Genomic DNA, 1153433 nt, shown 5'->3' on the forward strand with positions numbered 1-1153433 from the left:
GTGTTAAAATAACATATTGTGGCACCTACACACACCTGTTAGACACCTGTTGCCAAGGAAGCTCGATAACAATATTTTACAGGCTTATGTACTGGTCAAACAAATCAAGACATTCTGCTACCAGCACCGTTTCATATCTTACTCAAAAATGGAATTATGTTCTACATCTCAGAAAGCTAGATGCAAATGGAGTGAATCAGAATGAATACACATCCAACATACTTTCCCTCTCATCTATCCAGAGGTGAATAAATTCCAAATAAGATCTCACACCTAGGTGGGAGCGGTCACTATGCAGCACCTTGCATGAAATTAATAATGTTTAAACTTAAAAATGTGAGACTTTGATAACATTTTACTTTGGTTATATTATTGAACGGCAGTTGGGTAAAGAAACCCTTCAGCAGGCACTTCTGGGATGGATGGTCATCGCCCTTCTGTTTCTACAGAAATCAACACAATGATCCTGAATAGTTTTGGGGTCCAATTATAAATATATAACAAACCTAATAACAATACACCACCCAAAAATATGTGCCAATTCCCAGTTGGTGTAAACAGAAATCAATTTGGTAACTTCAATAGAAATTATGTTGCTTTACATATGACTACATGCAGTTATGAGTCTTCAAAGTAAATCAGCTTTCCCTAGGAGAAATAGATCAGGTTACTATAGTATATGTAGTGTTCCTTTAAATATCCATTATTCGATTTACTATAAGAAATACTTTGAATACTGCAAAGGCAGACTGCAGTTGATCAGTATTTTGGTGCCAATAAACTACACTGTGCCAAATTCTAATCTCATTTGCACCAACATTTAATCTAGAATCACTATTCTAGCTTCCTTCATGTTTCTCTGGATTTACACTAGTGTAACTAAGATAAGAATTTTTCACACCCCTCAGTGAGATAGGAAGCTTGTTGTGTAGACCTGGCCCCTGTAGCCAGCCTATCTGCATGAATATTTATAATAAAGAATTGCTTTTGCAAAAATGTACATACCTACTTGATAGGTACTGAAGCCTGGATATTATATTATGGCACATGCTAAATTATACCTCTTTTAGAACCCAATGCTACAAACAGTTACAACCAAATCCTGTACATAACCCTGTTGATTTCAAACGTAGGAGAGGTCGTTATCAATGCACATAGCATTATCGAGACCACAGCTGGAGTAATGTGTTCAGTTCTACTGTACACACCTGAAAAAAAACTGTAAGGAAGGGCTCCAAAGACAGCAATAAAAATGAACTGAAGTCTGGAAAACTTCCATACAGTGATAGACTACAGAAACTCAATCAGTTTAATTTCTCCAAGAGATGGTTCAGAGATGACTTTAGAGTCTAAGTTTTCACATAGGGGACAAACTTCTGATGGCTGAGGGCTCTTTTATTTAGCACAAGAGAAGCCGATTGCTGGATGCTGAAGCTAAAGACTAGAAATAAGGCACATATTTTTAATTGTAGTTAAGCCACTGGAGCAACTTACCTAGGGATGTGGATGATTCACCATCATGGGAAATCTTAAACTGAAGAATGGCTCTCTTATGGAAGCCCAAGCACAACCATGGGCATGTGGTAGGACTGGATGAAATTCTGTGATGTGAGTTGTGCAGGAGGTCAGACTTGATGAGCATCACAGTCCCTTCTGGTCTTCAAATTTACGAATCAGTTACTCTACAATGATATACATCATAGCACCTGTTCCTAGGATATCCTGAAGCTTAATCCCACACTGGACAAAGAAAGAGAAGGATAACAGGCAGAGGATGTGCCTTTCTCAATGGTATAGCACACATGCCATATCCATACAGAAGATCACTATTATGATCAATTTTTTAAAAAAATCCCTCTTTTTGGGCTTGAGAGTTTTCCGCAGATAATTATGAAATCCTTAATATTAAATATTTAGGAACACTTATTTTTGAATATTTTGGTTTAATTCTTATTCTTTGAAATTTTAATATCTCGCTTTAATATTTAATGTCAGTCTTGACATTCATATAGAAATGTAAAATCCCTTCTTTGAACAAAACACATCATGGAAGGAGAGACTTATTTTTCCCTTCTTCCCCATCTTGAAATGTTTATTAGATATGTGCAGGTCTTTTGATGTTTTTTTTCCTCAAGCTGTTTAAAGGTATAGGTCATAGCAATATGTTCACGTAACCCCATTCTGTCTGCTCTGTAATGGATCTACACTGAAGTTACAGGAATATATTACAGTCTCATATCCTCAGGTATGCCAAATGATTTTCTCTCTAAACTAATTTCTTTCCTCCCTAATTAACAAAGAATATGATCTTTTAAAATGGGCAGATTCTATTTTGGAACTTCTGAATTATTCTCATCTATCAAGTTGTACCTGAACTGCATTTTTCAATTAGGTCTAACACTTCAGGAGACACTTATGGTATTTTCTTAAGGGCTACACAGAATACAAAAGATGGAGACAATAAATTCAATGGAAAGGTAAATTATCCAGAGTCTTTGGGGAGAAAGAGCAAACACATTACCCTTGTGCCTTTTGTTTACTGATTTGATGCCAACCGGGCTACTATTGTGAAACATAACCTAGTTAGCAAGCTGCAGTGAGAGCGCATAGGGAACCTGCTGAGAATAAAGTCTGCATTAGTATTCAAGTGGCACCAAAAAGATGCCATTCATATCTGTTCATTTATAACATTAATTGCACATAATAATTCTAGGTTTTAGTTAAAACAACCCTTATATATATTGGGTACTGTTAAGATTCCTCAGTTCATGTGTCAGCCCTAATTAGAACCTCTCTTAGCATTTGTTAAAATCCGGCTCAGCTGTTTAACATCTTTTGCAGCATGGTACCCTCAAATGAAAAACATCATGTACTTTTTTCTTTTCCTTTTTGCAGTTTCGGTTGTCTAATTAATGGGGCCATTAATTTGTGAGCAGCATTCAAACTAAAATGAGTAGTACAGGCATTGTATAATTTTCTAAGACTCTACATTAGATTCAAGGTCCATAAGAAGCACTTAGAAAAAAATTCATAAATTGACTTTGCCTTGTACTTAATAGGTATAGGCGAGCCTGTAGTTACATGAAAGCTCAATGTACCTTGGGAAAAAATATTCTTTTAAACGGTACAGTACAGGGGTGCTGAGAGCCACTAAAGCAAACTGTAAACCCTGCATGTAATGGAAACAACTTCAAGCCGGCGGTGCTACAGCACCCTTCCCCTCCTCCAGCACCCATAGATACAGCAACTATGATACAGTATGAAACTGACAGCAGTCCTCTAGAGGATTTTTGCATGTTGCCTTATTCAGCACGCTAAAGGTGGACAAACCAAATTGATAGATGGTAAGTGTGAAAGAATCAGGAAATATGTTTAAAGATGCAAATTAGCGGGAAGCTGATTATTAAAAAGGCTCTCTGGGCAGGACATTGTGTTATAGTGAGGCTAATTTAGAAAAATGACCTCCATTTTGCAGCTACAATTGTGCATGAACACATAACATTGGTGCATTTTTATGGGCATGTTTTTAAGCACCAGGTGAATGGCTGCTTCGCTCTTACTGCCAATCAAACCGATCATATTTCAAATGAGCAGATAATGCAACCCGTATTCGCAGTGAGGATAAACTTACACAACTACTTGCCCTGAGTGCTGCTGGACTCCCTGAATGAATACCTATAACTTGGCAGGCACAATTATAGCTGAATTAAAATGTAAGCAGAATATAGTTTCTTGACAATTAACTGTGCCAGAAACAGAGTTTCTCGCTCTTTCACTTCTTCACACGTACACGCTCACTAGAAGCATACATACACTAGAGTTCAGCAAGAGTGGATCTGCAACTACAGCTATTTTTGAGAACTAATGATGAGGCACCATTGCCCTTATATCTGCTATTGGATCAGCAGGAACATCCAGGAGATGAGTCCTTTTGGTCATTTGAAAGAAAGCTGCAATTTGTGTTGCACTGGAACTATGGATGAACCTGAGTAGTGGCAGTCAGATAATGAGCCAAGCTTTTCCCATTATAGAGACTGGCCTGACCCATGAAGTTTGGAGATGGAAAGTCTGAGATCCTCTCTCTCAGTTCAGCCACAGCTTTAATTGCAGTGTGCTCTGAATACTTGCACCACCGCTTTCAGTGACAGGAGAGATTTTGGACTTCTAGTCATAAACTATGTGCTATAAACCAAGTAGGATACTGGGACATGGATAGGAACATCCTTATGGTGGGGTTTGCCAAATAATGGGATGTTGCCTAACCCACCCTGGAGAGGTGCAAAGAACTAACTAGGAGCCTACACACACACACTCCTCCATAGTTCTACAGAGGCTGAGATTTGGTTTAAACAAATGTTACATACAAAATATGAGACAGAAGTCTGCCTGTAGTGGAAATGGCCGTTTTGAGGGTTGAACTGCCTTATTCATTTCAATGGGTTCTATCTAAACAGTCACGGGTTCTTTTCATTTCAAGAAGGTTAGTTAGTTCACTGCTGATCAAGGCATCTCAGAAAGAAAAGAAAGAAGCATCAGACTTTGAATAACTGCAGAAGTGTTTCGCAAATGAAGTGCATATTTGTGTAGCTGGGACACAAAAGACTAGTCATGTTGTATGTGTGTAAATTGGGAATTGTTGGCTTGTTACAAACACATGGCAGGGTTGCAGTGGGGGATCAGTTCCGAAAGATTGTTAAATTGGATAAGACAACCATGCTACTTTACTGCCTAGCACCAAATACTACCCTTACCTCTGCACAAGCAGTTTGCCCTGAGACCAAAGTGAGAGCAGAATTTGTCCCCTGAAGAGGATAAAGCTGTCTGAAAGTGGTTCTAGGAGGGGGTGTGGAGTAGTCCAGGGCTTCAAGTGCTCTCAAAGCATGCCAAGATTGTCATGACCGGATTATAGAAATTCATTAGCTCCTAACTTGGAAGTGCAGAACCACGACTTTTTTTATCATAAATGTCTGTCTGCAAAGAAGCAGGAGCCGAGATAGGATGGACAGTGTGAAAAATATACTCTGCTTGTTTGCTTTACTGTTTTCCCTAATCTAAAACAATCTCTGTAAAGTATATATTGTTTGAAAAAAACAAACCATATTCAAGCTTATTTAACTATATTTGGAGATGAAACATTTAACCTTATTAAGAAGGAACTACCTTAATGATTCAAAATCAGTACAGTTTACAGTAGCGATGCTGTTTTGTGTCCATTTTTATTTTTAATATTAATATTGTTTTGCACAGCAAATAAATGTTGCCCTTGGGCAGCTTGTGTAAGAATATTTCTATACATGCCTCCAATCCAGAGCAAGGAAACACTTCTTTAATGCTAGAGAGAAGAGACAAAATGGATAACAAGGTGAACTACATTTGCAATAACAGTGCTGAGTTATCACTTGTAGCCTCTAGGAGAGGCTGCCAGGGTGGGCCCTGAATGCTCGTTGTAGTCTGGGGTGCATATGGAATAAGTTTTGCTAGAGTGAAGAATTCAAAAAATCAAGAGACAAATAAAGAGAGCCCTCTGAGACCTACGTCTGGCCTGAAAAGCCACCCAAAACATGTTTCCAAGGTACATGCATCAGGCCCCATAAAACCATTGTTACATTACTGCAAGGAGTATCATGTCCTGAAAAAAGCAGGACACACAGGCTGCATCTACACTAGCAAGTGCTTTCAAAAGATTTTTTCGAAAGAAGGGGGCTTTTTCAAAAGATCCCTTGGAGTGTCTACACACAAAACATGTTCTTTCAAAAGTAAAACACGAATGTGGTGCTCCTTTTGAAATTACTCTTCCTTTCCCATTTCAGGAAGAGCACCCCCTTTTGAAAGAAAACGTGTGTAGACACTCTGCAGGGCCCTTCTCTCAAAAGAAGTCTTAATTGTCTATCCCTGGCCCATTCTTCCAAAAGAGCAGGGGTTGTGTGGATGCTCTCTTTCGAAAGGGCAGATCGCTCTTTTGATCTGCTTTTCTGTGTATGGATGCACCCTTTTTGAAAGAGTTTCTTTCAAAAGATTTCTGTAGTGTAGACATAGCCACAAGGAAAAACCTGGGATGGGAGCAGTAAAGTGGGCTTTAGCAGCCCCTCACTAGAAGGCAACATTATTTCCCCATCAGTCCATTCTGGTTAGGAAGATGGGGTGGGGAGGGCACAAAGTTTTTGTGTCACTGGCTGGCCAGCTGACTATAAAGTGTGGATGTTTGCCAGTCTCATTGTTTGGTGCCTGGTCATTGCCTAAAATGGATGCAGTTACATCTAAAGAAGTGTTTCAAAAAGATTTCTTTGTGCAGTAAAATTCTGCCTATCACCCTTACTACCAGTGAAAAGATCTGATTCCAGTAGCCTCACTGAAAACAGTGGGGCTTCTTATGGGGTAAGGTATAACTCAAATGGAATAAGGAGAGCAGGACTGAGCCTTAAGACCCACGCTTAGCAATCTCAGTAAGACTTGTATCAACATCAAAAATGCTCATTTGGCTCATCACAACTAGAATATAAAACAGATTAAATAAACAGGCTTCATATTTGTCATCATGTTAACTCAAGTGTGAATTCCAGACAGAACGCTGAGTCTGGAATTATTTTGGCAATTTCTAGAGTAGTGAAATGATAACACATGATTCCATTTCTCACTGACATGTTTGTTGCATCTCTCCTTCTTAAAAGAAGCAAGCTTTACCTTCTAGACTTTCTGTCCTTAGAATCAATTTCAAGGACAGTGAGGATCAAAGACTGCTAACTCTATACAACAGAAATGGACCTGAACAGTGAAAAGGCCACTGAATCCTGTGTTTTTGTTTAAACTGGCCTTATTTAAGCAGGGAACCTTTTCTTTGAATTGGGAGTTAAGACTGCACTCTCCACCCCCTAGTGCCAGGAGCACTAGTGTAGCTACTAAGAGAGCCTCTGGGTTTTAGTAGCTGATGCTGTAACCCGCTTCATCTAGTGTTCTCTGGCTACAGCAGGGCTCCATGGCCTGCAAAGAATAAAACATTTTCCTGGTCTATTTGCCGCCCACTCTGTGTGCAGTGAAACTGTGGTCATGCATGTCAGTTTAGGGCCTTATGCATGTGTGGAACTTGGGAAAAGTTTTGCCTCCACAACAGTACACAGAAGTTGTTGGATCATTCAAAATTTTGCATTAATCATATGATTTGTTAGCAATGTGAATATCAAATACAAGTGTCTTTAACCATTCACTTGTGTTAACTGAAACTATTGATTACATGGCCAATAGTTATAGCCTAGTACAACTCTCTTTTGCAATTCCATTTGGGAACTGGGCCAATATTGCAATAGTGCCTAACGTGTGTATGTGTGAGGATGGAAGATGGAAAGGAGAAGAGGGGTTTGTTCTTTTTAACTACAATGATTTAGTTTTCTCTTTTCTCTGGTGAAAACAGAGGTCATGCTATTGCAGTGTGTTATTTCACAGAAGTGACATGGGGGTAACCCTTATACATTTCCAGCAGTGGTGAAATACAGGTTGAACCTCTCTAGTCTGACACCCTCAGGACCTGACTGTTGTTGAACCAGAGAATTTGCAGAACCACAGGAGGTAAATATAGTCTAGCAGCATTACCAACACTTCATTGCTTACCGGGCTTTGAGAAGACATTTGAAGTAAATTACAGCTAAATAACAGCACAGAACACTGAGAACCAGGACTGGTGGCTGGAAACAAAGGGTATGGGACCCTGGGAAATTCAGCCACACCCCTGACATCTGGCTAACTATAATAATCCAAGACTATGGATGCTGCCAGACAAGATTATGCTGGACTACAGAAGCTCAACCTGTAGTTTCTTTTCACCACTTTCAGCTAGCTAAGGAAAAAATTTAGTTTTTAATTGGAAGCTATTGGAAAAAATATAGGACTAAAGATTTAAAAGGAAACTGCTGTATATCTTTTTTCTTGGTCTTAGTTGGGGAGGAAAGGGCATAAAGACAATGGCAGGGAATAAATGCTTGCACTAAGACTCAGGGTGTTTCTATTACACTGCTAAAACCCAAACACAGGTGGCACAGTGGGTGAACATTGCCCTTCATCTCCTGTGTTCTGGGTGTAAATTCCTTTTCAATCACAAATATGATTACCCTTAGTTCTTCTACAGTGGAGTACTGTCCATGAAATTTAGTATGACTGGTCTAGACAGGATAGAACTAAGTAAATAACAGAAAGGCCTGGGGACCAGCCTAGATCTGAAGAGTATCAGCAGTTCTATGTAGGGATGTTTGTACACTGCTTGCCTATATATTGCCCGATCTCTAGTTGCTGCCATTAGTCATTTACATGGGATCCATATTCAACTACAAAGTTGTCTACTGGCAAATCTTTTCAATGTTTTCCTGTACTACATTCTTCTAGAGGCTAATCCTCTTATTTTCGGCATCAATGCAAGTCTTTCCATTGGATCTAGTCTCTAAAGATTACGGCTATGTGTACACAAGAGAGTTTTGTGGACAAAACCTGTGGAGTGCCCACATTCCCAAGGCATTGTGTCGATAGTAAATTGACAGACTGTGGCACTTCTCCAGACAGCGTTCTGCTGCTGCCCCATGAGGCAGAATGTCTCTGTCGACAGATTCTGTTGACAGAACTGGTCTGGACATTCTGGGGGTTCCTTTGTTGACAGCAGGGCTTCCAGGACACCAGGAAGGTCTGTCTGCTGTGCTTCTGGTTGGCTGTTTTGTCAAGAGAGTGGCTGGGCAGTCCTCGGTGACAGCCTAGAAACAGGTACCTTTTGCAGATCTGTGATTTTTATATTTTAAAATTCTTTAGATATTTTAGGATCTAATTCTCAGCTCTCTCAATCTGTGTGTTAACCTTTTTCAGAGTGTTTAATTCTCTACTCAAATATAAGGTCAAAGCCCTTAGCTGAACTTTTTATTTCAGAAGAACTGAGTCTCTTGTCTGCAAACTTATTGAGAGAAAAATCTTGAAGGGAGAAGTGCTCATCAGTGCCTCTTGACTAACGTTACTAAGAATCTCAATTTGAAAGGAGTGGATGTTAAATCTGCTATAGCTCATAACTGTTCTAAGAAGCTCAGTTACTAAGCGCAATTAGCTTTTGAAATTAATTTTTAATATGTAGCCTTTTACATTATATTTGCATGCAAGATAGTGTTTAACACATTGAAATAAAGAGCTCAGAAGGCATCTCTAAAAACTGCAATGTCAAAAATGACTGTATTGTAAATACTCTGAAACTGGTCCACTAAAGGCTTGTCTATACTAAGTGGAAGATTGACCCAGTGAGGGTCAATCTTCTAAAGTTCAATTTTGCACATCTGGTGAAGATGAGGCAAAAATCAGTCTCTCTGGGGTCGGCAGCTGATCCCTATACTCCATGCAATAGCATGGAGTAAGGGAGGTTGATGCAAGAGTATAGAGGCTAGCTAGGGAAATAAGTCAAGCTGGATATGAATTATGCCGTAGCTAGAATTGCGTATCTGAAATTGACTTACTTCCCTAGTATAGACCTAGCCTTAAATTATCTACACAGAAGGCAGATCTGTAATCACACATCTCCAGCATGGTATATAAATATAAATAACATAAAAGATAGTATTTTAACTCTGTATCTCTCACTGAAAGCACAATCAACGTTCATGTTTACAACAATGAGAGGAAAGTTTTGGTGAGTCAGATCATACAAGTCCTTCAGATGCTTTTAAGTGAATATCGAATCTCTCCATCTATTTATAAGACATGCCGGCATGGTTTTACCTGCTCCCAAAAATGTGTGTCTTGAAGCAGGAAAGGTAAGACAGTGAATGTAAATGCTGCACTATTGTCCTTTGTTTCTACATTTAGAACTGTAAACAGGAACTGATTTCTTACTGAGTAGGTGAGGAGAGCTCTCATCTAGAGATTACAGAGTGTCTATGTTGAGATAATCCTATTAGGTTTGGTTAAAGATTCAGTGTTCATGCCCATCAAGTTCAGCATCAGTTTATGGTCTCTTTACTGATGTATTCTTCAAACAATTTTTTCACATTTGTTTTCAAGGCAAAAGGCTGAATTCAGATTTGCTCTCCCCTATGGTTCCACAAGTGGCTTGTACTACCTGAGTGATGAATGAAGGTGGTAAAGAAGAGGGCAGAGCCAAAGGATGTGCTGACTCATGCATATCCTCTTCAGCCTCCATTGGCTGAGCTCCTAGCATATAGCTTAGAATGGACTCAAAAGGATCCAAGCTCCTGCTCTATTCAGGAGAGACTGTCTTGTACCTCACTGTACTATCTCTTAGCAACAACAATTCAGACCATACAAGCTTAATTTAGCAGCTCTGTAACCAAACTAATGTGAACACCCTCTCTTATACCTCAAATAAAGAACTGAACCAGAGCCGCTTGCCACTTGATGAATTATAATAAAAATATCTGGGGGCGTAACTTGCAAATTTGAGTGCCTAACATTAAAAATCTAAGTCCATATGCAGGCTCTGAACACCTGGGCTGATGCCTCATTTTAGGTACCAGACTTCGGAAATGGTGGCACTTATTTTTCATCTCTGATAGTGGTATCGGACAGCTATTATACATTTCAGGCCAGACCCTCCTCACATGAATGGAACTCAATTTGTTGAGATGAGTCAGGACCTATCTTGTTCCCATTAAAATGAATGCCAGACTTGCACTTACTTCAAAGGGAGCAGGCAAAGCAGATTTGTCTTTCCAGCTAGAAGTAGTCAGAAAATAAGGAGGGGATGCAGTCTGTGAAAAACTGAAGTTCCAATTTTTTGCCAAAATTGTGACTTCACAGACATTTTGCAATCTGCTTTAGTCATGAAAAAGACCTGAATACTTGTAACAACAGCAGAACGCAGTTACAACTAAACACTTTACGGATTAAAAAGCTTCTCTGGGATTCTCCTGTTTTTCATGTCTATAGGATCGTTTTATTAAATCTTAAAAATAAAATCAAGCTTTTTGCTCACCTGTGGTTTAAGCATGTGTCTGCTTGATTAACTGTGGCACAAGATACTATTTATGCAAATGTGTTAGAGTAAGCTTCAGAAGAATGTGTCAAGTATGCTGGGTAATTTTTTTTTTATTATTATTTAAAATTATCCTGAACTCCACATGGCTGGCTTGCAAGCTTATTTTCCAGATCACTGAAAGCAATGAGAGAATTTTTGACAGACACCAGCTAAAGCAGCTTAAAATCAAAGGCATCAGTTTCTAAAGGAGTATCTATGGAAGAGCCATTGACCACATTTTTCTTAGATCACTGCTCAAGTGTGGTTTAGGCAGGATGTCAGGTCACAGAACTAGCATAATTCAGTCTGTTTTTCAATTCCTCCTCAGCACCTGGGTAAAAGAAATCCAATGGATTTATACAGTGTGGTCAAAGGTAATTTAAACATGTTCAAATGCTATTTACATTCTTTAATTTTTAGCACATTATCTTCATTTATAAGCTGAATACACTGGAAAACAAGCCCCGTTGCTTTACTGTATTAAACTCATAGCCTCTTCAGTTTTGAAACCATTTCCATTTGCTGGGGAGGGAATTTACAGTGGCTTTACCCTAAAGTTAACTTTTTTTAAAATGTGAAATGGTCAAAATTAATGAAGGGAAAAGTGAAGTCAAAGATCCATCATGGAACATCCCAATGCTTTTAGCAAATCACTTGAAATGAGGGAGGAAAACCAGTCCTTTTAACATTTTAAAGCTTTTGTAGCCTAATGAACCATGCTACCTCCTGTAGTTTCTATCAAGTTGGAATTTTTACAAGAAATTGTCTCATTAGCATTAAGTGGAAGCAGACTGGCCAACTTTTACTATAGCTTCCCGGAATGTTTTACCTCTCTCATTTGTATTTAGCTGATGGAGTACCACTACCTGAAGTGATACCCCCAAAATGTTAAGCACATTTAAATTACTAGTATCCTGGAAGTTAAATTAATCTTCCACAAGATGAAAAAGGGGCTTTTTATACTGGGGAAGAGGGGGTGAGACATACCACAAAACTTGCAAAGGGATGAATTCTCTCTTTCTACAATTGGAAATATACAAAAAGGCAAGATCAGTGTTATCTGAAGTCCTTACAGTTTATTCTCACTTGAGATTCTCATTTAAGTAGCTGCCTTTAAGGTTAATAGGAGTTGTGCACTTATGGCTGTAATGGGTCTGTTAAGTGGAAAGCTTGTTATTGCACATATTTCACATCTTGTAATGTATAAATTGTGTTTTGCTTTTGGTTGGAAATTAATAAAAAAGATAAATTTTCATTATGGGAAAACAGACTCTATAGCCCCCTGGACACCAAATCTAATGCATACGTCATTACAGGCATTTATTTAGCTGGCAGTCTGCAAAAAGGCAGACATGCGATAATGAATATTCACATATTTAGAACATTTCAGAGGCGAGTCATGTGGCCTTGTTGGCACTAATTCTACAACACTGTCTTCTTCCTGTCTTTAAATTTCATTTTTTTTGTTGCAGAAATGTCATCTATTTTATTTCTGGAGGTTTCAGTTTTACCAGGTTTCATAGTTCTAAAAGTAGATGAATAAAAGAAATATGAACAGATGGGCATTAACTACACGTGGAATGATAGTTTCAACGTTGTTTTTTAACTTTTATTTACATTTCTATTTAAAGTTCTGCAGGATTAAGGTCCAAATTCTCTGGTTGGTTGGAGCTGGGCTCAGACCACAGTGAAAGGAGGTGACCATATTTCACTTTTACATTTACCTAGTCAGGGAGATGGTATGAATTAGAGCAGTCCTCCTGAGGTCATTTCAACAGCCAGGAAAATGGGGGTGCCAGAATGCTACTGTGTCAGGGATGAGACAATGGATGGCACAGAACTGCTAAGAAGTATTTTACATTACTCAGGAATTTCCCTGCCAATGGGACTCCTCAAAGGGCTGGATCCCACACTGTATGGTTTCTCTGTGCCATTGGAGAGGTATAAACCAGCCATAGGAAGGCTGAGAAGCTGCTCTCAAATCTTGTTTTATAATACAGGTTTAAATGTGGCTGCATGGAAACACCAGATCTCCAAGCTTCTATTATATTTTAAAAAGGAAAATAGGGCATCTGGAGTTAAGTTTTGCTTCTTCTCTGGTTTTTAGGATGTGTCAAATGAATATACTTCATAGCAGAAAGAAGAACTTCGCAAAAAGCCTTCAAACTCTATGGTTAAAAGCAAGTAGAAATGTTGGAGTACGAACAAATGTGCATATAGTAATTAATGCTCTGCAGCAATGGTGATTTGTTAAAATCTCCTATGCCCAAACATATTAATTTTCAGAACCAGACTGAGGTATTGAACAGAATATTAACCTCATTGGGAATCCCTTTGGCATGTTCCTGTTATCCCTAAAACAGTTGTTTTTTTAGTTGGCTATTTTCAGTTACAATGCAAGACTAAAATGGCTCCCTTTCGTCTAAATATTCATAGAGAAAAGCAAAATCTGACTGAATTGTTTGCAGACCTAATCCATTTTAAGAGCATTTAATATTTCAATTAATGCATAAACTGAAGTATGCACTTCACAGCTTCTACCCTCTATAGCTGAATAAAAACTGTGACATGAATTTTGACACAGCCAAAAAAGCTAAAGTTATGCAGGCTCTGGATCAGCAGATCTCAAGTAGGTCTATTTGGGAGAGAACTTCTATTGTGCAAAAGGAAGAAAACTTCATGAGCTAAAAAGCTCAACGATAATTATGTAGCTTGGAAGTGGGAGCAGTTCCAGAACTCTCCACCAAAAATAATTCATCTACCCACCTCCAGCTAGGTTACATGGTCTGAGGAAATTACAGCCATACTAGAACATTAAGCAGCTTCACAAAAGACTGAGTCTGCATCTACACTGCCCCTCCCTTTGGGAAGGAGCATGTAAATGCAGCAGATGCTAATGATCAAATGTTAATGAGGCATTGATATGAATATTCATTGCTTCATTTGCATAAGGACAGCCACTCACAGCATTGAAAGCGCTGCTTTTGAAATGCAAACTAGCCATGCAGATGGGGTTCCTTCAAAAGGAAGCTCTGTTTTCAAAAGTGCCCTTCTTTCTGAAAAAAATTAGGAAGAACGCTGCTTTCGAAAGCAGGACTTCCTTTTCAAGGAACCCCATCTAGTTTGCATTTCAAAAACAGCACATTCAACATGGCAAGTGGCGGTCATTATGCAAATGAGGCAATGAATATTCATACCAATGCCTCATTACCATTTTCGATCTGCTGCATTTACATACCCCTTCCAAAAGGAAGGGGCAGTGTAGATGCAACATGGGAGATGCCAGCACTCTAGTCTCAGAAACAATTTTCTGAAAAATTAGTGTTGCAAAGAGAAACAAGAGCCATAGCTCCTCCACCCCAGACTCTGGTGAAGTGTAGTTTAGGATGTGGTTTGCCTAGGGTGATGGTAGAATCTCCATCATTTGGAGATATTTAAGAACAGGTTATATAAACATTTAACAGGGATGATATAGATGGTGCTTGGTCCTGCCATGAGGGCAGGGAACTGGACCTGATGACTTCTTGAGGTTTCTTCTAATATCCTTTGATTCTGTGTCCTGTCATCCCTCTGTCCCAGGCACTGTTTAATTATGAAGAGGGATGGGGGGGTGAAAAGGAGAAATCTGCTGGCAACGTGCTCACTCCTGTTGTCAGAATTCAGTCATATTGATCCACTGTAATCAAACCACATTTCCTCTCTAAAGATCTTCCCTACCAGACTCCATGTCCCTCAGCAAAGTGAATACCCATATATTAGGACATCTAAGGACTCATTGAGCATGCTCAGAAGATTTATGTTCATGTGGATTCAGACGAGATAGAAGGGCTAAGTCAACTGATTGCATATTACCTTATCAACTGATTACCATATTACAAGCATCATGAAGCTGTCACCTGGGAGCAATCATGAAAATGGAAATAATTTCTTGTCAGTACAGCTATGTCTACACTAGCACGCCCTTTCGAAAGGGGGATGCTAATGAGACACTTTGGGATATGCTAATGAGGCTCTGCAATGATATGCAGCACCTCATTAGCATAATGGCAGCCGTGGCACTTCAAAAGTGCTGCTTTTGATCACATGCAGCTCCTCTATACAGGGTCCTTTTCGAAAGGACCCTGCACACTTCCAAATCCCCTTATTCCTATTCCTTTCGAAGTGCCCCGGCTGCTATTATGCTAATGAGGTGCTGCATATTCATTGCAGCGCCTCATTAGCATATCCCAAAGTGTCTCATTAGCAACCCCCTTTCAAAAGGGGGGTGCTAGTATAGACATAGCCTGTGTGGCACTTCTGGGAGTGAACCCAGGCATGCACACAATCTCCCCACATGACTCTCCATGTGATTCCTCCTCACCACGCCCCCAGCTCCAGGCACCCACACTCTTCTCATCTCCTCTGCACGATCCACATCTATCCCATGCTACCAAGGAGAGGGTCTCTGTCCGGTTCCTGCTGAAATATCTATTTGCAAATGTATCATTTCAGTGCTAACCACCAAACTCCTTGTCACTTTCTCAGTGCAAATTGCTTAAGAACAATTCGACTTGTCTGAAATTCAGAAGCTCAGAGTGTTAGGACAGAACTTCACACTAACTTTTCACTTCCTCCCATATGTGAGTTTGTGCACACGTTTTAAAATTATTTCGTATGTTAAAAAAGCTGAACATGTTTGTTTAAAAAAAATCAAAATCTTCATGGCAAGTTGTGAAATATGGATTATTTACCTCCAAACTAGACGAGCAAGATCCAGTCTTAGAAGTAAATGCATATTTAGGCTTTAAGGCATATTGTTTTTCCAGGTAATTACATATTTTGGTATACACATTCTTTAATACACACTTATGTGGGGCAAGCAGATATTTTGGTAGGCATAATGTTTACCATTATTTTTCTAGAGTGCTAACTCTGAAAATGTGCAAAAGAGCAGATTTCACTGTAATGTCTTCAGTACTCCGGTATCTTAGAAACCCCATATTTTCTAAATATATATAGAAAAGTTAAAAAAAGCTGTCTAGTTATGAAGAATACATTTTCCTGCCAAGTTATAAACCCTTGATAAACTGTGTTTATATTAGAAATTCTGAAACACCCTTAAATTCAATATTAATAAAGAATAATGATCAGTAACACTATAATTACAGCACCATTGCCTATATATGAATGCAATGGTAGTTAATAGACCTGAGCTATTGCACATTCAGGAACCTATAGAGTTACAAACTTTAGTAATTTCAGTGCGGGACAGTAGTTTTAGCATAAGAAATGTTGCACTGCTTGGAGCAAATTCATTTATTTTCTATATTTTTATTGGGATAAATTTTATTGAGCTAAATTCTATATTTTTATTGGGATAAAAATAATTGTTTAAAAAATCTGAAGGGTGAGAAGTATCAACTGGATGAGAACAGAATATATCATAAAAGAATCAGCTAGAAAGCAAATATATGTCACAGATTAAAAGATCAAGTTTGTAAATGCCACTATATTTAATTTGCAACAGTCCGCACAGTCCACATTGAAAGAATATCCCAATAAGTCCCAAACTGTACAATTACTAGGTTATCATAGGAAACAGTTTAACCTAAAAAGCAAGCAACTTTATTCGACCAATATTGAATTGGGCCCCAATCCTTCAAAAAACTCTGGACTGTGCTTAACTCTATGTACTGTGAGTAGTTTCATTGGGATTACTCAGTGCACAAAGTTAGGCATAAGCATCATTCTTTGCACATCTGGAGCCTTAGATGGCCAGATGTTCATAAATCCCCTAAGAGACACCAAACCTGCAAACACTTAATGACTGACAGTGTTAATGTGAGTGGCCCAATAAGCATGTGCAGGATTGGTCTCTTAAATTTTCACACACAACTATTGCTTTTGAATATGCAGAGCTGATAGATGTTTACGTGACTAGTTTGCAGAAGTAAATGTTGCACCCACAAATGTAGGTTTTGGCATGCTACAACCTGTCTCACAAAAATTGCAAGTGCAAATTCAGAGGCTGGGGTCAAAATGTGGCCCATGTTTTCTAGTGGCTTTATTGGCAAGAATATTCTCATGATGCAAAAGAGTAAATACCTACTTTTTTCATATTTAATAAAAATGTTTCCATACTCTATTCTGTTGTCAGAATCCTCACATTCCATGTGTCAGTAATCATGAAAACAATTAGCCTAAATACAGAATTCTGCCTGGCCACAATATAGGAACAATTCCTAATTCATGTGAGAAGAGGCATCTGAGTTATACATCTCCTTGATCTGTTTCTTTCTTCATAAAACTGTACTGACATGTAATACTTTCTGCAGCACCATTTTTTCTACTGAATGGATACTAGAGCTTAGCACTTTAAAGCTGCAATACAAGAGTGATCAGGATGTCAGGATAGTGAGTGATATGGTTCCAATGGTTTTATACACTGTTTCCTCCACTAAAAAAATTCATCATGTTATTCAAGGTTTTAAAAAAAATGACATATTTATGAAAAATAGAAACTGCTTAGCACGCAAATTTAACAGTCTAATAGAAATATTCTAATCTGTTACTAAAAACAAACAGCATGAATCAATACATTTTATTTCCATGTTATGGAGTCTGTGAATTCTTTTGCTGCTCCGTATCCAAGCTTCATTTAGTAATTAGAACACATTTGCTGCCTATGTTGCAATGGAGCAGTTGATTAAGGGAATAAAGAAATAAACTGAGTTTTAAAAAATAGGATATTTGCAAAATGAACTTGAAAGTGCTGAATATGTACAGCACCTAGCTAGCTAGTTACCATGCTTAACACAGCAGCAAAAAATGACTGAGCAGGAGTATGATTGAATGAAATTTCAGTGGCAGTGATATTAAAAAAGGTAGCCAAGTTAGCAATGTGTTGTTCAGTGACAATTGTAACATACAAAACTCCAGCTTTTGATGGCATCAGTCTGTGTATTATTTACCGTGTTTTTATATATTGAATGAGTGACTGGATAATTTTATACTATAATTAAAGGTTTACTTAGAAATTCTTATTACTGGTGGCTCCTTCTATACGGTGCCCAATCCATTGACATTGAAGTCAGTGGGTACTGACTACAATGGGTGATGTACTCAGCAAAATATGGTCAATTTTTACAAGGACTCATTTTTGAAAGAGACTTAACCTCAGCCTCCAGTTTTGCAGGTGCAATTTGGTGCTCACAATTAATTTACAGCATGATTGTACAATAGATTGAGAGCACAAAACTGTGTCAGCAGAATTGGAGGCTGTTTGAAAAATAACACCTCCATCATATCCACAAAAATAAAATATCCTATTTTAGGATTCAGTCCCTTATTCAGGTAAAACCTCTCTCTCAATGCAATTATTCAGATTCAGCAAGAGCCATGTATGAAAGGTGAAATTAACTGTCATGGTAAGCTATCCATACTATATTAGCAGTGAATTAATGAGATTCAGACAATTAAGACACACTGTGCCAGTTTTTGTCAAGTGTACCAGAATAGGATTATTTTATTGGAATTGCTTGTTTTTAAATTTATCTATACTAAATGCATGTTCAGTGCTTCCTATGTTCTTAAATATGAGATTTTAAAACATTCTGCAATGACAGTAATGTTGCTAAATTAGTGGAGAGACTACAACTCAAGCACAAGAATACCGTTTTGTGTAGTATTGGCCAGTAATAAGAAAGGAACCATCACCATCTCACCCATACAGCCTTTTAAGAGTTCTGACTTAGAGCAATGAAAGAGAAAAATGCTACATTCACAAGAAGTCTCTTAAGAGAGTTGTGCTGTATTTTGTATCCGGAATTTTTTTTCCAGACAAAATCTACACATTAACTGCACTAGAGGGAAAAAAATAAGGGGACTGTAACTGTACTATTCATACTTAACTAGTTAAAAATATCACGCAGTCTAGTTGTTGTGGGCAGAGTTTGGAGCAGTTCCATTACCCCACTGGAGGTGGAGGAGAAGGTTTTTTTTTTTTAAGCCAATAACATCTTTGTCCTCAACTGGAGATACAGTACACTCAAATTCACATTTTGTCATTTACCAAAATACATTCCCGATTTGTTGGAGAGGAAAAGAAAAGTTGTATTTTATGAAGGCACACCCATGCTGAATTTACAGGGGGATGGGAAAGCAGAACTGCATAATGCAGTCATATTACAAGGCTCATTCTTGAAACCTGAATATCATGCTAGAAGAAAATCTAGATATGTGTTATATTCTGAAGAAATGTTTTGAAGGCAATATTATTTGACTTTTTAAAATAAAAAGGTTTCTGAATAAATGTGGATAGAATCTTATTGAAAGAGGGAACTGAATACTTGTATTGCAGCCTTAAAGAATCACATTTTCACTGCAATATTTTTTTGTAAACTACAGTCTGCAACCAAGCAGACCATGACTGAATGCTTTTGAAAACTTGTAGATTACAAACATGAAATCACAATTAATATTCTCTAAAAGTAATTTCAGAGCTTTCACGTCTTAAAAAAGGACAATGTGTACTGCTTCACAAGGTAATGCAGCTAATCAAAAAAAGGAGTAGAATTAAAGTATTTACATAATGAGCAATTCTACAGAAGGCGATCATCCCCATGTAAGCATGGCTGATTATATCCCACGCTGCTTTTAACAAACTCTACCAGATTGGCTCCAGTCATCAGCACTTTCAGAGAATCCTTAAAAACCTTTCATGGTTCTTTATATTTATTGTAGAATGATGTTCTTCAGGTAGAATATGCTGGTGAAAGAGGATAGTGTCAACACAAGGTACCAGCAGGAGAACAGAACTTCAGCACCACCGGTAATCCCATACTGGGCTGTACTTGGAGCTGGAAAGAAAAGAATAAAGAATAAGTAAATATTTCTCTTCCTCATCCCCAATACTTTTATTTTACAGTAATCAGGACATCTTTCTGTGTCAGGAGTGCTCAACATGAAACTAGAAAATAAGTGGAAAATGTAACTGAAAGATAGAAAGATACACTACAAAGTTAGCCTGATAATGTCTATTCTGACATGTTACTTAGAACAATAAATAATTATTACCACCAAAATTATTACCATAATTTTGAAAATTATGCAATTGCATCCTTGTTAGGACAGGTGAATCAAAAGTCTAGGCTACGTCTACACCAGAAGCATCTGTTGACAGAAGTTACAATCGACAGGGAAATCTCAGCAGAGCCTCTGTCGACCAATTGCATCTATACACAACATGCTCTGTCGACAGAGAACAGTGAGACTGCACTTCCCTCTGGTGTCAGAAAGCAGAATGGCAGCCCTCTCTGTCAAGAGAAGCAGGCACGCTGCACTTATGTCAACAGAGTACTCTTGGCAGATTGTTATGCCTCAAATTTTTGAGGAATAATACTGTCAAGGCAAATGCAGAGTTCTGTCCAGACCCTGTCGACAGAATCCTTTAAGTGTGTAGATGCTCCCTGAGTTTTGTCAACAGAAGACCCCTTCTGTCAACAACGCTCTGGAGTGTAGACCCAGCCCTAGTGTTCAGATGTGCTGAGCCTCAAGCTTCCTATTGAAGCCAATGGCAGTTGAGGAAACTCCACATTGCTGAAAATTAGATCATTGACTCAGGTGCCAAAATATAGTTAGTTACCTAATTTTGGACAACAAAGGTTGACAACTTTGGGTTTAACTAGGAGGCCCATGGTTATTTTCACTTTCTTTAAAAAGACATTTGTTTTACCTTTTCTTAGTGCAAACATATATTACAATCCTCCATTTTAACATCTCAGTGAATATTATAGTTATAATTAATACATACAAATAGAATTAAAAATACAACAGAATATTAAAAGGAACAGCAGCTGAAGAAATAAAAACTGAGTTTTGACAACGCAATGTTCAGATTGCTTTCTGGCTATCTTGGTGGGGAATTTAACCCTGGACTAACAGAAAGACAACACTGGAAAGTATTCATTTTGTTCACAAAATCATAGATATTAGAAATGAAAAAGAACTATCAAGTCATCCCGGATATCCCTCAGACTGAAAGATTATTTCGACTGTACATTCATATTTTCTGTACAGTTTTTTTCCATAGAGCTAACACAGTATCACAATTAGTCACAGAGCATTATTCTTTTAAACCTGATGCAGCTCAAAGAAAATCAAACCTTAAGGAACAAATAAGATAATTATGGTGAGAACCACAGGAAGGTCTGATTTAATACTCTGTAGGGGCTGAATTCTGTCCTCAGATTTGCACCCACAATTGTTACTGCAATGAATTGAAAATGCACATGTGACTCTCCATGCAAAATCTGGGCATCACCACAGGCGCTCGTTTTCAAGATTGTTCGAACACTGGTAACTTGATTTCTCGTAGATCTAACAGTGTCAAAGGTACAGACCAGAATTTTATGATATGATCTTTCCCCATTTCCTAACACACTACTGACTATGGTCTTGATTCTGCATTCTGAATGAAACCAACACTCCTAGTCAAGACAAAGGCAGTTTTATGTGCACAAATACCCTTTCGGCATATATGCAATATGCAAAGCTGAAAAGGAAATTACAATTTACAAGATGACCTGTGTTTCCTTAAATCATGTCTTGGTACAGTCTTTGATTCAGGAAAGATTCCCTATTTAAGACATGATTTTAAGCATTTTAATGGATCTTAAGCACTTGAATAAAGTTAAGCTTGCTTAAAAGATACCCTGAAGAGGGATGGATTTAAGCATGTTCTTAAGTGTTTTCCAGAGCCAGGACCATAATTATTTCCTAAAGAAAGAATTGGAGATACACATGTGGAGCTGGACAGGGCCTTGGGAGGACATCTAGTCCAGTCCCCTGCCCTCTTGGCAGGACCAAGCACCATCCCTAACATCTATTTGCCCCAATCCCTAAACAGCCTCCTCAAGGATTGAGCTTTCAACCCTGGGGTCAGCAGGCCAATATTCAAACCACTGAGCTATCCCTCCTTATTAGCCAACACCCACTGTATCTTATTTTTATCAAAGCAATACTAAATTATTGCTTATTTCAATCATATTGTATTTCTTTTAAAAGAGAGAAGCAATCTAAGTATAACATCTTGAATTTTGATGCCTACTACTAATTATTCTCTTAGATAAAATACAAGAAACTCAAAATCTGATGAAAAAATGCAGCGATGCTAAGAATTCTAGGGCTGTGCTTGTAGCTGAAGAGAATTTTCCTCTGGGTGTCCACATGTAAACACTCAGGTTTCTTTTCTGTTTTTATAAGCACAGTTTATTTTAAACTGAACACAGTAAAATGAAACAAACAAAATATGTGAAGCTGTATTACAACTTAAAAAAGTCAGGTTATTACAAAATACAAAATTGTTTTCAGAAGAAAAAATCTATCAGACGCTAGATGGTCTTACAATTTCCTATTATACAAATCAAGTTATTTGAGTCCCCTGAACCCAAATTTTCATGTTGTAATTTTTATTTGTTTTTTTCCAGATGTGCCCATTGTCACTAATTCAATCTTGTTTTCTAGCTTATTTAGTGATGAAAAAGGGATCCTTAGTGAGGAAAAAAAAAAGTTATTTTCATATAGAGGAAGTGAATAATTACTAGTTTAATCAAACATTTCTAGTGATTTATGGACGACAGGCAGAAAACCTACATTTTTGGCTTTATGGTCTTAACTGTTGCTGGATTTTGAAATGTTTTTGTTGCCTCAGGTCCCAGGATGTTTAATTAACATAAAAGCTTAAAACACTACTCCTTGGTCTTGCAAAAGGATCTTGGAATCCCAACCCTGGAGTTGCTGGATAGTTATGAGAAAAAAAAGAAAAGGCAATATATTCGTTAATTTTTATTCATAGATATTTTTCATGCTAAATTTTAGGAAAAGTGAGGGAGGAGTTACATTAATATGTTACAAATTATGAAATCTCCAAATGGCTTACATCTTAGGCTTCTTTCCCTTTCCTTCCACTAATATCTGAGGGCCAGATTCTGATACCCTTACTCGTGTTGAGTAACACATGCCCTATTGATTTCAACACGACCATCTGTACTATATTCAACATGGAGGCTATGTTTACACTTGCCCCCTTCTTCAAAGGGGGCACGGTAATCAGGGTGGTGGAAGATTACTAATGAAGTGCTGCAATGCATATACAGCACTTTATTAGGCAAATTCTCCCCCATGGGAACTTCGAAGTGTCAAACTTCGAAGTTGTTGCGGGGGAGAATTTGCCTAATGAAGTGCTGCATATGCATCACTGTACTTCATTAGTAATCGCCCATCACCCTGATTACCATGCGTAGACATAGCCGTAGTGTACTATTCAATATAAGTAAAGACTTTAATCTATGAATTGATGCTAGTGAGGAGCAACGGAGGCAGGGAAGATGGTAACAGATTTTATGTGTGGTTATTATACACATCTGCAACTTAGAAAAATGGGTCCAGCCACCACAATTATAAAAATTAATTAATGCAATACAATAATTTGATATCTATATGTAAACACATAACAGAATATCAAATCTTGTAATGACGAAGATCAATTGCTCAGCTTTAGTATATTATTTTAAATGCAAGAAGCTCAACTTTTTCTTGGCCCTTCTGAAATGTTTAGTAAGTGTTCATTCCCCTCTGGACTGTGGTGAACACTTATTTTTGTGATATGTCTAGCCAATTTTGCAAACACAAGAGCTTATCAATACACCCCAACTTTTTGAACGTTTACCTGAAGGGGTTTACTTTCTTGAAGCACAGACTTACATAAAATAACTCAACAAACCAGCAGTCATGTAGCACTTCAAAGACTAAAAAAATAATTTATTAGGTGGAGAGCTTTCATGGGGCAGGCCCATTTCCTCAGATTTGGAGATATAGCCTACACAGTAGAGCACTGACAGTTTTCTAATACAGAGATTAAAAAAAATTGAAATAAAAATTAACAAACCAGATACATAGAACAATTAAGCATCCTGCCTGAGATCATTACACATATCAAAGGTAGGGAAACTGTCTTTGCAATGTGTGAGGTAACTGCTATCTCTATTAAGGCCAAGATTCCACGTATCAAATTTGAGCATAAACTTAAGATTCAAATTTATTTTATTTGTCAGTGCATCTTAGCAGTTTCCACCTGCAGAGCACCTTGTGGCAAAGAAAAGTGGTATCATTGCTTACCTGTCTCTGGAAAAAAATTTACACAGTCTTGTACTATCTTCATTGAATCCACCCCATAAGCCTAAGTAATGTTCTGTCACATTTCAAGATTGCTCTTGGTAAATCTGACAGGTTACATGGCAGTTGAATGCCAACAGCACACATGGAAAATAAGCTACTCAACACTTAATATTCAATGGTCTTCAGGGAAAGATTTTGTTTACAAAATTCACTCCAATATATCAAACAATACACTCCTGCTATGATTCAAATGGACCCTGTGCTTTCTGATTTATCACTTATTTCAAGGCTTTCCACATTTAGATGTACAACCTGATTTTGCAACCCTTTTGTTGAGCAGCACTTACTCATATGAGCACTCCCTGGTCACGGGAGTTGTACTTTATGTTGCAGAATTAGGCCTTTAAATTGTAGATCTAACTTTGTATCCATTTCTGTAGAAACTTGTTGTCAAGCATGGAGGGGAGGAGGGATAGCTCAGTGGTTTGAGCTTCGGCCTGACAGGGTTGTGAGCTCAATTCTTGAAGAGGCCATTAGGGGACTGGGGCAAATAGATTTCAGGGATAGTGCTTGCTCCTGCTGAGATTATTAGCTAGAATAGGGTTAGGAGAACGCATGGATGGATACACCCAAATAGCCATGGGAAATTGCACCTCCATCACTAGAGCTAACTTGAGGAATTTTCCAGTCCTATTCATGCTGCCACTAGGACAACTAATAAAAAGACATGGCCCATGTGATGACAATTTACAAACAAAGAACAACTAGTTGAAGCTAACCCATCATGCAAGATGGAGTTTACACTGGTTGGTAAAAAGAAATGCCTGGAGGAGTTTCCTGCTCCAGTGAACTCCCCTTCTGTTGAAGATACATTTTCATTATTGGTCATGGTAGTCCATGGTTCAGGAGTATTCCTAGCTTCCTTATTGGCACTGAGCTCCTACACAGAATTTATGAGCTATACTTTCTAACATCTCTATTTGGCTAGGAGACTCCATCTCATCCTGACAAATGATGACTTGGCCTCAGAAATGTATGCCTTCGTTATCTCCTGGGTCAATGATAGCAGCACTGCAATACAACTAGGCATGAAGTCATTAGTCCTTAGGAAAACTCCAGCTAGTGCATAATACAACAGCACATCTCTTCAGCAACACAGGCAAACACAAGCACATTGAACCTGGTCCTTGTCCCTCTACACGGGCTATCCACAATAAAAGATTTCAATTCTTATCTTCAGAGCACTTAGTGATCATGACCCTGGATACCTAGATCTCCTGTAGTTCTGGAAAGGACTGTGGTCAAAAAGTCTGCTTTTGAGGTTCAACGAGTTACACACAGCAAGAATAAATCTTATTTCTATAGGAGATAAATGACTTGAGGGCCACTCCAAAGCTATATAGAAAACACTACATAAAGAAAAATTGCCTCAAACATTGACTTTCCATTACAAGTGTAAGGAGTGCTGGTATGGCCTTGCCTTCAGTCACAAATGCACATACCACATTTAAGTGGAATTTAAGTGTGTTTTGAACAGTAATAACTAAAAGTTTTACTAGTTTCCTTGTGAAGCAATGTGAGACATAGCTTCCAAGTTCTCACCAACTTTCAATTTACATCAATCTTATTATGCAGAACATTACAGATATGCACAAAACATCACTTTTACTTTACAAGCACAGGTTTCAGCTAATAGATACATAAAAAGATAAAATTAGGCCCCGATCCAGAAGACTTTACTTGCTCAAGATGTCCTTTAGTGGCTAGTGGGTAAGAACTGTAGGACTGGTTCCTCTCTAGAGGAATAATCTGAGTTACTTCTCAGGCAGAAGTGAAAGGGGGGGTTCTCTTTTACTTTTCTATTCTTTGACTACAATGGTAGTTTATAGTTAAAGTCAGTATGACAAAGTGACCTTGAATTCATTACAAAAGTCAAGCTAGCAGGCTCAAGCATATGGGTAGATAGCATTTCATCACATCATATTAAAACTGTCCCCCCAGTGTAAAAGACAATCTGAACTGCTGTGGCTCTATAAACCAGTGGAAAATTATGTAAATCTGATTTCCTTGGTATGAACCAGCACTATCTTTTTAAAGCTTATTAAATCATATCCAGATTGTATAAATACAAAGACACTAGAACATTTGGAATAAAAATATTATTTTCAGGTAACTGAAAAAATTAATGGCTTTCCAAGGCTGACAGATCAGAACAATTCAAGACTTAAAAAGTAACCTAGAGGATATAGTATCAATAATTTGACTTTTTAATGATATAACATACCCATAGACTTAATACAGAGTCTCAATTAAATAGTCATGCTGGGGTTAATATGGCAGTTTCAACAAAAGGTTCAGCTGGAAGAACCTTATGATAAATATCTTTATTTGCCAAAAATATCTCTGAACACCAATATCGTGAGCAGAAGGAGACTCAACTCTAGGAATAATGGGCCAATTTCACTTCTGGCATACTAGTGACGTCAAAGAGGTCACACAAGGGATGAATCTCTATTTGTAACGGTTATTTGAGACAACAGCTGGAAAGCCAACAGAAGGAGCGAACGCAAAGTGGACCCAGTTCATGCTCAGGATTGCTTTCGCAGGCTGCTTACTAGGACACAGTAGCACAAATTGTATGTTGGGCTCTACTTTTTTGTGACCGTATAGTCACCTGTTATGGCCCTATGGGAAGGGTGTCAAGACAGCCAGGAAAAGCAACGATTCCATGCCTCCAAAGGGCAGTTTCTGTCAACAGGGCTCCTATGGAGTTTCAAACAGAACTTAAAACTACTCCCTCTCCCTGCCTCACGCTCCTAGCACCACAGCTTCCCTTGCAAACAGAGGGCTGGGATGAATTCTTTATCTTCAGGGTCTACAGACTAATAATTACTGGGTATGTTTGACTGTCGCATTCAGAGTGAAACAGAAAGGCAAAACAAAACATGCATTCAGAATCAAACAACAACCTGCAATCTGATTTTTCTTGGGCAAAGTTGTTTTTATTGAAGAAAAAAATGTTGACAATTTTCATTGCAATAAAACCAGTCCCCTTATATTGCAGAAGGTTGAAAGTATCTTTCCTCCATCTGTGAATGTTCATTTCCCAAATATCATGGTATATTAATAAGCAAGTTCACAGTAAAATGGCTAACTGTGTAGTTTAAAATGAAAAGTAGGTCATTTGGGCAATTTTTAAAGAAAATTGCAATTTTTCTGCACAAACCACTCTGACTGGAATGGGAATTGGAAATACTATTGAAATATAATTTTGAAAGACATAAAAAAATTAGGGAAGACATACACATTATCCTTCAAATACCTCGTGGATCACTCAGTAATACTTCTATTTCACTAAAACATCCTTATTGCCATAGGGTTTGCTGGATAAATCTTCTGCTTGTGTTTGCAGTCTGGGTATAACCTTCAGGATAAAGTATGCTCAGTAAAGAGTAGGAATGGAAATAACCAGGTGCTCATCTGCTAGAACATATTGGAATGGGAAAGATCTCTTGAGGCAAGATGTATACTGCATTATCTAGTTCAGGCTACGTCTACACGTGCAGCCAACATCGAAATAGCTTATTTCGATGTAGCGACATCGAAATAGTCTATTTCGATGAATAACGTCTACACGTCCTCCAGGGCTGGCAACGTCGATGTTCAACTTCGACGTTGCTCAGCCCAACATCGAAATAGGCGCAGCGAGGGAACGTCTACACGTCAAAGTAGCACACATCGAAATAGGGATGCCAGGCACAGCTGCAGACAGGGTCACAGGGCGGACTCAACAGCAAGCCGCTCCCTTAAAGGGCCCCTCCCAGACACAGTTGCACTAAACAACACAAGATCCACAGAGCCGACAACTGGTTGCAGACCCTGTGCCTGCAGCATAGATCCCCAGCTGCCGCAGAAGCAGCCAGAAGCCCTGGGCTAAGGGCTGCTGCCCACGGTGACCATAGAGCCCCGCAGGGGCTGGAGAGAGAGCATCTCTCAACCCCCCAGCTGATGGCCGCCATGGAGGACCCAGCAATTTCGACGTTGCGGGACGCGGATCGTCTACACGGTCCCTACTTCGACGTTGAACGTCGAAGTAGGGCGCTATTCCTATCTCCTCATGAGGTTAGCGACTTCGACGTCTCGCCGCCTAACGTCGAAGTTAACTTCGAAATAGCGCCTGACGCGTGTAGACGCGACGGGCGCTATTTCGAAGTTGGTGCCGCTACTTTGAAGTAGCGTGCACGTGTAGACGCAGCTTCAATGTGCTACCATCTGCTAAGCATATTCTGCATCAGTGCCTCCTCTCCTTGCCTTCACTTGTGGAAATGGCCAGTTGTTATCTTTAAAACACAATTACAACCACTGGCCCATCCCTCAGACTTAGTACCCAAATACACAGCACCAATTATAGTGATTTGGCAGTGACAGTCTTCTGCAGAGATTAATGTGGAGGCACTTTTCTTCTACGCACACTGTAAACCGCAACTATTTGAAAAGAGTTGGAAATGTCCCACACTTGTTCTAACCTTGCCAACATGAGTTTTGTTTGAACTGAGTATGAGAATATACTTGTTTCCTGCAAATTAATAAAGAGTTAGATTTTTTTTCAGGGGTGAGAGTTGTGCTCGCGCAAATTAAGTCTTAAAAATTCAAATGTGCTATGGACTTAATATGCCTTCAGAACTACTAGGCCACACATCCAGCATGAGAAACTGTTTGGAAAGAAAAAGTGAAATATTTTTCTCCTCCACCATTTTGTCTTGGTAAGGGTGGGCAAGCAGGTTCGTAGGCTCAGCTTAGTGAACTTTTCATTACCATTTTTAAGGCTGTCTTTAACAGATGAAGCAATTTAGTTTTGAAATAATAAGTTAAACGCTTGAAAATATTGTGGAATTAATAGTACATAAGACTGTCCACTAAATGTTAAACATTGAACTAAGTTGCTATATACAGATGTATATGTCTGAACATATTCACAGAATAATCATCAAAGATGCATATAGGATTAGACATACAAATAGATGCAATCACAGAATCATGGAACACTAGAACTAGAAGGGACCTCGAGAGGTCATTGAGTTCAGTCCCCGACCCTCAAGGGAGGACAAAGTACCACCTTGACAGGGTGATATTCTCCCTGTCCCAAATACAGGGCAGGAAGATATGGCGGGGGGCGGGGGGGAGCTCCTCCTGGCTCCACCAAGCACTGGGGAGTTGAGAAGGAGGCAGCAGCCACCAGTGCTCCCTGGGAGCCCTGGGGATGTGGCAGCCCCCAGCACTCCCCAAGCCCTGGAGAAGTGGCAGCCCCTGGCACTCTCTGGGGAAGTGGCAGCCCCCAGTGCTTCCCCCAGGCTCTGGGAAGTGACCTAGTATTCTGCAGCCAGCAGCTGCTGGTGGAAAAGGTCAATGGGGGAGGGCTCAAATATGGAACAATTAGTCTCTTTTAAAAAATAAGTAGGGAATTCTTTTTGGTGTCACAAATACAGTACTGTCCCACCAAATATGGGATGGATGGTCACCCTAGATCTAGACCATTCCTGACAAATATCTATTTAACCTGCTCTTAAATATCTCCAGTGATGGAGATTTCACAAGCTCTGTAGGCAGTTTATTCCACTCTTTAACCACCCTGACAGTTAGGAAGTTTTCCCTAATGTCCAACCTAAACCTCCCTTGCTGCAGTTTAAGACCATTGCATCTTGTCCTATCCTCAGAGGCCATGGAGAACAATTTTTCTCCCTCCTCCTTGTAATCCTCTTTTAGGTACTAGAAAACTGCTATCATGTTCCCTCTAAGTCTTCTCTTTCCTAAATGAAACAAGCCCAGCTCTTTCAGACTTCCCTCATAGCTCATGTTCTCTAGACCTTTATTCTGGACCTTCTTCAATTTCTTCACATCTTTCTTAAAATGTGGTGCCCAGAGTTGACTGTGGTGCTCATTAATTGATTTGAGTTTTGCATTTTCTATCACATCCCTCATCTGAATAACAGCCCTGAGTTCACAAAAGGTACTGCCATGTGTCCAGAGGGTTGGTGAGCATGGGTGGTGGGTACAAGAGGCCAGGGGTGACTAAGCCTCCCCAACCAGACAGCCCTTTACCTTTCAGGGTGTGCCACTGTGTTGTGCTCAGGCCATCGCCCCACCCATGCTCCACCCTGAGGACCTGTCACTCACCTTCTTCCTCTGAAGCCCCATCTCCACTCTACCACTTCCCATCCCTGCTCTGCCCATGTGGGGCCCTCACGTGAGGGGTGAAGAGGTGCATGCAAAAGGCCAGTGAGTAGCGGGGTACGTGGGAGGGAACTTTGGGCGGGGAGCAAAGAGGCACAAGTGGCAGGCAGATGGGTTGGGGTCTTAGTGAATGGAGCAAAGGGACACAAGCTGAAGGAGTGGACCTCAAGGGAGGGGGCAAAGAGGTGTAAACAATGAAGCAGAGGATCTCAGGGAAGGCACATGAGAGGTGGGCAGGATAGTCTTTGAGGAGTGTTGGTGGGGGACACTTGGGAAAGGGGGCAGAGCAGGGCTGGACTTGGATTATGGGAAGGGATTTGTGGGAGGAAGCCAAGCAAGGGCTGGCCTCAAGGAAAGGTCATAGTCCAGGCACAGCCAGACTCCCAAAATGAAGGAGCCACACCCTGCCTATGGTGGTGAGGTACAGCTTTTGCTCTTAAAAGGATTATTTCCATCTTCCATCAGACTCAGCACTGAATTCTGTCACATTCAGAATTATATTTTTGGAATCAAACTTCAGGGACAGACAATCTGGTCTACTCTACTCTGTGATTTTGCTGTGCTGTCCAGGCACTTCCCTGGATTTGAAGAGTCCTCAACGGCTAGAGTTTCAGCTGGCTCCCCTGATTGCATTCACAGACTCCTTTGTTGACACAAGTTCTATCCTTCTTTTTCTCCTTGAGAATCTGTCTCTCATTTCTTTAAGATAAAGTTTAGATTCTCCAGAACTGGCTTAACACACCCAGACAGGTGCTAGAAAAATACCAGAAATTGTCTCAGACAAATCCTGCACAAAGAGACATTCACTAAAATCAAATACATTTTAATTTCCTGACTTTCGGGCATATCACATTGAATGGATAGAGTTTTTTTCTTTTAATACATTGGTAATGTCTCTGCTTCTCCGTCTATGTTGCCTGGTATCAGTTGCCATCAATAAAATGAAAGGTTATTATTCTTTGTAGTAATAATAAAAATATGATGACACATTACTCATATAAGAGTTCTGAGGTTTGAGTATAACAGGGTACCTGAGAAAGCTACCTATCAGTTATTATCTGCAGCTTTTACCATAACATTAGTGAACAGAGAAAAATCAAAGTCAAACTGCTACCGAATTACAGTAAAGCAAGCAAACTCCTTCTCCACTTTGGAGAAGAGTCATAATAAATAAATAACTATCCTATCCATCAAATAAAACTGTGCCATTTATAGTGCTCTATTTTTTAAATCAGAAGAGCTCTCTCTCTCTCTCTCTCTCTGTATGTGTGAGAGAAGGAGAGGGATAGAGAAAACAAGAGTTCTGTTGTACAGAACAGTAATATGATATAAGCTCATTGGGGGCAGGGATTCTCTTTCATCATACTGTATTTCTCTGGCATGCCCAGGACATATGATGCTTTTGCTAACGGAAGGCAAATAATTTTTATTAATAAAGATGTAGGTCAACTACGCAGATAAAAGTGGTATCCAAAAATCATAAAGGTGACTCAGCTGCAGAACTAATGCTGACTGACAATGTGGAAGTATAGTGCTCCACCTGGGATTATTTAGCAGAAATATAAAGATGGCATAACAGTCCTACTGGACAAAATCTGTCAGGAATGTTAATGACTTCAGCAGTGCAGCAATTAAAAGACTAAAGAAAATACTGAAATTTGTAACTGCTTAGGGCCAGAGGTTGGCAACCTGTGGTTTTGGAGCTGCATATGGCTCTTTAAGGAGTCATTTTTGACTCTGGACACTGCTGCTGCTGCTGACTCCTCTGTGGCTCCCTGCCCTGTTGATACTGAAAGAGTAGAGCTAAATTTAATTGGTTTAACAGCCAGCAGGGATCCTGCTGTTACACCAGTGGTTCCCAACCTTTTCAAGATGGTGACCCATTTTGACAAGTCAGTAAGACTTTGTGACCTAAGGCAATTCAATTCGTGCTCACCCCCAGGCTTAAATTTCTCACAGGCCCAAACCACCCCACCACCTCAAGGCTTAAACCCCTCGCAGCCCCAAACCGCTCCCCCACCCAAACCCCTTGCAGCCACAAACTGCTCCCCTGCCCCCCAGGTTTAAACACCTTTCAGCCCCAAAACACATCCCATCTACCTCACATGAGCACCACTGCTGCCTCCTGCTGCTCCTTTGCTGGGACACCACCACCGCCTCCTCTGCGCAGCTCCCTCAAGCCCTCCTACTCCCTTCTGCCACCTGCAGCATGGGCAGTTCCCTGCCATGCCACACTGAAATAGGACTCAATTTAATCAGGTTTAATGGCTGGATCCCTCGTGCCAGCTGTTAAACCAATTACTTTGAGTTTCATTTCAGTGCAGCAGGGCAGGGACTGGGAGGCAGAGGAGTGAGTGGTGGCAGCAGCACGAGCTGCAAATGGCTCCTGAAAGAGCCACATGAGGCTCAGAACTGCCCAGCCAGTGATGCTTAGGAAATCTAGTGGTGACCCATGTTTGGGTCCCGACCTATAGGTTAGGAATCCCTGTGTTAAACCAACTAAATTTAGTTCATTATTTCAGTGGTGGCAAGGCAGGGAGCCACAGAGAGCCCCTCCCTTGCCCTGCTATCTGAGTGGCCACACCCCTCTGAAGGTTGTGGCTCAGATCACCGCCACCAGTGGAATACTTCCACACCAGTCTCCCTTCTGCTGGGCACATGTGGCGGCCCAGTGGCGGCTCCTCAGCCAGTGCCATGGATGTGTTAGTTCTAGGGGCCAGTTTGGGGCTGAGGTGGGTTAATCCTGGGAATGGAGGAGTGAGTTTGCAGGATGAGTTTGCAGGATGAGGGGTGAGTTTGGGGTTAGGAGGGCAGATTTGGAGGCTGAATGTAGTAAAGCTTGGAGATGAGGAGCAGGTTTGGGGGCTGAGGTGGGTAGAGCCTGGGAATTGGGGAACATGGAGGACTGATGTGAAAATTGCTTATTCCTGCTTAAGAGTATATCCGCAGGCAAATGTCTTCCTTGTTCTCATTTGCTCTCCAATTTAGGGGTGAAAGTAACAAATTTTCTAACTGGTACAAAATCATGGTGTGTGCTGTTCTTAAAATAAGTGTTACAAAAATATGGCTTGATGTTATTTATTAAGGACTGTTGCGTATTCACATGCATTGCAACGCTTGAAGTATTGATTTTGTTGTTGAATTTGAAAAAAATGGTTCTTCTCGCTACAGTAAACCCTTGAGATGCGTGCAGTCAAGTTGTGCATGTCTCAGGTTAACACATCTGCAACCCCTGAGAGCAGCGCTTTCCTGGTCTTCGGAGTGCAAAGGAGCTGGAAACCAGGCAGCAGCCCGGCTCCTGACTCCCCTCTGTTTGCAGAGCTGGGAAACTGAGCAGGGCATCAACCCTGGTTAGTTTCCTGTCTCCAAGGAGTGGAGGGGAGCTGGGAAGCAGGCTGCCCCTGGCTCCTGGCTCCCCTCCACTTGCTGGAGCCAGGAAACTGACAAAGGCTGTCTCCCTGGTCAATTTCCCCTCTCTGCAAGCGGAGGGGAGATGGGAACCAGGCGGCAGCCTGGTTCTCAGCGTCCCTGCTGCTTGAGGGACCCAGGAAACAGACCTCAACTTGCACAAAAATTTGAGTTATGTGGGGGTTGCAGAAACACCCCCTCCCACACAACTCGAGGTTTTATTGTATTTTGGTTGCAGATCCCTGGCTTAGGCTGTACCATTTCCCTTCCTTCTCAACCCATTTCCAAGCTGGCTCCTTGGTTTTGTTTAGAATTCAGCTATCAGATGTCTGGAGTAGATGCTTTATCATAAATGAAGATCAGTCATTACCTAGCAGAAGAGGACAGCTTTTAGACTGAAATTAAGGGGTTTGGAAGTATATCATGTTGTTAGAGGAATGCAGTAGTGTTTTGCCAGTCAATGGAATCGCCTACCAAAGACCAATGGATATAATTAGGTCATATCCAGGAAAATGTATCAATTTTAGTCAGTGGGGATGCTGTCTTTCATTATAGGATGAATAGAACAAAATTAACTTTCACGGTTCCTGGAAAATGCAGTTATTATTGCCCAGGGACTTAACTCTTGCTGAGTTGTTCTGCTCAACCATATCTGGCATGTAAGACTTCATTTCATTAAACAAGTAAATCAGAACATTTTGTTTGCTGAATGGAACGATCTGCCTTGAGCTTTATATTAGGTCTGATGTTTCTGTAGCTGTGCGAGACACAATTCATAGTGAATACACTTTGGAGTAAGATAGATTTACCGGCCCATATATTTTCATTGTCAATTTTCCATAACCTTGTTAAGTCAATAAGACTTAACATCAACATGTAGTATGCTGGACCTTCAACTGTTGTTCATTTCAACAGGAAGCGAGGATGCTTGATAAATCACAGGCCCCAACTCAGTTACTCATCTATGCATAACATTTTAATTTTATAGATGTTACAATGTTTACTTTATAGAGTCTATCACCTTTCACTCCTAAAGAATTGTAGCTTAACATGGAAAGAGTAAATAAGGCAATATCTGCAATATTCAGCAGTTCTAGGTCTGTGAGTTTTCATCTGATTAGAATATGTAGGCTGAGATAGACTTTCTTTTATAATGTCAATTAAAGCATTCAAGAATGTTTAAATGCCTTCTGGAGAAACCCACAGGTTAAAAACTGGGGCTTTATTATGTATTTAATCAATACCGTTTGACTGGTGACTATTATTAACTGGTCTCTAAAAGCTTTTTTGCTTGGCTTTGTAAATTCAGAAAGGTTCCCGATCTGTTCATGGCATTATGGATATCATTTGGAGGTATGCAACAAATCCAATGTCCTAACTTCTATTAACAATTCAGATCATAGTCCCTTTCCCTGATTTCTTTTTGTATCACTTTTCTGTACTTTAATTTGTTCCCAATGCAGACAACATTAGGTTATATGTGCCATTTTCTTAAAAGCAGCACTCTTGCTAAGTAATCAATACAAGCAACTTTAAGAAGAATTAACACAAATAACCAGTGCCCAGAAACAGGAAAACATACAGAAATGATACAGTAAACGTAAACATAATCACAACATGTAATAGCTGTTTGCAGAAGAGTTAATTTTTTCCTTTTACCAGAGCTGACAGACTGATGGATTATCAGTAACTTGGACGCCATCAGTTACTGGCCAAGGAACCGCCTGAATTTTCTGCAGCAGATTCATACCAGCTAACGTTGCCAAACCTCCTGGACTAGCTGGAAATCTACTGGAATCAGCATCGATTTCCCAGTGGCTATTGAAAGCAATCTGGGAGATTTTAATAGGCTGCTAAAAGTTGGCAGCTTAGCAGGGTGAAGGTAGGCTCCCTACTTACCCTGATTCCATGTGGCTCCTGGAAGTGGCTGGTATGTCTGGCTGTTAGGTATAAGTGTAGCTAGGATGAATGTGTGTAGTACCCCTGCCCCAAGCACCAACTGTGCAGCTCACACTGGCTGTGAACTGTGGTCACATCTAATGCTGTTTCTTTCTGCACAGTGCCCTTAGGACACAGCCTTTCTCGTCCCTCAACCAAACTAAAACTCTCATTCAAGCTCTCCATCATCTCACATATTATCACTGCAAGAACTTTTCTCTGGGTTTGACAAATGCAATATTTTCTTGCTTATACCAATTTGGAATGCTGCTGCTAACAAATTTTCTAAGCCATCATGCTAATCATATGACACCTCCTGTTGTTTTCCTAAATTCACTCTTTGTTCTCTCTATGCTTCAGCATCAGATGCTTGTCTTCATTTTCAGTTTCCTTGATAGGATATCCCCACACTTCCTATCATCTCTCATTTCCTAGTGAGATGTCAACTCCCGATTGGCTCATGATGCCAATGTTCTTTGCCCACTTGCAAAATTTTCAACTAGTGGGTTTCTGCTTTCTCATGCTAGGGAGGCCTGCAAAGGTACCTCATGATCTTCTTTCAAATCCCTCCCGCTTTGAAACTCTCCTTTTCTGTGATGCCTACAACAAATCTAACAGCGGTTAGGCTGCTGTGCAGTTGGAACTACTGCCTGCCACAGTGACCAGAACTGTGTCAGACTCTTTGTCTTACAATCTAAGTATCTTTTGTTCTCTTCTTGTGGAATATTTATCATGGTGGAGTCCTGGTCCCTGGCTAGGATTTTGAGGCAATTTTGAGGTAATTCAAATAATAAATAATAAAATAAGGGTATGAGTATCTTCAACACCTGCACACATTAAAATAAGGCAATAAGTTATGTAACTTTTGGGTTACCAAAAGATAAAAAGTTATTATTTGGAAAGCAATCAAGCCAGTTGGTTAACAGAGACATGGCATAAAAAGTGACATTTTCCCAATATGAAATCAACTAACAGTTTTATATTCCTATGTCACAACTCTCTTATCCCAGAAGGCATTTCTCCTCCTTTGCTTCACAAAACATAGCTAATGCTCATGGATTCTAGCATCCAGCAGCCATAAGACATAAGAAAACTACTTAAATTTACACTCCACAATGGGATGTAGAAATTGGTTTTGTGTGCATGCATATTAAACTATACCTTTAGTACACATTATCAGCCTTGAATAGTCTCCCATAGTACATTAAAACAACATCACACGTGTGTGAAGTTCTTTTCTGTTACAGTGAAAACAGATACAAATAAATTGTTCAAAAAGAACTCTGTTGAACTTGTACAAACGTGCAAAGAAAGTTTTGAAATTCAGTGTGTACAGCTGATGTTACTGGACATCAGGTAAAAGCTTGTCCTTTTTTTCACTCTTATCCATTATATCTGCTCCATGCATCTCTTCCAGGACTCATTTATAAAATATAATGATCTCTTGGAGGACGGAAGTAAATCCTTCTTGTGTCAGTAACGAAATTGTTGTATATCACCTTCAAATCATTTGACCATATCTCAGGAACCTGAGATCATCTTTCCCAAAGTGCCAATGTGAACCTTTTAGAAACATTTACACTTCTCAAGTCACACGTTTCACTCTTCTTTAGTATTTTTTTAACCTCATCTTAACATTTTACAAACCTATTAGTTGTGAAAATATTTAAGGATACACTCAGCACAGATGGAATTGCATTCAATCCTCTCTCTTGGTTGCATAAAAAAGAAAAAATCAGATTGCATCACTGTCCCTGATTAATATAAGAGATTAGGAAAACTACAATGCTGTCTCTGCTAACCACCATTTAAAACACCAACTACTGCATTAGCCATTAGTTAAAAATAATTATAATCTTTAATCTTGACACCCTGCTGATAAAAACATGGACTTTTTCATAGGGTCAGAATACACACAAATACTTCTATTAAATTAATTAGATGTGGTAAATGTTAATAGGCAATACATGTTATTTTATTTAGGTTAATGATTTAGTAAGGGGAAAGCCTTAAGAAATAGTTTACATGCAAAAAGCAAAACAAAGGAGAAAGGGAGAAGCTACCTCATAGTCAGGCTAAATGGTAAGAAAAAGATGATGAAAGTCTACCATGTCAAATGTTTTCTTAAAGCAAAGATTGTAGGATAATGGAAATCTGAAGTCTCGGTCAAGTCCTACAGATAAAAATGTCCAAATATTGTTTACTTGAAGTTAGTTGAGGATTTATGACTTTGGAGGAGCAGTTCAACAGTCTATAAAAGGACTGCATTAGAAAGCGATGACTTGAGACAGTAGAGGTAATCAACTTGGAGGGCATCGCAACAGACTTCTGACTGTTTTGAGAGAGAAAAGTTTGTTAAAAAGAGAAATTCATGCCTTGAAAGGCAGGATAGGATTGTTCAGACAACAGCCTTGAAAAAAAATTACACAAATCTGAATCAGTGAAACCACTAATTTGCTTAATCTTATTTAAATACAGTCAGTCATTCTTCAGGCTACACACCAAAGATATGAATCTCACAATGATGGAAAATTCACTATTCAATTTTAATACAGGGAGACCAGATAGAAAGCTGAATGGAGGTTTTGATTGAACAGAGGCAAACCTCTCAGACCATGCCAACATTTGACCAAGTGATGCTTTGAATATTTTAAGTATTCCAAGGACCATCTGAAACTGACAATGTTACTGTTGGTCCCATGCTTCTCCACTGTGAATCACCACTATAAAAAAGTAAGTATAAAGAAACGAGCCAACATTACAATCCCAAACACTACAATGGAAAGTCAACTGTTTGGATTTCAATAATAAAGTATCATTTTATAATAGATTAATTGCATAAGTAAAGTATGACAAAGTTGTTTTGTTTAATCATGTTGTTGGAAGAAGTCATATTTGGAGTGGAACTTGGTTTCATCTTTCACAGCAATCATAACTCTTAAGTAAATATTGACTCATATGATGTGGACAAGATTGTGGTCAGGACCGCGTGTGGGGGGCCCACGCTCCAGGCCCTCAGCAGGGACGGAGCCCTAGACAGAAGTGGGCATCGCGTGCAGCCAGCCTTCACAGCTACCCACACCACAGCACTGTCCCCTGCCTCCACCACCCCAGCCCTCAGAGCCTCAAAGAGCACCCAGCATGGTGTTCTGGCACTCTGACAATTCAAAAGGATCACCACAACTGCTTCTGGGGGCAACTGCCCTCTTTGTGCCCCACTCACACACTGGAGGGCCTGATTCTGGTATTCAACCCATGACACAAGTTGGAAGGAAGGGGACCAGAGAGGTTCTTCTCTATGGCCTATACTGGAACTACTGTGTATATGGCAGGCACAATGGCCTGTAGAGGTACTGAGGAACACTGAAGAACATTTGCAATTTTAGACATGCCAGCTAAGTTTTAATTAGTCATTCCTTGCTCACCCACTGTGAGGAGTCTAAAACCAACATTTGTGCTAGTTTTTCCAGGCCTTGCCTGCTGGGAATTGTGGTTTGGTCAGTCTCATTCCTGGGCCCTACGTCCTCTGTTTAGTCCACTGGCCCCACCATATGCACCATGTTACCCTTGTTGGGGAAGGGGGCAGTCTGGGGGGGAACCCGGTCCCCACCCACTCGCTCTGGGTTCCGGCCCAGGGACCCTGGACAGGCGCTACCTGTGAGGGCTGACTTACTTCACTCTGGCCCCTGAAGCTTCTCTCCCTGGGCCACTTCCCCCAGATGCTTCTCCCTGGTATCCCCTTCCTCGAGTGGTAGTCGTGGCAGCTAGTCTCCTCCCTAGTTTGGCTCCTTCAGCTGACCAGTTCCTCCAAGTCCCTGGTGAGGCTCTAGGCCCTCCTTGGGTTGGGGCACCACAGCCCCCATTGGTTGCTGAGGCCCCTCTCCTCTTTTGTGGCCCCAGGTGTTTCTCTCAGTCTCCTTCCTTCTTCTCACTCCTCTCCCAAACTCTCCTTCACCACCCTCTCCTTGCCCTGTGTGGAGAAGAGCTTATAAAAGTAGCCCTGAGTAGGATCAGCTGGCCCTGATTGATGTAGGGCAGCCTACTCCTCAGCTGTTCCCACTTTGGTTGCCAGCTCTGTCTCAGCTCTCTTTTTACTCCTGCCTCCCCTCTCCTGGCTCCACCCTGTCACAGAATGCAAGAAGTAGGACTGTACCTGACACAAGGCAGGAGGAAAGGGCATTTGTGTCCTCTACTCCATTAGTGGAACATGCAGGGCCAGCAAATTCCATATCCAGATAGCTTAATCTAAATCGCTTGTTGTAATCTGTACATTTTAGAGCACTCTTGACTGTACGGTCTAATTGCTAATCTTCTACTGTGGGCCAAAGGTTGTTCTCATTTATGTCTGTGCAAGCATACTGAAGTTAATATCCTTGCATGGTGTAACATTGGGTAACAATGACCCCTGTATGGTTTCCAACCAGCAAGTGCTTTGCTTGATTGAGGCAAACACATTGGAAATCATTTCAAGATAAAAGATGAGGGATGGGAAATAAAAAGATATTAAACAGGTTCTTCATCATCTAATTTTACTGTGGTAAAATGAGATAAATGCTACTTTTGTATATTCTGAGGAAACATAGTTGTAAAGTTTGGTGGTTTTAAAATACAGTTTTGGTCACCCTCCAAAAGTGAGTGGTTGCAGAGGAAGCCAGATGGTGAACCATGAAAGGAACAGTAGAATTTATTGGAAAAGGTTGGAAAGTTGGAGGTCAACACATCTACTCATCTCCATTTCACACAAAACCATCGTGACCTGAAGAGATTCAAAGCTAATGTACACCAAATAAGTGCCGATCTCCAATGTAAGCAAACTAAGGCTCGATCTGTCATGTTCTAGGTTTCAATCTATCGTAAGTGCTTAGAATCACTACCTGACATCTTGCGGGGAGTGGTAGGTGGTGGGGATATTTGTCCAGCTGGCTCAGGGAGGAGAACAATTTTTCATGACTTGTGGGGAGGAGGTAAGATGTAAAACTGCTGGAAAAGAGGACACAACCCAGGAATGAGGGGTTTAAAAGGGTCAGCCTGTGCCTGGTCTCTCCCCTTCGCACAGAGCGGTGTTGGCAGCACTGCCCTACTCAGGTGGTAAGCTAAATTCTTCTGTATTTGCCACTGAACACTACACAAAAATAAAAACAACCCATTCTTTAGAGCTTTTAGAGAGGCATCATTTCTGAGATGATTATACTAGTACTCAGAGTTTTGGAGGAGAAACACTAGATTAACATAAGCTTATTGTTAATTATTCTCATTACAATATTTTACATTCTTCAGATCACTATGCAACTAGTAATTATCTCAAGGCAAAATATTTTTCCATTTTTAAATAAAAGCAAATTATATTATATTAGATAGATAAAATCATAAAAATTTCCACTACCTATTGTAAAAGCTGAATTTGATATTGATTTTAAGATACACTAAAATAAGTTAAGCCCTTTAAAAAAAGTTATCATTGAGTTCAGACTTAAAATACAATGAAATATCTGAAAGATTTGGGGAAGGGTAATAAAAACATCTGAGACAATCAAAATGAGACAGCCATTGACTGTGCCATAACAGAGTACAGATTTAGGGGTGTTGTCCTTTAGCTGTGTGTGGAGAGAGAGTTGAGCAAGGCAAAAGATATTGTCCATACAAGTTCACTATGTCAAGTACCTCAGAAGATAGAGCTTTCAACTTGCTTGTGGGTAGGATGGGCAATATTCTTCCTATTCACTGCTCTTCACCCCTCACACTTGGCTTTGCCTGTTTGGTAGATTTCCTCTTCCACCCATTTCACTACATACATACTCCAAGGCCAAATCAACTCTACAGTGATATTTTGAAAGAAATTCTTTCGGACTATCTCTTCCGAAAAACCTTCTTTCGAAAGAGTGCATCCACATACAACAAAGCAGATCGAAAGATCAATCCACGCTTTTGATAGAGAGCATCCACGCAGCCCCTGAACTTTTGAAAGAACAGGCTAAGGACTGAAAAATCCAGAGCCATGAGGACTGCTCTTTTGAAAAAAGGCCCGTGGAGCATCTACACATGCTTCCCGCCCCCACCCCCCCGAAATAAGGCATTTTTCCTGATCCGGAAGTGGAAGTGGGCTTTTGGAAGATGAGACATGTTCTTTCCATTTTGGATCAGAAGAGCACATCTTGTGTGTAGATGCTCTGTGTTTTTGTCCAAAAAAGGGCCTGATTTTCCACAAGAACTTGCTAGTGCAGATGCTCAAATGTCCATCCACAAGATTCTGAATCCATCTCTATTCACTTGACTGGAATCCGACCATCACCAAAGACAAATTTGAATGCAGCCTTTAAGCCTGTGGTTTTCACACTCCACAGTGCAGAAGCTGCGTGGGAACCAATCCCGGACCTCCTAGGGAGACAGATGTCACAGAGTGAGTAGTGAGACTGAGTGTATAAATTTGAGTCTGTTGGGTTGGCTGGATTGCTCGTGTTGTGCTTCAGGCTGCAAGAGCACATTTTTTATACTGCCATTTCAAGCTGTCTAGAACAAATAAGATTGCAGTCAGGCAAACAGAGCCTAATATTTAAAGAAATAGGAATAAATATAACCAAACTCACACTTGTGAATGTCAGAGACTTGCTGTTTTTATCTCATTCTCTGTCTCTCTTCAAGCTTGACCTTGAAATAACATCCAATGATTTACTCATTAAGCATTCACTGAAGATGTTCTTTTATTTGGTGCCTATGTGACAAATATTAGCTATCATCAAGTTCCACAGTTTTTACCCAGGTAAACTTAGGTCAGAGAGGGTAAGAGTCACAAGTTATGGGCAAAAAAGAATCTATTGTCTCTTTATCATTTCAGTTATCTCTAGAACAAAAAAAATATGCTTAAAGTTGTATTGAGTCCCAAAATCATAAAGCCAAACATTGGACTGCATGAGAGAACAAAATTAAATTATCTTTAAAAACCTTAAAACTGTCATTGTGTCCACATCCACCTGTAAATCCCCCAAGCTCTAAAACCTGATGGTTTAAAATACAATGTTTCTACTGATATTCTACATTACCTCTTTGTTTTTTTAAAACGTACAAGCAAATGAGTTTCATAGCAAGCCTAGTGCTCTATTTTCATTATGGCAGACATAAATTCAGCATGGAATGATTACACAATTATCATGTCTACATTCAACCACTGATAGGGCTCCTGACAGCCTTATTAATCCATCTAATAACTCTCAGAATCTAAGTAACTTTCTAAAACAGACACGAATATGAGTCCTTGTGAAGGCTAACAAAGTAAAGCTGATTTGAGTGTGTACAGTAAAAGATTGAGGACTATTTTGGATAATAATCCAAAACCCTTTATTTTTCAAATTTACAAATGAACAATTTGTGTAATATGCCATACATTTAGGGGAAAATAGTACCAAGTCAAAAGACCATTCAGTATGAAAGATGCCTGCTTGTGGAATGTCCCAGGAAGGAAGCAGGTGGCAGAGCGACAGGAGGAGGTGGCCAGGCTGAGGTGCATCTGTGCCCATTGGAATTACTTGAGAATATTGATATGGAGACATGCATGGCTGTGGAAGCTATCCAGTTACAGAAGACTGCTGGCACCCTATTGGTGAAAGAGGAGATGGCTCTGTCACAGAGAAGACACTGGCAGATTACTTCTGGCAGCAGGCAGTGTTCCATCCCTACTTCCAACCCGTCTAACATAGTGACAGAGAGCTGTTATGTTGTTCTTGCAAAGAAGGATAAGGAATCACCCCCTAAGCTAGAGGAGGAGAAACCACATACCCCAAGGCTGGGAGTCTGCACCCACCAATCCCAGGTGGAAATGCAGGGTAAATTCTCTTCTGAGGGAGATGGATGCACGCATCTGTCACAGTGACATGGCACCCTGAGAGGTATGATGTCTGCCAGGAGCCTGTATCTGAAACATTAAGGGAAGATTGTCAGTGCTCATCCAGCCATTTGACTATTACTCTGTGCTACTCATCCATGTGGACACCAATGATACTGTGATCATTAGTGGGCACTAATGATCCTGTGACCCTGGACAGACCAGAAGGGGCTATGGAGTGAAGGAGTTTACAGTGAAGGTGGTATTCTCTTTGATCCTTCTGGCCAAAGTAGGGGCCCAGGGAGAGCCAAATGCATCCTGGATGTGAATGCTTGGCTGTGAAGATGCTGAGACCAGGAGGGTTTTGGCTTTTTTGATCACGGGATACTATTCCAGGAAGAACTTCTATGTAGAGATGACAGAATTGTCAGGCAAAAATCAAATCAGTACCGTTGTTGTCTGTATACTAATGGAAGAAGAATGGGGAATAAACAGGAAGAACTTGAAATATTAGTAAATAAGTACTACTGTGACATAGTTGGCATCACAGAGACTTGGAGGGATAATACACGATTGAAATATTGGCATAGAATGGTACACCTTGCTCAGGGAGGACAGGCAGGGAAAAGGGAGGAGGTGTGGCCTTATATATTAAAAATGTATACATTTGGTCCGAAGTGGAGCTGGACTAGGAGACAGACTTTTTGAGTGTCTCTAGGTAAGGATAAAAGGGCTAAAAACAATGGTTATCTCATGGTAGGGATCTACCACAGACCACCTAATGAGGAAAAAAAGAGGTGGATAAGACATTTTTTGAACAACTAACAGTATCATCCAAAGCATTGGACTTGGTGGTGATGGGAAACTTCAACTATTCAGACATATGCTGGGAAAGTAACACAGAAGGGCACAGGTTACAAATATGGAGGAACTATTTGAGAATTTGGAAGTGGAAGGCAGGTTCAGTCAAAGTGACCATGAACAGATAGATCACTTGATTCTAAGGAATGGTAGGAAGGAGAACAGCAAAATAAAGACAATGCAGATTTCAGTAAAGTCATGGAGATAGTTAGTAAGGTCCCATGGGAAGCAAGTCTAAGAGGAAAACAACTGAAAGCATTGGCAGTTTTTTTCAAAGATTTTTTTCAAAGCAATTAAGGGTGCAAGTGCAAACTATTCCACTGCATAGAAAAGATAGGAAATATGGCACAATTAAGGTAGACTGGGAGGCCTGGAAGTTATAGCAGCCTTTCCAGCTGCCCTTTAGTCTGCAGCACTTCCCAGAATATCAACAGCAATGTATAACATGTATAACCCTAGGCACACACCTTACACCAGAGCTTGAGGGTGCCTTTGTCTGTGTCCACGTGGTATCTGTCACAGGGGAATCCTCACATTATGATGCTCTAACCCTTTTACCCAGCATGGAGATGCCAAAGTGTTGGTGGGGACTGCCTGTATATTTGTAAATCTAGATTCTGTAAAACTCTTGGGGCAGGAGCTTCACCAGGAGATTCTGAATGATCTAAAAATCAAAATGGAGTCCTACAAAATGTGGGAAACTAGGTCAAATTAAAAAGGATGAATATAAACAAATCAACACAAGTATGTAGGGGCAAAACAAGCTGAAACTAACTAGAAACATGAGGGATAACAAAAAAACATTCTACAAATATATGAGAAGCAAGAGGAAAATGAAGGTCCAGGTAGGACCATTACTCAATGAAGAGGGAAAGGCAATAATAGAAAATGGGGAAGTGTCAGAACTCCTCAATTACTACTTTGTTTTTTCAGCAAGCATGTTCTGGGTGACTGGATGCCTAGAATAATGAATGCTGAAGAAAATGAGATAGGTTCAGAAGTTAAAATAGGAAAACAAGTTAAAATTACTTAGAAAAGTTAGATGTATGCAAGTTACCATGGCCTGATGAAATGTATGGTAGATTACTCAGGCAGTTGACAGAGACGATATCTGAGGAACTACTTTAAAAAGTCATGGAACACAGGAGAGATTCCAGAAGACTGGAAAAGGGCAAATATACTGCCTATTTACGAACAGGGAAATAAGGACAACCCAGGAAACAACACATCAGCCAGCTTACTTCTGTGCCAAAAGAGATAATGGAGCAAATAATCAAGGAATCTATTTGCAAACATGTGGAAGGTAATAAACTGATAAGTAATTGTCAGTGTGGATTTGTAAACAGCAAACCACGTCAAACCAACCTGACAGCTTTGTTATATAGCATATCAAGCCTTGTGGATAAGGGCAAAGCGGTAGATGTAGTATACCTAGACTTTAATAAAGCATTTGATATAGTATCTCATGACCGTCTTATAAATAAAGTATGGAAATACAACCTAGAGTGGGCTACAGTAAAGTGGGTGCATAACTGGTTGGATAACGACTCACAGAGAACAGCTCTCAATGGTCATAGTCAGTCTGGAAGGGCATAACAAGTGGTGTTCCAAAGGGATCAGTTTTGGGACTGATTCTGTTCAGTATCCTTACCAATGATGTAGATAATGGCATAGAAAATATGCTTATAAAGTTTGCAGACACCACCACACTGGGAGGGGTTGCAAGTGCTTTTGAGAACAGGATTATAATTGAAAATGATCTTGACAAACTGGATAAACGGTGTGATGTAAACAGGATGAAATTCAACAAGGACAAATGCAAAGTACTCTGCTTAGGAAGTACAATCTGTTTCACACTACAAAATGGGACATGAATTTCTAGGAAGGAGAATTGCAGAATGGGATCTAGGGATTACAAGCTAAATATGTCACAGCATTTGCATGGCCATTTCGAAGATTTGGGCTAGCGTAGACACAGCCTATTTTGTTAGTCTTTAAAGTGCTACTGGATGGCTTTTTTGTTTTGATGGTATATAGACCAGCATGGCTATCTCTCTGTTACTATTCTACCATACTATTCTGCATGTAAGTGAGTGAGACATAGAACTTAAAGGTGGTTTGATGATGCCTTGAAGTACATCTTATTGCACTGATCTTTTATATACAGATTCATTTTCCATGTATTGTAGCAGACTAGATTAAAAGTAACAGTTCAAAGATCTCCTAGTGACCCATTAGCCACAGATCACGAAAAAGGAATTATTATGGTTGTCAGTGTGTATACTATTTAAGATATTCAAAATCTGCATCTCCTTGACATCAAAGCTAGTTATGATTCCAAAGGAGATATCAATAAATACTATTAATAACCCTTATTCAGTGGATTATTTAGATAGATAGATTGGAACAGCTTTGAAGATAGAGAGAGAGATTGCAATAGCTTTGAAGGAATTACGTTGAAATACAGCAGCCCTGTAACATCTTAAAGACTAACAATTTTATTTATTAGGTAATGGACTTTTGTGGGTAAGAAGCACTTCACCAGAATCTTATCCACAGAAGCACATTACCTTATTAAATAAAATTGTCAGTCTTTAACGTGCTACAGGTTGCTTTTTTGTGAAGCTACAAACTAACATGGCTACCCCTCAGAGACTATTTCTCATGTCAAAATATATTTGACTATAAACATAATATTCTATTGCTTTCACAGTGAAAAGTAAAGTACAAGCTTTTTGAATAGTAGGTACTTGTTTATGAACTTTAGTCACATTTTAAATCTTAACACAGTAGCTGCCAACATTTACCAACAATTATCACATTGTGGTTTCTAAGATACTCCAGTTATTATTTAGTCCAAATATAGGGCCTTACTATAGTGTCTCAGATATAACATTTGGTGAATGTTGACTTTTTGATGGAAATCACAATGCGTGTACACATTTTTGTTACTCTATAATTATTACTTTTACAACTATCAGGAACCCTGTGAAAGATGAATAATGATGATTTTGACAGACTTTTAACAGTGCGAGGAGGAACTGTTATAATTTAGATAATCATAGAAATAATGGATTCCTCACTACTTGCTGTCTATAATGCATTTTCACCTCAAAGAAATTATTTTTGGATATCATAAAAATATTAGAACAGAAGCATTAAAACAATGTAGTTTCTGCTAATCTTTCAGGCTGGGTCTACACAGTTCGGCTTTCCTGGCAGATCCATGCTAATGAGCAGCCTCAAAATTGCAAATGGCCACTCATTAGCAAGGTCCTGCGGTTCATTAGCATAGCCGTGTGAGAGCTTGGTCTCGGCAGAGTGGGGTGCCGGCAGTAAAGAGGCCATGTGGACATGCCCCGGCCAGCAAAAAGCCCCTCTGTCGCCAAAAAATTCAGGCATAAGGTCTGGCGACAGAGGGGCTTTTTGCCGGCAGGGGCAAGTCCACGAGGCCTCTTTACTACCAGTATCCCCCTCTGCTGACGCTGAGACCAAACTCTTGTGCAGCTATGCTACTGAGCTGTGGGACCATGCTAATGAGTGATGAGTGGCCATTTGCAATTTCGAGGCTGCTCATTAGCATGGATCTGCTGGGAAAGCTGCGCCATGTAGACCCAGCCTCAGATATTATGGGCACTTTTTTTTTTTTAAATAAAGTATTTAAACTCTCTCTCAAAGGGCATACCTGTAAAACAACTTCAAAATGCAGGGTATCATTGAGACATAGATAAATTTGATCATACTGAACATGAAAATTTCTATTGAACAATAAAAATGAATCATGATTATGCATTTAATAGAATAAATGGAGCAGTACAAGAAGACAGATGCTCTTGATGTCTAACAGCATAAAACAGTGAAGTTCTGACATCACTTCAGTTTAATTTCTACTGCCAAACAATATTTCATAATCACAAGTATTTATGAGGCAAATTACAGAGAAAGAATAGAATAAAATTGGGTTTTATGTAGCATCTTTCAAATTTAAGGGACCTCAGAACTCCTTCTGCAGATAGCAGTAAAACCACATGTACTTCAGAATAGCTGACATAAATCTGCCTTTGATATTAGAATTTGTTTTTAGGAAGATAGGGAATATTGGCCATAGCCCTCTGGATAACCCGTAATTACACTGATAAGCACCATGTGATTCTTCAATTAAACCATGATAGTTATCATGGGAGCACAGTGAGATAGTTTTCCTAAGGACGTTTCCTTTAATAATGCAGAAGATTTATGACATTCAACTGCAGTGTTAGTTCTGAGTCAGACCCTATGTGTCGGAGTGGGACTAGAACTCAAAGATATCATATGTCTGACATGTTGAGGTAAGGTACAGAACATTCCATTTAAATGAAACAGCCTGTTTCATTAAAGTTGAACTGTACAAATTTTCCACAATACTTTTGAGGAAGTGGATGAAATTCTTTAGGGTTTCACAAGAAAGTTTAAAATGATGGTATAAAATAAACCAAAAATGTAGGGTTAATAAGAGAACAATTATTCAAAATGAAGACATTTGAATATGGAATAATCTTCCCATAGAAATAATGGTGGCATCTTGCACTACGACATATCAAACAAGACCAGAAAAACTGCTAGAAAACACAATGTTGCAAACAATCCTGAATTTGGCACAGGAATTGGTATCATGTCTTATAGTTCCCCCACACTGCCCATCTCAATTCCAAAGTACAAGTCTACAGGAACTGATTTCTCATCATTGCCCCAAAACTATGGTCTAGTAAGTCCCTTTAATAAAGTCTAGTACCATTGTCTCATCAATAGTCTATAGGTGAAAAAAAATCTGTGATCAACATGCCATTCACATCTTTTCATAAGGAAGGACTTTCTCCTACCATGACACTTTAATGACTGTGATTCCTTCATTTGTTATTGTCACACTGGAGAAAAGTAAAAGCATTTTAATGTGAGATGAAATTTTAACTTGAGAACTAATTATTCTTATTTGATAGCATTTTTGTTTCACGCACATCCTTGACAATTATTTATGACTTACCATGCTATACATAATTAGTGGTTGAACATTACTGTATAATATTGTGAAACAGCTTTACAGACATTAGCTGAACTGCTAATTTTTTACAGGAGATGAATGTATTAGTAGTTAACACATAAAATGCTTGAGCTTTTGACCTTTTGAAAAGCATTCCTTTTTCATTTTAAAAGTTTGGTTTGAATCACATCTCAAAATGTAGTGTGACTTTGTAAAAAAGCTCTTGAATTAAACACCATTGCAAATCTATGAATTCAGCGGCAAACTTTGATAGTTCTCCCATGTATGAAGAACATTTTGCTGGTTCTACAGCATTCAAGCAGAGTTGTATAGTATACTGTGAATGATAATCTTTTACACTGAACTTTGAAGCTCCTGGCCTGTTCAAACATTACTCTTCTGATTTCAATAAAGGATAGTAAGTTAAATAGACCCCCTCCCCACCCCCGGAGACTGTGCATATAAAAGGAATTTTAGTACAGAATTTTGCTAACAGAATACAATTTTAAAACATTTCTTCCAATAGGACAGTAGAAAGGTGTTTTCTATAGATCTAAGTTTCATTCTTGTTCAAGGATATATTTAGCTGAGGTTCTTAAATATTTTTCCATATTTCCACATACAGCATAATTACTAAATGCTTTTAAGTACAAACTATAAAATGTCTTAATTTATGAAAGTACCATAGGCACTGCTGGAAAAGCACATTAATTTTAAATTCATCACTGTTAGGGCTCATTAAAAACACTGAAATAAATCAAAATTAAAACGATGGAGGCATAGCACAGCCTTGAAATGTAACTGATTAGGCCTGCATTACTTCACCAGCTTGTCTTGTACACTGACACTGTTTAATTATGCATTTGTTATGCGGGTGCAACTAAAATAGAAGGACATTGGATAAGTCACACACATAAAACAGATCTACAGCTTGCTGGCATGTGAAATTCCTCTAATATATATTTTTATGAAGCTACCAGCACATCATGTGCTTGGCAGCATAAACAATAAACCACGTTACCCTGACAATTTTACATTTACCATATTAGTTAGTAAATGCAATGGCCACCCTTATTCTCCTATCATAAAAACTACCCAGCCTTTTCATGAAAGATGATTGCAATTTCCACTGGCCTGTATATGCAATAAAACATAACTCACCAGAATTTGAGCTATTTGTGCTTAAGATACAAGAAAGCATTTTTCTTGAACACTGTGTGCGACATTAAATATTCATGAAACTAGAGAGAGTTCAAGCACTGCCTAACTAAAATTGTTACTACTTTTCAACTTGATTGAAATCATTTCTGAACTAGACTATACACTAACAGCTGAAGGGACTTTCAAAAACAGACTCTGAGATATGCAGAGTATGCCCAGGTACTGTAGCTACTAGCGATTGATTTTTCTGAAAAACATGGTTCCTCCTTTGAAATTGATTCATGATAACTGCCTTCATTTGGGTCAAACAGTTATTAACCGCTTGTAAATTTTAATTAAATGATTTGTCACTTTGAACATATAGTTTGTCATCTTGCAGCTAAGTGATGTCTTTTTATCAGAAAATGACTCAAGGGGAAGGCATTCATCTTGTCTGTCATTTAAACACACATTAAGATAATTTGGTTGTTGAATAAAAGCAAAATTGAGGTTTTGTCAAATAGACTGCCTCACTTTACATGAATAGGACCACAATGTAAACTGCAAATATATAATTTGACTTTAATTACATCCTAATAATAATTGTAGTCTGGTCATTTTTCATTTACGGACATTTAACTTGTTGAGTACAGCAAACCATACTCCAGCTGCATTTAGCAGGCAAGAGTTTCACCCCTTCTTAGTTCCCCTTTCCTTGTTTTATCTGAGGGTACAAACTGAACCTGTGTATATTGTCACTTGGGATATGTCTACACTAGCCCCAGAAATTTGAAAGGGGCATGATAATGAACCTAATTGAAAGATGCTAATGAGACACTTTCATGAATATGCAGTGCCTCATTAGCATAATGGTGGCTGCGGCACTTTGTAAGTGCTGCTTTTGATCATGCGTGGCTTGTCTATACCGAGTCCTTTTTGAAAGGACCCTGCACACTTTGAAGTCTCCTTATTCCTATAACCAAATAGGAATAAGGGGATTTCAAAGTGTGCGGGGTCCTTTTGAAAAGGACCCCATGTAGATGAGCCATGTGTGATCGAAAGCGGCCCTTTTGAAGTGCCATGGCTGCTGTTATGCTAATGAGGCGCTGCATATTTACTGCAGCACCTCATTAGCATATCCTGAAGTGTCTCATTAGCATCAGCCTTTTGAAAGGTGGGGGCTAAAGTAGACATAGCCTTGGATTGTTAAGTATCCAATTTATACCTACAATTATTGGTTCCCACAGTTTTGCTCATGCAAAAATGAAGGCCTAGTGTATTTATTTAGCTGAATATGGAAAAAATGTATTTCAATGACATGAATAACATGCTTGAAGGACAGGGTGACCTAGCTTAGCAGAGATGGATCAGCTGCTAGAATAGATGGACAAGAAGAACACACAAAACAAGCAGCAGCAACACTTTCAACCAATGCCCAACCATCAACAGCTATTGATTCACAGTTTAGTGGCTCAACAACAACAGTAGCTGCTGCTGCAGTAGGTGGTCACATTACCACAGCCATCTACTACAGTAAAGCCAGCGAGCTAGCAGTGCCCCTCACTATCAGGCTTACCAAGATAGGGCCTAACAATAGTCCTGAGGTCCTCCTTGAAACCTTTGAGACAGTGGACATAATAGGTCATTAGCCTCTATGCCAGTGGGCCATTTTGCGAGCCCCAGCTGGCCAAAAATGTAGTGTTTTAGTGTTTGTATAGGAATATAAGTATAATGAAGGTAATAAATCCTACATTCTTCTGTTTCACCCAGCCAGCCACCCTTGAAGATTAGCAGGAAGTAATGGCTCATACCATTGGTAGATATGCATTGAGTAGGCTGATAAGTGCATAGCCTTATGTTAAACCACAAAGAGAACATGACTTCATATGGTTATTTAATTTATCTTAGGAAATTAAGTCTTGCTTCTTGTCTGCATTGCAAACTAAGTTGTATAAGGTTATTTTGTAATTTCTTTAGTAACTATATAACCCTTTTTAAAATGTAATCCTGTCTGAAATTCTCTGTAAAATTGTTGAAGGATGTGTGCATAGTTAAGGAAAGGAGTGAAAGCCATCACAAATGTCCAGCCAGTCAAGAAGAAGTGAGAGACTTGGAGACACCAGAAGACAAACAGAAAAGAACCCCCACTGTGCCTAGTGCTAAATGAGCCTGAAGCATAGGTACGCACCCCTGAAGGCAAGGTAACAGATAAAGGGGAAACAGGATGTGGGAAAACCCCCAGTAACAACCATCAAATGTTTACAAAGCATAATGATGGAAACCTCCCACCCCATTATGATGATGGCATAAAATGCTACTTAAGAATTAATGGTTACAGAATGACACTGCAAAATCCATAGACTCAGATGAGTACTGGCAGCTATGTAAATGGGTTGTATTGCCAGTGTATTGCTATGGTTTTTTGGTTCAACACAGACTCAAATTCACAACTGGTGAGAGCAGCTGCAACTCTCATGGCATCCTTGGACCATTTGCAATCATGATAGAAAGGTACTTACTCCATGCTTCTCTTATGTGTTCTGTTTTAGCATTTCAGTGCCTTTTTAGTGCATATGGCCAAAATGTTAGGCTATGTCTACACTTGCATTCCTCTTTCGAAAGAGGAATGCAAATGAGGAAAACTGAAAATGCAAATGAGGCACTGATTTATATATCTTAATCGCTTCCTTCGAAGCAAGCAAGCAAGCAGAGTAAACGGGACTCTTTCAAAAACAAAACTCAGCTTCAAAAGAAACCTTCTTCCTGAAACAAAACAGGGTATGGAATTGCCAGATCCTTTTTCTGAAAGAGTGTTCTTTCCTTTTTGCGGGTGATATTTTCTCCCTGCTAACGGCTCTATGTTTCTTTAGGGAAATGAACTAACATGGTAAGACATATTTTGTCCAGCAAGTTTCTTGACACATATGTATGAAAAGCTTTTTTCACCTTTAATAACAAACCCTAAAAAGATCAAGTCTGCTTTCCGCAGCATTGTACTAATTGTCTCCCCAGTGGCAGCTGCAGCTCTGCTAGTGAACTTCTTGGCTTTGTCTTTTCACCTCCAGCCTGTGCTGCTTGAGTTCTAACAGTGCTATTTCTGCCTCCAGGTGTGTTAGATGCTGGGTTTCAACTATGCAGATTCTTAGTATCACCTCACCCTCCTCACCTTTTCCCAAGGAATGCCTATTGATATTGCTGGAGGGATGTGCACAGTAGCGTCTGGTGTCGGTTCAGCTGCAGGATATACAGTGAGTTGAAATTAGGGTTATGTAATGTTATTGAAGAAGAATGGACCGCTATATTTCAGGCATTGGCTGTGCCTCTCTTTCAGTCCCCTGGTATATTGCTTTTGTTTGTTCATTTCAGCAATGATAGACTGCTTTTTTCTTTTATCCTTGTTGGCTTATTCTTTGATAGTCACTCGGGAATCAACAAATGAAAACACCTTTACCATTTACCAAAACACCTTTACTAGTGATCTCTACTAGTGCGATAGCTTTTCCCTTCCAAAACAACTGCTGAGGGAGATCCTCAGGGCAGGTGTCAATACAGATGTTGCTGAAACCAGAGTTCCATACATCTGAATATTTGCGGGTTGCATGGGTGCTCTTGTGGCCAAGGGAGGGGAGCGTAATCACAATCTCTGCTGCTCCTTCATAATAAAATGGTGAAGCCCCTGCGTATGAAACGAAAAATAATTCCTAAAAATGACTAGGAGCCAGATAGTTCACAACATTGACTCTCCACTATCCCATTCTGGCCCCCGGTATGTTGAAAGTGGAAGAATAAAGTCTGGACCAAGCTATATGCTTCTGGTGTCTGCCAGCTTAATGGCACCAAAAAGGCAATAGCAAACCATTGCAAGTTAGAGTAGCCATGAAGCTGCTCCCGGGACTGGGACTAGAAAGGTGGTATGAAAGTCAATACTGCATACAGCCCCGCCTTCCTTAGGTGTACTGAGCACTGCCCCTGGCCCTCACAGTAAAAATACACTTCATTAAAAAGAAAGATTGCCCTACTTCTACAAAGTTACACTTGAAAAGGATTTTGTCATTCACATCAGCTCCAGCCCAAGTGAATTACAGTTTAACTCTCTTTAGTGCTGTGTTATATTTATACGTTCCAGTCAGATCAACTTTAAATCATTCATATTCCCTAGCTCATGAGAAAACAACAGACGTCAGCTGACTAGACCATTTTCTTAGCCTTCCAATAGTCAATTATTTTTTACCATTGATTTTGCCATCTATTTGGCACTAACATAATTTTCTCAGTGCCCTTGACTATTCGGTGCATTTTATTCATGTAAATGAAAAGTAACTGTTGTGCTGATATGACCATGGTTCATGAGAAAATATACAAAGATCATCATATAATGGTTTTGGATTTCATGCACTCATATTTCTCTTGCAGTGTATCTATTGCACCAAAGGAGACAAAAATCAACTTTAATTCACCATGATCAATCTAGGCCCACTAGTCATGGCTGCTAAGATTTGGTTTGGTCTTGCCTTGACCTCTTTAAGCCCCTTTGCTCTGGTCACATGCACTCTTCTGTTTGTTCTATCTAGTATGTTTTAGTTCAGAACAACTACTCTGAATTTGTCACCATCTCCCACCTGCCTCCCGCCCACCGCAAAACTCTCTCCTCGGAATCTCTTTTGCTACATGCATCTAATTCAAACCCACTTCTGTGTCCTCAATTTTCAGGCACTGCATAACTCTCATCTGTCAGCATCTCACTCATTATTTGTCTCCATTCAACAAATAGAAGGCACGCTCCTTGTTCCCTTTTAGTCTTACTCAGCTATGTGCTCAGTGCCCTTGAATCTTTTCTGATTTATCTTATTCATTTAATGTGCAGGCTACAATGGCTCTATGGTGTTTAGGATGGGTACATCACATGCACATCTAGCAATTAGATAGGCGATAGGAAGACAAAAGGTCTTTGTCTACCATACAGAGCTCTTTCAAAAGAAGACCTTCCGGAAGACCTCTTCTGAAAGAGCTTCTTTCAAAAGAGTGCATCTGCACACACAAAAAAGTGGATCAAAACAGCGATCTGTTCTTTCAAAAAAAGAGCATCCACACAGTCCACACTCTTTCGAAAGAATGGGCCAAGGATTGAAGACCCAGACACCATGAGAACTGCTGTTTTGAAAAAAAGGGCTGTGGAGCATCTACAGACATTTTCTTTTGAAATAAGCTTTTGAAATGGGGCGCTCTTCCTGAAACGGGAGTGGAAGAACGGTTTTGAAAGGAGCACCTCATTCTTTTGATTTAATTTTGAAATAATGCTTTTTTTGTATGTGGACTCTGTGCTGGATATTTTGAAACAGACCCTTCTTTTGAAAAATATTTCAAAAGAACTTGCTAGTGTAGATGTGGCCAAGAAGAGACTCATAAAGTAGATTGAAATGGGTATTAGAAACTTCAGAAATATTAAGCGTTGTTACACTCCAACCAAAACTATCACAAAAGAGGAAATGCTATATATTCCTGCTTACTTATAGAGAAAGGGTACAATTCTGTGAGGTGCTGAGTGTCCTCAACTTTCTTTCCCATTAATTCAATTGGAGCTCATGGTACTCAGCCCCTTGTATGATTGGGTTCTAAGTCATGCTCAATACCTATTAAAGAGGGCATACGTAATGTTTTTTTTGCACAAGTGGTAAAAGACATATTTTACTCTATGGGCAAATGCTTTGTGCTGAGTTCTATTGCATATAACCCTTGGACTCCTGAAACCCTCATGCATCTTTACACAAAAGGATGTTTCTTTTTAATTCTGCAATATGTGAAAAGTGGCAGTTTGCATTCAGCTGACTGAGGATTTCTACACTTTTGTAAAATGCTGCTGCTTTTTCACTTACAATGAACTATTCTAAATAAGATTCAACAGAAGGGGAAAAAAAGCACTGGGAGATTCTAGATATGGACAACTTACAAATAGCATTGCAGGCATTAGTTATTACTGGAATGTGTATAACTGAAGTGCTTTGCTTTTGACAATTTACCACTATTTAAATTACTTGCTGTTTTCCTATTATTAAATCCATACTCTGTTCAATCAAATGAATTCTTGTTCTTTCAAAAGTGAGTTGTTCTCTGAGTCAGCTCAGTGTGCAGAAAATTCTTTCAATGCAGCTCTGTATACTGTGTGGGTTGGATAAGACTTTTATTCTCAATAGTAGATTGTATTTTTTTCACCAGTGATATTAATAAGAGTGAGTCCCATAATAAACTTTAAAAGTTAGTTAATTGAAAGGATAAGTCCCTGCCATTATGGGCATTACTAAGAGATAATTGACTTCAACTTGAGTTACGTATTCTGAAAGGTGAAAGCAAGGGCAAAAAAAGTTAAGTGCCTACTCACTCTAATGCCTACAACAAAAGGCATTGTGACAATCATAATATCATATATATTATTCATTAAAGGCAATAGATATTATTCATTAAAATAATACATACATGAACTACTGGATCTTTGCCCTAGGTACTGGCCTGAGTCCAACACTCACAGCTTCAATAGGCTAGATGGTTACTAAATTGGAAAATACTGATAGGCCCTTTTACAAACTCTCTCCGCTGAACCGATAACTAGTTAATGAACTATCTGTGTCACACACAATAACCCTACACTATTGTTCTGTAAAATTTGTAGTAATATATTTCTTTTTTAGATTGTAAGATGGTCAAGTTTGGGACCTGCATTCACCCCCATGGTTGTGTAGCATTTTATACAAAGGATTCTTGCAATAACAGTATAAACATTAAATAATAAATGGAGAGCTCATACTTATTTCAATGGGCTTTGGACCAGACCCAAAATGCTTAACAGCTTAACAGCTTTTAAAATTAACGTACATTGTTATATACGAATAGTAATATTTTAAAAAGTCTGACTTGTAGTAGTAGGCAAAATATATTGCACATAAAACAGAAACCTCTGATTTGAACAAACAATTTCTTTAAAACTTATTTGGTGTGGTTCCCAAATCTGTACAGCTCTTTAATACCCAGTGGAATAAATATCTGTGAGAACAAAAGAATCAATGAGAAGTAACATTTTTCTTTATGATTACATATCCTGAATCATAGTTGGCTGATTATTAATAGTATGTGTACAGGTTTTAAAACATGCTCTCAAACTGTATTCTAGCCCTATCGTGCAGACACATAAAGAGGTGCACTATGCCCCAGAAAGGGTTTGCATTTTTTAAATTAATGAAATCCTAAGGTTTTTCAGCCACCTGCACATAGGAGTGGCTGAGACTAGGAAGTGGGAGAACGTTAGGAGTTTCAAACTACCATATGTAGGATTTTGGAGTGCAACATATAAGAAGTTACCTCGGATATCTGCCCCACATTTTGGTTTATCTAAGTCACCACATTGAATTCTACAAGTTATCTGCCCAGAATTTAAGTCTCTTCAAGCCATTCTGAGTATTCATAACCTATTCTACTTAATTTGCCAGCATATCTGTGACATTAGCAAAATGCAGTAAACCCCCAAGAAAATATCATTTTCATACATGGTATAATATTGAACAAAATGAGGCCACATATTATGAGTCAGCAGTTTCATGAGCTGCAAAGAGTTCTGATAAATGAATACATATTTTTGAACTGCGAACATTTAAAGCTCTCTTGGGTAACTTGTATGTCCAGGAGCTGTGAAGCTCATATAGTTGGATAATTTTTATGCAGATTGGTCATAGCAACATTCTACAGAGAATAGCGCCTAAGCCTCCTTTCACTCATAGCATTTCACCTCCATTGGTTATGCTGCCATTGACTTCAACTGAATTACTTCTGACTGACACCACTATAGGAGGGGAATCAAGCCCACTGTTCTGTTTTAATGTATGAATACACATAAGTTCCTGTAAAATCAGTTATGCATATAATATATTTTATATTAAACAGATTTTCTGACAGGGACAAAAATACATTCTTTCTTGAATTCGCTTGTGGCATATCCACATTACATTACAATCATATGCATCTTTTATGTCTGATGCAATCCTTAAAACATGAAACGTGTAGAAGAAAAGGCTATTGAGGTTTCTGTGAGACAATTCAGTCATTTGGAGATCATAATAGCCATTTAACAAGAAGAACAACAACAAAAGGATATGAAGGCAGTAGGGTTTTAAATATTAGGAACAACCTAAATGAATAGTTGACCCCATATATTTCCTGTGCCCCACCTGTGTAACAGACAGATTGTTGCCAATTCTAACCAAATATTCAAAACAAAGGAGGTTCAAAGCAACGCTTGCTTTAGCAGGACATTCAGAAATTACACAAAATATTCTGAGGAACTGTGTAGGTAGCTGACAAGAAAGCAGGCAGGTTTCTATTAAATTTCAACTTAATTTGCCAAAATCCACGTTTCTAAGGAAAATCACCATTTTCTAGAGAAGATTTCTAACCAGTTCTAGCTCTAGGCAACTTTACATAGTAAAAAGTGGGACCTTCCCATGTTCAGTTCACATATTTGAGTCTGGCACTTGAGTGCATAACTCATCCTAATTCTGACATGCAAATACATATCTGTAGATTTTTTTTTGTCAAGTGCCATTCAGCTAAAATACGTAACGGTCATGTGGGAAACTCACATAAAATATGCCAGCAATACAAAAAACATTAACTACTTCTCTCTTTTCTTGCTAACAATCCCATTTTGGAACCTACATCTGGTCTTCTGTTCACCACAGTCTATCCTCTGATGTCGGTTCCTATGAGGTGAAGGCTCCTATGAGGTAGTTTTCCATCTTCTGTATGGTCAAAGTTGTAATTTGGAAAGTTTATTCTGAGCATTTTCTTATTTTAATGATACTGAAGGACTGCAGAATAGGGTAAATCAATGGGGTAAATCAGCAGTATCTACACTGAAATATGTAGAATTAAGTCTACAATCTGGGTAAAGCTAGACTTAGGCCAGGTCTACACTATGGGGAAAAAGTGATTTAAGATACACAATTCTATATTTGTGACTTGTGTAGCTGGAGTCAACAGAACCTAAAGCAATGGGGAAGGGATAGCTGAGTGGTTTGAGCAGTGACCTGCCAAACCCAGGGCTGCAAACTCAATCCATGAGAGGGCCTTTTAGGGATCTGGGGCAAATAGATTAAAAAAAATCTGTCAGGGATGACGATAGGTCCTGCTGCGAGAGCAGGGGAGTAGACTCAATGACCTCTCAAGGTCCTTCCAGCTCTATGAGATAGGTATTTCTCTCTCTCTCTCTCTCTATACATATATATATATATCAGCCCTGAAAACATAAAACAGGAGATTTACTGCAATAAATGTTCAGCCTAGCTTTCAAGCAGAACATAGTCACATTGATCTAAGGGGAATTAGAAGTAAAAGCATCTCATTTACTAACACAACCCAGGTACATAGTCTTCTAAATGTCTTTGACTATCTCCCCAAACAGAGTTATATTTCAAAAAGCAGGTCACTGCCCCCTAACAATTCTAAAGCAGACATTGTCAGGATTTGTTCCATAGGGCTCAGCTGGAGGAAACATCTATATGTTTGGTAGTTAAGGCTCCCTATTTATTCAATCCTTAATTCTTATTTGAGAGTGCCAACATATACTAATTGAGATGGGGACGCCTGTCCCTAGGAAACGGACTGCAACCATTACACATTTTATATGTATTAATATTTAATAAAAATTGTGAAAACCATAAACAAAAATACTGTATCTACCTATAAAACTTTTAAAAAATAATGTACATGTGTCTTGCTAGCTTTTTGCTTTACTACTTTTCATTTGCACTTCTAATATATTCAATCTTGTTTGCTGTGTGCTCACATGTGGCACACAATGGCACCAAACAGAAAAACATCATCATTCATCCATAGCATAATATATTTTATATTGATCCCAGAACTACCTTATTTGACATTATTAAAATACTTTTCCGTAGACAATTCTCAAAATAAAATGATGTTTAAAACACTTTTAAGCCAAAAGTTGCTAGAGAATTTTGTTCATATTCCGTTTAGAGTGTTTTTATAATATTAATTTTGTAAGTATAAGACAGTTATGAAGCTGTTCTTGAAAATTGACCAGATTCTACATTATCGGCCCCATACAATTTGTTGATGCGTGCCCTATTACTCCCTCCCTGCTCATCATCCTGTTGCAGAAGCAGAACCAAGGCTAGAAGCACGCACCCTCACGAATGCAGAAGGAACGGAAGCAACATTTGCAGCTGCAAAAGTGGCTAGTAGTAGCTGGTATGATGAACTGCTGGAAAAGAAACGTTTCATGTTCTATGCTCTTGCAAAGCCCATTTCCCTCTTGCCTAACGCAGATTCGGAAAACACCACCACTCAATTTACCGCCTTTTTTTGAGCTATCCTTAGAAACTATTCAGCACCTATTGGACATTAACCTGCAAGCCATTGTCCTCTGAAATGACTCACATAAATATGGAATTCTAACAAGTAAAGGAGCTTTGCAGAATTAAACCACTGATTTGGTGAGCAACCACACTGAGCCAGCTTTGATGGGGGGAACTTATCAGTGGTCAATAACAGAATCTACAATGACCCCCAATTTTATGCAGATTCTCTCTTTTTGCTTCTCCCATCTTCTGTCTTTGCCTCTAACATGCGTTTCAAAAATGGCCACCCTGCTTGGGATTTCTTGAGCACAATTTTTTTGCTGAAATGTGATTTCAAAGACACTAAATCACCATGATCAAAGTAGTGAGATAATTCAAGCAAAATTTCACACATCTACAGATTCACCTTGGTCCACAGCTGTCTACATTACAGAGTTCTGTTGACAGAAACCATTGCTGTCAGATACTTCCCGACAGAACCTCTGTCTACAGAACACGTCCACACCTGATACAGGCTACCCTGTCAATGCCCTCTGTCGACAGAGAACAGCCATACTGCCTAGCCCTCCGTCGACAGAACAGCAAACTGGAAGCTCTGCAAAAAGGGCAGTCTGGTGAACCATAAGGCCTCTTTGTTGACAGAGGGCCCCCCAGGGTGTTCACACTATTTTTTGGTGACAGAATCTGTTTACAGAGGCAATATGCCTCATACAGTGAATTCAGAAGTCTGCCGGAAAAACTGCTGTGTTCTGTCAACAAAACACATTCATAGTGTGGACGCTCCCTACTTTTGTTGGCAGAAGAGGCCTTCTGTTGACAGAACTCTGTAGTGTAACCCCAGCTCACATGTCTAGAAGAGAGGTCATCAAACCCGTGCACATGTGGCTCTGGCTCCAGAGGACAGTCAATAGATCAGAGTAAAGGGAGGCATAAGCTTGAAATGTTTGGGGATCACAGAGCTGGAACTTTTCCAAACTATTATCTTCCTCCTCTTACTAACAGCATTATGGAACTACACAGACAAAGAAAATACATTCTAGGAAAAATGAAGGCCAGCATACACTTTTAGCATGCTATATTTTGAAAACCCTTCAAATTAAAAATACACAAATCTGTGTCCTGTTATAGACATGAAAACATAAGAATTGCCAGACTGGGTCAAAATCTTGGGCCATTTTTCCTAGTATCGCGGGCCACTGTCAGATTAACACCAGAGTTTCAGAAGGAGTATACAGAACAGGGTGGCTGTGTCTACGCCACCTCTCTCTTTCAGAAGGGATATGTAAATGCAGCGGCTCAAAAAAGCAAACGAGATGCTGGTATGAATATTCAGTGCCTCATTTGCATAATGATGGCCACTCACTGTGTTGAAAGTGCTGCTTTTGAAATGTAAAATAGCCATGTAGATGGGGTTCCTTTGAAAGGAATCCCTGTTTTTGAAAGCACCCATCTTTCCAAAACAAAACATCCCCAGTTTCTTCTTTTGATTTCAATGTTAATTTTTTCTTGTCCTGTTAACCCCTTTTCCCTCAGGGAGAGGTGATCCAAATTTGTCTGGTCTCTACCCTTTGACCTGTCCAGTTTGGGTGACCCTTCCAGGAGCTGTAGCTCCCGCTGGCATAGCTCTCTGGGTCCTTGAGATACTCACGCCATCTCACCATGACAAGGAATGGAATATGAGGTAGCTCCATCCATCTACTTAATCGTATTTATGTGAAAATATTATAACTATGGGTAATTACAAGTCCTTACAATTAGTATAAGTGAAAAAATATTTTGCTTTGGGCAGTTTAATTTACGACATTAGAAAGCTATTTTATAGAGTCATCCTATGTTGCTCTCTTACATTCTCCTTTGTCTGTCAACAGGGTCACAGAAGAATATTTGTTAGGGTTCTGAAAATTATGTTGTTAAATTAGGGCACATTGTATAAAGATATTTAACCAGAAAGATCATTTTTAAATTAGCCATTTAAAAAAGAAAAGTCATTGTTCCTGAGGTGGATTTCAAAGGCATGATGTTCAGAAGAAGCAGAAAGTCCAAATCCACCAAAATTCCCAAGCATAAATATTTTCAATATTTACTGTTATTTCCAATGTGCTACCATATTCTAATGGTGAATGACACCTATTTAAAGACTCTTTTGATTGAGAGAAAGCAGGGGAAGAACCTCCAAATGCAGTTAAAAATCCATGGTATAGTAATTATTCTTACACTAGCATTCCCAACACAAAAGCAATACCAGTTAGATAATTTATCTTACTAAAAACTAGAACTGACCAAAGGTCTCAATGTTCTAAAGTCTAAGGTTCACAGGAAACAATCCTACAGTTCTTATTCAAGCAAACTGAGTATTGACTAAAATGGAAATGCTTCCTTTGGAGGGTCTGAAAGATAGGGCGCAGTAGGTTTCCCCTGCTTGAAAACTGACATTTTTTAAACATTATCTGTGCATATTACAATATACTAGATGGGTTACAATGCCAAGATAGAGGGAAGTAACTAGGGACTCAATGAATTGTTCAGACTTCCCAGAGTATTAAAACAGATACAGTATTCACTTTTCCTCTGAATTATATTAAGCAAGTACTCTCATTTTTGCACGCATCTTAATTTTCACATGTCCTTTAATAACATGTGAGATCATTAGTTAAGAAGAGTCTCCAATTATTTTCCTCTCCCCTCTCATTTTCACTCCTTTAGTCATCTTCAGGAATTCACTGTATCTTAAAAGACTCTTTAATGTATTGTCATCAGAATAATTGTTATTATGCTAAAGGACAAAAGAACTGCATGAATCCTAGGTTCTAAAAAAATGATGGGCCACGTAAATGTCAACAATTCAGCTGATTTTCAAATGTGGGCAAATACCTCCACATCCATGAGCTTGGATCAGCATAGAGAAGTTTAAAATTGGTTTCAGGGCTTGAATGGTAATTATAAATTTCCAAATGTGAATATGGACACCCAAAGCCAAGCACAAAAATTTGTAATTATGCTCCCTGTTTGTAATCTTTTTTCTTTAATCAACCAAGCATTTGCTAAAAGTAATCTCTGTTGAAATATCCTTATCTAAGGTGCTTGATATGTCCCTGGCCATGGGCTGTGGTGTCTGTGTGTTTCTCTCCACATCTTAACCAAAAGCCTTAGGAACTGAGCATCTAAACATCTATGTTGTTTAATTCATGACTTTATTCCCTATCAGTCCCATAAAACTGTTTTATAAAACCCTCATTGTAAAAATCCCCCTTGAAGAACACCATAGAACTTTCTAGAACCAGAGTAAACAACAGCAACGGTTGGAAGTGACAGTTGGTGTTAATATTCATGAGGGGTAGTTAATATTTGTGAGTTACAGTTTGAAATTCTAGTGTTTCATTGGTTGGTTTTCAATCCTTCATAAATATGTAACTCAGGACTCTGTTGGTTGCCATAGCAACCAAAATGCAACATGGACTTCAAAGAGGTCCTCACAGGCCCGAAAGCTAGGAGCCTGAGGGCCCTGGACTCACTCTTGTTCGGGATCCGGACCTGGAAAGAGCTGAAGAAGAACAGAAGGTGACAAGCTTCGTGTCAGTCGTCGTACCCCAGCCACCAAGGGACGCCGAAGACCCGAAGAGGACGCCTTCAGGAACTCGGACTTTGTGCCCATAGTCAGCGAGGGACAAAGAAGAGCTCCTGATTACCACCATTTTGAAGGCTCCGGTCTAGCTGGAGGGTTCGTTCCGGCCGGAGGCACCGCCTACCAAGCGTGTGCCCGGTGACAGGGACAAACCGCAGCAGCGGTCCTGCCCTTCTCCCCATTGACTATTGCCGTGGCCGGTGGGGAGAATCAAAGGCCGTATAGAAATCACTCAAATTTGCTCGCTTGTCTGCAAATTTGTACAGGAGGTTTTTGTGGACTACGTTGGTTCTTTTCCTCCTGGGTTTCTTCTTCACTTCTCTTTCCTGTCAGGCCAGTGCGGCACTGTAAAAACGCGCCTGTGCAGCCATATCTTCCTAGCTCCTGACAGAAGTGACCGCAGGCCCAGCGCCTGGAAACAGAGCTTGGGAGGGAGAAGTAACAAATCAATGAAATTGTAAATGACCTGGTTTATGTGCATGTTTTATACCTGTTGTTGCATCTTTGCCTGCTGCTGGATGTGTTAAGCAGTAGCAGCAAGGCACTATAGGTACTATAGGTGGTAGGCTGGGACTGCCCCAGTTCTGCCAATAGCATTCAAGCTGTAACCCTTCGTTTCTAATAGCCTATGTAAAGCACAGGGGGCGCTATTTATAGCCAGCCCAAGATTTCTGCAACCCTCAAAGAATAGCAAAAGCATAATTTACTTTGCCAGTAAAAGGCAAGGGTTAATTTGACTGGCCCGTGACAGGGACAGAGTGTAAACTTGGAAATTGCCGGGCAGGTGTTTCCTAATTAGGACTAGCCGTTGGCCAGGCAGTCCATTTTAGGGAGTCATCGTAAAAAGGTGACCCCAAAACCTCAGGAGTCGTCATAAAAGGCGGCCCTTAAAACTTCGGGAGCTGTCGTAAGAGGCAGCCCCATTCCATCTGCTCCCCCGTGTTCAAGAGGGAGGTTGAGCGCCCAGATCATCGTAAGAGGTGATTCTGGAATAAGGTTGAGAGCCTCATGGTTCTCCCCCCCTGCTTGAAGGGGAATAATACCCCACAGCAGGGCACCTAGTCTTTAACTGGTGCCTCTTAAAATGAGGTAATTTTGTAATACTATTGTGCTTAATTGCTTTTCCCCCTTACAGCACGCAGTGAAGATTCCATGGAATACCTGGGAGCCACTGTAAGTAGTGGGACACTTTAAGGGTGCTGCTTATTGCAGCAGTACATAAATTAAGGGTTGGATTTATAAGTAAGCAAACTCTGTGCTAAGAGGCTAATAGACAAAAGGGGAAAAACCTATAGGTTGTTAACTCAGGTTTGTTCAGTTAACAAAAACCTTTTCTTTTTAATAAATCCTTTTTTGGTTGTACCTTGAAAGAGACTCCCTCATTCTTTCAGGGCAGACGGCGTTCAGCAACATTGACTTAGGTCCTGGCACAACCCTGTAAACCCCATTGGAAGCAACCACCGTGTACAACGCACTGGGTTGCGGGGTAAAATCCAGTGAGACACTTCACCAGCATCTCTAAGGGTGTGGTCAAGTGTCTTGGAGGCAAAAAATTGGAAAAAGTTAAAAATTTGTGTCGTGCCTCAGTTTCCCCAGGTACACACACATCAGCCAAAAACATTGCCTCTTGCGATAATCTCCAGATCTATTCTTCAGAAGAGACAAAAGAGTAGGTTAGTAGTGTTTTAATTCACTGAAACTAGAAGTTCTGTGTTAAAGACTATGATCACATGTTTAAAATCCACTTAGATTTAGTAAAATGCCAAAAAAATTGAAATCTGTCTATTACAATGTACGATAACTTTTTGAGTGAATGTTGAATTTTGCGATAACTTTGTTAATGAAATGTTTCACATATCGATATTGATCTTGAATTAGAATTGCTTGTCTTTGGCATCTAAAATAAAATAGAATGGGACTCTTAAAATCAGTTTTTGTGGATTTATAGTACATTTTCTGCTTGGAGTAACAAATGAAAACACATTTCATCTGAGAGTTTTGGAATAAAACTTGACAAAGCATATCAACAGAGAAATCATATGTACTTTATAGACAATTTTTAACAATGAAAACTCAAAGTAGCAGGTTAGCATATCTTGACTGAAATTGATCAGGCAAAATTAGTGAGATGAATGTTCTTTTGTGTTACAGTATTTGTCTGGCAATTTCAATGTTATGGTGTCTTCATAGTGTTTACATAGTATGAGAGTGCTAAAAGGCAATGGAGCTTCATCACTTCAGTATTTCACCTGTTGAGATAGGGACTATTAATGATATTTCCCAACTAAATAGTTCTTAAGTGAAAGCAAGAAAAACACTGAAAAGCCAAAACAACAAAATAGTAAGTAGATGCAGCAAAGCTTCAACGTTTATTTTAGTACCTTTGCATGTAATTGACCCTCTTCTTTACCAGCATGTAGATCAAGCAAAGAAAATGAAAATATTTTTCAAAGATGCTTGGCTAAATAGAGAGGGGAAAGCACTAGATTTTCTATCATGTGCTGGACTCTGGGACCTACAAATCCTGTGGTGGCAACCTCCCACCAACACCATACACACATACGTATACAAACACCTCAGCTTTTTTAATTAATTTTTTTCATTAAAAAGTGTTAATTGCCAACTTCATATTGACACCTTTTGCTTACCTGTTTAGCTGTAACACTGATTATATTTCCCAGAACTGAAGAAGACCTCTGTTGAGCTCAAAAATCTGTTTCTTTCACCAGTGGAGGTTGGTGCAATAAGCTATTACTTCACCCATCCTGTGTCTCTCTTAAAAAAATTTACTCTCTAGACCCTTTTAATAAGATATTGGCTGAAACTAATAACAATTAATCTGGTGATTAGCGATTAATCAGGTGATAACGATGATTAATGATTAATCAGGTGATAATGATTAATGAGGTGAAGCTGCCAATAGCTGGCTTCTGACAGCTGTAAAATGCAGAGGCACTGTGATTTTATTCATTTATTTATTTTTTGGCAGGGGAGGCCAGTTGTGAAGGCAGTACTACCACAGCCACACTCTCCATTCTAGCTAGTTTTTGCTGGACTCATTTCTCTGCAGAGCACTAATATGACTGTGGCCACAAGAGTGAGTAGCCTAACAGCACAAGGGTGGCATGATCCAATGGATTAAACTCAAGAACAAGAGCGAAAGACACTTGAATTGTAAGCCCGTCCCTGACATGCAGTCCTTCTGTGGCTTACACGAGTTATGGAGAGAGGTTACTTATCTTACAATAACTGGACAAACCTAGAATATTTTAGCAAGCAGTGACCACTGGGGGTCCACAGGCACTGTTCCCACCTTTGCAGGGTATAATGAATAGAGTAGCAGAGACTGATGCTCTGGAGATCAATTTCCTAGGGTTTAGTTTAATGAGTCTAGTAAGGACCTGCTATGCATTCATTGACCCAGAGTTCAAAATTGCCTCTACAAAAGCTATAGGTTGAGTAGGGTGAAAGCTGGCTTCTCCCAGCTGATCCTTGTACCTGGTTTGGGATATAAATGAAGAACTTCATGAACATCTCTTGTGAATCTGTTGCTATGATTGACCTAAAATCAGCCAATCACTGAGATAGAGGATCCAGGGCTCTCTACCACTGTATCAAACCTGCTTTCTCTGTCCCTATCAAGAGTGTGCTGTCACAAAAAAAGAGAAGATAGGCCTCTCATTGTCTAGAAGGGAGCCCTTTTATAGAAAAATCAGGACCCCTGTTGTACTGGTACAAAGGAAATGAAGGCCTGAAGAAGGATTTCAATCTATTTTGCTTCCCCTTCTGCAATTGGACACAAAAACTGAGAGACCAAACATAGGGGCTATGTCTACACTAGCCCCACCTTTTGAAAGGGGAGATGCTAACGAGATAGTTTGGGATATGCTAATGAGGCACTGCCCTGAATTTGCAGCACCTCATAAGCATAATGGTGGCCATGGCAATTCGGAAGTGACACTTTCAAATCACGCGCCACTCGTGTAGATGGGGGCCTTTTGAAAGGACCCCCCAGTCTTTGAAAGCCCCTTATTCCTAAAACCAAAGAGGAATAAGGGGCTTTTGAAGACTGGGGGTTCCTTTTGAAAGGCCCCCCCATCTACCCAGGTGATGCGCAATTTGAAAGTGGCACTTTCAAATCACTGAGGCTACCAGTATGCAGCATATCCCAAAGTGTCTCACTAGCATCCCCCTTTCAGAAGGTGGGGACTAGTGTAAACATGGTCAGGAAGTCATTTAGGTCTTGAATTAAAAAGGCAACGACCCTCAAAAGGAAGATGCTAAATTGTGGCCTGAACCGCTTTTGGAATGTCCAGTGACTGAAGCCATAAAGTTATTTGCTTAGTGACCATAATGGCTTTTGTTCTACTGGGAGAGGCACCAAGTGAGGCCTTTAAACTTGTCTTTGTCACCAATTCTGTAAACACTGCCTTTAGTTAGTCCTTAGTCTTCTGAGAAGCTTTACAATTCATTTAAAAACTTTCCACACTGAAAGAAACTATATTTCACCAAGAAAGCCTGCTAGTTGGCTACACAAATCTCCAAACTAGTAGAATACCAAACATTTCTTCCCAGAAGATGTGTCTTCTTGGCTCCTTGTTCTGGGTATAGAGCAAGGGACCCAAGCAGCTTAGACATTTTTGTGAAGAGTAATCAAAGACACACGAAGTGAGTGGATAAAATGTACTGGAATGTTTTTCAATAAGCAGTCTGCTCTCTTATATGTGACAGAGATAGATGCTAGGGTCTGCAACAGATTCTTGGCAGGGTTGAGAATGATCCTAACAGGCATGACTAAATGACCCTAAGATACCTGGTGCAAAATGTCAAATAATTTATGACATCTCTTGGACAAATTGCTAATCTGAATCTTAAAGATATCTTTGAAAAAAAAAGCCTACAGGCTTACATTAAGACTAATCCAAACCTACACGATTATTAAATAAATTAATTAGCTATAATATCTAAGATCTATATGAAAGCACAAGGACACTGTCAGCCCTGACTGACTACCATGGGCAGTGAGAAGAAACTGAATGGCATTGGGGTCTGTTCTGACATTTATATCCTGCTTATAAGCAGCATGAGTTTGCCCAAAGGACATGTGCATATGCCCCAATGGACACTGCTAGCAAGGTTCTAGGCTTGCACGTGTGGGGTTTACAAACCTACAAGTGGAAGCCATGTAGAAAAATGGTTAAAAAAAGAATTCTTAGTCCTTAGGTTACAATTTGTTTTTTATAATACTATTTCCCACTTTGACAGGGGCTGAAGTGATGGTATATTAGTTAAGCTTTCTGAGTACTATAATCCCCCGGCTACATCTACACTAGAGAGCTTTGTAAAGAAAACTGTTGTTTTGTTGACAAAACCTGCGCAGCATCTACACACAAAATGGCCAGGTCTACACTACAGAGCTTTGTCAACAGAAGGCCCTTAACTCGGGGAGCGTCTACACACTTAAAGCGTTCTGTCCACAGAATCTTGACAGAACTCTGCATTTTCCTTGACAGTATTATCCCTCAAAAATTTGAGGCATAACAATCTCTGGACAGAGAAACTGTCGACAAAAGCGCAGTGCAGCCACTCTTGTCGGCAGAGTGGGCTTCCGGTTGCCAGGTACCCCTCTTTGCAGAGCTGCCATTCCACTTTCTGGCACCAGAGACAGAGCAAAGTCGTGTATAGATGCAATCTGTTGACAGAGGTTCTGTTGAGATTACCCTGTCCACAGTAATGTCTGTCAAGAGATGTTTCTAGTGTAGACATAGCCAGTGTGTTTTGTTGACATAAACTGTCGACAAAAAAGCTGCGTAGACACTCCAGGGGGCCCTTTTTTAAACACAGCAGGTTGAAAGATTGATCCATTTTTGTGTGTAGACAGGATCTATTGACGGAAGTTTTGTTGGAACATCTCTTCCGACAGTAACTTCTGTAGACAGATGCTTCTAGTGTAAAGGTAGCCCCTGAGCACATACAATATGGCTGGTTAGCTAGCAGGCCCCAGGTCCCTAGGTTATTGTTAGAATCATCTTCTAAAACATGTTCTGTAATTATGGAAATACACAGATTGCAGCACAAGAAACTGGTTTTCCTTTCTGAAGTAGAAGACTGAGCGGAGGAAGAGGATTCAGGGTGTGTCTGCAGTGGAAATGGAGATGTAATTGCCAACTCAAGCAGACATACTCACACTTGAGCTTTGCTTAAGCTAGCGCTCTAAAAAAAGTTTTGTAGCTGTGATAGTGCAAGCAACAGAAGAAGGCAGATGCCTGAGTATATATTTAGGGTCTTAGACCAGATTGTACGTGGGGCAGCTAGACTTTCCTACCATTGTGCTGCTGCCCCCACATTTCTATTTGTAGTGTGATATCTTGGTCAAATTTCCCACATTCGCACTGCAGTGTAGACATACCTTCAATCAGTTAAATTTGTAAATGTGCATCAGAATAATTTCACTTGTCCTACCAAAAATCCTGACTATGATATGGTCATCATGGATGGAAGTTTGTTATGTTGGGGATGGGGCACCTGAAAATTAGCTTTGTAAGTCTATGCCAGCCTGCTCAGTCTGGTTAGCAGTCAGATAGAGCTGGCTGGCACAGACTTACAAAGTGTATAGGCACTGTTTTCCATGTAAACATTTCATAAAACAATATTTAATCATCTGTATTTGTTGAACTAGTTTTAGAAAGTTTCCATAAATTGAGCCAGAAGCATGACTTCTGAAAATAGAGCCTGCTGACATCAGCTCTGAAAAGATAGCAAATTTACCATCAAAACTCACCCATATTTAACTCTGCCCACTGGATATAAGTGGAAAATAATCTAGCATTATGAAAGAGCCACTTCAGATCACACATACATTAATGTAAGGATTTGATGGTAAAACATCTGTTATTGACCTGTTGGACTGTAAGGGCATGTCTACATGGCTCCAGGGCATAGCACAGCTGCCATCAGCACTATGCTAATGAGGTTTCTAGAAATTCGTGCAAGATTTCACTCTGGGTAGAGGGGGCTGATGGCAGTAAAGAGGCCACACAGATGTACCTCTGCTGGCCAACTTCCCCACTCTGTCATCAGTCTCTTATCCCGTTCACAAGGTCTCTTTAATGCCGGCAGCCCCCTCTGCTGAGAGAGAAATTTCACGTGGCTATGCTAATTAGCCATGAGAGTATGCAAATGGAAAACCATTTGCAATTGCTATAAACCTCATTACCATAGCACTGCCAGCAGCTACGTAGACATGGCCTAACTGTATGAAGATGCAGTTGGGTTCTTCATTCCTTCATATAGACACATTTGACCCAACAGACTTTTGGTTATTTTATGACTGGTCTTTCATATCAAGATTTACTTGAACCCTTCTCATGAGCACTGATTGCATGGTAAGCTCTTATGTGTGCTTTAGAACAGCATTATATCAAGAGCCCACCTTTTACTTCATTGAGACCACAGATTTCAAAAGGATTATCATACCAACGATTTACTCTTGTGTTTGTGCACTCAATCATAAGGACAAAGAGAACTGTTGCATACACAGCGAGAACTTAGAATGGGAAATGTTTGCTAAGCAAAGTTAACTTCAAATATTCCTTTTTTACTGGAAAGTAAATTCTTATACAAGAAAAAATATGAGTTGCATTGTTCTTGCTAATGTGAATGAGTCACAAGCTTAAATTTCCATGCATTGCTGTGAAAACTGTCCTCAGTTCTCCTAATTTTTAGCTCATATTCCATTGCTCATTACTAGCTTTTCACTAACATAGCTGAATATCAAACTCTGTCATCATTCAGAATGTTTTTATCTGAACATTTTTTATTTAAATTTAAAAGAAAACCCACCATAATAAAGCATGCAGTTGAATACCAAGGACAGGAAGACAGAAAATACCTGTAAGTTCATTTGTTCTTGTAAACATTAAATAACAAATGGAACACATAATTTCTATTCAAAATGACTGGTTATATACAAAATGTTAATGGACTCATGATCTATTGCTCTGACTGGTTGGAAGCTCTGTGGACAGTTGTCCATTGGAGCTAGAGAGAAAGGAAGAGTAATATTTAAACTATGTGCTATCCTGGCAAGTATTGATGGTCCATTTCCGTCAGATGCAGAGAACTTGCTAAGATGTGCTGATGGTCCTGGTTGCTTAGCACTTAATCAGCTAGAAAATCTTAAGTTGCTATGCAAAGCAAATACAGTAAAGTCTTTACTACCCAGTGGAGTGGGAGGTGCTGGTTAATCAAGTGCTCCAGCTAACTACAATTTATACTCTGGAATATCAATTTTTCAATGATTTAGAATATGATAAAATTAAGTATAAAATAATGTACAGGTACTCACCAGTCCTGTAGTAGTACTGTGCTGCAGAAAGGTTAGTTTCTTGAAGAATTTAGCTGTGTACAGGTAAAGTTTTCTATACAGTACCATCTTATGACATTACAGATCGCTATGGGCAGCGCACAGTGCACACACAGATCACTAAAAATATACTTAACACTAAAATTATACTGAACACATTTAAATCTTCCTTTGACAATTCAGAAGTGGAGTGCCTCAGGGTCATCATTAACAATATCAAGAATGTGTAGGAGATCGGATTATGACAAACTCAGCCCAATGATGTACCATAGAAGCTGTTTTTTTTTTTAAATAAATCCCTGATATCAGCTTGCTTACTTGCCTTTTGCCTCATTTGCATAAAAGTAAAGTGCAGAATGTGCAACTGCATAACCTCGTGGCCAGTATACTAGTCCTGGTTACCAGACCGAATAACTGCATTGGGAGATATCAGAAAGGCTGGTTAAGAGACCTATCTCATTGATAGAGTGCCAGATAACCGAGCTTTTACTGTACTTCACATGGATTGTGCACTCTTTTTCTGGAAAATAAAATTATGAATATAAAAGTGAAACAACAAATAAAATTCTGACTTTTAAGTTTCCCATGTCTTTTTGTACAGATCTACTCAAAACACACAACAGGCTCCCAGACCCATAACAAGTACTATTTAGCTATTCTAGATTTAAGAGTTTCTAAGTGTTTCATTGAGCCTGGTGTTGCCTCACCCACTTTTTCCAAACTTTTTGCTATAGAGAGTTTGAGGTAATCAGTCTCTCACGTAAGTAACAGTCAGCTTTGAAAGCAACATGGTAGTAGACTTCATACCCACCTTCTGTATATACATCCTTTATCTGCAACACTTCCTGCTGTCAAACTTGCCACAGTGGGATTGGTGCAGGGAAGAACAAGAACTGATACCTCTCATATTCTGTTTCAATTATTATGCTGTCCAAATAATTCTCTCTGTCTCAGAGACAATCACACTGTTCTTTTTAAATTCATTCATGGAGATCCTGTTTGCCTACAACTTAGGTTCTCTTTTATGTTCAGTTTCTCGACTTCTGGTAATTAAGTAATTTTCTGCACTCTGTCCAGGCATTACCTGAATCTTTTGTGTTCATAACCCTCATACTTTTAGGTGCTCAGAGTCACAGTCAATCTACTCCTACAAAGATGCTAAAATAGGCAATTTTGTGCTGTATTATGCCCTTAAATTATTTGAAGCCTAACTTCTAGTTTCCTCCATTTTGCCACCCTCTTCGCTTTTCAAGTGTTTTTTCCAGGTAACAGACAATACCATGGTGCTTTGCAATGTACTACAAAATTCATTTGGTAAAGTATCCTGCGTCAAATTACTTGCAGTGTAGGAGACCTGATGATAACATTTGCTTCTGCTTCTTCATTTCAATACCCTTTACTGCAGAAGCAAAAAAAAATAGGTGATGGTATAGTCATGTTAAGTTTTCTTTTGAGCTATTCTGGTTTATTCAAAGGGAAGAGAAGAAATTTTAACAGATAGATCCTAGAAACCTAAAAACATGTAAAAATTTCAACGGTCTCAATTTGAATTACATCAAAGTCCTTTCTTCCTCTTTGATATGAAACATCTTTAATTTCTTCCTTCCACATTATGATCAACACTAAATGAAACTTTACCTTATCCCAAAAGTTAGTACTAAGCCTTGATGGAAATATTGTTATGGAATACAATAGCTTTTTATACAGATTTTAAGTTCTGAATAAATATGAATTGTTAACCAAAGGGATGAATCTGAGGTGAGAGATTTCATATTATACTAAAACTACATTTTGCTGCAGTAATGCTGAACTCCCTCTTGGGCTGTACACTACACTCCTGCTTCTGCTTCTACGATCCTTTGCTCCCCAGTCATTGTTTACTTTGTCTACACGTCCCCTAAAAAAATTCCAGATGCAAAAATTGTCAATTCCTCCTTTTTACATCATGCCTGAGCCAATTCTCTACAAAACAAAGCATTCTCCTCTTCACATCATGAATTTTGCTGGCTAGTCAATAGCGTTTCATATTGAATTCCTAATGAATAGTTTGACTAAATTTCAGGATATAATCACCACTGCATTTATTTTCTCTGTAATGATGGCAACATCCTTGAAAACCAATGACAGCAAGTTAAACAATCCCTGCCTCTCAAAAATTATTTTTTTTCAAATTATGTTTATTAATCCCCCCTCAACATTGTCTCTGACAATGCCTGAAATGATAGCAAGTGTGTTTAGCCCTCTATATACTGACTAGCACTTTGATCTGGAAACAGTCTCACATAGATGCAGATTTACAGCCTGAAGAAAGTTTTTCCATTGTCTTTAGTGAAAAAACACTGGACCAAAATTTCTTAAACTTAATTTGTCATGTCTCAAGCTGAACACCCTCAGTGATCGATTTTACCAAAAGAGTTGTGCATAAAACTTGGAAAAGACCGTAAACCTTCTACAATGTCAAAATGATCAAAGTGTAATTAGAAAATGAATTCCTATGTTAAATATTTTTATTAAGTTTAATATTTAAAATGTTTTTGGTTGGTTAGCCACAAGTAAAGAAGGAGGAAATATGTACACAGTCTTTAGTATTACACCTTAAAATGTATGGGATCCCATGACTTTTTAAAACCAAAATGGCTACCAAGAAGTTCAGAAATGTCATTTGCAGTGGAAAAACACATTAATTTTTAAAATGCATTGTACAATTTATCATGGTGAAAAACACCTCTTATCCTTTATATCTCCACATAGCAGAGCTGATTACAGCACAGTTTCTTTCAATCTTACCACTGGCTTCATTTCACAGATCTTATTTTTGTGAATAATGGGGTTAATAGTTCAGTTTTCCAGGACTGTTAGTTGAATCAGAAACTCATGTAGCAAAACTTCACATAATATTAAGTTGACTTCATTACCCCACTTTTTTTTAAATCATGGACATCTCCAATATTAATCTATTAATCTTTAATTTCTACCAAAACATTTATTCTGGTCAGCACCCATCTCCATTTCCCACCCCCCACCCAACAAAGTCCTCATCAATGGTAATATCTTAGTCCACTCTTGCTGTCCTGCTCTGTTGTCTCATCCTTTTTGAGACCGAGTCATATTAGGGGCTCTGATCTTGGCTGCCCTTGAAAACTTTTAATTGCCTTTGAAATTACATGATATTATACCAATAGTAACAGCATACCCTAGACATTTAACCTACCCAGAATGGAACAGCATAAGAATTACCACAGGGAACAGTGTCTAGTTATGCAAGGCAAATTTAGAATAATTGCATTGCTATATTGATTTCAGTTGGACTAACTTTTATGAGGAACGATTATGGTTGAACCCTTATTCTTTAACCAATTTGATTTTGTCACAATTTTTGAACTGCTTCTGCACTGTCAACAAATCAACTCTCTTACATTTTTCGTTTTGCAAATATATTTTAAAATAATCTTTTAACTTACAAAATGTTGAAATATACAGTTAGCTATTCAGTATTACTTTTGCTTTTCTTTAATTTTCTTTTGCTTTGAAGGTGTGCCTTTCTATTTTGCAGAAAGCATCTCAAACAGAAGCCTTTTATTTAATTTTATCCCCCCACATCTGCTTAATCACCACAGTCTCTTGTGCCCACTTCGAAGATCAGTATTATGAGAACTATAACACATTGGGTCTCTGGCTTCTCTCTTCAATGGTTTCTAAACTATTTCTTTTGGTCTATGGTAGATGTGCCCCATTTATTAAGAGGGACATAAAGCAGTCTTTGTGACCTTTTAAGTTATTTCAAAGACAGCTTTCCTAAAACTATTCTGTGATCCTTGCTGTAATACTTACCCTCATAAGTCTTTCAAAGCAAATAATATAAGATGCCATCTAACTTCAATCATATAAATACTTATCATTCTTGACTCATTTACTTAAATTAGGTCCAGAATACTATAAGACCATGTAGACTGTTCAACACACTGTGTAACAAAGCAATTCTGCTGTGCATATAGAAAAATAATTCAATCTGAAGTGTGTGCAGTTATCATACCATTCAATATCTGAGTTATATCAAAGTTTTAGACTCCTTACAGGCGTTGGTTACCTATAAAAACATTTCTCAATCTACCTATATTTCACTCCCTAGAAGTCTATTGTAACAGTGAAAAAATCACATGGCTGTCTTGGCTTAACTTCAGTACAACCTGTGTCTGTTCTTAGCAGGTCAAGTTCATCCTTCTCTTTCACTCCTGTTTCCAGGTTATTTTCCCTATCTTTTTTATGAGACCCATATTCTGGTCTTAAGCAAATCCTTGTTACTGAGCTTTCCTGATAGTTTAGTTGAAGTGCTTTGCATTGCCAGTGGAGAAAGTTTGAGGTGGATTAAAGGCAGCTCAGTTCCCTGAGGGAAGAAATATCCAAACAGTAGTGTGGATATGCAGCCCCTCTGCAAGACTGGAGGCCCACGAGTCAGCTTGTTGAGTCTGTATGACTATTACCCTGATGAAAAAAGGAAATAGGGGCACAGAGGATGCAATGGTCTCCTGTCCCCTTCCCCACTTACTTTCCATTTCTCATATCAGAGAGAAGCTTTCAGCTTCCTCCTAAAAATCCACATTTGATTACACTGTGGGTTAGTAATCTGATAACATAAAAAACCCCTTTAGGGTATTAAAACAATCACTTTCTTAAAAATAGTTGTGTGAAAAGTTTTTTTATAACCAATTAAGAAAGTACTGTTATATAAAAAAAATTCCTTACATTTGACCACACAAAAAAGACAAACACTGTGATATGAAAAAAGGAAACAAAATTTGTAGAATTGTTGATCTGGACTGTGCCTCCTATGTTTTTTTTGGAGGGACCTCTCAGCATGCAGATTGCACTCCTTGTGTGTGATGGGAGAATTAGCCATCTTTGTGCGGCTTATGGTACCATCATTAGACCCTCTGGAGACCTCTCTGGATGGATTCCATTAAGAAAGTTTACCCAAGAAGGTCATTTTCTCCTGTCCTGACCCTGTGGACATTAGTCAGAAAAAATAACAGACTGGAACTATATTATCTTTTTCATAGAGTTCCTCCCCCCGCTGCATTATACCGGAGAACTCATGGCTGCAGCAGCCCTTGTTACAGTGAGTGCAATGGAGATACACTAAAAGGGAAATGTCTTGGGGTCAAAACCACTGTAAGAGTGCTTTTCGCCTCTCACAGAACCTGTAGGACCAAGTACAGGGTCTGCAACCCTTTTTACATGGAGGCAAGTGCCAACTTCCTCAACAAGATGACTTCTGTGCAGACAACATCACAGCAAAGACTTTCCTGTGATCCTTTCTATGAGTTTCTCACAGTGGCAACGATCTGGAATGTTTCTTTCAGAAAAGCTAACTATATTCCTTCATTTTATTAGGTACTGTAGAAACAAATTTACAAAGACCAAAAGAAACGCCTTGTTTATTAGTAGCACCACAAGGATACTCAAAAGTAAAGGCAATGCACGACTAAGCCCCCTTGGATGCATCTACTGTATAATCCATGAGAAAGAAAGAGAAAAAAGAGAGTGATACACACACACCAGAACAGTTTTTCAAAGAAAGAAACTAACAAGAGAGTAGTGTATACACCTGAAGGAAGGACAAACTAATGAATGAACAAAGACAGGGAAGAGACAATTCAGCAGTACCAGAAGCAATACTGCCCAATATCAATTCAACTTATTGATATTACAATGTAAAAGTCATGATTCCTGAAGAGTGAGAGAGTACCCAAACATACTTTGCAAATGTATGTGGATACTGACCTGGGCTTGAGACAGGACTAGAGGTAGTAGGCTCAATAATTTCTACAAAAAGGGAAAAGGAAAAAAAAGAGAACATTTGGATATTAATTACACATGGAACACAGATACAAAATGAGACAATAAACAGTCATGCAAGAGACACGCATAAGACCTTTTATTGAAGAGTCAAATGACCAACAGAGATTGTGTGAAAAACGTGCAATAAACCAAACCTGTGCCATGAGATACACATCACTGTTTTTAAAAAAATATTTTATTCATGCATCACCAGTGCACATCATACTGCATTCCACACTGCAAATTTCCATTCTGCCAGCTTCATAAACTGACCATTACAGTTCTCAAGCCAAAAATCACAAGCATTCTTGTGAAATACTGAAACCTGTGTACAAAAAGGCTTTCTTTCACACTAACAGGTGTGTGTGGGCGCATGTGTGTGTTTTCCAAACACCAATGGTGACAAAGACTGTGAACATAAACAAGATAAAGAGAATTCTGGCGTTTTCTTAGCTGAACTTGTGGAAATAACTGCATAAACTGTTTCTAGAAAACATACATTGAAACTACCAATATCAAACCACATTTTGAAGAAGTATAATTTACTTGGTGTAGTACAAAGAATAGTAAAAAGAAGCTATATACAAATTTTTCCACATTTAGCATAACAAGTAATTAATTTTATGACACGTCATTATCTTGCTATGTTAGTATTTTATAGTCCATTTTTCCATTTCTTTTTTATTGGCTTTTAACAGTGTGACACAAACCAAACATACCAATCTTAATAAATATTGTACAGGTACAAAAAACAAGTAACATACCAAGCAAGAACTTAATACTCTTAATAAAAAAAGGTTTAACAGTACCAATACCTAAATCCAAAGGATCCTGGCCCATATAATGGAAATACCATGAAAACATAATGAACCTTCTTTAAAAGGATATGAAATAACTAGTAAGACAACAGAAGACATGCAAATTATAGCAAAAAAGCTTCACACTGTCTTCCTATTTTCAATTTTCAACATTAGCTACAATACTCAATGTAATGCTATGAGTGTAAGATTTATTCAAAATGAATCAATACCCAACAATTTCTAAGAGAGACACATTTAATTTTAAAGATGATTTAAGAAATGCTGCTTTGTTTAACACAACACACGTTTCAAAATTGTGCATTATTTTCAACACGTTAGTAGTGTTATATTTCCTTAAAATGTATCAATGGACAAAACAATAATTACAAATTTATTTAATAAATCAGAATGTGATATTTAAAATCTATTCCAAACTGGCTCTTCCATGACACTGTACATTGCATTTTATTAATATACGTTGATCTGGGAATTCACAAATGCACTGTATTAAGTTTGCAATTCACTTTGAAACCTAAAACCCAGGCAGAGTGAAAAGCTGACATATTGTGCCATACCCTGTGGTTTACATAAATGGATTGGAAGTTACCATTTTCTACACAGGTGGGTTTCCTCTACCATCTGAACAGTGATACTCACTCGGCCATTGTGTGAACATTCTGTAAGCATCAGATATGAGAAAACTTGATTTCGCTTTGGGATGGGTAAATCATAACTGCTTTGTGGAATAAAGGTTATAACTCATCTTAATGTAGGATCTTCAAGGATCCCCTGCACCTCTTAATCCCAGTGAACACCCCAGAACTGGGATGAATTTCATCCTCAGAGTAGAGCTGCCTTCATTTCCAAGGCTGTGGGCCCAATCCAACAAAACACTTAAACCCATGAGTACTGCGAGTACTAGGGGTCAGTGGAACTATCACCTGCATAAAGTCATACACATGCTTAAGTGCACCGCTAAACCAGAGCCCAAGTCAGGTCAAAAGAGGGGATCTGCTTGGGAAGAGCATTCTGGAGAGATGGGAAGGCCCTTGAATGTTTGCAGTGTGGTATCCTGCTAAGATCTGTTACGTAATTCTGAGGTGAAAACAAATTCTGTTATTATGAGACATTCAGAGTACAGGTACATACACCCCATGGAACTAATCCCAAAACCTTAGATAAGCCTGGCAAGAATGAATGGAAAACTTTTTCTGTCTATAGAACAAGGATCGCAAACCAGTTGGAGAATAAGAGCCAAAATTGCTGTGCACAGAGCGCAAAGAGTCACTTTATATAGATAGTACACAAAATATAGTCCGCTGATTGGTTACTATCCCCTCCCCCCAACCCCCCAAGGTTCCCCAGAACCAGGCATCCCCCACCTCCCCTTGCTCTAACCCAATGCCTGGGTCTCACTGGAGCAACTACCACATTTCCTTGATGAAAGAGCCACATGCAGCTCAAGAGCCATGGGTTGGCCTCCCCATCTATAGAACATGGACTCAGAATCTATTTAATCATAAGGATGGCAAGCTCTAGCCCTATGCTTTAACATTTATGATCCTGGAGACTTAGAATGTCTTACAGGAAGGGAGTTTCCTTTCTTTCTCAAACTTATGATTACTTGTTCAATGGAAATTCCCTGGCCAAGTAGGAAAGCTCTGGCAAAACAGGTGACATTCTAAGACTATAGCCCTCTACATTGCTGATGCTTCCTTGTTTCAGTAAGCCTGAAACACACAAGCACATTCAATATAGGAAAAAAAAAACCCAGTGGCTTTTTCTGGTACAAAAACTGGTATCCTTCAAATGAATGCTTCTGCTTACAAGACTGCTATATGTACATATATTTCCCAATATATTCTATAGATTCTTCACTTATTGAAACCAATTATGTGAACCTTCAAAAATAATGATCTCCTGAGGTACCCATTCTATTAACTAAACTGACTGATTAGCAACGTCTGACCAGTAAAAACCAGGGGCTTTATTACATTGATGTGAATTAGAAAGTTATTCAGCTACCTTGGTAATCTGTTTGCAGACTCTAAAACAATCTGCTTAAGACACCAACTCTGCTTTGTTAGAGGAGTGACAGCATATGGGCTAACTGACAAGCACTCTGTCTCATTTTGTGGAGAATCAATGAGAGTCTGCCAGGATTAGTGGCTGAATTTATCACAGAATGGCACTGCACGGCTGTTAGGGGATGGCCTAAATGGAAGGAACATTTTAATAGTACATAAAACAGGAGTTGAGAAAAGTTCTTTTTCAGTTGTCTAGAAAAATGAAGTGTCTTGTAAAACAAGCTTGTACACATAGAACGAATATGACTTTAGCAGAGAAAAAAAGGAAATTTGATTAAAAGAAGGGATCCTGAAAGCCAAGTATGCTGTAGGCAGAGACCAGTGATGAGCACATTTCAAATGCTGCGTATTAAGGTTTGGTTTACTATTTTTACATCACTTGATTTGGTGGATATCAACCTTTCTTGTGTCTATGTGCTTGGAAGAAACATTTTTAGTTTCCCAGGTATTATCCTCTTCACATCAAAAGTATTATATAATGTTGACATGAGTTATGCTCCTCATTATCCTGAGATAACACAATCTTATGACATTGTAAGTCAATCCTCCTTGTTGCAGTGGTTTCCTACAAAAACCATGGGTTCTATTTTCTGCAGACTAGTAGCAATGCCAGCAAAGCAGCTCATGTTCACTGTAACTTGCCATTAAAAAGAAAATCACCCTCAATATTTACAAGGAGTTTATTGGTATTGGGACAAGTCCTGCACCTTGACTCAAGTCCAGATTCTGCCATCTTTACTGAATTTGAGTCACCTCACTTTGAACGTAGTCTCGTTCAGTACCATTACTCGCTTAGCAAGATACTGTTCAGCACCAGGAAGGAGGCAGAATCTGGTTGTTAGTTCTTGGACAAACTCCCATTGACTTTGCACATTACTAGAATCATAGATCAACCTGTTAGGGGCTTCAAGTACCAAAACTGTTTTTGGACATGTTTATTCATGAAGCTGTTCAAGTCTTTAGAGAGAAAATAAAAAGAGCTGGTTTTCTCAGGAACGCACTGGGCTATATGATTAAAAATAAAAGCACATTAAAGATTCATTAGTAACATTTTGCTTTTTAAACATTTATTTTCCATTTTATTAGGATCTAAGTCTAGAAGTCTCACAATATCATGGCCTCAGGTAGATCACAGATACTCAAGGACAATTGTGCTTGCCTTATTTCACACTGGCATAAGACATGCAAAAGGAAAATACACTAAGAACATGACCTTCTGTATTTCTGTGAGTTCAGTGGGAATACCCTGAGTACTGGATCATAAACAGTAGAACAATTTACCTGTTCACACTTCCTTTTAGGATTTTGACATTTATAAATTTGGTCTAAAATGAACTTTTGCTTCCACAAAAGCTGCACCTCATCCCCAAAAGAGAATAATAACTGTGGTCGTGTCCATCTCAGCCCAAAGTTAAAGAAAAATGAGTTTTCTATCGGACCACACTTCCAAGTGTTAGCATTCTGAGTCAGATCTTGCTTCTGGGGAGACCACTAAAACTCCAGTTGATGAATAATAATTTGTATTATTCTAATAATAACATGTCAAGAAAGTAGATACAATAAGGTTATGTCTACAGCGATCTGTGGACAGAAGTTACAGTCAGAAGATGTCCTCCTACAAAACTTCTGTTGACCGATCATGGCCACACATGAAAGCAGATCACTTTGCCGATCTGCTCTCTTGACAAAGAGTGGCCAGACTGTCCGGCTGCTCTGTTGACAGAATGGCCAACCAGAAGCATAGCAGACATAGCTGCCCGGTGACCTGGAAGCCCCCTGGAGCAGACACATGGCTTTTTTTGTGGACAGATTCTGTTGAGAAAGGTGTTTTGCCTCATGGGGGAGAGGCAGAGGGCTATCGACAAAGGTTCCAAGTTCTATTGACAGAATTCATTTTTAGTGTGGACACTCCACAAGTGTAAATGTAGCTTAAGAGTTTAAAGCCACAAGGGATCACTACGTCCTCTAGTGTGACCGAAAATCCTCGGCCACTAAAACCACTCACACATTAAACCAAATAACTGACATGCCCATTAAAATGTTACTAATGATGCACTTGTTTTTATTTTTATTAAAATAGCGCGGGTGTTCATTAGGAAACCAACTCTTTCACTCTTTTCTGAAAATCCAAACAGCACACAAATAAATATATCCAAAATGTTTTGGAGCAGGATAACTTTGAAAATTGGGTGAAATATTCTAACCCAAACACCTCGGATCTAGATTCTTTATTCTGAGGAAACATACCATAAAATCAAGCCATAAAGAACAAGCAAATTCTTGAGAGATTAATGAATGCTTCTTTGAAATATGAAGCCAACTGTGTGACTTTAACAGTTGAATATCTACGAAAGCACTGACTGCAGTGCTGTATTTTAAAATCAAATTTTAATTAATGCTAGGATAAAAAAATAAGACAGAATTTACTGGGCATATTGACGTAGGCATGACATCACTGGCATTCAATTAAGTACAGAAAACAATTCATTTGCATCCAGCATATGACCTCTCTTTCAGTAGAGTAATGGCCACATATACCTTATATAATGAACATCCTGCATAAATCTTCCCCTACACTGAAAAAAGTGTTTGCAGAATAATGCCAGGGGATGGGACAATTTTTATCCATCCAGTCACTTCACCTGCTAAAGGGAAACTGTTCATGTAGATCTGATGCTGAAACTGGCTTCCCCCTATACATTTCCACGATTTATTCTTTAGCTAGACTTCACTTCTTTCCTTCTCTTGTGCCTATTTCATTCATGGGGGCAGCTTGCCTTTCGGAAAGCTGTTGACAGTTTGCACTAGCATGCACAGGAATTCTTAAAGGACTTGAGCATTCAGTGTGCTGCACAGCCCGCCGAGATGTTTGGAGATGCTGTTGTTCAGCACTCAGCAGAGTTCAGCAGCTCCCCACCGTGTTCTTCTCCAGCTGAACTGCACTGAGCTAAGTTTGCTGTATCTTATTTTCTGACAAAAATCCACATGCATTAAGTATCAGGCTTTTTATTGTGCCCTAACTGTGAGCCTACACATTCACTTCAGGTACGCAGCAGCTGCCATGCGGCTCCACAAAAGCTTCTATAAATCCTGTGTTGTACTAATTGATTGTGAGTGTATAAAAACAGGTCTTAAGCATTCTAGAACTGAAAGTGAAAACCCAGCATTGGGCTTGCTGAAGAGCACAGACCAAAGCAGCTGCAGCTATGGTCTAAAACACTTCGGTGAAAGTCGATAAAGCAAAGTCTTTTAAGGCTCAGCTTCTATAATTACACCTTAGCAATGACAGTATGAATGGGTGATGATCAGGAATCATGCCATAGAGAAAAATGGACTCATAAAGATCAGCATTTCCGAATAAGCAAATCTTGTACAGGTTGAACCTCTCCAATCTGCCACTCTCTCATTCAGCAACATCTGTAATCTGATACGATTTTAGTTAGCCTGACAACCACTTAGCACTTATGGTTGTGGTCAAGTTTCCCATAGTCCCATAAAGTTTGTTTACAGCCTCCAATTCTGGCTCTCAGTGTGCTCTGCTCTAATTTACCCTTATATTTCTTCTGAGAGCCCTGTAAGCAGTGGAAGTGTTGTAATGTTGCCAGACAATATTGACTTCCAATGTATTAGCAAATTCTCTTGTTTTGCATTGGTCAGGTCCCGATGGTGTTGGACTAGAGAGGTTCAAGCTGTATGAGAGTTCTCATCACTTTAAAGCTGCTGCCATAAATGGCCGATCTGCAAGGCTGCTGAGCAAACTGGAATATCCTTACCTAAGTATGCAGAACTATGACAGTACCAAGCTAAGCGTATTTGATAGCTATTTAATTTCTGCTGACCTATAGTCATTTTTGCACTTTTGCAGGATTGAGTAAATACCAAAGACATCTTTCACTACAGGCAGATGTTTACTACAGCTGGAGCCATAATTTGTACAATGTGATACACTGACACAGTCTGAGACTTTCAGTCCAGTTCGCCAGAAGTGGATTTCTACTGCACAGTTAGACACACATAGCTGTTCACTCTGGACACATGTTGCTTGTTGGTCAAACTGCAAGAGCTGGTATATGATTATTATCTACCTAGGTTTCTAAGGAAAGCACACGAAGGAGACTCAAGGAGGATTTCAAACTATGTATTTTATCAAAACACAAAGGGGACAATTTTGTGTTGTCTCAGCCAAACAGGTGGGCAACATAAAGTTCATTTAAGTTAGTGGAATTTGACAAACTTTCTACACTGCAGAAATCTCCTCTCTGCTATTTGAGTGCTCTTTTTTACCTATTGTTAAAATTCCTGACAGCCATCCACCAACAACTCGTTCACCCTCCATATGCCAGAGTTTGCTTACACAACTTCTTTGTTTCCTCTGCACCAATGTATACAATAATCAGATTTACCCATGTAAAGACATACATGGAAAAAACAAAACCAATCAATCAATAACAAAAGAACCAAGCTGAGTACTACTTAATATACAAGACAGTCATACCAATCAGGAGTTCAGACATATTCTGGTGTATCTATGCTGAGACCACATTATCACTCATTTGTATTTACTAATCAACAATTGAGGACACAAAGAGAATCAACAAATCAATACCTTCTGAAACAAATATTTCCTTCAGTCAGTAAGCTAGATATGACAATAAATCTACATGATACTGGATATAAATGTGTCCTAAATGAGCTTACAGGAAAAACATGAGGTTTTTCTTTTACTAGAATTGTTATCTGTGAAAGGAGACATAGGCCAACAGGTCAGAAAAGTGAGCCATTTACCAACTTGTTTGTTTTCTCAACTATATCATTGACTACACTAGATTAATCACACCATGCTGATACAGTTAAGTTTACCAAACCTCAGCACTTAAAACACTGTTAATCACTATGACAATCCACTAAACCAGCTGTGACAGTCTGAACCTCAAAGCAGCACCCTGAAATCCCATATTCACCACTGTTATATATTTATGATGTGTTTTGTATAAATGTGCTTGTGAGGCATCATTTAAAAGTATTGATCTGTTGAACATAAATGTCTGGTTGGGCTGTATGTGATATCATTATCTAAGAGGTAACAGAGTATTGCTATATATGTTACTGCAATATGTTGTGTTGTTGGGAACACCCAAAATGAGCCTTTCAGATACAACAGTGGAGTGACCAGACTTGCTGATGGCCCATTCAAGGGGAGCCACTCCCCCTACGGTGGTTCTAGAAGATTTCTCCAAGACAGCAGGTGAACAATGGAGACAGTTTCAACAATGGAGGCAGATCCTTATGTCACAGCATAGATCTGCCCCCCACCCCAAACTCAATACTTGGAAGAAATATCTGGAGAACAAAGACTTTGGTTGGGGGAGGGTGGTCCCAGGCTGGAAAAGAGTCCAAGTCTATGTAGTGAGGTTCTGTGACTTATTTGTACCATCTGTGAGAGTGAGACACTGCTTCATTTACATCCTGTTTCATTTGTAGAACTCAGACTACTGTGAACTTGATTTTATTTCTTAAGTAACCAACTTAGATTTTAAATAGGAAGCATAGACATCAATCTTCCGTAGTTAGTCCTATTCTATTTTACCCGAACAGTAACATTGAGGGAGGAGTGTACTGGGCAATGATATTTTTCACTGGCTTCTGATCAGAGTGAGACAGTACAGCATTGGGGTGCAAGACTAAGAGGTGAGGGGAATTGACTGAAGCCTCTCTCTTCATGGTTCACAAGTGACTGGGAGATTGTTTATGTAACACAGCTGAGTGTGTCCCTGCCTATGGATTCAGGGGGTTACTCTGTAGTTTCACAAACAGCAAGTAGTCCTGTAGCACCTTAAAGACTAATACATGTATTTATTATGTAATGAACTTTTGTGGGTAAGGCCCACTTCCTCAGATTAGGAGTAAACCATTAGAATCCAGGGTTTATATTGCAAAGAGGAAGGTGAGGGGGGTGGGGAAAGGGGAAAGGAAAAATAAAAATAAAAAGGGGGTTACCTCTCACTAAATGGACCAGTAGAAGAAACAATTAACTTAAGGAGCATGTGTGCCATTCCTGCAAATATCAAAAGGTGGGAAAACTGCTCTTGTAAAGCATAAGATCATTGAGATCCCTACGAAGACGTGATTTAAAAGTGTCAAATTTGCAAATGGAATTCCAATTCAGATGCCTCCCTCTGTAATCTTGTAGTAAAATCCTTTTGTAGAAGAATGGCTACTTTTAAATCAATTGTTGAAGTCAAGGGAGGTTGAAGTGTTCCCCCGTAGAGGTTTATGTCTATTCCAGTTCCTGATGCTGGATTTATGTCCATTCATCCTTTCACAGAGACTGTCCAGTTTGTCCAATGCATATGGCAGTGGGGCACTGATGGCAAATGATAGCACATATTACACTAGTGGATGTGCAGTTGTATGAGCTGCTACTGATGGTGAGACGGAAGTAGTTAGACCTAGTGAAGGTGTCTTTACTATAGATATGTGGACAGAGCTGGCAGTTGGGTTCATTCCAGGGATAGGTCCCTGGGTTAGTGCTTTTGTGGTATGGTGTGGCTGCTAGTGATTATAAGCTGAGGGCTATAGGTGATAACAAGTTGTGTTCTGTTATTTTCCTTGTTGGGCCTATCATGCAGTAGCTGACTTCCGGGAACTCATCTGGCTCTGTCAATCTGTTTCTTTATTTTCCTTGTGGGCAATTAAGTTTTATAAATTCTTGATAAAGATCTTATAGGTTTTGTCTGTGTAGATGGGATTGGAGCAGATAGGGTCATATTTTAGGGCTTGGCTATAGACAATGGATTGTGTGATGTGTCTTGGATGGAAGCTGGAGGCATGTAGGTAAGAATAGTGGTCAGTGGGTTGCCAGTATGGAGTGGTATTAATGTGACCTTTGTTGTTTTGTACTGTAGGGTCCAGGAAATGGATCTCTTGTGTGGAATAATAATCAAGGCTGAGAATGAGGGTGGGGTGGAAATTGTTGAAATCCCCATGGAATCCTGCAAGGGTCTCCTCATCGTGGGTCCATACAATGAAGACATCATCAATGTAGTATAAGTAGAGGAGGCATGCTAGGACACAGGAGCTGAGGAAGCATTGTTCTAGGCCAACCATAAAAATGTTGGCATATTGAGCGGCCATGTAGGTGCTCATAACAGTGCCGGTGACTTGGAGGTATAAATTATTCCCAAATCAGAAATAGTTTTGTGTGAGGAGAAAGTCATATAATTCAGCCACCAGATGTGCTGTAGCATCATCAGGGATGATGTTCCTGATAGCTTGTAGGCCATCCTCATGTGGAGTATTACTGCACAGAGCTTTTACATCCATGGTGGCAAGGATGGTGTTTTCAGAAACATTACGAATGTTCTGTAGTTTCCTCAGGAAGTCAGTGGTACCTTGGCGATAGCTAGGAGAGCTGGTAGCATAGGGTAAGAGGAGGAGTCAACATAGCAGGATAATCCTGCTGCAAGGGTGCCTATATCTGAAATGATAGGATGTGTGGGGTTTTCCAGTTTATGCATCTGGGGTAGCAGACAGAATACCCATGTCCTGGTCTCTGTGGGTGTGTCTGTTTGGATTTGGTACCACACTGAAGCAGGGAGTTTCTTGAGCCGGTGTAGTTTATTTTGGTATTCCTTAGTGGGGTCAGAGGAAAGAGGCCTGTAGAATGCAATACTGGTGAGTTGCCTGGCCACCTCCTGTTCATAGTATGACTTATTCATGATAACTACAGTACCCGCTTTTGTCAGCCTCTTTCATTATAATGTCAGAGTTGTTTTTGAGGCTGTGGATAGCATTGTGTTCAGCACAGCTAAGGTGGCATACGGTATGGTTTGCTTACATCAGCCTGTGCAAGTCTGCAGCAGCATTCAATGTAGAATTTCGCACTGGCATTGCAACCACTGGGGGAGTCCATGTAGAATTCTTCTTCTTGTAGTGTTTGTAGGAGGGATTTACTGGGTCAGTGTGATGTTTGCTGCTGTGTTGGAAGTATTTCTTCCGATGGAGATGGTGACAATAGGCTTCCAGGCCACCACAGAACTGCATCATTTGCATAGGTGGGATGGGGCAGAAAGAGTCCCCAGTGCAGGACAAACTCTTCTGCTGGGCTAAGGGCTATAGTTACCAGAAGTTAGACATGCTGGCAATTAATTTTCTGGGGTTCAATTTAGCATGCCTACAGGGGCCATACTAAATCGAATGATCAGGGTGCTGCTGCCAACCCTGGTGCAAGGTGTTGCAAGGAGTAAAGAAACTCAACGGGAGAGTTTCTCCCATTGACCTGCCAAAATTTTCGTAGCTGGAGTTGTATATTTTAAATTGTTTTTTTCCTCTAGTGTTGACCTGGCCTCAGTCTGTAGCTGGAAAGATTAACAATGTTTTCCGGTGAGTTGAGGCTGTCATAGTTGTAGTTGCCTATGGCATGAAGGAGTTTAGAAAGCTTACTGTCCTTTTTATTCTGTTGGGAGGTGAACTGAGCATTGTAAATAGCTCGTCTTAGTAAAGACCTGCCATGTGGCAGTTTGTGTGGAAACTTGGTTATTGATGAGAGTCTCTAGTTTGGAGAGGTCAGTTTTGATTTTCCCCAGTTTGTTGTTTGGGATACTGATTAGGTGGTTTCTCAGTTTCTTTGGGAGTGCGTGGCAGAATCTCTCACTGTAATTAGTGTAATTGTAATGGATTTTTCACTTTCAGTCCACCGAGTATGACGTTCATCTGTTTGCATCCTATGGATGTCTATGTAAGTGCAATACCTGCTAGAGGTTTGTCATCTGACACAGCATCAAAAAGTGAGAGGGGTATTCCTGGTTGGTAGGACAGAGTGTTTAGGCTGTACCCCATAGACCCCCATTCATACCAGTCCAAACCTCCCCAAAATGTTTTGAAATCATAACTCTGCCCCTTTGAATTCTAGCTGAAGGCACAAGCATTTAGCCTCCACAACCTTAATTATTTTTAAAATGAATTCTTCTTATAAAAAATATGAAACCTATTCTCTGGCTTCCAGAGCAATACGGCAACTTCTTCCCCAAAAGCAAGAAATATAAAAGATAGAAGAAATAAATGCTGCATTTTTCAATCTGTCACCTACTGAAAACAGCAGCAAAGCCCAGTATTTAAATAAAAGTGTCAGGCATTTTTCCCCACAAACATTTCATAAGTGGGCATAGGGGAGCTTGGATATTATGCTGATTGACGCAAGCCTAAATATTTTGACAGATGGCGGGGAGCTGTTACTGCTCCTCACCTTCCCCCACAGTTCCCACAGCTGGGACTGCTGGAGGGGTGATGGATTCTTATGGTTGAGGCTGCCGGTGAGGTTCAGTGACCCAGTTAGCTCCCAGCCCTGGGGCTACTGGAGCCCCCCTATTGCTCCCACAGCAGCAAAGGCCAGGGGTGATGGCCATGGGAACCCTGGTGAGGAGGTGCTGGCACACAGTACTGTCAAAAAAGCCCAAGGAATCCACTGGTCCCTCAAGCTATGCGAGGTTTGCATTCCCACACACTCTCAAAAGAACCCTTCTTCCTATTTTGTTTCAGGAAAAAGGGTTCTTTTGAAGAGGGGGTTTATTTTCAAAAGACCCCCGGCTATACTACTTTTTTTCTTTTGAAAGAATCTCTTCTGAAAAGAGTTTATGCAAATGAAGCATGAAATATGTAAATCAGTGCCTCGTTTGCACGTTTGATTTCCTTCATTTGCATTCCTCTTTCAAAAGAATGCAAGTATAGACACAGCTTATATGTACTAAAGTGGAAGAGCAATAGAGGTGGACTAAGAAGGATTCTCAGATGTATGAACAACTTTAGCCAATGTATTCTGACTTCTATGTACATGCATGAGCTAACCAACTCATGTCATTAAATACACATATCTTTTGTGTAGCACAAGAGCTACAGTACTATGGTACAAAGGGTGATATCACTGTTCTTCGGGAGACAAATTCTATACTTTGTATGACAGAACTATTCCAGAACCACATGTTATCTTGATGGTTAACAATTTGTAGAAGTATGATTTTTTTTTTATAACATAACAGAATATTTCTCAGAACCAGCAAACATTAGTTTCAAAAACGTTGTTTTCTATTTCTGCAGGTAAATTTTCACATTCAGAAGAGAAAAATCCTACAATCTAAGTCTGAATATATACAATATATATAAAATAATTTTGCTGTATTTATCAATAGCAGCAGCATTATTGTAACACAACGGTGGGTTAAAAAGGCACAAAAAGAAGAATCTGCTTAAAAATTAAAATAAAGTTGTTTTTATTATTTAACTAACTTTGCCATTGCTGTAAGACACTTATTTATGCAGCCCTGGAGATGTGTATATTCGCATATGCAACTAGGGGACATTACTATTATGATCTAAACAGTTTTGTTGCCACTTTAGAATAACCACCTATGCCGGACTCATGCTGTTGAAACATTTAACCACCAGACACTAGCATGTGCTTCCTCAGTAAGTTTTCTTGCTTCTTTCCATCTTCAAAATGTTGTTCAAAAAGAGGAGAAAGAACAATGCAGACCCAAGATATTTGAGATTTGATTCATGATGCACCAGGAGAAGCTGATTTTTGACATCAGCTCAGTCTTCCAGCACTACTTAGATTGTTTTCTTCTCTCTCTTTGTTTTAGAAGAGGAAGAGATATTGGTTCTTTTTCAGTGTTTAATCTAGCATAAGAATGAAGCAAAACAGAAGCATAAGAATGTGATCATTATGTTTTTTAAGTCTTTAATGCCTTGCATGTTTTGTAACAATGAACTTGGAGAATTTATAATCACACAAGGACCATGCATATAACTTATAATTCCCCCCCCCCCCCGCCACCATGTGGTAACTTTAATTTTAGACATAGTATTGTTGAATAATCCTGATAACAAACTGGGACTGATGATACTTACTTTCAGGGAGTGATTTGTTTAGCTCCTGGCACTCATGGTCCACTTGCCTTCTTTCTTCTCACTGGAAAAAAGATCTGTCTCTCCAGATGAGGGAATAGATGAAAAAATAACCTCACTGAACACTTTCCTAAATGCAGCTCTCCTCCAAATGAATGGGTCATTTCCAACTACATAACTACACATCTATATGCGTATCTGTATCTCCATGAATTTAAGGTAGTTAAGGATTTCTTCTAACCATGGCCTTTAAAACACAAAAGGGAAAACTTCTTTTATATTTAAAAATATTACCAAACAATGAAATACGCTGGTCCATATTAAGAACAAAGAACACACAGTGAAGCTTACCAGAAGTATCTTTCTACTTACCAATTCTCCTAGAATCATAGCAGGAACAGGGAGAACTATACATCCAAAACACACAGACATGAAAGATTTTCTTTTACTGGAATCCATGAATGCAAAGATGGGCTGCAGCTTTTGCTGAAGCTAATAACAGTTCTATGTTGCCCGTGAACTGACAATGGCATTGATAGGGCAATTTCAACACATTATGCAAGTACAATTGTTAAACAATACCAAAATCATGATACTCTTTTCTATTTTGTGGTTTTCACATTCAATACTGCTCCAGAAATACACTAGACCATTATAAAGAAGAGCCTTCAGTAATATCAATAACTTTGAGCCAAGTGAACCCTGCATGGGCTACCACATGTTTGCAAGTCCACATTATCTGCAAGGTTTATAGAACTGACTTTTGTGTTTAACTCAGACCTCTGAAACAGAGCAGATATGTTCTGCGAATGGAACAGAAACCAACTCAAAGAACTCCTGGTGTCAAAAGAATCTGTCAGAAAGTGCAAACTTCTATAAAGTCAATTTTCAAAAAGCAATAGCAGAAGAGAATCACTATAGGGAGGACCAATGTTAAAAGGAAATATAGCTTTTATAATCTTGGAGCAGGTCCAAAATTAAGCAATAGTGCATGCATATCATTGGTTAGATGCCAGCTTTTATAATACATAGATAATTTAAAGCACAGCATATAAACATTGTTCATAATACGTTCAAATCAGATTTTCTGGCTAACAAAACTATCATATACCAGAGCGAAATGGAGCAATATATGGTTATATTGTGCTTTTTATGTTTACATGTTTAATGATAGAAATTGCATACCCTCCAAAGAAATGTAATGTAGAGAAACTGAAAAACTTCTTAAAAATTGCTTTTTATATCCTTTAATTTTCAAATCACTTATGTTCACCATTACTGAAATGTTTTGTTTTGATCCATGTATGAAAGGATTAAAATAACTGCATCTGCTCTGTATATAAAGGCTTGTATTTCTTGAAATATTGGTTCTGTAAAGTGTTATGGGAAGAACCTAAAACTTAATTGCACTTTCTTAGGAGGCCCAGGAGTGTGTGCGGGGGGGAAGGGCAGTGAATTAGTATAGTCAGGAAAAAGATGTTCAACTACATTTGACTGTAGTATAGTTCTAGAATATGCCTATTCTAGTTTAACATTTTGCATTACAGATATTAATCATACATATTCCTCCTACAACAATCTCCTCAGTTATATTCATTTTAGGTTAATATTACATGTAGTCCTCACTATGGTAACAGTAAAGGATTTCAATGGTTATGATCAGATATCTGTATACAGCATACAGTGACATGCACACTTCTACAATATATTGGTAAGTTGTATTATGGAGAAATACACTCATTATTATAGCCTAGATTCTTATATCCTTACTTAAACTGTGCAGCACTTTGTTTCATAAGCACTATTCACACAATTCATTGAAAGAAGGGTATCCATTTGTGGTGCTACCAGACCAGTAATTTTCCCTGTTTAGCAAAGCAGTCATATCAACACATCTGTTTTACCTTAATCTGCAATGGCATCTGTTCTTGATCTGTAAACAATGGTTAGATGTCCCATATTTTACATTAATAAATTGACAGGCCCAGAATAAAAGTGTCATTAGAGTATTGATATGCAATTAATTTTCAATTCATAATTATTTTAAATTAAGATCACTGGTACTTAAGTAAGTTAATTTCATTTAATCTCCTTCAATCTGATCCATATATGTTCATAAATAATGATTTTTTTCATGAAAAAGCTCATTAAGCAAAGTAAGCCAGAGACTACTTGAATGTGGTGGTAAGTGGAAAAACTTATTCAAATAAATATAAATCTTCCAGATGAAAAAGGTTTAAGTGGATTGATATACAGGAAATGCCCTTAATTAATTTTGTATCCCATACTCATCACAAACATATTGCAATAACAAGTCAAGCACTTTTCAGGTATAAGTTATCATACTCTAGCTACCAAATGATTGCTTATTTTACTCAAGTAGTTTGTTCTTTTATTAAAGGAGGGCAAATATTCAAAGTTCAATTTGTACAAAATGGTTAAGAATTAATTTAGTAGCTATAAGCCTGATACTGAAATGGAACAAATAAATCATGCATTCCATCTTCCTGATCATTTCTATTATTTTACTATTGTCTGTCAGCCTATTTTTTGTAAATCTTTCTAAATGTTGTTACAGAATTTTCATATAATCCTAAAAATGATAGTTTGTGACTTTAATATTTAGGTCTTTAAGACAATACATTACACATTGTGGGTGAAATCTACCCCTCTGCAAAAGTCTCAGTGAAGGTCTACATACCCTTTAAACACAAAATGATGGATTCAGCTCTCTAGCCCTTAAGCTAAACTGCCCCTATGTCTTGTCAGGCCCTTTGTCTGAAGGATTAGGTTGAACAGCTGTTACTGCTGAAATTTTGCTAAGCCTGCAATCTACACTTTCTTAAATAATGGACTTCATTGATAGGTTACAGAATATTTTGTAAACAATTATTCACAACTTGGAAAGGAAAAAATGGAGTACGATAGTGTCACCATGCTTTTAAATATGTACTTCTCTGGCTTATTCAGGACACTGTAATTATGGAGCCGGGGCACTGCAACAATTTTGTAGTTGGGGTGCTAAGTGCCATTGAAGCAAAGCAGGGGACCTGACTGATTTGGTGGGCCTCTGGGTAAGCTGGGAGTGGTGACACTGATTTCGGAAGGGCACAGCCTCAGGCAGAAGGGATAGAGCTGTGTGCAGCCAGCCCTCAGCACCGCCTGGAGCACTCTGCACCTGCCTTTCGCAGGCCAGCCCTTAGCACTACCCAGCATACACTGTGCAGTGCTCTGATGGGTCCAGGACTCCAGCCCCTGCTGTTTCTGCTGTAACAGAAGCATCAACAGCCAGGAGCCACAGGACTTTTTTGAATTGCTGGGCCTGGGGTCAACTGCCCTGTTTGCCCAGTCTCCTCCCCTTGGTGGGCCTAAATCACACTCTTAAGCCAGTGAATGCTTCATTTTACAATCTCCTTTTTGAGCGTCCTGTAAAAAACATACACCACTAGTTTCTGATCCCATGACCATCCCAGTGTATCACTGCATTACAGATGTGATACATCCAATAAAATTCACAGGTGAGAAAGTGGTGAAGCATATGCAAGTTTCAAGCAATATGTGGAGAGTGGAATCTTCAGTCTGCTTATGTACACTGAAAATGTTAAATCTTGACACCACACAGATTAAAATAAAAAATAAATATTGTACAACAAATATAGACAATATGCCTCTGCACCGTCTCTCCTCCAGTGTATGAGAGGCAGGATTTTCAGAACTCCTCCTCCTGACTTGTGTAGGTTTAGAATATCTAGGCCAGTGGTTCTGAAAATTTTCACTCGTGCAGACCAATAGGCTCCCCCCAAACCATTCTTAGACCCCCATCAAAGTCAATTCCAGCAGCTATGTAGATTTCATTAAATTAGCAAGGAAATCACAACATAGATTTTCAGACAGCAGTTAACAACCTTATGGTAAGATATTTAATTTAAAAATAATAATTGATTTTAATTTTGCAATTTATTGAAAACTTATTTTCTATGACCATTTTTATTTATCTTTCATAGATCCACTGCAATCCCCTTGTGGACCCCTCCGGACTCCATAGACCCCGAGCTGGGAACCACTGATCTAGGCTAGGGATTTCTGGACAGTCATGAAATGTAACAAAGTGGTTTTATTCAAGATAACCCTTCCCCATGTCCCCTTCACACAGCCTTTATGGAACTCCCCATGACAAAGTCAGCACTTACCAACAGTTACCACATAGTGGCATCTGAGGCCTATGCTCTGTTCAGACACTTTTTCTCTAGCACCTTCCCTCTGACTAGTAGGTCACTTCTGTTTCTCTATTCAACTCCTTCTCCTTCCCTTGCCCCACTGCAAATTAGCTCTCTTTGCATCATTCCTATTCAGGCCACTCTGACAGCCACTGCTGCTGTGTCTGATGCCTTTGTTTTGTTGCATTTCTTTCCTCTTGTTGCTGAGAAACTGAACATCCCCACCTCTGAAGATGCAAGACAGGTCTTCCATCAGCAACTAGAATTTACACAAAGACCAGTACAAGCTCTCTGAACCCCTTGTCTCCTAAGCAGACGATATACACAATGCTCTGGGATGAGGAACTAGAGGCCTGCGATTCCTCTTTTCCTTGTATGTGAACTACCAGCTGATAAACATTCCAGCTCAGTGCCACATTGCAGTCTGCCCTGGTCTCAGAGTGCAGGAAGTCAGCAAGGTCTCTCTGCAGTGCCTTCTCTTTCTTACAAAGGTTTACCTATTTTTTGCAATTGCTGAGCAGGTAGCCAAGGTAATTTTCTCTCTTTACCTCTCACAGCTCTCTTTATCAGCTCCCTCAGTCCCACTGCTCAGTGGAGCAGACAGGGACCAGGTTATAGCAGAAGCTAGCACCAATTGCTTTACACACAATAAGCAGCTCAGCCCCTGGCCCTCAGGAGCAGAAGCAATGCTAACAGTGGGAAATAAATTTAAGGAGGAGGAGACAAAGTGAGCTGGTCAAGTTACGAGTAGGAAGACAAGAGCAGAGGGGCGAGGGAAATGTAAGGGAAGGAAAGAGTTAAGAGGAGACCAGCACACACTCTGAAGGAGAGAGGTAATGGGGTTGGGGAGGACCAATGTAATAGACATAGAGAAAGGTAATTGTGAACACACACAATAGAGAGGCACTGTCACTGTCCAGGAGTGGAGATAAGGACAAATCTTTGGAATTTAAGAATGGAAGGTTGCTCCTGACTTAATGGCTTTATTACAACTTTCCTTCCCACCCCCAAGCATCAAAATAATCTCACAAACAGTTTTAGACACTCATCAGCATCATGAAGAATTTTGGTGATAACTGTAGAACATTTGGAAGTCACAAACATTATAACAAAGCCTCAAATTGTACACGGTTTTGTCTCTGCCTGAGCATGGCAGCAGTTAAAAATTTTGGCCTGTTACATACAGTTTGTGCCAGTACTACATACAGGCTGTCTCGTGAAGTCACAAGTTATCACTGAGACATTTCATTTCAACAAAAGAAACAAGTGTGGGAAATGATCTCAATTTGTGGCAGTCTTAAAAAACTGCCCTGACCAGTATAGATTGGCTGGAATGCTAAATGGTCCTCTTCATAACAAACTGGACTCCACTGTACCCAGTGAAACAATAGAAACACTATCATAGCCTAGTTAAACCCAAGCTCACAAATGAGGTGGAAACCAGCCCCCATATTCCTGCAAACGAATTCTAGCTGAATTCTCCTGTACATGTTTACAAGACAGAATTTTCAAGCAAAAGGTCACATATAGAAAGAGCAAAAAGAGAATGTTATGTGGTACACTCACCTCCTAAGACCAGTCCCTGGTCACATTTGTGCTTTTCCTACAGTTTTTTTCCTCCCCTCGCAGTGCCCCCACCACTGGCTATTGCATTAGTCAGGTGGATCTTCAGTGACTCAATCTTTTGGCCAAGTTACACACTGTCCAGGTGCAAAACAAATAAACCTCTTGGGGAGGACACAAGCCAAGATGTCCCCATTGCCCTTCAACCCTCTCTGGCCTCAGCCTTCAAAAAACAGTTCCAACAGGACCCATCCTAGCACCCTTGTTTGGACTAGATAGGTTGCCAGACTGCTGCTAAGAAATTAAGCAGCATCCCAAATAAAGTCTTCCTTGGGGACTTCTTGCCTCTGCATTAGACCTCAGTGACCCCTCAGCCCTCCTACTGGGCCACGCATCTTAAACCCAGTTCGCCGACCAAAGATACCCACTGAGTCTGTCCCAGTGCAGCTCCCTCATGCCACTGTTTTAATTCCCTTCCTTAAGGTGTATCTACTTCTCCACAGTGGTTGGTGGAGGGAGGACCTGATTTCACCCTCTGCTCTGGGTCCAACCCAAGGATCCTTTAAGTGTAGAAACCTTATGCTGCATCCCTGTAATAATTGCTACTCTATGATTCCCAGGAGTCCCAGCAGCCAGCAAGAAGCTTCTTCCTCACTCCCTGCTTTGGCCATTCCAGCCACTCTTTGGCCACTCTTTATCCCCTAATTCCTACTAGCAGAGTGATGTTATTCTAGCACTGCAGGTCAATTACATGGCATGTTTGGCCCTGATTAGCAGCTCCATGCAGCATCTCTCATTGGCTGCACCTCTTGCAGTCACTCTAGCCTGCTTGGAGGATCTGTTTACTGCTCCTTCCCTGGGAACCGTGAAGCTCCCAGCAAGGAGCATCTTGGCCTAGTTTGCCCTGTCACAGAGAAACACTACAATCCTAGCAGAAGAAAATGGCTACTGGGAAACAAACTGGTATAGGTCAACAGAGGAAAAAACGAATAAATGAACAAAATATAAACCAATTAAAAACCCCTCCAAATGCTGGTACAGTATTGCAACACTACCACTGAAGGAAAAAGAACCCTGCACACACATCCTTACAGTAACTCAGAGGATCCCTTTATTGGAAATACAGACACACTGGATGCAAGAAGGTAACAATCTGCACTACTGTTTTCATGTCTCATCTTCTTCCTGTGCAAAGCTGGAGCCAGTAACTATGCTTTGGTCTGTGTCATTCTTGTCATTCTTGGCAGGGAAGAGAACTAACCACAATATATCCCAGTCACAGTGTGAAAGGGTTTAGGTGAATGGGCCAGAAACTTGCATTGTGGCAAAAAGTGAAAGAATTCTAGCACTCATGATGCAGAAACATGCTTCATTTTTTACAGAAGTGTGTAGTATCAGTGAAACCCTCTTAAAGCTAACTTATGCTTTGAACTTAGAGACTCACCCAAAGAAGACAACAGCTGCAGGGCAACAATACAAGTCTTATTTTTCTACTGAAAAATATAGAGAGAAAAACAGGGCTGCCAGCCCCATAATATAAAAGTAGATTTAAGGTGAACTGTTCGTTCTATGCAAAGAATCATAGAGCCAGGGTGTCCAGTGTATTTAGATGTCTCTAGATGCATAGATCTAGACAGGGATTTTAAAAGACACCGAGGTGCTTCTGAAAAATCCCATTACACCTTTAAATGAGTTGGTCAATCTGCCCGATAAATACCAATACTTCGCAATACCTACAAGCCCAAATGGTAAGTAACCATACAAAAGTATCAGAGGGATAGCTGTGACAATATGTATGCATAAACACAATGTGGAGTTCTGTAGCACCTTGGAGATGGATTTATTAAGGCATCAGTTTTTGACGAAAAAACACAATTAATCAATTCAATGCAAATTCAATACTAAAAATTAGGCTTTGATAAGGATCTTAATTGGTTAACACTCTACAGAGGCAACTTCCCTTTCATGAACATTCTCATCTCCACATTGGCTACACTGAATGTCCACAATCTCCCTGACTGATCACCCTAATTTACAATGGATAGTAACCTTTTTTTTTTTTTTGCAGTAATTTTCTTACATATATACATGCCTTTTTATTTCCACTCCAGTCCACATGATAAAATAGGTTTTACCCACAAAAGCTTAAGCCCTAATAAATCTCATGGGCTATGTTTAGACTATAGTTAATTCGGGATACAAATGTCACAGTAAAATTTTGCCTCATTGTTTTTATAAAAACTATTTATTCTCTCTGCATTAGGACAAAGTACAAAAAGAAAATAACACTAGCAATATGTAAATCAAAAAAGGGCTAGATTATGGGTCTGAAGTTACAAACCACTGCCTTGCATTCTCACAAATGAAAGGTAATAAAAAGAACCGCCACTTACAAAGTGAGAGTTCATGTTCATCAAAATTATATATGCTGTTTATATCTTTCCCCCTAAACTTTCACCAGGAAAAGCACAAAACTTTGAGTATACAGTACTTGCAATATTATCTTTCTCTGCATGTGTGAAACAACTCATTTAGTCTTCCATGAAAAATGTGCCATAGAAAGTTCACTGCCAGCCAACGGCCGTTTCTACACATGCCACTTTCTTTGAAAGTGGCATGCTAAAAAACGGCCCAAAATATGCTAAAGAGGCATGGATGCAAATTCCCTGTGCCTCATTAGCATAAGGTCACGTGGTTTGGAGTCCGAAAGACGTTCTTCTGGACTCCACAATGCTGTTTAGAAGCACGGCCCACGGGGGCGGGGGTCTTCTGAAAGGAAGTCCTTCTTCTGGAGACCCCTTCTCCGACACATCTGAAATAGTTGTGTGTGAGGATAAAGTTACAGAGGTCAGCCATCAGATGTGCTGTAGCATCATCAGGGATACTGTTCTGTACAGCATTTATTCCGTCTTTGAGTGGGATGTTGGTATAGAGAGCCTCTACATCCATGGTGGCTAGGATAGTGTTCTCTGGTAGGTCATCAATGTATTGCAGTTTTCTCAGTTTTCTTTATCCTCACACCCAACTATTTCAGATTTGGCTACGATATATACCTTCAAATCAGCGGCACAGCTATGGGTACCCACATGGCCCCTCAATATGCCAATATTTTCACGGCTGACCTGGAACAGCTCTTCCTTAGCTCTCGTCCACTAACACCCCGTCTCTACCTACGCTACATTGATGACATCTTCATCATCTGGACCCCTGGGAAAGAGACTCTGGAGGAATTCCACCGGGACTGCAACAACTTTCACCCAAACATCAACCTCAGCCTGAAACAGTCCACACAGGAGATCCACTTCCTGGACACCACGGTGCTAATACACGATGGCCACATCAATACCACCCTGTACCATAAATCCACTGACCGCTACGCCTACCTTCATGCCTCCAGCTTCCATCCCAGATACACCACATGATCCATTGTCTATAGCCAAGCACTAAGCTATAACTGCATTTGCTCCAACCCCTCTGACAGGGACAAACACCTACAGGATCTCTACCAAGCATTCTTGAAACTGCAATACCCACCTGAGGAAGTGAAAAAACAGATCAACAGAGCCAGACATGTGCCATGAAGCCTCTTACTACAGGACAAGCCCATGAGAGAAACCAACAGAACACCACTAGCCATCACCTACAGTCCTCAGCTAAAACCTCTACAGCATCATCAGGGATTTACAACCCATCCTGGACAATGATCCCCCACTTTCACAGGCCTTGGGAGGCAGACCAGTCCTTGCCCACAGACAACCTGCCAACCTGAAACAAATCCTAACCAGCAACTATACACTGCACCACAGTCACTCTAACTCAGGGACCCATCCGTGCAACAAACCTCATTGCCAGCTCTGCCCACATATCTACACCAGCAACAACATTACAGGACCTAACCAGATCAGCTACACCATCATGGGTTCATTCAGCTGCACATCTACCAATATAATTTATGCCATCATGTGCCAGCAATGCCCCTCTGCTATATACATCGGACAAACTGGACAGTTTCTACGTAAAAGAATAAACGCACACAAATCAGATATCAGAAGTGGCAATATACAAAAACCCGTAGGAGAGCACTTCAATCTCCCAGGACACACAGTAGCAGACTTAAAAGTAGCTATCCTACAGCAAAAAAATTTCAGGACCAGACTCCAAAGAGAAATTTCTGAGCTACAATTCATCTGCAAATTCGATGCCCTCAGCTCAGGCTTAAACAAAGACTGTAAATGGCTGGCTAAATACAAAAGCAGCTTCCCCTCCCTTGGTGTTCACACCTCCAGATCAACTTCTGGTAGTAAGCCTCACCCTGGATGACTGAGCTAACCTTGTTATCCCCACCCTTGCTCTGGCTTATTTATATCTGGCCCTGCAGATTTCCAAGACCAGAATCTGATGAGGTGAGTCTGTGCTCACGAAACCTCATGCTCAAAACTTTTCTGTTAGTCTATAAAGTGTCACAGGACCCTTCGTTGCTGTTACAGATCCAGATTAACACGGCTACCCCTCCAATATTTGCATAAACATCTTTATTTCTAATGGTAGATCTTTCCAGAGAAAACAGCTGGTTTAGGTGTAATTTTTACAGCTGTTCAGCCTAGAACAAAAGGAAGAAAAGTGACAAAATATTCTTAGTGCTCTTTTGAGTATGTGCTTTATTAATATGTATAAATAGGAAGTTCATGAATAATGTAGATGCAGACAACTGTTAGAAATTTTTTTTTCTGTTAGAAACATATGATTAAGACTACTCCTGCTCCCACTAATTATATATCGTTGCCCTCAGAGGTCATTCTTTGAATCGTCACAACTCTTACCTTATTGCTGAAAGTGAGAGTGAAGTTTATAAAGTAAACTATATGTTACTGATGCAATAGAACTGAAATGTCCACTACAGTGCCACCTCTTTCCTGCTACAATAACATGCCTTCAGCAGCCAATGCTAAAAACCAAAGTTCCATTCAGATTGGACTTATTCAATTACATATATTTTCTGGTTTCTGCAAGTACAGTAGGGTCTCAACATTTGCAACCCTCACAAATGTTGAATTTTGCAAATATGGCAGCAGCTCCCTCCCTGGAGCCTGGCTGCCAGGGCTCCTGCCTGGAGCCCTGGGGAAGCGATGGCTGCTGGTGCTACTGCCCCAGAACCCTTGGAAGTGGCAGCTGCTGGCGCTCCCTGTTCTGGAGCCATGGGGAAGTGATGGCTAGCGAGTAATTTAATTTGTGAACCTTAAGTTTGTGAATGTTGAGACCCTACTGTATCACACATCTGACAAAAACGTGTTAATTTCCCCTCTTTGACTAACTATGCAGATCTACAGCATGAAAAAAAGAATCAAGAGCCAGAGGAATCATGCAGCTAACCTTTTTGTCTTCTATAAATTGTCGCACTTTAGAAACTTTAGTTTCCTACAGTACCTGCTATTACACTGTGTATTTCTCAGTCCTGTGTGTTACATAACTGGACTAGGTTATGATGCAATGATACGACTAGATTTGCCTACTTTTTGACCGCAGAAAACTGAACACCCCAGCTAAACCCTTCTCCATTATTTTGGCCCCATCCCCTGTGTCACTTTTCTCTCCCCCACCCTTACTCATTTTCTCATTTTCACTGGGCTGGGTCAGAATGTCACTGTACAGGAGGGAATGGAAGTTCCAGCTGAGAGTATGGGATCTAGGGTGGGTCCTGAGATGAGAGATATGGAGTGTAGCAGGGTTGCAGGGTGTGGGCTGTGGGAGCGGATTTGGGGCTGGGGCTAGGGTTCGGGGTGCAGGATCTGGGCAGCACTCACCTCAGGAGATTCCTGGAAGTGGCCAGCATGTCCAGCTCCTAGGTGCTGGGGCAGTTAGGAAGGCTCTGCATGCTGTTCCTGCTGTTGGGCACCACTGCCACAGCTCATACAGGCTGTATTTCCTGGCCAATCAGAACTGTGTAGCCAGTGCCTGGGGCAGGAGCAGCTCACAGAGCGTTCCTGGCTTCCCTAATGCCCAAGGGCTGCAGGGACACGCTGTCTGTTTCATGGTCCCTTTTCAACTGGCATTCTGATGAAAACTGGACACCTGGCAATTCTAGATACAATTACCTTGAAAGGACCTTTTAAAATTTCCCTCCCCCCTGCCCAAACTTTTTTTTTTGATCGACTGGTCTGCCTCTCTCTTTGCACTCAGAAGATATTCATTTTTTTTCCAGTGTGCTAGTGAAGAATATGCACCTCTCATCAAAAATCAGGAAAAGACTTAGTCTGATATGAAACAGCACACCCTAATATTGAAGGCCTTAGAGCAATATCCCCAGAAGAGCTCTCTCTGTGTCATGAAATGACATTCACCCATTATATATCCAGAGAAAGCAACAGATTTTCTGTAAGGGTTGAATGCTTTAAATCTTAATGCTATTGCTTGCAGCCAATGAAAGTGATTAGATTTTGCATATTTTTTCAGTGCACTCTCTTGCCAGCATAAAGGAAATCTGAGAGCATTTGTGAGAAAGATGATATCATAACACATGCACAAAATTAAACCAGCAGAAACTAGATTTAGAGAAAAAGGACAATTTAAAATCTATTCCAAAGGATTACCTGTGAGACAAGTAGTACATTATCCTTTTATTGTCCTAAGTAAAGGGTGGATCTACAATAGATATCCTCAATCCATTTGCTAACTTCAACAGAAGTGGAGAAACAACAAAACAATAGGGAAACAGCTAAAAGGGACACACCCCACTTTCCTCAGAGAAGTTTAAACAAGCAACAAAACCTCACAATCCTGAAGGAAACAGCTATTCCTATTACCACAGGTAGAGAGATTTGTTCATTTCACAACTGATGATGGAGAATCATGTGCCATACATATACAAGAACGAATCACAATATCCAGACAAAGATCAATGAATACAGCATGAGCTGTTTTTGGGTTTACATGCATCATATTCATAAGCCTGATGTGTTTCCTTTATTTTAGCTTTTCTTTGCTTCTTAGCACTTAATATTGGCCTTTTTGAAAGTGCCTTTTTATAGGAGTTATTGTGAGAGGTAGATAATTGAATTTAGAGAAATGACTAGAAAGAGGCTTGCTTAACAAGAAGATACTACATTAAATCACACAAATGATAAAGGAATGATAAATATTTGTCATACACTGTTATCCATACTAGTTTAATTGTATGTAATTTTAATTGCTTACTTGTCTTTTTAAGTAAAGACTAGGTATTTATTAAACCACTTTGCTGATTTACACATAGCCGAGATATATGGCAGTTGTGACCCACACCTAAACTGTCTTCATCATTTGCTTTGTTTGTATATATATGTCTATGTGTTTAAACACACACAGACACACATACCCATACACATACACACACTTCAGGATTAATCTGAAGATTGTCAGATACGCAGGTTCACTTAGTTGCCCAATTCCCACTGAACATCAATTGTGATATAGCTGTGAAATGAGCCATTACTTGTAAGCATACACACTTGTATTGATTAGATGAGCTTTAAAATGACCAACAGCAGTATGGAAATTCATGAGCGTTTACTTGTAACTGCTTTTTTTCCTAGTGAAGAATTTTACCTCTAAACGACTTTGTGTCCTTAATTCTGGATTTAATACTGTTACTGATCAATTTGATCAAATAGGAGTGTAGTTATATCTCATTTCTTAACTCTATCAAAATTAAGTTAAATTTTCCATGATGCTTTAGCTAATCCATAGACGTTACACTGTATTATTTTCTCCATGTAACAAATGACAACGATTTAGTTGCTGTACAATAGCTGCCTACATTCTTTAATACTAGCTCCTACAGATACAGCAATTTGTGAATAAGTTCTTCAGTCTTACTGTGTAATTACAATACTACTGATCCATGATGAATTGAAACTCACAGTCTACGTCCATCAAATGAATCATTACAAATTTGTATAAATTACATATTGAAATACACTGGCTTCATGGTGAAATTCATAAACCATATAAAATTCGTGAAAAACATACCTCATTAACTTGGCTTTATGGTTATAAGTTTATCTCAATAGTTTAAAGAAACACATTGTACAATCAGCCTCAAATGCCCCTGAAAAAAATCCATATCTGCATAACATGACACATGGAATTAAGGACAGTTTGGCTTGTATAAAGTTACAGAAGATGGAAGCATGAAAGTTAGGTTTAGAAGTAGCAACTCAAGGTTGAACATGAACTATGGGAAGATTATGGCTCTGTCCATAATAAAATGTTAAAAGGAAGAAAATAGGTAAGCAGAGGAATTGTGGACATGTGTCGGGCAGTCAAGAATCACTTTGCACATAAGTGATTTGCAGGAAAATAAGAGGAAAGACACTTCTGAGCTCAAAAATAAGAGTATACTCTGGTTTGCTTGTGCCTCTGATCCTGTCCAGATGCACAGGAAGTGGGCTGGCACTAAAGTTATTCCCCTTTCAGCTGCTGGCCCTTCCCCAGAGCCCCAGGGCAGAGGCAGCCCCCAGAGATCCTCAGGAGCTTGGGGAAGCAGCAGCCTCCAGTGACCCCCCTGGAGCTCAAGAGAGGCTGCAGCCCCTGGTGCTCCCTGAGCCCTGGGGAAGCAGCAGCTGTACATGCTCCCCCTGCTTCCCGGAGGCTTGAGGGAGTAATTCCCACCAGCAGCGATGCCTGTGCAGCTGCTGGTGGAAAAGGTGGGGTGGGGGACAGCCCAAATATGGGACAATGAGTCCCTTTTTAAAAATAAGTTGGGACACTTTTTTGGCGTCCCAGATATGGGACCGTCCCACCTAATATGGGACTCATCACCCTAGTCACATAAGATATGAAGACAGGAGAGAGGAATGTGAATATAGATCACTGAGATTAGTCATGAGCTATAGATGGGCAAGAGAAAAGAGCAAGCAGTGTAAAACTAGCCAAGAAAGTGCCTCACTATTCTATATAACAAGTGGTATTGCAAACAGTAGACACATGTATGTACGAGGAAGAAAATACATTCATTGGATCGGGAACTGTGGAACGTTTAGAGACAGGAAAAAAGGTAGGGTACCTATTTGAGTTTTCTCCTTATCAATAAGTCCACAGGACCAACTAAATAATAAAATGTATTATTCCATTTAAAAATATGAATTGTGATTCTACAGGGATATTTTAGTTGTCAGAGTGATGCAGATGTGTCAGAGTGATGTCATCAGAGGTGGATACCCATGGATTTGCAAGGTTCCAATCATTAGCCGGTTGAGAACCCCTGCCCTCAGTGAGCTCAGTCTTCCTTTCATTTTATTCTATGATGTAAGAGAAACAGACTACATTTGTATGTACAAGAGAGCATATAGTCCTGAGCCCACTGAAGATCAAATGTAGACCATTAAGCATAAAACCAAAGTACAGCAACAATTAAAAGAAAAGAAAATTATTAAAGTAATAATAATTAAATAATTAATAAAGGAAATTAAATTACATAGAAAGTATTTCCTAGGTACAATGAGAACACCTTTAATTATTTTTTATTGATGTAAAGGAAAAGCACTGTTGCTGACCTCATTCCCCACTAAATAAGCAGGATACTAAAACCAAAGCACCAATAAGCCCCTGGAGCAATGTAGGTTTTACTTAGATCCACAACAAACAGTTCTTTAGAGTTTTGAACTACCAGACAGTTCCTCAAGGCTCTTGTGATCTAAGTTCCTTTCGTCTCTTACTCTTAATCACACCTACGGGAAATTCCCATTAGGTTTCCTCTGCATCATCTGCTTAAACAAAAGGCAGAAAACTGCACTGCCGTGATGCTGGGAAATTCTAATTGCTCCCCGAGAAGAAGACAAGGGAGCTGCTGAAACATAAGGTTACATTCAAACCAAAACCATAATCTCTTTGAAAACACTTCTGAGAATAAAGTGAGCATGGAGCTTGATTGGTTAAAGCTTACAAGAGCAGATGCACCACCAGTCACATCATATATAGGGCTAGATCTTGTTCCATGATTTTATTTGAATGTTGCAGGACTTGGACCTTCAGTACCATTCTCCAATGCTGATACAACATGACAAAGAGTCGAGGCAGAACAGACAAAGAACCGTATTATTTAAGTGGTTTCCTAGAGTGACATTATTTAAAGAATGAAGTATTCCTGTGGAAAGTCTAATTTTAGTAGCAACTATACAATCCACCAAGCAGGAATTCCAAGATAGCCCACTTTGTTAATTTGAGACTTTATAAATGGTTTTATTTTGTTAAAAAATGTGTGAACCTACTGGCATGAATATTAACACAGAAAATGACACCTTAAAAGTAGGTACTCTCAAAAGGGGTATTTTCAAGAGTACTAACAATGACAAAACTCATCTCATTAATTAATATCAACCTAAAATGAACTTTACTCCACATATATAGCTCAGAAGGATGAAGGGATACTGTGATGGGGTCAACTATTTCTCCTGCTGGAAATCTCAGAGCTCTGTCACACCCATCCCAGGAAAGGAGCAGTGAAGAGGTCCTCCAGGCAGACTAGAGTGCTGTAAGGGGATGCAACACATCAGGACTCAGGGTGACCATATAAAAGGAGCTGCAAAACAAAGAGCTGTTGCTTGGAGCTAGAGGAGTGAAGACTGGTTGCCTGGATGCCTGAAAGAGCAGCAGGTCATTGAAAAAGTCAGAATGGACAGACTGACCATAGAACTTGACCAGAGGGTGTTGGGTATGAGGGTATTGAGATTGGCCATGCTAGTCTGGTTGCAGGCTGAGGCTAGGGCAGACTGCTGAAAAGGACACTGGCTAGGTGAATGAAGATGGCAGTGACTTGGGGAAGATGTCTTAGAGATACAGACCCATAGCAGGGCCAAAAATAACTTTGATTGTATATCAGAAAGGAGAGGGCAGCATGTGTGGCTCTGCAGGAGGCCTGAGCTGCCAAAGACCTGCAGAAAGAAACATCTCAGGGGAGGGTTTTTGCGAAAGGCAGATGCCAACCCTGTTTCATATGGCGTCTACAGACACAGAACACTAGAGCATTGATTTTTTTGCATAAATCTAATAAGGAAATAATAGTAATGCTTTGATTCTATAACAAAAAATGTGCAGAATCAACTCATATCCAGGCAGAGTCCCACTGACTTCAGAGATAATTTATGCAAATAGGATTTATGCATGAAGATCCTTCCATCTGTGAACTGAGACCTCAACCACGTCTGTCACACAGGGAATTCTCACAGGCTCAGCAGATCTGCTACATACTTGTAGGTTCATTTATTCAGGTGCTTTGTGCCCCCAGTTATATGGGTGCTGCTAGAAACTGATCTAGCTATAGCATCATTGAGAGCATCCTCTGGGTTGTTTTAAATTACACTCAGCTCCACAGGTCCCCATTTGGCCTGGACACTGGTGGAATAGCCAGTTGACTGTTTAGGGCAGGCTTAAGGCTACTTTATACCACTGGAATGGCACAGTGCGGCTGTGTTAGGAAACAGGACCTGGCCCACAGTTTGATGACACTGACAGTTTGTTTTGTTTTATATTATGTCATGTGATCTTTTGATAGGCAGGGAAAAATTTGGGGGAAACACAGAAAAACAGTTAGACAGATTATGGTCCCTGTGTGGACCACTTCCACGAATTGTAAGCTTAGGCTTAGTAGTAGGTCATCTGATATTCTGGATTAATTTATGTTCAGGTTTGAAAACAGGTTAGAAAGGGGAGAGGAAGCACTTTCTAATTAGTAGAATCAAGAAAAAGTATTTTTTCACTTGCATTATTACAATGTTCAGGGCTGTGTGGTTTATAGGAAAGTCAAAAATTGTATGTGTAAGTTGATAATTTCTCTAAGGTCCTAAAGAATTTAAAATAAATTTCTCACACAAATGAATAGTCATGCACCAACAGCTGGATCTTCAGTTTGCATTCCAGCATGTCAGCCATTCTATTAAATAATATGCACACTTTTAATATCTAATAGTTAGTGAAAAATGATTCATGACCAATACAATTATTTTTATTTGTAAACTGCCTGACAGATATTCTTAGAAGTTACAGTCACTAGCCTTCTGACTAATGGTGCACCACTTTTACCAAACAACTTAGGTAGGAGGATAACTGGAAATGCAAGGGGTACTTAATTCTTCCCTTGGTTTTAATCCTAATTTTAAATCTTGGATTGACAGAAAAGTAGGTTTTGATGTGTCTGAATTCAAAAACTGAAAAAGAACATTTTGAAATGTGCTTGCTGACATTGTAGATCTTCCTGAGTTTACTAAGTCTAATTTTTAATTCACTTCCACGAAAAAGAAGGGTAACATTCTTCCACTGCAATATAAAGAGCAGAATAAAATTTCAGATGAACAGATTTAGCAAGTATTGCTTAGAACAAATGCAGGACTTTTTGGTGATATGTAGGTGATGAACACATCTATCAGCTGTGTTTTTAAAAACTACAAATGATCCCTAATGGATTTAAGTCAAATATTGTAAAATTCTTACCCCCCCATGCAAGCTCATCCTTTCTTGTTTTCTTACTTAACTGTGTTATCTTGGAATTTGTAGCCCTTATGTTCTCAAAGAGCTGTTGAAGATGTAAATGTTATGTCTCAAAAGCCGTGTCTACACGTGCACGCTACTTCGAAGTAGTGGCACTAACTTCGAAATAGCGCCCGTCATGGCTACACGTGTTGGGCGCTATTTCGATGTTAACATCGACGTTAGGCGGCGAGACGTCGAAGCCGCTAACCCCATGAGGGGATGGGAATAGCGCCCTACTTCGAAGTTGAACGTCGAAGTAGGGACCGTGTAGTCGTTGCGCGTCCCACAACATTGAAATAGCGGGGTCCGCCATGGCGGCCATCAGCTGAGGGGTTGAGAGACGCTCTCTCTCCAGCCCCTGCAGGGCTCTATGGTCACCGTGTGCAGCAGCCCTTAGCCCAGGGCTTCTGGCTGCTGCTGCGGCAGCTGGGGATCCATGCTGCATGCACAGGGTCTGCAACCAGTTGTCGGCTCTGTGGATCTTGTGTTGCTTAGTGCAACTGTGTCTGGGAGGGGCCCTTTAAGGGAGCGGCTTGCTGTTGAGTCCGCCCTGTGACCCTGTCTGCAGTTGTGCCTGGCACCCTTATTTCGATGTGTGCTACTATGGCGTGTAGACGTTCCCTCGCAGCGCCTATTTCGATGTGGTGCTGCACAACATCGATGTTGAACATCGACGTTGCCAGCCCTGGAGGACGTGTAGACGTTATTCATCGAAATAGCCTATTTCGATGTCGATGTCGCCACATCGAAATAGGCTACTTCGATGTAGGCTTCACGTGTAGACGTAGCCAAAGAGTTCAAAATAATGAATGATTATTTATTATGTTTTATGTTTTAGTTCACTGTAATGGTGATAAGATTTGCTACCTCTGCTTTACCTCTCCAGGACAATTTGGCAAATGAAGACTTCGAACATTTTTGTCTTGAGAAAGTATTTTAACTAGAAACTTTACTATGGGCGTATCTACACTACAAAAATAACTTTGAAGTTGAGTGTCTACACACGCCCCACTTCGAAACTGAACTTCGAAATAGAGCACTACTCCATTCCCAGGAACAGAGTAAAGACTTCAAAGTTTGACTCCCTACTTCACAGTCAACTTCTAAGTAAGGGAAAATGTGTGTAGGCTCTCTGCTGGCTATTTCGACGTAGTGCCTAATTTTGAAGTTAGTTCCTAGTGTAGACACACCCTATAAGTCATCAAGTTCCCAGCTTTACCTTTTATCTTTAGGAGTAAGTTTAATGAAATAATATTACAGAGGTTGAAAACTTGAAAATACTTTTGGAGACTAATAAATGTAATAAGACTACACCAACTAAAGTTCTTCTATAGCTAGGAGATCTCATCTCACTTTCATAAGCTTTCATAGTCAAGTATTTCAAAGTAAAGATGGATTTTAACATTGCTTGCTTGTAATAATAAATTTGAGAAAGAAGTAAATGTCTGAAAAAAATAGCTGTCTCTGGTGTTAAAAATGGTACCCAAACATCAATTGCTAGCATACTCCAGCTGTTCTGCTTTTTTTAAAGTCCTGAAACAGTAAGCTTTTATAAATCCGGAGTTTATTACAGAATAGTGTCAAAAGCTTGTGATATCCCTTTGGGTCTTAAGTTGGTTTGACATAACAACACTGTTGGAGATTTAAGAAAAAATATGAGGAATATCCTCCTTTAAAGGCTTGGATAAATCCCTTAGCATCTTGTTTCCTAGATGATGCAATGCAGAGGTTAGTAAATGTTTATACAGAGGGGTGCATGAAACAAATCAATCAACCTCTCTCAGTTTTTAATCTGTGATTTTTTTTGTATTGTTGTATTACAGTACAGAAAATTTCCCTCTCCCTACTTTTCTGTGATTTCCCATTTATTGCTGAAATGTGAATGAATTACACAGCAAATTTCAGCAAGATAAAAATACTTTTTGGGGTAGTATGCCAGCCACCACTTCTTTTGAATCATTTCCCACTTTTTAACTCATTACTGTAGAAGACTGTTCACAAATGCCAGCTATTTGCAATATAACAAGAGAAATCAATGGAATTTTTGGGGAGACATCTCTGAATATAGGCCAAATCCTGTTTGGCTTACTAATTGCTTCAATGGGATTTCTTAGGAAGTGAAGTGAAGAAAATGTTGACATCATGTACATAGTCATAGATAAAATTTACCTACAGTTCTATTTTTAAATAAAAGTGTAGCTGGCATGCCTGAACGTAGCAGCAAGCAAATTCCATAGATATCCCTGTATACATCACTTCTATGGGAATCATTCAGCATACAGATGACAGGTAAATGTCCCAGGATCTTACAGCCTTGAGGAAATCTAAATGCAGTATTTTCATACAGGTACAAACCTAGGATTTTAAAATTCCATCTGACCTTAAGGAAGAAATACAGGAATAACCATATTGGGTTAGACCAGTGGTCCATCTTGCCCTGTCTCCAGCACTAGCGAATGCCAGACATTTCAAAATAAAGTGCAAGAACCCCAATTACAGAATACACTTAAAATAAGAGGAATTTCTTCTGATCCCTCATTACTCAGTGGTTGGCTAATTACCTGAGCCATGAGGGTTCACATTCCTTCTGAAAGTTCAGAGCCAGATCTCAATTGATCTACACTGATTTATCCATGCAGATAAAATGATTTTTCCCCCTATTCAATGAAATCGTAGCTGTTCCATTACGTATATAAATCCACCATCTGTTTGTATCTTACTAGGAAGTTATATTTTTGACAATATATTACACATACTATATGGATTTTTAAAGACAAATATCCCATCTATCTGTGTAACATTTTTTGCCTTTTAATTTTATTATCTGTTTGTTGGTTCATCCTAGAAAGGTGAAATAGGAAACATGATTAACTTCTTTTTAAGATTAGCATGCACATTACAACTGGTCAGAAACATTCACGTGGAACAATTTTCCACCAGAAAATGCAGATTCATGAAAAATAGAAATATTCTGTGAATGGATGAGTTTTGATGAAATCCTGATTGAAATCAGGTTCCAGAGAGCTCAACCAGTAGGCTGCTGGGAACTGGGAGTGCAAGCTCTTCTGCAAACTGCTTGGCTGACTGGTTAGGCAGTAAAAAAGCTGGGAAGCAACAGGATCCCAGAGCTTCTGGAGTCCTCAGATCCAGGGAAGTCCACCTGGCTCCCTAGCTGCCAGCAGGCTTGTGTTGCTTCAGCAGCCTGGGCCCTCCAGACCCTGGGGCAGGTTGCCAAGTATGTTGGCTCAAAGACAGGTTCCTGATGTATCCAAATCACTTGTCAGCTTTGAAAATTTCAACCACAATCTGCAATTTAAGTAACTTCATAGCCTTAGTTTTGTAATCTTTGTCTCTTCCCCCACTACATTTTTGGTACTCTCATCTTTTGTGCCTCAGCTAACAAGTCAACCATAAGCTCTTTGGGTCTGGTAAGGATCTTATTTGTTTATGAAATGCCTAGTACACTTTAGGTCAGATTTGGACTGCAGCTTGACTTGATCTGGACCCTGAGGCTCAGGTCTCCCCATGAGAGAATCTAGCCCACAGTGGGTGGAGGGTACACATCCCCAGCCTCCTGGAATGGATCTGGCAAGCCGCAGTCTTGATCTAGATCATGGGCTGTGCCGGGGGCCACAACCTGGGAGTCAGGAAGCAGTTCCAGGTTCTACCGCTGGTGGCTTCTGTTCACGCAGCCAGGTGGTAGCAGCACTGGCACAGAAAGACTGCCCAGAGGCTTCCTACCACTGCTCTGATTGGCCAGAATTCCAGTCAGTCAAAGCAGCAGAGGAGTGGCGCCTGGGAGCAGAGTGGAAGGGGGCGCAGAGCCATGTGTATGCTGTTGTGCTGCAAAAGTAAGTGCACCCTGTCACCCATCTCCTGTACCCCCAGAAAGCTCCTGTGCTCCCTCCCATGCAGACTCCCACTCCCACCCCTACCCCACACCCCAAACCCTCCTGCACCCTTCCTCTCACCTAGATCCACACCCCCCAGCCTGCTCCTGGACCCCTCCCAACCAGGCCCCCACCCTCTGTTATACTCCCTCCCACACAGATCATCCACCCCAGCCCACTCCCGGACTCTCCCTCCTGACCAGACCCCGATCAATTCCCAGCCTGCTCCTAAACTCTCTCTCTCCCCCAGACCCCATAGCTCTGGCCTTCCTTTAGTTGGGAACCAGATCTGTGGCCCCTAACTGATTCTAATCAATCAGGATCTCCTATACATGGCTGAATTTCAATGGCATCAGAAGTGATTCATGTGTAGAATTTTTGTAGCAGTCAATTACTTTTATAGAGCACTTTATGTTTTTTGGAAATGAAAGGCTTAATGTAAGCATAAGACATAGTATCATTATTATTAGCCTCGAAGATAAAGTGTATTGCTCAACTGTTTAGGGTGTCATGACATCCTTCATTCAGGTTAGAACTGCAGTGAACGTGTGATGTGTGGGTTGTCAGCTGGCCGGTTCTTGCTTAGAATACCTGGTCAAAAAGGGATCCCGACAGTTCTAGTCAGCAGTGATAACCAGCCATTAAAAATTCAGATCACAGTTGAGGCAGGATCCATACCAGCTCTGCGCCTCTTCCAGAAGTGGCTGGAATGTCCCTCCTACCCCTAGGCAGAGGTGTGGCCACGGGGGCAAGGGTGTTCGGTTTCTACAATTAGAAAGTTAGCAACCTTATATGTTCTAAGTAGTTGGCAATCAAAAGTAGAAGTGTCAAGAATTATTTAAAAATCATTTAGGGAAATCAAAAAATGTGCCAACACACATCCCATGCTTTGAAAGACGTTTTCCATGCCAGTACCAGCCTCTGCCCCACCTACTTCCCACTTCTCACAGGCACCAGAACAACTGGACTTTGCAGGAAAATCTCTGGATGGGGAATGTGTCCCCATGGGATTTTCTTTGGAAATAAGACTGCAGCATCAGTAGGATATTTCAGATGAAAGATTTGGCCACCTCATACCAGTTCGCAATCTGGTGCTCTGTATCTGCAGAAGCCCATGTACTTTCTAGATCTCTGGGCCTGACTCAAAGCCTAATGAAAAAGAATTCTTTACACTGTCCACAGTGGGCTTTGCTTTAAGCTCCAAATGCCTGCAGGAATTTGAAAACAAATTTTTCTGACCCTCCAACTCAGATCAGGCATAACATGGAAGAGCTGTCAGATTTCAGTTTGATTTGTTTTTACGTTTAGTGCTTTGTAAAATGAAATAGTAAAATAACAGTCTCATGACTCTGAGTAAGCTATTGGCCAACAGAACTGAAACTCTGATCAGAGAAAAGATTTCTGTGGGGAGCACATTTCTTTGCAGCAATGACAAAATGGGTAGGCTAGTGGTGCTATTCAGCTAAAACTTAGTGAAAACAGAGGCAAAAACATTAAAATACAATTTATCAGTCAATACAGAACAATGATAAAACAGTAAAATTACTCACAATTGCTATGTGGCCTGTGACACACTGTGCATGATTCAATCTACAATATTTTAAACAATTGAAACCAATTAATAGTAGTTAACTGTGGGATTGTTATGTTCCTGGATAGTATAGCAGTTGCCCACATATATAGTGATCTTAACAGAGAGAACTAACAGAAATTTACACTGTCAGATTATACAGGCACATTGTGACTTGATATAGCTTGCATGATATCAATAAAGTATTATGGTATCAAATTATTACACTGGTCAGGAAAAAAGAGCAAAAAGATGCAATGGATCAAAACCAAATACCCACACAACTAGACTAACAAAGCTTTATTCCGAAGTTGATATACATAATATTATCTTCCAGAGTGTTCCCCTTTACTCATGGATTATGCTTGCGAAATCTTAACCAGAGGCGATGGGGTTTTGGCAACAGCTTTTAGGCCATTGGCTGATGCATCACGGAGATCACCAGCATGACCACACATCATGAAGTGAACCTAACTTGTTTCTGTATTTTACACATAATTGGGGACTGTTTATTCTATGCAGATATATATAATACATAAGGTGCTAAATGTTCAGTCTGCGTATGTTTTTGTGCTGTGCAAATACATGTTCAAATGAAGGAACTTCTCTGACAACACTCAAATTCCAATTTGCAGTCAGGCATTCCATGGACAGTATATAGGTAAGGGAAAGGTTACATGGATTAGTATTTTGACAATTGTGCTATCTGCAGCTGAGATGAAATATATTGCAATACTCAATTATGATTGCATCCCTGTAGTACAGGTGTGTCATATTGTATGTTTACAGACAGCTATAGCCATAGGCATATCTGGCTAAGAATTTACAGATGATATACAGTCTCATGTATAATATATAGGAACAAATTCAAGGCTATTAATGATTAATTGAACACTAACCTGCATATATGGCACAAGGGTAAGACTTTGGGCTTTAAAAAGAGAGTATTATTGTCATTATCTGTAGTAGTAGTAGTAGTAGTAGTAGGTCTTTAAAAATGGCTGGAGGCCAATATGCAATGTGCATTATTAAATCATCCTTATAAAATGCAATGAAAATATACCAGACCAAATGGAAAAGCTGTACTTGTATTCTTATCGTATTATTGACAATGATGATACAAATAAATGTATTTTAGCCACACATCATATTACTCTCCTTGGATAATAAAATTTTCCAAATGCTGCACACAAATTAAATAACAAGGTCTAATGTTTTCTATTTAGGAACTGTAGCATAATAAGCTATTTCAATAAATATGTACTGTTTAATATCAGACGGGTAGCCGTATCAGTCTGTATCTGCCAAAACAACAAGAAGTCGTGTGGCATCTTATAGATTAACAGATATTTTGGAGCATAAGCTTTTGTGGGAAAAGACCTGCTTTATCTTTGCCCACGAAAGCTTATGCTCCAAAATAGCTGTTAGTCTATAAGATGCCGTACAACTTCTTATTGTTTTTACTGTTTAATGATGCCTATTATTCACATCTATGTGTATCTGACATTCCAGTCAGTGCTACACAAATCACACAGAGTAAGTGCGATTGAGCAATATATTTTACTACATGTTTTGGGGACATGAAACGTAAATATTTGAAGGCACAGAGCTAAGTTTATTAAAATAGTGTTTGGGTGTGAATCTTTGTATGGAACTGGGGCATGATCTAACCAACTAACAAAGTAAGGGCATGGACTAGTGCTTAATAGCATGTAGGAATGTTCGAAACAAGATCACAAACATGTTGCAGTAACTAAGTTCACAGTTGGATGGTTATTCACCAGAGTAGTTCTGTTTTCCAGCAGCAAGTAAATTAGCACAGAGTATACCGTCACATCACACACATCCAGCTACCCAGTACCACCTCTTCCAAATATAACCACTAACTTTTTTAGAATCAATATTACTATTACAACAAGGATTTCTATTGAACTTCTTATGCCAAAAGACCTGAAAGAAAGTAATGAATATCAATAAATCATTTAATCCACTGTGAACAGGAAATAAGAATTACATGGCAGCTGTTTAACAGGGCACAGCAATGAACTCTTTCTCCATTACAGTGGTTCAGTTAAAAAGATACAATTTACATATTTGCATTCTATAATGTACTGGTAGTCTTCCCTAGTCCATGCACAGATGATACAAATATACTTCACAGTAGTAAGCAGACATAATTATGATTTCTTAGCGCAGTAACTATGGTTCAAGATGGCTGCCTGAAGAGATTTAGAATGTAGGTGATGTGTGCACCTTGGCTGCACAAACTCAGAATTTTTTAATAGCCATGTCTTTGAACCAGGGAGCAGGAGAGCAGTTCAAATGGCAGCAGGAGGAGGGATCCATACAGGATAATGCCTCAAAATCGTAACTAATATGGTCCATTTTTACTTGCACACTGTTTAAATGGATCCATGCTTCAGGTGACTGACAAGTAGTCCCAGAATAAAGTTTCTTAAGGCAACATTACAGCATTGTTCTCACAAAATGAGCGTCTGCTCCAGAGGCTAAGCCCAGGGAGTTCTGCATAAAGGTATGAACAGACTTCCAAGTTTGCATATCTCTAGCACAGAGATATCTATTAGACACACTTAGAAGCTGGTGAAATGAGCCATTATGATAATGGAATCCCAACTACCTCATAACAGGAGTCTGATCCAGTTTTATACCCACAATAGAATGGGATTGACCTGAGCTATACAAATCTGGCTGATCTGTGGAATAGCATAGTTATATCCAGATAGCAACTTAAATCCCTCCTGTCAGTGTAACCTAACCTCGCTGGGTAATGAATGGGGAAAATACAGGTAGATTGACAGATTTAACTGGAAATCAAAAATCATTTGAGAGAGAATGCGGGGGAGAATGAAGTAACACTGTAACAGCACATATTGTAGAGCCCTTGTCAGAGCTGCTATCTCACAGAGCTACTGTGAACTACATACAACAAGAATGCATTTTTTTCAGGGGAGATTGCAGGGGTCTTTGGCAACAGCCTGGTTTAAAAGAGGCTAAGGGAGGCTCTTTTGCCTGTTACATAGCATTAGCAATCATATGAAGGTGGCTTTATGGTTCTTTAGAGTGTACAAATGTAATACTGTCAGACCCTGGTCATCACTCGTGGGATCGAATCTGGGACTTCTAGAATTAAATGCATGTGCCTCTACTGCATGAACTAAAAAGTCCAGCCTCTAGCACATTCATTAATTTCTAGGTGGTCTGGGTGGCACTCAAGGAGGAAAAGCATCACACCCATCAGCTGCAGGTTACAGAAAGAATTCTGTGGTCTGCCTCTACCTAGAATAGGATTTCCAAAGGACAAGAATTCTCTAATTTCCCACACCACCCCAGAAGAGAAGCTACAATGCCTAGCAAGAAGTGATGGCTGTTGAGATAGACCAAATTGCAATGACATCTGAATCATAAGTTAAAGTCATGTTTTGCTGTCTGATATCCTTCAGCAACGTGAGCCTTAGCTTCTTTTTAGTTTTCCTCAGGAAACTGGCCAAGAAGATGGAGCAAACTGTTTCTGATGAGGGAATCCTTCCTATTAGTACATTCAGTAATTAGACATCCTCATTTGCAGCATAGCTGACACATATAGATTTTACTCCTCGAAAGTCTAACCTCTTCTATACCCTTTCTGGCTGTCAGAATAAAACAATCCACAAGTGCTCTCTGAGGCAGCTAAACTGGCTCTCAGATCTCATCTATAAGACTTAATACCTACAGAACAGTTCTCCTAGATGCAACTAACGTGGACGCTCAATTTAACCACAAGCTCTTTCTAACTCCAAAATCCACTAATTTTCTGAGGGGGCATTATGTTAGGCTGTCACATCTGAACAACGTAATGTAAGGAATGTGCTAGCAGGAACTCAATGCTGCTTAAGGCTGGGAGGAATGTGTCTCCCAGAGATCCTTTGCATGAGACTGCAAAGGTGTGCATACATGATACCTCGCAAACAAAGCCTGATGGGTAGCAAAGAAGAAATGTGATTTTGTCTATGGTAAACATGTTGTTGTAAAATCACAATTTATGCTAACAATCAGTATAAGAAATGTGAAATCTCACCACTGCTCCAAGTCATTGAGGGGAACAGGGTGGTCATTGTGACTGCATGGGACATGGATTACATGGGGCTCCCCTGGTTTAAAGCAGAAGAGGAGGGGTATGGGTTGAACCAGTTAGTTGAGTGCCTTGGCCCTGCCTAAGCCTTGGCCATCTAGCTATAAGCCTGGTTTGACTAGCTGTCCCTACCTGTTAAAAGATAGAGCTGGATACTAGTGTTTGCATCTTGTATTAGACTCTGTTTTGGTAGATGCTGTGAGCTGAAATCATGGGGTGGCAGCTCAGGCCACTAAGAGCTGAAATCATGGGGTGGCAGCTCAGGCCACTAAGGCCACGTCTACACGAGCCCCAGACTTCGAAATGGCCACGCAAATGGCCATTTTGAAGTTTACTAATGAAGCGCTGAAATGCATATTCAGCGCTTCATTAGCACGCGGGCGGCTGCGGCACTTCGAAATTGACGCGCCTCGCTGCCGCGCGTCTCGTCCCCACGGGGCTCCTTTTCGAAAGGACCCCGCCTACTTCTAAGTCCCCTTATTCCCATCAACTCATGGGAATAAGGGGACTTCGAAGTAGGTGGGGTCCTTTCGAAAAGGAGCCCTGTGGGGACAAGACGCGCGGCGGCAAGGCGCGTCAATTTCGAAGTGCCGCAGCCGCCCGCGTGCTAATGAAGCGCTGAATATGCATTTCAGCGCTTCATTAGTAAACTTCGAAATGGCCATTTGCGTGACCATTTCGAAGTCTGGGGCTCGTGTAGACGTAGCCTAAGAGCTGAAATTCCAGGGTTGTGCCTGAGGCCAAACCTATAGCAGACAGTGTGACCGGCAGATGACTGGTAGGAGCAGCAGTAGATGGAGGGCGCGACCAGCAGATGGCTGGTAGGAGGAGCAGTGGACAGACAGATGATGCCACTGTCAGATGGCTGGTAGGAGGAATAGCGGATGGTCTGTGTGATTGGTGGACGGCTGGTAGGAGCAGCAGCAGATGGACAGCATGATGGACAGCGTGACTGGTGTCCAGCCAGTAGGAGCAGCAGTAGATGGATGGTGCAACTGGCAGACGACTGGTTGGAGCAGCAGCAGACAGACGGCGTGAGCGACAGACAGCTGGTAGGAGCAGCGGTGGGTGGACAGTGCGACCAGCGGCCGGCCAGTGGTGCAGCTGGCAGGGAGCAAGCAGAACACCAGACCAGCACAAAGCTGGCACTGCCTCAGATTCCATGAGGGAATGCATCAGCGTGAGGTGTCAGAGCCTGCATGGACTGGACCGAGTTGCAAGTGGGGCATTGGAAGTCGGGGTATGGAGAAAGTTGGGTGTGTGGATTGGCTGTTTACAGTATTGGACTGGCGAGCCTGAGAAGCCCAGGACACTGCTCAATCCATCTGAGCAGACAGTTACTTGAGGACTGGTTATGAACTCTGGGTGTGGTATTTTCCCAAGTTTATGCTAATTGACTTTTGTGCCTCTTTCATTAAAGTTCTTTCTACACTCAGACTCTGTGCTTGCAAGTGGGAAAGCATTGCGTCTCCGAGGCTCCCAGGGGTGTGTGAATTTCCCAAGCTACTGGGTGGGGGCTTGAGCCAGTTCTGTGTGAGATGGATGAAAAGGAACCCCTAGATGTTGAACCTGGCCCTGGTTGCTGCCGACTCCTGGCAGAAAGGTTACAGTAGCACAAATAATAAAACTTTTCTTAGAGCAAATAAGATATGAAGTCCAACTTCTCAGCCAGCCTCCTCAAGAGTATCTGATAGCTTTTAAAGGTCATTCATATAGAGGGACTACCAGTGAGGCCACAGAATTGTTTGCTGAAGAAGAGGACAGAAGTTGAGCAGCAGTGGGCCCTTCATCCTCTCACTCCTTTGAAGAGAAGGATGGTTGAGAAGTCAGCTGCTGGCTTTGTGGATGTGAAGTTATCTTTTGGTGAATGAGATCTCACAGGAAGCAGTTTTTTTTCTTCTTAAGTATCACCAAAATAATGATGCAAATGATGGATGGAATACTGGCACAATTGCTAAAATTACTGCCCTGCATTACAAGCTCACTGAGCATTCTTCTGTTTCAGGTACTCAAAGTTCTCCATACTCTTTCTACCATTACTAAGTAAGAACAAGACAAAATAGACCTGACTATATTAGCTGCAAAATACTTGAGCTTCTTATTTGTAAAATCAGTCAACCACCTTATAAAGTGTATATACGGTATTACACAGACCAATATCTCATCTGACATTTCCAATCAGTAAACTGCAGAACACAGTACTGTATGAGACCATTTGTTTTTTCCAGAACAGCAGAGTAAGTATTTCTGTAACACCTACAGAGTTAACTAGTCTGGTAGGACAATTTCACAAATTTGTTTTCAGGAAAATGATTCCTAGTTTTATTTAAAACCATGTTAATTTGGAAGATGATGGTGCATATTTTAAAAAAGGACTGTTCCTTTCTCCAACTCCCTGCCTTGCTCCTTTGTAAATGGAACCTTTTATCTTTGGTACATATCATAACAACACTTGTTATCTTGAGAAAATGGGATTAATGAATCATAAAATCCTTGCTTCTCTAACAGAAAAACCTGCATTCTTCTATTTCTAAGTATAGCAAACTCTGGGAAATTTGCTTAAATTGGTGCAAACCATTTAATGAACAAGGCCCATAGATGGCAGAATGGGACCATTCTATAAGCACACATATTAAATTTGTGCCTTGCAGGATCATCCAGTTCACATACACCTATAGAGAAAATACAGGAAATAATTTGTAAAAGAACAGATCTGTATTATACCAAAGATTTAGCCATGAATAATTAGTAAACTGGCATTTGTTATTAATTTACTGGAACCACCAGGTCTCTGTTTTTTTCTCTGCCAAATTTATTTTATTACTAATAGATTTTTAATAGCTAGATCTCACTCTTTCGGAACCCATCATGCTCTTCAATTAGTGATGCGGCAAGTCTCACAATATTCACAGAACCTGGAAGGTGTGAATGAGCCTCACAAAAGTCAGATTCATATACAAATGTATTATGAATTATTGTTCCACCTTTCCACTTCTTGTAAATAGGAATAATCCTGACCAGCTTCTTCTGCCCACAGCAGTATCTGAAACACCCTTCCCACACTTAGAAAACAACTGCTTCCGGCAGGTTTCCCCTTTACATCCCCCACCCAACTGGCATTACTATCCCATAATTGTGTAACTCAGAAAACCACTTGTGACCTGATCATTCTCCTCCCCTCCCAAACCTGGTCTTGTATACATTAAGAGATTTTGTACCTTATAATTCAGCTGTCCCCATGCCCACTTCCTGCCCCTCTGTTGTCTTAAGTCACAATTTACACATCACTGATACCCATGCTCCCATCACAAGCATTTACAAGTGAGTCTTACAAGTAAGAAGTAATGCTAACTAAGTATTCTTGGATTTTCATAGCTTTAATTTGAGCCCTGTTAATGAAAGCTTTACTGCAGAGATACTACTGCAAGAGAACACAGCAAAGGTTTGACCTCCCCTAACAAAGGGGTTCTGGCTGAAATGTTAATTATCTAAACATGAAGAAAATGTAGGCTTTCTACTGCCATATTTAAAGAAATTCCCTTTAAAAATGCATATACAGAAGCATCCAATTATCAGGCGGTCAGAGACATTGGGAAATTTGCCAATACCTAACAGCAGAGGCGTATTGTCTTTTGCACTCAGTATTTCCTACCTTTGTACTACAGAAAGGCTTAGGACAGAATTCTGATAAAGTCATTTGTCTTCATACACTGATTGTGATTCTGCAGAAGCGCTTAGGAGGACATCCAACAGGGGCTCTGCAGTCTCAGTAATTAGTGGCAGCTTTTCTAATGACACTATTCTAACCCCTCAATGGCTTGTTTTGTGTCATACTAATGCACTCACTCTTCGTTTTTATTAATATGCACTTAAGACATCAAAGACTGATTTGTAAAATATTTTAGGTGATGTTGATATCATATTTTGTTTATCCATATAACTGGTATATTTGATCATCAAATCACTCTTCAGCCTTAACTAAAAATAATCCTCTAGAACAACAGTTTGCAGATTATGATGTTACTTATTGCTATATCGCCCACTTTAACCAAAAGAAACTATCGTTTAGGGAGAAAATTCTGTCTGACATATAACCATAGATTCAAATGCCACATTGCATGACTACTCAAAGATTGTTGCATGAGCATTTCACTTCTTGGTGTCTGGAACTATACAAATTGTGACACAAGAAAAATCTCAAAATCCTGAATTCCTTATTCTTGTGCTGTAACTTGACTGGTGAAACACTATTGTAATACAACAAAATATTATGAAGTACCCATTCTGCGTTCCTTGCACACCCAAAATCTCAGTGGCGGTCACAATGCTACCATAACTACCATATTCTACAATGTGGAATGCAGGATGAGCCCCATGTTCCATCATTTCCTGTCATTCTGTTCCACTTCCCATCTCCCATTACTTTCTATGATGCAAAATCTGTTACTAACAACAACAACGCTTGGCACTTTATATATTCCTTTGAATCCTTACAACGCTGAGTGCTTCACAAAGATGCTCAGTCTGCATCCGCTATCTTCACACTAGAAACAGAACAGTTTATTCCAGCTTTGAGCTCTGTTGCTGCTGGCACACAGACAATTTTGGCATACCCACCAACCTTTGAGCTGCCTCCCAAAACAGCTGTCACTCCAAGGGAACTGGTTTTCAAGCACAGGGATGGTGCATACCACCCTTCATCCTCAAGAACAGGCTCCTGTGCATGATGTGAAGCAATTCTTTTCTGCCATTATACCTCCAGCCATCTGAATTGGCTTCTGCAACACCTGAACTAGCTTCTGTACATAAACTGGGGTGTGAAGGGAAATTACACCAATGGTTCATTCCCTGAACTGACTCTATTTTCCCCTGAACTAGAGGATATCAAGGGAGCTGTTCTATTGTCCTCTTCTGACTTTTAGCTGCCTGAATTCTGGCTCTGCTCAAATTCTGAATACATCCAAACAGTACAGAATGTGGTATGGACCTGACCTTCACCAGTCTTCTTCTGTTTGTACTGCTACAGCAGTGCCAATCAGGTGGAAAGTTGGTTGAACTGTTGGAGATTCCCCAATGTGGTGAAAATCCCCATGTGGCACAGAGCTGTTGAACTGGCTTTGCAATACCCACATTCCACCAACTCTGGCCTAAGGGACATAGCCAGAGTGCTTCTGCACACTAGTAATCCTTGAGCTCCAGAACAACCCTTTAGTTAGTAACAGCCAATACAAATCAGAGTAACTCAGAGGCTAAATTTCACCAGGAAGTGAACTGAGTCTGTAAAATTGGCCTCTAGTCATCTTTTCTCCTCATCTGTGCTGTGAAGAGATTAAACACATTTTAGAATTCAGCCATGTGACTTAAATAGACCCCATAATGACAGCCATATGTAACAAGGAGAGAGCACCGGCAAACAACAGATTCTAGTTATTACTCTATCAGAATAGTGAAAGATAGAAACTAAGTTCAGCATCATCATAGTAGTAATCCTTCTGCCACTAAATACATGGTGCTTTTGGACTCAGAGTTTTTCTTCTTTCCAAAAATAAAGAATTTTTTTTAAAAACACTGTATAATCTTCAGAAAGTGAGTAGGTAGATTTGTGCAATATTTGTGGTTATTGGGGAAAGTATGCTATGGTTTTCTCACACCCAGGGAAGAAAAACGAAATGATCATGTTGTATTCTTACATGTTTCTATCCACAGTGTTAGAAAAAACACACACGGTTATGAACTTTTTGCCAGATATTCATGTTACTTACGGTTGAGAGGCAGGCTGGCATTGGTTACCCCCAGCTTGTTGACAGCGACACATGTGTAGTTGCCGAAATGCTCCTCTGTTACATTGGTGACAGTGAGAAGTGATCTTGTACTATAGTTTTTAATAGTAATTCCATGTTTACCATTGATCAGTCTGGAAGGAAAAGGAAAATCTTCTGTAAATCACATGCCTCGAGCAATCATGTTTGCATTATCTTTACTAGCATATGATGCATGACTGCAAACACAATAGCTAGCAGTGGGGAACTAGCTTGGCCAGTGGTATAAAGTGAAGGCAGTGGCAGAGCTGGGCAGCACAGGCAAAGCAATTACTGGATTGTTTGAACACTGGTACAATTTCCTGCCCTTTTATTCTTTATTTAAGGAAAATAACATGATATAGTGTTCTCTTTCACCTAACTACCAATGCTCTATATCAGTAATGAGCTGATACGAGACCCAGGGTATTTGGCACAAAATAAGGCTTATTTCTCCCACATTCTTCCTTCTGGCTTTGCTGGAGAGCGTCCATGTAGTTCCTGTCATGTGAAAATGGTAAAGAAGAGCAGAAAGGATTATTTACTCACTCCTAATGCTCAGCAAGGGATTTTATTAGGAAAAAGGAAACAATATACTTCTCTGCATCTCTCTTTGGCTTTACAGAAAAGCTTTTGCATTGAACTTTTTCCTCAGTAATTATGTAGTTTCACTAAACACAAATCAGGTATCTTGAGGGGCAACCACTTGAAATTGTTCCCACAATATATTTCCTAGGTGTAAAAATATAGGAACAATTTTTGTGTCTGCAAACAGGGAAGTGAGGCCTGAACCCAAACAAAGACATGCCCCTAAACTGCAGAACCATATACCAGTGACCCGACCCTCCATTGTATTAAGCAGTGTCCTTGCTTTCCTAACCTCAGGCTTTTCACCCAAGGTTTATGTTTTAAAGGATTTCTCAGGATCCCCATAATGCTTTCAAAAATCTAAGGTCATGCCACAAGCATGGCTCTCCCATTACAGAGAAAGATAATGACTAAATTAGAAGGGGAACATTGTGTCCAGGTAATTGGAAATCAATTTTTGAGCCCTCCCATTCCTAGATTCACCAAAAATAAAGGATACTATGTAAAAAGCAGACACTGAAGTAGTAAGCACCTTCTCTAAAAGAGATAACAAACATAACTTAATATCAAGATTATTTTTAATGGCCCAGAAAAATCCTGGGGTAGAAGGGTAGACGTGGTGCTTTACCTGAGCTGAGAGAAAAATCTCAGGGTATGTCTACACTTACCAGGCGAATGGGTCAATCTCCCAGAGTTCAATTTCACATGTCTGATAAAGATACGCTAAATCAATCTCTCTGGGGTCTGTAGTCAACAGCCTGAACTCCTGCTCTCACGAGAAGTAAGGGAGGTCGACAGGAGAAGCACTCTCATCAACCTCCCTCAGTGTGGACAGAAGTTACACTTGACTGCAGATACATCGATTCCAGCTATGCAATTGCTGTAGCTAGAATTGCATATCTGCAGTCGACTGTAAGGTGTAGTGTCGACCATGGCTCAGCCTTTATAATTTGTCACGGTAGAGAAGAATGCACAAGCTGAATGTAGCCATGTCAGACACAAGAGAAACAAGGGTAGGTGTATGATGAAAATAAACAGCTATGCTTGATTACTCAGCAAATTGCTTGAACTTCATATTAATTTTGGCTTATATAAACACATTATACCTTAATTTTGATATATGGAAGCATGGAATCACAAATTCAGGAGAGGCATGCAATCTTTCAATATTTTGCCTCAAAATGCAATTCTCTCACTATTAATGGTAGATCTGCATATTGATTATTGAATATTTTATTACAATTCATTAACACTTCTCGTTTTCATTTAATCACTACTTTCCTGCATATAAATAAATTTCCTGAGTATAAATTAGATTTTCATTGTAGAGTGTACTTTATATTTACATTGTAAGTGAACACACTAAAAGTTTTGTGTTCTGTATACTAAGAGTATTGTTTTTTTAAATATCTGTTGGCTGAGTGAATTGGCTAAATAAGGAAAAGCAAATATCAAATTATGGTGGCTACATACTGCCTTGTGGGCACTACAATTTCAGAAACAAATCAAGGGAACTTACTTGAAGAGAAAACAGAGGATTGAAAATTTGGTGAGTAAGAAGAATAATTAGAAAATTCTTTTTCTTCTCCAGGCTTGTGAAAGGCAAAAAAGTTGCCCTTCATTTTAAATATACATATTTCTGTAAACAGTTATCTGCCTTCTGATATTACAACATTGTTTTTCTTCTTTTCCTCCATCAAGTACTGGAACAGCATGAAGCTTCAGATTTGAAGTACTGGGCTCCTCAAAAACTTACCACCCAGCTGTTGAACAGCATATCATGTACGTAATGCCAAGCTTACATAAAACGTTGCATCATATAAGTAGTATGTCTTTCAAAATATCAGTGCTAAATAGTAGCAGGGTGATGCAAAGACCATTTTCACTACTCTCACAGCAAAACAGCTAATAGAAAGCTTTGTTGGAAGGGCCTTGCATTACTTTGGGTCTTACATTGCCCATTCCACTGGCCTGGTCAGTCAGTCAGACTTGCCAAATGTAAAGTCTCTAAACCCAACAATGTCAATGATCATGGCAGCTACACTTTGTGCAGTAACTGAGGTTCTTTGAGATTTCTCCCCCTGTGAGTGTTGCACTGTAGGTGTTAGTGTGCCCTGGTGTCACTGATCAGAGACTATTGATAGCAATGCCTGGTCAGAATGCGCATTAAGGACCTCATGTTCTATTGGCATTCATGCATCCCGCCCTCCATTTCCTTCTCAACCATGAATGTCCTCTATAGAACTTCAGAAAAGGGTGAGAAGGGTGGGTAATGGAGCACCCATGGGGAGGGGAGACCTCTCAAAGAACCTCAGTTACAACATAAGAGAAGTAACCTCTTTTTCATTGAGTGGTGTCCCTGTGACTGTAGAACAGTACCTCATTAAGGAAGGTTGGATTCCAGAGTTGGTTGAACAGTGGAGAATAGTACTGTCAGCCCTACTACTGCATCTGGTTTGGAATCTCATAATGTTTTCTTAATGTGTGTACTGATGCCCGGGTTGTAGCCTCATGTATTGAAGCGACTGGAACATAGGTAAATTGCAGTTGTGGTGGAAATGGCATAGTGAGCACTGTGAGATCAGGGGCACCATCTATAGTGGGACACGGAATTTAACCAATAATTTCTGCATCAAGCCATAACTTCTGTTTGAGCTATTGCATTTGTTTTAGGATGACATCCAGCTCTCCTGCTCCTAGGGATGGAAGTCCAGAATGCCACTTCTAGATCTGGTGGGGATGGGGTGGTATCTACATCATTTGTATGGAGCAAGTAAATATATCTGAAATAGCTGAAGTTTCATGTCTTTCAAGCAGCTGGAATAGAAAATGAGCTTTCCATCGCCACCTTCAGTGCTCTTCTACTCAAGAGTTTCTTCTTGCTCAATCCTTATCTTCCTCTCCAACAAATATCTCCAGCACTTTTGTGTGTTGGTGGTTCATAACTTTCTAATTTAGCCGCACATCCAACTGATAGACAGAGGTTCATTATTTTTCTTCAGGATTCATAACAGCAATACTGGCATTGATCAAAGCCTCACTGGTTAACATGGTGAAGATGTGGAAAGTGTTCTTTGCAACTATAAAACCAGAAGGATTTATTTAAAAAAAAAACTGAATAAAAAATAAAAATACTACTTCACTTTTACAGAAAGCCTTTCATCAGTGTATTAAAGGGGCTTACAAAGAAAGGTCATTATCTTCCACTTTAAAGATGGGGACATTGATGCATAGAGAGGTCTAAGAGAACAACAAGAAGTCCTGTGGCACCTTATAGACTAACAGAGGTCTAATCTGAACTTGCGCAAGGTCATCAGCTAATCCAGAGGCAGAGAACCCTGGTCTCCTGATTCCAGTCCAGGACTCAGCTATGTCACTGTGCTTCCTATGGAAATGAAAGTTGATGTTCTGCTGCATTTGTTTTAAGGATCCTCACTTCTCAGTGTTGTGTGGTGTTTACAAGACTTGTCATTGTCATTCTTGCTTACAACAATATATCTGAGTCAATAAAGTAACTCTAGCCATTTTTACCAAATCACTTCTCAGAGAGCAACTGTACTTCAAGAGAATGCAGTTTTATCATCTTTTGATTCACTTTACTATGTTGCACATAGAGCCCTCCAGTGCAATGAGATCTTGCTTTTATTTCAGAAATTATATCTACAAACAGACTACAGAAGATCATATATCAGTATTAGTGCCACGGGAATTTATCTTTAGTCTCACATTTGAATAAATCAATGTTACTGTAATCTATTCGAGTAGACCATTATTATGATTTTAGTTTTTATTAGGTTATTTGAAATGTATGTTTTGTTTACTTTATCAATTACAATTGAATTAGCATTTGTAGATTAAAGATCTTCAGGCTGCCTGTCATAAAAGTTTAACCCTGTACTGTAGACAAAATCAAAAATGTGCCAGTATGAATCAATAGGAGAAAGTAAAATCCCACCTCACTTGACCTGTCAAAAATCTTTTTCCTGTTCCAGAGCTCAAGACAAATCAAACTTTATTTTGAGATTTTGAAATGTGGTGATAAATCCTACGCAAACATATTCAGTTCCTATTTTTATGCAATTTTGTCATCTGGGTTTTTAGATGAGGTTTAAAGCACAAGCGCAGGGAATCTCATAAAAAACTTGTGATCAAGTAGAGTTGTGTGAATAGCTGATTATTCAGTTCAGTAGCCAAAGTGAAAAATCAGAACAATATTTTGTTTTGGGTAAATCAGAAATGAAAACAAAGTGAATTTTTTGGTAAACTGAAAAAGTAAAATAAATATTTTTCTAGTGAAATGAAACATTTTGTTTAACTTAAAGCTCTGTATTTCATTACCAATATTTTTTTAATTTGTAAAAATTTAATTATGTTAAAGTCAAATTTGAAATGAAAATTATTTTGAATCGACAAATATAAACATTTCATTTATGAAATGTTGAAAAAACATTTTCATAATTTTATTCTTTTTTTTTCTCCAACTGAAACAATTAGCAAATTGTCAACAAATTTGCTAAATATTTTGGCAGGGTTAGGATTATTCTATCGGGGTTCCCAGCCCAATTAAATTAATTCAGGAGATGATGTCCTATGTGTTAAATGGCATATCTCATGATACACACATTCATCAGTGCTCTAGAATCTTCAGTGTCTGATTACTGGATGTCAAGTGGAATTTGAGGTATTGGTATTGACAGATGAAGCTCTAAATGGTCTAAGACCTGATTGACTGAGAGACTGTTTCTTTCCCTGCCCCGCATGCTCCCGCTGAGACTAGTGTGGTGCTTGCTCTGGAGATCCCTTGACTGACAAAAGGGAATTTCCCAGGAGATTTTTTGTGAAGTATTTTAACACTCCTTACCTTGGCACTAACTTGCTGAACTTGTTAACCTTCAGAGTGTAAAGTATCTTTCTGAAAAAACACTTGTGAAGGGTAAATGGGTTGGTGTTAGAGTGACACTTATAAGGGGTACAATTTGTCTTACAACTTTAATGTTTGCTGTTTTTTTTTTTTTGGTGGTTGGAGTTTGTGACAGCCTTCTGCCCCCTCCTCCCCCAGCTTTTTTTTTTAAATGGACTCTATTTTGAATGGAGGCCAGAGGTCTAGAGCTTTGTAAAGACAACTTCTCATTGTGTTTGGATCACAGTAAATGAAACAGCCAGGAGATTCAAAAGCAAAGTTATCTCAGATATAGATATTCTTAGGTCTTTTTCAGACTAACCTAATACTGAATTTTGTTTTTTAAATTCATTCAGTACTTATTTAGAGTCTAAACTTCATTGTGGGGAATGAAAGAGTTTCTACTGACTTCAGGAGGAAGTGAATTGGGCTCTAACATTTCTTGTGAGTGACTTCAGTCAGGCCTATCAATAATCTGCTCAGTGCTCTGCTGAACTGTCTTTGAAAACCGACATTTATCAGTTGTGTTACAGCAGGGAATTGGCTTTACCAGCAGAACACGAAATAGATTTTTCATCTTCCAGAGATGATACTTGCAGAGGCAATATTGGAAAACACAGCAATGTGGGAGTCAAAAATATGACTTTCTTGCAAACAGAAAGGTTCTGCAATGTTCAGAATTACTACCTTTGCAAATGTTCAGTATCTGCAGCATCTCTATAAATAACACTTTACAAAACCACTGTGCATCTTTAGACTTAACATAAACACATACTAACAAATACTTAAGCAGTAAGAGACAATAGGGTAGTGCATTTCTGGGTGATTAAAATAAGCCTCCGGTCATGTTCTAACTGAAGCAAGAGACAGAAGGCACTGACTTTATTTTCCTGAAATGTACTGCCTGTTGTGTCTGACTACTATCATAAAACTGAGTTCATACATAAAAATAAGGGAATCAGTCAGATCCATGCATTTAATGGATATTACTGACATCAAATCAGGAGTCTCCAGTTGAGTTCAGACTCTGTAACGTGTATTAGAAACAGTACTGCAACACTGCTTGCAAAATAACTAAACAACATGTCTTGCACAAAATAGGGCTTTTGTGTATAACAGGGAAGGGACAAAAGGTGAACCTTTGGGAGCAGGATTTGGGGGACTCTCAAGAGAAGATAATCTTCTCTGTTACTTTCCTACTATTAGTGCTAAATCTCAGTTGCACCACATTAAAAAGACGCTATGCAGTATCTCTGAGCAGAGCCATCCTTACTCATAGGCAGAATATGTATAGGACACCTGAAAGTTTGGTTCTTAATATCCGTCTGCCTGACTCTTCCTAACCCTGTTCTGTGACTCTGCTTCCTCTGGAGAAGATCTAGTTAAGAGTGAAAAATCCTCCCGGCCTATTAGCAGAACACTGAACCTGTGAAATAGCCATTCAAGTGATAAAGATGCCATATAACAGGCATATGCCAACCCCAGGAATATGCTGTCTATTTCTGAATTTACTGTGCAAGTCTATAGGACCTTAGTTTAAAATTTGCTTTAAAAATTTTCTTAGTGTGTTGCTGAAGATTATAAAATTAAACCTTTAAAAATAAAAATTTCTTCCCTCTCCCTGCCTCCACGGGGCTGCCTGCAGGGGCACATGTTTAATAGTATTGTGTAGGGCTCCCTAAATGCTAAGGACATCCCTGCCTTTGAGTATGGAATTCATGACCATTCTGTGAGGTTGCTGAGGCAAGGGAACAGCCAACTGTCCTAGAGTGGAACAAATTTACAGAAGAGCAGTTGGCCAGTCAGAAATGTTTTGACAAGTAGTTTTCTATGAAGAATGCTTATTATTATTCTGTGATAAATCCCATAATTAATGTGAAGTTCAAGTTGAAAAAACAAGCACTTAAAAGTCAGGAAATCCCAAAAGCTAAGGTGAACATTCATTCTGTTCCCTTGTGCACATACATTAAACAGACAGTAGCAATTAGGGGGAAGTGAGAGCTCAGTGGCCTGAGTATTGGCCTGATAAACCCAGGGTTGTGAGCCCTATCATTGAAGGGGACATTTAGGGATCTGGGGCCAACAGATTGAAAAAAAGAAAAAATGATGGTGCTTGGTCCTTCCTAGAGGGCAGGCAACTGGACTCAATGACCTCCTGAGGTCCCTTCCCATTCTATGAGATGTGTATCTCCATGTATTTATTTAAACTTAAATTTGCCCCAATATTTTTTGGGGGGGATTTCTTTCTTTTTGTAAAAATAAACTTTTATATAAACCTAAGATTGGTAAACCAGTTTTTGAATTAAAATATTTCAACGAAAGCACCTTTTTGAAATAAATGAAGATGCCCTGGAAGTGCAGGATATTCATGCTAGGTACCTTTAAACATCTAGAAATTAAACTGACTAAAAACAAATATGAAAACCACTTTTTTGATTTTTCAGTGTGCAATATGAGAGATGCAAGATAGACCCAATTCTCAATTGGTGTAAAGCATCCTTGCTCCACTAACTTCAGTGGAGAGATGGCAACTAACACAAGTTGAGGTTCTGTTCCTCAGACCAAAAATGATGGAACTTGTTTGTTTTTTCTTCCATCTTTTGGTTGAAAAGATGGCCTTTGTTCAAAAAGAAGTTGTCTAACTATTGTCAAGATAAAAATATTCCCATTTTTGGTGATTTTTTTCTGTCTGTCTTAGGTCCTTGTGTAACTTCCATTACTCTAGTGCCATGCTTTAGTGTAATCTTTCCCTTCTGATTGTTGCAGGGAATATTGGGCTTTTCTTATCTCATCTAATACTAGCAGAGGATTCTTTCAATGTTTCATTTGATTACTGGGCCATTCTGTTAATGACCAGAAAGTCTGTTTTTTACTGAAAAGGAACTTTAAGAATCGCCTAAAAAGAGAGAGTGCCAAGGTCTCTTTTATATTCAAATTCTACACCTTAACACGTAGTTTGAACTGGGACGCCAATTACCTAGCCTATTATAAGGACTCTTTTACATACTTTGTTTTCTCTGACTCTTGACTTCCCTCATCCTACCACCCCTCTTCTCTTCTGATTTTCCCACCTTGATTAAAGTTTTTCTGATTTCTCAACCTTGATAACTATTTTTGGTTCTCTGTGCCTGAAATATTGAATCTCTTCGGTATGGCTATGGTCTGAAGAAGTGGGTCTATACCACGAAAGCTCACCACCTAATAAATTATTTTGTTAGTCTTTAAAGTGCTACTGGACTGCTTTTTTGCTTTGGTTTTGGGGAGAGAGGAGGCTTTACATCCCCTGTGCTCTATAGAAATTGTGATGATGGCTTGTTCTGATAGCTCCTTCCTTCTGAGTAGGGAGACAGGATTCTCAGGACTCTCAAGCTGCTGGGACTGTTTCATTCAGTGATTCTGACTGGCACGCTCAACTTGGTCCCCACACTATGTTTGACACCCAGGCACTGAATTTAGTAGGGAGCACTCCCATATTCAATGCATTCTCATTGAGATTTATCAAGTATTCCTCAGCTGTGCTGAAACATCTGATCTGTTTGCAGGTGAGTGCGGGTTGAAGTGGAAAAACTGAAAAGACTCTGGAGACTGGATTAGGAATGAAAGAATAGGTTCCCAATCAAAAATCAGGCTCACGATAACCATATCTATCTATAAGATACACTGATTGCATATTTTAAATGCTTCTTTAGACTTTAATGGACGCACTGGTAGCAGCACTGCTCTGTGTATCTTGTTTCTTCATAATAACTTTCCTACCATAAACAGATTGAAAATTATTATTACATCAAACTCTGTTGATGCCTCTGCTTATGGCTTATTATAATATGCAGAACAGCATTAAACCATGTATAAAATATATAATAAATATGTGAAGGCTCCTTACTTTCTCTCTCCTTTGTACCACTCAAAGACTGGAGCAGGAACTCCCGCACTTTCGCATCTTATCAATCCATTACCTCCTAGCATCACTCCACTGGATTTAAGTTCCTGAATTGTAGGAGCAACTGGAAAAAAAATTGGAGACAATATTAAAGAAAAATCACTACAGAGTTATATTTTCATTTCTCCTAAAGGATGGTTGAAGTTCCTTTCATGACTGATGGATCAACATTACATTTTTCTCTTTAATTTTTGTGTCAGGACTAGTCACATTTATCTACCTTTCCCTAATTGGATATGGGAGAAGCTATCCATGAAAGCAGAATATTATATTCGGCCTTTATTTAGCTGTGTCTCTCAGACAACAAACATATAAGCATATAATATGAACATATGACTTATTCAGAAACATTTTAATTGCTTACCCAAGCCAATATATATCCTATAAATATAACTATTTTTAAGGGACTCATCCAAAACCCATTGAAAACTAAAAGGACCATGCCAGGCTCTAAATGCATATGAAGAGAGAGACTAAGACCCACAGGCTTTCCTAAGATTTTCAGCTGTTAAAGGCATTCAGGATTAAATCGAAGAATGGAACATGTGGACTATACATACTAAAAGTAGAACTCACTTTCACATCTATAATAATTAGGGTTTTTTGTATATAATAAACTTGATTTTTCCCATAATTCACTATATTCGCAAATGTTACAGCTGATTCTACTCTTTTGTAGCTCTTTTTTGCACAAAAGAGACATTTTAAAGTTTAATATTTCAGTTTACAGCAACATATAAAAGACAGATAAGTGATTGGTAATTTCTCAAATTTTCAGGAAACTCCAACCTTAAAAAGCATAAAATTGCACAGGAAAGAGTTTAACAAAGGAAAATCATGAATAGATAAGCAATTGCCTTCATATTAGATTTTTTTATATTTGCATAGCATGTTATGATGCATATAAATTATATTTAAAAATAGAAAACAAAACATAGAACTTATAAATAAAACTCCATAATTTCTTCAAAGCAATTTTCCAGATGTTGCTTTATACTAGTTATATATATGTGAAATGACTCCCCCATTTCATTCGTTTTCATAATCACAGTCATCTTTAAGTTTGTCATTTTAAGAGGCCATAATCTTTTATGACAGCTGACTACTGCAAAGAAACAAACAGCTATATTAAACAGAAGGTTCATGAGGAAGTTCTTTACATAGGCTGATCAGTATTGTAATGCTATTTATGTGCCAATAGGGACATTATTCAGTACAAACAAAAATATGTAAATCTTGTGAAAAGTACACAAAGTAGAATTATGATATAATAAAATGAAATCATAGAACCATAGAATAATAGGGCTGGAAGGGACCTCAGGAGGTCATCAAGTCCAGCCCCCTACTTTCAGCAAGATCAATCTCAACTAACTCATCCCAGCCATGACCTTGTCAAGCTGGGACTTAAAAACCTCTAGGGATGGAGATTCCACCACCTCCCTAGGCAATGTATTCCAGTGCTTCACCACCCTCCTGGGTGAAGTAGAGTTGAAGGCTGATATTAAAATCACCCACAGTCTTCTCTTCTGTAAATTAAACAAGCCCAAATCCCTCATAGGTCATATGCTCCAGCCCTCTAATAATTTTCACAGGCCTCTGCTCCAGCACATCCACATCCTTTCTATACTGGGGGGCCCAAAACTGGACACAATATTCCAGATGTGGCCTCACCAGTGCCAAATAGAGGGGAGCAACCACTTCTCTAGATCTGCTGGAAATGCTTCTCCTAATGCACACCAATGTGCTGTTAGCCTTCTTGGCTACAAAGGTACACTGTTTACTTATATCCAGCCTTTCATGCACCATAATCCCTAGGCCCCTGTCCTCTGCACTGCTGCTTAGCCAGTCGGTCCCCAGCCTATAATTATGCTTGGGATTCTTTCATCCCAGGTGCAGCTTCTACACTTCTCCTTGTTGAACTGCATCAGATTTCTTTTGGTCCAATCCTCCAATTTATCCAGGTCACTCTGGATCCTCTCTCTACCCTCCAAAACTTATTGCCAATGGAAAGCATGATGCAGCTATTATTGAAGCCACTGGAAGTGCGTCCACTGACTTCAGTGACAATTGTACTGAGTCCCTGTCAAAGGTTTTGGAGTGTGCATTTGAAACCTGTGAGGGGTTGTGTCACTGTCCTGTAAGCCAATACTTTGCGGCTGCAGCTTCCAGGCTGAGATGCTCCCAGATTGTTTTGTCCTAGACAGTCCTGGTTCAGCAGCTCTGACCCTAGCAGCCTGTCTATGCCCTACTATGACTTCCATCAGCCTCAGTGACAACTAGCAAGGGGACTCCAAAACACTCCTAGTCCTGCATTCTCCCCAAACCAACATCCAGCCTTCTCTTGTCCAGCTCAAAGAAATAATAAGGTTAATTATGCCTTTAAAGAGACAAAAGTGCAATACCACTTATTAACCTGACTGAGACAAATATACCTTCCCTTTGAAATGCAGCACTATGTTTGTTTATAGTAAAAATAAAACACATTTGTTAACAATAGCACATAGCTGAAGTGATACCAAGGAAGAGGAATAAAGTTAGAAAGACCTACAAGCCAACAAAGGAGAAAATGCACAGCTAAAAGTTTAAAGGGTAATCTAGCAAGGTACAGGCTTTATTCCAAATAATTTCTCTCACCACTCTTCCGTCCATCCAGCCATGGCTGACTTTCCTTCCATCAGGAACTTCCACAGAAGCTCAAGGTACTTGATTTCTTTATCTGCTTAAGTGAAATATCTTTTCCTAAGCAGATTTCTCATCTATACTCAGTTCTCAGCAGCATCAACCCGTCTCCCCCATTGAAGGGCCCATTTTTCTCAGGCTTCAGGAGCTCTGTTCTCTTGCATGTCTGTCCAGTGGCCTTCTACCCCCACTTGTCTTTTCCAAACCTCAATGGCCTTATTTCAAGGGGCTTTTCCCTACCTACCAGCTTCCCATCCCCCAATGTAAATGGAGATTCCATTTTTTTCATTTCATACTTTCTTTACATTAGAGACAGGTAAACACCTGTGACATTGCTACCTCCCTGGAAAATAACTGTTCTCCCTCTGTTTGAGAGCAAATGCAGAAAGCCTAATATCAATGCATTGCCATAATTCCTCATAGAACATTAATACATACCTTATACAAATATATCAATCACTCACATGCCATAGACTTTCAGAAAACATCTCATTCAATAGAACTGGTAATATAATAATACTGTATATAATCAGTTGAGACAATTGGTCATCATTTGAGGTTCAGACTCCATCCCTGTCTTTATAGGCCAGATAAAATTTCTTTTCGCTGCTGAACACCCTCTCCTCCTCCTCTTTTTAGCATGATAGATTTATTTGCCTACAATGCAAATGGGTTTTCATTGTGTCTGCCTGAAGACTGGGTTATTCAGAGAAGTAAGTATGCATTCCTTTGTCTAGGACAGACCATTTGCCCACTTCCTCAACATACCCGGTTTAAATACATTTTAGTTACCTTTTTAGAATATATCCATTATTCTTAATACACTGTATGCATACATCATGCAAGAAAAAAAAAGGTCAGTAGATTTCAAACCATATCTACATGTCACCTTTTATTTACAGATATCATGACACCATGTGTGAAGTATGGTGAACATATCAGGCCTGACAAGAACTGCTAACACAGAGTAGTGAACCGGAAATGGGCCTCTGTGTCACAATCCCATACATTGTCTCATGTCTTTGGACGTGAAAGGTAGTTAGACACTGTAGTTTGACAGCATGGTGAATTTAAAATACAGGAATGGGAAGAGCAAATTGGTTCTGCTAATGACTCTGTTACTGACTTCCTGTGCAATTTTGGACACAATTTGTCTGAGCTTCCATTTACCAAAATATTAACTATTAATTATTATTCCAGAGATCTGAGAGAGCTCGTCCAATTTTATATTAAGTCTGGAAAGAGAAAACTTGCATGCTAAGAATATAAGGATGTAGCTCTACATCTAATAAAAACACAGAGCAGAGTAAAACGTTAGATTAGATTGATCAGAATGTATTATTTTCCATACCAATACGTAGCACACTATGAATGGCTTCAGAGGTCACCAGAACACCTTTTCTCGTTTTAATTTCAGCAGCCATAACCGCTCTCACCAGCTGTCTGTTTTACTTGATAACAGGGTCTGAATGAATCAGTCCATTCACTTTAATTGGTAGTGACAAGATTTTCAACTGTGCAATAAAAAAGGCATTCTCCATTTACATGCACTATTACCATGATTTAAAATCAGTGCCACCTTTATACTGAAAAGAATACTAATTTGTGTAGTGAAAACTAGAAAACTTTTCTCCAAAATGTAGCCAGTAGACCCGGATGGGACGAGAATCTGTAGAGTGTGTGCTGAAAGGTGCAGTCTGAGACTGGGGGCAAATGCTACCTTTGTGCTGCCCTGATTTTGGGCTAGCAAGGAACTGAAATAGCTCCTGGCATAAGTTAAAGCAGTTTTCAGCGTGACTATTTTTGGAAGCTGTACCAGGGCCTCTCCGATTTGCCCTGCAGTTTAGAATTCCTGAAGCACGGAACACTATGAACATAGTCTCTTCCTCCTCTAATTTGCCTCCTTCCCCAGGCCAAGGCATCTAAAGTGGTGCAGCTTAGATCTGTTTACATAAGGCCTATGCTGCAGTTTTGCAGCAGAAATTTGTCCAGGACTGTTGCATGCCCTATAAAAACCCTATATACCAGCACAGAGTATGTAAGGGCTCTAGCGGGGGAGTCAGAATCCAGATCAAGTTCTAGATTGATGTTAAACTCTGAGTTTCATTTCACTGACACTCAAACATATGAAAACAGTTTAAAAATGCCATCTGCATTGAAGGCAGGTATAAGAGGCAGGTAAAGGCAATGCCTTCCCAAACCACCAGGCTGGCCCCAGCCACAATCCATTCCCGTGCCCCCGCCACCCCCATTCAGCATACCTCCTCAAGTCTCCTGGGGCTAGCAGGGCTTCAACCCTGCTCTGCCAGCCCTGCCTATGCATAGGGGATCCAGGGAAGGCTGGGACCATGTGCTGCCTGTGCTCTGGAGGGGCTGGATTGCACTCTGCAGGTGCTACAGAGGGGCTGTGTCATGGGCTGCCCATGCTCGGGGGGCGGGACAGGTCACTGCATGGGAAAGGCTGCAGGCGGCCCATGTGGCTACACATTGTTCTTGATTGGAGGTGGGTGAGCTGCTCTTATACTGGGAGAAGGGCTTGACTCCCGGGAGTGGGCAAGGGTAGTGGAGGGGGAGTGTTGAGTGGAAAGGACAGGGCTTCACCCATGACCCATGAACATTTTGCCTAATGTCCCTTAGTTACACACAATGCAGACATCTACCTCCTCAGTTGAGCACCACCACCTGTTTTTGAACATTTTTTCTTCTTAATCACTTTTGTATTGAAATCAATTGTGAATGCCTTTCTTGTAATTCTGATTCTCTGAAGCTGCCACCTTACAGGATTCTCACCCCTCCTGGGGGAACTTTCAGAGATCAACATTCATAACGACATAACCTTGTGACCACAGGGGTTTGCTTGTGCTCTAGGCTGCTACCACTTCAATCAAGTGTAAAAACAAAAAACCTTTAGCAACTAAGGTGTTCCACTAAGCTCATGTGGAGGAGTTAAACTAGGAGTTAAAATCCTGCTGGTATTTTTAGAGATCCATTTCCTGTTTTTTTCTTGTTTAATTCACTTTTTCTTCTCGTGCACTTTTCCTGATGCCTATTGAATCTTCCCAGAGGCCGTTTCTACACAGGCCACTTTCTTCGAAAGTGGCATGGTATTACATGGCCCAAAATAAGCTAATGAGGCACGGATGCAAATTCCCCGTGCCTCATTAGTATACGGTCACGTAATTTGGAGTCCGGAAGATCGTTCTTCCGGACTCCAAAACGCTGTTTAGAAGCGCAGCCCCCGGGGGGTCTTCCGGAAGGAAGTTCTTCTTCTGGAGGCCCCTTCACAAAAATTTTCAGGAAGAAGGGGCCTCTGGAAGAAGGACTTCCTTCCAGAAAACCCCCCGGTGGCTGCACTTCTACATGGCGTTTTGGAGTCTGGAAGAACGATCTTCTGGACTCCAAATCACGTGACTGTATGCTAATGAGGTGCAGGGAATTTACATCCGTGCCTCATTCGCATATTCTGGGCCGTGTATTACCATGGCCTGTCTAGAAACGGCCAGAAAGCCATCCCTCTTTCTCTCTCCTTTGGGAAAGTCCAGCTACCCCTAGTCTGCATCTAACTATGACGTAAAATTAATACATAATAAATTTGAATATTTAATCTCGATATTATGAATTTGAATAAAGTGTCCACAAAGCTTCTTGAAATTTGACCCACCTTTCCTCTGTGTCGAATCTCTGTTTCTCCATTGCCCTGTGCCTGTTCAACACTGTGAGCACTGCATTGTGGGTACCTATACCACAGTGCTTGAGCCCTGGTTGCTTGTGAGTGTTTCATGTTGGAATCCCAGAATACCAAGCACTATTCCAGAATTCAGTGCATCACTAACCACGTGAAAAAAGAACTGGCAAGCGTGCCATTTTCTGATGCAGCAATCCTGAGCAAGCATGGATCCACAAACGCTCCAACTAATAGCATAGATCATTTCAGCAACCACAGCGTCTGTCAAGCAATTTGTCCTTCAATTCCAAAGCTCAATGATGCTTGTCTATCCTGGTGGTGGTGGGGTGCTGCTGCTGCTGATGGTGATGATGAGGATGGTGTTTTGAAACAGCAATTGTGCCAACCGCAGTCCAAAAATGCAGAGCTGGTGGCTGCCATGACTGCATTGATGGCAGTGGAACAGCGTTTTTGGACTCGAGAGACCAGTACGCAGTGGTGGGATTACATCGTTTTCGAGTCCTGGGACGACCGGCAGTGGGTGCAGGACTTTCGCATGCACAAGTCCACTTTTATGGAACATTGTGATGTGCTGGTGACCGCCCTGAAGCACAGCAACACCAAAATGAGGCAGGCTTTAATGGTACAGAAGCAAGTAGCAATTGCACTATGGAAGTCTGCAACCCCCAACAGTTACTGGTCAGTGGCAGATCAGTTCAGGGTGGGCAGATCTATAGTGGGGTCTGTGGTGATGGAGGTGGACCATGCACTCTGTTGGTGTCTCCTCTGGAAGACTGTGACCCTGGGAGATGTACAGGCCGTAGTGGATGGCTTTGCTGTCCAGGGCTTTCCTAACTGCGATAGAGCAATAGATAGCATGCAGATCCCCATCATGGCCCCATCCCACCTGGCCTCAGAGTATATTAATCGAAAGGGGCACTTCTCCATGGTCATGCAGGGGTTGGTAGATGACAAAGGTAATTTTATTGACATCAACGTTGGCTGGTCAGGGAGGGTTCATGACATGTGCATATTGCAAAATTTGGGACTGTATCAAAAGCTCCTGGATGGGACTTTTTTCCCTGATTGGAAAATCAGGACTGGCAATTGTTATATTGGGCAATCCTGCTTACACTCTCCTTCCCTGCCTGATGAAACCCTACACAGGAGCCCTGGACCCCAGCAAGGAAAACTTTAATTACAGATTGGGAAAGTGCAGAATGATCACAGAATGTGCCTTTGGAGATTTGGAAGTGAAGTTCGGATGTTTAATGACCTGTTTGAATGTTTCTGAATCTAATGTCCCCACTGTTATTACAGTGTGATCTATTTTGCACAACATATGTGAATCAAGGTGAGAGATTTTCCCATCTATCTCGAATTCTGAAGTGCAAGCAATGGGCAGGGCTTACTCACAGCTGTCTACGCAGCCATCCACCAGTAGCCACGCTCAGGCTGTAGCAATCAGGGATGCTTTAAAAAATAGCTTTATGACTGATCTGTAAAACACATGCTACCTATGTATGTCTCTGCCATAATGCCAATAAATTAACCGTGCCGTAATGAATGAATGCTCTTTTTTGGTTGGAGGGGGTTAAGATAATAAACAGAACGTGCTGTGCCTTCAGCACCCCACTTGGTTCCCTCAGCCGTGCATCTGCTGCTGACAAGGGAGTTTCACTGCTCAGCTGTGCCTTCAGCAGCACTCACTCACCCCACAACTGCCCGGTTTCCTCAGATCACTATCTGGTTGCCTGGCATGGCAAGGTGTGCTACTGTGGAAGCTGCAACGAGTCAGGCCTGCCCAATAATCTTGTGAACAAAATACAACAGTGCCTGGATGAGGCCTTCAAGGAGATCTCCAAAAGAGAGAAGCACTCCATCCCAAGAAACATTAACATGTTGTTCTGAGGGGCACAGAAGCACATCTAGCAAACCTGTGCCTATTCAAAACTCTATGGCCGTTTCTACACAGGCTACTTTCTTCGAAAGTGGCCTGGTAATAGGCAGCCCAAAATATGCTAATGAGGCATGGATGCAAATTCCCCATACTTCATTAGCATAACGTCACATGATTTGGAGTCCGGAAGACCGTTCTCCCTGAAAATTTTTGGGAATACATCCCAGTGGTCATTCCAAAAAGGCAAGTAACCTATTGCAATAAGTATAATTATCATAGATTGTGTTAGTTATAATTCTCTTTTTTAGTGAAGAAAGAAGCAAAATAAGCATTAAACAGTAGAGTTTTCTTGATGTTGTCCATTATTAGCTCTTATTCCCTGCTAAGGAGAGGGCCTACACTTTCCTTTGTCTTTCTCTTTGCAGTTATAGAATCTCTTCTTATTGCCTTTTATGTCCTTTGCTGGGTGAAACTAATTTTGTGCTTTTGCCGTTCTGATTTTGTCCTTACATAACTGTACTATTCTTTTGTACTTATCCCTATGTAAGGCCAACTGACCCAGGCCATCTGCAGGAAGAAATAAACCTGCGACCTTAGGGGGATAAAGCCCTGTCCTCTACCATATGAGCTGAAAAATCAGCTGGCCCCCAGCCAAGGCTATAGAGCAGAGACTTCATTCTCCCTTGTCAGTGGTCTCAGGGCCTCTAGGGTTATACTCAGCAATTTGTCCATGATTCTTTTTTGATTTTCAGGTCATTAAAGAGCTCCTGAGGCAACCATATTGATCTCTTGCTATTATTTCTATCTTTCTTTCACATCAGGATAGTTTGCTGTTGTGCCTGTAATATTGTCTCTCTGAGAAACTGCCAGCTTTCCTGAACACATTTTTCCCTTAGACTTTCTTCCAACAGGATCTGACCTACCAAGTCTCTAAGTCTGAAAAAACCTCAAATTTTAACCATCTATGGTCCTGGAGATTGTCTGCTGTCTTGAACAATTCTGTGGCTCTAATTCTTCTATCACAAGGAAAAAAAAAAAGACTAACTGAATAGGTAATACTTTCATTACAGTAAATGAAAACAATAAAAATAAGTTCTATTCCACAAGGATTAATTTAAATATTAGTCGTACTCTGATATATGACTAATATTTAGATGAAGTAACAATATGAAGAAAATACAGTTTCTACATCACTTGTATATGCATCAATACAAGCATATAGCTTTTGTGACTCAAATGTCTAGAACTATCCTTCCTCTCCCTTAGATCATGATTCAGGTACATCCTTACTCATCAAAGCATGGGAACATGCGCTCAACTTTTTAACCTGTACATAAGTGAATAAAATTTCCAAAGAACTTATATATGCAATTAAATTCCGGCGCTCATGCAAATGCTTTGCTGAAGGAGGACATGCTTAAAAACTTTGCAGAATTAAGCCCTTATTAACGTTTGAGTTTTTCACTAAAGCAGAGTAGCTAAGAGAAGTTAGACTGTTCAGCACTGATTGATTCATAAGGAATCCAACACATAGGGTGCATCTACACTTGTACTCTTCTTTTGAAAAATGTATGCAAATGAAGTAAATTGAAAATGCAAATGAGGTACAAATTTGTATATCTGACACCTTTATTTAATGGTTAGAAGGATTCTTTCAAAGATGGGGTTTACCTTTGAAAGAGCAGTGTCTACACTGGTTTTCTTCTTTCGAAAGAAGATATTTTGAAATAAGAATATGCAAATAGTGTCCAATATGCGAATTTGTATCTCATTTGCATTTTTGATTTATCTCATTTGCATACCTCTTTCAAAAGAGGAATGCAAGTGTAGACACACCCATAGTTGCGTACCGGTACAACAGAGATAGTTAAGTGGAGGTAGTCAGCATTGGCTGGTACAACCAGCATTAAGCATTCAGAAAGTGAAATGAAATAGCAACAACAGGTTTACAGGACTGGCAAAGGTGACCATCTGTCCCATTTTCACTAGGACAGTCCTGTATTTTAGGTGGGAGTACAGGCTTTTTTTTAAAAAAAAAAGGCTAATTGTCCTATATACTCCCCCTGCTGAGCTGCCCTTTCCTCAAGTCAGTGCAGCTGCAGGTAAAGTCAATCAGGAGCTGGCAGGACAGAATGTTCAACATGTACTGACTGGCCAGTACAGGTAGCAGTTGGAGAGAAAGCCAGGACCCTGAGGTAAAGCGGGGTATGTTGAGGGGTAGGGTAGTGTGTTTTGTCTCCTCTTCTAAGATTTTAAGGGGAACCTGGTGCCCCAGCAGTGCTGGGCAGCCGCTTCCTGGGGCAGCTACCCCTGCAACTGGGAAGACCACTATGGGGAAGTAGCCCAATCCCCACTACAGGACCAACTCCCGTGTAGTTGCCATCTCCCCTACCCACCACAAGGCAGCCTCCCCTGCAGCTAGGGAGCTCCCACAGCCCAGGAGTTCTCCTGTGGGGCAGCAGCCCCACTGCTGGTGCCCCAAGGTGTGGTCCTCAGGAAGGTCCCCTGTGAGGCAGCAGCCCCATTCCCGGTGTCCAGAGGCACAGGGCAGCATTCCTGCAGCATTCTGGAGCCTGGTGGCATGGGGCAATTGGCAAACCACCTCATCTTCTGCAGTGCAACCACCCCTGCAACTGGGAAGCTCCCCCATGGGGTGGCAGTCCCGTTCCAGCGCCCGGTGGCATGGGGCAGCCAGGGAGCTGCATTTGCTTCACACCCACAGCTAGGGAGCTGCCCTCTCACTCCAAAGTGTCCTGTATTTGGCATAGGGAAATATGGTTACCCTAGGACTGGCCCTTTGATAGGCCAAACTTGTAACATGAGTAAGTAAGGATGGAGGATTTTATAATTTTTTTATTGCCATGTGTTTTGCAATTGCTTGATTTGTGCAGGTATTACTAAATAGAAGACAAAACTTTACAGCAACCATCACTATCACATATTTTGATGATGCCTTTACTTGGAGGAGGGGTTGGAGGAATGAGAATATTTTTAGTCTGCATGGGCTATTTCAATTATATTATATAGGAATAATGATATTACCGGTACAAATAGAATTTAATAATGTCCACTAATTCAGAATGAAGCCAATTTAAAAACAATTCAGAGACTAACATTTATAAATATGAACTGCATATCATATTTTGGGAAAATGCCATTACATGCTAATTTTATGGCTATATGTAGTGGGGCCAAATTCTGTACTGACCTCCTGCTGTGTAATCCTCTTGAAAATTAATCTCTGACAATGGTAGTCCATTGGGTTAAAGGCAGGCAGAACTCGACTATGTGCCTCTCACTAAGTACATGTAATCAGTGATGCCTCTGATGGTGTGGTTGATATGGGGCTCTTTCACCAGCACATCTACTAATATAACAAATGCCATCATGTGCCAGCAATGCCCCACTGCAATTTACATTGGCCAAACTGGACAGTCTCTATGTAAAAGAATAAATGGACATAAATCAGACATCAGGAATGGTAACATACAAAAACCTGTAGGAGAACACTTCAATCTCCCTGGACACTCAGTAACAAATTTAAAAGTAGCAGTCCTACGACAAAATTTTTTCAAAAATAAAATGGAGAGAAATCTCTGAGCTGTAATTCATTTGCAAATTTGACTTCATCAACCAAGGATTAAACAGAGACTGGGAGTGGTTGGCCCCTTACAAAAGCAGTTTCTTTGCTCTTGATGTTCACGCCTCCACATTACAATCTAACAATGGGCTACATCCCCCCTGACTGATCTGACTTGTTTTCTCCTCTCTTGCTGTATACTACTGATAATGGGCCATTTCCACCCTGACTGAACAGACTTTGTCAACTCTGGCCCTCCCCTTTTTTTAAGATCCCCCCTTTAAATCCTCCTCTGAACTCCCCCCCCCCCCCAGACTCATGCATTTGACGAAGAGGGTCTTTGCCCACGAAAGATTAGACATAAGATTCTGTCTCTCACATACAAAATGGAAACTGGGTTAGGAGAAACTTATTCTTGTTGCTATTCCGAAGATTTTCAGTATGTTTTTAAATGCATAATTTAATAAAAAAATACAAAGAATGGGTAGAACAATGCACAAAGTACACAGGCATTTAGACAGAGACAGAAAATGTGCAAAAATTCTAGCTAGAACAGGTTTTGTCTTTTAACATTTTAATGAGCTTTGGGACTTTTATGCATATTAGTTATGTTGCCCTAATTACTCATTATAATTCTAATGTGCATTTTATATTTAATTACAATGCTTATAAAGATTTGTTATGGCCAGTAAATTATTATAACTAGCATGAGCATAATGATTATGAGCAGAATTTATTAACTTTTATACTAGCATTCTGTGGCAGTAACTAACTTCCAATCTCACATGTGTGATTAACCACACTGCATGATTAAACAAACATTTTTGTGGGATTAATTGTAAATATCAAAAAGTATCTCTTTCACCTTGCCAATATTCATCAAATTTGAGTTTCTTTTGCATTTTCTTTTGTTAAGCAAATTATTCTCTAACCTTTCAAAAGAAAGATATTTTTCTTACAAGGGACCAGGTTTTCTAAAGTTCATTGAAACAGCAACTCAGACATCCGAAGTTTTAAAATCTTTGGAATGTCTTAATATGAAAATCACAAAGGTCTTTATAGCTCATAATAAATGTAATTTATAGGCTATCCTCAGCCATACACAGTAAAAATCAATCTCTTCATGGAGACAAACAAATCTTTACAAAATATTTCAATTTGTTTAGGACAAAGTGCTTTTGTCAAAATACAATGCATTTCTCTTCATCTATATCATTTATATTAGAGAAAGAAAAATAATTAGTTTATGTTACCATAGAATATTTGCTATCAGAAGTGTATTCTTGTAAAGATTTACTAAGTCTTAAAAGTGAGGGTACAATTCCTGATATTCTTTCATTGGCCAAAAAACAGCAGTCCTAACTCTCTGTCACAGGCCCTCGGTGACAGATCTGTTCTTTCCTATAGACAATCACCTAACCTCAGGAAAATTCTCACTAGGAATCACATGCCACACCGCAGAAATACTAATCCTGGAACTTTTCCTTGCAACAAACCCCATTGCCAACTCTGTCCACATATTTACACGGGAGACACGATCACTAGACCTAATCACATCAGTCACACAATCAGGAGTTCAGAGTCCTGCACTTCCATCATGTGCCAGCAGTGCCCTTCTGCTATGTATACTGGACAAACTGGATAGTAACAAAGAGGAAGCCGTGCTAGTCTATACACTATCAAAAGAAAAAGCAGTCAAGTAGCACTTTAAAGACTAGCAAAATAGTTTATTAGGTGAGCTTTCGTGGGACAGACCAACTTCTTCAGACCATAGCCAGACCAGACCAGACTCAATATTTAAGGCACAGAGAACCAAAAACAGTAAGCAAGGAGGACAAATCAGAAAAAGATAATTAAGGCGAGCAAATCAGAGAGTGGAGGGGTGAGGGGAGAAGGTCAAGAATTAGATTGAGCCAAGTATGCAGACAAGTCCCTATAGTGACTCAGAAAGTTCCCATCACGATTTAAACCATGTGTTAATGTGCCGAATTTGAATATAAAAGCCAGTTCAGATGTTTCTCTTTCCAAAACGGAGGGATAATTCCTTTTCTGTAACACACATACCTTTAGGTCATTGACAGAATGCCCCATTCCATTAAAATGTTGGCTAACTGGTTTGTGGATCTGGAGTGTTTTGATGTCTGTTTTGTGCCCATTGACCCTTTGTCTAAGGGAGTTAGAAGTCTGTCCAATATACAAAGCACCTGGGCATTGTTGGCACATGATGACATATGTGATGTTAGTAAAGGAGCATGAGAAAGTGCCCGTGATTCTGTGAGTAACCTGGTTAGGTCCAGTGATGGTATTTCTAGAGAAGATATGTGGACAAAGCTGGCAGCGGGCTTTGCTGCAGGGAAAGGTTCCAGGACTGGTATTCCTGGGGTATAGACTGTGGCTGTTAGTGAAGATCCTCATGAGGTTGGGAGGTTGTCTGTAGGAGAGAACAGGCACGTCACCCAGGGCCTTCTGGAGTGTAGCATCCTGATTAAGGATAGGTTGTAGGTCTTTAATAATTCGTTGCAGTGGTCTGAGTTGGGGGCTGTAGGTGATGACCAGTGGTGTTCTGTTCTTGGCTTTTTTGGGCCGATCTTGGAGTAGCTGGTCTCTGGGTATGCGTCTGGCCCTGTCGATTTGTTTTTTTACTTCTCCTAGTGGGTAATTCAGGTTTATGAATATTTGATAAAGTTCTTGTAGTTTTTGGTCTCTGTCAGTTGGATCAGAGCAAATGCGACTGTACCTAAGAGCTTGACTGCAAACAATGGATCTAGTCACGTGTGCAGGATGGAATCTAGAAGGGTGTAGATAAGTATAGCGATCAGTAGGTTTTTGGTACAGTGTGGTACTCATCAGGCCATCCTTGATTAGTACTGTAGTGTCCAGGAAATGTATCTCTTGCATGTTGTAATCGAGGCATAAGTTGATGGTGGGGTGTAGATTGTTAAAGTCTCTGTGGAATTCCTCTAGAGCCTCTGTACCATGGGTCCAAATCATAAAGATGTCATCAACGTATCTTAAGTAGAGGAGTGGTAATAGGGGACGAGAGCTGAGGAATCGTTGTTCCAGGTCAGCCATAAATATATTAGCATATTGTGGGGCCATGCGGGTGCCCATAGCAGTTCCACTAATCTGGAGGTATAAATTGTCCCCAAAACAGAAATAATTGTGTGTGAGAACAAAGTTACAGAGGTCAGACACCAGATTGGCTGTGGTGGCATCAGGGATGGTATTCCTGATTGCTTGTAATCTGTCTTTATGTGGAATATTAGTGTACAGAGCCTCTACATCCATTGTGGCAAGGATGGCGTTATCAGGAACGTTTCCGATGTTTTGTAATTTCCTCAGGAAGTCGGTGGTATCTCGGATATAGCTGGGAGCGTTGATGGCATAGGGTTTGAGTAGGGAGTCCACGTAACTGGATAGTCCGGTGGTAAGGGTGACAATACCTGAAATGATAGGGTGTCCAGGGTTTCCAGGTTTGTGGATTTTGGGAAGTAAACAGAATAATCCAGGCTGCGGCTCAGATGGTGTGTCTGAGTTAATGAGGTCCCGAGTAGCAGCAGGGCGTTCCTTCAGTAGTTGTTGTAATTTCCTTTGGAATTCCAAAGTGGGATCAGCAGAGAGAGGTCTGTAAAATGTGGTGTTGGAGAGTTGTCTGGCTGCCTCCTGTTCATAGTCTGACCTATTCAGGATGACAACGGCACCCCCTTTGTCAGCTGGTTTGATTATGATGTCTGGGTTATTTTTGAGAGACTTTCTGAGTCACTATAGGGGCTTGTCTGCATACTTGGCTCAATCTAATTCTTGACCTTCCCTCCCACCCCTCCACTCTCTGATTTGCTCACCTTGATTATCTTTTTCTGATTTGTCCTCCTTGCTTACTGTTTTTGGTTCTCTGTGCCTTAAATATTGAGTCTGTTCTGGTCTGGCTATGGTCTGAAGAAGTGGGTCTGTCCCACAAAAGCTCACCTAATAAACCATTTTGCTAGTCTTTAAAGTGCTACTTGACTGCTTTTTGTTTTGGACAAACTGGACAATCACTTTGCCAAAGAATAAATGGACACAAATCAGATGTTACGAATCTGAATATACATAAACCTGTCGGTGAGCATTTCAGTGTAGCAGGTCACAGCATCCAAAACTTAAAAAGTGTGGTTTCTAAAACAAAGAGACTAACACCATATTACAAAGGGAGACATATGATTTGGAGTTCATTCTCAAGTTTGATACTTATCCCCTTGGTCTCAAAGATATCAATTACCTTACACATTATAAGGACAGTATCCCCACCTTTGACTTTTGTAGTGATCCCAGTCAGCCCACTTAACAGACACTTGCAGAAATGATTTTTCTTCCTCCTTCGTCCCTCCCCACCATTTGTCCTATCTATCTGATTTGTCAGGTTTTATTTAATTTTTTTCTATCTTTCTGTTGAATTTGTTTATCTTTGTTCTTTATCTTTGTTATCAGGATCTTTCCAGATCTGAAGAAGTAGGTCTGTCTCATGAAAGCTCATCACCTAATAAATTATACTGTTATGTCTTTAAAGTGCTACAGGACTGCCATTTTTTTTGTCATACTAAGTAGCACTCACACTGCCTTTTTCAATTTCCATATCAACATGAGATTCTGTCCTTTGCCCTTCAAACAGACAAACCCCCTGCAGAATCAAAAGTGGTTCTTGAGTAAGGGAAGAAGTAAGGTAATAAAACTGAAAACCTGATGTTTTATTCCAAGAAAAATAAGACATAGCTTCAGTGGGTGACTATTCCAGTGAGACAAATACCATTGAAGTCAGAGGGCTAAACAACTACAAAACTTATTTCAGATAGATTATCAGGAAGAAATTAAACCGCCTGGAATGTTATTAAATACAGTGAGAACTCACTCTCTCGAGGTCAGAATTTGCTTTCTAACCATTGCATTTCATAAAGTTGAACCTCTCTAATCCAGAACTCTCTTGCCTGGGTAACATCAGTCTGGGTAATATATGTCATATGGCATGATTTTAGTTAGCCGAACGACCACTTAACATGGGTGTAGCCAAGATTCCTGTGGTCCCATAAAGTTTCTTTATTGACACCAGTCCTAGGTCTCAGTGTTCTGTGCTGTTATTTAGCTGTAATTTACCAGTAAATGTCTTCTAAAAGCCCAGGAAATGGTGGAAGTGTTGTTAATGCTGCCAGACAATACTGACCTCCCACATTCTGGCAAATTCTCTGATACATCACCAGCTACGTCCAGAGGTTGTCAGACTAGAGAGGTTTAACCTGTATATGTTTTCTGAATATATGTGATCTATGCCTTTCATGATGATAGACAAGATCTCTACCTCAGTGATTTTTCTCCACATTCAGAGTATAGATTTACTTTCTCAAAATCAGTGACTTTATACTTCTGTTAAACTGACCACCCCCAAACTAACTGTGGGACTGCTTTGAGCACAATTACAAATATCCCTTCTGAGTCACACAGTCAAGTTTTAAATTTTGGATGACATACATATTTTAGAATATTCAAAAATTCCCTATCTCTCATGGCTGTGTAATAACATACCTTAAAATCAATGATTGAACTTGCTTACAGATTTAGTGTTTTCTCAATATATAAACCCCCTAGTACTTAAAAGAAAACATTAAAAATACAATGTTATTATTATGATAAAGCAACTGAAAATAAATGCTAACTTTCATACAGGAAAAACACTAAAACCAATAACAAAAACAACACTATGCACGGTGAAATCTTTTTTAGAAAAGATCCCTTTAAAATTATCCATGTTATGGGGGCAATAGGTTATTTTGTGCAGTCTTGTGTTTTAAATGAAATGGATCTCACACAATTTACAAAAAATGGTATTCATTTCAGGACAATATTAGAAGTCATGTAAGGAGGAAAACGGATCATTCTAAAGTAGTAATATATATAAAGGTATACCTTATAAAGGTACACACACACACACACTCTTATCACCAGACAACAATGTAACGATAATCTCCTACATTCTTTTTCTTTATTATAGGAATTATTTACTTTTATACGAAATAAAATTATGTGTAGAAGGAGTACTTTGCCATATAAACTTATCAAGTTTTATGTTACTGTTTGTTTCTATCAAATGCCTCCATTTTTGTTTCTACCAAATGCCTTTGTTTTCTAAGGGTATGTCTACACAGCAGCATTGCTTCCAAATAAACTATTCCAGACAATACTTTCCAGAATAGTTTATTTTGAAGTAATGCTGCTACACACAAATTGCATTTTGAAATAGCTGAGCTCTATTTTGAAATGGAGCATCCAGACACAATAGAGCCTATTTTGAAAAACAGCCATTGGACGTACCATGGCTTATTTCGAAATGGGCTCAATTACCTGTTTGCACAGCCCCAATTTTTAAATACCTATTTCAAAATAGCAACTATTGCTTGTACAGTGAGGCTTACCTATTTTGAAGTAAGTTATCTGCTATTTCAAAATTATTTCAAAATAGTGATTGCGTCATGTAGATGCTTGCAAGTTACTTCGAAATAACGGCCGTTACATCAAAATAACTTTGCTGTGTAGACATATCCTAATTATACTTCCCTTTATGATAATTGTGCTACAGTATCTATAAGTTATTCTAACACAGGAATAAGACACAGGGGTCTATCCTTCCCCAACGCATACCTAACATACACTACATCAGTGATTCACAAACTGTGGGTTGGGCTCCCAAAGTGACTCGTCAGAACTCTGAGTGGCTCTTCATTAAACTTTATGAGGCTTGGGACTGAAGTCTGAGTCCTTCAGGCCAAGACAGTAGGACTTGGGATGCTGGCCACTGCCTGAGGCTGAAATCCTTGAGCTTCAATTTCTGCCTCTCTGCCAAAAGCAACGGAGTTCAGACTCCCCTCCCTGCCTCTAGTGCAATAGGGCTTGGTCTGGCTCAGGCTTTGGTCCCAGTCCTGAAGTCATTTTTATTATCAGAAGGGGGTCATGGTGGAATGAAGTTTGAGAACCTCTGTATTACATTTACCTGAATGGGATTACACATATGCATTCATGGAAAACTATGTCCTTCACTGTGCAGTTTCCTATCACCTTTTTGCATTCTGGGTATGCACGAATAAATGTTGAACATGTTGTATTCATAGAACAGAAATAAAATAATTCTTTTAAAGAGGATTATCATAGATCAACAATAACTACAATAGCACCTTTTTCAGCATGTCACTATGTGGGAGGAAAATGTCAACATTTGACTACATGCTGAACTTATCCTATATCTGATGTGTTTGATTATCAGAGTCAAAACACTTACTACGTCAGTAGGTATATTTACATATTCCCATAGACTGCTCAGACTTATGAGAACATAGCAAGGGAGTCACAATGGCTACACTGTGATATCTAGCAACAACTCTGGATTTTTTGCAGTAAGGAGTCACAGTGTCCCAGAGAACATCAGCAGGCAGGATGTTTCTCAGAGCTCCCACTTTATGGTGACCAGATTCCTGATTTTATAGGGGCAATCCTGACATTCAGCACTTTGTCTTGTATAGGGGCCTACTACCCCCCACCCCAGTCCTGATTTTTCACATTTGCTATCTGGTCTCTCTACTGCCGTTACACAAGGGGCAAACTCTTGGGGTGCCCCCCAATCAAAAATATTACCCACCCCAATCTCAACTCAAGTCTGCTCACCTCAAATTATTTGCAAATGCATCCTCCTTCCTGACCATGAAACCTATACTCCACTTTGCTCTGAAATTCACAATAACTGCTCAAGCAGGACAGTCTGCCTCCCACCCGTGTCTGGTTTTAGCTCTTGAACATACACTGGTCCCATTTCCATGCTATTTTCACATTCATTCTACTTAGCAGGAGTGTGCACAGGAATGTAAATCTAACACCTTTAATACATGTATATTATACACGTTAAACCATATCAATGCATGCACATACTTCACATGCATAGAAATAAACAGCAGCCCTCGCCGCTTCAGTGTGAATCCATGTGCCTTCGAGCCATCTGAATGTATGTATCCCTGAGTACTTGTTTGGAATGGGATCACAGAACTACTCTAGCTCCAGGACATAGAGGGTAAAGGGACCTCCTCCATCCATAGGGCCAAGGCAGGGAGAGCAAAATCCTCTGGCCTCACAGCTGGGATGGAACAGCAAACTTTTCTGGCCCCAGGGATGCGCTAAATCAAACCTACAAGATGCCTGCATCAGTGCTGTTATTCCTGCCCATTGTTAGGTGTAAGGAAGTCTGTGGGAGAGTTTTCCATGTTGGCTGCCTGCAGCACGGATGGTGGAAAAAATTGATTTTTGATAAATCGATTCCAGCTATGCAAGTCTTGTAGCTGGATCTGCATATTTAAAATTGATTTTACCTCTTAGCGTAGACGTGGCCCATTGTTGCTCTAGTAGCTGAAACAGCAGGTCACCACTTCCTGCAGCTCCAATTGTCCAGGAACAACTCACCGTGGTCAATGGGAGCTACAGGTGGTCATACCAGTGGATGCTTAGGTAAATAAAGCATTTAGTGGCCCACCAGGATTAACCCTGGCAAATCGCATCTGACCCACGGGCTGCTTATGTCCCACCCCAGTTCTAGGACCTTACAGTTCAGTTTGGGTTTGGTTGAACAGACCTGCCTGGAAATAAAAAAAGTTTCCACTTTGTGGGAAATTCTGGGTTGTTAACACTTTGTCTTGTTTTGTTTTGTTCCACATGGAATGAAATACTGACATCATGGAACTTGAGGTGAAGCAGAAATCTGTTTCACTGCTGGCCCATCTGTTGAGTAGTTTAGCAGCTGAGTAGGTTCTCAGCAGTCTGAGCAGCCAGGGAGCTGGCAGGGCAGTTGGAGGATCAGTTGTGCAGCTGGGAGACCTGCCTTCCTGATTTCCTCTGAAAGTGCCTAGGAAATTGACGTGTTCCCTCAGAACATTTTGATTCTATTTTCTGACAGAAAATTATTCCCCCAGATAAATTCTGACCAGCTCTATGGAGCAGAAATCAATGAACATTACAGCCCTCTGCCTTCCAGTGCCATCATGCCATTTAGTTTAGGGACTTCATGGAACTCTTGGAGCAGCCTGTGGCTGTCTCACACAATGCCTGAGGAAGGGGTAAGGGGGAGAGAGGATTCTCTCCCAGCTGTCTCTGGACTTGTTATGGAACCTGTATTCTGCTGCACTGGGGTCCAACAGTGCACCCTTCTCGTTTAATTGAGCAAGCTGAAGTCCTTGCATATTAAGTGCTTCATTACAGAAATTACCCTGCTAATTTCTTTAATTGGTTCTGTAAACAGTAGCCCCAAGTAAGTATGGAATGCTAATACACTATTTGGAAAATAAATCTTTACAAATAGAAATTTTTGTGCTCTCCTCAATGACTGGTAATAAAAACAAGCCAACAAACTGCGCAGACATATGTATTTAACCACTGTAAAAGCTGTGCGAGTACTCCTGAAACTGGACACCAGCAATAAAAAGTACGTCCCAAACAACAGTATTAATGAAAGGGTGTTGCAGAAAAGCAATATTTTGCACCTTGGCTTCTGATTTTGTACAGTCCATGTACATAACAAAATAGCTAAATATACTCGCCAAAGTGATATTGCTCATTATTACTGTATAACAAGTGGGAGCACAAGTCAGCATCAGCATCATACAGATTGTTTGGGGTTGCAAATCTGGCAGCTGTCACAGCTTGACAGTTTTCTTGTTAGTGAATCACTAATACTGACAATCTTTTTGACTGAAAACCACTGTTCATTGAAAGTGTCTTATAACTGATCAACATATATATCATGAAGAATGAGGCAAAAACCATAACAAGTTTAGAAGCTACCACTTTCTATTTTAATAAATAAAGTTTGCATAAGCTTTTTTTGGGAAAGGTGCAACAAATGTAACAGTTTATAGGAAAAGACCAAGTATGGTATTCTGATATTTAGTCAATGTAGAAAAAAACAACAGTGGCAACACTCCGTAATTTTCCATTAAACAAACAGTGCGTTCACAAAAACACTATTCAGTCTCAAATAGCCTCTGTAGAAATTAAGAGAGAAATTGAGGAAAATATACAAACATTCCACTCCATGGATCGTTTGCAATTCTGAGGTGATGGGTCTGGCATGTGAGTCTCAACTTACTAAAAAAGCAGTTTTGGCTAAATGTAATTGATTGTACTATTCACAAAAGAGCAAGGCAAATAGAACATGTAAAAATAACTAGGTTCATTCTGCTTATATATTTTGCCTCTCCTCTCTACACTACGTCTATCCTATGTACTCAGATCATAAACTCTTTGGGACAGGGACCGTCTGGTATTCTGGATTTATACTGGTCCTAGCTCAATAGGCCCTCATTCTTGATTGGCTCCTGGGCACTAGTGTAATAAGCCAGATTAGTAATAATAATGAGAAGGATGCAGCCAGGTGCTGTGCAAATTTCCTCAGACAACTTGGATAATGTACAAAACATTATGATTTGGAACACGGCCACTGCTACCGTCTGGAGTCCTTTCAAACACATGTAGTGCAAACATGTGGGGTTACATTTAGGTCTTTCACTACTTATTTGAATTGTGATAATGATGCCATTTAACTGAAGCATGCAGGGCACACCAGTCTTTTTTTGGCTCTTGTTTACAAGATCTTCTAGATAACCAGTTTCTATTTTCTCTCCGTGCTGCAGGACTTAACTGATATAAATTCAATTGCTTAGGTGCTAGGGGGCACGGAAGGTTAAATGTATAATTTCACATCTTTTTTAGTCCAATGTGCAAAACAAGGCTTTGATCGCAACTTATTAACATTTTCTGGAAGAAAATGATCCCTTTTAAAATTCCCTATGAAACAGCAACAACTGAATTTCTAGTCTGACATTCAGTATAAATATTTTGCACAACTTTAGTCAGAATATCATTATGAGTATTTGTTAGCAAAGGCATGCCAGAGGTTGTCATGACAGCAATAATCAGGATTCTACACATCAGAATTCAGGTAACTTGGCAGAATTACTTCAGAAAACTGAAACACCTGCCCATATTTTCTTTTGTTTAAACCAATTTTACATATAAATCCAACAGCTTCTAGTTTAGGTGTTAATATAATACCAACCTAAAACATTTACATACTGAAATTATGCTACTTGAGGTTTGTCTGCAATGGAGTTAGTGTGGTGTAAATCAAGAGGGTGCATTATAAACTGCCATATGTGCCATGAAGCATATGGTGAATTACATTTTAATAAGCATTCAGAATCCAGAAATGGATGTTATCGTCCTACTCACACAGATACTGTAGGGGTACATCTACATGAGAGAGTTTTGCAGACAAAACTGGGGTTTGGTAGACAAAACTTGTGGAGCGTCTGGACACAAAATGTGTTTTGTTGACAAAAAAGCTGTGTAGACACTTCATGAGGCCCTTTTGTCGACAGAGTGGATCCAAAGATCAATCTGCTTTTACATGCAGACGTAATCTGTCGACAGAAGTTTGTTGGAACGTCTCTTCTGATAGTAACTTCTGTAGACAGTAACGGAGAGATAGCCGTGCTAGTCTATACACTATCAAAACAAAAAAGCAGTCCAGTAGCACTTTAAAGACTAACCAAATAAGTTATTAGGTGATGCGCTTTCGTGGGACAGACCCACTTCTTCAGACCATAGCCATATCAGAACAGACTCAATATTTAAGGCACAGAGAAACAAAAATAGTAATCAAGGTTGACAAATCAGAAAAAAATTATCAAGGTGAGCAAATCAGACAGCAGAGGGGCAGCAGGGGGTGGGGGAGTCAAGAATTAGATAAAGGAAAGTATGCAAAATTTAATTCTTGACTCTCCCTGACCCTTCTGCCCCTCTACTCTCTGATTTGCTCACCTTGATAATATTTTTCTAATTTGTCAACCTTGATTACTATTTTTGGTTCTCTGTGCCTTAAATATTGAGTCTGTTCTGGTATGGCTATGATCTGAAGAAGTGGGTCTGTCCCACGAAAGCTCATCACCTAATAAGTGCTACTGGACTGCTTTTTTGTTCTGTAGACAGATGCTTCTACTGTAGACGTAGCCTAAGTGTTTAACATCAGTTAAAGTTGCACGAGGTAAAATGTTTATCATAGACTTTAAGGCATGAAGGGATCATAATGATCATCTACTCCAAGCATGTCAAACATGCGGCCCCATCAAATTTTTTTGTGACCCTGGGGCTGGAGCTTATAGGGGCGCAGAGCCCTGGTCCAGTCTGGGGGACCTGGCTGGTGCCAGGGAAGCCCTGGCAACCGTGGGGCTGGGAGCCCCACCAGCAGCTCTAGTCCTATGGACTTGGTTACAGCAGGGGAACGCCGGCAGCCCCGGAGCTGAGAACCATCCGGGATGTGGAGTACCTTAAATTTATATTTCAATTAAATATTATTACATAGGAGCAAACAATTTTAGACATTAGATTTTATGAACTATTAATAAAATAATATGAATTTTATTGTTTTATAAAGTATTAAATTTTCAATTAAAATTATTGTATTATATGCAAACAAGTCCTGAAAAATATTATAAAATACACATAAAACAATCTATAATAAATAATTATAACTTTCCAATAGAAGTACATTTTCTCTGGTGGCCCTGAAAGCTGTCTGTTTTCTTTGTGCAGCTCTCAGTAGGCTTTGAGTTTGACATGCCTGATCTAGCCTAACCTCCTGGACCTTGCAAGCTGCCAAAGCTCACTCACCCACTCCAGTAATCTTGGCCGGATTAACTCTACTGGACAGCTGATGTTACTACATTTGGTTTGCCCCCCCACCCCCAGGTGCAAAGGTAGGGCCAAAAATGAGGTGTTCAGAATATGGGAAGAGGCTATCAGGGAGGAGATGTGGAGGTCTGGGTGGGAGTTAGGGTCCAGGAGTAAGTTGGGGGATGGCGGGGTGAAGTCTGGGTGGGAGGTAGAGTGCAGGCATGGGCGCTCACATGGTTTAGCTCCTGCTTGGTGGAAGGTGGTTGCAGACCAACCTGTGCTTGCAGTCACCATCCCTGCTGCTCCCATTGGCCATGATTCCCAGCCAATGGGAGTGGCAGGGGAAAAGCCTGCAGGCAACCACAGGGACAGATTGTTTTCCAGCACTCATGGTGATGTAGGTCCTGTAAGGAGTGAGGGGAAAGAGCAGAGCAGCCTTCCCCAACCCCTACTTGAGAGGCAGAGCTGCCCAGGAATGTAGCCCCTTTTAATCCATTCCTGCCTGTAGCACACCCATGACATCTGTCTGAAGTAGTCAAATCATGACTAAGAGGCTTCCTGCTTTCATCCTAAAGAAGAATCATTGTTCTGCTTTATTATGGAGTACTATCATCTGTTCCATAATAAGGTTACAACTGAGTTTCTATTATAAGCCTAATTTTTGCTCCACACTCGAAAAAATATCACATTGGACACAAGGTTAGTAGATTACATTTGAGGCACAAATAGAAAATATGCAGAGAATTGGATAAGTGACCCCTGAGCAGAACTATTAATACAGTAAACCCTCAATTTTACAGACCCCAGTTTATCAGACTCCAGGAACAATGGATGTCTGCCAGATCCCCATTGTTCCCAAAGCCCACTTAATCAGGGCCCATAAAATCCTAAATCCTGTCCCCCCTCCAAAAAGAAAGAAAAAGAAAGAACTTACCGCAGCTACTGGAGCTGCCACTGCCTGGACAGTCGCTGCTGCTGAAGCCGCCATGCGTTCCTCCCACCAGGGGTGGGATGTGTACGTGGACAGATGGCACACAGGTATGGCCCCACCCCTGGTGTGAGGAACATGTGGCAGCTCCAGTGGTGGCAGTGTCTCCTGTAAATGCGCAGTGGGATCTGAAAGGTCCAGCCATGCGGCACAGGGGCAGCTCCAGCTGCAGCAGGCAGCTTCTGCAGCCGTGGCTCCTGCTGTGTGCCATGGGGAGGTCCAGCTGCAGCAGGCAGATTCTGCAGCCACTGCTCCTCTGGCTCTGGTGGCTCCAGTGCCTCCAGCTGTTCTGGTAAGTTGCCATTTTTGTGGGGGGTGGGGAACGGTAGCGTGAATACAGTAAACCCCGCATATAACGGACCTTCCGCAACAATGGATACCCTCTCCCACATTAGTCCATTATATTGTGGTTTTACTGTACTGATTTCCAAGAAGCCTTTGAATACTATTGAAGTTGCAAAAGACTGGAAGACATCTAATGTTGTGCCAATCCACACAAAGGTTAAACAGGACAATCTTGGTAATTATAGGCCTGTCAGCCTGACACTGATGTCTGGCAAAATAATGGAACTGCGTACACAGGCCTTGATTAATAAATAATTAAAGGAGAATAACATAACAAATGCCAGTCGATATGATTTATGGAAAAGAGATCCCATCAAATATCTCAATTTTTTTGAGATTACAAATGTACTTAGATAGTTGTGGTGATTTTTTTGAGATTACAATACAGTACTTAGATAGTTTTGGTGATTTAAAATACTTAACTTTTGCAATGCATCTGAAATGATACTGCACAACATTGTGAAAAAAACAAAACAATGTAAAATGAAGCGGCACATGTTAAGTGGCTTAAAAAGTGGCTAGCTGACCAGTTTGAATATATAATTGTAAATGGGGGCACATCTCTGAGCAGGTGTGTTTCTAGGGGGGTTTTAAGTTGATCAGTTCTTTCTGATGTTAAACGTTTTGGCCGTGTCTACACCATTTCCTTTTGAAGGAGCCCCGTCTACATGGCAGCTTTTAAGTCCAGAAGTGAGATCTCATGGGAATATGCAAATGAGGCATGTATAAACAGTGTGATCTTGAGTAGGAGTAAGGAGGTTATATTTCCTCACTAGTGCCAACTGCTATTAAAATACTGTGTCCAGTTCTGTTCCATAGTTCTAAAGGATTTAATACATTGGAGATAATGCAGAGAAGAGGCACGAAAATGATTCAAAGAATGGAAAACATGCCTTCAAAGAGAAGGCAAAGGGTGACTTGCTCATAGTCTGTATGTACCAAACATGGGGAACCAAAACATGATAACAAGCTCTTCAGTTTAGCAAACAGCCAATGGGTGAAAGTTAAACCTAGATATACCCATGTTGGGAAAAAGAGAACATTTTTCAGTGAAGGTATTTAACCATTGTAACAACTTTCTGAACTTTGTGTGCATTTTTCACCACTGTCAATTTTTAAACCACAATTGGATGTTTTCTAAAATACTTGTTCTAATTCAAAAAGGAAGTAATTCAGTGAAGTCAAATGGCCTGCATGATACAGGAAATTAGACTACAATCATAGTGGCCTTGAAAGCTATGAACACAAAAAGAGAGACCATTTACCAGTGTTCCAAAAATTATTTTGTTGGTGGAAGTGCTTTACAGCAAAAAAAACCAGGAAGCAGGAAAGAAATAGTGCATAATTTACAGTGCTCTCTAAACTCAGATTTAGGATGAAACTTTTGGTTTATTCCTGTCCAATTATAGAAGTTATTAAAATCTGATTTAATAACTTCACCAGGAAACCAAGGCTGTAATCAGCACATTTTAACAATGTAATTGAAATCTATACTTACAATCAGAACCTGGGTAGAGCTCAGATGATGAACAGAGTCAAACGGAGACATGGGACAATACCACAGTGGCTGTGAATACACACCACACACGAGTATAGCTTTCCAGATAAAACATGCTCAACACTGACTGCCTTCACAAAACTACTCAGACACGGTTCAGATCACAAATCCTTGCTTGGGTGGGCCCGTCATAAACCTCTCCATGATGCATAGTGAGAAAATACTGGTTAACTGGTGTTTTCCTGACCTTCTTTTGCATAGTCAGCTGCTCTCACAAAATCTGCATGATGAACAATTCAACTAAGCATTTTATGAAGATCCTTCCTTAGTTTGCCGGGTATCTGCAGGTTCAGTGCACAGATATGATAATACAGCCTCTAAGCAAAGAATTGCCACAAGCTAGAATTTCAGTGATAGTTGATCAGGGTGGTAAGAGAAAACCCATGAAAAGCAAATTGCTTGCTCTGAAGAGCACTCTTCAAGAGAAGAACCACCATGAAGGTTAGGAGGCTTGTCAACCTCCAGTAAGCCATAAGTCAATTGAGAGCCCAGTAAATTGTTTAAGTGGTTCAAATTATTCTTTACAGCAGACATCACCTTCTCTCTTCTGACTAATGTCTGGGCTGAATGTCACTAATTATTGAAGAGGGTGGCATTTGGGGACCCCTTGACTGTAACACAGGATTGGAAGAGACCTCAGGCATCAAGTCCGGTCTTCTATTGCCGCAGGCAGACTCATCATTTAATCCCATTCATAACTTTATCAAAGTCCACCTTCAAACTAGAATGGTTGTTTTCCCCCCATTACTTTTAGTGAAGGCTGTTCTAGAATACTACTCCACTGACAGAAAACTTTTTTTTTTTTTTAATTTACAGCCCAAATTTATTCAGGACAATTTATACTCATTTGCTCATGTCAACATTATCCTTTAGCTTAAGAAGCTCCTTCTCCCTTCATGGTATTTATCCCTCTGAAGTATTTCCAGAGAGCTTTCATATTTCCTCTCAGCTTCTGTTTAGCTATGCTAAACAAGTAGAGGTTTTAAAATATCCTCTGATAAGATAGGCTCTTCATTCCCCTACTCATCTTACTAACTGTTCTTTGCATCCTTTTCTGTTTCAATTCATCTTTCTTGAACACAAGTAACCAGAATAGTACACTGCACTCCAGATGAGGTCTCACCATTGCCATGTATCTTTCACTAATACTTCCCTGTCTCTAATGGAAATACATTATCTAATGCAACCAGGGACTGTGTATGCTTTTTCCTTGGTGGCTCCTGGTCATTCTCGTATCAACTAGCACCCCAAGTCTTTCTCCAACTCTGCTGGTACCAAGTAATGAGCCACCATCTTTTAGAAGAAGTTCTTGAACTTAATCCACAAGGGTATGAACTTGCATTTTGTACTACAGGTTAAACCTCTCTAATCTGGCACCCTCGGGATCTGACTGGTACCAGACAAGAGAAATTGCCAGACTGCTCTAGCACATTACCAACACTTCCATCTCTTACTGTGCTCTTAGAAGACATTTAGGGGTAAATTACAGATAAATTAGAGCACAAAACACAGAGCCATTACTGGTGACTGGAAACAAACTTTATGGGACTGTCGTAAATGTGGTCACACCCTGGATAAGTGGTCACTCAGCTAACTAAAATCATGGCGGATTACGGATGTTGCTGGATGAGACAGTTCTAGATTAGAGAGGTTCAATTTGTATTAAATTTCATCCCACACCTAATTATTGAAGTCCTCAATGTTACCCAGTTTTTTCTCTATAACATACCAGTCATCCGTATTGAAAATACTGCCAAATTTTGTGCCATAATCAAATTGCCTTAGCATAACCCTACTTTGTATGACAAACACAGTTGGGGAGAACTGAAAAGGTCTGTGCTGGAATTCCAAAGGAGTAGGGGAAAAGAGTGTTCACTGCATAAGAACCCATACATTGGTACAGGCACAGAGAGAAGTAGGAGACATGAAGAAATATCATCACTCCTTGCACCCACATCCATGGGGCTTGTGAGGAGCAAGAGGGGTAGAAATTATGCCCTCCAAGCTTCCCACTAGCCAATCTCTCTTCTTGCCTTCCTACAGATTTCAGAAGAAGCAGCCCTAGCCTGTGGACATTGTTGGGGTGGGGGAATCCTGTCTAAAATCAATGCCAAAACTTCCACAGACTTCAGTGAGGCTAATTTTCCCTCCTGGGAAGTGGACAGGCAGGCACCACATGCCTGGAAGATGCACAGATTTGCAACAGTCAAATCTTTATACTAAGGACCTACAGAAATTCAGAGATACACACTCACACTATATATATGCCTTGACTCTTATTTTCCCCTTGCCACTTTCTTGGGGCGATGGTGGTGGTATACTAGAATGATCTGAAAAATGTGGGACATTTACCTGAACCATGACTGTCCACACCAACGAAGTTGAAAAATTTCTTCATAACTGTAGGAACTCTATATAAAAATCCTACATAAAAATTCTTTCACTCTCAAACCCAGCACAGGAAGTTTAACAGACTGCCGTGTACTCAACATTTATACAATGATTTAATTTTTTGATTATCTTTTCAAAACATTAGGTCAATTTTTTCTGTTAAATGTGCAGAAATAAATGTTAGTATGATATTGTGTTAATCCTATGAAAAGGAAGAGATTGTTGCTCCTACAAAACATTATTTGCAAATAACGCAGGTTAAAGGGCTTCCATAATGTCCCACTTTTTCCAAACTGTCAGGCTATGTCTACATGAGAAGCATCTGTTGACAGAAGTGACTGTTAGAAGAGATTTCCCAGCAAGACTTATGTCGACAGATAGCATCTATGCATAAAAGCAGGTTGAAAGAGCAAGCCCCTTTGTCAACACAGAGCAGACAGACTGCCTGGCCCTCTCTGGACAGTTCGGCTGAATGCAAGCTTTGGAAACAGGGCTGCACAGTGAACCGGAAGCCCTGTCTGTTGACAAAAGGGCCCTGGAGAATCTACATGGCTGTTTTGTCGACAGGAAACTGTTGAGAAAGGTGTTGTATGTGAATACAGAGAAGTATAACACAGCTGGCAGATGTGCTGAGTTTTTTCAACAGACTATCGACAAAGCATATTTTGCATGTAGACACTCTGTGGGTTTTTCCAACAAAAGCCCAGTTTTGCAGGACAAACCCTTTTGTGTAGTTGTTGTCACAGTGATTATTTAGAGCCAGTTTTAGAGCAGAGCTGAATTCATTTAGGAAAGTTTGTGCCCTTGTACTTAAATCCCTACAGGTAGATCTACTGCTTTGGGACCTGGAATTGAGGAATCATAGATATTAGGGAAGAATGTTCCAAGAGGGTAGGTCCATGCCTTTGCAATAAGTGTCAGCATATTGTTTTTCATCATTATCAAAAGGGCTGGTAAGATTATTCATTGTTGTCTGAATTCCTAAAATAAGATAAATTTAATCCTTAAGTGACCTGCATTTCCTGACAAGTTGTATTAATTTTCTGACAGTTAGATAACTGATTTTGTCTGAAGCGTTTCCTTGGGGGGAGAGGAATCACATTTTCTCATTCAAAGAAAATTTTACATGGTGTCAAGGTTTTTCTGTTTTAAACTTATTATGATACTGAATGACCTGGAAGGAAATAATCAACTGCAGAGGTCTTTGGACACTTCAGATTAGTGCCAAATGCTAGTACAAAAGCTTACTTGCTTCTACATGCAGTTCTTCCACAAATTATCTGGACATGAGAAAGGAAACCCACTGCAATCTTCAGAGTCAGACATCCAGGAACCAATCCATAGCGGAGAACCCTACAGGTACATAATCCTTATATCTCCCTTTAATAATCATTTAAGGTAGTCTTTTACTGTCAGTGTCAAGATCACATTGATGTTTTCTGTCTGAAGCATAATTTTGGGAAAGACAATTACATAACATTTTAAATACCTGTTACTATTCTTCCTACTGTGCTGAAAACAGTCTTGTCTTTGCCTGGAGGGGGCCGAGCACTGTGTGTATTGCTGAGTTGGCATCCTGACCAACCCCAGTTGCTTGACTCATGATCTGAAAACTAAGCCCTCCCAATAACAGTGCCGATGTTATGACAAGCAGCTTCTCATCTTCCAATGCACACACGTCTTACTTGCCTTATGCAACCAATCAACTCGAGATCTCTGAGGAGGCAGAACATAGCTCATTTGATAGGCTGTTGAACAATAAGAGAGGTAGCCATGTTAGTATCTCTGAGATACCACTGACTTCCTAAGGAAATAACAAAACATTGGAAACCTTCCTGACAATTCCATCCTTGCCACCATGGATGCAGAGGTTCTCTACACCAATATTCCACATGAAGACGGACTACAAGGTACCAGGAATACCATCCCTGATGTTATCAGGGCTAATCTGGTGATTGACATATGACCTATGTAATTGTTCTCACCCACAACTATTTCCAATGTGGGGACAACTTACACCTGCATGGCCCCACAGTATGCTAACATTTTTATGACCAACTTAGAACAACAGTTTCCTAACTCTCATCCTCTGTTACCCCTCCTTTACTTACTCTACATCGATGACATCTTTATCATTTGTACCCATGGTAAAAAGACTCTGCAAGAATTCCACAGAGATTTTAACAACCTGCATCCTACCATCAATCTCAGCCTTGACTATTCCAAATGAGAAATACATTTCTTGGATACCACAGTACAAATCTCTGATGGCCACATTGACACCACCCTCTACCAGAAACCCACTGACTGGTACACTTACATGTCTACAGCTTCCATCCAGCTCATACCACACAATCCATCATTTCCAGTCAAGCCCTTAGATAAAAACACGTCTCCTCTGACTCTACTGAGAGAGACCAAAAACTGAAAGACTTCTACCAAGCACATATAAAACTGAATTGCGCACCAGGAGAAAAAAAACAAAACAAAATAAAATTGACAGGGCCAGACGAATACCCAGAAACCAGCTACTTTAAGATAGGCCCAAGAAGATCAACAACAGAAAACCATTTGTCATCACCTATAGCCCCCAACTCAAACCCTTGTAATGCATCATTAAAAATCTACAACCTATTCTGGATCAGGATGCTACCACTCCAGAAGGCTGTAGGTGACAGGCCTATCCTTTCCTATAGGCAACCTCCTAACCTGAGAAAGATTATTACCGGCAATCACAGGCTATACCACAATAATACTAATCCTGAAACTTTTGCTAGCAACAAACCCCGTGCCACCTTTGTCCACATATTTATTCTGTGGATACCATCACTGGACCGAACCATGTTAGTTATAAGATCAAAGACACATTCTCATGCACTTCCAGCAACATTATATATGCTATTATTTGCCAACAATGTCCTGACACTATGTACATTGGACAGCCTGGGCAAAACCTTCGCCAAAGAACAAATGGACACAGAGCAGACTTCAAGAAACTCAACACACATAAGCTGGTCAGTGAGCACTTTAATGGAATGGGCCATTCTGTTAAAGACCTGAGATCTTGTGTTCTGGAACACAAAGAATTTAACAACACATTAGAGTGAGAGATTTGTGAGTTAGAGTACATATTCAAATTCGACACATTAACACGTGGCATGAACAGAGACATCAACTACCTCACGCACTACAAGGACTGCTTCCCTTCTTTTGATGCTCATAATTATCTCAGAGAGGACAAGTAACATCCCCCCACTTCTCACCCCCTCCTTTCGATCCTACTTGATTTGTCAGTTTTTATTGCAATTTTTTTTTTGGATCCTCTGTACTTGTAATTGTCAGTGTGTATTGGAAATGAAATTGGTCCGATGACGTGGGTCTGTCCCATGAAAGCTCATCACTGAATAAATTGTTTTGTTAGTCTTTAAGTGCTACATTTCTGCTGCTTTGTTTGATGGGCTATTGTCATACAATTATAGTTATATGGTAAGAATGAGCTAAAACTCAGTACAGGTTGAACTGACTGGTGCCAGAGCCAATCATTGCTGAACATTTTTTAGCTTTCTCCTAAATTTTAAGCAACAAAATTTTAAACAATTTGTAAAATTTATTCAGAGGAAAAACACTAACCATAAATATTTTGAAAAGTTAACTTTAGGGAACACTCGTTTTAGGCTATACAACTTTGAAAGCCAAAAGAGAGTTTTAGCAACTTCAAGTATTCTCCTCTTCAACTAAGTGTAATGATCTACAGCTGGACTGTGATGCCAAGGTGTCTGTAAGCTGGTGAAGGCATGCCTATCTCACAGAGCTCAAAGGCATCTTAGGAGGTCATCAAGGCCAGTCCCCTACACTCACAACAGGACCTACCACCATCCCTCACATGTTTTGAAATTTATTTGTCCCAGATCCCTAAATAGTCCTTGCAAGGATTAAACTCACAACCCTGGATTTAGGAGGCCAATGCTCAAACCACTGAGCTATCCCTGCTCCCTAGTACCTGAAGACTGTACTTCCTTCTATTTAAAATCAGGAGATTGCCCTCACAGATTTCAGACTGTACCTTAGCCATTAAATGAAATTAAGATTTTGCTGAGCAGATCCTAAACTTATAGAAAGTTGGGCTGCTTCTAACAGTGCAGAGCAGGTTTATTTAAAAAAAAAAAATTGCCAAACTTTCTGAGCATGGCACTACACTACATATTTTACTAAGCTAAACAATATTTTTCTCAACTGCAGTTACCTAAGCCAAGATCTGATCTACTTTACTGAGTTTAGAAGAATATTTGAACCCTCAGAAGCCCAAGGAAACTGGTAGATAAGTGTTACCAGTATCAAAAGAAGGCCAGATGTGTTTCAAAGGTGTACAGCAAGGGCATTCTGTACAAGAGTCTGAGAACTCTCCTAAACTTAATAAATGATCAACAACTCTTCAGAGCAAAGTAAACCCAAGTTTAAAGCTAAGGGCCAAAGCTGCCTGCTGGAGTATTTGTGTAGAGGCCACCCACAAAACAATCGGACACTCTAACAGACTACAAATTAAATTTTAGAGTGGTATTCCTGAATAATAATCAGCTGCTTGAGCTACAGGACTTACAAAGAGTCTGCCTTGTGGGACATCATACTGCAAAAATTTCAAACTCTAAACCTGGAAGGCCAAGCACACAAGATCCTATTACCATTAACTGGAAAGTTTTAGAGAGATGTGATAAGTATGTAGCACATGTGATTCTGGTATCAAGTCATAAACCAAGTTAGGATGAGGAGGTGGATGAGAAATGAATGACTCATCTATATTTGCTAGCATGATTTCTCATGCCAGATGAGGTTTTGTACAGGAAGTTCCAGAGGAAAACAGAAGAGTAGATACAGCTAGTGAGTCCCTAACATCAGTGTGCAAGAGTTAAAAGGAATCCATGATGAGATGGACCACATGAGAGTGGCAGGAACTTTAGAGCTGGCAAGAGATAGATTTTATGGGCCTCTAATAGCCTAAATTGTAGAGATGAAAAATGTGAATTTTGTGGAAATACTGAACAGGCATACTTTTTCTGGTTTAAATATTGTTTCCTAACAGTTATATCAAGTCATAACTGCAATTCCATGTGGGTAGGGGAACCAAATCATGAACATGTGATATATATCCCTCTCACTCAAAATAATATACACTGAGACTATCTGCATCTCCTTTTCACTTCCGTGGGAGTCACAGATATGTAGTTTCATGTCTATAGGTGTTCATGATCAGGGTTAATTATTTTGCAAACAGCACATATTGGCTAAACTGGACATTATTTTACCCATTGGTTGTATTAGAAGTTACAGGAAACAGAACAAATTGGTACATTGTTGTGACTAATATTCTAATAAGCACAAGTGTCTAATAAAATGTGCAGAACATCAGAGACAGATCTGTGAATTAGCTTTTGGAGGAGAGAGAGAGAGAGTGTGTGCGTGTAGGTAACTTTTGGGAAGTTATTCTTTTTTGGGAAATTATTCTTTGTTGCATTAAAATTAAGTATTTTTAATGAAATCCAAATTGGTGATTTGTAAGTCTTTAATATGAAATATGAATAGAATTGGAAAAATTGGATTTTCATTGGTAAATATTAATATCAATTTCACTTTTCATACCCACACAAAAATATTTCCATTGATGATGAGACACTTACAAATCAGCTAAATAAAAAAAAACAGTTTGACCATTTAAAGTATACTCACTTCAGTATATTCTGACATGATGTTGATAATTTGTATTTTATTTATAAATCTTTAGCTTTTTCAATCTCAGCATTTATGGACATTAAATAATGACTTTCTTACCCCATTGCCTTCCTCTGCATCCCATAATTTTGCACACCTATGAAATTTAAATGCTTAATAAAGTTAAAAATATATATTGATTTTTATCAGTCAAAATTATAAAGAATAAAACTTTAACTTTTCCAAGTCTAAATATAAACAATGATCCTAAAGCAACATACCTAATAGAGTAAGGACAGTGAGAAATGTCGAGACAGTACAAGGCACAGACACTACAGTATAATTTTTCTACAGTAGTTTTAAGGTTACAGATATAATTAAGTTAGCATGACTTGTACAGTATGTTTGATTTCAAAGTAAAATCAGAGCATTATGGATAATATTATGCAAACTGCCATAGCAACAGCAAGGCAGACTTCTAAGACATGCTAATGAGTTAAGCTGTTCTGCAAAAATCTCAACTATTTAAGAAAAATATATAAAATAAAATTCTCACAAGTGATTTTGGGCCCCAGCCTGTTCCTACAAAAAATGCAAACCTCCTACTGACTTCAAGAAAGTGGCAGCAGAATGAAATTCTTAGTGAACCATTATATCAGAAATAAAACTGAAATTTAAATGACAGTGTCTATATAGATTTGTTTTCCTTAATTAACTTCTTAACATTAGGGAACCAAAACATTACACTGGATTTTACTGCGTTAGGAATCATAATAAAAATGGAAAGGCCAATAGGTTGATGAAGTTATCCCCTGGGTATAATATTGTCTATTCACTGTAATTTGCCTTTTAAAATAGTACAAAATGTACATAAGCAACAAATCAGTTTGGAAATTATACATGTAGAAATCAACCAAAACAGTGACAACTAGAGATGATTGAATATTAGTGTAATATTTATGCAAATTCTTGATCAAATGTTTAAATGCATTCACTTTGATTTTGTTTCATGTCCCCTGTGTTTGTTTTCTATGAATATTTAGCAAATCCCCTACTTGTCATGAAGAGGAAATGTTAAGCTTAAATATTCTACTATTTGACAAGAATGAAATCTCAATGACTTAATTGAAAATTAGTTGTATATATCATACAATCAGAGAAAGGAAGCAATACTACATGACTTATGCTACTAATAAACAGCTTCAATTTACTTAGCTTATGTTGTGTTGGTTCCTGATATTGGAAAGCCCAAAAGAGGAGGAGGAGGAAGAGGTTTCACTGAAAAGTACTTACCAACTCCCCTCTCCTAGGAATGGGGAACTATAAGGTCAGTGAAGCAATAATGCCAGTATACATTTGCTGGCTGGAAAGGGAACATTTGTCTGAAGATGGGCTGATATAACACCCCCACCCCTACTCCCCCGCAAAAACACCTATTTTAGGTGTGAGTCACTGTCCCTTGTAGTGGTACTTATATCACTTACAGAGAGAAAGAATAAGTCTCCTCTACAGCCTTAGCTGAAAGGCAACTGGCTTTTTGCTCAAGCTGTAGAAACTCATGCACTGAACTCCAGAGGCTTGAGTCCACCTGTCGGCAGTTACACTAACTCATAATGTTTCCTCGGGCAACCAGTACCAGTAGAACTTCTTTAGAGCACTGTCCAGAAACTAAAGGTTTCTTCTCTTCATCCTGTGGGCAAAAGCCAGGGGAAGGAGCCAGGTAACAGTTCCATTGATTAGCCTTCCCCCACACCCCTCCATATTAAATAGTTCCCAGAATCAGGAGACTAATCCAGTGAAGGAAAGTGTAGTTTGCATCCTTGCTATCACCAGCGAACCTGGCCCTTAGTCAGTAGCTCAAGACCAATAAGAGCATAAATAAATTAACCTTCTATCGTCTTTTCAGTCTAATAGCTCTATTTTCTCTTGGAATGCTATTGGACTCTTACATGGTGAAATGCACATGGTCTAGCAGCTTAAAACAAACTTTATTTTATAGCTTGAGCAGAACTGATGTGTAGTATAATTTTTAAAAGGCAGCTAAAACAAATTCTGTAATGCAAGTCCATTTAAAAGTACATATTTGTTATTCATTAATTTAGGGAACTGACAATTTTACACAAAATTAAAATAAAGTTTGCTTCATAGTTCACATGTCTAATTCTTCATCTTCCCAGCATGACTTCAGAACTTCCAGGGATTCCAGCATTTAACAACTGCTTTTAGTTTTTAAGTACTTCATTTATAAACAAACAATGGTTAGTGAAGCTGCAGTAATATATGTATAACTACAGACCAGCTTTCAGAATACACATTAAAATCTTTTTAATCCAAGATTGTAGTTGTTCTGAAGCAGCTCAAGATTATTATCTGTACATCAGTAGTTGCCTTAGAACATGTAATGGAAATGCTAATAAGATTTACTGGCAAAGTGAAATTGGATTATATCCTATCTGTTTAGCTCAATTTTGGAAATGTATTCCTTGTTTGGAAACTACCATTACTACACTACTAGATGCTAAGACCTCATTGCACTTTTTTTCACTGAACACACACAAAAAAAAATCATGAATTTTATGATCATCATTTTTACAAAGTGCATGAGAGACACATCTATATTAAGGAGAAAAATAATAAATGGAATACACCAGTGCAAAAAACTATTAAAGTTATAATATTTATGGTACAATACCAGACAGCAAACGGCTCTTTATGTCTAGTTGGATGTAACCCAGCCAGGAAACTTCAAATTCAAAAACTAATTTAAACCACATAATTTTCTTGTACATATTTGGATGACTGAGCAGGTACTATACACAGTGAATATCCATATTCAAAAATATGCCTGTTTCCTATGCAGCATAGCTGTTCAGGGTTCACTGCAGCCCTATATGACAGGGCACAGTAAAAGCCTGATTTGTTCAACAACTACCAGATCTGTAGTAAACAGTGTAAACTTTTAATCAACAGGGAAATATTAACTACTACTTTTGCCTATATTTTTATATTAAATTATTCATGAGAATTGTGATACTATATGGTCAAAGATCTCTGTGTGTGGTGTTTTGGAGAAAACACTAACACGGTGTTCAAAAAAGTATGCGAGGAGTATACAGTGATGGAATAAGGACCACTTGAACATTATGTCAATCCAAGGTACTTCAACAGATCAGAAGAGTTTAGAAGGGAAAATGCAAAGCCAAATAGAGGATGCAAAAGCGTGTGTTATTTCTAAAAAAGAGAATAGACCTATTGTATACCTTGTCCCAGAGAAAGCAAGTAAAAATCTTGTGACATAGCAAGCAGGATCCTTGTAAATCTCATATTGAACTATTTGTCTCTGGAGTACTATTTGACATTGTGGCCACAACCACACAGTAAAGACCTGTTGAAGAGCTGAATTAGAACATAAATTATAGCAGCCAAATTAAAATCCCACTAGAACTAGGTAGAAAATTGGCAGAACACATCACGTACCAGGAACACAGCCACAGCAGGATATTAGTGTGGGCAGATGAGCAGAACAGAAATGGAAATACCAGTGAGCCAACAAAAGAGGAATTGCATCAATAAGGTTAATGGAATCAAGCAGCTTCCAATAGCAAAAGTTGAGTACGAAAATTATTGTTCTTTTTCCAACCACAAACCCTTCCTTTACTGATAACTGCAGTATGCAATCTTCCCCACCAAAATATTTCCTTCTATTCCAGCCTATTCTATCCCTTGCTGTGCTACTTAATGCTCATCTGTTTTTTTAAAGATCTAAGTGATGCTAAACCACCTTGAGTTACTCTTTCATGAGATAAGCATCGATTTGTATTAAAGTTCACTATATATCTTGCTAGAGTAGATGGTTGCATTTTCCTGACTACAAAATCAAGGTTTGCACATATACTCTTACCCATCTGGCCACATTTCTACTCACTTTAATTACAGTTACAGAATCAATGCCACTGGGTGACTAGGAGACAGTACACTGTTATGGTTCAGCAAATCTGGAGTAACTTCACTCAAGCCAATGGAGTTACACCCAAATTACTACAGTGTAACCCACATCAGAATCCAATCCAGTAAGTCCAAAGGCACTGGAGTGGTAAATGATAATATAATTTCCATGTCAAAGAATGAAGTGACTGTGATCTTTTTGCCAGTTTGTCTCTCTCCTCTTGTTAATACATCATCTTACTCAAAACAATTCTTTTCATATAGAGGAGGAGGCAATAAAGTTTATTCTGCAATATCAGACAGAACTTGTGGGCACAAGTGACACTACACTGGGATCTATGGGACAGGATTTGGACAGACAATATACCGTACAAGAGTCCTGCGCCATACTATATATGAGAATTTTTCGATAATAGAAAGGATACAAAGAAAAGGAGGGCAGGCTTTTATCTTCTTTTGCTCACTTTTTGAATAAAAGTGGATATTTTATTCAGTGAACATTAAGAACAATTCTACACTGGTGAAGAGTCGGCAAAAATCAACAGAAGGCTTTTACATCTTTAATTTCTATGATTCTTTTATTAAAAACCTTATAGATTTCATTTGCAAACTAATTTAACACACATCTAATATAATTATTTTCACATCAAAATAAGAAATTGGTCTTAATCATAGTGGTAGTCAGTCACTAAGAGCTGAGGAGCCATTATGTCATTAAATGATTGGGCTGAAAGCCACAAACTGTGGAAATGAAAGCTGGACATTCCACTGTGTTGACCATGCAAATGAAACTCTATTCAGGGCTAGCTGACAAACCAGGCTACCCAACTAGATACTAACGCCTACAGATATAATCCATGCAGCCAGGTGTAGCAAACGTCTAAAGCACTGCACACCCAGGATGTTTCTATACATTTCACTTTTTCTGAAAGTGGCATGTTAATAAACAGCCTGAAAAATGCTATTGAGGCACGGAGGTAAATTTCCGGTGCTTCATTAGCATATGGTCACATGATTTGGAGTCCAGAAGAAGTGTCCTGCAGAGATTACGATGCAGCTGTGAGTACTATATCATGCGGGTCTGAGCATTCCCTAAACAACTGCCTAGCTGATTGACTTTATTTGTCAGGCAGGCTTTTGAGCTGTGTAAGGGGAAGACAATATTGGACATCATCCTGTTGCTATTAGCTGGACCCACACATGGTTTAGTTCAGCCTCTGACACTGACGACAGAACAGATACTGTCAGCTGTCCTGTGGTACAGTCGTGACACCTTTGTGACTAACAATGTGACCCTACTGGAACTGTACCAGTGGAATTATGTTATGAATCATAACAGAATGCTGTTGTGAGTAGCTATTTAGCAATGTTCTGAGAGCGTAAAAACACAGTTCAAAACTTGGCACTACTTGTCAGGCAAGTGATCAGCCATTCACACATTTCCTGTAGGGAACGTACTACGAAAGGTCATGTGCAAAGCCTACTCTGGTTTCTGGCTGGAACCACTCATACTCCTACCTACAGAGTGCCATGACAGACATGTAAGAGTATTTCACAATCTAGACCCCAGTGGTTAAGTGGCTCTTCAGTTGTGCCCTCCCACGAACACAGGTGGAGTGTACAATCACTGTGTAAACCCCTTCATGGCTGCTGAGACAGTCAACGAGAAGGCCTCTCTTTATGAAAATGGGAAAGGGATGTTCTCCCAGCCATCTAGGTGTGTGGGACATGCTTTTGTAATATACTTTTATAGAGTTCTTGCTCCACAGAAGGTTTCACTATCAGCAGGTGGAGTTACTCTACATTCAATGCTAGAGTCCTATGCTTTCAGATTGGAAAATACGTAAAGTTAAATCCATAAGGAAGGGGGTGTTGTAAAATGCTGTCTAAGCACAGGTCTTTGAATCCTATGGACCTCAAGCAACTTTCCTCAGGGAAGTGGAATGTTTAACACACTTTCACAGTGTGTGCTGTGTCCCTAGCTAGCAGTCTGTTCAGAGACAGGCTAACACTCAATTACTGCTACCAGTTACTGCTTTAGCTCAAAGATTTGTGCTTTGTACATGTACATCCTGGGACCAAGCCCCACTGTCAACTGAGGCCAGAGGTGTTATAGGGAATATCTAGGATTTCAGGGAACAGTCAATGTCTGTGCTTTCTGCACTCCATGGACATCACACAATGAACAGATCATAGGTTAGGCCTATATAATCAATCAGAGCCTGATGGAAGGCATCTCATACCTTGTGAAGTATATTTTACTTTTGGAGTGACAACTAGATTTATGAAAAGCCAGATGCTCAGCCCTAGCTCAGACTTGCCACAAAAGCTGTGTCTACACGTGCACGCTACTTCGAAGTAGCGGCACTAACTTCGAAATAGCGCCTGTCGCGGCTACACGCGTCGGGCGCTATTTTGAAGTTAACTTCGACGTTAGGCGGCGAGACGTCGAAGTCGCTAACCTCATGAGGGGATCGGAATAGCGCCCTACTTCGACGTTCAACGTCGAAGTAGGGACCGTGTAGACGATCCGCATCCCGCAATGTCGAAATTGCCGGGTCCTCCATGGCGGCCATCAGCTGGGGGGTTGAGAGATGCTCTCTCTCCAGCCCCTGCGGGGCTCTATGGTCACCGTGGGCAGCAGCCCTTAGCCCAGGGCTTCTGGCTGCTGCTGCGGCAGCTGGGGATCCATGCTGCAGGCACAGGGTCTGCAACCAGTCGTCGGCTCTGTGGATCTTGTGTTGTTTAGTGCAACTGTGTCTGGGAGGGGCCCTTTAAGGGAGCGGCTTGCTGTTGAGTCCGCCCTGTGACCCTGTCTGCAGCTGTGCCTGGCACCCTTATTTCGATGTGTGCTACTTTGGCGTGTAGATGTACCCTCGCAGTGCCTATTTCGATGTGGTGCCGCGCAACGTCGAAGTTGAACATCGACGTTACCAGCCCTGGAGGACGTGTAGATGTTATTCATCAAAATAGCCTATTTCGATGTTGCTACATCGAAATAAGCTATTTCGATGTTGGCTTCACGTGTAGACGTAGCCAAAGAGAACAGAAGGCTGCTGTAAGGTGGATATTGGAGATTGCTCTCTGTATTGGAATACCTCAGCGGTGTAAAGTTGCATAGCCCTCCCCCTGCCACATATGGGGAATTCAGGAGCTGACCCAGGCACAGAGAGAAGACAAAATAGACAACTACAACCATGGACTTAGAGGATTTTGTACTCTGATGACCTTGGGCTGCTGGAACAATCCCTTATGCTATAGTTAGCATGATCCCCAGGCAACCCCAGCAGCAGACTCCAACTCAGCACAGCTGAAAATTAAAGGCTTAGTTTTTCAGCACTATCTACCCAACTGTAATTTTACATTGCAAATTCAAAGTGAATGAAACATACATAGTAGTGTGATCACTACAGGGTGCTTATAATTTTCTAATGTGAGTTTTATCTTGTAACATTCCTGAATACGTCATTCTTCTGCAAAGAAGTGTGTGTGGTATGGGACAGATGCTGGGAAGTATTTCTGCATTTAGTTCAGCTGGTTAGTAGGCAAGTTACATACTAAGACAGACAATAGCATAGAAAAATTAGCTGTCTTTTACCTATTTTTCATCTGCACAAGCTGTTTCCTCTTGTATCTGAATCCTAGTTTTGCCATTTCTTCAGAAATTGTTATCGAAGGCATAAAATACTCAGCATGGACCCTATGCAGACCTGAGAAACCTATAGCAAATTTAACTGTAGTCAAGCTCTGAAGGTTCACTTTCCCCTTTAAAAAAAGTTTTCTTTCATCAAACATACACTCAGTTCTTGTGAGTGGGGAAATATTGTCTTTTATATGTGCTTTAGGGGAGTGACTAGTTTTTCCAGATCACTGTGGGGGGCTCAAGAAATCCCTTGATGTTGAACCAAGCCCTAATTGGTGCTGTCTCCACATGATGGAATGGTTGCACTTGGGGGCCCTCCTCCAGGATCCTGGGTGAGTACCCCTTGCAAGCACATCTTGAGCAAATCACTGATTTTGGAAAACTAACAGTAAACATAAGCAAACACCCCAGAGTACATTAGGCAGCATCCTTTGGTTCCCTAATCCAGATCTCTCTCTTCTGCCAATATCTGTAATCCAGCATGATTTTATTTAGCTGGATGACCACTTTTCATGGGTGTGGCAAAGTCTCCCACGGTCCCATAAAGTTTGTTTATAGCCACCAGTACTGGATCTCTGTCTTCTGTCCTATTATTTAGCTGTCATTTACGCCTAAATGTATTCTAAGAGCCAAGGAAACAGTGGAAGTGTTGGTTATATGCTAGACAATATTGGCCTTGTGTGGTCTGACAAATTCTCTCATTCAGCACCATTCAGGTCCTGAGGGTGCTGAATTAGAGAAGTTCAACCTGTAGTTTTAGTATCTACTCTGCAGCTACTGTCATCAGGAGTAGCATCTTCTGTTTCTCGTATTCATCAGGTCTCCAGCATCTCCAAAATGCTATAAGAAAAAAAATGTATACTTTTTTTTCTTTTCTATCTATAGCATTAACAGAGAGGTCATCACTGTAATATTTCAGTGCTATCAATTTTTTCCTCCATTATCACCAACATCTCAAAGAAACTAATACCCATAAATACTCAGGCACATGGTCAATTCTATTCCTGAGAGTAGAGACGTTGATTTCAAGTTACCCAAATGCATAAAAGTTTGCATGTTTGGGCTCTAGCTATATTATTCAATTCCATAAAAATCTTGAGGAATAAAGGGACTTTGAAGTGCCTGGGGTACTTCAAAGTACCAGCGGGTGAGCCGCGGCTAGACGCAAGCCGGCACTTCTAAGTTTAAAACTTCGAAGTTGCCGCAGGGGGGAATTTGCTTAACGAAGTACTGCATATGCAGCGCAGCACTTCATTATTAAACTCCCAACACCCTACTTACCATCCTCCCTTTGAAGTAGGGAGGTGTAGCAAGTCCCGTGACGCCCAGCCCCTTGGTCTAGGGCGGGCAGCAACAAAAGAGGGGGTTAGGGCACCAGCCCGCACTCAGTTCGGGCAGTCACCGCTACCCCCGTACAGGCCCCAGCCCTCCGTCCAGGGCGGGGCAGCAGTTCACAAGAGTTATATAGTTCTGGGCCCAGCCCTCAGTCCAGGGCGGGGCAGCAGTTCACAAGAGTTATATAGTTCTGGGCCCAGCCCTCAGTCCAGGGCGGGGCAGCAGTTCACAAGGATAAACACCGGCCCAGCCCTCAGTTTGGGGCAAGGCAGTAACACAAGGGTAACCACCGGCCCAGCCCTCAGTTTGGGGCGGGGCAGCAACACAAGGGAAAACACCAGCCCAGCCCTCAGTTTGGGGCGGGGCAGCAACACAAGGGTCTACAGACAGGCTCAGCGGGGGCTGGCCCTGTCAGGGAGGGGGGTAGGGGGTCGCAGGCCCTCCCACTCCACTGCGGCCCGGCCCGGGGCCCTGGGGGTCGCTCACATGCAACCCCGGCAGTGGGGATCCAGACCGCAACACACTGCCATTGGTTCGTGAGCGACGTTCCCCGGGCCACTTCCTACCTCACCCTCTGCTGGCGGCAGGTCCCAGTCCATCTGGTCGGGGGGTCCTCCTAGGTCGGTCTCCCCGGGGTCATCCACCTGTGGGGGCTCCGGCCAATCGTCCATGACCACGTCGTTAGGGTAGTCAGGCGGTGGCAATACAGGAGATGCAGGGCGGTCCTGGGTCTGAGTGTTGTAGGGATCCGCCGGGGCTCTGGGGCAGCTTGCTCCCGGGGCCTCTTCCACGGCAGGGGGTCTCCACCGGCGGGAAGGTCCTGGTAGGTCCGGGAAGTCCAGGTAGTCTCCTTGGGGCATACGGACCCGGGGTTGCGTGGAGCCTCTGGGGGCCTGCTCCTCCGGCCTGGCCGGGCAGCTGCAGGCCCTCTCCCTTTGGCCCCGGGGAGCTCGTGCAGGCACGTCCTCCCTGCCCGGAGGCCCAGCCCTGAATGGTTCCTGAGTCCCGCCTTTGGCTCTTCTAGCCCTTGGCCCTGCCCTCTGAGGGGCGGGCCTCTGGCCTCCTGACTCCGGCCCCGCCCACCAGGGCCTCTGCATAGCTTCCCCGGCCTCCGGGTCTGCAGGAGGCCATACTGACCCACTACAGGAGGTAGTGTAGACAAGCCCTTTGTGACACAGGCTGCATGAAAGTCATTCCCCAAAGTAAGGGCCTCATTATGCAAATCTTTATTCACATGATGTCAATAAGACTACGATAATGTTAAAGGATCAGTTTTGTAAGGATTTGCAATGGTATTGTATAACAGTATATTATCACAAATAAAAAGAAAAATGCTGTACACTTGCAAGTTGTCTAAAGCCGTTATAATTATCAACAAAAAAACACCACTACCTTTAGATTTTTAAAACAATTTTTAATTCCCAAAGTCTGTGGTGCATTTAGCAAAATGTTCCTGGAAAGAAGGGACACGGGAAGCACTACCTACAGCGTGACAGACTCTGTTATCTTCCTTGAAACAGTTTTGCTTATATTATAGTTTGTAAATGTAGTTTAAACCTGGTCTGAAACATTTCTATGTATTTCAACCCTGGATATCTCTGAAGAAGAGAAATTGCCAATTATAGTGAATTGTGCAAAACCCTCTGGTGATTTAGGAGTATGAAAAAAAACCTGCTAAAATACTGATTCTGCCTTCCTTATGCTCTGAAGTCACTGTGAGTGCTATTCCATGTGATTAAGTGAGGCAGAATCTTGCCTGTAATGATGAGAATAAAACAAATCAAGTAAGCCTCCACAGGTACTGGCAACAGCATTGATCTACTACATCCCAGCACATAATGGCCTACAGTCATACCTTTTCATAAAGTAAACAAGGTCAGGCTTGGTCAGTGTTCAGATAGGATATCTCCAAGGAAAAACCCAAATAATGTGTTTAATTGTGTAAGCAGTTCTGCCAGCCATACTCTTCTCTCTGAATCATTACAGAACTAATTTCATAGCATGATGCTAAGGGCACTGCGCTGTTAGAGACACTAACTTTTGAAGGAAACACAAAACCAAAGTCCTCGCACGTTGTAATTATTTAAGCTCCCAAAGCAATTTTCAAGAGAAGAACAGTGTTAATTCTGGTGATCTGGCCAAATTACAATCTGCGTAATTGCATTCAGCCTACCTAAAATTTCCCTTGCAGTTCTCATCTCCCCCTCTTAAAGTTATGTAGCTTTACTGGCACATAATTATTGCAATATTTCAAATCAGAAGAGTAGAGTAGCTACTCTAAGATGACAGGACAGAGCTCTTCTGTCAGCTTAATTATTCCAGACCTCACAAACAGCAGCTTCTCTGTCAGCAGGAAAAGCTCTCCCCCGACATACTGCTATCCATACTGGTACTTAAATCCATCTGAATTGTCTTTCTCAAGGGGGTGGTTAAATCACATCCCTGAACAGCATTATTTATGTCGACTTAAACTGTAGAGTACCTTAATCTGAAAGCATTCCATTGACAAAAAAGCCCACATAAAGACAGACTTGGTAGACTATAACATAAACAGCCAGTCTTATGCATTTCTGTTGAGATCAGACCTCTCCACTAAGATGTTAATGAAATAATTGCACCCTAGCAGAGCTTTTTATGTATGTGTACTGGGGTTATAGCATAAGAAGTTCTGCTATTTCATATACTTCCATTGAGACAGTCTTTTACATTTCCACTGAAATAGATCACTCTAAAGTGGTCTCTTCTTCCTACATTACTATACAAACTACATAAAATTAAACCACAAAATACTGTAGCAAAGGAACTCTGAGAAAAAAATATAGTGCTCAGATACAGGGATTCCAGTCTCAATAGTAATAATGAGCATTACGTAGTTCAATCTCCACCTTGAAAAATACATCACCTTCCCTCCCCTCTACCACCAAGGATCTGACATTTACACAAAAGCAAGAAATATGAAATTTCAACTGTTACCAACCTCCATTTTGCAGAAGGGTTGGACGATACATTGAACCTTTCAACCTTTATTTCGTAATGTCTCCCTTTTGTGAAGCTAACACAGACATTGATTGCTCACAATGTTTCAATACTCTAATAGAAAAGGGCTACTATTTCATCATTAGCAGCAATTTGTTGCCACCTTACTACACTAGGCAATTTTCTTTTCGGCTGCTTTTCCCTCTCTACTGGATACAGTGATTAAAAAGCAACATGACTTACAGTTTACTGTGACTTTTACTTTTCTCACGTCTGGGACTGAGACATCGTTTTCTGCACTGCATTCATATTCCCCAGCTTGGTCTCTTGTAATCCCATAGATATCCAGATACTGTCCATTTTCAAATGGTTTTGCTGAAATGAAAAGAGAGTGAGAGAAAAGAAATTAAAGGAAGTTTAACTGGAATTACCTGAAGTGTCATCATTCAGGCATAACAACAAACTCATGACTTTCTTCTGGATACTGTTGACAAAATCATTCGAAATGAAACTTGGCAATTATTACAGCTTTTGTTCTTCTAGCCACACAAAACAATTCTAAGGAAAGGAAAGGAAAGTGTAACAACTGATACTTTAATAGCTACTTCCCGGAAAGGGTCATACACAGGGTTTTTTAAATAACCTCAATATTTTTTTCCTAACCTCAATATTCATCAAGTAAAATCAACTGCAAACAGACATAGGTCTAGTGACCTTCTAACACTGTAGCTGAAATTTACCAATATGGTTCACATGTATTGATTGTTTACCAAATATAATACTCTGCTTTGACTGGCAAACTGATAAAATTTACATATTTTTAGCAGGAAAATAATCTTGACTAAAGTTTCAGGATCAAAATATTTCATTAACAACTTAGACATCCATTGTAGCTCATCCAGAAATCTGTGTATGTGATGACCCGCTTTCAAACATCAAGAACAAAAACAAATAAAAAGTAACTGAGCAATGGCATAGCCGATCTATCTCTAGTGAGGAGTATTTATGTTGTGCTAAATACTTTGCTCAATCCTTCCTCAGGCAAAGCCTCTTTGAGCCCCTGAAAAACTGTTTTAGTAAGAGCTAAGTCAAAACTGAGCAAAGACATCTGGGTCTGGCCCATAACTCAGTAAGCAAAAATGGCATCATAATGAACAGTAACGGCCACATATTTATTTGATGTAAACTGAATTCAGAAAACTCAGATATGCAGATACATCACGTGTGGAAGCAGCTGTGAATGTGTCATTTATTCCGAAGAAGGATGGTTTCTGACTCATAGGACAAACTGACACTCAAGAAGCCTGGCTCCAGCAGACAGTACTGCTGCAAACTTAAGTGGTGATGTACAGCAAGTCACCATAGCTCTCTAAATCTCAGCTTTCAACACTGAAGAGGAGTCTTGCCAAGTTTATTTTAAGTGCTTTGAGGTCCCTAAAAGAAAGGATCATTTTTCTGTCTTTTGATAAGTTCTTAACTGACTAAACACAAATCAAAAACCTTTAAATTTTGCATATAATTATAAACATTCAAACCAGAATATGAAATAATTTGAAAAAATGTTAATTAAACCTTACTAAAATTCACAATGATGGTTATAATTAAACACACAATGGAATATACATGTTTTAAAGTGGGAAAATTACAAAATCATAGAAGATTAAGCTTGGAAGAGACCTCAGGAGGTCGCCTAATCCAATCCCCAGACCAAAGCAGGACCAACACCAATTAAATCATCCCATCCACACTTTTGTCAAGCCTGGCCGTAAAACTTCTAAGGACGGAGAATCCAACACCTCTGTAGGTGAACCATTCCTGTGCTTCACCATCCTCCTAGTGAAGTGTGTGTGTGTGTGTGTAAAATCATACAACCTAGACCTCTTTTGCATGTTGAGACCATTGCTTTTTGCTCTGTCACCTGTCACCACTGAGAGCAGTATAGTTTGTCCATCTTCTTTGGAATGCACCTTCAGGTAGTTGAAAGCAGCTATCACATCCCCCCTCACCCTTCTCTTCTTCAGACTAAATAAGCCCATTTCCTTTAGCCCTCTTTGATAAGTCATACACTCCAGCCCCCTAATCATTTTCAGTGCCCTCCACTGGATTCTTTCCAATTTGTCCACATTCTTTCAGTACCAGGAGAATCAAAACAGGGTGCAGTACTCCAGATGTGGCCTCACCAGTGTTGAATATATCATGGGAGTCAAGGTATATTATATCCACTACTTTCCCCATATCCACAGAGCCATTTATCTCATCATAGAAGGTAATTTGGTTGGTCAGACCCTTGGTGAATCCACATTTACTGTTCCTGATTACCTCCCTCTCCTCCAACTTTTCAAAATGAATTTCTTGAGGACATGCTCCATGATTTTTCCAGGGACAGAGGCGAGGCTGAGTGGGTCTGTAGTTTCCCATAGTCTCCTTCTTCCCTTTATAAAGATGGGCTATATTTGCTTTTTTTTAATAGTCTAGGACCTCCCCTAACTGATACAAGTTTTCAAAGATAATGGCCAGTGGCACCGCAATCACATCAGCCAACTCACTCAGCATCCTTGGATGCACTGGATTCAGACCCATGTATTTATGCTTGTCTGACTTTTCTAAATAGTCCTTAACCTGCTCTTTTTCCACTGAGAGCTGTCCATTTCCTTCTCATGCTGTGCTGCCTAGTATAGCACTCTGGAAGCTGATCTTGTCTGTGACAACAGAGGTAAAAAAAACGTCGAGTACTTCAGCTTTTCCCACATAATCCGTCACTAGGCTACCTCCCATATTCAATAATTTTCCCTAGCCTTCTTGTTGCCAACCTACCTGTGGAAACCCTTCTTCTCACCCTTGACATCCTTTGCAAGTTGCAACTCCAGTTGCACTTTGGCCTTCCTAATTTACACCCCGGCATGCTTGATCAATATTTATGTACTCCTCCTTAATCATCCTTAACCATCAGCTTGTAAGCTTCCATTTTGTGTTTAAATTCATCAAAGATTTCTCTGTTAAGCCAAGCTGTTTGCCTGCAATATATGCTATTTTTTTGTCTGAACAATGGAACGTTTTTTTCTTGTGCCCTCTATAAGACTTCTGCATATAAGCCAGCTCTGATAGTTGTCCAAAGAACGGCTCATCCACCTGATCATCCTGGTCTGTCAGTCTATAGCAGAGACCCACCACATCATCAGTCTTGATGCTCTTGCTTCTAAACTTAATGCAAAGATTGTCAGCAGGCTTCTCTCTAGTTTCTTATTGGTGCTCTGAGCAATCATACTGCTCTCTTACATACAGTATACAGGACTGCTGACAGTTGCCATTCACACTGGGACAACACACAAGATTTGGTCATCTGTTAAGAACCCTGCAACCAATGCACAGAGCAATGGTAAAATAGTGAAATAGTTAGCTGTGTCAAAACGTCAATCCATGTTGAGGATCAGCACAGAGCCTGTTCATGGCTTAATCCCACGTAATGCTAATTTTAAGGAGGTAGTATACGGGCCTCTTGCAGGAATGTCTACGCTTGCAATTCTCAGACTGTGGGTTGGAACTCTGAAGTGGGTTACAACAAACGTTCCCTCTAATCTTTTTCCATCCATGTGCAGAATACATTTTTTAAAAATGAGCACCAAGGCATGTGCACCACCAGTAGAAACAAGAACCTCGCAGCAGTCACTCTGCTAATCAGCTGGGTGTCATCTGAATCTCTCCTGAGCGGCTACACGCACCCCTATCTGATAGTGAATACTGGTTGCAACGCTGTTTTAATGGAATTGCCAGGGCTGGCTTTAGACCTTCTGGGGCTCAAGACCAGAGCTGGAGCCAAGGCTTGAGCCCCTTCTCCACGAGTCAGAGCCTGAAGGCTTCAGTCCTGGATTGTGGCACTCAGGTTACACCCCCTTGGGCTTAGGCTGATCATCTGCCAGAGCCATGGGGCTTGAGCTTTTTCCGATCCCTCTGCTGGCTGGGGCAGTGCAATTTGGGCAAGCTCAAGCTTCAGTCCTCATTCCTGAGGTCATATAGTAATTCTTGTTGTCAGAATGTGGGGATCACAATCAGTGTTCCCTGTAAGTTGAGCTCATGGGTGGCTTCCCAGCAGAGATTCAGGTGCTGTCCAACTGATTAGCAGAGTGCCCCCAGCACCCACAGATGGCAACTTGTATTTCTAGTGGTGGTGCACATCCACACATGCCTCACTGTACATAAAATTTACTGCACACATGGGTGAAAAAACAGAGATAACATTTGTCACAGTGTCTGAAATTTGAGAAGCCCAATCTACACTTTGTTGTAAATTCCTCTTTTAAGAGAACATGTCCCTGGCCATGGGCTGTGAGGTTTGTGTGTGCCATCCACTACCCTTTCCAGATAGCCTCAAGAAATTGAGCAATTTAAAAATAAAAAGTTTTACTTTTATCTTTTTAACAGTGTTCTCTGTCAATCCGCTTAAGAATAAAGTAAAAATAAAGAAAGGTTTATTTTAAAATATAGTGTAAAAGGGTACAGGTAACTAGGTATAATATAAGGTATAGGGAGCAGCCATTAGGGTTGCCGGTTAAAAATACATATTCATTAGGTAATTGAATATTCATGAGCGTAAGTTTAAAATTCTAGGCTCTGATAGGGTAAGAGAAGATGCTCATAAATATTCATCTAGGATGTGCATCTTGGTTGCCAGGGCAACCCAGGTGCAGACCTGACAGGTGCAGGTGCTCAACCAGGTCTGCCCTGACTCCATAAATTCCGGAGCGCAGCCCCGGGCACCTCAGTCCGCCGGAGGACGAAGAGAGGAGCGGAACAAGAAGACCTAAAAGGACTGCGTTAAGAGCTGGACTCTCGTTCATAGCCGAAGATTTGGAGCGGAGAATGCTGAAGCGGACCTGCAAGTCAGTCATCGCTCCCCAGCCGTCGCAGGACGCCGAAGTCTTTGCGAAGAGCTCCAGCTACGAAGCCTTTTCGAAGAGCTCCAGCCCAGAAGATCTGAAGAATTGAACTGAACTGATTTCACTACCAAAGACCTCAGAGCTTTGCCTGAGGCAAGCTCACCTAGGCAGACCGCGCCAGCAGGTGCCGTGCCTGGGTGGGCTATACAAGAGGACCTGCTGCTTTAGCCGCTGACCCCTGCGGGTTGGCGGTGGAACCGCAGGCCGCTTGTTTGCCAGGGGGGTTTTGTAAACCACGCTGGCTTTTTCCCCCTGGCCTCTCTTCTTTTTTCCTTGCTCTCCTATCCGCCTGTCCACGACAGCCGTAAAAGCGCACCATCAGGGCTTCTCTTCCTTAGCATCCCGTGAAGAGACCTGTGGGCCCAGCGCCCGGACGGACAGATCAGGAGTGTATAGGTATTTAACACCATCAATCCTCCACACATATTTGAGCATTTAGATTAGTTAGACTTTGATTGTTAGTTATGGAGATAGGTTTTGTGTTCTTTTTGTTATCTATAATATTGTTGGTAGTTACATTGTTAATTACTATCCCTTGCTGTTGTTATGCCTATGGCAAACCTAGGGATTCAGAGATTGTTTAATTGGAGCGCGCCATATATTGTGTAAACTCCACTTCCTATAGCCATATTGTAAAGCACAGGAGGCGGTCTTACTAGACCTAGCCTTAATATTTTACACGCAGACAGAAGACTAGGATAGGGTTAATATAGTCTATAGCCATTACTGATACTGTATACAGAACTGTTGGCTCCCTCGCTTTAAGCAGAGGTAAGAGCAGTCGTGGGACAACCCGTTAAAGGGATAACCCCGACGTTTAAACCCTATAGGGGTAAAACTGATTTGGTTCTGCAGTAAAGGGCTCTCTGTACTCAGGGGTCGACATAGGCAGTTCCAGTTTTAAATTGAGGGGATAACCTTGGAAAAAGGAAAACCCCGTATTTAATATAACAGTTAAAGGAATAGTACGTTAAAAGGGGAATCCCGCGTACTTTTTTGAGCTCTCCCCTGCCTGGCCAGCAGGGCAACTCACTTAATATAGAAACCCATAGCGTAAGCTTAGGTAAATTTAATATATATAAAGATTTATAACATCTGCTCCCCAGAGTAACTTGGCTTGGGGTTGAGCGACTTCAGCCACCACAGGAAGCGCTGAAGAATTAAACATAATACAGACATATAAATATAAGAATATACAGTTCTGTCATAATTTTTCCTTTCAGCACGCGACAAAGAGCATTATGCATATCTCCGGAGCACAAGTAAGTGTTAGGAGGGCTTAGAGCAGTGTTGATTATCACAACATTATACTATATTGAAGGCTACTAGTCTGCAAGTATTCAAATCCTGTGCTAGGCTTAGGGGAGTAGGGGAAAATAAATAGTTGTATTCTTAGTATAAAAAATAGACATAAATAGTTTATTATAAAAGAACCCTCTTCTTAAAATAAAACTTTTTTGTGGTTAAGTTGATCCCTGTCTGTCGTCTCTTCTGGGGAACGGTGCAGCTCGTCACACACCCTGAAAACCCCACTGGACTAGGTCCCGTTGACATCGACACAGGTCACGGGGTAAAACCTGGGGCAGTGTCTGGCCACTGGTGGAACGCCTTAAGTAGCCTTATAGCCTTTTGGTTGCTTCTGAGCTGTCCACGCAGTTTAGCATCGTTACACTTATTAATATGTCACTCACTAACAGGTCCCAAATTTTCCAGCAATTTCACCGGAAGAAAACCACAGAAAACCCTACTTCCAAAAAGTAGGAATGATAAAACTGCAATCAAAAAAGTATGAATTGAACCAAAGAGTGATAAAATCTAGTGAAATAATTTACAGTACAGTAAACTGCAACAGGATGTTTTTTTCCCATGTTGTTCATAGGAGATAAATTATGAAAAGTAATCTTCCACAAAAGAGCCAGCTGCTACTTGTCAGATGGTTGATTGCTGCACTGTTGCCAGGCTGAATCAATTTCTTGGAAACATTTATTTAATGTAACTTTGAACAGAAACCTATGTAGTTCTGTACTGCATAAAACATATATTTGCTTGTATGTACTATAACCTATCTGAATGGTTTATACAGTGTATACTGTTGAGACACTAGACAAAAACACACTTCGGCCACTAATTTGGACTTTGAAAACTATTTTGCTGCATAAACCAAAGAATGCTTTGCAGATTAGTCTTTCAAAGTATATACATTTGGTGTATATGGTTGCATTTCAGAACACAGATTGTAAAATTTCACTGGGGCTTCTCTGTGGGAGGGAGATACAGAAACCAAGCTTTGTTTGGGTATGACATTCTGTGGTGGGACAGGAAATCCACTCTTACATTCCAGACAGGTGATGGGGCTGCATCACAGATGCTCTATGGATTCTATTCCACCCTAGTGGTTGGAGGAGCAGCTAGAGATCTTTTATGTCCTCTCTTTGAGCTCTGGGGTGACCAGAGTTACGTAGTTAAGTATGTAATACCTCTTCTTCCTAAAAGGGGTAGATTAGCTCTCTGTAAAGGGGTGATAGAGGGTAATGCATGAAGGACTGCTTGATGTGGTTTCCCTGGATTTACAAGAATTTTACCCTACATTAGAGAAAGACGACGACATTCCACATGTGATAAGCTCAGACAATCCAAACAATCAACAATCCACAGAGAAACAGCAGGATATCTATAACCAAGATCACACTGCGAATATGCTCCCCCTTCAGTGCCTACAAATCTAGGCTAATAAGCACTCCTGGTGAATTATAGGCACAGAGTTCACTGGAGTAACATAAAAAATATTTATTATTATTTCTTCCTTTATTTCTTAGTGCAGCACAGTATAACAGCAGCTAGACAGAGGCCTAACTCTGCTCCCTGGGTCAGCCTTTCATAGAACTTGTGTTTTTCTGTGGGTACTCCAGCTGGTGAGTTAATTCCCTTCTTAGCTCTCTACGGCTACATCTACACTAGCCCCAAACTGCGAAATGGCCACGCAAATGGCCATTTCGAAGTTTACTAATGAAGCGCTGAAATGTATATTCAGTGCTTCATTAGCATGCGGGCGGCCGTGGCACTTCGAAATTGATGCGCCTCGCCGCCGCGCGGCTCGTCCTGACAGGGCTCCTTTTCGAAAGGACCCCGCCTACTTCGAAGTCCCCTTATTCCTATTCAGCTCATGGGAATAAGGGGACTTCAAAGTATGCAGGGTCCTTTCGAAAAGGAGCCCCATCGGGACGAGCCGTATGGCGGCGAGGCGTGTCAATTTTGAAGTGCCGCGGCCGCCCGCATGCTAATGAAGCGCTGAATATGCATTTCAGCGCTTCATTAGTAAACTTCGAAATGACCATTTGTGTGGCCATTTCAAAGTTTGGGGCTAGTGTAGACACTGCCTATAGGTGTAAGTGATTAAGCTCAGGGGTAAGATAGATACATTGGAGGGCAGCGATAGGGTCCAGAGTGACCTAGACAAATTGGAGGATTAGGCCAAAATTAATCCAATGAGGTTCCACAAGGAGAAATGCAGAGTGCTGCACTTGGGACGGAAGAATCCAAGCATTGTTACAGGCAAGGGACCAACTGCTGAATAGCAGTGCAGCAGAAAAGGATCTGGGAATTACAGAAGACGAGAGACTGGATATGAGTCAACAGTGTGCCCTTGTAGCCAAGAAGCCTAATGGCAAATTGGGGTACATTAGGACAAGCATTTCCAGCAGAGCTAGAGAAATTATTATTCCCCTCTACTCGGCACTGGTGAGGCCACATCTGGAGTATCGCATCCAGTTTTGGACCCCCCAATTATAAAAAGGATGTGGACACATTGGAGTGGTTTCAGTGGAGGGCAACAAAAATAATTAAGGGGCTGGAGCACATGACCTATGAGGAGAGCCTGAGAGATATGGGTTTATTTAGTTTGCAGAAGAGAAGGCTGAGGGGCGATTTGATAGCAGCCTTCAACTTCCTGAAAGGGGGCTCTAAAGAGGATGGAGAGAGACTGTTTGCAATGGTGACAGATGGCAGAACAAGGAGTGATGGTCTGAAGTTACAGAGGGAGAGGTGTAGGTTGGATATTAGAAAAAAAACTATTTCACCAGCAGGGTGGTGAAGCACTGGAATGTGTTACTCAGAGAAGTGGTTGAATCTCCATCCCCACAGGTTTTAAGTCCAAGCTTAACTTAGTTATGGCTGGGATGATTGAGTTGAGGTTGATCCTGCTTTGGGCAGGGGGCTGGACTAGATGACCTCCTGAGATCCCTTCCAGCCCTAGGATTCTATGATTCTTTCTACTCTTCCAAACCCAAACAAACTCCCTCTTATTGGTGTTGTGTTGGGAAGTTCCCATTTGTATCATGAGAGCCAACGTCCGAAAGGCAGGACTTGCACAGTGCAGAGTACTAGCTGCTCTGTGTCTGTCTTGCCATTTCCTTTAGCTTAGGCCATTGCCAATCCCTGGATGTGTGCATGTGGGGTGAAAAATTGTTTAACTCTGCATGCATGTGGAATTGAAGTTGGTGTTTAGTCTAGGTGCACAAGTTGCAGGGCAGATGTCCCCAGTGTTCAAATTGGCTATTTGGTTTAGTCTGTGTTGACCAGGAGCTGCTGAAAGCTAAATCAAAATAAATGTCTCTTGAAAAAGAAGAAACAAGAAATCTCCCTCTTACCTGATGTTGGGTTTCCAGGGTGATCTAAGGGTATGTCTACACAGGGTTTAAAACACTGCAGGCACTGTTGCAACTGGCCTGGGTCAGATAACTCAGGCTCACAAGACTGAAGAGCTAAAGATTGTATTGAAGCTCAGGCTGAAACCTGAGCCCTGGGACCTTCCACTCTTGCAGGATAGCTACCTTCAGCAATTCCTCTGCACTTTAAAGCAATTTTACAGCCCTAGAGACTGAAGCAGCTGACCTGTGCCAGCCACAAATTTGTAATCCCCGGGCAGACATAGTGAGCAGGGTGCTGACTTCCAAAGGGTTCTATTTGTAGTTATTTACTGCACCCTGCCACACACTCACAATAAGAATAGGATATGCAGCCACCTTACTTCCCTTTTATGGGAAATTATATCACATTAGAATAAAAATATAATAGCGCCTCTTCTATGGAGAACAATTAACAACTGTGATATAAGAATATCGTCATCCCTACCTCTGAGAGCACTTCAAGAATGACCTGAGGTACAGGGAAGAAGAAGTTGCAATGGGATCACAGGTGTACTTTATGCAATATTATGGGAACCACAGGTTGCAAAGTACAGAGAATGTTCAATGAAAGGCTACCAGATCTCCACGAACTTATGGAACATATTCAGCTACACAGAGGAGACCCTGTCAAATATCCTACCTCTGAGGGCAGTGTTCCAGTGAATCATATATAGGACGTTAGTAGTTTTCTATTTATCCAAAAGGAACTGCTCCAGTTTGTAAAAGACTCTTTAGTTTCCAAAGTCTGCATGATCATCTCATTTGTGTAGGGGCCGCTCACTTTTTGCTTAAAGATCACACTGCACTCTGAAGGAAAGCAACTGACAAAAGCTGGGTATTATTTCAATTTTATAAAGGAAACTGAGATACAGAGAGGTTAAGTGACTTGCTCACAGCTAAACAGCATCTAAGTGGTGGACCACAGGAACAGAAATTGAGACTGAAATCCTCATCTCTCAGATATTGAAATCCTTGTATCACTCCTTAGCGGGAATATATCTAATAATGTATGTGGGTTTAGGATTTCAACTCAATTTGATTTGATTGTCTAATCTAACCACTAAACCACACTGCTTCCCCAGAAAAAATTTTCCATGCAATATGTCCATGCATACTAAAAATATCAGAGTGCTCAGTTTGCGTAAGTCGACCCACTTTGTAATTTTCCACACAACATTGGGTTAAGTCTGTGATAGATACATTTATGAGATAACGATCACACAGGAAGCCATCAACATAAAAACATGCGATTTGTTTATAACAGAAAACAATACTCAAACTACTACAAAAGTATCTACTACAGTATGTTTGGAATCCTTTTAAATTATGAAATTAAATATTCTCCAACCCCAAATTTCTCCTGGGATTGGATCTATTGTTAAATTCTGAGCTAGGCCATGTCTAATCTTGTAGATAATTAATGTCTTTTTCAATTCTGATCACCAATAATAATTTGGAAAACAGACAATGAGCAGCGTGCAGTGTCTTGGAAATCCAAAAAACAGACATTCAGGACCTGCCAACAGGACGGGGAGAAAGGGTTGGTAAATGGTGCAATTGCCCTGGGGGTCGGTGACTAAAAGGGTCTGGGGCTCTCCTCCCAGTCATTACTGTTGCCACAGCAGCTATGGCAGCGGCTGGAGCCCCAGACTCTTTGCATTACTACTGGAGCCCTGGATGGTGCATTTTGGGTGGTATTGAGGACTGGCTGGAGGGTGCTAGTCCCCTGACAATCTTTCCACCAGAGGCTCTTGCACATTCCAGGGGCCCATCCCTTCCTGCTCACACCTTGGTCAGGGCCCGGCGAAGTCTGTCAACTGACCTGCTTAGGCTATTAATTTCTAGTCTGCAGCAGATATCCAAGGTGGCTGTATTTTAAATGCATAAAAACATAAGGAAATCCTCCAACTTCCCCACTCCCACCTCTAGCCTTCTTAACTATTCCTGGACTGTAACTGCTTGTGGCATTTACTTTGCAGTCTGAGTGTGACAATACTCAGCCTCAGCAGAGGTCAATACCACTGTCCCTCCATATTGACAGAAGTGACAGGTTTATGTATTTGGCACAACTCTGTTACCACAAACAGCATTAGTTCCTAGATCCGGTAAGCAGTCATCAGTCCAGTTGAAAAATATGAACAGGAACAGGATCTGCAGGGAAAGTGAATGTGTAAATATGTATTGACAAAAGACTGGTTCTTGCTATTGTTGGGGAGTGAGGGTATTGAATAACAAATTGCTGCTGCTCTAATTCATCACAACTACTATACAGAAAACTTAGGTTGGAGTCCCATGAGGAAAATGGTGGCCTAGTTCCAGACCTTCCCACTCCCCACATATTAATTAATCTAATACTTACTTTTCTAAAAAACTGGCAACTGCCCCTGGGGCCCAGCATTTCAAAGGGGCCTGAAGCTCTGGCTGCCACCAGCGGCAAAATTACAGTGGCGGCAGCCAGAGCTCTGAGCCCCTTTGAATTGCAGTGGCAGTGCTGCTGCGTGCGGCTGTAAGTAGGGGCAGTGTCATGGTCTGGGGAACACCGAAGGCCAAATGCCCTAACCCCCACTACTTATGCCTGGGCCATCCTCCTACTTTGCCCCCGGGGGACCGTGGCACTCCTGCTCTGATGGGTTCAAGGTAAGCACCGGTCCCTTGGAACAATCAATATTCATGATATGTAAAGTAGATTATAAACCACACCTTCAATAACATTAGGAGTTCAATTTGTGCAGGGCATTTCGCGTACTATGAACATGATTTTTTATATGGTTTTATTTTTCATATTTAGATTTGGTACTAACATCTACTGATTTACCAAATCAACTGTAAATTTATCAGTGACAGATTTATTTGTATGTAACCCAGAGGCAATGAGAAGGAAAGTGAGATCTACTCTACAGCCTTAGCTAAGTGCCAGTTGCTTTTGATTCATGTAGCGGAGGTCATGACTTTAGTCCCTGATGTCCCAGATTCAATCCCACCTGTTGATGACCCAAGTCCATTGGCTTTACATATACATAGTGCTTTTTTGTACCAAGTACCTGCCAGTACGGAATCCTGGCATCTCTGCAGCCCCAGCCACAGGACTGACTGGAGGGATGGGGCAAGGAGACAGCTGAGTCTCTTTTTTAACAAAAATAACAGTACATATACAGTAAAACTTGTTTAGGTAGAAATATATTACATATATATACACACACACATATATATATATATATATTGAACACCCAATAGTATTTATAGGGCAATATCTGACAAAGTACATTTGCATGTAGATTATTACTAGATAATATAGGGAGGGCAAGAGCAGATGAAACTAAAGAGATCAGGGATCTAAACATGCCCACATTGGCTTGTTTTAAGTCTGTCTTTTGCTTTGTTTTTTGTTACAAATGTATTTTGGAAGATGGAATGTTTAACAATAGATTGTTTCTGTATATATGCCACCCTTAGAGGCTCAACTGAAGACACATTCTTGCAAAATTAAGCAGTATTTAATATGCCTTTAATGCAGTCCATATCTTAGAGATGTAATTTTACAATACCAATGGGGAACAATGTATATTTAGAATAAGGTTATAAGTCTTAATATATGTATGTATACATTTTGAAATGTTGCATGAGTTTTCTTGCAGCATGCTCCTGGAACACGACAGGATTTAAATCAACCTTCCAAAAGAATTAAAATCCTGAGACACCTCAGATCAAAAATGTTGCACGTAGTTTTATTGCAGGAAACTCATCTTGCAGAACTAGATGTTAAAGGAATCAGGAAGATGTGGGTAGGTGGTGAGTGTCATCCATCATTAAATTCTGAGAGCATAAGCACATACATCTTAATTTATGAAAGAATAACGTCAAAATATTTACAGCCTTGGTGGGATCCCAAGGTAAGATTCTTTTTTGAAGGCTGATCCAACTGAAAAAAATTAATTCTAGGAAGCATTTACAAACCGAGTGAAGGTAATTCCAAGTTTTTCAAAGGCATTGCAGACATTCTTTCTAATAAAAAGGCAATCCTGAATTACTTGAGATCCAGCTCCCAAAGCACTAAAGATGAACCCACATTATAGTCACCTTATAGTTATGAACAGTTTGTAAATGGAGGTTATAACTCTGAAATGCTCATAACGCTGAACAAAATATTTCGGTTGTTCTTTCAAAAGTTTACATCTGCACACTGATTCTTTACAGCTTCAAAACTTTACTATGCAGAAAAAATGCTGCATTTAACCACTGCTGCTGGATTGTGTACTTCCAGTTCCCAGTGAGGTATGTGGTTGACAATTCTATTATATAATGGATTAATTTGATTTAAAATAAATATGGAGACCGAGACACCAAGAAGCATGTCTATACATATTTCTCCACACTATATTCAACTTACTTCAGAATTGACTTTTTTCTTGTTTCCTCAGAACTAATTCCATCATGCTTGCAAGTAGCTACTGATACTTAATTTCAGATCATGCTCCAATTATACTTATCTTAGATGCTATTTATACACAATTAAAACAAAGAGGGAAACTGAATGCACTGCTACTAAAAGACGCAAATGTTTGTTCCATAGACAATTCAGTCATCTCTAATTCCACACAAGTCTAATTCCAGCCAAGATAAATTTGCACTCAATAGGGTCTAAGAAATATATTGTGAATGTGGAGATAAAGCAAGAAAACTTCTTGCCAGACACTTAAGATGGAACAGACTTATGATAGTATTCCTTCCCTATTACATGAAGATGAGAGGCTGGGATGGTGGTCGTATAGAAGCCATTCTTAAAGCAATAAATATAAATAATAAATTTAAGCAATTCTATAAAGTTGGTTAGAAATCACACAACCAATATAACTCTAAAAACTTTGACAATTTCATTGAAGTCCAGTCTTTTAATACCCTAACATCAGAATGAGTACTGTTTTTAAACAAAGCTACCACAAGAGAACGAACAGAGTATAAAAACATGAATTCCAGCAAGGCCCCAGATGAATGAATTTGCAGATGTCTACAAAATATTTTGTAATCAGCTATCTAACATTCTTTCAAAGGTCTGCACTGAAATATTCCCAAAAGGAACTACATCTCATCACAAAACAACTGAGTTAATTACTTTAATTTTAAATAAACATAAAGGTTGTTGCAATCATAGCAACTTTCACCTGATATAAATACAGTAAACTCCTGTTTTACACAATTTTGACATACGAGTTAATGATATTAATGTGAATATTGAAACCCCTGGGCTCCAGCCACCTGCTTCCACCAGCTGGGGGAGGTGGGCAGCTGGAACCTGGGAGGGCACGGCTTCCCCCTGGCATCTCCAGCTGCAGAAATGCTGGTGGAAGCTGTGGGGCAGCTCTTTTCAGTGCTTCACTGCTGGCTCCAGCACTTGGAGATGGTGGCAGAGTGCTGAAAGGAGCAGCCTCGTGGCTTCCCCCAGCTGGGGAAGCCAGGGGGACACCGCTGCTGGGAGGAGAGGGGAGGAAGCCCCTCATCCCCAGGGAGCTATAAGCCAGGTACAACAATGCCTGATCAGTTTCCTGGCTCCTGCAAGCAGTGAGGAGCCAGGAAACTGCGCAGGCTCTGCTCGACCTGGCTCTTGGCTCCCTGAGGCTGAGCAGGAACCTGGAAAGTGACCAGGCACTGCTATGCCTGGCTTCAGGCTCTCAGGGGCTTGAAAGGGGTAGGAGGGGTCCCCCTCCCTCAACTTAAGCAAAATTTGAGTTATGTGGGGGTTGCAAGGAGCCATTATCCCATTGATTATATGTACAGATCTGGGTGCTAAAAATCACTCACTTGGCTTAGATGTCAGACGTTTTCCCCATAGCTTCATCTCTAGATGCAGAGAAAGCCTTTGCTAGGCTTTGGTTGAGTTTCTTAATTTTTGTATGACTATGGGATATCCTGTGCCTCACAATCAAGGCCAACTTCATACAAGGCCAGCTCAGTGCAAGGCCAGCATGCATCTGACAATGTGGGTCTCTGCCCACGAAAGCTTACGCTCCAAAAAAATCTGCCAGCTACTGCTGTCTCATAGTTTCTTCTTTCAGCAGCCATACTCAAGGATTCCTCCAGGAATAGGAGACAAATACGCTACTTCAATGTTTCCCACCTCTAGAAGAATATGTTAAGAAAAATATAAACAAGAGTCACATGATAGGAAATACTTGTTAGGGGCTTAATACTTTGTATTGACTCCTTAATCTCACTCTCAATTTAAAAACTTAGCTTTACTATCACAATAGAAACCTGGGAGCATATTTGGCTTAATATCAAAGATTCTTCAAGTTCTTTGCCCTTGTGATTCTTGCAGGACAAAGTATTAAACAGATACTCCTCGACTCCAGAATGTGTGCTTAAGGTTAGTAGGACAACTGACAGTGAGCACTGGAGATGTATATAACCTCAATAACTTTTCATGCACCCTTTATACCTGTTAAAAATGCATGTATTCTGGAATTGTATATTAAGTGCTCTCTCAAAAACTTTGTATGTTCCTTTCTTTCTTCTCTAATCTTGTATATTTTAGGGGGGGCTGAATGAGTTGGTCTTACCAGTTAACATTAAGAACAGGACTGAAATAACTAATTTTAATGGCCAAAAGAGTAATTTTGAGAAGATGGAAATCTGAAGTTCCTCCCTCATTCAGAGACCGGGTTAGTGAACTCTACTATTGCATTCATGGAAAAAATGTCCTGTGTAATAGAAATGCTTGGAAAAACTATGAGGATGTTTGGTCACACATGAAACTATTGCATACTCGTGCAGCTTAGTATATATTAGTCCTCAATACTTGTAGGTTATGGTCTCACTTGTCTATTTAGTAATTGATGCCCTGCATAACCTCTACAGCTTCAGGGTTTTTTTAATTTATGTTTTTCCATGTTTGATAAATAAAATGTTCAGTTTTGTTATTTATATGCTATTCCCATTTTATGTAGTTGTACGCTTTGCTTAGTTAGGAGTTTATATTTTATATAAAAACAAAAAAGTTTTATTTGTTAAAGAAAACTTGGGATTGCATATGTGATTTTTATTAGAGGGGCGTACAAGCAGTGGTGCCTTGGCAAATCTATATCATACATGTGAGGATGCTATACACTAGGGATCAGCGACCTTTCCGAGGCAGGGTACTGAAATTTGACCTTTTCACCTCTCTGTATGGTCCAAGTGCCAGTGATACTTTTCAAAGTCATGAATAGTCCTGCTTACATCAGCTCCATTAATAAATGAATTAAAATGCAGAGTTTACCATTTAGGTGGTGCTTGAGATCACTGGCTGGTCTTTTGGTAGTCCAAAGGTGGCATGGCTTTGATTAAGTTCCTGGCTGCATGGGGGAGGAGGGATGGAGCTGAGGTCCTTCCTCATGTGCTGATGAAAATCTGCTTGTGAACCACTCTTGACATCCATGCCAGGGATTGCTGGCCCTTTGCGGACCTATTAAAAATCTCTGGTGTATCTTTGCTGACCATTCCAATTATGTAACAGCAGATTTTTGTAAATGAACTGGCAAAAAAGATCAGAACTAGACAGACTATACCAGTAATCCATCAAAATAGATTGAAAGTTTAAATAATAGATTCTCTTTTTTATACAATATGAAGGAATTGTCTGAATGAGGATTAACTGAAAGGTACTGTCTGCCTTTGATGGACACACAGTTAAAAAAAAGGCTGGCAAAGTGTTTAAAGCAGAGGATTAGGGATCAGAAAACCTGGACTGTATGCCTGGTTGGGCCACAGACTTCCTGTGTGACACAGACTAAATCACTCAGTTTTAAATTTGCAAAAGTCTCCTCTAAGTTAGTGTGCTCAGTTTTGCACACGGATAGCCTGATTTTCAATGGTGATGGGCATCTCACGTTTCCAGCCAAAGTCGGAAAGCACTTTTGAAAATCTGACTTAGCCTCTCTGTACCTCAGTTTACTCATGTGTAAAATGGAAATGTAATCTGAGGAGCTGAAAACTATAAGTAATGGGGACAAATTCTTCTAAGACCCTTGTGCTATGGAAGTACAAAATATTATCACACATAATTTCAGAAAGTATTACATATACTTTGCAAGAGGAATATGATTACTTTAAGCCATAACTTTATTATGTCTCATCTTTTTTCCCAAGAGTACAATAGAGTCAGTTGCTAGCAAGTCAGACAAACTGAGACCTGCTTTCACTTCACTATAGCTCAGAGAAAGGTATGGTGATTTACTTCAAGGCCACTGAAGAGGAATCTTGAAGCACACTCTGAATTTCCACTGTTAAAAAATCATCATTTAACTGAACCAGAACACAAATACTGGCAAAATGGTCAGATTCATATAAGGAGCAGATATCAGGAAAATTTCTCAACACCATTATCTATCTGTATCTATCCATCTCTTTGGAGTTACAGGTGTTTGGCATTTTTGAAAATAAGGCCTAAATTTGAGGCACCTTAAAAAGAATACTTTTGAAACTAAGTACCTAAGTAAATTGATGTATATCATAAATAAAGTTGGTGATAGTATACATGCAATACATTATCAAAACTCATTTGCTTATACATTTTGAAAATAGGAAAGCAAATTTCATAAACCTTTGAAAAGCTACATATAACATTTTCTCTGGAATGCAGGGATGATGATGATGATGATGATGATTTTTGTTATTATGTCTATTACATTTTATCTGCAATACCAAAAACATCTTGATTTGCGCTGGAGAATCCCAACAACCTTCCAGTAAAAGAAAAGATTTACACACACACACACACACACACACACACACACACACACACACACACAGACCATGAGTTAAGACATACTGCTGCTACCATATACCAAGTTAAAAAAAGGTGTAGCCATAGAAAAGACAGAAGAAATTGTATTACTAGTCGCTGAAGAAGAGTTTCAGGACACAATTTAATTTTCTAACTATTAGGCTCTGCAAGTGTCTCCTAGATGAACTGAAGAGAGAGATGAACTGAAGAAAGAAAGTGGGAATTGGAATCCTGAGATGATATTCTGACCTTAGAAACTTAATAGCAGAACTCCAACTGGCTTCAAATTGGCCCAGAATTTCACCCCTGCATTCTTGCAATGAATTATGTATTTTTTCAACTCGTTTGTGAAAAGAACAATCATGTTAGGTCTTTACTGGTATGAATGTTTTTGTTAAAAAATAAACATGATTGTACATATTGTATAGGATAGCAGTGGCTTTTCTAGCTGTTCAGTGTTTATTACTGTCCCTCAGAAATATTTCTTTTTGGGTATGTTTTTACATGGATCTTGGAATAAAAGTTCCAGAGCACATCTGAGTGTCCATATTAAGAGTTTGTGTTTCAGAGAAACATTACAATATAGAATGGCAATACATCATTACACAAATGCACCATTAGAGTGACAAATCTTTTGAAGATATTAAATTGCTGCATTACTATCAATCATCAAAGCAATGTAGCCATGGTGCCATGAAAGCACTAAGTAATGTTAATACCAACATCCACCCATCACTTACCACATAGCATTTTTGGACTAAACAACATTGCAGTGTTCCTTTAACATGAATAAGTAATTCCCAAATAAGATTCTATTAGCAAAAAAATCCCTTTTTTCTATGGTGCTGTATTCAAAGAGACGAAGAGAAAATGACTGATGGACCATTAATATTTCTCTACATGCATAATCTTCCTATTTGCACCAGCTTATTAATGGTTAGTTTTGAGTCATCAGGGTACAGATAGGCTTTAAAGAAGGCATCAAATTACATTTCCCTGCATACTCTTGGAAGTTGTAATGCCTTTTAATCACTGAACAGTCATTCTAATTTATATACCCAAGCCCTATAATGTTACCATATTTTGAGGTAACTTTGAATTTTCTCTTTACACTCTTTGCAACAAAGAAAATGTGACTATCCCATCCACAAAAATGCATTAGTGTATTGATTTTGTTGCTTCAGAGGTAGCATCTGGATACAGCAAACTCTTTTGTATCCAGCAGCCCTGGGAATGGGAGGTTTCCAGATATTCAAATATTCTGGATAATACAGCGGTATACCTAGCAATGCATAACACTAAAGAAAAACAAGATAAGATATTAAGAAACAAAGCATTTACGAACATTAGTAGTATTGTACACTGTAAACTCATACTCTATTTGATGTATTTATTTGTATTTGCTCTCGCTGTACTGTACTTATGGAAAACGTAACTAACATTTGCTATGATCAGGACGTTATGAAAGAAGAAGAAGAAGAAGAAGAAAAAAACTAAGTCAAAAGCACAGCATGTTTCTGCCAGGTAATGCTGTTTGTTTTGTTGGGATCTGTTTCTGAAAATCTTTGTACTGCATGGAAGAGACTGGTATATTGACAGTACAGACACAAATACCAGTGTTCCATCATTATACAAAATTATATGGGAGTCAGTTACAGTTTTTCTTCATTCAAGCTTCTTTATTCAGAATATATTCTCACAGATTTAATCAAAGTACTAGCCTTCAAGAGGAAGGCACTGCTACATTATGAAATTTAGAATTCTGTTTGGCAGAGCTGAAGCATACAAAATGTTTCATTGTGACAAAGAGATAGCTGTGTTAGTCTGTATTCTAAAACAAAAAAAAAAACAGTCATGCAGCACTTTAAAGACTAAAAAATAATTTATTAGGCAGTGAGCTCTAGTAGGACAGACCCACTTCTTCAGATCATAGCTGTACCAGAACAGACTCAATATATAAAACACAGAGATCCAAAAATTGTAATTGTGTTAATGTGTCGAATTTGTATATAACTGACAGTTCTGAGCATTCCCTCTGTAAACAGTTGTTAAAGTAAACCAAAAACTTGCTGGTCATTATCAGAATGGCCCACTCCATTAGAGTGCTGGCTGACAGGTTTGTGAGTTAGGAGTTGTTTGATGTCTGTTTTGTGTCCATTCATTCTTTGTCAAAGAGTGTTTGCAGTCTGTTATATACATGGTGTGTGGGCATTGTTGGCACATATGATGTTGGCTGAGGAACAGGAAAATGTACCCGTGATTCTGTGAATAACATGGTTAGGTTCAAAGATAGTGATTTCACACGCTTTTGTTGAAAAGGAACACAATCACTGGAAACAAAAAAAATTCTTATATACACACTTCTTAAAAATTGCCTGTTTTATATAGCTTTCCTTAGATTATCTGTGTTTCAATAAGACTATAATTGTGTCCTCACCAAATTGCAGACTGAAGTATTTGAGTATCTTGGTCAGAATTTCTATCACTACTCCTACAATACCACATTAGCAGGCAGAGTTTTTCACTGGGTTTCCAAATTTACCAATGATGGGGACATTTCCAGAATTACTGTTAATTATTCCTAAAGGGACACTAGCAAATCGGAGCTGTTCTCATAATGATGACATTTTTATGAGACCTTTTAATTGGCAGCTTATTAATCACAGAGAGTTTAATATCAGTTGATTCCTCATGTGAAAGACTATTTAATAACTGAAAGTGATTTACAGTCCTGAATCTTCAGATTTCATTTATTATGCAGTAGATTCCTTCCACCGCAGAGTAAAGTCCATTGAAGAACACTTTTTATAAACTGAAACCGAAAGACATTTCCTTTCTGCAGGGTAGATGACATGTTGAGAGTTCAGTACTATACATTTTCTTTCCTTAATCTAAAATTAAAGAAAAAGTTAAGTCGGTAATCACTGGAAGCTATTAATTGCACCACTGCCTTTAAATTGATACATAAAACTATGCAGAGGAGGAAGTTTACTTCCTTTACTAGGTTCTTATTTCCTCTTGCGTTGATGGGAAACTGCTACAAATGTGTTTCATATTAAAGTACCATTGATTTGGTGACACGTGCTCAATTTACAGATGGCTAAATCTGACTCCAGAATAGCAATTTTACAATACAATGGACTAGAGCATGAAACCTTCGGAACTTAGGAAACTTCAATGAATGCAGATTAGTCCAGTGCCTCTCCTCAATAACATAGGCTATTGTGACCAGATCTAACGCATCCTCGTTCACTACACTGGCTTCCTATAGACTGACAAAAAGAGTTCAAGTTCTTGGTCCTTATCTAGTTGCTGCAGGGCCTGTCCCCAAGATATCTAAAGGTCTGTCTAAAGCCCTATGAACACTGTGGCTGATGGATATGCCCATCTGGCACAATGGAACTCTCTGTAACACAGGTAAAAGTACATCTGTTCAGGAGCCAGAATTTTCACAGGAGCCAGTCTGAGACTATGGGAGAAATTCCCCAGGAGCTAAGGAGAATCATAAACTTTACTGTCACAGTTTCAGGTAACTGAATCTGTATTTCCCCCACTATATTCCACTACAGAAGTGTCCAATTTCATCTTGGGCCAGTAGTCATCACCTGTCTCTGGGGCAGGAGCCATGTTCCACTACCTTCTGCCAAACAAACACTGTGATTCTCAGCAGGTCAGTCTGCCTAACCGCTATTAACTGTCCAAACAAAAAGCAGTCAAGTAGCACTTTAAAGACTAGCAAAATAGTTTATTGGGTGAGCTTTCATGGGACAGACCCACTTCTTCAGACCATAGCCAGACCAGAACAGACTCAATATTTAAGACACAGAGAACCAAAAACAGTAAGCAAGGAGGACAAATCAGAAAAAGATAATCAAGGTGAGCAAATCAGAGAGTGGAGGGGTAGGGGGGAAGGTCAAGAATTAGATTGAGTCAAGTATGCAGACGAGCCCCTATAGTGACTCAGAAAGTTCCCATCACAATTTAAACCATGTGTTAATGTGCCGAATTTGAATATAAATGTCAGTTCGTCCACTTCTCTTTCTAAAACAGAGCGATAATTTCTCTTCAGTAACACACATACCTTGAGGTCATTGACAGAATGCCCCATTCCATTAAAATGTCGACTAACTGGTTTGTGGATCTGCCGCTGTTAACTGTGTTTGCCTCTTCTAGCATTTTGACCAGATCTTCCAAAGCAACACAGATTTATTTTGAGAGCAAAAGTGTCATATATAAACACAATACAAGGATTTCTTGGCAGTCACTCGATAATGAGTAGGATGTCTTCATGTTTCCCTCCTATTTGTGTGTCTGTTGATGGCTGACTAGCCCACTTCTGGAACCACAGGTCTTATCACACAAACGGTAGGGGCTGGTAGCTGTTGGAGGGGCGCAGGACAGTTTTTGCCACTCTTTTTGCCTTCTCTGCCTCCTTCACTAAATATATCAGGAATTTCTCTTCTTCCACATGGGGAATCTGATAGGACATGTTCCAACCTTCTAAGGTCCTGCATGTTTGCTGAATCAGAAGGAAGGATGTCAGGCTATTTAAACTCAGCTTTTTATATTAGAAGTCTTGCTTTGTCTCCCAGGCTATTTAAGGCAAATAAAATCCACCCCTCTGCAACAAAATCTGGCTTGAAAGACTGTTTTCTTTATATGATTGGTGTTGGGGGATGCAGTGAGGCAGAGTGGCCTTCCACTAAGCCGAGGGGTGGGGAGAAGGCCCACTCTCTGATCCCTAATGGGCAGAGTCAGGCTGGGTCTGCCCCTTGTGCCAGAAGCTAAAGGGCAGGATACGAAATATTACGAGGTAAGGTCATTAGCTCAGTGGAGCCTGAGCAAGGGAAGGTGATGGATGTATCAAGCCTACTACAGACCCTGAATCTTGCTACCAAACAAAGAGCACCTTAACTCTAGAGGAAGTTGAGAGCAGAGAGAAGCAACCAGGGTTGCCAATGGGCAAATATTCTGAACATTGGTACATTTTTGCAGAACCAGTGTTAGCAGGTTGTAGTGGGATCCCTCCTGACCCAATGCCCTCCATCATTGTCAGGATTGGGGCTGGGATCTGGTAGAGTGAGGATGGGTGGGCTGCCCATCTACCTTAGACCAAGAAGAGTCCATTTGCTTGCCATCTGCCTGAATCAGGACATAGCCTTCCCTGCCTGAGGATCCAAGCTCTTTGTTTGGAGCTCTGCCTCACTTGAGGACCTGGGCTCCCTAAACTAAAGGCCTAGAAGTTGGAGCCACGTACACTGTTTTTGGTACTCTGCCCTAGCCCCATCATAGGGTCCTCAGGTTCTGGGACTTTATTCACTAATTCCATGAGAGTAGGCAGTGTCCCAGCGATGTAGTGAGGTAAAGTGGCTTCCCACTGAACCAGAAGAGAATGGATGACCATTCTGCCATCCACAGGGGATCTGCATTAACCCTGGGATTCAACAAGAAATCCATGGAGCAAGTCAGGAACACACACGTACAGATCAACATTTGTATGTGTGCAAATATGAGCTTTAAATACTCACAGCTTTTGATGTATGATCCATCTGAATATAAGGACTTTGAGATTTTTTTCATGTTTTAAATATAAACAAAAATAAAGTCCTCAAAAATGCTGCATGTAGTTGCAGTATCTGTCACACTTCCCACTTTTGCTTCAAGTTCAAGGAAAATATCTTTGACCTTGCTTTTTCTAACATAATTACATAGTTGTTTTCAATGTTGTTCTAGTTGTTTTGGTCCAATAAACAAACAAAAGTTAGTCTAATAAATGATATTACCTCATCTTCCTTGCCTCTCTTAGAAATACACAGTCACAGGTATATTTAAAAAATGAACAACTAAAACCCTATCAAAGCAAAACACTCCACTGCACACACTTTTCCCCTGGGGACAGGATGAGAAAACTAAACACATGACAGATGTGATAAATGATTTAATGCACTACTGGAAGGCGCTCAGATACCACACTATAAGAATCCATTCAGAACAAAATACAGTACCTATAAAATGCAAATGGCACAAATAATTAAAAGATAAAACAGATTCCTGTATATTAGACTTACCTTTTTCTATTTATCTCTAACATGTGCACTGCAGTAGCATGTAGGTTTTATGTGCATAAGCATGTTGTGTATAACAGTCTGCAAAAAGACCTAAAGTCTCAGCATCCCCACTGTAATATCAACTTTCACAAAGAGGTCAAATGAGTTGCTGTCTTCCAGGAAGCCATCATTTGACCATGCAGGTCCATGACCTTTACAGGGTGACCATATTTCCCTATGCCAAATATGGGACACCCAGGGGCTGGGGTGGAGGCGGGTCCCTGGCTGCATCTGCCAAGCAAGTGCAGCTCCCTATCTGCCCCATGCCACGGGGTGCCAGAACAGGGGTGCCACCCTATGGGGGAGGTCTCCGGTTGCAGGGGTGGATTCCCTCAGGAAGGAGTGGAGTTCAGCAGCTGCCTCACACCGCCAGGCTCTGGGAATGCTGCAGGGATGCTCTCTGGCTCCAGCAGCAGCTGCCCTGTGAGGGTTGCTGCCCTGGCTGTGGGGAGATTGTTGTGGCTCCTGGCTGCCGCACCCCATGGGAGAGTTCTCCAGCTGCGGGGACTCCCTAGCTGTGGAGGTGGCTGCCCTGTGGGGATAGCGGGGTGGGGAAGATGGCTACATAGGAAGCTGTCCTGTGGTGGGGATTGGGCTATCTCCCTGCAGTGGTCTCCCCAGCTGCAGGGGCAGCTGCCCATGGAGAGGCTTCCCAGCACTGTTGGGGCACCAGGTCCCCTTAAAACCTTAGCAGGGGGAAAAAACACACTACCCTGCCCGCCAACATACCCTGCCTTACCTCTGTGGCAGGGCTCCTGGCTCCCTCTCTTGGTGCTGCCCGTACTAATTAGTCACTTTGTGCTGAAGGTGATGTCTGGCCAGCTCCTGACTGATTTCACCTGCAGCTGCGCTGACTTAGGGAAAGGGCAGCTCACTGGGGGGAGTGAATATACTGGGCAATTAGCCAGTTTGGTTAAAAACAAAAGGCTGGATGTCTGCCTAAAGTACAGGACTGTCCTAGTGAAAACAGGATGGATGGTCACCCTACCTATTTAAAAACCAGGCTATTGTAGGATGAACCTTTGGGCCTTTGTGTTCATGTCCCAGGGAAAGAATGATGCAATAGCTCAGCCTGCAGGCAATGAAAAGCCTAGATCAGGGTGTCTAGAAGATGATAGGCCAATACCTTGATGATTGTGAGAACTCAGAAGACACACTTTATATACGAGAGCCAGACGGCCTCAACTCAACTGAACTGAATTCAGCAAGCACGCACCTAAGAGCAATTAGACTAGTAAGGAAGTGAATGGTGATGGCCTCTCTCCCCCATATTCTTTTAGTATTCTTACAAACAAATTAATGCATCTGAGTAGCAGACTAACATGGCTACCCTTCTGAGACTTAATGCATTAGAGATTTTCCAAGGTTTCAAAAATAGCTACCCTGTATGTATGAAAGATCCACGTAAGTCCAAAACCTAAATCTCATGCAAGATTTAAAATCCTAAAATTGGAAGTAAAGGAACTTTCAGAAATCCATCACAGCTTGTGCAGGAGAGTGAGTTTACATCTAATCTAAACAACAGGGCATACTTCCCCATCTCCATTTCTGAGATGGAGACATGAATGCCCCTGGAGATTTTAACCCCAAAACAATCTAATTGCTCTCATGGAGATACACCAACACAGATTCCAATAACTTTCAAATCAGTTTGCATTCACATTCAATGCATATAGCCAAGATTCAATTCACATTATTATGTAAGACAAACATATATATCTCTCTAGGATTCATATGGTCCCCTATCTGAGCTGATACCAAAAACGTGTGCAAGACACATCTCAAGGTAAAATATCGTAAAAGAGACTGGTACAATTATTCTTGATGCCCTTAGGTCCCTTTCCCATCTTGGAACATACGAAACCTTTCAACTCAGGCTTAGCCAGTCACTGTTGATCCTTCCTGGCATGATTTACCACTGGCTATTTTCCTGGCTTGTGTCTAGGCTATTCCAATTTAGGTTGCAAGGAAAAGAGGTTTCAGTTTAGTCCAGTAAATTTTTACCTGAAAGCTCATTACAGTGCTAATGCTACAGTTAAACAGTTGCCCACATGATGAAAAATCATGAGAGAGATGCCATTATCACTGAACTATTTTATATTATTTTTTCTAAGCAATTAGATTATGCTACGGAGTACTTCAAAATCCAATACCCATATCCATCGAGGATGATTACAACTGCCCCTAGGTTTACATCATAGCTACTCAGAACTTTCACAGCTATAGTGAGAATGCAACTCTGATCTTCTGCCCCACAGTAACAGGCCTTGAACAATTGAGCTAAAGCAGGGGTGGGCAATAATTTTTGCCCTGATGACCAAAGATGATCCCCTTTCCAAGTTTCAAGTCCCTATTCCAAAATGCGGAGTGGGTCCAGCAGAGTGCAACCAAAATGATTAGGGGACTGGAACACGTGACCTATGAGGAGAGGCTGAGGGATTTGGGCTTATTTAGCTTGCAGAAGAGAAAATAGAGGGGTGATTTGATAGCAGCCTTTAACTTCCTGAAGGGGTGTTCTAAAGAAGATAGAGAGAGGATGTTCTCAGTAGTGACAGATGGCAGAACAAGGAGCAATGGTCTCAAGTTACAGAGTGTGAGGTGTAGGCTGGATATTAGGAAAAAACTATTTCATCAGGAGAGTGGTGAAGCACTGGAATGTGTTACCAAGGAGGTGGTGGAATCTCCATACCTAGAGGTTTTCAAGTCCCATCTTGACAGAGTTCTGGCTGGGATGATTTAGTTGGGGTTGATCTTGCTTCAGGCAGAGGGCTGGACTAGATGACCTCCTGAGGTCCCTTCCAGCCCTAAAAGTCTATGATTCTAAGATACTTGGTAACAGAGATGGGACTATTTCCAAAGCACAGGAAAGATCTGTTAATTCAACTTAAGCTAGGAAAAAGGATGGTCTAGGTTGGGATATTTTACACAGTTGAGGTTAGTGTTAGCACTGTACAGTAGTATTACTGACAACAGCTATAGCATAGTTTGGAAGGCATCAGCTTGTTGTAGAGTAAGAATTTGCTGCATTGTACAGATTGTTTGGTGTTTTGATTATATTAAGTGATGTTTAGGTACACCAACACCTATTGTATTGATCTTCACATTCACATCCTCTACCAATCCTTGGATATAGATAATCTTTTTAGACCTGAGTACCAAACAAAGTATAGCTTAAAAATAAAGTCACTTTTAAGTTAAAGGAAGTGAGTGGAGCATCTTAAAATTTGAGCTCATACATCATACAAGTCCTTGGAAATCCAATATTGATTTATTTAAACTTAAAAAAAAAACTATTTTCATTTATAAATTCAATGCACACAGTTTTTACTTTTTAAACAGAATGTTTACTTTTTGGTATTGTGAGGAATATTCGTTAAACGCTTGTGAAAATTATCACCTTTAATAAATAAACACCTATGGGGCAAGGTATTTTAATATTAGCGCTCATTTTAAGTCTTTTGGTTATTTTTCCAACATAGTTATTTTTAGCTGAAACTAAAAGAAAAGAAGCTGAGCTTTTTCCATAAAATGTCAAGATTTTTGTAGTAATGTGCTCCAGTGAGATTTTTTCAGGAAACTCTCTGTGTTCAGTGTCTAGCAATGCCTTTTGTCTTGTAATTGAATTGAATCAACTCCTAGCCTCATTCGTCCTAGACAGTCCCATCATTTGAGCGCTGTGAAGATGTATTACACTAATATATCATCAGAGCGACCAGTGTTATGATGATACATTAGTGTAATACATCTTCAGAGATTTAGTGCTGTCCAGAAACAATAGGGCTAGTATTGGATTCAATTCAATCATGGTATGTACACCCACCCACCCACACAAAAGGAAGGATGAAGAGAGACTGGAGTTAATAGGGGAAGGGAAGTCCTTTCATGAAAGTAGAAAAAACCTACCACCAAACCACTAGACTGATAATATTACTGAGCTACAAATACTTAGTGGATTACAGGTAAGCAGAGAGTGAACTGGCTGTGAATATTCTGCTCTGCAAGTATTTATTATTCTGCTGTTATCATGAACTAGACTACAAATGAAACAAAACAGCAGAAATGTAGCACTTTAAAGACTAACAGAAAGATTTATTCAGTGATGAGCTTTCATGGGACAGACTCATTTCATCAGATCAATTTCATTTCCAATACAGACTGACATTTATAAGCACAGAGGACCAAAAAAAAAATGCAATAAAAGCTGATAAATTAAATAGGATTGAAAGAAGGGGATGAGAGGTGGAGGGATGTTAATTGTCCTGTCTGAGATAATTAGGAGCATCAAAGGAAGGGAAGCAGTCCTTGCAATGTGTGAGGTAGCTGATGTCTCTCTTCATACCACATGTTAATGTGTTGAATTTACAAGATCAAAGGTACATTCTCATGCACTTCCAGCAACATTATATATGCTATTATGTGCCAACAATGCCCTGACACTATGAACACTGGACAGACTGGGCAAAACCCTCGCAAAAGAATAAATGGACACAGAGCAGATATCAAGGAACTCAAGACACATACGCTAGTCAGTGACCACTTCAATGGAGTGGGCCATTCTGTTAAAGATCTGACAGTTTGTGTCCTGGAACACAAAGAATTTAACAACAGATTAGAGTGAGAGATTTGTGAGTTAGAGTACATATTCAAATTCAACACATGAACACATGGTATGAACAGAGACATCAACTACCTCACGCATTACAAGGACTGCTTCCCTTCCTTTGACACTCATAATTATCTCGGAGAGGACAATTAACATCTCTTCACCTCTCACCCCTTCCTTCAATCCTATTTGATTTGTCCTTTTTTATTGCATTGTTTTTTGGTCCTCTGTACTTACAAATGTCGATCTGCACTGGAAATTAAATTGACCTGATGAAGTGAGTCTGCCCACAAAAGCTCATCAGCAAATAAATCATTTTTTAGTCTTTAAAGTGCTACATTTCTTCTACTTTGTTTTGTTGGCGTACAGACTAACCCGGCAACCTCTCTGTTACTACACACTATAAATGGGTCACGTAGTGATCCCTGTGTGGCTGTTGAGGTTGCCTTTGAGCAACATTTTCCTTATACTGTTTTTCAATGGCTGGTTTATCTGTATTTAATATTTTTATTATTATTTTAAATTTAATTTTTATTTATAATCTTCAGCAAAAATGACTCATCTGTTTCTCAAAATAAGTTACTTTGCCAATGTTGATTTTTGCAACCATTTCTTTCCTTTAGTGCCACCATATTTTGGAATAAGAACTTGAAGCTTGGAAAGAGGATCATTATTGGTGATCAGGGATGTGCCTTTTGTTCTTTCTGTCAAAATTTGGGCAAGTCATGAGCATCTGAAAAAGCCCATGACATACATGCTCTTCAGAGACTTTTCAAAGTGTGGCAGCTAAATTCACTGAAGATTTTATCTGCACAGAGACTCTACGATTAATTCTGAGCACCTGTTAGTGACTGCATTGCTCACAAGCCATCTCCTCACATATGAACTGAGCAAGACTCAAAAAAGACTGGCTTCTTTGGCCTAATCAAAATAAAAGAAGGCATATAATTGCTTTTCATAGCTACATTAGAGGAATAGAGACCCAGGGAGAGAATGGAGTTAGGATAAATACCAGGGAGAAAGTGGAAGTGCCCATATGGACATAAACAGATGGCTATAAACTGGGAATCAAGGAGTTTAGGTTTGACATGCGTTGAAGGTTTCTAACCATCAGAGAAATAACTTAGAATCATAGAATGCTATGGCTGGAAGGGATCTCAGGAGGTCAACAGGTCCATCCCCCTGCCTAAAGCAGGATCAAACCTAACAATCATTCCAGCCAGGATGATTTAGTTAGGGTTGACATTCTACAACAGTCTTCCAAAGGGTGCAGTGGAGTCAAAAAACCCAAGTGGCTTCAAGACTGAGTTTGATAAGTTTATGGAAGGGGTGGAATGATGGACTGCCTATAATGGGTTTTTCATTGGCAAATTCCAGTATCAAAAATTCCCAACTGCAGAAGATGGGGAGGGCTCTGACTTACTGCATCTACCAAATCAACTTGCTGAATGAAGAGGAAGGATTATAGGTCTTTTCTTTTCTTTGCTCACTTAAGGCATGAAGCCAATCAAAGGAGTGGAACAATACAGGCCCTTGCAAATTTACTCCTCATGGTATTTAGATGTGGTCCATTTTTCAAGGGTCTTTGTGTGTATGTCTCCTCCTGGGAACATTTGCAGTGCTTTGCTTTCCAAATGTGGAAATATAACAAGGATGGTGTGTGGACAAGTGTTTACAACTAGCATTATATTTCAGCCAGATCTTACTTCTTTAAGACTCAGGTTTCATTCTTAAACTATGTATGCTGCACTTTGCTCTTAAATATCAGAACAAAATAAGTAATACCTGCAATTTATTCAAATGACATTTTAACAGTATGAAAATTTCAGATTATAAATTACAGTTCCACATTTTTGGTGTTACACTTGGTGTGTAGATTTTGTAGATTTACATAATGGGTTTGTATAATGAATACATTTACATAATGAGTAAGTTAAACATTCACTATAAAGATTACAGGCCAATAATTTATGTACTAAGTTAAAATCATCTTTAAATATATTTGATTTTCAGTCACATTAAAGTTTCATTTGATCTCTTGTTCAAAAAAATTGTATCAGGCCTCATCCAAGCAGAGACTACGTTGATGATAACCAGGATAACTGTTCTGAATTAGACTACATTGAATCATTTATATGGAGATTTCAGCATCTTGTCTTTTAGTAGAAATTCTGAATAACAATTCCAGAATCTTCAACATGTATTCTGATTCAGTTGCATGTATGTAAGCCTCACTATTGTCCCTGGAAGCTATACAAGAGAAATGATGAAAAATATTAAGGGAACCTTGGAGCTCTGATAAATTCAATTTGCAGAAATTAGGATGCAAACATGATACAGAAAATTAGTGTAAGCATCTCTTTTGCTATTAAAGAAATTTAATTAATTTTTCATCTGGTTTGCAACTGTTTATATCCCCCCACCCCCAAAATGTGATTCAATGGAACACAAAAGAAAATTACTTCACCTATTTACATGACAGACTACCTGACTGAATATAATCTGTTGAGTTGACAGGACTCCTTGTTTCCACATTGTCATGTAGTTCCTTCACTGAGATTCTGGGTTCTCCTCTCCCACTAACCATTTCTAAATCCTCTCGCCTTATCCCAGAGAAAACAGTCATGACAACAGTGAACCAGCCACAATACATTCAAGCTCTATTTCAGTTCTCTGCCAAGAGACATTTATCAGCGTTTGCTCCTTGTAAGAAGTGCAGTTAAATGCAGCTAGAAACCAAAGTAAATTAGCTACACTATGACTGAACTTCTTTCATTATTATCCTAGACCAGTGGTTTCCAACCTTTTCAGTAACACAGCACATTTCAATGAGACAAATTCACAGCACACCCACTTTTTTCAGCTGAATCAACTGCTCATAAACATGATATTTACTTACATTTACGATGGTTACAGTCTTACTAGAGAGGTTTGTAACATAGCAATGCATACAAAAAGCTAAACTAGGACCAAAGTCATTAACATTTCAGATCCACCACAGAACACACCACCTTTGACAGCAAGCACAGACACATTTTCAAATCTGCTCAGTGCCATGCTAGGGATGTTGAGTAAACGAGTAACCATTGAAAGCAGTTCCCCTCCCTGCCAGCCTGTTGGAGCCAGGACACAGCATTTAAACCACATCCCAGCTCCAAGAGGCTCCTGCCCTTCCTTCATGCCCTTTGCCACAGCAGGGAGTGGGTTGCATGAACAGGGTCCCACAGGGTCAACACTTCCCCTCACAGTGGCTCTGCAAAGAGCCACCACAGGAAGATGGAGGGGGAAACTGACAAATCTTGTGCTAGCTGGGACTCAGGCAAACTTGTGTTTGACCCCCAGCTGCTTCAGGGTCACCAGTCCCCCAGAAGTGGTTCTTGGAGCTGCAATGAGGGGAAACTGATGACATTTCACATACTTGGACAGTTCTCAGGGCACATCAGTGTTGAAAAGCACTGTCCTAGATGGTATTCACATAAAAGCAAGTTAATGAAGATCTGTTACTTACTCCACAGTAAGCGTGTTTTTGAGACATGCTGTCCACACAGTTCTGCCGTTAGTATGCACATGCCCTGGTCCCTGAGATTAGATTCTTTGGAATAGCAGGGTCATGACCATCCTCTCACTTCCCATGGGTAGGGTGACAAAGGCTAGGGTACAATCAGTCATCAGCTCCTCCCTTAATTAGAATCCCATAAAAATGAGACTGGTTAACAGGGGAATGGAGGGTGGAGCTTGGCTTCTTTGCACAGCACATCTCAAAGAACTTTACATGCTGTTGGGTAAGTAGACTTTCTTTCTGAGTGACTGTCCACACGGATTCTACTCTTGGTATCCAACAAACAGGTGCCAATTCACCTGGGCAGGGCAAGAGGAGTCCTATTTGGATAGAGATTGCAGGACTTACTGAAGCCCAGAATCTTATGAAACCAGAATCTAACCAGGATAAGGAACCAGGAAACAGTGGCTACGTCTACACGTGCACGCTACATCGAAATAGCTAATTTCGATGTAGCGACATCGAAATAGGCTATTTCGATGAATAGCGTCTACACGTCCTCCAGGGCCGGCAACGTCGATGTTCAACTTCGACATTGTGCAGCCCAACATCGAAATAGGCGCAGCGAGGGAACGTCTACACGCCAAAGTAGCACACATCGAAATAGGGATGCCAGGCACAGGTGCAGACAGGGTCACAGGGTGGACTAGCGCTTCCGGGGCAACAGCTAGCCGCTCCCTTACAGGGCCCCTCCCAGACACACACAGCCTGCACAGCACGCGGTCTGAGGAGCCATAGGCACACAGACCCCGGGCGCCGCAGTCATGGACCCCCAGCAGCAGCAGCAGCAGCAGCAGCAGCAGCAGCAGGAGCCGCCAGAGGTCCACCCAGCCCTCCTGGCAGGAGCAGGGCTTGCCCTGCTCCATGCCATGCGGGAGGCAGCTGAGCACCTCCTTGCTACACCGGAGGAGGAGCTGCCCCCAGGGCAGCAGGGCTCAACCCCTAACCCTGCAGCACCCCGCGCCCCCCCACCTCACACGCCAGCGGCTGTGGAGCTACCCCACCAGCACCGACTGGTGGGAGCGGCTGGTGCTTGGGGAGTGGGACGACGACCGCTGGCTCAGGAACTTCAGGATGAGCCGGCAGACATTTATGGAGCTGTGTCAGTGGCTCACCCCCGCACTCAGGCACCAGGACACGGCCATGCGGCGTGCCCTCACAGTGCAGAAACGGGTCGGCATCACTGTCTGGAAGCTGGCCACTCCCGACAGCTACCGATCCATGGGGCAGCAGTTTGGTGTCGGCAAGGCCACCGTCGGGGCTGTCCTCATGGAGGTAAGAGAACCCACGGGGGGAGGGCAGAGCAGGGGAGGAGGGCCCGGGCAGAGGAGGGCAGGGGAGGGGAGGGGAGGCCAGGGCGGGGGAGGGCAGAGGAGGGCAGGGCAGGGGAGGGGAGCCCGGGCAGAGGAGGGCAGGGCAGGGCAGGGCAGGGCCACGCACACCCTGCTCACCCCTCATTGGTGCTGTCCCATGTGCTTTCTCTGCAGGTTGTGCGTGCCATCAACGCCATGCTCCTGCACAGGCTCGTGAGGCTGGGGGACCCAGATGCCACCATCGCGGCCTTTGCCACCCTGGGCTTCCCCAACTGCTTTGGAGCTCTGGATGGGACTCACATCCCCATCCGCGCCCCACATCACAGTGGAGGACGATACCTGAATCGCAAGGGCTACCATTCTGTCGTCCTCCAGGCCTTGGTGGACAGCCGCGGACGTTTCCAGGACATTTATGTGGGCTGGCCTGGCAGCACCCACGACGCCCGGGTTTTCCGGAACTCGGGCCTGTGCCGCCGGCTGGAGGCGGGGACCTACATCCCCCAGCGGGAGATCCCTCTGGGGGACACCACCATGCCCTTCTGCGTCATCGCAGATGCGGCATACCCCCTCCGCCCGTGGCTCATGCACCCGTACACGGGCCATCTCTCCGCTAGCCAGGAGCGCTTCAACGAGCGCCTGAACCACACGCGCCAGGTGGTGGAGCGCTCATTTGGCCGCCTGAAGGGACGCTGGAGATGTCTCCTGACCCTCCTGGATGCGGGCCCCCACAACATCCCCCAGATTGTGGGTGCCTGCTGCGCCCTGCACAATTTGGTGGAGAGCAAGGGGGACACCTTTTTCCAGGGCTGGGCTGCGGAGGCCGGCAGGGCAGACGTCCAGCCACCTGCTGCCCCCAGTCGGCAGGTGGACCCCGAAGGGACTCAGGTTCAGGAGGCCCTGCGGGCCCACTTCAATGATGAGGCCGCGGGGTGAACTCTGCCCAGGCCCCCCACTGCCCGCCCCTTCCTCCACCACACTCCTGCCCCAACGCCCACACCATGGAGCACCCCACCGCACCCCCTCCCACTTTTTCTGGACAAATGACAGCACGCACTTGTGGCTGAACTCAAACTGGTTTTTCTTTGAGAACTTTGTTTTTTAACTGTATATATATAAAACAAGAACAAACTATAGACAACATGTGGAAACAAACTAATATGTACAAAAATAAAACAATAGTAACAAACAAGTGTCCTCAATAATAAAAAGAAAACCAGGGAGGATAAAGGGGAGAACTATCTACATGGGGGGGACGGGGCAAACGGGGGGCACCAAAGAAGAACTTTAAACTATATACAAGGGGGGGGCCACGTCCCGGGCCCCTCACCCCTATAGCCTGGCACTGGGCGTTGGCGGCCGGGAGCCCCGCCGCGGTCGCAGCCCTGTCCGGGGCTGGGTGGGGGCGGGCCGGACTGGAAGATAGGATGCCCAGCGAGTCTCAGGTGGCTCCAGGGGTCCCTCGGCGCTCCAGCCCTCGGCGGTGGGTGGCAGGGCGATGGCGGACGGGCCGGCGACGGCCGGAGCAGCTGGTGGTGGGGCTGGTGGAGCAGGCAGGGCAGGCGCTGCGGCAGCCGGTGCGACATGGGGGGCCAGGTAGTCCACCAGCCGGTTAAAAGTCTCCATGTAGGCCCCCCATGCCTCCTGGTGCCAGGCCAGCGCCCGCTCCTGCAGCTGCAGGTGCTGCTCCGCGACCTCCAGCTGCCGTCGGTGGATGGCCAGCAGCTGGGGGTCCGTCGCCGTCGGCTGGTGGTGGTGCGGGGTCCGCCGTCTAGCCTGCCGTGAGGCCGGTCGGTCCTTGGCCGAGGGGCTGGCCTGGAGCGATGGTCCCGGAGGGCTCTCCAGGACGACTGAGGCCTCGCCGGCGCTCTGTTCCGGTCCTTCTGAGGGTGCAGGTGCGGGACACAGGAGAGGAGGGGGGGGAAGAAGAATGGAGACAGGTGTTAGTGTGGGCCCCGAGCCGTGGCCTTTGTCCCCCCAGCCCTGTGCTGCAGGTTCCCCATCCCCGTCCCCGGGAGATGCTGCTGTGATGGATGGGGTTCAGGGGTCCCCCTGCCCTGCACCCCGTCCCCTAGTGGGAGCGACTCTCACTTCACCCCGCAGGGTCTGACAGCAGGAGAGGTTTCTTAGGCCACAGATGCCCAGTTTCTCCCAGGAGTGACAGCACCAGCTGTTGGAAGAGACTATCCTTCCAACCCGTCGTGGGGAGAAGACCCCAAGGGGGGCCCCTCTGGGATGCAGTTTCCCCCTCCTCAGGCTGGCTGCCTTCCAGCTCTCCCTTCCCCTAGCCTCTACCTGTGGCCCCCGCCCTCCCCCCCCATTTCCAAGCCAGCTCGGCTCCTCCCTCCTCTTTGTTCAGGGCAGAGGTGTCACCTGCCAGCTGTAGCCCCAGGATCCTCCTTTGCCCCTGGGAGCTATTCGGCTCTTGTTGCTCATATGTAGCCTGAGTCTCCCTTTTGCACTCCCCCCACTCCATCACATGCTGCTGCTGCGGGGTGTCCCACCCCCTCCTCCCGGGGGCCCCTCGAGGTTCCGCTCCCCCCTGGCCCGGGGATGGGGCATGGCACTGTCGTGCGGGCTGGGGGGGGGCAGGGGCTGATGCAGTGCTGTGAGGGCCATGGCCCTGCTGTCCTTGGGGCCATGGCCATGTGAGCATGTGGGGGGCCCTGGACACATATCTATTACCCCCCGCCCCTCAAGCCCAGGGGTGTACACCAGAGGGGGGTACCTACCTGTCGGTCTGCTCCCATGGTCCGGAGATCCCCGGGGGGTGGAGGCCCTGCTGCTGCTCCAGGATGGCAGGAGGAGGATCTGCAGCCCGGATTCTGCAGAGGAGGAGCCCCCCTCCTCCTCCTCCTCCTCCTCCTGCTGCGATGTCCCGGGGGTGGCCTCCGGGGGGGGCCCCCGGGGTACGGGGCTTACCTCCGGGGCGGACTCCGGCTGCAGGGCCTGCTGGGGCTCGTCGTCCGAGGTGTCAAGGGTGGCCGGAGGGGAGGAGGTGTGCCGGGGGCCCAGGATGTCCCTGAGCTCCCTGTAAAAGGGGCAAGTGACGGTGGCGGCCCCAGATCGGCCGGCCGCATCCCGGGCCCGGGAGTAACCCTGCCGCAGCTCCTTCACCTTACTCCTGACATGATCAGGAGTTCGGGCAGGGTGACCCCGGGCAGCCAGGCCGTCGGCCAGCTGAGCGAACGCATCCGCGTTCCGCCTCTTGCTCCCCATTACCTGGAGCACCTCCTCCTCGCTCCAGAGCCCCAGCAGGTCCCGCAGCTCGGCCTCCGTCCAGGAGGGGCCCCGCTGCTGCTTGCCAACCTGGCTGCCCTTCTGGCTGGGCTGGCTGCCCTGGCTCCCCTTGGGGGGTGGTCCTCTGGGGGCGCTGGGGGGGCTGCCGGGCAGCCATCGCAGCTGGGTGGGTGGCTGAGGGACGTGCAGGCTGGCCGCGTGTGTGGGCTGCCACCTGCACGATCCCTCAGCTTCCTGCACAGGAAGGGAGGGGGAGGGGACCTTTAAGGGGCCGCTCCACGCGGCCACCATTCAGCTGAGGGGCTGGAGAGAGCGTCTCTCAACCCCTCAGCTGATGGCTGCCATGGAGGACCCAGCAATTTCGACGTTGCGGGACGCGCAACGACTACACGGTCCCTACTTCGACGTTGAACATCGAAGTAGGGCGCTATTCCTATCCCCTCATGGGGTTAGCGACTTCGACGTCTCACCGCCTAACGTCGAAGTTAACTTCGAAATAGCGCCCGACGCGTGTAGCCGCGATGGGCGCTATTTCGAAGTTAGTGCCGCTACTTCGAAGTAGCGTGCACGTGTAGACACGGCTAGTGAGTGGTAAATGAGTGCCTAGAGCACCATGTTGCTGCTTTACACACTTTTGATGTGAAGATGCTAGGCAGTGCCCAGGGACTCTCCAGCAATGCCGTGGCATCTGCAGCAATGCTGGGCCCCCGACAGGTGGTGGAAAGATGCCACAAAACAAACCCTCACCAACTTTTAGGTCCTGGAACCCGCCCCCGCGGCCTTTGTCAGGGTGCACCCCTAGAGGATGTGGACCTACACTGGCACCCCCCGGGAAGACTGAGGTCGAGGAGAGCAATGAGGCAGGCAACAGAGATACGTGAAACAGAAGTGGTTTATTAATACACTAGGAAGGAACGGGAAGTATTACTGCAAGTCCTATGCTAATATCAATGTACACTTACTTGGATCAACATCAGTATACACTTACTTGGATCAACAGGAAGATGACTATTTTTAATACCAGACTGTGACGTGGTCTCAGGTAAATTCAGCCCAGGGCCAGTTCAAAGGAAAGTAACATGTATGTGTGTATGTATATATTTTGAAATAAAAGAAGGGAGAGGGTGCTACTCCTCTTTACCCTTACCGGGGACCGGGTCGCTACTCCGATCCCAATAGTAATAGTGATTTTTTTAAAAGGCCGATGGAAGTTGTCACCTCTCTATCAAGCCGAATAGAAAAGACAAAAAGAGGGGAAGCCACGCCTTCACCCTGTTAAGTATTCTTTGTTGGTACCAATATTTTAACAAGCTAATAACATTTTCCCCCTAACTAGGTTATTAATAGACTAACAATTATTACCTATAATTTACTACTAAAATGGTTTAACAATCCTATCTATCACTCAGGTTCCTATTAATAAAACAAATTATCTATTAAAACTAACATTTAAAAGAACTATCTATGATAAACAGATTAATTGAAGCGGTAACAGTTCCAAACTACAAGAAGTCTTAGTAAGTGTCTCTTGCACTGGAACTCAGCCAGTGGCCAGCAAGACCCGGCCTAAGGTTGGTCCTCAGGGTGCTGTGCCTGCCCTGCCTGACAGGCACTCAGCAGGGGGATCGGCCCTGCTCCCCTACTAGGGGTCCCTTAAGCCACTGGCAGGAAAGGTATCGCCTTGTCTGCAGGCCCTGCGCAAAGCACAGGCCTGCCGGTAGGTTAGGATACTTGTCTGGTAGAGATTTGTTAAGTCCGGTAGTAGGCCGCTGCTGGTTGAGCAGGCGATGAAGGTGGACGCTGCTGGACTCGTGGAGGGCCCTGGGGTTCGCAACACCAGAGACGCATTACCTGCGTGGATGCAGGACAGTTCGACCTCTGGCTAGCTCGCTGTCAGGGACGCCGCCTTGCTGCCGAAGCCGCCACCACAGGAACGCAGGCTGGTGACAGTCTTACGCCCCTCTGGCTGGTGACAGTCTTGCGCCTTTGTTGGGTCTTCTGCTTCAGTCTTTGCCCCGAAGGGATGGCCTAGGGACTTGGCGGACGCTCTTGAGAGCCACGCCTTCCCGTCCAGGGCCGTCCAGAATGGGCTGCATGCCCTGCTTATATAGAGATCCCTCATAAATATTCATGAGGTAATCTGCATAAGTCATCTGCATTTAGAATTCCAAGGGGGATCAAAAAGTGACCAGTCACAACACTTGCTTCCGGGTAGCTGTGACCTCACTGCAAGTCCTTATGAACTATTCACGAGCAGATTCAAATTCCTGGGGGAGCTACTGGTCAAAAAGAACCGTTACAGTGCTGCCAATGGGCAAGCAATGACAATTTAAAGCTTCATGTGTCTGTGGGGATTTTTATCATACAGCCCCTTCCCGCCACAATCATGCTGTCCCTGACTCATGGGGGCGATAATGCCTGTGTAGATGGTTTATACATGACAGGCAGACTGCAGAAACTGCTGGACTCTTAGTAGAATAAGCCCTCAAATGTCCAGGAGCATCCTTTTTAGCTAAATCATCACAAGACTAAATACAATCTGAGACTTGGGCAGCCTCAGAGATGCTTGCTCCTCCAAAAGTTGTCCCTTAACCCTCTCAGCAAAGGACATAGAGGCTATGTCTACACTAGCATGAATCTTCAAAATGGCCATGCAAATGGCCATTTTGAAGATCACTAATGAGGTGCTGAAATGCATATTCAGCACCTCATTAACATGCCAGAGGCTGCAGCTCTTCGAAATTGCTGCTTTTCACTGCTGTGCGGCTTGTCCAGATGGGGCTCCTTTTTGAAAGGACCCCAGGAACTTCGAAATCCCCTTATTCCTATCTGCTGAAGACTGCTGAAATCCCCTTATTCCTATCTGCTGATAAGAATATGGGGATTTCGAAGTTCCTGGGGGCCTTTGGAAAGGGCCCCTGTTTGGATGAGCCACGTGGCAGCAAAACGCAGCAATTTCGAAGAGCTGCAGCTGGCGGCATGATAATGAGGCAGTGAATATGCATTTCAGTGCCTCATTAGTAATCTTCGACATGGCCATTTTCATGGCCATTTCGAAGGTTTGTGCTAGTGTAGACACAGCCAGAGAGTTTAGGTGTGCATCGGAGTAGGCTGATCCTCTCGAACCGAAAAAAAAAAAAAAAGCCAGTCTCTCATGACTTTAGTGTGTGAAGTTTCATTTCTGCACTGGCAAAACCAAACTAGGGAGATAAAAATAGGAGTGAACACACTAATTGCGTCCCTGACCTTCTGGGTCTTTTCAGAGAGAGAAGGACTTGCAAATGTAATTGTGCTCTGTAGCACAACAGGCATTGCACTTAGACATCATTCACAGGTATTGCCTTGTCATAAGAGGAGAAAATCATCTGGTGCTGGCCATTTTGAATTCTTGTACAGGGCAGATTCTTCTACAAGATGTTACATGTGGGTGGTGTGTATGTGGGGATAAACCCTGGATTAGGAAAGCCTAGCAATAATCTAAGAGGTTTTGTTTTGTTTTTCATACGTGTGAATGGGCAAAGAAAACTATAGACCAGATCAGTCAATTTATTCAGACAATAGATGCAGATGCTACAGGGTTCTGTCTCAGCCATGGACTGAATGGAGGTTACAGCTGTTCCACCACTTACATTCTTGATTACGGGAAGGTGAGTGGCTAGGACACAGCTACAGGTATTGCCCCACAGGACTGTACCATTCAAAAACTTCCCACCTTGCACACACAAGGCACATGGACTTTAACAGTGGCAAATCATTTGAAGAAGTACAGTATTCTAGTTTTCATTTAATACCAAGAGAGATTAAGGGACTTATTTGTGGATTTCTGTGCACTAGGCCGCCTTTTTATTTTATTTTCGTTTAGTGTAGTTGCTGCCAACACTGTTCAATGTAATTTGGAGAACCTATCCAAATGGCAAAAAAGCATCATTTGTATCAATCAGACAGCTTTCACTATCACAATATTATTTTTCTATATATCCTAGGGAAAGTGTTTGCCTCCGTCTAGTTGGACTGTGCCATTGATATCTTAAGAAGAAAGAGAAGATCAGTTCAAGCTGGCATTTTATGATGAAACAAATCTTCACAGTATACCAACTGTTCAAGAAGGCATGAGAATTCAAGCTCCCCATGCACATGGCATTTGTGGATATCCAGGCCCCTTTTGACTCTCTTGATAGGAAATCACTTCAAATGATCTTGAAACTCACATGCCTTTCTCACAAATTCTGTAGAATGTTTTCTCTTTTGTATGACGACTCCTCAAAGTGCATTCTTGTAAATAGGAAAAGAGCTGTTTTCTTACGAATCAGGTTAGGCATGCCAACCTAGAACTCATCAGAGATTATTTACTTGACAAGACTAAGTGACGTGCTGTTGTAGCTGTGTCAGTCCCAGGATATTAGAGAGACAAATTGCATGAGGTGATATCTTTTATTAGACCAGCTTCTGTCTCTCTCACCAACTGACGTGGGTCCAGTACAAGATATTACTTCATCAATCTTGTCTAAGACCAAGCCAAGGCATTTTAGAGATATACCTTGATGTGAAGAACTGTACGGACTTAAATTTTGCCAGTGATGTAGAGCTAGTTTTTGAATCCATGAATAAGCTGGTTATGACACTTAATACCCAGGAAAGGTCCCTGGCAAAACTCAGCCCAAAACTAGTTCCTAGGAGAGATAGGACCATGCTCCTCTCCACAGGTCACCATCTCTCTTGGGAGTAGAGCCTTTAGGGTCAGTGGACACTGATGTCTGCTCACTGATATTGACATCAGTGGGTAGATATTTGCGACTGTGCAGGGCTGTTCTCATCAGGAATGTCTTTCAGAATTCAAACTCCCTGATAAATACCAGTATGAAGCTTTGGCACTAAATAGCTTTAATTTTCAGTGAAAAGTATTCTGACCTATGGAATTTGCACCACATTGTCAAGATTGAAAAGAAGTTGGACACCATTCAAATGCAACATCTTAAAATGACTGAACGCATCAATTGATACTAAATTCAAGCCGAAAGAAGAGATCCACTTGCTAACTAAATAGGTGTTGCTTTCTCACAATTGCTCAATGCTCTCTAAGGTTGTAAAGTCACCTGCTCCAAACACACACCACCTTCCCTGAGAGAATCATCTTTGACTTTGACACAATAAAAACAGGATGAAAAAGACTCCCTGGAAGACATAACACAAGGTGGCTGGACAGCATTAAAAGACACTGTGCCTTACAGGTGTTCTATCCCGTAAAGAACCAAATTTGGCTCAGAACAGAATGTCTTGGAGGCAACATAATGCATTTGGTATTTTCTAAGCACCACATAGGAACTAACCTAACCTAACAACCCCTTTTGGATACTGTAAAGTGAACAAGAATGGTCTGGATGCTTTTCCTTCCAAAACCCATTAATTCTACTTGGCTCAAAGACTCAGATTTCATCGCCCAAAGCATCTATTATGATCTCTAATCTAACCTTCTGTGTCACACTGAGACATAAAATTTAATCACATCTGTAACTTCTAGACGAGCTAAAGCCTAATCTTTTAGAAAGACAAGCTAGAGTCTTATTCAACATACTCTCTCTTTCACAAACTGAGTGCACTGGCTCTGCTGCCATCACAGTCCCTACCTGCACACAAGCTCCTGACACCAATTTTGACTGCAATACAAACGTGTTATAACTAGAGTAAGGAAGCTCTATTATTTACTGATACGTATTTTAGTATTATTATAGGCTATGGCAGTAATCGGCGTTTTGTCAACAGAACTCACCGCACATCCACACACAAAATGCATTTTGTTGACAGTCTTGACAAAACTCAGCACCTCCACTGACAACTTTCTGCCTCTCCCAGGTGAGGAGCACCACCCTTGGCAACAGATTCTGTTGACAAAAAGCTGTGTGGACGCTCTGGGGGGCCCTTCTCTTGACAGACGAAGGATCGAGAACAATGAGCAGCCCTGTCTGCTGTGCTTCCAGGTGCCTGTTTTTCAAGAGAGCATCTGGGCAGTCCAGCCACTCTGCCGACAGAGAAGGTTGCTCTTTTGATCTGCTTTAGTGTATGGCCACACTCCGTTGACAGACATTTGTCAGAAAATCTTCTAAGAAAAAAACGTCTGTTGACAGGTGCTTCTAGTGTAGCCATTGTTATAGGCTGTGGCCACACTAGCCCCTCCTTTTGGAAGGGCTATGGTAATGTGGCACTTCAGAAGATGCTAATGAGGCACTGCCAGGAACATGCAGAGCCTCATTAGCAAAACGGCAGCCGCGTGTGCTTTGAAACTGCCGGTTTAGAAAGCACACTGCCTGTGGGGCTGGGGGCGTTTTGAACTGGCCCCTTGATTTTGAAAGCCCCTTCATCCCATTTGATTTTGGGAAGAAGGGGCTTTCAAAATCGGGGGGGGGGTTGTTTTGAAAGGCCCCCAGCTACACAGGTGGTGTGCATTTCAAAACCAGCAGTTTCAATGCACGCACAGCTGCCATTATGCTCATGAGGTGCTGCATATTCCTGGCAGTGCCTCATTAGCATATTCTGAAGTGCCACATTACCATAGCCCCTCTGAAAGGAAGGGCTAGTGCAGCCATAGCTGCACTGTATAGCCCACATAGCTCCATTATTTTCATTTTTGCAGTGCTTTTGTTTGTATATGAGTATTGATCGTTTAGGAAATACATTTTATCTAGTCACATGAATTACAGAGAGCATTCAAATTACATTGTAGTAGTCAGTCACCTTCTTTATTGCTGTTTGAGGCTTGGTTAACCTTGCCTATTCTGAGTAATTCTTTATTCTTCACTGCTGATTCTCTTAAGCAGGTGAGGTTAATCAAAACTCAAATGGCAAGAACAAAGTTAACCTCGAATGTACAAATAAAATCTATGTGACAAGTTTTAATTAAGCCACAACCAAAGCTGTGTTCCTTGCTTGATAAGATAAACAGCTGAGACAATGGGGTTCCACGGGGAATGTAGCTAAAATAAAAAAATACTAATCAGAAGCATTTATAAGGTATTAGCAAGATGGCAGCAGGGTTCAACTAATGTTATGTATTTTTTCTCTGAATCATAAGGAGTGTCTCCTCTAAGCCACTTCCTATATAAGCTACCATTTTAAAGTTTTCCCAAGCTTTCAGATATTTTGATTAACATTTAGTTTTTCTCCCATCTTTATGATGCAAATTATTTTTTTCTACTTTATTAGTGGTTACTTGAAATAGATTTCGTTGTCATTGTTTTAAAGGTCAATAGTGACTTTTTCAAATCCTGTTTTGTGAAGAAAACTATTGCTCAGCCTCACTCTTAGGCACTGCATGCTGTGTTCTGCCACATATGGTGATTAGTTACTGAAAAGTATCCAAACATCTGACTGAGCAACCAGACAGTAATGCAAAGTACAGTTTGAACCTCTCTCATCTGGCACCCTTAGGACCAGACTGATGCCAAACCACAGAATTTGCCGAACCATGGGTAATCAATATTGTCTGGCTGCAGTACAAACATTTCTGCTGCTTATTGGCTCTTAGAACACATTTTGGGGTAAATAACAGCTAAATAACAGCTCAGAACACTGAGAACCAGGACTGGTGGCTGTAAAACTTTTTGAGGCCATGGGAAGCTGAGCTACATGTTCACTTGTTATGAGCGTGGTCAGCTAAGATGCTGCTCAACCAGAGAGTTTCAACCTTCAATATGACCTCTCCCGGAGCTTTTTAAATTAAATAATTAATGCGGAAGTAAATATAGGAAAATATTATGTTTTAGTTACAGAATTATCACCAAATCAATCTTATACTTCAGAAATGAAATATTCAGTGACAGCATATGCCCAAACAACTCACTGGATTTCAGAAAAGTTGACTGAAATGAGTGAGTATGACAGATCCTTTGTGTTTAGAATAAATAAATTATATCCACATAAAAACATTCCAGATCCACCACCAGTGCTGTGTACCAATTCTGTTTGGCAGCAGAGGGCCATTCTAGTAGGGATAAAATACAAAGGACTGTCAGAACCAAAGCTCTGACACATGGAAGAGAGTTTCCTGAACTGTCAACATCTGACAGAGAGAGGAAGTGAAATAGGGTGGAACTCCCTTACGTAGCCTTAGGCACTGAAACTTGAAGGAGATTGGTTGTAACTGAGTACTTTTCAATGCAAACAACTTGCACCAAGATGCTCTTGTCATCAAAGATAATTTACAGAAGTCCCCAAAGAATATTTTCTATCATACTTTAAACAGTTTAACTCGTGTTAGCTAATGTTAAAAGTTATTTAATATAAAATGTTTGTGTGTGGAATCAAAGTCACAAAACGTGTTCAAGAATAAATAAAAATGAATAAGAACAAGTTTTAGATGCCATGTCCATTTGCAATTTTCATGTATACCTTAATTTAAAACCAGTTTGATTATACTCTTATACAGAATAGTTTATCAAAAAGCTCATAAAATATGAAAACATGAAATCAACATGCAGTAAATTTCATCTTTCCTTTTTAGGCATGGAGAACTGCACCTGAAAAATTCCTTTGTTTTTGAAATAATTCATAGATTACTATGGTCCGTTGAAATGAGCATAAATCTATGACAGAGAAAGTATCATCCTTTCTGACACTGACTCTCTTGTGTCCTTAGGCAAGCCACTTAGGCCCAAAATTTCAAAGTAAAGTTGAATTTTTGGTATTTGAATTTGTATATCAAACCTTATGCTGAAGGGCCTGAGTTTATCATGTGCGGAGCACTCACAGCCCTCACTAACTTATGCTAAAGGTTGTGGATGCTCAACTTCTCCGAAAATCTGGCCCAAATATCCTAAACTGGGCACATGAAGTGGGTGGTGGTGTTTTTCAAATTTTCATTTTAACCTCTCTATTTCAATTTCCTCATCTAAAAATGACAATACTACTACTAATGCAAGGTTGTTTTGAGTATTAATTAGCTGACATTTGTAAAAGATTAAAAATGTTATTGGTGCTGACAGAAGATCTACCTAGTTTATGAAGGCAAAAAGAGCAATGGGTTTCATGAAAGACAGAAACTCTGGGTTATAAAAGGTTTTGTGCTTACCTGATGGAGAGATGTGTCTCCAAGAAATGGAAGGCTCTGGTTTTCCAGTGGCCAAGCAAGCAAGTGTAACATTGCTTCCTTCATTCACAATAATGTCACTTGAAATACGTGATATCTTCGGAGAAACTGAAATTGAACATTGGGAAATCTTTTAATATACAATTTTGCATTAGATTGAAAAAGAATGATTAATTTCCTTTAGTCCTCTGATGCCAAACATCTGTCTCAAAGTTCAATTTGGTTTTTTTCGTGTTTTTTTTTAATAGCTACTTTAGCTTGCATGGCATTTTGCAAACAACCTCGTTGTACCTTTCAAGACACAGTTCTCTCTCTCTAGACTGGGTCTACAGCTGTTTAGCATTCTTTAGAGTTTTTTGTTTCCATATTTCTTCATGTGTATTCTCTTAAAGTGGTGAGGCAATTGCAAAAGCCAGTTGAAGACAAAAGCCTGATCATCTTCCATTCATTAAACAGACTTTCCCCAATGTGGGACACTTTTTAAAATTTCCCTACCCCATAGAAAAATACCAGATTCAGGATGGATTCCAGTACCAGGTGTAATGGTTACATCTTTCTAGGGCCAACCAGAGTTTGGGCTTATAGGAAAAACCAAAGCCATTTACAAACTGTTTACCTTTAGTACCTAGCCATTATGTTTCCAGAGTATCAGGAATGGTCCACATTAACACATTTAGGCTACGTCTACACGTGCAGCCAACATCGAAATAGCTTATTTCGATGTTGAGACATCGAAATAGTCTATTTCGATGAATAACGTCTACACGTCCTCCAGGGCCAGCAACGTCGATGTTCAACTTCGACGTTGCTCAGCCCAACATCGAAATAGGCGCAGCGAGGGAACATCTACACGTCAAAGTAGCACACATCGAAATAGGGATGCCAGGCACAGCTGCAGACAGGGTCACAGGGCGGACTCAACAGCAAGCCGCTCCCTTAAAGGGCCCCTCCCAGACACAGTTGCACTAAACAACACAAGATACACAGAGCTGAGAACTGGTTGCAGACCCTGTGCCTGCAGCATAGATCCCCAGCTGCCGCAGAAGCAGCCAGAAGCCCTGGGCTAAGGGCTGCTGCCCACGGTGACCATAGAGCCCCACAGGGGCTGGAGAGAGAGCATCTCTCAACCCCCCAGCTGATGGCCGCCATGGAGGACCCAGCAATTTCGACGTTGCGGGACGCGGATCGTCTACATGGTCCCTACTTCGACGTTGAACGTCGAAGTAGGGCGCTATTCCTATCTCCTCATGAGGTTAGCGACTTCGACGTCTCGCCGCCTAACGTCGAAGTTGGTGCCGCTACTTCGAAGTAGCGTGCACGTGTAGACGCAGCTTTAGAATTAGAAACAGATGCACACTTCAAATTTCTAACTTTGCATAAAACAATGATTCAGGCTCAAAAATTCAATATATACTTTTGGCAAATTGTAACTTTAAAAATAATATGTTACATGAAGCATTTTGCCCAAAGCATCTTTGAATCATGCATATTCATATTCATGAGCCAATTTTCATAAAGCATGGGAGTCCATGAGAATGAGCTTTCCATTTTTTTTTAACAAAAATATTTATGAAGAAAAACAGAGTTCTTCTCTCTTCGGGACAACATCTATTTTTTTTTACTGAGTACCTCCTTCACTAACATTGTAATATCAAAAACGTTCGTAATGAGAAACAATACTGAAAATATTCAGATGACCTGGAGTATTTAGTTTATTTTCTAAAACTTATTAAGATAAATCTACACTCAAAATAATCTGATATTAGTTAAAGATTCCTGATATTTAAACCATTACTTTTGAAGTGGAAGAGCAAAAGAAACCTTACATTACTTTAAAATCTTATTGGCACAATCTTTATGAAACAGTGAGGGAATAAACAATTTTTGAAGACGAAGGATACACTATCACAAATGTTTTAAGTTCTTTCCTGAAAACTGCAGTTTACAGTATTTCACATTATTGTACACAGTACTGTTAAATATACTGTAGCGGTCTATATAAATTGAAAAGTATGAGTTGTACCGAACTGCACTTCAACACTATTCAATATTTGCTACAATGGGGGAATATTTTGCAGATAGATGACTGATTTTGACAAACAGTGAAATCCAGATTATTAACACACTTCTATGTGTACTATTGTAATGGGACCTCTATGGGTGCATAATACTTAAGATGCAAGCAAGGTGCCTTCTAACTTCACAGTAGGTGTCAGACAACTGTAGTGTCTTGCATTCCCTGCAATAGAACAAGCAGCAGGCCCAGCACCCCAAAAGATTTCAGGGGAAGGGTGAGCCTATGTCTCTGACTGTGAAATCTGCATCTAAAGGTTGCTGGTTCTCCAAGTCCCTTTGTGTAACACATCCTATCACACCAATCCCTCTTCCCAAATCACACACACGAGTCTTGATTAAAACTAAACTTGGACCTGACGTGCAAAGGAGTACAAGTGCTGTAAATCTACAGAGTCAAACACTGTCACCCTTCACAGTTCCTGCCAAGAAGGATACAAGTAGATTGGGGTGTAGGTATTTAGTCTAAAACAAGACCTCTGACCTTAAACATGGCCTTTAATTGTATTCCACTGCTAAATACACAGAGGACCCACATATATTTTATCCTATTGGTTTGAAGAGAGCCAAATTGGAATGTTACAGTATCTCACAGTTCCCCTCTTGCTTGGACCACATGTACCACAAAACCATGATCTGGCCCATAAATTATATTCTTCTCAACCATTTATCCAGCTCCACCAAGAATAGGAAATTCAATAATAGTTTATGATTATTCCCTCAATCTGTCATAAAAATGGCTGAGATAGTGCCACTCCACACACTGCATACGTCAGAGACAATGAAACCAAGCTGGTTTTGAATGGGTAGCCTCTACGTTTCTTTGAGGGGAGAGGGAAGAAAAAAAATCAAATAAGCAGTTTTACATTTCTACTTTTACACAGTGGTATCAGTAACAGCAGCAGTGGGGGCTCTGTTGTAAAGTAAGATTTTGTAAACATTATTTTATCACAGTCATTTATGCACTGAAAAGTTGTTTGCATGACTCAGCATCTGCTATATACCATGTACCATTCTTCACAAATGTTGATGCCTGAATCAGTTAGAGGCTATGAATATTGAGAGTTCAGACAGAATATATGCACCCCTTTCTAAGACCATAATTTACCATGAAAGAGTTTAATAATAAGTAATAGTGATACTACAGATACAGGGATTTATATTTCAAATTACTGTGCAGTTATTAATCACTTGCTCCTTAAAAAATTACAGAGAAGATAAGTAAAATTCCTAAGAAATGTAAAGTCTGAGTCCCCAAATATGTACCCTCTCTGTAGTTTGGAGTAAGGTACTTCCATGATAAAACAGTAAAAGCAACCAATTAAGGCAGGAAACCATGAGGGCATCTATTCTGGGATAATTCGGGATGGAAAGAAGGAAACAAAGGTCAGAGAAGTCATGTGACGTTACTAGCAGCAGCCATGTAGGAAAACAGAGCCTGATAAGTCTTCACAGCAGCTAATAGGCACGATGTGAACGGAACAGGAAAGTCTGAAATACCCCATAAACAACTGAGAAAGGAAGTAATATAATGAATACTGGAGTACTTCAAAACAATACAATGTTTCTTTGAATCCTAAGAACTGGGATCCAAATACCCTTGATTTACAGAAGCACATTTGTAAGCTAGTTGGACTACATCTACCTTATGAGCCTCAGTTAATAAAAACATTGGATATGATTATTAAAACCCAAATACTAAGCAACGTTTGATTTTTATGTTTTCATTTGCAACAGGTAAGTTTGTCCAAATAGAGCTACAAACTTACACAGAACCAGAATCAATAATAGTCCAGTTTTTCTGCCACAAAAGCCTGTGCAAAAATGCACACAAATCAATTTTGCAGCCTTGTACAGACGTCCAGAATGGAGCGAGTGGATGGAGCATTTATTGAATCTGGCCTACAGACACCATATACAGAATAACATCCTTGAAAAAATGTGCTTCAGCACTTTTCAAAATTGCAGTGCATACGAAAAGCACTACTTCTCAAACTACACAACACCATAAATAGGATGGAAGTTTAATAGACATTCCTAGTTAAGAGAGACAAGGTGGGTGAGATAATATATTTGATCATACAAACTTCTGCTGCTGGGAGTGGCAAGCTAACACAGGGCTCTTCCTCAGGTCTGGGAAATGTCCTTAGATAACTACCTGCTACTTAGTGATGACACTCAGGACATTTTCCAGACCTGAAGAAGAGGTCTATGAAAGCTCACAAGCTTGTCTGTCACCAACTGAAATTGATCCAATAGAAAGTGTTACTTCACCCACCTTGTCTCTCAAATCTCCTAGGACCAACATCAGGCCCACAGACGAGACAGGCAAATGGGGCAGTTGTCCTGGGGCCTGGCATTTCAAAGGAGCTTGGAACTCTGGCTGCCGCTGCAAGCAAAATACCAGTGGTGGCCCAAGCTCTCGCCCCCTCAGAAAGGCCACCACAGCACCTTGCAGTCACGCCGTGAGTAGCTCTGAGGGAGCGTGGTATGTGTGCGGAACAAGGCTGACTGCCTTAAGCCATATCTCTTTTGCCTGCGGCCGCCCCTTCCAGAAGTGGGGAGCCAGCCTCCCCCCCTTGATCCCAGGCCCACAGTGTTTGTCAGCTCTGCTGAGCAACACAGCTACAATAAGACTGCATATGTTTCCAGTTCATTAATTACATTGTTGGGATTATTTTGGTACCTGCTTTTTTTTTTTTTTTCTGTGGGACTTACAATGCAAGTGTAGAATACAAGAACAGCAGAAAACAAGAACAACACTATTCCTGGTTCAAATTGTGTAACCTTTTTCTTGTGGCTTAACTCTGATAAGAATCATGTTTCTGGATGACTGCCAGATTCAGAGTTACACTCGTACATACATGTGGACTAAGCCAATCTCACGGAGGGTCCCACTTTGTTTATAATCTTTCACAGCATGGAGGGCTGCAAAGTGGGTCTCTCTGACTCTAAGACCTTGGTGCCCAAGTATTCTCACTACTAGGCCCAGTTTTTTGCCATGGACATATGAACATAAACAACCGAAAGCTGCCCCCATATGTGTATACAGCATTGTGTTAATAAAATAAAAATAAATAAGTGAATAATAAGGAGCTTGGGCAGTTAGAATGGTCTTAGTAATGGTGATAAATCTATGAAGTAACTTGTATTTGAAATAATTTAAATTGCTCTCTATGTCTAAATTTCAGTCACTAAACAAGTTCCGTGCCATCAGAATGTACTTATTGCTAAATGGTGTGATGGCGTGGGGCTTCTTGGTAGTACCTCCTTGTGGTTAGTTCCCCGTGGTACAACTGTCTCGGCACTAATATCCCCTGTTATTGGTCACTTGGGCATTGCAGCTGTCACTCTTCCAGGAGACTGTAACTTGGCCTCTGGCCGGGTCACACTGAAGTCCACTGCTTTTTCAGGTAACAATGCTCAACAAAGTACACAAACTCCCCAAACTGGAGCTTCTTTCACAACTCTGCGGTCCCAAAGGCATCACACTCTTACTTCAGCACTTACAATGTCTTTACCTGACTTATCTCATGGTGGAAGTGGTTACACAACACTTGCAACTGGCTGGTGTGGGAGTTCAGGCCCTTTTTCTTCACCTGGACTTCAATCCAGGGCCCTACAAGTGGTATCAATATTACGCTCCAAGGAGTGCTCCAAAACTACCTCCCTCAGCAGCTTCCTACCACTTATTTTTCCAATCAGGGTGTGGTCAAAGTCTCACAAACAGAGAAAATGGAGTAAATGATTCCTTAATCCTTAAAGACAAGCTAATCCCTCCTCCAAAGGCTGGGAGAACTACCACTGACAGTCCCTCTCTAGTAAGGATTCTAACCTTTACCCACCAAATCTCAGAATCTGTCCATTCTTTCACTCTATTTGACATTCCATCATTTCTGAACTACCTGGTTCTCTTCTAAACTCTTCCTCCAACTGGAGCAGACTCTGCAGGTGTGATAGGCCAGATGCATTTGGGTCTAAAATTGCTCCTTAGCTCCATCCATCCCAGTGTGAGGTTCATGTATTGCATCACAAATGCAAAAAGGAAGAGATTTTCCTGACAGTTTTTATGACCAGCAAATATTTTTAAAATAAATACTGTAGGTTAGTTCTCAGTGTGGAAAAAAGAATAAAAAAACCCCATATGCCACTGTGAATACCTGCAGATCTAAGTCCATTCAGCTTCTGTTTGTGATTTCATCATTTCTCTGAGAAGGATGGTAACAGGCTGTGGTGCACTATTCATGACAGACGTGGTCTCTCTAATTGGTGGAGGTGGTCTAGGGAGGGAAGGACTCTTTCAAATCAGAAGCTCGGCATTAGTGCCTAGGTAGCAAAGAAATCCTGTACAGTTTCTGTTATCTAGTATCTCAAAGGCTCGTTTGATGAGATAACATCCTAAAAGCATTTTTAAAAATTGGAATAAGCCAAGATGCAGGTGGGGAGTACCTAGTCTTTACAGTTGTAACTGGTGAGGTAGGGTCTGGGGAGTGGGTACATATCACATGCCCCCCTCAAACCCAAACCATCCCCATCCCCACCCTTGCTCCACCCCAAGCCACGCCCCATCCCTGCTCCTGCCCCTTCCTGCTGTTTCCAGTGAGTGCAGGGGCAGTCAACTCTTCCACTGAAGTGGCACACCACTGACAGTGAATGGGGGGGTTGGAGCTTAGGGCAGATTCATGTGACCCTTCATGCACCCCCACATATCATCCCTTTTGTCGTAGATGTACACATTTATAAACCTGACCTATTTGTAAAAGGGAGCCGTTAGAAAACAATTTTTATTTCTACTGAAATACATAACATAACTTATTCCAAGACTGAAGAGGTGGGTATCATTTCCCTTGTACAGCTGCAATAGAAGCTCTCTTCTGCAACATGATGTTATGCTACAGCAGAGGTTCTCAGAGTTCATTTCACTATGACCCCATTCTGACAACATAAATTACTGCACAACCCCAGGAGGAGAGGCCAAAGCCTGATATGCACTGCCCTGGGCACGGAGGTCAAAAAAGAAGCCCTAGAGCCACGGATACTTACTTCTCCTCTAGCTGAGGGGGGTGGGGGGAAAGGGTGTGCTTGACCCCCACTGCCCTGCCCCCACTCAACCTCTTGCCCCTATCCTCCACCACTCCTCTTTTTGCCTCCTCAACTGAGTACACTACATCCTTCTTCCCTCCTCTCCCTTCCACCCAGAGCCTCTCAATGCCATGAAACAGCTGTTTCTAAGTGAGCAAGAGGCGGTAGGGGTAAGGGGAAGAGTAGGTCAGCAGGGCACTAGTGAGGGAGACACATGGGGGTGGGTTTGGCTGTTGGAGGGTGATCAGCACCCACTGCTTTCTCCCCATAACAGGGAAGTACATTGCTGCTTGAAATGTGTTTGTATATTTTCCCAAAAATAAAAACATATTTCACAATGTTCCACAACTTTCAAATATTTCAATATCCCACTCTTTTCCTAGTTCGTTTAATGGCCCAAGACACACATTTATTACTGAGTATTTTCAAGATTAGAAACATATAAAAGAATTATTTCTGCATAAAAGGATAATTTTATTAATCAGATTCCCCATGTAGATTCCTGAAATTGCACCATTAATCTAATTCACTCTGCAAAAGACAGTTCTATACCAAAGAAGAAACTGGACAGCTGTGACCTACATAGTCTAAAAATTAGTTAAAATATGCCCATTTGTCATGAAAAAAACCCAAAGGATCACTGTTAAATTCAGACCCACCCCCCAGAGTTAACTACCATTCACATTATGAAGTGAATTGGCAAAATATAAAAAATTGAAATGCACACTCTTAATTCCTGCCATGATGCATGTTCATTGAATGCATGAGAACCCAGTTTCCAATGCCCCCAAGATAGGGGGCCACAATGTCTGAAGTATCTAGGGACAACTGACAGAAGAGCACCACAAGTAATTTGCAAATGTTTTGGCTTTAGTCACCCTAAAGCTATTTATGACTAGCTTTCTAAATTTATGTGCCTAGTTTCTATCTTAAAAATAAAACAGAACAAAAACATATTCTTACAAAGTTACTTGGAAGAGTGGAATAAACACACATGAACCTGTTATTGTCTCAAGTAAATTTATATAGCAGTCTGATGTAAATATGTACTTTCCACACTTGAATATTTTCCAGGTTAAATAACTATTATACTATATACATTTCCAGTAACCTTGACCCATGTGACTTCCTTCAAAGCTGTTCTCATTTTGCTGGTACATGCATACATAAACACTTATTTTTGGAGGGGACTGCTTGACTAATGACTATTTGCTTGGTATGTTTAGCTACCACAGAATACTCTTGTTACATGGGGGTGCATCAACATGTCACTAACCCACTTCCCTGACCTGTCATAGGGAGTTATATGTATTTCTAGCTTTTCTGTGTTGGCACTATAACCAATAGGGGGCAGCTAGAAACCAGAGCAATTTACAGCATTTCTGGAGCTGTCCTAAATTACGTCGGGAATCAGGGCCAGAAGAAGGGCCAGGAAAAGAGTTTTTTGTAGATACTCTTCCTTACCTCCCCGCCTGTCCTTGGCTCATTGCAAGAAAGGAGGAAGAGAAAATCTAACCCCTTCATCCAATCTGATGTTAACTACAGTAATTTATTTTACATGGGAGATTTACGTTTTACTGAGAGATGTAAACAGCATTACAAATATGAAAGAGGGAAATCTGCTAACATTGATCTCAATGGGAACAGAGGACACTGAGCATCTAGTAGTATCAATTGCAGAACATATTCTTCTAAGGCTGTATCTGCAGAGCTCCACTTAGTGAAAGTTGCCTCACCTTCCATTACTTCAGTGAGTGATGCTCACTTACACCAGCAAAAAATCTGGCTATGAAACATTTAGGACCCAATATTCAAAAATGACTTCAAAAATTTCAGCAACAGTTCTCCCCTCAGGTAACTATCCAATCATAACTATTCAATTTTCAAGCGAAAGAACGAAATCATGACCAAAACCAAAATTCTGCACACAGAATCACACCTGCAGTGTGAGATGCTGAGTTGAAAATTTGACCTCTGAAGGCTTAAATTACTTCACAATGTTCCTTTAACACTCCTAACAAACCTACTGAAAATAAATTCTATTTGGCACCCTAATATATGAATAGGAATGACTGTGGTCGAACTCAGTCTTTTTTTGTGCTTCATAAATCACTGCATAGGAGCAATTGCAATTCAAACTTTATTATCCAATAGGACATAAGGGCTCCCTTAGTCAAATTCAACAGTATTGGGCTGATCAAGAAAACCACATTGCAGCATGCAATATAATTCTGACAGAAATATTTAGGCTATGTCTACACTAGCCCCTTCTTTGCAAAAGGGGTATGGTAATGAGCAAGACCGGAATATGCTAATGAGGTGCTCCCATGAATATGCAGTGCCTCATTAGCATAATGTCAGCCCTGGCAACTCGAAATTGCCACTTTTGAATCGCATGCCACCCATGTAGATGGGGCCTTTTGAAAGGACCTCCCAATTTTCAAAAGCCCCTTATTCCTAAAACAAAATTGGAATAAAGGGCTTTCAAAGATTGGGGGTCCTTTCAAAAGGCACCCATCTACTTGGCTGGTGCATGATTCAAAAGAGGCACTTTCGAATTGCTGCAGCTGCCGTTATGCTAATGAGGCACTGCATATTCATAGCAGTGCCTCATTAGCATCTTCTGACCTCGCTCATTACCATGCCCCTTTCAAAAAGAAGGGGCTAATGTAGACAGAGCTTTAAACACTAAAACAACAGCAGTGCAGTGAAAAGTGTTTTAAGTTGTTTCTAAGCTCAAAGGTGTACGATACTGTTTAGTACCAACAAGTGATCACTAGCAAGCAGAGATGTGTGATGACAGAAACACTGTCATGAAGATTTTGGATATTTTGAAATTTAGCTTAGTTTACAGGCGTGTCCAACCTGCGGCCCGCGGGCCGCATGTGGCCCTGGACAGCTAGTAATGCAGCCCCACAAGATCGTAAACTTTTAACATTATTATGTGATTTATATACATTAACTATATTATATATTTTGTACGTGGCCCAAGACTATCTTCACTCAATGCGGCCCAGGCAAGCCAAAAGGTTGGACACCCATGATTTAGAATCTGAAAAATATCCCAACATTCTGAAGCTCCCTATGAAGAAAAGCTTCCCAATTAATTTGCTTTGAATTTAAATGTTTTAACTAAATGTTTGATTTGCATTTCTTTGGTTTCATATTATTGTCCGCAATAAAAATAAAAATTCTAAATGAAAAGTTATTTCAAAATGAAATAAACACATTTTGTTCCCACAATATAATGTCATTCTGATTTTGTTGGAATTTTTTTCTCCAGAACTAAATTTTGACCGAATGAACAGAATTTCAGGAAGCAATTTTATTTTATCAGCACTGCATTTTCTGATGGAAAATTATGGGTAGACGTTATTCCATCCAACTATATTTAAAGTCAAAACAATGAGCCATAAATTTAAAAAAATCCAATATTCTACAGTAATAGTATGAGACTTTACATCTTACAATTGTGGTATTGAAGTGTTCTATTAAATTCAAGTAGAATATTGTATTTTTATTTTTTAATATGGGAAAGTGTGCCTATTTTCATCTTAGAGTACAACTGTCAGTACTCAATAAGATTTCTTTTGTGATTACGTTTTCATAATTAAGTAATAATGAGGACGGGCAGTATAACTGGTTTCAGTGGTTCAAATGAGTCCTCTCTTTAGGCTGCCAAATATTTTTCTGGCAAGTTAGATGCACAAATGTTTATGCAGTCTTCTCTGCAAAAAGGCAAACAGCAGTGACCATGAGAGCTTGCAAATATTTGTTCACCAAAAGTCAAAGCTCTGCTGCACAGCTTGAAGCAACTCTATGTAATTTTTCTGTTCAAAAGATTAAAAAAAATGTTTAAAATTAGAGCTGTAATAGCTGAGGTCCTTAGGCAGCAACATTTGGAGTGTACTACACACTAATAGTAAAGCAACACAAAGGACCAGGTCTCTGGTGTGATTCTGCCTTCACTTCAGTAGACACAAGTGTAAGAATGTGTGTGGTGCTAAAAACCAAACAAGTCCGAAAGGGCACAAGACTTCACTTCCAGCAAGAGAACGCGTGAGTGCTCTCAATATTGGCGGTGTTCCTAGACTACTCTCTTTAGCTGGTAACAGAAACCAATTTCCCTTCAAACATTTGCCTCCTATCTAAATTAAAGAGTAAGCATCACTATGGTACACTGAAACATGATGGGGCAACGTGCCAGCACTACAACAATCCTGCCACAGTCCTCCTTGTTTTATTTTCTGAGAGCTATTCTGAGTTTGGACACAGCTGTGCTGGGACCTTAAGGAGTAAAGCCATGAGCCTGTACCACATCAGTTAAAAGCCAACTGGCACTAAGCTAAAGCAGAAGAACAGATTTCATTCTCCTTTTCAATGGGGTTTCAGTGCTGCTGGGTTATTGTCTGATAGAGTTATCCCCAATATTTTAGATTACATTTGAAAGGTGCCCATCGGACTACCACACTCGGCCAGATTCGTCCTGCCTGCAAACAAAAAGTCCTTGAAATACACACAGGGCTGGCGGGGGATGGGGACGCAGGGGAGCAGCTGCAGCACGCAGAGCCCCAGGAGCTTTAAATAACGGCAAGACCCTGCATGGCAAGTTTCAGGTCTGAAGCTCCAATCACTGGTGCTCCTACTTCGGCAGCAGTGGTGGCCAGAGTTCTGGGCACCTTTGAAATGCCAGGCCCTGGGGCAACTGCCCTCTTTGTCCCCTCTCCCATCAGTGGGTCTAGCTACCTACTGACTCTCACTGATATGTACAGTACTATAATGAAGATATTTTGCTCTTCATTCATTTTCTGTTTTATCCTTTGTCACTGCTTTCTTTTTTATGTGGTAGTAAGTCTCCATTTTTACTAAGTGTAAATAAAAACTAGTTTACAAAGAAAAGGACAAAAATTTAAATAGCTTTCAAGTTCCAAATATATCTTACTCTAAAAAAAACACACAAAAAAAACCCTAGAAAAACAAAAAACAAAAAAACTGACAACCAAAACAGAAAGTAAAAATTACATAATTGCTTCTGCAACTTTGCATTATAACCTTGAGACACAGAGAATAAAAGAAATGGAAACATTTAGTACATTGCACAAAACGCACGAGACATATACATGCATTTTCACTGTACATTTCATAGAGCTTTTACAAGACCATGCACTACATTTACTTAGACCAAATTAAAATGATGACTGTACTTTGTACCAATGTAGCACTGACCTTTTACTTATGTGGCAATTAATCACCAATTTAGAAAAAGTGGTTTGGGGTGGCAAGTTTGGGGGATTTTGCATTTACACTATAAGCTCCTTAACAGCATTTTGATTGATAAGCATTGCTTTAAAATGTGCCCACCTATTGCTTATTAAAAATACTTTGCCTTGTGTGCAAAGGAAGCATCTGCACTGGATCTGACAAAGTAAATGATGGGTATATTGAAAAGAAAAATGGCTGTGTCTTGACAGATCATTTGTTTCCAATTTATTGTTGAAGCAAAAATATGAAAACCTCATAAAAAGTAGCACTTTTCTGAGCTTTTGATTAACCTGTGTCTCATACTTCTCTCATACCATCAGAATTACATAAAGCATTTAACAAGCCTCTGTATTTTCACTAGAAATACACTGTCATGTAAATTCAGTTATCCATCACTGATGGATTTCTCTTGGACTGATTTAAACATCAGCCTTATAGTACAGCAACAATGAACTATGTTGCCATAAAAATAGATCGTAATGAAAAAAACAGAGAAAGAAATCTTTAAAAAAAAATAGCACACTTAACAAGAGCATTGGTCTATCAACCACTATTAGAGTCAAACTGGTTTAAAGATTTACGATGTTTTTTCTCCTAGAAAAAGGGTGCCGGAACTCAAGCTAGGATGCAGAGCCCTGCTGGCAGCACCAGCCACAGGATCCCCAGCCAGGGGATAGGAAGGACCCCGCAGCCCTGCGTCTGGGAGCTGGCTGGGGTGTGGTGCATTGCTGGCAGCCTCAGCCACAGGATCCCTGCCCCGAGACCTCACAGTCCCATGGCTGGGAGCTGGCTGGGGCACAGAGCCCTGGTGGTAGTGCCAGCCATGGGATCCCCTACCAGGGGAAAAATGGTGCTGGAACTCCATTCCAGTACATTCCACCAGAAAAAAAGCCATGAAGATTTAACAGAAGACAAGAACTCATAGCTAATAAACTATCCTCAATTAAAGCAGTGCCACAAATTGAGTTAAATGTAAAAGTCCTCTTCTGAGTGACTTGTTTCATGATGGACTTATTAGCCAACATCAAGCACCTCCTTTGCATTTACTCAAAACAGGGATGAATTATTCCGCCTCTGTAGTACATCTTTAATATCCCAGCAAACTGCACTATTACTTAGTCTACATTTTGGCCTTAACTCATTATATATGTGATTGATTCAAATAAGTCCTTCAGGTAGGATTTTAGATTATCTCATTTCCGTCATAGGGAACTTCTGCTTTCAGAACTTCTGCTCATCATCCTTGCTATATAGTCAACACCATGGCTATCTAGACTGACATCCACACATGGAAATGGCATAAGAACATAAGAATGGCCTTAGCGAGTGTGATCCTGTATGATTAATATGTGACCATAAAAACTATTATTGCTACCACTGTTACCTAACTGCAAAAAATCTCATAACCTGGCATTAGAGACCCTTTGTCCATGAAGCAAGCAAGACAGCCCCTACTCTCTCTCCCCTCAAGGTGAGAATATTAGGATGTTTGTTTCTGTGGGCATTGTAATAGTTGCTTCCTTTTAGGGGGCTCAGAAGGATGTTTTTCCTGATACCATACTGGCTTCAGGTGAACTTCCCCCCCCCACCCTTCTTCACAGTACATGTCAGGGAGGATTCTATCACGCGGAAAGAAAAAGGGTTTGACTATATATCACATCTTAATTTGTAAATGTGGGGCAGATGTCCGGTACACACACTCCATTGGGAAGATATCCAGTGAGCAGATAAATGTGCTTGTAAAGGACTGAATGGAATGGGTTAAGGGTATATAGCTTGTTCCCTGGTATTAGCATTGATTAGCATCATTCCAGCAAGCTTCTGTGATGCCTATTACATCAATATTATCATTTAACACAAGATACTAATGTTCGCCCATACTAATATTTAGATTTTTGCATTTATATAGGAGCAGTTATAGAATGTTAATATTTAGTTGTCTGCCTTGAGGCGATATAATTGAATGGGTCTCTTTCATTTGACTATTTTTCTTCAGTTGCTATTTGTAATTTATCAGCTTCTGTCCTTTCACTTTTACTAGGACACTGTGTATTCCCCTTAGTAAATCTTCTCCTAAGTAATGTCTGAATCACATGCACTCCCACACCTGTTGGCTTCCACCCAGCCTTTACTTTAAAAATTCTGCTATGAACTTTTAAATTTTACATGTCAGCAACCTGGTTCTGTTTTGGTTTACTTGGAGCCGGGCACAGAGGGCAAAAGGGGCAGCAGGCCTCAGCCTCCAGGCCCTTTCCGTTGTCACTGGAGTCCCATGTGGTATGGTCAGGGTGGTGCTGAAGTCTGGCTGCTCCCTGCCCCTTCTGCTTGATATCCCCACCCCTTCTGGGGGGCCTGGAACTGAACCCCGCCATCCCTGCACAGGGCCTGGTGAAGTCTGTCACCAGCCCTACCTGGAGCCCATTCTTCCTGTATAGGCTTCTCCTGTCCCCAAAGCTCTTCCACCTGCTAATAAACCTAAATTCCTCCTCTGAACACCATCATCTCTTCCACTCATGGAGACCCTGCGATTCTGTCTAATTAGCACTGCCTGTGTTGCCTATTTATATAGCCCCCATTCAGGATCGTGCCTCAGCATCATCTTTGTATCCTCTAAATGATGTAAGATGCACATTTGTTCTTTTGTCTCATAGGTAGCTGAACTATTTTACAAGAAAAAGAAATATAATTTGCAATGTGGATACAGATGAAATACTGTTAATACAACAAAGAAAAATGCAGCCTCTTGCTTTAAAAGTGTTTAATAAATGTATACAGCATCCACAATGATGCAAGATTTATGTTTTAGTGCTTTTGATGTGCCAGGATACCAACATATTGTATTTCTTTTAAAAATGTAGCCATGTGTGCACACCGTATACCATAATAAGCCTGGACTTGATGGACTAGAAACAGAATGAGTAAGTGGCATGACAGAGGCTCCAACCCATACTTAATTTTGCTATGTCACTATGTCTATAAAATTGTTTTTAACTTTACCTAAATGCTGAAGTGGTGCAAGGAGATGAGAAAAACTAATGGCAAAATTGCCATCTCTAAAAATATCTCCCTTTTCTACTGGGTCACCTTCACATTTTCACTAAAGTATGTTGGCACAGTGAGTTACAATCTGCAGGTCTTTTATGTATTCATGATTACTGAGGTTTTATTCATTAGTCCTAATTGTTAGACGTGACAGCAATGCATATAATAATTTATTCTATTCACCTACTTCCCAATTTGTTGAAAACTACTGAAAAATAAGTAAAGTTGAGAAAGTTTGAATGGAACAATAAGTGATGTTTACAAGTAAAGGAACGGTAGGTGAAATCCTAACCTCTTGAAGTCAGTGGGAGTCTTGCCATTGATTTTACAGCCAAGATTTCATTTTAGACCACTACGGCAAAAACTGAATATGCTTCCTTATGGTTTCTAACTAAGAAAAGAAATAAACTACCACCTTTATAATGGATAAAATCCATGTAAAAATCAAGGTTTCACCTGAAAAGTATAACTGTTATGATTACAAATCCTAACAATTATAATCAGAGGTAAGAGCAATATTAATGACATCTGTTTTTCCTATTTTGAAAGTATTTACTTTGCGCATTTGACAGCTTGCTGTGTTACAGGAAAGTTGAAATTGTAACTTGAAAGATGGCAGGCAGCAGGATATGGAAGAGAGGTATCACGTACTTGATTATGTTTGGTGGAGGTGTTTTGAATCCTGTGCCAAAAACTCTTCTAAAATTTCACAAGAAAATGGTAAAACACGAATAATTTAAAAGTATGTTATTAAAAACATTCTGTATTCACTTTTTTTTAATAAAAACTAGTTAATTTTAAAACACTGAAGTTGAGACATTTCAAGAGTTCTAGCAAAAGCTATATGATTGTGTACAGATTAGACGAGATGGCTAAAGGTGATATTGATAAAAAGACAAAAGTATAAATTTGCTCCTGGTTTAAACAGACACAATTCTATGGATGCTTATACTGAATTTGAGTTTGTCTTGAAATACTCCAGTTTAACTAAGAACTGTCTGAAGAAAGTATTTTTAGTAACAACAAAGTTTTAGTAAGCGCATCAGAGGTAAGAGAGTAAATGAAAGACCTGAATTTTAGAATGACCAACCTTGCACCTTTAAATAGAGGCAGGGGAAAATTGGCTGTCTGGACAGTGGAATGAAGGGAACAAGGTGTTATGGCAGTGGGGGAGAGGGGACAGAGGTGGATGAAAACTAGTACAAAAGGGGTCAGCATAATGGCTGACTCTCCCCGAGGACTGCACAGTTTAACAGGGGGTAGCCCTGCACCTGAAACCTCTCTTTTACGTGCAGCAGGCTGAAGCTGGACCCACCGTCCCTCCCTTCTAGATGGAAAAATACCAAGTTTGGGCCAGATCTGCTCTGGGCATTAGGTGAGCTGCCCATTTGAGGTGGGGGGGGGCAGCAGAGAGGATGGGACTGCTGGGAAAGAAGTCCTTCCTTACTACTATTTTGGCTTGGGTGCAATGGAGAGTTTTTCCCTTTCCGCACATCAGGTTCAGGAAGGACTCTGTTCATGCATGGCATGAAGGGCAGTAGGCTATATACTACAACTCATTATGTAAGAGTAGTGCAGGTATGCCATAGAAAAGGTACACTATGACCAGATAAATGACTTGGGAAAGGACTTAGAAAGAGGAGTTCCTTAAAGGAACAAGCAGGGGCTGGTTGCAGGCTCCCACAACTGCTATGTCAGTGACAATCCTCCTGTTCTTATAGTCCACCTTAACCCTCCTATGGGGGTCAGGGTGTGAATGGTGAGGTCCCAGTGATGGATTTGCTTGAAGAACTTGGAGGGGGAGCAAGTCGGTGCCCCCAGGTAATTATGAAATAAACAGTGGGTTCCCTGAACCATATTCTTTTATCTGGCAAATGGTCCCAAGCATCTAAAAATAAAATTGTGCCCTGCTTAAACCCATATCATACATGTCTGTCTATGCTGAAAAGACAAGACAATTACACAAGAGATGTTTTCCTCACTCTTATTTCATAAAAAGTGTAATTTCTTGGAGGTTTTTGTCAGAGGATATTTTAAAATTGATCATTTAGTTGATTTTGAGGAAGGCGTTTCTTGTTATAAATACTGCTGCCCATGTTGAAACTGGCCTAATGTGTATGTCTATGCTTGCAAAAGCTGAAAACAATGGTATATAGCACAGGAACACGATAGAACTGTTCTAAATAAAATATAGATGGGTCTCAGTGGAAGTATGTTATAATTCCATCTGGGGGAGTCACATAACATGAACTATTTTAATTTTTCAAGCACAGTTTCCTCTATCATAAGCAATTGAGACCCCGTCCAAAAGCTCTGAAAGTAACGTCTATTCTATGTGTTCAGAATGCACAGCTGAGTGGTAAAAAATTGCTATGATGCAGAAAATTTTGCAATAGATTACCATGGCAGTTATCTGTTTTCTAAGCAAATCCAAGGGTTCACCTTCTCTTCTCACTTGTATTATAGTTATTTTGTCATGCAATTTTTCCACCATTAAAAAGGCTGAAAGGCTCTCTGTAGATAATCATTGTTCAATTTCTGATGTCATAGATTTGCCTTATTTTCTGTGACTCATATTGTTTTCTAGGTATACGTGGTAGAGGAGAATGAACTCGTTACTTGTTCTCTCTGGAGCACTTTTATCACTCTCCAATTTTTTTTATTAGTATACTCATTTTATTACTCAGAAAATATAAAACCAGAAAAGCTGGACAATGTGCCTTCAGGTATATTTGTTGCCATTAACTTGATGCTGGAATAGAAGGAGAGATGGAGCAAAATTAAACTGGCATTTGGGTTAATTTGTTTGCAAATGTCTTGATTGAAGAAAAAAAACTTACTGAAATACAGATACAGTAATGTAAGATTCTAATCAAGCACACTACTCTCCCTCATGCTGCACTAATCTAGAAGATTTATGAGTCATAAATTATTGTAGGAGCATAGGGTTGGGCGGATCTTCCTTTCGAGAAGAGGCTGTAGGTAGGGGATTCCCACCCAAGACATCACCACCTTCTCTTATTCAGGTTATTGCTGTTCCTCCCACTGATATGAAATGCTGTGGGTCCCACAAATTCCTCAGCCAGGTACCCATTGCTTCTGATGCTCCAGCTTCAAATTTCCCTGGTTGATGAGCTGTTGGTGCACCAACAAAGGAGGGCAGAGAGAGTGATGAGGTGCAAGTCATGTTATTTTTCAGCAGAAGGGAAGTTATGCTCCACTGCACGCTGTTAATCTAACCCTACAGTCCTTTGATCTCAAGCTCTCAACTAAAATCTCTTTATGGAACATGAACATGATACGTGAGCAAATTACTTCCACAGAAGTGCTAAATATGCTTGAGAGAGATGTTTTGAGGGATTAGCCTTCTAAGATGAATACTCTGGCAGTACCTGCAATGTTTCACACTTAAGTACAACTGGCAGTCCTGTATATATGGTTAATAAGAATAAACTGGCATAATTAAAACAAGAATTCCTATTACACCGATTCACTTGAGATAAAATATACATATAACATTTACAAGGAGGGCCATTTCTACCTCAGTGATTTCCAACTACTGGTATTAATACCCATACCAGTATTTTTATAATGGGTGCCTTACCATAATGCAGGCTGGGTACTAGTGAAACACTGCTGCCCACTCTCATTGATGTGTACTCACACCAGTCCCGTGATGGAATTTGTGTTGATCAATTTGGAATGCACTTATTGAATGGGCAGCATGTACCAGGTACTGGCTTGGTCAATGTAGCAATCTGGTTCAACTGACTTAAGTTGGAAACCAGTCCTCTAGTGCAGAACACTTGCAACAACAGAGACTGTGAGAAAAGAAAAACATTCCAAATTATCAAGTAATTGCATGGATTTAAGCAGGGCACATATTTTTCACAAATTCAGTGAAAATACATTACTTTTACTGTAACAGAGAGGTAGCCATGTTAGGCAGTAGTCCAACAAAACAAAGCATCAGAAATGCAGCACTTTAAAGACTAGCAAAATGATTTATTTGGTGATGAGCTTTTGTGGGACAGACCCACTTCTTCAGATCAATTTCATTTCCCATACAGACAAACATATATAAGTACAGAGGACCAAAATGAAAAAATTTGCAATAAAAACTGACAAATCAAATAGGATAGAAGGAAGGGGGAGAGAGGTGGGGGGATGTTAATTGTCCTTTCTGAGATAATTACAAGCATCAAAGGAAGGGAAGCAGTCTTTGTAAAGCGTGAGGTGGTTGATGTCTCTGTTCATACCACGTGTTAATGTCTTTTTGCTCCTCTGTACTTATATACGTCAGTCTGTATTGGAAATAAAATTGATCTGAAGAAGTGGGTCTGTCCCACGCAAGCTCATCACCGAATAAATCATTCTGTTAAAGTGCTACATTTCTGTTACTTTTACTGTACTAGTTGTCAGCTTGTTCCAGGTTCATGCTAAAGGAATTAGGTCAGCAATATGCCAGTAAAGAAGGATACTGTTTATTTATAAAGGCTCAGCTTTAAATAAACTTGCACCTTCCTTACTGTGCCAGCATGTCCCAATACCTTGAGGGTGGGGGAGGATATGGGAGGGGGAAGAGACAAAATGATTAATTAATAAATCTGCACTATTTTTGCCTGCCTTTTTCTAATAACAAACCTGTCAGGAAATATTTATCTTCAAAATAAAATGCATTATTATGGACTTCTAAAAGTATTTTGAGTACTGTTGCTTAGCAAAGAAAGAAAAGAGTGGGAAGATATCACCTAAATGGCTGAGTTCACTGATAAATTCAACCAAACCATATATTTTAGGGTTTTTTGGTCCATGAAGCTGTTTTAACTTGCTGCCAGCAAATGGGAAGGTTTCCCTTTTCTTTCTGTTAAAAACGTTAACAAAAACACTAACAGAAAACTTGCTTTCTCAATTTTGTTTTTTTATTTGAGTGTATTTGGTTGTTTTACTTATGTCTCTTGTTGCTGGAATATGACGCATTTAGAAATGTTAACTTCTGTGAATTATTCATACAGAAAATTCAGAGGCAAATTCTGTTTTCAATGCATGCAGCAAAACTGCCATTAGTGTGTAAAGTGTAGAACTCCTAAACAAATGGGCAGATTAATAAAACAGTTTTTTTTAAAATAAATTTATCAGGGAATCAAATAGATGCTAAAGAGAAATGCACACCAATGCTACATAGGATAGTTAAATTAATAAAGAGAAATAGAATTATCAAAAAGGCCCTGTCTTTTAGAGCTTACAATTCTAGGCCCTAACCCTGCAAGTTGTTCAGCAGGGTACAACTGCTCTGCCCACCTGGATCCCTCGGGTGGGTCATCAGCCTACTTTAATTGGATCGCCAAGGCCAAAGCCTGAGCCTTACCTCCAAGGGCCAGAACTTGAGGCCCACCCCAGGGCAGAAGCCCAAGCCCAAGGACATCAGCCCTCAGTGGTGGGGCTCAGGTACAAACCCACGACCTGGGGTTAAAGTCTTTGGCTTGTCCCCCACACCTCCTGTGGAGCACACCTCAGGCAGGCTTGGATTTTGGTTCCCCCCTCTCCCAAGGTTGTTCAGTAATATTTGTTGTCAGTCACAGTACAATGAAGCCTGAGAACTCCAGCTCGAACAAGCCTATAGGCATCTACATCTTCGCAGATGTTGCTAGGGACTTCATACCCAGGATGGAACCTCATCATCCACTACAAAAGATGGCTTTCCCAGTAGAGTTCAAGTAGAATCTGCAGAGGTAAAAGCAAAATGGCGCACTTTGGCGCACCTCTCTGGCAAGAAAGAACCAGCTGCTGCTTGAGGAGGCGTGGCACACTTCCAGCTGGGATTCCTGCTAAGCAGCACTCAGGCAGATTAAAAGGGGCTGGCTGGGGATGTGCTCTCTCACCAGTCTGGGACTGCCCCAGCCTCAGAGATTCCCCTCCCCACCAGCCAAGGGAGACACGAAGGGAAAGGAGAGGATGGAAGTCTCCCACTCCCGTACGTCAAGGCTGCTTGTTGTTTTCCATCCACCCAGGGAGTGAGAGCAATGCACACAATGCATGTACATTGCTCTCTCTCCTGACTGAGGAAGGGAGAGAGGGAGGGGGTAAAAGAATGAGCTTCCCTCTTGCTCCCTGAGAGTGGCAAAAGGCAACAGCAAGCAGCCCCCAGGTACAAATTTTAGGGAGGAGCTTGAGCCCCCCCTACCCTCTCTAAATAGTGCCTTGGCCTCCCTGCCTTGAGCCCCTCCTCACACACCTCAGCCAGGAATTTAGCACCCCACAACACCCAGTCCCCTGCCCTGAGCCCCCACATCCCCAAGCGCCTGCTTTGACTCATGCATTCTGCCACACATCCCCACCTCCTGCCCTGATCCCCCCTCATAACCACCATAGTCCCCTTCCCTGAGCTCCCCACCCTTAAATGTCTCACAGGTACAGTAGTACCACAGCCTCCCAGTTGTCTACCCAGAGACCCCTTCCCCCACCTTCCTGGTCTGGTGCATGATAAATTTCTCACAGATACTGTTGTAAGTTACTTTCACCTCTGAGAAGCTGCATTAATTATCATCAAAACAGAGCAACAAGAGTAGGGTTGCCAATCCTCCAGGACTGACCTGGAGACTCCAGGAATTAAAGATTAATCTTTAATTAAACTTAATTATCATCGTGTAACACCAAGAAACCTGGGTCACTGGCACCAGGGATTGAACCTGTAATCATAGAAACTAAAGCCCTGTGCTCTACTGCATGAGCTAAAGGCCAGCTGGCTTTCAGCCAAAGCGTAGAGCAGAGACTTCACTTTATCTTAGTATGGGGTCTCCATGCCTTTGGGTACCACAATAGGATGAAACCTCCAGGAATACGTCTAACCAAACTTGGCAACTCTAAACAAAACACACAAGTAACTACTTCTGATTACACCCAGTAGCTCTCTCATTATAGCACTTTGGGTCAAAAATCAAAGTATAGGCATACATGAAGAAAAGATGTTTAGAAACAAACACAAAACCCCAGGATGATAATAAAGGAGATAGGGACCAGGCATGGAGCCATGCTGTTCAAGGAACTGAAATGACAGTAGAATCAGGCCGTCACAACCGTACTGCAATGTGATATGGTGGCTAAAAGGCTAACGTGGCTAACGTGGCTAAAAGGCTAACGTTATATGGAGCTGTGTTCAACATGTAAAAGACAACATCAGGAACAGAGGTAACAAGTTTTTTTTATACAGCACTAGACTAGAAGATTTACCTACTGTTGTTCAGGTCCTTCATTCAGTTCATTTTTGCTTTTTCTTCATTTAAATTATTGCTGTGTGGTGGAGTGGAGGATGAGGAATTCAGTAGGCAGGCTGTCTTTGGGAGAGAGGACTACCCAGCCCTCCATCATCGCAGCAGTTTGAGGCCAGGTGATAAGTGCCTCTCCATGGCTGCTGCAGCATAAGCAACCCAGGGAGGCTGGGGCCAGACAAAGAGACAGATACACAAACATCCCCTCAAATATAGAGCAGAGCGCTCATACCCCCCAGAATCAGTGTATAACTACAGGAAGTAAGACATGTTGGTAGTAAACAGGGAAGATAATAAAAAGCATTCAGAAAATGACCAAAATAGGGATACTTTAAAATAAATAAATAATTACTATTAGGTAACAACAAAAATGACTACAGAAGAAATATTGTAATTATGTTCCAGCATTTCAAGGGAGTCAACGTTAATAACGAACTGCACAAAAATTCCTTGCAGTGGATATGTGAGGAATAATCACAAGTAGTTATCATAAAATGTTGTCAATAAAATTAGCTGAATAATATATTTTTCCACTATGAAGGTCAATTAAATTACAAAATAGGAGTTACAAAAGGGAATTCTTAAGGCGCCTCCATTGGATTTATTTAAAATGGACAAACATTCGAGAATTTATAAGCGAGACCAATAGTGCACTTGGGAAATCGTTCGCATCTCTTACCTCTGAGATTATGCTAAAAACCTCTCAAACAACTGCTACTTCTGCTTAGATTTTCACTTTTTGAGCAGTTTACTTTACACAACAGGGACACGATTTAGTTAATTCACATTTCTTCTGAGTAGTTTAAGTGAACTGGCAAAGACACCAGTTTGACATTCAAAATGATACTGCCCAATCTCACAGTTGAGTTCAGATCCCTGTAGTTAAAGGTGCTGTGAATATTTCATATGGAAGGAACATCCAGCAATTTTTCCCCATCTTTATACTCTTCAATACATATTCTAATCTCTTCTTTCTACTTCATTAGACATAAGTAATTATGTCTTCCATAGCAATTGACTGGCATCTTCAAAAAGGGATAAATAGACTGCTAACCAGCCAAGCCTTTGTACAGTATCAAACTTCAGTAATTTTAAATCAGCTGTTCCATGCTACTTACTGTACTGTGAATGAAAGATGTGAGAATCCTGTTTTGCTCATTCTAATCAAAACATGCAAAATGTTGACATACAGGACTGATAGATTTTCAAATTAGAGTACAATAACATTAGTTGGTATGGAAGTTTTCACTGAACCTTATTTTTTCTCACTGTATGTGAACTGCATCTATCAATAGAAATAAAATTGAAAACCAGATATAAGAGATTAATATTAATTATTACTCTTAGCAAGGTGAGAATATTAACAGGTTTTACTAGAAAGAACATAAATGGGACTGAAATCTCACTGAATATCAGCTTTCAAATAATATGACCTGTCAGTGTTATAGCTCAGACCCAAATTATATTTAGCCATCTGATAAGTTTGTATTTCCCTTTAGCCTCTTGCGTGGCTTTGATTTTGCCTAGTATTCGAAATATAGCCATTAAAATAATCTTCCATGACAGTGACTTAATACTTATTCAATATTTTTTTTCATCCTCTTTATTCTGTGTGTGGTCCCAGAATTTGGACTGTACACTTTTTATGGCATCGACTTTGTATGTATTTACATAAAACTTAGAATAATGGAACCAATTCTGGCATAGCCTAGCGGTAGTACTTCAGGATAAATATTAAATAATGACAAAATATTTCACAGTTTTCAGTAATAACATTAGTGTGTATAAGTGCATAAATCTCCATTGAAGGAAACAGAAGTTATATGTACACAATGAGAAAATGTATCCATCTGCCTTTTTTCCCCCCATGACAGCTCTCTATGTTAATACTTAGAACAGTCAACTTAAAACACTAGACTGATAAATGCTAGAAAACAGACAGAACAATTATCTAGATAGACTTTTTATAGTTAAAAAATATTACAACTAAGTAATATCTGAAAAAAATTGTGATTTACAATAATTTTGCTGATATTATCACCTAATCTCTTTTAATATTAAAAGGTTATGAAGGGTTTAGATAGAAATACTGTGGCCACATCTACACAGGCAGATTCTATGGACATCTGCACTGTCAACAGAGAAATCTTGACAGAACCTCTGTTGCATCTACACCCAACTTCCTCTGTCAACAGAGAACTGCCAGACTGCACTGCCCTCTGGTGACAGAAATCAGTTCTGTAAACAAGGCTGCCCAGCAACCGGAAGCCCTCTCTGTTGACAGAAGTGTCCACACTGTACTTCTGTCGACAGTACTCTGTACAGAGTGTTATTCCTCAAGTCAAGGCAAATGCAGAGTTCTGTCGAGACACTGTCAACAGAATGCTTTATGGCTATGTCACACTAACAAGTTTTCAAAAGATTTTTCAAAAGAAGGGGGCTCTTTCGAAAGATTCCACAGGGCATCTACACACAAAAAGCATTCTTTAGAAAGTAAATCAAAAGAATGTGGTGCTTCTTTCAAAATTGCTCTTCCTTTCCTGTTTCAGGAAGAGCACCCGCTTTCGAAAAAAAATGTGCATAGATGTTCTGCAGAGCCCCCCGCCCCCCCCTTTTAAAACAAAACAAAAAAAAAAGAGGTCAGTCCTCATAGGGCCTGATTTTTTCAGTCCCTGGCCTGTTCTTTTGGAAGAGTTGGGGCTGTGTGAATGCTCTCTTTCAAAAAAGCAGATTGCTCTTTTGACCTGCTTTTTCCTGTGTGGATGCACTCCTTTGAAAGAAGTTCTTTCATTCTTTCAGAAGAGATCTTCTGCAACCACTTTTTCAAAAGATCTCTGTAGTGTAGACATAGCCAGAGTGCGCAGAAGCTCCCCAACTTATGTCGACAGAAAGTGCCCCTGTAGCGGTGGCCTGCTTTTGTTAGGTTGAAGAGGATAGGTACTATATATTTTTTTCTGTTGAATAGTAACAGAGAGGAAGCCGTGCTAGTCTATACACTATCAAAACAAAAAGCAGTCAAGTAGCACTTTAAAGACTAGCAAAATAGTTTATTAGGTGAGCTTTCGTGGGACAGACCCACTTCTTCAGACCATAGCCAGACCAGAACAGACCTGGCTATGGTCTGAAGAAGTGGGTCTGTCCCACGAAGCTCACCTAATAAACTATTTTGCTAGTCTTTAAAGTGCTACTTGACTGCTTTTTGTTTTGATATTTTTTTCTGTGTGAGTTGCAGTAGATTAGAAAAACTTTTAGTGCAATTTCAAGTGAATTAGTTTTTTATTTGCAAGAAAGTTTGAAGCACTAGAAATGTTCTAAAAATGTATGCAAAGGATTATTTCCTCAGGAAATGTTAATGCAGCTGACTTTTTTTTTTCTTTGAGGCAGAGTATCCTCCAATTTGGAATCACAAACATTGACATGTGACCATCATACATGAAGCAAATAACAAAACTGCAGGTTGAAAATAATCTACAGTCAAAAATTCACCATGCAATTAATTGAGCAAGAAGGGGGAAAAAAAAGTAAAATAAAAATTATGGTCTACTGAAGGATAGTTTTCAAACACAAGGAAGTTGAACTTATTGTATAAAATTTTGCTTGTGTGAAATAATTATTCAGTCCCAGTCTCTGCCCATTAAACCCGGTCTGTTCCATCCCCCAGTGCATTTCCGAAGAACAAGTTTTGGAGAGAACACAAGGTGTGGGATTTTGTTTGTTTTTTAAAAATAATTTCTCTAACCTTATTAGTAAATGACAATCTGTGAATAGTAACTTCTGAATCTTACGTATCCTATTACTTAGCCTGTTTACTTTTACTGTACTGGCCTGTCAGTTGGTCCAGCCACAAAATGTACATCACCATTATTTTGAGTAAAATGAAATGCAAGATCTGCTTTATCAATTTGTTTGCACATGATTATGTTCTCTTTTATTCTTGCCTATTCATTAACAAAATCAAACTTTAAAAGAAGCTATGTCTTTATAATAATATTTATAAAGTTTTAAGGCAAAAGCAACCACCAAGTTCCTGAGTATTGCTTCAAGTATTATCTCAGGACCAGTGAATATTTGAGAGCTGAACGAATGCTATAAAACTTCATATTAAAGGACTCAATTTGATTAAAGAAGGTATCGATGCCAGGCAGAGACAAATTCAGCCTCTAGTTAATTCTGCGAGAGACAGTCTCTGGAGGGCTAGAGTGTAAAAGTAGTGGATCTCCTACAGTGGGGGAAAAAGACTAAAAGAAGACATTGCAGGGTAACAAACACACAATCCTACTATTAGACTACTGGAGGAAGAACTGAAATCCCTCTTCTGAGAATACCTTTCCTACTACAGGTTGAACCTCTCTCCTCAAGCACCTTCAATAGCTATCAAGAAAATTTGCTAGACCACAGGAGGTCAATGTCTAGCAGGATTACCAACACTGCCAATGCTTACTGGGTTGGTAGAAGATATTTAGGGGTAAATAACAGCATAGAACACTGAGATCCAGAACTGGTGGCTGTAAAGAAACTTCATGTAACTGTGGGAAACTTGGCCACACCCAAAATAAGTTGTCATCGGGCTGACTAAAATCTTGCTGGATTACAGATGTTGCCAGATGAGAGAGTTCCTGATGCGAGATGTTTAACAAATAAATGTTCAAATGTACTAAAAGAGAATCAATACGGGAGGGTGACTAGATCTGTCTACTAAGAGATTCAGTGCCATGTTCACATTGCCAATAAGAGTTAGGAGGAATTTCCAAATTGGGCAATAGCTGTTATTTCTCATTGCCCAAGGCTAAAATTCCTATTAATTTGTTTACTACAGTAAGAGTTAACTTTTTAATGCCCTTTCTAATTATTTTACATGCATTTTCAAATATCTTCAGTTGAGCAGAGCGTATGGTTCAACATTCTGACAGTGACCCTGTTCTAGTTCTTCACACTTGAAGTCACCTTGGCTAAACTCCAGATAGCTCATTTCAGGAGAAAGCTGTCTCCAGAGAGCTCATAGCTCTGAACTTGAATCATCTATGGCTGTAAGGACTCCACCACTTACCTATATCCCATTCTCCACAGTTAACCCCTTAATGGGCTTCCAGTCTGAAAAACTTGCCCAAGGTTTCTTAATCTACACTGCCTGCACCCTCGATGGCCCACAGAAAGTTTATCAGAGATAGTAAGTCTCCTCCCTCTTCCTGGCACAGTTAGGTTATGTCTACATTAGATGGTTTTGTCGGCAAAACAAAATTCCCAAGGTATTCTGTCAACAGTAAAGTCGACAGAATGCAGCACTTTTGTTGACAGATGTATTCCACTCCCCACGGGGAATAATGCCTCCGTTGACAGAGATCTGTCAACAGAAAGACGGTCTAGACATTTTTGGGGGCCCTCTGTCAACAGACAGGGCTTCCAGGACACCGGGCAGCCCTGTCTGCTGTACTTCCAGATGGCTGTTTTGTCAACAAAGTGGCCGGGCAGTCCAGCCTCTCTGTCGACAGAGCAGATTGCACTTGCGATCCGCTTGGCAGTTTGGCCACAATCTGTTGACAGAAGTTTTGTTGGAAGATATACTCTGACAAAAAACTTCTGCCAACAAATCTCTGTAATGTAGACATAGCCTGATGGTCTCTTGTTCAGAACAGGGACCAAGGTGGCATTGCAGGAGGCAGGTAAAAGGAAAAACCCAACCTACCAGTGACCAGGAGCCTGAAGATGCACTACAGAGCCAGCTGCCTCTGTACAATCAGAAAATAAAGGTGTAGACGGATCTGAACAGTACAGTTGTTTTTTGTTAGTGGAGACCAATTCAGCTGTGGTGAAAAAGGATAACTGTTGTATTAGATTTTTAAATTTTAAAAAGTCCTGGTGTCAGAGAGAGAGAGAGAGGGAGAAAACAATTGAATTTTGGAGGTCTTTTGCGATACAGAAACTTCAACAGTGACACTGTCAAGGCAGAATTTGAAAACTTTTTCAACATTTCCCAAACTAAAACTAGTATTTATTTTAAAATTGCAGGGAAACTTGTATCATCCTCTGAAGAGTGTGATAATTTTGAGATTAAATTTAACTGTTAAAGTGTGAAACATTTTATTCTTATTTGACGTACAATTTTAAACATAACCTCAACTTTGTCATCACTAACAATGACCCAGAATATATGCTAAATTTTACAATATCACATATACTAATGCTATTATGTGCATATGTAATTTTCATTATTATTTGGATTTAGGTTTTAGGCAATTCAATAAAAAGTAATTTTAAGAAGAAACTATGAAATTATTCCATTCGATACAATGATTATTAAAGTCTCTTTTAATAATGACTAAACCAAATCTGTGGCATTATTCAAAAATATTACAAGGATTAAAAGCATTCAAAATAGCTAGCTTGCTTCAATTAATATTGACTTTCATAGCTGAATATTCAAAATCCTTTTTAATTAGGATTTGAGCATCTAGCTAATGAGTTTGCTCAGATAATACAGAGACCCACTTTCTATCTTTAGTTTAAAAATTATAGCAGCAGTCTCTCAGTACTGTGTGAGTGCACAATATCTCAGCTCCAAAAATAAATATGCATTTCTGGTCTTGAAGAGGCATCTAGATTAATTTATTGTGTTTTAAAATTAAAAGCTATTCAGTTTGCTTTGTTCATCAACAAAATTAATTGATGGCCTTCATTTAGGGAAAGTGGTATTATGGAAACATTAGTAAAAACTATCAAGTTGAAGAGACATTCTTTGCTACTCTAATTAGCAAGAACTTCTCCCACCAAGAGCTGTTCTTGGATCTGTAAAAATGGAACCCAAGTGTTGTTGGAATCAGTCAGAAATGGCAAGTAACATTTTCAGAGAGCTGCATCTCCTTACAATTATATTTAGAAAGCAGTTTGCCAAGAAAATATGAATCTAAATATGAAGAGAGAGGTGTCTAAAAAGAAGACATGAATAGCATGCCAGAAAACAAATGTAAAAAGTTCAGGGGTAGAGAGGACTTTCTCAGTCTAGCACTAAGGCATCCAAGTGAAATCCACAACACCTGCAAATGGTGATTAAGCATTCAAGGGCAGCTGAGCTGTCTAGAGAATTTGACACAGGCCCACTTGTAACCGCTATTAAATCAGTCTCATTTGAATGCTACACTTCACCATTTCTTTGAAAATAACCACCTGAGGCCTAAAATTATTGTAGTTTTGTAAAACTGAAAAGTAGAAAACAGGTTTGATGCTCTGTTGGAAAATTTATCAGACATGCATAAAAAAAATCACATAACCTAATAAGGTACACAAAAACTACTATGAAATACCTGTTTCACATAGGCTGAAAGGCACTTGGCCCAGCTCAGGAGTTGGGGTCGGATGAAAGACATCTTTAACCCACTTTTACACATACCGTATTCTGGGCTGAACTGCTTTGGTCTCCTCCCTTTGTCTGGCCTTCGTCAAGATGCACTGGCTGCTAACAGCTCTAAAAGATTATGACTCCTGGCTGCTGTAATAGAGACATAAGGGACCCTGCAGACTGCAGCTTTTCCCTGCAGGGAAGAGTGTGATGAGGGAGTCTTTATGGTAGTTGCGTTCAGGCAAAGAACCCACAACATGTGCGGAGGCCCACTCTCTGGTAACTGAAAATGGCTTAGGTTGGATATGTCAACCTAAACTGATGCTGGTTTGGAAGCAAGAGAGCTAAATGCAGTTACACACTGGCCCTTTCCAGCACTCCCATTGGCTCTTAATGTTTCCGTGCAAAGATAAGCTTGGAGTACGTTCCTGGAGGCCTGCCCAAGGTTGTACTGGCAGCTTTGAAAATTAGACTTGGCACGTGACCACAATGAGATATTGAAAGGAAAGCTTTCCTGCCTTACCATATGTTGACTTAGTTAATGGTAATTTTGTGATAGTGTTCATAAATAACTTCATGTTCCTACCTAGAAAGATGTGTTTTGTTTGTTAGTGTTAAAAATTAAAATCTGCAATAATGTTTCAAAGTGTTCAAGGGGTCGTGTGGAGGAAAGAAATATTGTACCCTACACAAGTCACAAAGAGAGATGTTTCTACTTCCAGTTACAGAGATGCACAGCTTCAAACCATCAGTATTAGTTAGTTATATGAAGACCCAGTTGCTAATTTGGAATACTCATGTTTTGATGCTTTGTACTAATGTTCAGATGGTGCTCTTGACAAAGTAACTTGGATCATATATCACATATGTGGAGACTTTTGTGAGTGAAGGGTTTACAAGAAGTGAAGCATTCAGAACAAAACCAGTGTAACTAAAATAAGTGATATTAAAAGCACACCAGGTACTGTGAAGTCAGAACATTTGCTAACAGCATACGCAGCTTTGAATGTTGTGCATAAAAGATGTGTGGCCTATTGAGAACAAGAAACCAAAATCAGATTTTCCAGTGGAAGTAATGCCCTTATACAAAGGAAGTCTCCTACGTGTACAACCACGATACATTACAAAGTTGAAAAATACTTCCTACTTTGTGCTTCTTTACTGTACATGTTACTTCCTTGAAGATATCAGAAGGGGGAGCTGTCTACTCACATAAAATGAAGGGAAGAGATGAACTGGGTCCAGGCTTCCTCCGATGGACTCCCCCCTCCTCTTCCACACATTACCATGTATGTACCATTGGCAGTTGGGAAGTGTGTTGAAATAAGGGTGAGGGAGGGGAATTCCTTGTAAGAAAATTTCAGAGCCTGTGGAGGCCCTCCATTGGTGCAAGCACGCTTCCAAAATTGTAGGATGCTCATCCAAATCAATCTCAAACTCCAAACTTTAGAGCTCATTATCATTACTTTCATATTTAATTAGCAAATGATTGACTTTCAGTGTCACTTGGCTGACATCTACACTATGACAAATTTAATTTTATTAAAATTGATTTTGTAAAGCTGGGTTTTATACTTTCAACTTTAAGTATCCTCACCTTCCCACAAAGTCCCAACAAAGTTCAGTTAATGCTGCCACACTAACTCAAACATTGACTGTTACAGCAGTGCATTGTGGGAACCTATCCCACAGTTCCCTCAGCCCCAAAGCATTCTGGGTTTTTTCACTGTTGCAGTATGGGAAAAAATGCCCCACAAGTGGTTGTGGGTACATGATATCATCTTCCCACATTGCATCGTCCTCATTCTCTTCTGTGGAAAGGAAATGGCCATTTTTTCAGAAGGAAACTTCCCCCAGCGACAGTCAGCCCCCTAAACTCTTTGCCATGGGGGAAGACTTCCCCCCAGTCATAACCAGCCCCCCAAATTTTAAATTCATGAGCTTCCTGTTACCTTACTTCCTGTGCACCTGGAGAGGATTGGGGGTGCAACTGGTCAGAATGGACAACTGTGGGGCATTGTGGGACACATGTGGGACTCTTCTGGAGGCCAGTAAAACTGGTTTAAATGGAAGCTGTTTCCACAATACCATTAATCTGAGTGCTTACATTCAAACTTTCTGTTAATCCCACTCAGGTTGTTGGAATAAGAATATCAACTGTAGCACCCCCTGAATTTGAAATAAAGGTATTTGATGTGTGAGCAGTCACAATTTAAAATTAAGCTAAGTGCCTCGGATCTGAATTTATGCTGTAGTATAGACATAGCCTTAGACTCCTAAATGAATTTGACATCGCAACACAGAGCAAAGCCACACCTAAACACCTTTAAAAGTCTGGGCATAAGTAACTTTTAAAAGATATTTTGTAACCAAGGAGAAGCACTGGCTCTTGACTCTTTTGCAGAGATGAAAGTAAGCCAGCACAGCCCAGTGTGCTGAATCAGCAAGAAAGTGGCCAGCACGGTCTGCTACACTGTACCAGCAAGCTACTTACAACCAGTGTGGTTTATTGGAAAGACACCATACAAGCCTCCATAGAGCTGCCTCTCAGGAGACCGGGGCTAGGGGCAGGAGCTGGGACTGGTACAGCAGCAGAAAGAACTTTCCTTGTGCACTGCTGCCCCCTCCCCACCAGCAGAAAGGAGCAGAAACCCCAGCCCCATGATTCAGCAGGGTTGCTGCTGTCTGGAGAGGAGATGCAGCCCTGTGGAAGGGCAGAGGCTAGGGCTGGCGCAGGACAGGCAGCTCTGCCGAATGCTCTACTGCCTCCTGCTGTCCTCTTGCCCCAGGTAATGCGGGATGGGGAGGGGAGGGACAGAGCATGGGGGCACCAGAGTAGGGGCGGGACTGAGTCATGTGCCACCCATGTAACTGGTGTGTCCTCCACATAGAAGGAGGTAATTCATTTTACTTCCCCCCCCTGCTCTTTTGGCAAGTGAGACCCAAATCACAAAATGATTATTTCCATCCTCACCCAATGTACAATTTAACAGCCAATAAAATGTTATCATATTTAAAGTGAAGAATAGGGCAGTCAACATTTTAATTGCACAAAACCAAACAGCCTTGCCATCTCCCCTTCCCCAGGTCCCACCGAGGCCACATAGGCAGAGGCATGCCAGCCGGTCTCCATCTGCTGCCCTGCCCTGAATGCCAGCTCCTCAGCTCCAACTGGTCACGGTTCCAAGCCAATGGGAGCTGTGGAGCCAGAAGTCGAAGCAGGGCCCCCCCTCCCCTGGCCACGCCTCTGCCCAAGAGCCTTCGGATATATCACCATTTTTGGGGAGCTATGTAGAGCCAAGTAAGGAGGCTGCCTCCTGCAGGCTGGGCTCAACTGCTACAATCCTGCTCTGACCTCACCAAGCAGTGGTTACCAAAGCAATGCTCTTACAAAGGGGCTCCAGGGCATGCAAATTACCACAGCAACAATGCAACTTTTTGATGCATTAGCAGTTCTAGAAACTGAGCTTCACACAGAAGTTCCTTCTTAGAACTTTCTGGCAAGCATTTTACAACCGGAGACCGTGAGCTGTCATTTAAATAAAATCGCAATTTGCCCTTAAATCTGTATTTATTTATGAATGAAAGAAAAATGTATTTTGTAGCTTTTGGGAATTCTCAGTTCTGCTGTGACTCACTAGCCTGGCTGTTAAGCTGCCCTTGTAAGGGGCTTTGTGGATGTAGATTTTCCCCCTTACAAAGACAGGAGCTAACTGCTTGCTTACATAAACCCATGGAGATTTCAAACATGAGATTAATTTATGTTCAGAACAGCCTGTGCGCCCAATGTAAAGAGTTATGAAAGAAATTACTGTAGGTCATGTACCACAGCTAGAATGGGATATTAAGGAATCTGGAAAATTAAGCAATAAAATACAACAGGCAGTGTATTTCTGGGGGGGGATTGCTCCAAGAGCTTTCGACTGCCAGTGAAGTGCAATAGTTTTCCAGACACACACTTCCTGGAGTGTCTCACTGTAATTATGAAATGGAAATTATCAAAGGAAATCACAGGGGAAATCAAACAGGTGCATTTTACTGAGATTGTCGAAAATGGTGTGACATCAATGACAATCAAAACCTCCATTTATGTCCAAAGTTTTAGAAACATTTGAACTATGAAATAGATCAATTTGGAAACTGTAACGTACCCCTAAGTTTAAGCAGCATTAAAGTTTCACCAGATACTCAGAGCGGAAGCTAACTTTCCTTCCTTTTGTTTTTTGTCTGACTGCTTGTTTGGAGATCCCTACAAATGAGTTTCTCACACAGTTTCTTTCAGTGTTAAATGCCTTTGCATTTGTGTGTTTGACTCAGACTGCCATGGTCAAATATGCACAGGGCCTGCATAACTACAACCCACAAAATTACTTGCATGGGCACATGAAGAGTTGCAAAACAATGTTCATCTCTGCAATTACCCATTTTGCACTTGGAAGTGAGACGGGCTTGCAAACTCTGCAGGTGCACAAGTAAGGAAGCCAGGGGAAATATTCAGTCATTATCTTAAATGCTTTAATTTACTATTTTAAAATAATTTTTAAATTGAAGTCACACAACACAGGCGTTTTGAGAATGTACATGAATTTCCATTACACAGATCCATTCTGCCTCATTTGAAACCACTTGAACATCACATAGGGTTGCAAAGTCTTTAAGCATAAACTGTCTGTCAGAAAACCCCTAATCTATCTTCTCAAGACTTCTTTTCAGAATTTCAAGGTACAATTTCCCTTCATTCACTGACACTTTAAATACACACATAGGAGTGACGTCAAAAATGTGACAAGAGTTTGGAACTGATTAGCAGAGGGACTATTCCATTTTCTGGTCCCTGATCTTAAGCAGGCTGGAGCCAAAAAAACCCTTCAGACAATGTAGAGAAACTCCAGTGCTTCAGTAGCCAACCACCTGGCTGAGTGCTATCCAGTCTACTATGCCTCTTTCACCAGCTGCAAACCCAACAATCCTCACACTCCAAGGAGTAGGTAGCATAGATTTGCCTATAACAGTGGAAATCTCCATTTGACCTTGTAGGGCTGGGGTGAGGGGTGGGCAATAATTTTTGCTGGGGAGCCACTACAAGATTTTGGGAAGTGGTCAAAGGCTACACTTTTCTATGAGAGGGGGGTGCATGCCTGAGACAGAGGTTGGATGTAGAAGGGAGCTTGGGAGAGGGGGTCAGGAGAAGGTATGGGGTTTGAAAAGGAGTTGGGGTGAAGGAGGGGGGTTGATATCTAGGCAGGGGTTTGGGGTGTAGGGTAAAGGAGAGGATTTTGGTCTGGAAAAGGTGTAGGATGAGGTGAGGGACCTGGGATGGAGTTGTGACTTGGGGCAGAAGGGAAAGGTTAAGTGCAGAAGGTTTGGGTGGTGACTTGGGGACGGAAGGCATGGAGACCTAGGGGCAGGGAGTTGGGGTGTGGGATGAGGTGGGGTCCCGGAGGCAGGCTGTGGCCAGCAAGCACTAACTTGAGTGGTACCTGGCCAGCAGCCCAGCAGGACCCTAAGCCAGGGTCTCCATCATGATGATCAAAACATCTAGAGGCTGCCACCGTGTACATCATTTCTGAAGCAGTTCAGTGTGTCTGGAATGTTACCCAACAGCAGGGGCAAGCAGGATATGGCCTCTGTGCTTCTCTGGGACACATACTAGTTGTGGGGAAGTGGAGACTTCACACTCTGACCTTGCCCCCTGTCTAATCAACACAGCTCCCATTGGCCAATTTTGAGCCAATGGGAGCTTTGATGATTGGATGGTGGGCAGGGCAGTGTGAACAGTCTCCCATCCTGCAGGAGGTGCACAGCACCAAAAGGGAGCCACCAGCTGTTCTGAGCAGCCTCGGGCTACAGCAGGCAGGGAGCCTGTCTTGGGCTTCAGGTTGAATCAAAAGGCTTGCCTGCATGGGGTTGGATCCAGCTCATGGGCAATTTCTTGCCTGTTCCTGCTATAGGACAACCTTCCAGATACAATGAGCTGCTTCAGAAATGCCAGGAACTACAACTGAAATTACAGCTATATTTCAGGTGGGGACTAAAGAGAATATCTGTGATGATCACACATGCCCACATACAGGGCACATATTTTGTACTCGTGGAACATTTCTGGATTTCTACTCTCCTTCATGTAGACTTGTCCAAAGTGACACTTTGCAAAAGAGCCTATATAAGTATCCTGGCCTCAATGAGATCAACTGGAGTTTTGCCAGTGACTTCAACTTTCATTTTATTTTTAACTTAAAACACCCCTGGGGGAAAAAAAAAAGCATTGTGTGTTTCAACTGCAGAAAAACACAACAATACCTTGCACCCAAAATACTTTAGATGATGTCAAGGGTATGTCTACATAGGAGCCTTCTTCCGAAATAGCTATTCTGGAAGAGCTATTTTGAAATAGCTTATTTCAAAATAATGTTGCTACACACAAAAATTCATTCCAAAATAGCGCTTAAGGGTTTCGAAATACATCATCTAAACACAGAAGCTGTGTCCACACAAATGCACCCCTTCAAAAGGCTGAAAATCAAAGAGCGCATTCGAAAGTGTAGCCTTCGAAAGATAGCAACCACACATAAAAAGCATATCATCCCATCGAGCTGCCCTTTTGAAAGACTGCTGCTTTCTTTCAAAAGGAAGCATCTAGATGGCTCCAGGCACTTTTTTGAAATCAGGGAGCCAGAAATGCTACGTACGGGATTGCATGGCTGAAAAGCCCTTCCAGGGCTGCAGTCAGCCACTCCCTTAAAGGGACCCTCCCTAACACCCCCAGCCAGCATGAGCTGAGTGCTGCCCAGCTGCCCCCAACCAAGCAGAGCTCAGCGTGCACTGGCATGGAGTCACAGCTGCTGCTCCTTGCCAAGGACACAGTGATCATGGAGACCATTGTTACACCACTGTGCATGGTCGTTGCAGCTGCCCCCCACCTATTTTGGTGTCTGAGCACCCGTCCTGTAGCTGTAGAGTGCCCCCATCCAGGACCCCATCTTCCCCCCTCAGGTGCCCTGGGGCCTCTGGAATCAATACAGTAGCACCAACTGGTGGGAGCGCCTGGTGCCAGGAGAGTGGGAAGATGCCCGATGGACACGCCACTTCTGGATGAGCAGGAAGACCTTCAATTAGCTCTGCCATTGGCTTGGCCCTGCACTCAGGCACCAGTACACCTTCACGTGGCCCGCCCTCCCCCCGGAGAAGCATCTGGATGGCCATAGCCATCTGGAAGTTGGCCATTCGGGACTCCTACCACTCTGTGGGACACCAGTTTGGGGTGGCAAGGCCACCATTGGGGCCGTACTCATGGAGGTAAGTCAGGGCCAGGTCATACGCCCTCCATGGAGGGGGTGTGCATCCAGGGTAAGGGAGAACCCCTCGGCTGCAAGGGGCAGGGGGTGGGGGCATGGGACTGGGAGTGTGAGTGTGCACACCCTCCCTCCTGTGTAGGTTGTCTGAGCTACAAATGCCATGCTGCTGCACAGGGCTGTCCACCTGGAGTGATCCAGATGCTGCTGTCACGGGATTCACCACAATGGGCTTCCCGAACTGTTTTGGCACCCTGGATGCAATGCACATCCCCATCTGTGCCCCAGCACACATCACCGGCCAATATGTGAACCACAAGGGTTACCATTTGGTGGTCTTCCAGGCTCTGGTGGACTTGAGGGGGCTGATTCATGGATGTATATGTGGGCTGAGCAGGCCAGACATAGGATGCCTGTATTTGCTGGAACTCTAGCCTCTGCTGGCACATGGGGGCCAGCACCCTTGTCCCCCAGTGGGAGATTCCAGTTGGAGATGTCACCATGCCACTCTGCATGGTGGTAGATGCCGCTTGCCCCTTGCAGCCATTGCTAATGCGGCACTATACAGGCCACCTCAACCCCACCCAGGGGGCATTCAACATCTGCCCCAACCAGGCCCATAACATGGTTGAGCGGGCCTTCAGACACCTTAAGGGGCAGTGGTGGTGCCTGTTCACACGGCTGGATGTCGGGGTGCTGCACATGCCCCAGGGAGACACCTACTTCGTGGGGGGGGGGCAACTGAGATTTGCCCAAGGTGTGAGCAGTGGGGTGCCACCCCCATGTGCCAGGTCTACAGGGATAGCCTCCACATCAGGGAGGCCCTCTGACAGAGCTTCAGTGACAGGCTCCAGTGACATCCACACACCACCATCCCCTATGTACATCCAACCCTCACCACCCCTCCCTGATGAGCACAGCATGCAGGGGTGTTTGCTAAATAAAACATTTATCTACACACTACTTAAACTGTTAACTGAGAATGAAAACTTGTGTACAAAAGGAGGGAGCAGTGTGGGAGGAATCTCAACCTGGAGGTGGGTCAGGAGGGATCAGTCCAGGGCTGGGGTAAAAGGCCGCAAGCCCCATTGGCCCCAGGATCCCCTGACCCCCCATCTTTGGCAGGGATGGGATTTACATATCTCACACTTTATTTGCATAATCTGTTTTCGGAAGAGATTCTTTTGAAAGAAAAAAAAAGCAGTGTAGACAGGGCTCTTTCAAAAATAAACCCCAACTTCAAAAGATCCCTTCTTTCTATTTTGCTTCAGGAAGAACGGTTCTTCTGAAGATGTGGTTTATTTTCGAAAGAGCCCCATCTACACTGCTTTTGTGTGTTTAAAAGAATCTCTTCCAAAAAGAGATTATGCAAATGACGCATGAGATATGTAAATAGGTGCCTCTTTTGCATTTTCAATTTCCCTCATTTGCATTCCTCTTTTGAAAGAGGAATGCAACTGTAGACATAGCCATAGTACCTCTTTCGAAATAGAGCCATTGGACACACTATGGCTTATCTCAAAATGGGCCCTACTCCCTGTCTTAAGACCCCCTATTTCAAAATAGCTGTTTGAAAATACGTTCTATTCCTTGTGAAATGAGGTTTACAGATTTAAAAATAAGTCAACCAATTTATTTCAAAATAGTGGTTGCATCGTGTAGATGCCAGGTTAGCTACTTCAAAATAATAGAGGTTATTTCAAAATAACTGTGCTGTGCAGACCTCAAGCTAATGGATTGCATGAATCCAAATCTTAATTCTGAAATGTACAGTCCTCGCATTTCACCAGCCTCATCAACCCTGATTTTGACTGCATCAAATGTTCATTTTATATACTGAAATATTCTCTGATATGTGTCATGCAGAAAGCATGCGTCATTCAATCTTTAACAATAGTTATTCAGAGCTGTTTTGACATGATCATTTGTTACATATTAGACCAATTAATTAAAATGCTGGTAAGAATATATGTTTCTATACTAACAAAACACTAGTTGCAAAGAATAATCAATTATAATCATTGTTGCTAACAAAATATTCACCCTTGTGTTCAAGTTCTAAAGCAATCTTTATTAGAGATTAGAATTAATGTAGGGGCAATTGTGCCACATCCACCTACTACTTCTTAAGCTTCTGATGCTGGCCACTACTGGATACAGAACAGTAGACCAGGTGAAACTTGGAATTTGAGCCAGTCTGACAATTCCTGTGTTCACTTGCTTTTCTGATTCAAGGACATTAGTCTCTAATGCTCTGTAAAAATTATTTCAATCAACGAATCTCACATGTTAGAGCTCAGAAAGAACTATTAGATCACATATTTTGTTCTGCTGCTCATGCAAGACTGTTTCCTATGGAATGTAGCCTACTACTTTTACAAGCCTCATTTTATGGTCTTAAATGACCTGTCTTATGCCACTTGCCTTGACAGATTATTTCACAGTCTACCAAGCCCCACAATCAAGATGTGATTCCTGATATTCAGCCTAAATTTTCCTGCACTTTATGCCATTACTCCTATTTACACTCCTTTGTGTGACCTTAAATAACTCCTTTCTTGATGTGCCTTTGAAATATACCAATTTTTGTTCTCACTTTTGTCATGGCTTAATCACTGTGCATAGATTGTTTCCATTTTGTCTGTCTTCACAAGGAACATCTTCCTGTCTTCAATGTGAAGAGCAACAAAATGATTAATCTAAATTATTCCATTATTAACGTGTCTAGAATTGAACACAGCATTGTGTCATCTTAAATAAATGCCTTCAAGTTACAGTAATGCACAAGTACTCATGAAACTATTACACTTCTAACTCTTCTGAACTTAACCACTGCAACTCCTGATTATTAAGGAAAAAAATAGGGGTGCAGTGTTAGCCCCACTGACATCAATGATAATCCTGCCACTGGTTTTAGTGGAGCCAAGATTTGTCTTCAATCAAGTCAGTTTATGTTATGATGATACCCTGAGAACGATTTTCCACTTCATGTATATTAGCTATTGGTATGCAGCATCTTTTTCTGCATAACTACACACTGATATCTGCTGTGGAGAATACATCTGTGTGGGTTTCCAATGGTGAACATTGGATGTTATTTCCAATAGCTTTACTGTGTTATTTTAGCCATGTTGGTCTCAGGATATGAGAAAGACAAGATTAGTGAGGTATCTTTTATTCAACCAACCTTAATTTTTAGGGTACATCAATGCTGCAATGAGGCCATTAGTTCCCTACCTTTACAGTAACACAGCACACTTCAATAAGACAAACTACCCCATGGCATACTCACATTTTTCAGCTGAATCGATTGCTCATACATATCACATTTATTTACATTTACTATGGTTACAGTCTTAGAGAGGTTTGCAACAAAGCACTGAAAACAACACACTAAACAAGGATCAAATAGGATGTTGAGTAATCGAGTAATTGCTGAAATATTTGATTATTCATGGGGTGGGGAGGTGGGTCCAGAGAGCAGGCTCCCCTTCCTGCCAGCCCGTTGGTGCCAGGATGCAGTATTTAAACTGAAGCCAAGCTCCTATAGCTTCCCGCTCTCCCTCCATCCCCCTTGCCACATCAGAGATGGGGAGCAGGCGCCCTGGCAGCCCATATGTCTGGGAAGCCGCATTTCAGCTGCCTTGTGGTGTGAATGGCCTCCTGCGAGGTCCGCGTTTCCCCTTGCTGCGGCTCTGCCTGGCTTCCTAAGCCCCAGACGGTTCAGGGTTCATTAATTTTCGGCTCCTATCCTCCCTGCCACAGTGTCCCTGCAAAGTCTGACACTGAGGGGAAACTGATGAAATTTCACGGCACACTTGGACACTTCTCATGGCGCTCTGGCTGAAATCCACTGACTTAGACAATCATGGCTAGCTTGAGCACGGTGACTTGGGCTTGCAGGTCTCAGGCTGCAGAGGTGTTTGAATTTTAATGTAGATATTGAGGCTGGGGCTGGAGCCCGATCTCTAGGACATTGAGATGGAAAGGCCTGACAGCTCATCTACACTGCATTTAAAGAGCCCAAGTCTGTAGGGCCCAGCCCCCAGCAGGTGTCTAAATGCAATCTAGGCATACTGTTACTGACATTTACTTACACACATTGATAGAAGAATATACATCTTACATATAGGCTGCACAGCCTGCAACAATTTTTATGCACAATTTATTAAGCCTTAGAAATGGGTATAAGAAATAAACTATAGTGTCACTTTCAGAAGCTGCTACACATACAGATGTTTCAAAACTTGTGATATGAAAGAAAATGACTGTTATAAAAATTAGACAAAACAAAAAAGCAGTCCTCTAGCACCTTAAAGAACAAGAATATAATTTATTACGGGGTGTGTCTACACTTGCATTCCTTTTTCAAAAGAGGTATGCAAATGAGGTAAATAAAAAATGCAGACCCACTTCTTCAGATCTGAAAAATCTGAACTAGGATTCTCCAGATCTGAAGGAGGTCTGTCCCACAAAAGCTCATCGCCTACGGTGCATCTACACTTGCATTCCTCTTTCGAAAGAGGTATGCACATGAGGTAAATCAAATTCAAATGACATAAATTTGCATATTCTAATTTCAAAAGAGCTTCTTTCAAAAGAAGAAAGTCAGTGTAGATGCTGCTCTTTCGAAAGTAAACCTCATCTTTGAAAGAATCCTTCTTTCCTTTATTTAATGGGAGGGAGGATTCTTTCAAAGATGGGGTTTACTTTCGAAAGAGCAGCACCTACACTGGTATTCTTCTTTCGAAAGAAGCTCTTTTGAAATTGGAACATGCAAATGAGATGTCAAATATGCAAATGAAAGCTCATCACCTAATAAATTATATTCTTAGTCTTTAAGGTGCTACAGGACTGCATTTTTGTTTTGTGAAGATACAGACCAATACAGATACTTCTCCAAAACAATAAAAATGAGAATTACAGAATCTTTTTTTAACAAAATATGACTCTTAATGGAAAATATGGATTCAAATGGGGGATGTCTAATCAGAATTCTGGACGACTGGAGAGGAGCTCTTCAGGGAAATACAATTAATACCATGTTATTTGATGTCATGATTAATGATTTACCAGATTGCATTGACCATAACGTATAAACCTCCCTATTTGCAGAAAATGGGATATTTTGAAAGAGAAGTTATAATCTGAGCAATGAGACAGGATAGTTTCAGCGTGTAAAGAGTGAATAAGTAGTTAATTAGAAGTCAGTAATTAGAAGTCAACCACAGAGTAATTATTTTTAACCTACTTTTAACTAAAGAGTAATACATTAGTACTGGGAGTGAATAACAGCAGATATGTATGAACAGGCTTATGTTAAATGTCTCCTTTTAAATACAAAATGTATTGGCACGTATTTTGGAACCTCAACAGTAACTTTATTCCAAATAAATGCTAACAATCCACAACACTTTGAAATAGTTACAGGTAACACTTTCTAATTAATAAGGATAAGTAACCAATGAACAATGCCAAATAATTGTTTTGAAATATTGGAAACAGAAAAAGGTTACTGGTACCGAACAGCTGTTCCTAGATAATGCCTTGACTACACTAATAATTGATCTTTTATATGCCCATACTCACCTGAGTCACTGAGGCATAAACTGCATACCATACTGTTCACAATTTCAGAAACATATCTTTTGTAACTCCTGCAGCAGGTGATTTTAATGGTAGTAATAGAGGAAATAATATTAAAATTAAGATGCTAATTTGAGGTTATTAAAATTCAAAGCTAAATAAAATTAGTACATCATTTGTGTAGCTACCTCTTTTTGTTTTGTACTTAGCATTCAGTATCATAAGGTCTCAAAGATGAGGTAATAACGTAGCTATTCAGTCTGGTGAACTGTGCTGTATGCAACAACATTGGCCTTGAGCTAGGTTGAAAATCACAGACCTATGACTGTGACATTAATATCTGAGTCCTTAAGTCCCTTTTCATCTATTCAAATTCGAGCACTTGAATTCAAATTCTTGTTCCTCCCAGGAGAGTTTTTTAAATGAATATGCTTACCTGGAGAGATAAATGTTCAAAACAGTCCAATGAAGAGAAACACTAAAAATGTAGTAAAATGAACAGATTTTTGTATGTATATTTCCTTAGGTACTATTTTCAAAAATTTACCTTCAGGGCTAGAACATGTTTTTGTAGGATTCCCAAGCTTTTATGCATATATCTTGGGATAAGAGATTCGTGACGAGCACATGTAATAGAAGTTAGAATTACATGGCATTAGGCAGTATCTTGTCAGAGTTTTCCTTTATTACAGAGCTTTTCCACTAGAGCTACGTCTACACATGAAGCCGACATCGAAATAGGCTATTTCGATGAATAACGTCTACATGTCCTCCAGGGCTGGCAACGTCGACATTCAACATCGAATCAAAGAAATCATTTAATCGCTCCACAATGGCACTGTCTTCCTTGATCGCTCCTTTTATATCTTTATCGTCCAAGGGCCCCCACTGCTTCTTTAGCGGGCTTCCTGCTTCTCATGTATTTAAAAAACATTTTACTATCATTTTTTGAATTTTTGGCTAGCCGCTCCTCAAAATCTTTTTTGGCTTTTCTTACTACATTATGGCTACGTCTACATGTGAAGCCTACATCGAAGTAGCTTATTTCGATGTAGCAACATCGAAATAGGCTATTTCGATGAATAACGTCTACACGTCCTCCAGGGCTGGCAACGTCGATGTTCAACTTCGACGTTGCGCAGCACCACATCGAAATAGGCGCTGCGAGGGAACGTCTACACGCCAAAGTAGCACACATCGAAATAAGGGTGCCAGGCACAGCTGCAGACAGGGTCACAGGGCGGACTCAACAGCAAGCCGCTCCCTTAAAGGGCCCCTCCCAGACACAGTTGCACTAAACAACACAAGATCCACAGAGCCGACAACTGGTTGCAGACCCTGTGCCTGCCGCAGCAGCAGCCAGAAGCCCTGGGCTAAGGGCTGTTGCACACGGTGACCATAGAGCCCCGCAGGGGCTGGAGAGAGAGCGTCTCTCAACCCCTCAGCTGATGGCCACCATGGCGGACCCCCCTATTTCGATGTTGTGGGACGCGGATCGTCTACACATGCCCTACTTCGCTGTTCAACTTCGAAGTAGGGCGCTATTCCCATCCCCTCATGGGGTTAGCGGCTTTGACATCTCGCCGCCTAACGTTGATGTTAACATCCAAATAGCACCCAACACGTGTAGCCGTGACGGGCGCTATTTCGAAGTTAGTGCCGTTACTTCGAAGTAGCGTGCACGTGTAGACACGGCTTAGGTGTGTCAAAAATATCAAGTAGCGTACCATTTATTATCCCTATTGTTGCCTCAGGAATTACAACATACATCTATTCATACATCCTTCATGATTTGACTGATTACAATATTTCATTATATAGCTCTTTTAAAGAGATTGTCTATGATATTCCTTTCAGACACGTGTTCTTGCGCAAGGGGGCAACCCATGTTACGGTCATGCAGAATTAACAGAAAGAGGAAATGCTGTGGGTACTTCATTCCTGGACTATACACAATGAAGGGTCAATAGAGTAAAATACGAGAAGGCTTTCAATAATTATCATGGAAGTCTGTGAGAACCAGTAGATTTCAAAAAGAAATCACTGCCTGAATTATCTTTCTTACAGAACTACTGTAATGAGAGAAGCAGTGCTTTTTTGTATTAAAAAAGAGAGAGGACATAGACATATCTCTTTAAAAGAGCTACATAATGAAAAATTGTAATCAGTCAAATCATGAAGGATGTGTGACTAGATGTATGTTGTAATTCCTGAGGCAACAATAGGGATAATAAATGGTACAGTACTTGATAGTCTTGACACACCTGGTGGAAAAGCTCTGTAATAAAGGAAAACTCTGAAAAGACACTGCCTAATGCTATGTAATTCTAACTTCCATTATATGTGCTCGTCAAGGATCTCTTACTCCAAGGTATATGTATAAAAGCTTGGGAGTCCTACAAAAACACGTTCTAGCCCTAAAGGTATTCATCCAGCTCTCTGCCTGCCACCCATAGCTGGGGTTGCCAAGGTGCCGGTACTCAGTACTGGAAAGTACCAGCCCAAAAAAAGCACTGGAGAGAAGTGTTTTGAATCAAAGTTAGTAGATGGAAGGGGAGAAGCAGGGATTACTACCAACACTGTTTACCATCATGCTTCTTCAGGCAGTCTCATTCATGTTTGAATGTAGTCATGTTATCCCCAGTTTACCAGATCTTCGTGTGCTTGCTTAACCTTTTTTCTTTCCTTTTTCCTCCACAGTGACTTCCACCTTTCAGTTGTGAGATATAAATGCAAACTCTTTTCTAGTTGAAGCTATGCATCAGCCAGCAGAGGGAATAATTTTAATAATTCTTATTCATCATTTCTTCTATTGAAAATATGCATTTAAATGTGGATGAATAGTTCATACAAAAACAAAAATTCATCTATGTGTTAGATCTATAGTTCTATTGAGCTTTCAACAAACTAGAAGACTCTCAGTACTGTTGCAAAATTAAGCAATTGGAAAATCAGTGCAAGAATGGCATTTTTCATGCTTATTTGCTTCAAAAGATGCTCTGATTTTGTTAATTGCCTCAAAGAGAGCTTCGATTTGCTATTTGCTACAAACAGTGTTCTAATTTAGTATATCCTCTGAGTTTGCAGCTGTGTTCAAGTATCATAATGTGTTTGTTGCTTGCTATTCTTCTGAATTTAATTCACTTTCTTCTTTATGAGAAGTGATTTTTATGTCTGTTTAGCTACAAATTGAATTCCTTCCACTACATGAGCATTTACTACCACCATTCTCTGACACAGCAATATCACTTTACAGTCCAAAGTTACACTCACCATTAATGAATAAAGGAATACAACTTGACCATTGTAATGACTGGAAAGGCAAGTGAAAAATAAATCAGATCACCCATTTTTATCAATGTTTGTCCTGACAAGACACTTTAAGCTTTTAAGATACCTGTGGCTCTCTAAAAAAGAGCACTCCTCAAAATTTTGAGGACTAAAGGGACTTTGAAGTACCGGCGCGTGAGCCACAGCTAGATGTGAGCTGGCACTTTGAAGTTTAACACTTCAAAATTGCCAAGGGAGTGGGGAATTTGCTTAATGAACTGCTGCACATGCACCGCAACACTTCATTAATAAACTCCCAACACCCAACTTACCATCCTCCCTTCGAAGTAGGGAGGTAGTGTAGACACAGCCCTAGAGAAAGAGAACTAAATGGTCACATAGATTTCCAAAAATACTGTTGTAAGGATACCGCTGTCTTCCATTACATGGTATTTAGCCCATTCCATCATCAAACTATAAAACTGTCCCATTACACATTTTTCAGGAACAAAGAATAATATTTCTCAATAAAGTGCACATTGTAATAAGGTGGTGTGCTCTTTTAAGCCATGGCTCACCTGCCGGTACTTCATTTTGATCTGGAGGCTGTTTCAGGGAGCATTAGCCATAGAATGCTACTCAGCTTTGAATGATGGGGCTCTCAGTCTCTGAATGCTGCATATGGAACAACTGGCCATGACTTTATAGTTCAGACTGAGTTCTATTTTTCACTTAACATATTTAATGCAGGGATTCATTATGTGTGGAAAAATTCAGTGTACCCTACCCACATTTACAGCACTTAGAGTTCCATATTAATTTTCTACAAATGTACAAGTTAAACCATTAATTCATGAGTTATAATTAATTAATTAAACATCTGTCCTCAGGTTTTTCTTTGTCATCAGTGAACTTAATAATGAAAGAGAACAGACTCTTCAAAGTTTTCCATGTGGTTAAAATGAATTCAAACTTTACCTATATGCTACGTTTTCAGAAATTAGGCTGCAATTAAGCTAAAATATTGACAATTGAGGTACCTAATTGTTATGATTGTTTAGGCTACAAAACGACGTCAAGAGCTTAGGTAACTGTGGTCTAGTTACTAGGACATCAAAGTTAATTCAACTCACCATTAACCTCAGTCTGCTATCAATTCACACAAGACAGTTATATTGGATAGGGTGACCACACAGCAAGTGTGAAAAATCTGTAGGGAAAAGGGGTGGGTAATAAGCACCCATATACAACAAAGCCTTAAATATAGGGAATGTTCCTATAAATTCAGCAATTTGGTATGAGGAGACTAGACAAGAGTCAAAAAATAGATTATTTAGCCCAAATCTCTTGGCTCTTTAAAGATTCTTTAGCTTCATGAGGGCATCAGGGCTCAAAAGGTTCCCTGTGGTACTTCTGGTCTCATCTCAACTGATCAGCAAGGGAGCACAGCCTGGCAAACCAAGGCAAAAATACAGATGAAGTCCATGAAGTGCCGCAATATTGGAACACAGGAACTGGGTTCTCTCCACAGTGATAGTCTTTATAACACATCCCAGCTCACTAAACCATTTTAGGGTCTAGTTGTTCTGAGCTCCACTGCTGCATCAGTGAATTACTCTTGAAAGATAAATTTCAAAGATAATTTAAAAGCTTAGGAAACTGAGTGTTACAGTTCTAGTTAGTAGCAATAAAAACATGTCAAGGCACCAAACAACCTTAGCTGTACCCTGTAGTGACAGCGCAAGGGGAAAATTATATTAAAATATTTTAAAATTATTTCATTGTAATCTGGAATCACAAACACCAAAATGCTTTAATCATAAATTAATAGTTATTGCATGTGTCTCTAAAAGGCAGCGTTAAGGCTATTTGGGAGACTCCATTGTGCTTACAGTCTTTTAAGTCCTTAGCTGAATAACAACTACTTTTCTTGGGTCTGTAATACTTGGATCTGGGATAACTACAACACTTGTGTAATATTCTACACACTCTCAACTTTAACTCAGTTTTAACTTTTTTTTTTTAATTAAAGAGGAAAGCGGCAACAATCTATTTATAAATAAGTGCCACTCTGCAGTTCTTGGAGACTTAAAAAAGGCCCATAGGTAGGAAATGTCTGCGTGCCTCCCAAAAGGCCTCATTTTTCACTTAGCACATTTTTCACTAATGCATATGATTAAAGGCTAACACATTATTTTCTCTTTTTTGGTACACTGAAAACAATTCAGAATAATACTTACTCCAGGTCACAAGAAAGGCCTCTTTTTATTGTTTTCCTTTCATTGAATAAAATATTGATCTCTATTGTTAAATCAATAAATTTAAACATCACTTCTACACTAAATACCTTGAAGAAGCACATTGCATTGGTTTCTTTACTATTTAAAAGATACAAGTAAGATTGCTGTTGCACATTGTTCCATATGCTTATGAATAGGATATAACTGGTATATGCAATATCAAAAATGTCTCATTGTAAGGTATCATTGGAAGCTTGTAATTTACTGAATATGATTATCCCACTTGTATGCATGTATCATTACTGTAGTAGAAGTTAGAAATATGAAATTCATATTAAATATTCATATGAAATTTGAAACCTGTGTTACTAATGTAATCATATTAAGTAAAGGAATCAAGGAACTCAACTCAGGACAATGATCTATGAATATACTTGTTTTTCCTGTAAGACTGGGAGGAGGGTCTATGGTTCGTCCTACCGAGAAAAGTGGCCTTGTCACCTGACGCTGGAACCCATCTTGAAGGTTGTACTTTTCCACTGAAACAGAGGAAGAGTTTAAACCCAAATGATTCCTGCCTTTGGAAAATTTATATACATGTGGTAAGCTAAACAATATTGGCTGCTGCCAGTTGTCAGGACACCCCTGTTTACCATCCAAGATGACTGCTGGAAACACCTGTGACTGATGGGGAAAGATCAAGTCCATACTGGGAGGCTGTCCAGTCTGTGAAAAAAGCTCATCAGAATGACACGGAGGGGGACATATTAGATGTACCCTGTTCCTTAGTGTATTCAGCTTACCTGGTGGGTTCTATTTTGTGGGGTTTTTTTTAAAGTAATCTACATAATGTCTATACCTTACAAGCATTTAAATGATACCTTTTATACTCAATAGTCACTTTTCTATATTAATAAACCCAATGTATGCAATTGTTACTGGGTGGCAAGTGGCGGGGAGAGTCTCTATGTTTCTCCTTTACACTCAGAAAGTGGGCAAACATGAGCTTACATTGTATAAGACTTTATAAAGATTTAGACAGATTCATCTGGGGTTCATTGAGGCTGTGGATTTTGGTGTTGAGGCAAGTCTCTTTGACCGAGGCTTCCCAGAACTGATCTAACCTTAGTGTCGGTGCTACACTGCAAAGGTTGGTAATCTCATCTCTGTGTCACTGCTGGATGCAGCTGGAGGGTCTGGTTCAGCAGGGCAGAGTTGAGGGGCACCCAGGAGGGCAGGTTGGTGAGCTCAGTGGTATTTCAGCCCATCAAATAATAGTGCCAAAGGAATCTCTGCAACCAAACCCATCATAATTACATCAAACCTTCCAGTGAAGAAAAAGTCTTGTGACTTTATATTGTACAAATTATTTAGACATAGAAAAGTAAAAGTTATTTTAACAAAATAATTTTCCACTGGTTGCAAGTGTTAGCATTCGTTTTTTTCTTGATATTTGAAGCTCTGAAATAATTTTCAGCAACTCAATTTTCTGTCACAACTAATGATCTTTTTAATGTTAGTTCTATAGATAATCAATCTGTTGATAATGCAGTATCAAAGGAATACATGTACATCTCCACTGAAATAGGTTATGTTTCAATGGAATGCCTTCCTTTTTTCTTTAAAAGATAGAGGACACCAAAATTTAGATCCTCAGCTGGTATAAATCATAGATGTTTATTTTCAGTGATTTTAATTTGCATTACCTAAAAATCTGGCCCATTATATAGCAGCATTACATTTTGATCAGGAGCATTAAGATTGGCAGGTATTTGTTTACTATTCAGTGCCTTTATTTCTATAAAGTCAGTGTATGTTTGGAAAACATTACTGCATATCTGGGTCTCACTGACCTAGCTATGTATACTACAACAAAAACATTCTATTCTTGTTTTAAGAACACAGATAATTTTCAATGGAAAATGAAAGTTAATAACTAGCCCAGGGCTCTGCAAACTGTGGCTCCAGAGCAGCACTTGGCTATTTAAGGTCTTTTCTGTGGCTCCCGATTCTGTAATTGCAAAGTTTAAAAAACGCAAGGTCCTGATTATTTCTGATATTTTGGTGATCATCTAAAAGGCCAAAAATGAATAACGCATATGTAAAGAGCAAACAATATGTGATCTCGAAACGTTGGCTAACTCCCCCTTTAACATGTGCAGTGCATTGTGGGATATGTGTGCATGTGCACCGTTCTGAAAATAGGGCTTACAAAAAGTACTTTTTGACGTTATTTATTAAGGACCATCTCGTATTCACATACATTGAGGCTCTTAAATTACTGAGTTCTTAATGAAATTCCAAAAAAAAAAGGCTCTTTCTTGCTCTTTTGGTTGCTGACCCCTGCACTAGCTTATCAGATGTCAGCATGTGCTAAACAGACAGGGTCAAAAATTTCACAATTTTTAATATTTTGTAGAAAACAGATTTTCATGAAAGCTGTGCCTCATCTGAATTTTTCAGCTAAAATGCTGGAAAATTTAGTGGAAAGTTTTTACCAAAAAAAAAAAACATATATAGATAAAGAATATTTACTTTTATCATTTTTATAGATCTAGAGTTCAGGAAACCAGCAGAATTTAAAAAAAAAATCAATGACAAATGTAGCAATCGAAACATTTGTCTAAATCCTTGGAAGTAATACAGTGAAAATGAGCAAAATGTCTATTTTGGCGTTTAAAATACAATGTAGACTTAAATGATTGATCTGTTATGTTGTGCTATTTAAAATAATTTATGAAAAGAATTTATCAACTTTACAATGATTTAAGTTATGGGAAACAACACCACAAGGTTTTATTCCTGCAATAGGCACTGCTGGATGCAAAGATCTTAAAATGCTATTAAGATGCCCTTCCTTAATTCCTAGATTTAAGTGGAAGCCCTCTGTACGGAAGACATCCCAGATGCACTAAACATACAATAACATGGAAAATTATTCCAAATATGTGGACATTCACAGTCTCCCACTGAGGCACAGATTGTAATGTTTAGTGACTGTCTGAAGCATTGTTGTGGCCACATTGGTCCCAGGATATGAAAGAAAGAAGTGTGTGTGTGTGTTCACTCAGATTTTAAGAGCGGACTACAGAAAGATAAGAATTTAAGAGTATAATTTGTCAGACCAAAAAGAGAATTTGAAGATAACTAGCAAAAGACTCAAACACTAACAGCAAAATTTGTTTCATGTACTTCAGAAGCAGAAAGACTGCCAAACAATTAGAGAGATGGGCTTGGTAATCAAGGTGCTAAAGGAGCAATCAAGGAAGATAAGGCCACTGAAGAAAATTTAAATGAATTCTTTATATTAGTTTTCACTGCAGAGATTTCCACACTTGAGATGTTCTTTTGGTGATAAATCTGAGGAACCGTCCTAGATTAAGGTATCAGCAGAAGTGGTTTTGGATTAAATTGATACATTAAACAGTAATAGGTAAACATGGTTATATGGCATTTACCCAAGAAGTCAGAAGGCATCTCTCTCAGGGGTCACTCAGTAATGGGCAGGACGTCTTCTATGTGTTAGCCTGTTGATGGCTGATCAGCACAATTCTGGAGCTGCAGATTTTATCAAGAAAGAGGCAGGGATTGGTAGCTGTTGCAGGTGGGGGTGGGGCAGCTGTTTTATGCTCTTCTTCTTGGCTTCTTCTCCTCTGCGGTGCAGCAGGAACTCTCATATTGTGCCACCCTCCTCACAGATTACCATTCTCCACTGGGAATGCTCTTGGGCAAGGTTTTTTCATGTGTGCCTTTTGCACGTCCTTATATCACTTCTGCTGGCCTCCAATGCTTCTCTGTCCTTCCTCCAATTCAGAAAACAGAATCTGTCTGTTTTGGAAGGCACTGATCAGACATCCAAACAACGTGACCAGTCCAATGAAATTGTTGATGAATGAGAATAGCTTCAAAGCTGCTGATGTTTGGCTCTTCCAGAATGCTAGTATTCACGTGCTTACCCTCCCAAGAGATGTTTAGGATTCTCCTGAGGCAGCATTTATACTGTTCAAGTGCCTTTAAACAATCCTTGTGTGTTGTCCAGGTTTCACATGCATGCAGTAGAGTAAGAAAAACCATTGCACAGTATACAAGGAGCTTTGTCTCAGGATGGATGTACTGTGGTACGTAAACCTATCACTGAGAGCAGCTTCTTTACCAAATGCCTGAAGAAAGGCTAATGTAATGTCATTGTTTAAAAAAGACTCTAGAGGCAAGTGTGGTAATTATAGGCTGTTAGGCCCAACTTCAGTACTACTGATTGAAACAACGTGATTTATTGGTGAAGAATCAACATAGCTTTTGTAAAGTGAAATCATGGTTCTCCCATCTATTAGGACTCTTTCAGGGATTCAACAAATGTGGACAAGGGTGGTTCACAGAAAACATATAAAACTGCTGGAGCACTTCCACACATGCACTCTGAGGTCAATACTGCACATTTCAACGGCAAGACAGAGTTATGAACCTGAAAGTCCTGGATGGAGCAGGAATCACAAGCATCAAAGTCATGATTCTGAAAGCCCAGATTCACTGGACAGGGCAGGCCATACAAATGGAGGAGTCAAGAATCTCTAAGCAACTCCTCTACGGTGAACTCTCCCAGGGCAAAAGGAATCAAGGCAGGCCTCGCAAGAGATATAAAGACTGCTATAAGATATAAATCAAGGTGGATCCAGACTGCTGGCATTAAACATTAAAAAGGTCGTAGAGCAGTTTTTAAACTAAGAGGTGGGGGAAAGCCGATTGGTGCGGGGGAGCACCTGGATCGGACGGAGACTTCTCTTACACGAGGCTCCATAGATAGGGATTCCCTAGAAGTTAGTCAGATAGGGAACGTGGGAAACAATATATGGGCAAGATCAGATGTGAAACAATCTCATATAAAAAAATCCAACGCGTCTGTGAAAGGCGGACATATAAATAGTGGTAGTTTTTTAACGTGCTTTTACACTAATGCTAGGAGTCTGTCTAATAAGATGGGTGAACTGGAGTACCTCATATCAAAGGAGGAAGTTGACACAATAGGCATCTCAGAAACATGGTAGAATGAGGACAATCAGTGGGACACTATCATACCGGGATATAAATTATATCGGAAAGACAGAACAGGTCGTGCGGGTGGTGGAGTGGTACTATATGTGAAGGATAATATAGAATCAAATGAAGTAAAAATCCTAAAGGAATCAAAATGTTCCATAGAATCATTATGGATAACAATTCATTCCTCTAATATGAATATGGCATTAGGAATATATTACCGACCACCTAACCAGGACAGTGATAGTGATGCTGAAATGTTAAGGGAGATTAGAGAGGCTATCAAAATAAAAAACACAGTAATAATAGGAGATTTCAATTATCCCCATATTGATTGGGTGCATGTCACCTCAGGACGGGATTCAGAGATTAAATTTCTTGATGCCTTAAATGACTGCTTCTTAGAGCAGCTAGTACAGGAACCCACAAGGGGAGAGTCAATTCTCGATCTAGTCTTGACTGGAACGCAGGATCTGGTCCAAGAGGTAACTGTTACTGGACTGCTTGGAAATAGTGACCACAATATAATAACTTTTAATATTCCTGTGTTGGGAAGAACACCGCAGTGGTCAAACACTCTGGCATTTAATTTCAAAAAGGGGAATTACACTAAAATGAGGAAGCTAGTTAAACAGAAACTAAAAGGTAGAGTAATTAAACTAAAATCCCTGGAAGCTGCATGGAAACTGTTTAAAGACACCATACTAGAGGCCCAACTTAAATGTATACCCCAAATAAAAAAACACAGTAAGGCTACGTCTACACGTGCAGCCAACATCGAAATAGTCTATTTCGATGAATAACGTCTACACGTCCTCCAGGGCCGGCAACGTCGATGTTCAACTTCGACGTTGCTCAGCCCAACATCGAAATAGGCGCAGCGAGGGAACGTCTACACGTCAAAGTAGCACACATCGAAATAGGGATGCCAGGCACAGCTGCAGACAGGGTCACAGGGCGGACTCAACAGCCAGCCGCTCCCTTAAAGGGCCCCTCCCAGACACAGTTGCACTAAACAACACAAGATCCACAGAGCTGACAACTGGTTGCAGACCCTGTGCCTGCAGCATAGATCCCCAGCTGCCGCAGAAGCAGCCAGAAGCCCTGGGCTAAGGGCTGCTGCCCACGGTGACCATAGAGCCCCGCAGGGGCTGGAGAGAGAGCATCTCTCAACCCCCCAGCTGATGGCCGCCATGGAGGACCCAGCAATTTCGACGTTGCAGGACGCGGATCGTCTACACGGTCCCTACTTCGACGTTGAACGTCGAAGTAGGGCGCTATTCCTATCTCCTCATGAGGTTAGCGACTTCAACGTCTCGCCGCCTAACGTCGAAGTTGGTGCCGCTACTTCGAAGTAGCGTGCACGTGTAGACACAGCTTAAGAGACCTAACAAAGAACCACCATGGCTAAACAGCCATGTTAAAAAGGCAGTGAGAGAGAAAAGGGCAGCTTTTAAAAAGTGGAAGTCAAATCCTAGCGAGGAAAATAGAAAGGAACATAAACACTCCCAAATAAAGTGTCATAATGTAGTAAGAAAAGCCAAAAAAGATTTTGAGGAACAGCTAGCCAAAAATTCAAAAAACGATAGTAAAATGTTTTTTAAATACATTAGAAGCAGGAAGCCCGCTAAAAAAGCAGTGGGGCCCTTGGACGATAAAGATATAAAAGGAGCGATCAAGGAAGACAGTGCCATTGCGGAGCGATTAAATGATTTCTTTGCTTCAGTCTTCATGGCTGAGGATGTTACAGAGGTTCCTCAATTTGAGCCAGCCTTTTTAGGTGACAAATCTGAGGAACTCACTCAGATTGAAGTGACATTAGAGGAGGTTTTGGAGTTAATTGATAAGCTGAATAGTAACAAGTCTCCAGGACCAGACGGCATTCACCCAAGGGTTCTGAAAGAACTCAAATGTGAAATTGCGGAGTTATTAACAGTGGTTTGTAACCTATCCTTTAAATCTACTTTGGTACCAAATGACTGGAAGACGGCCAATATAACACCAATATTTAAAAAAGGCTCTAGAGGAGACCCTGGCAATTATAGACCGATAAGTTTAACATCAGTACCAGGCAAATTAGTAGAAACACTAGTAAAGAATAAAATTGCAAGGCACGTAGAAGAGCACGAATTGTTGGGCAAAGGTCAACATGGTTTCTGCAGAGGGAAGTCGTGTCTAACTAATCTATTAGAATTCTTTGAAGGGGTTAATAAACATGCGGACAAGGGGCACCCAGTGGACATAATATACCTAGATTTCCAGAAAGCCTTTGACACAGTCCCACACCAAAGGCTTTTATGTAAATTAGGTGGTCATGGGATAGGAGGAAAGATCCTTTCATGGATCGGGAATTGGTTAAAAGACAGAAAACAAAGGGTTGGAATAAATGGTAAATTTTCACAATGGAGGAGGGTAACTAGTGGTGTTCCCCAGGGGTCAGTCCTGGGACCGATCCTGTTCAACTTGTTCATCAATGGTCTAGAAAATGAGGTAAGCAGTGAGGTGGCCAAGTTTGCAGATGACACCAAGTTGTTCAGGACAGTCAAAACCAAAAGGGATTGTGAAGAACTACAAAAAGATCTCAGCAAACTGAGTGATTGGGCAGCAAAATGGCAAATGAAATTTAATGTGGGTAAGTGTAAGGTAATGCATGTTGGAAAAAATAACCCAAATTACACGTACTACATGATGGGGTCAAATTTAGCTACGACAGATCAGGAAAGGGATCTTGGAGTTATAGTGGATAGTCCTCTGAAGACATCCACGCAGTGTGCAGCGGCAGTTAGTAAGGCAAATAAGATGTTAGGAATTATTAAAAAAGGGATCGATAATAAGACAAAAGATATCATACTTCCCCTATATAAAACTATGGTACGCCCACATCTTGAGTACTGCGTGCAGATGTGGTCTCCTCACCTCAAAAAAGATATATTGGCATTAGAAAAGGTTCAGAAAAGGGCAACTAAGATGATTAGGGGCTTGGAACGGGTCCCATATGGGGAGAGGCTAGAGAGACTGGGACTTTTCAGTTTGGAAAAGAAGCGATTGAGGGGCGATATGATAGAGGTATATAAAATCATGAATGGTGTGGAGAAAGTGAATATAGAAAAATTGTTTACCTTTTCCCATAATACAAGAACTAGGGGACACCAAATGAAATTGATGGGTAGTAGGTTCAAAACTAATAAAAGGAAATTTTTCTTCACACAGCGCACAGTCAACCTGTGGAACTCCTTGCCCGAGGAGGCTGTGAAGGCCAGGACTCTATTAGGGTTTAAAAAAGAGCTTGATAAATTTTTGCAGGTTAGGTCCATAAATGGCTATTAGCCAGGGATAAAGTATGGTGCCCCCAGCCTTCAGAACAAGGGCAGGAGATGGATGGCAGGAGATAAATCACTTGATCATTGTCTTCTGTTCTCCTTCTCTGGGGCACCTGGCATTGGCCACCGTCGGCAGATGGGATGCTGGGCTGGATGGACCTTTGGTCTGACCCAGGATGGCCATTCTTATGTTCTTATGCGTGAAGCCCAACGTTGCTCATGCTGGTTTAAAACCAGAACAGCTAGAGCAGCATGGAAAAGACCAAACAGGCTGGTGTGCTCTCATACGACACACATATGACAACTTTGAAGAGCAGCGACGCATATGCCTAATTGATGTTTGTGAGAGGAAAAAAGCAACAGCAGCAGCCACACCAACAGAGCCAGGACAATTCCCTGGCCCCCCACTGTGAACGCCCATGTCGTTCACAGCCTGGACTCCTCAGCCACATACAATTCCCCAACCAATGAGCCTGTGCAAACTCAAGACGTCATCGTTGGACACGACAGACTACTTACATACACCGTTCTTTCAGAAAACGTTTGACAAGTTCCCTCAAAGGCTCTTAAGCAAATTAAGCAATAATGGGGTAAAGGGTGGTACTCTCATGAACAAGTAACCGCTTAAAAATACAGAGAAAGTGTAGGAACACCATGGTAAACTTTCAGAATGGAGGAAGGTAAACAGCAGTGCTGCTCAGGTGCCTGTATTGACACCAGTGCTGTCCAACATAGTGGCTATGTCTACACCAGCCCCTCCTTTTCAAAAGGGGAATGCTAATGAGACACTTCTGGATATGCTAATGAGACACCGCAATGAACATGCAATGCCTCATTAGCTTAATGGCAGCTGCAGCATTTCAAAAGTACTGCTTTCAATTGCGAGTGGCTCGTCTACATGGGGTCCTTTTCAAAAGCACCCCACACGCTTCAAAATTCCCTTATTCCTATAACCAAATAGGAATAAGGAGATTTCAAAGTGCCCAGGGTCCTTTGAAAAAGGACCCCGTCTAGACGAGCCACCTGTGATCGAAAGCAACACTTTCAAAGTGCCATGGCCACAATTATGCTAATGAGGTGCTGCATATTCATTGTAGCTTCTCATTAGCATATCCCAAAGTGTCTCATTAGCATCCCCCTTTCGAAAGGGAGGGGCTAGTATAGACATAGCCAGTCATAAATGCTCTGGAGAAAAAGGATAAACAGTGAGGTGGCAAAATTCGCAGACAAAACAGAATTACTCAAGATAGTTAAATCCAAACCTGACCGACAAAAGAAAAGGTTATCACAAAACTGAGTGACTAGGCTACAAAATATAGAAAAAATTCAATGTTGATAAATGAAAAGTAACCCACTTTGGAAAACAAACCCAAATATACATATAAAGTGATGAGATCAAAATTAGCAGTTGCCACTCCAGAAAGAGATGTTGGAATCATTGCAGATAATTCTCTGAAAACACTACTCAGTGTGCGGTGGCAGTCATAAAAAATAATAGAATGATAGACTCTATTAGGAAAAATGATAGATAATGAAACAGTAAATATGAATGCTACTACATAAGTCCATGGCATGCTCCCACCTTAAATACTGCATGCAAGTCAATCATCCCCACCTTTTAAAAAAAAATAAAGATAGAATTGGAAAAGGTACAATGGACTATGAACCACCTTTCACATGTGGAGAGATTAAAAAGATTGGGATTTTTCATTTTGGAAAAGAGATGACTAAAAGGGAATATAATACACATTAATAAAATCTTGAATGGTCTGGAGGAAGTATTATCTACTCCTTCTCATAACACTTAGAAGCAGGGATTGCACAATGAAATGAACAGGCAGCAGGTTTAAAAACCAACCAAACGTAGTATTTCCCCACACAACAAAAATTAATTTGTGAAACTTGTTCTAGGGGATCTTGTGAAAGTCAGAATTGTAGCAGGTTGAAAAACAAATTAGATGAGCTCATGGGAAATAGGTTCATCAATGGCTATTAGCCAAATGATCAGAGATTCAATCCCATGAGCCAGTTGGTCCCAGCCTCTGATTGCCAAAAGCTGTGAGTGAGCCCCAGGGGATGACTCACTGGATCATTGCCTTTTCTGTTCATTCCTGCTGCCGCACTTGGCATCAACCCGTCATAAAACAGGTTATGGGACTAGACGGACTACAGGTCTGACCAAGTGTTGCCTTTACATTCTTACATGCTGCAAGTGACAGTTTAAGGTGATGTGGACAATTTACCACATGTAATGACAGACTAATTACAGAAATGTTTTGAATACTTTCTACGTCAATTAAAAAAAATTCAACAACAATTGGAACCAGAAACATTTTACATCCTAAGTAAATGACCATCATCAGAATTTAGGATATAAAATATTCCTGGTTTCAGTTGCTGTTGGTATTTTTGAAAAAGTTAACATGGAAAGTTTTTCCAGCAGTTCTGTGATTAGTTCGTCATTACATGGGATAAACTGCCCACTCCACTTTGAATAGTCTCTTGAAACAAGTGTAAGTTCCTTATCTGTTCTCTCGTATTTCACTCTGACACTTGTAGTGCCAGACCTGAAGAACTACTCTGAAAACTTGTGTCACACCAAGGCTGTGGCCACACTAACCCCTCCTTTTGGAGGGGCTATGGTAATGTGGCACTTTGGAATATGCTAGTGAGGCACTGCCATACATATGCACCACTTCATTATCGTAAGGGTGGCTGCATGTCCTTTGAAACTACCAGTTTCGAAATACACACCACTTGTGTAGCCAGAGGCCTTTCAAAATGGCCCCGATTTCAAAAGCCCTTTCTTCCCAAAACTAAATGGAGAGAAGGGGCTTTCAAAATCAGGGGGTCATTTTGAAAGGCCCCCCCCACCTACAAAGGTGGCGTCTGTTTCAAAACCAGCAGTTTTGAAGCACATGGCTGCCATTATGCTAATGAGGTGCTGCATGTTCATGGAAGCACATCATTAGCATATTTCAAAGTGCCACATTACCATAGTAGTGTGGCCACAGCCCAAGAGAAGTTGGTCCAATCAAGGCCACTGTCAATGAGGGTGAGTGGCGTAAAGAGGGCAATTGCTCTAGGGCCTGGCAATTCAAATGGTCCCAGGGTTCCCAGCTGTGGCTGGCTCCTCAGGCTCTTAAAATTGCCAGTGGGGCTCTGGGAGGCTCTAAGGGCAGGCTGCCACTAGCCCTGCCCCTTCTGCCCTGTGCCTCACTTCTTCCATGAACCTGGAGCCATCTCTGTCCCAGTTTACTAGTCCCCCATGTCAATAGGAGATATTATCTCACCTAACTTTGTCTTTCTCATGTTTCATCATGTCTCTTCATGGGCACAGGACAAAGTATTAATAGTGTTCCAGTGTTACTAAGATTCACATTTACTGTAAATATTACCTAGTGTTCAATACTATGTCCCCCACTTGCACTGTTCATTTTAGATGACTTTCATACACAGTTGTGCCAGTCACGGAAGTGATCAAATCAAGTGAATTAGTAAATCATATTCTACAATAGAACCTGACTTTTAGTAAACCAAGAGCTTTTCTAAAGGAGCAGGCAAGGCCTCCACACTCATAGCTTAACAGTGTTTACACGTTAACATATTTATTTGTATTAAATATATTTATATGGGCGGAAAGAAAGTAAAGCCAACATCAAATTCCAATATAATTATAAAGTAATAGTCAACAAACAGCTTACATCTCAATTCCTTCCTCAGATTCCCCAACCTCCCTGCAGTACATCTCACTCAGCTCTCCTCACGGTGCCAACCCAATAGATGGAGCTTGTGCGTCCTGAAGATCAACAGATTTCATCTATTTTGTACCAAGTGAGGTTTGGTTTAGCTGCAAAATTCTGCATCCAGGGAGAAGGCTAGGGTGTGGATGAGGGAGAAAAAAATATTTAGACCATTTTGCTTTAGTCCCTTTCTGTTTCTGTCAGGAGGAACCATTTTCCCCAGATTGGAGACTGGAATTTTAATCTCCTTTTTCAAATTGGATTCTATTATTTTCTCCTGGATCTATTAAAAATAGTGACTGTCTACTACTCCTGAATGCTGAAAAAATACTGTGTGCCCAGGGGGTGGGGAGTCCTCCATGGGCCCTTCTGCATCCCATGTGTTAACTTTTATCTTTACCTTTTGGAAAATCAAATATAAGTGATGTTTAAAAGACTTTGGAGTGCCATGCTTTCCTCTTGAAATTGTCCCAGTAACATTTCTGGAAGCTATTTTATAATTTCTTCTGATAGACCATTTCTTTTACCTGGAAATCCTCTCCCAGCCGAAGTCAATTAAAGAGTGAAAGAGCAGAAACTAAGTTTTTTGAAGGCCCAATTTTGAATCCCTAAACCTCCTGAATTAAATCTCACTATGAAGGTATTTCAGACACTAGGATCAGAACTAGCAGTGGCTTTAATTTATTCTGTAGAATATGCACCCTTTCTAGACTACTCAGGTTAGTTAAGCTCATTATGTGCTGTCCTGAAATCTTTTGAAGATTATAAAGTCACTCTAAATCTAAAATCTGTTGATGTTTTCCTTATAAGAAAAGTCTTTTTTAAAAATGGACAGCAAAAACTTTTAAAAGGGGATTTTGTGACCAGGAAGATTTAAACCCACCCTTTTTAAAATTTCCCCCACAAATTCTTCAAATTAAAATATCAGAGGGAAAGCTTTTGAGTTTTTCATTTGTTCCAAGAACTCTTCACCAGGTTGCTAAAAGAGCAGCGTTTGGCTCGGTGTTTTTCTCTCTGACAAAAAAACAAGTTTACTTTATGTGTTCCGTGAGTATGCTATTGCTTCTTACTTGCATTTGTTTCTTTTCTTTAAAGATACATTGGTATAAGGGTTCTTTCGAAGATGGGGTTTATTTTCAAAAGGGCCCCTCCGCACTGCTTTTTGTTTTTGAAAGAATCTTTCCAAAAAGATGATGCAAATGAAGCACAAGATATGTAAACCAGTGCCTCATTTGCATTTTCAATTTCCCTAATTTGCATTCCTCTTTCGGAAGATGAATGCAAGTGTAGACACAGTCTAAGTGCCCTGGGAAGTTTTCTCTGCATTCAAGGAAGGAATGGTACCCCCAAGACAAGCAGTAGCAGACTGGCTCCTCAGAACTGGTTTAGCCTTTGCCTTGCTTGTACCTCTCCCCAGGAAAAGGGGAAGCAACCGGTGGGTTTCATAGTAATATGCACCAGCTCCATCCCTGCTCCATTATCCTCATGTGTACACTGCAAACAGCCCTCCACTGAAGCTAGGCTCAGCAACACAGAGAGGTTTTCTTTTCTCTGAATCCCCTGACAAAATGGAACTGCACTAGAAAGAATATTTTTATGTCTTCTCAGGAAAGGTGCTGACATTATACCCCTAAAGATTAAGGTGATTACCTAGAGCTTTATCTAGTGTGAATTTTACCACTTGAGCACATAGTTTGTGAGGTTCACAGTAGACCTGGATGCTGATTTTTAGGAAGCCTAAGGGAACTATACATGTAAATGCCATCAAATTTCAGTGAGATTGTTATGCCAAATTCTCTTTTATTAACAAAAATCCTAGCGTTATCTTTCAAGATTTTATAGACCTTTCATTGCTAGCTTCTGATAAGAACAAAGGGAGATTGGCACTATATTTCAGTACTCATCAGCATTTACTGATACATCCTCTGGATACCAGTAGGCACATTTTTATACAGAACTGTTTCCAAGCTTTGTGGACTGCCCCCCACTACTTCATAAGTGCACAAAATCACTCTTTACCACTAATTAACTATTAACCCTTCCCTAGGCATGGCTCTGTAATGATGAGACAGTTTCTGTGCACAGTGTAGTCAGGTATGGAAATTCTGACCCTAACTCAATTTGACATGTGACCAGGGGAACAAGAGCTCAAAGAATTCTCTCTTGAACTCATGTCTCCACCAACCCATTCCAACCAAATGGTCGCATTTCACACACAGCCTCCAGTCTCCCCCTGCTTGAATCCATGGCTCCCTCACCTCCTCGCCAGCAAGTTTTGCTGAGACTTCCACTCTCGTGGGTTCTACCAGAGACTTTCTGACTAAGCCCATTGAGAACAGAGACAAAATGGTGTCCCCTTTCAGTCAGGGTACCATAGGAGCTCCTGATTGCCAGGAGGTGTTACTGAATGGCAAATCTTACTTATTCCCCACATGGAGACTCTAGTGAGTGACAGAAGCAGCTCAGAGAATCTAAAAGATAATTCCAGATAAGATTCACATATTCTTATTTTAAAGCCCTTTGTAAAGTGTTTAAAGCTCCACCTAAGGACCACTGACTGGGAATTGTTTGGGAAGGAGAGACATATTCCCAACTATGGGAATGCCTTGTAATATTCACTTCTACAGTAACAGGGATTTACTGAACTCCTGCAAGTACCAACTTCAATGCACACGGGCAGGAGTGAACTACCTACAAAGTTCCTCTGTCACAAATCCCTGATCAAACAGATCATCGTAATAATATAAAAGACACAACATTAAGATAAAAATACAGCCCCATCAGCTGGTGAAGGTCCACAGGTGGAAGAAACCTGGGTGTGTTAGTTTTAAATTGCTAAGGGATTTCTAAATATTAAAGTCACAGCTGCACCGCCTAGGATACCTTTCCAGCTGCTTTAAATCCTTAAGCAGAGAGCCGAAAGATGAATCTCTGTAGACCACAGTAGCCATGGAAATTCATTATAAATTATTCTTTTGGATGAAATCTTTTTACAAACAGTTATCATACTGCTTTTGACATAACCAAAACCAAAGCAGAGATTTGGTAACAGATAATTAACCTCTATGGTTTTAAAATTTCAGATTTATACTGATGAAAGTAACCTTTCTGTCCTCACAGCACTCATTACTTTGGCGTGTTTTCTCCACAATTGTAGGAAGATATAGACTTTTAGCACTGTGAAATAATTTAGAATAAATTCTATGACTAAACTGATCTAAGACAAAAATCAATTGGATCTCTTCTGTGGCTACTTTAATCTCAACTAAGTTGCCTCACAAATGTCATCAATTATATTTACTCGTAAAATTGTTTAAGGTTAACATCAAGTAGAACATTAGAACTGGAAGGGACCTTGAGAGGTCATGGAGTCCAGCCTCTGGCCCTCAAGGAAGGACCAAGCACCAGCTAGACCATCCCTTATAGATGCCTATCTAATCTGCTCTTAAATATCTTCAGTGATAGAGATTTCCCAACCTCCCTTGGCAATTAATTCCAGTGTTTAGCCACCCTGACAGGAAGTTTTACCTAACGTCCAACCTAAGCCTCCCTTGCTGGAGTTTAAGCCAATTGCTCCTTGTCCTATCCTCAGAAGCCAAGGAGAACAATTTTCTCCCTCCTCCTTTGTAACCCTCTTTTAGGTACTTGAAAACAACTATCATATCGTGCCTAAGTCTTCTCTTTTCTAAACTAAACAAACCCAATTTCTTCAGTTTTCTCTCACAGCTCAGGTTCTCTAGACCTGTAATCACTCTTGTTGCTCTTCTCTGGACCTTCCCCAATTTTTCCACATCTTTCTTAATCATCACACTTCTGTTATTTGTTATTTTACCAAATTCAAAAATGTGAAAGTCTCAGGGCCTCATTTACGCTTCTTTTGAATGGAAGCACGGCAAGAAATCTCAAGTAAATTTCTAAATGCCCATCTGGCACCACATTTAAGCTCATGCTCTGACAGAAATTTTATTAATTTTTAAATTAGGCTGTTAAAATCCAGTTAATAGTCCGTCTGAGAAAGAAACAGACTTCATAGTTAAGAGATACCTGTATAAAAATAGATGTAGATCCAAACAGAAAAGATCATAACTGGATATGAAAATGAACTCCCACACATTTCAGGACTAGATCTATTTCGGTCCCTCTCTGCTAAAAGGCAAAATGTGAAGTAATTCATTCCACTCTCTGCTTTCATTTAACTTCCAGTTAGTTTTTAACATTTTTTTCTTTGAAATGTTTTCAGGGATCAGGGTAGAGGAGGAGGGTTTGTTTAAACCACCTGTGTGGCATTGATTCGTTTCTTTTTGTTTTGTTTTGTTTTTTTGTTTTTATTAAGGTAAGCATTGTCTGCTTTCCTGTTATTTTCAGTATTTCCAGATGGTCTAGTACACACTGGGTATAATTAAAAATGGATACATACATTTTTGCTCAATTAATGAAATGAGAAGTAACGTGCATTCTCTAGTAAATGTAAGATCAGGAGGAAGTTAACAGTTCAATTTTACTACTACTCTTTGTCAGTGAACTTAGCTGAATTATTTTAAAAATATGACCTTTGTCATAGACCTTCACTCTCTCTCTCTCCATTTTCCCTCTGGATTATTTTTAAAGATGCATATTTGATTTTGTTCCATTTGGTTTGGCATATTTTCTGGTAATAACCATTTAGTTCCCCAAAACATCAAATATCCAAGTAATCTCTTGTAATCTACTCCCTAAAACTGTGTTTCCCAAACTTAAAACATTCACATGCCCCTTTTGGGACTTTGGCCTTATCGGCATACCTCCCCACCCACAGTGCCATCCCAGTGCTTATCTCCCGCTTTTTAGTACTTTGTTTTCTGTTGTGTACTCCTTGAAATCTTTTCATGTGTACCACGCTTTGGGAAACACCGCCTAAAAAGAAGACAATTCAGCTACAGGTGATCAAAAGGGAAGAAAATATACAGGGAGAAACCAGTCCAAAATCAATAATTTTTACACTTGCTCAGTTTTGGACTATTTCTTTCATAAGAGTGTTGCCTTCCATTAGAATTCAATGGTACAGAATTTCTCCCTTCAAACAGGCTCACACATCATGAAACATGATACAGAGGTGCATAATCACCTAAATTAAAAGGGTGGAAAATAAGGGTGAAATCAGGCATTTTGCTTTGGAGATGGACTTTAACTGATTTACATGTTTTCTCTTTTCCTTTTAGTCCAATCATCTGGACGAATTCTGATAAATTTTGCTTTAGCCATGTGTGAGGTACTTACAGTAACTTACAGCAAAACTCTGAGACAGTAGAATCACTGGCAAACAGACTGTATCCTCTGAGTTTTACAGTGTCCAAGGGACTTTCTCCTTTTTCAAGGGCATTCGTTATTAATGGGAATAATCCATGTATATCAAGGACAGAATAGACTTCCTCAATTAGAGGATCTTACTTAAGAAAATACAGAATATGCTTCTTTGTAAGAGAAAACTTTCCATAAGAACAATGAAATATTCAAGAGTCATCCTCTTTCAAATACAATAGTCTTTGTTCCTTGAAAATTACAGAGACATTACATTGTTAAATAGGACCTATCCCCAGTTTCTTTGTTTAAGACTATAAAAGGAGCTGGACCAAGGGCTCTGCTCTATTCACCAGTCATTTGCAGCAAATCATTGAATGCCTCCCAGAATAACCCTATCGGGACATCTGATCTGGAAGAACACCTCGGCTTTGGTTTCCATGCCCAATCAATCCTTTCAAAAGGCCCCTAAATTTAAGGGATTAGTGCTGTAAATCTAGTGAAACTGCCCACGTTTCACTTTTTTTCATCGAGTTCCCATATTGAGATGTTTCTGTCCCTTCCTGTTTACAGATTTGTATTCATGGACTGGTCACTGGAGGCAAAATATTTTTGCTTATGTATAATATATCTCATTTTATTAAATAAGCTGGTGTACAAACACATCATGCATCAACTGTTGCTCTAGCAGAGTCACTACAAGGGGTACAAATTCTATTGGACTCCCCCAGCCCATAATACTATCTTTGAAGGATTTATTAATTTCAAGACAGGAATAGTCTTAACTCACATTGTTACACTTTTAGATCAGATTATGAACAAAGCCAGAACAGTGTCACACAGATACTTAAATATTACGTATCATGTAACTCCATAAAAACAGACAAAGTTTTAAGTGCAATAGATGAAACCATGGCAAGCATGGAGCTCATTTTACTGAAAGTGTTCTATCAAAGAATTCCAAAGTTTACTATGAACATATTATCTATAAACATCAAACACACTTCCACTGGTTTTTGACTTAGTTCTAATTATGCAGTTGATACTGCTTATAAAGTTTTTGAGAAAAAGACAAAGCTTAATATTGTTATGAAGTAGCATGCAGAACTTTAAAAGACAAATAGGGCTTGTTTACACTTGCCCCAACTTTGAAGGGGGCATGTTAATCAGGGCGATGGAGATTACTAATGAAGTGCTGCGGTAAATATGCAGCACTCCATTTGGCTAATTCTACCCTGTGGCAACTTCGAAGTGTCAACCTTCGAAGTGCCGGCATGCGTGTAGCTACTTCGAAGTGCCTTTACTCCCCAAGAACAGTAGGTACCACAAACTGGACAGTGCAACCCCTATATTTTTTTTGCTTCTTGTTCAGACGCTGGCACTTAAGAGACTGTGCCTAGCTGAGAACAGTTCCCACCTCTCATTCTAACTTCCAGTAGCCATCTAAGGCAAAGTAGCAGCACATTTTTCCTTACTTAAGGATGTGGTTCTCGGGCACTATTTAGCACAAAAGTAGCAATAAGAAGAAACGTTTTCATGTGTATTTTTGTCTAACAACCTATGAGTTTTCTTGCATTTGAAGTCTATGCTCCATTTATCAATACAATAAACTCTTACTTCTATTTTATTTTATGGTAAACACAATCAAATACAATCTGGCAGTAGTGGGCAACATACTAATATGGATGGCTCTAAATAGACCTTAGTTACAGAGCAATATCTTGCAGAATTTTCTAACCATTCATAATTTCAAATTTAAGGGTTTTCCCCTTGCAATATGTAAAGTTTGCTCACTAACCCATTTTCAACTTGTGTGGTAAAACAACAAATTAGCAGTGTAAGCTCTAGTAAGAGGATCTGAATGAATACAAAGTGCATGAAGCTTGCTATTTTTATTGCATTCCTCTGTTTGTGTGTGTGAAGTTCCTTGGAAATGATGCATAACTGACTAACAAATCAAGCCTAAAAATACATCCCTGTGTATATCATATATATTACAGTAATTTGAGATAGAAGAAAAGGGATATATTTTTCCTGAAGCTTGCAAGAAATGCCCAATAGTTAACATTACAAGAACAATACAGCTCTTCTCCCTGTATATTCAGGATCGTCCTCTCTAAGCAAATGGTCAGAGTCACTGACAAAGCAAGATGTTACTAGTTTTTAATCTTTTTAGCTCTACAGAGTCAACCAATAATTAGTATGAGAGAGGGATTCAATTCTGTCTCATGTATCATCACCAAAATTGATAAGATCCAATACTGAAGGTTCATTCTATCACTAATTTCACCTGTGCAGCCACTTTGAAGACAGTGGAGTTGCACAAGTATAACAGAGAATCTGGGATGCAGAATTTTTATTACACAAATCATAAATAACTCAGCCTTACTTCTGCATTTAGAGACTGCAATTCTGCCAGTCAAAAACAAAATTGAGTAAATATGAGCTTGAGTTATTGAAACACAGGGGCTGGGTTTTCACCAGAGAGTTTTGTCGACAGAAGGGGCACAGAACTCAGGGAGAGTCTACACGCTTGCAGCATTCCGTTAACAAATTCTTGACAGAACTCTGCATTTTCCTTGATAGTATTATCCCTCAAAAATTTCAGGCATAATCTCCGGACAGAGTACTGTCGACAAAACTGCAGCATAGACACGTCTGTCAACAGAGAGGGATTCCGGTTGCCGGGCGAGCAGACCCACACAATGGCTTCTTTTTAAAGTACAACAATCCTTTAAAATGATCTTTTAGGGATGAAAATCTAGATTACAAAACACTGATGCATTGGTAATGTAACCAAAACTGCATTATAGCTTTCACAAAGTCTTTGTATCCTGGAGACTGCAGAAAGATATAAAATGACTTGCATAAAATTTTGCACTAACATACTGAGCTGGCAAATCCTTCTATCCAGGTTGCCCTGGCGACCCAAACCTTTCCAATAAATTGAAGAGGTGGATTTTATAATCCATATTATTCATTGTACTGCTATTACTCTTTACCCAAAGCCCTTTTACCCAGGCTTCATGCAAAGACCCAGGACTTGTCTGTCAGATCAAATACTGCTTTAAGAGAAGACAAATGCTATGTTTTTATACAACATTGTACACATTTTCAATGCTCAAAACAATAATATATTTTTTTCTGATAACCTATGGTTTAATGTGATTTATTAAAGTTAATCCAGCAGTTTAAACTGAGTGCTATGGAATCTCTAGAATCTGTTCATGCTTTGACATAAATGAGGGAATTTAACCCTTGTCTTGTCCTTCCCAAAAGGAACTGAATACAGATTCCTACAGAAATATAATAATACATCACAGTATTTTAGCTGGCCTTAAAACAAAGGCATATATGTAAAATATTTAAGAGCAGAATGTGGACACAAGAATGAAATTATAGCATGTTGGAGGCCTTGAAGTCTAATTAGCTATAGCAATATTACCAAAAGAAGACAGCTTTATAGTTTAAGCATCATAGAAAGGAATTTTCATAGCAATGCCATCAACAGATTTTATGAAGAGCCCAAACTGCAACCCATTGCAAGCTTTCATATAAGTTACTATCTAATCATCCAGCTAAAGATGATGCCTAAATTAGGAGTTTAAAAATTCCAGCCACTGCTCGAAAACATTTTGGTACTGTAAAAATTAAAACACATTTTTGTAGGTGCCTGTGATTGTGACAGAGAAGATTTCTAAGGAAGTCAAGTTATATAAAACACTAAGGTTGTGGCCACACTTGGTCAAAACTTCAAAATGGCCATGCTAATGGCCAAATCGAAGAATACTAATCAGGTGCTGAAATGAAGATTCAGTGCCTCATTAGTATGCTGCCGGCCACAGTGCTTCACAAGTGCCGCTTTTGATGGCACGCAGCTCGGCTACACAGAGGTCCTTTCGAAAATCCCCTCAGCAGGGGGAATTAAGAGCCCTTCTGTCCACATAACTCCATTGACAGAGTCCTGTCAACAGAAGTGCAGTGTAGACACTTCTGTTGACAAAGAGGACTTCTGGCTGCCGGGCAGCCTTCTTTGCAGAGCTGCCATTCTGCTTTCTGGCTCCAGAGGGCAGTGCAGTCTGGCAGTTCCGTCAACAGAGCAAGTCCTATGTAGCAGCGATCTGTGGACAGAGGTTCTGTCGAGATGTTCTTGTCGACAGTAATGTCTGTCAACAGATGCTCCCAGCAATCACACAGCCAAAGGCATAGGCATAAATTCTTAAAACAAAACCAAACCCCTAAGAATTGTAACAAACTGAATACAGACCAAAGTTACCCCATCGACATTAAAGAATAGAACTTCAATTAATAAATACATTATGGTGTAGTTAGCAGGTCCAAAATAGGACTATATATATTAAAGAAATCTGGGATTCTAAGGCACAAGTCCGAGGATGTCTCCATAGCCCCAACTTTTTCTCTAAGCTCCAGTGGCAGGAGCAGGTTTCAGAATTATGATATATGAGGTCATATCTCACCTCTTAGAACCACTGTTTCAAGCAGTCTGAAGGCTGACAAACAGGCAGATATCAGTAATATTCAGTTTAGGTTTCCAAGTTTTCCTCTACATACATAATAAAGGTTAGAAACCTTGTGAAAATTGAAGCTGAAATTCTAACTTTTTTCTGTGACTCAGGAAAAAAGGACTCAGGAATGAGCTCTAAAAGCCCTGTTCCTTGTTCTAGCCCAGACTACATATATCTCCATTGTAGTACAGCAGGTCTAAAATACTACTGGCCTTTCATATATCCTTTTTTACTTAAAAATCTGCACTGCCAGAGCATGGTACTGAAAGGAAGAGGTTTAGGTTCTCATTCTGGGTTTGCCATAGACTTGATGCGTGTCTTTAGGCAAGTCATTTTAACAAGAAGTAGGGGGTACCGGCTCCACTAATTTTGAACTTCAGTATCTGAATGCCCAAACTGACACACCTGGAGGCTGCTTTTCAGGAGGTGTTCAACACTCCAAACTGCCACTTAAGTCACTGGGAGCTGAAGATTTTAGCACATGTGAAAATCAAGCATAATATTTCTCAGCCAGGTAAGCTAACATTGGACATTTTTGATAAGTTTTGTTTTATTCTCTTTGTGCCTCATGTGCCCCATCTGTATAGTGGAGCTAATACTTCTCCCTTCCTAACAGGGATTCTAATGCTAAATTTGTTCATGTTTGTAGACTGGAAGGCCCTTGGGGCAGAGTGGCTTTTTTATTCACATTGTACATCATCTCAGATCATGGGACCCTGGCTCATGAATAAGGTTCCTAAACACTACAGTAATATAAACACATAATAAAGTGCTTTGAGATCTTTGAGAAATAAGAGCTACAAAAGGACAAAGCATTTATTAGTAGTAGTATTAATGTAGTTAATAATGATGGTCACATTGACACAAAGTAACAATGATGTATCTATGTACAAAGGTGCTTCTAAGTTTGATGGCTGCTGTAAAATAAACATTGTTTAGACATTTGCAGGTAAACTGAAAAAGATGTCAATGTCCAGGGGACTCAGTCATCTGAAGGCAAACTCCCTGGTTCAGACAAGTCAGGTCCTGAGGGTACTGGATTAGAGAGGTTCAACCTGTAAGTGCATTTCATGTTGATAATACGAGTACCAAAACCACACTGCGTGTAGATTTCTCTGGTAAAAATATGCAATATGATTACACTTCAACATCTCATAGTGAACCTTGACCACATCCTCTCTTTCCATGATCATCTTGAGAAAGTAATTGCAAAGATAAAAATGAGAGCAAACATATTCCGGAAACTAGAGGGCACAATCCCAGGAGCAACAACATCAATTCAGAGAACTTCTGCAACAGTACTTGTATATTCAGTAGCTGGATATTGAGCACCAGTAAGGAACAGATATAGCTGCACATTACTTGTGGATACCCAGTTGAATACACTCATGCTATGCAACAGGGAAACCCCTTAACTGACCCCAACTCCACGCATACCTGTACCAACATTGTCCCCACTGGCATGCTGACCTGCTGCAACATTCCATGAAGCTCAGTCAGTGAATCCAAGAAAACAGATCTCACCAAAATTTTGACAACACACCCCATGACCTTTTTGGAAACACTTATTTTGTTTTATGTAATGAGCAGACAGATGCCTGAAAGCAAATTGAGCTCTGCAAGACCTTAACAAAAGCACCTTGTGCTAGATCCTATGCAGAAGAGTCTTCCACAGGAATCTTGGTCAACTCTGAACTGTATTTGAACCAGTGATGGTAGAGGTGGTTATCTAATGTGGTTCCCCACAAAACAGCATTGAACATAGCACTACCTAAAGCTCAATTTATAAATATGAAGGAGGCATCACTGCAATAAATGCTACTAGGCCATATGTAGTCATTTGGCTCCATCAACTTTGGGTGAAATTGTTGTTGCTGCTGTCATATAGAAAAACATTAACTGAGAAATAATCCTCCTCCTCCTGTCTGTTTTGAATTCATGGGATCATCCAATTATTTCTGGAATAAATTTCAAAACATAAAGCCTTCTAAGAATATTCAAAATAATTATAATTGTTTTCCTTTTAATTATATTCAAGTCATGCTAATTGCCTTTACTGATACATAGAATGTTCTGAATTTTTATAATTAGAGTTATTTAGCTTGCAAGGTAGCCAGCTATGTACTGTAAAATGGGGCTAGGCTCTAATTACTGGAGAAATTAACATCTGACAATGAATTCATCAACTCTGAGGAAAGACAGAAAAAAGTTAGAGATGGAAAAGATATCAGCAATATTGCTTCTATGTTTCAGTCTATAATACTTCGTCCAACCTAATTTTAAGAATCACAAAAATCAGTCTTTCATTGAAAGGTTAGTATACTATCTAACACTAGAAATACAAACTTTAAAAGCAGCTTTTTAGTATTTTTCCTTTCATATTGTACCACATATATTCACTTTTGCCTTCTAAGTACTCCTTTTTTTCCCTGTGAATAACTACTGTCAGTAACTTTTCACATATGAGCAGCTGGCTTCACTGCCACAGATTTGCCCAAGTCAGATATCACTGTCAACTTATCACACTCCAGAGACTTAATACATTTTAGCATATGCAGCACTTGTTAGTTCCATGTTTTGAGAGTCACCAGTTACTTTGTTATTCAATTATCTCCCTTTTTATACTTAGTAGATATAAATATTTCAAAATATTTTTCTGAACTTTCCATTGCACTTAAAATCACCTTTTTGTTATGGCAGAGCTATAGGAGTTACCATCGTTGGAAGAAATCTTTAATCCTAAAGTGTCCTAGATCAGAATTATCACTCGTAGAGCAAAAGAACTGAACCAGTGCATCTATTTTTATTAATCTAAACAAATAAATTCTAAAACAGACACAATCTGTTACTGGGACAAAATCTCTTCAGAATTAACAAGGCAACTACATTATGTTAAAAAGGGATGCACGGGGTAATTGAGAACAGAATGTCCTGTAATCTATATCCTTAAATTATATATTTCACATACATAATTATCATTGGTATTAATGGTGAAAAAAGTTCAACCAAGAAATGGGAGACAATCTTATTTTACTTAGGGCATTCAATTACAATGTCCCCTGGAAATTGGTGTGGGTGTTGGATATTGGTTTTAGCCGGTATTGCACAAGATGTTTCTTTTGGGGGCAATGACTCGGTGTTATTGCAAAGCCTATCTTGGTCTTCCCAATGTTAATATGCAATGTGCATCTTTTTGCCACTAATACCCATGGGGCTGTACAGCAGTAATGAAAGGAAGAATTTTGCTCACTGAGTTTACAAGTTTAACTAGATATTTACATAAAAAATAAACATGAATAAATAGAATAAATAAAAAATCTTAAAGGCAATTAATTCCTTTCATAGAGAACAATACAATGTGTAGTGTGTGTGTATAGATATTTTTCTTGGATGAGAACATTATCTACGTATCTTTGCATGGTTTCTTCCTATTCTTAGAGGCACATTCAACAGGTTGAACTTGATGCGACTTCTCACGTGAATAAGGAGAGCAGAATTGAGCCCAGAATAACTGGGGCAATACCATAACATGGTAATTCCCAACATTTTTAGTAACACAGCATGCTTCAATGAGACAAATAATTCCATGCGACACCCACTTTTTCCAGCCGAACAGACTGTTCATAAATGCAGATCAATGGCAGGGGGAAGGGATAATTGATGACCCTGTGCCTCTGCAAGGGAAAATTGACCAACCCAGCAGCAGCTGGGAATCAGGACAACTTGCTGCTTGAGTCTCCAGCCAGCTCAGATTTGGTCAATTTTTTCTCTCCCCGCTTTGACTGACTAGCTGGAACTTAGGCAGTTTTGCTTCTTGAGCCCCCAGCCAGCCCACGCTTGGTCAATTTCCCCTCCCCTCAGCACTCTGCAGAGCCAGAAGGGGATTTGACAATCCCAAGCCAGATGGAAGCTCAGCAGCAAAGCTGCCTGATTCCCAGTTGGCACCGACTTGGTCAATTTACTCTCAGAGGTTTTGCAAAGCAGCTAGGGGAGGGAAATTGATGACTCACGCCAGCTGGGACACAGGCAACCTTGCTGCTTGAGCCTGCAGCTGGTGTAGGTTCATCTATGTGTGCTGTGAAATTTCATCAATTTCCCCCTCCCACTTGGCTCTGCAAAGAGTTAGGGAAGTGGAAATTGATATTTCATGGCTCACTTAGACAGTTCTCACAGTACTCCGGTCTGCCACAGCATGCTGGTTGGAAATGTCTGCCCTAACATGCCTGCAAGTGGTGCAAACTTTAACCTTTGACAATGAACGACAGACCCCAGGACTAGGTTTTTGTGTGTGGTAAAATGGATTCTGATAACTCTCTTGTCTGAACACATCTTTTGTGTTATACAGAATAGCTACGATTTCCTGAAACCTTCAGAGTTTTAGGACAAATGATGCTAGGAATTGTACTTTCAATGCAATTCAGACTTCACTTTTTAAGTCATTAACCAAACTTGACAAAAGGTTTCTATCTGACGATAACATTTCAACTAAGGTATTTAACGTGTCACACGTTATTAGTTTTATATCACTCTTACAGAAAAATTCTGGCCTCAATCTTTCATCAAGAAAAATCTCACAGGAGTCATATGCCTAACACTGTCTTTAATCACAGGAGAAAGGTGATGCACCCATGTCACTATACTTTACCCATCAGTTCAATATACTCTGGATTAGGCTAACATCTCACAGTATTGGGTATGTTTTTTACCCATGATACTTTTTTTGCATTTTGGAATGACTACTAATTTTTTTTTTATTACTAGCCTGGAGTTTTTTTTTTTGTTTTTTTACTATTGTAAGCATTTTTGAAAATTACACCATATTTTACTAGACATTAATTTTTGCTATTTTTCATGTTTATTCAGCTTCATTTCATAAATATGTTAGCCTCTTCATACACACACACGCACTGCTGTATGTTGCTGCATGCTGTTAGCACAGTTTGCTAATGTACAGCATAGCACTATGATGCATTTTACTCTAAGTGTCTTCTGCAAAATCCAGTGAAGTCAATAGAGATCAATATCTTCTGACTAGAACAGGATTTGAATAGGCTTTAATACAGCATATATTTTCACAGGCAGTGCTAATCATAAAAAAAAATACAAAAAAATGGTCTGAAAACAGGTGAAAAAGAACAAGAGGTGAATATAGCTGAACTGCTCAGCAATATGACCAAAATGTAATAAAATATAACACCTTTGTAAGGGGAGTCAGGAGATATTAAAAAAAAAAACAGCTGCATTTGACTTCATTACATTAACGGAAATTCTTTAAACACACCAAAACAGAGATTCAAACTGTGTGATATATATATAGATATATAGATATATATATACATACACACATATATATACACACACACACACGCATGCACGCGCATGCGCCCAGATAAAATGAAAATAGTAACAGGACCAAAAAAATGCCACTATTCCCATTAGGTTTGTGGCATTTAAAGCAGCAACAAAGTTCCTTTTGTCTTTTGTGTTTCTGACAAGTCTTCTAATGGTTTCTATGCTGTGCCCCAGGCTTTTCAGCTTGGCTTCTGCAGCTCTTCGCCATGTTGGTTTTGGGTCACCTCATTTTAGCTTCCATCTTGTTGCTACCCTTATGATGGAATCAATTTCTCTCTCCAACACATAACCTAGCCTTCTCCAATGCCTCCTAGCAATGACGGCACTCATATGCTTCTTGGCTAAACTGTATCAATGGATCTTGGTTTGAGATTGTTCTGGGCCAAAACATACAGAGGATTTTCTGAGGTAGGTTGTAGGAACACATTTGGACCTGTTACACTATCTGATTCCTCAGCATTCTGCACTCTAAAGTGATGCTGAAAGTACACAGCTTGGATCAATACTGAGTTTGGTTTTACTGTTGTATGTTCATGATTTCCAGGCTGTATTTAAACTGCTGAGGGTGTTCCTGGCTTTATTGATTTTATTCTGGATGTCCTGGCTTGTTCCACCATCCTGATTAATGGGGCTGCCCAAATACATGAATATTTCTAAAATATATGTGAAAACTGTCTTCCTAGCTGTACTGGTAATGGTGAGACAATATTAAAGAGTCCTACCGAAGATGATATTCAGTCCAATTTGCTGTCTTATTGTGTTGAGTCAAGTTAATTTTTCTTACATATGGTGTTGAGTATGTGGTAGGAGAATATGATCAATTGCAAAGTCCAGTTCAAGGGATGAGAAGGGTACCTCTTAGCATGTCCTCTGTTGTACATGGCATTGCCCAGTCAACAGCTATGATGAAGAGGATTGGGGAATTCTCTTCCCTAGGATATTCGCATAGAGCCAACATTGCTTCAGCACCAGGCTAAAGTCACCCTTTTTACTTGGGCTTTTATTGGTGTTTGAATTTGTGTGTGTGCTCTTCCTTTTGAGGTGTTTTAGTACATTTGATGTCCTTTTGGAGTTTTGTATTTTAAATCTCTCCATATATTTATATTTCAAACAAATTGTAAATAGAGATGGGGAAAATATTTTAAACAAATAGGAGATATAGCATATTCCTGATGCACTCCTATTTTGACTTCAAGATTGAGCTCAAATGTGATGACCACTGTATGCTGTTTACCACTGATAACCCATATCATTTTGTAGATGGCTAGAATTAGACCTAACCTTTGTCATGGGAGACATAAATGTCAAGGTAGGTAAGAACACAAAGAATGACAGAGCAATGGCAAGAGACAGGCACAGCACCATGAGTGAAAACAGAGATTTCTTGCTGATTGTAGACTTCTATGATATGAATGACCTACTTACTGGCAGAACCCTATTTCAACATCATGAAATTCACAAGCTTACATGGTGTTCTCCATACAAGAGAGAGAAGAACCAGACTGACCAAATGGGCATGCTCACTGACAGATGTGAATGTGCAAAAGGGTGCAGATGACCACCACTCTGTGACAGCCTCCATCAAACTAAACCAGAGAAGTGTGGGTCCCAAACAAGGGATATGTATGTTATAACGCTGACAAGCTAAAGTCCCCCCACATACAGAAAAGCCTTTGTTCTGAAGTTAAGGAGCTGGTCTGAGCCATTTACAGACTTTGATGAAAAGCAGGGAAATGCAGAGGAGGAGATCAGCAACAAGTGGGACAAAGTAACATGTATAAATACAGTGGTGGAACCTGTCTATGCTACAGGAAGAAGAGAAGAGAGTAATGGATTATTCTCAGCATACGGAATGCCACAGAACTAGTCAATGGGCCCACTCTTAGAGCAAGGCTGCTGCATTGGGCCTCACACCTTCAGGGCCCTGTGCTCCAATTAACAATAGTATGCACCACTCACTGGCCCAGCCCTGATGTCAGCATGCTGCCTTGGGCCCTGCCCACTGGTCAGGTTCCACTGGGCCAGCTCTGCCAGATGAGCCTCAAACAAAATTTTTTTTAGACACAGGAGCCAGAAGCTAAAGATAGACACCAAAGAAAGAAACAATAGGATAAGAACAAAAGTCTCTTGTAGATAGGTAACTGATTAAACAATAGGAAAGAGGATAAGAATAAATGGTGAGATTTACTGTGGAGGAAGGTAATGGGTTTCCCCCAAGATGTGTACTGGGTCCAGCATCATTCAACCTATTCATAAATAGCATGGAAAAAAGGGCTAACCAGTGAGGTGGCAAAGCTTTCAGGTAATACTCAAGATAGTTAACACTATCCATTACCCAAGATAGTTAACACTAAGTATGACAGAGAAATTTTACAAAGGGATCTCGCTAACTTGGATGACTATGCAACAAAATGGCAGATAAAATTAATTATTGATAAATGCAAAGTAATGCACATTGGAAAACATCCCAACTGCACATACAACATAATCAAGTCTATATTATTTGTTACAACTGAAGAAATGTGGAGTATTTGTGGATAGCTCTCTCGAAACATCTGCTCAATCTGAAGTCAGTTAATAGTGTTAGGATGCATTAGAAAGGGATAAATAAGACAGAAGATATCATAATGCCCCTATATAAATCATAGTACACTCACACATTGAACCCTGTGTGCAGTTCTGGTTGCCCCATATATTAGAATTGGAAAAAGTATGAACAGGGCATGGTCAGTCATATGGAACCGCTTTCACAACAGGAGAGATCAAAAAATGAATGGTTCAGCTTAAAAAAGGGATAACTAATGGGGGGATAAAATAGAGAGCTATAAAATCATGAACAGTGTGGAGAAAGCAAATAAGGAAGTACACTGGAACCTCTGCATTGCAAGTGTCACTGATCTGTGAACATCCATGGTACCAAGGATGAAATGGTTCTGTGTGCTGCCGCACCGCCTCCCCTCCAGCTCAGAGATGGCAGTGCACAGAACCCCTTCCTCTGAGGCTTTTCCGCACCTCTCCTATACCAGAAGGGCGTGGTGCCTGGGAGTGGCAGGGGACATGGAGCCATGTGTGTGCCTGGAAGTGGGACACCAGGTGAGCACCCCACCTTCATCCCTCTTGTACCGTCACACCCAGACCCTGCAGCACCCCCTGCTCCACCTGGCAAAATCCTTTATTTGGCACACCCTGTTTCCCAGGGTTGCTGAATTAAAGATGTTCAAGTGCATTATTTCCCTTTTATACAACACAATAACCAAGGATCTCCAATGAAATTAATAGGCCACAAATTTACAACAAATATAAAAATGTAATTCTTCATACAACACAGTCAACCTGCTGGACATGCTGCCGGGACATATCATGAAATTCAAAAATATAACTGGGTTACAAAAAGAATAAGATGTGGAGGATAAGTCCATCAATCTAAATTCCCTAAACTTCTGACTGCAGGAGGTAGGACTGGACAATGTGATGAATCATCCCATAATTTCCCCATTTTGTTTTTCCCTTTAAACTATCAGAAGACAGTAGTGTGGGCTAGAAAGACTGTTTTGACAAGTTTGAGCACTTTTATGTTTTTAGCATGTTTTTGAACTTCACCTCTATACGTCCCTCTTGGGTTTTGCAAAAACAAAAGACATTGTTCTCCAAAAGTATTCAGGGTTCACCATATAGCAAATGGAGGAAAATTCATGATTCTTTGTACTCCATTAGAGAGATTTGCTGTACATTATATATGTACACAGACACACACACACACATTTGGAATCCTGTTGTGGGATGGAAGCAGAATAATATAAATTCAGCCCGTATCAAAAAGACAAATTTCCATCACCCGTTTTTTCAGGCGTCCTCTTTTATCAAGCGACATTCTGCCTAAATAAGAGTAGGAGAATCCAGATCCATCAGAAATCTACCCTCTTAGTTTCCAAGCCTGTTGACTTTTACCTTAGCAGTATTACATAACTTGAAATGTGGAACACTTTTTCTGGTATAGAAACTCTACATGTGCAGCAACAGAAATAATTGGAGATCTGGTGTCAGGACCGATGAATGGGGGGAGGGGGACAAAGGGGGAAGTTGCTCCAGGGCCAGTGTTTCCTGGCTATCACTGGGCCCTTTAAATCATATGCTCTGGGTGGCTCTCAGGGCTGGTGGGAAGAGGGGCAGCAGTGCAGTACACTCCAGGTGGCACTGAGGGCTGGCTGCCCCAGCTCCATATTCCCTTCTGCCCGAGCCCCCACCCCTTTTGGGAGCTGGGCTCCCCTGTCCTGCCCAGGGGCCCAGCAAGTCTGTCAGCTCCTACCCCCATCCAGCATAGATATCAAAAATATGGAGTAATCACAGAAATAGGCAGCAGTCATCTCAATAAAATATTACACTGGGCAATAAAGCTACACACATCACTAAAAATAGTGATATTAATCTTGGCATAGTCAGGGGTTTAGAAATAATGAGCCAGACACTGCCTTCAGCTACAGAAGTTCAGCTCCACTGACTTCATTGAAGTCAGTGGGCTTGAACAAATGTAACTCAGGGTGCAATTTGGCCCAATATATTTACACATAATGCATCAATGTACAAGAATAAAAAAATCAGGGGCTTGTGGTATAGTGTAGTATATTGTGGATAGGTAAATCAATATGTATTTTCAAATACGAAAGGAACTACAGTAAGCCTTACAAGCATTTTGTGTGTGACTATTATATTCAGAAGGTGTATGTTCACTGAAGCTGGCAGCATGCCTGCCCTCTCCCCCATCTGGGGTAAAGAGACTTGAGCTAGCAGAGCTTAAGCCCATGTTCTGAAAAACAGCCGTGTGAACAGTGCAGCATGGATGGCAGCTTGGGCTGGCAATCTAAGTTCAAACACTCCTGACCTCCTGAGACAAAGCTGCAGTCACTAACTCAAGCCACCGCCCCATGCTTCAGCATCCACACTGCTATTTTAAGCACCCTAGTTCACAAGTCTGGCTCCCCCTTGCTCTCAGCCACAACAGAGGTATACTCAGAGTATCCCTTAAAATGAAACTCATTGTGTAATTGCAACAATAAAGTTCTGAGGTATTGGACTCCAGTAAAAATTACATTTGACCTGAAAAAGAGTAAATTAAACATCACATCGTTAAACTTTATTTTCTTATTACTGAACAGCTTTATGGGTTGCCATGGCAGATTGAATTAATAGCCTTTTGCTTCCAGAAGCTTCAAGAACAAGCTGTACCATGATCCCTGAATAGGTTTAGAATTCTGCCATTGAATTCAGCAGGATCAGCAACAGGCCCAATTAGTCTCAAATACAATCCTAAAAGAAGAATGGAAATGGCAGCCTGTCTTTTCAGCACAATGCAGTCACTTGGGGAAATTCCTGTATGTATGGAGCACTCCGAATGACTCCTATTGCTATGTCAACATGACAGCAGAATGCGGCCCATGATTTAGCCGGGGTTGTCATTCTTCTTGCTGTTATTTACTAGAATAATTTTAGTGTTGAAAAACAGGCCTTCTGCGCTGCATAGCTCTGTAAAACCTTCTGCAATGCAATCCACTTTGGATTTCTCCTAGTCAATAGAGTACCAAGTAATGAATTCTATTCACTTTTTAAGTCAAATCATTTTGACAGCAACTGCGTTAACAATAAGTCTATGTAATGTTCTCCACACAAAGTTCAGAATTTAAAGGAGAGTTGCACAGCAATTTTTGAATTCACTTTAAAGGAGAAATTCTGGCTGTAGTAGGATTTAAATAAAAACTATTAATTTGTCCTGACATTTATTAAAATAGTCAAATTTAGATTATTTCCATGCAAAACACCACTCTGGTTTTCAGTCCAGGATGATGAACACTTGCTGTGCTCTCACAAGTTAATAAGATGTTACTAGGTTTTTAGACATTCCTGGTTTTTAAATATAAAGTTTGAATATGAATTAAATTCAGCCAGAATGTTGCCACTATTTAACAGTTCTGGAAATTTTCTCAGTGCTTTAAGCAGTTCATGTTTCATATGGCTCAAATGACCATCTGTTTATTACTTTATCTGAGGGGTTTCTAAGATATGCAGGAGGGGAACTTATTTCATCTAACCTTTAGAAGTCTGCAAGAGGAAGGGTAATACCAACACTGTGCCTAGTAAAAAGCTTCAGGCTACCAAAAAGTGCCTCAGGGTTGCAGAAGAGGGGTCTAAGAAGATTCCTCAGAATTAGTGGTAGCTGTTCACTTTCGAGAGAGCACAGCATATGCACAGAAAGGGAGGCTAGGAGACGATACTTCAAATCTCCTTTTCCACAAGCCCTCTGGAGTCTCTTGACTCCTCTTTTCCCACATACGTTATTAAGCCATTTTATAGATTTTCCCCCAACAGTGGAATTCGAAGTGCTTTAACTCAGAGGTATGAAAGACAGCAGAGGGCCAACGGAAAAATCTGTAAGTAGCAGAACAAGGAGAAGTCATTACAAGCCCCTGCTAGCTTTGTTTAGGATTCTGTCAAGAATTTCAACTAAAGGAATTCACTCTCCCTCTCTGTGTGCCCATGTTATTTAAGCCCATCTCTGACGATTTAGTGGTTCCCAACCATTTCAGTAACACCACACTCTTCAATGAGACAAAATTCCATGGCACAGCTGCTTTTTCCAGATTGCTCATAAATGCGCTAGCTGGGAATCAGGCAGCTTTGCTGTTTGAGCCCCCACAGGATGGGGGGTGGAGGGACTCACCTAAGTGCGCCATGAAATTTCATCAATTTCCACCCACCCCTTGGCCAGGGATCTGCAACCTGTGGCTCTTTAAGGACTTCTTTGTGGCTCCTAACGCTATAATCACAGTGTGAGGAAATAGAATATTTAAAAAGTTTGTGAACATCCTGCAGTAAACATGTATAACATTATAAATTGTGTGCACGCTGTTCTTAAAATAGCGGTTACAAAAAGTCTGGTTTGACATTATTTATTAAGGACAGTCTCATATTCACATGAAATGCGTCTCTTGATTTATCAAGATTTTTACCAAATTGGAAGAAAATGGCTCTTCTTGCTACTTTGGTTGCCCACCCCATCCTTGGCGCTGCACAGGGCTTTGGGGGAAGAGAAATTGATGAAATTTCTGCAGAACTCTTACATAGTTCTCACAGCACACCAGCTGAACTCCACTGCTTTAGATATTACTTAAACTACTATCTAATTTTTAAATTAGAATTTAAGCACCTAAACATTGGTCATTTGCATTAGACTTTCTTTTGTACCTTTATCAACTTTTTTTTTTTTTAATTACAAAGTAGCAAAAGACATTGTGGACTCTAATGCAGTGGTTCCCAACTTTTTCAGTAACACAGCACACTTCAATGAGACAGAAAATTCCACAGCACACCCCTAAACTAGGATCAAATGCATTAATGTTTCAAATCCACCACAGAATACACTGTCTTAGATAGCAAGTACAGACATTTTCAAAAATCCACTCAATGCCATGGTAGGGATGTTGAGTAACCAAGTAACCACTGAAAGCAGGCGCCCCTCTCTGCCAGCCCACTGGAGTCAGGATGTGGCATTTCAACTGCGTCCCAGCTCCCTCCTCCCTTGCCACAACAGGGCTTGGGTTCCCCACCCATTCATTTAGGCTGGGAAGCGACATTTCAGCTGCTTCCCAGTGTGAATGTGGTCCTGCAGGGCTGGCATTTACCCTCATGGTAGCTCTGCAAAGACCAACCTTGGAGAGAGAGACCATCTGTGTGTGGGGGAAGCTGATGAACCCCACACCAACTGGGACTCAGGCAGACTTGCTGCTTGAGCCCCAACTGGCATGGGACTGTCAATCCCCTCACCACCTCATGGTGACTCTGCAAAGGACAGCTCTCATTGCACCATGGTTGAAAACCACTGCTCTAGTGAAGATGACCATAGTGGAGAGTTATCATCTAGAAAGAACTTGTCCAATTTACTTAAGGTAGAAAAACTACTTTTCAAAAAGGGTTGAATGATCCATTTTGAGCCTATCTATTCCTTTGTGGGTTTGAAATGGGCAAACTATAGGTGTACAATACAAAATGAGTTGCAATCTTACCTGGGGAGTGACCATAACCACTCCATAATTACTCTGGTTTCAACTAGGATTGCCCTGTTTACTTCAGTGACTTATGCCAGTGCAAGTGATATGACCATCAGGTCAGGTAAGATAAGAGTGTCCATGATTTATTAGCTACTATAGAAGAAATAATTAAATAGCTACTGGACTTGTCTACATGGTAGGGTAATTACTATAGAGTCGTGATTTTTAAAGCATACTCAAAGTGTTCTACATTAAAAGGTCGTTGTAATCCTTGCTGGTGTGGACTGACTGTTTCATAGTGTGCTTTGATAAAGTGAAGCAATTATGTTAAAGTGCACCTGAGGATATTTAGTGAGCACCAGCAGGCTCTACAAGGACCAAGAAAGAAGCAGCAAGCTAGTGCACTTTGGAGATCCAAGTGCACATTGTACTACTATACAGACAAGTACATAGAATATAGAAATAAGTCTGCTAGAATACATTTTGACCTGCCAGAAACTGCAAGAGCTTGTAAGCACTTCATGAATCCACAGACACAATACTACTAGGAAAACATTCTGACTTGTCATTACTTACAGCTTTTATGGACATAGCTCATAATAATAAAGCATCTAAATAAAATTACTGGACTACATTTCCCTTGTTTAGTAAATCTAAACAAACTACTTTTAAATCTGGAACAAATTTGCTAAATCTCTCTCTCTCTCTCTCTTTCTTTTTTTTTTTTTTGTGCAGAGAATGGACAAGATGATAACAGTGGCTGGCACTATCAAGTTAATTTTATAACTAAAACTGACATCCCACTCAAGTACCAGCAATTTAAAAGAGTAATGTGTTGTCAGTTTTAACTGGAAAGTGGTGGTGATATGATTTGAGAACTATTTGCATACTTATTTTGTCCCACTTTAAACAAATATGTGCAAGATTTATCTTGTTAGTTCCAAATCCAAGTCCCTCTTGGCCAGATTTAGGAAATAAATTAGACTTCACAAACATTGCAAAGACTGGATCAATACATTAATATTTAGGAGGCATTAAGGAGGTTTATTAAACAAAGAAAAGGCTTGGAATATTACACCAGAAATATGAAACATTAATTGTCATTATGGACTGAATCTATAAATTATATATGTATATACAATTAAGTTATTTCCAATTCCTTATATTGAAACAGTATCAAATGTTTCCAGAAACCAAAATATAGATAATCAACAGAAATAAAAGAGAGAGAAGTAAGGTCAGGAATTTATGCAAGCTCCTCACACATATGGGTGCAATTCTTCATGCCTTATTTACAGTAGTCTGAAAGGCAAGCTGGGATGTGGCCCAGTGTGAAGTAAATCAAAACATTCCTAACTGGTTTAGTTTGTCTTCCAATCTGCCACCCTCAACAGGCGCATGGGTTAGGGAGCACACTAGCCAAATAATTCTCTGTTCTGTTTCTCCTTAAAAAGCTGTAGAAACTCCCTCAAGAACATGGACAGTCACATGACTAAGCACTCTGTCCCATTGCATTTGCTTAAGATGATAGCAATTTTCAAACTGTGGCCCATGGACAGTACTGGTACTTCTGACTTCCTGAACACTTTATTAAATATCAGTCTTAGTTTTTTCCAGTAAAAGAAGAAATTACTAAACCATGCTGTTGCTCCTAAATACTCCTATATCTTTCCCTATTTTCTTCATTTTTAAGAACAGCTTCCAAAATGTACCTTATTCAAAAGATACTACACCCACCAGAGCCACAGTAGTAGAATGTGGGCTATATTTTCTTAGGATAGTCCAATGGCATCTGTACTTGAGGTAGCCTTCACTGAAAATGCTAAAGTTAGAGCAGGCTGGAGAAGGGAGAGCAGATGCTCCCAAAATTGGTGGATAACAAAAAAAAACCTCATCAACCAGACACGCTGGTTATTAAGAAGTTTAAAAAAAAGTGATCACACACATCTATTGCATTTCTCCCCCACCTTGGTCCACTACAGGTAGTGACAATTATTTAAAAACCTGTTCACTATGTAAAATGTTCTTTTGAACCCCATAGGGTCAGCCATATTTCCAGGTCAGTTTTAGGCTGGATCTTTCTCCATAGGGAAGAAGCAAGAATGAAGACAAAATGGAGATGAGGCAGCTACCTTTTGTATTCTTTTACAATGCAGCTTGAGCTTTCTTTGTCTGACATAAGCTTCACACGTTAAGAATTAGAGTTCTCTGCTCATCAAAATGTCCCTACATGCCTTGCTGACTCATGAGGTGTAACCCTTGCCTTCTTTCAATTGGTTTATTGTATTACTGATGTATGCTGATAGGCCATTGAACTGGCATCAGCACTGTCTAGCCTATCTGTTAGAGGACGTCACCCAGAAACCCAGAAACATTCACAAAAAGTCTTTAAAGTGCTACTTTACTGCTAACAAAATAATTTATTAGGTGAGCTTTCGTGGGACAGACCCACTTCTTCAGGCCATAGCCAGACCAGCACAGACTCAATATTTAAGTCATAGAGAACCAAAAATAGTAATCAAGGTTGACAAATCAGCCTGTCAAAAAACGTTCACCTACTTGAAGCTAGACACTAACCAACCTGAACTCTGATGTCCGTACTGCTCTAATGGGAGACTACATAAATAATGGATCATTCTCTTTTACCTCTAAGTTGCTGCACATGGAAGATATCTTCTAAATAGAACTCCCTGCAGCCACCTGATTAAGGAAGACTGGGATCTGCTCACTTGTAAGATTTATGTTATTAATTGCCATTAAAAAGACTGTCATCTGGTACCCATGTCAATCCCAAAATATTAGAGAGACTAGATGGGTGACATCTTTTATTGGACGAACTTCTGTTGGTGAAAGAGAATCCTTCAGGCCTACACAAATTGCTTTTTCAGGTCTCAGTAAGGTACTCAACTGTGAACTCTGCTGTAAAAGTTGTTTTTTAGGATATAAAATGCTCTTGGTTCCAGTTACTGTAGTATTTTTGTGGAGGCTATTTTAATTGACATTTAAAGTTTTCCCAACATTTCTGCAATTAGTCTGTGATTATGTAGGGAAAAAAAAACATGCAATAAAAAAAGAGTATGAAGAAAATAATTGCTGCTGTTACTATATGTCAGTTTTGCAGAGTTTGTTTAAAGTTAAATGATTTCCAAATCTAATTTGTTCTAATGAACAGAGAGGCTGAGTGGCATGTTAATGCAGCCAGACTTGACAGGAGGGTTTTTTGGCATCACAAAATTGAAAAATGGCTTGACACACATTTCTTTTCTTCTGGGCTGTCATAACTGAAAAGAGAACAATTAGAACAACTGAAGGGAAAAAAGGAAAAGCACGGAAATATCTATAACTAATGTCAGATATATTACCTCTAGTAAATAGACTTTCAGATATGGATGGACTGGCCTTACTCTAGAATGTATGCCAGGACCTTTTGCATGCTGACACCACAACCCTTATGTACTCTGGAAAAAAAAATAGGTCCTTCAACCGTAAAGTCAAATAGCGCTTTAGATTTTTCCCATTGTGTTTACTCTGCCTCTCAGTAAGTTTAACAGGCTCTGACTAGCTGATTATTATATTATCTATGTCAGTGGTGTCCAAAAGGCCCACACACACCCTGAGCCAGTCCCCCTCCTCCCCTGAGATTACCTACTGGAGCCTGTGCTGCGGGTGGAGACACTACTGTGCAAGACATTCTGGGCTGAAGCCACACCATGGCTGGAGAACTACAGAGGCTGGGAGGACCCACCGCCTCAGCTGCCGCTGCCATGTGCTTATCCCGCCTTGTGGTGGGCTGGGTGCATGGAACAACTGGAAGGGTGCCCCACATGTGACTCTTTAAAGCCTCATTTTGCCGCATTGTGCTGCCCAGTTTGCCACATGTGGTGAACAGGGAGGCCATTGGACACCACGGACCTATATCATAGAATTCACTGTGTTGAAAAGATCATTCAAATCTGTAAACAGGCAATAGCTTTGAATACTCTGCTGGGATTTGATGGGATGTGCAAATGATTCTATGAACTAAGGATGCTTTCAATGGGATTTTGGTGCCTAACTATCTTTCAGGTAGAATAAAGGGTAGAGTCTCTGTACTGAAAAGATCCTGGGTATATGTTCTGGATTCATGCCAGTCCATCCATATCTGAAAGTCTGTTTACTGCAGGTGACATATGCAACATTAAATTACAGATACTATTTCTTTCCTTTTCCTTCTTTGCGAACTCCAGCCAATAGAACCATACTATTGTGTAGAATAGACAATTCATTGCATACGTCCTTTCTATCCAGATGTCCCTGCATCTACAGTGCCTCATTTTCCACAGGAGCTCAGCCACATATGGGAAGTTATATAGAGAGGATAATAAGCAAACATATTCACAGAAGGTGAGGACTTTTTACAAATATATCTCTACTCCTTTAAAGCCATAAGAAAAGTCTCAGTTTTAGATGACTGTCAAACAGCTCTCTGATGCTGAATAAGGAAAGCTACACAAGCTCCCAAGATTCACAAAGGAATTTTGCTGGCCACAGATGCAAGCTGCTGATAGTTGGATGTAAGCCAGAAAATATACTGGATAACTCTGAACTGGAAGAGGATAAAAATAAATATGAAAAGCTGACAGTTGTGGAAATGAGATGGAAGAGCTACAGGGCTTTTCTCCTTCAAAATGACCATTTTGCTCTATAAGCCTTTTAGTTAAAAGAAATAGATTTGAGACAGCAAGTTCAAACCAGTGATTAGTGCATTCCTGGAAAGCATGTTTGATTCTTGTAAGAGTCAGCAGCCATGAGAGCAGGGGCAAGGTTTAAAGACAGCCATCTTTTCACAGCAAACTCTTTAAAAATCATCTATGCAGGTTTAATAGAGTTACAGCTACATACAAATGGTTTACTCTAATAAAAATTACTTGGATTGTTTGACTAGGCCCTTTAAACCAATGCTGTCATTATTAAAACCATCTTTCATGGACTCTTTCATTGCTCACAAAGGTTTCTAGATGTACAGGCACAGTTTGCTGAAGTTCCACTGGTCCTAGAACCTTCACTGCGGTGGAGAAAATAAGAAGGAAATGAACCCTTCAGGCAGCCCATGACTAAGATAGATCAATAAACTTTTGGCACTTGCCTTCTGCCACACAAGCTGATGTTTGAGGAAGAAGCAGGGTTGGGATGCTACAGACCAAACAGACTAAATGGAGATGAATAAAAAAGTTGTATGGCAGACAAACATCCTTCACAATACTCCCTTGTAGCGTGGCATGGCTCAGCAGGTGCATTGCCCTCTACTCCCTATTTGGCTTTTGCAGGAAGTCACTCCCAGGTTACAACACTTTAAACTGTGATTCCCTCTCCATGGCTGAGGTATTGTGACACAGTGGCCCACTGTGGGTTCATTAGACTGTGTCTGCAACTCGTCATGCCTAATATAATCCCTAGATCTAACACATGGTTGTCATGCTGTATAACCAAAAGTTGGTGTGCAATATAGTACTGGTGAACTAATTACTCATTGGTCATCAGTATTCTTGAATGATACACATATGGGATATGTGCTAGAATTATGGTCTTAGAATGTGTTTCATAACCAATGCATAAGTCCAGTCAACACTAGACAAATGAATGCTTGTGTGTCCAACCAGTCTAGTTGTCAAGGAGACACATGAAGGTATATGCAAGATAAACACTCTGCTCCTCTTGTCCACATGCTTGCTGTACATCAGTGCTTGGCTCTCCCTCCTCCATGTTGTATGAAAGCAACTTGTTTTGTTTCTTCCTTGATACCTGGTAAGAAGACTGCCACCAGGATTCAATCAACATAGAAGGAATACACCAGATCAAAGCAGCTGTTCTGGGAGGGAAGGCTTCCAGTACTGAACACAGATGCCTGACTCTGCAGAGATGCAAATCTGGCAGCCGGTCAATTTTGGTGCTTGGTTTCAAATTTCTACAAGTTACAGACATACAGTCCCTGCAACACTTCAGATAATTAAAGTTCAGGTTACTTACTGCCATTGGCTTTTTGCAGGAATGACAGGGGAAGCCCTGTGAGTGAAGAACAGTCTGACCCCGCTACCAGGACCCAACAAAGGGAAAAGGAGCACATAACACTGGTCTAGAAGGAAAGAATGTTAAACTATCTAACACCAAAACTGTGGTCCAATGAGTATCAAGTACATACAAAACTGATGAATTATGAAACATTTCTGAAGGCAAGACTAAGCAACATGACAATCATCACAGGTGGTAAGGAGGAAGTGAAGGAGATCTGGGGTTGCTCTGTCTTTTATACCACCATGGAGTAGCATAAGGCCACAGAGGGAGCTCATGTTACCTTGGATAATACTGATGAGGAGAAAATCTCTAAGGACTGTGCACCAGGCTCACAATCATGTGAATCACATGTACAGGAATGGATATGTGCAATTGCCGATGCTTTTGGCTGAAGAATTTCCTTGTCTACTACTTCATTTCAATGCAAAAGTTAACATATTAGTTAAGGTAACCTATTGTGAATCCAATTGTATACAAATAATATCGCATGATTCTTTGAATATAAATCCCAAAGTCTTAGGCTATGGTTACACTAGTGAGTTTGGATGCTCTGGAGGTTCTTCTCTCAACAGGCAGGGTGTCCAGGACACTGGGCAGCCTTGTCTGCTGTGCTTCTGGTTGGCTGTTTTGTTCAGAGAGGGGGCAGGTAGTTGGGCCTCCCTATTGACAGAGTGGATTGTTCTTTTGATTTGCTTTAGTGTATGGCCACACACTGTTGACAGACATTTTTGTCAGAAAATCTCTTCTGACAGAAACAGCTGTTGACAAACGCTTCTAGTGTAGCCATAGTCTTAGCTGAACTCACTTGTTTGCAGAGTATTTTCATTACAACTGCATAAACAAATATTATAAAAAATGACCTTAACCTTGAATTCTGAGGATTCAAAGTTTTTTGTCCATACTAATAGAATAACGTTTTTAATGTAAGAAATACACTTAGTTCGTTCAAAGCTACAGCATGATGTTGGGTGCAAAGGTACACTGGTTAAAAATAATTAGTGTAACAAAGATTTCATACACAGTATTTGCAAAGGATTTGAGTACACTATCTGGAGTATTCAAGATTGCCATTTTAAATTCTATTTATATTAGTGTCTTTACTGCTCATTAAAGATTCAACAGAAAATGTTAATGATGATTATACCAAACACTAATAAATTGAAGCCTTAGATTGCACTTTGCATTTCTGAAGATATAAATGCCATTGCTTAATAATTAGGCATAAGTTTTACTATTGATTCATTATTTCTGATTGTTAGCTTAATTAATTTTAAGCTTTCATTTGTTTTATATGCAATTAGTTTTCAACTTTGTTTCTCAGTTTCTTGTTTAAGGGCATTAGCTATTATAAAAATAAATAAAGTAGGGGAATCTTTACTTTTGGAACAGTACAACAAATATTGCTCCTACAGACTCCCCAGCTCACATCCTACTCCTGCAAGGGTGATCCTGGAAAAGACCCCAACTGCAGCATTAGGCCACTTACTTATTACTTTGTATGAGAATGCAGATTAAAGTAAACAGCATGGATTGCTACCTTGCTGAAATAAAAGGCCTGGGTATTGCCTTTGCCTTTCAACAACAGTTCATTTCTATGTTTGACAAATGTTCTTTCAGCCTAGTTTAGTTACTTTTAGCTGGTGACAATTCTTTTTTGCATGGCATTATGGTGACACATGCCACAGACCACAACTGAGGTGGTGTAATGCAATATTATTTTTGAAATTTTGTTTGACATCTATTGAGAGCATAATGGAGTCAGGTCACATATACATTTGTAGTTTAGCTGAATGCTGTAGAGAGGTCTGCTGTCTAGGCATGTTGCAACATCAGTAAGTACTTGCTGTTCCCAGTCTCCTGGGGGAGCACAGAACAATTTTCAAGGAGCCACTTACTGTTTTATCTACCAAATCAGACTCCCTGGGCCAAGGAGTTATTTTAGGCTACACAACTATGTAGTTACCTTCTGCTTCCTCTCCTCAAAGAGTCTCATTTGAAAACACATAAGTTTAGGCAAGTCCAGTAATTTCCATGGTAAAGTTAAAATAATAATAAAGATCAGCAACCAAGAATCTTGATTTTGTACCCTAGCAGATTTAAATAAAAATCATTTTACTCATGAATATCAAGTGCTGTACTTATTTTCATAAGCAGTTTGTTATAAAGACTATATGACTACTTCATATTCCCAAACCATTTGGTGAAACTGCATGTGACACTTGTGTCTTCTTGTATTTTGGAACATACCTTTCTAGCATACACAATAAGCTCTCCTTGAACTTACTATATGATTATATATTTCAAAATAAGACAGAATATGTGGAGGCACATAGAAGACTGACACCAAACTGACAGATATAAATATACAAATTCTGCTGGAAATGATAGAGACAGTCATTTGAAATATATTAAGTTTCTGGTATTTCTTTTTGCGGGTATACAATATTTCATTAATGTTCCTATTGGCTCTATTTTTAACTATCAACAAAGCAAATAAATTTGTCAATTTATTAGAAAAATTGTGCTCATATTTTTGGAGTTTTACTAGATACGGATCATTCTACATTGATGTTTTCTTTCCTCGCTTTTGCATCATCAGAGTCAGCAATACAAGGGCGTTAGAAACAACGTTCGCCCAGGTTTATTTCTTTTAACCAAACATAATTCCTGTACTCTTAGTAATTTGGGGCTAAATTCTATACAGTGGCAAGTGGGGTGGTACATCACAGAGTTGACTATCTTTGTGATTCTCTCTTATTCCATCCCGCATAGGTTAATACCACCTACGAATTAAGGTAGGGAACTTGTGTACTGACTCAAGGAACGCTTATGCCGGTAAAAGTATAAAAGCCACACTGCTGGGTAGCAAAATTAGACTTCTCTGTTGGACCAGGCACTGGTGCCACGTGACTTCCTTTGGGGCAATTTGCAGTCATTCCAGGGTCTCCAATTGCTATGAAGGGATCTAAAAATCAATGCTTTTTGCCGTACAGAGTTGGTGAATTTACCTCGGGGTACTGAGAGCTGATTACCTCAAGTAAATGTTTTTCAACTAGCCCTGGTGTTGGGTGCTTTCTTTTCACTTGTGAACCTCAATCTGTTGTCCCATCCTACCAGGACATTACACCTCTCTTGTAAGATCCCCATCAAAAATGCCAGTGCTGTGACTGGGTCTTGTTTGTGTAATGAGGATGCAGCCACAAAGCATAGCATGGACATTACTAAAGTTATAACAGTTGTCTTCACATCCCACCTGAGCAACCAACATGCAGAGGAACATCTGAAAACCACCTTCTACAACATAAAACTCAGGCATAAGGATTTTCTGAAAATATCTTGTAATCATTTTGCAAAAAACTGATGAAGACCACTGGCACAATAAAGGCTAGGAGCAATACAATGCATGCACTAAAGGTAAGTGCGTACTAGGGAAATAAATGTATTTCAGATACACAATTCTAGCTATGGCATTCATGTAGATAGAATGGCGTGGAATATAGGAGTTGACTGTTGAGCCCAGAAAGATCAGTTCTGACATGCCTTCAACAAATGTGCACAATCGAACTCTGGAAGATTGACAGCCAGCACATCAATCTTCTGGTAATTATAGACAAGAAATAGGAGCAGTGGAGGGATAACTTAGAGGTTTTAGCATTGGCCTGCTGAACCCAGGGTTGAGAGCTCAGTCCTTCAGGGGGCTACTCAGAGATCTGGGGCAAATAGACTAAATTTCAAATTTTTATCTGATAGCAGCCTTCAGCTTTCTGAAAGGGGCTCTAAAGAGGATGGAGAGAGACTGTTCTCAGTGGTGACAGATGGCAGATGGCAGAACAAGAAGCAACGGTCTGAAGTTATAGAGGGAGAGGTGTAGGCTGGATATCAGGAAAAGCTATTTCACCAGGAGAGTGGTGAAGCACTGCAATGCATTATCAAGCGGGGTGGTGGAGGCTCCATCCCTAGAAGTTTAAGTCCCTCCTTGACATAGTCATGTCTGGGATAATTTAGTTGGGGTTGATCTTGCTTTAGGCAGGGGGCTGGAATAAATCACCTCCTGAGGTCCCTTCCAGCCCTAGAATTCTAAGATTCTCTGCTCTAACTGCGACCAGTTGACAAGCAGATACTCATCTGTGGATAGCTTCTTTGGCTCTCATTTTCTTATCAGCTGAATATTGTAAATCAATATGGATAGGTAACATGTAAATACAACTCAACAATGTGCAATTGAACATTGTCATGCAATCTGTCTCAAGTTCTAATGTGAACACCAAAACTCTGGTTTCCTCCCTTATTCACCCACATCTTATCATTCTGAAGAGAAACTTCAAGAATACGAGCCTAGATTTGCCCATCTGTAATGCTTTCCAAATTCCCCTCCCACCCAAAATAGTGTCATAAGTCTAGGGATCTTTCTGATTCATGTCTTAAATTCTAAAAGCCTCAGGGTTCTCACCAAGAGACAGGGATGGAGGCTGTTGAAAAAGAGCAGGGTCAAGAATTAAGATTTAATTACCAATCTTACAGACCAACCACCTAGCTTCACTATGCCTTTTAAGATATGGATCACAGTGACCATAAAATAACCTTATATGAGTGTTGTAATTGCTTACTACAAAAATGGACAATGAAGGAGAGCCCCACCGATGAACGTGGAGAAGACATCCACATCATAGATCGTGTAGTGAAATGCAGCACTCCAAGATCTTTCTGTGGAGGGACATACTTGATTAATTCTATCAGATGCCATAGAACAGATGACAGATTTGGACATTAAAGGTCAATGTTTTTAAAGTTGCCATGTGAAAGAGTTATTTCAAAAGAGGCTACTGGATGACAACCAAATAGTAAAAACTTTTAATCACAGCCAACCCAAGGCTGGATTTGAACTGTTGTCAACAGATGAAAGGATCTGCATCTCATTGCTAATTTCTAAACCAGCTGCCTCCTAGGACTTTTTAATTAGGTTACAGGAGTGTTGGAAAATACATTATTATAGGGCAGTTTATTCAGAGAAAACCAGACACTTTAAAAAAAGGCTTTGGGGTGCCCTCAGTCCTTAATCTGGAGAACTCTGCACTTTTTCAACAATGTACTTTATCATGGCTCGAAAATTTATCATGCAAACAATAGTTTTAAAATATGTATCTAATCATGCAATGACAGGAATTACTGGAAACTGAAGAATAAAAATGTATGTGACAGCTTGTTTTAGCATACAGGTAATCATCTTTACTTAAGGACAATTGTTTCTTTGACATTTACTTACTGCTTGAATTGACCCTGTTTGGCTTACGAATGTTTGCCCTTCTTGAACTTACATTAATAAAGTGAAAAACCACTTAAATGCCAATCAATTTCAAATTAATAACTACATTTAGAAACAACATTTTATGATTTTTTTAACCTTACGTACTATATGCATTTCTGAGCTCTGGAAAACAAGTTGAATCTGCAAAACCACCAGAATCCCTTATCAAATATTAGGCTATAACATTTCGGTGACTGGGTATTACCTGTTTGGCTTGTTGATGAGGCAATCATTTATTTAAAAATATAAAATAAAGATGTTTGTCACACTTTAAAAACAAGCTACATGACACAGGAGATACTGCAGACATATCCTCTCCAATATCAGAAAAGATAAAATAGCTGCTGATTCCATCTGAAAATAAATTAATCCCTGCAAATAATCAAGAGTAAACCCATTCTAAGGTGATGGATACCTTATTTAAAGGTGACCAAAGTCATACAAATACTAAGTGGACTAAGATTTCTATTTTAAGATATCCAATATGAGTTTTTCAGTATACATTATTATTTGTAGTGTGTGTGACAGGAGCTGTAGAAATCTAAATGGGCAAAGTACATGGTGAAATCATGAATAACTGTAGACCTTACTTTTGTATAAACCATCTCTTGAGCAATGGATTGACAGAACTTCCCCTTATGCAGCACTAAAATCAAGCTGATTTTGGCACTGATATAGTGAAAATCTGTCCATAAGAACTCTGGCCAAGACTGCTGAAGTCTCTAGCACAGTAGCTTCCTGAAACACTTTACTTTTTAAACGTGCATATACGGAGAGAAAAGCAAGATTGTTACATCATTCAGTCAGCATTAAAACTAGAATATCGTTCACAAAAAGTTGTGCACAATAATTAATGAATGAAATATTAACCTAGATCCTTAAATGAATGAAATATCCTAACTTTCTAGATTAAATATTGGCCTAGATCCTTCTTTCTGTCTAAGAATTGTTAGCACAATTCTCTTACGTGGTTGAAAAAGTCACAGAAAATGTTGCAATACATAAGGTCAACATGAGTGATTGACTAAAATATGCTCAGATGACCGTTGTTTAGCTCATATACATTTTTAAGATCATGGCTTTAACTGAAAAGGGAACTGAAGAGAAGTAGGTAGTTCACTATCTAACCTATAGAAGATAACAGTGCTGAGGACTTTGCATGAGTGGTGCCGTAAAAGCATAGATTATAAGGCGAGAGGGGACCACCGTGATCATTGCATCTGATAGCTTGCATAATAAAGGCTATAGGACTTCCCTGAATTTATTCCCGTTTAAAATGATAGCATATATCTTCAAGAAAAAAAAAATCCAATCTTGATTTTACGACGTTAGTCTAATCATTCTATTCTGTCCAAAATCCATAGAAGTGGAGGAACAGAAATCTAACAAAAACTGACCAAGATGTGATAGCGGGCATTCTGATCACTGATCTGAAGTATACTAGATGCTTTGTTAGATGGAGCAGCTTTGTTTGATGTGGCTGCTTAGTTTTTTTAATCCCAGTGCAGAAGAGGCTTCTTAAAGAAACTAGTCTGAAAGAGGTCGATCTGCCTCTGTAACATCTGTGCATCCACCCAGATGTGAGTATTGTTCACACGTTGCCACAGGAGAGGTTTCCCCTCTTTCGGATGTGAGCCAGGCATGCTTAGCAGTAGGAAAATAGAGAACATGAGGATGATCATACTGGGTCAGACCAACGGTCTATGTAGTCCAGAATACTGTCTTCCAGCAGTGGCCAAAGCCAGATGCTTCAGAGATCAAGTGATCCATGCCTGTCTTCCAGTCCCAGCATTTTATATCTTACTTGCCCCAATATAAAACTATATAAAACTTGAGTACTGTGTGCAGATGTGGTCTCCTCACTTCAAAAAAAGTTATGTTGGTATTAGAAGAGGTTCAGAAAAGGGCAACTAAAATGATTAAAGGTTGGGAATGGGTCCCATGTGAGCAGAGGCTGGAGAGACTGGGACTTTTCAGTCTAGAAAAGAGGAGACTGAGGGGCGATATGATAGAGGTATATAAAATCATGAATGGCGTGGAGAAAGTGAATACAGAAAAGTTATTTACTTGTTCCCATAATATAAGAACTAGAGGACACCAAATGAAATTAATGGGTAGCAGGTTCAAAACTAATAAAAGAAAGTTTTTCTTCACACAGCGCACAGTCGACCTATGGAACTCCTTACCAGAGGATGCTGTGAAGGCCAGGACTCTAACAGAGTATAAAAAAGAGCTTGATAAATATTTGGAGGTTAGGTCCATAGACGGCTATTAGCAAGGGGTAAGGTATGCTGCCTAGCCTTTTGTCCAAGGTGGGAGATGGATGGCAGGAGATAAATGGCTTGATCATTGTCTTTGGTTCACCTCCTCTGGGGTACCTGGTATTGGCTACTGTCGGCAGACAGGATACTGGGCTAGATGGACCTTTGGTCTGACCCAGTATGGCTGTTCTTATGGTCTTATGATCACAAAAGGTACTGTACATTAAGAGAACAACTTTCAAGTACAATTTTGAAAGGAATATTCTACTTCAAAGGCTGGGTAATATTTTCCTAAGTGTGCCATGCTACTGGTTAAAATACATACCTTGTACAGTTAAGTGGACCTGCATTGTTCTCGGAGTGTGTTGGGTCTGCACAGAACAAGTATATGGACCATCATCTGTCACATCTACATCCTGTATCTGGAGGCTGTATTCCCTTTTATTTGCTGTTGCAATTGAAACTCGAGGATCCACTGACCATTTATCAGCTCCTGCAAAAATAATACTTGACCGGTTCAGCCAAGCACCTTTTGAAGCTCCATCTTCCAAATAACACCTATGAATTACAAAAGGGAGAAAAAATTAATAATCAGAATGGAAACAGAGAGTTTTCTAGTTTGTTAGTTATTTGTTTTCACCCTAAGATTTAATATTTCTAATGATTATAATTATTAGACATGGGCCTAAAAAGTTGGAATTCATTTAGAAATGCAGAAACTACTTCCAAGTTTACTTTGGTTCCAAATACAGTGGAATCTTCCTTATAGCTTGCAACAAATAGGTTTGCACATAGAGATTATCATCTCCCACTCAAATTGTAGCTGATCTGTGGCTATCTAGGCTGCCAATCTCTGAAGTAAATCCTGTAACCACTTCTGATGACATCAGGCCTTGAAATCTGTTACTTCTGCTCCAAAAAAATCACAGTCTCCCATTGCTTGGGCTCAAGGGGAATCTCCCTTAACTGTCAGATTATTAAGAAATTTGAGCAATCCCAATTCCATCAAGTAGTGATCAGGCTAGAGGTACATGCTATTTCATACAAAAATGACTCTTCTTCTAAAATGAGTTTCTCCTGATTAGGTAAAACATTTGCAACATGTTTTTCCCTTAATGATTTTAGTGCCATTTCACAAGACTGAAAATTAAGTTAAATATATAATTGTGTTCTTTCTTTTTATGCTTATCCTATTTATCATGTCTAAGTTTTATGTTGAACAATCTTCTCCACCTATGCAAGTACAGCTCCCATTAGATTGCCATTCCCAGACAACAAGCAAATATAAAGCATATTTCAACTACCTCAAAATAAATGGAAGTGAATCAGTGGTATGTTAATGGTTCAATCTACTGTAATTGGTTCATAGTACACTACTGTAGTTTTGTACAATTATTGTTTATTAAAAAAGCAATTATAGAAAAATAATGTGCAATAGGGTATACTGAGTGACTTAATTGGAGCTCTGTGAGTAACTCCCTGCACATTAAGATGTAGCTATACCCCAGTGAATATGACAGACTCCTGTCTTTATAAGCTTCATTTCAAAAGCCTTCCTCAGCAAATTAAGGAGTAATTCTTTTAAATGGGTACAAAGCACAGCTACAGAATGAAAGTATACATTGAATGATTTTGATAGCTTCTTTACACATTACATTGGGGATTGGAACACAGTACATGAGTTTGCTGCAAAATTGGAAACTGAATACAACTGGATAGGTTAATGCTTAATATATTACAAACAAGATATATTGCAGAAACTAATTTACAGTCAGTTTTACCCTCTGTATGTACACTATTGGATAAAATTTATAATTCTTTATTAATATAATGAAGCCACTGCATTAAACCACTATTGTTAAGTCATGGTATTACATATTAGGGAAAAAAACATTAGTAACATATCTCTGATATAGTTTTTTACCTAAAATACATTGCTCATTGCTGCACACAAACTAGAAGAAATCTAATTGTAAGGCTAGTGTTAAATGTCAACAAGGGAAAAACATGATTGGTCATTTGTTGGACCAGAGTGTATTATGATACAAATTTATGTGCTAAATCTGCCCAGGAGACTTGATAAAGTAACTAAAAATGCTATTTCTAATACAGTTTTAAAAAAGAATGAAAAATAAGTGCTTTAAGTACATCTTATAGATTAATTGCAAATAACTGTAGAATACCACAGGCTAATAATTTTCTGACGTCTTTTAATCCACATAGGCTACTTCTACACGACCCCAAACTTCGAAATGGCCACGCAAATGGACATTTCGAAGTTTACTAATGAAGCGCTGAAATGCATATTCAGCGCTTCATTAGCATGCGGGCGGCTGCGGCACTTTGAAATTGACGCGCCTCGCAGCCGCGCGTCTCGTCCCGACGGGGCTCCTTTTCGAAAGGACCCCGCCTACTTCGAAGTCCCCTTATTCCCCTTTCGAAAAGGAACCCCGTCGGGACGAGACGCGCGGCGGCGAGGCGCATCAATTTCAAAGTGCCGCGGCCACCCGCATGCTAATGAAGCGCTGAATATGCATTTCAGCGCTTCATTAGTAAACTTCGAAATGTCCATTTGCGTGGCCATTTCGAAGTTTGGGGCTCGTGTAGACATGGCCATACACTGATATGTAGAAAGAGGGACCAAACAAGTACCCAATCTATCTATCAGTGAATTATTTAATTTACTGTGAGCTCCTCTGAGCAGTGTTAGGCTCTGAGTTGTGAATACCATTGCAGGAATTATTACTCAGAAAAGTAATTCTGTGCTGTGGTGTGTCTCTGTGTGCGTGTGTGTCTCTTGCCACCTCCCGATTCCTAGAAGCAATGCCTTGCAGGACATTCATGAAACCCAAGACCATAGCTTGACTGCCGCTGTCACAGATAATGCAATGGAATGAGTGTAAAATTCCAAACCAAATTTAATTAAAAAATCTAGCTTTTGTTGTTGCTTAGAAAGCTTTAAAATTTAACTTGAAGCTTTATTGCTATAATAATTTATAAAACTCACATATAATCAACAGTCCCAAGGGCTGTTTGTGGCCTGAGAACATGATTTTTGGACAGACCAGGATGGAGCTATGAGCAAGTCAGGGCCTCTTGAGCTGCCTCTGATCGTGTTACAGCTGACACAAGCTCCCTCCCATCTTCCAACCAGCTGAGAAACCAATTAGCAACTGGTTGTCACAGTGGGAGCAACTTCATGGTGCCCTGTGAAGAGCAGTGCTCACAGCTATCATGGTCCCCGGCAGAAGGAGCAAAGAGGGCCCAGCTCTGTGTCCTGGAAAGGGTGGTGCCAATAACAGAAGGGGCAGTATGAAGGGTAGTTAGCCTTCAGTGTCACCCGGACTGTGGTGCTGGGCCACCCCCACTCCCTGACAGCCACGTGCAGCTGGGGCAGAACTGCCGTGGCATTTCAAAAGGGTCTGGAGACAACTGCCCTCCCTTCCCGCACAGTCAGCAGGCTGCTTGCGCACCAAAGCAAGTATACAGACTCTGTCTGATACACAAGTAGCTTTGTTGACATCTGAAAATGAGGGAAACAGTTCTTTACCTATCCTGAAGACGCATTTGATTGTTTATTACCTGATGTTTGTCCAATGCTCAATAAGTTCTATGTATTACACACCAGTTGATAGGGAAGGGAATATTGCTGAGATAGTAGAATAGAAACGAGAAGAAAGAGACATGAGAATAAGGAAATCAGAAAAGGGGACAAGCAAGAAAAGGCACATAGTTGAAACTACTTATTTAAGCTCCTTTTATTTTACTGTACTCCAGTAATGATGTCTCATTCTACACGTTCTGGGATACCAGCACCAAAATTGAAACCTCTTCTATGGAGAGGTGGCTCATATTTTTCTTTTGTGTTCACACTAGTGCGAGAAGACTCAGTAGAAGGTTTGGGCTTCTAAAGGAAGAGTTTGGCAGTCTGGAAAGATTTGGGGTAAAGAGTTTGGCAGTCTGGAAAGATTTGGGGTAATCATGCTAAAGATCTTCCCCACAACCCAAAAGATGGCACTGTGTACAGAGAGTGACAGGCAAAAAATAAATAAAAAATAAAAACCCACCACTTTGCAGACATATTACACCGCTGAAAACTGGTATTTTTTTTTCCTGATCAGCAGTTTGATTTGAGGTAGATATGAGTATTTGTGAAGGTAGCCATTGGATCCAAGTGAATAGTTAGACTTTTCTTCTAATTCTTCACATTCACATTCACACATACATATATATTAAAAACATTAGCAAAACACCTTCACCACCTCCACAATAACATAGGATTCATTTAGAATGCAAGAAAGAATAATGAAAACAGCAATTTAAGGGTACCGATTAAAGATTAAAATGTAATTTTCCCCAGATTCAAACTTAAATCAAGGGAAAAATTATTTTCAAAGGCTAGGTTAGCCAGTTACTTTCAGAGCTGTGTCAGAAGCCTAACAGGCATTTCTGAAGCTGTCAGAAGCCTGCAAAGAAGCCAGATGCTCTGACATGTGTTCTGAAAGTTACAAAGTTTCCTCACTGCTCCTCATTTAAGCATGGCTCTTTCAACATCCAGATTTTCATGCTGAGAAAAGGTGAGATAAAACAGTAGTTAAAAGGGATATTCTAGCCGTTGGATTTTGTCTCGCTGTTCTATTTGGCCTAGTGAAAATATCTCATTCTTTCTCAGCAACGTGACGGGGACCAAGTTGTTCTTCCTTGGCCAATTTACCACACAAAATGAACATTACAAATAGATAGAAAGTATCTGCCAAAAAAGCAACTTTAAAGTTGGTTAACAAAGAGATTATAGTAGATTTACTATAATTTACTCACAACAACAAGGGAATCAGTTTTCAAGGCTGAGCAAACAAGATCTTAAGGATGAGGTTTTTCCTGATTTAAAACCAAAAATCTTACTTTCCCAATTTAGATTCAGTGGCTCACCTCAAAACCAAGAACTTTTCTGGTGCACACAGAAATGACTCAAAGAAAAATGACATTTCTGAGCTGCGTGTACTTTTAGAAAGTGGACTTTTAGGAAGGACAGAAAGAAGGATCATTTTCTCTGAACCAATCTGCTTCAAAAGATAAAATAAAGAACCATATTCTGTGTCCACTCACAATCCATGCACATCCACCGAGCCAAGAAGATTGAACAACCTGTAAGCCAGGGCAGAATCTGGCCCAAAGATGTTTGCTGTATTTTCTCTATCTAGCAACAAAAAGGTTGGTGTTGCCTATTTAGTGTGTCAGATGTATTTGCTGCACATACATTGTCTTATGGACTCATCTTTTTTTGTGTTTGTAAATTGCTCCTGATTTGTGAATTTATTTGTATGATCAATATTACATCTTCGGATACAAGAACTGGTATATTGTGCAAGTTCTTCCTTGACATTTACCCCTAAAAATCACAACTACCACACACACTCATCTCTATGTACGACCCTATTTTTTCACAGGGCAAAAATATTTTAATTTTTTATGCGTTTCACAGAGTGTGATAATATTATGCTTATCAACTACCAAAGACTGTACAGTATTTCCTTGTTTTTAAAGGTTTAATGCCCAATAATAGCATTTAAATAATGCTTAGGGTCAAACACACAACTCAGCTTGTAGAGCACCTACTGCCACACAAGGGACTTAGCATTAAATTTGGCCTTGAAACTGTCACTTATCAGGTTGATAGGAACATCAGTGAACTGGTACCTTCAGTGCCTGTGGGAAGTCTACAGACTGCACAACTCTCACACCGTTATTGCAACATAAAAGAGGTAATCTGCCCTCTCAGCCATAAGGGTAAGTGAAACACTCTTTCAGAACGTGTGTATCTTGATCTCTGAGAGCACAGGAACAGCTTAGATAAAGGGGGAAAAAGCACCAGAATGAAAGCAAAGCAATGCCAAATGATATCAACCTAAATAGGACCGAGTTCCTTGAGTTCTACTCATGGGAATGAGAGCTCCCTTAGTTAAGGTGTGTGTGTGTGGAGGGGGGTTATAGGTCCTTACACTTAGGTGCCAGAGGCTGTTGTACTGTCAAAATAAAAGGTCAGTTACTGATGAGAACATTACTAAAATATCTATATCTTTATAAATCAGTAGCAAAGCAGCTGTTCAATAACAGGACACAAACACCATGACAAACAGCGGTCAATTATAAAATATTGTTGCAAGTGTGAAACTTGGCTTCAGAAGCTGATGGGTTCCTTATATTTTGCAACCATTCCAAGCAAATTTGGGCACTGTTTTCAGTGAACTTCAGAATACATATAAGGAACCTGATCAGAGTTATTGTGTACATGCAAAATAATCCAGAGATTTTTGCTAAATTTCTTATAGTTCATTTGATTTCCAGAACCTGATGCCAATTCAATGTACACCAGTTTTACGTATCGCAATTCTATTAAATGAGTTACTCCCGATTGACTTCACTGTAAGTACAACGAGGCACAAAGCCCCAAATAAGTGCATAAAATCTTGTGAACTAAAACTAAGGACTTTTGCAAGATTTCCCCCACAGGGTCTGATACTGGAACAACCTACAGCAAGGTATGGGGTCATGCACTACTCTTGCCAGTAAATACTATTATAAGCACATTTGCAGGATTAACCCCATAGCCAAATTATGTGAAGCATTTATTGATCATTTATAAATGATAAGAAGAAAATTAATTAGGCCCCATAAAGATCAATAACATTTGTCATGTGTCTACAAGACATTATTATACCTAATGGAAACTGATTGATAATTAATGTGTTATGGGCCCCATCTTTTTTTCAGCTTTAGCTTCACTTATCTTTGAACTTCATGCTATCACCATAGGATTTCACTTAATGCAATTAGTTTTGAAGCATTCTCCAGGAAGCACCAGTTATGTTTTATGAACAAAGAATAAACATATAGCAAAAATAATTGAAGCAAGAGAAGTAGCTCATGGGCTTGAGCATTGGCCTGCTAAACCCAGCGTTGTGAGTTCAGTCCCTGAGGGGGCCATTTACGGAACTGGGGCAAATAGACTAACAAAACAAGGGTCAATGCTTGGTCCTGCCAAGAGGGCAGGGGACTGGACTTGATGACCTCCTGAGGTCCCTTCCAGCTCTGTGAAGTGTGTGTGTAATAATTAAATAAATCCTTATGTATCTGATGTCCCTTGGAAAGATTTCAACTAAACCATAATACAGTCAGGAGATTGTCTCTGTCTTAAAGGCTGTGCCTACACTACAGTCCCCTTTTGAAAGGGGAATAAAAGTGAAGCACCAATTTACATATCTGATGCCCCATCTGCATAATCACATTTTTAAAAGAAAAACAGCAGTGTAGACAGGGTTCTTGCACAATAAAACCCCGTTTTTGAAAGCTCCCTTCTTCCTAATTTTTTCAGGAAGAGTGCTTTTGAAAACAGGATTTCAAAAGAACCCCATCTACACTGCTGTTTTTCTTTCAAAAGACTCACTTTTGAAAATGCAGTTATGCAAATGAAGCACGATATATGCAAAACACTTCACTTACATTTCCAATTTGCCTCATTTGCATTCCCCTTTTGAAACAGGGCTGTAGTGCAGCCAAAATGTGACTGAGAATACAATGGAAAAAAGTAACTTTTTTTTTTAAATTAAGACTGTAATCAAAAAATGTTTCACACAATAAAATTTAAAACATCATCCCCAGTGTTAACTAACAGACATTTCAGTATTTCTTTTGACAATTTTCAGAGGATAACTTGCTTCAATTTGCACTTATCAGATATCATGCTGCCCAATTTCCTTCAATTCAGACCCCATCTTTCCTATTCCTTTTCCTATTCTTCTTTGTTATTCTTTCTCCAAGCTGTGTGGCCACTCATCTACCACAATGAGCAGCTCTGTTTCCTGTGCTTCCAGGCATCTGTTTTGTCAAGACAGAAGCCAGGAAGTCTGGCTGCTCTGTCGACAGAGCTGAGAGCTTTTCCAGTTGGCTTGTGTGTGTGGCCACACTCTGTCAACAGAAATTTTGCTGGGAAAACTCTCCCAACAGGGACTTCCGTTGACAGAGCTCTGTAGTGTAACCACATACTTAGTCTCTTATCCTGTCGCTTATAGAGATAAACTACAGCAAAAAAGGTGATATTTGCTATCGTGTTCGGTACAACCCACGAGCCATGAGAGGTACAGATCAGTGTTGGAGAATCCATCGATTAGTAAGATTAATCGTGTACCTGCAGCTTGCTCCACCACACTGCCCACCCCTCAAAGGCTAAGCACTATGAGACCAACACACTGCAAGATGTTGAGAAACTCTGTAAGGCTGTATCTACAGTACAGGACAAATTCAAATTTATTTATATCAGTTTCCTAATTCTGGAATTTATAAATTCAAATTTGACCATTCCACACTTCCCACATGCTCCTCACAAAGTCCAGTCATTGCTGCCACATGCAAATTGGCTAACATTGACTGTTGCAGTAGGGGATTGTGGGAAGCTATCCACAGTTTTCTCATCCTCATAGCATTCTGGATATGCTCACTGGTCTAGATGTCATCTTCCCACATTGCATTTTCCTCATTCCTCTCCCAATCCCTGAAAATATGCCAATCCCTGGAAATAATGCAGGGACCCTCAAAGTTAAAAGAAAGAGGATAGAAAAGTCCAGGAAAAAAAAGAATTTTTGGTACTCCCATTACATTGCCAACACGACTGCAGCACCTGTATTCTCAACTAGCCGTCTACTTGTACCACTTCCCATCGCTGCATGCATGTGATCCCCAAAAAGAGGATAGAAAGTGTAGGAAAAAAGAAGCAAGCACTGAAGGATGAGTTGACATGGTCTCCTAATGGGGAATCAGCCCCACAGCTCATAAGACTTCCCCTCCCAGTGGTAGCAAGCCCCATTATGGGCTTTTCCCTGGTGGTGGCAAAACTCCTTGTATTTTAGCTGCTGGGGGAGACTTTTCCCAGAGGCAGCAAGGCCCAGTATGGGTGAAGGGGGCAGTTCAGTGGGGGGGGTGCAGTTGAAGTGGTCCTTCCCCGTGGTGGCAGCAAAGCCCCCAGTATCTTAACCACCAGGGGAGACTTCCCCACGGCAGCAGCAAAACCAGGAATATCTTAGCCGCCAAGGAGACCGCCCCATGGCGACAGCAAAGCTCCCAGTATCTTAGCCACTGGGGATACTTACAGCAACAGCAAAACCCTGAATATCTTTCCTGCCCTTGGAGCCCTAAACATGCAACTGGCAGCATGGTCAGCACTGAATGGCAGGTACAACTTTTTATTGGGTTTGGTTGGGAGCTACCCACATGATGTGGCTGAGCACAGGAAAAGACCTGGAACGCGTGGCACCTGTTGGGGAGGGAAGAGGTTTGCACACAATGTAAATCACTGAGAAGTTTTTTGGCATGTTATACAAGCATGACCCCCAGCACAGCCTTGTTGGCACATGGCATGGCAGGGCATGGGCTGGCATCAGGCAGGGCAGAAAATAAAATAATGGGTATATAGACAGAGCCGCGAACTCCCTACAGAAGCTATTTGAATGGGCAGATGCACTCACACAGCTAATAGCAAAGAAAGACAGACAGACATTTCTCAGGCACTCACACTAACATGAGCCCACAGCTAAAGGCTTGCTGCTCCCGCTTGGAAATTCATGGTCTTCCTGTTACTAGAGAGCAGTGGCCAGGGCGAAGCAGTGAAAGGGGCATTTTGAAGTACATACAGAACACTTCTGGAGGCTAATAAATTCGATTTTAAGACATGGCTCTTCACACTTATCTTTAATCAAACTTCTGAATTCAAACTTGACACTATACCGGTCAGGTAACTGTGATTTTGTAATCTCAAGATTAGTGCACCCTAAATTGATCTAATAGTATTTACAGTGAAGACAGTCACATGGTAAAATCAAGCTAACAATAAAATTCGAATTTATCTCATAGTGTAGACGCACCCTGAGATGCCACTGACACTCAAGAGCAGTGGGATCAACTTAAAAATACCACTCAGAGTGCATGTACGGAAACAATAGGATATTCCACTTGTCGGCAGAGACCAGTTTGACAAAAACAACAAGGAAATGCTAGCATCAATTCAACAGGAAAAAAACCTACATTCTGTAACTGGCAAAATAATTCCTCTAACCCAGGAAAACACGAAGCTTATTACCTTCTCAAAGCCAAAGTTCAAAGCTAACACTGACTATTTCTTCCTCCTTTTAAGCTCAACACTTTTGACAGAATGACATTTTCCCCTATTTTCATTTAAATGACTGCAAAATTTTTAAAAGAAGCTTAAAAATGAGTTTCAGAGACCAGTGAAAAATTTGTGTTAACTTAAACCCAACAGGCAAAATTCTATGCTCAGTTACTTATGCAAACCCTGTGAAGTCAATGAAATGACACTGGTATAACTGTGGGCACAATACGACCTACAATATATTTACATGTTAATAACCAAATATTTGATATTTTCCTTTCTATATCCATCTCCATTATAAACCACGGATGGAAGCAGCTGGCCTGGAAAAGTCATATGAAGAAGAAACAGTGACAGTGTAGTGTACCCCTCAGTATTGTGTGGTCACCACTGCTCTCTGCTCAGAAAGTACATGAGAAAAATGGGGACAGAGCACAGATGAAAGATTTGTTCAGAGCTCTCCTCACCATTGTAATGGATCTATTCAATTCGGGGATAGATGCACTCCCTCCACTACCAGGGAGCTCACCTTACAATGTGTGTTTACACTGATTTTAAACATTTGTAAGACAAGAAACGGAAACCTAAAACCAAAAATGAAACTGGCTTCAAAAGGGCGCCCATATACAAATTTCATGGTGCATGAGTCTTGGCCTCAAAAGATGTATTTCTTAAGGACCAGATATTTTAAACTTATTTAGGTGTATAGTAAACTCTTTCATATCCGGCATTCTATCATCCAGAACTCTCAAATGACTGGCTTTGTAACCATCAGAAATTTATGTTTTCCAGAAGTACAGTATAATGAAAGTAAATACAAATAAATACAGCAAACACAGTATAAGTTTACAGTGTACAATTCTACCGTTAATGGTAAATAAAGTACTCTGGATACATTTCAGTTTCTTATTATCTAATCTTGTTTTTCTTTAGTGTTATGCATTGCTAGGTGTACCTCTCTCTTATCCAGAATATTTGAAGATCCAGCAACTTTCCAGTACTGGGGCTGTTGGATATGAAAGAGATTATTGTATAAGGGTGGAAATTTAACTTCAGCTTAATGTGAATTAGGTATTCAGACAGTTTTGCTCATACTAGCCAAAACTGAGCTACTAAAAATTATGATAAAATAAACTGACCCCGGTAGCAAAATATTAAGGCAAGGACTGCATATTTTCATGTAACCATTCAGTGGGGAAAAAAGTCTTTATGACCAGCTTAAAGTCAAGTATGTTTATATTATATAAAAAAACATGAGTCAGCCACTTCTACAGATCATTGCCAAACCAGATGGTACATTTTTTCCCCTAGTTTTCTGCCATGTGTCCACAAAACACAAATTAAAGGAACAAAAAGCAACATAAGCTCTGAGACCACAAGCAACACAGTTAATCATGCCTACAGGATAAGGAAATAACAGGCCTTTGAAATGTTGTTGGTTATATTCAAAATGTTCAATAACATGGGCTTCAGACGAAAAGATCTCTCTCACTCACATACTGATATGTGTGAGAACTACACACACACATATACACAATTATAAAATGTCTGAAAGCAACCAGCTAGGTTACTGATAGAGATCAAAGAATAATTAACTGCTGCATTTGTTTCAGTTTAGAACACTTAACGATGATCTTTTTTTTTTTTCAGGTTCTAGTCTTGAAAATAATAAGTATTTCATCACTGATATAATAAGGTCTGACAAAAAACATGAGGACTGAGAAATGAAGATTATTACAGTTAGATGCACTCATGAAAAAATAATGAATGTAGGTTTGCCATTATACTTGCAAAATTCAAATAAATGCCAGAACTTGGAAATAAATACATTCTGATGGCCTTGGAACACCCATACTGGACTTTTAAGTCTTACAGTGCAAAAATAAATATAGAAAAAGACAGTAGGAACACAGATCATTTTAAACCAGGCATATTCTATTGGTCAGACTGACTTGTATTTCAGGGTTTAACTTTAAAAAGAATAATCACACAAACATTTGACATTATCTTCGATCTTAGAGAGTAGGGACGATGAATAAGAATTTTAAGAGAAAAATGAAAAGCTACCAAACTGTTCTCAGATATAAATACATGTGTTGGCTGGAATATGTGAGCAAATATGAGCTGCATAATAAAATCATTTGTAAGCAAAAAGGAGATGTATTTTTATGTATATGAGAAAGAATCACATAGAGCTATGATTTGGGTTGAACTCTTATAACAGTATCACAGTGCTGACCTCATATGGCATGAGGGTGTTCAAAGCTCAGCCTTCTAATTTGTCCGATAGTTTTTCCTCCTGATCTTTTTGGACATATATGCCTCTTTACAGGACTAAGAGTCAGAGAGTAACAGAGAGATAGCCATGTTAGTCCACATTCTATCATAACAAAGAGTCAGAGAGCAGACACTCCCTCAAAGGAGCTGAAAATAGACTACAACAAGGGTTGGCAACCTTCGACACACGGCCCATCAGGGTAATCCACTGGCTGGCTGCAAGAAGTTTACTTTGCCTGGCCAAAGACGCAGCCCTCTCCACAGCTCCTATGGGCCAGGAATAGCTAACGACAACCTCTGGATGCTGGGGAGGTTGTGCCAAAGTTTGTTGACGCATGGACTGCAAACAAAACCTCTCTCCTCCACCCTTATGGGGTACGAACAGACCATCAATCTCAGAATGACTCAGACTTCCCTCCTCCCCCAATGAATAGCACTCTTTTTGATATTCTCTGTTTATACCTTAAAGACTAACAAAATGATTTATTCGGTGATGAGCTTTCGTGGAACAGACCCACTTCATCAAATCAATTTCATTTCCAATACAGACTGACATGTATAAGTACAGAGGACCAAAAAAAAATTGCAATAAAAACTGACAAATCAAGTACACAGGACTGAAGCAGGGGGATGTTAAGGGTCTGGCCTGAGATAATTACAAGAATCAAAGGAATGGAAGCAGTCCTTGTAATGCATGAGGTGAGTGATGTTTCTGTTCATATCACGTGTTAATGTATCAAATCTGAATATGAATTCCAACTCACAAATTTCACACTGTAATCTGTTTTTAAATTCTCTTCTCAAGTACACAAATTCTCAGGTCTTTAATAGAATGGCCCAACTCCACTGAAGTGTTCACTGACTGGCTTAGGTGTATTGAGTTTATTCATGTCTGCTCTGTGTCCATTTATTCTTTGGCAAAGATTTTGCCCAGTCTGTCCCATGTACCTAGTGGCAGGGCATTGTCAGCACATAATGGCATACATAATGTTGCTGGAAGTGCACAAGAATGTGCCTTTGATCTTGTAACTAACATGGTTAGGTCATGTGATGGTATCCCCAGAATAAATATGTGGACAAAGTTGGCAGTGGGGTTTGTTGGAAGGAACAGGCTACACCACAGTAATACTAATTCTGGAACTTTTCCTAGGTTAGGCTTCACCTGTATGGCTTTGAATAAAATATCTGGGGCTTCTTGGTGCACAAAACAGAACAAAATCTTGTTACACAAAACAGAGAAAAAGCAACAGATTTCGTATTTTGATTCAAAAGGTTAATTTTATTGTCACACTTCACATTTTACTGGGAAAAAAATAAAAACTCTTCTCTGTCTGTGATAAATTCTATTTATAACATTGCTCTAGTTACATGTACACTTATCAGAAGACCAAGGCAGTAGTGGTTGGTCTTCTGGGGGTGGATTCAGCATCCCTGATGAGACTACTCTAAATTGATCAGGGCTCCACTGTGGACCCTGCTATTCTTGGCTGTAGTGAGGAGTAAGGGAAGTCAATGGGGGAGGTTCTCCTTTTGACCTCTTGCTGTGGGGATGGTGGCAAAAATTGATTTAGGATACATTGACTCCAACTATGCAATTCATGTAGCTGGAGTTGCACATCTTAAATTGATTTTTTCCCATCATGTAAACCCGGCCTATAATACACATTGCATCTCTCAGAATTCAGCTCTGTTTTGAGAGACTGGTGCACATACCACAAACACTTTGTTAACCATAAAATTAAAATTTGAACTACATAACATGTCTTTTACTAAACAGAACAAATTATGATCAAATATGCATGACAAAGAGACACAAAGCCTCCCTAAGTCCTTGTAAAGTTGGGACTAGCACACATACTCAATAAGCCTGATTCTCTATAGCACTGTCTCCACCTCTCAGATGCTCTCAGTGGGAGGTAAGGATGCTCATCACCACCCAAGAATCTCCCAGGACCAGCCTCATATGGTATTGAAACACTGAGATAATAATTCCATAAACATCAGAGTCCAAGCACAGAACTCAGGAACTAGAGTATAGCTCCAGTCCCTGGAGCAGCCTGGGAGCAGAAGGGCACTAGAGAGGCCTTACACTGCCTCCTCTGGCAGTATTTTAGATGGCAGCACTGCACAGAATCTTTGCTGCTGCCCACGTCTTACATACCCTGAAGGAGGCTGACAGACTTGCCAGGCATCTGGACAAGGTGTGTGTGGGGTGAGGGGAGGGGGCAGCTCCAGGCTCCAATAAGGGGCAGTGCTAAGGGTAACCAGTCCCACACACCTTCCCTGCTACCCAACCCTTAGCACTGCCTGGAGTACCAACAGCAATTTAAAGTGCTCAGGGCTCCAGCTTCTACCACTGCTGCAGCAGCAGTGGCTGGGAGAGCCCCAGGGTTTTTTGAATCATCAGGTCCGGTGGCACCGGCCCTCTGTGCTGCCTCAGCCCAGAAATCAGAAGACCTGCATACTACTGCCACAATACCAGGGCTTTGGAAAAGGGTCCTCAGGTGGGAGCCATACAGCTCCCTCCTCAGTTCCCATACTGGGAGAATCATTCCTCTGCCAGAATCTGGTCTCATAGAAACTTTTTGCCCCACCTTCACTGGCATCGGTGGAGTTCCACACATGAAGCAATTGCAGGACCAGGGTCTATGATAAGAGTATTTAAGCCTTTGGTGATTAGTTTCACACCCAGGGGCCTAAACCTGTCTGAAACAGCCCTTTTTGAGGCAAATCTCCAAGGACTTCACTGGAGTTTTGCTTTTATGAAATGCAGGATTGGGCCCCTAATGTTTTCTGCAAGAGAAGAAAGACAAATCTTCACAGTAGAAAGCTAGAGGTTCCCACTGATACCAGTAACAGAATTACCTCAAATGCATACGTAGCCTGAGGTTCAACCTATGGAGTATGAGAAGTCTGAAAGAAAGGGTAGTTAAATAAAAGTAGTTCTTCTTGTGACTCTTTCATCTGTGATTCAACATGGTTGATTTAGACCTTGATCCTGTTTGTTCAAGCTCAACATGACTAAGAACATTCCTACTGTCCTGTCCTACCAATCCTACATCTATCTCCTTTCTCAATTACTGTTGACAACACCACCATCCTGCCTGAGTCACAGGCTCATAGCGAGCAATTAATCTGCAACTCTACCTCTGTCCAGGGCCATCACATTAAGGCCATATTTAAGCTGTGCCAATTCTTGTGATAATGACTTTAAGGCACAACTTTCCTTACCCACTCACACAACAAAAACTCTTGTCCAGTCTCCTATCATATTATGTACCAATTACTGCAACATCCTTCTCTCTCGCTTTGACAAATACAATTTTACCTCACTCACATCCATTTAGAGGGCTGCTTCAGAGGTACTTTTCCTAGCCCATCAGTTTAACCACACCTCCTCTGTTTTTCATGCATCATATGGGTTTCTCCTTCTCTGCAACATCAAAGTAAAGTGACTTGCCTTCCATCTGAAGGCCCAGCATACCCTACCTATCATCTCTCATTCACTACTGCGATAGCAACTCCTGCCTCCAGTTGACCCACAATGGCCACATCTGTTGCCCACTTGCTAAATTTTCGAACTAGTGCCTTCAGGCTCTCCCCCACAGGCTGTCTCTGACCATTTGGAGGTGCATAAATTTGCCTCATTATTCCCCTTTCACTTCCTCCTAAAACCTTTCACTTGTTATCATGCCTACAAAAACCTCGACAATGGTTAGGATGCTGGTGGGCTGAGACCAGCACTCATCATGTTGACTCCTTGTACTCTCACTGTGCCACTTGTCCCTTGTCTTAGAATCTAAGCTCCCTGGTACAGGAGCCATCTTCGTTGTTCTGTTTGAACAACGTTTAGCATGATGAGGTCCTCATCCAGGACCATAGCTGTAAGGAGCTGTCATAATGCACATAATTTTTTTTAAATTTACTCATAAACCCATCACACTAAGTAAAGTGTGCAATCTCTCTTCAGAAAGATGTCAGGAATGCCTGGGTATCTTACACATAAATACTGCAGAGCACTTGCAGCACTATGTAAGGAAGCCGGGTTAGTTCTGGCTTAAACTATGCTTGGCTTGAACCAATGTTGTTTGGTCCTTCAGTTATATAAGTACTGAAACCACAGATTAAAAAAAAATGGGAAGAAATGACAGACCAATTGATCACTGTGGTATTGCAGCTTAATCAGGCCCAGTGAAGACATAGCATTTTACTCATGACATCTGAATCCTTAGAAAGCATCTTTTTGTCTCCTTCACACACACATATACACATTATCCATCTACAGATGTAGATTATGCATAATATTATGTAATGGTGTGCCTTGTCCTTCTCTTTAGTGGATCAACAGCATTTAGTGTTCTTTCTTGAAGCAGATACAGCTAACCATATAATATAATTTTCTCTAGGTTGTTTTTCAGGAAAATAATAGAGTTAATGGAAGAATTGAAGCAACCCATAGAGGCATAATTCATCATGGAGTGTTGCATGCCATTATCTCAAAAACATACAGTGTAGTAATCACTTGAAGTACTGATAACACATAATTGTATGCTTCTCATAAATTATAGGTGAATGGGAGTTTCAGCTAATGAGTGCCAAATAGCAGCTCAGGAACTGCAGTGATTACAGAAGATGTGGTTGTGAATGCATTTATTATTGCGGTATTACAAACCCTTTTTATAGCAGAGATGGTAAGCATATAACTAACCAACCTGTATACAAGTACCAGTGAACATCACTAAACTAATGCAAGGTAACCAGGCAATTTATCCTGCTGGCTGTCATCTTTTCACATAAAAGCATAACTTCAACAGAGGCTGTATACACATACATATACAGTCATTTTGCCCAATATTTACCAAATAAAAATTAAAAAATATCCCCAAAACTAAAATAATTTTTGTCTTCAATTTCAATTTCCAGAAAAGCTAAAGAGGGTCAAAAAAAAAAAAAACAAACAAGAAAAAAAAAACCTCTCCTTGCCACTGCAAATAAAAATGATATACATGTTGCCCAAAGGAAAGACATATTTTGGCATCATTGGATAATGATAAGCATTGTGCAGTAGTGAAAGCTTGTAACAGAACATGAAATGGAATAGGCAAGACTGACAAATGTGTGTGTATTATACGATCTCGATACTTAAAACAGTGGGTAAGGGTTGCAAAGTATAAGATACAAAATTCAGCAGATAATTCTTGTTGTCTATTACACCCTCTCAAAACTAAAGGTTCCAATACAGAATGAAAACAAATTTAGAAACCTTAAAAATTGCCATGAAATGGAATGGTCACCCTCCAGAGACCTCTCCTGTAAGGCATCCATGGTATTTAATGTTTTGCTGTGGGACCCATGAACATAAGGGTTCCAGAATCACAGCCAGTCAAGAATTCCTCTACTTACTCAGACTACTTCCTGTTTTACACAGTTCTCCTTAGCCAGTGAGGGGGCTGGATTTTTTCCCTCCAGTCAGGTGCTTTGGAGGCAGTGGCCTTCTGCATGCTAGCCCATTTTCTGGACCCTTTCCTAGCTACTCAGGAAAGCTCTGGGGTAGCAGTCACAACTTGAACATTGCCTGGTAAGGGGTTTGAAATCTGTGAGCCCCAACAGATGCATATCAAAACACTGGAAGATTTCAGTTCATCTGTAACACTGGTTCAGGAAACAATAAACATAAGTTACAAATAGAGCTGACCACAGCTGCACTCTGATTTGCTCCATAGTTTCCCATTTTAAATTATCTTTCAAACACTTCAGGTAGTACAAGACCTGGCATTAAATAGTGGAGAAGGAGCACTCAGATTTTCTGTGCAAAAGCATGGGGAGAGTGTTACTGTCACTGGGTGCACACAAATGACAAATTGTATAGATCTATTGCTCCTCTGTTAGTTTTGGATGATACTACACCAGTCTTGCTATGAGAAGTTTACAATGGCAATATTTTAAAGTTTACTGCTAATTTTCAATCATTTAATTTATAAAGAGAAGTGGCAATATATAGCTGAGATTCTGGGTTGCACTTCCTGGAAAAGAGGGTGCTTTAAATCACTTTTATACTACTTTGATTCTGAATAGCTCCAGGGGCCAAGGCAAAGTAGAGCAGGCAGCTGGGAGCTACTCTAACATATTGGTTATCTTTCTTTCAGGTTGTTTGTGAAGCATTCCATAACAGGTCACAAAAATTCTCATAATTGTGTATACCGTGGAGATTTGCCTCCTACACACAACAAGTGGATACTGCCCTCATCCCATCCCACCATGTTCTCTTGCATAGGGGTATATATAAGAGCCTACATAGGACAACCCATTTATCTTCTATGCAGTGGCTGCCCTGGGGTGGGGTGATTCTTCTGAAGCTAGTTAAGACACTTCTGTCCCCACTGCATGCTGCAGAAGAAACAGGCTGCAGGAGGAGGAAGAATTTTTCCCTTGATCTTTTAAACAAACATAAGCTGATCATGGTATTTCTTATTTAAGCTTTGATACAATGAAAGTCATATATCTTTTGTGTTTGATTAATATTTCAATTTTGTAACAGTATAAAGTGGATTTGTTTAGATAGTGTCTCAAGTACCTTCCACAGTTGCTAGAAGTCTTTGCCTCTCGAGGAGGTAGAGACCAGCCCTAGCACCACCACTCTTGCCATTAAATTTAGGGGATCTTAGCTAAATAGACTCTCCCCCACCTATAGTGAAGTTTGGGGAGCTAAATAGTCATGGAGTAGTGAAAAGAGAACACTTCACTAAGAAAATTTCACTGTGTTGCATATATTCTTTAGTCTAGGTTTTAATTTGGGTCCTCAGTCTCTAGAAAGATTAACCAGATACACTTGCTTCCAATGTTTAACAAAGGGCACAAAAGACTGTGCAAGGAATGGAAAAAAAAAGTTTGTTTTGAAAACGACATACAGCAGCAAAAGGTTTTGAAGTCACTGGAAAATAAACAAGCACGCTGTGATTTGAGTTTCATCTAGGGGTTAGTTTGTAGCTTTAATGGAAGGAAAAAATGCCTAAAATGAAATACAATACATTCCTTCAGCTCTGTGGTATACAGAGTAGAGAGGATAATAGGCATTTTAATTAGCACAGGTAAGGCAACATTCGCTATGTCTTTGTATTGAGATTGAAACCTGCTGCAGTGTACACATCAGCACTATTCCAGGATTCAAACTACAAGGATAACAAAGTAAGACTACAGCTATGTTTTGTTTTCTAAACTGTTGTCATAATCATAATAAAACAATGGGATATAGCCTCTCAGCCTTTATTTTGAATGGGATGGAAGGTTTAAGATGTGAATAGGGTATTATAAATCAAAGAGGATGCACATTAAAAGATTTATACAGCTTCAAATATTGGTACCTAGCCTTGTGATTTCGTGTGCCTGTACTGCTAATAGGATGAACTTTTTTTTTTAAGCACCTTGGGAGCCTATTCTCATTTTTCATGCTATATTTCCATTCGATTCATACATTGTGAAAGGAAATTTTACCAGAGGAACTTAGCTTTTTACAGGATGCAGTCAAGGAAGTAGATTACTTAGCAAAACCGTCATCTCCACTCAACTGGTGCTCTTTATCTTCTCGCAGCAGATACTCCTGCAGTTGCCTCAGTAATCCAGTCTAAAGAACGTGGCCCATGAACATTAAACATCGTTACCACAGAATAATCACAGCTACTGATTCTGACATGCTGATTTTCTCTGAAAAATCTCCGTCTCCTTGCTAGATTAAGGACCTAGTCTTAGAACACATTTTCTCAACGTGTGTGTAACGTGTAAATGTGCTGTTTTCTCATCCTAATCATTCATTTGGATTCTTATTTATATAAGAGAAACAGAAACTACCTTCAGAGTAACACTTAAAGAAAGTGGTGCAGAAACAGGCATATATTAGTATGGATATATTTCACAGTTCTAGTTTTCTATTAAAAAAAGCAGTCAAGTAGCACTTTAAAGACTAACACAATAATTTATTAGGTGAGCTTTCGTGGGACAGACCCACTTCTTCAGACCATAGCCAGACCAGAACAGACTATGTTCTGAAGAAGTGGGTCTGTCCCACGAAAGCTCACCTAATAAAATATTTTGTTAGTCTTTAAAGTGCTACTTTACTACTTTTTTATTTTGATAGTATATAGACTAACACGGCTTCCTGTTACTAGTTTTCTATTAAATGTCTTTATAGTATAACAATTATACTTGATAGAAAGTTATACCACACTATGTTAATGACCATCTGATTGTATTCAACTACTATGCATGAAATAATGATGGATTTATAGGAAACAATTTTAAGAGATAGGACTCTCAATTACTTTTAAAAATTTAACTGCTTTCCTGGCCATCTGTCGATATATTAGGGCAATCCTGACCTTTGGTCATCTAATTTAATAAGAAGTCATTTTTACATTTCATGAAATTGAATGAGCTCCTCTAATTTATAAGAGCACTCTTCGCAAAATTTGGCAATTGAATCCACTTTAAGATATGTCTCTCCCACTTCAGAATAGCTGTTCCAGTGGATTACATATTGTAATGCCAACCACATGTTGCATTGGGCACTTCAATCATTTCTGTACTTTGAGGGATATGCTGTGTGAACTAGACAAGGCAGACTATTGACAACTCAGAACCCTTAAAGGAAAGGAGCTACACCTCAGAACCAGAATACCTCTATGGTATCATGGAATTTGATAGATCTGAGACCAGTATAACATAAATGCATCCCTTTGAGGGGCTCTCCTTGTCAAACTGGAGTTAACTATATCTAACAGATATCAGTGAGAATTCCTGCACAAAGGAAAAATGCTTGAATCATTTGCTAGGAAGGACATAAAATAGCATTTCTTTCCTTTTTTGTCTTGCTAGTGAAATGCTTCATTTAATGGATTCTAGCATTAGCTTTCTATACATCCAGAAAACAAGGGACCTGATTCTCTGCCAGGATCTCTTGGCATAAGAGGCTGAAACAGTCAGCTTCCTTCAGTCAAATTTGTACCAAAATGGACATCAGTGTACGCACTGTTGGGAATCCTACACCCTACCCTGCAAACCTTTAGTACATGTCATAAAGCACACAGCAATTATTTATAAATACTCCTATGCTCTGTAGCAAGTGTTTGCAGAATGTGGCCCTAAGCTTGTTGCCTTTTTCTCAACACAATTTTGAACCAGGATAGTCTCCAATATAATTGTGGAAGTCATTCAGGTTAACATGGGTACACTGTAATGTTAGGTAAATTATTTTTGTAATTTTCAAAAAACTAAATTCTTTGAAGAATTCTGAAAGGACATTTGTATTAAGAACCAATCATTTGTCTATGCTAGAAGAGAAAACTCCAGTTGCATGACTAACCATAAGAACTGTTGACCATGTGGCCACCTTTCTGACACACATTCAGGGAGTGAATATACACATACAATAAGCACCAATTTATGTATGGATAGTGCTAATCATTGGAAAGTCAGTTTGCAAGCTGAATATTCTCAGAGTTGGCTTTAATTTATATGAGTATATCTTATGCAGAAAACAACCTAAGGTCTGAAAGATTCTGGCAACAATACATGGCTGATCTCATTAGGATTCATTATTCTTGAATTATTTTTCTTTGTGCATTTATTACAATTAGGATTTCTATTATTAACTAATATGGATGCCTTTTTCCCCCTTCACATATTTTCATACACATTCCTTGAAAATATATCCCCTTTTTCTATTCACATTCAAAGCTCTCTGCATGTTCATCTTACATCATCTCCCTGGCTTGATAATGAAACAGGATCATGTCATTTTGGTAATTCACACTATCATATCTCCAGTGGAAAGAAAGACATGGTGGGTTTTTTTGTTCATGTATTAAGGAGCACAAAAATTAAGAGGTGTCACTAATCAATTGTTTCTGAGTATGAGTTCTTGTGAACATTCCTATTGGTCTGCTGCTAACACTGTATCAATATGGGAAAAAATAATCATTGACACAATGCAGTACTTATACACATGAAAAAGGAGAGACAGAGGGAGCAATGAAGGGGAGAGGATCCTTTGACAATTATATGAAAGTTTGCGGTTGTATTACTTATGAGGTTTATTGAGAGAGCTCTTTGTTTGAATAGTTTCTGTACTCTTGGATCTGGCTAGAAGCTCTTCCTTGATTATTTTCAGTGGGGGGATAAGTCAATCTGATTGAAAGATGCTTGTTAGCATGTACCGCAACCGGGGGAGTGATAATATTAATCTAAAGCAATGATTGATATCTTCCTTTCAGTGTCTCACAATGTAAAGGAAACTATTTATGAAAATTAACATCAGGATCTTATGAGCTGTATTTAGGGATTTTGGCTGAGTAAGTAGAAGAGCAGGAAAGAAAGTGGTTTTCCTGCCCCATGAGATGTTTTGCTATTTAAAAAAAAATCCATTCTGCACTAGGACAAAAGTGAGATTTTTTTTAACATATTTTATGAAAAATTGGAGAGTAAGCCCCACAACTACCAATTGGGATGCAGGAGAAAGCCTCATCCATGTCCTTCCTCTCTCTGTGTCAGTTTTCCAAACCATAGCCAAATCACTATTCTAGCTGTATCTCAATTGCACTCATTAAAGCTGTTGTACTTTGCACGAATAAATATTCATTAAAGGAAGCACTTAAACATAGGGCTCTTACATTGCCCTAAACAGTGGATTACAGTCAACTCAGCCCCATCACTATTTCCTAAACCGTCTCAGGTTTTGAGCAGAATTTTCTATAATTTCCCAAGGAAAGATTTGTTGAAACCTCTTATCCTTGGTTTGATAAGATAACTGTACTAAAAACAGTTTAGTAGAACAAAAAAAACCCAGCAGTCCTATAGCACATAAAGACTACCAGCTTTACTACGGAATGAGCTTTCTTGGATAGGACCTGCTTCTTCTGAAGAAGTGTGTCTTACCCATGAAAGCTCAGACCTAATAAATAAATCTGTTAAATCTTCATGGGTTTTACCCAGGAAAGTTCATTACTTAATACATCTGTTAGTCTTTAAGGTGCTACAGGACTGCTTGTTTTTTGTGAGGTGACAGACTGACATGGCTACTCCCTGAGAGTTTAGTAGAACATTTCTAAGTAGTTCTACTAAAGACAGAGAGGGCTTAAATGTATACGACATTGTTGCTAGCATGAAAAACAATTATTTTCTTAATAAATTAATTCCAGACTATCTCAGCAATTTTGATTACAATCAGTGAAAACACTCTCATTGACAACACTGAGTTTTGGATCAGGTCCATAAGTCCTGGAATCCCCTTAAATTTGGCTTCCAACACAAGGCAATGATTGTTTTTCCCCATAACACTGAAATAGAAAAAAAAGTGTAACATATTCTATTTCAAACAGAACAAAATCAAAAGTGACAAAGCTGCGGAAAACTGAAACAAAGATTTTGTTTCAATTAATCAGTGTTGGGTTTTTTTTTTTGCCAGTACTGAGTACCAGCACCTCAGGAGCCCCAGCTGGCTCCCATCTGTGGGAAACCTGCCTGGGGTTGTGGGGTGGTCCCTAGCTGTCCTGCAGCTGGGAGCCAGATGGGGCATGGTGCCCCTTCAGCAGCCTGAGCTGGGGGGAAGCTGGCAACGGCTGGGGGGGGGGGTGTGCAGAGAGCCAGCTGAATACCAGCTCCTCAAAAAAAAAAAAAGCATGGCAATCAACTTTGTACTTCATTTTCTACAGCTCCCTGCCACAGATTATAATAGGTCCAAATGCAGGTGGCAATCATATCTGAAATACTCTGTGATGACACAGAGCTACCCTTCATCCTGTCTACTGTCAGGATAAAGATCTGGGTTGACCTCCAGGGTGGACTGATGTGCTCCAAGTAGAATGCCTTGGTGTATTGGATATCTAGGGCACGTAAGCCACTGCTCCTCAGTGGTGAAGTGCAACTTTGGACAGAATGTTGGGAGGAAGATATCCTGGTTGACATGAAAAGGGGATGCCAACTGAAGCAGAAATTCTCAATGAGGTCATGGCAGCTGGATATTGTGCTTATAAAATTCCATATATGGACATTCCAAAGTCAGGTTATTAACCTCCAATATGTGCCTCATCAAGGTAATGGCTACAAGGCAAAACAAACTTTCACAACAGATAGGAAATGGAACAGTAAGTGATAGGCTCAAAGGGTGGGCTCATGCCTAGAGAGGGCCAGGTTGAGGGCATATTGAAGAATCAGGTTGTAGACCAGCTGGAGGAACTTCTCAAGGTCCTTTAGAAGCCAAACAGACATCTTGCATAAAAACACCAACTAGTCCTGGATACTTGGAGAGAAGGTCAATATAACTGCCCCAAGTGCACCTTGACTGAGGAAAGCACAAGACCTCAGTGCTTTAGGTGAAGCAAGTAATCCTAGATGGACTGCAGAAATGACTGGGTCAGAGAAATGCTATATTCTGACGCCCACCTGGAGAACTGCTTTCACTTTGCCCAGTAAGTTACCCTCTTCTTTCCAAGAGCGCCAACTGTAACCAACACCAGGTCTGTTCCTCTGGATTCAGCCAGGCAGCAGCAAAGGCATGAAGAGAAGGAAGGTTTGGGTGCAGGAGTCAACTGTGGTCCTGTGAGAGGTCTGGCCACTGGTCACGGAACAGCCTTGGATAGATCCATGCACATGCTGATCATAATGACTTGTGGTTGTCCCTTTTATTTTTCAACAGCATCAGGCAGATCAGATGCTCTCCTAGCCTCAGACTGTTTACCCCTGGTCACGTGAGCCCCTATTCTACCTAGCTCTCCTCAGGAGCTACAGTCCCACTCTTGCACCTAGCTCCTGGAGCCAGGGGGCAGACAGGAGTTACAGGGGTGAATAATTGTAAGGAGTTTGGGGACCACTGATCTACACTATGATGGAACAGCAAATAATTGCATGTCTATGTTTATGAACATTAGCTAAGGAAATAACAGTATTTGTGATTCAGTTTTCAGTGCGTAAAACAGGGATCATAATTAGTCACTTTCATTAAGGTGCTAAGATGTGGTACTAAGGATTTATCATGACTACAAATAAGTCAGAAGCCCAGACATGAAGATCCACCAGTACTAGCTGGCTTATCTCCAGTACTGTTGTGGAGGTCTAGCACTAAGATGCACAACACTGCTGCATAGGCTTCCAAGGTCTTCAGATCAAGATTTTCCTGATGCAGATGCTGTTGCCCAGAAGTAGCCAGTATGATTGTGTGTGTACCTGTATGTCTCTCTCAATGGCTTAGGCACCATAAAGAGAAGGACCATGCCATTTCCTGTCCTGCCAAGCTTGTGGATAGTGCCAGGGACCTCCATTATCTAGTGGAACTAAGTCTCTGCTAAGATAATGCACCTACCCTCTTGTGCATCTTCCTCAGCAGTGGAGAAGGGGATTGAAATGAAGGTTCAGAAGCAATGCCCAGAGGGACACTCCTCACCAGTGCCCAAGTACTTGCTGAATGTCCCATGCAGAAAGATTCCAAAGATAGACACAGGTTAGCCTCCATGAGAATACGCTACAGACTCACCTCTGTAATTTTTGGCTCTTGGACTTGAAGTCCCCCAGAAAACCTGGCAGAAATTTCTAATAAGACCTTTGTCAAGTCACAAGGAACAAAGATGAAACCCTGAAGATGAAGGCATAGGTTACTACCAAGTGGTGGAACATCAATGACAAGAAAGAACTGAAGCTCCAAAACAAAGAAGAAAAATAAAAAAAAAATTATGCTTATCTAGCTCATGAGTACAACTCACTGTTTACAGTAAAGAAGACAATTTAGAGAGAGAGACACACACACACAGAGGAGCTTGCAGTAGCAAGTCAATGTATTCCAACTACCAACCAATTAGAAAGAACTGAGGGGGTATCTTCTCTTTATACAATTACGCAGCAGGATACCAACAAAGAAGAAGTCTCTGACTTTGCTGCACTGGGCCCACATACCCGTGAAGTGGAGTGAATGAATGAAAGAAGCAGAAGTACTTCACAAGTGATGTGTAGTAACAAAGGAGCAGCTGTCTTTAGGTACAAATAGAAAGTAGTCCAAATACTAACATCCTTACTTAGTTATTATACAATTTTTACTCCTGTAGAACTTCCATTGACTGCACTATTTTGCCTGAGTAAGTGCTAAGAACTGAAGTCTTCAAGATGAATCCTAATACAGTATTCGTAAATATTTCATAAGTAATTATGCAGGAACTAAGTTCAAAAAGATGATTCTTCTTGACATGGTGCCCTGATAAGTGAGACAAAACATTATCCTTATAAGCACAACACTGAAAACAAAAATGTTCTTCCTAGTTTGGGAACTTTTTGCATAAAAGTTCTGCAGCGCTCAGTGGGATCTTTGTTATACAACAAACTATTTAGGGTTGACTCGTGCAAACAAGGCTGCGTATACCTCGATTGGACTAGTCAAGTTTGAAAAACTTCTGCTTTGTATTTCTAAGTTATGTGTTTTAATATTTAGCCATATTGTAAACAGCATGGATCACAAAGAGGATATTAATCTTTAAGAACCTTGTGAAATTGAAACTAATCAGCTTGTCCATAGCATGCAAGATCTGCAACTGCAGAACAAAAAAGAAAAACTAATTCATAAAAGCACAGCTGCTAATTAAGCTCTTTGCAATATTTTAAAACCAAATGTGTACCAGCAATAACCTAAAATACAGATATTGCATTAAGATAACTTGACAAATGCATCAATATTCAGCCAGATTTACAATGTAAAACGATTAATTAAATTTACGGGCCATTCATCAAGAATATATGAAAAAGAAAAAGGATATAAAATTATGTCTTAGCTGTCTTGATTTCCTCATGAAAGGGGATAATAAAATTAAATGAAAATTAATTAAAAAAAACAATGATTTAATTACCTATTTTGCAGAATGAGTTTTTTAATGGAACAACATGAATAGGAATAGACAATTTAAATTAATTGGTGATGGAGGTACAACAGCATAAAGTTAGCAGCTAGAATACATAGGACATTCTTTTTAACTAGAGAGTGAAATATGGTTAGCCTAATTCCAAGTAACCAATAGTCCCCAGGGAATTACATTTTCATGCTATTGTAAACAAAAAAAGTTCTGCCTTTGATTGATACACATGTTCATCTCCCACTGAAATCACTATAGCAACAATGTGTTTATCTCTAACGGAAACGTTTGACTCAATATCCTAACATATTTATTATTTTTGTCCAGGTGTCTGTCTGTGTGAACTAAAACTAGAATGAAAAACAGGATTCAGGAATATAGCAAGCAGGGAAGGGGACATCAAAGAGTCATTCACACGCCAGTTATCCTTTTATGGGACAAAAAGGTGGAATTCGTTGTTATTTTTACTCTGCTCTTCAAAATTTGCCCACATTAGTCAAGTCCTATTTAACTCTTTATTTTTCTCATGGTAAGCTACCACTATTTTTGAAATCTGTCATACACGCACCCTAATAATGATTACTCCCATCTTCTGAATGACCTTCAAAGGGTCACTTGTGACGACTTGCCATTGAGGAGAAGGGTCAAGCTGCCCTGGCTTCTCATCCTCCTATTCCCGGCTGCAGCCAGGCAGCCTCATCAATTTCGCAGATCACCAAACCATAAAACTGACAAGGCTGCCCAGCTCCCAGCAGGGAACATGCATGGGGATACTTGTGTTTTTTACCCTGGTTCCCAGCTGGGAAAGGGTCCCAAGCCACGCCAGCTTCTCACCCAGAATCTCACTGGGATTGGAGTGCCTATCGACCTGGGTCATGTCTCCCAGCTTGCAGCAGGGTAAACTCTCCTGGGCTTCTGAGCCAAAGCCCAGCCAGGAGTTGGATCCAGCTCCCGGCTCTCCAGAGGAGCAGGGGCTTTCTTGTCAATGTTGTGGCTCCCACTGATATAAAGGTCACAGTGATGTAACAGATGCAGTGCCTACACATACGCTGCATCACCCTAACTACACTGACTTAAGTGTCACACCTCTCGTGAAGGTGGAACATGTATGCTGGTGTTGCAGGGCACTTACATAGATGGGCTGGAGCATGTAGTGGAGACATTGACATAATTAGGTCGACATAAGCTGCCTTGTGGTGACCTAACTGTGTAGTACCAATCAGCTCTATGTCAATTTCAATTATGTCTGAGGCAGGCAAACTAGATCAGTTGCAGCACTCCAGATGAGCGCATACCATTTATTTAGTATGTTCTCGTAAGATATGCTGTGCTTTTAATTCACCAAAGTATCTCATGTGTTGTATAAGGTACTTCTGTATACTGTAGAAACAATCATTTGGGCTCTGAAATATTCTTAGTTATATTTCAACTTAAAAACCATGAAAGAAAATCCATCCCAGACACTGGATACTCCTGACAAACAAAACAGTCCAAAGGACATAAACACCAGGGGTAAACCCACAACCTCTCTCTACACAAATTGAGTCCATAAATTTAAATAAAATACAAATCAATTTGCCCATCCAAACTCCTACTAAAACAGCTGGGTTTTCAGTATTGTCAAAGGTCAATGAATATATACCTTTTTGAATCAAACAGGAGAGTGAATTTTAAGTTCTGAAAACTGAGCGCTTTACCCAGAGGATCCTTGTAATTCAAAGTATAAACATTTTTGCCAGTGAATCTCACTTAAAGTAGAACTGGTCTTTTTTTTTTTTTTTTTTTTTTTTTGAGAGAGAGAGAGGAAAAGAAAACATGAATGATATTCTCTCACCATCCCCCAAAATCCATTGTAGCCAATAGCCTGGTGGATAAATAAATTCACCAAGGAGGTAAAAGACTACAGCCACAATCCAACTGCACCCAACTCAGAGCAGAGATGTGAGTCTCAACCTTTAATACTGCAGGTGCATTCCCTATCCATCAGGCTATTCTGGGGTGAGTCTCTCTCTCTCTCTCTCTCTCAAAAAAATGTTTCACAACAGAACAAAAACATAGAATCTCAGTATTTTTGCAAAATGTAATCGATATTTTTAGCCACTCCTAATCAAGATCCTCCCAACCACAGCCATTCTATTGGGATCTTCAGCAGCATGGCCCACAGTTCAATGAACAACCTTCTCCTGCCATCTGTGTCTGATTGTTCTAACATTCAGGGAGTTCAGTTCCTTGAGAATGGAGCTATGTGGAAACAAACAGAATGGGAAAGAGTTGTGCAGAGATTTAAGGAACTAATGATATGAGAGATCACAACAGAAAGAGGAGGAATCCTGATTTTTCAGGAGAGTTGAATTATCATTATAGACCTAATGAAGCATCAAGAAGTTTGTGCACTGCACACCACAACAGTGAAGCATGAGCATTAAACATCTGAATAGTATGGAAGAATGTGGAATCCCTGTCACCTGGAGCATTGGGGTCTCCTGTGGCTGCAGAGTGTCAGGACTCTGAGCTAGGCCGGTACAACCCATACTGAATATCCAAATGAATGAGGTCCACCAGACCAACAATATCTACTATTTTCAGTAGCTATCCCCAATATAATACTTTTTCACCATGAAATATTCCTAACCCTCTAAGAAACAATGCAGGTCTAGTCATAGACATGTACACAGTCTATTTGAAGGTATTGATCAGCATTCTAATACAACTACTGCCATCATATTTTCACTCAAGCATGCACACTTTTTTCTGAAATAATACTGGTAATTTAAATTTAAATGGCCTTTCTGATTCCCTTTTTCATTACGTGTTTCCTACATGACTGATAATAAATCTGACATTCTTGCTCAATGAACAACTTCATATCATAATAATTTATAGATTATAAGGCCAGAAGAAATCATTTTGACTATTAGGACTGACTTTCTGATTAACACAAGCCATAGGACATTCCTGAATTAATTTCTATCTAAGCAAAAGCATATGTTTTAAGGGGGGGGAACAATCTTGATTTAAAAATTGCCAATGACAAAGAATCAACTGCAATACTTAAGAAACTTTTCTAATTATTAATTACCAACACCATTAAAAATCTGTGCTTTATTTCCAGTCTTCATTTGTCTCCAGACATTAGACTGTAATGTATGTTTTTCTACTAGATTGAAGAGCCCATTATCAAATGTCTGTTCCCTTTGTAAGTACCTCTAGACTGTGATCAAGTCATCTTTTAACCTTCTCATTGTTAAGTCTATCAGTATTAGACACTCTTACCAATTATTTACTCATTCTCATGGCTCTTCTCTGAACCCTCTCCAGTTTATCAATATCTTTCCTGAACTGAGGGCAGAAGAACTACACACACTATTCCAGCACCAGTTACATCAAGTGAAATAAAATAATTTAAACTCCTACTCAAGATTACCCTGTTTATTGATCCAAGGATTACATTTCCATGATTTAGCCACCACATTGCATGAAGAGTTCATGTTCAGCCAATTACATACTTTGACGCCTGAATTATTTTGTCTCTCTCAGCCGATAAGTATGGCCAGATCCTTTGTTTGTGAATGGATAACTTTACATTTGGTGATTTTAAAATGCATGTTGTTTGTTTGCAACTAACTTACCAAATGATTCAGATCACTCTCTTTCAGTGACCAGTTAATCACCATTCCCCCACTATGTGTCATCTGTAAACTTTCTCAGTGATCATCTCAATTCTTCTTCTAGATCATTGATAATGTGAAACAGAACAAGACCAAGAACAGACCCCTGTCAGCCCCCCTTGGAAACACACTTACTCAATGATTATCATAAAACGGGAAGAAATCTTGAGAGGTCATTAAGTTGAGTGCCCTGAATTTGTGGGGTGCACCCAAACACTATTTATGCCATCCATGACAGTTGTTTGTTTAATCTGCTCTTCAAAAATCTCCCATGATAGAGATTCCATAAACCTCCCTAGACAATTTATTGCCGCGTATGACCATCCCAATCAACCGAAATCTCCCTTGCTGCAATTTAAAACCATTCCTCCTTGTCCTATTCTCAGAGGTCCAGAAGAACAATAATGCTTCCATATAACAATCTTTTAGATACTTGAAAGCTGTGATGGTGATTGATGATGACGATGACAATGACAACAGCAGTGGCTGATGTGATGATGAAGCAGAATTCTATGTAAGATCAGACACTTGTCCCTCTGACCAACAAAAGGTAGTACAGTAAAAGATATTACTTTATCTCTTTTTGATATTCTTGGACCAACAGTTATAACAACTCTGCATATTTTGATATCTATCAGTTAACCAATTTTTAAGCTATTTAATGTGAGTGATTTAATGTGGTAATAATGTATCTTTTGCAACACTATTTTTTTAAATCAAAATGATGCGATACCAAACCACATTATGTACAGTGAAATATATTGGTGACTCTTTGTAGGAGACTGTCAAATTCTGAACAAAGTCCAAACAGCAGAGGAGTGCTAGTCAGGAAAAGTAAAATACTAAGATCTCACTAAAGTTTCTACTACTTTAAAGGCCTGATTCCTAAGGGAAGCTTTCCACAAGTTACATTTTCACATAATATAGATTGGAAAGTATAAGAAGAGCTCATTACTTTTATCCCTTAGTATCCACAGATGAAAACAGAACTTCATTCAATTCTCCTTCATGACGTCTTATATATTGTCTTATTTATTTGCAGTATAAGCATTCCAGAAATATGAGTACTAATGTAAACCATAATATGATGATTTCACAGTAATCCTATTTCTTAAGCATTTAAGCTAGGGCTACACAGAGCCATAGTGCAGACAGCTTGATGTAAATGGCTGTTCATTTACATATTCATATGGCTGATTTGCATGTTTGCACAAAATTTCCCTGCTGGCAGATGCTGCTGTCAGCAGAAAGCAAGCAATGTAGGGTGACAACTCCCTTTGTCAGCAGCCCTTCAAGCCTGCAAAAAAAATCATAGAATCAGAATAGAGCTGGAAGAGACCTAAAAAAGCCATCAAGTCCAGCCCCCTGCCCTGAGCAGGACCAAACTCATCAGATCAGCCCAGCCAGGGCTTTGTTGAGGCAAGACTTGAACACCTCCAGGGACAGAGACTCCACTATTTACCTGGGCAGACCATTCCAATGCTTTACCACCCTCCTAGTGAAAGTTTTTCCTAATGTTCAACCTGGACCTTCCCAACTGCAACTTGAGACCATTGTTCCATGTTCTGCCATCCATGACCACTGTGAACAGCCTCTCTCCAGCCTCTTTGCAACCTCCCTTCAGTAAGTTGAAGGCTGTAATCAAGTCCCCCCTCAGTCTTCTCTTCTGCAGACTAAACAGTCCCAATTCCCTCAACCTTTCTTCATAAGTCATATGCTCCAGACCCCTAATTATGTTGGTTGCCCTCCACTGGACCCTCTCCAGTGTATCCACATCCTTCCTATAACTGGGGGCACAGAACTGGACACAGTACTCCAGATGCGGCCTCACCAAAGCTGAATAAAGAGGAACAATCACTTCTCTGGATCTACTGGCAACACTCCTCTTGATACAACCTAATATGCCATTAGTCTTCTTGACTACAACAGCACACTGTTGACTCATGTCCAGCTTCTCGTCCACTACAACTCCCAGGTCCTTTTCTGCAGAACTGCTACTTAGCCAGTTGGATCCCAGGCTATAAAAATGTTTGGGATTCTTCTGGCCCAAGTGCAGGACTCTGCACTTGTCCTTATTGAACCTCATCAGATTTCTTGCAGCCCAGTCTTCCAATTTGTCTAAGTCACTCTGGACCCTGTCCCTACCCTCCAGCACATCCACCTCTCCCCCTAGCCTAGTGTCATCTGCAAACTTGCTGAGGGTGCAATCGAACCCCTCATCCAGGTCATTGATAAATATGTTGAACAGAACAGGACCCAGAACCTAACCTTGGGGCACTCAATAGGAATCGACCGACATCCCGACATCAAGCTGCTGATCACTATCTGTGGGGCCTGACCTTCTAGCCAGCTTTCTATCCATCTTACCATCCATTTATCCAATCCACATTCCTTTAACTTGCTGACCATATCAAAAGCATTGCTCAAGTCAAGATATATCACATCCACTGATTTTCCCCTATCTACAGAGCCAATTCTCTCATCATAGAAACTAATCAGATTGGTCAGGCATGACTTGCCCTTCATGAATCCATGCTGACTATTCCTGATCAATTTCCCCTCCTCCAAGGGCCTCAAAATGACTTCCTTGAGGAGCCCCTCCATGATTTTTCCAGGGACTGATTTAAGACTGACCGGCCTATAGTTCCCTGGATCATCCTTCTTCCCTTTTTTAAAGATGGGCACTACATTTTCCTTTTTCCAATCATCTGGGATGTCTCCCGATCTCCACAACTTTTCAAAGATAACAGCCAAGGGCTCATCAACGATATACGCCAACTCCTTCAGAACCCTCGGATGAATTAGTTTCGGGCCCATGGATTTATGTACGTTTAGCTTTTTTTTGATAGCTCCTAACCTGTTCTTTCCCCACCAAACGCTGTCCACTTTCATCCCACAATGCATCATTTATTGCATTAGTCTGGGAGCTGTCCTTGTCTGTGAAGATAGATGCAAAGAAAGCATTAAGTACTTCAGCTTTCCCTACATCATCTGTCACTGGGTTACCTCCCTCATCCAGTAGGGGCCCCACACCCTCTGATCACCTTCTTCTTGCTAATATGCCTGTAGAAACTTTTCTTGTTATCATTCACATTCCTCGCAAGTCGCAATTCCAGTTGCACTTTCGCCTTCTTGATAACTGCCCTACATTCGAGCTATACCTTTATATCTCTCCCTAGACATCTGTCCAAGTTTCCATTTTTTGTACGCTCCCTTTTTGTGCCTAAGTTTTTCCAGGATTTCCCCACTAAGCCAGTCTGGTCTCCTACCATATTTACTTCTCTTGCTTCACATTGGGATGGTTTCTTTCTATGCCTTCAATAGGGCTTCCTTAAAATACTTCCAATTTTCCTGGACTCCTTTTCCCTTCATGGTAGCATCCCAAGGGATTCTGCCCATCAGGTTCCTGAAGGAGTCAAAGTCTGCTTTTCTGACATCCAAGGTGTGTAATTTACAGCTCTCTTTCCTTCCTTTGGTCAGGATCCTGAAGTCTCCCATCTCATGATCACTGCTTCCCAGGTTGTCACCCACCTCTACTTTCCCTATTAGTTCCTCCCTGTTTGTAAGCAGCAGGTTGAGCTGCGCATGACCTCTGGTCAGGTCCTTCAGCACTTATACCAAGAAGTGGTCACCAACATTCTCCAGAAATTTCCTGGACTGCTTGTGTACCGCCATATTGGTCTCCCAACAGACATCTGGGTAATTAAAGTCCCCCACGATAACAAGAGCCTGCGATCTGGAAACTTCTCTCAGTTGTCCAAAAAAAGCCTTATCTACCTCATCATCCTGATTTGACGGCCTGTAGCAGACACCAACCACCACATCTCCAGTGCTGCCTACACCACTAAGCTTGACCCATAGATTCTCAACAGGCTTTTCTCCCTCTATGTACTGGAGTTCCAAGCAATCATAGTGCTCTTACATACAGTGCAACTCCTCTTCCTTTTCTCCCTTGCCTGTTCCTGAACAGTTTATACCCTTTCATGACAGTGCTCCAGTCGTGCGAGTCATCCCACCAATCTCTGTTACCCAAATCAAGTCATAGTTCTTGGACTGGGCCAGGGCTTCTAATTCCTCCTGCTTGTTACCCAGGCTTCTGGCACTGGCATACAAACACTTTAGATAACCAGTCCATCTGCCCACCCTCACTACTCAAGCCAGGGGTCCACTTTTGTTGTACATTCCTCTTTGCATTTCTTCCCGACCTCCAAGTTCCTTTGTCCCCATAAGGTTTTGGTCACCGTCCCCCAGCGAACCTAGTTTAAGGCACTCCTCACTAAGTTTGCAAGCCTACTTGTGAAAATGCTCCTTCCTCTCTTGGTAAGGTGGACCCCATCTCTTCCCAATAATCTTTGTGCCCGGAACAGCATCCCATGATCGAAGAATCCAAAGCCCTCTCTCTGACACCACCTGCGTAACCACACATTTACTTCCTCAATTCGATGGTCCCTACCTAGTCCTTACCCTTCGACAGAAAGGATGGACGAGAACACCACTTGAGCTCCAAATTCTTTGACCCTTCTTCCCAGCAACACATAATCCACAGTAACCCACTAAAGATCATTCTTGGCCGTATCGTTAGTTTCCACATGCAGAAGTGGGAAGGGGTAGTATTCCAAAGGCTTGAGCAGTTTTGTAAGGCTCTTGGTCACATCCTGAATTCGAGGTCCTGGTAAACAGCACACCTCACGAAATTCCAGGTCCGGTTGGCAGATGGATGGTTCAGTCCCTCTTAGGAGGGAGTCCCCTACCACCACCACCTGTCTTTTTCTTATGGGGGTGGTGGTCATTGAACCCCCACCCCTAGGACTACACATCTCCTGTCCTGAAGTAGGAGCAGTTCCCTACCAATTTTTTCCCTGTGAGGTTCCTTCCAAAGTATTTACCATGGCATAACCTGTGGAGAGAGCCTGAAAGCGATTACTTATTTCAATATCAATGGGGGACTCGTGTGCCAGTCTTCTTTTTCTTCTAGAAGTTACATGCTTCCAGTTTTCTGCTTCATCCCTTACTGCCCTCCCTGATTCTTCCACCTGCCATGCTTGTAAGATTAAACGCTCCCTTCTGTCAAAGAAATCTTCATCCTCCCTGACTGAGCGTAGGGTCGACACTTGAGCCTCCAGTCCTCTAATTTTTTCTTCTAAAATAGAGACCAGCTTGCACTTAGTGCTGACAAAATCCCTTCTTTCCTCAGGGAGGAAGACAAACATGATGCATCCTGAGCAGGTAACAACAGCAGACCTGTCACTATCCATGCCTGACATCCTAGAACAGGGATTTAAAAGAAAGGCAAGGGTCCCTGGCCCCTTCCACACTTCCTCTCTAAACTCCATGTTTGCAGTCCCCTGTTTGCAAGCTCACCTGTTTGCTTGGACACTGCTTAAAAAGCCCTGAACTGCCTCAAAGTCCCTCCCCTTACCGAGGCTCAGCCAATCAGCAGAGGCTTCTAGAGTTCAAGCTTATTTAGAAGCCAACAGCTTCCAATTGCCAGTCCCAGACCACGCTCCGTGGGGGAGGGGAGCAGGAGGGAGGAAAAAAAAACCCCAAAAGCAAACCACACACCACAGAGCAGAAAAACACCACAGCCACAGCCAGAAAGCCCCAAACACAACACACACCCAGACAGCCTCTGACTTAAGAGTCCTCTATTTGCTTCTCCTTTACCTGGAGAACTCCCTCTCTAACTAAGTCACAGCTAAGATCTCAATTATTTTACATGTTACAAGGACAATTTCCCCACTTTTGATATGGCAAGCATCCCACTTAACTTCATGGATACTTTCCAGAGGCTTTATTTCTCTCTCTCTGCCCCTCTTTTCTCTCATCTCCTCACCCGGCCCTCTTTTTTATATTTAGCTGATTTCTCAGTTTTCTTCTCTCATTTCTGCTCCATTACCTAAAGAAGTGGGTCTTTCCCATGAAATCTCATTACCTAAAGAATAACATTGTTAGTCTTTAGAGTGCTACGGGACTGCTGGCTTTGCTTTGCGTTAGGGCAGCTCTATACAGAAAATAGTATTTTCCACATTAACCTTTTTTGTAAAATATTTTAATTTTAGTATAACTGAATGCAGTGCTTCTAAAGGGGACCAGATTTACAACTCCAATCACTGAAGTTATCCATACCCAGAATATATATAGCTAGGTGGGTTTAGCGCAGCAGCAAAAGTTTCCATATGCTGATACACCAGTGAGCCTCAGCCTAATCGAGATGAACTGATCATCCAGGTGAGAAGGCAGAGCACTTTCCACAGCCTTTCAGTTCTTTCCTTCTGCTGTAAGGCTGCCAAAATGGTGGCAGTTGTAATAACTTTTTTTTTAATCACGTGAGCTCCTGTCCAGAAGCAATGGATTCACACCCACAAAATTCATTTAACATACATAAGCCATTAAGGTGTTGTTCATAATAAAATCCCTTTGAAATCTGGCCAACATTAAGTCCTCTAAGTGTCCAATTAAAGCACAAGTATTTGTATTATGCAAATAACAAACAGCTCTGTGGCACCTTACAGATTAACAGCTTTATTAGATGATGAGCTTTCCTGGGTACAACCCACTTCTTCAGATGAATTATTATTATGCAATTACACATCTCACTTGTTGTTATATTGCCTTATAATTTACTGGTCAACCACGCAACACTCGCAGCTCTTGTGAGCTAGAAAGGATCTACTGTTACCATAAATCTCAGAGGCCTACCTATGGAGGCAGTCAATCATACTTTTAAGAATCAAACTCATAATTTACACTCACTAATGTTCAAGCCATCTAGCATGTCCCTTAAAGAGATGAGAAGAGATTAATCGCTTTTAATACATTCAATTTGCTTCAGAATTCCAACTCCCATTTTAGTTGTCACACAGAATAAAGTAGCACATGCTGGTAAATATTTCAGTTTCTTAAAGTGCCCAAAATTTACAATAAATGTCTGATCTTCCGAACAAGCATGACTGAGATTACTCAAGTGCATGGTATGGCAGAGAGCTTCAAATGCTGAACAAAATACAAAAGTGTAAAGGAAAGTATGTTAAAAAAAGTAAAATGCTAAGATCACACTCAAGTTTCCATTACCTTAAAGGCCTGATTCCTAAGGGAAGTCTTCCACATAAGCCAGGTTTTCAAATAACAGACTGACAAGCATGAAAAGAACTTGCCTGTCTAATTTTCATGAACTGTTTCAAATGAACAAGATGTACCTATTCCTAACCACAGATTTAAAAGAAATATAAGAAAAGTTTGATGTCTCAATTAAAGCTTCCTTTACGCAGCTTTAGCCAGAGCAACACACAGTGGATTACAAACCTGAATTTGATCTAGGCTGCAATACAGATAATTGGAAGGGCTTTGCACAGAGCAGTGATGTAGCCCAACTGGGACAGGGAGGTTAGCCCAGACTTCAGATAGGTGAGCATGCCTGAGTCCAGCTGGCCTTGGAAGAGAATAGATGTTCTGGCCATCGCCACTGTCAGTATAGGAGACCCCATTAAAACATGTGCCTTGCACCCCTCATGCACTTCAACCCGCTCACTATAACAGCTGGATACTCCTGCCATGGGAAGGGGTCAGGGCACCCGGGCTTGCCCTGTTCCACCTGCCTGATGCGCGGAGGGGAGTCAGAGCAGACAGACTCATGTTCAAGCCTTTTGCCATTTGAAAATTTTTATCCCCAGGTTTGAAGGAAAAGTACCGTATTTCAGCCACAATTAATCCCTTGCCCACATAACTGAAAATGTAATGACTCCTTGTGGAAGTAAATTAACTTAGAAAATAAATATTCAGAAACCTCTGAAAGTTAACTAGAAAAGCCTAACTCTTCCCCTGTTCATTTAGAGGCCTTCAAGTTTTTTTACCTGGGGTTTCAGAGGGTGAGATGAAGAAGAAAATAATGCAAACCATCTTCCAGTAAGATTCAGGGTCTAGGCTCTAGTCTGGAAGAGCTCGGTTGAAACATGCCAGTTGATACCCTAGCACATGGAAGTCAACAGCAACACTCCCATTGCCTTTAATGGGGGCCCAATTTCACTTATTATTAACACTGGCTAGAGTTAACTTCGTCATTTAATTATTCAGTATACAGGGTTGACTTGGTCCACCAATATTTGTATTGTTCAAATAGAACTGTCTCAGAGGGGTAGACATCTTAGTCTGTAGCATCACAAAAAACAAGCAGTGCTGCAGCACCTGAAAGGCTAAGAAATGTATTTATTAGGTAATGAGCTTTTATGGGTGAGACCTACTTCTGAAAATCTGCAGAAGTGGAACTTACCCATGAAAGCTCATTCATTACCTAATAAATTTGTTAGTACTTAAGAGTACATAACATATTAATTATAAATTCAAAAAAAATCTTGAGCTACATTATTCAATCTCATTTTCAATCTAGTCAAAGCTTCTTGACTTGTTTTGATCACGTGAGGCATTCTACTGTTTATTATGACTGGTGTAACATTGTTCAAACTGCAGCAGCCTAGTAGTAAAAAATATTTTCCTCTAGCTTGCATTTCTTGTGGAAAGGAAATTGGTGGAGTTACAGTTAGTGATCATAGCATTAATGTTTAGAAAAATGAAGATAAGATATTGGCTAATAACACCAAATATAATAACAATCAAGAGGTTTCCAAAAGCTTTCAGGAGGTTCACAAAGCCAAGAAATTCATCAGGCATTTGCACAAATGTCAATTCCTATATTTGTTTACTTATATATGTGGAGGGTACAAGGGCAGGGGGTCTAGGCCCTTACAGAGTTAAAATGACTTTGAAATAGTATTTACAAAAAGCTAGGGTGGCAAATATTTTAAGTTTCACTACAAAAGTGTGCAATATCCTCCATTTCATTAATATTAATAAAGAAAACTCATTTCAGCAGGATACATAAGCAAGCGTTTACGCATGTGATTTGTCTCAGAAACTACTCAAGTGGTTAGAACCAGGCATATGTTTAAATACCTGAACTGAGATATCATAGTTGCAAAGAAAATAGGTCTGCCTCTCTTACACACTAGTATGAAGCAAGAGTAAGTCCACCGAAGTCAAAGTAGTCCCATTGATGCAAAGGCAGAGTATTGAGTGGAGCAGCCCTGGCTTTGGGTGAAAATCTAGACATGAATTCCTTTTACTACAGTCCTACTAACTGATTTCACAGAATAGTTTAGAAATTTCATTCATATGTATTTTAGTAACTGCTGTTCAGAAATATATGTATAGCTAGGGCTGCAGGATTGTTATAGTGGTAAACAATGACAGATATAACTTCTATCTTTGTCCATGAGAAAGTGTGGGAAGGCTCTCTGTTGTCCCACTGGCTCAATGTGGAAATGAGGCCACTTGTGGGGGATGGGGGAGGTATTGGATAGACAATCCTCGTCTCCTTGCATGCTTACGGTAAAGCAACTCCTCCTGTGTGCCAAGGGTTGGGACTGGCTTGGCTTCCCATTCTGAGGGTGTGCCACTCACTCAGATTTGGTTTGGCGGTTCTTCTGTCACAGGGTAGCAAGCTCAAATCTGAGAGCCCTTGCAGTCCCATGTGGCACTTTATAACGCCTGAACCCAGCTCAGTGGGAAGCAGGATGTACCACTGCCCAGGCCAAGGATAAGTTCACAGCAGCCCCAGGCCTAATCCCACAAGTCAGGATCTTCTACTATGAAGCAAATGTAGGTCTGAGTCCTTCTACAGCCCTCTTTCCTCTTCACAGGACCAGGGTGCTAGGCAGAAGGTGCCATTCAGTTAGTTGGTGCCCCTTCTGAGGGGCCAGCGGGGTGATGGTGATGGAAGAAGAGAATGCTGACCTGCTAGGCTTTTGTAGAGATGCAGTGGAACTTCATTTGTCCAGACTTATAAAAAATGGTGTGACGTATATGCAGTCATATTTATAGCCAATGTAAGTCACTATAGAATAAAAAAACACCCCGAACACACTGCCTAAATTACTATTGATTACTAATTATTTCTAATTCTTAGAAATAATTCAGAAAATTATAGTCTATTTTTGTGTTACGTATGTTCACGAGATATAATTGCTTATAGTAAATCACACAGCTTAAACCCTTATGCTACGGTTACACTAGAAAGCCATTTACAAAACTTGGAGTGCGCGCACACAAAATGTGACTTCTTGGCAGCACTTTTGGTGGCACCATTTTGCCTCAAAGCTTTGAGGCATAACACTGCTGTTGACAGATTCTGTCAACAAAAGAGTTGTGTAAATGTTCCCATGGGCCTCTCTCAACAAGGCATCCACAACAATAGGCAGCCCAGTCGGCTGTGCTTGCGGGTGCCTGTTTTGTTGAAAGGGCAACCAGAAAGTCTGGCTGCTCTGTCAACAGAGCGGAGTGCTCTCCCAATTGGCTTTTGTGTGTGGCCGCACTCTGTCGATGGAAGTTTTGTGGGGAAGTCTCTTCCAAAAGTGACTTCTCTTGATAAAGCTCTGTAGCATAACTGTAGCCTTAAAGTATCACAGCATGCCTTAAAAGATGGAGAGGTTTTTCAAAAAATATTTTGCTTTGTTTATGTATTAAAGATGCATTCTTGTTTTCTCTAGTACAGGGTTGTTTCAACATCATCACATTCTGCACACTCAAGTTTTCTTTTTACTTTTAAATGTTATCAAGTATTTTATTGCTAACAAATGCCTAAAGACTAATACTTAGGACGAGAAGAGGTCCTCAATAGGATAACTTGGAAGTGTCACTTTGAGGTGAGTCACCTTATCCAGAACTCTGCATTTTGAGTTTTTATCATGTTTGCCTCCCATGGAGATGATCAACAGGGTGAAAAATTCAAATCACCCTCTGATTCAGAAGGTTAAAGAGAACATGCTTTACAAACACAGAACCCAATTTTTGAGATAACACTTAGTATAACAGAAAGATAGATAAGCTGTTTTGGGCTCCTAGCTGGTTGTCTTTCTGGTTGGCAAACTTCCCTGACCCTCCTCACCCCCACCCAAAACAGCAAGCTACTTTCTTTCATTTAACTAGCTGCTTTTAATTAGAAAGGCATTCCCTACACTTGAACATGTGTAGCTTGCTCTCAGTCCAGCTTTATAAAAAATTGGCTGTTATATTTTCCTTCTAGAATGTTCTTCAAGGCTGATCTGCTAGATAGTTGAACCTAGACCTTCAGGTGTTGAATGACTATTTCATGATGATTCGTGACTCTGTTTAAAGAGGAAACATTTCCTTGACTACAGAACAATGGCAGAGATATTTCCTGCCTACCAAGAAAAGATTGTCCACCAGTAAAAATAGTCCAAGTGAGAAACGGTCATGTATTCCAGATTTTGTATTCTCTCCAGGAGTGAATGTTTTTCTTCTAAATAGTAAAAATGGTAACGCTGATTCTCTAAAACTGCCAAGCTACCATTGCCTGTTATTATTATAGTGTAAACTGTTTAAACGTTATCCTCAAACAAGACAACCTCCAGAGTTTCCAAGGCACTATCCTAAGGAATTTGGAAAAGCTTAAGTTGGCATAGGAGTTGTGTGGTTTTGGCCAAAAATGTGCAAATTCTTTATTCGTAGCACAGTGCCTTCTTTGCCACTGTGGACATCTGTACTGATGCTTTAAGATTGAATTATATATTATAAATATAAGCTCTCACTTAAAGGATAGTTCCCCCCTTGTTGCAATTTCTTGAGACCTGTTTTGGACCAGCCAGGCTGTCTTTACCACACCACTGTTGTTATGGTCTGCCTACTGCAATATCGATTTATAAAATATCAATATTGTCTGTACTATGAGCAGATTAGAAACAACATAGTGAAATGTAGCTTTCCCTCCAAACGTTCAGGGTCAGAACAGGGAGATCCTAGACAGGCTTAAGAAGAAAATAAAATAGACAGAAGAAGAGAACAATAGCGGACAGAGAATGAGCAGTGGAAGAGGAGATGAGAGCTCAAGTACAAGAGGAGAAAAGGTGTAAGGAAAATGGAAAATACAAGTGTATGGGATTTCAAATGTAAAACTGCTAAGGAAATAATTAAAAAATGGAAAAGAATTAAAAAAGGTAGATATTAAGAGTTACACAGTCAGACAGCTCACCACCTAATAAATCATTTTGCTAGTCTTTAAAGTGCTACTGGACTGCTTTTTTGTTTTGACAATTAGATAAAATATGTTGCAAATTCTACACATTTATTTGCCATTTTAAAAAGTATCAGTTTGTCTTACTTTGATTATGTTTATACTTATGTTGGGCTCGTTAACAGATTGTGTTAGGAAAAAAAGCATAACTGAATTTAGGCTGTGTTTTGTTTCATGACTATATGCTGCTAGATAAACCAGATGATATGGAGTTAGTGCATTCCTAGCATCCGGTAAAGCTACAGATTTGAATGAAATTAAAGGGTCTGAGAACTAATGATTTAAGCTGGAGAAAATAGTTGTGATGCTGGTTATTTGAGGACCCATAGAAAAGAAGGGGTTTGTCTAGCCTTTGCTAATGGGGATTCAGAGATACCCAGTTGTTTTATAAGGCCTAAATAGCCAGGGAGAGTCTCCAAATCTATGTTTTGCTTGAGTTTTTTGGCCTTGTTTTATTCCATATGAATCTTGCCCTCTCTAATCCATGCCATTGTCAGATCCAGAATGCATTACTGCAATGTATTCTGCATCTGTCTATCCTCAGAGACCACAATGAAGCCACAGCTGATACGGCAACAATTCTCAGAGGCACATTTTTAATGTGATAAAAAGGTTAACAAATATATTGTAACAAATTTGGCTCTCTCATGATCTCATACTACCTTTTAGCTTCAGTTCTAACCACTTACAGCAGCCCAGAACCCACAGCCCTTTTGCAGAGAAAGCTGTTGGTGAAGGTTGACATTTTTTCCTGAAAAAACTGCAGGAGTGGGAACGTTGGGAAGTACCGTTTGCCATTATAGTTTGGCTGGGAAAATAATTAAATGTCCGCATAGTACATTTGCGATACAAGTTTTTATTTGGCATTGTTTTGAAGTACTGTCTACTAAGATTTTCAGAAACAAATAATGCTGCTGCTAACTATTGTGTGGTTCCCCAAGGTTTCAGTAGTTCAAATAAAGTTCACCATCAAAACAAAACCATCTTCTCTGGGAGGGAGGTTGCTTTTTTATTTACAGAGAGGGATTTTTTTCCAGCTAAAAAAAACAGACTAGCAGAGCCTTTGACCACTCTCCCTTTATGCAGCTTAGCAATTGTTTAAAATAGAAACAAAGACAGAAACATCAACAAGGATGCTTCTGTATCTCTAAAGCTCCTTGCCCTAGCTTCTAGCTAACAAATCCTACCAGTCCTCAGTATGAACACAGTACCTTCAATAAGGCTCTATTTCTATCTAGGGTCAGCAACATTTGTTTACTTTGTCTACAGGAGGAATTCTCTGCTGAGACTCAAACTCCTGCTGGGATTTAACCATACACTCCTCCAAACCACCAAAAATATTGTTTTCTGGCCCACTGCAAATTTTCTTTTAAAGGGACAACTATAGTAGAGTGCAGTGGGCCTCTCCCTGTTCTCTCTCACACCCTAAATAGCTATGTAGTCCAACATAGATTAACTCACATGCTCACAACACTCACACAATGTCTAAAGAGCATTACACTTACAAAGTCAACAACTCAAAAGATGATAAATGCCAAACTTATGATTGTATGTGCCCATATTAGATTAGTTTATACATCAAAGTTTACTAGCTTGTTCCAAGACAAGCATATTTTCAACCAGTAAAGAAACCACCTCTTCTTGTATTTTTTTTGATTTTACTAGAAAGAAGACAACTAAAGGAGGACTCTGAGAAGCTCCAAAGGCTGCGTCTAGATTAGCAAGGCCTTTTGGAAAAATCAGGCCCTTTTTCAAAAGAACATGTGGCATGTCCACACACAAAATGCTCTCTTTCGACTTGAAATTGAAAGAATGTGGTTCATCTTCTGGTAGCCCTCTTCTACTCTTAGATTTTTTAAAAAGCAGTTGTCATGGTGCCAGATTTTTCAATCCCTGTCCCGTTCTTCTGAAAGAGTGGAGCTGTATGGACATTCTCTATTGGAAGAGTGGATCAATCCTTAAATCCACTTTTTTTGTGTGTGGATGTGCTCCTTTGAAAGAAGATCTTCTGGAAGACCATCTTTGGCAAGATCGCTGTGGTATAGATGGAGCCAAAATGAAAAGCACTAAAAGATAGCTGAAGAGCACAGAAGCTTCAAGAATGCAAACAGGAATTGACACTGTACAGGCGGACAATAACAGCATTGAAGAACAGGGACAGAAAAGCAGTAATTGCAGGACATGAATGATGACCTACAAAGACTTCTACACCAAATCTTTCAAGTCTCAAATAAATGTTCCACTACCAACTGTTCCACAGATCCATGCATGTGTTTTTCTGATTGTTGTCAGCAAAGTTCAACATGCGGTCTACCAAAGGAAGGAAAAAAATATTTTAGGAAAAGATGATCTGACAATCAAAATCATATGAGTTGGAGGCCAAGACCTCTGGAAAACCCTTGTTCAGATATTTAATTATTGAAATGCAGAAGCTACCTGCTACCCAGAAGATGTCCAACACCATTTTAATATACAAGAGGGACAACCATGAAAATCTAAAGCACCATCATCCAATATCCTTGCCCTCACATGTCTACCACCTGTTCTCCAAAATAATTAAACCAACAGAGTCTGGATGAGCAGCAGTCAAGAGCGCAGGCAACTTTTTGAAGGAATTTCAGCAGATTGGACCATACCTCCACTATAAACCCACAATTGATCAATCAAGTGAATTCAAATTCCCTCTATGTGTTGCACTTGTTGACTATGAAAAAGCATTTGACAGCATAGAGATCAACACAGAGCTGAATGCCCTCAGACCTGGGGCATTGACACAAACTAAATCAAACTATCAAAGGAAGTAACCTGACTGCACTATGGCTATAACTCTGCTCGACACCTCACTTCACATTCATGTAAAAATGTGTGAAGCAAGGAGACTCTGCTTCAACAGAATACTTCACAGCTTGCCTCAAACAGCAATGAGGCAGATGAACTGGAAGTCTGGAATCAGTGTCAATAGAGAGCAATTAAACCACTTCAGATTTGCAAACGATATTGTGTCGATGGCCGAAAACACTATGAAATTACAGAAAATGCTATGAGAATTCATCCTAAAAATCAATCAAGTTGGATTGAAAATGAACCACTCAAAAACAAAATTTATGCAGTCTGTCTCCTTGCCAAAAGCCCAAATAATAATTGAGGGAGAATAAACATCTTTGGGTCAAGTAATTAACATGTGTCATGATCAGGAAGGCAAAGTCTTGTGAAGAAAGAAATCTGGTTGGAGCACTTTCAATTCTATCAAGGAGGTCCTCCAAAGAAAAATCAACAAGGCAACATGTGCCAACTTCTTCAACTCAACTGTATTGATGACACTATTGTATGGCAGCAAAACATGAGCATTGATGAAGATAAAAGAGCAACAACTGTCTGTAATGGAGAGGACAACTGAAAGAATAATTCTGGGGATTTCAATCCATGACTGAGTCCTCAATGAACAGCTTGGACAGCAGAGAGCAATGCAGGATGTCTTAATTATAAAGCAGGGACATTAGAATGTGATGAACAGGACACATAACTTGACTCACTTACAATTACATACAACTTACTCAGCTATTGCTGAGTTGTAACGACAGGAATTGAAATGACAACTGGGCTAGTCTCCAAAGAAATGGGAAGATTTTATCTGAAAAGACATGGCCACACATGAAGAAGACAGAGCAGTAAGAGGAAAAAAATGGAAGAAGTGTTGTGATCAGCACAATGTAGAAAAGGGCTGAGGGACAGATTTATCAAGGTGATCAATCTGACTAGAAAGCATTTGTATGATAAGCAACCAAGTGTGCTATTCATATGTATCTCATTTAATCATGACATTCATTTAATTTTAACTTTCTTCTGTATAATTCTCACAGATTTGAAATAAAATATGCAAATACTTACTGTTTCTGGAAAAGGGTAAATTCAAGTGTGAAGTAGAATGGATTTCTATTCTCTTAATATACTTTGGCACTTTTCTGCATCCAGTCACTTTAGCCTATAAAAGTATTTCCTTCCTTGTGTTAAAATGATATGGTGAATTTAGAATCTAAGTAAATAAATGTGCTATGTAAAGGCCTTCAGAACCCAATATATTTAATAGGGGCTCTTCATGCATGATAAATACCTGTAACGATATATATAAAAGGTAATGTATGTTCTATCAGAATAATTAATTGAAGCTAAATATCTGGCATGACACATACTGAATGACTCTCATACTCTCTGAGCTGATATATATTGATTTTGTGAGAGAAAAAGAGTTTGAGATACTTGAGACACATCTATGTTGACATTAAGCAACCTGCAATTAGCCAAAGTATATAATTGCATCTTAATGCACTGAAAAAGAAAAATGACAAAAAAGTCTGAAGAAAAATGTTACAAAAATGAAGCATTGACAACAGAAAAATCTCATTGAAACAATTATTAAAACAGATTATCAACAGAAAATAAGGGAAGGTGAATGCTATTATAAATTACACACTGAAATTGTATGTAGCATACATTGCCGAGACCTGTGGTGCTTATTCTGGCAAACTTGTATGCTCAGAGATCCAGTGCTAGCAATGTGCAACTGCCATACATAGGTACCTTATTAAGAAACATGGAAATACCACTGGCTGCTCATCTTTCATTAGTTTGGTTTGTGTTTCTCTATCATGCTGTAGCTTGGAAGAACTTCAGGTGGAGGAGAAATTACTTATTGTTTTGGGGAGGTGAAAATTTACTGACCCAAGCCTCAGTTTCAGCTGGCATGTTTCAGCTGGAACACCAGGTTCAAATTTAGCAAGACTGACTTATTTGATCTACCTTTTAATAATGCTGTACAATGTATGGTTTGAGGTGAGGTATACCTTACCCTTCTTGGCAATGCAGGCTATGAAACTTTGCTATGTTCTGTCACTGTGTACTTTATCAATTGCCAGTTGTCTGTTTTCCTCTTCCTCAGAGAGTGTTATATAATTAAATGTGTTTTATATAAACAACATAATATAATTTGTGACCATGTGGCCCTGCCCCCGGAATTGCACACCACAGTTACAAGTGCCACCTGCCATCTTCAGCTAGCCAAGAGATTTTGTGCCTTACTCTGATGTGGACTTGCCCAAAGTCTTCAATAACCTTGTAACTTTCAAGATGGACTATGGTAATTAGGGAAGACCATCTGTCCCATTTTGGGTGGGACAGCCCCATATTTTGGGCACCATTCTGGCATCCCAATTTGGTTTACCAAAGGGGCAGGTAATTGCTCCTTCTTCCACTTTTTTACTAGTGCAGGTGGCTGCCCCTGGTTCTGGCTTCCCACTGCTAGGGGGAGCCAGGAGCTGGACCCATGCAGTGGCTCAGCTGCCACCTGGCTTCCCCCAGCTGGGGGGAGTTGGGGCTGGGGCTGCACAGTGGTGTGGCTGTCGCCCAGTTTCTTTCGGCTGGAGGGAGCTAGGAGCTGGACTTGCATGGTGACAGAACTGCTGCTGAGCTTCCCTTGGCTTGTGGAAGCAGGAGCTTCGCTGGCAGGGCAGCTGCCCAGTTCCTAGTGCCCCAAGTCATGAGGCAGTAAAGAGCTGCAGCTTCCCCTCCACAACCCCCTCCAGCAGGGTGGCAGCCACCACAGGGTAGCCACCGACTGACTCCCAGGTAGGGTAATCATCCATCCCATTTTGGCTGGAATGGCATCATTCCCCCATGCCCCATATTTGGCTGGGGAAGATACAGTCACCCTAATTGTAATGTACTCTTCTGTCATTAGCACAAAGGATGCCTGTATTTTAGACAGAGTAGACAGACACGGTAACAATTGCACTAATCCATTAATCATTGACATTTCCCTTGTGGCTGAAGGAGCATTTCTACATCACTATAGTACTTTAAATGGACAAGGATCCTGTTATCTCACGAGTTTACCTTACTCCCCTACAGTATATTCCCCTATGGCAGTTTTACTCATCTGGAAACTTTCAATATTAGTCTCCTGATTGGCATGCACTGGTATTGGTCCTGGGGTCTTTTCAGAAATAGGCTTTTCACCCTGGACTCCACTATTAATGACATTCTTTCAGAGCGCAATCTGTGAGTTTTTTGATCAAGCTTTTTTCTGACAATGCTGCTTGGATCCTGTAGGGGAATATTTTCCTCAGTGCGGGTTATGAGAGAGAGCTCTAGCAGAAGTGGGCTCAGTGAAGTAAGTTTGCTTCCTAGTTTACGAGAACATTATATTGTTTGTTTTAATTATATAAATGGCCTCTCAACAGAACAAAGAAGGGTATCTTACACATTTGGTAAGTAATAATACACACTGAAAAATCAAGTTACAAGAGGAATATGAAGGTTGTAAAGAGACTCCATTTCCTGCCTTTTTATTATTCCATAAATTCCCTTCATAAATGATTATGGGCATCTCAAGGGATATCAATCTTTGCACAGCAGGGTCTGATGAGCACTTCGATTCCACACAGAAGGAGAGGACAAGAAATTACGTAAGCGCTCAGGAAATATCAGTGTGCACAGCATGTCTGAGAAGTTTACTGCAAGACAGAGAGAGAGAGGAAAGGCAGTGGGTGGGCAAATATTCACTGGAAAAGGGATGGCACAAAAGTGCTGAGATAACAGGAAACATCTCTATGTATAGTTTCTTTGCTTTGAACAGGAACAAAGCTCACTAGGCAAAGGAGTGACTGGGAACCGCCATCTTTGGGCTGGGAGCTCCTGCTTTGGGCAGGGAGCTGGACTAGATGACCTCCTGAGGTCCCTTCCAGCCCTAGAATTCTATGATTCTATGACTAACTACAGTTGCAGCACCTCTGTGGAACATCTACTATGATTAGCAGAGAGCTAAGGAAGACAATGCAAGAAAATGTCACCGATCTGAACTGAAAGCAGGAGTCCAACAGGGCTGCATCTTGTCTTCCACTTTTAACCCCTTCATGATTTCTGTGATACATGTTGCATCTATTCAAAGACAAATATTGATAGGTGCCTAGATTTAATGGATACTGCAACAACTTCTCCTCTTGGGTCTTCTTGTGTGTGCTCTATTCTGCATTGCTGTATTCAGTCCTGGTTACCATTTCTCAAATGTCTGGATCTACACAAGCCCCTTCTTTTCAGAAGGGGCATGTTAATGAGTGGGTTCAAAAGATGCTAATGAGGTGCTGCCATGAATATGCAATGCCTCATTAGCATAACTGTGCCCACGGCAATTCGAAAGTGCAGTTTTCGAATCGTGTGCTGCCTGCGGAGACAGGGACCTTCCGAAAGGACCCCCCCAGTTTTCAAAAGCCCCTTCTTCCTATCTAGTGTTAGGAAAAAGGGGCTTTCGAAAACTGGGGGTTCCTTTCGGAAGGTCCCCATCTCCATGGGTGGCACATGAGTCAAAAGCCGCACTTTCGAATCGCCACAGGCACCATTATGCTAATGAGGCACTGCATATTCATGGCAGCACCTCATTAGCATCTTTCGAACCCGCTCATTAATATGCCCCTTCCAAAAGGAAGGGGCTCATGTAGACACAGAGAATATGTATGTGAGAGGGAGTGTAGCAAGCGGGGCCTGGCACCCGAGAGGTTAAAGGGAGCTTCTGGGCCCAGCTAGTTCTACTCTGCTTTAGTTATAATCAATATCAGGTTTGGAGGAAGGAGAAAAGCAAGGAGCTTGGCTCTGTCTGGGGCTGACTTGCAGGGAGGCAGGAAGAAGTTTGGTGGAAGAACCACAGACTGCCTGCTCAGCAACCATGGGAGCATGTATATCCTGACTTAGCCCTCTGGGAAAAGGCAGGGGAACTCCCTGAGGGATCCCAATTAATGGGGAGTTTGGACTACTGGTGACACATCCTAAACTTAAGGAGTAGCAAGGGACAGCTCAGGATCTCTGGGCCAGACCACAGGGGCCCCTAACTCCTGAATTCCTTTTAGCCTTCCCACTTGGTGATCTAGCCACTACGCTACCCAGCAACCTGCGACCTGGCTATAGTATGCAACAAAAATAGAGGGAGAGGAGCAGATATTAGCAATGACAAAAATCAGAAACATTAGAAGAAGAAAGACTGAAAATACTGAGTCTGTTTAGCTTGTAGGGGACAGAAAATGGGGGACATGAACAAGTATATAAAATAATCAAGTCTAGAAAAGGACTATTGTGTTCTATATACCTTTTCTTATAAGTAAATAATATTAATTGAATAGAACAGAACTCGAAGGGATCATGAGCGGTTGTTGTATCCAGTCCCCTGCACTCAGACCAGGACCTAGTACAATCTACATCATCCTTGTACATACCCAGCTCTTTTCTAGCATTTTTCAACTACACGTTTCAAAGCAGTTTATAGTGGAGGTTAGTACCATTATTGCCATTTTACAGATAGAAAAACTAAGGCACAAAGGGGCAATATTATTTGCCCAAAGTCACCCATTAGGTCAGCAACAGGCATGAAACCCAGGTTGCAGGAGTCACAACTCAGTGGTCTGTCCACTAGGCCACATTGCCTCCCAATACAGAGAGCTATAAAGTCTCAAATTTGACTGTAATCCCATCTCTGACGGGTTAAAAAGAAATTTCTCTTACTTGAGAGAAGCACAGTGCACAACAAATCCAGTATGGAATTTCTTGTGACTTCCTCTGAAGCGCACAGTAGAAGTCAGAACCAGAGACATGATTCTGTATTAGAGGACTCTCTGGTAATCTAGAATGGCAGTTGCTATATTCCTGTATCTTACCCAAGTTCACATAGGGAGTCAGTAAATGAAGAGGCAGAAGGACCAGACACACACTGTAGGTTTGTACCAACTGCGTTTCTCACAGAACTGCGTCTAGTTTCTATTGATAACTGGATCAGAAGATGGAAATGACTATTTTATACACTTTTGTTACAATATAGGCGCCAATTTCTCAGAATAAGGAATACTATTGTGTAGCGTGTGCTGAGCTACATGAATTAATAAGTATTGAATTAGCCAGTATTAACAGTTACTGTATAACTCAACTTATCCTGAAAACATATGTTTACAATACAAATACTCTAGTCTTGGATGCCTTCTGTAGTAAACAGTAATGTTTAACCATCTAAGGTTCTTCAGATGACAAGAAAGATAGGGAAACTATTTTCAAATCACATCCCCATATATGCGCTAGATGCTTTGCAGGCTTAAAAAGCATAGGTTTTGTCACAGTCTAACTGCAATGGAACTTGAGCTCACACTTAAGTTTATGCAGGTGATTAAGTATTTTCTTGTAAAAGAGACGGTTTCATGAATCAGAACTTATAAAATGCAGTACAGGTTGAACCTCTCTAGTCTGACATCCTTGGGACCTGACCAGTAGTGGACAAGGGAATTTGCCAGACTACAGGAGATCACCATTGTCTAGCAGGACTACCAACACTTCCATGGCTTATTGGGCTCTTAGAAGACATTTAGGGGTAAATTACAGCTAAATAACAGCACAGAACTCTGACAGCCAGGACCGGTGGCTGTAAACAAACTTTAAGGTACCACTGGAAACTTGGCCACATTCATGATAAGTGGTCATTTGGCTAACTAAAGTCCTGCTGTATTATGGATGTTGTCAGACAAGAGTGTGCTGGACGAGAGTGGTTATCCTGTAGGATGGCTTTCAATATAACTAGTTGCATTATGACCAATACAGAGAACATGCAGCTACAATTTACATCCACAAAACCAAAACAGTGGGGGGCTGAGGAGGTGTCACATCTTCTCTTAGAACATGAACAGGCCTGTACAGGTGTTATGTGGAGTAACATCAGCCCTCTATTTCATTTTCCTAACACGTCTTTTTTAAGGGCACACAATATGGCTATATACTATAAACTATGGTTATATACTATAGAACAGGCAAATATCTTCTCAACACACACATGACTATGCTCTGTACTGAACAGGCTCTTAGGGTGTGTCCACATACAATCGGAGATATGACTGCCCCTCTGGCAGACATACGTGTGCTAGCTTGGCTAAAAATAGCAGCGTATACACAGCAGTGTGGGGTTTCTGGGCGCCTGCTTGCATTGTTAGTTCTTACTGAAGCCACCTGCGCCTTCACTGCTTTTACGTTTTACCATGGCAAAAGTTAGCGAGTCACCCAAGCTGTAACAACACCTCAAATTGACTTAGACTTAGATTTTGATGAGGCCATGGGGAGAAGATGGCTGTAACCCACCTCTCCGTTTCTGCTTTTATGGGGATGGCTGGAAGCCATTACAGCCCTTGGCACCATATAGACCTCTCTATGGGCTGTTGAAATTATACAACTTCGGACCAGTGTTTTGTTTTTTGTTTTTTTTTTTTAAAAAAAAGAAAAAAAAAAGACAATCTGGTATTCAGTCAGTTCCCTGCCCTCACCCCCCAGTCAATCTGATGACTGGGCCTGCTGACGTACCGGTACTCAGTACTGGCGAGTACTAGCACAAAATAAGCACTAGTTAGGACAGTCTCACAGGGACTTTTCCCTTCAATCTTGGCACATCCTTTGCATGTCCAGAGATCTCCTCTGCAAACTGTGCATAAAAACAAACAATATTAAAAAGCAACAATAAAACCTTGTACATAAATAGCACCTGCCACCTGAGGACTTCAAAGCATTTTCCAAACCTTAATTAAACCTCATATTTTCATTCTCTTATCCTCCTTTTACTAAGGGAGAAGTAGAGGTAAAATAACTTGCCCAAGACCAGAAAGCTACTGAAAGGATTGCCAGAAACGAAAAGCAGAGTCCTGAATTTCAATCAATTAACATATTTCAGTTTTATCATAGTCTCCCTTTCCAAACTTAATGAATCAAATACACATCTGAAGGCACTGGGGTGTGCTAATATTGCTTTCTTGTTTAAGCAACAGGAATCTTACAAATTTGTCATAAATGGATTTTTCTCCCCATGTGCTGTTAGGACTTTAACCACATGCCAAGAACAGTAACTAGATGCCGTCAAATATTTTTTAAAAATAAATCTGAAAAACAGCTGAAGTAATCTATTACTCCATGCAGATGTCCAGTTGTTTGTGCTATCCTAAAAAACAAAAGTTCAGATTAAGCGGATTATTGTAAAATAAAAAAGTATCTTCACGTAATCTTCCAGCAATCTATGCCTAAAAGCTACCAGAACATTTTAAGTGGTAACACACCAGAAAAAACAAAAACAAAAAAACCCCACTACTGAACCATTTTGTTAGGCAATGCAAACAATTTTTTTTTAATACTGAGATCTTAATGAGCTAGTTCTCAAATATTTTTCCCCTCGATTGTCATGAATTTCACATAAAGGTGTAAAACCTAATTTTCTGGAATGTTTCTACAGCCATGTTATTCTCAATCAAAAGTTATTGCTATGTTCAGCATTGTATTTATTATCAAATGAAACTCTTCCTCGCTATTATGAAACTTATGAATGCCACTAGCTTGCTAAAGCAGACAACTACAAATTTGTCAACCTTCACTTTTTAACATGAAATCTGACAGCTTTAAGCCTGTTTCTTTAAGGAACAAGTATACTATTATGTTTTGGAATGGTGAGTTCAAATTTCAGAACATTATATGCATATTAGCATAATTAAATTGGTTCTGCCTTTAGGGTAGCCAATCAGATGGTATAAATGCGACTGCTCATGGAGCTCATGAAACATTTTGCCACTTGAGAGCTACAGTGTAATAATTCAATTGCAGTTCACTATAAAATGAATTATAATCCAGAAAACCCGACTTCTGTTAAACTTCTAATGAATATGCTAAAGTCTAGAAATCATACTTGATGTTACATTTTTCCTTCCAGGCATCTTGCACGCTTAATGTTAAATTGTGTGATAAAATATTTTAAAGTAGTTCAAGTTAGCATAACCTAAATGATATGAGCAAGCCTTATTTACAAGTGGTCCCGTTGTGTTTGGTAAGATTTATTTGGGTGAGTAAACATTCAGATGATCAGTACGGATGTTTGAAGTGAGAAGAACATTTCTATTGTGGAGTGATTTTGCGATTATAAACATTCCAAATTACACATAGCATTCTTATTCTGATTTTCACATTATGATTTTTACAAAACATAAGAAAAATACAATCTTTTATTGCATTTTTATAGTCTATATGGCTTACAAAGAGTAAATATAAAATATATGGCAGGCTGCTTTGCAATGTAGTCACAGAATTTTGTTCTGCAAGGTTTGCAAAATTATACAAAATTAGGCAGTTAAATAGCCAGATGAACAGTAGCATAACCCATCATGTTGAAGACTTGTGCTCAGGAGTGAAATTGCAAAATTCTTTCCTCAGGGTGGATAACCTGGAGTATGTGCAAATAATGACTGTCCTAGAGTCTGGTTGCAAAATTACACTGCAGGCTTTAATGAGATTGTCTTTTTTCCCCATTAGCAAGCTAAGTATCAATTGAAGCATATAGACACACTTTTTATGTGGCCATTCTTGCTCTCCAGTCACAGAAATGTCAGATTTTCTCTGGTATTTATTGTTTTGCCAGCATTTTACCTTCTAATTGCTAAAGGGTTTAAAATATAATATGTCAAATTATCTGGAATATCACATCTTTTTGTGAAGTCCCTATACATACAGGAGAACCTACCAACTAAGGATTCTGCTAGTTTGAGAAAATCCTCAAGGCTACATATAGATTATAGGGGTTTGTTGACAGAATTTTTTGTCAGAAGATATCTTCCAACATAACTTCTGTTGACCAATCATGGCCAAACTGCCAAGAGGACCACAAGAGTGATCCACTTTGTTAATGGTGAACAGCTGGATTGCCCAGCCACTTTATTGGCAAAACGGACAACCATAAGCACTGCAGACAAGGCTGCCCACTGTCCCAGAAGCCCTCTCTTGCAACAGAGTGCCCCCTGAAATGTCCAGACTGGGTTTCTGATGACAGAACTATGTCTACAGAGGCATTATTCCTTGTGGACAGTGGGATAGAGCTGTTGACAACTTACTGTCAACAGAACACCTTGGGAATCTGGATGGCTCCACTGGATTTTGTCAACAAAACGTCTGTTTTCCAGACAAAACCCAATAGTGTAGATATAGCCTAAATGTCATAGATCCAGCTGCTCAACACCATCCCTTCCGTGATCAAGGGAAAAATCCATAATTTCTGACAATGCCTTGCTGAAATGGACCCTATAAACACTGGGAGGTCATTTACATCTAGCTTGAAGTTTCTTTGAAGAACACAGAGAGGAGTAAGCCAATGCAGAATCAGCAGCATTAGGGTTACCATATTTGAACTTTCTAAAAAGAGGACACCTCTGAGAAAGAGTGTATCTGTATCATTATCTACCAACTCACGTCATATTAATGAATTTATACCTCTTAGAAGGGTGACCTCTTTTTTGAGCATTCAAATATGATAACCCTAAGCACCATGAGTAGGGAGTCACAAAGGCCTTCTTCGCACAATCTCCTATGCTCTTCCCTGGTGTATGTGACACTTATTCATCTGAAAATCTGACCTTATGGTGGGGGAAAAAAAAAAAAAGGAATGTGTGTGTAAACATGGCCACGGAGTACTAAAGTTAGTGTTGAGAAAAGGAAGTATGTATCATAGAGGAGAAATGTTGGTACAGCATGAATTCTTTGTGTACCTTTTGGGCATTATGGGGCAAATGCAATCCCGTGCTTTGGTGTCCCAGGCCTCTGTTCTGAAGAGGATGACAGCTGAGGGGGCACAGCATGAATCACTTAGCTCCATGCAGCAGCAGGTCCATAATCTGCAATGCTTAAGTTATGCAGAGGCGCTTCTATGACAGCTTCTACTCCATGATGATATGGGCAGTACTATTTCTGTAATCACATATTTTATTGAATAGCCCTTAGGCTATTTTAATATTCAACTCAATTGAACACTTAGTACAGTCATAACATAAGATTAATATTTGTACTGCTTGAAAGAGTCAATCCATTCACAGTAGTACAGCTAGCAGACTGTCGGGTGGAAGAAAGACATATTTAAATACCAAGTTCTTGAAATTTGAAAGGAAGCTGAAATGAAACAGTAACAGAGAACTTTGAAATGGCAGAGATGCTTAATGACTTCTTTGTTTCAGTCTTCACTGAGAAGTCTGATGAAGGATTGCCTAACATAGTGAATGCTAGTGGGAAAGGGGTAGGGTTAGAAATTGAAGTAAAAAAAGAACAAGTTAAAATCACTTAGAAAAATTCTATGTCTGCAAGTTATCAGGGCCTGATGAAATGCATCCTAGAATACTCAAGAAGCTGATAGAGGAGGTATCTGAGCCTCTACCTATCATCTTTGGAAAATCATGGGAGACAGGAGAGATTCCAGAAGACTGAAAAAGGGCAAATATAGTGCCCATCTATAAAAAGGGGAATAAGAATAACACAGGAAACTACAGGCTAGGCAGCTTAACTTCTGTGCCAGGAAAGATAAGGGAGCAGGTAATTAAAGAAATCATCTGCAAGCACTTGGAAGATGGTAAGGCAATAGGGAACAGCCAGCATGGATTTGTAAAGAACAAATTATGTCAAACCAATCTGATAGCCTTCTTTGATAGGATAAAGAGCCTTGTGGATAGGGGAAAAGCAGTAGATGTGGTATACCTAGACTTTAGTAAAGCATTTGATATGGTCTCGCATGATATTCTTATAAAAAAACAAGGCAAATACAATTTAGATGAGGCTACTATAAGGAGGGTGCATAACTGACTGGATAACTGTACTCAGAGAGTAGTTCTTAATGGTTTTCAATCCTGACGGAAAAGTATAACAAGTGAGCTCCGCAGGGGTCTATTTTAGGACTGGTTCTGTTCAATATCTTCATCAGCGATTTAGATATTGGCCTACAAACCACGCTTATTATGTTTGCAGATGATACCAAGCTGGGAGGGGTTGCAACTGCTTTGGTGGATAGGGTCATAATTCAAAATGATAAATTGGAGAAATGGTCTGAGGTAAATAGGATGAAGTTTAATAAAGACAAATGCAAAGTGCTCCACTTAGGAAGGAACAACCAGTTTGACACATACACAGTGGGGAAGACTGTCTGGGAATGACTACAGCAGAAATGGATCTAGGGGTTATAGTGGACCACAAGCTAAATATGAGTCAGCTGTGTGATGCTGTTGCAAAAAAAAAAGCAAACATCATTCTGGGATGCATTAACAGGTGTGTTGTGAACAAGACACGAGAAGTCATTCTGCTCTGCTCTGCTCTGCGCTGGTTAGGCCTCAGCTGGAATATTGTGTCCAGTTCTGTGCACCGCAGTTCAAGAAAAATGTGAAGAAATTAGAGAGAGTCCAGAAAAAAAGAGTGAGGAGAATGATTAAAGAGCTAGAGAATGTGACCTATGAAGAAAGGCTGAAACAATTGGGCTTGTTTAGTTTGGAAAAGAGAAGATTGAGGGGTGCCATGATAGTGGTTTTCAGGTATCTAAAAGGGTGTCATAAGGAGGAGGGAGAAAACTTGTTCTTTTTGGCCTCTGAGGATAGAACAAGAGGCAATGGACTTAAACTGCAGCAAGGGAGGTTTAGGTTGGACATTAGGAAAAAGTTCCTAACTGTCAGGGTGGTCAAACAGTGGAATAAATTGCCAAGGGAGGTTGTGGAATCTCCATCGCTGGAGATATTTAAGAACAGGTTAGATAGATGTCTATCAGGGATGGTTTAGACGGCCTCCCAAGGTCCCTTGCAGTCACAGTATTCTATGAGCGTATGATTTATTCTAAAGCAGTAGAACCATTGGGCAGAAGTGGTGCCACAGGGAAGGAGAACACACAGTCAGCCTCCACATATCATAACAGCTCACATGAGGGTCTGCTCTTGGGGGAGCAGAGCAACTGTATCCTTAGCATGCTCTTGGAAGTGCTTCAGAGGACAGACTTGGAGAGGGGAGGGGAGGGAAGTGACAGAGCCCTGCTACATTGGGGGGGCAGTAGGTTATTTCATTGTAAAGGATTGTGCAGCCCTGTGATTCCCACAGCACAAGGTAATCTTCTCTTTCCAGGAGTCACAATCCCTCCCCGGGGTGAACATAGCGGTATGCTGCCCATACTAGGGTCAGTGGGTGTTGCTAACTGCCATAACTTGCCCCTTCATTTCAGCCAAAAGCACATGGAACTATTGATTTCTCTAGCTCAACCAGAACATATGGTACTGATTCTCTAGCTCAGCCTGAACATATGGTACAGATGCAGGAATCGTGGGTGAAGTTCTAGGCCTTGCATTACTATCTGTTACTATTACTGGAGTGCCTTCACACCCTAGTGTATAAAATTGTGGCCTTAAAACCTAGGCATGTGTGAATACGCATCTCATTTCCTTCATCACAGCATAGGCAACTTGAAAGAATCTTCCTGCCAGCTATTATTTAAATGAAAAAAATTCTTTTTTTTGTACTGCAGCATTACATTAGCTGCATGGCTGATTATTCACTTATAATGAAGCAGAGCCTAATTTTGCCAGTTCAGTTTGAAGACCAGAGGTATTGGGAGTGTGCCTCACCTGACAGGAGATAACCAGTATCTTGCAGGATCAAGCCCCCTAGGTATCACAGAACATAAGAGTCAAATGCATGGTCATACTGGGTCAGACCAAAGGCCCATCTACCCCAATAATCTGACTTCCAACAGTGGCCAATGCCAGCTGCTTCAGAGGGAATGTACAGAGCTCCCCAATTCCCAGATTCTACAAAACAGCTCTGTTGATAATGAACTAAAAGTGCATTAGATAACAGCCCAGCCCAGCTCCCTGGTAAGTCTGATGCCAGCACCACTAGGTGGAGAGTGGCTGGGACAGTTGTAGGCAAATTCCAGCCAGTGAAGTTTTTAGGGGGACCCAGAGCACGTATAGGGGGAGAGCAGCAGGTGGGCAAGTAAGATCCAGATTCAGTAGGCAGGTTAGGGCAGGGTGGCTGATGAGAGTTAAACCTGGGGATGTGGGGGATGATTTGTGGCTGATAGGGGTTAAGCTTGGGGATGGGGGGGTAAATCTTGGGGACAAGGGGCAGATTTGGGGGCTGAAGTGGGGAAAGCCTGGACTGGGGGTAACAACTTTCTAACAGGTACAAATCACTGTGTGTGAGGTGTTCTAAAAACGGATTACAAAAAGTATGGTTTGATGTAATTCATTAAGGATCATCTCGTATTCACGCACATTGCGGCTCTTGACGTATTGATTTTGAAACTGAATTTGAAAAATGGCTCTTCTCACCACTTTGGCTGCAGACCCCTCCCTATGACCATTAATTGAAATGTCCTCAGAAATGTAGATGCGATTAGAGCTTTCAGTGACACAGGATGTTGTAATGCTCAAGTCTACAATGACAAGTCTCCATTTTCCTACTTCTGTTTACATTTTCATTGAATAATGTAGGAAAGTCACTCCAGGCACTTCATTCTTAGGGGATTATTAACAGATAAAGCCTATCAGACTTGACAGGTCAGTCTTTGCATACAGACAGCTAAACAAGCCTTCTAATACTAGCCAGGCATCCTAAGATAATGACCATCCTGCACTGAAAACAGAAGGGCTGTTGTCCAGGCTGGTTGGAAGAAGGCAGCAGTGCTTTGTGGCAGGGCAGGGGAGAAAGGTCAGAAACTGCTTCAAAAGTGTGAGTGGAGCTCAGCTTTGCAGCTCCGATTCAACTCCTGGTACTGTAAAGACAGAAGGCTTTAGAGATGCACACCCTGGTCTGGGAAACTCCATTCTTCATGCAGCAGGCAAAGCAGAACCCACCTTCCATCACCTTGGTGTGTGATTAGCAGTTGGGGTTTGAACCAGCTGTGGCCATTGTGCTAGCCACTTCTTTTTAGGGGCTCTGGAAAGGAATTTTTCCCTCCCCATCATACTGGCTTCAGTGAAGTGGGGTTTTTTCACCTTCCCCACTGTGGGTGTTGGGGAAGACCTGTTATAGTGTACACAAAAGGTGTGGTTGGTCATATTTCCCAACTTTGGTAAACGTGGGGTGGATGTCCAGTGCAGGTACTCCACAGCAGGGGGCATTCAGTGACCAGATAAACAGCCTGATGAAGGATTTAAAAAGGAGGTTCTGCTTACAGGAATGGAAAGGTATGTGGTTGGGGGCTCATATGGTTGTAACGGCAGGGAGCCAACCCCCGTTTCTTACAGCTCACCTCCTACAAGGAGAGGTGGATAGCAAAATCCCAGCCATGGAGTTGCTGGAGGGACATGGATGGAAAAAGAGGGAGAGCTGGGAAAAGCCCCACCAGGGATGTAGGATTCTGACAATAGATATGCTGGAGGAACATGGACCAAGAATTGGTGGGTCCCCCCCAGCCCCTCCCAGGTGATTATAGAATAAACATTGGAGTTACCTGCATTGCACACTTATCTACTAGGTAGTCCCAGACAACTCATAATAATGATTATTATGAAGCCTGACTAAATCCATATCAAGCGTCTCCTATCTTCCTTTCACTATTGTTGGACACTCCTGAAACATATGCTTACCATAAACAATTTCTTCAATTTTGCTTTGAGCAAGAGCCAAGCAACATCACTCTTGTTTAAAAATGTCAAACCACCCTTCTTTCATGCAGTTTACTACCACATGTATCTCAATCAGCACAGTCCGGGTCACAAATGTAAAGTATGAGCAAAGAGCAGGAAGTGGATCCAAATGCACAATTTGTATTGTACTGTCTTCTGTCAGAATACAAACACCTCTCTATCTCAAAAAAGGCAGCTATTGAACATCTGAAACCAGTCCAACATTTCAATACAAGAAACAGGTACCGTAATATAGAACTTATGATTTCCTCGATTTATAAGCTTTTTTATTGTGAAATTTGGGTGCACCTTAAAGACTAGCAGATTTACTTATAAAAATGTTGGCATACTCTGGATTTATTTGTTATTTTTATGGATAACTTAGAACACTTCCTCAGTTCTTGTCTCCTAGCACTCCTCCTCTACTTGCGCTACACTGATGACACCATCATATAGAGCCACAAGGGGGAGGCCCTTGAAGATTTCCAACAATTTCCACCTCACCATCAATCTCAGCCTGGACCAGTTCACACAAGAGACCAATTTCCAGGATACTACAGTACCCATACCTGATGATCATAAACTCCACCCTATACCAAAAACCTACTGTCCACTCTTCTCACCTACATACCTTTAGTTTACATCCAGGCCATGTCACATGATCCATAGTCTACTGCCATTCCCCAAGATATAAACATACATGGACCAGTCCCTCAGACAGAGTCAAACACCTGTAAGATCTTTATTAAGCATTCTTACAGCGACAATACCCACGTGGGGAGATGAAGAAACAAATTGATGGGGCCAGACAAGTACCCAGAAGTCACCAACTACAAGGCCCACCAAATAAAACAACAGACCACCACTGGCTATAGCCCCCAGCTAAAACCCATCCAGCCCATTACGTACACAGACCTTGGGTGATGGGCCAATCTTTGCCTATAGACAGCTAACCAACATGAAACAAATTCCAGTAGCCACACATTGCACTACAGAAACAAGTGACACCATCACAGGATCTAATCATACAAGCCAAACAATCAGGAGCTCATACACCTGCACACCTATTAACATGATATATGCCATCATGCACCAGCAATGCTCCTCTGCCATGTATATTGGCCAGACTGGACAGTTTCTGTGCCAAAGGATAAGTGGACATATAAAGAAAGGCAACCTGTATAAACCAGTAGGAGAACATTAACTTCTCTGGACACTCTGTTATGAATTTAACTGTAGCCATCCTTCTTCAAAAAACCATAACCAGACTAAGAAAAACAGCAGAGCTGGAATTCATTTGCAAATATAACACAATTACATTAGGACTGAATAAGGATTTAGAATGGTTCTCTCAGAACAAAGATATTTCCCTTCTCTTGGTATAAACATTAAGAATTATAAATGTATCTGTCCTCTTTATCACTGAACGATTGAAAATGAGTGATATCCGATATCCTTAGCAAAGTAAGTAAATATGTAAGCAAAATGGGATATTATTTATACCCCTTCAATTTTGCTGGTTTTGTGGAAGTATAATTGGCACAAACAAATACCCTGAGGGTTACACAGCACACACAAGTCTTAGTTAAATATGCATAAATATATTAAAATAGAAAATAAGCTTGATTATGGTGGTCACAGGTAAATTTTAAGAATAAATTTTAAAAAATGTGTTCTTAATTCCACAAGATAGATTCTAGAATTTGAAATATTTTGCCTCGGTCAATGCTCAGTTGAAATAAAGGAAATTAAAAAGAATGATATAATCTATTTATATCTCAGCAGTTGTCCAAGGCCTCAACTTTCTCACCCTTAACTGTGAACTACCAGGTTATAAATAAGTAAGGGGAAACTTGCAAATAAACCATAATTAAGAAAAATTGCCAGAGCACGTCACTCTGTTAAAAATCCAGATGAATTTCTGTGCTTGAAAATTGCCATTAAGGAGTACCACAAGCACAGAAAGGCAGCTACTATGAGAATTTGGTTTAAAATTCTGGAGTTAAAAGGCATAAAGGAGCAATTTTGCTTGGGGATTAGAGGCATGATGTATGTGTTATAACTTAAGCTTCCCTGGTCTATCCAAGACCCTGTCACCCCTGTCTCTCTTGCTTTAATCATGGTCCTGTCTTGAATAATCTGTTGGCATATGTGCTGGCATTTTATGGGCTTCCAAGGCAAATCAGAATAGGAGTGCTGTTTTTAGAGCGACTCTGAGCCTCATACTGGAATAACCACGAAGAGAAACAGGGTCTGGTCCACGGAGTCCACTGTATTGAAGTCTACTTATAAAACCTTTTTTTGTTGATGAAGGCAAAGTCATGTTTGTTTAAGGTGACCATCTGTTTCATATTGGGTGGGACAGCCCCATATTTGGGGAACTTATTTTGAAAAAGGGACTACTTGTCCTGTATTTGGGCTGCTCCGCACCGACCTCTTCTGCTGGCCGAAGTCATTTCACCAAGCCTCGGGGAAGCAGTGGGAGCATGGGCAGCTGCCATGTCCCTGCCGTTTCCCTGGGGCTCCCAGAGAGCGTTGCAGGCTGCAGCTTCCCCGATGCTCCACAGCAGGGCTGGCGGCTGTCACTTCCTCAGGCTCCTGGGGCTGCCACTTCTCCAGGGCTCCCAGGGAGATTGGCAGCTGGGGTTTCCCTGGGGCTTCCAGGCAGGGCCAGCAGCTGCTGCTTTCCTGGGGAGCACTGGCAGCTGCCACCTCCTTCCTGGCTCCCCAGGGCTCAATGGAGCTGGGAGAAGCTGCCCCTCCCCACGTACCTCCCTGTCCTGTATTTGGGACAGGGAGATGTGGTGACCCTATGTTTGTGCATCTTTTTCTCTCTTTCACATAATTTTCAGCTTTTGGTATATAGTCAGGAATCTAGTATCAGGAGGTAGTTGAGTTAGTCTGCATCTTAAAAGAAAAAAAAAAGAAAAAAAAGAAAAAACACAAGAGGTCCTGTGGCACCTTATAGACTAACAGATATTTTAGAGCATAAGTGCATATATTTATAAGCTCATATATGTAAACCCGTCTCTGGAATCCTCCACCAATACATCTGACAAGTGGTTCTCTGTCCGTGACAGCTTATTCTCTAAAATATCTGTTAGTCTATAAGGTGCCACAGGACTTCTTGTTGTTTTAGTCAGGAATCTGGTGGTGTGCACAGATTCAGCTTAGCAGGAGGTCTTCAGATAATACTAGACAACACTTAGCAGATGTTGAAACTTCATGTAGCTCAAATGTGAATGGCAACTGCACTTTTGTACTTTTATAAACAATTGTCACAAATACACAATGCTTAATTAAGTTGATACGGTATTAATTGTGGCGCTGACAAAATCCATATCCATGCTTGGAAAGGTAACTGATAAGAAATTAGTGCTTTCAGAAAAAAAAAAGTAGGCATCTGAAATTATCCACTAAATAAATTCCTTGCTCTGGAAAACATGAGCCTCCCACTGAAGCATGATTGCACATGGTTTTAGCCAATCTACTTCATATGGTAGTAATGAGAAGAATTAGTGAGGTCAGGGATATTGCATTCCACAGAGACATGTCTGTTGAGTTACTGACAAGTCCAGAAGTGTACAATGTGGTGAAGGCAGGAAAATGTTGAGACAAGGTTGCGGGGGGGAAGGACTGAGAGGGTTTTTAAGGGTCTTTTTTTATTTATGTGTGGACATTATTGTTAATCCTGGGGCAGCAGGGATGGGGGAGATCTGCAGGGACCATCACCTGCATTTCTCCATTGCAGAATGTCAGACTGGTGAGAAGATCCAGTATTATGGGTGTCTACTAGTTGAGTCTCTGAGGAAGCGGACAGGAGAACTACCCCCTAAACAAGAAGAGATAGAGGAGGCTGTCTTTAAATACCTAACAAAGTCATCCATAGAAAAGGATTTGGTGGCTATGGGTGACAAACTAACCAGACAAATCTTAGGGTACAGCAGAGCACAGATGAGCCAAGAAGTTCTTGGAATGTATTGGTGAAAACCGTTATTACAGAGGATGGAGAAAGTGACTAGGGGGAATGCTGTTCTAGATTTGATCCTGACAAATAGGGAAGAGCCATTTGAGAATGCAAAGATGGGAGACAATTAAGGCCAAAGCAATCATGAATGAAATCATTCATTAGTCAAAGGAATGGTAGAAGGAAAAACAATAAGGCAGAATAAAGACACTGGAATTCAAAAGGGAAAACTTTAGCAAATTTAAAGAACTTGTATCTAGGATTCCATGGGAAGCTAATCTAAAGGAAAAAGTTTAGAAGAGTTTGTACTTTTCAAACAAGATGTTATTAAGGGTACAAGTGTAAATTATCTCAATGCACAAGGAAGACAGGAAGTATGATAACCAAAAACGTTAACAGTGATCTAATGATGGACACAGCGAACATCGATGTAAAGGGGGTAGGATCTGAAGCTAAAATAGGGAAAGAACAAGTTAAGAATTACTTAGACAATTTAGGATGTCAACAAGGCCTGATTAAATATATGCTCAAACTCTTTGGCTATGGTTACACTAGCACATTTTGCCAGCAAAACCCTGGTTTTGTCAACAAAACTCATAGAGCATGTACACACAAAAAGCATTTTGTCGAGGGTATCTGGGCAAAACACAGCACTTTTGCCGGCAGCATTCTGTGTCAAAGCTTTGAGGCACAATGCTGCTGTTGACAGCTTCTGTCAGCAAAAAAGCAGTATGGCCACTTGGCGGGGAGCTTCTGTTGACAGACAGGGCATCCATAACAATGGACAGCACTATCTGCTGTGTTTCAGGGTGCCTGTTTTGTCAAAGGAGTAGCGGGGCAGTCTGGCTGCTTTGTCGACAGAGCTGAGCACTCTCCTGATTGGCTTTTGTGTGTGGCTGCACTGTGTCAACAGAAGTTTTGTAAGGAAAGCTCTCCCAACAGTGACTTCTGTTGACAGAGCACTGTAGTGTAAGTGTAGTCTTTAGGACTGGCTGAAGAAAAGTCGGAGCCATTTATTGATTATCGGAGAATTCAAGGGGGAAGGAGAACAACAAACATATTACCTGTCTGTGGGGAAAAAAAAGGGAATAAGAACAACTTCAGGTCAACCAACTTAATTATGCTACCTACAAAGATAATCAATGAAACATCAAATAATCTATTTGTAAGCACCAAAAATAATAAAGTGATATGTAAAAATCAACATGGATGTCAAGAATAAATCATGTCAAATCAAGCTAATGACCTTCTTTGACAGGGTTAAAAATTTTGGGGATGCAAGGAAGCAATGAACATGTCATCTCTTGACATCATCTCTCTTCAGTAAGGTTTTTGATATCATTTAACAGGCAAACTAGGGAAATATAGTCTAGATAAACTTACTATAAGGTAGGTGCATAACTGACTGGAAATCTGTACACACAGAGTAACTATCAAAGGTCTACTGTCAAGTGGGAAGGGCAGATTGAGTGGGGTCTTAGAGGGATCTGTCTTGGGTCTGGGTCCATTTAACAGCTTCATAATTATTAGGCTAAAGGCACAGAGTATATGAATAATGTTTTCAGATGATACCAAACTGGGTGGGCTTACAAAGAGTTTAGAAGTCATGATTACAATTCAAAATGATATTGACAAACTGGAGAAAAGGTCTGAAATAAAGATGAATTCAATGAGCATACACTCAATGGACTACACTTACAAAGGAAAAATCAGTTGGATAAACTCAAAATGGAAATGATTGCCTAGGAATGTGTACTATAGGGGTTTTAGTGGATTGCAAACTAAATAGGAATCAACAATGTAATAATGGTGTAAAATAGATCATTCTGGGCCTTAATAGCAGGCATGTTTTAAACTACACGCAAAAGTAATTCTGTTCTACTCAGCACTAATAAGGCCTCAACTGGAGTATGTATACAGGTCTTGGCACCGCACTTCAGGAAAAATGTGTCTGTGTTGGAGAGTGTCTAAAGGGGAGCAGCAAAATCATCTAAAGGTCTAGAAAATATGACCTACAAGGAAATATTTTGAAAAACTGGAAAAAAAAGATTGAGGAGGAACATGAAACAATAGTCTTCAAGTATGCAAAAGGTTGTCATAAGGAAGAGGAGGATAAAATGTTCATCTTGTCCATTGAGAATGGGAAAAGGAATACAGCAGTAAAATGCAACAAAGGAGCTTTAGGATAGACATTAGGAAAAACAAATTACCTAGGGAGCGTGTGGATTCTCAATCACTGGAATTTTTAAAGAACAGGATAGATAAACACCAGTTCAGGATGGTCCAGATAATAGTACTGCCCCTATACAAGGTTCCTTCCACTCCTACATTTCTATGATTTTATAATTACTGAAAGACAAAATATAGTAACTTTTTAACTGTCTGAAGGATAAAGTCAATACAAGTGCTTTGTAAATGAATAAATTAATGCAGTGAAATTTAATGAAAATTTTCAAGTCAAGCCCTTAAACAATGAAATGAATTAACTGCTATGGCTTTATAAATGAATTAATTAACACAATACAGGAACTGAAACAGAATTATTTAAAGGGCTTTAATGTTTTTATATAAAAATGAGCTCTATATATGATTGCAACTTTTTAATTGGGTTCAATCTGTGGGAGCTAGGAACACATGCCACCTTCATATGCAATTTTGAATTATATTTAGTTATTCTTTTTGGTCATGATGCTAATGGTAAATTAAACATGGACACAACAATTACATAATCTAACCCATCCCCTAGAATGTAAAAGTGTTCCCTATAGAATGTGTGTACAATACAGTTTTTCATGTCTGAATTGCCCTAGGGTTATCCCCCTTTCCTTTCGGAGACTAATCCTCAGTTACAGTCATCAGTTCTTTATAGTCACCCTATATTGTATCTTACTGTATCTCATTGCTGCTAGCTATAATCCATTGCTTAGAAGGTGTTCTGAAAAGAATTTGTGTATGACACAAATGATAAAAAACAGTTAGGAAAAACATTTATTTCACCATACTAATTAATCAGTACAAGATTTGTTACTTAATACATTAGTCCCAAATGATGGTTCACAGAGCATTAGTAGTGTTCAGAGAGATGGCTAGTTCAAACTTGTCTCCAGGTGCTAAAATCCATTAAAAGAAGCTAAAATGTACAATATACTAATATTAGTTTTCCATATAAGCAACTGTTGTAGCTATTATGGGGATGTCATTTGATCAGCACTGGATGGGTGGAGGTCCATGCTATAATGATTGTGAGAAAAAGATGGTATATTAGATATTTATTCCATTATGAAAGACAAAACTTCAGTAGCCTCCTCCTTGAATAATTCATCTTCCTTCTTGGTGTTAAGGTCACAACACTATACAAAACTGTCTCAATGACTGGGCTGAGCAGTAACAAGGGATGCATTAAGACAATGAGGATCAACGAGCCCAATGCCACCACCACACTGGGATGACCTGGAAGATGTGGAGCAGTTCACCTACTTGTGGAGCATTAAGGACCGAGATGGAGGAACAGAGAAGAATATCAATGCTGGGATAGAGAAAGCAACAGCTGCATTCAAGACTCTCCATCCTATATGGAGTTCACAAATAATATCTGCAAAGATGAAACTGTGGCTCTTCAACACAAATGTGAAGTGTGCTCTTGTATGGATGCAAGACCTGGCATACTAAAAAGTTTTCAAATCACAAGCTACCGACATTCATAAACAGATGCCTGAGGTACATCCTTCACATCAAATGGCAAGACTTTGTTGCAAATGAGGAGCTTCGGAACAGAGCAGGACATGAACCACTGGATGTTCAATTTAAGAGAAGAAAGTGGGGATAACTAGGCCACAATCTCAGAAAACTATCACTCAGCATAGTCCATCAAGATCTCAGATGAAACCTGCAAGGAAAACACAAAAGAGGAAGACCTCGGACAACATGGAGAAGAGCTGAGATGGAGAATACTCCTGGAGTGGAGGATACTCCTGGAGTCAGCTAGAAGTTTTGTCACAAGACAGTGAAGTGGAGGAGACTTATAGATGACCTATGCTCCGCTGGGAGTACAAGGGTTTAACACACACACTTGATGTCTTTACTCTTCAGCTATTTGTAAACAGCTACATTCTTCCCTTACAGGTGTTTATCAAAGCTACAATTTTTAGTTCTTTTATCCAGCAGTAGCAAGTGAACTTAGCAAATGAGTAGGTGAATCTAATGCACAAGGTGAGTTTCTCTTACACTGGAGCAATTCTGGAATAATAAAATAATTTGAATATTACCTGCTATATGATTCAAAGAACATAGGTGAGGCCTGCACATGAAGTGGTTCCTGTGCTATAAATCTGCTACCTCTTCATCATTTGCATTGCTTTACACAGATTTTCAAAAACGTATCCATGTTTCAGGTATTGATGTCCCCAGAATGGACAATGATGCATACAAATGGTATTCACTGTATTAAATCTTTTAAATTAAGTTGTATATTGTGATGAAATATTAATCTGAGATTGTATCTAAAATATTACATGTTCAAAATGTATTCAGAATAATTTATGCAAAAGAAATAGCATATTATCTTTGTGTCATGGATACAGTGATCAGATATATAAAGACTGTCAAATTTTATTGACTCTTAACAGTGCCGACTGCAACATCTTATATTAAGGCTATTCTAATCTCCTACACAAACCTATATAAGTTTCTGTGTGCCTTAAAGTGAACCAATGTAAATTCAGTTAATTTATCCAAGACAAACTTAAGATTGACTTGATCATGATCTCCAAGTAGACCTAGTTATACACTTCTAATTAAACCATTTCATTGGAAAATGTCATTTTGTTTAACCAGAAGTGTCAGGTGAAAGCAAGCTGGATTTGACAAACTTTTGACATGCCCCATGCAGGGTTCCAGGGGAACCTTAATAGCAGCTGTGAAACTGACAAAAATAGCAATTTCACACATCAGTTGCCAATCTGGGGAGCAAATGTAGTCTTGTTCCAAAATGATTTCTCTCAGGATTTTAAGTTTGTAGAACATTTGAGAAATTTGGTTGTGTTACAATTTGAGACAAATTGGCTCTATAATATATCACAAAATTATAATCAAGAAATATTAAAAAAAGACACCACAGGCTGTGATTTTGTTTCAGTGATGCCTTTTAGGGAACATAAAACATAGTAAAGTGTTTTTTTTCGAAAAACACAAACAGCTTTTAGAAGAGGCATGCAGGTACTTTGCACAAGTTTTTTAAAATTGCATCAAAAAACAAGCTACTCAGTGTTAATACAACCATTTCCCCTCTAATATGCACCTTATATGAAGAAACAAACACCTCATTTAAGGATTCACAAGCCAATGGGAGTTGTGTGCACTCAGAAATGTTGACATCGTGACATTAGCCTCTAACCAGAGAGACTAGTGAACTAACCAATGACACTGAACTTCAAATTCCTTGTAATAGGAAGAAATAACCTGATGCAAATGGTGGTATGTAACCACAGAAGGTCAACATATTAAAAGTCAGAAATGTGGAACCTTTAATAAAGCCATTCAGCTCTCTACAGTCTGCTAGCAGAGGATGTAGCCAAGATAGTGTTGTGTTTTAGAATGAAAGTTGATAGTACTGTAATACAGAGCCTCAAAGAGAAAGACAGTAGGGCCTATGGAAAGAAAATGCTAAGAGGAATTATGCAGCCATACAACAGAATTAATTATATGCTAAATGAGTTAATGAAAACAAACATTAAGTCCTTCCTGCCTGAATTTGGACAATGGAAAACTCTGATAAAGGCCTGAGTTCTATAAATAGTTAGGATGACCCTGAAAGAAAGGCTATGGACAATCTCTAGAGGAGTGGCCCAATTTCAGAACAAAGAGCTGATTTCTACCTAGACAAAGGCTGAGCAAGATCATTTGTTTCAAAACATTAATTTTGAAGGGATTCCAAGAGGTGCACAGTTTGGAGGAAACTATCTTTCTTACTTCCTCAAGTATAAATTGTTGGTCACCTCTTTCTGACAGAACAAACCTACTGGTGAAGAAAGCAATGCTTTAGTTTGCCTCTCTTAAAAACCAATACCATGAAAGAGAACAGATGATGCTGAGGCAAGGGAAAACGCTAAAACAGAGCAGAAGAAAGAAAAGGAATAACATCCCTATTCTTATCTCCAGAGGTTGATTTTTGTGCTTCCAACAGTACAGAATAACAGGTTGCTATGGTTTCATATGGAGCTGACTAGAGATGATGAGATTAATAAGGAATTAGGAGACAAAATAAAAAAAACAAAAAACAAACAAAAAAACCCCTAAAATGGGTCCCTGACGGGACAAAACACATACCCTGATCAGAGGAGGAGGAATAGTAGCTGTTTGAAGAGTCTGAAGGGTTTGTAGTTTCACTTTCCTTGAAAAGTCCTGGTCTTGCTCTGTATTATTATAGGGATTCAGATATTTAGGTTCTATGTGGATACTGAGAGAAACTATTTTATGGTGATGACAAAACCCAAGGATTTTAGTATTGCATAGGCTTTGCACCCCTTCTTTTGGGTGATGGCTCTGGATGACCCCATTTTCAACCACTTATTTGGACACTGCTGTCCTGAAGATAACTGATTATTGAAAAAGGCAAACTCATTGATATTAAAACCAACCAATTTTTATGCAAAACACCACAGGATTATAACCTCTGAGCTATACTTTTTGTTGATACATGACAATGTACACTTATTATTGTGTTCCCTGTCACAATAAAATGTTTTGCAAAGATTATGGAAATGTCTAAAATATAAAAGAGTTTTTTTGAAAAAAACACAGCCCTGATGTTGCAAAGATCTTAGTCAATGTTGAAAATGTTTGTAAAATCAATGGTTTATAAAAATGAATTTTGGTTTGGCTAGAAAGTACAGAAATAGCATACAAGAATTTTGGATGTCACAGAGATTAGATAGTCACTGTTTGGAACACAGCTTTACAGGCTGTTCAGTTTGCAGCATATATTTTCTGCCAATATCTACATGAGTATAAAACTGATATCAGACATATTGTACATTTTATTTCTTCAACAAAAATGAAGGTGAATTAGAACTAGAGATCTGTTAAATAATTCTTCAGGATATTATCGTGAATAGATCTGTTACAAAACACCTCTAAATTCAGTGCTGAGATAGTCAGCACAGTAGCCCAAACTCTTTGAATCTGAATGGACAAAAAGTGCCATTAGTCATTTTTTGTAATTTGACTTCCATCTACAACTGCGCCTCACAAGTAGTAACAGAGATGTAGCTGTGTTAGTCCATTCCTAACAAAACAGAACAGGAGAAATGTAGCACTTTAAAGACTAACAAAATGATTTATTCAGTGATGAGCTTTCACAGGACAGACCCACTTCATCAGATCAATTGCAAATGTCAACAAACCAGTGAGGCAGACTGATGTGCCCCAGAACAAAAACTACTACACATTAGTACACAAAGGAAAGAACATTAACTTGCCTAACTGAAACTACTGGAGAAGTTTACAATAAAAAAGGTCATTAGAACTAAGTGTTGGAAGTCACAGCACAGTGAACCATAGAAATTTGCTGGAACATCAGTTCAGAACTGGCTTAGAGGATAGAAGGTTGTCAATACTTTTTCCCTCAGAACTCAGGCATCCTTTGAAGAACTCTTATTTCAGTGTTGTTTCTTAACATCTGTTGAGATCCCAGCTCCAGGTGCCATGCCTAATGATTCTCTTCAGTGATCAGCTTAAATTTGCATTGCTCTTTTCAAATCAGAAAACATGTTTTTTACTGAGTTTTGCTTTAGTATATTTCTTTCATTAGTTAATGTAGTGAGTGGACTCTAATGACCCAATCCAATTTCCACTGAAATAAATTGAAAGACACATGCATTTCAGTAGAATTTGTTCTAAGTTTGGATGAGGGCCAGGCTCCATCTAAGGTGTGAGGATTTGAAACCCAAAGAATCCAGGAATATTAAGACTGACATCCAGATTTGTGTTAGAACTCTGTCAACAAGCAATGGGTAGCCATTACCAAAGACTACTTCAGTAGTCCAGAGTGTTATTTTTCTTCCAGTAAAGAGATTTTTATGGGATCTCAGTTATAAAGAGAAGCCAAATTAAATAAGCACTATACATATTATATACAATTTTCTCTGGGGGTGTATATTTGAATTAGGCTGGTTTGACTCTCAGCATTCGAGAGCTGGGTTACTAAGCTGAACAGCTACAGAGCTTTTTCCTCATCTCTGTCTTCTCAGAGTTGCATACAGCTGTTCAGATCTCAACTATATTCACTTAAGAGATTGCCTACAACACTATCTTTGCCCTTAACAAGTTTAGCTAAGCTTTTACAAGCACGTTGCAATTCCTGCTTGTTTCATATAATCTGATAGGATGAAACTTTTTTTTTTACCTCTACTAGAAAATAATTGGTTGCCTATCTTCTACAATGCTCTCCTATCTCTTCCCATGTGGTTAAAACTGTTTCTGCAGCTTGCTGGTCCAAACTCTGAAAGCTGAATGGATCTCAAAACTCACTCTTTCTTGCCAGCCAAGCTCGAAATAGGGTATTACATTATAAGGTAGGCACATGAGATAATACGCGTTGCACCTCTGAAAACCTGCATTCTCTTCTCCAGCAACACTCCTTGTGCAGCAGGACAAGGGATGCTCCTGGACCAGAGAGCCAAGACAAGGGGGCACCCAAGCTGGCTTCCTGGCAGCTTCACAGGGGACAATGGGTCTGGAGGTGTCATCCACCAGCAGCCCCATGGGTGGCCAGCGCCAGGTTGCCAGTCCCACTTGGAGCTGTGGTTGGGGAGTTAGCATTTCTTGCAGCCCTGCTTGGACCTGCAGTCGGGGAGCTGGCATTCCCCAGCAGCCTAGTGCAGAGCTGTGGTCAGGGAGCCAGCATCCTCCGGGGTGGAGCCGGGGTCAGGGAGCCACAATCTTCCTGAGTGAAGCGAGCATCCCCCAGCAGCCCAGTGCAGAGCTGGTGGCCCATGTGGTGCCTTGGGTGTGGAGCTGGGCTCAGGGAGCCAGCAGTCCTCCACAGAGCCATGGCTGGGGGGGCCTCCCACAGTAGCCCCACATGGAGCAAGCCCCAGGAAGCCTGCTGCAGGAGTCACGCAGAGGTAGCAAGGGACAGGGGACATTCACCTCTCCTGGTCCAGCAAAATCTCTTGCCCAGGACCACTGAGGTCCTGGGTTTGCTGGACCAGGGAGGTTCAACCTGTAACTAAAAAGCAGTAGAATGTATATTTTCAGCAAGCCTTAATTTTAAATTTAGAATGGACAGCAGTCCCAGCAGGTATTCCCCCCGCCCAGGTAATAGTGTCATAAAATAAAGTTGTTCTGAAATGCATGAAGGTGCTTTTCTATGTCTCAAAATAAGTTTTAAATTATATGTAAAAATCAACAATTTGACATACACGGGACAATGGGCTTAATTTTCAACTCCCTTCAAAATCAATACAGTAATTTGAGTTGAATTACTAATTCTTTTAGAAAATATGGTGGCTGTCTGCCTAGCATAGGTCTAGGCCTAGTATATAGCACTGGACTGGGAGCCAGTGGATGTGAGCCACATTCCCTGGGCTAACACTAATGTGATGTGTCAACTGTGTAGGTCACTTTGGATAACGTTTGCAACAGCCTTTAGCAGATAGAGGAGCCTACTTTCCATTGACTTTAATTTGGAATTTGGGCAACTAAACCACTTAGGTGCTTTTCAAAATGTTACCTTTTACCTCTCTGTGCCTCTGTTGGCCCTACTACACTTTGCCGGTCTTCTCTAATGAGAGTGTAAATTCTTTTAATCTCTAAATGGCAGACTTGTATACACTTAATGGAATAGCCCCTTATGTCACAAAAAGCCCCACTCCCTCAAACACTTCCTGTGTATTCAGGATTGAGGCCTTGGGCACCACCCACATTAAGACTATCGCTATCTTGTTTAAAGGATGAGAAGGTTTTATGCACCACTAAAGACACCATTAGATCCCTCCACCTACCCTTTCAAGGATTTCATTCTAAACACAGAATTGTGCTTTAAACTGCTTTTGTTTTGATCGTGTTGAAAATGCAGAATGCCTATATAAACTTCAAAACCAAAACACAGTGATTGTGTTCATTCTGAACTACCTCTCTCATTTATACTTCTCAACTATCCCTCCATTATGACCCACACTTTACTTTCAGGTATGCTGGAATAAATCCAGAGTAACTCCAATGATTTTAATGGAGTTTTTACTCTTGATTTACAGCAGTATAAACAAAATCAGATTGTGCCTCTATGAAAGCTGGATCACAAATTTATTTATTTATTTACTTTCATTGCAAACAAAGACTATATTTTCCTACTCTCTCAGCTGCAAATTATCTACATTCCACATGCAGACAAATGAAACCATGGTTACAGAAGATGTTAAGTATGCACTACTAAATCATTTTAAGTCTCCTCCCTTGTTAGGGTTAGGTAGTAGCATTGAGTTACCACACTAGATAGGAAAGGTGGAAATGATTTTATCCTACATTTAGCTATGTTGTGAAGTATGTTTGCAAGGGTTCGAAGGCTTTTACCTTACTAATTATTTTTTGCTATATCTGTTCCTTTGTAACCATCTATTTTAAGATCTCATCCTGAAAAGTAATTACTTTTGCCATGGAACAACTGGTGAACATCCCTCTTGCTGTATAACTATTTATTTTATGAATGTTAAGGTCACGAGTCAATTTTAAGACAAACATTCTGCTATAGAAGTCCTGTGGCACCTTATAGACTAACAGATATGAGCTTTCGTGGGCAAAGACCAGCTACCTTTCTGATTCTGATATAGAGGGTCTGTATTATAGTTTTCAGACCATTAACCAATTAACTGAATGTCTAAGGGCCTGATTCTGATGGCAATTGCAGTGCGTATATATAGCAGTGCCCCCATTAGCTTCTTTTGAGGTCACATTAATGTAAACCAATGCAACAGAGAAGAGAAGCAGGACCTACACCTGAGAATCTGGTTCTGTAACTTTGTTTTGTAAGCAAGGCTCAGTATCTGGTCTTAATTCATTTAGGAAAAGGTAGGAAATTAGTAGCTGGGGACACTTATTTTGCAACTTCAGAGGCAATGCAGTCATCTCCCTAGAACCCTAGGTGACTGGTGCCTGTAAGAGGAAGGAAGGAGTTCAGAGAGGATAACCTTGAGGAAGAGGAAAGGGGGCATGAGAGGGCACCCCTTTTAGCAATAAAAAATTTTGGCAGGGGATGGGCAGGGGAAGAAGTGCACCCTACAAGTACTACCACAGGTCATTGATTTCTGGAACATAATCATAATCCAAGCATAGAAGTGTGATCATTCTTAGAAGAAATCTAATCTTTTCTGAATGTAGAAGTATCTGTTCTATTCTTTTGACACAAATAAGAATATTAGTCTGATTTCATATAGCCCAGGCTTAATTGATAAACTTGGGTTTGTTTTTTTATTTTTCCTGGTTGGGTAATTACCCACCAGGAGAATAAAAAAAAACCCAAATCAACAGGGCCAGACCAATACCCAGAGACCATCTACTCCAAGATAGGCCCAAAAAAGCCAAGCACAGAACACCACTGGTCATTACCTACAGTCCCCAACTCAAACCACTGCAACACATTATTAAAGACCTAACCTATCCTTAATCAGTATGCCACACTCCAGAAGGCCCTAGGTAACAGGCCTTCTCTCTTCTACAGACAACTTCCAAACCTTGAGGATTCACACCAACAATCACAGTCTATAACGCACATTATTTACAGAATCACAGGCACATCCTCATATTCCTCAACTAACATCATATATGCCATCATGTGCCAACAATGCCCAGATGCTTTGTATATTGGACAGACTTCAAACTCTCTTAGACAAAGAATTAATGGGCACAAAACAGACATAAAAACACTCCTGATCCACAAACTGGTCAGCCGGCATTTTAATGGAGTAGGCCATTCTGTTTATGACCTGAAGGTTTGTGTCTTACCAAAGAGGAATTTTCATAACAGATTGGAAAGAGAAGCTGCTGAACTCTCTTTTATATTCAAATTAGACACATTAACATGTGGTTTGAACTGGGATGGGAATTTTTTAGGTCATTATAGTGGCTCTTTTGCATACTTGGCTTAATCTAATTCTTGACACACCCTTCCACCTTCTGCCCCTTTACTCTCTGATTTGTTCACCTTGATAGTATCTTTCTGATTTGTCAACCTTGATTACTATTTTTGGTTCTCTGTGCCTTAAATATTGAGTCTGTTCTGGTATGGCTATGATCTGAAGAAGTGGGTCTGTCCCACAAAAGCTCATCACCTAATAAATTATTTTGTTAGTCTTTAAAGTGTCACTGGACTGCCTTTTTCTTTTCAATCATCCATTGTGTGGGAGGGAGAAAGATATTCAGATACTTGCTGAGGGAATAGGATGTTAGGCCTTCCAATCACACAAGTTTACTAGTATTCTAACAGATGTTGGGCAATATTTATGTAAGTCAAGAGCATGTCCACAAGAGGTTTAAGCTCTCTACACTAATCTTCAGGCCTTCCCTCTCAACACCGCATGGTCTTGGCATCCTGATCCCATGTAGATGGGAGACAGTTGAATGACTAAAGCTGGGAGATACTGACTTTAGAGCTTCAAGAACTTCCACAGGATAATTCAGTTTCAGAAGGGATAATGCTGGACAGGCCTTCATTTGCTGATGCCCTCCTAGAGCAGAGGAGCTCCTTTTCTGCTTAGTTTTATATGAAGAGATTCCCTGCAGGTGAGACAGATGTTTGTCATCCTCCACATATCTCAAAGAGAGGGGGACAGGGATAATCCTCACTCCATTTATATCCCTGTCTTGTATTTGATCCTTAAAATTTTGCTACACAGGGTTTAACTTGAATTGAAATAATTAAAAACAGACAAACAGATTCCTAACCATCTGCTCGTGAATTTAAAATAAAGTAAAATCAGTTTTTATATGGTGTTGGGTGAAAGAGCTCAATATTTTGTTATTTATAAACATTAGCATTCATAGTAAAATACTGTTCAGCCATTTGTTATTTTCTAGGATATCTGTTTAGTAGCAAGATAAAATGTGTAGAGCTATTCATGCTGCTGTGGGTATTTGGTGACTCAATGTGATCTATAAATAAGCACAGGAACATCTCAGTTAGTGGAGAAGGAAGATAAGGATGTATTCCAATGAATATTAAGTACAACATGGATTGATTTCAAATCATTTTTGGTTCCTACTTAGAAGTGTTGACTTAAGTGTCGTTTAATTATGAATGCCATGTGGAGATGTCTTTTACAAAAACTGTTCAAAGTCAGTTCTCTGCAGTCAATTCCCTGATCTGGATCTTTATCATATTAGAGGCTAGAAAGAAGAGTAGAGAGGGGTGACACTTCAGCATCTTTTCCTGTGCAGATTTCCTCGGAAAAGAAATGGAATTTGCTTTGGCTCTGTGTTGGCATTTTCCAAATAGTCTCACAAATTTTCTTGCAGCCCTAAGGAGTCCCTCCAGGGTGGGAGAAAGTGGAGGAGAGATGGATGCACATTGAAAAATATCTTCTTGCTCCATCGCACCCTCTGCTTGAACCTGTCTGACCCTCCCCTTCTGTGCCAAAGCAGTTGCAGCAGAGCTGAAGTCTACACTGCACAAGAAATGCACACAGCTGTCCCACTTAATGAGCCATGTCTAGAAGCCTTCTGCTTTTGGCTTATTATGCAATTTTTCTGCAGCAGGACATCACTTCATTCCAGTGAATGGTTTTGATCCATATCCTGCGAACTGGGTTTCAGGTCCATATTTCCTGTGAGACTGTGTCCCGTGTGCAGGAGAACTGCAGGGCCTGCAAAGAGAATGTTACCTGGATCCTAATCCAGTACCATTATATGGGAATTTTGCCATTGAACATAGAATCAAGCACAAGTACTAGAACTCAGACATTAGCTAGTAAAAGTAGAGTGCAAAGTCCCTCCTATTTCCTTAAATAATTACCAGACAGAATTTCGTCCTTCAGACTGCTGTCCACATGGCCAGGAGGGCACAGAGGCGATGTGCCATAGCATCGCTTGACCAGGTAATAATTTCAGATCCATGCCCCACCACCATATTTTGCCATATCATGAGATTTTGGGATGCCTGAAAACTTTTTCTAATTGATCCAGGAACTCTGAACGCTGCACCGTCATCTGCTCCGTGGAAAGAAGCACACCTGAAATTTCTGTCCACAGCAGCATGAAGCAAGGCTGCTCCATCAGCCCCATTGTTTTCAACTTAGCCATGAAGTCGCTCATTTGAGCAATCTCCAGCAGTCTAAGTGGTTTTGACTTGTTTGGCACAGACTGACTATACTAGTCTATGCAGACAATCTAGTCCTGATCACAGACAACCCTCAGTCCTGATCACAGACACCTTTGAGTCACCAATAAAAGCAAGATGTTACCAGCTAGGTTGTCATTGGATGGGACTCCACTTCAGCGCCAGGAAGCGCACAGCCCTACATAATAATGACAGTAAAAGGGACTCAGTCCAGGTGACACCACTGCAGGTTCATGTTGAAACCCTGATCTTCCTTGGAGAGGAGCAAGCATACCAACATCTTGGCATGCCCACAGGTTTCCAGATCCAGCAGACACCCAAAGATATCACCAAAGAGATCCTATAAGACATGGCCAAGATCAACTGTTTCCTACAGGCACCATAGCAGAAGACCAACTACTTCAACACCTCGCTGATCCACCATAATTCATTCATCCTGAGGGCATCCATCATGGCAAACAAATCCCTTCACAAGGAGGACAGCTCCATTAGACATCTAATGAACAAGTGCATGTGTCTTCCCCAGAGAGCCACCAATGAAGTTGTGGTACATCTCACAAAGACAGGCTGGTGACAATATCCTTTGACTGGATGAGCTATGCAACATTGTGGTGATCACTTACACCTTCTGACAATGCCCAGATGTCACAGTGAAGAACATCATGGAGCATGCTATGTACAATCTCATCAAGAAGTCAATCCTCAGGACATCTTCCAACTAAGATGTTGCAACCTACCTGAGTGGCTCCCTGGAAGGCGAATTTGGCAGAGACTGGGGACATTCTGCTTCACTCTAGACTTGTGCCCACAACAATCTACGATGGCTAGTTAATCTAGTAGCAGCATATCAGCTGCTACTAGATGTGGTGTGAGGACTGACAAGATCTAGGAGTTCTGGTACCAAAGGTGAAGAATACAGAACACACAATCCTCACTCAGAAGCATGCTGGAGAAGACTCTGAAGGATGAAAGTGGGACACCACCAACCGCTTCCTTTCTGGGGCACCTATATATCCAACTGGAGATTCATCTACAGGTCTCTCTCAATTGTTTTGCACTGCATGGAGTGATCTGCCATGGGAAGCAGGAAAAACAATGCAGGAAGTGCAGCTATGCCAATGTTATGCTACCCCATGACTTTGGTAGCTGCAAGACCCTTTCCAGAGCTGGCAGTTGCATCACAATGCCAACCAACACTGCCTAATAAAAAGCTTTCCTGTCATACATGGAGAAGGTTACAGTGAACACTGCAGGATGGACAGCCAACTGCAATAGAACATTTTAATCACTGTGGAGAACCAGAAGATCATCATCATGGTGGACATTACAGTGCCCTTTGAGAAGAGGGACCTGGCCTTCTGCAATACCCGAGATTGAAAGGTGAGAAATATGCTCTTCTGGCTGACGTCTTAGGAGCTAGGGTTACCAGGTTCAAATGCATGTGCTGATCATCAGCACATGGGACCCCTGCTCTGAGAAAGTGCTTCACAAATGTGGAATCAGTGCTATGCTCACTTAATGCAGCAATTCATGGTATTAGAGATCATCATATAGTGGAGGGACATCTATTTAGAACACATGACTGGACATTAACAATACCAAGTGAGATGAGCTGGAATGAGATTGAGAAGCAAAGTTAGGAAAGCAATTAGAATACTTTTCTGATAGTATTTATTGAGGGTTAACCTATTCTAAATGCTCATTCACTGATGGACAATCTGTACTCCTTGCTATAGTTGCTTTCTACAACCAACTCTCTGGCCGTGTCTACACTAGCCCCAAACTTTGAAATGGCCATTTCGAAGTTTACTAATGAAGTGCTGAAATACATATTCAGTGCCTCATTAGCATGTGGGTGGCCGCGGCACTTCGAAATTGACGCGGCTCGCCGCCGCATGGCTTGTCCCAACGGGGCTCCTTTTCAAAAGGACCCCGGCTACTTCAAAGTCCCCTTATTCCCATCTGCTCACAGGAATAAGGGGACTTTGAAGTAGCCGGGGTCCTTTTGAAGAGGAGCCCCATCCGGACGAGCCACATCAATTTCGAAGTGCCGCGGCCACCCGCATGCTAATGAGGTGCTGAATATGCATTTCAGCGCTTCATTAGTAAACTTCAAAATGGCCATTTACACGGCCATTTCGAAGTTTGGGGCTAGTGTAGACATGGTCTCTGTGTAACTTTTCATGATTGATGAACCGAATAGTTGAATACTAACACGTAAGGTATACGGTTAAATTTATTGATCTAAATTTGTGTTATTGCTGGTTACATGCTAAAATATTTCATGGCTTAAAACATTCTGAACCATTTAAGCACTAGCCCCAGATGTACCAACACTATTCCTTTAACCTGTGTACTATATGGTTTTTATATTAGTTTAAATAACATTGTAAAATATAGACATGAATGGAATAGAGTGACATGTTCCAGCTAGCATTTTTTACTACGAATAACTCTCTCTTTCCATGCACTTTGGTGTTTAGGTAAGGTTCTCACAGCAGTTTGCAACTTTCTAAGTAACCCTGATGGTACTGAGGTATCTTGTAAAGCTGCGAACATCCAGGTATACACAAAACTCACACAAAACAGGATTTTTGCCCCCAATTATACTAGTCTAACAATTCTGCCATCCCAATTTTTCCTTGCTAAAATACAAAGCTTTATGTATGATTTGTTCCTGCTTCACAATCCCTTTTTATATGGAGTAGAAATTAGGCCTTTAATCACTTTTTATTATTTGTTTTAGGGTGGTCAATAATGTGCTAAGTGCTTTATCCAAAGCTGAGAAGAAATATCCCCATCAAGAAGAGCTTAAAAAAGTAAATGAAAGCATAACAAGTAAAAGGAAATTGTGGCAAAGGGACTGAAAGGCAGATGTAGGATACAACATGATTTCTTGGTAGCTTAAAATGAATATATGCTTTTTGAATAGTAAGAGAGAGAGCCGTGCTAGTCTATATACTATCAAAACAAAAAAAGCAGTCCAGTAGCACTTTCAAGACTAACAAAATAGTTTATTAGGTGATGAGCTTTTGTGGGACAGACCCCTTCTTCAGATCATAGCCATACCTATTCTGTTCTGGTATGGCTATGATCTGAAGAAGTGGGTCTGTCCCACGAAAGCTCATCACCTAATAAACTATTTTGTTAGTCTTGAAAATGCTACTGGACTGCCTTTTTGTTTTGATATGCTTTTTGGTTAATGCATAGTTGTAACAGTTTTGTTTTATTTAAGTCAAAGAGGCTATGTCTACACTGGCACACAACTTCTAACTGGCCATGCAAATGGCCAAATTGAAGATTACTAATGAGGTGCTGAAATGCATATTCAGCGCCTCATTAATAATCTGCAATTTGGCCATTTGCATGGCCATTTCAAAGTTTTGTGCCAGTGTAGACATGGCCAGAATGTTTTTGGACTACTAAAACATGGCTATTACAGCTATTAAAATAAGCCATATACTCTACATTTTGTTCTGTGCTGAGTGAAAGGCTCTTCAAACCCACTTTAATCCAAAGAGTGTCAGCAAAGAAGTAAACTGTCCTTTGTTTGCTTATGTCATTATCATAACTTCAGTATTTATTGATTTTTAAATGCAAATATTTCTATACTCGTCTCCAATTTGCACTTCATTTCTACAGGGCTACATATATTGCCCCTGCATGCAGATTTAAGGCATATACTGCACTTAGAGTGCTTTTACTGTACAAAACACCATGCAAATTCTTAGCCACATGGTTTTAACTAATTCTGAACTAGCAGGTTTTCTTTTTGTTAAAATATGTGGGCTACTCATATTTTCTACAAGTACTTAAGAATATTTAAAATGTATTCTTTTGTTGGCAAAAATCACCATTTTAGTTATTTGTTGCCTTGTGATATCAAACTGCATTTCCAAAACACACAAAATGAGACACATAGGCCGTGTCTACATTAGCCCCCTTCTTGGAAGGGGGCATGGAAATGACACAAACTGGGGAATATTAATGAGGTTCTTCCATGCATATGCAATGACTCATTAGCATAATGGCAGCCATGTGACTTTCGAAGCTGCTAACTTTGAAGTGCTGACAGGCAGTGTAGACATGGGTGCTTTGAAATATGCACCCAACTTCAAAATTCCCTTACTCCCAATTCAAGTTAGCAGCTCTGAAATTTGCACAGCCGCCATTATGCTTATGAGGCACTGCATAGGCATGATAGAACCCCATTAATATTCCCTGGTCTGTGTCATTTTCATGCTCACTTCGAAGAAGGCGGCTAGTGTAGACATGGCCTTAAAAGAGTGCACATTTATCATCATCATCACAGCCTAATGAGGAATTATTATTATTATTATTATTATTAGATACCTGTTAGAATGGCTCCCTTCGTTTCATAAAGGGAAAATCCAACAATTGATACTGTCTGCTGAAGAACTGAGCTACAACTGTACCACAAACCCCACATATAAGGAAAATATGTTGTAGTACTGCCTAAGGAACAGCTCAGGAAGCTCTTGTGAGTGTATCTTGTTCCATGCCCTGGAGGGAACATAATTTGTGCCAACCTTGTATCTTGTGTTGTATACATCAGTAGGGGGCAACCAAATCCACTAACAGGGAGAGGCAAGCAGGGAGGCACTGCACATGGGTCTGGCATTTCAAGGGGCCCAGAGCTCCCAGTTGCTGTCACTGCTGCAGTGGTGGTGGCAGCTGGGACTTCTCTGCCTCTTTGAAAGATCATCAGTGTTACTCCACAACTCTGAGAAACTTCTGAGTGCTTGGGTGGGGGACAGTGACATGCTTCCAGTGGTGCTAAAGGCTGGCTGTCCTTGGCCCTGCCCCTTTTGCCCAAGGCTCCTCCCTTTCCTATGTTACCAGCTCTCACAATGTTGTGTGAAATTAGTACACACCTCTCTTCACATACCCTTGATTTTTTCAAAAGGGGAAAAAAAACTGTGTGGATGAAAACCAGGAGAATTTGGCAATGGTAAACAAATGTCTTGGGGGTCACACCTAGAACCCTGATGAGCTGCATGTGGCCCTCAAACTGCAGTTTGCCCACCACTGGTATACATAACCTAGCACAACTGTGAAGCCCTATGTTCTGGGGGCGGGGGGGGGAGGTGCAACAAGGAACATACCTCCACTCCCTGGCTCAGCTCCCACCCACCTACAGGAACAGCAACTTACCAAAGGGTGCATCTCTCCAAGATGCTGGTAACCTGCAAAGTGGAATGAGGGGGCTCATTCGAAATATTAGATGTCAACACCTACCACCAGCTTACCTAACTCTCTCACAACTGATTTTGTACCCTCTTCCACACTGTCTCTTACATAACCTTGCCTCAACTGATATCGCAGACCTCTACCTACTTGTCTTTCAATTCTCTTCTCAAGGGCTGATTCTCTGACAGTTAAAACAACTAGGGAGTCAGGGATGGTAGTTTCCTAGAGCTGATGCATGTTTAAGATTTCAAGATGAGAAAGACTTTGTTCTTCTGTGTGCACAGCAGCTAGCATACTGTGGGCACTACAAAAATACATATCGTATGTTAATGATATTGGTATATTGTCAACTGACTAGATTTTGAAAAGTCACAGGGAGGTAACCATGTTAGTCTGTATCTTCACAAAACAAAAAAGCAAACCTGTACCGTTTTAAAGAGTAACAAAATAGTTTATTAGGTGATGAGCTTTCGTGGGACAGACCCATTTCTTCAGATGCCCCATGAAAGCTCATCACCTAATAAATTATTTTGTTACTCTTTAAAACGGTACAGGTTTGCTTTTTTGTTTTGTGTAGATTTTGAAAGGTTCATGTTATCCCTTTGTTCTTTCCTTCCATCTTATAGATGTACTTATAATTGTCATGAAGTGAAATATTTAAACTAAGACAACCTTTAAAATTTATAAAATATAAATAATTAGAAAATATTTATAAAATAATGATTTTGTTTCCCCCTCTAAGTCCAAAACAAACTTCTATGTTGGAAGCCAAAAGCAGAAGTTAAATAAAAAAAAAACACATTAATATGCTACAAGTTTATAATGGGGACACCATTTTATAGCTTGCTAATTCACCACCAGACACTTATTTGGCACTGTCTCTTTTCTTTTTTCAGTTATGCAGCAAACTACAGAGTTAATAGTAAAATTAGTTATCTTTTATGACAGCATTTTGGCACTTCATAGTAACAACAAAAATAACTTTAAATCAGGAGACCTTTACATTGAATAAACATACATAACCACATCTGCTAGCTAGTCTAACAAACAATCAGCTGCTGTTTTCTTTCAGTGTGTTTTCAGTGCAATCTATGAGGTAATCTGTATCTTATCTCGAGATGATGATTGTGTAATATAAATTATATAAGCCAAATTACTGTGGTATATTGATTTCACTCAACTCTTGGAAATATATTCACAAAGTATGTGAAAATAAAAGTTCATCATCTTGTGATACTTTTAAATATTAAAAGATGTTCATTTTTAGTTTATTAGACAAAAATTCTCAGCTCCAAAATGTTGAGTTAGATGGGGGGAAGAAACCTGTGACTGAGACACCCAAAAAATCCAATTTACAAAAGACAGACTATGTTTCCTTACATTCCCACTTCTATTAATGGTTTTACATTTGTTTCCACACTCTTTTACATACCTATCCAGCAACCTTTCCAAACAAGGGCTGTGTCATTGTACACATCCAGCATGTGGGCCTCACAGAGAGCTCAGTACTGAAAGGTGCTGAGTATTTCCAACTCTACCAGTAAAATCATGTGGATGAAGTGGGCCCATACTGCAAGCTTGGGCCATCACACTTTATGCTAGCAAAAAAAGAAATGTGTCAAATATTTGTTCAATTCCATTAAAAAAAAAAAAGCTAAACCTGCAGCACTTAAAGAAACACCAGCTAAGTATGACCTCTCCTACATTAATGTAGCCCATTTGTACGCATGCATTTTGACAGTCTTGTCCAACATCTCCTAAGTTGTCTCCAGCAGTCAGGAATTATGCTTGAATATACAAAGCAGGATGCAGAGAAATGTTATCATTATGACAAGACAAATACACAAATTAGTAGCAACACAGTTCCATGAATGGAAGTTGGCTAACTTATTTTGTAGGCTAAATTAAGTGTCTTCTACTTTAGAGAAGACAACATTTGTCTCTCTGTATGGAATATTTCATGATTGATAATCTGGAATACACTATATATTGAGAATTTAAAATTTCATTACACAGACAGTTTCAGAATTGCAACGCTTATTTAGTATTTTCAATTTTCAAAGCACTGTGTAAAATATTTAACTAGTCTTCATATCATCTTGGTTGGATATGTATTTTCTACATTTTATAGATGGGAAGACTGACCCACACAGAGCCAGATGATCTTACTAAGGGTACTTCAATATACACTTCTTCAGGTCCATCAAAGTTTTGCTTATATGATACTATGTTAACCTTGGAAATCATCTGATATAAAGGTAATATGGCAATTATAAGAGTAGGAATCTTCAGATATTAGATATAGATATACTATATATGCAGATAAATAAGTAGAACTGGTATAGTGTTTGTTTTTTCTTATGTTTTTGATTTAATATGTAAGTCTGTGCCATCTTGTAGCTTCGTAACTTAGCAAGAGATAATACTGCAAAAACATAAGTGCAATGCTAAAAAACAAGAAGATCTGGTAATTAAAATACTCTAAATATAAAGTTTAAAGAAGACATCTATTTTTGTCGTTTAGCTTCTTACCTATAGCTTCCACGTCAATATAGCAAAAAAAAGTTGGAGAGCATGTTTCTGGTTTGACATGGTCTTCCTGCAACTGGAGAATCCGATAGAGAGAAGACCATCTCAAGAATCTGTGGCTTTGCACTTTAAGGCTACGTCTACACATGAAGCCTACATCGAAATAGCTTATTTCATGTAGCAACATCGAAATAGGCTATTTCGATGAGTAACGTCTACACGTCCTCCAGGGCTGGCAATGTCGACGTTCAACTTTGACGTTGCGCAGCACCACATCGAAATAGGCGCTGCGAGGGAACGTCTACATGCCAAAGTAGCACACATCGAAATAAGGGTGCCAGGCACAGCTGCAGACAGGGTCACAGGACGGACTCAACAGCAAGCCGCTCCCTTAAAGGGCCCCTCCCAGACACAGTTGCACTAAACAACACAAAATACACAGAGCTGACAACTGGTTGCAGACCCTGTGCCTGCAGCATGGATCCCCAGCTGCCGCAGCAGCAGCCAGAAGCCCTGGGCTAAGGGCTGCTGCCCACGGTGACCATAGAGCCCCGCAGGGGCTGGAGAGAGAGCCTCTCTCAATCCCTCAGCTGATGGTCACCATGGCGGACCCCGCTATTTCGAAGTTGCGGGACGCGCAATGACTACACGGTCCCTACTTCGACGTTGAACGTCGAAGTAGGGCGCTATTCCTATCCTCTCATGGGGTTAGCAACTTTGACGTCTCGCCGCCTAACGTCGAAGTTAACTTTGAAATAGTGCCCGGTGCGTGTAGCCATGACGGGCGCTATTTTGAAGTTAGTGCCGCCACTTCGAAGTAGCGTGCACGTGTAGACATGGCTTAAGAGAGTTACTTTGATCTCTTTCAGTAGCATTTTGGAGAAATGGAGGCTAGTGAGTGGGTTTATGGCTGGTGTGTGGGTTTATAGCTGGTTTTGACACCGTAATAATAAATATGGGTTGTGTTCAGTTACGAATCCGAGAATGGTATTTCAAAAGGGCGATTATATCTCCCTGTCCCAAATACAGGACAGGGAGATACGCAGGGGACAGATGGATCCTCCTGGCTGCACTGAACCCGGGGGAGCTGGTGCCCCACCCCTCAGCCCGAAGAGGTGGCGGCCACAACAGCGCCTCGCCCAGAGCCCCAGCGATGCAGTGGGCATTCCCCACCTGGAGCCCCAGGGATGAAGCGGGAGTAGGCACTCCCAGCCCTGGAGTCCTGGGGAAGCGATGGCCATGGGCACTCTCACCACCACCACCCACAGCCCCTGAGGGCCTAAATATGGGACAATTTGTCCCTTTTAAACAATAAGTAGGGACATCAAGGTGTCCCAAATATGGGACCATTCCATCCAATATGGGACAGTTGGTCACTCCATATTTCAAGGTCTATATTGCACCAATGGCACAATATTGTTGGTTATCTGGTTTATCTATGGCACCCTCTGGTGCTTAAGTTCAATTTACTATCATAATAAGAGTAACAAGCAGAAACTTGGCTACAGACTCTTGACTCACGATAGCCAGTATTAGCAGTCCCAAGTTAATTTCACCTGGTATTTGCTTACAAGTTTGTAGGTTTAAAAACATTACCTGAAAACACACTATTCTAAAATAACTAGCAGTCAGGTAGCACTTTGGAGACTAACAAATTTATTAGGTCATGAGCTTTCACAGGTAAAACCCATTTCTTCAGATGATTGAAATAGAAAAAAAAATGGAATCCAGGGATTATATGGCAGGAAGAGGAAGGAAGGGAGGGGAAAAAGCATTACCTACCACTAGTCAGACCAGTTGATGAAGCAAATTAAGTTAGATGTGTCCCATTCCCATGAATACATAAACTGCTTGTTATTTCTGAAGATACAGCTAACATGGTAACCCCACTGACTCTATTCTAAAGTAAGACAAACTTCTAAAGGAAGAATTAGGCTCAATGTCTATTGTACAGGGTATTCATCTGTGTATAAGGTTGGAAGAATTGATTCCATACAAGCATATGTAAACAGTGTCTTGAATTTACAAGTTTCAGCTCTAAGCTGTGAATGTGAGATGTGATAACCTCAATACTATTGATTTTTAGATCGTGAGTTGAAAACACGTGTTTCATGTGCCAATCTATCACTAGCAAACATATCTGCTTTACTTTTTTTTGTACATTTCAATCGTAACTTGGAAACACCCAGATGGAAGAAATGTTAGGCTGTCCTATATCCTCGCTGTGGTTTTTCTATGTGAATTTCAATACAAATAGGAATAAAACATTAACTACACCGGGGGTTTTTGTTTGTACTGATTAAACACCTTCCTGTATTTCTGTAATTTCTTGTCACCAACATGACAGAGGCTTTTAATACAAGCTACTTGCAACTTTGTATTGAATTTAACAACTCCAGTGAATCTGTTCACAGATTTGGCATATAGGAATTCCACATAATTGGCTCTGGCTGCAATCCAAAACCCTTTGAAAGTCAACGAAAAGGTGCCCACAAATTCAGTAGGTTTGGACTAAGCCCTGTTGGTTAGTATGGTCAAATTTTGAGTCATGCTAAGCATGACAGTATATACATTTGATTAATTTCCTGGTCCTGAATGAATGAAACTGTGATGTGGTTAAACTATTGATCCAAAATCTGACTTCCAATACATTGTATCCCACTCAAAACATTTCAAATGAAATCAAAGACTACTAAAATACCTATATTACAAAAAAAAAAAAAAAATGGAAGAGTGGTTACTACCATTAAAGCTGTTGTCATATATATTAACAGTTAAATGTAACAGTTAACTGATTTAGGGCCCAGTGTTGATGACTTTAAAATTGCTAAAATCTAGATGAACTCAGTAGTTGAATTCTTTGCCAGTCGGAATAAAATATATCAATTGCTAAACACTGAAACACCCCTTCTGGCCTTCTTATAGCAGTTAAAAACTAAAATATGGGCATAAGTACGTCAATGTCATAATGTTCATAAACTCCTATTTATAATCCTATCCATTCCATCTGCTCCAGAGAAAGGATCATGAGAAAACCAGTCAGAGGAAAAGAAAAATGCAGTAGAGAATTCTTTATCTTTCAGAGCTTCTCAGAAGATCTCTCAAAGAATGTAGTTCAGCCCTCATCAATAACACTTTTCCATGTATTTTTAATATTATTCTAATTAGCAGCACACACATATTTGATGATTCGGGGCCAAATAATGATTCCAATGTAAAGCTTAAGGACAAGGGCCTTCCACTTGACTTCAGGAGCGATCCAATCCTCATTCCTCAATTAAAAGTGTGTGCAAAGAGTGCCAGTAAACCCAGGCCTTGACTATACGGTAGTTTCTGTTAGTTTACTCTTTCCCTGACCCCCACTACCATTCACAGAAAACGCTGTCATAGATCATTGAACTCGGGATTGCAGAATTCTCCTATATGAGCTCATCACCAGTGTTCCCTCTATTTTTCCCCATCCATGGGCAGAATAAATTTTATTATGTGTACCATGGTATATGCATATGTGCACCACCAGTAGAAATACAAGCTGCCAGCTGCGAGAGCTCTGGAAACTAGACTCGACTTCTCCAGGTGCCTTCCAGTTCTAGGATTCTAAGGACTTCACAGAATTGAAAACTGAAGTAAAAACTGATTAGAGCTCATATAGTGTGGCAATGCCTGAAATGAAAACCAGACATCAATGGTAAAATTCTGGCCCAACAGAAGTCAATGCAAAGTTTTACCTCAGGAGTCCAGACACGATGTGCCTGCCTCTAAGCACCACACAAACTCCTTTTCTGTTACCTCATCAGCGGTATGCTAGACTCAGGCAGCTTTCCTTCTTTCTGAATAGTAAAAGTTTCATTATCTGGTTTACCAGCTATGCTGGATGATAAAGTGTGCTGGTTATTTGAGCTGGGGCCAGCAACAGCCCTGCTCTACCTCTGCCCTTCCCTCCCCGCCCCCCCCCCCCCCCCGCAGGTGAGCAGCCAGCAGCTGCTCCCACTCTGCGCCCCTTCCCCTCAATGGGCAGCAGGCAGCAACCAGTCACGACAGCGGGTACCAGACCATCAGCTGGGTCTAGCCAGGCCACTGGCGGCCACAGTAAGGCTAATAAAACTTCTATAAACTCCCTTTTCTCTCACACCTGCACTATCGCACATAATGCTCCACACAGTTTCTGTTTTTCAATGCCACAAAATATTGATTACAAAAATGGACAATGGTGGATCCCATGGTAAAGAAGTAGGATATGAGAAAATGTATAATTATATTTCACACTCACTACAGGTAAAATTCAGACCTCTGTAACCTTTGAAATACCACTGTGCTGATTGCTGCCTTTCTGCTGCAGAGAGGGAAGAAAGAGGTTTGACTGTATTAATTAAAATTAGCTTGGAGCTTCCTGAAGGTCTCCAATAACTTTTCTAATTATAACTTAATGCTTCAATCTAGCCATTACAAAATTGAACTTTCTCTCCTAATGCCTACATTTCATACTTGTTCTTTCTCTTCCCCAAAATACATACAGAGATTCATCTAGATTGTGAGGTGGCTATACATCAGCAGTGCCTCAGGCAGGAAAAGGATTTAATATACACCACCACCATTTCCTGTAGCTCATTTCCATAATGCAGACTAGTGGGCTACAATATTTATTACAACTTCTCCAGTTAGTAGGTGAAGTTGGTGCATTAAAAAGACAGGCACATACACATGTCCACATTCATGGGAGGATTTGGCTCTACAGAGTCAATGGAAGTTTTGCCAGGACTTTAAAAACAGGATTCATTGAAATTAATGGTATCTAGGTATCCAGAAATCTGGGATCGGTACACACTTTTCAGTACCATTTAAAGCCATGCATTTGGCTGCATGAGTGAAGAGGAAGCAAACTATCAGCAAGAAGGACTTTACCACAGCATCCTTAGTTAGATTATCACGTAGGTCGACAGGGTTGCAACAGAATCAAGTGATCTTTACTTTCTGTCAACCTGCCACAGCCTGGAGTGAAATGAATAGTAATCACGCCAATGAAACTAACATTGATTCTGGAATGATGGCATCTCTACTTCTTGTCTCCATATTAAACAGTAATTAGTTTTACATGATAATGGAATCTTTTGCAATGGTATGACTGCCTATTTTCATAGTAGTATTTTAAAATAATGGTATAGTTGTGCATTAATTATTTAGAATGAATTCCTATACTATTGCATACTATCTACTCTCCTCCTCAATTAATTTATCCTGATTGTGATTCCTATGGACACCAAATAAAATACTCATTAGCAGACACCTTTATGAATGTTAACATTTTCACTCTCCCTCCACAGTTTCCTGTAATAATGAAATAAAGGGTGACATTTACAGAAGGCGATATATAATATTGTGTAATAAAACTTGAATTTCAGAAACTTTCCCATTCTAAAGGTTTTACTGACTGTAATATATTCTCAGAATAAAAAGAGGACATTTCATTTTTATTCTTTATAAATGTTCCTGTTTGAATTGAATTCTTTTCCGAAGCATATATCAAAAAGAAAGGATTCAGTATTTGCTAGTACTGTATAACTTAGATTTTGAATGTACAAATTCCTGTCTATGAGCTTTGAAGCATCAAGGCTTTAATTGATGGTTTCAGCCATTGATCTAATGTTCATATCACGAAGGAAGAAAGAGGGGGAATCATTCCTCTCTGTACAAATAACCTTTGTATAATTGCATCTTTTTCTTTCAACGGGTTATATAGAGAATTAACAATTTGCTATGTGGACAATTAGCAAACAAAATTATTTCAAAAGATTGACAAGTATCTTGATAAAATGAAACCTGAAACAAGAAATTTGGCAAATCTATACCGCTGAGGATCTCATAACATATAATAGTCTGAATTCTTTATAAATTAAATAATTAGAAACCATTTATAAAAGTTACTTTTAATTTTGTTGTGGAATCCCAACAGTGGAAATGGATAATTACTTACTCTACACTTAAAATTTGTATTAAAATTCACACCGTTTTGTTTCTCTCTTGGAGGAAGCTTCCTCAGAATAAGCTAAAGTCAGTATTCAAAATTATGATGGGTTTAGTCTACTTTGCAATGCATATGCAACAATTTGATTATTGGCAACCAATAGATTTCTGGACATAGGAATTTGCAGAAATTTTGGAAAAAAATCTCTCTCTCTAGCTGGCTTAAAGGATATCTAGTGATGTTTATAATTTCCATCGATCTTCGATCTTAAGAATATTCAAACAAATGGACTTGAAATAGGAGCAAACCATTTCAACTGTGGGAATCATAAAAATTTGCATGTTGTTGCTGAACTATTTTACCATTTGGAAGTACAATGGAATTTCAAAAAGATTATTGAACAATGAACCACCAGTCCTAGCTTCTGTCTTTTTCCCCAGGATGCCAATTGAGGATAATTAGCAAAATACCTATGGATTATTACATAAAGCCTGCAAATAATTATGATAAATAATCATAATAATTAGGAAAGAATGCAAAAATGGCTAACAATAACAAATAAAATGCAGAAAGCATGTACTTTGTGTTCATTAGCTTGGAAGTAAGAATGGTTCTTGGAAGTATTACCCTGACAATTCTATACATTAATCAGCATTTCCTCGCTTCTGAAATCAAACATTAAGACTAATTTATTATTCATTGATTTAACTAAAAGTATTATCCAAAATCACATACTAAACAGTTGTCAAGTGAAGAGGTTTTTGGCAGACAAATACTACAGTAAGAGAAAGCAGCAACAGAATCTTACCATATTAATAAACCTAATTCAGTATAAAACCACAGCAATAGCTTAGATTCTTCTAAACACTGTGATAACGAGTCATTACATTTCACTTCAGAGTATGATCTTACACCTTTCACACACTTTTGACATTGCACATTAAGGCAAGAGAGAATTGAATCGCTATATTTATAGCGGGTCTGAGTTTGCCCACTATTGTGGTCGCAAAGTAGTAACGTCACTAAATGAGAAAATGAAATTATTTCACAGCATAACGTACTTTACTGCAGACATGCAGCTCTTTGAACTGTAATGACAGCTGTATAATCATGTAACAAGGATTACTATTATAATAAACAAGAATATGCTGATTATAAAACCGGTAGGTTTTTGAAGCTCTATGCATACAATAGCAAAAGGGAGTTTATGGGTATGACAATATGAATGTGAGCAAAACTGTTATTGTAAATTACACTTAGGCTTTCTCCTGGAAAGCACCTGGAATATTATTGTTATTATTCTCCTCAGAGAAAAAGAAGAGACTTCCAAGCACAGAGTTAAGAAACTGGTAAAAAGAAAAAGCTTTCACATAACCAAAAACCTTCCAAACTGCAAAATTCTAAAGCTGTGAGACAATCTTATCTCTACTTGATGAGCTTTCATGGGACAAACCCACTTCATCACCAAATAATTTTATTAGTCTTTAAAGTGCTACATTTCTGCTGTTTTGTTTTCTAGGAGTACAGCCTAACTTGGCTACCTCTCTGTTAGTTCTCTACCTGTTAGAGTGAGGCAAGTCAAGCAAATGGTAGCTATATAGGAGGACACTGAGTGTAAGTCTATACTAGGGAAACAAGTCAATTTCAGATACGCATTTCTAGCTATGGCATTTGCCTAGCTAGGATCCACGTATCAGAACTGACTTACTTCCCTTGTGAAGCCTTTCTAGTCTCAGGTTGATGTCCCTTACTCCACACAATAAGATAGAGTACAGGGGTCGATGGCCACACCCACAGAGGTTAATTTTGCTGAGTCTTCACCAAACACCATATCAACGTCCAGAAGATCAACCCCCAATGCATCAATCTTCCACTAAGTATGGACAAGCCCTAATTTTCCTGCAATTTTAAGTCTGATGATTCTTCCCTCAGAACTGGAGGGAAGGGAGACAGCCTATGTTAAAGAAGAGTAAAAAACAGAAATCACTACTTAAAAGCTGATGCAAAGAAGGGTCCCGTTTGTTAAAAAAGATATTTACCCTGATTTCAAAACTTATATTGGTTTCCAAAATGTGCTAAAATAACACTTCTCAGCCATGTCTACATGTGCACGCTACTTCGAAGTAGCGGCACTAACTTCAAAATAGCGCCCGTCACAGCTACACGCGTCGGGCGCTATTTCGATGTTAACTTCGACGTTAGGCAGCGAGACGTCGAAGTCGCTAACCCCATGAGGGGATAGGAATAGCGCCCTACTTCGACGTTCAACATCGAACTAGGGACCGTGTAGTCATTGTGCGTCCCGCAACTTCGAAATAGTGGGGTCCGCCATGGCAGCCATCAGCTGAGGGGTTGAGAGACGCTCTCTCTCCAGCCCCTGCAGGGCTCTATGGTCACCGTGGGCAGCAGCCCTTAGCCCAGGGCTTCTGGCTGCTGCTGCGGCAGCTGGGGATCCATGCTGCAGGCACAGGGTCTGCAACCAGTTGTCGGCTCTGTGGATCTTGTGTTGTTTAGTGCAACTGTGTCTGGGAGGGGCCCTTTAAGGGAGCGGCTTGCTGTTGAGTCCGCCCTGTGACCCTGTCTGCAGCTGTGCCTGGCACCCTTATTTTGATGTGTGCTACTTTGGCATGTAGACGTTCCCTCGCAGCGCCTATTTCGATGTGGTGCTGCGCAACGTCGAAGTTGAACATCGACGTTGCCAGCCCTGGAGGACGTGTAGACGTTACTCATCGAATAGCCTATTTCGATGTTGCTACATCGAAATAAACTATTTCGATGTAGGCTTCACGTGTAGACGTAGCCCTCATCTGACTTAAGTACTGTGAAGGGGAAAAAAAAACGTACACAAATTATTTTCATACTGAAAAGATGATTTACAGAATTTGCATTCATGAAATTATATAACAAATAGTGAAAAAAAAGTGTGTGGGGGGGCAGAGAATATCTTATTGTCTCTATAAAAATCCATGGTACACCCATATCTTGAATGCTGTGTACAGATGTGGTCGCCTCACCTTAAAGATATATTGGCACTGGAAAAGGTTCAGAAAAAAAGCAACAAAAATGATTATGGGCTTGGAATGGGTGCCATATGAAGAAATATCAAAAAGACTGGGACTTTTCAGCTTAGAAGAAAGGAGACTAAGTGGGGGGATATGATACAGGACTATAAAATCATGACTGGTGTGGAAAAAGTGAGTAAGAAAAAGTTACTTGTTCCCATGACAAAAGACCTATGGGTCACCAAATGAAATTAATGGATAGCAGGCTTAAAACTAACAAAAGGAAGTTTTTTTTGGGGGGGGGGTTGTTTTTTTTAAAGCAGCACATGTAGGCCTGTGGAACTACTTGCCAGAGGAGGTTGTGAAGACTGAGACTTTACCAGGCTTCAGAAAAGACCTAGATAAATTCATGAAGAGCTGGTACAACTCCTCACCCTCCTCTCCCCAACAAATTCCTGCAGCTGGGGCTGTCAGAGCGACGGAGGAGGCTCCAGCTCTAAGGCACCTCATATATTTATAGAGTTTGCCCAAAGACATACGCACAAGGGGGCAGAATGAAATTTGCATGTGCAACTTTAAATCTAGCATTTCCTAACTTTTGAGCCCTGGACTTCACAACATAACTGTTGTTCTTTCAATGCAGGTTGGTGATTTGTCTATTTTAATGTAACCTGTTTCTTTCTGACAAGGAAAGAAAAGTAAAAACAAATTCTATTATATGTATCAACACAAGAAACATTTTCATAGCTGTAAATTTCCTCATTGTCAAACAGATTGTGTTCTGGGAGAAGCAGCACACCCCAAGGAGCATGCTGTTAATATTCATCTGTGAGAACTGTTACCCCGGAAGGTGAGAAATGGGCTAACCACTGGGGATCTCAAATCAAAGATATGCCTCCTGTGCAGGGCTTGATCTATACTGAAGTTCAGTTTGTTACAAAGCACTGAGATGTTAGAGCCTCTGATAAAATGGTTGAGAGAATATTTTATAATAGAAGTGTTAGGAAACAAATATAGTGGTCACGCTATCAAATCTATAATTCCAAATTAAAGAAAAAAATATTTAATTAATTCTAAATTTGGAATGAATGTTGGCTTTGTGCCTTGGGTGCACCAATCTAACCTTTCCAGATCTTCAGCAATGTGCCCACAAATGTTTTTGCTTTTATGAGAAGATTTGGTGTGCCATGAGAAATTTGTGTTATGAACATAGATAATGTCAATTCTTTTTGCTGCTGACAACCCACAACTACCATCAGGGAGAATTATTTCAATTTGATGCATCTGTGATGTAGAAATATCATTTACATATAAGAATCTGAATTTTGGCAATCAACACTACTTATTGAAGAGTCTTTTGAATATAAAGGAAATGAGCCTAATTAGATACTGAAGTTTTCTATAGAAATTATTCTAAAAACATGCAGGATATTGTGAGGCTGTCATTAAATGCCTTAGGAGCACAAGTACTAACCTCTGGGCAGACTGTTAAGAAGAGAACATATCCTGAATTTGTTGAGTGTTACATTTAGATTTCATCAACCAGTTATGAAGTGTAAACTCATCTAGCATGACAACAGCCTTAAAATGGAGTGATAAACAATACCTTTAGGTTCTCCAAACAATCTTGCCTTCCAAGTAAGCTTGCCTCAGTGATAGATGTTCCCTAACACACACAACTCATAATATTCAGGTTACTTCTTGTTGCAAAGGACCAGTAAATTATATCTTACACTTGGCACCAAAAGACGATGCTTGTAGTCAATCCTATAATACAAGATTTTATAAAAAGCAAATTGTATACTTCCCTTAGTGCTAACCAATGGGGATCTCTTGCTTATACCTAGAAAACCTTGCCCACAAGCACTCACACAGTATAGAGATACATTTTCTGCTTGTCAGGATCCTCCCTCTCCCTTCTCTGAGCTGCAAATCAGAATCAGATGGTGGGATGAATTCTTCTGCATGTCTCTACTTTGTGGACAGGGAAAAGCAACAGGGTTTTTATCCTCTGTTGTCCTGTAATAGTTCCTCTGGAATTGATGGGCCTTCTCTGTTATGCAGGACTTCACGTCTTCCGTTGGAATCCAGCAAGTCAAACTCATTCAAGTTTCTGTCCTGGCCTGGTTTTGGGAAGAAGGGCCTTTCGAAATCAGAGGGGTTGTTTCGAAAGGCCCCCAGCTACACAGATGGCGTGAGTTTAGAAACTGGCAATTTTGAAGCACATGCAGCTGCCATTATGCTAATGAGGTGCTGCATATTCATGGACGAGCCTCACTAGCATCTTCCAAAGTGCCACATTACCATAGCCCCTCTGAAAGGAGGGGCTATTGTGGCCACAGCCTAAGGACATTTTTATACCTCTACTACCTGTTTTAGTAATATTATCACACAGGTGAGCCATACTAATTTTGCCAAGTATTTGTCAGTGTCCAAGTAAGGCATGAGGATCTTGGCAAAACTGGTGTCTGGTTTGCCAGCCTCATATACAGATTAGAAAATCAGATCATTTTGTAGATAATTATTAGTTCAGATTATATAATGTAACGGAGAACTTTTCTCTCCTACAAAATTTTGTAAGTAAATTCAGATTTTTCTGTAAAAGGTCATAATTTTCTATTAAACTCCATGTAATTTGTAGCAGTACTAAGTAGGAGATATAGGGTGGCTTCAATGTCATTCAGGAATGTTTATCACATTCCAGAATTCTGTGTTGGCACTCCACAAGGTATGTTACCTTATTTCCACTAGAGACCACCCAAGAGTAACACTCACATGTATTTTATCAAATGCCCCTACTGGATTAAAGGAAAAGGGGGAACTAGCTTTCAAGCACACACTTATAACTTCCTGCACTCATACACTTACACAGGCAAACTCACATGGGGGAAACAGTTACACAGAGACAGTGGAGGAAGCCAAAGTATAGCGGGTCCAGTGTGTCTGCCCACAGTTATGAATCCAGGCATTGAGCTGATTGTACAACCTCCTTGTCAGCTTGCTCTCTGGTAAGCATGGTACTCAGGAGCAGTCACTACCATGCATCCTTCGTAGCCAGCCAAGACAAACTCCTGCAGAGTGGTGATGGCAAGGAGAACTCCAAAACCAAAATATTTCATTACTTAACAGATTTAATAAATTTGGCACTGTTGTTACAGTGCACTGAAAAGCAAATAGACAGTTCTTCATAATATGACATGTTTAATTCTTTGTACACTTCTGTGAAAGCTTCTTCCAGCATAAAATGTTTGCTAGAGTTTTGTAATTTTGTTTTTTTGTTTCCAGAAAAAAAAGGTTTGCTAGAGTTTTGTAATTTTTTTTGTGATGTGTTGCACATGTATTTTCCATTCTTGGTGTACTCATTTCCTATGCACAGTAGTTGGACATTTTTCCCTTACTTGTACGCATCCTGTTAGCTCAAGTGCCCTCTGATACTGCACACCATGGTATGCCATTAAGAGCCCAGCAGTCCCAAACCATTGCAGTTTCTCCTTGTTGGACACCTCTGCTGCAGATGGACAGCATGGCCGATTATGGAAAATACATGTGTAACACATTTGATGTAACAAGATACAAAACATTAGTAATCATTTTTTCTTCTTTGAGTGAGTGCCCACATGTTCCACCATGAAGTAGGAGGAGGGATTAAAGTTCATATACAAGATGACTAGAATATCTCATCCAAATTTAGCATAATCTGTGGAGTAGGAGTACTGATTACTGGCATAAAGAAATAAGAAGGCATGAAGAAGACAAGGTTGCCACTCACACGTCTTCTGGATTGGGCTTGCACACGGAATGCTGCTGAGACCAATTGCCATCCTGTGGAACGTGCTACTAGATCACAATGAACAACAGTACAGGAAGTTACCTAAGCTGTAATTCTTTGCGAAGAGAAACTGGGAAATTCTGTCTGCTAAGGTCGTAAATAATTGGGTCGACTAACAAAACTATATAGTCCTGTCTATATAGCATGCCAGTGTCCTTTTAACATTTAAGACATGCAGACAATTATCCTCTCTATTGTCACGTGGTTCTGCATAAAAGATAGGCAAGTACATTAACTGGATAATAAGAAATTTGAGTACACCTTTACAGAGACATCATGGATGAGGGTGCAAGCACACTTCATCCTTCATTAACACTGTAGCAGAGGCTTAGATGTCACGGTACACAGTTTAGCCCATTCTCCTCCCTGAAATAACTAATAAGAAAGCCACATTCAGCAATAGTTACAGAAAGGAACACGCTGCTAGAGGCTCAAATGAACTTCAATAAAACTAGGTTCAAGTCCCAGGAGGGGCACAAGTTCCCTTAGTTGAGAGTAAAACCCTTCCAGGCTTTTCACACATCTATCATATCGCTACTAAATACAGAACAATTACTTACATTATGATGGAAATCTAATATCGCTTGATAGAAGAAACTGAACCTGTGCTGTTTTTGGTACAATAGATATGTCCAGCATATCCTGGACAGAAGCTTGCATTGGCAAGATCTCAGATTTACATGACCCAACAGAAAAAAAACAAAAACAATAACAACTTCCATTTTGATGGTAAGCAGCTCTGGTACAACCTTTTCTACTATTAAACAAGACACTTCCTCCAAGCAAAACTCATCCCTAAGATTTAGCCTTGGAGCCTCCAGAGCATTAAATGAAGTGCCAGAAGGTGTGGATTCAATTGAACACGATCTTAGAAGTGTAGGGCTGGACAGGACCCACATTGCTTCTGATGATGACCTTGGAGAGGTTGAGGGTTTTTCTGAAGGCCAGAACAGGCAGGGAAGATTCAGAAGAGAGGATGAGGTCCTCATTCAGTGTGGGTTGTAGTTATTTTAAGATAGCCCACAAACTCCCTACAGAGCAGTGCATGTCAACTCAAAATGGCATTAGATCCTGTCAGAACCACCGATGAACCTCCACTGCCTCAATTATCAACTCTATCCACTAGATCAGTGGATCCTACACGACTATCACAACATGTGGTGTACCTCAGCCAATGCATTAAATGCCTGAACATGTGGGTGAAACCAGACAATCACTACACTCCTCAATGAACTCATATAGGACAATGAAAAAAAGATGTGTTGGTGAACACTTTTCACAGCACAATCGCTCTGTATCTGACCAATCAGTCCCATTTTCAAAGGAAATCTATATAGCACTCTCACAAGATGAGCCTGGAAGCTTAAATTCACAACTTTGCTGGACACTAAAAATCAGACCAATGGATTTATAGCTTATTACAACATCCTGTAATTCCCTAACCCCTCCTGCTTTTGTCTTATGTCTACAGAAACGTTAATGGGCTACGTCACCTCGAATGGTCTCTTAGATTATATGCTATTTACCCCCAAAACTATCTGTACCATCTTGTATTTAGCTATGGGACTCCAAGTGCAATTCCCAGACTTAAAGAATGGATTTGTGTAGCTCAAAACTTGTCTCTCTCAGCAACAAAAGTTAGTCCAACAGAAGATTTTACCTCACTCTCCTTGTCTCTGTAATATCCTGGGACCAATGTGGATACCACCTTGTGTACGATCCTGCAGACTGGCCTGACATTTCCCAAGTATTCCATCAAAATAACACTGTAGGGGTGTCTAGATGGAGTAGGCATTGATACAGAGGCAGAAGCGGGAAAAGCACTACATCTAACACCTATTCTTCCAATTATTTAAGTTCGGACAAGAAACAGGGACAGAACAGCAGCAGCTTTACTGTGGGTGGAAATAGGATGGGACAGGTGTGCACCATCTCAAAGATTTTAGAATTACCTTAAAGTCTCTCAAGCCAGGGATCTTAGCCAGTTTGCTCAAAAACCAGCAAACACCTTTCAAATAGCAGATCCTCGATTGCCTGTTGCACCTGTTGTGAAGGCCTCAAGGATTGCAACCAAGACTTCATGTGCATTGCCACTGCAGAAACCTGAACCCCAGCCATCAAGTCCACTGTGTCCAGCTTAGTCTACAGTGAAAACCTTACTACAGAGAGGTCCAAGAACTGATTTATGGACTGGGTTATGTAAATGATTCTCAAAGAAAGCATTGATAAAATCATTTATGTACAGAGAAGGTCTAGTGGGACAGTTATCTGATATGGCCACTTAGTTTCATATGACATGTTAATTTTACATTGTAGTAATTTTTAATGAAAATGTCATGTGGTATCAAGTTAAATGACTTACAAAGGTATAAAGTATTTTACATCAGCAATATTATCTTTATCAACCAAACTTGTAATTTCATCACAAAGCTCTCAACTGTTACCACTATCATATATTACTATCACTTCTGTTCTCCTGCAGATGCAGAAAAGAAATATTTATTAACTAGCAAATTGACTGAGCATTGCTTGTGTATGTAAGTGAAGGAAGAGGAAAACAAGAGTAAAAATGTACAAAATGTTCAAAATGTACAAAAGGAAAATGTACATAGTTTATGCAAATGATCATATTTTTGGAAAATGAAAGAAAAATATGTTTGTATTAATAAAAGTCAGAGTGATTCAAAGAATACACAGAGCTGGTTGGCAGACAACATTTGCAGTTTTCCTGTCTTCTGCTAGAATCAATAGAGAAGGTAAGAGAAAGTTGGGGTGTGAGAGGGCTCACAGTAGGGGGTGGGTGGTGTAGGAGAAAGAGCAGGGGGCTGGGAGAGTTGGGGGGGTCAGGGCAGGGGTTTGGGCGTGAAGGTCCCCAGGACAGGGAATGGGGGTGCTGGAGTGAGGGTAGTGTGGTGGGGAGCACAGCATTTGTGTGTGTAGGGGGGGTCTGGCTGGAGAGATAGGACTGCAGATGTCACAGCAGGTGTTTTGATGTAGGAGCAGCTTAGGGTAGGGATGGGGCACGGCAGAGTGAGGGCAGGGGTCAGGGGACTGAAAACTGAGAGTTTTGTAGAGGGGCTTTCAAGCAGTGTTGGGGTGTTGAGGGCAAGCTGTGTCCAGGAGTTGGGGGTGAAGGAATGCAGGGGCTGGGAAGGGTGAGCTTAGTGGAAGAGGTGGAGTTGGTGTGGTAAAGATAGGGAGCAGGGGGTAAAGGCAGAGGGTTCCGTGTTGGGGGGAAGATCAGGGCAGAGGGTGGGGGTGCAGGTGTCAATAGGGGTTTTCTTGGGGGAGGGATTTCAGAGCAGGGGATGGAAAGGAGTGGAGTGAGCCCAGCAGGCAGGAAGCGGAGGATGGAGGGTTCAAAGTGTGTTGGTGGCATCACAGAGCAGGGGGCTTACACCAGGTGATTGGGAGGTGTCAGGGGGTCTTACTGGGGATGGCCACAGCAGTGAAGGTGGACCTTGTCCATGGTGGGGAAGGGCTACACTACCCAGCCCTGGCATCTCCTCCTGGGGGTCCAGGTCGCAATTCATGGCCCCGCATCTCAAAGGGCGAAGACTGGGCCAGGTCTATTTCTGCAGTCCCAGCCATAACTCCTGTGGGAGAGGTGCCATCCCACACTCCACAGAAAGCTGCAGCTGTGCTCCTGGCAGCAGGACAGGGGCCTTCCCTGCTGAAATAGGAGGGCAGAGCTAGAGCTGCAGCACCTTTCCCCTGCACTGGCGAGAGCAGTGGGGTGGAAAGCAGTTACAGGGACTGCCACTCTTTCCCCCAGCCCTGGTACAGTGGCTTGGGGTCGGGGGAGAACAAGAGCTTCGTTTCCCCCAGCTGCAAGGACACTGGGGGGTGGAGCCTTGACTGCAGCTTTTTCCCTGGCCTTGGCACAGTGGCAGCAGATGGGCCACAGCTACGCCTCTTTTCCATGGCCCCATGACAGCTGTTTATAAGGAGTTCCTGAACGAATGACAGAGACAGACACTCTAGATAGTAGCTCATTTGTATTTTTTCTGTACTCTTGCAGGTAATTTTATTCTTTATTTTAAGCACACAAGTAATTTCATAGGTGCCAGACTACTGATGTGCACAAATGCTTGCAGCATTGGAGGTAATCATTTCTAAATGTTACAGACAACATTTTTCAAAAATGGAAGCTGATTTCATGCTTCTAGAACTGGTGGGCCTAACAGCCACTGCAGGCTCTCGGACAAGGTGGAGGAGCCAGCTCTGCACCCAGAAGGAGCAGGCCTCAGGTGGGGTCGGGGGGCCTGAGGGCAGTCATCCCTCAGGGCTGCATGAACTGTGGTGCTGGGCCACACCCCAGGCTTCAGAGAGGCACAGAGCAGTGTTCCACTGGCACATTCAAAGGGGCCTGGGGTTCTGGCTGCTACTGCAGCTGCAGCAGCAGCAGGAGCTAAGAGCTCCAGGCCTTGATACAACTGCCACCCTCACATCCCCCTGTGGGTGGGCCTGACTGAAAGAGTACTTTGGAAATCAAATAAGTGGCCAAATTTAAAAAAAAAAATCTATATGCAAGAGCTTCCTCTGTAGTATGTTTAGAAAAGTTGATCACTTCTTCAGATCTGGACATTCAGAATCATATTTCAACAAACTGTTGACAAAAGCTGTGTAGATGCTCTGGGGACCGCTTTGTCAGCTGCTGGCCCTGCCCCGGAGCCCCAGGGGAAGTTGCAGCCACTGGCGCTCCCCGAGCCCTGGGGAACTGGCAGCTCCCCACGCTCCTCCTGCTTTCCCAGGGCTCAGAGAAGTGAGGTTGGGATGGCCTAAGGATGGGACAATTATTCCCTTTTAAAAAATAAGTTGGGCTGCCTTTTTGGCATCCCAAATATGGGACAGATGGTCACACTATATTACTGTCATAAAAACTTTGGTACAGGAAAAAATAAAATAATGTAACCTTCCAGATTTCAAGTCCCCTCTCAACTCAAAGGAGTTCTAAACCATCCCATGCAACAGAGGCTAGGCCTAAAGGCAACGAGGCTGGCAGTTGTACAGTAACAATAATGCAAGCAAATGAAACTCAGCATCTCTTCGTACTCTAATGCTGCTGTCAAGCCTTTGCTCACGCATACCAAACAGTCTAACCCACACAACCCACTAGAAGCCCAGGTTTGAGGTTCAGCTGCAGTAACTCTAATTAGTATTAAGATCTGAAGACTGTCAGATGGGGTCAGTCTACTGTCACAGTCATTGTCAAAAGAATAATAGTATGGCAAGAGGCTTTGGTACGCCACTGTGATGGCTTATGTACTGCTGCTGATAGAGATGATGTTTAAAGTCCAGCACTGTAGATTTAAGCTAACAGAGAAATAATCCCCAATCCTATTCAGAGCCTTACTGGAAACCATCCATGATGATGGATTATGGACCCTAGGGAAGCATACATGTACCGAGCCTCAGGGATTTATTTGTGTACACATATTCACTAAAAGTAAGTGAATCATTCCTAAGGAGCAAAAAATTGATGAAAGACACCAATTTTCGTGTTCATGGATCATCTGTAAATAGACTAATTTTTTCTCAAATGTATTTATTATGGAGAAAATCATCCAGGGCAGATGCACAGAATACTAAGCGCCATCTAGGTCCTACTAAAGCTCTGTCTGGGGGCTGGAGTTGCATGAATAGGCTTTAAAGTGGTCCTCTTCAGAGGAATGGCTTTCACTCTATTTGACACCAGGTCCAGACATTCTAGGCACAACTTTGGGAGTTAATTCTGTAACTCATCTACAAGCTGTTTGCTCTGATCATGGTCCAACTTGTTTTTATTGGTACTCTGGTCATGCGGAGGTTTTTGTTTGCTGGTTGCAAAACCATGACATTAGAATTGGAGTTCCAGCAGGAATACCAATAAGGAATCCGAAATAAGTTCTCAGTGAACTATATGAGATTAGTAGCTTGCTGTTTCACTGAACGTACCTGCCAATAAACTTGTCTGCTAAAATGTCCATCAAAAGGTAACACTCGACACAACCTTGTTTTAAAGTGTGAATGAGTCTTTTGGAAAAAATCAATGCAGTATTTGCCCAGCTGCAATACTTACATACAACTGCAAACTTTCTAGAATCAAAATTAATCTATCCTCCTAAAGGTGATTTCTTATCTTGTTTTGGAACTGGGAATGAATTCCTGAATATAGTTTATTCTGAATTCTAGACTCCAGCTATGCGTATTGCAGCAGGTAAACAACTTGATCCCAATAATTTTATTCAACAATTTTTTCTGGTCCTGAATGATCTGAGAAGATATGATAAATAATTTTCAACCTATGGATTTCTTATGAACTGATCAAAGCAAGTAGAGCTGGCTAAAATTTTTTTCTTGGGCATGATTTTTCTGATAAATACCCTTTTTGTGAAGACAAAATTTACCATGGGAAAATTATCAATTTTAGCAATTTAAAAAAACCTAATTTTCCTTGAGGAATATCAAAAACACTGGATCCCTATCTATAGTTCTGGAAGGTGCTGCCCTCAGGAAGAAAGCAAAATAAGCAAAAGCATTAAAGGTAGGAAGCCAGGTGGCTACAGACAACTGAAGAGGAAGCAGAGAAGATGAATATCATGAATTTCTCTCTCCCCTCACTGACCAGCTACCCCTTTGTCAGTGTTGCAAGGAGGTAGAGAGCCAGAGTAGTGATCAACCTCTGTTCTTTCCTTTTTGCCACCTACTTGGAAAACTCTTATTGATTTCACTTTGTTTGCTGGACAAAAGTGAAAATGGTGAGTACCTTTCTGGCAGTCAGCCAGCAAGCACCAAAACATAATTTTGGAATTTTTCTGGCAATTTCTTCCTGCATAAAAATTTACAGTATTTATTTTTCATTCAGATTTAGGATGAAAAAAATTACAAAAATATTTTTTGGAATAGAGTGGGCAGAGAGATTAACTTTCTGGCCAGCTCTAGACATTATTCACTATTCATCCTGCATATTTGTTCCCCTAAGACAAATGATTTTATATTTATCCAGAAATGGATCAACTAACCCATAAGTCTCTCTCAAAATACTCAGGTGAATACATTTGCAGCTTATGAATATTCATTTGCCTTAGTATTCAGAATGCTTCTACTTTCTGTGAAAGATAAACTCACACACTTAAACATATATGAATAGGTGGAAAAAGGAGGATTGCAATTATTCACCAGTGGCAATTTTGTTATTGTTCTTTTTACCTATTGAGCCATGTATCTTCACTAACAGCACATTATTCTGCAGTGATTCTGATGACAAACATCTTCTTAATATAATATCATTGCCTTCTGTAGGTTACCCCAGGTCCCATGTGATTTTCTATTCCCAGGAAGTTCTCCATTCTGCAGGGCAGAAAAGCAATGTCACACAGGTTGAACCTCCCTAATCCAGAACACTCTCATCTGGTAACTTCCACAATCTGTCATGATTTTAGCTGGATGACCTTTTATCATGGGTGTAGCCAACCTTCCCATGGTCCCATAAAGTTTGTTGCCAGAAACCAGCCCTAGCTCTTAGTGTTCTGTGCTGTTATTTACCTGTAATTTATCCCTTAATGTCTTCTAAGAGCCCCATACGCAATGGAAATGTTGGTGATGCTGCTAGACAATATTGACTTCCCATGGTTCAGCAAAGTGTCTCATTTGCCACTGGTCAGGTCCTAAGCGTGCCAGACCAAGTTACAGAAAGATAAATTATGCCTGCCTTCCCATGACCCCAAAGGGCCATTCTGGCAGCTATGCATGGCTTCTGTGGCCAATACTTTACAACGAGGCTCTAACAAGATCAGTGTGAAATCAACAGTGGTAACTTTCTATCATTTGGAGATTCCCCAATGAATGGGAATCTTTGGAGGGCCGAAATTTTGGGGTTTGTGGCTCTTTTTGGTACCCTACATACCTCATATTAAAGACCATAAAACCTCCTGAAATCTACACTGGATTTTCATGGCAGCGTGGAAGAAAAAGAAAAATTAAGAGGCCCCCCAAAACAGCAAAAAATATAAAATAAAATAAAAAGCCCAAATACACACACTATCAGAAACACAGATAAAACTCAGGCTATCAGAAAAATGCTCATTTTATACTCAAAGTTTTCCTGTGTGAGTTTGTGTGGAGGGAGTGTCTTCCAATGGGTAAGGACTCTTAAGAATAGACCTATGGCTAGTACCCGTGCAATTGCTTGTCATAAGGAATGCATAATCGGGCTCTGTATAATAAATCATGGACTCAAACCTACATTCATTAATGTCAATGGGAGTTTAGTCATTGATTTCAGTGGGAGCACAAGCAGCTCCATGACACTCTCTTAGATATTGGTATTGCCCTCTTGTCTAGCATACTGAGCACAGTGCTTTTCCCTTATCAACATGAATAAACATTGAGTTTTCTCTGTGGGTCCAGATAATCCTGTCAGACTCAATCCTATCAGTGCTTACGCTACAAAACTGTTATTGCTAGCAGGTAGTGATATATCCTTTTCAACTTGCTTGGTTTCTTTTATAGTTGTGGGTTGTTCAAGCACATCTGATATTTTCTTGATTCTTGTAACAAATATCAGAGGGGTAGCCGTGTTAGTCTGTATCCACAAAAACAAGGAGAAGTTCTGTGATACCTTATAGGCTAACAGAATTTTTGGAGCATAAGCTTTCGTGGGCAAAGACCCACTTTGTCAGATGGAATTGACGATGCGGGTCTTTGCCCATGAAAGCTTACGGTCCAAGAAATCTTTTAGCCTATAAGGTGCTGCAGGACTTCTTGTTGTCGATTCTTGTAGGTGCCCATGGTCTATTTCCAGAACTTTTCAAAATTGCACCAGAGACTTTCTATGTTGAATAAATGGCTTTTTTTATTATAAAAGCTGTCAAATATGTAATGGTTAGTCTGCATATTATTTTTCATTTTCTCTAATCTGCAGCAATCACTCATTTGCAATACTTTTTTCATGTTCATTTTTTATTCACGCAAAACAACAACTTAAGTCCAGAGGAACTCTTTTTTGTAACAGTCATTTAAAAATATATGTAGAGCATTGCAAGCTTATTACTCATAAAGAACTCAGTAAATAAATCCTCACAAAGCAGCAATCTCAAGTCATTGGTTACATCTAATTGATAACTTCATAGCTGTGGGCATTCTTTTAAAATTCATAACAGAAACTCTAATTACTGAACTTTGTTTTTTTGGCAAATAACAATGAGGATTACTAAAAAAATTACTTGATTTAGAAGAGCATCTCAAAGCATTTTACCAGCCTTTTAATGGGTTAAGGCTGTCAAGTAGTGAAGTACTACTGCAGTGTTTTAAAGTGATGCCTCATTTTGGGACCCTTATTGCCTACATGACAAACTTGAACCCCAGCTGAAGTGGAACCTAAATGACTTGGTCAGGGTAGCACTGGATTTTTGTGCCACAATTTGTTAAACCTAAGTACAATCACCAGAAACATAGGCCAATACAGGCCTTGCTCCAGTAAGCAGCTGAAGGTTATAAAGGGAATTGAGGTTACTTAGAACCCCACAGAATAAAGTTATTAGTGACTGCCCTGATTAGCAAAAGATTAGATTCTGTTTGTAGAAATATTTTTATTTAATGATTTGCCTTAAGATAAGCACAGTAGAAAGCAACAAGTTCCATAATAGAGGTAGAAAGACTCTAGAAGAATTCTAAAGGCCTTTCACATTGAAGCTAATACCAACCAACCAGAATTCATAGATATTCATTATGGCATTAAGTCTACCATGCATGAGGAAACTGACAGCAGAATTTGGTGCCATGAACATTTATAAACTGTTCAATATAATCTTGCAAAATAGAAAATTTTCTTCTCTGGCACGAGGAGGATACATTGTGCCTAATTTTACAAGCAAAATTTTCACAAAAATGTGAACTAAATGTCATTTTTTCGAGCCAGCAGCTAATCTAGGGTTACTAATGCAAGTCAAGACACCTTGATTTCTGTATCATTTGTGAACGAATTGGCAGGAAATTGGGAATAGCATTAAAATGCAATACTTTGAAAATTATAATACGAATGTTGGTGTTAACATACACACCCACACACAGAAATAAACAGGCTTAACTGGGACATTTCATGTTCACAGACAAAATGGCCATAAATTGCTCATGTTTCTGACCTGATGGATGAAATCAGGACTCTCTCTTTCAATGAAAAAGTTTAATACTTGCTGGGAGAAAAAAAGTCAATAAAATGGAGGCAACATAGTTTGGTTTAAAAGAAAAGCAGATTAGTAGGCCTGGTGTTAACACAGAGAAGCAGACAAAAAACCTACAGAATGAACTCTTAAGTGACTGAGGATATAATCCACATCTCAGATAAAAACATTAATAAATTTCTGAAGAAGCATATCAATCATTTCCTGGTATGAACTGAATATGAAAAGCCATTCTGGCTAGACCAGCAAATGACTCCTGAGAATCAGTAGGAGAAGCTACATTTATTAATGCAATGACAGGGTCAATAGGACAATATGAAATTATTGTGTACAATCCTAGAGTCTCAACCAATGCCACAATGGAAGATAACTCAAAGTTTGACATTCAGAGCAAAACAGCAGTGGACAGTTTCTCTGGTGGTCTGAATGACAGAAATCAGAGGAATTAAAGATTTAGCACTGAAATGACACCAGCTTTGTCACTCACTTTCTCACACACAAACATCGCCATGCTGATGCCTACGCCTAGAAGACACACTTTCTCTAAATATATCGTCTATCCCAGCATTCTCCCTCATATCCTTTCTTGGAACTAACTTCTGATGTGAAGACTACAAAACATGAACCAAACAATTCCAAGAATTAAATAAAATCATTCAAAATTAAGTACAATAATCTAACATAACCATGTCCACCTATAACATCCTTGTTTTCTTTCTCTCTCTGTCTTTGAAGTCAGGGTAGAATTTAGACTTTTGTGCCATGGTCTTTCTCCAGTTAGGTGTTCTGTGAGTGCATAACAAACCTTTTGGGGTAGTATTTGGTGGGGAGGGGGGAGGATGTGTCATACATCTGTGAAATTACCAGGGCCTCTTTGAAGAAAAGCGATAGTAAGTTTCCTAATGGAATAAATTGGTTTATTGAATGTTTGAATACATAAAAAACTAATTATACCAGTTTGCAGGGGCACATTACAATATGTAACACCGACAGACCTGGGTTGCCAGCTGCAGGGATAGAATCTGCAAGCATAGGATCTGGAGTCCTACACTCTACCACATGAGCTAAAGGTCAGCAGGCTTTCAGCTGAGGCTGTAGACCAGAGGCTTCACTAACCCCAGATGAGATCTCAGTACCTCTGAGTACTACAAGTAGAAGCAGTACTAAGTCAGTATTTACCAGCATTGTCACCAATAATTCTTGCTCTTAGTATTGGGAAAACAGTAATTTTAAACACCATGATGTGCTAACTTTTGTGAAAGTCCACCATTTTCATGGCAATCCTGGAGTTACTCCATTTAGTAGTGAAAACTTAGCACACTCAGACTTAACATACAGTGAAATCCCCTAGCTATAAGGTCCTGCATACCACTTTGGTTTATAATCCTGCAACATCCTCTGGCAAATTCAGTAGTTACTTATGTGGAAAATTAATAATGAAGATGTACTCTCTCAGAAAAGAACCCCCCACACACCAATTTCTATTATTTGATCTGAAGTACAGACATATAATCTTAACTAAATAATAAAGAACATTGTAAAACATAAAATAAAACCCAGATCAGTAAGCTATACATTTGATTGTTTCCCTATCTTTATGTGCCTGGCGGTGCTGGGAGCCTGAGCTGCAGCACGGTGGCCCAACAGCTGGTGGAAGCTGGGAGCATCACTGGGCGGATGACAGCCCCTCCTGACTCCCAGATAAGGTGACCGTCTGTCCTGTTTTGGCCGGGAGAGCATCATTCCCCTTGTCTCATATTTGGGCAGGGGAGATATGGTCATCCTACCGATCACCCTCCAGCCAGAAGCCAGGCAAGCAGCAGCAGCAGTTTTACCATTATCAGTTTCATCACACTGCCACCAATAGTCTACTGTTGCTCAGCCAATTCATTACATCTCTTTTCGGGAACCTGGAGCATATTGTATTGCTGATGCTTTTCCTGTCTGACCCAACATGCTTTCACATTCCTGAGAAGACTCAGAGCTTGACCCAAATATCATAGAACTTAAGAGAGAGACTCTCACTAAGTTCCACTGACTTTGGATCAGGTCCTTATTGACCAAACCAATTGTGTGTGTAATATGTATTGATAAGCTGGGGGGTGGGAACCATGGCACGAGACCAGCTCCCAGATCCCCTAGCAGAGGGAAGTTGTGGGGCAGCCTTGCCACTGCGGGGCAAGTGGGTGGCAGCCGCTTGAAAATACAGGGCAATTCGCCCTTTGACAAAATAAATCAGGACGCCATCCTGGCATCCCAAATACATAACTGTCCCACCGAAACAGGGATGGCTGGTTACCTTATTATCATACAACTAGTCATAACAACCAGTCTGCTCCAGCAGATAGGGTAGATTGTTCACAATCACACTGTGGGCAGAGAAAGCCAGCACCTTGATCCTCCCTTAAGGAGGATGTCTGACCTTCCAGGTCATTCAACTGTGGCCCCTGTTAGAAGCCAAAAATGAATGATCAGTTGGCCTGATGGACTGTGGGCAAAGGGGTCCTGGAAAGGAGGATAGTGTGAGCAGCATTCATTTACAACAATTATAAAATGAAAGATTTTTAGGTAAAATATTGCATCAGTGAGAAGAGACAAAGCAAAAGGATGAAAATTGCTTGCTTGGTTTAGAATGACCATGGACAGGACATGTAGCAGTAACAAACATTTATTTTAGGACAAGAATGCTATTTACCATTGAGTCTCTGATGGCAATTCTACCCAAATGGAAATAAGATATTTCCAGTTCTACACTTCGCTAATTGCAAACCTTATAAGAGGCAACCTATGTCTTCTCAGTTGTGATAAACAGATGATATTATCTTTTTCTGTCATAGAAGGTTGTATGTGTACTAGGACTGCCAACAAGGGACAAAGAGGACAACTGCCCCAGAATCCAAATGGGCAACAGTAGCAGCCAGAGTCCTGGGACCTTTAAATTGTTGCCAGAGCCCCAGGTGGTGCTGAAGGACTGACTGGGGGAGGCTAACCCCTAGTCTGACCCCTTCTTCTCAAGGCCCTTTGTCTTCAGGTGAGGGGAGTAGGAGCTGCTCCCCCATCTTGCCCAGAGCCCAGTGAAATCTGAGAGCTTCCCTGTTGTGTACCTATCTCAGGAAAGAATCACACCCACACACACAATTTCTATTATTTGATCTGAAATACATACATACAATCCTAATGAAATAATAAAGAAAATTATAACACAAAGTAAAATTTATATCAGTAAACTATATGTTTGATTGTGTTCCATCTTTGTGTGTCTGAGCTTGTAAAGCAGACCTTCAGACGATATATAAAGGTCTGGGCATTAATTGGAGCAATCAACTTCCATTCTCCGGTCTGACGAATGCAATCATCACAGCTCCCATTCAGTAATTAGATTCTTGTTTCACAGTACAAATAGAAATGGTTTAGTGTAACTTGTCAGAAAGCCTTCTCAAGCATCTTGACCTTATATTACTAAGTCAATGGCTATCTTGAGCCACTTTAAAAGCATGAGTAGCTAAAGACAAGACTTGTTGCTATGCCACTGCCGTTATGGAAAGGTGACATTTAAATTAATTGCCCAAAGACAAGAGAGCTTCCTCTCAACAGCCACACAAATACTCCTCAGTTTAGGACAAAGTTTCTGGAAAAACTGTCAACTCAATTAGAAAGTTTAAAGAAACTGAAGTAACAGATAATACATGAAAGATCAGAAACTGGAGGTTCTACATGCCAGCAGAAAACAGAAGAAATGACACCTCATTCCAAAAATCTTGGAAAGTAAGTTTATATCAGTTGTCTTGGAATGAATTAAAGGAGCAATTTTGGTGTGACAGAGAAAGCCTTGTATAAATACTATGCTAGGGCAGCATATTTTTAGCTCAGTTTTTACTCACTGATTTTTACTTCTGTTTAATTTATTGGAAGAACACTTTAGAAGAACACTTTGTACAAGACAAGTTAACTAGTAAACAGCTTTAAATTAGGAAAAAAGAACATACTACCCAGTGAATTGTGTACATATTGGGAAGAAAGTTGATCCTAAGGTAATATGAGGTTTTGAAACAAGTGCCATTCAACCTTTCCAGCTTACCCTACCCTTTTCAGGAGTTAGATTGTTTTGCACACCATCAAGTTACACCTCACTTGAAAACTACTTACAAAAAGCCATGCAAAACCAACACAGAAGACTACTACTGAAAACTTGCTGACTTTCTACCATCTTATTATAAAATAAATGAATTGTAATAGAAATATTGTACTTACATTTCAATGTAAGCCATATGATGCAGTAGAAGCAAGTCGTCTGAACGAGCTTTTAGATTGTACTGACCTTACTAATACTTTTTTATGTAGCCTGTTGTAAAAGTCGGCAAATATCTAGATCAATTGACGTACCCTTGGGAAGACCTCTGTGTACCCACAAGGGTTGGAGAAACACTTGCATAGAGAATAATTCTTCAGAACTGAAGCCAACTAGTCATGCAAATTACTTTCATGAAGAACAGAGAATGCAGCTCACACTTGGAAGATTTCATAAACAAGCTGTCAGTTCTTGGAAATCCATGTGTTTAATGGTGCTGGGTGATATACGGGAACTCATATAAAATTTATACCACCTCCAATATGCTAGCTCTTAAAAACTGCATTTGTATACTGAACAAATTATTGTGCTATGAAAAAAAGAGAAACAGCTTTTTTGTCCTCAAAATAAGTAGTCTGTGTTCTTTAAAAATTGAGAGATTTGCTGTGAAATATCCTAAAGGGCTTTGAAGAAGAAAATTTCAAAATTAACACAGCAAACAGAAAAATGTACTAATTTGCATAAATACTTTAGTTTTCATATAAAATTAGCTGTACGTCAATGGTTATCTCTAGTTGCAACTCATATTCTGATTATTGTGGAAGAATGAGAAAAAATGAGGAAAGTCAGTCAAACAAATAGGGTTCATTAGATACCAAGAGTAAATAGAAGAAAACAAACAAGACCTGTAACCAGGCAGAAAATGGGGCTCCTCCTGCTTCCTTCAAGTTAATGGAAGTGGAACTAGACCTTATTTGGGTCTGATCCTGCTAACTCCTCGCCTCCTGTTGGCTTTTATGGTAGTTGCATACCTGCAGGTTTTGCAGGATCAAGCTGCTTATGTGAAATAAATTTAGAAACCTGCAAATTTGAGGATTCTAGCAGTTTGTGGCTCCATATATGTAACTAAATATGTGCAATATTCTTCTGTAAAATACAAATATATTTTAGGAAAGTTTCAGCTCTAACCTTTAGTTCCATCAGCAAAGCAGCCATACAGCCTGCTATCAGAGGATCATCCCAGTGTAGAGATTACTCCAGCAATAGAGTTGCATAAGGATACACTTCACCTTTTAAATGTTTAAGGCAATTGATTGGGGAAAAGAAGCTTGATGCTTCCCTGAGTCCCGGTGACCCTCTGCTGCCATACAGCTTCTTGTGACCCTCTGCAGAGGGCATAAATTATAGCAATCACCAGACTAAGCTAAAGTAAACTAAAGGATGAGATAGGTGCATAGGATGGTCCAGGATTAGAGGAAAATAAAGATGACTTCAAGTCAGCTTTGCATACACACTTCTTTAAGATGCAACATATGGTCTTTGGCTGCACCAAAGGATCAACATCTTTCTTTCGTACACAGTTATTTTAAGTATTTTCTCTTTATTCTTAGAGAAAGAACATTAAAAAGCTTTCAACAGGCTATTTTAATTATAGAATGGAAGAAAAATCTGGTAAATATTGGATATTTTGATATGTCACAGTTTTAATCACGTATACTAAAGTGAATCAACATGAGTCTTCATGGGTTTTGTAATACTTTTGTTTGCATTGGAATGGCAGCTGTGTGCTGTAATTGCAAATTAAATGGAAAATACATGCAATACAATATTCACTTTCTCCCATTGCCATACATTGTTCAAGAGCGCAAAGTTTCCATTTTACCATTCAGCCATTTTTAAAGAGACAACCCTTGAAAACGTCAGTGGGGAGGAGGAGAGAACGGGGGGTGGGGCGGGGGTGTAAGTTCTGGAGTTTCATACACAGTAAATTCTACAAAAGTGGACAGTGACTTTACTAATGATACTCTTCAAGGCACTGTAAGGACAAACATCAGCTGAAACAATCAGATCAAATAGCAAAATACAAGTTATAAATTAATATAACTGCAAAGATAATGAGTAGAGCCTTGTAAATCTGCAGAGACCTACTTTGTATCTGTGGATCATGAATTGGATGTGGGGTGCAAATTTTGTTTCCATATGGGGCTCTAGCAATGAGGAATGAAAGGTCATCTGGGATGGGAGAAGAGTGAATCTTTTCACCTATTAAATCAGCCTAACACTGGCCACTATAGGGAAAGAGAGAAAGAGAGGTATCTTCACCTTGAAGATTTTTATAGTGCTCTTTTTTGCAGATATGGTCCCATATCAGAAGAAAAAGCAGAGATGTGCTCAAACACTTAAATTCAATTTCAGCAAGCAATGATCCAGACACATACAATGTGAAAATTTTACTATCCACATCTCCATAATGTTTTGTTCAGATGTATAACTTATAACAAAAAAGAAAATTCAGGCACTATAGCCAGATATATAGGTTTAATATGCTCCTACTGACTTTTAGATTACTTTTCTCAGAAACAATTAGGAAATAATGAGATAAGAGAAAGAAAAAAAAAAGATCATTCTAAATGTTAAACTTGAGAGTTGTCAAAACTTTGGAAGGAAACATTATTATCCTTTTTCCCTAGCAGCTTCAATGTAAAACTGAAAGAGAGACTTGGGAAGACAGAGAAGCGACTAGAACACAAAGTTCATCAAGATCTTCTGAGTAATGAAAGACTGGAATATTCTGGAGCAGAATACTGAATAAAGATGAATTTACTTCTTGAGATTGTGTGTATGGAAAATGTGTATACATCCATGTGAATAGACGATATTCGTGATTTTTCATTGCCACATATTATCAGAAGCAGATATGCAAACTCAATCCTTCGGAATACGCAAACTCAATCCTACATCCTGCCGACATATCTTGGTTTACAAATGTGTCAAGTTAAACAATCCAGTGACAAAAACCCTACGGAAATAAGAAGGCAAGAGTTTCAAGTGTGATTTGTTTCCTTTAGGAAATGGTGTTATTTTATTTTGCATTAAGAAGTTTTCCTCTCATTAAGCCTGTTTATGCTTACATCATTAGAAAATAGATGAGCAGTCCAGGTGGGTCACTATCAATCATCTGCTTGAAAAAAATACTGCAACAGAGATATTTCATCCCATCAGGCAGATGAGCATATGGACAGAACTTCATCCATTCTAGTTTTCTAAACTAGAATAACACTCTTGAGATTCATGAGAGACAGAGAGAGACCTTTAGCAGAATGACCCTTAATGTTGCTCTACTCCAAACTATTTCCTATCTGTATTTGTATGCAGCATAACATCAAAACCAGCAACAAAACACAAATACAAGCTAAAAGGCCACTCTACTGAGTGCAGAAACATTTTAACAAACATCTTTTACTAAAATTCCCTGTGTTAGCTAAATTAAAACATAATTGTTTGCTTTTCTCTCTCAAGTGTAAACATTTCACTTGATATTTTAAGAGGAAGAAATTGAGAAGTCCATGTTATTAAGTACAAATAGATTTACTGAAAAAAATGTTTTGAAATAATTTTACATGGGTCAGCTTATTAACAGACAGTAACAACACAAAATAACACCAATGATAGCTATAAGGTGCGCTTTTCAGTCACTCGTCTCCATTTTTTCAGGTACAATTTAAAACTGGCACAGTTTGGTTCACAGACTAAATTATTTGGATGGCCAATATCCAAATTATCAGATGCAATCAAAGGCCAAAGGGCTTGTCTACATGTCACAACAAAGCACACTGAAGGAGCATGATCTGTGAAGCATTCTAACATGTCAGGGTGTAATAGTCTGGTGTTAATACTGCTTGCACAATCTAAAAGGAACCTAGTTTGTGTTAATGTAGTCCCATTTCAAACAGAACTACACCAACCTGAAATAGGTATCTTTTAGAACATGCATGCAGGACCCTCACAGGATCATTACAGCATAACCGGTTAGCGGACTTCAAAAATCTCAGCCCTTTGGTGTCCTTCACATTGTTATAATGTTTAGGGGCTTCTGGATGCTACAATCTAAAATTTGAATACAACTGACTGTAAGGACAGAACAAAACTTGAATCTACTTGCACTCATAATTGTACTACCAAAACATACGAAGCCCAGATGAGGATAGGTTGAAAATACTGTTCATAAGAACTATTTTTCATGACTAAATATCTTGTTAAAATAGATGGTGCTGGAACTGTGATACCTGTGTAATACCAACAGACCTGAATTGCTGGCCCCAGGGATAGAACCTGCAACACAGGCTCTAAAGCCCTGCACTCTACTACATGAGTTAAAGGCTAACTGGCTGTCAGGGGAGGCTGTAGAACAGAGACTTCACTCATCCCAAATAAGGTCTCAGTACCTCTGGGTACTACACCTGAGATAAACCAAAACTTATTTTGTTGCATGAATTCTGGGTTGATTAACTGGTATTTTATTTTAAAATAGGGGTTGGGTCAAGTTGCATACACAAGTGTGAACTTTTGCATGAGCAGAAATCCAGATGGAGAAACAGAGAACGCAGAAATTTTATGAGTTGCATAAAGCATGTCTGAAAAATATGGCCTTGATTTATAGTGTAAAAACAAAACAAAAAAAAACCCCATTAGACAGACCTATTGTATGCAGTTTTTAATATACTGAATTATACCTTAAAAACCCCACAAGCCCTTTCAGGGAAGAAGAAAAAAAAAAAACTGTCTCAGGCAAATCTTAGAATGGCAGAAATGATACATTACTGACATATCCTGGCCTCTGAGCTCCTTCATCCACAAACAAGCATATTTTTAACCAAACAATAAAATAGCAAATAATTTAATAACCACAGTGTCTGGACAGCTTCTTAATATCACTGTGGAGGGTCTAGAATAACAAGCATATATAAAAGCACTCATGGTATTAAATATTAAAATAGTGTTAAATTTTAAAACACAACCTCTAAAAGATAAAGGGAAGTAAAAGTCACTACCTATTCTATTATTTCACTCAGTTTGTCTCTTTGTAAAGGAAAAGATGTGGGCTGCTCATGAGAAAGGAGAAAATAACAGCTAACAGAGTATCACAATGTTAACCCTCCACTTTCTTTTGATTAAAAAAATCAGTCAAAATTTTGACTAGCATGACAAAGTAATCATCCATCCTTTTATTCTTTCTCATCAATAATGTGCTCAAGGCAAACATTTCTTTGGTAAGTGATATCAGACTGGCAACCTATCTACGCTTTCAGAACCAATGTACTCCAGGAACAAGTACTCTCAACCTCTTTTTTTTTTTCTAAAGAATAATCCTTACTATTTCTTTTTTTCAAGACCTCTAGTAGGGCTGATTGAAAAGCAACAATTCTATTTTGCAAAATATTCTAAGGTTTCAAAATATGTTTGTTTAGTGACAGATGTGTGACAAAAGTGATACATTTAAAAATCTCTCTCTCTCACACACACACACACACACACACACACACACACACACACACACACACACACACACACACACTCTCTGAGAGAAAGAGATAGACTTGAAAATAACGGTACCCAGAGGCTAGTGCACATATGTGAAGACCCAGTAACTCCAATTATGCAGAACATTTCGTTGAAAATGAAATGACATTTTTGATGTAGGGTGGGGTGGTTTTTGTTTGTTTGTTTGTTTTTTTTAAACTGTCTCTTCTGAGTATTTGAACTGCTCCAAGGACATGCTCATACTTCCATGAGAAGTTTTGTGAAACAATCAGTACAATTTCTTATTTAAGGAAATGGTGATTATATTCATAATATCAAAATGGTTATACACTTATTGGGGCCTCTCATGGTAAATTTATACTGCAACTAGACACTCACATTACTGACCCAAGCCAGCTGACTTGAGCTCAGGCTAAGAGGCTGCTTAATCACATTTTAGACTGAGGCTGTTGGACCCTCCCACCTCACAGGGTCCTACCTCCTGAGCTCCAGCCTTAGCCTGAACATCAACACTTCATTTAAATGGCTCCTTAGCCCAAGCCCTGTGAGCCAAATCAGCTGGCAGAGGCCACACGTGGGTGTCTAACTGTAGACATACCCTCAACTATCAGATTGGAAGCTAGTATCTGAAGTCAATCCAATCATCTTCTCCACAACACTGAGGGCATTCACAATCTGAAACACATGGATCCAAGGAGGCATATGGCCAGTGTTTTACAAGGACAGTTAAGGCCTAGAAAGGCCTCTGACAAAACAGGACCATCCAAATATCACGGATTCGATAGTCAGTGAGTAGTTACAGCGAAATTAAACTTTCTTCCCCATAATCTGCTTTTCTCCCCACAGACTTCAACATGCTATGGTTGATTCCAATCTTTATCAGAAGTAAATGCTGATCCTCAGCTGACCTGGATCTGGCTGCTGCTCACAGGAAGAAAGAAAGAGAGAAGCAGCTAGCAGGGGAGGAGAAAAGCACTAAGATATTGTGCAAGGATAGTGAAAGGAATGAAAGGTTGGTTTATCTAAAGGGAGAGAGGATAAAGAGGCTGACAGGCATGAGGACTTGCAGTTGTGCTTGACCAGTCTCCAGTCTAATGCCTACAGCAACAACATATCTGACTTCTCTTCTAGCTTTGCCAACTTTGGTTGGATGAAATCCTGAAAGTTTCATCTCATTACATGATCTTCAATTAATCTTTAATTGCTGGAAATTCAGGACAGTCCTCAAGGGTTAGCATCCCTGTGCTCTATACATACACCTGTGGCAATGACCTCTTCTGTGTTGCCCTGCTGCTACCCTTATTCCAACCCTGATCCTACCGTTTCCCAGCCTTGCTCTTCCGCTGTCCAGATCACTTCACCTCTGCTTCCTTGCTTAGTTCCTGACTCAGTGCTGACTCCTGACTCCTTAGTTCTGACTCAGTGCTGTTTCTGGCCTGACCCTCCTCCAACCAATAAGTCTGATTGATGTTGCACCACTTCATGACAGAAGCAGACATGTGGTAGGGGAGAGGAGGATTGGAAGCATCAATGAGAGAGGACAGAAAGGGTAGTAGAAGAGAAGATGAAGGTAATCAGACCTAGGACACTTTTGGGACATTGTCCCTGGCAAAAATGTTTGAATGTTATAAACTATTGAAACCCCAGCTCTTGATTTAATTATATTTATTGAGTTTATTATTATGACCCATATCCTTCTAAACAAGATGAATATAGCTTGCTGAAAAGTGTCGTGTTGTTGGGTGGAATAACCCAAGAATAAAAAGTAAACACAGTTAATAATAAGTAATAGTAATAATAAGTAACACAGTAATAAGAATAAACACAGTTAAATATTGACAGGATAGCACAACACTCACCTCTTCCTCAATTTAATGCAGAGTTCAGGGGAAAATGCTATTGTAAACACCAGAGGGCTAATTTTCAGCACAGTGTGTGGGGATTTCCACATAACTTCTGTTAAGAACAATCGGAGTTGTAAGTACAACAAGCCATGAAATGTGCAGAAAATTTACCTTCTGACCGCTAAAAGATTTAGCGTACATTTCTTCTGATACTCTCTAATCTGGAGTAACCCCTTCAATTTCTCAAAATTGGTTAAACATGTTCAATTTTTTGTTTGTTTGAAGAGCAATGCAAGAAAAAATACATTAGAAAAATGATGAAAATAAAAAGCAAACTGGCTCTACAGCACCTCCCAAGTAATTGTACCTTTCTTAATTTACCAGTGTAACCATGGTAAATAACTACTGCATACTCTGAAAAGCAATTCACTAGCATTAGTCATTCTTGCTGTTAAATTACCTTTTCACATCCTGTTCATGAACAATTAAATTATGATCATAAGAACAGTAAACATTTTTTCTTTCAAAGCTTTGAAATATTGTCTGTGGGTTATACTGTACTAACTTCCAAAGGAATCTTCTGTTCATTTGTGCAGTGGACATTAACAGTCTAATTAATGACACAATGCCTTCTTAACATAATTCAATACAAACCCAGAAGGTAATCCGGCCTGGAATTATGCTCCCTTAGGCACTCCAACAGTATGATGCAGCTTCAGTCATAAATTATTACAATTTTCACGTGTTCCTGAGATATTACATTTTAAGGCTCATTGCCAATGTTTCCTTGTCATGTTAATAAACTGTACAACAAAAGATCAGCTATATTTGTGCTATTTACAATTTTGAGGGACAATTCAATTTCATTTCAATTGAGAAAAATGACTGGAGAAACTATTTGCATGAAAAAATCTGCACTAGAAACAAAGATCTGCCAGTGAGGATGGGGATAACACATGTGTCTAGAAACCACCTTTGTGGTCCTAGATTGTGGGCTAACCCAGATCACAACTCTGTGTCAGTTTTCAGGAGAGAGTTTTTAAATAATATAGTTCTCAAACCTGACATGCTATAAAGACATACTTCCAATGTCCCATAACTCTTGGCTTCAGAACACTAAACAAAAAAGCCCAACTGAATTCATGTAAAACAATATGCTCTCCCCTTAGCCCAAAGGTTCACAAGTCTGTTGATAACAGCCACCAGGATACTTACTGTCCAAGTAAAATTAAGACTATATTGAAATGTTGCTTTTTTCAATGGATCCTTGTTTTTAGCACTTTTCCTAGAAAGAAGTGTCATATATAAGCTATCATAAATGTCTTTTCTTATACAAATTAGTACTATCAGATCTCTAATGGAAGATGTGCACCAGAGGTTCAAAGTTCAGATATAAAGCATTATATATTCACAGGTGTTACATTTTTAAAATAATATTTAGGTACAGTGGCTATTAAAAACTGCATTTCATTTGCACACCTATCTTTCCTCAGCCCAAATACAGTTTGTCATAAAACTGTTTTCTAACAGGATTTTAAATACATGTTTTGAAAACATTTATTACTGATCACTCCTGCATGTAAGAGGTACTTTATTGATCCAGAGTAACAGATGTTCAGTCCCCTCCCACCCATCCAAATCAGAAGACAATATGTGTGTATGCCTCTGACCAAGAAACGAAGTGGACAAGGATCATTCTGATGATTATAACATTGTTTGCAAGGCATAAAATTCAGGTGTACCTCTTACTGTTTCGATGCAGGTAAAGGTTTTTGTTGCAGTTAACTCGTAGTTCCAATAAAACTTTTCCAGCTTTTTGCATTTTAGGGCTTGTTCAGCTAGCTCAATGCCAACTGCTTCAACATTCACACAGAACTGGATACACTGTTCATCACTTCTCCCGTAATAAGTTATGCTTCAAAACTCCTGTGTCTTGACTTTTGGCCCACATGCAGCTTCTGTTATCACTCCTCTCAAATCACATAGCTGAAGAGATGGTAAAAGATTTGTTGATGGCTCCACTGCAAGGCAGTGGAAGAATGATGACTAGAATCCACTCCCCAGCTCTAGATTCCATGCGGTAACCACACTATAAATCTGCCTGTCATTTATTAGATAAATCCAGAAGGTAATTAAAGTGACAGGCCCTTATGGCATTGTACAGCAATGTATTAGCATGCAATGTACAAACACAGACTATGGCTGATTAACAATAGATTATGATAATCAGAATGCTCAAGTGGGACACAAAGTTCCATGATGAAATCTGTTTCCATGCTCACTGTTAGATTTCTGGGCAAAGATAATACATCTCTGCTAAAAAGGATAAATTCCAAAATAGAGAATGAACATTCAGACTTATTACAGCGATTATTTGTTGCTTTATTCTTCCTATTTGCTATTGTTGTCTATCACTATTGGTTTCACACTTCATCTTGGTTTTCCTTGGACCCTATATGCACTGTGTGCCACTAGTAGCTCATACTCTTTCAAATCTAAGGTCCTCTCTTGGTTTAATAACTAGTTAAAAGACAGGAAAGAAAGGGTAGGAATAAATGGTGAGTTTTCAGAATGGAGAGTGTTAGTTAGTGGTGCCCCACAAGGGTTTGTACTAGGACCAATCCTATTCAACCTATTTATAAATGATCTGGGAAAGGGGGTAAACAGTGAGATGGCAACATTTTCAGATATTAAACTGCTTGAGATAGTTAATAAGAAGAAGATTGTGAAGAGTTTTAACAAGATCTCACCAAACTAAGTGATTGGGCAACAAAATGGCAAATGAAATGCACATTAGAAAAATATTCACAACTATGCATACAAAATGGAGACTAATTAGGTATAACTACTGAACAGAGATTGTGGAGTCAACTGTAGATAATTCCCTGAAAACATCCATTCAATGTGCAGCAGAAGTCAAAAAAGCAAACAGAATGACAGGAATCATTAAAATGGATAGAAAATAAGACAGAGACTAGTGTATTGTCTCTATAAGAAGGCATCGTATGCCCATACCTAGAATACTGCATATAAATGTGGTCCCCTACTTTCAAAAAAGATGTATTGGCATTGGAAAAGGTTCAGAAAAGTACAACAAAATTATTAGAACTTTGGAACAGGTGCTGTATGCAAACAGATTAAAAAGACTAGGACTCTTCATCTTAGAAAAAAGGAGACTAAGGAGGGATATAATGGATGTCTATAAAATCATGACTGGTTTAGAAAAAATAAATTAGGAGAAGTTACTTCCTTTTCCCCACAATATAAGAACTAGGGAGTCACCAAATATAATTAATGGGTAGAAGGTTTAAAACTAACAAAAGGAAATTTTTCTTCATGCAGCACACAGTAGGCCTGTGGAACTTCTTGACAGAGGATGTTGTGAAGACCAGGATGTTAGCACGTTAGATCCATCCATGGCGATTAGCCAGGATGAGTAGGAATGGTGTCCCTAGCCTCTGTTTGTCCCACTTGAGACATAGAGTCTTCAAGAACTGGGACATTTATTCCAAGATAAAGCTCCTTGTACACCATGCAGTGGTTGTCCCAATGCTACTACATACATTTGAAACTTGGACAACACACAAGCATCATTTGAAGGCACTTGAACAATGTCATCAATGCTGCCTCAGAAGAATCCTAAATATCTCTTGGGAGGATAGGCACACGAACACTAGCATCCTGGAAGAGTTGAACATGACTAGTATTCAAGACATTGTTATTCAACAACAACTTCATTGGACTGGTCACATGGTTCAGCTCCTCCCAAAACAGATTCTGTTTTCCAGATTGGAGGAAGAAAAGAGGAGCATCGGAGGCCAGTGTCAGTGATATAAGGACATGCTGAAGTAACACATGAAAAAGTGCAGCTTCAGTGTTGACACTTGGGAGAAACTTGCCCAAGACCATCCCCAGTGGAGAACAGCATTCTGCAAGGTCCCACTGCAGTGCATATGAGGAGAGGTGGAAAGGAAGAAAAGAGCATCAAAAACTGCCCCACGCCCCTCCAACAGCTACTAACACCGGTCTCTTCTCTGATAAGACCTGCAGTTCTAGAATTGGGCTGACCAGCCATCAACACTCACAGATAGCAAGATGACGTGAAGACATCCTACTCGTTATCAAGTGACTGCCAATCAAAGCTCTCCTTCTGGGGCATCTAGCATTGACCACTGTTGGAAGACAGGGTAATGGGCTAGATAGACCTTGGGTTTGACCCAGCATGACTGATCTTATGTTACGGAACTTTAGAGAAGAGCCTGTCTTTTCATTACGTTATTTAAATGTGTTAGAGAAAAACACACACATAGTGAAGGTCTGCATCATGCTAAAGCTACATACAACTGGCGCTCTCAAAAACTCCATATAGTTGCAGTACACACAACAGGTAGGTATAGCAAAAGTTTACAGTAATCATTTGGCTGTTTGTGATTAAATATAAATAAAGCTGTACTTCCATATTGTCCGTAAGACTCTAAAGAGATTAATTAACAATATTTATTTTTACATAATTTTGGCATTCATTATTCCTAGCCATTTTCATAACAAATCATAAAACAGTCACTCAGCTTGATAAAATATAGATTTGAAACAAGTGTTAATATATGATGCATTAATAGTGTGGCCATAATATATTTTTACCATATGTGCATGTATTTGTTGGTATGACCATGTAAATTGTTGCATGTGACCTTTCAGCCCTTGAAAATCTCTAGGAGGCTCCAAGATAAAATGTGCCAAAGTAAAATTATCTTTTTTCCACCATGGTTTTATATTTTGTTTCTTACTTTCATCACAAACTCAGATGCTAAAGGATAAGGAAATACTCTAGAACTGTTTTAGAAGTTCTAATATTTCCTAATCTACCACAGTGAACAACTCTTCTGAGACCCTGTGGGGAGACTTCAAGAACGTGTATTTTATAATCATGAACTATGTGCTATTGCTTTAATTTTGCATTTTTATGAACTCAGCAAAAGCTACTTAAATTTAATTTCCTTCTAACCCATCCTAAGACAACAGAATTAATGGCTGTTCTGCTCACAGATATCATGGCTCTCTGTATTCAGGCAGGAGATTGATATGCTAGGCAATCTTCAAAGAACAGGACTGAGCAAATAGACAAAGAAGATTCCTGAGCAATGTGTTTGAAGTGGGTGGTCAGAAAAGAACATTGTGCATACAGATATAATCTTTTTCTCATTTCCCATGCTTACAATGCACTTGCATTTCCACCAGCTACATCTACTTTGCATCCTAACATTGCTACTGTCTGTTAGGCCTGGTTTACATGGGCAGTCTCTGTTGATAGAGATCAACAGAGATCACTGTGGACAGAGAAACTTCAGCAGGACTCTGTCAACCGACAGCACACACACACAAAAGCAGATTGAAAGAGCAAGCGGCTCTGACATAGTGCAGTCAAACTGCGTTGCCCTCTGCTGGCTGACCGGAAGCTCTGCAAACAGGGCTGCCTGGTGAACTGGAAGCCCTCTCTGTCAACAGAAGGGTGTATAAGGGCATTTTGTCAGCAAAACACTGTCGACAGAGGTACTATACCTGATCAGGAACAGGGATAACTGCTGAATGAACAGCTGAGTTTTGTTGACAAATTCCCAAGAGAGTGCTTTTAACCGTGTAGACAGCCAGCAGGTTTTGTCAACAAAAGCCCACTTTTGTAAACAGAAGCTGCCTGTGTAAACACAGCCTCAAGGTACTTTTCCCTCATTAATTACCCCAATATCTGAATTCAGTTGTCTGAACATCTTACATTGACCAGACATGGCATGCACCAGCTATCTGTAGATATTATTAGTGCTGATCTCATCCAAACTTAATACTGATATTGCTGATATGTACGAACCCAGAAGATGAAGTGAGGTACAAGGAATTTGAGGAAGAGCAATCTCTGTTCACGGATTCCATCAGACATGCCTCATGAATACATGAGCAAGAGCTCTTATTTAGGTTGTACTGCATGTCATCTAAGAGGCCATCTATTGCCATGTTAATACTGAATCCAACAGGTAAGACACAGCTTTGGGGCAATTGTGGAGAAGTTGTAAATATGTTGGCTTGCATTCCGGTAGCCATGGGAATTGCTTTGTTCCCTAACCACAGAGCTAGGCTGGCCTCTCTCAAAGTGGTTCCCACAACTCCTGGACTGCACTCCAGGGGTGACAAAATGTGAGAATGAAAGTCTCCCTTAACACTCCATCAGAAGTGTCAGAGGTGTGGTGTAGTTGCACTGCCACAGAGGCCACCAATAAAATCCTACAGAATTCTTATGGGGGACTCACATAACAGTTTGCAATAGCCTGCCTGCACACAGTGTCCCTCTGGTGATGGGCAGGTCTACCCTGCCAGGACAGGTCACTCTAAGCTAAGCAATCTGAGTTACGTCAGTAGCATAATGACTCACGTTGACAGCTCTTAGATCTATGTACAGTGGAGTACATGCCACACTGGGGCAATAGAGGAAACTCTCCCATCAACTCTCCTCACTCATCTCATTCTGGTGGGTACCAGCATCAATGGAAGGGTGATTGGTACTTGATTTAGCAGGCCTTTACTCTACCCGCTAATTGACCTCTCATGGGCAGATCACTGCAGCATCAATCCACCCCATGGTGGAGACAAACCCAATAAGGGTGTAACACAGTCCCCATCTTCTGATCTAGTGCAGTATGGTCCCAACCTTGCCTTATTGCTTTTCTCCCTTTCAATCAACTAGTGTTCTCTAGACAGTAGGGCAGAGCCTAAACAGAGGCACAAGAGGGGGAAGAAACTCCTTGTGCTTTCTTCCCAGTCACTTCTGTACCCACATAGAGGCAGGCCAGAGTCTTGCCCAGTGTAAAGCCCTGAGGATTTGGCCGATAAATCTTCCATGAAATAATGCACCAGAGATGGATGTAACCTCCATTGTGGCAGTACAGGGATAAAAATTTAAGCAATATTATAAGGTCAGTCTGGCACCTCTTCACTGTCTGAGCCTAACAATTCAGTCTTTTTTTCTATGTTGCCAATAATATATTTGCCACCTCCAGCTACCAGAAAATATACATTTCTCCACTGTAGACTTGATGAAATATAGGAGGTCTGCAGACAGATTCAACTCAGAAGAACATTCCTGACCATATTTAATTCCCATCTATTGTCTAGAATTTTGGACTAAAGTCTGAAAGAAATAAAAGTCACATCCCAGTTTGTGTGGCTTTCTGTGTCTAGACTTCAGAATGTCCTACTAATATACTTTTTTTTTATAAATACATCTTCATGTCGTCTTTGAAAATACCATCTTCTGTGCACAACATGTATTTTTAAGCCAGTCTTTTGTTTAAGACGATGTTGGCACTTTACAATAGTTTTTATGAATACATTGGAAGATGAATAAATACCCTAGATCTGTCAAATATCTTTTAATGGAGAACATCAGTATGTTATTTCGCCTTGAAATGATGGGTGTTTTACTCTTATCACAGTTTTATTGCTTTATTATTGCCAGCATCCTCTTAATTTGAGCATCCACTTTAAAAGGATGCCTGATACAGTTTTTTTTGGGACAATGACACATATAAACGGTATGTCCACTGCTGTCTGCAAGTACCCTGGTGCTGTCATTTAAATGACATGCGTACTGTTGGCTGAAAGCCTTTTGAGAATAGTGAATTACAGATTCCAGCTTCCCTGATTTATTACAGCTGAAAAATTACTCTTATCCTAGGGCTCCATGCGCCACAAGTACTCTGCTGGAGAGTGCAATGAAGGAACATGACACTGATGTCAGTTGCCTTTGTTGGAGAACAGAAACAAGCAGAAGGCCCCTATGTGTGTTGGATGGGAGCAAACACTTAGCAACACTTCCTATTACATGTCTTTTGTGAGGACGTAGCACAAGCTTTCCCCTGACAATGGACTGCCAGTCAGTGCCCTACAGTAGTGTTTCTTTTGAGGTGCTCACACTACTGGCAGTGCTATGATTAACTACAGTCTGCACTAAAGTAGTGTAAACAAAGCAAATTTGTGTAATCCATTCAAGGGTGGGTTATTTTTTATTTTATAAAAAATACAGAAATTGGTGTTGTTCAGTCAAAGTCAATTCCATAAATGTTGCCCTCCCAAATCAAACACAAATGTGTTTTGAAATTCTGTTTTGATAGTCTGTTATTCATTGCAAAGACTTTCAGAAGACTATATGTACAAATCCTTTATTTCTTTTTCGGTTTGTTTTTCTTATGTATGGAGAAAGTATACTATATAATCACCAAAGCTTGAATTTTGCGACAAATTTATCAGAACATGTTGGCTTCATCTATTTCCAGACAACATTAAACCACAGATCTCAGCAAGCTGTTCTCATTTATAATACAATGCTCTTGTAGTGTTGGCAAATAGGAAATCCCAGAGCTAGTGAATAAACAGAAAGCTTCATCTACTGTTAACAATCCCTCAGGATCCTATTTGTGAAGAAATGGCCTTAGAATGCACATGCAAAAATATGCAGTTTCAATACTTGGCAGAAAGGTTATTGAGTTTAGTGCCAATCCTTTTAGAAAACACTCATGCTCTCTGCCTCTTTCACTCACACACACAAAGAATATGTTTTAATACAATGGAAAAGCCCTGTTTAAATCACCTCAATTTTACTAAAAGAGCATCCTACTATATCACCTTTAATGTTTGCAGAACAATGCCGTTATTAAGAAACACGTTGCTTTTTCATAATTAAAGCATAAATGTCTGTTTTAAGTTTCCTTTTCACACCTGTCCTAAATGCCATTAACAAACAAGTCTTGTGCAGTTCAGTATGTCCCAGCCAGCCTTTTCTCACATCATTTGAGATACAGCAGAAAATTGGATTTTGAGATACATGGCCAGATCCTCAGGTGATGTAATATATCATGGTTCTATTAACTTCAGTAGAGCTATGCCAACTTACACCAACTCATCATTTGGATGAATTTGCCCCAACATTTTAAAGAGTCCAGTAATTTTAAAACTCTTTACAATCCTGCTTTGCATTCATCCATTCCATTTATACGTTCATCTAAAATTAGAATTGCTTTTATTTACTTAGTCTCCATAGGGAGTTGTGCCTTTCACTATAATTTTTTCCTTTAGATTTATTGTTACCTGAATAGATATTCAGAACTTCTATCATGTACATACAGAACTGAACATCACGAATTGAACACATACGCAAACTAAACACAGAAATGAACATGAGTGACACTTAACATCTAGCAGAAAAGGTAACAAATTTACATCCAACCTTACTTCCAAAAATATAAAAGCAGCAATTATGCACAGCTCAAAGATAAATGTCACTTAGAAGGGCAAGGCAGTTCACTAGCAGGCTGACACAGCACTAGCCTCACAGACAGTTTCACTACCAACTCAACAATCAGCAGTAGTCTTGTCCTAGGTTGACAGGCAATGACTACAGTGGGGCACAGGCTTTACAAGAGACTGTCGATGCACAAATGACAAGTATCAGACTACCTGCTGCAGATTTTTCATGTGGTATTTAAAAGCTGCACAAACAAAATATAATCAGCACTGTTATTCTTTCAAATATCAGCACAAAAATTATTTTAGAGTAATTCCTTCCTTAAAGTAGGTATAGGCAAAAATCAAAAGCATTAAGAGACCTTCCAGGAAGTACATACTCTGAACTTGCAATTTCTAAACATGCCTGGCATGCTCTGTAAGCCTACATCTCCACACCAGAATATCTTTGAAACAAGCTATTCCTGAAGAGATTTTCTGGAATAGCTTATATGAAAATAGCACATCGACACACAAAATGGCTGCATCTACACTAGTGAGTTCTTTATGAAAGATTTTTTGAAAGAAGGCAGCTCTTTCAAAAGATCCCGTGGAACATCTACATACAAAAAACATTTTTTCAAAAGAAAATCGAAAGAAACGTGCCACTCCTTTCGAAATTGCTCTTCCTCTCCCATTTCAGGGGGAGCACTTTTCTTTAAATAAAAAGGAAAAAAACACCACACACAGATATTCCATGGGCCCTTCTCCCGCCCCCCTGCCCCAAAAGAGCAGTCCTCATGGCACCTGATTTTTCAATCCCTGGCCCATTCTTTCACAAGAGCAAGAGCTGAGAGTGTGTGTGTGTGTGGACACATTCTTTCAAAAGTTCTTTCAGAAGAGATCTTTCAGAAAGGCTGCTTTCTTAAGATCTCTGTAGCGTAGAAGTAGCCAATGTGTTCTGAAATAGTGCTCAGCTATATTGAAATACAGTATCCAGATACAATAGAGCCTATTTTAAAACAGAGCCCTTGGGTATTATTTCAAAATAGCCTCTATTCCCTCTCTACACAGCCCCTATTCTGAAATATCTATTCAGAATAGGCACTATTCCTTATGAAATGAGGTTTACCAAATTCAAAATAAGCCTTCCGCTTAGTGATTGTGTTGTGTAGATGCTCATGAAGTTATTTTGAAATAGCAGTCATTATTCCAAAATCGGTTTGCTGTGTTGACATGCCCTCAGAGGACTAAGATTACATATCCAAAATAAAGTTAGTACTGATGAATTTAAAAACAAACACAAAAAAATCCCCTCTTCAACCACAAATAATTAGCTCCCATTGCTTTCAATCCAGGCCTTGAGACAAAGCAATTGGCAAAAACCTAAGACTTGCTATAGTACCAGCCTACAAATTCAAATTTTCTCTGACCATTGGGGGAAGTCAATGCCAGAGTTGAGAGCTGTCCATGAGCACACCCTGCCCCCAAGTCTACCAGCCATGAAAGTCAAAGAATAAACATTTCTAATGAAAGCAGGGGAGGATTTCACCCAACTGAGGGCATATGATCTCATCGGAACTCTTTGGCAACAGAAGGAGGGGAAGTGCAGACTGTAACAGAGCCAGGAATCAGGATAATATAGAATGCTCCAGATTAAAAAAAGCAAACAATCTGGATCAAAACAAGCATGTGGACTTGGAATGTTGGGAGGGATTTTTTGTTATGTGAATCACTAACAGATTATTCATCACATATGTGCATGTGTTTGGCATTCAGCCTTGTTTTGCTGTACTTACAGTTTTGATGAATAATTGCAGATGAATCCTAATCTGGCAAACTATTTGCTACAGACGCTCAAAAGCCAACATCTGTGGTCACATGGCATTGTTTCTGCTTACTAATTGGATGACTGAACATTCTGAACAGGAAATTAGTAAACCACAAGTGATGCACTTCTAGTTTGAACTGTGAATCTGAATGGATTCAAAAATATTTTCACAGATACAGATAGCTGGAAATTACATCTTTCTTAAAACATGTGCCAAGTTTACACCAGATATGTTTTCACAGAAGTACAGCAAACCAAATGACTTTTGATTCTGTTGAAACTGAATTATATTTGATTTACAAATTCTCAATTCTTAAAAACATAGCATTGAGGGATTGCATAAAAAAGTTACATATTTTAAAAAAAGATACAGTAGATGTTTTCCCTGAAAACACCGTAATATGAAAAAACATGTTATAAGTATTTATAGCTGAAGTTTACTGAAGTAATATATTGCATATGTATTTTGGAATTTATATTTACAAATAACTGTAGACAGTCTCTTTCAACCCTTTAATGTATGAGAACAACACCTGAGAGCATGCCTTCAACTTTCTTGCTTAACTTTATACTTGTCATAATTTTATACCTGTTGATCCAAAATGTGATAAATCTTCTGCATAATTCTAACAAAAATTCAAATAAACAAATGTTTATATATATTTTTATTTTTACATCAAAAACAGCCTCTGGGAGTTGGAGAGGGGAGGAGAATATCTGTGTAAAATGCTGAGCAGTGAAACAATGTTTCTGAGGATAGTATTTCATTTTTCCAGAGGAAACAGGGACATTGATGAGCAAAGGTAAAAATCTGGATTGAATGAAATTAGCTTTTCCATCATATTACCATGGTTTGAGGCAATTATAACCTATTTAATCAAAAGTATAAATTATGAAAAATGTAATGATGTAAAGTAATACAAAAAGGAGAGTCAAAAATTTCCTTGTAGTAGGGGTCAGCAGGGTGGGGAAGGGGCACAACCTCCTATGTCTAAGAAAGAACATCCATGAATACTTCGCAGGATTGATTGAGGATTCCTATGCTACTGAATATAAAACCAACATTTAAAAATTGCTCCCCTAGAAAGCAGGTGGTGCATTAAATATTGTATTTACAATGTACATTCAGTTAAAGTGTATTGCCTTTATTTGAAGCAGCATTTTAACCAAACAGTACCAAGATTCCAAAGTCATTATAAGCACTCCAAACATACATCACAAAAGTGATCTCTGCCTCGGAGAAGAGAGCCCAAAATGCAGACAAACAGACCCAAATGCAGGCAACAAAATATCCTCTTATGATATTATACTGTTATCAATATACTTAGTGCCAGGCATCACTGACAGATTTCTCTAGTCTATTTTATAAATATGCAGCTTTGATGTATGAGATCAAACAGTGCATCAAAACAAGCAGTACAAATGAAAATTATTTGCCTTATCACTGGCATAACTGTTTCCCGAAACTAAGAATAATTTTGTCTTGACCTCAGAATTATCTGGATTAAAATCTGAGCTTCTGTTGATGTTTAAACTAACTAGGTAAAGCAAGAAATATTTCTCTTTTACTATAGGATATTTAAAAGCTCAAGGAAAGCAGGAGGATAAGCAGCTAAGATTACATTACATAATATAATCACACTGGATCATGGCAATGCATTGCATTAAATGGTTTTCAGGAGAGTTCTATTCGTTTAAAAGTAAGGCACACTCTCAAACAACAGCTGGGGAACAGATACTCAAGACAAGTAGTATTCAAGTGCAGCAATAAATCATGGAACCTGTATGTCTGACACAGGGAGTTGATCAGGAAAATGAATTACTGTATCCTGAGTGCAAAGTATAATAAACAGAGGTGCCAAGAAATAGTCATACCTGCCAGTAATAATTTGGAGTTGAAATATAATCACACACAGTATACTTGATAAATAGCATGAAACTAGAGCTCCAAAGACACAAAGTACACATTTATGTGGAATTGAACATTTTTGCTGACGCGTTAAAAGATGTTAAAGAGTAACCATGAATGCTGTGTTGAGATGCTAATTCACAAAACACACAACTCCTAAAGCTACAAGTTTTCTACACATCCAGCTTTCATTTTCAAAGATGTAAACAGTTTCAGCCAACAGTATATCTCCAGAACATTAAAAGGTCCTACGGACTTAATACTGAAACAATGCAGGGTGCTAAGTATCCTACTATTATCCTTTAAGAAAGGATTGCCTTCTTGTATGATAAACCCATCGGCAAAAGCTAGGAGGAAAAAATCTGCATGGGGAATTCCTGCCCAACCATGGTATAAAACCTTCCCTTGCCAGTGAAGAAAACTAAATTACTGTTGGCAGATCCAGGGAACACAAGAAAGCTACCACCCACTGCACAAAGCCTTGTGCCTCTCTGATCCCAGTGGTGCACCTCTAGCATCTCCCCACTCCCTCTCTTGATGCCCATGCTACTGCAAAATCCTTCCAGCAGATGCTTACCCTGGAAGAGATTACATGGAGAAGATGATCAATTGAAAGCCTACTATCAATTTATTTCCTAATTATTTTTTCCCACTGGTGTTTCATTTCCTTTATTATAAATACCCAAACATTGCTCCAACCCAAAACACAATATGATTCTCTCTTCCCAGGAATGCACGTGCCATAAAAACACAGTGCACTTCTTGAATGAGCATCTAGGTGACCTTTTATTTTAATAGTCTGTTACTTAGTCGGATAATCAAGATGTTTATTATGGTCCTTAAAGGTCAGGATATAATTAAATATCCTGTGCAAAAATAAATTAAAATCACATTCAGCAAGGAAGCAGAGGAGTAAGTGGCATCAACCTCATGGATCAGGGCCTGGTCCAGCTCCCTCTGAAGTCAGCAGAAATCTTTCCAGTGACTTCAGTGAGAGGCAGGCCATGCCATAGATAGGTACGGGATTGCTACACAATGATTTTGTGATTTTTTTCAACTAAGTGTAATTGAAGGCTCAGCATGAATGGCAGGGAAACTTTTTCTGCTCCGACCACTATATTATTTGGAATTATATCTGAATGTTAAATTACAAGTGTCAGAAAGGTACAAAATTTTGCACAAAATATACCATACTTCTTTTTTTTCCAGCTCTAGTCCATTTTATGTTTTCTGTACATTCCTGTAGCAAGAGAAAGTTTACTGCTGTGAATTTAAAGGATATAACATCCTCCAAAATCTACATTCTTAGGGTTCACCTTTCAAAAGCTTGCATGCACTCAAAGCCACAACGAACACTTACGCTTGGGAGCAATCAGTGATTTTCAAAGATGGTGCTACAAAGCACTGCAACAAACAGTCCAGTCTACAGAAGAGGCCACACAGAGAAATGCAGAGTTTATAGTATAAACTTAAAACCTTTAAAACGGATTTAAATATTGTTCTCCAAAACTATGGGTATGACATAGGATTGAAGCAAGCTATTCATGAGTCAGGTACACTCAAACCTGCAGGTATGGGTTTAGGAGCTTCCATTTAGCTCTTCTCTAGTTGCTATGCTAGTCATTTCTGTGCTAAAGGAGACTCAGCTGAGGCGTGTCTTTCTTTGACACAAAGACACAGGCTGTCAGATAGTTCGTGGAGAGCATTCTTGTTGTTGGGTTTCTTTCTAAATATTGCCATGATACCAGTATACAAAATTAAAAGGAGCAATATTAGCCCAGCCCTTAGGACAGATTAAATAATATTGTTGTTTTCCAAAACTGTAATTCAGCCCCTGGAATGTTGGATGGAATTTAAATTCCGAGAGTACCAGGCACAATTTATTTTCTCAATTAAAAAAAAAAAAAAAAAAGAGAGAGAGAGAGCTCCTCCTGCCAGAATATCCAAGTAAACCAGATAGTCTGGGTTGCTAATTCTTTCAATACATGTTAGATACAGGGACATAATATGAAACATAATGAGGAGCAATGATCATACCTATTTTTGTTTGATTTCATTAATGTCTTATTTTGAGGACACTAAGATACAGCATGGTTTTAAGCATAAGTTTTTGTTACTAAGCCTTTCTAAGTTTCAGCCACTGGTTTGCACAGGACACCACACCTATGTGGTGCTGATTTGCAGAGATCAAGGTACCAGAATGGCATTTAACCTTCAGGCACCATCACATGGAGGAGAACAAGACATTGTTCACCTTATAGGCACTGAGGCAACTCAGTCTGAGATGTCAGGCTGTCATTGTATCTTAGGCATTGATGACTGAAGTGACTGAGTTGGGCTTTCCAGTATGGCATCACGCAAGTGCCCGCACATGCCAGCACAATACCTTGCCTTGACAGTCACATAAATGAGGCCTCTAGCCTCTAGAGCCCTACGCAGCTCTTCCCTTAATGAAGTGCTTTAACAAGTCTGGCTAAAAGGACAGAGTGTCTGTCCAGGAATCCGGAGTCATGGATGTCTGGGGACCTAGAAATCTGGCAATCAGAAAGCACTGCAGGGAATGAACACCTTGAATACTTTATGGTGAGGGGAAAGGAGTTTTTGCACAGACAAATCCTTGAAAAAGCAACAAACAAAATGAAGGGAAACATTAAAACCTGTCAAAAATCTAACTCAAGAATTAGACAAACCAACTCCTCTCAGATTTTATCATCTGAAAGATACAGTAAGAACAACACCAGTTCCCTTAACCATTGCAGAAAATAAACAAACAAAAAAACCACCCCAAATAAACAGAAACAACTCACCACCAACAAAAAAATCCTCATACAAAGCAACTGTTTTGAGCATTCACAGCCAGACTGCAATTCCTCTGCCCTCAGATTAACTATTTTAAAAGAAATCCCAACTTTTGCAGATAAATGCCACTAGAACCTGAGACCAAAGGCTCTGCACCATGAAAATTAATTAATTGGAGCTACTGTTTAAAGGAAGGAAAGATCTTTGAAGATGTGGCGAAACTAACTAAATTGCATATCCTAGATGGAGTCAGAACAACAGAAAAAAACTAGATGCCTCACTCAGGTAAAGAGGTTTCTCACTGACTGCAATAAGAAAAATTGAGTTGGCTCTAGAGAAGTTATGCTAGATATCTGAGACCTAAGAGTGGAAATGTGTGTCTGGAATCTAAGAAATAATGATAATTAAATACACACCTTTATACTACAAGGATCTGCCCCACCTCCTGATGCAATAATTCTTTTCTCAAAGACAATGGTAGGTTTTTGTTAACCTCTTGTATTTATTACCTTTTGAATTTTTTTAAAAATCAGTTTTTAAAATTGGTAATGCAATATCAAACATGCAACATATGCATGATAGTATGTTGCAATTTGTAGCATTTCACCATGATATATAATCTAGGGCAAAGGTACATGTGTCCCACTGCATTAAATTGTTTTTCTTCATTTCAGGTTTATTGAAGTTGTAATAATACCCTCTTCTCTGCTGTAAAACTAGAGACCTTTATGAGAGCTGGCTCATGCCTGTTCTTATACAAACTTGATTGTGTAGCGTTGAATGTCTCTGTTTTGAGATTCTTGGATGAAGTGTTGTTTTAAAGCGCTATCCAGTAGTTTTAAGAGGTTGTTTCACTGCAAGCAAATAGACAAGAAAACATGTTCATGAGATAAGAAGCAAAAGCACTGTAAAAGCAGATTACATCTGACAGAATCCATAATTATCTTTCAATGTTTGCTTTTCCTGCAGAGAAGTCAAATTTAAACCTGTTCTGAAGAAGAGCTACATGCACATAAAAAGTGAATAATCTGTGTTAGTGCAAACTTGGAAAACTTGCCACCACCAATATAGCACTACATCGAGTTTGAAGAGCTGACTGTTACATCACTATGCTAGTATTTATGTTGCATTTTAATAAATTTAAGGGATTTATTATGTTGAAGGGATTATCTCTACTGCTTTGCACTATCCAAAGCAATAAATGGCTGCCAACTTTGATTAATGGCCTAAGCAAAGCTCAGGCATTTAATCAATCTCAAAGCTTTTATTGCTATTATTCCACAAAGCAAGAGATTATTCCCATTATGCAACAAACCTCAGCATGCAAAGCAAATGAAATCGGAAACTACTATTTTTCCCCTTATGGGGGATTGAAATTGTTGTCTAACACATTCTTGAACTTTCAATTGGCATTATTTCCAATTATGGCATGGCATATATATTTATATATATATGTACACACACACACGCACGCACGCACGCAACTGGGACTTTATAATGAATAGCTCAGTGAGTTACATGCAAAAAAGAAAGAGTAATATTAGACACCCGTGGCCTGATTTTCAGAATTACCCATGGAAAAATGCTCATGCAATGGTGTACCACCAGGTAATTATCTGATTTCATGTGTAATCAATACTAAGACCATAATTTCACTAACAGTTTCAATGTCCTTTCATCAGGAGATACTTTCCATTATAGGGTGGCAGCAATTGGCGGGTTCTCATATGTTTAATTTTTAATATGAATGTAGTGTTCATGAGAGGTTCCAGAATTAAAAGCTTGGAGACCATACTCCTCTACTTGTTTAAAAGCACAGGCACCAGGAATTAGTATCTTAATGATTTTGACACCATTGTGCCCTAGCTATGTGAAATGGGGACCAACTACACAGATGAGCAGATCAATTTTGTTTCTGTGCCAAGAAAGTCCACAAAGGTTTCATGCCCTTTAGAGGTTTTTCGCACGTTTTTTGGTCTGTGCACATTGCAATACAAAAACCAATCAAACAAACCTTGTTGCAAGCAGCCACTCTTGCTACACAAACCAACAGCAGCAAGGAAATTAAATGTCAGACCATTGAACAGTACGCACATTCTACTCCAGATGCACACGCTTTACCATTACAACTTAAGCTCACCCTGGACCATGAACTCCAATCTTAATGCCCTGTTGCTTTTGAGAATTCTCTTCTTTAAATTATTATACTACTCCCACACTAGTAGCTGTATATATCTCACTGAAGAAGTTAATTGCGGGAAGGATAGTTCAGGAGGGTGATGAAAGGCTGGCCTTCTTGGCAGGGTAGAGTTGTGTGTTTGGCAGTTGTGGTGAAGGTGTTTTTAATGCTTAAGACTGGATTTGTTCATGTGTAGGTTGGCAAAGAGGCGGACCTACGGGAGAAATGAGCAATGCAGCTGCTATGAAGAATAATATTTTATCCTGCTACAACTATCTTTACACACACCTTAAATTATGATCAGTAACAACTAAATATGACTAAATTCAAGCAATTTTTTACAAAAATATTCATTGCACCTAACCTATTGATAATCTACCTCCATATCATTTTGGTACAGACACAATGTTTTTTAAGTTATGTCAACAACAAAAAGTGGAACTCCCAAGGACAAATGTCATAATTTTCAAAATCCAAAGAATAAAAAGTATACACTGTACAAAATTTTACACCCATTAGTCACCCATTTCTAGAGAAAGTCAGGAATTTAACATCCCATTTCATGCCTATTTTGTAATGCAATCCTATCTATGGTGACACCAGGCATCTTCATAATTCAATCCAAGGAGGAAGCCAAAGAGCAGAAGCTAAAAAGCCAAAAAAACCCACAATCCTAGCCTCCCAATGGACACCTTAGTATTTCCCACTTTCTATTCTTGACACTAAGAGCCTATGAAATGTCAGCTTTGCATGTTTTGGGGAATCAGGACCAGGACACAAGAGCTGTTCCTGTCATTTCCCTTCTGACCACTGCTTTTCTTGTGCGTATGTAAGAACCAAACAGAATCTGGTCCCAGGTTTTGTACACCACTTGCTTTTATCTCCTTGGTTTTAAAAAGATGAAGCATCAATTCACAAGGCAAGTTAATACATTGCATGTGATAAAGCTCAAAGTATGTAATGCCAGGTTTTTCAAAGTGATCTGGTATTCAGAGTATCTGAACTTTGGGGCAACTATTTGAGCCCCTTACACTAGCCTGATTTTCAGAGAGATGTTCAGTATGCTTTGAAAACAGGCAAAACTCAGCCTCCTCTCCTGTACAGGTCACTACTACCTTTTGGAGATCTTGGCCTGAACTCCTGCGCTTTTAAATACAGTACAATATGACAGGTGTTTAGAAGTAAAAAGGCTATGTCTACACTTGTTCCCAACTTCAAAGGGCGCAGGGTAATCAGGGTGATTGGAGATTACTAATTAAGTGCTGCAATGAATATGCAGTGCTTCATTAGGCAAATTCTCCCACGTGGCAACTTCCAAGTGTCAAATTTCAAAGTGCCAGCATGCTGGGTAGCCATGGGAACTTCAAAGTGCCTCTGCTACTTCAAAGTGCCTTTACACCCATTAGTCAAAATTTTGAGCAGTAAAATTTTGTATAGTGTATACTTTTTATTCTTTGGATTTTAAAAATTATAACATTTGTCCTTGGGAATTCCACTTTTTATTGTTGACATAATTTTTAAAAACATTGTGTCTATACCAAAAATCACATGGAGATGGATTTTGAGGTGTAAAGGCACTTTGAAGTGGTGTGGGCACTTCGACGTTCCCGTAGCCACACGGCATGCTGGCACTTCGAAGTTTGAAACTTTGAAGTTGCCGCAGGGGAGAAGTTGCCTAATGAAGTGTTGCATATTCATTGCAGCACTCCATTAATAATCTCCCATCACCCTGATTACCATGCCGCCTTTGAAGTTGGGGGCAAGTGTAGACATAGCCAAAGTGACTAGGGGCTTGATATCATAGCTCTCATTATAAAAAAGAAAATAAAACAAAAACCCTTCAGTGTCTAGCAAAGTTATATGACAGGGTGATTTCTTCTTGAAATCGGACAGTAACATTTGCACACAAGAGAATTGTACCTTAATCAGTTCAAAGCTGTGCTGCCAATATACTTACATTTCTAAACAATAGCAGTGCAGTAGTCATAACGAGAACTAAGATACTAGAGTTCTGTGGATATTGGTTAATGGAATTCTCTGCTTCAATGATGAATATGGTACTTAAAAGTCCAATTCCACAAAACTTTAAACAAACAACTTATTTGTAGTTACTGTCATGGAGGTATTTCATAATTTTGAAAAACTAGACAGATGCTATACTCTCCTATTTTATAACGTGTATTAGGCTATATTTAATAACAATAGAATACTGTAGGCCTCTGACAAAGCTAAATCTCTATAACCAGTACAGACTATGACAGTTAACAGAAGTTTTTCCTAACGCCTTTGAGGTAATAATTACCAATTTATAGCAAAATGGGAGAATGTGATAATAAAAAAGCCAGTAGCACAGAAAAATGGATGAAGTAACTCCAGGATGACAATAGAAGAACCATCTTCATATATATGTAGTATAGCCATCCTTTCAAATAAATAAATAAATATATCAAAGATCAGAACTGTTAAGTTTGGAAAGGAAAAATAGTATGCAGTTATATTGAGGGCCCTATCTTTTCCCTCCTCCCAGATTGTTTTATTGCTTTTGTAGTGGCAAATTAAAGATATTTCCCATAGACACAATTAGTTTTTCTCATCTATTTGATGAAAATAGGGGGTCTTCATAGGGAGTGGCGAGATGTGGGAAATATCTCTTCGATGAGTTTAAAAGAAACAAGAATGTGTTACAAGTGCTGGAGATTTCTTGGGGGTTCCTGAGATGGAGTGTTTCTGTCAAGGATGGTAATGAAAGCTCTTTACCCTTTAGAATCTATGCCCCCTTGGGAAGGGAGGCAGAAGATGTTACAGGTATCCATCCATGTCAGATCGAAAGGATTTCTTATTTTAAAGTGATTTCACAATGTGGACCTGTATGGTTAAATAGCGGTCTACTCTTTTTCTTCCTATTATGCTATATTCGTGGTCCCAGAAATTATTAGCAGATGATTATTCAACTACCACGATGTCAACTGGAGTCTTTCAAGTGACTTTAATAGGAGCTTGAACTTACTCTGAGGGTATCATCTACACTGCAGCAGTGTGGTTAGCCAGACCTGCACAACCACTGCTGGACACAACATGCTAATAGCAGCAGTGCAGATGCTGTGGTACAGATGTCAGCTTGGGCTAGCCCACGCCTGCTTAACACTGACTCTGAGCATGAGTAAGCAGCCTGAGCCACCACCTCTTCCACACTTCTGGTTTTTCAGCATGCTAGCTCAAGCAGAGCTAGAACTAGACCATTTGCCCATCCTGGAAATCACATCTCCCTTCTGCAGTGCAACATTATCCTTAGTGCCCTGCATATGGTTTACTGACCTGTGGAAATTTCATATCATCTCAAAGTCAGAGTCACACTTTCTCTATAGCTATATGAATAAGAATAATTTGGTATATTCCTCTCTCATAATTTTAGTTAGCCAGATGACCACTCATGGGTGTGGCCAAGTTTCCCATGATTGCATAAAGTTTCTTTACAGCCGCCAGTCCTGGCCTTCAATGTTCTGTGCTGTAATTTATCCCTACATGTCTTCTGAGAGCCCAGTAAGCATTGGACCCCCTGTCTTATGGCAAATTCTCTTGTCTGATGGCGGTAATGTTGTGAAGGTGCTGGATAAGAGAGGTTCAACCTATTTTTGGAATATAGAATCAGTGCAGTAACTGTCTCTCTTACTATATTTTAGGTGGTACTATGCCTGGCATAATGCCGATCTAATTGTACCTGAGACCTCTAGACCTCAGAATATTAGAATCTTAGTTGTAAGTATAGTTACTTGTATACCTGATCTGTCATATAACTATGGAGAAGAAATGGAATTTGACTTTTATGAGAGTGTTATACATTTTTAACATTAAGAAGGCTAATAACATCTTTCGAATAAGCAGAATGCAGGGAAGCTTTCTTACTCCGACACATATCTTTCTGCGTAGGCATACACATTTCTGCACCCCCAAGGATTATGACTAATGATCAAACAAGCACCAACCTACCAGACGCAATTACACAGCAACTTTCTGAGACTGTTTTCTGCAGAGGAAATAGACTTTTCCCAAAGTTATAAGACAAAGAAACAGATTCTGTAATACGAAAGTAGATTTTGCTTGAGCTATTCATCAAATAGAACAACAAGAAAAGAACCATTTGACAATAAATTAAGTAGAGAAACAAGTAGCTGGTAATGATGACATTTAATGTATGTTGAAATCAGTTATCAAGTTTCTCAGTATTATACCAACAGCTTTATGCATGTGGAGATTTAGCAGATCCTTCATATTTAGTGATATGAAGTATTACATCTGGGTCATATGTAGATTAATAAATTTTATGCCTAGAGAAAACTGCATCATCGAGGCTGAGCTCCTGTGTAACACAGGCCATGGAATTTTAATCAGATACCCTTGTACTGAGCCTAATAACTTGTTTTTGACTGAAGCATTTCTTCTGGAAAGGCATCCAGTCTTGATCAGATGACATTACAAGAGAATCCACCACATCTCTTGGTAATTGGTTCCAGTGGCTACTTACACTATAAAAAGCATGTTTCTTATTTCTGATTTGAATTTGACTGGCTTTCACTTGCAAACATTGTTTCCTGATAATCTCTTTCACAAGAGAAAAGTATGTGGTATTTTATCCCCATGAAGAAACAAACACTCTATCCAAGATGCCTCTCAATCTTGAAAAAAAGTAGGTCAGCCTGGTTAGCTTAAGTCTCTTCTCTAAGGCTGTGTCTACACTAGAGAGTTTTGTTGATGGAAGAGGCCTTCTGTCAACATAACTCAGGGAGCATCTACACACACAAAGCATTCTGTTGACAGAGTCTCGACAGAACTCTGCATGTGTCTAGAAGAAAGAATTCTGTTGACAGAAGTGTAGTGTAGACACTTCTGTTGACGGGGGGCTTCCAGTTCACCTGGCAGCCCTGTTTGCAGTGCTTCCAGTCAGTGGTTCTGTCAACAGAGGGCAGGGCAGTATTGCTGCTCTCTGTTGACAGAACAGACTGCATTCTGTAGCTTCATTCTCTTGACAGATATTAGTGTCGACAGATGTTTCTAGTGTAGACATAGCCTAAGATATTTTCTCCAGCCTGCAAGTGGTCAGTTTCTTTTGTGTGTGCTACTCTCCGTTTTTTCAAACTCCTTTTAAACAATGGGGCTGCCACAACTATACACAGTATTCCAGTACTGGTTTCATTTAGTGCTGTAAATTGAGTTAAAGTTACCTCTCTGTTTCAACTCACTATCCCCCTTTGATAGCCAAGGAGCGCGTCAGCTCTGAGGAGTTTCTCACCTCCTTAGGATTCACCATGAATACAAGTGGGATTCCTATACAGAGTCCTCAATTTATGTACATATTGTACTCCAAAAGTTTGTTTTTAAAGTTGGTTGTTTGGAACTTGGAATACATTTTTCTCATAGAAACAATGTTATAAATGGGAGTTAGGGTTCCCAGGCTAGTTCAGAAAATCCTACTTAACCTATAATGTAGCTGAAATATTGTATATTTGCAATGAAAAATAGACTTATTTCACACAGAATACTGGTGGTTTAGAAAAAGGCAGGTTTAATCGAAAGAAGAGAAAGAGAAAGATTCTGAAGGGGACATCTGAGCATCCCCTGGCTACCATGTCTCCTTCCCTCCATGGGCTCTGTGCTGACTCCTGTGGCCAACCCCAGCCCCCTGCCACCACCCTGCAAGGGCTGCACCCAACCCCTGCTCACCAAGAGGTGGCAAATGTGGACTGGAGGATTCCAGAAGAGCAGAGGATGGCTGTGCAGCTAGTGGCTGGGGAGAAATTGTGGTTTCCCATTCAAAGCACTGCTTCTCTCCAGCCACTGGTTGTGCAACGACCCCTGCTGGTCCATAGTCCTCCAGGTACCACCTGTGCTTCTGCTTGCCACCACCTGTGTCTCTTGCCTGCTCCCCTGAGGTCATGGCTTTCCTTACCCACATGCAGCTGGGAAGGGCATACAAAAATTTGATGCACAAGTGAGTCTCAATGTCCACCTACCACTTCCTATCCCTGTTCTTTGGCTCTGCTTCCTCTGGAGAGGGGGAGCTAGTTAAATTAACAGTGAAAAACCTACCAGACCTATTAGCAGAACATCAAATCTGTGAAGGAGCCATTTAAGTGGTAATGAAGCAATTTAACAGACATTTGCCAACCCCAGGTACATACTGTCAGTTTCTGAATGTACTGTCTCAGAGGGGTAACTGTGTTAGTCTGTATCTTCACACACAAAAAAACAAGCAGTCCTGTAGCACCTTAAAGGCTAACAATTTTATTTATTAGGTAGTGAGCTTTCGAGGGAAACACCCACTTCTTCAGAGTTATTGTATTTGTCTACAGAACCCTGTTTAAAATTTGCTCTAAATACCCATACCTATTCTCATAGAACTGGAAGGGACCTTCAGAGATCATTGAATCCAGCTGGCAGCACTCACAGCAGGACCTGTCACCATCCCTGACAGATATGTTTTAATCTATTTGTCCCAGACCCCTAAATAGCTCCCTTGAGGAGTGAAGTCACAACCCTGGGTTTAGCAGGCCAATGCTCAAAATGCTGAGCTATCCCTCCTCCTGCCTCCAAACTCTTTTCATTAGCATGATGCTGAAGATTGTAAAATCACATCCCTAAAAATAGTCATTTCCTCTCCCAGCTGCCTTTGGACCTAGAGACACCAGTCGAATCAGAGGTGACAGTTCTGCGGACTGGGGGTTGGGGGAGGCACACTGGACAAATGTCCATGCCCTACCCTCTTCCTGCCCCTGCTCCACCCATGACTGCCTCATCTTACGGAACCACCACACCACTTCTGGCGGATGTAGGGACCGTCATAACCGACCCCTGAAGTGGCGCAGCCTAAGAGTAGTGTTTTGAGACCATATCACTGCAGGAGGAGGTTGGGACTGCTCCTGTACTAATCAGAAGTGGAACAGTGTTCACTGTGGGGTGGGGGGGAGCACCCCCATGAATCACCTATAAGTTGATTAGTACTGTGTAGGGCCCCATAAATCCTGACTGTGTGTCTGCCTCAGGTTACATGTGAGCTTTTGTTTGTATGTGTGGATGTTCCTAAGCTGGATGTTTGTAATACAGGAACTGCCCGCATATGGTATTGATGCAAGATGTCAAACAGCAAGGAGATGTACAAAGGGCCATACAAATGCCATGTATCCCATAATTGCCGTACTTTTCATCTGGGGCACTCAGTTCCCATTAAAATCTTATTAAATGGCCATATAGTCAATGTTCTCACAAGAACAGGTAGAGGCAAGGGCTATGTCTACACGAGCCCCAAACTTCGAAATGGCCACACAAATGGCCATTTCGAAGTTAACTAATGAAGCACTGAAATGCATATTCAGCGCTTCATTAGCATGCGGGCGGCCATGGCACTTCGAAATTGACGCTCCTCGCTGCCGCGCGTCTCGTCCCAATGGGGCTCCTTTTCGAAAGGACCCCGGCTACTTCGAAGTCCCCTTATTCCCATCAGTTGCATTTCAGCGCTTCATTAGTAAACTTCGAAATGGCCATTTGCATGGCCATTTCGAAGTTTGGGGCTCATGTAGACACGGCCAAGATGTTACACTTTTAGGAATATATCTTAAAAACCAAAAAGTCAAAGGCTGCTTCTAATCCAGGCTTCCTGTGCCAGTTTTACCCAAAGGTTTTCTGCCCAGAGCAGAAGGCAGAAACATGGAAGGGGTGCCAGCTCCCGGCACTGATACAGACTGTGGCACTATGAGGGCACACCACAACCCTCAGGGAATACTTCAGCATCTTCCAGCCAATGGCAGCCCTGTGGTTTTAGATCTGTTATTGATGAGTCCTGGCACTTCTGCAATGCATTTGTGGTTGCTGGGAAATTGTGGACTGCAGTCCATAAAAGACAGAACAAAGGAGATCTCATTAATCCTGTTCATTTTGGTAGTGCTTAGGGCCAACTAAGATGAGTGCCTTACTGAATTAGGAGCTGCCTCAGTCTGAGAAGTAGTTGCTCTCTCTTGTTGTGCCCTTGCCAGTAGGAGAGCCCACCTTCCCTGATACTTAGGTTAATGTTAAGATGAATCGTCTGTTGCACATCTGATAACCGTTACTATATCATCAGTTTACTCAATTATGTGTAAAATGCCACATTCTATTGACAACCTTATTCATGAAGCACTACAGGCAAGGATTAAACAATGTGCTGTATATCCCCATTATCTGTTTTTATATAGATTGTTTTTGCCATTTTAAATGTTTTGTTATATACTTTAGTGCCTAAGGCTGCACAAAACTAATGAGCCTAATGCTGTTGGGAAGAGCATTATATGACAAAGGTTTTATAATGTGTTTGTGTAAATTTAGAAGAGGCTTGTCTTGACAGTAATGTAGTACTGCTGCTTCGTTTTGTCAGAATACAGACTAACATTGCTACCTCTATGCTACTATTCAACGTCTTGACAGTAGGCATTTATACAAAATTAAAAATATTACAACCAATAACATCTTACAAGATAATTTACCACTGTTGTCTAAGCTATCAAAGAAGTTCAATTATCCAACAGTTATTATGGATATTACCATAAACAACACCCTGAAGTCAGTTTCACAATCTTCTCATACTATGGCCAATATCCTGTTCTGCCTTTTAGGATCAAGTTCCATAAAGGAAACCTGTACTGCCTCTAAGAAAAGGCCTGTTATTGAGGTGGGGTTAATTGAGGAAGCTTGCAGCTACATTACACAATAAAACTGATTGAATGCTTTTTTACATTTACCTCTGCCTTTGGAAATGTGCTTTTTGAAACCATTTCGGAGAAACATAAATAAAAGCTTGACAAGTCCAAGTGGATAGTAACTGGCTGTTACGAATACTTTCTTACCCAGTGTTCTCTCTCCATCATGGCAGAGAGCTTGTGCTGTCACACTCAACATTTGCACAGTACACACAGTCTGACTCAACCTTCACATTTATTTTCATCTCAAAGCAGTAATATCCCAGGTGTCTTGGAAGAAGGAAACACTTATTTTGCAGAAATTCAAAATTCTGTCCAGAAAGGTATCTCCAAGCAGAACAGGAGAGTCTTTAAGGCTACATGATCCAATCTAAAGCAATCACATGATTCTTAATAAAAACGTTAACATATTTTCAAATACCTGAATGGCAAAAGATATGTGACTAACCTAAGGACAATGGATAGAATTTTAAGTGTGTAATTAACCCATTTCAAGTAGCAAAACAATTGGATAATTGAAACTGTACTGCTGTTTTGTCATGCACTAAAAAACCCCACAACAGTAAATTTAAAAAAAAAATTAAAATAAATTGTGCCATCATCTTGCTCTATGCATCACCCCATTCCCATTTGTGCCTCAGTGCTCAGAAGGTTCCAAAGCCACACTCCGTGGAACTAAAAGAATAGTAAACTCCAAGGTGTTTTAGAAAATTTATATCAGATACAGCAAAAAGGAAGGAAAAAGAAAGAGGAGCAGATTATATAAGCATGTAAGAACAGTCATATTGGGTTATATCAGTGATCCATCTGTCCCAGTATCCTGTCTGCCAATAGTGGTCAATGCCAGGTGCTTCAGAAAGAATGAACAGTACAGGAATAGTCAAGTGATCCATTCCCTGTCATCCATTCCCCGCTTTTGGCAGAGACTTAAGGGTTGCAGCTTTGCCCACCTTGGATAATAGTCACTGGTGGTCTTATCCTTAATGATATTATCTATTTCTTTTCTGAGGTCTGTTATAGTTTTGCCCCTCACAACATCCCCTGACAATGAGTTCCCTAGATTGACCGTGCATTCAGTCAACAGTGTGATGCTGTTGCAAAAAACAACAAACATGATTCTGGGGTGCATTAACAGGAGCGTTGTGAGCAAGACACAAAAAGTCACTCTTCCACTCTACTCTGCACTGAATAGGCCTCATTTGGAGTTGTGTGTCCAGTTTTGGGCACCACATTTCAAAAAATGTGGAAAAATTGGAGAAGGTCCAGAGAAGAACAACAAGAATGATTAAGGTCTAGAGAACATGAGCTATGAGGGAAGACAAAGAATTTGGATGGTTTAGTTTAGAAAGGGAAGACAGAGAGGACACAATAGCAGTTTACAAGAACCTAAAAGAGCATTACAAGGAGGAGAGAGAAAAATTGTTCTTCTTTTGAAGTCAGTGGTAATTCAATACTGCCCAGATTCATCAATGATGATACAAGAATATCCACAGTGAAAATGGGCTCCTAGAAGTTAAAAGGGGAATTTTGAAAATCACAGTGGAAGAAAGCTATTGAAGAAAATTAGGAAAATGAAACCTAAAAAAAATATATACAATAACCTTGGCTCATGCAGTTCAGTATAGTATATGTGGTTTGTGTTCCAAAACTATCTGGAGTTCTTAAGTAAAAGTCTCATTGATGTGGGTTTGGGGAATGCCAATATAGCCAGAAAATTCTGGGAACTTAAGAAAAAAGTTGTGTTTGCATTGGAAATAAAGTGAAGTATAGAGAATTAGAACATGAATCTGAAATTGAACACACTTCACAATAACTGCTAACAACTGAGGCACCAACACTCAGGTATATTTGAAGGAATTGTGGTCATTGTTCTTCACTGAGGTGAATGGAACGTAGCACACATCATGGATATGTGAAGAAACTTAATGGAAGTGGCAATGAAAACTTCTTAGGCTAAGTTGAGTTAATGGAAAATTTAAGCCTGCAATGAAGAAAATGAAGGACAGTTCTTTGCAAAAGGAAAATGACCACATTACTTAAGCATTTCAAAACAAGATGCATCATTCTGAAATCTTCAAAAGGCAACAAAGAATTATTAGCATCATCAAGATCAAATATGATTCCATTATTCTGTATTGGACATCTGGTATCAGTCACATGCAACGCTATTATTTGAGGCATATAAAGATGTCACAAAAACAAGTCAACATCAATGAGTGCTTCCTATAATTTTTGCATGTGCAGAAAACTACCAGAAAGGCTCTGGCAGATGAGATACTTCAGGAATTATCCATACATAATATGACATTTGATAATTACAGGGGACAGGGATATGATAATGGAGCTAACGTGAGAGGACAGCATAAATGTGTGCTAGCTCATTTAATTCAAGAGACCAAAAAAATCATTTTTGTTCTTTGCAGATGCCATTTTTTAAATCTAGTACGGAGTGTTTGTTCTGGTTTTCTCCAATGTATGTACTACTTGCAGGAATGGCACCCATCCCACTTAATGTACTTCTTCCACAGGTCCTGTTAAAGACAGGAGACTTCCCCCCGCCCCAATTCCCTCCGCTATATGGGCCCTGGATTCTTATATCTGTTCCAAATATGATTAGTGGGTCTTATCCACGAAAGCTCATTACCTAATAAGTAAAACTGTTAGTTGTTAGGTGCTACAGGACTGCTTACCTTTTCTATGTACACGGTGTTTGCAGCTTCACGCATTAGGATGACATCTTTGAAATCCTGTGCAAAAACAGCATTACAGCCTCTATCTATCACGAGATGGAAGAGCAAAACTGAAAGTGTTACAGCTCTGAAATTTTAGATACAAAGTGTGTGATTGGTATTATTAAAATGGAGAGAAATGGTGAAAACATTCTGGTACATGCAGAAGCTGGATCATTGGCAGATAAATGCTCCTCATTTTGGTTCATCATCTGACTTGCAGTTTGGCACAATTTACTGATTAAAAATTAATATTGTAAACAAATAACTGCATAGCTCCATGACTTAATGTTGATAATGTCATCAAATTAATTGCATCTACACAGATAGAACAAAATTATCAGGAAAACAGAATCAAAGAGGTATTGTTAATTACTATCCAGATAGCGGAGGAAATGTCAGTGCCTGTGAAACTACCTGAAACATGAGTCCGCAGAAAGTTGCTGCTCAGCAACAAAGCAAAAGATCAAGTCATTGGTAATGAGACTTAAATTCGATTTCTTCAAATAGAAATGGAGGTGGGTGGCAGCCTGGGCTGCAGCAATCATGAGATGGTAGATTTCAGGATCCTGACAAAAGGAAGAAAGGTGAGCAGTAAAATACAGACCCTTGATTACAAAACAGCAGACTTTGACTCCCTGAGAGAACTGATGGATAGGATCCCCTGGGAAACTAATACGAAGGGGAAAGGAGTTCAGGAGCACTAGCAATATTTTTAAGTCTTACTGAAGACATAGAAACAAATCATCCTGATGTGTTTAGTAAGAAAAGCAAATATGGTAAGCAACCAGCTTGGGTTACATGGGAAATCCTTGGTGAGCTTAAACTCAAAAAGGGTGCGCGTTGCATATATGCTCACTGTAGTCGACGTAGTACGTTGATTGTAATGTGTTTTTCACTGTCAGTCCCTTGGGTACAATGTCCATTTTCTTGCATTTGTTGCATTTTCTTGCATTTGCAGAGAAAGATGATGTCTGTCTGGATCTGGGTGAGTTGTTTCATGTAGTTGATGGATCTCCATCACAAAACGGCTAAATGTATCAACTACATGAAACAACTCACCTTTTCTCTCTGTTACAGTTCAAAAAGGGTGCATATAAGAAGTGGAAGCTTGGACACATGATTAAGGAGGAGTATAAATGTAAGGCTGGAGAATCCCGGGGAGTAATCAGGAAAGCAAACACACAATTGAAACTGCAGCTAGCAAGAAATGTGAAGGGCAACAAGAAGGATTTTTACAGGCATGTTAACAATAAGAGGGTTATCAGGGAGGGTGTGGGGCAGTTACTGGACCCGGTGATCAATGATGTGTGAAAGGAGGGAGTACTCAATGCCTTTTTGCCTTAGTCTTCACGGACAAGGTCAGCTCCCAGACTACGCCACAAGGCAATGCAGTATGGGGAGGAGGTGGACAGCCCTTGGAGGAGAAATAAAAGGTTAAGCTCTATTTAGAAAAGCTAGACAAACACAAATCCATGGGTCTGGATTTAATGCATCCAATGTACTGAAGGAATTGGCGGATGTCACTGCAGCATCTTTGGCTACTATCTTTGAAAATCATGGAGATCAGGAGAGGTCCTTAGTGATTGGAAAAAGGCAAATGTTGTGCCCATCTTTAAAAAGGAAAAGAAGGACAATCCAGGAAACTATAGACGAGTCAGCCTTACCTCAGTCCCTGGAAAAATCATGGAGGGAATCCTCAAGAAATCCATTTAGAAGCACTTGGAAGAGGGGGAAGTGATATAGAGTAGTTGACATGCATTCACCAAGGGGAAGTCATACCTGACCTATCTGATTAACTTCCATGATGAGGTAAGCAGCTCTGTGGACATGGGGAAGTCAGTGGATGTGATATACCTTAAAAACTTTAGCAAAACTTTTAATACAGTCTCCCACAACATTCTTGCCCATAAGTTAAGGGAGTATGGATTGGATACATGGACTGTAAGATGGATAGAAAGCTGGCCCAACAGGTAGTGATCAATGGCTGTATGTCTGGTGGTGTTTGGTTCAAATAGAATGCCCTAAGTATCAGTTCTAGGACTTGTATTGCTCAACATCTTTATTGATGACCTGGATTTGGGGATGGATTGCACCCTCAGCAAATTTGCTGACGACACTAAGCGATGGGTGGAGAGGTAGATACGTTGGAGAGTAGGGATAGGATCCAGAGTGACCAAGATAATTTGGAGGATTGGGCCAAAAGAAATCAGATGAGGTTCAACAAGGAGATGTGCTGAGACCTGCACTTGGGATGGAAGAATCCCAAGCATGGTTACAGGCTGGGGACCAACTGGTTAAGGAGCAATGTAGCAGAAAAGGACCTGGGGAATTTCAGTGGATGAGAGGCTAGATAGGAGTCAACAGTGTGCCCTTGTAGCCAAAAAGGCTAACAGCATGTTGGGTCCATTAGGAGAAGCATTTCCAGCAGATCTAGAAGTTACTATTCCCCTCTGTCTGGCACTGGTGAGGACACAGGGCCTCTGGAGTATTGTGTTTAGCTCTGGGCCCCCCAGGATAGAAAGGATGTGGCTGCATTGGAGTGTGTTCAGCAGAGGGCAACAATTGCGATTAGGGGGCTGGAGTACATGACCTATGGGGGGAGACAGAGATTTGCAGTTATTTAGTTTGCAGAAGAGAAGATTGAAGGGCAATTTGACAGCAGCCATCAACATCCTGAAAGGGGGCTCTAAAGAGGACAAAGAGATGTTGTTCTCAGTAGTGATGGACAGCAGAACAAGGAGCAATGGTCTGAAGTTACAGAGGGAGAGGTGTAGGTTGGATATTAGGAAAAACTATTTCACTAGAAGGGTGGTGAAGCACTGGAATGTTTTGCCTACAGAGGTGGTGGAATCTCCATCCCTAGAGGTTTAAGTCCTGGCTTGACAAAGTCCCAGCTGGGATGATTTAGTTAGGGTTGAGCCTACCTTCTAAGGTCCCTTCTAGCCCTAGGGTTCTATGATTCTAATATTGCTGCAAATACTTCCCTGATAAAGCTGGGAGAATATTTTGAATTACTGTGAGAGCATGTAAGTATGTGTGTTTATTTCAACATGCTATAAAAATATTTCAAAACCCACACCTGACCTCCAACAAAGAGCACTGGAAAAACGTTGCAGTAAACTGGATTTTTCTCCGATGGCAGTATTGTGAATGTAGATGGGTACAACCTGGTATGTAAACTCCAGAGTCTTTCTGGTGTTTTGTTGTAGCTTATGGATGCACTTGAGATATTTGAACTCATTTTGAGGAGGGAGTTATCCCTGATATCTCTAAACACATTTATTTTTCTGTAAGTGTTGCTCACATTTCTAGTTTATGTTGCAGAAGTTTCGCAAAGCTTAAGTTTGTAAAAAAAAAAAAATGTCATCTCATGTTCACCATGTCATGAGAATGTTTGATAGAACTAGTTATTTTGTCCACAGAAACAAATATTTGCATAACACTTGACTTCAAGGATATGATGGAAGAATTTGCCAGTAGAACACTCAATGTCTCAGCATAAAACAAGAAAGAGAAACATTCATTGTACTTTTCTGTCAGTGTGTAACTGCTGAAGAAGTTTCTAAATTTGTTCACCTTCAAAGTTATTAACAGACCATTACTAGGTGTGGATTTCTATGGCATTATTTACATACCTGAATTACTCTGATAGTGGATTATTAATAGAAAGGGGCCGCCAAGGTTCTCTCAGCAAGCCTCCAAATTTATTGTTATGGCAGCAGTCAAATATCCCTCCCTCCGTAGATGTAGTCCATACATTTTCCAAACATTCACAAAGCTTTATTTTTTCCAAAATATTTTAAATTTCCAACCACTGAACATTTGTGGTCTCAAAGCCTCGCTACTGACGTCAAGCTATGTGTAAATTCTCTTAACCCAGATGATGAATTCCCTATTAATTTATCAATTGTATCTATCTCACATTAAAAAGAAACATTAGAAGTTTGGTATCAATTTATCACACTCTGAACTCATCATACTAGCCTTAGCTTAGTTGAAAGGCTTTTGAAGGGCCATATTTTTGTCATCAGTGAAATTATGTCATCTTTGTTTCAGTCCTTATTAAGCTGATAAGTTTTTCCTGCTGAAAGTTTATAGATTACAGCAAAATTATTGCTAATAGTCATGTTTTCCAATTTAGCTAGCACATATAGAAAACATATTTGTAAAACAGTGTGTATTAACAGTGGAAAAATAATAAATGAATTTTTGAAAAGATACCAATAAATCTATACAAAATTTATAGTAGATTCCCTAAACTATTGGTCTTGTATGGGAACTATTTTATGTCCAGATGGTATCTAAAATATTTGGATCCACATTCTAAAAGCCTGTCAGCTGCATCTTGTTTTGCTCTTCACATATCACTGCTTTGAATCCTTCAATAATTTGCCTAGAAGCAATTCATATTTTATAGGCATTAAAGGTCCAAAGCTGAGTGTCTTAGCCCGAGAAGATTTGCAGATTTCCCTGACATTCATTTATTGTCCTTTAATATTAATTTGAATCACCACCAATCCTGACACCTGTCATGAAGAACAAGCCTTTCAACCTAGAAAGATACCATGAATTTGTAACTGACACACTATGACTTGAGAAGAAAAAGCAATTTATCATTTTTTTAAAAGAATGTATAATATAAAAAAGAACCCTGGCTGTGCTTTCCCCATTAAAAGTGTGAGGTTTAAGTGACAATGCAAAGATTTTTCTATTACAAACCATGGTTAAAAATAACTTAGGGAAAAGGGAAATGGACTAAAAGACAGAATTTTCTGAGAATACATTTTACAGAAATTCCAGCTCTCATTGGACTCAACTGCTTGATCACTTCCAAAGCCTGAAAATCTCAGACTTCCTTTTCTGTTCTTTTTCTAATGATGTAAAAAAAGTTCAATTTTATGTCTTATGTGAGAAACTCAATGGCTCTTTCCTACCATCCATATTAAATAATGAATCATTCTGAACTCATTTTGATTAGAGTATGTTGCAAGTAGGGCATTGCCAAAATGGAACAGCATGCAGCCATGCCCATGAAGCTGCTGTAGACTAAAAATTGGCATTAATGCAATGCTGTAGTTGTTGCACTGAGACCATGACTGCAATGCACCTAAAGTGCAAAAGTGGCAGTAAGGCTTTTAGCACGAGACTGGTATCTGACTGTGAATTTCGCTGTCACCTCTATATTAAGATTATTTAAAAACAAAACAAAAAAATCCCACCTAATAGATACTAAAATGCACATGTGAAGTAGCTTTCATCATTAATATTGTTAAGATCTGAAGAAGTGCATCTGCCTCACAAAAGCTCATCACCAAATAAATTATTTTGTTAGTCTTTAAGGTGCTACATGGCTGCTTGTTTATTTGGTTACTAGAAATAGCTTAGCTGCCCTGTTACAGGTACTTGTAATTTACTATAGTCTTTATATTCCTATAATGTATTACGTTCCAAAAATCTTTAAATATACTTTGGATTATGATATATTCTTCTTTGCTGTAATCACACAGCTTCTGTGCTAGATCTGCTGCTGGCATAGATGACCATAATTCTGAAGTCAGTGAAACTGTGCCAGTTTACAGGAGCTGAGGAGCCAGAGTGTAAAGCAGCGATGTAACGTGTCAGGTGGCATTATATTGTCCAGCTTTTTCAAATATAGTACTGTGTCTGTATTGACAAACAGCCTGTCTTTTACTTAAAATAATGAAAAATATAGATGCACCAGTTCATGAAAATTTTATATGATCCAGGATACTATACAAAGGATTAAGCAAATATCTACTTATTTCCTTTGCAGAAAGGAAATTTAAGATAACTGGCTCCATAAACATTGTACAAAATCTGTACAGGACTCAACACAAGACATTATAGCATTATAGATTTATTACAAGATGATGTATTCCCTATTAGTACTTCTGATAACCTGTTGCACAATTAGAAACCTACTATGTACTAAAATGTTGAGTCCAATTTCCTTGAAGGAATGGCCCTTAATGTACTTTAGGCCCTCATTTTCAGTCCTCCTCTTTTACTTTCAGAAAATGCCATGGTACCCCTGTGAGCGTGGAGAGATTTTCCATTTATTTGTTTTGATTCACTATATATAAAAGTTTCTCTCCTTAAAACATTGCATTTTATTAGATCTTTAAACACAAAGATGCACAGAGATACAGAATGCCCTGTATATGGCATTACACAGTCTTAGGAACTCATTCTGTTGTGGCCAGTAGTATAAAAAAATCTTATAAATCCATAAATTAAGTACATACAAAAGAAAACCCAGTTTTAAGATTTGATCAAATGAATAAAATCATAAATTTGGAATGAATAATTTTTGCTATTAAATATTTAATCATTGATGAGAAATTAATCATGCTTTCCAATGAGCAACCATATTTTATTGAATGTTTTCAAACAGTTTAAAGTAAAGGATGTTCTTTCAAGAGCAGCCAAATCACTCATTTCAGTAGCCCTGTCAATTATCCAAACAGAGTCAGATTTCCATTTCTGAATAATTAACATTTGGCAAGCATTATAGCTCTTAAGAGACATTTGCCTTTATTGCAATCCAAATTCCTCAAAAGTAGAATTTTATCTAGAATGTATCAGTTTTTTTTAAAAAATAATTTTCCCTTTACATCTCTTTATTATGTGAAAGCTTTATGTTTCATATTAGGGAAGTAAAACAAATTGCTAGCACAAATATACTTTCAAGGTGTCCTGGTTACACTATAGACAGCGGCATTAGTATAGCCAGTGCTTTCTTTGTGCTTATACTTGTTGGTATTGAGTACCAGCACCTCAGCAGCCTCAGCCACAGGACTGGCTGGGGGTGGACGGCAGGGAGCTGGCTGAGTACTGCCTCCTCTCTCTTTTTTTTTTTTTTGGTAAAAAAACTAAAAAGGCATCAAGAATATCTAGTGCAAAATAGTGATGTGTGTTGTCACCTTTGATAATTGGGTAAGATTACAGAGTCCCTGTCTTGTGGACTGGCTGAAGAAATCACTTCTGAGTTCCTAGATACCCATTAAACTTGACCTCAGTCCCACAGTCAAACTGAAATGGGACTGCTCAAAGGCAAAGTCTTCTGTTTAGGCAGATCTGCTTGTACTCGGAGGACTAATAGGGGACAAAACTACAGTATATGTCATTGTATAATAGCCTTGCCCTGGCTATCATTTGACTAAAACCCCAATGTTTCTAATTTCTTAATTGTACAAAGTCTTAAGCATGTGCCTAACTTTTATGTGCTCAAATTGTTCCCTTTGACTTCAACCATTCATTTTCTTGGGGTTATGCACGCTACGTAAAGATCTCCATACGCATACATTTTTGCGGAATCCTTTTCAAACACCATCCATTTCTTTCCACATGAATTGCATCTCTCAATATTTTGTCCTTTGGGAAACATTAGGCCTATGTCTACACTGGACCCTCCCTTTCAAAAGGGGCATGCAAACATGGCAGATTGAAAATGCAAATGGCACTAATTTGCATACCCAGTGCCTCATTTGAATGGTGGCAGCCACTATTTTTTCAGGAAGAAGGGTGCTTTTGAAAGTGGGGCTTCCTTACTTCGGCACCTCATCTACATGGCTGTTTTTCATGTCAAAAGCAGCTCTTCCAGAACAGCGAGTGGCCACAATTATGCAAATGAGATGCAATATATTCAAATTAGCACATCATTTGCATTTTCAAACCATCATGTTTGTATACCTTTTTCGAAAGGGAGGGGCTGGTATATACGTAGCAGAGATTTTTTGAAAACAAATGTTGTTCAATTCTTTGCAATAGTGAGATAATACTTTAAAACCTTTCTTAACAAATGTATGGTAGGGCAGGTTATGTTAAAATGACAAGCCATTACATAGTACCTTGGAGACTAAAATTTATTAGGTCATGAGCTTTCATTGGTAAGACCCACTTTGACAGATAACCCTTTTTCCCCTTCTTCTCTTCCTGCTATTTAAGCCCTGGAATCTATTTTTTTCCCTACTCATTATCTGAAGAAGTGGGTCTTACCCACAAAAGCTCATAACCTAATAAATGTGTTAGCCTCTAAGCTGCTATGTGACTGCTTGTTATATGTGAAGCTACAAATGTGGTGGATTTTTCATTTTTTAAAAAACTCAGCTGTTTTTAGAGTTTTATTTGCTCAGTTTCTTACTCTAGTACCAAAGAAAACAATAAAAACACAAATGACAGAAAATCTATAAAACATATAGATGAGTTAAAGTTGTCATCTTCAGTAGGAGGCTAATAGAATAATCTTGTTCATATCTGGCATTGTATCATCCAGAACTCTCAAGTAACTGGCATTTAAACCATAAGTAAATTTTAGCTACATTTTCCATAAGTACAGTATACACACAGTATAAGTTTACAGTGTACATGACTACTGTTTGTAAATAAAATACTCTGCACACGTTTTTGTTTCTTAATATCTAATCTTGTTTGTCTTTAGGTGTTACCTATTGCTAGGTATACCTCTCTGTTATCCAGAGAATATCTGAATCTCTGGCAACCTCCTGATCCTGGGACTGCCAGATACGGCAGACTTTACCATATGTCACTTCTCAAGAGGAAAATTTAGCTTCTCCATGTATTACACTTGTAGAACCAGGATTCTGGTGTTTCTCATGACTGTATACTCCCATTCCCCATTTTTTCATTGCTATCCAAAAGATACGGTAGACCCGATTTTTGAGGGTTGCACTCCTGCACACCCTTGTGTAACTCAAATTTCACGCAAGTTGGGACAAAGCTGGAAATGAGGGGGCAGCCTGGCTTCCAGCTCCCCTGGACTTGTGAGAGCTGGGAAACTGAGCAGTGCACCAGCGCTGGTCAGTTTCCTGGATTCTGGAGTGGCCAGGCATGAGGCTGCTGCCTCATTCCCTGCTCCCCACCACTCTGGGAGCCAAGCAAGGCTTCTCTCCTGCTTCCCCCGCCTGGACAAAGCCAGGTGGACAGACAGCCATGGCAGAGCAGCTTCTCCCTGCCTTCTCCAGCTAGGGCAGCTGGGGGGCTGGAGCAGTGAGTTGGCAGAGCAGCTACACTCCCACCAGCCCCCAGGAACCCCAGAGTTTTGACTTGTGCTTAACTCTCTTTAATGCAAGTTAACCACAAGTTGAAATTGAGCATATTGGGGGTTTACTGTAGATATCATTTGCTGAACTTTTCAACGCTCCTTCACAAAACACATTTGTAAAACAAAACCAGTTGGCTGCACAAAACTAAGTAGTTCCTTGGTCAATAAAGCTTCCAAGCACCACTAAATACATTTTCAGAGAAAATAGTTGAGAGAAAGACTAGATAAGGCACAGAAGCTGTATTGTTCCAGCAATGCATCTTCTTATTTCTTTGCACATAAAACATTGCCCCTTTGCAACATGTTTACTATTAGGAAAATAGTCTTCTGTTTTCATACAGGCAAACAGACTTGGTTTTGATAGGATTGTTCTGCTCTCAATACCAGACGCTATCCATACATTTCATTTCACCCATAAAACACTAAACTAACATTTTTATTGCTTCTTCAGTCACTGCTGATGGTTTCTGAGCTTTTATTTTTCAAACCAGTATTTTGTTAAGAAAGTGCTCAGATGTTGTTTCTTAAAAAACAAACAAAAACCAGACCCTCCAAAACCCATGCTTCACAATGAAGACTGTCTTAGTTAACACACAAGAACAACTGTGGGGAGAAGAGCTTTACACACTAATGAAGAAAAATGTCTATTCATTCCAAAACTTGCAGGTAATTTAAAAGTAATCTTGGTTTCCCATTTTAGTGTAGCAGTATTTTCTGTACTTTCATATTAACTATAGATCTATTTTAGCAAAGTTGTAGCTAACAGTCAGCAGTTATTGTTTCATAACATCAATTTTAATAGTATCTAGACTAGACAATCTTAATTGGCAGCATAAGCTTAGACTGCTGTGCATACATAAGAGTCATGTCTATTATGGGATGCCAAGTTTAAGAATTGGTTACTTATATATACACACTTAATGAAAACAATCAAAAGCTTCAGTTTGGAAACAGCACAATGTTTTACATAGCTACCCACTTAATGATAGTCCACTAACTCCATGCCTACTCTCTTTTGAGAAGTTCCTGGCATCATTCTGCCCTTCCCTGCAATGTTTGTTTTACCACTAACAAGAATTTATGGCCTTCCTCCCCTCAGCGTCTACATGCTTTCCTTAATGGACGTGACTGAGCAAGTCACTGAAATAGCATGACAGTAACAAACAGTCACCTCAAATCTTGAATCTTCTTGTACATAGCCTGTGTCTCAGGGCACAACCAACTTATGGGGAGATTGGAAGCATGGAAATTGGTCTCCCAGTATTGATTTAGTGGGACTTATGAAGACCTCCTAAACAGGCCAACGATCACTCTCTCGTCAATTTTGGTACTCCATGAGAATGAGAAGTGTAAAGGAAATCCAGTGAGAGAGAGTTTCTCCTGTTGACTCCCTGCCAACTCAACCTAAGAGATGTCAAATCCAGCTAGGTTAGTCACATAGTTGGTATTGCGTAACTTAGCTCAACATTGCCCAATAATGTACACCTGCCCTACTATGCAACACCACTCAGAAATAAGAGTGGGAGATGTCTGTAGCAAAATGCCGAACATGCAAATTCCATATAATATCCCAATGAAAGGGGTGCAGGAGGAGCATTTTGGTAAATCTCCAAGAGTTGCAGGTGCCCATTTATTGCCAACTGTGTCAAACCAAACTATGGAGTTTGCTTTACTGAAACCACTTTCACACTGAATTTTGAAGGATTCAAAATTCCAATTAAGTATTTTTGCTTTGATTCTTGATTAACTCTAACTCAAACTCAGATGTGAGACAATGGAATTCATTTATACCCTTATCTCACCCCAAATGTCTTTGTAGTGGTATCAAAGTACAATTGAAGTCCATTTTGAACAGTTTTGCAACTTCATATTTCCCTGAAGTCTGTGTGCATAGCATCTTTTATAGAAATATTCATTATGTACATTCCAGTACATGCTGAAAACACGAGTTTTTTAGAACAACATTCAGATCCTTTAGAAGGAAAAATGAGGCAAGAAGGCTCTTCAAAGTGAACTATAATTGTACTTTGATAATATGAAATGGAACTTATTAGGCAAGATACAAGGGTATAATCATTTCTGAACTGCACTGCTGCTAAGGGATTTATGTGTATAACTCATCTTACACAGCAATGAAATAACACTACTGTTTGATTTCAGCACTTTGCTCCAGCTATATGATTGGAAGAACACCTGGAGTTCATCTGTGTCTCATTATCTCATTATCTCTAACCTCTAGTCCAGATATTCATCGGGTGTAAACCACTCTAGCTCCACTGAAGTCAGGGTTGCTATGAAGATTTTACACCCCAGCTAAGGACCAGGCCTTAAATGTCAATTATAGATTGCATTCTAAATCATATATGCATACTTGAGAAGGAAATCTTAAGTTTCAAATGGACTTTAATTACATTTCAGCAGCATTAAGCACAGCTTTTCCGTTCAAATCACAGACCATAATGAACTGTGAACCACACCATTGCAAATTCTAACACAAAAGCAGAAGCAGCCATATGCAGCCAAGCTAGTACATGCTGAAGTTAAGAAATGCATGCAAATAATATTACACAGGCAAGTGATGGTCTTGCTTGTATAAATATAGGCATGCTTGTAATTTTTATTCATAACCATCCGTCACTACACTTTAAAGATATTACATTGCACAAGCATATACAATGTTCACATTTTGTAAAACCACAAGAAAGATTGATCTTGAGAAGGTCTGTAGTATAATTCCAGAGATAACTGCACCTCTGACTCCTATGTGACATCCTTGAGATTAGTTTATTTAGCCAGAGACTTCAGACATGTTACCTTTATTGGGGCAGAATCATGCAGTCCACCCCCTCCAGACCTGGGAGTTAGGCTGCAGAATCTTGTAATGGCCCGTGTTCCCCTTATCATGTCCAACTTGAATCCAGCCCCTGCAGTCTTTTGCTATCCAAGGCAACGACAAGCCTAAACAATAACTAGCCAGCCTTCACGAAGCAAAGTATATTTGCTTGAGACCCAATTAATTAGACGGGAAAGATATCTTAAAAAAAACAACAATATACTGCTTACATTCATGTGACTCTTGTCATCTTCCATATGGCAAGTTGCAAAGTATTTCAGGTATCAAGTTTATATTTACTGTGATACAGGAGTGCTTCTCACCACACATTTAATTTTGGTATATGACATTCTTCTCATAAGATTGTAAATAAACTCTGACCTAGTCAAATACACTGCGTTTTGCAGAAGGAATATGTAGTAACTAGAATCCAAACTAATGAACCAGTGCAGCAATGCTCAAGCTTTTGTGATAGAACACTGGCTACTCCCCACTGACTTGGGGGTTTGGTTAACCCTGACATAATTACAGGCACAGAAGCTACGTTCCTGCTACTCACACAGTATAACCGGCTTCCCAGTTCCTCTTACACACTGCTGTGGAGTAAACCAGAACAGAGCTGTTCTTTGCAGTGTGCGGACAAGTGGGGTACACTATTATGTCCGCTCTACGGTGATGTCCCTGACAAAGGGAAATGATGAAAGCAGATCCAAAAGTTGACTATAGTATACTAGATTTTCCTTTATAAAAATTAAGAACCAGGCTTATCAGGAGTAAATTGGTTTAGCTTCACTAAAAGCAATGGAACTTCAGTGATTTGCATCAGCTAAGGATCTGGTCCAGAATATGCAATATAAATATCTATAACATTATAAGTATCTTCATTTATTTATATCTTTTGAATCAATACCATTGGAACAAATAATACAGAATATTCATGAACATCATATTTTTTGCATTTTATGTTTTGAACACCTAACATATTTTATATGATCGCTTCTATGATGATCGCTAGCTATGCCAAGATTTAAATGATTAACCTTGCTGTAGAATGAACTAGGAGGAAGAATTATTCTGTCTGCCAAAAACAGTTCCTGTACTTTCCAACACTAATAGACTATGGCACTACAGTGCAAGATATAATGAGCCCCAAATTGAATTCTTCATGCATTTTAGTGCAATTTTATGCTGAAACCATCAGAAAAAGTAGTTCTTGTTGGTTCAAATTCTAAGGAAAAGTGCCCGACGTTTTCACAAATATATAGTAACTTGATATTTAGAAAGAGACCCAGAATGAGAAGCTTCTTCCAAGATATGTCAGATTTACAGTAGCTGCTTAAACTTAATATACAATAGTGTGGAGTATGAAACTATCAAGGTCTCATTCCTTTTTTCAACTCAAACAGCTGCTACCATCAATGAAGAAGCAGGTGCTGAAGCATGAATGATATTACTGCTAAAAAGAACAGACTATTTGGTTGTAACTTTCCTTACTAGAATATTGTGTCAAAATACTTTAAAAATTCCCTGAAGTGTTCAGGTGGGATAAGAAATTAAACCTCAAAGAGGCTTTTAAATACAGATTTTTTTTTTTTTTTTTTTTTTTACTATTACTCACTTCAAATTCCACCATTTTTCCTGAAAAGTTTTAATTAATTTGGGGCACTCTAAATAACAAATGTGTAGCTATGTTAGACCTTCTTGGCTCTACTGACAGAAAGCCTGCTCCCAACTCAATGAACCAGAAATGAAAGGATCTGCAGCCTCCTAAATGACAGCTTGAACCTTCTCAGCATCATTATGCAGAAGATCTATCTCCTGCAGTTCTCATATATCACAATTCAACCTAGAACAATATTGCCACTGACAGCATTTAGGGATTTAGGCCATTGCTCTGGGCAGACCTTTATGAATAGCTGTTTAGTCTGCTGTTCGCAGTGCACTGTGGAATGCTATCCTGTGTATAAAAGATACTCCTAATCTGCAAGATATTTTAATACAATTCCAGCATCGCACTGCAGTAATAGAACATTTTGGGAATAAAGCTTCCAGGAAGTTACCAGTTTCATTTTGAAAGCCAAAAGGGAGGAAGTGTTGGAAGGTTTTATTCTACTTCATTGTTTTTTGTCTCAATAAATAGATCTGGAAGTGTTTTTACAGATGAGGCAAACCAGTACTCTGACCCTGGGGCCGGGGGGAGCTGGTTGGTTTAACTGCAAAACACAAAAGCAATTGTGGGTAATAAAAGATTCAGAAATTACTAAGTAGAAAGAAAGTGTTGTAATGCTTTGTGATTTAATGGACCTCTTGTATATACATGGATATCCCAATGCGTGCATGAAAGAATAGATTTAACACTACATCCTGGTCTTGTTAGAAATGTTTTCAGTACATAAGAAAGCCCTGGCCAAACTTTAATATTAGTTATGGGCAGGAGGCAGAATTACGAGTCCATTGAGTCCCACTGTATCATACCTTTTACTGTACCCTAAAAGGAACAGGCCTAAACAGTCATCATCCTTTTGAACAATTACTTTGAGGAGCAAATGGCTGGGTTAATTGTGAAACGACAAACTCAGAGGAGTGCCAGGGAACCTTACAGGAACATACCAAAACCTGAATGCCAATTATATAAGTGTAGCATAATGTAGCGTGTGCATGTGTGTGCACGCATGCATGAGAGAGAGAGAGAGAGAGGGTGACTTAAAGCAATAAGACTAGTATAGAGAAAATAGCTGCTTGGAAAAGCTTACAGATTTCATTTCTAAGGCAAGTGTACTGTTTACATTGACTTCAGTAAGCAGGCCTCTCTGGAACTGCATGTACAACTAACAGTAGATCTAGGAGCCGGTCTCCATAAGGGCCTGAAACTTTTAATGATTTCAAAGAGAATTATGAGTGCACCATGCTTTTCAGAATCAGGCCCCAAAGAATCTCGCATAAATTGCATCAGACAAACGATCCAACTAGCTGAGTATCCTGCAGTCAGACAGTGGCCAATACCCTTTGCCCCCAGAAAAATGAATAGAATAGGCAATCATGAAGGCTACTTCTACACAACAGAGATCTTTTGAAATAAACTCTTCCAGAACATCTCTTCCAAAATAACTTCTTTCAAAAACGTGCATCCACACACAAAAATGCAGATCAAAAGAGTTTTCTGCTCTTGCAAAAGAAAGGGCAATAGATTGAAAATGAGGTCTCTTCTTTTGAAAGAAGGGCCCTGTGGCACATCTATACATTTTCTTTTGAAAGGGGGTGCTCTTTCTGAAACAGAAGTGGAAGAGTGCTTTCGTAAGGAGTGCCATGGTCTTTCAATTTACTATCGAAAGAATGATTTGTGTGTATAGATGCTCGATGGCTCTTTTGAAAGAGCTCCCTCCTTTTGAAAAACTTTTTGAAAGAACTTGCTAGTGTAGGCGCAGCCCAAGTGATCCATTCCCTGTTGCCCATTTCCAGCGTCTGGGAAACAGATGCTATGGAATCCATCTACATCCATCGTGTTTAATAGCCATCAAAGGACCTACATGCCTTAAATTTTGCAATTCCTTTTTTACACCTGTTATGCGTAAGGGGACTGTTGGCCCCTTACTAAAACTCAGTGAGGGGTTTTGGTTGGCTAACCATGAGAAACCAGGGCCATGAGATGGACAGTCGCCAGGGACAATGGAAGAGGCCAACACTCCAGGTCAGCCAGATTGACGGGTTGGACAGGCCAATGTGGGAATCAGGAGGCCAAGTCCCATCCTCTGTGTGAGCTGGTTTTTGACTGGGTCTCTCGGAGGAGAGGAGAGAGGGCTAAGAAGAGCAGGAAGCAGTGTAGCTGTGCTCAAAGGCAGACCTGCAGTGACAGAGCCAGGGGCACACACAGCCCAAGAAATGCACCTGTGCTGGGAGGCAGACCTGCAGTGAGAGAGCCAGAGTCCCATGCAGCCCAAAGAGCACTGATCCTGTGCTAAGATGTAGACCTGCAGTGACCAGAAAGACAAAGGGCTCAGAGAAGCAATGCAACGAGCTGGACGCTGGCAATACAACATAGTCTACAGCTGGGCGTGGTGAGCAGATGGGACCAGCAAAAGCTGGGGAGAGGCTCTGGGCAGGGAAACCCCACAGCTAGACAGTCTTGCAGGCCAGATTTAGAAAGGGATCGTAACTCCAACTGGCAGAGGGGCCCTGCCACTTAGAGCCTTAAGTCCTGTGGTCACTGCCTAAGCAAGCATGTTCAACCTGCAGCCCCACCCCTGCAGCACAGCCAGGGCCTGAGAGCGCGCGCTGGGACTTAAGAGGAACAGGCTGAATTGTGCTTACACTCAGCAGATTGCTGGTTGTGATGGGTTCTCCTTTAACCTCTCATTTTTCCTTATTCTTTTCTTTTTAATCAGTTGCTGGGTAATGAATTGTATTTGCTTTGAACAGTATGAGGTGGTCAGTGGCTCAAGAAAGTATCCAGCATGAAGAGGCACCCTGGATTGGGGTTACCTTAGCCCCTACCCTAAGTGACTGCGAGGTTAGAGGTTCAGCTCCAGGAAACCTGGGCCCAACATTGTTGGGATTTCAAGGACTTTGCTACTCAGAGGAGTAGGAGAGAAGCCTTCAGGGTCAGGGAGGCCATTGGGTAAAGGGAGTGGGAGGGAGGACTCAGATCCTTTCACTGGTCCACGTATAGAAGCCAGGAAGAAGTTCCCCACAATAGCAGGACCCGTCCACACACTACTAGTCTTGGCCTTCACAACATCCTCTGGCAAGGAATTCCACAGATTGCTTGTGCATTGTGTGAAAAAAATAATATGGCCATTTGGTGTAAACTTGCTATCTATTAATTTCATTTGCTGACCCCTAATTCTTCAGTTATGAGGAATAAACAACACATTTACTTTTGCACATGACTTTATAGACCTCTGTCATTTTGCTCCTTTATCATCTCTTTTCCAAGCCATGGAAGCTGTTCCTTACCTCTATTATTTTGCTCCCCTTTTCACAACATTTTCTTCTAGTATCTCTTTTTCAAGGTGGGTCAACAACTTTCACACGCAGCATTCGAGACGCGGGTATGCAATGGATTTATGTACATATAACGTACATATACAGTGTTTTCTGTTGTATTATCTATCCTTTACTAACGATTCCCAAAATTCTAGTCATTTTTGACGTCAATGTATATTGCATCGATACTTTCAGTGAGCTAGTTACAATGCCTCCAAATACCTTTTGTGAGTAGTAAAAGCCAATTTGTACATCACCATTTGATATATTGTACATTTTCCAATGTGCACTACACTGCATTTATCATCTACACTGAATTTCATCTGCCAATTTATTGTACAGTTACTGAGTTTTGTGCGATACTTTTGAAGCTCTTTGCAGTCTGCATGGGACTTAACTATAGTGTGTAGTTTTGTATCATCTGCAAAATTTGGTAATTTCTTCAGTGGAGTTTGCATGGACATTTCCATCGTTTTCTATATGCATGGTGTTTACATATTCACAATTTTCAAACAGATTTAATCAAACCCTAAAATGAAACAAGAAACTGACACATCTTTTAATGACAAAAACAAAATTTGTCTTTAGTCACTGGAAACTGGATCTAGGTTTCCTAGAAGAGTTCAAAACTTTTGATGTCTTAGCAGTGAATTTGTAACTAATCCCCAAATCAGAGACATAAGAGTTTGTGTTCAGTTGAAAACGTTTTTAAAACAATAACATAATAAAAAAGGATACAGTTGTGTGTGTGTGTGTGTGTATGGCATGGTTATTCCCATTGGCTGGACAGAAAAAAAAAGTCAGAAGACCTTCAAGTGACAACTTCTTACATTTCCTTCCAATCATTTTCTTAATGTGGACAGGTCTTGGGGATTCTAGGGAGTTCAGAGGAGGTGGGTGGGCTGGGAGCGGGGAAGATAACGCCCATACCTCATAAAGGTAATAGGAGGAAGCAGAAACCTGATCTGCTAACTAGAGATATTGAACATATTTGCCATAACAACATAGAATGAAGTCTGAGGGTATTTTTGGTTTGATCGGTCCTGCAGTCCTGTTTCTTTTTCAATTGATATTGAAAAATAATTTGACAAATTTTACAAATGAACAGTGGATTATTCATGATGTGTTGAGGGATCATGTCTTGAGTTACTGCTCCTAGGATCCCACCAGACAGCCCTATTTGTCCTAGTAACACATGAACCCCCCGCCACACAACAATGATATATAGAGGATGGACAGTTCTGATAGGCATTGTTGAGACTGCTAGTCTGATACTCACATTACCAGGGGTAACTGGTGAGGGAGAATCTAATGGGAGCGCCAGCCACATGACCCACACCCAGGCTAGGGGAGGGTCAGGTTTCCTTGAAACCTCACATTAGAAATAATCCTATATAGGAATATAGATATCAAAAACATCCCACATACTGTGATTTCTACTACAGCTATCAATATACAAGTAGTAAAAACTGGAAAATGGTTGTAAAATACATTGTGTTGTATCCATTATTTTCTAGGGATACTGGTATCTTCTCATTATGTTCATGTTTTCATGTCTCATATTCGAGACTGGAATAAGCAACCTTTAGCTGCAGCTGCATAAATGGATAAAGATGAAAAATGGTTTAATTTTCATCAGCCACAACAATAAACTCTGCATATTTTATTGAAATAAATGCAACAGGACACACTGGTGTAGAAATTCTCCCCCTCAGATCCATTTTACAGTGAGGCTAGCGAAGCAAACATCTGCCTAGATTCTACCTAAATAGGGTAAGAAAAAAACCAAGCTCAATATCCATTACAAAAGTACGTGGCTAGCATACATCAACAGCTAAATCTACATTTAAAAGTTGGTATAACATTGGCAGAGACAAGTTAGTTCTGAAACCGCAGTTTCTACTGATTTGCTATCATGTACTGTATTTTTTTTTCCTTTTCCCTTTTTAAAAAATAGGGAAATAATTCAAGTTAGACAACATGCTCAAGTATCTTGCTGAATCAGGGCCTTAATTAACCATGCATGTTTATTTCACAATTCACTTTCCTTGATAATTAACACACAAATACATCTCAAACATCCTTTATTCTCCTGAATCCTTTATTAAAACTAATTTTACTGTACTATTAAATCAAAGGACAATTAAATTTTATATAAAACCTTTTGCTTTAACTTCAAGAAATAATGAATGAAGACAATATGTAGGAAAAAGTTTTCAATCAGTTTTTACAAAAGAATATAAAAATATTTGTTGCTTTAGGAAAAAAATCTCAGGAACCTGGGCTCTATAAGCTTCCTTTAATCCTGCATTCTAGTACATTAAAACACAACAAAGTAAACACACCTTTTCAGACAGGTGGCTGGAGACATTCCTTCTTGGACCATTAATTTCAGGAAAAAACGCTTTTTCACAGTGAGCGGAAAAAAAAATGCAGCTGGCTAATTCAGCGAAGCTTGGGATGTTTGGGAGCTATCACCAAAAAACAGATTACCCAAATATAATTATGGAAGAGATGCCATAATCTAAAAGTATTTTTGCTTCTTTATTATGGAAATAAGGAGAATTTCTTCAATACTACAACATAGCAATCAGATTATGTGCCATACACACATTATGCTACCACTAATTTTATAACTGAATATTTATAAAATACATGAAAAACTCAGAAGGAATTTCAAGTGTGCTGCTTCATATCGTCTCAACTAAGCTAACAAGGTGCAAGTGTAGCTGCCTTATTCGGTGTTAGAACAGTAGTGACGTTAATGGAGTTGTTATCAGAAAATAACCAAACACCATTAACGTGTCCAAGTCCAAAATCTGAGGAGCAAAAGTCACCATTCCCCATGGAAACAATGGCTCACAGTAATGACACTAGTCACATTGTTTCACAGGCAATTACAAATAATCTAACACCAATGTGCACAATTTAAGTGTATATTTGGTTGGCATCAATTTACACCTAACATATTCACTATCAGGGAAGTGGCACTATAAGGTTATTTATCCCTATGGAGAGCATATGGTGTTACTGCTGCTGCTATCCCCACAGATGCCATCAGAGAAAGACAGTTTTGCATGGCCAGGGCTAAATCAGCATATCCCTTACTGTTCAAGTCATGGCCCCTTCATGCCTGTTCTGCATTTGACAGAGAGGTTGGCTACAGGAGGAGGCAGTTCAGCTAGTACTGCCTTCTCCAGAAGGTCTTTCTGCTAAGGACCTAGTGTCTAATCCAGCATAATTCAAGGGCGGGGGGGAAAGAAGTCCTGTGACACCTTCCAGAGGAACAGATGCATGTGACAAAGTGGGTTTTTGCCTAAGAAAAGTTATGCTCCAAAATATCTGTTCACCTATAAGGTGCCACAGGACTTCTTATTGTTTTTGCAAATACAAAACATGGCTACCTCTCTGATACATAATTCAAGAATAAATCAAGTCCACTACATGCTTACCGAAATACAAACTCAGACACTCAACACCAGCTGATTGAACTGAGGAACTTAGTGGTAAACAAACAAATTATGGTTGTGTCAGCTATTATATGTAAGTATGACATCATCCCACAAAATAGCCACCCCCAGAAGGGAATCCCAAATTGCCAAAATAAAACATTCAAGCCAGCATTTTGTAACCAAACTAATTGTTTAAAAATTATTCATCTTTTGACCCATATGCATTCAGTACCAACTCCTCATGGGGTTTCCTCCTAGTAGGTTAGAGAGCTCCAGAGGTTGTCATATTGATTTGTTAGGGACAGAAAGGAGAGCAATTTCTCTGCCTATCTGGATTCCAGTCCCTGCTCTGATCTGCTGTATGGTTTCAGGCAAGTTGATTCCCCTGTGTCTCTATTCCCTCTCCCATTCTGTCTCCTTCCTGTTTAAAGACTATGTGCAAAAGAAGACTCTTGCCATGTGTTTAAGCAGTGCCAAGCATAAAGAGGCCCCAGTCATCGATGGAGCTTTTTGGTGATACTATAATACAGGTACTAACATTGCCATCATCGTAGTTACCTCTATAGTGTCCATTCAAGCAGTATCAAAACACTGATCATTTAGTACTGACAGGGCTTTGGGGAGAAAAAGGACATCAGATATGGAAAGTGTTAATCTCCACAGGTTGTATGCAAGTGAAATTAAATCCCTGGCTTCTATCTCAGATCATGCCACTAACATCACAACAGGATATCAGTGATGATTGCTTCCTGTGAAGCAAACAGATCTAAGCTTTATATTATCCACAAATCTGGATGCAATATTTTAATGCTAAAGTAGTGAGTTGCTAGAGGAAGTACTGCCAATCTGTCTTAACATAAGGTTTTCTAGTTCAGTTCTCTAGACAATGTAAAAACCTGGACCAAAGTAGGAGGCATGAAATAGCGACTCTGACTGGATCAGAAAAGAAAGCAGGTCTTAATGATTTTAATATTTGGACAAATTCAGCAAAATACAGTGCTGTTGTAGCCAAGTTGGTGCAGGAGACACAGTGGGATTCCATATATCTTTTATGGGACCAGCTTCTCAAAATCTTGTCTGTTTCACCAACAGAAGTTGGTCCCATAAAAGATAGTTTCACCTGCCTTGTCTCTCTAAAGCTCTTCAAAATAAATTTATTTTGCATTTGAGACTGTGACACAAAGGAAAAATGAAGCAATAAGTTCAAAAATCTACCCAACTACAAATATATCTAAAAGCCTAAGTCAGTTTTACACTCCAAATGCCTAAACACTAGATAAGCAACAGTAGTCTAGCCAGGGTCAATGGAGTGGAGACATAAGAGTTCTAAAACCATTCCCTGTTACCACCAAACATAAAGATACATTTCTTACTTCCTGAGCTTCACTGTCCAAGATAAATTCTCTCAACCCTTCAGGGCTCTGTAGCTTACAGCAGGGGATTCTATCATTCATCCACTCCCCACTGCAAATTTGCTGCACCCAGTATATCACACCAACTCTTTGTTTCTCAGACCCTCTAATTAACTCTTCTCTCTATGGCATCTTCTCACAGCAGTGGCCTTGTGCACTCATTCTCTCACCCGATATTGTTTGGCAGCTCACAACGAACAAGGCAGCTATACCAGGATGCAAGTGACTCAGACTATTTAGGCCTCTTGCTGACTTTCCTCACTATGTTGCATCTAACAACTGTTCTCTCAGTCTCACTCTCTCCCTTGTGAGAGGAGGCTCCCTCCCTCACAGTAAAATGCTTTCTATTTATTAGATCTGCTGGCTGCATTCTGTTTTCTAGCTGGCAACTTTCCTTGTCTCTTCTCTCAAAGTTTCCTGATTGGCAAACTCTTCATCTCCACACTCTGTTATTCTGCCAACAGCATGCAGTATTTCCCAGCCAGCATCCCTCTGCAACAGTGCTAACAGGCTTCACTGGATCTCACTCAGCCACCCAAAACAGGCACAGACACAAATTCAGATGAATCAGATGGATGTAGAATCTTTTAAAAATATGAAAAAAAATCAGCAAGACTGATTACATAAATAGTTCTCAGCTCCCCGTCCATATTCCAACTAGCTGAAAAAGACAGAGACTATATTCCTGTCTAAGTTATTTTGCCATCTAAATGCCTCCATACTGAAAACGGCATTTGGAAAAACAAAAATTCCAACGATGAAGAAGAGACTAAAGTGAGACAAGTAACAGCAGTATCTTCCACAAGTCTTGATATACCACAACAAACAGGGAGATCTTCCTTTCTTTAAGATGGGTTTTGGCATTTTAATGGACCCCCCCACAATCTGGACAAATGAGTTTATCCTTTTCTTGAAGAGACTGACAAGCTGGAAACACTGTAGATTCATGCCCAGGCATGGGATTGCTCTGTTCCAGTTATGCAATATACCAGTTCCTGTTTGCCTCAGATTTGTGCTACATGCCTATAATACCTCTCGTACACTCCTGCAATTTCATTGACTTCAGTACAATTGAATGTAGAATTTGTCCCATCTATTATACTGTTAGAGACTTGCCCACTTGCAGGCTATTAATGGTTGAAAAGAGAGAGAAAGAGACTATAAAATACCTAGATTGAAATTCACTACCGTCCAGGCTTCTTTTGTCCTCCCTGTCAGGAGTCAGACAAAGAAATTTCTTTACTCTGACAGTCTTGCCATCATTCTGCTTCCCCTCCCTTTAACAGTTATGAGCCTATATGAGCCTCTGACTGAAAAAGAACAGCCGCAAACCATACAAGCACCACTAATATTACCAATCAGCAAAGCCCTTCTCTGCTCATCCAGTGATATTGAAAACATAATTTTCAGAAGCACCCACACTGTTAGGCACCCCAAAAATTGAGACACCCAAACTAACAAACACTAGGAATATTTTGATCAGAGCCTTTTACTGTTGAGGGTCATTGCAGCTGCCACTAGGCTATTCTATACTTGTGGCAATATCTGTCTTGCAAACCAAGAATATTGGTTTTCACCTCAAGGTAATGGACAATTATGGTCACAAAAACAGATCAAATTTGGTATTTTTTTCTGAAAGTTATAGGTTTCCAAAGTGGCAACACAATGGTTTACAGTAATGTAACATAATAATTCAGATACAGTGCCAGAAATTTAAGATATTGGCTACGTCTACACGTGAAGCCAACATCGAAATAGGCTATTTCGATGAATAACATCTACACGTCCTCCAGGGCTGGCAGCGTCGACGTTCAACTTCGACGTTGCGCGGCACCACATCGAAATAGGCGCTGCGAGGGAACGTCTACACGCCAAAGTAGCACACATCGAAATAAGGGTGCCAGGCACAGCTGCAGACAGGGTCACAGGGCGGACTCAACAGCAAGCCGCTCCCTTAAACGGCCCCTCCCAGACACAGTTGCACTAAACAACACAAGATACACAGAGCCTACAACTGGTTGCAGACCCTGTGCCTGCAGCATGGATCCCCAGCTTCCGCAGCAGCAGCCAGAAGCCCTGGGCTAAGGGCTGCTGCCCACGGTGACCATAGAGCCCCGCAGGGACTGGAGAGAGAGCATCTCTCAACCCCCCAGCTGATGGCCGCCATGGAGGACCCGGCAATTTCGACGTTGCGGGACGCGGATCGTCTACACGGTCCCTACTTCGACGTTGAACGTCGAAGTAGGGCGCTATTCCGATCCCCTCATGAGGTTAGCGACTTCGACGTCTCACCGCCTAACGTCGAAGTTAACTTCGAAATAGCGCCCGACGCATGTAGCCGCGACGGGCGCTATTTCGAAGTTCGTGCCGCTACTTCGAAGTAGCGTGCACGTGTAGACACAGCTATTGTAAGGTTAAATATGCTAAAAATGAATAGTGTTCTTTTCTTTAAGCTTGTGAAGGATTCTGATAATAGGATTGCATTTGTGTTTCCAATAAAGGTTTTGCAGAATTAGAGCTAATTTGAAAATATGATTCAAAATATTGATTTGAGAAAAACAACATTTGTCTATTCATAATGAACTCTATTAATATATGAAAATGCCACAATTAAATAACTTGAAATGTTGATGAGCCCATTTCTTCTCCCCATGTAATTCTCTAAGTGATATCACTTTGGCTTTCCTGGAAACACTTTTTTGTACATATATTGATTTTAACACAACTATTTGGTAAATGAGGGAGAATTGAGCTGTTAGAATTTATACTCTTGGGAGAAAGAAGGATCAAAGTCTAAATTTTGTATGACTTTAAATTTTTCCCATACAGGTCCATATACCCCTATGGAACTATATCTTCTTCTTCTTCTTCATCATCATCAACAGAACACTTCAGTAACAAGCCTAATTGAATCCCTTCATGCACAGAGTTGCCTCCCTCCAGGGAAACATCTTCCTTCCCTTCTATGCAGCTCACAAAAGGCTCAGTTTAATGCAGATGAAATACACAAGGGAGCTGATGGCACAGAACCAGTACAGTGACATAGGGTCTCCACATAGGTAGATGTCTTTGACCTCCAACATATACATCGGAGAAATATGGGCAGCTTGTGAACAATCCATACAATTTGTTCTATGGCATGGCAGAGTTCAGCCTACTCCCTTATTGGATAAATCAGAGAGAGCTCTCTGATCTTCCATGGCACTTTGTTGCCTTTAGCCTCTTCCTTTGTGGCCACCTGGGGAACAAGGCGACAGAGAAATGATAATCCACAACCATAACCATGCAGTTGTTGAAAACAAAAATGTAAGAGTTAGCTGCAAAAAGACTAACTCTACTTCTCGCTTTTCTTTAAGTTTTAGAGGAGGACTGTAAAAAGAAGTACCTCTGTTGAATTCAGGTTGAAACAAAAAGAGTAACTCTTAAGAGAGAGAAAGTGAAAAAAATTATTTCCTGCTGTAAATGAGGGAATTTTTAAGATTAGCAAACTTATGTTCTGGTATAATGTACCCTAGTCAGCACTGCAATATCTATTTTTTCTCCAATTTTAAGAGGAAGTTAGTAAACGTAGTTGACATATTAAGAAATAAGAGTTGCCATTAATTAAAATCCATGTATATTAGTTGTGTGAGTTGTATTTTGCCAATACTGTTAGAGAAACGACAAGAGCAGGGAAAAGAAATAGGTTCAAATGGACACTTTGGACCTAGTTGGACAACCTGGACTTCACCGACAATCTGGCACTTCTGTCCCCCAGCCACCAACAGATGGAAGAGAAGACATGAGACCTTGCTGACTTCTCAGCTACTGTTGGCTTGAATGTCCACAAGGGGAAAACCTAAGATCTTGAAAATCAACATCAGTAGTACAGAGCCAGTAATATTTGGTGGCAGGGCACTGGGAGAAGCTGAGGTCTTCACATACCTGGGGAGCATCATTGATAAAGAGGAGGGTACCGATATTCATGTGAGAGCAAGGGTTGGGAAAGCAAGAAGAGCTTTTCTTCTCAGGAAAAGCATCTGGAATTCTAAGCAGATCAGAAGTCAGACTAAAATCGGGGTATTCAGCTTCAATGTCAAACCAGTCCCACTGTATGAAGCAGAAACTTTGAGAAAAACAAAGAGGAGCGTCAAAAAATCCAGACATTTATCAGTAACGGCCTCCTTAAAATCCTCTGGATCCACTGGCTATACACCATCAACGGCCAAGACCTATGGAAACTAACACACAAACTACCTGTCCAAGAAGAAATCAGGAAGAGAATATGGTCATTGATTGGATAGACCCTTAGAAAACCAACTCACAAGGAAAAAGGAAAACAGGGCGCCCAAGAAACACCTGGCATAGAAACCTGAAGGCAGATGCTAAAACAACGGGATACACCTGGTCAGAAATGGAAAAGATCGCCCAGGACAGGGGACACTGGTGAATGGTTGTCAATGGCCTGTGCTTCAACATGTAGGAGAAGACGCTTACTAGTATTACTACATTAGAGAAACAAACAAGCAGTCAAGTAGCTTATGATCTGAAGAAGTGGGTCTGTCCCACAAAAGCTCATCACCTAATAAATGATTTTGTTTGCCTTTGAAGTGCTACTTGATAGCTTTTTTGTTTTTATAGAATACAGACTAACACGGCTATCTTTCTGTCATTAAAAAACAGATTTCCTGAAGCCAGTCAACCCAGGTCTGCTTTCAGATGGCGCTCAACACTGTCAAGAGGAGCTGTGCATATATGTGTGACTGCAACATCTGTCCCAAAGGAGTAATATTACTGAAGCAAGTCACTCTGACCAAACACATAATGTGTGTTTCTTAACCAAAGCTAAAAAGTCTTCACAAATAATAAAATTTCATTTTTTTTCAAATTGGCCAACATATATGAGTGGGCCCAAGAATGTGCACGTCATTAGTTTCAGCCTCAAAATCCTTCATTTCATCATGCAAATTCATCTTGCACTCAGAGGATTTGATCCTCTAGAGTGTCACAGCTTACATGGTTATTTACACTTGGGCAAAATGATACCAACTCAGAGTGGAAACAGTTTGCACCACTTGGCAGAGGTGAAATTGATTATCCCAAAGAGACAGAGCTGGCAGCTGAGGTGTCTGATTAGTCAGGCAGCATATACAGATGCAGGTTTTTGTGAGTAGAAAGGTGTGCTTGTTCATTTTTGTGGGCATTCACACTGACATCAGTGAAACTATGACAATTAATACTGCCTGAAGCCCTGATCCTTTTTTTTAAATATTCCATTTATTATTTACCCAAATATTCTTTGTTCAATTCTGTCGTCCTTACATTAATTGGTACTATGGCCTGTGAACAATCTTGTCATAAGTCACAGAAGGGTAGCTGTGTTACTCTGGATCTTCACAAAACAAAAAAGCAGTCCTGTAGCACTTTAAAGTCTAACAAAATAATTACTTTGTTTCAGAGCTTGCATGGGAAATTATGGGAATAATTATTTTGTCAGTCTTTAGAAGCGCTACAGGAGTGCTTTCTAAATCTTGTCATTAAGCCACTAACCCCAATAGATGCAATATCAGGCTATATTTCTTTTCAACATTCTTTTAAAGATTTGCACCAGAAGAATATTTAAATATTAGTCAAGAGAACAAAGTAAAACCTGTGATGCCCAATTAAATACCTCTACTACACAACAATACAATCTGCCTTTGGACTTGGATATGGTGACCAGTTGAAGTTGTTTTTCTAAATTCTATCAAAAGACAAAGCTACCATTGCAATCTGCACAATACACCATAACTGCAAGAGAGACAAAGATCAAAAGTGAAAAATAATTTTGAATTGCAATGCTGACAAAAGGAGGACTGAAAATTTGGCTAAGCTACACAGAATCTTTCTTTTTCTATAAAATAATCACCAGGAGATTACTTATGGTCTCTCAAATGCAAGCGCCTCCCCAAATACATTTTTAAATATAGCTAAGCATCAAATTGGAGGAAGAGTTCAAATAGTCTGTTAGACTAAACATATTAAGTGCCTGAAGACCCAAACAGGCAGCAAGCGGTATTTTCAAAGTACCTAGGCTCCTAACTCTCATTGATTTCAATGGGAGATAGGTACTAATTATTTTTTGAAATTCCACTAGGTGCCTATCTTCATCATTAGCCTGGTACATGATCTTTGGGGAATCTGCCTATTTGTGAAATGTGCTACAATAATTGCATTATGACACACTAGAAGAATACTGCTGTGCCTCATTCTGGAGAAAATTGAGTGCAAGGGAACTTTCTGGCTGAAAAATAAGCCAAATTTATACAAAATAAATTCAGTGGCACATTCAGTCTGCAGGTGCCATATTAGAAAAGAGTCAAAAACAATGGTAAAGTGCTGCATGTTTTAGTGGGATTTTGAGGAGACATTTGACAATATTCAACACAGAAACATTTTTTTGGAATTTTACATCTGGTCAGCTGTGGTAAAAATGTAAGGTTGTTAAAAAATCTTCACATGATAGCTTTGGTATTTGTGGGGCACAATCAGAGTAGTTGGTTTGATGTGAGGACAACTTTCAGACAAGGCTAGCCATTATCACCCACCCTCCTCAAACAGCTGGCTTGAAGAAGTCTTAAAAAGAATCATTGGTAGAAACTTACAGGAGAGTATATCTGGTGACAGATGACTAAATCCCCATTCCTAAATTGAAAGGACGAGTGACAATCAGGCAATTGATCTGTGGTACATAAAGCACATACAGAATATTAATAATTTGTAACAAATACTCAAGTCACATGCCTTATATATGAGATTGCATGTGTTGGCCCCACTGAATCCAAGGTAATACAATAGCTCACAAGCACAAGGGGAAAACCAAATATACGGCTGCAGCAGAAGTCTTTCTATTACTCCTCTTTAAGGTGTCATTGGAAAGTGACTCACTGGTTACAGGGGCACTGAGGTTTGCTCCAGATCAGAATACGTATAGACATATTGGACATACAGCTCAAAATAGCTCTAGGTGAGTTAGGTTGTGTGTAACTGGTAGCATAGCCGCCCCTAGCAGACGCAGAAGTGGCATGGCTTACCCAAGACAAACACAAATCGTCCCAACATTTGTGGCTATGTACTCGGCACAACTAAGACATACTGCCACTGCTTGTACTACTGCACCTATACTACTAGCTACAAACCACAAAACCACACCACTCCTGACAAGTGATTTTAAAAATTAAACCAATATTTAAGTTAAAGTTTCTGCCATTTCCCTCCCCATTTATTTGGAATGCCTTATGTTACCCTTGCTGTCTGTAGCATTCATCTGAATACAATAATAACCCTTACACTGAAAGAGAGTGTGTTTTATGGTTTTAGAACTATCATATTTCAAGCTGCCAGGGCAAGGAGGCAAACTTATCTAGTCTCCAGTCTCTCTGGGCTTCTCTTCGCTGCAACATTTAACTGGAGTTAGCACACTTGGGTTGCTTCACTCTAGCTAGCTTACCTCAGGGACAGTGGCCAAACTGTGAAGTAACATTCCGGCTACAAAGAGTGATTAGATTAACAGAGTTAATAGGTTAGCAATAAAATTGTGCTAATTTAAGCTACAGTCAGTAGATGCTTTTCACTGCATTACAATTGTGAACATCTGAAGTACTTGAACTGCAACCCAAACCTTCTGACAGGCCGGCTACATGAACTTGAACCACCGATTAACCCATACTAGCCATTGTTGTGTTGGGTTAGCGGTGACAGTAGAATCATACTTCATTGTAATGTTACAGTGAAGACAAGCGTTTTGGTTCCTCCAAAATGCATTTTACCTATATGCAATTAAATATCAGATGGGGATAAAGATGGCATGAGTTTGCTATTTAGGCACCAGCTGATGGAAATTAGTTTACAAACAAGGGAAAGGCTTATTAAAAACCAGGTCAGACAGTTTCACAAGGCATTTTTAAGAGTTCATTTCTTTGATTACAGATCACTTCCTTAGCAGTTGTCGTTTCAAATCTTATTCTGGTTCTGTTGCCAGTGAAAGGTAGTTGTAGAATCTCAGTCTCTTTCTTGTTCATGGCTTCAAGACCTTGGGAATATTTTATAAATAATATTTTCTGAATGTATTCCACTCTTATTTCCAATTACATTGGAAAGAGAAGTGATTTAAAAATTGTACAAAATGCCCACCAATTAATATAAACAAATTTTAGTTTTGTGGTACTTTTCTATCTGGAATGTAAACTATAGCCATGCATTTATATTGCACCTCAATTCACTTTTAGCAGTAACCACTGTATGCCATGGAAGTAGAAAAAACAGCACGAAGAGGGCAAGGAAGTCAAACATATTTTGACTGAACAAATTTATGTCTCTTGAACTCTAGTAATGATAATAGTAACCTATGCTGAGAAGGAACTCTTGGCTCTGCTGACGTCAAATAAAGTTTTTCTACTGATTTCAACAAAATATTTTGTCAGTAATATGGTAATATCCTAGAGGAATATGGCTAGAGATTTCAACTACTAAATATTTTAATTACGTACAGCAGATTACATCATAGCTAGTACTAGAGGTTGGTAAAGTAACAGAGCCTTTGCTGTGTGAGCTCTGAGTAGCAGTGTCACATTTACAGTTTTCACAGAGATGTAATTCCATGGATATACGTGGGGTTACTCGGAATTACACTGGCATAAGAGAAGAATCAGAACCCACGTCTTCATTCTCTCTCTAAAGATCTATTATGTTATTAAATACAAAAGTTTAATAAATACTTTTTATTCAACAATAATCTGATAGTAAAAACTCGAGAGTCATATAGTACAAACTAAAGTACATGTATAGCAAAGTTGGAGGACAAGGAACACTGGAAATGAGCCTTCAGAGATATGAGCCTTAGCTGGGATTAATGTGAGAAAGTAAATGGCCATAAAAAAGGCAGAAGTACAGAAGAGTAAACCCCCAAAACAGTAACCAAAACAATACAGACCAGATTCTCTCATCTGATATATAGGCATGTACAACTTTCGTTGAAGTCAAAATAAGTTACACCCAAGTTATTGAGCATGGGGTTGGGTTTTACCTTCTTCATCCATAGAACCAGGAGAATCATTTAAGCATAGCGATCAGACAGTAGAAGAAACACTCAGTTATACAAACAGAGAACTTTTTTGCCTTTAATACATAAGGGGTTTTGTTTTAAGATACTGTAAAGTTCAAATAACATCAACACAAGGTTTTGTGTTCTGCTTCCAAAAATGAGTATAATCTGGATTTTCCTATTGCTGAATTTCTTAGTAACACTTTCTTTTATTAGCATTATAAAAATGAAACAGCCATTGAAATTGCACTATGAATTCTATAGCTAGTCCTTCTTTACTACACTAAGCTTATCAACTGTTTTTTGTTTAACTGATTGGAAATGAGGATTATTGTAGTTTCACTCAAGAGATGTTCACTTTACACATGCTCATGACATACTGTGCTGTTGCCATGCTGTGTGTCCTTGGTGAAAAAGCACAGCATCTTTCACCTAGGAAACTGAATATTTACTTTTTCCCTGCTGGTAAGAACCCTGTGTATCAGTATTTGGATTTGTAAAATACAATCTGTGATAACGTTTCTTTACAAAGATGATCTGGTGAAATATTTTTGAAATCAAAAAGGGCTACAATAAAGTGAAAATCTCAGTTTATAAAAATCTAAGAGCTTTTATGATTAAAACTAGAATGTCATTTTCAATTCACTAAAGAGAAAAATATTTAGTGTCTCACTCATTAAAAGAGCAACCTCAAAGAAAGCAAGACAATTCTAAATGTAGAAGGAAAAGACAAATTATACTGGGCTTCTTTGAAGATGTATTACATTAAGTGTGGCTCATTATAATTACTAACACCAATCATCCCTTTTAATAAAAGGTCAGCTGCTTTATTTGTCAAGAATACTGACACAGATCATTTTAAATGTAAGCTGCTGCAATAATCACATTTTCTGCTAATGATTTCTTGTGGCTATTTGTCATTAGTTTTTAATGGGAAAGCTTTCAATCAAACATTTGTTAAGGTGTTGCAAAAATACAATTTTTTTTACAGTAGCAGGAAGATTTTTGCTCTGTAGTAATAGTAGTATGCAGTTGTTGCATGTAGTGCTAATAATCAAACATAGTTGATATTTGCAAATCAATGCTACCTTATTTGCCAAAAGAGTGGGATCCCAAAACCACCCTCATTTATACTCTCCTCCACCCCAGGGGGCTTCTATGTTTGCACAAAAGCACAAGACTTACTTCATTCTGAATGCCAGTTGGTTAATTACAAATCTATGCCTTGTCTAGAACAATTTCACTGATGCAAAATTCCTACTGATATCAACAGGAACAGCTTGAGAATGGAGTACAGGTTTGGCATCTCCTTTGTTCACCCTGGAATAGTTTTTTTTTTTAATTAACTGAAAAGAGGAAAAAAGAGGATTCAAAAGAAGAATGCAAGTGTAGACGCACCCTGTGAGTGGCAACTACGGTAAAACAGCATGAGAGGTTCTTATTTGTTTGTTTTTTAAATATATGCAGCATTATGCAACCTTCTGCCCAGCCCACACCCCAATGTCTATGCATATCATGAAAAAGTTAATGAATGTTACTTCAGTTTTTTTTCTGAAACAATTAGAATACACTATAATCTTCCTTCCACATTCTAAAATATCAAAACAAAGAGCAGTCAAGTAGCACTTTAAAGACTAGCAAAATAGTTTATTAGGTGAGCTTTCGTGGGACAGACCCACTTCTTCAGACCATAGCCAGACCAGAACAGACTCAATATTTAAGGCACAGAGAACCAAAAACAGTAAGCAAGGAGGACAAATCAGAAAAAGATAATCAAGGTGAGCAAATCAGAGAGTGGAGGGCAAGGTCAAGAATTAGACTGAGCCAAGTATGCAGACAAGCCCCTATAGTGACTCAGAAAGTTGTCCTCCTTGCTTACTGTTTTTGGTTCTCTGTGCCTTAAATATTGAGTCTGTTCTGGTCTGGCTATGGTCTGAAGAAGTGGGTCTGTCCCACGAAAGCTCACCTAATAAACTATTTTGCTAGTCTTTAAAGTGCTACTTGACTGCTTTTTGTTTTGATAGTGTATAGACTAGCATGGCTTCCTCTCTGGTACTATTCTAAATATGTTACCTAGAGGAACACTGAGTAATGTTTACTTGTGTGATTTAAAACTTGATTACTGAATCCATAGGAAATCCTGGCATACTGTGTACATTTTCTTCAAAAGGAAGGAAGACTTCTAACTTTAATAATTTGAATAATACTTTATTAGTAACATGCACTGTAAATTAACAAAATGTCATGGATACCATTAATTCTTGCAAACCAATTTAGAACTCTAGAGCAAAATAACTGATTAAAATTTTTAAAAGACCCTGAAGACTCAGGCTTCGAGGATTAATTTAAAAAGCTTGCAAAATGTAGATTTAAGTTCCAGATGTATGTTAATTCATTTAGCAAAGTACTGAACAAAAATATTTATATTCTTTTTATGGCACTAGGAAAGTTGACTTATGCGAATATCTTCATAATACAAATCAACAATATAAAATTTCCATAAGGAATAACAGAACAAAAAGAATGGCTTTGGTTTTATGAATTGTTTAAAGCATTAGTGTGACAGGACGGTCTCCATGTCCTGATGACCAAAAGGATTAAAACAGCTCTTAGAGAAGGCTGTCGTAACAGCCAATAAGGGGCATGCTTGGGGTAGCCAGCTGGAGAGTATGTGGAGGTTATTGTAGGGCACTGCTGGACAGTGACAGCTAATTCCCAGGGCTGACCTGCAGGACGCCCCACTGCAGTGAGCCAACCAGCTGCCCTACACTATGATGGAGAATGTGAGCCTAGACAGTCATCCCAATACAAGGGGGAAGAAAGAGGGACAAACATTGAAGCGCAGGGGATAACAGATCCCAGGTATGCAGAGGTGTTCCTTGCCAAAGGTTCCTGCACTGCTCCATACTGTTCTCTGAGTCCCGTTTTTCCCTGAGGAAAGGAGGGGGCTGACCGTACAAAAGGCTTGAGCCTAGGGGAGGGGATCAGCATTCCCTGCAGAGGCACTGGGAGCCAGAGTTACCTCTGCAGCAATTGTTGGGGCAGCTAGGAGAGGAACAGCAGGTCCTGCTTAATCTCCTCTGGAGGGAGTTTTGAAGGAACCATGGAGGATGTGGAGAGAAGCTGAATGCCTGGGCCAGGAGGCTGGAGGCATAGTGAAGAACCTTGTTACACCTCCAGGAGGCATAAGCATATAAGGAGGGATTGTCCAAACTATGATGAGGGCAAAGCATCTCACTTAGCAGAAGGAAAGGGGCAAGGTTCTCTGGAGTTACCTGGTAAGGGGAACATGTAAACATAAGGGGTGAAAAGAGCACCATGTTCCGAACAGTCCTCAGATACAATGATCTGAGTTCTGGAAATTGTCACACCATACAAAGCACCAGGAAGAAAAAACTCTTAGACAATTGAAAATTTGGCCTATTGTCAGGAAAAGAATACCACCTTTCACGGTAACCCACTAATGGGCCAGAAGAATTTTTGCTGACGTTGACTGTCTGCAGGCAAACCCCATCACAGATCCCTTTGGTGGCAGTTTGTTGTTCCCAGCTCAGGAGAGCTTCAGAAGCAGAATGGATTGCAGGGACATGCAGGCCGCCACTTCCCCCAGCTCTCATTTGCTGGGAATGGTGAACTGCAACCAATGGTAGACTGAGGGGAGCCATGCCTGTGGACAGTTATCATCAGCAAAAGGTCTTGTAGCCTATGAGTGGATTATTCTGATAGGCCACATGTGGCTTATCAGACGCAGGAGGCCCACCACTACTCTTGCTATATCAATGTAAATATAGAAAACATATTCCACCAACTCAAAATCAAATCGCAATTATAGTAATTTTATCCAAGGGAAATACATGATAGTCATGAGATATGCAAAGGCCACCAAGTCACTGAGCACAAATACAGATTTTTTTCTTCTTTTGTGCTTTCATTTCTACCAAATGCATCTGGACTTAGAGAAATCTGTAACAAAATGAAAGCTGAAACAAAAATCCCTTTGGTTAAATATCCTAGCAAACATGTCAGAGTGCTTTGTGATCTTTCAATGCAATAAAGGGGAAACACAGCCTACCACTCAGCAAAGCAGTGCCATGTATTTGCTTGTTTCATCTGTAGCTTCACTCTGTGTTGGTCACTTGGAAGAGTGACATCATGGCATTTCAATCAAGTGGAGTGTTCCACCTTCAGGAATTCTGTAAGACTAAGTGTAGCAGGAATGTTTAGAATACTTACCTGAAAATAGCGTTTTAATGGGATTTAATGGGAAGTATAAATGAGGGCAGTGTTTGCCAAGGGTTGTGGCTTAATACTTAAACATACTGGTTTACAAAAAAAAAAACCACAAGCCTCTGGCAAAAAACTTTATAGAAACTGAAGAGCTCTGATGCCTTGGGACCAACACCAAAACTTTTCTAGATTCTATAGCAAATTATAGGAGACTGAATGGATGGAACAGAAAAAGTCCCAGGTTTGAAGAGTTAACTTTTCATACGCTTGCCCATGTATCTTTAGATAATTCTCAGTAAAATGAGATTGTGATAAATCATTCTCAGTAAAATGAGAGTTTTGGAATTTTTTCTACAGATGCTCCCAGGCACCCCTCATGCTTACCGAACCACAGCCACTTCATATGGCAAAGCCAACTCTGGTTATCAGATCCATTTTCACAGTCCTCAGCTCTAGCACTCGTATGTAATTTTTATAGGAAAGGATAATTTCTCTTTTATTGTTCTTTGCTCCATTACCTCCATCTCCTTATCCACATACATTCAGGTTCCAGAAGACTGAAATACAAGCACTGCAATTGAAGCTGGTCTCTGTGCAGGGATGCAAGGTTGGGAGAGATGAGCAGATGGGGCTCCCTGTGCTGGCTCCTCATTGGCTCACTTGCACATGAACAACTGCTATCTGATCAGTTTTTAATTCTCCCATGTATTTCTGTAAAGCTGAAAGAGGATGATTAGAACTGGTGGAGGTTAAAAGGGGTTACAGACTTTAATTGACTAATGTTTGTAAAGAACCATCAGATCTTCAGATGGAAAGTGCTACAGATGTGCTAAGTATTATCATCATAGTCATTTTCATCATGAGTCCAGCTGTAAAAATTTAGTCATTCCCAAGCATAGGGAGTGAGGAATAGAAGAGGGAGGGGGAGAGAAAGAGAGCATGGATTTTGTTTTATACTACTTTCTGCAGGAGACTTTAAAACAAGATGTATTTAGTTCAAATGTGAATATTATGTTCTAATCACGAATTTACCAGAGTAGCACAAATATAATTGTGTATGCAATCAAGCTGTGACTAACAGAAAATCAGAATGCATCATGACTCCTATGAATATTTTTTCTTTAGAACTTTTATTTTTACTCTGATTTTTACATCTAGCGCTGACTTGTAAAATCTGTTTGAATGTTAAATTGCAAATATGCAATTTTCATTTATAAATCAGATATGGTATCTGCATTATAATGCAACATTGATCCAATTTCATCGTTTCATCAGAAAAAAATTTAGTACTAGGCCTTTTCAAGGTTTGTTAGACATGGATTTAGCATTTTATAGGAAGATGTGTATTAAACTAGAAAATTTATAATGGACATTTTGAAAAATATGGAGCTGGATAAAGTAGCATTACAGCAAATTAAGATTAATTTTAGATTATAACAGCAAATCATGTAGAAAAGCATCACTGAATTGAAAAAATGGTGTATGAGATTTCTGTATTTAAATAATACAAACTGTGCAACCAAAGAGCAGGCATGATTTAAAAAGAATCGCTCCAGCAACCAACAAAGTATGTTTCCAGTTAAAAATAGATCAAAGACTTTCAAGCCTTTTATAAAAGCCAGTTCCTCTCATTCCTCACTCCTCCACCTCGCCCATATTTTAGTACGGTTGCGTCTACACTAGCCGGCTACTTCAAAGTAGATGGCACAACGTCGAAACAGTACACGTCATGTCTACACGTGCCGTGAGCTACTTTGATGTTGAAATCGATGTTAGGCGGCAAGACGTCGAAATCACTATTCCTATCCGAAGATGAGAATAGTGCCCTACTTCGATGTTCACCATCGAAATAGGGCGTGTGTAGACGATCCACACCCTGCTACGTCAAAATAGCAGGGCCCTCCATGGCGGCCATCAGCTGAGGGGTCGGGAGACTCTCTGTCCAGCCCCTGCGGTGCTCTATGGTCGCTGCGTACAGCAGCCGTTAGCCCAGGCCTTCAGGCTGCTGCTGCAGCTGGGGGTCCATGCTGCATGCACAGGGTCTGCAACTGGTTGTCGGCTCTGTGGATCTCGTGCTGTGCAGGGCAAGTGTGTCTGGGAGGGGCCCTTTAGGGAACAGCTTGGGGCTTTCCTGGCCCCTTATTTTGATGGGGAGTGCTTGTGTGTGTGGACGCTCCACATTTCCTTCCGGGGCGGCTCCCCTCGCTATTCTCCATCGCTACTTCGATGTTGAACGTCGATGGCACCAGCCCTGGAGGATGTGTAGATGATATGCATCGAAGGAGCCTATTTCGATGTTCTTACATCAAAATAGGCTACTTCGACATAGTGTGCTAGTGTAGACGTAGCCTAGGAGACACAAAAATACGTTGAAGTATGTTTGCCCTGAAGAACCATCTCAGTCAACTCTAGACACAAACAGTCTCTGCCCTGGCTTGACTGAAGCCACCAACCAATTCTGAGCCTCTCTCCTCAACCAAAGCAACAGCAAGCTCTTAGTTGCAGCTTCTGTTGTGAACAGCGCTCCACACAAGTACAACTCCTCTCCAAAAATGGAGGTGCCCTATCATGCTTGCACTCTTGAAGAGGAGCACTTGTACTCTCTCTCTTTTCCCCCAAGGCATCATGAGAGTTGTCTTGAAGGCTGGATTACAGCACACAGGATTCGTCCCAACTAGAACAATCCCAATTCATTTCAGAGACCTCTTACGTAAAGGGTGCCTACACAAGGTGTTACTGGAAAGTGCAGTTTATTACCACACTGGAAAAGGTCAAACAAGAGACTTTTTTTTTTGGAAGTTCAACATACTATTTCAAGAGGTGTGGACAGTTCTCCGAAAACACCCGATCAATGTGCAGCAATAGCCAAAAAACAAACAGAATATTGGGAATCGTAAGAAAAGGGAAAGATAAGTGAGAAAATATATTACCTCTATATAAAGTCACACAAATATGCCCACATGGTGAATACTATGTACAGATGTGATTGACTCATCTCAAAAAACTTATATTGGAATTGGAAAAGGTACAAATGTATAATTGGACAAGGGCAACAAAAATTATGATGACTGGTGTGCAAAATAAGTGTCATTTGGACCTTGTAACAAAAGAAATAGGGGTACCAAATAGGCAGCGGGGTTAACACAAGGAAATATTTTTGTTATATAACACAAAGTCAACATGTGGAACTCCTTGCCGGAGGATGTTCTGAAGGTCAAGACTAACAGGATTAAAAAAAAAAAAAAGGTTGATACATTAATGGAGGATTGGCAGGGTGTCCCTAGTCTCTGCTGGAAGCTGCTAATGGATGACAGGGGATGGATTACATGACAACTCCCTGATCTGTTCATTTCTTCTGAAGCACCCTGCATTGTCACTGTTGAAAAATGGGATACTGAGCTAAATGTACCTTTGATCTGATCCAGTATGGCCATTCTTATGGTCTCTGGAAGTAAGTCAGACAAGACGACATTCTTCAAATCGTTGTTAAACTGTAAAAAGAGCTGACAAATCCATCTCTCCATGTACTAGCATTCATATGACATACTCCACTACCTTAAGGAGTCCCATCTAGCTAACAGAATGAAATGTATCTTGTTTTGTAAGAGTTCTCTGAGTATTTATACTATGCTTCATCCAGTCAAAGAAACCTTCCCTTTCTTGGAGCAGATTCATTTCTCCACTGTGTTTAAGTAGAAGAACAGAGGCTCCCTTGTGGAAAGCATGACAGATTCAGCTTCATTATGTAAACAAGGCATTCTTATCTTTCCAAATGGATGAATAGCACCCAAAATGGAAATCTTCCCATCTGGATATCTAGTACATTTCCCCAAGTGAGAACACCATAAACTCATATCCGACATTCTATCATCCAGAACGCTCAAATAACCAGCATTTTAACCTTAAGTAAAAGTTAGTTACTTTTGCATAAGCAGGGCTTTTTTCCCAGTGCAATGCCACAGAACGCTGCTATTTTAAAAAGGCAGCAGGGCAGCTCCAAGTGGCATATGGCTCTTTAAGGAGCCATTTACAGCTCCCTACCTGCTGCCCCACCTCCATCTGCTACTCCTGGGATGCCACCGCTGGCCCTAACCTTGCTCAGGTGGATGGTCAGGCTGTTGGCAGGGGGCTGATGTGGGCCTGGAGCTGGGGGGAGGTGAGACTTTTGGGAATATGGGGAGGGGGCAGCTCAGGGCCACCACTTTTTTTTTTTTTTTTTTTTTTTTTAAGAAAAAGCAGCACTGTCCATAAGTACAGTACAGTGAAAGTAAATATAAATAAATACAGCAAATACAGGATAAGTTTACAATGTACAACACTACTCCTGTTGGTAAATAAAGCACTCTATAAAGCACTCAGAATACATTTGTTTGTTTCGTAATACTTAATCTTGTTTTTCTTTAGTGTTATGCATTGCTAGGTATACCTCTCTATTGTCCAGAATATTTGAATATCCAGCAACCTCCTGGTCTCAGGGCTGCCTGATATAAGAGAGTTTACTGCATGTCCTATTCCCTGTAATTTTTGGCCCAAAACTGATTTATTTTAAGTTGGGTTTTTATCAATGCCAGAAGTGCACAAAAAGAAACTCATACAAACTGAACTGTCAATGAGTAAGTGTACTGCTGAAGGAAGGAGTTCCAGGATCAGGCCTTTAAAGAGTAAAATTGAAACTTTGTATAAGTAGGTATATCTCTATTGCAACTACATTGACTTCAAAGGGACTGTATTGTTCATCATTAGCTTCACTGTCTGTCCTCACTATATATGAAGAATTCTATGGCTGCTAAAATCAGGATGATAGGATTATATTCAGGTAGGAAATAATCTGGGTTGATTTTACTGAAGGTTATTTTACCTAGAAAAACTAAGGCAGAGGGGGGAAGAACCAGAAAAGAACCCGAATATTCCAATATGTTATACACTGAATTTATGGATAGAAAAAGTTCATAATAATAAACCCAACTGAAGAGTAAAAACATGGATGTTTGAAACCGAAACACATGAGTGCAGTTAGTAAACCACTCAGTAGAATAAGATTTTTGACACTGATGTCAATGAAACAGCATGGAAATCTCTGCATGCTAAGTGATTTTATCAGGCTTCTAGATAATATCTCTGAATCCATGGGGGGTTTGGGTTTTGTTTTGCACTACACAGTGTAATATAGATGAATTAACACAGGGCTGCTGGAAATTATATTGGGGAGGAGGGTGGAATATTAGAGGGCAAAAGTGCAGTGAAGGAGGGAGCTATAGAGAGGGATAAATGTGGATGGATCCTAGACGACAGAGCACAGGCTGGTATCTCACAAGAGGCATGGCAGCCCCCAAGTTCTGCCAATGTCACCCAAATACGCAGCACTCTCACCTCTGCTGATGTGTCCCAATCATACTGCACCACACCCTTACATACATGGTAGTTCTGCCAATGCAAACCAAGCACCCAGCGCCCTATAGCTCTGCCCATGCTTCCCAATCACATTGCACACAATAACCATGCCAACCACCCTGAACCTCAACCTTCCTAGACCCCACTGCCCCTGCAGCCCCAGGTCATGCAGGCAACCCAACTTCCTTGCACTTCAACCCTCCTGCACTCCAACTCACCCCAAGCCATGCACAAATCTTACACATATCCAATAATTCAATAAGACTTCAAGCTTTGTAGCAGGGACTGTCCCTTATTGCCATGCAGCAGCACCACTACAGTTAAGGTTGCATCCTCACTTCTGTTTAAAGGTCGACCTTTCTAAATGCTCTAAAATTGACAAGTTTAATTGGATTCCTTTGAAGCACAATTGGCCTCACGAGGGTGCAGGGTACAGTAAATTACCCAAATTTGGAGGTTTTTGAGCTCAGTGTTGCAGAAATATAAGCTATGAGAAAAAGCCATTTACAAAAAGTTTCTAGATTTTTGTTGGGCCTGTTTCTGGGTTTGGGTCCCCCCGGCCTGCCCTCCAATTCATCTAGTGAACAAACTGTTGATGTGATTCTAATAGCATGTCCACACATACTGACAGCAGGTTAAATTAGGTTAATTAACCTGATAGACTGTGCCTGGAGGGGAGCCAGGGATTGTTAATTTAAGGTCCTAATAATTAGATAAATTGCTAACTTCATCTTTCAACTATTCTGGAACATGACCAGGAACACCATTTCACTGTAACACAGCCGGTCTTTGCTTGAGGCACAGCATGCGAGTCATGCGGGGTAATGGCCATTGCACACATGGATGGGATGCGGGGAGTGATGGCAGTAGAAGTCTTTGTACACCAGCAAGTGAAACTTCAGAGCGAAATGCTCCCTGCTTGTAGTTGTGGGTCCTGGGTACAGTAAATAGAAAGGGGGTCATGCTAGATGAGAAAATGGTATGAATGAGTCAGCAGCATGGCTAGGCAGGTGTGCCAAAGAAAGGCTGTTAGGGCACAGCTAATGTGGAGAGGTGTTTGGCTTGTTTGGTATGCAAATATTTGTGCTTATGTATAAATGACTGCTAACTCCAATTAACAACCTATTAAAGAGATCCTTGGAAAGCGAATGACAAAACACCACATTCATGCAGGAGTCCTTAGTGGTATGTTTTCCGCATGAAAAACACTGAGCTGAGAAAAAACCAAACCTCTGAACAACTTGAAATGCACTGTGTAGGGTATCCATGCAGCCTTAAGTCTGCCCTCTTTCAGCAATACCTCCATTAGGAACCCCTTTAGTACCCATAACTTTATTCTGCCAACCTCAGGCTACTATAAACTTTTCACATCATCCAACTTTATTTAATGATAGGCTGCACAGCTCCCCCATCTGTAAAACACAGAACATTCCATTGACCTCAGAGGACTGCTGTGAGGATTTGTTAGCTCTTGTCTGGAGCATTTATCTGCTTTTATCATACAAAATGCTTTATCACACTTGCTAAGCACCTTTTGAACTTGCATGGCTACAGCTCTTAAAACCTCAGGCTATTCAAGTGGGCAACAATTTTAGAATGAAAACAACAGGGAGATACACCAGTATTAGTTGCTGTCAAAGAAGAGTAAAGAAATAAAACTGTACATAGATTTCCTGGAGCTTTGGAAGTATTGGCCTCAAAGTTTCTTCATCCCATCTCCTGCTGTTTTCACTGACAATGGACAAAGCAATGGGGAATCCTTCTGAAAGTCCTTCCCACTGGCTAGCATGAAGTACAGGCTTAGCTCAGGGTGCAGTGTGCCGAATAAAACAACTCTGTAACTTTCACTATTTCCTCTCTCCCCCTCTCCCACCAGCACCCATGTATTTTATTTATAAAGAAAACAGCATGATTACCTATACCAGTGGTTCCCAAAGCATGCTCTGGAGGAACGCTCATGTTCCGCGAGTTATAGCAGTGTCCATCCACTGAAATACAGTAATTCCCCATTCTCAGGGAAAAAATAAATTTTGGGATAGAATTTTCTTGATTTTACAGTTTCCTTGATATGACTATACAGTAACCAATTTTGTGTGTTTTGTTAATGTCTGGTTTCATTACTTGTTGAGTTGCATTTACTGTACAATAATTTAATTATTATGAAATATTTTCCATTAGTAATGTTCCTCATAGTTAGGATGATGATGTGAAAAAGAAAATGTTCCACAGAGAGCACTGTGATGTCCAAGCGTTCCACAACCAGAAAAAGTTTGGGAACTGCTGACCTATACAGCTCTACAGAGCTTCCACAGCAAAACAAGTACAGCTGCATCTACTCCTTCCCACAGGTAGAGAAAGGTGAAAACGTACATGAAAGGACTCATGCCTGGACCTCTCTGGTGGCCAAAGAAAGTACACATCCCCCAAACAAAATTTGTATCACAAGTAACAAATCTCAGTAACAGCAAAAATTTTAGAATCCAATAGCGGGGGACTGATTCTGAAATCCGAGAGTTATTTTATTTTTAGTAGTTTGTCAAGTTTGACCCTTCTCCCAGATTCATTTTGAAACTATGAACCCTCATATTCTTCTGATGAATTCAGGTTTGTTTAGTTTTTTTTTTTTTTTTTGGACTATCACCTCATTTTCTTAATATTTCAGTGGAATGCTTTCTAGTCTATTATTTTCATGTGGGCCCAATTCTTTATTGCCTGACTTTTTACGTACTTATGAAAACCTACACAAAGTGGAATTAGAAACTTCCATTTCCTAATACTCCACTTCTTTTCTCAGTAGCACTTAGTGCAGATCTACAGGCTTATCCAGAGTACTAGCCAGCAGACATTCTGCAGCTTGCATGTGCTCTAAGTAAAAATATGGGATTTCACTTTTACAATTGTTGAGGAAGAATTCTGTTGCATTTTAACTGTTTCTAACAGCTTCTTATGTAGAGACAAAAATTGCCAACAATTTTTCACTAAGCATGTTTTGAACTCTGGAAATGGTCAAGTCACCTTAATCAGAAGAAAGCCCCAAAAGATCTTAAAAAGCTGAGTGTTTTGTAGGAAGTACCAACAGTAGAGACTACGGGCTATTCAGAAGCTTTAGGTGTTTCAAAAGCTCTCCATAGATAGGTAGAGGATGTATGTGATTGATATCATGGCCAGGGCATGTGTACACAATCTGGCAACTTTCTCCAAACCTTCAATTAGTGGCTGTAGTGTGGCTGCATAGCCAGTCTGGGTTCTAGAAGATTGTCCTTCACCCCCCATTTTTCCCAGGGTGGAGTACAGCTCTGCTAAACAGGCTTTCCTCTATTTTCAGAATAGGCCACACAATTTTTTTTTCTAAATTATAGACTTCTCTTATTGACTGCTTAGCTACCCATTACGCCTCTAACATATAGTCTCTCAACACACTGGGGCTCCTTCCATACACTTTGCCTCATTCTAATTTAATCAAAAATGGAATTTCTAGCCTTCCTCCTTATTCAGAAAGCTTTGCTATAAAAAAGCATATTTGAACATATTGAAGTATTACATATGTTTCTGTTTCTAGATGGCCAGTAGCAAGACCAGATCATGGCACATTCTCCTTTAACAGAGTATTAATTTTCAAATCCCACCCTTCAAAATCATAGCATAACCCAAAAAAAAAAAGTAAATTCTATTTTCTAAAATGTTTCCACATGTTTAACTTCCTGAAGCCTACTGGTGAAAATGAGAATCATGTGACACAAAAGTATACACTACAGACTGTGCCAATAACAAGTTTGTATTAAGTCACAGAGAGGTAGCCAGAGTATTCTGTATCTTCACAAACAAAAAAGCAGACCTGTAGCACTTTAAAGACTGCTTATCCAGATCTGAAGAATTGGGTCTGTCCCAAGAAAGCTCATCTGCTAATAAATTATTTTGTCAGTCTTTAAAATGCTACAGGATTGCTTCTGAGTTTATATTTAGTAGACATGGATCATAATGTTTTAGATAAATCTCTATGCACAATGTGTCAGATAAAATTTACATGGATATGTTCATTCTTTCCATTGAATATTTCACATTCTGTTCTTCAAACAGCATTCCATAAACAATAGGATGGTTAATCCCTGAAGTTTTTCAAAATTATCCACATATCGTTTTGTAACTGGGGACACTATACTGTAAGTAGAAACGCTTTTTTTTTTCCACATCCCAGATCCACAATAATAGACTCCAAAATTTCCATTTGTTATTACTACCAATGCAACACAATTTCCCTATCCATTTGTGAAAACAAATGAACAATATCATTTTATGTACTTAAGATTACACTTGCATTGTTCCAGGATTTATCTAGCATTTCATTAGAAGCTCCCCTTCATCTCACAACCTTAATTAGCAATTGCAGTCTGGGATTACCTGTGACTGTCATGGGGTGAAAATCTCTAGCTAATGAATTATTCAAAGTAAATTAAGAGACTGAGGGAATTCTTTACCTGTCTAGGACTAATACACATCTAATTAATGAATACTTTCACCTGTGACAGTCACAGGTAGATCATAGATTGAATGTTTATGCTCCTCTGAAGGGGATTTTGTGGTGGTGGGAGTCAAACCCAGAGTTTTACTGCTATAGAGATTACATTAACACTGACAGTTAGTTAATTAGATTCTTAAAACTATAGCATATTTTATTAAACCTGGATACTTTGAGCCACAGTTAAGCAGCCCAGTTTGTATTGCTCAAAATTCCAGAATGTTAACTGTCACTATTTTACAACTATAATATAATTCCTCTCTAATACTCAGTTTTCTTGGTATATTTCTTGAAACTTTGAATAAAACGTGAGTAACAATCTTATACCTAAAACAATGAAAGCTTCAGTTGACTTGTTTTAGGACTTCTTTTATACAAATTTATCCTGAATGCTGATCGTCATGGCTATGGGAAAATCTGCTCTACATCAGATCAGCTACTTCACCTTCATGGTACAAATCAGCAAGGACATGAAAGTAATTTTCTAACCAACAGTCGACACGGAGATCTGATTACAAAGACAAACTTTGTACAAATGAGTTTCTCTGCATGCCCTAAGCCCCAGAGAGACACTTCCAAAAATGCACTGTCCGCATCACAGATAGTGTTTTTAATCATAGTTAATTTCACATGAGGGTGAGTTTTTCTGCAATGTGCTCCTCAAATCACCAGGTGGGTGCTTTTGTACACAGTGTTACTTTTACCCTTTGCGTACCATGACCAGTTAAAGTAGGTATATAATGACAGATTATACTAAAGCAGGAGCAGATAATTCTATGGGAAGCCAGGGTAAACAAGTGCCAGTTGAACTAACTACTCATAATACAGGGGGGGGTAAAAAATCACAAATCTAGAGGCCAAAAAGCTCCATCTTTAAAAGATAAAACATTTGTAAAGCCATAACGTCCTAGAGCTCTTACATCTGGTTTTACATGATAATTACTGTATGGAACTTTGTTTTCTGTTAGATTAGATCTCTGGACCACTATTCATTGTTCATCCTTTACTGAGAAAACTCAGTTGACACCGCATGTATCACAAACAGCCATGCACCTTGTATGGACACTCTTAGAATTTCTTCCCAGATATGGCGAGAGAATAGTTGGTTACATCTTCATATGGCTTATCTACACTTGTGGGTGGTTTTTTCCCCCCAAAAACACTTTTTCCCAAAACAATGCCCCAAATGCAGAGTGTTCATACTGCCATGCATGAAAAGTCGAGATAAGAGAGCTTTCCCTTGAAGAAATAATCCCAGTTCTTGGAACATCTTTTGTTAACCCCTCCACCACCTTTCAAGGTCAAAAATGAATGTGTGTGAACAAAAGCACACGTATTACCAATTTACGTGACTGTTCCTGTAAAATGCTGTGGTTGTAAATGAGAACGCTCAACTTTATAATCCTGTGGTTGTGTGAATGTGGTTTTTTAACTTGACTTATTTCAAACTTGGAACATCGACAAAAGTACTGCTTAAAAAAAAAATGGAGCAGAGATACAGCCTAGTCTCCAGGGGCTACTCCGATAGGACTGAGCAAACCTAAACCATTGCTGTGCCAGATGCAAGCCTGTTACAACTTGGAGCAAAGGCCAGCTCCTTCTCCCACTGATGTCAAAGGGAGACTTCCACTGAGTTAAATGGAGATGATAGGAAGGACAAGTCATGTCCAAAAGCTGTAAGAAAAAGGATCTGCTCTGATATGTCCATAGCAATCTACCCTACCACCATGGTAATACAACAGTCATTTTTGACACAGGCCACTTCCTTTGGAAGTGGCATGCTAATACACAGAGTGAAAGATGCTAATGAGGCACAGATGCAAATTCCCCACACCTCATTGGCATAACATCACATGAGTTTCAGGAAGAAGGGGCCTCTGGAAGAAGGACTTGCTTCTGGAAGCCCCTCAGGGCCGCGCTTTTACACGACATTTTGGAGTCTGGAAGAATGGTCTTCTAGACTCCAAATCATGTGACGTTATGCTAATGAAGAGTGGGGAATTTGCATCCACGCCTCATTAGCATATTTCGCTCCATGTATTAGCATGCCACTTCTGAAGGAAGTGGTCTGTACAGAATTGGCCAACATGTTGCCAAAATTGAACAGCCTTTAGGAGCTGGTACTACTGTCAACCCAGTGTGTAAAATAGCAAGATATTTTCTTCCCTTTATAGCTCTGCTTATCCTTAAAACTAAACTAGCAGACATATAATCACCTTCATAATAATTATAACACTAAACAGCAAGTGAAGCATATAATTGCCGTACATTTACAGCAGGAGAATATTATAAGGCACAACAATAGAATTTTGAAACTGTTAGCAGCTTATCTATCAAAATTAAGACCTGAAGCTGTAATGCAATTTATTAAATTAAATATCTTTTGATACTTAATATATCAAGTATAGAAGTTAAAAGCACCAGTAAATAAATTACCAACACTAATCAGGGATACTCTAATCTCCTTGCAACATGACAGCTCTGTTATGGTGTACGCTCCCAAAGGACAAAGAGTGTCTTCTCAAAGATATTGATTTACTCCACCGCTCTTTCTTCTACTTACTAATTATTATCTGTGCAGTCCCTCCAATTAATCAGCCCAACTGAACAGTAACAGTAGTCCCTGGTTTTCACATTCATTATGCAGCTAGTGACAAAGTCAAGGCTTCCTGCACAATTGCTCTAATTACAAACCTTTTTGGTCAAAGACTGCAAAAACATAAATAATGAATGGCATTGGTTTGTTACAAACATTTATGCTGGCAATATGTTCACTAAAAAAAAAAATACTGAAGAGTCAAGATTCCTGCTTAAGAAAAAAAAAAGAATGGCCCTGAAACACAGTGGAAGCCTACAATGCTAACTGGGAAAGGTGACAATTTTCCACTTGGCATATCTTATGGCACACCAAAATAAAATAGGAATCAGGCAGCTAAATACATTAGCTACACAGCCCTCAAAAATATTCTCTATGTTAAATAGATTCAATATATTTAGATGGATTTAAAAGAGGAGCATAAATGACAAACTATATCAGGATTCTATTTTGCCAAAAAAAATTAATGTAGCATTAATTGAACTAATGAGCATTGCTTGCATGAATCCAAAAGGCAACATTGACTCTAATCTGTACAGAATTGTTTATTTGGGGGAAGAGGGTCACTTGATAGTTGAGAACACAAGGAAAATATATTGTATGCTAAATAGTGAATAATCATCCACAAAAATCTTAGGGCCTCATTTGCTACTGTGTTACATCTTATGCATTTCTAAATCAAAGGTGTCAAAAACCCAAACCGTCTTTTACATTAAGGAAGAGGAAGACACTGAATTTGCAATATTAATATATAATACATGGATATTTGCTTAGAAAATACAGAATTCACTTCACCTGTGTTTGTACTTCCCAGGAATATTCTGCCAAAAGGATTTAATGGAAGGACTATTTTCAAATTTTAGGGAGATAGTTGAAAATATTCATGGATAAAATGATTGAATTTTGAATATAGCAGATTAAAAGTTTGATGGAAAGTACAGTAACATCAAGTACAAAATGTTTCCTGGGTACATTGCTTTTAACAAAAATTGGAAAGTTTCTGAAAAAATGCAAAAATCTAACTGGAGTATTTTAGTTCCCATGATCTCATTCCACTTTAACTACCTTGTTTTATTCTAAACTCCTCATCATTTTGATTTTTATTATTTTTATACTTAATATTGAGCATTTCAAAATGTTGACAATTCCACTTCAAGGGATGGCAATTCCATTTTCCAACATGCTGTGCTATTGATCATGCTCTTTTTTATGGGCCAAGCTTAAATTACATAGAATAGGAAACAACTACTGTATGCAGAAACTCAAACAACATGAACTGATAGCTAATCAGAAAAAAATGATTTTTAAATGACAACAAATGTATAATTTGAAGTGATTGGAGGTAACGGCATAATAATTGCTACACAAAGTGCATCATACAATGTGATATAAAATTCAAATATTTTTATTACCTCAGGGACTATGGAACCATAGTCACCATATTTCATAATTCATAGAATTAAACCAGAAGGGCTCTTTATTAGATCATCTTAGTCTATGTCTACACTACAGCATAAAGTCCATTTAAAGGCACTTAGCTCGATTTTACAATGAGATTGTCTTCACTGAAAATACCATTAGGTCAATTTTAATGGGCACTAAGGGCACCTTTGTCACCTCAACCCTCCGACGCAGTGTAACGCCAAGTTCAAATTTAAAAGATCAAATTAATGCTAGTGTGGAAACCATTACTTTAAATTGATTTTATTGACTTCCAGAGGTATCCCACTGTGCCCAGAATACGTATGTTCTGTCCACTTTCACCTCCGCTGCTCTTCAGGTGTGCAGGAAGTAGGAAACAGGAAGACTGGCAATTTGAAATCATTTCTTTATGATCAGCATGGCTGTAGCCTCTGTCCATGAAAGACAGCCCCAGCATGAAACCATCAGGACAGCCAGGGTCTCATTTCACCTAGTGGGCTAGCCCCCACACCACCACACCATGGCTTTGTCTACACTTGGAGAAAATTTCGAAACAGCCATGCTAATGGCCATTTCAAAGAATGCTAATGAGGCACTGAAATGCATATTCAGCACCTCATTAGCATGCCACCAGCCACAGCACTTCGAAATTGCCACTCTTCACTCCTGCACAGCTCATCCAGATGGGAGTCCCTTTCGAAAGGATCCTGTCAACTTCGAAATCCCCTTATTTCTATCTGCTGGGGTGGTGGCTCTCTCCCTTCCCAAAGTGTATCCTGTTTGCTGTATATTCATTGGGGAGTGGGGCAGAAGGAGGAGTAGCTGAGGGCCATGTTGGCATGTCACATTCATTAAAAGTTACTGTTTTTCCTTCCCCTGGATTCCCTACTTTTCCTTCTTTCCTGCTTTGCTTGAGAATTATATGGCACAGTCAACTGGATGCTCCCACAGTCCTTTTCCTCGTCACATGGAGCCAGTTTTTTCCACTTGGGCATCATGGGTACATGGTACAGTCAGCTGGTACTCTCACTGCTCATTTGGGTGCTTCACCTTGTGACCTCACTCCCTACTTTTCTTTCTTTCCAAGTCACACGGGCAACATGTGGGAAATTAGTTGAGTGACCTGTTGACCTGGCATTGTCAGCTGGGTGCTCCCAGAGCACATTTGCTCAGGGTGCTTCACCTTCTGAAACCCACCTGTTTGATTTTCTTTAGCCTGGCATTTCCTACTTCTATCCCTCTGAAAAATGGGATGGGAATGAGAGTGATGCAGTCTGGGAAGATGACACCACTCACCCACAAACACTTGCAGGGTACTTTTCTCTCATAATGCACCAGCAAACAACCCCAGAATGCAACAGGGCTGAAGGAACTGTGGAATAGGTGCCCACAATGCACTGTTGCAGTCAAACTTCATGCATCCCCATTAAAATTGCCAAAGTCGACTTTGAGAAGGTGAAGACACTCGACTTTGACTTTCTAAAATCTAGTTTTACGAAGTCAACTTAAATAAATTCGACTTCATTTTGTAGTGTAGATGTAGCCTAAGTTGATATCCTGTATATCAAGTAACATTAAATTTCACCAAATGAGCTCAGTATTGAGCTCAATAACTTGGGTATGACTAATAAACTGCATTTGGCTACAGCATATCATCCTGAAAGTCTTCCAGTTTTAATCTGATCATATCAGGAGTTAGGGACTCCGTCCCTTCCCTTGGTCACTTGATTAAAAGAGGGGCACAAATGACAAACTATATCATCAGAATTATTTTATTTTATAATTGATAACTATGTGCGCATAATTTAGAATTTTTCCTATTTAATTTTCTCTGTTACAAATAACAATGCATTTTAAGTACTTTAATTTGTATTGATTTAAATTCTCAGTTCAAAAATTACAGGGCTCAGAAAATAACCATATAATGACAGACGTTGAAATTCAAAAAGTTTATAATTTATAAGCACAAACTTAAAACAACAAGTCAAAATATACAAAGTAAACTTGCTTAAATAAAACTCAATATCAAGCAAAATTTCTTGTCTACCAATAAATTTTGATCAACAATGAAAAAACAGTTGGTTTGTGTTTATATGAGAAAATTGAAATTTAGTGACAAAAACCTAATCCATTCAAGCCTGGTAGTATTCTTATCCTTTATTTAGAATCTGAATCCCACACCAGCTTTTCCATTTATTTTGCCCTAGGTTAATATCAGATTAACTGGTCTGCAGATGTTTAAGTCATTCTATTTGCCCCCTGTAATATACAGGCACATTAGCCACATTAGCACTCCACCAGCATTCTAAAATTTGGTTTTCCAAGATTTACTAAAAAATAAATCAGCAGGGCAGAGTTCTCCTCAGTCAACTCTTAAGACTCGTAAATAAATGTTATCTGGCTACTAACCAATAATCAGTTACAGTTCCTGCATTTAGTGATAGAGTTTGCTTGCATTCTCAAACACTAGAAAAAATTGTAGTATTTTATAATACCCATAATTCAAATTATCATGACATGGAGTTTAAACACAAAACCTTATTGCTCCCATTTGGAGAATTGCCTTCCCAATAGCATACAGCATGACCTTCAACTCCTAAGAGCTGAAGCAGAATTTGCACTCAACCATTCATACATATATTCATATATTCAGAATCCTTATATTACATTGTAAGATTGATATAGCTTTTGTTGATGCTGAATACTATCCTTCACTTATGTGCATCTATGACAAATAAGTATTTCCTAGCACAGGTATCACATTTTCTTCAATGGTTTGTTTACCTCCTGATGAAATGTAGGTGTTTTTCATCCATAACTACCACTGAAATTCAGGAATGAAAGTGATTTAGAAACTAAGTTATCTTTGAGAAATATATTTAGTTTCACATGTCTAAAACAATTAAAGTGAAAATGCACTCCGTATTTGTCACTGTTTTCCATTTTATAATTCTAGAGAACATAGCTTAAGAACATACATCAGGAACACAAGAATCATCATACATACCAGTGGACCATTTATTTCACCATCATGTCACAGACAATGACCCAAGTTATATGTCTCTGAGAAAGGTATACAGATCATAGTGCACTTAACTGGCACAATTTAATTTTCAGGAAAGTTTCTTCCTTTTGTTTTTTTGCACCAACTGGTGATTAATGTATGCCTTAAAGCAAGAAGCTAGATAGTCCTTGACATTTTCATCCTAGCTTCTCTAAGTGAAAATTATCATCAAATTGTTATTTGTATTAGCATAGTATCTAATTATCCAAAAGTAGTCATGGAGCATAATCCTATTGTTACTAGCTACTGTACAAACAGAAGAAAACCAGTCCGTGGCTCATCTTATAATCCACATGTGATTTTTACAATCCATGTATAAACTAAAAGACAACAGATGGAGGCGCAGACAGCATAAGAAAACAAATGAGACTGCATGGGTCAGCATGATAGGCAGTGGTCTTACAACCCCACATGTCTATGCAATTATCAAGTTTTTTGCCGCAACAGCAGAAAAGGAGACACTTCAGGAAGATTTTGAAGGAGCATAATGAACCAGTTTGGAGAAAATGTATGTGATGCTCCTTACAAGTTGGAGCAGCCATGGGAGAAAGCATGAAGATGTTTCTTTGAAAATTAACAAAAGTGGGCAACTGAGGCTGCCCATTTTAGCTGGTGAGAGGTAAGACTTGACAATACAATAGTGAATGAGGTAAGGCAGATCACGTGAGGAGAGGCCATGAAGGACCTTGAAAGTAAAGATAAGCAGCTTTTTTTGATTCAACAATGGAATGAGAGTGAGGGTGGGCAGTAGAGGGGTGCAAAGAGTGGTTATATGGTTAAAATGACAAGTAACACTAACTGTATTTGAGTAGCAATCTGAATATGAGCAAGGCAAAACTGCATCTGTGATATTATGAGAGTTACTATGTGAATGGGAAGGAAAAGCTGTGTCTAAGGGTACACTTACATTGCAGCTGGGAGAGTTTCAGAGGGGTAACGTGTTAGATGACTGCCTGTTTGTGAAGCTATAGACCAGCACCTTAAAGACTAACAAATTTATCAGCCAGTAAGTCTTCCCCATAAAAGCTCATTACCTAATAAAGTAGTTAGCCTTTAAGGTGCTATAGGACTTCATGTTATTCGTACTGCACAGTATGCTTTCTAGACAGGCACAGGATAAATCTGCTAGGGCTAGTGTGCTGAATGTAGCTGTATGCCCCAGGTAACACAGGCAACAGTTTAAACAACATATCACCAGGAGTAGATGGTAATCATGCAAGAGTTCTTAATGATTCAAATATGAAATTGACTAACATCTGTGTTACATATACCTATTGCTTAAATCAACCCCTCCGACAGATGATTGGAGGAGAACTAATGCAATGTTAATTTAAAAAAAATACTGCCGAGACAATCCTGGAAAGGACAGGCTAGTGAGCGTAACTTCAGTACCAGGCAAACTAGTGGAAACTATAAGAACTAGCATTACTAGCCAACACTTGTTTTGTAAAGCAAAAACCATGCCTCATCCATCTATTAGAATATTTGGGGTGGGGTCAAACACACATGGACAAAAATGATTCAGTTGATATGCTATCCTTGTACTTTCACAAGACCTTTGTTAAAAGGTCCTCAATGGCTCTTGTTACAGTAGCAGTCATGGGAGAAGATGGACCATCCTCTCATGGATCAACAATATAGACTCAGACCCCAGTCTAGTGATTGCAAACATCAAGATAAAACAAACTGTGTCTTACACTATCTCTTTAGAAGAAAAATGTGGTGAGGCTAGGTGAGGAAGAAATAGGAAATGGGTACAGAGCAGTGTTCGAAAAGAAGATTATGAATATGGCCACAGACAGAAACCTAGATAACAGAGTCAAAGGGATAGCTATGGTAATAGAAGAGGCAATTGTGCAGACTGTTCCAGAAGAAGAGAGGGCCAATAAGAAGTGGATTATGCAGGAGACCCTGAAGTTGATCCAAGAGAAGGACATATTATCTTAAATAAATTGAAAAAATGTGGAAAAAGTGAGGTGGCAAAGTTACTCAAGATAGTTAAGTCCAAAGCAAAGTGTGAAAAGTTACAAAGTGCTGCCACAAAATTGGCTAACAAGGCAACAAAATGGCAGATGGAATTCAATGTTCATAAATTCAAATGCACCCTGGAAAACAAAGTTCCAACTTTGCATATTAAACAATAGGGGCAAAATCAGATGTTTTGAGAGCAATAACTCTACTTTAAAAAAAAAAAGATATTGGCGTTATTGTGAATGGTTCTGTAAAACCCTGTCCTCAGTGTTTTTTCAATAAAAAGAGGAGCCTGTACTCAGCCAGCTCTCCACAACCCTCACCAGACAATCCTGCAGCTGGGGTTGCTGATACTCAGTACTGGCACACAGAAAAAGCACTGCATGTCCTCAATGTGCAACAGCTGTCAAAAAAGGCTAACAGAACATTAGGTGCTACCTAACCATATAATGTCATTGTAGTAAACCACAGTACACCACACAGTACTCATGCATGTCATGAAGCGGAAGCAAGTCTTTGCCCACGGAAGCTTATGCTCCAAAATATCTGGTAGTCTATAAGGTGCCACAGGACTTCTTGTTGTTTTTGAAGACAGACTAACACGGCTACCTCTGTGATACTTCAAATACTATAACAGATAGCTGTGCTAGTCTATATACTATCAAAACAAAAAAGCAGTCCAGTAGCACTTTAAAGACTAACAAAATAATTTATTAGGTGATGAGCTTTCGTGGGACAGACCCACTTCTTCAGATCATAGCCATACCAGAACAGACTCAATATTTAAGGCACAGAGAACCAAAAATAGTAATCGAGGTTGACAAATCAGAAAATATTATCAAGGTGAGCAAATCAGAGAGTAGGGGGTGGGGGTGGGGTCAAGAATTAGATTAAAGCCAAGTATGCATACGAGCCCCTATAATGACCAAGAAAATTCCCATCCTGGTTCAAACCACGTGTTAATGTGTTGAATTTGAATATAAGGGGTTCAGCAGCCTCTCTTTCCAAACTGTTGTGAAAATTCCTCTTTGGTAAGACCCAAACTTTCAGGTCATTAACAGAATGGCCCACTCCATTAAAGTGTTGACTGACAGGTGTGTGAAACAGGAGTGTTTTTATGTCTGTTTTTGGCCCACTCCATTACATGAATGGGTATTTCTGTTAATGACCTGAAAGTTTGTGTCTTGAAGAGGAATTTTCACAACTGTTTGAAAAGAGAGGCTGCTGAATTCTCTTTTATATTCAAATTCGACACATTAACATGTGGTTTGAACGGGGATGGGAATTTTCTAGGTCATTATAGGGGCTTGTATGCATACTTGGCTTTATCTAATTCTTGACTCCCCCTGCCCCCCTGCCCCCTTGCTCCCCCTTCTGCCCCTGTACTCTCAGATTTGCTCACCTTGATCATATTTTTCTGATTTGTCAACCTTGATAACTATTTTTGGTTCTCTGTGCCTTAAATAGTGAGTCTGTTCTGGTATGGCTATGGTCTGTCCCATGAAAGCTCATCATCTAATAAACTATTTTGTTAGTCTTTAAAGTGCTACTGGACTGCTTTTTCAAATACCGTGTACTGTTCTGGTCACCCTACTTCAGAAAGATAGATTAGAATTGGAAAAGCACAGAGGAGGCAAAAAATGATTAGAGGTATGGAACAGCTTCCACGTGAAAATACTGGGACTGTTGAGCTTAGAAAAGTGACTAAAAGAGATTAGAGGTATATAAAATCATGCATGGAGGGAGAAAATTAACAAACAAGTGTTATTTACCCTTTTACATAAGCCAAGATACTCCAATGAAGTTAATAGGCAGCAAATTTCAAACAAACACATAGAAATAATTCTTCCTACCCAAAACAGTCAGCCTACAGAACTCATTGTCAGGAAATATTGTGATGGCCAAAATAAGTGAATTCAAGAAAGAATTAGGTGAGTTTATGGGAGATAGGTCCATGAGTGAATATTAGCCAACACAGTCAAGGATACAACCATATGCTCTGGGTAGCTTTAAGCCTCTGAATTCCAAAAGCTGGCACTGTCTGGCAGGGTATGGATCATGTGATAAATTGCCCTGCTCTGTTAATTCCTTCTAAATGTAAGCCACCTTTCACAAAACATTCTGCCAAATTTTTCCAAGATGCCAAGGACTGCTGCCATATTAAACTCATTGCAGAGCAAAATTCTGCCTTCAGTTATACCCACCACACTTGCAAAATATTTGAGAACAGAGTTTGCCCAGAGATATGAATTTACAGTATATACTACAAGAGGGAAAAAAATCTAAATCAATTTACAATTAGTTTAGATTAATTAACAATTACTTTCCTAAAGCTTACATCATTGTGAAAAATACTGTACAAATCATAAACAAGCATCTGTTTTGCTCTTACTGAATGACAAAACGTTGGATTTTTACACTTCATTCCAAATTATAGCTCTTTAAAACAGAGCAGTGTTTAGGATTATGATGGGATTATGTGTACCATCTAAGCCAGAGATGGACAACAAATAGCCCATGAGCCAGACACAGTTCACCAGGGTTAGTGCCAGGAGGCTGACTGATTTTTTTTTTTACCCACGAGTCCACAGGAAGGACTGCTTATAACTCCTGTGGGTAACAGATCATTGTGTGAAAGAAGTGTCCTAGTTTGCACCTCTTCCCACAGCTCCCATTGGCCAGAAACAGTGATCCCTGGCCCATGGGAGCTGCAAATGGCTGTACCTACTGATGCACAGGTAAATAAAGCATCTGATAGCCTACCAGGGGCTAACACTGGTGACTGGATCTGACTCTTATTGCTCACCTCCAATCTGAGCAGCACAGAGATGCCATGTCACCACCTGTTCCCAAAGAAGGTGCCATAATACTCCACTACTTCAGCTACCTTCATCATAGTAGAAGCAGTCTCTATTGCTATCTCCCTCTTGTGCAGGTTGGCAGCAGAGGATGGAGCAAGGTGAACACTGGTTGTTTCCACTCAACATTGTAGCTAGTGATGCTGTGGCTGCAAACAAGGAAATATATGCCATGCTGGGTACGGAACTAGCACCTTTTAGCCCTTTTCCAGAGTAGCAGATGAAGCTAGTTGTGATGAGTAGGAAATGAAGAGACTGAGTCCCAATCTCCTTCCCAGCCTACCGTAATGGCAGCACAACAGCGTGCTGGTACCCTTTATTCTGGGGTTGAACCCAGAGTGATTGCAAGATTCAGTCCTGAACTCTGTACTCAGGATACTTTGGTGGAAGCTTTGCTCCTGTATCATTAATTCAGGGTTAGACTCGTTGGACAAAATTCATCCATGGCATTAACAAATTTAGCCTCAGTTTGGTTTTGCCTGCAAATTAATCATGCCTTAACAAAAAGTCCTAAAACACAACCTTTTAGTTTTCAAAATTTATGCACTATTCTTTCCAGATGTAAAAATCTTCGATAATCAAAATTTGTGTGTACTTGTGCACTTTCTGTAGTTCTCATCATTATTCTATACTTCTATCACTCTCCTCAATCCTGTTAACATCCTTCCACCTTCTAAAGGTATTCTCCAAAATCCAGAGCATTGTACTTAAATTTTGCTGGGTATTATAGTCCAGTTCCTTGTACTTACACTGAGACTTTCAGATAAAGCAGTCTACAAATGTGCTCTTCCTGTTGCACACTAATTTAACAGTCATTTGATATGTCAGTTTATGTTAACAATTCAAAAAAAATTCTGTGTTGCTTTGGACAACTGCAAAAGCCTTTTAGATGCTTTGTACAACTAAAAATCTCCAAGAATAATTTTAAAAAGAATTGCCATATGCACAAGTGAATAACCACACTATGGATCATTTTCAGGAAATATAAAGTGCAAATCAGAAAGCAAATCTGTTGCGGTTATGGAGGGAAAACTAAGTGAGAACAGAATGAAGATACAGCTGGTGATTTACTACTAAAATATAAAAAGGGAATAATGGCAACTTGTCATTGTAAGTGACAGAGAGAAAAAATTGCACAACAGAAAAACAAAGAATGAGAAACTGCAAATTTCAACACAAGACAGCCAATAGAAAAATGTTTTGGTTACCAAAAAAAAAAAAGTTAAAACAAATAAAACCATGCATCACTTGAATGAATGACATAGGATGAAATCTTCATGCCAATGAAGTCAAAAGCAAAATTTCCATCTATTTAATTTAACCAGGTTTTCACCCATGAAATTTAACAGAAAGCAAATTATCTCAAAACTCATCTAAAATTCTCTTGCATTATCCTCACTGGTTGTTGTGATCTGCAAAAGATGCAGCACGAAGGAAAAGGGTTTTAGAGTTAGTCACAGTTCCCAAATGACTTAGGAGCCAAAGTCCCATGTTTCAGAATGACATGCATTTTAGATCCTCAGTCTCCTTGCAAGTCTATACAACTTGGGATTCTACATGCCTGGGGCATTTTTGAAACTAGGGCTTGTGCTCCTAACTCACACACCAATTTCTGAAAATTCCCCAGAAGTTGATCCATAACTGTTCAATGAATAATCAGAGCAAACTTAGTATAGATTTATATGAAGAAAAGGGGAACAGAGGACAATAAGCTCAGTAACAATCCATAACACCCCGGTGAATCAAAGTTTCTCTATTTCTGAGCATGCAATATGACTGAAAACTGTATGGAGATGAGTTTAGCTAGTTATTTTTTCAGTGAATATGGGGCTAAATTTGCAACCCTCACACAGATGGAAACCATTGGGACTATTAATAGGCCCAATTCTGTTATTTAAAGTTTGTTTATAAGCACTCTGGAAGCAGCGTTAATGGGTATCAGATGGACTATAAATTTGTGTGCCTTGTTGCTGTAGTCACACTCATCCCAGGACATGAGAGAAACAAGGTGGGTGAGGTAACATCTTTTATTGGACCAACTTCCATTTGTGGAAGGAACACAATCTATCATGCAAATTAATGGCTTCAGAGATTGAATACTATTCAAAGAACTTCTTGACTAATGAAAAGAGTGCCATCAAAGGCTACAAATTAATCTTTCATTCAAGGCAGGTAAACACACACACACACACACACACACCCCACTTAATCCCAAATCTAGAAAGTAACAACATAATCAAATCAGCTCAATAGTTTGGAAGAAAAATGTGATGTGTGCATCCAGTCATCCTATTATGCAGATATTTTCCGAAAATAACCTCAGCTGTATAAATTTAAGTCCCCCACAAACAGCAAAAATTAGAAAGAAAACCTAAAAACAAATGGATTGCAAAACGTAGGAAGAAACACTTTCTATATATGTTTGGTGATTGTGCAGGCAGGCAGAACAATCTAAGAAGCTTGGGTCAAGTCACTGTTACTTTGGTCTTGATCTGCAACTGTCTGAAGTCTATGAAACTATTTCCATTGCACTCTGTAGGTTTCAGATCAGGCCTTTGGTGAGGCTACGCATTTCATACAAGTCTTTCTTAACACCTGTCAACCTTCTATAAGAGAAACCAAGGCTTTAGAGACAGGCTTTTACTCTACCACATCACTGACTAAAAAGGCCTGAATACTATTTTATATTCTCAAAGCAGGAATGTCTTTGAGACACTTTCTGGCTATGTCTACGCGGGAAGCATCTGTTGACAGAAGTCACTATTGGAAGGGATCTCCCTCTGCAAAACTTCTGTCGACAGAGTGCATTTACACATAAAATCGGATCGACAGAAAGCGGCCCCAAAACCCCTGAAGGGAGGCTTGCATGGAGGGCAAGCCCACCCAAGACCACTGGTTCTACATGCCCTTAAAGGCCCGCCCCCACACATCATGACCCATGTTGAGGCTTCCCTACCTCCTGGGGGAAAAGCAAAGCTAGTACAAGGCTCCCTAGCCATTTGTGTGAGAAGCAGCTCTTACCAGAGCACTAAACGCCAGAGCAGCCGGGCTCACCCTGGACTGAGAACCAGCTGCTGCTGGTCCTGGCCCTGCCTCTGACCTTGATCAGGATGTGCCACTGCATGTGCAGGGGGATAACCTCAACAGAAAGCCCATACAGCATGCCCACAATGCCCCAGTGCCCCACCTAACCTTGCCAGCTCAGGCAGATCTGGTGATACCCAACAAGCTTCAATTGGAGGGACCAGCTGGTCAGGGGGCAAAGTGGTGACCAGCAGTAGACACAGAACTTCAGGATGTGCAACGAGACCTTCCCTGGCTCACCCCGCCCTCCAACAACAGGACACCAACTTGCAACTCATCATTCCCCTCAAGATATGGGTTGTAATCATCCAGTGGAAGCTGGCCACCCAACAGCCACTCCATAGGCCACCAATTCACCATCGGGAGGTTCACCAGAGGGGCTGTACTTATGCAGGTAAGGCACCCTCGGGCCACAGGCCCTGCATGGGAGGAGGACGGGAGGGGACAGAAGGAGAGGGCTGTGGAGATCACCAGGCCCCAGGGGTGCTATCCCCCACTGGTCTCTCATGGGAGTATCTGGTCTCCCCCCTTTGCAGGTGGTATGGGACATCAACAAGAGCCTGGTCTGGAGGCTCATCTCCATCAGCGATGTGGACATCCTCATGGCTGGCCTCAATGCCCTTGGCTTTCCCAATTGTTTCAGGGTACTGTATGTGACCCGCATCCGCATCTGGGCCCTGGAACGCAGTGCTACACACTACGTCAACAGGAAGGGCTACCACTCCATGGTCATGCAGGTCCTAGTGGACCACTGAGGACAGTTCCTGGATGTCTATGTTGAGTGATCAGGCTGGACGCACGATACCAGGGTGTTCCAGAACTCCAGCCTGTTCTAGAGGATGAAGGCAGGCACCTGCATCCCTTGCTGGGAGCTGACCGTCTGGGACACATAGATGCCTTTGTGCATGGTGGTGGGGGGGAATGCAGTCTTCCCACTCCTGCCATGGCTGATGAGGTTCCCACACTGGGCACCTGGACCCCACAGAACATATTCAATTCCCACCTCACCCAGGCAAGAAAGCCAGTGGAGTGCACCTTTTGGGTGCCTGAAGGGGAGGTTCTGCTGCCTCCTCATCTGGCTGGACATGGGGGAGCAGAACATACTCTACATCATGGCCATCTGTTGCTCACTCCACAGCCTGGTGGAGCAGAAGAGGAAGGACTTCCTCCAGGGTTGGACTGTGGGGGTCCCTATGAACAGCCAGATGTGGCCTCAAATCAACAAGCATATGGAGGTAGGAAGCACATCTGGTAGACCCTGTGGGAGAGCATTGCCTGCAGCCTTCAGTGAGCCTTGCCACAGCAGCCCCAAGGGTGATCTGGGATCCACACCTCTAACCCCCTCCCCACTATAACGCCACCCCTCAGCCACCAAGTAGAAATAGAGGGGTGGTGCGTGAAAAAAAAACTTAACAAAATTACAACTTTGTAAAAATAAACATTTCTGCAACAACGATGTAAAGGGGTAATGTGCCTGCTATCTACAAGACAGGATGGGGGGTTCAGGACCTTGGGCTGGGACATGCAGGCCACTGAACTGGGAATAGGGGGGCATCTCAACTGGGTTGAGGTCTTATTCTAAGGTGGGGGTGGAGGGCCACAAGCTATGCTGGCTCCAAGATCCCCTCCCATGCTGGGGTCAGGGCTGGGTTCGGCTCGGACCAAGGGGAGGTTGGGAGGCTGCTGCAGGGTCAAGCTCAGCAGGGGGAACAGAGGCGGACCTGTTGGGCATGGACCCTGGTCATGTCCATGGCCCAGCACAGGACCTGGTGGGAGTACATGGCATGGGGTCAGGGAGACCAGGGGCAGGATGGGGAGCAGCAGGTGCCACAGGTGCAGTGGCCCAGGCCAGCCAAGCCTCCATAAAGGTCCAGCAGCTGGTCAACCCAGCCAGCCACTAGTAAGAGGCCTGCACCCACTCCTGCTCCAGTTCTCTTCCCATCGCAGCTGCTGCTCAGTGAGCTTATTCTGAGGGTGGCTACGGAAGCCTGGAAGGTGTCATCCACTAGGTGGCAAGTCCAATCTGGGCATGGGCATGCCCTGCTGGAAGTAGGCTACCATCTCGCAGGGGCACTGCTCTGTGTTCTGCCGGCACCAGCTCTGGCTCCTCTCTAGGGCTGGCAGGCTGCATGGGACTGGGGGGTGGGGGTTGGGATGGAGCTGGCCTGGCCCTTGGATGGTGCAGCTGTAAAGGGAGAGGGGAGAAGATGAGTCCTTCATGAAGCACAGCCCTGAGGTGCCCCACCCCCACCCCAGCCATCCTTTGTAAGTAGCAGCCACCACCCTTGGGCCGTGAACGAGACTATCCTGGGTGCGTACACGTGTCCCCTGCATGGCAGGCCCTGCTGCATGGAGAGTCTGTGGTGTCATTAAACCGGTCTGACTGCAGCACTCCCCCAGCTCGATGGGCTAGCAGTCCAGTGAAGTGTTGGCTGAGGAGAGGTCCCAGCATGGGTGGCAGGTGAGCCAGGTGTAGCCATGCCCTCCTCAGCCCTCCACCACCATGCGTGTGGTTCACAGTTCTGTTCCTGGAGGCAGGTGCTACCTGTTGCCCACAGCCATGCCCAGTGGACAAGAGCTGTAATCCCTGGTCGTGTGCCTGGGGTCAGGCTGTCGCTCATGGAGCTGTCCCACTTCCAGTTGTGGGAGGGGCAAGCTGCCCCCCAATCCTCTAGGGCCTGGGTCTCTTACCACCCCCCCATGGGGCTTGCAGCAGGTGAGCTACCATGACTGGGGTCTGTCTGCTGGGTGTGGGTGGGATACGATGCCATGTACATGGGCACACATCCCAGGCCCATCGCATGGGTTCCCACCTGAGCCATCATGGTGAGGCCCAAAGCACAACCCTCCTGTTTGTCTCCCCCAGCCCAGAGGTTTGCAACCCCTGGGGTACTCACCAGACTGTCCCATGAAGAGGTCCGATGATGCCCATGCTGAGGTAGTGGCACTGGAAGGGCCGCAGATGAGGGTCCCCCAGCTGCAGTCTAGGTCATAGGGCAGGTACTGGGCTGGCTCCAGCAGGGTTCCCTGGTGCTTGGTCACTGGCTACATTGGTGGGGCTTCCTTCCAGGTGGTGTTGGTCTCCCGGCTGGATGCACCATCGTTGCCCCCAAAGAGCGGGTCCAATTCCTTATAAGGGGCAGATGGCTGTACCCACCCCAACCTCCACCATGCATCCCAGGCCCTCACCTAGCCCGGGCAGATGAGGCGGCCACACTCTGCCAGGCTCCGCAGATGCAGCCATAGCCTGGGGCATAGAGGCACTTGGCTCTGGGGTTGGGCAGGACCATCTCATCAGTCCACAGTACAAGCAGCTCCTTCAGCTCCGGATAGAACCAGGAAGATGCCATGGGGTGGGTCCTGGGACCCCTCTCTGGTGTCATGTCAGGAGGCAGGGGGGTCTCAGGTAATGGAGACATGTTTTCAAAGTGCAGGGAGTGGCTGCTGGGGTGTAGTGCCATTCGGTTGTTGCCAGCCTGAAGCACACCTCCAGCTCCCAGCACTGGGTTTCTGGTGCTCTCTGCCTTTAAAAGCAGCTGGAGGTGCCAACATAGAGCCATGACTGCTGTGGGGAGGGTGCCTTCCAGGTCCAGCTGGCTGGTGCCATGGATGACATGGCCCCCTAGGAACACCTACATGGCTGTTTTCTTGACAGAATACTGTAAAGAGAGGAGTTATACCTGAATGCAGGGAGGTATAAGGCTGCCTGAGGATGTGCCAGGTTTTGTTGACAAACTGTCAAAGCAGCGCATCTTGCATGTAGACTCACTGTGGTTTTTCCTCAACAAAAGCTCATTTTTGCCTGTATAAGCCTCTCGTGTAGACATATCATCTCTAATTCCAACTAACAGTTAATAGAAAAGAGGACCCACTTTTACCAGCTGATGGCCGCAGTAACCAATGCAACTATGTCCCATTGGTATGTTGACAAAAGATTCAGTGATGTTGTTGATTCTCAACTGAAGTCATGAGACTGCACCATTTTTTGACACCGCCCGCTCACGTGCAGAGCTTGTGTAACAGGCTTTAATCAACCATCTGACAAACATCTGTACCTGGATATCACCAAAACATTATGCACTTTATTTGTGCTACTGAAGCATTTGTAAAATTGGAAGGAAGGATACGGACTGGGATTCTGCATCCCAGACAATGCATATTAGGATACATAAGGTAGCAATACAATAATTTTGCTTACAATCCACGGATGCCGGCCAGAGAGCCAGATATCTCCCAAAGAGAGTTGGTATGGAAACTTCAGACTCACCAGAACGAAAATGGAGCTGATGGTTCATTGGCTTCCCACACGGACAACAGGGAGTTTCCTTCTCTCTGAGTACATCTACGCACCATTTGGGAGAAGCCTTCCACTATGGGTAGGCTGACATGCTCTGTCTCCAGTGGAGCTAGCAATTTTAAAATAGCAGCATAGCTCTGATGATGTAGCGTAGATGACAACTACGGTTACTTTCCTGAACACATACCCTTTAGTCTATGTGGGTTTGTACTCGGGCAACTAGCCTGAGCTGCTACTTATGCTCAGCCCAGCTACACTGTTATTGGTAGTACACTAGTATACAAGTGGAGATAGCACATCTGTCTAGTACACCTCAACATGACATTTCCAGAAGCAGATTCAAAACGCCCTCTGTAACCTAACAGATCATGCCAGCAGCAAATATCTTCTAGAACCCCAGGCTTAATAACTGTGTATTTTCTCTGACAAACTACATGGCATCTAAAGCCTATTTTTTATGAGTTCTGGTAGCTTTTCCCCTTCTGTAAATAATGACAAGAGCTAGAAAATCTGTACAGTGGAACCCACTGGATTACTATGAACCATCACTGATGGCCAAAAAACATTGGACCAATAAGAGAGATTGCCTTGCCCACTTTGTCCCGATCATTGTCATACCATAGCTCTGCATGGCTGCAACTACACTACATTCCCCTTTCGAACGGAAAATGCAACTGAGCGAGATCAGAAATGCAAATGAGGTACAGATTTACATACCTTGTGGCTTATTTGCATATTCTCAGGTGATCTCACTTCTGAGAGTGATTGCTTTCAAAACAAACACAGCCATGGAGACAGGGTTCCTCTGAAAACAAACCCCGTTTTCAAAAGAACACTTCCTCCTCTTTTGTTTCAGGAAGAAGGGTTCTTTTGAAAATGGGTTTGTTTTGGGGGGAACCGCATCTACACGGCTGTTTTCGTTTCAAGAGCGGTCTCTTTCAGAAGCAAGACTGCATGAGAATGTGCAAATGAGGTGCAAGATATGTAAATGTGTGCCTCATTTGCATTTCTGATCTTACTCATTTGCATTCCCCTTTCAAAAGGAGAATGTAGTGTAGATGCAGCCTATGGCTCTGCATCACAGGGTATACAGAACATGTTCCAACTTTAGGAAAGCAGGCATACAATGTGTATCCATGCACAAGCATAACGGAGAGAAATTAAACAAAAAAAACAAAAAACCATCACCTACGGCAAGCAGAGAAGCTACTGATCCCCTAGTAAAGGAAATGCGCTATTTGCTATTATATAGAAAAGAGTATAAACTCATAAAATAATAGTGTTGGCACTCGCACAACACACTGCCTTTCATGGGAGATGCTTTAAAGTATTTAAAGGACAAAAAAACCTCAAGCTCTTCAGAGACAGTAATGCAATATTTCTCATGCCCTAGCTCTCCAGACATTTTACCTAACCAGCAATCTCTGATGTCTGCAATTAACATCTTGTTTGGTGGACTCTTATGTAGTTATGATTACTGTGTAAGGGGTCCCAAAATTACTTCATCGTGATTTGAAACCTTAGAGAGGCAATAGAATTCTCTTCACAATTTATTATTAAGCAGTTATAAAAAGCAGGTTAAATATCCATAAGTTTAATGAACACTGAAATACCATTTAGAGTTAACGAGCAAGTATGTGAGTATCTATTATTGACTAGCAACGAAGGGTGAGTCTGTGCTCACGAAAGCTCATGCTCAAAACTTTTCTGTTAGTCTATAAGGTGCCACAGGACCCTTCGTTGCTTTTACAGATCCAGACTAACACGGCTACCCCTCTGATACTATTACTAACTAGTTTTACACTGTTTTAACTTGACTTCTGTATGAGTTATGATTTCCTGAATGCTCTGAAATAAATGTTGCATCACTTAGCTATCACACTGTGCTTAAAAAAAAGCACCCAATATTTTGATAAAAATGTAAAAAGAATTGTTTTTACACTTCATTTGATTACACAGACAAGTCTCCAGGAGAACCGGATATTTTGTATTTACTGGATGTGTTTCTAATTAAGGCAAAGGGGTGTTTATTCTATGGAGAAACCAAGAAAATGCATTCTCTCAGATGTAGTGTTTTAAAAATGTGGATTTGTATAAAACAAATTATAAGATTAGATTTAAAGAAATAGGTATTCTATTGTGAGTGCTTTGTTTGCCTAACTACTATTAAAAACAGGCCTCAGATTCATGGGTTGTAGATATTTCGTTCCTTGCAGGGTTTGCTATGCATATAACACTGTTACAAATATTGTTTTCATACTTTATGAATGTTTCCTGGAGCATTAATAGTTTGTTCATGGTAACTATTTATGCCAAATTAAGAATTAGTGAGTAGGACACAATGCAAATATTATAATAAAATTGCATACTATTATATGGAAAATAGGCAGTTATGCCATTACCTACAATTTGAAAAATCAAGCATCCATAATATTAATTTACACCTACTAAAAATCTTAGTAGTTGTCACAGAATGCCTGTTGGCTGGAAATATTTAAACTATTGCACTCTGATGTATCACAAGCAGTTTACACAGAAAGTGCTCTTTACACCTCTACAACTAAAATTAAACTTTAAATTCACCATCCATTCTTTATTCATATTTCTTCTTTCAGATACCTGCATGATAGGTTCAAGCAACAACTAAATCCTCAAAGTATTTAGACTTAACACAAAATAAATTCTCAAAGACCCCAGGCCTGAATTGAATCTGCCTCAGTAAACCCACTAAACCAAAAGTCCCATGCAAATCAGCGGGTTCTACACGTGTATAAGGATGTATCTCTTGTGAACTATGCTGTAAGGATAATTTTCCAAGTCTGTTGACTTGACCATGTTGCATTTCTCCAGACTCTCTGTTCTCTATCACATCAAACATAAATTGCTTGTCTTCATTTTCAAGGCCCTTCTCAGCCCATCCGAATTCAACCCCATTCACTATTGAGCCGTCAACTCCCATTCCCAATTTGTCGATGCCCGCCTCCATCACCCACTTAAATTTTCAAGCAAACACCTCTTTGCTGTCCCTCAGGCTTGAGAGGCACTCCTAAACAACCGAACACAAACCTCTACCACTATTCCCTTTCAAAGCCCTCCTTAAAATTCTTAGTAGTATTGCCTAAAACATCTAGAAAATGATTATGCCATTGGTTTGCCGAGATCACTCTGACCAACAATGTCTTGTTTCCTTACACTCCTCCCCCACTGCAAGTGAATGACAATAGAAAAAAGGATAATATATGGGAACTAATACACAGCAAAAACATATCCAAACTTGACAGCAAATACATTTAAGTCACTGGCCTCACTGCTCCACCTATCTGGAGTGATACATTCACTGACATTTGAAATTATATAGCTGTTCGGCAATTTCAGTAACTCCTGTTCCAGTAAGGAGAGAGACCACTCTTCCACTAAGCAGCATCAGTCATCTACTAAATGGTGCAGTATCTAGCTCTGCTTTCAGATATATTACATGTGAATCTATTGTTTCCAAAGTCAGACTTGGACCGATACATGTTTTATTTTGCACCAACATACATACATACATACATACACACACACACACACACACACACACACAAGCAAACGCCTAATTTTCTGCTAGTGATCCATGGATTTCAATAGAACTGCATCCATTTAAAACAAAATAAAATTTGGTCCACTAAGGCTATGTCTACACTACAGAAATAACATTGAAGTTGTTTCCTATGAATTGATGAAGTGTATCTTAATGTTCACAGTGACTGACTGCGTATAATCTCTTCACTATCCTTCCAGAATCTCTTCTTTGTGCAGCTAAGTCTGACCTGACCCACTAATGTACTTATTATCCATGACCCAGGGCAAAAACAAACGGTGATATTGATCAATATTTTGAGAAATAAAGTCTTGTCATGTTTGTGTTGATTTCTCCTACCTGGGTATTGCATTAAAGCCCACCAGTTGCCTCACTCTTGGATTTCCTGAACCCTAACACTAAAAGATGTGAACAAGCTTCATTTGTTTTCACTTCCACTTCCTAGACACTCCAAAGTCACAGTCAACATTTTTAGCCTAAGCACAGGGCAACATAAGTTTAATATCACCACCATTACTGCAGTCATCAAGGTTTGGTAGTAGAAAGGGATTCCTATTTTTTCCCCTCCCCTGGTGTCATCTGTAGGCTTGTCAGCTGTCTTTTAAAACTCTTTCCTTGGAAGTATCAGAAACAGGCACAGCTAGAAATAGCACATTAGGCAGGAAGGGGGCAGAGCCCTGAGATGACACTGAGAATTTGCTCAAAAGAGAACAAAATAATCTCTGCCACTGTGAGGGGCATGGGCACAAAGGCATGTTGGTCCTGCCTGAGGCACATAAAATTGACTCAACTCATTGGCTATAATATCCGAGTCTACTTTCAGTTGTTGGTCTCTGTGTGTTGGTATGGAATAGTACTGCTGGCCTAGGATATACGGAAGGTTAGACTAAATGACTTGGTGCTAACTTCTGCCCTGAAGCTCTAAAACTATGATGCAATTAGTTAGTAAAATTAATGCTCAATTAATTAATTAGTAGAATTAATACTTAGTTATATAAGATACAATAGGGACTAGAGGCCTAACCCAGATCTGGGACCTACCAGTCTGTTATGCACTGTGTGTATAAAAGTATACACAGCACATAATTAGAAAGAAACAGTATTTTTATACATGCAAATACACACACACACCCCGGCTATATATAGGGAGACAGTTCCCACCCTGAAGCATCTGCAGTTTTAACAAACACACAATAGACAAATGACATACTGTGAGAATAAGCCTGTGTACAAAAATTGAACTTAAAAATACCCAACAATTTTGAATACAGAATAGCTTTTTTCTTCTCCTCTGAGTGAGTTAAAATCTAAACTTTTCTCACAAATGTTGTACATCAAAAATACTATTGAGAAATTGCTCAATACCAAACTGGAAAAAAGGAGGTTATTTGCCTACCTGTGTAATGGGACGAGTTTAAGAACAAAGAATGTCTGTGTGGGCATGGATAAGAAAAGAGGTGATTCCCCACCAGCCAGTATTTCACTTTTTCAACGTCGACTTTTTGCAACTTTTGCATTTTTAAAAATTATTTTTGATTGTGGACTTTTGTAGGACAATTGGCCCCTCTGAGATTCTAAGGGAGGAACTCCTGCTTATTCCTTGATGGGTTGAGTCAGGACACACACACACACCCTACTGGAAGAAGAGCGGCAGAGAAAGAAGCATAAAAGGCAGGCCCAGAAGCTGGTTGGATGGAAGCTGCTGGAGAAAATGGACACCTATTGCTGGCTACTGGGGCTGGAGCCCAAAGAAAATCCTTGCAGTGCTGAGGACTTGCCAAAGCCACTGGGCAAGTAGGATGTCAAAGAACTACTGGGACTCCCAATAGCTATCTACACTGGGGAAACGGAGGAGGGCATCCACAGTACTGAGGTACCGAAACAAGAGCTCTTTAAGAAGTAGCCTGAAGTCACTCATCTATAGTCCATCTGTGTTGCTGCCTGAATCCAGGTCAGCATGATCTTGAACTTCTATTTGGAATTAATTCAGGATTGTTTACACTATTTTCTGATTATACAGTCTGATGTCCATGTGGACTTCATTTGCTGATACTAAACCAGCTCCAGAAACATGGATGTAAGAGTCATAAAATAGACTGACTGGTATGTTTAAGAAGCCCAGGCCTAGAAGGCATGTCTAATGCTGTGCTAAAAACCCTGCAGCGTGTGGTCAGGTGCACAGAGTTCAGGCTCCAGGCTGAAAAACAGCTGTGTAGAAGCTCAGACTCTGGCAAGAGCAGGAGTTCTGAGACCCTGAAGGGGAATGAGTGGCAGCACCCTAGCTCCTGCCAGAATCTGTAAGTGTACTTTTCAGACAAGTTTTCTGTGACATCCCCATCAAACCTTATTGAAATAATATCATTCAGTAAAATTTAAGCTAAATCTTATTGAATGAGTGTTAGAACTTTTGGGGTACATGGTACTGAAAGATAAAACTGTGTGTGTTACTGTGGCATTGCATGCATATTCTTAGTAGGAGAGGAATGGTAATGCACTTTATCCATTATCAACTCTTTGAAGCTAAGCCCTTGGAGAGATCTGTGTATATCTAGTTCTGACTGAATTCTCCAGGGACTAATAGAGAAAGAAAGGATTTTTGGATAAACAGCCTGATTTTAAATGGGCTCACGGCCTTTCTTCTGTTACAGCAAATGGACACAATCCGCGTCTCTCAGAGAGCCCAAACCTTTTGCAGGGCGGGAAGGACCATGCCTACTGAGGTCACATAAGACTGTATGCCTGTTCTGAGCTGTAGCTATTATCAACCTGAAACCACAAGAAACTTTGTGCAGTGGTGACTGCTGGGAAGGGACACAAAGAGGGCAGCAGCCATGTGACTGCCCTTTACATGCCACCAATTGAACAGCAGAGAGCCTACTACTTCCTGCACCCACCCCAATCCCTTAGGCCCTACCCGTTCCAGACCCTGCTCCATCCCCGCCTGGCCTCTTTCCCCAAGCTCCATCTGGCAAAAACAAGGCAGCCTGTGCAACCAGTGGGTGGCATGGTGCAGACACAGGTTGGCCACTACCACCCTTTTTGGTGGTGAAGGTAGAAGAAACCCAGTTCCAGGCCACTCTGCAGCCACCAGCGAGCGTGGAAGGGGACTCAGCCCCTGCAGCCAGTGCCAAGCCCTACCACCAGTCACCCAGGAAAACCTGGGCCCTGCAGGATTATCAAAAGCACAGGGCCCAGGATGGCTCTGGGCACAAGCTGCTGGCGCCTTATCCTTCCCCCCAACCCCCACTCCTTCATTTTACCCTGACCATGTTGGTAGGGTGCTGAAGGTTAGTATCTGCCAGGATTTGAGTGATGGCTGGTAAGTTTATTAGCATGTGTCTAGGCTCCCTTACTAAAGGTGCCCATAAGAGAGAGTATGCAGCAGGACAGTGTCTGTGCTGGGGATAAAATCTGGGTCTTGTGACTCCTAAGTGGGTGCCCCATCTACTAGAACAATTCTTGGCCCTTGTTTTCTCTAACCCATGGGATTCTAGGAATGAACCAGATATAGTGCTGCTCAATGCACAAAAATCTCTTGGCCTTAAAGCCAATATAGGCTTTGTCTATGTCAACTGTGTAACTCATTCAAAATTATGCTAGTTAAGATACATAAATTATGTAATTCAAGTGGATGTAAGCTAATGCTATGGCGACGGAAGATGCTCTCCTACTGAACTTATGTCTTCAGCAGACCCAATGCTGCAGCACTGATCACAGTGCTGTCAACTTAGCAGAGTAGCACGAACAAGGCCTAAGAAAACTTTGCATTAGTAGTACCTGTATTAAAGAATTCAACATACAGGCAAAGGCACTTAAATGTTAGTAAAAATATTATAATTTAACAATCTATAGCAACACTAAAAATATATAGAGAAGCAAAGCCATGTGAAACAGACTCCAAAATTGCTGCTGTTGGTGGTAAAGATCTCAACATTCTTAAATGTCATACCAAAATTTTGATAATCAAGTTTGTTTCTGTAGCATTTTAGAAGTATCAAAAAAATCAACTTAGTATCTACTTAATGCAATTCAGTATCTACGAATGCACACACATCTTTAGGATCATGAAAAAAGTTAATCAGATTGCCTTAAGCCTTACCTACACAGAGAAACTGAACTGCTTTTTAAACTGATTTAGTTAACAAGAAGGCCCTGTGTGGACACTTATTTCAGTTAACAAGTTGACCATCTGAATTTAGAACCACAGACTATCAGGATTGGAAGAGACATCAGGAAGTCTTTTGATCCAACCTTCTGCCCAAATCAGGACCAATACCGAATAAATCATCCCAAGCAAGGCTTTGTCAAGCCAGGCCTGAAAAACCTTTAGAGCTGTGGTCCCCAACCTTTTCAGTAACACAGTATACGTCAATGATACACAAAATTCCATGGCATAACCACTTATTTCAGCTGCATCAATTGCTCATAAGCATTACATTTACGTAGGTTACAGTCTTTGAGAGGTTTGCAGCACACTAGTCTCAACAACAAGCAAAAAAAAAAAAAAAGGATCAACTGCATTAATGATTCAAACCCAGTACAGAATACACTGTCTTCTATAGTGAGCACAGAAATTTTCAAGATCTGCTCAGCCCCATGCTAGGGATATTGAGTAAATGAAAAACCATTGAAAATTTCATCAGCTACTCAATTACTTGCAGGTGGGGAAGGTGGGTCTGGAAAGCAAGCTCCTCCCCCCCCCGCCCAGCCCATTGGAGTAGGATACGGTATTTAAACCATCCCAACTCAACTGGCTCCCGCCCTCCTTCCCTGCCCCTTGCCACAGCAGGGAGTGGGCTCCCCCATATTGTTCAGGCCAGGAAGCAGCATTTCAGCTGCTTCCCAGTGTGAATGGGGCCCCATGGGAGTGTCGGAGAAATTGACCAACCTGCACCAGCCACAGTGAGGGGAAAATGACAAACCCTGAGCCAATTCGGATTCAGGCAGTCTTGCAACTTGAGCCACAGCTGGCACGCGGTCATCATTTTCCACACAGCCACACCCACTGTGGCACTGCAAAGAGCTTCAGTGAGGAGAAACTGATAAAACTTCCTGGACTCTTGGACAGTTCTCACAGGACACTGGCTGAAAACTACTGCTTTAGAGGATGGAGATTTCACCCTATCCCTAAGTAACACATTCCAGGTCTTCACCTCCCTCCTAGTGAAATAGTTGTTTTTTCCCCTAATATACAACCTAAACCTTCCCAGCTTTAACCTGAGACCACTACTTCTTGTTGTGTCATCTACCACCATTGAGAATAGCCAGGGTACATCTTCTTTGGAATGCCCCTTTTCGGTAGTTGAAGGCTACTATCCAATCCCTGCTTTATCTTCTCTTCTGCATACTAAACAAGCCCAGCTTTCTCATCCTCTAGCAGTGCATAGGTTTCTTGCATCCTAAGTGCAGGATTCCACATCCTTGTTGAACTTTGTCAAATTTCTTTTTGTCCCAACCCTTTAATTTGACTAGGTCACTATCCTTACTCTCCAGTGACTCTACCACCCCCAGATTATTCTGATTCATGAAATTGCTGAGGGTGCAAACCAACCCATCATCCATTCATGAAGATGTTGAACAAAATTGGCTCCAAGATCAAGTTGGGGCACTCCACTTGATATCAGCTGACAATTAGAAATCACTACCTGTTGAGCCCAATGATGTAGCCAGCTTTCTATCCAACTTATAGTGAATTCATCTAATCCATACTACTTTAACTAGCTGGCAAGAATACTGTAGGAGACCATATCAAAAGCTTTGCTAAAATCAAGGTACATCACATCCTCTACCTTCCCCTTATCCACAGAGCCAGTTTTCTCTTCAAAGAAGGCAGTTAGGTTGGTCAGACATGACTTGCCCTTGATGAATCCATGTTTACTGTTCCTCATCACCTTGACAACCTGGTTCATGATTTTTCCTGCGATTGAAGTGAGGCTGACCAGTCTGTAGTTCCCCAGATTCTCCATGAGAGTGTTCCAAACATGTGAGTTACCCCACAAAGTCTGTTATTCCAGTCACGTCACAGTTCCTTGACTGTGCCAGGACTTCCAATTCTTACAGTTTGTTTCCCAGACTTCTTGAATGTATGTACTGACATCTAAAATAACTAGCCAATTGCCCTACTTTCGCAGTATGGATCAGAGGTCCTTCCCAGTTGCACTGTCCTTCTATCCCCCTTATCTCAGGATTCTCCATCTTTCTCCATCCACCAGCAAACCTAATTTAAAGCCCTTCTCACTACATTATAAAGCCTGCCTCTAAAGCTACTCTTCCTTCTCTTCAATAGGAATCCTACATTATGGAACAATATCCCATAGCTGAAGAATCCAAATACCTCTGTTTGGCATCACCTCAGAAACCATGCATTTACTTCCCTTTTCATATTCTCATCCATTTTCTTATTGGAGGAATTGTGCCCCAAATTCCTTTTATCTTTCTTCTCAGAGTCACACAATTTGCAGTAACCCACCAAGGCCATATTTGGCAGTTTCACTAGTGACCACCTTGAGACATGGGAAAGGGTAGGAGCCCAAAGGCTTAAGTCTTGGCAGACAGTTACATCCTGTATTCTGGCTCCACGAAAGCAGTTCTTCCCACAAGTCTCCTGGTCTAGACTGCATATGGATGCCTGCCTTCCTTAGGAGGAAATCCACAGTCACCACTGCCCAGCTCCTTCTCTAAAGTAATGGTAGTGGATCCCCCACCCCTACAACAATGCATCCCATGACTTCTGGTCAATGGGTTCTCCTCGTGATCTCTTTCCTCAGATGACTCTTCCAATTCATTTTCTGCCATAGTGCCTGCGCAGAGTGTCCAAAAATGTTTCTTACCTCTATCTGCAATGGAGGTACATGAGCTCTCCTCTTTCTTCTTCCGGAGGTCACATGTTGTTAATTGTCTTCACCATTCTATCCTCTATTCTTCAGCATGTTATGCCTGCAGCACTAAAGAATGAACGCTATCCAGAAATCCTTCCTTTTTCACACATTTGATACTTAGTATCTAGTCCTTTAGCCTTCTCATCCAATCTAGTTACCAGCTGGCACTTCAGACAGTCAGTTATTTCTTATCCTCTGTATTGTTCCCGCTAAGCTGAGTACTTGGGCAGCTATCCAGGAGAGAGTCAGGTGCCAGCCAACTGATTAGCAGAACACCTACAGCGAGCCACAGCCAGCAGCATATGTTTCTACTGGTGGCACGCATCTGTACATACCTTGGTATACATAAAATTCATTCCACCCATGGGCAAAAAATATTTCTGGGAGAGATAAACATTGTACAACCTGTGCAGGTCACAAGAGGTGATCACTCACTATCCATACGGTCTTCCTTGTAAGTCAAATTTAGTATAAACCATGTTAATAATTGGCTTAAGCTAATCAGAGAAACTTTGTTTAAATTAAAACTTGTATCCAGTACAACTTCTTGGATTGATTTAATTAAATCTGTTTAATATTACACCTTAAACTGGTGCAATTTTTTTTTGCATGTAGGAAAGACCTTAGAGACTGCTACCCACAAGGATATGGACAAGAGAAAGTCTATATTTTTATTTACAAAAGAAAGTAATTTACCAAAACCTTTAATTTTAAATATGTGAAGAATTTAGAATCACCATCTACTAAGCTACACAGGTTGTGGGTTATAATTTTCTTCCACTTAAATGTACGGAAGGGAGCAATTTTACTGAAAACAACACTATTGATTTATGTAGTTCAACAAAAGGTTAAAATCTTCCACATTTGTCCTTTTTGCTTGCAATGAAATCTTGTTCCCCATTCAGTCTGAGAAATTGACCTATTGGAGGATTTTAGTCCACTACCATCCTGATGTCCCTGGGGCTCATAGAGCCCAGTAGGAAAGAAAAAAAAATGCTCACATAGAGTTATACTCACCTCCCTTCTCTGGTGTGGTAGGCCATCTGCAAGTAAACTGATGAACAGCTCTAGCATGAGTCAGCCTTATTCATAGCACACAGTAGCTCTACTATGTGGTCTGTAGAAGAAATGGTGGGAAGCACTTGGAGAGGAAGAGAATCTCTTCTCACCATACAGATGTTGCTTATTCAAACACTTTAGTTTAAAACTGCAGGACAAAATTCACATATTCAATTTATAATCACATGCACATTATTTCTTAACTAGTCTTGGCAGCTTTCGTTCAGAGCTTCAAAACACACAAGTGGCCTTCAGGCCATTAGGTGGACACAACATCACTGTACTACACTGTATTTTCAGTATCACGCAGGACGTGTTAGCTGATAGAGAGGTGATTTCCACTATTAGATTTGATTTCAGTTGTAATGGGACTGACTTCATATGTGAAATATCTGATTTGAAAGATGATATAATTTATGAATGGTAATAGCCTATATTTTAGTTTGAACCATGTCACACTCAACATAAGATGTGTTTATTTCAAGACTATAATGCACAATATAGACTTCAATGGTTAACATTTTCATTTTAATATGACAGGCAGTCTCAGCTACCTTTTTTTTTTAAAACTAAATGACACTGTAATTATCCAAAGCTAAGGTTATGCTGGGAGTTCCTGTGTCAAGCTGAACATTTTAATGGGTAGCATCAGAGCCACAGAGGAACAAACAAACATCGAGTGTTAAGCTCCCTGTCAAATTCCTTTTAGATAATTAAAAAGTAGTAAATTGACATTTTGCAGTTTGAATACCAATAGCTGAAGCCATATTTCTCAGTATACCATGTTATAGCTAGCTGTTCACACCTAGATTCCCAGTAGTATCTCTCAATAGCTGGTAATTGCATTTAATAATTACGCTGAGCATACGCTACACATTTTAAAAAGATTTTCACCTTTCAGGCAGCAGAGTGCCCACCAGTTGATAATTAATAAATGCTAAGAGCTCTTCATTACCATGAGATCATCAAGAAATACCACAAAGTGTTGGCATAACAGACATCCAGCTGAATTTCTCCAACAAGACTGTTTTTCCACCCCCCACCCTTCATTTAAAGCCTACATGTTACAGTTCCATCTGGCCAACGTCTCTTCTTTTGGCAGCAAAAGATGGTTTGTGTTATGACTTCGTCATTTGATACAAGACGGCGGGCAGGGACAAGAGACAGAGGAAAATATATTGTACAATTAAGCCTTTTGAATTACTGACGTAGATACAACGTAGATACAACTTTATCAGTAAATACATAAGTGATTAACCCAAATGTTCAGTTGTCCCAGCATGTACATTAATCGTCAAAAGTAAAGGCCTTCCCATTCCTCAATTTTCACATCTCCTACATCCAACCTTCAAAACCAAGACTAAATCTGTGGTGAACAGAATTCACATACGATAAGAACCATTTTACCTGGGCAGTTTAATTATTTTGCTCCACTGACTTACTCCTATTTTACTGCTGTCTCCCAGCCTTGTGTCAGATCAAAGTCCTTCAAAACAAACATTATCAAAGATTACTGTATGGTTTTGTTGCTGAAAAACATTGCACCAGTTTAACTAAACTCTTTTAAAATATACCTAGTTAAATTGATTCTGACCCACTCTATAGATGACTACATAAGATCACCTGATCACAGGACAGCCCAATGAATCATCTAGCTCAATATCCCATCTTCTAAAAGTGGTCAGCTCCAGATTTTGCAGAGGGAATGAAGTCGACTGTTATCAATGATCCATCCTATGTCATCCAAACTCAGCATGCTGCAGTCAGAGATTTAGGGACACCCATAGCCAGGGATTGTGTCCCTGCCCATCTTAGACACTGATGTACTATCTTCCATTGATGTATGTACCTTTTTGAACTTAGTTGTAAATGCTGCCTCAGGAGAATCCTGAACATCTTGTGGGAGGATAGGCACACAAACACTAGCATCCTGGAAGAGCTGAACATGAGTAGCATTGAATCTATTATCAACTTCATTGGACTGGTCTCGTGGTTCAGATGTCTGACCAGTGCCTTCCAAAACACATTCTGTTTTCCAAGTTGGAGGAAGGACAGAGGAGCGCTATGGGCCAGTGGAACCAATATAAGAATATGGTGAAGGCACATGTGAAAAAGTGCAGCATCAGTGTTAACACTGGGAGAACCTTGCGCATGACCATCCCCTGGGGACAATGATAATCTGAGAGGTCCCACCACGATGAAGATGAGAGGCAGAGAAGAAAAGACCATCAAAAGCCCCTCCATCAGCTGCAAACACCTGCCCTTCTGTGACTTCTCTTTCTTGAGTGGTAATAGCTAATTTAAACCCCATGATTTTGAATAGGTAGTTGTGACTGTTTTCCAATACTTAATTTGCACTATTCAACATCATCAGCCTTTTTGTTGCCCAGTCACCTAGTTTTGTGAAATCCCTTTGTAACACTTCCCGGTTGAGTTTGGATTTAATAATCTTGAAAAATTTTGCATTATACACAAACATTGCTACCTTTATATTTATGCCCTTTTCTAGAAAATTTATGAATATGTTGAACGGCTGTATTCCCAGTACAGATCTTTTGGGTATCCTGCTCATTACCTCTTCCCATTCTTAGAATTGGGCTTTTAGTCTTATCCTTTGTTTCCAAACTTTTCACTAGCTACTGATCCACAAGAGGACGGTGTGTCTTGGACCACAACTTTTTATTTTCCTTAAAAGCCTTTGGCGTGAGACTTGGACGTTGAGAAACCTTTGACAAGTACTATAAGCTAGATGACCTTTATCCACATGCTTTTGAAAACCCCAGAAGAATTCTAATAGACTAGTAAGGAATAATTTCTCCTTACAAAAGCAGAGTTGACCTTCCTCCAACACAGCATGCTAATCTACGTGTCTGATAATTTTGCACTTTATGATAGTTTCAATCAATTTGCATGGTACTGAAGTTAGGTTTATTGGTCTATAATTTCCAGGATTGCCTCTAGAGCTTCTTTTTCTAAATAAAACAAATCAGAATTCTCTCTCATCCAGTCATCTGGTACTAAGGCTTATTTAAATGATAGGTTACATATCATAGTTAATATTTCTGCAATTTAATATCACTGCATGTTGGGGTGAATTAGGCCTTGAAGCCCCCTGCTTGGAGGCCTTGTGGCCAAGACACATCCTATTCCAGAAAAGGGCCAGAGAGGTCCTCCAAGATGCCCAGAGCAGCGTTACAGGAAGCAACCACTCAGGGCCCAGCAGGTCAGTATAAAAAGAGTTGCAGGGCCAGGTTAAGGAAAATTCTTTACTACATCTGGAGGAGAGCAGATGGTGCTCTGAGCTGTCTGCTGGGACTCCACTTGGATATGGCCCTGAGGTATGGTCTAAAAAGGTGCTGGAGCCACAGAGAAGTGGCCCAGGGTGTTATAGCAGCAACATAGTTATTTACAGATGCATTGCAGGCAGTTACTAACTACAGGGTCCCAGGGCTGGGACCCAGATTAGAGGATACCCTCCACCCCCCGACCCCTGCCCTCCTTTATCCGCTGGGAGAAGTGACCTAGATAGTGAGGTACCCCAGTGGAGGAAACTACTGCAGGGACCCAACTAAAGAGCTAGGACCAGACAGTGTGTAGACTGCCTCCAGGGAAGGCACTCTGGGGCACTGCTCTATTTGAAAGTAAGGATAAACAGAAATACACTACAGAGGGCTCAGAGAGGCCCCTCTTGGACTTGCACCCTGGAAATCATTTACTTAGATTTTTATTTTGCATGGAAATTGTGTGCGAGTTGACCAGAGGGTTGAGGCACCAAACAGCCTCCACAGAAAGAACGTAAAAGTACACATGCTCAGCCAGGAGGCACTCGCGAGAGGTGAGTTCACACCATTACAGTGTTTATTGAGAATTGGTGACTATCACCTAGTCGTGGGGACTTACTGTTAATTTTATTAATTTGTTCCAAAACTCTCTTTACTGGCTCCTCATTATGGGATGGTTTAGTCCTTACTTGGCCAAATTACTGACAGACACAAAATTAAGTTAAGGAAGTGTTAGCCCAGCGTAGGTATAGTTTGCACTGATTCAGCTAGATTGCTTTTAAAAGCAGTGAAACTTTCCTTGTACAGACAAGGCTTAAGGGAACATGCACCACTTCTTTAGATAAAAGCAGTAAGACAGGCAAGCGGCAGGGAAGGTACTAGGCAAATCAGTACAGTAAAGAGAAGGCGAGAGTAGGAATAGGGAGATTTCCACTTTATTTGCCCTAATGATGTTCCTTGTTCAGTATTAAGAGAAAGTGATGTATTCTGTGATTCCTTCCCATTTCCACAAACAAGTCAGCATCACCACAAAGAAGTTACTGCTGCCAGAATTAACTCCCAGTAAAATGCAGACCCTGTTTAAAAATGACAAGCAACCTTCCAGAATGTGCAATGAAGATGCAACTGATGTGTCAATTCATTCAAATTAGAAAAGTATTTTAATTTAGCTCTTTGTAGAAATTATCAGTTTCTACAAAAAGTAACAGCTTTAGATAAAATCCAGCACTTTAATTCTAACAATTATTTTGGATTTCCAAACCCTGATGTGGGCTTCAGTATTTCACCTAATTTAACAAAAATATGAAAAAACAAAATTTGAATAGAGTTCCACTTATAACAGCACCTTGTTGATCTTTCCAGTATTTTCTACAAGTCTCCAAATTATTCTTAGCAGTGTGCATGTGTCATCCGTTCATAATATTGACCATTGTCCACAGAGATAAGTAACAAGTAACCATAGTCATAGCAGATCATTAGATGACCCACCTTCAACTAAACAGTTATTGGCTAACGTTGTTGACATTATTTGATTTTTTTCACTATCCTAACATGGTTTCATTCTTTATTAATGGAGAAAGTAAAAGCATAAGTGCAGTAGGACACCAAATATTTTGCATAGCCAGTTGTTTCATTTAATTGAAGATTTATGTTTGTGGTTAAATATAATCAGTGCATGATGGATAAGTTTAAATAGGATTGGATCTAAGTATCATAAAGCATTTGAGTGGTCTGTACTAGGTGCGTATACACAAAAGCAAAGTAAGGCTGTAATGTGAGGTCAATTGACTGAGGCCTGTAAAATTTAAGTATAGCCATACTGGGCCCTAAGAAAGTTGACACAAATGTGACCTAGGAAAAACTGTGTACCAGTAAATTTACAAGATTACAGTAAAGAATGTGCACATAGGTGCTCGAGGAAATATGGCACAATGTACTCGTATAGATCACAAGACCCCTGATTGTAAAATAATGAGATATTCTGCAGCAACTGCAAGTTACCATGGGGATTTGTTTAAACAGATGCTTGGTGAAAGTAAACGGGACTAAAATGATAACCGATGAGAAACTGGGTGCCCATAAATCAGTGAATGGTGGAAGTTTCAGGAAAAAAAGGGTTGGAACCCTTATGCATATGTGTGAGACTTAGTGGGTATAAACATGACCCCAAATAAAATGCGCTGGCACGCCCATGTGTGGAGAGAAGAAAACCCATAGGGAGATGTCAGGATGATGTTGATAGGAATGATTACCTGAATGAATGAATAACATTCATAGTCCCTCTGCAGATTGACATATATTGGTCCTATTAAAGTATTTAACCCTATCTAGCTATTATTTCAGAACTTATGTGCTTATTGAATTTTTTAATAAAGGAACTCATAATGAACTAGAATGGTTTCTCACGTGCTCCTAGGGTCTCTTAATTCTACTAACGTTTCTCATGTTGTAGCCCTCAGGAAATTAATCAGTAGTCAATGCCCTAATCTATAAATACAGCATAAATACATTTGCAACATTTTGATAATTCAAATGACAAACTGCAGAGCAGCACAACTGATATTTTTAAAAATTTTAAGGTCATTCCAGACAAAGGATGTTCTCTCTCCCTTGGAATTATTACTTCAGAAGTCAGATATTATAGTGAGCAAAAAACAAGGAGCAATTTCCCTGTCAGTCAAATATCAGATGGACAAATGGAGAGCCAGAGAAAAGTGAAGGACATTTGGTCAATAGCTTCTAGGAAAAACAAAAAAAAATTGAAAAGTTGATGATACTTTTCATATAGCCTTGAACCTGTGCCTAGAGCTTGAGAGAGACTAAGTGGATGAAATTATCTTTTATTCAACCAACTTCCATTGGTGAAAGAGACACTGTGTAATTGCAGAAGCTCGTCTTTCACCAAGAGAAGTTTCTCCTCACCATCCCAGAATCTAGCCATCATCTCCTCCTTTTTTCAGTCCCTGGCCATGCACCAGCAAGGTCAAAAGGAGCTCTGCTCTTAACTTTAGTGAGATTACGTTTGCACTCTTAGGCTGCGTCTACACTTGCATTCCTCTTTTGAAAGAGGTATGCAAATGAGGTAAATTGAAAATGCAATTGAGCTATAATTTGCATATTTGGGACCTCATTTGCATATTCTAATTTCAAAAGAGCTTCTTCAAAAGCAGAAAGCCAGTGTAGACACTGCTCTTTCGAAAGTAAGCCCCATCTTCAAAAGAATCCTTCTTCCCATTAAATAAAGGGAAGAAGGATTCTTTCAAAGATGGGGTTTACTTTCAAAAGAGCAGCATCTACACTGGCTTTCTTCTTTTGAAAGAAGCTCTTTTGAAATTAGAATATGCAAGTGAGGTCCCAAATATGCAAATTTATAGCTCATTTGCTTTTTTGATTTACCTCATTTGCATAGCTCTTTTGAAAGAGGAATGCAAGTGTAGACACACCGTATGAGCTCAATTTGAATTCATTAATATTGATTTTGTAATTCTGGAATTTATAAGTTCAGATTTGACCATCCTCACTTCCCATGTGCTCCTCACAAAGTAGAGTCATTGCTGCCACAATGTTTGCCTCAAATTGGCAAACATTGACTGATGCAGTAGTGCATTGTGGGAAGCTAGCCCACAGTCCCCTCATCCCCATACCATTCTGAGTATGCTCACTAGTCTTAGATATCATTTTCCCACATTGCATTTTCCTCATTCTCCTCCTGTGCTAAGCAAAGGTCCATTTTTTTCCCATTGAAAGGAAAAAAAAAAATTGGGCATCCACACAGACAGCAAAAAAGTTTAAAAAAATGCCTCTCCTCTGTAGCTAAATTGTCAGCTGGCCATAGTACAGGGACACTGACTGTATTCTCAAAGTTATAAGATAGAAGATAGAGAACTCTAGGAAAAGATTTTTGACTTTATTGAAATTAATACAAACACCCCGAAAAACACAAAGAAAGAGAAGATAGGAAAGTTTTTCCAGAAAAAGAGAGTTGAGGATGGGGAGAGTCTTTGGCTTTCTGGTGCACATAAGACTTCTGTGCAACAACTGTGTTCTCAACTAGCCATCCACTGCTGCCCCAAGTCCCATCATCACACGTGATCCCTGAAAATAATACAGGGGCACAGACTGTATTCTGAAGTTAGAAGAAAGAGAGAAAAAAAGTGTAGGAAAAAAGAATTTTTGGTTTCTCCCCCCACATTATATTGCCAACACAGATGCAACTGTATTCTCAACTGGCTATCCACTGAGTGTTCCACCTCCCAGCATTGCATGGGATCCCCGAAAATATTACCGGGGCCCAGATTATATTGTAAAGATAGAAGAAAGAGGATAGGAAATTTTAAGAAAAAAATTTTTGGTTTCCTCCCTCACTATATTGCTGTTAAATTAGGCCTACTGACAAATGTTTACATAAGAGAAAATAATATAGAGGATGAGAACGATTTAAATAATGTATGTTCTGTACAAGATGTCCCCAGAAGAACCTCTGCTAAGGTAGCTAATGATATTTACAGTGAAGACAGCTCCATATTACCACGACTAACTGCCTTAAATTCTAATTTATCTTGTAGTGTAATGCAGCTTTAGCCTTTACGTGATCATTCATATTCTGACTGCCTATTCCTTCCTATAAAGGTGAAAATGGTTTTCAGTGTGCATGTTCCAGCTAACCACGTTAAGTCTACGTCTGGCAGAAAGGCAGTCATGTGCATTCCCAAGACCACAGTAGTGTGCGCCTGCAGATATCCCCTACAAATGACAAACTAACTTTCCACACTTCTGAAGAGAATGACTCCCTCAGTTGGCCAGTTTTTTCTTACAGCTCTTTTGTGTTTCTGTCTCCCACTAGCTTTCTCCAGCACCCTACCAAAAAATCCCCTTCTGGTTCTCTACATACTGCTGCATCATGCTCACAGACGCCACAGGTCAGAAACTAGTTTTGTTTTTTTTTCCCCAGAATTGTAGGAATGTCTTCTAAAGACACTATCCCATGACAAATGAACAACATGAGAATCAAGGTTGATGTCCAGACTGTACTGTAAAACATGACATGATACAATTCATCTTTCCCAACAAGTTAAAAAGACCAGAGATCTTTTTCTCTTTTATACCAAGACTAGCTCCACTTACATTTGAGATGAAAACAAATCCCCAGTACATTAGCCAGCTATGAGGAGTCTTCATTCTCACTATTTTGAATATAAAGTACATTCTACTTCAACAACAGTTTAAACAATAAAATATGTGCTTTCCATGTACATAGCAAAAGATCAGTAAACACAAAATAGTAAAGCAGATTATGTATGACATGCATGTTCTCTCAAAGGACTAAGTTATTCTGCATAATGTTGACTATATAACAAGGTTACTTTTATGTAAATTTAAACTACTGCATCAGATGTTACACTAAATCGGTTCTTATTCCTGTACATTTATTTTCTCAAATACTGAAAAAAATCTCGTAATATTGCATATGCGTGCACGCGCGCGCACACACAAATTTACTTTGTATAGCAACAAAACTATTGGCAATTTCTGCAGGAGATATTGTATGCTAGATTTTTCCTTGACCAAACAGTTACTACTAACAGTTGGATACTCTTTGTTTTAATTATGCATGACTAATGAGAGCTATTTGCCTGTTTGACCATCAGATTGTACATGGTTGCCAAGGGAAAATCCTTTTAAAAGAGATTGACTGTTTTCCCTCTCAAAGCAGAACATGCTCATTATTTTTTTTTTTACTTCTAAATCAATTTTGCATCTTCAAAAAACTTCACCTAGTCATGGTTCCATATGCAATGGGATGCTTATCTATATAGCCCCAAAAGTTACATCTCCAAGCTAAATATTCAGGAACTGAAAATGCAACAGCTTCATCAATAAGTAAACCCAGACTAATTGCATATCTCTCATTCATTTTGGTGCGTCCACAGGACTTGTTAGTGGGCAGTGTTTGCTACTACAAAAATCTCTACCAGCTTAACAAGTGGAAATGACCTACGTTCCTTTTTGGAGTGGTAGGCTATGTTTTTTTTCCTCCATGTACTGTAAACGAGACTTGTTAAGGCAAGACCATTTTAAGAATGTAAATGTGATATTTAAATCATTTTATTGGGACTATTTTGCATATACTTATAAACATAACTCCAGGAACCTCAATTAATCTTAACTGTTTGAGAAATCAGTTGTATATTTTGAGTGGAAATTAAACTTTTGGCAGGAACGTGAGGAATCATTGTTCTTCTCTGCTGCTTCTTAAAGCTCCAGCTACCCAAGGTTGCGCACTGATTACCAGCCAAAGAGTTAGTGTGGTACTCTCAAGAGTCTACAATATCAATTCACACAGCTGGCCACGCTGTTGATTTGGTGTTTGAGTTAGGATTGGAGGAATGGAATTTTCGCCTCAGTGGTGAGTTCTTCTATGGTTTAAAGATGGGTTTGCTTTTCCACTGAGGACAAGCGACTAGTTTTGAGCATCTGTTTTCAAAGTTAATAGAATCACAGTTCTTAGAGAATTATGAAAAACTGCTTTATCATTTCAACAGATCCCCATTAACAGTTCAGTATAGGACTGTGCAACAACATTTTTTTCTTTAGTCTCTATGGCTACGTCTACACGTGAAGCCTACATCGAAATAGCTTATTTCGATGTAGCAATGTCTACACGTCCTCCAGGGCTGGCAATGTCGATGTTCAACTTCGACGTTGCACGGCACCACATCGAAATAGGCGCTGCGAGGGAACGTCTACACGCCAAAGTAGCACACATCGAAATAAGGGTGCCAGGCACAGCTGCAGACAGGGTCACAGGGCGGACTCAACAGCAAGCCGCTCCCTTAAAGGGCCCCTCCCAGACACAGTTGCACTATACAACACAAGATACACAGAGCTGACAACTGGTTGCAGACCCTGTGCCTGCAGCATGGATCCCCAGCTGCCGCAGCAGCAGCCAGAAGCCCTGGGCTAAGGGCTGCTGCCCACGGTGACCATAGAGCCCTGCAGGGGCTGGAGAGAGAGCATCTCTCAACCCCCCAGCTGATGGCCGCCATGGAGGACCCGGCAATTTCGACGTTGCAGGACGCGGATCGTCTACATGGTCCCTACTTCGATGTTGAACGTCGAAGTAGGGCGCTATTCCGATCCCCTCATGAGGTTAGCAACTTCGACGTCTCGCCGCCTAACGTCGAAGTTAACTTCGAAATAGCGCCCGACGCGTGTAGCCGCGACGGGCGCTATTTCGAAGTTAGTGCCGCTACTTCGAAGTAGCGTGCACGTGTAGACACAGCTTAAGACAGACAAGAGTATTCTAGTTTGCCTTCATCTTTTCAGGCCATCTTGGTTTTACCAATTATGTGAAAGGAAAGATGAGATGACAAGAGTGTCATTGCTGGAAGTCTCTGCGTGAATCTGGTCAATTGCAGATTTTTTTTCTAATTTTATGTGATGGCTATGCAGGAGACAAATATGAAGGTTATCAGCAGTAGGGTTACATATTTGAACTTTCAAAAAAAAAAAAGACACACCCACACTGGGGTACCTGTATCAGTACCTACCAGCTCACTAGACAGACGAACACATTAATGCAACATGAGCGGGTAGATACTGATACAGACACACTCCCTTAGGTGTGCCTTCCTTTTTGAAAATTCAAATATGGTAACCCTAATCAGCACAATCTCAGTCAACAGATGTGTTTTCAACTATAAACATCCTGATTAATCCAGGCCATCTCCAAGAGACTGCTGATTTGAATCCCTCCAGCTGTATGTACAAGAACTTTTTGTGCGGAAAAAAATCTTTCAGATCCAGACCACACTCTCTCCTCCTTCAACAGTTTCAGACAAATCTCAAAAAGGAACAAAAACAAGGTCTTTACTCTTTGAGTTATGGCATGTATTGTTCTCTCATGTACTGGAGGATGGGAAGACAACTTCAGATAACATGTCCCTCTTGGCTGCTGACAACCCATGGTTTTAATTATTGGTGAAAGTGGTTCATGTACCTATCAAGGAGGGTAGAATACTCTTTTTTGAAGAGAAATGGTCAACTCAGAATTTAAATATTGTGATAAGATGCAAATATGTTCAGTGTAAGTCCACCAATGAGATGTTCTGTGAACTGTCTGCCCACTGAGAGTCCAACCCTGATACACCACATGCATTCCATCCAGTGCTCAGAGAAACAGAGCTCCAGGAGTCCATGTAGGGCAATTTGGCATTAGGCCAGTAGCAGGTTTCCACAGTTCATTGTTATCTTAATTGTCGTTGTTCTAGAGATGTGGCCAAGGATACATGCATTGTATGGATCCACTGAATCACATCCCTACTGGGAAGAAAAGCATCAGGCTACTGTAATACTCCTTTCCATAACCTGTAATGGAGGCCCTGGCAGAGATGGACAATGCCTGAATCTACGCAATTTAGTCTTCCATTGCTTGTTGTCTAAGGTTTGGGTTACAGTCAACTCTTGTTCAAAATGACAAGGAGAAAGTAATTAAATGTTAAAAGCCCACTCTTCCTTTTGATATAAAACAGCATGTCTTGAATGAATCAAAATTCCACTGTTCATGTCTTACCAATTATTTCATTAATGAGAAAATTTAGAACTGTTTGAAACTTTTATGAAAGAAATAATTGCTGAGCAAATTAAGAATAGTTTAACTAGTGGTATGATTTTCAGGTGCCATAAGGTGCTCATTTGATAACTGGCAGAGATTTGGAATGTGAAAACTTGCCTAAGCTGGAAAACTAAGAGGTTGATCTATGAATGGCAAAATACATTTATACATTCTGTACAATCAAGTAAAGAGTCTAGCAGCAGATTAACCTATAAGCCTAAAATGTAGAAGTGTGCCAAATAGGGGCACAGAAGTCAAGCAAATTCCCTTGCAATAATGTGAATAGAAAGCAAAGAGGAAAAATAAAATACAGTAAACTCTTTCATATCTGGCAGCCCCGGGACCAGGAGTTTGCCAAATAGTCAAATATCCCAGATAATAGAGAGGTATGCCTAACAATGCATAACACAGAAGAAAAAACAAGATTAGATATTAAGAAACAAAGAAAAATGTAAGCAGAGTATTTTATTTACCAACAGTAACATTGATGTTGTAGACATATACTGTATTTATTTGTATTTACTTTCACTATATTGTACTTATGGAAAAAGTAACTACAATTTACTTACTGTTAAAATGCTGGTTATTTAAGAGTTCTGGATGATAGAATGTTACACATGAAAGAGCTTACTATAGGAAAATTTAAATATATACAGCAGCTGTGTGGACATGCATAAGGACTCAGTTATATTACATGAAATCTCATCTACAGTATGTAGGGCCAGTTACTTTAGAGGCATTTTCTGTTCTCAAAACTTTCATTCATTTCCCTAGAATTCAGCATTTGGGATGATGGAGTAATGACATTGGTTAGGGTTAGGGCTTTCCTCATGCCTGTATCAGTGCTCCTTTACTGAGCAGTACCAGATTTATAGGTCAGTTTCTTTTTGGGAGACAGACTGGTGCCAAAGGTCAAAATTTTCAACGTGATTAAGTGACTTGAGAACCTAGCCTCATTGATTACCAATAGGATTTAGAGTCCTGTGAATATTACACAGGGGCCTGGAGCTCTGGCTGTGTCTGCTGCACTTTAGCAATGGTGGAAGCCTGAGTGGGTGCATGCCCACCGCAGCACCACCACTCCGTGCAGTGGAGCCCTGCCGTTTTAGGGTGCAGAGACAGCCCCCATGTCGATTGTCTCAGGGCCTATGATGGCTGTTGTTCCCCATTTATGTAGGCATTAAGCATCACTGCTTCCTGCTTAGATGTGATACCCACTGAAGTTAAAGGGAGCTTGCTCTGATTAAGGAATTCTTAAGACTTCTAAACCAAAGTGTCATGCTACCCAATGAACAAATGCCCTTGATAAGTTGGAGAACTGGTCTGAAATCGACAAGAACAAATTCAGTAAACACAAAGTGCAGAAGATGGAAAAAAAATCAAAATGAACAGACTAGGAGATAGTACCACTGGAGAAGTGCTCAGTTATAGTGGATCACAGATCAAATGAAGCAATGTGTTTATTAATATTGGTGTCCTATGTAAGACGTGGGAGGTAATGGTCTTGCTCTATTCAGCACTGGTTAGGATTCAGTTGGAGTACTAAACTTCAGTTGTGCACCCCACACTTGCAGAGATGCAAATAAATGGGAGAATCCAGAGGAGAACAGAAATGATTAGAGGGCTTAAAACAAAGACAAAAACAAAACAAAACAAAAAAACCCCACCAAAATGCCCCCACAACCCTGGGAGTCATCAAATACTAGAACTGGAAAGGACCAGTGAAAAGGTCATCAAGGACCACATACCACTTAAATCATCCCTGACAAATGTTTATCTAACCTCCTCTTCAGTATCTCCAATGATGGAGATTCCACAACCTCTCTAGGCAATTTATTCCAGTGCTTAACCAACCTGAGAAAAAGAAAGCTTTTCCTAGTGTCCAATCTGCTGACAGGAATAAGGGGATTTCGAAGTTGGCAGGGTCCCTTCAAAAAGGCCCCCCATCTGGATGAGCCACATAGGAGCAAAAAGTGGCAATTTCAAAGTGACACGGCCAGCAGCATGCTAATGAGGCACTGAATATGCACTTAAGGCCTCATAAGTATTCTTCAGTTTGGCCATTAACATAGCCATTTAAAAGTTTTCTCTAAGTGTAGACGTAGCCAATATGTCTTCAAATGTGTTCACAACTGTTAAAAAGAGCACAGCCATCAATTGTTCTTCATGCCTACTCATAAGGAGCAATTGACTTCATCTGCAGCAGAAGAGGTTTAAATTTGATATCAGAAGTTTGCTAGCTAAAAGAAGAGTTAAGCACCAGAACAGACTTCAAGGGGAGATGGGAGAATGCCCATCACTGGAGGATTTCAAGAACAAGTTCCAGAGTCAGCATCCTGCGGTGCTGGAGGCGCATGTGGCTCTCTAAGGAGTCAGTTGCAGCTCCTGATGGAGATGGCTCTGCAGCTACAAAAGCCACTGTGAGATGAGCAGTAGAGGCTACTTTGCCTTGTGAGCTGTGCCCACTGTAAAGACCCTGGTTCAAAGGTTTTCCCTCTGCCTAATATATTGATTAGGCGTTAGAGAGAAATAAAACCTCTGATCTGATACTAAAGTCCCAAGTTCAAGTCCCTGCTTTTCTTATTTATACACATTAGAACAACTTCAACAAAAACAGACAGAAAGGCCCAGCTTACCCTTCAGGATGGTGAAAACAAAAAGCAGTCAAGTAGCACTTTAAAGACTAGCAAAAGAGTTTATTAGGTGAGCTTTCGTGGGACAGACCCATTTCTTCAGACCCGAAAGCTCACCTAATAAACTCTTTTGCTAGTCTTTAAAGTGCTACTTGACTGTTTTTTGTTTTGATAGTGTATAGACTAGCATGGCTCCCTCTCTGTTACTATTCAGGATGGTGGATAGAGTATTTGCCTGGCAAAAGGTGGAGGAGAAACCCAAATTCAAGTCCCTTTCACAATGAATGCAAGGACTGCATTTTCCAGGCCTTCTCCCCTCCAGAAGAACAAAGAACTCACCCACACATAAGTAAACCTATTTGTGTGAAAAATTCTCCCAGCTCTAGATCCAATCAGGATTGGGTCTCGCCTTATTATGCTCGATCACAGAAGATCTGTGGCTCCAGAATTGGGCTGATCAGCCATCAACAGACTTGTCAAATGTCAGTTAGGCTATATCAGCATAACTGGCTTCGGGTGCATAGCTCAGACTCTCTATTTTTAACCTCGGCTAAAGAAAATGGGGAGGTGTTTCAAGAGAGACAAGGAAAAAGGGAAGTAGGGGGGCCTCTTTGACCGTATGTGATAAACACAGAGCCTGGAGAAGCAGGAGCAGTTAGTAACACAATGAATATAGTAATTAAGCTAAGGCTGGTGAGCCCTCCCCATTCCACATCCCAAATAAGGCATCAACTGAAATGTGTTAAAATATCCTTCCCCTAGTATATCCCATATAAGGGAAAAAGCAAAATGTGTTGTAAAATGATTGGTGTATAGATATACATAGGGGACCAAGAGAAATGTGTTGTGAAATAATTGTGTATAGGCACACATCACCCCAGGAAGTAGTGACATCAAAAGTCCTATAAACGGAGCATAACAGCAATCCCCAAGAGGGGACTCCTGAAGCCTGGAGAAGCCGAGTGTTGCTTGCACCGAGGACTGATCACCCTACGCCGCTCCCCCTGCCTGCTCAGGAGATAAAGTAGTGCATGAATACCTATTGGTACCACAAAGACACCTGTATAAGTATAGCTCTAGCAACATAATGCAACAGTTTATTGTTTTATCTTTGTACCTGCTCAATTGTGTAAGTAAAAATTATTGCTTCTGTTAAATTTGTCTATGCCTTTTTATTTGTTTGTCACCCATATCCATTTATTTACCCAGTACCCTGACCAGTGGTTAAAGAGAAAGGTACCCTCAACTGCGTATTACCGTGTGCTTGTCTTAGTTCATGAGCCTGTAAGGTCCACGTGTAAGGCTGAGACAAAGACTTCCCAGGACGTCTGAAAGGGCTCCAGCCCAATGACCAGGAAGTTCTGAAAGCAAGCTGCCTCAGCTGGGAAGCATGTCCCGCTGAACCTCCATGTTCTACAAGACAGAGTGCTGTGTTTGTATGTCAGTACTGACAGGTGGGCTGCAGGCAGACCCACTGCTGGGGCCCCTTCCTAGTTCACCTCCTTTTAGTTAACTAAAAAAAGGGGGCTAACTAAAAAGGGGTTAACACCTTTCTTTTTTCAGTCAACTCCTTTTTTAATTAACCCCTTTTTCCAAGCAAATCCAGTTGCAGAGCGCTAGGCAAACCTGGGAATCTGTGTGCATGACAGTAGAACCCTAGAAACTTCACGTCAGGACTCACATATGGGAGGGTGACATGAAGACTAATGGGTAGCAGGTTTAAAACTACTGAAAGAAAGTTCTTCTTCACTCAGCACATAGTTAGCCTGTGGAACTCCTTGCCCGAGGAGACTTTGAAGGCTAGGACAAACAGAATTTAAGAAAGAGCTAGATAAATTCATGGAGGTTAGGTCCATAAAAAGCTATTAGCCAACAGGCTGGAGACGGATGGCAGGAGACAAATCGCTTGATCTTTGTCTCCAGCCCACCCTTCTGGGGTACCTGGCACTGGCCACTGTCAGCAGACAGGCTACTGGGCTGGATGGACCTTTGGTCTGACCCAGTATGGCCATTCTTATGTTCTTATGTACTTGTTATCGAGTGACCGCCAAGCCCAAAATATTATGCTAGATGCTATAGAAATAAAGGAACATGTAATCCCTACCCCAGACATTCTAAAGTCAATGGTATCACAAAACAAGAGGCCTTCTTGGGGAGGCATGTAACACTTCCCACTGTTCCCTGTGGTTCACATTCCATCGGTATTAGAAAAAAAACATATTGCAAATATGTACTTTGTTTGTTTAGTATGCTTCCAGACTTGCAAATTAACTAGTTCATCCCTTTATTATACTTAGGATAACAACTTACTCTGTAAATCTCTAAGTACTTAAAACACTTATTTCACATTTTTTAGGTGGGAAACTTAGAGAATGGTCCAGTACAAGTTCATGGTTGTTCATGGAATCTAGTAACCTAGCTACTGAAATATGCCACCTGTTCACTTCAATAGGACACCGTACATAGTATTTCTGACTCCTTAAAGATTTATCTTTAAGAACAGTTAGGAGAAATATTCTGCCCTCAGTTACACAGGTGCAATCCCATTTGTTGCAATGGGAATGCACACACAATAAATCGAATGCAGAATCTAACCCTGACTGTCTTGCTCAATTGAGTTAAAATGGCTCAGGCAAAAGCACGTAAAAATGTTATAGTCTTGAAAACCTGAACAGGAATACATTCGGAGAAAGTGTTTTAAAAAGGCTCCAACACTCAATAAAGACACCTGCAAATCAAATGAATTAGCATAATCTCTATCACCTAGTGAAATGCTGATTCAGAAAGCGAGGAGAAAGATTTGTAGAACCTAAATCCTTTAAAAGGCTTTTTTTGCTTGATGCCTGCAGTCTTACTGTGTGCTGTAAATACATTAATTAGCAGCTTTCTGATTTTAAAATGCACAGTATGAAGGTAACTCCTTGGAGATCCCACTCCTGCAAAGTAGGGAAAAAACTAATGCATATACAATCAGAGAGCAGCCTGACACCAAGTAAGGAGCGAACACACATACACATACAAGACACAATCAATGGTCTGCGTGAACACAGCTCCACTATTGAAAGAAAAGATGCAAAAGATGCCAACTTCGAATCACTGATACCAATACTTTTGGTTACTGCAGTGTACATTTATCCAGAAGCTCTAAACAGAGTGGTCTGGTAGAGCTGGAAGAAAACGCTCCTTTTTCTAAATGCTCAAATGAATTGCTTCAATGGACTATGTATTTAGAAAGAAATATTGTGTTTCCAGTGCTAAGACGACCGAATTAAAAACAACTTATTTTCATTAATTAAAAAGTTTCATGTGTATTTAAGACACAAACATCCTCAGGGGAAAATTTCAGGAGGAGAGAAGAAGATTTGTATCATAAGTCTCATTTAATAACTTTACACATTTCCTGTACCCCTCTCCCGCATCTGGAAGAGGCACTTATTTACTGATGGTATAATGTTCCTCCAAATTATCTCATTAACATGAAACACATGGAACATCACTCAGCAGGGAGACCTACTCAAGATGTGAAATATGAAAATATGGGTTTCATTAGTAAATCTAAGGGAAGGAAAGAATGCTTTACATTGAGATGGAAGGAATATGAATACCCTATATATTTATTTCAGACCAAATTTTCTTTTGGCTTTTGAGTTCTCCAGGTAAGTAGTGATGTGTCGCTCCATTCTTATTAGTATTCTTTTCTAAAACAGAAACTCCCTCATTTGTGAGAAAGAGAGACTGTCTGACCTTAAAATGCTCGTTTCACTTATGTAATCCACCCAGCTGCATAGTTACTGATTTGAGAATTTGCCCATAGAGTTTATTATAGGCCCAACAGAGTTTAATACACTGTATTGCTATACCTTCTCTGTAAGCCACCGAAAAAGAACCATTAGTGTCACATGAATACTTTTATCACTTTTTTAAAATGCAGCTTTTTAAAAAAAAATTTTCAGAACTACCAATGGCACTCAATACACGTGAGTTCTTTCCTGAGCTATGAAGTGCAACTTCTCAACTCTCATTCTCTGCAACCTTTTAAACTGAAAATCTGAAAACACAGATAGAAAATGTATGAGCAAAACATGTCTGTCTACAAGAGAGAAACCAAAGCAAGTGGATTTATGGTTTCAGAATGCCCTAGAAGTCTAACTACAGTTTATTGGTAGAAATAAAGGCTGTCAACTGCACTGCATAGGCACTGAATGTATTCTCAGCAGATATGATAAGCAAATACTCAAAAAAAGTGAACTGGCTTGGTTCAAAACACTGCCAAATTATCAGGGGAAATCTCTCACATAATAAATTTCCCAGAAAATTGTTAAATCCTTGTAAACTGTATCTGGATAAGTCATTTTTAATTTGGAAGCCTTCCAAAAGGAAAAGAAAATGGTCAATAATTGAATAGCTTACAACTACAGATTATTGCAAATTAAAAAGTCTACACTTACAAAACACAAGATTCACCTGATTCCTATTTTTTATTTGATCCAGATATCACACCAAAAGTAAAAATCTGAATATTTGCAGGTTTAAACTGAAGACTGATGAACTCCAGTCAAACAGAAGGATTCAGCTTGATTACGTAGAGTGCACTACTACTGGTAAACAAATTTTGTACCAGCCAACTGGACTGGAAAAAATATTGTTACCATATGGAATACAAGCTTCATTAAGGGATGTAATAACTGAGTTACCTTTAGCATGTAATCTCTTAATGGCATAAAACTAGAACTAGCAGTTGTCATTGCAGGATGGATCTTTTCACATCAATCGTTAAGGGGGGAAAAAACAACTAAAGTCATAGTACACACACTTATACTAGTCAGCTTTAATACCCCTTACCAGCTGAGCAGTATGCTGGCTAGGAATGCTTGGAAACCCCTCATGCTGAATAAACCTTCTCTATGATGGGTTTTAATATCTGTTGTAGAATCTGTAATTCAAACGTCCATAACCAAACTTCTTATTCAAGAGGCAGATATGTATTATTTGCATCCTTCTCTCTAATGCTTAGTGAAATAAGTCTTCAAAATTTTCTGTAATAAGATGTTTGCTCTCTACAATTGTCTCAAGCCATAAATTAACTGAACATGGATTCTGAATTTATAACCCAAGGCACAACATAGGTTGTTAAAACTTGGCTTAGTTAGAATCTAAATATTTATAATAGGACTTTTTGTTCATGCCAGATCATCGGACTCATTAAAAATTGCCTCATAGGATTACATACCACACCCACAGAATTAAACTACAGATGCACTGATCATTGGCTACTACACAAGACATTTAATATTTAAAGATGCACAAATGAAAATATACTTTACACCATACAACTCCCTCATACGGGCTTGCCCAGTGCCCGGAAATATAGCAGTTGTCTGAATAATGCGTTACAAACAGCTGAGGGGGCAGCTATGAAGAACTGCTGAGATCTGTACACTTCCGAGTCTCAATCTACATTCAAAACTAGAGGGAGCTTCTGCCTGTATTTCCTTCAGCAGTCGCTTCGGTTTAGGGAAGCAAATGGGGTCTGGCTGGGCTCCGATGAGCCAGTGCGTCTTCCTGAGGCTTAGCGAGGAGTGAGAGAAACGAGCCTCACGAAGCAGCAGCAAACTTATTCCAGAGCAAAATTTAAAACCAAAGCGAACTTGCCAAACTTGCCCGAGCAGAGCGAGTGGCAAACAGGGAGCGCTTAAGAAATGGGGGGGGGGGGGCGGGGGAGAATAGGGACACGCCTTTGAATTCCACTTCCCTGCACCGCTGTGGGCTGGCTGCGGGAAGGGACCCCGCTTTCCCGACGGCGCAGGGACCGTCCCTCCCCAACAGGACGGCTTGGCACGACCGCCCGCGCACGTTTCCAAGGGGTCCCACCTCTCCCCGACCTCGCGCTGTACTTTTCCCCGGGCTGCTCCGATTGGGAAATGAGGGGGGGGGGGTGAAGGGAACCGCAGCGCTCGAGCAAAGGTCCCTCTGCCTAATGCCCGGAGTGAGAAGCCGGGGGAGGCAGGCAGCGCCCCCGGCCGCATCACACCCGCGCCGGCGGTGCCCGGGCGCTGGCGTGGCCGAGCACTCTCCCTTGCCCCGAGACGCGAGGCCGAGGCTGGGGTTCCTACCTAAGCACAGCCGTGTCCCCTTTCCTGACCACCAGGTTGTCCACGGCCGCCCCCGGGAAGTCCAGGCTCTGGCCGCCTGGGAGGCAGGAGGGCAGCAGGCAGCACAGGCTGAGGAGCACCGCCGCCAGCCACTGGTTGGAGCAACAAGCGCCCTGCACCAGGAGCATCATGTCCATCCCTGCTTAGGGCTGCGCTCTCCCCGCTGCCAGCTCCGCTCCGGCCCCGGCCCCGGTCCGCGGGAGTCTTCCCTCCGGCCAGGCAGCGAAGGCACTGGAGGAGTGTGGCTGCCTCGCCTGGCTTCCCTCGGCCGAGTCCGGAGCGCGTCTAGTCTCGGGTGGCTCGCGCACCATCTAGCGAGGAGGGGAGCGCGCCGGAGACTGCGAGCGGAGGAAGCAGCCGCGGCTGCAGCGGCAGCGTCAGCCTCAGCAGCAGCAGCGGAGGCAGCGGCAGCAGCAGCAGACGGCCCCCGGGCTCCGAGCCCGTTGCCATGCAGCCGTTTCCTTAGCAACGAGTCCGGCCGGCTGGTGGTGGAGCGGAGACAGAAAGGGCGGGGGATATCGCTGAGAGCCAAGCGGCCGCGGCAGAAGCTGGGCGGGCTCCAGCCCCCGGGCGGGCACGAGGGGAATAAGCGGCGTGCAATTAAGGGCCCCGCCGCCTGGCCGGGGAAGGGGGGGGGGGGTTGCGACTCAGCTGCTTTTGGAGGTAAAACCGCGCTCCCCGCGCTGCGCTTCGCCGCCACGCCCGAGCCCGCTGCAGCGCGGGGCCGCTCCCGCCCAGGCTTGCCGCCCGCGGGGAGCGCGGCTCCGGAGCCGTGCGCGGGGCCCCAAAGCCTGCGGAGTGGGGAGATTCCTCCCCACCCACCCACCGGCGGGGGCGCCCCTGGGGCGCGAGGAAAGCGCCTCACGCGCATGGGGCGGGAGGGACCCCGCTCTCCAGCCTCCTCGTCCGGGAAGCGTTAAAAGGGGCTGGGGGCTTGCCCTGCCCGGCTGCGGAGAGCTGTGAGCCCAGGCGGCACCTGAAGGGATTCCTCCCTCGGGGGCCAGGGAGAGAGTAAAGAGGCGCCCCAACAACGGGCTCTGGCCCAGCCGCTGAGCGGGGGGAGGGAATCGTGCAGGGCGGGCTGCCAGGCTGAGGGAAGGAGCAGCTGGGTGACACTACTCGGGCACCCGGACTGCACCATCCGCCTGATCAAACCGTCCTTTAAACCTATGCAGGCTGCTAAATCTTCCCTTCCACCCGCCCATGAAGGGCAGTAAACTAGCAGAGATGCAGGCATGTGAAGTGCCATATGCTACTTTGACTCCTCCCAAGTGTAGTTGCCTGTAGCTGTTTGTGGAAGCCAAGGGAGCATACACGTTCAGGCAAAAGTATATGCTTCATTGAGTAGCCCTAGAAAGTATTAGATTCAAGTCAAACTTTAGTGCTGCAGTATGTTTTCAGATATCTATGCAGACTTGTATCATTTTAGCCCTCAAAATACCAGGCCAATGCGCAGCTGGCATAACCAGGCTTCTTGCTTGATTAGTGGTTATAGGACTCACCTCCTCCTGGAATCTTTGAAGGTGATATCATGGTGCATCGAAGTAGTTCTCCCTGGTTCCCACATGAAAGTCAGTACTGTACAAACCTTCAAGACTTTGCCTTGGAGTTCATCCTGAAATTCTGGTAAGATGCACATTCAGGAAGAAGACTTCTCTCTCTGTAAACTGAAATCCATTTCCACATCCTGGAACCCAGAACTTTCTGTAATTCCAAATCTGTCTCAGACTATATGCCTAAACATTTCCTAGTAGCTTCTCACTAACTCAATCACCGATCCATCTTCCTTTAAGATTTCATACCAGCTTTCCCATATTGCCAAAAGCTTGCAAGCAAAATTTTGCTCTAATATACATTCAAACACTTAGCCTTCAAATATTGAGCCTTCTACTTTCCCTGGATGTTTTTGAGATGTCCCAAGCAGTAATTTTACATTTCTGCAAATGAAAATAACAGCCACTGCTAACTAGTTTGATCTTGCAGTATGAATAAGCTTTCATAAAAACACATTTCAACATGTGCTCCACTCTCACTTTGAAATCTGATTGTGGATGATGGGTTGGTTCTGTCCTGCTGACATGTATCTTCCAAATTTATATCTTCAGCTATCTAATGGCTATATTGGATCTCTGGTTAGTTTTCTCTTCAGAAAAGTAATCCGGTGTGTATTTGGCTGTTTGAAAGGAACAGTATGTCAGTTACTCTTAACAGCGTAAGAGATAAATATAGTGTTTTCTTCATACCATAGCTTTACCCCAGTTAGCTCAAATGGACACTTAGAGCTTGCGTACTATAAAAACTTTTGTGGGGAAAAAAAAACTTGTTTCAAAATCTGTCCTGAAGACCAGAAGGTGAGCACAGAATCTCTTGCTTGCGCTTCAAAAACTTTTCCTCCAATGTCCAAACATCATAGAACTAGCTGCTCCTTGGTATAAATTTTGATTCCCTTTCCCTGCAGCAATTTACAAATATGCAATAGAGTCTAATTTCCTTTTTGCATTAGCCTCTTCTATTGCATCCCACTTTTGTAGATATTTTCCAGTTCCCACAACAGATCCTGATCTAATTCAATAAGGGTATTCTTTCTCTCCTTCACAAACCTCACACCAAGTTATATGGGAGGCTTGGCAACAGGATATAAATTAAGAAGGCTCACATTTGTATATGAAGTACTACCTTATAAATGGGGAAATTTTCCAGTCCCCGAACATTTAAAAAAAAAAGATTGTTCACATCCTTTATCCATCAACTACATACAAAACTGGGTAGGAACACACTGTGCCCAGGAATTCTCTTACCCACTGGACTTTCAGTATTAAAAAGCATTTTGGTGATATTCCCATATGTTGGGTTCAGGCTCCTCTTGGGAACACACAATATAAGTTTACAAAATGCTTGATTGCTCAGCATGACAAGCCCCATCTTTAAGCATCATTTGATCACACTAAAAAGTCAAGTACATCTTGCCCTTCTCTCCTCCCCTGCATTCAACTATATACTCATTACCACTTTTCCCTTTAGACAATTCGAGTCTCATAGTCTCACCACTCTTGGTACCCCCAAGATTCAGATGGACTCCAGATAGACTCTGATAACAAACAGCAAAACTTAGCATTTTAAATATGCTTTCAACAGCCTTGCAGGTTCAGTGCTATCTTTGATATTCATTCTTCCATTCAGGTCCCAATATATCTCCCCAATACAGTCAGGCCCTGACCACCCTTTTGGAAATTTCATCTTTTTTCCACAGTTTGGCCCACATCCTTTCTAAGCTAGTAAGATACACCAGGGGCTCAGAGGGGGCTTTGCAGGTTGGCATGCTCAGTCTGCCTAGAAATATTGGCACAGTTTCTTCACTAATATATCATCTTCACAGGATAGCTATTTTCTCCTCTGTATAATTAATCATCAAATACGTGCTCAGGGGCTTCTGAAGACTTTGCTGCCATTTGGGATACTAGCTAAACATACAGCCTACAGCTGTTCTTATGAATATTGCCCTGCACTCAAACCTGGTGAAGATTTGTTCACTATTCCCTGTCTACAGAAGCAATTTTTTTAAACTTGCTTCCTACCATCCTCTCAGTGGGCTCCATTCACCTTTCAAACTGCTCTGTCTGGAATCTTTGTCAGGAACCTGATGCTGCTACACAGATGGGAGAATCTAGCCCTTCTGGACTCTGGCAGATCTAGCCAAATCCAGGAATATCATCAGCTGCAGTCCTCAAACCTCAATCCTTTCTTCTACCAATTCACAAAACGATGGAAGAGCATACTTAGAACACGAGTAGGCACCCATTCTGCCAGAGAAATTTTCTGAGTAGTTCCCATTCCACTTCTGACCCAGGAGTGGGATGAACTTGTGCATCTACCTCTGCACCAATGTTTAGAGAGTCTTCCTTTCCTCCTCTAAAAATAGGAGTTCTTCTGGCCAGAATCCAGTAGCTGTCTGATCTTTTGCATCCTCAGTCTTATATGCTGTCTTGTCTCCCAGAGACAGCCCACTGTAACAATCATGGCAGCATCAGGATGCTCTTGTCCAACTCAAATGTAGAACAAACCAGACTCAATACAGCCAGTGTGTTTACCACACAAGACACAAAAATGAGAAGCAAACATGTCAGTCCTCCAGAATGTCATATTCCATGAGTATCTGCAATTTAGCAGTTGCTTGGGATCAGAAGTACCTTGGAAGGTGATCCTTTCTGCTTCTTCCCACAAGTTCTCTTCCTGTCCCCCACAAACATATTGAAACAACTGGCTTCCTCATGCATCTTTCAATCAGCTGCCTTCAGAGAGAGAAGAGTCTATGTCTCGAGAACCTCTGGCACCTCTTTTACCAGCATGCTTACCTTCTTGTCATTAAATTGATTAAGCACTTTCTCCAGCATATCACAACCACCTTCAGAAGTAGTTCAGCCCTTTCATGTTAATGCACAAATAGCCAACTATCCACTTTTCCCTGAATTCACCCATCATGGAAGTTGGTCCTCCTCCTTCATCCCCTTGCCAAGCTGAGTACTCTCCTTCATTCTTTCTGAGCTGTGCTTACTTTGAAGGACTAGTCTTGGGATGCTATGAATGCACATATGGATAAAAGAGCTTTTGCTTGTTTTTAAGCTAGGATTTGCTCCTCTGTAACTCTTATCTCTATTCCCCCCCTCCCCAGTAGCATGTTCTTACACGATATTGAGCTACGGGTATGTTTTCATTTTGTTACTTTGATTAGGGTCTAGTAGAAAAGCAGAATTTAGCTGTTGTCATGGGTTTGTGCCGTATTGTTATTAGAGCTGGTCAGATAATAGATACTGAATCCAAAAATATTAGGAAGTGTGTCTATGCAAATGGACAAAATATTGTCACCATATGGAATGCAAGCTTCATTAAAGGAAGCAGTAACTGAGCTACCATAAGTATGTAATCTTTTAATGGCACAAACTAAGTCATCCAGTACTAATTGTTAGACAAGCTACCATTCATAGTAGTAAATAAAGGCATTTCTTATCATCCCCTGGGCATCAAGAGGCAAACTAGTGAACATCTGGGAATCAACTATTTTAATTGGGAGAGAGTTCTGTTATGTGAGTAGCCATGTAAATGCTTTGGGCTGTCTATGCAAAGTAGTCAACATTATACACATATTATAGTGATGGGCATAATATAAAAATAGGTGGACCTAGTTTTAGGAAGTGCCATTTAAACACTTAATACGTCAAGTAAAAATATGTGATCTGAAGTATTCAAACCAATTTTTGCTCCTTGAATAAAAGGGACAGTTCAAAGTTAAGATTTTGTTAATTTGATGCAGGATCCTTTATGATCTCAGTTATAGACAGTATTAAAGTCAATATCAAGGTTGTTATATTTTCATATTCAGATCTCAATACCCTGGTTTCAGGCCATTTGTAGATCAATGAAAAAAACATCAGGAGTCAGTTTTGCCAACCAGGGTTGTTCCGGACACTAAATTCTGCCCTCGGGATCTGTTTTCTGAGACATGCAGCTTCTGTAGAAGCACCTGCCATCACGTGTGTACATGCACGGTCTGTTTCTATAGGTGACAAATGGAAACCTTTTACATTAGCAGGTTTTCCCACAAAGACTACTCATTTGGAATGTCTTCAGTGATGTGGGGGAAATGTTTACTAAAGAAATCTGTAAGTAGATTCCTCTGAAAAATTAGATGATAGGAATGGTCAAGTCCGATGACTGAATATTTGTGCTGAATTTAACTCCTATTTTGGTTAGCAAATCAGCTTCTATTATATTGCAATGCATTTGTTATTTGTAAATATTCATTCTCTCCTCAGGGTGAAGTGTTCAGACTGATCAACTCTTCATGCACCTTGTGTATTTAAGTAATCTGGAAGCCCATTTCTCAGTTCTAATAAAAGAATGCAGGAATGACTAGAGCATAGGGTGAGTAGGAAACTGGCAATTTTGATCTTAGGTATATTAACCTCCCGCACACAGGAAAGGCTGAAAAGGGGTTCGTATAGGACATCTCCAAAAGGGTGGTCACTAGAGATCCCATGTGCAGCCCCTGTTGGCATAGCCTACCCTCTATGGACACTGTAGCAATGAAGCTGGGTCCAGCAATCCTTAATATATCCATTTCAAATATACAGGTAGAGTGTATTGTTCTATTGGAGCAGGCTCTTTGGATCTACTTAAATTAATTTGGGCTTCTTGTTTGTGTGGATTTTTTACTATATTGTCCTCTTCCTATGCTCCTGGGACAAATGATCATCAGCAGTATCTGCTCGCTTTGTTTCTCAGCAGGACCCACTATATGCATGGTTGTCGTGCATTTTCATCTTGGCCAGGCATGCATAGGAAAAGGATATTGCACTTCAAGTGCCCAGAACAGCTGGTATCTGGCAAATCCAACCATCTGGGTTAACAGCACAGTGTTTTTATACTTTTCAGAGAAGAAAACCAGTTGATGCTGTAATTCAGATGTTTGTTCAGCTAATTTTTCAGTTCCTTTACAGCGACTCCCTGTCACAGCACAACTTGAGGTGTCTATATCACAGTCTAAGGAAGAAATCCCAGACACTTGTCTCACATATATTCTCAGCAGCAGGGCTGATAGCCACCATGGGCCCCATGGTAAGATATAGAGGGCCCAGCTCCATGCCCATGGGTAGGGCCAAGAACGGAAGGTGTGGGGCTGAAGACAGTGAGCCCATAGCACTGCTTGGACTGCAGCACTGCCCTCCAGCCCAGGCACTCTGGGGGCAATTCAAATGGGCCTGGGGGTCCAGGCCCCTTTGAAACGCCAGGCATCGCTGTAAGTGCCTGCTCCCCTCTGTCATTGGGCCTGATTGTCAGAACTAGCCAAATGCCTCTGTTGAATAATTCAGCTGCATGCTTCTTCTCCTTCATTCAAAGAGAAAGATCACGTTAGTTTTCTTTTATTCCAGTTGGAGGGTAAGAATCAGACCCTGATCTCAGTGCCCACAGGAGAGCTGTTTTAAGTAGCTAGTCCTCTCATTTTGAAGGGGGAAACTATTCCCTTCTGCAGTAACAAAGATCTGCAAGTCTCTGTACCTCTGAGCACAGGATTCTGGTAAACATTATCCAGCTCGCAAAGGGAGACCCAAAACTGAGGGTAGCAGTTTTTCTGGGATTCTGAGTACCTGTTTTGGTACCATCCTATGTAAGCTTCTAGACACCCCTGTGCAGATTGCTTTAAGCCGTTGCTCAGCTGGGTTCTGTTCAGGAAGGTCCAAATTCTCCAAAAAGCTCACCCAGTGATCAGCACTTTAAATGACTTGTTTCAAGTTGGGCTTCCAAAATTGGAAGATATTTGAAAATTTGGTGTAAAATATTTTACCCAGTGTTTTCCTCCTTTCCTCCCGCCTCCAAACCATACCCCATCTCTGCCCACCATCAGATTTTTCCTTGCAGTTATCATACAGATGCTAGATGCTATAGCTGATTTGGAAAAAGACTTCTTCAGAACCATTTCTTATCTGGGAACACAGTTCTGTCAAAATCTCAACATGCTGTGAAATCATGTCAATTTTATGAAATATTTTGCAGAAAAAAGGTCCAATCATTTTGACAATTTTACAAACTTTTTTTTTTGATTCTGCTGTTTGGAAAAAATAATTTCCATTTTAGAGTAAAATGAAGTTGCAACTCAAACAAAATGTTTTTGTTAATAGCACCGGTGGCATCTCTAGACTGAACCATCCCCAGGTCTATGGTGTGATCACTGATCCTGAACGGCATCCCATTGAAGGATAGTTCTTGTTCTGATCATCAGTTAGAACGTGAGCCCAGTGTTTCTCATATTGTCCACCTTAATTTTAAAAAGTGATGTACCAACACTCAAAATCCTATGTGAAACAAAGTTTCTGTTCTCCACACAGGTCTCCTGTGTGATCATGAATATGGAACGAAGTGCTCCATGAGGCATTCCATTATGCTGCATCCTCATTACAGAAACAGAAGATATCTAGATACAACTTACAGGGATAAGTGCTGATAAAAAACCTGCAGAAAGTCACAGACTAATGATAGAAAGAAAGCCTTGACATATTTATTGTAGGACATGCTGGAAGTTACCAGTCAAATTATTTTAATTAAACTGATTTGCTATTAAGATGGTTTAGAGTGGATCTTTTACATCTACAGTTAAATCCTCAGTGTACTGTTGTTACTGCCTCTTTTTTCAGCATCTGCAAAGGCAATTGGAGCAGAAGTGCCACTGAGTAACTTCTTAAATCATTTGTCTTAAAACAGGAGACATGCAGAGCTGCTATGTAGCATCTCATACAAGATATTCTATTTGAAATTTGGGCTCTGTTTCTCATCCATTAGAAGAGCACTGGTGAATTTAGGTCCTGATTTTCAAGCTTACTACCTATAACAATTATGGGGTAGGATTGCATTGTGTGCTGTTATCAATAAAGTGTTAGTTGTGTGGGTGCATGAAAACATTTTCTTTACCATATGGCATGCTAAGGAAATAATTGTCAAATGACAGACGCTCACTAATATTGATGCCAAATACATATATAATACCATCAACTTGTTACACAGCCTACATTTTTCCTATTTTTAAAATACACAAATGAAAATAGTTTGGAAACATCTCATATTGGAGGTTTTTAAAAAGCAATGTATTCCAAATACAAGGATAAATTATTTTGTATCACAATCAGTAATTATTTGTATTGTGATGAAGACAGGCAAAGGGCATAGGTTCACTCTAGAATAAACCCATTATTTAAAGGTAAATAAGATGATACAGGACTTTTCAGTTACCAATTTGAAATGTCTCTTCTTGGGAACTGACATCTTCGGTGTCCAGAGCAGAAATGGCTTCATGGAGAAGCAATGCTAATGAGTACTACAACTTTTCAAGCTTGAATAAAAATTGAAGCCACTTCTCATGCTAGGGATAAAATATCTTTTAGAAATAGAGAACACTTAAAAAATGCTAAGTGTAATAGTATTTTTGCCTTCAAGTTTTCCAGCTGGTTGGTAGAAGTCAGCTTTAGCAAATATAGCTGATTAGAAGCTAGTTTAACAAATAATACTGAAAATGATGATGGTGCTTTAAAATGCCATTAACTAGATTTTATACCTGTAACTCCCAAGTACTTGGAGAAACTATGTTTTATGCTAAAGCATTATGTTAAGTATAGATACAACTCGCTATTGCTTTATTGAGATTTTCAGTAATAAATGTGTAATGTGGAGAGGCAGAACTGAACCTGGGACCTCTGGAGTTTAGTACACAAGCAAAAAGCTAGCTGGCTCTCAGCTAAGGCTGTAGAGGTGACATTCACACATGCTCTCTCTTGCTGTAAGTGGGTCTAAGTGGCATTACATGGGACAGTGAACCACACCCAGTAGGTGCATGGGTTACAGGCACACAGTGATTATTAAAGATGAGCATTCAAAACTCACATTTGCTGTTCAGTACATTCATACTTTCCAGTCATCTGAATTTGAAATCAATGTATCATTTTACTGCACAAGGTTTTATGGGAACAACTTGGGCAAGACAGGACCTGTTATCTCCCAAACACCTCATGAGCTCATACTTTAATGAAAGGTGCCCCCACAGCACTTTCCCAACTGCCTCTAGACCCTGTACAAGGAGGCAATTCAGAGGGGTGAAATGAAGACTGGGTCAGCTAAGCAGGAGGAACCAGAATCAGGGAGAAGAGGGATCACATTGGCCCAGGCCTGATAATAAAAGCCTATATTAAGGAGCTGGCATCAAGGCAAGAGGCATGTGCTGGGATTGGTCTCTCACAGATCCCTAAGTTAGGGGGTGGCTTCCTTTTTCAGGAGACTGAGAACCACTACTCATATAGGAATACTCAGTGGTGTGGCACTGTTTTCTTTACAAAGAGTAAAAGGGGAGTTCTATTAATTTAAATTAGGAAAGAAGACAGCAGTTGGGACTCAAGTCTCCCAGATTTAAATCTGACATAGCATGTAGATAATAAATGCGTTCTGGGTATTTGTGTGCCTAGAAATACAATATTTGAGATGGGACCAAAACATAGGATATGAACTATGTAAATTCAAGATAGGTCAGATCTGGGATTCTGATTCAGGTCCATCTCTAAGGAATAAAACAGATGTGCTACCTAGTGACCTGATTAGTACCATGAGTAGTCTTATTCATTTGTAGACTCAACATAAGAGAGAGTAAGCAAACCTAGAATTCAAGACTGTTTACTTTGAGAGAAATACATGAGAGACTCATTTTCTGGGTACTACAGTGCAAATCACTGATGGTCAAATTAATATCACTCTATACTGGAAATCCTCCAAATGCTACTTTTACTTACATGCCTCCAGCTTCCATCCAGGACACACCACTGGACCCATTGTTTACAGGGAAGTCCCCAGATTCAACTACATCTGGTTTCAGTCCCACTGACAGACAAAATAGCTATGAGACATCTACCAGGCATTCATAAACTTGATTACTCACTGGTAGAAGTAAAGAAACAGATTGACAGGGTCAGACAAATACCCAGAAGCCAGCTCCTTCTAGACAGACCCAAGAGGATAAACAAGAGAACACTTGTCACCACCTGTAGTCCTCAACTTAAACTGTTCTAAAACCTATACTGGAACATTATCCCTCACTCTCTCAGGCCCTGGGTGACAGGCCTGTTTTTCCTACAGCCAGCTACCCAACCTCAAAAAACTACTCACTAGCAGACACACACCATACCACTGGAATACTAACCCTGGAACCTTTCCTTGCAGCACACCCCATTGCCAGCTCAGTCTACATGCCTCTATACTAGAGACACCTTCGCTGTAGTTAAACACATCAGCCACAGCATCGAGGCTCATATACCTGCACCTCTACTCATGTAACACAAGCTATTACATGCCAGCTACACCCCTTTGTCACGTACCTTGGACAAAGTGGACAGCCTATACATGAAAGGATGAATGGACACAAATCAGACATCAGGAATTTGAACACACATAAACCTGTAGGTAAGCACTTAATCTCACAGGACACACTATAATGGACTGTGGGTTAAGTGTATTACTACAAAGAGATTTTAACACCAGATTGCAAAGGGAGACAATTGGATTGCAGTTCATTTGCAAGTTTGATACCTTTAACCTTGAACTCAAAGGATCTCAATTATCTTACACGTTACAAGGACAATTTCTGCACCTTTGATATTCACAGGAATGGCACATATCCCACTTGATTACTCTTCCCACAGGTCCTCTAAATGGACCTCTCCCCCATTCCTTCTTTTTCTCCCTGTCCTTCTCCCCTTCCCTCCCAACTCCTTTCTTTTTACATTTTGCAGATTTCCCAGTTCTGCTCCATAAACTGAAGTGGCTCTTACCCACAAAAGCTCATTACCTAATAAAATTGTTAGTCTTTAAGGTGTTAAAAGACTGCTTGCTTTGTTTTATTAAATCAGAAGCAACTTTGTCCCTTTTGCGGTCTTGGAATGAGTCAGATAATTTAAAACATTTTCTTTAGGCCGCAAAAGATATAGATTTATTTGTTTCTAAACAAATTTTGATATACAAAAGAATCTTGTCCTTTGTTCATATCAATTTTTTTCAGATTTATTAAAATTGTTTCAGGTTTTGGTCTAAAATAGTTGACTTCCTGAGGAGAAGTCTTTAAAGTCTTATTAAAAATTAAGGCAAACAGATTAAATAAACATGAATCCATCCTAACATTTAGTCTGTTCCTTTTCTTCCCTCACAGGTCATTTCCGTACAGAGTAATGGTCATTATAACATCCACATCTGTCAATACATGGGTCCTCAACCTGGGGATCCAGATACCCTAATGAGTTGCAAGCAGGTTTTAGGCCAGAACCAACCATTTCTGCATGAGTATCTAGGAGTGATGTTCCAAAACTACCATCATAATAATGAATCATAATATTGAAAAATTGAAAAGCCTTGTGCTAACAGTTACTGACATTATTTACTGTTTTAAGCATAGTGACGAAATTGGTATTTCACATTATTTTCCTATAACCCTCAGACTGTGTACTGATTTTAAGGGCTAGTCAATGAAATGTCATCAATACGCAACCTATATTTCACAGAATATTATGGTGGAAGTCACCAGATGGTGCTGTCATACTTAATCTTGCAACCATTATTTTTCTTACGTGTTCAGTTAAGGTTGTGGAAGAAATACTTCTTTGTTGTTACTTTTGAAATGTTTGTCCCTTCTGGGTTAGTGCTGAAAAAGGGAGAAGTTTGCTTTACTTTCATTAGCATAACAGCTCACAACAAACAGCAGATTTGCTCACTGGGAATCAGACATTGGTATTTGGCCTTAGATTCCTGAAATAAGAGAACTGCCAGTGTCCATGTTAGAGCACATCTCAGAACTGTTCTAATGCAAGTAAAAGCAGTATTTAAAAAGATAAAGATTCTATGTTACTTATTTCCAGAGGTAATTTGGAATTTTCTGACAAACTTTTAGATAGATTCAGTTGCAAAATTGCAAAAAAACTTACCTTTTTCATTCAAAACATACCACTAAATTTGTTCAAATGTCATTTTATTTTTAGTCTTTTCAATTTAAAATAGCTTTCTGTTGAGAAATTTTAATTACAATAAGAAAGTCCAAATCAAAACTAAAACATTAAGAAATTATTGAAGTGAAATTTCACTGACCTAATCAAAAAAGTGTTCTGATTATTTGTTTACAAAAAATTATGATTTTTATTTTTAATCCAAGTTCAGAAGGGGCAGGGGGGAACATCTGAAATTCATTTTCCACACAGTTCTACCATCTCTACTAATGAGAAATCAGCCTGTAAGGCCATGAAAGAGTGGCAACTACTCAGCAGTGAGGCAACCATATAGACTTTATTCATATTAGAAGCTGCCTAACAGTTTATAAATCACCAGAGTGGAAACCTCAGTTTAATTCATGGCCGTAAATTATAACATTACTGTACCACTTCATCTCTAACAAATATTAAAGCAATAAGTGTGTTTAAACCTAGAAAAAGAAGAAAATTCAACTGTAATTGGATCCTGAGAAAACAAGACAGTGTTTGAGGTGGTTCTCCATTTTTGTTGAATTGTGGAAGTTTAATCGAGGGTTTAATGCACCAGAACTTGAGCTAAAACTGCAGTCACTCTTGAAATATATTCTGGTTCTATGGCCATCCAGTAGCAAAAGTAAAAAATAAAACACAAAAATCCAGGGGTGAAATAAAAGTTGCTTAAATAACAAAAGCAGTGTTCTTATTGTAAATATCAAAGTATGTTAGAAGTGAAATCAATTCCTAAACAAACAAAACAAACAAACGAACAAACGAACAAACAAAACACTCAGGAAGAGATGAGAAACCAGAAAAGCCTCCATACTAAGGTCTGCTGAATTCTGAAAAAGTACAAGAACAGGAGATTTACAGCAGTCAGAAGTGTAGTGAGAGAGAAGGGGATAATATTGATGTTATGATCAAAATGTTTGTGCAGTCTCATATCTGCAGAAAAGTATCACGTTTGAGTGCCACATATTCAACATTTACAAAGGTCACGTCCAGTCCTTGATCTGCACCCATAACTCTCAGACGTAAAATGTGAGCTGGGCCATATATCCAAGGTACTATTTGGCCACAAAAGCAAATAAAACATTTGGCAAAATTTATGAGAGATCAGGTACCTTCCAAAAAAAAAGCAGTTAATAAGACAACTTCAGGGAGACTATAATTCTGTGATTATAAAAATAGAAAATGGATTATAAATGCTGAGACAAGACACTGATTGTTGTAGATTATTGCAATTTAACTCAAAAGGGTCTCAATGGAAAGAAAGATCAAGTACACTGTGTAGAACAACAGGAACAGTACAAACACCACTTTGAAGGGGAGCTCTGGTTGCAGAATAAATAATGTTTAATGTTAAAGAGCATTCAATTTCTGACCACAAACAAGTCTGAGTGCAGATCATGAGGTAGATAGACCTGCATATAAAAGATGAACCTTATAATACAGAGGCTCGTTGTTAAAAGGGCTGAAGCCTGAGGACTGGTGACTCAGATCCACCTCCACTGAATCAGGTGGTTCACTATAGGAGCAGAGAAAGAAGGATTGACAGAGTTGCTATGACTTCCAGAGATACAAGGACTGGCAGCAAGCTGTGAAAAAGACCCCAGAGTGCTTAAGTACCTAAGATCAGTAAGGTAATTACGTAATTTTCATTTTTGGCTTTGCTGTATTGGGAAAATGAAAAAGAAAAGCCTGATAGTGAAGACCTTTGAGACTTTGTCAAGGGAATTTAATGGGAGAGCCCTGAAGAGTGGAGAAGTTTTTAGCAAGACATAGTGTTTTTTAAAATGCTGGTTAAAGTTGAACCAAAATACAAAAGAGAAAGTTACAAGGTGAGTATCTCTAAAATAGCAACTGCCCCTTTTTATAAATAGCTAAGTGAATATAAAGTTTGTGGGATTTTTCCAGTTCTAACTTCTTGCTTGTGTTGCATTTTATTGCAAATTGTGTTTGAGTCCGGACTTCCGGATTATTGTGACATCTGTGGCCTGATTCTTGACCTTAACTGTCTAAAATACCCATGGAGCAGGTGATTAATAAGGTATATTTTTGAAAAAATGGATTTTGTAAACCCAGAGTTACTGAAATAACAATGTTTTTTGACTGCATAAATGCGACTTATCAAAACCATACTGGGTGAGGCCAGTGACCTCTGAGTAGTCCATTTTGATTCACTAAAAACACTCTTTGGGAGGATCTCAGAAATGGAAGCACCAGTTAGACCATCATACAAACTCGAAGTAAAGGAAGAAGTCTTGCTGCTCACCTCAGGCTTGCTTGCCTGCAATAACTGCTGCTGGGGATTGTGTCCTCTTCATGAACAATAGCATCATGGCTAATGAACAGACCTATGCTTCCTATGCTCTCTAGAGCTGCGTCTACACTACAGCGATCTTTCCAAAGCTGATCTTCTGGAAGAACTTTTCAAAAAGAGTACGTCCATACACAAAAGCGGATCAAAAGATCGATCCGCTCTTTTGCTAGACAGTGTCCACCCAGCCCCTGATCTTTCAAAAAAAAAGTGACTGGATCAAAACATCCAGTGCTAGGAGGACTGCTCTTTTGGAAAAAAAAGGGACTGCAGAGCATCTACGCATGCTTCTGCCCCTCCGAAAGAAGCTTTTGGAAGGCGGTGCTCTTCCTGATCCAGGAGCAGAAAAGGGCTTCCAGAAGAAGAGCCTCATTCTTTTGATTTCAGATTGAAAGAAAGTATCTCGTGTGGATGTGCCGCATGCTTTCTCAAAAAAAGGGTCCAATTTTCTGAAAGAGCTTGCTAGTGTAGACAGCCTAGCTACCCAGAGAGGGGCAGGCTAGAGTAGCACACATCATCTAAAAGGTTCAACAGGTACCAACAAATCCATTATTTTTAAGTAATAGGCCCAATTAAGACTCCCTTTTCCCTCCTTTACATCTCCTTGCTAGCTGTGAAGCCTAAAAGCCTAATGCATCATGACAAACATCCTGTGTAAGCACTAAGATTTTCTTTTTTGTTTTCTTGTTATTAATGAGATGCCTCTACCTGAGCATTTGTGCATTTGTTTTTAACTTCAGAAGAGGGCTGGTATTAAGACAGTGGTGTGAGAACATACAGAATTAATTTGACAACAGCACCTTTTGAATGAATTCCTCTAATATCCTATGGGCTAAAAGAATTTCCTGAATGATGGGCTACTGATTTAATCTTAAGAAATCATGTTTTCACCTGTGTTTCTCATTTGAATGTTAAATGTAAGAAACCGAACCTACCTAAATTGTACTGAAATATTACACTCTAATCCTATGCTGATGAGAAGGGAAAGAAAAGGTTGTATGATAAGTGGCCTGCCCAAATTATGCATCTGGGCTTTGGTCCCAACGGCAGATCGAGTCTTGGGCTGCATCTACAGTAAAAGAAATTCAAATTTAAGGCAGTTAGCTCGATATTACCAGGTAACCGTCTTCACTGAAAATACCATGTGCTCGATTTAGGGAGCACTCATGTTGAGATTACAAAAGAGACACAGTTACCTGAGTATAGTGTCCAGCTCGAATCCAGAAGTTTGATTAAAGGTTGGTGTGGAAGCACCATGTCCTCAAATCAAATTTGTTAGCCTCTAGAGCTGTCCCCTATCTATCCCCCTATGCATGATGCACCTGTCTCCCACCTCCCCACCTGGGAGTCTGTGGGGATGGGGAGTAAACCCTCACATTTAAAGGGCTATGGGGAACAATGGACAGCCTATTAGTCCATTAAGTGGAAGATTTACTGTACTAGTAGGAGCTAGGAAATTGACAAGGGCTGCGCTGTCAGTTTGCTGGGTCCCCCAAGCTGCTGGACCTGGGAAACTGACACCGCTGATGCTCCTGGCTCAGAATGCGGGGCTGATGGAGGTCTGGGATAGGTTCCCACAAAGCACTGCGGCAACAGTTGATGTTTGGCGATTTCAGTGTGGAAGCAGTGTGTCAAATTTGTTGGGAGCCTGTGGCAAGTGAGGATACTCAAAATTGAATTTAGAAAAACTGGCATAAAACCAATTATAACAACTTCAAATTTATCTTGTGGTGTTGACATTGCCTTGGAGTGACCTGACTCTCAATGTATCAGCTATTTAGCTTAAATTTAAATATACAAATTGTTATATATCCTGCTAGTTTGGGGACTGAAAATAATACTGCTGCCTTCCCAAATAACTACATAAAATTTAAGAGCTGATTTATGATAGGATTTAATCAGCCAGCATTTTTATGATTTAATTGCAACACACTGTTTTAATTTTATTCATTTACTTAGCTAGTTTAAAAAAAAAACACATACAAGATGGGCAAATTCTGTGGCTTGTGTACATTCTCGCTCCAGAGTTCCAAGTACCAAATATGAGGAGTCACCAAAGTAAACGAGAGGCAACCCTGTGATCCATAGAATGATGATATGTAGACCTTCCCTATAGTACTCCTCAGTGTAGGCGACAGACTGTGCAGGCCCCTGGACAATATGGGGCAGGGGGTGCAGCTCCGTACACCCAGTAAAGGTGGGGCAGAGGGTAGAAGGGGCAAAGTCAAGGGCACCACCCACACCTCCAGCCCTTAGTGCTACTCAGAGTATGTGGCTTGGTATTCCAGCAACAATTTAAAGGGGCTGGGGCTCTGACTGCCATCACTGCTGGAGCTCCAGGCCACTTTGAATTGTTGGGCCCCAGAGAAATTGTCTCCTTCCCATCCCTCCCCACATTGGTGTGCCTGGTCTTCCTGTTACTGGTGTCAACTGTATCACTGATGGTCTTTGAGGGGAAGTTGACTTATGTAACAAGTATTTCTATTGAAAAAGCAACATAGGTTCCAGAACCTTTAATAGGCTGGCATGGTGGATGTCAGGCTAAAGGCTAACCAGTCCTCTAAGAAGTTTATATGGCTTTAATAAACATGGATGTGCACTGCTTTGCCTCAAATGCAAATATTATCAGAAAAAAATTACATGAACAACCTTCTGTGGAAATAAACTTGCTTTGGTCATGCTCAATTCCTTTTTGTTGTTGCATACCACAAGCACTTGAGTGACCAAGTTTTACGATATATATATTCATGAATGAAAAATAAATTACAAATATATCAGATGTCCTGTGTGCAGAAACCATATCAATCTAGATATTGAAGCGTTTGCATCAGAAATACACTTTTTCTTAAGTGGATTATAAAGTTCAGGTATTTAACCAATCACAATTAAGCAACATAGATTATTTTGAATATTCATACTCCATAGTGTAACAATTTTAAAAAGACACTGTCAAATTCGAGCAATGAAATGAATAAAGAAGAAACTACAATCTGTGTGGTTATTAGACAAGTACAATATGTTTACTTCATCAAATACATTTATGTTGCAAAGTCACTCATCTATTATTTCCAGTACATGAATTTGATATACACATTCATAATGGCTTAAACAGATACTGTCAGACACTCAGCTCTAGTGTAAAAAGGAGTAGCAGCATGCAGTTAATGTAGTTGCACCAATTTAGCACAAGGTTTGAATTATATATAGAAGCACTTCCACATAAATTTGCAGATAATCATTTCTAAATAATTCAAGAAAATGCAGAGAGCATTACAATAAAGTAACTAATAAACCTTCATGTGCAAAAGCAAGCAGCACCACTTTTATATAAACCGGGAATCAGAACAAAGATTAAAAGATTTTGTGCAAAATCCTGTAATCCCACTCAGTGCAAATCTCCACTGCTTCAACTGGAATTCATAGATTCTTTGATTAATGTCAGAAAGTCATTATGATAGTCCAGTCTGGTTACAGAATCTCACCCAGCAATTCTGTATCAAGCACATTAGTTCTGTGGCCTATTTGTACAGGAGGTCAGACTAGCTAATTACAATGGTCACTTCTGGCCTTGGTTATCTACAAAACTTCTGTTTGAGTTACAGTATTTTAAAAAAGTGCCTAGACTTGATCTTAAGTATTGGAGAAGTCACCACATCCTGAGGAAGTTGTTTCAGTAGGAAATTATTTACTATCTAAAACTGGTAACTTTTGTAGTCTGAGTTTGTCTAGCTTTAGCTTTCGGCCGCTAGATCGCGTTATGCTTCTGCCTGCTAGATAAAAGAGCTCCTGACTGCCTCAGTCTCCTTCCCCTCATGGGTGTTCATATACCTACTTTGCTGTAAATCAGTAATTAAGCATGTTTAAGATTTCTAATATGTCTTGTTCTCTTCTAGACCCTTTCCAATGTTTCAACATCTTGCTGTTTTTGTTTGTTTGACGGGGAGACACAAGGATTGAACGTTCTTACATTAAGAGTCTCATCCATACCTCCCTTTGCTTACTTCCTTTTCACCTGCTTATACAATCAAAGATTCACTTAACTCCTGCAGTACCAGCAACTGGAGGCACATTCTGAGTTGATGAGCTTCCATATCCCTAAACCCTTTCCACAAACCTTTTCCTCCAACTTGAGGCCCAACATTCTTTGTTCCTAGATTTATGAGCTTTGACTATATTAAAATGATTGTAATGATGAACCAACTTCAACCAACCCACATGAATCTGTAGAACTGATTGGTTTCTGTCACTATTTTCCATACTACCAGTTTCTGTCATCTGCAAAGATTACCAGAAGTTTAGCTTGCATAGGGCCAAATAGTCCAGTCTGAAGACTAGGACAAGTGAAATTTAGGATCATTTTGACATTGTGTCCGAACGCACAATGAACTGAATGCATAAGCAGTACATATATTTGTTAAACTGGGAATGAGTGAACAAAAGCTGGCCAAAATCAAAATCAGATGAATGTGCGAAATTTTACATTACTATTTCAGGCTCTAAATGTTTGGCCTGCAGGCAACAAGGTATTCCACTTATTACACGATGAGCATGAGCTGGATGGATTGAATGTTTGAGACTGAGAGAATGATAATAAAGGATGAAAAATTGTGTTATTTAATCATCAGTTTTAGAATAAAGGAGAAATTAAAAACACTCAATGAGAGATATGTTCATATGCACAGAATATGGAGAGGTAGAAATAATTATATTTAAATTTGACTGGCATCATCTGCATTGAACTAGACACTCAAATTATGAAACTCCACAATGCCCATGATGAAATATGGGGAAAGACTTGCTCATTTTCATTTGTGAACATTTCATAATTTGAAAAAAAATATACACCTCTACATCATAAGTAATGCTATCATTAGTCTCGTACACAAGAAACATTCCCAGTAGCCATGGTGCACTTGAAATAATGAAAATCAGTCAATGGATCATAATGTATTGATAAGAGACTCTAAAAAGATATTGAAGTGAGAATTCAGATATGAAGCAATGTTTTGCTAAGATGTCCACAAGCCAAAAAACATGGCTGAGAATACAGACAAATAAGTCAAAGTCCATTGAAAAAAGGCAAGGGCCAAGGAGATGATTACTATAGTATAATTCCTATAGACATTATGTTTTATGACATTATACACAAACAAACAAGCAATCTAAAATCTAAGCCAACTCTCCCTCAGCAGATGCCAGAAATTATCCAGTCACTTAGAAAAATCAGATCAAATGAAAGCAAGAGAACAAAACCAACCCAGAAAGGTAACAAACCTGCAGAAGTTAAATAACTGTACAGAATGGGAGGCTGTGCTGAGGGATGTGGGGATAGGAGCAGTACTGGGAGGCTGGTGGGGAAAACATGTGGATGGGAGAGTAGTGCAGACCACCAGAGTTGTGGGTCAGGCAGCAGAGCAGGGGGCCAGAGGACTGGGGCCATCAGAGCTGGATGTGGGGAGCTGAGGGTCTCAGCTGTTGGGGCCAGGAGGCAGAGTGTTGAGAGCAGAGGGGCCCGGGGACTGGGTTGAGAAATGAAGGGAGGGGCACAGAGGGGTGAGAGGTGGAGCAGAGTTCCGGGGCCTTGGGATTCAGAGGCAGAATGGAGACCAGAGGACTGGGACTGCTTGAGGCAGCACTGGCCTTCAGTTGCACAGGCAGAGCATAAGGCACAACTTAATTTGGCGGCAGAGTGGTGACTCAGATTCAGCGGTGCCCTATGCAGCTGCATACACTGTCTGTATGCCTAAGGATGGCCCTGTCCCCTGGTCTGACAAAATTCCCTTGTTTGGAACTGGTCAAGTCCCAAGGCTCCTGGACCTGGGAGGTCCAACCCATACTCTCAGTCACACAAAACATTCTGCATTAATGCATAATTGAGACACCCAAAGGTAAAATACTCAGCTGATAAAATAGTAGTAGTAAGCAGGACATAAGATTTTGGGGATGCTGCTTGTAGCTATTGCCACGTCTAACATCCTGCAACAAGTAACAACATCCAAGCTACTGAACAACATAAAGACTACTTAACAGATCAACCTGAAGAGTCAGCCACAGGTTTTAACATAACACTTCCACTGGATACTGTGTGACTATGAATCTGTGGCACAAAGGGTAAGGAGAAGAATGATCAACCTCAGAATAGGGAAATAAAGACAATTTTCTCCCCTGCTTAGAGAATGTCAGTCTAACTTGAACTCCTCAGGGAAAGTAAGTCTTGTTTATTGTGTCTAACAAATCTATTGTTGGTACATTTATATAGCAGAGGACTTAACTAGGATTTCTTTTCATGCTGAAGTTTTAATCAAGGCATGCTCCCTTTCTGCATTTCCTGTACTCATATTAAAGAAAACAAACATTTCCTGTACATAGATTCTGGGGCTTTGTGTCTGGTCTTAACATTTTTGAGAAAATGCACTTTATTAAAAATAATGTGGGTGTAATATTCTGAAACATGCTAGATTGGCAGCTGAGGCATGGAGGCTTCCATTTCTGTGCAAAAAAGGTGCAATACACAGCCCCATCCCTATGCCTCTTTTTCACTGGAAATGGACTACTCCACTGGGAAAGGGAGGCTTATTCAGTAACTTCATTCTACTTGCTACAAAAACCTTTTCCCCTCTAATTATGTATTCAACAAGGGTAGCACAAGGGAAAGTATTTACCTAGGAAAAATATTAGGAAACAAGTATTGGAGGGGTAGCCGTGTTAGTCTGGATCTGTAACAGCAACAAAGGGTCCTGTGGCACCTTATAGACTAACAGAAAAGTTTTGAGCATGAGGTTTCGTGAGCACAGACTCACTTCATCAGATGCTGGTCTTGGAAATCTGCAGGGCCAGGTATAAATAAGCCAGAGCAAGGGTGGGGATAACAAGGTTAGCTCAGTCAGCAAGGGTGAGGCTAACTACTAGCAGTTGATCTGGAGGTGTGAACACCAAGGGAGGGGAAGCTGCTTCTGTATTTAGCCTTCCCCTGAGAGAGCTCATAAAGTATTGCCTGTCCAGTTGAAGTAATCTCCATGGCCTAGAAATGGATAATGACACATGGGTGAGTAGCTTGATGGACCAAGATCTATTTGGTGCTGAGATGGTTTCTGCCTCAACAAGGTACTCCATACCCAATTTGTTGACTTCCTCATAGCAGCACATTGAAGAGCATGGGAGGATTTACCCACCATGAATGAAAAGTTGAGTACAGAATGTCATGTCAGACATCACCTGATATTATTGTAAAAAGGAAGCAAATGACCATATTTGGAAAACAATGTGACCCACTCCCTTATATATATATATATATAAAAAAAGGCCAGCACAGCAATTCAGGAAATCAGAGAAAGAAGGGTCTTATCTTCTGTATTTTCTTTATAGTAATACAGGGCTTTTTTGTTCATCATTGTAACAAGTGTGCCATTTTGTACACCATGATGTAATTTTTAATAAAGTGAGAAAATCATGTAAGTAGATGAACAACTGATTTAATCAACTCTTGGAAATACTTTATTAAAACTGAATAATTATTTTGGAATAAATATCAGTTTGATGCATGGAGTACCTTTTACCTGTGAAAAAAAGAATAGACCCTTTGTATTTAATTATACTCTCCCCCTCCCATCTCTCTTCTTTTTTACCCAATTAACACAAAAGATCAGCACATAATCAAAAATGCTAAAATACCATCTTTTAGTGTTATATGACCAATATTAAATACAATACAGTTTGTAGGGAAATAGTTGCAATATTCCTTTTTGAAAATTAGGTAGTAATAAAATAAGTTAAAAGTGAAGTTATTTTTAAGAGACTCTTTTCTGTTTAATACTGAAATGTAACTTTTTCAGAGCAATTTTTTGTGACAAGAACAGCGAATTGAAAGCCTGAATTCTAAGCATTCACCTCGGTTAATCTGAATTTTTGTAGCTTAGAATCATAGCCAGCTTTTTCCCCTGTGGAACTCCATTCCATCCTATTCTGAAATCCTTATTGAATGAATCAAGTGACTGAAAACAAAGAATTTTTGAAACCACATAAACAATGGTTGATACACAATATCAGCAAGCACCTAGATTCAACTTGAACACTACAGATACTGTTAATGGAATACTATGTGATTCTTATGCCTAGGAGTTTAAAATAGTTTTCTTTTTGTTGTAGAAATGGATTAAAAAAAGGAGGGGTGGGATGGAAGGAACCATGGACCAGCAGAATGTGAATGAAATTAAGTGAGAAAATGCTTATAAGCTTGAGTGAAGCAAGAGAACTATTACGTTAAGTGCAGCTTCCATTAGTGATGTCAAAAGAACATACATTTCCTTAACATATCTCCTAATGCCTGTAAGTAGGCATTTTGTCATTGAGTTCAGTGGAAATAGGTTGAAGCCTTGTACATTATGCTCTACTGTTGGACACGTGGCTGTTAGAGTCAAGTGACCTCACACTGAAAAATTTCACCTTTTACCCAAAGCACAAAATTATTCAATTGAAAAAGTTGAATTTTCTGAGGAAAGCAGGCACTTTCTGCTAAAAACAGTTCAGTTGAAAACAACTTCAACGGTAAAATTTCAGATCAGCTCTATTTGTTAGTCTCATTGCCTTTTGTTGCAATGGACTATTTTAATACATTCACTTCATCCACTTGTGCAGAATGGATAATCTTAGAGGCTGTTATGTGGTAGCAATGTTAGAAATGGTCATCTATGAAGCAGAATGAACTTGCTTGACTCTGTGTGTGTGTGTGTGTGTGTGTGTGTGTTATATTAGCCAAAAAGTGTTTCTAGACTATGTCACTGTGCAGAGAAAGGTGTGTATTGAGACCCACTGACAAGGAAGAAGTGAGAAATGGGGCAGCTGCAGCAGTGTCCCATGATTCAAAAGGGACCATGGTTCCTAGCTACCATTGCTGCTACTGTAGCACTGTCAGCGTCCAGAGGCCTAAGACCTTTAAATCACTGCAGGAGCCCCAGATATCAAGCTTCAGCCAGCATTGAAGATTTGGCAGGGGAGAGGCTAACCTCCAGCCATACCTCTTCTGCCCAAGACTGCCCCTCTCATCTGGCCCAGGGACCAAGCAATTCTGGAAGCCCCCCCATGTGTGTATTTCAGACCTCATCGTGGCTAGAAGGATGCTTATGTGGAAATATTTACTGTGCTTTATACCAAACATTCATATGTACCATACATGTAAAATGGGAAAGTCCTTCCAAATTATAAAATAATCCAGGTTTTTCATATCTGGTTATTTTTTCTCATGTGTACACTTCTAGCTACTAAAAATCACTATTCATAGCTGTAAGTCTAGATACCTAAAGAACAAAAATAAAACCTGCATGTCAACAAATACAAACTCATGACATCAGCTGAAAAGGACTGAGGGATCTTTGCTCCCTGTTGAAAGTCAATGGGGCTCAAAAAAACAGGTGTCTAAGTCACTTCTGAAAATGACTGAGGAGTCTAAATGAATTTTGTGTTGCAATATCCAATTCTTCATAAAACCTAGAGCTAAAGGATTTAGACACAGCCATCCAATTTAAAATCAGAGGTAACGGACAGTAAATGTGCTGAATTATTATCTGGTCTCCAAGAGTGTGTTGGACCTTTAAAGACATGCCGAACTTCATTTCAATGTAAACATGACACAATTAACACTTATTGGTAACTCTTTTCACACCATAGAGCTGCATGTTAGAAATTTATTATTACTTACGTAGCTCCTAAATTATGTCAAATGCTTGACAAGCAACAGAATGGAAAGATCTTGATCTATGAACTTAGTCTAAGCAAAGATAAGCTTGGGAGTTGGGACAAACTGTATGTGACAGAGCAGTAATGTTTAACATACAAGATTTCGACTTAAGGGGATCAGATGTTCTGATAATAGGGACTGTCTTATATACAACCCCATTACCTGATTTTTCACACTTACTACCTGGTCACCCTATGCCCAGTCTATTATGTGTTGCAAGAAGAAGTGTCTCTGATCAATGATGGATCTTCATTTAGCCCAAGCTTAAATTTAAATTAGGCTCTGGCATTATCATGCTCCTGAAACTAAAATCAGATATTTAATCATGCCTGAAACCAGTTCTCACTATCTCAAAGATGGTAATTTCCATTGTTGGAAGTCCTCACAGATGGAACAATAATTTGAAATATTCACTTTGGTATGCTAGTTTATGTTTGCAATGAATTTCTGGTTCTGGACACATATGAATATGTAATAGGTTCTGTCTTTACAGGTCCAATTGAAACATGATTAAAGTCAAACTGAAGGACAGGGTGAGAGTAAGGAACTCAGGCAGCAGCAGACAAAGGCACTGAGACAACAGGAATGAAGGAAAAGTTGCTTTTTCTAGAATTCCCAGTCAAAGAGGAAATAGAAAATAAAGGGGGAATTTGAACTAAGAATACAGAAAATAAGGACAGTCAACAAGGCATGAGCCAATAGGGTATTAAAATCTTAACACTGCTGCTATGTCTCCCCCTCCTTACACTTTGTTTGCACACATGCCCATTTGACTGCACTGTCCCCCTCCCATATACCTCCATTAAGGTGTGTGTGTGCGCACGTGCGCGCGCGCACACACACACACACACACAGAGCGCTAGGCTGCCCGCCTGGTGATCTGTGGCAATATGCCTTTTTCATTCCACCTGGGCTTTTCCATGGACCGGCACAAAGATCCTAGTGACTCATGAGCTGGGCACTTTGATAGTGCACAGTATGTGCCTCTTCTATAAGGCAGCAAGAAGAAAATCTAACACTGTCAAAGAACTGACAATGCTAGGGTGAATAGGAGGAGGTTATTGATGCTGATACCACCTTACTGCTATAGGAGATATCGTAAGCACTAGCAACAACTTGAGATGCTAGCAGTTTTTACTGCCTGAACCTGCCAGCTGCCACAGTACAGCACTAGCATATGACAGTAGCTGACTGGCATATGACAGCTGACAAATCCTAGAGGCAACATGTGCAAATGCATGGTTTACATGTTCTCTTGGCCAGCTCTGGTGAAATTAAGACCTCAAACTAGACTCTTCAGTAACCAGAATATGGTGGGCATAACTGATTCCTTGCTTATTTCCAGTCATGCTCCTGTAAGGGATGTTTGGTAGGCAGAATTAACTCATTTATTGGTGGTAGGATCTCAATGCATTTAAGAGGACTAAAGTTGAATTCCGGCATGTTTCAGATGGTTTTTCAGTTTGAGATTCCTGTCAGATTTGACATTATAAACCCACTCATGGGTGCTCGATCTGAAGAAGCAGGAAATAGCTGTCTGTATGTGGAGAAGTAGCACCCAGCACCTGCAAGAAGAATTTAGCTCTCTCTTTCCACTCAAACTCAAAACTTAATCCCATGAAGCTGTGAGGAAAAGGCAATTGATTAAACTCTTCCCATCTTCTCTATACCTGTGCATAGTGGGTATGAGAACATCAGTGATTCTCTGTCTTCTGATAGAAGTGTAAAAGAAGAACAAGGACTTTTACTAGCTTGGGGCTCTATATTGAATGGTAAACCTTGAAAGTAGGACACTTTATAAATGACTTTTCTGGCTCAAATGCAAGGAGAGTCTGACTAAAACAGAATAAATAATTTATTCTTCAGTTTAGACACCAAACTCCCCCCCAAAAAAACACCACAACCCTCCCCCAACCACCACCAAAAAAAATCATGGTTTATTTTGAACCAAAATTTTTATTCTTGCTGAAGGCAAACAAAATACATGGTGAGGTAAAATAAATTGTCTCTTCTAAATGAAATGTCAATTAAAACAGTCAGTCATTCTGAAAATGTCAGAATCAGTTTCACATTTAAAAAAAATTTAGTTTTTTTTTTTCCTTGCCAAAACTCTTGGTTGATTTCAATCCAGATTTGCAAATGCATTTTCTGAAGAATTTATAATTTGCTGGAAAAAAAATCACTAGTTCTAGTTGTCTTTTCGTTTTGATGCCTGGAATCCCACTGTCACATTCTCTGAAATTTAAAATGCTTTACTTGTAAAGCTAGGTAAATACCAATAAGAATAATACTTATATTTTACAGTCTGGAAGTAGCTAACCCAAAATAAGTTATCAATCACATATAATTAAGCTGTCAGCTCTTAATTTAGGAAGAATATTGCACTATATAAAAAGCAAATATAAATATCAAAACCAGTGTGACACAGGAAAAAAAACAGTGCAACTTTCACCCATTCCTTTATTCAGAGAAACCATGAGTTTGTTCCTCTTCTTCTCATTTCAGGTTGTTTTAACAGTTAGCTATTTGTCTTTTTTTCTAATTAATACAAGTCTGTCTAGCATTTCACCTGAAATAATCACGGGAGAATTTGGAAATGGGTATTTGATATTTAAACCCACCTGAAAACTGATTTAGACAATGCCTATGCTTTTAAAAATGGAGCTGACCTCTAACAATTAATTTATGCTATATTTTTATGCCGTTCTCCATTATGATGATGATTAGGATTCAGTTTCAACAATGTAATCAGTGCTAGACAGATAAAATAGCAAGTCCCTGCTCTGAAGTACTTACAAGTTAAATCAACAGATGTGAACCAAGCAAAAAAAGACAGAAATAGTACACTATGTGTTAAATATACAGATTAATTATTTTCTGCCAACACTATCCTTCGTACCCCAAAGATACAATGGCTTTTTAATTAAAAAAGTTTTGAGGGAGAAAAATCTGGTTGTGTCAAATATACTGGGGTTCTCATTAAAACCCCCAAAAGAATACTAGAAAAAAATGTCAACTAACTCATAAAATGCTCCAGTGATGCCTAACATATGCTCCACTAGCTAGCGAGTATATTCTATATGCATTGCATTCCACATAAGTCTACTTACTTTCAGATGCAAAAGGTCATATCTCCAGTTACTGACAGAATTGCAACAGCCCATTTTACGTAATATAATCTGGGTTGTCCCATTTCACCTTCTGTATCTTAATGGCTTGCATGAGGAGTAATGCTTGATTTACTGTTTTTAATTCAATCATGAATTATATAACGTAGCTGGGATTTAATTGCCTAAGGCATGTTAAAAGTCTGAATAGGTCTCATTTCCACAGTATATACACATTTTGTTGGCCTTGCCCACCCAGCCAACCTGCTTTCTCACTTTCCTAGAGGTGCTTGCTATAGATGTCTACACTGAAAACTGTGGAAGTGCAGAATCACTGTGGTGATTATCTGCCTTCTTCCATTAATCAGAGATTGCCACTGGGGGGAAAAAAAGATTTATGCCACAGAACATACAAGAGTATTTGATCATCGTCTCCAGTTCCTGGTGTCTGCAGTAGTTTACAGGCCCTTCCCTCACCACAGAAAAAACACACCACATAAGTAAATTTACAGTTACAAAAAACATGCAACTCATTAAATATTAAAAGATCCATAAGCTAGTGATTCAAGCACAGCCAGTGATCCACCGCAGTAAGAGCCAAACCAAAACTGTTGTTGTGGTTGATGCTTACAATTAAATGTGCACACCACATTGTTACAAACAGATTAAATGTATAGATGGCAAGATTAACAGACATGTCAAAATGCACAGTGCCATCTAAGGACCTGACACCTTTGGAGGAATCAGCTTTTCTACTTGTTCATACTAGAGCCCCACCAAATTCAGAGACTATTTTGATCAATTTCACAGTCATAGACTTTTTAAAAATGGTAAATTTCAGGATTTTAGCCATTTAAATCTGAAATTTCACAGTCTCCTGACCCAAAAGAAGCTGTGGGAGAGTTACAAGTTTATTAGGGGTGGGGGGGGAGTTGCAATACTGCGCTGCTGGCAGAGGCACTGTGTTTAGAGCTGGATAGCCAGAGGTGTGGCTGCTGGCTGGGAGCATAGTATGGTATTGCTACCCTTCCTTCTGCTGCCCTCAGAGCTGGACCCTTAGTTAGCAGCCACCACTCCCCAGGCACCAACCTCGGAAGGCAGTGCAGATATGAGGATGCACCTTTCCCCCCAAAATACCTTTTCGATACCCCTGCAACTCCCTTTTCTAATCAGAAACCATCCCCCCCATTTGAGAAACACTTGTTGTCCCCCATGAAGTCTGTATAGTATAGGGCAAAAAGCACACAACACCAGCTTTCATGGTGACAGACCAGATTTCACAGTCTGTGATAATTTTTCAGGATCGCGAATTTGGTGGCCCCTATTCACTGCTGTGCGCAAAATGCATGCAGTATTTTTTTTTCCTCCCTAAAGCTTCTCATGCCCACCTAGAACACAATTTCCCCCATCATAGGTCTCAGTTCTTTGTTAATCACTATGAACACCAAAATCATGATCCACGTTAACAATTACATCTGTGATTATCAGGTGGACTTTACTGAATTAGATGCCCAAAACTTATCAGAATTCTCTAAAAGTTAAGTATCTAACTAGATTATCCAGTTCATGTTCTTAAACAAAAGATAACACAGCAGATGAAGCTTGTTGGTCATACAGACAAAGATGAAAAATCTCCGTAATTGCACATAATTTACTTTTTGTAACTAAATTTTAATGTTCATCTCTCTTTTCATTTCAGGTTTGCAAAAATACCAATCACTTCTTAATAAAAAACCCAACATATGTGTAGCAATTCACAACTCACTGACATGGCACTTCCTGCTGGCCACTCAGGGAACTAATTCAGTTCATTCCAGAGCAACCTCTTCTGGACAAACTCTCTCCTGCTGCACCACCTGTTGGCTGCACCACCCACATATCAGGGTCCAGGTCACTCCCAAACCAGACCACCTCTCCCCTTGTTGTAGTGTCCTGTGTTACTGTGCCCAGAAAACCCAACCCTTCCCTATACCTATCTTGCCTCAGTGACTCCCTGCCACTCGTCATCTAGGCCCTACCTTAGCAGTCTGAAATGGCCATTCATCATTGGTGAGGGAGTAAGCAGGCCAGGAGATGGGGTGGGGGGAGGGATCAGTTGGTCCAGAACCCAGCCTTTCAAAAGGGGCCCAGAGCAATGCCTGCCACCAATGCTCCTTTGCAGTGGCAGCTTGTGGAGCTCCAGGCTCCTTTGAAATGCTCTGGCAGTGCTACTCCACCACAACACACAGCTCTGAAGGAGTGGGGAGACCCAGCCCTACGGTCTGGGGGTGCTAAGGGATCACTGCCCTGGACCTCACCTCTTCTGTCCTTGGCCCTGCCCCTTCTGGGGGGGGGGATCAGGGGCTGGCCCCTCCCTTCCACCTTGCCCTAGGACCCATGGTGGCTGTCCACCTCACAGGGATTGTAAACCTGCTGCCTTCTCCTGCCCTGGCTGCCACCCTGAAGCCTTAGTACCTCTCAGACCCCTGTCAGCAGGCCTCAGCATATGGGTTACTCAGGCCAGATGGCTCACCTTGCCTTTCCACACAACAGCTCTGTCCAAGGTACCACACTAGCAGGCAGCTAGGTCTTCCCTGCTCCAAATTTGGAGCTAGAGTGAATTCCTTCTGCCCAGGAGCTCTTCTTATAGGGCCTTGTCCCTGATTGGCTGTTTCATGCCTTCTGCAACAAGCCTGTTGCAGGGCTTTTAAGCCTTTTCATTCCAGCTTGAGGCAACCACCCCGTCACAACATGCATCTTCAAATTTTAGCAGTACCCACTGGAACATCTTTAGCATGAATGAATATTAAGAAAAAAATTATTCAGTTTCTTTACAGGCCTTCTCAAGTCTTAACTAACAAACTTTGGATCAGGTTATTTACTCACAACATTATAACTGAGAGGTAACTATTCAAATTCTATTAGCATAAATAGTTTGGATTTCAGAATCAGACTAAAATATTTTGTTTTTTTTAAAAAAACACTAGTGAAGGAGGCTTTAGCTACTTTTTGAAATGCTGTTGGTTACTTTATTCTGAAAGCACATTCGATGGAGGACCATGAATGTTAGACTTTGGCCCAACAATACATTTAATATGCTTCGATTGGCCATGTATTCATTGCAGTGACATCCAATACACAAAAGGTAAAAATAATATAACATTGCAATTGGGTGGAATTTTCATTGTGATGTTTTGTAATACCTCTGAATATAGATATACTCTGCTTCACTGTTGCCACTAGATGGTTATTTGGATGCATGCTACATTACGTCCTTGCCCAATGACAACACGCTGGATCAAAGTTTCTTAAAAGCTTTCTTCTTTAAAGGGATTAGTGGACACCTGTGGGTATGTAAACATGGACAAATCTCACATTACAATGGCTGAGGTCCTACATCATCTTAATTTGATGTGTATTTCCATGGTTTGCCTATCAAGAAAGGAAAATGTTAATCCAACATTTAAGGATGTAGTACAGTAACTGATACAGGGCACTTAAATATGCAAATATCTCCAGACTACACTTAGGGCTTCTGAGCTATTCATGATGACTGCAGTGATATACAATTATTCTCTGGAGAGGAAGGAAAGGTATTCTACTGCCCTGGATTTTTTTTAAGCCAAGTGGAGCTGTCTCGCCAGTCATACTGCACAGTTAACCATAACTTCCTTGAATGTTGCTTTGAATTTATTGAAAAGACTTCTTGCAGTAGCAGGAAATCCCCTGCAAGGAATATTGCAGTAACCGCAATTTTGTATCAGAAGTAAGAAGAGAAGTTGTCTTTGCATCAATCCCAGAAAAGAAACCACTAGATAAATCATACTTCCAGAATGGGGAATTCAGGGTAGAGGAACCCATTCACCAAGACTGAAGGAATTTCAGTGCAGTTAGAGCAACATATTTGGAATCTGAACTGACTATGTGTTTAATACAGGTTGAACCTCTAACCTGGCACCCCTGGGACCTGACCGGTGCCAGACAGGAGAATTTGCCAGACTACAGGAAGTCTATATTTTCTGACAGCATTACTAACACTTTCATTGCTTCCAGGGTGGTTAGAAGACATTTGGGGTACATTACAGTTAAGTAACAGCACAGAACACAGAGCCAGGATTGGTGGCTGTAAACAAACTTTGTGACTGTGGGAAACTTGGACATACCCATGATAAGTGGTCCTCCAGTTAACTAAAAATCACACTGATTACAGCTGTTGCTGGATCAGCATTTCTGGTTAAAACCTGTACTGTCGCTTGAGCAATTAATTTCCACCATAAGGCAAATTAAAGACATCTAATTTATTACATTTTATTTGATCAACAATTCAGTGTTAGGTACAGTGTAGCCAAATTGTCTCTTTGCCACAAACTCTCTCTTTCAGGCAGCTAACTGGAGAACAGATTGCCTTATCAACACTAAATGTACAGAAACAGCTTTTTGTGCTGTTCTCATACTAAAAAGAGCTCACTTTTGTATTGACCAATAGTATCTTTAAATAGTAATTGCTGATAAATTAATGATCTACCTTACGCTGAGTAGACCTGCTGTCAGAGAGGGAAGAACAAATGATGTGTGTCAATATATATTACTCAAGTATCTGAGGGGTAGCCGTGTTAGTCTGGATCTGTAACAGTGACGAAGGGTCCTGTGGCACCTTATAGACTAACAGAATCTGTTAGTCTATAAGGTGCCACAGGACCCTTCGTTGCTAATATATATCACTAATTTCCAATGTTAAATATCCAGAGACATCCTCATTGAAAATACTTTTGGTAGGAAGACCGACTCATTTCACCTCTCAGTTAAGTGGATGTTATCGTACTGTGCATTTAAATTGTTAATAATATTATAGCCAATCAGTTATGCACATCAGGATGGTTGGGTATATAATACTAAATGTTTCACTGCATGTACTGAGAACTCCCCACCCCAAAAATCTATAGTCCAATTATGGTCTCAGCTCACTCTGGCATCACAAAACATATGGAAAGTGATTTTAAAAACCTACCCTGACATGGTACAAAACTTATGCCACCCTCCTTTCTAATATGGGACACAGGAGGCATTCCAAGGGATAAGGTCTGCCCAGGGAGCATTGTGTTGCTGTCCCAGCTTATGTGCATGCCAGGATAGCCCCTTAGCTTTTTGGCAGCTGTGGTCTATGACCACCAGCTCCAGAACCAAAAATGCAAAACGCAAGTTTTTTTTTTTTTTTGGTCTGTCACTTCTATCATAATTGCACTGAGCACAGCTTGCCAAGATCAGTGTATCTGTTCCTGCATATGACCACTTGTCATTTAGAAGAAACACAGAGCCCTTTTAACCTTTCAGATGTGTGAGAGTGCCTTTGTACCAACTTCTAGAGCCCAGGTGTTTTCAATTAAGGTATATGCCAATGATATTCAAAGTCATAAAATGCAATTTGAAAACAGATTGTGCATGCCTCCACATTTCTACTTTGTTCCATTTGTGTGCTTTAAAAGATTCATGAACCTTCCCCATCACCCAAACAGTTTTCCCTTTTGGATGCCAGATACACTTTCAGTGAATTTCTGCAAAATGTCTTCATTGTTGTGCAGTAATACAAAACCCATTAATAAATGTATGCCTTTTTTCTAGGAGAGGAACAATACTGTCTCACAAGTGGAGTTCATTGCTAGCTTTGATGCTATGAGTACTTAGAGTGTTAACTCATTTCATAATTCTCTGTCTGCTTCATTTGTTATATATATTTATTATATATGAGGTGTTAGCAAAGACAAAAGCAAAAAAGCCCTTATGCTTACAAGATATCATAATTAGACATGCTTTTAACATCTACCACTGTAAAATTGAAGCCATCAACTAAAAATGTAAAAAGTTATAGGCATAGCTTCAATATATAGTACATTAAGTTAGTTTAACATGCAGTATCTGTTATCTGTTCTGAGCATTTTAATATATATTGAAATGGACTAGCACATAGCCTTTTTTCATTTGCATTAATGCAATTGGATCACTGACACCGTCAACAATAACCTCCTTTCTTTCCTCTGTCAGCATCAAAAAAGATATAGCCAAGGCTGTTACGTATGAGTGTCTTTTAAAATACATTCATTACTATGGATGATATGGTGACCTTTATTGTACTTATCATCTTTATTATTTTTATGCAGTAGCCTACGCAACAGAAATACAGCAGTCAAAAAGACATACAGGAATTAGAAAACCTTTGGCATAGCTTTGAAGAGGAGGTCTGTCTACACTTACTATGCATGGAGCGAAGCAGAATGTTCAACTGTTTTGTTGTTCAAAAGAGAATGGGAATCACAAAAGGTAGACTTGGTTTTGAAAACTTGAGATGAACCCCCCTTGCAGACTGAAAGTAGGTGGAGAAGGCAGATAAAGGTAAGAAACTACAAGACAAAAGGAACAGAAAAGAGAAGGGAAGGAAATAAAATTGGTGAAATAAAGTGATAAAATATGGGAATGAACATTGAGAATGGAAGGTGTCAGATCAACCCATCATGCGTCTGCAAAACTAGATGTTCCCCTTTAAACTGAATGCTTATCCTATGCTGTTTCAAGTTGCAGAGTCCCCGTTCTTATGCTGCTTACTGAAACTTGACCAGGTATTCCCACATCCATGACCTGCATGGAGAGCAATACAGTCACATGACCTCTTTAACCAATGCCATCAGAGCGGATTATCTAACATATGGGTGCAAACCTAGTTAGCAGCAGCATGAAACATCCTCTGTAATAGTCCATATCCACTTCCCTCAGGGAGAGGTTATCAGGGCAAATCTCTACTATCAAGTTACTATAAAGGCCTTACTTCATACCCCGGAGATGATCAAATGCATATTTTGCCAGATTACATGACAGGGAGACTTAAATTCCAGAGGTGAAGACTGAAAACACTTTGCTACCAAGATCCTCCCTACATAATCCAGAATCACTCATACCCTAATCCCCCATTCAAATACACTTGATGAGTTTCCAAGCTCCATGTAGAGTACACTGTGGTAGTCTACCCTGGAGACAATCAGTAAAGTCAAAGGTACCAGAGACAGAAAGAAAAAAAAAAGTCACACCCTTTTGATCTGTCAAGCCCTGAAGGAAAAGCCACCACTACATCTTCTTGGCCCCTGCTGCTAACTGAACATCTAGGAGCAAAGGCTCCAACATGCCTCTCAAAACTGCAAGCCTGAATGAGAAGAAATAGAAAGGATCCTTCCAGTGGAGACAATTCCCAGCATTTCTCTGGTTGCGTGCTCTAGCCCAAAGGATCACCACTTACTTCTCTGGCTTACGATTTAGTACTAGGAGTTTAAATCACTTGTAGATCACAGGCAGTGAAGATAGGGATGCATTCAGGAATCAGAGGTTTTGCACTGCTGTAACACTGCTGTTAGAGTGTTGCCTGCTGGTTGACTGCAAAGTAGTGATTAGTGTGAGTTTTGATGAGGCCTTGTTCTGCAGTCCCCCCATAAGTTGTATGGCTCTTCAATAAGCGGTGTTCTCTTAAGGTGTGCACCTGTGTGGCCACTCAAGAGAGGGCCAACCCCTGCAGGAGCTGGGCTGTGAATCGAGCAGCCTGGTGATTGCCCTGGAGCTGGTCCTCAGCAGCCAGGCCACCTTCCAGGCCTCCTCTGAGCTTGGAAACGGTCCCTCCAGTGAATGCCCTGTGTGTCACACCCCAACATGGGGGAAGCTGGCACAGGTAGGGCAGGGTGCAAGCATTGCTCAGCCAGGACATTGCACTGTGTTCCCAGCACTGGACCATGTGCTACAGTACTGTGCACCACCGGCAACCCGCAGACAGCCCCAGAGCTTGGGTGGCATCTTGCTACCCAGTTCATGGGAGGGCAGATGAGCGGCAGGCTCCTGCTGGGGCAGGGGGGCTTCCCAGCTTCTGCCATGGCTGGAAGCTGGCTAGCCACCTGGGTCCAGCCTGACCACAGATACACAGGAGTGTGGCACATGGGCTTACCCAAAGGCATGAGGCAGCACTCACTCCCACAGGCAGCGCTGTGAGCCACAGGTGTGAGAGTGGGCCCCATGGAGAGTTGGCTGCTGCTGGCTCTCCCACCACCCATGAGAGAACCCCTCTGTTGCCAGACACCCACCTTAGCTGCTAGCCTGTCAGGAGAGGAGGAGGCAGAGTCCCTGAGGCACCACGGAACCTGCTGTGCAGGCCACACAAGGCTTTGCTCCTGGGACAACCCATCCCTTGGCCTGGGGAGCATTGGCTGCTGCTTACAGTTGGGGTGGGGGTACAGTTTAAGGGGCTGCATTTCATGACTGAGTCACCAGCTCTCCCTCCTTGTCTTCTGTACAGGTGGACCCGCACTGACTAAAGGCCAGGCCACACATTCCACCCCACAGAACCACTCCCAGAGCAGCCAGAGATGCTGGAGGGTCCATCATGGGGCGGCATGCTGCAGTCCTCAGAAACTTAGAGGACCCTGGAGTATGATGTCCAGGAAGATGTGGAATGGTGGTCATGGGAAGAGTCTGGTGGGATATGCTGGCGCAGCTGCCTTCTACTGTCCCTGCCTACACCCACTTGCCTCCCACAAGGCACCCTGGACCCTTGCCTGCTTTCTTGGTAGATGGCCATGCCCTCTCCCCGTTTCTCCAAGCTCCTTCTGCTTCCCCTGCCCACCAGGTCGCCACTGCAGTCCCTCCTCTGCTGTACCACCTCCGGTCCTGGCCCCAGGCTGGGCCCAATGGGGACCCTGAACCTGTGGCAGGAGTGGATCCTGAGGCCAACACCACTCAAGGTCCCACTCTCCTTCAGGTTCACTTTCCCCACTCCCTGTTCCAGGCCCCATCCCCAAGTTGCAAGGTCCCACAACACCCTGCAGTCCCAGCCACCATCCACCACACACTGAATAGTTTTCACATGATCACAATCTTTCACATAAATTTGTTAAATATCAGAGGGGTAGCGCTATTAGTCTGTATCTGCAAAAGGAACAAGAAGTTCTGTGGTACCTTGTAGACTAACGGATATGTTGTCACCTAAGCTGTCATGGGCAAAGACCCACTTCATCAGATGCATCTGATGAAGTGGGTCTTTGCCCATGACAGCTTAGGTGACAACATATCCGTTAGTCTACAAGGTACCACAGAACTTCTTGTTGTTACAACTTTCACAGGAGCAGCAGGGGCAGGGAAGGGCTGTCAGGAGACATCCCTTTTGAGCTCATGTCTCCTCAGGGCTCCAGCACCAACTCTTGGAAGGAAGTGGCGATCTGCAAACTTGGCTGACATGGTTCCAGGGGACCCTTTTGCTGATAGGGTGGCTGGGCTGTCTGGCTGCTTTCTGTTGAGACAGTGGATCACTCTTTCCATGTGCTTTGGTGTCTGGATGTGATCTGTCAACAGGAGTTTTGTTGCAAGGTATCTTCTGACACAAACTTCTGTTGTCAAAGCCCCGCAGTCTAGACATTGGCTTAGGCTTTTTGTTTCTGCTGGTGATACACATTCACATGTGCCTCAGTGCACACAAAAATTATTCCACTCATGTGTTGAAAAAAAATCTGCACATAGAAGAAAAAGATTAGAGCTTGGCAACAAGGGATTCCCATTGTGTTTTCTGGTTGGCAGGAAGAGTTGGCACAAATCCTTACACACTATGACCCAGATATTTTAGGATGTATCCGCTCCTTATAAATATAAAACACTCTTTAAGCCCTTTTCATTTGAAGATGTTAGGTACTCACCTTGGTGAGGAGCACAATAACTAAGCCCATAAGAACAACCCAGGAAATTACAGGCCAGTCAGCTTAACTTCTGTGCCAGGAAAAGTAATGGAGCAGGTAGTTAAGGAAGTCATCTGCAAGCACTTGGAAGGTAGTAAAGTAATAGGGAACAGCCAGCATGGTTTTGTAAAAAACAAATCATGTCAAACCAACCTGATAGCTTTTTTTGACACAATAACGAGACTCGTAGATAAGGGAGAAGCAGTGGATGTGGTATACCTAGACTTTAGTAAAGCATTTGATACGGTCTCGCATAATATTCTTATCAACAAACTAGGCAAGTCCAACTTAAATGGGGCTGCAATAAGGTGGGTGCATAACTGGCTAGCTAATCGTACCCAGAGAGTAGTTGTTAATGGTGCTCAATCCTGCTGGAAAAGCATAGCAAGTGGGGTTCCACAGGGGTCTGTTTTGGGACCAGTTCTGTTCAATATCTTCATTAATGATTTGGATATTGGCATAGAAAGTACACTTATTAAGTTTGCAGATGATACCAAGCTGGGAGGGGTTGCAACTACCTTGGGGGATAGGGTCATAATTCAGAATGATCTAGATAAATTGGAGAAATGGTCTGAGGTAAACAGGATGAAGTTTAATAAACATAATGTAAGGTGCTGCACTTAGGAAGGAATTATCTGTTTCACACATACAGAATGGGAAAAGACTGTCTAGGAAGGAGTACAGCAGAAACGGATCTCGGGGTTCTAGTAGATCACAAGTTAAATATGAGTCAACAGTGTGATGCTGTTGCAAAAAAGCAAACATGATTCTGGGATGCATTAGCAGGTGTGTTGTGAACAAGACACGAGAAATCATTCTACCGCTCTACTCTGCGCTGGTTAGGCCTCAGCTGGAATATTGTGTCCAGTTCTGGGCACCCCAATTCAAGAAAGATGTGGAGAAATTAGAGAAGGTCCAGAGAAAGAGCAACTAGAATGATAAAAGGTCTGGAGAACATGACTTATGAAGAAAGGCTGAAATAATTGGGCTTGTTTAGCTTGGAAAAAAGAAGATTGAGGGGGAGCATGATAGCGGTTTTCAGATATCTTAAAGGGTGTCATAAGGAGGAGGGAGAAAACTTGTTCTTCTTGGCCTCTGAGGAGCGAACAAGAGGCAATGGACTTAAGCTGCAGCAAGGGAAGTTTAGGTTGGACATTAGGAAAAAGTTCCTAACTGTCAGGGTGGTCAAGTACTGGAATAAGTTACCAAGGGAGGTTGTGGAATCTCCCTCACTAGAGATATTTAAGAACAGATTAGATAGATGTCTATCAGGGATGGTGTAGATAGTGGTCGGTCCTGCCGTCGGGGCAGGGGACTGGACTCGATGGCCTCTCGAGGCCCCTTCCGGTCCTAGTGTTCTATGATTCTATGATTTCATAGATGGGCAAATTAAAGATTATACTTCAGTTTGCCCAAGTCACACACAAAGTCTGTAGCTCAAGTGGGTTTAATGAAAGAAGGTATCTAGTCCTAGTTTGATGGCTTGATCTGTACACAGGGTCTCTGGCCAGATTTAAATCCTACCTAACTGATAGCTCTCAATAGAAAAGGGACATGGTACAGAATTTATTAATAAACTTATTTGATTTCTTCTTAGCAGACATGCCAATGTCTCAATTTTGTGACAAGATGTTACATGTAGCTTGTGACTGACAGGTGCTTTCTTTTCAGCTTCTTCTAGAAACATGGTATGAATACTTTATTAGTTGTAGATGGATTGGCTTGTAGACTTACTCGTGTGTTTCCTGTTTTAAAACATTGGGTATCCCAGAAATATATTTGCTAGCCAGAGGCAAATTTGACATGTGCAGATCTCATACTGCATTCAGTAATAAGCAGCACCAAATGTAGACAGCTAAAAATGTGTCCTCTTTTAGGAACAAGAAAAAAAAATCAAATCAAATATAGTATTTGTACCTTCTAGATTCTGCTAATAAATCATGCCCAAAGCAAGATTGACGATTTTGGGCAAAATACAATGGTACTACATATTTTTTAGATCAAGATTGACAGGGAGAAAAATGTTGTGAATTAGTGAGCGCATGATGTCAAATTGACGATACTTCCCTCCCCCCCCAATATGTTGTTTAGATCACTTTTAAAGTCTGATTTTTTTTATACTTTGCTATGTCATTTAACTCTCTCTCTCAACAGCTTTTCTCTTTTTACAATCTGATCAAGCTAGAGATCACTACAAAACCATCAGAACATCCAGACATTGTGCCAGTATTCATTTGGTAATGTTAGACCAAGGATTGCTCGGCTATACTGAAGGAAGGCCCAGAGAAATTTGATATGGATTTAGTCAGGCTGCAACTTGATTATTAGATGTCTGGGACTACCCAGCAGATAACAGGATACAGTACAGGTAACCTCCTGTTCATTTGTATTTACCTGGGGGTGGGAAGTGGAATTTCCCCAGCTTTCCCTCTTTTTTCACCAAGCTCCCTCCAACAAATCCATTGCCAGGACCTTACCACGTAACTTTTCTTGAGGGAGAAGGAGAGCTAAGAAGGGGGGATTGTTTCCAGTGCTCCCTGAAAGCTGAGCACCTGGGCAGCCACCCAGGAGAGATTCAGGTTCCACTCAGCTAATCAGCAAAGCCCCCACAGCCAGCATCATGCATTTCTATGACTGTGCACATCTCCAGATGCCCTGGTGCACGTACAATGTTTTCTGCCCACATATGGAAAAAATGAGAAGAGACACTGCTTGGCTCCCTTCTCTTACAACCACAGGAGCCCAAGTTCCACACCATCACTTCCTTTTAAAGTCCTTTCCCAAGCCCCTTACCCGGTCACTAGATGCCTTCCCTGTGGCATACTGGCACTGGACATCCACCCAACACTTACAAAGACATTGTGAGTTATGATCTACCACGTCATTTGTGCTCATCATCTTCCCCAACACTTTTGTAGAGTTTTGACCTTTAATCCCTCCCCCTGCCTTCCTCTAGAATGTCTGGACAACAGCCACCCCACTTGCATTGCAAGGCAATCATTTCCAAACATTGACCAACCTGTGCCACACAAGAGGCTGCTTCTTCTTCTGAATCACAATTTTGTACAATGTCACCCAGTAGAGAAAGTTTGCCGACTTCATAGGAACACAAAGATCAACATTATGATAAATTTTGATAACTATTACCCAGATAAGAGGATAATCCACTGTATCCACTAAAATTTTTTTGTTTTGTGAAACACAAGCCAAAACCTCCACTCACAGCATGTGCAACAGCAAACAGGTATTGTATTCTGTAATATTCTTTGTACAAAAATACAATCTGTTTTTCAATTTCTGAACAGAACTGAGTAAACAGGTCTGTATTTCCACACCAATTCCCAGGTCAGGTCAATGCCAGCTAAGAGAAGCACTTGTAGATTTGAGCCATCTGTATTATTTGCATAGCTACCTCTGATGTATTTGCTTTATCAATGTAATAATGAAGCCCATTTGATTAGAAGACATCCTCTTGTCTATGAGTGGAACAATTGCATAACATATTTTTCTAATCAACAAGCTTCCAACATGGGAATAAGAAAAATATCCTCACTGTACTCTTTGTGAGAGAGAATTATGCTTAATCAATCTCTTTAAAATATTAACAAAGATCCTTTTCGCTGGAGGACACTTCTGCTGACTATGATACCTCAAGCCTTGTCCAACTCAAGTTAAAAAAAAAGGGGGTGCAATTTCTATTTACTAAAACAAGTATGATATAAGTAGAGCCATAAGATAGATCTGACTCAGACCCAATGCAGAAACAATGACTTAGTTTCAGTCTTCCTCAGTGATTGACTTTGTATTGAGGGTGGTTGCATACTCAATCTAAAACAAGGGAAAAATTTTTTAAAAAGGCCGTACTTCAGCCCAAATAGGGTATTTTGCCTCCACAATCCCTTATCTGAATTGAAAGTCATTCCACAAGGAACAAGAGAGAGTCCACTTTCAATGAAGAGAAAATGGCATGTAAAGCAGAGGTAGCTTTCTATAATAAAAGTAAGGATCAAGAAGTAAATGAATTATTTTCAGTTGGACACATGTTTGAGATTATATCCTCCTGCATCCCTTCCCCCTGAAATTCAGGTCAACAACATGACAGACATAATGGCTCCCATATGGCCCATATAAAAGAAGAAAATGTACACCATGGTACTCATTAAGGTAAAATGTCTATAGATTCATCACTCATCATGAAGACATTCAGACTCCAAAGGGAAAGTACTTTGCATCATCATTTGAAAAGGCACATCTCCTGGACGAGTCAAATATGGAGAGCAATGTGTTAATCACTATTGATCACCATGGATAAAGAGAGTCAGATTTAAAAGCACGTCCCTCCACTGTCTGCTCTATTTGACTGCATGGTTAACTCACTGAAAGTTGGAGGAACTATGATTGGTCCTGATTTCAATGACAGCCCATCAGACCATTATTGTGGATCTGTGACAGCTGCTCTATAGTTTTTGCTGCAACAGAGATGCTATTGTAAGCTTGATTTTGCACTGACTGGACCATAAAATTCACAAAAAAACCCCCAAACTATCAGCCTTACAATTAGTAATGGTCTGTGGCATAGATAGAGTTTTTCTCTACCACCTTTTTATACCTAGTGGATGAAGGATTCATTAATTAAATGAGACATCCTTCTGTCTCTTCCACTTCCAGGTGTTCAGCGTTTTCATTCACTTTGCAGCAAAATAGTCCCAAAAAAGTAGAGAGAAGTGACAAAGATGTAGCTCACATAGCAAAATATTAGGTGATTAGATTCTTATTTTAGAACCTATGAATATTTTAAGTAGTAAGCATGGGTCATGGGAAACTGACAAGCTACAGGAATTTCAGCTCACTGGCAGCTTCAAGTGACAGTGCTGGGAAGCAAGAGCAGCCTGGCAGGTAGGAAAAGGACTGGCATTGTTCACTTGCCAGGTGAGCAACCCCAGCGAGGCTTGTGGGGTTGGTGGAAGGTGAAACCTTTTTCTATACTGCAGCTTCCCCAAAGCTCCTGATCTCCCTACCCAATCTTAGGAGCAGCATTGCTGGAACAATTTTTGTACTGGGAGGACTGAGAGCCATTGAACTGTAATGGAAACCACTTTAAGCTTGGGGGGTACTCCAGCACCCCCACACCCCTAAATCCAGCAACCATGCTTAGGAGAATGTTTCCCCTTCCTTCATATGCCCTGAGCCTTTGGAAGCTTTTCAAAGAGCCATAGCCATGCACAAACTGCACAGACGCTCAATCTCACTTCCTTTAACATGGACCAGTGTGTACATAAAAAAAACCCAAACCCATCACTTTGCACAAAATGACCCCTTCATGGGGAGAATATGAGAGAGTGTATGAGCACACGTGCATCTCCCATGGCAGGTATTAGTCACAGTACAGCACAGCTGGGGTTAAAAGCACTATGACAGCTCATCTGAAGTAGAAGAGGGGTCCTTGGGCTTCTGCAGTTTAAATGACTAAAGCAGACAGGAAATGGTATTTTGCCCCTGCCCCCAAAAGGCAAGTGTAGACTTTAATTGAACTCAAAATCAAAAACTTTTGGATAAAGCCCAGAAATTTTGTTTTCTTCAGCCAAAAATAGCAGCTCAGTTTTCATCTAAACAGATTTCAACAAAACTTTCTCTCTGCAGGAAGCAGAGATATGTTTCACGAAAAATAATTTACTTTGTCAAAGCTCCCATTTTCTCTCAAAAAAGACTCTTTTTTGACTTGCCTGTAAAAAGCCATAGCAACCTTGTTAAGTCCCAGGAAGCCCATGTGGAGGTGATGAGCCAATCTGGGCTCGTCATAAAACTTATGATCCAAGAAAAACAAAAACAAAACATATACAGAGTTCTGGTGCAAATAAACTGATTTTAAATGCAGGCGTTGAGTAAAAAAGATGGAGGATGGATGGTAGACACTAGGCAAGACACCATTCAAGCTTAGCAAACAGTGAACCACTAAAAAAAATGAACCCTGTGATTTTTATGCAAAACTCCCTATAACACTTAACGTGCATGAAAGCCAGAAGGTGATATACAAACAGTTCTATATAGCTGTAGAATATATTCAAAAATTATGTAATTTTTGCCAGCTTTTTAAGGCTCTCTGTTCAACTGTAGATAGCAGGATTTTTTTTCCCCATTGATGTCAATGTGCTCTGCATCAGGTCTCCAGAAATTAGAGTGAGGGGCATTTTTAGTTGTTTAAGATAACTGGGCATTCTGACTCAGTTCTTGGATTTAATTTTTCTCACTTCCACCAGATTTTCTCTCTCTGTGTAGAGCAGAACTTCATAGGGTCAGTTCAGCTTCAGGCTGTTGATTTCAAATGCAGTTTTGCTTGATTGCTGGCTAAACCCAAAGATTAAATGAGGGGCAAAGAGACACAGGGATACAAAAGGAAAGCAGAAGTGTGGACAGACATATTATGTAAGACATTGCAGGTGAAGGCTGATCCAAAATTTTTTGGAGAGAGAAAGCATTCCAAAATATTATGAACACAAAGTCAAGTTTCCAGTTTAAAGTTTTTAGAAAAATACTTAAACCAAGAACATGTTGGTGATTGACCTAAACTAGAGGAGCACATACTTTGTCAGCCATCATGTCTGCATTCCTGACCAGAGAAGCTCCAGGAGATGTAGAAGCAAAGGAGTAACACCTCAGGGACAAGAGAACAGGGAATGAGGAAGCTTGTCAGTCACAATAAGGGAGCCCAGGACTGCAGATTCTGCTCCCTGGCACAGGCATCAGAGAGACCTTCGTAGGCAACATGCTACCTCCACAAGAAATGGTGCAGAGAGGCCAGTGCCCTCTAAAGCCACTCAGGACCTGCTGCTACTTACAAAGTGTAAGGCTCACAGCAGTGAGCACTGAACATTTCTGCAGCCTTAAGCCTATAAAGCATGTCAGTTCACCAAGCTAAGGGATGAAAGACTGATAGCTCTTGTAATATTGAAGAAGATGTGGAAAGTCCAGCCACAACATGTAAATAAGTGTTGAAGTGGGAGTTGAAAAACTTCAACACGTAAGGCTTGTAGAGTACATTAAAGCTATTCATAGCTCAAGTAAAATAGATGATATAAAAAGTGACTGGCACATATGTACTACACAATCAGTACAAAAGATCTCGATTTATTAATGCATTCACCAGCTAGCTAATGTTTGCTCATCAGTTATTTGGCGTGTGGTGAACAGCTGTATAGCGCATATTAAGATTCACCAACCATGCCTACTCCCACTACACAAGATATAAACAGAAAACAAAAAACAAACAAACAATCTGTGATAACCCAAATGAGCTAGTTAACATGATTCAGCAAAGATCCACTTTGGGGAAGTGTCTTAATTAAATGCTACTTAATTATTATGATTATGTACTAAACTTCATTGGAAGGGGGAAAAATTGTCTTATTTTTGATCAATGTCTGAAACAAGGTGTTACAAAGTTACAGAAGAAAAGGGATCAAGCTAGTCATGCCATGCTATTCTTGTTCTGTGATTACCACTAGTGATCAGAATTCTGAGTTTGCTTTGCACAGATTTGTTTAGCATAGTTTTGTTAAATTTAAACAGAGCAGTCCACAACACAATCACAAGGGCTATCATAGATTTATGGCAGATGTGGAAGAATGTCAAACTGCATATTTTACACCCCCCCGCCCCCCGGAAAAAAAATCAAGTGCAGCCAACTACACCACTGGACTCTCACTATAAGTTGAAACGTTTTCAACTGCCAAAATGGTTCACAGATCCACTTAGAAACGGTGTTTGCAGCAGCTGTGAAAGCAAAAGTGTTACACAAAATCCAAACATCTAATTAAAGATCTGAACAGTCTTCCAATGCAGAAACTTTGCTTTTCTATCATTTATATCAAATACCCCTGGTGCAACATGATTCTGTCATCTAACATTCATGAGTAAGGATTATTCATTGCCCCAAGAAACTATCTGTTGGCATATGTAGCACAGGGGTGAGAGAGGAGAAAGAAAGGTAAGGAACAGAAGATAGGTTTCTATAAAATGGGTTGTTAAGGCTGATCCCCACTCTGACACTGAGTGCAGAAGGTAGGGACCTGCAGGAAACCTTAAAAATATCTTTGCCTCTGTAGGCATCTGCTTAAAAGCTTCCCAAGGTCACAGATTCCCTGACCCTAAGAGGTAGCTATCATCACATAAGTGAGAAAAGAACCCTTTAAAATCTAGGAAGACACTTGGGATGTCTCCCTGTGGGGTGAGCCCAAGGTCTTAACCCTCCCTTAGGAGATGGCTTGAAAACAAGAAGGAAGAAATTAAGCTGCAATCCAATAGCTGACCCTTCAGTCTTTGGCATGCATATACACAGACCCTTCTCCAAGGTACAGGAATTTAATCATTGCCTTAAAAAGTAATTTATTAAGGATTAACAGTAATTTATTAACAAACAAGTATATATAATGAAGTGATAAAGCATACTTGGTTCTTAGGTTTTACAAAGCAGCTTTTTTTTAAAAAAGGCTAGATAAGAGTACAGAGAATTACAGTGTACAGGTGGGATGGAGATACATCATCCAGTCTGACAAGTCTCATACCAAGCCCAAAATAAAAAATAACCTGATTACGCCCAACTAAATATTTTCTTTCTACTTACATATCTGTATACCCAGATTGTGTTGTGGCCTGAGTATTTAACTGGCTTTAACATCTGTCGCTCTTTTTCAGCCAGACAAGACAGACCCGCCCCACCCAGCAGGTAACTACTTCAGTTTGAAAAGATCCCTCTCTTCTCCTTGGCTTACCTGGCTGCTTGCCAGCAGATAACTCACTCTCTCTGGGTTTAAACACTTTACTGGCATTCATTTGTGACACCAGTGAAAGGAGATGGGGGCGGGGGTGAAAATCAAAGCAACCTGTTGACATTGAATGTTACACAGATTCAGGGTGACAAAGTGGTATTGCTGTTCTTACTAAAGCAGACCCTGCACAAAACATCTTTCTAAATACACTATTTCTGCCTTCTAAAAAAGAAAGCAGAAGATCATTAATGGAAGCCACAGTTTCCAAGCTCTCTCCTGGGATTTAGATAGCAAGGGTTGCTGGCTCTACACTTGCCCCAAACTTTGAAGGGGGAATGTTCATCAGGGTGATGAGAGATTACTAATGAAGTGCTGTGGTGAATATGCAGCACTTCATTAGGCGAGTTCTCCCCCGCAGCAACTTCAAAAGGGTCAAACTTCAAAGTGCCGACATGCATGTAGCCTCAAATTTTGGGGAGTAAAAGGCACTTCAAAGCGCTGGCATGCGTGTAGCCACGGGCACTTTGAAGTTTGATGCTTTGAAGCTGCTGTGGGGGGCAATTAGCCTACCGCAGTGCTGCATATTCACCACACCACTTCATTAGTAATCTCTCACCATCCTGATTAACATGCCCCCTTTGAAGTTGGGGCAAGTGTAGACAACTCCTGAAAGTTGCAGACACCAATGTTCAGCTGTGGCAAATGAACAGCCAGCACAAGTGATATGGGGGTAGCATGATCCTGCCATTCTGGAGCTTTTCAGGCTCAAGCCTGAAGGGATGTTCTCATCTGCTCTGGTTACCAGTGACCCCCCGAGGCCACTCTACAGCCAGGCATTCCTGGGAGTATAGGAACACCTCCCTTGAGTTCTCTTGCTTTCTCTCACACTTTCATTTATTACTTCCCACTCTTGGCTTCCCTGGTCGCTCTTTACACCCCCTTGATTAAATAGCCAGTGGAGAGAGACTTGGCTGCTCTTTTAATCTGAATTTTAGAAACTAAAGACTGGTAGGCAGTGCTTTCTTGCAAGCAGCACATATTGTGAAATTGGCTAAGCAGAAGCCACTTTGAGCCATAGACAATGTAGGAGTGGGCTTTCTATTCTCCCCGTTAGCGCTTTTTCCTTACAGTAGATTGTACAGGTGCTGGTATTGTGTGCGGAAGGACACATTAGTAATTTTAACTATTTTCCATGATAAAAACTCTTACTTTTCATCAAGGCTTAACTTAGCCATGACTTAGAGTACAATAGTCCTAAGAAGGCACTATCATTTCACAAGTGATCATGTTTATAAACCATGAAAAACAGCATCTATTGAGCCAGCCAGAGGATTAGTTGCTATTCTGCTGACTTTACATTTGTTTGGCACCAGGCAGGTCCCAAAAGGTGCCACACTAGAGAGATTCAACCTATAGTGTGGTCCAGTTCCAAAACAAGAGACTGTGCCAGACCACAGGAAGTCAATATTGTCTAGCAGCACTACCAACACTTCCAATGCTTACTGGGCTCTTAGAAGACATTTAGGGTTAGATTAGAGCTAAACCACTGTACAGAACACAGAGGCAGAACTGGTGGCTGTAAAACTTTTTGGGAGAACAGGAAACTTGGCCACACCCATGACAACTGGTCATCCAGCTAAACAGAAATCATGCCAGATTACGGATGTTGCCAGTGAGAAAGTTCCAGACTAGAGAGGTTCAACCTGTATTCTATCACTGTCTCATAATTAGGCTTCTGTCTCAGAATTAGAATTTTTGTATCATAGCAATTAATACTTAACCAGGTTTTCCCATTTTATCAGTTTAAATTTTTACACTTGCAAGAAATTAGAGAAGGCTCAGTAATTAATGACATGAAACATTGCGATTCATAGTCTTAAAGCTTTACACCCTTCAAAACACAAACTCTCAGCATCATATATCAAATATATATTCTTAAATCAAACTCTGGCAAGCGTTTGAGCACCTTCCCACTTTTCCTATTTGTACATTGTGATTATTAAATCAATGGAAGTTTTATCTGCTTACGTGATAGGCTGTTGTCAACATTTACCGATTTTACCATTAAAAAAAAATCTAATCCTTCCAAGCCTGCTCAAAACATAGCATGTATTTTTAAAGAAAGCCTCAGTGAGAATTTCTTGCTAAAGAATTGAACTCTCTCTGCAGCTCTTGATAAATCTTGACTTGCCTGCTTGTGTCCAACACTTACTTTTTGTTCAGTGTTTGTGGTAGCTGAGGCAGTGTAGAATACTATTATTACCACCACTAACAACAGCAGTCATTCCAGTTTTTACTGGATAATGTTGTCATGGTTTTATTACAACAGGGATTGATGCACAGCCTCCGGGCATATTGCAATAATTATACAAGGGCTTCATCCCTATATAAGCTTAGCTTTTGATGTGATTCTTGATTGGACAATGAGCCTCCACTTCTTCCCCTAGAACTGAATGGTACTGCAGTTAGAATTTAGCTGCTGGGGTGGTTCTTTGAGTGTGATCATCTCATGATAAGAGTCAACTCTCCAGTCTCAGTATGTTTAGGGGAAAAAAACACATCAAATGGAGATTTGTTTCTTTTACAGCCTGGAATAAACTTAAGGGGTGTATTTTCATACCAGCTCAGACTTGGCCTGCTGCTCTTACTAAAATCAGTGGTAAGACATCCACTCAGTGAGATGGGAACAAAGCCTGGACAGAACTTTTAACATATCCCACTGTTTTCTGCACTTCCTTCTTGAGCCACCTCCTTTGTCACTCCCACACCGGCATCTCCATCTCTGCTTCTTGCATCACCACTGTTTGTGCTTATCTACTCTACAAGCCCTCACCACAGACATTGGAGCAGTTCTGTACTTCAAACCATCCTTGGCTACCTGCCTCCTTCATCTGCTCTTCCCTGAACTCTTCCTGACAGTTCCCTGCTCTACCTTCTTTTCTTACACAAAATGCATGCTCTTATGCTGCTGTCAGACTAAACGGTGGCAACAATCCAGCTCCTCTTCGTTTTCTCCTCCTTTCTGCTAGCTAATTTTGTGTTGTGCTGATTTCTAAAGAAGCTGTCTGCTGCATGAAAATACACGGGGCAAATGAATATGCAGCCAGGTTTTTCCCTATGGAATAAACTCGATGAAGTTAATTGGTTCTGCAGGAAACCATGATGACACTGGGAGTAAGTGGTACCCACTTAAGCGATGTTTTGAGATACGCAAACACTATAAAATGGAGTGATGGCAGGCAGACATACATGCTGGCAAATATAAGGCCTTGCAAATCAACATAAGTTCTCTGAACAAGCTCCCCTGTCATTACAAGTTGTGGCTCAGTAATGCCTCTTACACATGCTGTTTAATGCAGCCATATACTAGAACAGTGCACTTTCATGCTTTTACTCTAGCTGCTCCAGACATAATGGCAGGCTGAAAACAGTACAGAATTGCAAGTGGGAAGAGGTGGCAAAGGGCATGTTGAGACAGGAAATGGTAGAGCATACGGTACAAGAGGGGGGCAGCAGGGGAGACAAGTACTGAATTGTAGGGTGAGCAAAGCTGAATGGAACCTTGAAAGGGAGGATGAGGAGTCAGATCTATCTTATCAAGTGCAGACTAAATACAGTGTTGTGACAGCCCTACTGGATGTACTGCCCTCTTCTCTGACTGCAAGAAATAGGTTGCTCTCCAAAGCTGAGCAGATAAGCAATAGAGGCTTTGACCCAATTAAACCATGAACACAGAATGGATTGAGTCTGGGTTCTGGCTTAATTATCTGCAATAGTTTCCGACTGCTCTATCACAGGCAGAGTAAAAGAATAAATATAGCATTAGTTTCTTTTTGGTGAGAGCCTGGAAGCAGTTTGTATTTACATGAGCCTCAATCTCTCTGTGAAGGAAACATGTTTTCCAGCAGCATACCTTCAGACAGAGAAGTCAAGTGATTTGTCAAGGTCAAATAGCATGTCAGTTGCATAGAACCCAGGAATTCTGAGTCCCAATCCTCTATTTTAAACTACTAGAGCTCTCAGCTTAACAAGTGTGTATGGAAGGGTTAGAGGAAGAGAGAGGCTGGAATTTTATAAGAAGCCTAATGGAGGATGATGTCCAATTGATTTGGGAGTCTTGTTTGCTTACATCCATTCAAAAATCACCACCAGTATTTCTCCATGCTCCATTTTCAGAGGCTGGACAAATTTTGGCATAAATTTGGAAAAAACAGAAGAAAACAGATTCCTTCTTTACATTTCCTGGTTAGGAAGATTAACTTGTATTTTCACTTGCATAAGGCACATTGAGCAGATGTTTAAAGCAAAGCAAAACACTGAAAAGGTTTGCCTTATAAGATTATTTCACTGAAGGTATTTATGCCATCTAGAATCTCCAGTCAGAGAAAACACTTCAAAAACACATCATGCAATTGCCACACTTCCCTTCAGGAAACACTGATCCACAGTAAAGGGTAAGATGGCTAAACTGTTTCCCCAAATGCACTTTTTACCTCTGACAATAGAAATGTACAACTTTTAATTAGCTTGCTGTGTACATTTTAACATGCTCTGAAGTGCTAATATTTGTAATACTTAAGGATTTTGTCCTTGTAAAATTGATCTTATCAGCCCACTTCCAGAAACTGATCTGCAGAAGCATCCATTTTGAACATGGAGAGAAAGTCAATTACTACTCAAGGGACCAAACAAATACTCCAGAAGAACTTGGGAACTAAACCAAACTTGTGATGGCACTGTAGTGTAAGATTGAGTCTTCTTACATTTGCACATTTTTATGGGGAAAAAAGTCTATTAAATGAGCAGAATGGCTGAGTCGATAATTATTTCTGGAAGCATTTTAATGGTTTACTTCATTCTTCTTAATGAGCCACACAAAATGTTTATGTATAAACATATAATGAATTCAAAAGGGACAAATTGAGCACCACAAAAAACACACCACGCCACAGATTGAGGTCCCTATTTGAATCCTGTGCTTCCGTGACTTCATTATGACAACAGGCATGGCAGACTATCTGAAATGCTGTGTGGTATAGTGGTTCTGTATTGTCTACCTATGGAACACCTTTGCCTTTGGCATAATTTAGGACTTCACATATGATACAAGGTCTAAAGAATCTAGTTTTAACAATGTGGTACAAATGCTTAAACAGATTAGACTAGACAGCAAAGGATTACGGAGTTAGCCATATTCTAACAGGTTTGATGGAGAACATAAAAGTAGTAGGGAAAGTTGATGCTAGTATCCAAGAGCTACTTGAAAATATAGTACATAATTGCACCAGTGTCCCCATTTTCAGCATCTGCATGATCAGTTCTCTTACTAGTCAAATTTTGGGACTTTTCAATGGAGAAGAAATCAGTGATTTAGGCCCAGGGTATAGTTACAGAGAGGTAGACGTATTAGTTTGTATCTTCACAAAACAAAAAAGAGCATCCCTGTAGCACTTTAAAGACTAACAAAATAATTTATTGGGTGATGAACTTTTGTGGGGCAAGCCAACTTCGTCAGATTGGGAAATAGCTCAGCAGTACTAGAACAGAGGCACTCCAATGGCAAACAGGCAATCCCATCTCATCTTCCAGAAATCCTAGTCCATATAACCAAAACCAGCGTTATTTGAGCAGAGAGATTAAGACTGAGAGCAAATTCTTCTTCTGCACATTGTGACTTCTCCCAAACACCCTTTGGTTTACCAAATGATCAGCTACAAAGGTATTTCTTCCAAGATGAAAAAGTTGCTCAGAGAATTCAAAAAGGAACATAGAAGATTATGTGCAACAATGCCACTTAGTAATATTTGTCACAGAAATAGTAAGGTAAGGGCTAGAAGAAGAGGGGCACTGGATTTTAAGAAATCAAGTGCACATGAAGTAAAACACCATGAGGGGAAAAATGTACTCCCTGGGTCATACACTGACAAACTGTCCCCTGAAAAAGCAATCCCCAACTAGCTTGTTATGTTATATAGAGGTGTGAGAAAGTACAGTCCTGGATTCAGAAGGTGAGCTTTACCAGGGAGAATTTCCCCAAAGGGGAACTCTGCTGCATAGTTGCAGTAAGTTTCTGGTAACATTGCATCTTGAGTGCCACAAAAGACAAGATCATGAGAGAATGAAGCCCTCTCATGCCTATGAATTTAGCATTTTCTGCCCACAGAATGTCTGCAACCATGCCACAGTTATACTTGTTATTTGAAATGACTCTTAAAACACTGATGTCATGTCTACACTACAAAAGTAACTTCAAAGTTGCTTACTTCAAAAGTACAACTTCAAAGTAACAGACTTTGAAGTTGAGAGTTTACACATGCCCTGCTTTGAAGTCGGACACTACTCCATTCCTGGGAATGGAGGAGGGACTTTGAAACTGGGCTCCCTTACTTGGGAGTAACAGAAATTGTGCTTAGATTCTCTGAAGGCTACTTTGAAGCTAATTTCAAATTCCTAGTGTAGACACACTAACTGGTTTACTTCAGGGATGGATAAGAGTGTAGTGAGTTCATTTGCTGGTGTCTGAGTTGCTACTTGTTTTCTCACTGATCTTAGCATGGTTTCTGGTCCTTGCTTGGATAAGTGCAACTGCATCTAGAGTAAGAGGGATCAGAGATAGATTGCATACGCGCTTGATGCCCATGTGGGGAAGCACATGCTGAACCAGAGTGTGCAGCCAAGTTTTGGGTGGGTCACCTCCGGCAGAGCATTTCAGGGTGCCTTGCTGAGGTGAAAAAGGCAGATGAAGCTGAGCCTAAGAAGGCTTGGAACACTGGACAGAATCACGTTTGTCTTAGGTTGACGTACACCATAGAAAACCTTACTGTGGTACTTTTTATGTGGGAAAAATTCAGCACAGGGAGCTGGAGACATAAAAGCTGCTGAGTATTATTGGACGTCCCTCCATGGTTTATCTTGAGTTTAAGGATTTCTGTTGTAGAAGGGGAATGTGAACAGACTCTGGTGGCCTGTGTATTTTATACAGCTGCACTCACATACGTGCTCACACACAAAAATAAACATGATAGCAGACTCAAAGACCCTTGTTAGGGAAGCAGGATTTCTTTCAATATGCTCTGCTTTCAAGTGCTTCACTGCTATGTAAACAGGATGCATGATAATTACTGCAGTGGCACGTATTAACTTGAGCCTGAATGTTAAACTTGCGAGCATGTGCACATGGACAAGCAGAGAATCCTGTCATGGCAACAGAACTAGCTGCACCCAAGAGCCATTCTGGTCTCTGAACTCATCCCTCAAGTCTGGGGTGCAGGCCTTCGTCTGTCTTTGGGTGACATTTCACAGTGCTGGGGCCTGAACTACACCACTCAGTGTATCAAGTGTTCTTATTTAGAAAGTCTGGTTGAGTTCAAACACTCACTGGTCTTCCATTCAGGACCACAAATAGACGTTCATCAGACAAGCTCCTACAATAATAATTAAAAAAATGCCTATTTTAACAGTTGCTACAAAGCTTTTAGGGAAAAGGATATTACAAAGTCTAAGGTAGACATTGACACTGCGCCTTAAAGATTTCCCATCCTCTGATTGTGAGGAAACTTAAATAAGGCAACTCTGACTTCAGACCCTGGACAGGGTCCCTATGTCTAAGTCTGATTCCACCAAACTACCCTTCTCTATGAGAGGGACACCTTTTTGTAAAGTACACTGTAATCTTTTTGTTCTTTTAGTATACTGGGCCTCTGGCCCTTCTGATCAAATCCAGTTTTATAGGCTCAACGGGAGACTAACAGAGACCTCAGACCAATATTTCTTCTGGCATTGAGATGGGTTAAGGGACAAACATCTGAGTTATCTTGAATCCTTTTCTTTCCTAGTTGCGTTTCTATGAAGCATGCTGCTGAGTTACACTATAATATTCCTGCCATAAATATACTAGTAACTAGTTCAGAACACAATTCATAAATCAGAAGGCACCTCCAAGTCCATCAAAAATGATGAATAAATGTCAAAGATTAACTATTTAAAATCAAAACTTGTTCTGGACCAACTGTAAAAATAAAGGCTAAAATTGGTTGAATAAAATATTTACCATGAATGTTTTTTATTCATCTTTAATAATAAAGCCCATTTGGACCTTCTGGGTGAACAGGATAAAAGAATTCCTTATTGCCAGGAGTATTTTTTCTTTACTGTCTAAAGAGGAAAAAAATAAACCTCTGATGAATTTGATTTAAAAAAGAAGATTTTCCATAGGTCAGGGGGCGATTCCAGATTTTCTAACTCATTCACTGAGCTTCCTGCATAGTCCCATCAGGGGAAAAAAAGAAAGTCAGAAGATTTCAATGCAATGGCTGCATCCCTGTAAGCATTAGAAGTGATTAGCTGTATTCATGAATCTATAATTGCACCTGCATACAAGGAAGAAATCTATAGAAATATGAAGCCTTCTCAAAACATGAATATGCATGTGGAATGGGATGCCAAAAATATCATAATGAAAATTATTTGAAATTCTTCAGGGCCTTGTATTGCTATATTTTTCAGATGTCAGAACTCAGCAAGCTCTATAAAGCATAGTCTCCACGTTGTTAAAGTTTTATGTACTAATAGGTTGGAAAAGGAGTGAACATGCTAGCTTTGGCTCAGGTGGTCCCTTCCTGGAGGGCCCTCTTGCTGCAGCCACAGCTCAACATGCCCATTTCCATCAGTTTCCCCTTCAGAGTCCCCAGTAACTCTGTGCAAGCTCTGCTGACAGCAATATCCCCCTTTGTTGCTGGTTTATTTTTTTAAGTCTAATAGAGTCCATATGTATGTCTTCCAACACAGCTCGTTTCTTCTCCCAGTGTAAAGAGTCATCATCTGATACCATCCCACAATGCCTCGTGATCATGCACCAGCACCTTTGACCAGACCCAGATTCTCTGGCTGTCCTTCCCCTGTTCTTGTCTGAGCACAGCACCCAACCTACCAGAGGAACTACCCTCATGCCCCCACACCCTCCTCATGTTTCTTCTGAGTGCACATCTCTAGACCTAGAGATGTCAGCACATAAGCCCATCCACTGCTCCTCAGCCCTCAGCTTTCTCTGGCACTTTGCTCTAGTTTATGGCTAGCGAGTATCTCCTCTGCAGTTTCTCCTACTTCCTGCTCTCTTCACGCCCATTTTTTAAAGGGATGCCAGCTTACAAACCAGATTTTACCTGCCCCCCGACTTCCCCTCAGACAGTTCTGGCTCTCCAACTAGATGGGTCTCTCACTGTCTCAGTCTCCAAGATTGTTCACAGCACTTAGGTGCAGTGTTGCCCTCTCTTGGCCAAATGAAAGCACGTGACCTACTTCACTTCCATGGGTCAGTGTACTTGTGATCTATAGCTAGGATGACAGCTGTCCCACTTTTATCGGGACAGTCCCTTATTTAAGTTCTCTCACAGGCATCCCAACTTTAAGAAAATGGGCAAGTTGTCCTGTATTTTGTGGGCTCCTGTTCCCCAGCACGCGGTGTCTCAGGCCAGCAGCCTCCACCATTGGCCAGTTCCTGGTGCCCTGTGCCTGGGGGAGGCGGGTCCTGCTTTGGGGAAGCTCCTCCATGGGACAGCTACCCCATTCCCCAGCACAGCAGACCCTGCTGCCAGGACAACTGCTGCATTCCCTATCCCCCTCTGCCAAGAGGCTAGGGAGTCTCTATTTTCGGCACCACCTCCTGCCACGAGTTTTGGGAGCCCCCATCCTCCACACCCCCTCAGTGAAAGGCTGCAGATCCCCTATCTCCAGTGCCTCACCATAGGACAGTAGCTCCCTGTTGCCAAGGAGCCCTTACATGGGACAGCAGCCCCCCATCTCTGGAGGCTAGTGTCCCATGTTTGCTATAGGGCTATGTGGTCATCCTAGCTATGAACCTAAATCTCACTTTGAAAGACTTATTATAGTGCTGTGCCCAATTTCCAGAGAGAAGAGGCAAAATTTCTTCTAAAGAGACCTAAAAATCTTCTCAGAACTATAACCCCCCCCCAAAAAAAAACAAAAACAAAAACCCCACAGCTTAAGCAGTTCACATGGGGGACAGGCTTTCATCCCCAATGGGAATGCCCACCCACTGTTGCTCTGTGGGTTATTGCCTGCACTGCAAGTCAGCAGAGCTCTTCGTTTCCTTCCAACACTGAAACACCCACATATCCCTCCTCTTTCTTTTGACTTCCAGGAGGACTGCTGGCCTACCACAGCTGCTATATAAGCCAATCACTACTGATGTGTACCTAGGGAGTTCTTCTGCAGCTGTGCACAGTTGCCATCTAATGATCTGATTAAGCCTTTTCCCCAAAAATGCAAGCCCTCTGAGCAGGGTGGGGTGGGGAACAGCAATTGGCCCGGGTAATAGGAAAGGGTCCGGAATGGCTGGCCACTGCTGCTGGAATGGTATCAGTGGCTGTCACTGCAGGCCCTTTAAATGGCTGCCAGAGCAACACATAGCATACTTCTAGCAGCACTGAGGGCTGGCTGCCCCATCCCCACACCTTCCACAGGCACCGAGCAGGCCCTCCACCCCTTGTCCAGGGGCTCAGCATGGCTGCCAGCCCCACAGCAGAGATATCTGTCCCTTCTTCAAACCAGAATGATCTTGGCTTTACCAGAATTTCTGGTGTGAAGACTCACTTTCCCTATCTTTCTAGTCATAATTCCTCCTCAGTAGCAGCCATAAATGCAGTCAGTGCCTAGTTTGAGTGTGGAAGTCCGACCTGGAAAAGCCACATCAATTTATTTTCAAGACCCTCAAGCAGTGCTTTCTTCTCCTTCTTCATCGAGGACCCAAGTGTTTCACTTCTTAGAGAAGTCTATTTGAGAAGGCTGGATGACATTCTGTGTCTTCAGAAGGCAGACCAGTTCCTTCTGATTTAACAGCAAAAAGATTGTTCTTAAGTGGTTGGCTCCAGAATCAGAAATCAGCGACTGGCCGAGGAGGATCTTTGAAACGTTTTCTGACCTAGCAGAACTCCCTTTATTGTTCATTGTGGCCCTTATCTAAAAGGCACACAGTAGTAACATTTAATTAGCTTGGATCAGAATGGGGGTCTGTAGCAAATCATTTTGTTGGATAGAATCTGCTTTACTCCATGTAATTTACACAAAGTTGAACTAAACAGCAATATATGTTACATGCATTTATTATAGGACCTTCCATAACACCTGAGCCATTCAGGATTTGCTTTGTGTCTGCTCTCACTTCCTAGCATTTGACTCATGTGAGCTCAATTCCTCTTTCTTTACTGAATTGGCAAGCCACAGAATCATTCTCCTTAAGGTGAACGTACCCACGGATAGACAAGGGACTTGGCCATATGACGGTAAGTAGAAATTGCAAGAGCCTTTCATTGCTTGGTTACTGGTTCCAGTCAGACCCACAGTAACATCTGGATGTCACAGAAAATCATAACCATCCAGTGGTTCTTTATAGCCGATGTGAAATAAATCAGTGGTAATATTCTAATTTTTAATTATGAAGCTGTTACCACCATAGAACTGTAACAGAAATACTAATTCAAGACCCCACAGAGCCTCAGTGGATATGCCAGTGATTGTTAAGTTACCCTCTCACATATTGGTCACTATAGATCAAAACTTCAGTGAACTTCATCCTGTATCTCCCCGAAATACGCAAATACCTAGGCCTCCTATACTTTTAAAGGGAAAAAAAGTCTCTTTACATGGGAACATAGTTTTAGTTGGATATGTTGAACAAATATAGGGTACAATCATCTTTGTTTTTCCTCAGGTCATTCCCAATCAAGCAAGAAAAAAGAAAAAGCTGAAGTGACTATGAGACATTCATGAACAATAAATGGTTCTCTTAACTCTCTTAATCTAGGACGTAGTAAAAAGTTTCCCATTTATCTCTCTCTGGTCTTGCTGGAATCTTTCCTTAGAGTTTGGCACCCAGCCAAGTAGGCTAGCCACATCATTTGAGAAATACTGTTCCAGGTCACAGTTCGGTCACCTGGTGAGACAGCTTCAAGAAGCATGCAGCCCCTGCGGCCCATTGTCTATGGACAAGCAGAAGCTTTTCAGCATTGCGAACTCAGAGCTTTTAAAATACTCATCTCTACCCCTTCTGCCTCTCCCCTGAAAATGAAGGCTCACATCATCTCCTCCCACCCACAGCAAATACTGATGTGTTGGGCCTTGGTGGGGTAGGGGAAAGACGTCTTTGTGAGGAGCCCATCACACATTAGCCTATTCAATAGGGTACAAGATAATCTTAGGCCACATTTCTACTCCTTCTAGCTCCTTCAGGATTGGCAGGAAGTAAGGGCCACACACGTGAAGGCTTTGTACCTCCAGTTCCAGCTGCCTCTGGGAGAGAGAGGGAAGTGAGGAAGATAAAGTAGCACTATCTTTCTTCACTGATTTCTGTGGAGATACAAGGGGGACAGTTTGTCTCCCCCTGACATGGCTGCTTTCTTTCTCATCCCAACTAGCCTCTACCCACTCCCCCCAAGTGCAGAACCCTCACAACGAGGAAAGGTCTCTGCAGAAACAGATGACCCTCTTCCAACTATGGAAGCGAGAAGATGCACACATCATCTCTGCCAGGCACATGGGTAGGGTAGCTGGCCCATACACTGGAGTTTCAATGTGTAAATGAAATGGTTGGTCACTGTTAACTAGAATGTTTTTAATATGCGGCACATCAAGTATCAATCTTAGGAAATTCAAAGTGAATATTATATTCTTATTTGAAAGTATTTAGAAAAGGAGCTGAAATTAATGTGTATTAAACTGAAATAATGGAACAATTCCCATTTCTTGGGTAAACATTCATTTAGCTTGTTATTTTAGATAGCCACTTGTCATATTTAATTGGTTAAATAGCACAGTGCATCTTCTGTATATTCTTAAGTGCCTATTATGGGTTTCATTAAGCATATTTGTTATTGGACATTGGTATGCATTTGGCTAATCATGAATGACTTGTACATACTTTGGGTAAAGTAACTTCCCCACTGCTAGTCACACAGCTGCTGATTTTACAATATCAAAATGGATTCATGCTTATGTCAGTTGAAATAGCTAGAAAAAAAACATGACTGAATCTGAACACCAGATGCAAACAGCCCTCAGTGATGGAATTGGTAGGTGCCTACATGGGAGCTTGAAAACACCAGTTGTCTAATTTTATGGCTTTTTCTGCACAATCCAGGAGGAAGCTAGAAAAGGACCAGGGTGAGGGAGGAAATCACCTGCCCCCACAACAAAGGAAGAGGAGCAGCTGGTGGGTAGCAGGTAGTTTGGCAGCAGATGTGAAGTGGTTCCCTTTGGAATGGCATCTATGTGAAACCTGCAGAGATAATGCACAGCTCACTGCTATGAAGAGAAACGGAAGCATGTAGGGTTTGGCTCTCTACTTTTGGGGGTGGGGGAGGGGGTAGGCGGGTTGCAAAGCATTACTTCCTTCCCTTCCCTATTTGCTAGAACTCAGTCTCAACTGGCACAGAAGGATATTGGAGAACACAGAATTGTGAAAACCTAACAAGTAAACATCACTAGTTTCTTCTTTATATAGTATTCCTGGATTGAAATATTCTCTTGCTACAGTTATTGTAGAAAGGACTAGAAATATTTTTTCACCTGCTGAAGATTTAAAATTTCCCTTGACTTAGAAAAGGCACTACACCAAACATTAAATCACAATAGCATGTCAGATCCTCAGGTGAAAAGAACAACATGGATTTATACTCACTTTGATAGAGCACCTCTAGTTTACAGCAGCTTAGAATTAGAGCTGTGTTTCATTTGTCCTGAAGAAACATCTTGATACAAACACCACTTGTGACTTTAGTGCAAATCAGGCGTAACTCCATTTAAGTCAAGGGCAACATCCTAGTGACAGAGATAGGGGAATCAGGCCAACATTGAATAGAATACAAGTTTTGAACTTTTTTTGTTTTGAACTAAATTTTTCAAATCTTTCGAATGATTAGCATGCACTGCCAAAGTGCTGCTCCTAGAGTTGTATTTCCCAGCCCCTTCATGACACAGTAGCATGGTGCTATCGTGAAAAATTGCATTTTGGAATAAGTATAACATGAAGACCTGATGGTGATTTAGCGGTTTTACACTTGTGCAAGTCCACTAATGTCAATAACGTTGCTGATTTGTACATCTGTGTCAACATAAATAGAAGCCAACTCAGTTTAGAAACAGCAATGTTGTTCCGAAGTGTTCCCTGTAAGCTGTGCACTTGTGCAGTCCCTCAGGAGAGATTCACATGCCACCCAGTTGATTAGCAGAGTGCCTGTAACTAGGTTTGGTTTCTACTGGTGAAGCACATTCATACATGCCTTGGTGTATATAAAAATATTAAACACGCATGGGTGGAAAGAATCCACACATGCGTACAAAAGATTGGCCTGAACATTGTCGAGGAAGAACTACTATTTCACTTTCCAAAATCATGCTACTCTAAGTATTTAAAATAGCGTTACATGTTTAAAAAAATCTGATTGCTGTTACAAGTTTAATCTGTAATAGACTAGCAATGTATATCCCTGTATGTTTTTTCCTAAAATGTAATGGTTGTTAAGGAGGCACTCAGTCCACATCAGAAGAGCATCACTGATGGACAATTTTTGATTAATAAGAGGTCCCCATTTATTAGGGTGCTAACAGTCAACTATAAATCACGCATGGTGCAGAATAGCTGGAATCAAAAGCGAGATGAATGATTTGTTAAGAATTTAGATGACAAATATTTTTGCAGCTACAGGACAAACTAGATAATATTTTAAATTCTACTATGATAGAATACTTAAAATGCACTGCTCTTTGGTTAATGCTTGCATTTAGAGTCTGATCTGCTTCTGTTGAGCACTTAGTCATCCTCAACTTTTGCTAGATGACAGATTCCTGTTGAATATAAACCAAGTAATCTCTGGATATGTATTCAAAAGGTCAGGCTTATGCTGCAAGAATCCAACAAAAAACTTTTCAGTTTTTCTGTAAGATGATAGTGATTTTTCTGCCTCTGTATAATTCCCAATACATAAATGTAGCCTTCTTTGTATACTTACCATAGGTTTTATATTTCTATTTTTTTTATCAAGGTATCTGAAATACCAAAGATGTGTAATATGGGCTAGTTTGGTGGTCTGTGGTAATATAGACATTATTTACTTATAATCTACAGTTGTCTCTTGCACTAGCACATTTGGTTACTCACTATAGCAAATACCTAGAGATGGTAGAAAAAAAAAAGATGTAAAAAATATGGATCCTGAGGTCAGATACAAGAATTTCTTCACCTGAGAAGAGACTTAAGTAAATCCACATGCCATGGGAGCCCAGTGCTAAAAACGGAGTGGTATCCTGAAGATACTTACCTTAGGTGCATTTTAGAAAATATTTCTACATGGAGGTTTTTTTTTCCCCCACTCCCCATTGGCTTGCTTGTGAAATTTTCTGAAATAGCATCAAGCTGTGAGTTCCCTTGAGTTCATCCACAGGAAAGGCAATGAACATAAGAATGATTTCTCAAAGGATTTGCCTTCCCAGTCAGTTAGTACACGCACAGCAAGCCAGGGTGTGATTATGTGGTACACTAGCCTGCCAAACACCAGCTGGCTGGGTGGACTTGGCTAACCTTTGTTAAAAATTCCATTGCATCCTTTGGATGTCCATCTGACCAATTAACACTGGACTGGTTAGCGTGTTGTGATTTAGCAAGAAGTAGTGGTAGTGCCTTTGACAGAAGCGGTTTTCTGAATATGAAGTGCAAATTGGTGTCCATGCTGGAAGAAAAGATTCTTGGATTGGATGGTGGAGATGCTATGGAGCTCCCACACAGTTTCCACAAACCAAAAGTACCCTAAATAAATAATCAAAAAACAAATTGATCACCCTCCTTGGGCTCCTGGGAAGCCAAAGACAAATGATTAAGGCAGCGCTTCACATGCCTGAATACAGGGGAGAATGGCCAGTCTGTGGTGCCTACAGAAAAGAGTATCAGAAGGATTTCCACATAACAAGAAATTGCCCAATCAGTAACAAGTTCTCAAAGTGGAAAATCTCTCCTTAGATCCAGCTTAGTCTAAGGAATGGAGAGAAATACAGGACACTTTTAGGTGGCTGTACATCTGAATCTTACCAAAAGTTGGGCCTGCTCACAAAACATTCTTCAAGTGTCCAAGATAGATGATCTTTGTTGGAAAAAAAATGTCTGCAGCAAAAGGGTGGTGGTGCTGTCATTTCAGAGCCAAGACATGAGACATCACTGAAGATTGTATAGGCTGCTGAAGTCCATACGCAAATATCCACTGGCAATGTGTCAGACTGATTTTGATGGCACTGTGCTGCAAAATATCACATATAATAGGTGGACTTCAGGGACCTTGGAAGAGTGCTAAAGAAGAATACTGCCCAAGCAATCACCTTGGAAGTCCTTCAATTTATAAATGATCTAGAAAAAGGGGTGAAAATAGTGAGGTGGCAAAATTTACAGGTGATCAAGATAGTTCAGTCCAAAGCAGGCTGTGAAGTGCTATACAGAGATCTCATAAAACACAGTCAATAGGCAAAAAATAATGGTGGATGAAATTTAGTGTTGATAAATGTGGAAATCCTTAGAAAAGGGACAGATCAGACAGAACATATCACATTGCCTCAAATTCATGATATACTTGTATCTTTAATACTGTATGCAGACCTCAGTAAACTATATATTGGAATTGAAAAAGGTTCAGAGCAGGGAAACAAAAATTAGGAGCACAGAACAGTTTCCATTTTTCAGCCTGGAAAAGAGATGGCTAAGGGGGATATAAGAGTGGTCTATAAAAATCTTCACTCGTGCAAATAGCAAATAAGAAAGTCTTATTTATTCCTTCTCATAACACAAGAGCCAGGGATCACCATACAAACTAAATAGGCAGGAATTAAACAAAAGGATGTATTTCTTCATAACTCAGTCAACTGGTGGAAATTTTCCAGAGGATTGTGGAAAGGCTATGACTCTAACAGGGTCCAAGAAGAACTAGATAAACTCATGGAGGATATGTTGATGATTATTTGCCTGCAGAGGCAGGAATGGTGTCCATAGCCTCTGTTTTCAAGAAACTGTGAATGGGGGGGATGAATCATTTGATCACTTGCTCCATTCATTCCTGTTGGGGCACCCAGCACTAGCCACTGTCAGAAGGTAGGCTACTGGGGTTGTTGGACCTTTGATCTGACCCGGTAAAGCCATTCTTATGTTCCTGTCCCAGAAGTGATGGAAGGTAGAAGATTCTGGAAGTGAATCACTGTCTAGGTAAGTGTTGTAGGGTTTTTATTTAGTGGAGCATCGGTCCCCCCTCATACTTTGAGCGCGCTAGGCTTTTATAGTTTGGATGACCTCCACTTCAGTGCAAAGGCAGCTTGTCCTTTACGAAACTGGTTCCCTAGAGTGATCAGGAAGCTGTTACAAGTTAAAAAGGGATGGTAAAAATCAGGAAGCCATGAACAGACACAGAGGGACTCGGGACAACTGTCAAGGGACATGACAGGAGATGAAGAACTGTGTCAGGGAAAGTACAGGAGTCCATAGTCTGATGGATGAAGTTTAACTGGACTGAGCTAAATTTTTTTGAATCCTTAGGATTTATCCCCAAGAGGGGCAAATTTCTGGCATTTACTTATGTGCTACATCTACACTTGGGAAAAACTTTGAAATGGCCATGCTAATGGCCAAATCAGAGAATACCGATGAGGCACTGAAGTGAATATTCAGCACCTCATTAGCATGCTGCCGGCCATGGCATTTCAAAAGTGCCACGTTTCGCTCATGCGGGGCTCGTCCACACGAGGGTCCTTTTCAAATGGACCCTGCAAACATCAAAATCCCCTTATTCATATCAGCACCTGATTAGTATTCTCTGATTTGGCTATTAGCATGGCCATTTCAAAGTTTTTCCCAAGTGTAGACACCACCATGATGGCAAACTAAGAATCTGCTATATGGATGTTTGCCCAGGGGCTGCTTACTGGCTTAAATGTAATCTTCCCCCACCATGTATCTGGGGCAAGGTGGGTTATGACATGCAATTGTAAACCATGTTTAGTGCTTGTTACCGCTGTAACCCGCTTCTGTGCTGTGGATGACTTGTGTTTTTATTTTTTATTCTATGTAATTTGGCTATTAATTGGTTGTAAACATTTGCTCAGTAAAATCCAATCAATACCACTCATCATGGATTTATGGAAAATAGATACTGTCCAATTAACTTTTTTTTTTTAAAAAAGTGAAATTACAAGTTTGGCTGATAATACAGAACAGTGTTAATGTACTAGATATTTGTAATGTATTAGGCTTGGCAGCACATTTTGATTAAAAGTTAGAGCTATACATTTAATATGGCATACATATTAAATGGATTAAAACTGACTAGCTGATAGGACTCAAAATGTAGTAGTAAATGGACAATCAAGCAGGTCCATTTCCAGGTGAGGTCCTGCAAGGATCAGTTGTTGATTCTACAACATTTTTAATCAACAACCTAGAAGGGAATTGTCCCTGAAAATGTAGACAGACACACACAAGTGGCAGAATGGTAAATGAGGCATGTCACGCATAGACTGACTCTAAAGTGTGACTTGACCACAGTTTATGAATCTGAGAGATTCTAATCTCCTCAGTTTCCTGTAGTGCCTTACCAACCTGTAAATTGGAAGAAAAAAGGTTTAAAAAATTACCAAAAATTACAAAATTGCACCTAAAATACATGGTGATAGTGTCAGGGCCCTTTTACATGTCTAGAACAATAACTAGTTCAAAGAATATGACTTTAAATAAAAAAAATAAAAATAGCTTAAATTAGGAAATACAATAATGAAGGCTATTGTGATACATAATGTGGAAAATCCCATAAGACTGCAAGGGATTTTAAATAACTGAATAAAGATTGCATCACTTCCTGGGAGGAATGACTCAAACCCCCATAGGGTTTACACTGTAGCCTACAGAAACCAACAGAACTTCTAGACAGGAAGTTTAAGGTCAGCTGAAAAATCCTCTCTCAATACATGGACTACAGGAATGAATAGAGCTTCAGTCACATGTAAAGTACAAGTGAGTAGGTGATAGTATCATAGGTCATCTGCAAGCTGGTTAGCTAAATTATAGCCAATGAGCCCAAGTTACATATAAGGGCAGTTGCCAACAGGTGAAAGCTCTGTAAGGATAGGAATGAGCAAGAGAGTGGAATGCTGTGGGGCAACTTCTAGGAGACAACTGTGCCAGAGAAGCCAACCGAGAAGCTTCATTACCCTGCAAAAGGCACAGCTACTTGAAAACCAGCTATTATAACAGCAGCTGCCACCACTGCAAGGCTCCAGGATTGCCTTGACAATGGCTGCTCCCGGCCAACATGAGGCCTCCATAGTTCCGTAGCCTCCTAGCTGTCCAGCCAGCATCCTGCAGGTTTCAAGATCTCTCAGAGAAGCAGCTTTACCTCAATGACAAACATCTGGCTAGTGCAGCACCTCACAGCCACCAAAGCGGCAAAGAGTACACATATCCATCTCTCATGGGTAATGCACAAGACCCCCTTTGACAGGTCATGGGGAGTTTTAAAGAACTCTCTACATTCAAAATCTCTGCGTAACATCTTAGAGTGTAAAGGTTTCCAATAGTTAATAAAATTGCGTGCCTGCAATTCCAGAGGGATCACTCCAGCTCCTATAAAGTGCTGTCTGACTGTCTTCCAACTCGGGTTAGATTTAGAACAAACAATTAATCTTCTTGGGGTCTGGGACCAAACATACATTTTACAATGGTTATAACTCTCAGACACTTTAAATCTCTGATCACAAGGTGCTGCTGACTTGCCTGTGGGACCCAACACATATGAATATCATATCATGGTGGCGCACTTCTTAGGGTAGACATTCCAAGATGAGCAAATGTATGGACTACTCCTAGCAGCGTGCTCCTGGAAGCTAACCATTCATAAATACCTTCAAAACTAGGGAGAAGGTAAGATGAAATAATTCCTTCTCCTGAAGGATCTCTGATGTCCATTTACTTATTTTGCAGCTGTGAGCCACCTTAAAAACCATAAACAAAAAAATACTATACAGCACCTTTCACTCCTGGCTTAGAAACATTACTCAAGGTCACTTCAGACTCTTGTGAGGTGGGTATAGTTTCCCATGGCAGAGAAAAGTTGAATTACTTTATCATAGTTCTCCAGAATTGGGGACAGGGTACTAACTTACAAATTCAAGAAGCTTGGCTTCCTGACTGTCTCCTCCCTTCACTGGACTGCACTCCTTCTCCACATATGTCTGATACAGAATGTTCTTTCTGCAGCATCTGAGATAACTGACTATGACCGTAGTGCTGAGTATAACTAAATACACTAATAAAATGCTACCCATAGTCAGTCTTTGTTTTACAAAGTGGACACAAATGGTTCTTGCAATGCAGTTAGAATGATTATGTATTTTCAACACAACTATGATGTATACTTCACTTTTTCTGTAAAATGTTTCTTTAGCAACTGATAGGTTTCTCCACAATGACAGCTCATACATTTCTCCACTAACACCCCATCTCTACTTACGCTACATTGATGACATCATCATCTGGACCCATGGGAAGGAGACTCGGGAGGAATTCCACCGGGACTTCAACAACTTTCACCCCAACATCAACCTCAGCCTGGAACAGTCCACACAGGAGATCCACTTCCTGGACACCACGGTGCTAAAAGACGATGGCCACATCAATACCACCCTGTACCATAAACCCACTGACCGCTACGCCTACCTTCATGCCTCCAGCTTCCATCCCAGACACACCACACAGTCCATTGTCAACAACCAAGCTCTAAGCTATAACCGCATTTGCTCCAACCCCTCTGACAGAGACAAACACCTACAGGATCTCTACCAAGCATTCTTGAAACTACAATATCCACCTGAGGAAGTGAAAAAAACCAGTTCAGAGCCAGACGTGTGCCACATAGCCTCTTACTACAGGACAAGCCCAAGAGAGAAACCAACAGGACACCACTAGCCATCACCTACAGTCCTCAGCTAAAACCTCTACAGAACATCAGGGATTTACAACCCATCCTGGACAATGATCCCCCACTTTCACAGGCCTTGGGAGGCAGACCAGTCCTTGCCCACAGACAATCTGCCAACCTGAAGCAAATCCTAACCAGCAACTATACACCGCACCACAGTCACTAACTCAGGTACCCATCCATGCAACAAACCTCGTTGCCAGCTCTGCCCACATACCCACACCAGCAAACACCATTACAGGACCTAACCAGATCAGCCACACCATCGTGGGTTCATTCAGCTGCACATCTACCAATATAATTTATGCCATCATGTGCCAGCAATGCCCCTCTGCTACATACATCGGACAAACTGGACAGTCTCTACATAAAAGACTAAATGCACACATATCAGATATCAGAAATGGCAATATACAAAAACCCGTAGGAGCGCACTTCAATCTCCTGGGCCACACAGTAGCAGGCTTAAAAGTAGCTATCCTACAGCAAAAAAATTTCAGGACCAGACTCGAAAGAGAAATTTCTGAGCTACAATTCATCTGCAAATTCGACGCCCTCAGCTCAGGCTTAAACAAAGACTGTAAATGGCTGGTTAAATACAAAAGCACCTCCCTTGGTGTTCACACCTCCAGATCAACTGCTGGTAGTAAGCCTCACCCTTGCTGACTGAGCTAACCCTGTTATCCCCACCCTTGCTCTGGCTTATTTATACCTGGCCCTGCAGATTTCCAAGACCAGCATCTGATGAAGTGAGTCTGTGCTCATGAAAGCTCATGCTCAAAACTTTTCTGTTAGTCTATAAGGTGCCACAGGACCCTTTGTTGCTGTTATAGCTCATACAAACACTTCTCCTCTTCCCCTGCCCCCACCAACTGTGGTATTTGTTGCAGACTTTTAAATAGCTTTAACAGAAGCTGAACCCAGTCTTCCTAGCTAGGGGCATGGAAACTATTTTTATCATTCTTACTATGGTCACAGCTCATTGAATGCAACATACAATCTTTTTTCAGCTGTGACTGGCCCCAGAAGGGCCCCATGCTTAAATGGAAGTTGTCCATCTTCCTCACGCTCTAGCTAGCTATCTGGAGTAACAAAATGGGAGAACCTAGAAGCAAAGGCCCAAAACTCAGAGCACTGAGCCAAACACACAAAATAAGTTGCAAAGATGCAGAGAAAAGTAGGGCTTTCTCCCAAATTCTAAACTAAGTGGCCAGTAGTAATACATTTATAATGAATTTCCATTGTGCGTTGAACAGTGGGCTAAGTGGGAAACTCGTACTCTTGTATTTACAGAAAACTTAGGCAACAAACATTTGGACGCTTTGAAATATTTTCACAAATACAGTTGATTTAAAGCAAGATAGAGGCAGCTTTGGAGACACTTTCATGTCCATTTATTTGTAGAAAAAGGAGACTACAAAACAGAACTACTTAATTGCCTTTTCATTTTAAAGGTGTAGGTTGCAGTGATTAATCACTGCTAAACACAGACTTGGAAATGGTCTTTCCAAGTGCTTTAACTTGTTCAAAATTCTAGGGGAAGTCACAAATTCAACTTACAGTAGACTCATATCCAACATTCTATCATCCAGATCTCTCAAATAACCAGCATTTGAACCATAATGACACTGATTAAGTTTTCCATAAGTACAGTACAGTGAGTAAATACAAACATAGCAAGTACAATACTACTGGTGTTGTAATCTGCTTATATTTGTTTCTTAATATCTAATTTTGTTTTTCTTTAGTGTTATGCATGGCTAGGTATAGCTCTCTATTCTCCAGAATATTTGAATATCCAGCAACTTCCTGGCCCTGGAGCTGCCAGATAGGAAAATTTCCTGTAGAATGAAAACATGGCAGGACCTCTAAATTTATTTTTAGCCAACCAGAGAGGAAGGGCAGAAATTGCTTTGCCTGAGTGTGGAATCAGGGGACACCTGGGCTACGTCTACACGTGAAGCCTACATCGAAATAGCTTATTTCGATGTTGCGACATCGAAATAGGCTATTTCGATGAATAACGTCTACACGTCCTCCAGGGCCGGCAACGTCGATGTTCAACTTCGACGTTGCTCAGCCCAACGTTGAAATAGGCGCAGCGAGGGAACGTCTACACGTCAAAGTAGCACACATCGAAATAGGGATGCCAGGCACAGCTGCAGACAGGGTCACAGGGCGGACTCAACAGCAAGCCGCTCCCTTAAAGGGCCCCTCCCAGACACAGTTGCACTAAACAACACAAGATACACAGAGCTGACAACTGGTTGCAGACCCTGTGCATGCAGCATAGATCCCCAGCTGCCACAGAAGCAGCCAGAAGCCCTGGGCTAAGGGCTGCTGCCCACGGTGACCATAGAGCCCCGCAGGGGCTGGAGAGAGAGCATCTCTCAACCCCCCAGCTGATGGCCGCCATGGAGGACCCAGCAATTTCGACGTTGCGGGACGCGGATCGTCTACACGGTCCCTACTTTGACGTTGAACGTCGAAGTAGGGCGCTATTCCTATCTCCTCATGAGGTTAGCGACTTCGACGTCTCGCCGCCTAACGTCGAAGTTAACTTCGAAATAGCGCCCGACGCGTGTAGACGCGACGGGCGCTATTTCGAAGTTGGTGCCGCTACTTCGAAGTAGCGTGCACGTGTAGATGCAGCTCTGGAGAACAGGAAGAAAACATTTAGAGAGGAAAAAGAAGCATTCATCTATAGATACTGAGGTACTGTGAACCCAACCTGTACTTTATGCCAACCCACGTGATTTCCAGTCCCTACAAAACTCTTAGTTTTATTGCACGTGAAAAGATTTAACAGCAGGGGGTTGCAAAAGAGCTTACACGACACAGGCTTCATTATTTTCATAAAGTATTGTATGGTTGACAACTGTATTCTGTTTTTATGTCCAGTACTTCCTGAAGCATATTAGTAATTTATGACTGTGAACATAAAACCGCATTACATTTTCATGGCCATTTAGTATTGTGACCTCTCAGGTGATCTTTCCTTGCCTTTAAAAAAAAAAGTGTTCCACATCCAGGGTGAATAGATGTCCCCATTTTATGAGGGCAGTCCGGATGTATAGGGCTTGCTTCAACTCTAAACTTCCCCACCTGCACAAAAAAAACATGCCACTGGCAAAAAATTCAGTAGTTCATCTCTAGTTGTCAGCATGAGTTAATGAGCATCTGCATTATTTGTGTAGATAAGGTACTTCTACAACTAGCCACAAGATCATAATCAAAGGGGTGGAAGATTTTCCATCCTGTGGAAGAGCCCAAGACAGCTGGGATATGAGATTTTTCTGTTGAATTTCTTTATTTGCCGCTTATCACAGAGGGAGCAGAAAGCTCAGCTCCAAGAACTCAGTCTTAGCTTCCTAGTGGATTTGCTGCTGACACCTGGAGGAAAGTGGGGGTCATTAGTTTTCCTTTTCCTCTAGCCCTACCCCATCTCATATAGGCAGTCCTCCATATGGGTCTGGATAGGTGCTGTAGGCAGCCATCTTCACCCCTATGTGGAAACCTCAGTGGTCAGATTGCTATGAAGTACACACTGGCCATGGGGGAATGATTGCGAAAAGCAATAAAACAGAAGCTTCATGTGCACACTGGAGCATTCAGGCATATTTCATGGCAAATATTCCTATGAAGAGAAAAATAGTATTCTCCACTACATTCAGCAATACTATTAATACAGAATTTTGGCCATTACTGCAGCATTTTCTTATAATGAGGATTTCTTTCCACCACTCAAAAATGAACATTTCCTGTAAGATTTATAAATTGGTGTGGAAATTCCAGATGGGAACTTTCACTTCTGAATACTATCTTCACTGAATTTGTAACGGAATTTCTCTTACTGTACCTCTAAGCTATTGCTCATTAGCTGGGTATGGAAGTCATTTTAGATCCCTGATCTTCCTCTGCCCCACACAAACCAATTCCGAGCTATGTATCATTCTACTCTCTCCTGAAAGCCTGTACAAGACCTATACACCTCAGCAACACTATTTAAGCCCTCAAGGGGCACATAGGCTTTTTGTGGGCCCTCAGCATACAGGTTAACTTCACCCATCTCACTTTAATTTTGTAAGTCATTTGTCTCAAACTTAGAAGCATAAAGCCTGAAATCACACAAGTGTATAATGAGATACCGATCCTACGTGGGTTAGTGTGTTTTGCAATATTTTATTCTCTCACCCAAGGGCTATGTCTACACGTGCACACTACATTGAAATAGCTTATTTTGATGTAGCGACATCAAAATAGTCTATTTCGATGAATAACGTCTACACGTCCTCCAGGGCTGGCAACGTCGACGTTGAACGTCGAAATAGGCGCTGCGAGGGAACGTCTACACACCGAAGTAGCACACATAGAAATAAGGGTGCCAGGAACAGCTGCAGACAGGGTCACAGGGCGGACTCAACAGCAAGCCGCTCCCTTAAAGGGCCCCTCCCAGTCACACTTGCACTAAACAGCACAAGATCCACAGAGCCGACAACTAGTTGCAGACCCTGTGCATGCAGCATGGATCCCCAGCTGCAGCAGCAGCAGCCAGAAGCCCTGGGCTAAGGGCTGCTGCACACGGTGACCATAGAGCCCCGCAGGGGCTGGAGAGAGAGCGTCTCTCAACCCTCAGCTGATGGCTGCCATGGAGGACCCCGCTATTTCGATGTTGCAGGACGCGGATCGTCTACACGTTCCCTACTTCGACGTTGAACGTCGAAGTAGGGCGTTATTCCCATCCCCTCATGGGGTTAGCAACTTCGACGTCTCGCCGCCTAACGTCGAAGTTAACTTCGAAATAGCGCCCAACACGTGTAGCCGTGACGGGCGCTATTTCGAAGTTGGCGCCGCTACTTCGAAGTAGTGTGCACGTGTAGACACAGCTAAGGTGTGTCACAGATTTGGCAAAGCAATGCTTGTCCTCTAGCTGGATAGCTAATTCTCTTCTCCCCCTTTCTGCTAATATTAGCTACAACAAAAAGCTAACATCCTTTCAAAGCGTGTACTTGGATAAGGAAGGACAAAGCACGCTGGTGCTGTATTTTATAGTGACAAATCATCCCCACTGTTCAGTGTATCAGATTTTTTCATTTTTTTTTTTTAAACAGTCAGTCTGGTATGACCTTTCCTGTATGTTTTTACCCTTTTTTGTGGTATCTTTTATTCTTCTAGGTGCCAGTAATTTGCAAAGAATAAACAAGCCACTGAAATTTGGCCCTCCTTATTTCTTAAAGCTTCCTTCCCTTTCTCATTCCACCACATTTCTTCAGAAGATCACAAACCCAGACTGGCAGGTCCTCAGCTTCAGATCAACATATTCTTGAAGCTCCACCACTCTTCTCATGTTCAGTTTGTGTATCTCAGCTCCAAACAAGTGACTGTCTTTCCAAACTTGTCTGCAGCCAGACCGCAGAGTTTTCCATCTAAGTGCCAGATGGAAATGGGGCAGGGGTGGCTGAGAATCAGCATGCATCAGAGCTGCACTGATGGACCTGCATGGGGAGGGGCTGACCCCATGTCTCATCTTTACCCCACCACCAGCTTTGCCCACCCACCACCCTTGTCAGCCACTGCATGTGCCCACCCTCACCACTGGTGGGTGGATGGTAAGCAGGGAAATATCCTGGATACCTGTGGGAAGGGTTAAATAAAAGACTCTTGTTTTAAAAATGAGACACGTGTAATATAGGATGACCAGATATTTCTAGAGTCCAAATTTTCATCTGATGAGAGGGCTATTTTCCCCAACTGTGGGGAAGACAACCAATGGGATTCCAGACAAACTATCTCCCACCATTTACAAGAATTCCTGATGGGATAAGCCACCCATTTTAAGTCTTGTCTGACCCAGTACTCATGCCTTTCAAGTGCAAGCTAGGAAAGAACAAAAAGGTGCCTTGTATTGTCTTGCACCATGATCAACATCTCCAGGGCTGACAACAGACTTTGCTGGGCTCTGGGTAATGTGTGTCGTGGGGCTCAGTGCTGGGTCCCATGGAAGGTCAGACACATTGGGTGGATGGGGCAGGGCTAGGAGCAGCCAGCCCTCAGCACTGCCAGGACCATGCTGTGCTTCTTCCAGCCAGCCCTTAGCGCCCCCTGGACCATGCTGCACAGGGCTCTGGCAGCCATTTTAAAGAGCCCACAGCCCAGCACCCCAGCAGAACTTCCAACCTTGCCCCACTCCAGCTGGCCAAACCTGACAAGATCCACGGTCTGGATGCTGTTTCTCCCTTTGTGGGTATTCTGCCATCCTGTTGGTTCTCAGTTTCCAGAGCTCCATAAGAGTACGTCACTGCCTACTACTCAAAATATTTTTATTGCATCTCAAGGGACTTTAGTTACAAGTTCTATTTGTCCTAGGTGAGTTGCCAACCACAGCTAGTGAGACCCACCCAAAACAGGCTCATTTTCAAGAGCCAGAAGCCATTTTCACACCCTTACCAAAACAGTTACCATGCCCTGGGCTAGGTCTGAAGAGCAGCTGAACCCCCAGAAAAATGCACCGATTGGCCACTAAAACACAACAGCGTTGGACAATCAAAATCCTACCACTTCTCATGATGATGGGAATTCTTATCTCTGTGTTAATATGCATTTCTCCTGTATATTTTGTTCTTAAACTTAGTAGTGGAAGACAACCACAAAATACTTGAGAAATAATAGAAAAGGCATAAAGCAAAACACTGGCCATTGTCATGTTAGACATTACTGAACAATGGAATACATTTTACCAGAAGAACAAAAGCCCAATTATTGCATTTTTGTGCATCAGGAGGGTTTAAAAATAGCAATCCTGAAGTGAGATATCCCATTTTATCATTATATAAACATCTGGCCTTCCATAAAGATATTTTCACATCCTGTAATACCTCATTAATATTAACATGATTCACATATATTATAGAGACAACCAAAAATGTGGAAGGGAAGCCATAAGATAGATGATTTGTAATAGACCAGAGGCTGAAGCAGCTGTGACTGGTGCCAAATTAATTTACAGAGCTAGAGCTAGTACAAGATGTTAAAAGTTTAAGACAGCCACAGAACGCTTGGCAGTTGACTGTCAGTTACTGCAGCAGTAAAGGAGATTAGTGCATAGCAGGAGTTGAAACCCCAAGAAGCAGTGCTTGCTAAGGATTCCAAAGTTTCAGACAATGATTGTAAATCTTCCCTGGGGAATGTGGGTCACTTAGCAAATATGACCTCAGCTAAAAGTGAACATCTGGTTCCCATTTTACCATTCCTTAAAGAACTAGAAAACAAAAAAGTCAATGGCTACTTTGCTTATACAAGTTCAGTTCAAATATTGCAACTCACAGTACTCTATATTTAAAAATATTCCCAGGCTTTTTAAATCAGCTTACAGCATGAACTAAAACCATTGTGATCATTTCATTCTTTAAAAGTAAGACGTGTCAAAATATTCATACACAAGTTATAATGATGATATTCTTGTCAAAGTGTTTAAGGTTTTTTAACTTAAGACATAGGCTATGTCTACACTAAAGTGATCTGTCAATAGGAGTTGCTGGCAGAAGAGGCCTTCTGACAAAACTTCTGTCAACAGAGTGCATCCACACATAAAGGCAGATTGAAAAAAGCAAAATCAACTCTGTCGACAGAAAGCAAGCAGACTCCCTAGACAGGGTCTCAGAGTTGGCCTGGAACCCCAGAAGACAGGGTTGCATGGCTGGCAAACCCTTCTTGGAGCCCCAGCCAGGTGCACCCTTAAAGGGACTCCCCCAGCCCATGTTCTCTCTCTATGCTGAGGCTTGCCTACCTCATTGAGGGACAACAAAGCTAGTGCAGGGATTTCTTGCTTTCTGTGAAAGAGGGATTTTTTTCCCCCTTTTCCCCTCCAGTCAGCCATTATGCCATCCTCCACCTCCTCTGGGGGGTGGGGTGGGGCCACACTTAACACTGGGACCGAGGAGCATGACATCTCTACCCCAGTGCCCCACCTCTACTTGCCCCCCTTGGGTGATCAGACTGGTCTGCAGATATATCACCAATTTCCAGCTGGTGGGACTGGCGGGTCATGGGGCAGAGGGACAACCAGCAGTGGCTCCAGAACTTCCACATGAGGAATGAGACCTTCTTGGAGCCCTGCTTCTGGCTTGCCCCACCCTCTGCAGACAGAGCACCTGGATGCAGCCTGCCACCTCCTTGAGAAGAGCAGGTTGCCCTCACCCCCTGGAAGCTCACCACACCGACAGCTACCGCTTGAGGGGCAACCAGTTCAGCATGGGGAAGTCCACCACTGAGGCCCTCCTCATGCAGGTAAGGCACTCATAGGCTGCAAGCCCTGCACAGGGAGAGAGGAAGGGGATTCTACCCAACAGGGACCCACAGGGTACAAGGCAGCGGGGAAGCCGCATCCCAGGAGGGCCATGCTAAGGCACCCTTACACAGACCCATTGCTGGGAGGGGTGGCATCTCAGGGAGGGCACTCAGATTTTGCGGGGGTGGTTGGGAGAGGATGGGCGGAGGTAGGGGACCTCCCTGGGACCAAGTGACTCCCTCCCTCAGTCCTTGACATGTGTTTGGTCTCTTCCCCTTGCAGGTAGCAGTGGCCATCAAACACCATCCTGCTCTGGGGGTCAACCCCATCACAGACCTGGCTGTGTCCAGATTTGCCACCCTAGGCTTCCTGAACTGCTTCAGGGCGATCAACGGGACCCACATCCCTACCCATGTGCCAGACCACAGTATGGCATGGTACATCAACCACAAGGGATAAACACTTGATTATGCTGTGGGGTCTGGTGACCAACTGGAGAGGTCCTGGACATTTATTTTGGGTGGCTGGGCTGGGCATGTGTTGCAAGGGTGTTCCACAACTCTGTACTGGAGAATGGAGGCAGGCACCCATGTCCCCCACTGGGAACTGGTGGCTGTGGACATGCTGTTGTGCGTGGTGAGGGACATGGCTTGTCCCCTCATGCCCAGCTCATGAGGCTGTACACCAGGCCCCAGTCCAGGACTCGTTCAATGCCTCCTCACCCAGCTGGATGTGGGGGGGAGCACAAGGTCTGCCAAGTGGTAGTCATGTGCTGTGCCCTCCACAACTTGTGGAGGGGAAGGGGAGGCCTTCCTCCCAGGGCGGACAGCGGACACCAGCCATGGCTATAAAACAGGTGGGTGGAGCACCAGCTCACCAGGCCCATCAGGATGGGATGTGGATTCACACCCCAAGGGACAGCTTCTCCTGCAGCCCCTAATGAACCTCCCCAGGATACCTCTAGTGGGGGCCATAGTCCTGCAGTCCCATCCCCATCCCCACACCCATGGCCCCTTCACTCCTCCCCAACCCCTCTCAATGAGGGACACAGGGATGGTGGAAAGAAAAACCCCAAACATAGAAAGGCACGTGCACAGTAAAAAGTATGCTACAAACTAAGTACATTGTAAAATAATGGGTAACTATACATGGGAGGCTTGAGAGGGGGTGGAGGCCATGATTTTGCAGGGGAGCAGGACCCTGAGTGTCATTGGCCACTGGATTCCCTACCACGGCAGGTTTGGGGTCCCTGTCAGAAGCACAGGGAGGTACAGATGGGGTGGGACTGTGGTGGTGTTGGGCTCAGCGGGCAGGGGAAGAGGAGGGCCTGGGAGGCTGCCATGGCCATTGTCCACTGCAGGATGTTCCGCACACCTTCAGGTAGGACGCCAAGGGCAGGAAGATAGGGATGAGTGGGGAGCAAGTGCAGCAAAACATAGGTGCCTGGGTCAGCAAGGCCTGCTGGATGGCAGTGGCAGCGTTGAACCTGGCCATACACTGGCCCCAGGCCCACATCTGCCACTCCCACTACTCCTGTTCTCAAGCCTACCACTCCAAGCTGTCAGCCAGGGGACCCGTCTCTTGCTGCTGTGGGGGGCAGGGCTCCTGAAACCCCTTCTGTGGCTCCCTTGATAGCTCTGGGGTGTTGAGGGGCTGCTGGCTGTCAGCCATGGCCTTCAGAGATGCTCAGGAGTGGCTGAGAGATCATGCAGCAGAAGCACTTTGCGTCCCTGCTGCTTGCATGCTCTCAGTGTCCTCCCATGGGGTTTCCACAGCTCCTTGCTGCTTTAAAGGATGGGTGGAGGCAGAGAGCATAGAGCTATGGATGCCTTGTACATAGCAATCATATGCCAGCTAGCTGGCTGTGGGAAGGACCACTCTGTCACACACACCCCACCCCACCTCCAATAATCCACACTTTTTTTTGTTAACATATTCTGTCAAAGGCCTTCTGCCTCATGGAGGAGAGTCAGAAGGTTGTTGACATATTGCTGGCAAAACGCATTCTGCATGTGGACGCTCCACAAGTTGTCAACAAAACCCCTGTATTGACACCAAAACTAGTGTAGGCATCCATGTTTCTTTTATGGGAGAATATCTTTCAGGCACATTAAGTGTACGTTCAGATATATATGCAATACCACAGTTCTGTTATTGGGCAAACATCAACATGCATGCATTTGTAGGCCTCATTTTTTGCACAGCTGTATTATGATTACAATAATGGGAACTACATACGCGGGGTGACTTGTTTGTTTCAATGATTGGAACTGTGCATGCACAACTGTGTGAGAATGTAGCAGGCCTTGCATTTTTGTGCACATACTTCTAAGACTAATGCCTCCTTCTTTCAAGAACTATTAAAAAGCTGATAGAAATTGGTTTAACTACAAAATCTCCCAGAAGGCTTGTTCATCCAATTAATTTTTAAGTTAAATTTCGGGTCCTCAAGCTAAATAGCTTAGATGGAACTCACAGTAACCAAATTAGGATGAAGTATTTGTGAGTTATTTGTTAACATAGTTCAGTATATAATTGACCTACTTGAAGGTTAATAAGATAGTCACACCATGAGTAAATACATTTTTAGTCAAACCTCTGCAGCACATATAAAATTAATTAGTCTTAAGCTCTAAAGTGTCTGTCACATTTCAAAATGGATTTCGTATTTTGGCACTTCTGAAAATTACTACCCTTAGTTTAAATTTGAAGTGGACAAGAATCCAAGTTTGAACACTGTTTTCTTAGCTGATCTCTACTTACAGTGGATCGGATACTAATCTGACAACAATGTAAATTGGAAGTCATTCCATTCAAACTAGTAGGTCCAAGATGTCAGTGTAAATGAGAAGACTCTGGCCTAACAAGTGAGTGCAATTTCAAGATGCCTCCCACTGAGTAAACCATGTTTTAAAGTCAAGCTCCATGGAAAAGTTACATTCAAAGTTGTGTTATTTGCTAGTGAAAAGGCATTGTACATTCTTGCTTGCTATTATTTTGCTTTCCTCCTCCAATGTGTATGTTTCTTATCTGTCACAGACCACAGGTTTGTGCAAAATTTCTGTCCATTTACAAGGCTTTAAAAGGACACAAAACTAATTTTTGGCCTTTATTTAATCCTTTTATGGTGTTCTCCTCCAATTTTCCTTGCATTTTTCCTTATAAAAGCATAAGCAGGAAAATGCAAGGGAAGGGTTCTTACATACACCTGGCTATGACAATTTCAAGTTCAAGTTCTGATTAAGATAAACACTCACACAGAGTAAAAACTTTAAGTGCAAGAAAAGATAACCAAGAGAAGCTACTTAAAATTGCTCTTTGCATTTGGTCATGTATTGTGTAAAGCTTATATTTTGTGCCACAGAAATAATTTAAATATATCTGACTGGTGGAACATGACTGGCTCTCTCACACAGGCCTTCTAATCACACACTTTGTATGCTTTTCCATTCCATTTCTGCCTATGTGAAAATGAACAAGATACAGAATTTAGTGTAATTTTAACATTGACATTAGCAAGAGAACAATGGCTAGCAGCTTTGAACTGCTTTTCCATCTGGCACTTCAACTACTGTTTAGATTAATACTGGTAGGTATAACAGCAGCTGAAATTTTTCTTGGCCACAGTTTAATGGTGTTCTGTGCTGCTTCTCACTAAAAGGCTCCATCCACCTGTGGGCAGAGTCTCTTGTCTGTTACCATGGCCCTAAATAAAGTGACTGATGACCACATGAATCCGTTTCAAGTAGCAAGAAGGAAGCACTTATTTCAGTTAACTATGCTGTCTTGATATGGATTATACAAGCTGAGATAGTCAATAACATATCAGACTGCGGCAAACCCTATTAGCATGTGGTTAGCATGCTAGTGCTCACGGTAGCATTCTGCTCTGTAAAAAAAAGTGGCCTTTGGTATATCACACTTCAATGGTTTAAGTTCAATAATAATAACTCTTGTTTAACAAGATACAAGATTGACTCTTATAAATTAGACGATTGTTTTCATGATCCATCTAAACTGCTCTATTAATAAAAATAGACCAAAGCCCTTTTGGCACAATTCATTTCTCATTTCCACTTTCAAGTGGGCTCTAAATATAAGAAATCATGCCTGCCCAATTAATCACAGTACTGAAGATCTCGAATACCTGTGGAGAATGAAAAACCACTGCTATTAGAAAGTTTAAATTAACACACTTGAGCTAAATTAAGGAGCATTTTAAATACAGTGACTGTTGGCCAGTAGCAAGAACTAATCCCTTTGGCTCATTCCCTTTTACGGTCCTTGAAATTCTGTAATAGTTTGCCAGTTCCTTTAGGGCTTTTTGAGCCTGCCTGATGCTTGTCTTGTTCAAGAAGAAAATAGCTAGAGAACTAAGTTCAGCAGTAAACATTTAAATTCCAAAATATTTCAATGGACACGTTAATGACAAGAACAAGGTTTCAAAATGTTAACCAACTTAATCTAATTTCTACTACTTCGACAGAATGTAGACACTACAGTCTTAAGAAGAAACAGCTGAATTCAGCCTACCATGTACATTCTACACTTTGGGATTGTTTTAATGAGTCTGTGGAATTAAATATTTTAACGATCTGTCAGGTTTAATTGGAGAGTTTGCAGAGTTCCGGTTTACAAGAAGAAAAACATTTTGGTGATGTAGCGTATCACTTTATGCTAACTTGCAGATCTAAACAAAACCATCTGTTAACAAAGCTTGAACAATTAAGTAAACAACTAGAGTATATTGACTTAACTAATGCTTAATTTGTAAGTTTCATCATTGTTGATAGATTGCTTGACTGCAATATTTAAAAGTTGTATAAATTTAGCACTTGAATGGCATTGATGCTGGGAGCTCAAGCCAGGCATAATGGGGAGAGATTTATACAAGCCTCACCACACCACCAACTGTACATAGAACATCCAAGTTTGATCTGAAGCAGTCCTGCTTCCAAGGGCCCCCAGATGTTTTTTCTATCACAGCTCTTGGATCCTTTAAGATGCTGGACTTTTTTTAAAAAAAATAAAAAGCAAAATGAAAACAAAGTCACAGCTTGACAGTACGTCTACAATTCAAGGTCAGTGTTCAATTTTGTGCATCTGGTAAAAATGCACAAAATAGATCTCTTTGGGGATGGCAGTGAACCCCCTATAATCCTCCTCTTTCAAGGAGTAAAGGTACATTGATGGGAGAAATACGTGGACCTCCATCAGTGAGGACAGACCTTACAGTCAACTGTGGATGTCAAGTCTAGCTATGCAATGGTCTTAGTTAATCTGCAGTTAACTGTAAGTTCTAGTGTAGACCAAGGCGGACAGTCTGGGGAAGTAGCTTCCAAAGAAGCTTACTATCTCCAGCCAACCACAAAGAGAGGAAGTCTACACTTATACCCTATCTCTACAACAGTCAAGCTTGACAAATGGTGTCTGGAAATGGGTGGATAGCCCATTAATCAGTCTGAGTAAACTCACAAACTCATAAAATTTGTTTTGGAATCAACCTTAGATATTCCAGACTTTTGGATCGAGTAAAATGGGCACCAGCTTTAATCTTATTTGAATATCATGTGAGAAACAGAATTTATTTATCCAGCACAGGAGTAATAGCATTGCATCTCAATAAAGTGAGAGAATAACATTCATTTTTCAATGTCCAGATGCAAACTACAGCAGCCTTAAGAAAATTAATGAAAAGCAAAAAGCTTTCACCAAGCTAGGAGGACCATGGAAAAACCTATGTGGCATATCAGATCTGAACAGCAGGTGTTATGAGTTGTCATGCAGCGTGGCCTCCTGCTTTTTGTTTCTGGAGTCTAACCTTTGCTGTCCATAAATGACTCAACAGGTGAAATATGGTCTGACTTTTTCCTTGCACGTGTGACTTTTAAAAAAAAACCTCCACACCACACTGTCAGGGATAATCCATCACGTAACAGTCTTTTGACCTGACTCTGGCCTTTGGGAGCAAACAAATGTGCCTCAGATAATGCTGGTCCTATGTCGGAGGAGATTGTGTAAATTCAGGACGGTCAAGGAAAAAAGATTCTTTGACTTAATACCACACATATTAATATAAACCCACAAAAGAGTCTAGTTATTGGTTGAATATTGGCCACTTGTCACCACAGAGATATTGTGAAAAGCCTCTCACAGTGACATCTGCATTTGGAGGAGGAAGGGACCATGTTAGTTTCCAAAGATACCTTCTAGGAGTCATAGCAGGAGAATTTCACTGCAGGTTGTCAAGATTTTGCTTAAAAAAAAAAGGTAATTTCTACAGAGTCAGGTGAATCAAGGATTCACTACAATAGCTAAATTCAAAAAAGAGCAAGAACAAAACCACCACACTCATTTGGGGATTTGCCAGGGTGTTTTTTTGTCCTCCCTCACTAAAAGCCCACAATGGATTTGTTTCAAATCAAATTAACCCTTTGCTTTGACTTAGAATTGAAAATTGAAGTTGTTCAGGTGTTTACTTTTTATATATTTTGGAAAGTGAAATATAATTAAGTGTTCACACGAAGCATCACTTCAAAATGAAGTGATGAAATGTTTTGTGCAAAAGAATCAAAATGAAATCTTTATTTCTCTTATTTGGAAGTTCTCCCTTCCATCATCATCCATTTTGGTTTGGCTGCAGCTATTGGCCATATTTACTTCAAATTCATCAACTACTCTTTTTTTTCTAATTTAATAAACTGTTCGTATGTAGATGGTGGTGGGGAGTATTTGGTACACATCTATTACTATGGTTACATGCCTGGAAATCCCTGTAAATATAGGTGCCCTCCCTTTGTCCTGATCAGACTAACTGGTATCTAGCTGAAGCAAAGTAAAGAGAAAATTCATTTCCTTAGATACCATCTTATCTTTCAGTCACTATGAATATAAATCAAAAATGACTTCAAACTTTGAGCCAAAGAAATCTCATCATGCAAAGACAGCAACTCCTTCAGTGCACAGAGGAGATGGCATTTTTCCCCAGTAGGAAGACTTTCCTATTTAAAATTAGAAGGACAATACTCTCCAAATTTATCATTGACTAGCTTTAGAAAAATTGCTTGGTACCCATAATAGAGGGCATTGCCACATTGCCTGTCTCCATCAACAACATGGGAAGTAATGTTAATGCGTTCCTAGGTGGAACAGCACCTTGCACAGTAAGGCATTTAACTGTGATGGTCTTAAAACTATTCCCTGTAGTTAACTTGGGTCCAGGAATTCAGAAATCTGCACAATAGACATTGTGAATCTACTACCTACACGTAGTGACAAGGAAACATTTTGAACAGAAGAGACATATGGACTTCCATGTTCATTCCACACTATGGGCTTCATCCAGGTTAATGCTAGTTTTGGTGCTCTCAAGATTTTAGAAGAGCATTTGTCTGATGGCTAGCCAGCAAATGTTTCAAGCCTCCCACCATAAGTTTTTTCCATACAGTCCTTGTTTTCCCCCAGCATTTACTTAAATATTAGTTTTCAAGATACACATATTAAGTGCACATTGAGATTGCCGAGTTAGAGATGAAATCTGACAACCTTTGGATCACTTATTGTAGCGGCAGCCGGTTTATCACAAAGTTCACTTGGGAAATATGTTCTTAAGTTGCATTATGCAAATAGCTTTCTGGTGTATTCACCTCTCTTCCTTATGTACAAATTGAAATCTCCCTATTTTACAGTCAGGCAAAAGTGATCCCAGTGAACAAGGAGAATGTTTTCATTTTTTGTATGTGCAATTTTCTAAGAAAAGCCTGAGGTCAGGCACAGTTCTACAATTGTTTATTTTAGAAATCTCATTTATGACTATTTATTCTCTTTATTGCAAAATCCAACTCCGCAAAAATGAGTTAGGAAGTCATCCTTTAACTGGGAAGCAAATGAACGTGAATGGCCACATCTTGCTTATTACAAAGGCAAGGGAAATTGTAGCATTCAGCAGTACTTTCATGTAAATATTTCTCTGTATTGCCTTGTCATGAAAATAAGATATTTTCAGAAACATATCATGGGCAGCAAACTTTCAGAGTTGGGAAAAAAAAGTCACCATTTAAGCCAACTCTAGAGATACAACCCAAAAGCGAAAAACAGAAGAGGTAGTTCCTGTGGGCTTAATAGAATTATGGTGTGAAGCTATTGTGTGGAGAGTCAGACAGAACTTTTCTTCCAGTCAACTATAGGTGGAGTGTCCATATTTGTTCGACCACCTAATCACAGACGATATTGTGCAACACTTCCTCTAAATATATACATATCTCCAGTGAAGCTGATGAACATCTTACCCCACTCCAATCTGAATACCTCCAGAGCTTGTGGCAATTTGAAAGATACCTGGCTCCAGTCTCAATCCATCTGTGCTATAGCTGTTATCCTACTTATTGTCCCAGACAGGGGTCCAGGACTCATTTTGCTAGATGTTGAATTAAAACACAAGCAAGTAGGTAGCCTCTCCCTTAAAGATCTCACAATTTAGTTCAGAACTCTTTCAGAAAATAATTCAGTGTTTAAGCAGGTTGGCCTACAATAGTCATATTTTTCCCCCCATGTATGTATTTGTGACTATTTGGAAGTAGTTCACTTTTCCCATTAAAGAGCTAGCACATGGCAATGTGTCATCTTGCTGGATTATTATAGCAGGGAAAGCCTGTGCATGAAGTGATAGCAGCTTTCCAGGTTAAGAATATTTATACAGTACTGGTCTCTTTCCCCCTGAAGCATACTGTTATTGCAAATATTTTGAGCTTAGGAAGGAGCCGATAGTTCATTTGGAGAATTTTTAATACAACGGTGTGAATATCAATGAAAGAAATTGCTCACGCACATATTTTACATGAATAGAAAAATCCAGTTCATGTGTGTGTAAGTTTCAGTACCTAATGGTGGGCTTATAAAAGACAGCTGTGCTGTCCAGCTTCATTTGGATGCCTTCCTTTATTTCACTTGTGAACTGTGGTTACCATGAACTGGACAGATCTTGCATTAGTAAAGCAAAAGTAAAGTTCAGATTCATGGAAAAGCATAGAGTCTCAAATTCTGCCATTTTTCTTCAGGATAAAAATATTACTTGGTATCCCCCCACCCGGCATCAGTGGGAGTTTCGCGTACATAAGTAGGCAGAATGGCTTCATCTACACTCGATAATTTTGTTGACAAAACTCACGGAGCATCTACACACAAAATGCATTTTGGCAACAAACTGTTGACAAAAAGCTGCAAGAATTCCTGTGACACCTTATAGGCTAACAGGTATTTCAGAGCATAAGCATTAATGGACAAAGATGCATCTGATGAAGCAGGTCTTCACCCACGAAAGCTTATGCTCTGAAATATCTGTTAGCCTATAAGGTGTCACAGAATTTCTTTTTTGCAGATATAAACTAACATGGCTACGCCTCCGATATCTGACAAAAAGCCTTGTTTAGATACTCAGGGGGAGCCTTGCCATCGACAGTGCAGGTCAAAGGATCAATCCGCTTTTGTATGTAGACGTGATCTGTTGACAGACATTATGTCGGAACATCTCTGACAGTAACTGCAGCAGACAGATATTTCTAGCGTAGCTGTAGCCAATGTGTTTCAGGACCAATATTAAAAATGCCATTTCCTACCAGATTATAGCTTTATCTCAAATAGTTACGTGGAAATATTTCAATTTGTTTCTTGTTCTTAGTATTGCCAGTCCTGAAGGTGGAAGAGTAACTGGTGTTTTAATGGATAGGAGACTGTAGAGACACCCTTTTAAGCATTTACATTATATTATTGGGGACAGGTAAGGGAGTGTTACAAAGTTTGTATCATCTTCAAGGATGCAGATCATGGAGCATGACTCATGACTTAAGTGGTGGGCTGCCGTGTTCAAGAGTCAGCCTGATTTATGGGGCCAGATCTTGAGCTACCATAAAACAGCTTCATTGAAGTCAACCAAACGAAAGTCTTTTCATACCAGTAACAGCGTGAAAAACATAGCTCCACTTCAGTAGTCTAATCTTGAGGTAACACAGAAGTGAGTCTAGCAAGATCTGCTCTTAAAGAAATGCAGGCAATCTCCTGACCCTCCTGGTAATGTGGCACAAATCAAGATCTGACAGCAGTTGGAGACACATTTACTAACACCGAGAGAGTACAGACTGTCCCAACAAAAGGCTGTCAAATGCCCTCAGTAAGAAAGGTAGATGTAAGGCTCATCATATCCTTCACTATGGGTACCCGCATGGCCCCTCAATATGCCAATATTTTCATGGCTGACCTGGAACAGTTCTCCCTTAGCTCTCATCCACTAACACCCCATCTCTACTTATGCTACATTGATGACATCATCATCTGGACCCATGGGAAGGAGACTCGGGAGGAATTCCACCAGGACTTAAACAACTTTCACCCCAACATCAACCTCAGCCTGGAACAGTCCACACAGGAGATCCACTTCCTGGACACCACGGTGCTAACACATGATGGCCACATCAATACCACCCTGTACCGTAAACCCACTGACCGCTACGCCTACCTTCATGCCTCCAGCTTCCATCCCAGATACACCACACGATCCATTGTCTACAGCCAAGTACTAAGATATAACCGCATTTGCTCCAACCCCTCTGACAGGGACAAACACCTACAGGATCTCTACCAAGCATTCTTGAAACTACAATGCCCACATGAAGAAGTGAAAAGACAGATCAACAGAGCCAGACGTGTGCCACATAGCCTCTTACTACAGGGCAAGCCCAAGAGAAACCAACAGAAAACCACTAGCCATCATCTACAGTCCTCAGCTGAAACCTCTACAGCGCATCAGGGATTTACAACCTATCCTGGACAATGATCCCCCACTTTCACAGGCCTTGGGAGGCAGACCAGTCCTTGCCCACAGACAACCTGCCAACCTGAAACAAATCCTAACCAGCAACTATACACCGCACCAGTCACACTAACTCAGGGACCCATCCATGCAACAAACTTCATTGCCAGCTCTGCCCACACATCCACACCAGCAACACCATTACAGGACCTAACCAGACCAGCCACACCATCGTGGGTTCATTCAGCTGCACATCTACCAATATAATTTATGCCATCATGTGCCAGCAATGCCCCTCTGCTACATACATCGGACAAACCGAACAGTCTCTACGTAAAAGACTAAATGCACACAAATCAGACATCAGAATTGGCAATATACAAAAACCCGTAGGAGCGCACTTCAATCTCCTGGGCCACACAGTAGCAGGCTTAAAAGTAGCTATCCTACAGCAAAGAAATTTCAGGACCAGACTCCAAAGAGAAATTTCTGAGCTACAATTCATCTGCAAATTCGACACCCTCAGCTCTGGCTTAAACAAAGACTTTGAATGGTTGGCTAAATACAAAAGCAGCTTCCCCTCCCTTGGTGTTCACACCTCCAGATCAACTGCTGGTAGTAAGCCTCACCCTTGCTGACTGAGCTAACCTTGTTATCCCCACCCTTGCTCTAGCTTATTTATACCTGGGTCTGCAGATTTCCATGACCAGCATCTGATGAAGTGAGTCTTTGCTCACGAAAGCTCATGCTCAAAGCTTTTCTGTTAGTCTATAAGGTGCCACAGGACCCTTTGTTGCTGTTACAGATCCAGACTAACACGGCTACCTCTCTGATACATATCCTCCACTGGCCTTCGTCTACAACTGGGCTGCATAGGAGAGAGTTAGCTCAGTACCACTTCGCTAACACGAAGCAAGTACCATCTACTTCAGCCTTTTTGCTTCCTCAGTTCTGGAAGCTGACACCTGATTCTGCCCCCTCTACTTTTTTTTTTCCTTTCAGCAGCAAATTAGATGATCAGTTGAATCACCGTGAACGAAAGTAGTCAATGGACTTCAGCTTAAAACAGTCTGAGTTGTCCAAAAGAGATTGTTAACCTACCTAGAGCTTCATTAGCCATGAAAGAAAATAAGTTCTGATCTTCATGTGGGAGTGTAAAAATGCCAGTTCAGCATTTCCCTGTTCCCTATACCCTAAATGCTTATATATGGGGTGGATCTTTCTCCAAGACCGTACACAACAGTCACTAAGCACACTTGGGAATGGATTTTTAAATCCTCTTCATGCACAACAGAAGCATTCCTGTATTTTGGAGACAAGCCTCATCTCATATCTGAGATCAGATTCTGCACTGCTGAGACTTTGACCCTTGGAATACTTTTGGTCAGCCAGTTCTAAGCTTAGAAATCTTCACATTTCTATCTAGAATGTATGTACATAAAGTTTCCCCTTACCGCCCAATTCTCCCACAACTGAAAACCACTTGAATGGATTTTTTTTTAAAAAAACCACACCCTCCACCCCAGCCCTCTAAAAAAAACCCCACGGACCCTTTCAGCACTAAGGGAGAGTTACTGAAAAGCTTGCCAGCACATGAAGCCATAGTCACAATAGATGCTCAGCTATGGCTTTAATTTACCTCACTAGAAAGAGAAAATACATTGCAATCTTGAACCTCTATGTTCCTATAAAATGGAAGAGCGTAGTGGAGATGGATCTTGAATTTTTTAAAGTAATTTATTTTGTAGATTTCTCATGGATGATTGTCCTGATATTCCATATAACAAATATTAATGCTTAATTATAAAATGTGTCCTAGTCCAAGGTCAGACTAAAACTTACACAGTGAAATTTACAGTAGTAAGAGAGATAGCCATGCTAGTCTGTATACTATCAAAACAAAAAGCAGTCCAGTAGCACTTTAACAAAATAATTTTAGGTGACGAGCTTTCATGGGACAGACCCACTTCTTCAGACCACAGCCATACCAGAACAGACTCAATATTTGAGTCTGTTCTGGTCTGGCTGTGGTCTGAAGAAGTGGGTCTGTCCCACGAAAGCTCATCACCTAATAAATTATTGTTAGTCTTTAAAGTGCTACTGGACTGCTTTTTTGTTTTGATAGTATGCAGACTAGCATGGCTATCTCTCTCTGTTATAGTATTTGAAGTATCACAGAGGTAGCCGTGTCAGTCTGTATCTTCAAAAACAACAAGAAGTCCTGTGGCACCTTATAGACTAACATTTTGGAGCATAAGCTTCCGTGGGCAAATACCCGCTCCTGCTTCATGACATGCATGAGTACTGTGTGGTGTACTATGGTTTACTACAATGACATTATATGGTTAGGAAGCACCTAATGTTCTGTTCGCCTGTTTTTGACAGCTGTTGCACATTGAGGACATGCAGTGGTTTTTTTGTGTGCCAGTACTGAGTATCAGCAACCCCAACTGCAGGATTGTCTGGGGAGGGTTGTGGAGAGCTGGCTGAGTACCGGCTCCTTTTTTTTTTTTTAAACAAAAAGACAAAAAAACCACCCACCGAGGACAGGGTTTTACAGAACCATTCACAATAATGCCTATATATATATCGATATATATGTCGATTTATTTTTAAGTAGAGTTATTACTCTCAAAACATCTAATTTTGCCCCTTTTGTTTTATATGCAGAGTTGGGACTTTGTTTTCCAGGGTGCATTTGAATTTATGAACATTGAATTTCATTTGCCATTTTGTTGCCTTGTTACCCAATTTTGTGGCAGCCCTTTGTAACTTTTTGATAGTGAAATTTATGTGTAAGGATATTTTGAGAAGCATAGTAATGCTTTGAAAGAGGCTTGTATAAAAATGTGGTCATTCTGGTCTTTTGATCTTAATTGTCAGTACACTTTTTTTCCCCCAAATCTAGAATGGTTCTTCCTATTAGCCTCATGAGGGCTATTTGCACAATAATGAGTTTCATTTAGTCTTTGCTTTACTGCCCAAATTTCTCTTTGATGCCATTTTAAGTCTTCAAATTTTGAGTCATTCTATTTCAATGGAAATTTCCCTCCCCACATCCCCTGCAGGGTGAAACTAATAGTCATCTCTTTTGACCAAAATTATGACATACAGGAAAGATATTACTTTAGTACAAAATTAGTATAAATTTTCCATATTACTTCTTAAAATAACTGGTAGCATGATTCCTGTTTTCAAAAACACTCTGAAGATTAAAATGCTCAGATTATAGTTAGTTCAACATTGTTTCTGCTAAATAGTAACAGAGGAAGCCGTGCTAGTCTATATACTATCAAAACAAAAAGCAGTCAAGTAGCACTTTAAAGACTAGCAAAATAGTTTATTAGGTGAGCTTTCGTGGGACAGACCCACTGAACAAGTGGGTCTGTCCCACGAAAGCTCACCTAATAAACTATTTTGCTAGTCTTTAAAGTGCTACTTGACTGCTTTTTGTTTTGATTGTTTCTGCTAGATTTCTAACTAAAAAAAATGAGGATACAAAAATGAAACAAAAACCCCCACAAACAGCTAGGCTGCTCAAAGAAAAGTACAGATTATTTTTCAGTATCACAGGGCTACAACATAAATCAAAATAATCTTCATGGTTCAGTTTTAAACTTGTCATGCTATCATATCAAAATTCTGCAGTGCAGAATCTTGTAGAGTAAACCCTCAAAATACACACAACTCAGTTGCACATGTCTCAGGTTAACCCAGTGACTCTTGCCACCCCTGACAGGAGCCTGTTTCCTGCTACCCTTGGTTACCCTCTCACCTCCATTGGCTGGAGCCAGGAAACTGACTGAGGCTGCTGCCCTGATCAGTTTCCCGGCTCCGCAAAGACAGCAGTGTCATGAAGCAAAACTGTTGAAGGAGTGACATCAGGTATTGGATGCTACTAGCCTGAAGGCCACCACCTTTGTTCATAATCCAGCATGCTCAGTCTTTTAGTGCCTTTGCTCCAGTTACAGAGTTGCTTTTTCTGATCTGTACACACATATTCTATTTTCTTCATGGGCTATCCATGCTTTTCGCGATTGAAGATGACTGTCTTATTGACATGGGTCAAGTGGAACTTCAGGATAAATTTGCATTTGTTTCTTACCATCAGTTCCAGGAAACTTGTTGGGATTTTTCTTTTGCCATATGAAAATTCAATCAATTCATGGTTTCATAGGCTGCATCTCAACTGCAGGCTTCTGTTGGGAGACCAGAGGTGTCGCAGCATAAGTCATGTGAGAGTGTTCTACCAACATCACTGTCTTCCTCATTCCACAAGGAAGAAGGGATGTCTCAGCAGAGGGGGGTTTCCCAATGTTTGGCCCCATGTGGACAGGATTTACATATCTAGATATAGCCGGAGCCAAAAATTAAATCACAATAAGCATTTGCGAACATTTTATACATGATCTGGACAAATTTCCGATTTCCTCTACAAAATTATTAATTTTGTATGAAATTACAGGTTGAACCTCTCTGATCTGGAACTCTCATCTGGCAGACTCCATAATCTGATATGATTTTATGTAGCCAGATAACCACTTATCATGGATGTGGCCAACTTTCCCATGGTCCCATAATATTTTACAGCCACCAGTCCTGGCTTGCAGTGTTCTGTGCTGTTATTTAGCACTAATTTACCCTTAAATGTCTTTTAAGGCCCCCAGTAAACAGTGCAAATGTTGGTGACATGCTAAACAATATTGACCTCCTGTTGTCCAACAAATTCTCTCTTATGGCACCGGTCAGGTTTCAGAGATGCCGAATGACAGAAGTTCAACCTGTAAAATTCTCTTTCACGGTGTTTTTTTAAAAAAAAAATCCTCTTTTTTCCCTGTGAAAAGAAAGCTTTTAGTGTCCTTTCCCGGAAGAGAAAAAAAAAATTATGGTGTCAGACTTACACCTATCATAGCTTAGGGCCTCAAAATATTTTAATTTACAGCAGGGGCTGGAATAGTCAAGCTTCAAGGTACTTATTATAAATTAAAGAACCCTACGGAAGTTAAGGTTTCCTGCTGATGATTTATGGAAGGGAAGGGTTCACAGGAGTTTATCAAATGTTTAAGAATCTGGTTGAAACAGATAGGTGCTCCTTTAAAAAACTTTTGGACAGAGCATGCAAACACACTGAATCAGACCCTCACTGCGGCAAGAGCTAATTTTGGCTGAACAAGTACCATGTATGTCTAAACCCATAACTAATGGCTGATTCATTTCACAACATTAAGAACTGTGATCTAATACAAATGTAACACTTCAAAGAAATTCACACTCAAATATCCTGTGTTTAGGGAAATAATCAGAACAGCAACTAACCTCCACCTCCGGGGATACCCAAGAAATTGATACTTACTTCTTAAAAGCTGAACAACAAATCTGTAGCTCTCCAAAGTGCCAGTTTCCTAATATAATACTTTGCTTGTGAGACTCACTCCATGTCTGATACCATGGTATTCTTTCTTTAAGAAATCAAAAACCTTATAACCAGAGCTGGGAGAAATTTAGCCAAAGCTTTTATGTGGGGGAGGAGCAGACCCAGTAACAAATGGCTTTGTGAATTGTCAGTGTCATTAAATTGTTAATGAAAGAATTCTAAGATTCAAAACATTTTGTTTTCACATTTCCTAAATGAACATTTCACTTTTTGGTCTGAAGTGACTTTTCATTGAGAAATTTCCTTCAATTATTAGCCACAAAAGCCTTTAAAAATGGTTGGAATTAAAATGAAATGTTTCAGGATAAACAAAGACCTAACTTAATCAAAGATGAAATTCAGGTTGCTTCAGCTTTTTTAATTTATGGCACAATCCAAACTTTAGGGTTTGATTGAAAGTTCTGTTTTTCAGAATTGCTAGTAAACTGAATAAATCAATTATTTGCACAGGATGGTGATCACTCATTTCCAAGTTCAAGCATTTTCCATGGGCGTTGTGGATCCTCAGGTGGCTGATAAGACATATCCTTGAATCACAAGCTCTATTATAGTGAGGACAGATGTCCCCAGGTAAGTAGCTGACCATGACTGGAAGTGCAGTAGCCTGACTGAATTAGATTCATCTCAGCACTAGCAATGTTACATACATAAGCAAGCGCCGAATCTTATTTTCTGGTCTCCATTATGTAACATAGATCAGGGCTGCAAAAAGATGTGGGCTCAGAATCCACCAACTCCTGTAGCTAGTGTCATTCTCAAGGCACACTAGTATCATAGTGTTATATTTAATTATAGGTGGAGCAGGTGATTAACTGTGGCCACAAACCATTCAGGGAAACCAGAAAACGTGTGGTCTTTGTTTTTTGCGCCAACATGCCTAAAGTAAACTTTTAAGCACTGACATTTAATAATAGTAATGGTCAAAGGAGTGAGATGTGTCTGTTGTGGACATTTTTATGTGCAAAATTTTTCATGTATTTGGAGTGTCAATCTTAAATTGTGTGAGTTTGATTATGCAGAAGAGGTTATTCATGTGAGTATATTGGGTGGGCAAACTCTTGCTTTTACCTGTGTGTGAATACACTGCAGGTAAAGATCAGTTATGGAGCTCTGCATTCTTCCATATTTTTTAGTAATGTTTACAGTTGTAAAAATTAAGGAATTACTTTGATGTCAATGTAAAATTAACAAATAATCAACTGTGGAGGAGAGTTTGCGGAAGAGGTGAGCTCAGTTAGCCTGTGCATTGAGGAGAATCTTCATTTTCCTCTCAAATCATTTAAGTAAAAATCAGGCTGTGATGTAAAGGCTGAATAGTTTGACATCCAGCTATGAATAAATGTAATGGATTTGTGAGAGATTATCTTTACAAAACAAAGATTTGTCTATACAGTAGCTGAATGTAAAATAATACACATTTACTCAAGGCACTGGGGAGTAGAGCCATAAATATGGTGAGGGGAGGACTACCACCAAGTGTACTGTTACTGCTCTTTGAAAGGGAAAAAGTGGTGTTTGTCAGTTTTTTACATGCTGTAGGTCACAGGCACAGACTAGCTCATTGGGAACCTGGCCAACCTTGCTCTGGCTTATTTATACCTGGCCCTGCAGATTTCCAAGACCAGCATCTGATGAAGTGAGTCTGTGCTCACGAAAGCTCATGCTCAAAACTTTTCTGTTAGTCTATAAGGTGCCACAGGACCCTTCGTTGCTGTTACAGATACTTATTAGCTATCAGACTGTGGCCCCATCTGTGAGTGGTACATGGACAGGGAGAGAGGCTCTCACCATTCTAAGCAAGGAGATATGTGGTGGGAGGGCTGTTTACCAAAGCTGCTACGGGTATGTCTGCACTGCAATCAAACACCCACAGCTGTGAGTTGAGTTGGAAAGAAGATGCAGAATGGTAAAATTGCAGTGTAGAGTTTGGGCTCAGGGGTCTCATGAGGTAAGAGTCCCTGAGCCCAAATGTCTACACTACAATTTTGCAGACAGGGCCCATGTTACTTATCTGTAATCCAACAGGATTTTATTTAACCTGATGACCACTTATGGTGTGGCCAAGTTTCCCGTGGTCCTATAAAGTTTTACAGCCACCAGTCGTGCAGCCACAATGTGGGGAACTGTGCTTTCTGCTCAGCAAATGGACATAAAAAGGAGATATGATGTTTAGAGAAAAGAAAAGCATTTGCAAGTGCTAAAAATTAAGGCAATACCTGTACCTTCAATTTCATTACATCACAGATGAGCACTTTCATAGCACTCCACACTTGAGCCTTCACCAGGGCAAGCAGTTTTCTTACAAGTGAAGACTCACATCATCCTTAGTCTCATTATATTACAATCTCAGATTAAGAATGGCTATCAGCATTGAGTTACATGTAAATCTAATACCATATTGTACTTGCTTTTAGATTGACCTGTGGTGAGTAATCATTGATTTTTTTATACTAGATTAAATTCCAAGTGTCTCGAGATGAAAGGGCAGTGATCTATACATGCGTTTTTCTGTCATTTTTGGACAGTTCAGCAAGGACAACACATTCAAAATGCAAGGGATATTTAAAAAGCTGAACTTCATTTCACATATTTCTGTACCTTTTTTAAAAATGGTAAACACAAACAAAACGAAAGTTTCCTGCTGAAGTGTCAGAGCAACTTACCCTCCTGCCACTCATCTGATGGTAGATAACACTTAAGGCTTTTTATAAAGGGATTTGTTAGAGCATATTTTAAAACCAATCATTAACTCATGACAATAGATGTAGAAACCACAAGAAACAAACACTAATTAGAAACTGAGTGTTCACTAGTTTATTATAAATCCAGTTTCAGCAAAAACTCGCTGTTATTTTTAAGGCTTAAAAACTTCCTTGTAGGGGAGTTTTCATATTAGAAAAAAGCTGACATCTTTTTTTAGCCATACATTAGCAGCAGTTGCTTCCAGATTTGTTCTATCATAAGTTTGCAAAATATGATGCCCATGATTTCTGTTTTACATGAGTCCAAACCACCAATAATCTCCAGAATGAGGCAGGCAAGTGTTGCATACGAGACAGAGCACAGGTAGAGCCTGGAATTCCAAATTCTAACCTGATTCCTCACCAAATCTGATCTTTCCCCCCCTCCACAGGCCACAGAAAGCCCTTTAAAAAGGTAAATATTCTGTAAATCCACCTATGAAACACCAACACTGGTGTACTTCACAGCTGTGTCTTAAGCACTAATGTACATTTTTTCTATGTGCTATTATGAAGTGGTCCTTTTAAAAAAAAAAAAGTATCCACTGAAAGAGTTTTCTACCCCACCCACAATAAACAGGAGATGCCGGATATATAGCATTTATTCCAATTTTTTTTTATAGATACAGAGGACATTGCAATACAGATAAGGAGGCACCCTGTTTGACAAACCTACTCAAAATTTGGATTCCTGGATGTTACTAGTATTTTGGTGGGTTCTTTTGTCTGCCAGCCTGGTTTAGATTATCTACAAGCCCTCATACTGGGTAAGTGGGAAAAATGTGAAGCCCTTTTGCATTAATTCTGATCCTGAAGTGTATCCAGTTACAATGGAGACACTCACTTTTGAGCACTTATAAAGAGCATGGCACAAGGATAATAAGCTAGCACTGCCTTACACTGCAGAATAGCGCACACACACACACGGCATTTCTGCCCATGCTCATGTACAAGAGTCTCATTAGCTGATAAAGAACAGTTGTTGAGACACATGCTGCACCTTTACTTCCTTTGTCTTCAATCACTAAGATGTGTGGCATTTCAAAAAGTCAAGTGGGGAGGATTAGCCACTACTGGAAGAAAAAAAAATCTTTGCAGAGCAGATAACAGGCTGGATGGATCAGAATGGAAAGCACATTTACAAAGAACGGGAGACATGACTGTCCTTTATTGGCTTTAGTGAGCAAGAATGCTGCAGTGCAGATGAGGAGAGGCAGAGAACAAGAGCAGTAAAAACTCCCCTGCTCCCCTCCAACAGCAACCAACACCTGCCCCTTTTGGGATAAGGCCTGTGGCTCCAGAATTTGGCTGATCAGCCACTGATGGCCTCACAAATAGGAGGGTCACATGAAGATATTCTACTCATTATTGAGTGACTGCCAAGAAGAGGCAGCAAGAGTACAGGGATGGGTTATGCACACCCTAAACACTTATGAAATCAACTAGAATTTAAGTAGACACACTCTAGAAGTGGCCTGTTAGAGCAGAAATCACATTGTAAGTAGTAAGCAGATTTTAATGGTCCCACCTGACAAAGTTATAATCTGAAAAACTGGTAGAAAAATTTGCTGTATTCCTTACTGAAAAGGGCATAAGTTGGAAAAGGTGAAGCCAGAAGTTTCTAACTGGCAGAGCACTGAAAGAACAGAAGCAGAACAGCTATAGTTATTGTAGGTAAATTCACATGAATAGAAATCCTCCTAGAACACAGTCCACAATTGATCATGAGTCATGTCTAGACCTCATCCTGGGTCAAGTTGACGTCTCTCTCTCCAGTCTATGCAAGACCCCCTACTATTGGAAATCCATGTAAACAAAGTTATGTCACTTGAAAGAAATTTGCAAGTCATTTCACAGGAGGCAGCACAAACTGGAAGTGGGCAACAGTCCTTAGCCTGAGCTGATACAGAATATCCCCTAGGCAGCATCCATTAGCTATGGCCAACAGTTACCTTCCCATAGTATCGGAGGGGTAGCTGTGTTAGTCTGGATCTGTAACAGCAACAAAGGGTCCCGTGGCACTTTATAGATGAACAGAAAAGTTTTGAGCATGAGCTTTCATGAGCACAGACTCACTTCATCCCATAGTAGAGCACACCGAGCTTGCCATTATGAACATCTGCTCACGTTCAGGGCTGATGCAACAAAGTGAAAAGTGTACTTTTGCATTGGGGGTATAGGGATGATGGGAAAGATGGAGTCCACCTAGGACAATTGATTCAGGAGACAAAGGAGAGATTTGTACTTGGGATATTTCCAGCTACAGTAAAAATCAAAGAACTATCCTGGCAAACCAGTTTCTTCTCCTTGCCATAAAGGCACCAAAGAAAGAATCAAGTATCTTTTCCTTACTTATTAGGAGATGCTAGATTACTTAATCCAGAATGATTCGCAGGAGAAATGTTTCACCCAAACCCTTCTCCCACACAACTAAGGGAAACAAAATGAAGATATTCTTCTATTTAAATAGTTGCAGGTACTGCTTGCTTCTGCTGGTGCTTGCTAAGCATAGCTGCCTGGTGTATGTGCGCGCTAGAGCCCAGGATCTACCCAGCTGCTTAAAAGGGAAGCATCAAGCATGCAGTCCTGCACTCTACCTGCATGGAGAGCTGCTGGGCCTTGAAAACAGATTAAAGCTATTTCAAAGGTTATTCTAACTTGCAAAAGTTCATGAGGCTGTAGGGAACAGCACAGCAGCTAAGGCACAGGGGCCTAGTCCAGCATAAAAGGAACCTCAGAGCACCAGTGAAACACGTGCTCTTATACCAAGGGGAGAGGTATAAGATTAGCAAAGTCTGAGAAAAGACAGCATCAATTGCCAATCAGTTGCCCTGAGACTAACAGCATAGCTCTGTTAGCAGCGTGTTTGTCTAGGTAACTGATTTTCCTCTAGCCAGTAGGTGGAAGAACAATTCACATACCTTAAGACTCTTTTTTTAATTTCCTTTCACAACATTTTTCCATACCAAGTTGTAGAAACTTATTTTAAGCAACTCACTCAGCAAAAACTTCATCTCAGTGATGGTGTGTTTTAACATAACCTCTGCCCCTCCTTCTACGAATGAATTCATCTCCCACAAAACCCAACACTGGAGATGGGTGTTTAATATACTGCATTACTGGTAACATCTTGTCAGGTCAATTTGCAGCCGCATGTATTCTGTAGGCTTCACTTTAGAGGGTTAGTTCTTTCTGTGTACAAAACAATGTGTTAGATAAACAAAATTAAAGGTATTCTATTGTGAATTACCCTGCACATTGAGTTGTTCACTTGTGGGTGAGAAAAACATTAAGTCTCCATTTGTAATAGAAAGGCAATGAGAACAAAACTCACCATAGTGCTAGGAATACACTAATCACACATGTGGGTGTTCAACTGGAGGTATAGTCATGATTACTTACTTCTGGGTATCCAAAACTGTGTTAGAGACAAGGTATAGGGCCTGCATTTTAAATTCAGACAGGACACAAAATGTGAGTTCTATGCAGACAGGGAGGAAGGAAAAGAGTAACAATAAAGAGACCAGGTAGCTCCTTAGTGAGGTATGTACCCTTCCCAGTAGTGCCACTGAACTGTGTTTTTGAACTCCTTTCTGATGTGCCAGAAGTAGTTTTAAAATAAATGTAAAATAAGTGTACGGAGGGGAGGCATGGGCACAACAGCAGAAAGAAAATGAATCGGAGGCCCATGGAAGGGTGAATTAGAAGCTTTTGGTGGATGCCGTTTTGGCAAGAGCCATTTTCTGATGCTCTACAGACAATAAATATGTATATGGAGGGTGAATCCTATTGCATCTCTCCTGAGTCAGTATACAGTTACATGAATAGATTTCTGATTTGACAAACTGATACTCCCAGTTTCCTTGAATGGTTGAATTAAGCTTCCTAATTATCTCCAGATTTTAAAAATGCTGTCACTTCTACCAGCAGCTTTGAATAGCTCTGCTCCTTACTTCCATTACTGCATCCTTGGTGTGGATGAGCTTCCCATAAGGATATGAATCACATTCAGTCTTTTATTTTGCTAGTGATTTGCAGTTTGAAAGGCTGTTAAAGGGCTGATGTTACTAACAATCAAGACTGAGTTGCTGCAGTTGTGGTCTCATAGAAAGAAATCCTTAAGATGAAATAAAACTGCAGCCTTAACTACTTTTAGGTGGTTTTTGTAAAGTCTCGTAAATTTCAAATCATGCTTTTACATGATATTAGTGATGTTTGCCTATATCCTAGTCACATACAAGTTTTTCACTAAGGACTTCAGTAAACAGTTATAATTATTTCTGGTTGCTTACATCCTGCAGCTGGATTGGGAGAGGCAGCCAGTCTGTTTAAGGCCCCATAGCATGTTTCCAGTCCCCAGGGTTATTAACTCAAAGAATTTTTCTTCAGTCCTTCATCTGAGATTTGAGCCTATGCTCTGGATTCAAGTTAATTTGAACTGATCTAGCAAAATTTCCTCCTGTAGTTTCATTTGACTAATAACCTTGTTCACTCCCCATCCCAGTCTGCTGAATAGATTGCAGTGAAGAGTGTAACAAGCTGTCATGTTGCACTCTAGTATATTAATTAAATTGGGACAGTTTGTTTTCTGGGGGTATTCCCTATCTATCAAATTTGACTATGAAAAAAGCTTAGTTTCAGATTTGGGCACCCTTAGAGACATATAAATATGCTATGCAGGCTCACCCTTTAACTTGCAGAACCCATGCACTTTGTCAGTTACAAATTGCAGTATGATGCATTGCAGTTTTTTACCTATAGAGCTTTCCAGCCAAATCAAGTGATTGTTCTCCAAAGATAGTCAGCTGGGTAAATGTCAGGAGCTCAAAAGGTAAATTATAGTGCAAATAGCTTTGATATTTCTATGAAATGAAAGTAAAGCATATTTATTTTTAAAATACAGAATTTTATTTAAAACAAGTGAAAACTTTCTATTGTGACCTTTATGAGATTCCAAACAGTGACGAATCTGGTCATTACAAATAACCTTTTCCCAGCAAGAGCTGTACCAAGTGGGACTTCCTTGCAGCAATATATGTGAATTAATTTTCTGCCCACAGCAGTGTGCAATATAAAATCCTGCGTATAATGTAAAGTCCTTTAATATATTTAATCTGCTGTGATACATTTTAAATAGGAACCCAAAAGACAGGAAATTACCACTATTGATCATTAAATTTTTTTGTTCATAATGTCAATTAAATTGAAGTCATATCTATGGATCTTAGGCACTGAACTAAAAGTTACTTATTTCCAAGATTAGACCCTGACTCAGCATAGAGTTTAAAGATGCAAATGCTGCCACTGACCTGGGATTACTCATGTGCTTAAAATTAAGAACATGCTTAAGCATTTTACAGTATTAGGGCCTTAATGCCAAATCTGAATGTATGTCTACACTGGCCCTGTGCTTTCAGATGGAGCATGGTAATGAGTGAGTTGGGAAGATGCTAATGAGGCACTGCCATGAATATGCAGTGCCTCATTAGCATGACAGCCACACACAATCCAAAAGTGCTGCTTTTGAAGTACAGGCCAACCATGTAGATGAGGGCCTTTCAAAAGGAATCTCCGAACTTCAAAAGCCCCTTCCTATTTGGTTTTAGGAAGAGGCAGCTTTCAAAGTCCGGAGGCTCCTTTCGAAAGGCCCTTGTCTCCATGGGCAGTGTGCAATTTGAAAGTGGCACTTTTGAATCGTGCGTGGCTGCCATTATACTAATGAGGCACTGCATATTCATGGAAGCACCTCATTAGCTTCTTCCCAACATGCTCATTAACATGCCCCTTCTGAAAAGAGGGTGCTAGTATAGACACTGCCATAATGTTGCATCCCTGTATTTGTTAAATGGCTAAAATTAAAAATCAAAAGAGCAAATGAAGTACAAATACTGAAGAATTAAATGAGGTCTCTGTTCATCTCATGTTAGAATGCTCCATGCTGGTATTGTACATTAGATAAACAAAAGTTACTGCATTGAAACTTGTCATACACAATTTCCTCCTTCTGTTAAGAATATAGGACAGTCAACACAGGTTTGGCACTTGACAAATAGTTTGTGGGAATACAAGCATGGCAAGCCCCCCAAAACCTTGAGCAAGGCATTGAAGTGTCTACCAGAGAAATGAAGCACTCTGCAAATATTGCTTATTTCTATTTTAAAAAAGGTTCAAGCCCTTAAATGAAAGCTTGGGACTATTACCGTGGTACTTAAGTTCCTGTTAATTAACACACTAGCTACGTCTACACATGAAGCCTACATTGAAGTAGCTTATTTTGATGTAGCGACATTGAAATAGGCTATTTCGATGAATAACGTCTACACGTCCTCCAGGGCTGGCAACGTCGATGTTCAACATTGACGTTGCGCAGCACCACATCGAAATAGGCGCAGCGAGGGAACATCTACATGCCAAAGTAGCACACATCGAAATAAGGGTGCCAGGCACAGCTGCAGACAGGGTCACAGGGCGGACTAGCGCTTCCGGGGCAACAGCTAGCCACTCCCTTAAAGGGCCCCTCCCAGACACACACAGCCTGCACAGCACGCGGTCTGAGGAGCCATAGGCACGCACACCTCGGGCAACACAGTCATGATGGACCCCCAGCAGCAGCAGCAGCAGCCGCCGCTGCCAGAGGTCCACCCAGCCGCCCCTGCAGAAGCAGTGCTCGCCCTGCTCCATGCCATGCAGGAGGCAGCTGAGCACCTCCTTGCCACAGAGGAGGAGCTGCCCGCAGGGGAGGAGGATGCAACCCCCAACCCTGCAGCACCCCGACCCCCCCACCGCCTCATACGCCACCGGCTGTGGAGCTACCCCACCAGCACCGACTGGTGGGAGCGGCTGGTGCTTGGGGAGTGGGACGACGACCGCTGGGTCAGGAACTTTCGCATGAGCCGGCAGACATTTATGGAGCTATGCCAGTGGCTCACCCCCGCACTCAGGCACCAGGACACCGCCATGCGGCGTGCCCTCCCTGTGGAGAAACGGGTCGGCATCGCTGTCTGGAAGCTGGCCACTCCAGACAGCTACCGATCCGTGGGACAGCAGTTTGGTGTCGGCAAGGCCACCGGCGGGGCTGTCCTCATGGAGGTAAGAGGACCCACGGGGGGAGGGGGAGGGAGGCAGCCCTGGCAGGGCAGGGGAGGGCCACACACACCCTGCTCACCCCTCATTGGTGCTCTCCCATGTGCTTCCCCTGCAGGTCATCTGTACCATCAATGCCATGCTCCTCCACAGGCTTGTGAGGCTTGGGGACCCAGATGCCACCATCACGGGCTTTGCCACCCTGGGCTTCCCCAATTGCTTCGGGGCTGTGGATGAGACTCACATCCCCATCCGCGCCCTGGAGCACAGTGGAGGATGCTACATCAACCGGAAGGGCTACCACTCAGTGGTCCTCCAGGCCTTGGTGGACAGCCGGGGCCATTTCCAGGACATTTATGTGGGCTGGCCTGGCAGCACCCACGACGCCCGGGTTTTCTGGAACTCGGGCCTTTGCCACCGGCTGGAGGCGGGGACCTACATCCCCCAGCGGGAGATCCCTGTGGGGGACACCACCATGCCCCTCTGCATCATCGCAGATGCGGCATACCCCCTCTGGCCCTGGCTCATGTACCCGTACACGGGCCATCTCTCTGCCAGCCAGGAGCGCTTCAACCAGCGCCTGAACCATGCACGCCAGGTGGTGGAGCGTTCATTTGGCCGCCTCAAAGGGCGCTGGAGGTGTCTCCTCATCCGCCTGGATGCGGGCCCCACCAACATCCCCCAGATTGTGGGTGCGTGCAGCGCCCTACACAATCTGGTGGAGAGCAAGGGGGAGGCCTTCTTTCAGGGCTGGGCTGTGGAGGCCGGCAGGGCCGATGTGCAGCCACCCACTGCCCCCAGTCACCAGGTGGACCCCGAAGGGACCCGGGTCCGGGAGGCCCTGTGGGCCCACTTCGATGAGGCCGTGGGGTGAACGCTGCCAGGCCCCCCCACTGCACTCCCCCATCCTCCACAACACTCCCTGCCCCTATGCCCACACCACAGAGCACCCAACAGCACCCCCCCCACACACACTTTTCTTGGACAAATAAAAGCAGACACTTGTTTGTGAAATCAAACTTCTTTACTGCAACTCTTTTCTTACTAATAATAACTAAAGGAACATCTAAGTAACTGAATATTATATATGTATGTATATATTAACCAAAAAAAACATGGATAACAAGGAAGGGGAGAACTATTTACATGGGGTGGGGGGAAGGATCAGACTGTGAAAACGGGGATCACAAATAAATAAATACAAACTATATACAAGGCCGAACAACAAAAGTGGGGGGAATATATACAAGGGGGGGACACGTCCTGGGCCCCACGCCCCTATAGTCCGGCATTGGGGGTGGGCGGCTGGGATCCCCGTCTCGGCCGCAGCCCTGGCCAGGGCTGGCTGGGGGCCGGGCGGACCGGAAGATACAGCCGGCGAGTGTCAGCTGGCCCCAGGTCTCCCTCGGCGGAATGGCCCTCGGTGGCGGGGCGACGGTGGACGGCACGGCGACAGGAGCAGCGGGTGGCGCTGGCAGGGCGGGCGCAGCATGGGGGGCCAAGTAATCCGCTATGTGGTTGAATGTCTCCATGTAGGCCCCCCATGCCTCTTGGCGCCAGGCCAGTGCCCGCTTCTGCAGGTGGAGGCAGCCTTGCTCCACCTGCAGCCGCTGCTCCACGACTTCCACCTGCCGGCGGTGGAGGGCCAGGAGCTGGGGGTCCGTCGCCGGTGGCAGCTGCTGGGTCCTCTGTCTTGCCTGCCGTTGGGCCGGTCGGTCCTCCGCCGAGGGGCTGGCCTGGAGCGATGGCCCCGGAGGGGATTCCGGGACCACTGAAGCCTCGCCGGCGCTCTCCGGTCCTTCCGATGGTGCAGCTGCGGAACACAGGAGGGGGGGAAGAAGAGTGGAGACAACCGTTAGTGTGGGCCCCGAGCCGTGGCCCTTGTCCCCCCACCCGTGCTGCAGGTTCCCCATCCCCGTCCCCGGGAGATGCTGCTGTGATGGGGTTCAAGGGTCCCCCTGCACTGCACCCCGTCCCCTGGCGGGAGTGATTCTCACTTCGCTCAGCAGGTCTGACAGGAGATGTTTCTTAGGCAACAGATGCCCAGTTTCTCCCAGAAGCAACAGTACAGCAGTCAGAGACAGTCCTTCCAACCCGCCCTGGGGAGAAGACCCCGAGGGGTGCCCCTCTGGGGGTGAAGCTTTCCCCCTCCTCAGGCAGGCAGCCTTCTAGCTCTCCCTTCCCCTAGCCTCTAACTGCGGCCCCCAATTTAAACCCAGCTTGGCTCCTCCCTCCTCTTTGTTCAGGGCAGAGGTGTAACCTGCCAGTTGTAGCCCCAGGATCATCCTTAGCCACTGGGAGCTATTCAGCTTGTTGCTCACATCTAGCCTGAGTCTCGCATTTGCACTCCCCCCACTCCATCACGTGCTGCTGCTGCTGCTGGGTGTCCCACCCCCTCCTCCTGGGGGACCCTAGAGGTTCCTCTTCCCCCTGCCCCGGGGATGGGGCATGGCACTGTTGTGCTGGGGGGGTCAGGGGCTGATGCACTCCTGTGAGGGACATGCCACTGCTGTCCTTGGGGCCATGGTCATCTGGGCATGTGGAGGGCCCTGGCCACATATCTATTACCCCCACCCCTCAACCCCAGGGGTGTACACCAGGGGGGTACATACCTGTAGGTCCACTCCCACGGTCGGGGGACACCCAGGGGGCGGATGCCCAGCTGCTGCTCCGGGATGGCAGGAGGATCTGGAGCCCGGTGTCGGTGGAGGAGGAGTCCCCCTTCTCCTCTTCCTCCAGTGCCCTGGGGGTGGGTTCCAGGGGGGGCCCCCGGGGTGCAGGGCTTGCCTCCGGGGCGGATTCCGGCTCCGGGGCCTGCTGGGGCTCCTCAGCCGAGGTGTCAAGCGTGGCCGGAGGGGAGGAGGTGTGCCGGGGACCCAGGATGTCCCCTGAGCTCCCTGTAAAAGGGGCAAGTGACGGGGGAGGCCCCAGATCGGCTGGCCACATCCCGGGCCCGGGCGTAACCCTGCCGCAACTCCTTGACTTTACTCCGGACATGGTCCGGAGCGCGGGCAGGGTGACCCCGGGCGGCCAGGCCCTCGACCAGCCGAGCGAATGCATCCACGTTCCGCCTCTTGCTCCCCATTACCTGGAGCACCTCCTCCTCGCTCCAGAGCCCCAGCAGGTCCCGAAGCTCGGCCTCCGTCCAGGAGGGGCCCCGCTGCCGCTTCCCGGCCTGGCTCCTGCCCTGGCTCCCCTTCGGAGGGGTTCCCTGAGGGCGCTGGGGGGGCTGCTGGGTGGCCATGAGGTCCTTTGGGGGTCTGGGTGGCTGAAGAAGAGCGTGCAGGTGAGCCACGTGTTACTGCTGCTGCCTGCACGCTGTCTCAGATTCCTGCACAGAAAGGGAGGGGGTGGGGACCTTTAAGGGGCCGCTCCACTCGGCCACCATTGAGCAGTGGGGCCGGAGAGAGTGTCTCTCAACCCCTCAGCTGATGGCCGCCATGGAGGACCCCGCAATTTTGAAGTTGCGGGACGCGCAACGACTACACGTTCCCTACTTCGACGTTGAACGTCGAAGTAGGGCGCTATTCCCATCCCCTCATGGGGTTAGTGGCTTTGACGTCTCGCCGCCTAACGTCGATGTTAACATTGAAATAGCGCCCAACACGTGTAGCCGTGACGGGCGCTATTTTGAAGTTAGTGCCGCTACTTCGAAGTAGCGTGCACGTGTAGACACGGCTACTCACAGTAAGTCAATATGGCTTTAATACTGGTCACGTCACTAGTGATCATGTGATGTGTGATCAGGCACGAGGAAGTAGTAGCAGCATCAGCATCTTAGTCATTTTAAATTCATGTGTTTTTAAGATGAATGTCAATGACTACCAGGACTTTGGATGAGAGCCCTTTACGGTGAGCTTATGTGAGACCGAACACTAAATACACACATGTTCAAATGAGGTTGAGATTTGACAGTGTGCTTTAGGGGATTTAACAGTACATGCTGCATTACTTTAAATGGAATCACATGGCTCAGCCCTGGTTCACAGGGAAAAATCTCATGCTAACTACCTAGAGAGACTGAGGTAGCTGGCATGAGGTGACAAAAAAATTGTCACTGGCAAGTCCCATCTTTGTTTTACCTAAAGCAAGCCCTGCTTGAAAAACAAGCCCATAGAGGTCTTTGATGAGAGAGAGTCAGTCAGTTTGCTGTCATCTTATAAAGGCAGACTCCATTCAAATTAAGAAGCGGCCTGGGTTTAACAGAGTGCTTTTTCTTCAGTGTGGAAATGTCACCTTTTCACACTACAGTAATAAAAGTCTTTTTTGTGTCAAATTCAAGCACACTAAAATTCATCACTTTCACCCTTTGTTAGTTGTCAAACAATTTCAGTGTTAGTTGTTACGTTCAAAATGACTTAGAAGTTCACACTATCATTAATTTAAATGTTGTTCCTCTACTAAAAAATTGAAGATAATAAACAGAAAATGAGAACAGATTTCTGGGTGTAAACTTGGGCTTTTTGGCCCACATTTAAAACAGTCAGACCAAATAACGTTTTATGCTGCATTTAGAGAGCCACAGGTATTTCAGAAGACCACAGATCTCTCTGATGAGCCCCATCCATGATCCCTGAGCATTTCTCCCCTCCTGCTCAAGCTACGCTCTTTCCATGTATTTCCTGCTTCACAACTATGTTTTCCTCTCACTCTACCTCCCTGTGCTCCACTCTATGACACTGCTCCTTCTACTCCCCAGGCTTCTGCAAGTCCTTTTACCCTCATACTCTGGTTCTGTACAGCCATTCAAACAGTTTCTTTTCTCCATAGGAAGCTCCTAAGCAAGGCACTGTGGTGATGTGTAAGTAGCCAGGATGAATGGGAATGTGGAAGGAGGACTGAGGGAACAGGGTTTGATTAGGGAACCCAGCTAGCAAAATCAAGGCTGTGTGACAAACCATAGGATCTGAGAATGCCTACTGCCTCTGAGGTATCAGAGATTGAAATGGCAATGGGCTAAACTTTTAAATTATTCTATTTTTCATTGTCTCGATATGTTACGGGACCTGGATCTGAGCCTATTATTTGTTTCATCACTTCCCACAGTATCAGGCATACAGAAGGATCACTCACCCCAGGAACACCACCATATAGCCAGGCATAGTAGCTATCTCCCTTCCAGCAGTCACTCCATGACTAAAGGGGTGTCTTAGAACAACTTCACCTTCTCGGCAGGTCATGTATTAGTCCATCCTTTCCAGGTGGGAACAGAAAACAAACCAGCTGTAGTCTGATCATCTTATAACAAACCTTCCATCGGTCACTAGGCTCTGTAAGGGTTTTCACCCCATCTTCCTTGGGAGCTCACAGGAGAACTCACATCCTCCTTCTCCTCTGGGTTTCATTCTAAGGATCCTGGAGCTAACAGCAATATCAATGCCTGTTAACTTCCTGAATACCTTTTCCTAACAAACAAATACCAACTCTCCCTACAGTCTGTCTTTGCTCCTGACTTCCTCACCATCACCAGGCCTTTTCCCAGCTGCGCTCCATCACTGTTTAAGCTTGGTTTGCCAGCTCTCTCCCAGGTGCTGCCAGGTATGCTAAATGGCCCCTGAAGCTCACATTAACTGCTTCAGGGATTTTTGGGGGTATACCCTTTGTCACAAGGACAGATTTTATAGACACACAACTCTTGCACTGTACATTAGACATACAAAATGCTTATATTCTGTTCCCTTCTGCACAGTAACAGTCACACAGTTTATCCAAGCCTTCCCCCTTTCCCTCAAGTTTTCCAGTTGCCTTCAATAGTGGCCGGTTTTACATCCTCAATATACAGACCCTTTGTCCTGAAGTCAATAGGAATAGGCTTAATCCCGAAGAGAAGTAGGGTTACCATATTTGACCTTTCAGAAAAGAGGATGCCCCTGAGAGAGAGTGTATCTGAATCAGTATCTACCAACTCAGGTTGTATTAATGTACTATATACACATTATAACACATTAAGACAACATGCATTGGTAGGTACTGATACAGATACACTCCTTCTCAAGGGTGTCCTCTTTTTATATGGCAACCCTAAAGAGATGGGAAGAATTAAACACTCATAATCAGCCCCCTCTCCCATGGAAATGTAAGTCAGGTGAAAGGGCAGAGAGGGAAGGAAATAGAGAGTAAAGAGAAGGAAGTATGTGAGAGGGGAGCTGAAGCAGACAGTGGCTTAATCCAGATGTCAGACCTTCTATTCAAAAGACTTTTTCTGCCTTCCTAGAAAGGTTTGTGTCACCCTTAGCAGCAGTATGAAGCACTGCAATGTATTTAATTGGTTCTCAGTTTCTTCTGCAGTGAATACATTTTGTTTTATTTAACCCAATAGAAGTAAGTGGCTATTCTGAAGGTAATTATTGCAAGCCATATTGAAGAGAGGCAACTGATCCTTTCTATCACCAAGATGAGGGGTCTGAAGCTGAGGCCAGCTTGGGGTCTCATTCAAAAGTCACAAACCAAGAGCTCTTGTATTGTAATGAGCTTTCTGACTGCAGCATAAGAAAACCCAAATGCCAAGGGGGACAGCTGTGTTTAAAGGTAAAAGTATATTTGATCTTTTTTTTTTCTTTTCCTGTGCACTCAACTTTCACCCTTAAACACTCTTCTTATTGTCACATAGCATTTTCCCACTCAGTATTTCCTAAGCCTGTTAGAAATGTAGTAGATTTATTAAAGTATAATATTATTAGCTTGGCTCCAAATTAAAATGGAATTTATGTTAATGATCCAGTTTTACTAGAAGCACTGAGACATGTTACCATAGAAATACAATGCAACTTTATATACAGATAGGGTACTCAGGGGGCTAGTTTTCTGACAAGGTTTCTAAGTACTGATAAACATTGCTTTTGCAACATGGTTATTCATAAAATAGAAATTCATAAAAGTTATTTTGTAAAGGAAGGGAAAGAATTATTAGCATGTAATTGAAAATGTACTAATAACCATTAGCATTTGTGCACTACCTTATATCTTCAAGATGCTTTCTAAACTGGTGAGAATTTTTTTTCTGTCTTCCACTAGGTCTGACTCATTTGTGAGTAAAACAGATGAGCCGCGTCTACACTAGCCGGCAATTTCGAAGTACCCATGCCAACCTTGAAATAGCGCCCGCCGCGTCTACACGTGCCGAGCACCATTTTGAAGTTGAAATCGACGTAAGGCGGCGAGACATCGAAGTCGCTATCCTCATAAGGAGATGGGAATAGCGCCCTACTTCGACGTTGAATGTTGAAGTAGGGCACGTGTAGACGATCCGCGTCCTGCAACATCGAAATAGCAGGGTCCTGTATGGCGGCCATCAGCTGAGGGTTGAGAGACGCTCTCTCCAGCCCCTGAGCTCTATGGTCGCCGCGTGTAGCAGCCCCTCAAAGCTCCCCACCCCCTTATTTCCTGTGCAGGAAGCTGAGAGTTTGTGCAGGCAGCAGCACAGCCACGTGCACAGCCTGTACGTCCCTCAGCAGCTGCAACCCACCACCCTGCACCCCATGGCATCCAGCCAGCCCCCCAGGTGCCCATAGGGCACCCCCCCAAGGGGACCCAGGGCTCCCAGCCTGCCAGCCAGCGGGGGAAGAGGCAGCGGGGCCCCTCCTGGACGGAGGCTGAGATCCGGGACCTGCTGGGGCTCTGGGGTGAGGAGGAGGTGCTCCAGGTAATGGGGAGCAAGAGGCAGAACATGGATGCATTTGCTCGGCTGGCCGAGGGCCTGGCTGCCCGGGGTCACCCTGCCCGCACTCCTGACCACATCAGGAGTAAGGTAAAGGAGCTGTGGCAGGGTTACGCCCAGGCCCGGGACATGGCCAGCTGATCTGGGGCCGCCCCCGCCACTTGCCCCTTTTACAGGGAGCTCAGGGCCATCCTGGGCCCCCGGTACACGTCCTCCCACCTGGCCACCCTTGACACATCAGGTGACGAGCCCCAGCAGGCCCTGCAGACGGAGTCTGCCCCGGAAGCCAGCCCTGAACCCCAGGGCCCCCCCCAGGAGCCCACCCCTGGGACACCGGAGGAGGAGGAGGAGGCCTCCAGCGACGGGGGGGGGGGGGGGCTCCAAATTAACCTCCCTTCCCACAGCTCCAGCAGGGCATCTGCCCGATGGGTGTCCCCCGACCGTGGGAGCGGACCGTCAGGTAGGTACCCCCCTGGTGCACACCCCCGGGGTTAAGGGGCGGGGACAAGAGACATGACCAGGGCCCTGCACACACCCAGATGACCATGGCCCTGAGGACAGCAGTGGCATGTCCCTCAGAAGAGTCCATCAGCCCCTGCCCCCCCCAGCAGGACAGCGCCATGCCCCATCCCTGGGGATGAGGGGAGCGGAACCTAGGGTCCCTCGGGGGAGGGGGGCGGTTGGACACCCATCATCATCATCAGCAGCATCTCCGGGGGACGGGGATGGGGAACCAGCAGCAGAGGGGTGGGGGGACAAGGGCCACGGCTTGGGGCCCAGACTAATGGCTGTCTCCACTCTTCTTCCCCCCTCTGTTCCGCAGCTGCACCGTAGGAGGGCCCGGAGAGCACCGGCGCGGAGTTAGTGGTCCCAGAGAGCCCACCGGGGCCATCCCACCAGGCCAGCCCCTCGGCAGAGCACAGACAAGCCCCAGGATGAGCCCGACAGCGGCGGAGCCATCTGCGGGCGTCCACGGACCCCCAGCTGCTCGCCACCCTCCGGCGTCAGCTGGAGGTGTCCGAGTGGTGCCTGCAGGTGGAGGAGTGGCAGCTCCATCTCCAGGAGTGAGCGCTGGCCTGGCGCCAGGAGGCTTGGGGGGCCGTCACGCGCACCTTCAAGGACATCGCGTGGCACTTGGCCCCCCCCGCCGCTCCACCCACTGCTCCGCCTGCTGCTCCTCCACCATCCGCCGTCCGGGGGCCTGCCACCGAGGCGGACCATGGGCCTCTGGACTGCGCCCGGCCCTATCTGCTTGTGCTCCCGGTCCCCAAGCAGCCTCAACTGGGCCTCCGGCTGAGATGTGGGTCGCACCCCCCAACACCAGGCACAGGACAATAGGGGGTGTGTGGCTGAAGACATTGCCCCCCAAGGTCCCCTCCAGCCCCCTCCTTTGGACATATTCCCCCCATCTTTGTAAATAGTTTTTGTTCTACACCTGTTTTGTACCTGCCCCCCCCATGTACGTAGTTCCCCCTTCTTCTGTTAATAATTAATACAGGTTGCATGGTTTTGTTTAAAAAAAATTCCATTTATTGCACAGAAGTGTGTTGGGGTGTGTGTGTCTCGGGTTCTCTGTGGTGTGGGCGTGGGGGCAGGGAGTGTTGTGGAGGATGGGGGGGTGCAGTGGGTGGCTCACCCGCAGCTGGCCCTGCCAGCATTCACCCCATAGCCTGGTCAAAATGGGCCCGCTGGGCCTCCCGGACCCGGATCCCCTCAGGGTTGACCTGGCAACTGGGGGCAGTGGGTGGCTGGACATCGGCCCTGCCAGCCTCCACAGCCCAGCCCTGGAAGAAGGCCTCTCCCTTGCTCTCCACCAGGTTGTGGAGTGCGCTGCATGCGCCCACAACCTGGAGGATGTTGGTGAGGCCTGCATCCAGGTGGGTGAGGAGACACCTCCAGCGCCCTCTGAGGCAGCCGAAAGTGCGCTTGAACACCTGGTGTGCATGGCTCAAGTGCATGTTGAACCGCTCCTGGCTGGCTGTGACATGGCCCGTGTAAAGGTGCATGAGCCAGGGCCGGAGGGGGTACGCCATGTCTGCAACGAGGCAGAGGGGCATGGTGGTGTCCCCCACAGGGATCTCCAGCTGGGGGATGTAGGTCCCCGCCTCCAGCCAGCGGCACAGGCCCGAATTTCTGAACACCTGGGCGTTGTGGGTGCTGCCAGGTCAGCCAACATAAATGTCCAAGAGCAGGCCCTGGCTGTCCAGCAAGGCCTGGAGGACCACGGAATGGTATCCCTTCCTATTGAGGAAGTGTCCTCCGCTGTGCTTCGGGGTATGGATGGGGATCCAGAGCCCCAAAGCAATTTGGGAAGCCCAGGCTGGCAAACCCCGCAATGGCAGCATCCGGGTCCCCAAGCTACACAAGCCTGTGGAGGAGCAGGGCATTGACTGCGTGGATGACCTGCAGGGGAAGGACATGAGAGAGCACCGGTGAGGGGTGTGCAGGGTGTGTCTGGCCCTCCCCCCCAGGGCTCCTTCCCCTCCCCCCAGGACTCCCCCCCGGGTCCTCTTACCTGTATGAGGACAGCCCCGACGGTGGCCTTGCCCATGCTGAACTGCTGCCCTACGGATCAGTAGCTGTCTGGAGTGGCCAGCTTCCAGACAGCAATGCCGACCCGTTTCTCTACGGTGAGGGCACGTCGCATGGGGGTGTCCTGGTGCCGTAAGCAGGGGTGAGCCACTGGCAGAGCTCATTTGGAAGTTCCGGAGCCAGCGGTCATTGTCCCACTCGCTGAGCACCAGCCGCTCCCACCAGTCCATGCTCGTGGGGTATCTCCACAGCCGGCGGCATGTGAGGCCGGGGAGGGGGGCGCTGGGAGGGCAACAAGGTCTGGGGCTGCTTCCTCATCGCCTGAGGACAGCTCATCTTCCTCAAATAACAGATGGTCAGTTGCCTCCTGCATGGCACTGAGCAGGGCAGCCACTGGTCCTCCTGGGCTGGTGTGTGGGCCTCTGGCTGCTGCTGCTGCTGCTGCTGGGGGTCCATGGTGCTTCACGGGGTGTGCGTGCCTGTGGCTCTGCAGAACACGTGCTGTGCAGGCTGTGTGTGTCTGGGAGGGGCCCTTTAAGGCAGCGGCTTGCTGTTGCCTCAGAAGTGCTAGTCTGCCCCGTGAACCTATCTGCAGCTGTTCCTGACACCCTTATTTCAATTTGGGCCGCTTTGGTGTGTAGACGCTCCCCTGCAGTGCCTATTTCGATGTAGTGCTGTCCAATGTCGACGTTGAACGTTGACGGCACCAGCCCTGGAGGATGTGTGGACGTTATTTGTCGAAATAGCTTATTTCGATTTCGCTACATCGAAATAAGCTATGTCGATGTAGCATCCCAGTGTAGACATAGCTATGGAACTCAAAGGTTCAACTCTACGCTGACCCTACAGGAATTGTGGGGGATGGGATTTTTTGCCCAAAATGTATTAGAACACAGTAGTTTAGGTTTCAGAAGAACCCTGAGCGTACGTAAGTTCTACAAAATGCTCAGTCATGTAGTCTTCAGAAAACTTCAAAAATTTGGAAGTAAAGTGGGGAATGTCTTTGACAAAACTTTTCATAGAAATAATTGTCCATGTTCTGATATGCCCCAAGATAGATTCCATTTTGAAGGGAGTGAGAAGAGTGGGTCATTTTCCTCAGGTGTCCAGCTTCAAGATGGCCTCACACTGGTCCTGCATTTGTGCACTTAATTGACTGCTTCCATAGAAATAGATCCTCCCCCAATATTGCATATACATGTTGAATAACTGGATAACATGCAGAAATCTGCTTATCTTAGATACTTCAAGGCACCTATTGCTTTAGTATTTGAGCATTAAAAGGACTGCGTGTGTTTGCAAAATGGATACATGCCTACGTGTTACTCTTAGGTATTTAGATTGCCTTAATCACTATAGTAATGGAGCATCTTATCTTCTTCAATGCAGTTATCCTCACATTGCCCCTTTAAGGTAGAGAAATGCTAGTTATACCTTTTTTTCCCACATGTATGGAACTGAGCCACAGAAAGGCTAAGTAACTTGATCAAGGTCACATAGGCAGTCCTAAGATGACAAACTAGAAGTGTATAAGCTTTCCTCTAAATTACAATGCAAAATCAGAGGTCATGATTGAAAATTGGATCCTGGTATGATAGTCCTTTCCATGCCTGTGAATTCCTTGGATCATATGTTTGGACAGGAATTGTGACAGCTGTAGCAATTTCCTGCAATATGCTCAATGAAACCTTACTAAATTACATTGAAGTGTCTTATAAGTCTATTGAATTAAATGCAAATGTTATGTATTAGTGTCTGCCTGGATGATCAAAGGACTACATTTAGAAGTGGCAGATAGGATTTTTTTTTGGTGGGGACTCTGTGAAGTGGATTTCTTCAGAATGTAATTCTTCTTCCCTTGTACCAACTTCTGGGGGAAAACATGAAAAAAAAAAAACTTTTGAAGCTGAGCCTTGAGGAGAGGCACATTGTCTGCTGATTACATGTTCCCAGAACCTTGAGATGAAAGAACAAACCTGTATAAAGGACAGGATGACTGACTCATGTATGTTGTTGTTCTGAAACCAAAACCAAACACCTTGTAACACAAGAAAACCTCTGTGCAGCATATGAAGGACCTATTACCCTTGATAGAAATGGAGGTGATCAATAGCTTGAAATCACCAAGGACATAGGATTTTAGGAGAGGAAGGCATTCCTCAGAATAATAAGCAATGACCATTAAGAAATCAACAATTACCCAGAGATACATTTTTTATTAGTCATGTATGTTGGATAAGTGCATTATCTCAGATACAGTGGTGTGTTCATTGTTGGTTAATGTTATTTTTATGGGTGATATCTATATAGATGTAAAACCATTACAGAAAGAGGTCACCAATTTCTGCTATACTTTTTGCAGATTAATAACTTATTGCAACTGTCTGCTGGGGTCACTAGGTGGACTCTCATTAACTGCAATGTCAGTCATCAGTTCCTAATGATACTGCATCTGTGGAACTGACTTTACGTTATGCCGGTCATGTAGGCAAGAGTCACAGGCTCTAGACGCAGAATAGCAGTTTAAATACAATTCACATTTTGGCACCACTGTGATAACTTCAGAACTAGGGTAGTATATGTACCAGTGGTGGGTAACCTGAAGCCTATTGGGGTTCTATGTGTGGCCCACCAAACAATTTGTTTACTATTGTTTGTAGGGTTGCCAGATGCCACTGGTTTCTCTCCATGCCAGTTTTTTCTTACTGGTATTATTAAAGTGATGTGCATGTAAAGCAAGGTCACTTGAAGTGCTGGGCATTCTGATTGCACATAACATTGACTATAAAAGTCACACACTCCCTCAGCATCCAATCAAAGCACTGCTATGGTTCAACCACCCTACCCCGCAAATTCTAGGTACATAAGCGCAGTTACAAAAACTACGCTATCCCAGGAGAGTGTCTTGGTTTCACCAGTTTTGAGACCCACTGTGATGAAGGATGCTCACTCGTGCAGCCCACTCACTAGTCTAGAGTGGCCATCCCTGAAATTTAGCCCATGCCTGGTGATGATAAAAGATTCCAGAGCATCCAGCATAGCTTGTAATCTGTGCAGCTGTGTTGGGAGCCCTGTAAAATAAAATGTTGTCATAGTAAAACAGAGGGCACAAACAATGTATAAATCTCTCCGCACCAAGACATTGGAGGCCACATATTTATTAAATAGTAATACAGGTTTTCTAACTACAAATGATGCATGTGGAACAAAAGACATAAACAAAGATAAACACCCAAGCAACATCTGTAAAAGCACCGTGATCACCATCAATCTGTATTTCAGAAAAATGAGCAATGCCTCTGTAACCAGGTGCTCCAGTTCATAAAAATTCCTCCTATGAGGCGTTAAATTTAAAAATAAATGTTGGGACACTTGTGGCTGAGCTTCTGTGAGGCAGGATAAGAAGAATCAGAAAATAGAGCCAGGTAGAGTTGAGGATTATCAGCAAAACTCTGAAAATTGAGTCCGTACTGTTGGAAAACTGAAGCCATTGGGGTCATATAAATACTAAAAAAGCATTAAGCAAAGAACAAAGCCCTTGGGAACTACATTAACTTGAGCTGTCTATTTCAATGCATAAGATACAAATTGTTACAATTTAAGTAAATAAGAAGAAAACTAGGTAAATATTGAAATAGTCACTCCAAGATGTTTCAATTGATCTGAAAGGATCTCATGATCTACAGTCAGTATTTAATACAAGTCTAAGAGCTTGATTTTGATGACAAAAATGCAGGCACACATCACTGCACATGCACTGAAATGGATTTTACAAGACACTGGATTTGATCTGTTCATGTATATAAACATCAAGAATTGCCTGGAATCAGCCTGTAACAAAAGAATACTCCACAAACTTTAATAATAACCAGCTTGGTTCAATGACTTGAATAAAATCCAGCTGAAATTTGCTGTAGTGTTTAACATTTACTGGTGAAAAGGAAGCTGCAGGTGCAACAGTCCCCTTACCAGCCCTCCTCTCTGCCCTTTGTTCTCTGCTCCAAGTGAACTGAGTGCTCATGAAAGGTGTTAGAGTGACAGACGTCCTCTGTTTATTACAAAATCAGTACACAATGTGTAGTATTTATTTAAATATAACATAAAACACATACTAGGTCTGGACTTATTTCTATTATTATTTTTATAGTACCATACATTTGTGTGACACAGAAAAAGAAACTCACTCTGCCTGGAAGTACTTATAATTGTAGGGTACTTCTACACTGCAGTGCAATGTGTGATTATGGTTCAAGTAGCTATATCCATGGTAGCATGGTTAAAAATAGCAACAAAGACCACTGCAGGCCAGGCTTCAGTGAAAGCTGTCTAGGCCTACCCAGTCTCCCTGGTGTGTACATATGTTGCTATCCTTCACTGAAGCCTAGCTATGGTGCTCCTGTTTCTGCACTGCTATTTTAGCATTGCTAGCTAGATTAAAGTTAGTGCAGGATGACTACATGAAATGCAGTAAGATCTCCAACTGCAGTGTAGACGTACCTTATGTCACACAAATACAGACCAGGAAGGGATGTCAGTCAGAGAATGGGGAGGCTTAAAACAAATAGCAATTAAGTGACTCAATATAAAGCAAGCAAATCCTATGAGTTCTTAGGCTTATCAGCAAGGACAGAAGTAGGTTCTGCAGTAGGGCATAAGTAGATGATTGTTGGAGAATAAAAACAATAAAGCAGTCATGTAGCACTTTAAACACCAACAAAATAATTTATTAGGTGATGAGTTTTTGGGGGAGGGACCTACTTCTTCAGATCATAGCCTATGATTATTTTGTTATTTTTATTAACAAATTATTTTGTTAGTCTTTAAAGTGCTACATGACTGCTTTTTTGTTTTGATAGAATACAGACTAGTACAGCTTCCTCTCTGTCACTGTTGGAGAATAAGAGAGACTTAGAATATTACCTTTCTCTGAAGATCAAAACCAACTTTACATTCTTATTGCAGAATTTCTGGGACTTCCAGTTCTGGGACCTCTTCTGCCTAACCAACTTGTCCTTTGCTTAAGCAATAATTATCTGATACAGTGGCATTTTTGAGAGACAAAGAAAGCTCATTGGGGCACCTAGCAGAGAAGGCAATGCCCAACTTAGACAAACAAGAGCATAAAATCAGAGTAAAGTCAGTTGACCTTCATTTCAGTTCTTTGAACCTGTCATAGCTGTTACTACAATGGAAGAGTTCTTCCATGTGAAGACTCTGTTTGAAGACTCCACAGTGCTTACTCATACTAGAATGGACAGTGAAAGGTGCCTGGTTTCACTAAGTTCCTGGTAGTCACAATACAGCTTTGAGGGGAACTTTGAGAAGTGTTCTTCCATAACAAGCTCATGGAGAGGTAAAAGATTGAGCCACTGGAGCCAAAGTTCCTACATCAAATGCCTGTGGCACTCTAAATCGGGTAGGGGAACCAGGACCACGTTTGCAGAAAAATGGATAGGGCTTCCACATTGCTCCATGATGTATGGATGCATAAATTCAGTGATAGAACCTCATTCACTTTGTCTTGCTATAAATAGACAAAGATGAGACACAGAAAAAATACTGGGAAACCCAAGGAATTCAACCATTATATTTGTTTGTTTGAATCATGAATGTATTGATTGATATTTCATTTATTTTAGTTTTAGCAAAGACTAGGGGAAAGCAAAGTATGGTGAATAAGCCACATGGAAGAAACAATCTCAATGAAGACAGAATAATTTTTCTTACCTTAATTTTACGCTAGTGACCACCACAGGGTTACACTCACATGTATTTTATTAAATGTTTCTATTGGAGTAAAGAAAAGGGGAAACTAGCTTTCAAGCACACACCCATACACACTCATACCCTCCTGCACTCATACACTTACACAGGTGAGTTCACACAGGTAAAGAGTTGCAAAGGGATAGCAGAGGGAGCCAAAGCACAGTGGGTCCAGTTTGTCTGGCTGCAGTCGTGAATTCAGGGTGCGAGCTAACTGTATGACCCCCTTGTCAGCTTGCTCTCTTGTCAGCTGTAGTACTCAAAACCAGTCAGCATCATCCATCTTGGGGAGGTGGAAAGGGGACCAGAGCCCTGGGCCTCCTCCTGCCTTCTCAGCCAGCTGAGACTAACACCTACAGAATTCTGATGGGAAGAAGAGAAACTCCCACAGCTTTGCACCCATCTTTTATATGCTTCAATCCAGTCCCACTGCCCCAGGATGCTGTGTGATCATGAGTCATCACCACTGGCCCAGGACTCTGCATGAACACGAGTGATTAGCTAACAGCAGATGGGACTTTGATCTTCACTTGATGGCACCTCTTTCTCAGGTGGGTTCCTTTTCAGGACTCAGCTCCTATTATTCTCTGGTCATCGAGGTGCTGCTGGCAGCTGGTCCTCCAGACAGGCTGGCTTCAGGGACTGATTCCATTGCACATTCACACTTTCCTCACTCACAAAGAAATAGGCTCATGAAGCAAAATACAGCCATATAGAACAAAGCCACATCTACAAAACAAAGCTACTGTTCCAAAGCTTACAAAAAGTTGCAGGACTTAAAACCAGAAATGACTGAAAGATACACAACTTACATCTTCATTGCACTGGACTGAGTGGAGGTTATATACAACAATTCCCAGCGTGTCAGGTTCAGTCATTATAAGCCATTCACGGTTACTTGTGCCCCAACAGTCAGTTGGTTTCACTTTGCCCTAGCTATTTTACTACACCTTTCAGAAATAGGTGAGATGATTTTCCCTCAAAATCATTCCCTTCCCTCTTTCTCATTTCTTCCTCCCTCGGCATCGTCATCTTCACACCTTAGTTCTTATCCTGCATAGAGACCGGGGGCTGAATTAAGGTTGTACTAGTAACTACAATATAGGCATTTACTATCTCTAGAGTGCTTGACTTTGAAAATTTATTGTCTTAATATAACAGGAAAAAAGATGTTGCCTTTCAGACTTAGGATATGTCCGTGTGTTCCATAGAGTAGTTAGCTGAATACTGCTGACACTGTGCCTGTGAACAGACACAAAGAAGCCATTGTGAACTAAACAGCAGCCTTAGATGACAGAGTGTATTTTATTATTAGAGGTTATAGTGAGCAAGGATATTTTCTTTAAGAATTATTCTGGGATGCATGCAAATGGTACACCCATAAATTTGGGGAACGAGAAAAAACTGGCATTGTCGTATGGATATTAATTTAAAAAAACACTGTGAATATGTTTTTGTGGGCTTCATGCTGTCATCTTCTCCATAGCTTAGGACAGCCCTGAGCCAATGCAACTGGTGCATTCCATTGAGAAAGTTGGAGTAAGTTTAGATATTACCACAGAGCCCTACTGCACAGGAGATTCCACGGTGCAAAAAGTTTTGAGGAACAGAGGCTATGGATGCATTAAAACATTTCCTCCTAGAGATACTGGACAAACAGGTCATGGAAACTACTGCCTCTGTTGTGTGTGGAGAATATTCCTTCTGGCTGAAATTTCCAAAGGTGCCACAAGGAGTCATATGCTTGACTTCATTGAATTTCAATGGGATTTGGATATCTAACATTCTTAGGCTCCTAGCCTTCCTTTGTGCATCTCCAGGAATCTCCAGAGCATAGTCTTACTAGAGGAGCTGTGTGTGGAGTTGAGGATCTGGCCTTATATATTGAATATTTTCTCTGAGGACTTAGATTCTATTCTGTATCCATACATCATGAAGCAAATATAAATCTAGCTTTGCACAGGTAACAAAGCCTGTTACAGAAACTGTTGGTGTTCATGCACCTTTATTGCTTGTAATGATTGATATCTATGCCTCAAAATGATGGAAGATAAAATAGTATCACTGACCTTGTTAGAAGTACTTTAATGTAATATGCCAGGAAAGCAGGTATTTATATAGAGGGGAAATTGTCATTAAAGTTGATAGCATTTCTTCCATTGTTTGACCAAATAGCATCCTGATGGCTTATGTGTCAGCAACAAAAATCATATTCTTTGTATAGAGTTAGGTCAGGTATAGGTATAGGAAAATTGTGAATTATAAACAATTCAGTAAAAAAAGACACAATGGTAGAAAATGAATTAAAATTACACTCTGCAGCTTTCTAGAAATGAAGTAGAATACTATATATACAGTATATCTCTGCTCTTGAAAATGGAAATGCATTTGCTACCATTATCCTAGTATTCATGCATAAAACAAGATACACTAATGGCAAAGCTTTTGACAGTAGCTAAAATAGCCTACAGCAGCTATCAATACCCTACCTGTTAATGTTACGTAAAATTAAAAGACCAGCTTGAGGAAATCATCTGCAACATGTCTTGAAAATTGTTAATATCAAATAGGAGAGAGATAGAAGAATCTCTCTCTCCATTTTAATTTGTTTAAACAAAACCCAAGCACACTGTCTTATGTAAAGGACGTTAATATGCCATTGGTTGGGCACGTATCATCTTATTTATACGAATATAAGAATTTATATGAATAGAAGAATTATTTTTCAGAGAACCATTTATTATCTTGCACTGTTATGTAGATTAAAATCTTGTATTAATAGCAAAAATATAGTACTTTTTTTAATAATCAGATTTAAGTCATTAGAAAGGTTTCCTACAGCTAAGAAAAGGAAGATTGTGTAAAGAATGCCAAACCCACTGTTTTGTGGTAATCTTAGCAGGGTATCAGCTAAGAATAGAAAACTGTGTTCTTCTAACTCTAGTCATGTTCTCAGATGCCAAAATCCTTCTTTGCCTATGGTATGAATATATGTAGAGCTGACCCAGCATAGGGTGATCTAAAACCAGTTATGTTTATTTGAGGGATAATATATTCAGTTGCAGTAAACCAGGGTAAAATTCACTTGTTCCACCATGGGCCTTAAACGGTGTTCACTCTGGAACATATGGGCTGCATGTGTGTACACATGCCCTGAATGTCACAGGGAGTCATCTGATTGTCTTTCTATTCAACACCATCCCTTTGAGTGGGACAGAGACATTGTGGCAGCTATTCCCGGTCACAGGCTGGAGGAGTACCTCTGTGAATGCTGTGCTGATGGGGGCTGCATTCAGCCCTTTACATTCTCCCTCCTTTATGTGACATGAACCAGACAAACAGGCACACCAACGTGGTGGGAAGCAAAGGGAGCAATTGATCAGGGGCCCAGGTGACTTAAAAGGCCTGCAGGGTCCAGGCCACTGCTGCTGTCAGTGCAGCTGGGCTAAGGCAGATTTCCTGCCCATCCTCACTTCACACTGCTTCTGGAAACAACTGGTGCCATGTCTCTGGGGCTCTGGGGAGAGGGGAGGAGGGGATCTCTGTCTGCTGCCTCCATTCCTGAGCACTGACTCTGCAGAACCCATTGGCTAGGAACAGCAGCCAATGAGAGCTGCAGTGGTGGTGCCTGCAGGTGCAGCATGTGGACATCTGCCATCCTCCTCAGAAGCTGCTGCCAGAGGGTTGTGCAAGTTGTTTTCAGGAGCTGCCCGAGGTAAGCACCAGACACCTCACTTCCTCCCACATGCCAACCCCTGACTGGCCCAGAGCCTGCACCCCCACCTTTGCCTCCTTCCACAAACTAGAGCCCCTAACCTGCATCCCCATCCACACCCAACTCCCTCCGAGAGCATCCGTTCCCCACCTTCTCCTGCCCTCCAACCCCATGTCCCATGTTGCTGAAAGTGAGTGAGACGCTGCATGGAGTGAGTGGAGGTGGTGTTAATACAATTAGATAATTGGCAACGGTACTGGGCATATGGAAGCCCTGGCTGTGCCAGAACAGCATGCTCAGCAGTGCAGCTGGCAACTTGCAGGTCACCAGCGCAGGCGCAGCACTGCCCAGCAGTCAGGTGAACTGAAGAGGCATGGGCACAACTTGTGCATGAGTGCTGGCCTATTGATTGTTCTTCCCTGGGGCACAGAATTCACACAGGCAGGCCTGCAGACACACCGTTCTCCAGGCACACACGATACATCCAGTTTTACCCCCTTTACTCTATAAATTTTGACTGCAGACTCCAGAGTAGCCAATGTAGGTAGGAGAGAGAAAAATCAATTTATCTGTACAGTATATTGCCCTTGCGTATAAATAAACATGTAAGTTCCTAGGGGCCTGGTTCTGCAGCTCCTGCTCATTACTGAAGCATTCACGTATTGAAAAGCTGCATGACTGGGCTCTAAAATTGTAATTGTTATGATAGTAATGAGTTCTTGTTAGGTCAAATGTGGGTCAGATTATGCTTATTTTTAAAAGTATAAAAGTTAACAATATGTACAGTCATAGAAAAAGCTCATGCACAAGGGGACCCAGTTACTGCTGGTGCGGGAACTATAACTTTGCCTTTCCTGACATGTTTAAAACTGCAACATAACACTGTAAAGCTTGTTCATTTGCACTAAACTATACATTAACCTACTGGTATGAAACATTTTCTGAATAGCTGTTTATCTGAATATAAACTGGCCAACTTTAAGCTACCCACTTATGAATGTTGAAGCTAATGCCCATGCTTTGCTCCTACCGCATAGTGGGGAGAGCCTGCCCATGTTGCAAAGGTAAAAACATAAAGGAACCAATTAACCAGACTTACAGCATCAGTTTTATTCATCCCTTCCGCACAAAAGCTCAAACAGTAAGCAGCTTTTCTTGCCATGAGAGAAATTGTGAAATGTATTTAAAGATAAAATGGACAAAATCTACTGAAAGGCATGAACATAATTCCTATTAAATTAAGTGAATGAGGCAATCCTGCCTCTGATCTTGCAAATATATCACTTTGTACCCTTTAATCAAACATGTAGGTCCACACTTATCAACAAGAATGGCACACTGAATAAAAGTGGACTATCAACGTGAGTAATAACCTGTAAGGCCATGTCAACACTTGCCTCCTCCCCACCCCTGCTTCCAGAAGGGGCATGGTAATGAGCAGAGCAGAAGATGCAAATGAGGAGCAGATTAAAATATCTTGTGCCTCATTTGCATAGTCCGCGAGATCTCACTTCTGGAAGATCCCCTTCCAGAAGCAAAAGCTGCCATGTAGACGGCTCATTTGGAAGAAAACCGGGGGTCCTTCGGAAGGAAATTCCCCTTCCAGAAGATTCTTCTTCCACAAACATTTGTAGATGTTATTCCTCATAGAATGAGGTTTAAGCCAACTGCTATTTCAAAATTATTTCATAATAGCGGTTGCCTTGTGTAGATGCTGGATACTTATTTTGAAATTATGGTTGTTATTTCAAAATAACTTTGATGTGTAGACCTACCCTAAAGTCCATGTTCAGAATCTAACCAATATTTATGGATTGTGCTGGTGTTCTTGGGCCTTCTGTGAGTGGAAATATTCTTGCTAGGAATCATAATCTTCAACATGGCTGTGTATGGGATTGAAAACTGCTTAAAAATGGAAATAACCTTTATGGTCAAAAAGATTTTGTTTAGACACTAAGGCCAAATCCTCTTGAACTAGTTATATTGACATGCGTGTGAGTAACATGTCCAACATATGACATAATTTGCAGTTGACCATATTTTCAATTTATTTTAAGATGGATTTAACATTTTAATATTAATGTACAGTGGAAGAATGAAAGTTTTATTCTATTTATATTGTATTATGCCATAGGTCAAACTAGATGACCATGAAGATTCCACCTAGCTTTAAAAATCTATGAATTTATGGGAAGTCAGAAGGGTGTATCCTCAGCTAATGTATGAAAGTGCAATTCTGTTGGGTTCATCACAGAGCTATCCTAATTTTTACCACGTGGGATCTATTCCAGCACTGGGAGCTAAAATTCAGAGATAGGCAAAAACTATACTTTTTTATTTATCCAAACCCTGGTATCTGTCTGAAGTGGGACATGAGCATGAAGTCTCCCTGGTTTTGGAAACCCAAAAGCTGACTGGATTCATTTTGAAAACTAAATCAGACCTAACTTTGCCTTTTGTCACTGAAAAACCCAAATCTGGTCACATCTGCCAGAGATCTTGTTTTCTGTGTGAGATTCTTTTAAATTAGATAGCAAGTGTACAAAAATAATCCTAGTGATTACATACAAGTAGAAAGGACTGACCAAAGCATTAGGATAAAGTCTCCTTCTCATTTACACTAAACCACTTTACACTGTACTGACAATGTAATGAAGTTTCAAGTGGCTATAATTTACATTTGCACTCTCTGTAAGGCTCCTTTACACCACTGGAGCTGTACAAGCAGCCTTGGTTTATGAGAATCAGACCTGCCAATCTTAGGCCGATAATTCAATATTATTCTCAGTGGTATACTTTACAGTGCTTTATACACTATGAACATACTGGAGGCTCTTCAAGCTGCACAAGCTGTCCGGCCTGTTTTGAGTCAATTACAGTGTAATTTTTATCAGCTGCTGCAAAGATGACACTTCAGGTTTTAGCAACTTCTGCTAAATAACCAGTCCTAGTGGTGGGATTGTGACACGCTAGGGAATCCGGCTTATTGCAAGTAGTGTGAGGGCCTACTGCTTCCTCTGACATTTTAACCATTACTACCAATGTATTCTGTCTGTTCCATTGATCTATATTGTAACTGTTTTGTGTTTCCTTTTATTTTTCCTCAGTAAAGAAGCACTAATCAAACCACTGGAGACATTTCAGCATCTTCCCAGCACTCCTTTACATTCATTTTTCATTGTAATTTAAATATAAATTTTATCAGGAATAGTTTTAATGTTTCCCATACTGTCTCTTGGTTTAAATTTAAAGAACAGCATAAAGGGAAAAGATCACATTAACTTAGTTCTGCCCAACTAATGGCAATTTATCCTCTCCCCAGAATTCAATACATATAAGTGTACATGAAAATTAATGGAGTAATTATTCTAAAACATAGCTATTGTAAACGCCTTATAAAAATCAAATGGACAAATATTTTTGTAAAGACAAGAGGCAGATTCTTATATCTGTAAGCGTACTCATCTTACTCCATAAGTAGCGCCACTGGAGTCAGATGGCTTGCTTGCTCGCAGAGAGAGGTGCTACTCAGCATGAATTGGGTTACGTAACACTATTGTATGTAATTTCAAATGTGCTCCTTGCTATTAAAATAAACTATATTAACACTACTGTGAAAAACTGTGTCCCACTTAAGAATGACTGAAAACTTCAGAGCTAGTTGACATCCTCCAACTTTTTATATTTCATTTTCTTCTGTCCCATTTGCTTATGATTTAATAATGTGCATTGTCAAATTGCTTCTTTAAATTTTAATTGATAAATTTAATCTCTGAAGAATATTTTTCAGTATCAAAAATGTAAATAGAAATAAGGCTAAACAGGAATCATATGAATAATTCAATATTACAGTGTACAGTTTTACATTTAGAAGTGAGGGATGTAACCATATAGATAGCCATCACAGAGGAAGTACAGACATTGAAGTATGGAAAAAAATGTGAATAAGCCATAATTATTTAATAGCATGCTACTATCACAATTTTAGAATGTACTTTAATTATAATGAACCTAACAGGATGAATTTTGCATTTATTTAAGAGCTCACTTTAAACAATGAAAGCATGTCTGGTGTCAGCTAACTCTAACTGATACATTTTGTCAATCATTTCTTAAGTGGGTCACTGTTTTCTCAGAGGAATATATATATATAGATTTTTTTTTGTTGACAAATAGGAAGTTTGACATTCCTTCTAATACGTATGTTTTCCATTGGGAGTTGCAAAGCTGATCTGTTCATGATATACAGGAAGCATACAGAAATGATATGTAGGTGCCTTTTAAGTCCTTCCAGATACATGCTTGTTAGCAATTATAGCTTGGGCTACCTGGGACTATGTCTACTATATATTTCAGAGAGTTTGTCTATTGGATCAAGAGCTCCTCTTAAATGTTAAGAGCTATGACTATCACATTTGGTATACAGCTTCCTCTTATTGCTTGGATGCGACAGGAGAACAAGATGTGCCTGGAATGGGATTAGTTCCAATAAAATCAAACACAAAAGAGATGGAAAAATTGACATAACAGTGTGAATGTTGAAAGAGAAAAGTAAGAATAGGATTGTTTCTCAAGAAACCTTATAGAAAAGAGATAAAATAGGGAAATTTTGAATAGTGCTCTGTTTTAACACAGTTAAATCAGTGCTTAAAATTTGCAAACTGGAAATATTACTGGGAACCAAATTAACTATAGCTCTTCTTTTGTTAAAACATAGTGAAAAATAAGATGCAGAAAAAATACACTGGATGGAATTTCCATTTAAAATAACAAAAAAATTTAATGGACACATTTTAACAATCCCTTTTATAAGAAATCTGATCTCAAAATTAAATTAATAAAAATAACACTGTGTTTTTGAAAAATACAATGATTTAAATAAAACATATACATTTTTCTTTTACTTTCTTAAACAAAAAGCAGCTTAATTTAGTTAAGGACCTGAGCAAGGCCAGGTAAATCTCCCAGTAATATGTACTAAGCATTAACAGACATAATTTTCCTCACTTTCTTCAGCATAAATCAACAGTAATTGCATGGCTAGGACGTTGGTTTAGAACCATTGTAAATTAAAGTCTTATTGTATGAGTGTAACTGAGTATTATCTCTGCTTGAATGACCAAAGGTCTGATACTACCTCCTTTAAAGTCAATACAAGAAAACCTATTTCCTCTATTGAGAGTAGGAGCAGGACTCTGGTGTTTATTTAAAGACAGGACTTTTCATTGAATGATTGTACCTTTTGGAGACAATTTTATACAGCAGCATAAAAGCTCTGATGCAATTCAGTGGGGCCTGGGTTTCACCTATGAAAATTAGTTCTGATTATGTAGTCAAAAACCTATCGACCATAATTCCTACTCAACAGAATGTTTAGGTTTGGGCAAAAACCTCCTGTGTTCTTCTGTGAGGCTTGACCTGGCACTGCTATTCCACACTGACGTAATCCCTGAAACCTACATGATGACAAAAGTAATGCCATTAGCAGCAGGAAGGGCTCTCAGAAGCTGATTGAAAGACACTGACACTTTTAATTTTTAAACAAAAGGTTCTCTTCTGTGTATAAGGCTGTCTCCATTGCTTAAGCCCCAATTACTCCCTTAACAAGTGTTGAGCAGAGATGTAGCATTAATTCTAGAATAAGTTATATCTGCAACATCTAGAGCAGGGCTCTGCAACACCAGTCACGGGTGCAAAGAGTGGCACATGAGCCGATTTTCATCAGCACCTCTCCTCCCCCATGGCAGCTGGATGTTTGCTCAAAGCCAGGCCCCCTGTGGATTAACAAATGACCAGCTAATGCTACCTGCCACCACCTAAATGGTAAATTTCTGCATCTTTATTTATTTATTAATGAAGATGTTGTAAGTATGACAATTAGTGACTTTAAAAAGTGTCACTGGAACTTGACAATACATAGAGGTCAAAAGGTCAAATTTCGGCACTTGGTCTTGCTAAGGTTGCTGACCTGTGATTTACAGTTCCCAGATGTTCTATGTTTTCCACAACCTCTCAAGACTAAGAAGCTGTCAAAGTAGTGGCCTCATCCTGGAGAAGAAGAACATTGCTTACAGGTTGTTAGTAAAAGAATGGTTTGAAATGTCATAAAGCAGTGTGTTCGATAGCTATGAAAATCTGTCTATGCATAGGTCAAAAAGTCTTAAAGATGGACTCCGCTAAGAAACACACCCATATCTGATGGACTGACAACTGCCTTGGTTGTAATCCGCACAGCCTATGGCAATTATAGCACATATGGAGGGACATTCTGTAGGATGTAAAAAAGCAGCCGTCTTCCAACAGGGTTCCCCTAATTATCACAGTTTCATAGGGACCAAGCCAAGACCTCTTTTCCACACCTTTAACAGATATGTAAACCCTAAGGTAGCACAGGTGGGGGAAAAAAAATCAGTGCACATCTAGGTATGCTCAGAGAATGTCTTTTCTGACTAGAGAAATAATACATTGTGCTTGACACTACACCTACAATTTTACACCTCAGTGATTTTAATATTATGAATAACAGATATCTAATATCAACTTTCAACTTGCTGAGATGGAGGGCTTGCAGTGCAGCAGTTTTGCCTGCAATTTAGATTCTTGTTCAGCAATTCAATCTCTGCAGTATTTGGATTACAGCCATGTTACTGTCTGAATATTTGAATTTTTATCCTATCATACAGTATAACACTTTTATACATAATATCAGTTCAAATCACACTAAATAAGTCAAAGTAGTTCATCTCCACTTGTGGTGAAAACCATCAGTATTTAAAGGGAAAAATTTCTAGAATGCACTAATACATTTTCACATCAAGTAGCATTTTTATAAGGTAAACTATATTGACCAGTAACGTCAAATAAAATAATGGTTGAGTTACTGAAAGGTAGCAGCCTATTTTGTGTCCTTGGAAACTCCTAATTCCCAATTCCTATTCAGCATTTTGATAGCAGTTTTAGTCATCAAAACCCTTAATGTATTTTATCCCCTATGACTGAGTGTACAGACCCCACTATTGGACCCAAAGGGTTAAAGGGCATGACTTAGATCAGGTAGTGCCATCCTTCCTACCCTTCAGAATACATTCCAACTGGAAAAGACACTTAAATGGGAGCAACCCATGTCAGAAGGGAGACAGTAGAGAGAAAGAAAGACCTAGACTCTTGGATCCTGAACAAGAGTGCTGAAGAAGCCTCCCTGTGAGGAGCAGGTCTGCATGTTGGGCCTGTAGATTTAGTCGACTACTTTTTTATTATTAATTATTATTATTATAGTATATTGGATTTAGAGCTGAGGGGGAGACAGTTGGTAAGAAGTCACTCAGGGATAATTTGAAGGGCCCTCCAAGCTTCCAGATATAAGGCCCTTGCTCAAAAGTCCAGTGGAATGTAAGGGACAGGGCCTTCGACCAACTGCCTCTGCCACAGGAGAGGCATTAGCCTTATCGCCAACCCATTCCCCCTCTGGTAAGAAGAGAGCAAGCATATTTAACAGCCCAGGTGAAGCTAAATTTATATGCAATTGAGGCAAAGGACTGAAGAGCCTTCTCAACGAAAATCTGGTTATCGGGTGTGCTACACTTAAGATCATCATGATCTGGCTGTCCTAGGACTCAACTATGTTTGGTGGAGAACGTGAGCAACATAATTTCCAAGGACTGATAACTGGCCACAGAAAGAGACTGAGAAAAGGGATTAATTTTGAGAAACGGCTGACGTAGTTTCTTGCGAACCAGCAGTAGTAGTCCACCCAGCAGTAGCAGATTGATCTGCTTCATCAGCTTGCTGCCCAACAACAGCTGCCAGCTTCACAGCAGCTGATTAGGGACACAGCAATGCAGCAGCAAACACAACAGAGGTGGCTCATCCAGCAGAGGGGAATAAGTGGATTTCGAAATGTGTGGGGTCCTTTAGAAAAGGACCCCTCTGCAGCTGCACACCTTCATAAGTGGTGCTTTCAAAGCTCTGCGGCTGGAAGTGTCCTAATGCTCATGAGGCACTGAATATTCAGTTCAGCACCTCAGTAGTAATCTTCAAAATGGCCATGAAGTTTTGGCCAAGTATGGCCACAGCCTGAGAGGGGGCTTTGAAAGTAAGGTCTCACAGGCTACGGCTACACAACAGCCCTATTTCAAAATAAGTTATTACCGAATAGCTGTTCCAAAAGAACTATTTCAAAATAAGGCTGCTACACACAGGCCATGGCCACGCTATCCCTTCCTTTCAGAAAGAGTATGTTAATGAGGGATTTTGGAAGGTGCTAAAGAGATGCTGACAGGAATATGCAGTGTCTCATTAGCATAATAGTGGCCCCTATTCAAAAGGGCTACTTTTGGAACACATACTGCCAGAGTAGCTGGGGGCCTTTCGTAAAGAACCCCTGATTTCAAAAGCCCCTTCTTCTTAAAATGAAATAGGAAGGAGGGGCTTTCGAAATCAGGGGGTCCTTTTGAAAGGTACCTGGCTACATGGGCAGCATGCATTGGAAGAGTCACTTTCAAATCATGCACAGTTGCCATTACGTTAGTGAGGTGCTGCATATTTGTGGCAGCGCCTCTTTACCATCTTCCAAACTCCCCCATCACCATACCCCTTCTGAAAAGAAGGGGCTAGTGTGGCCACACCCATGAAATATATTTTGAAAATAGTACCTAAATATTTCAAAATATATCATCTAAAAACACAGTGCTTATTTCAAAATAGGCACTATTCCTCCCGCAATGAGTTTTAGAGATTTCGATATAAAGCACACGCTATTTCAAATTTATTTTGAAAGAGCATGTGCATAGTGTACAGGACAGCAAAGTTATTTAAAAAACAACTGCTGTTATTTTGGAATAATTTTGCCATTTAGCCATAGCCTGAGAGAAAAGGAGACAAAGGAGAAAGACCATCCTCACAGGATCATACTTAAATTAAACCAGAGCACTAGATGTCTGCTGCCACCTCTCAGTATGGACCTGCTGTCCAGAGAGGTAGACCTCATGTTAGAATAAAAGAATGACTCAACAAAGTATTAGATCACCAACTGCTGACAAAGGGGCCCCTACTCCAAGTAGATTTCTCAAAGTCATTTTTCTTACAAAGAAACATGTCTGAATGATGTCAGAATGATAAATAATTTGGGGAGAAAAAAAGAATATCCTGTTTCTTGTCTAATCAGGAAATGGTTCCCATGAAAGGCAGCATACAAGATCATGAAAAAGGAGGCCCTGGCAGTGAAAGGGGCCACCAATGTCCGACATCACTTCTTGTGGGACCAGATATTTGGTCTAAGTGTTAACTATGCACAACTCGTGGACGACTACAACCCACACATTATACAGTGGTATCTTTCACTGCTGCCATATAGTTTTTAGATGACCCATTGTGCAGGCACAGAAAATAAAATGTAGACTTCTTTTTACAGAATGCTGGAGACACAAATCAGACCTGTGACACCACACTTGACGAAGAAGGTGAGTCATGAGGTGTACAAACCCCACACTAGGCCCAAAGACTATCATTCTGCTCAGTTATAAAGCTTTCCCTGTAAAATAAGAGTTTTCTGATTTGTGAAATAATTATGAACCATGATTTCCCCCAGTTCCACTGGTATTGATGGGATTTTTCAATAGGTATAACATTGAAAGCAACTCATTTATGTGGAGAGCTGTTAGGTATGACGTAAATGAGACAGCTTTCATTCTTATCTTCCTCAGCCAAGTCTAGACCAGGTTTTGATGCAAATAATATACCCATCATCTCTGGTATATTTAGAAACAGACTGTAGAAAGTCATATAGGGACTAATGAGCTCTGTGAAATGGTGGCCAGTTAGTACAACTCTTAAATGCATGTGGAGCATAGATATTAACAATTTTAACTGGACTCTTGTGTAGAACAAATGCACTGCACAGACGATGAGTAAAGAGGCATTTATTTCCTAGCTACATTTACCATCAATCAATAGTAGAAAATTAAACTTATCTTTAAAACAGAAGCCGATATCCTGAACATTTGGGTTCTGAGACTGCCTAAAAGAATAACATTTTCAGACCGTGTGATACAGCAGAAAAGGGTCTTATCTGTGGCAGAGAAATAATACATTATACACTTCATAATTTTTATGGAACATTAACTGTTTTTCTATCTGAAAGTGAGGCTAAACATGCCTATATTTTACAAGCAATAAGGGAGCTATATAGAATCCAGAGTAGAAAGACTAATTTACAGATATATATTAAACCACAGCATGGGGTTTCTTCACAAGCAAATACAACTGTGACATGTGTGGGTCCTGATGTTCAGACACATGCATCTTACATTCAGAGCTGTTTATATTTACAAATAGCATGACTAAAATTAAATAAAAATCCAAGAGAACAATAAAGATCATGGATAAGAGAGCTGCTTAATGCTGGAAATATTACTTAATATTGAGCACATGTCAATGGCTGGAACAAGTGGGAGCCTCGGTTTTTATTCATGGATCAGTGAAGTCACGGTGTGGGCAAATGTCTTATTGGTACAAAGAGCATCCTTCTCCCCTTCCTATTTCCTCCAAAACACTTGGCAATTTAAACACTTCCAATAGGTTTCCAAGAGTAGCATCTGAACTGGCATCACTGCTGGCTAAATTCCAGTGTCCCTGTCTCATGTGGTCTGTAAATTGGCAATTGTAAAACAGTTGTTACCTGCCTCTCACATGCAGCCCCTTCTGACTGGGCATGAGCCTGTTGTTTCTTAGTTCTTGGAATGGGGTGGCACCTACCTCTTCTGAACACTCCACTACCTGGCCAATGGTTTCTTTGGTGGCTCTTTAGTGACTCTGTCCTTTGGCCAAGTCACAGAAGCTACTTGTGGGTGGACCAGAACAAACGCTTTCTGGGGTATACTGTCTTTACCTTCCACCAAGACTTCTTTCCTGGAGACGTTGCCCTCTATAGCAGTCCAACAGAGACCATTGTGGTGCCCTCCATTCAGCAGCTCCCATCCCTGGGTTTAGTTTTCAGCCAGAGTAACAGGGCTCATCACTTGCTGTGGCTAGGGTCTGAACTCAATCCTTGCTCAGACCCTGCAGCCAGCCAGGAGCCCTTCTTAGCTTCCCTGGTCTTTGGCAACTGCCCCAGCTCATCCCTTCCCACACTGAGCTGTCCTTGGGCCTGCTGCTCTTCCAGCCATCTAGGAATCTGGTCCTCTGTCTTCCAGCTCTAAGCAGCAACTCATCTGGATGTGCAGAGATCACCTGTAAATGCAGCTGGCTCATCACTAGCTCACCAGTTATCTTGCCCAGGAACTGGGGATTTGGTATGTGGCATTAGGTGGTGAGGTTAGTTGTAATATTTGTTATTTTGCAGCCTAATTTTTTTTTCAAAGATGGGACAGCCAACTGCTTTCTCGAATAAGCCTTGACAGTTTCTATTTAGTATCAGATTAGAAGTTGATGGGTACCTTTCACCAGCCAGGTTTGGCATGGGGCAGAGCAACATATGGTAGCTTGGATTTCTTTTGGTGCTTCAAGCCCTTCCGCTTGACTTAATCCTTTGTTCAAGACATTCTCAGTGTTGGAATAGCAAGGAGATTTCAAATCATAGCTGAGGTATGCTGGTCCAAATATAGGTGGGGGCAATGTTCACACAGGACCTGGCAACACTATCCCTCGTATTAGCCAAACCTTTCATTGTCTGTTTCAAAGGACTTAAAATCCCATCCAGTTACCATTATATTGAAAAATAAGAGGCTACCTACAATCCAGCTCTCTGTATAATGAGCCTTCCTGTAGGACATAAGAGTTAACCTCCATCAAATGCCTGTAGCTGCCTTCTCTGCAGAAACATGTACTCATCTAAAATCCATCCACCCACCAGTTCAGGCTCCTGTAAAACTGACATTTACTTGTTGAATCACTGAGACTCATCAACAAAAATACAGCAAGACCTAAACCAGATAGGTGATTATTCTGCAAGTCTAATCTGTAAGCAAAGCCAAAAATGTGGAAGGCTGAAAGAAAATTTATTTGTTTTCTCTACTAAATTTCTCTCCCCCTACATAAATAAATTTTATTATAAGTAAAGGAGAAATGTATCATTCTGTGACTCCCTAGTAGAATGACTTTTTATTAGGTATGCTTGATATTACTGGATTCGCTCAGTGAAAAAGAAAACAAACTATAGTAAAAATCTAATAAAAATGTACAAAAAAAATTATCACCCCCTTTTCTATACAGCATAAAAATAATTGCTACTGTGACTCCCACAGTGATTTACTGTGTATATTTTAGTGAAAAGGCACCTGATAAGCAGATGTGTGATGGCAAGTTATGATAAATATTCATACATATAGTTAATACTAAAATATTTTCTTCTCTAATACTTATTGCATTTTACTTATTTCTAGTTGCTGGAGAGGTAGACAAATTAAAATATTAATTTTACGCTTTACTGGAATGATTTCAGAGTCAAGTGCCATTAAAAGTCTGCATGTAAATATGAGAAAAGAGGATATGACTTGCACTAATCCTCTTCATTTAAAAAAACACCAAATTGTTTACTTGCACACTTGTTTTCCCCTCCTCCCAGAGTTTCAAAATATTTGGGGAAAACGTAAGCCAGACAGCCATCAAAGATATATCAGGCACCACAGTACTGAGGAATATTACTTTTCTTTTAGGAGCTGCTGAAAAGGTTCACACTTGTGGATCAATATGAAGATATTCATTAGGTTAGAAACATCCAGGTCAGTCATGAGGGCTTTCCACACATGCCTGTTTGCAGTACATTATATACCTATATACCCTAGAATTGAGGTGATGTATCTGTGCCCTGTTGTCCTTCAAGATTTGTTCTGTTTTGTCACTGAAGTGGGAGAGGTAAACTCTCTATGCCAAACTGCTCAAAGTGAAAAAGAGGCAGAAAATTAATTTTCACTTTTTCCAGTGAAATTCTGTGTTTTATGACAAATAGTCAGCTTCATGTTTTCTGTGAAATCCATCCACCCAGTTCATCTTTGTTACCCATCACTGTATTATGTGAGTGCATTCCATGACAACTTGATGACTGCAAAACAAATTCATCCTCAACATAGATCTTGGGCCTAAATCTTTTCTCACACCAGTTTTGCACAGGTATCGTTCCATTCACTTCAGTGGAGTTACCCTATTGGTGTACAACCCTGTTAATGAACAGTAACTTAAATAACTGAAATATATCCATCACACTGTATAATTGGAGGGGTTGGGGAGGCTCAAGTGAAGGTGAATGGTAGGAGGCAGGGAAAGAACATTGCGTGCGCATGTACCAGGATATGGAAGGTCTGATACCCATTCCCTTCCCCTCCATGTTTCATAGGATTTGGGAAACTCTGCTTGCCTACCCCCAGTAGTGTCTATTTCCTCTTCCCTGCTCCAAAGCTCATGGGACAGGATCTGGGGGGAACTGCCAATATATGGCGATCTAAGCATCCTTGCTGCTTTCTCTCATGGGACCCAGATCTTGAGGAGGGGTTTGCCTTATTGGGGAATATCTGAACCTCCTCTCCCAACTCCCCTTTCCCCTGTGAACCAAGATCTGAGGAGGCCCTGACCCTCTGAGTAGATACCTCAGCATGCTCATGCTCAGGCCATCCACTGGAAGTAGAGTGAGGAGCTGAGAAAGGAGGTGACTGACACATAACACATACCAGAGACTCTCTATCACTGTAAAGGGAGCATCAGAACAGCCACTGAGGTCAATGGAGGATTTGACCCACCTCAGAGCTATTGTTTCAGGCAAGATTTATCCCACTGAGGTGTTTTCAGGTGATTGCATCATGTTGAGATGAACAGGCCACTTCTGAGCCCCCTGTGCTGCAGACGGATGTGTGCACCTGTGTTCTGCACCTACTCACAACACAAGGATGCGACAACACAAGCCCAGAGTGACTAAGCAGGGCACAGAACAGAGCTTCTTTTCAGCAAATTGTGATGGAATTTAAGACAGCCTTTGGGTTCTTGGCTCAGTGATAGTGGGAAGTCAGGGGCAAGAGTGAATCTAATTGGAAGCCTCAGGACACTGCCATAGGCACACATCACTGTGACACCTCACCCCTAGCTGGCAGAAAGTCTGGACAAAGAAGTGAGGGGAAGGATGGCTGGACTGGCAAGTCCCAGGCTAGTTGGTGGGGGAGGAGGTGTGGAGCAGAGCAGAAGAGAGGAGAAGAATGTAGGGCTGGGACTGGTACTCCACTTGGAGTACATGCCATTTTCAACTGCCACAATGGTCACTAACTCCAACCAACATGTTTTCTTTCTGTTTAAATGAAGTCCTAGGAAATTGAATGGAAAGATACTTGGTTACCACAAGGTTAAGCTTCCCAGCAATAGCTTATGTCCATCAGAATGTCAAACTCAACAAAACCTGAAATTAAGTAAACCAAGCAACATAGAGCAAAGGCGGTGTGCCATTAACACTGTCCTCTTGGAGCATCCTTCCAAACACCCATGCATACTCGCATTCTGCCATTTTTCCATATAACTTTTTTGCAGATAGCTGCTGGCATCTATCATATAATCAAACACTTAACCTGTTCCCCTGACAGATTGCTGCCCTGGTGAAATGTAACAACCACTTCACACTGAGTGACTTGATACCGTCTAAACCTGTATTTTCCCGTACCTATGATTAAACCAACACACTGATCACATATCCCACCTCCCTACTGAGAATTCCCATGGCAAGCCTCACTCCCACAGTGCCTTGCTGCTGAGACAACATACCCAATTTTGTGATAAAACGATGCCAACTGGCTCCACAGGGTACACGTTTCCTTTTCCTCTACTTGAACACTTAGTGTGTGCCCCAGACCCTGGTCCACTCATATCAGAATCACAGCTCTGTGTTGCTCTTCAGAGTAATCCCCATCTCCTCTGCTCAAACATGCCTTGGCCTCCACTATTCAAGCCAATCAATACAGCGACACATCACACAGTGAATAGAGCTGCTGTATGCGTATAAGTGCAGGTGGTGCTTGCCAGTTCCACTGGGAAAGAGTCAAGGTCACATGGGCACTTAACTCCGCATCTCCTCATTTTCTGACAATTGAGCTTTGTGGACATGAGCTGTCACTGGGAAACATTTATGCTGTAAACCAAGTTTCTCCCCATTTGCTGATTTATTATTTTAAGTCTCTTATCTAGCCAGTGGATTCCAAATAGAAGCTAAATACTAGCATGTAGGCTGGATCAACTATTTTTGTCAGCGTTACTTGGGTTCTATTTTTAGTGACTTTCTGACTTAGTTCAATACACAGTCAAATTAACAACTCACGTTAGTTGCTTAGAACTACGGCGACCATCCATCCCATTTTCCTGGGACAGTCCCTTATTTAAGCCATCTCACAGGAATCTTTTTTTTTTTTTTTTAAAGAAAATTGGTTAATTGCCACATAATTTGTAGGGGTGCTATTCCCTGGCACCTGCTGTTTCGAGGCAGCAGCCCCTCTGCCAGGGAGCTCCTCTGCTGGGTGGCTGCCCACTTCCCTGGCACCCCACAGAGGCAGTCCACACTGCTGGTGAACTATGCCATGGGGTGGCCTCTTTATTCCCTGGCACCCCTGTGCTGGGAGGTTGTGCAGCTCTCATCCTCCGCTCCCCTTCATCGGGAGGCTGTGGAACCCCCACCCCTTGTATCCCTCATTGTGGAGCATCTGCCCCCATTGCTAAGGAGGCCTGACATGGAACAGCAGCCCTCCATCCCAGGAGGCCAGTGTCCTGTGTATGCCATAGGGCAATGTGGTCACCCTACATAGAACTCACAGAGTTGCTTACAACATCGAACCCACCTGTTTTGTCAGTGGTCATTTTTACCGTTTAAGAGGTGATGTAAAAATGTTTTGGCGTGAAAATTCCGCCTTCCTTCTATAGAAAAATTTGTAGTTCTAGAGTACAAAAACAAAGAGTAGGTATAAAACTCTGTCTGCTCTATGAACTCCTTAAGTGCACACTATAGGAAAGATGGACTGCAGAACCAATGTAAGGATCCAACTCTAGATCAGATTTAGGCTAGCATTTGAGTTCAGGTATGAGAATGTCAAAATCCAGGTACTGGTAAGAATATGTCTGAAATGTCGTGATATGTCTTTTTTCCTGAGATGTCACAAGATCCCCCTACTGATGTGGATGTGATGCACAAGGGTAAAAAAATTGGAAAGCATTTGGAAGGTGGAATTTGACTCAAACATCTACCTCACAATTCAAAATGGGGAAAATTCCAGGCTTTGGCTCATTTTTATCCTATAAAAGTTTCATAATGGAACTAAAATGGCAGTATTTTCTTTTATTAAAAAAAAACTATGGTTTCTAATTGGAAGATGGAAGAGCTCACCTGTGGGACCATGTCCGCTGACACAGGAAAAAAAATCTAAAGGATGAAATAATAATAGTTAAAATTATATTGTATTTTATAATAATAATAGTGAAATTAGCATGTGAGGGGCTGTATTTTAGTTAATTCATTGAAAAATAACCACGACATGTGCTCCTTTTAGATAGCTGATTGCGAACTAAACAGGTCTAGGGAAATGGGAGAGGGAGGAAGGGCTTCAAATACTGGTAAAACCATGGGTTACCCTTTAATAAACCCAATCAAATCATTATTATATCTTTCCGTGAATATCTAGAAGAAATCAGGTCTCCTGGTGTTAGTGTTCATCTTTCAGGGAAAGGTTGATGTAAAGAAATAACTGCAACCTAAACAGAAGTTAAACACGTGTATGCTATTTATAGGTACCACACTGAGAACATGTCTTCTCTTGACATAGCACTGTCTACATGGAGACTTATGTCATTTTAACAATGCTACCTGACAGATGCAACCAAACAGACCTAATTCTTCTAGTTAGGCTTCAGCGAGAAACTCTTCACATAGCCCGCAAGTTCATGAGCTAGCAAAAATACCTTATGCACTACAAGGAAACACAGATGTGTGAAATTATAATTAGAGGCAGACCCTCTGGACCAGATCCTCTGCTGCAGTTCAGGCGGACTTACTGCTGACGTGGAAGGGAATGCAATGATGGCTTTTAGCCAACTTTCCACACCTCTGATCCTGGAGACACTCTTCACAAATTTGGTTAGTTTGAAGGCTGTTTCTACTTGACCCAGCTTGCATGATCTTTCGGAATCATTATAGCAGCCACAGTCATTGGTAGCCAAGGGTGCCCAAATCATGGCCTCTCTCTTGCAGCCACAGACTTTTAACCAGGCATAGGGCTGGTGCAAGGGTGATGGCTCTATGTAAGGGCAATCATGTGGGGGCTGGGAAACTAGCCATTAGAGCAGCTTTGCACTGGCTGCAGGAGCTGTAGCTTCACTAGCATTCTGGAAGATGTGACCCTCTGTAATTGATTGACAACTCTTCACCTACACTCCTGCAGAAAGTGTGGGCTCACCTTAAACATGAGCTCAGTGATTCTGAGCCTAGTTCAGTGCCTGCATCTAAGTAGGGAGGTATGGTAGCTGGGTTTCTGAGGGGACCAGACAGTGGTTGCTGTTCTGCTCAGAGTCTATGTCTACACAACAGCAATCTGTCAACAGAAGTTACTGCTAGCAGAGATCTTCTGGCAAAACTTCTGTCAACAGATCATGTGCACACACAAAAACGGATCAAAAGAATGATCCCCTCTGTCAACAGAGCATCCAGATTGCCTGGCTGCTCTCTCGACAGAATGGCCAGCTGGAAGCTCAGCAAACAGGGCTGCCTGGTGAACTGGAAGCCCTGTCTATTGAAAGAGGGCCTCCCAGAGCATCTACACAGATTTTTGTTGACAGAAACGGTCAACAAAGGCATCATTCCTCATCACAGACAGGCAGAATGTTGGCCGTGTCTACACTAGCCCCAAACTTCGACATGGCCATGCAAATGGCCATGTCGAAGTTTACTAATGAAGAGCTGAAATGCATATTCAGCATTTCATTAGCATGCGGGCGGCCGCAGCGCTTCGAAATTGACGCAGCTCGCCGCCGTGCGGCTGATCCCGACGGGGCTCCTTTTTGAAAGTATCCCGCCTACTTCGCAGTCCCCTTATTCCCATCTGCTCATGGGAATAAGGGGACTTCGAATTAGGTGTGGTCCTTTCGAAAAGGAGCCCCATCGGGACGAGCCGCACGGCAGCGAGCTGCATCAATTTCGAAGCGCTGCGGCCGCCCACATGCTAATGAAGCGCTGAATATGCATTTCAGCTCTTCATTAGTAAACTTCGAAATGGCCATTTAAAGGCCATTTCGAAGTTTGGGGCTAGTGTAGACGTAGCCGTTGTCAGCAGAAGTACCAAGTTTTGCCAACAGACTATCGACAAAATGCATTTTGTGTGTAGATGCTCCATGAGTTTTTGGCTACAAAACCCTAGTTTTGTCAACAAAACTCTCCAGTGTAGATGTAGCATAAAGGAGCAGAGCAGTGGTTCTCAGAAGTAACAATATGGAATGAGATGCCAGAAGACACCTTCCTTAAAGTGCCCCTGTGCTCTAACTATTAAGATCAGTGATTCCCACTTGGAGACCCTGAGAGCTAACTGTGGCCAGAGTAACACGATAACTTGCTCCATAAGGGCTGGATGGCCTGGGGCTAACCAGCCCTGATTACTAGAGGCAGACCAAAGAGAAATTAGCTCTTTTCCCCATAAAGGGCACCAGGAAAGATAGAAGCTCAGGAAACAAGACTGAGTAAGAAAATGCTCCTGCAGTAGAGAACTGACAGGAGGGGAGCTTTGGAGTGAGGCCCCTAGGGGGGGATATATATTTTGTTTAGGCTTGGAAGCTAAAGTGTGGAGACCGAGCTCCAGCTAGGAGAAGGCAGGAGGACTGGCTGGAAGAATAGTCTGAGACAAAAAGAGCTCCAGTGGCGAGAGAAGACCACAAAGATTTTGTGTAGTGATAGACTGTATTTTGGGATCCTGAGGATTATTAGGAAATGTTTCTGTTAAAAATCAGCCCCAGCTAGGGGACATTAATGCAGAAAATAATTACTTCTGCTCTTAAACCTGTCCCTGCAGGGCTAAGGTCTCACTGGTGTTGAGCAGATATAGACAGTTACTTAATGTGTTTTGCATCTGACAGATACTCCTATTAATATGCCCCCCCCCCCAAATAGCCTTTTTTTAAACTCTATCAGATTATTGATTCAATTTGCAATCCACTGTAACTCCCAGTTTCTTTCCAGGAGTAGTACCACCTAGCTAGTTATTCCCCATTTTGTGATAGTGTGTTACATTTTTCTCTCTTTCTTTAGTTAAGTACTTTACCCTTGTCTTTACTGAATTTCATCTTGTTGATTTCAGACCCATTCTCCAATTTATCACCATAACTTTGAATTTAAATCATATCCTCTAAGGTGCTTGCAACCCCTCCCTGTCTGCTGTCATATTCACATTTAATAAGCATACTCTCCACTCTATTATTCTAGTAATGAATGAAAATAAGGGCTAGGATTTCAATCAGTTTTGCACCCACCTTATCATAATTTCACTTAAACCACATTACCCTAATTTCCTTATGGCTACGTCTACACGTGCACCCAACTTCGAAATAGCTTATTTCGATGTTGCGACATCGAAATAGGCTATTTCGATGAATAACGTCTACACGTCCTCCAGGGCTGGCAACGTCGATGTTCAACTTCGACGTTGCTCAGCCCAACATCGAAATAGGCACAGCGAGGGAACGTCTACACGCCAAAGTAGCACACATCGAAATAAGGGAGCCAGGCACAGCTGCAGACAGGGTCACGGGGCGGACTCAACAGCAAGTCGCTCCCTTAAAGGGCCCCTCCCAGACACACTTTCATTAAACAGTGCAAGATACACAGAGCCAACAACTAGTTGCAGACCCTGTATATGCAGCACGGACCCCCAGCTGCAGCAGCAGCAGCCAGAAGCCCTGGGCTAAGGGCTGCTGCACACAGTGACCACAGAGCCCCGCAAGGGCTGGAGAGAGAGTATCTCTCAACCCCCCAGCTGATGGCCGCCATGGAGGACCCCGCTATTTCGATGTTGCGGGACGCGGATCGTCTACACGTCCCTACTTCGATGTTGAACGTCGAAGTAGGGCACTATTCCCATCCCCTCATGGGGTTAGCGACTTCGACGTCTCGCCGCCTAACGTCGATTTCAACTTCGAAATAGCGCCCAACACGTGTAGACGTGACGGGCGCTATTTCGAAGTTACTGCCGCTACTTCGAAGTAGCGTGCACGTGTAGACGCAGCCTATGAGAGTGTCTTGTGGGAATTTGTGAAATACTGTATTAAACATTTCTTATAACCCTATTAGACTATGTATTACAATCTGCTTATTTAGTAATTTGTGCCAGTATCTTTCCAGAGATCAGTGTTGGGCTGACTGGTTTATTACTCCCTGGGTCCTCTTTGTTTTCCTGTTTAAAAACAGGTACTATGTTTGTCCTTCTCCAGCCCTCTGGGACCTTATCCATCCATCTTAAGTTTTCATAGATAATTGCTAATGGTTCTGAGATTGTTTCAGCTAGTTCCTTAAGTACCCTTGGGAGAATTCCATAAAGCCTTGCAGAACTGAATACATCTAATTTATCTAAATGTTCTTTAACCTGTTATTTCCTATTTTGGCTTGTGTTCCTCCACCATTATGGTTAATATTAATTTTGTTAAGCATCTGGTCTCAATTTACCTTATTAGTGAAAGCTGAAGCAAAATAGGCATCAAGCGCTTCGGCCAAGGTCCAGACTATCTCCTCCTGTTGAACATGCCATGGGAGGGAGAGTCAGGGAGGAGGAAACACTATAATGTTCCTGTTGTTGGAGGTGTGCTAGCACGACACGTCTGATGAAGGTGATAGCCATGTTTGGGGGACTGTGACCTGTGAAGGTGATAGCCTTCCATTTTGACAAATTTTGGGGATCTGCGGGGAAGAGATCATTTCTGGAGCAATTTTCCTCAGGTCCATTGCCAGCCCCACTCCAGCAAAAATAGGGACAAAGCCATTAGAGAATGTTCTTTTCCATATGGGGCACCAAAATTAGATGCACCATTTCCAACATTATACTAATTTAAGAAAATGAAATAATGCAGATGGTTCTAGAGGAAATTTGTCACCATTATAATATCACATTGAAAATGTTGAGATTTACTATACAAGGGCAAACCTTGCTCGTTTGTGGCCAGTGAAGTGCATTTTGTATTCCATTCCACTTGTCTCCATTTTTCATGCTTTAGAAAGGTGAAGCTTTCTAATCAAGGGATAGTAGCATGGTGCAAATGTAGATAATATATTTCGATGAAAGTCTGTAATGAATAAAGTATTTATTAAGACACAAGTCATTAAAAAAAGACTTGCATGGTTGCCTGATTATTTTATTGATTTTCTTAATGCACGAGTCAAGGCAAGGATTATAGTTTACAAGAAACATTTTCATTTCTAATCTTTAATTTGATAATGTGTCACCATATTTGTTGTGTGCTGTTCAGAATTTTTTGGCGTACACATGCTGTGCATCTCAAATTGAGCACAAGCTTGGAAAGAGTAGAACTGAAGCTGAAAAGAATAATGACAAATGCCAGGAAGATGTATTCAAGCCATTGATTTAATTAATCTCTTATTTGGCCCTATTAGTGAGGGGTGGTGTTTTGTATGTTTGAATACAGCAACTGCCCTTGCTCTCACTGAAGTCAATAATAAGATTTCCAACAAATTTTAAGGGTGTGAGACGTTTTCAGCACACACAAACAATATCAGATATGGCAATTTTAGAGGATGACGTTCTCTCTATCAACAGAATAAATACAGGATTTACACTGACAATATAGACCTCTCATCACCTCACTCCCTTGCCAACATGTCTCAACCTTAGTGATAGTGCCTCTGAATCAAGTGGAAATTCATTCTCTCTGCCAATTCACTCTGTGGCCTCTCTGCTCAGACTGTCACTCAGCTGACCACTTTGCAGTTTAAAACCACTATCTTTTGGAAATGTTGGCACTTGGGAAGTGGCCAAATAGCTATAGAATGATCATAAGAATCACTTTCAGCCTCTGCAAATTTAAGCTGGACCTGAACTGGTGACCTAAAAATGAAGGGCCCTGTTTCTCATTAATATTCCCTCATGCAGTCCCTTAATGTTTGCTCCTCTTTATATGCCAAAAATGTATTTAAAGAGTCAAATACGTTGTACATTTTACATCTATGCACTGCATATTTGATGATAGCATCAAAGTGTTGATTTTGGTAGCAGAGGCCTATAAAATAGAAGACAAAATTAAGGCATAGTGCTAGTACCTTCATTATTGACTGAAAACTGCTGCTAACTTCATTGGGCACCTGTAGCCATGGTGGGGGTGGGGGAAGGGTGGCAGGATATAAGTGAAGAAATCTGGAAAAAAGGACTTTGAGTTGAAAAACAGTAGCAGCTGAAGAACAGGACACAGAATAAGACTGAACCCCAGTCGCTGGTTGGTATCTGGGATAATCTAGTCAGGCCCCATAGGCAAGCGCTGAGAGGATTTCCGGGCCCCAGGGCAGCACAACCAATGTGTCCTCTGTTTCCCTCCCTCAGACAAAGCCAGAAGCCCCCCTTGGCCCTTCCCCCTACATCCAGGGAAATTCTGAGCGCTACCCCTTCATCAGAGGTCACAACCCCACCCCCCACCAGCCTGGAGATACCCCCCACTCTCCTTTCACTCTCTGCCACCATCGTCACACCTGCACAGCGCTGTCCCTCAGCAGTCCTGTGCCCAGCTTGGCTGTCCCGCAACAGCAGCCTCCTGCCCAGCTATGCCCCTCAGCGGTCCTGTGTCCAGCTCAGCCCTTCCTCTCTCTGCCCTCCCCACAACCTCCTGCCCAGCTCTGCCACCTCCCCCAGTGTTCATAAGCCCAGCTCGGCCCCTTTCACTTTTTGTCTCCCCATCCCACCTTCGCCCTTGAGCAGTCCTGACACATCCCCTTCTGCAATCAGCTCCCTTCTCCCAGCCATCTCTGCCTATCTCTTCCCCCACACCTCTGCTCTTTTCATTGCCTAGCTCTGTTCCTCCCCGCCAACTCATCCCTTGCTCCCTACAGTCCCATGCCCAGCTCTGTCCCAGAGCTGGGTTCCCTCCTTCTCTCCCCAGCCTGCCTCCACCTCCAATCCCAGCCCGGCTCCCCACTCTGTTCCCAGCCCAGCTCTCACCTCCCAGCTCATTCACACATGTACCACCGCCTGGCCCCACTCCTGCTCCGTAGCTCTGTGAATCCCAGCTTGGGGGCTCCTTGCCATCCTACCATGTTGATACAGCCATGCTATTTAATAGGGCCTGGGACTCAGGCAGGGCTACAGCAGCAGCAATGGCAGCAGAGACCACAGGCCCCCTTAAGTTTTCCGGGCCCCTGCGCAATTAGCGCCTTTGCCATGGTGGTGGCCCTGCCTATAGGTAAGATATATAAGTGTCAAGGCATTTTATTATATTTTAAACTCTATTCTCCTGTTGTGCTTTGTTGCTACTCCTGAAGTTAAACCATTCATTTTGGAAGGTCTATTTGGGGTCACTGAATTCATTGCTGGTCACAGCGCCCCAGGGGAAGTGTTGTAAGCACCATACGTGGTTGGGCTTGCTGAGGAATCACATTTGTCACGGTAGCCCTGATTTTGGATCAAGAATGAGAAAACCACTGATTCCATCCTGCAAAGGTACAGCAAAAGTGGGGCCTTTCAGAGAGATCTCCTTGGGACAGTCCCATTCTCCCCCCAGCTGCTACAAAAGCTCACATAGTACTCTGCGTAGTGGATGAGGCTAGGCAGTGGTGTAATGCAGGGGTCAGCAACCCCTGGTATGTGAGCCAATGTCCATTGGCACATGAGGCAGGAGCTCAGCACCATTCCTCTTTCCCCATGCAGCTGGGAGCTTGCTCAAAGTCATGCATCCTATGAATTAACAAAAGACCAGCTAATACTACTAATCCCCACCTAAAATGGTAAAGCTATGCATCTTTATTAATTTATTAATGAAGCTGTTGTAAGTAGGACTATTAGTAACCTTAAAAAGTATCACCAGCGCTCGGACCACATGTAGAGGTCAAAAGATCAAATTTCAGCACTGTGCTTTGGAAAGGTTGCTGACCTCTGGTGTAATCCTTGGCTTTCACATGCACAGCACAGAAATGTTGATGTTCTGTAGTGATACGTAAATGCACCATTTGAAAAAATGAGGAAGCCAGGGAATCAGATTTACTAACAACAGGGAACAATGTTGGCAGGCACAAGTAAAAACCACTAAGCATTGGATTGTGACTTCACAACCAATGGATATGGAAAGCAAAGGAGAGAGAGAAACAACTAGCTGAGCATCATGGTAATTACTGAGAATCAGAGACAGACATTTTGGATGGCCTTCTCTCCCATAGCTATGCAATTAATATTTGTATTTCTTTTGAAGAAGGAACAAAATTAATCATCAAAAGGAATATGACTGTTACAGATGCAAGATTCAAGGAAGCAATACAAATAGATTGTTTTCTATATCTGATCAACACAATATCATATATAAACCAAATCTTTATGAAAGAAAAAGCTAAAGAAATATCTTGAATTCCTTGTTTTATTTGAAAATAAATTCTTTCATGATTAATTAAGTCTAGTAGTTTAGTACATGTCTGTGGCTTGTTTTTAGAATGAATAAGAAATCTCTCACTTTCCCAGGACCAGCAGGGCTCACAAAGGGCTGCAATGAAAGAACATAGGCAGTGGTTTTTTTGAATTACTTTGACCTTTACTAAACTTACACCTTGTGTGCAAGAGGTGATGATTTCTTTTCGTTCTTTTGAGAGACAGAAGGGGAGAGAGTTGGACTGTACATACTGTTGTATGCAGTGGAAAGCCATTGGGGTAAAAATAGTGCTGAAATGAGCGAAGTCTAGCTTTGTAAGTGACAGTCTGACTAGGGAATGATTGCAGAGGTGTATGTCATAGCACATGAATGGGGAAAAGCAGAAGAGGAAAATGTGTTCATCATTCTTTTAAACTACCACAGAGAAGGTGGAAGTAGTGCCATGCCCTCTAGACTTCACAGTTAGATACATGAACTCACATCATTCCTGCTGCTCTCAAAATTGTCATTCAGATTTTAAAATTATATAATTCATGTCATTGTAATAGAATGTACAACTCTACTTAGACCGTGTCAGGTAAAAGCTACTTTACAAATATTATCTTAATTCATAGACAACAGTAATTGATCATAATTAATGACTCATCTGTTATAATATTGTCTATTAACCATTTTACAAAATGTACAGTCCCACATCATAGGTAAATATTACCAGCCATGGGTTTACATATGCTAAGTTGTGTAGCATAATCACTTTCACCAGATATTTGTATGCATCATTGGCTCCTGTCAACAGATCGGACACTTCCTGAGTGGCCACCCATGTGGCCTAAGGTATTGCTGATTGTGCTCTGTCTCAGACTCCCATCTCGGGCTCCTCTGTATATCAGAAAAAGTTGGCGTCCACTAAAAACGCCATTTCTTGGTGTCTGGTTTATTAGCATAAAATAAGTTAAAAATAAACTCTCTCTCACCCCCCAGCCTCACAACCCATCTGTTTTCGAAAGTTCCTTTCTTCCACCCAATCACAATGCCAAGCCAGGCCCAGCCCTCCTCCCTGACAGTCTGTTTTTTGTCTCACCCCTTCCTGCCTGGAATTTCACTTGCTCATCATTTCACTCCCAACTCAAAGGTTTGTCTCCGGCAGCCATGCCCCTCAGCAGTTTCTGTATTCCACCTGCTCTCCCTAAGTCTCCCCAGTCTCTGCAGCTTCATGTTACTTTTGCAAGGGAATCACTTCAGGTGTGCCCACCTCATAACTAGGTCTGTCCGGCCCCCTACTCTAGGACTACCTTCTCTCTTCTGCCGTCACTCCTGCATGGTGCGCCCTATAGAGCAAGTTCTACCCTAGGAAATGCTGGATTGTTTGGTTTTTTCACCCTCTTACAGGCAGCATTCTGTAGCCTGTCCAGCTCCCCTTTTGCCTGAATGTGTTCAAAGAAAAACCGTTCCTTCTCCTAGGCTGCTACCCTGGAAACAAAGCCACTAGCATGTTATTCTGCCACTCTACCCTTGTTTATCTGCAGCAAGCTCTTCTCTTTCCTTGCAGGCCACCTGGCTGGCTTCTTCCAAACCAGATTGTTACTTTAGGTAGCACTTCTTCAAGGAGAGCAAACAACTAATGTCCTCTCCCAACAGTACTGAATTTATTCTTTTTACATCCATTAGCCCTGTCCTTCTGCCACTTCTTAGGCATTTCCATGAACTGGTCCTGCTTCTCCAAGACTGGTCCTATCTCCAACTTAACATCCTTTATCTGGGCCTTTGGTGGTTCTATTTTCTCCTCCTGATATCCTGTATTGAAGTACCCTTCTGGAGAGAGTAGGGAAAGCTGTGTCCTCCACAGATACTTCTTTGCCCCTCATCATCTTTGTGGTGGAACTGGACACCAGTTCTGAGCCTTCCTTTTCCTTCTTCAACTGGGAAATGGACTTTTCCAGTTCAGTCACCTAGAGTTAGCCAAGTTTCAATAACAACCCATAAGAACATAAGAACGGCCATACTGGGTCAGACCAAAGGTCTATCCAGCGCAGTATCCTGTCTGCCGACAATGGCCAGTGCCAGGTGCCCCAGAGGAGGTGAACTGAAGACAATGATCAAGCAATTTGTCTCCTGCCACCTGTCTCCAGCCTTTGACTAAAGGCAAGGGGCACCATACTTTACCCTTGGCTAATAGCCATTTATGGACCTAACCTCCAAAAATTTATCAAGCTCTTTTTTAAACTCTGTTAGAGTGCTGGCCTTCACAGCCTCCTCTGGCAAGCAGTTCCACAGGTTGACTGTGTGCTGTGTGAAGAAAAATTTTCTTTTGTTAGTTTTGAACCTACTACCCATTAATTAAACTTGGTGTCCTCTAGTTCTTATATTATGGGAACAAGTAAATAACTTTTCAATATTCACTTTCTCCACACCATTCATGATTTTATATACCTCTATCGTATCGCCCCTCAATCTCCTCTTTTCTAGACTGAAAAGTCCCAGTCTCTCTAGCGTCTCCTCATATGGGACCCTTTCCAAACCCTTAATCGTTTTAGTTGCCCTTTTCTGAACTTTTTCTAATGCCAGTATATCTTTTTTGAGGTGAGGAGACCACATCTGCACGCAGTACTCAAGATGTGGGCATACCATAGTTTTAAATAGAGGAAGTATGATATTCTTTGTCTTATTCTCTATCCCTTTTTTAATAATTCCTAACATCCTATTTGCTTTACTGACTGCCGCTGCACACTGCGTGGATGTTTTCAGAGAACTATCCACTATAATTCCAAGATCCCTTTCCTGATCTGTTGTATCTAAATTTGCCCCCATCACATTGTAGGTATAATTGGGGTTATTTTTCCCAATGTGCATTACCTTACACTTACCCACATTAAATTTCATTTGCCATTTTGCTGCCCAATCACTCAGTTTGCTGAGATCTTTTTGAAGTTGTTCACAATCTACTTTGTTTTTGACTATTCTGAACAGCTTGGTATCATCTGCAAACTTTGCCACCTCACTGTTTACCCCTTTCACTAGATCATTGATGAATAAGTTGAACAGGATTGGTCCCAAGACTGACCCTTGGGGAATACCACTAGTTACCCCCCTCCATTGTGAAAATTTACCATTTATTCCAACCCTTTGTTTCCTGTCTTTTAACCAGTTTCCAATCCATGAAAGGATCCTTTTTCCTATCCCATGACCACCTAATTTACATAAGAGCCTTTGGTGAGGGACCTTGTCAAAGGCTTTCTGGAAATCTAAGTATATTATGTCCACTAGATCCCCCTGTCTGCATGTTTGTTAACCCCTTCAAAGAACTCTAATAGCTTAGTAAGATGCGACTTCCCTCTACAGAAACCATGCTGACTTTTGCCCAAAAAATCATGTTCTTCTACGTGTCTGACAATTTTATTCTTTACTATTGTTTCTACTAATTTGCCCAGCACTGACGTTAGACATACCGGTCTAATTGCTGGGGTCTCCTTTAGAGCCCTTTTTAAATATTGGTATTATATTAGCTGTCTTCCAGTCATTGGGTACCAAAGCTGATTTAAAGGATAGGTTACAAACCACCATTAATAGCTCTGCAATTTCACATTTGAGTTCTTTCAGAACCCTTAGGTGAATGCCATCTGGTCCTGGAGACTTGTTACTGTTTAGCTTATCAATTAGTTCCAAAACCTCTTCTACTGACACTTCAATCTGGGACAGTTCCTCAGATTTGTCACCTACAAAGGACGGCTCAGATTTGGGAACCTCTGTAATATCCTCAGCTGTGAAGACTGAAGCAAAGAAATCATTTAGTTTCTCTGCAATGGCATTATCTTACTTGATTGCTCCTTTTACATCTCTATCATCCAGGGGTCCCACTGGTTTTTTAGCAGGCTTCCTGCTTCTAATGTACTTAAAAACATTTTACTATTGTTTTTTGAATTTATGGCTAACTGTTCCTCAAAATCTTTTTTGGCTTTTCGTATTACATTTTTACACTTAATTTGGCAGTGTTTATGTTCGTTTCTATTTTCCTCACTAGGATTTGACTTCCAGTTTTTAAAGGATGCCTTTTTATCTCTCACTGCCTCTTTTACATGGTTGGTAAGTCACGGTGGCTCTTTTTTAGGTCTCTTACTGTGTTTTTTAATTTGGGGTATACATTTAAGTTGGGCCTCTAATATGGTGTCCTTGAAAAGTTTCCATGCAGCCTGCAGGGATTTTACTTTAGTTACTCTACCTCTTAATTTCTGTTTAACTACCCTCCTCATTTTTGTATAATTCCCCTTTTTGAAATTAAATGCCAGAGTGTTGGACTGCTGCAGTGTTCTTCCCAACACAGGAATATTAAACGTTATTATATTATGGTCACTATTTCCAAGCGGTCCTGTAATAGTTACTTCTTGGACCAGATCCTGCATTCCAGTCAGTACTAGATCGAGAATTGACTCTCCCCTTGTGGGTTCCTGTACCAGCTGCTCCAAGAAGCAGTCATTTAAGGCATCGAGGAATTTTATCTCTGAATCCTGTCCTGAGGTGACATGTACCTAGTCAATATGGGGATAATTGAAATCCCCTATTATTACTGAATTTTTTATTTTGATAGCCTCTGTAATCTCCCTTAACATCTCAGCATCACTATTACTGTCCTGGTTAGGTGGTCGATAATATATTCCTAGTGCCAGAGTCCTATTAGAGGAAGGAATTGCTATCCATAATGATTCTATGGAGCAATTTGATTCATTTAGGATTTTTACTTCATTTGAGTCCATATTATCTTTCACATATAGTACCACTCCACCACCCACATGACCTGTTCTGTCTTTCCGATATATTTTATATCCCGGTATGATTGTGTCCCACTGATTGTCCTCATTCCACCAGGTTTCTGTGATGCCTATTATGTCAGTCTCTTCCTTTGATATGAGGTACTCTAGTTCACCCATCTTATTAGACAGACTTCTCGCATTTGTGTAAAAGCACTTTAAAAACTACCACTATCTATATGTCTGCCCTTCACTGATGCGTTGGATTTTTTTTTATATGTGACTGTTTCTCATCTGATCTGGCCCATAATTTATCATCTCCCATCTTCTCTTTCTGATGGAGTTCTAGGGAATCTCTATCAATGGAGTCTCATCTAAGAGAAGTCTCCGTCCGATCCACGTGCTCCCCAGCATCAATTGGCTTTCCCCCATCTCTTAATTTAAAAGCCCATATAGTTACTCGCCTGTGGTAATTTGCAGGTCTGGCGTCTATTTCTTCTAATATAGGCTAGTTTTCCCTGTCTCTGGCCCCATTTTCCTCCCCCAGCCCAACCCACATTGTTCTCCTTCTGTTCCACAGTCAATGACCTCTCAGAGGGAATTTTATTCCACCCTTGCCCAAGCTGGATGCATTTTGCATGCCACAGGGCCCACAATGCCCACAATGCCAGTGTCAACTGCAGCCGCTATTTCAAAATAAGTAAGCAAGTGTATGCACAATGCAATCACCATTTCAAAATAATTTTGAAATAGTAGATGCTTTATTACAGAATTGGCAAACATAATTGTCCAAGAAATAGTGCCTATTTAAAATAGGTATTTTGAAATAGGGGTTCTGTAGACAGGGAACAAAGCCTATTTTGAAATAAGTCATAGTGCATCCATTGGCTGTATTTCAAAGTAAGCTCTACTGTGTGCAGACACACTATTTCAAAACACATTGGCTACGTCTACACTAGCACACTACAGCGAAGTCCAGACGTTCCTGGACCAGAAAACCCCAGGCTGAAGCTCACAGCATCCATAGGTAAGTCCAGCGTCAAGGCCAGGGCTAGCAGTGGTAGGCTTGGCTGCGGGACGGTGGCAGGGGACCTCCCCTGGTATGGAAAAGCCTCTTGTTCAGGGCTGTCAGGTCTTGAGTGTGCTGGACCTGAGAACCTGTTTTCAAAATAAAATTCTCAGAGCCCCCATCAGGTCCCTGATCCCAGTCTCTCTCATGGGCCACACATGGCTCTTTGAAATGTAGCCTGCAGCTCCTCAAGGCACCCTCCTGAAGTGCTGCAAACTGCTGATTTGTGACATTCCACGAGATAAGGAGTTCCCACTCCTTCCTCTCCCTCCATCCCTCCCTCTGAGTGCCATGAACAGCTGATTTACAGTGCTCCTGGAGGAAACAGGGCTAATTAATACAGGACTTTTAGTGGCAGTCCCCCAGGGCCCTGTCTTACATGGAACCCTGCAAAAAGATGTTTATGCTACCCCTCTTAGTGCAGGTCTGTAGCCACTAATGCCTCTGAGTTAATGCCTGGGGGGCGGGGGGGGGCGGCATCTCTGTACACTGCTGTTCCCCCCACAGGTCTGGAGATGCAAAGCAATTAGAGGAATCTGTGATGCTTCGTACGCGTGGTGCCTTCACATTCAGGCACAACTCTCACAGTGCCTATTGGCTGGGAATCACAGTCAATGGGAACTGAAGGAGCAGTGCCTGGAGGTGAGGGCTCTGTACACATCCACCTCTATGTCCTCCCATCCCCACCCCATGCACCAGCTGTTTCCCATAATATTAGGGGACCAAGGCCAGCAAGAAGCAGGCCTCAGCCTCACTGTGCCACCAACCAGGAGCCACCTGAGGTAAGTGCCCTCCACTCCAACCCCCTTCCCTGTCCCTGTTCTACACAATATCTCCCACCTAGACCCTCCTATCCTCGCCACAACCTCCTACCCTGAGCCTGCAGTCCAAGCCCCTTGATCAGACATGGAGCTACCTCCTGTACCCTAAATCCCTCTTCCCTAACCTCAACCCAGAGCTTGCACCCACAGTTGAATCCCTCACCACATCCCATATGCCAACCCTCTAGCCCAGCCTGGAGCCCGCTCCTGCATTCTGAGCCACTCATTCAATAAATAAGCCCGCTCGCATTAGTTTTCATTTACTTGAAAATAAGAAAATGTTAAAGCATTTGGTTATATTTATAGTTGTACACAATATTACTATGTATGTGTTTTTGGCAGGATGGTTTGCAGGGCATACAATACATACAGTCTCTTTTGGTAATAAATGGTTGCAAATGTAGCTCAGAAGTCACATAACTGTGAGTATCACTGACCTAGTAACTAAGATTGGCTGGCCCCAGGCATCTAGCTGTTAAAAGCAGCAAGCTAACCTGATCCAGCTCCTCAGTTAGGTGTGTCTGTCTGAAAGAATTTTCTTGAGACTTAGGAAACATTCTCCCCTCTATCTTACCCATGCCCATTCATTTTGGACTTAACTTCCAGCTTGTAAACGACATGACTACCAAACTTTCCAGAGCATTGTAGGACACCAAAGAACCCACTTTCTTTTGTTATATTGGCTAGCACCGTGAGGTTCCAAAGAAAAGTCTTTTCATTTATTTGATTTACACTACCACTCTAGATTTCTGTGATCAAGGTGGATTATCTTCACCTTCAGAACGCAGAAACTTTAATCTCTAAGGCTATGGCTTCACTATAGCTGCTATTTTGGGATACATTTGTGTACAATACCACATTAAACACCAGGCTTAAAATAGCAGTGCTATTTTGAATGCAGCGTTCTGGATACAGTACTTCTCCTCATATGAGGGGTTGCAGAAACTTCGAAATAGCTGTTTATTTCAAACGTTGGTGCTGTGTGGTTGACGCCAAGTTCAAAATAAGTTAACTCAAAAAAACGTACGCAATTCAGTTAATTCAAGTTACAGCTACAGTGCAACCCGAGCCTTAGTGAAGTTGGAGTATTGGTTTTGAGATAGCAAGAAGTGTCTGCATTTCCATTACCTACATTTGTTTTAGAGTGACATCTGGCATTGGTTTCACAGAGCACTCAATTTTACATGTACTTACCAAATGTCCAGTGAGTGCACAATAAATGTGTGACCAGAAAAGCAATGGTTGTATGATTTTCATGGTTGCATGTGATATCCAAAATTGGGTACCTGCCTGTGCAAAGTTTCAAATCAGTGTTTCACTAGAAAAGCTGACTGAAAGTGGCCATTTTAATTAAATTCATTGTAATTTCCTCTTTACACATACACACACTCACAATCCTCTCTGAAATGGTTTCTGTTAAGTTCTGAGATTTATTAGGTTTTCCACAAATTAAGCTGCAAAATGATCTGCAGGCATGAAATCTTGTGATTTGGTAATTTCAGGTTTGAAAACTCATATAGAAGTACCAGGGCCTTGTATGCTGGTCAGTTGGAGCTTGCAGAGATAAAACAGGATGGGGCAAAACAGCATAAAAGTCACACACTTGTTTAAGATGTATTATGTACTAACACCCGTCAGGAGGAACAACAATGGTTTGAGACATATGGGTTAGGACTTTACCTTTATCAGAAAAAAACCTCCCCATACAAATTAAACAAATAGAGCTAGTCTCTGAAGGTGTAAATCTGTGTTGCTTCAACCAGTCTACACTAGCTAAGGCTCTATCCCATAATGGCCGTGTCTACACTAGCCCCAAACTTCAAAATGGCCATGTAAAAGGCCATTTTGAAGTTTACTAATGAAGCGCCAAAATACATATTCAGCACCTCATTAGCATGCGGGCGGCCATGGCACTTCGAAATTGACGTGGCTCACCGCTGTGCGGCTCATCCCAACGGGGCTCCTTTTCGAAAGGATCCCGCCTACTTCAAAGTCCCCTTATTCCTATGAGCTGATGGGAATAAGAGGACTTTGAAGTAGGCAGGGTCCTTTCAAAAAGGAGCCACGTCGGGACGAGCCGCATGGCGGTGAGCCGCGTCAATTTTGAAGTGCCGCTGCCGCCCGCATGCTAATAAGGAGCTGAATATGTATTTCGGTGCTTCATTAGTAAACTTCAAAATGGCCATTTACATGGCCATTTCGAAGTTTGGGGCTAGTGTAGATGTAGTCAATATGTAAAGGTAGTTTAGGGTAATATGAACATAAGAATGGCCATACTGGGTCAAACCAAAGGTCCATCCAGCCGAGGAGCCTATCTGCCCACAGTGACCAGTACCAGGTGCCCCAGATGGGGTGGACCCAAGACAATGATCAAGCTATTTGTCTCCTGCCATCCACCTCCAGCCTCTGACAATCAGAGGCCAGGGACACCATTCCTACCCTTGGCTAACAGCCTTTTATGGACCTAACCTCCATGAATTTATCTAGCTCTTTATTAACTTCTCTCATAATCCTAGCCTTCACAGTCTCCTCTAGCAAGGAGTTCCACAGGTTAACTATGCACTGAGTAAAGAAGAACTTTATTTTATTAGTTTTAAACCTGCAACCCATTTATTTCATTTGGTGTCCTCTAGTCTTTTATTATGTGGACAAGCAAATAACTTCTCCTTATTCAGTCTCTCCACATCTGTTGTAATTTTATATACCTCTATCATGTCCCCTCTCAGCCTCCTCTTTTCTAAAGTGAAAAGTCCCAATCTTTTAAGCCTCTCCTCATACAGGACCTGTCCAAGCCCCTAATCATTCTAGTTACCCTTTTCTGAACCTTTTCTAGTGCTAGGAAATCTTTTAGGTGAGGAGACCACATCTGTACATTGTATTCTACATGTGGGTGTACCATTTATATAGAGGCAGTAAGATACTCCTTGTCTTATTTTCTATCCCTTTTTTAATAACACCTAACATCCTATTTGCCTTTTTAACTGCTTCTGCACACTGCATGGATGTTCTCAAAGAACTATCCATGATAACTCCAAGATCTCTTTCCTGATTAGTTATACCTAAATTAGCCCCCATCATATTGTAAGTATAGTTGGGGTTATTTTTTCCAGTCTGCATTACCTTACCCTTATCCACATTAAATTTCATTTGCCATTTTGTTGCCCAATCACTCAGTTTTATGACATCTTTTTGAAGTTCTTCGCAGTCTGCCTTTGTCTTGACTATCTGGAACAGTTGAGTGTCATCTGCAAACTTTGCCACCTCATTGCTCACCTCCTTCTCCAGATCATTATGAATAAATTGAACAGGATCGGTCCTAGGACTTGGGGGGGACAGCACTAGTTACCCCTCTCCATTTGGAAAATTTGCCATTTATGTCTACCCTCTGTTTCCTGTCTTTTAACCAGTTCTCAATCCATGAAAGGACCTTCCCTCTTATCCCATGATGACTTAATTTACATAAGAGCCTTTGCATATTGAAAACTTTGATGGAACATTCAGTTCACTATGTATCAATGCATAATTTATGACAATATACTATACATTAAAACTGAAAAAGTACATCCTTAAAGGCAAAGAAACAAATAGCAGTTAAAATTGTTACCCAAATGATATAATTAATGTAACCCAATGAATAGAAAGTTTCTCTTATTGGTCTGCAGTAATGAATTAAGAGTATTTCATTTGCTTTTACATAAGAATGTTTCCTTCTTTCTTTCTGTTTGAAAAGCACGTGCAAGAAAAATATCTTACTAACGAAACAAATTAAGGAGCTTTTTTCTTTGTTTCTTAAAAATAAGACGACTTTTCCCCTAACTATTTTTAAAACATATGTTAGTTACACAACAGTAGGCAATGTATACAGTACGTTTCTGTCAAAACATACATACTGTTCTGTCAAAAGAAGGTGCTGCTCTCTCTTTATGCAGTATAGGAAGAACAGGGCCATGGGGATTCTATTGCCAAAGAGAACTTGTGGTGCCAGCTTAGCAGACTGTTCACCACCTTTTGCAGTCATATTCAGACTTAATGTCCCAAAAAGAAGGAAACATCCCAGAGTGCCTTGAGATTAGTTTATTCCCAGCTGCATTATGGCCTCTATTATTAGCATGTTAGTACCACTAGTAAAAGGTGGGGGATTCTGTCCCTACACAATAAATATTTATACCCTCTTTCATTGGGAACTTGCTCCTGTTCCCTGGCCTGCTACAGCTCTGCAGACATCCTGTTCTACTCCTTTGGTGTTTAGACAGAGAGAAGGCAGGTAGCTGAATGTATAGAGAAAGGGGAGAGATTTGGAGATGGGTGAAATCCTGAGGATGAGTGAGGGAAGGTTTCAGAAGTGGGGTTGCTACAGCATGTGAGTTGGAATGTTAGCATAGTGATGGGGCCAGAATATTGCTTCTGGTGGTGGAAGATCCTGGGATACAAAAGGTGGAATGGGGAAGGAATGAGACCAGTTTCTTAAGAATCTGAGTTCAGCTTGGATTTGGAGGATGTTTAGTCCAGTGGGGTGGGAGAAGGAGCAAAGTTCATACGATGGGGAGACTGCCATGGATGGACATGAAAACTCTAGTATTTGAATGTCATTTTCGTAGCATCCCCACATGATCATTAACTGAATTGCATATTTTTCAAAGATGCAAATAATATTAAAAATTGTGATAAAATCATCCTTGCATATTAGTGCCTTGTTTGCTTTTGAAAATAAGTCTGTCTTACTGTGACGCTCATTCTTTTCAATAGATCCTTGTGAACTGTAAATTTAAAACTCAGTTCAGACTTCAGATTTTTAAAATTCATAGCCTATTTTTTATTTCTTCTATCCAGCTAGCTATGAATAGTCATAGTTTTTAAAAGATGCAGAAAATTTCGAAGGCCTGAGAAAAGCTCCATTGATTCTACTGGAGAATCTCAGAAAACCGCTTAACAGAAAGATGCTACATAGCAAACCATGCCCCTCAGCATCAACTACACACTCATTGTTCTGAGAATAAAGTGATCCAGATCCACCTATTCATTGTTGACAAAACTCACTGCACGTCCACAGACAACATGTGTTTCGTAAACAGTCTGTTGACAAAACTCAGGACCTCCACCAACCTTCTGCCTTTCCCAGTTGAGCAAGGAACCTTTGTTGACAGATATTGTTGACAAAAAAGCTGTGTGGATGCTCTTGGGCGGGGGATGGGGGGCTTCTCTTGACAGACAGGGCATCCAGGACACAAGGCAGCCCTGTCTGCTGTGCTTCCAGTTGGCTGTTCTGTCAAGAGAGCAGCCAGTCAGTCCAGCTGCTCTGTTGACATGGCAGATCGCTCTTTTGAATCACCTTAGTGTATGGCCTCACTCTTTCAATAGACATTTTGTTTGAAAACCTCTTCCGACAGAAACATCTGTTGATAGATGCTCCTACTGTAGCCATAGCCTAACATATTGAAGCATGACCCCATTATTACATGATGGACTCCACCCACCATTAATAACATCAAGAGTAAGAATATGTCTTGATTAATTTGCTATTTACAGTTTGTTCATAATTAGCTACAGTTTTTGTCCTCTTCCACTCTGAAAGGAGCTCCATAAAGGCCATTGTAGAGGCCACTTTTTGTGACCTCATCAGAAATTTTGCTGAACACAAGATCTTCAATGAGGCAGCAAAGCATCACTTAAAATCTGGTTGCCTCAGTGTACAGCCCCACAAACCAGTGGATATCCGTTTTATATCCTTGGATAGCTGCATTCACTGATGTGTATGTGGATATCCACAGCTTTTTTTCGTGGATATTGATGCAGATAAAAGTTTTGTATGTAAACTCCTGAAAATTTGCAGGTATCTGCTTTATATCTGTGGGTATCCACATCGGTGAAGATATCCACTGCTCATTTTCATGGATGCAGATACCAATTTTGTATCCACATAGGACTCTACCTCAGAGTCGTTTATGAGCATGGAGCCCACTTTGCATATATCTTGCCCAAGAAGAAAGCATCCATGAGGAAAAGCCACAGGAAGGATTCCAAGTGGCTTAGATCACAAAAACTGCCAAAAGCTGCATCCAATGGTGCCTGTCACTGCACTTTGATTGCACAAGAAACCACCAGAGTGAAAGTGCAAACACATTTGAGTTCTGCAGCAAGCCAAGGTAAATATATGGAAACTGCTCCAGTTAGGTTGTGCTACACATCACTCTGAACTCAAAATGTATTGTCTGAAATGTTTGGTCAACTAGTGAAGAATAATATTCTTGAGGCATCAAATGCACCAGTGAGGTTTTCAATTTTAGCTGATGAGATGGCATACATTGCGAGGAGTGAACAAATGTCTCTAGGAATGTAGTTTGTTGAAATGAAGCGTGAAGTACCTGTATTCCAGGATGTTGAGATGCTGTTTTTGGTGGTGACAGAGGACAGAATGCTGAGCAATAGTCTCAAGTTGCAGTGGAAGAAGTCTAGGTTGGATATTAGGAAAAACTATTTCACTAGGAGGATGGTGAAGCACTGGAATAGGTTACCTAGAGAGGTGGTGGAATCACCATCCCTAGAGGTTTTTAAATCCTGGCTTGACAAGCCCTGAGTGGGATGATTTAGTTGGGATTGGTCCTGCTTTGAGCAGTGGGTTAAACTTCATGACCTCCTGAGGTCTCTTGCAACTATATGGTCCTACGGGCACATGTACACTTAGTGAGAGATCTGCCCAGTCAGGGTTTATCTTCCAGGGTTCAATTTTGTGCTCCGAGTGGAGGCACATGAAGTCAAACTATCAGAGATTGACAGTCAACCCCTATATTCCTCATTATTGCAAGGAATAAGGGAGGTCAATGAAAGAGTTTCTTCCATCAGCCTCCCTCAGTGAGGACAGCCAGATAAGTCAATCCTAGATGAGTTGATTCCAGCTATGCTATTATCATAGCTGGAATTGCATATCTAGGATCAACTTTCAGATCCAGTGCAGACCTGCCTTATGATTCCCTGACTGCTTTAGAAACAGCTAAGATCAACCCGATCAAAATAGAAGTTACTCAGAAACTGGCAGTTGAATTAGTGGTTGGACGTCCATTCCCCAAACAGGATCACTAAATAAATCACAGAGAAGAGTTTTAGTGTCTCTCTCTCTGTCTGTGCCTTCCACGGGATCTCTGCTTACAGATTCATACTCCACTTTCACCAAAAAAAAAAGGTCACGTTTACACTAGTAAACTTACAGTGGCACAGCTGTAGCTTGAAAAATCACGGACATAGCTTCTCTACGCTGACAGGAAAGAAATTCTCTCACTGACATAGTAAAACCACTTGAGTGAGCAGTGGTAGCTACCTTGGCCCATGACCACACGCCAGTCAGAGATATTTTTTGACACCCTTGAGCAACATAAGTTTTGCTGACATAAGTGGTAGTGCAGCCATGACCAAAGTAATATTCCGACTGGTAAAGCTTCATCATTCCCCAGTGCTTAGACTGAATGGGCTTTCTAAACAATGAGAAACATTCAGTCCATAGAATCTTAGAATGCTAGGACTGGAAGGGACCTTGAGAGGTCATCAAGTCCAGCCCCCTGCCCTCATGACAGCACCGAGTACTGTCTAGATCATCCCTGACAGACATTTATCTAACCTGTTCTTAAATAGCTCCAGAGATGGAGATTCTACAACCTCCACAGGCAATTTATTCCAGTGTTTGACCACCCTGACAGTTAGGAACTTTTTCTTAATGTCCAACCTAAACTTCCCTTGCTTCAGTTTAAGCCCATTGCTTCTTGTTCTATCCTCAGAGACCAAGAAGAACAACTTTTCTCCCTCCTCCTTATGACACCCTTTTAGATATATGAAAACTGTTACCATGTTCCCCCCTCAATCTTCTTTTTTCCAAACTAAACAAGCCCAATTATTTCAGCCTTTCTTCACAGGTCATGTTTTCTAGACCTTTGATCATTCTTGTTGCTCTTTTCTGGACCCTTTCCAATTTCTCCACATCTTTCCTGAAATGCGGCTCCCAGAACTGGACACAATATTCCAACTGAGGCCTAACCAGCGCAGAGTACAGCGGAAGAATGACCCCTCATGTCTTGTTCACATCACACCTGTTAATGCATCCCAGAATCATTTTTGGTTTTTTTGCAACAGCATCACACTGTTGACTCATATTTAACTTGTGGTCTGCTATAACCTCTAGATCCCTTTCTGCCATACTTCTTCTTAGACAGTTGCTTCCCATTCTGTATGTGTGTAACTGATTGTTCCTTCCTAAGTGGAGCATTTTGCATTTGTCTTTATTAAACTTCATCCTGTTTACCTCAGACCATTTCGCCAATGTGTCAAGATCATTTTGAATTTTGACCCTGTCCTCCAAAGCAGAAAAATGGTCTGAAGCCTGAGCCAATATGCACGGAGAGGTAACAATATACAGGGAACGCAGGCTATATGTATGGTTTGGAACATACCATTATTAGTGCACAGCCAAGAGCATGGTCATCTTGACTGCTCTTGCCCTTTCACTCACAACTTGCACCATCAGATATTCTTTTGGCCCACTGTGCAGGCATGGTTGATGCCACATGATGACAATCATTTGAATGAACTGTCTCTCATCATTGCCTGTCAGATGAAGGTTAAGTAGGAAAATTTCAACTTTTCAATGCAAGATTGAAACCCAAAATATTTCAGTTTGGAAATCCTGTCACTATGCCTCATGCTCGCATTCACCTCCATGAGCCTTACCTGTAGGATCACTTTATTGTAATAAGACAGTCATCATGGAAGTTCCTTGGCTTGAGGATAGTCTGACTTGGGAGCCTGGCCCATAGAAAAGTATGGGACACGAGACAAATGAATTGCAATTCCCATGCATCACTGTGGTTAGTAGGGTTGAAAAGCTGAGTTTTTCAGCGAAATAATTAATTATTTCTAAGAAAAATAGCTTTTTTCAGAAAATGTTTTATTTAGTCAAAAACCTCATTTTCTGTCAAAACAATTTGTGATCAGCCCTTCTAAGTTGAAGCACACATTTGTAGAGAGAATGCCTAATGGCTTTGGATTTAAAAAGAAGTAACTTCAATTCCTCCGTAAAGATAAACGTATAAATATGTTAACTATGCTGCAGCTTGGTACATCATTAGCCTAATGTTCTGTTTAACTACAGCTATCAATCATTTCCTGATTAAAACCTTTTGTGCCTGGCAATAAGTAAATTGTATGTAAAGCAGCAGCCTTACTTCAAACTCCTGGAAAAATGAAAGGTATTGTTTTGGACGAAAAAAGGAAAAATAAAAAAGATCTGATTGTGTCAGTTATTAACGAACTTAACTAACACTGTTTTCTCATTAACTGGGAATTATGAAATGGAGTTATCAAATAATTCACAAAAGGGATGCAATCTGAAACTCATGTAAATCAGTGTAGCTCCATTTACTCCAAAGAAAGAACATGGGTTTACATGAGCTGTAAATTTAACCTTACATTTCTACTCTATTTATTCATAAAGAGCCTGATGTCCATTCTGTAATGCCAGTTTTATGATGGAGTAACTCCAATGAAACTAGCATAAAACTGATAATTGAGTGAAGAATTGTTCCATTTACTCTAAGTTTTATAATTTGCTTCCTTTATGGTGTTTCTATTTTTCAGCAGATACTGTTGGAACTAGACTCATCTTAGCAACCATGTTCATTAAAGCACTCTGTGAATTAACTTTTCATAGCAGAACAACATATATTATTGTAGGTCCCAAACCTGCAGTCTGATTAAGTCATGTTCAGATCAAGTCCAAAACAAATCTAACTGAAGTCACTAGGCTGCACAGAAGCACAAGAGGCCACCTGTATGGATCAAATATATGTGAATAGCAGTGGCGGGACTCCAGAAGATTCTGTGTTTAGGTGCTAACTGAGGGTATGCACAGCCCTATCTCTCCACCCAACAGACCTTGCAGGTGACCCATGTAAAATAAACTCCCCATCTCCTTAAAAGATGTTGCCTTCTAGCTAGAAAAAACATTATTCTGGACAATAGAGAAAGAAGCCAACCTGTCAACATGGCAATCAGAAACCTGAGCAGACCAGCACAAAAATCAAATAAATAGTGGAGACTAGTAACACCCTATATACCTGAGCATGCAGAAGATAAAGAAGAAGAAAGAAACTGTGAAGACAGATCCATGGATCTGTGTGTGGACATAGAATCTGTTGCTCTGGTGAGAGTACTGTTCAAAATCATCTTTGCAATTCAAGTTCTTGTTCACCTTTGTTAGTGTAATCATTACTTACAGTGAAGGCTTGTATAGCTGCCATATGGCAACCATCTATGTGAATGCATCTGAATTTGACATTTTCACCCTTTTTTGTATGAAATTGTCAAGAAAGTATCAGTGGTTGGATGGAGAGGAAAAAAGGATCTTTAAAAAAAAAGACAAAAAACCAAATATTAGAATGAAAAGTGTTTTTTTTTTGTCTTTTTTAAGATAAATGCATTAGCATTATGCAGAAGATATGACAAAGAAGGCAAGTGATAAATATTTACAGAGTCAAGATATCTGGTCAAAGAAAAAGAGCAATGAAAATCCTAGAATATTTTTTATAAATAGAGAATAGTTTCTGTACAATGAGCATATCCAGCAGCGACTGAAGTCCATGGCAATATTCCTATGAAAGTCAATGGGAGCAAAATAAGGGTCCAAGGAAATTCAGTTCAAACTTCAGAGGCAGCCTCTATCTGTGATACTTTGCAAAGAATTGAAATTTGTTTCCAGTTTGTAGGCCTCTCCACAGAATTATTTCTGGATATCTGTGTAACACAAAGAAGTGATTCAGTGTAAGGCCTGTGACAAGAGTAATCAGACCAAGGATTAGAGTGGGCTAGAACCTGAGTTAGGAGCAGCAGAAGAGTTTGAAGTCAAATTCCAGGTCAGGCTCACTAGCAAGAATCAATGTCCAAAACAGCAAGAAGCCCTGTGGCACCTTAGAGACGAACAGATATTTTGGAGCTGACACATTCATCGGCAAAGACCTGCTTTCTCAGATGAATGAGTGGGGGTTCCAGGGGAGGGTCTTTGCCCATGAAAGATTATGCTCCAAAATATCTGTTCATCTCTAAGGTGCCACAGGACTTCCTGTTGTTTTTGAAGATACAAACTAACTCGGCTACTTCTCTGATTCTTGTCCAAAACAGAAGACCCACACCATTTCTTGGATACTTCCTGGAATGCCTTTTGGGTTTGCAGAGTTTGGGAAGCCAATCAGGAGCTATAAGGCAACTGTGATTTGCCATCATCTGTGTCTGAAGTGGATTTAGGTAGTGACATGTAAGATGGTTACAACTGTGTGGAGGTGCTCCTCCCCAGCTAACTCTGTGGTATGGGTTTGAGGCTTCCTAGAGCTTACACTTCCTAGAGCCCTAGGATGACTCAAACCTATGCCACAGAGTTAGCTGGGAAGGAACACCTCCACACAGTTGTAACCATCTTACATGTCACTACCTAAATCCATTTCAGACACATATGGGCTATGTCTACATGTGCACGCTACATCGAAGTAGCTTATTTTGATGTAGCGACGTCGAAATAGGCTATTTCGATGAATAACGTCTACACGTCCTCCAGGGCTGGCAACGTCGACGTTCAACTTCGACGTTGGGCAGCACCACATCGAAATAGGCACTGCGAGGGAACGTCTACACGCCAAAGTAGCACACATCGAAATAAGGGTGCCAGGCACAGCTGCAGACAGGGTCACAGGGCGGACTCAACAGCAAGCCACTCCCTTAAAGGGCCCCTCCCAGACACAGTTGCATTAAACAACACAAGATCCACAGAGCTGACAACTGGTTGCAGACCCTGTACATGCAGCATGGATCCCCTGCTGCAGCAGCAGCAGCCAGAAGCCCTGGGCTAAGGGCTGCTGCACACGGTGACCATAGAGCCCCACAGGGGCTGGAGAGAGAACGTCTCTCAACCCCTCAGCTGATGGCCGCCATGGCGGACCCCGCTATTTCGATGTTGCGGGACGCGGATCGGCTACACGTGCCCTAATTCGATGTTCAACTTCGAAGTAAGGCGCTATTCCCATCCCCTCATGGGGTTAGCAGCTTCGACGTCTTGCCGCCTAACGTTGATGTTAACATCGAAATAGCGCCCAACACGTGTAGCCGTGACGGGTGCTATTTCGAAGTTAGTGCCGCTACTTCGGAGTAGCGTGCACGTGTAGACATGGCTATGATGGCAAATGACACTACAAGCAGTGAGATACACAGTTGCCTTATGGCTCCTGATTGGATCCCCAACCTATGTAAACCCAAAAGGCATTCCAGGAAGTATCCAAGAAATGGTGTGGATCTTCTGTTTTGGACAAGAATCAAAGTTACCTGATGGCATTTGTAACTTTCATTTAAGATGTTCTTTTAGTACTTAAATTATTTGATAGATATTTTCAGCTTCCTTTTTACTGCAGGATTTTTTCCAGTTTTGATTTTTCTTTCTTTGGGCACAGGGAACAAATCCAAACACATTTAAAATTTAATTCATATAGCCCTAATCACAGGTAAGAAGCTTGTATGGCTTGACATTTCCTAACATAGTCTATAAAGCAACATACAATAGAATACCACAAACAATGAAATGCAACTACTTAAGCAACCTATTATTAGGTGGCATAAACTCAGACTAGACAACTGATCTATTTTACTTATCTGAACACTACCAGTAATGATTTTTATCACAGGGCACCACCAAATTATTCATGAGATTTGATTTTCAGAATAAGATACCATGGAAAAAATAAGTTTTAAGTAAGGAATGTATACTTTGATTACCTTTAATTTTCTGGATGTGTACAAAGACTGACAAATATGTCGCACTAATTTACAAGTGAAGAGTTATTTCCTAAATAATAAAAAGGGAGCCCAGTTTTGTTCTCAGTTACATGGGTGCAAGTCATAACTGACGATCTAATTCAATCTTTAGTTCCATGAGTTAAATTAAGATTCAAATATTTCCTGTACTTCTTGTTATTATTCCAATTGGCATCTTTCCATTTCTTCATTTTGCTTAATATGCTTGAATTGGTTTCATTTCTAGAGGATGCATTCTCCTTGAATTCACATTCCCTTGTGATGTATTCCATTATGCTATATGATCTTAGATGATGTCAGATATTATTTGCCGATTCCATTTTCATCTGGGCACTGTTTCTACACACTAGCACTTAAACCTTGAAGCCTCAAAGATAGTGGGTGCAGCTGGTTCCACCCTTTAAACTGACAGGATATTTCAAATTAATTATGGTGAATCATCACTGCTATATGAAATTAATCCCATCTTGGTATTAAAAAAAAATACACACACCACACCATGTGAGTAGAAATGCTATGTTAAATCCTGAACAGCATTAATTCATCATCTCCCTGGAACTGTCTGTGGCTGTGTAACCTGTATCCCGTGATTATCTACTTTATGTCTCGTCTTTTTGAGCAAAACCACGTTATCTCACTTTGCCTCAGATGCAGCCAGCATTCTGACTGACCTGTAAACAATGTTTTTGTAGGCTATACATCTCAGGAAACTCTTGTTGTCTGCATCCATGTGGTGACAAGAATTGTTCTTGTATGTATTGGCAGACAATTTTGTTTGACAACCTCTGCTGAGTCTAAGCTAGACCCAACCAGCCCTTCATACCTATAAGTCCTCGCATTTTCTTTCTCACAAACCTTTCCATAAACATATTTTGCAGTGAGCCACTGCATAAGTCACATTTATATAGCGAACAACAACATTATACAGTAAACTCTTGTTTAACTGGTATTTGAGTAACCAGGACTCTCAAAAAACCGGCATAACTCAGAGCTGAGTAGGTCTGGTCAGGGGACACTGGAGCACAGAGAGAGCAGATGAGCCTGCCAACTGCATTCACATGCAGCAGGCTCCTCTGCTCTCTCTGTCCCCATCCTCCGGTGGAGCAGCTACCTGCTCTTAAAGGGAAAGCTGAAGGCTGGGGGTGGGGGACACTCTGGAGCTGGATGCAGCTCCCCCCACGGTGCCACCCCCACTGCCCCTCATCCCGGAGCTGGTTGCAGCTCCCCAGTAGTGACCCCAGCCACATTGTCTGCCTCCACCTTGGAGGGCTTTGCAGAGCCCTGGGGGTGGGAAACGGCAGCTTAAACCTGCCTCCCCATGCCCATGCCCCAGCCCATGGTCATCCTACATGGCTGCTTTTGCTTCCAGAAGGGAGATTGAATGAGAACATGCAAATGAGGCACAAGGTGTAAATCCACACCTCATCTGCATTTTTGATCTTGCTCATATGCATTCCACTTCCGAAAGCAGACTGCAGCGTAAAAGTAGCCTGTCTAAACAGAACCTATTTTGAAATACCTGTTTTGAAATGGGTGCTATTCTTAATTAAATGAGGTTTACCTATTTTGAAATAGGCCAACTACTATTTTGAAATAATTTTGAAGTAGTGGTTATGTTGCATGGGTGCTAGGAAAATTATTTTGAAATGATAGCTGCTAATTCAAAATATTTTTGCTGCGTAGACATACCATGCAATTATTATTGGTTACGGAACTTGTTAACAGGAAAATCCATCACTATTCTCTACTTATTTTTCAGATGTGACTTTGTAGCATAAAATATAGCACCTACATCAAATTCATTTGGAGTGAGGAAGGATGAGAGAGACGGGGAGAACACAATAGGCTGGATCCCCAGTGTCTATTGGCTCAACTCTATTGAAGTCCATGACACCTATAACTGGGTGTAGCCATGCCACCACAGGGTCACAAATGAGAACATCAAATTCAGGTCATGCTGTTTATAAAGGGAGTAAGTACAACCCAAAATATCAGTGGTTATTCTCTCATAAGATATACCTAACCAGCCATAAAAGTAAACTTCTGTCTCACCCCACTGGCTAACAAATAAAAGCAGTTTCCTGAGGAAATCCCCTCAAAATACTGAATTTAAAGATCGGTGGTTCTTTAAAATGAGCATAATCAAATAAATGGATTTTCTGATCCCAAAGGAGCAGCCACACACCCAGTTCAATATGCAACTCAGATCTTACTCCAAAATCACCATATTGCCAATCCTTAATATCTAAAAATCTGTAGTCGGGAGAAAGGGAGGGAGAGGGAGAGAAAGAGAAGAGTTAAAATTGGTTAAAGGACTCAAATACATATAATAATTGTCAAGTTCTTGGTTCAGGCTTAAAGCAGCATAAGTCAAATGTCTGGCTGCTTCCAAATCATTGGATGAACCTTGTCCCTCTGTTAGAATGTTCCCGTTACAACAAGTCCAGAGTTTGAGCAAGAAACAGACTGGAGCTGGAAAGAAGAAAAATGCAGGTTATTTACTGCAGGTGTTTCCTGGACCTTTCATATTGTCTGCCATGTGGAAGGAATCCAATTATTCTTACTATGGAAAATTACTGGTAAAGGTGGAATTTGGAGTCATATGTACAAGTTACCTGTCCATACATAACTTTGTTTAGTAACAGTAGAAGCCATTATCCACATGCTACTTTGAATATTCCCAGAAAAGTCCATTAGGTGCAGATGAGCATCTTCTATGGAACACTATTAACTGTTTCTTGATGGGCCATTCAACTTAAACAGTGCCTTTACAAAGTACTGCCTAAATACCTCATGGGCCTTATCAAATGTTTGAAATATGGGTACATGGATAATACAAATACAGAACTGATACATGCATACAAATAGCATAATCATATTCAACAAATCATAACCATCCATAGACATCTTACATGCCATTTTTTGTAAAAGATTTGTCAAAATATATAAGTGGTTAAAAATGATCTACAGAGTCATATTTTAATAGGTAGCGTCATGCTGGCTGGTTATATTCCCCAGAAACAGAGATGAATATCTAATAGCTAATTTGGAGCAGTGGGACACAAAGGGTATGTCTATTCTGTAATCAAAACTGTCATGGAAGCTATTACTGGGTTTGCCTACCTAAACCGCAATCTAGACAGCACAGCTAAAAGTATCAGTGAAAATGCAGCAGTATGGATTGTACAAGCCCATGTCAGTATATACACATGTTGGGAGTCTGCACTGGAGTCTGTGCCACCACATTTTCCAGGTTGTTTTTTTAAAATGATTGCTAGGTGACTAGATACAAACCAGCATGGGCCTGCATACCTGAGCTGCAATCACATCTTCGTTTTCAGCATAGATGTGTTGTAGACATATTCCTAGTGTTATATGGTACTACTCCTTGGAGGGGTGCACCTAAGGAGCTGCACCAGAGCTGGTCAGAAATTGAGAGGCTTTTCTCAGGAAAAGCTTTGAACAAAAATTATTATTTTTTATCTAAATTTTCTGCCAAAGAAAATCTCAACCTCACAAAACTGATTAATCCAAAATCAGAATTAATTAAAATTAATTAATCCAAAACCAGAAGGGGCCACTGTGATCATCTTATTTGCATGCCTGTACAGTCCAGGCCATAGAACTCTCCCCGAAATAACTCCTATGGCAGAGCTTTCACAAAACATCTAATATGGAATCAAGAATTGCCAGTGACAAAGAGTCTACCATTACCCCTGTTAAATTATTCCAATGGTTAATTATTCTCACCATTAAAATACCACCTTATTTCCAGTGTGAATTTGTCTATCTTCTGTTTCCAGCCTTCAGCTTGTTACAGTTTTTCTGCTTATTTGAAGAGCTCATTATTAAATATTTTTTCCTCTTGCAGGAATTTATAGGTTGTAATCAAGTCACCCTTAACCCCCTCTCTCTTTAAAAAAAAAAAGACAGAGAACTTGTTCTAATTAGTTTATCACCATAAGGCCTATTTTCTAACTCCACTAGGTGTGTGAAATCAAACCCTGGAAGACTGACCCTGACCAGGTTGATCTTCTGGATATAAACACATAGGCTCAGGCTACCACTCTATTCACATCCAGTGAGAATGACACATATATTTTGTTCCTAAATGCACATATTTGTATTTAGCCATATTAGAATGCATACTATTTGCTTGTGTCCTGCATGTGAAGCAATCCAGATTGCTCTGTATCAGCAATCTATCCTCTTCATTATTTGCCACTCCTCCAATATTTGTGTAATCAATAATTTTGTTTTTCATTAAGAAAATTGTTAAATAGCATAGGACCAATCTGATTTTTGTGGAACCCCACTAGAAAAATAAAGCTTTTTAACTATGATTCTTTGTTTACAAATTACATTTTGAAGCATATTAGTGAGCCAGATTTAATCCAATTAATACAGCCCATTAGTTTAATATCTTTCTAATCTTTTAATCAAACTATCATGTAGTACCAAGTCAAATGCCTGGCAAAACTGTAACTGTATTGCGTCAATAATATTACCTTTATTAGCCTAACTTGTAATTTCAAAAAACAAAGGATTGCAGGTTTGACAGGATCTCTTTCCATCAACCCATGCTGACTGGCATTATTTATATCACCCTTTTACTTCTTTATTAATGAAATCAGCTGTATCAGCTGGTCAGGGTTCCCCACCATCGGTAACTTCATGGATAGTCTATAGCAAAGAACTATGATTGGACCCATCTCTAAAAAGTCACTACAAAACGCCAAGCTTTGGCCCCAGGGTGAGCTGTGCACTATGGGGCAGCTCCAGAAAGTCTACAATTCTGGGGTGGGGGGTTAAGAGGGGAATTCTCCTTGTGAGAACTCTGTCTAACCTGCTGCTGGCTGGCAGGAGTGGTTCTTCCCCACCTTGGGCTTTGAACTCTTTTTCAGGGTTACCAGCATCAGAAGAGCAGCAACTTCTGGTAAACCTACTTGCCAAACACACCCTTGCTGGGTTCCCTGTGGCTAGTAGGGTTGAAGGATGGAGGCTGCATGGCAGTAAGTCACAATGGGGCAGTCACCAGTGGTGGCCCTTGGTCCCAGCTGGGTGAGTGGCTCCTGGGTGTCTCCTCCCAGGGTGGGAAGAGGGCCCAATGGAGAGATGGTTTGGGACAGGAGCATGGGTGCTTAATAGAAATAGGATTGTGTCTGCATTCATGTGGCATATTGTTCACTTTTGTTCTTTGAGCCATATTTACATTATGTAAGAATGTGTCTGCAAAATAGATAGTTGTCTGTAATTTTTGTCCATAGAAATCATTTTCAGAGGTTAGTGGTCATTCCGTCATCTTGCCAGGGATCAACGTCACACTGAGATCATCAGGTCATTCCATTTATCCTTTCAAAATATTACCACAAGATTAGCTCTCTTCCAGTCTCCTGGAACTTTCTCAGTGTTCCAACATTTACTAAGACCTGCTCTGCTGAAAGCTTTTTGTTTTTCTTGGTTTCAGTGAAACGTCCAGTTTTCTGAGGAAAGTGAATACTTTCAGTAAAAATAATATTAATAATTTACTTGAAAAACAGTTTAGATGGAAACACTTTAGTTACCTCTACTGGACACAATTTTAAACCTGAATTCTAATTTCATGATAGCTAGGAATTTTGGGAGATTCTGAATTGATTGTTACAATATTTTAGATATAACACAGCATCGTGCTTTACACTTTAGTAAGTCCAAGTCACAGAGTTATACACAGGCCTACCATTGAAATTTAATTTTCTTTTAGACTAATTATCCTTTTTTTTTAAAAAAAAAAAAAACATATTACAATAGGTTATTTCCTTTTAATATAATCTATCTCAATTCTTTGCTTGCAACAAACAAGCCAAATATTAGATACATGCAAAAACTGTTCTGTTGTCATGGAAGCTAAAGCGCTAAACTGGGATACCCTGAAAACAGCTGTATTAAATTATGTTAATAGAACTTTTGAAAGCAATTAGATCCCAAAGATGTTTTGCCTTTTCTAGTTCAAGGCTTTGTGAAACACTGCTAAACAAATTATTGTGAAAATAATAACTTGTTTATATTAATAAGATATCTGAATTCTTTATCAGCAGTTTTGTAATCTTAAAAAATGTGAAAAGTCTATGAGGGACAGTGATGTTAGTCTTCATCTGTCAAATCAATACTGAGTCATGCAGTATTTTATGGAGTAATGGATTAATTAGGGCAGAAGCTTTCATGGGTAAAAGCCACTTCAGATGGACTGGAATGGAAATACAAAGGCAGAGATGTCTAATTTCACGTTTAGAAACTGATCAAATTTTCTGTTGTTTTTCCTTGATACTTTTTTTTTTTGTTACTTCTGATTGGCTGAAATTGTTGCTCCACTTCTACAACATAGCACAATGAGAAATTCTAGCTATGGAGAGTAATTGGAATAACCTCAGATGGATTACAAATATAAAAGTCTCAGAAAGTTCAATGTGTTTATTTTTCACAAACTCATAATTCCTTTCCTTTTTGAGAGTTGCCTTTTCTTCCCTTCTCTTTCTTTTGTATCCAAATACCTTTCTGTGAAGATTTCCGCTACTTGTGCTGTTAAAGCAATCATGTAACCTTCTAAAACTCTTGTTTGAGTTGTGCCTATATTTACTTGGTTGGGAGGTCACCATCAAATTCTTTTGGCTGGGTTGCTGAGGGACATTTTGGCTGGGAAAACATGGCAGATGTTAAATATAGGACTGTCACCTGCAAAAACAAAAAGAAATCACATATTTGCAAACCAATGTAAATATGTCAGAAAAATAAGTTTCCTTTAAGATTTTCAGGTTGCCTGGGTGATACACAGTGTACTTACAGGCCAGAGATATCTCGAAGTGAGACAAGGAAAGGGACTGGAAAAAGTGGAAGAGAGAATATTTCTGTGATGAGATGAAGAAGTTGTCCTAAAACTTAGTTGAGAGGGTTTAATTTTATATGACACCTACATGGGGAAGAGGGGTGGCTCCTCCCAGCTCCACTGAGCCCCAGGGACCTGGGAAGGAGGCAGTAGCTGACAGCGCTCCCCAGGAGACCCGGGGAAGTGGCAGGGATGCAGCAGCCACCTCAGCATCCCCAAGGCTCAGGGAAGTGACCTAATGCTCTCTGGCCAGCAGCTGCACCTGCTGGTAGAAAAGGTCAGCGTGGGAGGACCCAAATACAGGACAATTTGTCCCTTTTAAAAAGTAAGTAGGGACACCTTTTTGGCATCCCAAATATGGGACCGTCCTGCCAAATATGGAACAGATGGTCACCGTGAGTGATGCCCTAAAGATCTGGGTGGAGTCAGGGGGATCTGAAGACCTCATGCATCTCCTTACTTTTCTCTGCATCACCCTATACCCACCTCAATGGCAACATGATTCCAGAAAGGGACATATTGCTGCATTTGCCCCCAGAAACCCTCCTGAAGTCTCCAATAATTGTCGCACTAATGCTGACTGGGTAAGAGGGTAATGAAAGGACATAGGTTCATGGTTTCTATACTCCCCTCCAGGCAAATGCATCATAATCATAAAATGCCCCGTGAGGTTCAATTAAACATACATCTTTTGCTAGAAGTATTGTGCTTGATGTTTTTACTTTTCACCTCCATTGCCATTGCCAGCCAGCCAGCCATCAACAATCGTTTAGTCTGTGAATTATTATTTTGGAGTTAGAATTTGATTTTCTTCTACAAACTTGTGGGGCTGGTACAAAGTGCCCTATAATGCAAAAATCTCTACTGGATCTTTTCTCAAAGACATCGTTCAGTCCCAAAGTATTTAAGTAAGTTCCTTCTACAGTTGTGTATGACACCTTTGGTATGTATGGAGCAGAATTTTGGTTTGCAGTAGCTAAAAGGAAATGGAATGCAATTTTTTACTTATTAAAATGAATGCTAATATTTCACAATGGGCTGACTCATCTCTTCATGGCCCATTGTGTTAGGTAGGCTGCTGTAATGGGATAACAGTCAATATAAAAAAGATTCATCACATCCCACTCAGGCAATACCCCCTGCATTGCCTCTGTCAGAGCCTCCAGGCCAGGAAATGTTCACAGTTGCACAAAGGTTGGAGCAAGGTGTATGGGACATAGCATGGAAGAGATATATCAGAGGACAATGGTGGTAAAATCATAGCACAGTAGCACTGGAAGGCACCTTGAGAGGTCATCAAATCCAGTTCCCTGCTGTCACGGAAGGACCAAGCACCATCTATGCCATCCCTGTTAGATATTTATCTAACCTATTCTTAAATTAATTGCCCAGGGTGGTTATAGACTCTCACTCCTTAGAGACATTCATTACACTGCTCCTCTGTGAGCAGCGATCAACTCCCCTTGGGGCAGGGTAGGAGGATGTCCTGGGAGCAACGCCATGTGTGGCCTGCACAGAGGGCCATACAACACCAGGGCTTGAGGTGCTTATGGGACCATGTTGCTCACTCCTGACCCTCCCACCCTACTCCCTGGATGATGGGCAAGTGGACAAAGGAAGTGTCCAGCCATAGTGAGGTCCCCTCATGGGCAGCAGAGGAGCCGGGTGGAGCCTGGACCTTTGTGGAGCCCAGACCTTTGTGGAGCCCACTCACACGTGTGCTTCACAGCACTGCTCATGGAACTGGGTGCTGTCTCGCATGGGCAGGCATGCCTGTGTGCGACACTCTTCAGTGTACCAGGGGTCAGGCCAGCGCCTTTCTGGCTAGCCTGCTTCCAGCCATTGCAGGTGCTGGAAGGGCCCCAACCCACTCTGGGGCCAGACATGTGTCTGAGCTCCCATGAGCCTGGCAGCAGGATGCTGCCTGTGCTCAGAGGCTGCCTGCTGAGTCCGTGTGGTGCACACCAATGCTGCATGTGGTTCCACATGCAAGAACTGCAGCACGATGTCCAGCCCGAGCTGGCCAAGCAACACTCTCATCCCACCCCTCTGTGCCCACCTCCCCTTCCCGTGTGTGCCCCAAAGGGAGCACTCACCTGACAATCCATCCCCAGCATTTGATGAGGCCTGGGAGACATCCTGTGCAGCAGGGACTGGCTTCAGGGTTAGAATGATGGTGCCTACATCCTATGTTGCCTCCTCCTCCTCCTCCTGCTGCCCCTGGTCTCCATCCTGCTCTGCTGTGTCCTCTTGTGATCACAGCGGTCTTGAGGCCAGGCCTCACCATGGTGGGTGGGTGCAACATTACCCCACCCCCTCCCCTGCCAGGATTTGCTGAAGCTCCTGGTAATAGGGGCAGGTGTGGGGTCCTGCCCTTGAGTGCAAGCCATGGTCTCATGCCCAGACATAGCCCTGGCAGAGCTCCTTGACTTTACTGTGGATTCAGTCCATGGTGGGTGTCTGTGCTCTTCCAGGACCTCAGCCATAGATTTTGGTATTTCACCACTTAGTGCAGAGATCCTGCAGGGTTTCCTCCTCACCCCACAGCTTGAGGAGGGCCAGGATCTTCACCCTTGACCAGGAGAGTGCCTGCCTCTTGGCCCCCTTGGGGCTGCTCCCTGAGAGAGCCAGAAGGATCTTGAGGGTCCTGTGGCTCAGCGATACATCTGGTGTTCTGTGGCAGGGAGAGGCGCATGGCCATGTGCTGCTTCCCAGGCCAGCTTCCTGCCACGAGGCTTGTCCAGGGTGCCTGCAGTTTTAACAGAGGCCAAGAGACAGGAACCATAGGGCTGTGCTTTGTGCAGATGGGGTGTTCACTGGGTCACCTGTATTGTTTCCTGGAGGCCTCTTCCGTTGACAGAAGACCCTCCTCCACATCCACATACACCTTTTTCCCCAAGAAAAAAATGCAGTCAAATAGCACTTTAAAGATTAACAACAATGTATTAGGTGATGAGCTTTTGTGGGTCTGTCCCATGAAAACTCTTCACCTCATAAATTATTTCATTAGTCTTTAAAGTGGTACCTGATGGCTTTTTTTGTTTTGATAGAATACAGACTAACAAGACTATCACTCTGTCACGTTTCCAAGAGATCTCTTTCAGAAGAGGCATTCTTCCTTGTAGCCAGCAGGGTATGGCTCTCGACAAAATCCATCTCTTCTTTAGATTAACTGTCAAAAGAACAGCTTGCTGTGTGGACAAAATTCTGCAGTGTAGACATAGCCCAAGAGAAGTATTTTGCCTGGAGCATGACTTCCTAAGATCATCCAGAAGGCCAGAACCAGGATTGAACCTAAGTGTGCCAAGTCAGTAGCCTAGCCACAAGGCCATACTACTATTTCCACTAGGATGTGGTGTGCCCAGGGTAGACCTGTATCCCATGATTCTCCTTTCCTGGCAAGTCCCATAGTGCTCACTGAAGCATTGCCACACCAGTGTCAAGCAGATCTAGAATAGGGAAAACTCTCTTTGTGTCTGCACCAGACAAATCCTCTTATGTCTTCCCACCCTGTCTGCCTTTCACTGGAGCTCTAGTATGCCTGCCCTACAAAGCTCTGGGAGTGATTTTGTTATCTTTGCAACCACGTTGCAGGCTCCAGAGAGCTGAAATTCAACCTTTCCTTTTGCATTAAATTGTTCTTATTGTAGCCTAGTCAATTTCATGTGAGTAGCTATAACAGTGGTATTGCTAGTTTTTAGAATATGAGCATAAACTGATCATGGACAAAACATCAAGTTTTCAGTTAGATACTTGTACATTTATTTAAAATTATACATGCAGTATTTGGAAATGCAGTTCAAGTTCTTAAAGGATTTCCTCGCCACAGCTAGATGTCTGACTGGGTTGCATAAGTCTTTTCTTTTGACATTCAGATCTAGCTGAAATTAGCATAACTTCACTGTACATGGAGTGGGATGGACTGATTCACAACGGTCTTCACTCTCAACATTTCAACTCTATTAGCAAGTTATTTTCCTATTTTATATTAGTATCTTTAATCAAGGAGCACAAATGGTCTTACATGCTTTTTAGCAAAGAAAATCGAACTCCAAATCCCTTCACTATGACCAGGAGGCTTGCAAAATGATGTGAAATAAAGATACAATTTCAGGAAAGGAAAAAGGAGAATAAAAGATTGAGGAAAAGAAGGAGGATGTAGAAAAAAAAAAAAGAAAGCCCAGACCTTTGAACACAAGAATTCCAGCTTACTATTGTCTGGAATAAGAAACACTGAATTACAATTCTAGGACTGTCTGTGAGGTCTTCCAGGAGATTGACCTCTTCATACAACTTTGGTAATTTACTGGAGTCCCAGAGTGTACTTTTAATTGAAAAGCAGGACTACAGATCTAAGGTACTTTGATTACCATAGTCATAGCTGAGCACATCACAGTTTCTAAAAGCATTTACCTTGACAATTCCCCCATTCTAGGGAAATATTTTATCTGCCTTTTATGCCTGGGAACTGAAGCAAGTAAACTAAATGACTTGCTCTAGGTCACACAGGAAGTACATAACATAGCAAGGAACTCAACAATGCCATTTAAGTTCTGACCTACTGCCCTAACCCCAAGACCCTCTCTCTTTGGCTCAAAGGCTTTATAATCCCATACTAACCTAATATTGGTTCACTGGTAGTTTGGTCAGATTTGTAAAAATACTGCGCTGAATCCTGCAGCTCATATGCTGGTGCAGTTCCACTGAACTGGGCCTGAGACAGTACTTGTTGAAACAAAGAACCTGACTCTTTAACGTTTTGCACTTCCTGGAACAGTGCAAATTGAGAGGAAAGGCAATGCAAAATGTTGGCATTCTGGTTTGGCTGCTATTTGCACTGGTTCCTAAAGTACAAGGGCAGCAGGGAAACAGGCTCAGACTACGTCATTAGATTCTTCACCACAGGAATTTTTCATTTGAATCTAGAATGACACAAAATAGACAGTTCTGCCCCTTCTGTTCTAAGCATGGCCAGTTGCAATCTTGCTGGATATCGAACAAAATCACTTATATAAAAGGACTCTACCTTGCCCACTTTGGGATCCATGTGCTCCACTTACACTTATCCCAATATGCAATCACCTCTGTGCTGATTGCTTCCCTCTGAAGCAGCTTCCACACCTACATGAAGGATTTTCAGTGCAAAAGGAAATTCATGCACAGAAATTAGGAGACTAGAGACCATTAACAACAACTTAGATTTGCATGCTGTGTTATCACATCCAACCATCCTAATGCAAAATGATAAAACCACCTAAAAATGAAAAATGGTTAAAACAAAAAGTTTACTTTGGTTTTAGCAAGAAAAATAGCAACATTTGAAAACACATTAAAGGGTTACATTAGGCCCATTAGCTATACACTTACTTCAAGGTGAATCAACAATGGTATAAATTCACGGGGAGCACAGCAATTCAGAGAGAGAAACTGCCTCCTACAATTCTCTGGTGTACAGTGGGCAGATGAGCATTTCACCACATTTTAAGAGAGTGTCGCCTTGGATTGTCTAGTGCTCCAGGGAACACAAGCAAAGACTGCATCTTGTGCCTGGTCCCTGTGCAAAGATGAATACAGCACTATTTGTGCTTCTGTGCAAAGGCCAGACAGAATCACATTCCCTCGCTGGACTACAGGTCTCCTTATGCAGTATGGGAGCTCAGCCAAAGGAAAGGCTGTGATGTATCATGGGAGATATAGTTCAGTGAAGGATCCCAGCCTGGAAGAAAGAATGGGGATATGAGATATGCAAACAGTGACTCCCATGAGGCATTGTGGCAGTTTAAGTGGATGCAGCTTAATGTCAACCAGCCCCGAAACAAAATGTTTGGTTTTTCTTCCAGCAGTTGAAGATGTACTTAAAACAGTAGCACTTTCTTCGAAAAATTTCGTTTCTGGAGAAACTGTATTTCCAACTGAAATAAAATCTAATGGGAAATCCTCAGCCAGCTTTAGTTCTGACAGCTACCACAATTAAAACCACTATATAGATTACAAAAGAAATAGCTGATTTCATCTAATTAAATGTTATAGTATTTGCAGCTTTATGTTTCTTTATCAAACAGATGGGCTACATCTACACTAGCCCCTTCCTTTTGGAAGGGGCATGGTAATGAGTGAGATGGGAAGATGCTAATGAGGTGCTGCCTTGCATATGCAGCCTCATTAGCATAATGGCAGCCAAGCGCGATTCGAAAGTGTGCTTTCAGATGGCACGCTGCCCATGTATATGGTGGCCTTTTGAAAGGATCCCCCCCCCAGACTTTGAAAGCCCCTTCTTCCATCTGGTTTTAGGAAGAAAGGGCTTTCAAAGTCTTGGGGGGTCCTTTCGAAAGGCCCCTGACTACATGGGTGGCGCACAATTTGAAAGCAGCACTTTTGAATCATGCACAGCCCCCAATATGCTAATGAGATGCTGCATATTCATAGCAGCACCTCATTAGCATCTTCACAACTCATTCCTCACCATATCCCTTCTGAAAGGAAGGGGTTAGAGTAGAGGTAGCCAGGGTGGAACTTAATTTTTTTAGTCTACTTATTATTTTCATTACAGAGTGCCCAAAGATACAAAGCAGGACCACAGCTTCTTTTTCCTGTGTGTAGTACCATCAAACAAAAAACAGTTAATAGTACGTTGCTTGTACTGGGAACACGGAGTTACCTATCTTAACTGGGTGTACAAGTCAAGAGACTTTTGTTTATAAATAAATTGACTGAAAAGGACATATAAATGAATCACTCACAGACCATCTGTTTAGAATTATAACTAATGCAGAGCTATTTATTTTCTTGGCCATATCTAAGCTAGGTTAGTAAATTGTTTTGGTGTCCATTTCTAAATATACTGCTCATGACTCAAAGTGAGTTTCACAGAGTCACATGATGTCAGAACGGACTGAAATTCTAATGTATTTCATAATGTTTCACTCGTAAGAGTCCATTCATCTATTGCTTCATGGAAAATTTATGCTGTTAACACCTATTAGCAGTAATAGGAGTTATGGATGTAAATGTGACACCTCACTGGGAGAATGGCCTGAACACATCAATGGAGCTAATTTTTCAGAGCATTTGGAACTAGCAATGATAATTTTGCTTTTTAAATTACAATTACTGAACTATCTCCTGCGAGGTAAGGACCAGCTCTAACTTCCATTGAAGTTCATGGGACCTGTAGCTACCATGGACTTCTCAGGACTTGATTTTGATGCTATATCTTGTCTGAACAGGCATTTCAGGATCATGAAATATACACAATTCGGGGTAGCCACCTCTGGAGTGGAGGCTGACAAATTGCATGATAGAGCGTGCAGTGAGAATATGGAGGAAACTGTGGCCAAAAACCAAGTGTCAAAACTCCCACTCTACTGAAAAGTCCATTATATATTTCAGGGGTCAGCAACCTTTCTAAGGCAGAGTGCCGAAATTTGCCCTTTTAACCTCTACGTACAGTCTGAGTGCCAGTGATACTTTTAAAAGTAACATAGTCCTACTGACAACAGATGCATTACTAAATAAATTAAGATTCAGCACTACACTATTTAGGTGGTGGTTGGTAGCATTAACTGGTCATTTGTCATTCCATAGGCAGTATAGATTTGAACAAAGCTCCTAGCTGCATGGAGGAGCAAAGACATGGCTAAGCTCCCACCTCATGTGCCAATGAAAATTGGCTGGTGTTCCACGCTTGGCACTCACTTTGGGGCTTGCCGACCCCCGATATAGTTAATAAATAAAAGCAATAGGAACTGACCATGGTCATATATGGTATGGAGGGCCCTCCAGAGGTGCTGCTTTCTCCCTACTTTCTCCTATAAAAGCAAAGTTTCTTTCCTTCCGTAGGCCCACAAAGAGAGTAACGCTTCTCTGCTTTCTGCACCGAAACATGTGAGGACTGCTATTTCCATCATAATTGGTAGTTCCAGCAATGGCCAATAGCACAGGTTTCTTCTATACAACATGGGTGTGGGGTGCATCAGTGTAGCTACACCAGTGTACACTGGCAGTGCAGCTGTACTGGTGTAAGATGGGCAGTACTCTGTATGCTTTACTGGTAATACATTTGGATAAATAGCAAGGGTGCACATCTTTTCCTGCACTAGTGCAGACTAACTACCATCGGGGTTTGAGATGGGGAAGTGATTTTCATGATGTAAAACAAGTGAAATTTCTGGAATCTTGAGCTGCCCATACGGTTGGCTGTCAGTTGGTAAGTTAACAACAGAAAGGGTTTTTCCCAACAGGGGCATGAATCTTTTCTCATGACAGGAAAACTGATTTTAGGGTAATAATCTCAAGACTGTTTCACAAGTCAGAATGAAAGACCACTATGAGACTTTCAGGGCTTCTGACATGTTGTACAATACAGCAGTCAGAATTTGGGTGACTTGCTTGACCACTGTATGCATTTTGAGTTAAACATATAAAAAAGCCAAGAGGTAGCATGTAATGAACTTGGGGGCAGAGGAAGAGGAAGAGAGCAATCCACCCATGCTCTCCCTCATTTACTGGCAGGAAGTCTCAGCACAGTCTCTTGTTGTTCTGTGCACACAATAATACTGGGACAATAACAAAAACACCCCCACTCTCATTCCGTTCCCCATCAAACAACAACAAATATGGATGCAAATCTGGAATTACAAGCAGTAAATTTTAAAGTTTTATTTTATTCACCACTCAAGACAGAGAAGTTTAAGCACAGTTAGTGTTTATAATGCTCCAATGGCAGCATTAAGATATTATTGTCAATAGGCCATACAGTATAAGTTAATGATTGTTTTCTTTTTGACTGAAATAGGAACCATGCAGCTCCTTCAACCGTATTGCAACAAGCCCAGATTTATGCTGAGCGTGATAACAATCTCTGACTGTTCGTGGCAAGTTTAGCTTGTTGCTGCATATTCAGCATCTCAATAAAGTTTCATATATGTTTTTTAAACCTTTGGGACATAAAGATGTCTAGGATGAAGTGGCAGCATGGTGGCTTAACCAGAGAAGTGATGGCTTGTTGTTTGTGTATTCTAGGCACCAGTGTCTTATTCTTGGCAAAAAATAGGTCTGGGCTTGAACTGCAGCCAGAGTAATTAGTACATGTTTTAGGAACTCAGCGCACGGAGCAAGATGGCTAATCCATTGAGAACTTGTCTTGAGAGTGAAAGGAAAAATAACGGACAGATGTGGAGTGACCTTGAACCTTTACTCAAAAAGGCATCATTGATTCAATTGCTACCACATGCCATGTTCTGATTTGCCCCAAACCAGCAGTATCATCACCATTTTCTTTTCTTGCTGAACTTTTTACTAACACTAGTGCAAAGGAAAAGCTGAGAGAAAGACAGAAAAGGCCACAGATAAAGCCAGAATTTGGACTTCCCTGGAGACTGGCTCTGAATAGAGGCAACTTAAAGGCTTTACTAATAGTGACACAGCTGGGAATCTGCATAAAAGAACTCTCAAAACACTGAACAGTTGAGCTATCTTTACAGAAGATTAGAGGCAAAGCTAACACTATAGACTTTTTGACTCATTAGTTATGAAAAAGCATCGAGGTTTTTGTGTCCTGATTTTGCACCAGTATATTGGAAATGCTACAACTGTGACAGAGGCATTTTGAATTCTTCAGGGAACCACGAATGCTGTGATCAACATTCCAAGATGTAAGCTTCATGTGAGATGGGGGGGGTAAAGCTCTGGAGAGCTGAATCAAACACTTCTCAGTCTGCTCTCTCCAAAAGCGAATTGTGATGCAGCTAAGTCAAAGTCTGATATGCCACACTTTCTGAAAGTAATCACCTTTTAGCAGAATGATGCAAAAGAAGAATTTAAATTAATAACTCAAAAACTAGAAAATTGCTGCTTTTCAGATGACAAGACACATACTTCATGTCATTTTCGGTTGGCTACAGAAAAAAGACAGATGGTCATATTGTCTGCCTTATCAATAGCAAGATGCCTGTTTATGCAAACCGTTTAAGATTTAGCTATCTGTAAATCCCACGGCTGCAGCAGCCTGAATACGCATTTGTGCAAAAGGCTCCATAAAATGAACGTATCCAACAAAACAGTACAAACTGTGCACATTAACTGTCAACTTTTGAACAAACCCCCAACCTTGGCACATATGTTGTGTATTTTGGAAGACAGAGTGGCTACATATAGGAGACTCCAAAACTGGTTTGCTTCAAGAAGAAAAAAAGCCAAATCAAAGCTGTCAGTGCATTCTAATTAAGAGTATTTTTCTTTACAATTGCATGAACCTAGCTGTTAAATTGTGAAGTTTATTGATGAAAATACCAAAACACACCATCCCTGTAATGACAGTGCATCAGATGAGATGAAAAAAATAAATGCTAATTCCCAGTGGAAGTGATAGCAGGTCAACATAATTTTATTCTGTTATAACTGCCACCTCCATATGTTTTTCCCCTGTTTAGCTCTTTATGAAGTGAGGTGAAGACCCAGGGAATGCAGAAAGGCATGTTTAATTATTTGTACAGAAAACTGTTTTAACTTTATGAATATTAAATGGAAAGCAAAGCCTTTTATGTGACCATGCAAAGACCTGGTGGAAGAATAAAAGATAAACTCAGACTAGCGTCTTTTTTATTATAATAAGATCTTTTATTTACCAAAACACTGCATGAATCATCAACAGTGAGGAAAAAAAAAAAAGAAGTGGGTTGGAGAAGAGAGGGCACTACATGGCTAAGAAGGGTAATAAATACACTTTATGTAGCTGTCACTAACAAGGTAGATGTTTAGGCTGTAGCATGGCTCTGGGACCCTCCTTCCTGCAGGATTCCTCCAGTCCCACCCCAAACATCTACACAGCAATTTTAGCCCCAGACCTGAATCCCATGAGCCCCCGTCAGCTGCCTGGGACAGCCATGGTTATTGATGTGTAAACATACCCAGCGTGAGTCCATGGACTGACCAATGCCATATCCTCACTCACATACTCCAAAGATTTCATAGAGCCAGGTGGCTCTTTGAGAAAGGGGCAATTCCTACTGTGGTCATCTCAACGAGGTCGTACATGGGTTTTCCTTCCTCCTTAGCCTAACCAGAGAACTATGCCAGCATCTTCGGCTCATGCACAGCAGTTTCAGCCATCCCTGCTTCTTTGTACTCCACAACCCGTGAATGGTCAGGTCCCTGATTATTCATATGTACAGGTAGCTTTCTTAATTCCCCCTCCCCTCATTAGTATCTATGCAGAGCATGTGACCATACTAGCATTCATAAGTGAATAATAAAATGAATTAATTGACTACAAGAGAGAAAGGAAGGGTGAGGAAGTATCTTCTACTGACCTTCTGATGCTGCAGCGTACAAGCTTCTGAGCTACACAGAACTCTTCTGCTGCCTCTCTCAATTCTGGAGAAGAGTTCTGCACAGCTCAAAATCATGCACCTTCCTCCTTTCATACCCTGGTACCAATGCAATTAGATCACCGCAGATTTTCTGAGTGCGGATGGATAGCAGAAAAGGAAGGGCTTTGATGTATGCAACATACCAGAAAAAGTTTAAATTAAACGTAAGCATTACAGGTTACGATCTTTCAAAGCTCTAAATTATAGACATGGCCATTGTGTTTACGCTTACATAAGCTTCAAATTGGCCATGCTAATGGCCATATTGAAGAATACTAATGAGGCACTGAAACTAATATTCAGCGCCTCAATAGCATGCCGCCGGCCATGGCACTTCAAAAGTGCCACGGTTTGCTTGCCTGTGGCTCACCTACACAGGGGTCCTTTTCGAAAGGACCCTGCCAACATCGAAATTCCCTTATTCCTATCAGCTGAATAAGTGTAGACATAGCCAATAAGTTAAATCTTACCAGCATTAAATTAGTTCCACAACTCACTTGGCTGGCCAGTTACTGGCCTTCCCAACCCTTAGTCTTCATCAACTAGAGAGAACGCTCTTAGACTTCTCCAGAGACCCTATCAGAAAGATTATCTTCTGCATCTTTCTTGGAAAGGTCACCATATTTGGGCTATTCTGGACCTAGGAGGAGGGGCAAGAACCAGAATCCTGGAGTTGGCAACGTACCAGACACCCCACTCTAACATATAACAAGGGAAAAATCAGTTCAGGGGCCCCTGTTGACCATAACTGTTGCCTCTTCTCCAGACCGCTTAGGAAATGCTGGTTATGACCAATGAAATCCATCTTCATCCAGAATTCAATGGCCAGCCAGTGCAGATCCTGTAGTATGGTTTCATGTGCCCCTCCAGTGAGCTCCCCTGCTCAGTAAATAGTAATAATTTGTGATATCCAGATTTCAAGATCTCATAGGTGTTCACTCTGCCCTCGGGATTAGTCAGAAATGAAAATGCAACATAACACCTTTGTGTGGGTTGAGTTCTGAGAACATCTAAGCGTCTTCGTTTGCTCAAGCAGTTGAATTGATACTTGCTCATAAAATAATCTTTCATTTGTCTCTTGACTCAAGCAAGTGCAGCTAGAAGGGAAAGCGAGAGACAGGGCGTATGTGGGTGTGTAAGAGAAATTCTAATCTTAAGACTGGGATAGTCAAAGTTGATCAAATCCAGATCTAAAACCAGCTGAAGTCACTGGGAGTCTTTGTAAATGAGATAAAGTTAATAGGATATGGACAACTATACTCTATAGGTAATGTTGAAATTTCTACCTGGTATGTTTGGAATTCTGTAGACTGAAGATCAGGAATCTGATTGAATTTTCTGTGCTGGTTCTTGTCATAGGGTGTGTCTTCCCTATGACCCTATTGGTTGATCATTGTGCTGCAGACACTCCCTCCCACAGTTTTCCCTCACCAGTTTGTTCTGCCTTTCCCAGGGATTTGTGTGGCTCAGCCCTCAGCTTACTCACTCTCAGAGTTCAAGGTAACAAAGTTCAAACAAATAAAAGGTACTTCTGCCCCACTTGGGCTCCTCTTGAGCTCAGTATCCACTCAGTTCATAGTCTCTTTGGAGCTACTTTAACCTGTCTACTCTAGGACAGAGCTCAGATTCTCAGGTTGCTTCCCAACGGTCCAACGCTACTGATGGGAGAGGGCTGAGCTGTGGGAGGTTAGCTCCTAGCGCCACCCTTTCTCCCCAAGGCCCTGCCTCTTCAAGGGTGAGCGGGGCACAGAGCCAAGCCTCCCCTACCTTGTCCAGGTGCCAACAAAGTCTGTTGCCAGCCCTGCTGAGGTCCCTCCATATCCTATTTCAGTGCTTGCCCCAGGAGCCTCTCTTCTCCATTTCCCCCGCACTGCCACCAAATTGAGTTATCGTAGGCTTTTTATGAGGCCCAGGTATTTCAGGTTGTCACCTGACTCCAGTAAGCCCTCTTAGCCTGGGAGGTAGCTAATTATGGCACAGCCTGAGCTTGTGGAATAAGGCTGGCTAGTCCCAGGCCTCCTGGACAGGCCACCCTTGTCCATTCCAGTTAGAAACTAGTGTCTTTCCATATTAAGTGCTCAGTTCTTTTGACAGCATAACTTCTTCAGGCTATGCTCTAGTTCATTGTAACTTGAGGACACGTGGGGTTGCATATGGCTGCAGGGGCAATGGCTATGAAGAGCAAACAAGTGCATCCATCTCTTACCCAGCACATTTGAATAGTTTAATTAGATCACTACCTAACTAATTTTCTGTCCTCCGCTGTTACTCCAGCTATGAGATGCATGAATGGTGACTGCAAGTTATTTGTTTAGCATAAAGATCAATGGAAATCTCCCTAAGTCAGGCTCTGTTCAAAGCAAACCCATCCATTAGTAAATAGAAGCAGAACTTTCTGTAAAAAAAGGTCCATAAGGATTGTCATTATCACTCAGGTCATTTACATAAGTCTCTGCTCACTGGGATCAAGATGATGATCAGGAGCTGTTTGCATTATCACTACAAGTCTTCCCATGGGGATTACCAAGAAGTGAGCAAGGGAAGTCAGGGTAGGACTGGTGAGAGAATGTGCTCAGCTGCCTCTTGTGGGTCAACACAAGCTTTGTGACAGGATGATTGTGGGCCCTCTAGTACAAAATATGTGTAAGAGGGGTTATATGGGATCCTTACATTACTCCAGTAGCCCCTCCTGCCTGACTTGCTCCTACTGAACCTAGCCCTATGTTGCTCATGAATGTCCACATATGTGACTAATTGGAAGGAGCAATTATTCAGCATTAACCCCTATTTCTATGTTACATATGAGGTTTTTGTGGTAAAAAAAATGAAAGCATTCCTAGTGAGCTGGTTTTCTTTTCATTTAGTTCATTGTCCCCATATGCACACCACACCAGAGGGTGAGTGAGTCAACTAACACCATACTCCCTCTTAATTCCTGTCTTCCATAAGCCTGGACTAACTTAAAACTATTGATTATATATGTGGATCTTTGACACCTGGCTGTGAGGCTTTTATACCTAGAATCTGACCCCAGTCAACATAATAGCAAAGGCTTAAAAACATGATCATGAAAATAATTACACCTATGACACAATTGGGGGAAATAAGACGTACATGTCTGTGAAACAGGCTTTGCAATAAGCTTAAAGCTTAATAGGGCCTATCTGCTATTACAAGGTTTGACTAGTTGGCCTATTGCTGGACCTTGGATTGTAAGATTTAGCAACATGAATTTTGTTAACACAATCTGCAAAATCCGTTTTAACAGAGGAGAGATTGTCACATTTTGTTGGGAGCTGGAGGAGGATTTTGGAAATGGAGAGGTGCAGGAAACAGAGGGAAGCAGGAAGTTGGAAGAGGGTTTGAACAATCAGCTGGGACATGCCCTGTCTGCAGCCTGATTTTCTGAACAGGCTGATCGGGCAGCAGGTGAATGTTCTCCCTTTTCACATCACACTATTGTTATGTACAGTATTAGAATTAAAATGAAAGGTCTGCTGATGTGTATGCAAAGATAAGTACATTATGGCATAAAGGATCACCTTCTTCTTTGACTAAAACATTTACCTGATGTTGATCAGGTCTTTCAGGGCACAGGGCTGGTGATATGGGGCATGCAAGAGTCATGGAGAATTTATGAAAAATTCATCAAGCAATGTCTTTAAATGTTTTCAGTATTACAAGGTTCCAAAAGGATAAGTGAAATGTAATTAGAGTGGACAGTGTTCTCCAAGAAAATGTGCCCTAATCATTGCAATAAAAAAAAAAAAAATCTATATGTATATGATCATTAGCAATTGCACCCTACAGTTACGAAGGATATGAATTCTCATACTTCAAGGTTAATTACTTGCAAAAAGCAGGAAGGAATCCTGTTCTACCTCCCCTGCCTCCTTCAAACACTTCTTGATATTGGCCGTGGCTACACTAGCCCCTACCTTTCGAAAGGGGCATGCTAATGAGTATTTGGCCCCTCATTTGCATACTCTCCTTTCAAAAGAAAAAAGCAGTGTAGATGTGGCTCTTTTGAACATAAACTCTATTTTCAAAAGAGCCCTTCTTCCTGAAACAAAATAGGAAGAAGGGTTCTTTCAAAAGTGGGGTTTACTTTCAAAAGAGCCCCGTCTACATTGCTTTTATTGAATGTAAATCTGCACCTCATTTGCATTTTTAATTTCTCATTTGCATGCCTCTTTCAAAAGAGGAATCTTAAGTGTAGACATAGCCAAGGAATACAGTATCTTGGTGAATATGAAACTGTATTTTCTAGATTTCCTTAACCTTTTGCTCAGAACTGCAGCAAAGTCAGACCTTAAGTAACTCCAGACTGGGGAAGTTACACGCCCTTCATTAATTCTTTATAAAGTATACTGGGGCGATCTCAGTTATGGCAAGCCAAGCATTCAAAAAAAAAAATCCATGCCTCAGACCCTAAAAATAGGTTGTTTTTTTTTTTTTTTTTAAAAAGTTAAGCATTGGATTCTATTTATTTGTCTTATCTTTGAGTCTTTGGGACGTATGTTTTCAACACTCTCTGCTTAAAACTTCTTTTATGTTAAAAAAAAAAAAAAAAAAAAGCTGAGATGCTTCTGTTATGACTCCAGACACATGACATGACTCCAGTAGCTGAGGCTTAAAAACAAAACAAAAACAAAAAAACCTAATATTGCATGGACTTTTGATAAGATTTGTGACAACAATATGATCTACCTCCCCTTGTCTGAGTTCATGTCATTTTCAACTTTACAAATTGTGCTTCATGTGTGAACTGATGGCCCACTTTAATTATAGTTTACAAATCCAGCCTTTGAAATTCTTGCTTCTACCCCGTCTTGGTTTAATTTCACGCACAGTATGCTCTGTACAAAAGTACATCCTACCTGAGCCTGGGAGTTTTTCTCCATTGGATAGTGATGGTACTGATTAAAATGCAATGAGATTTTGCTGAATACAATGAGAACACCTTGTATTTTAATGAACATTAAAGAGTTCTGTGATTGCCCTACAGAGTAGAGCTCATACCTTATTAGGAGGACATACTGAAGATGAGCAGACACGGCATTCAATATGTAAGCTAACTTCATACTTAATTGGTCTCTTTCTTTCCATATCTCAGACATAAAGCACCATGTTTTTTTAAAACCAAACAAATGCCATCACCTGATATTACAACAGAATATATAGAGAATGTCTATACTAGTGTCATTTTGATGGAGATTTGAACAATGCTGTTTGAAAAAAAAAATTGTCCGCTGAATTTCTTGCTTACAGCCATGTTACTATGTTTGCAATCCAGTCCACTGTGATCTCAAACAGGAAAGGTGACAGTAGGCACCTTTGTTGCACTCCTGCACTACTGAGGCATTCTATCAAGACACTATTGTGAACAACTTGACATGTTGAGGGTTCAGATGTTGAACAGATCAGGTTAATAATTTTGGATGCCTACTAACTGCATATGATATATGAATATGATTAGGTTACTTGTTGAGGAAGATTAGCTTGTTAAGCAGTTTGAAGAAGAGTGCTATATAGTATGAGATATTTGCATAATGCCAAAAGAAAGCTCATCTCCCCTTGTGAGTAAAAAACTCTGACACCAGTGGAAGCTGTGCATCTAACAAGGAAGGGAGAAGAGATGCCCAACCAAAATACATTTGCTTTCAAAGTGTTAGGCTTGATTTAGTAAATGACTGGAGAGATATATGTACCATTAAATTGGGGCTTGTCAAAGTGATCTGTGAAAAGTGAATTTTCTTAAAAAAAAATAAAAAACAAAAGATACTCCTATAGGTTTTTCCATGAAACAAAAAACAAAAACAAACAAAAAACAAAAAAACCCCACACTTTCCAGTCTGCCCCATTTTTCTTTCTTAAGAATACTTGACTTATAGAACAAAGCTATGAAACTGTTACTTATATAAAAAAAATTTCATATTCATTCCCAACACTAATTGTAGGGTTTATTCCTTCAGCAAGCTGTGAGTACTATTAGACTTTGAGGTTACTACACTAATTATTCTTGTTCTTAAATAGTAGGATAATTACTGGAGCAATATTCTATTCAAAGTGGAAATTAGATCCACCCCCTGGCAGATTTAAATTAGGAACCATTTAAAAAAAGTGTTCTACTTTTCTCCTCCTTCAAATACGCAAAGTTGATCTTCAAAAGGAACTGGTCTCTCCACCCAACGTCACACTCAGTATTGGAAACAGATGGGCCAAAAGACCTCAATCCTCCATCACAAAACAAGTTCAACCTGGGCAATGGGCCAAGCTAACATTGCTGAGTTAGCATTTAACAGTGCCTGCATCAACACTGCAATAAGTCCCCGTTATATTTCAAACTAACTGCCAGTGTAGTGACACCAATTGCATGTGTGTGGCTGACCACAAATTACACTGATAGGGGTCATTTTTTCTCACTGTGCACAGGCATGGGTCCTTTTTACAAATACTAACTGCACATATGTAACTAAGAAAAAAATAGATTATTTTAGCTGGATTTATTCCACACTAGAAACCAGTATTCCCTGTAAGCTGAACCCAGGAGAGATTCGGCTACCACCCAGCTGATTAGCTGAGTGCCCACTGCACCCACAGCTGGGAGTATGAGTTTCTGCTGGTACTGCACATCTTTATTCTGCCCATGGATGGAAAATATTAGAGGGTACACTGCTTAGAAACTGTAATTTACTGTTGTGACAGATCTCACCATTACTAGTACAATATACACACACATCTATGTATGGCTACGCTGAGAGATAAAGGGATAATCGAGTGTTTTTATTCTCATGAGAAGTGAGCAGGATGAATCGACAACTCGTCATTGCTAGTGTGAAGTGAAGAGACACTGTTGTGTATGGTTATTCCTCACTTGATAATTTGAGTTTTTTTATCCAGAAACAGAGTAAGTAGTCATCAGAAAAATGATTCAGTGAAATTGACACCTTGGATTGCCACATTTAGTCTCTCTAAAATGCATCTCAGATTGGCTCAGGGGATAAGGCAGAAGACAATGATTTTTAAATCTCAGCCCTGGAAATTCAGCTGCAGATCTGGGAGTCCAAGTTGTGATCTTTCTGCAGTGAACCCCTATGGAAAGTCCCATGCATAGAAGTGGACTCTTCCCAACCCACATTAATGTTTTGTGTTTATGCCCTGAAGCATGAAAGTTTGTAACCTTTCCAAAGCCTTTAACATACACGTAAGTGTTTTCATTATCAATGCGGGGTTGGGGGGGGGGGGGCAGGGCATGGAAGGATAGCTGAGTGGCCTGAGCATTAGGCTGCTAAATCCAAGGTCATGAGCTCAATCCCTGAGAGGGCCATTTAGGGATCTGGGGCTATATATATATATTTTTTTTTTTAAAGATGGTGCTTGGTCCTGCCAAGGGACTAGACTCAATGACACCCCAAGGTCCCTTCCAGCGCTATGAGATGTGTAAATACCTAACTTTTTAATCCTACTGAGCCATTAATTCTACAACATAAAATGAAGACTAAGTTCCATGTGTTCTACCATCAGTTTTAAATGTGCTGAGTTTCAGCCTCCCTGAATCTACCCTTATTCTTGTACCATGAAAAGGTAAACAGTGTCTTATGTCTTCTCTGTACCATTCATTTGCTTGTATACCTGAACCATGATACCTTCTAAAAGGTTTGAGTGAAAGCCCACTGGTCTTCATGGGAGTCAGCATAAATTAAGTAGTCCCAGTCTTTTCTATCTTTCCTAACCGAAGTTAGTAGAAATAGATGGGAGATAACAAAAATCATTGATATGAACTATTTATATTTAGATGTGTTCAGGCCTCATTAACCTATTATTCCATTCAAGTCCAAAGATATGAGTCAGATGTTCAAGGACAAGATCTGCCGAGTTGAATAAGGGGAGCGGAGGGGACTGTAGTTTTACAGTCATTTTTATGACTATCCCTGAACTTTCAACTGTGAAAAAAAAATAATAGCTAACTACAAGAGGAACACAACCCCTGAAATAGTTGTCTTTCAACCTGTTCAGGGCATATCATGCACAGGCAACACCTGGGCTATGTCAATTAAAGTAATGCTGTGCTCTGATTTTCCATGTTGTACACCCTGGTCGCTCAAACCATCAGAGGGTTTCACTGGAATTTAGAGGCCTTTTACAATTATATTGAAAAAGAAAGGCATTGCCTTTCATCAAAATTCACATTCTCCCCAGACAACTGCTGTCTGGTTTCTTTCTGCTCTTTATATTCCATAACATGGCCCTACTGAAAAGAAATACTTACGTGTCAGGCAGCAAAGGAAATTCTGAGGTCAGAACTTTTAACCTCTTGACTTCATAACAAGCTGTCCTTTCACTTTTCAAGTCCCTTCATCCTCCCTAGAGCATTTGTATCCTAGAGGACACTATTCGCTCTTTAAGATCTAGCATGAACATTTCAGTAGCGTCTGATATTAGGTTTTTCCGAGGCCAGACACTAGGACCTTTCCACAAAAATCACCACTTCCACGTATATTTTGTCATACAGGCAGCATGGCAAATCCACATTTGGAGCCAGGTGTGTGATTTCCAGTGAAAATAGATGTACTCATGCTAGCAGCGATAGAGCTTGTGCTCTAGAAACAGAGTAGCCAGGCCAATGCCAAGTGGTGACATAGGCTAGCCACACACAAACCTACCCAGACCTTGTTGGTATGTATTTGAGGCAGCTTACCCCTATTACCACTCATTGCTGCCTGTTCTATCATGCTTGTACTATGGTTTATAGTAGAAGAGCTCGATGAAAGCTCATGTGAGTTTGTCTACTCAAGCTGGAAATCACACCCCCAGCTCCACATGTGGATGTAGGTAGGCTAAGTCACCTTCACACTCTCTTTGAAGGGATCTCTTACCTCATGCCAAACAATAAAGTGAAAGAATGGACTTAAGAATTGCTCTCTAAATTCTTAGCATCAAGATATTTTGCATGGAAGCCACAAATTTGGCCTTCCCTGTACAGGTTGAGCCTCTCTGACCTGGCACCCTTGGGATGTGACCTGTGCCAGACAAGAGAATTTGCTGGACCATGGGAGGCCAACATTGTCTAGCACATTACCAACACGTGCACTGCTTACTGGGCTCTCTGATGACATTTTAGGTGTAAATGACAGCTAAATAACAGCACAGAACACAGAGCCAGGACTCATAGCTGTAAATAAACTTTAAGGGACCATAGAAAACTTGGCCACACCCATGATAAATGGTCATCTGACTAACTAAAAACATGCCAGATTATGGATGTGCCCAGATGAGCAAATTCCAGATTAGAGAGGTTCAACCAGTAGTCCAGTTATATTTTTAGTTCTGTATATATCTCTGGCAGTAATTCAAAAACTCTTATCTTTGATGGTAGCACTGTTCTTCACATCCAAAGAAGAGACCGAGCATTTGAACTGCTCCATTCTTTTATGTAAATGTTACTTAATTCTAACAACAGAAACTTGAGCCTGCTGCTCAGTGCATTCTCTTTGAACCTAGGTGTTGTCATCATACAATGAAGTATGGTCCTTGGTCTCTGTCATATGTCTTATACTTCTATGATAATACCAACTGTTTATCCACTGACAGCATTCATTTGGACATTACCCAATCAGAGTTGTGATCACTAGTATAAATTGGACCAGACATCTCATTTTTGCTTAAGACAGAGGAATGATATTGGTCTGGTAAGTCCTGGAAAAAACTACACCCATGTTTGCAGGGCTGCATTAAGTTCTTCATAAGCTCTAGGCAGGTACTCTCATAGTTATAGACTCTTAAATTAGACTATATGAGAGAGAAATGCCCCATCACCTATATAGCTAATAGTACCCACTTTAGTTTTTGCTCTTGAAAGTGGTGCACCATGTGAGAACTTCATGGAGCTTCGTTCTAATATAGCATTTGTTTTATTGCATATTACAATTGTACTTAGGATCATCCGATAAGGAGAAAAATAAGGCGATGTTGCCTCTGCTATAACTGTAAAATCCACAGGGCAATGCATTGTGCCACAGAGCTGATAACTTGGCAAAATTATGTCTCAAGATTATTCATCATCAATACATTGGCTGATTCTCGACATACATTTCCACCAGAAACAGTGTTTAGCAGTGGCCCAGGGTTTCTGAAACACAACTGTGAAACTCAAAACACAGTCATAAGCACTGGTAATAGGTATTTTACATGAACATTTGGGGTCACTATGCAAGTGAAACAGAGACCAACAAACACAGATTAGTCATCCTTGTTTTAAACTTCCACTTTTTGCATGACACCAACTCAGAGAGTAGAAGCTGCAGAGCAGCACTTTAAACACATGGCTTCAGAGTTTGTAGACAGATCCATTTTTAAGCGCTTGCAAATACAGTCCTCATACTACAACATACCTAGCATCACACCTACTACGCCCATTCCCTCACTAGATCCAGAACTATACCATATAGAAAAAAGTTCTCTTTTGAAGAGCCCTTAAATGAAGTCTTAATGGCCTTCTAGTTTTAACAAGTTACCATGTATTAATTAGTAACATTGGATACTTTTTAAAAATACACATCAGTCTTCAGATAGCCACAGCAGCACTCCAAAAATCTGTTAAAAGAATCCTTTTCTTTCAAAACCTTAAGCCATTAACACCTATGTAAACTTTCTTTGAAATGTAATCATGCAGATGTCATGAGCTAGGCCTAGCCACGTAATCCTTAGCTACAAACGCAAGCTAACAGCTTTTCCATAGAAAAACACCAATATAAGGAAAGTCAGATCCTGCATTAAGGTGTGCTAATGCACATTCTCTTCGACCTCTTTATTAGCCTGCTCTGGATCTGTCTCCCTCCAAAGAAGCTATCTTTTAGCTCAGGTTACCATCTCCAGGCAGATTGCTCTTGTTAACAAACTCAACAGAGCCAAAAGCTAACTCTTTATCTTTCCCTCCTGACACTAAGTGAAAAATATTTTGGTCTGGAACTACTGAGTCACTGTTTTCAGTTTACTCTACAAGGCTAACAGTGGGTGCTACATTAGTCTCCCCGTCCACCATCATATTTTCCTGGCATATTTAAGATCTTCTAATTACATCACCCATCCATTGGTAATTATCACCACCACCTCTTCCTTCCAGCCTCAACAGAGAAGAGGGAAGATATATTTGACTGAATTCCCTCTGATGCATTAATAAGACAAAGAAATGTTTGCAGCAGCATTCCTATCTCCCATACAGTACAGCCACATGCTCCACTGTCTCAGCATACCTCCCCATCCCATAGCCCAGGAGAGCATCAAGTGTCTCTCCCTTGCACCAGCCCAGGAGAGCATCCAGTGTCTCTCACTTGCACCAGCAGTTGCAGTCCAGACAGGTGTGAGTCAGGACACCCAACAAACTCCCCCTACACATATGCCAGAACCCACCCACTCCTTCTTTCCCCCACCTACCTACACTAGGCAGCCAGCTCCCCCTTGCCTTGCCTTGCCTTGCCTCACCTCTCCCACCAGACCAGCAGCCTGGAGAGTGCTGTTTCTCACAGGAAACTGCAAACAAATTCAGGTGCTGTAATCACACCAATCCTCTCCCAGCCCAGGCAGGATGCCCCAACTCCCCCACGCCCACTAATTACCCCCTCCTGCTAATGTCCCCTCCCTTCCAGGTGAAAGAGGCAAACTCTATCTCCAGCGTGGAACTGCTGCTGAGGGAGAAGTACCCCTCCCCGTGAAGCAGCCTCTGAGCTCCTGGGTGGGGCTCATTAAGCAGCTGCAAGGCTGAGCTTCCAGGGAACCTTGGTAATTAGGTACTGAAAGGTTGTTTCTTTAGACCTGGTAATAAAGTGATAAAATAATACTTGGAAAGGACTGTTTTTATCCACTTGCATTTAGCTGATCTTCAACATTTGCACATGTATTCTAATAAAAAATTGCAAAATATTAAGTGTGATTTGACAGTTTTCTTTTCCCATTTCTGAGTCAATTATGAAGGTTTGTAGGCCTTAATTTTTTCGTAGGCCCTAGGCACTGTGCCTACTGGGCCTAATGGATAATCTGGCCCTGCGTGCGTGTGAATTCTAACTTCTCTTTCCTTTAGGGGAAATGGGTTTCTGAAAAGTCCATGTTAATATGGAAGTGTCTGACATGGAGCCAGAGTTTTTAGTATATGCACAACAGCCGCTTCTACACTACACACTTTTGAAAGAAGGGGCTCCTTTGAAAGATCCTGTAGAGCGTCTACACACAAAACACCTTCTTTCAAAAGTACTTTTGAAAGAACACAGCCTGCCTTTCGAAATCGCTCTTCCATTCCCGCTTGAGGAAGAGCGCCTTCTTTCGAACGGGTCTTTTGAAAGAGCAGTCCGTCCACCATGCCGCTGGGCAGCTGGAGCACAGAGATGCCCTGGCCAGCTGTCCTGGAGCTCTATGATCCCTATGTCTGGCCATGTTTAAAGTCCCTGGGACCTAGAAACACCGTGTCAGGAAGCTGAAAGAATGCAAGCAGCAACAGGGACACAAGCCTGAGGCAGCACACCTTCCAGCTAACCCACGAGACATCCAAGGCAGCTGAAGGACCCATGGACAGAAGCCATGCGCCCCCCAGGGATCCACCTTAGAGCTGGGGAAGGGCTTCTAGAAGCCCAGCAAAGCAGCAAGAAAAGATAACTGTTCTGGTCAGAGCCAGAGCTCTGGGACCTTCTCAGTCTATGGGGGATGAGGAGGTCCTGCTCCAGGCTACAGGCTGGTGCCGGAATGCTGCAGCATTCACCCACCTCTCTGCTGGCCTCACCACCCAGGGGCACCCCATCGCCTGCTGTACTCCAGATCAGGTGAGGTCAAAAGTTAAGGAATTGAGGCAGGCCAACTACAAGGCCAGGGACATGGTGGGCCACTTGAAGGCAGCACCCAAAGGCTTCCCCAACTATGAGGAGATGGACCACCTCCTCAGGGTGAAGAAGGCATCCCCCATTCCAACAGAGGTGCTAGACACCATGGCACCAAAGCAGGAACCCAAGGCAGAGCAGAAGGATGTGCCAGGACCCTCAGGCATGACTCCCCCCCACCAGCTGGAGCTGAAGCAGGAGCCCCCCAGTGAAAATAATGGGTCCAGCAAGGGGACGCTCGGGATCATAATCCCATCAGTGACATCCAGCCAGGCATCCTCCACCCAGGCCTCCCCTAAGCTCTTTGAGGGATCCTCAGGTGGGTACTGGGTGTTTCAGACACCCTGGGCTGTGGAAGTCCACCTGTGCCACAGGCAGCAGTGGGCTGCCCACATGTCCTCTGGCCCCAGGCCTGACGCACCCCACAGAATTGTGTACCTTGGCCCCAGGAGATACCTGCACATGACTCTCGGAACCTGCTCCTGTGGACAGCACCACAGGCTGCACATCTGGGGAGGGATGTGAGGGAGGTGGACCATGGCCAGTGCATACCCCACCTATGTATGAACCCCTCAGTGCCTGGGATCCCCCAGGGCCCTTGGGCAGTTGGATGGATAAGCTGGGGGAGGGGGTGCAGGCCTCACCTCGCGAGGACAGCCAGTAGTAGGGTGGCTATCAGGGCAGCCCCCTGAGCTTCTGGAGGATGATTGCTAGCTACATGGCCAGCGGGCTGACCACAGTCTTGAGGGGTGGAACGCTGGGGAGCTGCTGGGCGTTCATAGTGTTCCCCACCGAGTCTTCTCTCAATGCACAGTGTCTGTGTAGCGTTGGGTGACAAGGCAGCCCTCAGCTTCTGCAGGACAAGGGTGCCTGGGAGGGGACCTTTAAGAGGCCTGGCTGCAGCCCCCCCGCACCCCGGCCAAAGGGATTGTCCTCCACGTGACCCCTGTCCACAACATTTCCTGTCCCTTTCTTTTGAAAGAGTGCCTTGTGCTGTGTGGCCCCTTCCTTTTGAAAGATCAGGCTGGTCTTTTGAAAGAGTAAATTGCAATCTTGATCTGCTTTTGTGTGTAGACGTGCACTATTGAAAGGAGGCTTTTGAAAGATCACTTTTTGAAATTGTGCTGTAGTGTAGATGCAGACAACATGACTAAGTTTGCTAATTCCTTGGAATGGGAACTCCAGAATGAGAGTCTTCTTTTTATCTGGTTGGTCTCTGCATAGAGTAAATAAGATCTGATGTAATTGGCCTAGTAATAACAAGGCATACAGAACAGAAAGAGATTGAGTATCCTTAGGAAATTGTCATAGTACCAGGACTAGAAACAAGCTTCCTGGTACGTCTTAAATATTTTGTTGCTGAATATTTGTGGTACCCTTCTTCCCAACTCCAAGTAATATGGGAAAACTTCAAACAAATGACTTGGCTTATAAGCTGCAGCTACAAATCAGAGCAGCTCAGTGTATAATGAACACCCACTGCAGGTGGCCCCCAACAGAGTCTTTAAAAACATTTTTAGGAAAGTTAAAAACAAATACTCTTTACAATAATTGCTCAGCTGTGGCTTTTCAGCAAACACAGCACACAGCAGTTTAAACACAGCTTCTTAGTACTCATGCTTTTAAATTACTCGCATTACTTACTCAGGGGCTTTGCTTTGCATGGCACTAAAAATGACGGGTGGGTCAATGCATGGCCCCAGAACAACACAATTAGTTAAATACACTTCTCTCACCAGGAGTCAAGCCAAGCCAATCAACGATTAGCTTTACTGTTTCATGCTGTCACATCATAAAAATGATAGATTTCCAAGGGCCAGAAGAAAGAATAAGAAGTTCTGAGTCTTTGGGAGATGAGGCAGCTTTACTCAGCTTGAGGCTTTTTTAACTCTAAGATGTTGACTCTTCTGCATGATGGCACCGAAAACAAAGGAACAGTAAATACGTGTACATGATACAACCATGATGAGGCCCCAATTGCATTTGTAAATCTCGTCCTCTTAATCCAGAAGTTTGTATTTTGGTATCATTTGTCCAGCTGTATTAAGAAGCCATGAAAATAGTTTGTCTTTTGTAAGGTTCTATGGTCTTCCAGAAACACACAGGAAATTTGAACTGCTAAGACGCTGGCTACATCTACATGGCATGTTGCTGCTGGCAGGGCCAGGCAAATGAGGGCACTTGACAATGCAAATGAGGTGCTCATTTACAAATTGCATGACTCATTTGCATACTGTCATGTGATCATTGTCCTAGCAGAGGCTTCTGTCACCACAAAACAAGCTGTGTAGACAGGAGATCTGGCAACCAAAACCTCCCTTGTCGACAGCCCATTATCCCTCATTTTTGTCAGTGGTAAGGGGCTGTCAACAAGGGGATTTTGGACAACAGACCCCCCCATCTACATGGCTTGTTTTGTGGCCACTGAAGCCTCTGCCAGAACTGCGATCATGTGGGAGTATGCAAATGAGGCATGCATTTTGTGAATAAGCACCCTATTTGCATTGCCGAGTGCCCTCAGTTACATGACCCTGTCGGCAGGAGCACGCTATGTAGATGTATCCACTGAGTACAATCAAGTCCCATTTAGACTTGGTATCTCAGGGTCTGTCTATACTTTCTGTAAGGTCAATGCACTGGTGGTCGATTTTCTGAGGTTTGATTTTGCATACCTAGTAGGTCTGTGCTAAATTGAACTATCGGAGGACCACTGCCAACCCCAGCGCTCTTTGCAGTCGTGAAGAATAAGAAAAATCTACAGGTGAGTGTCTCCCATTGACCATCTACTATGGAGACAGTGGCAAAAATTGATTTGCGGTATGTCGACTCCAAATATGCAATTCTTGTAGCTGGAGGTGCATATCTTAAATCAATTTTTTCCCCTAGTGTAGACCTGGCCTGAGACAGTAGTGTAAACAGGCCAGTGGCAAATTCTCACTTCTTAAAGGCAATCACTTCAATATATAATGCAAATGAACAGAGGTAGAATGTGTCTCCTAGAGCTGGGCATGGAAGACACCTGCTGTATGTCACTCGGCCTCTGGCTGAACTGTTAGGGGTTTCAGCTTTCCATCCTGGATATTCTGCCTCCCTATCCTTCAGAGGGAGCAACATGAATCTGGGGTCTGCTCATGGCAGCGTAGCGGTGGGGATACACTTAACGTTCCCTCCTCTGGCTAGACAGTGAACTCAGCCTGAAGCTGCTTTACCTTTTCAATGGCGATTCCTCCCCATCAAGGAACCCTCCTCTTCAAAAACATGTCTGGGAATGTCTGTAAGCAGGGGCGTCTTTGGCTGCGGGGCGCTAATGGAGCCATGTTGCCAGAAAGCTAAAGGGGAGGAGAACTTGGTACTGAACAGGTGGATGGAAGCAGATGGTCACAGTACATGTAACTCTCTGTCTACTAAGATCTGAGATCCCAGGAGGCTGAATACACTGTTCAGTTTGGAGAAGTAGAGGATTTGCTTTTCGGAAATTTCCCTGTGGGAACTCTTCATGGGCTTTACATTCCCTCCCAGGCATTTTTTCACGGGCAATGGTGATCTGACCTACAGTTGTTCTCACTCCTTCTTGATCTTCCAGAAAAGCAAGTAGCATGAGCTTCAAACGCCTTTTCTTCCTGTGCTTGTGACAGATAGAGGGCACATTACACTGCACAAGCTATGATCTCAGTCCCTGAACTCTTAATATCCACAACGAAAGTGCCATCTCATCTTAATTGAAGTGAAGCAAATACACTTGTCACACTAATTCCGAAGTACTTCAGTCCATCTCCTGTGATAAAATATACTTAACTAACTTATAACTTTTCATGCTAGGCTGACATAAGTCACAATCACTATGTGCTGCTGCCCCATATTTAATCAGCCGTGGTAATCTTTCAACTGTAACTCAGAAATGGAGAAACTGAATAATTTAGAGGGATCAATTTTCATCTACCACATTTATTATGACCAGGAATTACACTGTTTAAATAAAATAATCTGTAGAGAGAGAGGGAGAAAGGACCTAATAACATTTTATGTAAATGATGCCTTTTCAAAACATCTGTTAAAGTTTATATTTTAAACCCATAGCTGTTACTGAAAATGAGCAAATGCATTTTACTTTTTGGAAATTCATGTGTCCTAATATTTGATTTCCATGATTAAAAAGATAAAAGGCTTCGAGCAGTCACCTACTTTAGATAAGCAAGACAGTTCATGATTGTGCATATAATACCAATGAAATAAAACCATATTCTCCTATGATTTGCTGTATTATTAATAGTGCTGCTTAACTCATTATATCAAATTTAAAAACAGACCTAGCAATGAGACATATGAAGGATGATCTGAGTTGAGGGCCTACAGCAAATTGCTTAAATCTCAATCTAATTACTCTTGAACATTCAGAGTTACAAGCTTTTCACATATGGCAGGGAATTTATGAAAATTAGCTTGATCGGTGTCAGAAGTTTTTGTGAAAAAAAAGATTTTGAGTTTTTTTTCATTTACGTGTACTCACCAAGTTTTCTCTGTTTAATGAGGAATAAGTCGGCTAATGAATCAATTCCCATTTTGAAAACTATGTTGCTTACCTGTATTTTAACTTTTGATATCCAGTTTCTCAGTTTTGCATCTACATTAAGGCTACGTCTACACGAGCCCCAAACTTCGAAATGGCCATGCAAATGGCCATTTCGAGTTTACTAATGAGGCACTGAAATGCATATTCAGCTCTTCATTAGCATGTGGGCAGCTGCGGCACTTCAAAATTGATGCGCCTCGCCGCCGCGCGTCTCGTCCCGCCGCCTACTTCAAAGTCCCCTTATTCTCAGAGCTCATGGGAATAAGGGGACTTCGAAGTAGGCGGGGTCCTTTCGAAAAGGAGCCCCATTGGGACGAGATGCGCGGCGGCGAGGCGCGTCAATTTCGAAGTGCCGCGGCCGCCCACACGCTAATGAAGTGCTGAATATGCATTTCAGTGCTTCATTAGTAAACTTCGAAATGGCCATTTGCGTGGCCATTTCAAAGTTTGGGGCTAGTGTAGACACGGCCTAAGTGGACTGGTAAATCTTCAGAGTGGTTCTATATCACCCAAAATAATTCAGCATGATTTACATAGGTGGGTTGCAATGGCTCCAGCACAAGAGATAGATATCACAGATAGAATCTTGGATGCTCAGTAAATTGCAGCAGCACTGGTAGCTTGAAACACCTTTGTGTGTTAGTTCACTGCATGCTGAAGACAGCAAATGGGTTCTCCTGTGCTGGTGGAAAGTAATTAGAGTTCTTTTTTTTTTGGTTGGGGGGCGACGGTGATGAGAAAGAACCAACTACCCACAGCGCTCTGGAATTTGAGAATTGGTTAGCCGAAGAGCAAATCAATGATTATTCATGCCTAAAGTTCAAGTACATTTTAAAGCAGAGCAATTGAACTTTTTAACCTCCACCAAATGCTTTGCTGGGCTGCAAATTGTAAGCCAGAAGATAAATTCGCATATTTTAGTAGGCATTTGAGCCATAATCACTCTCACACACAATATATAACAGAATATTGATTTAATTAATGAGACAATTATACTTTGATTATGACACAACAGTGTGCTTCATCTTTTTTTTTTTTTTTTTAAATCTCTCATGACCCTCTCCTACAAAGCATATGTATGTCCTTATGTGGTGCTGTATTTTTTTCTGGGGTAATTTTTGCAAATAATTTATAAACTAGCTTACTCTGGAGAAGCATTAAGAGTGCCTGTTTTATAATCTGGTAGGCTGGAATAATAAGGAGCTGACACATTCAAGAACTGAATTACAGGCTTCACTGATCACAAGGAAGTGCTGTTCAGTCCAAGAGCAGAGGTTCTTTTTAACATTTCTAATGCATTGTCTCACATTGGGAAGTTTACAGATGACACTTTCTGTTCATCTTCCTTGTAAACCCCCTTTCCTCACAGATGCTTTTGCAGTCTAATAGTCACTCTTGCTAGCTTGGAAAAGCTAGGTGCTGCAAGCGTGAGGGTCCCATTTCTACCTCCTCCTCACACTACTGATTTAATCCATCTCATCTCATCTGGCCCGAGGGCAAATTCAACCCTTCTGCAAGGTTCAGAAGTTACATCTGCTAATGTCACTCTTCCGCTAACTTTGTCGTTAGTAATTACTACCCTCATTCTGATCTCTGTCTGTTCTGAAGGTAGCTTTGGCCCTTATATTGCAGTTAGTAATATCTTGAGAAAGGCTTCATGCTAGTTTTTATTCAGCCGTGTTCCAGCTCAAAGCTCCAGGACATGCAGCCAGTCCTGTCTTGATTCAGCCAAGTACTTCAGTACCTGCTTAAGATCTATTGTAATCAAGTGGAATTAAATGCATACTTAAAAGTAAGCACCCACATAAATGTTTTGCTGGATGAGGATCCATAAAGTTAAGCATGTGCTTAAATTCTTAGCTGAATTGGGGCCCTATTGCAAAGCTGATTGGCCCTTGACTAAGTGGAATGCCCACCTCCCTGCATCTCTCTCTGTTTTACTCATGCTGGTGAACCATGATGACCCCCACTCTCTGAAATATCTTCCCCACTGACCACTGTGCAAAGTTTGTGATAGTCTTCTTGCTAAGAGCAACAAATACACTCAGCCATTACAGATATAAGCACCAAGTGTCTTATTCTTCCTTTATCTGCCAACCATATGCCACCCATACCCATGCCACAGAGTACAATCAGCTTCTATCACAATATTATCAGGTTCATTTAACCCATGAGAAAAAAACTTTTCGCCACTTCTGACTTTGCAACTTAGATCCAGCCCCCAACCACCTCTTTATTTCTACTGAAATGTTTCCCTTTCCGAGGGAAAAAACATCTTCCTATGTGTCTTTCTCACTTTCTAAAAGCTATCCTATCCACAGCCTCCCTTTCATTAGAAAAGTTCAGAATATTTTATTGTCCTCAGCCTCATGATCACTCCTTTAATTTGTTTCTCCTTGATGGCTTTTGTTTAGAGCTGGGCAAAATATTTTTGGCAAATTGACTATTCTCCAAAAAACCTTTTTGGGGAAGAGGGGGAAACTGAAAATGTTTGAAAATTTAGGTAAATGTCAATAAATATTTTAGCTACCTCTCCCCCGCCCCCAAAATCCCTAGAATTATTTGAAAAGTTAGAACTGAAGACGTGGGTCAGTCCCACAAAAGCTCATAACCTAATAAATTATTCTGTTAGTATTTAAAGTGCTACTGGACTGCTTTTTTGTTTTGATAGTATATAGACTAGCACGGTTTTCTCTCTGTTACTCTTTTTTAAGTGACACTTCCACGCTGGTGGTTAAAACTGAAATTTTGTTTAGGAATGTTAGTTCACTTTGACACTTGAAATATTCTGTTTAAACTGAGTGATGTTTGCTGGTTCTGTTTCTCCTTTTTGTGATAAAACAACAACAAGAGTTTCAAATTGAAACAAGCTAATTTAGTTTCAGTTTGACCAGAAAACTGAAAAAATCAGTTATTTCCTCACCTGTACTTTTCATACAGCAGTTCACCTACTTGGGGAGTATTATGGGCAGAGATGGAGAAACAGACAAGGATATCAATTCCAGGAGAGGGGAAAACAACAGTTGCATTCAAGACTCTTCATTCCATATGGAGCTCACAAATAATATCTGCGAATAAGAAATTGTGGATCCTCAACACAAATGTGAAGAGTGTGCTCTTGTATGGCTGTGAGACCTGGTGTACTAAAAAATCTTCAAATCACAAGCTACAGACACTCATAAACAGATGCCTGAGGCACATCCTTCTCATCAAATGGCAAGACTTTGTCACAAATGAGGAGCTTGGGAACAGAGCAGGAAAAGAGCCACTTGACCTTCAAATCAAGAAAAGAAAGTGTGGGATGGCTAGGCCACATTCTCAGAAAACCATCATCCAACATAGTTCGTCAAGCTCTCAAATGAACCCGCAAAGAAAATGCAAAAGAGAAAGACCTCGGACAATGTGGAGACCTACTGAAATTGAAGAACAACAACTGGGGTACTTCTGGAGTCAGCTAGACTTTTTGTCACGGGACAGAGTGAAGTGGAGGAGACTTCTAGATAACCTATGCTCCACTAAGAGTACAAGGGTTTAAGAAGACTTTTAATAAGGCCCTTTGACCTGTCATAGAGCTTCACACTGAGGTTTCCCGTTTTCCAACAGTAATGAATGTTTTGTTTCTCCTGTTCAGAGATTCTCTCTCTCTTGCTGTCTCCTCATTCTACTTATTAATCTCAGAGCAACTTTCCTTGCTGTGTGCCTTTAAGTAAAAATCTAATTTTTCCATTATTCTCTTGTTTTGCTTTTTCCCTAAGCCATTGGTTTTTGTTGATTATTTACTACACCTTTCCTCTGATGCATGAGGCCAAATCCATCCTTAATGTAACTTCATGAAATCAGGTCAGATCTCAGTTATATTGGTGTAAATAAACCCAGCGCAATGCTATTCATCATAATTCATTCTCTTTAACAAGTCTTATCTATCTAATTTATGATTAACACTTTAAGGAAGGCCTTTTATGATATTTAAAGTGAAGGAAATTACATACAAATAAATTGCATTGCATGCTGTGCAGTGAAAAAATCTCTTCATACTGCTTCAACATAACATGATATACAATATAGTCTTTACAATTTCACAGAAGAAAGGGAGGTATGTACCAGCAAAGGAAGAGATTTCCCGTGATAGTGTAGATTGATTTCTGTGGCAAACTCACACTCTTGCTATTTAAATTCTTCCTGGGGTAAAACCCATGGGAAGTGCACCTCTCTCTGGTTTCCCAGAAAACAAGACAGACAACAATTCAAAGTGCTTCCATCTTAATGCTGCATGTGTTTGCATCTAAACAGAACTACCTTACCATCTTCATACAAGCCTCTGTTTTAATGCTGCTTGTCCAGCAGGCTAAATTTTTGTTTTCACTAAACTAGGGTTAAGGGACTAGACCAAGTACATTGAAGAAATCAGTAGTAAAGCCAGGATGAGCTAGCAGGAAGTTCTTCACATCTGCCCTGAATGCTTGCCTTTAGGCTCAGCCCACAAAGCTGCTGGTATTTAGTTAATAACAATAAAACTTTAGACTTGCTGATAGAGAGATGTGCATCATATTACACGCACTGTCTCATTTCAAAACATACTGGAAAACTATCAGCAGATGTTGTTTCATAGGGAACACTTTGGAATCTGGGTCAAAGTGCAGGAAATAGCTTAATGCATGCTACCAATCATGCTGCTCTGCAGTTTCTGAAATGTACCAGTTGACACAAAACAGAGCATTGTAGACAATCTGAATTCAAATGATGGCCATAATAAAACCCATCCCGACCAAGCCACAATGTTATACATAGTCCAACGCAATGAAATTTACAGTAGTACTAGGCTAGGGTTGGTGCTACAAGTAATCACACTTTTAACAATTATAAGTTGGGGATGATATCAATTTTGAAATTCCATGATTTCACAGAGGTTTTCCAGAAGACATAAATGTAGCCTATTAAAAATAGAATCCTCTCAGACATTATTCATCTCAGAGCCTTTGAAGATACAGTCTTGCCTTATATGTTCACTATAACAGATGATTGATGGGTTTCTTCTCTGATGGACACCTATCTGTCTGTCTTTTCACTCTCTTCTGCAAACATGTCGATTGATTTGTGCTGTAAGGAAAGCTGCACTTGCCAAGCAAGATGCTGGACTTGGGCTGCAAACAAAAAATACAGATAGCCTACAATAATTAAATAAAAATTAGTTGACAGACAGTTGTACAACAAATGTTAATTTACAGAGTTATTGAAACTAGATAGCACCATAGGTCACTACAATAGCTTCTGCATCTCCAGAGACTTTGATTCAAATGCTGGTGTAGGTTATAAATAAAAATGAATTTGGCAGCCTTGCCCTGCTCTCCGTTTGGCCACATTAAAAACAAAATCCAACAGCACAGAGTTGGGCACAATTCAATACAATTGGCAGCACCTGCTCAAGAGAGACCCAGGACATGGATAGCAGGATGTCACTGCACTGTTGCACAGAGGTATGTGAGAAGCTTTCCTGGATTTTGGTCACCACAGGCATGACCAAAACTGAAACTCAGTTTTTGAGCAATAAATTCACTGATATTTTACATCTTAGAAAACAAACTGGGTTGCCTCAAAAATGGTCTTTAAATCAATGAAATCCAGAGCCAAGAAAGTAAGAGCCACCCTGCATTGTAATACGTGGCAAAGGCCCTACATGCAGACATCCACTCATAGACCGTGTATTGCTTTGTGTGGGTGCATTCAAACATTTGAAGAGACTAATATGCAAACATTAGTGAAGCGTCACAGCTTGAGGAGACCTTGTGTCTTTTGAGGGGCTTGTTAACTGAATGCATATGTTTGTGTGAAAACACAAATATGCAGAAAAGGGGAGTGTAAGGGGATGTGTCAGATTAGGTTCCCAATCAAAAAGATGGGAGAAGTTTATTATATACAGATACCAGATTACAGGAAAAACAGTGCTCTAGCATGTGGGCTATTGACACTCTCAACTGCGTGACAAAGAAAGATAATTAACTTGCTCCAAGTATGTAGTCAACATAGGTGCAACAATAATGTAACCTGAGCTGGGCAGCCAGAAATACTCATCAGAAAAATAGCTTCTCGTCCTACTTTTAAATTTTCTAGTGGTACTGAAGTGGTAGTTCTGTGCTGACATTGGACGTCTGGTTACAGAGCTGTATGTGGAGTAAGGGGTAATGAGAGTTAACAATATTTCAGTCAAAAGTGAAAAGGATCTCTTTTCTGTAGTCTACACTCAGACAGAGCCAGTGAGAGCTAATTCTGAAAAATTTTTCTTTAGACAAAATGAAACATGATATATTTACAACCACCTTTCCCTGTTTTCCTTAGTTTTTTCTATTGTATGAAAGTTTGTCCGTATGACTATCTCTTAAATATTAAATAGTGTCATTTAAAAACTGGCCTATTCAATTAAAGCTGAAATATTCTCGATCCTGGAGAAACTGAGTGCATTTGTATGTGCCTTTGTAAAATGTATGTACGAGTCACCTGGACCTTGAAAGGCTTGAATGGATCAATGAGTGTGCTTTGAGGTGTACGGTACTGTGCGTGGACAAGCTTAGATGAAAACAATTAAATAGAAAAAGCTAGATAGTAAGTTTGTGAGCCATTTGTTGTCTGCTATGGAGTGCTAAATGTTTCATAAAAATAACATAAAGAATGTTATGGCTTCACCTTTTATTTGTCATGTGGCAGTTTGAGCTATCCTGGAGTCTGGAGAGCAGTCACTGTAGAAATCTGGTAGCTGTGCTTTATAACATTGTGCAGTGTGCCATCCCACAGTGGATTATATAAATATTTTTACTAGAGCTGTACCTGAAAATCTTTGAGTTAATCTGTTCCTTATGGTAGTTTGGCATCCCAAGGCCCCAAACAGGATGGGGCTCCATTGCACTAAACATGACCTCAAAGAAGCAGCACACACATGTGCAAACACACGCAAACCCTGTCCCAGTGTCACTAACAAAATCATGATAATCAAGCACTGTATGGGATATGCCAACTGTCAACAATGTACGCTTACCAAGAGCAGTATTCCCTTCTAACTATATTCAGTAATTCAGGTAATGTAACTTGGAACATAAAATCCTTGGGTGAGACACTGTGGGTGGGATTGTCAAAGCACCCAAAGAGGGTTAAGGCACCCATACACCACTGATATTTTCCTTCTTATGTCCTTTGAGAACGCCAGGCTGTATCTCTTTAATTACCAAACAGCAGCATGCCAAGTATAGTGCTACATAAATTATGTCATATTCAGAATTCCATTATGTGACATGTTTGAATTAATTGGTTGCTGGGGACTTTTTTTTTTTCCCTAGAATAAGCCACCAGCTATGACTGCTAAGGTTGAATGATTACTGACTATGGATTTCATGAGAAATATCATACATGAGATGGGGTCTATTTCTACTGGCAATCTATGCACAGGACTCCTACAGATGAGGGGAGTAAAGGTAGAATTTGGCTCACTGGGTTTGTCAGCATGACTAGTACCACAGAGTTGGAAAAGCAGTTACCATTAACAGATGGTTATTTCATCTGACATGGTATTGGATCCCCATTATCAGCTCTAATTTTAATCATGATTTCAAGATGATACATGATAGATTTTGACATAGAGAATGGACAAGATTTTTCAAGTCCTAAATAATGGTTTTACAGCAAAAAGCCTGTACACCCTTTGTATGTGCATAAACATACACTCATCATGTGCTCTCCAAAGCTGCGTCTACACGTGCACGCTACTTCGAAGTAGCGGCACTAACTTCGAAATAGCGCCTGTCACGTCTACACGCGTCGGGCGCTATTTCGAAGTTGAAATTGACGTTAGGCGGCGAGATGTCGAAGTCGCTAACCCCATGAGGGGATGGGAATAGCGCCCTACTTCGACGTTCAACATCGAAGTAGGGACATGTAGACGATCCGCGTCCCGCAACATCGAAATAGCGGGGTCCTCCATGGCGGCCATCAGCTGTGGGGTTGAGAGATACTCTCTCTCCAGCCCTTGCGGGGCTCTGTGGTCACCGTGTGCAGCAGCCCTTAGCCCAGGGCTTCTGGCTGCTGCTGCTGCAGCTGGGGGTCCGTGCTGCATATACAGGGTCTGCAACTAGTTGTTGGCTCTGTGTATCTTGCACTGTTTAATGAAAGTGTGTCTGGGAGGGGCCCTTTAAGGGAGCGACTTGCTGTCGAGTCCGCCCCGTGACCCTGTCTGCAGCTGTGCCTGGCTCCCTTATTTCGATGTGTGCTACTTTGGCGTGTAGACGTTCCCTCGCTGTGCCTATTTCGATGTTGGGCTGAGCAACGTCGAAGTTGAACATCGACGTTGCCAGCCCTGGAGGACGCGTAGACGTTATTCATCGAAATAGCCTATTTCGATGTCGCAACATCGAAATAAGCTATTTCGAAGTTGGGTGCACGTGTAGATGTAGCCCAAGTCATATACATGTGATCATCCAACCTATTAACACTTCAGAAAATTTTCCTGTGTAGTCTGACTGGGAAAATCTCCTCTCCATGTTCCCACAGGCAATAGAAGTGGGAGCTAGGAGCACCTTGTTCCTTTCAAGGTTATTAATTGGCATAACATGTTCTTTTCCTCCAGGCAACACTATGTTGAAAGTTTGATTTCCTATCTCTTCTTCTTGAACACAAAGGAAAAATAACCCAGTCACACCTGGGACCATTTTCCTATTTGCTTGAAACTGGGGTGGCACTGAATGGGACAAAGAAAGACACAGATATTTGGACGAGCTGGTACTAAAAGGAGTCAGTTGCATGCTATTTGTTTATATTTGAATTGAATGGCAACTAGCAGCCTGAAAAAATATCATTTAGTCAGCTCAGCAGATGTCCCAGACAATATGCTAATGCTAGAGCCCTGTGATGGTGGCCCTGCTTGTACTAGTAATATTAAGCTTTGTACTTTTGCCTTTGGATATTTGGCCGTCACTAGGCTTACATGACTAAGCTTTGATCTGTGACGAAAGCATCAAATGTCTCTCTTTGTTGCTTTGTTCTACTGTTGAAGACATAGCTTTGCATATGCCTCGTTATTCTACGGTGAGCAGCACATATCAAATATTTGCAAAAATCATCTCCATTTTAGTGTTTTTCCCCACTTCTCTGTATAGTGAAGCTGAAAAATGTATGTAAATGTATTCAAGCTATCAATTGCTGGTGACCTTGCAGTTGTGAGAAGCAATGCTATTTTTCATTTGTCAGGCATTTCAGCTGCACTAACTGCTGTGGTGAGAAAGAGCTGAAATCTCTGCTTAAAAGTTCCCCAATTACAGTCCATATGTCCAACCATTTGCAATGGAAATGGAAGCTTTAATTTCATCCATCATAACATAAATGTCTCTCTCTTGTTATGCTGCACTTTTGTGGCTGTTTTTTCAAATTTTTTTTGAATTACGGTGAGCACTCAGTACCATGTAAAGATTAGCAATCACTTAGAGCAGTCATGTTAGCAAAAGAAATTGGAAGAACCTTTGTTTGACCTTTATTCATCATAAAGAGACCCTTTCTTGCTCTAACTGAAGTCAATGGCAAATCTCCCATTGACCTCGACTGGAGCAGAGTCCAGGTTTGTAACCAAAGTGGGATTGTGCTTCAGCAGCAACATTAAGAGCATTTTATTATTACATCTCTGTACCTTCACAGTCGAGAATGGGGTTGCTCAATTGAGAGGTGATTTCATCTTTGAAATTCCATGGGCATTGGCTATAGAGTTCAAGTGCCATTTGACTAACACTTGCTCACAGCGTTTAAATTAGTGCTTTTTTATTGAAACTATTTGCCCAGTGTTAACTTTCATTATGTAAAAGCCCATTGACATTCCCAGTAGATTTTAAGCTCTCAGGGACAAGAATGTAAATACTTATCTCTAGTGAACTCAATGGGAGTTTTAGCGTTGACTTCAGTTGGCCCAGGATTATATTCAATTTGCTTGTACGAATAAGTACTAAGAAGAGGGGCTAGGATGTTAGAAAATAGCATGACAATAAACTGATTCTGGACATATTGCTTTGTGGCTCCTTGAAAAGTCTACCAGAACTAATGGTGCTGGAGGGATGGCACTGGCCCCTGGTTTGCCATCACAATAACAAGAATTCATGGGTTCCATCATATGCAGCTTTTTGTTCAATGGTTTTGAATACCTCCCTTTATACAAAATTGTGTGGGTGCTCATGCCCCTCTTGACCAGGTATCCAATGGGATTTGGAGTGCTAGCTCAGTTGGACTCCCTAAAAATCCCTTCCTTGAAAACTGCTGAACCGTAAGGTAATTTCCAACTCGCTTCCGATTAGAACTTTGTTGTGCACAGATTCAGTACAACATTAATAGAAATATCCAATGCTCAGGGCCTAATTAATCACATGATAGACCAGAGTTATGCAGCTGTAACTCCTTTGAAATGAAGCTCCAGGCATTTGATGACTGGCTTATTTAGGGTCATCTTTACTTTAACTGGGCTCCCTCTCAAGTCAATGGGAGTTTTCCCACTGATCTGAATGAAAGCAGATCTAGGAAATTCTGAGTGCTTTGGATAAGCCAACCCTTTTACCAAAATTATCCCTTGAGTTCAATGGAAATTTGAAAAGAAAAAAAAAGGTGTCAGTTTACATCAAATCTGATCCAAAGGAACTATACATTCAGTAAAGTATCAGTGGCAATTCATTGTCACGCTAGCTGTGTGAAACATCAGTTTAAATAAATAAATAAAAAGAGACTGAAAGAGGTTGAATCTCTGTAATCTGGAACACTCTCATCAAAATCTGGCCATGATTTTAGTTATCCAGACAATGATTTATCTTGGGTGTGGCCAAGTTTCCCTCAGTCCCATAAAGTTTGTTTACAGCCACCAGTCCTGGCTCTCAGTGTTCTGTGCTGTTATTTAGCTCTAATTTACCCCCAAATGTCTTCTAAGAGCCCACTAAGCAATAAAAGTGTTGGTAATGTGCTAGATAATATTGACCTCCTATTGTCTGGCAACTTCTCTCTTCTGGCACAGGTCAGGTCCCGAGCGTGCCAGACAAGAGAGTTTCAACCTGTATAACAGTCAAGGGTTTGATATGGAACAAACCAAAGCCGGACAAAGTTATGACTCCAGCCTTAAGTCCAAGATTGCAATGCTGTGTTAAAAGCCCCAGGAACATGCTGCAATACTTTAGTTAAAGAGAAGGTACTATTTTTGTATATAGTATTTCTTAGCTTCTTAGTTTCAGTCACATCCCTTGCAATACTTTCGTTACCATTTTTGTGTGATATTCATCATGTGTGGTTTACAGCCAGTGCATAATAAGATACTGAGATTTATTTCAACATAATGGGCTGTCTTTATCACTTTAAGGTGTATAGCCATCCCTCAGTGATACAGGTCATTCCCCATTGACTGTAGAAACATTTTAAGTACAGTTATTATGTACTGGATTTATATACTACCCCAGCTCTATAACTGTCTTTTTGATTTTCACTCTACTCATCCCACTGATAGCTTACTGTGCAAAATTAGCCCTTCTGGACTGTGGATGGGAGATGAGAGGTGAGGAGATACGAGAGAAGCTAAAGAAAAGTGAGGAAATAGGAAGATGAAGAATAGTAAAGCAAGCAATAGCTGAATGCTTATTTTTATTTATTGATTACTGACGAGTATATCCAGGTTATTATGTATGACAAGTATATATAGGGTATTATGTGTGACATAATTGAAATGAGTTTACTGAAATTTCCCTCTTGACATTATGGATTTCTGCATAAAATGGGTTTTGAGCGGAGCAGTAAATATCTGAAAATGATACACTCCCATGAAATGTAGTTTTTGCAATTCACATCTTTCTATCACACAAGACTTCTTCTTTTGTATTAAGACCAAAGGAAATGTAATGGTGTTAAGTGGGATTTTCAAAGCTGGTGATTCCCAATTCCTACTGATTTCAAGAGGAAACTTGATCTCCCAATCCCTTAGGTAGCTTTTGAAAATTTCAGCCTTAACTGATTTTGTCCATACTGTTTCATCTCAAAACATCTTGAGTCAGGTGGCCAAAACTCAACATGGTCAGGATTCTATCGCAGGCGAGATGAAATACACTTCAAGTACTGATTCCAAATAAGTCTGATGTAAGTGACAGAAAACCTTAACTGAATAGATTTGGTATTGTAGCTGTGTAGTTGAACTGCATTATACCAGCCGTATGTATGCAATAACGCTGAGGTTATGTTTACATCACATTCTGCTATCATATTTTTCTTCCATCTGGTCCAATTCCAATGCTATACAATATAACCGCACACTATTTTGTGTGAATGTGTGTGTGTGTTTGCGCGTGTGTGGAGAGAGAGGCAGAGAGACAGAGAGGCAGAGAGGCAGAGAGATGGACAGATATAAAGAAAATATTTATGTGTAACTGAGTCCCAGTGGTTGGATAGCCTAGTGGCTAGACCCCTACATAGGTTGGCCCAAAACAGCAGGGGAAAGGGGATGCTGGCTCCTGCCTCCTGTGGTCCTTTCCCAGGACCTGGAACCATTCCTTCATTATTCCCTGAACTTGGGCATGGACCCACTAGCGTTCTTCTGTTGGAGTCTCTCAGGGGGTTCCCCCGTTTCTCAGAGGGGTAAAGTGGGAGCTTATATGCTCCCATGGCTGTTAATCAGGCACACTGACTCCTCCACTGAACCTTCTCCAATCTCCCTGCAAATCAGCCCCCAAACTGAGCCAGACTCCTTCCTTTTCTTCTCCCTCTAGGTCAGGCATTGGTTATAGATTCAGCAGGGTGGAGCTAGCTGGGGTCAGAGGCTCTCTTTAATCCCTTGGATGCCAGGCCCTTCTTTCCCCACTCCTTCACAATATGTTAAATACCAGTAAGCGTATGTGTAGAGAATATTTAGTACACATTTACAAAATGATGAGAGTACTGTAGCTGTGTGACTGAATTGCGTTATACCAGCTGTATGTGTGTGTGTGTTATGTTTACATCACATTCTGCTATCATATAGACAGATTGAATATATCTCATTGGATACATACATCTGAGGAAGAGAATCTTGACTTAAATTTGTTAATCTTTAAGATGCTACAGGACTGCTTGTTATTTATGAAACTGCAAACAAAGACGGCTACCCCTCTCAGCTTATGTAACATAGTTTAAAGAATCTCACAGTTGCATAAAAGGAAATAAAACCTTTGTGTTGATTTTTATTATACAACTCCATTTCTCATTCTTCCAACATTTTCTATTTAGAAGTCACTGAACTGAAGTGAAACCACCCACCTATTAAAAAATAGGTTGGTTTCTAATAGGAAGGGATGTCTAATTTGTTATCCTCTTATCAGTCACTAATACTAACGTCATAGGTGGTCTGTCCACATTTTTGGTATTAAACTGCTACGGATTAAAGGATTTAACTCTTTTCTAAGGCATCAGGAAAATAAGTTGGCTGAGGTAAGATCTGTCATTGGACTGACTTCTGTTGGTGAAACTGACAAACTTTCAAACTCCACAGAGCTCTTCTTCAGGTCTGGGAAAGGTACTCGGAGTGCCACAGCCAAATGAAAGATGGAACAGACTGTGTATCTCAGTTAATTACCTTAACATAAATTGTAAAACACCATACAAGGTGAAGTGGCTATAAGAGGCCATACAAGGTACCTAGTAACACCTCTGCAGTCATAGGATGAAGGCAGGGAAAGGGCTGGAGAAGTAGTGGTTAACAGATTGGCGTAATAAGCCATAAATGACAAATGCCAAGTGTCTTTAATAAGACCCTGATTTTTAGGGTCAAGAAAAGCTTTGAATTTGAGTTCCCAAGTTCATCTTTCTGCAATACTCCTTCCTAGACAGTCATTTCCTATTTTTTATGTGTACAACACACTGTTCCTTTCTGAAGGAAGAACTTTGCCTTTGTCCTTATGGAATTTCTGATTAAATTAGGGTGGTCGCTTTCCATATCGTGGATCTATGGTGTTAACATTTCAGACAGTGCTGAGTTGTCATATTGGATCTAGACACTGAGTGCTCTTAGTTTGTTAGCTAGGAATGTAAAAATATGCCTAAAATTAACCATGTAAATTACTGTGACATTATTTTCAAACCTAGTATCTCAGATAATTTTCTGGGGGCAATATTTGCAGAGTCACCTAACACTTCTAGAAAGAACACAAATTGCGTCCATTTTCTGAAAAAGTGTTCATATTGTTTCAGTCAACTGCTGTCTGAACAGCAAGATGTTTATACATTTCTCAACAAAAGATTTTTCCCATTAATTGAGCATTCTGAATGAATTTATTCTGACACATTGAACAATTGTCATTAGCATTCAGTTTCAGCAAAGAAGCAAACTTTAATAATGCAATGCAATTTAATTTTCCTGTTTGCTCCAAACACTGTTCATCACATTAAATACTTTTTACACTGGACTGTCCTACTAAATTCTAATATGCATAACAATACATCTTGAATCATTTGTGCTTATAAAAAAAACAAATTATTTGAATAATTAAATGAAAAGCCAGGACATTCCAGGTGCAAAAAATTCAAGTCAGGTCCTGAAAGAAGATGTCCTTTAAAAAATAGTGGACAATCACAGTAAAACAGGAATACAGTAATCCCTCGAGTTATTTGAGGGTTGGGCTCCCACGCACCCTTGCATAACTCAAATTTCATGTAAGTTGCCAGTGGTGGCTTTTTTTCCCAGTGTAATGCACATTCTGCAGCCAGGGAAGCAGCAGAAACACCTGGGGCTCCTCCTGGAGTTGTGGGGTGGGGGGACAGTTGGGGAGAGTTAAGCCTAGCAGTGGGTTGAAGCTGTGGGAGGGGACCAGGGGGGTTAATACTGGGGTGGGTTAGGGCTGCAGTGGGGGCAGTGGAGTTGAGCTGGGGCAGCATGGCCCTGATGCGGGAGGGGGTTAGCTGGAGCCAGGTGTGGCGGGGGTGAGCCAGAGCCAGGCACGTGGGGTGGTGAGCTGGAGCCATGTGGGATGGTGGTGAACCAGAGCCATGGGGCTTTGAACCAGGGCTGCATGGGGAGGGTTGACCCAGGGCCAGGGGGTGTGATATGGAGTTGCCAGGGGGTGTGATATGGAGTTGCTCATGTTAATGTGAGTTAAATGCAATTCAAAATCGTGCTTTTTGAGGGATTACTGTATAAGGTCACTTCAACATAAAGAGAGCCATCGACATTAGTAGGACTACAAGCATGGTCAAAGTTGAGCAAATGATGTATTTGGCTGGCTTCATATCATAATATCTCATTTAATATCATAGCCAATATTAACGAGTCTATATCTGAAACTTTAAAAGTCAAGCAGTTTCTACGAATTTGCTGTTAGTCAACCTATAACAGTTTGTCATCAACAGCCAAAAAGGTCACGTACAAAATGAGATTAAATTGGTTAAAATAGGGAAAAGAGCATTATTTTTGTTAGATTCATGTCTAAGACTTTGGCTTCCAGTAAAATTAAATTTCTTTTTATTTAGCTAAACTCAAAGTAGAGCATCACTATGGAAAAGGGAGAGGGTCATACCTAAATTTAGCTTGTTGAATAATTTACTCATGGTCTGAGTCTAACCCATATTATCAGCAATGACCTGTCCTTTCAATGACATGTAAAACAGAGGCCCAGACCATCTGTGGTCATTAAAGATCCTATGTCACTTTTCATAAAAGCAGGGGTGTTAAGTTAATCTTCCTGTCCTGGCCAGATTCCAACTTGTATAATTACTTACTGACTACCTAAATTCCCACTACAATATTACTTGGAGAAAATATTCGTCTCTATAGCTCCTGGAAAAAAACAAAAAACAAAACAAAACAAACAAACAAACAAACAAAAAACCCAACCTGTTGTGGATAATGTTCTTGGAACAGAATGGCATCCATATGACTTATTTGACTTCAACTCTTGTGCTCCAAGTGGAGCATAGGTCATATACAAGTCTCCTCCATTTCACTCTCTTTTGTGCCACAACTTCTAGCTGATGTCAGGAGTACCCCAGTTGTTCTGAGCTTTGGAACTGAGCAGAACAAGAACCACTTGATGTTTAAATCAAAAGAAGAAAGTGGGGATGGCTAGGCCATGTTCTCAGAAAACCATCATCCAGTAGAGTCTGCCAGGCTCCCAAGTGGAACCCGCAAGGAAAATGTAAAAGAAGGAAGATCTCACACAATGTGGAGAGGATCTGCTGGCTCCATTTCAGTGGCAGAGTGACCAATCCCTTTTACTCAATGTATCAGTTTGAGATAGTTAGCATTAAAAAGCATTAATAAATTCAGAATTATTATAGCAGTAATCTCAATGCTTGCTGCCAGAGAGCTCACACCTAAAGGGAGATGGCAAAGATCAAGGAAAAAAATCCAAAAGAATTAAATAGTAAATATATAATTAAAATAGGTAGATATAATAGGATAGACCCCCAGCTGGTGTAAATCAGCATGAGCCCACTGGTTTCAGTTCATAGCAGTTGAAACTCTGTCCCTATTCATTTATCTTTACATATCTTGTGTTTGTGTGCTAAAGTTATAATTAATGGCTAGGACAAAAACAATAAGCAACAATACCTGTAATTTGGAACACTGGCAATATTTACAATTAAACATACTGAAAGTCAGCAAATTAACTTTACATAAATATCTCATGCTGATTCTGCAATTTTTACTCATCTGAGTAGTCCCATTCATGCATACTGTCCCATTTTGGCAGCTATGCGTTGTTTAGACAGTGCATCTCCCATTTCTAATGTTAGATTATGCTGTTTAGTTCAGATAAAGCTTATACATGTTGAAACTCTCTAGTCTGGTACTCTCTGGTCTGGCAGCATCTTTGGTTTAGCATGATTTCAGTCAGACCTATGTGCCTTATTATGGGGGTGGCCAAGGTTCACATGGTCCAATAAAGCTTGTTTACAGTCACCAGTCCTGGCTCAGTGTTCAGTGCTGTTGTTTAGCTGTAATTTAACCCCCAATGTCTTCTTAGAGCCCAGGAAGCAGTTAAAGTGTTGGTAAGACTGCTGGACAAAACTGACCTCCGATGGTTCAGAAAATGATCTGGTCGTATGCCATTCAGATCCTCAAGGTGCTGGACTAGAAAGGTTCAACCTGTAGGTCATACCATAAATTTGCTGTGACTAAGAGAAAAAAAAAGGCCTAGGGGCTGTGTGTTGGAACTTCTTAACTCACACCTGGAAAAGCCCCAGGTTCTTGAAATTCTTGATTTGGTTTATACACACATATTCTTTGTTTGTGTACCCCAACTGCAAAAATAGCCCAAAACAATTCCATTAGAACCTGGAAATCATGTGTTTCTGACTTTGGCATAACAAACTAATCTTCAATATGCAGAACATTTATGCTAAAAGGCATACAAATAAATAGTGATTTATTAGCTCTCTGGGCTTTTGGTCTTCAGGAATATACTACCCAGAGGGCATTTTTCCAGAAAATAAAGTTTAAAAGCCCTACTACTTTTTGAACACATGTAGGTGTTTTCCCTGGATGCCTTATCAGCCACCAATCTGCAGTTCTATAACGGGATTTACATGTCTTTCTTTAAGCATGAAGTTCCACTGAAATCAATGGGATTCCATGAAGGCTTGTTGGCTTATCCACTGCAGGATCAGGGCTCTAATGTTAAAATGGACCACTGGTGATTGCAAAGAGATGCAATATTTGGACATGTATGAAAAACATGGTTTCCTCACTGCAAACTATTATTTTCCTGTACATCTATTTTTCCGACTTTATTCAAAATGTGTTTCAAGCATAAAACTAAAATCCTTCATAATGCTTTTGTGTTAGGAAAGTATCTTTTTGGTCAGAACCTTTAATTAAATCTGATAACATTTAAAAACACACAGAAAGAAAGCTGATTTAATTTGCAAAAAGAAAATTCTTGTTCAGAAATCAGAGTTGTCAATTTTGAAATACATTGTATCAGTTTTAATGCACCCAAAATGTGCAGAAAACATGGTATGTTTCATTCCATGTCAAAATATTGTTATGTATTCCTATTAGAGCCCAAACAACCCAGACAAAGGAATTAATGGTTTATGAGCAGGACTGTATAAAGAGCAGGGGATGTATAAAAGACATTGGGACTAATTCTCTATTATATATCTATTCTCTGTTATATAGCCATTTACACCTATACAAAGTGATAGTTAATGCTAGCAGCAATGTGAATGAGTGGAGACGTCTGATTTAGCAGCATCTTAAATCCAGATCGCACTGTGAAAATGAATTCATCAAACACATGGCAGAGGGAATCATGCCCTTCATGTTTTATTTCTAAAATGGAAATGATTACAGATTGTCCTACGTGAGTGTGCACACATACATGAGGTGGAAAGTGGAATAGATTCTACTTCCAGAAGTGCTGGGATCTACGCTAGATATTCTGTTAAGCTATGCATCTGATGAAGTGCGGCTTCGCCCATGAAGGCTTATGCTCCAATAAATCTGTATGTCTATAAAGTGCCACAGGGCTTCTCGTTGCTTCTGTTATGTCAGCTACACTCAGAATCTCTTAGTATGTTGAGATTAGTACAGGACCCTCAGCTTGTCTTCTACATTTTGGGATGAATTTTAGCCAAGATTGTATGAAGAAGAACTGGAGCTAATAAATCAATATCTATTTGTATGGCTCTTAACTACAGATGTTCTGTTTAGTGAAGATTAGTTTGCTGTGCCAAAGTCACAGACGCATGATCTCCAGCCTCTAATGGAATTGATTTGGGGGATATTTTTTCTTGTTATTACATAAACCACGAATGTATTGGTATAAACACTAAGAACTGGTACACGGGCCTTTTGTAGGTGTCAGTTTTGGTTTTCAAATACTTTTATATTTCTTTCTCCATTTTTAATGATGCAGGAAATTATTTATTGGGCATGTGATATGAAAACTGTCATAAGAAGGTACAATACATTATTTAGGTGCTTTACATATCTACCTGAGGCATTCAAAAGTCAATAAAACATATAACAAACACCCATAGAAATAAAGATAGTAGCAGCTTTGAAAGCACAGCCCTGAGTAGAACAGTAATTTTAGAGGACATTCTTGGAAATTTGAACTAAAAAGTGCCAGAGGAGCAGTAAAGCTACTTCAGTTGCTGTACAGACAATCACACCTTCAGGTTCTAGAAGACAGGTCAGAACACTGTCACTATTAATGACTACTATGGTATATGCAGAGGCCCCAGACTGGTCCAGGCCCCACTGTGTTAGACTCTGCTGTTCCCGGAAGACACAAGAGAAAATGAAGGCAAGATACTACACGTTGGTGTACCAGAGGGGAGTGAGTGGAAAAGGAAAGATGAGGGAAGTGTGATAAGAATACCTAGTTACTAAAAGCAGTTAGTAGTTACAAGTTTGTGTCATTTTATTAGATAAAAGAAATGTATAAATCTATTCGTGCTCTCTGCTGACCAACATCAACATGTACCCTAAATCTGATTTAACATTTTAATTACAGCTGATAGAAACTACCCTAAGGTATGTGTTATTCCTTGTATAGTACAGTCATTTGTCATTTCAAATATCTCTGCACTGGTCATAAGTAAGGTTAAGATTTTGTTGTGATTATTTATAGTACCTGGGCAAGGAACAAAAATTCACAAGGCTCACAGTCCTATCTTCTGCCCTGGCTGCTAATCCTGGGTGTGTGTGTGTGTATGTCATCTGCTGATATATCTGTGGGAGGGGTGTATAGTTCCAGTTTGAGCCCCAGTTTTATCTGCTAACAGCTGAAGCCAAAGAAGTCACAGAGGTATTTAAAGCCATAGCCTCAGTGACTAAATAGTATCCTTTACCATGAAACAACACACCTCACAAGAAAAAGGGCGATTGTATAATTTTGCAGCTGGCAAATAAAGAATAGGCAAAGTAAGTATTATCTTTGAACTTGCCCATGCCAGCACTCAGGTCCACTAATAGTTTATCATAACTTACAAAGCTTCCCCAAGGACGTCCACACTTCAGAAAATGATAAATGGCTCTGTAAGTTTAGAAGAAGCTCTTCATTATTGTCTCCAAAATGCACGTGCAAGACTATTGCTTAGAACTGCCAAGAAATAATAGAAATATCTTTAATTTCAAATACTCCACAAAGTGAAAATCTCATATTCTCACCCAGCCTGTTGTGCTTCAATACAGCTCAGGACCAGTAAACAAAGGAATACTGGAATTTACTAAACACTAGTATAAATAAGTATATTGACTGTTTAGAGGGCTTCTCTCTTGACACCACATGAAACAATCTTCTTTTAAATAGCTTTATACATAGCATTTGGAAAAAAAGTATATTTCATTCTCTGTTCCACCTTCTATAGTTAAAGTACCCAAGATCCAACAGTCAGCCCATCCAATAATTAAGTTCTTAATGCTGTTCAGTGAAGTGAACAAAATTATTACACATGCAGTAATGATACACTGGAAGTTTCCCAGCTCCTGAAACTCTCTACTGCTCCTAGGGGTTCCTATGCTAACACTACAACAATAACGGCCACCAGAGTGCTCTGACGCTATTTCCCAGCATGCTTGAAGTCAGAGATGGAACAGAACAGACTGGAAACTACAGCTGAGGCCAATGGGATGGCTTTTGCAGGGGATGATATGGACAAACATTTTGTTGGGCCAGTGATTAATTTTGGGTGTAACATTTCTTTGCTGGGATTTGTAATGATGTGATTTATTGCTTCTTGTCCTCTTCTTGGATCACCACCTCGTACCGGTGGAGAGGCTTGTGTGTTTCAGTGACCCCAAGAGCGATACTGCCTGAGTCATGCACTTCCTTAGGGTCACCCATGGCAAATGGTTAAGGGCAAGTTTGCAGACAAAGTGCGATCCAAGAAGTCCTCAACGGCAAAGCAGACACAGGATAACTCCACAGTGGAGGTAAAACTGTGATGTAATGTTGTAACGGTTGTGAAGGTGGGTGAAGGCTGCAGCTGACAGGGTATTTCCAGTCATCATGGTGTCCATTCCATTGGTTTCAAACCTTCTGCCAAGGACAGTGAGGTGACTATTGTGCCCAGTCTCCCCACTTTAAAAGAAGTTCCACACAGGCATCTTCCAGTTTTGGGAAAACACTTGTTGACAAGCTGAGGAGGACAAAAGGCACAGGAGGAAGGAGGGACTGGCTTTCAGTCATCGTCAACGGCCTCCTGTCATATCTTGGAACATCTGTTCTCACTGTAATAGAACTTGTGGTTCAAGGATAGGCCTTATCAGCCACCTGAGGATCCACAACTGCCACGGAAGATGATCAGACTCGGCAAAGAGTGATCATCATCGTCCTGTTTCTTGTCTACTGGGATTTTATACAGCTTGCCAGAAGAGGTGGCATTATTCAGTTTTCCGAGGGACAGTACTCCTTGTGTCCTAGGCACAGTAAGGGTCACTTTGGCTGGCAGCACCAGGTGCCACAACAAAGAACCCAAAAACAAACCCAAATATGGAGAGGAGAGAATTAGGCAAGCAGCAAGGTGGAGATTTGAGATGGAAGGGATTACATCAGGTCTAATAATGCGTTATTATATATTGACAGAAAGTGCTCATATGGGTGCTTTTAGCTTTAAGAAAAATGTATCTGTACATTAAGTTCACCTTTTAGTGATCTGCATCTCAGTGACACAGTGACCAGGAGTTCACAGCTATTTCGATTACATTTGCATTGAGAGAATGAGCAATAATGTTTAGATCATCAGAAATGGAATCTGCAGTACAGAAAGGGAAGGCATAAGATTGTGAAGTTTATACCGTTCAAGCAGAAGGGAAACACACTTTTTATCATGGAGCATGTTGCAAGCATTTGCTTTGCTCTTTCCACTGTTTGTTCACTTCTCAATTTTAAAGGAGTTTTCTAGACAGTGTCCCCATATGATCTAAAATTTGATATGTTTCTTCCCAGGCAAGAAGAACATACATGTAATGAGACTCTTCTTATGTTAGTGATGTTATCTAATTTGTATACAGTGAATGGACGGTGATAGCAATAAGAAGTAGAACTAGTAAAATATTTCTAAGAAAATAAGTGTATGTTCATCAACATTTATAGATCTTTTTCAAAAAAGTAAACACCAAATATTATCAGGGTTTAGCAATTGAAAACTGAAAACTTTCAGTTGCCAATTATTAAAAATGGAGTTTAGTTTCATTTTTACAAGCTCCTGCTCCCAATTTTGACAATAGTGAAATTATTTTAGAATATTTCCCTTTTTTGAAACAGCCTTTTCTGTTCAAAACCATATTGATGGGAACTTTCTGACCAGTTCTAATACAAAGTGTAAATTCTGCAAATATTACCATGGGTTAGAAGATATAAAGCAGGCCTTCCAAAATTGAAATGTTCTCCATCTCTCACACCTCTTCATTACTGGTAGATGACAAAAAGGAACATTTTCCCAATGTAATTGCTATATTTAGGCAAAGCCATTTCTGCATAGCACAGTTAAAAGATTCATTAAATGAAGTAGGAGTCAGCTGGAGAGTGAACCTGTGTTGAAGTTTGTTATAAAGAACCTATCTGTTTTTGTCATGACTTCGTGCTTTTGTCTTATTGTAATTCTGAGTCAATTAAAGTCATTATAGTAAATTTAAAAGGCTTGTTAAGAGCTACTGCATTTTGGAGGATCCAACAAGGAAATTATTTCAGCAACTTACTCTCAAAATTTAAAAATAATCAATTAAGAAAAGTTTTGTAGAATGTACAAAGGCTATTTGATTTTAACCATGTCTATTGAGAGGTTGATACAATTCTGTTTCCCTGTGTATGCAATTAGAGTGATGAATAATCAAAAAAGCTGAAGTAGAGTGTGACTCCTGGAGCTCATAAAAGTTCATCCATGTGTTGGGGTACCCATTTAAAAAGAAGAATTTAGTGCAGGATGAGCTTCTATTGTCCGTCACCCTTGGGACCTGAACAATGCCGGATGAGAGAATTTGCCAGATGATGGAAGGTCAATATTTTCTGGCACATTACCAACACTTCCACTGCTTACTGACTTTAAGAAGGCATTTTGGGGCAAATTACAGCGAAATAATAGCACAGAACACTCAGAGCCAGAACTGGTGGCTGTCAACAAAATGTATGGGACCACAGGAAACTTAGCCACACCCTTAATAAGTGGTCCTTCAGCTAACTGAAATCATGCCGGATTACAGGATTTGCTGGCTAAGAGAGTCCCGGATTAGAGAGGTTCAACCTGTACATGCCTATTCAACTCATAAGGAATTCCTGTGACAGACTGAACACATGAGACGTGGCAGATATTTACTGCTGTGATAAAAGTTTAGACTTCATACCCAGTTTGCATATGAACATGCAGGAATCACTTCCATAATTTAAAATCAAAATAGAATGAGCACCCTCTGTAACTCAGCAAACTTAATTCTGCTTTGCAGACTCCTAGAGCTGATCTGTCTACTTCAGATACCCTCCACAAGGCCACATGCATTTTGAATCCACCAGAAGATATCTAACTAGAATTATTCCCTATTATATGTCAGCTTGCAAAGTAAAACAAAAAGCAAAATGTAGAAGTGAAATGTCACAGAAATACTTAAGTGTATTGTACATATCTAGGACCTTTAAAAGAAGTTGTAAGTTAAAGTAGGTGTCCTTATTAACTTACACCCTCCTTGTAGTTTCTTTTCATATGACCTCCCTCTTCCTCAGACCTTCTGGATGCAAATCGCATCATCTTAGACTCTTTCTGACACACTTTTCAGATACGTCACAGGATAAAAGTAATGTACCCTTTCGAAAATTGGATACCAACCTAACTCTGTACAGCTTAGATACAGAGGAGGCCACAAGAAGATGTCATTCATGCCAGCTTAGATTCCTTTAGACTCATCTCTGAATCTGACTTTCAGTTTCTTATTGTCATGGTGTAAATGTTGGGGAAATATAATTTGGGGGATATTAGAGGTTCCCTACTGAATATTCCTACTTCTATTTAGCACTGTGTTTGCCATTTGTCTCCTGTGGATCTCCTCATTTTGGTGCAATTTCTAGCTACACATGGGAGTCATATATTTCTCTGTGCTTATATTTTGGATGCTACAGGGAATAGCTAACAAATGACAGTATTATAATGTTTTATGAGACAGGCTTTCTTTTTAGGACTCAAAACAAGAACAATTCAATATATATGGTATAAGAAATATTGAAATTCATGTGATGCTAGTGATGGAATTCAGATATGCCAAGTGATTATTGTCTGGTTAAGCTTAGCTTTATACTGAGATAACACGGAAGAGCTTGATTCACAGCCACACATACCAAACATTCTGTCTCAATTTTAACAATCTCTCTCTAGCCATGAGTCTGCGGGTAGTGGGGCTGACAGCCACCCTGGGCCCCAGGGCAAGGTGGGAGGAGGCCTGGCTCCACAACTGCAGAATGGGAGGGACTGAGGGCGCACCATAGTTTTATATAGGGGAAGTAAGATATTCTTCGTCTTATTTTCTATCCCTTTTTTAATTATTCCCAGCATCCTATTTGCTTTACTGACTGCCACTGCACACTGCATGGATGTTTTCAGAGAACTATCCACCATAATTCCAAGATCCCTTTCCTGATCTGTTATAGCTAAATTTGCCCCTGTCATATTGTATGTATAATTGGGGTTATTTTTCCCAATGTGCATTACCTTACACTTACCCACATTAAATTTCATTTGCCATTTTGCTGCCCAATCACTCAGTTTGCTGAGATCTTTTTGAAGTTCTTCACAATCTGCTTTGGTTTTGATACCCTGAACAGTTTGGTGCCATCTGCAAACTTTGCCACTTCACTGTTTACCCCTTTCTCTAGATCATTGATGAATAAGTTGAATAAGATTGGTCCCAGGACTGACACTAGTTATCCCCTTCCATTGTGAAAATTTACCATTTATTCCTACCCTTTGTTTCCTGCCCCCCTCGTCCTCCAATATAACACCCCTTTTCTTAGAAGACAATGAGAGTTAAACACATACCTAAGTGTTCTGCTGAATTGGAGCTTAAACACAGTCACATTGGAAGTACGCAACTCCACCACTAGCCCTATTTAAAGGGGTTACAATGGAGTAAAGTACTTCTCAACAAGTGCAGAATCCAGCCCCAAATGAACTGGTTTACAAAAGAAAATAAACACAAAAAAAAAAAGAAACATAAGCCTCTGAAGTGTGCTAAAGCCACTACCTCTATTTATAATGATGTAGCTTTCGGTAAAATGACCAAAGATTTTAATGACCCGTTGAAAAAAGCGTTTCCCTTTCTGAAGGAGTAGAGTCCCTTAGAGTCAGCCTGGCACAAAGCCATTTTGTAGGGATTGACAAAACTGTCAGGCTATGCTGGGTAATGTGTGGAAGTGCAATATTTAATTAAAAATTCTCCACAATCAGACCTCTGGACACTTAGACCTTTCTGAAGCCCAGCTTCCTTCCTCTTTACTCTTTTTTCAATTCAATAATAAATAGCCATACTTCAAAAAGCCTAGTGACTAGTTCCCTCACTTCTAACTTGTCCAACAAAGTGTTACAGGGTTCTTACACAAGCATCTTGAAGCTGCAGCAGGCATGGTGCTGTTGCTATGGTATGGCATGGTGCAAAATATTTGTGATCCTGATGCCGAAACTCTTTGCAGTGAAAATACTTCTCTTCAAACCATAATCACCTCCATACATGCAGCTGGTCCTTGGGGAAGTCTAAAGATAGCAGAGCCGTTTCTGTTAAACCTTTTAAACATGAGAAAAGGAGACCAGAGGGCTGGTCTAAATAACAGCAAAGGGGAAGCTACACTAGGTAAAATACAACCCTGTAACTTGTAGGAAATGAAACGCTCCACTGAAATGTCACAAAGGCATGAATGAGGCATTGTTTGGGAGATCTTTCTGCTTCCTCCAACACAGCAGGACACCAAGAGCCAGTTTAAGTGTACAAGCAAGACTGGAAATGCATCTGTTGGGAACCCTCATGGTTACAGCAGGCATTTTAATGGTCACATCTGGAAATCATGCTCATCATTGCTTATGTATGTTGCAGATGTTGAGATACCCAATATTCATCACTCACCTCCAGGTCTAGTTTTGTCAGTTGCTAGAAGGAAGAGGTCATACTTCACCAAGGCCTGATAAACACCCTTCAGCTAGATACCATGGCTGCCCATGAAATCAGCCTTTTCTCTACATTCACGCATCTCATAGAACTGGAAGGGACCTCACAAGGTCATTCAGTCCAGTCCCCTGCCCTCTCAGCATGACCAAGCACCATCCGAGGCATCTATTTGACCCAGACCCCTAAGTGGCCTCCTCCAGGACTGAGCTCACAACGCTGGGTTTATAGCAGGCCAATACTCAAGCCATGAGGGCTACTTAGCTGCTCACCTTGGATACAGTAAACAGCCATGTTTTCACTGTCCTTTCCTGCATAATTTGCAGGTAGAGCAGGAGAAATATATGAGTTGTTAAAAGGGTTGCAATAGATGGGGAGTTAGGTCTGAATCCCAAGTAAATACCTCAGAACTGCAAAACCAGGACCACGCAACATGGTTTGCCATGCGATGAGGCCAGATGCTAGCACTCCAGTTGTGGACAACCAAAGCCAAGGTAAAACTGTCTTATCTGCCCTAATCCTACTCAAAGAATTCTGCTGAGCCTTTGTGCTCCTGCAATAACACAGTTCTCTTTCACTATCAACAATGAAAACTCAGTAGACAGCATTCTCGTTGGTAAGGGTGGTTGGTATTGTTTTTAAATTTTACAACTTCTAGTGATTATTTTGCCAAACATGATTTCCCTCCATTTTACCAAATCACATAATTGACACATTCAAGGACATTTTTCTGAGCGGGGGAGGTCTCTCATTTGTCCTTTTTTCCCCTTAATTACTTTAATTCTTTCTAATCAAAGCACTGTCCCCCCTTTCAGAACAGAGACATTTGTTTCATTTCTTCGCTGGCCCCTTACCTACCTCTAAAATCTCTCCAGTCTCTATTCATCTGGAAGTGTTTGGGATGGGAAATATCTTCTCACTTTACAATTTAAAGTCTATTGTTTCATGCAGAGGCTCAGACCACACAGGATCACTAGCATTTCTTGCCCTACCGTATAGCTGCTGTTCCTGGTTAACATTTATTTCTACTGTCATTCAGAAAGTTAGATGTGTGCTAGCCCATTGCAGTATACACGTTCATTATAGGACTAGAGACATGATTTTCAAATCCAAGCAGTAATTTTGGATGCTTCAGTTTTCTCTCACCCAGTTTGAGATGACTCCAGAGGCCTGTTTCTCAGAAAGTAGTGAGCACCTGTCTTGGAGGAGTCTCAAGTTTGGCAGCCAAATACTGAAGCAGAATTATCACTCACTTTTGAAAATCACAGCCTAAGAGTTTATTTTTATTAAAAACAAACAAAATTGCTGAGTGATGTGAATTGTATGTTGGTAAAACATCGTTGCTGAAGGCATTGTGTAGGAATCTGCACTCTACTTGCAAAACCTTCTTATATCCACAGTACAGCACAGAATTTTCCTTAAGCAAGCGTGTGGTTGAGTTCATTAGGAGTTATTTGTGCAAAAGATAAAGCATTACTGAAATACACCAAACATTGCTTACTTCTTCTTAGCTTAGCCTTAGAGGGAGACACCACAGGCACTAAGGCCAAATCCTGCAATCATTTACATAGGTGTTTAACTTTACTGCATGATGAGCATCTCTAGTCCTGCACCCTCAGGACCTGCCCAGTACTGAACAAGAAAATTTGGTGGATCATGGGAAATCAAAATTGTCTAGCAGCATTGCCAACACTTCTACTGCCTCCTGAGCTCTTAGAAGATGTTTAGGGGTAAATTAGAGCTAAATAGCAGCACAGAACACCGATGGCTGTAAACAAACTTTATGGGATTACGAGAAACTTGGCCACACCCATGATAAGTGGTCAACCTCCTAACTAAAATCATGCCAGATTATGGATATTGGCAGACAAGAGAATGCTGGACTAGAAAGGTTCAACCTGAACTATGGGACTACTCACAATAGTAAAGTATGTGTATGAGTGTTTGCTAGATCTGGAACCAGTATATAAACTGACAGAAATAGCTGTGATAGAAACACAGAGGAGATGGATATCACCTAATCAGGTCCCACACTAATTTAATCAGGTTCATATGCAAAATAAGGAAAACCATGGCATACAAGTGAAATCAATTAATATGAGCCAATACCAAATGCAATGCTATGCATCACTGCATTTGTTTTACTGATACATACTATGTATTATCAGTTATAGCACACATCTAAATGCAGACTACATCCGCTATATCTTTTGTGCTTTACATACTGTAGAAACTGTCTGCCTTGGGTCCCTGTATAAAAGGAACATTGCCACATTATAGCTTTCTCATCCTACATTACTGAATAGACTTTTGTGTTCTGTATTTCTTCACCTAGGAAAAAAAGTCCATTTCATGAGTATAATTCAATACAAGGAACAACCCATTGTTTGCTCAACACTTGTTTTTATTTCAGTTGTCTAAATAAAGCTCTATAGTACCACTATTTCAATAACCGATTTAACATGTGATTTTTCCTTTTTAGGTACAGAGTTTGATGGGATGCAGTGAGACTGCATTTGTGAATGTGAGGAGCTATCTGGCCTAGACCATAACATTTACACCAACACTTATAACCACTGTTTCCTTTTTTGCACCATCACTGATCCTAAGAATCATCCCTGTGTGCATGTCCTGTTGAAGGAGGCCCACAACCTGTTATATTTTTGAGTCAAGGAGAAAACCAAAAGTGTCAGAAACCTTCAGAATAAGTTGACCAGCAGAGAGGACTCAAGAGAAGCAGGAATTCTTCTATGGCTAGTGAGTGCCAACATTAAGCAAATTGGCAGTCTGACTAGAATGGAGAGTGCATGGAAGGACAGTGCTGTGTATTTGCAAGAGCAAGAGAATAATCACAGAAAAGGATTTTTGTCATCCTCTATCACACTGGACCCAACTTTCTAAGACCTCATTGCCACTTCTGTGACTCCCACATGATGTCTTCAAAATCTTGAGCAACAAGCTTATTTTTAAATAAGTACTATAACGTGGAGTGAAGGCCTGATCCTGCCCCACTGAAGTCAATAGGAGTTTCTGCCATTGACTTCAGTGAGTGCCGGATCAAGTCTTCCTGCACTGGAGATAGGAGAAACAGAACGAATGACTCTAAGTGCAAAAAGTGTTGATAACTAAGCATGGGCAAGACTCGAGTTCATTTGAATCACTTTTACTCTTATATAAATCTGGGGAATGAGTCCCATATACCAGACTGAGCAAACTTTTTACATCTGGCCCCATTTTTCATCCCTGCAATTGGCAGCCTCTCATGGAGTAAAATAGATCCCAACTTTTTAGCATGTGTAAGACAATAAATACAATACTCCAGTTTACGATGCAGTTTCTGAAATTAATGCAGAAAGTTCCAGGATAGCAGATGCTAAATATCAATAAACGTTGGTTGTTTCTGCAAAAGCTCATTTTGTGTTTTGCAGACCTGCCTGTGGATTTAACATTTCATACTAGATACTGAAACACAATTGTTTTAGACAAGCTGAAGGAACTTGGCAGCAGACTTTCCAAAAGAGCAGTGTGTTGAAGAATTGAATACATTGAACGTCAGGTATTCTATGCAGAGTTTAATTCCGTGCAAAAGATGTAATCTGAGCATATCTGACTAAATGACTTATTTTGTTGTGGTGATTTTGGTTTAGAAAACTTTATTGCACCAATTTTCTTGTCTAAATACAGTTAGTAAATAGCAGTGACGGTCTTCAAAAAAGTAGATTGATATCAAATATAATGCTACTAACTAAATATATCCATAGTACCCAGACCTTGACTACTACTTGCAGTTCTGGCCACCCCATATTAAAAAAGATATTAGAATTGGAAAAGGTACAGAGAATGGCAACAACAATGATTCAGGTTGTGGAGTTGCATCTTTATGAGGAGAGTTTAAAAAGACTGGGCCTGTTCACCTTTGAAAAGAGATGGCTAAGAAGGGATATGATGGAGGTATATGAAATTGTGAGTGAAATGGAGAAAGTGAATAAGGAAGTGTTGTTCACACCTTCATGTAACACAAGGACCAGGGGTCATGCAGTGAAATTTATAGGTAGCATGTTTAAAGAAAACAGTTGCAGGGCAGATAGTCACTAGGTCATCAAGGGTGCACCAGCAACATGCTGACCAGGATATAAACAGTCCCACAGCCAAACCCTATTTGGCATCCCTTAGTTAATTCCTACCCACCTCGTCTGGGGGTACCTGGGTTCTGGGTCTCTCTTCTGTCTCCCTTAGGTAGACCACAAGTAGCAGCCCTAGTAGCTCATTGGGGTCTCTGGTATTCAGCAGCTCTGGCAGTCCTGCTGGACCTCTGACATAGCAAGAGTCTCTAGCTGTTACTATCTCCAACATCTGCTGCTCTGGCAGCTGTCATTCAACTCCAGATTCTAGCAAAAGAGAAGCTGTCCCTCTAGCAGCTCTACCACAACTGAGCTAGAGGGCTGGCCTTTATAGTTCCACTTCCTGTCCTGCCCATCTTCTTCTGGTGGGATGGCCACCAGGGTGCAGCTGTGGGTCTGTCCCTGTCTGACCGGGTGGGAGAGCACGCATACCCTTGCTACATATTGTATGAATGAATCTGCAAGATCTGAGTTATTGCAGAATCAGGATTCACAGCTAGCATATTATACTGACTCTAATATGTATATTGATATTAAATATTTTTCACAGGTTAACTTTGTACAGCAAATACAGGTCCTGATTACAAATGAGAAGGAGATCTTACTAGGACCAACTTCCAATTGAAAATACAATAAAAATGATGACAATAATAAACATATTACAAAAGATATTATCCTTTAAATAATAACACGGTTAATAAAAAGTATGAAAGAAAACTTTGAAATAATAACTTAAAATAGTCTGGCAAATTTCACCTAGAATACTTGACCTTGTACATGTTTCTTGATTTTGAAAAGTGACATTTAATTAAAACTGTTCTTGCTGGAATAATTTTTATTGCAGTTAAAAAGATCTGCAGAACCCTGAGCTAGTGGTTTGGTAAAACCAACACAAATTCCTTAATGTCACTGTATATCATGTTTCAACTGTGATATAATATCTAGTTTTGTATCATTTAAAAGCACATTGGGGTTTTCTTTGCTGGTTGAATTAGCATACAAGATGGTGTAGGAAGCATTTCAATTAAGCCCATAGCCAAACAGACATCAAGAAAAATCTACCTTTATTTGCAGTGCTGTGCATAAAATTATTCAAGCATCACATTAAAGAATTAGAATTCACATAGTATGAAATCGGATGAAAGTTTCCTCCTTGAATAGAAATCTCTTCCCCTTCGTGCCATGCAATTGTTTAACAAATGACATTTAGTAATGTATATGAGTAATTGCTGTGTTTACTGCTCATTACCTCTTTGAAAACCCAAAAATATAGCAATAGCTCTTTGATTTTTTTAATAAGAAAATAATTTTCATTATAAAGGATAAAACAAAGTAAGTATGGTTTCTTTATAATTTAATAATTTAGCTACCGTTTCTTTGTGGTATTTAAATTCTTAAGATTAGCATTTCAATTGCAATTTTGCAGACTATAAAAAGATGATTTTAAAAGGTGAACTATTAATTTTACTCACCCAAGTGATTTTTTTTAATTCCTTACAATTTATATTGTAATAGCTACAAATCTCCTGAGAGAAATAACATCAGATGTACTTCTTCAGCACCACCTGAAGCACAAGATACAGTTTCCCATCCATACTCCAATCCACTTACTCAGGATGTGGGACAGAATATTTCAGCTATTACTCTCAAGTGTAAAGATGAAAAAAAGGTTTTATAGGATCAGATCCACAGTGTTTCAAAGGGGCCCAAAGCTTCAGCCATCAGTGCTGCTATTTTTGGCAGTGATGGCAGCTGAAACTCTGGGCCCCTTTGAAGTGCCACAGCAGTGCTGCTCTGCTGCTCTGCGTGGCTGTGGTGGGGGGGTCCAGCCCCTTCTGCCCTAGGCTGCACCCCTTCCTGGGGTGCAGAGGGAGTTCTCCCTCCCACCTTGCCCCAGGGCCTGTAGTGGCTGTCAGCCATGCTTATCACATCATGAAATCTCAATCTCAAAATGCATGCTAAGTGCATTGAACTCCTTTGGAGTCAGTGGGAATTGAAAGTGTTCAGCACCTCACGAGTATGCTGAACATCTCGTGGCATTGGATTCCAAGAGGCTAGAATGTCAAGGTGCTCTGTGCCCTTCTCTCAGTGGGAGCTGAAAAAACCTAGCATCTCCTCATGCACTGGGTAGGGTTGGATCTTAGACCACAAATTGCTTGAGGTCAGGACTCTATAGCTCCTACTAGCACGAAGTTCAGCATGAAGTACACTGTTGGAATACAAAAAGAAAAAAAATGGCTGCATTTAAGAACCATGACTTAGTTCAAATGAAACAGCTCATCGTGTTCTTTGGAAAGCATCAGTTGTATACACGAATATAGAACTAGAAATGACTTTACACTGCGAGTCTCCAGCTTTCTTACAAAGCACAGACAAAAGAAAGAGAAACTGTCAGGATCTGCTTAACTATTCACAATTCCACATAGGTAGAATCATTGCTACAAAAAGACAACACTGGATGCTCTTGTGTTCGAGTTGAATGACCAGATAGCATGTGTGAAAAATGGCTACAGGAAGTGGAGGATAATAGGTGGCTGATAAGATAAAGTCCCAAATATCAGGACTATCCCTATAAAAGCAATCACCTTATATGAGGATAGTATTGCACAACTCCACCATTAATATGCCTGGTGAGGCATATACAGTTCATGCTTGTAGTGAGACGCCGTTACCAGTGTGGTGTGCAAATGCCTGGTCTACTCCCTTCTGTGTTGATAACCTTTGGCTGCATGCATGTGCTCCATTTGAGAATGCAGTGTAGGCTCTGCAGTTAGCTGACACCACAGTCTTCTGAGACCCCCCAAGAACCATAAATCAGGCAAGGTATGAAGGGACTGGAACCAGGTTTATTGTCATTGATGCATGGTCTCTAGCCCTCCCCAGTCATCTAGATTACATGCTTATGGTTTACACAAGTGTGTGCATACACTGTGACAATGGGCGCAGCCCTGATACGCAGCTAGGAGGTTCTGCAGTCCCCTTAGCTGGCCCACCTCGATTCTCAGAGATACACTTTTATACATAGGTACAAACAAATTGTTGAAATATATTTTAATTTAGAATTGATGAGTGGTTTTTTTGTATGTGGGAAGTGTTCAACTTCTTGTCCCATTAATTCTTCATTTACTTGCTTTCTACTGTTTGGACTTGGTACATGGATGTCATAGGTAAGTTTATTGTTGTAAATTGGTAACTGATTGGTTTTTGAAAAGACATTGTCCTTTGTTGTTTTGGGATATAAGTGAATTTACAGTTGTGAATTCTGGATTTGTTTGGGCAAAACTCATTTATTTTGCTCAGTTTTTCCATCATTTCATTCTCCACAGACACACAGATACTGCAACTCCAGTCTCTCCACATAGAACCAAGCAAACAAACTGATCTATTAAATCAAATTATTTTTCATACTATCTATATAGGAAGGAGCAGGAGAGATTGTTTTCCAAGATGATTACTGTACATTCCCATGTAGGATGTATATATTTGATGCTGCTCTCAACTGAGGTTAGATAATCACATTTCAAATTACAGAATTTTGGCTCCAAAAAGAGTGGACATCTTACCTCAATTTTTCTCCACTTGCCTCAATTTTTTCTTTTTCAAAGCAAGCTATGGATGTAGGGAAGTTCCCTGTATATTTGGAAAAAAAATTGTTCCATACTATCCAAAAAGCCCTGATTTATACTGATAAACTGTATTGTAGTTAACAAATAATACATCTATTGCATCTATTTGATCCTGGCTGATAAGACTTATGAATACAGATGAGAAGAGAAGATTTAAGCAGTGAACATCACATTTCTATGCTGTGGTTGTGGTTGAGCATGTCTGTTATTTCTTCTGACTCAGATGGTCATTTCCCAGATCCCTGCTCAGTGTGGAACACATCAGAGAGTCATAGGACTGGAAGACCCTTGAGAGGTCTTCCAATTGAGTTGCCTGTAATCATGGCATCACTAAGATTATCTACACCATTCCTGACAAGTGTTTATCTAACCTGCTCTTCAAAACTCTCCAGTGATGGCATTTCTACAAGCTCCCCAGATAATTTATTCTACTTGATATCTACCCCTGAAATTCAGAAGTTTCTTGTCTTATGCTCAGAGGCTAAAGAGAACAATTTTTCCCCTTCCTCCTTGTAACAATATTTTAGGCACACGAAAGCTGCTGTGTCCCATCTCAGTCTTCACTTATCCGAACTAAACAAAATCAGGTGCTTTTTTTTTGTTTGCTTGTTTGTTTTCATTTTTCCCTCATCAAATGAATTAAATCATTTTGTTTCTCTTCTCTGGACTTTCTCCAATTTACCCACTTCTTTCCTAAAATGTGCTCCCTGTCCCCCAAACTAAATACCTGAGGCCTAATCTTTGCAGAGTAGAGAAGATCAAAATTATTTCTTTTCTCCTGTTTACAATAGTGCTGCTAATACATAATAAATCCTAGAATGATTTCTTTTTCAATAGAATTAGTTTAATACATATTTTACTGTGCTCAACCAAGATCCACCAGATTCCTTTCTGCAGTGCTCCAGCCTGGGCAGTCACTTTCTATTTTGTGCTTGTGCAACTAATTGTTCCTTGGTAAGTAGAGTACTTTGCATTTTTTGAGTTTAATTGCATGCCCTTTACTTCAGACTATTTCTCCAGATCATCCATATCATTTTGAATTTTAATCCTATCCTCCAAATCATTTACACCACCTCCCAGCTTGGTATCTTTTACACGCTTTTTAAGTATACTCTCTGGCTACATCTACACGTGAACGCTACATCGAAATAGCTTATTTCAATGTAGTCTACACGTCCTCCAGGGCTGGCAATGTCGACATTCAACATTGACGTTGCGCAGCACCACATCGAAATAGGCACTGCGAGGGAACGTCTACACGCCACAGTAGCACACATCGAAATAAGGGTGCCAGGCACAGCTGCAGACAGGGTCACAGGGCGGAGTCAACGCAAGCCGCTCCCTTAAAGGGCCCCTCCCAGACACACTTGCACTAAACAACACAAGATCCACAGAGCCAACAACTGGTTGCAGACCCTGTGCATGCAGCATGGATCCCCAGCTGCAGCAGCAGCAGCCAGAAGCCCTGGCCTAAGGGCTGCTGCACACGGTGACCATAGAGCCCCGCAGGGGTTGGAGAGAGAGCGTCTCTTAACCCCTCAGCTGATGGCCGCCATGGAGGACCCCGCAATTTCAATGTTGCGGGACGCGCAACGACTACACGGTCCCTACTTTGATGTTGAACTTCGAAGTAGGGCGCTATTCCTATCCCCTCATGGGGTTAGCGGCTTCGACGTCTCGCCGCTTAACGTTGATGTTAACTTTGAAATAGCGCCCAACACGTGTAGCCGTGATGGGCGCTATTTCGAAGTTAGTGCCGCTACTTTGAAGTAGCGTGCACGTGTAGACACGGCTTCTGTGTCAGTATCTCAATCTCTGATGAGATATTGAGTAGAGTCAGGCCCATAAGTGTTCCTTTTGGAGTCCCTCTTTATATCCCCTTCCATCTTGACTGTGAACTACTGATATCCACTCTCTAGGAATGGTTTTCAAAGCTGTTATGTAACCATCTTTTAGTAGCTCCATCTAGGGTGTATTTCCTTAGTTTGTCATACAATACAGTGCCAAAAACTTTATTAAAGTCAAGATATACCACATCTACCACTTCCATCTATCCCATGGGTTCTTACCCTGTCAAAGAAAACTATTAGTTTAGTCTGAAAGGATTTGTACTTGACAAATCCATGCCGAGTGATATTTGTCCACTTACGTTTGAGGTATCTGCAAACTGATTGTTTAATTATTTCATTATCTTTCTGGGTACTGAAATTAAAATGACTAGTGTATAATTCTACAGATTGTCCTCATTCCATTTTTATAGACTGACACTGTATTTGCCCTTTTGTAGACCTTTACATTTTCTCCCATCTCCCACAATTTTTTAAAGATATTTGCTAACGGGATTCAATGGCTCTGTGACATCCTTTCTGAGAAGGCCTTACTTGTCCAGTCCAGGGAAATATTGTATCAGTCTCTGTTATAAATTTGGCTGCTAACATCAGGTGTTATAAAACAACACTTGTGTGGCATTGGTTTCCAGAAAGTTCCCAGAGCTCCATGTATTCAAGAGAAATGGGTCTTACCCAGCCTGCTGATGGAAGATGGGAGACAAAGGAGGCAGTTGCCCTAGGTCCCAGCAATTCACAGGTTCCTGGGGCTCCAGGCACCACCACCACTGCTAGCGTAGCAGCATGGTGGCTCTAGCCCTGGGGCCTTTAAATGCTCACTCTGAGCAACTCAGAAGCTGGCTGGGAAGTGTGTTCCTAGTGGTACTGAGAGATGGCTGACCTCAGCCCTGCCTCTTCTACTCAAGGCCCCATCCTTTTTGGGAGCAGGGAGCCACCCACAACCACCTTTCCCAGGAGTCTGACATGTCTGTCAGCTCCCCTGGGTCTTTTCATAATTGGGAATAGGCAGAGGCAGCTTTCAACAGGAACTGTATTGTTATCATGGTAAGCAACTATTTTCTAACAATTTTTATTTTTGCACGTGTGCAGGAGGTATTCAAGGGCTATCAGGATAGATGCCATCTAGGTACCTAGGCAAAGAGACACATTGGGCTTATGTTTTCTGAAGTGAAATTTATTTAGCGTAGAATTCTCTCCTTCCAAAATTTAAAATGCAAAGTCATACAGTGGTTTAGCGCTAGGTCATGAGTTATGAAATCTGTAGGATTACAAATGGTTTTCCACCTAATTAAGGGTAAAGTACAAACATGTGTTTAATTAAAACCAGACTTTAATCTACACCATGTAAATATGCATCAGCTACTAAGGGAATAATGGAACACTCATAGGATAAATGAGGAAAGTCCTCTGCTAAAAGTCAGAACATTACTAATGTGATTCTGTTTTGTAATGCTCTTTGCAATTATCCTTCAGCTGATCTGGGAAGTGGACGTCTGACCTCTCTCTGGCCCAACTGGCCTCAGTCACAAGCTAGGGAAAATCCAAGAGCAAAGAGTCAGTTCTGTGCCAAGGAGAATGAAAATCAATTTTTAACCCAAACAATAAGAAATACTAGTGCAGACAAATCTCACTAAATATTAAAGCCTGCTTTACCTGGGGTATGGCACTGACTCAGGATGTGTTAGGAAGAAAAACAAATATTATGAAAGTACTATTCTTTAGGTTGTGACAGATGAGTCAAAATACAAATAGAAAGGAGAATAAGCCAGGTTTAACCACATCTGTATATTTAATTAACTATTTAAATAGACACAATCACTGTACATAAATTACCAAAACATCAATACATGTGAGTGATGAAACTCATCTAAATTCAATGGAAAAGATCCTCGACTGAAGTGCCTTAGTGTGGTTGGACAGAGCACACCAGTACTGGCTCGACCAAGGGGATGCTTGAGACCCTCATATTTATCTTCCTGACATCAATTTTGATTTGTTAAATACCTTGTTCCACCTAAACACCTGTTACCAAACTTAAGGCTAGAAGGTGAGTTCACTGAACCATTGAAGACCTCTTGGCAAGTTGTCTTGAGATAATTTCTCCCCTAATGCCCTCTGCACAGCCAAGGAAAATACAGAATTCCATTCCAAAAATTACTGTGCCACATGTTACATTGTACTAGTGAATGCATCACAAACCTGACACATACATATTATTCCATTAGCTTATACCTGGGGAAGAAAACAGAATCTCAACTAGCCATGATTTACGGGATTGCCATATGGTGTCAATAAATACGCCTTCAGATGAGCTCCCATATTCCCTACAACATACATCAACACATAAAATTAACACTCATTAAACTACTGTTAAGAGCAAGCATTCTAGAAACACATTTCTCCATGAGACAGCTGGAGATGCCGGACTACATTTTCAGCACTTGACTGATTGGTGACAACTTGAAAATATATTCAACAAAAGGAGAGCTGAGATACTTAGTAAGCAAAAGCATTAGCAATCACATTTCTAATAGCACATACAACCTGCCTGCTAATCTCTTCCAGTTGCAGGGAAGTTGTTTATGCTACGGTATTAAAATGAATATGTGCTTGAACAGTGTCCAAGATTTAAGGTGCTAATAAAGAACAGCCAACTTGTTTGCTGGACGTGTGCTTTGGAGAGATCTTTTTTTTTCCTTTTCTTCTTGTGGAAGTGGAACAGGTTAGTTTACATTGCAGGAACAGAAATGAGCAATGATCAGCCCTTCTCCCTACGTGCTCAATGAGAAGGCAGCAAGCCCTAATTTGCCTCTGTAAGACAGAACATGGAATGTTCAAGCAATTCAGCTCTCAAATTTCTTGTCAACCCTTCCAAGGAAACTAGGATGTATTAGGAATCAAAACTGAATCCCTGCAAGGGCCATGCAGTAGGGAAGCAAGGCTGTTGCTCTCTCATATAATTGGAAAAATGTGTGTGGATGTAATTATGATTAGGTGCTAAGCAGAGTTCCCCACCTTACGCAGAAGTAAGTCTCAAGAGCTCAGATTTGAAAAAGGGTTGAGTGGTAGGTGGAGGAATGGGTGTGTTTGAGCTGTCATCCTTTTCAGTGCAACTCCCTCCTTTCAATGCTAGTTGCTCTCCACTGGCCCTGTTCTTGCAGCTAGCCAGAATAACTTGACAGCTATGCAGCAGTGCTCTCATTATGGAGGGTCAGATCCCAGTGCACTTCCTCTTCCATTACTCACTTTTAAACTTATGTTTTTCTGCCCAACGCTCCACGTCTGCATTGAGCAAACAAATCCATTTTTCTCCCCCATCTGTCCTTCAGGCAGTTTACTAACGTCAACAAACCTCTCCAGCCACTGGATTATTTGCACCAGAGAAATGAAATCAAGTGAAACATGAAGTGGGTATAAAAGATTTATGAGTGTGTATAATGATGTGTAAACAGCCCTATGTGCACCACATGTGCTTATGTTGGTGTAGTCAATGTGTAAAGCCCATCCAAGACCAAACTCAAGTTCCAGGGTGTGCATTTTAAAGCCTAATTAAGAGCTTTCACAAAAGAATTTATAATGGGCTTCATCCTGAGAGGTGTTCCCAATGGGAGTTGTGGGAACTAGAAGCTTGTCAGGACCAGATCTCCCTCTCTTTAGGATTTCAATTAACTTCCATCAGTGTTAGTGAAACGTTTTGATGTTGTTGGCATATTTGTTTTAAAAAAAGGCTTAAATAATTAATTTCTGACTGATGTAATCTGAAGTGGGAAAATATTATCTGGTAGCGTCACAGAAAATAGGGTCTTAATGGCTAGCCTGTGGGAACACATCATGCTTGGTCCTTGCAAATAGATCTTGCTTTCATTTGTTGAAAGGCAATCACAGAGCAAATTATGTATGCCGGCCATGCATAAGAGCTGGGGCCAGAGTTTGTCCTGAGTGTAGCCAATCACCAGCATGGAGATGAATCACTCCTCAGCAAAGTTATGTACTAATTACAGTCATCATTTTTCAGTGTAAAGTTGTTTAGTAAAGAAAAGGAGGAAGGTGACATGAGGGAGTGCTCTAATCAAACAGGTACTCTTCACAGGGTAAGGGACAACTATTTCACAATGTACGTGCCCACATCACTTTCACATCACAGTTAGCTTTGGTTCTAACATCACAGCCTGTAAACAATTGCAAATGAGGAATATAAAGGAGGACATTGAGTTCCAAGCACCAGAGGAAAATGTTTGTGTGCACCCTGGAAGTCATAAATAGTGCAGACCCCCCTAAATGCTGGCAACTGTGTGTCTCAAAAGCCTCTTTTTAAAGAAGCTAGAAACCATACAAGCTTAACACCTGAAGTTTGTATCTGACTGATATTACATAAAGCTTTTTCCAAAAGAGCTCTCCTTATACCTTAGTCTAAGGAAGATAAGTGGGTGCTCTTATATATTTCCAAATCAAACACATGATTGTACCTTTACATGTAACAGCATGAGGAAGAGGCATTTATACCTATGTTTGTCTGCAGTTATGCAAAACAAGTAAATTTAGGTTCACAACTTTGGTAACCACTGCTTCTCATGTTCAGTCAGTGTCTGACAGTGGGTCATACTCTGAATGAACCTCAGTTTAGCAAGAAAGGGATTCTAGATCCACTCACAATCAAATTTCACTGCTGTCTCTGGGAACAAGGAAAGTCACTGGATAGTTCAAGATCCATATCAGGAGTGGGCATTACGGAGACGCTGTAGAGACACAAAATGTAGTGCACCAGATTGCAACCCAGTTTGAGACCAGGCTTAAATGGGATAGGATGTGGTATCATCATGTTTTGGGTTTTGTTTTAATAGGCCAGCTTCTATTCAACTGGCTGGCTCCTAACAGTTCCTTTTCTTAAAAATAAATAAAATCAGTTGTTCCTGTTACACATTTTGGGCAGACACTGATTTCTATAGCAACGAAGGGTCCTGTGGCACCTTTTTGATTAACAGAAATGTATGAGCATAAGCTTTTGCGGGCAAAGACCCACTTTGTCACATGCAGGTGACGAAGAGGGTCTTTGCCCACGAAAGCTTACGCTCATACATTTCTGTTAGTCTATAAGGTGCCACAAGACTCCTCGTTGCTTTTACAGATCCAGACTAACACAGCTACCCCTCTCATACTTGATTTCTATAGGTAGGACTAGAGGGAGGATCTGAAGGCTGAGCAGTTAGGGACTTCATACCATTATCTCTGAGTATAAGAATTCTTTACAGGCATGGGCTCTTTGTGAGTTTGTGGATAACAATCAGCCCCACCATGATGTCAGATGAGCTTCAATTTCAGCTTGAACTGCTACCCTAATCCTTGTTCCTGACAGTTCCCATTTCTGAACATCTGCTTTGTGTGCAGGCCCATTGGAAACAGACAAATGGTGGAGAAGGATGTGGTATGTGCTGCTGTCTTCTATACACCTATGGTCTAAATCAGCTAAGGGTGACAACTGCATTGGAGATTCCCTTTTAAAAATGTACTTTATGCATAATGTAGTTACTGGCCCTCTGCTCCATGTACACAAATATTCACACATGCCAGCAAAGAAAATAGAGGTCATATCTGGGGGCTGATCCTGCTTGAAGCAGGGGGCTGGACTAGATGACCTCCTGAGGTTACTTCCAGCCCTATGATTCTATTATCATGATTGTGCAAATAAGTTTACTCCAGAATTACAGTGGTGTAAGAAGAGCAGAATTTGGCCAGATGATTTTATCTAATGTTGTTGTGTACAAAATAATTACTCAAGAGTAATGGAAGGGTGTTTTAGATTGCTCATGAGAGAGTCATTTGATAGTTGAGGTGCAACAATTACCTTGATAGTAACTTCTTTGCATGGGAAGACGAAAGAGAAAGCATTGACAGCTTGTAAATGTTAAGATTAACAAAGGACTGTCAAGGCATCTAGTTATATTATTATTTCTTAGCATCTGCCCAGCAATGCAGCTTAAAAGAGTGAGACTTTGGAAAGAAAATACAGGCATAACACAACTGGTCTCTTCAGTGTAATTCCCTTGTTGCATGGCTGTGAAGAGATATGCTTTTATCTATATTTTTAGAGAGTGCTTCTGTCTGTCCATGTTTCATTTGTTCAAGAGCTCTTTGTAAACTGTAAGAGCAATGACCACGAAATTTAGTATGCAACCTTCTGTTATCCAACGTCAGGCTTTGGTTGTGCCTGGAAAGCGGGAAGTGCCTGAAATCCCAGGAGTTCCCAGAAGATGGGAAAAGAGGGGCACCAAGAGGAGGACGACATATTTCAGATTCACCACAGGTGGCAGCAACTTCAGAGAACAGCAGTTGTGCAGAGTGACCACGGGGGCGGGTTGTGGGGGATCAGCCACATTAGGAACATAATGGCCACACAGAGACAGGGATCTCCACCCTGCCAGCCACTGGGCAGGTAAATGTCACCCTGGGGACAGGCATGGGAGACCAGGAGCTGCGGACTGACCTAGCTCCCCAGAACTGGCACAAGCAAGGGGGGCCAAGAGCCATACCAGCCCCCAAACCGTCTATGGACAGGTGAGGGGCTGGGAGACATGGCTTGACCTGGACCCTCAGCCTGAGGACAGACAAGTGGGACAAGGAGCTGTGGCTGCAACTGCCAAGCCCCGTCGGCCCCAGATAGTCAGGATGGGCTGCAAACTGCAGCCTGACCCCCTCCACACCCAGTCAGGACAGGAGGACAGGGCCAGGAACTGTGGCAAAACCATCTCCCTTCTGCCCACCCCCTGGGAATATGTTTTGAGGGTGCCAGGAGCTGCGGCTGGAGCCAGTCTCCCAACATAAGAACTGGCAGGTGGGCCAGGAGCCTCAGCCCATACAGCCTCTGATCCCGCAAAAGAGTAGGTGGGGTGGGGCCGAGAGCAGGAAAAGAGCAGATAAATGCCAGGTACATCTGCAAGTCCTTCTATAATGATAATTAATGTAAATCAGAGAATAGATCCACATTCTCCTCTTTGCCCTATTATTTTATTTTGCATCATAGCCGTGCTTTATATGCAATACTAAGGCAAACACATGCTCTCTGCTGCACTACATTTTCACCTGAAGCTGCCAGTATTTGTGTACATAAGGAATTCAATATCCAGTTGTTTGTTTAAAAGCTATGAATATATATATGGAAGTTGGACTGCATAAAAAGCTACACTCTGACTGGGACTAGACTCCCCTGCTAAGGAGTAAAAACAAATAAACCTCTCTAAACACCCCTGCATGGGCTTTCCAGACTTGGGTTATGAGATTATACAATGGGATCTGCATCTGCTTGCCCCTCCTCAAAGCAGGTGGAAGGGTTGAGATGGGTGAGGAGTAGGCAGAGCTGTAGCTCCACCGCCACATCAATTCATTGGACAACACAGCTGAATTGGCATGGAGAAGGTTTCTCTCACTACACATGAGGAAGGAATTCTGATTCAGATAGGGTTATCATAGTTGTACTTTCTAAAAAAAGGACACTCCTTTGAAAGTGAGTGTACCTGTATCAGTATCTACCAACTCACATTGTATTAATGTATTGTATACACTATAAAACATTAATATAATGTGAGCTGATAGATTCTGATACAGATACACTCCTTCTCAGAGAAGTGTCCCCTTTTTTGAGCGTTCAGATAACTCTAGTAACCCTAATTCAGGCTCATGTCTCCAGAGTTTGTCTACACAAGAAAGGTCAGAAAATTTAATATAAATGAACTAATGGTGTCAATTTAAAGTGTATTGGTTAAACCACATTAAATCCATTGATGCATGCTCTTATTCAGAATCAAGGTAGCCTGAAACTGGTTTAGTTTAATTTATGGAGAAGAATTAAGATAAATTGAACTTAAGTCAATGGCTTAAGTCACTTTAATTTTGAATAAGAGAACCGCAGGGTGATTGGTGTGGAGTGGCTAGTGTGCAAAAGCTACTGCAGGTTTTATCAGTGTAGAGAAACCCTAAGAGTCAAATGAGTTTAAAAATATATATTCTTGTTCTGGATATGAAATAACAGGGCTCTCTGATCCTGCCACAACAAATGTGCCCAATTCCAGATAGCTGCCAAAAATAATTAAGATTTTGTGTTTTTGTTTTGTGACTGTACATACTCACCTCAGTGTTTTTCTTGTCTCATCTTGGTGTTTCTTTTCTTTCTTTTTTTCTTTTTCTTTTTTTTTACATTTTTATTGTGTTTAATTATTACTGTAATAACTCAACACACAGGTTGTTGGTACTTCGTGGTAAACATTTAATTCTACATGGTAGCTCATTGTGGTGTCATTATTTTAAAATAATGGTTTGTTTCCTTGGTTTTACATTTACTTTCTAGGTTGAATTTTGAGATATTCCACACAGACACACACATGCCCATTTTTACTCTAAAAGCAATTGGAGTTTGTTTGCATAGAGGCCAAATGAACTCAGAAAACTCAGGATCTGACCATATCGTATTTGATATTTTTCTCACTGTGGCTTTCTTAGTATTTCATGTCAGCTGTGAGTCTATCTTGCCTTCATTCCTGTACCTTCCATTTGGACACAGCTGAAGCCTGAGAGCTGCACAAAATCCCTTTCAAGTCCAAGTCAATGCAGGACCAAACAGAAAAGTTTTTGTCAACCACAAGTTTAAAGAAATGTACAGCTACTTGCTGCTGTTTACTGAGCTAGTGCAATAAGGGATTGGAGAAGGATGGATAAGAGGACTCAAGGAGTATTATTCCCCATGTAGGCATCAGGGCTGAATCATTTCTGAACCCTGAACAGAATGCCAAATCAGATTGCCTGCTGATATGCTGACATGCACATGGTATGGTCCTGAAAACCCTTAGCTCAGTCATTACTCACATGGGCAGTCTCTTCTGCATCATTATCATTATTAATATTTATTTATGTTACAGAAGCACTGAGAAGTCCCCTGATGCTATTTTGTGGATAAGAACTATAGGACTTGCAGGATCAGGAACCATGTCTTCAGGGGAATATAGTCTATGGGTAAAGGAAAAGTACTGATTGCTGCAGATAGCAGGAACTGCTGGGGAGGAATATATATCACATCAGTTCCAAGAAGTAGAGCAGTGTACCTTCTAGCTTACCCTTCAGGTTAGTTGTGATAAATCTTTCTTGGCAAGAGCCCTTTAACAGAAGACATGTCTTGGTTCCTCTTCACTCTGCTGGCCAGGACAAGTTTCAGATCTATGTGTATTACAGTAAACTCTTTATATCCAGTATTCTATTACCCAGGACCTCAAATAACTGGCATTTTAACCATAAGTAAATTTGAGTTATGTTTTCCGTAAGTACAGTATAGTGAGAGTAAATGCAAATAAATCCAGAAAATCCAATATGTTTACAGTGTAGAGTGCTACTGTTGTTGGAAATTAAAGTTATTGCATACATTTTTGTTTGTTTCTTAATATCTAATCTTTTTTTTTTTAGTGTTATGCGTTGCTAGGTATAACTCTCTACTATCCAGAATATTTGAATATCCAGCAACCTCCTGGTCCCATGGCTGCCAGATATGAAAGATTTTACTGTAGTAACAAAAAGCCACGTTTTTTTCAATTTATCGTATACGTTAACACAACTAGTAATATAGAAGAAGATTGTAGCTTCCGTTCAATAGACCAACCAAATAGTATGCTTCAAGCATCCTTTGTTGGCCATGTGGGGCTGAAAATTTGTTTTCAAGGAAATAAGTGGCAGGAAATGTTAGTGTAACTTAAACTGTTCTGCTTCCAACATGATGTCTCTGTGCAGTAATTGGAATACATCATTCACTTTTTACTTACCCAAGAAACTAAAGAAGCAACCGTGATTTGAAAAATATGCCTAAACAGGGAAACAGCCTATAAATGTATTTGCAGGGCTTAAACAACAAGGCTGTGGGAGGAAGAAGAGGAATTAAAAAGAATAATGGGCTGGAATGGAGAGGGGACGTTTTGGCTGACTATCCAGCTAACACAACCTGGCAATGAAATGCATTAGGATGTAGCAGTCACCCAAGGGAAGTGGTGAGCCGTCAATTGGAATGTTTTCAAAAGTTTGTGCAAGCTGCAGCACTAAAAGATGTAGTGTTTGGAATGACCATGTACTGACAAAGAGATGGAGATGGAATGTGTGCTATACCTTTGAAACTCTTGAGTATTTCATGTATGGGGCAGCAAGAAAAAAGATGCAAAACCAAGGGTTGGGGGGAGTTAAAAGAAAGCAGGCTGGTAAGAGGCAGAATGAAACAGAAGACATGTGAGACTGTGTTGACTAATGAAAGGGAAGCTGAGGATCTTGATCTCTGGTTCTGACTGATTTGCTAACCCTAGGAATAACAACCTGGGCAGGCCCGTATGCAATGGTAGGGATATGCAAAGGGTTTAATTGTATGTTCCCCCATGTCCCGTTTCTCTCTCTTCCTTCCTGCTGTGCTGTGCAGGGGGAGTATGCAGGGCATGATGGGGGAACCCAAGGCAACATAGGAACTCTAGTTACTTGGCCATCTCCCTGACTGGAGGGCTGGCCCTGGAGCAGGGAAGGGACTACATTTCCCAGCATACTATTGGCCACTAGCAACTGGAAACTAACTATGAACATGTCTCAGACACTGCTGTGAACTTACTGTCATTGAGAAAGGTTTGCTGCTTCCGAAAATCTATTTTATTTCTACTAGACTCTATAAAGTCTTAACTGAAAAACTCTGAAGATGAAGACTGGAATATTTTGGAATAGTGTTTTTCACTTATCATATTGCAGCAAGAACCCAGATGGTGGTTTCTGTAAAACTTTTATTACTGTATACATTTTTAGCATGTTGTAACAAAATCATTTTATCAATCTGTCTTTCATACTAATTTTTCATTAACCTTTCTTATGCACACTCACTGCATGACTGTTTTGAAGGCCTTTATATTTTTTTTTAAAAATGTGGTCCACATTTACAAAAAAAGCACACCCACGAACATTCCTGCAAACAGGATTGCTGTAACACTGATGAAAACCAATTGCAGCAGCAATTTCCGGTCCTCTTCCTCTCAACATAAACCAGACAATCTCAAGGAAACCTACAGTGCAATGCAAGTACCAGACAAAACCATGATCCCAATGTCCTGCCCCTCTTCTCCATGCTGAAATGACATCAGGCTAATTGGAAATGAAGAGGGGAAATTCTGAAGTCACAGCTAACTCATGGGGAATAGACGGCTTACAAGTGGAAGGCTTACAGGAATGGGCAATAACAAGGATGATGAGCTTCTGTCAATAGAAGTGAGGAGGAAGTTGCATGTTAGCAAGACGTTCAAGGTCTGAGATGATTCCTTCAATTAACAATCATTGGCTCATTTAATATATTATTATTTATTATAGTTTCTGGTAACTAACTTCTTAAGGTTTAATGATTGCTCCTCATCTCTAGTCTCTGGGCCTGTTTGCATTTTTCTGATTGGTTTTGGACTCTGAACTGATTACAATGATAGTACCTCATGGCTAACAACAGTAAGGCACTGCTACAAACTATAGTATGTCAGATTGCATCATAGATATTTCCCTTCGTCAAAGTTTGAGACCCTAAATTTATGTTGCCTGAACATGCTGGCTGAAATCCCAGTCATTGGTGTTTTGCCAGTGACTCCACTGAGCCCAAGTTTCACTCCTTGTATCCACAGTTGTCAGGGATGGGCTTGGTGCGTGCAGTTTGTTTGTTTTACTTCTTGGCAATTCCAGTGCCTGGGGTAATACAATTAATATATCCTTATCTGGTCAATAGCCTTAATTTAGTGTCATTAATATAAATGGGATTTTACTTGTTCCCTCTACAACAGCACTGCAAGAACTTTACAAAGTAGGACACTCATTTCGGGTTTTTTTTTCATAACAGATGCAATTAAGTGCCAAAAATTACAATTATTTCAAGACTAGATTTCTTTGAGAAGGTCAACAGTGTGAGGATGCCTATCTTGATCTGGAATGTACTATATATTCCTCATGACTGTAAGCAATATCATCCTCAGGACTTCAATGTGAGATTTTTACAAGTGCTGAAAGCAAATGGGACACATTTTATTTTTAAAAATTGCATGCAGGATATCTTGATTATTAACATATGCAGCAGTAACATGAGGAGTGCTTCCAATATGCTTTCACACATGTGCAAATGTATGAGAAATAATCCTATCGCAGGGGACAGATTTAGCCTAACAGTGACCCAAAGAGGTCAAACATTTATCTAGACAGTTAAATCCTGCTGTTAAACGGAGCATTAACAAATTCCATGTTATATGCTATTGCAGAGCACAAAGGACTGTGGGAAAGGCCACAAAGGGGACATGAAGAATGGAAAAGCAGCTCTTCAGGCTCTTCCCATGGTGTGAAGCAAGCTTTTCCTCCTTGCATAAAATTCAGATAAACAAAAAGGGTGGGCCTGGCTAAATGTCAGGAAGGACGGCACCAACTGGAGTCCCTCACCCACAGACCGTGGAAAAACAAAACCACCCTAGAGTATGTGAGGTGTTAATTCTGCTTCAAGCAGCAGCATCTCCTCTGTAGCTCACTGATAAGATAGTAGAACTGTGGCAGTATAGATACTGCTGGGCATCTTCCCTGTGCACTATGTCCTAATGCTGGGAGATTAGTGGTTCCGAGAATTCAGTCTTACGCAGCTCTGATAAGAATGCCAGTTGCAGTGTTAGTTTACTGAAGGTAGCCTGAGACCACAAGCCAGCACAATTCAGTGCACTGTTAAATGAGATATTAGAGCTAGGCTAATGTCAAAAACTTTGGGTCTAGGTCTGGCTATGAAAATCCCACATTCAGGGGTTGAATTGGGAAATACAAAAGTAGTGGTTCTTTCCCAAATTTAGTTACCATCTGATGGACCCAAATGAGATGATACTGGCAATAAACAGTGCAACTGTTCTAATACTGTGAGTAGGGTGTGGAGCTCAGACTTAGACCTCATTGTGCTCCTCAGTCTTGACTTACCATCAGTGGGGCTCCGATGTCCTCTGCTAACATCTTTAAACTCAACTAACTCCTTTTCATAAAGCTTTGGTGTCCCACTGGTCTCTATCAATTTGGTCCCTCTTTTATGGGACTCAGACACTTGCTCTACTCTATTTTTGTTGGCTAGATGGAAGAGATTGGGACTATATTTGTTCGGATGCGATTCTTCACTCACACTTGCTGATGATGACAAACTTTGATGTCACTCATTAATAGTGCAAATCTGAGTATGGCATTCCCTCTCCTTTTTGTGAGCTTGCACTTTTGGCAAATAATAAATAATGTTAGTATGATAGCATTGTCATGGGGCCTCTGAGCTAACTTTTCATTGCCATGAATGGGGCCGTTCACATATACTTTAGTGCTATCATTTCAGGCTCCCCGCAAACTCAGACGGACATCATTACTCTGTTACATTTCTTTTCACATATCCAGGATTATTTCCACGTCCATACCAGCAACACCTTTTTATAGGATAGTTTAGATTCTGAAGCACCAGATAACATCCTCTAAAAGAGTGTAGGCTCATTAAGCTGCCACAGACCACCCCAATTCAAACTCTATAGTCAGTGTTGAATGTCCAGATCTTGGATGAGGATCTGAACCCATCTATGTATTTCATATTTAAAATTTACTTTCAAGAAAGCCTATTAGTAGAAGTTATAATGACAGGAAGGAATGACATGCATGTGGAATGAAGAGAGATGTGAATGCAGAAGACGAAGATATTTACAAATAAGTCTATTTCTATTTATTAAAGGCTAGAGAACAGGGAGAGTGGACAACTGAGCCACGGGAACATAACAAGACAAGAATAGCTGAAAGCACATGTAGCAGAATTCCAGTGTTGGTAATTATATCTCAGGCTACTCACATTCTCTAAACGAAAATATGGAATAATTAATGAACAAATCTATTATTAAAACATTTCTCTTGTGATTTAGGGTCTGAAAAATTACTCTAGGTGGGGAGATTTGGGAGCTCATATAGAAGGTGCACCACAGAACTCGGCTTCCTGGAAGAGGCCGTATTAAGGAACAGTGAAAGGTGCAGAAGAAAGGACTGAATGGCAACACAGACTGGCACATCATGTCATAAGTGAGGGGACAGGTAGCATGTGGTTACTTCTATTCTGGTGTTGTACTGGCATTTGCAGCAAGGGGTGTTCTTATAGATCAGGAAGCCCATTTTTCCACAACCCAGCAGCTTGGGCTGTATGCTGAGGTGAGGTTCTAGGGCCTAATGAATGTACTGAGCTGTCAAACCTGGAATTGTTCATGGTATATTTAAATTGGCATGCAAATTGTGCTCTTTCATTTGTTCCCTCTCTCACTTTTTCACACACAAACACTACTTTCATGCAGACATTTCTTACTTCATATCAGATAACTCTTGAGGGTGGTGATATCTAATAATAATTGTGCTGCTTGGTGTGATCTGTATTCTCCACATTTCCTTGCAATCAATGTGGCTCTAAGAATTCAAAGTTCAAGCCATTAATTAAGTTAGGGAGCTCCATAATGGCACAAATGTCTTAATGGAAAGTTGGAGATCAATTTCTAGTATCAGTCTGCTCTGCTAAATACCTCTGGATAAGAATTTGAGTGCACTTCTTCCACAGGCAGTCCAGGATCCTTATTCACAGTACTACATGGCCAATGTTGACTAGATTTTAATAGTCATTTTAAACAGCAATGGGTAAATATCCAGGCCCCACTGTGAATGTACACAGACATGTGCTTACTCTTTGCACGTGTAACCATCTCGTACATGGAGTCAGAATTTGTATCTACTGAGACATAGGGTTGTGGGAATGCAGGTGCTTACAAGAATAAACTATAACGTACCAGAACATGTGCATACCAGAATGCATGCATGCAGTTTTCCATGCCTTCAAAGCCTGTCTGAAAATTAGCACCTAAAAATATCTCCAGCTGAAGAGCAGATAGGAATTTACCACTCCCCACCAGGAAAGTTTTGACAAATATTAATTTTTAACAACATTTTTTGTAAAAGTTTGCCATGATTATTAGAATTTTAATAGAAAAACACAACTCTGAACATTTCCTGGGCTTTGGCTTTCCAATGAAATATCAAAAAAATATTCACTGTAAAGAGGCAATTTCCATAATTTCACTTAGTTGAAAAATCAATTGTCCATTGAAAAAAATGATAAAAAAATTTCCAACAGTCCTATTCAACAGACCAGCCTGATATATTCTGCAGTAGGCACAATAAATCGATGGCTGGTGGATTGATTGCTGCCACATCAGTTCACCACATAGAGGACACAAGGCCTTTAGAAATGTTATGGCACTAGCTTCCTTTTTGATAACAAGCATTAAAACTGAAGTTCCTTTGTATTTTAGTTACCACAAAATGCAGACTGAGTTCTGCAAAATCTTATTTACCCATTTAATGTGAATAGGCTGCATTATATGCAGTGAGTTTACTTTCGGGGATAAAGATGGACTCACATGAGTAAGATTTGAGAGGCTCAGACTGTATGTTTAAAAATAAATTATTTTCCATTTTTTTAAGTAGATCACTGACTTAGGATGGCAAATGAAAACAGCTTTATGGTTGTTGGATTGCCAAAATGAATTAACTTAAAATGAATCTCTTGCTGTACTTGAACTACTTATGCATTGTGATAGCACAGCTTCTGCTGCCAAGTACATTCTTCTAAGATTTATACAAGAACATTCAAAACTACAGCTGACTCTGGGAGAAACTACAGTTTGAGTAGGTGTGCTAAAAGCTATTGGGTGCACAGGTATAAATTGACAGAACCAGATTGTTAGCAGGAGGGACTGAAGCCATACCCTTAGGGGCTAAAGCCCTAGGCTCTACCACATGAACTAAAGCCCAGTTTACAATGAGCCCAGGCTGTAAAGCAGAAACTTCACTCTCCCTCGTACATGGACTCAGTGCCTCTGGGGTTACATAAGTATTGTTCACCTGCAGTTTTATACAGTGTTATCTGGCACCCTTGAACAGATTTATAGAGGATTGGTACAGGACAAATCCAAAGCAATACTTAATTTATTTAGAACATTTGGCTGAGAAATGCCCTTTCCTGCCATGAAATTTCTTGGAAGCACACGTTTAAGTTCATTAAGACTGCAATGCAGCAAAAGTGTACTGAGGGTTGTTCATTGAATTACAATTCAGAAACACACCAGCCATTTTGGAGCCCACAAAATCAGTAAGTTAGGACCAAGTTGTGGGAGGGTTTTTCCACAAATAAAGGACTTGATTCTTCACTGCCTTGTGCCCTGTGCAGCATTTTACCTCAGAACAAAGTACAAGTATGTGAAATTGCTGCATAGTGATTTGCTAGCTCTGCATACCAATTTTTCACAGTTTTAAATGCCTGCACACATTGCAGGAGAATGGCATATAAGTTGCCTCATTTTCACCAGGCCCAGGCCCTTTTACTGTTTTTCATTTCCCTTCACTGAACACACAAAAATTAAAATAAACAAATCTGATTAGCATAGAGAAAAATCAGAGGGAAGATATTGGGACAGATCTTCAGCTGGTTCACTGACTTCAGCAGAGCTGCGCCAATTTACATTAGTTGAGGAGCTATTAGTTTTTCAGTGTTTACCATTTTCATCACTTCTGCAGTGAAGAGGGAGGCAGTGAAATCCCTCAGAGTAAAGTAAAATAAAATTAAGGGAACTCTGGATGGTGTTGCATCCAGCCTCCAATGCTCTGGTATCTCAGAGACTTCTGAATGCATGAAATACCTTTCCCCCAGTTCATATACACACACCTTTGTGCCTTTTTTATATGTGCAGCAGGCTCAAACCCTAACCAGGCAAATGAGCATTTACTTTGACACAGGGCATCCTCAAGTGGAGCTGGTTTGTGTCCCACCACTTGGCATGGGGCTGTGTTGCAGGTGTCAGGCAGAGATAACCAGTCCCTGCTGGTTGCAGGGAAAGGGACAGAGCAAGGGCACCTGGCTTCAACTGTGTAATTGAGCATGATATGTGTGAGCATGCTCAGTACAAGCCAAACACCACATTGGAGGTCAGGGGGTGGAAGGGGATATGACCCCGTATGCTGTCTCCACATCTCACTTCTGGTGTCAGGGGTGAGAGGGAGCAAGGCAGACTGCACAGTGCTCCAGCAGATATCTGGTTGACACAGCACAGGTGGGGCAACTAAAGACCGCACAAGGGGCTATTGCAGCGACCATCTGGTCTGGGATCAGGGCAGTGGACAGATAGGCATGGAACCATCTCCTTCACTTGTGTGGTGTGAAAATTCTGTACAGCTGGTAATTGAGCTCAGTACAGTGGAGCAGTATTATAAGGTGACTGTTTAGAGAAGAACTATTTTCTTATAACAAGATGTAATTTAATGAGCAAAGCAAGATCTAAACGTTGATTTAAAATTCTCTGTGGCCTTTGTTTGACAATTTTAGTAACTCGCTGTAAGCATGACACACATGTCATTGTCTGACTGAGAAACCCATATGAGGAGTGAAACCAAAGGTGGTGTTGGTCGCAGTGCCTCTTATTAAATTTGCTCAACATTTCCCATTATAGACCCTGTTCTCATTTGGCCATAACATTGCCAAACGTTAGCTGTTTGGGCACACGTTTTCCATGACAGTTGTCTGCCTTGTTTCAGGACAAATGGTTTAGCTGTTTGAGAAAGTGACTAGAAAAATAATGTTTAGGGTGACCATCCATCCCATTTTTGGCAGGACAGCCCTGTATTTCAGACAGCAGAAAGACATCCCAACCTTTTTAATGGGGCTATTTGCCCTGTATTCGGCCCTCTGCTGGCACATAGGCACAGCTGCTGGCCAAGAGCACTAGGAGAGCACATACTAAATGTGCACTCTGGCCACACTACAGGGAGCCAGCAGGGGGTCGTGCAGAGAGAGAGAGGGATGTTGGGGCTCAGGGGGTGGCTGCCTCCTCCCTCCCAGCTCCTTGAGGTGGAGGGGAAGCCTGGAGCCCACCCCCTTGACTGCCGCACAGTTCCCGGCTTCCTGCACCTCGGGGGAGCCAGGAGGAGCACCAGAGCAGCTGCTGCTTCCTTCCCCAGGTGTGGGGAACTGGGAGCCCCCCCACATGGCTGCCACATGACTCCTGGCTTCCTGTGACTCAGGGGAGACAGGAGACGCACTGGCACAGCTGCCACTTCCTTCCTGGCGCCCCAGGTGTGGGGCAGCGGGGAGGTCAGCCGGAGTGGCAGAGCTTGGCAGCCACAGATGGGAATGCCCCCTGCCCCCATAACTCCCTGTCCCATATTTGGGATAGGGACATATGGTCACCCTGCTGCTACACACTATTTTAAAATCATTCTTAGACGTGCTTGGTTGAAAAGCTCCAGTGTCTCCCATGCTTTATGGCAGGAGCTGAGGGGTTTTATTTACTGTTTTTGGGGTGGGGTGCAGCAGGGTAGCCTTAGTGTCATTTGCTGTTAGTGTGAAAAAACTGCTCACATCTGACCTTAATTTGCAATTTGCACAAGCACAGTGGAAACTCATTTTCCTGGTAGCCTAGAGCTGGAAACTGAGGTAGGGAGAAGACTGGGACTAGGATAGGGAGCCCAGAGGGAGAGAATAAGACTTCACGAGCAAAGAAATTGAGATGGAATGTTGTGTCTGGGATTTGGATGAGAAGACACTGTAACAGAAGGGGACAGACTTTGTCTGAACAAGGTCTAAGTGATTTGCGACTTCTTTTTGGCTAGGTCTACATGGTGCGGCTTTCCTGGCAGGTCCATGGCAATTAGCATGGTCCCATGGCTCATTAGCATAGGGGTCTGTAGACAGGGGGCTTTTTGCTGGTAGAGGCATGTCCACACAGCCTCTTTACTGCCGGCACCCACCTCTGCCAAAACTGAGCTCTTGTGCAGCTATGCTAATAAGCCATAGGACCATGCTAATGAGCAGCCATTTGCAATTTTGAGGCTGCTCATTAGCATGGATCTGCCGGGAAAGCCACACTGTGTAGACCCACCCTCTGAGTGCAAGACTTTGCAATCTGAATGTTATTTTGCACGTGCACGCATGTGTGTGTGCATGTTTATACAGACAGTAAGGGACAGATCCTACCACAAGTATAGGCTATCTTACTTTTTTTGTGACCATAGATGAGTTGGCTTCAAAGCTCACGAACTTATCCTGAGGAGTCAGCAATATAAATTTCTGTGCAAAGAATAAAGTGCCGTGTGTATGTATTACATCCGCTGAAAGGAAGTAGAAAGGATATTCACTTAACTTTTACTTCTTTCTCTCTCCTCTTTCCTACCCAGCGCAGAACATGATACTGAATGATCAAAATCAAAACAGGATTTTGATGACCATCTAACTGTTTACGTGATTGAGTGGAAGAAATTGCTGTCTGCTTTTCAGTGTCATTAGCCATGCATGCTCAGGATAGTCCTTTTATTACAACATCCTGTGAGGAAATGCAAATGCTATTGGTTTTGTTGTCACAGGTGCAGAAATTGCTTCTGTAATATCTCTTTCCTGTTCTTCAGTTTGCTGCTGAACACTCAATCAACAGATTCAGTTCTAGTGCTCTGGTCCTTTATCTTTTAGAAATAATTTTGCCTCTGAGCTTGTTGTAATCTTCCTCCTCATCCACCATTTTACTGATTTAATGGCTATGTTCTGTAGATCTGTTTATTATTTTCATCAACTCACAAAGTTAAAGCACCTAAGGCAGCATGCAGTACTGATCATATTTTGCAAATCAATCACTTTCTTTGGTAGACATTACAAATTTGGCACTAGTTTGTGATGGGTGAATCTGAAGATGTTGAGAGGTTAGGTTCATTTTGCATGGTACTCAGATGTATGACTCCTGGATCTGCATCACTGTGACTGGAAAAATAGGCAAGAGATCTCACCCCAAAAATAAGCATTCCCAAAAGTTTTATGATGTTTTTTGCTCCTTCCTAGGGTAGAAATAGCACAACAGTTCTCCCACAAATGGCATTTTGATGCTTTGTTTCTGATCACAGCTTCAGAACTTTCAGAAAATGATTGTCACTATTTCAGGGTAACTTCCTCTGCACCCTCCCCTCCATGATACATTCCAGGAGTGTCCAGTCAGGTCTCAGGACTTTGCCATCATCTGGTTTTAAGTTGCGGAGGGGAGGGGGGACATGTTTAAGTCTGTAAATCTCTCTGCTATAGGCCAGCACTTGTGCTTTGCTTTCCCTCAGAGAGCTAGCAGCAGTACATCACCAGCTGTTACAAGTTATCATAAAAGCAAGTGCATTTATTGTTAAGGTAAAAACATACAGAGAAAATATTTTTAAAAAATGTAATAAACAGATTGACACTTACTCTAAATATACCTAGTAGTTAACCATCAGTCGTACAGGTCCCTACTAAACTGAAGCCTTTCCACTGTCTCATTGGTCCAAAGAACCTGTCCTTATCTACCATCAAGATGAAGGCCACAAGTCAGTTCAAGCTCATCCCTGGTACAAAAACCTTTGTGATCTTGAAAACCCAGTCTGTAGTGGCAAACCATTCCACAGGATAGTTCATCTCTCGAGTTCTCTACTATCAGTGATTCACCTTAATCACCTTCCATCCCTCCACCAACATACTTTTTCATTCCCAGATGAGCTGTAGTAACTCTAGCTTATGGAGTAGAAAACATTCAGACATGAAACATTCATAAATTTAATACAAACATATTGAAGGATGCTGGGATATCTTACTCTTGGGCTATGTCTACACTAGCACAATATGTCGAAGTAGCCTATTTTGATGTAAGAACATCGAAATAGGCTACTTCAACGCGTATCGTCAACACATCCTCCAGGGCTGGTGCCATCAATGTTCAACATTGAAGTAGCGATGGAGAACGTCGAAAGGAGCCACCCTGGAAGGAAATGAGGAGCGTCCACACAAACAAGTGCTCCTCGTCAAAATAAGGGGCCAGCAAAGCCCCAAGCTGCTACCTTAAAGGGCCCCTCCCAGACACATTCAGACTGCACAGCACAAGATCCACAGAGCCGACAGCCGGTTGTAAACCCCATGCACGCAGCATGGACCCCCAGCTGCAGCAGCAGCAGCCAGAAGGCCTGGGCTAAGGGCTGCTGCATGTGGCGATCATAGAGCTCTGCAGGGGCTGGACAGAGCGTGTCTCCACCCCTCAGCTGATGGCCACCATGGAAGACCCCATTATTTCGACGTAGTGGGACACTGATCTTCAACACATGCCCTACTTCGACATTGAACGTCGAAGAAGGGCGCTATTCCCATCTTCAGATAGGAATAGCGATTTTGATGTCTCACTGCCTAACGTCGATTTCAACGTCGAAACAATGCATGGTGCGTGTAGACGCGATGCGTACTATTTTGACATTGTGCCCGCTACTTTGAAGTAGCTGGCTAGTGTAGACGCACCCTTGGAGACTTCTGCACTACTTCACGTGTGCATAATTAATAGGTCATGGACAATTTTAATATTTTTGCACATAGAAAAGCTTCTGCTAGAATGTTGCTGCAGTTTTACCTTTTGCCCACCAGAAGACACAGGGAAGCTAGAACACAAAAGCAGCAGCTAGCAGCAGAAAAAATAACATCTGTAGTTCTGACTTTTGTCCAACGGAGGGTGCTGTGATGAAAAAAATGCAGCAACCACTCCTGTCCAGCTAAAGAAGAGAGAGAGCCTGCAGAACCGTCTTCACAGTGCTTGTCATGCCCAGTCAGAAGACAGGAGCACTGGGCAGAGAACTGGTGGCTGATAAGGGCTTTTGGGGCAGGACAGACTGGGGCAGGCACAGAACGGGAGTGAAGGCCATGGCATGAGGGAGGTGCAAGGACACATGGGCAGAGGGGAGATGATGCAGAGTTGTGGGAGGTGGCTGATTGGGGGCACAGAGATATGTGGAAATGGGTAATGGGGAGGGATGAAGGGCCACATGGGGATGGGAGAGCAGTGGGTGTATGAATGGGGACAAGGCAGATACACCTGACTGAATGAGAGTGGTGAGGGGTCAGCCAGGGTCTGCATGGGGAGAAGCTCTCTAACAAACCCTCTCCACCCTCCAAAACACTGTTCCATACTTCCCCCCCCATACTCAACCACATTCCGCGTTCATATGCAGGCTCCTTCCTAGCAATTATTTCCCTCTCCCTCAGCTCCTCCGTTACAGTGACTCCATCCAGCCGTTGCACTGTTTCTGAGGGGTGCAAGAAATACAGCTCTGCACTGTATCTTGAATGAGGTATTAATCAGAATTCTCTATTAATATACCTAGTAAGGAATCTATTAGTCAAAAATATTTTCTGAATTTGATTGATGTCTTTATTGTTGTAAACATGCTTGCTGACGGGTATTTTAAAATAAATGACCGAAAACTATTGAAACTTGGGTGATTGTGTTGTGTTATTCTGACAAATAAAAATATGCAGAGTTTGAAAATATTGGGCGCAGAATTTTAGATTTTTTGTTGCAGAATTTTTTTTTTTTTCTGCAGAATTCCAAGCTGGGTAATATTCTATCATAACATCTAGTGCAAGAAAAAAATACTAACTTCTCTAAACCTTTCAAGGTTTAGGTTAGGTTTGCTTTGAGGGTTAAGTCACCTCCTATTTTTATTTCTCTGCCCTCTCCCTCACAAAAAATCAAATAGATATTTTGTCATTGAAGCATGCAAAAATTAGAACATTAGAATTCAAAAGCAGATTTTGTCTTCATAAAATTTTGAAGACTGAGGTGCTGGATTATATAATTATTTTTGAGTAAAACTGTTACTCAAAAAATATCCTATTTTGATCTCAAACTAACCCATTTTTTGTGAATAGGTGTTGAACAGTTAAAACATGAGGTTCAGGCTCTGCAATTTAACTGAAAACATTTACAACATGGTTCTTTCCTGGCCTGGCAAACTGACAAAATTGTGTGAAACCTAGCTGAAAGCCTTGGAGAGGCTGGGTCCTCTGACTAGGTTATAGCTGCTGTGATACGGATCTTTATGTGCATCACAGCTGTGGAGGGACTGGACAAAGTAAAAAGAAGCAAGCAACCAGAAAGCGAGTGACACACACAAAAGACCAATGCATAATTTAATAGTCTATAGACATCTCAATTAAGCAGGATTACTGATCCAATTAAGCAATATTGATCTGGTAGACAATACTTACCAGAAATCATTAAATGCAGATAATCTCAATCAGAGACATTCAATTTGAATTGTTTTCCTGTATTGTGGTTTTCATTTGACACACTCATTTCAAGAACTAGATACATTCATGGAGGTTAGGTCCATCAATGTCTATTAGCCAGGACAGGTAGGAATGGTGTCTGTAGGCTCTGTTTGTCAGAGGCTGGAAATGGATGACAGGAGAGAGATCACTTTGATGATTACCTGTTCTGATCACTCCCTATGGGGCATCTGGTGTTGGCCTCTGTCAGAAGACAGAATACTGGACTAGATGGACCTTTGGTCTGACCCAGTATGGCCATTCTTATGTTCCTATTTACTACAGGGTGGATTCTTAAAGAAGAAAGGCCTCACTGAAGGCACATTAATAACTACATATACATGGACTACGAAATTATTCTCACACACTGTCCCTCCTGGCTCAATGACTATACCACTGTGTAGTCCATTGTGGATAAATATGTAAACAGTCATTGGGCCAGAGAGAAAGAGTGACTCTATCATGCAGTGGTTGGGGCCCCCCAGTTGGGAGGTAGGACATCCAAGGTCCAGTCCCCCTGTACAATCCGGCTCATTCTTTATCCAGAATTGAAACAGCTTCAAGAGGTGAGCATTAAGCTAATCAGCAGAATATCCCATAAGGCAGTGATTAGAGCATGCTGCTCAGAGGTGGGAGACTCTTGTACAAAACCTTTTTGTCTCCCTGTGGCAGAGAGTGGATCTGAATCTGTGTCTCCCATATCCCAGGGAAGGGCTCAGCCCACTGCAACAAAAATTGTAAGGTGGGCACCATCATCATCATCTCCTCCACTAGCTGTTCTGTGTGGGGTCAGGCAGGCACCTAATTCATACCTGCAAGAAACTGCTTGGGCATATGAGCCTCCTGTCTCCAATAGGTTCCTATTTGTGGAGGGACAAAGGAAAGTCCCCTCCCTGCAGCTCAGACTTACATGTTAATCTCCAAGAAGGTGGGACATAGCACACACTCATCTGGATGGCATCTCTCATGGACAAGTTTAGGCTGCTCCACACCTAATGTGCAGGATTTGTGGATCACCTTCTCTCTCTCCATTGACCGTATATGGAACTGAGGGTGCTTAACTCAGCTTTGTCGATCACAGTGTTGTTCCTGTGATTCAAGGTGCCACAATACTCAGTGTGGCAATGTCTAAGTCCATTTGTGGTGGTCACCCTACTTCGTTTAGAATTCTGACAGTCTGAATTGAAAATTTGCAATTATCCAGAGAAACTTCCTCTGGATGGTGAAGAATACAGATAATTGCGACATCCAGTTCATGCTGAATCAGCTTTCTACAGAGAAAATTCAAACACTACCATAGAGCTATTTACTGAAATACAAAATTAGATACAAACAACTGAAAAATGCCATTTGGTTGTTAATGCTGTACAATAAAACCAATGCATTTTTGTGCCAGTACTTGCCAGTACTGAGTAACGGCACCACTGCAGCCCCACCCATGATATTGGCTGGGGGTAGAGATCTGGCTGAGTACTGGCTCCTATTTTTTGCAGAAAAACACACTGCATAAAACTGTGTCTACTGAGGAATCTTAGGCTATGAATTCCTCAGGTACAAATAATTGTAACATTAGCAAGCCGTGGCATGTGACTCCCAGCAGTTCAAATGAACAATACAGTTTCTTGAAACAATAACCATCATACTCTCTCTGTATGTGTATATAAAACTGATAAATGCATATCTAAAGACAGTTGTATTTTTGTAACAATAATCCACACAAATTAAAAGAAGCCACTTTATATACCAGTTTTCTTTTCATTCTGATTGCTTAGATTTCACTAAATTTTGCACTCCCAAATATTCTTTTGACAACAGGTCATATGTATAAAAATAACCTTCCCGGTGCTTTTATACATATAGTCTTATTGTATGCTAAGTGTTTAAAGTTCATCTGACATTTATAATGACAGGGCTTGTAAGAGAGCCATCACACAATAGTGACACATTTGATGTAATTACTGGAATGCAGCACCTGGAGTACAGTACATATTTGCTTAACAAAAAGTAATTGAGAAAATGCCTTTGAGAGATGGTGAAGAGTGTGAGAAGGTGAAGAGAGGCCTCACTGTGTGGGCTTTCTAGTCATGCACAGTGGATGTATCTAATGAATTTGCCACAAAAATCACAAGTTAGAACACCAGTTCACTTTGGCTATGTCTAGATGATAGGTGCTATTTCGGGATATGGTGGTATCCCGAAATAGCTGCCTGCATCTATGCAATGCACCCATTGTCTCGAAACAGTTTTTGAGATAACAGGCAGAATATTCTGGCATCCCTGCACAGGGATGTCTCAAAATAGGGCTTTATTTTGACAGTGCCACATGCCAAAATAGCCTGTTCCAAAATCTCCCCGAAATAAGCTATGCAATTTGAATAGCACAAATTGTGTAGCTTATTTTGAGTTTACGGCCACTGTGTACACATGGTCTTTATGAGCTGAAAATAAGGAAAAGAAATATTGTCATGTTTAATATACTGATATGGAATTAAGGATGGTTGAATTTGGGCTGCATGCATAGCTGCATGAGGATTTCTTTACCCTCAACGATGCTAATTAATTTTTTTTGCACTATCCTACCATATGTTTTGTGTGTCGCACATGGATTACAGAAAGCTGTATTTTGGAATGAAGTGCTTTATAGGCATTTACTGAGACTGGGTTTTGTATCCATTTGCCTATAAACCTTTTGGCTTGCATAACAGTGGCTAGCTTCTCCACTGGTGTGAATCAGCTCTGTTGGAGACACAGTGATTGATGCTGTCTGAGGGTCCGGGCTGATATATTTCATTGTATGGGATCTGGAACTGAAGCTTTTCTGTATTTGAACTAGAAACAATTACTAAGCTTGGAATCTTTGCTTCTAGTGATGTAAACCCTTCACATCTCACTTTCCTCTATTATGTTACATCAGACATTGGAACTGTGCCATTTTTACGTATAAGAAAATCATTATTAATATTATTTGTTGTTTGCACTCTAGTATAGTGACTTCTTGGCCTTTCCAGACTATTGTACCTCTTTCAGGAATCTGATTTATCTTGCATACCCCCAAGTTTCACCTCACTTGTTTACAAAAATTATAGCATGCTCTTAGTGAAAAATTGCTCGTGTTCTAATTTTTACCATATAGTTATAAAATTAGTTATAAAATAAATCATTTGGGGAAAATGTGTATATATACACACACAGTAAACTCATATCCAGCAGACCTAGGACTGGGAGGTTGCTGGCTGCCAGATATCCAAGTTCATCTCCCCACCCTGAAAGCCCTGACTTCTGCTCAACCGCTGCTCTGTTACCTCGTTGGTGGGGACTGCAGGGAGCCACTTGCAAGGCTAGGGCATGGCTGCACTGCACAGGCGCCATTGCTGGCAGTGGGCACTGGGTAGGTAGCCAACTGGGGATCCACTTGCGCTAGCTGCTCAGGGAGCTGCTGCCAGCAGTGGCCACTGGACAGGGAGCTGCTGCCATGTGGCCACCCGGGGAGCCACTTATGTGTGGCCATACACTGGACTGCTCTGGGGACAGCTACCACGTTGGTCTGAGAGCCAGGGCCACTCTAGGAGCCTGTCTGGGCAGTGGACACTGCGTGGGAAAGTGGAGCAGGCAGAAGCCTCCAGAGTAAGAAGGGGATGGTTGGGGCAGGATGGAATGCCAGCTAATTGAGAATTCCGGTTGTTCAATACGGGATAAAACAGATTTCACTGCATACGGTACTTGCATTTCAGTGTATAGTATAGAGAGCAGTGTGAACGAGTCACTCTCTGTATGACTTTTTAGTCTGTATTGATTTAGTGTTTTTTTAATGTAATACTAGCAAATATGGAGATGAGGTGATGTATCCCTGAAGGATTTCTGTATACCTCCAGGAGTAGCGAACAGGTCCTATCGGCCTCCAATCAGCCCTGTTGTGCTAGGCAATATAACATGCTCAGATATGAACTCCTAGACCCCAGGAGCATATAATCTAGGAAGGATGCTTGCAGCTTTACTGGTGCTGGGCCAGAAACAGATGTGTATTTTCAGGGGGCTGTGGAGGGAATAGAACGCTGCTGGGGAGAATGAGGAAACATTTACCAGGCAGACTTTTTAAAAACAAAAGTGGCTGTTTAACTCTGCTCAATCATTTGGAATTGGAAAATAAGCTGAGCCGGATACAGGGCAACTTTGCACAGCTGCAGGGTCCTGGAGAATCTGACACTCTATTTATTTGCTTTTAAGGTCAGCGCTGATGTATTCTGATTCCCTCATTACACAAGACCCGGGGCTAATGTGGGCGCCAGACTGAGATACAGCATAATATTACAGGGGCTTCTTACAAATGGCTGAGGGCTCCTGCAGGTTTTGGGAGAAGTATAGCTGTCATGGGTTTTCTTCAGGTGTACAAATTTCTCCCTGTAGAGAGAATGATCCAACTGAATCCAAGTTCTCTGAGTTTCCATTTGTCTACAAAAGAGTAATTCTGATTTGGCCGATATTTTTGTTCTTTTCGGTATTCTGTAAAATCACATAACCTGGACTTAAAATTAATGTATTATATGCTAATATATATAGATGCAGATCTAGTATTTCGCTTTTAGACAGTTCTTTCTGGGACTGTTGGCACCTATTTTAATTGAGTACATCACAATTTCCTTCAACTTTCCCAGAAAAAAGTCAGGTACCTCAATCTTCCTAACAGCAACCTACTTCAAAAACCTTATCATTTCAATTTTTCACATATTCTGCTTGCGTATGTGTGTGTTCAGAATTTTACTCTTATCTCATCTCCCAGCCCACTGGAATAAACTAGTATTTTGTAACAGTACCCAGTCTCAATCTTGGGACAAAAAAAAGAAAATTCTGTATCACTAAAGGAGAACGATAGCATTTCCTTTTTATATTAAAGGTTTCCATTGTTTTTAGATAAAAAGGACTAGGGCATCAAAATGTACGTTAACACTACATTAGTTTGATGGCATACAGAAGGAGGGACAACATAACAACACATGAAATATAACTTGTTTTGCTTCTCCTTAAACAAAACATTCAGAAAACAGAACAATGTGCATAGGAATGTAACTACTTTATAACATGATGGGTAACAACTGCACACTATTTTGACCATTCCTATAGATGATTCTGCCGTGAGTGCAGGGGGCTGGATTTAATGACCTCTTGAGGTTCCTTCCAGCTTGATGATTTAATGGGGAGAGGGAGATATCTTATGCCATTGACCAGATCTCAATAGCACTCTAATATTTTCAGGTTTATCAGCAAGTCAGAATAAGTGCATGTTAACCACCTCAGCTACTGTTGCTAAGCCCATTGTTTACTTAGCAACTATAGAATACCATGAGTATCAATGCTGTCTCCTGTAAAAGATGTCAGTGGTGGGCCACAACCTCAGTCAAGAATATCTGCTGTTAACTACCGCTAAGGCTTGAGCAGTCCTTTTCCTTTTTCTTCCACTACTAAGCTGAGTGAAATTATCAGTTGCCACCTTCCAAAGGCAATGGCAAAACTCTCACTGACTTTAACGTGAGCAGGATGAGGCCTAGTAAGAATTAAGGCTCTTACTGGCATGCTGCAGAGGGCTAGACTGTGGTGCTTAGCTGCAGACACACCAATCAAAGGGGTAGTCCTGAAAAACCACACTCCCTCCTGGCGGTCCATGGAGGATGTTGTAAACTGCACACCATATCTTATGTGATGTGGTCTGCACCCTTTCTTGGAAGCTGCTCTGTGTGCTAGTTCAGAAAAGGGAATGAAATAAAACTGTGCTTCTTCCTTGTCCCCTTCAAAGTGATTCATGGACCTAAGGCCACAGAGGAAGGGAACCTATCCTTGCATGTCCTCAAATTCAGAAGGTGTGATTGTCCCTGTATTTAACACAAGAGCAGGATGTGAGGATTCATTACATATTCTTCCTAACCCCCAGGCATGGGCACTATGCCAAATGTCATAACTTTTTCATCTGCACAGATGAGGATTGCGTAGGCCAAGGGATGGTCCAGGGGATGAGACCCATGTAAGCTGAGGGATGTTTTTATATCCAAACAGTCTGAAGGCCACATGAAATTCTGGACCTAAAAACCATTATGAGCAACCACTTGAAGAAATAATATTTCCGATTTGGAATGTGGCCTATTACTCCATCCCTTCATCTCAATTCCCTAGGAGCATTGGTTCACCATATTACATTGTGGTATCAACATAATTTAGTCCAAAGTCACATTCATTAGATACACACATGATTTTTATCTATTTGTCCCTCAGTGACTAGGGCTGTGAGTCTGTCATGGAGGTCAAAGAAATCACAGATTCTGGGACTTTCTGGGACTCTGTATGTCCGCAGCTGCAGCAGCTGGTGAGGCTGACCCCTGGGCAACTGCACTGACTTCTTCTGAAGCCTTCCCAGGGCCAACTGTACCAGCTAATGCTGGAATGGTCACATGGCCAGCTGTTCAGGGGGCCCAACACCCACTGTACCAAGAACAGCATGGACAGCCCTGGACAGCTGGTTCCAGGGCCATCTATGCAGAGGCCTGTGTGGCTGGCTCCAGGGGCCACTGGAGTAGCAGTAGATATGGCCCAAAGCCTGTAGTAGCAGCAGTAACCAGGCTAGGTACCAGCATGGTACCTTACTACTTAAAGTGTTGTGATTCTTATATGACAACTCTGCGTGCTTTGAGTTACCGACTCAACACAACATAATTACAGTATCTTCTAAACATAGAACTGGTGTGCATATGTTTTCTCTAGCTCTGCAAATGGTACCTGTGCTCCATTGTTACTCAAGAAGCTGGTGGTAATGCAGCTTGTATCCATAAAGCTGCCATTCCCATACTACCTGCACTGGCAGCAGGAACAAGCTAGAGCTGGTTGAGTTTCTCAGAAATAATCTCAGAGCAGTAGCTGTGTTAGTCTGTATCTTCACACATCAAAAAAGCAGTCCTGTAGCACTTTAAAGACTAACAAAATAATTTATTAGGTGCTGAGCTTTTGTGGGACAGACTCACTTCATTTTCCAGATCTGAAGAAGTGGCTCAGTCCCATGAAAACCCTTCACCTAATAAAATATACTGTTAGTCTTCAAAGTGCTGCACGACTGCTTTTTTGCTTTATTTGTTTTCCTCGGAAATAATGTTCACCATTTTTCAGTGTGATTTAGTGAAATCTATCCGTTGCTGCTTTTAAATACATAATAAGCTCTTCTTGGACTCAAATGTTGGTGGAATGTGTGAAAACAAATAAGCAAGTGATAATTGTAATTCTGGCTCATTTTTTCGTACTGGTCTAAAGGGCCTATTATGAGTAAAGAATCAATATCTGGAACCAAATTCCCTCATGCATCTCTCCCATCCTTGGTGCTATCCAAAAAAAACCACTCAAAAATACTGCAGCACAGATTCAAATATCACCAACATATGTAGATTGTTAGAACCTTGCAAGTTATAGAGATTGAAACAGTGTTTTCTACCAGAACATTGAGGCTGTTTCTAGACAGGCCACTTCTTTCGGAAGTGGCATGCTAATACACCGAGTGAAAGATGCTAATGAGGCATGGATGCAAATTCCCCGCACCTCATTAGTGTAACGTCACGTGATTTGGAGTCCGGAAGACCGTTCTTCCGGACTCCAAAACGCCATGTAGAAGCGTGGTGCCAGGGGGCTTCTGGAAGGAGGAATTCTTTCCGGAAGCACCCCCACCCCCCCAGGGCCGCACTTCTACATGGCGTTTTGGAATCTGGAAGAATGGTCTTCTGGACTCCAAATCACGTGATTAGTTATGCTAATGAGGTGTGGGGAATTTGCATCCGCACCTCATTAGCATCTTTCACTCAGTGTATTAGCTTGCCACTTCTGAAGGAAATGGCCTGTGTAGAAACGGCCTGTGGCTACGTCTACACGTGCACCCAACTTCGAAATAGCTTATTTCGATGTTGCGACATCGAAATAGGCTATTTCGATGAATAACATCTACACGTCCTCCGGGGCTGGCAACGTCGATGTTCAACTTCGACGTTGCTCAGCCCAACATCGAAATAGGCACAGCGAGGGAACGTCTACACGGCAAAGTAGCACACATCGAAATAAGGGAGCCAGGCACAGCTGCAGACAGGGTCACGGGGCGGACTCAACAGCAAGTCGCTCCCTTAAAGGGCCCCTCCCAGACACACTTTCATTAAACAGTGCAAGATACACAGAGCCAACAACTAGTTGCAGACCCTGTATATGCAGCACGGACCCCCAGCTGCAGCAGCAGCAGCCAGAAGCCCTGGGCTAAGGGCTGCTGCCCACGGTGACCACAGAGCCCCGCAAGGGCTGGAGAGAGAGTATCTCTCAACCCCCCAGCTGATGGCCGCCATGGAGGACCCCGCTATTTCGATGTTGCGGGACGCGGATCGTCTACACGTCCCTACTTCGATGTTGAACGTCGAAGTAGGGCGCTATTCCCATCCCCTCATGGGGTTAGCGACTTCGACGTCTCGCCGCCTAACGTCGATTTCAACTTCGAAATAGCGCCCAACACGTGTAGACGTGACGGGCGCTATTTCGAAGTTACTGCCGCTACTTCGAAGTAGCGTGCACGTGTAGACGCAGCTTGTGTGTCTAACCAGATCCAGAGCAGCCTTTCCCAATGCTGAGGTACTTATTAGTTCTTAATGGAGAAGGTTAATCCAGCAGGAACTTGTAGCATTTCTCTTCTGACATCATAAAACATTTTGGCTGCATCTGCACTAGCAAGATCTTTCAAAGATTTTTCAGAATAAGGGGGCTCTTTCAAAATTGTCCACGGATCATCTACACACAAAAAGGGTTCCTTTAAAAGTAAATTGGAAGAATGGGATGCGCCTTTTAAAGTCACTCTTCCTTTCCTGTTTCAGAAAGAGCACCCACTTTCGAAAGCATCTTTTGAAACAAAACGTATGTACACGCTGTGCAGGGCCCTTCTTTCAAAAGAACAGTCTTCATTTTCAACCTCTGGCTCATTCTTTCAAAAGAGCAGGGGCTGTGTGGACAGTATCTTTTGAAAGAGCTGATCCCTCTTTTGATCCACTTTTTTTGTGTGTGGACACACTCTTTTGAAGGAAGTTCTTTTGGAAGAGATCTTCTGGAAGGGTTTCTTTCAAAAGATCTCTGTAGTGTGGATGTAACCTTTATGTCACACTCTCTTGAAGGATGAATTCCCATGCCTAAAGATTGTACTGTCATCAAGCAGTTGGAGGAATAGTTGTTCTAATTTAGAATGTGGCTTGATATTCTACCCCTTCCTCTCAAATTCCTGGGAGCCTTAGTTCATTGCATTGGTGAATGCAAGGATGAATTTGAGCCTTTATTTCTACTTCAGATAGAATGATGCTCTTATAAACACAGTGGTTGGGTCATTGCATTGGCGAATGCAAGGATGAATCTGAGCCTTTATTTCTACTCCAGATAGAACGATGCTCTTATAAACACAGTGGTTGGGGGTGGTAGCTAGAACACTCTCAGTGAAATTTGAGGACTATAAAAAGGAGCCTAGAAAGACAGCAGTCTTATCAACAGTGGAGCTCACATGTGCCAGCCACCTCATGCTTTTTGTGCTGCTACTCAAAGACAGCACGATGCCATTATAGCTGTTTACATTGTGATGGGAAGAATGGGAGTTGAGTATAAAGAGAATTCATTGCACAGTTAACAATCTTTCATTTTTTATTCTTCTTATTGGCCTGCTTTCATCTTCTCTTCTTCCCAAGTTTCCATTTTTCTCCTTTATCATGCTTTGGCAGTGGGACTGAGTATTGATGGGTATTATTTCTCCTGGTACTGAATACCAAAATCTGTACTTTTCAAGTACCACATAAGACCAATTACCCCATGAACTTTCAAGGATATGTGGTGGCTTTGGTATTGGTCTAACATTAAGGTATGCAATATGCAGTCCAAAATATTTTTATTGGCATTTGCTTGCTGACATTTAAATTCCTTGTCACTCTTAAGACAGGAAAGTTATTTCTCACTGTGCCATTGAGACCAAACTGTCATGAAGATAACATCACACAACAATGTATCTTTTTGATGGTACAACATGATTGTCCTGAGCTTATATTTTGTTGTAGTTAACATTTATTATTTTTCTGGCTTTTTTTTCTCACCCAGAATAAAGTCCTTACTTTGATGCTTTTCTTTGATAAAGTTAGAAAGCTGTGCCAAGGAGTTGAAATCCGCCATGGGACTTCTCCCTTCACAAAGAATAAGTTGCAAATGATGTCCCCCTGTTCTTAAAAAGCTGCTTGGCTCTTAATCAGCAAATGTTATTCCACGATACTGTGAATCTGTCATTCTCTATCTCAGCTTTCGACTGAATTCAACTGAAATATTAACTAGATTTCTTCCATATGACACTGTAAATACAGTGTTTGTTCTGCAGGTCTTTATTAATATTTATGCTAATGTGGCTTCTCCAGTTTCTCGTGGTCTTTGATTTTCAAATGTCACCCCAGTAGAGTTATTATATCCTTCTGACAGATGTATTACCAGACTGTAGCAGGTTTCCTAAAACAGCTATTTAGGGTTCACCCAGCTTTGGACTATTATCCTACTGAAAAAGAACCTGAGTCAGGTGTTACTCTCATTTAGATTATTGTAAATCAGCAATAAGTCATTGAGAAATTTAATAGAATGACTAAGTACAGATTCTTAGGTACATTGGCACACACAGTATTTGCTGAGTTCTTACTTTGAGGCTTGTTTTATAAGCATGGTCTTGTCAAGAGGGTTTTGCTCTCCCAACCCATATAATCAATTTCAAGCTCTTTGTAAAAGAACACAGCCTGTGATGATTTGCAAAGACCAGGGTTCCAGAATATGGAAAGCGTACAAATGTGTCTCATCTGAACCAAAGTCTATCACTTTAAAGGACAGGAACATCTATTTTCATATTTAAGAATGTAATAGGTTTTAAAGGTGAATTGGAAGGTTTTATTGAAAAGAATCTATTTCATGATTCCTAAAGAGGAACATGCCTGCAACTATTATTTAAAACTATGCACTTGCCCTTCTGATTTAACAAACCCAAAGATAATGATTATGTCATTCAGATATGAAGGAATCTGCATTACAGATGTTATAATTCTTCTTCAAGAATGAAAGGTATCACAGCTATTATTGCTCATGGTATAGTTGAAAGAAGATGCCTTAGCCCCTTTGCCCATTGCACCATAGACTGAAAGAGACATTCTTGTCTATTTACACCTTTAACTCCTTAAATAACAACCTCAGAAGTGTGTCCTATGTTTTTATGGACAGCTTATCACATTGCTAAATTTGGGGGAGGAAAATTAACTCAAAGGGTGTGTCTACACTAGGAATTCATTTCCAAATTAACTTCAAAATTATGCACTACATCGAAGTAGCCAGTGGAGATTCTGCACACATTTTCCCTTACGTCTAACCTAACTTTGAAGTAGGGACCCAACTTCAAAGTCCTTACTTCATTCCCGGGAATGGAGTAGTGCCCTACTTCAAAGTTTAACTTCGAAGCAGGGGGTGTGTAGATGCTCACCTTCAAAGTTGCTTACAGTAAGCAACTTCAAAGTTATTTTTGTAGTGTAGACAGCCAAAGTTTTAGTTAATTTAACTAAAAAAAGAACCCTATCAATATACAGTTCTTTTAAAAATATCTTTTTCAATTCACTTTTATGTGTAACATTTCATAAGCCCACAACACCTTCTACTCAAGGGCCTCCATTGCATCACAAATACTGAATGAGAACCTTAAGACAAAACATTTAAGTCATTTGCCAAAGTCATAAATCAGTGACAGAGAAAACAGCTGAACCAATATATCCCATTTCTCAGTATTTGCTTGATTAACCTTTACAACTAAAGTAACCTTAGGAACTGGAAAAGGCAATTTATAGCAAGGAGAATCTAGAGAGCTCCAGTTTGCTTTCTTGAGACCATATCATTGATGAGTGGAGAGAATACGAAAGATAAAAGCTCAACCATTATACCTTTTGAGTCTGACCGTTACACAAAATATGTTCTCAGAATGATCTCTGAGTGCCAAAGCAGTCTGTATAAACCTGTAGGGGAAAAGGCATGAAGTGTAACAGGCAAACACCTGTATTAAACAAGAGAGGTTTGTTTACTCCTCTGAAGTATGAATCCCATGAAAATAATAACTGCTGTGAGCGTGATGGGTGACAGTAGTGTTGATGCAAATTTATAGAGCAAGAGAAAGGCCTTTATTTTCTTCTAGAGCTAAAGAGAACCTGAAAGGCAGGGCTTCAAATCTTACGTGACTGGTTTTTACTAGCTGTTCTATTACTGCTGCTGTTGTCCCAGGTTCAGTAAGTCAAACTAAACTTTTTAAAGGTATACTGCCAATATCACAAAAACATCGGATGGTTATAGTTGTGCTTTATCACAGATCAACAATATGCAAGGGAAGTTTAAGCAACTTTAATGGCAGAAACTCTCCTGCGCAGTAATAGCTGGATTGAACTTCTGTCCCAACTGCCCAGTTCAAAGGACATCAATGCCAACAGGAGGGGAGATTTGGCACTCCTTTCACTGACTTCTCTCTGCTAACAGCATGCCAACCCCTCCTGAAGATGTGGGCAGAAATGGAGAAGGTCATGCTTGATGATCCTGATTCGGCTTTGGTGAGGCCTCAACCGGAGTACTGTGTCCAGTTCTGGTCCCCCAATTATAGGAAGGATGTGGATACACTGGAGAGGGTCCAGCAGAGGGCGACCAAAATAATCAGGGGGCTGGAGCATATTACTTATGAAGAAAGATTGAGGGAATTGGGACTGTTTAGTCTGCAGAAGAGAAGACTGAGCGGGGACTTGATAACAGCCTTCAACTTACTGAAGGGAGGTTGCAAAGAGGCTGGAGAGAGGCTGTTCACGGTGGTCACAGATAGCAGAACACAAAACAATGGTCTCAAGTTGTGGTTGGAAAGGTCCAGGTTGAACATTAGGAAAAACTTTTTCAGTAGGAGGGTGGTGAAGCATTGGAATGGTCTACCCAGGGAAGTAGTGGAGTCTCCATCCCTGGAGATGTTTAAGTCTTGCCTCAACAAAGCCCTGGTGGGGCTGATCTGATGAGTTTGGTCCCGCTTAGAGCAGGGGACTGGACTCGATGGCTTTTTTAGGTCTCTTCCAGCTCTATTGTTCTATGATTCTAGATGTTAGATGTGTTGAGGGTAGCAAGGGGGAATGGGATTTCCCAGGTGGTATGTGCAGGTAGTTTATGGAAAGAGGCTGGAGTTTGGACAACTGTTTACGAATCTGGCCTATGTTGGATGACTGAAGCAAGAAATAAAGGTCATTTTCTTAACCAGCACACCTGTGTGCAACACCTTTCTTCCACAGGTCAGATTCACCAACCAGAAACTGAGTAGTTATTGGGGAAGGGGAAGTAGAGACATTCAGCTTACTTTTATTGTGGTGATGTAGAAATGGGCACATTACCTGCAGAGAAGGAACAAAAAGTGATATTGATGGAGAGGGAATGAGATAAACTAGGCGACAGAATCAGAAGGAGTCGAGAACAGTCCTACAGTTGCCTACAGATACTGAATAGTTTCCACATTTATATCCCATCCTTCCTGCTGTTCCCATTGGCCAGAACACCAATCATGGCTCTTGAGAGTTTCAGGGCTCTGTGCCTAGCAGAAACTCAGGTCAGAAATGTATCTGGCAACATGCCAGCAGCGAGCCCTCACAAACCATGTCTGGCCCACAGGCCAGAAGTGCCTCACCCTTGCCCTAGCACCAGACAATCTGTTCTGTCCGGTCATCACTATAATGTGAGTGGAACAAACTGGGTACCAGTTTAATATGCACTCTCCTGTATAAAACTCAACTGGATTTCAACCCTCAGCCTGGCTCTTAAAGCGCAAAGCAATTTTACTTGTTCACTTGATGAAACGTGTACAGTCAGAAGCACCTGTTACTCAAAGTGCCATCTCTTCATCATTGTTCTCATAGTGTGAAACCCAGAAACATCTCACAATGAACAGTGGACACAGCATACAGGAGTCACTGGCCAACAATCTTCCTCTTTACTTTACAGTCTTCACTTACTGCAAAATATTTTTAGGGTTTTTCTACCTGAACAGTAAGATGACAGCAAGCTGGAGTGTGACTCGAACGCCACGCTAATCTGCCAGAGTCTAACTATCATGGTGCACCCTGCTGACATGTGTTAACAGTTCATTAATAAGCATTGAGCTGGTCTCATTTCAAAGAGGACTAGCTCAGCATTCTCTAATGAACAGTCAGTGCATGTCAACTGGGTGGTATGGACAAGTTAGACCACGGCAAACTAATGTGACATCAACTCATACCCTAGTTTGCCTTGCTCTCCTTGCTCATGGAGAAGAGCTCTTAGTGTTGCAAAGCATTTTTAGCCAAATTTGAGCCACTCCCCCTTGGAGAATTTTTAAAACTGTGAACATCAAAGTTCTTAGATGCAGACTGTATTTATCATATTCAGCACAAATATCATTAAAATAGAAGACATCTCAAGCTGTCTCTTTCATCTGTCACACTCAGGATTCTCAGAATGTACTCAGCATGATGTTACATGATTTGAATTCAAAGCATAACCTGTACAGTTCAACTTTCAAATTTTAATGTCAGGCCATAAAAATCTTACCGTACTGACCAAACATATTTCCTAGAACATAAAATCCCTCATAAATCTTCCTGCACCACCTTTAAACAGACATCAAGATTACAAATCATGAATACTGAGTGGTCACGTTTATTATAGCTCACTATATCTACTTGGGCCACTATAGTTAAGGGTCTGCTAACATGGCCATTTCACCTTCCTTCTGTGTTAGAGAGACTTTGACCGCTACTGTTCTTCCATTTGTCTGGGAGCAGGAAATGGCCATATAGGTTTTTAAACAGTGACTAAACCAAACCATTTAGGCCACATTTTGTTTAAAATATCAAAGAGTTGTTTTTCCTTAGGTTTCCATTAGGCACATTGTTTTACAGACATTTGACCTTTGCTGTTTGCTTTCTGCCTTTGGCTGTTGCTTATCTGTAGGAAAAGAAAAAATAACATGACTAAGGTGTAAGTTTTTAATGGTGCTAGTAATTAAGCCCTGGAACAATTTGCCAAAGATAATGGTAGAGTCCTTATCACTGACAATTTTTTAAATCAAAACTGGAGGTTTTTCTAAAAGATCTGCTCTAGGAATTATTTTGTGTAAGTCCTATGGCCTGTGCTATACAGAAGGTCACAATGGTCCCTTCTGGCCCTAACATCTATGAATACCATCTCCCCAGAGTTCTTTTCTCTTCTAGGTACAATGGCTACACCCCACACAAAAAGTTCTGTTTTAGTCATTCTGGTTTCTTTGCTTCTGCCTTTCAATGGGGTTGAACTGCCCTATCATTCTACAGTGCCATATATTACTACTACTAATAAAATATTGTGTGCCTTCTTCACCAAAGAAACTACTCGAGTAGAGACATTAAATATATGAAAAGAATTTACCCTATTTTAGGAAGTGTGTTTTGTTGGTATCACTGTTACATGCAATTAAGTTTCATAAACTACAGTCTTCATTTGGTCTCTCACGGCACCATGAGCTGAAATGTAATATCTGGGCTGAAATAAACATCTACTGTGCACTTCAGAGGGTCGTTATAATTGCCCATATATTGATACATGAAATCACAGAAATTAGAGATGGGAGAGACCTTTATAGGTCACCTAGTCCATCCTCCTGCCAACAGAGTGGCTATGTCTACACTTGGCCAAAACTTTGAAATGGCCATGCTAAAGGCCAAATCAGAGAATACTAATGAGGTGCTGAAAAGAATATTCAGCACCTCATTAGCATGCTGCTGGCCATGGCACTTTGAAAGTGCCACATTTCACTCGCATGGCTCATCTCCTCGGGGATCCTTTCTGAAAGGACGGTGGAAACGTCAAAATCTCCTTATTCCTATCATCTGATAGGAATAAGGGGATTTTGACATTTGCAGGGTCTTTTCAAAAAGGACCCCCATGTAGACAAGCCATGCACAAGCAAAATGCAGCACTTTCAGAGTGCCACAGATGGCAGGGTGCTAATGAGGCGCTGAATATTCATTTCAGCACCTCAGTAGTATTCTCCAATTTGGCCATTAGCATGGCCATTTTGAAGTTTTGGCCAAGTGTAGACAAGGCCAGTATTATTTCCAGTGTGGTTTCACTACTTCTGGAAGATTACTACACATTCTGACAGATCTCACAATTATGCCTTTGCCAGCATAATAATTTGAGTCCAAAAGTTAAGACATGGTTTTGAAGGCAAAAAGGCCAGATTCAGGAGACTGAGTCTTCTATGTCCAGGGTAGTTTGGGAGACATAGGAGCGGTGTAGTACTGGTTGGGCTGTGGGTTATATTTGTGACTCTGTAATCCTCAGGCCACTGGTCTGGTCCCAAACAGCAGTCCACCGGGCACTTTCAACTGAGGCAGCTGCAATCTCCTGCTTGTTTCAACAGCCAGAAAGTGTAACACACAGTAGCACTCTGACCACACTTTTCTCCCCAGCCAAGCACCCAGGACCAGATTAAAGTAATTTGGGACCTTAGGTGAACTGAGGGGGTGGGGGACACCTATGAGTCCGACCTTCTGGTCCCACCTCAGCACTTGAACCTCAATCCCCCAAGTCAGAATGTTGGTGATAGGACTCATTTCCTAGAGAGGGCTTGGCCTTGGCTCTGGGACCTTGCCATAAGTTGGTTAACAGCACTAGAGAAGGGTACTGCAGTGGGTAAAGTGGGTATGTTGACCTCTGTGTGCCCAGGAGCTCTTGTAGACTTTATTCTTGAGGACAAACACTTTATAGTGTGATCCCTAAACAGTGTGAACTTGTGTCATCCTTAGGACAGGGTTGAACCCAAGAGACCTAAAAGGATTTGGGGCACAGTTTGTACAGTCAGTGACATCTGAAAAGTGGTGTCAGATCCATTTGGCTGAGGAGCCCTAAATATAAATCTCAAGGGTACATTTTAGCAGTTCAATTTTTTAAATCTGAGTCTAATCTTTGGTACTGCATGTCCTTGAATGCATTATTAACTCCAGCTTCCCTTGCCCAGTGTAATCACACTGCCTTACCTTCACAAATGATGCACACAAATTAACAATGCTCAACATTTTAAATTTGATTTCACACGTCTCAGCAAATTCTGTGAAATTTCTATGCTTCATCATTTACAGTTGCTCACAAAGAGTATGTGTGAAATAACTGTGGAGGCAGCAGTGAAGGTAGAGAAGCAAAACATGAAGTTGTTATAATTCAGCTGTAAAAGTCTGCACAATGTACACAGGCAGTAATAATTTGTTATTTTTTATTTTTTACATTCAGATTCCATAGTGCTACAGAATCCAGCAGCTGTCTGAGAAACAGGAAAATGAATATTATAGTGCTGCCAAAACTAGGTGACTCTATAATTATCAGCCCTTTTAACTTTCTCATAATTTTTTTCATTTACTGACAATGGTTTAAACATATTATAATCACATCTCACTCAAATGCATTATGCTTTATTTTTCCTTTACTAAGCTTTTTAGAAGAAGGCTTTTGTTAACCTTCAGCTGCAAAATAATTTTTAAAATCTTGTAACTTATCAGTTTTCACAATCTATCTATTGACAAAAAAAATCACCAATCACAACCATTGTTGTCAAAAGTAATAATTGGTGCAGCTATTTACAGGACTTCAGTGATGCACAATGCAGGCCTCACTTAACGCAAAAATAAAATGCCAATAATTGTACAATCCCATATGTTTCTATTCAGATATTGATAAGAATGTTATCAGACTTTGGAGACACTGGTTCATTGTGTTGTGGAGTAGAAACCAAAAAAAAAAAATCTTGATGGAAGTGGTTAATATGAATTCACTCCATGTTAAGTGTACTAAAGGAATTTCCACCCATCAGGAACTAATCACATTTCATTTTCTATTTTATTTTTTCTTCTCATGGTCAACACATACCAGCACAGCTGAGGTATGTGATAATCAAAGTCTTCTTCATGGCTGAATAAATTTAATACTCTTGCTTCATCAGTGCAGCGTATTAAAAAGTCCCTTGACATATTTATCCTGATTGTTTAAGGTATTACACTAGAGCCATGGTATTAGAGATTTCATATAAAGCATGTGGGGGGTGTCTTCGCTTTCATTTATCTGTAACATGACATAAAAATTGGACTCAAATAAGTTTCTTTCCCCAAAAAAAGAATAAAAAAGAAAAGTAGGACACTTGATAAAGTCATAATGTAATCCCCAGTACAAAAATTCACTACTAAATGAATACTAATTTGGTACTTGTTTCAGGAGGTTAACACAAATAACTCTGGTATTTTGAACTGTGAGGAAATAATACAGCAATAGGAAAAAGATAATTGTTTTGTAAACAAACTAGGTTTCTTTTTTTAAACCAAACAGTTCCAGATTGTTTAAAATACCAAGTTATTTTTCTATATTATAGGCCGTGTCTACACTAGCCTAAATATTTGAAATGGCCAGGCAAAAGGCCATTTTGAAGATTACTAATGAGGTGCTGAAATGCATATTCAGTGCCTCATTAGCATGCTGGCAGACGTAGCTCTTCAAAATTACCGCTTTTCACTACTGCATGGCTCGTCCAGATGGGGCTTCTTTTCGAAAGGACCCCAGCAGCTTTGAAATCCCCTTCTTTCTATCTGCTGAAGTTGGGATTTCAAAGTTGGCGGGGTCCTTTAGAAAAGAAGCCCCGTCTGGATGAGCTGTGTGGCAGCGAAAAGTGGCAATTTTGCAGAGCCACAGCCGCTGGTATGCTAATGAGGCGCTCAATATACATTTCAGCGCCTCATTAGTAATCTTTGAAATGGCCATTTGCATGGCCATTTTGAAGATTTGGGCTAGTGTAGACATAGCCATAATTTAATGTATATTTAAAATGCACTGTCTGTTCCTGTAATTCCATATGTTAGTTTTAAATTAAACCATGCACTTTTCCTGCTTTGATATATTAGGACAATTAACATTTTTGTTTGTTTGGCATAGGAGACCTGGAGAATTAAAAGTGAGCAGAAATTCTTATGTCACCATCCAGTAAAGACTTGAGCTTGTTTCTGAAAATATATAATGCAGTCTCCAGGGAGAAGGTGTCTTTTTGCTGCTCCTTACGAGGAGATTCTCTCCTGTCACAGAAGATATTCGTAAAGGCCATTGACGAGGCTGTTTGTGTGGTCTATTGGCCAGAGCTAAGCATCTGACAGTGGCAGGAACTAGAAAGAAGCAAATGAGACAACAAAACAGCAGGATACACTGTCAACTGAAAATGCGGAAGGAGATGGAAACCCAATGAAGCACTTGACTTCCTACCTATGCTCCCTGAGACATATCCCATGGCCTTTCAAGGGCTGCCTAACTTTGAACATGGGCGAAGGGGAAGAATCCATCCTAGAAGTCTTCAGTATGGCATGAACTCTCAAATATACTACACAGATTAAAAGAATTCTGAACTTGAAGGTATTAAAATTTTAAGAAGCTTCTGGATGGCTTGGATGCGTTCTGCACCTGATTTACAGAATCTTTGAAACAGTGCACATGCTTAAATGTCAGTGTCTCCTAGGAGAACAGAGTACTGAGAATTAGTAAATCCCATGTTCCAATCACACTACTGCTACTGACTCTCTTTAACCTTGGGCAACTTTAAAATACCATTGCTGCAGCTCCCTGCCTTGGTGTTCTGATGCTTTGTTTAATTTAAATTTGTAAAGGTCTTTGGAATATTGACCTGCACACACTGTGCAGAGAGTGGCTTATGTGTCTTTGTTTTGATGGGGACTGTTTCTTACCCCTTTGTTTTTTTCAGAAACAACATATTTTTGAAGCTAAGTTTAGAACAGGGGTGAGCAAGCCTTCTAGGTTGGGCCCCACTTTTCATCCCTGCAATTAACAGCCCACCTCCCTCAACCTGTTTAATGTAATCCAAACCAATGGAAAATTTGATTATGGTAATATGAAAAAGTCCCTTTTGATCTGTGTAAGAAAATATGTAAAAACGTTATTAATCAGTAGATAAATGTGAATACACAAACATAAAAACTGTAACATATTTCAACATTTTTAATGTGGTGGATCAGCGGGACACCCAGAAGCCAATCAAGCTGCACCCCCCTTTATGAAATTTCATGCCCTCCAGGGGGCTTTCTCCCCACTTCATGCAACCCTAATTTAGAACATATAGGTTTCCAAGTGGCATTGATACATTGAATCACAATCTCATTCGTCTTCTACCAAGTCCCATCTGTGTCCCAAAACAGAAGCTGCTTGTGTTGGAAAACTTGGAAGTGGGAGGTAGATGCCCTGAAGCTCACTGGAAAATACCAGCCCAGATGTAGTGCTTTTGTTTAAATAGGTTAATTGTTTAAGTAGTCAGTAGTGTTTCAAGGTCATTGTGGGACTTCTACAACCAGAAATGGATTAAAATCATCACAGGGATGGACACTGGCCAGTACTGACAGAATTCCTTCTAGGGGTTCAAGATCATTACAGAAGCCTATTCCCACTGCAGTATGCAGGGAAGTAGAACACCAAATTCACAAGTTTGCACACTGCTCCATTAATATCTATTGGCAATTTAACTTTGTCAAATATTAAAACATTTGAAAAACTTTACACAGAAAAGTAAGTCAAATATTAGGCCCCTGCTGGGCACAGTTACATCTACATTAGAAAACATCGAAGCAAAAATGTGTTGATTTTGTAGTTAAGTTTCTGCATTAATTATCAAAGTGCAGCTCAGTTGAAAAAATCTTCAGTAGTTTGGAGAATAAACCTGCGAGCCAAAAGGAAGTGCCTGGTTTTGTGATAAATTAAAACAAAACCTCTCTGTTAAAGGCCAGACTGGAGCTTATGGGAAATTCAATTAAAGTTAAAATATGTATCTTTCAGGACTTTCTAATAGAGGGGATGGTAATGACCCAGCCTCAGTACCTTCAAACTTGCTTTGGGATATACTCAAGGGGGCAGATTTTCCTATTTTGAATAAATCATTTTGTATTCCAGTGAACAGCTAGAACTGCTTCAGTACAACTCTGCATTGTAATAAAGGGAATAGTTGTAAAATGTCTCTTGGTAGTATTTTACTATTAGTAAGATACCTCATTGAGATCTTCACAGAAGATCTTAAGTCTCATAGGCTACGTCTACACGTGCACGCTACATTGAAATAGGCTATTTCGATGAATAACGTCTACACGTCCTCCAGGGCTGGCAACGTCGACGTTCAACTTCGACGTTGGGCAGCACCACCTCGAAATAGGCACTGCGAGGGAACGTCTACACGCCAAAGTAGCACACATCGAAATAAGGGTGCCAGGAACAGCTGCAGACAGGGTCACAGGGCGGACTCAACATCAAGCCGCTCCCGTAAAGGGCCCCTCCCAGACACAGTTGCACTAAACAACACAAGATCCACAGAGCTGACAACTGGTTGCAGACCCTGTGCATGCAGCATGGATCCCCAGCTGCCGCAGCAGCAGCCAGAAGCCCTGGGCTAAGGGCTGCTGCACACGGTGGCCACAGAGCCCTGCAGGGGCTGGAGAGAGAGCATCTCTCAACCCCTCAGCTGATGGCCGCCACGGCAGACCCCGCTATTTCGATGTTGCAGGACGTGTATTATCTACACATGTCCTACTTCAATGTTCAACTTCGAAGTAGGGCGCTATTCCCATCCCCTCATGGGGTTAGCGACTTCGACGTCTCGCCACCTAACGTCGATTTCAACTTCGAAATAGCGCCCAACATGTGTAGCTGTGACGGGCGCTATTTTGAAGTTGCCGCCGCTACTTCAAAGTAGCGTGCATGTGTAGATGCGGCCATATTGTGATCTGCTTACATGTGTGGATACCCAACAAATCACAGGGAGGTCATATCTGTGCAGAAAACAGAGCATTAGTGTCTAGGTTTTTTGTTATGATATAAAGGGAGAATTTCCCCTATATTTGCAATATTTCTGGAACAGACAAAAGGACCAGATGTTCCCTCTGGATGTGCAGCAAGAAAGAGGAGGCTAGATCCAAAAGTTTAATAAATCATGATTGGTTTGAGTAGGTGGAAAGTGGCTGGGTGTTATTGGAGGCCTAGCATAGAAAAAAAGTCAGATTGGAAGATCTCTTGGGCCTTTCATAACTAAAACACTTGAGACAGAATAGATGACATGAGTGTGAATTCTCGGAACTGCAAAATAGAAACAGTAAACAGACTTGCAATGTAAAATAGGTGTGGAAGACACAACCAGGGTGCAGCCCTGAGGCTGGTCCATTGGGCTAGTCTCTTTCATTTAAATTAATCTGAAGAAAGGCCAGGAAACCCTGATGGAATTAACACTGAGGTTTACGTGGAACAAAATTATGTAGATTATACATGCAAATATCATTATAAATAGCACATTTAGGGTATTGAGCTGATACAACTTGGCTACGTCTACACTAGCTAAAAACTTCGAAATGGCCATGCAAATGGAGTTTCTTAATTTACTAATGAAGTTTACTAATGAAGTGCTGAAATACATATTCAGCGCCTCATTAGCATGCGGGTGGCCGCGGCACTTCGAAATTGACACAGCTCGCCACCACGCAGCTCGTCCAGATGGGGCTCCTTTTCTAAAGGACCCCAGCTACTTCAAAGTCCCCTTAAGGACGAGCCGCGTAGCGGCGAGCCGCATCAATTTCGAAGTGCCGTGGCTGCCCACATGCTAATGAGGTGCTGAATATGTATGTCAGTATTTTATTAGTAAACTTCGAAATGGCCATTTGCATGGCCATTTCGAAATTTTTGGCTAGTGTAGACACAGCCCTTGTGAACAAATATGAAAGTGGCCCTTGACATATTCTGCATGTATATGAAGTATAACTGCACTGTGAAAGAACATTGAATCCACACAGAGGAATGGTCATTTTCCTGTAAGGCATTGAAGCTCTCAGCTTTCCCGCACGTCAGCTGGAGTTGAGGGGAGGCAGTACCTCACAGGAGCCAACTGCACTCTATTAAAAAGCAGGAAAATATCACCCATTATTTTTCAAATTTTCATGTAATTTTAGAGTTTTATGTGTTTCTTGAGTGTGGTTTCTAAGAAAAGATCACACATTCAAGTAGTCCAGCAGCTTGCAGGCAGCCAGAACCAGCACGCTGCATGGACTTTAGCACATCATTTGATTGTCCTGTGTCATGCCAGACTTAGCAACGTTTTTCCAATGAATTTTCTCTACAGTGCCCAAATTGTTCCAAATAGGCCTGCTAGTTCTGCCTAAAATGCCCTTTGGTTGTAGGGGAGAATTTAGAAATTACTCTCAGACTCTTCAAGACAATACAGGTTATTTAACCTTTAGAAAACTTTTTTGTTTATATGTGCCATGCCTCAGGCAGCCACCCAAAAGAAGTGCTCAGACCAATTCAAGAAGAAGTGACTTGTGCCTCAAGAACAGACTCAGAATGAGACTGTAATCACAACACAAACACCGTGTATCTCTACAGCTGATATGGATGTACTTGGGAGGAAAACAAAAAGCAGACCATGCAAACTGCCCATATGCTGAGCACTGCAGCAACAATGAACTGAGCTATCTAGTGCACAGGCATCATTCCTAATCCATTTCAACACTGTCTGATGGAGGAAGGCTTTTGACAATGCTGTGAAATTGCTCAGCCCTCTACTCACCCACAGTGACCAAGTGGTTTGGGGCTAGAATAGTCAGCCATTGATATTGATGTCAGAAGCTAATCAGTAACAACCTGAGGGTGGGGATTATAGTTTTCAAGGAAGACCCAGCGTCTGCATTTACGAAGAGATTAATCACCCTGTATCTGTACTAGAGAGGCGTAAGTAAAGGTTTGTAGGGAATTTCCCTATCAGCATATAGACTTCTTCTCCAGCCCTGATTGGGATATTGATGTTTAACTGTGGATTCCAAGGCAGCTTCAAGTGATGCACTAAGCCAATAGTGGTCAAACTAAGTCAGCTCCTTTGCTGCAGCATCCCCCCTATAGGTTAAGTGCATATCAAGAGCCAAACAGCTTGACATAGTCTCACAGCACTGAAATAGTCAGCTGTGCCAAGCGTGAGGGCACTGATGCACAAAGCTATGCCAACAGTGAGGCTAGCAAAATAAAACGTACTACTGAGGTAGTACATTTGCTCTCTGTTCCTCAGCAAAAGCCATTTTCAGTATGCTTCAGTTAAGCCAGACACAGATCTTTGCCTCAAAGCTAAAAGGACTATTAACTAAAAGACAGAGCTTATAAGAAAGGTATTGTTAGTATGAAGTCTATTACTGTGTCATTAGCAAAAAATAATATCCCAGGTAATGAACAGTGCTTTTCTGTTAATGACTTGGTGGTGTGGAAGCACACTTTCCAAGTTCTGTTCTGCAGAAGACCACACATCAGGCAATTAATATCCTCCCTTGAAGCATGGAGACACTAACCCCACTGTGATTAAAGTAAATAGTGAATTTCTGATTTGATTATACTGAGAATAAAACTGGGATATGACTGGGAATAGAATTCCTGCACTGTGTTTTCTAATGACTAGCATCCAATAGGGAAAGTAAGGGAGACAGTCGTGCTCTAAAACAGACCTGAGCTGAAGTCCGTTGTAGTAAATGGAAAATCTCCTGCCTGTTGTGGTAGGCATTGGATCAGATCCAAAGTTGATATTATTTAATGTATTACAGTCAGGCCTAAAGACCTCAAATTGTATCAGGGATTGATCACGCTAGGCATTGTACAAAGTCTAGATGAGAGAGAGGGTCACTGTCCCAATGATCTTATGATGTAGGTAGAAAGACAAAGGGTGGAAAGGGAAGCAGATGCACTGGGAGGTAAAGGGCTTGGCCAACATCATACAATAGGTCAGAAGCAGAGCTGAGAACAGAATGCGTCTTCATAGTCACCAGTTAAAGCCCTGGCCTGTGCATTTGTAAACATGTGCACACAGATGGGCAGAATGGTTCTCTGCCCTTCCCCACTGTCCAGCCGTTAAGGAGTACTGTGAAAAATAAGTGGGTCGTTATCGGACAAAAGCTTAGCTAATTGCCCCATCAGCCCTTGAAGAAGCATGTTCATCCCATTGGTTTGAATGCTGGAAGGTGGAAATGAAAAATAGCTAATGAAATTCTTCATCTGTTTTGCTGTTTGGACTCTCGCAAGAGCTAGAGCTAAGAAACAAAAAAGCAGAGGTTTACTGGGTTAAGCCCTACGAAGCCACTCACAATTGACAGATTACTACCTCCCTGTCTCCTTTTGAAGTACGCACCGAAACTCATTTGTTTGTACGGGTTGTACCTCTACTCATCGGCATTCTCTGGTCTGGACACAGCTGTGATCTGGCAGGACCACTGATGTTCCTGGGCCAGAGAGTGACAGGCTGGAGCCAGCAGCAGTGAGACTGGAGCTGATGGTCAGCAGCCTGGCTGGAGCCTGTGGCGGTGCGGCCAGAGCCAGTGTCTGGAAGCCTGGCTGAGACTGAAACTGAGGCATGATGCTATTTGTTTTTTATTGTACTAGGAATGATATGTCAGAGCGCTTGGAGTCTTGGATAGGTGTCCTCTTAGCTACTGTAAATTTAAATAAATAACAATAAATACATAGTATCAGAGAGGTAGCCGTGCTAGTATGTAGCTTCGATAACAACAAGAAGTCCTGTAGCACCTTATAGACTAACAGATATTTTGAACCATAAGCTTTCGTGGGCAAAGACCCACTTCATCAGATGCATGAGTGGAGGGGGTGGTTTCAGAGGAGTATTTAAAGAATAGGGTCCCAGTAAAAGGGAGGGCCACGGCTGATAAGGTCTATTCAGTCATTTCCACCCTGACTGAATAGACCTTGTCAGCTCTGGCCCTCCCTTTTATTGGGACCCCACTCTTTAAATACTCCTCTGAACTCCTCCCCCCCTCCACTCATGCATCTGATGAACCAGGTCTTCGCTCACGAAAGCTTATGCTCCAAAATATCTGTTAGTCTATAAGGTGCCACAAGACTTCTTGTTGTTCTCAATAAATACATAGACAAACTTCATATTAGCTGACATCACAGGCAATTGGACTTCTGAAGGGACTGGTTAATATTATAGTATCACCCAGTAGTAACTGGCTGTTATGGGTGCGGGTGCTAATCTTAGGGTGGATAGAAATACATTCTTTCCCGTATGATGCCATGTTAGCTTCTACCAGGTGCAGGAACCATGCAAAAGCAGAGATTATTTTACTGGGGGATTATCCTTGGGCAGCCAGGCAGATTGCATTACTCTGATTTGAAACACTTTCACATACTTGTTAGGCACAGATTATCTCAGCTTTGATTATGGTCTTCCCAAACCACCTTGTTCATGGTGGCTTGGGGAAACGTGCTGTTGTAACAAAACTAGTAGAGGGGTTAAATCAAGGCTACAATTTTGATTCCTCACTCACACCGACACACAAGACTTCTCAGTCTTCCTCTAAAATGTAATGCTTTTGTTGCTTCTTCCAACGAAAAGAGCAGCAGCATCATTTTTGTATCATAGCCTCATCATCTCAAAAAAATTTTTTTCCCCAAAATAACCAGCCTTATCTGACCTGGACTTCCTGCTCACTCCATTTCTTGATCCTGAACTGCAATTGCTGTACAGGCTCCGGGGAATCTTTCTGGATGGAAACGGAGTCAGACTTGCTGTGTCGTCTCCTCTTTGCATTCCAGTTCTCAAGTGGTGATTTTGCTAAAGTGGAACCTAGTTTCCTACCACGTAGTTCTGGCAGCTAAGATTGATTCTCCAAAGACTCCTCTTTGGAAGCAAGCAGATGGTACATAGGCACGTATTTTATTTTTGATTATACCAGTGCTGAATAATTTAAAGTTCCAAATCTCTATAACACTCTTGTATTCCCATTTCCCAATACATATGTTTCCCTCTTTTACCTCAAAAATTCCTTCCCTCAACTCTATTTTGACATTTGGCTGAAACTTCCTACACTTTCCACTGCTTTCATTGTCACATGCCTGCTGCTGTTCTTTGTTACAATTTTAGATAAGTGAGGCTTTAGAATACTAAGATGCTTTTAGGAACTGTTCTGCTGGTGATTTCATTCTTACCATTTGCAAAAGCATTTTGTGTACATAAACAGCACATTAGCCAAATGATGTTGTTATCACAGTTTCTGTCGGTCTGCACTTGGCATTTGTTTTAGAATTACCCAAATAGCTTTGAATTCCAGAGGTGGTAGGGTATTGTTGCTGTCGTTTTTAGTAGCTACATAAAGCACTTGATCACATGCAGGAAGGAAACTACATTTTATGACAGTTTGTTGGAGAGTCAGTCCAAACTCTGGGGTTTATCTGCCATTTAGATCCCATTGACTACAATAGGAGATGTGCATGCAAATGATGACAGGATATTGCCCATTATTAAGGACAATTGCTAGTTAAATATGCCCAAGAAAGAACAGAAGAAGAAGGGCTTCAAGTGGTTTCAGAGACATGCTGGATCTGTCATAGCCTATCAGTGGAATTTCATTAGGTTGGCATAACAAACCACCAGGACTGGTGGGACAACTTGTTTAATACATTTGCAATGGTATTTCTTCCTTTAAGGAAGGAAATATGTTTTATATCCTGGAGAGGAGCATAGGTAGTTGATCCCTTTTGCTTCTGATAGGAAGAAACTTTAATTTCACATGTAGTAGCATTACTTTAGCCTTGGGATTTACATGCTTAAAAATAGTTTTTCCTGTTAATCATAGGCCAACATTTACAAAATGAGTGTCTGAAGTCAGGTATTCTAAATCTACATTTATTACTATTATCTTATTTAAAAAATAGTTACTATAACACATATTTGTGTTACAGGTTGAACCTCTCTCATCTGGCACCCTTGCAACCTGACTGATGCTATATGAGAGAATTTTCTGGACCACAGGAAGTCATGATTTTCTAGCACATTACCCACACTTTCACTCCTTAGTGAGCTCTTAGAAGACATTTAGAGGTAAATTACAACTAAATAATGGAACAAAATACTGACAGCCAGAACTGGTGTTGTAAACAAACTTCATGAGATTATGGGAAATGTGGCCACACCCATGATAAGTGGTTGTCTGGCTAACTAACATCATGCTGGATTATGGATATTGCCAGATGAGAGAGCATCAGATTAGAGAGGTTCAACCTGTATTTCAAAAGTAAGAAGTTGCACATAAAAGATGTACATGTGATTTTTACAAGCCAATCTACACAGAAAAGTTGGTTTGTTGATCTTTCATGGCAAATGAAGTCTTGATGATTCAAAACAAAGCAAAATGAATTGATGAAAATGAGAGGGTGAGATATAGTGAATAAATATATATATTCATTTTATAGTCAAGGTTTGATCAGGTCTAGATAGCAATAATGCAAACGGTCTGTAAACCCAGAGATTATCTATGCTGCCAAGGCTGATTATATCACCAAATATCTGTCTAACTAACTATAACTGGGAACACATAGTACTGATGATCCAGCAGGACTTGGGCCTTTGAATACATGCCAACATTTATTGGACTAGCAGCTACAGTTCCCATAAAAGTATCTGCTTTGAATTTAGCACCCACAAGCTGCGTCTACACGTGCACGCTACTTCGAAGTAGCGGCAGTAACTTCGAAATAGCGCCCGTCACGTCTACACGTGTTGGGCGCTATTTCGAAGTTGAAATCGACGTTAGGCGGCGAGACGTCGAAGTCGCTAACCCCATGAGGGGATGGGAATAGCGCCCTACTTCGATGTTCAACATCGAAGTAGGGACGTGTAGACGATCCGCGTCCCGCAACATCGAAATAGCGGGGTCCTCCATGGCGGCCATCAGCTGGGGGGTTGAGAGATACTCTCTCTCCAGCCCTTGCGGGGCTCTGTGGTCACCGTGGGCAGCAGCCCTTAGCCCAGGGCTTCTGGCTGCTGCTGCTGCAGCTGGGGGTCCGTGCTGCATATACAGGGTCTGCAACTAGTTGTTGGCTCTGTGTATCTTGCACTGTTTAATGAAAGTGTGTCTGGGAGGGGCCCTTTAAGGGAGCGACTTGCTGTTGAGTCCGCCCCGTGACCCTGTCTGCAGCTGTGCCTGGCTCCCTTATTTCGATGTGTGCTACTTTGCCGTGTAGACGTTCCCTCGCTGTGCCTATTTCGATGTTGGGCTGAGCAACGTCGAAGTTGAACATCGACGTTGCCAGCCCTGGAGGACGTGTAGACGTTATTCATCGAAATAGCCTATTTCGATGTCGCAACATCGAAATAAGCTATTTCGAAGTTGGGTGCACGTGTAGACGTAGCCACAATGAGCATCTGGATGGATGCAAAAGTGTAACTAAGCAAATGCTGCATTTATTGGCTCTTCATACAATGCTTTCAGGAATGTTATAAGAATTTAGAAAATCCTATCATGCCACGCTATATTCAAATTCCATTGTCCAGACTCCCATTACAGTACATAGGAGTTCTGCGTAAATATTAGAATTGAGATATAATGACATAAGTGGCTAAAAGCCTCCATGTATGGAAAAATCAAGGATAAATTGCTGCTGCTCAAGGTAACACTGACTGTGTGTGAGTGGGTGGTAGCAATGAGAAGATCTGGTGGTGCTTGGGTCTATGAATGTTAGGGGAGACAGAGTGGGGAAGATCTGAGTCTATACCAGGTGGCTGGGCCCAGACACCAGGCAGAAAAGCAATATTATGAGAATGGTGTTATAGGACTTCTTCCTTCTGAACTCTGAAGCAGCAGTAGGCTCTTCTCAGGGTCATATTCCCCCTGAGGTTCTGGGCCATCAGGCTTGGCGACAATTAAGTCCTCTTACATATAAAAAAAAGTACTGGAAAAAGGAAGGTTGGCTATGGGATGAGTGGTTCTGATATAATACAAAGAAACTAACTCCAGCAAACACTTAAGCATGTACATAATCTTAAGCATACATGGTGTCCCATTGAAGTCATTACAGATATCGAATAGGCCTGATAAGCTAATTACAATTGTAATAATGAAGAATACCCAAAGGTAATCACAATACATGTGAGTTCAAGTAATGCAGCAGCAAACAAAGCCAATGCCATTTGGGGCTGCATGTGCAAAGGCCTTATACCACAGGTCAAATCATTGGTCTTTAAATTGCTCTTGCATTTCTACATTCAATTTTGGGCACATCAGCACTATACAGATCTAGACAAATGAGAGTGAGCTCAGAGGAAAAGTAGAAAAGACTGTGAAGGTGATTGATTTATGGGGAAATAGTAAAAGAACTAACCATGTAAAGAATAGCTTCACCTGCTGACAATGAAGGTGAAGGGGAGATGGAACATTCATGATAACTGCTTGCTTCCTCCTGCATAGTATTTTCTATTTGTGCCAGGACAACCTTGCCACAGGAGTCTGCAATTCATTTTTGAGTCAGAGAATCAGAACAGACTTTTAGAAATGTGCTTATTTGCTCATTTTTGCCTTTTAACATGTGGGCAACTAAAACCTAAAAAAATCTGTATTTGCCAATAATTCAGCAATAAACAAATTTGCTTCATTCATTGAGAGCTATTTTAAATTAAAAGTATCTCCCCCACCACAACCCCCATCATAATGAATTCCAAAATTCTCTTTTTTCTCCCCCACCCAATTGTTACATAAGATTTTCCAGTTGAGGCTTTTGTATTTAATTTCCCTGGAGCCATTTTTGCTGGTGAAAACGGTTCGGGGACATTAGCTAAGATGTAAGATGGTTTATGTCTGGGCAAGATGGTCTTCCAACATAGCACTAGGTATTTTGAGAAAGGTTGCTCTGAATGATCATGGAATTAGCAGGCATAGGCCTCACACTGTCATAGGCCGCTTGATAGTGTCAAGTTGTACAATTATTCTTCAGTCCTGCAGAAACAGCCCTGCAGTCAACTATATTTTACTTTAGGATTTACAGCCAACTGTGATACCACAGTCTTTACATTTTTGAAAGAACTGATTCATTCTGCACCATGCCCCAGTCCCTTCCTGGAAATGGATTCATGTTGTGACATTTTCTGTTCTTGCTACAATCTTTGTCACTGAAATGAGGTATCTAGAATTGCATTGTCTCATTTTCACACTGCTATGCTGTACTTTGGTGACCTTTTTAATATTCAGTATTTTGAACGGCTGACCATTCCACTCCTCTTCCTATTAAAAGGGAGAATAGCCTCTTGCAAAAGATGGGAATGACCAACCAATTGAAATGAAGCATTCTGAAAAGGTCACAGCAGCAGAGAAACTCGATCTATTTCACAAAATTTATTAGACATTAAAATTCGGATGCCTCCTTTCTGTGACAATGACTGTAACGACAGCAAAAAACAAAAATAGGCACAACATCAATCTGGTGTCACACTTCCCGCAGTGCTAGAAAGACTCTGGGATTGTATCACTTATCCCATTGTTACTTCTTAGCTTTTAGCATGTGCTCCTCTTTAGATAGCACTTTAGAAAAACTTAGAAGAAACCTGAATTTACATTTGACTCAGGAATCTATTTATTGTGCTACCCAGACTCCTTGAATGCTTGTGTTTATGAGAATTTCCTTGGCTACACTAACTGTCTAGACAAAAAAGGTAAAACTTATTCAGATAAGAGACATTATATTTTTTGCCTTCTTCAGCAATGTAGGAAACATTTTCATAAGGTAATCTCAACAAAGTGTCGGCATCAGCATTACTATTATCAATGGACATCTGGTATTCACTGTCACATACAGAAGCAGCAAATTTAAAGTCCAGGTTAGCATATTCAGCGCAGCTAATGTGCTAGGAAGGAGAGGAAACATAGATGGGAACTAATGTTCACTTTGAATCAAAACTTGATTTGAAGCTATTTTGAAGCCAAGTGTAGTTTAAATGCCCAGGAAAGGCCTGAGCTTGCAAGATGTTCAGGTATAATAGTGTAAAATAAGTAAATTACATAACTGAATGCAATAATCATGTCAAGCATGGCTATCCTCTCAATGCATATTAAATTCACTCCTGAGTGAAGACATTTAAAGAGACAGGTGCTGCTTAAGGCCCTTAGGCATATATGTAACTTGAAGCTAAAGAATGGTCACTGTGAAGTCACCGGGATAATGCCCTGCTTGGTGTTATAAAAGTAATAACGTGAGCTGTAGGAGTTGAATAACCCTGTGTTCAATGAATTTAAATCCATGTTAGTATACCACGTACCACAGTGGAGCGCCAATCATGACTTGGGCTCTCGGAGTTCTGATAATACAGTGGTTTTCCACCTGTAGTCTGCAGATCCCTGCGGGTTACCAATTATGTCTAGGATTTTCAAACGGTCAACATCTTGTAGTTGTTCACATATGAAAAAAGGTTGAAAGCCACTGCTCTAATACAATGGACAAATAACAATACCAATATTTATATGTGTATACATATATAATGTGCAGTCATGTTTATTATATCTATATAGAGAGATTGAGTTTGTCATGTCAGTTTAAGTTTTATCACCTGTCTCTCATTCTAGGTTGGCAGTGTGGCCCCAAATATTTTTTTTTTATCTTGAGCAGAAATAAATTTATATGTTCCTTAGGCTTTGAAGATAATAGAGTTATACAGTAAATTCTTCCACCTCCAATAGCCCCAGGACAGGGAAACGGCAGGATGTTAAAATATTACAGATAACAGAGAGGGACCTGTGACTGCCAGTTCTCCGACAGAGGAGGCTGCAGTACAGCAGCGCTCCCCTCCCTGAAGCCCTCAGCAGCCTGGTCCCTGGACCAAGGCTTCCGCCTGTGCAGCCCACTCCACACTCCCTGCTGGGGGCAGTCAGCAGCTCGCAGAGGCTCAGGCCCCACCTGTGCTACTCCCTGTGCTTTGGCTAGTCATCCCGCCACACTCCCCACAGAGGTTAAGCAGCTGTCAGATGCTCGGGCCCCAGCCTGTGCTGCCACATAGGGGGATGCTCTCCTCTGCAACCCCCCACACCTGCCTTTGCCAGTGGCAGTTGCTGAGTAGCCCTGGAGCCTCCACAGTCCAGGCCCAGGGAAGAATGGGGAGTGGCGCATGCAACAGCTTCATCTCACCTCCCCATCTGCATCCCAGCTCCAGTCCCTTCTTAAGAAGGGGAAGCGGCATCAATGGCTCGAGCAGGATGGGAGCCCTTCACTGCCTGTGAGCAGCACATACCCATGGAAGAAGAAACTTAGGTATGGTGATAGCGCCTGGTGGCAGTTATTGTTAGTGCTGGTTATTTGAGAGTACTGGTTGATTGAATACTGGTTAAAACAGTTTACTGAATACTGAAGCCAAAATTGGCTTAATGTAACCTATTCTTCAAAACTTTTAAATATTCCAGCTACCCACTAAGAAAGAGAAAGGGTTTTCTTACTCTCCGAAATAAACTTTGTCTGGTATTTAAACACATATGCCTTCTTCAGAAACATTAAATCTTAGTCGCAAGGGGAAAATTTACTCTCCAGTGAAGACAGTGTAGTTTAATAGGGTGTACATTACATTACTCTAATCATTAAAGCTATCTCATGGTTCTACCATGATTCACTATCACATTTATTGACATGTGGTTTATCATACGTGCATTCATAGTTAGTTCCTCACAAGTATCTTTGGAGCACTGCATGTTGAATAGTAATAGAGAAGTAGTCGTGTGAATCTGTATTGTAACCAAACAAAACAGCAGTCATGTAGCACTTTAAAGACTAACAACATAATTTATTAGGTGATGAGCTTCCATGGGACAGACCCACTTTTTGAATTTGGATTTCAGAGCTTATTCACTGTAATCAGTTTCAGCCCATTTAGCCTCTCTTTACTTTTCATTATAATGCTTATGAAGCTGATTTTATTGCCTAAAGACATACAAGGACTAAATAAGCATGCATCCCCCCCACCCACATCATAACAGTGATTTGCAGCACTGCACCCATGCAAAGCCTTTTGTTACCAAAAGCTACCAAATATAACCCAGATATAATTTTTACACCACACACTTGACCATAGCATCTGTGTGCCTTATAAGCTTTGGACTTATTGAAGAATCATAATATAGGCCAAGACCAGCCATTTCTGATGCCCAATGAACCATCTGTGATGGATTAAGCAAAACTTATTTTTGAACCCTGTATATATATATATATATATATATATATATATATATATATATAATATTTTTTTTTCTGGAAGAGAATGGGAGGTTTCTTAAGTGAGCAATTAAAACTAACAATAGTAAACCCATCAAATTCAGTGGATTGATGTCCAAGCTATATTCTACTCCTGCTGTCCTGACAGATGGTTCAGCTTTTTTTTTAAGTATGAAAATATGTATTAAATGATTACATGAGGGACTGACTGAAAACTATCTCCTTTAAGAGACATAGCCTTCTAATAAGGTGGAATCCAATTTTACTCTCCCCTTTTAAGGAAACTTTGGAGTGAGTCTTCTTTCAGTACAGGCTTAGCTATAAGTGAAACCTGTTCTTCAGACCTTTGGGCATACCAGAGCAAATGTAATATTATAAGCTTTAAAAATAAATGATGCTTAGTTCATCACAGATGTTTCTTTGGGAATCAGAAATGGTTGGTCTTTGCAAGCAGCTCCTCTACTCTCAACCAAGTGGTCTAAGGCTTGGACATTTTTGCTCAGGTTGAAATGTTAAACGTTTGTTTCACTTCCTTGTGTATTTGCATACTGAAAGTCATAGTCCAGTTACTTAGACTACCAAAATTTGAACAGACCTTGATGAGGTCTATAAAAAGGCTTAGTGCAATGTGTGCAGCCAAGTGATTTCCCAATGAATAGCAGATGTTAGTCACATCTCTTAATGTACTTCTGGAAGACATTTGTATAAGACAATCAGGTACTTAATCCTCTCTATTAACATGTGCCCACATCCAGCTCTGTAAATGTACTTGTGTGACTTTGCAAATGCAAATCCGAGTGTATCAATCTATGTTTTCAATAAAGAGGCTGCTTCCTGAATGTTTTATTTCTCTTTCATTCACCAGCAAACAATAGAAGCTATGTTTAGGGTTGTGTTAGAATGGAGGAAAAAAATGAAGAGGGGAGAGAAGAAAGCCTGAAATCCTAAATGAAACTTTTGGGTTACTCTGCAGGAAAACACACACAAAATTAACGAATCACTGTTTGAAATGGCAGTGGCACTTTTGGGACCAGTCTTGCTAATCCCATTTGCATGACTTACTGAAAACATTCAATTGGGTAAAATGAGAAGGATCAGGCCCTTAATTTACAAAACACACAGATTTCAATGCTATTCTAAAACATTCTGTTCTCACTTGAAACATGAAGGATGTTCCAAAGAAGTACAATTGTTGCAGACATAAAGTATCAAAATGTGCATGGTATTTTAATGCTTTCACCAGCTTCCAGTTTCAAAATGTGCACACAATACCTTGGAGGACACAGGGACAGGATATGGTATAGATGTACAGCTAGGGTGACCAATCATGGAGGGACAGTCCTGTATTTGGGATGCCAAAAAGGTATCCAGACTTATTTTTTGAAAGGGACAAATTGTCCCATATTTAGTCCGTTGGGGGCTAGGGCTGGGGCAGGAGCCCACGCCACTGCTGCTTCCGTGGGGCTCCATGCCAGGAGGTCCACCGGCTGCTGCTCTCCTGGGGTTCCAGGCCAGGAGCACCTGAGGGTGCTGCTTCCCCGGAGCTCTGTGCGAGGAGTGCCCGTGGCCACCGCTCTCTTGGGGCTCCTGAGTCTCAGGGGTGGGGCGGAACGGGGAGCACTGGCTCCCCAGGGTTTGGTACAGACAGGAGGAGCCACCCCTCCCCCTCATATTTCCCTGTCCCGTATTTGGGAGAGGGAGATATGGTTGCCCTATGTACAGCCCTTTAGGAAACTTATTTTGTGGATTGTGGAGTTGCCATTTATTGCAAATTATCTTTCATGTGAAGCCTTTGGGGTATCCATGTATCTCATACTAGGTTTTCTTTGCTTTTTTTTTAAATATATGAAACGAAAGAAAGAAAGAGAGAAAGAAAGAAAGAAAGAAAGAAAGAAAACTGAAAATTCGTCATAATTCTTGGAAAATGAACAGCTATACCCAGTGAGTCCTTTTCCAACTGGAAGAAAAGAGATTTTTACCCCTTTAGGGCTCCCCCTCTAGGTGGCAGCAGATGGGGAGGAAGGGGAAGTTTACCTGCATGAAGCCATGAGGAAGAGGAAAGAGCTGGAGCAGACTGGCTTGTGTGGGGCACTGTCCAGCCAGCAGAATGGAAGATGGGGGTCTTTATACCCTATGATGTCCCAGAGAGACTGTCTTTGTGCTCGGACTCAGATGGCAGCACTTATCCTCCCACCCAAGATATCTGAAACAGGATCAGGTTCCTCCATGATCTTCTGTGCTTATCACACTAGTCTCTCTTTTTGGCCTGGTGACTAGGTAGGAACTTTTCTCTGCTTTAGATTAGCCAAGATAGTACTTTGGGACCAGTCCTGCTAATCCTATTTGCATGAGTTACTGAAAATATTCAAATGAGTAAAATAAGAAGGATCAATCTCTTAGATCATCCAATATTGAGTGGGAGGGGAGTGTCTTCTCCATGTTTGGTTTGTTGTGGTCCCCAGTAGTGTGCATCTGGGGATTTAGGTTATTGTTGTACTTCTTTCCAAGTCCTCTTTCCACTCAGCTTCCCAAGAGCTCAGCTTGACAGCAGATTTTATCCCTAAGGCATCTTTATTTGGCATGCAGCAAAGCTACACTGGCTTCATCAGACTCAAATGTAAGGTTTTGCTCGGGGGGTCAGCAACCCCTGGCACTGGTGCCAAGAGTGGCACACGAGCTGATTTTCATCAGGGCATGAAGAAGCTCTGCCCTGCCTCTCGTCCCCCATGGAGCCTGGAGTGTACTCAAAGCCATGCCACCTGTGGATTAACAAAAGTCCAGCTAATGCTACCAACCACCACCTAAGGGGTAAAGCTCTGCATCTTCATTTATTTATTAATGAAGCTGTGGTAAGTAGGACTATTAGTGCCTTTAAAAAATATCACCAGCATGCCAACTATACCTAGAGGTCAAAAGGTCAAATTTCAGCACGCTGCATCAGAAAGGTTGCTGACCCCTGGTTTAGGTATTTCACACCCAAACTCACACAAAAAGATTTTCCTTTATAAATATTTACAACCTGCATTACGTTTATTACGTATTGCATCATATTTTGTAACTGGCTTCATTACTCTGTAGGAGCCAATCCCTGTACACTATGCTCTGATCATGCACAATCTAATCTTACCTTCTTTTGAAGCTAGGTTTGTTTACTAATACAAGGATATTCCTGCTGATCTCAGGGAGTAATCCTGAATCCATCACACTACTTATGACAACTTAACCTTCCATTCACCTTCCCAGCATGCCCGCTAAAAATTGAGGCGAGTAATTTATGTCAAGCCAGTTTTAATAACATGATTTAGTACGTAAAGCTGGTGGCATATTTCCAAGTACTCACTATAGAAGTGTTATTGTTATTGGGTAAAATGGATTGGAAAAAGATTTAAAGGCAAAGAATCTTTTCAGGAAGCTGAGAAAGAGCAGTTTGGGAGTGCTATATATGATACAGTGGGAAGCCAATCCTACTCCTTCTAGAGCTCCCTTAACGCTTTCACAAGGCAGGACTTCCACAAGGGGCTTCCACAATCCCAGCTATGTAATGACTGGGAGTAGGATGGAGACTTTGTGGAAATACTTATGGAAAGGATACTGATTTAGACTTTTAAGACCAGAAGGGATCATCATGACCACGTTGTCTAATCTCCTGCACATTGCAGGCTCCAGAGCCTTGCGTAGCCACTCCCATAATAAACCAATAATCTCTAGCAGAGTTCCAGAAGTCCTCAAATCTTGATTTAAAGGCTTAAAATGCAGAGAATTCATGATTTAATTTAGTTCAAACCAGCAAGTGATCTATGTACCATGATACAGAAGACAAACACACACACACCCCACACACAAAATAAAAATTCTCTGGGTGTCTGCCAATCTGACATGGATTAAAATTCCTTCCCAATACAAAACATTGTAATCAGTTAGATCCTTATGCAAGTGAGCATGTGGGTGAGACCTCACCCCAAAGCCAGACCAGCTTTGTACAATTCATTGCCAGGTATTCCCAGATGTTTTAAAGAAATAAAGTTGCAGCATAATTAAACAAGAAAAAGACAAGTAACCTTTAAATAACAATTGGCTCTTAGTCAAAATTGAGATAGGCACATGTTCTTCAACTGTGCTCCTGAACGCTAGAAGAGACATCACATTAATTTTAATTTTGCAAGGACAACACTTTGTTTACGTGTCAAATGTATGCACTGTTGCCCTCTTTCTAGATTATACCTTTGTAGCTCTCAGACAGGAGGAACCAATGAAAAGTCCAGTCCAGATCATTACTACTCTACAATTTGGAAATGACCAAGATGCACTTCCAGGCACTAACAACTTCCATGTTATCTGAATTCACTTGAAAGTGATGCTAGGCAATATAGATGCCATATAGCTTAGGCTTTTATTTAACTTATTGGATTGACATGTTATCTTTTCTACTGTTGTCCACTTTCTTTTGCACTAATACTCTTCATGAATAACTTCATGTTTCTTTCCTTTGTAAAACTGGTCTGACCCAAAGAACATCTGGTTTAAGAATCAGTGGAGCATGTTCATATCATTTAAATGCTTTTGAGAGGCGATAAGTGATATGGAAAGCATGTATATGATTATTTATACAAATTTCCAAATTACATTTTTTCAGCATTTTTATTATCTTTTAAATCCCTTCAGCCATTCCACTTAGCATCATTGCTCTTTCTTCTTACTAAGGCTGCGTCTACACTATGAGATAAATTCAAATTATTTATATTGATTTTCTAATTTTGGAATTTATAAGTTCAATTTTGACCATCTTCTCTTCACACGTTGCTCCCCACAAAGTCAAGTCATTGCTGCCACTCACATATTGACTAACATTGATTGTTGCAGTAGTGCATCGTGGGAAGCTATTCCACAGTTCCTTCATCCCTATATCATTCTGGGTATGCTTATTGGTCTTGACATCATCTTCCCCCTGTTCATTTTCATCATTCCACTCCAGATCCCTGAAAATATGTCAGTCCATTGGATATAAGGCAGAAGACACTCAAAATTACAAGAAAGAAGTTTTTGGTTTCCCCCTATACTATATTGACAACATGGAGCTACTGTATTCTCAACTGGCCATCCATCCCACCTCCCATCATTGCTGAAATGTGATCCCTGAAAATCATGCAGGGGCTCGGAATGTTAGACTGAGAAAAATGTACGAGGAAAGAATTTTTGGTTTCCCCCTATGCTATATTGACAACACGGGTTCAGCGACTGTATTCTCAACTGGCCATCAATCCCACCTCCCATCATTTCAGAAAAAGGAATTTTTGGTTTTCCCCCCAGTAGCAGCAGGCCCAGGTATGGGCCAAGGTGGGGTGGATGGGTGTTGCGGGATGACCAGTTGAAGTATTCTGCCCCATCAGCAGCAAGCCCCTTAGCCACTGGGGGAGACCTTTCCCCAGCGGCAGCAGCAAGGCTCTTAGCCACTGGGGGAGACTTTTCCCTGGTGGCAGCAGGAAGTCCAGGTATGGGCCAAGTGGGAAAGGGTGTTGCTGGATGACCAGTTGAAGTATTCTCCCCTGCAGGCGGCAGCAAGTCACACTGCGAAGAACAATTTCCAAGAAAGATTTTTGCTCCCATTAGGAATTGAACAAAAAGAACAAAGTCAACCCCAACTATTCTGGAATCACCTGCATATATGGTTTATTGTGGGCAATACCACTTGCAAGAGAAGCTGATACATTTTGTCTTTCATTTTCTCTGGCACAGCTAAATTCCTTAACAGGCTGCAAACTCAAGTCCCAGCAACATACCAATAGACCAATCACCTTTTGTCCCCCTCCTGCTTTGACAATATTTCCAATTATTTGCTAAACTCTTCTTTGGACCTCAGAACACAATATTCCGTAACCTTGCCAATTTGCATTTACCGTGATGCTTTCCCCTTGGAAGCAAAAATCCCTTACCTATTCACCATTCTGTTGAATATGTAGAAAAATTACCCTGCTGTCAATGGAATGTTCTGATAATCATCTTGAAAAGTACTTCTTAGACATTTTGGTAGCCATTTTTAAGTGTTCCATTGAGAGAGGTCAGGAAGCTTTGTCAATAAAATGTCATAGCACAAAGAGATCTCAAAAAGGTCCTAATTATGGGCTATAAAGGCTTATATTGTGCATATACTCTACCCCCTATTACAGGAAATTACCTCAAGTCTGATGTAAGCACTTCAGTAAATCAAGTGTAGTAATTCAAAAACCTGGAACTGACAGTATTTGGCTGTGGCTTACAAAGCACAGGCCAGTTAATAAAGATCTCTACACTCTAATTGTCAATGACATAATACAGCTTCATAACCAAGTGCTCCAGATATACGACTTAGCATAGCATATGCTAAAATCAAATTTTTATTTTACTGAGCTCCTGTTGCAACTCAGCCTTAGCAATTAATGGCTTGCAAAACAGCAATGTTAATTTCATACTGATAGTTACCACCAACCCATACTGTTTAAAGCTAAAATTAAATTAACACTGTAATAGAATGAAAAGAAAACTTAAAGTGCTGTTGACAAGCCACAAATTTTGCAATGCCAAACACAAATTATGGTCATAACCTCTTTCTCGTTTTATTAATTCAACACAATGCCTTAAATCAAATTAACCAATACTGATACATGTTTCAGAAGTTACTTCAAGGCAAATAGTGATTGGGATGCTGTGTAGATAACAGGAAGCCATGTGAGAGTTACACATCTCTATCTGAGTGTTTTTATTCCTATTTCACGTTCAGTTTTTCAGATTCCCCTTAAAGCATTAATCACATATTTCATTAATGCACCAACCAAATTACCAGGGGAGAAAAAGAAGAAAAAGCTACACAAGACTTCTACAGTATTTTATGGAAATTAGAGGTGGAGAAGCCAGTTTTTCATCCAGTGTTATACTTCTCAACTCTTCGCTCTCTGGGATCCCATGTTACAATAGGAAGATAGTTTCTGGACCTCCCTTTGTATCTAACCCTTAAGAACAAAGAACAGTAACATAGCATTTCCAGTTAGTTAGGTGCTGCTAAACTGCGTGGATTTCATTATGTTCAGTTTGGTTCAACAGCTCACAGCAACCACAATCATTCCAGAACCCTTGCACATTTTTTATTTTCCTCAGGCTGAGAACTGCTGTCCTAATCTATTTTAGAGACCAGAGAGAGGAACCAGTGAAGGGTTAGATGTTCTGTTCAGTGTATTCTTTGGTGCTTTAAGTGCAGCTCTGCATACTGAGTGGATTATCAGCAATGAGGTTGAACCCGAAACTGCTGAATCTTAAAACATAATCTCATTTGTTGCTGAGCTGTGAGCAGAACCATCCCTGGGGTAGGGCAAATCAGGGCAGCCACCCTGACTCCAAACTTAGGTAAAATGGGACTCACCTGCTTCTCACGTCCCTGAGGGTCTTGTTGCTGTCCATCTGACTCCCACTTGTCTGCAAACCTTCCTACCTCCTCACCCCCTGTCTACCTGCCATTTGCCTCTCCATTCACCTCCTTACCCTGCCACCTCATTTCCCCATCTGCCCCCTAAGCTGAATATTGGGACAAATGGCGCCCTGCTCAAATGTCGATCGAGACACAGGATATTAGGACAGTGCCATTTTATCTATGCTGTGATTTTGGGTGGCTCCAATGAAAGGATAGATGAATTACAGTTTTTCAGGGGAAAATGAATAGCGTCCTTGGTAAAATGCCAAATCACGATGTCTAGATTTCTTAATAAACATTATTAAGTTTTCATGATACATTACAGCTTTTAAACCCAAAAGGCAAACACCCTGAAATAACTCATCCACTTCAAATATAAAAATGCATTACCAGAAGTTAAAAACTAGAGGTGTGCATCTCGAGTACCTGGAGTAAGCCTAGAGTGTGCCCAAGGACTCTGAACTATGCAGCAATAAATAACTCACTGAAAAGAAGCATACACTTTGATTTGCTGCAGACACTTAAAGCCTTTTCAGCAGTGCTATGAAAACATGCACTATCCATATCAATGCATTTTCTGCATGGTACATAAATAGTTACTGAACTGCCTGAGGAAGGGAACAAGAAATCTAAAAATCCTTTTAATTGTTTGGAGGGTGGGCTGAACAATAGGAAAGTTGTCCTTGCCTATAATCTCCCTTTCTAATTGCTTCCCACATCTAAGTAGACAGAAGTGACATGTTTAAAAGCATATTCAGAAATAAAAAGCTGCAATGATTGCTTTTGTAACATGGTGTTTCGTGTTTCACTTTTAATAAAGTATTATATAATAACACTACTTAATGTAGCTCTGCTAGACCACTTAGCATGTTAAGTGGTGTTGTACAAATATTAACCAGCTAATCCTGTACATTCCAATTCATTCCTATGTGCATCAATTATGCAGGATTAAGGGCATTAGAAATCTAAGGAAACTGGAAATACAAGTTGAATATCTCTAGTCCAGCACACTCTGCTCCATCAACATCCAGAGTCTGTCATGATTTCAGTTATCTAGATGGCCACTTACCATGGCTATGGCCTGGTTTTCTGTGTCCCATAAAGTTTGTTTCAGCCACCAGTCCTGGTTCTCAATCCAATTTACCCTTAAATGTCTTCTAAGAGCCCAGTAAACAGTGGAAGTGTTGGTAATGCTGCCTGACAATATTGACCTCCTGTGATTCAGCAAATTCTCTGTTTTGGCACCCAAAGGTGACCTTATGGGGTTAATTGATGTTGTCTGGAACATCTCTGGACCCAATGTCAGAAAAGTAGCAGTAGCAGTTGTCAAAGCCTATTTGACTTGATCATGATTTTGTGTGAGTTGGAGGACAGGTGGAATGAGAACTGGCCTGACTGATGAAGTGTGGCTTACCACATGGTTTCCCAAATATTAGCAGGGGAAAGAGGGAGGTCAGAAGGCAGATATGAGAGAGGAAGATTTCTCACCAAGGCAGAGAGGGAGAGAAGAAAAAGTCACTTCTGTAAAGTTTTTGGGTATAACTCCAAAAATTGGTCCTACGTGGGCCAAGACAAACAAAGGCTGTGTCTACACTACAAGATAAATTTGAATTTAAGGCAGTTGGCTCGATATTACCACATGACTGTCTTCACTGTAAATACCATTAGTTTGATTTAGGGAGCACTGATATCAATATCATAATATTGTCAGAACCTGTTGGGTGTAGTGTCAAGTTCGAGTTTAAAAGTTCAAATAAAGGGCAGTATACAAACACCACATCTTAAAATCGAATTTATTAGCCTCCAGAGGTGTCCCATATGTAACCCACAATGTCCCTTCAGCACTCTGCTCTGGCCACTGCTCTCAAGGTGCACAAGAATTAGGTAACAGGAAGGTTGTGAATTTCAAATCAGGACCAGGAAGCCCGTGGCTGTGGGCTCATGTTTGTATCACAGGCTGAGAAATGTCTTTCTTTCTTTGCTATTAGCACTGTGAGCCCATCCACCCATTAAAAATAGCCCCTGCGTGGAGCTTGTGGTTCTGACTCTACATTGGCATTGCCTGGGGCCAGCTGCTGCTCCACCGCACCCTGTGGTAGCAAGGCTTTTGTGAGGGTCATGCTTGCGTAAAAGGTTGAGAAATTTCTTGAAAGTGGTCTACGTTTTTGTGCACCTCCCCTCCCTCCCACAGGCGCCATGCAGTCGGGGTCTTTCCCACACTCAACTACATCACATGGCTAGCCCCAGACCTGAAAGAAGGACATGCTTGCAGTTCAGAGCTGGCCATGCTGCCAGTCAGCACCATGTCCTGGCTTGCACATGGTTAGGGCTCCAAGGGTGGGAAAGATTTTCGGGGGCTTGCAGCCATCTGAGGGGACTGCTTCAACTGGCCCCCCACCAAAATTATTTTCTGGACCTTTCTGCCACCAGGGGGAATTCTCCCCCTGGCGGCCAAGATTTGCAGTGCCTTTCCCCCCAGGGGTGGGGGAATTCTCCTCCAGTGGCTACAAATTGCAGGGGCTTGCAGCTACCTGGTGGGGAATACTTCAACTGCCCCTCACTCCCCACCCCAGCAAGGACCCGGGGGGCTAGTCTCCCCTAGCCACTAAGATTTTTGGGGCTTTTGTGCCACTAGCGGGGAGCGGTTCAAGTGGCTCTTGAGCCACAGACCCCGCACCCCACAGCCAAAGAAGAATTTTGGGGACCATGTCAACTGGCCATTCAACATCCCAAATACCAAACCACAATGAAATTTGGAGAGCCCCATCCCCCACACCTGGGTTGGCAATGCCTGTGTAGTGAAGACGGAAGACAAAAATATTTTTTCTTAACCTTTTCTATCCCCTTTCTTCTAACTTTTGACCCCTTTACACAGGGAAGTGCAGGTGGAGGGCCAGTTGAGAATACAAACTGTGCACAGAAGCCGTATAGTGAACTGAGAACCCGAAATCCCTCCCCTCAGCAACTCCTTTTTTTTTTTTTTCCAAACCTTTACTATCTACTCTCTTTTCATGCTTCTCATTGTCCTTGGATTATTATCAGGGATCAGATGCAATTAAGGGTGGGGAGATAGTCAGTGGTGGGCCAGTTGAGAAGACACACACCCAATGATTTTTATAAAATCTTTCATAATTCAGTTACAGCTAGAGTTTTAAAAAGCAATTGAGTTACAGAGGAAAGATATCTGTGCATTTGGCGATTGTTGTTGATGCACTAGTTTTTCTTCCTTCTACTGGGAAAAATGAATGTTTGCTTACCACAGGAGAGGAATGAGAGCAATGCAATGTGGGAAAATGATGTCAAATACCAGCAAAAATGCCGAGAATACTACAGGGATGAGGGAACTGTGGCATAGGTTCCCACAATGCACTGCTACAATAGCTGTTTGCTGATTGAGCGTGGCAGCAATAAGTCAACTTTGTGAGGAGCACATGGGGAATATAGTCAATTTTGAATTTATAAAATCCAGCATTACAAAGTTGATATTAATAAATTCAAATTTATCTTGTAGTGTAGATGTAGCCAAAAATTAAATTGCCTACAGCAGCTGTAACTGCAATCCCCACCAATTTTAATTGCTGCTCCTCTTCCCTGTACCTATTCCTAACACAGAGGAGTGCTTTACTTCCAATTCTTCTCTAGCTACTCCGAGTTCTCAGCTTATAAATGACCTGCACAAAAATTGATATTATCAGGGGAAAGATTTAAAGCAATAGCTCCATCTAGCCCTGATGTGACCTAGAAGTATTGTTTCAATTATTTTTAGAAAATGGGTTATTAAGAAAAAATATTTTCCCTCAAACCATGAGAACAAAAGAGTGATTATTTCTTCTGCAAAGTAAGACAAAAAGCATATGGAGGCTTTTCTTTCCTTCGCAATAAAACAAAAAGAAGTCATTCCATTCTGAGCTTTTCTGGGAGTTTCTCCAAGGCTACTCAGGTTAGTGAGTCAGAACCAGGTACCACTAAATTATTTTGCTTCTCAAAACACTTACCCCCGAGAGAACACATAAAAATTGCCATGAGCAAGCCAAGCATTTTCTTCCTATTTTTACTCCTTCTTTACAATATAGTATCATTGATGACTGAGGAAAAAATGTCTGTGGGCTTATGAATAGTGAGCATTTCATGTGTGTCTAGCATAGGAGACGTGAAGGTGAAGTAACTCACCTTCATTCCAATTGCAATCATGTACATTTTCATCATTTCACTGCTATTGTCTTTGGAAAATGTAAGAATATAGTATGATATCATTTTTCTCACATGCTATCACTGGTAATTCTGCTGTGGCGCCCAGAGGGTCCCATTGTGCTAGACATTGTGCACACATATCACAAAAAGAGAAACCTTGCCCCCAGAGGCTTTCAATCTAAGTGCAAACTAAGAGAATACAGGTGGACACAACAAACAGACAACATGGTAATACTGAAACAATTACTATTACTGTAGTAAGCATTAGTCAGAAATGTAATACTAGTTAGCAATTTAAAATGGACAGCACTAATAACTGTGTCAAAAATTAATTTTACTTGGGGGCTCTTGGATTTTTTGAAGTAATCTTGGACCAACGTGGATTTTCCCTCTTTACTCATCTATTATTTTTACAGTCAGTTTTTGTTCCTGCTTTTCAGGAAACAGTTGTTTTCAGCAAGTACCATCCCTCCACCCACTTGGACTCCCCTGAGCCAGTAACTGGAAACTGAGGTAATTAAAGGAGAAGGTTTTCAAACATGCACATTTTGTAGCTGACACATGTTCAGCTTGTCATGTGTTCTGTGCCTGTTCTCATTAAATTTTATACACAGCAAACCTGAACAAAAAGCTTGTGCAGTGTTAGGGAACAATGGCTCCTTTTTGTCACTAAAGAGAAGATTTACGGAGAAAATCACTTGACTCTGACAGTCACTGACATCAGTTCTTAGTTCATGAAAAGTGAGTGGGACCTGATGGATCCTTCTTCTTTCATTAAAAAGCTACTGTTTTTCATGTCTTTGCTATGAGTGGGAAGAGAACAATGATCATGTTGATGGTTTAAAAAAATTCTCTCTTTTACCTCAGTGATTTTTTTTGCATTTATAACATGAATCATTAAAAAATCTGATTACATACTTGAAAGTGTTTTCATTAAAAACAGGCTTTTCCAAGCATTTTTCCTACAAGAAAGTTTGTCTTATAAGAGATGCAGATGTGATATAGGAACATAAAGAGTCTGATTTTCAAAAGGTGACCTCCCTTTATGCCCTAGGCTTGCATAGAGCTATGAACATGCCTTTTGCGCATCATCACCTACACACAAAAGGGAGTCGCATCTATCACTTATGTACGCGGGTGCTAGCATGTTCACTGAGAAATCCATTCATTTAAATTTAACACCTGCCTGAAGCATGAGCTTGACTCCTTCCCATTCACAGCATGATCCTTTTCGAGCTGGCCATATAGGGAGTGCTTTCAGAACAAGGACCCAACTTCAGAAATTGTCTATAAATAATCTGCTGCCCTTTCAAAATACTCATACTAGAGATTTTCTTCCCAAACCTCACCTGAGTTTACAATATCATTTTCCTAGGGGCATTACGGGTATTTCTCCTCCTTCTGAAGTACTAGTTGCAGGTCCCTGACAGAACAAGGTAGCCACATCACTGAAGCTAAGGTGTGTGTAATATGGAAATACCTTTTTCAGGAATGTAGCAGAAAATGGTGTTGGCACCTGTTAGTTTCTAATAGTCCTTCCAATCCTTTCCCAATTAAATAAAGGTCAAATCCAGAGGTCAGGCTTGTACAGGATGTGTGGAAAGACAGTTCAAAGCACTCTGCTTTAAGCATGATGATTCCTCCCCATTTATTTTTCCACCTGGCTTCTGGGCACCTCAGTCAGAGTAGGGACAGAATAATTTGTCTTTAAAAAATGAATTGTTATAACATCGGATAGGTGCACCTCTAAAACTGGGCTAGTTTTTCTGACATTGAGGCCATGTCCACACTACAAAAGTAACTTTGAAGTTGCTTACTATGAAATACAACTTTGACGTGACGGACTTCAAAGATGAGCACGTACATACACCCTACTTTGCAGTTAACTTTTGAGGCTTACTCCAGGAATGGAGTAAGGACGTCAAAGTTGGGATCCCTTACTTCTAAGTTAACTTCAAAGTAAGGGAAAATGTGTGTAGACTCTCTGCAGGCTACAAAGTAGAGCCTAATTTCAAAGTTAGTTTCCAGTGTAGACGCACCCTTAGTCTTTTGTTTTTCCTCTCATGTTTGACAGTTTTTGCATGTGCCCATTCACATTTTTGCTAAATAGTATTATGAACAAAAGCTTCATCTATGGCATATTTCCCAAGAGAGCCAACATTGAGCTAAAGTATCTTAATATTCATAACTCACTAAAGATTCTGGGTGTCCAACTCAAGACATCTCACATAGGCCTGATTTTCTGAGTGTAGGTTCTGAACAAAATCTGAAAAGAGACTCCCTTCATTTAAGAAATCTCAATTTCAGCAACCACAATCACTAGTCATTTGGAACCTTAGGTTATGAGTTTTAGCTTAAAAAGGCATCCTATTCCAGAAATATGGGGAAGAACGAGAAGATGGAGAGAGATACTGATTGCGGTTGTGTAGTGCTCCCTGATTCCCTTTCCACATTTCCATAGACCCTTCTTCACGAAATAAACCATTTGTCCTCACAAAATTTCCAGCTGCAACATGATTCATTAAAATCTTGACTAAATGATCCTATTTTTTTGTAGAACAACCTTTTCAATCATAGTTGTTTCTTTTAGGTTGAATGTATATTTGGGATACCATGGGAAAAATGTCCTTGACTTTGACGACAAACCAGAAGACTAATTAATTAAAGATTTTAGTCTATGAGGAGGCTTAGTTGGGCCCAGATCCTATGTCTTGATTTACGGGCCCATCATTGCTCCAGCGCAGTTGGCCTCAAACATTCAAAGCTATGCCAAATACAGAGATGAGGTATCTGATAAGATTTTATACTTCTATATATTGTGTGCAATATTACATTTTTGTAGCTGTTTGTAGCATGCAACAAAAATCATAAGGAAATAGGACGAAAAGAGAGTAATTTTAAACTTGCATTGAATTTGTGTCACCCAAATTCTTTAATTTTTCTTTTAATAAGTTTATGTTTTGGCAACAAATGTGCTTGAATTATCACTTTCATTAAAAAGCTCCATCTGATCACATATTCTTATTCTGTAGTAGAAAAAGAAAATTCATACACATGTAGCTCTTTCTGAAAAGAGGATCTCATTTATCTACTTTTTATAAGTAAACTTAATTCTTGTGCAAGTGAAAGGGAGGTACCAAATGCATCAGCAACAACCAGACCTATTTTAGAGAAGAGCAAATGAAAGCTTCCCTATGTGTTGCAGGGTTAATGCAACTCAACTCTGACCATATTACCTTGCTGGAAGGACATATTGCCAATCATATTGAACTTCATGCTGGTTTTCAGTTGTATGCATGTAGTGTCCATGAGAGGTCCTTGTGCTTGGCATTATCTGGAAGATTCATCAATAAGAAAAAATGTGTCAAATTCATCCTTATATCTCTGTTTCAGACCCTATTTGCTCACAACTAATAACAGTCTCCATCCTATTTTCTTTACACTAGAAATTTTTAAAACATGTTTTGTTTCATCAATAGCCCAGAGAATATGTGTTTAATTGATATATTTCTTTAGTTTTACATGAAAGGCTTTTCCAATAATTTTGTAAAATATCTTAGCTCAACCAGAAGAGAGAGAAAACGCATCATTTATTTTGTTGCTTGATGGAATTAGTTGTTCATAGCTTAGAGTGGCAGTATAAAATGTGAATGCAATATTTTCTAAAGTGTCCCTTTTTCCTGAGATTAGAAAATTTAATTTGAAATTCTGTATTCACAAGTGCAGTGGCTGAAGGCAAGCTGGAGAAGAGATGACAAAGGTTATTACATTTTTGAAATTATATTTTAAGGACATTTAGTAACGGTGAAGAAAAGACCTTTATGAAAATGGAAATTGGCAGATTAAACAGTGAATTACACAAAGTTATTTTTAAAACAGTTGCTTTTCCAATCCCTTCTTAAAGGGCCAAATTCCTGTTCCCGCTGGGGTAAAGAACAACACTTCACTTGTCACCAGGGTTCAGCAAATGATTTGGTTATATTCTGAGGCTGCTTCTACATTCAGAGATTTATGTCAGCACAAAACAAGCCATGTAGATGTGGCTCTGTCAGCGAAACCCCCTTTGTTGTCAGCCCCTTATCTCCGATTTTTTCACAACATAAGGTGCTGCCAACAAAGGGGGTTTTCACCAACAGAACCACATCTACATGGCACATTTTCTACCAGCAGCAGCCTCTGCCAGGACAGCAGTCTCACAGGATTATGCAAATTAGCTATGCAAATATGCAAATGGAAGTCAATTTGCATTTTCAACAGCCCTTATTTGCATCATGCTGCTGGGAGCAGTGTGGCTGCAGGGCTCCATGTGGATGTGGCCTAGGAGACAGCAAAATCACTTATAATGGGTACAGAACATATATTTCTTATAATGAAAGATCACATCTAAGTCATTAATCAGAAGCAAGGAACTGTTTTCAAAGGCACTAAGATTCAACTTGGCCATATGTCTCATATTCATAGAGTTCAACATTAGAGAGGATTTCTGACAAAATGGAAGGTATCAACATGGATCATTTCTACAAGCTTGTTTAAATTTCTCTTGAGCTGACCATATCTCAGGGTAATAACCACTGTATGTTGCCACTATAAAGATTGCCACAACAAATATAAATTGTCTAGAGTCACATTGCACTGTGTTGTGCTCTTTGTGGAGCTCAAATTGAACAGGATTGGGCATGGTTATTACAGGGGAGGGAAGAAAAATACTACGCCATACAATCTTGTAGGAATTAAATCAAGGAACTTACACAGGTAGAGGTCCAATACTCATCTTCTAGCACAGTTGCTAGCTCTTGCTTTATACTGCATTATCAACAGCCCGGGATTTTAATAATAGGATCATCTTAAAGAGAACCTATGCAGGTTTCTCAGGATATGGCTTCTGAGTGATCAAACTCAAGTAGTTTATGGTGTCATCACAACTCTAATGGGAATAAGGTTAGGTTTTGGCTTGGACTATGTACTGTGATAGATAATTTCTGTTGCAAGCAAATGATTCTTTGGATCATATTTATGCTCTTTTTCATAATATTCATGTTTTATGTGATATAATAAAAGTAGAAGAAATGAGATGCTATCTTGATAAAGTTAGTTTTTACAGTCCTAAAATTTGAAACTTGCTTTCTCTATACAGCCTGTGCTCATACTGGAAAGGGCAACTGAGAACTTTTAAATGGGGCATTAATTACAAGCCTCTATATAACCTGTGTATTTGTCTTTACTCTTAAATTCAAAAATCCCACCTTGAATTTAAATGGATTAAAGTTGTTCTTGGTCATAAATCTGATGAAGTGGGTCATACCCATGAAAGTTCACTACCTAATAAATAATTTTTTTAGTCTTTAAGGTGCTACTAGACTGCTTCTCTTTTGTTCTTGGCCAGTTTTATGTTATACGTTGAGGATAATTACAGATGCTACCTTTAATATTATCTAACCCAACAACCATTATTAGTAGACTCAGGCAAATAATAGCCCTCTTTTAGTCCATTATTTGTGAAAATTAGACTAAAAAATTCAAGGATAAATTCATTTAAGTGGGACCATAAAACATTTGACATTCCTATAGGCACTTTGCTTACACAACAGTCAACGACAATCTTTCACAGTAACTCCTGTTTGTGGAATGAGGTTCATGCAAAAGGCTGCTTTCTGAGATTCTAGACAGGTACAGATGGTTCCACTGAGGAACTGGTGCATACTGGTGTGTAAGGCTCCAGACTGCCCTTGGGACAGTGCTCAGGAGGTACTTCTTGGTTCTCCAATATGGAGTGGAAGCATCAGTTCTTGTAGAGAGGAAAATGCCAACACCAGGCTTATTTTCTCTCTCATGCAGATGATCTGAATCCCCAAGAGGGTGCAGAGAGAGCCACCTATGTGCTGCCTTCAAGGGGTATTATGTTTAGCTGCCATTGTGTCCCTATCCCTCGCAAGCCCTGCACACCAAAGTTAGAGCAGGAGATGGAAGGTCAAGTTCTATTCAACATTCTATCGAGTTATCTGATCTTGAGCAAGTCACTTCTTCACCTCTTTCTCTTCTTTTCTCCTACTTGTCTATAAACTGCTCAGAGCAAGGCCTGTCTCCTCTGCTGTTCTTGTGCAGTGCCTGGCATACTGGGGCTTCAATCTCCATTTGGACTCTCAGGTAGGAGAACAATAAAGGATTAGTTTGACCCAAAAGAAATCTTTAAAGAATTGGAAGACACAGTTTCAAACAAGTAAGGTATGTCAGAATCCTAACCACAGGCTCGTACAGAGCAAAACCTTGAACAATTCAGAATTTTAATTGAAATGGCCTTTGTAGGGGAATTCCATTACCATTCTTAGGATCAGAAGTGAAACAGTGAGAATGACACTGTTAGTGATTTGCAGGATAGCTTCAGGAAGAGCTATTTTCCTGTACATATATATTTACAGTGTTTTTTGGTAACTAGTGGATGTAAAGAGTACAGATAGCTGCTGCACTGATTTCCTGAAGATCACATGAAAACACATTCAGTAACTGGCTAAATACTCTACAAAATCACTAATAGTTGCTAGCAGCAGCACAGGTAAGGAGCTGCTAAATGATGCAGTGCCATCAGCACTGAAGCAGCCACAAGTGGCATAGTCCAGAGTGATCACTCATGTGATAAAACAGAAGCATATGTCAACAGAGACAGCTTGTTTGGTTGTTCAGATGCTGATGATGCACAGGCTTGTCAGACAGCCTATTTATGAAGCTGTGGTGACTGTCTTAATCACTGTTATGGGGAGGTGACACTGTCTTGGCAACAATAAGAAAAAAGTGAAAACACTGATTGGAAAAAGCCAACTTTTCAACTTTTTGTTCAAAAATCAAACCCACTAATGTCCCATTGGAAATGAAGACTCTTGCTGCAAAGCTACGTTTTCCATTTTCAAAATGAAGTGTGGAAAGACATGAGGCACTAGGACCCTGTGTGGATGTTCAGACCTACTCAGCAAACTCACTCTGCAAGCCAGATCAGGTTCATCTGAAGACAAACATTAAGAGAATAGACAATCTGGTGAGGTAGGGCCGTACTAGGTGCTGTACTAGGCATGGGTGCTGTAAGAGTTTCTATAGTAGGAGTGTTGACAGCCTTTGAACCAAACTTTGAACCCTGTATGTAATGGATATCACTCCCAGCCCAGGGGTGCGCCAGACCCTCAGGCATGCACCCACTGAAAGCGATCCTTTTTGTGGAGGGATCTAACAGGTTTCTCCTCCACATATGGAGAAAAGTTAGCCCAAGCTGTGACGGCAGAGGATGCTTTAAACAATTACCATTGTTTATGCGGAGTTCAGTGGAGTGGGACCTCACCAAACTGCACAAACCAGCCACCCTCTCACACAGACATGCACAGATTATCAATATGGTTGCCAAAAAGTCCTATCCAAGTGAAAAACCTAGCCCCCATTGAAAATTCTAGATCTCCTCTGTAAAGGCCAGGACTTTATTAGGTATTTGTAGATATCTAAAAACCCTGTTCCAAAGGCTCAGAGGCAGTTTTTCTATTGCTCATTCCCTTTTCAGAGTTTTACTTTCTCCAATTAAATGACACTTGTCCTCAAGATAATCTCGACAGTTAGTTTTAACTCTATTCATGTTCAGAAAAAAATGTGGTTATAATGTTTTAGCAGGAAAAGTGTGTTTGGCTGAATGGAAACTTTCTAACCTAACAAGAAAAACTTTTCTTCAAGCACAGATCAAAGACAGACAATTTCAGCTCAAAAGGAACATGTTCTCAAAAATGGCGAGTGTATGAAAACAATCTTCGGTCAAATGGAACTGACCAAGGCCCTCCTCACTCATTTGTTTTTTTGTCCTGATGTCTCTGGAGGCACTGTATGTCTACTTGCTTAAACATGAGAGACCTACTTCTGTATGTAAAATATTCAGTCACCTGCTGAGGTGCTCCCTACAGGGTTGCAGAATATCATGCAGAGTTTCACATGACCGGTATTACAGCATCACTGCTTGCAATCCACCGCTTGTTTACTTTAAATTAGCAACCCAGGGTTGTTCATGTCTGTTTTCCCCAGACAATAGTTGTTACTTCATTCCTTTACTGACTTGCTTTTTTGCATTAGCCAAAGGTGGCTATTCCTGAGATGAGAAATATTATCTTTTGCTACAAGATCCTTTTAAGTTTTGGAGATTGTTCAAGTCTCAAAATATGGATCCAAATTATGTTGCTCATCTGCTTTCTCCTACAAGAGTTTTTTGGACCTCGGCCATTACAAAGATTGGGACCATTTCCAAAATCCTTACCCAGGTTTGTGTTCTGAATGACCCAAGTTCACCTGTACCTAAGAATTAAACTTTGGCTTGGGTCCATCTCTAATTATTTTATTTACAAATGAATAGTCGTTAAGGTTTAGCCAAGTTTGTTGAATGTAATTGAACTTCTCAATTTTTGTCAGGCAGGAGAAAAAGCAAGAGGAGAAGTATGCAAATTGTGAGATCTATTCTGTTTAAGTGCTGATTTTCAGTGCAACGCAGGTAGAATCACTCTGGTCTGCACTTTCTCAGATCCAGAACATGTGTGATCCAGCAAGATTTTAGTTGGTCACACTAGGATAAATGTTTATTACTTAACATGTTTTATTATTATTATTATTATTATTATTATTATTATTATTTAAATTTCATTAATAAAGTTTATTTACAGCCACCAGTCTTGTCTGTCTGTCTTCTGTGCTATTTAGCTCTCCTTTACCCCTACATGTCTTCTAAGAGCTCAATAAGTAGTTGAAGTGTTGGTTATGCTGCCAAGCAATATTGACCTCTCATGGTTTGATGCCATTCAGGTCCTGAGGGTGACATACTACAGAAGCTTAACCTGTATATTGATGACATTTGAAGTAACAAGCCTGACATGCCTTCCTGGCTGTGATAGGGCATAAAATATGACAAATACCCTCTTTCACATTACTTTTGTTTCCTGGCCCAGACAAAATGAGGAAATGCAGAGGCATGAGGCATTTTAAACTGAAGTTACTAGGCTTTTTGAAACATGAGAAAACGTAAAGTTTCTGGGTGCCAATCTGGGCTGATTTGTATTTTATCCCATCTGATCCACTCTTCATTGTATCTCATATTAGATTAAATGTAACTCAGTAGCATTTAAGATGTCTTGAACCTATATCCAAATTTTTCTCCGGTTTAACCTTGTTAAAGTCAAGAGAGACACATTTGTCTCTTGTTGTTCAGACTTGACTGACTCCCTTCCTGATCAGCTCATTTAAAACTTATCTACTATTCAACAGCCAGACTACCTTACACTGACAGTTCTGTTGCAACTTCATTCAGATTCCCCATTTCTGTACGCCTACATTATTGTAATCCAAATGCCAATGATATGCAAGCTTTAAAAGATGGCTTCAAACATATTGATATGTTTCATACTTTTTGTCCACTCTTGCTGGATATATATATATATATATGTTTGTGTGCGTGTGCGTATGCATGTGCATGTGTGTGTATTTCACCAGCTACCTGCATCTCCCTTGAGCTTTTAAAAAGGTATTTATAGAGTGACGAGTCCACAATACAGGAAGGAACACACTTTTTTATTTAAATTCTCATACAAAGCCTCCCTCCAGTTTCCCTCTCTAGTTTGCCACCTTTCTAGAAGTGTGCCAAGATACTGTGCACTTAGGTTGTGTACCTTCCATTTGACCTTCCATCCTACAGGATAACCATGGGTGCCCAAAACTTTTGCTGTTGATGTATTATCTGTTCAGGTCCCTTTTGTCTCTAGGCATGAGCAGAGCCGTTCCTATTTCTATTTAAATTGCCAATGAAAGCCATTTTTTTCTGTTATTTTTAAATGGATGGATTTCTTATGGTTGGAGTAGAGTGTTCTTCTAAGATGTAGCCCTGACAGTAGGAGATAAAATGAAGCCATAGTACCCCAGGTAAAAATTTGAAAAACATTGCAGTTAATGAGCTACAGGGATGCAAAATTCTTCCATGAGCTCAGGATACACAACAGTTCATCTTGCTCACTTGCCCTCCTCACAGTCAGCATACTCAGGGCAGGATCAAAATGCTGAGAGCCAATGTAGAAGCAGGCACAGGATCTCTGCATGATTGTGTCTGTACTTATGTCAGTCCCTTGAGATCTTTGTGGCTCTTAGGCAACCTGGAGGGTGTAGGGAGCCAGTTCTTCCCCTTCCCCAAGGATAATTCAGAAGAAGTCCATCCTTTGGAGAAGATTTGCCTGTCCTAGCTAACCGAGACAGGGATTTCCATGTGGCTCTGTGACCTCACTCTAAGTTATTTACAAAACTAAACTAGCCACTTACATTTGTGTCAATTTTTCATTATACATCTGTATTTTAGCAAGAAAAAATGCACCCCCCAACCTCCGCCAGGGCCACCATCAAATCAAATCAAATAATATCAGCAATGATCTTCTTTCCCTTGGCTATGTCTACACTTGTCCCCTTCTTCGAAGGGGACATGGTAATCAGGCTGATGGGAGATTACTAAGGAAGTGCTGTGATGCATATGCAAACCTGCATTAGGCTAATTCTCCCCTGTGGCAACTTCAAAGTGTTAAACTTTGAAGTACAGGCATGCTGTGCAGCCACGAGCACTTTGAAGTGCCCACACTACCTCAAAATGCCTTTACTCCCCTTTGGGCATACCAGCATTTCGAAGTTGCCACATGGGGAGAATTAGCCTAATGAAGTGCTGCATATGCATCACAGTACTTCATTAGTAATATTCCATCAAACTGATTACTGTGTCCCCTTCGACAAAGGGGCAAGTGTAGACATAGCCTATGTGCTTCAATCATGTCACACAATATTAACAATTAATTACAAATCAGTTTCAGAATGCCAAGAAAGTCTTGTGTCCAGCCACGTTGCAACCCTCCAGTTGTCTGAGGGATTTCATATTTCTGTTTGTTGGCTCTTGTTGACAAATATTAAAGAATGAGTCACCATGGGTTGGTACTTAAAGATTTGTGATTGTGATTTGTGATTCCCATTAGCAAAGTGTATCACCACATAAGCATCCATGCTTAAATATTGAAATACATTTGACAACTAGTATTGTTCATCCAGAGAATGTTTCCCTGGGAGCAACAACCACACTGTTTATTTTAAATCTGTACCAACTGTGGTACATAGTGGGAAAACTTGATTTATTCTCCACAGAGACAGGAGAAACAGAGGACCGGATCATACCTCCCCTATGAAGCCACACTGAACATCAGTGGGCACAGCGTGGGTTATAAGAGACATGTAATGTGGCCCTTTGTGAAAATTAAGAATCAGACTTTTTCACCCTTACTCGTAATGAAATCATGAATGAATGACTCTGAACAGTCCTACAGGTTGAACCTCTCTGTCCAGAACCCTCACATCTGGCAAACTCCCTAATCTGGCATGATTGTAGTTAGCTGGTTGAACACTTATCATGGGTGTGGCCAAGTTTCCCATGGTCCCATAAAGTTTATTTACAGCCTCCAGTCCTGGCTGTAAGTGTTCTGTGTTGTTATTTAGCTGTAATTTACCCCTAAATGTCTTCTAAGAAACCAGTAAGCAGTGGAACTATTGGTAAGGCTGCTAGACAATATTCACTTCCCATCATCCAGCAAATTCTCTCATCTGGCACTGGTCAGGTCCTGAGGGTGCTGAACAAGAGAGTGTCAGCCTCTATTGATTTCAGTCGGACTACTCATGGAGCAAAGCCACGTCTGGCACATCAAGTTTTGTGTGGCAATTTCTTGGCTTCATGAAAGTTGCACACCATAGAAATTATTATGCCTTGAAGTACTGGAAACCACCACTGCAAGGAAGAGTGTGCTGCAGTGTACAGTGTGAAACATCTATTTCATAATCAAGTAAAACCCTCTTTAGTACTAATGTGGGAACCATCTCTTTAAAAACCAATACTATTAATTTTGCATGATTCCTGCTCAGCTATAAAATGCCCCTAAGTTGAATCTATCTCCCTGGTGGTAGCTAAAAGCTGCTTACTTAAAATGCAGGCTAACAGCATCTGAAAATTTACTAGACATTTATAACATCAAATAACTTAATTGGAAAGAGCAATTAAAAAGTTTTTAAGTTGTGGCAGTCAAAAAGGGCAATGCAGTTTTGGACTGCAATATGCTGAAGCATCACATCCCAGAGCAGAGAAATAACACTCCCTTCTCTTTATGCGTCTCATGTGCATACATACACAGCACTGCGATCAACGGTGGGCACTTCATCATCAGAAACTACAGGCAGTTCTGAGATGAGCTACTGAACAATCAGTGAGATGGAGCCCTTGGAAAACTTGAGAGAAACACATAGATGTGGAAACCTGTGATGGCTCAGTGTGTGACGTAACATACCTTTATATTTGTATGGACTCAGCCCAGATTGTGAGCTGCCATTTTGCTCACAGGGTTGTCACAGCCAGTTACACGGGAGATACAGAAACTGTGCAAATGGGCTATGCGCAGGATATACCACAGGGAAGAAAGGGATCGACAGCCTCAACTGGGGTGGCAAAGCAAATTAAGTTCAGTACCCCCAAGTTCAGTGCTTAAGGGAAGTTAACAGGTCTGTAGAAGGACGGGTCCTATTCATGACAAGTAAATCTGCACTTTTTTTCCCTGTCTCTTCCTCCTTCCTCTCCCTCACCCCAACTATGTAAACGCTGCATCAAATCTGAGGAAGTGGGTCTCATCCACAAAAGCTCATTACCTGATAATTATGTTAGCCTTTGAGGTGCTACAGAACTCCTTGTTTTTTGTGAGGCTACAGACTAACACGGCAGCCCCTCTGAAATCTTTGGACATAAGGATCCATTGATGACCCCTCCTCCAACTCCTGGCTCTTCACACACACACACACAGAAAGCAATAAATAGCATAACTTTAGGTTCCTTTCTCAGACTGCCCCAACACCCACCAACCACATCACTCTTCTTCTGTGCTTGAGGAAAGCAGCTAATTATCCACAGCTGGTTTAGCTCTGATATTCTGCAAAGCCTTGTACTCAGAACAGGCAAATGTAGTTTTTGCTGTAGCAGGGAGAAGCTCAGCTGAGCCCTTGCCAGTTCTGGAAGGGTTGTGCCCATTCCATCACAGATGTGTTTGTCTAAAACGTGCAAACTATGCTTCCACACATACGCATGGACTTCCAAAATCTTGCACCAGCCTCACTTTGGATTAGAACCACACCCAGTTCCACTCCTTATGGGTCTCAGGGAGCTGCAGAAATTGAAACTGTAGCAGGGATTTCCACCTCAAAGTTTTGGGCACTGTGTCAGTGCTAAACCACTGCTGCTGCTTGAAATGTGGCATGTAGTAAGTCTACATTGCTTACGTGAGGGTGAAAGACTTATGACATTCATGAGCAGAAAAGGATGGTACAAACCTCCTGCTGGGAGAATTTAAATATCTTTGTCATACTTAATTGCCTTTTTAAGGGTCTTGCATACACAAAAGGACCCCTGTAAGGCAAAATCTATGCCAAAGCTTTAAAACATAGTTTGCTAGAGGGAAGGCACAGCAATCTGAAACTGTGACTCACTGGAGTCTAGTCCCAGAGAAGGAAAGAACAAAAAACACCTGTTTGTTGCTTAGAACAGCCCTTTCCCTAAACCCCCCTCCTTTCTAAACCCTAACCCTAACCACACTCATGCCCCAGCACCTACCAATCACATCTCTCCACTAGTGTGCTCGAGGAAGGTAGCTAATTATTCACAGCTGGTTTAGCTCTGATATTCTGCAAATCCTTGTACTCAGAGCAGGCACATGTGGTCCTTGCTGGAGCAGAGAGAGGCTTAGCTGAGCTTTTGCCAGTTCTGGATGTGGTATGTCCATTCCACCACAGATGTGTTTGTCTAAAATGTGCAAACTGTGCTTCCAGACATATACCTTTCTTTAGCAGTTTTTTCACACTGCATACATCCTTATTTCTTTGCATCCTGTGCAACTACCAAAATACTATATGACACATCCTTCATCTGGAGAAGATGTATTTTGTTTGCAGGAGGCTGACCTAGGACCCATAGGTATAAAGTTACAGTCCAGCAGACCTGCTTAATATGCTTATCGTATAAAACTAAACTGAAAGCCTGAAGCAATAGTAATTGAGCTCTGATGCACCTATGTGAGCTATAAAGCTATGAGAATTCACAATGCATAACTTACTCAAACATGAAGTTACCTAGAGTATTAATTTGAGATTCTAACTATTAATATTGTGTGATCACTCTTCTCAGCTAGTCACAAACTTCTGTATTTCTTTACCACATTAACTATGTTAGTGTGTGACTCTAGGCAACTGTACCTCTTTGAAAGGGTGTTTCTGTAATTTCAATCTTATTGACATTCCCCTTCTGTTGTAGTATTCATAAAGGTTCAGATATATTATTTCAGGAGAATATATTGAATAGTAGAGTACTAGATGAGTGTCGCAAATAAATGCAGATATTTGACTTTCACACCAAGTTTCAAACACACTATATTACTGTGTGTGCACTAGCTTTCATTTTTATGGTATTTCTTTCCCACTTTCTGTTTGAATTATTTCTATATCTGAGATAAGATTTACATTCAGTAGAACTCAGAACAATAAAATGCACTATTATGTTATACAAGGCTAATTTTTCCTTACACAAATCTAATTCCTACAAATGGCTTATGCAACTCATATTTGCTGATCTAATAGGGTCTAGGAAATGCAGATTGTTATAGTTACACAGGTTCTTGAAAGGGGTTAGCTATGGATGACAATGCCTTAAATACTGCAACTGCAAAGTGGTCCTGATGACACTATTATGCTACACATGCTACAGACATTTTATTAGACATTATTTTTCATTATGAGGCTTTGTGAAATACTAATGCATACATGATACCCCCCCCTTCTCATGTGGCTGCTTCAGGTATAATATGATAGAAAACACTTAAATAACATAACTGTTTAATTAAAACAAACTTCTTAAAATTAAAATGCATAAGGGAGATCTAATGGATAGGAAAAGATAGGCAAATCTAATTGGAGGTGAGGGAGTTGATGAATAGGATGCCACTAGCAGTCACACTGAAAAACACCTTTGAGCTGGATTGAGGGGGATGGTAAGGCTGAGTGAGACAACAGAGGAGACTTGTGGAGGTCATGAATAAAGCACCTACTAAAAAATAAATTAAAGTGAAAAGCTATGGAAATTTTGGGTCCCACCTGTGGTCAGACATAAGGGTGCCAAATCTCTACAACATTTTCCTAAAAGCATTCATTAAACATGCTGTTGGAGTCAGGGTATCCCCCAGTGTGGAACACAGTTCTGCACCCAACCATGGGAAGTTCTGCACCACCAGCACCATATCTTCTTTACTATTCCCAGACAGCATAGCTCCTACAGAGAGGTACAACCATGGTTTCTGCTGCAATAAAATACCTTTTAGACACCAGTGAGAAGGATGTGAGTGTTTCTTTACAAGCTCTAGGAACAGTGCATATCTCTCTCCACCTGCCCACCTACTCCCCTTATCTGGATGCTTGGTACTACGGTGCTCCCCCTGGAAGTTCTGGTGAAGTACATGAAATTGTTGATGTGGTTGATTGCCCTTTCCATGCAAGGAACACAGTCACTCCAAGGGTTACAATATACATAGTTACATGGCTGCAAGCAGAAAGCCAAGATCCTTGCCTTCAGAAGTTTAAAATCAAGGCTTAACCTAACTGATATAATTGAGCATGATCCTAAACCAAAACATAAATCTGAAGGCCCTTGAAATATAAGAGGCATCAGGTCTGTATATGAATTTTGAAACAGAAAGGAATGGCTCTTTCTTTCTCAGACTTGCTGTAGAAAGGACATGTAAATATGTTGGATTCTGGACAGATATATGTTTAAACTGTGTTGGCTTTACAATTAGTTGCACATATTCCATGCACCATTTTCTGCTACTGCATACAGATGTTGAAATCATGTAACAAAGGTACTTATTATAATGCACATGCCCAGGGGAAAATGTTAGGGCTGCAGCTGGAATCCTACCTCTGAATTGTGTGCTTTTGTGTAATTAAAATCTTACCCTGAATCTTACATTAATAGAGCTTTCCCTATATATTTATAATATCTTCCAAAACTGCTTCATCAGAGTAACAATGGGGTGACAATCTTAAAATCAAGCCATGGCTAGCCTACCCTTCAACATTCAAATGAATGGAATGGAAGTCAGTTTTTCAGCTTCCTTAGAATTCATGGTAGGAAACAAATTAGGCTCCACTGTAACTTGACTTATCTGATCTGCTTTTTTTCATTCTTAGCATGGCTGGAAGATTGAGCCTGTTTCTCGCTGTCACTGAATATGCCACAGGAAAGAATCCTATGTTGCACTTGTGGCAGGGCCAGGACAGAGGGCCCCTTCAGAGGGAGCCCAAACAAGCAGAAGGGCCTGCAGAGTACCAGTGGGGCAATCACAGGCAGCTGGGTGGGAGATGGCTCAGCCTAACTGGGGCCAGCTGACCCCATGACTGATGTAATAAGAGGCCTTTAAAATCCCTTCACGGTGGGAAGGGTGGGGAGAGAGGTGAGGAGACCAGAGTAGTGGGTGAGAGTAGGTTTGAGAGGAGCTTCAGCAGTGAGTGTGTGGGCTTCCAAGCCCTGGTAACCCTGGGCTCAGCCTTAGGCTGGGAAGAACTGGTCACCCAGCTACAGCAGATCAAGGTCAAGAGGGAAGACTTGCTAAACTGCAGCCTGGAGAAGGTACCAGGGGAATCATCTGAGGAAGTGGCCCAGGGAGAAGAGCTGCTGTGCCAAGGGCTAAGGGAGTCAGCCCTCCTCAGTAGCAGCCAGATAGGGTCCTCGGGCCGGAACCCGGCATGAGTGAGCTGGGGCTGGGTTCCCCCAGACCACCCTTCACCCCAGTGGGGATAGCAGGGCCCTTCATTGGGACCAGTGGACTGAACAGAGGCCAGAAGCCCAGGAGCAAGACTGACTTTGTCATATGCTTGATACAACCTGCATGGTACAGCACACTTTGGGAAGCTTTTAACTGAAAAAAAAGTCTTTCTCCCAAGCCACAATAGCTATGTCACTCCTGTTTTCTTGATGAGGAGATGAGAAAGAAGCAAATAGTCTTCTTTTCTAATGATAATGGAAATGTCTCAATGACTAGAGCATGAGCAGTGGGCGCCACTGAGAATCCAGTGTTTTCCGGTATTCACAACGTAGTGGCACTGTTGTTGTCTCTATTATTCTTATTAAAGAAGTGGCTAGAGGTCCAGTTGGTACAAAAGAGGTGGCGAGAAATAGTACCTTTCCTGAACAGTTTACAGTCTGAATAGACTAGGCAAAAAGGGCGGGGGAGGGAAAGGGGAGAAAAATAGTATTATATTTGATGTACAGACAAGAAACCAAGCAAGGGCTTTCTTGATTTTAACCAGTGGTGACTAGGGTGTTCTAGGTCAGGGTGCAGCATGGTTTGTACTGCCTGGTAATAGTACATCATGCTAATTTTTAATGCCAAGTTGTCTTGGTGAAGATTACAAACCAGCCACTGTGATAGAGCCTGGAACTGAAACTCAATCTCCCAAATCTCAAGCGAGGCCTTTATGGAAAAGGCCAACCTTCCTCAGCCTCTGAGCAAACACAGTTACGTCCTAGCTGAGGAAAGAGCACTGTGTGGTCTCCTTCCCCTTCTTTTGTATGTCGACAGTGGAATAGTGAAAGCACTGGCATGACTACCATTGGATCTTAAGGCTTCTTATCCAATTCAAAGTAGAAGGGGGGTTGCCATGTGCATAGGTGCAACAGCTCCAGGATGAGCATAGATTGGACAACTGTCTGTGATGTGTCTGAGAGTTTGCAGCCCTGGACAGTCACTTTGGCATTTCCCTCACTTTGCATCTGTGGAGTAACTATGAGCATCTTCCATGTTGGGTGTGGACATACTTTAGAGCTGCTCATATGTGCCATGGGGAAGAGAAGCTCAGTATTTGCACAGTCTGGCCACCAACTGGACTTTGATTTGGTATGCTGGAGGCCACCCAGGCTTCAGACCATCTTCTGCAAATGTCTTTACCTTCTGCGAGGAAGGCTGTGGCACAAGACCAGAAGGATTTTCCTGATTTTAATCAGTGATGAGGAGGGTGTTCTAGGTCATGGTGTAGCAGTAGTGTGATATATGTTATTATCTCACTGTGTGGTAATGTGACCTTATGCTCACTTTAATGCGGAAAGCTGGAACTGTAAACATTTCATAAGCAAATTGAAAGCTCTTTTAATGTATTCTTGCTTCATACAGCAAGTGCCATTCTTTTGTTCTGTCATAGCAGCCTTTGCAGCTTCTGCCTCGCTCACATACTTCTCCCCAGAACAAGTTAGTCTCAAATTATTAAAAATAGATGATCTCCATTACTAATATAATTAAAACTAAACAACAGCAAGTAGAGGTTCCTGAAATTCCCCAGCAGCTCCTATACCTAAAAGTAATCTGGAGAAACAGGGTGCAGTACTGTAAATTCCTTCCTTGTAGAAGTACCTGTTAATCAGCAAGTAACTATTCTTGAGAGACTTAGAACAAATATGAGTGCATTCCCTTTACTTAAACATTCTTCAGAAGCAACAAAAAGCCTTGACCAAATTTTAACAATGGGTATATACATAGCCCCCGTGTGAACTCAGAAACTGATCTACACAATATGAAAACAAACACAGTAGAAACCCTTCTCAAATCAATGCCTTCATGTTAACCCTAGATATAGTGTTCACATGTGCTCTCTTTCAGAAATAGAAACAGATTGAAAAGTTATTGTTGGAGCCATCACCAGCAGAGTGTTTCAGCCATATGAAGAGAGAAAGAGAGAGAGAAATCACCAAACATCTGAACTTTATTATATAACTGTGGAATAGGTAGTAAAAGAATAAAACAAATCTAAGAAATAAATTAGAGATGGAATGAGATAAACATAGAGGGGCAACAGTACTGCAGCTACAGCAGCAGTGAATTTTTCTCCCCTGGCTTGGTATTGAGAATGACCTTTGTGGTGACCCTGTACATCTCTTTTCTCCAGATGGAGGTGAATATTCTCTGATAGAGGTTGGAAACAATTACAATGGCATGGGGAAATATTGCAAAAGAGATGGAGGAAGATCATGCCTGAAGGAGCTTTTTGAAATATGTTAAAAAAATGGGGAAATATAAAGCATTAAAAAGGAAACAATAGCGTACTCACATAACTAAATACAGCTTGTGCTTCGTCTTCGGCTTTCTAAAATTAGTCACAAAATGAAGCTGTTATTACTATTACAGGTATATGTTTTTAAAAGCCATTTTCTCTTTGAGGAGACTGACAAACAATACAATTCATTTAGGTGCAAATGCACTGCCATTTTAACCGGGATGCACATAGGCAGATGTAAGGGGGGTAATTGAGGAGAAAGAATTCCCCCTACCATGGGCCTTAGAGTAAATGCAGAGCCACTTCATGGAAGCTTTTTCAGACATACAGCTGGGAAACTTTTGGAATTTAAAGCACAACTATTCCTATTCTAGATATTTTCTGACTCTCCTGTACAATTTGAGAGACTATATCCTGGCTGTAAAATTCTGCAGATTTGCTCACAAAGCCTTTGCAAAGATTATTGTTTTCTGAGGAGATCTACAGGCCTGTACAGCCATCCCTTACAGCCCCATTCCATGCCTGTAAAACCATTCCTATTCTATTCTAAATTCATTCATAAGGTAGGCCCCTCATGAGGGAACGAAGGTCAATCTGTTGGGGGAAGCATAAGAGGATTCACACGACACGACAGGATCACTCCCCAAATCTTCATCTGTTTGCTGACATTCAGCCCCACCCTCCTTCTATGCACTACTGTACGAGGTCCCAGCAGAGCCCAAGGAGCACCCACATTTGCAGAAACAGGGGCATGACCTGTTTATATCTTGTTATATTCTACCCAACAATACTGTTCTGACCAAGGAGCCTAGGGCTACACATATTGCAGGAATGCCCATTTATCAGTACGGATTCTTAAACTGTGATCATTGCTGATGAATCTGGTCATCCACCTCTGAAGTGTGGCCAGATTCCTGAAGTATTGAAGAAGGAAGTCCAGGGAGCCTGGGCTAACTCTGAAAATAGGCAACTCAGCCCACAAGCTAGGCATGGGTAAGGAGAAATAGTACCCTGCCTTGCCAGAGAAGGGGTTGGGCTGAAGTAAAATGCAAGAGGGATATGTAGTAACAGGGCAATGAAACTTCGCAAGGAAGAAATAATATGGAAGCGCAAAGAGGCAGAACACTCCAGGATTAGGAGAAATAACTCTAAAATAATCAGGGTGATAAGATAGAAGTACCATGCAGCAGATATTGGCACTAAGACTGATAGCAGAGAAAACTCTACAAAAGAACAAGAACATATATACGTTGTCAATTTTCATAAGACATTTGACAGTATAGATCAGAAAGTGACTTGGGCAGTGCTTGAGCTGTACAGAGTAGATGACAGACTGATACGGTTGTTGAAGGATACCAATGACAATGCAGAGGCAGTGGTGAGAACATGAGGGGAGTTGGGAAGTTGGTTTAAAACAAATAGACATACGAGACAAGGAGATCCAATATCACCAAGTATCTTCATCATGTTTCTAGAGAGAGTGAGGGACAAGATCAAGGAAGAGGTAGAAGGGATATCTGTGCACGGGAAAAGAATTAACAACTTGAGGTACACGGGTGATGTAGTTATCATGAAGGAAGATGAGGAGAGGCTAGCGAGAATGGTGCAGGTACTAAACAAAGAAGGGAAGGGGTACAGACTGATTATGAACATTGATAAAACAAAAACAATGGTATTTGGAGATAAGGAAATACGAAGGAAGATCAGTGTAGATGGTATTGAACTAGAAAATGTAGAGAAGTTCACATATCTGGGGAACAACATAACGTATGATTTAGACTGTAAGAAGTAAATAGTGACTAGAATAGCGAAAGCAAGAGCAAGTTTGAAGGTGATGGATTAGATCTGGAAGCAAAGCAATTAACTTAGGAATGAAGCTGAGTGTTGTGAAAACGTGTGTATTCAGGCAGCATGTAGTATGGATGTGACACATGGGTGATAACGAAAGATTCGAAAAGCAGAATATTGGTGGTTGAGAGGCGTTGTTATAGAAAGATTCTGAGGATAGGATGGATGCAGAAGGTCACCAATGAGAAATCATATAGAAAGGTACAGCCGAAAGAGAACCTGCTGCAGAAAGTTATAAAACGAAAGCTACAACTACTTGGGCTTATTTGCAGAATGAACAAGGAACGAAAAATCAAGACCCTGGTATTCGGCATAATTGACTATTCAAATAGAAGAGGCAGACCCCACAGAGAGTGGGTAGATGATGTAGTAGATTGGTGCAGAACTAAGCCTACAGAAACTAAGCGACTATGAACTGGACAGGAAAAAATGGAAAGGAATAGTGAGAGAGGCATCAGACACCAACAGGCAGTGAGCCCACGGTTACTGATGATGATGAATCAGGATTATGAGAGATAGATAGATAGGAAGGCAGATAGATAAAGAAGTAGTAACAGAAAATCAATTTAGCCGGAGACAGTTTCTATTGTCAGTGAAAGACAGGAAATGTTGCTTCTAAAATAGTCAACCTGGGTGGCAGGAGAAGATGCATAATCATTAAAATCATAAATCATATCAAAGAACTGGAAGGGACCTCGAGGGGTCATCGAGTCCAGTCCACTACCCTCAAAGCAGGATCTATCATCATCCCTGACAGATTTTTTTTTTCATCTAACCTGCCCCAGACTCTTGGAAGACTCCTTCAAAGACTTAATCCACAACGCTGGGTTTAAAAGGCCAATGCTCTAACCACTGAGGTATCTCTCCCCCCCTACACCTTATCACAAATAACCAAAAATGTGACAACTTTAAAAACAGAAAATAAAAAAGCCGTAAGAAAAGGAGGGGGAAGAATTTACAGAATCTGAATAACAAACTACCCAATTTCCAGGAGCCAGTGATGTTCTGTAATTAGTGCTCATAGCAGATTATGCATATGAAACTCTAGGAGTAAATTTGAAGGCCAGGGTGAGGATTCTTCACAATTTAGGAAGCTGGATAAAAATGGTGAACAGTAGTTAGCTGTGTGCTTAATTAATAATTTCTCCATGGTCTTCAAATGGCATCTGTCTAATGCAGTACCTAAGAACAGCTTTTAATCCTCACACATAATATGGACATTGAATATGGATTTTATTTCATTTCAGCATTTGCTACCACCTCAACCTTGTCATTACACTCATTTCTTCTGTGTGTGTGTGGGTGGGTGGGAGGGGGGGTGTGGGTGTAGTTCACTGAAATGACAAATTGAATCTCCATGTAAAAATCAATGGTAGACTCGGGAGCCCTTGACAAATGTCCATGATTTTCTTCATAAATGCTAATTACTGAACATTTTATTTGTCATATCAAGAGTGATTACAATGAGATCCACTGATGGTGTAGCCTTAATTTACAATAACAATGCCATTAATGCATGTCAGCATTGTATTATAAACCAAGTTTTCATTATTTCTTTTCCCATTATAATGAATGAGACCTCTGTTTGTTTGTTGGTTTGTTTCTCACTGCTGTGCTGATATTTCTGCTCATTTGGGTTTATTAAGTCATTCTATGGTACTATTATTCATAAGGCAGTAATTGTTTGAGAGTCAGGCAATCATATTTGAGGGGTTACTTTTATTGCAACACTGGCATACTTGGATTTTAGAGTAACAATAATGTGAAGTTTAGAAGTGTAAGGGATAAGAGCTATGAAGTTTTAATTAATCAGTTGTGGACGATGTGTATACTAAAAGGCAAAGGCCTCATAGTGAACAGCTTACAATCGCAAGACACAGATATCCTGCCAATAGACCCAGGACCACCAATGCAGCGAGGCAAAGGAGTTAATTGCACCAGGACCCACTGATTCAAAAGGGCTCAAGGCACTGTCTACCATTGCTACTACTGCAGCGGCAGTGATGGCAAGAGCCCCAGGACATTGTGTGGCATACTCTGTGTGGCTCTGAGGACCCAAAGATGGAGGCAGAGAAGCCATGTACCCCCAGAAGCAAATGAAGAGTCGTGGTGGTTGGTGACTCTGTTCCAAGAGGGGATAGAGGCTCACTTCTGTCTCCCTCCCACAGCATCCTGGGAGGTATGCTGTCTGGCAGGAGCTCGTACCTGAGAGATTACAGGGGGATAGTAAAGGATCATCCAGCCTTCTGGCTGATACCCCATGCTGCTCATCCATGTGGGCACTAATGATGCGTGAGGTGTGACCCCAGGCAGATCAGAAGAGACTACAAGGCTCTGGAAGTACAAGTAAAGGAATTTGGCTCAAAGGTGGTATTCTCTTCTATACTTCTGGTCAAAAGTAGGTGCCCAGCCAAAGACAGCTGCACCCTGGAGGTGTGAAGAAGGTGTCACCAGGAGGGCTGTGGCTTTCTTGATCATGGGATGCCATTCCAGGGAGAACTGCAAAGCAGAGATGGCTGGGATAAGGGTCAGAATTTGCAGGGTGGTGTAGGAGGGTGGGTATGAGCTGTTATAGCTGGGATAGACAAGGGAGAGACGAGACAGAACTGAGGAGGGGAATCAAATCAGTATCTCAAATATCTACATAGTAATGTGAAGAGCATGGGAAATAAGCAGGAATAACTCAGAATGCTAGCAAATAAATACAGCTATGACACAGGTGTCATCACAGAGACTTGCTGGGTTAATATGCATGACTGGAATATTGGCTTAGGATAGTACAGCTTTCTAGGAAGTACAGGCAGGGGAAAAAGGGAAGGATCTTATCTATTAAAAATGTATACACTTGGGCTCAGGCTGAGATGGAAATAGGTGAGAGACTTGGTGGGAGTCTCTGGTTAAGAATAAAAGGGTGATGTTATGGTAGAACTCTACTAAAGACCATCTATCCAGACAGAAGATTTGGTGGTGATGGGGAACTTCAACTACTCATATATCTGTTGGGAAAACAACACAGCATACCACAGATTATCCAACAAGTTATAGGAAAGTTTTGGAGACAATTTTGTCTTTATTTCAGAAGGTAGAGAAAGCTACTAGGACAGAGACTCTTCTAGATTTGATTTTGCTAAATAGGAAGGAAATCCTTGAGGATTTGAACGTGGAAGGCAGATTGGGTTGAAGTGATCATTAAATGGTAGAAGAGAAAACAGTAATGTAAAGACAATGAATTTCAAGAAGGCAGACTTCAGCAAACTCTGGGCATTGGTAAATAAGTTCCCATGGGAAGCAAGCCTATGACAAAAAAGAAAGAATTTGCATTTTTTCATAGCAACATTAAGGGCACAAGAGCAAGCTATCACACTGTATACTAAAGATAGGAAGGGTGAGCAATATTCCATGTGCATTATGAAATTGTGGTTGATATGAATACATTACAACTCAGTTACATTTTATACAAGATGATTGCTATAGCATGGCATTGGAAAGGCTGCAATTTTTGAATGGTTTATCTTATTTGTACATGTGTATCATTTCTGTATCTTGTTGTAAATATTGACTGAAGATTTATTAGTGATGTGTTCATGTTGGGAACCAGTCCATCAGGTATACCAAAGAAGAAGCCAAACACAGAGCTCCTTATCAAGAGATACTGCAACCATGTCCCCTGATGCTGGAATCCATCTTAAATTCTGTACTTTTCCACAATAAAGGAAGGGAAGATTCAGGTTTGGGAGACAGCTTATTCATGCCTCATGCAAATCCTATTGGGTGGGAAAGTGAGGTATTTCTCAATTCTTCCTGGCTATGCCACACAAGATGACTGCTGGACTGAAGGGGGAAGCAATTGGGGCCACACTAGAAGGATGTCTGGTCTATGACAAAGAAAATTAAAACAATTGTTAGAGGGAATTATTACGTGTAACTAATTTCCTCAGACTACATTTACGCTATCATGGAAATCAACCCATTTAGGGTTGATTTTCCAGGGTTCAGGCTCATGCATCCAGTAGGGATGGACAAAATTGAGTTTTCGGGGTCACAGTTGACCCCTGCACTTCTTGTGAGATGGGAAGACTAATGGTGGTCGAAGGGAGAAACTCCCCAGTCCACCTTCCCCTGTATAGACAGACAAGTTAGTCAATTGCAGATATATTGATCTTAGCTATGCAATTGGCACAGCTAGAATTACATATCTGCAGTCAACTTTCTTAGTCCAGTATAGTCATAGCCTTAGTTTATTAAGCTTACCTTGCAGTTTTTGTTTTATTTGGCTTAGTAACCTACTTTGTTTTGTGCACTCTCTCATACAACCACATAGTCCTACTTCTTATATTTAATAAGAGCACTTTTGTTTATTAATAAACCCACAGTAAACAAATGTTGCTTGAGGGGGGAGGGGCAAGGAGCCTATGTGTATCCCTCTTTGAATTGAGAAACAGGGTAAATTTACATGCGTTTACTCAGCATGGTATTCCATAAAGTGTGAGACAAACATGTCTGGTTCAAGTCCCAGAAGGGCTGTGTACTTGAACACTGGGAAAGGTCTTACACTATTCTGCTTTCAGTGTGTGTATGTGCAGACCTGGGGGTATGGACCCATCCCTATGTCTTGCTTAAAGCAGAGGGGGGGACCTGGGCTCAATAAGAGAAGAGTACAGGATGGCCAGGCTGTCAGAGAAAGCAGACTCAGTGGGGTATCAGAACATCAGGTGACCATCCTGCAGGAGTCCTGACCCATCTCAAGTGACTACCTTGGCTTAAGCAGGAGATGTATAGACAATAGCCTCCCTTTTTTAATTGTGTTTTTACTGGTGTTTGCGTTCGTATGTGTGCTCCTTCTTTGGAGATGTTTTAGTAGGTACTATGTCCTTTTGGAGTTTTGTATTTTAAATCTTTCTACATATGTTTATATCTTTAAAAAATTTGTAAGCTGCCTTAGGTATTTTAAATAGAGAGGAGGGGCAAAAATATTTTAAATAAATAAATAAATTAGAAAGGCCAGGGCACAAAATGAGATCAAACTAGTTGGAGACATAAAGGATAACAAGAAAACATTCTACAAGTACATCAGAAGCAAGAACAGGGTAGGCCTATTACCCAATGATGGGGGGGGAAACAATAACCAAAAATGTGGAAATCGCAGAAGTATTTAAGGACTTTGTTTAAGTTTCCACCAAGAAGGCTGGTAATGTTTTGCTATCTAATGAAAAGAAAGTAGGATCAGAGGCAAAAATAGTCAAAGAACAAGTTACACATTAATAAAACAAAATAGATGTCTTCAAGTCACCAGGGCCTGATGAAATGCATCCAAGAATACTCAAGGAGCTGACTGAGAAGATATCTGAGCCATTAGCAATTATTTTGAAAAGTCATGAAAAATGGGACTTACAGACAAGGCACATTGACTTCTGTCTCTGGAAAGATAATGGAGTAAATAAATAAGCAATCAAGTTGTAAACATGTAGAATATAATAAGGTGAAAAGTAACCGTCAGCATGGATTTGTCAAAAATAACTCATGTCCAAACAATTGGATAGCTTTCTTTGATAGGATAGACATGATAGATGTGGTATACTTTGACTTTGGTAAAGCTTATGGTACTGTCTCACATGACCTTCTTATGAACAAGCTAGGGAAATGCAATCTAGATTGAGCTGCTGTAAGGTGAGTGCAAAAGTGATAGGAAAACTGTTCCCAGAGAGTAGTTACTGGTAACTCACAGTCATGCTGGAAGGGCATAACGAGAGGGATCCCATAGGGAGGGAGCAGTTCTTCGTCCACTTCTGTTCAATGTCTTCATCAGTGGTTTAGATAATGGCATAGAGAGAATGCTTATAAAATTTACAGATGATACCAAGCTGTGAGTGGGTGCAAGTGCTTTAGAAGATAGGATTATAATTCAAAATTATCTGGACAAACAGAAGAAATGATCTAAAATAAAGGGGATGAAAACCAATAAGGACAAACCCAAAGTACTTCCCTTAGAAAAGAACAGTCAGGTTCACACATACAAAATGGGAAATGACTTCCTTGAAAGTACTGCAGAAAGGGACTGGCAGGTGGTGGGGGGGGTGTCACAGTGGACTACAAGTTAAATATGAATCAACAATGTGACACTGAATCAAAAAAGCAAGCATCATTCTGGGTTGTATGAGCAGGATTTTTGTAAATAAGAGATGAGAAGCAATTCCTCCACCTCATTCTACATTGAGTGTCCTCCGCTGGAGTATTGTGTTCAGCTCTGGGCACTACATTTCAGGAAAGATGTGGGCAAATTGGGGAAAGTCCAGTGAAGAGCAAGAAAGATGGCTAAAATGGCTAAAAGGTCTAGAAACAATGACTGATGAAGGAAGAGTGAAAGAAATCGGTATGGTTTGTCTGGAAAATAGGAGGCTGAGGACATAACAACTTCCAAGCATATAAATGGTTGTTACAAGTAGAAGGGAGAAAAATTGTTCTTAATCTCTATTGATAGGTCAAGGAACAATTGGCTTAAATTGCAGCAATAGAGGTTTAGGTTGGACATTCGTAAAAAACTTTGTAATTCTCAGGGTGGTTAAGCCCTGGAATAAATTGTAGAGGAAGATTGTGGAATCTCCACCTTTAGAGATGTATCAAGAGCAGGTTAGACAAACATCTGTTGTGGTCATCTGGATAATAGCTCATCCTGCCATGATTGCTAGGGACTGGACTAGCTGGCCTCTCAAAGGCCCTTCCAGGCCCTTGATTCTATGATATGCAGTGCTCTACTCCACCCACCTTGTCTCCCTATTTACTGTCATATTCATTTTACTACAGAAGAAATAATTAAAGTAGAGAGTAAGAATTTCCATGCAGACCTACCCTTAAAGCAAGTCGGTAGGCCAAAATAAGTTAAGGGACCAGTGATAAACCTACTAAATATGATTGCCAGGAACTTTTTCAGAAGTATGTACGAAAAATAAATATAAAGTAATCAGTACCTCTATAATAAATCATCTGTCCCAAGGTGTCATTGATCTTTAGCCATGTAAAAGCAGAAGGCAATGTAGCATAAATTATTTTAAAAGCAGAATAATCTACCATAGGTATTACTTATGTTCATGATCCTTTCACACTGTACTTCCAATTAACCTTTATTTACTGAGAAATGATGACATTCTAATGTGATTGGCAGCACTGATGCTGGCGCCAGTGACTGGAGTTCAAAAACTCTGCTGGTTTATTAATACATCATTAAGCACTTTAAATGGATTCCAATGGTGTATGTCTGAAGAAGGAGATAATTCAGCATTTGTTAGTTACTAACCGAACACAAAATTGAAATTTATAGTGCAAGCCTTAATGTTAAAAATCCTAATGTGCCAGCAATTGAATTACGGTATCATTTTGAAGCCTTTATCTCATCTGCTTCTTTACCAGGAAGACCTATAAATGTTAATGATCATACTCTTTTCTCAAGGCATGAGAATACCATAATGCAGTAATGCAATCTAGACAAACCTGAATACAGATAGAACAGCCATTTGATTTATTTGTGATGCATTTATGATGAGTGTACAGTCCACTCAATCCCTTGAGCTGCATGACATCATATATAGTAGAAGCTCATAATTTGCATTAGAATTATTTTAATGAGTGTACAGTCATTCCAAACAAACATTTTAAATGTTATATGTACATCTATATCCATCCATAATTTAAATAGCACAAGAACACACAACATAAAATATTATGCATGACATAAAATATGCTGATTATCAGTGCTCTAGAAAATGTAGAATTGCTTTCTGAAAAGTCACTCTAAATCTTCTGAAACTTTGTGTAAAATCTGCAGAAAATCTATCCACCCACAGTCCATTGTCCGCTCTGAACTTTAGAAGGCTTCACAAATAAAATTAGTGTCTCATGCTTTTTGATATAGAGCTATGACTATTGATTTGTGAAATGCTTGCTATATTGAAATATATAGAAGAAAATATATTTCTGCTGGATACATTTGAGACAGCTAAAATGAGTTTCATTGTTGTCAGCGTTATTGCATGTTGACAGCATTCTATGAAAAATGTGGTGCAGATCAGGAGAACACCAAACAATGCTCCATCTGGGAATCGTCCAGTCTATCAGCTCAGCGTGGTACAAATACAGAGTGGAGCAAGAGCCCAAAAATGTCACTAACAAGTTCTTTTCAGTCTGCGAGAAGAAAAGCTGGGCAAGGAGGTTGGGGACAATGAAGAGGCAGAGCACCGAGGGGCTAAAGTATGAGGTGAAGAGAAAGGAAGGCAATGCAAAGAAAATGGTGAGTTACCAGAGAGAGGGGGCATGGGTGGAACCAATGAATCTAGCAATCAGCATCCATCTGGAGCCTCTGAGACAAAGTGAATGACAGAATGTCTAAGAGAAGGATGTAACTTCCGGAGTGTGTATAAGAAATTGTTCTTAACCAGGCAATTTTCTTTTCTTTTCTTTCCTTTTCTACTTTAATCGTCTGCCACAGACTCTACTGGAAGGGGCCTGATTTTTCAGAGTGCAGATGGTGGTTTTACTGAAAAGCAGGCTGCTCGTAAGCAGTGGTTCTCCAACTTGTTGGCTCATGCCCCTTTCTTCGTGTCAAGTACATATACTGCCACTCAGCTCTGAAGGCAGTGCCATGCCAGCAGCAGCACAGAAATAAGGGTGACAACATGAAAAGGGATATTTGACTTAGTGTTTCATTGTCACCCTTATTTCTGCACTGCTGCCATGCCAGAGCCACATCCCCTGCAAGTGAGCCTGAGCCTGGATAGCAAGGCCCTTATTGTCTCCTTTATCCCTGCCTCCCTGGTGTGCAGGTATTCTTGCACAAATCCCAACCACCTGGTTCTGATAGCCAGTGCCCTGAAAAAAAAATCTCCACAGCCATTGTGACCCCTAAGACATCACACGCCTCCCTTGGAAGGCCCACCCAATAGTTTGAGAACCCCTGTTCTACAGGATCTCAAGTTGGGAACACACACATAGGTGACGTCCTATATCACTAGCCACTTTGAAATCTTGGCCAAAGTACACTGTGTTGGAAGATGGCTTCCCCACAGTGTTGTGTTAGAACCGTAAAGTCTGACCTCGCTCATACTTAAAACAAATAGATCTGTGGTTTATAATTAGGACTGGTGTCCTCCTATGTCCACATAATTTTATTTTATCAAATGTTTATGCTGAAATAAGTCTATCCCCTACTCAAAATCCTACACAAAATACTTCAGCAACAGGGCTATGTGTATTTGTGTGTAAAGACAAAGTCTCAGAAATATCCTTATTACTCACATAAAAAAACTGAGATAATCAGATAAGATAATATTTCACTTTAAGTGGGAGAGGGGCAGATCCACCAACTGGGGGCAGGGAAGGCCAAAAGGTCATTTGTTCCCCAGACTTGACATTTCAAAGGGGCTTGGATCACCAGATGCTAATGCTACTTTGGCAGTGGCTGGAACTCCAGGCCCCTCTGAAATGTTGTGGTAGTTCTGCGCTGGCTGCACATGGCTGTGAGGCGGGGGAGAGCCCAGTGCGCTAGTCTGGGCAGCACTTACAGCTGACTGCTATTGGCTCTGCCTCTTCCAGGGCATGGAACCAGGCCCCTCATCTCCCATCCCAGAAGATTTCAGGGGCATAGGTGTAGAATACCAAAGTACATAAGATGCCAAAAAGAAACCTGAGGGACAAAGTTTTTACACGAAGAACAGGTAATGGAGGGGAAAGGTAGGAAGGGAGAAAGACAGAATATCTTTCTGAAAGAAAATTAATAAGGTAGAGAAACAGTATATCCGTTATTTCTGTAAAAATGACACAATACAAATATTTGCAAGCCTATGAATGAGGATTTTGAAATAACCAAGCACCAGCTAAATGAAGGAAATGACTAAAATGTTAAAAATAAGGCTATAGCTTATAGTGAAAGGCTAGACTTAACAGGGCAGGAGAAGGCTAGCATGATATACAGTAATGTCTGATGGAAAAAATTATACATGCAGCCTGAATACCACTGAAGAGATTAAGGAAAAAATGGAATTGGTAAGGAAACAAATGATAAGAAACTGTAGTGGACCTCAGGGCAGGAAGAAAAGGCAGATTCAGAAATATATTTACTGATAAGAGAAGCCTGTGAAAGTGCTGGAACATTAATCATGGAAGATTTTAATTACTCTGATGCTTCTTGGGGGTAACACTAGTAGAATCACAGTGCAAAGAGGCATGCTCCAACATGAGCGAACACTTGCATAATGTGTAGACCAGAGAACAATGGAGTTAGGCTTTAGAAAGGAATCAGTAGTGAAATGTGATCAGGTCCTTATGTACAAATGAAATACTCAGTACTAGATTAGGAAAGATCGCTTAAGGTGAAATTTGTTCAACCAAAGAAAATTTAAATTCAGCAAAACCATGGATGTTCCGCTATGGTAGGAGTGGGAGACAGAGTCATTATTATGGGTACATCCACTCTACCCAGTAGGTTGACCCAGTCAGGATCGATCTTACAGGGTTTGATTTCAAATGCCTAGTGGGGACACGCAAAATCAAACTATCAGGAGTCAACAGTCAACCCCTGCACTCCTCAATCTCGAGAGGAATAAGGGCGGTTGATGAGACGGTTTCTCCCATCAACCTCCCTCAGTGAAGACAGTCAGGAAAGTTGATTGTAGATATGTGGATTCCAGCTACGCAATTGCCATACTTAGAATTGAGTATCTACGATCGACTTGAAGATTTAGTGTAGACCTGCCCTATGTCTAGCAAACCTGAAGCCAGGCTCCAAGTGGTTCTCTCCACATGAGTCTGGGGGCTGAGGGATTTGAAGCGCATGTGAACAGCAGGTTTGTGGCCTGCCAGGAGGTAGGCTGTGATTTCCAAAAGGGTCTAAGGCTTTGTCTAGGCTTGCAACTGACTGACAAAACTTTTGTCATTCAGAGGTGCTTAACCCTACATAGAAAAATTATTTACCTTTTCCCATAATACAAGAACTAGGGGACACCAAATGAAATTGATGGGTAGTAGGTTCAAAACTAATACACACAGCGCACAGTCAACCTGTGAAACTCCTTGCCAGAGAAGGCTGTGAAGGCCAGGACTCTATTGGGGTTTAAAAAGAGCTCGATAAATTTTTGCAGGTTAGGTCCATAAATGGCTATTAGCCAGGGATAAAGTATGGTACCCTAGCCTTCAGTACAAGGGCAGGAGATGGATGGCAGGAGATAAATCACTTGATCATTGTCTTCTGTTCTCCTTCTCTGGGGCACCTGGCATTGGCCACTGTTGGCATACGGGATACTGGGCTGGATGGACCTTTGGTCTGACCCAGTATGGCCATTCTTATGTTCTTATGGCAGGTGCAAGTATAAACACCAAGTTGTAAGCAAAGAGCACTCTCCCGCTAACAAAGCAAAAGCCCCTTTTGGAAGCTAGACATATATTGTCAACAAAAGTGCAGATAAACAGCCCTCACATGTGCTGACTGGTAGAGAAAGGGCTGTGTCGACACAGCCTTGTTCTTGTTAGCTGCACCGTGTGGACATTGCTGAATGCACTAAGGATCCTTTTGAAAACCCTAGCCGCAGAGAGGAGTTACTGGCCTGTAGCTGCCATGCATCATGAGTGCTACTACAAATCCAGTTTAATGTGAAGGTAGTCGTATATTACAGATGTTCCCACATCCTGGTTCTCTGGCTCAGACTTGCTTACTAGGGATATCAGAAAGCTCCTTTCACAGATCAGTATTGCTTATTATGATTTACTCCCTACATTTTCTTCATCCATGTCTAATTATATTTATAATTGTTTTAATAACAAAAGCATTTTATAAGTTAATTAAAAAGCAAGACAGGAGCTTTTTTATCACACATATGTATGTCTGTCTATCCCTAGTGTGTGTGTGCATTGTTTCCTAACTCCTGTTTTTAGCATCTCCTTCGCCTTCTGCTGCATCATATATTTCACTGGCCCAGAAGTAAGAGTAATTGCAATAGCTTCAAGAATTCCAGACAGTACGACACTGTCTTTCCCAGGTTCTCTGAGTTTGTCCCATCAATCCCCCAAAAAGAAAACAGCCCTTGGAGCATCATTACCAACAAAGCTTGTGGCTAGCTCTTCTCCTGAAAACCATAATTGCTGTTCTGCAATTTCTGAAACAGTGAATTGTTTTTTGTTACGGTCTCCTTTTGGAAACTGCAGTGTGGCTGGCTGGGAATTGCACTGGCTCCCTGCCTCATTCTGCTGAACAGCACTAATTTTTATTGAACAGGATCTGCTCGAGTGCCTCATCTTCTGCTCATGTTCCAGCTCATTAAAATAGGCGAGTCACATCCCCACAGGCGAGGGCTCACCAACTAACTTTTGGATTTTCCCAAAATTGCTTCACTGTAGCTCAGACAGTATCACTCCATGGCCCTGTCATTATTGCCTGTGAAAGCTGGCTCTGGATGGTCTCTGGCTGATATTTCAGACCTGATTGGCTCAGTCAGATACAGAGATTATATGCTGCTAATAATCCATCAAGTTAACTAAAAATACAAATGTGATTTTTCTGGGTTCCTAAACCATGCTGGTTAAATGCTGATATAAATCTGCATAACATGCCTCAAAATCTGCTGCAGATGGATGATGCTGAACATACATCTGGCCTCTGAACAGCTACAGAGTTTCAGTCCTTTTACAGTTTCCACTGTCTCAAGCTCTGGCTCGCTTCTGGGTTCCAGTCATGGTTTTGTGTTCAAGCCTATTGATGTTCAGCTAATCCTTTGATCCGATTCTCCAATTTTTCCAAACATTTTGGACTTTTTAAGGAATTCAAGGTATACTCAAGGTGGGGGCTGCAAAGCTCTAACCATGAACATATGTGAAAACCACTTGAACAATATGCAGGGAGTGACACAGAAAATCTATTGTATGATTCAAAATTCTGTACTCAGTCCTATTTACCAAAACAGCATCTTAGGCAAGATATTCCATGGGATGCCACTTATCCATACTTTGATCCCACGGGACTACCCACATAGTTAAATCTAGATATATTCTTAAGTGTTTTGCTGACTGAGGCCTAAGCAGGGCCCATCTGTGGGAAAATGGTACCCTGGGTGAACTTGTATTTTGGTGACCCAGTCCCTGCTGCCTCACTAGTTCCGCACACATCTCCCCTGGCTCTTGCTGCTTCCCATGACTCCCAGCAATTCCTATATACCCCCCTCTTCCCTCCTGGCCCTGCTGCCTCCCTGGGGTCATCTCCCATCCCCCCTCATCCTGCTGCTGCCCTGGGCTCCCTGCCCATTTTCCCTAGGCCCCTTCTGTCACTCTATCCGTCCTCCCACCCCAGCCTCTTCACCTGTGCCCTCTGGCCCCTGCTATCTCTCCATCTATGCCCCATGCCTCCTGGCCCCCACTACATTCATGGCTTCCCCACCACCTAGACACGTGCTGCCTGTCCAGGCTCCCTGTCCATTCCCCCCAGGACCCTGCTGTCTCCTTCACCCCCATTGCTCTGAGCTCCCTTCCGTGGCCTTGCACCATGGGCATGTCCCGCTCCTTGTCTGATGATCACGATGCTCTGCATGGTAACCTATGTCACACGTTCATAAGGCTGGCCCTGGGCCTAAGGGCCAGATTTTCAAAGCACTCCTAAAGATGCAGGTAGGTACCCAGAGCCATTTTCTGTAATGCTTAAGCAGATTAGATGCTTAACTTTTCACTGGAGTTTAATCATTTGGACAGGAGTTAAGTGGGCAACCTGCTCCTTTGACAAAAACCAGTAGGTTCCTATCTGCATCTTTAGGGACCTAAATATCTTTAAAAATATGGGACTTGGGTAATACTTTCAAAAGCTTCATAGAACAATAAAGATTTGCTAAACTACAGCAGTGTATGTCAGGAGGTACAAATGATCTGTTGTCTTCTCTCCCACTTACTGGCATATCATAGTTACATTATTCACAACCCTCTGTTTGCCCATGTGAAATAGTAACTCAATAAAAGCTACTTATCAGCTCCATGCACTTCTTAAACAAATGAGAACTGAATTTGAAAGCAAAGGAGACAGTAGTGCAGTAACCCCAGCAAAAGATATGGCTTTCAAGCTGGCGTAGACTCCGGAGTCAGTGAATCGTTTGACAAGGAGTGATATACACTGGCAAAGAGCACAGAATGGAAACCACAGTATCAGAGAATGCAGACATAGATCAAAGAGTCACCCTCTCATTCTATTGTACCTCTCTCCCTTCTCTACAGAACCAGTGTGTACAAGTGCATTGGATTCTTGGGCTGTGATCTCCATACAGTCACAGCACTGGCGGGGGGATCTCAGGGTATATCAAAAACCTGAAGCAATAGAAACAAACACAGTGGTTCCTGCAGCAACAGGAAGAAAAGAGAAGCATGTATGATTATATGACACAATATACAGATGGCAATCAGGAAAAGGAGTGAGAAGAGAGAGCAGCTTTCGGTTGTTGAAATGGACTGGTGTGCAGATGATATGGGACTGACATGTGACATGCCTGTTCTGAACATTTGTGGGAGGCTGTGGGAGTAAAACAAGCTGTGTGCATTTGAGGCTAGCCGTTATTGCTGTTTATGGTCACTCGTACGGGACTGTGGTGTTGCATTAGTTTGTGGATTAAAGGAAGTGATATATATGTATCATTATCCATGTTCTGCTTTAATTTTAATCTCCAAGAAAGCTGCAGGAAATGTTAGTAACATAATTCTATGTAAGAAGTGGGTATGAGTAATAATCCTCACCCCACAGGACTTTTTGTCTTCTCAAGCAAGTAAATAAAAAGCTTACTAAAACCATTTTAAATGCTCCAGGACAAGTTAGAAAATAAAAAATAATTCTGCCTTTGGGCAGTGAGAGACCGGCTCCCTGGCAGTGTTCCTGAGGGAGATTTGGCGCAGAGTGCAAGATCTCCTGTCCTGTATGTAAGAGCGAAAGGAAGAGTGTGATTAAAGGACATCTTGGGAAACGTGCCCATGCAGGACACAAGCAGGACAGGTCTTGCATACTCTTAAATGTCCTTTCCTCATCTGGTGTAGCTCCACTGGAGCTTGAGCTTACACTGTCAGACTTGTACAGATACATGACAGGTGGAGATCTGTTCAATCATCTTGAGCTCTGGGCTAATGACATACTAATATAATCTGCTGCTTTATACTACATTATTTGATCTTCTCTCCCATCAAAGAAAGGGGGAGCAGTGGAACACACGGATATTAGTCAGACAGTTCTGTCTTTGGTACATTTAATGTCGAACAGATTTTGTTTAAAAAAGTATTCATAGTATTCCAACTACTATTTGCAATGTTTTACATTATTTACAATATTTTCCCCATGTGTATTAAATGTTTACTAAATCTGTATGGTGCTTTTTCGTTGAAGTGGACTGGGAACTGTTAATACCCCTTTATCAGGGATTTATATACAACAGCTCTGAGATTAACTCAGAAAAGGCCAGAAAAAACAGACCTCTGGCCCGTGCTTCAGCAGTGATGAAAACTGAGGTGCAGGAAGAAGGTGAATGTAATACAGTTATACATAATATTGCTTCAGCATCCTTCCACCCTCTTACACAGTAGATTCTTGAACAGACAGGAACTTGGGGTTTATGCAGCATCCACACTGTGGTTTCTCTTTGTGGGACAGTTCTTATTAGTCAGTCAAACAGAACAGAATGATATTAAAGTCTCTATTATTTTTTAAATTGTGTTGACACTATTGTCCAGAATCATAGATACCAGCAGGCTTTTGTGACTGGATCCTATAGAGCTATTTTTATCAGTGATGTGTCTCAGACTGCTACAACAGCTGAAGTAAGGCAGGATGATAAGAAGTATGGCCAGGAGACTGATATATGCAAGGTTGATGAAGGACAGATGGATATGCTGCATGAATTTGAAGATTAAGTCTTGATAACACACATAAGCAAAAACCATAGCCTGCAGAGATTAGTGCAAAAAATGGCTTGTGACAAGTATTGCTACTGGAGTTATGCCACTTATAGGCCGTGTCTACACTAGCCCCAAACTTCAAAATGGCCACGCAAATGGCCATTTCGAAGTTTACTAATGAAGCGCTGAAATGCATATTCAGCGCTTCATTAGCATGCGGACGGCTGCAGCACTTCGAAATTGACGTGCCTCGCCGCCACGCGTCTTGTCCCGACGGGGCTCCTTTTCGAAAGGAACCCACCTACTTCGAAGTCCCCTTATTCCTATGATCAGATGGGAATAAGGGGACTTTGAAGTAGGCGGGGTCCTTTCGAAAAGGAGCCCCGTCGGGACGAGCCATGAGGCGGCGAGGCACGTCAATTTCGAAGTGCTGCGGCTGCCCGCATGCTAATGAAGCGCTGAATATGCATTTCAGTGCTTCATTAGTAAACTTCAAAATGGCCATTTGCGTGGCCATTTCGAAGTTTGGGGCTAGTGTAGACACAGCCCTTGAGATGCAACCCTGGTTATTAGAACAGGTTTTGAAATCTATTATTGGGATAAAGTCTGCGACATACTTTATTTAAATTGAAATATTTCTTGTTCAGTTTACCAAGACCCAGCATGGAAGTTGATTGGCCCAGTTTGTGAGCTGAAACCGGAGAACTTTTGGAAGACACGGAAGTTGCTGATGTCAAGAGAAGCAACCTCACTGTGCATTTATTGCCCCCAGCACTGAGGATAGCTTGAGAAGCTAGTACCATGCTTTGCTAAAATGTCTTATAAAGCACTGCCTGACTCAAATCAGTGGAACAAACAGAATAGAGAGCTCTTTTACACTATCATGGCCATTCATGTAATACAAATTAGCTCTCAGAAGGATAGTCCTGGAGAACAATTAGCACAAACTGTAAGATTTGTAGAGATTCTGATTTGTGATGAGAACAGCATACAACAAGTATTTCAAACTAGCAGTTCCTGTCTTGGAAGACCACCAAAAGCCACAATTCAATTCCCATCAACTGGAAATTTTTCCAGTGGTATGATAAGTATGTATAACATTATGATTAATTTTCTTGAGTCTGGACATAGATCAAGTTAGGATGATGAGCAAAAGAATAAATTACAGCTGGCTATACTAGAGGGACTAGCCAAATCCTTTGCTATCAGAGGGGGTTTATATAGGGAGGTTCAGAGGAGAGAAGATTTAGGACTGCTAGGGCTCCCTACACATAAAAAGAGACAGAGCATTAGAAAGAATTCATGATGATTCTTGCCACAAGAGAATAAGTTGGCTAAAGATGAATTTTATTGGTTGTGAACAACCTTAGAAGTGGAGAGGAAATGGCAGACCTGTCTCAGAAGAGAAGCCAACATAGATAAGGCTTCCAAGTTTGTGAAGATTAAAATGTTTGCTCCACTTAAATTTCTCTGTTTCTACTTTCAAATTCTAGAACTTGATGCTTCCAAGACCAGAAATATCCAGGCGACTTCTGATCACTTTATCAACTGTGATGAAGCCTGCCATACCATTGGTCAAACAGCCAGGATAGTGGCTAGGGCACTATGTGAGAATGCTATTGGATTGTTATAGGCAGGCTGTGTGAATGACCCTCACAGAGCACTCAGCCTATCAGTGACACAGCCTGTATGATTTCCTAGAAATAGATGCAGTAATCAAGGTGAAAACTTTGAATAAGTACTGATTGCTGATCTATGGAAGATTACAGGAGTAGAGATGAAGACAGCTCTCACATATCCTTCAGGAAGTCCAATTCAGCCACCTAACTGTATTTTCCTAAGCTAGGGACTTTTGAAGCACGCAAGTAGATCACCTGGTGTAAACAGGCCTGGTATGCCTCTAATTGTACTAAGAATGCTATGGCTTAGGAACTATCACATTTTTTCGTGATTAGAAGACATCCTCTGTTACCAGCACAATGGTGGTTTTGAATTCAGCAGCAAGGATAACGTGGTATTGCACCAATGATATGTGAAGGGCCTGATGCACAGACCACACCATGCATATAACTTCACTGCTAAAGAAAGTGAGAAAAAATCAATTGGCAAATACCTGGCAGTGGGTTGCCAAAGGATTAGTATCTATTATGGAATCAGGAGGGAGAGTCTAGACATGTGATCTTAGTGTTAGAGAAAAGCAACACATATGCAGATTGGTGAAAACCATCTATAGATGTTGACTTAGCTGTTTACAAGTGATAAGCAGAAAAGAGGAAAGGTTCCATTCTGTGTGTTCATAAAGATATGCCATGTCTCATGCATTAATTTCTCCCCCACTTTTTCATAGCATCCTAACACCATTAGCATCCTTAGTTCCTTAGCATCCTAACACCATTAGTAGCATTTCCAAGTTGATGAGAGAGGGGGCAAACAATGCAGCAGGAGTTATGTTTTCCTGCTGTCTCAGAACCCCCTTAGAAAACCCACCCTGCCCAAGTGGTGTGCTCTTAATCACAGAGGGCTGTATCTTAGGGGAACAGTTGGAACTATGTTAGGCGTAGGTGTTGTGAGAGACCAAAAGTATATGTGCTGTGGAAAAGCACTTGGAACACCAAGGGGTCCGGCTGGGACATTAGGACAAGATGAGATTCTGGGGAAGGGGAAACCTTTTGCTTTTCTTAAACTTAAGCTAAAAACACCCATCCTTGTAAGAGAAGGATCAGAAAACAGAGGCATTGAAGATTTTCAAAGAGGGCACAATTGCAGCAATGTGCTACCAGAAGTAACTATGTAATCTGTGGGGATCCCTGATTTATAAGTCAGCTGCTGACAGAAACCGCACACACAGTTAAACACCTTTGAGCTTTACAGAATGTCTGCTGATCGACACCATGTGCATCAGTTCTTTGGAACAGGAAAGTTTAGGGAAATAGCCATGATACAGTGGCAGTTCCTTTCTTTTAGCCGTCTCCTCCTAACTCTTTCTCTCTGCAGTCTCTCTCAGTATGACATAGCGGAGACTGCAAATGTTAGTTTTAAAACTGACAAATATGTTTCACTTTTGCAATAAAAAAGTTTTGTCTAACAATGCACCTTTTCTACTTTTTGGCACTAACAGTTTTTCATAGTCTTTCTTTGCTGGGAAATTAATTAAGATAGAAAATCTGCTTCCCTTACTTCATGCAATAACCAATAAACTGTCCATATATATCTTTTTTCTCTTGAACTCCCATTCTTTTTAAGAATCTCATCTCATATTAAGCACACATTTTTCTGTAATACAGACTCCTCAAATGCACTGAGATTTGCCCTTTGTCTTTCGATTCTTCATCATTCATTAGTGATACACACAGATTTGTCTTTTGACTCTGGTATTCTTCTTTTATTCTTCATATGTAATGAGGCAAAAAGAATTTTGCAATAAAGACTCATCAAAGCTGTCATTTATCTATGTTGGACTGTCTTTGTTATGTCTTAGTAATAAATGTTCTAAGTCTTTCTGTATCTGGATTCATTCCTTCTCATTATTTAGAATTGTTTTCTCCTGACATTCATTCCCATACTCTTTCCCTTCTTCCTGCTGCTGCTCTTTGTCTTTATGAGACAATTTTTAAGCTGTTGAATTATGGCAGTATGTTAGCCATGACTTAAAATTTAGAATTTTGTCTAACTTTTCACTAGGAGTTTATAACAGTAAATAAATTTCAGTTTACTTATCACACATTCTTTATGAAAAACAGCATGTTAGGATGGAGAGTAGAATAATTTACTTCATTCTAATGAGCCTTGTTCAGAGTGGCTTATATCTTAAGTTCAGATCCTTGAATCAGAATCTAACCTCTGTTTCTGTAGGCAATATCCAGGTTATGACAAATCCTCCAGAAGATAAAAGTTTTGCAATATTCATGAGTAGAAGTGGACAGACACTGAACTGATTGGCGCTGCAGAAATATCTACTATCTATCCCATTGACAAGTAGTGCAGAAGTAGCTACCTGATTCCTTCTATCTGTGTAACCTGGATTTTCCTCCTTGAATCTAGGAAAAAGTCAAAACAAGCTATGTAAAACTGAAAATTCTAGCAAGACTTTTCCCTAAGGCTACAGCTACCCAGAACCATGCTGCCAGCAACATGATGCAAAGAAGGGCTCTTGAAAATGCAAATGGCTGCTCATTTGCATAGTCACATCCCTAATTTGTATACTCCCACAGGCTCACACTGCTGGCAGAGGCTGCTGTCATCACAAAATGTGCCATGTAGACATGGCTCTGTCAACGAAAACTCCATTTGTTGGCAGCCCCTTATCCCTGATTATTTTAAAATAATCAGGGATAAGGGGCTGCTCACCAAGGAGGATTTCACCAACAGAACCACATCTACACAGCATGTTTTCTGACGATATCAGCCTTTGCTGGCAGGGCAATCCCCTGGAAGTATGCATTTAACCACTTGACTATGCAAATGACCATCTATTTGCATTTTTGAGAGCCTTTCTTTGCGTCATGCTGCCAGCATCGTGGCTCCATGTAGATGTAGCCTCAGAGTGCAAGAATACGCCAGATTTTCTTAGAAAATATTTTTCATTTGTAAGTACTGGTCACTTGATGAAACAAGAACTGGAGAGTTATGTGTGTCAATCAGAGAATCAAACTTTGCTATTGAGCTGTGACAGCCATGTCCAGTAACAATGCACCTACAACTCAGTAAGGGCACATTAGGCTCTAAGAATCAGGGATCTCACTGAAGGTCTCCAGCAATGAATTACTCATAACATGTTTTGTGTTAGGTGTCTGTCACTAGCAAATAACATATGGATTCAGGCCTGATTCTCGTCTCACTAACAGCAGGTTTACAACGTTGTCCTCAGTCAAGTACCTCCTGATTCACCTCAATGTAAACTGACCTGGAGAATCAGGCCCATAGCGTGTGTGTGTGTGAATGAATGAAAAAAGACTGGCACAGAGTCTAAATAACCTCCAACAAGGGTCTTACATTAATTTCATACCTCCCCATATTCTTACAGCTTTTCCTGAATCAATTATAATTATGACAATTTGTTATATTTATTCTATAATTAAAATAACTACTCAGTGTTTATTTTTAGTATGGTAAAATGATGAACTGATATTTGCATACAGCAATTGAAATAATATATAAAATCCATGGGCCAGATTCTCCTATGCACTGGGGTTGCTTTATATTGCATTGCACTTAGTATAATGATAAGCTAAACCTGAATAGCTGGACTGTACACTATGGGGCCTTTGAAGGTGCAGAGCCACCATAGTGACTCTTACAGCACCCCTCTTCCTTTTAACGGTGTCAAGGTAATAACCAAGGTGAGCAGCCATAGTTGGATCTCCCTTCACAAGCCAGAGCTACAGTTAGATTTCATATCAGGCTGCTTCAATTCACACCAAGAGTCAGGCTTAAAGCACACACTGTACAGGACATGACAACTCAGCTGTGGAGGAAGCGTAATACCCCAACTTGCCAAGTTCCACTATGCACTCTAAGGACATAGCTAAAGAACAGGGCCCACACATCTAGAGTGACATCTACACTATAATGTTGTGTCGAAAAAATGCTGGTTTTGTTCACAAAATTCGGAGCATTCACACTACAAATGCGGTCTGTGAACAGTAAATTGACAGAACACTCCACTTTTGGTGACAACATTCTGCCTCTCCCATGAGGCAGATAGCCCTTCTCAACAGAATCCACCGACAAATAAGCTATGAGGACACTTCTGTATCGACAGCCCAGGCTTCCAGGCCACTGGGCAGCCCCGTCTGCTATGCTTCTGGTTGACTGTTCTGTTGAGAGAGTGGGCCGGTAGTCCGGCTGCACCTTGTTGACAGAGTGCATCGCTTTTTGATCTACTTTGCTGTCTGGCTGCAATCCATCGACAGAAGTTTTGTCAAGATATCATCTGACAGGAACTTCTGTTGATAGATTTCTTTTGTGTAGACACATGTTAATTGTGGTGATAGACAATATAGAAAAAAATAATCCCATAGGGGAGAACAAAGACACAAGACTAGATCTAAATCTGGTAACAGTTCCTGCTAAACTAAAGGCCACATCTTGCCCCTTCAATAGCCATGAGACCAGGAGAATACAACATAAATTCACTGTGGGGAGACCGGACAGAGAGAAAACAACAAGAAGTCCTGTGGCACCTTACAGATGAAGAGGGTCTTTGCCCATGAATGCTTATGCTCCAAAATATGTTAGTCCATAAGGTGCCACAGGACTTCTTGTTGTTTTTGAAGATACAGACTAACATGGCTACCTCTCTAATACTGGACAGAGAAAGGCTATGTGGAAACACTCCGCAGCTCTTGAGTTGCCAAGACAGGCCTTCAGGTAGCCTCTCTCTGTTTACTTTGGTTTATTTTTGATGAGCACATGCAAATATGAGTGAGCTACAAAAGTGGAGAACGCAACACATAGGTGCACATATGGCCTAGTGCCATAGCTCTGCTGCCATATTCAGTGGGCTGAAGTAGTGGTCAGAGCCAGGTTGCATAGCAGCTATACATCCTGCCTTTAATTTGGAGGGAGGATTCTGAATCCTTCCACACCCACTCACTTACCTCCCACAAAGCCATTGTACTCTAGATTTGCAAAGAAGAGACAAGATTTAGCCCAAAACACAGCAGTTATGCAGTACAGCATTTGAACACACTGTTAACTTTAATTGGGTGATATTGACTTCAATGTGATAACTCATATTCTTAATGTAAAAAATACATGCTAAGCCCTTTGCTGACCTGGGCTGTTATGGGTAGTTATAGGAATTGAAATAGATGCACCTGGAGAGGTTGGCCTTAAATTTATTATAGCAACAGAGGTGCATAAGTTGGCAGGAAACCTAAACAGAGCAAATAATTTGCTGACTGTAAGATTATTATTAAATAATTTTAATTGTTAAAATAATTAGCGAGATTACATTCAAAACAAAACCTCTGCAAAGTCAACCTGAACTTGTCCTTTGAACTTCTAGATGTCACAGCTGAGACGCTTTAGGCTACATCTACACTAGCCCCTTCCTTTCGGAAGGGACATGGTAATGAGGGAGTTCAGAATATGCTAATGAGGTGTTCCATGAATATGCAATGCCTTATTAGTATAATAGCAGCCATGTGCAATTCCAAGTGCCACTTTTGAAATGCATGGTGCTTATGTAGACAGGGGCTTTTCGAAAGGACCCCTAGACTTTGAAAGCCCCTTCTTCCTAAAACCAAATAGGAAGAAGGGGCTTTCAAAGTCCGGGTGTCCTATTAAAAGGCCCCTGTCTACGTGGGCAGTGTGCATTCCGAAAGTGGCACTTGGGAATTGCTCACAGCTGCCATTATGCTAATAATGTGCTGCATATTCATGGCAGTGCCTCATTAGCATCTTCTGAACTCCCTCATTACCATCTAGTAGGAAAGAACAGAAAGGATGTAGGGCAGTGGAAAACAGACAATAATGCAAAGGACTGGAGTCTTGTGAGTCAAATGGAAGGAAAAGCCTCTTGCACTATTTTAACTTAGAGTAGCGTAGCTGATATTCAGCGATGCTGAAATATCACCCCATCAAACATAGTACTTGTCAAACATGAGCAGATTGGCTTGTTGCAGTTATTCACGCATCAAACATAGGTCTTGGTCCTGCAAAGTAATAAACACTGGAACAGAGTTTCTCCCCCATGCACCCTATCGAAAGATCACAGCCTCAGAGCCCAGAATTTCTCATTTCCTAATTGCTTTCTTTTCCATCTTTCATCAGTAGGCTCCTCTGCTAAAGAAAGATTCTTGCCTGCTTCCCTTGCTCTACCTCCTTTATTCCCTCTTCCTGTCCTTTTAGTGCCTCTTCTGTCTTTCTCAGCTTCTAACAGTACAGATTCTCAAACATATGTTAGTAAAATAACCCTACTGAGATAGCAGAAATGTCCACTGAAAATAATGAGCAGGATTTGTTTATGAAAAAATGCAAATCTCAGGCAATTTTTGAGTCAGGAAATGGCCAGGCTTGCAGATAAATGGAGAATACAAACATACATATTCATTCAGTCTCTCTGTCGGATATGCACAGACATTCCATCTCCACTGCACCTTCTTCTCTTGCCAGGTTTTGGCTGTGCTTATCCATGACTGACACTGAGAAGCTTGTCTGTCCCTTAATCGCCTCCAGACTAGATTAATGTAATGCCCTGTTTGCAGGTTTGCCAAGCAGACTGATAAGAAAGCTGCAAGTTGTTCAACGCTCCGTTACTAACCTAGTGTGCCGTGCAAAATAAATAAAACAAAAAGAAAATCTGATTTTATCTCACTAATTCTCAGACCCAGCTTTGACAGCCTGCGAAACAAAGTGTTGACAATAATTACATATTTGACATTAGCCAGTCAGTCATTTTGTTGACCTAATCTCTAATACATCTGAGATTTACTCAAAAATATTTTTATCCTGATTTGAAGGGAGACCAGAACCCTCAAAGTACTCATTCGTATTCAAGAGAAGTGCTTATTTTCAGAATTCTCTTTTTAAGGCCTGAAGTCCATCAAGTCAATAGAAAGATTTCAACTGATTCTAGTAAAGATCATGTCCATGTCCAACATGTCCAACATCAAGTCCATGTTGAACGTTACCTTCTTTATCTCTTGATTTTTTAATCCTACAGGCTTTTCTAAGTCACCTACCATAGTTCTGTTTGCTCTTTATTGGCTTTTGCAGGTTTACCATGAATGGTTTTGGAATGTTTTATAAAAATATAGTCGATAAGCCAAATTCTCCCCTCACTGACATAGCATCAGGATCTAGCAATTCCACTGAAGTCAACAGTCTAGTCCGGATTGTTCTCAGTGTTAATACAAGATATTCAGCATGGTTGGCACTTACTAGTGATAGCAGAAGAGTTTGGATAAATACTTTTTCACTGCATCAAAACAATTACTTGCTAAAGTGAATTTACAACAACCATACAACCTCTGCTTTATTTTTCTGAGCTGCTTTTTTCAGGTTCATAGAAAAGATACAGTAAATGAGTGAGCAATTCAGATAAAACTCCCAAAATCTGCATTTGCCTGTATTTACATTGAGTTGTAAATGAGAAATCTATGGATTCATATACATTTTCAGAGTAGCCAAACACATAGGTCAGGGTACATACAATCCTAATGACTAATACTGTGGGCTATGGTTACACTACAGCTGTCTGTTGACAGAAGTCACTGTTGGAAGAGATTTCCCGACAAAACTTCTGTCAACAGAGTGTGGCCATGTACAAAAGCCAATCAGAAGAGCGCTCCACTCTGTTGACAGAACAGCCGGACTGCCTGGCCACTCTCGCAACAAAACAGGCACCAAGAAGCACAGGAGACAGGGATGCCCATTGTTCTAGATGCCCTGTCTGTTGAGAGAAGGCCCCCTCAGAGCATCCACACAGCTTTTTTTCTGTTGACAGCAGCGTTATGCCTCATGGTTGAGACACAGAACACTGTGGATGACAAACTGTTGACAAAACATATTTTGTGTGTGGACATTCCACCAGTTTTGTTGACAAAACCGGGGTTTTGTTGGCAAAACTCACTAGTATAACTGTAGCTTGGGAGAAATTAGGAGCACTTATGAAATAAAAAGGAAAGATGAATGGAATGCTGTGTCTTCCAGCTCTTCATCCATCTGTTCTTCCTACTATTCTTCCTCCGCACTGTTACCGTGTGTTGACGTTCAATCCTTCTCCCTCCACCACTGCACTCTATTTTTTTCTTATTTTGTTTTGTTTTTTCTCACTGTAGAAAAAAGCTTACATCACATCAGTTCTGCTGTATTCTTTCTTGAAATGGCATCCACTCAGCAAACAGCAAACACCATTGCACATAGCTTGGCATTTGTTTTCACAGTTAGTGTAAAATAAATGCCATCCCACTGATGAGGTTTTCCTTCCTGTTAAAAGTTGCACCAATAAGTATTCCTTGAAAAGAGGCTTCCTCTATCTGAAATGTTTTTCTTTGAATTTAGTGCCTCTTTTCTAGGCATATCAAAATGAGAGAGGAATACCTTGCTTTATCTTCACAAGGAGAAGCTCAACATGTCTCTTCCAATGCTTTTTTTCTTCTGAAGTGCTGCTAAATTTTTTCAGGTTTGCTAATTAACTTATATCTGTGACTGCAGAATGTCATACAGACTTTGGGAAGCTATTCAGAACTGAAATTGAGTCTTTTTTTAATGTATTGCATTGGATAGGAGATATGATTTATTTTCGCAATGTGTCAGAAGAAAATAGGTTGATATCCTAAGTAGTTATGAAATTTGTGCTTAGATGACAAGTGAAAATAGCTCTAGGTCAAACCTTTGACCATGGACATTTATGTGGCATGCCTTCCTCGGGCGCCCAACTTGGGAACTGCAAACCTTGCTTTTCAGAGATGCTCACTGGAGCAGTCGGTGACTTCAATCAGAGCGAGGAGATAACCAAGAGATCACTTGAATAGTTTTTATCTCTTGCTACACTGAGATGAGCTCTATTCTTATTTACAATTCTTTCACTACTAACTCCAGGCTGCAAGCCAGGTTTGAATTTGGCCAATTTATTTCACAATGGGCCTGGTGTTGTTCCCACTGCAGATGTTTGCAAGTCTGGGAGCAACATGGTCTTTTCCCATTTTAAGTGACAATAGTACTTTGGTTCATTTCAAAATGTCTGTGTATTCCAAATGACTTGGTCAAAGGATTAGTGATTTATGCTTGTTTACATCACTGTTTTAAAACAAGCACTCATTTCCTCACTAAGCAGTTTGGGAATCTGCTTAAAGAAAGATCTCTCTCCTGGCTAGTTAAACTTAATCTTTATGACCCTCCTTCAAAGCATTTCACCTTAACATACTCCAACTGCTAGGAAAGAAAGATACAACAAAAAAGTTTACCTCCTAATATGGAAAAGATTAATAATTGAAAGATTTACAATTCCATTACAGAAATTATTAATCAAATTCATGAATCCACCTGATTGTTGCACTCACCATAAACAATCCCCAGTGTACTGCCTTATCTGGGGGTAACAAATTTATTTGTTGAATAGTAACAAAGAGGAAGCCGTGCTAGTCTATACACTATCAAAACAAAAAGCAGTCAAGTAGCACTTTAAAGACTAGCAAAATGGTTTATTAGGTGAGCTTTCGTGGGACAGAAGTGGGTCTGTCCTACGAAAGCTCACCTAATAAACCATTTTGCTAGTCTTTAAAGTGCTACTTGACTGCTTTTTGTTTTGAAATTTATTTGTGATTGTGTTACAACTGATCAGCTCTCAAGGACATTGAGTGTTAGCGCTTCTGTTTAAGGGCCAGATCCTGTAAGGTGCTGGAACCTACTGAGATCAGGGAGGACCCATACATTTCTCAGGCTCAGACATTCATTTTGCATTTGTATAAAATATGTCTATAAAGTAAACAATTGTCTCCTCTCAAAGTAATAATATAGGTTTGTGGGGAAAAAATGATCCCTTTAAGTATGTGATAGCTCGCAACCAGCAGTTCACAACTTGCATTAGTAGCCATTAATTAATTCACTGATATTAATAAGAGTAAATATGTAGATAAATTCATAACTGTGCATGTTGCTTTAGAGTGATTGCCCCCATAAACTTCCAGTTTATAACAAATAACAACATGAAGACTGATGGGGAAAAAGGACTATGGGAAGAAGAGATGAGGGTAAAAAAACTATTAAGATAAAGTGAATCTGATTAGATTGAAGTTTATATTACAGGTGCTGAGTTTTATGAACTGATAATGAGATGTGGTGTGGGAAGAATAGCTGATGGGAAGGGGGTAGAAGCCAATGGTTCTGGATATTATTGAACATCTTATCTTTTCTAGTGGGCAGATTTATCCCTTCATTTTCCTGATGCTTTTCTGACCTGTATTAATTCTGCACTGACCAGAGATGACAGCTTTCCCTGGTCAGGACCCTGCAAAATTTCAAACATGAGGAACAGGTGAGCTGGGGATACTTCAAAAGTTCTGAACAGCCATGTGGGGTGTAGGGACTCTATCCATTCACTGAGATACATGGGCATTTCCCTGTAGAATCCTTGGGATTTATGTAAGTTAGGAGGGCCTGGCTATTTTCCTACTTTTCATAAGGTCAGCCTTGCCCCATGACTATAACACAAATGACACAGCAAAGCTGCCACTCCTGGGTGGGGTATCAGCTAGGCAGCATCATCTGGGCCATCAGTGCACTTCCTTAGCAGACACACTTTTCAGGTAAAGACATAAGAAAGTATACAAGGCATGTGTATCAACAAAATTGGAACCAGTGGACTGGAATCACATATTTCTTGGTATGGTGCCTTCCTGAACTTCCTGCTTATTGAAACCCATGAAGCACAATTTATTTTAGATCTCTTAATTGAACAAAAATGGAAGGCTTTTGACATATGTAATTAAACTCTTAATTTAATATATACTACCTGATTTAAATATTACTAAATGTACGTTGTTACTTACTCCAGAGCATTATACAGTGGTATAATCTCTGTGAATTCCTCACTGCAAACATATGCTCCTCAACATTATTACCTGAATTTGTCACCAAATCAGCTAGTTATATTTAAATTGCAGAAGGTGGATGTCTGTAGTAAACTAATCTTAAACACCTCTGGCTGAAGCCTTACATACAGACCGGAGTGACATTGTCTGAAATGAGACTTGTCTGCTGGTTAAAGGCATCAGCATAAATCTGGATTCCGATTGCTGTGTTTTTTACACTGGTTTGCATAAAGTGCACCTTCCCCCATGCTGATTGCCAGTTTTTCAAAGATAAACTTCTCCTACCTGTCAGAGATGCAAAACCCATGACGGCACCTTAATAGATATGTTATGGTCTTTCCCATTGCTAGCTAGTTTCTGAAGAGATATGGCTGAAAGCATTTTTGAAAAAAGCCATATCTGCTAGCTGCAAACTTTTACATGTGTTTAAAAATACTCTGTATAAATTCAGTTCCATAATAAGGTTATGTCGGGGCAACTTGCAGCTTGTGGAGGTGCCTTATCTGTAGGAATTTCTCCTTCTGATGTGCAAGATGAAGAGATAGTTTGGGGATAACCCAGCAGGTGCAGATAGCCTGAATAGCATGAAACTTAGTGCCAGGGGTCTCCCAGCCTATTAATGCACAAGGGGTGAATGTTGTGTGAGGTGGATAAGGAACAAAAGGGAAGGCCAGAGAACTTTAAAAATCCTGCAGACTTTCTGCCTGGCAGAAAGGGTTGTCTGCTGGGACCATGAAAAGTTGTTTCAGCCACTTAACTGGGCACGTTAATGGTGGCTCTGAAGCCATGCAACGACCCAGTAGGAAAGATTTTTTTCCTCTGCCTTAACCTTTGTAGATCTATCCCTGAGTATCTTCGTTTGACCCACAGAGTGTGTATATGTGTGTATATACTGTTATAGTGAGAGAGGGAGAGAGAGAGAGAATTCTCTTTCCCTGTACAAGATCAAAACATAGGGCTGGCCCTTGACTAACTGGTGCCTCAAGCAAAGAACATCTTTGGTGCCCTACCTTATTTGTTAATATCCTGAATACCTTATTTTTATTGCATTTATAGCACATTTACACCTTGAATGCGCTATTTATATGCGTGATTTATCCCTGTGAGACAAGACAATAAATTTGCTTGCTAGGATCTGTGTAACAACAGAATCCTGAGCTCAGTGCTGCCCACCCCTCCCCCAGCAGCAATTGCCAGGGTCAACTGCCCTAAATCCAGCTCTGTCAAAACCATATATGGGTATTATATGGCACAAATTGCCCTGCTATTGGCAAAGACATACATCACAAATTATAGAAATCTGAAAAAACCTTGAGTCTGTGAAAAGGTTTAAACAACAGTGCCAGCAATCCTTCCCTGGGAAAAGACCAGATACTCATAGAGGAGACCAAAACAAAACTCATTTAGATTAATTTTTTTACTTATATAAAAATAATAGATAAAACTGTGGACCAACCATTTTAACTATTTAAAAGGCCTGGACGGTGTGATGAAATGGCTACATAGGCCGTGTTCTTTTCATGAAGACGGTAGAGAGAAATTTGGTAATTAGGGTGGTGTTAAATAGCTCCTGTCATAAAAAATCTGCACGTCAGACAGCAAAGACCATATTTACCTGTGTACCTCAACAAAATTAAGATTGCCTGTTTGACCTTTTATGGTTAATTATGAACCATTTAGCCAATGCATGAAAAGAAAAGCTTACACAAATTGACGATAATCATAAAGTGCAGACATCATGTTGGATTACCTTTCAGGTGGGAAGCTAACCCTGCACCCTCAAAAGCAGAACTGTCTCTTCACGTTTTACTTACTAAGCATTAAAGAAACAGACTTTTGAAAGGATATAATTTTCTTACATATTTAGGCTTATTCCTAAGTGCTATGTGCATAAAAGGGAGCATAGAATGAGGAGGAGGTTGCCAGGGATGAAGTGAAAGAGCAAATAAAAAAAGGAAAGAAACAAATACTATGTTTAGGTCTAAAGCTGGCTGTTTGCTTATTTATTTGCTTTTTTGTTTAGCTGTCTGGCCCATGTACTTGATACCTACTGTGCGACAAGACTGGGAAGGGATAATTTAATTGCAAATTCCTCTTTAGTCATACAGGGAAAGGTAAGTAAGAGGACTGTGCTCATTTGCTAAGTTATTTTAACATGCAGGAGTAGGCCAGAGTGTAATGCTGGATTCTGCAAATCCTGCCTGTGTCTCTGTTCCTTCCCCTTACAAGTAGTCCCCTTGAAGGGATGAAAGAACAGTTTGTAGGAGTGGGCCGTTGGCTTGAATAAAATATCACAAATAAGGAATTGTGCAGATGAGGATCATCTCACATCTTGGTGTAAATTGCCATAGAATGTATGGTGTAAATTGCTACGTGGACTATGACAGTTTACAACAGCTGAGGATCTACATCATGAAACCTGAAATAGATATTGTAGAGAAAACCCAAGCTGCCCCCTGCACTCCTCAATTTATAATTTGTGCAAACTAAGTAGAAGAACCCTTTCACCAGATGAACTTTGGACTGGTTGGACAGTCATTGGCTGATAGATGTCAGCATGGTTTCAATCTACATAAACTATGTGGCTATGGCCACACTACCCCTCGTTTTGGAGGGGGCATAGTAATGAGCCATTTTGGCAGATGCTAATGAAGCACTGCTACAAACATGCAGTGCCTTGTTAGCATAATGTTGGCCACGTGCACTTCAAAAGTGCTCGTTTCGAAACGCACCCTGCTTGTGTAGCCGGAGGCCTGTCAAAATGATCCCCCAATTTCAGAAGCTCTTTCTTCCCAAAACCAAATGGGAAGAAGGGGCTTTTGAAATCAGGGGGTCATTTTGAAAGGCCCTCGGCTACACGGGCGGCGTGTGTTTTGAAACCAGCACTTTCAAAGTGCGTGTGGCTGATATTATGCTAATGAGGCACTGCATATGCATAGCAGTTCCTCATTAGCATCTGTTCAAGTGGCTCATTACCATGTGCCCTCCAAAACAAGGGGGTAGTGTGGCCACAGCCTGTGTGTTATACCAGTCTGAAGTCCTTTGTATTCACTCCACACTCTGAAAAGACCCACTACAATGTACAGCTTTTCGGCTTTAACAATTAACAAATAATCTCTTCCATAATAAAACAAAGATCATTCTTGAATGCATCAAACTTTTTCATGATTAAAGGTTTTGAATTTAGTCATCCATCAGCTCCCACTTTACTTTTTCTTTCTGTTCTGTGTATGTCTGTCTGTCTAGATGTCTAATATTGTGCCAACAGTTTTAACACAAAAGGGCTGTGTCTATACTTGCATTCCTCTTTTGAAAGGAGGGAAATCAAAAATGCACATAAGGCACTTATTTATGTATCTCATGCTTCATTTGCGTAATCTTTTTTGGAAGAGATTCTTTTGAAAGAGAAAAAGAAATGAAGACAGGGGTCTTTCAAAAATAAACCCTATCTTTGAAAGAACCCTTGTTCCTATTTTGTTTCTGCTTCTGCTTTTTTCTTTTGAAAAATTTCTTCTCAAAAGAGATTATGGAAATGAAGCACGAGATATGTAAATAAATGACTTATTTGCATTTTCAATTTCCCTCATTTGCATTCCTCTTTCGAAAGATAAATGCAAGTGTAGACACAGCAAAGAGGCATTTAAAGTGTGAATAGTGCGAGTAAAATTATATTAAACACAGTTAATTGCTATCAAATATGAAAAAAAAATCTGGTATGATTTTTTTCTGGGATGTCAGTTGAATGAATGAGAGATTTGGTTGATTAAACTCTCTGTTTGAAAAGACAGAGGCTGAGGTTTAATGATTTTTTCCCATGGTTGTGGGATCAAGCCATGAGGTTTCTGGATTTTGACTGTGTTTATACTTGCTCAGGAGGAGGCAGAAGAACTAGTCGTAACATGAACCATTATCTGTAAAAGAAGAAACATCTGTTGAAGTGCAGCGTGGTTCATTTATTTTTAAAAGGACTTTGCAGGCTCAAAAGTCATTTGTGAATTGACTGAAGAAGAACACAGACTTGCCAGGCTGGAGAGGAGATGTGAATGAAGAGCTACAATAATATGTAACGAAAATCCAGTTAAAGGACAAAATAGACTTTTTTACAGACAAGAGGTTTAGAGATGAATTGTTCAAAGTCTTCTTAATTTGCCCTTTGGATCTGACCGAACTACCCCTTCAGCAATGTTAACAGTATGTAAATATAAAAGCAATAAAGGAATGACACAAACATATAAGAGTTTTAAAATCAAACGGTCTCAAAGACAGCACATCAGATTTACAGGTTTATAATCAAGAAAGCCAACTGCCTTTTTTTCGTACAACACATAGCTCTGGTTCACTGAGCCAGGGTGTTGAAATTATAATCCATTTATTTGTCTGAAGCAACAAAACAATAACATACAATCTTGCAAATTTGACATGAAATTGATTAAAGAGGGTAAGTAACCTAGTGCTTGAGAATAGTAGCAAAATATTAGAAAGAAAATTAAAGCATTACAGGATTATGATTTATCTGTTCGATTTACAGTTTGTCATAATTCAATTAAAATTAACAGTTTCACAGTGATTAGTGATACTCTTATTCACATTTTCATGCTTTTGTTTTTCTGTGGGGAAGGGTGTAGTGTTTGGAATGGAAGCTAGGCTTTTCGATTGTAACAGTGACAAAGGTTTCATATTTGTGTGCTTCCAATTTAAAAGGTTCCCCTCGCCCATCTTCATATGGTATGTTTTAATGAGTGACTTTTCCTATCACACATTTGTCTTAGTGGCCTTGTAATGAAACCATGAATACTATTAGTATTCTCTACCTTAGTTTATTTTTTTCTGATATGAAGAATGGGAGTAATTTACTTCATTTTATAGATGATGAAGTGTTCTCCATCACTTTTTTTTTTATTACTGTTATGTATTGGTATATTGTTTTGTGTAAAATGCAATATGGCAATAAAATGTTATGACAGATACCAAAATATTGAATTATAACCTTGAATGCTAGGGAGAGTGAAACTTATGGTTTCCTTGTTTTGGAGAACAAATGTGTTTATATCTGCAGTTTTGTGTGCATGTTTATATTATTTATGCGTATGTGTAAGTCATACTTGTGTATATATTCTGTTTACACATATCTTTCAGTAAGTATGACTCAGGATCCGAAGAAGAAAAGCTGATTTGTCCCAGCAGAATCTCTGATCAGCTAGTTATTTCATGGGGTCCCTCAGAGCTGTTTTCTCAAACTTCTTTTTTTACAGCTTCTTCCTCTTTGTCATTCCTCTGCCCTACTTGATTAAGTAAACTGGAAATTTCATCTCCTCTTCCTTCAGTTCAAAGTCTCCAGATAAGTATGGCTTTCTTCTCGAGTAGCAAGAACATTTTCAATTACAAATTTTATCTTCTCTATTGCTTTTCTCATCCAAGACTTCCAATTTCCTCCAATGACCATAACTTCATCATTAGCGTTGACCTTTTTTCTCTGTTCCCACCTCCCACATACATGCACATCAACATATCATCCAACATTGCCACTGGGTCTGTCTGGTTTACACAGGAAACATGTTGATTCGACACAGCTGCCAGATGACTTCTTCTCAGAGAATGTCTCTAAAGCCTCAGCCAAATTTTAGCACAACCCTCTTTTAAAATAGGTCACAAGCATTACCAGCAACACTGCCCTGGAGAATGAATCCAAAGCTGGACATCGTGGGGTGCCAGTTACTTCCTTCCCCCTCCTGCCTGACCCATGGGAGTAAATTGAGCCCTAAATCTCCATTATTGATGGAAAAATCTAAGGAATTTGGGGGTTTCACTGAAATTTTTTAAAAAGGAAGTAAGATATATATTTAGTTTTCTTTCATTTAAAAAGATTTAGAGCTTCTAAAAATGCTTTTATTTATTTTCCTCATAAATTCCTAGTAACCAAAGTGTGAGATGAATAAACTGTTGGGAACACCAATCTTGTACAAGTAGCCATTTTGGATGTGTGGACACAATTCCGATGTTTCATGCACAATCACTTCTGAAGGTCTGGAACCCATGCACATATTTTTCTAACACAAGCTGTGTGGTTCACCAGTGCAAGCAACTGGCTAGTGATGCAGAAGACCTGGCTTTTTATTCCTGATCATAACCTTACTTCTCTGTGCCACACCTAGCACACCTGTCAAAAGGGGTTAATTCTGATACACCTTTGTAAAGGACTTTGAGCTGTATGGATAAAGTGATATAAGAGGTAGATATTATTATTAAATAAAAAGCTTGTCTTGCAAAAATCAATAGAAACTATGGAAGCTGCCTTTTTGTTTTGACATATCAGTGATTATATCTAGGTATCTTTTGTTCTTTTGTCCTGCAAGCTGGTAAATCAAAACCCAGCTGTCTTAGAAACATGTTACTCTAGCTATTACCCAGCAGTAAGTGCTAATGTACCACTGGGAATTTATAGGAAAGATAGATTTAACAAGCATTCAGGGCCATCTGAATCAGCCTGCTACATGACATAAGTGCATATTAGCAGTGGAGGCTTTAGTGTTTATGACCCTGTTGATACAATATAGTTCTATCAAAATGGATACATCATTTCAGTTGTCCCCAGATGTATCTGAAGCTATATGTTTATACACATCCATGCAGTCAGTATAAGTAAATTTGCACAGGTGAATGTTTTAAAATGACAGATGATCTGCGTTTTCTGGTAGTAAACAATTTACAGCTTGTGTTTACTATATACAAAAAGTCTTCAGCTGTGACTTTTTTTCCCCAGTAATACTAGACAGATGAGTTCACTATTCAGATAGATTGCTGGTGGGATACCCAAACATGAGCTGCTCACTGATGCAGCTTATTCATGCAGATGTAAAATATGAAGCATTTATCCAGTAGAGCCTATTTTTTCTAGAGCTCTGGAGTGCCAACAGTTCTGCTACTCTGGCAGGAGTATAGAAATAATCCTGAAGCTGTTGCTCTACCATAATATATACCCACTGCAGACGCTGTCCTAGAGTTCATGAAAAAATAAGCCAAATTCAGAGGTATTCTGTAAGGTATATATTCCTTTATGTTAACAAATGTCCTTACTTTATCTTGCACCATCTTATCACTTCTGATCACTCATCACATGAGGTTACATCAGTTTGGGCTCTCAAGTCAGCCGGTGTTGGAAGTAGGTCTACAGAAGTGTAATGGAGTATATGAGGGTCTGTTTTAGGCAGCTTCGGTAAATTTGGCCCTGTGAATCTTAAGGATGTCTAAATAGATAACACTAAGGCTGTGTCTACACTGGAGAGGGGCCTTCTATCAACAGAACTCAGGGAGCATCTACATGCATAAAGCGTTCTGTGGACAGTCTTGACAGAACTGTGCTTTTGCTTCAACAGAGTTATGCCTCAAAGACTGTGTCTACACTGGAGAGTTTTGTCAACAGAAGGGGCCCTCTGTCAACATAACTCAGGGAGTGTCTACACATGTAAAGCCATTTGTCGACATAGTCTCGACACAACTCTGCTTTTGCCTCGATGTTGTTATTCCTCAAAAATTTGAGGCACAACACTCTGTTGACAGAGTACTGTCAACTGAGTGCCTGTGTAGACAGTTCTGTCAACAGAGAGGGCTTCCAGTTCCCCGAACAGACCTGTTTGCAGAACTTCCGTTCAGCTATTCGGTCAACAGAGAGCGAGGCAGTCTGGCTGCTCTCTGTCGACAGAGCGGACTGCTCTTTCAAGCCACTTTTATGCGTAGATGAAATCTGTCAACAGATGTACTGCTGAGGTTTCTCTGTCAACAGAGGCTGCCCATGGAGCCATAGCCAGAGAGTCCAAGAAAGCCTGAATCTATTTATGTCTACCTGAGCTGGTATAACATAGTGTAAAAGGGACTGGAGGAATGCCTACTTTGTACTGATTTAGGGTGGGTCTACACAGCAAATTTATTTTGAAATAACTTTGCTAGCATCTACACAATGCAACCACTATTTCAATATAATTTTAAAATAGCGGTTAGCTTATTTCAAAACAGGTAAACCTCATTGCATGAAACATAGCACCTATTTTGAAATGGGGGCTGTTAAGACAGAGAATAGAGCCTGTTTCAGAATAAGCCATAGTGTGTCCAATGGATTTATTTTGAAATAGGCTCTATGTGTGCAGATGCTGCATTCTGAAATAGCTAAGGGCTGTTTTGCAATGTATTTTTATGGGTAGCAGTGTAATTTCAAGATAAACTCTCCCGAAATAGCTTATTTTGAAAAAAGACTGCTGTGCAGACATACCCTTAGACTCTCCAGTCTTTCTTAGGCTTCCGGATACCCTCTTATACGCTCTTCTCCTAATTTAACTCATATTCTCCAGAATGCCCTCGTAGTCAGAGAGACAACATAATGCTGACACACAGAATTAAGCCTAGGACCTCTGGACCCTAGTGCATGATCTTCTATTGCCTGAGCTAAAAGCCCCCTGGCTCTCAGCTAAGGCTGGAGAGGAGACTGATTACTCTCTTTGTAAGTGGTCTAAGTGCCACTACATGGGCCAGTGAACCACACCTAATAGGTGTGTGGGTTACAACTACATAAGCAATGGAGGTTGCTATATCTGGAACTGACTACCGCAGTGAACTTTGGCTAGTGCTACACTCACTCCTGTTGCTGGCAGCTTGATGCAAATTAGCAGACTTGAAAATACAAAATGAACACTCATTTGCATATCCAGGTGACTTATTTGCATATTTGCAGCAGAAGACTAGCAGTGAAAATGTGGTTGTGCCAACAAAAAAACCCTCTGTCACCAGCCCCTGATGCCTGGAAAAAATCAGGGATAAGGGGCTGCCAACAAAGGGATTTTTTGAAAGCAGAACCATATCTTTACTGCTTGTTTTCTGCCACTGGTATGCAAATGAGTCACTCAGATATGCAAATGAGCAGCCATTTTGCATTTTCAAGATTTGGGGTGGGGGAGGTGGGTATGTAGCATCTGTTAGCAATAGAATACTTATTTTAACATACATAAGGAGTGAATGTCTGTCTAGTCTGGCTATCCAATCCACCTATCCAATCAACACAGGTTTCGAGTGCCTAAACTGTGAGGGATTATCCCTTTGCCATAACTGCCTCTACTCAGTCTACTCAAGCTAAATTAGTCTGTTGGTGCCAATTGAATTAATTTTATTCCAACAACATTTTCCTAGCCGTTACAGAAATCTCTTAAGATTACACAGACAAGAGTCTACTTCTGGTTAGCTCTTCATGGGAGGCAGGCCATAAGGCACCTCAACTGAACAGAGGTGAGGGAGAGAGGCTTATGCTTTGACACCAATGACAGTGATTCTGTCTGTCACAACATTATTTCAGCAGTTCACAGCAGTTGTGATAAAATCATATCTCAGGAATGAATGTCACCCTGCTTAATATACTCTTTCTTGATACTTTCCAATGGGCCTGAGCCAGAGGCTGTTCAGTTACAAATTTAAAACCAAATATAAGCTCCCCCAAAGTTCATTGGAGTCAAGGCTGAATCTAGGGTCTAATTCAGACCATCCATATTTACAGTACAAGCAATCAGTCTATGCAATCAGTCTAGCCAATGTGTTGTGCATGCTATGGCTGTATACAGACTAGTAAGAAACAGCTATTATAGCATTCTAATCTGAAACCGCCCTTCCTAATACATGATGTTTGCACAATTGTCGTAACTTGTATAGAAACTCCAGGTTTGACCCAGAGAGTCTGACTCAGATTTCCCTTTTTCCTGACTCCTTATATTTGATGGGACTCTCCTGACGGACAGGTTATTAATAAGGTATTTAAATATTTAAATGAGTCTCTGAATAAGGAAATGCGTGAACCTCCTGTGCACAGATCCCAGGACCCAAACCAGAACCCTGCTGTTACCCCAAGACAGGAGAGTGCCACCCCGGTATGTTTTGGGTCCTGCCAAGGGCCTCCTGGAAAGAACTGGCTGGCAGAGACAAGGAGACTAGGTCAAGGGTCACGTTTAAAACAAAGTAACTAGTATCTTTATTGAGTAACACAAACCAAATTTTTAAAGTATCAACTCTACAAACTAGCTGTTATTAAACGATTTATCAATAACCAAAACTTACAATTAACATTGTTTTCATGTGGTTCCTTGGCTGGTGTATTAAGATTTTATTATTCCAGAAGGCAAAATGTGTTAGGTTAATAAATATAGGTAAGTATGTTTAGGTATGGATATTTAAATCCCCGTTGCTTCCTTTAAGCGGAGGGGTGAGGTTGCTAGGCCTCACCTCCTACTGGGGGCAGGGTGCTAACCTGCCCCGAGAGGGCTGGAGCCTAGGAGGCGGTCGAGGCTGTTCCTCTTTTTTGGGAGGCCCCCCGCTACTCCCAATAGGCCCAACTAAATAGGGTCCTGGGAGGCAACTTGCTCTACCACAGGCCACGTAAGGTAAGCAACAATGGGGAGGCAGGGAGGCTGCGCCTGCACCTGCAATATATATATATATGTAAAAGGATGGGTAAGAGGATAAGGGAGGTTAAACCTTCACCTTATTACTAAATTATTATAGACAACAATTATAACAACTAAATTTACTATACTTTAACTGGTAAACACTAACTATTAATTAAATGTGCTTTGGTTTATACAAAGTGGAAAACCCAGCCTGGGCTTTCAGGCCCGGCCTCAAGGGTCAGGCCCCCAGGTGCTTCCCCTCCCCCGTCAGGAAGGGTGAACAACGGAGGAGCAACCCCCCGCTCCCTCACAGAGGGTCCCAGTGTCCCAGGTGAGTATGTGGTAAAAAGTGTGTGTATGGTGAGTTTACGTGTCTTGTTTGGTAGTAGTTACAATTAGATGAGTTGATGTCCAGTCCGGTGTGCGAGTCCAATCCAGTGGTGATGTGTCAGGTGGGTTGTCTCAATGTATAGAGCGGTGTGGGTGATGTTAAGGCCGGAGCGATGACAGTGGCGTTGGCAGACCCTTGGTTGCACCGCCAGGTACGCACTACCTCCCACCGAAGTGGGGGGCCAGTTCGCCACCCAGTGGCCTGGCTGAAGGGCCTGCTTGCTGCTCTTAGGTGCAAGTGTGAGCTAGCGAGCTCCAGGTAGAGATGGCCAGAGCCTCTAGGAAACGCAAGCGTGGCAGTGATTTAGCTCTGTGCCACAAGTGCGGCTGTGATTCAGCTCTTCTTCGGCTTTGCGCCTGGCCTCGGGGTTAGCGGATGCCTATTGGCCACGCTTCTCCCGTGTAGGGTCTGCACAATCCTTGCCTGCAGTACCTAAGGGCCCCGCATGCCAGGACCAGCCTGACTTATATAGACAGAGTTCATGGATGATTCATGAGGTAATTATCATATGAAAGTTCTGAGCACCTGTTCTCAAACAGGTCCTCTGGGCCAGGAAGTTTCTAGAAACTGCCCACCTGTGCCCAATGGGGCCCGGAATTCAAATCCATGATCATGAATTATTCATGAGTTCAGGTTACCGGGGAAACCAACTGAGACAGAGTGACCGTTGCAGGGGGCTGCTAAATGGCAGCCTATGTATCTTTAGATTTTACCTGTACCTACATTGATGTTTAATGGCCAAAGGCTTGTCTCCCCTGGCCCACGGGGACGATAATGCCCAAGGGATAAAAATCCCTGACAATATTAATAAACCAAATCCTGAGGGTCTCACTGACTAACAGGAGTTGCAGATGCATACACCCAGCAGGAGCAGATCCAGATATCAAGGGGACTTTGGCTGAGAAGAGCTTACTCAGGCTCTTAGGATCTGGTTTCCTAAAAGCAAGATACAATGTTGCACTCGTTATTTTCTGCACACTGCCACCAATATATTTATGCTTATTGGACTAGCTGTGATTTTGAAGATGCCATCTGGGTGCAGTGTTTAAATGGTTTTAGTTTACTATTAACACGGAAGTAAAAAAGACAAAGAAATTAAAAGCAAATGGGAAAAGTATAGTAAAAGCCTCTGATATGCAGCATATTGCCAAACTGACAGCTGCTGACAAACCTCTGTCACACAAGCGATAATTGTTTATATGATGGATGTATAATGTTTCCTGTATTTATTTCAATGTCTACTTCAGTTTATTAGCACTTCATGTTCTGTTTGTGCAATTGCTAATATGTTGCTTACTACACGATTCTAAAAAGTTAATGCAAGCTCATCACCTAATAAATTATTTTGTTAGTCTTTAAAGTGCTACGTGACTGCTTTTTTGTTTTGCTAGGATACAAACTAACATGGCTACCTCTGTTACCACCCTGAAGCATAGTACAAGGGGGGAAAAAAAACCCTCACAAACCTTACAGACGAGTGGTTAAGAAAAAGTGGATGCATCTATATGAAAAAAGCAAATGCAACTTCACAAAGCCAAGCCCAAAGTCACTCCTTTTCAGCAAGTGTGACAACTTCTTTAATGATCTCAAGATGAACGCACTTCATTTACTCTCAACCAATGGAGTGAGTAGTTTCTAAAGCAGAGGGCCTCTTATAGAACATCTTCATGACAACATCTCTCTCAATGTTAGACCAAAAGGGCTTCAACCCAAATGATTCTGCTGCCAACTTGTCACAGTTACCCCCAAGATGAAGGCCAAGGAGTTCCAACCATTCTTCACAAGCCAAAACCATTTTTTCAAAAGTTTAGGGCTGCAGTGTCCAATACATTCCCTGTTCACCACTTGTGGCAAACAGGGCAGCAGAGTGTGGCAAAATGTGGGTGAGAAACTCAGGAGAGCCATATACATGGGTTAGGATTAGGATTAGGGCTTCTCCGCACACATGTTCCACCAACCATGTGGCGGCAGTGGGGGAGGTAGCTCCTCTGGCTCCACTGGGCTCCAGCTGCAGCCCAGCTCCAGTGAGTAAATTTGTGTGGAGGGGGTGCCTGGCTGGCAGGGGAGGGTGCTGTGGCAATCCATTACATTTCTCTTTGGCTACGTCTACACTACAGAGATCTTTCAGAAGAAACCCTTCTGCAAGATTGCTTCCAAAAGAATGTATTTCAACAGAGTGTGTCCACACACAAAAAAGCAGATCAAAAGAGTGATCTACTCTTTTGAAAGAGAGCGTCCTCACAGACCCAGCTCTTTTGAAAGAATGGACCAGGGATTGAAACATCAGGTGCCCTGTGGAATGCTCTTTTGAAAGACAGGCCCTGAGGAGTGTCTATACATGTTTTCTTTTGAAAGAAGCTTTCAAAAGAAGGTGTTCTTCCTGAAACGGGAGCAGAAGAGCACTTTCAAAAGATGCACTGCATTCTTTCGATTTACTTTTCAAAGAACGTTTGTTTTTTTGTGTAGACTCTCCATGGGCTCTTTCAAAAGAGCCTGCTTCTTTCAAAAAAATTTTAGAAAGAACTTGCTCTTGTAGATGCAGCTTTGGACACCACTGGTTTAAGGAATTATTCAGAAACCAATGAACAGCCAACTGTAGATATCAGTGCACTGGTCTAAGGTACTAACAAGAAGACAAGGAAGTCAGGTGACTAGGATTTAATTCCTGTTGCAAATCACTTCTCACTGGTGTTTCCCAATTTGTAAAACAGGGAGAGTAATCCTGACCTCTTCTATAAAGCCCTACCAAGGAAACACATTATGGCAGCGGGCTGCTGATTTCAGACTAACTTTGGTTTCTGTCATAATAAAGGGCTTACTGCAGTCATCTTATCGCAGGCTGTGTCTACACGTGCCCCAAACTTCGAAATGGCCATGCAAATGGCCATTTCGAAGTTTACTAATGAAGCGCTGAAATGCATATTCAGCACTTCATTAGCATGCGGGCGGCAGCGGCGCTTCGAAATTGATGAGCCTTGCCGCCGCGCGGCGCGTCCAGACGGGGCTCCTTTTCGAAAGGACGCCGCCTACTTCGAAGTCCCCTTATTCCCATGAGCTCATTGGAATAAGGGGACTTCGAAGTAGGCGGCGTCCTTTCGAAAAGGAGCCCCGTCTGGATGCGCCACGCGGCTGCAAGGCTCGTCAATTTCGAAGCGCGGCTGCCGCCCGCATGCTAATGAAACGCTGAATATGCATTTCAGCGCTTCATTAGTAAACTTCGAAATGGCCATTTGCATGGCCATTTCGAAGTTTGGGGCACGTGTAGACACAGCCACAGAGTGCCAAAAGCATGAAGGATGTTATCAAGATGCTCAGATGTGAAATTAATATCAAAATCTGTGGGCAGCCATACGCAGGTGAAAACAGGCCTGTAGAAACTGCTGTTCTCTGGTCATTTAACAAGAACTGGAGCTACAATAATTCTCAAAACTGTGAACTCTAAAAACAAACAACAAAATGGCACCCAACCTCAGCAGGAGCATCATAGGTGCTTAAGTGGCAGTGTGATAGCTCAACTGTGTCCATACTGCCAGTGCTGTACAACTCTTTGCAAGAGTATGTTGCGAAGGCCAAGATTAAAAGAGGGTTCATAAAAGAACTAGGTAAGTTCTTGAAGGCTAGCCAGGAGCTATTAGCCAGGATAGGCAGGGATGCAAAACCATGCTCTGGAGTGTCCTTAGACTATGTTTGCCAGAAGGTGGGAATGGGCAGAAACGGACGGATCACCTGATGAGTATCTGTTCTGTTCATTCCCTCTGGGGCACCTGGCATTGTCCAATGTTGAAAGACAGGATACTGGGCTAGATGGACCTTTGGTCTGACCCAGTATGGTTGTTCTTATGGTCTTAAGGGTCCTGTTTTACAGCTGGTTTGAAACCTATGGGACTTCCTTTCTCTGTTAACCCCATGAATCCTCTATCTCCACATTTACTGCTTGATGTTCTAGGTGACACAGTAACCATACATAACTTGCCAAAGTTGCAATGTGAGCACCTGTTGGAGCTGCAATACTTTGACTCCCCAAACTTTTTATATGGAAAGGACAGGAAATGGAAATGTATTGTCGCTCAAACAAACTCCATAAACCAGATAAAAAAACAAACAAACACCAAGTGTTTATCATATTATCCAAAGGGTTTGCCTCTGGCAATATATGTTTTCATAGATGGCTCCTTGTGGAGGTGAAATAGCTCTGGAATTACTACAACAAGGAAGTAATAAACTGTGACCTGAACAGGAAAACATAATAGCATCTAACTTAAATGGAGTTTTATCTTCTACCCAGTGAAATTTAGGAGCCAGTGAAATATAGACAAATGCCACTCTTATTGCACAATCTTTCTGGCTTCCCACAGAACACTGGTGAAAACAAGAGTGCATACTTTTATATTTTAGGGTCTTTTAAAGGGAATTTCAGACTAATAGATCTTTGAAAACTGAGAGAAGGAAAAACCTTTCTCAAAGTTATTGGCTGACGTTCAAAACTTCTACATGAAAGGTACACTTTTCTGGTGTCACTTACTGTCTCCTGCATCCCACTTAATTGCCAGTATACTTAAGACAAATCTGGGGCGCCTGCAAATATGTTTTATTAGTCCCTCCTCTCCTGGGGTCAACATGCGTCTTTGTTTCCCTTCACTGTCTAGGTTAGCTGGGTGGATAAATTCCATTGACAAGAGGTTGTGAATCCCAAGATAGCCTCTGCAGGGAGTTAAGGGAAATTTGGATAGAAGTTGTAAAGAGGACTGTGACCAACTGTTCTCCATATTCAGTGAGGGAAGTGCAAGAAGTAATAGGTTTAATCTGTAGCAAGAAGGCTTAGGTCTGATATTAGGAAAAATACTTTCTAATTACAGGACTGTTAATTACTGAACCTGGTTATCTAGGGAGGTTGTAGAATCCCCATCTTGGGTGGTTTGTAAGAACAGGGTAATCAAACATATATGTCAGGGACGGACTAGGTATAGTTAGTGCTGCCTCAGGACAGGGGAATGGACTAGATGATCTCCTGAGGTCCATTCCAACACTATATTTCTAAGTTTCCCATTAAACCTGAGGAGGAAGGAACCTGTGATGTATCCCAGTGAGAGGTGCAGTAACATGGGAGGCATTCTGATCATCCAGATGGCCCAAATTTTTACCTCCTCGCTCTCAGCCAGCATGAAACCATTTACGAACCATATATTGTGGCACTGGAGCATAAGAAGTAAACATCACAGTCGCTTTTCCATCTGTCCTTGGTAGGGGAAACCCTCGTAATTTAGACGCCCCCTGCAGCTACATGCTCAGCACATTGTCCCAAGCCCCACTAAGCTGTCAGCATTGCTCAGTTTCACAATTTAGATTTCCACCCAGGACCGGAAGTTGGAGTGTGGAGATTTCACTTCAACCAATTACTTCATTTTAATTCCAGGGAAAAGTTGGAAATTCCATCACTCAGGGAGGGTGCTCAGGCTCTGGGACTTATTTGACTGCCTGGCAAATTAATGGCAAAATATAAAGGCCCTAAATAGGTTTTAATAATTAACAGAACAAATTCTAACACAAAAGATGCTTACAACTTCAATGCCCTTATTCTGAGCTTCCCTTTCCCTGCAGAAATATTTGCTTTTGATATTTTAATTTCTTTTGGTCTGACTTTGAGGGAAAAAAGTTAGGTTGAAACAGATGGTTGTCAGCAAAGCACAATTGAGAATTAGTGTACAAAAACTAAAACTTGGCACCATCTAGCTTCTTTTGATATAATTGTCAAAAGAAATCTGGCTAGCAATTTCCTTGGAATAATATTTTCAATATTTAAATTACTGAAACTTTAAACAAACAAAAAAATTTGTTCAGGTTTATGGGATATACACTGTAAGCCTCAAAAGATAATGTTTTAAAGGGCACACATGTCACCCACTAAAATGTTATTTCAACTCTTTTATTAGTAAGCTCTTTGGAATAGTTAGGTCAGCTGCCTATATTGTAGGATGGATGATCCTGATAACTAGAAACAACATGAGAATATTAAGTAAGCAACCTATGTCTTCCAATTTTTAATGACGTTTCTCCACCCACACACCACTCACTACCTTTGGTTTTATTCCAGCAACAAGGTAGTAGAACTAATCAAGCATGAAGATCACAGATGCTATATTTTCCCTGAAAATAGTTATACATATTTTTTTTGAGATTGCTATCTTGAGTTAGCTGGCTCAGTGAAAGGCCTTAGTGCAGAAAAGCACAGGTGATTTCTACCTCAGAGTGGATAGTGCATGTCAGCCCTCTATCTCACACTTGAGGTTTACCTCAACTGGCTACATTGTGGTGGAAATCACAGGGCTTTCTCTCTCCTTGGATCTTACACTAAGCTAGCAAAAACCACACCTTTGCAATGAAAACATAAGCCAGTCTCATCTCCTGCAGCCCTCCCCCAATCTCTACCCACCATGTATGTGTACCAGCCGTGACTGCAACTGAACTGGATCAGTCCCATTAGGTGGGATGTAAAATGTACACCACAGGCCACCACACCCAGTTTCCTGCAGATAGTGCTCCATACGTTTCAGCATGCAAATGGGTGTCAGACGAGGAGTTCAGCGCCATGATGGATATCAGGGTGTGAGCAGGAGGTTCACTAGCCAGACACTTGAAAGGGAGATGCAGCACTCATAAGGCAGTTGCAGATTTTGAGTGACTCCATAAAGTTTTGGCCCCCACTCCAAGAATTATTTATCTGGTCTGTTCGCAGCAACCAGTGTTTTCTTTGTAGATGACTCAGACCTGACCCACACTTAAAATCTTGCCAGCATAAATATGTCAGAATGGAATGTTAAATAAATAAATAAATAATCACACCCTTTTCTAACAGCTATACTGGGAGAAGATTGAGTGTAGATGCAGTTATGCCTGCAAACCAGGGGAGAGGCATTTAGCTTTTTGTTTGGACTGAATGCCTTATTTTTATTTGGGAAATTGGTATAAGATATAGTGACAAATGAGTCCATAAGCATTCCGTATATCTTAGCTATACCAGCAAACACTTGATAGGGTAAAGAATTCTCAAAAAGTCATCAGTTCAGGAAGCTGAAGGTAGATAAATCATTTAGCTGTGGGTCGTAATGTAAGATGGTAAGGACGAGGATGACAGAACCATAGAATGCAAATGGAATATGTAAAGGTAACATTCAGCAAATCCTACAAAGTGCTGAAATTCAAGAAGAAACGCCCCGCTGGATGATTGTCTGAGGATATCATAAAATAGAAGAAAGATGTAAAATTAAAGTGAAAATAAATCAAGGAAGAACAAGCATGCAGAAACAGTGACCTTGGGACAAATGTTCTATAAGGAATAAAGAGGTATAAAGAAAGAAAGAGAGCTCAAGAAGACAAACACAACTCTATAGATAAAAAACCAGCACAAATTCTGTAGTAAAAGTGATATGAAGGCACCGTTCAACATCACTAAGCAATTGGCAGGAAGAAGAGTAAACATCAACTGACCAGTAGACGATAATGAGGGTAATTTAACAACAAAGACATCAGAATAATTAAATATATGGAGACAGTATATAAGTCAACTATTGAATGGCAAGTTAATGGTTAACCTCACAGACATAAAGGAAGGAAAATATCCAGATGATACATTTCAACCTATCACTACAGGGCTACGTCTACACTAGCCCCAAACTTCGAAATGGCCATGCAAATAGCCATTTCGAAGTTTACTAATGAAGTGCTGAAATGCATATTCAACACTTCATTAGCATGCGGGCGGCCGCAGCACTTCGAAATTGACGCACCCCGCCGCCGCGTGGCTCGTCCCGATGGGGCTCCTTTTCCAAAGGACCCCACCTACTTTGAAGTCCCCCTATTCCCATGAGCTGATGGGAATAAGGGGACTTCGAAGTAGGCGGGGTCCTTTTGAAAAGGAGCCCCGTCGGGACGAGCCACGCGGCGGCGGGGTGCGTCAATTTCGAAGTGCCGCGGCCGCCCGCATGCTAATGAAGCACTGAATATGCATTTCAGCGCTTCATTAGTAAACTTCAAAATGGCCATTTGCGTGGCCATTTCGAAGTTTGAGGCTAGTGTAGACACGTCCCAGTAGAAGCACAGAGTGCAGTCAATCAGTTAAGAAGTGGAAAGGGGCCAGATCCAGACAACATCCTCATGGAGATTCTTCAGGCAAACTTGAGGAATGCAGTAGAATTTTGGTAGGCCTCTTATAAAAGACACAAGGAAAAAAGCTAGCAAATGAGTGGCAAAATGCCAAATAAAGCAAACTTCAGCCAGTGCAAAAACTGGAGATATATTCAAGTGCTGCCCACCCTCAATAACGTACTGACATACATTATCCTTGACAGAAAAGAGAAGGTTGCAGCTTCAAGGAAATGACAGGAACAGGCAGAATTCAGACAGGAGAAATTATGCATAGAGCATATAGTAAGCTTAGGTTTCACCATGGAACTGTTGAACAAACTGTATCCATCACTCTCTGTGGATTTCATAGACTTCCAAAAAGTCTTTAATATAGTGGATAAAACAGTGCTATGGAAGTTGCTACACCGCTATGGAATGCCCCAGAAATTTGTGACTGTTATTCAGAGCGGCATGGGGGTTGGTCACAGAAGACCCATTAGGATGCTCCCTGGTGTGCTGATCATACCACCGACACCCACATTCTTGCTCTCTGGGGCTCCCAGAGAGCCACCGGTCCTGCTGAGCCACATCCTACAGTCTCCCCGCACCAAGGCTCAGAGTTGGGGTAACCGCCCCACTGCAGAGCAATGCAGACACTCGTTAACCACAGCTCTGGGTGGAAGAAGTTCTAGGCACAGCACCCAGAGAATCAACCACTAGAATGGATCAAAACCCAAAATAAGTTTTTTCTCTCTCTGTGAAAAATATTTGCACAGGTAAACCCGCTTTATCGATGAAAGTGAGATATGTACAGTGGTAGATTTCCCCAGGTAATAGCAATTTACCCTGAATTTTGATTATAAACAAAAGAGTTTTTATTGAGTAGAACAGTAGGTTTTAAGTGGTTGTACATATGGACAAACAGATTCAAATGAATTACCAAATCAAAGAGAAAATGCATGGCTAATTTCATTTGTGTGAATAGCTGTCTTTATAGCAGGTGAAATCTTTGGGTCAGAAATGTTATTATCCTGACTAAAGTCCTCTGTCTTTCTTAGGGTGTGTCAGGCAATTTCCAAAATTGAAGACAAAAGGTAGAGGAACCCAAGGGTCCCTTTATACGTTTCTGCTGTGGAGGGATTTCCATTGTTTCCTTTGTACAACAGCATGTTCCAAGATGGAGACTGTCACGTGAGCAGGTCACCTGTCCAAGTCCTTTTTAGGCAGTCAGCCATGGCCTGTCTGCTTGGTTGCACGTTCACAGACAGGTGCCTCAGTTGTGGATTGATACCCATTACCTTGTCTAAGAACTGCTATCCCCTCACAAGCCATACTCTCACAAGAAGTGTAGTCGCACCTCCTGTTGAGGGCTTCACAGAGACAAACATTTGGAACACAAATATGTACACAATATTTATAACTTCATCTACAAAAATGATACATGCACTAAAATAGGCTTTACAGATCCAGCAGATTATAATATTGAAAACTATGGGCCATATTTTGTTGAAAGCCTCTCTGACTTATGCATATTTACAGTCGTACCCCATTCTCCATGGGTGTCCATCACACAGCACTCATTTGAAAATATGACATGCCAAATAATACGTAACTGTGAATTGACAGCCATATATGGTAACTCCTGGCATCAGACTAGGCTGTCTTATGCCCTTCTGACCATCCCACTGATAATGCATTGACTAATGTGAAAGACCACAGTCCATTCAAGCGATATTCCACAGACTTCCACACTGAGGCCTGACTTTACAGATGACATCAACCTTCTGTCTCACACCCAATGGCCGTGTCTACACGTGCACGCTACTTCGAAGTAGCAGCACTAACTTCGAAATAGCGCCCGTCATGGCTACACGCGCCAGGCGCTATTTCGAAGTTAACTTCGACGTTAGGCGGCAAGATGTCGAAGTCGCTAACCCCATGAGGGGATAGGAATAGCGCCCTACTTCGATGTTCAACTTCTAAGTAGGGACCGTGTAGTCGTTGCGCGTCCCGCAACTTCGAAATAGCGGGGTCCGCCATGGCGGCCATCAGCTGAGGGGTTGAGAGATGCTCTCTCTCCAGCCCCTGCGGGGCTCTATGGTCACCGTGGGCAGCAGCCCTTAGCTCAGGGCTTCTGGCTGCTGCTGCTGCAGCTGGGGATCCATGCCGCAGGCACAGGGTCTGCAACCAGTTGTCGGCTCTGTGTATCTTGTGTTGTTTAGTGCAACTGTGTCTGGGAGGGGCCCTTTAAGGGAGCGGCTTGCTGTTGAGTCCGCCCTGTGACCCTGTCTGCAGCTGTTCCTGGCACCCTTATTTCGATGTGTGCTACTTTGGCGTGTAGACGTTCCCTCGCAGCGCCTATTTTGATATGGTGCCGCACAACGTCGAAGTTGAACATCGACGTTGCCAGCCCTGGAGGACGTGTAGACGTTACTCATCGAAATAGCCTATTTTGATGTTGCTACATCGAAATAAGCTATTTCGATGTTGGCTTCACGTGTAGACGTAGCCAATGAGATACAAAAGTTAGAACAAATGATCACACCAATGCACAGTTAGTAGGGCTGAAAATGATCACTGAGAAAACGAGAGCCAGGAGAATCACATGCAACAAGAAATACCAGTAACTCTTCCCATGTTTGACATAGAAGTCTGACACTTCACATATCTTGGCAACATTGTAAGCCAAACAAAAATAACAGATGAAGACATTAAAACCAGACTAGCAAAAGCCATAAATGCCTGTAAAGCCAGTCTGGAGAAACAGAAACCTTTCCTCCAAACAAAACTTTGATTATTTAACATCATTTTAAAGTCTGACTATTCTATGGAACTGAAAATTTGAGCCTTAACAAGAATTTATATCTAAATTCCAAGCTTTTACAAATATGTGTCTTAAATAAAATCTTTAAGAACAACAAGAAGTCTTGTGGACTTCTCAATAAAATCTAGATATCAGGGCTGCGTCTACATTAGCAAGTTCTCTTGAAAAAAAACTGGCCTTTTCTGAAAGATCCCACAGAGTGTCTGCACACAGAAGCCGCGTCTACACGTGCACGCTACTTCGAAGTAGCGGCAGTAACTTCGAAATAGCGCCCGTCACGTCTACACGTGTTGGGCGCTATTTCGAAGTTGAAATCGACGTTAGGCGGCGAGACGTCGAAGTCGCTAACCCCATGAGGGGATGGGAATAGCACCCTACTTCGACGTTCAACATCGAAGTAGGGACGTGTAGACGATCCGCATCCCGCAACATCGAAATAGCGGGGTCCTCCATGGCGGCCATCAGCTGGGGGGTTGAGAGATACTCTCTCTCCAGCCCTTGCAGGGCTCTGTGGTCACCGTGGGCAGCAGCCCTTAGCCCAGGGCTTCTGGCTGCTGCTGCTGCAGCTGGGGGTCCGTGCTGCATATACAGGGTCTGCAACTAGTTGTTGGCTCTGTGTATCTTGCACTGTTTAATGAAAGTGTGTCTGGGAGGGGCCCTTTAAGGGAGCGACTTGCTGTTGAGTCCGCCCCGTGACCCTGTCTGCAGCTGTGCCTGGCTCCCTTATTTCGATGTGTGCTACTTTGGCGTGTAGACGTTCCCTCGCTGCGCCTATTTCGATGTTGGGCTGAGCAACGTCGAAGTTGAACATCGACGTTGCTGGCCCTGGAGGACGTGTAGACGTTATTCATTGAAATAGCCTATTTCGATGTCGCAACATCGAAATAAGCTATTTCGATGTTGGCTGCACGTGTAGACGTAGCCAGAATGTGCTCTTTTGATCTGAAATCAAAAATGGGAGCACTTTTTCCAGCAGTCCAATTCCTCTTCCAGATGAGGAACAGAACTTTTTTCTGAAGGATTCTTTTGAGAAAAAAATGCATGTAGACACCCAGGGAACCCTTTTTTTCAAAACAGCATTCTTCATGGAGTCGGATTTTTCAGTCCTCAGCCTGTTCTTTTGATAGGGTGGGGGCTGTGTGCACACTCTCTGTCAGAAGAGTTGATAAATTTTTTGGTCCACTTTTTTTTGTGTGGACTCACTCTCTCAAAATAAGTTTTTTTCTGAGCAGATCTTCTGAAAAAACTTATTTCAAAAGATTGCTGTAGTGTAGATGTAGCCCAGTTGTTCAAAAAAAATAAAAACACAGAAAGAGTTTTGGAAAAAGAACAAAAACTAATGTGTCAAGAAATTATGGAATAAAAATGAAGACGGCTAGGACACACATGAAGAAAAGTACTGAATAACAGAACAAGACAGCAAACTGCCCCAGGGCAAGAGGTGACAAAGTCAACCAAGACAACTTGGAAATCTACAGTGGAAACAAGAAAAAAAAATGCTAAAATGATTGAGGAAGAAGCTAGGTCTGCAGCAAGAGACCTCCAAAAATAGAAAGCTGTGATGGCCCTATGTTCCACATGAAATAGAGGCATAAGTCAACTAATTTATGTTAATCATATGATATTTAAGATGTAGGCCGTGTCTACACTAGCCCCTTCCTTTCAAAAGGGGCCTGGTGATGAGTGAATTGGGAAGATGCTAATGAGGTGCTGTCATGAATAGGAAAGGGGCTATCAAAGTCGCGCGGGGTCCTTTCAAAAGACCTCCATCTTTGGAATTGCACATGGCTGCCATTATGCTAATGAGATGCTGCATATTCATGGCAGCACCTCATTAGCATCTTCCCAACTCACTGATTACCATGCCCCTTCCAAAAGGAAGGGGCTAGTGTAGACATAGCCATAATATCTCGAGTAACTGTGGTTGGTAAGGTCTTGTTTCCACTCTCTCACTGAATGACTGCAGCATACCTCTGATGAATGCAAATCTTGTGTTTAATTTTTGCAAATACCTGCTTACACACCATTGACATTCACTTTGAGAGAGCAATACAATTCAAGTCAGACCAGTGACATTTGATGAGAGGAATATTTGCTGTAAGTAAACACAAACATTTGAGCATGGGCTATTTAGATCCCTTTCTAAAATTGAACAAATCTTCACAAAAATATTTTCTGCTACTTGAGCAGCTCCAGCTCTATATGTATGACATTTCTAATGCCCTAATCACCATTGTGCCTCCTAGATAAGTCCTATCTATGCAAAGTCACAGAGAATATCCCAACGGAGGTTAATTTTCCAAGAACCTCATTTACCCCCACAGGCAGTATTTTCAATATAATGTACAGGTCGTGGGAAGCGACTCTGGAGGCTAGCTTTTCTTGACATTGTCGATTGCAATGCCACACATTTTCAAGCTTGACTGCTTCTTTGTTGAAGAGAGCAGAATTAGTCCAATAATACCAGTACTGGGAGTTATAGGAAATAATAACAACCCTGAATCTGTGTGCTGTATTATAGTGATCTTTGACAGCAACAAAACTGAACTGGGCCAGAATAAATACCACCACATACTTCAGCTCAGTTTGTTTAAGACGTGCCTGTCATTAAACAATAAGCTTTTTGGCTGTACAAGGAGTCACTGTGTAAACATGTTTATGGCCACTCCAGAAAGCACAGCAGACATTGTCATCTTGTTTATATACTCCCATGCATTCTGAAAACGAATGGTGACACCACCTTCCAGGACACAGTGCAGGGTGGAGTAAAACTAGCAAAAGCTATGGTGAGGCCTTGAAGGAACACAAGGCAATTATACAAGATACACCAGTGTTTATTAAACTCTATTCCACATTCTGTGAGCAACACACAGGTGTGTGAGGAGCGTTTAGAAAAATACACTGATTGCATATATTCTGTTATTAAAACCAGATACAATGTTACTTCTTCATTGCTATGATACCTGATTATTTCATTTTGTTTTTGCTGTATAAATTACTGTATGTTTGGGCTTTGTTTGTTTGTTTGTTTTTTTGTTAGTTTTTCATGTGACAATTTTTTGGAGAAAATTTTCTTTGGTGCCATACACAAAAAATATTATTGTCTGGTGTTCCATGGTCTCAAAAAGTTTAAGAAACACTGATATGCTTTTTGTTCTGTGGACATATTTCTTCTTTACACAAAAAAAAAGAAGGGGCACATCTGTTATGCAGAACAGAGTGTGGGGGAAAGCTCCAACACACCAGCCCAAAGAGAACAAATAGCATACTAAGAAGTGTGCCCCCCTTGGAACATGTTAAATTCATAACAGTTCTCACTTCACACGTTAAAATTCCCTCCTCTAAGGGAGGACAAACACATCATCTAGACTGGCCCTATCTGAATGCAGCCTTAGGACATGGAGCAAGAGGCCAGTGCAGGGCAGTAACTGAATAACTGAACAGGATACATGAGATCTGGGTTACAGAGACTGGCTGACTTCATCCTCTGCTTCATTCACTAGCCTGGCCCCCACTAGTCTTTGTTGACAAAGGCCTTCTGCCTCATGGGGGAGCAGCAGAATACTATCGACAAAAAGTGCACATTCTGTCATTTTACTGTCGACAGAATACCTTGGGAATCTGGAGGCTCTGCAGGTTTTGTTGACAAAAAGCCAGTCTTGCCGACAAAAGTCTCTGGTGTACACATAGTCTAAGTGATACAAATGAACATAAGGGAACAGACAGTATCTCTCAAATATTCTTTTCCCCTGGCAAATAAGAGGCAAAATTAAATGTTAAATATTAACATTCAGATCTGATTCTCCTTCCACTCAGCTTACAACAATGCTACCTGAGTCATTGATACAGAACTGGGTCTTCTGTGTGTGTTTGGAGAAAGAAGAGGCAAACCCCTAGCATAAAAAAAGCAAAATAATCTTTCCTATTTGTTGATACAGGAATTCACATCTGTTACCTTCTCAGCTCAATTGGATCTGTTCAGAAAAAATATACTTCACATCAATAAAATGTTCCCATTCTGTAAGCCTGTACACTGGGTCAGTCTTTCTATTTTGCAGCTTAGGGTGTGCTTGATATGCTTCTTCGTGCCATTATTTCAATAAGTTGTTCATTGGCTGATAAACTAATCTCACCAGAAGAAATTCAGATAGCCTCTTGAAAAATTCATGGGATTTGTCTTTGATGCGTGCATTAACATTATCATTGGGTAAATAACTAGAAATACAGTACCTAATTGTTATCCATGTCAGGCTGTTTGACAGCATTCCTAATTTGATGCTCATGAGAAAACTAATATCTCATATTTCCTGATTAATAGACAAAGAGCCATTCGTCATCTTCTGACAGGTGGTATATGATGAGGTCAAGGTAATCCATCAAGGTTCTTTCTTTTCAATAGCAACCACAGCAGACATTCTGCATTCTTCAGTGAGAAGATAAAATTTGCCAAGTAGTTAGAATTGTGCTGTACATTGTGTCTGAAGGTGTTAAGTTTTCTGAGATAGTAATTGCTTTTTTGTATGTGGTGACATTAGAGATACACTTAGATTTACAATCCTATCCTGGATGGGGGTCAGTGCAGTTTCTCCATTTCCAGTCATTCTTTAAATACACTGTAATATTCAAGATCATCAGAGCTATTTTTTTCCTAATATCTTTTAGTGCATTTCAATGTCAGCAGACGCCTCACTGTGACTGACTAGCCCTGCGCAGCAAACGCTTAGCAAGACAGGTCTGACAGTCCCTGCAGAGTTGTAAGACCTGGGATATCTTCTGCCATCACTGTCTGTCGATCATTTACATTTTTTTGAAACTACGTAGCTCATGATGGTTTATAGTTTGGCTTTTCCTCTTAAATCTTGTGGAAAGCTTTTGCTTATTTTAAATGTTTTCTCAAATTGCATTGCAAATGTGCCACATTTAATTAAACACATCTTTTAGGGCAAACATTATCATTTCCATTAAATAAATATCTGAAAACAAGTTTTTTTTCAAGCAGAGAAAAATATTTAAATTGCATTAGATAACAACAGGGGAATGATATTAGAATCGATATTACAATTGAGCGATTGATGTACAATGACAGCAATGAAAAGTCTTGCTCATACAGGCTGGACCCTCACAGAGTGTAAACCAATGTATTATCACAGTTACATAGCAGTTTTAGGCTCAGCTGAGATCGGGGTCCAAAGTACAACCATACGGCTTGCACATTCCCTTTTTTAAAAAGATTATGGTAGAGATATAAAAATATTAGTTAAAATATAGGGAGGTTTAGGTTGGAAAAAAGTTAGGAAAAAGTTCCTAACTGTCAGGGTGGTCAAACAGTGGAATAAATTGCCAAGGGAGGTTGTAGAATCTCCATCGCTGGAGATATTTAAGAACAGGTTAGATAGATGTCTATCAGGGATGGTTTAGACAGTACTTGGTCCTGCCATTGGGGCAGGGGGATGGACTCGATGGCTTCTTGAGGGCCCTTCCAGTCCTAGTATTCTATGATTCTATGAAAATGTTAACTGTTTAAACAATTAAAATGATATAATTTAATCAGTTAAAGGGAGAGGTGCTGGGGCTGCTCTGGCTGGTCAGTGTGGGGCCAATGTCACCAAAGCCAAGTGGTCAAGCAGGGGCTGGGGTTACCACAGCCAGCCTGGGGCTGTGGATTAATGGTCAGGATGGGTTAACCAGTAAGACTAATGCTTATGGGTTAACCGGTTAACTGTTTAATATTTTATGTCCCAAGTTAACAATGTATATGTTTGTATAACGGACCTGACTCTATTTGGTCTATAAAGTGCCACAGGACTTGTCATTGTTTTTATGGATGCACAGCTACCCCTCTGATACCTGTCACCATGAAAAGCACTCTATTTAGCTGTATGGAGTGGAAAGCCATCAACCGCATGAAAAAACTTGCACTCCCATCTTTTCCATGAACTTGTATAATTAGACCTGACTTGGAACATCCTTTCCAATGCACCCAATGAAGCGGGTCTTTCTCCATGAAAGCTTATGCTCCAAAAATTCTGTGGCCACAGGACTTCTTGTTGTTCCTATTATATTCTGTTTGCAAATAAATTGCATAAGGTTGTGATCTCTTGTACCTTGACAAACCCCAAGTTTTATTTCAACGGTGTCTGTCACAGTGAGGCTGTGGGTTGATTGCAATACTTTCTGTCTTAGACAATTATCAGCTATCATTTTCAGAAACTCCAAGGAATGTTTTTACTCATGGTGGCGGCTCCGTGAGACCTCCAGCATATAGTCCCCAGATTCAAATCTCCCATGATCACTCAGTTTCTGTTTCTATAAATTACAGATACATACTAGAGGGGCTGCTCATCCTAGTCCTTTGTGTGATTTGGTGGTCTGTAACAGACTCCACCTGTGCTTCATCTTGGGTTACACTCCGAGGCAGTGTACTCAGAGTGACTGTGACCCCAAATTAAGATTGTGGTACTGTTTAAGGAGTTCACACAGTTTGCTTGTTTGGGGAAATCTAAGTATACAATGCATGATCAGTTAGGAGGTTCCTTGATGCAATGTGCAAGCCCCTCCCTGCTCCCTTCTGCCCACTCTATCTTTCCTAATAAAGTTATCTAATGAATTTAAGATTCTAGTCATGTGACTCATTACCCCAGGATTCAGTAAGAAAAATATACCATTTATTTTCATAAATGAGCATTTCTGATTCTCTTTGTTTACTTTCCAAGCTTCACAAGCTATATAGGCAACTGACAAATTTCATCTTATATTCTTTGATGTCTTGATTCATTGAATTAAAACTACTTCAAGTCTTGGTCATATGCCTCAGCACATATACTGTTTGTCGCTTAGCATCCTTTCCCCTGCCACCTCAACATTTATTTTCCATGAAAAAGGAAGTCTGAAGAACACAACAACACACACCTTCCTCTCTCAGGATAGGTTGAGGGTAGGGAGTTGGACAGATTAATCCATCAAATAGCTCTATGTAGCATAACTCTCATAAACCAATGAAATCACTGGAAACAAACTGGTCACTTTAAATTTTTAGTGAATACGAAAAGGTTCATACTAATAACCGTGTGCAGTATTCTAGCTAACAGTTCAAAGCTGATTCCTGTTCTGACATCTTTGACTGAAGATTTTCTTTATTTTGGGTAGCAATTATTCTGTAGCAATTGTTCAAAAAAAAAAAAAAGGAACTTTCCCATCTCTGCCAAATTCTCAACATAATGGGATTGAACAGCAGGAATGGATATGGAAGCTTCTTCATTCCCACATCTCTTGAAAAGTCTTTATGAAAGAGAGGCATTTACTTTTCCCCTGACTAGCATGAAGGAAACATAGTTTGCATTTTGGGAGGCTGCTTTTAATTCTCAGGCACCAGAGCGAGAAATGGCAGCTATTAATTTCCAGATCTGTGAATATTGCTGTTGAACTGCTGTGCTCACCAAAATACTCTTTTAGGAGAGATGACATTGCCTTGAATGTTAAGGTTTAAAAGTCTAGACAGCAATTTGTCCACAAAGGGTTAAACTGCTTCAAACTTTTGCCTAGCAATATCATGTACATTGGATCACTTCCTGCTATCAGGATTGACACCCATCTCCTAACATACTCGGGATGCACAAAAGTGAGACTTGAAGATCTCACCCAGAACTTTCACAGCTAAATCACCTCTATTGCCAGAGCCATATTTATGCCATGTAACTTTCCGAGCTTGTTAACATACTGGAAATCATGTTAACTTTTATTTCCCAGGGTGTCATCATACCTTAGACTAAACCCAAGAAGGAAATTGGAAAAACTGGGAAGAGGAAGAACCAGCAATTGGCTCATGCTATCCCAGCATGCCAGCCAGCACAGTAGAAAATAACTCCTCTCTTAAAAGAATAAGTAGGAAGCAGGGAGGTGAATTACCTGCCAGGACTATTGCTCCAGAGCATTATCTTCCATACCATTTCCTGCTCAAGTCTGTGCTTAACCTGGGGGTGAGCAATCATTTTTGATGGGGAGGCCACTGCAAGACTTTGGAAAGTGGTCAAGGGCCACATGTTTGTATGGAGGGGATGGAGGGTCTGGGATGGAGTTTGGGTGAAGAAGGGAGCCTAGGGTAGGGCACTGGGGTAAAGGAGTGGGTAGTTGAGTCTGAGAGGGAGTTTGGGTGAAGGAGGGGATGTGGGATGGGGTATAGGTGCAGGAGAGGATTCTGGCCTGGGAGAGGAGTGTAGCATCTGCCAGGGAGTTGGGACACAGTGCCAGAAGCAGGATCTGGCATGGGGCAGTGAGCTAAGCACCTCCTGGTCACCGGCACTCACAACCAGGCTTCTCTGATTGCCAGCAGCCTAGCCCAGGGGCTGTTCCATTTGGCTTTCTGTGCTGGAGGGGAAAGAGCTTCCTGCACTGTCCCCATTCCCAGCAAAATCTCTCAGCTCCTATTGGCTGGAAACTGACCAATGGAGCTGAGAAATTGTGCTGCACCGTCCTGCCCCCCAGCAAAATTTCTCATATCCCATTGGCTGGCTTCCTACGCTGTTCCCACCCCCTGCAAAATCCCTCAAATCTTGTTGGCTGGATACTGTCCAATGGGAGCTCAGAAATTCTGTTGCACGACCAGATTGGGTATGATTTTATTAGCCAGATGACCACTTATCATGGGTGTGGTCAAGTTTCCCATGGTCCCATAAAATTTTTTTCAGCCACCAGTCCTGGCTCTCTGTGTTCTGTGCTGTTATTTAGCTCTAATTTACCCCTAACTGTCTTCTAAGAGACCAGAAACCAGTGGAAATGTTGGTAATGCTGCTAGGCAATACTGACCTCCTGTGGTCCAGCAAATTCTCTGGTTAGGCAATGATCAGGTCCCAAGGGTTCCAGGCTAGAGATGTTCAACCTGTAGTAGTATGAAATATTCGTAACAATAGTTTACAAATTTCTCCTGTGACCATGCTTTATTACAAATTGAAAACTTACTAAAAATCATTACAGTTCACCAAACTTCCAAGCAAACTTAAACCCAATCACAAGTGAAATGGTTAATGTGTGAACCTGTGTGCAAACTAAGTGAAATGAGTAATTCCACATGCTTGTGATGCAATAGGAAGTTAAATTTTCTTCTCCTGATTAATTTTTGTCTTGAGATTTTGAGTGTGTTCGGTTTTGACTTTCAAAGCAACAATCAGAATTGCGAGCTGAGATGCATCAAAACGAAAGCAAATCTCTTCACAAACTCCTGTGAAGTGAAACCAATGAGTTTTATAAGCTCTACATAGAGCTTTTATGTGCATAAAATCTCATCCATAACATGGTATTGATGTCTTTTTTTGCATTTGGAGGTTTTTGTTTGTTTTTCAAAAGTGTGATTGTACATTAAGATAAAATATTCTATATGCAAAGTATACAAGCAGTGGTACAACTGAAGCTAAAATGCCACGATGTTACTCACAATTCACATACACTCAAAGTGTGGCCTAGCACATCTCCTAATATGGTACATTCCACAGGAGGGGTTCAATGGAGAAGAAAGCACTCCAAGTACATATCCCCTTGCGTTGATTCCTCACTATTAGAGAGCTGTGCTGCCTTACAGAGAAGTCTGTGCATCCTCCCAGAAGAACAGGGTAGAGCCTTAGAAATCTGAGTGGTTAGAGCAATCCATGAAGAAGCCATGTATCACTATCCCTCTAAATTGATTGTGCTCTGCTCAGTGTAACTCCCTTGGTGCCATGTTATTCACCTGCCTTAAGGAAGGAACCCCTACCCCCCACCCCACCAGAAAATGATATTCCTTATGGGACTTTATCATCTTTTCTTCATCATTTCCACAGGTCTAAAGGCAGTGTGTGTGGGGGGGGAGGTGAAGGTGGGGAGGTGTGTGGTGTGCACCTCTCAAAGGCTTTCCTTGGTCTTGTCCATGTCATAGCTTATCCATCACTGCCCTTCCTCCCAGTGCATAACTCTGGACTTTGGGAGGGTCCCCATTCAGGTTATCTCAAGTAGTGGTTTTCAGCCTATGGTCTGCATACCCCTAGGGTCTATTGACTATGTATAAGGGATCCACAAAAGGTTGTTGTTACCATAGAACATGGGTTTTCAACCTGTCATCCTTAGATCCCCAGGGTATCTGCAGACTATATCTAAGATTTCCAAAGAGATGTGCACCTCCATTCAAAAATTTTAGGGATTCTTAAATGATAAAAGGATAGGTTCAGAAGTCAGAATATGGACCAACTGTCTCACTTTTAAAAATCAATTCTTTCTCTGAACAACTAATAAGGTTAATTTTGGGCCCATGACAGTTTGAGAGGTCATGGAGTCCAGTCCCCTTCCTTCCCTGCTGAACCAAGCACCATCCCTGACAGTTTTTTTTTAATCTATTTGCCCCAGACTGCTAAATGGCCTCATCAAGGATTGAGCTTACAATTTACAAGGCCAATGCTCAAATCTCTGCGCTATCACCTCCCCCAGACAGTCGCAATTCTTGTGTCTAGGGGCTTAAGAATGCTATACACCTTCTCTGCTTAAACAGAAAAGCTATAGCACCTGCCACTTGATACAGTGACCACCTTATAGGCTCATCCTCTTAGCTGGTGTAAGCCAGCTTTCAGCGTCTGCCAAGAATTATTACACTGTGGTATTTAAAATGCAATGAGTATCCTTCAAAACGTACTTCTAATAGTTTTACCAATAAGTATGGTGAAATGCTGGAAAACAATTGAAAATACCTTATTCACAAGGAAAATGTAAAAGGACAATTTCCACAGTATTTTCTTGTATTTAAAATTGGCTATTACAGTGGTATTTCATATGCTTTTGTGTGGTAGTCATTGGTAACTGCTCACTTCTTAATGGCAACTAATGAATCTATGTATCCCAAGCAAGATGTTTAAACTGAGGCTGACGTTGAAATCCTATTATGTCTGCCAACAGCTTTTATGGTTTTGTTCAGTCTGACAATCTTTTTATTATCTACCATACACATTTTAGCTGTGGTTGATGAAAAGGCAGCTCAAGTGGTATTTTAATTGGAAAGTTCCTGATTAACCACAGCAGTGATAATGAAGGAAAACTTCAATGTCATCTGGAAATTGCATCTGACTCTGTGGTTCGGTATTATGCAATCTGAAGCAAATGAACTGCTGATTTGTTAAAAGTTATCATTTCGTTGTTAATTTAATCTAATGTAAATTCAGTAGTTTCCTAAAGGTAGCTTTTTGTTAAAATGCCTGTTACATCGAAGACCCTGTGTTTCTTCTTATATGGAAGTGAAAAGAAGATAGACTGGTCTGCAGTTAACAATGGCATATTGGTATAATGTTCAACACATGCAAGAGAAACAAGGTGGTAAAATAATAAATACAAACAATACAGAGTTTGATTTTGCAATTCTCACTGAGTAGCACTTACTCATGTTAATAGTCCCATTATCTTTGTTGAAGGTCACATAAGTGCTCTGGTTCAGTATTATCACCCTTGCAAATCTCCCATCCCTTATACAAAAATAAAAGGAGACTGCAAAGTCTGATTACATATGCACTTAACATCAATATAAGTTGTTGATTGAATGGATTCAAACCTTCGGTAGCTTTAAGTGACCCATGCCATCTGACTGGAGTGTTTATATGACTGCCAATGTGAATGCAAAAGGAGCAATGTGACTGGAGAGCAGTAAATGCTAGACCTGAGTAAATGATTCCAAAATTGCTTGTGGGCATTTGTTCAAATGTGTAAATAATTTAACTCTGGCCATACTTGCATTCTTTTGGCTTTTGCTTCCCATAATCCAGTAGTCAAGTCTTGCAGTGAACATATTCGCAGATGGCATATTTCAAAGTTGCATTTCTAAGAAGTCATAGAAACTGGATTTTAAATGTTTATGCAGGCTGGAAGTGTTCTTAAGCCCCTGCAATAAGTGGTCAGTAACAATACTATGTAACTTTTCTAACTAATCACAAAGAGCCCCCGAAGATTGAATTCCAGATATTGAGATCAGTCTAATGAGTAAAATGTTAAGAAGAAATTTGATCAATATTTTCATGGATTCATAAATTTTAAGGCCAGAGGGACCACTATGATCATCTCGCCTGGTTTTCTGAATAACATAAACTAGAGAACCTCACCCAGAAATTGCTGCCATAGGTCACAGCATCCTAACAGGCAAATTCTTCAGGTGCCCTCATGATCTTCAGTAGGACAAAATGATCCCCCCCAGACGAACAAGTTGCAAAATCCAGGGCACATTGAATAATTGGAGCGAATGGTAATCTACTCATGGACTTTGAGCCACAATAGGGGCTAATTTCCCGGAATAAATAATTATTAATTTAGTGCCATGAAAAACACAGAGCAAGACTATGGATGCAGAGTCTTGGGAGAAGCATCAGTCTCAGAGACAAAAAGTGTCTGAGATCCTGAGCACAAACTTTCTACCAGAGTTATGGAAGTGGTGCTTTACCTGAGTTATAACCATGTCACATTCACTTTTGCCACCAAATATACCTGCTCAAGTGAGCAGGTTTGTCAATAAATTCTGGGAATACATTCCAAATTCTAGAAATGCAGAATACTGTTTCTCTTCCACATTATTAATCTACATCAAGTAAATAAATCACACACTCCCAGAGTCTAGTTTTGAACTGTGACTGTACAAATGCTAAGCTAGTACATACATATTTCCCACATACTAAAACTATTGCAAAATACATTGTTGTAAATGGATTGTAATTATAATATTATCCCTCTATGAGGGCTTATGAAATTTATCACAGCAGACATCTTTTTTATAAACATATGAAAAATTAGAAATAAAAGGAAACTGAATTCTCAATAAATTAAAATATGAGATGTTTCATTTTGATGGTACAGATTAGGGATACAAGGATATCAAGATTTTTGCCCTGTTTGGGAGTAAGAAGTACAAAAGCTCAAGAAATACTAGAAACTGCAGTGAGCTGCTGCTTGTAGATTCAGTCTTCTTTTGGCATTTTTTCTTCATTCACACTCTGTTTAGTGATCCGACTTCCTCACAAGAGAGATTACTGCTCCCAGCATCCTTTTAAGCAGTGGCTCCCCTTTACTCCTTTCAGGAGTCTGAGTTGTCCTACATACCTCCAAGTTTCACCTCGCTTACAGACAACTTGCTTACAAAATCAGGCATAAAATTACAAGTTCCACAACATGCTGTTACAGAAAAATTGTTCGCTTTCTCACTTTTAATCATCTAATTATAAATATTGTAATTACAGTTCAGTGTATAGAGCAGTATCCACTCTGTATGGTATGTAGTTTGCACTGACTTCACTAGGGATTTTATGCAGCCTATTGTAAAACTAGGCAAATATCTAGATGATTTGATGTACCCCTGGGAGACCTCTGCATACCCTTAGGGGTACATGTATTCTTGGCTGAGAACTATTGCTTTAAAGCTTTGCCCTTCTTAGTCACACAAGAACAAGCAGCATATTTGATAATACCTGGCAAATCAGAACCTCAGCTCCGGGTAACTGATATCATAGGCTTTTGTGCAGGTCTACTGGCATCTACAAAAAAAAAGAAAAAGAAAAAAAAATCAAACAAAGACTGACTGAGAGAGGCAAATTTAGAATCCAGAATTTTGATAGATCAGAATTAAGGTATTTTTTTTTCAAAAGCACCTAACAGACTTGGGAGTCTAAGCACCATTTTAAAAATAAGATGGAGGAAATTCAGATGCAAAGTCTCACTGGAAGTCAGTGGGACATAACTCCTTATGTATAAAAATGAGACACAGGAGTTTATGAGTACGTTACCCTTATTGAAAAGATAGGAAAGTCATATAGAACGTATAACAACCGTCTGATGTCCAGACATTTTTGCATATTGATCCTATTTTTTCACACATATAAATGAATCTAATATCCAACATCAATCCAATACTGTAGTGTTTCTAGCTCAGGAAAGTCTGCCTACAAGCACACAATCACAGAGGGGCTTGTTTCCAATGTGACTAATTGGGTTCCTAGAGCAGAGGTCAGCTTAATACTGCACCTGCTCCCTCCTCAAACTGAAAACAGTGGGAGTTAAACACTCGGAGCAGTTGCAGGATCAAATCTAATATACTGGATTCTGCCATATAGTAAATCAAAGTCCATTTATTCCACAAATAAGCACAAGGTAATAAACATGTAAAAAGATGCTGGGTATACACAGATGGATGTGCACATTTTCTTTTGTATTTGTAACACTTGCATTTTCTTTGTGAGCACATTGAGATTCTACCCCTTTATTTTGAAATAGATTCAATATTTATATCCTTTTTATTTCCAATTACTTTGAAGGCAACCCAAAACAAGGGGTTTTATATATACTTTGCTACAGTTTGGACTGCAATTCACTTGAAAATTGTCTTGTAGGTATGTAGTTATGAGCCTGTGCAAATGGCCAATTCTGTCATTTGTAAAGCTACTATAAAATTTCAAACCAAGGGTTGTGGAGAGGAAGAAAAGACAGGTATCTGGAGACTTGCAGGACAAACCCCCTTGCTCTAGAAGAGTTCAGGAGGCCTGAAGGACAGCGTCCTTCTCCAGCAGCAGAGCTGCTAAGATTTGCAAGGAAATGACTTTCTTCTGAGCCTGCTGGAGTGGAGCCAGGCCAGGCTGGATGGGCAGAAGATTGCAGTGCACCTCAGGATCCTCACAGCTACATCTACACTAGAGTTTTGTTGACAAAACTCAGAGTGTCCACACTAAAAATGCATTATTTGACATACTGTCAACAGAACTCAGCACTTATGTCAACAACTTTCTTGATAGAATCCATCAACTAAAAAGCTGTGTGGATGCTCTGGGGGGCCCTCCAGTGACACACAGGGCTTCTGGGTCACCAGACAACCCTGTCTGCTGAGCTTTCTGTTGGCCTTTTTGTTCAGAGAGAGGCTGGGCAGTCCAGCTGCTTTCTGTTGACAGAGGGGTCCACTTTCATGTGTGGCCACGACCTGTTGACAGCTTTCTCCAAAGATATCTTTTGACAGTAACTTCTGTTGAAGATTGCAGTAGTGTGGACATAGCCCACCTGATTTAAGGACCTATAGGTCTGCCCTGTGGAGGTCCTAAACTCTGCTACAATAAAGGATCCCCTCTTGAAAATTCCCTCCTCTCCCTATACTTTAAATGTAACAGTTCCTCCGCAGCAGCTCCTTCTTTTGCTTCTAGGCCTGCAAAAGTCTCAGAAGAGTCTCCCTATTTGCTCCATCTTCAAATATTACCAACAGAGAAGAAGATATCTTAGAGCGAATGAGAGTCAGCTGCTTGAATGAGGAAGGGTTCTAACTTGTTCTGAGCCTGTCTCTAAAGTGACAGAGAGGCTTTTGGGAGAAAAAAGTTGTGGAGAATTCCGTGCTATGCCATGATTGATTGAATTATTCCAAGGGCATTGGTGCCTAATTCAGGTGTATTGTACCATATGCTTGAAGGGCCTTTGGATATACACTGTGTGAATGTATTGAATTTCACAACATTTTGACAGACATATCTCGGTACACAAATTTATACATTTCCTACCTGCTTCAAGGATTAATTTAATGATGTTTTCTGGTTTGCTTTTTATAATGGGTGTAATGCGCCGACTGAAGCATGTCAGCCTACCAGGCAATAACAGAAAACACTAGCTTTAGAAGTCATGTTTGCTGGAATTTGACACTCCGGCAAACAGCATTCTAAAATTCTGGTAGTTAGATGGTTTTATTGAAACTGCAAATAATCTGCTTATCTGGGAATACTTTCAGTCTGACCTGGAATTTCAAGGTTTTACATTAAACTGCAATTTCCTTAGGACATCTCAGACCCTCTAGTTTGCTGATGCATGTCACTATACTTCTCCATGCAGGGAGATGTATGCACACACACACACTTCTCCATGCAAGGAGGCATGTGTGCACACACACACACACACACACACACACACACAATTTCAATTCAGAACTAAGCTTTTGGAAAGGGGATTTCTCTGTCCTGCGTCTTTTAATGTTCCCATTTAGCTGAAGGAACTAATGCTAATTTTCTTCATTCTCTCTCTTTTTTTCATAGTACATTTACACTGCTGGGCTTCAGTTCAGAGGTCAGATAGGGATATGGTCATATGATCTCTAAAATTGCCACCCAGCTGGCTGGCTGGCTGGCTGGCTGAATGTCAGACAGGGAAGCAACCAGGTTCATCTTCAAATGTAATTCTCTGGAGTCTTTTCCTCCCCGGATTCTCTCTCCCCACTTCTCCTTGGGAAGGGGAAGGCTTGGATAGCTGCATTTGGCTGAAATTCCCAAGGAAAAGTATATAATTCAGAAAATGGCATGGCTTTCACAGTGGTCTAACCCATGGAAGCCAAAGGGGTCCAGAGAGAACCTGTCAGACAGCAGCAGTTGGCCAAGGTTAGTCTGATGAAGCTCACAGAGAACAGGATATTATTTTAGTCTTCATCTACCCTTTTCCACAGATAAAAAACAATGCTTCGATGCTTAAAAATTACTTATACAGTGAAAAATGAACCACAGGCTTTGAATTAACTAATTATCCAATTACCACATAAGATCATATGTAGGTATAATGTCCTCCCTTGTAGGCCATCACTGGGAATAAAAACCTAGGACAACCAGCATGGTGTACAGAACGTATCCCTTGTGTTAAAGTAATAGCAGCTCTAGCAGACATCCTGTAAGGACTAGCCACCATAGGGAGACCTACAACACACAATGAATGCAATAGAACGTACAGTAAGCTCCCATTAACAGTGGTGCACACAGGTTGCTGACAAAGCAGGGCAAGACTTCAGCCAGACTCTGCAGCATGATGGACAGTAGTAGGTCTAAAAAAGGTTTTTTACTGCAGTACCTTGAAAATAACTCATATATATAAGTTTGTCTTATTATAAATCACTTCTATTGGTCTTAACATGAAATCATATATACTTTTATAACAGATCAAATAATGATAAAAGAGGGGAGGTCATGGAAATAAATATACAATCAGGCACTGATAGGACTTAAGGAAGCTAATGTAAAAATATTACGAAAGAATAAAACACAAAAAGGGTAAGTGAAACAATATTGTACAGGATTTTCTACATGTCTATTCTTTTCATTCCAAATCTTTTAATGAATACTCTGATAGTTTGCAACCACTATAAAGCACAAATAATTAATGAAACCCATAAAATTCCTCAGGATGTTTATGTTAAATAATGAATAAATCATGAAAGAATATTTTCCATTACTTAGCCCTTAGGCTTTTCATCTCATGTAAATTTATTTCCCACAGCTCACTGTCCACTATGTAGGAGTGCATTTCGTTTATGACAACTATATATATTCTCAAAATTCAAAGAGATGAAAAGAGCCACATGTGGAATTAAGCACTAAGCTATCTTGTCTTCAAAAGGTTACACAAAGTAATGATTGTTCTTAAACACCACCCTTTCTCTTTGCAAGTGGTGGTAGATTTTTTTTCAGAAAGCATTAACCCCACCAGAGGAACTGACAACTGATTTATCTTTATTGGAATATGGAGAATTACTACCTGCAAGAAAAAGAAAGAATTTGTCTCTTCAATCAAATTAAGGGAAACTGGATTTAGCTCTTTAAATCGACTGTATGCTTTCGTGATTTTTACTCCAGTAAAAGTATTGATCAGTAGGAGATCTGCACATTTTTTCTTCATTTCACAGGTCATGTATGCTGCCTCCATAAGGGCAAAAGGTTCAAGTTGACATTTCAACTTTGATTTTTCGCAATCTATTGAAAAAAAAAGAGAATATGGTGTATTAATTAGAGATGTTTAAGTGATGCTTTGTGTGTTCAGTAGCCAAAAGGTCTTTTGGCTTCAATTGAATATTGTCCTGTTATCTGTTTATAGTTTGCCTTCATACTGAAAAGCAGGAAAAATATGAGGTCACTTTGATGTGATTTTCTATATATGTCTTATAAAAATGCCAATTTTTATGAGCCCCTTATATCACAGTTTACTTTTTTGGGCAAATTGTAAATGAGACAGTGAAAAATTGCTCCAGAATCAATACTTATAAATTTCAGTCACTTTTTTTTTTCATCCTAGTAGTTTAAAACTTACCTCATCTTTGTTCCAGGCTTTTCGTGTATAAAAATTGCTTGACTCTTTTGGTATTTAAAAAAGCTAAACTAGCAGGGTTCCATGTAGAAACTCTTACTGTGTATACACAATAAGTTGAATGATGCATATTTTAGTGGGCCACCACCTACAGTCAAGGCAAAAAAAACAAGTGAGGACATGGCACAAGGCAAAATAGGCAACGATCATCCATGTACATCCACAATGGGGAGATCCAACCACTGTTCCACATGGATTTTACCTTTGACTTATTCTGGCACATTAAAAATATAATATCTTTTATAGTGATTCTATAATGGAATGTAAAACATGCCAGACTTGGCATTATATTATATTTCCTATCCCTGGAAGTTTAACCATGTGTTTGACCATCCTGTAATTAACTGTAGAGAGATTGAGCCTGCCAGACTTCACTCACACACATTAGCATTCCTTATACAAACTAAGTCTTCTTGACACCCCACAGCAGAACTCAGTATTGGTTGAACCTCTCTAATCGGGCATCATCAGAGTCTGACTGGTGGTAGATGAGAGAATTTGCCAGACCACAGGAGGTCAATATTATCTAGCAGCATTACCAACACTTCCACTGCTTACTGGGCTCTTAGAAGACCTTTAGGGGTAAATTACAGCTAAATAACAGTACAGGACACAGAGCCAGGACTGGTGGCTGTAAACAAACTTTATGGCACCATGGAAAACTTGGCCACACCTATGATAAGTGGTCCTCTGGCTAACTAAAATCATGCTGGATTACAGATACTGCTGGACAAGAGAGTTCTGGATTAGAGAGGTTCAACTTGTAGTTGCTTAAATGAAAAGACAGAAAAGCTTGCAAACTTGGAAGATAAGATATTACATTATTACATAAAAAGTTAATGGGACTATTGACATGAACAAGGGACCAGGACTGTGGATTATGGTTAAACATACATTCTAGATTATTATAATAATGAGGAAAACAGGAACCTCCATGACCAGATACAAAATTTCTAAGTGCATGTAATCACCTTTTATTTACTGCAATAACTAAGAATATGCTGTATATTTGGTCCCTTATATACAGACATTGCTCAAAGGTGGAGGTACACTTGGTGCATGCCTGAGCCTTGTTGAGCAGGATGAAAGTGTTTGCACAACTTTATGAGGACCTAATCAAGGAAACGCCGCAGAACTTCTGTCCTCAGCTACACAATGTCAGAAACAAGACTGTATTGGCCTAGGGCAGATTAGTAGAGCCTAAAACATTAGTACAAGCTAATACTGCAGATTGATAGGCATGCAGTACATAGGACAGACAAGTAAAAGGGAAGTGGTTGAAACTACTTCCTTTGTTTTCCTAACAGGGTTGTGGGATGGGGTGGAAGAGGAAACATGGTCTGATTAGAATCCAGAGTCACTATCAAAATCCCTACCAGTGTACCCAGCTATTATTACTTATGTACAAATGGCAAAGGTTTATGTAAATGGCACCTACTGAACTGCAGAAGTATGTAAGAATGAAAAATGAGTAAAGAGCCTTGTGTGACCACTGTACATAAAGATGTATGAAGAATTCCCTCAGTGGAGCCACATCTCATCATGTGTATTCAAGTGTTCTCATTATTTTGAGTCTAGGTTTGTCCTACATGGCAAGATAAAATAGATTTCCTCTGTCAGGAAACAGTTGGGCTTCTATTTAAGAAAAATTCAGCACTCTGTCTTCTGGCCTCTGGCAGCTGTACAGGTTTCCTTTGCATTCACAGCTGGAAGACCTTCCCCACCTGTTGAGCCACATAAAAGAGCCCCAGGACACAAGGGGACACATGCAGGTGTGGGTATCATAGATCAGAATAGAGCCAAATGTATCTAAATCAAAAATTCACTTGCTGATATCAACATCAATTCACAGGCATTCTCCTGGCTTATCATTTGCATATCGTTTTGTTCTTCATCCAAAACCAAAATAGATTCAGCTCTGCTGCAGGCTCACAAAAGCACAGCATGCTTCTCTTGCTTCGTGATTGCACACCCTACTCTGGACTAGAGATACCAAATAATAACATTTAGGCAGCCACATAGCAGGATGCCAAAGGAGGCTTTCCACTCCCTCATTGACAATAAAGTAAGCCAGAATTCCACCAAACATCCCCTTTCCCCAGATCAGCCAGGAAAAGCATATTCACTGCTGGCTCAGAAGTGGAATTTAAATAGACACTTATTCAGTGCTATGCTATGTAACTAGAAATTCAAATTTCTTTTTCAGGCAAGATGCCTGATGAACTATCAGTTTCAAATCAGACATCTGCCACCAGGTACGAGATATACACAGAGGGAGGTTATTTCTCCCTTTCTCCCATGTTGCAAGTGCCATTCTGGGTATCAGTTCTGAGATGCTGCCCATCATGTGATTGCTTCCTACTACACAAAAATGGCAGGCAATGAATGGTATCATAGTGCTGTCCCTACTTTCTCTAATAAGAAAATAAATATAACTTGCTGTACTAATACTAGGGTAGGAAAACAATCCGCCTGTCAGTGTAACTGGCATGAAAGGACCAAAACCAATCAAATCCCCTCATGGCTAGAAGCCAAGTGGCAAGAAGTTCAAAAATTTGTTTCTGGAGCACTTAAAATGTTTGTACAGGTTGAACCTCCCTCATCTAGCATGCTTGGTACCTGACCAGTGCTGGACAAGAGAGTTTGCCCGATGCGAGGAGGTCAATATTTTCTCTCACATTACTAACACTTCCACTGCTTATTGGGCACTTAGAAGACATCCAGGGGTAAATTACAGCTAAATAACAGCACAGAACACTGAAAGCCAGGACTGGTGACTGTAAACAAGCTTGGAAAACTTGGCTGCACCCATGCTAAGTGGTCATCTGGCTAACTAAAATCATGCCAGTTTACAGAGTTTGCTTGTTGAGAGATTTCTGGGTTAGAGAGATTCAACCTGTAGTCATAGTGCTTTTTAGTAAAACTTGACTTGATAGATGGGATTTTCACTATGGAACCAGGGTCACAGAGTCATATCTTTAACACATAGGTTCCTGATTTTAGCGGTCCAACAGAACTTAAAAGGGATGAAACGAATCAAATGTCATAGGAATTTAATGGTCTTTATATCTTTTAATAGGCAGCAATCTTGCTCCTATGTTTTCACTTCTACCAGCCTGCAGAATTCTTTCTCAGAGATAATTCTTTATTGAACTGTTTAGGATGGATTAAAACAAACTGGAAGTGCATCCTTTAGTATTATATAACACAGGATTTTTCAGAAGTAATGGGTATCGTGTCCTGTAGGGTCTATGGGAAGTTTGCTTTTCCTGCCAAAATTACCTAGTCGCTCTAGTTCAGCAACGCACAACCTGGGCTAATGAGTGGCCTGTCTTCATCTCAGTAGGCGTCAAGATTATTATAAGCAAGATGGTTGCCAGGAAAAGGGCTGTTTTGCTAACAGCGCTTGTGTACCCAGAATTTCAGGATGTGCAGATTGAACTGTAGAAGTGCTTTGATTGGAGGCAGAGAGAGCTCAGGGTACGTACAGTCAACGATGTGTGCATCCAGCATGCCTCTTACTTCATATGCCTTTGCTTTACACGTGTGTAACTTTAATAATGCTGGTAGGAAGAAAAAAATGTGCAAATGGAAACTAGCACAATCTTGCAATCCTGTGCATGGGCAATGTAATCTGTTGCAAGCCACACATAGAACTCTGATGGGCCTCATGTGGGCTTGCCCATCACTGCTCTGGTTTGTGGCATGAATTCTGCAGTTGTCTTGAAATATGTTTTAAAGAAGATTCCATTATAGCAAAATGCCGCTTATACTCCACAGACTTGTTTGGCTTAAAAGTATCCACCTTAAATAACATCAGTGCTACAAAGGCACCTATTTGGGAGGTGGTGTAGCCTAGTGGAGGAGCACTCGATGAGATTTGGGTTCCATTATTGACTCTGTTGTAGAGCCCTTCATGGGACTAGAGTAGAGTCCTGCAGCAGGACTGGGATCTGCTGCCATAAAACAGTGAATGGGATTAAATATAGTTCCACGTTGGGCTTTATTCCATTGTTGTGCTTCAGTTTCTACCTCTGTAAATGTAGTTAATGTTTACCTACTTTTGTGATTTCCATATAAGTCTAAGGTATAATATGGGTGCAATATACTTGTCAAAAAGTTAATTTCAAAACTAGAATAACTGAAATCATATCACATAAGACGAACTTTATAATTAAATTACATGACAGGTAGTTATGTATCTGTTTGTTTATAATAAGGGTCAAAACTAATTTTCAAGCACTAAATCGACTTCACAAAAAATAATAATTTCTGTTGCTAAGTGCAGCAGAGGGTGAGGAAGCATCAGAAACTTATTTATGACACCCTGGTAACAGCCTGCCAGTCCAGACACAATGTAGTGCAGGCTGCTTTAAGATATGATGGTGAGCTATGGGCCCCAAGAGAACCTCTGCCAGCTGAAAAATGCCAGAGAGTTGGAGCTGCAGGGAGGCAAGCCAGTTAGGGGGTTGCAGGCAGAGAAAAGGGAGTATGGTAGAACAGAAATCTGATCGAAGAGTTTTAGGAGTCACAGCTTCCTGTAAGCTGATGCTGATTAAATAAATGGTCTCTTCATTCTCTCCACTGCCATTTCCTACACACATGCACACAACATCATTGTCTTAAACATAACATTCCAGTAGTGCTTTTAGCAATTTTGTAATGCTATTATCAATCTATGTCGGAGACAAGATGTGATCTGCTTAAGAGTCAGAAACACAGCAGCGATTCCACAGATTCACAGTAAGAAACACATTGCAATTAATGTGGCTCTAGGCAAAACAAGCTATGAAGACATCATATGGAGTTTCCAGGGGATGCTGAACCAGTGGAAATGTTTTATGGGACTCTTCCTATGCTAAAGAAATCCTCATACTTTCAATTTAGATATGTAGTTCCAAGAATCCACTGAGGTGCACAGTGAACTCTTTCATAACCAGCATTCTATCATCTGGTACTCTGAAATAACTAGCATTTTAACCATGAGCAAATTTTAGTTACGTTTTCCATAAGTACAGTGAAAGTAAATACATACAGCAAATATGGTATAAGTTTACAGTGTACAATACTACTGCTGTTGGTAAATAAAGTATTACTTATCTATTTGTTTGTTTAACATCTAATTTTGTTTCTATTTAGTGTTATGCATTGCTAGGAATACCTCTCTACTATCCAGAATATTTGAATATCTGGCAACCTCCTAGTCCTGGGGCTGCTGGATATGGAAGAGTTTACTGTACTAGCCAACACAAAGGGAATTTGGAGGAACCAAGGCCATGATCCAAGATCCTACACTAAATAAGTGTGGCGGCCAGAGACAGGAATGTACTGCATCCCTCCCAGAGCACCACAGTGGTACCATAAGGAACACAGCGAGTATCATGAGGCTCAGGTGATTAGTTTCACTGTCTAAGATCTCACCAAAATGGTCATTTGCAAACCTGGCAGCTACAATTGGTCCACAGAAAGGCTCAAACAGGTGCACAGAGCAGTTTAATGTATAAAATCCAAGTCCCTTTGCAGAAGATTTGCAAACAGAAAAGGACTACATTTGAGAAAAACACCAATTATTTGCTTTGAATAGTTTGCCCAGCTCTGTGAACGTTAATTTATGTTGTTGTTTACTTTTCAGAGCTCTGTTGGCTCCTGTAGTAAGGCAACATTTGAATTTCCTAATCATTTGATGATGGGCTTGTAACTTTTTGTTGTTGCTGCTGTTGGCTTTTTTTTAGGTTAACTTGCCTATTCAGAGCATTCAATGAAAATCAAAGTTGTTAGTCAATTGGAGAGCTTTCAGGGGATTCATAATGTTGGTGAACTGTTCACTGCATTTCTTAGGCAAAGTTACAATAAAATGTACAGTCCCAAATATATGTAGGTTTTTTCCCCTGGCTCATCTGCAAAATCTTTCACAAAGGTAACAATAACCAAGTGTCACTTTTGTCAGTTCATTTTAAGTACCTGATAATTCCAACAGTTGAATAAAAAGAATCCATTTTCCTAAATCTAGTACATTTTAAGAATGCCATTTATTGTCGTAAACATGCACCTCCTGCTGTCTGTGAGCACATGTAATTACAGACATATTTCTTAACTGCCACAGCATGTGGCATATAAAACTCCACCTTAATTTACAGAAAGCCTTATAGTAATTTTTCTTGTATACTTTTGTTTTAATTATAAATCATCCTATGGACAAATTGAAAATGTAAGCCATTCAATGTATATATTTCTTATGACCTATTGGTCAAAATTGAAAATAATATAAAGCATATTATGATTTTAAATTGTATAATTTTGGTTGTCCAAGACCTATTGTGCAGAAAAGCTGCAGCAAGCTAACAAAATATCCATAGTACTTGCTGGTGTGAAAACAATTACATGAATGTAAGGTTACAGCTGCCTTTCTTGGACCATTTCCATACCATTGGTTCCAGCCCCGGTCAGAACTTGGAAATCCAAAGAAAGGTGAGCACGCAGAAAATAAAACAGAAAAACCATAAGAAATGATCCCAATGTTTCAGTGCCTCTGAAGAGGTTGGGTAAGAGACCAGTTCTAGAACTAGGCAAAGATGATTTTTTTCCAAGCCAGTTCACTCATCCATAAATATTCATATTTATGCAACGAGTCACTAAAACCCTGATGCCATTCTAGTGTGGCTTTCCCATTTCACGGAGCTTAGCATTTTACAGGAACTGTAATCTCACAGGAGTTTTGTTCTGTCAAAACAAACAAACAAAAAAAAACCCAACATTTTTGTAAACATATTGTCCTGCAAGTATAAACTATGGCCACAGATGGCCTATTTTCTACACAGTCTTTGGTGCTTTATACTGCCCTGTGGTCTCAAAAACCAGCAGTTATTGTTATAAAAAGTTCCTATTTGTTTCTGGAGATATCCTGAATAGCTGCATCATCTATGAAAACACTTAGAATTTCACGTTGCCCTTTTTCTACTTCTGTAGAGAACCTAAGCATCTAGAATGTTCCAGTAAAATGCTCTTCTAGATATTGAATATGATTGTAATTCAATTGTATTTATTCTCAGATGTATCAAGAGTAATGAGATCTGTATAACAGATCCTCTTACTTTCCTGTCTGCGCATGGTATGGTCAAGGGCATACTACAAAATTCTTGGGATTCTTCTGTCTTGTAATTCAAACCCATCAAGGATCTCTCACAGAACAAGTGAGGTCTCATTTATTCAGACAACCAGGTGGTTGAAGAGAGACAATAAATATGCAATCAGCAAAATCAAAAGCAGGAAGGAAGCTGCTTCAAGGTTTTGTAAGTATTACTTGATACACATAATATCTATTTTGTGGGTAAATATACAATGTGCCTGGAAGCTGAATGACTTTGCTGATATTGCATTTCACTTCTTCTGGCAGACATCCTGTTTTTTGGTCTGCTCTACTGGGAGGGTCCAACATCTGTTTGAAAACTCTATGGACCTTTGGTACTCGAGAGTCTTGTCACTGTTCCACTACCTGTTCAAACAGCTACTCAAGAATATGTAAAAATATCATCCTGCATATATTTCCAACTCACCATCTACCAGCCAAGTTTTCAAATGTGTTACACAACTTTCTATCTAAATAACTTTTTAAATTAAGAAACGGCTGAAACTTTCACTTGGTACTTAAGACATTAACATGATTTAAATTTGTTGATTGATTATAACTGAGCTAAACATGGGTTACATAACGTGAGATATGAAGTGCCCTCCTTCTCGACTGCCTTTACTTAACTATTTTAGTAGCGTTATGAAAATCAACTGGTACAAAAATAAATACAGATCCTAACATAAAAAGGCTAAGTCCTCTTGGGGCTATCGAGGCAAATAATAAATTTGTGTACGTCTGCACTGCTCTGAGGCAATTGAACAACTGTGGTTTGAAAAATGAGGTTAACCCCATCTGGATAGTCCAGATTTAGATGAGTTTTCTACACACCATCCAGTAATTTATTTCTAGCTACATTAATGTAAGATTACTGACAATCCTGCTTCATGCTAATGACATCAACAACTGGAATTTGCATTTACTGTTTCCTTCCTAGGTCTTGTACCCAGCACATTAGCTCTACTGCCCGTACTGGAAAAACAGCATGAGATGCAAAGTCTGATTTGATGAGTATAATATGATAACAATATGGGAGGGAGGAGAGCTTTGGCCTACATTTAGAAACTCCAGAGAGGGGTAAACTGTTTCTTTGTGGGTTTAGACACATATAAACTCAGAGGAGGGAAAAACATATGACCTCTGAATAACTGCTAGGGAGTGTCAAAAGGGATTTGTTTGGTTAGTGCTTTATGATAATCAGGACAAAGAAAATAAAAAGGCCAGTAATTGGCCACTTGGGATATATGGTAATGGTAAATACCTAATAAAAAAAGATTGTACTAGAGCAAATCACTTGTCTTTCTGTTTCTTTGGCAAAAAAGACATACATATTCGAACATTTCTATACTTTCAAGCTTAATTTATTATTGATTTATATTTTTACATCTGAGCTAATCAGATTGCCAAGAGGAGACCTTTAATTGGACTGAGTTTGAAAGTGAATCCACCTGAGAGAACAATAGTGAACTCTGGGACTGTCTCAGTGTCATTCCCTGAGCACAGATAATGGGAACTAGGAGGGCTGTGAGCATAGAAGGTTGAAATCCTGGTTTTCAGTGTTCTCAGAACCTATTTCCTATCCTGTGCATGTTGTGCTGACATCACATAAACAGTGACCTGCACAAAATTCACCACAGACCTGCACAAATTTACATAAACTCTTTATGCAAATAGCAGAAAATAAGACAGCTTTGTTTAAGTTATGTGATTAGCCAAAGAACAAACAGATCACAAATGGATGTGGCATTTTTTCCAACAAAAGGAGTTTTTAAATGAAGATCACAAAATATGTGCCAAAACTAAGTCAAAAGATAGGTGGTTTCATGCAAGAATCATTGGGCAAAATCCTATCGACTATGTTATATAGGGGGTCAAACTAGATAGTCAGAATGGTCCCTTCTAGCCCTAAAATATATGAATTCTCTTGATGTTTACTTCACTTCACTTATACAGGTTGAACCTCTCTAGTCCAGCACTCTCTGGTGCAGCAACATCTGCTGTCCAGCATGCTTTAATTACATGTCCACTTATCATGGCCAAGTTTACTAGGGTGCCATAAAGTTTGCTTACAGCCACTGTTCTAGCTCTCAGTGTTCTGTGCTATCATTTAGCTCCGATTTACCCCAAATGTCTTCTAATAGCCCAGTGAGCAGTAGTGGTGTTGGTAATGCTGCTAGACAATATGGACCTTCTGTGGTTCAGCAAATTCTCTGCTTTGGCACCAGTCAGGTGCCAAGAGTGCTAGACTAGAGAGGTTCAACTTGAAATAAAGATACTTTAGCATTTGAGATGCATGAGTAATTCACAGTGAATCATATAGTCAATGCTTTCACCCATTTTTTTTCCAGTTCACATGTTCTCCAGGGACAATTTTCTTGAATTTACTCATTCATTTCTAAATATTTTTTGCAAATATTTTGGTCTGGAACTCATTGGTGAACAATTTACCAGAGGTGTTCAATATTCAAAGACAGAACTCTGGGCTCTTTCCATTTGGATACTGTGGCAGGGTATCTGTAGGTCTGGTCAGGGTCCCACACCTCTCCCTGCTGCAAGATGGATTAGGCTGCTCCCACCTCTGCTAGTCTGGGCCAGCTGGTCAGTCCATTCCTCCTTTGCCACTCTCGAGGCTTCAGTCTCACTTGAGGAGAGGAGCCTAGGCATTCTCTCACTGACCTACTCCCTCTTCCCATCTTCTGTCTCTTGTAGATGTCATTTGTTCTCCTTATCTCCACATCCCTACCTTCTTCACCTCCTCTCTTATTCATTCTCCTACACTGGCAGGAACCTCTTTTTAAGTTCTGCCAGTACTCAGGTAGTGAGGTCATCTGGCCCTCATTAATTACCTGCCACCACTTCCTAGTGCCTACACCTGGGAGCTTAACCAGCTCTTTCTGTTCTTCCCCTACCACAGGCTGCATCCTGAGCCACCTTTTACCCTTCCAGCTAGGGTCAGCTGGCCTGTCCCTGTTACATTACATAGATCTCATGGAGTGCTCATCCCTGACTGGATGAGACTAGCTCTTAGAACCAGGTTTATGGTGCAAACACTTCCGATAATCTTGAAAATGTGCTGTTTCAGCAACTCTCTTGCTAGCCTTTTTGTTGACTATTCAACACTTTTCATTGTAAAGGGGCCACATAGTGATATACTAATACTGGATCAATGGGGTGGGGGAAGAGAAAGGAAGCAATTTTCTTGGGGGTCAGAGATTTAAAAGACACCAGGACTGTGGGCTGCAACTGCTACCACAGCAGCAACAGTGGCTGGAGCCATGGGTCATTTAAATTGCTGCCAAGCCCAGTGTAGTAATATCCAGGTATTGCTGAGGGCTGGGTGTGGGAGATGTGGTGCTGAAAGATGGCTGCCTATAGCCTTTCCAGAGGACCTAAAGCCAAAACTCCCCAGCTCCACCCTATTCTTCTGGGCTTGGCAAAGTCTGTTGCTATCCCTCCTCTGGACCCAATATTTCCTGATTCGTGTAAGTCAGGGATAAGGCCAATGAAGCAAACAGCATTTCACAGGTGTAAATACAAGGTAGTGATTTCCATGTATGGGTGGGGGACAAATTTGAAAACAGAGATAGAAAATTATGTAAATTTATAATCCTGCTTTCACGTCAAATCTCTACACAACTTAACCCATCAGAGTATTCTTCTCAGCCATTATGACACATTCTGAGTCTGATGGTTGGTGCAGCAGGAATATCAGGTTACTCAACTGCCTGTAGCAATTTGTTGGCTAGATTGGAGAGGCTTTTTATTTTTTCTTTGTTTTTTAAGCTAGTGATGTGCTTATTATATGTGCACTCTTCTCAATGATGTATCCCTTGATGCCAGAGAAAATCATCAAGATAATCTACCATAGTTGTATTAGTAACTAACTATCTACAATATAAACCAGCGAATAGTTTTCTACTTAAAAAACAAACTATTTTGTAATATAAGCTGCCCGCCCATCATTTTTGTTACTTAGAAGATCAATCTGTGAAATTACCCAATGCTGCTTCACTCCACTGAGAAAGCTGAATCACAGTACATTTGTCGCTGTACATTGTTCTTCGTAATGTATCAGCAACTAGGAAAGTTCCAAAGGTATTCTCTGCATGCTGCAGTGGCTATGTCACAATGGGTCCTAAAAATACATGGTATATTCATTCAGTCTTCAAGTTATATTTCCAGAAGTTTCTTGAACCATATTCTTTTAAGTCTGATTTCTTCTTGCTTCCTCCCTATATTTATTGACATTTATTTTCCTATTTTTATCTGAATAAATGAAACACATTCGGATCAGCTAAACTATCAAATCAATAAGACAAATGGATCTAGTCTGGATACAATGCAAGTTGTGAATCTAACACTTCCTTTGGGATTTCAAGGCTTCTTGAGAAGGTGTTAAGAAGGCATAACAAGTACAAAAAAATTCAGTTAAAGTCTTAGAACAGAAAACTATTGCCCTATGGTAAAAAAAAGGAACCAACAAATGGGATATAATACCCAAAACGGAAACTGAGATATCATTGCTCACTGATGCATTATGACCCACTTGTGAAGTCTGGATAGGGTCAAAACACACTCCTCTACTACACTTCAGCTCGACAAAGAAATAATTCATAAATACCTTTCCCCAGGCTTTGTTGTTCTTATGATGCCGAGTCCTGGCCTGCTCAAACCAATTCCTAAGTTATTCCTGACTACAGAAAGTCATGTGTTTCAGGACAGCCAACATTTGAACTCAAGTCCTCATTTGTTATTACCTGCTTTCAGTAGGTCCTCCCTTCATGCTTGATCACCTTGGCAAGTGTTGCTGGGTCAGGTAATGTTAAGCATGTATTTCTAAGACAGACCATTAGTCCCTTCCTGTCCTGAGATTTGTCCACTCCCTCAAAATCACAATAATTTGGATGCAGAGAATCTTGTTTTGCCTGTGCTGTGCCCATTATGTGGATAAACAGAAGACTGCGGGCCTGTCAGGCTTAGCTTTTAATTTAAGACCAGGTTGTGACACTTTCATTTGCACTCAGTAGTATCTTATTTTCCCAAGTAGTCTCATTGAAATCAATGAGGCTGCTTGAGAGTAAATTATTACTTAGGATGCTTATGGATGGTGCAGTAGATCCCTTGGATTGTTAGCACCTTGGGCAGGGACTTTTCAGTGACATCTCCAGAATGTCTAGTCTTCTATACTGTTGAGAATGGCCAGTTGATTCATTTACAGGCAGATTCACCAGCCCCACTACTGTTCTTACCTTGTCCCAGTCTCAATCCCCTTGCACTGGGCTTTAAGAAGAAGCAAGCTTTTCAGCACACACGAGTCATGACTGTTCTGCCTGAACTTCCCATATCTCAATATCACTACTGAATCATATCTGCGGCATCTGGGGCACTCCATAACCATTAAAGATAGGAAAGGATTTGCTCTAGTTTTGTTTAATACAGTGCAAAATGTTTACTTCTTGTGATTTGACCGGTGGTCTGATTTTCCAGGCAATGGAGCAAAATTATAACTATTTTATAACTGTTTAAGCCAAAACAAAACTGAGGAAGAGGCAGAAATGTAAGTTTAAGAAAAAAGCAATTAGAAAAGTCACTTTCTTTACCTGCAATTTTTGTGTACTCATGATATAGAAAAAGGACAAGTAATACAGTACAAATATTTATGTACTGAGCCCTGAATACAGTATCATATGTTTTTTGTCTTCAGAATGAACATACCATAGGTACACACATGAATTCTATTCTTAAAAAGTAGAGCTTAATTTGACAAATTGTTGAATAACTGGAGGAAGATACAGGATCTTGTGGTCTGACATATAACATGCAGTATGCTTCATTAAAGTACATAATTGTCAGCTCAGAGGAAAAAAAGCTTATTCTTGCTAAGTCAAAATGAAACTCAAAAATGCCACTGAATAAGAACAAAAATGGATGAAGGTGCAACAATGTATAATTTAATAGGATGTCTTCCACTATGGTTTACTGAAGATAAAAACCCTGTACAAAGTTAGCTATAATCTCCTCAGTTTGCCCTGCAAAAAAAAGTGAAGACTAAAAGTTGGGGGAAGTCAACTGACAGTGACTATTGTATATGTTCTTAAATGTTTCTTTCAATTCACAGGCTACAAAATAAGTCTGACCAGAACAATCTGTAGCCCACAGCTTATAAATTCTTAACTGCAGCAGACACAAGGCAAGTATTCTGAGACCTTACCAATAATGACTATTGCTAGAAGAGAGAAAGCAAAAGAAAATAGCGGTCATTGGTCTCTTAGAAAGAAATGTCAACGTTTTCTTTGTATTTTTAATCTTCTGATAAAGAAGAGAATAATGCTTTTCAAAGACCGCTAAGATACAGAGTGGTGGCCATTTTGGCATGCAGAATCCAGGATAAATTCTTTGCAGCCTAGATGACCATAATATCTGACCTCAGTCATGTAGATGCTGTATAAATAACATCCTAATTTTTAGATTAAGGATAAATTACCAAGATGTGAAAGCTTAGTATGTCCTATACATAAATGTGTTCAGGCAAGAGTGTGTTATATATGTCACACACATAGGGCACAGTGTTGACATAAAGACATAAGCCAGTTTACATCTTAAGAGTTGGTCCAACTGCAGATCTACTTATTGATAGCAAAAGTGCTTGAAGGAAAATAGGTTTTATTTTAAAATCTAAGCAATGTTCATTTTCTAATAGTAAAAGGATGTGTAACAAACATACATCTCAAAGGGGAAAATAACCTTGAGTGTTGTACTAACCCTGAGACAGCTAAATCATTGCGTGAAATAAAAAGAAAGTCTGACCTTTATCTGTGTGCAGAAACAAAGAATGAAGACAAAAAAACAGGCATTTGTGGAGTTGGAAAAATCTTGACTCGTTCACTTAAAGTCAACTGTGCAGGTCAAAAAGTCCCAGTAATATCCAGCTTGACTCTAAGGTGCTTGAAGGAAATAATGTAAAGCGAAGGGACAGTGCCAGCCATGGAAAAGCTTGTCCATCATGCAGTAGGTTAGCAAAGTTTTATGCTTTTAAAAGACGAAAATTGAACACTAAAGTGCAGGCTGATACATTGGGTAGGTTAGAAAGGGCATACACTTGCTGAAGGCATCCATGTGACAAATCACACTTATCACTCATCTTGAACCACTTCACCTGCAGCCTGCCTCAGGGTCTCTCTGCCAGACCCATAATAGTTCCAACCTCTGAGAAGACACCTGCTAAAAAACTGTACCTTCTTCCCCCAGCTTCTCCCCCACCATGGGAGCTCAGACCCCAATTACATTTAATCAGAGGCCCAAAACTAACACTGATTCTGGAATAAGTTTAAGATCTTATATCTCGGGAGCCATAAGAATTAGAAACAAACACACATTAGGCAGGAAATGCTTACTGTCCCCAAAAGTACAAATTCTCCCTCCTTTATTTGTTGCCCAAAAGATATCACTATATTTCAGTATTGGGTTTCGAGACAAAGTACAGAAAAGCTGTTTCAGGTCACTTGCAGGTGTTTCTTAAATGAATTTAAAATTTGTGTCTCCTTCCAAGACCTGCATAACCTATACTAGCAGCATGAAAGTGGCAAGTGCTATTCTTGTTCTCTATGCTCTTCCATAACTGATCCCCAGAGAGGAGCTACATTATTTCTACCTGTGGCTGATTTTGAACAAGTGGACCCAGACAATGGGAGAGGAACTTCTGCTGTAGCAGGAATACCAGCAGACAATTCTGGATGCTCTGCAGCACAGCAATATATCACAAAAATCCATGAAGTTGCAAGCTTGGCAGAGCATTCCAAAATACACCTTCCTCTCTCACCTCATCCTACCAAAGTTATATCACTACCTTCAGCAAAATGCCTCCCTTATCTGTCCTGTTTTCTTAGGCTTTTCCCATAAAAAGGAGTAATCTGCTAATTAAGACAACCTAGCATTTAAGTGTGGCAAGGACTCTTCTGTCTCTTGCCAGCCTCAGCACTTCCTCTTTGGCAATATGGGCCTGAGGTAAAACATCACCTATCTGCTGCATCTAGGTAGTCAGCTTTCCTCTTAGCAGGGGGTTTAGGCTTGTAATCATCCCTCAAATTAGGAAACTCAGCCTACCCCTCCCCCCCATCCTACTTGCTTTTTCTTTCTCTCTCCCTCTAGCTTAAAAGCTGCTTGTGTACCCATGTCTCTCTTATTCCCTCTTTCACCTCCTAACACGAGTGGGTTTAAAAAGATTTCAGGAAGTCCTAATCAGAACCAGCTGATACTACTTGGTTCAAGGTAGTCCTGTCTCAGCTGATCCTAACTGACCTGCATTAACCCACTTTTAGATTATGGGAGTGGGCCCTTTCTCCCTTCTAGGTCTGCCTTTTCTCTCTCTGTTGCAGCCATTTGCCCTGACTTTGTCATAACAAGTAGAAGGAATAAAAAAATAGTATTTTCAATCTGACATTTCTAAAATAATTCTTCTATTAGATCATAGTTTCCCAAACTGGGGGGTTTGCCCCCCCCCAGGATGTGTGTGAAGAAATTCCAGGGGGGCCATGAGGGAACCCAGTCCCCCACTACTCCCCCCACCTGAAGAAAGAGCCAGCGTTTGCCTCTGGCTCTCAGCCCCTGCCATTTTACGTGGGTGGCCCGGTGCAGCCACTATAAAAAGCAGACAGCCAATGAAGACCCATGTGCAAAGGTGAGTGAGTGTAGGGGGTAAGGGCAGGAGGAGAAGGATGGGGTTAGATGGGGGAGTTGGGAGTACCTGATTTGGGAGAGGGGAATAAGGTAAGAGTTGGGGGCTGGTAGTGCCTAGCTTTGTGGGAGAAAATGGGCTTGAGTGGGTGGCTCATAGGGTTTGTGCAGCTAGCCCCGGCATCACAGGCCTCAGGCAGATCAGGCTGGTGGGTGGCAGCTGGCCCCATAATTGTGGGGCTCAGGTGACTTAGGCTGGGGGGTGGGTGGGTGTCTAGCCCCAGCAGTGTGGAGCTCTGGCAGCGGGGGACTTGGGTGGGTGGCCCTGGCCTCATGGGGCTTGGGTGGGCAGCTCCGGTGGATGGTCCACGCCTGTGGCAGACAGCTGGTCCCAGCAGCTCAGCGCTTGGGTGGGTGGATGGCCCTGACAGCTGGCAGGCAGGTAAGTAGCTTGTCCTGTGGTGCAGGGCTCAGGCAAGTGGCTCTGTTAGTGATAGTCTCAGGCAGGCAGGTGGCTAGCTCTGGCAGCTAGCATGGGAATCAGGCAGCTGGCCAGCTGGGGCTGTACCAGGCACCCACAAGGGCCAAGAAAACTATGTGTGTTTATTTTTAATTTGAACTAACTTTTATATCAATATGTTGTGTTTATTTTAAATTATAAAATGAATTTTTTTGTGAAGTGGGAGGTTGGATGATGGTAAATGAGAGGTTGGGTGGGGGATGAGGATGCCTCAAAAATCAAAAGGGGTGCATGGTGTCAAAAAGTTTGGAACCCCTGTATTAGATGCACGATACGTATCTATTCCATGGCAATTTGGTATGTTATGAAGCTTTATGAGCAGTCAGTTGGGATGACTCACACACAGCTCATTCATGGCTTTTCTTACTTATCACCTCCACATATGAGATCCAGAAAAGAATTTCAGCCCTGACTAGTAGTCTGACTACAATTTTCTGTATTTTGCACCCCTGCATTCACATGCTAATATTTAGTTAGTAGAGAAAAAATTTTATCTTTTTTTTTCCCTTTATACTACCTTGGATTGGCTGTTGCTGTCACAGTCCCAACACCAAACAGTTAATTTCCTGTGTCTACAGGGATTCCATAACAAGCATAGCTCTGAAATAATGATTCTTCTAACTTGTCAAGTAGGAATAGGTTGACAAGATGCCCTGGTTTTATAGGGACAGTCTTGGTGCTTTGTCTTAAATAGGTGCTTATCACCTTCCCACCCTGTCCCAGTTTTTCATATTTGCTACCTGGTTTCCCTGCATGGCAAGATATAGCAAAGCTAGTGAGGTCTCCACTAGGTTACAAGCAAAGGGAATTATGTGGAAATTCACAACAATAAGTGAAGTGAATAGCATTAAGCATTAGTCATGTGAATAAACATAGGCATGTGCATGAGTATTTGCAAGTTCATGTACTAAATTTGTGGAAACCATTACCTGTAAAATAAAAAAAACTAAATCGGCTGGGGGGAAAAAATCTGCAAATTACTCAGGGAGCTCAGCCACCAGACACAGTACTTTTCATTTAGCTGTCTTAGTCAGTATTTATAAAATCAAACCCAGCTTATATAGGAAAATTAGTATTTTATCTTATTACATAATCCTTCTATGAATACAAAATTATTAAAAGATATATTTGTTAAAGTGACATAAAAATAAGCCATTTACAGTGCCATTTGCTGGTTTGTGTCATGATACGGAAAAAGCACGGGTTTAGAAAAGTATCTTGTAAGGTAGGTTACACTTGAGTCCTAGATCACATGTGGCTAGAACAGTTGAAATATTTAAGGCTAATAGAATTTGTTGGTTTAGCAAGCCCCGCTTTAAAAAAAAAAAATGCATGTTTTTACATTTAATGAATATGTTGTAGAAATAAGATATTTCTGAAAGCTAGGGCTTTAAAAATACAATTAAGTTTTAATGATATGGTATTGACAGCATTCTTCTCTCTCAAGAAAACTTTCTTGAGCTTGCTTTTAACAAAAAAAAAAAAAAAAAAACTTCAGAAATGGTGATAGGAAACTCCAGTATGCATATAAATCCATGTAACATTGATCATTTTTCAGGCCTCCTGCCAATGTGAGATTTTTTTCTTCTATCATAATTTTCACTAGAGTAAAAATTATGATAAAAGAGAAAAATCCCACATTGCCAGGAGGTCTGAAAATTATCTAAATGGTCTCTGTCTCTAACTTCTACGATTCTGTATTCATTGTTAATAAAAAAGGATATGTGGTTCAAGAGACAAGGTGATAGAGAATCATAAAAATGGTTACCTTTGCAGTTAACCCACCCAATATATTTACTGCAAGTGGTTGAAATAACTGTTGTAATCAATCTACACCCTGGATTTGGGACTTTCACTTCACTAGTTCTCCACACACAGGTACTTTTTACAATTTATAATTGCGTTGTATAATTAGATAAGCAGAGGTCACAAAATAATAGGAACAACTCGTTCATAAACTTTCTGCAGCAAATACTCCTTAAAGGATTTGAAATTTGCTATTTGAATGGAGTCACCAGGCCTGCCAACAAGGGATGTAGTGAGGGAAGTGGCAAATGGGACAGTTGCCCCAGGTCCCAGCAATTCAAATGGGCCTGGTGTTCCCAGTTGAGCAGAAGCAAGAGCAGCTAGAGCCCTGGGCCCTTTAGAGTGCCACCAGAATGCCACACCTTATGACTCTAAGACAGGTGAGGCCCAGCACCGTGGTCTGGGTGGCATTGAGGGCTGGCTGCCTGCCCCTGCCCTTTTTGCCCAAAGCTCTGCCCCTTCTGGGGGCATGGAGCCGCACCCTCCCTACATCTTGCCCGAGGGCCCATGGAAGCTGTCAACCTCCTGGAAGTGACTGGTCTCTTATGTCATATGATATCTAATCTGCTCCATCCCTGAAAGGTCATTTCCAACATGTGATGGTAGGTTCAGTTTACCAGCTTGCTTTAGTTTTAGAAGCACCTTTTAGATTTTTTTTTAAACTTCTTATCAATCCTGTTAGCCCAGGACCTGCAGGGAATCTATTGGTCACATTTTATGTCATGCGACCACTAAACACCATGACCTTAATTGACTCATGGTCATTAATCCTGTCTTTGGTCCAATTCTCAAAGGGCAAAGTTATTTATGCTTGTCTATTTCAATGTATTGCCTTTATTAGCAACACTGGTAAGGATGTGTGATGAGCTGAGACCCTTTCGGCTTGCCGACCAGGATTGAGTTTTTTTTCTCTCCAATATGAATTTAGCTTCTGCTTATAGATAGAGCAGTCCATACATCTACCTGTTGGACTTTAAGAAAAATCATTGAGCAGTGGAACAAGGCCATGCATAAAGCACTCAGGCCAAGTTCTGGCAGAATTACTACTGTGCATGCAGCTTCATTACCACCACCTCAGAGACATAGGTGAAAAAAAAAGCATTATATTGTTGTGGCTATTCATATGAAGCACAGATTTTAAAATATTATGATTCCTGCCTAAGTCAACTGAGAAAGAGACCTGTCAGGTAGCACAGCATATCACAGAGACCTGTCAGGTAGCAACAGCAATAGGATGGTAGTGGTTCAGAAGGAAAAGCATCTTCAGAGGACATCCTGGAGGAATTTGGCCCCTCCACACTTCCTTACAATTCACCTAAAGCTAGATCTTCATCCATGACCAATGAATATCTGCAGGATAACTTTATTATATCTGCCTGTGCCATCCTTTCAGCATACTTGTATCTAATATGAGACTATGGCCAGTTCTATCACCCTCAATCATTTACTAGAGCAGCCTTTTTTGCAAATCTGGATGTTAAACTGAAACTTATCCAGATGACCAATTAAGAACTCCTCCTTCATGTATCATAACCTATTAAGGATTCCTTCTCCAAGCATGTGATCCACCAGCACTATCCCTAAATGATATTCCATTCCCCAGAAAGCTTCCACTAACTCATGTGATCTTTCTGGGGGAAGACTCAATAATCTATTCCCTCCTTCCTCTGGACAAGCTTTTATGGACCCTCTAGTAGCTTGCATTTCTCTTGGAATAATAAAACATTTCCTTGATTGTTTCCCCTTAAGCAGGCCATGGTTTTTGAAAGGCAATTCTTAAAGCGCTTGTCTAATGCTTCCCGGTAACTATTACCTGCCATTTGTGGTTCACCTGGTGGATGTAAAGATCTTCTAACTCTGGACTGATCTATTTTGAAAGTTCCAGAGAAAATGCAATGCCCTGTTCAAACTTCAACATTTCTTGGCCTTGAACTTTTTCCCATTTATTTCAAACATCTCGTCTCCTTCAAGAGAAACATCATATTCCTCACTCTTTCCCCAGCTTCTTTTCTCATTTCCAAATCCTGTATTAGGTATGATTTGCTGTGTCTTGTAAGCCACCTAAATCATGCAGTATATATTATACCTCAAGATATAGAACTTATTTAATAGAACTTTGATTTAGTATCCTCAGTCAAATCCTTTTATCATTATACTTTGACTTTGGTTCTAGCTCTTAAACACTAGGAAACTATCTCATTCTTTAATGATAAACTAATTTTTTCCAACTGCCAATATTTATTCACTTTATCAATTCCTGTCCCTTCTTCTGTTTTGACATTTGCTACTAAAAGGAACAGTTCATCATTCTAAGGCCTTCTGTCAGTTCTGTATTCAATCCCATCCTCTACACATCACAAAATTGTTCCCATTGCCACTGCCTTCAACCCAGAGATTGACCAGCAATTGTTGATATAACATTTTACTGTAGCTGTAACCGAAACTAGTAAAAAGATTTAGTTCATTTTTTCTTAGTGATGTTTTACTACTGTGCAGCTGTAGATTACTAAAGCTACATATTAATTACAAATATTAATAAAAGTCATCTCAACCATAATTCTATTTCCAGAAAATCAGCCTTGCAGTTCCAAAAAACAGCCTTAGGCTCACTTTTTCTATTTTTCCCCCCATGCAATTTTTATGGCAGATTCCTCTCTCTCTCAGACTATTCCATCAGAGCTCAAGATTTACCATAGTAATACAAGCCTTTACACTTTGGTATGTCACAACCAGCACATTAAACATCATGCTTGATGCTTTGTAAGTAGGTCACACTGAAACATATTCATTATCAATTCACACCTTCCCCACAGCTGCATTTCTACACAGCTCAGGTTTCCCATGATTGCAATATATGTCAGTGGAATCCTGGTTTTCTTTAGTTAGAGGTTTAATTCTTAACCTGTATTTTTATTCCACTTTGTCCAAATAAAATTATTTTCTAATGGTGTCTATCAGTTAGATTGCCCTCTTACAACCTGACTTTCCCAAACATACTTTTTACAGACTATCCCCCACGGACAATGGCCCATCAACTCTACCTACAGGACTGTTGAGAGCAAGACACAAGAAGTCATTGTTCTGCTCTATTCAGCACTCATTAGGCCTCAGGTGGAGTACTGTGTCCAGTTCTGGGCACCACATTTCAAGAAAGAAGTGGAGAAGGTCCAGAGAAAAGCAACAAGAATGATTAAAGGTCTAGAGAACATGAGCTATGGGGGAAGACTGAAAGAACTGATCTGTCAGAGTTTAGAAAAGAGAAGACTTAGAGGGGACATGATAGTGGTTTTCAAGTACCTAAAAGAGGGTTACAAGGAGGAGGGTAAAAAATTGTTCTCCGTGGCCTCTGAGGATAGAACAAGGAGCAAGGGGTTTAAACTGCAGAAAGGGAGGTTTAGGCTGGACGTTAGAAAAACACTGGAATAAATTGCCTAGGGAGGTTGTGGAATCTCCATCACTGGAGATATTTAAGAGCAGGTTAGACAGACATCTATTGGGGATGGTCTAGCTGGTGCTTTGTCCAGCCCTGAGAGCAGAGGACTGGACTCGATGACCTCTTGAGGTCCCTTCCAGTCTAGTGTTCTATGATTCTGTGATACCTAGTACTATTTTGGATGGTCTTCTGACACAAACTCTGACATCTTCTATGTGTGGATAGCACATTTGCAATCCCTACCTAAAATCCTCTGTCCCATAGAGACTAACTACTCTTGTTCTGCTTAATTCCATGTATGCAATTCTTTTCAGTCTTCTTACTACTACACATCTGGGCAGTCCTATTCATTCTTATCCTAATCATCCAGAAGGAAAGGCAGAACACTGGAGAAGAGGCGAAAAAGAAAAAGATCAATACCACATTAAAGCACCAACCTATTTTGACTCTTTTGATTGTTGGAAGAGTTTGCCTGTAGATGCCCATAATCTGCTGGAGGAATAGCAAATAAAAGCATCCACATGGAACTCTTTTATTTAGGGAAGCGTAGTTAATAAATGTCTTCGTGGAATGACTGGATCATCTTGAGTAACCGTGGAGGACAGCATATCCTGTGGAGCAGTTTGAACAGACCATCGCTGCTGACCAAGTCAAAGGCCTTGGTCAGGTCAATGAAGGCTATGTAGAGTGGCTTCCTCTGCTCCCTGCATTTCTCCTGCAGCTGCCTTAGAGAGAAGACCATGTCAATGGTAGACCTCTCTGCGCGGAATCCACACTGCGATTCGGGGTACACCCTCTTAGCAATCTTCTGGAGTCTGCCAAGGATGACGCGAACGAACAGTTTACCAGTGATGCTTAGGAGAGAGATTCCACGGTAGTTGTTGCAGTCACTTCTGTCTTCTTTGTTCTTATACAAGGTTACAATGTTAGCGTCGCGCATATCCTGTGGAACCTCACCCTCTTTCCAGCACAGGCACAGTAGCTCATGTAGTGGTTCCAGGAGCGTGTCCGCGGCACACTTGATTACCTCTGGTGGTATACCATCCTGGCCAGGGGCCTTTCCTGCTGCAATGCTGTTGATGGCTCTTTTCAGTTCATCCACAGTCAGTTCTTGATCCAGTTAGTCCATTACTGGTAAGAGCTCGACAGCATCGAGGGCTGCATCAACCACAACGTTCTCGCGTGAGTACAGCTTGGAGTAGTGCTCAACCCAGCGCTCCATCTGTTTGGCTTTGTCAGCGATGACTTCACCAGATTTGGATTTCAGTGGTGCCATCTTGTTCTGGGTTGGTCCTAATGCCTTCTTCATACCCTCGTACATTCCTCTGACGACCGCGGCAGATGGAGGCAGGGGTTACACAAGGAGCTTCAGAAGCGCGAGATGAGGATCAGACAGCTAGCAGAGGAGAAGCGAGCACACAGAAGGCACAATAAGGACTTGCCAGACACCCACCACATGTGCAAGAGATGCAGCAAGGACTGTCACTCTCGTGTGGGTCTTCACAGTCACAGTAGATGCTGTAAATGAAGCCCTCAATTGAAACTATAAAGGGCACGATCCATAGTCTATGCATACTGAAGGATGCCTACTAAGTTAATAAATGTATCCTACTTCACTGTTTACACCATGTTTATTTTTTAAGTTTTTAATTGACATAAGAGTATCCCATGTGTGCATTAATTCTCTCTCAGCATGTAAATCTATTGTCTGATAAATACACTTTTTGTCATGTACAATTGCTTTTTTCTTACTATTTCCGTAAGGCAAAAAGTTGCTTGAGCACATATCTAACTTTAAGCAAGTACACAGTTTCATTGTGATGCTCTGCTCTGTTGAATCAGGACCTATAATTCCTGTTATTCTCCTAATACAAATTTGTGGTTAATATTTGTTCAGTAATTTCTTTTTCCCAGAATGTGCATTGCTGGAAATGTAAACTATTAAATTATGATGTGTACTTAATGGGGATTTCCTAGAAATAAAATTGAAAAAATATAACTGTACTAGTTGAACCTCTCTAGTGTGCCTCCCTGGGGACTTGACTGGTGCTGAAGAAGAGAATTTGCCAGACCACAGGAGGTCACTATTGCCTAAAAACATTATCATAACTTCCACTGCTTACTGGGCTCTTCGAAGACATTTAGGGGTAAATTACAGCTAAGCAACAGCATAGAACACTGAGAGTCAGGACTGGTGGCTGTAAACAAACTTTATGGGACACAGGAAACTTGGCCACACCCACAGTAAGTCATCAGTCGGCTAACTAAAGTCATGTTGAATTATGCACGTCGCCATGTGAAAGAGTGCCGAACTAGAGAGATTATCCTGTACTTTCATGCTTAATTGGACTAGGCCTAGTTTCAGCACACTGATGTAAATGTACGTGAAATGTACATTACATATAACTTTGAAGGGTTGGAACTTTATTTAGATATTAGTCCTATAAATGCACTATAATTGCAGAAGATAAACAAGCTCATCTATGTTCAAATCTTTAAAATTAGCCGTGTTATTTTAGCCTGGGTGCCCAATAGTACTGCAATTAAAACTAAGGGTCTGACAGCATTTCCATTTACCAACTCCATTCTTTAAGGTTTATTATCTTTTCAGTTCTGAAGTCCATTAGGCTGCAAATTAGCTGTCGGCATAAATATGAGTTCTTGCCCACATTACCCCTTGCTTTGGAAAAACCTGCAGCAGGGAGGTCTGCTGGGAGGGGAAACACTATGATGTTTCCTTGTCTGGTATCCCCCAACCTCTTTGGGTGTTGGAAGAATTTGGCATAGGGCTTGGCTGCCAAGCCCTGTGGCTCCCCACTAATCAGTTGGAGGAGTAGAACCATCTGTTCAATACCTTTGCAACTATGTCAGGTCCCCAGGGTGCCAGAGCAGTGCGGTTAAGCCAGTACAGTGTCAGTGCCAGGGTCCCCTGGTGTAGTTCCCAGTTCCATTGAGACCAGTTTCACAGCCTGGCCCCACAGACCTCCCTTTCAAAAGAAGAGCACCGCAAAAGAATTAACACAGTTTTAGAAGGTCTAGACTTTGGTGTGAAAGGTTTAATGGAAAATGTACATTGCCCTTTACCTTCTTCCACTCACAGATTCCTGAACACAACAAAAGGACATTCCCCAGTGTTGAGAGAAGGACTGTGCTTTGCAGATGCTTTTCAGAAGCATGTGACTGTCTTTCCAATGTGAGTGCCACAAAGAGAGAAATCTAGGACTTAATCTATATTGTATTGTCCAAACTGATGTACATTAGAAGCCAGATTGTGACCTAGTTTTTCAAATGACACTGGGGATTAAGTGAAAATAAAATATCTTCCTTTCCCTCCATGGCCTGGATTGCAATGCCAGACATGGAGGACAGAACAAATGGGTGTGGAACAGGTGAAGAAATAAGCCATGTCTACACAAGCCCCAGACTTCGAAATGGCCATGCAAATGGCCATTTCAAAGTTTACTAATGAAGCACTGAAATACATATTCAGCACCTCATTAGCACGCCGGCAGCCTTGGCACTTTAAAATTGCTGCGGCTTGCCACCGCACGGCTCGTCCAGACGGGGCTCCTTTTAGAAAGGACCCCAGAAACTTTGAAATCCCCTTATTCCTAAAAGCAGATAGGAATAAGGGGATTGTGAAGTTGCCGGGGTCCTTTCAAAAAGGAGCCCCGTCTGCACAAGCCATGGCAATTTCGAAGTCCCATGGCTGGCGGCATGCTAATGAGGCACTGAATATGTATTTCACTGCTTCATTAGTAAACTTTGAAATGGCCATTTGCATGGCCATTTTGAAGTTTGGGGCTAGTGTAGACGTAGCCATAAAGTATGTGCAGTGCCTTGGACTAACAATAGATGAGTCAGGCTACACCAACACTACAGAGTTATTTCGAATTAATGTTGCAAGCATCTACACTACACACAAGATAGCGGGTGCATTATTTCAAAACTGGTAAACCTAATTGCCGGAGGAATATTGCCTATTTCAAACAGCTGTTTTGAAAGAGGCGCTGTTAAAACACAGACTAGCACTATGTCAAAATAAGCCATAATGGCATTCAATAATAACTATTTCAAAATAGCGCTATGTGTCCAAAAATGTTACTTTGAAATATCTGGCTGCTATTTCAAAATGTGTTTTGTGTGTAGCTGTGTTATTTCAAAATAAGATATCTTATTTCAAAAACACTCTGAGATTGTCTACACTTGCCTCCTCCTTCAAAGGAGACATGTAAATGAGCCTGATCAGAGAATAGCAATGAGGTGCCATGCTGCATATGCAGCACCTCATTAGCATAATTCCCGCCCTGTGAACTTCAAAGTTGCTAACTTTGAAGCAGCAGCAAGCAGAGTAGATGTGGGCACTTTGAAGGACCTATGCTACTTTGAAGTTCTCTTGCTCTCAAAATATTTTAGGAGTAAGGGAACTTCGAAGTTGCATGGGTACTTCCAAGTGCCCACGGCTACACTGCTTGCTGTTACTTTGAAGTTAGGAACTTTGAAGTTTGCACAGTGGGAATTATGCTAATGAAGTACTGCATATGAAGCAGGGCACCTCATATCTATTCTCCAACTGGGCTCATTTACATGCCTCCTTTGAAGGAAGGGGCTAGTGTAGATGAGCCTTCTGTAGAGTAGGTGTAGCCTTAGTGTGCAGGGAATGGGAAGTTAATCTGCTACTACTAAACAGCAGTGCCAGGTTACTTACGCCCTGGAGCTGAGGGAAGACAGCAAGGAATTATGACTCTGAAGTCATGTGAGATGCTTCAAATGCAAATTAATGCTGTCCCCCATCCAATGGAGGCTGAGCCTGTAAGCACAAACCATTAACACAACCAAACGTACAGAGCCAGAACCTCTTTCTTCCCATCCTTCTCTTGTGAAGTTTAAAAGGCGCCCTCCCCTGCCTTTTGCTATTCATGCAACCAAAAATTGGGCTTCCTTTTTTTTTAAATAAACTTGTGCATGGAAATGGCCCCAAATGAACTAATCACATTATAGTTAACTTGAAAAGAAAAGAACCAAACCTGGGGAGAATGTGGACAGTAGCTACCTTCATAAAATGTTTCTTGAAAGCCTCTCTGCCATGGTTAAGCCCCCACATTAAACTAGCACTGAAAGCTTCATCCATAAAGCAAAACAAAACAAAACCAAAACTAACTAGGAGTGCTGCTTCTTTGATAGCTGCATGAAAAGGCAAAAGTAAATGACTTCATGCTGCTGCAGTTTTGTTCAAATCATTAGGACAAAGTGAAAGGTATTTTTCTTCACTTTAAGTGACATCGTAATGGAATGTGTAGAGAGCAGCTAGACCAGGAGTAAAAGCAGCTGCTGTAAGAGCAGTATTCTTTTGCCATTATACTATTATTACCACTAACACTATTTATATTGTGCCCGAAATGTGCATAGCTTTCACACCTCTAACAGCGACCCCCTTGAGTTAAATCTGGGATTCAAAATATCCTGTCTTACATAACTCAGCAGTGGGACTAGAGTTTCAAGGTCCACATCCCACTTGATTTTTCTCCCTTTCCAGCTCATTAACTTCTTTTTTATCCAAGCTAATCCATTCTTGCTTTGATTGGAAAAGTAACCTCCAGAAGTATCTTTGTCAGAGCTACCGTACACCAGGAAATTTACTGGAATAACTATTGTTGAGTAAGCTATTCTGCAACAGCTGTGGGCATTTGAGTGAGATAAAAAGTTACTTTAGCCCAAAATCATTGTGCCATTTTGGAATCATGCTTATTGTTCTCGATGAAAATTACTTTTATTCTGGATAGACTGTCCATGCTATAGGTTTTCAGGAATACTCATTAGTTGTGTTTACATGTGCATTCCTCCTTCAAAAGACAAAAGCAAATAAGGGAAGATGGAAATGCAAATGATGTGCTGGTTTACATATCTCATGCTTCATTTGCATAATCTCTTTTCGGAAGAGATTCTTTTAAAAGAAGAAAAGCAGTGTAGATGGGGGTCTTTCAAAAATAAACCCTGTCTTTGAAAGATCCCTTATTCCTAATTTTTTTTAGGAAAGTGATTTAAATTGATTGGAGAAAAAACTTGATTCTACTGCTCTACTTTGCACCAAATCAGGCCTCAGCTGGAGAATTTAGTCTACTTCTGGGTGCCACATTTCAGGACAGATGGAGTGAAAAAAAAAACTCCAGAGAAGAGTAACAAAAATGATTAAAGCTCTAGAAAAGATGTCCTAAGAGGGAAGATTGAAAGAATTGGGTTTCTTTAGTCTGGAAAAGAGAAGATTGAGAGGAGACATAATGGCAGTTTTCAAATACCTAAAAGGTTGTTATATGGAGGAGGGAGAAAAATTCCTCTCCTTCAGTTACGATGACAGGACAAAAATCAATGGTATTAAACTGCAGCAACAGAGGTTTAGGTTGGAAATTAGGAAAAAAGATTCCAAACTGTCAGGGTGGTTAAGCACTGGAATAAATTGCCTAGGGAGGTTCTGGAATCTTCTTCATTGGAGATTTTTAAGAGCAGGTTAGATAGACATCTGTCAGGGACGATCTAGATCGGTGGTTCCCAACCTTTTAAATCGTGCAAAATCCATATAATGCATATTGTCTCTGGTGAAATGCCATATGCAATCAAAACTGCTGCTGTACTGTGTATTTTGTGCATGTATCACAGTTGTTTTTTAAAGTCCTATGGAACTGAATAGTACACTAGCACTACTGATTTTGGCAAGGCTCTTTTGTTTGTTTTTCTTTTCCCCCCAACAAAAAGATCACAAGGTGTCATACTCTATACAGAAAGCTGTAGCACACATTTACATTGTTGGTGTGTTGTATGGTATAACAGTAAAGTTCTGTGAGGAATTACACAGTGTGTAGGGGAATACATTTAAATTCTTGGCATGAGCTTAGCGGATGAAAATAAAGGCACCTGCAACTGGGCTCCCTCTTATCATACTCAGCTAGGCCTGTGGATTCAACCAGCTTTTCATATAGTTTGAGAAATTAGAGATCTATGATACAGTATGCATAACAGGAGTGAAAGGGTGTTTCGGTAGTCTTGAATTATCTAGATTCTGTGCATTTAAATCAGTGTCTTTACGTTATTTTAATGCACTTTTGTATTTAATTATCCAAAAGTACAGCCACATATTACCATTCTGAAAGCTTTTATTATAAAATATTCATATAAGTACTGTCTGTTTTCAAATTACTTTGCTCTCTTCTAATCTTGTTTTCATAATGAAATTTATTTAAGTCTAATATAGGCATAATGTAGAGTAATGTATCTTCTGCACCTTAAAATGAATGTTAGGAGTGTCAATTCATTATTTCTTCTTCAATAGATCTCTTTTTTATCTCTCTTCCGTAGACATTAGAGCAATTTTTCCCCTGAATACACTGATGAAGATCCAAAACTAATTTTCACTAAAATAAGAACTCCTTAAACAGATGCTGTTGTATTTTGCAGCCCCTTTCAGCTGTACTAGAGTTCTTCACTTTAATCTTAGCCTTAATTTATAGGCGGTATTTCCAATGACCAAGACCAGTAGTCCTGTTCCTTTTTTTAAAATCCGAGAAGGTACATTCCCTTCATTACAGCAGTTTGTTACTCAAGAATGTTGGTCCAATTTTTACTTTAGGCATAGCCCAAAGCAAGAACAGTTGTGTAAAATTGTGCTAACCCAGGAGTAGCCCTGGGAGTCAATGTGACTCAGAAACTGAAAGAAATTCTGGCCACAATGGAGCAAGATTTAATGAGTCTAGGATTTACCCTGTGTCAAAATTTCTCCCATGCTTCTTACCTTGTACCAATGGTGTGACAGCAATAATTTCCTGCTGGCCCTGACTAACAAGAAGTTTCAAGAGACCCAAAGCAACTTAGCTGCATGGGCCAGTATATGGGAGAGATGTTGAGCCCAGACCCTATTCATTCTTTTCTCAGAAGCTCCTTCCACTCTGCTTGGACTAAGGTATGAGTGGCCTACACAGCAGTATAAGGGGAAGTATTACTCCCTTATGCAGGTGTGTGGTACAAGTCACAATCTAGCCTTGTTTGTATTTTAAAAAGAAAATAAAAGACATTATGTAAAATAGCATTCCCCAGTTGTTTTATATTGGCACTAATAGTCACACCGGGTAAAATTTACTCCTGTGCAGAAGTCACAATGTGAATTATACTTCTCTTAAATTTAAGATTATGGATTTGAATGGAGTCCGGGCTCCATGCTGTCCTCTGCATAGGGGTGAATCTCAACGGTTCAAACTGTTTGCTAGCAACTATTATTCCTAAACTATGGAGTTAATGATTGAACTTAATGTTTCTTTTAAGGGAGGGCTACTCAAAGAAACCCACTGCAATTTTACAATAGATCAATGTAATTTTATTCCTACATTTTATTCTTATCACACCCAGTTCTTTTTGTATTGCTCTGTAGACAAATAAAAAAATGAAATCAAATAGAGTAGTTGCTCTGAAAGCTATTATTACAAGATTGATTAACTTCTACCATTTTATTTTAACAATAGACATTGGTGAGAGGAAAAAATACATTTTCCCTCACTCTTAATCCATGAAAAAATATTAGACATTTATTTCTCAAACTGGAAGGGTAAAATCAATACATGTTTTTCAAAGATGTATGCAATTTACTTTCAAAAATTTTTACTTATGTGAACTTCAAGTACTCTGAGTTTTTTAGATAATTATTAACAAAGCACAGGATTGCTAAAGCTAATCAAATGTGTACACTGAAAACTTGCCAAGGTTTCATCAGTTCATGAATCTCATTTGACTGGTTTTGAACCAATGGTAACTTTTCCTGACTTCACTGAAGTTGCCTGTGGTTTACAGCAGAGGAGGCAAAAAGAAAATCTACTTGCATCCTGACTCTTGGTCCCCACATGCGGCACAAATAAGTATGTCCACTCGCCCCATCCGTACAATGGGCCTGAATATTAGCAATAGGCAAAGTTTGGAGAATTTATAAGATCCTCAGTCATAGGGAAGGGTTCTTTTAAAATCAAGCTTAAGTGGGACCAGCTGGCCCCAATTGACCCAGGGTGGCTTCCTTCCCAGCTGCTCACACTCTGCTTGTTTGCCAGCCCTGTTTTTCCCTCTTGTTCTCACCCCCTCCCAGCCTCACCTTGTCACACTTCTCCCAGCTGCTTTCTCATGGTGCCATTAGAAGACAGGTTGAGAATACAAATATCTGAGAACATTTCACAATGAAATCCATCTGAATTTGAGCTGTTTGGCAGATGGGGTTTCCCAGTAAGCTGTCTTTTCTTTTTGTCATGCTATTAAACGGACTCAGAAGGGACCTTCCAGAACTGGCCACCTGCCAAAGAAATGCACTATTTGAGACCCACTGTTCTTTACTTTGGAGTCAATCTTCTTTCTCTTTGGGAGTCTTTTCTTCCCCAGAGATGAACAAAAGGCTGCTCCATGTGCTAACCACCTCCCTCAGCATACCTGCTGCTTGCTCTAGCACGGCATTAGATTTCTGAAATCTGGAGGCAGATGTCAAGCTGCTTCAGTCCCTGGCTCACCCTCTTCTACCAATGGAAACCTCTTTCTCTGCTGTGAGTTTCTCCTTCAGAAAGGCCCACAAACTATCTGAGGCACCTGCTGACAATATAGCTCCACGTCTAGGAATTTGGTGGGTATGGAATATGTCCACCTTTATCAGCCATCTCATAGCTGCATTTTTGGTAGACAAGTTGTACAAAGTTTTCTGCAGGTGGCTTTGATGTGATGGCTTGAGCCAGTGAAAATGTCTACAGCTTTGACCTCATCCATCCATTTCTTCTTTATATCATGCTAGCCCTTAGTACTACTGGTTGGGAAATGCTCCTACAGAAGTAGTGGAAAGCTAAAGGAACTTCACACTTTTGCAGTGTCCTCAGTCCAGGTCCAGAGCGATGTTTTGGCAGTAGCTTAATGGAAGATAGAATCTGAGGGACACTTGAGTAGAAGTGATCCTAAAGCAGTCTCACATTCCAACACTTTTCTTGCATATTCTGCATTTGCCATGTCATAGAAAGTCCCTGAAAGCAAGTTCCTCTGGTCTCTCCTGAAAAAGGCACTCAATTAGGCAGAGTTCCTCGGTTTAACCATAGTGCTGAAGGGAGGACAGACATACTTTCACGCAAATGTTCAAGTGTCAGAGTAAGTTAAAACTCATAGTAAGGGGAAAAAGAAGTCAAACTTTTACTGACAGTTTCTCCCTCTTATGCCTGACATCATCATAAAAGTCGTATTGATTATTTATTTAACAAATAATTGGATACTAGTTCCTGACATCTGGGGCCCAGTCCTGAAAACCTTTATACTCCTCAGAGTAGTCCCACTGATTCAAAGGAACTATTCGTGTGAATAAAGGCTACTTATATGAGAGACAGGTTTATAGGATTGGCACCATATTTTGCATTCCATTGATTCTGTTTAGTCCTTTGTTCCCATGGCAACCTTGGGTGCTTGTTCAGTACTTTGATGCTAAGACAATGCAAGGAGACCCAACTATACCTTTGTGCATGCATGTATTGTGGGAAGAAGATAAAATCCTTGGCTTCTTTCTGTTGCTTGTAAAGCATGTTAATTTAGTTAGTAATTTGGTCTTTTGAACTGGTTTATATTTTTTTTATGCTAGTGTTCAGCGAAACTCTTAGCAATACCTAACTACAGAGGTTGCTGAATCTTTCTATTAATTCTAAAAGCTCTATTTCTTATTAAGCCACAAGAGATAGCTTTCACTTTGTTTCCAACAGAAGGTAATTTAGACTTCTTTATTATTGTTATTATTATTATTATTATTTAGAATGTTGCCCGCTATCCCAGATAGGCAGGCTTTCTTAATTGCTTTGTAGCAAGAACAATTTATCCTTTTTTTTAATGAGTTTCATTTTCTTTTAAGTTTTCTTTATAAAATGTGGTAGCATTTTGAAGTAAAATAAATTGGCTACAGAGCTGAGTCAGTGCTTTGTTCCACCATCAGTACACTAAATCCTTCAAGACGCTGCCTTCGCAAGACTTATTGTCTAGAAAATGTGTGTATACAAAGAGAGCTAGAGTTGGATGATGAAAAGACAAAAGCAGAAAGAGATTATTACCTGTAGTCTTAAAAACCATCCTGCTACCACCATATCGAGAACTGAATCCCAACTTAAATATTCTCAGCCAAGATATTAGGACTTGAAACACTGGTGAAGAAAACAGAGATTATGTTGTAATCACAATTTGCTTTTCACAACTCTCTTTAAAGTAACCACAATGTTTACTATTGGCTTGAAATTATTTTTTTAAAGATACAAGAATCTTTCAGAAATGTGCAGCAGCATATATATTTCCTTCTTCTTTAGTTTCCTGAACCAAGTCATTGGCAATCAGTAAGAATAATGTCATGTAATGACTGTAAGAAAACATAAAGAAATACAACACAATACAAAGAGTGAGTTCCGACACTTAGCTAAAGCAGGCTCAATCAATATGTCAGAATCAAAAATAGTTAATGAGGATGATTTGCTATTAGAGGTAATGGACATAAATAGCAGCTTTGCTAGATAAGTGAATATTTCTGGTTTACAGCATGAAAATCATGACTCCTCCATGTTGTTCATTTTCATCTGCATTGTGTTCTTGCAATAATATCTTCTATTAATAGTGCCATGCTCCCATGGAGTTCATACTGTGTTTTTACTTCCCTCTGTAATCACATCACCAGCCTTTAAAATGTAGAGATGCCTGGTAGGAAAAATGGCCACCACTGCAGAAAATACATCAATAGGACAAACAATTATGAGGCAAATTATATCCAAATGAAATTGCAGGGGCAACTTCAACAAACCCAAATAACCCAATTAGAATTTGACAAGGACCCTGGAGTAACAGTCCTGCTATTGTCAAAAAAGCCATGGAAATGTTGATTGCGACAAATGGTTCAAAATCATTTTTTGTATTTTATTACAAGCTGGCACATCCAGCAGCATAGGATTTAACAACGGGAACTGTGAAGAGTCAGAAAGAAGTGTATGCAAGGGAATCCACTTCTGTCAACAGCCTGTTTTTCTTGGAGGTCTCACTCAAGTGCTGCCCATCTTGAATGCATAACTTGTGAGATGAAGGCAGTACATTGTAATTGACATCTAACTCTGATTTGCTTCACAGTTTACTATATTTTGTCATGTTGTTCTCTGTACAAGAGATTACCAAGAACTGTATTAGACTATTGTTTCCATTCAAATACATGGTGCCTGGGTCTTAGAAGAAATGTGTGCAAACTGAAAGGATTATAGGGGAAAGGAATCAACACAAAAACAGTAGAATGAATATGCTGAAGTCAAAAGAAAAGGACAATAGATACCAATTAAACTACTAATAAAACAAATTAAACCAGAGCATTTTGAGGAAGAGAGAGATCATGGCAGAGTGTAGTCATTCCACATGGCACTCTGCTTTCACTGCAGAGGAACATTCAAATGTTTCGCTAACTGAGACAGACTGGTCTAATGTGCTCTTGAGTTGGTTCCTATTGAGCTGGCTTCTGAACAGAGGCATCAACCCACAGCTGCCCAACACGAGGTATTATGACCAGTGAAATTTGATGCTGTTCCTAAAATGACACCTCTGCGAAGTGACAATTCCAGGAATAATATGACAGTGACAGCTAATTAGTGTTTTATGATATTGTAACAATGTCATTCTGGAAAGTATCACTGTCCAAAATGATGAATTAACTTGGTGGCTCTTACGAAAAGAATCCTAACAATGACAGCTCAGTAGTCAAGCAGGTATCAACCGTGAGACATACCTGTGGTTATTGCATTTGGAATTACCTGACATTTTCAAAACAATCTAGTTCATTTTTTTCATTGACAATAAATAAAATTTCAAAAGCCATGGAATTCATCTTCCTGCTCAGGAACACTATGGATATTGTCAGCTGTTTTGCATAAATGAAATGCAGTTTCAGAAAGGCTGATTGTTTCATTCTGTAAGTGTCATCTTCCAAATGAAACACTATTATTATTTATTTATATGGTCACGTGTGCATGCTTGGCACTTTAGAAACATGCTTGTGATGACAAGCTCCCAGCCCTAAAAGCTGACACTCTTGGCACACAATCCTGAAAATGCTTCTTGTTAAGCATTGTGATGACTACCATGTGTAGTCAATTGGTCTTCCTTCCTCACACACAGCCTTAGTTTGTGCGGATTCCTTGTAAGTTCCAAATCTCCCTTTTAGCTCTTATTGTAACAGTATTTATATTTATACAACGAGAAATCAGAAGGGATTCTGCCCAAGATAAAGGGCTTGTCTACACACAAGTTACACTGACTTAACTAAAGACATGATGTTCAGCTGATTTAGCTAAACTAGAACTTTGGGTGTGAAAACATTTCTATCAATATGAAACCGATTTCTGTCAGGTTAGCTTCCAGTAGATGGACTGATACAAACTTGCTTCAAATTGATATAACAAAGTGTCCGCAAAAATCACACTGGTTTAAGAAATTAGTTTAATATTGAAACCAGGGTGTGACTCACTGCCGCAGTGCCTCCTGCTGGTCACGCAGGACTTAGCACTTCCAGCCTCTGGAGATCCCTCTTCTGTCCCACGTCTTGCTGCTGTTACCTTTCTGTCCGTTCTCCATCACATTTTATCAGGACCCATGTCCCTCCCAGACACAGTGCCCCTCCCCCAGGCTATTATTCTGATGCAGTATCTCCACTCTCTTAGGTCCTCTGCTCCTTAAGAACCCCATACACCTATAGCCACCTTGCCTCAGTGACCCACGTAGGGTCATCTTCTAGCCCCTTACCTGAGGGGCAAATGGCAATCTGAAATGGCCACTCATGATTGGCAAAGGGTTGGGCTTCCTGCTGCCCTGGCTGCCTCCTTACAGCTCTAGTACCCTCAGGTCTTGTCTCAGGCCCTGCAGCCTGGCAACTTGCCTGTCCAGAGCTCCCCACAGCTCTGCCTGCCTTTCCCCGTCCCGGCTCTGTGCCAGAAAGTCCCTGCTGCTTTCCTGGCAGCTAGGTCCTTCCCACCCCACAGCTGGAGTAAATGGCTCCTTTTCCCTCTCAAGGAGTCCTCTATTTATACAACTCCATCTGGGCCCCAATTGGCAGCTAATTGCTGCAGCTGTTGGCTCCTCTGCCCCAGCCCTCTCCCAGGGTGGGTTTTAACTCCTTCCATGCAGGCGTGAGGCAGTCACCTCAATACACATCACACCTTTATGAAACCAGGACAATATTTTGTACATAAAGTATTTACAAGATACGAGCCTAAATAATCAATGCAGATAAGGGCAGGATGGAAAAGGCATACAACATAAAAGCAAAGACTGGACTGACATACTTGACATAAAATCCTTTCACTACTGCTCCATTTCCTATATGCCCTTTCTAGGCAAAATAGCAGAGAGAGTGATGATAACCACATACTTTATCTGATGACATCTTGGACTGTTCACTACCAGGCATTATACTTGAACAAATCACAGCACCAGCCCTAGTCATGCTAATGGATGAACGACCTCATCACAAGTTTATGGAATCCATCTCTCCCACCCCTTGTTCTAGACAAAAAACAATTTGCTAGAGTTTTCTTAATTTCAAGTTACAAACATGATTAAAATGATGATGATTCTGTGCCCTTTTCTCTTAACCAAACTTTGACTTGAATCATTGCCTTAGTTCCCACCAATCTTACAACAATGTTATGGTCTTGATATACAGCTTTTATAATTGTCTATATCTAATCTGGACTGTCATATGCTTTTGTTCTTTTCCATCACGCCTCCCTCCACACTGAATTAAATGTATTTTAAGTAAACAAACAGGAAGCATTCTTACTTTTTTTCTAGCAAATATAGGAATATGAATATCCAATCAATGATACTTCAGACGTGATTAAAGCTCTACTGTTGTTTCTCAACTACAACTTCCTCTGAAACTAGCCTTAATCTGTTAACTACTTTCATCATGATTTTTCCTGTTATTAAAGATAAATCCATATCTCTGTAACTATTTGGACCAGCTGGATCTCCATTCTTCAAGACTAATACAAGTATTGTCTTTAATGTGTCATCTGATACTTCTTCTTGGTCACATACAGTCATATATAGGGTACATCTCCACTGCTTGATAGACTGACCTAGTCAGGGTCGATCTTCTGGAATTTGATTTCACATGCCTGCTTGGGACACGTGAAATTGAACTATCAGGAGTCAACAGTCAACCCTGTATTCCTCAATCTCATGAGGAATAAGGGAAATCAAGTGGACAGTTTCTCCCATCAACCTTCCTCAGTTAGGATGGACAGGTAAGTCCGTCATAGATAAGTTGACTCCAGCCACGCACTTGCCATAGCTGGAATTGCCTATGTATAATTGACTTTTAGGTCTAGTGTAGACCTGGCCATAGGTATAGATATAAATATAGCTATAGATAAAGATATAGATAATGCTTTGGAAACACCAGGTTTTAGCAGTTCAGCTGTTCGATTGTCTGTTCCTGAAGTTTAGATTACTACTCTGTGTCTGGAACCATCCACATTAAACGAAACAGACATCAAAAGACTGGAGACAATAGAGATGACTGTTCTTCAATAAGTGGCAGGTGTCAAGTGCAGTGGTTTTAAAACAAAGAAGTTGGGCTACATGGCGGAACATCTCATGGACAAGGATGAATGTTTTTTTACTCCCTACATCTGCAAATATGCTCTGTGTGAATAAATAAGAGGCAATTTCTAGAATGGGGGAAAATCAAACACTTATCCTCTTTTATGTCAGAAGGGTCTGATAGCCCAGATCACTGCCTAAGGAACTAGATTAGAGTGATCTCTTGACAGAAGGTTTTTAGGTCTAGCTTAGACACAGCTGAGATACTACAGTATTGGAGAGTAAAGGAAAATCTAAGATAGGTGGCTAGATGAGGCTATTAATAGTTCCATTCAAATATTTGTAAATGAATTTGCATTCTTTTGCTTTGTTAAAATTAATTGCATGAAGTAGCAGCTGTGCAGTTGGGTTGCCTGTGAATGAGGTGTTTGTGGTCACCCATGTACATTGCTGGGTCAGGGAACTGAGATTCCATCTCAGTTCTATAGAAGAAAAAGCAACAAAAGTAAAATTCATCTCACATAAATCATGGAGTAGAATTCATTTCATATTTTTTTTCAATTTGCACAACTTTTATTGCCCAAGCTCATTTATTTGTTACTTTACAGTGAAAAGGTAAGCCATTGTGTTCATCAATGGTATCTTCTCTCAGAAAGAAGACAAACTGTGTATCATACTGGCATTCCCTTTGACGATGATGCTGGATCACTGTCCAAAAGAATTACACCTTTTTCATTGCTCCTTTGTGGGCTAATAATTTTTTTTAATTGAAAGCTGGCTTCTTTCTTTCTTTCTTTCTTTCCTTCAAATAAATCCATCCTGTGTCAGAAAAATAAGAGCCTGTGTTTCTTTATTTTCTGAAAAAGCACTGTTTTTTCTTCTTCTTTCAAGATTTCAGCTCTTTTGGAGTTGGAAAAGAAATCACTGTGGAAAAAAGTACCTTTCTGAAATGATGACAGAGGCAAAATTTTATTTCTTTGTGGGAAACAGGGACATTTGAAGACAGATTTAACTACTTTGTTCTTGGTTCAAGGAAGTTTGAATTCTCAGATTCTTAAACCATTAATCCATCCCCATTTTTATTTTTTGAAGAAAACTATTTTAAAAAAATGAGCTATTGTACTTCAAAGTTCTTTTAGAAGATGCTTTTCCCACCCATCATACGTTCCAGTTTTGTGATAATTTGTATGATATCTTGACTGTGTGGCTTTTCCTCATGAATATTTATTTGCACAAGAAACTCCAATATAAATAACCTCCTAAAATTATGGCTTAGGATCCTGTTGTGTATAACACTCTCCATGGACTGGATTTACATTAATTACAAATTATAAGTATTGTATTGCATTGTAAATTGACAGATTTGATTGTATTGGTATAAATCTGGATTGACAATGTATTTTCACTCTGAGCTTTCCTGTGTGCAGAGAAACCATATACCCTGTTCTTCCAGTTCAGAGAAGTGAAGGCAATGAACAGTCCCCTGCTTGCTTTCCTGTACCAAAAGAAAGATATCATGTGCCCCAGGGGACATACCGAGGGATCTGGCCCAGTGCTCAGCATAAGCCATGCAAAGTGAAAGGCTCGTTATATTTCCCCTGCCCCAATGTTCCCACTACTTTTTTAATCCATATGCAGAATAAATTTTATTTTGTGCACCCAGGCACATGCAAATGTGCCCCACCAGTAGAAACGTATGCTGACAGCCATGGGGGCTCTGCTAACCAGCTGGCTGGCACCTATATCTCTCCTGGGTGGCTGCCCAAGCACTCATCTTACAGGGCGCACTGCCTGGTACCAAATATCTCAGGGATGGAGGGTGGGGTGAGACCTAATAGTTTTCAGATGGGCAGTGGGGGTGGAGGAGAGTGAAGGAGAGATTTTTGAAATCTGGGCCTATCACAGAAGATACAATGTTCCGTGACACGACTCCCACAATTTGGTAGTAAATCACCTTTTGTTTCAATGGTTCTTCACCAAGTTCTTAATCTATGTGACAATGTTTGCATCCAACCCAATTTGAATACATTGGGAAAGTAAGATTTTATGAGACACTGTAATGTTTGACAAAAATCCCAAAGCCTTGCCTTTTCTATACATCTGTGTGGGAAAGGAAAGGGTGTGGGATTTTTTTTCAAATATCACAGTGTCTCATAAAAACGTACAGTGTCTTATACATATCAGAACTGTCAGTCAACATTTGCCCTCTATAAATCACTGAAATATCTGTTACCCTCAAGAGCCACGATCTTGCCTCTCCCCTTCCCCCCCGTGGCCAGGCAATAAGGCAGGAGGGAGTTAGGAGATTCCGCCCCCTGCCTTTGTGAGGCTCACATAAAAGAAGTGCAGAATTGCAGTCCTTGTGCTCAGGGAAAACTGGAATTGTTGCCAAGTTGCTGTCTACCCTGGGAGTAATTCTTCATAAAGTGCATGGTGCCAGGGTGAGCAGAGTTGTGGTTATGTATGCTGCACTCTTTACAAGATTTGAAAACCTGCACAATAGAGCTGAGAGCTCTGAGGAGCACAATGCCTCTTGATGACCCCCTGTGAGCAATGCACCTCTTTATAACATGCCATGCTTTAAAGACATACTCTAACCTTAAACAACAAGGCTATGTCTACACTACAGGAATCTTTCAAAAGAAGTTTTTCCAGAAGATCCTTCCGAAAAAAACTTCTTTTGAAAGGGCACATCCACACACAAAAAAGCAGACTGAAAGAGTGATCAGCTCTTTCAATAGGAAGTGTCCACACAGCCCCTGCTCTTTTGAAGAACCATGCCAGGGATCAAAAAATCCAGTGCCATGAGGACCCAAGGAGTATCTACACACATTGTTTTTGAAAGAAGCTGTCAAAAGAAGGTGTTTTTCCTGATCTGGGAGTGGAAGAGGGCTTCTGGAAGAAGAGCTGAGTTATTTCCATTTCAGATTGAGTGTATTTTGTGTGTGGATGCGCCATGTGTTCTTTCGAAAAAGGACCTGATTTTCTGAAAGGTCTTGCTAGTGTAGACATGGCCTGAGCGGATTTTCTCTCCCAATATTTGGCCATTCTTTTAAAAAGCAGAGATAGAGGATGACACTTGCTAGGGCTGTTGTTCTTTAGATATCAGTGCTGCATTACTCCTCCAAACCTCTGGGACCAACCCTGATTTCTAGAGCTTTTTCAAAATCAATGGTCACGAGATACATTAAGTTAATTTACTGATTCCCTTAGGCACCTTCGAATGCACATCATACAGGCTGGATACACTATCAGTGATCACATTTTCCAGCTACTCCTTTAATCAAGACTACTTTCAGAATTACTTTTTAATAGCGCAACCACTTTTTTTTCTTGATGAAGACAGTTTTTAAATAGGATACTAATATTCCACTGACTGTTGTGTCAGCATTAATTTCATCTCCCTTCTCATTTCTTAGTAGAGCTGCTTTCCCTTTACTGGATTTGATCCCCTGCTATGTTTACTCAGCTCCTCTTTGTACTCATCCATTCCTGGTAAGATTGCTGAATTATCAATTTCATGTAGCACATTTTTGTCTCTGGGTCTTGCGTTTGCTTGCTCTCCTATTTACAGCCAGCCTGATTTTTACTAGAATTCAAAGGTTCTCGAGCACCCACCTTGCCCTTCTTTTGTTTTTGCCTTCTCTCCAGGGCTACAAAGTTTATGAAAGATTGTTACAATGATTTTGAGCAAGTGCTGACTGCAGATGAGCCTCGTACACAGCCATGTAATAGAAAAATACACCTTAGATATAATATTTACAAAAAATTTAGTCACCAAAATTTAAGTGCTCACAATTATCTACTGAAAATTAATGGTGAATTATTTGTGAATATTTTGGGTGGGGGAGTAATTTATTTTTTAACCAGCTTTAAATGGCACACTTTGCACATAAAAGACACTGCAGGACGGAGGACAGGACTGTTACCCAGATTCACTGTCACTGCACAAGGTAGAGCTGTGGCTATATTAGTCCTTCCTTCCCAACTTTTCTAGGAAGTAGACTAGGTGTAGAGGTTTGCAGATTTTATTGTTCTTTGACAAGTCTGGGGGAAAAAGCAACATTGATTTTATATCAACCAGTTGTTAAGGTCTTTCTGAAAAATATAAATGAAGGCCATTTTTAAAAGAAACGTTGCTTTCATCTCAAGAACATTGATATAGCACTTTTTCATTTTTTAAAATTGTTTCTGCGTGAACAATTAGGAAAACCCATCACTAAGTTGCATAATGTTTTGGTGTTATCAGATCTTCATTTTTTTTCACTGAGAAATAGTTTCTGACAAAAAACTATTCTAGTTCTAGTTTGGAGTGATAGCCTCACTCCTGGGACGCCTTGATGTCAATGTGACTACTCACACGCTTAAAGTTAAGCATGTAAGTGTTTTGTTAGATAGGTCCAGACTGTTCAGTCAGCACCCTGAGGAATCAGGTCTATAGCACCTCTGAGGTACAGTGCATTTGGCAACTTATTTGATCGATATGTTTGTTTCAGTGGTTCCAAACTGAAGACAACTGTCAGCGGTTCACAGACACAGGGTTGTGACCCCCTCAGGGGTGTGTGTGTGTGCGCAAGATTATTACAGGGTGGTGGGGTTGCGAGTTGTCAGACTCTACCCCAAACTCTGCTTCACAGCCAGCATTTAAGAAAGTGCTTATTATTTTTAAAAGGTGTTTTAGTTTACAAAGGAGGTGGGGGGTCACACACAGGGGCTTGCTGCCTGAAAGGGGTCACCAGCACAAACACCTGAAAACCACTGCTGTGTACCTTCAGGGGGGCAAAATGGTAGACATTGCAAAGGACTGTCCCTAATACCAAACATAAATTAAAGCCTGGTACATGAATTAGTCTTTCCTGGGGGCAAATTTTTTAATGCCTGAGGCATAGTGGTATCTTACTTTCCACAATATATTTTTATAAAATAATTCGGGTTATATTGAAAATATTTCTGAAGCTCTAAAGAAGCGTGTTGCTGTTGCCTTTGTGTCTTGCACAGCTCAGTCTGCCTGGAAGGTGATAATCCTTTACCACCAACATCGCAGAGCTGGTTTTCAGACATGAGTGAAATTGCTTCTTTTGTGAAACTTGCCCATAGATTGAATGGAGGTGTGGGATGATTTCAAACAACTTCAGACACTTACCAGATGAAATTATCTTCTCACTTATCTTTTTGCTTTCACTTCTCCTTGTGCCTCTTGTTCTCTCTTATTCTTTGTCTCTTATATTGTACGTGTTTTCAGACGGAACTCATATATTCTTGCAGTGACTATTTGCCACTACACTCCTCACCATCCCCCCTTTTTTAATTATTATTGGGGTATCAAATTTACACATTCAGCATAGGAATTTTGTTTTTTTCCCCCCTGAATTTGAGACTTTTAAAAACATTTCAGGTGGAGGACAAAGTACAGGAAATGCTGTGTATATTTCTATGTAATTGCATCCATCTATTTTCTATACTTTTGTATATGTATTCCTTTTTCATGAAAAGGTTTAGCAGCCATATTTCACACTTTGGGGGGAATTTTAATATATTTTATTAAGCATGATGGCATATTCAGTGTCGCAAAAGTGACAAACACTTGCTGCAGTTAAAATGAACATGCAAAAGTTTCCATATGAAGTTCACCTAAGGTTATCCAAACCAAATTAGGATGGAAACCTGGTTAGAAATAATCTCTCTTGCAGTATGCCTGTATTTCAGCTGGGTAGGAAGCAGTCTCTTCTCTCACGAGCTGTCTTTCTCATCTTATCTCAGAAAGTAATTGAAAATTCAAGCAAACCGTAATTACGATATGAACATTAAAAGTAAACTGGAGTTGGCTTTGTTACCTACTTGGTAGAGGTTGGCACTGTACATGGTTCAAGCGAACCGCATGTGTAACAACTCAAATGGTCAGCTTTCTCTCTTTGTAGAATAGTTTATCATCATCCGTAATGGAACAAGTCTCTGAGATACACAGTACAGACAGGGAAGGAAAAAAAACTTCACAGTTTTCCTGCCCAGCCAATATTCTTACATGTTTTGTGTTATGGCCCAAAGTATATTAACACTGGAGTACAACACATGCAGAAGCGTGAATTTTGAGGATCATTCAATGTTGTGAATTTTCCCAGTTATCAGTTACACAAACATTTCTACTAACTTTGGGCTGTAAAAATTCAGTGTTCACCAGCCTTACAATCTCTCAGCTGTTAAATGGTGTGGAATAGTCTAAAAGGTTGCATATTGAGCTTCTGGTATGCACTGGTCCTTGTGTTTGTGTATGCAAAAGAGACAGACAGAGATAGTCTTGTGCTTCTTTATATTTTAATTGTTTTTCCTTTCATTCGTATGAATGGTAGTTTACTTCAATGATTAAAGTACCACAGGTTCAAAAGATGCTGCTACAGTTTATAGAGCAAACAGAAGCCAAATGTAGAATGAGAGACCAGATTAAAGAAACCTCATGTGAAAGAGTACTGAAATATAGGGCCAGCTCTTCAGATACTGTAAACTGCCATCACTCCATTGGCCAGGAGAAGATATGGCTTTCCCCATTTTCATGTGCTCAGAAGCTGCTAAGAAATATTATTTCATGGAATGTACTGATATTGCCATGATCATACTATAATCTTCCCAAGGATCACTGATGTATTTATAAAATATTATAACCCAGATTAGCTACGTCTACACGTGAAGCCTACATCGAAGTAGCTTATTTCGATGTAGCGACATCGAAATAGACTATTTCGATGAATAACGTCTACACGTCCTCCAGGGCTGGCAACGTCGACGTTCAACATCGACATTGCGCAACACCACATCAAAATAGGTGCAGCGAAGGAACGTCTACACGCCAAAGTCGCACACATCAAAATAAGGGTGCCAGGCACAGCTGCAGACAGGATCACAGGGCGGACTCAACAGCAAGTCGCTCCCTTAAAGGGCCCCTCCCAGACACAGTTGCACTAAACAACACAAGATCCACAGAGTCGACAACTGGTTGCAGACCCTGTGCATGCAGCATGGATCCCCAGCTGCAGCAGCAGCAGCCAGAAGCCCTGGGCTAAGGGCTGCTGCACACGGAGACCATAGAGCCCCGCAGGGGCTGGAGAGAGAGCGTCTCTCAACCCCTCAGCTGATGGCCGCCATGGCGGACCCTGCTATTTCGATGTTGCGGGACACGGATCGTCTACACGTGCCCTACTTCGATGTTCAACTTCGAAGTAGGGCGCTATTCCCATCCCCTCATGGGGTTAGCGACTTCGACATCTCGCCACCTAACATCGATGTTAACATCGAAATAGCGCCCAACACGTGTAGCCGTGACGGGCGCTATTTCGAAGTTAGTGCCGCTACTCCGAAGTAGCGTGCACGTGTAGACACGGCTATTGTCAGCAGGAGTAAAATGGCATTTACCCCTTTATGAGGACTTGATTTAAAAAAGCATGTTATGCTGGTAAAGAGATGCAAGTAGATGAATTGATCTAGGCCACAAGTGGTAGAAAAGGTACCGAGAGGATCTTAGATATCATAGCAAAAGTGATGAGGCACACTCAGATGAAAGTCAGCCAGTCCTGCAGCACCTTAAAGACTAACAGTAGTATTTACAGTAAACCACCGAAATGCACAACTTCGAGTTGCGCTTAATTTGTGTTACCACGAGTTAACACAACTCGAAGCCGCTCTGCAGATGTCTGCCCACCTTGCTCCCCCAGCTGGGAGAAACCAGGGAGAAGCTGCTTCTGGCTCCTGCAAGCAGAGGGGAGCCAGGAGCCAGGCTGCTGCCTGGTCCCAGGCTCCCCTTCACTCCCTGGAGCCAGGAAACTGATCAGGGCTTGTGCTCTCATCAGTTTCCTGGCTCCCCCACATTGCATGGGAAATTTGACTTACACGGGGGTTGCGAGAATGAGAATGCAACTCCTGCGTAAGTCAGGGGTCTGCTGTATTAGATGATCAGCTTTCCTGGGTAAAACCCACTTCATCAGCTGTAGAGCACATATAAAAATCCAGGGTTTATATAGAAGGGAGGGTCGGTGGGGAGAAAAAGGAAGGGAAAAAGAGGAAGCCACCTGTCATTAATAGGACCCATGGAAGAAGTAAATTAAGTTAAGTGGGATTGGTGCCATCCTGTGCATATCAAAGGCAGGGAAATTGCCCTTGTAATGCATAAGATAATTAAGATCTCTGTTAAGCTCCAGGTTAAATGTGTCAAACTTGCAACTGAATTCCAATTTAAATGTATCCCTTTGTAATCTTGTGGTAAAATCCTTTTGTAGCAGAATGGCAACTAAGATCCGTTACTGAATGTCCTGGGAGATTAATGTAATATATAATTATCATTCCTAGAATTAACAAGTTGTGTCTGGTTTAAAGAGAATGGATATCACTTAAGTATGCCTTATGATTGACAATGTCCTTTAGTTTATTCTATTCAACAAATATGGTATTTTACATGAACACTGGAGTCTATTGAAGGTGATATCTCTAACTGGAGATTAAAATAAAATGAAGAAAATTCAGCTGGCAGTAGAGGGGTGAGTGGATAATAAAGAAAGAAAGGACTACATAAAGATAGGCATTAAAAAGGAGAAGCAGTCAAGTAGAACTTTAAAGACTAGCAAAATAGTTTATTAAGTGAGCTTTCGTGGCACAGACCCACTTCTTCAGATCATAGCCAGACCAGAACAGACTCAATATTTAAGGCACAGAGAACCAAAAACAGTGAGCAAGGAGGACAAATCAGAAAAAGATAATCAAGGTGAGCAAATCAGAGAGTGGAGGGGTCGGGGGGAAGGTCAAGAATTAGACTGAGCTCTACTTGGCTCAATCTAATTCTTGACCTTCCCCCCCACCCCTCCACTCTCTGATTTGCTCCCCTTAATTATCTTTTTCTGATTTGTCCTCCTTGCTTACTGTTTTTGGTTCTCTGTGCCTTAAATATTGAGTCTGTTCTGGTCTGGCTATGATCTGAAGAAGTGGGTCTGTCCCACTAAAGCTCACCTAATAAACTATTTTGCTAGTCTTTAAAGTGCCACTTCACTGCTTTTTGTTTTGATAGTGTATAGACTAGCACGGCTTCCTCTCTGTAATTGTTAAAAAGGAGGTACATGTAGGAAAAGTAACACAATGATAGGGAGGAGAAAAAAATCAAGATATCGGGGATGAAAACTGAACAAGAGCAATAATGAGGTAACAACAAGGTAGAAAAGAAATCCAACAAAAGTATCTTCAGCTAAATAATAGGTGCAGGGATGTAAACTTTTCCCTTACCTCATTGAAGCCTCTGAATTGTGAACTTTGCCTACACCTCCTCCCCATGGATGGTGAATGACAAAGACTACATGAGCCATTTAGGCTGAGATTTTCAGAAGTGCTTTCAGAAATTACATACTTGAATCTTACTGATATTTAATGACAGCCGGGATCCTACTACCTTAAGCTCCTCAGCCTAAAATCCTAACTATAAACAAAGGAAATTCATGTTTTCTCTTCAAGAGGAAAGTCAAGAAAATTAAATACAAGAATGATGTAAACATTTGATGGAAGTAAGAATTAATATTACAAAAAGCAATTTGAGAATGTAGTCAGAGGGACAAGGCAGGAAGACACCCATTCCCCCTCACTGCAGCCAGCAGTAGCGTCTGCCCCAGCAAGTCGCTGTCCTTGGGGAACGGCTATCAGCTCCAGAGCATTATTAAGCTCAATGAGAGGGGCAGAAAGGGTGGAAGGGTGGAGGGGAAGGGAAATAAGGCATCGTCACATAGTAAGGAAGGTGCAGCTCCCTCTCCAAGATGCAATACTCTGCAGTGCTGTGGCTGTTACCACCTCAAAGCCACTCAACACCCTTCCCCTCCCATTCCAAGCTGACAAAAACAGTAATGTATCCTGAAGCAAGCTTCAGCTAAGGAACAGAGCAGTTCATGCCCAGACACCTCACAGCCCCTGCAGTGTCACTGCAAGGGAAGAGGCAGGAAAATGGCAATGAGTATAGAAGTTAGGGGTAATATTCTGGTTCTTCTCTAGGGAAGACTTCGGGACACCACTGAAAAAGCCTGCCTGAATTCTTTCAAATGACCTTTAAATCTGACAAAGTGGGTCTTTGCCCATGAAAGCTTGTGCTCCAAAAACTCTGTTAGTCTATAAGGTGCCACAGGACCTCTCATTTTTACAAATCCTATAGTTACAGTAGTCTTATTTGGGGACAGATTCTTCTGCTGGATGCATGCAGCCACCTGCAGCTCACACATCAAGGTCAGCAGGGCTCAGCACCTTTGAGAGGGATGGACTATATGTATGCCTCCCCACTTAGCATTCCTGGCCCCCCATTGCCAGGCCAATGAGTTATTGCTAAATGAGGCACTTCTCAATCTATTAACATGATGTAGCCCATCTAGCACAGACTCTTTCATCCTGTCTAGCTCAGTGTGCCTGTCCCCTTTCTATTGGCTGCTCCAGGGAAGTGGCTAAGAACCTACTGAAATTACTAGCAGGAGGAGTCACCTCATTACCTCAAGCCATAGCAGCTCATGCTTTTAGCCCTCACAATCTTGCGTTCAAACGCTAGGCTGTGTCTACACTGGCAAGTTGTGGTTTTTTTGTTTTTGTTTTTTTGGGAAAGCCGGGCCTTTTAAAAAAAAAAACCTAAGGAGTGTTGTTAGCCGATGGTCGGGTGAGATACCACCTATGCCCTTATTTTCATCTGAGTCTTTAACTGCTAGGACAGACAGTCCCTTCACAGCGGGCATCCAGGGTGGCTGACGGGTGCCCCAGAGAGTCTGTCCTGTGGAGGCGACAAGACTCGGTGCTCAGCTCTCAGCAATGACCAGGCTAATGCAGCTGAAAAGCAGCTGGGTTCTTTGTTTTGTGTTCAGCTTGCACAGTAACAGGGACAGTCAGGTTACAACTTAACCAGTTATTTATTTATTGACTAAGGAGAATTAACTCTTATGGTTACAAGATTACAAGATATAGATGTACGTTGTTGCAAGTTAACAAGATTTATAATTTGTTACAAAGATTACAAGGTTTACACTTTGTTCTTTAGTTGCCAATAACTAGCATATAACAATTCATAGATCTATTATTGAATGTGCACAAAGAAAACAAAAGGAAAGCAATACACTTAACAGGTCTTATTCTCACCCCTGCATTACCAACATGGTATGGCCAGCGTTTTCACTCAATCCCTTGGGAAGAAGCAATAATAACGAGGAACAGGCATCCTCTAGGACCTTGGGAGGCAAAGACCCTCCTGACCAGCAGGTAGAGGTAATTGGAGCTCAGTTAGAGGGGCTGCCGGACCCTTACTTTATACCCATTGGGTCACGTACGCTCTTCCTTATCTCAAAATATGCCAATTGAATTAACTCATCTCGAGACACTAGTTCTCACAAGGCTGGTTCACACCTGTGGGATGGAGATAATTTTAGGGCATTCTTTCTTTATGGGCCGGAGATTTTTCCTCCATCTGGGACGTTTGTGTAGGCGAATCAACTGATGGTACTTAGCCAAGGGCCGTCCAAGGCCTGGCTGTCTGTTAGCCCATTGTCTCTTGTTGCAGCTTTGCTCCGGAGCATTAAAAGACTGTTCCTGAGATAAGCAGATCTGCACTCTTGGGCATTCCAGGGCTGAGCTGTTTCTTTAACCCTTTGGTGCTCTGAAGCACTCAGGAGAGATCTGAAATCGAAAGATGCATCCCTTTTTCTGGCAGCCCTCTTCCTCTCCCAGCTGAGAAAGAGGGCCTTTTGCCAAGAGTCTTTAAAAAAAAAGCATGTGTAGATGCTCCGCAGGCTCCTCTTTTGAAAAAGCTGTCCTCATGGCACCCGATTTTTCGATCCCTGGCCCATTCTTTGGAAAGAGCAGGGGCTGTGTGGATGCTCTTTGTTGAAAGAGCAGATCATTCTTTCAATCTGCTTTTTTGTGTGTGATCTTTCAAAAGAAGTTTTTCTGGAAGATCTTTTCCAGAAGCACTTCTTTTGAAGGATTGCTGTAGTTTAGATGCAGCCCTAATGACAACCCACATAAGAGAGGTTGGTGTTGGTAATAGTGTTGTAATAAATCTATGTACATTGTTATGATGTTATAGGATGTAATCACAAATTCTCTGAAAATAAACTCATTTTTACATGTTATCATTTCAAAACATTCATGTCCTTTCCAATAACTCCCTTCCAAAAGTTGTACTCCTTCCCCTCTGATATCTGATATAAAACCTCTGAAAAAAGCCCAGAACATTCAGAGTGATAGTAATTCAGCACATTTCACAAACTATACTGCTTATAATTACAAATGTATTTGGCACTAACTAGTAATTAGAAGTGATCAGAACATTTTCAATACAATTTTTACCTCAAAATATGCCATTTTGTCACATTTCTAACTTGTTGTGGAGATGTACTTATATCAACACATATTTTTAACAAATATTTTTATAGGAATGTTTCTTAAATCTAAGGTGGATTCTCTGGTTTCTTCCATATAAAGAGACAGGGAGACCCAAAAAAACCATCCTGAGTATTTAGTTGAAAATTCATGTTTTGACACAATTCCATATTGCAAAAACATCTAAAAGGTTTTCTCTCTCTTTCTGCTGAAACAAATACAATTTTGAAGTCTCTAAAGTTGTCACGAAATGCTGGTCTCTGGTTACCTCTGCTAGTAATCAAAAACAGTACTTACGTGCAATGTAGATGAGTAAACATTATTAAGAAAACCTGAGCCATATCATTGCCTGATTTCTCTTGTGTTCCAGCTTATTAAATTTAATACTGCACTAGAGTAGTTTTTTGCACACATGAGTGGCACTGATCCTAGTTTTATGTTTCTCATAGCAATTACTTGAATAGTTGGGAGTCTAGAGATCAGGAGAGAAGACTCTTCCTTTACATGGCATCACATTGTTGTCTCTGGTTTTTTGAGAGAGAAGAGACTTCATGCCAGACATGTTTTGCTTTCTGGTACAATTTCAAATTCAAGAGATACTAGTCTTTCAGGCCTTGACCTGCCCTGAGGCATTGTGTCAAAAAAGTTGCAGGGAGAAGTTTTGGGTTTCTTCTTTATTTAATGTTTGAATAGTGCCACTGAACAATGTCTGCATATTAGCAGAAAAATTGAGCCTGTCCTGTTGCACTTGCTTTAACAAAGACATTTGATACCATATGCAGGGAGGTTATTTTTTAACTTAGGGGCCGTGTCTACACCAGCCCCAAACTTCGAAATGGCCACGCAAATAGCCATTTCGAAGTTTACTAATGAAGCGCTGAAATGTATGTTCAGCGCCTCATTAGCATGCATATGGGAATAAGGGGACTTCGAAGTAGGCGGGGTCCTTTCGAAAAGGAGCCCCGTCGGGACGAGCCGCACAGCGGCGAGGTGCGTCAATTTCAAAGTGCCACGGCCGCCCGCATGTTAATGAGGCGCTGAATATGCATTTCAGCGCTTCATTAGTAAACTTCGAAATGGCCATTTGCGTGACCACTTCGAAGTTTGGGGCTAGTGTAGACACGGCCAGGATGGGCCTATTTGGGGATTCTTGTTTTGTGACTTGTAAGGAACAGTTTTTGTCTGGCAGGCCCTTTCCTCCACACAGGCTAATTTTCCTACTGGGCTTCTGAAAGAAGATGAACCGGAACAACATACAAAAATAATGTCGCTTTTGTGGGCACCAGAAATTTAAACTGTTCAAAACACAACAGCTGATGGAGCTGGCAATGTTCAAAATAACATCTCTCCATTGTAAATTTATTCTGAGGTGAGAGGGTCTTTATAGGCTGGAATGTATAGCAGTTTCCGAAAGGAAGAGAGACTAAAGCACTAAAACCATTCCTTTGAATTGTTGGGGTCTGTCTTTAAAGCAGAGAGAAAGTGAGACAGGAGGATACTGGCTCTTAGACCCAAAAATGTTACTGACTGATTTCCTCAATTGAAATTATAAACAAGGCAAAAAGGAACACAGGGTAAAGAGAGTGCATAAAGCACTTCCTAAAGTGAGTCTCAGAGGACAATGAACTGAGTATGCAATATTGGAATCAACTTATGTGTTTACACCATGTCAACAAAGTTAAGTGCAGAGGTGGTGAGAGCCTTTGAACCAAACTGTAAACTCTCTATATAAAGGAAACCGCTACTAACCAGGGAGTGCTGAGGATTCCCGCCCCCCCCCTCCCCACACACCTAGTTCTAGCACCTACTGTTGTGTATGTTAGTCTTCCTGTAGTAAAATTTTCTATCAACTTTGAAGCTGGAGCAGATGACAGAGATACAGCTGGGTCCCTGGTCATTTCCTATTATTTAATTCAGAGAGCTTGTGCATCTGTCTGGCTACCTCTGTATCCATCCATCTGTGAGTCCATATGTACAAGAACTCCTCCTAAATGGTAAGAGCTAGAGCCACCAAATTTGGTATGCAGCTTCCTCTTATCATAGGTTTAAGCAAGGTCAAGTTTGGTTGTTGCAGGCCAATGGTATGTTCCTGGAATGCAGCTCTTTCTTACCAACCAGAAAAGGAGGGATCTGTTATAACCCAGAATGACCACAGGCGGCAGCAGGCAATTGCACCCCTGACAGACCTGGAGAGCCACGGAGCAGCTGCCATCTGGGCAGCATGGCCCCCTCTGTCCCAGCCTGGACCAGGGCTGCAGTCAGTTGACCAGCACAGCCCCACACTGCCTCATGCCAGCCCCTGGGAGCAACACCACCAACCACCCCCACCTGCACCTGCACTGAGTCCAGCACCCTCACCCCTTTCCCTGACACCCCACCCCCCTGACCTGACTCCTGCATCCTCACGCCCCCTGGTCGCTGCCTGAAGGACCTGAGCAATGTCAGTTAAGTCTTCTAGTTATTTTATAAATGTATGTGAACTCGGCATTTTGAAAGATGCCGGATTGATGGATCTGGGACAGGATGTCCCATTTAACCACAGAACAGTCCTAGCAGAGGCCCATACTCTATATCGGGTCTCCCATCCTCAATAAATGGACTCATCTCTGACACAGAGGAAATACCACTAGATGTGAAAAGAAAGGTACGCCCTCGACTTCTCAGCCAAGAGGACCATGACAACAAGGGAGACAATAACGCTAAGCAAGTTGATAGCTTAAGAGACATGGACACTTTCTACAAAAGGAGATGGACAAAGTAGAGAGGACTTCTTGTTTGAAAAAAAAAAGAGGAGCCAATACTTAGCCAGGAGCTGGTGCTACTGAAGTGCCAATACTCAGTACCAGCAAGCACTGGCACGAAAAAGCACTAGGACCAAGGCCACAAAATTCATGTCCTACAGATCACCAAACAGTGTAAGCTGGTAACATTTAGTTACTACTAGAAAATTCTGGATTTAAAACAGCAACATAAAAAAAATCCAACATATTATCAAGCACATGATGAGCCAGTCCTCATTGTTAGCCGGTGGCTGGGTAATGTGCGGTGAGGTACTCCCCTGGGTCCTAAGCAACCCAGGTTTTTACTGTTAGAGCAGGCAGCTCCTAGCACTCTCACCCATGGCCAGGCTGTAGTAACCAAATGGTTAAAGTTCTTTTTGTTGTGCCAGCTGTGTTGCAGTGACAAAAGGGTTAACAGCAGGGTCAGGCTCAGAGCTTAACTAGTTACAAGTTTATTAAGCTACAGTTATAAGCGTGCGGTTACAAAAGGCTATTGTTTACTTCTTATATGCTAGCAAAGTACAGGTGTTAACAAGTTACATTACAATCCAATACAAAGATATCTGTTACCATCTAACACAATGATATCTTGATACAATGACATCTAGTTACAGAGGTCTAATTCTTTAGCTGTGCACAAAAAAGTCGGAGACCTAGCATGGGTGTATCTTACCCTCTCTGCGTCTCTCGATACCAGCGTAGCCAAGCCGGATCGGTCACTCAATTCCGCGGAAAGACGAATACGAGATTGGGCGTCCCCAGTTGTGGACCTCGGGAGGCAATCACCTGACCCGACCAGCAGGTAGTTGGTGGAATGCAATCAAAGTTAGAGTTCTGCTGGACCCATCTTTTATACCCCTTTTGGGTCACTTATTCTCTTTCTTATCTATGGTGCCAGATCATACTGGTCTGTCTTTGTGACGCCAGTTTGTTACAAGGGCATTTCTTACTTAATTTGCACTTGTAAGACAGGAGATAAGCAATTTGAGAGTACAGGACATTCTTTTTGTGTGGGCAGGGCACTTCCCCTTCTGGGATGGTTGTGTGGTCATCATATCCATCAATGCCAGCTGGGGTGATTTCTTGAGGGTCCCCCACTCTCTTGTTGACAGTTTGGCCTGTTAGCCTTCTATCTGTACTTTCTGCTTCTCAGGGTCACGATGAGCTAGCACATCTGGGCCTCAATGAGGGCATCAAAGACTGTGCTGTCAGCAGCCATTTCCGTGCCCTGTGTGTTCCTCTGTGGGGTGGGGGGGGCAGCGAGCAAGCTGGCTTGTAAGGGGGAGACTTTGTCTGGCTGCACTCAAGCTTTTATCTCCTGGGTGAACCCAGGGCTTGGATTCTGTGGACATTCAGCATTGTGGAATACCAGCACCTCTTGGGGTGCTATCTTGTCTTCTGGAATCTAATCATACATTTACAAACAAGCGTAAGTCTTTAGCTGTTCGGGTGGCTGAGACAGCTTTGGAAATGTGACCTGAATGTAACTGACGCGTCTGCCTGCCTTTGCACAATGGAAATCAATAGCTCTGAGAAGTGTGAACTGCCCCATTCGTACCAGTGGGTGGTAACTCAATGCCAGTGATCATACTTTAAATGTCAACATTAATTATTACTTCACTAGTCAAAGCATGTAATGAGGAAGAGGGAGGATTACATTATGGAGGTCTGCACAATCTGCTATGAGTGACAGCTCATTTTGGCACTGAGTGGGCTTGGGAGAATGCCATTCATTTTTTTTCCACTCACAGTAAACAAGGATCCAAGCTCACTATGTGCAGTAGGGCCCAATGGGGCATTGGAGCTCACTAAAAGCTCCAACTCACTGTTGAAACATTTCACTGACAAGCACCTTTTGTAGCATACTAATCACTTTCTCACTGACCCTTGTCAGGCACACATTGCCACAAGCTCCCAAAGCATTGTGCATGTTGGGGCTGATACATATGCAACCCACTGAGGTGCCACTTTAGTCCCTGCACAAGTGATTGCAGAATGGCATGGGACAGTATCCAGCACTGAGGGAAGGAGAAAAGCTGCACAGCCACGGAACTAGTGGTAGAGGATTAAGAAGTATTTCTGGCAAACTTTCCAGACCATCTCTCTGAAGGATTCCCTTGAGATCGCAGTATGTATCAACACCCTGCTTGATCATATTGATTAACCACACAGGGCAATGTCCAGCTTGCAGGAACACGAGCAGCCTCCCATTTTTCTATCCCCTACAGCAGGGGTCAGCAACGCCCAGCACATGTGCCAAGAGGGGTACATAAGCTGATTTTCATCAGCACATGAAGCAGGATCTCAGCCCTGACCCTTCTCTGCCATACAGCGAGGAGCTTGTTCAAAGCCGTGCTGCTCGTGGATTAAGAAAAGACCAGCTAATGCTGCAAACCAACACCTAAAACAATAAAGCTGCGAGTCTTTATTTATTTATTAATTAATGAAGCTGTAGTAAGTAGGACTATTAGTGACCTTAAAAAGTATTACCAGCACGGGGACAATGCATAGAGGTCCAAAGGTCAAATTTAGGCACTCTGCTTCAGAAAAGTTGCTGACCCCTGCTTTATATGCACCTCTGGCCTCCACAAGACACAGCCACTTACCCTGCATCTCAACTCCTGCTTCCTGTTCCCTGAAGAGCGGTTGCTAAGACTGGCTGTGTACCTCAGGAATGGAGAATAGTGCCTAGCTGCCTGCCTCGCTGGGTGACCCTGCTGGGAACTCAACATCCTCACCTAGATCAACCTCATCATCAATTATTTCATCTTCCAGGTTAGGTCCTCTTTCTGCTGCCTCCATAATATCCATGGGGCTTTTGGTGATGGAGGCATCATTATCACCCAGGATAGTGTCCAGCTCCTTATAGAAATGGCAGATCTTAGGTGCATCACTGAAGCAACTGTTTGCCTCCCTTGCCTTACTGTACACCTGCCTCAGCTTCTTTGTCTTTGCTCTGTAGTTATTTGGAATGCCTGCAAAAAGGCCAATAAAGACTCTACTGGGGAGGGGTGGATTGTTGTTTACTGGGTTACAGGGCAGCAGAGTACAAAGCTCTGATCAGAGTGACAGCACGGAGGATTGCGGGACACTTCCTGGAGACCAACAAAAATGAAAAAATGCCTCAAGGTGTTTACACTGGATCTTTGTCAGAAATGGAAAGAAAATTTTTCCCTCATACAGGTGAAAGGCTTTTTATCAGTGAAACTATGCGCTTGTCTACACTAGCCCCCTCCTTCAAAGGGGGCATGTAAACAAGCCTGCTTGGTGAATACCAATGAAGTTCTGTGCTGCATATGCAGTGCCTCAATAGCTGAATTCTCACTGCAGGAACTTCAAAGTTGCAAACTTCCAAGTGCCAGCAAGCCATGTAGACATGGGCTATGTTTGGGAGTAAGGGCACTTAGAAGTTGCATGAGTACTCCGAAGGAGGGGGCTAGTGCAGACAAGCCCTATGAGTTTTTGTAACAAAAGTCACAATGCAGTGTACACTCTCACTCTATGAACACCAAAAGGCAGGGTTTTGGCAACAAATCTTGGTAGAGCAGACAAGGCCTTGGAAGTTGACCCATATAACCTAATTAACTTTTAGATGTTAAATCTTTTTCATGTCTGAACTATCTTACATAATGTATGAAACTGTGTTCTGTTAACCTTGAGATCAAAGATGAGATAGTGCAGGAAACTAATAATATTATTTCTATTGTCTTCAGTTTATCTAGCTCTATTCTAATGAAGTACTAGCTAATTGTCTTATTCAAATGAGCGTAATTAGACTACCTGTATGCACAGGAAATTGAATGTTAACTTCAAAGTGCTGGGTCAGCGTGTGAAGCCAAATGCTGTGATCAAAACTCTAAACATCTATAAAAGTGAAACCTCAGGCCAGATCCTGCAACTCTAATCTGCTGAACTTTACACAGAGAAAGTTTGTCATGGGACTGAGATTTTCCAAGCAGTTGTTTGGAAAGGCTGGAAAATGCACACAAAAATTCTAACAGACTTTACATCTAAGGTGCATTTGGATTACAATCTTTTGGGGTGATTCCAGATAAAAAACTATCACAGCCTATCAGATTCATCCATCACTGCTACAATGAATGTGATATAAGGACCTCTCAGGCACTTTTAATGTATACAGGCTTTTAACTATTTAATAACTCTCTGATTTTCTGTTATTAATAAATCTTTAGTTAGTTAATTTACTAAGTGTTGTCTGACATTATGATATTTGTATACAATCTGAAACACATATTGATTCTGGGCCTGATGCCCTGGGAACAGTTAAACCTCACACATGATAAAGTAGGATTTCAGTAACCCCGGACTAGCTGGAGCTACACTAGCCCCCTCCTTTCAGAAGGGGCATGGTAATGAGCCATTTTGGTATATGCTAATGAGGCACTGTCATGACTATGCAGTGCCTCATTAGCATAATAACAGCTGCAGGTGTTCCAAAAGTGTTGCTTTCGAAACTCATTCCGCCCATGTTAGCAGGAGCCTTTTGAAATGACCACCTGGACTTTGACAGCCCCTTCTTCCCAAAACCAAATAGGAAGCTGAGGCTTTCAAAAGCATGGGGTCCTTTCAAAAGGCCCCCATCCACACGGGCAGTGTGCGTTTCAAAAGTGGCACTTTCAGAACGCGCAGGGCCACCGTTATGCTAATAACGTGCTGCATATTCATGGCAGCACCTCACTAGCATCTGCCAAAATCCCCATCACCATGGCTCTTCCAAAAGGCTAGCAAAGACACAGCCACTATGTTTGACCTGTTTGACTAGATAGTCTCCAAGGGCTGGAAGTCTTAAATGAATTGTGTTTGGCTTCTGGTTAACTAATGGGGCACTATAGAAGCTCTTTTATTATTGGCTTGGTGAATATAATTATAGATTAAACTACCAGGCTGGGGGATTGTCTGCCCTTTTCCTTGCAGTCTGCCCTCAGTGTGGCATTGTCAGCGTGGTCCATCCCAGGCACTGGCTGAAGATACAGATTAATCAACAATCCAAACAGTTTGTGAAACTGATCAAAATGATGGAATTTTTGAGCAACATATAAGGGGGTTTGCAGCGGAGATTAAAAAAAAATCATTCTGAACAAGAAACACTGAGGTTGCAAGTGACAAGTCTGCAAATAATACAACACACCTGCCTGTGAAAGTCAGTTACATCCAAATGCCAGGTGAGCATGCTGGGGAGAGACATTGGAACAGTAGCACACGGACAAGCAAGGGCTTTCCTATGTGGAGACCTGTACAGAAAAACAGTGTGGCATGTAGGTGCTTCAATTTATTGAAGTAGGTAGTGACAGCAGGGAAGGAAGAGAACTGGACTAAGAAGCACTTAAGAGGATGGTGGGAGAGGGCATCTCAAAGATGTATATTGTTGCTGTTGCTGGGTTGCTAAGCTATTCCTGTGGATACATTCTGTGGCAAGATTTTAATTATGTAACTTCTGGAGAGGAGTACTTAGGATGTATTGAAGGAGAGGTGGAGTGTCAAAACAAGAGGAAGCAAAGTGAGTGGAGGTAGCTTGGAAAGTACTAAGAAGAGCTGGTTCCAACCCAGCAGGCAGAGAAAGAGAAGAAATGGGTCCAAATGGATTTAATGTGTCTGAGCAGCCAAAGTCCACACTTAAAATAAACCATTTCCTAACTGCATGGAAGTTATACCAATTTCATATATAAACATACCTACTGTTTTTCCCTAGCCCCTCAGTAGTTTCCTACATATTAAAGATCTACTGTACTGTCATATACATTAGTGAAAGGGGGAAGGGTCCTATCTGTGACTACATAAGAGAATTTCCTGAAGTAGCATCATGGAATAAGGGCATAGATAACTGTTGCTACGAAGAAGATTAATAAAATAAATCTCCCAGTTGCCCATTCTATTAATACAAAATACCTTATATGTGAGTGTGAACAGATGGTTCTAAGCTTGACTGATTTCACCAAACCTTTAAAAAGAATGATGACAGAATTTCAGAATTTGCTGCCATGGTTTCTTTTTATTTTATCTTCAAAGAATACTTCCAACTGTTGATGAGTATTCAGGACATTAAGCAAACAGAAGGGGATCACACTTGCACTTCAGTCATTATGTATCTCCAAATACACACAGTACATAAATACATTGAAAAAACACATACCTAGATATTTGACTGTAGCCTTGGCACGAACATGACGGTCATCTTTCATGATTATTTATTTATTTCAGGGTGAGGACTGTCATTTTAGGTATTTGTACATCTCCTCCCACAACAAGGCCCCAAAACCAACTATATCCTTTGTAGGAGGGGTGAGCAAACATTTTAGCTGTGTGTACACTAGCACTGAACTTTCAAAAGAGGCATGCAAATGAGGAAATCGAAATGGCAGATATGCATATCTGGTACCTCATTTGCATACTCTTTCGAAAGAAGAAAAGGCGTTAGATATGGCTCTTTCAAAAGTATACCCCATCTTCAAAAAACACTTCTTCCTTTAAAAATGGGAAGAGGGATTCTTTCAACAATGGGATTTACTTTTGAAAGAGTCATGTCTACACTGCTTTTCTTCTTTTGAAAAAAATATGCAAATGAGGTGTCAGATATGTAAATCTGGACCTCATTTGCATTTTGATTTCCTCATTTGTATGCCTGTTTCAAAAGTGCAATGCTACTGTAGACACAGCCATTATGGCTAGCCCCACTTTTCATCCTGGCAATTAGCATAGCCCCCCAACCTGTCTAAAGTAACAAATAGATGAAAATTTCATTATGTTCATATGAAAAAAACCCTTTCAGCATGTGTAAGAAAATAAATAGGTAGACTACAAAAACTTCATTAATCGATATATAAATGTGAATACGTGTACATAAAAACAGTAACATTTTTTCAACACTTTTAAAGAAATAAATGAGCCAATCACGCTGTGCCCCCCCTTATGAAATTTCATGCCCCCAGAAGGAACCTGCCCCCCTCACTGTGCACACCCCTGCTTTCAACAATATTATAACTACTAATATTACCATAAACTTCTATGTAAATTGGTAAACAAATTATGTCTGTAAACTCAATAATTTATTCCATCCCAACATATTCTCCAACATAGCATATTAGACTACTGAGCCTGCACAGCGCCCTGCTGAAGTCAACACTGACCATGCACTATCGATTACAGGTTAGGGACAGAATCAATAGCAGAAAAATATATAGCTTTCTATACTATCTTTGGTAAGAAATTCCACAGTCATTTGGGGTCATTAGAGTAATAATTGAATATTCAGTATTTCTTTTCCAGATATCCCCCCTGCCCCACCTTCCAAGTCTTCTCACATTAAGCAATGGTACGATAATGAAGACCAGGCTTTTGAAATATAGTTACTGTACTACCTAAGCAGTACATTACATTGTACTACTGATTTCTTCAACAAGTGATGCGCTCAGAACTGTATAAAATTCCATCTGTGGAAACAGCAGCTGAAGATGTTAGTCCAAGAACATAGAAGTTGCTTTTTGTTGAGGTAGCTTGCATTTCACCTGAATTTAGCAGAGCTTCGACAGAGTCGGAGACTGAGCTTTCTGCTTATGGAGCAAGTACCACACCGGGATCTTCTCCACACTGGCCCAGTGCTGTTCCGGATCCACCAGCTTACAGGTTGGGCTGATTCCATCTCTGTATCTATCGAAACTTTGGCCTCTTTTGCTAAGACTTCCCACAGTGCCAGATATTGCGACAGAATTTTTTGTAATGTGAACCCTCATCCACTCAGATTACTGAACAAAAAGCAAATTAATTTGCTCTAATTTTCTATACCCACATGCTGCTATTTCTGTTTAAACACCAGCCCACTCTCTCTCTACCCAGCTTCTCTTTATATTTAGTCCCACAAGGAAGTCATCTTACAGTTACAGAGAGGAAGCCATGCTAGTCTATACATTATCAAAACAAAAAGCAGTGAAGTAGCACTTTAAAGTCTAGCAAAATAGTTTATTAGGTGAGCTTTCTTGGGACAGACCCACTTCTTCAGATCATAGCCAGACCAGAACAGACTCAATATGTAAGCCACAGAGAACCAAAAACAGTAAGCAAGGAGGACAAATCAGAAAAAGATAATCAAGGTGAGCAAATTAGAGAGTGGAGGGGTGGGGAGGAAGGTCAAGAATCAGACTGAGCCAAGTATGCAGACGAGCCCCTATAGTGACTCAGAAAGTTCCCATCACGATTTAAGCCATGTGTTAATGTGCCAAATTTGAATATAAAAGCCAGCTCGGCTGTCTCCCTTTCCAGAACGGTGCGATAATTCTTCTTCAGTAACGCACATACCTTTAAGTCATTGACAGAATGCCCCATTCCATTAAAATGTTGACTAAATGAAAATGTTAGTCTGAATGTTAGCCTGAATGTTAACCTGAATGGCACTTCCTGGGTGCTATCACACAATTGACCTATTCTAAGACTAAAACAGAAATGCTTATATTTGGTTTGGTATGGAAAGGTTTCATAGATACCTTCAGAAGTAAATACAGACCACAGACTTTTGGAAGCTGTATTACAGAAAACACTGCAAAGGTTCATCTGGAATTCAGAAAATGACCATGAAATTACAAATTACTTTTTAAAATGTGACCTATAGACCTAGAAAAAGTCTTCTTAGAGTAGATTTTTTCAGTGTTATCTATAAATAAGGAACTTAAAGCCAGGAGCTAAACAAAAATTTGGAGTTTGAAGTTACTACAACTCAAATATACCTAATTCCTGAAACATAATTTTACAAGCAAACTTAAATGAGAAACACAAAATACCAAACCTTGTAACAATTTAAGATACAGGTTGAACTTCTGCAATACAGGACTCTTTGCTCCAGCCACATCTGTAGTCTTGATATAGCTGAACAAAAGAGTGACGGTGACTCTGGGTGGTCCACCTGGGAGAATGATGACTGGGAGCCCGAACCAAGCATCCACAGCTGGGTTGGAAGCTGGGGTCATGCAGAAATTGGGGAGCTGTGGCCCCAGAGCAGCAGCTGAGCCATGATGTGGGCAGCCCAGAGCCAAGGCCAGGGAGGAGGCAATTGAGGCTGTGTAGCTGCAGCCGGGGATGAGAATGGAAAGCCAGTGGTGGGCCCAGGAAGCCATGGGGAGCAGGAAGCCACGAAGCTGCAGGTGTTGGCCAGAAGGGAAGCCCCGGAAAGGGGGCTGGCTGTAAGCCAGCAGGGAACCAGTGACCTTCTCTGATACAGCAAAATTCCTGGTTTAGGACTACTCTGGTGCCAAGGACGTTGGACTAGGGAGGTCACACCTGTAGTAATTATAGATGTCTGACCAACACAAGAACCCAGGACATCTCACAGAAAATCTGCTGAGACTGTCAAAATGATTTTTGGCATATTATTGGATTCCATACAAGGGCTTTGCTTCATAAAAGTCAATGTGAGATCAGAAAAATAAAGTTTAGTCCACAGGGTCCATTTGACTATTAATCATTTTAAGATCAGACTTGTCTATGTCCTAATTTGGCCAAGTGCAAATGCTGCCATTAAAGACAATATTAAGTGTGAAATTTGCAATGAAATCAGAAGCAGAATGTAAAGGAACGATTGACACCACCTATGTCCCGCTTGATGCCCTTAATCCAGCTCAGGTGAGATCTGTTCAGATTAAAAAGATCTTATTAGTAGATTTGCAGTCAAATGATAACTCATTATCAACTGCAGTTAGCATATGTTTTATTAATTTCAGACAAATTAAAAACAGATCATGGCAAACAATACAAGAATGGTTCATTTCACTGTTGAAGTCTTCATTCTACTCAAAGTCCTCATTGCTTCAGCATCACCACACTTTGTGACCTTAAGGTGAGAGGATATTAAGTCAGTTCCTGAATAACTGATGAGATCTATAGGGGCTGAGATAATGCTGAAAGGTGCTCGAGAGAAGGGTTGTGGGCTTCACAGTATTGTGGCATCCCTAGTTTTGTTAATAACAAAAAGAAGCTCTTTCCTGTGACTGCAGACTGAAACTTGTTGCTTTTTTAACTGCATTGCAGTAGAGGAGAGGAAAAAACTCTTACCACAGAAAGGGGAACTGAGCAAGAAGTGGAGCATAACACCAAGCTGAATAACCCATTCAACATATGGATCATGGGCAGTGGGTAATGTAGGCTAGAGAAGGCATTGCCTCCCCAAAACTGCCTATGCTGTCTGGCTGCCTGGAAGGACTGGGGCCACAGCATGGCAGCCCCAGCCTTCCAGGTGGCCAGAAAGAATCAAGTTGGAGTTCAGTGGGGCTTGGCGCCACTGAGGGGAAGGTTGCTAAAAGATGCGGAGTCTTAGGCAGAAGGGGCAGGGCTGGAGCTTGCCTTCCCTAGCTGCGCCTTCACAACGCCCCTGACGACCCCTTTACTACCACCTCAGTTTTAGTAGAGCAGGCTGCCTGATGTCTTTTGCATTGCTAAGAGTGTGTCCTGAAAGAGAGCTGATGGGGCAATATTCCTTATTCCTTCTATGATGAGTGGCCAGTCTGATATAACCTGCACATTTTGGCATCAGTCTGGGTAAATCTCACCATTCAAATTCCAGCAAAACATTTCATTTTTAGCCTGTTTTAGTTTCCATTTTGTTTTTTGGTGTTCCAACTGAAGGATGGGTTATAAAACCACCAGGAAGGTCATATTTCATTTTGTTGTTTCAGAGGAAATATAGGCATCTGATGGACACCATCAATACAGAGACTGATCTTCTCAGGGAAATTGCTCTGGGTGAGTCTACATTTCCTCCTTTGTTTACAGATTTTTGTAATCACAGTGGCACAATGAACATATGACCAGCCACGTAACCCCCCCCTTCCCCCTCCACACACACACACCACTAGCCAGCAGATTCCATTAGAGCCCATTTGTAAAATAACATGTTGGACAGATTGCATTCACAGCAATGAAGCACAAACTGTGCAGAGTGTGCTGGGTGCTATTGAATAAACAAATGAAACAATACTGATTAATTACACATCTGTATTAAATCTGGTTAACACACTGCCCAGCCCTTCCTGTAGAACAGTCTGGGGATCACTTTTTACTCACTCTGACATTTGCAATGGAAGCAACCAAACCTCTGTTTTCTCAGCAATGCATTATTTACTATCTAACAAAGCTGCAAACTAAATTATGCAGAGGTATTTTTTTATCATACACTTTGCAGATCACAAATTATTATCTTCCTAGCATTTCTATTCTTTAACAGCTTATGCAGGTCCAGTGCCATCAGACACTCTTTTGTCAGAAGTCTTTTGAGATGCTTTATGTTTGTATTAAAAGTCTGCATATGTGTGCAGAAAAATATACAGTATATTGTAATGGTGTCTGTGGCTATTCTATAGTTAAGACTGGCAATTCCATTATCACCCTGCAGTTTGAAAGGTTTATAGCTATAATTTGCCAAGATGAGTCTTGACAGAGATCTCAGCCTGGAACTGATTTTTTTACCCCCTCAAAACAGATAAATGATATAGCATATGTGCATAGTAACATGACACCTGTGCAAAGTATGCTTATTATGCAAAATGAACAGATGCTTAATACAAATGTGCTGACACAAAACATTGTAATGGCTTCTAGGAGATGGTTTGATGTATTGTGCCAATGCTCAGTATTTTTATTACTCACTAGTAAAAAGACCTTCGAAAATGAAATTGTATGTCAATCGGTAGGAAGGGTATGGAGTATTAGTGTTAGTCACATAAAGTATGTGTACTACCCTAAGTAAGATGGAACTGGCAGCTGGGAGTTTTTCTGTACAGATGAAAAATGTTAATTTTTAAAAGGAAGAGACGCAGGTGTTTGGGATATCTAAGCATTGTATTTTATTTCCAGTGTCTTCATATGTCAGTGTTTACATTGGCTATTTTGAATGTCAGTTCTGTTGTGAATTCATGGGGATCTAAAGGAAAAACAGTGCATATTTGCTCTCAGTGGGATGAAAATACTCGAACATATTTCTGTCACATCATGAGTCCCAATTCTGCTATCACATATGCAACCTCAAATCATCTTATTGCTCATAGAGTCACTTTAAAATTTTCTTTCCTACTTTGGCAAAGTACCTTGTAGTTAATAATACTGGCAGCATACAGGCATAAACTATTTTAAATGTAGATTATTTAAATGTACTGTTTTAGTGGGCATTGAGGAGCTATGTGTAGATCCTATACTTTATTGTGTTGTTTTTACAAAATTTTGAAAATAAATATATTATTTAGAGACAGCAGCTTCAAAAAAACTATTTGCTTTGCTTGTATTTTTGTTTTATTTTTTTCTCTTACAAGTTCTTAATTCTTTCTACTTGTGGAATAGTATTTGAAACAAAGCTCCCTTCAACACACAACAACGTTCCATGGCTTCTTCCTCCTCCTGCTGGGCAGACTGTATCATTTAGGTACAGTTCGCAGCATGACTCCCAGAGTTTTGGGGCATACATGGGGAGAGCATAGCATGTTCTTGTTAAGGTATGGAGCCCTTGCATTTATCAATTGCATTATGGTTATTTAAACTTTACATAACAGTGACAAGAACATGCTGTTAGACGTTTTGCCTCATATTTTGGCTTCAGCAGTCCAGAACTCATGTTCTGTGGCCTCAGCCAGACTCATGCTTATGTAACAATCAATGACAGCAACTCCATATACACACTGCTGCATCCCTTCCTAACGTGCACAAAAGAGACAGGGCTCTCCCACCCATTTCTTTCCATGGCAGTGGTCTTTCAGTGGTCCCTTCTCCTCTCTCATACATTAGCATTGGGAAAGGGATAGTGTCACCGTTAATATCTCTCTGAGGCCTTTCCCATGAGCAGAAGATCTGTTTTCTCCACATGACCGGGGGTCTGTATCTCGGGGTTCACAGATGACTACCCAGTACCTACTCTTCTGGCAAAAGAAGCAGTGGGCTGAGCCATTGTGAGGCCTCTAGATACACTCAGTAAATGAACTACAGTACTGCTGCTGCACTGCCCAAGTCACCACGTTCCCAGAGTCAGAGGCTTAAAAATAGTGGACCAGGGCTCTAGCCTTATCTGCCAACAGATGGAAAGTTTCTCTTTAAAATAAATAGTGATTAACATTTATACTGTTCCTTGTCTGTGTAAACTTCCTCTCAGCCAGCTGTTGACACCAGCTAAGCATGGGTACAACATTAGGACTATGGGAGTAATGAGGTGGTTCTTCCCTGCCCAAGGGAAACATGACAAAAGGAAGATGAGTCTACATGAAAGCTGAGCTATTGAAGACAAGCACAGAATCAGTTGGCCTCTGGGCTTAGCTAGTACTTCAAAGGTTCAGGAACCCTACCAAGAGCAGGGTTATAGGCATTGTTGTGACCCATTTCTAGACATCATCACAGAACTTAAACTGAGTTTTCATAGGCTGAAGCCAGGTTTAACATGGCAGTTAATCAATTTCAGTTTTTGTCTTTAGTCTCAAGACCCTCTTTTCTGTGTCTCAGCTAACAAAGTATTGAATAATTTATGGCCTGTTTATTTTCAAAATACTTGTCTTTGTGTATTTTGTATGATTTGTACTCCTGGCATCCGTACATATAATGTTCTGCGGTCTTGTTTTGTGTTTATACATACATCCAGGGCACAACCAATGGGAAACCCACTAAAAGCAAAATTGCCCCCAAAACCCTCTTATGAAGCAGCAGCAATCTGTAAAATTGCAAAATGGGAAGCTGGAAACAGCACCAATAATTTTATCAGGCTAGCTGTAGTGGGGCATGGGAAGTCTGTGAACTAAATCTAACAAATGAAAACAGGTAATCACAGTTGGTGGAGGAGCATGAAATATAGGCAGAAATCAGTATCTTTTTTCTCAGCCTCTGCTTTTATAGTGAACTGTTCAAGACCTATCCTAGAAAAATGAGAAATCAATGCAACTGCCTATGATGGATGGGAGGGTTACAACCCCTTTTCTAGATAGCCCCATATTCAGTTAACTAAATTGCTTGCAAAGGGTTACAACCAGAAATGGTGGCTCCTGTGTTCGTAAGCAGCCACGTGAGCCAATGGGAAGGGAGTGTTTTTTTTTGTTTTGTTTTGTTTAAATTGAAGCAGTTATCTGCTGGCTGAGATCTTCCGGAGGCAAGAAGAGAGATACTGAGATGGATTAAGTAGGGAACCAGGCATGGAAGTTTTCAGTAATATCCATGCTTGAAGAGGAATCTTGAGATACCAGGGATGTGAGTAGAAAGGGAATGTATAGTCAGATGCAATTAGGTTATTATTTTTTGGTGTGGGACTTCTCAGGCTGGCTGATGTATCCCTTGTACATGCTAACTTTTAAACTGAATCTCATGGAAGTAGTTCTCTGTGGTTTAATCTACCTTTTTCATTGCTCTAAAGAACCAAGCAACCAAGTATACTTCAAAAGAAGAACCTCCCCAAGGTCACAGATTCCATCACCCTAGGAGATACGTTGCTGCCACCCAAGTGCAAAAATGCCTTTTTAGAACCCAGAAAGACACACTTGGGATGTCTCCCTGTGGGGTAACCCTGGCTTTTAACCCTCCATTAGGAGAGAGCTTGAAAACAAGGACGATTCCTTAATAGCTGACTCCCAGGCATGATGTAAAGAAGTGGTATGTGTGGGTGGGTGTGTTTGTGAGTAGCTCACATGGGGTGTGAGGTCCCTGCTGGCTGTGACCTAGGCCTGGACATTGTAACCTAGGTGACCAGGTAACACCTTTGCTTCCCGGGGCAGCTAGACAAAGAGAAAGGTGGAGCGTGGCAGGTTATTGAATTAGAAGCCCAACAGTTGGGGGAGTTGATCTGGAGATGGTAGAGGAACAAAGTAGGGGTTCTCTCTGGGGCCCTCCTCCACCCACCTCCTGCCCCCTACCATATGGGTCGGACTGACTACTTCTGGTTGCTGCACTGACAAGTCTGTACCAGGCTGTGCCTCTGTCACCTAATAAACCTTCTATTCCACCTGCTGAGTGAGAGTCACTCCTGGCTGCAGATGAGGTGCAGAGCTTGGGGACCCCTTGAACTCCACTGTCGGGGATTTTTATCTTTAGGACATAATCGCCCCCGTGTGTCAGGGGAACAAGCCTCTGGCTGAGGTAAAATCAATGCGGGTACATGGAAAACCTGAAGTGTCACAGGCTTCCATTTTGCTGCAGCACCAACGGCCATTTTGAGGCAGTTGGTTTCCCCGGTAACCTGAACTCATGAAGCCAGGATTCAAGTGGAGCCCTCCGATTGGCCGGAGGGAGAGAGCTTCCAGAACCTTCGGCCAAAAGGAGGACCTAATTGAAAACTGTGACACAGAATCATGAATATTAAAATCACCTCATACATAATCATGAAAACTCTCTATAAATTCTGAGCCCTCAGCTCAGTCGGGGCCCTTGGGTACTGCAGGCAAGGACTCTGCTGACCCTGTACAGGATAGTGAGGCTAACCAGCGTCCACTATTCCTGAGGCCAGAGCTGAACAAATCACTGCAGCGTCTGCCTTTAGGCAACGCTGCCTGAGAGCTAAATCACTGCAGCTGCAGCCCCCTCTGAGGGAAAGCTAGCAGCTGTGAAGTGGCGCTGTCGCTTAAGCGCCCCTCCGAACCCCAGCACCATGCTTGCATCGAGGAGCAGCAAGTGGGCTTTCAGGCTTACTCACCAGGTGGCGAACTGGCCCATGGCCCCGGCCACGGGTACTGTGTACCCGGTGAGGAAACCGAAGGCCCACCAACACCATCTTGTCATCACCGCTCCTCCGGCCACACCACCGCCCACAAGCAGCTCGTGTGCTGGGGTTGACACATCGACCATACTTCACCAGACTGGACAACCTGCCTGATTTGACCTACAACCTGAATTGGACATCGCTGTTGTCGACGACACGTAAACTCTATCAGGGCGGGGCAAAGACCCTAGCCTTACACCTAGACTAGACATCTCATATATTCTAAAGACATTGAAGTAGGCACCAGGACCCCTTGCAGGGGAGCAGGAGGTCGCGGCTCCTGCTGTGCCGTCCTCTGTTGGGGGGAGCGCAGTGCCTGGGGGCCTGACCCCACAAGGCCGGGCCTATGTAGCCTACACAAATCAAGCCACACTTGATTAAAATCATTATAGTTAAAAGTGTTTATAGTTAATATCGTTTATAATTAAATTAGTAATTTAGTGCTAAGTCATTAAGATAGATAAGTAATAATAAGTCTGATGCCAAAAAGACAACAATAACCTTTTCCTTATCCCCTTCCCCTTCCTACTGTTTTTCTCCCGAGTGGGCCAAAGGTCCCGGGACAAGGCTGAGGTAGGGAGGCCGACTGTGGAAAAGATCCCAGCAATCTCCACCACCAGCCACTTGGGCCAGGAGTAGCGCCCCGGCCCAGACCCCCTTTCCTCTTTCCTTCTTCTTTTTCCTAATAACCATATTTTTCCTTTCTGGAACAATAAACTAAATAATACAGGAACACATGGAATGTAAATGCATATTTGTAAGTTGAGTATAGTTAATATGAACTGGTGCATGTGCATATTTTACCGTTGTTGTTGTATATTTGCCTGTTGCTATTTGTGTTAATAAATTAGTTGTTAGTTGCACTTTTTAATTTGTGTTGGCTCTTTCCCTTTCTGTTCGGGCCTCCTCCTGCCGGGGACATAAGGGTAACCTTAAGTGTGATACATTGCCCCAACAGTGACTGCGTTCCTCCTCCCGCTGGGTGGGGTGGTGGAGTTGCCCCCCCGCCCCCAAGGACCCTGGGTTCTGGCCCCAGCTCACCCGCAGCTTATTGGCCACCCGCCGTGGGGAGAAACCACCGGGCGCTGACATCCACCACACATATACACTCTAGGACACAAGAAGCAGATCATAGTTAAAAAGGTTATTTTATTAAGAAAGCAAGGAGGACATATTTGTTAAGTGTCCTTACAAAAACTTCTTGCAGCCCCCACTTCCTGTACTCAAAGTGGGGATCATCCTTGACACTGCCATAGAAAGAAAATTATCTATGGCAAGGTAATGCAGTTACACTGCAGCAGAATCATAGAATCATAGAACACTAGGACTGGAAGGGACCTCGAGAGGCCATCGAGTCCAGCCCCCTGCCCCAATGCAGGACCAAGTACTGTCGAAACCATCCCTGATAGACATCTATCTAACCTGTTCTTAAATATCTCCAGCGATGGAGATTCTGCAACCTCCCTTGGCAATTTATTCCACGGTTTGACCACCCTGACAGTTAGGAACTTTTTCCTAATGTCCAACCTAAACCTCCCTTGCTGCAGTTTAAGTCCGTTGCCTCTTGTTCTGTCCTCAGAGGCCAAGAAGAACAAGTTTTCTCCTTCCTCCTTATGACACCCTTTTAGATACCTGAAAAACTGCTATCATGTCTCCCCTCAATCTTCTCTTTTCCAAACTAAACAAGCCCAATTCTATCAGCCTTTCTTCATAGGTCACATTCTCTAGACCTTTAATCATTCTTGTCGCTCTTTTCTGGACCCTCTCTAATTTCTCCACATCTTTCTTGAACTGCGGTGCCCAGAACTGGATGCAATACTCCAGCTGAGGCCTAACCAGCACAGAGTAGAGCGGAAGAATGACTGCTCATGTCTAGTTCACAACACACCTGTTAATGCATCCCAGAATGAAGTTTGCTTTTTTTGCAACAGCATCACGCTGTTAACTCATATTTAGCTTGTGGTCCACTATAACCCCTAGATCCCCTTCTACTTGGCTTAATCTAATTCTTGGGTCCCTCCCCACTCCACCCTCTGATTTGCTTACCTTGATAATTTTTTTTTCTGATTTGTCAACCTTGATTACTATTTTTGGTTCTCTGTGCCTTAAATATTGAGTCTGTTCTGGTATGACTATGGTCTGAAGAAATGGGTCTGTCCCACAAAAGCTCATCACCTGATAAATTATTTTGTTAGTCTTTAAAGTGCTACTTTACTGCTTTTTTGTTTTGATGGGGTTATTAAGTGTACCTGAGTGTGACAGTTGTAAAAATGTCTCAAAATATTGTCCCTGCAGCTGCTAATTTTATTCAACAGTTTCCATACATTCTTCCTGTTATGCACTTGAGGGTTTAAATGAATTATAGTTATTAGAATACCATTTGTGTCTAAAATGAGGATTTCCTGAAAATCAACCTTGTTAGAACTAGCACCAATGCCACACCTACACCATCAAAGATAGGAGGACTAAAGAAAAACCTACTTCTAGTGTTTCTGCTTCCATGTCATCTACAATTGCTCAGAGAAGGTGGTAAAAAAGTTGGTGGCCCGCCCTCCTAGCATTGACATAGATCCTGTCTAATAGTAGAAGAAGTCCCTCAAATTCATTGTCCAGACAAGGCAAGGGCAGCCCAATTAACAAGCTGTTTTAAGTTGTTCTTCAAGTCCCAGAGAACGATTATTAAGTGTGACCCAGCATAGTAGAAACAAAGCTTGAAGAAGGCTGAATGTAAATATAATCACAAAGTAAGTGGCATGTGGACACACATACTTGTCTACGACAATGTTACACCCATTGGGTAGCCTTCCAAAACATAAGCATTAGCAATGACTTTCAGAATCAAACTGTATTTTGCATCTCTGGCATTCACAAAGATCTCAGAGCAATGAACATGATATCAAAGCTTCTGAAGGCAAATGTGCCTTACCACCAAAGGTCTTATTCTGGTTTTACTAGTGCTAATAAGTGAACCATGGTTGCAAATGCATCCCCAATTCACACATCCTCCTTCTTATAGATTGCCTGAACTTGCTGTAGGATGATATTGTCTGAATAATGATGACAGAATTAAGAATTTTTCTGGCAGAAGCACAGGGATGCTGCACCCACTTAAGTAACTCAGTAATTAAACTCTTTGGGAACTGTAGGACGAAATTTATCTAACTGAAACCAAAATTAAAGTAAGGGTCAGCATGATCAAACTGGACTTTTTACAAGCTGAAAGAGCTGAGCAGCAATAAATAAATAAAATAAAATAAAAGTCTTAAATAGCTAAGGATATATAAATGGTACTATTCTGACTTAGGAGAATAAGATATTTTGCATCATGTGCTGAATGCAATGAGCAAGATTATTTATCTGTATGTTAGCTCATCACCTCCTACTTATTCTCCTTTATAGTCAAACTTTATTATGCTTAGACTCAGAGTTACTTAAGGTCTACGCACTCTACAAATTTCTAAATTTGCATAATTTAAGTAGTGAGGGGGCAGAATAAGAAATTAATTAAACAACAGGTCAGGCTACTTTAATTGCATCTTCTTATACCTTCTTCTGACAACACTGAATTTAAGTTACACTAATTTAGACATCAGGAATGACGTATACAGAATTCTCTGTTAGTTTAAGGGGTTCTGAGTGTACAAACTCTCTCTGTATTTGTCTCTGTGAACATCAGAGAACCTAAATATGTTACAAAACAAAAAAAGCAGCCCTGTAGCACTTTAAAGACTAGCAAGATAATTTATTAGGTGTTGAGCTTTTGTGAGACAGACCCATGAAAGCTCCTCACCTAATAAATGTTGTTAATCCTTAAAGTGCTATGGGACTGCTTTTTTGTCTCATGAAGATGCAAACTAACACAGCAACCTCTCTGTAACTAAATATATTGGTAACTCAAAGGGTGTGTCTACACTGCTCTGCAATTTGGACTGCAGGGCTGCATCTACACGTGCACGCTACTTCGAAGTAGCGGCAGTAACTTCGAAATAGCGCCCGTCACGTCTACACCTGTTGGGCGCTATTTCGAAGTTGAAATCGACGTTAGGCGGCGAGACGTCGAAGTCGCTAACCCCATGAGGGGATGGGAATAGCGCCCTACTTCGACGTTCAACATCGAAGTAGGGACGTGTAGACGATCCGCGTCCCGCAACATCGAAATAGCGGGGTCCTCCATGGCGGCCATCAGCTGGGGGGTTGAGAGATACTCTCTCTCCAGCCCTTGCGGGGCTCTGTGGTCACCGTGGGCAGCAGCCCTTAGCCCAGGGCTTCTGGCTGCTGCTGCTGCAGCTGGGGGTCCGTGCTGCATATACAGGGTCTGCAACTAGTTGTTGGCTCTGTGTATCTTGCACTGTTTAATGAAAGTGTGTCTGGGAGGGGCCCTTTAAGGGAGCGACTTGCTGTTGAGTCCGCCCCGTGACCCTGTCTGCAGCTGTGCCTGGCTCCCTTATTTCGATGTGTGCTACTTTGGCGTGTAGACGTTCCCTCGCTGTGCCTATTTCGATGTTGGGCTGAGCAACGTCGAAGTTGAACATCGACGTTGCCAGCCCTGGAGGACGTGTAGACGTTATTCATCGAAATAGCCTATTTCGATGTCTCAACATCGAAATAAGCTATTTCGAAGTTGGGTGCACGTGTAGACGTAGCCCAGGAGAGTGGGTAGCAACATGCACCAAACAGCTACTCTGTAAACCCCACCCCTCCATGTGGATGCAGCATGCTCACAATAAATTGTTCCTAGTTATTACACTGATGTGAACTAGGAATCTTTTGGTTCATGGCTGCCATGCCCACTGTGGGGCAGTGTAGACAAAGCCTAACTGTGAAGGGAATCTAACAATGTGGCATAGGGATGTGCAAAGTGGGGGGTGCTCCCCCCCGAGGGTACACAACATTTTGTAAGAGGGTCACAGCGCAATCAGCTCTGCCCCCCCTGCCCCCAGCTTCCACTGCCTCACCCACCTTCTGCTTTCTCCCACATGTCCTCCACAACCTCGGTCACCAAAGAAACACCCTCCACTACCTCTGTCATGAAAGAAACACCCTTCCTCCCACTGCTGGGCCAATCAGAATGCACAGAGGCCCTAATTCTAGGAGACGGGGCAGCCAGTGAGTTCCCGACTTGGTAATGTACCCTTCTGGGGTCACTCCTTGGTTCCCTCCTGGGGTCCTCCCCCGAGCAACCCTCTACATTCAGGGCACCCACTGAAGCCCCCTAGCACCTCCTTCCTGAGCATCTCACCCACTTCCCAAGTGTCCCATCCCCTTCCTGTGTGCCTGACCCCACCATCTCTTCCTGTGGTCCTTCCACAGGTTGGGGGTGCCCCAGCTAATTCCAGGGCCGAAAAGCAGGGCCTGACAAAAAAAGTTTGCTCACCCCTGATGTAACACGCACACTGAACGGAGAGGAAGAAAGTATAACTTACTTTTCTTGCCTTTTCATTTGTATAGACTCATCTCTGGATTGTCTGATATTTATAAAAACTAGGCTGGTATCATTCCTTCAACTTTCTTCTAGGAAACACAAAGAGAAAAAATTTTGGCAAGATTTTGAAAGATAAAGCTAGGGAATATTTGTTACAGTGTATTTTAAGGTGAAATATTTTCTGACTTAAAAGAATGTCCTGCTTATTTCAAGTTTCTCAACATGACCCAATGTCGAACAATTTTCAAGTCCCATTTCCTGTTTATATTATGAATTTGCAAACATGATCTTAGAAGATAGTATAGGTCTTATACAAACCAACGATGAGAAAATAAAAAACAAAAAAACTAAAACTAAAATCTTTCCAGGACTTGTTCTGCTTGTTTATCTTCCTGGGCATTGTTGACAGAATCATAACTTAATTGTTATTGCTGTAAAATGATACAAAGCATCATAAGTAAAACAAAGTAAATTATCACTGTGTTTTATCTATCAAACTTTTAGATACAAAGAAATTAATAATGAGCTAAATTCCTTACTGATATACACTGCAAGCAGACAGATACATCAGGAACTTCATTTTTCTCACCAATGATTCTGAAAAATCACAGTTCAGCCAATGCTGGGCATTTCTGAAAATCCACCCAGAATTAGTTATTTTGTGCTGCCCTATTTTTATGCCTTTGTTTGAAAGTTGATTTTGATTTAACTTGTTCTGTCTTCCAAGAGGGGAGAGCATGAATTATTTTCTGAAGCTCTCCTGGCTCCAGTTGTCAGCATCAAAAGCAAGAAAACACAGTGAAAGCACATGGTCATACAGCTGAACCATCAAAATGGTGAACATTTTTGGACTCTGGTTGTGGGCCAGGCAAATTAGTTACAGCTTTATACAAAGTTCCTACTGAAGTCACTGGGTGTTTTTTCCATTCACTTTTAATGGGGTTTGAATCTGGCACTTACACCTAACTAGCTGGTACTTGACTCATCATACAGCTGCTGATGTCATGTGAAATAATTTGGACTACAGTATAGGGCAATCAGTTGGCATGAGTACAAAGGAAGACAAATAGTCACCCATTATTTATTTGTTGCATGAAAGTACATGACAGACACAATTATAAGACTTTAAGATTCCAAGATAAAACATTTAGAATTCAATGTAGCATGCAGATATGTCCACATTTTCCACCACATTTGTGGAAATCTCTAGAAATGTAACATTTTGGGAGCCTGCAATGTACTAAGTCCATGCAATCTTCACTTAAAAATTAACCCATACACAGAAACTGAACAACTGAACAATGCTTCCACTTACCAATGGGGTCCCAAAAAATGCCAATAGCTTTAGACAAGGAAAATATCATTGTAGGTGGAGGGCCTAAAATGACGAGATGACCTGCCAAAATGTTTGTCCACCTGTGTGACAGATTTACTAACACTGTACTCTGTTAAACGCTCTGCAGTCCAAATCTTCTACGGAAGAAGAAGCATCAACAGGTGGTAGTCATTCATTAACAGACCACTCATCAAAGATTTACTTCTCAACAAAGTAAGAACACTGTAAATGATTTCATTGCAAGTGGGATGAATAATGGGGACCAGACAAAAAGAAGCCTCCTGAAGCAATCCTTCTACTATAATACATAGTTTAATTAGAATCGTCTTCTACTGTATCCACCTCCAGAATAATGATGGTTCTCATGCTCCTGATACCATCTGAAAGGGAGGATTTCCTGCAAAGTGAAGGGAACCTCTGCTCTCTGGTAAACAGGGAAATTGTTAACACTGTGACTGTCAAGACTGACCATTATCAATCCAGGACTGAAAACGCCAGAGGCTTCACTGCTACTTTGACTTCATCTACTATGTCCCCAAACTCCAAAATGATTAAACAGATGAAAGCTTTCTTTTTTATATTGGCTTTTTCGTCAAATCCTTTTCTTCAAGTTTTTTTTTTTTTTTTGCCCTTTGATAAGACATCAATAGAAACTGAGAAATGGCGCTCCAGGAAGAACTGGAGTCAAGGCTGTAGAAAAAGCAGGGCTGCAGAAACCATGTGGTTCTACGAAGTGGTTCCACAGAATACTGAACACGATTCTGGTGCCATCTCTGGCCAGCAGTGCTGAATCAGCTACCAAACAAATATTTGTGATTTTGTGGCCAACAGCCCCCATTCTAACTTAGCCTAATGACGAAAAACTGTGATTCTGAAATTCACTGTGGACTTAAAGAGCAGTAGCTCATGCTTGTCACATTTAACCCTTCTGCAAAGTCTACATCTACAATTATTATCTTCCTATCTAGAGTAGTTTTGTGTGCTTTCTTCACAGGAAAGGGCTATGTGCGTTTTTAAATATCCAAATTTTCCAAGGTGTTTTGTTTCGTTTTGTTTTGTTTTGTTTTGTTTTGTGAGGGAGTAGGCAGGGGGATTTCCTATTCAGGGTACATCCTTCCGTCTTCCATTGGGATGTCTTTTCTAATCTGAAACTCAGTTTCAATTTTAGACCCTATTCTGTTTCTCTCATCCACTATTCCCCACTCCAAAAACCTTCTCTGATGACTGGAATAGTGCTCACCAGCCCCTTGTGTAATACATTTTCTGGCAGGAGCATATGAGGTCTGTGCCTTTCACAGCTTGTCTTAGAACACTGAGGCTTGCTCTATTTAACTGGCATAATGAAACTGGACTCTTCAAATACCAAATGGTGTGCAAGATGCCACTTGAAATGGCAGTCTTTGGCTTTCACACCACAATTATCTACTGGCAAAACCACCAGGGATTTACTGACATGGATCTGATTTAAAGCTAGCTGTAAAGTAACACTTTCACTGATGATGCATTTCCTAGCATTTATAGGCTATCCATAATCCCAGCAAATGTAAATACTTCAGACTCCATCCTGGTAGCCTGACTCACAACTGCTACAAAAAATAAATATTAATGTATAGGCGGGGTCTACACAGAGACCTCCTGCCAGCAGAGTCATGCTAATGAACAGTGTCCAAATTGCAAATGGCTTCTCATTATCATATTCTCATGGTTCATTAGCACAACAGTGCAAGATGTCACTGCCAGCAGAGGGTGCTGCGAGCAGGAAACATGCTATGTAGGCATGCCTCTGTTGGCAAAAACCCCCTCTGTCACCAGCCCCTTATGCCTGAAGTTTTTCAGGGATAAGGGACTGGCAACATGGGGAGAGGAGGAAGGAGGTTAGCTGGCAGAGGGGCAGCCACACAGCACGTTTAATGCCAGCATCACCCTCTGCGGAGAGTAACATCGCGGCTATGCTAATGAGCTGTGGGAATATGCTAAAGAGCAGCCATTTGCAATTGCGAGACTGCTCATTAGCATGGAGCTGCTGGGAGAGCAGCTTCATGTGGACACAGCCATAATGGGAAGCTATCTTTCACTAGCATCATATCTGCTGCTGTCCCATTGATTTCAGTGGGATTGGTTACTCCATTCCTTCCTGCTGAATTTGGAGCAAAAGTCATCATTTTCCTTTCGACTGAGTTGAGAAGTTTTCAAGGAGTGGTTAGAAAGTGTATTTAAATTGTTCCTAAAAAAGGAAACCTGCCTAACTGTTAGGGATTGATCCCTGTGTGATACCAACAGACCTGGGTTGCCAGCACCAGGGATTGAACCTACAATCACATGGGCTAAAGCCCTGTGCTCGACCACATGAACTAAAGACAAGCTGGGTCTCAGCTCAGGCTGTAGAGCGGAGACTTCAGTCACCCTAGTATGAGGTCTCGGTGCCTCTGGGAACTACACGTGGTTATAGAAATATTCTGTGTTCCTTATTCAGGCAAAATTCCGAGATTCTGGATCTGTACTCTGAAATTGTGCGGAAGTTCATAAAAGCATCAAACAGCAAACACCTGGGGCTGGATTCAGGTCTCCTTTACATCACTAAAAAGCTGCAGTAAATCCATTGATTTTAGTGGAATTACTAATATAATTGGGATCAGACAGTGGTCAATAATTTAATTCTACTCATGATATGTGGTTTTAAGATCTACATCTTTATCAGTATTTACATGTTTTTGCTGAAACTTTATGAAAATATTCAACCTGAGGCAGCTACCAAGCACTGAAAATTTCAGCTCCAGCAATTAAAACTTGGCAAAATTATAAGCAGTTTAAAAGGCAGGCTATAATGTGAAGTAGTAGGAACCCTTCACTACATGAAGGGTACATTGCTGCCTGCTTTACCTATGTAATAAGGGAATAGGCTTTGGAATAGTGTTTTGACGTATTTTAGCTTTGGTGGGTGAGAAATGGAGTCATGAGAAAGTTTAGACATGTAACCTTGACAAGGAATGTAAAATGATGTAATCATTACTATTAATTTGTTGTGAAATTAGCATAGTAAGATCCTAAGGTGAAATTTAACGTATTTCCACTTGCTTAGATATAAAACCTATGTATAGAGGCATGCAATCTACTGCAATATGAGTTTGGATTGTTTTATTTTGCTTCTGTGTCTAAATAACCGATCGTTTAAAAATTGATGTGGGTGCTTTGTCTATTTTCTCATATGCCTAGATGCTTTTCCTTTCAAAAAATTAGCAAATATTTTTGAGTTTAAGGGAATTAGGGTGCTTGCAGTCAGATCTTTGTCAGCATTAAAAGAAACATTATCTTGAAGACATTGCCTCAGGACGTAACACTAACTTAGTTTTCCATTTCTTAGTAGTAGAATAAAAAATTACTCTTATTTGTATGCATGGCAAAGGTATAAACTCTAAAACTGAAATATAGCTACAGATTTGATATGGGCCATTAAGACCAAAAATGTATCTTACAGACACACATCACATATCCACAAATGGATCTGACTAATTTAAATAGATTTTAAAATTATCCTTATTTTTGGAATATGAGTAACATATTTATCAGAATGAAGATGGAAAAATTGCAAGGAAGGGTACCTTGTGTGACGTCTTCAGCATTCTAGGGTGAGTAAGCAACAAACAGCTAGTATGCTGTGTGTCCTTTAAATCCAAAAGGTCACTGCCAACTCATTCCCATTTTCCCTTCAGTAGGTTATTAGATGCATATAAATTAGATTATTGTGGAGATAAGTGACATCTATAATAAATAATGTGTTCTGCTATTGAGAATGGGTCTATGGTAGGGGTTGGCAACCAAAATAGCAAGAAGAGCCATTTTTTAAATTCAGTAGCAAACTAAATAATTCAAGAGCCTCAATGCACGTGAGTACGAAAGAGTCCTTAAACAACACCTACCCATACTTTCTGTAACCCCTATTTAAAGAACAGCACACACACAATGGATTTGTAATGTGATTCATGTTTGCCGCGGGACATTCACTGTTTATTGAAAATAATCAGGAGGGTTTTTTTTTTCCTTTGCAATTATAGCATCAGGTGCCACAAAGTAGTCCTTGAAGAGTTGCATGCGGCTCTGCAGGTTGCAGACCCCGGTCTATTGATTGTACTTGGTCTTTCTGACTGTAATAAACATTCACAACTGCACTCTTAAATTATATATATATATATATATATATATATGCCAGGCAGTATGAGAAAACTATGTAGATATAATTCATACAATCCCAAAGCAAACTCTGATGTAATAATCCTGAGAAATAATTCTTTATATTTCTACTAGGCAGCCACCTCAATGTTACAACATGCTTTGACACATTGACGAATGTTGTAATAGGTAATGTGGCAGTAATGTGGTAAAGTTTGCAGATGATACTAAACTGCTGAAGATAGTTAAGACCAAAGCAGACTGTGAAGAACTTCAAAAAGATCTCACAAAACTAATTGACTGAGCAACAAAATGGCAAATTAAATTTAATGTGGATAAATGTAAAGTAATGCACGTAGGGAAAAATAACCCCAACTATATATATAATATGATGGGGCTAATTTAGCTACAACTAATCAAGAAAGAGATCTTGCAGTCATTGTGGATCTCTGAACACATCCTTGCAGTGTGCAGCAGCTGTCCAAAAACAAACAGGATGTTAGGAATCATTAAAAAAGGCACAAAGACTAAGAGAGAGACTATATTATTGCCCTTATATAAAACCAAGGTATGCCCCCATCTTGAATACTATGTATAGATGTGGTCACTGCATCTCAGGAAAGATATATTCTCATTAGAAAAGGTACAGAAAAAGGCAACTAAAATTATTAGGGGCTTGGAATGGGTCCTCTATGAAGAGAGATTAAAGATATTAGGATTTTTCATTTTAGAAAAGAGGAGACTAAGGGGGGATATAATAGAAGTATATAAAATTATGAGTGGTGTGGAGAAAGTGAGTAAGGACAAATTATTTTTGTGTTCTCATAATGTAAGAACAAGAGGACACCAAATGAAATTAATTGGCATCAGGTTTAAAACAAAAGAAAGCTTTTCTTCACACAGCTCAACCTGTAGAACTCCTTGCCAGAGGAAACTGTGAAGACTAGGACTACAACAAGGTTTAAAAGAAAGCTAGGTACAATCATGGAGGTTAAGTCCATTAATGCCTATTAGACAGGATGGGTAAGGAACGGTGTCCCTGGCCTTTGTCAGTCAGAGGCTGGAGATGGATGGCAGGAGAGAGGTCACTTGATCATTACCTGTTCAGTTCACTCCCCCCTAGGGCAACCGGGCCACTGTCAGCAGACAGGATACTGGGCTGGATGGACCTTTGGTCTTACCAACTATGGCTTCTTATGTTCTTATGTTCCTATATGAATGTAGCCACAACTCTTGCTCTTCCCCCCCACCCCTCCACTCTCTGATTTGCTCACCTTGATTATCTTTTTCTGATTTGTCCTCCTTGCTTACTCTTTTTGGTTCTCTATGTCTTAAATATTGAGTCTGTTCTGGTCTGGCTATGGTCTGAAGAAGTGGGTCTGTCCCACGAAAGCTCACCTAATAAACTATTTTGCTAGTCTTTAAAGTGCTACTTGACCGCTTTTTGTTTTGATTATTATACCTGTTTTTCAGACAGGGGAGCTGAGTCCCAGAAAGCGTAAAACTACCTCTACACTACCACAGAAGATCAACCTGTTCAGGGTCGATCTTCTAGAGTTCAATTTCACACATCTAGTTTGGACGTGTGAAATTGAGCTCTCAGGGGTCACATTCGATCCCTGTACTCCTTGTGAGATACAAGGAGTAAGGGAGGTCGAAGGGAGACCTTCCCCTGTAAAGACAGACAAGTTAGCTGAGCACAGATACATCAGTTTTAGCTACGCAACTGGTGTCTCTAAGATTGCATATCCACAGTCGACTTTCTATGTCTAGTACAGACATAGCCTAAGAGGCTTAACTTCACCCAAGTTCATGTTTGTTGCAGAGTCATAGACAGACTCCTGACCACCCCAATCCAAACTCCTGGTCTTTAGCCACAAGCACAGCCTACCTACCAAATTTTTACAGGAACATTTGTAGCAAAACATTTGTTTCCAGTCCCACTGTGGACAGCCAACTGGCAGAAAGTAAGTCATTGGCAACACAAATTCAAAATGACAAATGGTTTATAATTATCCTTCAGAGGCACCATGGGACAGATCCAAATCCGATTGAAATCAATGGCAACTTTTCCATGGACTTAAATGGAACTTTGGATAAGAACTGTAGCAGGCATAGTATATACATTTATCTTTGCCTGTCAGATCGTTTTCTTTTTCTTTGTACAGAAAAATTAGAGGATTGTTAGAATTTTTTTTTATAGATGTTTTAGGTTATGGTAGTTGTCTTTCCAGGGAAAATGTTCTAATTGTAGCTATAATGAGCTTGATTGTCAGTCTCTTTTTCCATCAAGACAGGATTTTAGGAGGTATTTGAGAGAGAATACATATACACACTTGAACTATGGGTACTGAGATTTTCTTTTACTTCAGTTGAATATTTTTCCTCCCACTCTTCTTGTTTGGTTCCTTCCCTCAGCACTTCATCCTCTCAGTTGAAGAAAATCAGATCAATTGCCTTAGGCAATGCTAAATTCACAGTAAATCTTGTAGCAATGTTGACTGTATTTACCATGTTTTAAATGTTCTTTGGACTCACTTAGAATTGACTATGGAGCAAAATGTTAGACAATTTATAATTGCTGATCTTAGCCATTCAGTTCACAAGTGGAAGGAAACAAGTACTGCAGAAAGCAGAAGAATCTAAATTATTGGAAATTCTCTCACTGTACAGTAGGCTTATGTGACAACTAAGACATTAAGCTGTGGATAATTATGTCGTTACCAGTGAGGAGATATCACACACTACCCTCTTGAGTCTACAGCTTATTGGTAAGTAAAACAAATCCTATCACTGGCTAGTGATCTGAAGAATATTCAGATGTTGTATTAGTGAGTGAAACTCCATTCAGCAACAGATACTGAACTACATGTATTACATGAAATGATGTGTCTGTCCTACGCTACATGCCAATTACTGTAAGATGACTCATCTGCTCTTATTTCCAAGTGTGAAAATTCATAGAGATTTTTGTGCCTATTTTATCCTTTCTTTCTCAGCTTATGTTACCCTCTGTAATACTATGATGGTTCTGTCACCACTTATAGAGCCTGACTTTGTAAAATGATGAGCATCTCTTGTTAAGACCTGAATGTCCTCAATTCATGCCGACTTCACTGGGATTTGAGAGCACTCAAGCAATTCTCATTGTCAGTCCCCAGATCAGCATGAAATGTCTTAGACACACTATCCAGACTAAGCACAATGGAAAAAATAATCAAAGAAAATAAAATCTCTGGATGCTTAAGCTGTGAAAAATCAGCATTTGTGTATGAGGTATTAAAATAAGCATTAGTAGTATAATAAAAACTTGTGTCATCAACCTCCTAAATACTGAATTAAACATTCACCCACAACGTGTATTTTCCCATCTTATTGTGCCACGTCCTTATCTCTATCAGTGTCCACTTATAGCACTAATATATCAGGTTGCCTAATATGAAACAAAGATCATCAGTCAGAGGCACGTAAGTTGTAAGCACCTCCATAAATACGGCCTACCTCATTTTTCCTCTGCAATGTGCAGAGGAGTATCTAAAATGGTTAAAATCTGAGGATGTGACTTTCATCAAGTACCTGTGTTTCATGAGTGTATTCACAGAGGGATTGACACTGTTCTGAAAGATAAGTGCCAGAATTCATATAGAAGGATGGGATTTGAAGGTGTGATTTGTTTCTGCTGCTGTTGGTCATTGAGAATTTTACCAGTGATTTCAACAGAAGCAGAATTAAGCCATTCCTGGGTGCTTTTGAAAAATCTCACCATAAATGTGTACATGACTTTTCAAAGAGGAATTCAGTCACTCATATTTCTGATCACCACATTTTACCCAGCCCTTCGGGTGAAACCTGAATGGAAACAACACAGGTAATGTTGGAGTCCTATGCAGTAAATATGCATATTTTCATTACCAAACATCAACAAATACAATTTTAAAATACATTAAAACCTATAAGTAACCAGACAAAGTAAGTCATCATTGTTCTTTAATTCTGTGTGTAATTACAATGTACCACATGTAGAAGTATCAAAGGGGTAGCCATGTTAGTCTGTATCTGCAAAAACAATGAAAAGTCCTGTGGCACCTTATAGTCTGTTAGCCTATAAAGTGCTACAGGACTCCTTGTGTTTTAACCTGTAGAAGCAAACATGATATGCATTTAAATTCTAATGCTGAATCTACACTATCCCTCTCTTTCAGAAGGGGTATGTAAATGCAGCAGATCAAAAATGCTAACAAGGCACTGATATGAATATTCAGCACCTCATTTGCATAATGGCAGCCACTCGACATGTTGAAAATGCTGCTTTCAAAATGCAAACTAGCTGTATAGACAGGGTTCCTTTGAAAGCAAGCCCCATTTTTGAATTCATCCTTCTTCCCAATTTGTTTTGGGAAGAAGGGTATTTTTGAAAACAGGTCTTCCTTTCAAATGAACCGCGTCTACATGGCTAGCTTGCATTTCTAAAGCAGCACTTTCTATGTGGCAAGTGGCCACCATTATACAAATGAGACACTTAATATTCATAGAAGCCTCTCATTAGAATTTTTGCTGTGCTGCATTTATATACCCCTTCCAAAAGATGCAGCCCCAGATATATCTACAGAGCAACATTATTTCAAAATAGCAGTCACCATTTCAAAATAACTACATGAGCACCTACACAATGCCACTGCTATTTCAAAATAATTTGAAAATAGTGGATGCTTTATTTTGAAATTGGTAAACTTCATTGTACAAGAAATAATGCTTATTTTGAAACACATATGTCTAATAGGGGCTGTGTAGACAGAGAATAGAGCCTATTTCAAAATAAGCCATGGAGCATCCAATGGCTCTATTTTGAAATAGAGCATCTACACACAACCGAGGCTATTTCAAAATAGCTGAGCACTATTTTGAAATGCATTTTGGCTGGGCCTCCATGACAGGGATCTTTTGAAAGAATATTTTCTGGAAGATCTATTCCAAAAACAAAATTCTTTCAAAAGAATACATCCACACACAAAAAAGTGGATCAAAAAGACGATCTGCTCTTTTGATAGAGAGTGCCCACACAGACCAGGGATCAAAAAATCTGAGCAGATGGGAATAAGGGGACTTTGAAGTAGGCGGGGTCCTTTCGAAAAGGAGCCCCGTTGGGACGAGCCGCACGGCAGCGAGGCACGTCAATTTCGAAGTGCCGCGGCCGCCAGCATGTTAATGAAGCGCTGAATATGCATTTCAGCGCTTCATTAGTAAACTTCGAAAAGGCCATTTGCGTGGCTATTTCGAAGTTTGGGGCTAGTGTAGACGTAGCCCTAGAGTGATTACCAAATATGTTTATAATTATGAGACCCTTAAAGCATTACCAAGTATAAAAGATCAAACATACATCTTTATCGAGAAATATGAGATGAAATGACACACTGTATCAACAAGCCATGCTGGAAAGATAAAAATCATGTTACCACTGAATTTTTCATGTCCTCCAAAGGTCAAAATCACTTTACCATAAAATTTTCAATGTCACAAAGTTTATAAATTGTAAATGTGTTTTTGTTCTAGTCTAGTCATGCACACAAATTATTGGAACACTTAAATTACTATAACATCAAATAGCAAAATCAGGATGTGATAGTTATGATCTTGACATTAGACTGAATATTTCTGAAAAATCTAATCCATTGGAGATGGTAATAATTACTGTAAAATTGCTTCTGAAACTAATTTGTTCATGCATGGATAAATGAAAGAGAATTACGTTTCCCATTTCTTTTTTGTACAAAGGAGAGAAATGACACCAGCCTCTTTTAAATATTTGGGTTTTACTTAGGTTTTGATTCTTCTTTGAAATTTGCTAATCAAGGACCTTGTTAAAGAAGCATACATCATGTTTGAAATGTTATGGAGCTTTAGTCAAGACATTAATTTTAAACAAAGGCTCAGAGTAGTCCTACTTTTCTTTCCCTGCTACAGTGGTGTAGTCTTTAGATAGGTCTGCAAATACACCTAAACATATAAAATACACAGTGATGTTACAGTGACTATTTCTTTTTTTCACTCTTAGATGGGGAGACTTGGAATGATCAGCTGTTAAAATGACTGACTGCACCCTACCTGATCAGCCTCTTGTCAAAGAATACAGTTGATACAGGCTGTTTTCTAAGAATAACCACAGACTTTCTATGTCCTATTAGCGCCTGCTCTGGCTTTGGTGATCAGCTGCTTTCATACTCAGCAGCAGGCTCTTAAGATAGTTTGCTTCTACTGACTCAAGAAGGTCTTTCAAGATACCTTGATGAAAGATTTCTGGGTTTTATACTCCCTATTGTCCTTCGCTGCTTGAATACCTCTGGACTTACATTGTTTTGTTTTATTTCATGAATACACTGTTTCCTTCTTAGTACTGTCAAAATTATCTTTATTCAGTTTCAAACTGACAGATCAAAGACAAAACTCGCAGTTCATCATACTGCCAACAGCAAATGTTAATAGTTATTCAAGTGTTGTCTTTCAGCACCAGCCAGCTACAAGGAAGGCTGGAGTTTTGGAGCACAGCTGTATTTCTTCAGTTTTATTTTGGGTACTAGCACGATTGCGTGCCACCTCAGATGAAGGGTGTTGCTGTAATGAGAAACTGAAATTGACTTCATGGACTAATTAGATCTTAGATCACTGTGGGCAATTTACAGAGAAGTCATCTCTGCAAAAAGACGGGCTCAGGATTTCCAAACCAATTCTTTGCCTTTCTGGGTTTCATAGCTCCCTGCCTCGTGCTGTTTCTGCAAGGCTGATTATCAGTGAGTTGGAGCTGCAGCTGAAAAACCCTCATTCAGTTGAACACTGTTACTCTCATCTTACCTGGGGTTTTCCAGTTAAGGGGAAGAGCTAGTTTTTATTAGTATGCCTGTCTGATCATTGCCTCTTGTGGGGAGCATTGCCTAGTGGTCGGGGAATTAAGAACTTCAGCATGCTGGTGGGAGGAGGGGTCATATAGAAAAGGTTGGTAGGCCAGCCTGTGTCCTCCCAGTGGACCAGACTCTGATCCATAGCCCTGTGAGGGTAAGCAAAGGGTCTGACATCCAGACATCTTAAGGCTTCCCACCCTTGACCATGTCCTATCATCCCCTTGTCTTTTACTGAGAAGGGTGAAGGGGGTCGGCACATGGCTCCATGCCTCTTTGCAACCACATATCCCTCTTGGAGTGGCAGGTGCCTCCTCTTGTACCTTGGCCCTTTGCGGTAATTTCTTCCTATTTATGGGCTACTCTAGGAGAGGAGAGACTTACAACTGACTTGTCAAACTGAATCAGTCTGTGAGACAGGGGGTTCTTACTCTCAGGGAATAACAGAAACAAGTCCTGCCTTCCCTCAGGAGCAGATCTTCATTCAGAAAGTTGTTGATGGGAGAGATAATGACTTTGCTTAGTCCTTTCCGCTGGACCTTCTCTCAATCCTTTCTCTTCTCTGGTCTCCCCTCAGCGCACTTCCAGTCTGTATCTCTGACAGGTGTGGCATGGTGTGGCTGGCTGAGCCCAACATAGAACCATAATACCATGTTGCCCAGTGGGGGGTTCAGGTAACACATCACAAAAAGTTTTGTAGGCCTCCTTGCCGAGAACTTTCAATATGAGGCATATGCACTTTTAGTATAAGACAGTGGTTCCCAACCTGGAGTCCCCAAGGGCATTGCAGGGGGTCCGTGAAAAAAATAAAAGATAAAACTGATTATAGAAAATAAGTTTTAAATAAATTGAAAAGTTGCAATCAATTATTACTTGTGATGAGATGTGCAAATTGTTGTGATGTTGAAATGGACTATGCATCATTTTAGCCGTGTCTACACGTGCACACTACTTCGAAGTAGCGGCACTAACTTCGAAATAGCGCCCATCACGCCTACACGTGTTGGGCACTATTTCGAAGTTGAAATCGACGTTAGGCGGCGAGACGTCAAAGTCGCTAACCCCATGAGGGGATGGGAATAGCGCCCTACTTCGACGTTCAACGTCGAAGTAGGGAATGTGTAGTCATTGCGTGTCCCGCAACTTCGAAATTGCGGGGTCCTCCATGGTGGCCATCAGCTGAGGGGTTGAGAGACGCTCTCTCCAGCCCCTCAGCGCAATGGTGGCCGCGTGGAGCGGCCCCTTAAAGGTCCCCACCCCCTCCCTTTCTGTGCAGGAATCTGAGAGAGCGTGCAGGCAGCAGCAATAACACGCGGCTCGCCTGCACACTCATCTTCGGCCACCCCGACCCCCAAAGGACCTCATGGCCGCCCAGCAGCCCCCCCAGCGCCCTGAGGGAACCCCCCCAAAGGGGAGCCAGAGTAGCCAGGGCAGCCAGGGCAGGAGCCAGGCTGGGAAGCGGCAGCGGGGTCCCTCCTGGACAGAGGCTGAGCTTCGGGACCTGCTGGGGCTCTGGAGCGAGGAGGAGGTGCTCCAGGTAATGGCGAGCAAGAGGCGGAACACGGATGCGTTCGCTCGGCTGGCCGAGGGCCTGGCCGCCCGGGGTCACCCTGCCCGCACTCCGGGCCATGTCTGGAGTAAAGTCAAGGAGCTGCGGCAGGGTTACGCCCGGGCCTGGGATGTGGCCGGCTGATCTGTGGCCGCCCCCATCACTTGCTTCTTTTACAGGGAGCTCAGGGACATCCTGGGCCCCTGGCACACCTCCTCCCCTTCGGCCATGCTTGACACCTCGGCTGAGGAGCCCCAGCAGGCCCCAGAGCTGGAGTCCACCCCGGAGGCAAGCCCCACACCCCGGGTGCCCCCCCGGAGCCCACCCCCGGGGCACCGGAGCAGGAGGAGGAGGAGGAGGGGGACTCCTCCTCCACTGAGACAGGGCTCTAGATCCTCCTCCTGCCATCGAGGAGCAGCAGCCAGGCGTCTGCCCCCCGGGTGTCCCCTGACCGTGGGAGTGGACCTACAGGTATGTACCCCTCTGGTGTACACCTCCTGGGTTGAGGGCCGGGGGTAATAGATATGTGGCCAGGGCCCTCCACATGCCCAGATGACCATGGCCCCAAGGACAGCAGTGGCATGTCCCTCACAAGAGTGCATCAGCCCCTCCCCCCCCCAGCACGACAATGCCATGTCCCATCCCCGGGGCAGGGGGGAACGGAACCTCTAGGGTCCCCCAGGGGGAGGGGGTGGGACACCCAGCAGCAGCAGCATGTGATGGAGTGGGGGGAGTGCAAAAGGGAGACTCAGGCTAGATATGAGCAACAAGCTGAATAGCTCCCAGGGGCTAACGATGATCCTGGGGCTACAACTGGCAGGTTACACCTCTGCCCTGAACAAAGAGGAGGGAGGAGCCGAGCTGTCTTTGAATCAGGGGCCGCAGTTAGAGGCTAGGGGAAGGGAGAGCTGGAAGGCAGCCAGCCTGAGGAGGGGGAAAGCTATACCCCAGAGGGGCACCCCTCGGGGTCTTCTCCCCAGGACGGGTTGGAAGGACTGTCTCTGACTGCTGTACTGTCACTTCTGTGAGAAACTGGGCATCTGTTGCCTAAGAAACCTCCTGTTGTACCTGCTGAGTGAAGTGAGAGTCACTCCTGCCAGGGAACGGGGTGCAGTGCAGGGGGACCCTTGAACCCCATCACAGCAGCATCTCCCGGGGACGGGGATGGGGAACCTGCAGCACAGGGGTGGGGGGACAAGGGCCACGGCTCGGGGCCCACACTTACGGCTGTCTCCACTCTTCTTCCCCCTCTCCTGTGTTCCGCAGCTGCACCATCGGAAGGACCGGAGAGCGCCAGCGAGGCTTCAGTGGTCCCAGAATCCCCTCCAGGGCCATCGCTCCAGGCCAGCCCCTTGGTGGAGGACCGACCGGCCCCACAGCGGGCAAGACAGCGGACCCAGCAGGAGCCGCCGGCGACGGACCCCCAGCTGCTGGCCCTCCACCGCCAGCAGGTGGAGGTCACGGAGCAGCGGCTGCGGGTGGACCAACGCCGGCTCGACCTGCAGGAGCGGGCGCTGGCCTGGCGCAAAGAGGCATGGGGGGCCTACACGGAGACCTTCAACCGCATAGCGGATTACCTGGCCCCCCATGCCGCGCTGGCCACTGCTGCGCCCGCCCTGCGTGCTCCACCCGCCGTGCCACCCGCTGCTCCTGTCGCCGCACCGTCCGCCGTCGCCCCGCCACCCGCCACCGAGGGCCGTTCCACCGAGGGAGACCTGGGGCTAGCTGACACTCTCTGGCCATATCTACCGGTCCACCCGGCCCCCAGCCAGCCCCGGACAGGGCTGCGGCCAAGGCGGGGATCCCGGCCGCCCACCCCCAGTGCTGGACTATAGGGGCGTGAGGCCCAGGACGTGGCCCCCCCCATTGTATATATTCCCCCCACTGTTTTGTTGTTTGGCCTTATATATAGTTTGTATTTATTTATTTGTGACCCGCGTTTTCACAGTCTGATCCTTCCCCCCGCCATGTAAATAGTTCTCCCCTTCCTTGTTATCCCTGTTTTTTTTGTTAATATATACATACACATATAATATTAAGTTACTTAGAAGTTCCTTTAGTTATTATTAGTAAGAAAAGAGTTTCAGTAAAGAAGTTTGATTTCACAAACAAGTGTCTGCTTTTATTTGTCCAAGGAAAGTTGTGGGGGGGTGCTGTTGGGTGCTCCGTGGTGTGGGCATAGGGGCAGGGAGTGTTGTGGAGGATGGGGGGGTGCAGTGGGGGGCCTGGCAGTGTTCAGCCCACGGCCTCATTGAAGTGGGCCCGCAGGGCCTCCTGGACCCGGGTCCCTTCGGGGTCCACCTGGCGACTGGGGGCAGCGGGTGGCTGCACATCGGCCCTGCCAGCCTCCACAGCCCAGCCCTGAAAGAAGGCCTCCCCCTTGCTCTCCACCAGATTGTGTAGGGTGCTGCACGCACCCACAATCTGGGGGATGTCAGTGGGGCCCGCATCCAGGCGGGTGAGGAGACATATCCAGTGCCCTTTGAGGCGGCCAAATGAGCGCTCCACCACCTGGCGTGCATGGTTCAGGTGCAGGTTGAAGTGCTCCTGGCTGGCAGACAGATGGCCCGTGTACGGGTGCATGAGCCAGGGCCGGAGGGGGTATGCCGCATCTGCGATGACGCAGAGGGACATGGTGGTGTCCCCCACAGGGATCTCCCGCTGGGGGATGTAGGTCCCTGCCTCCAGCCGGTGGCACAGGCCTGAGTTCCGGAAAACCCGGGCGTTGTGGGTGCTGCCAGGCCAGCCCACATAAACGTCCTGGAAACGGCCCCAGCTGTCCACCAAGGCCTGGAGGACCACTGAGTGGTAGCCCTTCCGGTTGATGCAGCGTCCTCTGATGTGCTCCGGGGCGCGGATGGGGATGTGAGTCCCATCCAGAGCCCCAAAGCAATTGGGGAAGCCCAGGGTGGCAAAGCCCGCGATGGTGGCATCTGGGTCCCCCAGCCTCACAAGCCTGTGGAGGAGCATGGCGTTGATGGTGCGGACGACCAGCAGGGGAAGCACATGGGAGAGCACCAATGAGGGGTGTGCAGGGTGTGTGTGGCCCTCCCCTGCCATGGCCCCCCTCCCCTGCCCTGCCCTCCCCTGCCAGGTCTGTCTCCTCCTCCTCCCCCCGTGGGTCCTCTTACCTCCATGAGGACAGCCCCGACGGTGGCCTTGCTGACCCCAAACTGCTGGCCCAAGGATCAGTAGCTGTCTGGAGTGGCCAGCTTCCAGACAGCGATGCCGACCTGTTTCTCCACAGGGAGGGCATGCTGCATGGCTGTGTCCTGGTGCCTGAGTGCGGGGGTGAGCCACTGGCATAGCTCCATAAATGTCTGCCGGCTCATCCGAAAGTTCCTGAGCCAGCGGTCATCGTCCCACTCCCCAAGCACCAGCCACTCCCACCAGTCGGTGCTGGTGGGGTAGCTCCACAGCTGCCGGCGTATGAGGCGGGGGGGGGTCGGGGTGCTTCAGGGTTGGGGGTTGTGTCCTCCTCCCCTGCGGGCATCTCCTCCTCTGTGGCAAGGAGGTGCTCAGCTGCTTCCTGCATGGCACGGAGCAGGGCGAGCACTGCTCCTCCAGGGGCAGCTGGGTGGACCTCTGGCTGCTGCTGCTGCTGCTGCTGGGGGTCCATGACTGCATCGCCCGAGGTGTGCGTGCCTATGGCTCTGCAAACCGCATGCTGTGCAGGCTGAGTGTGTCTGGGAGGGGCCCTTTAAGGGAGCAGCTAGCTGTTACCCCGGAAGCGCTAGTCCGCCCTGTGACCCTGTCTGCAGCTGTGCCTGGCACCCTTATTTCGATGTGTGCTACTTTGGCGTGTAGACGTTCCTTCGCTGCACCTATTTCGATGTGGTGCTGCACAACGTCGATGTTGAACATCAACGTTGCCAGCCCTGGTGGACGTGTAGACGTTATTCATCGAAATAGCCTATTTTGATGTCTCCACATCAAAATACGCTTCTTCGATGTAGACTTCACGTGTAGACGTAGCTTTTAAGTGCCAATTATTTACATTTCCTTTTTCATTAATGAAGTGTACATAGAGGCTAGAACTGGCTGTGATGGGGATCCACAAACAGTTTGGGTGGAATCATTGGGGGTCCATAGTAGTGAAAAGGTTGGGAATCACTGATATAAGACATAGGCTACATCTACACTAAGAAATAAAATAAACTAAAATTTAAATATATAAAATATAAATAAAATAAAATATAATTATATATAAACCTAATAAACTATTTTGCTAGTCTTTAAAGTGCTACTTGACTGCTTTTTGTTTTGATAGTGTATAAACTAGCACGGCTTCCTCTGTTACTAAGAAATAAGTTTGAATTTATTGAAGTTGACTTATTACTGATAGATTTTATAAAGTCAAAGATGAGTGCACGTTGCCTTAGCTAGGTTCAACTGCCTCAACAATACATTGTGAGAACCTCTCCCACAGTGTTTGCAGCCCCATTGCATTCTGGGGTTTTGTGCCAGTGTGTTATGGGAAAAAATGCACCACAAGTGCTGATGGGTGTCTGATGTCATCATCCCAGACTGCAATGCCCCTTCCGCCCCACTGTCGGAAAACAAATGGCCCAAGGAATTTCACGCCATGTTTTGGGCCATTTTCCCAAAGACTGCCCATGGCTGCACTGCACTAGCATGAATCAGCTTAGAACCATTGCACAGTGTGTTATGATCAAGCTTCTCTAACGATAGCATGCTTTGGAACATGTCCAGAATTGCCCATTGGCTTCTCGCACTCTGTGATAATTCTGCCTGAGCTCCTTGATTTTTACCTGGTCTTGTTGAGCATTCCTAGCATACCCTTTCCCCATCATGTCCTGGGAAATCTTCCCATAAATGTCTGCATTTCTTTTGCTGGTTTGCAGTCTGCTCAGCACAGATTTGTCACCCCACACAGAAATGAGATACAGGACCTCATTATGGCTCCATTCTGGAGCTTTATTACAACCTTGAGAACTCAAATCAGAACTAGAACCCTGAGAACTCCTGATGGCTAGAAGTAATGGCTCCTGAGGTGTGTTCCTGAGATGTGTTGTTCACACTGGTCAGAAAGAAAATGAATTCAAATTCACAGGCTTCCTGTTACCTGCTTCCTGCACACCTGGAGAGCAGTGTACGAGAAAGTGGCCAGAATGGACACCAATAGGGCATTATGGGATATCTATGGGATACCTCTGGAAGCCAATAAAATTGATTTAAAGTAACACTGTTTCCACACTAGCAATAATTCAAACTTTTAAATTCAAACTCAGAGGCGCAAGCCAAGAAAGTTGACCTTAGCACCCCTTCAAATTGACCTTATTGTGTTTGTAGTGAAGAAAGTCACATTGTAAAACCAAGCTAAGTACCTTAAAATTGACTTTACGATATAGTGTAGACGTAACCTTAGTTACTTTCACCTAACTACTGACTCAGCAGGATGAATTCATCAAAGCCAAATGCATCCCATGTGCAAGTCTGCTGCCTTTAGACATTAGAGATAAATCTGGCTCCAATATTTTAATGTTATTTTCAAGATGCATTAAGATATCTCACAGCTGTAAGTTACAGTAGAAGTTTAAGTTGTTGTATTGTAAGATATTATTTTAAAATATCCTTCATACCATTAGGAACTGAGGTAACATAACAATGAGTGTGGGATGGATGGGTAGGCAGAGAGGTAGTGAAATAATAGAGCTATATTTGTGCACAAGCCTGGACCTGATGTTTCTGTCTAATGTGTAATGCACTTCTGTAATTCTTCCTGTTCTGTGATGATGTCTTTCAGAGAAGCAAAACCCAGCAATCCTGTTTTAAGATACACCCTACAAGTGCTAAGAGCATTTTTTTCATTGCATCCATTAACACATGAAGGTGAAGTTGTTAGAAAGTGAGTGAGTAAGTGAGTAAATTGGATTTTTTTAGACTAAAATATCATCACCATTAAATCTATCTATTGAAAAAAGAATCTGGAAACAAATCAAGTTATCTTTAAATAGATTTATAGTACCCTCTTATTTTCTTCAATTCTATGATGATTTTCAGTGTTCTCAGTAATATAATCTTGTGAGAAATCCCAGTAGTTTCTTAAGTCATCAGAGAGGTAGCTGTGTTAGTCTGTAGCTTTGAGAACAAGAAGTCTTGTGGCACCTTATAGAAGAACAGATATTTTGGAGCATAAGCTTTCATGGGAAAAGACCCGCTTTATCAGATGCATGAGTTGGGGGGGATGGTTTCAGAGGGGTATTTAAAAATGGGGTCCCAGAAAAAGGGAAGGCCAGAGCTGACAGGGTCTATTCAGCAAGGTGGAAATGGCCCGTTTTCAATAGCAGGTATCGAAAGAGGAAAAAGCAAGTCAGGTCAGACAGGGGGATGTGAGCCTTTGTCAGAGTCTAATGGGGAGATCTTAACACCCAGGGCAGAGAATCTGCCTTTGTAAGCTGCAAGCCACTCCCAGACTCTGTTCAATCCTTGGTTAATGGAGTCAAATTTGCAAATAAATTTGCAGCTCAGAAATTTCTCTCTCCATTTGATTTTTGAAATTTCTTTGTTTCAGGACTGCCACCCTTAAATCTGCTACTGAGTGTCCAGGGAGATTGAAATGTTCCCCCACGGGTTTCTGTACCTTGCTGTTCCTGATGTCTGATTTACATCCATTTATTCTTTTACATGGAGACTGTCCAGTTTGGCCAATGTAAATTGCAGTGGGGCATTGCTGGCACATGATGGCATGTATTATATTAGTAGATATGCAGGTAAAGGAGCCCCTGATGGTATGGTTGATGTTTTTCTGGGACTCCATTCTTTAAATACCCCTCTGAAACCACCACACCCCCACTCATGCATCTGATGAAGCGGGTCTTTGCCCACTAAATCTTATGCTCCAAAATATCTGTTAGTCTATAAGGTGCCACAAGACTTCTTGTTGTTCTTAAGCCATGTTCAGTCTTGACTAAGATCACATTTGTTTGGGGAATTGTTTTGTATTTGAAATTCCAGAAAGAAAAGATTTAGCAAAATGTGGAGCAAAAATGTATTTATTGTTCAATCATGAATAGCAAAGTTGCTTAATTTTATTGACTGCTAAAAGAATATGACTATAACCCTAGTGCAAATTTTACAAGCATTCAAATGCACATATTTGATGGATCTCTCTAAGAAAACAAGGTATGTATTGGTATCCATGACAACCAAGCCACCAAGATCCAAGGGTATGTGAGCAATACTATTTAGTATTATGTAAATTTTTAAAACCGACATCCTGTTACAAGCTAAGAATTTATGAATGCATAAGTATTAAATTCATTATTTGCTTCTGTAATTGAATATATGTATGAATTATGTGACCAAGAGACTGGTAGGTATTCACAAGGAGAATATTTCCACAAGGAGGCCAAATTATGCCTATCCACTGAGAGATTCTGGCTACCACCCAGATGGTTGTGTGGAAGAAGGAAAATGAACATACCACACCTTTGTATCACAGCATACCCTTGCAAGAGGCAGCCATCATTTTGCTGCTGGTAACAGAGAGTTTAAGGAGGACATCCTTCTCTCTTCAAATGGAGCAGTCATTACCAACACTGCACCATCTGAAGCCAATGTCAAAGTTCCAATTGGCTTCAGTGGTACAGGACTGGGCCCTAATGGTGTTAAAGAGGACCTCTGTGGCCCAAGAATGTGTGAAAGCATTAACACAGCTGTGCACACACCCCCACACCCACACACACTGCAGCATGCCAACAAAAGGCTAAAGGAAGCATGGAGTTGATATTAAGAAAGGCAAAAAGTGATGCACAATGTTCATTCAAGGTCCCAGTGGCATTACAGGTTGAACCTCTCTAATCCGGCACCCTGGGGACTTGACCAGTGCGAGAAAAAAGAATTTGCTGGACTACACATGGTCAATATTGTCTAGCAGCATTATCACACTTCCACTGCTTACTGGGCTCTTAGAAGACATTTGCAGTAACATGCAGCTAAATAACAGCACAGAACATAGAGTCATGACAGGTGGCTGCAAACTAACTTTATGCAGCCACAGGAAATTGGGCACATCCATGGTAAGTGGTCATCGGACTAACAAAAGTCATGCCAGATTATGAAGTTTGCCAGACACGAGAGTTCCAGATTAGAGAAATTCAACCTGTATTAAGATTTTATTCATATACTTCCTTCTTCTACAGGGCTCAAATGGCTGCTTGCCATGAGCAAGAGGCAGAATCACAGTCTGCTGTACAGTCTTCCTGCAGAGTACAGTGTAGCTACATAAATTAGTGTACTGGGGTTGTGGGGCACAAACCAACCTCTGTCTATGCCTGCCTATACACAGCGCTGGAATAAGTAACAGCCTCCTGGAGACTGTTTTCTCCCCCATATTTCTACCTGTGATCTGGATAGCTGATGCAATGGCCTACAGACTGCCTAATACCCTCTTGTTCCCTGGCTGTAGCACGAGAGGGGCTGAAACCTGAAGCAGAGCAACACCCCCTTTTCCTAATGTTTCCCCTCAAATGGCTCCAGTCTAGTCCTGTGTTGCCGGTTCCTAGGAACTTTTCATTCCCAAATCAAGGCTGCTCGTCATGTCCCCACATGTTCCTTGCAGATCTACGTGATGAATTTAGTCCTGTAAATATTGTGTCTTAACAGAGCTCTTAAGCAAAGCAAATCTTAACCTGGCAGGGTGAAAACAGAGCTTCACAGAATTCACGTGTGAATAGCACCTCCACCACACAGCCGAGAATATTCAAAAGACAATGTCAATCTGAGAGAAACATGGTCCATTTTAGTTAAAATATCACTTGAGCTAGAGTCACCTGTCACATCGGGAAGCAGCAGCACAGAATTACTTAGAGTAGGTATTAAAGTAAAAATAAACTTGAAAGTTCTTCACACTCCATCATGGCACAGAAAAGACTTTTATTATAAACTCCTGGAAACAGGCTCTTAATGGAACTGCTGGCGCTAGCTGAATGACAACTGTGAATAAGCTGCTGCTATATATTTACTAAACTGAAATAAAGAATACAAGATTCTGATTAACACTCAGCAGTCGGACATAGCGCAGTAAGTACCAGCCAACCCTCAAACCCGCAGATAGCTCTGATGGGTGTGTGTCAGTCCACCAGGTTCAGAGCTCTTAGGCAGTTCAAACAGACGTCTCTCAGCCTTGTAAGCCCCAGTGACAGATGTCAAGGATTATGTATCTTAACTTTTCTGCTGAACAAGATACATGCTATGGTTTGTCCTCAAATTATTACAAGTTGGCAGAAACCAAGCGCACTTTTCTCTATATTTTACTCCCCTGAAAGGTACAGAGCACATGAAAAGAAATCCTTGATAGCTACTCTATATCTCTGTCCATGGATGTACTCCTATTTACCAAAGGTAAAATTTGCCCTGGAGGGAAGGACATGTGAAAGGTCTTTCACCATGTCACCTAAGCCCCACTATGTTGTATGAAGTGGGATGGCAGCACAAACACACAAGCCAGAGAAGAGAGCTTCTTGCATGCTGCTGGGGCAGACTCCACAGTAGACGGAAATGCGCTGGCACAGGACAGACCATTGGAGAAGTTGTAAAGAGGGGTATAGAATCCATGTTGACATGGAGCTAGTGTCCCAAACCCCCTGCAGGGGAACAGCAGTAAGTATTCTATCCCACAGGCTGCTGTGGAGCTCTGGAGACACAGCCCTGCAGACTGCATTCAGCTTGAGGGTACTGCATTCTGATATCCTTCCCTACGCCTGCTTTCCTGTCAAATCCTTAGTGTTATGGTTGTGTGCAAGGAGAACTAAATTATACCCCACAGTCTTTTATTTCTGCAAAAGGCCTTGAAATAGCCTAAGCACTGCATTTCTCACTGATATCACCTGTTGCTGGTTACGTCCAACCACAGTCAAGATTTTATCTACAGATTGATATGCTGGTGTTGGTCTTCTCAAACAGAAAGTGACTCAGACTGGATTCGAAAAGATGAAGCAATAAACTATGCCTGTCAGCTTGGAAAACATGTGTCTAAAGGGTTTCTAATATTGTGTCCCAGATACGTTCTGAGTCCTCTGCCTTCTGTCTCATATGGTGAGAAGAGCCGAGGCCATCAACCATTGGTGTTAGACAAAGGCAGAAACAGCGTGTGAAAGCAGTAGCTATTTGCACAAGAAACTGGGGCGCAGGGGATAGATGATATTTCAAACATCTGTCTCTTCTCTGATATTGTATTTCTGCTGTGAGACCCATTTCATCATATAGCAGAGAGGCCTTAAGCTCCAACTATGAAATGACAGTCCCTGTGTGTGTGGCTGGCTAGTTCTGGCTTACATGCTCAAGGTCCCACTGATTACTGTCAGTATTCTTGGGATTTTTCACCTGACTCTGCAGTGTTACATGTGGGTTACATGCCAATTTCTTCTGGGTGTATCTCACAATCAAGCTCTTGCCATTGTGAGGACCTCAGGCATTGGTACATTTTTATTCCACTTGTGGCCAATAATTGTTTCATCACCAGCACTTTAATAGAGTGGGCCATTCTGTTAAAGACTGGAGAGTTTGTGTTCTGAAGAAAAGAGAGTCTACCAACCATCTACAGAGAGAATGTTCGGAACTAACATTCATATTCAAATTCAACACATTAACACGTGGTTTGAACAGAAACAGCAATTACCTGACCCATTATAAGGACTCTTTCGCATACTTTGATGTTTGACCTAACACTTAACTTCCCTACCCTACCCTACCCCCTTTCTGCTTTTCAATCTGACTTGCCAACCTTGATAAAATTTTTCTGATTTGCCAAACTTGATAACAAATTTTGGACCTCTGTGCTTTATATATTGAGTCTATTCTGGTAAGGCTATAGATCTGAAGAAGTGGGTCTGTCCAACAAAAGCTCATGACTTAATAAGTCTTTGTTAGTCTTTAAAATGCTACATAACTGCTTGTTTGTTTTAATCATGTCAGTGGTATCATAGCCTGGTCTAATGTCAGTATTGAGTTTAACCTGCAGGTACAGGGTGGTGTTTGTGGCTTGTGACATTCAGGAATCAGCTAGCCGATCTGGTGTTCCCTTCTGGCCATAAGCTCTATGACTCCATGATGTCACTTTTGTGCTGATGTTTGAATAAGTAGCATTGGGAAATTCTGACCTGCATCAATTTCTGATTGACTCCCGTATGTTCTGTGGGAAAGCAGTGAGTAACCATGTAATTCTGTTGAGATTGAAGTGATCTCTTCCATGAATCAATAAATTTTGTCTCTTGTACAATAACACAATATACATGAACTGCTACAGGACATTGTCAGCTGGGTTGATTCACAGCAGCTGACATTATGAAGAGTTTATAGTTGCATCAATATGAACATCTATTACAACTCTGTATTTTTCTCCTCATACATTATTCTACTATTTCTTAAGATTTAAATATTCATCACTGGCACATCATTACTAATGCCTTTGTATAATGAGTAAGGGACTGGTTCATAGGTTGCTTCACTGGTTGAAATAACACACCCATTTCTTTTGTATCAAATAGAGCTGCAAATTTGCAGATGGGCATAAATTAATTTGATATGTAGTTTGCGGTTGCAATATGTATTATTTAGATGATTATACAATTCACACTTCCTGTACTAAAGCTTGTGTGCCTTAATAAAAACCCAACTAAATTGCATATGGAAAAAAGCAACACTAAAGATTTACCTATTTTTTCTCTATTCTTTTATAGCTTTGGTTTTGTTCTTCTTTTTACCTTTTTTTGCTTTTATGTTTACAAGTGATAAATTCTTCCATGTTTTACATTTAATATTTAGTTTATCTCCTTATTTTGTATTCATTTTGCATTGAAAATGGGATGAGTCTTTAGAATAATACAGCTGATATTGAATTTTTAAATTGCTATTGGGTATATACTGCATAAGAAGGTTATCTGATCTCTAACTTAATCATGTGAGAATATTGCTATGGGGAAATGGGCTTGGTAACAATGAGACACCGATGCTTTCATAACATTTATTTAACTATAAACCCATTATAAAGCATTAATATAGCACTCTCTTAATTTCTGTCACAGTTAGGTCAGACTTACTGTATACCGTTACTGAATTAATAAAAGATGGAATTTGAAAATATAAAATGTTTCTGTACTCAATGCTATTCAAGCTTCTCTAGAAATATCACTGCATTGAGGATTTCCTAGTTACAAAAGTATGTAAAATAAATAGAGTATTTTTATAGCTCAAAAAGTTGAGAGTCAGGAGCTAAAATAGTGCATTTTATATTTGTTGTACCAGAAATAAACATAATGTAAAGTGTGATGAAGAACAATAGATTAAACCCTTAAACATTCCAATATCTTGCAAAACATTTAACACAGCAGTGCAGAATTTATAAATGTTGCAATCACATCTTTTGTACTTCTGCCTCAGCTATAAATATAGACATTTTGCTTTCTTATTATACCCCAAAGACTGGCAACACGCTATTTGTATTTAATGCTTTGTCTAAACATTTGTCCTATACACTTTAATTGAGCTACTGTAATATAAACTTATTAAGGTGCTATGCTATTACTTAGCAAAACAAGAACAGTAAAAGCTCCGTTATCTGGCACTCACTTAACCAAAAAAATTAGCGAGCATTTCTGATCGCTCCCAATACAAATCTTCAGTCTACTAATTTGGAGTGATATATTGCCCAGTATGTTATGCAACTGAATATCTTGCACTACATTTTAATGTAAAAGAGAGAGAAGACAAATAATCAAGGGGAAGTCAGGGATTTATAAAAAAAAAATTAAAAAGAACTCCAAGATGTATCATTACTGAATCAGCCCCATCACCTATACCGTCTGCAACTGCAATGATAATTGATGTTGATAATGATGACCCTGAGGCACTGCAAGATCCTGAAGTGTGTTCTGAATCCTCAGAGAAAGATTCAGTTATGTTCGGGATAACTTTAGGCTTTGTCACCATGCAGCTTTTAGCAACACAGCTTTGTCAACATGGCTGTGTCTTTAAAAGTCTGGCAGTGTGAAAGCTGTTTGTTGGCACTTTTGCCGACAAAATATTTCCACCCCCTATGAACAGGATTCACGTTGTTGACAAGTGAAAGTTCTCACAAAAGTGAGAGTGGGGGAAAAAATATCTCTGACATGGCCCCCAACTGAAAAACAAAAACTGAAAAAAAGATACTCACCTCATGCCCTTCACACACCAGCCCCAGGGCAGGGCTAGGCTAGCAGATGTTGTGTTCCCCAGGCTCTAGGGTGGCGCCAAAAATGAGAGATTCAGTGTGGAAGGGGGCTGCCAGGAAATGGCTTGGGGTAGGGGGTCTAGACAGAAAGGAGGATGTAGGATCAGGCTGGGAGAGCTGGAGGAGCTGGGAAGGTGATAGGATACATGAGTGGACTGGGCGTGGGTGATCTGGGTAGGAAGAGGTGGAGTAGCAGGCTGGGGGCAGGGGTATGACAGGAGGGGTGCAGGCACAAGCTGGCTGTTGGGGGTACACATGAAGCTGCACCCTCTGCTATGTATATTGGACAAACTGGACAGTCACTTCAGCAAAGAATGAAAGGACACAAATCAGACATTGGGAATCTAAATGAACATGAACACGTGAGTGAGCATTTCAACCTAGTAGGTCACAGCCTGCATTTTAAAACAAAGAGTCTTTAATGCCAGATCACGAAGGGAGACATCTGAATTGGAGTTCATTCTCAAGTTCAATACTTTTCACCTCATATTCAACAAAGATCTCAATTACCTTACACATTACAAGGACAGTTTCCCCACCTTAGATATTTGTAGTGATCCTAGGCAGCCCACTTAACCTAACAGACACCTGCAAAAGCTATTTTTCTTCCTCTTTTCCACCCCCTCTTTCTGTCCTATTTAGATGATTCACCATTTTTTATTTATTTTTTTCTATCTTTCTGTTAAATTCTCTTTGTCTCAGTTATCAGTTATCATCATCTTCCAAATATGAAGTGGGTCTATCCCATGAAAGCTCATCACCTAATAAATGATATTGTTAGTCTTTAAAGTGATACAGGACTGCTTTTTTGTTTTGTGAAGATACAACTAACATGGCTACCTCTCTAAGACTATTCATCATGCAAGGATAAGAGAAGAAAACAAAGCTGGAAGTTGTAGATTCATCAAAATAAAAACATTTTTTTAGAGACATCTCGATCTAAAGAGCAGCTAGAATCCCACCTGCGAGGCAGGTTTTAAGCCTTCTGAGTTTCCTACTAGCTCACCAGCGTTGCTCTTCAACAGTCAATGTGGCAGGCTGCTGGGGAGACCTGTCTCCCAGACATATGGCCCTTTGGCAGCTCAAGATCCCAGGACTTCTGGGATCCATGATGCCATGATAGTCCAGCCAGTGGATGGCCTAGACCCAGGCTCCATTCTTTCCCCAGGAGAATTTAAAAATTCTGGAGGGTTGTTCTAAATCTGTATGAGACCAAATTGAAAATATCAATTGCCTCTATGCAGCAGAGTTCCTTTTCACCTTCACAGCCTAGGCCAGGTGTACACAAAAGGGGAAGGTCAAATTAAATTTCATGACTCCAGCTAAGTTAATTATACAACTGGAGTCATATTACTGTAACTCGAGCTTCCTGACTCCACTGTAGGAGGTCAATGGGAGCAGACTTACCTACCAACTTTCCTTACTCTTCGCAAGGAGTAGGAGTACCAGCACAAACAGGGGTGACCTGCGAGTACCATTGAGCATGTGTCTACCAGCCATGCTAAACTGAACACTAAAAGATTGACCACAACAGCATCAATCCCTATAGTGAAGATGTGCTCCTAGAAGAAAGAGATTTGATTGTTTTAATTGGAGGATACTGAAGGGAAGAACACCTCAAAACATTAGAATCTGAGTTAGTAGAGCACTTAAAATCTGCAAAATTAAAGGAGCTGTGCCAATTTCAATTAGTTAAGGACCCAACCCTTTGAGATTTATCCATCATGACATGGTCTTTGTAGCCTCTTCTACAGTATGTACTGTAGAAACAATAGGCACATTGGCAGGAGCTCAGACTGTTGTGTCAGCCTATTTCTCAACTTTTCTGCTTCCTTCGGTTGCATCAAAACCTTATTACAAAACACAATTTGTGATGTGATATTATAGTATGATATATGTACAGCCTTCTGCATCTTTTATGTATGCAGACAATTTGCCTTTTGAAATGAGATTTCCTATTTGATGCATTTATGTATTTCAGAGTATTGGACTTTTCTGTGTAATGTTTGGCCTTTAGGACACACAGATTTCAGTAACAAGATATGACAAAGTATGCTACCATGGCTTAACATCTTTGAAATTTATGAGTTTCACTGAATTCTTGTAGGCTCCTGTTTATTAATGTTCTCATATAATAATTATTGCCTAATCAGATGGTTGAACTGTTTTTCTCTGAATGGTTTTAAATTTGTTTCTGAATTTTCACTAAATATGGTCTTTTTATAGAACAAAAATATTCACAATTTCAATGTTTTAGCCTACAACACCAGAGCAATTATAAACAAAACTTTAACTAACCTTTGAAGTGCTAGCTGTTTTGAACGGCACAGTCTCGGTTATTGTGAAACACCTCCTATAAAGCCACAAATGTCCCCACCTCCAGTTGACCTCGGTGAACACAGGGGACACGCAATAACTCAATACCATCTTAAAAGTCCATCTGGGGCTGTTGTATCATGTCACTTTGCTGAAGCAGAATGGAACAGTTTTGTATTCCAATATATCAAGACACATTTATTTTTTACTCAGGCACTCTCTGAGGTCAGAGAGGCCTGGGTCACTTTCAGCATTTGAGGCCCCTAGGCATAATAAAAAAACAAAAATGACAATACATGTAAACAAACGAGGCACCAAAAAGAGTGAAACATAATTTGAATAGTTTTTATTTAACAGATGATTTTCTAATACCTTTCCTGTGAAAATACACGAATTGTTGAGGGGAACTCCCTTAAAATCCAGGGGTTACCATTGAATAAATCCACAGAAGAGGATCAGGCTTTGTCTACACTACTTAGATTGAAGCACCAGGCCATGTTGACACTGCTGTATCACTAAAAGTTTGGCAGTGTAGCATCTATTGGCTCTTTTGCCAACAAACTACTTCCCATCCCAGTGTCATTTGCATTGTCAGTGGTAGAGCACTCCTGCCTCCATCATCCAGTTCACAATGGCACTAGTCACAGCAAAACTTGTTTTTCCAAATTTTTTTGGTCATTCAATTTCCAGTGTAGACATAGCCTCAGGCTAGGTAAGTGTACCATTATTATATTACTATCTATGCTGATGGAGGTTGAAAGAAGTTCCAGGACACAGCAGAGTCTTAAAGCAGAGATTATAAACAAGTTTGTAGAAAATGAGGACAAAATTATATGCAGAACATACAAATAACTTAAATGTTAACAATCTGTGATACTTAAATATTCCTGCATTGAAAATATGATTGATATAAGGGACATTGTCATATTTGGTGTCTCAAAAATACATCCAGATGCATTGCATCTTCTGTTGGACACATCAGATTACTGACAAGCAGTATCATACAGAGCAAATCTTTTGCAAATCGTTGCTCATTCACATCAAGTCTTTCAAATGAAGTCTCTACTTCATGATTGGGTCCATGTGTTTGAAAATCTGTATCAAGCACCTCAGCTGAGATAAACTGGTAAAATTCAGCTGAAGTATGCAAATTTACACCAGTAAAGGTCCTGCGTGATTCATCATTGACATCATAAGGGCTTCAAAAGTGCTTGATCCTCAGTTGGTGTAAATTGGCATGGCTTGACTTGGGCAAATGAAACTACACTCATGATTTATACTAGGTCAGGATTTGGCCCAATATACTCTTAGATCAATTTTTATGCTAGCAACGAAGTTTTGAGTTGATTGCATCAAATTGTTTTGACGGGCATGACCAAGTTGGGAAACAAAAGACTGTGCTCAGGAATGTTTGTTTGAAAATTAGGAGAAATATGTAGTGTCTCACATATTTGACCTTTAAAATACCCTGCATTTTGACTGGCTCTCCAGTTTACCTTGTCCTTATAGGATATCGAGATTTAAATAGAGAGCAGAAGTAACCATCAAAACAGATAACAGAACCATCCACACATCAAGTTACTGTAGTTCTAATGTTATTCATCAAGAAAAATATGATTCTTTAATCACACATCTTTTTACTGGTTGCTTTAAAACAAAAATACATGAAAGGTGTTCTTATGGAAAAATCCACAAAAAGAAAAAGGAAATATTAAAAATCCCTTGTCATTTTGATAGGTTTCAGATACTATTAAGGATAGAAAGAATGGAGATGGTACACTGCCACTTCTTCTACTTAAAGAAGGGATACTAACTAAAAGACATATCACCAGATGTTAATAGCCTATGAGCACCAAAGATGAAATACTTTGTAACGTGGCTACAAGGCCAAATCTTGATTCCTAGCAATGCTCCAGTGAATGGGCTTTGGGTATGGGCTCCCTGTAGGACTCATAGTCCCTGTGTTCAGCCTCAGAGGAAATTCTAGGTAGTAGATCACAGAGCTACACTGCACAGAATTCTCTGAAACAGAATGTTAAATAACTCAGGTAACTGTGGTCTCCCTTATCTAATTCAAGGCATAACTTGAGAGCAAAAAGTGGAACCCAAAATATTGTAAGCCCCATATATGTACATCATCTAAATGAGATGAGCAAAGCAGACAATCATTTGTATAGCCCCGTGCCAATACACATTTCAGAGCATGTGCTATTCTAATTGTAATATCACTGATTAGTCCATCTGTTCCTATTTCATGCCCCTCTAGGGCCACGTCTACAAGAGCAAAAAACTTTGAAATGGCCATGCAAATGACCATTTCAAAGTTTACTAATGAAGCGCTGAAATACATATTCAGTGCTTCATTAGCATGTGGGCGTCCGCGGCACTTCAAAATTGATGCAGCTCGCCACCATGCGGCTCGTCCAGACGAGGCTCCTTTTCGAAAGGTCCCCCCGGCTACTTCGAAGTCCCCTCATTCCCATCTGCTCATAGGAATAAGGGGACTTCGAAGTAGCTGGGGTCTTTTTGAAAAGGAGCACTGTCTGGACGAGCCACATGGTGGCAAGATGCGTCAATTTTGAAGTGCCGCGGATGCCTGTATGCTAATGAGGCGTTGAATATGTATTTCAGCACTTCATTAGTAAACTTTGAAATGGCCATTTGCATGGCCATTTCGAAGTTTTTGGCTAGTGTAGACATAGCCTAGGAGTGGCTGTGCATGATAATTCAGAGCATGGAGCTAAACAAAAATGCACCATGTATTTATCATGATCATCATGGTGATCAATAAACGTGGGCTCAGCGCCCGTTGGTGTCTGATGCCTGTCTCACTATTTCCTTCCATCTTTCCCTGTCCAGTGCAGAGTGGCTTAGTTTTTGTAGACGAGCTCTGCACCAATCTCCTATATCATCTATCCATTCTCTGTGGAGTCTGCCTCTCCGATTCGAACCATCCATTACGCCGAATACCAGGGTCTTGATTTTTTGTTCCTCGTTCATTCCGCAAATATGCCCAAATAGTTGTAGTTTCCATTTTATAACCTATAACCTTCTGCAGCAGGTTCTCTTTCGGCTGTATCTTTCTATATAATTCCTCATTGGTGACCTTCTGCATTCATTCTATTCTCAGAATCTTCTATAACAACTCCTTTTGAATGCCAATATTCTTCTTTTCGAATCTTTCATTACGACCATACAACATGCTGCTGAATACACACATTTTCAAGATGCTCAGCTTCATTCTTCAGCCAATTGCTTTGCTTTTCCAGATCTCAAACTCGCTCTTGCTTTTGCTATTCCAGTCACTATTTCTTTCTTACAGTCTAGATAGACCACTATAAAGCATTTTAAGAATATTACTCAAGTATTCGATATTCATGGTTCCAAAGCATTCAACTTTTCATAGTGTTAACATGATGTTTTAGAGCATTACCGTAGTTTATTAGAGTACTGTAGTATATTTTAAATGAGAGAAAATGGGAGAGGATTCCAGAATCCTGTAGACAACCCATAGTATTTGCTCCAGAAGCATCAGATTTTATTACTGTCATTATCTTTAATAACATTACTACAAGTCCTAGCTGCCCTAATCATCTGATCAGATGTGCTGCTGTGACACTGAATCCCGTAGGATGATATATGCTGCATATTTCAAGGTGAACATGATGAACAACAAGGTGAACAAGGTGAAGGTGAACATGATGTAAACTTCACCTCAGCTTTCTCCTCCCCTTTGCAGATTGATTCTTTGGTTAAAAGGTCTGGGAGTGAAAACAAAAGGCTGCATGGAAGATGGAGGGACCAGAATGTTTTTGGGAAGGTCAGAGTGGTCTATACCTATAACCTTAAAAGCAGATTGAACCCCGGGTTGGGAAGCTTTGTGCTCACTCCCTGCTTGTGTTTGCCTATAGTCCTTTCCTTTTGTAACCACTCACCCTTTAAGAAAAGGGGTTGCTGGTGGTAACTGTATAGATCTTCTATTTTTCAGGGCTGCTATGACTTTTACTTTGCTTCCCATAGATGTTAAGCACAGCACAGCAGATTGCAAAGTAATCTAGCCTCCCCTCCTCCCTATAATTATCTTGCCCTCAACATGCCCCTGGGAGTAGGACTGTCACAGGGGAGACCCCCCCATTGTAGGGGTAATCTCTGGGGACTATTTATGGTTTGGAGTGTTGTGAAGAGCTTTGTACAACAGACTTCCTCCCCATTAAATTTAATCTGCCAAATCCCTCAACATGTTTAAATACATCTGGAATCTCTCACCTGTACTCCATGGGTTTTACTAAACAAAGCAATTGAGCTTCATCAGAAATCTTCATCTACTCACAATCCGTTCCCTCCCCACAAATCATTAATAAATTTAGCATACAAACCATCTGCACTCCTAATGCAGGGTTCTTAAATAGCCTCCAGGCTGAGACTAGGTTTCTAAAGTCTTTGTGTGCATCTATGTCTGCATCTCTCAGCCTGCTGTTAACCATTTCCCTGACAGTTTTGAAATCTGTTTAAAGCTCATTGTCACTATGTTTCCCTTTGGGAAGACACCTCTGGTTTTGGGGGAAAAAAGCCCACACACACCTGACACCTTTAAGTTGCTAAAGAAAATGAGGCAACTAATAAATATCAAGGAAGTTAGCTCTTAAAATGTATACATACAAAACGGCAAGTCTGCTACATGGCAAGGCTGGGTATGGCAGTAGATAGGACGAGAGATGGTTGGAGAAATCTTGACAAAACCATATTCAGCTGGAAAATGCAGTTTGGCTGGAATCAAGATGCTTTGCAAAAATGGATTGATTTTACTTGAATTTTATTTTGGGAGAAAACTGGGGGTGGGAGTGGGAGTGGAGGATTGACAATGTCATAAACAGTTGAGCCAATAACCGATTTTTCATTGACAGGTCCAAAAAAAATGGAAGACCAAAATTCAAATCCTTTTTGTAATGAATATTTCATTATTTACATACCATTTAAATAAGAGAGATTGAGAAAGGTCTACTGGCTGAGTAAACACTAGCCTGGTGGTCAGGACACTTTCCATAGAGAAGTTTCTGGTTCTCCAGCCTTCTCGATGAGGGCCCCAACCAATAGGCTGAAAGTTATATGGGGACCTCCATTCCCACCATCTTCTCCTCAAATTGTTTTCTGAATGGCACCTAAAACCCCTTACCAGTACCAACCTGTGAATCTAAAACAAACTTCGGTTTTGACTAAAACTGTTCTGCAAATTTGTTAATAGTTAGAGGTTGCCGAAAAATGCCCATTTCAGTGGATAAACTATTCCACCACACTGCACTCAGTGGCTGTAGTCATAAGCTTTCAACATTTCAGAATGAGATGTTTTCAGATTTTGTTTTGAAATGGCTAGTGTAATACACAAAGATCCAAATCATATGAAATGTTTTGCTCAGTCAAGAACAGGGTGTTTCCCCCCCACCCTCACATTTCCCATCAAGGATAATTATAAAATGTTCCTGTTTTCTGCCAATTCACACCAAATCTCGAAATCTTGCAGTGTTTCATGAATAGAACTTTCATCTTTTGCACAGATCTGGTGGGACACCCCCTTGTCCTGGGGAGAGCTGAAGATTCTGTTCCTTACTTTGCCACTAACCAGTTGCATGAACCTGAGAAATTTACCCGACTTCTTTGTGCTTCTGTTTTCTCTCCTATCCATTCTTTATATCCTGTATATAATTAGTTTGTTGGGACCAAGCCTGTTTACATGACTTAGCCCTGATATTGGTTGGAGCACCTATGCACCGCTGTAATCTAAATAATTATGATAATGTCCATCTTGGGGCTCAGAGTTAAACAGTCGAAGGTAAATTCTCACACATGCAGATTTTTGTTAGAGAATGTCTGACCTGTAAGGACCTTTCATTCTGTATTCATGTTTCTCTTTAAATCTGAGACAAAACAGTGGTATAGTACTGCTGATGGCTAACATAAGTGGTGATGTAGAGGGGGTGATTTCAGAGCAATAAGCCAACACTAAGAGCATTTGAAATTCCCTCCCTTTGTCCATTCCAGGAGTAGCATCATAGAACACTTCTGGAAGGTTCCAATTGCATTGCTTGCTTACACAAACATCATGTCTGCAGTATACTGATAATACAGGTCTGTGCCCAGTGCTTATTTATAGCAGTTCTATTTAGTGTTAGAGGAAAGGCTTCTCCTGAGGCCATATGGTTTATGCTTTTCCTTCTGACCCTCTCTTGTATGGCAGCCATGGGTATGAGAAAAATGCTTTTCCCAAAGGGTGAAGGGAAAAGAAAAAGATCACCCCAAAGCCCTCTCCCTGGTTTGCATCTACATGGGCAGCTTGGGTCTTTTGTTGACGAAATTTGCCAAGCATCTACTTGTTTAAAGCTCTCTGTCAAGAGGTTGTCAAAAAACTCAGCTGTTCAGACAGCGGCATTACACCTCTCCCCAGTCAGGTGTAGCACCTCTTTTGACAGTGTTTTATCAACAGAGTGCCCCTGTAGACAGTTCTGTTTACAAAGAGGGCCTCTGGTTCCCTGGGCAGCCCTGTTTTCAGAGCTTCCAGTCAGCTATTCTGTTAAGAGAGGGCAGGGCAGTGTGGTTGCTCTCTGTCAACAGAGCAGATTGCTCTTTCAATCTGCTTTTGTGTGTAGACGCTATCTTTTGACAGAACTATTGCCAGTCTTTCACTGTTGACAGTGACCTCTGTCAACAGAACCTGCGTGTGTAGAAGTAGCCCTGACATACAAGTGGAAAAGGAGGGAAAAAAGGCTTCTTCCTTCCTGCCACACCAGATTTACTTTTTACTCAAATCACTGGCTGTGTCTACACGGGCACAAATTTTTGAAATAGCCATATTTTGAAGATTACTAATGAGGCACTGAACTGAATATTCACTGCCTTATTAGCATTAGGACACTTCTGGCAGACGCGCTTCAAAAGTGCTGCTTTCGAAAGCGCGTGGCTCGGCATGGCTTCACGGGGGTCCTTTTCGAAAGGATCCATGCCTTTCGAAATCCCCTTATTCCGATCAGAGAGAGAGATAAGGGGATTTCGAAAAGTGTGGGTCCTTTCAAAAAGGACCCCTGTGTAGCCGCGCCCAGCCACAAGCTTTCGAAGCGCCGTGGCTGGAAGCTTCCTAATGCTAATGAGGCACTGAATATTCAATTCAGCACCTCATTAGTAATCTTTGACATGGCCATTAGCATGGCCATTTCGACGATTTGTGCCTGTGTAGACACACCCACTATGAATTGGCTAGTCTGGAAATAAAAGACCTCCCACAGCTCAGCTAGAGTCATAAAGCTGAAAGAGACGTCCAGGATTTCTGCTTTGGAAATCTGAATGCCCTAATCTCAGATGCTGAGAGGAAAAAATGAGGTCAGATTTGAAAATTTCCATCTTTCTGTTTTATAGTTTGTGTCTTAGAAAAAGTGAATTGTGTGTGCAAAATGGCATATCTGCACCTCTAGTTATCTAACAGTGGGTGCAAATCATGTAGCATATAGTACTAATTGTCTGATTTGCCCTGCAGCTGAATAATGGTTATAAAAATCCTCCTGCAATTAATTTTTGCAGGTGTAAAAATGGGAGTGCAAATTGGGCAAGTACGAATTGTGTTTGTAAAGGGGCAAGTGTGGTGTCTTGAAAATCTTGGCTATTGTGAGAACAGCACATACTTCACTTCAGGAGTGCATGAATTCAGTGATAGGCTCTGACTCTGTGCTTAAGGATTGTATTTATTTAAAATCTTCCTTATTGGATAGCCTCGTGACATGTACACAATCTCTCTTTATGAGACTCCAGGGAGGACACTGGTCAGATCAATTCTTCATGAGGGCTCCAGGGAAAGCACCAGTCAGAAAATCTAGTACAAGGATAATTAGTACTTTACTTTAGCAAACTCCCGTAAACCATTTGCCACTCATGTACTATTTTTGCTGCTTGGAGATTGACTGATTGATTACCCCTGGTCATTTAAACCTCTGTGAGGTCATTTGACCAGTTTTGTTTGACTCACAGCAGCTCAGAAAAAAAACGTCCAGGTAACTGTAATCAGCAATAGGTGGCAAAGTAGTTGCTCATCGGCATTATTTGGCCAGAAAATGTTACAACTCCTGTGACACCCACATGTTTGTTTATACCGATAATAGAAAATAAGGCAATTTTAGTGATCACTGTGTTGAGGATTTTAAGATTAATTTGGACTGTGGCAAATAAGGATGCTGTAGACAGTTTGTGCATGACCTGCTCTCTGATGGCACATGCACCATTCTCTCTCTCTGTGTGAGTTCACCTGACGACTTTGAACTAAACTACATGAGATGTCTGATTCTCCATGCACGCTGCTAAACTGAAAGGAACATTGAGTTGCAAAGGGGTAGGAGGAGAATGGCTATGAGGGCTTTCATATGATTCTCCGTTCCTAGGGAAACCACTTTTTCTTTTCTCTATGGATTCACTGCAGCTTCTGTAACATGAAAAAAGCATCTGTTTAAAAAAATTATTATTCCTTTAGCTCCAGGTTTATAGTAATTAAAACGGTTGGATGTGGTCATTTTTGTGTTCTCTTCTCATTTTTTATAATCAGATCTAAAAGAAATCTGAGGGAGGGACTACAATGGCATTGGGGGAGTGAGATGAAAGTGCAAATTATTTTAGATTAGTGAAACATTCAGCCCCATATAGTTTGGGACCTACAAGAAGTTGCTGTTTAAATAAGCTTAAGCAAATAATTAACACAAAGTATTTTCTGACACAGCCAACATTTTTATCTGACATCCCACCATGTAATGGTAAATACTAGGATTTCACTGTCCGTCACTAGAGGACTAGAAGAGATCACCACTCTGTCCTTTATCTAGACTATTTCAGTTCACAGAGATTCTTTGGTTTACAGCCTCTGGCTATGTCTACCCAGGAAGCCTCTTTCGACGGAAGTCACTGTCAGAAGAGATTCCCAGCAAAACTTCTGTCGACAGATCACATCTACACATAAAAGCAGAACAAAAGAGCAATCTGCTCTGTCGACATAAAGCAGTCAGACTGCCCAGCCCTGTCAACAGAACAGCTGACCAGAAGCTCTGCAAACAGGGCTGCCTGGTCAACTGGAAGCCCAGTCTGTTGACAAAAGGGCCCCGCCATGTTTACACAGATGTTTTCTCAACAGAAAACTGTTGAAAGAGGTGTTATACCTGAATAGAGAAAGGTATAATGCTGCTGGCAGATATGTCAAGCATTGTCGACAAACTGTTGACAAAGCAGATTTTGCCCGTAGACGCTCCATGTGTTTTCCGGACAAAAGCCCAATTTTGCCAGGAAAAGCCTCTCGTGTGGACATAGCCTCTGTGTTTAAATGGAAGAATTTGGAGGCAAAGCATTACAAGAAAGGATATCTGGAAATTCACTGTCACTCTGCAGCTGATTGAAATATTACTTTGGTAAAAAAAGAAGCAGAAAACAAAAAAAAGAAAAATGTTATTTTCAGATTTTAATTGAAAAATTGGACCTTGAAAATTTTTAACAAAAATTATTTTCAAAACGAAAACAGTTTAAATTAGTTTTAAGTTTCAAGTTTTCAAAAACAAATAAAGGGTCAGGAGGTTTTGACAAAAACAAAACCATTCATAATTTCCTGCCAAATATCACTGACATTTTTTTCAATCAGCTCTGTTCATTTCCCTAACACTGACAGACCCTGAGTTCACTGGGTTTCAGAGAATGCTTCAGTACCTCGGGAAAAGATTTTTATCAGCGGATATGTAGATGGTGTTTTTATTCGTGTACGCGGAGGTTTACCAGTCTCCTTTTGATTACTGTGTTTTAAAGTAATCATTAAATGTGTCTAGCTATTATGAAACATGACCTATAAATAAAAAGAAATCCACACACTGGGGAGGATAAAACTAGAGCATTATTTTTAACTACAGTATTTGTTTGCACTAGGTTTCTGCTACTTCCACCACATATAACCTCCAACCCAGTGATTCTTTGTGGAAGGGATTTTGTTCTCTCCTTTCCTACCATATTCTATTAATTAGATGTTGAAAAGGGAATCTACAATTGTAGCCCTTATTTATTTTGAACTAATATGGCCAATAACAGAGTAATTCTGTGAATTGCTGTGCGCTGTCCCCTGTAGACCAAGGAAATAAGACAACAGAATTTTGGGGGGGAAGAAAGCCTCTCAGGTATAATTTTGACTCTACTGAAGTCAAGGTAAATCTTACATTGACCTTGATTTGGCTAGGATTTGGCCCTGTGTACTTACTGACAGTATAACAGAGTTTCATTGTCTAAAACTAGTCATGCTATACAATTGGATACAATAATTGTGTGCTATTCGTAATCTGTTTTGTTTTGGTTTTTTAACTTCTCTTTTGGGTTGTGACTGTGTGTGTACTATGGGCTTTGTAATCCTATTGAAGCCAGCCAAGACTTCGTCTTTGACTTCAGTGAGCAAACTTCTGACAAATCTTACCTTACAATGAGTAACACTACACATATTCCCATTGAAGGCAGGGGGACAGGGGCTTGTTGTGGAGTGAAAGGCTATCCTACGTTAATAAAAGTATCATCATCTGGCTCCACTGTGGGAAGGATCAGGTCTCATATGGCTAACACTGATGTTTCAAAGCTGGATGCCTGACAGGCTTCTAAATCCATAAAGTCTAATATTCAGAAGTATTGAACACAGGTATTTCCCACTAACTTTGAATATTGTCTCTCTATCTAATTTTTTAAAACCAGTAAGAATTTCTTTTGGCAACCTCTTTGAAAGCAGCGATCTGGTACATTTTTTCATTTGTGAGAGGAAGGCAAAGAAAATCACCCTATCTGCTTTTATTATAACTCAGGTCATTAATTAGGAGATAATGGGTCAGGTCCCCTATTCCTGCTGAGACTCTGAGATTACAGGGGCAACAGTTGCTCTAAAACACCTTTCTTTAGCTGTTCCTCAGTCTGACCAGGGCCTGTACTTAACCCCCGCCCTAATTCAGAACAGCTTCAAGAAGTTAAACTTACACTGGTTAGCACAGTCCCCTAACTGTTCCATCCGTGCAGGGGTATTCCATCTGAGTCTGACCCTAGCCCAAGCAGGGAGACCCTTATGCTGGGACTGCAGGCAGAGGGAACAACACAAAGGGATAGAATCGGGTCCTAAGACCAGAGCCATTGTGGGGCTGCATAGCTATCAAAAATAGGATAGAGCAAAACCAAAAGAGTATTTTGTACAATCTGTTTCCATGGATTCCAAAATGTTCCGGAGAGTATTCATAAAGTTTCATTTTTCTATCTATTTTAGTTCTACTATGTGCAGTTTATTAGGCCTCACTTGTACTATAGGTGCTAAGGAGTCATTTCTGTTTTGTAATAGAAACTGCTTTTTTTTTTCTCTGAATGTATATGCATAATTCCAGATGGCATTGATGGAAGATGCTGGCATCCTCTGATCAAATCCTTTCTAATTCACACATGGACCAGCATTATGACAATGAATCAAACGGGGTGCAACCTAAAACATATGATTTTTTTCTCTGCAATATACAATATAAATGCAGTGGCTACCAGCTGATGCAAAGCATTGAAATATGTTTTAAATAAGTAAAGCAGATATGAAATCAGGAATCAGTAAGTCATAATGTAATTTTGCTTGATACTGATAAACCTATTTTTCTGGCACATATGGAATAACGAGCTCATTCTAATTCCTTATAAATAACAGCTAACAGCTTGAGAGGCATGCTCTATCTGATTTATTTTTATTACTCCATCTCCTCCATCCTTGACGCTCTGATGACATTAGGAGAGAGAGTGTATTTTGCATTCTTTCTTGCTTTCCTCATCTCCATTCCCTTATAACATAGCTATCATTCACAAAGTGTACATAAAAAGCACTACATAAGCTGATGTGGGTAGAGATCATTCCATTAGTAACTTTTAAGTCATTTATTTCATTTATCCTGCCTTATACATCTCTGTTGTTACTTTTTAATCATCACTCCCGCTAGGTATTGTTTTCCTATGAAGACAGTAACTAAAGGAGCTGAGAATTAGATCTATATTACATCAGCAGTGGCCTCTGCAGATATTATGGACAAATTAAACATGAAATTCAAATGAAACAAGCAGGAACGTGTTGTTTTCTATTTCAGGAATTGATCCTGATTCTGCAGTTTAGTGGCTGAACAGTACTCCGGAGGCAGATATGAAAATTTCCACAAAAAATCCATCATATGCAATCAGTAAGTGAAATCTTATTCGTTATCCTGTACTTTTGTTTGTTTGTTTATTCTTTGAAGATGAAGTAAGTTGAAAGAGGATTGATTATTCATTGTAGTAAAAACATCACAGGGCTTTCAGACTCTCTCCTTCTGGTATTTGGAGCTCTGGCACTCAATATGACTGACCATTGCTTGGACCCATGTCCTTTGAGTCTAGTTAAGGACAGAGAAGAGTAGCTGACTCCATTACTGATGGAAGTTGAAAATGCTTTTAGTGAGTGAGCAATGGTATAGCTGCCTTTCACTGCACAGTAGTTTATTTTATTTATGTATTAATTACTGTCAGCACCATGATAAAACTGGTAGCCAGACATTCATCTTCACTCTTTGGAAAAAACTACTGAGCAGAAAACATTGGAACAGCTGTGGACCCAGCTGCATCAGTGTGTATTCCTTTTCCATCTCAGAGAAGCAACTGAATGACCATGTTTCATTATAGGATCAGTTCAAAGGAAGCCTAATCAAGAGCCATTATAGTGGTCTAACCTGATGTGATGAAGGTTTCCATAGTTGTGGTAAAACAGCCCACATCTCAGTGAAGCAGTCGATTTTTGTTCCTGGGGGCCTTTGTTGCAACAATAGTCAAGTAGGCCTCCAAGAAATCACAAAAAATGGGAGTGTGCTAATAAAATATGCATATGACAAAATTGTGTCATCAATATGGAGGAGGACTGGAATATCATACAACAGAATCTGGAGGACTTTGAAAACTGGAGTAATAGAAATGGATGGAAATCTAATAATGTAAAATGCAAGGGCATGTACTTAGGGACTCACAACAAGAAAAATTGCTATAACCTTAGGACATGTCAGTTGGAAACAACAGGGCCATGTCTACACAGGCACAAATCTTCAAAATAGCCATATATCAAAGATTACTAATGAGGTTCTGAATTAAATATTCAGCGCCTCATTAGCATTAGGACACTTCCAGCTGTGGCGCTTCGAAAGCATCGCTTTCGAAAGCGCATGTCTCAGCACGGCTACACAGGGCTCTTTTTCAAAAGCACCCTCGCCTTTCGAAATCCCCTTATTCTGATCAGTGATCGGGGTAAGGGGATTTCGAAAGGTGCAGGATCCTTTCGAAAAGGACCCCCGTGTAGCCACCCCGAGCCGCACGCTTTCAAAGGCGGTGCTTTTGAAGCACCACGGCCGGAAGCATCTTAATGCTAATGAGGCGCTGAATATTCAATTCAGCGCCTCATTAGTAATCTTCGAAATGGCCATTAGCATGGCTATTTCGAAGATTTGTGCCCGTGTAGACACAGCTCAGACGAGCAGAAGACAGACCTGTGTATTTGGCTGATCACAGGATGACTATCGGACAATAAAATACAGCCATGGAAAGAGCCCAGTGTAATCCTAGGATGTATCAGGCAAGGTATTTCCAGTAGAGATAAAGAAGTTTTATTACAATTATACCAGGCACTGGTGAGATCTCATCTGGAATACTGTGTGCAATTCTGATCTCCTATGTTTAAGAAAGGTGAATTCAAACTAATAAGTACAAAGAAGGGCTACTAGTAGGATGATCAGAGGTATGGAAAAATGATCTTTTGAGAGAAGACCCAATGAGCTATGTTTGCTTAGCCTAATCAAAGACAGACTGAGGTGAGAGATGATTGCTCTGTATAAAAATATCATAAAGATAAATACCAGGGAGGGAGAAGTGTTAAGTCCCAATGTTGACAAAAGAAGAAATGGACATAAACTGACCATCAACTATTTTTATCTTGAAATTAGAGGAAGCTTTATTATGTAAAACTTTAGCTTTGGCTGGCTTTTAAGTTGTGGTCTTCAAGAACAGATTAGCAAGATACAATCTTACCCAGCAATAGGACACAGTTGCATTAGTCATACATTGCAAAAATATGGGAAAACACCTTCAGATGCTGGAGATTTTCTATTCATCTAATAAAAGCAGACACCCTTTGAACCAGCAGCCTGCTATGATAACAAAAGTAGTTTCATATGACCAGCAAAACTGTAGGCTTTCACTTTAAGAGAACACATTCTTTTAGCAACCACCACTACCAGGGTAAGACATTTTTGCACAAATTTAATTGTACTAAACTTTATATCCAAGAAAAAAAGAACTAAATCCTGAAGTAAAATTATGTCAAACTATACTGGTAACAGGGTAGGGGAAGGTGGCATCTCGTACATTTGCCATGTTTCATAAAAGATACACTTACAGTATGGTAAGGAGAGGGTTGAATTACACAAGTAAAATTTCTATGAAAAAATTACATGTGTTTGGTCAAAAAATAACAAAAAATAAGTTATCACAGCATGAACTCTGTTTTTCATATATTCCTAGAATCATAGAACAGGAATGGACCTTGAAAGGTCTATTCTAGCCTCCTACATTCATGGTAGGACTAAGTACTATCTAGACCAGTGTTAGGCAACCTGCAGCCCATCAGGGTAATCTACAGGTCACAAGACATTCTACTAACTTCGACCATCTGCAAGCAACACCTTCACAGCTGAATGTGGCTGTGTTATGCTGTTTCTGGCTACTGGGACTGTGTGAGGAACTGCCACCATGTCCCGTCGGTAGCTCCTTTGCCAGCAGTCACTGCCCCTATAGCTCCCATTGGCTGGGAATGGTGAACTGCAGCTACTTGGGGTAATGCTTGCAGACAGAAAAACATCTTGTGGCCCAAAATCTGATTAACCTGATGGGCCACAAGTTGCCCACCACCGATCTAGACCATCCCTGACAGGCATTTGTCTAACCTACTCTTAAAAATCAGCAATTATGGAAAGCCTTGCATGTTGAATAGTAACAGAGAGAAAGCCGTGCTAGTCAATATCCCTAGGCAATTTATTCCAGTGCTTAACCCCTCTGACATTTAGGAAGTTTCTTAATGTTCAACCTAAACTGTTTTTTGCTGCAATTTATTGGGTTTTCTCACTAGAACTGGAATAGCAGCTGAAAACACAGCCACTTGGCAATTGATGCAGTGTCCATCAAGTCAATTGAATGATTGACAAACTTCAGAAAACACTAGACTGAACTTTTGCATCACTAAACATCCTGTTGAAACCAATGAGCACTTCACAAATAGAGCTTAATTTTAGAAATGGGTAGGACAAGCCACAAACTAAAGGGAAATTACCACAATATGTACAATAGCATAGGTGATGACAGTACTAAATGGAAGTATGTGTATAATAAAATCACAAAGAGATCCACAAGAAACAGGACATTTATTCATCAGCTGATCCATGTGACTACAGCATATATAATAAAAATGAATAAATATGTATTAAATAAGTTTGATGATACTGTATTTTCTGTTTTCAGTGTAGGGTTTTTTTTTTCTTTTTTAAGCTTGGTATTGTGGGCTCTCTGATAAAGCAGTGTAATTCAAAGATAACACTAACACTCCATCCTTATCTTACAAAAAAGGCACAAACAGCAGACAGGAGCTGAGGGAAGCCTGAGCCTTAACTTCAAGTTTCCTTCTAACTTCTGCCAGTTTCCATCGCAACATTCACATTATTTAAACATTATTTTGCATCTGGATTTTCTGTGTATATGAGTAGGGAGGCAGTGGAGAACGAGAAAGAAAACAGTGACATACAATATTCTTGGGGGATGTTAACCATACATGCATTTTTCAGTACAAACGATGTGATTTTGGTCTGCCATGGGGCAAATATTTGAAGGAGGAAGTCTAAAAACTTCACCTAAAGATATGCACTATTATGTGCATGCAAGGACAATGTCTACACATACAAAGAACTTAACTACAATCCTCTTATGCAAGAGTCCACCTGGGAGCAGTTGCTTGATTTGCAAATTCCATCACCGTCCTTCGAAGAGCATTAGAGTAAATGCAATAGAAAACACTTTGGTCACAATCCTCACAACCACATCTGAAGAAAGAAAGACAGAAAGAAAGAACCACCCCAGATTTTCAGAGATAAAATGAAGGATTTGAACATATGTTAAAAAGTTTTGAAAAGTAATAGACAAAACCATAATAAATAAAAGTCTTAAAAGACAGTAGTTAACTTATTCTGAATCTATAGCATTCTGGGTAGGTTATTCTGGTATTAACATGGTACTCCTTAATACAGTCTTATCTGTCTTCCAAACAGTTACTGTTACTGATCCATCAAAAGATACATAACTATTACTGTTCAACAAATTGTAATACTAAAAGAAGAGTTTAAACATTAAAACAACAATTTAAAAATCAAACAGTTAATTCAGTCTGAAATTTCATTCCCACCTAAAGATAACACATAGACAAGACTTCTTCCATTTCATAAAATTCAGATGCAAATGTAACACATTAACCTCTAATATGAACTTAATTCATAACTACTTTTAATTTATTTTTAAATCCCCCAGTTGGTATAACAATAGGTAATTTGTAACCCTATTCTAAGTTTATTATAAGCATTTATGTTACTCCCATCAAATGTTAAGTCAACAGTAAACTCTTATCATCTATAACTCATTAATCTGAGCTTCTTCTCTTCACTGAAAAGCTGTTAGTTGTGTATGACATCTCAGATCTTGTATTATCTTAAAAAAATCTCTCCACTGTAAATGCTTTCAGCATTCATATTTCTTTTCAATGCATAGAAACAGCTTCTCATTTAAATTGGGGTACACCAAATACTAACCAAGCTGGAAATCAGTTTTCAGCAAATGCTTCTGCTGGGGTCTCAAATGCCTAACATGACCTACATTTTTGATAATTCATTTGCATATCTCAGATCAAAATAAGTCCAGAATACAATTTCATTCGAATAATAAAAAAATTAACTAGTTAATATTTTCATGAATAAAATGTTTTATTTTGCTTAGATTCATGGGAACATATTAGTAGTTACTCACAAATACTGAGGATTCCTGGAAATATATGGAAATTCCAAAGATTTCACAAATTGAATGTGAATTGAAAAAATTCAGTACAGAATTTGTATATTGTTATTCACTAAGCACTACTTATGAAGGCTATGGTTATACTGACCTGAACCAATGGCAGCAGTATGCAAATAGGTGGTCTCAAAAATGCTAATGGACACTCATTTGCATATTCACTCACCAGCAGATGATGCCTCTGGCACAAATAGTTGTGTAAATGTGGTACTGCTGACAAAACCTCCCCTTTGTTGGCAGCCTCTTAGGCCTGATTTTTTTCCAGTATATCAACAAAAGTCGGCACTTCCACCAACAACCTTTGCAGCTCCCAGATGAGAAAGAGTGCCTTTTGTCAACAGCTTCTGCTGACAAAAAATCTGTGTGGATGCTCCAGAGGGTCTTCTCTCAACAGACAGGATGTCCAGAACAATGGGCAGCCTTGTCTTCTGTGCTTACAGGTGCCTTTTTTGTCGAGAAAGCAGCCAGGTGGTCTAGCTGCTCTGTCAACAGAGTGGAGTGCTCTTCCGATTGGCTTTTGTGTGTGGCCGCACTCTGTCAACAGAAGTTTTGTCAGGAAATCTTGTCTCACGGTGACTTCTGTCAACAGATCACTGTAGTGTAACCCTGGCCCCTGGGAAGACGGTGAAGAACAAATACAGCAGAAGCTAGTCATATTGCTTAATTCACTACAAGAAGGTGCTTGGATACTATTAAGATGAACCTATACAGAACGGAATAGACTAAGATAGAAATAAAACAATGTTTAGTCTATGACATTTTATTGCAAATAGGTGGTCTCAAAAATACTAATGGCCACTCATTTGCATATTCACTCACCAACAGCTGATGCCGCTGGCACAGAACAGAATAGACTAAGATAGAAATAAAACAATGTTTAGTCTGTGACATTTTATTGTACCGTAGCAGAAACATCATGCTACTTAATGACACACTTCACAATGGTGTTGTGAAGAATAATTAGGGAATGTTTTAGAGCACTTTCAAATATGTAAATTACTATATAAGAGCTAAATATTATTAGAATTTTCCACTATATAAAACGTGTTGCAAAGGAGAGTCTCTATCTTCCTTCAGACTGAATTTCTCTCCTCATTTATACTTGTCATTAAGGGTCAGAGCATCTTCCCCAAATGGACTAACCTACAAGGTCACTTAATTAGATAGATAACATAGTTTGTGTCACAACTAATCAGACATTGTTACAAAAGACTGTTCTGCAATAGGAGGTTAAATGTGTCGAGGCTTTTTCCTGTGAATATTGTAAAAGTGTGCTCATCTCCTCAAAGTAAAATTGTCTGAACCCTGTGTTATGCAAAATGAACCTTTTTTCATGCTTCTTCAGGCCCAATGAGAATATCTGTTTTCAAAACCCAATCAATAAAAATGGTCATTTAGAAAATATCATTACTCCCCCAGCCCTTTCTGTCTTCATTCAGATTCCCCCAAACCAGCTTCCTTTTAAAACATCATAAACATTATTCTTATCTGTCCTGTATCATGGACCATACAGGCAATGGGAGTTATTTCATTGATTTCAGCGGGAAGATGACAGAGTGGTCTGAATTCTTAACTGAGGACAAGGTGTTTGGTATATTGAAGGACTGGCAAATTATTTAGTTTTACATTTTATGAGCCAGATTGTGATACTTGGCCTCATGTTGAACAACAGCATATCCCCACTGAAAACAGTGTTGAACTTTATGGGAGTATTAATGTGCTTAATGTGAGGTTTGTGGTTACTTAAATTGCTGAATGGGGTATCTAAGGCCAGGTCTACACTAGGAGGTAAAATCAATTTTAGATACACAAATCCAGCTCTGAGAATTGCATAGCTGGACTCAACTTATCTAAAAATCAATTTTTGCCACCATTCACATAGCAGGAAGTCGAGGGGAGAAACTGTGCCATCGACTTCCCTTACTCTTCTTGACTGCCAGAAGTACCAGGGACAACAGAAGTGCCATGACAGTTTGATTTACCATCTCCCAACTAGGTACACTAAATCAAACCCTGAAAGACCAACCATTAGTGAATTGATCTTCCCGTAAATGTATATGTACCCTAAGAATGTAATCATAAAATCTCAAAGATAACAGATGTAAAAACATAATTGTTTGATCTGAACATTTTCACCGTGGTAATACTCAACAATAATCAATGGAGTCTGAAAATAAAATGCAATGTCAATGGTGTGATATTACAATCTATTTATACGTACTGTACAGCGGTACAGACTGAACAGCTTCCTACAGCCCAAGTGAATGTGCATAAGAGACTTCCTTCTGCCTTTATGTGTTTCAACTTTGATTTTCTTGGCTTATTCATGACTGTTAAAGTTTGAGTCTTATTTTTCTTTAACACTAATCTTACTTTATTGTATTTTTAGAAGAGAAAGTGTGAATGCAAATTATATCTTAAAATACACTCACTGCTGTGTATTATAAGTTAGAGTTAGAATTTGCTTTAAAAACTTATAAAATTGACATGTTCCAGGGTTTGATAAGCTTTAAAAGGCAAATTCCAGACTTTATAACATGTTTGCTTTTAATACTAGTTGGCGGTAATAGCTCTGTCCTCACGTACACCAAGATAATTTGTGTTGGGTATATTTTATAATTTGTATATTTTTTACTCTTTATTTAGTAAATTGTTGCAAGGGAAAATGGTTAGGATGGATGGATGGAGACTGGCATCTGAACAAAGCTATTTAGGTTTGGACTAGGTGAGTAAGTGAGGTTTTCCAGAGAATGGATGAACTGAAAACATACTGGAAAAAAGGGTAAAAGGTAAAGCTCTTTCAGAGTTACTGACATTGAATAAAAATAAAAAAATACAACTCAGAACACAATACAAAGTACTATTCCTTTTGGCTATGTCTAGATTCAAGGGCTTTGTCAACAAAATGGCCATTTTGTCAATAAACCCATGGAGCATCCAGATTGCCAAATGCATTCTGTCAACAGTTAGTCGACAGAACAGAGTGCTTTTGTTGACAGCTCTACCCCACTCACCATGAGGAAGAATACCACTGTTGACAGAGATCTGTTGAAAAATCAGCAATCTAGACATTCTGGGGGACCTTCTGTTGACAGAAAAGGTCTCCAGAACACCACACAGGTGCCCTAGTGGACACCCTGTCCACAGCAAGCAGTGCTCTATGGTTTCTGCGTCCAGACATTTGTAATGCTGCAGGGAGCCCAGGAATCCTCGTGACAGGAAGTTAAGAGTGTGTGAGCAGCAGTGCCTTCAGAGCCATACCATCGCTCCAGCCATGATAGCAGAGGCCGCCTGAGACACACCCCTGCTCTCCAGGTCCTCCAGAGACCAGCCTGAGGGGTCCCAGAAGCCACACCAGGGCTCCAAGAGACAGTCCCCCCTCCTGGATTGGGGCCAAGGTCCAGTCCCTTCTGGATCCCTGGGGAGGAGGAAACCCTCCAGACCCCCAAGGCCGGGTGATGGAAGATGCCAATATACACTTGGATGGCCAGCACCCTGGCTGAATGCCCCCCAACACACACACACACACACACACACACACACACACACTGACCATGGAGCAGGTCTGGGCAAAAATCAAAGTGATGACAAAGGGCTACATCTGGGCCCAGGATACTGCCCAACACTCCAAGGCAGGACCTGCCATTTGCCCCTGCTACAGGGAACTCAATGATATTGTGGGGGGAGAGACATGTCCCCCTGCACCTGAGCATAGACATGGCACTCGAGGCACCCCACCACAGCAGCAACCCACAGCCAAGGAGAAGGCATCCCATCCTAACCCCACCCCACTGAAGCTGGAGCTGGATTCTGAGGCCAGAAGCCTTATGCTGGTGCTGGACCTGGTCTCCATCAGCAAGGCCACATCCTGGGTATCTTCGGAGCTGAGCGAGGGCCCCTCAGCTGAGTGCTCTGCGAACACCTGGGGCTTGGGAGGCAGGCACAGCCAGGGCACGCTGCGAGTGTCACTTGGCTGGCCCAGGTAGGACCTCCTGCTGCAGTCCCTATGGAACCACATGCAGTAGAAGTGTGCCCCATGTAGACCCAGTGGGCAGTCCCTGGGTGTGGGTGGCACCCTACTGCCAGCCTCACAGAGGGCCAGACGAGCCCCAGGAGTGCCCTCCTAGAACCTGCCATGGCTGAAAACAGGCTAAGTCTCAAGGGCACCAGCCCAACCCCAGACACATGAAGGAGTGCAACATTCAGCATGCAGGCATGCCTACAGGTGAGAGGCAGTAGCTGCTCCTCTGGACAGTGCCACAAGCCACAGGTATATGTGTGGGCCCTGGGGAGGACAAGGCTGCTCCCAGCTCACCCTCCACCCATGAAGGGACCCCTCCATGGCCAGACACCCCCCATTGCCTACTAGCTCATAGAGCTGGGGGGGTGATGCTCCTGGGACATCCCCATCCCTTGGCCTGGGGGGTGTTGGCCATTGCTCATGGTGGGGGGCACAAACTCAGGGACTGTGCTGCAGGAGTGCCTCACTGCCTCTCCCCTGTGTCTTTCTTACAGCTGAACCTACACCTTCTGAGAGCCACCCCACCTTTGCTGCCAGGCCAAGCCCGCAGTTGGAGGGGCCACTGAAGGCTCTCCAAGGACCTCCAGCAGGACCACAGTGCCAGCCTGTGAACCATGATGTGGTTCATGGAGCAGCAGCTAAGGGAGAACATGAAGTGGTGGTCGAGGGCCCGGGACCAACTCATGTCCTGCTTTGAAGCCATCACCAGCCATCACTCCCCCGCCACCCCCACCTCCAACATTGCCCTTGCCCCTGCTGGCCCTCACACAGGGCATCCTGTATCTGCTGCAATAGGCATTGGCCCTGACCCTGCCCCTACCCATTTCTCCCCAGGACTCCCCTGCTCCTCAGGTCCTCCCTGCCCACCCAGACCCTGCCACAGCCCCTGCTCCCCTTGCCCAGCCTGTCCTCACCACAGCCTCTCCCTGCCCATCATTCTCCCTGGTCACAGTCCTGTCTAGCCCCAGTGAAGGCCCTAAACCCATGGTGGGAGAGGATCCCAAGAACACCACTGTTTGGGTTCCCACTCCCCCTCAGTTTGGCAGCCCCTTACCCCATCCATTGGCTTAGTTCCCCCAACCCCTGTCCCAAGCCCTCCCATCCAAGTTCTTAGGGCCCCCATGATGGCTACAAATTGTGAAGCCTGTCTGCTGCCCAGGGGGAGCAGTTCAAGTGGCCCTCAAGCCACAGACCCTGCACCCCATCACAAAAAAAGATTTTTGGGAACCACACCAACTGGCCATTCAACCTCCAAAATACCAAACCCCCGACAATGGTAATGAATTTTGGTGAGCCCCAGGCCCCATGCCCTGTGTCTGTATAGTGAAGAGGGAAACCAAAAGTCTTTTTTCCTAGCCTTTTCTATCATCTTTTTTCTAACTTTGGATCCCTCCACACAGGGAAGAGTAGGTAGAGAGCCAGTTTAGAAGACAGACTGTACACAGAAGCTGTATAAGGGACTGGGAAGCCAAAAACCCTCCCTCACCAAATCTCTCTTTTCAAAACCTTTACTATCTACTATTTCTTCAAACTTTGCATTGTCCCTGTATTATTTTCAGGGATCAGATACAATCAAGGGAGGTGGGCCAGTGGGCCAACTGCGAAGACACATACTTGCTGCTTCTTCTAAAATTTTTGACAATTCAGTTACAGCTACAGTTTAAAAAAGCAATTGAGTTATAGAAGAGATTTCTGTTAATTTGGGGATCTTTGTTGATGCCCTACTTTTCCTTCCTTCTGCCTGGAAAAATAGATGTTTGCTTACCCTGGGAGGGGAATGAGGGCAGTGCAATGTGGGAGGATGATGTCAAATACCAACAACTCCTTGTGGGTCATTTTTTTCCCCATGCTGCACCAGCAAAAATACCCAGAATGCTATGGGGATAAGGGAACTGTGGGGTAGGTTCCCACAATGTATTGCTGCAACAGTCAATGCTTGCAGATTGAGTGTGGCATCAATAAGTTAACTTTTTGAGGAGTACATGGAGAGGTGAAGATAGTCAAATTTGAATTTATAAAATCTACTGTTACAAAATCAATATTAATATACTTGAATTTATCTCGTAGTGTAAACATAGCCTCACTCAGCCCCTCCCCTCAAAAATACTTGTGCAGAAAAATGGGTGCTACAGTTAATCATGCATTGAACTGATTTGTGCATGTCAAGGCCCATTTGCAACAGTAAATACATAAATTAATATGAGTGAAAAATGTTGTAGGAACAATATATTTTTAGCATCTGGAACAGAAATATGAACACCAGCCACTGAGCGCAAGTTAAACATCTTAAAGTGAAGACTGGAAACAGAAAAATAAACAAATGTATGAGACAACAAAGCAAGAGTCAAAATGGAGCCACCAGTTGCCATTGATGCTATAGACCACTAGCACCTCAGAGGGGAAAATGACTTTATAGTGAATCTACATAGTTTTGGCCCATAGTTGCTTGGTAGCACCACATTGGGGATTTGATTGTGTAGTATCCAGATCTGATGAAGTGGGTCTCACCCACGAAAGCTCATCACCTAATAAATAAATCTGTTAGTCTTTAAGGCACTGCAGGACTGCTTGCTATTTGTGAAGCTACAGACTAACACAGCTACTCCTCTGAGTCTATCCTGAGAGATGCTTTGATCACGGTAAGGGTTATCTTTGCTTTGCTGGTTATTCTTAATCATTCAGAGTTGTGCATGGATGCATCACCACCTCATATCATGATATGTACTTGAAAAATTTTAAATATTTATTTTCCCCTGCTAACAGTTGTGTCTAGTTAAAACATCAGTATTAAATAGTAATTACAGGAAGCAGCAAGAACCATCAATTTCAAAATACTTTCATTTTTATAATCACATACACACACACACTCACATACTTGTTAGTACTCTGGGATTGTAAAGTCACTTAGGGTTCCAGATTCCCACATATAATTATACCTAACAAGTTAAAAAAAGAGAAATTTGGCAGGATAAACTTAATTCAGACCTCGATGCTTCGTGATGCTGGCAAAATAAGAAACAAATATTTGATGATCATGTTCAGTTTTGAAATAAATAGTACATTTGTTGTTTCTTAAAAGAAGAAAAATTCCTCCAAGTTGACAAGTCAGCTGGTTCCTTGAAGATCTCTAAAGACCACAGTAAGAAAGCAAGAGAGTCACAGGGAGCATTTCAATTTGTGTGACATAGTTTGGGCCAAATTCTTTAGTAAAGTTGGGCAGCAATAACCAGCCAGAAACTGAACGAAAACCAAAATAGATCCAGGATCATGGCATCATAAACAAGATGCCTTCTCATGAGCTAAAATGAGCACTCTTGTGCCACTCCATGAAGGATCTGGGTATTAAAGAGCCCCCTATGTCAAGCCCCATTGGATCACACAAGTTTGTACTTTGCTTCCTTAAATAAACCACCTGAATTACTCTAAGGCTGTCTACACTATAAAAATAACTTTGAAGTTGCTTACTTCAAAGTACAACTTCAAAGTAAGCAACTTCAAAGTAGAGTGTCTACACACACCCTACTTCGAGGTTAAGAACTTCAAAGTTGGGCTCCCTACTTCAAAGTTAACTTTGAAAGTAAGGGAAAAATGTGTGTGGACCCTCTGCTGGCTACTTTGATGTTGTGCCTAACTTCAAAGTTAACTTCAAAGTTAGTTCCTAGTGTAGACGAACCCTAACAGTAACTGCAGGAGGTTTTTTTAAGCTATAATAGCAATGTATTTTATCCAGAATACTTTTATATTTTACAGTTTGGCACATACTCCCCTTCATATTCCCTACTTTCCTTACAAAACATGTCTGTCATTTTACTGCATGTTCATGATGTCCAATCAAGGTGGACGTGCTGTGACATGGCACACTAGATTTTAGAATATAATATCACAGTTATAGACCAGAAAAACATAGCAAACGAGTGCATAAGTAAATCTGTAGCTTTGATTAGTATTTTTCCAGTACAGCTTATGAAGCCCAATACTAGAGCTTGCTGCAACTGTCCTGTGGGAAGTTAGGCATCGTGGTTTGTAGAACTCTCATTTATGCAGTCACTTATGCTCTGATCTCACACTAAGACGTGTGCAGACCGACTCCTGTGCCCACTTGAATCCCACTGAATGGCTGACTAATAATGAGATCCTCGAACAAAGACATACCTTTCATTCACAGGAGTTGCACTTTAGACACCAAAGGGCCAGGTTGTAAAAAGATAACTCAGTACACTGAACTCTTGAAAATATGGCTACTTTAGCTTGGTGGCTAAATGAGAGCTGAAAATTTGAAAATCTCTTGCTAAATCAACAAGGAGTCACTTAAGGATGAAGTACGTCTTTGCTCAGAAAAGCTTATGTCCAAATAAATCTGTTAGTCTTTAAGGTGCCACAGGACTTCTCGTTGTTTTTGCAGTCACAGACTAATACAGCTTCCCCTCCGATACTTGTTACTAAACAAAGCCCTATGCGAACACACGAGTCTTCCTGCATGGTACAACCTAGAGTTGTGGTGTCTGAAAGTAACATACATTAAAAGTGCCATTGCTTTCTAAGCAATGGGCATTGCCCATAATCTTTCTGAATAAACAAACAATAGCCAAACAAAAACTGACAGAATTTCACAATCTACTAAAGTTTATGCCAGAGGTCAGGGTGGCCAGCCGGTTAGGGGTAAAGAACACAACAGAGTGCAAAGAGCCATGTGGACAGAGTGAACAGAGCCACGTATTATATATGTATTTTTGTTTATCTGTCTAATACATGGCTCAGTGTTCTCCCCCTCCCACAGATCCAGGCACCCCCACATCCCCCCCACTCTAACCCAATCCCCATCCCCACCCCTGGAGCCAGGCACCCTCTGCTCCCTGCTCTAAACCAATCACCCTCCTCTCCCTCCCCCAGAGTCAGGCACACACACACACTCTAACTTGACTCCAGCAACTCACCAAAGCTGCCGCCATGTGCTCCTCCCACCAAGTGGTGAAGCACTTGCGCAGAATGGCAGACAGCACTCCCAGTGTGTTGATCTGAGGAGGAGCTGCATTTAGTGGCTCAAAGAGACACATGTTGCTCGAGAGCTGTGGGTTGGCCACCGCTGCCAGAAGTGCTGGAGGAGTCAGCGAGCTGCCTATGTGTAAAAATAGCCTCTTCAACATGTGGGTAGTAACCGCAGTCACAGAGCTTTAAAACTGTGACAGTTTTGCACAAAGGGGGAGTGTTTTTGTTACTTGATCTAAAAGTATGGCTTCCATGCAAAGTCCACTGAGTGATCAGTACCAGAATTGTCACAGCCTGGGTGTGAGTAGCCACATTGCTAAGACATACCCAAGTGACTCTTCCTTCTTGGGCAGTTACTCTTAACTTGTAGCTTTCAAATTTGTAAAAAATGGGAGTTTTCCATATAGCTGTTAATGTCATATAGGAGTCTGAGGAATCTTCCATTGACCTCCCCTGCACATGTGAATTAGACACAATTTTCAAAACAATTATCTTGGACTATATCTGATTCCACTGAAGTCAAGAGTTAAACTCTCATTAATTTCAAAGTGCTTTTGAGACTGCTCCCCTTCTTCTGCATGCATGTGTGTACCCATTTGTAGGGGAATCACTTGACAAAATTTAGACTAAATACAGATTTGGAGGCTGTCTGGCTGCTGTACGGTATTCCAACCACACCATCTGCTCCGAATACCTCCTCACCATGGGACATCTAAAATCTTTTTTTGAACTTTGTGACTTCAACACACCTCTAACAAATTCCAGCTTGTGTAGAACTACTGTATTCAGATATGTTAATTTTTTTAAATGGCTCGTCCAATAATGTATCACCCTACCCTGAGGGAAGAATAATCCCTGTCTATTTTACAATGGAAAAGATCAAGTCCAGCCCTTCCTTACTTTTATTTATATGATCAAATTAGAAATACTATAACTGCCCAGGAATATGTTGTTAGCCCCTCTCGTTATTTATTATTGTTAATTTTAACAAATATCAAGAGCACCAGCATACAAGTAATTCAATTGCTGGTGCATTCCTTCTCCTTTAAAAGATGACATCATGCTAATAATTGGTGGCTCTGTTATGATGACAGATGGCAGAGCTTCTTTTAATTATTAGTATTATTAATTTAAAGGTTTTCTTATTGACATTTTTAACACATCCGTGGGAGTTTTGTAAAATATTACAGTATGAGTCTGACAATGTTTCTTGCTATAACAGGAGAGTCACATTATCTACTCACCACCACTTTGGTCTCATCAAGCTGCTCATCCAGCAACAATTAAATATGATCGGCAACACCGGCCAGCACACATATCAATTTACAAGCCAATGACAAGAGCATGATTTTTTTTCTACAACATTAAATTTGAGACAAAGACAAACTGTGATGAAACTAACATTAGAAATAATTTACGATGGCAGATGATGATGAAGTTGTACAATACTGTCTGACAGGAATATGGAATTGATCCTGGCTTTTAAGGGACTGAGAAATCAAGCAGCTTGTCTTTGAGCAGTTTCAGCGAGATGCTTCCCATCTGCTTTTCAAGATAGGAACAAAACTGGGTAAGCTTGTCATGCAAATACTGCTATGGTAAAGGCATTGTGAAAGAGTTTAGATGACAATGATCAAAATCAGTAACCAAATTCTGATCTAAGATATGTGAATGTGAATTGTACAGTCAATATTTTTAATATAGATGCAGGTAGGCACTTGCAAACTAAGGTTCTTATATACCCACAGATGCATCAAAAGCAGCTTAAAAACTGTGGTTCTCTTGCCAGGTTTATAAAAACACAGGAACTCCTGATGCAGATGAAATCTCCACAGCTGACTTTGTGGATTCAAGATGGTGTGGATATGGTGCAGGATGCCATTTATTCCTGCAAATATATCCACAGAGTAACAAATCCACAAAAGGAGAGAAACAGACACATTCTCTTCCCCTTCTCATATCCACAGTGTCTACACTCCAGCTACAGAAGTGGGATCTGCCTGACACTCCACACACTATGCTCTATGCAGTCTAAACCCTTTCATTCACAAGTTCAGAATTTGACTCCAGTAGTCTGTGTGTCTGAAATCACAAGTGGATCCTAAGTTATATAGTAATTCAATGACAGATAACTAAGACAAATCTAAAATGTTCCATATTTTTATTTACCTACTCCAAGGTTGGTATTGGCCAGTGCAAGGTTTGCTTTTCACTTCTATGGGATTAGAAAAAAGACAGTCATGAGTCTGCTGTGGGTGGGTTTGTATTGTTCTGTAAAATATACCACACTGAACTGAGGTTAGTTTGATGTCATATAGCCATGCAGGAATTGCCCTTTATTCGAGAATATACATGAGCATAGTGTAAATTTTGGGGTGACATTTGAACCTCCCACTGTAATCAGAAGCCATATGGTTACATCCACATTACAGAGATTTTGCGGAAGAACTTCTTTCAAAAGAGTGATTCCACACGCAAAAAAGCAGATCAAATGACAGAACTGTTCTTTCAAAAAAAAGCATCCATGCAGCCCCAGCTCTTTTGAAAGCACAGGCTGGGGGAGAAAAATCAGGCTCCATGAGGAGTGCTTTTCTGACAAAAAAGGCCCCGTGGAGTGTCTGTTTTCTTTCAAAAGAATCTTTCAAAATAAGCACCTCATTCTTTCAATTCACTTTCAAAAGAAAACTTTGTGTGTAGTCGCTCTGCTGGATCTTTCAAAAGAGCCCCCTTCTTTCAAAAAATCTTTCAAAAGAACTTGCTAGTGTAGACGTGGTCTATGGTAGCCTCTTTAAGCAGGTGCTAGGATTCAAAACAGTTTGCTAATATTTATACGCTAGAAGATTTACATGGTGTTCCTTGGGTCCTTCAGGGCAGGAGACTGGGGCGTGGGGGTTGCAATAGTCAGAATAAGGGCTTGGAGATGCGAGGGGATTTAGGGAAGGAGCTGTGAGTGGGAGGTGCAGGAGTCAAGGAAGATATCATGAGGATTGTAGGAATGAAGGCAAGAGGTTTGCAGGTGTGGGGGAGGGCTCAGGGTAGGGCTGGGGGCAGCTGGCAGCAGGTCCTTGGGGCTGGCCCATGGCCGTGGAGGCTGCACTGGCCAGCCACTGGCTGCTGCCCTAGCCCAGGCTAAGGAGGAGGGGTCTGTGCTGCCCAGGTGATGGGCATCTCACATCTCCAGGGCTACCCGGGGCATGCTTACTTGCTGTCCCCTGTGGTCATTCTGGATATAACTGTTGCTGCTACCAGACCCCTGGCCCTTTCTGTTAGATGAGAAACAATCACATTCCACACACATCCCACTATCCTGGCACAATCAAACCCTGACTTTGCTTGTAGTTATGCGAAGAAGAAGCGGCATACTTCATGTGGTGGTCCAAATTCTTTCTGTTAGATTAGAACCCTCAGACAGTAACTAAAATCAAAATCCATGACCAAACATTTACAAATCATACACTGGGAATGTTTCCTTAAAATACCTGTTGACAAATATTCCCTTTCGTGTCTGCATCTGCCTTGGCAGAGTTCAGTAAATGTATTACTTAGATTCCAGCATAGGCCAGTGCTATTATAGGAAATAAAGTGAGAGGAATGAAGCCTGGTGTCCAGGCTATTCACACAGTGGTCATTCCAAATTGCTCACCCCATTACTCAAACTGCTTTGTAAAAGCCTAGTCTAAAGGTCACTGAAGTCAATGGAATTCTTCCAGTTAACTCAACATGGATTTGGATCAGGCCCTAACTTTTTGGAAGGCCTATAGACGGGAGTGATCACAGTATTTGAATTAAGTAAGATTTTTTTTTAGTCACTGATCTGATAATATTCTCAAAGCATAAGATCTAAACAAAGTTTAAACGTAAACCCTCATACATATAAACTGAAAAAATATATGTTCCTTCCCTTGTACCTGAAAGGTCAGCTATCTACCACAGATCCCTCGCTGCCACGAAGGCAGCATGGGATCATACCAGTCTTACTTTCCTTGACATCCTCCTGACGTAAAACTCCTCTCACTATTAGTAGTATGTTTATAGTAGGCTGCTCACATAAGCTTTGATAGATATGCAGACGGATAAGCATGAAGGATTTTTTTGGCTAACACACTAAACAGAAACAATGAGAAGTCCTGTAGCACCTTATATACTTAGGCTGCATCTACACTAGCAAGTTCTTTCGAAAAACTTTTCAAGAGAAGGGAGCTCTTTCAAAAGATCCATGGAGCAGCTACACATAAAAAGCATTCTTTCAAAAGTAAATTGAAAGAATGTGGCACTCTCTTCGAAATGGCTCATCTTTTTCCCTTTCAGGAAGAACGCCCCCTTTCAAAAGCTTCTTTCAAAAGAAAACACGTGTAGATGCTCCACAGGGCCCTTCTTTCGAAAGAACAGTCTTCATTTTTGAACCCTGGTCCTATCTTTCAAAAGGGCGGGGGCAGCGTGGATGCTTTTTCAGAAAAGCAGGTCGCTCTTTTGATCCGCTTTTTTGCGTATGGAAGCACTCTTTCGAAAGAATAGTAACAGAGAGGGAGCCGTGCTAGTCTATATACTATCAAAACAAAAAGCAGTCAAGTAGCACTTTAAAGACTAGCAAATATAAAAGACAATATATAAAATTTGGCACATTAACATGTGGTTTGAACCAGGATGGGAATTTTCTGAGTCACTATAGGGGTTTGTCTGCATACTTGGCTTAGTCTAATTCTTGACCTTCCCCGCCACACCCCTCCACACTCTGATTTGCTCACCTTGATCATTTTTTTTCTGATTTGTCCTCCTTGATTACTGTTTTTGGTTCTCTGTGCCTTAAATATTGAGTCTGTTCTGGTCTGGCTATGGTCTGAAGAAGTGGGTCTGTCCCACGAAAGCTCACCTAATATATTATTTTGCTAGTCTTTAAAGTGCTACTTGACTGCTTTTCTTTCGAAAGAAGTTCTTCCAGAAGAGTTTCTTTCGAAATATCTCTGTAGTGTAGATGTAGCCAAATAGATATATTGGAGCTTAAGCTTTCGTGGGCAAACACCCACTTTGTCTGATGCATCTTTGCCCATGAAAGTTTATGCTTCAATATATCTGTTAGTCCATAAGGTGCCACAGGACTTCTCATTGCTTTTGTAGATACAGACTAACACGGCTACTCCTCTTATGCTAAATAGGAATTCTAAAGCCTTACGTAATAGAATTACAGAACTGTAAGGCTGGTAGGGATCTCAAATATCCATTATGTCCAGCCCTTTATACTGTGGCAGGATCAAGTAAACCTGAACTATTTCTGAGAAGTATTTTTTCAACATGATTGCAAAACCTCCAGTGATGAGGATTCTATAAACCCTTATATTCCATAGCTTAATTATGGTTAGAAAGTTTTCTTAATATCTCATCTAAATCTCCTTTGGTATGTTACTTCTTGTCCTTCCTTCAAGTGACAAATAAAGCAATTGGTTACTCTCCTCTTTATAAGAGCCCTTGACATATTTGAAGACTGACCCCACTCCCAGTCTTCTTTTCACAAGGCTGTGTCCATTTTTTTTTAACCTTACCCCACAGGTCAGGTTTTCTAAATCTTTTATTATTTTTGTTGTCCTTTTCTGGACTCTTTCCAATTTGTTCATATCTTTTCTAGAACAAAGGAAACAGGACTGTACTCATCTGAGGACCCAGTCTGGAGCCAGGTGTGAAAATTGCCTCCCATGTTTTACATATAACACTTCTGTTAACAGACCCTGGAATGATTTTACCCTTTTTTGCAGTTGCATCACACTGTTGACTCATAGTCAATTTTGATCCAATTATACCCACAGATCCTTTCCATCTCACTATTATTTCCCATTTCTAGCTATGCATTTGGTTTTTTCTCTCCTAAGAAAATAACTTTGTCTTTAATTCAATCTTATTGAATTGAGCCCATTTCTCCAGTTTGTCAAGACTGTTTTGAGTTCCAGTTCTGTCATCCAAGTGCTTACAAACCTTCCCAGCTTGGTATCATCTCTAAGTTACATAAGTGTTTTCTTCATTCAATTATCCAAGTGATTAATAGAAATACTGAATGTAATTGGACCCTGGACTGATCACTGCAGGACCTGACTAGATATGTCCTCACACTTTGACAGTCAACCATCAATAACTATCCGTTGAGTAGAGCTTTTCTACCAGTTGTGCACCCAATTTACAGTAATTTAATTGAAACCACATTTCTCTAGTTCATCTATGAGAATGTCATGTGGAACTATGACAAAAATGAAGTAGTATAGTATAGTATGAAGTAACATATTTTATGGCCTTGCTTCCCCACTCCTGCCTCACCCCCAGCCAATAACTTTGTCAAAGAAATGTTTCCAGCATAAGACCCTGTTCTTGTGCACTTTAGTCAATTGTATAGCACAAAGACACAAAAGCACAGTATGAGCTTGTCTACACTAGCTCCCTACTTCGAAGGGAGCATGGTAAGTAGGATGTTGGGAGTTTATTAATTAAGTGCTGCGGTGCATATGCAGCACTTCATTAAGCAAATCCTCCCCTCCCCACCCCCCACAGCAACTCCAAAATGTTAAACTTTGAAGTGCTGGCTGGCGTGTAGCCACGGCTAACCCGCCAGTACTTTGAAGTGCCCAGCATACTTTGAAGTCCCTTTACTCCTCAAAATCTTGAGGAGAACGGGACTTTAAAGTTGCCCAGGCACTTCGAAGTACTGGTGGGTGAGCTGTGGCTGCACGCAAGCCAGCACTTCAAAGTTTAACACTTCGAAGTTGCCGCGGGGGGAATTTGCTTAATGAAGCACTGCATATGCACTGCAGCACTTCATTAGTAAACTCCAAACAACCTATTTACCATGCTCCCTTCGAAGTAGGGAGCTAGTGTAAACAAGCCCTATATGTAGCAACATACTCTGCCTGGGAAGACACAGCATACACAGCCATTCCCTTGTTGTCTGCAGAACATTGGTGGTTTATCAAGTTTTTACACCATACTTTTCTTTGAGTTTCAAAGCACAATCCTGCTTCCAGTCCACAAGCAGCAGTCACACATCAAACAAAAGTGAAACCTTTTTCAAGTAGAGTTGAGTAATAAAGCAGGAGAGTGTTAAAAACAAGAACCACTGTAAATTCAGCAGCAGAATATCACTTTGAAAGTAAAAGGCCAAAAACTGCACCCTGCAAGGTCTTATGACTGGCAAGATGTCTTTCTGAATTCATGCAGAGGGGATCAACTTTTTATTTAAACTTCATCACATCTTCATGGCAGGGGATTCTTTTTAACTTGGAGGCATCATGGACTTCTAGTGTAAATTACTGTAACTGTCATACAGGCGTGGTAATTTTAACTGTCAGGTTACTGCATTTTAAGAGAACTACATAAGCTGTGTAACAGTTACCCACTTTTCAATATAAATGATTACTCAAAATTAATTGTACAAAGAAAGAAGAAAGTAGTGTTAGCTTCATGACCTACCATCCCTCCCTGTCAGTCTGTGACAGCCTCTTCACAGATGCATATCTGTAAAGGAGAGCAGGGAGGAGGGAATTAGCTTCACTCATGCTCTGGCCCTTCAGCTGGCCAGAATAGTTACAGCAGTCTTAGGAACCCTAGGCTCAGTCAGGGCAGAGCAGTAAAATAATGGGTAAACTTTGGCCTGCAATCAGGCTAAGCAGTCTCTGACCCCCAGTAGGAGTGAGCATGCTGTCCATACAATAAAGATAGCCTAGAGGCTCAGATAAGAATGAGCACCAATAAACTGTATGAGGCTCAGGATTAGGGTTTCATGAGAAGTGCAGTTCTCCTGGACTAAGGGGCAGGAATACTGCTATCCCATGGGTGGGGTGAGAGGCCCACATTTTAGCCTGTGGCCCTAACAGTGGTGGAGTGGTCCACCCACAACACCTTAACAATGAATCAGGTCAGCTCCCAAGTAGACTGTTCTTGGGTTCCCAGGGCTGCTTCAGATTCCCCCCCTCAGATGTACCTACATCTTTTGTCACAGGAAAATGCATCCAGTCCAGAGGTGGCAGCCCCAGCAACTTCTCTGCATCTTGGTCCTGGGAGCTCTGGCCATTGTTGAAGGCAGCTCTTCTGCACCCTCCAGCAGCAGCCAGGATGCATTCATCTTCTTTGATGGCTCCACCAAAACTGAGCTGCCTTTTATATTTCCACTTCCTATCCCACCCTTCCACTTTCAGCAGGGGCATGTGGTTATCCTAGTTTGGCCTGCCAGGTGGCATGCTGTGGTCCCTCCTTGTCACTCTCTGATGGAAGCCATGCCACCTCACTACAGGCAGTATGAATTTTTACTGCCCAGGAATATACTTGGTTTGTAACTGAATTTATGTGGCTGTTACTCCAAGAAGTAAGGTGGTGAGTTTGTATCTGGCATATGGCAGCAGCTCTGGAAAAAGACTTGGTCTTCTAAACAGTATGGGAAATATGCCAGTGCTATGGATTAGCATCATTATTGATGAAATAAAGCTGAACAATTGTTTGCACTTATATAGCACCTCTTTGCCAGGGACTTCAGAACACTTCATAGGCTGGATAAAAGGCTTGTTGAAGTCAATGGCAGTCCTTCCATTAACTTCCACAAGATTTGGATCCAGCTCTGTGCAAAGTTTTATTTTATCTATTTTGCAGCTGAATAAAGTAAGGCACCAAGAATCTATGTGATATGCTCAGTTATGCAGTATACAGCCAATGACGGAGCTGAGAATTGAACTCAGGAATCACCAAAGCCCACTTTTCTGGTAACCTATAAAAAACATTCATATTGATGGGATACAATGAGGTCTTACACGCAGTGAGCACTGCAGCCGCTGGTGCATGGCATGAGCATACATGCATGAACACCACATGGACAATCAGATTTAAAAGTAGCAATCCTGAAACAAAAGAACATCAAAAACAGACTCCACAGAGAAATTGCACAGCTACAGTTCATTTGTAAATTTGACACCATGAATCAAGGATTGAACAAAGACTGGGAGTGGCTGGCCAATTGTAAAAGCAGTTTCTGGTCTCTTGGTGTTCACACCTCCACATCAGCTGCTGAAAGAGGGCCACATTGACTGAATTAACCTCACCACCTCTGACCTTCCTCCTGATTGATACTCCCTGCTTTCCATGAGCCTGTATAATTAGACTTGCCACTGGAATCTCAATTCCAATGCCTCTGATGAAGTGGGTCTTGGCCCACGAAAGCTTAGGCTCCAAAGAGTCTGTTAGTCCATATCTGCGAAAACAGCAAGAACTCTTATGGCACTTTATAGACTAACATGGGTACCCCTCAGATACTAATCATAGATTTGTAGTTTTTAGGCTGGAAAGGATCCGTTTTGATGATCTACTTAACACAGGCCACAGCAATTCACCCAGTAATTCCTATGTGAGGTTCATAGTTTCTGACTGAGCTGAGCTTTTCTTTTAGAAGACATCAAATATTGATTTAAAGAGACAATATGTGATGGGAAAATTGACCATATTTGTGGGTAAGTTGCTCCACTGGCTCATTACACTCACCATTGAAAAATTGGTACCTACTCTGAATTTGTCCACCCTCAGCTTCCAATCATTGGCTCCTGCCAAGCTGGTAAAGAGCTGTCTGTTTTCATCTCACAGCTATGTCTCATCAAGGGAAGTGTATAAATACACTTTTTGGAATGGGAGGAGGACAGATAATATCATTGTTGTTGGATCAAACACCTTTGCAGCTCATGTGTGTAACTGCCACCCGTCATTTGTAATAAACAGCTGAGCTCCTTTTTGAAATAATATCAGCTTCCATCCGAGTCCTGGCATGTAGCACTGTCCCAACAAAGGTCTGGGGTATTGTGTGTGTGGGGGTGAGAGTGAGAAATAACACCATAGACATGTGGAGGAGGAGCAGAAAGTCAAACACAACCTGATAAGCACTGGAAATGTGGCCTTGCTAAAAGTCTAGTCCAGGACTCAGCAACCTTTCAGAAGTGGATTGCCAAAATTTTGACCTTTTGACCTCTGTGTACAGTCTGAGTGCTAGTGATACTTTTTAAAGTCACTAATAGTCCTACTTACAGCCTCATTAATAAAGTAAGATGCAGAGCTTCACCATTTAGGTGGTGGTTGGTAACATTAGCTGGTCTTTTATTAATCCACAGGCAGCATGGCTTTCAGCAAGCTGCCCACTGAATGAGGGAAGAGGGTGGGGCTGAACTCCCACCTCGCTTGCTGATGAAAACCAGCTCATGTGTGTCTCTTGGCACCTGTGCCAGGCACTGCTGACCCCTGGTCTAGACAGAGAGCTTTCAGCCTTGGTGCTGGCTGAAAGGAACTTGGAGCTGTGGGCAGGAAAACCTGTGTATTTTTATTCTATTCCTACTTGGGTTGGGGGAAAGAATACTTGATTGTATCATTGATTTCTCCTTCTCATGGAAATAACTCACAGAGTCCTTTGCCTAACCACACAGGTCAAAAGGCATAGGAAAATAAATAGGTTTTTTAGGCATGAGCAAGTGACTCCTTTTATGACATGATGCTACCAGTACACAGACTTAAGCTAGAAAGATGATTGTCCAGTTAAATAGCAAAAGTCAACCTCTCCTGCCTCAATGCCTACTTTAGCTGTAGCAAGATACTCTGAGCAGTTTCAAGTGCTCTAAACCACCCTACAAAATAAAATAAGCAACGTTAAATGTGTTAGCCTCTCAAGGATGATACGACAAAGGATTGATGTGAGTAAGCAAAATCAGACAGCTACAGTATCAGTTTATTTTACACTGTAAAATTTATTATGTCCATTAAAGAGCACAAAGTTACTATGGCAGCATTTCCAAACTAGAACAAATTAATGGTCAACTGTTTTCTGCCAGTTAAATCTCCCAGGTTGTGAGGTGTAGACTTGATAGGTGAATATAATGTGCATGTAAAAGTTATTTATCAGAAAACTGGTTCTTGAGACGGAAACATCCCCATTTACTGCTTCCATTTGTTGTTGTTATTGTTTTATTTTTTTTAAACTTCTGCCGAAAGTGAAGACAGGTGAAAAATGGAGATTCAGAGTAGGACTGTAAGTCAAACCTAAAGAATTCCACAGGGAATAAACAAAATCCACACAGCAGTTAGAAATAGGCTTGAATTTAGTCCTTAAATGTTCCCTCTATTATTTTTATCCAGGTGCAGAATAAATTTTAATGTGCACCAAGGCATACGTGAACATGAACCAGCAGTAGAAACAAAAAACCTCCCTGTGGGTGCTCCTCCAATCAGCTGGGCAGCATGTGAATCTCTCTTGAGTGGCCACATAAGCACACAGCTTCCAGGAAACACATTTAGTCCCAACCTGCCATTCCATCGTTAGGAAAATTCATATCCAGATCTCAACTTTGCAGCACATGTAAATATCTATCCACTATATACCGCCTCCCCTAGGGACGCAGTAGATATTCAGATTGTAAACTATGTGCTTCATATAGTGGCTAACAGTGTTTGCTGCTTAACTTCAGGCATTTTAGGAGCAGGAAAAGGCTATTCATCTCAGCATCTCTGCCTTTGCAGTATTTGGTTTGTCTTTCAGTCCTTTGCTTGTGGCTTTTATTTTTCCCATTCAAGTCTATTTTGGGAAACAGTAACTCTACAAAAAATTTGAGGGATCATGATGGGTAATCAGCTGAACATGAGCTTCCATTGTAAACATTGTGAACAAATAGCAAATGTGATCACTGGAGCTATGGCTACACTGTGGTTGCTATTTCGGGATACATCTGAATCCCAGAATAGCAACCCCACGGCTAATCACCGCACTCAAAACAGCAGCACTGTTTCCAGCACAACAGTCTGTTTCTGCTAGCCCTTATTATGAGAGGGGTACTGGAAACTTCTAAATAATCACTTATTTTGAACTTTGGTGTAGTTTGGATGGCACAAATTTTGAAAGAAGTTAACTCAAAATAAGTAATGCAATTAGTATTGTGCAAATTGTGTGTGTTATTTTGAAGCATGGGTGTATAAAGGGGAATCTTGAGTAAGACTACAGAATTATTTGACTTCAGTATTTGACACTGGTATGACCTCTGCTAGAATTCTTTGTCCAGTTTTGGGGTCCACAATTCAAGAATAATGTTGAAAAATTGGACGAGATTTAAAGAAGAGCTATGAAAATGACTGAATGATTCCAAAACCTGTTTTATACTGGCAAACTCAGGAAAATATTTTTAGCTCGACAAAGAGAAGGTCCAGGGTGACGTAATTAGTGTCTACAAGTATCTACATGGGGAACAGCTATTTAATAATGGTTTCTTCTATCTAGCAGAGAAGGGTATAACATGGATCCATTGGCAGGAAGAAGAAGATAGACAAATTCAGACTGAAAAAAGGTTAAATTCCCTGTTTCATTTTACCCATCAGGTTCAAATTGTAGATTGTAACCTCTTGGGTAAAAGGATTTTGTTTACCACTTGTATATTCAGTGCCAACCACAATAGGAGATTTGTTAAATCTCCCAAGGTGCCATCGTCTTTAGTGGGAGCTGTAAACAAATGGCTGAGAACAGAATTTACCTCTTACTCTCTCTATGAGGGGTCAGCAACCTCCAGTATGGGTGCCAAGAGTGGCTCATGAGATGATTTTTATCAGTGCGCGAGGTGGGAGCTCAGCCCCACCCCTCCTCCCCCATGCAGCTGGGAGCTTGCTCACCGCCATGCTGCATGTGGATTAAGAAAAGACCAGCTAACACTATGAACCACCACCTAAGGGGTAAAGGTCCCTACTTTTATTTATTAATGAAACTGATGTAAGTAGGACTACTAGTGACTTTAAAAAAGTATCACCGGAACTCCAACCAGACACAGAGGTCAAAAGATCAAATTTTGGCACTCTGCCTCCAAAAGGTTGCTCACTCTGTTCTATACCCTTTACAGCTTTTCTAATCCTGTACCTAATTTTAATATTTGTATATTCAAGTGACAAATGCAGTTTTCTAAATATTTCTTCATATCATCTGCAGACCTGGTTTCCTTTCATTACCCATCAAAGAGACACAGGCAGAAGCAATAAATGTCTGTGGTATGGTGTTTGCAATGCATCTATTTTGTTAACATCTGCTTTGTTTCATGCATCACAAACTGTCTTGTTCCAAGTCGTTCAGAAAACTACCCCTGTAGTTTCACTGTTGGCCAGTGAAAGGGTCACACAACTTCCATTATTGTTGTCATTTCTTCCAGTAGAGAGCGGAGTCAAAACCCATTGCACAAATTCTTGCTGGGTCTGTTCTGAAGTGCTTCTCTCCCCACTACTTCCCAATGGAAATTTCTTTCCACTTGGAATCCTATTTTCTCATCCAACAAAAATGTTTCACCTCTGGGTGTAATACCTTTCTTTCCTTCCTGGGTTACTCAGGAGCAGGTGGCACTCAGTTGTGTGCCTGTATGCCTGATGGATTTAATATTAAAGGAGATCCTGAGTGTCCCAGTGGTGATGTGGGATAGCTGGGAATCCCCTTTCCATCCTTCATTTCTAAAATTTTGTAAAATGGCGATGCCTCCACCTGGCTGGTCCCTGTACACACTTAATGGTGTGCCTTTGGAAGCCTCCAGGAAACGTATCCCAGTTATAATCTAGGTCTAACACCCAAACAGCAATTATAAATAATATATATCTAATAGACCAAATCAGAATTAATACACACCTTTACTTAACAACTTAAGGAAACAGGGTTACAGACGACACATGAATAAAATCAAAGTACACAGAAATACATGAGACTTATGTGACTAGCATGTGCACTGCCATCAGTTCTCCCACGCCAGAGTGTACACTCCTTAGTAATCAAAATTACAGTTACTTGCTTGCATTGGCATGCAGCTGTTGTTCCACTGGATTGCAGGCAGCTTGGTGAAGGTTCTGTGCGTCAGTCCAGATAAGGTAACAAGCCAACCAGCCCCTCTGAGCTGGAGCTGATCTCTGCAGCACTTTAACAGTCACAGATAAAACTCCTTCCCTGCAGGATCTCTCATTAGCAGGCTGTAGGTCCCCAAAGCAGTTTCTGGTTGGAAGGAAACTCCATATCTGCCCTGAAGTACTCTGTTTGATTGGCCTTAACTCTCCAAAAACAGGGAGGCCACAATCTTCTTCCCCCAGCCTAGCCAAAAAGCCACATTTTCCTTCTCTTTTCTCCCCAAAGCCTCATGGGAGCTGTTATCTCTAGAGCCGGATTGCTGCACACAGGATCTTCCCAGTAACAGTCAGAGGCTTGTACATGGGAAAATGGCAAATTTATCTGGAAAAAAAGTCAGACTTAAAAATATATATTTTTACAATGAATGAGAGCTTTGAAAATGGATCCATCAAGTCTTTTCCATCAAAAGAGGAAACATCCCAAGCCTGCACATTATAGACCTTTAGAAATTACAAATCTTCTTATCATAAAAAAACTCACTATTCTTTGCTATTTCTAAAACTGTTAAGCCAGAAAAACTATTTTTCTATGCCCACACTTGTCCTTTTAGGCATCATGTTTTCCAGAATATTTTGGCCAACTGCCTCAATATAAAGTTAGCAGGCTATCATGTCCAGTGTGTGCAGTAACGTAAAATCACTTCCGTGCGCCATTTTAACATTAATGATGCATTTATAGCATACATTGATTAATGGCAATCGAAAGTTAGTGTTTCCTAACTATTTATCCAAGTTGCCTTCCTGGTGTTGATTTGATGAATCATGCGTATCAACTTGTCAGCAATATAGCAAACAAAAGAGAACACTGAGTGGGATATGATAAGTTTCAAGTAACTAAAAGATATTACAAAGAGGAGGGAGAAAAATATTCTCCTTGACCTTTGATGATAGGACAAGAAGAAATGGGATTAAAATGCAGCATGGGAGGTTTAGGCTGGACATTAGGGAAAACTTTCTATTAGAGAGGTTAAGCCATGGAACAAATTGCCTAGGGAGGTTGTGGATTCCCCACCATTGGAGATATTTAAGAGCAAGCTTGACAAACATCTGTCAGGGATGATCTAGATGACACTTGGTCTTGCCATGAGTGCAGGGGACTGGATTTCATGACCTTTTGAGGTCCTTCCCAGTTCTAGTATTTTATGATTCACTATTAAGGAATAAATCCACATAAAAGTATATACGCACGAAAGGGCATGGGGGAAATTTAATGATGGTGGGTGTAATTATTATTGTAATTTGTACATATGAGGTGTATTCTTGCATTTGGGTATGTGGTGTTTCCCATGGTTGGCTTATCTTCCTCTTAAAAAAAGTAAAGATTGTGTGAAAACAGCAAACAGGACAGTGTGTGGGTTTATAAGATAGACATAAGGATGGGGAGGCTTATGAAAGCAGCATATGCATTAGAAGTATGTTAAGGCAGACCTGGGTTTGAATCAGTATGAATACATATATATATCTTGAACTTATTACATTCCTTGGGGTGTTCAGTTCTCAAGGATTTGGTTTGGGCCATTAGATGGGGCCACCAGTGAAGCTGAATTGTGTATCTGAATCCAGAGTTGAACTTCAAAAACATTTGCAGATGTTTGAAACTGGCTTTGCATCTGGTATCACACATCCTCAGATCCCAATATACTTTACAAAGGATAAGTGTTATCCCCATTTTAAAGATAGGAAAAGTGAGAAACAGAGTAATGAAGCAACTCACACAGTCTTATACTGACTTCTTTTTCACACATACATCCTCCACCCTGAAATGCTGACTTAGCAATGAGATGCTGATTTCAATGAGAATTTTATATGAAACATTAGAAGATCGTAATCATATAAGATTTGCATTTGCATAACAGGAAATAGGAAGACAAAGAACACATTTCAAAAAATGAAAACTTTTTGTATTGTAGTTTTTGCTTCCAACAATTTAATAAAAAAGAATGTGTTTCATTCAGTATTCTGTAGTTTATTTGAAACGTATTTTCTCTCTCTCTCTCTCTCAAACACACACACACACCCCACATAAAATACAACACCTGTGACATAAGGCATGGTCTTTAAATTACATATCATGGTCTGCTGAATATCACATCATCAACAATGGGCTCAGCGCCTGTTGATGTCTGATGCCTCTCTTACTACTTCCTTCCATCTTGCCCTGTCCAGTGCAGGGTGCCTTAGTTTCTGTAGACGAGCTCCACACCCATCTACTATATCATCTACACTGACAGGGCCAGACAAATACCCAGAAATGAATATCACATGCTTAAAATATATAGGGTCAAAATGTTACTTTTACATTAAGTTGTGTCTTGGATGAGATGGACACCATCTATTAGCCAGATTTCAGGAAAAGTCCTATATGATACTAAAGGACAGGAATTACAAACACTGAAAAAATGACTTTGAGAAATGTTTATAGCTTTTTCACAGAAAATGTGTTTCCTTTGCAACAGTTCATCCTTCATTCTTTCCCAGACTAGCTGCATAACATTAGAGTAAATTTCCATGCCTAGTTAGAGCTCATTATTCAGTGAAGTCACAGGGTATCAGACTATTTTTTTTTCGTTAATTTGCCCTTGAACTCTTACATTGGATAAACCTTTTTCAGGAACTTTTTACCACCATTCTCACATATCTACATTTGTTTGGAAAAATGTAGCCAATCTGGTATGTATGCTCAGGATGTTTATTTTATCATAAAACTGACTTCCCAATGTGCTTTCAATTTTAATAACACTGATCTAGTGTCAAATTCAAACACATGCATAATATTTCATTTACGGACTTTCATACATATAATAGAAAACTACAAGATAGGAAAAAATATTACCTCATCTAAAACCTATTATAAAATCTCTTTCTTAATAGTTTTCTTATTCTACTTAAATCACAATTAGCATTGTTTCTTGTCTCAGGTTTGGCACAGTTTGTGACCTCAATCTGAGTAGAAATCAAATCATAATGTGACGCTCATTGACCTGTGGGCCAGTGGGCACAGGAACCCACAGCAAGGAGACGAGTATGCTCGTGCATCAATAAAGGCCCACGCACAGAGCTCATCTGTCCTCACCACGCACCCTGGTACTGCTCCCTGTCTTAAATTCTGCCTCTGGTAGCTCTGTCCCTGCCCTCTACTCCCTAGCCAACCTAAAGACGCACTACCACACCAGGAGGGAGTGAATGAGTATGTGAGAAGAAGTTATGCAAAACAACTGTAGTTATTTTATTTAAAAAACAACCCATAAAATCTAAAAGAGGGTAGGACAAACACAAATTTTAAAACTTGAGATCAGAAGTACTCACAGTAATAAAGACTGAGGAAGCCATCTTTGTCTCTTTTCAATAAATAGAACTATGGTCTTAAGGAAACTTTTTAGGAAAGAGGCAACAGGGATCAGTTTCTGGAAGGGAGATTATTTGATCCTCCCAGGTAAGGAAGAGGTTTGCTAGGCCTCCTCACATTACCAAGGACAGTTTGCTAGGCTGTCCCTTTTGTGGTCCAGCCACCTACTGAAAGGTTTTCGAGGCCCTTCAGTGGGATTGGATAGGTAAGTGAATTTTAGCAAATCAACAATAACTAATAACTACTTAAATACCAAACTACTAACAACTAACAAATACAAGGAACATTAACAATCTTACTACTCACTATAAAACAAATAACACAGTAATAATAATATACTTAACAATTACCTTTTCTATGAGTCTAACAACAAAGTTAAGAAACTAACAATTTTACTAATGTGTAAACTAAAGGCTATAGGTAAGCTCTTTTAAAAAGTTCTTAAATGAATAAGGAGTCTTGGAGTCCAAACAGGCCAGTTTGATCCCAAGCTCACTCTCCTACAGAAGCACCGCCTTGCTGTGCTCACACGCTGCCGCAGGTGTTGCTGTAGGGACCGTCGCAGGAGTTGCTGCTGCCACAGGGGGTGTGTAGCTGGGCGACAGTCTTGCACCTCCGGGAATTCTTCTGTAAATTGGACTAAGGTGACACATTCTTGCGCCAGATGTGTCTTCGGCCACTGATCTCTGCCATCGAAGTCTTCAAGACTTGGGGCAAAGCCCCAGTACTGCGCTAGCTACTACCCTAGCGGGGTTCACCAGCCGCTTCCCTCCAAGTCTACAATGATTTCAGCTCTGCTCTCTTCAGCCCACCCAGTAGAACAGTGGACTCACAGCCCTGTGCAGGCTGTTCTTTTATAGAAGGTTCTCATGAATAATTCATGAGAACATCTGCCTATTGCTAAATTCCTCTCTCAGGTTCGCACTCTGATGGTTCCAGAAAGGCTTGGCTCTTGACCAATCAGAGTGCTTCCCTCATGGTTCTATACATATTCATGATCATCAATTCAAATTCTCGGGGGAGTTACTGGTCAAAATGGAACTGTTACAGTACTGCCAAGGGGCAAATAATAAATACTTTGGGTTTCCTTAATGTTGCGATTCCCCACCATCAATCAGTCCTAAATAAACAGGATCATGCTAAATCCCAGCCAACGGGGATGATAATGTCCATGCAAATATTATCACATGACACTCATGAATTCATAAATAAAACCCTATTTCAGTTTCCCATTTATAAGACAGGATTTGCAAATTCTGTCTTGGTATTGTAAAGTCCGATGAGAGATGTCTGTTTGATATGAATCCTCATAGCTACAGATGACCTGGTATTTCCTTTCTGCTTCTGAGGTGATGTAAAATCAAACAGCTGATAATACAAGATGAATGTTCAACAAAAAACAAAGGACTGGGTCCTCAACTAGTGTAAACCAATGTCACTGGTTGCACTGGCTAGGGGCCTGGACTTAAGTCTTAAGCCAAATGCAATCTGTATCTTTTTTGGTACAATAGATAAAATAGGGAGGACTTTGAAAACCATATGAAATGAAAAACTGAATGCCCAGCATTTACTGTTTTGTAAACTCCCAGGTAAACTAGGATATTCCAGAGATCATAGGAATGAAGTCAGGCCATCTTCAATGAATCACAGTTAATGCATTCAGTTAATGCAAAAGAAATTAGCCAGATTCAAAGATGCTTGTGATTCCTTGCCTTTTTAACCATATTGTTGAATAGCAGACTATTTAAATTTTTTATACATATTTCAGGTGTTTTTTCTATATTTTCAAATATATTGATTTCAATTACAATACAGTATGCAAGGTGTACAGTATTCACAATATATTATTACAAATATTTATACCATAAAAAGACAAATAAAAGAAATAGCATTTTTCAATTAACTTTATACAAATTTACTCAGTTCTTCCTATTGTTCAGCCAATCTATAAGACAAACAAGTTTATTTACATTAATAGGAGATAATGCTTCCAACTTCTTACTTAGTGAGAACAGGCATTCATATGGCACTGTTGTGGTCAGCATTGCAAGATATTTACAAGCCAGATATGTTAAACGCGCGTATGCCCCTTCATGATTTTTGGGCTCTGAAGTTTTGCATTGTTTTGTTTTTGAGTGAAGTTATACAAAAATAATAACAATTATATATTTGCAAGTAACATTTTCACAATAAAGAAATTGCACTACTGTACTTGTATGAAGTGAATCGAAATTTATTTTTAGATTTTATTTTTTTACAGTGCAAATATTTGTAATCGATAATAAAATAAAATGAGCACTGGACACATTTTGCTTTCTGTTGTAACTGAAATCAAGATATTTGAAGTGTAGAAAAATGTTCAAAAATATTTATAATACATTTAAATGGGCATAGTAATAGCAGTGCAAGTAAAATTGAGGTTACTTGTAACTCATTTTTTTAAATCTTTCAGTTGAGTGTGATATTTAAAAATTATTTGAGTCTTAATTTTCAAGAAAGCATGTGTGTAGAGCACCCGACATAATGGTGTCCTAGTCCCTGACTGGAGCTACTACAATACAAATAATAATAATAAAATAATACTGTCATCAGGGAAAAAAAGGTCAATCAGGTAATGGATCTATTTCAAAGTCACATATCACATGAGATGCTTTATGCGGGTTTCTCACATTACAAATCTTGATTACATTGTGCAATAGATAAAAGATCTGAAGATGTATAGCTCAAAAGATAGCACCAACTGCCAACAGACTGATTTATTATTAATTATTATTTCTATTATGCTAGTTCTTAAAGGCCCAAAGAAGTCAAGGTCCTAAGCAAGCTAGGATATCATCTCAGAATCAAGCAAGATCGGAGTCCTCTTGTGCTAGGTGGTTTACAAACATTTATTGGGACAGACTCCCTGTTCCTAAAAGTTGACAAACTAAGTAGACATGATGGAAAAGAATGGGAGAAAGAAAGCATCATTATCATTGTTCTACACATGGGAAAAACAGGACCAAAGAGATTAAGTGACTCATTCCAAATCTGAGTGAGAACTAAACCCAGATTTCATCAGTGCTAGGCCAGCATCTGAACCAAAAGACCCCCTTTCATCTCGAAAGTGCAGTTCACTCATCAGTATATTAATTATTGTTATTGTTACATGCATTTCAAGAATATCCATTGCCACAGCAATAGGCACTCTTCTATATACAGAGGGACACAAATGGGCTAAATTCTCATGGCTGCAAAGTGTTAAAGTAAATGTAAAATTAGGCCCATTCATCGTGAACCAATATAATCCAGACTAAAAATGTTTGGTTGAAGAGTTTCTATCAGAGATAAGCTAGAAAAGTTATATTTCCACTAAGGTAAATGCAATATTTTGTGTTTGCAAATAATCAAAGCAGGAAAGAAAAGGAAAAATACTGTAGCCTGAAGACAAATCTGTAGTCTGATCTTTTCCCACAAGACTTTCCTGCTGTTCCAGTTCAAACACTGCTTAAGTACATATTTCCGAACAAAAAAGCACAGCACTCTGGTGTGCATAGTCCTTAGCCATCACCAGCACTTCTGTAATTGTTTGTTTCTCATCTTTTCATAAATTGTTCATGACTCTGAATATCAAAAATGCTCTGATGACTCCTGTAGATGTAAGATTTACCACCACGTTCAGTCCACAGGGAGATCACCATTTTAGACCAAGAGAACAGAATGACCTTTCTCTGGTCAGCTGGGATGTTTCTGCCAGATGCACTCTATGAAGAATATAGCTGTTTGCCATTACCAGATTCAGTGGCATTACAGAGCACATCAGCAGGAAAACTTTCACGTTTTTTCTTAAGTAAGGAAATCTATGGGTGCAGAGATTGGGAGTTCTTAGTCTAAAAATATTATATGAGACAGACAGATACATAAAAAGGCAGACAGACTTTATAGCCTAATCTTAGAAGTAAGTCAGAAGGCTAACTATGAGTAAGACTACCCTGATAAATCTACTGTATTTATCTAGTATCTAGCCACAAAAGTCTCAAAATACTGTATTGTTATTGTTTTTCTATAGCATTTCAAAGAATTCTAACATTATATTACAGTATGGGTGTGCCTACACTAGCCAGCTACTTCGAAGTAGCTGGCACAACGTCGAAATAGCATGCGTCACGTCTACACACACCGTGTGCTATTTCGACGTTGAAATCGACGTTAGGCAGTGAGACGTCGAAATTGCTATTGCCATCCGAAGATGGGAATAGCTCCCTACTTCAACGTTGAAGTAGGGCGTGTGTAGACAATCCGCGTCCCGCTACTTCGAAATAGGGGGATCCTCCATGGCGGCCATCAACTGAGGGGTTGAGAGATGCTCTGTCCAGCCCTTGCAGGGCTCTATGGTCACCGCGTGCAGCAGCCCTTAGCCCAGGGCTTCTGGCTGCTGCTGCTTCTGCTGCTGCTGCAGCTAGGGGTCCATGCTGCGTGCACAGGTTCTGCAACCAGTTGTCGGCTCTGTGGATCTCATGCTGTGCAGGGCAAGTGTGTCTGGGAGGGGCCCTTTAAGTGAGCAGTTTGGGGCTTTGCTGGCCCCTTATTTCGACAGGGAATGCTTGTGTGTCCCTTACGGGGCGGCTTCGTTCGACATTCCCTGTCGCTACTTCGATATGGAACATCAACGGCACCAGCCCTGGAGGACGTGTAGACGATACGCGTCGAAGTAGCTCATTTCAATGTCCTTACTTGGAAACACGCTATTTCGACATAGTGTGCTAATGTAGGCGTAGCCTATGTGTTTCTAAGGGTCAGCATTTATTTTCATTCTTCCTCCATTACTACTCCTTGGAAGTTTATATACTTCATTGTACCAGTGGAAGGTCACCCTTAAAAGGCTCATTTAGAAAAACCACACGGTGGGATCTGAAACATCCCAAGGTTCCAACTGTGATAACTCAGGTACTGCGGTGTGATAGCTTAACAGTGCAAACACTCAAGATGAAATGCAAATTATGACTAAACTGGTACTGTTTTTAAATGCAGTACACTCCTTAAGGAGAGCGAGCATTTCCTGGGTAGTGCTGAATGCTGTCAGTGCTCTATAAAGTGAATGAGTTTGAGGATGCCTGAGTCATATTAGAAGTGCTCACAGAATTATGCCATCAAGTAAGGAATATATTATAGCAATAAGATTTATTTTTGACCCTCATTCATAGAAGATACGGGTTGGAAGAGACCTCAGGAGGTCATTTGGTCCAACCCCCTGCTCAAAGCAGAATCAGTCCCAACTAAATCATCCCAGCCAGGCCTTTGCCACTCTTCTCTTCTGCAGACTAAATAAGACCAGTTCCTTTGGTCTCTCCTCATAAATCAAGCACCCCAGCACCCTAATCATTTCCATTCCCCTCTACTGGCCTCTCTCCAACCCATTTTCATAAATCATCCATGTTTGGGATATCCTGATCTGTACCCTATACACATATACTACAAGAACTGAGGGCTTTGACTTACCTACAATTCAGGTATTTTATCAATTTGCTCTAATTGCATCAATCACCACTTGTTTCAAAATTGCAAGGGAAAGTCAGAAGTGTTAAAATGCTCATGCTGTAAAGGGTAGGAGCTACCCCTCTACTGCTGGATGGAAATGGGTGACAGGTTTTCAGTATTCTTTACATGTGCAGTGTGTCTAACTCTGCAGTGGCCTTGCAGAGAGATTAAAATGACTAAAATTCATTACAAACCCTTAATTGCCAGTTTCTCCAGAAAATAGATGTTTGTGTGCATGCATCATAATAGTTGCCATTCATTATGATGTAGCTCTTGTGCTGCATAACTTTAAATAAGCAGCAATGTTTTTATAAAGTTTGCAAAAGCATAATTAGTCCTGCAGGCACAATATTTTTCAGACTTCAAACATTTGTTCTCCAGCTGTACTGTTTGGTTTTGTAATTTCAGGGGGCAGCTGACTGAAGTTCCCACTGAAGTCCATGGCACCTTCTTTTTTTCCTGGGTAGGTTAACAGGGTTGCTTAACGGCTTACTCACGCTCACATTATATGCGCACTCAATGATGCAGTACAATGCATTCCTCAGTATTCTTGATTACAGGTATGTGTCACTGTCACAAAAAACAAAAGGACAGAAAGCCTCATGTGAATCAGTTCTTTCCAAGTAATCCTGCTGGGGTTTGTTAGTATATGATTTTTTCATGTAATTTGTATATTTTTTTAAAGACTGAGGACTATTCAATAAGGGACAGTCACGTCCATTAAAAACTGAAAAAGAAATATTATATTAAAAAAGAAAGGTAAGATCACAAAGTCATGACAAATGTGACCTGTTAATAGGTCCCTGGCTAACAAATGAAAGGAATAAGATTTTACCCTGTATTTGCCTAGAGTACCCTTGGCAACAAAAAGTCCACTTAAAGTTGAATCTTGATAAGGATTCTCTGTACACACTGAGAGCTAGGCAGCGTTATCACAGGAGTAAGCACATTGTTAGAGTCATTAAGGAATCCCGCCTCAGTTATCCCGCCATATTTAAATATGTAGTGTCAGCCTTAGGAGTGTAGTGTCATTTGATCTATGATCTCTTCCACCCTTTCTCAAGAAAGCTGGATTTTCTGAACTTCCTCCTTCTGTATCCCTGTATGCATCTGGGCCCAGGACTGAAATGAACAACCATCTTTGTAACAGTAACAGAGAGTAAGCCGTGCTAGTCTATACACTATCAAAACAAAAAGCAGTCAAGTAGCACTTTAAAGACTAGCAAAATAGATTATTAGGTGAGCTTTCGTGGGACAGACCCACTTCTTCAGACCGTAGCCAGACCAGAACAGACTCAATATTTAAGACACAGAGAACCAAAACCAGTAAGCAAGGAGGACAAATCAGAAAAAGATAATCAAGGTGAACAAATCAGAGAGTGGAGGAGTGGGGGAGAAGATCAAGAATTAGATTGAGCCAAGTATGCAGACGAGCCCCTATAGTGACTCAGAAAGTTCCCATCGCGATTTAAACCAGGTGTTAATGTGCCGAATTTGAATATAAAAGTCAGCTCGTCCACTTCTCTCTCTAAAACAGAGCAATAATTTCTCTTCAGTAACACACATACCTTGAGGTCATTGACAGAATGCCCCATTCCATTAAAATGTTGACTAACTGGTTTGTGGATCTGGACTGTTTTGATGTCTGTTTTGTGCCCGTTGACCCTTTGTCTAAGGGAGTTAGAAGTCTGTCCAATATACAGAGCATCTGGCCATTGTTGGCACATGATGGCATATATGATGTTAGTAGAGGAGCATGAGAAAGTGCCCGTGATTCTGTGAGTAACCTGGTTAGGTCCAGTGATGGTATTTCCAGAGAAGATATGTGGACAAAGCTGGCAGCGGGCTTTGTTGCAGGGAAAGGTTCCAGGACTGGTGTTCCTGGGGTATAGGCTGTGACTGTTAGTAAGGATCCTCATGAGGTTGGGAGGCTGTCTCTAGGACAGAACAGGCATGTCACCCAGGGCCTTCTGGAGTGTAGCATCCTGATTAAGAATAGGTTGTAGGTCTTTAATAATTCATTGCAGTGGTCTGAGTTGGGGGCTGTAGGTGATGACCAGTGGTGTTCTGTTCTTGGCTTTTTTGGGCCAATCTTGGAGTAGCTGGTCTCTGGGTATGCATCTGGCCCTGTCGATTTGTTTTTTTAACTTCTCCTGGTGGGTAATTCAAGTTTATGAATATTTGGTAAAGTTCTTGTAGTTTTCAGTCTGTCAGTTGGATCAGAGCACATGCGATTGTACCTAAGAGCTTGACTGTAAACAATGGATCTAGTCACGAGTGCAGGATGGAAACTAGAAGGGTGTAGATAAGTATAGTGATCCGTAGGTTTTCGGTACAGTGTGGTACTGATCAGGCCATCCTTGATTAGTACTGTAGTGTCCAGGAAATGTATCTCTTGCATGTTGTAATTGAGGCATAAATTGATGGTGGGGTGTAGATTGTTAAAGTCTCTGTGGAATTCTTCTAGAGCCTCTGTACCATGGGTCCAAATCAAACCATCAACTTATGCCTCGATTACAACATGCAAGAGATACATTTCCTGGACACTACAGTACTAATCAAGGATGGCCTGTTCAGTACCACACTATACCGAAAACCTACGGATCGCTATACTTATCTACACCCTTCTAGTTTCCATCCTGCACGCGTGACTAGATCCATTGTTTACAGTCAAGCTCTTAGGTACATTCACATGTGCTCTGATCCAACTGACAGAGACCGAAAACTACAACAACTTTACCAAATATTCATAAACCTGAATTACCTACCAGGAGAAGTAAAAAAACAAATCGACAGGGCCAGATGCATACCCAGAGACCAGCTACTCCAAGATCGGCCCAAAAAAGCCAAGAACAGAACACCACTGGTCATCACCTACAGCCCCCAACTCAGACCACTGCAATGAATTATTAAAGACCTACAACCTATTCTTAATCAGGATGCTACACTCCAGAAGGCCCTGGGTGACATGCCTGTTCTGTCCTACAGACAACCTCCCAACCTCATGAGGATCCTTACTAACAGCCACAGCCTATACCCCAGGAACACCAGTCCTGGAACCTTTCCCTGCAACAAAGCCCGCTGCCAGCTTTGTCCACATATCTTCTCTGGAAATACCATCACTGGACCTAACCAGGTTACTCACAGAATCACGAGCACTTTCTCATGCTCCTCTACTAACATCATATATGCCATCATGTGCCAACAATGGCCAGATGCTCTGTATATTGGACAGACTTCTAACTCCCTTAGACAAAGGGTCAACGGGCACAAAACAGACATCAAAACAGTCCAGATCCACAAACCAGTTAGTCAACATTTTAATGGAATGGGGCATTCTGTCAATGACCTCAAGGTATGTGTGTTACTAAAGAGAAATTATTGCTCCGTTTTAGAGAGAGAAGTGGACGAGCTGACTTTTATATTCAAATTTGGCACATTAACACCTGGTTTAAATCGCGATGGGAACTTTCTGAGTCACTATAGGGGCTCGTCTGCATACTTGGCTCAATCTAATTCTTGATCTTCCCCCCCACCCCTCCACTCTCTGATTTGTTCACCTTGATTATCTTTTTCTGATTTGTCCTCCTTGCTTACTGGTTTTGGTTCTCTGTGTCTTAAATATTGAGTCTGTTCTGGTCTGGCTATGGTCTGAAGAAGTGGGTCTGTCCCACGAAAGCTCACCTAATAAACTATTTTGCTAGTCTTTACAGTGCTACTTGACTGCTTTTTGTTTTGATCTTTGTAACAGGATTAAGATGTGAAGTCTTCCTTCTGCCTGTTACTAGTGCATCCCAATTGTCCTGCCACTCCATCTAGGATAACATAGCATCATTATACTCTCCAAATGCCACTAATGCTCCAAAAAGAACACATTTAATTCTTGAAGAACTGTTACCTGCATCAGTGGGGCTGACAGCCACCATGGGACAAGGGGCAAGGTGGAAGGGTATCTGGCTCCAGGGTGTGGCCAAGGACAGAAGGGGTGGTGCTTAGGGCAGACAACCCTGTATCCTCATACGCCCTCAGAACCGCATGCACAATGACACTGCTGCCTATGCTAATGCCCCCTTTGTCCTGTCCCGTCAGAGGGCCCGGTCTGCACATAATCAGTGGCTGATACTGCTAAACAACTTCAGATACATCTAAGCATTTTCGCCTGACCTGAGAATCACTTTCTAGTGTCATTCTAGCACCTGAGGTGAGAAACAGAAGGGTTGTATTCCCAGATTATAAGTAAAAAAAAAAAAATCAATTACCAAATTAAACACAAGTACAGTGGATGTTCTTGGGTTCATATAATAACCTTCACCATCTAATCACCCAGTGTCCTGAAGAATAAGAGCATTCATTTCTGGCCAGAACACCATGGTACACATTAAACAAGGGGATAACACAGGAGTTCAGCCATTAGTTAATTTTCTTGCATCTGTTCACACCCTAAATCAATGGTTCCCAACCCTTTCACTAGTGCAGACCCTCAATCACCCTCCCAAACCATTTGTGGTTGCCCAAGCACCCCCCAAACCATTTGCTGACACCCATCAAAACCAATTCTAGCCACTATGTGCACTTCATTAAATGAAAAACGAAACAACAGCATACATTTTCAGACAGCAATGAGTAACATTATCAAAAGATGTTTAATTTAAAAATTATAATTGATTTTAACTTTGCAACTTATTTTCTGAGATCATTTTTATGTATTTTTTTTTTCCATGGACCTCCCTGCAATACCCTCACATGTCTGCAGACTTCAGGTTGGGAGCTGCTGCCCTAAATGACCTCTGAATAGATGGGAATGATTCAGCTTTCCCAAAATGTATCGTCACTTTTGTGACCAAACTTTTACAGGGCATGTTGTGTTTCAAAATTAATATTCCTTTTCCATTTGTTTAAATCCCCTTTTTCTATCAGCTCTGTTTAGACTTCTGTACTGTCTCCATGGCACAACAAATACTCATATTGATTTATCACCTCAAATCACAAATGTAGCAAACAGTATATTTTTGTGTAAATTACAAAAATATCAGCCTAATGAGGATTGTAAGCGGTTTTAAAACAGGCACTTTTATATCCAAAGTGCAGTACATCTAAGATCCCAGGATATCAGGTTGCAATTAGCTGAGGTTTAGAGATGGAGGATGATACACTGAGCTTATTTTCAAATGAACAGATTATTTTCCTGTTAGGGTTGACTTGTGATTTATTTCCCTACTGACTGACTTTTACAAGAGCTCTGTTTACATGAGTTAGTGTCACACTTAGCCCTTAAAAGAGGTCCATACACTGCTCTGACTATAGTGAAGACTGACGTTTTAATAATGTTACTCTTTTAAAACATCAGAACTTAGTACTGTTACAAACTTAGTTCAATTGTTTCACTAGAGGAACTCCATAGCTGTTTACTGAAGTCAGAGAGCATTCTGACAGCAAATGCATGAATTCAGAGCCTCCAAGGCATTGTCTTTCCAAAGCTTTGGAAAATTCCTATAGCATTGATAAGGGCATCATCAAATGATTATTTGTCTTCAGACATTCCAAACAAACACAGATTTTTAAACTAAAAAGAGTGCAATTTTCTGAACTGTGTGACCGCAGAACCTTTTAACAGATGTAATTATGAAGTATTGTCACTTAGTTGAATTCATTTTTAGAATAATGCAAAAACTTTTCATTCTGAATACTATAACAACATTGTAAACAATTTGACATATAATGCGATAAATATTATCTCCAAATTTAAATGGCCTGAGTTTTTAAAAGCAGGTCCCAGTATTTAAGCTGCAGTTTTCTGTTATATTTGTCTGATTGCATCGGGAAAGCAGGCAGGTAAGTGTTTGAACGTGTGCATTTAATTGTGCCCATTATTTTGTGCTTACAGCATTGCAGGGTGATTTGAGCTGGTGTGCAACAGAAACACATGGCTTTTGTGAAAGCCAATGCACTTTCTGTGCTACAACATGGTTACTCCATAAATGTCGCACCTGCATTTGTGGACATCTGCTGATATTTTGGCCATTAATGTGTTAAAAGCCAGTGATACCTTTTGCAAAGGCAGTGTTCTGGCTGACCACTGATGATGATGATTTTGATGATAGGAGCTAGACAGATAGGTAGATTAAATAGATTGTTATATCACCAGAATCCCAAGAATTCTTAATCAGTAAACTTTCTGGGGCAGACACCATCTTTTTTCAGAATTTGTACAATCCCTAGCACAATCACATACTAATCCATGACTAGGGCTACAAGCAGCTGTGGGATAATATAATTAATAATAAAGTAATAATAATATTAGGAACCTCATTGATTAGAAATTTGTTGTGTGGAGTAGTGTTTGGCATCAGAGACAACACAATCTAATAGGATTTTACAAAAGAATAGTGCATAGCTCAATAGTAATTAAAATGGCAAGCAAATGGAAATATCAAAACAACAATCAGAATTAGTGTTTTCCTGCCTGAGAGACCTTTCCTGAAAAACTGGCATTCCTGGTATGCAGTGTAGTCCAGCAGCTGGTTAAGCATTAAACAGTCACAGATTTAGTATTTAATAGTTTACCTTTCATAATTAAAGATGCTGCCAAAAATCTTAATGTGCATCTGAATGATACTGTAGGCAAAATTAATTGCTGGCATTACAAAGGAATTATACCAGGAATTAATCAAGTCCTCTTTTCCAAGAGCAGCCCTCTCTAATAGGGTAATAATTTGTGGGCAACAAGACTCTCTTTCCCTCATGCTGTCTCCTCAGTCTTCTAAAAAACATTAACAGCCATGATTACAGCCTCTGTTTTTGTGCTTGCAATGTTATAAGCTCCAAAAATACACACAATCTGTTCATTAAGTTGCAGAACACAGCAGTTCAGACAAATCTGCTCAGAACTCTACACAGAGCCTATGATTGGCTGTGGATGCCAAACTGGAAAAATGGTTCGCTGCCTTTTTGACGACATGGACTTAAATTAATTGTGCACTGTATGATTAGACCAATTAACACTCTTTCTTTACCTGGGGGGCTGAAAAGAATTAACATGGATTTTCTTACAACCCTATTGGCATATTTTACTCATCTTTCTTTCTAAGCGAGCACAGCAAAAACTTTTACTGAGACGGTGTCATTATTATTATTATTATTACACCTGGTGCTACCATACTGACAATGTATGTAAATTTATTATCTGCATGGGACATTATATTAGAGTTGTACAGGAAAATGTATTATCTCTACTGGTGGTATATAGAGCTGTAATCACATTCACATGAGCTTGTACTTATTTCAGAGCATTATAGTGATCTCTGCTTTTTAATTAATTTATTCCTGGATTTTCCATATATTTAAATAATCACATCTTACATGATCTCTGAGAAACTGGCTGGGGCCACATACTTAGCTGGATAGGCTAGATAAAATATGAATTGGATTTTACTTGCTAAAAGTCAGTGGTGTCAAATCCCTTAATTTTAATATCATATGATTTTTCTGTTTCATTATCTTTTAGCTGTCATAGCAATAGTAGTTTCTCATTTGTTTCCACTACATGGAATCCATCTTAGCCTCAAAAATAATTTGATCAGACCCCTAACAAATACTGAACTGATTCTCCAATATGAGCAAATACTATTCAGATTATTGGCTATTTTAATATTATTCAATTTATTTTTAATTTCACATAACATACAGGACTACCCATTTCTAAAGTAAAATTCTAAGCTTTGGCAAGCATTTAGCTGTCTGTAGGCAAAATGAATGTATCAGAACAAAAGAGTCTTAACAAGCTGCAACCGATTTTCAAAAGCAGGCTGTGTTAGAGGTTAGTTATGCTCCGTCATTTGCTATAGCAACAGATACTTTAGCTGGAATGTGTGCCAAGTCACACCATTTTTCAGATCATTTTTTCTGTAACCTCTCAGAGAGCCTGGAAGTCTGTAAGCATCTCTTAATAGTGTCTTGTTATGAAAATTCTTTTCTGGGCAGCATCCAGAGATAAAGATCTTTCACTCACTAAAAAGTAAACGGGCTTTCACTGATGCATTTGTAAAGCAATTTAGTACGCAATTAGGCAGGCAGAAAGAAAGAACATTTTTAGTCCTTGTTTGCTTTATAAACTAACAAAAGGGAATTTGGTTCATGAATTTTGAAATGTAGGCATTTCAAAATGCAGCTGGGAAAGATAAGCAGATATCTTAGAAGATGGAGAGCAAGGTTTACAAAAATGAATGTTTTTCCCCATAAGAGATTGTTCTTAGAAAGTCAAGGGAGGGAAGATTAATGTTACCATATAAAGAGGTCATTGAATGGCTAGGTGAAGTCTATGCTTGCAGTCAGGTAGGATAGCTTTGCAACCAAGTCCTGTGCACACAGTTTGCTTAGAGACTTAGTTTTTGCCTGGTATTGTCAGCCCCTTAGTACAGCTGTGCCTGAACACCGTGTCTCTAAATGAGGATTACTTCCTTTCTCACACCCTTTTTGCTTGCTGTCTGTTTAGATTTGAGCTAGGGAATGTTCCTTAGTACGAGCTTACACAAAATGCATAGCAAAACAGGGCACTAGGCGCTGCCAAAATAACAATTAGGTATATCTGCAACCTGATCTACATCTACATGCAATCTGTGACCACAGCTCCCTACAAGAAAGACAGAACCTGTTTCATAAACCTAGCCTCTGATCTTGCTGTGGCAGTTCTATGTGTAAGGAGCCCTTACTAGATCAGCCCCACCCTAGTAAAGTCAGGTTAAAAAACAGCTTAGAGCCATGCAGACATTTATAGCAGCACAGCTGTAGAGTCAGCTTGCTTCAATTAAGCCCAGATTGGGTCTATTTACTTTCTGAGACCGTCTCCCTGGAAAGGTGGAAAGTTCTATGAGGTGCCTGCTAACTACCTGATCAGACTCTCTTCTCCAGTCTTTCAATGAGCCCTCCTGAGAAGGCAGCCTTTATGGGAACTGTAATCTGGTCCAGCTGGGATGTTGCCCCATTGCCTGATGTCAGCACTAACCCTTTGCTTACTAGCAGCAAGCTGTATGAATAAAACTTGTGATATGTTTGGTTACAGAGATACTCTTGAGACTCTCACTTGGTGTGTTGAAATACCACTGAGCCAGCCTACCAGATCTCTCAAGTGCCTCACCACTCTGTCCTATTAGGCTAGATCTTCCGGTTTTCTCCAGAGCTGGCACAGAGTTGGGGTCACAACCCCCAGCAGAATAATTCAGACATGCAGATTAGTTCAGCTCTAGGAAGGCTCAGTCAAAGTGACTAGGCACAGCACTCATGTGGGACCAATGGGACCAGGTCTCCTGGTAAATCTGTCTTATTCTCTATAAAGTTTATGCAGAGCAAGCTCAAAAGTTGTTTGTCCTCTTTATCAATGAAAGTGAGATATGCACAGCTGTTGTCCCCTGCAACCAGGAAACAATTATTTACTCTCAGAGGGGTAACTGTGTTAATCTGTAGCTTCACAAATAATAAGCAAACCTGTAGCACTTTAGAGACTGACACATTTTTAAGTCATGGGCGTTCATGGGTAAGACCCACTTCTTCAGATGGTACCATCAAAAACCCATGAAAGTTCATGACCTAAAATATGTGTCAGTCTCTAAGGTGCTACATGACTGCTTGCTGTTTGTGAACTATCACACTGGGATTATTAATAAAAGTTGTTTTATTAAGTATAAAATGTAGGATTTAAATGGTTGCAAGTAACAGAGGCAGATCAAAGTAAGTTACTAAGCAAAACAGAATAAAATATGATAATCTGTACCACTGATTTTGGTCACAAGGAGGTCAAAACACACATTCTGGCAGGTGGGAATTTTCCATATGTGGAATGTTTGATACATTTATTCTTTACAATAACCATTCTCCTAATTCTGATTTATGGTTTTGCCTGTTGTATTTACACAACCGCCCAGACTGGACTCAGACCTGGGATCTCTGGTGTTTAGTGCAGGAGCCTCAATGGTTTGAGCCAAAAGCCAGATGCCTTTCAGCTAAGGCTGTAGAGGAGACTTGTTCTTCCTCTGTGTGAATAGTCTAAGTGCCACTCTGTGAGACCGTGAACCACAGTCCTAGGTGTGTGGGTTATACACTTTCACTAGCTGAGGAAGCATGTCCAGAGCTTCAGCGACCCAGCTGAAATCCCAGACAGCCCCAGCTTGTAAATGCCCACAAGTGGACTCAAATCTGGGACCTTGGGAGCTTAGTGCAGGATCCCCTACAGTTTGAGCTAAAAGCCAGCTTCCATTCAGCTGCAGAGATAATTCTTTTACTCTGTTAGTAGCCTAGCCTAGATGCCACTACATGGGACAGTGAATCACAGCCCTAGGTGTGTGGTTCACATTTATGTAAGAGCTTTGTCACTGACATAGACTCCTGAGATACATAACCATCTGAAACAACAGCAAACATGAGAAAACAAGAGAGAACGAGTCCTTGGATTCATAAACAGAGGAAACAAAACTAGGAGTAGAGAGTACTGTAGTTTACCTCTGTTTTTGGCGATGTTTTCCGCAATACAAGAAAGATGTTGATAAATGAGAAGATTTAAAGTTCAACAACAAATTATTTAGGAGAAGTTCTATGACCTTTATTATGCAGAAGGTCAGTCTGTGAACCTCTGGCTTCTTTTGTTCTGCCCACAGTCACCGTACCTGACCAAAAAGCAGAGGTGTGCCCTTGATGTCAGAAGAAAACTGAAGGCTTCTATTAAGAATAGAGAATCCACAAAGAGGTTGGGGTCCCTATTTAGTTCCTTTCATCTGGATGTGCCAATGGCTTAGGGTATTCCAAGCTTTCCCTAACTAGTTGTATCAGCCTATGCATTTTTGAGGCAAGCCAACGAGCACACCTTTTCCTGAAGGAATGAAGGCACATTCTACAAGCTCAATGGCAACCTCATGGGCCAAAAAATTGTGCATTTCCACCACAGAGAGCTGCCAAGCATCCATATAGACATTAGCTAACACCTCCATCAGATGCCCTAAGATGGATTTTCTGTTTCTACACAGGCCTTCTCTGGCACGAAGATGCTCTCAGCAGTGGGCCGGCCATAAACCCAGGCTATTTGAGCAGACTGAAAAGAGAGGAATTTCAACTTTCCTGTTTCTCATGCTCCCTCTTCTATCCCTCCCTACTCCTTTTCACTGCTTGCTACATCCTATATGCATTAGAACTGTGGGAGATAATTGGCTGCAGAATGGGAATGATCTTTTATCTAACAGTTTCTTTTCTGATAATAGCACTGCCCACAATTTTACTCAGTCTGGATGGTTTCATGGTATGGATCAGCATTGTATGTGGATCTTTATCATGTAGGCAGTGGCCTACTCTAGATCATTAAATAGCTGGCACAGAAGATATTTTTCCTAATCACTTTCTAAGAGGTATGTTTTTACTATTTTGGAACAAATCATCTGGCCACATCCAGAAGGTGGCAAGGCGAGCACAGGCTCTGCTGCAGCTTTGAACCACCCTGGAAACTGCAGCCAGGAGGGAAATAGCACATTGGCATCAGAACTGTGGGAAATGCAGCTTCCAGAAAGGAAATTATCAGGTAGGCAGAGAGTCCTTTAATCTAACAGACAAAGGAATAATACATCAGTGTCTGGAAGCTGAACCTCGACATATTCAGACTAGAAATATAATGCAATTTTTTTTTAACAGTGAGGGTAATTAACAATTGGGACTACTTATCGTTTGGCAGATTATCCTATCAGTGAATGTCCCTTTCTAAAGAAACATACATGAGCTCAAGCAGAATTTTTGGGTTTGATGCAAAAATTACTGGCTGACTTGCTATGGCTATGCTGGAAGTCTATTTTTAAGGTTAGATTATAGGTGACAATAATAGACCCTCACAGTCTTAAAAAAATCTTGCCTGTTAGGTAAAAAAAATATTATTAAAATCTACATTGTAACTGGACAGAGTTCATGGTACTATTCATTTTGAAACTGGCAATACACACCAAAACTGTTATACTAAATAATTCAGTCCGAAGAAGGAGGAAATTTAACGGCCATTACAGGGTATGGATGAAGAATCAGCCACCTCTGTTATTACCAACAAAGAAAAATCAATGTGAACACTGTTTGTAATTGTTTTCCAATGCTAAATGTCATACTTCAATTCTTTGGTGTATAGTGTCAGTTACTATGCACAAAGAGATGGAAAAATATGCCATGAAGCTGTTGGGCATGACTCTGCTCTCATTTACACTGGTATAAATTCAAATTGATTTCATTTAAATCAATCCAGATTTATGTCAGCATAATTGAGAATCTGGTCTCCTTTCTGTCATTTCACAGTTTGGTGCTTTCAGCAACTATACTTTATACAGAAATAAGCACATCAGTTATAATTTATTGAGATACACAATTTTCCTGAACTGGGCATAGACAGCTAGGGTTGCACAGTCTGTGTCCCTGTGTTATCAGGTACCCTACAGCAATCAGTGTTTGTGTGTTTTAGGGTTTTCATTGTACTAGGAACTGCCATAAATGTGATGCCATTCATGAAAGCAACTGGAATGCTGATTGGCATAACTCTGTCATTTCCCAGGGAATACTACCTTCTGGATATGGTATAACTGACAATTATTCATGAAGTTTCTTTGTGCCAAGTCTGTGTAAGTGGGCCCAAGATGCTAACTTTGTGTCATATTCTTGGCATTGAATATCTTTGTTTTTGGCAATAAGCAGGATACAATGATGCTGAAGTTTCCCCCACTCCTGCTCATTGTAGAGGTAGGTAAGGAGGGAATGCACAAAGATTCAATTTTCCTTGAGCTGATCAGCTCACAGAAATCAGCGTAGGTCTCTCTGTGTGAAGATGCAACCTCTTCCTCCGCTAACACTCACTCTGTCATTGGGAGGGGTGAGTACCTTGTTTCGTTCACAACTCCATTGGTACTAGCTCTTCTTCTTTGGCCTCTACTAGTAGGACCTTTTCCCAGTTAACCTGTTCTAAACTTCAGCCCATGTGCTTTCATAGGAGAGGCTTGGCTTTGTTACCCAGATACATTGATGCTAGCCTCACTGCTGTTAGGAATGGACACAGTTAGATCAGCTTATCTCCCCAATATTGGCTGTTCAGAAGGGGTCATTTTTCCAATCCCTGTCTCAGCCAAGTCATGTTCTATCCCTAGAGGCTTTCTGTATCCTAGTGATATACTGGACTACTTTATACACTGAGATCTGTGGGTCTCTAACTTTGTTATCTTATGTGGCTCCCTACAGTCTGGGGACTCAAAGTCTTGCAATCTGCCTCCAAAAAGGGGAACATGTCTTTTTCATTCAGATCTCCATTCAGTAAGGTGAGACCTAGCCATCCTCCTCTACTACCAACTTGGATTCCCCACAGCTGTCAACAATGGTAGAGAAAGAGTTTGATTTGCTTGACTCAGAATCACCTCCAGTGTCCTCATGTGATCCAGCAGGGCATGTGAGTTTCAGGAACTGCTAGACCATTTTGCTGAGATCTAGAACTATTTCAGGAGAACACCCACAGAATGTTTGATATTCTGTGGCTCAAGAAGCTGGAACTTCTTGCCATCCCAACAAATGAGAATACCCTGGAGCTGGCAAAGGGCCTCTAATTAACCCAACCGTCAGTTCTTCCTTACCTGAAGTGGGCTAGTCATTTGTATGAAAACTCAGAATTGCTGTGAGCATTTTTTGTTCTCAACTGACTCCACGATTTTGTGTTGGTATAAAACCTCTATAGCTAAAGTAAAAATAACTAACCAACTAACAAACTAAATAACTAAATAAATAAAGGATTCTAAGTAGCCAAACCTCAAGTGAAGAAATCCAATGGACCCCAATGGGTAGGAATTCAGATGAGATGATCATAAAGGCCCCTCTGGCCTTAAATTGTACAGATTTCTATACCCATATAGTCACAAAGCATATGGCTTTCTGCACACTGCAGATGACAATCTCCAATCTAGTCTTGCTCTCCATTACTTTCATAATATACAATATCAATAATGAAGTCTGGACCCATTATAACCAACACAACAAAAATAAAGAGGAAATCATTTGTGAATTTTAGTATTAAATAGACTGTTTGCAAATTGCATTCAAAAATTATTCAGTCATCCAATCTAAAAATTATCTTTGGGGATATTTACTCCTGAGCCCTCAGATACATGCAGAAAACAAACAGGAAAGGTATGTGTGTGCAGTCAAATCAAAATTAATTTTTGAATGTGAAAGAATGCTTATGAACAATTATTTCCCACTGTTGGCTCAGCTCTGATTAAAACACATAGCTTCCTGCAGTGAGCAATCTCATAGAGCCAGCAGCACTGTATGGAAAACCTTGAACTTTTCATTTGTCACCACTGTTTTAGTGTCTTGTCATGCCGATGCCAGGGCACCTCAAGGAGCTTTTAAAAAAATACACAGTATTACCAGCTGCAGTACCAAGCAGATGATTAAAAGCAAGAGGTAATAAGAGAGACTTCAGTATTCGTTTAAAAAGTGAAAGTGAGACAGCATTTCAATTTGCCTAGAGGAAAGTTCAGTCATCCATTAACTATTAGCCATATGGTCACACAGCCAGATGCTCTTATGACCACTCAGTTTTGGTAAACTTTAGTACTCCTCAAGTACACAAGTAATATCAACTGACTAACGTTGGTAATTAGAGTTTCCGCCATCGGAGGGAGCTCTGCCTAAGGTTTTGAAAAAGTTCCATAGGTTAAATCGGAAAGTGGGATGCGAACATGGATTCTAATTAATAAACACTGAAAAATAGCTGGTGTTTCAGTATGCGCTAGCTCAGTTAGTGCCAAATGAATCCTATCAAAAGCACTTAGTTACTTACACATGTTGAGAGAACATCAAGTTTCAACTGCTTATGGAGTAGCTTGATGAAGAGACTGCAATCAGAATATTTGGCTAGGGCTATGAGGTAACATAAACCAAGGGGCAGATACACTAGCCCAAACAACAATTCTAGCCAAGAACATTCCTGTCTATTGTCTCCAGCAAACAGTTGCATGAGAGGTAGCTGGGCCCTTTTCATCATATGTGCTGTCTGGAGAGTACAATTCCCAGTGACCAGCAAGCTTAATGAGCCTCCTTCTCCAAAAAATGTGTGTTGGCTGCACCTGTGCTTACAGACCAGAACTCTGTCAAAGCTATTTCCCCGATGGTTTTACACCATTCTCCACTCTCCTACTTTTGTTCCACACTCCATCACTGATGACTGTTAAGAGCAGGAAAGACACATGCCTGTCAGCTGAGGTGAAAATGGGCTGGTGTGGGCTGGTAAAGCATATCAGTAAGAACCGGACACCCATACCAGGCCGTAAGTGGTCCATGTTTAACATTGCTTTCCTTTTCCTCCCTTCCCTATCAGTGGTTTGGCTAATAGGGTCCAGCAGGCCTACCAAAGGGTTGGTGGAAAGGGGAAGCTAAAGGGGCAGTGACTTTAAAAAGCCTGGGTGCCCTGCATGCTGCTACTGCAGCTGCATCTAGGAGCACGGGGCCCTTTAAATCACCACTGAAGTGCCACGGCTCCTGGCTGCCACTGCGGCTGCTGCCTTGGGGCTCCTGGCCACTGAGGCAGCAGTGACTATGAGGGGCTGTCTCTGCAGCTCTGCCCCTTCCACCTTAGGTCCCGTACCTTCCAGGAGCCCACAGCAGGCCTGTGTGCAGGAATTTCTGGGAGGGGGTGCTTTTTTTGTAAATGTGGACCACCCCTGCACCACGCGCGCACGCGCACACCCCCCCCCCCACACGCCCTGCTCTTCTTCCCCCATGCCCAGCTCCCCAGCTCACCCCACCCCCTGCCCCTCCTCCAGCTGGCCCTGCCCCTCCTGCTTACCCTCCAGCCAGCCTGGCCCAGCCCCTCTCCCCCCACATCCCTTGCTACCTTACTCCTCTCCCCGCTCCTACCTGCCCTGTGTGCTGAGTTCCTTGCTGCCATGCACCTAGGACTCTCCTAGCTGTCCTGGACACTGTGCATGCACCAGGGCTCTCTGGAAGGCATGCAGGGCAGGGGAGCAGTGTTCCCACTATGATTTTCCATCCTTGGATGGGTTGAATTCTTTTTTGGGGGGTTGAAATTTCTTATATGCAACACCAATACTGAGGCAGTGCATGGATGTGCACCACAAGTACGAACCAAAGCCTAGATAAAAATATATATTGTAGACAGTCCATAGGTTTGGAAGAAAATATATTAAAATAAGGGATAATTAACAAGGAGCAATGCTTACAATGTTTATTCAATATGAAATCAAATATAAAAAAATGGACACTGCTCTTGGAGTGTCTATATCCTTTCTAACAACTCAAGCTAGAAGACACCCCAAAATGCATATTATCCACACTTCACTTTAAGATGCTAAACAAATCTGTGAGTCAATTAGAAATACTCCAAAAATATGCGATGAAGTGTGGGACGCTCGGGGAGTGAGCTGTGAATGTGGGGATGCAGGAGTCAGGGTTGGGGTATATGAGGTGCTCAGGGTATGGGAATGGAACATGTGGGGGGTGCAGAAGTTAGGGCAGGGTGCTGGGATTCAGGGGCTCAGGAGTAATAGTGTTAGGGGCCCAGAGCAAGGCATCAGAGTTCACGAGGGGCTCCGGGCTGAGCATTGGGGTGGAGGGTACAAGAAGCAGGGCAGAGGGCTGGTAGTGAGGATTATGCTACAGTGCGTGGGGGAGCGGTTGATGACCTTGTGGCCAGGTTGTGCACTTAAGTATCTATGAAAGGATTTTTTAGAGATTTAATTTCAGAAGCTTCAGCCAAAAACCAATGAAATATTTAAAGCAAATTTTAAACTAAAGGTCCTGTGGACATAATACACAACTATTTTTGTCAGTGAATTCATAGTTGGCACATGCCTGTTAAGTACTTTTAATTACCACTTAATATCTCTTTCACAGGCTCTATGTTATGCCAATACATCTAACAAGTGGGAAGGGTTTTCACTAATAAGTGAACAAAGCCAGTTTCAGTGGAAGAATCATGAGTTGGGCCAGCTGCTGCTGTGTGAGCCTTCAGGACTGTCAGAATAAGGAACAACAAAGCAGCAGTCATGTAGCACTTTAAAGACTAACACAATAATTTATTAGGTGATGAGTTTTCCTGGGGCAGACCCACTTCCTCATATCTCCAGATCTGAGCAAGTGGGTGTGCCTCACAAAAGCTCATCACCTAATAAATAACGTTATTAGTCTTTAAAGTTCTAAATCACTGTTGGTTTGTTTTGTTAGAATACAGACTAACACTGCTACCTCTCTGCTACTATTCAGAATAAACATAGGAAGTGGGGGGAGCTTGAGCACTAAGACAAGGGGAGGCATTGCTTCTTATACCTCCCAGCCATGCTTGGAGGTAGAAGGGGTGCCTCCCTACCCTGCTCTCTCTCTCTCTCTCTCTCCCTCTCTCTCTCTCTCTCACCCACACACACGGTTGTGCAGAGCCACCCCCCGCATCTTGCCAAGACCACAATGACTTTCACCCCTGACTGTTGGGGATGTTAAAGATGGTGCTTGGTCCTGCATGATTGCAGGGGACTGGACTTGACAACCTGCCAAGGTCCTTTCTAGTTCTGTGATTCTATGAAAACATAGAGGTCTTGATTAAAATGATAAAAAGTTACATACCTATAACCTCTTCTGGAGATCTTAACGTCCATGGGTAGAATATTGTCTGGCAGAGAGCTCTGTGTTATACCAGGTTGTAGACTCATTGGAAAAATCCTGGCCAGCATCTCCTATATAAACAGATGTAATAGAAGGCTTACATTTCCCAGACTCTATCTTGGCAGGTGGTTTATAAACCTCAGAGATGAAAAGCCCATCATCCAAGGCCAGAAGATACCAAGATAATATCTCCATCAGGGACTTATTAGATCTTAGTCTAAGTGTTATATGGTACCTGTGATTTCTGAAACAGTATTGGCAGGTCAACTCTGATGCCTGGAATTATTGCAGGCTACATCTACTAAAGACAAATATAATGCCAGGATACATTAGGGGCCCAGTGTAAAAGAAAATATTAAAAGTAGACAGAAATGTCAACGTGTAGATTACAATTCCCTTCCTTCATTAAAATATATTTAAAACAATTTAAAGATATTAAGTTCTAAAATTAGTTTACCACAATTAATTGCAATGATTTCATACCTCATTTATAAATAGATCTTAAAAAAACTTTTACTCAAAGGAAGTGGGTCTGTCCCATGAAAGCTCATCACCTAAGAAATTATTGTTAGTCTTTAAAGTGCTTCGTAAGTTAGTTAGTCTGTATTCTATCAAAACAAAAAAGACGTCATGTAGAGCTTTAAAGACTAACACAATAATTTATTAGGTGATGAGCTTTCCTACAAAAGCTCATCACCTAATAAATTATTGTGTTAGTCTTTAAAGTGTTACATGACTCTTTTTTCGTTTTCATAGAATACAGACTAACACTGCTATCTTTCCGTCACTCTTTGATTTGGCACATGTATAGATGTGATGTATCAATTAACATTAATACATATTTGTAATTCACTTTAGTACTTGGGTCAATCTATCAAAGCACACATTTTCTGTAAAAGTGCTATAAACTATTCACCCTAAGCTGACATATGAGAGGGAAACTGGAAAATTAATTTCTTTAATGTCCCTTTCTTGCAATTTGCAATGATAAACAGGTCATTTAAAAATAATCCTTACTTTACGGCTGGTTCTGCACTGTCCTTTTAAAAGAGAATGTTAGGGTTCACATGGATCATTAATGCAAGCAACGCATATGTCACACCTCAGTAAGATACCAGTGACAATAGAAACTGAGTCTCTTCATTTCATAGGCACTTAAGAAGCTTAGAAGAAATTAAAGAATATTATAGAAATATGAATCATAAATGTTAAAGGATTTTTTCAAAAGTCTAAAACACAGTTATTTAAATTCTTCTATAAAGGCTTAAAATAAGGCTTAGCATGATCATCATATATTGATGAGTAATATCTCAGGCAAATAAACTGTGGACCTGACACACTGAAGTCAATAGAAAGATTTCCATCAATTTATGGGGGCTTTGGAAGAGAACCTAAGGTCTGATTCCTGCAAACACTGGTGCACTTGATTTCAGTGGGATTATTCACTTACATAATGTAAAGTACTTTCACAAGTGTTTACAGGATGTGGGCCCAAACGCCTATTCATTAAAAAAAATTCTTATTTTAACAAGTGGTTTTCACTACCTGATTTGTATGGTACTCAGAACAAAAGTGCAAATTGAAAGGCTTTGTTTTTACTTCCTCCATTTAATGAGATCTCTTATTTTCCACACATTAAATGCTGTCTTTTAATTATGCACACAGAAGAATGCAGTATCTAAAGACATAGTGTTGAAGAGGGTCAACTGAAGTAAAGAAGTTGTTGAATCTAGTGTATGAACTATGAATAATCCATTAAAATATATCAAATCTTTTTTTCAAAGGAGACCAGTAAATTACCACTACCTCTAGGCAGCAGTAATTTTCAGAGGAAAAAAATTACAGATGGTTTATGTCTTCTTCTGTGTTAATGTTTGAAAATTAAGAGGATTTAGCATTGTGAAAACTGTCAGACTAACAGGCATAGAATTCCGCTGAGGACTTCTGTCCACAGAACAAGCTTCCCTGCAACATGCTGCAACTTTATCTGGAGGGACTACCTCACGGGCCGCACCAGTAGGTCGCCAGCTACTATGCCACTTCAATGCTTGGCCTCTGCTAATTAAATGACAAGTCACTTCATTGTAAGGGCATTCTGTGATGTGTCTAGATTGCTAGAAATTGAGTTGAGACCATCAAAATCATTTCAAATATGCTGTGGAACAGCCATCAAAGACTTACAATTTTTGACCTCTAAGTAGACTGAGCTGAATTCTGACAGGTGCGTTAGAGATGATATGATAGGCTTTTGCTAATTAGAATAATAAAATCCTAGGACTGGAAGGGACCTCTGGAGGTCATCAAGTCCAGCCCCCTGCCTAAAGCAGGATCAACTGTAACTAAATCATCCCAGTCAGGACTTTGTCAAGCCGGGACTTAAAATCCTCTAGGGATGGAGATTCCACTACCTTTCCAGGTAATGCATTCCAGTGCTTCACCAATTTCCTGATGAAACAGTTTTTCCTACCATCCAAACTACACCACCCGCTCTTTAACTTGAGACCATTGTTCCTTGTTCCACTATCCAGCACTACTGAGAATAACCCATCTCCATCCTCTTTAGAGTCCCCTTCATAAAGTTGAAGGCTGCTATCAAATTGCCTCTCACTCTTTTCTGCAAATAAAATAAGCCCAGATCTCTCAGCTTCTCCTTGTAAGTCATGTGCTCCAGCCCCCTAATCATTTTTGTTGCACCCTGCTGAACCCACTCCAATGCGTCCACATCCTTTCTATACTGGGGGGTGGGGTGGGGCACGGAACTGGACACAGTACTCCAGATGTGGCCTCACCAGTGATGAACAGAGGGAAATAATACCTTCTGTAGATCTGCTGGCAGTGCTTCTCCTAATGCACCCCAATATGCCATTTGCCTTCTTGGCTACAAGTGCAAACTTTTGACTCATATCCAGCCCCTCCTCCACTGTAATCCCCAGGTTCCTTTCTGCTGCACTGCTGCTTACCCAGTCGGTCTCCAGCCTGTAACAATGCTTTGGATTCTTCTGTCTTAAGTGCAGAACTCTGCACTTGTCTTTGTTGAACCTCATCAGATTTATTTTGATCCAGTCCTTCAATTTATCTAGGTTACTCTGGACCCTATCCCTACCCTCTAGATACCTTTAGCCATACAGCCCCACAGTGTATTATTCTACCACTCTATGCAAAACACATAAGGTATGTCTCCACTGTGATATAAAAAAAAAAAGTCACCAAGTTGCAGAGATCAGGTCAGCTAAGTCAGATTTGTGGGACTATAAAATTGCAGTATATATGTTTTGGGCACTGGCTGCAAAGTAGGAGGTTCTCAGAGACCAGCACCAGCCAGGGTCTGGAACATCTACATTGTAATTTTATAACTCTGAACTCCTGCGCCTTGAAACAGCTGAGCCAGGCTAGCTCTGGCTAGGCTGAAGGTCATTCATAGCAGTGCAATAGTACCCTTAGAGTCCTGGAACCATACATTTCCATCTTCTCTCTAGGAAGGGAGAGTCATTGTACGGAAATCAGAGTTATTCATGCAAATTCAACTTAAAGGACAGGAAATACATGTGAGCCACGAAATTTTAATTGTAACCCCTTTGCTTTCTTCCCTGAGTTACTTGGGAGCAGGCAGTACTCACTTGTGTCAGTGTGTGCCTGATGGGTTTAATATTAACGGAGATCACGACTGTCCCAGTGGTGATGTTGGATACTTGAGAATACCCTTTCCATGCCAATTTGTAAAAGTATGTAAAATGCCTCCATCCAGCTGGCCCCTGTACACACTTATTGGTGTGCCTGGGAACCTCCAGGAATAGTTCTCCCGGTTATAGTGTGGGTTTAACTCCCAAACACCAATTATAAATAGCATATATCTAACAGACCAAATTAAAACTAACACACACCTTTACTTACCAACTTCAGGGCTGAGGCCACACAACTCCCTCCTTTCAGAGGGGGCATGGTAATGAGGCACTTCAGCAGATGCTAATGAGGCACTGCCATGAGCATGCAGTGCCTCATTAGCATAATGGCAGCCTTGTGTGCTTCGAAAGTGCTGGTTTCTAAATGCACACCACTCATGTAGCCAGGAGCCTTTTGAAACGACCCCGATTTTGAAAGCTCCTTCTTCTCAAAACCAAAGACTTCAAGATTTGGCCTGTAAATATATCATAATCTAGCATGTCTAATAGTGAAAATGAATTGTATATTACCTCAAAAACATGTATGAAAAAGAACCAATGAATTCTTAAATGATACAATTATTCCTTAGACAGTCAGACTGAAATTAAAACCAGTATTCTATCTGCAAGTTTCAGATTTATTTCATTTTCAATTATAAGGTTTCATTCTTGCTATTAATTTCCATTGTCCTTTGGAATCTAATAATTTTCTCACAGTAAGACTCAGTGGCAGAGGAGAACAGAGGATTTTCTATTATTAGGTATGCTTATATTCAAAAGAGGGATTTTTTTTTCAGTAATAAACAAGTTACAGAAACCTAAATCAAATGGATCCACAAATTGCTATAAATGCTGAAAATATATTTAGACTAGTGAAGGTGCCTGGCATTGCTCGGCTCTTTAACTGAAGTAATTTTTTGAAAATAAATGAAAAATGTACACAATATTTCCAGTGATAGTATTTCTCAAAAATGAAGAAAACTGAAACTGAAGTGATGTTTCAGGGGTGCGGAGAGGCACAGGATGGGTCGGCTAGGGCAGAGAGTTGCCAGGGGCTGAAGGCAGGTGGGAGGTGCAGATGCTAGGGCACAGATCTCAAGGCAGGGGGCTAGAAGATTGGGGCAGGGGGCTACTGGGACCATCCAAGGTGGTGAGGGTGATGCTGTTACAATGGCAGGTCCTCCCGGGGGCCCAAGACTGCACTCCCCATCCATCAACTCCTCCTGGGAGGGAGGGATTTGGGGCTGAGTACTTGTTGGGTGGGGACTGGGGCTCTACGGGGCAGCTCCCAGCCTGCTCCTGATCCCCTGCAAACCTGCAACTTCTCCAGGGGTCTTCACTTGGGGTAGTAGCCACCCCACCCTGCGGTCGTTGGAGGTAGTGCAGTGCTCTGTGGGCTGACACCAGCCTCCAGCTGCCCCTGCCCTGTATTGCTCTTGGGAGAAGTGCTTTGGTACCCCTTCATCCTTCAGCATGTTGGTGGGGTGCCTCATTAGGTTTTCTGGGGGGTTACCAAGTTCTGTGGGGTAGCCTTCACTCCTGCAGGCTCCTCCTCCCCTCTGCTGTAGCTTGTAGGCTGCTGAAGTAGTTACAAGGCTATGGGGGCTGCCCCCAACCTCCAATGGCCCCCATTCAGCCTACAGGCTGATGGAGGAGGCTCTTGGAGCTGCCCCCAGCCTTCAACAGCCCCCCAAAAAAACCTGCAGGCTAGGTGGGGCAGGCACCAGGGGCTGCCTCACCTTCCATCAGCCATTTTGTGGCCTGAAGGCTGTGTGGGGGAGAGCCAGGCTCAGTGGAGATCTGCCCCTCCAGCAGCTTCCCACAGTGAGCAGGGTGCCTGAGGGGGTCCAGACTCTAAGAGGCTGCACCGTCAACTGGGACCCAAGGGTCTGCAGGATGTCTAGGGGCCTTCAGGGGGATGCCCCCTTCCAGGTGCCCCTAATGGTCTACAGGCTGTGTGGATGGGTGAAGCTCTGGGGTCTTCCCCATCTCCAACTGTCCCAATGCAGTCTGCAGGCTGTCTGGGGGATGCCCCCGCTCCAACTGGCCTCCCATTTTCTGCAGGCTGTCTGGCAGGGCCAAGCTACAGGGGGCTGCCCCTTCTTGAGCTGCCACACCTCCAACTACCCCTCCATGGCCTGCAGGCTGTTTGGGGGAAGATGGCTCTAGATGGTTGCCCCTTTGTGGCCTGCAGGTTACCTGGGGATGGCCAGGATCTGGGGGGTAGTAGCCCCTCTCCAACTGTCCCTCCATCAAGCAGCCCCTGGCAGTCTGCAGGCTGTCTGGGTGGAACAAGATTCTGGGGGCTGCCGCTGGCCCACAGCAACCACTCCCATGGCCTGCAGGCTGTTTGGGGGCTGCCCCTCCAACAGCCCCTCTGCAGCCTGTAGGCTCTCCATGCAAGTGAGGGGAGACTCTGGGTTTAGGGCAGGATCAAGGGTAAATATTTATCTACACTTCACGTCAGGCAACACAGTTGAGCTGCAGCCCTGCCGGCCTGTCTCTTGGTGCTGCATCTGCCCTCAGTGGCCATTCTCAGTATCACATCCCTGCTGCTGGCGCCCCTCTCTTTCACCTCCCTCCTTGTGCCTCCTTCCTTTCCATGTTCTGAGAAATCCTGGGATTTCAGGCATTTCCAACTTTCCCATTTCCCTGAAGCTGGTTTAAGTTACAGTTAGAGGAAGCTGCATAGCAAATTTTGTGGTGATTGCTCTTACGATTTAAGAGGACTTCATGGAGCAAATGTAACACAGGCAGGCACACACACACTCTAAAATATACGTTTTGATGTAAATATTTAAGTGACTCTAGTTTAAATGAACTTCTGATCCCCTACAATGATTATTTTTGAGGCGTGTTTAATTTTTCTAGCTTAGTTGATTTACTCTTCTTAGGAAAAAAAATCTGTGGCAGGAGTTGACCTCCTGCTCAACTCAAAAAGATAAATGTACATCTTGAACAATCTAAGTCTAGGAATGAAGGCTCTGCTCTCAGGATTTTTTAGCTAATGATAAGGTTTCCTGACATCTTCTGTTTCCTTCCTTCACAAGCTGCAAATGTTCTAACCTGCTAACATAGCGCTTGCCGGCATTAGCCTGCCTGGCCAATCTGAGAGTAGGAACTACAAAGATCAAAAGAACAGAGACATTTAATGATCTACCTTCACTCCTGGTCCCTTAAGTGATGGACAATATGTAACAAAAATAAAACAAAATCTTCAGAGCTAAGAAATTAGAGGGAAATTCAAAAAGCTGGGCTCTTCTTCAAAACAAAATGACATTGCCAGCTTCAGCTTTCTGCAGGAAGCTTCTGGGTATGATTCTTTCTCTCCTGTCCCTCTGTAATAAAAGTGTCATTTTTTCAAGTCATCTTCAATAGATGACAGTTGCTGGGTAATGCTCATACTAAAATACATTCACACAGTCTGAGCATAAGAGAGATGAGCCCCAGGTTTCAGATTTTTTGTGGATTGAAACACAATACATGGGAATATTGATGTAATACACTGGTTTAGTGTATGTGATCTTGTCTACCTGAGGCTTTATTGAATTATGTTAGCAGCCTGCTACTTACTCGCTGTTTAACTAAGCTAGGAGTATGTAGTAGGCTGTTATTGTTAGCGGGTAGTCCCGTAGTTGGTCGGTGGTGGTGGGGACATGATCACATGCACTAAATTCCAGTTTAGATTCCAGTCCAGCATAGTTTTATTGGCTTCAGTGGAATTATTCACATGTATGCAATTACATGCATGCTCAAATGCAGTGACTTTTGCTATTAGACAAGTTTACTCCAAGCATCTCAGATTCATAAGAATGCAAGTCCCATCCAGGGTGTCAGTGTTTATGAATGAAACGTAGGACTTCTTCATCCAATCTCTAGGCTTCTAGCTCTTGAGCAAAAGAATTAGCTTTTCATGAGAGAAAAAGTAGCTGCCTCTTCCAGACTTAGAACCTGTCTCTTGAGGGAAACAGGACCTTACCCACTAAAGCGCTGTAAACATGTAAAACACTGGAACATGGGCACATTTACCCTGCTGGTTTTAGCTAGGCCTTGGGGTCAGCCAATTGTCAAGATAAACAAACCATACATCATGGCTTCAAAGCAGGTTACTTCTGCTTTATTGGGACATACTTCATTCCTCCCAGAGCTGTGCTGCACAACCTTGCTGTAGCAGAGGAACAGAGCCAAAGGCTGCACATGGAGAAGTGGATGTCTTCAGCACCATCTGAGTGCTACTTTGGTGGAAGATCAGAGAGTAATTACAAAGTATAATCAATGTTTTGTAAAATAAATTCAAAACATCTTTAATATCATGAGACACATAAAGACAGCACTTCTAGGGCTTGCAACATGGTGCTGCAATTTTTGCAACTGTCATTGTTTCTCCTGACATATTTACAGTGGGAAACAAAGCCATGGACCGCACATTCATTGATCACATACTTGCCAGCTCAAAGCTACTACCAGCTGCTACCTGTTGAGTCAGAGTTTAGCACAGTACCAAAGAAAGCCTCTCTTAAATCCGAACATATGCAGATACACAGTGTCTCATCCACCATACAGCAAGAATTCTTGTGTGGGGAATGAAAAACAACAGGTGATGTCATTCCTCATCTTATGTAACTTTAGCAGAGGGTGGGAACCCTTTGTCTCGATACTCCATTTGTGGGGAGAAAACAGTGACATTCCAAGACAGAGTACAGAGTCTCGTGGCTTCGTCACAGGCCTTCACAAACCTTGCTGAACCATAGCAGCCATTACTTACAGGCTGTCTGGAGCATTCACAGGAAGGTTAAATTGTTCCAGAGTCCATTGTCTTAGAGACTGCCCATTATCACTGTCTGGCTTCTTCACTGTTGTACCTGGGAGGCTGGCTATGGTGTTTGCCAAAGTAAGCCCCTTCTGAAATACAGATCCCTAGTCAATATTCATAACTTCCGATATAAAATATGATACACATACAGAGATAGCATAATCATATCCTGCAAATGTAACTTTTTCAATGACATTTTACATGCCTTATCTTGTACAAAATGCCTCATAATTATGCCATAATCATATCATATTGATAATCTTATGACAAAAATGAGGTGCAGTGTCACACTCTTAATCCATGTCTAGCTTTTGCAACCACAAATGCCAAAACAATGAAAAAGCATTGTTGGAATCTATTTTGCCTTAACAATAGAAAGAACACTAGACTATTTTACATTTTACTTTATTAAAAATTATGAATAATTTGAGTCTTTTGATTGCAAAGGCAAATGGCCTTAAAAGATCCATGGAAAGAAAACATGTTAAATTGGTCACAGGAACATATTAAGAGTAATGAATGCTGGATAAATTTGAAAGATTTCAGAGTTCGGTTCAAAGTAAGATCTATCCCATTAAAATCTTATCATCTCCTGCATGTGGTTGATCTGTTTCTGTCAGGTACAAAAATAGCTTAAACCTACTGTAGCTTCATAGTAAAAGGATCAAACTGTACTGTCTCTCTCATAAAGAAAAACTGAGCCCCGCTGTCTTTGCATTAAATAAACTCAATGACTAATCAAAACAAGTTCAAACAGAGGAAAACTAACTGCCCGGTTTGCAAATTGGTTCTCACACAGAGAGAACAATAATTTGCCACCACCCACTGCTCTTAATTTAAAGTAATAGAAACACCAGAAAGTGAGAAAGGAAAATGTAGAGAAAGAGAGAGAGACTAGGCCTGAGAGACTGGAATTGGAGGGGTGGGAAGCGTTGTGACTATGCCCGCTGTCTTCTTCCAGTGGTAATGGCTGCAGTGTTAACACCAGCCTCACGTGTAGCATTGGTAATAACAACCTCCTCAAAGTTGTTCAGGTGTGCTGTAACTGAAAGCTGTTCGGCGACTTGCCCATAAGCTGGTGGCAAAATATGACCTCTTGGAGGAGGAGAAGGAAGGAGCAAACTAAAGCACCTTGGGGTAAGTGGCTGCTTATATTTGGAGGTTTTGGGCTTGTGTGTTTGTTTGGAGTTTGGAGTTTGTTTGTTTGGAGTGCTGAGCTGAGTGTGTGTGTTTGTTTGTTTGAAAGGCCGTGTGCTCAGGCAGGCAGGCAGGCAGTTGGAAGCTGATTAGGTTTGAATTGAAACACCGTGTGCTGATTGGCTGAGCTGTAGGCAGAGGGAGGAGCTATCAGGGAGGCCGAGCACTTAAACCCTGCTAGTAAGCGACCAGGGAGCTTTGCGACCGGGTGCTGGCAAACAGGGTGTGTGCTAACAGGAGGGAGTTTGGAGAGGCTCTCCTGGAGGAGGAGAAGGAAGGAGCAAACTAAAGCACCTTGGGGTAAGTGGCTGCTTATATTTGGAGGTTTTGGGCTTGTGTGTTTGTTTGGAGTTTGGAGTTTGTTTGTTTGGAGTGCTGAGCTGAGTGTGTGTGTTTGTTTGTTTGAAAGGCCGTGTGCTCAGGCAGGCAGGCAGGCAGTTGGAAGCTGATTAGGTTTGAATTGAAACACCGTGTGCTGATTGGCTGAGCTGTAGGCAGAGGGAGGAGCTATCAGGGAGGCCGAGCACTTAAACCCTGCTAGTAAGCGACCAGGGAGCTTTGCGACCGGGTGCTGGCAAACAGGGTGTGTGCTAACAGGAGGGAGTTTGGAGAGGGGAGTTTAGAGGGGGAGCTTGGAGGGAGCCAGTGACTTCTGTTGCCCTTAAACTAAATCCTTTATAACAACCTCTATCTGAAACATTTAATTAACCCTCATATATAACTAGAGTAGGAAATGGAGGCAGAAGCCCAGCAGCAGAGTGGGGGCTATCCTGTTTATTGTGTCGAGTGCAGTATGTATGACTACCTACCCTGTGGGCGGGTGGCGTATGTGTGCGCTCGATGCAAGGAGCTCCTGGCCCTCAGAGACCGAGTGCGTGCTTTGGAGGCCAGGGTGGCTGAACTGGAGGAGCTAAGGAAGGCAGAGGTGTTTGTGGATGAGACTTTCCGGGACATAGTAGGGCTGTCCCACCTCCAATCTGACAGTCCTGAGGCTGTTACGGAGGATGAAAGGCTCAGGGAAGGAGAGCAGTCAAGGGGAGCAGAGGGAAACCATCCCGTAGTTGGGACCCTCCTTCCAGAGGGTGATGTTGTATCCTCTCGTGCCGAGGATACTTCTCCGGGGGAGGGAGCGCCAGCTGTTAGGAAGAAGCAGGTTTTAGTAGTGGGGGATTCGATCATTAGAAATATAGATAGTTGGGTTTGTGATGACCGGGAGAACCGTATGGTGACTTGCCTGCCTGGTGCGAAGGTTGCGGATCTCTCGAGGCATCTAGACAGACTTATGGGCAGTGCTGGGGAGGAGCCGGTCGTCGTGGTACATGTTGGTACCAATGACATAGGGAAGGGTAGAAGAGATGTTCTGGAGGCCAAATTTAGGTTACTAGGAAAGAGACTGAAATCCAGAACATCTTTGGTGGCATTCTCTGAAATGCTTCCAGTTCCACGCGCAGGGCCAGATAGACAGGCAGAACTTCAGAGTCTCAATGCGTGGATGAGACGATGGTGTAGGGAAGAGGGGTTTAGATTTATTAGGAACTGGGGACACTTTTGGGGTAGGGGGAGCCTATACAGGAAGGATGGGCTCCACCTAAATCAAGGTGGATCCAGACTGCTGGCATTAAACATTAAAAAGGACATAGAGCAGTTTTTAAACTAAGAGGTGGGGGAAAGCCGATTGGTGCGGGGGAGCACCTGGATCGGACGGAGACTTCTCTTACACGAGGCTCCATAGACAGGGATTCCCTAGAAGTTAGTCAGATAGGGAACGTGGGAAATAATATATGGGCAAGATCAGATGTAAAACAATCATGCATAAAAAAATCCACCGTGTCTGTGAAAGGCGGACATATAAATAGTGGTAGTTTTCTAACATGCTTTTACACTAATGCTAGGAGTCTGTCTAATAAGATGGGTGAACTGGAGTACCTCATATCAAAGGAGGAAGTTGACATAATAGGCATCTCAGAAACATGGTGGAATGAGGACAATCAGTGGGACACTATCATACCGGGATATAAATTATATCGGAAAGACAGAACAGGTCGTGCGGGTGGCGGAGTGGTACTATATGTGAAGGATAATATAGAATCAAATGAAGTAAAAATCCTAAAGGAATCAAAATGTTCCATAGAATCATTATGGATAACAATTCATTTCTCTAATATGAATATGGCATTAGGAATATATTACCGACCACCTAACCAGGACAGTGATAGTGATGCTGAAATGTTAAGGGAGATTAGAGAGGCTATCAAAATAAAAAACACAGTAATAATAGGAGATTTCAATTATCCCCATATTGATTGGGTGCATGTCACCTCAGGACGGGATTCAGAGATTAAATTTCTTGATGCCTTAAATGACTGCTTCTTGGAGCAGCTAGTACAGGAACCCACAAGGGGAGAGTCGGTTCTCGATCTAGTCTTAACTGGAACGCAGGATCTGGTCCAAGAGGTAACTGTTACTGGACCGCTTGGAAATAGTGACCACAATATAATAACTTTTAATATTCCTGTGTTGGGAAGAACACCGCAGCGGTCAAACACTCTGGCATTTAATTTCAAAAAGGGGAATTACACTAAAATGAGGAAGCTAGTTAAACAGAAACTAAAAGGTAGAGTAATTAAACTAAAATCCCTGGAAGCTGCATGGAAACTGTTTAAAGACACCATACTAGAGGCCCAACTTAAATGTATACCCCAAATAAAAAAACACAGTAAGAGACCTAACAAAGAACCACCATGGCTAAACAGCCATGTTAAAAAGGCAGTGAGAGAGAAAAGGGCAGCTTTTAAAAAGTGGAAGTCAAATCCTAGTGAGGAAAATAGAAAGGAACATAAACACTCCCAAATTAACTGTCATAATGTAGTAAGAAAAGCCAAAAAAGAGTTTGAGGAACAGCTAGCCAAAAATTCAAAAAACAATAGTAAAATGTTTTTTAAATACATTAGAAGCAGGAAGCCTGCTAAAAAAGCAGTGGGGCCCTTGGATGATAAAGATATAAAAGGAGCGATCAAGGAAGACAGTGCCATTGCGGAGCGATTAAATGATTTCTTTGCTTCAGTCTTCACGGCTGAAGATGTTACAGAGGTTCCTAAATCTGAGCCAGCCTTTTTAGGCGACAAATCTGAGGAACTCACTCAGATTGAAGTGACATTAGAGGAGGTTTTGGAATTAATTGATAAGCTGAATAGTAACAAGTCTCCAGGACCAGATGGCATTCACCCAAGGGTTCTGAAAGAACTCAAATGTGAAATTGCGGAGTTATTAACAGTGGTTTGTAACCTATCCTTTAAATCCACTTTGGTACCAAATGACTGGAAGACGGCCAATATAACACCAATATTTAAAAAAGGCTCTAGAGGAGATCCTGGCAATTATAGACCGATAAGTTTAACATCAGTACCAGGTAAATTAGTAGAAACACTAGTAAAGAGTAAAATTGCAAGGCACATAGAAGAGCACGAATTGTTGGGCAAAAGTCAGCATGGTTTCTGCAGAGGGAAGTCGTGTCTGTCTAATCTATTAGAATTCTTTGAAGGGGTTAATAAACATGCGGACAAGGGGCACCCAGTGGACATAATATACCTAGATTTCCAGAAAGCCTTTGACACGGTCCCACACCAAAGGCTTTTATGTAAATTAGGTGGTCATGGGATAGGAGGAAAGGTCCTTTCATGGATCGGAAATTGGTTAAAAGACAGAAAACAAAGGGTTGGAATAAATGGTAAATTTTCACAATGGAGGGGGGTAACTAGTGGTGTTCCCCAGGGCTCAGTCCTGGGACCGATCCTGTTCAACTTGTTCATCAATGATCTAGAAAATGAGGTAAGCAGTGAGGTGGCAAAGTTTGCAGATGACACCAAGTTGTTCAGGACAGTCAAAAGCAAAAGGGATTGTGAAGAACTACAAGGAGATCTCAGCAAACTGAGTGATTGGGCAGCAAAATGGCAAATGAAATTTAATGTGGGTAAGTGTAAGGTAATGCATGTTGGAAAAAATAACCCAAATTACACGTACTACATGATGGGGTCAAATTTAGCTACGACAGATCAGGAAAGGGATCTTGGAGTTATAGTGGATAGTTCTCTGAAGACATCCACGCAGTGTGCAGCGGCAGTTAGTAAGGCAAATAGGATGTTAGGAATTATTAAAAAAGGGATCGATAACAAGACAAAAGATATCATACTTCCCCTATATAAAACTATGGTACGCCCACATCTCGAGTACTGCGTGCAGATGTGGTCTCCTCACCTCAAAAAAGATATATTGGCATTAGAAAAGGTTCAGAAAAGGGCGACTAAGATGATTAGGGGCTTGGAAAGGGTCCCATATGGGGAGAGGCTAGAGAGACTGGGACTTTTCAGTTTGGAAAAGAGGCGAGTGAGGGGCGATATGATAGAGGTATATAAAATCATGAATGGTGTGGAGAAAGTGAATATAGAAAAATTATTTACCTTTTCCCATAATACAAGAACTAGGGGACACCAAATGAAATTGATGGGTAGTAGGTTCAAAACTAATAAAAGGAAATTTTTCTTCACACAGCGCACAGTCAACCTGTGGAACTCCTTGCCCGAGGAGGCTGTGAAGGCCAGGACTCTATTAGGGTTTAAAAAAGAGCTTGATAAATTTTTGCAGGTCAGGTCCATAAATGGCTATTAGCCAGGGATAAAGTATGGTGCCCTAGCCTTCATAACAAGGGCAGGAGATGGATGGCAGGAGAT

At 41.0% G+C, this 1153433-nt stretch overlaps 1 protein-coding gene across 1 annotated transcript; it reads right to left on the reverse strand.

Annotated features, from left to right (window-relative positions):
• Positions 1-17393: 17393 nt before the first annotated feature.
• Positions 17394-574889, reverse strand: NEGR1 (neuronal growth regulator 1). Its single transcript, XM_075002303.1, has 7 exons — positions 574523-574889; positions 327026-327258; positions 229327-229452; positions 183313-183444; positions 135574-135694; positions 126167-126318; positions 17394-19824 (listed from the first exon to the last, which is right to left on the reverse strand). Exons 1-7 carry the CDS (start codon positions 574696-574698, stop codon positions 19700-19702), a joined length of 1065 nt encoding a protein of 354 aa, XP_074858404.1. The 5' UTR covers positions 574699-574889; the 3' UTR covers positions 17394-19699.
• Positions 574890-1153433: the final 578544 nt, after the last annotated feature.

Source organism: Carettochelys insculpta, chromosome 9 (assembly GCF_033958435.1).
Source record: "Carettochelys insculpta isolate YL-2023 chromosome 9, ASM3395843v1, whole genome shotgun sequence".
In the NCBI taxonomy this organism is placed as follows: Eukaryota; Metazoa; Chordata; order Testudines; family Carettochelyidae; genus Carettochelys; species Carettochelys insculpta.

Coding starts and splice junctions, on each gene's coding strand:
- NEGR1 (XM_075002303.1), bottom strand. CDS start 574,698: ATGGACATGATGCTCCTGGTGCAGGGCGCTTGTTGCTCCAACCAGTGG. Junction 135,695..183,312: donor AGTAAAAGTCACAGTAAACT/GTAAGTCATGTT, acceptor TTTTTTTTCCAG/TTGCTCCTACAATTCAGGAA. Junction 126,319..135,573: donor TGGTACAAAGGAGAGAGAAA/GTAAGGAGCCTT, acceptor TTTTCCTTCCAG/ACTGATCAATGGTAAACATG.